Genomic DNA, 903574 nt, shown 5'->3' with positions numbered 1-903574 from the left:
TTTGTCCCCTGAGCACCACCATGACTAATTCCTGAGTGCAGAGTTAGGACAAAGCCCGGAGCATTGCTAGAAGTGAAACCCCTCCCCCCCCCCCCCAATCAAAGTGCACGAGCTCAGCTTCAGTCTGCTGCCAGCTCCTGTTCCTGGTGTTTCACACACACACCCCGAGGAGGAACTGTGAGGGACATTCAGAGCTAGGCACACCTGACTTTACTCCTTACCTCCTCCATCTAATGGCAATGAATATTATAGAGCTTCCCTTTCGTCTTCAACAAAATAATGACAGCAACCCCCAACTCACTGTTTGTTTTTTTTTATGTGCACTGTTGTTAAATGATTATTCTCTTTTGGGTTTCCAAACCTAACTTCCTGAGAGCTGCAAGGCTGCAGGGTTATGCTGTAGCTGGGCAGAGATTGTCAATGTCCTGGAGTCTGATAAGACTTCCAGCCCTGGCCAGAGGATTTGTAAGTAGATAGTAGAGCACAATAGATATGATTTTTACACCCACTTTTAGAAGTAGTATGGGCTCTTCTTTAAAAAAGCCTCATCGAGAAAGCAGCTGGGATAGAGAAGGGATCACTAAGTCAGTTATGGCTGAAGGGATCACTTGGGATGTAAGAGGTGTGCTGAAAGTAGATAAAGCACCAAACATGATGGCCTCTCATTATTTGTATTGAAAATCATAGTGTCCATCAGTAGAGAGAGAGTAAGAGGGAAATTGTCTGCCACATGACAGGGTGAGGGGTGGGACATGGTGGGGGGAGAAGAATAATACGGGGGACACCGGTGGTGGAAAATGTGCACTGGTGGAGGGATGGGTGTTCGATCATTGTATGACTGAAACTCAAACATAAAATCTTTGTAAGTATAGCACACGTTGATTCAATAAAAAATAAATAACTATCAAGGAAAGAATGAGGGGAGGGAAAAATCAAAAGATAATGAATGGTGGAGGGACTTTTGAACACTGGTGGACAGATTCATGTAGTATTGAAGTACTATGATTCCTTAATAAGTAATCAAAAATTATATGGAGAGTCAAAGAATTTATAATAATAATAAAAATGCCATGTTCGTGTTCTTGATCACTTGATCACTTGACATCCTGTTACTCATTGATTTGCTCAAGCGGGTGCCAGCAATGTCTTCATTCATTCCTGTTGCAAGCTAGTGTAGCCCAAATGGCGTCTGCTCACTCCAGGAACATGAAGAGCCTCAAACTGATCATTCAGGGTCTTGATGAAAAAGTCTGACCATCTCGCAGATGGGTGGCCACGCGGTCTTTTGAAGTCCTGTGGAATCCATTCGGTAATGGCTCTAGTCCAGCGGTCATCTCCAAATCTCATTACGTGTCCAGCCCACCTGATTTTCAACGCCTCGGCAAACGAGACAGTGTCCCTGATTCTCGACTATCTATGGAGGTCAGAACTCTGGATTCTTTCTCTCATTTGAGTAAAGCATGATACTCCAAGCATCTGTCACTATCCTGGGTCCTCCCATTGTTCATCAATTTGCTCGAGCGGGCCCAGTAATGTCTCTATTGGAGACTTTTGTTGTTACTGTGTTTGACATATCCAATACATCATGGGTAGCTTGCCAGGCTCTGCTGTGCAGGTGAGATACTCTGGGTAGCTTGCCGGGCTTCCTCCGAGAGGGGTGGAGGAATCGAACTCGGGTCGGCCATGTTGGCTGCTTGCAAGGCAAATGCCCTACCACTGTGCTATCGCTCCAGCCCATACTCCAAGCATATTCTCCAAGCATAGCTCTTTTGATTCCTCTTTGGGAGACACGAATAGCATTCTCATCCTGTTTTTGTAGGGCCCAGGTCTCTGAGGCGTATGTTAATGCAGGAAGAACAGTGGAATCGAAGAGATGTGCCCAGAGCCAGAGGTTCTTCATCCTCTTAGCTATTTCTTCAACACTCTTGAAGGCGTTCCAAACCACTCTCTTCCTTCTGCACAACTCAGGTGCCAGGTCATTCACCATGTTGACTTCTCAACCTAGGTACACGTAACTGTTGCATTCAGAGATGTTCATCCCATTGAGAGTGAATGGAATGTCAGGAATGAGACTGTTTCTCATAAACATTGTCTTCGTGAGATTCAGCTGTAGTTTGACCTTTCCACGCTCACGGTTGAAGTCAGCCAGCATTTGTGCCGGTTGGCTAATGTTTGGTGTTATTAAAACGATGTCTTCAGCAAAGCGGAGGTCGTGTAGTTGCTGACTATCTATCTTCACTCCCATTCCTTCCCATTCCAGTCATCACATGATGTTCTCAAGGGTGACACTGAAGAGTTTCAGTGAAATGGTATCACCCTGCCAAAACCCTCTCTTGATATGGATGATCACTTCATTGTAGAATGGTGAGATCCTGGTAGTGAATCTGTAATACAGCTCATGGAGGATCCTGATGTATTGAGTTTGAATGCCCTGATTAGCTAGGGCTTTGATAACCGCTTCTGTCTCAACAGAATCAAAGGCCTTCTTTAAATCAATGAACGTTAGACAGAGTGGCATCTTGAACTCCTGAGAAACCTCAGTGAGCTTGGTTATTGTGTGGATATGGTCGATGGTGCTGAATCCTTTTCAGAACCCGGCTTGCTAGCATGGTTGTCCTTCATCTAGTGTTCTGCTAATCCTATTCAGGATGACTCGAATGAACATCTTGTAGATGACAGACAATAAGCAGATTGGGTGAATGTTGTGGATGGCTCCCTTCTTTTACAGTAGTACAGTCCTGCTGGTTTTCCACTGGGAAGGAACCTTGCATTCAGACAGGTGTGAAGAGCTGAGCCAGTTTATTGATGAGTACTGATGGCAGGTTCTTCAGGTGTTACAGGTCTGACCTTGTCTGGGCCTGGAGCTGTTCGCTTCTTTACCAACAAAATGGTGTGTTGGATTTTGGAAGGGAGAATGTTGGGAAAGACATATCCATCCTGCGGAATTTGGTATGTTGGCAGATGGACGTGCTTATCGGAGAGATCCGAGTAGAAGTCATGAATAATCTTCTCCATTACCTTTCTGAAAGATGTGATAGATAAATCAGGATATTGGAAGGCAGTCATCTTGGTCTTGTAGTTGGCGAAGGATAGGCAGGCATTGTGAATGCTTTTCCCTGGCTTCTGCTGCAGCTGCCAACACTGCTGCTCTTCTCTCTTTGAGGTCTTCCTTGATCGCTTCTCTGCACTGCTTTGCGAGCTCAGACATTTGCTTGAGGTTGCCTGAGGCTTGCGCCAAGCCACATTGGCGAATGTGCTCGAGAGTTTTCGAAGACAGGAGTCTTTTTGTGGCTATCTCTCTCTTGGCGTTCCTCACACAATCATGGAGGTGCTGAACCATTCTATAGTATTCTTCTTCAATGTTGTCAATGATGGCATCTCCCATGTTGTCACAATAGTGCCAAATAGATCCTAGTTGGTGGTCGTTCTGGGAGTTCTTTTTTTAGACTTTGCAGCCCTTTCTCCCTGCTCCATGAAGTAGAATTTTGCATGAAGAAGATGGTGGTCTGATCCCTTTTGGAATTTTGGGACAATAGCAATATTGGTCAGGCAAAACCATCGGTTGAATATGATGTGGCCAATTTCATTGTGGAACCATTCACTGGGAGACTCTCATGTCCAACGTTTAGATTCAACCTTCCGGAACTGTGAGTTACCATGGATGGTCTTGGTGAACATGATGAACTCAGATAGTCTCTCACCTTGTTCGTTCCATTCTAGGTCATGGGTCCTGATGTGGAGTTCTTTAGCTGATCTTCTCGGTCCTATCTTGGCATGAAAATCACTGACAATAATCTTGTACAAAGTGTGGCCTTCTTTATAGGATTTCTCCATCTCCATGTAGAACTTCTCAACTTCTTTTTCATCATAATTGGATGTTGTTGCATAGACAACGAAAATAGAAACTGCTGGCAGTGAGCCACATCTATTCAAGTAATCATCCAATTCAGGTTGTTAGGCATTTGAATGAATCAATGCTCATGGCCAACACCACCGATGTCTCTTTTGTCATATATTCTGAGGAACAGTTCTTCTCCAGTGTTGAAAATGGTGTGATGTGATTGATGCCTTCTCATCTCGGTCAGACCAATGATGTCGTACTTGATCTTTTGTGCTTGCAGCATCAGGTCCTCCATGGATGCATCCGATGCCAGCATACATGTATTGAAAGTACAGACAGTCATTTTTTTGTCCTTCTTAGTTTTGGCAGCCTAGTTCGGCCTTGAGATTTTATCAGCCTCTCCTTCCTTATCCTTCTTAACACTGCCGTATTGGTGGCTCTTTCAGGGTCAGGGGAATGAGTCACATTGTATTTATTGGTTTTGGCATATTGAATACGCCATATGTTGGTGTTAAAAAGGAAGACAGAAAGGAAGGAAGGAAGGAAGGAAGGAAGGAAGGAAGGAAGGAAGGAAGAAAGAAACAAGGAAAGAAACAAAGAAAGAAACAAAGAAAGAAAGAAAGAAAAAGCCTCACCCAGCTTTTTCCTGCATTGTGAGATATGAGTCTTACCCTGGATGCTCTCCGGTGCTACCTCCCATGTCTACAGTCTCAACAAGAATGTTCTTGCCACATCTACAACCACAGCTCAGGCTCAGGCAAGTTTGGCTTTCTCTGCTCTTCCACCAAATCAAATGAGTCTCCTGAAAGCGTGGCTAGGCCAGCAAAAGCGTCATTCCATATGACCGTCAGCTCTGGTGTTGAGCAGATTTGAAGGGCCTGGGTGACAGTAAGGGTATGGAAGCAGATGGAGGCGAGAGTGCCTCAGATTCACACTGTACATGTCCCAAGTTTGACTGTGTTCTAGGCATAAACATTTCTCATTGTTTGATGCCTTGGACACATTTGAAAAGTGCTGAGCTGATAGTTTTGACATTTTGCTTTTATATTTGCCTTGTGGAAAGAGGATTTCCCAGTCTTCTCATGGGGCTATACCCGGAAGTCCTCATCTCCTCACACCCCACCCCTCCCTGATCACCCTCCCTAGAATGTCAGGGAAGTGAATTGTCTATATCTTCCGGGTGTTATTTCCAGAGCACAGCAAGTTTGTGGGAGAATGTTGAGCAATGGTGGAAGTTGAAAATCTCTCCCTCCGCGTGGGTCAAAGGTCAAGTGCTTTAAACAGACAGAGTTCAACTCACTCTGGCTCAGATCCCATTCCCCAGTGTGATATTGTTCCTGACTTTGTGGTGGGAGCAGATGGTGGGGAACAGGAGAGACCACATAAACGTAGAAGTGCCATGTCTATGTTGGAATCTCCAAAAATAAGGAAGGTCTCTCCTTGGCAGCAGATTTTCCTTCGGTTCTATAATTTGAAGTATATGCTTGGCAAAGCCAGCTTCAAGTTCACATTCTTACCCACTTCAAATTGCAATTTATGTCACCATCTTCAAAAGAGAAAAATGAAGAACATAGCACAGGGGCCAGAGCGATAGTACAGTGGAGATAGCCTTTGCACTGCATGGCGCTGAGTGGGGTTTTTATTCCTGGCATCCCAAGTGGTTCCTCGAGACCATCAAGAGTCATCTCTGAGCACCTCAGGTGTGTCCCCCTCCCCCTGAAGAAAGACCTGGCACAGATGACCTGAAAGAAAACTGCCTGCAGACATTTGATGGCCCCCTGCAGAGGGGGCCACTGGACTGTATTGTATTCCCTACAGCAAAAAGCACCTCTGTATGAATCTGAATGTCAGTAAGTTTACATGTTAACATTCTCTTAGCAGCTGCAATGATGTTTGCTTTTCATTTCAGCCCTGAGACACAGCACATGCACAGTCAAACACATATAAGCTCTTTTATGAGCTGCGTCACCATGACCAGCACCAGTTTTCTGCAGAAGCTTCTGAGAAATCCTCCTTTCATTACATGAGGTTATATATATGATTACACTCACCTTCCAGAAAAGGCAGTGAACGTCATTGTGTGGTTTTGGTCTTTGGTTTTTATTTGGGGGCTATACCTGACAATGTTCAAAGATAAATCCTTGACAGGGCTCTGGGGACCATGTGTGGTGCTAGGAACTGAACGTGGGTCAGCCAAGTGCAAGGCTGGCAACTTGCCCTCTGGCATACCTCTCTGGCCCTAGAGGCAGGGAGTTTCAACATAGCCATTCTCAAGGTCAGATGGCTTGGGAACCACAGGCCTTCATTTGGAACCCTTGACTTCAAAGGTGATTCAAATTTCTTAACTGGGATCTGAGCTTTCTACTTGGAGTCCGCAGGAAATGATCCTGTCATTTAGATAGCATTGATTTTTTTTTACCTTTTGGGCATTATGGTTTGCAATACAGGTACTGAAATGTTATCCTGTATATCTCATTATCTACTTTCAACACTCAATTCTTGTCCAAAGTGATCATTTCTATTATATTATTGTTATACTGGTCCCTTCTCTATCATAACTGCCCTTTGCCCCGCACCCCACAGATTTGTGGAAAGCTTCAAAAAGATGAGAGAGAGAGAGACAGAGACAGAGACAGAGTAAGTTCCTGCCAGAGAGGCAGGCAGGCAGGAGTGGTAGCAGGAGGGATACTGGGAACATTGGTGGTGGGCAATGTCCACTGATGAAGGAACGGGCATTTGAGCATTACATGACTGAGCTCCCCCAAAATAAATAAATAAATAGATGATATTTATTTTTTTAAAAAATTGTTATAAAGACACCATGAGTTTTAGGCATACTCTATTCCAGCACCAGTCCTGCCACCAGTGTCAACTGCCCTCCACCGGTGTCCCCAGCTTCCCTCCCAGCCCCTGTCTCTTCTTCCTGTTACTTCGCCAAGCTCCCAAGATCGCACCAGCCCCTTCGCTGCCCTGGATTCTGGCAGAAGCAGCAGGCAAGCTCGAGGTGTCTTTCCTGTGTGCCTTGGCACCGCAAGCAGCTCTATTTCTAGTCGATGACTTGGGAACTTGAAGACTGAAGTGAGACAGCAGGACCTACTTCCCAGGTGTCAGGTCCACTCCGTCCCCTGGGACCAGCTCCTGTCTCCTGTCCCAAGCCCCCTTCCTAATCACAGGACAGTTGTCAGCCCAACCAAATGAAAGTGGAAAGACTAAAGCAGGAGCAAGACAGCAGATGGACAAGTACATTTTAAAGTGGTTTTGAAACTCGGTGGGATGCACTCAGGGGCCTGGCCAGTTAGGAGCACAACAGCCATTCCTAATGGGCCAACTCTGAGCACTTGCCAAGAGCCAGTCACCCAGAAGGCCTCAGATGACTGTCCTGATGCAGTTCCCGTGCAGCCTCTCCACACTCCTCCAGCTCTCTTTTTTGTTGTTGTTGGTGGTGGTGGGCGGGGTCACACCCGGCAATGCACAGGGGTTACTCCTGGCTCATGCACTCAGGAAATACTCCTGACAGTGCTTGGACACCATATGGGATGCTGGGAATCGAACTTGGGTTGGCTACATGCAAGGCAAAGGCCCTACCCGCTCTGCTATCACTCCAGTCCCCTTCAGTTGCCTTTTGACTGAGAAATCAATAATGATGGCACAGGTCAATGAAAGGTTTGTGAGTTAGCCAACATCTTTATGGGTTGATTGATTTCTTGAGCTCATTCCAGCCTCAACTGAGTGTCAGCTGTGAAGATGCCTGAATATTTCCTTGTTTACAACCAGAAAGAACCTGTTTTAAATATTTCAAAACATCCTCTAACCATTCTTATGATCCAATCCATTCTCAGATGTGAAAAATAAAAATGTGTATAGGAAAAGCAGTAGGCCTATGGAAAGACAGATAGCTTAGATAGGTATATTTCCCATTGCTTTGATAGCACAGCAGTAGGGCGTTTGCCTTGCATGCGGCCAGCCGGGGCAATCCCAGGTTCAATTCCTCCGCCCCTCTCGGAGAGCCTATCAAGTTACCAAGAGTATCTCGCCCGCACAGCGAAGCCTGGCAAGCTACCCATGATGTATTCAATATGCCAGACACAGTAACAATAACTGTCACAATGGAGACGTTATTGGACCCGCTCAAGCAAATCAATGAATGACGGGAGGACAGTGCTACAGTGCTACCACCCACTTTTAGCTCAGGACCACAGGAGCCTGGGTCCAGGAAATAGAAAGACTTGGATCCAGACAGAACAGAAACAAGATAACTCCAGGCATTTCCCTATGGAAAAAACTGCTAAGCTTTGGCGTCACTTTAAAAGATTGTGTCAGGAGCTGAAAGCAATATGGACTCGTTGCTTTGTTTTAAATTAATTTCTATGTTTGCAAAGAGACAGAAAGACCAAAGCGATGCCCTTTTAAATTCCCTCTGCCCCATTTGCAATCAAGTGTCCTGAAAGACGAGTTCTTCCTATGCAACAGCGCCCCCCTAACCCCTCATACACACAGACCATGTCTATTTGTGATAGTGGGTACTCACACCTAAGCAACTGCCGAGGCTGTCCGTGGTAATTTAAAGGACACCAAGTAAAGTAAAGGGAATGTCAGTGGGATGCCGCACTGCTGGACCTATGCCATCAATCAGACTAAGAATAACCTGGCAGGGTGCACAAGAGCAGATTTATTTCTCATTGCCAGGAAGGAATCCTCAAGTGGGTAAATCTTAGTAGACAGTTGTGAAAGCTGTCTCATGATGGTGGTCTGCAATGGGATTTTATAGCCTTTTGCTTCTGGGCCTGGACTGTGACATGAGTCTCAGTTTGTTGCCTTGTTGGATCTATCGGGGACTGCAGAGGAACCAGGAAACTCTGGGAAAGGGACAGTTTGGAAGTCTTTGTTTATTTTCCTATCCTTTGGCCTCCATTGGACTGATACAATCTATTTGCTGGGGCAGAAATCACTAGCACATCATGCAAAGATTTTTGCAATTACATTGTTATATCTGTTGCAACCTATGAAGTTCCTTGGCTCTCCAAAAATGACAAGGGATATTGCACCACAACAAAATGATAATAGTGTATGGGATTGGTTCTCTTGTCCAAGACTGTTACTATACCAACTGGGGCAGAGGAAGTCTCTTAAGCATCTTGAAAGGCTGGTAGCCAGAAACCAGCCAGGAGAAACAAACCATGTGAGTGTCCCAGGTATACGCTATTTGGGGGGCCTCCCTGATTTTTGCAGACGAAACTCTCGTGAGATCTCATCACCTGACCCTGACCTTTCTCTTTCAGGTGGGGCTGAAGGGGATTGGGACCTGATGATGCTTGACAAACATGGCCAAACTCTTTTGTGCAGGCCCTTCGCATAAGAATGGGTTCAGATTTGCCTACTAGGTAAGATGCTGAGGACCTCAGACTGCCATCTGATTGATGACTCTCAGAAGGGACTCAGGGGAGTGGGAGGAGGGGGAAAGCTCAGTGCTTAGTCATTCTCCCACCTCCCACGCTTCTAACTTTTAGGAAGCTGCTACCCTAGAAAGTCTTCATGGTATTCATGGTAGCCATGACTCATCTTTTCAACCCCTTCCTCCAAGATATTGATATTTTCTTTTTTATTGAGCACCTTTAAGATGGAGTTGGGCCTTCCTTCCTTTCTTTCTTTCTTTCTTTCTTTCTTTCTTTCTTTCTTTCTTTCTTCCTCCCTCCCTCCTCTTTCTTTCTTTCTTTCTTTCTTTCTTTCTTTCTTCCTCCCTCCCTTTTCTTTCTTTCTTTCTTTCTTTCTTTCTTTCTTTCTTTCTTTCTTTCTTCCTCCCTTCTCTCTCTCTTTCTTTCTTTCTTTCTTTCTTTCTTCCTCCCTTCTCTCTCTTTCTTTCTTTCTTTCTTTCTTTCTTTCTTCCTCCCTTCTCTCTCTCTTTCTTTCTTTCTTTCTTTCTTTCTTCCTCCCTTCTCTCTTTCTTTCTTTCTTTCTTTCTTCCTCCCTTCTCTCTCTCTTTCTTTCTTTCTTTCTTTCTTTCTTCCTCCCTTCTCTCTCTCTTTCTTTCTTTCTTTCTTTCTTCCTCCCTTCTCTCTCTTTCTTTCTTTCTTTCTTTCTTTCTTTCTTTCTTTTCTTTCTTTCTTTCTCTCTTTCTCTCTTTCTTTCTTTCTTTCTTTCTTTCTCTTTCTTTCTTTCTTTCTCCCTCCTCTCTCTCTTTCTTTCTCTTTCTTTCTTTCTTTCTTTCTTTCTTTCTTTCTTTCTTTCTTCCTCCCTCCTCTCTCTTTCTTTCTTTCTTTCTTTCTTTCTTTCTTTCTTTCTTTCTTTCTTTCTTTCTTTCTGTTTTGGACTAGAAATAACGTCTCCTCTCTGAGGTGAGGCTCAGACAGTTCTACAAATCCTTAATCTCATATCTCATGTAGGTGGTGCCATTGATTTCCTGAGCGGGATCACCTGGCAGCACAGGACTCCCTGCTGTCCCCTGAACTTTGGGATCTCAGAAAGGAAAAGATCCTGCCTCTTCCGAAGATCTTTCTCAAGGCTTCCGGGGAATCAGCAGGAATGGGGCAGAGGGGACCTTAACGGTGATACAGTTTAACAGGTGATCCTTCTTGTTTGCTCAGAGGTTGGGATCTTGTGAAGTGGCCTGCTGCCACTTCCCTGGGAGCTTCAGGAAGCACTTTTGTGAGGGATCAAGTAAGAAACATTTGCCTTGCACGCAGTCAACCAGGGTTCAATCCCCAGCATCCCATAGGGTCTCCTGAACACAGAAGTAATTCCTGAGTGTAGAGCCAGGAGTAACCCTTGAGCATTGCCAGGTGTAAGGAAAAAAGACAGAAGGCAAAAAAAAAGCAAGAAAGCAAGAAAAGAAAGGTCTCAGGCAAAAGAACCAGTGCCTCATATTATTTATTTTATTTTCCAGAAACTTTGCCATTTACAAAAAGTCAGTGAACCTTTAATGACATGACATATTTAGATGGATATAATGATGTAATTTGAAAAAGTCCTTTTCAGGATATGGCTATGATTTCTGTCCTAACTCCAGCATTAGAGTTCATCACCCACCTGGAGGTCACAGGGAAGGAAATTTAACAAAGATTTTCACTTTGTCCCACTCCCCCAGTACCCACATTCCTCTGCAGGCCCTGGTAATCTCATGATGACAAGGCAGCAACAGAAACCCACAGCATAGCTTGTACCTGGTAAGAGAAACAAAATCCCAATGAGGATCCACCGTCTTGAGAATCCAGGGTTGTTGTCACTCAGGACCTGGTTACCCTGTTCAAATGTCTCTTCTTGGTGTGGCCAAGTAAAAAACATGTTCTTATGTCACCTAGCCCTGCCATGATGAATCTTCTTTTACCATGGGCAGGAGTCCACCACTCTATGGCTAGCCAAGTAGACACCACAAAAGAAAACTAGTAAAATGTCTAAAACGTGGGGACTATCCCCAGCATCCCATATGGTCTCCCGAACACTTTCAGGAGTGAGTCCTGATGCAGAGCCAGAAGTCACCCCTGAGCTTTCCATGCTGTGGCCCAAAAAAACAAATTTAAAAATGGGGAAGGGGGGACGGAACAATGGTACAGCGGGCAGGGCACTTGCTTTGCTTGCAGACAACTTGGGTTTAATCCCTGGATCCCTGTAAAGTCACCCCCCCTCCACACACCCATCCACCCACCAGAGCCCACAAGACTGATCCCTGAGCACAAAGCCAGGACTCAGCCCTGAGCACCTTGTGGACCAAAAACTGAAAAGAAAGAAGTGTGTTGGAGGATCTAGATTGTCCCAGGAGCTGTTTCCAAAATTTGCGTTTGAAATAAGGCATCACTGTCCCTTCAATCTTGCCTGCACTGTAACCACACACGTGTTTGTGTATTTCATCTTCCTGATGACACGGGAAGAACCCATCCGAGATGCAAATGCTTCTGTAAGTTCATTTCACAGAAGAGAGATTTACACAGCTGGGCAAGCTGGGGCCATCCCAGATATTTTGGCTCCCAACTTTCAGATCTAGGGGGAACCTGGGAATAGTTAGACGAAAAGAGGGACTTAGAAACCTCTACATTCTTCGTTCCTCTCTGATTCCCATGCTGGTCCTTGGAACCCACTAGGAGAGCAGAGTAGGACTGGGACGTGGCTTCCCCAGTTCGCTGGAGTGGTCAAAGGCCTGGGGCAGGAGCAGATTCAGGGAAGAAGCCAAGCAGAGCGGTGAGACATCAGGAGAAGTGGTTGTGACTTCCCGATCAGGGTCCCTGTCTCCTGTGTCCCTTCACCTGCGGGCCTCAGAGTGACCTGGCTGGGCTGAACTCACCTCCCAGCCAGGTGTCTTTGGGAGGAACTGGCAGTTTAGAAAGTTAGGTTTTCCTTGAACAAATTCATGGTCATTTCTTTCATGCCAGCTCTTCTGATCTGGGTGCCTCTTTGGCACTGTGAAGAGCAATGTAGGAGAATCAGCCCTGGAGTCTGCTACTTTTAATAAACTCGGATAACTGCTACTTCGTGTGTATGTGTGAAGGGAGGGGGATGGTTGTATGTTGAACCAGAACAGACAGTGCTCAGGGTTTACTCCTGGTTCTGTGCTGTGTGATCACTCCTGGCAGTGCTCCAGAGGGAGGGTCATACATGGTGCTGGGAATCCAACTAGGGTTGGCTACCTGCTAGGCAAATGCCCTAGCCACTGTACTGTCTCACCACTGCTCTAGAAACTACCTTTCATACATATCTTGTCACCCTTAATCTTGAAACTATAGAAATGGTGGTATTAGTTAAAAAGAAAATCAAATTGTTTTGTCTCCTCAATGCAAAAACAGAAGTACCCTTTCCCCCCTTAAAATTGTAATTATTATGATTACAGCAACTTAGATCTCAAAAACAAATCATGGTCTTGTCACAATTTAAATAAGTTTTTCATTTCTTCAAAAATACACCAAAAGGAGAACGAAACTGATGGTGTGGAGAGCCTGGAGGCCTGAGGACCCTGGAACAGGAACTTGTGGCTGTTTCTGTGGGGGCTTTGGCTGCAGCCTCCAGGGTTGTGGTCATGGCCATGGCCGTGGGGCTCATGGAGGAAGGTCGAGAACAAGGAGTGGATCCCGTCACTAAGCCAGGCCACTTGGCCAAGGACACGAAGATATAGTCTCTGGCAGAGATCTACCTCTTCTCCCGCCCAGCAAGAAGTCAGAGATTATTGGACTTCTTTTGATTTCTTTTCTTGGGGTGATCTCTCAAAAACGAGGTTCTGAAGACCCAGGCCGGTGCAGAAGCGACTCTGGCTGGCCAGTGGACCAGGTTCAAGGCCTTCTTTGCCACTGGGGATTTAAGTAGGCACGTTGGCCTAGGGTGACATGCTCCAAGGAGGTGCCGGTGCTCTCTGTGGGGCTGTCAGCCTGGCTAAGTGAGGCTTCTGGGGAAACAAAATTGGAAGTCCCCCACTGTCACCCTTGCAAGAGGATGGGCCACTGTGTCTCCCTGCAGGTTGGCCTCATCCCTGCCCCTGGGGGCACTGGCACAATCTGGGCACCTATAAAGAAGCCGCTGCTGATGGCTGGAGTAGATGACTGTCCTACCGTGGCCAGGGGCTACACTGCTGCTCTGGGAAGCTTCACCAAGACCAGGTTCAATACCATCTCCAAACCTGACAGCTGTCTCTGAAAGGAGACCATGCTCACTAAGGCTTCAGGTCAGGAAGTCCCAGGCCACCTGGTGAAGACCCACGCCAGAGCCTCCATGCAAAGGAACAGGCTCCAGCTGTGAATAACACGTAGTTTATACATGGCAAATAAAGTGACTTAAACCAGGTGAAAAAGGATAAATAAGTGTTTTATGTTATTTCTCTCCTTATGACTCGATTCACAATGTTAAGCCTTGACTGTCATCTATATTTCTCTAAATTCTTTCTTGGTCTGATACTATGGCTCACATATATGAACTTTCTTGGATTGAAAATAGGGTATTCACTCCTGGGAATATATCCCAGAGAGGCAAAAATGTATAGTCGAAGTGACATCTGCACTTGTTTGTTCATTGCAGCACTCTTTACAATAGCCAGAAACTGGAAGAAACCTGAATGCCCAAGAACAGATGACTGGTTAAAGAAACTTTGGTACATCTACACAATGGAGTACTATGTAGCTGTTAGAAAAGATGAAGTCATGAAATTTACATACAAGTGGTACAATATGGAAAGTATCATGCTAAGCGAAATGAGTCAGAAAGAGAGGGATAGACATAGAAAGATTGCATTCATCTGGGGGATATAAAGTAGCAAAGTATGAGATTAATACCCAAGAATAGCTGAGATCAGCACCAGGAAGATTACTCCATAACTTAGAGGCCAGCCGGGTATCCTAGAGGAAAGGGCAGTTCAGATAGAGAAGGGAGCACCAAATAAAGGATGTTTGGAGGATCCTCCCAGGAGTGGAGATGCATGTCGAAAGTAGACTATGGACTGAACATGTTTGCCACTCAATGCCTCTTTTGTAGACCACAACACCCAAACGGAGAGAGAGAACACAGGGGATTGCCCTGCCACAGAGACAGGGGGGATGGGGGGATGGGGGTGGGAGGGATATTATCCATGGTGGTGGAAAATGGGCACTGGTGGAGGGATGGGTATCTGATCATTGTATGATTGAAACCAATGCACAAAAAATTGTAAATATACAACTTTAAAAAAAATAAAATAAAATAAAGGGAAAAAAAAGAAAATAGGGTATTATAAAAAATTATACACTTATACATATATTATTTTTTTTTTTTGCTTTTTGAGTATCACACCTGGTGATGCTCAGGGGTTACTCCTGGCAGTGCTCATGGGAACATATGGGATACTGGGAACCAAACCCGGGTCAGCTGAGTGCAAGGCAAAGGCCCTACCCACTGTGCTATCGCTCCAGCCCCCTACACGTACATTTTTGGAAATAAAACGTATAGTGAACATCTTCCCCAATAAATATAAAGAGGGTGCCCCAAATTTTAGAATATTTGCATTATAATAAATCATGTATATGCACTTTAATCCAACAGAAAATATCAATGATGACTGACATTTTTGTTACTAAAAATGTAAACCATTGTCCAGAGAGATGTATAATGGGTAGGGTTCTTGTCTTGCATGTGGCAGACTGGGTTTTGATCCCTGGCATTCCATGTGGTCCCCCAAGCCCGCCAGTGCAAAGCCAGGAGTAACCTCTAAGCACTGCTGAGTATAACTCAAAAACTACAATAAATTTTTAACAAAATAAAAATTTAAAAAATTAATACAAATTTAAATTGCAGATCCCTTACTCATGCTCCTGAAGGTCACTAGCACATTTGTCATTGATTTGAAAAGTGACCAAGTAGTTCTTTATTTCACAGCAACTACAAAAATAATTCCAGATAGACTGATTAGATGAAAATACAAGCAAACATTTAAATATTCTTGAGAGAATGTTTCTTTCCAGGGTCTACATAAGAAAAATAACATCCAGGTTTGATGATCTAAAAATAAAAAAAATTGGTGTGACTAAAGCAACTATGTGTAGCTTCATTTTATAAACAAGATGCAACTCAGTGGAAGATGATGACAGCCAAAGCATGTGAGTGAAGGGTAGGGAATACTCTTCTGAAGAACATTCGCTTTCGGTGGCCAAGATATGAAAGCTGAGCTCTGAAAATTACTGGCTATGTGTCCCTGTTGTGCCTCATCTCATTTGCCTTGTAATTTGCGTTTTTATCAGCAATGTTCCCAATTGACTTGAAAAAAATTAATAAAATACGCTTCCCATTAAAAATTAATAAATAAAACAATTATGTCACGTCAAGAAGAATGTTGTACAAGGCTTATTTGTTCTTAATAGCAAATATTTCTTTGAAAATTGTATAAAAAAATTTATGGGTTTGGGGAGCCATACCTGGCAGTACTCAGGAATACTCCTGCCAGGGTTTGGACGACTATATGTAGTGCTGGGAATTGAATTGAGCCTAGGTCAGCTGCATGCAAGGCAAGTGCCTTACCCACTGTACTTTCTGAGACTCCATAGGAAAATGTAAAAATTTTAAAAAGTAAAAAGGTAAAAGGTAAAGGCCCTCCCATTGATTATCGATTTGCTCGAGCGGGCCCGGTAACGTCTCCATTGGAGACTTTGTTGTTACTGTGTCTGGCATATGGAATACTCTCGGTAGCTTGCCGGGCTCTCCGAGAGGGGCGGAGGAATCGAACTCCGGTCGGCCATGTTGGCCGCGTGCAAGGCAAACGCCCTACCCGCTGTGCTATCACTCCAGCCCTTTGAAAAGTAGAAGACTATTAAAAAGTAGAAGCCTTTAAAAAGTAGAAGACTATTAAAAAGCTGACCTCACACGATTAATACAAATGGAGCAACACACTATAAACAGGTCATGAGGGTGAGCAATTTAAAAGAGCAACTGTTACTCTAAATAGGCAATATTTTAGAAAATGAATAACATCAAGCCCTGCCCTTCTAGAACTAGTAGGCATAGGGGGAATTAATATGGAGCTTCAAGCAGATACTGATCTTCAGAGACCAGGATTTATTTGGCTGTGGGTAAGGCCTAGAGTTCCACATTTAATGAAGTTCCGTGACAGATCCTAAGCTAGATAATTTGGAGATTAATCATTTGGAAATTATGTTCTTGATTTGAAAATAATTCTCATAACCTGGAAACCACTGTGTTGAATAATATTTTTGAATATCTATATATTTGTTTTTGAAGATATACATTTATATTTGCTCGAGCGGGCCCAGTAACGTCTCCATTGGAGACTTTGTTGTTACTGTGTCTGGCATATCGAATACTCTCGGTAGCTTGCCGGGCTCTCCGAGAGGGACGGAGGAATCGAACTCGGGTCGGCCATGTTGGCCGCTTGTAAGGCGAACGCCCTACCCGCTGTGCTATCGCTCCAGCACACATTTATATATTATTTAAATTTGTAACTAGAACACCATGATTTATCAAGTTGTTGAAAATACAATTTTTCAGGCCTCAAATGTTCCAACACCAATCCCAACCCATGTGACCTCCCCCCATCAATATCCCAATCTTCAAACCCACCACCTCCTTGCAGGCACAATCAAATTTACTTCATATTGTTTGTTACAACACAAAGGCAAATGGAATTATGCAACCCCAGATCAATAGTAGTCAGTTTGTGATAATTGTTGTATCTCACAATGATTTTACTAAAGTCATTGTCTGAGGATCTACCGTGCTGGCTGGTGCCAGTTGAGCCTGCTGTATTGTTTAGGCTCATTGAACTTGGTGATTCTTCTATGTAACCTTGTTATCCAATTTATTGTGATCCTACTGGCTTGATAGTACTACAAAAATTTGAGGTGTCGCATGGCCACATATGTGGCCGCATTCCAATGAGATTTGGGATAATTTGGTGGCTTGGCAGTTTGCTGAGGTTCAGTTGTGGAACTGGGCCATTTCCAGCTCACAGGTGTTGAATATGACTGGGATCTTCTAGGTCTTCAGGCAGGAAGGAGAATCTGCCTGCCCCCATTCCAAGAAGACCCCAAAGTTATCAGCCTAGACTAGTCTATGTGGAAAGATTTGACAATACCATATTCTTTGGAGCTGTGACACTGGGATTACAATATTTTTTAAACATAGATGAATAGAATTATTTTTAAAATGATAGTTTCACAATAGAGATGTTACTGATACCCGCTTGAGCAAATCGATGAAAAACGGGAGGCCAGTGCTACAGTGCTACTGAACTATTCAATTCAGATAAGAAGAACATATATGCATTGATATGTCTTTGGAATACATTATGAAAAAAATGCAAGTAACCAAATAATAAAAATAAATCTCTCCCCTCCTACTTTAGGTACAAGGAATTGAACCCAGAGCCTCACACATACATCAAATAGGAGCCACATCCTTGGTCCGAGGTTTGATTTTTTTAATGCATCTGTATGCTGTTTGAATAGGAAAACCAAAGGCATAAAAATACAATATTAAACATAGTTGATGGTGACATAGAAAATTGTTCATTTTCCTTTAGAAAACAAAAGAATATTTTGTCAGTTGAGTGGGTGTTTTTTTTTAAACATTAACTTTAAAATAGAGAAGAGAAATGGAAGTCTGTTCAATGATGTGTTATAATGTTTAACAAAGTAAATATAATTTATTGAAATAATACGCAGACATACTTTAATAGCATATGTGTATACATGCTTTCTATTAATATAGAATATACACATATCTCTTATTATTATAACATTATACTATATCTAGTGCTGCAATTAAGACAGCAATGGAAAGATAAATCAACTGCACAAAACTGAGTCCACATTCAGAATTACCTGATTGCCTACTATTTAATGAATCAAAGATTATAAACTGGCTGGGGAGAAGGAACAGGGTCCCATCGCTTGCCTCTGTGAGCAGCTGGAGTGAATTAAGGGAGGCAGGTGATGCCTCTAAGCCCAGCCTGAATGCTGAAAGTATCACTGTCTTAGGAAGCTTCTAGATGCCTCTGCTGCCCTGGCTCCGAGTGCACTGCAGACCACAGACTTAGTCAGACCAACTTGCAAGCAGACTTCATGCTTAAAGTTTCCAAGGAGGTGGGTTACACGGATGTGGAGACCTGGGCTTCAGGAGGAGCTCGCTGCCTGGAACCATCACTCACGGGGGCCACTGCTCAGCAGCTGTGGCTTTCTTTAACTGGGGATGGTTTGGGCCATGACCCACTGTACTCGGGTTAACTCCTGGCACAGTAATCAGGGATCCTTCCTGGCAGGGCTCAGGGAACTTTTATGTGTGGTGCCAAGGATTGAACCAGGTTAGCTGCATGCGAGTTAAGCACCTCACCCATTATCCTATTTTTCCTGCCCAGCGTTGCTTTCTCCCCCCAGACACTGATGCACCAAGATGCCCATCAGGCTGGGCCTCACATGCATCCATGAGGCCTGAGATTCACCTTCCCTTGGGAGCTCAGGGTTTCCTCTCGACCCCCTATGACCCTGCAGACCACCATCTGGGCTCCAGCTTACAAAGGGTTTTCTCCTGATCAATTGGCCTTTTCCAATTCAGCTCTGTTCCTGCTCCTTTATAAGGGAAGTGATTTTTTTTTGTGCTATTGTTTTGAAGCCACAATCGACGGTGCTCAGGGATTGCTCTTGGCTCTGTGCTCAGGAATCACTCCTGGAGGATCTTGGGGGACCATATATGGTGCTGGGAATTGAACCCACATGGCCGATTGCAAGGCCAGCACCCTTTCTTCTGTACTCTCTCTCCAGCTCCTGACTCCCACTCCCCTTAAAAAAAATCTCTTGGCTGATTCATTTTATGGTCATTTTCTTTCTTTATTTTTTTTTCTTGTGCTTTTATTTTTTATTATTTTTTATTTTTAATTTTTATTAGTGAGAAACCATGAGGTACAGTTGTAGACTTACAAATTTTTGTGCTTGGGTTTCTATTATACAATGATCAAATACCTTGATGGTCATTTCCATATTTTAGAAAGATTGCATCCAAGTTCCAACTGGCTTCCTCGACTCAGACGAAATGTTCCCTGTGGCCGCCAAGCCACGGCTATAAGCCCGCTGCCCTGTTTCCTATTAGCCTCTCCCCTTTCCAACAGCTTCTTCCCAAGATGTTCCCTCCCCACCACAGAGTAGAAATACACGCCACCACTTCCTGCTTCCTGTGTACACAACAGACAGAATCCCTGCGTGGTCTCTGAAGACCTTCCCGTGGCCCAGGAAGGCTGTCCCGGGCTCCAGTTTTTCTCACTGACTCCTCAAAAGGAGGGGTCACATCTCTGTGAGAGTCCCAAAGATAACCAGTGGCTGATGTTAAACTCTGAAGCACATAAGCTCTTTTCTTAAAGTCTCACCATATCTTAGTCCACTCAGGATAAAAACTCTGCCCTCCTCACTCACCTTCTTGGCACTTCCTGGGACGAAGTTGAAGGTGGCCTCAGCGCTGGCCATCACGGCACCAATGTTGGTTTCCAGAGACTGATGCTGTTCCCTCTGACAGAAACCTACAGTCAAGGATCTAGAAGGAGAGGGATTTTGCTACACACTAGATGTTGGGTTGTGTCTTAGACTCAGTCGCTCTTTTAATCCCTGAAAGAAGGTTTTGTTTCTCCTGCGTTCCCTTCTGGTCTCCTTAGGGGTTTTGGCTCTCAGGTTCAGGATGTGGGGAGGGAGTGAACACCTCCCTGTTCTTCCTGGTTCTTCTTAGACTGAGATCAACGTCAGAGATGCAGGAGAAAGAATAACTGTGAGTCCACATAGACACGGATTCTAGAAAACCTAGTGGGTGAAAACGAGGGTTCACATCCGAGTTAGGATATGAGGTGGGGCCCTTTGTGGAGAGAGAGGGCACCCCACTCAAGAGAAGAGGGGATTCAGATAAAGGAAATGTCATGTTTTGGAGTTAGATGTCTGCCTGTCTGCCTTGAACTCCAGTCTTCCTTCCTTCCTTCCTTCCTTCCTTCCTTCCTTCCTTCCTTCCTTCCTTCTTTCTTTCTTTCTTTCTTTCTTTCTTTCTTTCGTCAAACCCAGTGATGAACAGGGGTTACTCCTGACTCTGCACTCAGGAATTACTCCTGGCGGTGCTCAGGGGACTATATGGGATGCTGGGAATTGAACCTGGGTCAGCCGCATGCAAGGCAAATGACCTATCTGCTGTGCTATCACTCCAGCCCCACTTTTTTTTTAAGAAGAAAATTATTTATTTTTGTTTTGCTGTTCTTATATTTTTATTTATGTCTTGCATGTAAATACTTGATTTTATTGCTGGTATTTTATCCTAAATTCTGGGAGCTGTTCTAGATAGAATATTTGGAAGTCTTAAAAATGTCTTTTTTTATTGATACAATTCTAGAAATAAAATCAATTAGATAACAGAGCTCCAATATTAAACTCAATAAAGAAAATCAATTCATGTGAAAATTGTTATATCTGATCCCAGGGTTGTTAAGCTGCTGACTAAGAATTTATTAAGCTGTGTGTTGCTAGTGGAGCCTTCTGTGTTATTGTTTGTTGGGTTTAGTTTGCTTCTATCATACTTTCCTGTCTGATGTGCTCCTCCTGGAATTTCAATAGTGAGGAATTAGGAAGTGTCATATGGCTGCATACCTGGCCATCCAGTCCAGAGACTTCAGGATCTATGTCTATGGGAGGGGGTGTGGCTGTCAGGACTTCCAGATGTATGAACGGTTAAGGGAAGACTACCTACCTCGACTCTCCAAAACAACAGAGCTCTCATCTTGGGTGCCAAGTACCTGAAATGATTCACAGTTTGGTGTTTCTGCAGAGAATATTCGTGAAGCAGTGGAGCTGAGCCCTTGGCAAGGTGTAAGTGCAGCTGCCAGAACTTCAGTTGGGCAGGTATTCAGTCTGCCCACTCCCGAGGACACACCGAAATCTTCAGCTGTGGGTACTGGAGATTTCTCAGATTTTAGCTCTTGGTGTACATCTCCTCAGAGGTTTAGTCAGGAATCAGTAAAGCAGGGTCAGTGGGTCTTCACTACATTTTTTCAATAGAAAAGTTATTTTTGGTAAACATCTTAATTCTTAATATACTCCTTTCATTTTTATTCTTTTAAAATTTATTTGTTTATTTCTTGGAAGTCGGGGAGAGTCACGCTTTGCAGTGCTCCCGGGACTGTATTTGATGCCAGGAATCAAACCCAGGTTGGCTGCAAGCAAGGTCAGTGTCTCACAAGTCCTACTGTCTCTTGGTCCCATCTTTTTATGTTTAAATTTCTACCCCCCCCCCCCACTTCCTGCACTATTGTTACTGTTGTTGAGATGACCTGGGGGCAACAGACACACCAGGCTGTGGTTGGTCCTTGCACAGGTGAGGCTGTGGTGCTGGCCAGAATTGCACATCAGATTGTAGCAGTCACAAACTGGGTCACAGTGCTCATGCAGGCCTCCACTCCTGTAGTCGTGGTACTCACACATGTGCTTGTGGGGGGTTGCATGTCCTAGCTGTGGTGCATGTGTGTGTGTGTGTGCACGCGTGTTTTGCACATAATTTATTTGCATTCGCATCCTTTTTTTGTGGTTCTTTACAAGCCTGGCTAGAGTAAGGCTGTTGGTGATGTTGAGGCTTGCTAATCACAGAGCTGCCAGAAATTTGCTCCCTGCATGTAGCTGAACGTCGAAGAAATAGCTAAGAGGACGAAGAACCTCCGGCTCTGGGCACATCTCTTTGATTCCACTGTTCTTCCTGCATTAACATATGCCTCAGAGACCTGGGCCCTACGCAAACAAGATGAGAACGCCATTCAGGTCTCCCAAAGAAGAATAGAAAGAGCTATGCTTGGAATATCACGTTTCACTCAAATGAGAGAACGAATCCGGAGTTCTGACATCCGTCGACGATCAAGGATCAGGGACGCTGTCTCATTTGCCAAGGTGTCGAAAATCAGATGGGCTGGTCACGTAATGAGATTTAAAGACGACCGTTGGACTAGAGCTGTTACTGATTGGATTCCACGGGATGTCAAGAGACCGCGTGGCCGCCCACCTACCAGATGGTCAGACTTCTTTGTCAAGGTCATGAACGATCGGTTTGAGGCCCTCCATGTTCCCGGAGCGAAGAGATGCCATTGGGCTACACTAGCACGCGACAGGGACAAATGGAGACATTACTGGCGCCCGCTCGAGCAAATCGACGACTAACGGGAAGTTAAGTGATTAAGTGAAGTGATGTAGGACACCAGGCATTTGAACTCATTACCAGACACTCACAAGGTAGGTGCTCTAAGTGTCTAAATGCTTTCTTTAGGATCCCCAATTTTTATTCCTGTAGGTCCATAAGGGAATGACAAATTGTTTCTCATTAGTCTGCAGGGCCTCCCTTTGAACCTCAAATCCTAGATTCAAGTCATTTCCAAGCCCACGTGCTATGTTGTGGAAGGTGACTTCTTCAAGGGCTTTATAAGTGGAGTGAAATGTAGATTCCAGGTAGCTAGACAAGAGATGAGGCCCTGCAGGGTGACTCTGGAGGAGCCTGGAGCTGCTCTTGCTTCAGGCTGCAGGCTTGTGCTGAGTGGACACTACTGTGTCCAGGTATCTTTGGACCTAGCTGGCAGAGTCCCTGAGAAGCCATGCTGTTGTCCAATTTCCCAGGGCTGTATTTGATGATGGTGAGGGCTGGGGATGGGTGGGAGGAAGAATGAGAACCGTGACTCAGAACAGCTCCCTGAGGCTCTGCCTCTGGCCTTGATGTTTGCATTCCGCAGCTCTTGTCATGGCTTTGCCTAACTCACTCTGTTCAGATCTCTGTGGCCTGACTTTCTCAGGATCTGGCTTCTGGTTCCAGCTGTCAATCAGTGCACCCCAGCCGGTCTTTTTTTCCCCACACTTAATCTTTTTTCCGGTCTTGAGCTTCCGGTCAAGCCTTTGGAAGGCATCACTGCTCACTTCCTAGGCAAACAAGGGAAGCTGCCGTTACCCTTAGTTTTCCAGGAGGCAACCTCAAACTCCCAGGGCATTATTCCTTGGCCTCCTTCCTGGGGGTCTGAGGAACTCACTACTCTAAGCTTCTCGTCCTTCCTTCTGTCTGGATTTCACAGGTTACACGCCTGCCCCCTCCTTCCTTACCTTTTCTCACCCGGCCTGTGCAGATCTCAACTGATATTTCTTATCCTTCCTTACCCACCCATCACAAGACCCCATTTCCAATCTTTGGTATCACGTTGGGTCGTTTGAGATCCTGGCTAGCTTTCCTGGCATCTGTGTTTAATATAAACTCTCTCTGAGCAGGCAACTGTGGGTACAGGTGAGAATGCCTCTACAGCTACCCCAGTGAGCCCCCTGTCTTAGAAGGCATGTGAAACTGTGTGTGTGGGGGAGGGAGGTGTTCCATATAATTCTAGATTCATCTGTGCTTAGTGGTTCTCATTCTTGGGAGAGTGGTCCTCCCTAGCAGAGCTCAGGAGGCTGCGGGGCTATTCCTGTGATTCTCAGTCAACCTGGTGAAGGGTTCATGAGGCATCAGGAGATAGTGCTGCTCTCACTTTGCCTCTTTCCCCCACCCCTGGCATGCCTCAGGTCATCCTGGCAGTGTCTGGCGGCCCGCTGGACATACACAGAGGTGCTGAGCCGTCTCCAAGGCTATGTCTAGAGATGCTCTGGGATCATATGTAGTGCCAGGGATTGAACCAGGCTTGGCTGCTTGTAAGGCGGGTGTCTCAGTGCTGTCTCTCAGGCCTGGGGAAAGCCCTAGCTTCATAATTAAACCCCTTGCTTCCCCTAAGTCATTCCCCTTGTCCTTCTGATTAGCAGCATTATAGCATCAACAGATGCAGACACTCAACTTCTGTCATCAAGTCATCAAAATTGAAAGCCAGGAACTGGAGATTGGCCAACTTCAGAAAAGATTTTGGGACAAGGTTTTAGGAAAAAGAAGGAAGAAGAAACCTAGGGAGGCTCCCCAGTTTCAGGAAAGGTCTGAAGAGAGATTGCAGGGAAGAGCAGAAAATGTTCCCCTGTATGTATTTTGTTAACAAAGGGGGTACAGAGGTAAGCATTTCTTTACTGAGTTTCAAGCAGGTGGGACAGTTAAAACATGAGGATGCTAAGAGGAGTGTCATCTGGAGTCATCTAGAATTTTCTGTCACTAGCTACTGGAAAGAGTTGAGGTCATTTGGGTTATTGGGCACCATCTAGGCCCAAATATTCCATCCCAATAATATCTTTCCTTAGGGCCAGTTCCTAACCTCGCCCTGCCTACTTCCCGAGGTCTCCATCACTGTTAATATTCCTCAGACTGTCACTGTCCTCTCATTGTTCATCGATTTTCTCAAATGGGCCCAGTAACATCTCCATTATGAGACATTGTTGTTACTGTGTTTGGCATATTGAATATGTCACGGGTAGCTTGCCAGGCTTTGCTGTACGAGTTAGATACTCTCAGTAGCTTGCCAGGGGCAGAAGAATCGAAATCGGGTCAGCCATGTTGGCTGTGTGCAAGGCAAACGCCCTAATTCCTCAGACTAATGTTGGTATTATTTCCTAGTCATAGCATTAATTACCCCAGCAGTTCCTCTAAACTAGCTCCTTAGGACATCTGTGGGTTCCAATATTTGGTGGTTGTTCAAGACATTCCAAGGACATGCAGGGTATGTGTCCCATTTCACATCTGGGGAAGTGGGAGATGTGGAATGGGAAGCGTCTCGAAACTGTTCTGAATGAAAGCTGATTGGTTGACTCAGCTGCCTTTCACTTTGAGCCTTAGATGGGAGATGGCAGGACTCAGGTCACAGGTTGAGGGGAGGAGAGGAGCTCAGATTGGCCTTTTCCAAGAGGAATGGCGCCTTGGGGGACACTTTCCATGACAACAGAGGCACATGGAGGACTTGGGGCTCTAGATGGATTTGGAGCTGAAGTCACAGGACATGACTGCAACAGCTAGGCCTTGAGGGCACAGGGATCTCTTCAGCTTGTGTTCCCTGGCCCTTGTCACACATAGCGTCATCTTCTCTGCTTCCCACCAGTTCCCCAAGGAGGAGTACAGAGAAAATAGGAGTAAACTAGAGCACAACGCCCACGTTTAAGGCAGCTCCTTAAAATAGTTTAGGGATTCTGAAACAGTCCTGAAGGCATCATTCTGGAGGCCTTCATGGAGGAGGTGGGCGGGTGGTGAGAAAGAAAAGGTGGAGTTTTTGTAGATTCAGGGCTGGGGGTTTGCCACAGTGAGGACTGAAATAACTCAAGACCAAAGACAGTGGTTTAAATAAGTAGGCTCCAGGCTACACCCCCAGACTGAACTGAAAGGTCTGTCGTGAGTCCCAGGACAAAAACGCTTTAAGAACCTTCAAGCCTGGACTGGAGATGGAGCTCAGGCAAAGTGGCTCAGAATCCATGGAAGAATCTTTCGGATTGTTTCAAACTTGGGTCACAATACTCGATTTAGACAGAATTCATGAGTGCACATCCGTACCGGTATCAGGCTGACTCAGAGAACAAGAGATAGAGGCTGAAATCAACGCCCTGTAAAAGCAAACGTTCTCTGTGCTCCAAGAGACAGTGGCCGCCTCTGCAGCAATTCTTGGTGTGTGGGAAAGTGTGTGTGGGATTCCTGAACTGTCCATTTGCCAGAGAAAGCCTGGAGTTAACGAAGATCCTCCCGTTTCCAAGACTGATGGACTCCAATGTGTTTAGCATCAAACAGTTCCACCAGGACCACAAGTTGGCAAGGTAAAAGGGGCAGAATATCATATTAGGGACGAGAAGGAGAGGCTGAAATGGAATTTATTTGGTGGGTAATAGAAACCAGTAGAAAGTTTTGGAGCTTAGATAAAGTTTTTGAACTAAGAGTGCTGTGAGGGAACCTCAGTGGCTGTAAGCACCCTTGGGGTGCTGTGAAGAAGAGGCCACAGAGAGGAGGGAGAGAAGGATCTTCTCTGTAGCAAGAGAAATAGAAAGATGTAGAGAGGCAGGGATTCAGGAAAAGTGATTGGTCATGAGAGGAGTAGGGAAAAGCATTCAGGTTTCTCTGTAGCTAAACAGGCACACCCTCCTTCTATCCTACTCCTAAAAGATATACTTAAGTTTCAGCTTCATTCATTTATTCCTGAATGAAAGAGGGTTAATTTAGATCATATTCTGCAAAGGGCAAATTGAGTCCTTTTTTTTTTTTAAGGCGGAAGGAAAAAATAAAAGCACAGACAAAATATTTTATAATATCTATAATAAATGCAAATAAATCATACAAACAAAACTTGGCTTTAGCAAACTGTACATACATAAATATCTTTTTTTAAACTATAACATTCAACTTTTTTTTCACATAAAGCCTTCTATGATTTTATTTATTACATCCAGTTTTTCCTTTATATCTTTTTCTTTTTTTCTTTTTTTAAAAAAAGTGCCTCGTTAGATTTACAGCTGGTGCTTCTAAAGCAAAGGTGACAATCCCATGCCCTAAAGGAAAAGCAGTTAAAAAGGAAATGCTCCTATAAGCTCTTAAAAATCGTATGTTACAAGGATTGAAAATCTCTTCAGCACGGGCGGGCCGGGAGAAGGCTCCGTACGGACATGGTGCTGGGGTGGAGCACCACGGTGGAGCACCAGGGAATTGATGGATCAGGATGCACCTCCAGAATCTCTTGAGTGCTGAGGTTCAGAATTGCTCACGCTGCATTTCTTCCCCACCTTCCGTGGCCTATTTGATCTGTTCCCGTCCGTGTTCTTCATCCACCTCCAAGGCCAGCCACGTTGCGGGTGGGACCTCGAGGCGAGCTGATGCCACATCACATGGGCTTTGGCCAAACTTTGGGTCCTCATACCCCCTCATCGACTACAATCATTGCTGCCGATGGCGCTCAGAGGGGAGGAGGGCCATTGGTGTATCTGAGCATTGGGTGGAATGACCGGGCAAAGTTGTTGGAGAGGGCACAGCTGTAGTCCTCCTCGGTCATGGGCACCAGGCAGGCGAGCCCAATGAGCAGCAGCAAGAGAAGCTGCAGAGGCAGGGCTGCCCGGAGGACCCGGGAAAGGAAGCTTCTGCCGGAGCGAGCTGACCCAGGCTCAGAAAGGGAGGAATCGGAGCCACCTTTTCTGGACCTGAGAGAAGAATCGACATAAATAACTCAAACATCTCAGCTATTAGACAGAGGCTGCTTTTGTGATTTCCTCGCCTTCCCGGAAGTTCAAGAGACCGTCTCCACCACCCACCCACCAACCAGGCAGTGAGATGCCAGCCTTCTGCGGTATGCCTGGGGTCCCTCCCTCATGTGCTGTTTGCAAACGACACCCATGAAAAAATTAGCAGCATTGAGTCAGACAATTAAAAGTAAGTCATTTGACTCAAAATTCCACCCCTTAATTTGAAAAAAAAAAAAAAGAATGCTTTCCATCCAGGACGAGAATTATAGCATACATTATTTCCCGGCATAACTGAAGTAGAACTGAGGTAACTCAAATATGGATGTTTGATGCGGTATATTTGGGGCTTAAGACCATCAGGGTACCACTGGCCAACAGGACTTGCTGTCAGCATGAGATACAGTGGCCGATGGAGCCATCCTGGAGAGGCTTCACCTGGAGACACAGCCAAGACAGTCCTTTTTGCCTCGACCCGGAAAGCTCAATTCAAGGAGGGTACACCCTGATTTCATCTTGCACTGACTCAGCACCTAGCCCTGCCATGAGTGAATCTCAAAGCTGTGTGAACGGGGACAGTGGTACCTGGGCACGAATCATAGGCACCCTTGGCTGGTTGATCCATCACTAGCTCTGGGAAACAGATGTCATGTTTCACAGAAGGTGGTCTGTCACCCCAAAGTCTTCTGAACTCAAAGCTTTCCCATTCACTGTTATTGTCCTATATTCTTTCTGATTGTTTCGGTCATGCCTCAATTGCTTGAGAGGGCTACTCCTGGTTCTGTTCTGGGGAATTGTACGTGGGACTCCAGCCTGGAAAGCATGTTTACTCAGTACTTTAAGCAATCCCTCTCGGAGAGCCCGGCAAGCTACCGAGAGTATTCGATATGCCAGACGCAGTAACAACAAAGTCTCCAATGGAGACGTTACTCCATATATATATATATATATATATATATATATATGCTCGAGCAGGCCCAGTAACGTCTCCATTGGAGACTTTGTTGTTACTGTGTCTGGCATATCAATATATTGCTTTTTGGGTCATACCCAATGATGCACAGGGGTTACTCCTGACTCTGCACTCAGGAATTACTACTGGTGGTGCTCAGGGGACCCTATGGGATGCTGGGAATCGAACCTGGGTTGGCCGTGTACAAGGCAAATGCCCTACCTGCTGTGCTATTGCTTCAGCCCCCTATATTCTTTTAAAGAGCATAAGCACTGGAGCATAAGTCTGAATCTCAGGAATCACAAGAATTTCATTGCTTGTGGTGACAATGAAACTAGAATCTAGGACAGCTTCTCCCATGTTCTCTCTTTGAGTATTCATCAAAACTACCTTGAGTCTCTCAAGGAAAAGGTGGAGGAACAAGTGTTATTACAAAGAGGGATTTTATACATACACATGAATTATGTGTGTTAACCTCTGGCATCTCTTTCAAATTAAACTAGAGGGTCATCAACCTGAAAGTCCCAGGTTTTATACATTTGATATCACCTACTAATTGGTCAGTGTAAAAGTCTCTCAAGTCTTTCCAGGCTTCAAGAGTTCAATCACCATCTAGTGGTGAAACAGATTAACTGTCCTTGCTAAGACCAAATCCTAATGAGTCGAAGAGGAAAAATCCAAAGCAGATGGCAAAGGACTCTAAACCCTAAAAGAAGTTTGTCCTATTAATGGAAGGGGGAAAGGAAAACTTTTTGAGGTACCTATGTAGTGAGCATTCGTGCTGAGATAAGGTCTTGGCTAGAATAGAATCCATCTTCTAATTAGCTAAGGGTGCTATGGTTAGCTAGCATTTATTTTTCCAATGGCTGGACAATAGCCTAAATACTTATCTTGGATTCTCAACATCCCCACAAGAGTTACTAGAAATGTTCTATTTTTGTCTTCCTTTTGGGGATGATCCAAGAGGGTTTGACGATGTGAAATAACTGGTTCAAGGTTATACAAGGAGGATATAGCAGGATTAAGATTTCAGCCCTGAGAACTGAAATCCCAGAATTTGAACTTTAATCTCGGGCAAGTATACACTCCAGTTTCATAGTTAGGGGGAAAGACTGAGCAAAACTTTGAGGTTCTACAGTTCCTGCCTACCACAGTTTCCTCAATATTCTGTAGTATGAAATTATGAATAAAAGTGTCATACAAGGGCATCTCACATGTGAAAGGAAATAACTGCACCCTAAATTATTTGAAACTGAGTGACTTCCTCCCATCTAAATTAAACAGCTCCTACCCTGCAGGCTGATAGACTGTTAAGCCAGCAGGTGACATGAAGCGTTCTGTGTGGAGACCCTTGTGTGATCACAGCCAAGTGATTCTGCGTCTCTGTCCTTCAGTTTCTTATTTGGAAAGATGAGCAGGGACAGAGCTAACGTCATCTGAGCTCTAATAGCTTAGGATTCGATTCTTTTTCTAAAAGTGTGTTGAGAAGAATGGGCCAGTTTCCATATAAACTTTGGATCTGAATTTTCATTTCTTTGGATTGGGGGTGGGTGACGACAGCCCCTGCTGGTGCTCATGGGCTACTTGTTGCTCAGTGCTCAGGGGACCATCTCCGGTGCTGAGGATTGAACCAAGGTCAACTACGTGCAAGACAAGTAGTATCTTCACCCTGTAGTATCTCTCTGGCCCTCTCCTTTGAGATGAAATTCCACCCTAGTGAATGTCACTCACCACCTGTTATTGGATGAGTTATAACAGAAGCCCTAAAGAGAACCCCATGTTTCCCATTAAGCATTTAAGCATGGTGAGGGAGACTTCTGACTCATTTTCCTTTGGAGGCACTGAAGGGCATCAGCGATGGGCAGATTTATGCATGCTGGTGCCCAGGAGGCCTTGTCTGTCAATTATTAGCCTCTTGAAGCCAATGATCATGGTCCAAGTCAGGATTCATATTGACTACTGATTGTCTCCTGAGAAGGACAAGAAAGGTCAGTGTCTTGGGAAATGTGGGCTGGGAAGGTAGACAGTCCAGTGAAGGACATGGCACAGTAAACAGCATCAGAGATTTCCTTATTAAAATTTAATTGAGGTGTGCCCTTAATATTGAAGAATGCCAACTTTGAGCAAAGTCATGGGCTCACATATTACTTGGTGAGTTTCCATGCAGTGGACTACTCCTGGGAATGCCCAAACCACCCCGCAGAGAAAAATATCACACGAGGGCGGACAGTTACTAGGATTTCCACATGCCGCAAGTGGCCTTTTCTTTATAGCAAATATTTCCCAGAACTTTCTAGTGTCAACACATTAATCCAACCAGGGGAAGGGCTTTTCCTATTTCTCTACCTAAAATCCCTAGAATCTTGGGAAACTTGACAAGGCAAAGCATAAAGGCAACACACTTGCTAGTCATGTATTATTTCCCTAGTAACTATTATGCCTATAAAGCAAAAAGGAAGTAATGTGTGATATTACTAAAGAAAAAAAAACCCACACACTATAGAGATATTTCAGATAGTTCTGCTGGGGATAATGCACTCATTCTCTCCAAGTAGATTTTTAGAGTTTTATTTGACTAGGTTCCTCACTCCCTTCACTCAAATTTCTGTAATGTCCTAACTCCTCTCCAAATGCATATGATGGTGAGGAGAGAAGAATGGGGAGATGACAGTATATGGCATATAACAGGCACCCCACAAAAAAGAATCTGTCTGGTGGGTAGACATGAGGAGTGACACCGTTCAAAAATTTTCAATTATGGTTTAATTTTCAGCATCACATTCGGTCCCCCAACCAGTTGCAGAAATGACCTCAGATCACAGAGCCAGGAGTAGCTCTTAAATCCTGCTGGGTGTGGCCCCAAACAACAATAACAACAAAAAACTCTTACACAATCAAGAAAATCCAAATAAATTAGTTCTGTGCAAATAATGTAACACAACATTATTCAAACCCAAGTGAAAAGAGCCCTTTGATTTGTGATGCTCTGTGTCAGAGAACACTTCAGCAAGGATGCCAGGAATTACTGGTGAGGCAAGATCTAGGCTGCCCGTGATCCCTCTGATGTGACCGTTTATTGGAACCCAACAGAGGCCTGGGTGGTGGGAATTGACTTCTAAAATCAACAGAAAATTGAGCTCTCCTCTTTGCCCAAACTGAGCCTGTCCGGCAGCCTGTGACGGCGCCTCCTTGGCAACTGCGGGCTGAGGCAGCTCCCACTCTCTCCTCACCCATAAAACAGCCCTCCTAGAGACAGGGCAGAGTGGCTGAGTCTCAGTGCACTGAGTCAGGCAGACCTGGGTTCAAGTCCTGAATCTTTCCGCTTGCCAGTATCTTGATCATGGAACTGGGTCTAGAGATGCCTCATGGGGATATTGGCAGGGCCAACCGGAGTGGCATCCAGCCAATGCTCAGTGGTGTCGTCTAGAGGACCAAGGTGATGGAGATGCCACCCCTGCACTGTTGTTCTCTGCATTATTAAAGCCAGAATCAGCCGATTCCTAGTCTGAAGGTAAGCCCCCACGAGGGAGAACATTCCTGATTTTCCTCCCAGTGCTTAAAAAGACAGGCTGCAGTTCCAAGTGCCTGATTTGCTCCGTGAAAACGGGAGGGATGCAAACCTCAGAACAGTCTAAGCAGAGCCTTACTGGAGCCTTGTCCTATGGCTATTCTCAGTTGGGGGACCAGCTCGCCCTAGAGGGGACATTGTTAACATGGCTGCTCTTTAAACCCTTGGAATAGACAGATGCCCAGGGTGGGATTGGATAGAAGATTGGGCAACAAATATTCCACAGGAAACTGAACAGTGTTTGCAGTGAGGCCCAGATGACAAAGAAACACAGAATTCTTGCTTCAGTGCCTCTGCTGTTGCATCCTCTCTTTGCATGCAGTCTCCTTCCCTCCCAAGGTTTTAGCCTGTAATTGACCACTTCTCATTCAGCCTCGAACTCCCTGTGCCAGGGGCCAGGCAGCTAGAGACCCATACAACTCTAAGCTCCAGGATAGAGTCTGAATTCACTCTGTCTAGAGCACAAGACAATTAGGCCCTGGCCTTCCTGGAAACAGAAATGAAATCTTCTCTTGGGTCAACATCAGCCAAACCACAGTAGCTTGGAGATGAGCTTCTGGCAATCAGGTCAGACGGTTTGGGGTCAAAAGTAGAAAATAACACAAAAGGACTTAGATGGACCTTCCAAAGCATTGCTTCAAAATGCATACTTCTCTAAAAAAAATTAAGTTAATAAATCGTAAGTTTTGTTAATGTGAACATATGAACAGATGGGGTTCAAATACTGGTAAGGAGGTGTACTGGGAAAGTTCTGAGAATTGACTTGATCAATCTATAGATTTAGACACATTTTCTAAGCCCCACCCTCTTGGGTCATACCCAGGGGCTATTCCCAGCTTTCTCTCCCCCACCCTATGTATGTATGTATGTATGTATGTATATATATGTAATTCTGAGCTCCGTGCTGTGCTTGGAGGCTACTCCTCAGAGATGTTCAGGGGATCAAGCACGTAGCCCTTGAGTCATCTCCCTGCCCTGTTTGGCAAGTTTTATGCTCCCCCCCTCCCCAAAAACTGTACTCATATTGTAGGCCCAGGGGCTGAAGAGAGTTGAGTGTATAGTAAATATTGGCATCCATCCATCTAAAGCCAGACTCTACTGCCAAGTGTTGATAAGATTCTATGGAAATCTCTGGAAGGCCAACCACTGATATCATAATCTAACTTGACACAATCAGAAAACATAAGCACCTCCTCCCCACCAGTGGAAACTCTGTCTCCTTAGTGCCTCAGGACACTGCAGATGGTGGGGCTGGTCAACATTCTCAATGGCTCGTGCTTTTGCCCCTAACCTTTGGAATTTGCTGAACCAGTGCAAGATCAAACCCAAGGTAACTCTCCCTTCTCCTGGTATGGAGGAACGCAGTGACAGTCCAGGGTGCGAGTCAGGTTCTCTCTTGCCCAGCCGAGTGTGCATTGCACTCATGGACTGGATCCCTCCCTGGGCAGGGGTGCCATGGAGTTAGATCTGAGAACGCTCACCCATAAGTTGACCACCAAGGTTTCTGAGGTAGGCCGCCATTCGGGTGACATTCTTTTGTATTCTGGACCTCTCAGAGCCCTCCCCCCGCCCCCTCCATCCACCTGAGGAGCAAAGAGGAAACAGTGCTGGGTGCTTAGAAAGGGATTAATCCAGAGCGCTGGAGAGGGCAGAGCTGAGAGGTGCTTTGGGGTGGTCTCAGTGAGAAGGTGGCCCGCCAGCCGCAAAGCCCAGTGAGGAGACACGCTAAAGCACCTGTGGCTCAGAGAAACGATGGCTCCCACATCACTAGGGGACCCGAGCATCTGCAACCACTGCCTGGGAGAGCCAAGAGGCATGACACTGCAAAGCAAAAAGTCTTTTCTCTCCTATGACTGTCCTCTCTGGTGAGGGACAAAGTGGACTCCGGGGCCCGTAAAGGGGACACGCCGGGGACAACCTTGATCTCTGTTCATGGCCCATCTGCAAGTTGGGAGAGGAGATGAACTGTCGGCAGGACAGACTGTGGGCCACAGTTGCTTGTCTGGAAGGGGGCTAAGAACCCGTAAGCACACTTACAGGAGTCCACATTACCTTCCAGAAGCCCCACGAGATTCGACCTCCCTTCAGAGTTCATTAGTGATATTTTATTAAGACAATCACCCCCACCCCTAATCCAAATCTTACACAATTGTTTTCAAACAAAAACCCAGTGGGAAATTACAAAAATAAAACACAAGGGGAGGCTGGAAACCGGAAAGCACATCAAAATACATCCCGCGGGCCTTCAGCTGGTGGACAGTGGCCAAGGAAGCTGCCCTTGAGCACCCACTGTGAAGCAAAATCTGGGGTTTGGGGTCTGGGTGGGGTGCCTCCCTCCTGCCCCCCGCCTGGTTCCCTGCCCTCCTTCTAGGAGCTTGGATGCCTGCTTTGGAGTAACCAGGTTCCAGATGGGTTTACTGCTTGGGGCTGGGGATGAAAAAATCAGCTGGGCGGACTGTCAGGTCCCCGTGAAAGGTGCCCGGGAGACTGAGCTGATTGGTGACAGAGACACACAGACACCACACCAACAAGGAGGAAGGCGAAGCAGCGCTACCTGCAGCGACAGGGTAGGCCAGGGGTGAGGAAAGTGGTGAGGAGGGTCTCGGGAGGTGTCCCCGGGGGCGGGGTGTTGCCTGCCAGTGTTTCTGGGGTGAGAGAACTTTGCGGGTGTCAGCGGGTGAGTGGCTGCTGCGTGTGCTGGCCCAAGAGGAGTTTTCAGAGAAGCCAGAGAGACGGGGTGGGGGAGGGGTGCGTCTATCCATGTTTAATGAACACCGAATCAGGACTCGCCCTGGCTGGGAGAATCCCAAACCCACAATCTGGATAAAATCGGGAAAAGCAAAGAAAAGGCTGGGGGAGGAGGAGGAGGGTGTTAGTACATTTTATGCAGAGTTGTGGGTTCTGGAAGTGGTCAGAAGAATTCACTGATCGAGCCCCTGACTTATTGTACAATCTAGAAACAAAGAGGATGAGGAAAAGTCTGCCATGAACCCAATGGCCAGGTGTGGGGTCTGCTGGACACGCAGCAGGATGACCCTCTGATGCCGAGGGCCAGATAGACTCTGGAGTGAGGCCCGACGTTAGGTTGGGCCCCAAGAGCCTGTGCTCTGAGGCTAATCTGTGCTCTGCACTTCAATAAGATTCTTTCCATGTAATTAATAGGAGAAGGTACGAACATTAACCAATCACTTCTCAACTACCCAGAGGTAGGCCAGAACAAGGCCGACCTCAACCATGGACCATTTTCATCATCCTCTTGGCGTTCTAGAACAGTGTGGAAACCAGGAGAATAAGGTACCTGCTCTGTGGACTGTTGACAGAGGGTCCAGGCTGTGAGAGACTACATTTGCCTCGTGGCTGTTTGCAATGAACAGGGGGTAAAGAAAGAAGAATGTTCAGTCCAGGCAAATCAAGACAAGCTACTGATGAAATTAAACTAAAAGTGCAGCCAAGGAAAAAACAAATCAAATGAAATGATCAGTACCCATGAATTAAGGAAACTGGCTTTTCTTTGGTGGAAAAAAATGAAATCCATTTTCAGTGCTCGAATTCATTAGAGATTAACCGTCTCTGTGGTTGTGGGGTCCACGCGAACGTGGGCGCCTTTTCCCACCCCACACTTTGCAAAGTAGCATCTTGAATGACTCTACCCTCGCCAAGATTATCTGCGTATTTACTTTCAACATGCCAAGATACATATTTCAAGTGTACTTTACATATTTCTCTGCCATCGTCCAGAACACTGGGACAGTATTGAAATTCTTGGGAGATTAAAAAAATCACAGTGGTGATAAAAGGCTGTTCTTCGTCGAGCGAGGAAGACGCAACAAGTTAAATGCTTGCGTTAGATAAAGGCAAAAATTGGACTCGAAAAGCCAGTATTCCTTCACATTCTTAAACTAGGATCTACAGGAAGCTAGTTGATGTAGTGGAAAACAATCCTAAAAAAGATAATGACATTTATCAGCATACAACTTAAGTTTACAACAAAAAAAGTACAAATGCAGTCAATACTTCTAAAAACTAAGGAAAATGGAATGATAATAAAAATGAGTGTAATCATAAAGCCAGACCAAAAACAAAAAATTAACAAAACAAACAAAAAAAAATAATCAAGCTTCTAATTACACAGAGAAATTAAGGTATAGAAGGTAGTAGCAGGACGGGGTGCAAATTTGTCTTTTCCTCCTCATGGTGTGCCAAGTGAGTGGGTCACCCCAACAGATTCTGTGGGAGGGGGTGTCCTGAGTTGCCGCCATTTGCAGGGGCAGTTAAAAAAAAAAAACAACCTTCAGGAGCTTTTTAGCTGGAGAGTCAGTTGGATCTCCACTTGCCCACTTATGTCATAAATTCAATGGTCTCAAGCGATGGTCCCAGTTTTGTGCCCCTCTGGGTGAGGGACCCCTGTGTGGAACCCAGTTTTTTCTGGTGGACTATGTGGGTGGTGGTTTGATGGGAGGAACTGCCTCAGGGACATGAGAGAACATTCTAGAGATGGCCCTTGGGGCAAAGAACAATAACTTGTATCCCAGCAAAGCAACCACCCATGGATCCCTGACTCATGGGGAAAAACAACTACTCTTCCCATTCCCAAGAGAGCAAAGGGGAAGGAGACACAGGCACTCCCTTCATCGTATGTACGTAAGTACGGGGACCCTGCACAAATCCAGTTACAATCATCCCCCCAGTTCCCAACCAAGGGCCAAGTGGCTGGTGGAAAGTTACCGTTCTCTGTCGGTTCGGCGTGCTTCTCCCAGATGTGGGGCTCACGGATCCCGAGGTGTCCAGCTCATCAGCAGAGGACCAGGAAGACAAATCCTAAGTGGGAAGCAGATTCTTAGAAGGACACAGAGCCAAGTTGTCCAGGTCTTCTCCAAAGCCTTTCCCCACCCCAGCCGTCCCCTGTAAACATCAAATTTTATTCTCAGGAAACAGAATCAGACTGAATTCTCTCCATCACCGGGTGCTTTTCTTGAAAAGACCTCTGGCTTTGTGACCCCTGTGTCATTCTGGGCTTCTTGATTTCTTAGTGACAAGGGTGTTAGTGGGGACCCGGGTGTGAAGGTGGCTGAAGCAACGCTACAGTGGCAGATCCCTAAAGCTGCACTGAGGCCCATTTGCTGAAGATACGATCGTCCAGGAACTGGCTGTACAGCTACAGAGAAAGGGGTTGTTCCCAGCCCTGCTATTCTTCTGAGAAGACTGTTCTTTTGCACGTTAACTGGAGAGTAAAGTCTGTGCATTCCCAAATGGGTTTACAATGCAATCTTAAGTCTTACTAAGCATCCCTGTACTTGCAAAATCATTGCTCCAAACCCACAGGGCTGCCATAATAATATAGATTTAAGAAAACCCAGCTGCCCCATTTGGAAATTTATGCCTTTCTAGGAAATTTTTTCCCCCAAAGGAAGCAAGATAGTTTTTATTGAACAAAACTTACTTAGAAAGATTTGAGTGGGGCAGGAGAAAAGAAAATTGTGCTCATGTGAGAACATGAGCTTGTACGAGTGAGTAGGCAAGAAAAGAGTAAGTTGTATGTTCAAAAGAGAACAGGGACTTGAGACAGCTACCTTTCTAGGATTTGAAAACAAAACTCACAGAGGTTTGAAATCTACCAGAGCAGTGAATGGAAAACCTATAAATTTTCCCCTCACCAGAGAGAAATAAAAGGCTACCACAGTGATAATTACTGGGTTAGTAACAATTCAAAGCTCTTGGGATGTAATAGAATAAAAATAAAATAAAAAAAATAAAAATAAAAACTCATGTGTCACTTTTTAAAATTTTTGAGATGGCACTTGTAAAAGCGAAGATGGAGAGAATTTATTCTGACCATTTCTACAATCCAAGTCTTTCTGGAAGCCATCAAGATGCTATTTCTTGGCTATCCTGCATTCCAAGTACTACCCCATGTCAGTTTGGAGCTTACCTGCTGACTGCCTGTCATGTCTAAGAGCCTTTCCAGCTCCTTGATATGACGACTGACCTCCTTCAAGAGAAGTTTGAGCCGGTTTCCAATAACATGGACTTTTTCTTTGGCTTCGAGACAGTCCGTGCCTTCGGCATTCACCAACAGTTGGCAAGACATGTCTTGGAGTGAGGCCACTCGGAGTTGGGATTCCAGCAGCTCCCGTCTGATTTGCTACGTAGATGAGCAGAAATGTGTTTGGAATTCTTGTAATTGGAGAAATGTTCGAAAGCGCAGACTGTATTAATTAAATATACAGGGCAACTGTAGCTGAGCCTCAGGGAGCCAGCAGCTAGGTGGGGCATGAAGGCAAAAATCCTCTCTGAGTTAGGGAACTCAGTTGGAATCCACCTTCTGCCACAATTAATCTATATGGCCTCTCAACCTTTCTGATGCCCCATTTCCTCAGTAGGTAAAGTGGGGATACCAACCTAGCCCTGGTCCACAGTCAGTATTACTAGAAGGTTCAAACAGGTAAGTGATTTTTGAAAGTGCTTAAAATACATGGTAGTATGCAAATGAGACAGAATGAATCTCTTAAGCAGAAAAGTGAAACATTATCATATAAATCTTGAAGAACTCAAGTATGTCTAGATATTCTCTAATATCTACTTGAGATTCTAAAAAAGATGTATGGGTGATTATCATTCACAACTTAATGCCTGAGGGCAAACGTCTAGTGAAAATGCAGTTGCATTGATATTTCCCTTGGGGTTCTATAATTTTTATAGAATTCTGCTGGTTAGGTGAGCGACTGTTCATTCTTAAGAAATAACAGCCTGAAAAATACAGGAAGCAACCAAATGCAAATCATTTATCTCCTAATGGAACTCAAATATACTTTAGGTTTTACAAAATCACTTAGGCATAGCGCATTTTTATAGTGTCCCATGTTTTCTATATAAAACTCTGTAGCGCAAATCTCCATTGAATTTATTGCTAGAAAAACTTCTTACTTCTTGAGAACTGATATGTCTTCTTCTTACCAGATAATGAAAACAATTTAACTTATCACTTTCCCTTTTCTGTCTGAGCTTTCAGAAAACTTGGCGTCAAGGTTAATGTTGACTCTGATAGATAGCTAATTCCTCTGAGGAAGGCTTAAATGAAATCCTTCTATTTTTAAGAGATTTAACGTCTTTCTGTTATAAACTGCCCAATCTACTTTGGAGGATATGAATGCAATGATTTTAAAAGTAGATTCTAAAGCTGGTAAATTTCACCATTTATGCACATTTACCTCACAAAAATTGGAAACTATAAGGACCAGGGCGGGGAAGTTTTACACTCTAAAGCAACGGTAAATCTCTCTGTACATATACATACCCATGTGCATGGACCAGAGATAACTCAATGAGCTAATTGCATGCCTGGCTTTGCATGCACAGCACCCTGGGGATTGTGGTCCCCAAGCACTATGGGATTAGCCCCCAAGCACCGCTGGCTGTGGACCAACTTTTTTCTGTGAATAAAATGAATCCAGATGGCCATGAGTTGCCACATCTCACCATCAGCTGTTTGTGATGCTCCTGGAGGATTTCTGCATCAAGGTTCGAATCTATAGGGACAATTTCATTTTTCCTTCTATCAATGTTCTCCAGCATAAGAAGTAAACCATGACTCATTTCATGAAAGTCCTATTAAAAAGAAATTTAAAAATATATATATTGTCAAACAACCTTGCCACACAACTTCAATTTTCATTCTTTACCACTGACTGTTGACCAAGAAACCACAAAATTTTTAGATTTTATACAAAATAGCTTCTGAGGGGCTGGAGTGATAGCACAGAGGGTAGGGCGTTTGCCTTGCATGCGGCCAATCCAGGTTAGACTCCCAGCATCCCATATGGTCCCCCGAGCACCACCAGGAGTAATTCCTGAGTGCAAAGCCCGGAGTAACTCCTGAGAATCACCGGGTGTGACCCAAAAAAGCAAAAAAAAAAAAAAAAAAAAAAAAGAGAAAATACAAAATACCTTCCAAAGGAAGGCACTAATGGGTGATAAATTAGGAGTTCAGCTTCTTATCCAAAGCATCTAACTAACCTATGACTTCAGGGGAAAATTTTATTTTTTCCTTTTGGGTCACACATGGTGATGCTGCAGGGTTACTCCTGGCTCACGCAGTCAGGAATTACTCCTGGCGGTGCTCAGGGGACACCAGGAATAAAGCCCTGGTGGGCCGCATGCAAGGCAAACACCTTACCTGTTGTACTATCACTCCAACACCTTCAGGAGAAGTTTTGACTTTAAGGTCAATTGGCATCAAGATACTGAACCTGCAATGCTGTGATACAGTTGAAGGAACTCTGCACCCTCTCCACACACTCAGATCTTCCCACTTTTCAAGGCTGAATTCACGATTTTGTCTCTGCCACTCATCCATGTGTCCCTTCATTTACTCAAGGACAGCTCCTGAAGTTGCCCATGTGTAAAGGCTGCTCAGGAGTGAGTATGGGGGAAGGGCAGAGTGGGTACCAGCTCATAAGGAGCTCTTATTTGGGGGGCAGAGGTAAACCTGAACAGTTGCTTTCACACTCTATGGGATTCCCTTGGTGCATAAAATACAGTCCAAACCTGACCACTCTCATTTTCTGTTCTCCAAGATACTGTTTCCATTTGTGCTCAGCCAGATCCCCGGGATATTCCAAGGGGACTCCAAGTAAAATGTCATGTAAACAGGGGGCTACAGAATGAGACTAGGGGGTCAGAGGAAGGAGGAAAGATGGGAACGCAGCTGTGGTCAGAAAAAGGTTAAGAAACATTGTCCTAAAACATTGAATGCCTTCCTGGTTCTGGAAATTTCCGTTTTTTTCTTTCTCCATCAAAGCTCCACAGAACCTCCCTAACCAATTCCCAAGGAACTTTCCTCAGGTCTTCTTCCTTCAATGGCTGGAGAGAGCTTGGCTAACCAGTCTCTCATTTTCCATTTTCTGTGTCTTCCCTCACACTGAGGTTGGGCTGTGCTCTGAATGATGACTATCTAATATCCCACAGCGGGAACAGCACACCAAAGGTGCCCATTTACCAGTCAAACATTGTCTTCTTGGTGCTGGAGAGACAGCACAGTGGTAAGGTACTTGCTCTGCCTGAGGCTGAATTGGGTTCAATCCCCAGCTTCCCATATGGCCCTTGGAGCCCTGCCAGGAGTGATCCCTGAGTGCAGAGCCAGGAGAAAGCTCTGAGCATCACCGGGTGTGGCCCCCAAATAAAACAAACAAAAAGAATTGTCTTCAAAGGAAGGAGGATGGTAGGGGAGTGAGGTGAGGAGTGGAGTGATGAGGGGCGAGGAACCACACATCCAGGCAAAGGGGACAAATTTAATGATGCACACACACTTCAGTGATGAAACCCATATCATATTCTTGCCAATGAACTTCCACTAAGGAAATAAAGAAATGTTTTCCAGTGTGTACATTGGTGACCAGTTCCATGAAAGAAGGAAAGACAGGATGAGTCGAAGAAGGCACAGTGGGACTGGGAGAAACTCATGTTTGCTGGAGAGAAGATGGGAACTGAGCTGCTTTTGGCTTCCTGGGCACATGTAAAAAGTTTCCAGTGAAACGACAAGTTGAGGCATCATCTTGGCACCTTCAAATTGTGAGGGTGGGGAACACCCAAGCCGCCCCTTTGGTAATGATGCTCAAAGAGTCCCCAAAACTAAACTGCTCCACGGGACACAGGGGAACCCGAGCCCCACAGACCTGGCACTGCATCAGCGCTTCCTGCAGTCGGGCCCGCCAGGCGTCCAGCAGGGAGCACACATGGTCCCAGCGCCCATTCATCTGGGACAGACGGTCCTGCAGGTCCTGGCTCTCCTCACTGCCATGCTGCATGAACTCGGGGCTGCACAGGTTGATGGAGAGGATGATGGCTTTGCGGTGGTCCACAGCTTTCTGGAGTTCCTGCAAAGGAATGGGAGAGTAACCATAAGGAGATGGGTGGTGAAAGTGTTAATAGCCATCATCCATTGGAAACTCATGATCCAAATGAAAAGAGCCATGGTCAGAGATGGTGGATGGTGGGTGCTCACCTGAGAACTAAACTTACTGCAGGGAAAGGGGCAGGGGGAATCTATACACCTGGAATAGATATGGAGCTGAAATATAAGAGCTGGAGGAACAGGGAAATAGCTCAATGGGCTGGAGTGTGTGATTTGCCTGTAGGAGTTCAGGATTCGAAAGAGAGAAAGAAAGAAAGAAAGAAAGAAAGAAAGAAAGGAAGGAAGGAAGAGAAGAATAAAGTAAGAGAAAGAGAGAAAGAGAAAAAGTTAAAAGAAAAAAAGTATGCTGAGAGTGAAAAAGTGAAACATAAAATCATCTACACAGAGAATACTCTAATTTCAGAAATCTTGCTGTGGTATAGACATGGGAATGAAAAAGCCATGAAGATGGGAGGAGGGGATGGAAAGGACACTGCATAGCACAGAGAGAAACTGTAAAGAGCAAAGGAGAATCTCTACAATGATTCTTCAACCTGTGCTGTGGGAGCTTAATCACAAATAAATGAAACAAAACCAAAGCTGGCTCTAGTAAGTCAGAGCGGCAGGCTCCGTGCTTTCTGCTCTGGTTTCACTTTTTCACTCTCAACATACTTCCCCTTCCTTCCTTCCTTCCTTCCTTCCTTCCTTCCTTCCTTCCTTCCTTCCTTCCTTTCCTTCTCTTCCTTCCTTCCTTCCTTCCTTCCTTCCTTCCTTCCTTCCTTCCTTCCTTCCTTCCTTCCTTCCTCTCACCCACCTTATCCGGGGACTCCCATATGCAAATCACATACTCCAGCCCATTGAGTTATTTCTGTGTTCCTCCAGCACTTTCAAAAGAACCCCTCTGACTAGCCCAGGGGTGCTCAATTAGGATGCAAAAGCACTTCTGGGAATATATCCCGGAGAGGCAAAAAAGTACAGTCAAAATGACATCTGCACTTCTATGTTCATTGCTGCACTGTTCACAATAGCCAAAATCTGGAAAAAGTTCGAGTGCCTGAGAACAGATGTCTGGTTAAAGAAGCTTGGGTACATCTACACAATGGAGTACTATGCAGCTATTAGAAAAGATGTGGTCATGAAATTTATATACAAGTGGTAATACATGGAAAATATCATGCTAAGTGAAATGAGTCAGAAAGAGAGGGACAGACATAGAAGGACTGTATTCATCTGGGGAATATAAAGTAACGAAATAGGAGACTAATACCCAAGAACAGTTGAGATAAGTACCACGCAGTTCACTCCATGGCTTGGAGTCCAGCCGTACACGCTAGGGGGAAAGGCAGGTCAGATAGAGAAGGGAACACCAAGTAAAGGGTGTTGGGAGGATCCTTCCAGGATGGGAGATGCACACTGAAAGTAGACTATAGACCGAACATGATTGCCACTCAATGCCTCTTTTGCAAACCTCAGCACCCAAAAGGAGAGAGTGAATAAAAGGGAATGCCCTACCACAGAGGCGGGGTGGGATGGGAGGGGTGGGGGATGGGAGGGATACTGGGATCACTGGTGGTAGAGAATGGGCACTGGTGGAGGGATGGGTACTCGATCATTGTACAACTGAAACCCAAGCACAAAAATTTGTAAGTCTACAACTGTACCTCATGGTGTTTCATTAAAAAAAAAAAGACTGTTCAGGACTGAGAACTCTGGGGTCTTCTGGGAACGAAGATGGGAAGATTCCCCTTTCTGCTTGAAGGCACAGCAGCCCACAGTCACACCTGACAGCCTCCAACATAGAAACAGTCCAGCAACACAACAGAGCTTCATCAAACTACCACACTATTCCACACCTAGAGCAGATGTGGTTGTGCGACACCTCAACATTTCTTAGTAACTGTCAGCCCAGCAGGACCAAAGTCAACCTGATGGGAAACTTGTGTAGAAGCCACCAAGCTCCAGGAGCCTAAACAATAACACAGAAGGCGCAAGTAGCACCAACCACACAGTAGATCCTCAGACAATGACGGTAGTAACATCACTATGAAATACAACGATTACCACAGACTGACTAATATCGATCTATGGCTGGATAATTCCATTTGCCTTTATGTTGTAACAAACAATATGATGTAAATCTGCTTGTATCTACAAGGGGCAGGCCGGGTGGTGGGAGGGAAATTGAGGATAGTGATGGAGGGAAGGTCACAGCAGGGGGAGAATGCTCTGGAAATTGCAGAATTTCAGAACTAGATGATTCTAGCTGTAGAGCAGGCTTCAGAGAGAATGAAACAAAACAAAATTGAAATACTCACAGTAAGATACCTGTTATTGCCTTTGGGTTTTAGCCTAGATCCATACTGTACACAGGAAAAAGTTCTTGAATTTCACCTCTAGACCTGGGAATTCTCTCTAGGTCCATTCTTTTTAGCAGCTCCTGGGGCCTCTCTTTATATTTGGAGAGCCCATGGTGAATTCATCCTCAACAGCTTTCCCAACTCAACTCAAGGATTAACTGTCCTTCTTTTGTGGTTCTCAGGTTTCAGCACATGCTACTTATTTGGGGGCGATGTGTTTATTTCCTGGTAGGCCTTACTTTTCAAATAGAAATGTCTCTTCCTCCCAAATGTTCATACTTCTTAGAAAGAAGTCTCTGTACCAGCCCCAACAATTTGGGATGGAAGCCTTAGATGGTAGATGTAGTTTACAGGGTAATATCTGAGTATATTATCTGTATGCACTTTTCTCTGCAATGCCAAAATGATTTTTGGCATTTTCATTAGGAAATTGCACAGAAGTGTTGCTTTAGAACCTAATTTACTTCATTTTCCCCTTGATTTATCATTGGTTTACAATACTGTAGAATTTCTGGTAGTTAACACTTCTTTTCTGTATCTCTGAAGCTGCCACTGTTGTGGTGTTACCATGTCACCATCTCAAAGACCTTTTTCCCAGTTTTACTGGGTCTCCTGGAGACATCGCCAGAAGCATCTCTAGCTCTAAATAGATTTTCAAGAAACTGGGCAGATCTGTCGTTCCCATAAAACTGCTCCTAGAGGTGCCAGATGTTCCTTGAAATTTTCACTGGTCGTTCTCCAACTACCAATGATTTGACATGACCTGAGAGACAAGTTCTATGACATGTTCTAGGAAATCTTTCTGCCCTGCTGAATTTTCCTTAGGGACTCTGGTTTGGGATGGCTGAGCTCAGGAGAGCATTCCTGCTAGCGTTGGTGACAACTTGGCTCTTCCTACTGCTTGGCTCAGAGCCAGAGTGGGGGCCTCAACTGGCCATGTAGTGCACATGCTAGGCTTTATCCCACCAGATAACAAACACCCTTTCACGCCATGTCTGAGTCTTAAACACCCTCCTTAGCTCAGCAATTGAAATGCTCTTCTAAGATGCAATGAGTTTGGTAAGCATCTGAAAGGTTGGTTATATATATATATATATATATATATATATATATATATATAATATATTATATATATTATCACCTGCTATTAAATAGTCCATTTTTTTTTGTTGCCAATTTTTTTTTCTGACTCTGTGCTCGTGGATCACTCCTGGCCTTCTCCATGCCGGGGATGGAACCAAGGTTGGTAGCATGCAGGGCAAGTGCCTTCACCGTTTTCTCTCTCTCTTTAGTTCCCATCCCTATTCTTTGCTCATTGAATAGCAGCACATGCTCTGTCTGGGTGCGAAAGGCCAAAGGCAGTTACCTTGAGCTTTTTAATTTGCAGCTCGATGGACCGGATGTCAGTGCTGAGGCCCAGGCGCTGGAGTTGTTCCAGCTCCTCCTCCGTCTGCCCCAGCCAGGCCCAGATGCTGTTCATGTCAGAGTTGAACTGCTGCCACTTCTGGAGGTTCTGCTTCATCCTCAGTTCCTTGCTCAGGGCCTGGGCCTGTATGAGCTCCCAGCGGTCAATCACACCTGGAAAGGCACAGAGACAGGTATTGGGCTTTGCCTGGGACACTTACGAACATCCTCTCTGCCTTCATGGGTGGTTAAGTGGAAGTGGCATCAGAAATAAAAAGCAAGTCCACTGGCCATGTTTGTGGGCATCTGTAAATGCAGTTCAGTGAGTACAGAGGTTGTGTTTTTCCTATCTGCATTTTAAAGGTTAATGGGCGGGAACAGAATAGCTACTGTGGATGTCGCACTGGAAAGAGCTTTATTTAGGACTACATGTCATGAGCACGCAGGTGCTATCTGAAATCATTTCTCGAAATTGCCTGGCTGCTAATGTTAGCGATGGTACACGGAGACGAGTGGGAGGGGGTGGGGAGATGATCTGAAGGACATGCATGCGTGCTTTAGCATGGGTAAGACTCCAGGCTCTATCCCCTTTAGGGGACCCCCCCCTGGAATCTCTTGAGGATCACTAGGTCTTGCCCTGGTGGTTACAGCAGCACAGGGAGAGTCCCCTCCCCTGAACAACAAAAGGGAGATGATGAAAGGAACAGACAGAGCTCTAGAGGCCCTTTGCCACTTCTGTCCCTGGAGCTTCCTGGAGCCAGAAGGAAAATGTGGGGACAGAATCACCAGGCAGCCAGCCAGAGGATGTGATCTCTGGGGAATGTAGCTACACACTCACCAGCTGTTTGGGTTTCGGTGCTGTTCAGGTTTACAAAGCCAGGGAAGTTCTGCTCCTCCTCCTTGAGCTTGTGCTCCAGTCTCCTTACCGAGTCAATACTGCCGCTGCATTCACCTAGCAGCTTCATCTGTGGGGAGGGAGACACAAAAACACCCTGTTCTCAGGTTCTCATGCAGCCAAGAGCTTCTGGGGCAAGTATCCCAGGAGTCCCTCAAAAGGACAGGCACTCTGCCTCTCCTCTCGGTGAAGACTAGACCTCACAGTGAAAGCATGAAGTCAAGCTTTCAGGAAGCTGTGGTCTTTGTACACTGGAATATTATGCAGCCCTAACAAAGAACAAAATATCGCAACTTGCAGCAATATGAATGAAATGAAAGGGTATCATGCTGAGGAAGTCATTCAGAGAGAAAGGGATGTCAGAATGATCTCATGACTTAAAGAAATACAGAAAGGTAGCAACAAAGGGTCAAAGGCAAAACAAGGGGAGAACTGATGCACATGATGGAGTTGGGGGAATTGCAAAGGAGAGCTATTGGGGTCCTTGGGAGAGGGAACGGGTACTCCGATGTGGTATTGGAATTGCGTGCATGAAAAATCATCATTCACAATACTGTAAGTTACAGGATCTCAATCAACAATTTTAAAAAAAGGAAACAACCCCTCCCCCAAGAAATATAAGTTCAAAAACATGTGTCCCGTCACTCCCTCCTCTATGTGCTAGTCACATACACAAAAAGACAGGCCTTGAAGAAATATTTCCCACTGGTAATCTTCAAAATTTCTTTTGAATTTGTTAATCAAGGATTGGAGAAACACTACAGGGGTCAACTCACTTGGCTGGCTGGTGGCTAACCTGCAGTTTGATTAGCGTTGCCAGGAATTACCTGAGTATAGAGATGGGAATAGGCCATGGTGACTCTGAGCGTGCACCCCCAATTATTTGTATTGGGGCTGTAGAGACAAGACATCGGGTACACTCCTTGCTGTACATGCAGCTGACCCAAATTCTATCCCTGACACTACATATAATTATCCAAGCAATGCCAGAACTTTAGAGCTACAAGGAGACCCTGAGCACAGATAGGTGTGGACTTCACTTCTCAAATTCATTCATAAAAACTGACCAAACCAATCTGGAATTTCAAACTAGAAGCCTTCAGAGCTAGAGAGATAGTACAGTGGGTAAGACTCTTGTAAAGCATGTGGTCTAATGGGGTTAGATCCCCAGCATCCCATGTGGTCTCCTGAACCTGCTAAGTGTGATTCCTATGTGCAGAGCTAAGAGTAAGGCCTGAGCACTGCTGGGTGTGATCCCCAAGCAAGCAAGAAAGCAAACAAAAACAAAAGCAAAACAATCCCAAAACACCCTCAATTGGAAATACAGTATGTAATATCTAGTAAGTTTCTTCCTCTTTTCTTCAACAGAAATGTGTGAACAAAAATGTTACCGCAGTCCTAAAAGAAATATTTTTGCAAGAAATCACTAAGATACTTAAGAGCAGCAGGTAATATTAACATTGGCTGTTTCATGAGACTCATAAAGCAATGTTTAACAATTATGGGAATCAATTCTAGCATCAAAGAAAGCTTTCAACTGTGTCTTTACTATTATGCATTGAGTTTAAAGATTAAAAGAACAAATCATTTCAAGGCACTCTGCTAGACTGAGCATAAATTTATCTTTCAAAGTCCTTAAACTACATTGCTAGCAGCTAACTTGACTTTTGATTGGGGTTGAATATAGTCTTAAATGATGTCAATGTGTTCATCAGGAAGTCAGATTACACCTTAAAAAGAGGAAGTTTCTCTACAATAGGAATCAGTATAATAGTCAAACTGGATAGGAAATAAATTTGTGACTGATGATGTGTCTGTAATTGTGCATCATCTCTGTAATTGTGACATTTATATCTACAAATATAGTTTGAATGATCTTCATTGGTCTGAAAAAATTTTCCTTAGATTTATGTGAAATTAATTTTTCTTCCCATTTACTAGCCAGTCTTTTTGATGTAAAAAGATTTTTACAGAATACTGCAACACAGAAGAGATCTATTTTCAAATACTCTCACCTAAATATATGTAACAGGTAGATCTCTGAAATTGTCTGGTCAGTTACACAAGCAGAGTAGATGGTGTTATTATAGACTTCACTAATAAATAACCAAAGAACAGAACTAATACAATCTCTCCCTATCTTGTCCCAAGTTCCTCCTATTACTTGGAATTGTTATTTTTCCACGATGAGTCTATTAGGATCAGAGAATTAAAACATTCTCAAGGCCATCAAGTGAATCAATAAATGCAGGAAAGAAACCGAGTGATAATAACAATTCCCTGTGAGTCAACTATTAGCTAAAATCGGCTGCTGAATCTGGAAAAATGCCTTATCATTTCTGGGACACCACATATTCTGTTGACTTCAATAAAAAGGCTCTCATGAAGTTCTCTGAGTGAAGGAACACAGCGGTCATTCCAACGGCTGAGTGGGTCTAAGCACAACGCAGTTGGCTCAAAGGCAACGCGCTAAGGGGTCTTGTTTTTCCAAGTTCGGGTTCAGGAGTCCGGGGGCTCTGTGGGGTTCAGGGAGCTTATGACCCCCCACTGCTGCAGACAGCCTGTTCTTCGTCACACCGCTGTGGCTGCACGGTGCACATCAGAATCAGGGGTCAGGATACTCACGTAGCCTCGGTAGCTGGAGTCGAGCTCGGGACCCGTGGGAGTTTTGCTGCGGATGACTTTCTCGGTTTGTTGCATCTGGAAGCGGCTCTCATCCAGGGCTTTGCCCAGTTGTCGGATCTGTGACTCCAAGGCACTCGGATCTCCTGCGGCGTCAAGCACAGGCATCATCTCAGGCCCCACTTCCCAAAGGACGGCTCAGAGAAATTAGTTCAGCTAAGGCAGGTATGTGTGTAGGTCATTAAAAAGCAAGTTTAGCATTAAGGTGCTGGTGGGTTAGACGTTCAGAGGACCAGATCAGTGACGTGTGCTGGATATGCAAGAATAGGAATCTGGGGGTTCTACTGGTCCCTATGTTTGTCTCCAGGTCAAACAAGGCTGCTGAAATCTGCAGGTAAGGCAGGTGCTCTACTCTGGAACCACAATCCTGGCCCTTCATTTTCTTTCTGCCACTCAGAAGATAATGTTATGGATGGTCCGGGGACCCTTATTTACATAAGGTATGACTTGAAGTTAACCAGGAAAAACCATGTCAGAATAGTTCTGTAGAAACGTATACATTCGCACGGACTTGCTTGTTTCAAAAGTGACCCCAAACCAGGCAAAAGCTAGTTCTAGCACTTCCATCCAGGCAAGCTCTTAGCTTAAAAATCCATGCACAAAAATTTATAAGTCTACAACTGTACCTCATGGTGTCTCACTAATAAAAATTTTTTAAAAAATTTTAAAAAATTAGAAAATAAGTAAAAAAATCCATGTCAGCTCTCCTTTTCTAGAGGAAAGTTTAGGGGGGTGCGCATGTGTGTGTGTGTGTGCGTGCATGCACATATATATGTGTGTTTGTGTATGTGTCACAGTCTTTGGCCTGGAACAAGAAAGAATATCAGAAGGCAGCTAGCGCAGAGTGGAAGCAGAACAAATATTAGTAAGCTTTAAATCTGGAAAAAATCCTCACTGAGCATCTTGGAGTAGTTACCAACCTTGGCAATTCTACTTTACACCTTGTCCTTTTGCTTTTCTTCAGATGTTCAAGGGTAAACTCAAGGGCTGCTCATTCAATAACCCATGACCATGTATGTTCATGCTCTGTCCTCTCCACCATTACCAAATAATTGAATTCTAGTTTTTTTTATTGCCACATTCAGCTAGTTGTAACCCCCAGCCCCCTTCTGTCCTTACTTTTTCTTGTTTGGGGAATAGTGCTAACTTTGGATGAAATAACAAGTCTATAGATCTTGGTAGGATACACACTTCATTCCAAGTTATTTTACATGGTAAGATGTGCTCAGGGAAAATGACACACATTTTAGAGTGGAACATCTGATCTCACTCTTTGTCTCCATTGTGACCCCTGGATTCAAGGAGAGGACACCATGGGGTCAGGGTCACCCAAGCAGCTGGGCATACTGGGGACTTGATTTCTGACTCATCAGTGAGAATGCTAGAGTCAGTGCTGCCACAACAAGAGGCTTCAGCACTAAAAAGCACAGTTCCTGAGTGGGAACATCAGTACATGAGGAGGGCGCTTGACTTGTATGCTGCTGATTGGGGTTCAATCCCCAGCATCCCGTACTGTCTCCTGAGCCCCACCAGGAGTGATCCCTGAATAATGAGCCAGGAGTAAGTCCTGAGCACCAATGGGGTGTGAACCCACGGTCATGGTCACAGTCCTCCCATTATTCATCGACTTGCTCGAGCGGGCCCAGTAACGTCTCCATCATGAGACTTGTCGTTACTGTGTTTGGCATATTGAATGGGCGAGATACTCTCGGTAGCTTGCTGAGCTCTCCAAGAGGGGCGGAGGATTTGAACTCGGGTCAGCCACGTTGGCCGCTTGTAAGGCAAATGCCCTACCGCTGTGCTATTGCTCCAGCCCAAAACCAAATAAATAAATCAATAAATCCCACGTTTCTCATCTCTGATTTTCTACCACTAATGGGCACTGTCAGCCTCACAAGACTGATGGGCACTGGGGCAAGCTGAGAAGTTATCTCCTTGCACTTGGTTCTTGAAATCTAATTATTGGTATTGACCAACCAACGGTTGGCTGTTCTGTTCGGCTTTTCCCTAGCGCAGCAGTGAGGGTGGAAGGTTCTGTCTTTCCATGCGTGCGCACAGAGCTGTGAGAGGCTCAGCAGAATGAGCTGAGAGAGAGAGAGAGAGGGCTGTTACAGGCGCGGCAGGCTGCTACGGCTCGGGTGCCTACCCGCAGAGTTTTGGATGGCCTTTTCTGTGAGTTTTACATAGGCCTCTGGGCTTTCAGGAATCGTTACATCTGCAAAGAGAGCACAGACTAAGTTGACAGCTAAATTCTGGAAACCTCAATTCCTTAGGCAGGAAAATCACTTTCAGAGGGAAAAGGAGGCCGTGGATCATTCGAGAGAGTGCCTCAGTGCTCAGACTGAGAGGGCGCTAGGAATCAGCTATGGATCCTCACAGAAACCTTGCACAGAATACAGAATCCTGCTCCCATCTTATTGATGAGAAAACTGAGGCTCAAAGGAACTGCCCAGTCTCGATGACTGCTAAATGGCAGAAGTGGGATTTCAACATAGACGGTCCAATTCTAGAACAGTGCATCTAAATACAAATAATGGGGGTCAAATATGCTATTCCAAAGGTTCCAACAGCCACATCGAAAGAGTGCTAATAGAAGAAAATCCATCTTAACACTGAGTACCACCAAGTCCGCACATTCAAATGATAACTCGGGACCAGCATGTCCACCATGAAAACACTGCCTTATATCGTCCTCGGTGGTTGAAATCCACATGTCCTTGCATTCTGGATACAGCCCATCTCAGTTACATCAGTCACACAGTAGGGCTGCCTATGACTCTCGTGGCCAGTGGCTGTATGTCAGACCCACTGCCTTCCCTGACAAATGCCTGTTAGGCTGCTCTGTAAAGCAAGACTAAAATGACAGAAACCATCTCCTCTCTCAATAGGGGCCCTGGGAATCCAACGATGCATGAGGAGGAAGAGGCAGAGATGCCCTTGAGAGCCAGGGTGCATGGGTGCATTTGCCAGAGCCACCCCGTGGCCACCGAGTCCACATTCGCTCCTATTCACCTTCCTATCACCACACTCCTCTTTCTCCGCCTACTCTCTGCACTCCTTGGGTTTGATCTTTGAGAAGCCTGTTCTGTGTGATCTCCACCCATCCCTCCATCAGAGACATGCTCCTACCCAAGTACCATGCAAGTCTGCCTCCCTCACCCAAACCACGTGTCTCTGCTGCGTTACCCCCATCCCGCTACTGGCTTGGCCCTAAGATTCAGAACACGCCCAACTGAAGGCACTGTCTTTCTTTGCCTCACGTTCCTGAATTCCCCAACCTCACCAGTGCCCCAACGTTCTCTCCTTTCACTGGCTCTGGAGCGTTCCCTGGGCTGCCCAAACTAGAATATCTCCTCCATCCTTGGACTTCTCCTCCCTCATCTCTCATCTCTCCTATTCCCAAGGCTGCTTCCTGAGTGCAGCCTGGCAGGCATCTGTGCCTTGGATTTGGGGACACTGAACCTGGCCTCTCTCCCTCCCAATGCTCTCCCCTTCTTCGAGCTCAGCACAGGTTCTTCAGGAACTGCAGCTACTGAGATGCGCTCCCTAGAGGGAAGGTAGAGACTTCGAGGCCACCGTGGGTGGCTATTCTGGTGCTCAACATCCTGCCTTAGCTGCTTCTGTGGACCAGCTGGAGCATCTCCCCGTTGCTCCCCTGTGTGCTCATCATGTATGAAGAACACAAGACCTGGATGCTAATTCACGGTCATGCTGACTTTTGCCACCACATCCATGTTCACTCATACCTTTAGTGTGATGCCCCAACTGGGAGAGGAGGCGGCTAGTTCGGCCAGTTCTCCATGTGTTTTTCAAACCTTTCCCCAACACCCCAAGTCCTTCTCTGGGATGTGCAGCCCCGAGATTTGCAGGGGGGGGTGCGACCTCTCTCACCTGCCAGGCCCACGGCTCCACGCAGGAAGAAGTCTTTGTCTTCGGGCCCCTCCTCATCCTCCGAGGGCAGTGCTCCGGACACGGCCGACTCCAAGTCCCGGCTGAGATCGTAGTCGTGGTCCCACTCCAGGGGGATGGAGTCCACGCTGGCGGGGGTGTCCCGGCCGGAGGGCTCGCTGCGGTGGGGCTGCGCGAGCGAGAGGGAGGGGTTGGAGGAGGGCTGTGGGGACGGGCCGCCATCGGCAGAGGTCGGGTGCCAGTGCAGGCCGGAGAGGGCGGCGGAGTCATCCAGCTCCAGCTCCCGGTCCGAGAGGTCATGCTCATCGTCTGCGAGCTAAAAACGCAATCAGCCAACTAAAAACGCGATCGCCCGGGACAGCGGCCCCGAGCGCCCAGCTTCTGCTCTCATCACCCCTTAGCACTCAGCTGCTCTGGGTACCTTCTCGGCCCTGTTGGAATGGCTCCCTCGGCAAGTGCAGAAAAATTGGGGGGCGAGAGGTGCAGTGACAGGATGGCAGGGTGGGCGCTTACCCAGGTTCCCTCCCTGGCCTCTGATGGGGTCCCCTGAGCATCACCAGGAGTAATTCCTGAGTTCAGAGCCAGGAGTAAGCCCAGAGCATCACGGGTGCCGCACAAAAACCAAACCAACAATCCAGATTTCTTTGAAGAACAACTTGCGAGTGAACTTACCAACATCTCTTTTATATCACTGCCACAATAAAAAAAATCCTCTTAAAACATACTTCAAATATCTAACTATTACCTAGTCTTTGGAGATAGTGCCATGCGTAAGGCACTTATACTTGGATGCAGCAGACCCAGATTCTATCCCCAGCACCCCATGGGGTTCACAAGTCCTGCCAGGAGTGATCCCTAGGCACAGAGCAAGGAGCAAGCCCTGGGCAAGCTGGGTGTGCCCCACACACGAAGAAAAAAAAAGCCATCTACGTTCGACATCTGTGATATAACAGGTGCATAATAGCTCGTAACAGGAGCAAAAGAAAATTACAAAAAAAAAAAAGCACCCTGAGCTGCTCTTTATTTTTCTAACCTCATAGGCTTGGATACAAAAATCTATTTTATCAGAGAAGATTCCCCACATCCTCAAAAATTTTCTAACATCCTTAGGAGATGTTAGAAAATGAAGAAGATGGAAGAGAGTGGGAAATTAGGAAGGGGGGGGAGGGAAATCAATAAAACAATTTCGCCATCTGAGCAACTGCTCATATATGACTCATGCTCACCCTTTTCCTTCTCCCACAAGATTATACCTCTTCCCTAAAGCTATATGTCAAGGACTCTCCTAAGCTTTTCACATGGGTCTTAGTGCATTTGGTGTCCAAAACAATCCTTTCAACAAGGCTCATGATGTTAAACCCATTTTACGGAGCCAGAGAGACAGTAGAGAGGGTAGGGTGCTTGCCTTGCATGCAACTGACCCGAGTTTGACTCCCTGGCACCCCCAAGGGTCCTTGAAACTACAGCCAGGAGTGAACCCTGAGCACAGAGTCAGAAGTTAGCCCTGAGCACCTAACTGGGATGACCTCAAAATCTGCCCCCCTCAAAAAAAAAATAAATAAAAATCACCCAAACTACTTTACAGTTAAGAAAACTGAGACAGGAGGTGTGAAGTACCCTGCTCAGGCTTACAAGCACCTGGAGTGGGACAGAAAACGCACAGGGCTACCTCCCCCGTGCCCCCCTCCCCCCCGGGATTCACTCTCCCCTGCTGAATGACAACGGACAAGTAAAGGCTACATACAGGCAGGCGAATCAGCTTCTTGTGGTAGCGTTCCACGCGCCCGAACACCTCCTGGCAGTAGCGACGAAGCTCGTCCAGCTCCTCCTCGATGACGGCCGCGTCCAGGGGCTCACTCTTCTCCATCAGCTGCTCTCCCTGTGCGATGATCTGCTCGATCTTGTTGTGGTTCAAGGAGATTTCCTGCTGGAAGGCCTAGAAGGGCACACGTCCACCGTCATTTCTTTTTTCTTTTTTTTTTTTCTCTTTTTGGGTCACACCCGGCAATGCACGGGGGTTATCCCTGGTTCATGCACTCAGGAATCGCTCCTGGCGGTGCTCAGGGGACTATATGGGATGCTGGGAATTGAACCTGGGTCGTTCGCATGCAAGGCAAATGCCCTAACTGCTGTGCTATCACTCCAGCCACCCATCATCACTTCTTTTAATGTGCACTTTGGGTGTTTAATACTTAGAACAATACCACTGGGGAAACGAGATTTTCTACCCTCTAAAAGCTGGGGCATTATTACTTTTGAAAATGAAACACCCAAAAATATCACTGGAGGATCCAGAGAAATGGTTAAGTGAGTAGGGAGCTTGCCTCGCATGTGACGAATTGGTTTGATACCTGGCATCCCCTATGGTCCCCTGAGCCAACTAGGAGTCACTCTTGAGCACTGAGTAACCTCTGAGCACTTTCAGGTGTGGCCCCAAACAAAAACAAATGCCAGCCCCCTGAAAAGGAACAACAGAAACCTAAACTAAACAAACTATATATATATATATACATATATATATATATATATATATATATATATATATCAGAATAGGAGTTGGAAAGGGAACTGTTAGAAATTTATGACCAGAAAGGTGTCTTTGGTTAACAAAATTTACCACCACATACAGGGTAGATAGAGAATCACAGAAGAAGCAATGAAGCCAACCAGAACAAGGGCCCTGCTGGTCTTCCCAGATGCAAAAACTATAGACTTACTGCAGAACTTCTCAACACATTGAACATCTGCAGGCTTATACTTCAATATTTAATCTTAGAGTTCTTGACATAATCTTAATGCATTCTTTTTTTTAAATTGAATCACAGTGATAGACACATTTATGAAGTTGTTCATGATTGGATTTCAGGCATATAATGTTCCAACATCCATTCCTTCCCTAGTGAACTTTTCCCACCAGCAGTTGGTCCCAGATCCCTCACTTGTCCACCCCCCTCCCGCCTCCCACCTTGTCCCACTGTCTGCCACTATGGCAGGCACTTTTCTTCTCTGTCTCTCTCTGTATCTCTCTATTTCTCTCTCCCACTCTCTTTTCTTCACTCTCTCTTCCCTTTTGGACCTTGTCATTTGCAATACAGATAATGAAAGGTTATCAGGTATTTCCCTTTCCCTGAGCCCTGAGCCTCTCACACACTCTTGAGGCAAGCTTCCAACCACTGACCTGTCTCTTGGCCTCTGTTTATCCTCACTTGGATATTAGTCTCATACTATAAATATAAATCTCGATACATTCTTGATTTATCAAGAATGACTAAGACAGGCTGTTGTGAGTAGGAGAAGGAATGTGGGAATATCGGTAGAAGGAAATTGACATTGGTGGTGGGATTGGTGCTAGAATATTGTTTGTCTAAAACCCAGCTCTGAATAACTGTGTAAATCATGGTGTTTTATTACAATTTTTTTTAAAAAAAGAATGACTAAGAGAAACCACCCAAATGATAATATCATAAATTCTTTTCAGATGAATATTTTATTGTTTCAGAATTTAGGCAAGAAAGGTTACAGTGCTCTGAAAGAATCAAGAACTCCAGAGGATGATTTAGAGTCATTCTAGTGGGTTGAAAAGAGTTCTACTACTAGGGACAAATTTCAAGGGATACATTCCAATTCATGCCAATGGAAACAGGTGAATAGACTATTTTTCTATGATACTTGAAACACGGGAAACTGTCCAATAATGGAAGAGATTTCCAGGGAAGAAGGCAGAGTTGCAAAAAGTTTTATGACTTTGTCTGAGTAGCACTGTAGCACTGTCCTGTTGTTCATAGGTTTACTCGAGTGGGCACCAGTAATATCTCCATTGTGAGACTTGTTACTGTTTTGAGCATATCGAATATGCCATGGGGAGCTTGCTAGGCTCTGCAGTATGGGCAGGATACTCTCGGTAGCTTGCCAGGCTCTCTGAGAGGGATGGAGGAATTGAACCTGGGTTGGCCGTGTGCAAGACAAATGCCCTACCTGCTGTGCTACTGCTCTACCCTTGTCTGAGTACAAAAAGAAAAGAGTCAATGGCCACTTGGTAGAAATGTCTTCTCAAAGGTCGTATATATTTGTCCGTGAAATAACTTGGGGGCATGGGGTGAGGTGGGTAAGGAAGGAAATGTGGACAAAAGATGAGGATTTATTAATTTGTGAATTTTGCTCAATCTGAGAAACTCTAATGAAGGATAACTTTCTTGCCTTACTGTAACAACCATCGGTTAGAAATCATAACTATTCTTTTTTGTGTTCTTTTGCTTGCTTGCTTTTTCTGAACCATACCTGGTGGTGCTCAGGGATTACTCATGGCTTGTGGGACTATATGGTGTGCCAGGAATTGAAACCAGATCAGGTGCATGCAAGGTAAACCCCTTACCCACTATACTGCCTCTTTAGCCTCAGTTCTTTAAAATACCTATCGTGGGCAAATTTTAAGCTTGTAAATTACTCAAACTGTTTAACCCTTTTTGCTTTAGGGAATCCTTATATTGAATGGATAACCTGCCTAATTATTTTAAAAACATTTTAATATTGTGATGTACCAAGCTGTTCATAATACAGTTGTTTCAGGCATTCAATGCTCCAACACCAATTCTACTATCAGTGAGACTTCCCAGGCTTCAACGCACCCCCAAGTCTGCCCCTTCAGAAGGGACAAATTTACTTCATATGGCTTATTAAAACATAAGGGCAAATAGAATTATAAAAAAAAAGATCAAGAAAAGTCAGTCTGTAATAATTGTTATTTTATCTCACAATGGTGTGACTAAAGTTATTGTCTGAGGTTTTTCTGGGCTGGTTGGTGCTAGTTGCGCCTTCCGGGTTATTGTTTATGTGCACTGAGCTTTGTGGGCTTCTATGCAACTTTCCCATCAGATCTGCTGTGATCCTATAGGCTGAAGGTACTATGCACTTTGGAGGTGTTGCTTCAGGAGCTGAAACGTTTAGCAGCTTGATGAGGTTCAGTTGTGGAGTTAGGCTGTTTCTATGTTGGGGGTGTCGGGTGTGGGTGTGGGCTGCTGTATCTTCAGGCCGGAAGGGAAATATGAGAATATCCTGCTTAATTAAATGTGCAATTAGCTTCTGTGTTTGAATTATATAGGGAAGCATATAAAATGTGCTTAACAGTGAAAATTTGTTACCCTGGTATCTGAAAATATAGACCATGTAAAATAAACCTCCAATGTAAGAAAGTTGTTTTGTTCTGGAACATGTCGGTCAAAGTAACTCTCTGAAAGTGGTAAAAAAAACCAAAACAACCAACAAAAGAGAAGGCCTCTAATACCTTGCAAATAATCATTAGCATTAAGAATAAAGTTTATATGGTAGTGGTTCTATGCTAATGGTTATAATTCTGGGAAGTATTCTTTTTTGGCATCTTGAATATCCTTTGGATTTCCTGATATTTTCTCATCAAGAATCACTATTTTTTTCTTTGCTACTTTGCTTATTTGGTGATACCTGGTGATGCCCAGGGGTCACTTCCAGGAGTACCTAGGGAACCATGGAAAGCCTGAGCTGTCACCACACATAGGCTATAACTCTACCCCTTTATAGTTATATCCTCAATCCAAGGACTAGTTTTTTTTAATATCAAGGTTCTTGGGGTAAAGAGTGCTCAGTGGTATGAATATACCTGGCACACAGTAGCCTGTTTTCAATCCCGGTACCAAATGGGCTTCCAAGCATCACCAAAATTTAATAACTCTGTCTTAAATGAATAAAAAAATAAGTAAAAAAATATTTTAAAGCAAAGCTCTTTACTGAAAAGAACTAAAATTCCCTCCCTCTCAAATATTCTTGGCAGCAATTATTTGAAAACAACAACACGCATATCTTACCTTGAGTTGCTTTATTTTAGCCTGGACATCACACTCAGAAAAATGCTCAATGTTGGTGAGCTGCAGATCCATCTCTGTCAACCACACCAGGATGCTATCCCGGGCTGTCTCAAACTCCTCACGCTGGCCAATGAAGTGCTAGATGTGAAAAGTGAAAAAATTCAACTGTAAAATGTCACATCCAAATACTGAGATGCCGCGGTCAACGCCAATATTCACTCCACTGCAAAATCCCTTTCTCTCCATGCCATGAGAACCCCTGCTGGCTCTCTGGCCATCACCATCCCACCAAATCACTCAGTGTCTTAATGTTGGTTCCGGGGGCCCAGCCCTGCCCCCTGGCCCTCAGTGCTATGGTGGCAGTCAATAGAAACCTTGAGTCTGCGCAGGATGGAGGTGACCCGCTTCTGCAGGTTGTCCCATCGCTGGTTGCCTTCATGCACCATCTGCTTCAGGCTGCAGGCTGAGTCAGTGCGGTTCTCTCGGGCCAGGCGGCGATACTGCTTGTTGATGAGTTCTAACTGAGTCAGGCTCTCGTGGACCTGGCGCTGGAAGGCCTGAGACACAGAGAGGTGGGTTGGGAGGAGGCGGATAAGAAAAGGGGCTCTCAGCCTGGGTGCACCTGGGTACACCTCCACGGCAGGAGCGAGGAGGGGGGCAACCTTGTGGCCCAGACAGAACCAGAGCATCTCAGGCCGTTGCTGCTGAGGGCACCTCCTTTGGCTGGTTCATGGCACAAGGACCAGTGTGGCTGGAAGCAAGAAAATCATGATGGGCAAGAGTCCATAGAAATAAATGTGCATAGGGGTTGGAGAGCTAGTACAGTGGATAGGGTTCAAGTGCTTGCTCTGGGTTTAATCCCCAGCACCTACAGGTTCTCCAAGCAGTGCCAGGAGTGATTCCTGAGCTCAGAGCCAGGAGTAAGCCCTGAGCACAGCCAGGTGGAATCTAACCCCCTCCAAAAAAAGAGTAAGAGAAGTAAATGTGCATATATTTATAGATGCATATGGACACAAATGTATATCTAACACATATAGAAATAGCTTTCAGAATGGTAGCCAAAAAAACCCCTCATGAAACTATATATATATATATATATAACTATACATATATATCACTGTATCACCACTGTCCTCCCGTTGTTCATCAATTTACTTGAGTGGGCCCAGTAACATCTCCATTGGAGACTTTGTTGTTACTGTGTTTGGCATATCGAATACGTCATGGGGAGCTTGCCAGGCTCTGCTGTGCGGGCAAGATACTCTCGGTAGCTTGCCGGGCTCTCCGAGAGGGGCGGAGGAATTGAACTCAGGTCGGCCATGTTGGCTGCATGCAAGGCAAACGCCCTACCACTGTGCTATTGCTCCACCTATATACATACATATATGTATATATGTATATATATAATGTAATATATATATTTATAAGCTACTGAGAGTATCTCGCCCGCACAGCAAAGCCTGGCAAGCTACCCGTGACGTATTCGATATGCCAAACACAGTAACAACAAATCTTACAATGGAGACGTTACTGGGCCCGCTCGAGCAAATCGATGAACAACAGGAGGACAGTGCAGTGATATATATATATATATATATATATATATATATATATATATATGTGTGTGTGTGTGTGTGTGAAAAAGAAAGGAGTTAAAAATCACCTTTCCCCAAAAGTCTTCTGAACACAAGCTAACTTTCAAACACTTTAATACCATACAATCAAACTCACACCCTTGGAGCGGTTTCTATTCCTTTGCTGCTGCTCCCATGAACCAACAATTCCATTATCATAAACCCCAAGACCCGACGCCCCACTTCCACAATAGAGTCTATTGATCCTGGAGGTTTCCTTAGGCAAAGCGTAGACTCAGGAAGGCAACCTACCCTTTCCTCTTCTCTCTACCGTACAGAAGAACATGAACATGCAGTAGAAAGAAGTGAAATGCATGATGGATGCTTCTATCTGCACTGGAACATTCTCTAACCACTGGACTCCGTTCACAACCCACAGGTTCAGTCTCCTATGATTATATCTAACACACACATACTCACAGAGCTTATGAGCCCATGGCTCACCCCTCTGTCTACATGTGGCCTCCTTTCTGCCTGCCTGCAACATTCTGAGAGGCATCTAAGAGTCTTCAGCCGAATAAATCTCACCTCCTAGTCCATAAGGTTTGGTGACTTCCCTGGACAAGAAGAGGTAAGAAGGGTTGTGCTTTGGGGATGACTAGAAGTCAGAACATATGGGGGTGTCACCAAGGGTGGCCTGAGACTAGACTCAAGCTGGTTCTGTTTTTGTTATTTATTTCTGTCTGTAACACAATGAGGCACCCTACACACCATGCAGTCTGGCCATATCTCAACCTGAGCTGTGTACTCTCAGCTTTTTCCCCCGTGGAAAAGCCCATGTTATTTCTTAAAACACATTTCTCTCTCTCTCTTTCTCTCTCTCTCTCTCTCTCTCTCTCTCTCTCTCTCTCTCTCTCTCTCTCCTCCCTTCTCCCTCCCTTCACATTTCTCTGTGTAAATTTCTTGAAATAAGACTGCTTTACTTTTAAAAATAATTAACGGAGACAGAAATAATGAATGATAAAATAATTCATTATAGAAGCTAGTGATAGGGTTAATTTTAGGGCTAACTTCTTGCCATGAAGTCCAAGAGTCTAAAATAGCATCAAAAGAAATCTTGTACAATCCTCTTGTAATCTAAGCCAATTATAGAAGGACTCATTTAACCTTTAGGAAGCCGAGTGTTACAGTACTGGAACATTCCTATTTGCTCTGGTCCCTATCGGGGGAGCCTGAAATCTACAATATGGCTTATTTTGTCCTTTCACTATAATTTTTCTATGAGAAGACCTCTTAAGATAGAAAAAATAACCAAACTTAGAGGCAGAGTTACATATAAATCCATATTTATGGATTTGAGTCATGCATTTCACATAATCTTTGAACAATTTTATAAATTCATAGAGCTGCTCCTCTAGCTTAGAAGAAGAAACAAAAACCAAACCACATCTTTCCTATAACTGGAGCAATGAGGTGGGGTAGAAACAAATCCAGCAAAATTTGGTTGATCTGTCTTATTTGGGCTGGAGCAATATAGCACAGTGGGTAGGGCGTTTGCCTTGCACACGGCCCATGCAGCCCACCCGAGTTTGATTCCGCCACCCCTCTCAGAGATCCCAGCAAGCTACCGAGAGTATCTTGCCTGCACGGCAAAGCCTGGCAAGCTACCTGTGATGTATTCCATATGCCAAACACAGTAACAACAAGTCTCACAATGGAGACGTTACTCGAGCAAATCGATGAACAACGGGAAGACAGTGCTACAGTGCTATAGTGTCTTATTTGGCAATACTTTAAGGATCATGGAACAGAATTAGCAACTGAGAATGACTTTTGTCAGCTAAATCAGACACATGTATGGGACAGTTTGCTTGCAGTCTATTCATCTGCCAGAGGACGTGAAGAGAAAAGAAACTCCTGACTAGACAATAGTCTAACTAACACTATCTCAGGTTCTCTGTGAAAAGCAGAGGCAGTTGAGAAACTGGGGTCCCCTGCCCTCGCTGTGACATAGAAGAGCCATGGACAGGCAAAGAAATGAAATGAGTGACTGAATAACCCCTTATGAATGTGATCATTGTGCTGCTATATTTGTCTCTGCATGATTAAAAAGTTTCAGTGACTCACCATGGTACTGCCCTCCACCTGGGATTAGTAATGGATTGCAACTAAAATGCTGTATTCCATGCTGAGGCCAAATCAAACTTACCAATGGCTTGGAGATTATGTATGTATGTGCCAATTCGGTAACAAGAAAAAGGGAAAAAAAATTAATTTGGAAGACAGATACAGTTTGACCTCCGAGAAGATGAGTGGTTAATTGCAGATGTTTATGAATGAAAAACAATGCCAGGATCTTTGAGGAGGAACTGGGATTCTTGTCCCCTACTAGAATGTGTCTTCTTCATTAATTTGCACATCATTATTGATAACCTCAAATTAAAATGAAAGCATCCTCTCTGCCTTATCAGCCTACAGAGGAGATGGTCGCCAGGTGACCATCCAGCTATCTGAATTAAAAATGGGGACACAAAGCATCAGTTTCTCTCCCGGGATATGCAGAGTCACCACTACAGCAAAACAAGGACAACAGAAATCACCTCAAATTTCTTGAGCTCTTCCTTAGCAACTGTATAGAGCACCCCAGAAGTGCTGGGGAAGGCAGCTGTCCTTTCGGAAATCTTCAGCCAATCTTCAAAACGAGAATAATCATCCAGAAACTTCTGCCACAATCGCCAGGTCTCTTCGATTCTGAGGCAGAAAATGAAAGAAGCAACTCAGGCTGAGCAGGGTAGTTCCCTCGCTGGAGCCCACTGGACGCCCGCCAGGGGGTTAGGAGTACTCTTGGCACCAAATGCTGCCCCCCACAGCCTCCGGCCAAGCTGGACCAGAGCAAAAAGGGGACAGCTGTTGGCGTTAAAAGGAAACAGCTGCCTCTTTCCATCCTCCTTTCTTCCTTTTGAAAACGCATGTCCTGTAGCTCTGGACTTGGAATTAACCGAATTGAGAACTATAAACATATAATGTGATTGCTCTGGAGGCAGACAAGGGGATTTCAAAATGCAAGACCACATCAGCAGGATGGGCTGCTAAAATAAAACTGAGCATGAAAATCCATTTAAATCCAACATGAAGTCACATGAACCCAGGCCCATCTGTGTCATGAAACCAAACATTGCTTTTCTAAAGTTCCTTCTGGACAACAATAAACTTCCTCTGGCTATGCCTTAAATCATGGTGATAATCTTCTAATACAAGTTGTTACTTCACTGCATGTCAAGGGCTGGGAAATGATTGGTTAGATTCTTTGTCTTCATTTTCTTAAAAATTTTACTCCACATGGGGTGCCATATGGAGTTCAGGGAATTTAAACCAGGTCAGCTGCATACAAGGCAAATGCCCTACCCACTATATTATTGCTTCGACCCCACTTTATTTTAAGTAAATAAATGTTACTGGGCTTGAGTGATAGTACAGCAGGGGAGTATACTTTCCTTGCTTGTGGCTGACAGGGATTCAATCCTTTGCGCCACATTTGGTCAAATTCACCAGGACTGATCCCTGAGTACAGTGCCAGTAAGTAAACCCTCAGCAGCTGGGTGTAGCCCCCAAACCAAAACCAAAACTAAAATAATAAAACGTGACTGTCATGATGTTTGCTTGGCAATGGCACATTTTTGATTTTTCTGATGGTGATTTAAACAAGGTCAGGCATGACTTGCAGTTCTCGATTACCTCGAGACCAACTTCTACTGCTAAGTACAGGCAGACAATGGCGAGTCTGGGCAACCTGAGACACGAGATTAGAAAGAAAGAGCTAACAGGGGGTAGGCTCAGGGATGGGTCCTTCCTCTTCCCTGCGTGTGGCAAGCATCTGAATGGCACAGCTTACTTGAGCCTGCGCTCCATAGACATGGCGCAGATGTTCCTCCATCGGCGGTCCAGGTTTCGAGTCGCCTGCTGGATGGAGTCACACTCGGCATCCGTGGCACAAGCATCACAGTCGTGCAGGAGAACTTCACACAGGTTGAGCACAGAGGCCACGCCTGTGCTGTGCTTCTCGATGTCTCGCTGAAGGTCCTGCAGGGGATGTGACAGGTAGGACTCAGCACCGTGAGCAGGGGAGAGAAGGTGGCAGCATTCACAGACAGAGACATGATTAGGCAAAATAGTGACAAATATTTCCTGAAATGCCTGAGGCTCCTTGAACTCTACTTCTGCATGCATTTGTGGGATATATAAAAAAATTACTATGAAACTAATATCCAAGGCCAGGGAAAATGGGCCAGGAGGATTGGTCAGTGGTTGGGAATTATCACAAAGGTGTAGGGAATGGAGGGTAGTTAAGATAAAGGAGGGTCCATTATGACATGTTAGTCACAACGCAGACTCTGGACAAGAACTGAGTATTGAAAATAGGTAAAGGGATATACATAATAAACCTTCAGCATCTGTATTGCAAACCATAATACCTAAGATGACAGAGAGAAAGAGAGAGAGAGAGAGAGGAGAGGTATCTGCCACAAAGGGCTGGTGGGAGGTTTAGAGGGAGGGTGGTGGGAGGGAAACTGGGGACATTGGTGCTGAGAAATTACACTCGTGGAGGGACGGGTGTTGGAACACTGTATAACTGAAATCCAATCATGAACAGCTTTGTAATGCTCTATCTCACGGTGATGCAATAACATAAAAAATCAACATTAAAAATACTGATATCATCCCATCCCCCCCAAAATGAACTCCATAGACTGTGGCCAGCTAAAAGTTATTCCTTTGTTCTAATGAGAATTTCTCAATTTAGCTGCAACTTACATTTATATGTATGGTCTTCTTCTGATTTTTCTCCTTAATACTAAGTTCCACTGTCTTCTATACAAACTCAAATTTGACTCCATTAACAATGACATCAATTTATTTTAGACACTAAAAAATAAGTTCTATCAAAAAATATGTTTATGTCACCAGTATTTTCAAATCTCACACATAACCTCTTTCAGCTTTGTAACTTATCATAGGAATTGCTGGTGTGAAAATACAAAATAAGATATTTCAAAATTTGGACTCAATATTTGTTGGAGAAAAAGAGACATCTGTGAATGAATCGTCAATTTTAGAACTTAAAGTACACTTCATGGAAGGGTATATATTTGGAAGAAGTGTTAAAAAGTTTTACTGTTTTACTTTAATTTTCCCCAAGTAGTCAAAAGACCCTCCACAACTTCACCAAGAATCACTGATGGGGTCACACTATCTCTTTAAATGCCTTAGGGTGACACAGATGTTTTAAAATACTAACTGTCCTATCCTCATAATAAAGGATATATTTCAATTTTTTGCTGCATTCATCAATGCTTGCAATCAGTGTATAATGGCTTTTAGTGTACAGATCTTCCAATTCCTTGGTTCCACTTACTATAATTTTATTATTTTTGATGCTAGTGTAAAGTAGATTAAATTTTTTTCATATATTCTATTCATGTATAAATGCTTTTGCAGAGTAGATTAATATCCAACACTTTTATTTGACTGGATTTGTCTTTTGGGGAGGGCCACCCCTGGTGGTGCTGGAGAGATCACTCAGTAATGGGACTTGAACTTGGGCCTCTTGTATGCAAAGCATGACCTCAGTTTGCTGAGTCATCTCCAGCCCTATGTTTAACTATGTTATTAATCAACTCTAACACATTTTATGATGGAGCTTATGGGACTATATATGCATCTATAGACATACATATCTAAGTAAAGTAAAAGTAAAGGCCCTCCCATTGATCATCGATTTGCTCGAGCGGGCCCAGTAACGTCTCCATTGGAGACTTTGTTGTTACTGTGTCTGGCATATCGAATACTCTCGGCAGCTTGCCGGGCTCTCCGAGAGGGGCGGAGGAATCGAACTCGGGTCGGCCATGTTGGCTGCGTGCAAGGCAGACGCCCTACCCACTGTGCTATCGCTCCAGCCATTCAAATTTTAAAGAATATTTTACACTTTCCTTTCGATTTGGATTCCTTTCATCTCTTTTTTTTTTCTTGCCTGAAGTCTCTGGGTGGACTTTTGATATTATGTTGAATAAGTATGGTGAGTGTAATAATCCTTGTTCTTTTTCTGGTTTTACAGAAAAGTCTTCCAACCTTTACCATTGACTGTCACAAGTCTTATTTTGCTTGTTATGCTTCTATATGCTCAATTTGCTGAGAGTTTTTATCATGTGAATTTTGTGTTAAATACTTTTTATGTACCTATTGCTATCATTTTCTTTCATTTTATTAATATGATGCATCACTTTTTGGGATTTGTATATGTTGGGCCATTCTTGCAACCCATGAGATGGATCTGATTTGATCGTTACTGTGTATGATCTTTACAACATATTGTTGATTAGGCTTGGTAGTTTTAGTTAATATTTTTGTGCCCATATTCATTGGCAGTATTGTCATAATTAGGACATACTTTGTCATCCTAATTTGGCTTCAGGATAAGGAACATGATGACTTTTTAAAATGAATTTGAGTATATTCCCTACTCATCAATAGTTTTGAAGTGAGGTGGGGAAAAGATCAGTTTAAATGATTGGAAAAATTCATCTATCAAGCCAGATTTTGTTGGGATGTTTTTGATTTTAGATTCAGCTTTCTTTTTGTTATTGAACTGTCACTATTTTATGCTTTTTCATAATTCAATCCTGAAAGGTGATCTGTTTCTAGGAAATTCATTTATTTTAGATTTATAATGTACAATTACTTACAGAAGTCTCTTATGATACCTTATATTTATTTCTGTGGTTAGCCGCTATGGCTTTTCTTTCATTTATAATTTCAATGTACAAATGTCTTCATTATTATTGGTTAGTCTAGCTAAAGGTTTGTCAATCTTGGCATTTCAAAGAAACAGCTTTTAGCTTTGTTGGTTTTTTCTCTATTGTTTTATAACTATTTTATTTATGTTCTAATTTTTATAATTTGTTTTCTTTTGCCAACTTTGGTTATAGTCTATTCTTCATTTGTTTTGTTTAAAAAGTTTTCTCCACTTTTTAAAAATTACTGTGATTTATAAAGTTATTCATAGTTGAGTCTTAACATACAATATTGCAGCACTGATCCCACCACCAGTGTTAATTGCCCTCCACCAAGGTACCCAGGTTCCCTCCCATATCATCCTCACCCCCTGCCTGCCCTCTTGACCAGAACCTTTCTAAGTCTGGTTGCTAAAGTTTGGGTCTCTTGATGGGTCTCTTGATTTCAATGTTGCTGACTCTGTGGTTATCATTCCTCAATACCGCCTCTGTATCTGATTCCCCTGTACTAGTCCTTGTCACTTCTCATCTGCCTCTTCTCCCCCTCCTCTCCATTCTTTCTTTCTTTCTACTCCCTCTACTCTGGGGCCAAGGTTGATCAGGGCATCCCCCATCTGAAATACTGCACTCCCTCATCCAGTTATTCTAAATATCACATGAATGTTATCCTGTGTTTATTCTTTTTCTGCTGCTTACTTCATTTACTAATATCTTCCAGTTACATCATATTGCCATGAATTGCATGGTTTCATCATTCTTTACAGCTGTGTAGTATTCCACTGTGTATACATACCACAGCTTTATGATCCATCTGTTGTTGAACACCTAGGTTGATTTTAAATTCTTAGCTATTGTACTTAGTGCTGCAATGAATAATGATGTCACACATATTCTTTTGAATGAATGCTTTTTCTGTCCTTGGGATATATATCCAAAAGTAGATACATATTTCTGGGTCAAATGGGAGGTCAATTCTGAGCTAATGAATACTCTCCATACTGGTCATACAGGTTGGACAGACAACATTCCCAACAGCAGTGAGTGAGGAATCCTTTCTCACCATATCCCTGCCAACAGAGATTGTTCCCAGTATAATTTGGCTTGTGCCATTCTCACTGACATAATGATATCTCAATATGATATCTCACTATTGTCTTGATTTAGACATTCCTAATGATGTGATGATGAGCATTTTTTCATGTGCCTATTGGCCATCCATTGGTCTTCTTCAGAAATGGCTGTTCACTTCCTCCCCCTCCTTTTCTTTTTTGGCTTTTTGGGTTATACCCAGTGATGCTCAGGGGTTACTCCTAGCTCTGTACTCAGGAATCACTCCTGGGGATGCTTATGGGACCATATTGGATGCCAGGGAATGAACCCAGGTTGGCTGTATGCAAGGCAAATACCCTATCCACTGTACTATTGCTCTGGCCCCATTTCTTCCCATTTTTAAAAATTTATTTGATTTTTTTCCTTAAAATAAATTTTATTGCTATAAGGTAAAGGTAAAGGTAAAGGCCCTCCCGTTGTTCATGGATTTGCTCGAGCAGGCCCAGTAACATCTCCATTGGAGACTTTGTTGTTACTGTGTCTGGCATATCGAATACGTCACGGGGAGCTTGCCAGGCTCTGCCGTGCGGGCGAGATACTCTCGGTAGCTTGCCGGGCTCTCCGAGAGGGGCGGAGGAATCGAACTCGGGTCGGCCATGTTGGCTGCATGCAAGGCAAACACCCTACCACTGTGCTATCGCTCCAGCCCTTTATTGCTATAAACTTTCTCTTATCTAAAGGCTACATGCCACGGGATAGACAATCTAATTGGGCAAGGCAGTAGACTGTCCTACAACTGCTCCTAGATCACTACCATGCTCCCTGCCCATATGGTATTGCTGATTCTATACTCAGGTGGGCTCTCAGACAGGCCTTCACAGCTGGGGATGTGTTCAGGGCACTCTGTGATCACGTGGGGGTCCACAGGTCTGCTCAGAAGTTAGATAAGTCCATAATCAGCTCTTTCCCATCAAGCACACAACAACTGTACTCCACTGTTGGCTATCTCATTGTCCAGGCTTGAAGTGATCCTCTATGCCTCACAGGGCAACAATTTTGCAATCAAGGCAATCTGGCAATTGTGTCTACTGCAGGCTACAGGCTACACAGCCCAACTGGGTGGGATTACCTGCCACATGGCCTGCTGGGGGGAGACTGCGGGCTGTGTTTAGCCATCATAGAAGGCCATGAGAACTCCAACTGCTGAGCGGGGCTGTAGGCTGGGCTCTGTGGTTGGGAAAGCACGTAGGTTGGACCTTGAAGCTAGTCAAGGTCACTACTCAGCCTCCCTGGCATGCACATTCAGATGCTATGCCCAACAGTTGCCCAGGGCTGCTATGTTGGCTCCCTGCCCGAGCAGGGGGCTGTTGGGAGGACTCGATGGCTGCCTGGGTTCTCTGGCCAGGTTCTGCAGCGGGGCAGGACTGGAGACTATGTTCAGCTGTTGGGCAGGACTGCTCCACAGATGAGCAGTACTGGAATTTTTCTCCAGCACAGCTGCAAACAGGGATGCGGAGCAAATCGTCAGGATCCACGCAAGAGTGGTTCTAAACTCAGATGGCCTTCATCTCTCTGCCATGCCCAGTGGTCCTGCTCTGAAGATGCCTCCAGTGACCACCCTGGGACAGACCAAAGCAGGATGTTCTTGGGAACACTAAGGAAGCTGGAGGTTCACTTCAGTCTCTCCTCTTCTGCTAGAGAAATGATAAGACTCAAGTGGGGTGGGGGTGGGGGTGGGGGGGACTCTCAGTGTGGCTGTGCTGACTCAGGGAGCAGAGAAGTGGCCAGCATGCAGCTACTCTGATAACCCTCCAAAGTGGCCTTTCTCACTCTCCACAAGTGGAGGTGGGGTGGCTTCAGCCTCACCCCTAAATGCTGGGATTTTCATAGGATATCTTATTTGGGGATTATCACTAGCTGTTCTTCTTATGAAAGGCGTTTAAGTCAGAAATTACCTATGCTGATACTGTGATAACATCACCCCTCAGCATTTTGACTGTTTTGGAGGCAAGACTCACAAGGGATAATAGGGATGGAGTGGTTTTCCAGGGGGGAGATAAAAAAACACAGTGGGACTGATAAATTGCTGGAGGAGCAATAAAAACATCTGTGTTAAAAATTCCTGGGGAGGTGCTGGAGCCAGAGCAAAGTGATTGGGTATTTGCCTTACATGCAGCTGACCGGGGTTCAATTCCCAGTATCCCATATGGTCCCAGGAGCACTGCTAGGAGTAATTCCTTAGTGCATGAGCCAGGAGTGACCCCTGTGAATCACCAGGCGTGACCCCAAAAGCAAAATAAATAAATAAAAATTCCTGGGGACCCATTTGGAGATGGACTCCTAGTATTTCATATCATTTGCCTTCAGAAGCTTCATCAGATTTTCAGAGTAAATGTTGGAGAAAGCACTTACATTGTGTTAGAAACTGTCTAAACTTCTCATGGTTCCACTCAAAAACTGTTGTTGAAATCAGTATGTGAAATAGAGCTTGTAGAGGTATGTAAAGGCATCTCAGTGCCTTTTTTTACCAAAATAAATTACACTACAATAAATTTTCCCCCACTTATCACATATAATCTCTGCGTGTTTTCTTCATCTATAAGAGAAAAAACGTTTGACGAAAATTTTATTTTCCAAGCCATCTGAAATCTAGATATATTTCTGCTCAACTAAAGTCTTCAATGATCAAACACATTGGCAATAAAAATATACAGGAGTTCCTCATCTGGAAAAAGAGGAAAATGTGTTCCTGAACAATTTAATCTAAGTATTTGTCAGAATTTTTCTTTTCTTGTGGAGACAGAACTATTTGTCACTCCCTTTCAACATGGATCCCAAGTGTTATAATCTTCAATGGAATCATGCCAAACATTATCCACAAAGGAAGCTCTAGTAAATAGGAGATGAGTGAAATAAAATCCACTAAGCACTTACATTGTGCTAAGTTCTTTTCTTTTTAAAATTTTTATTGAGGTTCTGTGGTTTATAATACTGTTTAGAACAGTTTCTCACCCACAGAATTCCCACACCATGACCCGTCACCTAGTGTGTGTGAAGCATTTTACTTGTGAATTCTGTAGTAACACCAAGTGCTCTAATGATCTAAAGTGAGGGGAAAACAGGTCATTACTTTGTCACAAGACACATAAAAAAGTGGTAAGGACAGGATTTTTACTCAGAAAATCTGTGTACTAAGGCACACAGTTCTGCTAAGGTTAAATTAAGACATGCATACATTTGTATAAGAAACAGCCAATAACTCTTATGAGGCCTCTAGAATACCTGATGCATTCCACTTCCATATCTATTTTCCAGAAACAACTATCTCTTGCAGTTCTCTGTTCCTACATTTACTTCCATCACTTGATCACTTGATATCCCGTTACTCATCGATTTGCTTGAGCGGGAGCCAATAATGTCTACATTCGTCCCTGTGCGCTAGTGTAGCCCAATGGCATCTGATCAAATACTTCTATATTTCTAGATAATGTGCTTATATTGCTATTTCTTGGTTTTTTTTTTTTTATAACGTAGACATTTTAACTCCTCAACAGAAAACAAATTAACTTATTTTTTGTATTTTGGGCTACAAATGGTGCTTCGGGCTTACTCTAGGCTGCACTCAGGAATCACTCCCGGTAGTGCTGAGGGGACCATATGGGATGCTGGGAATTGAACGTAGGTCAGCTACATACAAGGAAAAGTCCTACCCACTATACTACCTTTCTGGCCCTACAATAAACTTTTTACAAAACTTCAGGGGGTCGGGAGGGGCAGTAGCTCAGCACATTTTATAGCCACCACAATAATCATTGTTTCCATAAAAATGGTGATTTGATCATTTTCACTTTTAAGGTATAGATTATGTTTATGTGCTTATATGTCCACATTTATTATTTAAAAAATTTTATTGAATCACCATGAGATACAGTAACAAATTTTCATGATTATGTTTCCATCATATATTGATCGGAGCACCCAGGCCTATACCACAATTATTTTTATATACAATTTGTGCTGTTCTTAAATCATTCATGCCCTCACAAATCTATACTGATAGCTTCTATTCTGATCCTTTATGGGAGTAATAAAACTCTTTGCATGTAGGGAAGCTCATCAGGTAATCTAAAACTACCATTCCTCCTCAGAGACATCTGTCGCAGGCTCCCTAAACCAAACTGTGACCTCAGGATGCCACAGATATGATGACTGAACAGTTGTGCTCCAGGGGCTGGACAGGTGTGTACTCAAGGACATTATCAGACACTTTTCTAAATCAACATTCTGGGAACTCCCTTTCTCCTGGGTCAAATACTTTTTTTCCCTCTCATCTTCTTATCTTAGCCACCTTCCACAGATGTTTAGGAGTAAATGTCATCTCTGTTGGATGAGTGGGTATAAAATTCTAAATTAGCAACACTTTTCTTAGCTTTTTGTAAGAATGATTCCACATCATTTACATTGCAGTGCTGTTTCTCAGAATCCAAAGTTTCCCCCCAAGAAAAACCCTGAAGTTTTTATTTTTAATCCCCTATGTTATGAAATTTCATTATGAATTTGCTGAACCTTTTATTTTCCTGAGCCACTTACAAGGCCTGTGTGCTATAAAAGTTTTTCAATTTTGGAAACTCCTTATTATAAATGATTATATTACTCTTCTGGTCATTTCTTCCTCTATGTTTTCTTGTTTATTTATGATTTATTTTTAGGACTTCCACTGAATTTTGAAAATTTTGCAATAATCTTTTAATTTTATTACATTTTCCACCCTATTAATCATGTACTTATGCTTGTTTTACTCTTTGAAGGACAGTCTCCATTGTGAAAGGCCCTTTCTAAAAAAAAAAACCCAAATGATATCCTATTAATTTACGAATATAAAATCTCTCATTCAGATTACTTTTTTAAAAAAATGTTATCTTTTTCTCTCTCCATAATTTACTTCCTCTGGTTTACTTCCTTCAATCTTTTATTTATTTATTTTGATCCTCCCTTACATGGTAGCAGTTTTAGCAGTGAAGACTAAGTGAGAAATTGTTCTGATGCAACTTTCTGAAAGCTATGTGTTGAAGGAGCAGTGGTGGAGACTTTAGAAAGGGCTGACAAAATTTGGACCTTCTTGCTTTGCAATAAAGGATTTTTTTTTTTTACTGATAACCCCTACCCCTTACCCCCACCTCTTAAAAGAGACTCAGCCACTGGAAGTTAGTCATCTATGTGTTCAAGTTGTCTATACAACTTGGGTGAAAATCCAGCTCACTCTCCATTGTGTAGATGTACCCTAATCTCTTTATCTATCATCTGTTCTTGGGCATTTGGGTTGTTTCCAGATTTTAGCTATTGTGAATCAGTGTTGCAATGAACACAGTAGTGCAAATGTCTGTTCTACATTGTTTTTGGTCCCTCAGAACAAAAGAAACATAATTGGAGAATAACAAAGGTCCCAAACCAATAGAAATGAAGAACAGGAGAACCACGGTTCTCCAGTAGAAAGTTTGCCACTTTTGGGGGGCAGGGGGGATAGGACAGGGAAGTGAACTTGATGGCAATGATGAAGGGAGGTGGCTACTGGGAAGAAGAAGGTCATTGAAAGGTGGAAAGTATTAAGAATAAAACCCTATCAGTAGCAGTAATGTAAAGCACATAACCTAAAGTTAAAATTAAAGTTCTTGTCATAAAGTAGGCTGCAGGTGGCAGGGAATTGGCCATAATGACAGTGGACCATGATCGCTGCTGAAGGAAAGGACAGGTGTGGAACGAACAGGAGTAACTAACTTGAAGGAAGGAAGAAGGAAGGAAGGAAGGAAGGAAGGAAGGAAGGAAGGAAGGAAGGAAGGAAGGGCAAGGCTTTTTATCCCAAGCCAATGTTCTCTCTCTCTCTCTCCCCTTCCCTCTCTCCCTCTGACCATCTCTAAATTTTTTTCAAAAAAACTATATATTTAAAAAAACTTTAAGTAAGGAAAAGAAGAGAAGAGGAGAGGATAGGAGAGAGGAGAGGAAGGAAGAAGAGGAAAGGGGAGAAGAGGGGAGGGGAGAGGAAAAGAGGAAGAGAAGGGGAGGATATAAGGGGGGAAGGGAAGGGAAGGGACAAGAGGGGAGGGATGAGGAGAAGAGGGGAGGGGAGAAGAGGCGAGAGGCACAAGAACCTTGGGAATAAGATATTTTAGTCATTCTATAGCATCACTAACTCCTCTTCTTTGTTCCCCGTTTCTCCAGAGGATTCCTCCAATTTCCAGGCTGAAAAAGAAGCCTGGCATTTGCCACTGTGCTTGGGAGTGCCCTGGGTTGGGTGGAAGTTAGAGCATCTGATACAGTGGCCTTTGCTTCCTTCTAAAAAATCTTTTTTGGAGGAAGAAGGCACATCCAGCGGTTCTCAGGGCTTGCTCCTAGGTCTGTGCTCAGAGATGGCTCCTGGTGATGCTCAAAGGCCATACAGAGCACCAGGGATTACACGGAGGCTGAGGGATGGGCAAGTGACTTGGCCCCATTCTATCTCTCGGCCCCAATCTCTCTGTTTAACAGAGAAGCAGCTCCTGTGGACTCCCGTTTGATTTGTCTGCTTCTGTGGGTGATTCTTTGGATTTCTACTGGCGTCAAGGAAGTAGGGTTGCCTCCAGCTGAGCTTAAGGGGATCAGTTAGTATAAATATTCCTTACTTCAAGTAATCTTCCACTCAAAAGCCCAACCAACCTGCTATTTTTCACTGCTTGAATCATCTTGAAATTCTGCAGGCCAAATTTCTCCTTCCTCTGTTCAGCTAACAGCCATCATTATTCATACATTTATTTTCTTTTTCAGTTTTTGAGTCACATTCTGCAGTGCTTAGGACTTATTCCTGGCTCTGCAGTCAGGGACCACCCCTGACTGGGCTCAGGGGACCAAATGGGATACTTGGGATCGAACCTGGGTCAGGCACATGCAAAGCAAGTGCCCTACCCACTGCACTGTCTCTCAGGCCCCTCATTCTTCTATGTTCTATCTTCTAAAATTCTGCCATCAATATCTCTAACTCTTACTCTTTTTTGCAGTATGATTTTGATTATTTTTCTTTATTCTAATGTAATTTAGGATTGTAGGACCCTACATGCATATAATCAATTTGCCACACTTAACTAGATATTGTTTTGAATTTTGTATGTTTGTTAAATGGAAATACTGGTCATTAGCATTTAACTGCTACCGCTGATGGACAAGACCAGCAGAAATTCTCCAGAAGAATTTTGGGGTAGGAGGCTCAGCAAAATACCCAACATTCGATCATCAGAATCTCAAACCTCAGAGTCCACCAAAAGTTTTAATGTTGCAATACTGGAAAAGCTCCTGCAAATAATATTCTCTAAAATGAATAATGATAAACACCAAGGTAGCCCCAACACCTAAAAATATTTTAATCCCCACTCTCATTTTAGCATAGGTTATAAAATAAAAGCACATCAATTATTTCATAAAATTTCAGAAAACGTGCCCTTTGTATTTGATACTATCTTTCAGTTAAGCAATTTGAATTTGATACTGCCTTTCAGTTAAGCAATTTGTATTTGATACCATCTTTAAGTTACACAATTTGTCCATCACGGTGTACTTATAAGATCTTAGAGGGGCAGAACAGAGCCTGGCTAGAATGCTCAAAGACAATCTAAAGGCACAGAGAAGCCATTTTACTGCTGACCCCTGGACTCTCACATGCGGAGTAAGAATAAGCAAGGGGCATGGGAGTTGACAATGGCTTCTGTCTGCATGTTCCCGGGCTAATCTCTTGCTTTATTGTGCTGCCTTTGTCACACGTAGTGAAATTACAGCCCGTGTAGAACATGCTATCCTCCTGGAACACAAGATACTGGGGTGGGGTCTCCTTCCTGCATCTCTGGTAGTGGACTCGCTAACCCCCAGCCAAGAACAAAGGAGAATCCTGTTTCAGATCCATCACTGCAACTCACTCGCGTCTCCTGTTGGACCATATGTTGGTAAATGGGGGGGCTATTAATTCTCTGATGTTAGGAGCATCCCAAGGCAAGTGATGAGGACCTTATTTACCTAGAGCACCTGCCCAAGGCGCCTGCCTCCCTCACATACTTTAGCCTTCTCCTACTCTTCCACCCGGGCACCATCTCACCATCTCTCAAGCCTGGCCGGGAGTCTAGATATTCCAGAAATGGTGGCCTTTCCTGGCATCGTTTTACATTTTACCTGCTGCTCATTGAGCTTCTTCTGGATCTCTTCGGAGTCACAGGAGTCATAGACGATCGGCTTGGCCAGCTCTGATTCAATGTGAGCCAACCACGACCTCAGGCTGCTCATGTTCTTATCGAGCTGCTGGACGGCCACTAGAGTCTCCTTCAGCTTCTTGATTCTGCGGGCAGAGAGAGAGAGAATGAGAGAGAGAGAGAGAGAGAGAGAGAGAGAGAGAGGTCAGCTTCAGTCTGGTTCAGCCCCATGTGGCTGTGTGGTTCTGCGCAATTGTACAATCCTCTAGTCTGTGTCTCTCCAATAAAATATTAATGAAGTAAGAGTCCCAGGGACATTTCAATGCAGTATTCAGTACACTGAAAACATGCAATGAATATGATCTATTTTCCCACTTAATGCAGCTCTAAGAATAGAGCAGTGGCAAAAACCACATGGGCACGGAGTGAGGGGTGCCACAAACATCCCCTCACAAATGAAACAATTTCTGTTAGAGGGATGGAGAGATAACACAGTGGTAAAGTGTCTGCCCTGCATACAGCTGAGTTTGCTCCTGAGCACTGTCTTTGCACAGCAAGGTATGATTCATAAACAAGAAGGATGAAAAATGCAAAAGATGAATATCTGGGAGAAAAATAAAATTTTTTTGTTTTGCTTTGTTTTGGGGAGGGGCACATCCAGTGAGACTCAGGGGTTACTGTGTTGCTCCTGGTTCTGCACTTAGGAATTATTCCTCATGGTGTTCAGGGGACCAGAAGGGTTGCTGGGAACCGAACCCCGATTTGCAGCATGTAAGGCAAGCACCCTACCCATTCTAACATTGCTCCAGCCCCAACATTCCTAACCAATTGTCACCAAACCCACCAGATCTAACCGACTATTATCACCCATAATTTGCATCATTCCAGCCTCCAGAGAGATATTTGGCACAGTTGTGCCAGAAATTCAGTAAAAGCAGAAATTGCACTAATGATAATATACAACTGGCTTATTCCAGAGACTCTAGTCATCTTAGTTTTACCCATGAGAACTGGGTTAAAGGTACCCGAGAAGCTGCCAGAGTTGAAAGAAAAAGCAGTGAGGAAGCCTGACACTATCTAGACTTTTGACCTCCTGAGTCTAATCCAGGTCACTCCTTGTTAAATTGAAGCTCTCAACACACACCCACCCCTTCCCCCGCCATTCTTTTCAGGACATAGTGGCAGCCCACCTAACACTGACCGCACCATAAGTCATGGGTGATTATACCAAGAAGAAAAAATAAAGAAAATTGGAAATATATATATATATATATATATATATATATATATATATATCTCACGGTCACAGTCACGGTTCTCCCGTTGTTCATCGATTAGCTCGAGCAGGCCCAGTAATGTCTCCATCATAAGACTTGTTGTTACTGTGTTTGGCATATCGAATATGTCACGGGGAGCTTGCCAGGCTCTGCCGTGCGGGCGCACTGAGAGGGGCAGAGGAATCGAACTTGGGTCGGCCAAATGGCTGCTTGTAAGGCAAAGGCCATATATATATATATATATATATATATATATATATATATATGTAAAGGTAAAGGCCCTCCCGTTGATCGTCGATTTGCTCGAGCGGGCCCAGTAACGTCTCCATTGGAGACTTTGTTGTTACTGTGTTTGGCATATCGAATACTCTCGGTGGCTTGCTGGGCTCTCCGAGAGGGGCGGAGGAATCGAACTCGGGTCGGCCATGTTGGCCGCTTGTAAGGCGAACGCCCTACCGCTGTGCTATTGCTCCAGCCCTATATATATATATATATATATATATATATATATATATATATTATATCTATCTATCTATATATATATATAGAGAGAGAGAGAGATGAAATGAACAATCCAGAAATAGAAATCTGGGCACTCCAACACTGAAATATAATGGATAATAATAAGAAGAGGAACGAAGTGTCTGGGTAACAAACAGGAGTGATCACTTCCATCTGGTTGCGTTACGATCACCCGTCTTTCAGGCTTTTATCATTTGTTCATTTTGGTTAGTCCTTCTATAAATATCTTCGGTGAAAGTGAGGCTTGGCACTAGGTGATAGAAATAGAGGGAGATCAATGATGCATCCCTGCCATGGAGGGCTCGAGCTTCAGTGGCCCAGGGGACATGAAGAAAAGCATTAGAGCTGTCTCGAGAGGAAGAGGTCAATCCAGCAAAACATAACTGTCCTAGGACAGCAAGGAGAAATGCAGAGCTTCTAATTTTTCACTTTTTTTGGTTATTTATTTGGGATGACATCTGGCAATACTCAGGGCTTACTCCTGGCTATTCTCTTAGGGATCACTACTAGTGGGCTCAGGGGACCACCGGGGTACTAGGGATCAAACACAGGTCAGTATGTGCAAGGCAAATACCCTACCCACTGGATTACTGCTCCAGTCTTGAAGGTAGAAGTTCTAAAAGAAAAGTAAATCATACTGAAATTTGTTTCATTATTATAGTTTAGTCATGTTTACAGTAGTATTAATATAGATGGTGGGTTTTTTTTTCCTTTAATTCTGGGCAACACCCAGTGGTGCTCAGGGCTTACTCCTGGTCCGATGTTTAGGGATCACTGTTAGTGGAGAAGGAGATTAAAGGAGTACTGAGGATATGCATGGAAAGTACCTTAACTTTTCTACTATCTTTCTGATCCCAACATGCATGGTTTAGATGTACAGTTATGATACCGTACACCACCACAGTTCCTAAGCCCCAATACAATGTCCAGTTTCACCTCTTCCTTCCTATCCCAGAACCCTTCCCAACAGCTCTGTAATCCTGGTTCTGTCATATAGAGCCAAAGTGTTGTTATCATTTCACACTGCTATTCTCTTATTTCTCTATATATCATAGATAAGTGAGACCATTTGATATTTGCCCTTCCTACACTGACTTACTTTGTTTCACATGATACCCTCCAGCTCCATTCAAGCTGTAGCAAACTGTGAAATTCCACCTTTTATTATGGCTGCATAATATTTCGTATAAACTACAGCTTCCTTATCCATTCATCTGTCCTTGGGCATTTGGGTTGCTTCATATCTGGCTATTATACTAATCCAAAAGGCAGAACTTTTAAATATCAAGATATGATAATGACAGGTAGGTTAGGGTAGAGAGTATGCAGATGGGGAAGATGAGAGATGTCAAAACATAAAGAGGTGGCCATCGGGGTAGAGAGGAAATGAAGATCCTGTAGGGACCCAGGATGGATCTGCATGCCACTGTACAGGTGAAGAGAAACTATGCCAAGCTTTTCAGCAGAGAAATGAGAAGATCAACTCTGATTTGCAATACAGAAGTCTGAAGTAAGATTACAGGGAAGTTTAGCTGATGGTTCCAAAGCAAACACAGTAGTCTAGGTAGTTGGAACCAACCCATAGCAGACAGAGGAGAGGACTGACTTATCTAGTCCATGGACTGGCTTGATGGAGGGATGAGATTCCAACAAATGAGGTTCTTTTCAATTGGGTCACTTCAGAGACTACTGGATGCCACCTGAGGATGACTGTACACTAATGCCTATTAAGAGCCCTGCAAGCTACTGAGAGTATCCTGCCCGCACAGCAAAGCCTGACAAGCTACCTGTGACATGTTTGATATACCAAAAACAGTAACAACAAGTCTCATAATGGAGATATTACTGGTGCCCACTCGAGCAAATCACTGAACAACGGGAGGACAGTGTTACAGTGCTACTTCACTCAAACAGAGAATTAACTTCAACTAAAACTCAGCCTGTTAGTTGGGTCTAACTGAAAACAGGGGCCAGAGATGTAGTCCATTGGTTAGGGCACTTGCCTTGCACAAGGCTAATTCAATGGTCCCCTGAGTCCCATCAGGAGTGATCCCTGAGTGCGGAGCCAGGAGTAAGTTCTAAACACAGACAGATATGGTCCCCCAAACAACCAAACCAAATAATGAAAAGAAACCAAATGCAAAAACCTGACAAACCAGAGCCTCTTCTGACCAACTAATGCGTAAATGGAATGAACGTTATCAAGATATCTCAAGCACCTCCAGTGTTATAAAACTCAATGAATTTTCTAGTCAGATTCATTCCTCCAGGATAAAACCAGCTCCATCTACACACCACAATGACCAGACTATGACAGAGAGAAAAATAAAACTATTGCTATGAACCCAACAATGTCTTGAAGGAAAAGAACAGGGGGCAAAAAAAAAAATAGAAAAACTGGCATGAAAAACTAAGCTATGTATCTTTTAACTTTGAACACATCTTCATAAGTGATCAGCAGAAACAGAAGCTAACGATCTCTTTTACAGCAGACTCATGAGAAACCAAAACAAAGGGGGAAAGCTTATGTTATGGACATTATTTTCTTGTTTCTTCAACATTCTGTCTTCCTTGGGCCAGGGAAAGTTTTTCTCCTCCATGGCCTAAGGTTTTCAAATGGTTTAATTGCTCCGATTTCTCTTTCCTACGGATAACTCTGAAACCCAACAACACCACTGCCTGGGCCCCATTAATATTAAGCAAAAGTTTCACTCCCTTACAAAGGCAAAAGGGTTGCTCTCATGAAGACATTCTATAAGATGGGCCTTCACCCATGTACCCCTTAAAATATTTAAGGAGGTGCAGTCTTTCATGGGGAATGTTGTAGCAGAGAGATAGGGGTGCCCCATAATGAACTTTTGGGAAATAATAAAGCTTAAGGGAAATTGCCTAACCCTGAAGTAGCTCAAAGGCAGGGAGACCTTTGAGATGAGAATCCTGAGATCTCTGAAGATAAAGAAGTTGATGTAGCACTCAGAAAAGAGTGAATCTCCTCAGGAAAAGAGAAGTTAGACGAGAATCTACAGGTCTTGGTAATAATATGCATACAAATATGAAAGGCTTTCCCTGTGACAGCACCCATATTAACTTGTAAGTATGCTGAGAACTACAAACCAAGACAATTTTGAGAGATTGTGTACAACTTACTCCCATTCTTGGCACTTTTTACCCCTCTCTGGAGAAGCCCTCTTTCGAATAAGTATCTTTCTCTCTCTCTCTCTTGCTCTCTCTTTCTCTCCCCTCACCATTTCTCAACATTTCTTTCAAGAGAAACTATTTTGCTTCACTTCAATAAAAAAAGAATGCAAAGAAGTAAATGAAAGGCAATACACATGAATTCTCAATGGTCTGGCTTCAGGGAAAATGGATTTTTGTTTGTTTTGTCTCAATGTAGCCTAATATTTGAGATAGACTTTGAATGTCCTTAGGCAGAGAATAAGGAATTTTAGGAGGAGAATCTGGAGAGAAGCAAGAGAGGAACTGCATCTACAAATACAGCACAGAGGTCCGAGATGCTGGGGAGGGTCGAGGGAGGGTATAAATGCAGGGAGAGAATGTGAGTTTTGGGAAGTCATTCTCTCCCAGCAGAGGCAGGCTGTGAGCAAAAGTTTGGGAGGGACCCAGAGACTATTTTTCTGCTATTGTTAACAAGTAATAGCAGTAAAACTCGACTGCCGAGTTTTTTTTTCCAAGGGCCCGACATGGGTGAGTGTGCAGAGATTGTTCTAGAAAGAAAGATGATGGGGTGATAAGTATGTGATTGATGCTTTTCTTTCTTTAAACTTCAGTTCTGCTTTCAGACCACTTTTGGGTTCTGGAAATGTGGTCACCTGATTGACACAGCTCATACTCCAGATGAAGAGCAGATAAGTGAAAGCCTTCAATTTCCGGAAGCCACCCTTGCCCAACTAAAGAGGCACCTGCTTGGGAAAAAAAAAAGTCAAGAGCAACATGACTTCTCAAACTAGTGCTGTTGATAGATTTCAAGCCCTGGGTCTGCAGTGGATTGTTTTCAAAGACTGACAATTTGCCCACAGGACTGCCAAGCATTTCTTTGCTCTACCTTCCTGATAGGAGAGAAGTGGCCTTCCAGCACTGCCTTGGGACAGGCTACTTGGATGACTCCCTCCCCCTCCAAATACTCCTTCTCAGAGGACACTGATCTGCTTCTCTCTGGTCAAGAGCCATGGTTCCGAAGGCAAGATCTCATAACCAAACTGTTTAGAACATTTTCATCTATTTGCTTCAAACTGAGAACCCGATTTAAGAGTTTCTACAAATCATACTTGAAAATCAAGTATGACCAAATGCGTTTTGCTCTCTGTCACACAGAAGCTTTGAAAGGGATTTTCACAATGGGCATTTTCTAATCCTGACACTTGTATGGTAATCCTCATCAGATCAAAACCGACATTTGAATCACCAGAAACTTGTAAAAGCATCAAGTGCTTTAAAATGTTTTACCAAAAAAATTGTAAAAAAATTTGTTCCTATTCCACAATCTAGCTGAGAGAGCAGAAAACTGTATTGTGATAGGTACATCATGACTTAAAATTTCATTCAAGATATGACTTTTGTCATTGGCTTTATACATGTAAACTGTCCCCTGGCCCCAGGGCACTTCAAGGCTGACTTTAAACAATAATTCCAGGGGCCTGGAGCAATAGTACAGCAGGTAGGGCGTTTGCCTTGCAAGCAGCCAACCTGGGTTCCATTCCCAGCATCCATATGGTCCCCTGAGCACCGCCAGGAGTAATTCCCGAGTGCAGAGCCAGAAGTAACCCCTGTACTTTTCTGGGTGTGACCCAAAAAGAAAAAAAAAACCAAAAAAGCAAAAATTCCAATATATTTGACATGCAACCCACTCACATTTGTCTCATACAAGAGACAAAACTCATGGGAGTAGCATTTAAGAATGGGTTCTGGGGGCCAGAGCAATAGTATAGTGGGTAAGACACTTGCTGTGCATGTGGCCAGCCTGGATTCGATCCCCAAGTACTACATATGATCCACAAAACCCTCCCAGGAGTGATGCCTGAACACACAGCAAGGAGTAAGTCCCATGCACTGCTGGGTGTGAGCCACAAACCCCCTGTCTTCCCCACCCCCCACACACCCTTTTTAAAAAAAAAAGTAAAGTAAAAATGGCTTCTTGTCAAAAAATCCAGAAAGCACCTTCTTCCAAAGCATATGACAAAGGCACAGAATTCAAGGCTGTGTGGGTTCATCAGGAGAATGTTTAGCCAGCAAAGCAATGGAACAAGGATGGTCCTTTCCAGGGATGTCCAGACTGGTATAACCCCTCAAAGAACATCCTCTCTGGACCCTGGCCCACTTACATAGCTTCTGAAATAGATTATGCCAGATATCCCTCGCTGAATGCTGAGTCTGCTTTGGGTGGCATTATCTACCAACCTCATCACGTCATCAGGGCTTTATGAAGAGGTACTGAGAGGCAAGAAGCTATCTTGCTCCACACCTGTTTCCTTCTAACTCATATTTTATCGCCGGCTACTACATATGCACAGGTCCATCTCCTCAAGGTAAGATTCTGGGGAAGTTGAAACTGTACATCTCTACTTTGGTTTTCTCTTCTCTGGTCCTCAGTGCTTAGCACAAAGCTGAGCCCGATTTCAATGTTAACATGAATAACTAATATCATTCAAAAATACTTTGTTTAGTTGCTATAGGCTAATTTGAAACAAATAGTGATCAGAGACTATTTGTGTTGTTCTTCAATTCATTATCGAAACGAATTATTCACTTTCTTGGTTCAAGATGCATTGCCAAGTGCCATCAAGAGATCCCAGGCACAAAGGTATGTGACTAAACAGGGTTCCACTGGGTCTTGTCTACGCTACTCTAATAAATAACAGGATTAGTAATCTTGAACAGCACTGAATGAATTTCAGTAGTCGGAGTGGTTAGTGTTCAGTATGTCAAGGGCATCGTGACATGGAAATACTTGTTCGTAAAGTCCATTAAGGACAAGTTCCTCTTTCAAATGAATGTGTAAATCTTGGGAAAGTCAATGGGGGGGAACATTTAAGTGATTTTCATTTTTCAAGACTTTAACTGTACTGTACTACAAAGAGCAAAGTATCTCGGATGTGTACTGGGTGGGGATGGCAGAAGTGTGAGGGAAGGAGAGACAGTAAAGCCCCCACACAGTTTCTTTGAATTCATTAAACCTGAAGTTTCTGCGAGACAGAATCATTCCTTTTCTAGAGTCTCCCCAATCTTTTTCAGCATTTAAAAGAAAATGAAATCTTTGACTAAACTTCCAGGGTATTGTTAGGTGTTGCTTTTATTTATTGAAAAGGCCTGACTGGCAGTCTTTTTTGCAGTATGAGGATTAAAGTCCAAAAGGGAAGTTTACAGATATCTATCAGGGGACTGACTCTTCTTAGCAAGCCAGAGAAATCTTTAAGTCCCAAAGTTCTGGTGCTGCCTTAAGTTCTTATTCATGTACTGTGTCTCTTAATTGTCTACCCAGCCTTGAGTCCCCGTGAATTTATGCAGAGATACCTTCTTTATACAGACAGACATCATTCTTTCCTCTGAACTCATTCAAACCCAAACTCTCCAAATCAAATTTTAAATAGAATATAACCAAAAATACTATGCACAAATCCTGTTCAGCCACAGGAATTTATTTGGAAGATATTATGGTCCAACAACTATTTTTTTAAAAAAATATAAAATGAGAAATTCTGTCCTAATGCTATTTTAATTGGGGCTGACGGGGAAAGTCCCATGCACTCAACTGTTACATTGTGCATGAGATGAGGACAGGGATGAAAATATCCACCTTCTGCATGTCTGAGGAGCGAGTTGGTGGCTTAGACTGACAAATCAGAAAAAAGTCAGTTTACTCAAACTCCCCCCCCCCCCCAAGCTAGCATGGGACAGAAGAGGAGATTTTGATTTTAACAAAAGCACTGCGTTCTGTGCTGAGGTTTAGAACCGGCTGAGGCTGAGGCTCACTGTCCTCAGAAGTTCCTCCTTTTAATGGCCAAAGATGGACTCGCTGGCCTGGCTCTTTTCTGGTCACTTCTCGTGGTGTCTCAGACCCGCATTGAAAGCCCTACTCCACTCCAACCCCCCACACACCTTGGATGCCACATACAGGACGAAAAAGCAAACCGAGGACTCAACTCATAGGCGCCCTGGGCCAACATGCTCCTGATACCAATCCGTCCACGTCATCTTGGCAAAAACAATCCCGGATGAAAGCATTCAAGCCTGCAGCATCTACCCATCACCCCTCCCCTCCCCCCCACCCCGTAACAGGAAACTACACAGCACTAGAGAAAGCCCAGGAGATGCCTGCCTGGTGACATCGCAGTTACACTCCGGCAGCTCAGCCTCTTCGCCGCTGTCCTCTGCCATCCTCAGGGCACACAGTTCCTCCACCACCAGCATGAAGCTTTCGGCCTGTCGCACACCAGGGTTCAGCCCTGCGTGGTGGACCAAGTTTCCCCCAGGGCCTGGGTAAGGAAGTCTGAAAACGCTCACTCTAGACAAATGTTGATGAGTGTCTGCCGGCTTATAGGACACTGAGCAGTGACAAGTGGTCATGTTTCTAAATAAAACCTACATTCATTAACATGTGCCAGGCTTGATCTCCTGGAATGTAGGCCACGAGTGTAAGCAGGGGGGAAGGCTCCGGGTAATCTGTGGGTGGGGGTGGATCTGGCTCCGAAGAAAGGAGAAGGAGCTCAGAAGGAGCTCGGGAGGAAAGAGTGCTCGACACTGGCCCATGACCACAGGCTGGCCCTCTTTTCTGCTGGGTGTTCCACTGAGCTCAAAAAGGGTAACTGAATTTTGGGGGGTTGGTTTTGGCCTGGGGGCCACACCCCACAGTTCTCAGGACTTACTCCTAGCTCCATGCTCAGGGACCAATCCTGCCATGGCTTGGAGGGGGACAGGAGTTTGAACTCAGATTGGCCACGAGCCAGGTAAGCACCCCACTCCCTGTAATACCTCTCCAGCCCTGGAAAGGGATCCTGAAAAGAAGGCAAAAAGGTCGGCGTGCGAATCCGTGAAAACCTCCTCCTGGAGAAGTGGGAGTAGCCAAAATGGAAGCAACTTCTCTCTCCCTTCATTCTGAAATGCCGGCTGAGTGGTGTAAGTCGGAATTTCAGGGTGTTGGAGAAGGGGGGATGACCAGGGTGTGTGGAAGAGGACTTGAGGTATTTTTTTTTTTTATCTAGAATTTGATTTACAGCACAAGGCACCTCCAGGAGTGATTCCTGAGCTCAGAGACAGAAGTAACCCCTGACCCTTGCTGCTGGGTATGACCCCCAAACAAACCCCAAGGCCCTCCCGTTGATCGTGGATTTGCTCGAGCGGGCCCAGTAACGTCTCCATTGGAGACTTTGTTGTTACTGTGTCTGGCATATCGAATACTCTCGGTAGCTTGCCGGGCTCTCCGAGAGGGGCGGAGGAATCGAACTCGGGTTGGCCATGTTGGCCGCTTGTAAGGCGAACGCCCTACCCGCTGTGCTATCGCTCCAGCCCCAAATCCAGAACAAACAAATAAAACAAAATCAAATAGTGTTATTCTCCTTTCCCTTCTCCCTAATTGATCACTTGACTTCCCGTTAATCATCGATTTGCTCGAGCGGGCGACAGTAATGTCTCCATTTGTCCCTGTCGCATGCTAGTGTAGCCCAATGGTGTTGTGACTCCTTCAGGGTAAGGGGAATGAGACCCATTGTAATTATTGGTTTTGGAATACATAATGGATAGCTTTGCCAGGCTCTACCGTGCGGGCAGAATATTCTCGGTAGTTTGCTAGGTTCTCTGAGAGTGATAGAGGCTTTTGGGGCGGCCTCTAATCACCCTTGTAGGTGTTCCCATGTTTCAAACCTATATTTGAACCCTATCAAATATGGTGTGGTAATCCTATTCTCCCTAATTGCTGCCCCTTAAAGGATCATTTTAAGATCATGAAATAAAAAATAAACAAGAATTTTGTTCTCAAGCTTTCTTTTTTTTTTCCATTTTGGATAACACCCAGCAATGCACAGGGGTTACTCCTGGCTCTGCACTCAGGAATTATTCCTAGTGGTGCTCAGGCAACCATATGGGTTGCTGGGAATTGAACCCAGGTCGGCCGCGTGCAAGGCAAACACCCTACCCACCCTACCCATTTTGCTATTGCTCCAGCCCGTTCTCAAGACTTTTTTACCAGAAGTTTCAGTCCCTTTTATTCTCCCTTTTGTAAATTTTATGTTTTCTATACTACCTATGTGACTTTCACCATTTACACTAAGACAAAAGAAAATGTCCAAATTATTAAATGATTGCAACTTATTGGGACAAAATAAGGCTGGCTGCTTGAAATTCTTCTTGGATAAACACATACTGCCTATAACAAACAAACATACAAGTAAATTATGAGTAGTGGCCACTATTTTTGTTAAAACCAATGTGATGAATTTCAGCTAAAATAAAACACAGCATTGGTTAAGCTGGTTACCTTGAAAGCAGAAACACATTTTCTTTATAAAAGAAATCAACCTGTATTTTACTTAATAAATTCCATAAAAGCTTGGTACATATCAAATTAGCTCTATTTTTCAAATCCTACTAGAGAAAACCTATAATTAATTCTTTTTGTTTATTTATTTTTTGGTGGTGTTGAAGATTGGCTTCATACATGAATTACCCCTGGGCTCATGACTGACCTCCAGGTACTATGAGTTCATTATAAACCAATCTCTCCTCTGACATATTAACATCAGGAGGTAAACATAGATACTTTGGCTAACGAAATATATTGGTCATAATTACATAAAAGCAGGCAGATTTATATTTTCTTCTTTTTTGGGGAGAGTGGATTTTGGGGCCACATTCTGCAGTCCTCAGGGGACCACAGGTGGTGTTGCGGATCTCAATGTTGGGTTTATGCAAGATAAACATCTTAACCTGTATACTATTTCTCTGTTCCTAACTAATTTACTTATTTTTGACTGTGACCAATATTTTAAAATCTCAGAACCTTTAATATATTTTTCCTACTACTTCCTTAGTTTCACTTCTTTTTATTTTATTTAGTTTACCTAGTGGTTAATTCCTACCCCTACCCTCCCGTGCTTACTCTCATTAAATCATTTTCACAATCTACTTATTGTGCTAAAATCTAAAACAAAAGCAAATTAAAGATGCTATTATCGAAACAGAGAAAAAAATGACAACAACATACATTTCCTTTTATGGGGGAACATGTCAAAAAGATCATGTACAGAAAATATATGGAACATTCCGCAGCCCTCAGAAAGAAGCCTGATTGGAACAGAGCATCTTAGAGAATAGCAGGTCCATTCTCTTGCACTCTGTCACTGGAGAGAGGACAGCTGGTTGAACGTTTTGAAAACGCAGAAGCAGGACTCAGAGAGGTTCTGCAGTCAGCTCTAGGTCACACAGCCAGAACAGGGCAGGCAGTCAATGAGAATGTGCCTTCCTGATCCTCATGTGGTGACTGAGTCATGGAAATGTGGCTAAAGGAAAGGACTAGAAATAAAATTAAACTATGTAGCTTGTGACTGTAACACTGGACTAAACTGGTCTAAAAGGCATAGACATTAATTGATCTTTATCCATTGGGCCCTAAAAAATAATGAATTTCATTTGTCCTTAGAAAAAAGAGCTGGGGATAGGGTCTGGCAGTGTGCCTGGAGTCCTGGGTTCAATATCTAGCATTCATTATGAGCACTGTGGATAGAGAACTTTTTAAAATCTCTATTGCTCACTCCTTGCTTGACAATCGAATACCTTTTGAGCTCTTGGCTTTCTGTAACAGTTAGCTTCAGTGTTTCTGGGGAACCCTCCCTGTAATAGTATAAAACTATCCAACATTGCTGGATTTCACGTCGCCATTAATCCATTTGCAAGGACCCGCAAAGCATTAGGACTAGCAGGCAGACCAACCTTCGGCATTAGGAGTTATCATAGACAGGGCTGCAGAGATAGTACAGAGGGTAGGGCACTTGCCTTGCATGCAGCTGACTTGGATTCAATCTCTGATATCACCTGTGGTCCCCTGAGCACTGAGCATATAGATAGGAGTAAGCCGTGAGCATCACCGGGTATGGCCCCAAACAAACCCAAAAACTAATTATCATAGACACCTTATCTGACATATCCCATCCTAGTAGGTAGGACCATCAATGTCAAGTTGCTTACTCTGTTATAAATGATATTTTTTCCAACACAGTCAGAAATGATCATTTTTAATTCAATGACTTATATAAAATGAGGCAGGAGAAAAATTAGGAAGAAATTTGATAGCATGAATTTGAGAATAACCACAGAACAGAGCTCTTTTCAGTAATGGCAGGAAACTTCTTTTAGGTTCATGGAGTCTAAAAGTTGTAATGTTAACAGTCTGAGGCCTACAGATTTTCACATTTTAGTTCCATTAAATGACTAGAAAACTTAGATAAGTTCTTTAATTGTTGGAGCCTTATTTAATATCTTTAGTTTAACTTAAGAATAAAAATATCTACCTTAAAAATAAGTATAAGAATTCAGTGAGATATAGTAACAATATACTGTTTTGATTTTTTTTAAGATCACGTAGATACTTCCCCGAGGTGTTTTTTTTCATGTTTGAGTTTTAGTCACACGATGATCGAACACGCATCCCTCTACCAGTGCACATTTTCCACCACCAATGTCTCCAGCATCCCTCCATGTCCCCATCCAACTCTTCCTCCTGCTTCCTGCAGACAATTTTCCTCTTACTCTCTCTCTACTTATGGGCATTATGGTTTGCAATACAGATAACGAGAAACCATGATGTTAGGTCCTTTATCTACTTTCAGCACACATTTCCCATTCCGAGCAATCCCTCCAACCTTAATTGACTTAGTGATCCCTTCTATATCCCAGATGCCTTCTCCCTCAGCTCCTAAGGCAGGTTTCCAACCATGGAGCAATCTTCCTGGCCCTTGTCTGCTGATAATGACATTTTTTTTAAAGGATTCACCAAACTCTTTAATAAATACCTCTTTGTCCTATCAAACTGCAATCCCTACCTTCAAAGCAAAAGCACCTTAAGTTGCTTAGTTCTTTTTAAAAATAAATGGACAAATAATAACCACTTGGCCAAATAAAATCCCATGCAAAACAACTACACATCTCCTGAAGCAGTTCAGGGTATTGTTCCAGGGCAGGGGTCAGCAAAAGGAGTATCCAGGGTCAGACAGTGAATATTTTCGCTTTCTGGATCCATTGGTCTCTGCTAACAACCTGAATTTGGTGAAAGCAGCCAAGCAAAATAGACCAAAGCAGAGCAATGGTCCAGGAATATTCATTGACCAAAACCAATGGTGAGGATGTAGCTTGCCCTCATGCTCTGTAGGACTCTGCACAAGGGAAGGAAAATGCTCCCTGACCAGTGAAGGGGACAGGGTTGCATGCATACACCACCTCCATGCCACACACACACAAAAGGGACAGAATTGGATAACATATCTATAAAAATATCCCACAGGAATTACCTCAGTGCACAACGAAATTTTCACAAGGTAGAAACACCACTTTACGAGAACAGTGCAAAACATTTGCACTTCACGTTGTAAGGATATTGCTGCATCTTTGGAAAAATAAATAGCACCTAGAAAACCACCATTTAAACAAGCAGGGAGAGGAGTTATAAATAACCATGACTTTGAGGAGAAAGCATCTAACTCATTTGTTGAGTGACAGCTGGGCCAACATTAAACATCTTTCTTAGGATGAAATTATATCAACCCAGATTCAAAATATCTTTGACCACAGCACACCTCTGTATTCTAGACCTCTGACCCACTGAAAATTAGAAAGAATAGAAGCTAGTTGAACTGGATCCCATGAATGTAGAAGGCAATTCATGAGTCATAATCTGATCAGAAAAAAAAATCTAAAAATGTTTATAAAGAGGGTGGCTTCCCTACAAAGACTATTTAGAGCACAGGAAATTTCTGTTTCTCCTTCTGGAATAAGATTTGTTATCAGTGGCTGAGAAGTGAGGCTCAACCTAGCCATGAGATTCTAAAACCTACCCATCCCTCAACATTTGGAAGCACTTAAACTTTGGGCTCATTACAGTGCCTTTACCAGAGCTTAGTTTGTTTGACTCAATTCTTCTGTGCACCTGGAATCTCAACCAAGAACTCCTGGAGGGAAGAGGTCTGAGTCTTGGAATCTACAAAGTCTCAGTTGCTTCCATACGGTCAGAAGTTGGCAGAAAAAGTACTGTGAAGTGGGATTGTGGAAATAACCAAGTTCCTTTATGGTGTCTTTCTGGCACTGGGATAAGGATGGCCTCAGAGGCTGGAGGGCAGGAGTGGTCCAGGGTTCTAAAGCCTGGGTCATGGAGTCAGCACACATGCGCTGCCACTCATGATGTAAGAGATACAGGGAAATCTCAGCCTCAGTCTATGCATTTGGAAAATGGGTATGAAATGTTCCCTTCGAAGAGTATATGGACAGATATATGAAATCCATAGTCCAACAGCTGGCACCAACTGAGTTTTTTTTTTACCTCTTAAATATACAACATAGTGTTAACCAATTTGGAAACTGACATTTATTGCTTTTTTCATTTTATTCTCTATAAAACCTTAAGTTTCTTTTTTTTTTTTTGCTTTTTGGTCACACCTGGCGATGCACAGGGGTTACTTCTGACTCTGCTCTCAGGAGTTACTCCTGGCAGTGCTCAGGGGACCATTTGGGATGCTGGGAATTGAACCTGGATCGGCAGTGTGCAAGGCAAACGCCCTACCTGCCGTGCTATCTCTCCAGTCCCAAAACCTTAAGTTTCTGTTAAATTTGGCCCTCCTGAATAACCTTTTAATAGAAAAATAAAACCTCAAATTACAAAAGCATATTGTGGAATAGCTTCAAAATGGTTTTGAATCAGATGAATTTGCAACATTCCAACTCTCTTTAATCCCATAAAGAAGAATGTCCTTTCAAATATCCAAGGGTTCATTCATTCAAATATTCATTGAGCTCAAACTGCCTTGAGCCACTGTTCTGGGTGTCCAGAATCCGCAGTGACTAGAACAGACAAATAAAGCTGCCCTCAAGGTGCAATCCAACATGGATATAGCAGCCACCTTCTCTTTCCTTTCTTACACTGAACATCCAATCATACCAGACTTCCCCAGGGTTAGTAAAGACTCTGGTAAGATTTGTTTTCTCTTTGACTTACATCACTTTTACTTTCACATTCTGCAAGAGAAATGGAATGCAAGTACCCTCTGATACAAGGCAGGAACTTAAAGCTAATGGCCATCAAAAATGCCACAGATTCTGTTTCTAGGGGCCCCACCCCAAAGTTCTGGGTCATTCCCATCAATGTTCAGTCTGACAGTGCAGGTCTGGCTGTTTGGTGCTCAGATCTGATGGTCCTATGCCCAGGGGCAGTTAGCACTACAGAGTGCTGGGGATTAAACTCCAAAACTTGCACATGTTAGGTATGTGCTCTGCAACTTGAGTTATCTCCCTGGCCTATCAGCATGTGATCATCTATCCATCCATCACCTATCCATCTATCCATCCATCCATTTATTCATTATCTATTTATTCACGCATCTTCCCATGTTGAAGATGCCATTGTTGACAACATTGACGAGGAATACGATCGACTGGTTCAGCACCTCCATGAATGTGCGAGGAACGCCAAGAGAGAGATAGCCACAAAAAAACACCTGTCTTCGAAAACTCTTGAGCTAATTCGCCAGCATGGTTTGGTGCATGCCTCAGGCAACCGCAAGCTAACATCCGAGCTCACAAAGCAGTGCAGAGATGCGATCAAGAAAGACCTCAAAGAGAGAAGAGCAGAAGTACTGGTAGATGCGGCAGAAGCTGGGAAAAGTATTCGTAATGCCTGCCTGTCCTTCACCAACTACAAGACCAAGATGACTGCCCTCCGAAGTCCTGATGGATCCATCACATCCTCCAGAACGGCAATGGAGAAGATTATCCATGACTTCTACTCAAATCTCTTTGATAGCCAGGTCCACTTGCCGACATACCAAATTCCACAGGATGGATATGTCGTTCCCAACGTTCTCCCTTCCGAAATCCAACACCATTTCGTCGGTAAAGAAACAAACAGCACCCAGCCCAGACAAGGTCAGACCTGAGCACCTGAAGAACCTGCCGTCAGTACTCATCAATACACTGGCTCGGCTCTTCACTCGCTACCTGTCTGAATGCAAGGTTCCGTCCCAGTGGAAAACCAGCAGGACCGTACTACTGTTCAAGAAGGGAGACATCCATGACATTGGCAACTACCGCCTGATCTGCCTATTGTCTGTCATCTACAAGTTGTTCACTCGAGTCATCCTAAATAGGTTTGGCAGAACACTAGATGAAGGACAACCATGTGAGCAAGCAGGGTTCCGCAAAGGATTCAGCACCATCGACCATATCCACACGATAACCAAGCTCATTGAGGTTTCTCGGGAGTTCAAGATGCCGCTCTGTTTAACGTTCATTGATTTAAAGAAGGCCTTTGATTCTGTTGAGACGGAAGCGGTCATTGAAGCCCTAGCCAATCAGGGCATTCAAGCCCAATACATCAGGATCCTCCGTGAGCTGTATTGCGGATTCACTACCAGGATCTCACCATTCTACAAAGAAGTGATCGTTGATGTCAGGAGAGGGGTTTGGCAGGGTGATACCATTTCACCGAAACTCTTCAGTGCCACCCTTGAGAACATCATGTGACGACTGGAATGGGAAGGAATGGGAGTGAAGGTAGATGGTCGGCAACTACACCACCTCCGCTTTGCTGATGATATTGTTTTAATAACACCAAACATCAGCCAAGCGGCACAAATGCTGGCCGACTTTGACCGGGAGTGTGGAAAGGTAGGACTACAGCTAAATCTTACGAAGACAATGTTTATGAGAAACAGCCTCGTTCCTGACACCCCATTCGCTCTCAACGGAATGACCATCTCTGAATGCAACAGCTATGTGTACCTAGGTCGAGAAGTCAACATGACAAATGACCTGGCACCCGAGCTGGGCAGGAGGAAGAGAGTGGCTTGTAACGCCTTCAGAACGTCGAAGAAATAGCTAAGAGGACGAAGAACCTCCGGCTCTGGGCACATCTCTTTGATTCCACTGTTCTTCCTGCATTAACATATGCCTCAGAGACCTGGGCCCTACGCAAACAGGATGAGAATGCTATTTAGGTCTCCCAAAGAAGAATAGAAAGAGCTATGCTTGGAATATCATGGTTCACTCAAATGAGAGAAAAAAATCTGGAATTCCGACATCCGTCGACGATCAAGAATCAGGGACGCTGTCTCATTTGCCAAGGTGTCAAAAATCAGATGGGCTGGTCACGTAATGAGATTTAAAGACGACCGCTGGACTAGAGCTGTTACTGACTGGATTCCATGGGATGTCAAAAGACCACGTGGCCGCCCACCTACCAGATGATCAGACTTCTTTGTCAAGATCATGAACAATCGGTTTGAGGCTCTTCATGATCCCAGAGTGAACAGATGCCATTGGGCTACACTAGCACGCGACAGGGACAAATGGAGACGTTACTAGTGCCCACTCGAGCAAATTGACGACTAACGGGAAGGTAAGTGATTAAGTGATTTATTCACACATCTATCTATCATTTTACCTATCCATCTATCCACCTATCATATATCATCTATCCATTCATTCATTCAGTCATTTATTCTTTTTTTTTCTTTAGCCCACACCCAGCAGTATCCAGGCTACTCACACCAGTGACTGAAGGTCATTGCCGTGTCAGAGGTCAACCCAGGGGATCCTGATATAAAGCATTTGGGGCAGCCCTTCGGGTCATCTCCCCAGACCCTAGAGATTACTTTTTATAACTTAGCAAAGCCATAATAACTTTATTTATTTCCACTTCACTCCTTGATAACCAGACATCTACTAAGAATATGGTCAACTTCTGTTCTCTTGCTTCCGCAGACAAGAGCAACTGTCACTAATAGAGGACAGCAATGTCATGCAGGAAAGCCCTCAAGTTGACAATTTTCTCTTGGAAATGCATTTTGTTTGGATAAGACTTTCTCAGTCACAGCTCAGTGGGGGCAAGGCTGGAGCTATAAAGTAAGAAAGAGCATGGAATGCTCATGAGACCAAACCTCATGGACAACCAGGTGGCCAATGAAGACAAATATGGAATGGGTGAGCCTTGGCTGAAATGAATGGGGGGAGTGGATGCTCTATTCTGTCAAGGTACCCTGGGACTCAATTCCCTCTGTACCTGGCCGCCATGAGGTCCAGGAGATGCTGCCAGCGGTCGTTGACCTTTCCCAGCTTGTACTCAATCTCAGATGCCTTGCTTTCATGGCTGGCCTTCGCCAGTCGCTCTCCCATTTGCTGGAGCTGAATTTTGTTCTCTTGGGCTGCAGCAATTTCCTCTTGATAATCCTGCATAATGAACAGCAATCACAGAGGAGAGAAAGCTTATCTTCATGCATTCAGCCAGGTGTAGTAGAAATAAGATTAATACAGAAGTTGACTGCTTAGCTGTAGTTCTGACATGGAAACATCAGTCAATTTTTTTTTCTTTTTGGGTTACAACCAAACATGCTCAGAGGTTACTCCTGGTTCTGCTCTCAGAAATTACTCCTGGAAGTGCTTGAGGGACCATATGGGATGCTGGGAATCAAACCCGGGTCTCCCGTGTGCAAGGCAAACGCCCTACCCACTATACTATGGCTCTAGCCCCACATCAGTGAAAACTGAATGGTCATGTCACTGTCCTCCCGTTGTTCATCAATTTGCTCGAGCGGGCCCAGTAACGTCTCCATTGGAGACTTTGTTGTTACTGTGTTTGGCATACTGAATACATCACGGGTAGCTTGACAGGCTCTGCTGAAATGGTCATGTATACACCAATTAGTAGGACCAATTAGTCTCAGGATATACAAAGGAACCAAAACAAACATTTTCCCTATTGGGTCACATTCAGAAGTACTGGGGGATAATGTGGTGCTGAGGATGAAATAAGGGACAACCACAAGCCAAGCATGCACTCAATGCTTTAAGTCATTCACTAGGCCTCGGGACTAAGTTTTTTAATTGGTGTTTTTAAAGGCAACTAGTAATGGGGGAAGGAGACAGTAATATAAGGGTATACATACTAAATCAGGTTCAATCCCTGACTCCACAGGGTTCTCTGAATGTCAATGTAGCCTGAGAGGCCCCCAAACACCACTGGGATGGCTTGAGTAACCCCCAGGCCCTCAGGGACCTAGCAGTACCACATCCTTGGACCCCAAGGCATTGACTTACAGGTCTGTTTGGCCAAGAATTGCGGGTGGGGCCCTATCTTTCCTTGGTAGCACTGTTTGTGATCACCCTCCAACCCTGCCAATAATACTAAATATATAAATAAGGCAATGGAGAATACCTTCTTTTTTATTAAACATGGGTTTCTGAAAAATGAATTATATACATAGATAGGAAACACAACGTTTGAAGGATTGTAATGCTTGGAAATTATACCTCTTGTTGGAAGTGCCTGATATCATACACACAAAAATTATTCTGGAAGACTGAAAAATAGCAAAGCAGGTAAGGTGTTTGTCTTGCACATGCCTAAACTGGATTCGATCCTAGGCATCCCAAATGGTCCTCTGAACACCCCCAGGAATAATTCCTGAGTGCAGAGCCAGGAGTATCCCAAGTATTGCCAGTGTGACTCCCCCAAAACAAAAAAAAAATTATTCTTTATATAACAGTTTCCAAGATGTGTGTTGATAGATGCCAAATATATGAATGTTGTAAAGCTCGTGCACAAGGCAAGAGCCCTACCCACTGTACTAACTCTTCAGTCCTACTACCTGCCTTCTCGTGTAATTTTCATACACTAGGAATGTGTACATTTATAGACATGCATAAATTTACAGACATATAGACATGTACACATGTATATCAATTGTTATTTGTAAGGAATGTCTTAAAATGGTATCTTTATTCTAAAAATACATCCATTATGGACTGTCAGTATTTCACAATTCATAAATCAATGGCAAATAAACTCTCAAGAATAGTAGCTACTAGACTTAAAGGATCAATGGGTTATTGACCTTCATTTACTCAGTTTCTGCTCAAATTCCTTGAAAAGACTATTTTGAAAAGGAGAAAGGCCTAGTGATATTAACGGAAACAAACACCTCCTCACCCTCACCTTCTGTGATGCTCTCCTTTTCTTGAGTTAGTGACAAGACTTAATCTTTTTTTCCTAACCCAGTAGTGCTCAGGAGTAACTTCCAACTTAGTACTGAGGTAGGGGTGGGGGGTAATGACCAAACATTGCCAAACTCAAACCCAGACCTCCCACATGCAAAGTATGTGCTCGGCACTTCGAGTTATTTCCCTAGTCAGCATTTAATTTTTGGAATCAACTTTTTCAGTCTTGTCTTGATTTCTTGTTTATCAGCATGTTTTCTGAGAAAAATAATCTAAATATATGAAAAAAGATATTAAGGGAGATGGATATTGAACCTATTCTTGATCTGAAGCCCGTGTGGAAACAGACTGACCCCACAAATCAGCTTAAGCAAATGGGGTTCTCAGGGATCTAGTGAGATGTTCTTCTATCGCAGGATGAGAATTCTCAGTTCTAACACCCCTAACTATTCCTCTTCTTTGTTTTGTTTTTGTTATAGGGTCATGCCCGGCTATTCTCGGGGCTTACTCCTGGTTTACTGATTAAGTGAGCCTTACATAGGGAGTATTCCTGGCTGCCTCAGGGAACCATATGGGGTGACAGGGATCGAACCAGGGTCAACTGCATGCAAGATAAATGCCCTACCCACTGTACTATCTCTTCAGCCTTGCCACCCCTCTCTGCCCCATCTGCCTTCTTATGTAATTTCCACACACTAGGGTTTAAAGATCAATAATCTGGGTGTACTTATTCATGGTCCTAATATTTCACCACCAATGTTAATATTATTTGATTGAGGACTCTTAAATTGAAAGAAATGACTCTGTCTATATTGTTATTTATAATAAAATGATCCTTGTGTATTATTTTTAACTGAAATGTTTTTGCATGTCAGTGCTTGTAGCCATATCTGGTTACAATTTATTTATTAATTGCTCTTTTCTAGGTTGTCAGGATGACCACCCTGGCATTATTTTCCTTGACAAAAGAGACATCAGAAGCGAATTCATAGACTTCTTTTCAAAATTCCATACCTTACTTTATATTCAAAAGAACGCAGTTAATATTTTTATATTCAGGAGTGATCCCTGAGGGCAGAGCCAGGAGTAGTAAGACTGGGCACCACCAGATGTGGCCCCAATACAAGCAAACAACAAAACAAAGCAAAATATAAAACTCTCAGATAACTCTTTGTTCCTGTAACTATCTACAAATTATGTTTTATGGAAAAAATATCACAGTTCATTGACTATACACCTATTTTTTCCCTTTTGTCAGGGGTAAAGGCCTGAACTACCCAGAGCTGTGCAGGGATTATTCCTGGCTCTGTGTGTATCAGTGATTACCATGGTGCTTGGGGAACCATATGTGATGCTGGGGATTCAAACCAGTGTCAAAGTCAGCTGTCACAAGCTCAAGCAAGGCAAGTGCCTTCCCACCTGTACTATCTCTCTGTCCCTGATTATAAACCTCTTCCAAAAAACAAAACAAAAACAAGAAACAAGGCCAGGGATGTGACTCAAATAGCAGATGAATAGCCCCGAAGGCCTTTGGTTCCATCCAAGCCAGGGACTATCTCCACACCACTGTTCACGCCCCCTATCAGTAGCATAGGAAGTTGCTCCAGGGCTGCGAACTCTGCCTGGAGGACCCTCTCCAGAGGAACAACTAAAAAACAAAATAAAATAAAGGGTGTTGGTAGGATCCTCCCAGGATGGGAGAAGCATGCTGAAAGCAGACTATAGACCAAACATGATTGCCACTCAATGCCTCTTTTGCAAACCACAGCACCCCAAAGGAAAGAGAGAACAAAAGGGAATGCCCTGCCACAGAGGCAGGGTGGGATGGGAGGATGGGGAGTGGGAGGGATACTGGGATCCGTGGTGGTGGAAAATGGGCACTGATGGAGGGATGGGTGTTTGATCATTGTACAGTTGAAACCCAAGCACAAAAATTTGTAAATCTACAACTGTACCTCATGGTGTTTCACTAACAAAAATTAAAAAAAAAAAGTAAATGATGGACAATGGGCACTGGTGGAGGGATGGGTACTGGATCATTGTATACCTGAAACCCAAGCACAAAAATTTGAAACACCTCATGGTGTTACACTAATAATTTAAAAAAAAAAAAAAAGAAAGTACTACACAGTCAAAGAGTTCTCCTGAATAGGAAACTGCATCCGCCAAGTAGTGACCATTATCAGCAGACAATCTCTTTCAGCACCAGTTGAAAATATTACCTGAGTTTTGTATATAATTATAGGACTTTACATGGTGGTTCATTTCATATTGAAAAGGAAAAATGTTTGAAGCAGAGAAAGCTCCTTGCACCGGAAGGCAACTACAGGTTAGACCGGCTACCATTCTGAAGCAAAGCAGACACGAGCCCTGTGCTCCGTGAGAACACTGGGAACCAACACTGGTACCTTCTTCAGCTTCTCTATCATGTCCTCAATGAGAATGTCTCCATTCTGGGAAACTTTGCTCTCCATCTGAGTCAGCCATTCGCAAAGTTCCTTGTTCTTCTCACTGAACACTGCCCATTCATTCAACCTCTCGCTCACTTGCTGTCGTCGTAAGGAGAGCTGAAAAAGAGGAAGACAAAAGAATTGAGGAAAACAGCAAACCTGCCATGTGAGGGGAATAAGAAGGCTTCTTCGAGAAAATACATTATTTTAGGTACCATGATGAAAAGACTGTTGATGGCAGGGCTTCATGCTTACAAAGTTACAATATCACACTCTTCCTCACACTGTACCGCCAACCCATCCCACCTCTCCCGCACCAAGGGTATCTCATTTCTCGGGACAGTCACCTTTTACTCTTAGTTCTCCATATCCCACATACAAGGGAGATAATTCTAAGTCTGTCCCTCTCCTTCTGACTAATTTAAGTCAGTTTGCTACTCTTCAGATCCACCCACACGATTCAGGCCACTGAAAGGTATGATTTCCTTTTGGGGTCATACCAGTGATGCTCAGGGGTTACTCCTAGCTCTGCACTCAGGAATTACCTGGGCGGTGCTGGGGGGACCATATGGGATGCCAGGGATCGAATCTAGGTCGGCCGCATGCAAGGCAAACGCTCTACCCGCTGTACTATAGCTCCACTCCCTGAATCGTATGATTTCATCTTTTCTTGGAGCCAGGCAGTATTCCACAGTAAATAGAGACCATGGCTTCTTTATCCAGTCACCAAACAGGGCGTCTTAAATGTTTCCCATCTCAGGAAATGTTTCCCTTTGTGCCAGGAAAGGCAACATGGACAAGCACCTCCAGAAACACTTTAGACTCACGACAAGGTTTGATTTGAAGTACTTTTGGGTTGATGCATGGAGGATAACATCGGTTTGTCCTTTTTGTCTTATCACAAGGAGCTTAGGTTTTTGTTACTCCTATCACAGTGTTCCAATTCCTCTGCGTTTATTTGTAACCTCTTTCTTTGTGCTCTGTTGACTTCTAAATATTTTTCTCTTCTCCTTAAGTCCTTTGCATAGTTAATTCAGAGCAATGTCCTTTTTGTATGAACACAGTAAGAGATATATTGAGGCTTGTAGGGTGGCTCTCCTAGAACATCTCACTACAGACTCAGACTACAGTGCTCAGGCCCGATTAATCTTTCCTAACACTAGGAGGATACAAATCTACTTATTGATTTTTGGATCATGACAGAATTTATCCATGACCATGATCTTAAGTAGTAGTTAAGTATTATGGCGCTTTGGCCAGGCACATTTCAATGCCAGTGTAGCACATGGCTCACAGCTTGCCTTGGGTTCATACAGACCCTCGTTGGGACCCTGTTTTTGGGGTGCTAGGAAGTAGGGGCAACTGAGGTTTAAGTCGAGAGAACAGATGTCCAAGAGGTAAACATCATTCAGAGTTAATTAACTCCCAAGTTATGAAAGCACAGCATTAACTGTCTTCCTGTGTCCATACAAAAAGGACCTTGCTTGAATTAACTATGCAAAGGACTTAAGGAGAAGAGGAAAACAATATTTACAAGTCAACAGAGCACAAAGAAAGAGGTTAAATAAATAAATAAACACAGAGAAATGGGAGCACTATGATGTGAATAACCCAATAAACCTAAGCTCCCTGCGGCAAGGGAGAAAGGACAAACCAATGATACATATTCAGAGACCTTTCACTGCTGCCAATTTCTGCATGATCACTGCATTCACTTACACAGACCCCATATGGGCAACGGTTGTTTATCCCTTTAGGCCATGGTTCCCAAGGGGCAGGGCCCAGAAGCAGTCTCCAGCAAGGCTTCAATAGCAGGATTTTCTGTTAGATACACACAGGATATTACCCCTGAAGTTCCTTCCTGTAAGCTCACCTACACACTAGCTTATCAAAGGAGAAAAGGGCAGACATATTCACAGCAGCAGAAAACCCTGAGAAGAGCCAGCAGCTGAAAACAAATCTAAATGCCGACCCACAGATGATCTCCTAGTGAAGACGGAGATCTTCGTGTACATAAGAAAATTTCTCAGGCCGGAAAAAAAAAAATAAAGGTGAAAGCCTGACATTTGCAGCTATACTCCAGAAGGACTTAGTAGGCATTGCTATAATTCTTAGTAAATGAGACTGAGAATGACAAACAGTATGATTTCACTCAAAGGTGATTCACAGAGAAACAGAAATAAAGAAATAGAAGGTAATAAATAGAAGAAAAATAGTCTAAACCTTTAGACTAGAAGACTGGTGAGCAGAGGGAAGGAGGGAGGGAAGGGAGGGAGAGTGGATACATCAGGTCAAATTGCAAATGGAAGGATGGAATTTGACTTTTAGTGGTGATCTTATTGCGATCTATACAGATGCTGATGCATGCTGGGAACATCCTATAATGCAAAACTACCTCAATGACTTATAAAAATAAAGTTTCTGAACGGTCCAACTTCAAATCACAGTGAGTTCAGTGTAGAAATGTTACAGAACAAAAAATATATACTTTTGCCGAAAAAGAAAAAAAAACACAAAATAAGGGAAGAAAAGAAGGAAAGGGAAAAGAGAGAAAAAGAAAGAGGGGAATGAAGGAGAAGAATCAACTGAGTCTCAGAGTTTTGTGGGGATGGAGCAAATGAACAACTTGGAAAGAGGTGTGAGCAGAATGATTCCAGCCTGGGCTCACAACTTCATTTTAGGGTCAATTCTTACACTTCCCAGTCTGGTCTGGTTTCCTTCCTTCCTTCCTTCCTTCCTTCCTTCCTTCCTTCCTTCCTTCCTTCCTTCCTCCCTCCCTCCCTCCCTCCCTCCCTCCCTTCCTTCTGTCCTCCCTCCCTCCCTCCCTTTCTTTCTTTCTTTCTTTCTTTCTTTCTTTCTTTCTTTCTTTCTTTCCTTCCTTTTTTCTTTAGCTTTATAAGCTATAATCCAAATAGTTTCCCTATTTACCTATATTATTCTGTGTTTTTATATGGGATTTGACAACCACACAATTTTGGAACATTTTACACACACACACACACACACACAAACACACACATCTGTACCTACCACCTAACACTAAACTACTTTCTGTCTTTAATGATTTGCCTATTCTAAATATTTCATATATGAGAGAATCCTGCAATACTTTCCTGATTCACTTCTTGATGTAACATTTGATCCATGTGATAGCATGAATCAGTGCTTGATTCCTTTAATTGGTCAATTTAGTCCATCAGATGGACTGAGCACATTTTATTCAATTTACCTGCTGAAGAACATTTAGTTGGTTTCCACTTTTGACCTATTATGAGTAAGGCTGCACATCACACACAAGTGTTTCTGTGAATATGTGTTTCCCTTCTCCTGGAGAGATACCGGGAGGGTAATTCCTGAGTTAATGGCAGCACTACAGACTACTTTCCAAGATGGCTTTGGGAGTTTCATACTCCCATTGGCAGTAGGGATCCAATTTCTTCACATCCTCACCGACAGTCTTTGTCAGACGAGTGGAATAAAGAGGTAGCTCATGAGGTTCTGATCTGCATTTCCTTGATAGCTGATGATATGAAGAATCCTCTCATGTTTCTTGTCCATTTGCCAATCTTCTTTGGGGATCTATCTAAATCCTTCACCCATTTAAAAAAAATTGTATGCACTATGATTTCAATACTGTGATTACTAAGAATTCAAGGACACTGTGTTGCTACGTCACACCCACCAAAATACCATCAGCCCTTCACCACCAGGTCCTGTCTGTGCCCTCGCACCCACTCAGCAAACTCTCAGATCTGCTCTGGGGGGCTATTTTCCAAATGCCTTACTTGCTCCAATTTTTAATGCCTTGTCTTTTTATCATCATGTCATGATAGTTCTTTATTTTAAAAACTATAAATCTAATTTTCTTATCCCTAGGTCTGGAACTTTTCTCAGAATTATACATGATTTCAGAGTATTCTTTTTTTTTTCTTTTAACAGTGTTAGTTGGGATACAAAGGGACATTCTACTTGAGACTGACTATTACCCAAATGTAATGTGACTGGAGTGGCAGAAAGATCACTCCCCCCCCCCTTTATTTTTTTAAGAGATAGTCTTCTACAAAGTCACGGTGACAATCAGAAACATTCTGCCCTTCTATGCATTAAATACCTCCTCAATTACATTTCTATCACACATCATAAAACTATAACGCAAGCTTTCAAACACATAGAAACTGAAAATACTGTTAAGTATTCATAATATACTCTAGACTCTAGTGCTATTATCATTTTGCTTTAATATTCATTCCCTTGACACCAACACATCTTACCGTTTTGTTTGTTTTTTTGGGTGACACCTAGCTATGCTCAGTGATTTACTCCTGGCTCTGCACTCAGGAATTACTCCTAGAGGTTCTCAGGGGATCATATGGGATGCCAGGGATGGAACCCAGATCGGCCACATGCTAGGAAAATGCCCTACCTGCTATACTATCTTACTTTTTGATGTATTTTAAATCAATTTCCTCCCCAAAATGAAAAAGAAACTATTCTTAGCTGCTCTCCACTTCTAGTTAGCAATTGTGCCAAGTGTTGGCTCCATTCATAATTAGATGAATAACATCCAACATCTGTGATTCTACATCTAAAAAAAATTAGCTGGGAATTAAAAATTCCTATCCCAGTTTCAGTCTTTACTAGTACTACAGCTGCCTAGACAGCGAGTCCCATTCCCTCCCATAGATTTTGAAATGCCACCAGCAAAAAACTCATTCTTCTGAGTTAACTATGATATTTTAAAATAAAAATGTCTGAGTGACACCGTTAAATCCATGATGGTTTTGCCCATTAATATATATGTCTGTTTGCCACTGCATTTTCTTTGAGGTCCCCCAAATAGAGATGGCAATAAATTTAATGGGCGTGGATAGTGAAAAGCATAGAAAAAAAAAAGGAAGGTTTAAAGAGCTTTGGAGACCAATTTCACTTCCATTAAAGCTACACCAAAGTGCTGAAGGTGAGATCATCCTTTTAACTACCCTGCTTCTCTTTTGAACTCTGACACCAAAGTGGATTCTGTTGAGATATTAAGATTTTGAATTCTCTGCTAGATGGGGTTTATTTTTTTTTCTCCTGTTCACAGAGTATCAGAGCAGGAGTGTGGCTAGCAGTTAAACCTCATGAGAGAAGTCAGTCAAAAGGAGGAAGACAAATACCGGAAGTTCTCACTCATAGGAGGTCTGCAAAACAACAAAGCAGGGAACAAAGTCCAGTGACAACAACCCCTGAGCCTCTGACCCCAGAGCTGAGTTACCAAAGGGAGGGAGAGAGGACAGTGAGGGGAAGTATCCCTAGACATATAACATATTTGCACTCCTGTCAGCCACTGAGACCTCGATAAAAATAGATGGGCACTGGTGGAGGGATGGGTATTTGATCATTGTATAATTGAAACCCAAGCACAAAAATTTGTAAGTCTACAACTGTACCTCATGGTGTCTCACTAATAAAAATTTTAAAAAAATAGATACGCTTAAAGAAGTCTGAATGTCATAAATACTTAGCTAAAGATGATCCCACATGGAGGCTCATCTGGTTTTTTTGTTTTGTTTCATTTTGTTTTCGCCATACCTGGAAGAGCTCAGGGCCTTCTTCTGTCTGGTTCTGTCCTCAGGGATTACCTTTGACAGGGCTGGAGGAACCATACACAGTGCTGGCAATTAGACTGGAGTCAGAGTGTGCAATATATGCTCTTTGACTCCTGTACTAGCTCTCTGGCTCTAAAATTTTTGCTCGGGTTTATCTGATGTCCAAGCAGAAATGATGTTTCATAACCGGAACTACTGCCCAAAGCAACTCTCCATCTGGGGCAGCTCAGGAAGGCTAGTGGGCTGTCTAGTGTCCCTCCTATATGAGGGGCATGAGTGTGAATGAACTCTAGGACTTCTCTCAACCACTTTTTCAGGGAAGATGATCCCCTGAGAGAAAAGTCTGTCTCTATCTGGAAAATTTGTACCATTCCAATTCTGGACATGAGGCAAGATGAAGGTTCACCACATCTGAGGCATTTGTTTTTGGCCTGTAGGAGGTGGGATCAGCAGTGCTTGATCCAGCACACAGCATGGTATTAGCATCAAGGAGCCAAGCAACATCATGCCAGGGTGCAGAAGACACCTCTGTCACTCGGTGATGTGACCAGCAAGTCTTCTCTAAGCCTTACAGCCTACTGGAGTGAATTCATCTTTCATCTGTTGGGGTCGGAGCAATAGCACAGCGGGTAGGGTGTTTGTCTTGCACGCGGTTGACCTGGGTTCAATCCCCAGCATCCGATATGGTCCCTCAAGCACCTCTGGGAGTAATTCCTGAATTCAGAGCCAGGAATAACCCCTGAGTAGTGATGGGTGTGATCCCCCCAAAAGGAAAAAAACCAAAAAACTTTCATTTGTTCCAAAATGCATTTAGCACGTAGTTACTGTTTGGAGCAAGTGCGTCCTATGTGCAACCACAGTCCCATTTCCCAAAACAAAGCAGACTGACTGTGGAATGCAGGCATAAAAATAATTTAGGGAAGCACCAGTACCTACATACTAATGACTTAACTAAGACTGGTCATTAATATACAACTGTCATTGCCTCTACCACCACCATTTCTCCACTGTGACTATTACTATTATTGTCACTTTATTTACTATTCATTACTTTTGACACCAGTTATGTAACTTTTTTCTCCTTGACTCATGCACTCCACATCTCTACTACACAACCTGAATCTGTATGGCTAATGTTTTTTTGCACATCCTGGAAATACAGCTTTCATTTGTTCACTGAAACCTAAACCGAAAGAAGAAATAGGCAGCTGTCTTCACACTGCTTGAAAACTGTAGCCAGAAGCTTAAAAACAAAAGCCTATTTTTCATCGGGGGCATTTTTCTTTTGATTTCAAAAGCCACTGTTTAGGTTGCATGATGAGTGAACAGTATGATTCCTGTCTTTGGGTTCAGGCAAAACCCTTGAATTATTCAACAGCTCTGCCTATACTGATGTGTTCTCCAGGGTAGAAAGAAACTACTTTGCAACTATTGACAAGTATTGGCAAAAAACCCCAGAGTGTGAGGTGACTTAAACAGGAAATACATCTTTGTCCAATTCACATATTTTGATCATGACAACTTGAATAGCACCCGGTGATTACGATGATGATATATTTGTATCTTATCGAGAATTACACACAGATCTACAAACCAAAACAGGAATAAAAGCAAATACCCGCTAAGACTATATACAAGCAGACAGTGTAATGAGCCTCCTGAGAATTCTGTTGACAACAGAATCCTCAGAGAGACAAATTCCGTTGTGCTGGCTCCACTTACATACGCTTCCACTTCCTTCTCTGCACATCCAATCACTCATGACTCTTCACCAGCTGCCTTGGTGGTACAGCGACCGATCCCTGGCACTCTCATGAAGCAACAAGGTCAAGCTTAACTACAATTGCTAACTTTTCAAATGAGATGCAGACACAGTTATTTCCTCTTGTGGTTTCATACTTGGTAGAAGTTCTCCGGAAACACCAACTCAAGAACAAGTAGCTAATCTCTAATATAGTCATAAAACAATTGCCTTCCAGTTCTCTCCAGACCCTTCTGTTCAACTATGAGAGCCGTTTAAATCATTTTATTTACACTGAAATACTGTGAGAGGTATACACTTTTGTTTGGCTGCAAAATCCAGTAGAGAGGTATCTAGAAATGCTAGTCCTTCTACTCAAGAAAAATACATTCAAGGTGCCAGGAATTCATCATAACATGTCATCAGCAATTTTCAGATGCTATCTGCAGACTGCTTCCTAGCTATATCTAAGTCTGCTAAGCAAGTTTATTACCTATCAATGCTTCCCTTTCTTTCATTTTAGGATTATGGAGACACAATTTACTCATGATAGTCTGCAACTGTAAGGACTACACGGTAATGAACAGATATAAATACATATAAGGCTAAGTGGCTGTTGTAAGATTAGACACGAAGCCTTCACACAATTCCCAATTTCTGTGTGTGTAGGTGATGAGAATGTTTGAGTTCCAGACTCTCAGAAAATTACTACTATAGACAAGTGTCTTGTTAACTACAGGAACCATGGGGACATTTGGTCAGCAGCAGACCATGTTATCTTGTAACTGGAAATGTGTTATATTTTTAAATATTTTTGGAGTCACACCCAGCTGTCCTCAGGGATTACTTCTGATTCTGTGCTCAGAGATCACTGCTAGAGGGCCTCAAAGAAACATACACAGTGCCAGGGACTGAGCCAGTGTCTACTGCATGCCAGGCAAGTACCTTAAGCCTTATAATATCTCTCTGTCCTTGGTAGTGTGCAATCTTGTGCATATTATACCTGAAAGTTTAGACTTTGTTTTCCTCAGCGTTTTTACACAGTACCAGAATTCCCAAAGGAAAGATGATTGCTTGATCAGTCTGTTTAACTTTCAGAATATTCAGAAACTTTGACAGAATTTTACATTTAGATGAAGAGGCAAAGCAAATGTCCTAAACTTCATTCTAATGATTCACGGTGTTTATGCCGACTTAGCTGCTCTCAGCATTGCCAATATCTAGAAAGCCCCGAGTGTTCACAGAGCCTCTCAATGCTTAGTTGTTCTAGGCACAGTAAATATAAAGAAGTGGTCTTCATTTTGAAATCAAATTACAGTTTTGAAATCATATTACAAACAGACAAAGAAGCAGGGGAAAAAAGGAGCAAGCCACAGCCACAGGAGTCTAACTACTGAAAGGGAGAGAGCAGTTCAGGGGAAATAAAAAATTATGAGGTCTGAGAATCTTGAAAACCGCCTTGAGCTTTTAGAGGCTGAGGCATTGGAAAGAAGATGAGTTAGAAACTTGGAGGGGGAGGAATACTTGGGTCAGGCAGGAAGAATGACCTGGGCAGAGACATGGGGAGGGCAGTTCATGGTAGGTTTGGAAAAAGATGGTGGAAGTCAAGAGCCAAGGCAATATATCTCTGAAGGCATGAGAGATCTCGCCTAAGCCCAGAAAAGGAATCTAGTTGACTTCATTTCCAGTAACACACTGCAAAGTGTTGAGTCAGCATGTAACACTAAACCCTTTTATTTTTTGTTTGTTTTTAAGAAAAGCAAACATCTAGTGCACAAAGCAAAAGTAACGAGATTGCTGTGATCATTTCCCAGTTTCCCAATGGTTGTCTCTTTCTATTTAAAGATTTTTTTTTTTACAGTAAAATTCCACAGCATGCATTGGATGACAATGGCTGGATTTTGGTTTAGAGAATTCAGAAAAGGATCCAGTATTGTGAATTATAGGCTCAAATACCATGTAGGTTTCTCTATATGTTCGTTAATGTTATATAGCTTCTCTGGAAAGAAGCTAAATGAATTTTACATTTATCATTTACCTAGTTACATCACCATAGATTATATCACTCCCTTGCAACTGTTTTCATTTGTAGGATACCGTTCACACATTTACCAAGGGTTCACTACAATTTTCCTACTGCAGATGATCTGAGACATAGCTGGGTTTTGATCTAAACAACAGATCAGCAGGAAAGACTGCCCAGTAATTTTTCTGACAACAATCAATCTTCTTGTTGATGTCAAGTTAATTAGGATAACATAAGCTGTGGGCTAGAAAGACAGTACAGCAGGTAGGGCACTAGCCTTGCTAGGTTCAAACCCCAGAACCCCATATGTTCCCCCAAGCCTCATCAGAAGTGATCCCTGAGCACTGAGCTAAGGAGTAAACCCTGTAATTGGCTCGGAATGCGCCCTGTGCTCTTCTTCTCTGAACATATGGGGAACCTGGGATGAGTCCAAATGTTCTCGCAGCCTTGTGCTATGTCAGTCGCCTGGCAGTGCCCTACCTCTATGCTCCTACCTGGTGGCATAGCTCCTCCCACTGCCTCTGCAGAAGCTCCAGGCGCTCCCTGAGGATGGCGATGTCTTCGGCACTGATGTAGGCGCAGAGGGTGTCCTTCAGCAGGGTCAGCTGCGCCAGGTCATCTGTCCAGCTCCCCACTGCGTTTTCCAATTCCTGGATGGAAAAGAAAAACAAATCCCTGATAACCCGCCTGTCACCAACCACTTCCCATGTGGATCGGCGATCAACTGTTCATGCAATGGCCTTTCCATACTACTCTCTTTGACCATCTAACTTGATGTCTATTTTATCGGCTTCTTATATATGCTGATAACTCATCCAGTTCTTCTGATGAAAGAGCGGGCTGTCTCCAGAGTCTTCTACCATCAAGCTACCATATTATGGCTTTTAAAAAACTATCTTATTTATTTATTTATTTATTGCTTTTTGGGTCACACCCGGTATTGCACAGGGGTTACTCCTGGCTCATGCACTAAGGAATTACTCCCAGTGGTGCTCGGGGGATCATATGGGATGCTGGGAATCGAAGCCGGGTAGGCCACGTACAAGGCAAATGTCCTACCCGCTGTGCTATCGCTCCAGCCCCCAAAACTATCTTTTTTAACAGATGCACCAGCACTACATTGGTCTTCAGTTTTGTACATTTCTAACCTATTTTTTTTCTTTTTCTGTAATATTACTCATCATGTTTATATATATATATATACACATATGTATATACATATATATACATATGTATATATAGCACTGTAGCACTGTCCTCCCATTGTTCATCAATTTGTTCAAGCGGGCACCAGTAATGTCTCCATTGTGAGACTTGTTGTTACTGTTTTTGGCATATCTAATATGCCACGGGTAGCTTGTGCGGATGGGATACTTTCAGTAGCTTGCCGGGCTCTCCGAGAGGTACTAAGGAATTGAACCCGGGTTGGCTGTGTGCAAGGCAAACACCCTACCTGCTGTACTATCGCTCCAGCCCACACAAACCATACAAACTGGAATTTTTAATTTACCACAAGAATCACTAAAAGGTAATGCTCTCTCATGTTTTACCACACTGTGTGAAAAAATATCACTTAATAAAACTTTTTAGAATATTTTAGTACAAAGACTCTATGTGTATATATATATACTATGCATATATGTACATGTATATATGTACATATATACTATGTATATATGTATTTTTTAAATACCCCAAACTCAGGGCTGGAGTGATAGTACAGCAGGTAGGGCATTTGCCTTGCACGCAGCCAACCCAGGTTTAATTCCCAGCATCCCATATGGTCCCCTGAGCACCGCCAGGAGTAATTTCTGAGTGCATGAACCAGCAGACCGCCAGGAGTAATTTCTGAGTGCATGAACCAGCAGAAACCCCTGTACATCTCCGGGTGTGACCCCTCCCAAAAAAAACCCCAAACTCTGAGATATTCCTTTCACTCTCAAGTACTGAGTGGCTTATCTTGTGAAATACATTTATATTATAACAGCTGAAAAAAATAAGTTGCTGCCATTACTCATTTTAAAACAAAGGACTAAATACATTTTCTGGGGGAGCTTAAAGATTTAAATTACTCAAATTGTTATATATCCTGTCTTTTGGGGAATAATTTAAGACAAAAATTTTCAAAAAAGAAGTAACCCTAGAACAATAGTTGAATGAATGGAGATCTTTTATTTTTCTTTTTTTGCAATGCTTTGATGAGAAGACTAGTTTCGTGAGTTATATAACTCCTGTACTTAGCTGGCTGTTGGTGTTTTCAGGTTCCAGCTAATTTAGTTTTTTTGTCTTTTCATACAGGAGACAAATTTCCAAAGGCAATTATCAGTACTGTTGGAGGCTAACTTCCCAGGCAATTTATACAAATGAGATTTTAGCCTGAATTTTCCACATAATTGCTTTGTTTTGCTGCTGAAGGTGATTTGGGGAAGAGTAGCAGGAAGCAGGAAACAAAAAATGTCTCCTTTTAATTTCCAAATTCAGTAGCAGGGCATGTTTGTCACTGTGATGTATTTGGGGACACAAGGTCCCATGACAGCAATGTCTGGCTGAAAGGCGAAATCATCCAGGTGTATGAATATGCAGCATTTCTATTTATATTCCCAGACTTCTTAAATTGTCACGCCAATATAAAGATTTTCCTTTACATACCAGTCTTTAGCTCCCAACCCCACCACTGGATTTGTACTGGATTAGAAAAGAAATAAACAATATTATCACTAGACACCAACTAGATGCTTGAGACTCCAGAGGAGACCCAGGCTTCTTCAGAGTGGAAATCAAGCCCACGTACCAAGTATGGCTATACTGATCATTTTCTCATCATGGTGAAGTGAGTCCTAACGTAAGAAAGCACATGTGTCAGGGCCAAAGGTGGGCGCATGTGCCCATAGGATAAAGTGAATATAACTTTCAAATATCTTTGAATATTGGGTCCTACATTTTCACTCGTGTCCTCAAATTCAGGTAATACCTAAATTAGTGTGCGCTACAATCCACATATCATAACATGAATGTGAGCTACCAGGAAACTGCAAGCATGTGTAGGCAGGTAAAGGAGGGTGATGGACCAGGCCTGTGAAGGAGTTACTGCAGCAGAAGTGGAAGTTACCGGTCAGTGGCAGGTAAAATCTCTATCTGGTGATTTACCTTGCAACGCATCTGCTCCGCGTGAAGCTCTTCATGGTTGTCTGGTAGAGGCTGAGAAAACTTCTTTTTAAACATTCGTAGTTTTTCCAGAGAATCAGCTATTCCTTTCTCACATTTTTCCCAGTCCTATAAAGACAAAAAAATTCATAGGTAACATGTTGAAAGGGGAGAGTACATTGAAAAAAAAAAAGATCACAAAACCAATAAAAACTCTTCTTAATTCCCAAAGCAGCTAAGGTGCCCTGATGAATAATACAAGCTCTGTGCATCATAGAAACTGAATCTAAACCCACCTGTCACATTATCTATGCAACTTTAAACCTGTGATGCTCTGTCTGAGTATTCCCTATAAAATATGGGAACAACATTGCAGCACTCTTTACAATAGCCAGAAACTGGAAGAAACCTGAGTGCCCAAGAACAGATGACTGGTTAAAGAAACTTTGGTACATCTACACAATGGAGTACTATGTAGCTCTTAGAAAAGATGAAGTCATGAAATTTACATACAAGTGGTACAAAATGGAAAGTATCATGCTAAGCGAAATGAGTCAGAAAGACAGGGATAGACATAGAAAGATCACATTCATCCTGGGGATATAAAATAACAAAATATGATATTAATACCCAAGAATAGCTGAGATCAACACCAGGAGGATTACTCCAAAGCTTAGAGGCCAGCCAGGTATTCTCGGGGAAAGCGCAGTTCAGATAGAGAAGGGAGCACCAAATAAAGGGTGTTTGGAGGATCCTCCCAGGAGGGGAGATACATGTTGAAAGTAGACTATGGACTGAACATGCTTGCCACTCAATGCCTCTTTTGCTGATCACAACACCCAAAAGGTGAGAGAGAACAGGGGGGAACGCCCTGCCACAGTGGCAAGGTGGGATGAGGGGGATGGGGGGATATTATCCATGGTGGTGGAAAATGGGCACTGGTGGAGGGATGGGTATTTGATCATTGTATAAACAAAACCCAAGCACAAAAATTTGTAAATCTATAACTGTACCTCATGGTGTTTCACTAATAATAAAAAAAAATAAAAATAAATAAAATATGGGAACAAGAGGGCCAGCGAAACAGGACAGCAGGTTGAGAGCTTGCCATGCATGTAACATCCCTGCTTGAGCCCTGGTACTGCTGAGCTCCACTAGGAGTGATCTCTGAGCACAGAGCCAAGAGTAAGCCCTGAGCACCAATAGATGTGCCCTGCTGTTTTTTTTTTTTTAAGAAAATAAGGTTCTGGATAAATACATAAAAACCTATCTAAATAATAATAGAATATGTAAAGCAAAATTTTAAAAAACTATGCATCTAGTTTGCTAAGTCTGATAAATGTTTTGAAGAAGATCATAAAGGTCAATGCTTGAGAACTGTGGGACTGACCTTGGAGCTGGTCAAAGAAAATATATACCATATTCTTATATTTTGTTTTTTGGATTTTGGGTTTTTTTTCTTTTTGGGGTTCACCAGCAATGCTTAGGAGTTACTACTGGCTCTGCACTCAGAAATTACTCCTGTTAGTGCTCAGGATGCCAGGGATTGAACCTGGGTCAGCTGCGTGTCAGGCAAACATTCTACCCACTGTACTATAGCTCTAGCTCCCAATAAGCTTATGGTTTTAAAAGACAGATACTGAACTGGCAAGTTGGCTTCAATTTTCTGGAGACAATAGAAGAGTTTAGGTGGTACAAGGAAAATGTCAATTCTTGTTTTTATTTTTTTGGTTCTTGGGCCATACCCAGCAATACTCAGGGGTTACTCCTGGCTCTACACTTAGGAATTCATTATATAGGATGCCAGGGGATAGAACGTGGTTAGGTCACATGCTAGACCAGTGTCCTACCTGCTGTATTATCACTCTTGACATTGGAAAAAGCACATTTCTTTCCCTACATACTTCGAGTATTGCATGATATTTTAATCAGAAATACTTCTTTTGAAATTAATTAAAAAAAAGTAAAAGGAAAATAAAGGAACCATAACAAAATCTTCATATTTAGTGCCTCAGTGCCAATGTAAATAAAACTCAATTTAAAAAGTTCCTTAAGCTTTGTCTAGTACTCTCCATGCCTGCTTGGCCTTCCTATCCCCTGCTTGGCCTCCCCGTCCAAGTGACCACATCCCCCACCATAAGTTACTCAGCACCAAAGAAAGACAACTAGAGTTGTTTCAGAGTTAGCAAAGTGCCAAATCATGTTGTGTTTTCCTTCACATTATCTCCTTCATCAAGACCATTTTTCCTTGCCTGGGTGCTCTCTATCTTCTTTCCTGACATTTTATTTTTAGAATAGACAGCCTCCATCACCACAACTGCTTTCTTTAAAAAAGAGTTGATTAAAGAACCTTCCAACTCAAAAAGGCTTCTGATGTCTAACTAAACAGAAAAGTTGACCCAAGATTGTCATTTCTGTTTAATACTGCTCAGGAAATGTTTTAGAATACACAATCACATTTCTTCTTTTGATTAACCAGAAATAACAAAAATATTTAATTGTCTATTTTAGATAGATTTTCCTTTAGTAAAGTCTTTTTGTTTCCCCAGGCTATACTTTATTATACGATAAGACAAAAATGATTCTGTTTCTGCTTAAATTGAAAAAATATTATCAACTCAATTTCATATACTCTGAAATTATAAACCTGCATTCACTACATGTTCATTCCTGGAGACAGCATAGTAGGTAAGGCAATGTCCTAGATGTGGCCAACCCAAGTTCAATCTTTGGCACCTCATATGGTCCTGAGACACACCAGAAGTGATCCCTGAGCACAGAGCCAGGAGTAAGCCTTGAGCATTGTCAGGTATAACCCCTTGCCCTCAAAAACAGTTAATTCCTCAAAAATAAAAAGTCTTCTTCTTATACTCAAAAACAAAATTAAGAAACTACCATAAAACAAGAGAACATGCAGGGCACATAATAATAATGACTTTCCTCTTGACCCTTCTCAATTATAAGCTAAAAATAGACAGCAATTATAGCTGTGTTGAAAAGAAACACTGAAATGCAGTGCATACACATTGGAATTTACCTTCAGGAATTCCTTTCTAGACAAACAGGCTCAACTATGATTCAACAAGAAACAGACTTTCAGAGAGGATTGGGATTCCCCTTTTCAAAGATGGCATAGATTCTGAAACAACGGCCAAGTCTTTACGCTTCATGAATTTTAAAGAACTAACTAATGTTAGTTTGCATACATCTGTCCATGTGGCACATTATACATCAACAGACTAACAAGAACAGCTAACGCAGTGATTTAGTCACCATCGGAAGTTTTAGGTATATGTCCAAAACCAAAATTACAAAATTACAAAATTACAAACATAGAACATGATTTCTACCAAAAAACATGAATCAAACTATATCTGATCTTTTTCTAAGGGACAAACAAAACTAAGACAAAAAAAAAGAATCAAACATAATGTATTAATGATGATTTATACTGTGTGATGGCAATACTTATTATTTGCTTAGCAGCGTGGTTTTTTTTTCTTTTGTACAGAATGTCATTCATTATTTAATAAATACATACTTTAAGGGATAGAGAGATAGTACAACAGACACGGTATTTGTCTTCATGTGGTAGATTTGGGTTTGATCCCTAGTACCTAATATAGTCCCCTGAGCCTGTCAGTAGTGACCACTGAATGTAGAGCCAGGGATAAGCCCTAAGCACTGTTGGGTGACGCTCCCCTGCCCAGCCAAAATTCAAGTCAAAACAAACCAAAAATCATACTTTAAGCATTAGAAAAGCAAAATGTGTTCCATTCACTTCAGCTAATTTTGTCTCATCCAAAAAAGAGACAGACCAAGCTCAACAGACAATCTCATTGAAGGGTCGATGATTATCAGCGTTTTATATAAGATGTTAGCACTTAGTCATATTCACTGGTCTAAGATGCTAACAGGGGGCACAGATCCTTGTTCTACAGCTGACACCACAAGGCCGGCTGAGTATGGCCAGGTGTGGCGTGAGCAGTGTCACATCCTCATTGACTCGTCTAGTTTGATTGGCTCACTGTCACCTGGATTGTCCCTTGGGCACTCTTAGCACTTAAAAATACCTTCCAATTAAAACAAAACTTCATAATATATGTGACATGATGTTCCTCCATTATTTCCTAAAGTTCTCTGCATGCCACATGAAGGAAATATAATCTTAGCCACTCTACAGATGAGGAAACTGAGACTAAGATTTGTGTTAACCAGGTGACTGCTTTATTTTTTGGACACTGATTTGAGTTTGGTGTCCATGGCCCTCTCAGCTGTTGATTACATTCTTTACAGAACTGAAATATTGTGGGAGGTCTGGCCGAATCTACACTTCCCTTGTCTTGCTATGTGACCCATCTGCTCTTCGTAACCAACCAAAGGCGCCACCCACCTCCCGTTGATGTTATCTCATAGCAATGCACTTGGTGAAGGCCAAATCAAAAGTATCTTCTTGGATAGGTTTTTGCCCTGCTATAAAATAAGAGATATCAATCTAGAAAACCACTTTGGCGTCACAGATTAGGGAGTGGAATCTATTCTCTGCATTCCTGTCCAGATTTATAAAGTCATGACAGACCTTCTGGCTTAGGACTAGTCATTTATCAGAATTCATCACTTGGGCAGTCTTACTGGACTTAGAAGCACTTCAAGGGGGGACTTTCCTGAAAGAAAAACTGCTGAAAATTGCAACACTCTTCTAGTTCATACAAGACACGACAAAGTCTTAAATAAGGCACAGGGGATCAAAATGCTGTCAGGAATGACAAGGATCTTTGTATTATTTAATGCCCAGAATTACAATGGGATGGAGCGGCTCAGCCAGCCAGTGGGTTACGTCTACAAGAAGAAAGTGCATAACTTACTTTCAGCAGGAAGGCCAGCTTTTTCTTCTGCTCCTCTAGCTGCATGCTGGCGGACCTCCACATCTCTTGGATTTCAGTGAGTTCAGTCTGCAAGGCGGCCTCGGCCCCACTGTCGGCTGAGAGCAGAAGCTGTTTGGCAGCTTCCACTGTGAGGATGTAGCTCCCTTGTTGTCTCAGGAACACTTTTTCTTTGAACTGGAAGGAACCATAGCTTTTTACTGGCTCGTCCTGTGAATCTCCCCCTTTCTCTTTTAGAAATATTCTTCAATCACTCTCCCATTGGCACACAAGCACTTACCAAACTAGTACCCTGCCTGGGAATGAGAGGGCAATGCATTAATGAACAAGAATCCTACAGGGAGAGGCTTTACTTTTTGTCCCCAAGTTAAATAGCACTGTAGCACCATCCTCCCTTTGTTCATGGATTTGCTTGAGCGGGCACCAGTAACGTCTCCATTGTGAGACTTGTTGTTACTGTTTTTGGCATATCAAATATACATGGGTACCTTGCCAGGCTTTGCCGTGTGGATAGAATACTCTCGGTAGCTTGCTGGGCTCTCCGAGAGGGATGGAGGAATTGAACCCGGGTCAGACATGTGCAAGGCAAACGCCCTACCCGCTGTGCATCATTCCAGCCCCTCCCCCAAATTAATATCTTACAATATTACCAATGGGAGGGCATTGGGCAACCAAGGTCCAATCCGCCATACATACCACATTTGGTACCCTGAGCCCTGCCAGTACTAAACCCTGGGCATTGCCAGGTGTGCCACTCCCCCCGCCAACACACACATATACACAAAACCCTAAATATCTGATTTCACTACAGTGGCACCCCTAACTCACAGGCAGTGCACTGAAAGACCCCCTTTAAAGTGGTAAGGTCTGCATGAGTACCGAAAGAACCGGAAACAGAATGAGATTAGAAGGATCTTATGTGTAAGGGAAGGAGAATATCTTCCCACCATGAAATGAGAACAGGCAAATCTACTGTGTGGGAGGATAAACTCAGGAAACAGGACTCAGTTTCAGTGACCATGAGGCAGGGGTACACATTGCATAGAAATTTGGTTGCTATGGTAAAAGGAACTGAGTTTGACAGGTGCATTATTCATCAGCCAATGATGTGTTTCAGTTAAGGGTCTTTATAGTAGCACAACAAATGGAATCGAATAAGGACATTTATTAGATATATTGAGGTTAGAGACTATAAAACCCAGCTCCCGGAAGTGCGCAGCCACATTCACGGTCACGCGACAACTTATTATCTCATTCTTGCTTTGGACAACCTGGCAGGCTACCGAATGTAACCTGCCCACAGGGCAGAGTCTGGCAAACTCCCCGTGGTCTACCCAATATACCAAATACCAGTAATAATGATGGGTCTCATTCTCCTAACTCTGAAAGAGCTTTGAATATGGCACTTTAAAATCTCAGGGCTAGGACGAAGGGGATGCTGCTGGTGCCTGCTCGAGGCAATCAATGAACAACAGGATGATCGTGATCATGATTGGGGTTAGGAAGCTACCGTCCATTTAGGTTAAGAAATCGCCAGCACTTAATGAAAAGCAGCAGCAGTGGGGGTGGGAACAGGGAGATGAAAGTTGGGGCAAGAGCAGAAGAGAAACACAGTTCAAGCATCATGCTGGTGCTCTCGACGGATAGGCCAGAGAACTAGTGACGGCATCTGCTGGGATTGGAGACTTGGGAAATATACGGGAGGGAGAGTGGCTCATCCGGGCTTTACACGCTCTGTGACAGTCACGGGATACTTTGGGTCTATTGTACACAGGGATATACGACAAAAAGGTAATTGAATACACAAGCTGAAAACACAGGTAGGGAACCTGTCCCGAAGATAACCATTTGATCCTTCTCTCCTGGAAGAGGGTATGTGTGGAAACAAGGTCACCAAAGGAAGTGAAGAGGATAAAGGAATCAGAAAACAGTAAATTTGGGGGGCCAGAGAGATAGTGTATTGATCAAGAAGCTTGCCTTATAAGTGATTGAGTGGGGTCCCTTCAGCCCCAAGAGGACAGATCCTTGAGCACAGAACCAGGAGTAATCCCTGAGCACATGTCCCCTCAGGGTAAGCAAAAGACTGTCAGGAAGAGAAATACTCTGAATATTCCTGGAAAAGTGTGGATATCCATTCCATGAATATCCTAGAAAAGTGTGATTTAGAGTCCAAAATCAGAAATAAAAAGGGGCTGGAGTGACAGAGGCTTTGCATGCAGCCAACTCAGGTTTGATCCTTGGTATTCTATTTGATCCCCTAGCACACCCAAGAGTGATTTCTGAGCACAGAGCCAGGAGGAAGCCCCGAGCACAGCCAGGTGTGGCCCCCACATGAAATAAAATACAATAAAAATGGACCAAGAGCTATAAACAGGAGTGAGCTCTTTGTGGTTTCAACAATATTCAAACTAGAATTTGTGAAAGAAATAAATATGCATAACAAATGCCAAGCTTTCTTCTCCTTGCCCACGCGTTTCCCTGGGGGCCTCAGAGTGTCAAGAGAATTGGGGGCTGAGAGAAGACGGGACCACCATACTCTTGGGATGAAAGAGCGATTTTTCCCTTTCTTCTATGTTCCTGTTGGCATTTGCAAACTGTGTCTGTCTTCCATGCAATGTCACTGCACCACCTGAGTATCTGAGGCGAAGGGGAACTGCCCAGTGGCAGGGAAGCAGAGATTTAGAAACGGCCCTGCACCTCACCTGCACTTCATCGAAGAGGGTGCGCACTTGCTGAAGCGGTATGGGGACACTGCCAAGGCCACTCTGGGGCAGGGAGGACACTTCAGCCAGCCATGTCCGCAGCTTTCCCGCCATCTCCCTGTAGCGCTGCCACTGGCGGATTTGGCTGTCGATGATGCCACGTCGCTGCTGGGCCCTGCGGATCACGCCCTGCCACTGATTGCTGAGAAGCGTCAGCTTCAGGCTGAACTCATCCCTGTGCAAGAAACAAATTACACAGGGATAACCCCTGGGTCACTTCTGATGTGATGCCAGAACCGCCTGGAAGTTATGTCACACCTTCAGACATAACTGAGAAGTTTTGAAATAGCACACCATAATAGCACACCAGTTTTGAGGTCTGTTGCAAACAATTTCTTATTTATTTGTTAATTTATTTATTTATTTTTTCTTTTGGGGTCACACCCAGCGTTGCTCAGGGCTTACTCCTGGTTCTGCACTCAGGAATTACTCCTGGTAGTTGCTTGGGGGACCATATGGGATGCTGAGAATAGAACCCAGATGGGCCACGTGCAAGGCAAACACCCTACTGCTGTACTATTACACCAGCCCCTCTTTAAAAAATTATTTTATTTTAATGAATCACTGTCAGATACAGTTACAGACTTACAAGCTTGCATGATTATGTTTCGGTCATACAATGTTCAAGTATCCATCCCTCCATCAGTGCCCATTCTCCATCACCAATGATCCCAGTATCCCTCTTGCCACCCCCACCCTTCCCCCCCAACACCCCCGCCTCTGTGGCAGACACATTCCCTCTTTCTCTCTCTTTCTCAGTATTGTGGTTTGCAATACAGGTACTAAGTGGCCATCATGTTTGGTCCATAGTCTACTTTCAGCACGCATCTGCCATCCCAAGCGAGCCCTCTAATCATCATTTACTTAGTGGTCCCTTCTCTATCTCAGCTGCCTTTTCCCCTGTTGCAAGCAATTTCTAAAAACTAGTAAATGAACAAACTGTAGTTCATCAATGGGAAGTGTGTTCCTGTCTCAACACAGTTTCAAAGGTTTGTCTCTTTGGGCTGGTGAGATGGCGCAGTGTGTGAGATGCTTGCCGTGACTGGGGTAGACATGAGTTCGATACCTGGCACCACCAGGGATATACAAGGTCTCTTGAGAACCATCAGGGCTGATGCCTGAGACAGAGCAGGAGCAAGCCCTGCATACATCCAGGTGTGGACCCAAAATACACCCCACCAAAAAAAAGAAAAAAAAAGAAAAACAAAAAGAAAGTGCCTCTATAATAAGGTCATTGTCAGTCTCTCTCCCTGAGTGCTTGAGAGGGACACAGAAGCAATGGTGATGGCCCTAAATACAGCACACTGCCACAGCAATGGGGAACCAGTAAACTGCATTCATGTGTGCAACAGCAACAGAAAATAGGAGCAGAGCTAGCTTCTAATCACTTAAGCTGGAATCTCAAGTTGCTTTGGATGAACAAATCTGGGTTATTTGAAGTGAAGCCATAAATCACTGCAATAAGATTAACACAAACAGTGGTGGGGCTGTAAAGATAGAAGAGTGAGGAGGGCATTTGCCTTGCACTCGGTCGACTTGGGTTTGATTATTAGCATCCCATATGGTCCTCCGATTACCACCAGGAGTAATTCCTGAATGCATGAGCCAGGAGTAACTCCTGTGCAACGCTGGGTTTCAGGACCAGGCATGCGATTTAGGAGAACATGCTTTGCATTTTCCAGACCCTAGGCACAATCCCTTGAACCACCAAGTGTGACCTCTGGTACCCTGAGTATCCCTGGATATTCACCCCACCAGAAAATAGTCCCCTAGATGCATTTCATAAACTCTCTCAGCACTCCATCTTTAAAAAGTTATTGAACATATTAATCTAATTTATACTCTCCATTTTAATTGCCCTTTATTTTGCTCTTAGAAAAATGCAAACTCTGATCACTATCCCTATATAAGCTGCCCATACACAAACAGTTATTACATTTTACTTAAGTGCTGACATTTCCAGCTGAATATTCTGAGATCTTTTTGTCTGCTCCTATTGTATCTTTAAAGAATATCGGTGGTGATTAATTCACCAAGTTTTCTTACTACTGAGAACAGGCTAGTAAGAATTTTCTCAGTAACCAAAAGAGCATATTTCTTTGTATATTATAGTTGTGGTCATCTGTTTTGTTGTTTTTTCAGGTTTTTTTTTTTTTTTTTGGTCTGGGAGGGCACTGAGGGCTTACTCCTGGCTCTGTGCTCAGAGATCACGCCTGGTGGCACTCAGGGAACTATACGGGTTCTGGGGATCAAACCTCGGTCAGCCATGTGTAAATTAAGTCCCCTGCCCACTGTACTCTCTCTTGAGCTCCTGTGGTCACACCTTTTAGAAGAATAACAGGGCCTGTCTCTCTCTGTTTTTGCATTTCTTCCTAGATACTCTATTCTCTTGAAGGCAGCTTTAGATCTGATTTACATTTACTTATACTTCTGCTTTCTCAATACCTTAGTTCTGAATCTTAAACTGTGCAAAAGAATGTAAAATTCTTTAAAAATAAATTTCTTTATGATTTATGATCAGCAAATGTTTGATTTATATACTGATTTTATATCCCCATATATCTGGGTTTGCATAAAAAAATTGAGTAAAAAAGAGATCAAGATTGGAAAAATAGTTAAGAAGTCATTTACTTCTTAAAGTTTATGGGCCACTAGAAACTTGATAAACTTGGATTTTGCAACCCAATTCACACTGCTTTTGTTTTTGAGTCAATGGCAGTCGAAGCAAATATGATAAATGGGGTTCCTGAGACTTCCCTAAAGTCACAAGCACCCTATCATCTTTGAACTCCCTGGGACCTGAAAATCCCTGGAGCCGGAAGCCAAACACAGGCTCTTGCTTCTGGGAAATCACAGGACATCTCTTTGGAGCTTCCCCCCTCACTCTGCAGAGCCCAGCTGTCTTAAGATACCTGCAAGCAGGAGAAGCCCCTTAAAACATGGCAGTGTTCCCACTGCTGAACTTGAACTTGAACTCTACAAAACAACAACATGTAGAGGAACTTCTCCAACACGATATATCTGTAATCTGGGACCTTCCTGTTGCCAGCTTGTTCAACCATCCATGCTCTCTCACTTCCTATGTTCAAGAGTTCCTTATCCTGGGGTCCAACCCGCCCATGTTCACCTCTTTCATTGTTTTTGTCCTGTCAGCATTGAAAATGTCATCCATGTTGGCTGATGAGTGAATTCTGAGTAGCATTTTACTTAATGGCTTAAACTTTTTAAATAATACTCTTAGGGAGTTGGCTAAGGGAAGCAAAAGCAAGACATTAATTGCATGTGGATTTGTTTTATTTTGAAGGTCTTAACTTCTCAACAGAGTTCACATTTAAATTTGGCTTTCTTAGAACTGAATAAATATGGTATCACGTTTTGTTGTTCCAAGCTTAACCATGAAAATCTTTCATAGGCTTCCAAAGAAATATCCACTTAAAATTGAAATTGCTTCCAAATCATTATAAAGAAGAAAAGAATAACCCTCTTAATAGAAATAATGATTTGTTTTCTACTTTTCTGGAGAAAAAAATACCATGCTAATTATGTTTCCAACTCCCAGTCCTAAATAGGAAAAGATGTTTGTATGCAATAAAATAAAAGAGGTTTAAACTCCAAATATCCCCATCAAAAGTAAATATCTCTACCATGAGTAAGTAATGTTTCCAGTATGTAAATTCAGTATGAATTGTATTCACATACCAGACATCTAAGGAGGATCTAGACTTAAATTCTGCACTTTAAATAAAATGAAAGCATGACCAAATAAGTAAATGAGAGGAAGTAGAAGTCGAGAACTGTGATGTAAATGAAGAGAGCCAAGCGGTCTGAAACTTAGAGGGATTGCCATGAAATATGGGAAAGCTCACACCCAACTGACAACCAGACCAGTGGACACATCTGGGCCTTAGTCTTTCAGCCCTGAGCAAGAGAGATGGTCCAGGGTTTCCTGGGCTACTTTTAGGATGACAATTTCAATAAATGTAGCCAGATATTAGCTTGTATTTATCAATGCTTGCTACATCATTGATGCAATTCATTTTGATCTCTTCATTAATTTCAGTCTCCATCATGGTCTAGCAAAGGCTGGCTAGGTGATTTCCAATTACTCTATGTCCTTCATATAAAATAGCAGTTCTCTACAAAGCCTCAACACTCGAGTCATTTCAGACATTCAGACAAGCCTTTCCTCCAATTACTAAGGCTTTCATTACAGCACAATTGCCTTAGGAAGATTGGCTAGATGCCCTCTAATCTGCGCATTAAACAGAAAATGACTAATTTACGGAAACCTTCCTTATAATACATCAAAGAGCCTACCTGTCATCAACTTGACCTTGTTCGAGGAGACGCTGTCCATCAATAATAATCGAGTGCAAAATCTGCTGACGGCTGAACATCTCAGCTTGAAACAACTGTTATTTCAAAAGAAAAAGTCAGACTTTAGGGTTCTTCGATTGTGTGACCAGTTCTCTACGAACCATTCCAAACTTTCTGGCATTCAAGTTTTTCAAGGCTGTGAAAGCTATCTTCAGCTGCATTAAGATTTAGGTAAAATCCTGTAATCGATGAATCATGTATTTTTAAGCCAAGGGAGAAGATATATGTAAAGATAAGCTTCAATTTTTGTTGACTGAGGCTCAGGGATGAAAAAGTACAGTTGTTTCTGGTTTTTGAATTCACCTCCAGGTAGTTAACACATCATTCAAGTTCTAGTTTGTTTTGCATGTACTGTGGAGTCATTTTTTTAGGCACAGGATAGCACTAGGCCTTTTAAATCACTGAAGACCAGGAAAAGAATCCCCCCCTTTTTTTTTGGACGTTGCTTTTTTCTTTTTTTAACATACTGTTTTTCAATTTAATTATGTTAATAAAAATATTTTGCTGCTAAAACAACTCAACCAGCCACTCAAGTGATTTCTATTGCTTTTGTTAACATTTTAAAAAGTGAAGTGACTAGTTTTTACTTAGGAACTATGAGAAAGCAGAGAGAGGCTCCCATAAAAGAAGAGAAAAGACACAGCCGGAGCTGGGATGTGGGCAGCTCCAGGAAGGGACACACCTCCACACTGATCCTGTTGAACAGAACGCATTTCTAAATATGCCTGTAGAATTTACCAATATTAGGTATCACCATTTGTATAACTTAATGATCTGAGTGACAGTTACAGCCTTGTACAACCATTGCCACTATGTTCACAGTTTTTAATAGAATTTCACAGGCCTGGGAGATGACCAAGTGTTACAGCCATGCCTTGCATGTGTCAGGACCTGGATCTAATACCTAAAACAGAGAATGAAAGAGAGAGAGAGAGAGGGCAGGGGGAGGAGGGAGGGAGGGGTGGAGGGAGGAGGAAGGTGGAATTTCATATTTATTAACAATCACTCCCCTTTCCTCCTAATCCTCCAACCTAGGTGACCACTAAACTACTTTCTGTCTCGAGGACTTTCCCTACTTGAAATATTCCATGAGGATGGAATCATGTAATGAGTGGCCTCTGTGAGAAATGACACATTTCTGACTGACTTCACTCAGCATAATATCCCCTAGTTCTATCCATGTTGCTGCAAATTGCAGGATTTTACTCTTTCTTGGGGCTGTACAATATCCCATTGTATAAATATAATTCTATATTTATATATTTTATAAATAATATAAGTAGTATATAAATAACACAAATATTTATATAAATAATGCATATAATTTTGTAAATAATATAAATATTTTATAAATAATATAAATATATTTTATATATTTATATATATATATCACACCCCTCTCGGAGAGCCCGGCAAGCTATAGAGAGTATCTTGCCCGCAAGGCAAAGCCTGGCAAACTACCCGTGATATATTCAATACGCCAAAAACAGTAACAACAACTCTAAAAAAAAATGGAGACATTACTGGGCCCACTTAAGCAAAGACAGTGACAGTGACAGTGATATATATATTACAAGTCCTTGCGCTGCTATTGGGCATATGGGTTGTTACCATATTATCTTGGTTATTATTTGGGTACAGCAATAAATACGGTATACATGTATCCTTTCCAAATAATGTTTTTGTGTTTGGGGTTTAGATACCACATCAAAAGTACAGATACAGAGTATTTCTCTCATATGTGGAAATTAAAGGTACACAGTGAGGCAGCAACAAAAATATAAAGGAAACAGAAATGGAGGGAGATGACTCACAGAAGTGAGTTGGGGGGAGCAGGTGAGTGGGAGGGGATAGAGATGGGTACATAGTGATGGTTGTGGTGTCAGAATAAGGTCCATGAGAAACCATTATATATAGTACTGTAAGCTAAAAAAAACTAAAAAGTTTTGTGAGAAGAAACATTTCTACTCAGTGTGTGTTTGAGGTCAATCTAGACTATGGTCAGGGTCAGTGTCCCTTTACTTTTGGTGGCAGAATGGAATTCAAATACGCAAATACACGTTTTTCACTTATTCACTTATTGTTGTTGGGTATGTAGGTTTTCTGCTTGGCTCTTATGAATGGTGCCTCTCACTAACAGTATTCCGGTATTAATGTTTGTGTGGGGGCTTATTTTCTTTTCTAAAAATATCCTTGAGAGAAACTTAAGGAGTGACAGGGTAACTCTAGTTTAACATCTTATAGGACGTTCTGACTCTTTTCCAAAATGGCTTTAATTGTTTGACATTTTCCATCAGCAGTGATGTAGATTTCAGTTCCTCTATAGCATCCACAGCTATTCTCTCTCCCACTGTCATCATGCTAACGTGTGAAGTGGTATCTTACTGTAGGTTTTGGGGTAGGGGTGGGAAGGGGGGAATTCTGGAAGGATGCATCTGGCAATGTTCAGGGCTTTTTCCTGGTTCTTTGCTCAGAGATCAGGCAACCACGGTGACCATATGCTGTGCTGAATTCTGAAACAGAGTCAAGCACATGCAAGGAAAGTGTCTTCCGCATGTACTCTCTTTCTCTGGCCCTCTCATAATTTTGATGCATTCTCTTTTATTTCATTACTGGTCAATGCAATAAAATTGGACTTAGAGCCCTAATATTACAGGGGGTATCCCTGGTGCTCTTGAGCACTGCTGGACCTGAGAAGCCTGCAGGGTCAGGTTCAAACACTGACCCATGGGGTCCACACAGCAGGACTGAATATCACTGAGTGGTCCCCGGGTCCCCAAGGACTGCTGGCGACCTCCGCCCACCCCTTCCCTACAACCCTGACACATATCTAAGTTCTCTGTTTTTAAAACGGAAACAAAATACTTTAGAGTTACAAATCAAGCTTTGATCTTGGGTAAGTCCTATCTTTCCATCTGCATGTACTTCATAAATATATGGAATAAATTATTTATACCAATAAATGGCTTTTCTTTTTGGGGGAGCAGGGAGCACACACCCAATGGTGCTGAAGGCTTACTTCTGGCTCTGCATTCAGAAATCACTTCTGGGGGGAATTCAGGGGACTCTATGGGGTGCTGGTGATTGAACCTGGGTTGGCCATGGGCAAGGGAAATTTTGAACGATAGTACCAGATGCACCGTTGCTCTGGTTTCTCAATGTGCTTTTTGTATCTACTTCTCTCTCAGTGTTTCTTGAGAAATAATTATAATGCATTATGCTCAAGAGGTACAAGAGAGGTACCTGGTGAATTGATGTCTTTAGTATAAAATGCACAAAAGACATGCTGTTTTCATTTATTGCAGCCTTTTGATCAGAGCAGTCTTTTGAGGTATCTAGCCTGCGAAATGTTAATGTAGTCCATATTGTAATTTGAAAATTGTTGAACTTTTCTTCCCTTCTATTTCCCGCCCACCAGAAAGCAGACATTTACCACAATCCTGGCACTGCCTTGTGTCGTGTAGAAGCCTGATGCCTGCCTGTAGCCAAGTCTGGAGCAAAGAACGAGATGGCAGTTTTGTAACGAAGATGTCAAAGCCTCAAGAAGAAGCTTGGCAAGGTCAGGTACTGAGTAGTCCAAAGCTTACATGCCCCAATGCTGCTTTCTAACCAACTTCTGAGGGTCCCACATTATTCAGTGGGACACATCTGCTGATCAAACTTACCTCATGTGCTCTCTGCTGCTCCAAAAGATGCTGATAGTTCCCCGAAATCTCCACTGCCAACTTCTGCTCTGTTTGAACTAAGAATTCCATCCACGTTTCACATTTTTCCAAGAAAGTCTGATGCTGAAGCAGGAAGGACTGCAGCTTACTAAGAGGACAGGGGAAAAACCATGAAAGGTTATTTCATATACTTTGAGCTGTTAAAAGTAAATTAAACATCCAACGTCTTTAATATCATGAAGCTTTGATGTTAGGTAATAAAATTTTTAAAAGAAAAAGCCTCTCTCTCTCTCTCTTTCTCTCTCTCTCTCTCTCTCTCTCTCTCTCCACACACACACACACACACACACACACACACACACACACACACACACACACACTTCTTTGTTTGGAGGCTCAGGCCATTGGTGCTCAGACTTGCTCCTGACTCTGATTTGTCATGCTGGGCATTGTACCCAGAATGAAAGGGCCACTGTATGATCTCTCTGACTCTCAAATGATATTTTCAAAGGCTAAATTTATGTGCCAAGCAGTGCTCATGAGACCCAGGAGCTCCACTGGGGATTCTTGGCCAAGCTGGCCCATGGTACAGTGCAAGGCCCCTGAGGATGCAATGTGACTGGGGTCCTGCAATTCAAGGGTAGCCATGCCATCCCTGCCTTAATACCAGGCTTGGGGACCTCCAGGATGGCTTCCTGTGATGCTCAGTGCCGATGGGGAGCAGGGAATCCAACCTGGGTCAGTCTCCTACTAGGCATATACCCTAGCTGCTGAATGCATTTTTACTCAAAAGGGGTTACTTGAGGGGGACAGGGTGTAGTAATAACACAAGGGGTAGGGCACTTGTCTTGCACAGGGCTGAGCCAGGTTCAGTCCCCAGCATCCTATATGATACTCTCTGCCCCACTGGGAATGACCTCTGAGCACAGAGCCAGGAGTAAGCCCTGAGTACCATCAGGTATGGCCCGCAAACAAAACAAAATAACAAAGTAGTTACTTTCTGGGTAGAACAGCATTTTTAGCTCCTGAATATTTTGCAATATTCAGAAAATTACTAAAACCATTGCATGTTGAGTTTTTCACTTTTAGTTCTAACTTTATAAGTATCATTAGAAAGACCCAGAATTAAAGGGACTGGACTGATAATTCAGTGGGTAAGGCACTTGCCTTGCATGCAGCCTAACTGGGTTTGACCCCCAGTATCTGATATGATACCCCTGAGTACCACCAGGGGTAATTCCTGATGCAGAGTCAGAATTAACCCCTGAGCATCACTGGGTGTCACCCCAAAACCAAACCAAAACAAACAACAAACATGGAAGTAAGACCTTGAATTTATAAACATACACAAGGCATGAGTTATATTTCTAGGGTTTATCAGTGGCGAAGCATCCGCTACCTGAATCTTTCTGTTGTCTGAGAAGAGATCAGAGACCAGTTCCGGTTCAGATTCTGCATCCTTTTGATTTCCTTATCATTCAGGGGTAATCTGTATCCCAGCTCATTTAGACGGTCTAAATCCGGGGCCATGCTGCTAAATTTTAACATCTGTCCCTAAAAACAAGGTTGACAAAGCGGAGTTAGCAGCAAAGACGTGTAAGAGTTCTTCAAAATACATGGGAGCTTTTGACTAAAGGAAGAAGCTGTTCTTTGATCTCGAGCTATTTCCAAGTCATTTACTTGCAATCTTCTGAGCTGCAGATAAAGATAAACTACATCTCCTAGTTAGCTGCCATTGCTGTTGCTTGTGGAGGTATTACTAACCTTCTGTAATTTACACTTAGTAATTTATGTAATTGATCTGCTCATGCGTAATCTTGATAGAACTCATAAAAGATAAAGATTATACTAATGGCAGAAAAGCATTCATTTCTTAGTCTTCAGAATTTATATATCTAAGCTCATCTTTTCCTTTATCAAATAGCAAAAGTAATGATGATAGTGGTTAGTGGTTACAACAGAATAACCAACAATCACTGAGTATGTAATTATAAACGAAGCAATTCTTGTCAGCTTTATAAGTCATAACGTAGTCTCAAAAACATCACCTTCACCTCAGGTCAGTACTACCTCAAGTTCAACTTTTAAGTGGACAGCTTATAATCAAAAGTTTTTGGATTCCTACTGAATACACTACAATCAAACTAACACTCTGAAATCACCACATGTCACCTTGAAGAGCTGAGGTTGAGACCCCAACCAGAAGATGGCAAGATTCAAAGACCTTGTTCGATATCCAGGACAGAGCTCTGTGCTCTGGTTTCCACTGAACACTTACAATCCCACTTGAGAAACTGGATCCAGAAAGGAGAAAGTACCAGATCACGTGGACTTTCTCATGTGCCTACTCTGCAAAGGCTCATTGCTCTCATGAACAAACATGTCTTTCCCATTGTGAAAGCCCCAAGTCCAATGATGAGATGGCAGAATTACCATAGACAGACATGAGCAGTGAAGAAATACACGTGACCCATCTCGAAGAAAACAGTAGGAATGCTCATACTCCTGGAGTATCCCCCAGTCACATAAGTCAATGGAAGAAAAATATTTTGCTAAAGTAGTGCTCTGGGGCATGACCTTGGACACAGCTGGTTGCTGTCTTAAGAGAGAGAAAGGAGTTATGGGGATGGGAAAAAGAATTCTAAAAAGAGGGAATATCATTCCCCCATCACTGTTAACAATTTGTACACCTTTCAACCAGCACCGATCCTGCATAGTGATTTATGAACCTGCAGTTAAAACCAAGGTGGTAGACCAGTTGTTTACAACCTTCCTGCACATACAGACTGGCCTGGTGATTGAAGAAGGTTGATGTACATAGATGCTGGAAAGAACTATGGTTATTGAGCTGAAGAAAGAGCAGGACAGTGGTGGAAATAAGACTGAGAGAGGCAGAAATTTGGTGAGGTGATGATTTTACCCTAAGAGCAATGGAATCCCAGGAAGATTGTCAGCAGAGGAATGCTATGATCAAATGTGCGCCACAGGCTTAAAATAGCTTATAATTTAGGAAAATCCTATAGAAGGGGAAGATCGTTCTGGCAGCTAGGGAGAGAATGAGTTGGAGGAAGAAGGGTGGTTGCTGGGAGATTATTTAGAGGTTGCTTTCATTGGGAACAGAAAGATTGGACAGACTCAATTAGGATTAGAAGGAGGTGGGTGGATATGGTGAGTTGGGGGGCTACGGAGGAGGTGATCTAAGTACAGGCAGTAGGAGAGACAAGATTCAGGAAGCAGTGATGGAGGTGGAAGCCTAGAAGCTCTGGCCCTGGGCAGATGCCCATCATGGGTTTGAACTCTAGGCCAGCAAATGCTCCTCTCAGGACAGCGGGACCATGAGAACTTTTCTGGAGCTCAAAACAGCAAGTGGGATCACCACAGGTATTTCCAGTTCTGGTTGTGAGGACACAGGATGAAACATGCTTACCTTCAGCTCCTCCATCCTTTCCTGGATGATGGAGAGATCTGAAGAGTGGCTTGGGTCTTGTCCCTGGAGTATTTCCTCTGCTTCCACAATCCAGGTCTCCAAACCATCCAAACTCTTGGTAAATGATTTATAGTCAACAACTCCAGCCTTTGTGTTTTGGTTCCATGAGAGAAAATGGGTATTTAGAAATCCAGTAAAATGGCAATTAGATAACAAAATCATCTTTCTCTTTAATGAGTCATTGATGGATTGGGTTTGGGGGTCACATCCAGCAGTGCTAAAGGCTTACTACTGCCTCTGTGTTGGATCCCTCCTGACAACACTCTTGGAACCATATATGATGGAAGGATCAAATTTGCATTAGCCGCACTGGAGACAAACAAACACCTTCCTATTTCTTTGTCTCTTTATTTGTTTGTGAAGTTTGGGTTATGTTCAGTGATGCTCACAGCTTACTACTGACTCTGCTCAGGAATTATTCCTGATGGTCCTCAGGCAACCACATATGGTGTGAAGATCAAATAAAGTTTGCTGGCATGCAAGGCAAAACCTTAACCCTGTAACTAGTGCCTGAAACTACTTTTCATATTTTTAGATCAAAATGCCAGTTTCACAATGCTACTCCTAAAGAAAAAAAGGCTTTATGATTATAATTTTCTATTTATTTACATATTTACTTAGTATTTACTATATAGATAGGCCTTCCTACGTTTTCAAATTGTTTGTATGTCATGCTATTCAACCAGCTGAAATCATTTTTAAATACCTTCATGAAAGAATCAGAGCCATAGTACAGTGAGTAGGGTGTTTGCCTTGCACGTGGCCAACCCGGGTTCGAATCCTGGCATCCCATGTGGTCCCCCAAGCACCCACAGGAGTAATTCCTGAGTGCAGAGCCAGGAGTAACCCCTGAGCATTGCTGGGTGTGGCTCAAAACGCAAGTAAATAAAATAAAATAAAAAATTTTAAAAAATACCTTCACCAAACTGAAATTCTAATTCTCCCAAAACTGGACCTAAACCCCTGAATCTTAAAGTTGAAGTCACCTGATTTGCATGCAGGATGCTTGGGTGGAATTCCTAGCACCAAAAGGCTCCCCCAGAAATTTCCAGGAGTGACCCACAAGCACTGAGATAAGAACAGTTCCCAAACAGAGGTGGGTGTTCCCCCTCCCCCAAAAGAAAAAGCAGCATAAAAATTACATTGCAGAGTCAGTGTAAGACTTTCACCTCCTCTTGTCCCTACTGGAAATTCAAGTTTGCTTTTTGTTTTCCAGTCCTTGGTCTTCAAGGAAGTATGATCTCAATGTTGAAAACTTCTTTTCTGTGCCCATGTCCAGACATTACCCAACACCCAGTCTACACCACCCTCTGAACACGAGCTCATACCTGCAATGCAGTCTGCTGTTTGCAAAGAGCCTGCTCCAGGGTACTTAACTGTTGACTCAAAGAGAGTTGATCCGACTGAATGGCTGAGGCTGCTGATGCGTCCACCTGCCGCTTGAGCTGCTGGCCCAGCTCATGGAGGACATAGAGAGAATCCTTTACTGTGCCCAGGCCTCTGAGGAGGTCCTAGAGAAGATACAAACATGCCAATTGTGAGACAGTCTGGGACATGTACTTCTTATCCTGAGCAATCAGCAAGGACCAGGCAACAAGAAACATGCAATTTCTCTTTTATAAATTATTGTGCTAACTAACCTTCATTTGCAGGAACAGTGAGCTAAATATCCTTACCCATGAAATAATAATCAAGAACTGCATGCTATTTTAAAATATAATATGTTTATGTTAATAATATTCATTTTTTTAAAAAAGAGAATGTATTAAAATGAATTACTATCAAAATAGTGATATCCTGATAAGAGACTTTGGTGGGTTTTATATTTTTGAGGGTGGGGTGAGGAGTAGGACATTGGGCATTGAGGGAAAGCAGCAAAAAACAGGCCAACAAGAAAAAAAAACATGACCTATGAGAGAAGCTAATATACTGGAAATAATCTGGTATTTCCTCCAGTTCCCTTTCTGTACTGACAGTGAACTAAAATGTGTTTATTCACATCACTGTACTCAGTATCTCACATACAATGAATGAGTCTGTCACCTTTGTAGGCTGATGGTTCTGAGAGACCAAGTCTCAGATGAGACTCCAAAGATGGTTCTGGTAAGTAGGGGCAGGTAAAAGTGTAACATTATTCTTATTCATAGCACATACTGTCTCCACTTCTTGTGGAACCCTCTTGTATGCTCAAAATGACAAGCCCATGGAAATTCTCTATTGTTGGATTCCACCATCTGCCACAATGAAATGGTGAATGGCTGGTCCTTTATGCTAGGGCTGATGCCTCACCTTAGCAGAATCTCCTCTATCTACAAAGTGACAACTAAGAGAGCACGGACAACAGAGCAACATTTAGGGCCATGGAGACAATACACCAGGTTGGGCATTTGCTTTGTACATGGATGACCCAGGTTCAATCCTTGGCATCGCAAACAGTCCTCTGAGCACCACTAGGAATGATTCCTGAGTGTAGGGGCAGGAGTAACCCCTGACCATTGCTGGGTGTGACCCCAAAACCTCCCCACAATTTTAAATTAAAAAAGAATTTTATTTTAAATTTTAAATTAAAGAAGAGCAACTTTAAATTTGACCAAGATTTCAAGATAAGGAATTTCACAGAAAGTACTTGGATCCCTGACTCTAAAACAGGTCCGTGGCCTCAAATCAGGCAGAGTTAACATCAGAAAAGAGAAAATCCTAAAAGATCTGATTAGCATGGGGGAAAAAATTGCACTATTTTATTGTCACTATAAAACTTTAGATTTAAAATGGCTATTTATTATCTAAGTGAAGGCATTAGAATAAGCCAAATTTTTATTTATGGACTCTTCATAACTTCCTTAAACTGATTTGGAAAGGTTTATAAGTTTTGAAATGAGTTTATTAAAATAAAAGCAAATAATGGCAAAGAGTGGGAGCCAGATAACAGGCGAAATAAAACAACTATTCCCTAAAACCTTAAGGCAATTACTGGGAGTGGCAACAAAAAAGAGGAAAATGTTTTAAAATGACTGAAAAGACTTCTTTCTACTGAGAAATTCTTAAAGGTAAAGGTAAAGGCCCTCCCGTTGATCGTCGATTTGCTCGAGCGGGCCCAGTAACGTCTCCATTGGAGACTTTGTTGTTACTGTGTCTGGCATATCGAATACTCTCGGTAGCTTGCCGGGCTCTCCAAGAGGGGCGGAGGAATCGAACTCGGGTCGGCCATGTTGGCCGCTTGTAAGGCGAACGCCCTACCCGCTGTGCTATCGCTCCAGCCCTGAGAAATTCTTAGATGAAATTATTAAGTTGGTACTTAAATAATGAAACTAAACTGACAATACCTTTAACAGTGGATATTTAAAACTAGCACGAGCACTAGCACTATCCTCCCATCGCTCATTGATTTGCTCAAATGGGCCCAGTAAACTTCTCCATTGTTAGACTTCTTGTTACTGTGTTTGGCATATCGAATATGTCAGTCATGGGTAGCTTGCCAGGCTTTGCCATGCGGGCGAGATAATCTCGGTAGCTTGCCGGGCTCTCCGAGAGGAGCGGAGGAATCAAACTCGGGTTGGCCAGGTTGGCCCTGTGTAAGGCAAACACCCTACCGCTGTGCTATCGCGCATTTTTATGTCATTTCTTTTATAAGGATAGGTTAACTACCCACGGCACCAGGACTGATATAATTGGGAATCGACATTCATTCTAATTTTTTCTTGACCATTTTATCTCGCCCGCACGGCAGAACCTGGCAAGCTCTCCGAGACGTATTCGATATGCCAAACATAGTAACAACAAAGTCTCCAATGGAGACGTTACTGGGCCCACTCAAGCAAATCGATGATCAACAGGAGAGTCTTTACTTTTACTTTACTTATTTTACTTTTGGAACCCAACAGTGCCTAGAGCTTCCTCTGTGCTCAGGGATCACCTCCAGTGTCGTTGGGAGCACCATAAGTGAAGCAGGGGGTCAAACCAGAGTTTGGCCATGTGCAAAGCAAGCATCTTAAACTCCTGGGCAATCTCTCTTGCCCCTATACTCATTTCTTGCGTTAATCATTTCTGTTAAAAAAAAAAAAAGAAAAGAAAAAGAAAAAGGAAAGCAGAGCTTGTTAACCTGAACTGTATCCCATGAAGAAAAAATGGGAAAACAACTCGCCTTGAAAATCAAAACTACACAAGGACATCTGACACCTGACACATGTATAAAATGTGGCCAGCTTGCATCATGGGCTCTTACAAGTGATCGAGCTCACACCCGAATGGACTAACACTACCTGATGAAAACCACCTGGATTGCCAAACATACCTGGCAGTCTTCAATCCATGTGGCAACTTCGTCATCAGCAACGTCCTTGTCGGAGACGGCCTTCAAGAGCTCCTGGGTGCGTCCATCCTGCTGTTGGACCGCAGATGCGCACTGCTTGGAGTAGTCCTTGTACCTCTGCCAGAGCTGCAGGAGACTCTTGCTGGCATGCAGCTGCTCGGCAATCTCTTCCAACAAGTGGTTCCATCTGGAAACAAGAGCCAGATGACAAGAGGCAGATGACACGGGGTCACAGTGCTGTTACTTCCTGTCTGTTTCAGAATCCTGCCTCAGGTGGCCGTGGGAGGAACGCAGGGTGTCTCGTGTCCATGTAGCCTAACAAAGTGGAACCTGTCCCACTCTCAGGTCAAGGGAGTGAAAGAAATATTTGTGCCAGTGGCAGTTCTTGCAGCTATCCAAATACTCTCCCTGCCTTTCAGTGTCCTTCAACTAACTGTGTGAAAACAAACCACTAGGAGAATAGAATCTAAAGCGTTGATTGTAGATGCCACCGGTTGTCATTGTACTATTATTGTTTTGATTGTGGCGGTTGTTATTTGGGGACCTTGTCAACAGTGCTTAGGAAGTCTGGGTGCCATTCCCAGCAGTGCTCAGGGGCCCATGTGATATGAGGATGGAATTGGGTTTGGCCATGTGCATGGCGGAATTCTTAATCTCTGCACTATCTCCCCATCCCCTGTACCATCACTTAAAATCTGCTGTACAAGCTGCAGAGATGCTTCCTGATACGAAGTCACCATCCAGTCAAAAATTTAACTTCGGCTGTATCACCCCATTCAAAATTTTAAAATTCCTGGAAGATCTCTAACTCTACATCACTGACATACCAGGAGCAGCACATGGGATGAGACTCCAAATGAAATATAAAGCAGAAGGCGACCAATCTCAATTAAGAAAATATAAACCCACAAGGTTTAACCTGTAACAACACGTTAGTAATCTCTTCTAGGAGAGTGTAATGGTTCTAGGGTGAGATACAACAATCTTCACACACTTTCTTCTAAGGAAACCAAATAGCAAATCATTTATAACAAGGATTATGAAAGAAATTGTTTAGGGCCTGCTACTGGGACAGTGGCTAGGAAAATTGGAAATAATGGTGGTGGGAAGATGTAATGGTAGTCCTGGTGTTAGAATACTGAATGTAATAAATCATCGTGAACAACTTTATAATATAAAAGAAATGTTAAAAAATAAGTTGCAATATATAGAATGGCTAGCAGTTCAGAATATCTTGCTGCACAGCCCATATTAACATCGTACCTCATATTGGTGTCTTTCAGAGTATTCGTAAGCATTTCTGTCACCGGTGGGTGACATTCTTTCAAGAGTTGGTCAGTAACAGAGGCAAACTTCTGAAGGCAACTTTCCTGCTTTTCTAGATCATCTTGGAGAGTCTGCCCAAAGAGAAGAAAGTGAATCAGATGACAGGACCCAATCTAGATCCTAATAGTTTTAAAAGTGACTCAGTCAAGTACATAAATACAAACATACGAATATATAAATCATGCCTCACTTTGCTCTAATGCTTTATAATCATTTCTTATTCTTTTTTCTTTTGTTTTTAAACTGGTTTTTGGTCTACACCCAGTGGGGCTCCTGGCTCTGTGCCCAGGGATCATTCCTGGTGATTCAGGAGACCATATGGGAAGTCAGGGATCAAACCCAGGTTGGCTGCATGCCAGGCAAGTGTCCTACCCACTCTCCTATCACCCCAGTCCCTATTTCTTCCTTTTCAATGATTTCATTATATAGGTATGAGAACAGAGTCATAAGAATAAAACCTTTTGGGTTGTTTTTGGGTCACACCCAGTGCTGTGTAGGACTTAACTCTTGGCTCTGCACTCAGGATCAGTTTGAGCTAAGACTGGGGGGCATAAGGGATGGCAGGGATAAAACTTGGGCTTGCCATCCCTTACATTCCCTAAAAACAAGGGAAGTGACCTACCTGCCACTATCACCCTGGCCCCTACAAACCTTCTTATAATAGCACCTAGAATTTTATTAGCTCATTACCGTAGTTTCGGTAATATGGTCACAACAATGTTAATGTTGGTGCTTTTGAGATACTGTTATACCACATCTCACACTATGACCAAAGTGTCCTGGATAACACCCCCGCCTTGCCCCCTCACCCCCCGTGCCTATGCTCAAAAACTTTGGTTGTTTGTGGATTTTTTTCCCCTTTTTGGTCACACCTGGCAGTGCTCAGGGGTTATTCTAAGCTCTGGGCTTGGTGTGTGTGTGTGGGGGGGGGGGGGGGACTTCTATTAGAACTTTCTCAGTCCTGTCTCTGGGTTTTCTTCCTTGCAAAGAATCATTATAGGTTACAAGCCTGGCACATTCTTCTACCAAAGATGAGTGAAGGGACTTAAGAAAAGTATTTCCATGGAAATTGTGCTGAAGTGATAGACCTTATTCTTAATATAAGTCCAAAATTGAATAATTGACTGCCACGGAAGCAAACACATTCTGTTATCAGGAGTGAATCCTTTCCTATGTTAAGACAGCCACCTACAGGTGTTAAACATAGAAGAGTTTAAATGATAACCTTTTAGCATCTGTATTGCAAACCATAATGCCTAAAATGAGAGAGAGAAAAAAGAGAGCAAAGAGAGGTGCCTGCCATAGAGGCAGGCTAAGGTAGGGAGGCTCTGTGGGGTGGGAGAGAAACTGGAGACACTGGTGCTGGGAAATTACATTGGTGGAAAGATACGTGTTGGAACATTGTATGACTGAAATGCAACCATGAAGAATTTTGTAATGCTCTATCTCACAGTGATTTAATTTAAAAAATGAAAGAATAAAGTGAGAAATTGAAAGAGGGTACATATCTTCTTTTACATAGCCCACCTGGGTTCTATCCCTGCATCCCATAAGGTCCCCTGCTCATTGCCAAGAATAATTCCTGAGTATAGAGCAATAGTGACCCAGGAGCATTGCTATGTGTGTCCCCAAATCACCACCACCAACATAATGACTTATAACCTCCTCAATGTTATCTGCATGAAGTTAAAAATTAAAGGTATTTATTATCACTTTGGCAGCATACATATATGTATATATATGTATATATATAAACTCAGAATGAAACAATCATTATTAGGGACTCTGTGCATGGGTGGCATACATATGGGATTTGTTTTAAAGAAGGAAAAGGAAAAAAAATGAAGGCATTTAAAAACTTTTACATCCTGTTCATTTTGCAGCTGGAGCAGAGTGAGAGGCAGTACAGTTTGAACATGCAACTGTGAATACTACAGCAAATTTTTCATTTTCCCCCTATAATTATATTTTAAGCAGGGAATATTTTCTTTCTAGCCTGCCTTTCAGTCTTGAGGAGATCATGAACATAACAAATTGTGTTGTTCAAAAAGGTCTAGTATTGTATCGCCAAAGTAATTTGCAGAATGAAATTCTTATCCAGGAATCTGCATGGACAACTGGTCTACCCTACAAGTTTGCCATCAGATCATGTGGTTACTATCCTTCTGCAATGTGACCTCAAAAGTTAGGGGGGTCACAGTTATTTCTACACAGTTGCTTTGGTGTCTGTGTATGTCTGCATGCTGTCCCTTGCCAACAATAGCCTTTGGATTTTCTCCACAAGGACTATTGCTCCTTAGTAAGTCTTTATTAATTCAACTTTAAAAAGGTTCAACATATGTATCTTGTTATTATTGCTGCATCTTTTTTAACAATTCTTGGGGAAAAAAACCCAAGAGTATTTTGAAGCTTAACTATTTTCAAATTTGTTTTCTTTGGGGGTGGGGGAGGGGGTGGGGAGTGTCTCCCAAATGGTGGTCAGGAGACCTGGAGTACCCTTCCAGCAGTACCCAGTCAACTCAGCCAGAAGTTTAGTGCTAGGACCTAAGAATATGATGCTTTGGGCTCTGGAGTGCCAGAACCACCCTGGCGGTGCTGTGAAGCTCTCGGGGATCATTCAGAGATGCTGGTGATGGAGCCAACGTCAGATACATAGAGGAATGTCGGGATGTGCTCTAACACCTGTTCTAGCTCCCTGGCCCTCAAAGAAAATTATAACGAACCTGGGTCTTTACAGAAAAAGATTTAGAGTTTGGGGGTTTGTTTTTAGTTTTTATGTCACATGTGGCTGTGCTCAGGGCTTATTCCTGGCTCTGTATTCAGAGATCATTCCTGGTGGTGCTCAGGGAACCATATATGGTGCTGGGGATTGAACTGGGGTTGACTGCATGCACAGTGCCTTAACCCTTGGTATTATCTTCCAGACCCCCATTTAAGGTTTTACAAAATTAAGTATGTGCATTCTTCCTCCCCCCTGCCCCACTTCTAAAGGAAAGACACTCCTTTAAGAAAATGAGCACAGGGTCAGAGCAATAGTGTAACAGGTAAGAAGTTTGCCTTGCATGGGGTCGACCCATGTTTGATCCCAGCCCCCCATATGGTCCCCCGAGCACTGCCAGGACTACTCTGTGAGTGCAGAGCCAGGAGTGACCCCTAAACATTGCTGGGTATGACCCTAAAGAGCCAAAAGCAAAAGAAAATGAGCACATGAGATCAGCAACATAGAAATTTTGATGCCCAACTTGATGTCTGGATCCTGACATGTCTCACGTCAGTCGAGAGGGAAACAGACAGACATGGGAGACTTCCTGCTTGACTCTGATGGACATCGTATCCCTCCAATTATGTCCATCCCATACTCTGCATCTTTAGCCATAGAGAATGAGAAGCAATAGGGGAGAGTGCCTGGTACCCAGCTGAGCAGAGAAGTGGGGAGGAAGTTGATTAGATGGCAGTGATCAGAGATGAGGATCATTCAGAGCCCCATTCTGATTTTTTTCAGTACCCTGTGGGCAGGTAGTATTAGTTTTTGGAGCGCAGGACCCTCATGGAAGTGCTGGGGCAGGGCGGGTGGTGGAGCTGGAGCATATACTATCAGGAATGGAACTCAGGGCCTTATAGTGCAAGGCATGTACCTAGCACCCGTGCTACCTCCCAGGTCTCCTGAGTTCTGTGCTTTCAGTTTAGCTGTGATGCCCCTTATTTAGATGAATACAATGATTAAGGACATGGAGGAAATGGAGCAGGGAGTGAGAGAAACGAATACGTCCGTGTGCTCATCGAACAGACTGCTGGAATTATGCTGAACGAAAGTGAACGTAAGAGTTTTTTTATTTTTAAACACTATTTTTCTTTTTATTCTCTTTGTCATTCTCCCTTAGAATCTGTTTGAAGGAGCAAGATGAGGAGAAAAAGAGAAGATAGAAAATGTAGTGGCCATAGATGGTAGAGGCTAATTTGGAGATTACACCATTTTTTAAAACATTCATTTTAATAGAACTGAAATTTTTTGTTGTTGTGGGAAGGATTTGGGGCTACACCTGATGGTACTCGGGGCTTATTCCTGGTTCTATGCTCAGGAATCATTCCTGGCAGAATTTGGGAGACCATATGCAGTGCTGAGTTCTGAACCAGGATGGACCACATGCAAGGCAAGTTGCTTTTATCACTGTACTATCTCGTGGGCCCCCAGTAGGAATTCTTAGGTCACCTAGTTATATACCATCTGATAGAGAATTGGGCATCCCTAGGCAAGTGGGCAGAATTCATTTAAAATACATTTTAGAAAGTAAAGCACATCTAGCAACATTTAAAGCTGATATTCCCATCTGCTCACTTTTCAATTTCATTAAATTTCAATGGGAGTTAAAGGGGGCTCAAGTCCATTCCTTACCTGAAGATTGTCCACCTGTATTTGCACGGCTTCCAAAGAGCCGGTGAGCAAGCGGAAGCGGGACAGTGAGTACCTTGCCTCGGTGAGGGCACTGACAGTCTCCTCACAGGCTGCCTTGTGCTGGCTCCAATGGCCAAGCACCGACTCCAGTCGCGTCTTCAACTGCCCAACCTTTGGAAAGAGGCATGTGATTTACAATGACAGACAAGATCTTTACACAATGAAAACGGTGACCATAAAGAATACTGATAGAGTTTCAGGTAACAGGAAAACACTGATAAGCATCTTTAGCAGACTGTAAATATATACCTTCCTACCTTTGGACCCTTGGTTTAAGCTGAAAGACCTCTAAAGGTGGCATAATTGATAAAGGGTCATGTATTAACTCTTCAGTTTATGAAGCAAGTTAAATGATGTTTCAAATGCATTCATTCATTTCATCCTAGAACAACTGTTGGAAGTAAATAAAAGCACTATCCCAAGAGTAAAGATGAAACTGAGGCAAAAAGGGTTCCCAAAAATCAACTGAGATTGTACTGTCAGAATGTGAAAGATCTAGATTTGAATCCAGGCTGGTCCCAGAAAATAAAACCTGCTGGCCCCCAAACATGAGACAGATTTGTCTGTCTGTCCATCTATCTATTTTGCCATCCAACTACTTACTACCCATCTATTTTAGCTATTCAACTATCTGTCTAATCTCCCTACCACGCAGAAACTATATATGTGTTCGCACTTATATAATTCCTCATACACATTGGGCTGGAGCGATAGCACAGCGGGTAGGGCGTTTGCCTTACAAGCGGCCAACATGGCCGACCCGAGTTCGATTCCTCCGCCCCTCTCGGAGAGCCCGGCAAGCTACCGAGAGTATTCGATATGCCAGACACAGTAACAACAAAGTCTCCAATGGAGACGTTACTGGGCCCGCTCGAGCAAATCGACGATCAACGGGAGGGCCTTTACCTTACCTTTACCTTATACACATATCTAACATATCTATTCACATAAATATAAAGACACTTGAATGAGTTTCCAAAAAACTTTCCTATACTTACTAAGAAATTTTAGATAGGTCTGAATTATTTAGAATGATAGTTTCTCTGAGTCTCTTGAATGCCAACCTAATCTTCTAATTTATTTTTTAAGGATGGAATAAGCACAAGAGAATTCATTCACACTGCTGAAAGTCCAGCAGCTTTCTTTACTATTCTTCTAGGCATAAATGAAAAAGAATATTAAGACCTATCAAGATTCTATCTAAGGGATCAAAAGACACAGACAGTGGAGTCTGTGAGAAAATGAGTGAGTGAGAAAATGTCCATTGGCTCCAAGGCCCATGCCATGAAAGTTAGAAGCGGAAGGGATGATAGAGTCAGTAGATTAATGAGAAACTTAAAAGGGTCTACTCTATGCCTTATATTCATTCTTTATTTTTTATGAGATATCTCTGTGGAAAAATAATTTATTTGTACCAACACTTGCTTTCCCATATTTGGGGTGACTTATACAAATACATAAGATAAATACAAATTAAGGATAAAGTAGAGATAGGCAGAAAACTGCATCTGGAGGAGTGGACGTGAGCTCTAATAGCCCTTCACTGCAGGCCACAGTTCCCAGACACTGACCCTGCGTGGATCTCAGCCCTCATCTCAGTACAGCCTGGGAGCGGATCAACCATGAGCTTAGCTGGAGAGGGCACTGACTGTTGACAAGCGTTTACTCTCAGAGGACAACTGTCGATGCAACACCTATTTATCGAATGTCTTGGTAGAGCTTACACGTAGTGAGAAATGCAAACAGACAAGCACACTGTGCTACAGCAATCACATAAGTGATAACAGAGGGGAGAATCCGGAAGTGTGAGGTTGTCATTAAAAGCAAGGGGGTCAGGATATCCTCAATGAGGTAATGGATCTGCACCCAGATTGTGCGGAGAGTGATCCCTGGGATAACTAGGGACAGGTGGTTCTTGGCAGAAACTTGACCAGTGCCAAGTCCTTGCACACACCTGCTGAGTTCAAGAGCATGAACCTGCAGGACAGGAGCAGGAGAGATCAGAGAAGCAAGAGTGGGGGGGGGCTGTGGGGTCCATTGACCTCTCACTAGGTCTGGCCTCATTCTGAGTGACATATGCAACTGATGGTGGGATTCAGAACAGAAGAATGTCTTGGGAAGTGAATGTGAAGTAAGAAAAGACTGTGAATGATATATCTGCCACTTCGCCTGGACCTCTTTGGCAGAGAGATTACTTAGAAGGTCAAAGAAATGATCCAGCAAGCAGGGATGCTAACCCTGTAGACAGGATGGATTCTAGATCAGTTCTAGCCTAGGGCTGACAAAACTGCCGATGTCTGCGTGCAAAGTCTCAGAAAACAAGAGGAGAGAAGGACTCCATGTCTCCTGCCCTAGCAGAAGGGCAGAGTGCTCAAAGCGCAGCTTGTGTTGGATCCCCCAAAGGCACTGCCTCGAGCCATCTGGGAGATGCCACCCTGTTGATTATACACTTGGGGATTCTCCTTGAGGAGAGAATGCTTCAGAGACATCAGAAGTGGCATACGTCAGTGGCAAAAGGGGTGCCATCCCCCGCCCCATCATCTGCCATCATTGCTCCTGTATTACAAGCAGTTTGGCTTGGCTATTGGCCTATCTTTCTTCACTAGAAGAGGATGCTAGTTGAGTTACTTGCCAATACCCTTTTGCTTCATGGAGCGATAGCACAGCGGGTAGGGCGTTTTGCCTTGCACGCAGCCAACATGGCCGACCCGATTTCGATTCCTCCGCCCCTCTCGGAGAGCCTGGCAAGCTACCGAGAGTATTTGATATGCCAGACACAGTAACAACAAAGTATCCAATGGAGATGTTACTGGGCCCGCTCGAGCAAATCGATGATCAACGGGAGGGCCTTTACTACTTACTTTACTGATTCACAATTCCCTGTGCCAGGGTTAAACTTCTCTTTTGTGCTACACTTCCCCTGCATTGTTTCCCCATCTGTCATAGTCCCCTCACACTCTAGCGGTTCCTCTTCTCTATATTAAACCTATTGAACTGGGGTTAAAGATTATTGATTATTGTCTGGCAATCTGTTTGCGACCCATTCCTCATCTATCAGCCAGGGAATGGGGTTGAGGACCCTCTGTCTATCTGATGGAACATATCAGAGGACCTTGTCACATAGGATGGTGATTCAGACAGGCTTGTCCGGCAGGAAGGGCACTGGTGGAGGCATGGAAACTGAAGGGGTCTACTGATCATGAAAGAGGACATGTTGGATTTCTCTCTCTGCCTCCATGTCTCTCTTTCTCCAGGAGAGAAATTCAGGCTAGGGTCAGACAACTGAGAATTTTCTGTCTAGATAGTATTTGTGTCTTTACATGGGCATGAACAGATTCTCAACAGGGAACATTCATAATAATATAGACTATAGGAAAGACACATTGGAAGATTTTTTTTTTAGCACTGTAGCACTGTCTTCCCATTGTTCATCGATTAGCTCAAGCAGGCAACACCTATTTATTGAATGTCTTGGTAGAAACTTAGCAAGTTTCTACCAAGGTGACAAGTAATTTATCTCCATTGTGAGACTTCTTGTTACTGTTTTTGGCACATTGAATACGTCATAGAGAGCTTGCCAGGCTCTGCCATGTGGACGGGATACTCTCGGTAGCTTGCCAGGCTCTCTGAGAGGGACGAAGGAATTGAATCAGGGTCGGCCGCGTGGAAGGCAAATGCCCTACCTGCTGTGCTATGGCTCCACCGATACATTAGAAAACAAACTATAACATCATACAAAGAGAAGACACAGAACGGAACAAAATACTTATAAATCATAAAATACTTATGGAACCCTAGTAACAATCACTTGCTCAAACGCAACAGAATCCTTACACAGGCAAAGGCAGACTAGCACAAAGCAAAGAACAGAGATTCTCTAATCCTTTGGGCAGTGACTTTAGGGAAACCCAGTCACGTATGTTGGGTCAGAAGGTGACAAATAGCGCTCAGCACTGATCCTCCAGAAACAGCATTACCTTGAGGTCCAAAGCGGCCCAGGTTTGGCGGAGTTCTTGCAACGTGGTCAGGACAGTGCCAGAAACTTCTTCCTTCTTGTCCTGAATCAAAGCAAGTCCGTTCTGTTCAACTTTCGCTACCTCTTTTTCTTTCGACTTAACCACATCCTCTAGATCCTGAAAGTTAAAAAAACATACATTTATTTCAATTTGTTTTTATTTTATTTTATTATTTTATGCTTTTGGGGTCACACCCAGCGATGCACTCCTGGCTCTGCACTCAGGAATTACCCCTGGCGGTGCTCAGGGGACCATATGGGATGCTGGGATCGGCCGCATGCAAGGCAAATGTCCTACCCGCTGTGCTATCGTTCCAGCCCCGCCCAGGACTTTTAAAGGGTGATACAGCTGGAGTTAAATTTTTAACTGGGTGGCGTCTTTGGGGTATGTGTTACTGCCAGGGATGGAAACAAGCATTTGTAACTCACTGTATGAAATGATCAAGAGGAGAAATCAAAGCCAGGTGGCCATGGAATTTAAAACTGCTCTAACCTAGGCAAGTTTGAGATATTGCATATAGCGATTTAGTTATTTAGTTACTGGCATGCTTACGTGCATGCTTATTTATTTTCCTTTCTTAATTCTCATAAATGTGTAAACTCGGCTCAGGGTTTAATTCTTCACCATCTGAGATGTGGAGAGCACAGGAAGTTAGTAGAACCATGAACATATCAGAAAGGCATAATAGGTGAGCAAGACAGACGTCCAGTCTCGAGCCATGAAGGGTGACCTTCATGGTCGCAGAGTGACCAGTGCTTACTGACTCTCAACCCAGAGCTGGAGGGGACATGAGACTGCAGAGAATGGAAGTTCCGGGGGAGATGTGGGAACTGCATGTTAATACACGGCCACGTTCTCAAAAAAATCTCCCATAGGGCTGGAGAGAGAGCATTGGATATTAATGATTAATTACTATTAATTAATCTAATCTATTACTCTAATTAATATTAGAGAGTTGGATATTAACCCTAAATGTTTTAGGCTTCATCAGTGAATTGCCCCTTTTCCTCCCCCCAAAGAAGCATATTGTGCTCTTGTGAGCACCCCTAATCCCTGAGTTCATCTTGAAGCTTTCCTTTGTGTTAGTTACTAGAGTCCTCAAATCAGTCTTGGTTACTTATAAGTCAAAACTTCTGGTAATTCTGGACTTTGTATTTGAAGTGACGTACTTGCTTTTCTATTTCCCCTTATAGCTTTTTCATATTTTACTAAAGAGCAATGTTCTTTGCTTAAACACTGAAAGACTGTTAATGCTATGCTCCTGATATTTGGGAGTTGACTGAGTCTGAAATGTATCTACTCCAGGAAACCGTCATAATTACTTGACTCAGGCTTTGGTTGCTGTAGTTCCTAACACCCCACAAAGCGAGGTCCTGCCATGAGACTGGTATGGACCTGGAATGAGCAGCAAAGTTACCCCAGCATCAACATGGGACAGTCTAGAAAGCATAAAAGCATGGTATTGATGCAAGACATTATGATTTAAGACACAGGACCTCCATAGAGAAGGACAAACCGAACCAGCCTGAAGACTTAGTCTAGGGTTAACGGTAAAAGCCCTGCTTGCCATCTGAGGCCAGAGAACTAAGTTTTGGAATCTCTATCTCTTACTGTGTTTATCCAAATAGCTGCAAGTATTAATAAGAAGTAAACTTAATTGTTTAATATGTACAATTAAAGGGAAAGAGAGAAGCAATGTAATGCTGTCGCCTTTGGGTGAATCTCTCTGTATAGCCCCTGGGAGACAGAGTGTCTCCTAGAGTTAATCCACCCCTAAGAGAATTGCCTCAGTGGAAATGCCAACATAGTTTGATTTCTGACACTCCAAATGGTCCCCCAAGCCCTCCAAGAGTGATCCCTGGGTGCAGAGTCAGGAATAAGTCCTGAATATCACCAGATGTGGCCCCCAAACCAAACCAAATCAAAAAATAGCACCCAAGACTAGCTGTGTGGACGCACTGACTATGGATCTCAGAGTGACAAAAATTGCAGGTTATTTTAAATTTGGATAACGTCCAAGTTCTACATAAAAATATTTCAGTTTACTGTCCCAATCCATACTAGATAATAATATTGGAGTTTGGCACTAGCTAGAGTTCAGACTGTGCCAAATTAGTTACAAACTATCTCTTTTATTTATGCTTTTGTGTGGTCCAAATTTTCAATCACACTAACTTATTACTGAAAATCGTAATATCACAATGAGATATATAACATGGTAAAGTATATTGTTACATCCTTGGCTTATTTCAAAGCATAACATTAGAGAAATAGTCATGAAAATCTTTTAAACTTCTCTAACCTAGGCAAGTGTGAGATATTGCATATAGACATGCCAAACACAGTAACAAGTCTCATGATGGAGACGTTACTGGGCCCGCTCGAGCAAATCGATGAACAACAGGAGGACAGTGACAGTGTCATTGACAGTTACTGACATACTTAAGTGCATACTTATTTATTTTCCTTTCTTAATTCTCATGAACATGTATCGTAACTTGAAATCAATGCATTCTCTAAAGATCCTTTTGTTTTAAAACTGTTCCCTCATTTTCACATTATAATTTGGCCAGTGATTTGATAACTTTGATAGGACCCAGAGAATGAATATAATGAATACTAGACTTCCAGTTCTCTTATGTAGAGAGAAGTGATTATAATCACTTCTATAGAAGACATAATCGACTCTATTATTTATAAGTTTTTCTCAATTTTTACCAGCAGTTTAAATAACCATAGACAATTTTTCCAATTTAATTTTAAAGTTCAATCACTAAAATTAAATTGGTCTCACTTATCTGTAGATAAATAGCCAAATGTTTTAATGGACAATACCCAGTGAATGACCCATTAAACAGAAATAAGTCTCTTAACTGCTCTGCAAATTTTTGTTGGCATAAAAGCAAAACCCAAGGTAGAAATGGAAAATGCATTTTGTGAAAAAAAAAGGTGTTTCTTTTCTTTCCATAAATAATAATTAAGCAATTTCCAAAAATAATTAAAAGATGACTTTATTTCTCACCAATAAAGTGAAAAACCAACCAATCTTAGCACTTTCATTATATTAATCTTTCTTAAATTGAGTTAATTCAGAATTACCAGATTTTCATGTTGCTTTAAATTAATAAATCTCCTCTGAAGGGGTGGAAAAGTATTCAAGATTTTTAGAAAAATAAAATAAAGCTTGAATCTGGTCATCAATTTAAGTATGCTGGCTCAAATTTCACACTTTGGTCCAGAAGGCAATTTCTCCAAAATGACAATAAATTTTATCAAGGTTCGTAGCATTGCCAAATAGAATCCGTCAGTTAGATCACTGTGATTTGTAAGCGATGCCCCCTAAAGAACAGTGTGGGTAACATTCCTACTGAAAAATGATTTTTCAATTGAAATCTCAAACTGGCATTGGTCAAGAATTCTTTAAACCGCACTTGAAGCTTTCTCGCTTGACGCTACTTGGCATGACCCCTCTTGAAGTCTAAATTTTGATTGGAAAACAAGTGAAACTTAGTCAAGCTCCTGCTATGTTTTCCAGAAGCAACATGTCTGTTAAAAAGAGGATACAGACATGAAATGACACACATGGAGAATGACAGGAAGAATATTAAAGAAAAGAAGATAAATGTGAGGATGTGGGGATGAGAGAAAAGGGGCAAGGACAAGGTCTATGAATATAGTTCCGCCTCTTAATAGTAAAATTTATGACAACAGAATAATCAAGCATTAATCTTGCCAATACAAATGCTATTTCTGCTTTAATCCACTTTAACTTGAGAACCCACCAAGAGGCAGGTCTTCCCAGCCTTCAAAATAAAAAATGTGAAATTCTGGCCTATTTGTAAAATTTAGACACGGTGCAATGAATTACTAGTTCCTGGAAAATCAACTTGAATATATGACGTATGTTTGGGGTCTTCAATCTTTTTTTACACCCATCTCCTGATGTGAGGCGTTTTTTAAAAGTTCAACTTAATTCTCAGCATGATGGTTTTCCTTTGTGATTTTTATACCCCCTAAAAATTAACGAGCCATTCAGCTGTTGGCCTTAGCCCTGCTGTAGACCAGAGCATCTGCTCTGCCTTTTCTGAACCAGCAGCTTTGACTGAGAGCTAAAAATCTCTCTCCCTTTTTCATGTGCCCCCATAGGAAAAAAAAAAAAAAAGCTGAACTGGAAGAAAAACGATCGCTAAAGGCTTTTTGTTTTGCAACCCTGAATATAAAAGCAAGATTTAGAGAGCGGCGTCTTTGGGTACAATTACTTCACAACGGAGTCCTCAATTGCTCTCTCAGGGAACACAAGAGAAAAGCCACAGCTAATCTGCAACATATTACATTATTATTGAATTATTGAAAATCTTTATGACAGCATGAATGATGGTGTTCCACATTTCTGGTGTATAAACAAGAACCATCTGAGGAAATCCTCGGCTCCTGCAGGCCAGGAAAACATTTAGAGTCTGACTACTCCACCTGACCCTGCACTCCTCATCACCGACAGGACGACCAGTGGATACCACCCCTGGATGCTTCCTGATTGGATAGTGGAGGAAGAACCTTGTCACCTGCACAATACCAGCTCATTGAGTTGAACCAGAGTCAATTATGTTTCTGGTGCTAACTCGGTTACCAGAACTGCAACGAAGAGAAGAGAAAATGAAATGATATTTTAAAGGGTGGGGGTGGGGGGCACAGGCTGATTCTGAATCCCAGATCAGCTCGCAGTTCTACAGCAGTAATATTTTTTAAAATGTTACAGACGTCAGAGTCTGAGAAGCAAATGGAGCACATGGGTACCATTAAATTATTTTTAGTGCATGTAAATGTACATTTACAGTATATACATTATTTGAGTGGATTAATTAGAAAGTAAAAGGTCATTGGAATTTCATGGTTATGTGTTGAACATTAAAAAAAAGTAATAATGGATACTGGTCCAAATATTTTGAATCATAATGATATGAAGATTATATAAGAAATTGTAAGTTTGACATTTTATGGGGTAGCACGCAAGAACTAAAAAAAAATGTGTCTGGGATGCACTAGGCCATCTTTAAGGAAAAAAGAAAATAACTGAGATGGATTTCCAAACCCTGATAATTATTCAATCTTATGATCAGTATAGGGACATCTTATTTTCTACCTAGGAATGTTATTAAAAAGTCTTATACTTTCAGTTTTTAAAAAATAAGACAATATAAATTCACAAAGTTAGGGACCAGGACTGGAGAGATATAGCAGTAGGGCAGTAGGCTGGCCTGTGTAAGACCTGGGTTTGATCCCTTACACCATACTAGGTCCCTTGAACCCTGCCAGGGTGAGCACTGAACCTCCCAGGGTGCAGACCACAAAATAAGCCCTCAGAGTCAACAGTGGTCAGGCAGGAACGGGAAAATCAACAGAGAAGCTGAGAGATAGTACAGCGGCTAGGTGCTTGCCTTACACATGGCCTTCTTGGGCTTGATCCTTGGTACCCCATGTGGTTTCCAAGCATGGCCAGGAGTAATTCCTGAGCACAGAGCCAGGAGTAACCCTTGAGCATCCCTGGGTGTGTCCCCAAAACAAAAACAAACAAACCAGCAAGAAAATCCCAAAGCCAAAACCTAATGAGAGAAAGGATTGGAGGGGAGGCAGCTATATGCCACACTGACCCCTTCTGATGCCCAGTAGCAAAGATGGTCCCCTGAGTCCAGCCAGGCATCACTCGGGAGCACAGAGACAGCCCCTGATCACAGCTGGGGGTGGCCACAACCAACTCCACCCAGCATTTATAAATTCAGAACTTAAAAAGCTCTATAAACTTACATAATCATAGAAATTTGTTACCAAGTGTGCCAGTTTTTCAACACTGAGACCTCGATTCTCAGAAACTACAAATTCCTTCAGCATCTGCCAGGAAACTGTGGAACAACCTCAGCCACCAAACGCATTACCTACCTGACAGTCTTTCAGTGCATTCTGAACTGAAGCCTGATCTCCGATCCGGTGCTGCTGCATCAGTCTCTTTTCCTGGGCTTCAAGCCATGTTTTCAGACCCTGCACGTTATTCTCATATTCTGACCAAGACTCCAATAAACCCTCCAACAGCTGGATCTGGTGGAACATAATGAAATAAAATGGGCAATTTCGTTTTAAAATCAAACCATAGTTAGGCTAATTAATTACTCAAGCCTTACTTTTCTACCATTAAAAAAAAATCTCGAATACCATCCATTGTATATAAATATATAATTTAAAAATGCACGCGAGAAGGTTAGAACCCATGACTTTTATTTTTATTTTATTTTTTGATTTTTGGGTCACACCCAGCGATGCACAGGGGTTACTTCTGGCTCTGCGCTCAGGAATTACCCCTGGCAGTGCTCAGGGGACCACATGGGATGCTGGGAATCGAACCCGGGTCTGTCGCATGCAAGGCAAATACCCTACCCGCTGTGCTATTGCTCCAGCCCCAAGAACCCATGACTTTTAACGGTGAACTGATAAAGAACCGAAGTGAAACCACAGCAAGATAATGATTCTGATCATCTCATAAAATATAATATTGGGAGAAAAACCTTTTAAAAAGTGAGAAAATATTTTCAAACTGAAAAAAAAAAACATAAACTATACAAAAAGGAGCAAGTTCATGAAGAAAATCAGCACCCTAAAATCCATTTTGAGTATTATCAGCACTGGTAATTTCCGGAGGCATCCCAAGCCCCACAGATTCTGCAGTGAGTTTTGTGTGTGTGTGTGTGTGTGTGTGTGTGTGTGTGTGTGTGTGTGTGTGCCTGTTCAGGGAGTTCTTTCACAAATAAATAAAGCAGGGGCCCCTTGGCTTACCTTCTCAGCCACCAGACCCTGCAGGATTTGCCAACTTTTATTCATCGCTCCAAGCTGCTCGGCAAAGTCCGTCTTATCACTGCGTTTACTTTCCACATCCTGACTGCTGATCTGTAGTACAGACTGGTTCACAAAGTCCACTGTCAACTGCTTGCAGTTAATGTCTATCTTAAAACCCTAAAAAGAGAGAAAAAATAGAAAACAAAGCTCTGTGTGTAAATATATTTTGTCAGGAGTAAAATGTTCCAAAGCTTTAAAGAATGAAGATTAATATTACCACTTCCATGAGTTAAGCCTAATGACACAATCTCTATGTATTCATGAAAACTGGATATGTTTATATTTGCATATAAATGTATAAATGGGTTGCTAATGTATCCTAGGAATATATATATCTCATCACAGAAGTATTTCTAAATTATAGATTTTATTTTTCAAAATGACACAAAATCTTATTTCAAATATTCTTAATGTTGGAAAAATCTATAATTATAATTTTTTAATCCTTTACACATACCTAATCACTGTGTACGAAATAATCAAATAATCATACATTTCAAGAACTGATTTTCACAACTTGACTTTTTGAGAAATTTTTCAAAAACAGCTCCAAAATAGAATAAGTAAAAAGAGAAAAAAAAATGTTCAGTTACCTTATACTTCTGAAGATATTCATGAATTGTCTTGTGACCTATGGAATTTTTTATATTGTCTTCATCCTTTTGAATAACATTTTCCATGAGAGAAATCCAAGTCATGACTTCAGAAATAGCATGACGAGAAGGTAGCTTATCCATCTGCAGCTGTCCAAAGAAGAAATCCAAATCACAAATATCAAAACCGGAGCTCAGGTTCAGCTAATCTAAAATCCAGCATAGTTCTTTTTAGTGCACCAATGAAGATAATACTCCTAAATGACATTTTTGGATCTTAACCCCATTTAGAAGCTTAAAACTAAACATCAGGCAAATGCTAAATAATAATAATTGTATGTTCACTTGACATCGAATTCTATAAATATTGTATAAACATGAACTAATTAATCAAAATACCAGTAAGAAGAAAATAGTATTCTTATTTTATAGCTAGTTTTATGAGTTTCGAAAACTGCAACTACAAAACCATCAACAGATGTATTTTATTAATTATCTTGTAAAAATTTCTGTGTATTATGACTCAGAAATGTTAAGAGAAGAGAGAAAATACAAACAATCATTTGGTAGATTTTTGGCACTCTAATACTTATTCCTAAGAACACTGCCAATTTTCCTGTCTTTAACTAAAATATACTTAGAATTCTGAATATAACTTCATATATGATACATTTATGCAACTCCTTAAAACAATTCAGAGGTGTAAAAGCAATCATTTCAAACATTAATGCACTTAAGTATGGAGCAGAGAGATATAGAGGTGAATGTGAGATATTTTCTGCCCTTTAGAAATGGACAGCTGCAGATTAGGAGAGAGAGAAATCCTATGCATTAAATACATCTCTTATTCCTAGGACACACTGATGGATGCCAGAGAGCAAGAAATAATGTCTTAGAATTCAGAGGAGAAAAGCAAACTTCCAGATAAGAGAAATACCTAGTTCACTTACTCACTCACCGTTCTCCACTTAATAAATAAATAAATAAATAAATAAATAATGCCTTTAGTGGGGCCAGAAAGAGAACACAGGACTGAGTGCATACTTGGGATGTGGGAGCGTGAATTCAATCCTCAAAACTGCATGGATGTACTAAAGTTTCTTTAATCAGTCATCTGTTCTCGGGCACTCAGGTTTTTTCCAGATTCTAGCTATTGTAAACAGTGGTGCAATGAACAAACAAGTGCAGACATCTACACAATGGAGTACTATGTAGCTGTTAGAAAAGATGAAGTCGTGAAATTTACATACAAGTGGTACTACATGGAAAGTATATTGCTAAGCGAAATAAGTCAGAAAGAGAGGGACAGACATAGAAAGACTGCATTCATCTGGGGAACATAAAATAACCAAATAGGAGACTAACAGTCAAGAATAGCCGAGATAAGTACCAGGAGGTTCATTCCATGGCTTGGAGGCCAGCTGCACATGCTGGGGGAAAAGGCAGCTCAGATAGAGAAGGGAGCACCAAATAAAGGGTGTTGGGAGGATTCTCCCAGGATGGGAGATGCATGCTGAAAGTAGAATATAGACCGAACATGATTGCCACTCAATGCCTCTTTCACAAACCACAGCACCCAAAAGGAGAGAGAGAACAAAAGGGAATGCCCTGCCACAGAGACAGGGTGGGATGAAGGGGATGGAGGGTAGGAGGGATACTGGGATCAGTGGTGGTGGAAAATGGGCACTGGTAGAGGGATGGGTACTCAATCATTGTATAACTGAAACCCAAGCACAAAAATTTGTAAGTCTACAACTGTACCTCATGGTGTTTCACTAATAAAAATTAAAAAAAAGAAAAACTGCATGGACACTGGAAACAACAAACACAGCCAGGCATAGCCCAAGCCATGTCCCCTCAACGCCCCTGCCCCCGCCCCCGCCCCCGCCAAATGCCCAGTTGCTCTAGTGAAGCTGAGTTTACAGTTCTCTTACTTAATTTTGGTTCAATTTTCATAACTCCTCATATAATGAAGAAGGTGCAGTTCCTCACATCTACACACATGAAAGCCAATGAGATTAGACAAGTGTGTTAGATAAGGACTCTAACACACATGCACGTATGCACACATGTACACACTCACAAGCCCATGGAAGAAAAGGCATATGTAGACAAGGCTTTATAGAATCACTCATTTTTGATATGCAATGCAATAGCAGGGAGGAAAGGCTAACCAGTTAAGACAAAGTTCTGAGTCAAGTGCGATTTTTCCTATTCACTTATTTTTTCCATTTGATACTATTAGAATCAATTATGAGCCGTTAAACCAATGCTGCTTCTGTACCTGGTGGAGCTTCTCCTGGACTGCAGGAATATTGGTCAGCAAGTCTGTCCACTGGGTATCAATGTGCGACAGCTCAGAACGCAGGGCAGCCGTGTCCACTTTCTTCAACCGAAGAAGCTGATTCCCCGTGCTCAGAACCGATGATTTCAGGGCAGATTTGGCATCCACTTCTTTGGAAAACTCCTGTAAAATGTCCCAATATTCAAGTCAGAACTAAATAGCAAGTCCTTTCATTTAAGAAAAGAAATCCATATATTCCATAAAGCAATTTTCCCCCACTGAGCAGGAGAGATAATGTGGTGGGTATGGCCCTTGCTTTGACCTGGATTCAATCCCAGTACTCCATATGATCCCCAGAGCACTTCTAGCAGTGATCCCTGGGAAGCCCAGAGCATCACCAGGTATGACCCCCAAACAAATGACAACACATTTTTTTCCTTAAAAAAATTGCAAGCTAGGCACACCGCAGTGAAGAAACCTGGCTGGCGGGCACCTCAACACCTGGAGAATTCTCCAGACCCCACACCAAGCCAATATCGCTGGGAGGTCCCAGATGGGGCAGGAGCAGTCTCCCCACCTTCTCCAGATGGAATCTCGGTGACCATGAGCTTCTACAAGCATGGCTCCAGTATGTGGGCACCAGAATTATTCTTTCAAACACATTGGGGCGCTGCACTGGGCAGTTGCATCCCGGCTCCCAGTCAGCCCCTGATACCGGAAGTCATGCCCTCAACTCCCCCCTCCCACCCCCAGTGCCATCTTGCTGCACACAGCAGTGAAGAAACCTGGCCAGCGGGTACCTCAACTCCTGGAGAATTCTCCAGGCCCCATACCAAGCCAATATCGCCAGGAAGTCCCAGATGGGGCAGGTGCAGTCTGCCCGCCTTCTCCAGATGGAATCCCGGTGACCATGAGCTTCTACAAGCATGGCTCCGGTACGTGAGCACCAGGACTATTCTTCAAAACCCCATAGCCAATTATGCCGTGGCATGACCTTTCCTGATATGCAAAGTGAGCAATGGAAAGTAAATGATCTAGCATCTGTTCCTGGAAGGCAGACTTGAATGGTGGTGGGAAAATTCGAGCAAAATATAATGCCCAACAGAAATGTATGTGGACTGTGCATTAAACTACGGCGCCATGTTGTCCCAGGAGGGGAAGGGTGTTTATCCCTCCACCTTTTCCCCCTGGCAGCAGCAGCATAGTGGCTGCCATCTTTCAGAACCTAATGGACAGCCAGGTATGAGACTGCAGTGATAAGGCACACAGGGCCACATGGGATGAGGGGAGGGTGGTGGATCCGACCTTAGTCCCCGCCCTGACAAAGCCCTGAGTTGCCGCCCATGAATGCCTCCTCTGGTTCTGACGACCATGATACCAGAGGCACACAAACCAACCTCAGAACCCAGAGGCTTTTGGCAATAATCCCTCCAGACTTATTAATAAAATATCAGAAATCCAAAATCGCATGGCCACAATAGCGGCCGCATGACATCATAAGCTCTTCATAATCAGCAATAGAAAAAAACATTATCTAATGATGTCTTTTTGGCAGGTGTGATTGTTGGGGGAAATTCCAAACAACAATGATGGGTCTTTTGTTGTAATATTGAATGTGATCAACATAGAGAGAGAGTAAAGTGGAAATCTGCCACACAGGCAGACGGCCTCTATTGCAAACTATAACACCCAAAAGGAGAGAGAGAGAGCAAAAGGGAATACCCTGCCACAGGCGGGGTGGGGTGCGGGGGGGGGACGGGATGGGGCTGATGGGAGGGATACTGGGATCATTGGTGGTGGGTAACAGGCACTGGTGGAGGGATGGGTACTAAATCATTGTGTAACTGGAACACAAGCACAAAAATTTTTACCCCTTGGTCTTTCACTAATAAAACAAAAAAAATTGCAAGTAAAATTGGAAGGGTGGAGCTTGGTGACAGAGTGCATGGATAATGCCCTGAGTTCTCAACCTGGCAAATGCTCCCCCAGATATTTTCCCTCCTTCATTCTAAAAGGGAGTTTTATCAAAGCACTCTTGAAGAAAATGAAAAGATCTCTCCCTTGTCTTGGAATCAAGACACCATGAAAGTAATTATTCAAAAACCACTTTAAAGAGTCAAAGCTGGGCCTAGGTTGATAGGGCAGTAGGTAGGGCACTGTGCTGGCCTTGCAGGCAAATGACCCAGGTTCGATCCCTTTTCATTTCTTTTTTTTTTTTCACCTTTTGGGTCACACCCAATGATGTTCAGGGGTTACTCCTGGCTTTGCACTCAGGCAATTTGAATTACTCTTAGCGGTACTTGGGGTACTATATGGGATGCCATGGATTGCCCTACGTGTTGTACTATTTCTCTGGCTCCAAGATCCCTTTTCATTTAATACGGTTCCCTGAGCCCTGCAAGGAGTGATCCCTAAGCAGACAGCCAGGAGTAAGCCCCAAGGTCTACTGGGTTTGGCCACTAATCAAACACAGAAGAGGAAAAGCTAAGGCTTCTCATTCTTGTCTCGTTACTGAATACGCATATAGTCAGTAATGATAAATTCCAGCTCCCTGGCTTGCTTTGCCACATAGCTTCATTCAACACAGCTCTCCACAGCACTGGTATACAGATCAGGGACACTCCCATGCCTATAAACGTCAAATAATTGCTTTCAGATATTTAGACTCACCAAGAAAGCATTCAGGTGGTCACGCACCATTTCCAGTTCTTGGGGGACAGTTACTGATTGCTGAGCCCAAAATTCTAGCCTGTCTTTTGCAAACTGCAACCATTGAATGAGTTCTGCAGATTCACTTTGATACCTGTAAGTATATGAAGGAGTCCAGTAAGTAAAAATCCAACCCTGACACTCTGTAAATCAACCACTCAGCAACACTTTTTATTTTTTTTTTAATTTGAGATGTGATATCACTGGGAGAAACATGCCCACTGATGACAATTATCTTAAAATTCTCTAAATATCTATACCTTAAGAAAACCTGCCTGAGTTTCAGCTTTCCCATCCCTTCCAAGATGAATACAAAGATAATTTTCTCTCATCTTTCACATAGGTTTCTTTAGGAAATATTAGGTAATTGTGAGATTTGAGTTCTTAGAAACAAAGGCGGATAGAAACAGTATTTCAATATGGGAAGGTCATCCTTTGTTTCCTTTGAGCCCTTAAGGAACTCACTTTTCCAAGGGGTGACTCTCTCCTTTTCTAAGGTTTTCTCAGGATTACCAGGCCCCCTTAATAGGCCAAGGAAAATGGAAGCTTAAAGGCAAACTGTGTTACATGCTGTTTACTTGTGTGCCATTAATGGTATGTTTATACAGTTATACTCAATCCAATCAATTGTGGGCTCTGAAGTTATCTTATTTTCCAAGCTGTGAGAAGTGCTCATAAAAGACAAGATTTTTTTCCAGTGCACCCCCCACCCCAACCATTGAGATTTATAACACTCTAAGTCTAAAATTGCATGGCAGAGCCTGGCAAGCTACCCGTGGCATAGGCCTATTCGATATGCCAAAAACAGTAACAATAATGGGTCTCATTCCCCTGACCCTGAAAGAGCCTCCAATATGGCAGCATTGGGAGAGACGAGTAAGGAGAGGCTGCTAAACTCCAGGGCTTGGACAAATGAGATGTTACTAGCACCCGCTCGAGTAAATCGATGAACAATGGGATAACAGTGATACAGTAAAGTCTAAAATCACGCAAAACATCATTGTCTTACCTGGTCCAGTGCTTCAGTATCGTTTCCAGTCTGTGGAGCTCCTTGGACACTTTGTTGGTGTTATTTAACCAGCGCTCTCCGAGCTGATTGAGCTGACTTTCAAGCTCTGAGCAGCTAACGGAGATGAGAAGTCGTTTCCCATCGTCTAATACCTGATATAATTTAGGCTGGTCTTCATTAAGGCTGGCTTTCAAATGCTAAAATGAATGGAAGGTAAAGTCAAATTGTTGGACACTGTAATTTGTATAATTTGTTACTTTCAGGAACTATGCTTTTGGGTTGTAGAGGTGGTAGAGGGTTGGTTTCGAGTGCGTGCCTGGGCTTCGATTCCAGGGAGCCCAAGGCTACTTGAGCCTCACTACATGGCCGTGGAACCCCACCTAACACCACCAGGGTGGCTTTGGTGGTTTCTGTCTTTTGCAAACTGGCAGTGCTGGGTATGAGCAACCCTCCCCCCCCACACACAACATCCTCAACCCCTGCATTGACTCGACCCCAGCCTGGATGACCAAATATTAATGGGGAAGGCAGGGGGAAGGTGTCCTGAGCCCCTGCGAATTGTTTGGAACCTCTGAACAGTAAAAAAAAAAAAAAAAAAAAAAAAAGAAGAAGAAGAAGAAATTATAATTTTTCTGATAAGCATTTGTTAAACTATTATTTGTACCCAAGTAACATAGAAAGGAAACTTTGAGATGTTTCATCTAGGTATGAGAACAGATTTGGGTTTTCTTTGGTAATAACTTTGATTGCACTTAAAACTTTTAAACTATAATTATTTCAACAAAAGTGCAAGTGCAGTCTAATTGACTGAAAGTACTTGGTGAAGGTGATATTTTCAAAAAAGAGTTCCCAGGAAAAAAGAAAGAAAACCTACTTTTCAGTAGTGTACTGTAAATCAAACACTTTTAAAAAAAATATCTACTGAACTAACAAAGAAGCTATGGTGTATATGCACAATGGAATACTATGAAACTCTAAAAAAGAACAAAACCATGCAATTTGGAGCAACACAGATTAAACTAGAGGATATCATGCTGAGAGAAGTCAGTCAGAAGGAAAAGAATAGATACAGAATGATCTCTCTCATAAGTGGGACTTAAAAAGATACAAAGCAAGGTGGGGTCCCAGTGGCAGTGCAGTGGGTAGGGTAGCTGCCTTGCATGCAGCCGACCAGGGTTTGATCTCTGGCATTACAAATGATCCTCCAATCCCCACCAGGAGTGAACCCTGAGCACAGAACCAGGACTAAGCCCTGAGCACCACTGGCATGTCCCCCAAACCAAAAGCAAACAAACAAAAAAGATACACGGCAGAGCAGCAACAAAAAGCCAGAGGTCATAACAAGAGAAATGATCCATACAACTAAGGGGAGGATGGGGTTAAAAGAAAGGGGTCTTGGGGTCCTTGGGGGATAGAGGTGGGTACACTGGTGGTGGGTATGATGTTGAAATTATGTGCATGAGAAAACATTATTAACAGTATTGTGAGTCATAGACTCTCCAGTTTAAAAAAAAATAACGAGTTTGTTGAACTAAAATTGTCTTTTCTAAAATTGGATAGTCATATTGTAAAAATATAAAAAAGCTATCTATTTTCAACAATAGCTTGGAATAGAAGTGAAAGTGCCGAATAAAATATTTTTAATTGTAATCTATTTATAGGCAGAGGAACAAAGGCATGCAGGTCCCGGGGCTGAGATCTCAAAGCCTGCTCAGACTGGGGCTGAGCATCCTCCACCCTGATCCTCCATCTTCCAGTAGGCAGGGGTCACACCCACCAACTGCTCCCCCTCCCCCCGGCGCTGTGTAATCCCATCAATGGCCAAGACCCAGAGGCTATAAAACCCAGCTCCGGAACATTGGATTATCTCATTCTTACTCTGGAGAACCTGGCAGGCTACCAAGTGTAACCTGCCCACATGGCAGAGTCTGGCAAATTCCCCATGGAGTACCCAATATGCCAAATACCTGTAACAATGATGGGTCTCATTCTCCTAACCCTGAAAGAACCTTGAATATGGCACTTTTTAAAATCTCAGGGCTAGGGCGAAGGAGACGTTACTGGGGCCTGCTCGAGGCAATCAACGAACAACAGGATGATCATGATCATGATCATGAATCTATTTAGATAAGTAAAAACAATGCAAAAGTTTCCCAACGTCTTGGAGGGTGGGGAAGATGGGTCAGGTGGGGTGCCTGGGAAGTGAGAGTCCCTGGTTCAACCCCTGCATGGCATGTCCACACCCAGAGCACCCATCAGGGGTGGACCCTGAACCCCTGGCCCCCAAATACAATGAACACACATCCACAAAGCAAATGTTACCATCTTCTCACCCCACGGGCTAGACACTGACCTGGTAGAGCGCGATTCTGTCGACTAGGCGGTCCTCACTCTCCTCCACCAGACCCACACTCGGGGTGCTGCCTTCCACCACCTCCAGTTGCCGGCTGAGCTCCTGGTGTTCCTCCTCAACATGGGACCAGGTCTAGAAATGCAAGAGCCAGTGGTGAGCTACACAGCCTCCCAGAGGAACAGCTCTCCTTGGAGTCTGCTAAGTGGGTTAACTTGGCAGGTGTTTGGTAAATGTTCTGAGATGCTGGGACTGAAGGCTGCATCTAAGAAATAAAAAATGGCTCGGAGGCAAGATGAGGACCCTGGGGAGCACTGTCAACAGACTCTTCCAACTGCAACAGATCCTAACCAAGTAGGTTAAAAGACTCTGAACCTTATTTTCAGCATTCAAAAAAAAAAATGAAAATAAAGCCAGGAATAAAACAGTAGGAGGATGTGAGCTTTACTTCTATGAGGTATTGATTTCAAATTTGGTCAAGACACACACACACACACACACACACACACAGACATACACAAATGGGTATGGCCATAAGTATCATGTAACACTGTGAGGATTAGATGAAATAATGTCCATAGCACACATGTAAGCCCCTCCATAGCATAGGCCTCTGATCTACAAGGATTAAATGATCACCACAGCAATAAAGAAATGTATGTTTTTTATGTGAAATGAATGGACATGATTATTTCATGGAGTCTGTCAACTCAACGCATTATCCTTGCAAGTTCAAAAACAGACATTAAAAATGTATAGACATTCTACTCAAGACAAATCCCAAGTCACTTGCCTGCAGATTTATATTTCTGTTATATCAAAAAAGTGAAAATATATTAAAAATATCATTAGAAGAGCTGGAAAGACAGTGTGGATTTAAAGTGCTGGTCTTTCACAGGGAAGACCTGGGTTCAATCCCTTGCACAGCAAGTGGCTTTCCAACCACTGCCAAAAGTGATTTGAATAAGCCCCGAGCACAGCCAGCTGTGACCCCGAAACCTAAACAAATTAAAAAAAAAACTTGAGGCCCTTTCCATTAATTCACAACAAATACCAGCAGGCTCTAAATATGTGTAGATTCACGTTACTGTGTTGTGGAAATGACAACAGGACATAACGGTGGGAAATCAGGCTTTATATTTTCATTATTATTAGTTGTTTTTCTTCTTGACTTTTTCTGTGGTGCCAGCGATGGAGCCCAGGGCTTTGCATTGGTAAGTCATGTACTCTACTGAATCTATCTTCAGTTTCCCAGTTTCCATGATTTTTTAATTTTTTTTGGGGGGGGGTGGCTACACCTGGCTGTGGTTAGAGTTTACTCCTGGATCGTGCTCAGGAACCACTCCTGGTGATGCCGGAGGAACCCTAAGGAGTTGCTGAGGACTGAACCCAGATCAACTGCATGCCAGGCAGGCAACATAACAGCTATATCTTCTCCACCCTCAAAGGATCTTTAAAAACATATTTACTAAATACCATTGTTAGTACTATTGCAAGATTGGGAGTGTAGCAGTAAACAGTGGACAGAATCCTTTGTCTTCACAGAGCTGTATTTCTTCATGGAAGAGAAGGGAATATGTAATCAATAGCACTGTAGCACTGTCCTCCCATTGATCATCAATTTGCTTGAGCAGGCACTAGTTAACGTCTCCATTGTGAGGCTTGTTGTTACTGTCTTCGGCATATCGAATACGGCACAGAGAGCTTGCCAGGCTCTACTGTGTGGGCGGGATACTCTCAGTAGCATGCCAGGCTCTCTGAGAGGGACGGAGGAATCGAACCAGGGTCAGCCTCATGCACGGCAAACGCCCTACCTGCTGTGCTATTGCTCCAGCAATCAATAATCAACTATAAATATATTTATCATTAACAATTTATGGGACTCCGCACCAGGCTGTGGGGTGGATGAGAGCCTTCCCCACTCCAAGGGACCCGGCCCAGGCAGCTGACCTCCACTTCCCAACCACCACTATGCTCCAGGCTGCTTTCCAGACCATGCAGCCACTTTGTGGCCATGTGACACATTATAAGACACTTCTTACCCATTTATGCTTCTCGGAGAGCCCAGTAAGCTACCAAGAGTATCCCACCCTCACGAGCAGAGTGTGGCAAGCTCCCCAGGGCTTATTTGATATGCCAAATACAGTAACAACAACAGGTCTCATTTCCCTGACTCTGAAAGAGCCTCCAAATCATTGGGAAAAGATGAGTAAGAAGAGGTAGCTAAAACCTCAGCGGTCATTAGAAGTGGAATATAAAGTAAAAGAACAGGTTTCTGGGAAATGGTTGAATGAGAAATTAAAATCTATGACATATGTTAAGTTCTTGTGAAAATTCATTGATCATAATTATCACATAAGCTAAATCACAACGAATAGGTAGATTCTAAAGCACGGGCATAAAATTGTAGGTTATGTGTAATGTCTTTTATTTTTGTTTAATGGATATATGATTGGTTCTGAAATGCTGTTCAACTGGTAATGGAAATGGGTTTCCCTTAAAAGTCCCTCTTCTAGGCTTTCACAGCATCAAGACATTTTCTTCAAGTGTGATAGAGACACAATGTGCACGCTGTCAACTTAAACAATTACTAGAACAGACAGCTCTGAGGTGAAGGGCGAAGGTCAAACAATCAAAAGTAGCCATCTATTGTAGAGATCATCAAACAGGTGTGCTATCAATGGACTCAGGCAAGAAGATTAGAAATTAATCAGCAAGACTTTCAGTTTTTAGCCAGGCTGATTATATATGCCTTGGAATGTGAACATGGATGACAGACCCGAGAAACTAAAGTAATAGGAGTCCATTCCCAACAAAGGGCTGGAAAGACAGATCAATTTGCAATATTCTTTTCTGCACCCATGCAACAAAGCAGAAACATGAAAGCAGAACATTAACGGATGCTCCCTATGAACTGGACAAATCAATAAAGATCAGTGGTAAAGAAAAAAAAAACTAAATAAATAAATAAATAAAATCTCAGGGCTCGGAAGAATAGAGAAATTACTGGGACCAGTTCGAGTAAATCTAAGATTTACAGGATGACAGTGATACAGTGATACAGTGAACAATTTATGAATATAGTTATATAATTATAGTTATATAATTTATATATAACATATATTTTAACTAAGTCTCATGGCATTGTACAGTGTGCTGCTGCTACAGGGAAATAAAGAGCTAAGGTGGGCAGGAGGTGGTCTCAGGGGGACATAGAATGAGATCCCATTCTACACGGGGCCACCAGACAGATCTCAGTGCAACTCAAAGGCCAGGTCCAAAGACAGCCAGCCAGGGGCCTGATTTCCTGGTCTTCTTGTGTCCTAGCAAGGTACTTCTCTAAATCCACAAGATATACAATCCCATCCTCAAGGTATAGGGATATATTTTGCCCAACATCATGAGATTATTGTACTCTGGGCAATTCCACATCTCGATTTCTGGAGTGGCTGGCTTTGAAGAAGATGGACCTGAGAGATAGGTTGAATGAGATCCAGGGAGACCAAGGAAGGCTGGGAGCAGGTTGGGGGGGATCAGAGAAGAAAAAGACACGGGGGAAGTCATTCCTAAACATTGCATGGTCAACAGGCACAATGAGAAGGCAGAAAAAGTTCCATATCTGGGAGAAGAAAGCAACCATATCAAGGTGCCTGACCAAGTGACCAGGGACAAGAAGAGGCTGGGCAAAGGAAGAGGCAGTCACAACGAAGGCGCCTGACGTTACACAAGGTTCTACAATAAACTTTGTCTGAAAATCTGCCAAAGGCTCAAGGTCATAAATTTGTGGAAAAGTGGATGTTCCAATCCAAGTTTTTGAACTCTAGAAGGGGAGAAAAGGACGAATAAACCTTTCTTTAAAAGGTTTCAATTAGCCAACAGTTAGATAGTCAACAGTTTGAATTATATTGTGTTGTTACAACTACTAAAGACTGTCCTTGTCCTTGGCAAAACAGCCCTAGATGACACATAAACTGGTACGACTTTATACATTCCAATAAAACTTTATTAACAAAAACAGGCAGTGGGCCAGACTGACCACAGCTCCAGAGTTTGGGCCCTGGTCACCAACACATCTGCCATTGCTGTCATCTGGTGCATATACTTTTGTTTCCTTCCCTCCTAAGACTTCCCATGTTATATTCTGATTTTCTGTGACCCAAGAGCAGATTCATTTTATGTTTGTGTTTATGCCACCTGGCAGCTGGGCAAATGATGAATAAATTGATAATAAATGGGGAATAAAAGAGATAGACCCAATGAGTGAAGGAACAAATTCTCACAGGATTCTGTTGTGGCAGTTAATGCAGAGTTGTAACCAGGATGAATACTCCAAACGCTATGATCTAAACATGGGTGCCTAGCATCCTTTGCCTTAAATTGGATGGAGCCCCACTTTTCTTATTTCTGATACACTAAAATTTGAACCTAGCTAGCTGGACTCAGGTTTCTTGGTCCAAGTGACAAGTCTGCTCACAAGAGCCGGGCCTTCTGGGCAGAGAAGTCTGTGTGTCTTCATTTCTCAGTTTCATTATTAGGCTACTGGTCTGAATCTCTAAAGCCCACTTAGTATGCCCTGTCTGAAGTCAGGACGCATCCAGCTGACTCGTGGTGAGGCAGAGCTTATGGAAATATAAACAGGAAATGCAAGGGGGCCAAGGTCACATACAGTGAGCAGTGTGAATGTTCCAAGGCAGTAGGAGAGCAGAGATGTGAGTAAACCTCTCTTGGTGGCACCAGTCTGAGGCGATGGGGAATTTGCCAGAGGCGAGACACACGGAAAACAGCCTCTCACCTCCAGAACGTACTCCAACTCCACACCCCTCTTGTGAGCCTTTTTCAGCACCGAGGAAGCCTGCGCCATCAGCTCGGCATGAAACTGCGTTTCCCGTGGGACAGCAAAGCTGATTATCTTCCTGAAGAGCGTTTCTGTCAGGATCATGTGAGACTCCAGCCCCTGGAAGTATTCCTGCAAAGTTTCACATCAAAATAGGTCAGCAATGTCTTTCTTCACCACCTGATGACAAAACTGGCTTCAGGCACCAAAGCTGAACATTTCTCCCTCCTCCCAATAACAGGGCACGGGTACAAGGCCTTGCTGGCCCTGTCTCCCAAGCATAGCTTTTCTGAGAGGACCAGCTATTGCTGAACCTCACAGGCTCCCAAAAGTTCCTCAATCTGGTACCTCCTGGCCTTCTTTTCACCTTTCACAGCTTCTCACTGACTCCATTGCACCATTTTCTCTTCACGGGGACAAACCAGCTCCAGTTCTTACATAACGCCCCAGCTCATGGTCAATGCCTTCCAAGACAAAGCATCTGCCCTGACTCATTCACAACTTTCCTTCTTCCTTAGCCAGATTCCAACCTGAGCTTTTGGGAATTTGCTTTTCGCTGCCGCCACTTGACAGATGGGTATTTATTAGCTACTTTCCAGTTGCCTTCAGATTATACCTCCATGCAATGGATGCAAGAAAATTCACACAGCTTTGGTTTCTGAGTCAACATCACCGCCATGCTTGAAAAATCCTACAGGTGTGTTTTGCAAGGTTACTTTTTTTCCTTTAACAACAGTATAATGTTGTTTGACTTTCTTTTTGATTTTGTTTTGATTTAAGGGCAACTCCCAGCATTGCTCAGGGCTCACTCTTGGCTTTACATTCAGGGTTAACTCCTGGAGCATCTTGGGAGACTACATGGAAGTTGAATCCAGGTCGGCCACATGCCAAGCAAGCCCCTAACCCACTGTACTATTGTGTCAGCCCAGTAGTGTAATGCGTGTGATACCTTCCCTCGCCATCACCAAAGTACCCAATTCCCTCCTCTACTGCCTTTATATAGCTTCTAATCTCCCTCATCTGACCCCATACCTGTCCCCCTCATTTCCTCTCCTACTTTTCTTTGGGGTCACACCCAGCAATACTCAGAGGTTACTCCTTGCTCTGCGCTCAGGAACTACTCCTGGCACTGCCTGGGGGACCCGATGGAATGCCGGGGATCGAACCTGGGTCGGCCATGTGCAAGGAAAACACCCTACTCTCTGTACTATCGCTCCACCCCCTCTCCCTCCTACTTTGATATTCTTAGCTCTATAATCTAAGGTCGCGGACTTGTCTATTCTGGCAATCCCTTTGTTTTGTGTCTCACTATAACACACATGAGTGAGATCATCCAGTATTTGTCCTCTCTCTGGCTTATTTTGCTTCACATGAGGCCACCCAGTTTGCTGCCACTTGAGATGTCAGTTTTTTAATTTACTATTATTATTGTTATTTTCCTCTGCCCCTCTCAGAGAGTCTGTCAAGCTACCGAGAGTATCTCGCCCACATGGCCGAGCCTGGCAAGCTCCCCATGACATATTCGATATGCTAAACACAGTAACAAGTCTCACAATGTTACTGGGCCTGCTCCAGCAAAATTGATGAACAACAGGAGGACAGTGCTACAGTGTTATTGTTATTTTGGTGGGGGGGGGGGCACACCAGGTTCTGCTCTGGGCTTATTCCTGGCTCTGCACATGGGGATCACTCCTTGAGGGGGGACTACATAACCCTAGCAGCTGTCCCATAACTCCAGCCTCGAGGTGTTCATTTTTAGTTGTGCCAGGCCCCAAAAGATGAAGCGGGGGGGTGGGGTGGTCTCTGTCCAGACCATGAAGAATAGAAGGTTCTGGAAGTTGATACTAACAGAAAATGTGAGGGTGTTCTCTGTACTTTTTGGGGTGATTTCCTTCCCCTTTTTGGGGTGATTTCACTAGCTCTGTGAGTAGGTGGTTTTATTTCTTAGTATGCAGAGGTAACTTGCCCAAGGTCACCACCAGAATTCAGTCTGATCCAGAGGAATGAATTGTGATTATACCAGAGAACTTTAAAATTGGCAGAGAACTTGGAGGTCATGGAGCGCAACATTCACAGGACACTGACACCCCTCCACAGTCCCTTCTTTTCTCCCCCGAGAGCTGCAGATGGATGATCCAGGGCTGGGAGGGCTGTTTAAGACAAACCACTCTTTCAAGAGGGCTTCACATATTGAGCTTAATTTCTCAGTTATTTATATTCATCGATCCTTTTTTTCCCTTTCTGGAATAACTAAGGATGATATTTTATTGCTCTGGTCAAAGATTTGAGAAATACCAGCTGTGAACTTTAAAGCGATGTTTTCAAAGCCAAATGATAAGGCTTTAATAAATCACACAATTTTGGGGGAAAAAACTACTGGGAAAAATAGTCTGATTCCAAAAAGAAAAAGAGAAAATCCAAACATACCAAAAAGAAACTCTACCTTTAGAAGCCATCAGAGAGCAACATCATGGTAGATTCTATTAACCATCTACAACCCAGTGGGATTTTTAAAGCTTCCCTGTAGGAAATTTCCACAGTCAGAGGTTGAGTCTCCACTGGAATACAGCTTTTCCCAGAATCCTGGCTAATAATACAAGAGCTATTTGTGTGTGTGTGTGTGTGTGTGTGTGTGTGTGTGTGTGTGTGTGCTGTGATCATCCATTTCCTTGCCAAGCGGTGGCTCTTACATATACTGATGGGAGCACCTGAGGCCACCATGCCTGACAGAGGAACCTGGTACTTCTTAAAGGGTGAAACCATCCACTGGAGGGTCTGGAAAGATTCTGGGAGAAGGGGTAGTCCCCTCGGCTGCCATTGGGGGGGGGGGCATTCTAGTTGTGGGCTTATAGGAAGTAGATTTCCTGGGGTGGGGGGTATTAAGTGATTTTTTTTTAAGTAGGCAAGAGAGACAATACAGTGGGTACTCCTGAACAGGAAAAACCTAGGTTTGACCCTCAGCATCCTATATGGTTCTCCAATCTCTGCCAGAAGCAAAACCTGAGTGCAGACCCAGGAGTAATTCCTGAGCATTGCTGGGTGTGGCAAACAGACACATATACACACATATACACACAGACACACACACACACACACCAGTATGGCACACAGACACATATACACACATATACACACACAGGGCTGGAGCGATAGCACAGTGGGTAGGGCATTTGCCTTGCACGCAGCCAACATGGCCGACTCGAGTTCGATTCCTCTGCCCCTCTCGGAGAGCCCGGCAAGCTACCGATAGTATTTGATACGCCAGACACAGTAACAACAAAGTCTCCAATGGAGACGTTACTGGGCCGCTCGAGCAAATCGATGATCAACGGGAGGGCCTTTATTTTTACTTTACTTATACACACACAGACACACACACACACCAGGAGTAAGTCCTGAGTATTGGCAGGTATGGCACACACACACACACACACCAGGAGTACCTCCTGAGCTTTGCCAGGTGTGCACACACATAAACACACACATCCCAGAAGTAACTCCTGAGCATTGCCAGGTGTGGCACACACACACACACACACACACACACACACACACACAGAGTTTAGGGACATCTAATATACTCAAAGGACTCCTTATCCCCAGGAAGAAACTCCGGCAGCTCTTGGTCAGGAAGGAATGTGCACTCAGGAGCATAACAGCTGTGTGATACGCCAGACATACCACACCCCTGTCCCAGAGCAGATGGGGCGGCTCTGCCACCCAGCGCAGAGCACAGAGGGCTTGACCCAGCAGGGAGGAAGACAGTACTAAGGACAAACGGGCCCAGAGCAGAGCTAAGACTGAACTGGGATCCCCCAGAAGAGAATCCCTGACTTTCCTGTCATGCTGATAAACAGAGACGGGCTAGCCAGCCCAGGCCTGCCAAGCCGGGCATCCTTTCCCACTGACAGAAGCACAGACATGTTTCCTCTCTGATTCTGCATTCTTACATGCCAGCTGGCAGGCATACACAGTCACTTGCCATTTGCACGAGTCATTTTGTACCAAGAGGAGCAGAAACGATTGGTGATACTGGGTTCAGACATACCAGTAAGGGGCAATGTGCTTTCACAACGCCCTTATCTTCCTGGCTCTGTTGCTGTCTCTCTCTCACCTTATGTTTGTCAAGAAGCTGCTGGACTTCCTCTTTGGAAGACACGATAACCTTCTGGTCTCCTGCCATCTTCTCGCGTCCAGTCTGGAGGAGGTCAGCCAGATCCTGCAGGGTCTTTTCATACTGACTCTTGAGGGCAAGGTTCTGGTTCAGACCAGCCCGCCGGGAGCCAATGGTCATCATCAGCTCGTCATACATGTCCTGAGAAATTGCCAGCGATATGGTCAATGCGAGCTGACCTCTACGTGAGTCAGATCTGACAATTATTATGTAAGTTGCCAACCAGTGGGGGGGTCAAAAGTGGGCCGAATGTTAAAAAAAAAAATGGTTCGTGTGTGTGTGTGTGTGTGTGTGTGTGTGTGTGTATGTGTGTGTGTGGTGAAAGGTCCGGGAAGATGGGAGCTTCTGCTGTCATGGTTACAGTATTTGCCATCGTTCTACTATCTCCAGTGACCTATTCTATCAGCTTAAGGGCAGAGAGGAGCCTTTATACTTCGCCGAAAAATAACAAGACCTCAAGCTCTTTCCCAGTTAGAGAACCAGAGAAACGGTCTGGCTGGAATTGAGCTCCAAGAGTTTAGGACTTAAAAAAAGACAATTTCTTTTGCCAAATGTGGTGGAGTAAAGAACTAAACTAGGGGTGCTGGGTGGGGCTGGTAGGGCGGCATGTAGTTGGGGTCCCCTACCAGTGCTGGGAGTGGGCTCAGGTGGTGCACTGAGGATGTGTGGGGGGAGGAGAGAGGCACCTTTTCCAGCAGCTTCTGCCTGTTGATGGGGAAACAGGATTGCTCTAACCCTCCTCTAAGGACCAGAGAAATAATCCCAAACAAACTTTCCAGGAGGATGTAGTCATCAGGACGTCTTTCTGGGGTGAGGGCATTCCTGTCTCTTTACTGACCCTATCCCCAGACTCAAGGGTCCCCTATCCCCCAGCCCGCCTGTGCAAAAAAAAAAAAGAACTGAACTGGAAAGACGTTTTAGGAGAGGATGATCCACCAAATGCACAATTTATTTGAGCCACATGGGCCTGATTCAAGTTCATGTTATGGCCCTACAGGCTGAGATGGTTCAATCTGGAAAATGGGCAGTTTTAACACCTATTTACCACTATGATGCTGTGGCTTTTACCTGACGGTTAAGCACCGGCAGCAAACTTTCTAAAGCAGATAAAGAACGGCCAACAGGTTTGCAGCTTTAGGAACTCTTAGACAAGGGAATGAGGTGATCAGGCAAGATGTGGTTTATGAAGTAAAAACTGTGTCATTTTCGTTTTCAAAAGAAAGGGCTTTGGGCCACGTAGTGGACTCAGCTATTAAACCCTGCAAGCTCTGGAATAAGAAATGCAGATGAAGTTTTCATGTGTGTGTCATGTCCGTGACTTCCAGGGGGTGTTTCTGAGTCATGCTCGGGAGCTCGGGGGCCACTCCCTGTGATGCTCAGCCAACCAGGCCAATGACGTCAATGCTTGTGCCTGATGATGAGATGCTGCCCATGCCCATGGTGGCCACCAAGGTCACCAATGCGGGAGTGGGGGGGGGGGTTAATGAATTTTTATTAATATGACTGTACTCTGTGGCCTATGAGATGCCAATTTTTTGATATCTCTGTATTTCTAAAACCCCAATATTCGATTCTTATCTGGATGCCAGATCTCAGAAAACAAATGAAGCCCAAGTGTTATTTTCTACTCTTGAAGGATGCCAGGAAGCATGTTTCGATTTCAAGTATCTCCTACTTTATTGCTTTTTATTTTGGAATCAAGGCAATCTCTCTCTCTCTCTCTCTCTCTCTCTCTCTCTCTCTCTCTCTCTCTCTCCTCTACTCTTTCCTATTCAATCAATCATGAAGAATAGACTATAGTTCTGATACACTGATGAAAATCATGTTTCTTTTTAGCATGAGTTTGAGTATTTTTACCCTGACAACAGATTCTTCAGTTTGTAATGAAAACATACACTGCATATCCATCTTTTAACTTTTCTAGATAGGCCTGATAATTATTATATTTTCAGGATACAAATAATATGCTACTAAGCTCTATCACAATACTTAACCTTTGGGTTAATAAATGTTAGAAAAATAAATCTTAGGGGCACAACAATACAATTTATTTCATTGCATGAAATTTGGTGGAAGCTTCGGAAATTTTTCTGAGTTACTTGGAAGAATGATTGGGGCCTAAAGTTATAAATTTTATAAAGAAAAAAAAACCACAAGCTTCCCCCCCACCCCCCAATCCCCCTTGAATTCTAGACCACTGTACTATGAACACCAAATGGTCTTAGCAAACGTTACCTGGAGCTTGGAGAGTTCTTGCAGAGAAGGCTGCTCGATCTGTAACTTGTCACCTCGCCTCTTCAGTTCAAGGATCCCTGCATCCAATTCCTTCAGGCCCTCTTCCGCCTGCTGTATTGCCTATGTAAAAACCATGACAGTCCATCAGAACTCCTGCAATTTCTCACACAAGCCATGATCATTTCTGTCTTTATTTTGATGCCACACAAAACAGTGATCTCTACATAGCAGAGAGGAGACAATCCTTTAGTACACCACAGCTCCTTTATCTTAAAGCTAAGCAGGTAGGAGGGATTGAATAGGGGGTAGTTGGGAAAACAGTCTTCCCTAATAAGGAAACTCTGAACGGTGCCACCTGAAAAAGAAACAGATTCAGCACAGAGAACAAGGCATCTGCTGACCATGTTTTGGTTTTTCAGAAATGCGTTTTCCCCCCTTCTTTTATAAGCATCTTTGGAGAGTGACTCAGTGCAGCAAGAGGAAAGTGTTACCAGTATGGTCAAGGCAAGGTTGCTCACTGTGAAGCAGAAAAATCAAGTAATCACCAAGTTATACAAGTGGTGGCTAGCACTAACTCCTCGGAGTCCTGGTGGGAGGGCTGTAGGAGCCAAGCGGATCTTCAAGGAAGATCTTCAAGGAAGATCTTCAAGGAAGATCTTCAAGAAGCCAGCCTGACCTTCAAGGAGTTTAGAGTCTGGATAGGAGACCAGAGTAAAGACCGAAAACCCAAACAAAGCTGCATACAGTGATAGGCTTAGCATCCTAAAATTCATCTCTGGGAGAGAAGCAGAGAGAAGTACCTCCTGAAGCTCCATAAAGGAGGTTTTGGGATTAAATGCAACCACAGTTTAAGGTTTTATTTTGTTAGTTTGTTTTGTTTTTGTTTTGCTTTTTGGGTCACCCAGCAAAGCTCGGGGGTTACTCCTGGCTTTCCGCTCAGAGTCAGAGTGAGAAATTACTGCTGGTGGTGCTTGGGGGACCATATGGGACGCTGGGGATCGAACCCAGGTTGGCTGCATGCAAGGCAAATGCCTTACCTGCTATACTATTACTCGGCGCCACAGTTTATATTTTAAGACAAAAAAGAACCGGAACTCCTAGTGGAAAATGAAACATGTATTCCAATATCTCTTTCCTGAATCCCCACTCTCTACACATCAAGGGTTTTATTTGTTTGTTTACTGGTGTGGACCCCGGTTCTTCCCCAATCCCCTTCATATATCTGTAGGAACAAAGAATCTCGTAGAGAAAAATATAGGACCTAAAGGGAAAGAAATGGGAGGCATGAAGGATGGTTCCCACACATTTTTGAACACTCGGACAAATACATGTGCTCCATGTTAAAGCCATTTCTCGTCAATGAACACCTGAAATTTCATCATAAATGATAACTACTCTAAAGTAAAAAGTAAAAGTAAAGGCCCTCCCGTTGATCATCGATTTGCTCGAGCGGGCCCAGTAACGTCTCCATTGGAGACTTTGTTGTTACTGTGTCTGGCATATTGAATACTCTCGGTAGTTTGCCAGGCTCTCCGAGAGGGGCAGAGGAATCGAACTCGGGTCGGCCATGTTGGCTGCGTGCAAGGCAAACGCCCTACCCGCTGTGCTTTCGCTCCAGCCTTATTCTGAAAAAAAGGTAGTTATCCATACCTCAATTTGCTCCCCCACGGGCTGTTCAAACACATTTGCCAGTTTCTGTAGAACAAGGTACTTGTTGTCAGCCAGTGATGTAAACAGCACCTTCAGGTCATTCTGCCAAGGGGACAAAAGAAGACTTACCATTAGCAACAGGGTACTCAATAACAGTCCTAAGTCTAACTGCACATTCTTAGAAATTACATAGAGGTGTAGGAATTTCATGTGTTGAAGAGATGGACACATTCAGCCTTAAGGAAAGGGGATGGTAACAATTTATCACAGTGCCAACAATGGCCTTTGAAGAATATATTCCACAAAGTCTCTCTAACAGAGGACAAATGGAATGAAACCAGGCAAGATAAAAGCAATACCAGTCACCCTAATCTTCTCATTCTGCCTGAAATGAATGTGCACATTTAAACATTAAAGCAAAAAATATGCCATTGAGTTCTACCTTGAGACAGTCTATAGATATAATACAAACTATAAGACATTATATTTGCAAAAAATATAAGAACTAAATGATTCCCCCCTTATCTCCTCCCCTCGCACTTAGCTTCTCTTTCCAAAGAATTCACACAAACATATAAAAAGCCATCCAGACATTTAGAGAATAAATACCATTCATGATGATCAAAGACATCAAAGAGTCAATGGTAAGATATCTTAGCTGGTAGGCATGCTGGTCAAAATTCCATATTTAAGTGTTCAAATGTACTGAGTTTGGCACAGAGAAGAGAAGGCTGTCAGAATTGAGGTGTTCAGTTCGAAAGGGAGCAATGGGCTTGAGCAAAAGATCAATTATCAAACGTTTTATTCCTTCTCCTGAATTACCAGCAAACAAGCTCTGCTTCTTAGGCGGTAGCTAGCAGAATGGAGGGGTTGACACTCAATACACCACATCCTCTTCACGTAGCACTTCTCTGATACTAAGCAAGGACATGACTGACACGCAAAATCCTGACTGCTTCATGAAGAGAAGTTAGATACACCAAGGAAAAGCAAAAGCGTCTTTAAGGCTGTGTGGAATGATCCTCCTGATACTTATCTCTACTGTCCTTAGGTGTTAGTCTCATATTATGTTACTTTATGTTCCACAATTGAGTGCAGTCACTCTATGCCTGTCCTTCTCTCTCTGACTCATTTCACTTAGCATGATACACTCCATGTTGATCCACTTATATGCAACTTTCATAAATTCAGCTTTTCTAACAGCTGCATAGTATTCCATTATATAGATCTCATGGTGAATCATTAAAATAATTGGAAAAAAAAAAGACAAACCAAGGGGGCGGGGGGATAAAGTTGTATGGAAGCATGGAAGCATTTCACACAAAATGCAAGGCTAAACAAGTAAGCTAATGGACAGCCAAAAATCAGAAACATCCCTGAACGGAAGCATCTGAGAATGGCCTAAGGTCCTAATAGGCATGAAGGTCCCTCACCCATCCAAACTCATCCGCAAACCTAGAGGTCAACTAACTAAGAAATCTAGAAAAATGGTGCCAGAAATAAGGGCCTTAATTTTGAGTTGGATTATGTTGGTGTTACTCAACTGTGCTGAGGATAAGCCATCGAGCCTGAGAACTCTGACACACTGTTATCTGCCTATAGAACCTTGGAAAGATGATTCCTAGTTGAACGTATTTGGTCCAGGAATGTAGTTCAATGGTAAAGTATTTGATTTGTTGCACATATGTGAGGCCCGGGATTCGGTTTCTGGCATTACAAATTAAATAAATAAAAATGATTACTTTTTAAAATCATATATATGTATCAATTATCAAACGTTTTATTCCTTCTCCTGAAATATCAGCAAACAAGCTCTGCTTCTTATATTCTTATATTCTATTCGTGTAACAGAAAAGATTTCACATTTTCTGGAAGCCACACTAATTATTGGAAGAGCCTATCCAAGCAGAAAAAGATTTCATTATGCTAAATGAAAGCCTTTATGTACATATATATTTTATAATAGTCTTGCTATTCCACATTTGACATCTGAGATACTGCTGAGGTATGTTCATCGCCAGAGTATAATGGTTCCTTCCCAATCATTCCAGGGGCTCCTTTGATTCCCACATCCTCTGGCCACAGGTGAATTATCTCAGGGTCATTTCTATTGGTGATTACCTAATTCCTTTGGCTCAAACCCTAGTTCTCAGTTTGAACATATTTCAAAGAAATAAAGTTTCTAAAAATCTGTATGTATTTGTGACAGCACAAATTCAAATCTCGAGGGATAAATGAGTACCAACTACAGCATGAATTAGAAATGAAGAGTGTGTTCATGCTCCCTACGTTATCATTATAGCTTTCATGTACCCGGCAGTGCTCAGGGCTTACTCTTGGCTCTGGGCTCAGGGATCACTCCTGGTGGGGCTCAGGGGACCACCTGGGGTGCAGGGGATTGAACCCAGGTCGGCCATGTGCAAGGCAAACACTCTACCCACTGTACTACTGCGCTGGCCCCATTTCATCATTAAGATAATTTTTTTAATCTTAATGATATTCTATTCGCGTAACAGAAAAGATTTCACATTTTCTGGAAGCCACACTAATTATTGGAAGAGCCTATCCAAGCAGAAAAAAGATTTCATTATGCTAAATGAAAGCCTTTAAGGGCTGATAATAATAGTAATATGGATGTTGATATTTTGGTGCAGAGTTCTGAGATCTTTGGTAGTAATGGAGAATCAGTAACTTCACACACCAAAGCATAAAGGTTAACACTATTCTAACCAGGTTACCGCAACAATACAAATTTAAAAAGCAACAAAAACCCAAAGATATATGTGTGTATTCTTACTAAACGTGAGAAACAACAGGAAATGACAGTATCTCTCTGAATTACACATCTCACAGACTTCATCATCTTTTCTTTACAGTCTTTGAGATTATTAACAGGCCTGAAAGAAGAGTGTAATTCTTTGAGAAGCAAACCCACAGGGAAACTTCAAGTTTTAAGATGGGCTGGGCTGCCTCACTCATTTAATAAACAACACTTTTCATTTCCACTTTTAAAATGACTTTCTTGTTTTCCTACCCAGGACATTTATTTGGAATGAAAGGTAGGGGCAAAGAAATTAAATATAGACGAGTTGATTATTAACTCGCTGTGGTGCTATGCATTCTTCCAGGACACCATGTTGGGTATCAAATAATGTTGGCATGTTGGCAGAGAAGCCAGTGCTTGGGCTCAAAGACTAAATGAAAAACGGAGGTGTCATTTCAGTAATAGAGTAGTTTGTTCCCTGACCTTTAATTATATTAGCACTGGAACTCTTTCTCTCAATCAAATAGGACACCAAACACTATGAAATGTCAGTTTCTGTTCATGAGCTGGCCACCAACAGGTAGAAACACCAAGGCAGAAGAGAAACTGAGATGCTGATTTAGAGAGAATTTAAAAGCAACTAGCTCCCTTCTTGATCCTCTGAACAAAACACGATCTCAAAACATTGATGCTCAGTCCAAACTTGACTCTGACTGGCTGGGACTGATGAAAATTTAAATACTCAAAATACTAGCATAGTAAATTCTCCTTCTCCTTTTTTTTCTTTTGTGTTTGGGCACAGCTGGTGATGCCTACATATTATTTCTGACTCTGCTCTCAGAAATTATTCCTGATGGTTCGTGGGGGACATATGGGATGCTGGGAATCAAACGTAGGTCCACCTTATGCAAGGCAAGCAGGCTACTCACTGTATTATTGCTTTGGCCTTTGGCCCCAGCAAATCAAAGCTTTACATCATCTTTTGCCTCTAATTATATGTATTTTTATTCAATTTCTTTGCTTGCTGTAATACAAGGAAATTAACAAGCTGCAAGGTCTTTTTAAAATTAGAAATGAATATTAATAGTAAACATCTATCAGAGGCTTTTGTATTTGCTGAAGTTCACAATCACAGTTAAATTTTCACAAGCACACAATTATTCAATTGGTGACAAAATGAACAGTTCCTTAAGACAGGGACTTAAAGGCAATAAGAAATATGAAGAGTGAGAATTGAGAAGTAATGAAACACATTTTTTCCCTTTTTTTGTAGGAGTACTGCTATTTATTCAGCCACTGATTAGCTGATTGAATTGTGCATGAACTCCACGAAACACATTTTTTAACACGAGTATATACAGAGATCTCAGTCACTGGCTATGGCAGTCAGAGTTTCATCTGTATTATAGCACTTCCTGTGTGTTCTAATGGGAATCTTTTAAACTCCACTATAATCAACTGGAAATTATAATTATAATGTGTCATGGATATGACTTTTATTGGTTAAATTTAGTGTTCTACTCCTCCCTTAATCCTCCTAGGTGGTTTTCTCAACCCTTTATCTCTAGGATCATATAACTTTTTAGCTTTCTTTCTTTTTCCGGCGGGGAGGGGGTGTGTTAGAGGGTGGGTCAAACCTGGCTGTGAACACAGGAACCAGTGTTCAGAGATCACTTGCCTCAGGGATCAATCCTGGCAGAACTCAGTGTAGCAAACCCAGTGCCAAGGATAAAGCAGCCTCGGGCATGAGCAAGGGATAAACCTGAAGGACTGCATTGTCTCTCTGGTCCCCAAACTCTGAGTTTTCTGATGCTTGAGTTAAGAACCCTCTATGTACTTGCTCTTTCTGATGCATTTGAGAAAAGTAAATGCCAATCATTTACTGCGAAAAGACACCCTATTGGGTCCTGAACAGAGCAAGACCATGGTCCAACAACTCTTACCTGGAAACTGAGTATTTGCTGGAGTCTCTCCTTCATCTGATGGCATCGCTGATTTACTACTGAGTCCAGCAAGGACAATCTACCCACTAGACAACCCAGAGTATCTTCAATAACATCACGGTTATCTCCATTCTCTGGAAATGCTTGGGAAAACAAGTTCTTGTTCTTGTCCATTTCTTCAGACATTTCCTTAATATCTTTGGCAAGAGTCTAAGGTTAAATAAAAGATAAATCTCATTTAACATCTTGTTCTATTCATCTCTATGACAGTAAATCATTTTCTTATAGAATGGCGACTCTCTCCCGCTTACTGTTCTGCTTTGATTGTTTCTAGGGCAAGATGAACCATTTCATGTATGGCTATACATTTCAGGCAAGGTTGTGCTTTTCCTTTGGGGTGGGTGGGTTGGGGAGCTGTTTCCATCACCACTCAGGAGAGCAAGGAGTTCCTTCTAGTGATTCTCAGGCATCTGGGTTGGTGGTTTGACGTGGACACCTGAGAATGTGGTACAATGCTTGGGGAATCTCCAGGTGAACCCAGGAATTGAAGTACCATCAGTCATAAGCAAGATAAGTGGCTTAACCTCTGTTGTGTCTAGTGACTTCTTTCTGTGGTTTTCGTGTTTTAAGAACTACCTACGGGCTGGGGATGTAACTCAGAGCATCACATGCCTTTCAAGTGGAATTGCCCTGGTCTTAATCCCCAGAATCATTAACATAAAACATTAAAAAAAAAACTTTCACTGAAACTACACATCATTAGTTAACAATAACAAACACTTGCTAAAAGATGTGTTTTTCAAGTCAGATTTATGAATCCATGCATTATTAATTTTTTTAGCCTGCATTTCATATATGTAGAATGTATGTATAATCTGAGATGGTTTCTACAAAGGATCCTCTCATTTCCCCCTTCCCACATATACCAGGTAAAGAATAAAAATGTAAAACAAGGGGCCAGAGAGATAGTGCAACAGGTGAGATGCTCACCTTGCACGTGGCTGACCTGGGTTTGTTCCCCAGTATCACACAGTCCCCAGAGCCATTCCAAGAGCAATCCTTGAGCTCAAAGACAGAAATAAGCCCTGAGTACAGCTGGGTGTGGCCCAAAACCAAAAAAAAAAAAAGCAAAACATAAATATATTTTATGCTTAACCTTCTTTATATAGAACATTCATGGTGTGATCTCCAAACTTCACCTACTTTGTCACATCAGATGTGGGCCCGAGACAGGACACTCACCTCTTGCGTGGAAATGCAGGTTTCTGTCTCTTCCGGTAAAAGTGCCGTAGCAACAAATAAACGCTCTTCAACATCATCCAACCATGTAGAGGTGGCCGAGACCCCATCGTATAACTGACGCTCCAATTGAATATTTTGTGTCTTTGTCCCTCCCCCCTGGGAAGAAAAGAAAGAAATACATAAAGAGGGGGATCAAAAAAGCAATGGTGGTGTTTCAAGGTATAAACAGAAGAATGACTAGTGTTTTAGGACTATCAGCATCCCTTGGTCTGAGGGGATTGGTTAAATCCTCCAACTGAAGGCATACATGGGACTCAGCAATCAAGAAAAATAAATAAGCAAGAAAAAGCCACAGGTAAAGCCCAAGGATTTTTTTCAGAATTGGCACAGCCCAGGGACTTTCTCAGGCTGGCGTTTGAGGTGGGTCTCAGCTGTTCAAGCACAGGCTGGATGATAGTCCTAGACACCGAGACACACAGCCACCAGCCTACCTGGGAAGAGACCTCCTCGAAGGCCTGATTCAGTCCATCCAGCAGAGACGTCACTGCAGATTTATCTTGCGGTTGCCCATCCCCTTTGTACAGTGGTACCCCTGCCAGCAGCCGGTTTGGTCTGCTGAAAAGCTGCGGAGCAAACACATGAGGGCAGTTTGTTAAAAAAGAGCCTGCCGAATGGGTCTGGGTTTTCTTATTCTGAGGTGCAGAAGGAAGCAGGAAATCAAAAACGGTCCTGAATAGAGTCTTCCTTTGCACTTCCAAGGGAAGGCAGGAAGGAATCTCAACTCCCACAGTCTGAATCATCTGTGCAACACAGTGGCAGCAAGATAAGGTTTGTCTAGAAAGTTCACAGGAGGTTGGCAGGGTTCCAGCAAACACAACCTCTCCAAAGTCTATCAGATGAGCATGGATAAGACTCCTGAAGGGCTGAAAATGTAGGATGGGCCACATAGGGGCTTTGAGTTGAATGGAGAGTATACAGGATGTTGTAGCTTGGGCAAGTGATTGGAGAAGATTGTCAGAAATGTTCCAGCCAGGGACTGGAACGTTAGCACAGCGGGTAGGGCATTTGCCTTGCATCCCAGCATCCCATATGGTCCCTCAAGCACTGCCAGGAGTAATTCCTGAGTGCAGAGCTAGGAGTAACCCCTGTGCATCTCCGGGTGCTCGAGCGGGCCCAGTAACATCTCCATTGGAGACTTTGTTGTTACTGTGTCTGGCATATCGAACACATCACGGGGAGCTTGCCAGGCTCTGCCGTACGGGCGAGATACTCTTGGTAGCTTGCCAGGCTCTCCGAGAGGGGTGGAGGAATCGAACTCGGGTCAGCCATGTTGGCTGCGTGCAAGGCAAACACCCTACCGCTGTGCTATCACTCCAGTCCATCTCCCATCTCCGGGTGCACAAAAAGAAAAAAAAATGTGCCCGCTGTATCTGACCAGGAGCGAGGAAAGACCCGCAGTCCCTGATTTGAGTCGATGGCAACCACTCTGATCAAATGAATGGGGAAACATGCCACCGTGAGGGTGGGTAAAAGTCGGCTCCACAGAGGGATATGAGAAGTCAGGAAGTTCAATTCTGAGAGGCTGGAGCGATAGTCCAGCAGAGAAGGCATTTTTCTTGCACGCGGCCAACCTGAGTTCGATCCCTGGCATCCCATGGGGTACCCCGAGCACCACCAGGAGTAATTCCTGAATGCAGAGCCAGGAGTAACCCCTGTGCATTGCCAGGTGTGACCCAAAAAAGAAAAAAATTGCAGTGCTATTCCAGCACTGGGTGTTGCTTCACTAAAACAAAAAGTAGAATGACTATTTTATGCCCCATTTTGGCATGAAGATATCGATTACTACACAGTTGTATTTCCTAAGCATAAGCTGGATGTCTTTTTACATGAGTCAACAAGTGAAAGCAAAATGTTTGATACCACTTGCTCTTGCTCCTGTTCCAGAACATTCTGCAGTAATTTCTGCTTGGTGCTAAACTCTTGATGTAGGCTTTCCCATTTCTTTCTCATCCGGTCTTCAGCGGGTGACTTCTCACCTTCCAGCCCCGCCTCCTGGGACAACACATCAGGTTTTTCGCTATTAGAAGAATAAATAAGCTAAGTTTACACGGTGTGCAAAATAAAAGTGGTTAAGTTTAAATAACGTATTGCTTTAATTAGATCCCACCTTTAAAAGTGAAACTGAGCTATTTTAGCCATTAGCTTACACTCTGAAAAACTTAAAATAAAAAATCTGGGGCTGGAGCAAGAGCACAGCGGATAGGGTGTTTGCCTTGCATGCAGCCAACCCAGGTTCAATTCCCAGCATCCCATATGGTGCTCTGAGCACTGCCAGGAGTAATTCTTAGTACCTGAGCCAGGAGTAACCCCTGTGCATCTCCGGATGTGACCCAAAAAGAAAAAAAATGAGACTAGTTATATGAAAGTATACCCTTATCCATATCTTATTTGAACCATGACATAATAAAAACATTTTGATACATTGACAAAAGCTCAGCATTAAAGATTCAAAAAATAACATTTAGAATCAATTTTTTTTTGGTTTTTTGGGTCATGCCCAGTGATGCACAGGGGTTACTCCTGGCTCTGCGCTCAGGAATTACCCCTGGCAGTGCTCAGGGGACCCTATGGGATGCTGGGAGTCGAACCTGGGTCAGTCGTGTGCAAGGCAAACGCCATACCCGCTGTATTATCACTCCAGCCCCATCAAAGAATTCTGCATGATCATATGTAGCAGTTTTTGACAAGTTGCCCAAAAAATAATTCCAATGCCCCAGAAATGCTTCTTACAGGGAGGCAGACCTGGGTTTGGGAGTAGGAGAGAGAGAGAGAGAGAGAGAGAGAGAGAGAGAGAGAGAGAGAGAGAGAGAAGGGGAAGAGAGACAGACAGAGAGCACACTACAGGTAGGGCACTTGGCTTGCATGCAGCTAAACCAGGTTTGATCCCCAACACTGAGCACAGAGCCAAGAGTAAACACTGATCACTAGTGGGTGTGGCCCTCAAAGTACTATATGCTACTCTGCAAGTCAATTCTTCCTAAAATGGGGGATTCTTCTTCGAGAATATAGCAGTGAATCTCTCCCACTTGAGCACTAAAAAATGAAGGAGGAAAAAAGAGGAAGAAGGAAGAAGGGGAAGGTGGGGAAATAAAGGGAGAAAAAGAACAAAGGAGAAGGGGTGGAGGAAGAGAAGAAAGAATTCATCAAGAAGAAAACATGGGGAGGGGATAAACTGTTAGATTCAAAGCAAAATCCTATTAAGCAGTTATGAAGAGCTGGGGCTGTATGTATCAACGTGGATGGATCTAAAAAAAATTCTCAGTGAAAAAATGCCAAAATAAAACTGAAAACCACTGTTTTTGTTTGTTACACTAGGCTAGGACGAAGGAGACATTACTGGTGCCTGCTCGAGGCAATTGACGAACAACAGGATGATCGTGATCGTGATACCAGTCTTTGGACTTTGGGGGAAGGCATGCAAATCTTGTAAGGTAAAAGACAAGTTTAAAAATTCTTATGAAAGACAAATTTCATTATTGCGCCCTCTTCTGTGGTAATGGGCTGGGGTACATATTGCTTTCAGTTGCCAAGAATTGAACCCAGGCTTCACATATGCATGGCCAGTGTCCCAATGCTGAGTCACAGCTCCAGTCCTACACGGTCACTTCAATTCATTTCTGATTCCACAATAATTCAGTATAAAACCAGGAGATACATAATATCTCTAGTCTCAAATTTGATCCTCTTGGTTAATGATTTGGTCTTCTATTTGATCACCACCAGCAAGTGAGTCTTAAATTCAATTGACATAGTTTATCATTTCCCATGGAATGTATTTTTATGTATATAAAATATAAATTATGCATAATATATTTTATAATATATTAATACATTGTGTTGTCTTATAATATATAATATATAAATATATTATGTTGTCTTATAATATATAATATATAAATACATTATGTTGTCTTATAATATATTGTTTAATATAAACAATAAATAAGTACATAATATATTTCCTATTGATGGTTTCCATTTGATTTTCCTCAGTAATCATTGGAGTCTCCCAGTAAAATGACTGTACACACTCACTATAAATATTTATATGTATGCTTATTGCTATGTGTATTAATATTTATTTATACATGTAAATATTTATTTAGGAGGCGTGGGAATACCCTGATATACTCAGGGCTTCCTCCTAGCTCTGCGTTCAGAAAATATTCAGTGCCATGCCTGAAGACCCACAGAGAGTTCTGGAGATTTAACCAGACCAGTCAATGGACCGAACCCTTGAACTATCTCTCCAGCTCCTTATTATACATTTCATTGATACCCAAGACACAAGTTATGTCCTTCCCACACAATTTCTTTTTTTTCTTCTTCTTCTTTTTTTGGGTCACACCCGGCAATGCACAGGGGTTATTATTCCTGGCTTTGCACTCAGAAATTACTCCTGGTGGTGCTCAGGGGACCATATGCAATGCTGGGAATCGAACCCGGGTTGGCCAAATGCAAGGCAAACGCCCTCCCCACTGTGCTGTTGTTCCAGCCCCACAATTTTTCTTACATAAGCTGAATCTCATGTCCAATCTCTCAAAACCCAGCTAACAAGTGCAAGATTGAATATGACTTTCCCCTTAGCAATGCTATTACGCTGCTCTTTCAAGAAGAATATGGGTTTTCTTTCTGCTTCTGCATGCAGCCTCCTTCCAGGGTGTTTGCTTAGTTAGGGTTATTTACCCAGAGACATAAAGGGCTTGGTTGAACTGGAATTAAATAGAATTTAAAGGTGACTTTTCTAAAGAATTTATATTAAAAAAAAAAAAGAAAGACTTTACAGCAGTTTTAAAAGTGAATATTGCACTGCAGGGCTTCTCTTAAAAACATTTTTATACTTGAAAGAGCAATTTATAGTTGTTTGTCTTCCCTCTGGGACTCTTCCAAAGCTTAAGGCCAAGACAGAGGGGAAAAAAAAAAAAGCAAGGCAAGTTCATTGCAAAAGATTCTTCCTGCTTCTTGTAACCTCACATCGGAGAAGGAGACAAAATAAGAGGGACTTCTTGGTCAAACCAGAGTTGGAGACGGAGAAGGGGGAGGGGTGCAAGACACAAAGGTAAAAATCCTGCCTGTGCATGTAAGGCCCTGGGTTCCATCCTCATTACAGCAAAAAAGAAACAGAAGGAGGGGGTTGGGATGATAGTACAGCAGGTAGGGCCTTTGCCTTGCACATGGCCCACCCAGGTTCAATTCCCAGCATCCCATAAGGTCCCCTGGGCACCGCCAGGAGTAATTTCTCAGTGCAAAGCCAGGAGTAACTCCTTTGCATCAGTGGGTGTAAACCAAAAAGAAAAAAAAAAACAAAAACAAGAGAGTTTGGCCACCAGTGTCCAGGAGGACTAAAAACTATAGGAACATTTCAGAAGAAGCAGAAAACAGAAACTGCAAAAGAAAGGCTGGTCTCACCTCAGAAGCAGCATGAGGGGGGGGAAAAAAAAAAGCGTGTCTCCCTGGATTAACAGACACGGCATTTATGGCCTGGTCGGCATTTGCAAGCACTGATGGAGAGGAGAGATTATTTCAACTCCTTGAGTGCATCCCATGATTTTTGTTGCTTTCAGATGATTTGAATGCAGTGCTTGACTCTAGATGCCATACTCGTTCCTGCTGTTTGAAACTAATACTTGGTGAATGGTCTCAATGTTCAGAGCACTGTAGTACTGTATCACTGCCCTCCCGTTGTTCACTGATATGCTCGAGCGGGCACCAGTAACGTCTCTAGTGTGAGACTTGTTACTGTTTTTGGCATATCGAATACGCCACAGGGAGCTTGCCAGGCTCTGCAGGGAAATACTGTCCATAGCTTGCTGAGCTCTCCAAGAGGGCCGGAGGCATTGAACCCGGGTCAGCCATGCCGGCCGCATGCAAGGCAAACGCCACACCCGCTGTGCTAAGACTCCAGCCCAAGAAGACACATATTTTTCAAAATACTAGGGGCAGATTTAACTATTTTGTTTGTTTTAGTTTGGGGTGTCACACCCAGCAGTGATCAGGGCTTATTATTCCTGACTCTGCACTCAGGAATAGTCCTGACAAGGCTCTGGGGACCATAAATGGTGCTGGGGATCGAACCCAGGTCAGTCGCCTACATGACAAATGTTCTACCCACCGTACCATAGCTCTGGCCCCACAGATGTATTTTGTTTAGGGCAAAGATTTAAAGTTAGATTTTATCATTCTCTGGGACACACCAGAAATCAAAGTTCCTCAGACGATTCTTACTAGACTTTAAATATTGGTCTCAGGGGCATCGCCTTGGCAGAGCTCTGCTGAACATTCTGGAAAGAGCAGAAAGGATCTAGTCCACTCACAACTAGTCACACTATGTTCAAAATGTAAGTGAATTTGATTTTTTTTTAAAAATTGCTACATTTTTGCAAATGTTTAAAACAGTATTTTGTGTGAGCTGTTAGATTCCTTCAAATGTCAGGAAAACAGTGGCAGAGAGACGATTCTGGAAACATACCCAGTGCCACCAGTGGCCTCTGCTGCCGAGTGTTGGGTTAAAATTTCCTCTCCGCGGCTGGCTACTGACCGCAGAAGGTTCTTCTGCTCAGCTAATTCTTGTTCTAACTCCTGTTCAAGGAAAAAAAGACAAAGGAAAACATCTTTATTAACAACATTATGATTTTTGTCCACGATCTTGCTTCTGAGTCGACAAATAATTTTTCTCGTAAATTTAAATTTGCACATTTTGGAAGAGGTATGGTTTAGGTAAATACGCAAACATGTTGCGAAGCAGTCCAAAGTTTACTTTGGCTCAAGAGAGAGCTGGAAAAAACCTTGGTAAAAATCAGTAGGAAAAGAGAATTTTGCTGGGCAACAGCGCCCCCGAGTGGCCAAGGCACACATTCGCGTTTCTAAAGCAAGACTGCCACCTAGCTGGGAGTCTTTGAGGGCTCTCTCGCACGCCTTTGTGTTTTGTTTTTGGTTTTGTTTTTGTTTTTGTTTTTGTTTTAATTTTTATTAGTGAGACACCATGAGGCACAGTTGTAGACTTACAAATTTTTGTGCTTGGGTTTCAATTGTACAATGATCAAACACCCATCCCTCCATCAGTGCTCATTTTCCACCACCACGGGTCCCAGTATCCATCCCACCCCCCAACCCCCCATCCCACCCTGCCTCTGTGGCAGGGCATTCCCTTTTGTTCTCTCTCTCTCCTTTTGGGTCCTGTGGTTTGCAAGAGAGGCATTGAGTGACAATCGTGTTTGGTCTATAGTCTACTTTCAGCATGCTTCTCCCACCCTGGGAGGATCCTCCCAACACCCTTTATTCGGTGCTCCCTTCTCTATCTGAGCTGCCTTTTTCCCTAGCACGTGTGGCTGGCCTCCAAGCCATGGAGCAAAATTCCTGGTACCAATCTCGACCATTCTTGGTGTTAGTCTCCTATTTTGTTACTTTATATTCCCCAGATGAAAGCAATCTTTCTATGTCTGTCCCTCTCTTTCTGACACATTTCGACCAAAATAATTTTAAAGAAGAAATTCATACTTTTACCAGTTCTAGAGAGACTTTCTTGAGGGTTTTTTTTTAACATACAGAATACTCAAATTGGGACAAAAATTGAAAATAGAGCAGGTATCCATGATCAGGCTGATTACAGTTGAGCTTGACTGACTCAAACTCTCAACTTTTGCTTAATGACTGCACTGTTCTTTTAGTTGTTGTAGTTGTTTTCTTCCAGTTTTTAAGCCACAAAAAGCAATGCTTGGGACCTATTCCTTGCTCTGTCCTCAGGAATGACTCCTGATGGTGCTCTGGGGACCCATATGGGATGCCAGGAATCGTGCAAGGCCAGTGACCAATCTCTCTCCAGCCCTTAATGTCTTAATGTCTCTCCAGCCCTTAATGACTTAACCTTTAAAATAACCCATCACCCCAGCGGTCATGAGTAAGTGCAGTGAGACAGATCTTGCTTCTGTCCATAGGAAGAGAGGACAGTTTTGACTTTAGTATCAGAAATACTTCTTTGAAGGTGTTGGTTTTGCCAACCTGCAGAGAGACAGAGGGGAGATACTTTACTTTTTGTTGCTGGAGGCTGTTCTCACGCTGGTGGGTCCACGTGGTACGGGCCTGGGCCAACCATTCCTGGACTCCGGGACACTGGGTGGTCGCGAGGTCCGCTTCCTTCTCCTCTTTCTCTTGTGCTGTTCCCTGCTTTTAAAGAGGCAGAAAGCAGGGGTCACATTACCCGCAGGAAATTCTCTGCCGTAAATAGCAAAATGATCTTACTGTGGTTGAGCTAATGATACCAAAGAGGCCCTGTTTGGTTTTTCATAAAAGTAAGTAACACAAAATCCATCAAATATATGACATTTGCAGGGGAACAAGAAGCATGCTTATGCTTGGAAATAACTGAGTGGAGAAAACCTGTTAATTTAGATATTACATGTTTGGGTTCCTTGAGATAGTCACTAGATACTATTTCAATTTCCCTTTTTTTTTTTTTTGCCACAGATTCATCTATGCCACTCTAGACCTCACAGATCCATTTATGAGTTTTAAACAAGTCTCCCAAAGGTGATATATCCCTCATATTTTACGTTCTCTCGCCTGCAAAAGCATTACCCCCGCACAAACTCCTCACTCTTTCCAGCTCCATTTAAGGAATGCAGTCCAAGTGTCTGCTCCTGAAGGTTTGCCACAGAAATGTCATGCATGCCTTTGAGAAGCGCCGAGACCACAGCTCTGCAGGATTTCACCTTCTCTTAAATTCAATGGAAGCTAAAACTTGATCCCTCACTCACAGGGAAGAAAATTTAACAGCAATAGAGGCCAGGGGTTCCCTGCTGAGTATCACAGGTCTGTCACTACTTCCACAGCCAATTCTCAAGAACAAAGATCTGCAATCTTTTTGATGCCTGGCATCCCCTCCCCCCCCCCAACACACACAGATGCAGGGAGCAATACTGAATCACCACAGCAGTCTTGAACCTTTGCAGTAGGCCAATAGTCTTGAACCAGTTAACGGGGTGGGGGCTGGGTAAAGACTGCCTTTTGTGAAAAGGATGAACGTGTAAACTCTCCTTAAGGAACATCTCCAGGGAAGACCCAATCTCCTTGTCTCCTTACTGTGCAGAGAACAAAAATGAAGTCTGCCCTCTTTGTCTTCACTGTGCCTGAGAGTGAGGGGGCTAGAGACCCCTCCCCCCAGTTTATTCCATGGCCCACTCCTAAAGGAAGTCTGTAAGAGAAGCAGTGATGTCATAAAATGGGACTTTGGGAGTGACTGGAAGCCCATTTATTATGTTAAAATGTTTTAATAAAACCAAAAACAACCAGGTTTTGCCTGGAATCTTAGTGGCGGAGCTGTAGAGACTTCATTCCTAACGTAACTGCAATTGCCACCTCTTTCCAATTTTATTTTATTTTGACTTTTAAGTACTTATTTTATTATTGACTGGAAGTTAATGAAACATATATGGTCAATTTCCTTAAAGGTGAACAAGTACAACAGTCAAAGAAATAACACAGCAGGTAGGGTGCCTGCATTGCCCGTCGCCAACCTTGATTCAATCCCTGGCATCCCTTCTCTTTCCAATTTTAGATGAGCAACTGGACCTTTGTTGGCTCAAAGGAGAAGCTTCTTTTGTTGTTGTTGTGGTTTTTTTTTTTTTGGCGACACCAGCTGTGTTCATGCCTTACTCCTGATTCTGTGCTCATGGATCACATCTGGCAGGCATGGGGACCTTACGGGGAAGTCGAGGATCTACTGCATACAAGATGAGTTGCCTTACCCACTGAACTATCTCTCTGGCCCCCCAAAGACCACAGTTTTCATTCCTGATCTGCACCAGTGAAGTTACCTGCTTGATAAGACTTCCCCCTTTATCCCTCTCCACCCCCCCACCCTAATCACCCACCTTTTCCTGGGGGGAAGATTTTTATTTTTTTTATTTTTTTAAATTTTTTTTTTGTAGGAGTACTGCTATTTATTCAGTCACTGATTAGCTGATTGAATTGGGCATGAACTCCACCTTAATTTTTTTTTATTTTATTTTTTTTCTTTTTATATTTATTTATTGACTCACTGTGGGAAAAGTTACAAAGCTTTCAGGTTTAAGTCTTGGTCATACAATGATCAAACACCTCTCCCTTCACCAGTACTCATTTTCCACCACCAAGAACCCCAGTATACCTCCCCCCCTCCCATCCCTCCAAATGCCTGTGAGGCAGATGATTTCTACTTAACTCTTTTCTACATTGATTACATTCATTATTTCGACAAAAGATGCACCATTATTGTTTAGAATTTCGGGGGAAGATTTTTAGCTTGAAATCATATTCATTTCCTTTTTTTAATGTTCTTTCTCCACGCTCTAACTATAGATTAAAAACTCTCCTATTTCATCTAAGATCCTAGCAGGGCCTTTCTACTTGTTACATGGGACACTACAAAATAATCATCAGTTATAAAGTCAATTCACCTCTAAGTATGTGTATTTTGCTTCATATATTACCTTGAACGTGGCCCAAGGAAATGAGAATATGAATTCAGTATTAGAACCAGAAAGCCTGGGAGCCAGAGAGATATTACAGTGAATAGGGTGTTTGTCTTGCACACAGCTAACCCGGGTTCAATCCCCGGCATCCTATATGATCCCCCAAGCACTGCCAGGAGAAATTCCTGACTGCAGAGGCAGGAGTAACCCCTGAGAATCACTGGGTATGCACACCCCCCCCACCCTTGCCCGCGAAAATAAATAAATAAATAAATAAAAATTAAATGAATAGAACCAGAAAGCCTGTCTGCTTAGGGAGGGTTGAGAATGTAAAAAATTCCCCCCTTATCTTTTCCTCCAGGATAAGAGCTTAAAAAACTTAATCAGGAAATGAGCCTTGGGGGAATATTGTGAATTTATGGCTCTCCCTGGATCCACCAACCTATAACCTGCTCTTTCTAAAAATGTGCTTCCCTATTTTCTTTCTCTATAAGCACCTCTTCTTGGACCCTGTAAAACATGATGGCTGTTTGGAAGATATAAGCCTCTATCCACCATGCTGTATCGCAGTCAGGTGGTGGGGCCTGACAGTACAATGGGTAGGGCACTTCTCTTGCATGCAGGCAACCTGGGTTCAATCCCTGGCACCCAAAATAGTCTCCCAAGCTGGCTAGGAGTGATCCCTGAGTGTAGAGCCCTGAGCAGTAAACGCAGAACGCTGTTGGGTGTGACCCAAGCAACCATCACCCCCTCCTCCCCCACAAAAAAAGAAGAAAATTGCCCAGTCCCTGAAGTAGCCCAAAGGCATGAGGAACACATCTTTTTGAGATGAAAAGCCTGATCTCTTTGTAGAAGGAGAAACTGAGGCACCACCCAGAAAAGGGTGGACCCCTCTGAAAAGGAGAAGCTACAAGAGAATCCAAAGGTCCTGATAAGAATGTGAAAGCACCTTGGAGATTACAGGACTTACCCTTACTCACACCTAGGTTAGCTTCATTCACCTAGACTTGGTCTGGTCTGGAGAATCTTTGTATGACCTTCTCCCAAAGCCTTTCTCTGCTTTATTTCCCTGGAGAAGCCCAGGATCTTTCCTGAACACATTTCTCTTTGTCTTCCCTCACAGCTCTCTAAATTTATTTCAATAAAAACCAATTTGGAAGTGAATGATGCTTGGAGGGCTCGCTCAGGATGGGAGATGCATGCTGAAAGTAGACTATGGACCAAAGATGACGGCCGCTTACTATCTGTATTGCAAACCATAACACCCAAAAGGAGAGAGAGAGTAGAACGGAATGTGCCTGTCACAGAGGGGGGACAGTGTGGTGGTGGTGGGAGGGATACTGGGAACATCGGTGGTGGAGAATGGGCCCTGGTGGAGGGACGGGTGCTCGATCATTATATGACTGAAACATAATCACAAAAATTTTGTAAGTCTGTAACTGTGTCTCACAGTGATTCATTTAAAAAAAATGGTTTACCATTTCACCCCCTTCTGAATTTCTTTCTTTTCTTTTTCTTTTTTTTTTTCACACCCAGCAATGCTCAGGGGTTACTCCTGGCTTCGCACTCAGGAATTACTCCTGGCAGTATTTGGGGGACCATATGGGATGCTGGGAATCTAACCCAGGTTGGCTGCATGAAAGGCAAGCACCCTATCTGCTGTGCAATAGTTCCAGCCCCTCGTCCTGAATTTCTTTTCTGCCAGGGAATGCAAGGAGCCAGGAATGCTTGCATGAGGAGGGCACGGACTTCCCTTTGCTACAAGAGCCTTCAGCCTGAGCATCCAGTGCTGTGCAGAACAAGCGGATTTGGGGCATGGCTTGATGGCTGCCTCGTGGGGCTGGTGGGGCTCTGCCCTGTGGGTGCTCTGAGTAGAACTGACCAGTCCGGACCCAGGCTAAACATGTCCCCTGGTGTCTGAGGTCGGGTGAACAGAGAAGTGGAAGCATTGTTTTCTTGAGGTCACTTCCCTCACTCCCCACTTTATCAAGTCACCCACAACTGTTGCTGGAAACTGAATAAAACACTTTTTTTCAGTATCAACCCTGTGTAAATGGCCTTTGAGAAGCCCAGCAAATAAATTTGGGTTCTCAAACAACTTCATATTTGATTTTGCATTCACTGTATCACTGTCATCCTTTTGTTCATCGATTTCCTCGAGCAGGCACCAGCAATGTCCCCATCTGTCCTAGCCCTGAGATTTTAGCAAGTGCCACATTGAAGGCTCCTTCAGGGTCAGGGGAATGAGACCCATCATTGTTACTGGATTTTGGCATATCAAATATGCCATGGGGAGCTTGCCAGACTCTGCCATGTGGGGAGGATACACTCAGTAGCCTGTCTCTCAAGAGTGAGAACTAGACAATAAGAGGTCGCGCAGATGCAAATGCGGCCGCGCACTTCCGGGTACTGGGTTTTATAGTCCCTGGGTCTTGGCCGTTGATGGGATAACAAAGCGCAGGCGGCAGTTGGTGGGTGTAATGCCTACATACTGGAAGATGGGGAATCTGGGTAGAGGAGGAGCAGTTCCAATCCGAGCAGGCTTGGAGATCTCAGTCCTGGGTCCGGCACATTTGGGTTCCTCTGCCGGTTCCTTCATGCGTGAGGCTCGTCCAAACATGTGGAGAGTGGTTTTAAGCATTTCATATTACCAGTGATAAATCCAGGGGTTCGCCCATGCAAAGTGGGCACTTTATCACTGACCCACATTCCAGCAAATCTCTGGTTTTGCTTTATTTTTTAGAAATGTCTATTTGCCCACTTCTAAGAATCTATCATCCACCCACAGTAATCTCTGAAGGCCCTGATTATTCCAGGCTGACGCCAATGAAGTCACTGTGCAAAACTAGTCCCCCCTCAGATCTCTTCTTATTGCCACGTGTACCCCACCGTGACCAGCTGACTCTTTGGGGCAGACCCCAGCCACTTGCTCTCTGATTTATCCTGGAGCAAAATTTGCTCAAGGAGACTCTGCCTACAGATTACTAGGCAATCTCCAGTCTCAAGCCTCACCCATCTGCTCAGGTTACAATCCTCAGAAAGCTGGTCTTGCAAATGCTTCCTTGCAAGTGGAAAATAACAGTGGAAATGGGCATCTAAAGAATGGAAAATGACAATGAGACTGAGGGTCTAAAGAATGGCTTAGCAACTGGTATATATGCACAGACCCATTTGGGGCTTCTGAGACTTAACATCAAAGAAGGGGAGCCCTGTTTGATTATTGAATCCACAGTGTTAGAGACAAAACAGGCAGCACGGAAACCAGATGGCTAGTACACGTGTGTAGGTCTGGCTTCTCAGTTAGTGAATTCTTCTCTAACTCTTACAGAATGATTTAGTGAATTTAAATCATAACACATAGACCACAGGAGGCAAAAAAAAAAAAAAGTCGAAGGGCCCAGCGCACAGAAAGTTTTTTTCTTTCTCCTGGGGATGTGCAAGCATGAGAAAGAAATGACATAGCACTAAGGACTTTTCCGAGGTCTAATAACAGTTTTCTCTCCCCCCGCTAAGAATTAAGAACTAGGAAGGTTCCTGCCCCATGAATCTCACTGAGGGCAGGGCAACATAAATGGTTTATTTTTGAAATACTAGAATTGGAACGGCTTTTGCCAGGAACATTCCTTGGAAGATTAGTGAGGATTGGGGAAATATTCAACACTTGGGCTGGGGGGGGGGGGGGGGCGGGCGGGGAGGCACTTAGGGAACACTCTCAGCTTCCCTAAGATGAGAATAGATGAAAAAGAACTCAGGTTCCTGGTCAGATTCCACACATCATTGATGACAGAGTTGTTGGGGGTCTGTGTCCCTTCATAGGGACAAGAAAATAATTTGGGGGGCCAAAGAGATAGTATAGTGGGTAGGGTGTTTGCCTTGCACATGTCTGACCCGAGTTTGATCCCCTGCATCCCATATGGTCCTCCAGCACTGACTGGAGTAATTCCTGAGTGCAGCCAGGAGTAACCCCTCAGCATCGCCAGGTGTGACACTCCCGTCCCCAGCTAGGTTAATGGCTCGAGTCCAAGAATGGAAAAATGTGTGGTCCTGCCATGCCGAGGGCTGTTAGGGCCATAGTGCCAGGGCCACGCCGTGCCAAGACTCAGGCTTTTGATCCAGGTCACACTCTTCACTGCTGAGCCATCTCCTCGGCCTCTATCAAGGTTATTTTTCCAGTGGTCAGAGCAAAGAAACCACTCTGGAGAGACCAGCAATATGAAAAGCATCGTTTCTCTTCCCAGAGGAATGTTAAATTGAATTTGATCTGAAACTCAATACCTTTGACTGGCAGGAAGGATCTTCTCCTGAATGTGGATGTCCCTGGGGTTGTGGTTTTTGCTGGGCCTTTGAGAAAGTTAGAGAGAGTTGGAATATTTTCCCAAGTCATAAATTTTTAGGTATAGTTTGCCAGTAAAATTGGCATATTGATTTATCTGTTCTTTTTGACTGGCTTCTATACATATCAAGGAATAATCAGGTCTTCTCTTCCACCCATATTGTTTTCTTTGGACAAGGGGAGCAGGTGGGTTTGATAAGGGCATTCCTTTCCAAATGCAAAGCATCAACCTACCATGAAGCAACATCTCCAATTCCTGAGCCCTGACCCCAGGATTCCATCCCTCTCCTCACCCCCCACCACCCTCCAGTTAAACATTATTTCATCCAAATGAGAAACCTGATCTGGAAAAAGGCTGAGTGGCATCCAGGATCGGTCCTCAGGCTCACAGAGGATGGAAGCAAGGAGCGGACCCTTCCATCCTGCAGTTCCAAAAATCAAGTCTGGGTTCTCAGTAATGCTTTGTTTGGCAAAAGACTTCCTTGACAAATTTAGAATTAACTGTCAGTGAAGATTCTAGATGGCAGCCTTGGTGACCATTCTCTGGAAGATCCTGCATGTACAGGTAAATAACCAGCACAACAATAGACAAAGCTGGGGATGAGGGGTGCCCTGGACCCTGGACCGGCCTGTGAGGAGTCTTGGCTGTCAGCCCTGACCCCAATTCTGTCTTCCCTGAGGCAATGATTTAGGGCCCTGGCCTGGCTTAATCCCTACACAGGGCCAAGTGTCAGGCTGTCCCTGACCTTGCAACAGGCCTCTGGGATAGGTCAGGCTCCCAGCAGAGCTTTATAGGCTAGCAGTGGTGAAGAGAAGCAAAAAGGAAGCCAATGAGACTCGAGACATCCAACTAAAAAGTTGACACTATTGAAAACAAATGCCCTAAATGACAGTCATTAAGTGATTCATTTTGATTCATTTATTTGTTTTGGTTTAGGGGTCACACCTGGTGGTGCTCAGAGGCTTACTCCTGCCTCTGCACTCAGGGATCACTCCTGGCAGTGCTCAGGAGACCACATGTGGTGCCGAGGATTGAACCCAAGTCAGCCTTGAGCAAAGCAAATGCCCTACTACTGTATGACTGCATGGGCCCCTAAGTGATTCATCTTTTTTTTTTTTTCTGCTTTTGGGTCACACCTGGCGATGTACTAGTTTTACTCCTGGCTCATGTACTCAGAAATTACTCCTGGTGGTGCTCAGGGATGCTTGGAATCGAACCTGGGTTGGCCGTGTGCAAGGCAAACACCCTACCTACTGTGCTATCACTCCAGCCCCCTTAAATGATTCATTTTTTAAAAAAAGTTTCTAGAATGAAAAAGGCCCCCAGTGAGAGGAAGAGAATATTCACTTAGCACACATCTGGCAAAGGGTTAATTTCTGAGATTTAAAAGACACACACACACACACACACACACAGAGAGAGAGACAGACACTCACAGAATGTAACAACCAATAAATAATCACATCTAAAGAATGGGGACAGGAAATGAGTAAATGCTTCCTTAAAGATGGCAGAGACAGCTAACAGGCATGTGAAAAAATGCACTGCAATGGCCATCATCAGGGAAATGCGAATTTAAAGGGACATTGGGATATCACCTCATAAGAGTGAGAAGGGCACACAGCGAAAACACTAAAAACAATCAGAGTGGGCCAGGATGTGAGGAAAATGAATCTTGGCTCACTTTTGGCAGAAGCTAGTGTGGACACAACACACACAGTGAAGAAATGAGCCACAGTTATGATCCAGCCACTCTGCCCTTTGGCATCTCCCGCAAGAACACGCAAACATTAATTTGAAAAATGAACTTTCAGTTCTGCCTTCACAGTAGCATTGTTCCCCAGAGTCAAGGTCTGGAAACCACCCAAGTCTCCAAGAATAAATAAAGTTGTACTATACTTCCACAAAGGGCGACTACTCCACTCTATGCAAAACATGAACCCTGCAGCTCAGCTGATGGGATATCGGAGGCTGAGCCAGAAGGAATGCAAGCACCAACTCATCAGTCTCACACACGGAGATAAAGCAGCACAGGAGGGGAATAAACAAGGGCCACAGATCCAGAGCGTCTTCTTGGTTTGCTTTGAGCCCACACTTAGAGTTTCTCAGACTTTGTCCTGGCGCTATACTCAGGAATCACTCCTAGTGGTACTTGGGTATCATATCGGTTGAACTTGAACCCGGGTTAGTCGTGTGCAAAGTAAGCACCCTACCCACCATTCTACTGCTCAGGCCCCAGACCCTGAGATTCTTACCTATAGAACTGAGTTTTCTAAAGGGGAGGGGAGGGATGCTGATACTCTCTAGCAAGTATGTGGCACTGAAGCATTATAATCTTGAAATATTAACAAGAACAGTATTATTAACATTACAGTAAATCACTGTCAACCACTGTTAATGTTAACCATAAATTGTGGTACCTACATTAAATAAAAACAAAATTAAGAAATTTTAAAAAATTAAATTAAAAAAGAGAGCTACCTAGAACAGGAATTGTGAAGCCTTTCTTCACCTGGCTTATGTTTCTTTGAGATTAAATTTACCTACATATGACCATGGGAGGGAAAAAAAAGCATCATGCACGAGACTGCTGATACTTCCTTATAAAACTAAACTGTTGTGTACTCTCAGGTAGGAAAATCATTCCATTTTTTTTTTCGATTTGAGTATATCTTTTTAATTTTTTTTTCTTTGCTTCAGTTCAGAAGGTGGATGACCCATGGACCCATGCATTCTTAAACAATGTAAATTTAAGGTGAATTTCTGTATTTTGTTTTATTTGTATTTATCAAGTGGTAAGTCCAACTATATTTCTGTACGTTCCTGATTTCATATTTTCTTTCAACTGTATTTTTCACACCTTCTTTCCATAATTTTATGAGAGGATCTTTTATTGTTGACTTACAAAATATTTGTGAAACTTAAGGGAACCGATTCCTAACAGGCACAGTTTCTGTATTTGCCTATATCTTCTATTTTCTACTTATGCATTTATTTATTTTGCAGTGCTTGGGACTAGGGATGAAGCCCAAGGACTCAGACATAAAAGGATACACCTCTCTCACTAAAATTTTAGGTAATTTAATTCTTTTTTGGCCACACAGAAATTTAAAATTTCTGCTTCATCATTCTAAAGAAACTATAAAATTCTGGATTTGTAATATATTGGAAAAGGTTCATCTTTTTGAATGTTTCTTTGTTTTTTTTAAAAAAGACCTATACATCCAGATATTTACTGATTTAATGATGACATTTAAAATCTTAATGCAAATGCAATGCCTTTTTTGAAGAAAGGTGCTAAAGGTTTGGAACTGGGAATGCGGGTAATCACATTTCAAGTAGTTTACCTCTTAAAGGTAAAGGTAAAGGTAAAGGCCCTCCCGTTGATCGTCGATTTGCTCGAGCGGGCCCAGTAACGTCTCCATTGGAGACTTTGTTGTTACTGTGTCTGGCATATCGAATACTCTCGGTAGCTTGCCGGGCTCTCCGAGAGGGGCGGAGGAATGGAACTCGGGTCGGCCATGTTGGCCGCATGTAAGGCGAAAGCCCTACCCGCTGTGCTATCGCTCCAGCAAAGTTTACCTCTTAATTTTAATAAATCACGTCTTATGGACTGAGCTGATATACCACCTTAAAATTTCCTTATACATGGGGGTATCTTTTGGAGATATTTATTGTGCTTACTTTTTTATTTATTTTTATGTCATCAGCAATCTATTCCAGTTATTATAATATTGTATATAAATATATTACCAAATTACCAATAATCTTAAAAGAACTTTATTTTCAGAAATTTAGTTATTTCACATTTATCTTTTTATCTTTCCATTTTTATCACAAGTGGGAAATATATGTACCACTCAGCACTTTTTAAAGATTTTTATGTTGAAATGCTAAATATTTCATACTTTGTTGGGAATTTAAATGGGAAACTGGAGTTCTTTTTCTAACTTGGGTTTTTTTCTTTTTTGCATGAAGACATGTTATGGATTATTATCAGGGGGACTCCAATAGGCAGTGTGCAGGTCCGACTCCTGGCTCTGTGCTCTGAGATCACCCCTGACAGTGCCTGAATAACCACAAGCAGTGCCAGAGACTGAACCCAAGCTGACTGCATGCAAGGTAGGCACGAAGCTACCCCTGTACTATCTCTCCATCCTCTCACTTATTTTTTACCAGGCTAGTCATCTTCTGTTGGATATTAGACTTCATCTGTGAATTTCCCCTTTTCCTCCTCCCAGAGAAGCTTCTAATGCTCTTATGAGAACCCCGAGTGCCCTGAGTTTATCTTTAACATTTTCTTTGTGATTTACCTCTCATTCTCACAATTCTCCAAGTCAGTCTTGGTTACTCATAAGTCAAAACTTCCTGGTAACTCTGGATTTTGTATTTGAAGTGAATTATTTGCTTTTCTCTTTCCCCTATAGGCTTTTCATATTTTACTATAGAGCAATATGCTTTGCCTAAACATAGAAAGACCATTAATGCTGTGCTCCTAATATTTGGGAGTTGACTGACTCTGAAATAGATCTACTCCTGGGCAACCATCATAATTACTTGACTCCGACTTCCGTTGCCATAGTTGCCAATACCCTACAAAAGGAGGTCCACCGTGAGACTGGTATGGACCCAGGGTAAGGGAGTGGCAAAGCTACCCGGGCATCAAAATGGGACAGACTAGAGACATAAAAGCACAGTCTTGATGCAAGTTGTCATGACTTAAGAGACGGGGCCCCACAGGAAAGGACTCAAGGTCCCACCTGAGGACCTAGTCTGGGATTTACAGTAAAAGCCTTGCTTGCTGTCGGAGCCCAGAGAACTAAGTTTTGGAACCTATGTCCCTTACTATGTTTATCCAAATAACTGCGAGTATTAATAAGAAGTAAATTTAATTGTTTAATCTATAAAACTAAAGGGAAAGAGAAAAGCAATACAAATGTTCTGTCTCCGTGAGTTAATCGCCCCAAGAAAATTGTCTCCACTGAAATGATCAATCACACCTACATGCAGTTCTATACCTCGAACCCCCTCAGATGCTCTATAAGTATGCTACCAGCTCTGCATTAAACGGGCCGTTTTCACCATCAGTCCATGGTCCCCTGTCTCTTTGTCTCTCTGCAGAGGAGACTGGGGAGGCAGTTCTTGACCACTGAATGTGTTAAACACTCTGCACTCTTGGTGAACTAACAGTCTTCACTTAATGTTTGTTACTGCTTCCAGTAGTTTTCCATAGATTAGGTTTGGTTATCCATGTCATATTATCATAGTATCAGCAAGGAATTAAGAAATACCATGGTTTCTTAGTTATCCTGGCAACAAAACATAGAGGCACTTACCATTAAGCTTCCTTTATGCCTTTTCCTATCCCACCACGGCCCTGCACAGATAGAATCTGAACTGTCAAGACCACACTCACCTCTTTCTTGCCTAGCTACAGCAAAGCCACAGCCCTTACATTTCACTCCACTAGCACCTATTTGGGCTGGAGTGATAGCACAGCGGGTAGGGCATTTGCCTTGCATGCAGCTGACCCGGCCTGGCAAACTACCGAGAGTATCTTGCCTGCATGGCAAAGCCTGGCAAGCTACCCATGACATATTTGATATGCCAAACACAGTAACAAGTGTCACTGTGTAGACGTTACTGGGCCCACGCGAGCAAATCGATGATCAATGGGGGGACAGTGACAGTGACAGCATTTACTTACAGACATGTTAATATTCTCCTTCTCTTTTCAATTTAGAAAAGAGACTTTAAGAGAAGAAAAGGAAGAGAAATGGGGACAGGGAAGCTCCCAGATTATGGAAGAGATCATGAATCTTCCGATTTTAAAATGACATGAATTTCTCTAAGCCCACTTCTTGTAGTCACATGTGCAAATCCCAGGTTTCAATCTGAGCAGCACGGGCCATACTCCAGCCCCAGAACCTCTGGCTATAATCCTAGTAGTCCTTGATCACTGCCAGGTAGAATCCCCTCAAAATGGCAAACACATAACTCCCCAAACAAGTTCCAGTAAATTCAAGTTCATTGAAGTATCTATGGTAAAAAGCAGAGAGCAGAAGAAAGCAAAGCACTCAACTACTTAAAAGCCATGGTTAAAACGAGAAAGAAGACTGGAAACAGGAGAGCAATGGAGCACAAAGAGAATTAAATTCTATCAAATCAACCGTAGCACTGTAGCACTGTCCTCCCAGTGTTCACCCACTGATTTGCTTGAGTGGGCACCAGTAATGTCTCCATTGTGAGACTTGTTACTGTTGTTGGCATATCGAATACGCCACAGGGATCTTGCCAGGGTCTGCCATGTGGGTGGGACACTCTCAGTAGCTTGCCAGGCTCTCCGAGAGGGATGGAAGAATCGAACCCAGGTTGGCCGCATGCAAGGCAAACGATCTATCCACTGTGCTATCACTCCAGCCATCAAATCAACAATCAGAAAAAATGGAAATGAACTAAAGTTGCCTGTGATTCAGAGGTTTTCTAATTAGATCAATGTTTAAAACCAACAAAAGATAGCTAAATATGATTTCTTGAGAAACAAAACGAAAGCATGAGGGGAGAGCAAGTGTGACAACAAAGAAATGTCGAAAGATGTAGAAGGCAAGCATCATCCCCTGCCAATGGAGACGTTACTGGGCCCCCAAGAGCAAATCGATGAACAACGGGAGGACCTTGACCGTGGAAAATACAGAAAGCCTAACCTGTAACAAAATCTTAGTAATCTCTTATACAAGGGCTTAATGGCCCCATAGTAGGATACAACAATCTTTCTTCTAGAGAAACATTTTTTGATCATTCTTTTAGCAAATTATTTATAACAAGCAATATCAAATAAATTATTGGGGGTCTGCTATAGAGTCAGCCTTCAGAGGTGGTTGGGAAAATTGAAAATAATGGTGGTGGGAAGGTGCCAGGGTGGTGGGATTGGTGTTGAGTATTCAGTGTCTGTAACAAATCATCATCAACTGTAGCAATGCACTGTCCTCCTGTTGTTCACTGAGTTGCTCAAGCAGGCCCAGTAACATCACCATTGTGAGACTTGTTGTTACTGTGTTTGGCATATTGGATACATCACGGGGAGCTTGCCAGGCTCTGCTGTGCGGGCGAGATACTCTCGGTTGCTTGTTGGGCTCTCTGAGAGGGGCAGAGGAATCGAACCTGGGTCAGCCGGGTTGGCCGCAGGCAAATGCCCTACCAATGTGCTATCGCTCCAGCCCCATCATCATCAACAACTTTGAAAAATAAATAAATAAATAAATATAAAATGGCTGAAGAGAATTTGTATTTGCTACATTGGGTCAGCTCTTTTCACGTTCTTTTCTTCTACTGCAATAGTGATTCAAGTCATCCTTACAAAACTTCTGTGAAAACCAAGCCATGTTTGTGTAAAGTGGGTGTATGTGCATGCGTGCATGCGTGTATGCAAGAGTACAAGAGTGTACATGTACATTTGTGCATTGGAAGCACAAGTATACATGTGTGTGCAAGTGAGAGGTGTGTAAGTGTATTGCATGCATGTGAAGGAATACATGTATGCATGTACATGCGCGTGTCCATGTGCGTGCATGGACACGTAACGTGCTTTCCAAGCAAGGCATGTGTTTACCTGTGTGGAGGTGCATATGCGCATGTTGCATGTATTTGCGTTACATGGCAGACATATGTGTGGGCAAGCATGTGTGCACACATATACGTGTACGCATATGAGTGGATACAACGTGTGCACGCATATTCACGAGTGTGCATGTGTGTGAGTATAATTCTCCCGACCAGGCCCTGGAGGTGGGTCCGGGCACTGTGGCCCGCTGGTGCCTCACCTGCATGGTGAGCTGCTTGTCGTGCAGGGCGCGCTGCAGCTCCAGGAGGCTCCCTTTGAGTGTGCGCAGTTTCCCGGCCAGCTGCTCAGCCTCGCCCCTGGTATGCGCCTTCCCCTCCAGCAGCAGGTTCTCGTTGTGCACCGACAGCTCTGACAGCGCCACCACCTTCTGCTCGATCTCCCCCAGCATGTTCTGCAACCGAGAAGCAGCATGAATGTCACGTGTCCCACTGGCACCCCTGATGTCCCTTTTCTTTCCCCTCTCCCGCTTCCCATTTCAGGGCCAACCCCTGGCAGCTGGCCACTGGCAGCGTCTACTCCTGGCACATTGCTCAAGGTCAGTCCTGACGGTACTGAGGGCAGGATGGGGCACCGGGGATCAAACCTGAGCCTCTCCCTATAAAGCATATGCTTCCCTTTGACTTATTTCCTGGTCTTTTAGATTTCTTTTCTATCTTTCTTCTTTTTTTTTTGCTTTTTGGGTCACACCCGGTGATGCACAGGGGTTACTCCTGGCTCTGCACTCAGGAGTTACTCCTGGCAGTGCTCAGGGGACCATATGGAATGCTGGGAATCAAACCCGGGTCGGCCATGTGCAAGGCAAATGCCCTACCCACTGTGCTATCTCTCCAGCCCCTCTTTCTTTCTTCTTAAATAGAATGAAATATGCCAAGAGAAAATGCCAATAGACATACAATAAAATATGCCAGTATTAACATATCCCATTATGTATAGGGGTTAAGGCACTGCCTTGACATGCAGCAGAGCCAAATTGGATTCCCAGCACACATGGTCCCTTAAGCATGACCAGGAATTATTCCCCAGAACAGAGCCAGTGAGCACTGATGAGTGTGACTCCAAACCCATATATATATATATATATATATATATATATATATATATATATATAACGTGAACTAGAAATTATGCTGGAAAGTACAAGTAGTAAGTCAACCATTACAAGAACAAGAGCAAAGCACAGAGTCAGCCATTTAGCATTAGACCGTGATACTCATGGCTAATAATCACAATGACAATACACTCAACATCTTTTCTCTCAAGTGTAAGATAATTTTCTCTTTCAAACCACTGCTGCTTTGTGCTCAGTATTTTCAGGTAGCCCTTGGCATCTTTTTTGCTTTTTAATTAATGAATACGATTTCAATGTTCCATTTCCATAATCTGCCTGAAAATGTTCACTTCCATTAAAATTCCACAGTGCTGCAGAATTTTCTTCTTAAATGGCCACTACATCCAGAGCAGCAGTCAAGCAATCTCCTTTCTTTCGAGGTAATGATTGAAAACAAAAAAAGTCAAAAATGAAGTGAAGCAAAACAACTATTTCCTTTTCTTCAGAAATTGGTTTTAGGCTGAACAACAGCAGCAATCCGCCCCAGAGCTCAGGCCTTGGCTGCTGGAAGCTGGATTTATTTATTTATTTATTTATTTATTTTTGCATGCTATGAACTATTTATTTTTTCTCAGTTTTAAGATAGCTTATTTGGGTAAGTTTTCAGCATTTCCAAAATTAGACATCATCTTGCCTTCAATGTAATATTTCTTTTCTTCTTTGAAAAGCTGTTATGAAAGCAATGGTGCATCATCAAATCAGGATGGAAGCTGGATTTAATCCTCACACCGCACGGTCCCCTGAACACAGAGCCACAAACAGCCCTGAAGCAACACTGGGTAAGGCACCCCCAAAACAAACAAACAAAAACTAACACCCTAAAACCAAACACAAAGCCCAGAAATTGTTTGAATTTGATATTCCTGACCTATTCTAAACCCTCTGAGGTGTATTTTCTCATTGATATTCAGTCAGTTCGCTAAGGAGCAAAAGATCTCGTGGACCTGTGCAAAATCTCAATGACCTCCTCCTCAGAATACAGTAGCATGTGGGCTGAGCGTGCAGGGGCCCAGTTGGATTCCTGGTGCCACAGTCTCCTTAAGCAACCAGGGGAGTTGATGAACACGGAGCCAGGAGTTATCGCCAGCACTGTCAGGGGTGACTCCCTCCGGGGGGGGAAAAAAAAGACTTGAGGGCCAAACCCAGGAGAGCTGGGAGTGAGTCCTGGCTTGGTCACTCTCATCAGCACCAGGGGGACCAGGCAGTGCCAGGAGGCGCATCTCGGCTTCTCTGTGTGACAATTGTACACACACTCCAGCCCCCTGAGTGACTCCACTGGCCCCTGAAGATTAGTTGTGAGAAAATAACCCAGCATATTGCAGTCAGGCCCCGTGGGTGAGTGGCCAGTGGGTGAACACACAGTGCTGGGGTTCAGTGCAGGCTCTGACAACATGCGACACACATGCATTCCCACTGGCTCTTCCTCCCTGTCCCCCTTCAACCTCCACTAAGTGTAATTGGGGGCAGGAGAGGTTAAGGAAGTGACTCAGTATTAGGAAACAAACTCTCTATGTGTGGGTCCCTGCGTTTGATCACCAGCACAGAAAAACACAAACAACAACAAAAATTGTCCTCATCCCACTTATATAATTTTTTAAAGTATTTTTAGAGGAATTTTTCTGTGAACACCAAGTGCCCAGGGCCCTAAGAGACACAAGGAAGCCCTAATTTTGTGTAACACCCACGTGGCGGTTATGCAAGTGATTCGAATACTTGATTTGAATCAACCGAGTAACTGGACTTCTAAATCTGCCTCTGTGTACTTCCAGTTCCTTCTAATGTACTCAGAAGGCCATTTACATACTTCAAAAAGTCCCTCAAAACATTATTTGCTACATGGGCACTGGATATAACATAAAATTAGAGATACCCAAAAGGAAGAAGTGGGAGTGATGATAAAACATAATTTTGAAATTATGCATGTGAAATTATGCTAGTGCATGTGGCAATTTCAAGTGCTAGGAGAGAATACTAAAAATAGATCTCTTCAGAGAAGCAGAATTAAAATAAAGGAGGTTAAGAATAGAATCACTCACATGTAACCCTATCCTCTAGGTATCGAAAGAGGAAATGAGGCTTTCAATACACATAGATACTTGTCCAAATAATTTACAAGTTATGATATACAAATACATAAAAAATTAATAATATTGGGGCTGGAGAGATAGCACAGCGGGTAGGGCATTTGGCTTGCACGTGGCCGACCCAGGTTTGATTCCCAGCATCCCATATGGTACCCTGAGCACTGCCAGGAGTAACTCCTGAGTGCAGAGCCAGGAGTAACCCCTGTGCATCACCGGGTGTGACCCAAAAAGCAAAAAAAAAAAAAAAATTAATAATCCATATAATGGATCTCAGATAACACATAAAAAAATATTTTGGCGAGGGCTTTTGGGGCCATACCCGGTGGTGCTCAGGGATTATTCCTGGCTCTGCACTCAAAAATTACTCCTGATGTGCTCAGGGAACCATATGTGATACCGGGGATCAAACCTAGGTCAGCCGTGTGCAAGGAAACATCCTATCCACTGTACTAGCCCTTTTTCTCATAATGCATAAAATTGACCCAAACAGCAGCAGCACACAACATATTAAGAAAAAAAAAGCCAAAGTCCATTAAAAGACAATTTTAATGTATCTTCTCCAATTCTAAAAGGGAGAATTCTGAAGTCGGATGGATGTTTAACCCTAAGGATTTTACATAAGGATTTCTTAAGGACTAAGTTAGTTATGCAAAGTAATTTTTTTTTTGCTTTCCTTTGTTTTGTTTCTGAGGCCACATCAGGCAATGCTCAGGCTTACTCCTGGCTCTACACCCTTTGGTAGGCTTGGGGGTCTATATGGGGTGCTGAGTATCAAAACTAGGTAGGCTATGTGTAACGCAAATGCTCTACCCACTGCACTATTACGCTGGTCCCAAGAAAGCTTTTTAGACATATCCCACTTATGTGTGAAGCCGATATGTCTGCTGAAAATCACTGAAATTCAATGACTGGTACTCGGGATTGCCTTACACTTCTTATAGAGCAACTTCAATGTGCATCTGAAAGTGTCCAGAATGTCAAGAATAATAAATAACTCTGTCTGGACCTAAACTCCGGTGACCTAGCATCACAGGAAGGACATCCTGTTTCAAATCGTCCTTCCCATATCTGATCCTTCCATCTGCCAATCACAGCCCTTCCAGGCTGCCCCCCAAATATATCCGGAATAGAACCAAACATTGAGTAAGCAGTCAGGGACACACCCTATGTTATCCAGAGTCCGACTCGTTATTCATAATCTGACTCACTGCCACAGACTTTCCTCCTTGGATTTGTTTTCCTTTTAGCCACTAAACCTAGATCCCATTGAGGGTTTTCTATGACAATCTTTTAAAAACAGTCTCGGGCCGAAGAGATAGTACTGGAGTTAATGAGCTTGCCGTGCACATGGCAGACTCTGACTCAAAGGCCAGCACTGCATCTGGTCCCCCTGAGCACTTCCAGGAGTGATCCCTGAGCACAGAACCAAGAGTAAGCCCTGAGCACTGCTAGGTATGGCCCCCACCAAAAATCAAAAATGCAAATATTCTTTAGGAACCGATAAATTTATAAACAGTAGGCTCATGGGGCGATCACTCTTTTTTTTATGGTAAAATCATAGCACTTCTTTTTTTTTTTAATGAGTGAAACATCATGAGGTACAGTTGTAGACCTACAAACTTTCGTGCTTGGGTTTCAGTTATACAGTGATTGAGTACCCATTGCTCTATCAGTGCCCATTCTCCACCACCAATGATCCCAGTAGCCTTCCCACCTCCCCACCCATCCCCTCCACCCCACCCCACCTCTGCAGTAGGGCATTCCCTTTTGCTCACTCTTTCCATTAGGGTGTTGTAGTTTGCAATAGACGTATTGAGTGGTCATCATGTTCAGTCTATAGTCTACTTTCAGCACACATCTCACATCTTGAGCGAGTCCTCCAAACACCCTTTATTTGGTGTTCCCTTCTCTAATTTGAGCTGCTTTCCCCCCCTCCACCAGCATGTGCTGCCGGCTTCCAAGCCATGGAGCAGACCTCCTGGTACTGATCTCAACTATTCTTGGGTGTTCAACTCCCATTGGGGTGATTGCTCTTAAAAGACTCAGGTCACGTCTGAATTTCCCTTACGCTCTTGTAGGGTTTCATTCTCTGCTCGCCGTATGTCTAACAGCTGGACACTAATGAACCCCACTAAGCCTTCTGGCCACCGTGTGCTTTGTGATGTGTGATGTGGGCGTATCCCGCAGACAGCATCACTGTACCTGGCAGTCCACCAGCTGGGCCTCCATGTCCATGGGCTCCGTGGGAGTGGCCAGCGCCACGTCCAGCGTGGCCTTCGTGCTCAGGAGCCAGTGGTCCAGCTCGTCAGCCTCACAGCGGTACCTCTGCAGAGCTTGTTCCTGCCGCTGCTCCTCTAGCTGCTCATTCAGTTTCTCCTAGGGATTCAAATACAGCAGAACGCAGACAAACGTGTGAGGACTCAAGGGCCCCCAGCATTGGCCACACCTGGGAATCCTCAAAGAGCAAACAAACCTGCGTGTTACCCCACCCCACTACAAAATTCAGATTTGTTTTCCCTTTTGCTTTATGATTTTGGGGTCAAACCTGGCAGTGCTCTGGGCTGACCACTGGCTCTGTGCTCTGAGATCATCACTCCAGGCAGAGCTCAGGGAGCCACTTCTGGTGTGGAGGATAGAGGCTGGGTCAGTCAGATGCAAAGCAAGTATCTTACCTGCTGTATTATCTCTCCAGCCCCCTGTCTTTCAGGATTTTGGAAGAGGAGGCTGATGATCAGTATTTCCCCACCCCCTTTTTTTTTCTTTTTGGGTCACACCCGGTGATGCACAGGGGTTACTCCTCACTCTGTAGTCAGGAATTACTCCTGGCATTGCTCGGGGGACCATATGGGATGCTGGGGATCGAATGGGGGTCAGCCGCGAGCAAGGCAAATGCCCTACCCACTGTGCTATTGCTCCAGCCCTGTATTTTTCTAATAACATTTGCCAATGAGTTCATGTGTATCCAAAATTAAGCAATGTGTTTTTGAGCAGTACACAGACTGGGCCAGACAGATTATAATGATGGTGCAAATGCACCAAGAATCAGAACGAAGCAATGGCCTGAGATGGTGAATGGCAACACAGAGACTCAGAGGGAACTGTGACAAGGAGAAAAGAAGTCCCAACATGTGGCCCTCCATGGCCACACACAAGTTTGGACAACTGATGACCTGTGAGAGGAAGTGGCCCAGGATAACTAAAGGCTTGGGTGCAAGTGGAAATCCAATCCTGTGGTTTAGGTTTCTGTGTTGTTTTTCTCTAAGACAAATAATGCATGACTTTTACAAGTCTGGACTAATCGTTCTAAAACTCTACAAGATCTTGATAGAAGGACTGGGTTGATATTAATGACTTTTAACTGCTCCTAGGGTACTCTATCTGATTTAAAATTACTTGTAATAATAAATTGTCATTTTTTGAAAGTAATATTTGATTAATGAACACAAATGATTAAATGCAGAAAACCACACTGATTAGACCTAACTCCAAAATAGGCATATGATTTAAATAATCTTACAACAGACCCTTATATCCCCAACTACAGAGCTATGAGAAATTAGTTACAGTGCCACTGATAGCTAAATGAGACAAACTTAGCTTATATAATAAGGAATGCACTGAGAATTGAATTGTGTATCAGAGAATTTGCTAGACTCTGAAAATATTAGGAGATGGAGAAGCTAAAAAGCCACCCTGGGTGGGGGTCAGATGTGCACCCCCCCCAACCTAAATAAAAAATCAAACAAAACAAAAATGACCTCGTGAGATCTCCAGTCCAGCAAAATTACAGGAACAGCAACATGAGCCTCAGATATATACACAGGGCTGGGAATTAAATGAGAACAGAGAGAAAGGGAAACGGCTGCCTTCTAATAAACCACTGTGACCCAAACCATCTCTGTATTAGCTAATATTAAGGAATGAAAGAACCAGATTTGCAAGAGTCATTTTGTGAATTTACATGCTTGAACCATGGTAACAGTCAGCATTTCATCTGTTTTAGTCTCAGTAAGACCCATCATAAAATGCTCTTATTTCAACACAGCCAGCCATTATGCAAATCCCCCTGAGTTATTCATGAGGCACCCGTTGACCACAGATTTGCTTCCTGATTCCCCCGTTTTTCATGCCTGAGGGAGTCCAAGAGGAGAGAAAGGCCACATTCAGGCCACTGGCTGGTTTACCCTGGTCATCAACCACTCAACACTGAAACTGGAATTGCTGGGAATAACCCAGATGCTTCTACCACACACCCCCAAGAACGCAGGGCACCTTCCACATCCCCCGTTAATTACCTCCAAAAGCTGTCGCTTTCCTGACGCCTTCATCTTGATGGTGGACATGCGCTCGGCCAAGACGGTCAGTGTGGACTGCAGGGCCAGCTGCTCGGCGGGGTCTGACTCTGGGCACTCGGACACCAGCTCATCCGCCAGGGACGACTGCAGCTCACTGATTTCCTCTTGAAGCATCAGAATTTCGTCCATCAGCGCCTGAGGGAAGACTGTGCGTCAGACCGGTGGGCTTCTCCCCTGCTGGACTGAGCCGTCTGACACCAGCCAGATCTCCCCAATGCTGGATCTCCCCTACACAGAGAACTACTTCCTCTCCTTCCCTCCCCCCCTCCAAGAAATCACCATGGAGCTGCTGCTCTGCCTGTGACCAAACCTCAGGAAAGAGCCAATATTCAAAAGTGTATGTCACCACGGGTGGAGGGACGGGTGTTTGATCATTATGTGACTGAAACTCAATCACGAAAACTTTGTAACTGTAGCTCACGATGATGCAATAAAAAATAATAATAAAAATGTGTGTCACATGGTGCGGGAGCGATAGTACAATGGGTAGGGCATTTGCTTTGCAGACAGCCAATCAGGGTTCGACCCCCAGCATCCCTTATAGTCTCCTGAGGACCTTCAGGAGAAATTTCTGAGTGCAGAGCCAGGAATAACCCCTGAGCATCACAGGGTGTGACCTAAAACACTCCCCACCCCAAAAATGTGTGTCACCAGGACATATGTAAAATCAACTTTGAATAATCTTCCCGGCCCCTTAATTTTTAGTTTTATCCTTCCTCTTTGATATAAGGGCAATTTGGAGGATACTGCTTACTTTTCATACTTTTATCATATTCCAGGAACTATCTGATATTGCTTTACATTTTGAATCCATCATGATTAACAAAAGCGTTCAATTGAAAAAAATGTCCACCTCTCAGAATGAGTGCACGCATCTGGCAATTTTGCCAAAGTCTCATTTACAGAGGAAGTCTGGAAGACACATCATCAGAGGGGTCTACAAAACCTATTGAAATAAAATTCACTGTTTCAATCCTCCATGTGGTATCCCCCACCCCACCCCCTGAAATATACCTGAGTCTGTAACAGCCCCACGCTCTAACTGGGAAATCTCATGCTATAGATGGGAGAAGTCTCCTGCACACTCCACTGTCATCCTCTCAGTTCTTTCCTACTCTCCCCAGAACTGGCAACGTCTTGGGCTTGGCTTCCCAGCTCTCTGCTCTCTTTTCCCAGTGTCTCCCGGGGGATGTCATCCTTTCCGCTGATTCGATCTGCTTCCTAAAATCATGGCACTCAGTACATCCTGAATGACAACGTCTGTCCAACATCACAGGCCTGAATATTCCACCTCCTACTTGATGGTATCTCCACCTCACCATGCAGTCAGCCCACTGGTCACACACAGTCAAACCTCTGACCCAGTTCCTTCCCCCTGCCCCATACACTGACTGAGCCATACACCCCCTTACACCCTCTAGGCCAGCTGACATTCTCATTTCTTTGGGGAATGAAGGGTTGGGCTACAACCAGCAGTGCTCAGGGCTTCTTACTCCTGGCTCTGTGCTCAGGAACCACTCTAGGCAGTGCTAGGGGAGTCATCTGGTGCCAGGGACAGAAGCTCAGGTTGGCCAGGTACAAGGCCAGAATACGCATTAACCCTGCTCTGTCTCCCTGTGTCACCTCTCCGGCCCCAAGAGCTGATAGTCTGCTAGAATGGCTCTAAACTCGTGTGCCAAGTCTTGGGCTGCCTGCTTACAATTTTTTTCATTTTGTTTTGTTTTTTGTTCACAGCCGGTGATACACAGGGGTTACTCCTGGCTCTGCACTCAGGAATTACTCCTGACGGTGCTTGGGGGACCATATGGGATGCTGGGAATTGAACCCGGGTTGGCCGCGTGCAAGGCAAATGCCCTAACCACTGTGCTATCACTCCAGCCCCCCTACCTGCTTACATTCTTGTCTTTCCCTCTATCTTGCTCCCAAGTCATTCAAGCAAACTTTCCAAAAGGGAAATCAGAGCCGACCTTTAAATGCCTATTTACCTAGTACCTGCAAAATGACCTTGAAACTCCTCAGTGCAGGTGGGGTCTTCCCCGCCTGCCTCTCATCCCACACTCCACTACATTTACTTCCTACAGTTCTCCGCCTTTATTACTCCAGAAACTCTCCTGCCACACACCCTCTTGATCTGGCCCCAGGGCCTTTGTACATGCTAGTTCTTTAAGCCAGCACACTCTCCTTCCCATTCTTCATCCTTCAGATCTCAGGGCAACAGTTCCTCTTTCAGCATAGCCCAGCCCAACCACCAGATCTAAAACAAAATCTCGTGTCTTCTTCCTCCACAGTATCCCGATGACCAATTGCACACGTACCAATGCTTCATTCATTCACCTGGCTTTTTGGCCTCATTCTTTCTAGTTTATGACTTGCTCTTTGGATGGGCAATTGATAGATGAAATTCCTTTTGAGGAACTGAATGATGCATGGGGAAAACAGACCCTAGTATGGGAGGGGCAATCACAATGTCAATTAAAGAAATGAAGGTCTTCCATTGGCCAAACAGTTCAGGGCCTCGGCCCTGTCAATCTTCGGTGTCACTCTAAGCACAGAGCTATCAAGAAATATTCAATAGTAAAGGTCCAAAGGCTGATTGGGGAGACAGCGCAAGGATTGGGGGTGCTTGGCTTGGGAAATATTACATATTTCCCTCTTGCCCTAGCACTGTTGGGTGCATCCTCAGAGATACCTGAGTGCCACAAAGTGCGGTGGTGGTAGACCCTTACCACAACCAGAATGGCTCTGGAGGTCCTAAGCATCACAGGATCAAGGAGCACCATATCCTCCAGCCCTGAGCACTGAAACATGAAGCTCTTTTGGCCTGGTACTGCCAGGAGCAGCCTCAGGGGCCACTGAACAATGTTTGAGTGAGCTCCCCGCAAGCCAAAAGTCAAATTTTAATATGCTTTCCCTTAGAGTAAAGATGTCCAACTAATTTTTTGTTTTGTTTTGTTCTTTGGGTCACACCTGGTGATACACAAGGGTTACTCCTGGCTCATCCACTCAGGAATTACTCCTGGCAGTGTTTGGGTGACCATATGGGATACCGGGAATTGAACCCGAGTCGGCCGTGTGCAAGACAAATGCCCTACCCACTGTGCTATCATTTCAGCCCCTGTCCAACTAGTTTTTAAACTATATCATCACACTGAAATGATTCTATGTCCTGGGAAACATGTGCTGGGATGGACAGCTCTCTGGACGTTACAGACCCTCACACCGTCAGGCTATTGCCGCCCTGATTAAGGACTGGCACGTGCCCAAGATGACAATCCCGGCAGCTCCTTCTCCTTCCTGCCACCACGCAGCTCAGCTGTCAGGCATCACTGTCTGGGCCCTGAGATCCAGGCAATCCACCAGATGTTCTACCTGCTGCCTGTCGTGGTTGTGAGAATCATCCAGGTTGTCATATTGGCCCCTTTGGAGATTGTCTGCTACATGTCTTCTGCCCATCTGGGGGAAGAGAATTGCTTGGGGTCATACCCAGCCATGCTCAGGGGCTACCACTGGCTGTATTCTTCACTAAAATGGTTCCCTCTGTGAGAGAACATTTGTTTCCACACCAAAGGCAAAGATGAACTTGACCTACATAAGCAGTGTGCATTTAGGTCTCTGACTTGTTGGGGCTGGGAGAGAGAGCTGGAAGGGCCAATTGCTCTGCGTGTGTGAGGCCAGATGGATCCCTAGTGCTCCTTAGTCCTCTGAGCACAGACTCAGGAGTAGCTCTCGAACACTGATGGGTGTGGCCCCCAAACCAAAAGAAGATATTAAAAATTAAGAAATTACTGCCCCTTCCCCACAAATCTCTATGTCCATGTTTAAGTTTAATAGAGAAAAGACAAAGCATATCACAAGGCACTAACCACCTGTGACCCTCAAGGCCCAATCACAGAGGCCTAAAAACACACAGAACAACACCCATGAGTTAGCTAACCAAGTGCATTCAGATCTTAAAATAAAATCCATTGTACAATTTAGAGGGGATAACAGGAAAGGCACTGAACTCCACCCAAATTCATTAGATTTAAATAAGTGCTCAGATAAACAATGCAGAAATTAGCACTGCTCTCTGAACAAATATTAAGACCAGGGAAACAGTACAACAGCCAAGCTGGGTTCGATTCCCAGTACCACATATGGTCTTGTGAGCACAACTGAGAATGATTCCCAAGCACAGAGCCAGATGTGAACCCTGAGCAATGCCCTATGAGGGCATTCCCATCCTCACCTCACCCCCCCCCCCATCCAAGAAAGGAACCATTAATATTTCCAAAGGAAGTGCTTCTATTCATGTTTAGGAAACATAAAAACGCATACTGGACTTTCTCACTCACATCACGTTCATCTAAAATTTAGAGATCAGACTTATACAACAGTGCTAAGGAAAAATTACGAGCATTGCAGAAACTAAGAATGGATTTGGACACTGTGATACCATTTGCTTCTCATGAGTGAGGCTTTGACCTAGAATGTAGTTTTGGACAACAGAAGGTGCGGCACTACGGGAAATTACACTTTATGTGCATGTTCTTTCCCCTGGAGTTGAACATTAATGCAATAATGACTCAATGTCAATGCCCAGCAATTATCCTTGATTGGGCGCCATCTCCTCATGGCTGTCTGATCAGCACTGCCACTCTCCACTTAGAAGGATACAAAATAAAATCACGGAGGAAGCCTTGGTGACAATTTCCTTCATTTCTAATGCAGGGAATTACCATGAATGTGCAATTTTGACGTTTCTCCACTAAGTCCCTAGAATAACCCATCATTCTGCTATCTGGTCTGTTGGTCTCTGTTTTCATACTCCTGACTGAGAATGGTGCTGGGTGACGGGGTGCCAGTTTGCATTTTTGATTAGGCCTTCTGGAATGTGGGGGTGAGGTGGGAAGACCACAGAGTCCTGTTTCCAGAAAGCTCTTAAAATCTGTGGGATACAAGGTAGGGTGATGGGGAGCTCTGATGAGACCTCGGCACCGGGAGAAAAGTGAGTCATGAACCCAGGATATGAGCAGCATTGAGGGAGGGCTTGGCCAGCGTTAACCTTCTCCTGGAACACCAGCTGCCCTGGAGCTGAGCGTGTCACCTCTGCCCCTCTAATCCAGCCTCTGGATAATTCACATCAAGTTCCTCTTGGATGTGAGGAAGGAGCTGAATGGAAGCCAAGAGAGGGAAAGTCTCTTGCTCTTCCGGGCACCATGGAGCACAGCGTGGGAATAGGTACCAGGGCAGAGGAGCCCTGGGGAGCACCTCCTGGAAACTCAGCCCCTGAAGGTGAAAATAAGGTCACCACTCCCCATTGGAAAACTAATGTTTGTGAAAGAAATCAGTGGAGAAGCTGGAGCAAGAGTACAGTGGCTAGGGTACTTGCCTTGCACGCGGCTGACTGGTATACCATATGGTTCTTGAGCCTGCCAGGAGTGAACCCTGAGCACAACACCAGGACTAAGTCCTGAGTACCACTTGGGAGGAGGAGGAGTTTGGAGGAGAAGGAGGAGGAGGAGGAAGAGGAGGAAGTGGAGAAGGAGGAAGAGAAGGAGGAGGAGGTGAGGAGAAGGAAGTGGAGAAGGAAGTGGAGGAGGAGGAGGAAGAGGAGGAGAAGGGCGAGGAGAAGGAGGAGGAGAAGGAGGAGGAGAAGGAGGAGGAGAAAGAAGAGGAGAAGTAAAGGAGGAGGAGGAGAAGGAGGAGGAGGAGGAGGAGGAGGAGGAGGAGGCAGTGTTTGGCAGAGGGAGGAGGAGGAGGAGAAGGAGATAAAGAAGGAGGAGGAGGAAGGAAGAAAGAAGCCAATGGAGCTAGACAGAAATGCCATCAGAGTAGTTATTTAAATCTTTGACTGTCAGGAGGAATAGTTTGGTCCAAGTCAATAAAGGTTACTTTTCATATCAAACTTTGATAGCACCTGCTCAAACAAGATTAGCTTTGAGATAGAAGAAAGGGCTAGAGAAAGTGGTTTCACCAGACCAGATTAGTTTTGAGATAGCAGAAAGAGCTAGAGAAGATAGTTTCACCAGAAAAAAAAAAAAGTTAAAAAAAAAAAAAGCTAAGAACTTTGATCTCTATCTTAAGAAGTTACAATGGTGTCTAAAACCTAAAACCACTGTTCCTCAATCCGTGGTCTCTAAATGAAATGACCTAAATATTGCGTTATGCTAAAATGCTCTAACTGTAAACAATGCAGTTTTATCTTTGACTGCACCTAGGAACAAATAATCAAAACCAAGTTCTCTTGGAATCTAAAATTATAAAGATGCAGAGGAAAGACACAACTTCATTCTTGTTTGTTTGGGGCCACATCCAGCACTGCTCAGGGCTTACTCTTGGCTGGACTTGGGGGACCCTAAGGGGTGCCAGGGATCAAACCGGGCCAGCTGCATACAAGGCAAGCACCTTACCCGCAGTCCTATCTCTCTGGCTCAGAAACAATTTCACTCTGAAGGCTAATACACTTCCCAGTACTTGAAAGACACACATATCACAGCATGCTTTTACAGCACCTAATTTAGAATCTAAAAATACCTTCCTCTTCTTCTAGCTCTTACCTGTCACATGCCCTTGATTCCTACTTCAGGACAAGCAGCATTTCTGTGTAACAGTGACTGAATACTCAGGTGAAAGCTCACCCTCACCAGCCTGAGACCCACATCTGATCCGGCATTAGCAGCAAGCACACTGTCAAAGCATCAGCCAGATCTCAATACACACACTTTCTGTGCCTGTCCCTCTCTTTCTGACTCATTTCACTTAGCATGATACTTTCCATGTAATACAAAGTAACAAAATGGGAGACTAACACCCAAGACTAGCCAAGATAAGTACCAGGAGGTTCACCCCATGGCTTGGAGGCCAGCCGCACATGCTGGAGGAGAAGGCAGGTCAGATAGAGAGGGGAGCACCGAGTAAAGGATGTTGGGAGGATCCTCCTAGGATGGGAGATGCATACTGAAAGTAGACGATAGACCGAACATGACTGCCACTCAATGCCTCTTTTGCAAACCACAGCACCCAAAAGGAGAGAGAGAACAAAAGGGAATGCCCTGCCACAGGGGTGGGGTGAGATGGGGGGCTGGGGGGGTGATAGTTATACTGGGATCATTGGTGGTAGAGAATGGGCACTGGTGGAGGGATGGGTACTCAATCATTGTATAACTGAAACCCAAGCACAAAAATTTGTAAGTCTACAACTGTACCTCATGGTGTTTTGCTATTAAAAGAAAAAAACATGCACTTTCTGAATATGCGCTTAAAATGAACGTATTTCAAACTTCATCTCAAGAAGGTTAGAGTGAACACTGCCATCTCTGCATGTAAGGCTCAGGCTTTGTCTACCTTACATAATGTTTTAAAAAATGACTCAAGTCAGGGACAAGTGCAAGATTCTAACTTAGGATCCTTGTTCTGCAGCTGCTTCTGTGTTCCCTGAAATCTGAGACAGTTTCTCAAGTGATAATGAGGAGGTTCTATCCCCCACTCTGGCTCTTTCTTAAACCAGCTAACCTTGGGCTGGAGATATAGTACTGTGGGTAGGGCATTTGTCTTGCCTGGCGTTGATCTGGGTTTGATACCCTTTGCCATGCACTATATTCACATCACAGTTCACAACACAATAAAAATAACTGGGCAACTCTTAAAAAAGAAAAAAAAAACCTTCCACTTTGTGTACTAAAAGTAAAACGCAGGCAATATCAGTGCATGGAGCATCTGTTACTTTAACGTCTGAATATCCTCGTCTCCCTCTTACACTCCAACAGAACCACTAAAAATAGTCACCACTTGAGATCTGGTTTACTCTAAGCACTGATACAGTGTGTGTGTGTGTGTGTGTGTGTGTGTGTGTGTGTGTGTGTGTGTGTTGGAGGGATATAATCTTCAGTCCCACACACATTCTGCCAGTTACAAGACTACACCTATTTGGAACCGGAGTGATAGTACAATGGGTAAGGTATTTGCTTTGTATGTGCCCAACCTGGAATCAATCCCCGGCATCCCATATCACTCCCTGAGCACTGCTAGGAATAATTTCTGAGTCCAGAGCCCAGGAGTGACCCCTGTGTGCCGCTGGGTATAGACCCCCCAGACAAAACGAAACAAAACGAAACAAAACAAAACAAAACAAAAAGAGATCCATCCCCTTTGCTTATCTGCCAAAGACCCTAGACTAAACCAGATTCTGCTTCTGCAAAAATAAAAAGCTTTGGGGATGGGCTAATAGCAAAACAAACCAAGACTCCGCCTGTGTGATGGTGCAGAAAGCTGTGTTGCATTATTTTACCTGATGCTCGGCCATTTGGCTCTCGGGACTTCTACCCCTCTCGAGGCTCTCGCTGAGTTTCATCTCGATAGCTTCCATTTTTGTGGAGATGGACTGGAGGGCATCCTGGTACTTCTGCTGGCGTTCCAAAGCTTCATAGAGCGTCCGCTGCTTCTCACTGATCTGCAGAAAGAGAGGGCGATTACCAAACGCTTCCTGGCGCCTTATCTTGGCATTTACGACACGAATTTCCTCACCGCTTCACTTCGGTGGCCCAACAGAGCCTCTTCCACCGCGTCCTGGATGTGCAAACTCCACGTGTGTGTTTCTTAAGGCCATGGCTAAGGTAAGCCGTGTCGGGGGCACTTAACCGAGGTCGTGCTGGAGACACTTACCACATTCTTTAAGGTTTCCCAAGAACGCTGCAAATCATCGAGTTTAGCAGTGGCAGCTGGTTCCAGTCCTGGCTCATACAACTCCTGCGCGGGAGAAGTCATGGGGAGAATGCTGGCGGGATCTGTCTGCAAGCCCTCGGCAGACAACGCTTGGTAATAAGCAATGTCCTGCGGGTGCAAACGTGGTGTTGGATTCACAGGGAAGACATTTGGGGCAACATCTTGTGGCTCTCGGTACTGTTTGTCACGTGGAGCCATGCTGAGTTTTGCTCCTTTCACGGAGGGTGACAGGCTCAATATACTTGTGTGACCAGGAGAATTTAAAGATCCTATCCAAGCAAGTTACGCTTGCTCTCTATTTGGCCTTATATTGCTTAAAAGATCAAATGCACCAATATTCCTAAATTCTCTTATTCCGTGTTTGGCAGGATGAAAATAATAGGTTTCAAGTGGCATGCATAATTAAACAATAATTAAATGCCCCTCTTCTACCTGGCAAAAGATATGATACAATCTATTCCCCATTTCCTAGGTTACTGGTTATTATATTGACTAAAATTCTGAGTAACTTTTCAAAGTACTTGTAGGGGGCAGAAAGATATTACCGGGGTTAAGACACTTGCCTTGTGTGGCTGACCTGGTTCAAACCCCAAAATATCATGGTCCTCTGAGCACTACCAGAGCACAGAGCTAGGAGAAACTCCTGAACATCTCTCAGTATGGCCTCCACCCCGCAAAAAGTACTAAGTTAAATACATTTAAACCTATGGAAAACAACTTTTCAGACACAGATCTTTGAGATTTGTCGGTTTTTTTGTTAACAGAAAATCATTTAAAATGCTTTAATTTAAAATAAAGAAAAATATAATAGGGATGTGAAGTCATTCTAAAATTTAAATAACAAAGAGGTTTCCTTTGTAATTCATAGAAGAACATGAGATAATGTGAATGATGAAAAAGGAAGCTTTTGAGTTATTTTACTGTTTTGATTTGGGGGCCATACCTGGCAATGCTCTGGGGTCACTCCTGGCTCTGTGCTCAGGAATCACTTCTGGTACTGCTCAGGGGACCATATGGGATGCTAGAGATCGAACCTGGGTCAGCCACATGCAAGGCAACTCTCTTACCTGTTCTACATATCAGCCCTCTGACCCCTTTTGAGTAATTTTAATTTTGAAATTATATATAACACTATATATGTTATTAGTATTGATCATGAATTGCACTATATCAGGACACCTAATTTATATGTTTTCAGTTGTTTCTATGCCTACTTATCTGCAGGTTAATAGAAATCTATTTAAGGAGTAATGCTTTTATTCTGGGAATTGCTATAATAAAGTTCATTATTTTGCAGTGGTACCCTTGCTGATAATCAGGCTAAGCCTTACTGATAGTGTTTAGGTATCAAGAATTGAAGAAGATCACTATCACCTGAGAAACCATGGTTCCTGGAGTCTGGAGATCAGATGAGAGCAGAACAAGGGTATCACAGCCGCAGTTTAGACAGTAGAGACCCGAGATCCCAGCACAAATTCTCCTAAGCTTCAGAGTTGGAACTAGGTGTGTTGTACACTTCCATTCCCAAAGCTGCACCTTTCTGGGTAGTTTGAAGGGGTTCGGTGGGACTAAACTGAAATGCTCTGAGTCTCTGACTTATTTAAGCTTCCTGCTGAGGGTTCTAGGCATGTCGCCATCCTTATGGAGAACAGGGTGTGAGGCAAAAGTTCCTCCTCTCCAAAGAACCCTGTAACCAAGCTAAGTAGATTATCTGGGCATTCTCCAGCTCTGGTAGGGTCACACCCTGCTGCCTTCATTCAGTCCTCTACACCCTTCAAAGGCCAGTCTGCCATCAGTGAATTGGTTCAGCCTCTATGTACTTCTCACTGCATCTAGAGTTACTTCAATTCTTTTGTCAATTCCTTTGTTTCCTCTGCAACTTTACACTAAGCTTCATCTACTTGGAAAATCCCAGCCATGACTCAAGGCCACGTTTCTTGGGTATATTGGCATAGAAATACACATACACACAAGAGATATTTATGCAAATCTCAAATTTCCAAAAGCTCTGCCTGAAGTCAGCCCTCCCCCCTCTTTTTATTATTATTATTATTATTATTATTATTATTATTTGCTTTTTGGGTCACATCTGACAATGCCCTGGTTTACTCCTGTCTCTGCACTCAGAAATTACTCCTGGCAGTGCTTGGGGGACAATATGGGATGCCAGGAATCGAACCTGGGTCAGCCATGTGCAAGGCAAACACCCTATCCACTGTGCTATCATTCTGGCCCCCAGACTCACTTTTATCTTATGTTTGCCAGCGTGCTTAGGAATTTTTTTTTCTTTTTGGGTCACACCCAGCGATGCACAGGGGTTACTCCTGGCTCTGCACTCAGGAATTACTCCTGGCGGTGCTCGGGGACCATATGGGATGCTGGGAATCGAACCCAGGTCGGCCACGTGCAAGGCAAACGCCCCACCCGCTGTGCTATCACTCCAGCCCCGTTTGCTTAGGAATGATCTTCCTATGTATTTCCAGAAACCTATTCACTTGTGCTTTTTCAAAGACTTTGGTCCCTGATACCTTTTATCTCTGTCATCAGTAGAGAGACAAATCTTCTCCACAAGAGAAAAATACTCACACTATTTTTCCCTCCCGTGGGGATAGGATATATTAGAAAGACCCACAAATAATCATGCGAATACATTTGCAACACTTAGTTTCAGTCATAATTTCTTCCTTTTCTTCCTTTCCCCTCATTGTTCAGTTGATTAAAAGAATAGTCTACACTGGGTAAGTTTACCTCCTCACTCTTAATCCACTTCTTTTTTTTTTCTTAATTTTTAAAAAAAAATTTTAATTCACTTCTGTCTACTGTACTGGGTTTCAATTTGAATGACTTCTCTGAAATTTCTCTCACCATGACCTGAAGTACTATTTTTTCATCTTTTTCATTTAAAAGAAATGATCATTTTAGCTCTTTTCTGACTAACAGTCTCAGAGCATTCAATACAACCAACTGTCCCATTGGGGAAACAATTTCCTTTTCATCTCTCTTCTTCCTTCTCTCTAGTTACTCTATTTTCCTCTTTTATAGTTTGTTTTTTTCCCCACTCGTGTGGCAATATTAGACTCACACAGCCATTTACACATATCTATCTACAGGCTCTGTAAGCACAAGACTAAAACAAAAAATCCAGTCGAAGAAATGAATTAAGCAAAAAACAAAAAACAACAACAAGTTGTCAAGTATTCCATTGTTCAGCAAATGGAACTTTTACCCACTTTAGCTCTAAACTTGGGACGGGTTCTCTATTTTCTTCCCTCTCATCCCACCCACTCACAGAAGGATGAAGAATATATTGCACAAGTCCCAGGCCACAGTGAGGACCCCAGTGTTCATTATGGAAACCACTTCCTAATTCCCAAGATGCCAGCAGGCATCTGCGGGGCAGCCTCTGCCTCTCATAAAGTTCCCTGGGCTTACACAGTTGTAAATGGTTTAAATTTTTCTCTTCATGCAGAGTTTCCTTAGGAATCCAGATTCGTGAACTCTCTGGCAAAGCAGAGGTTTGTAGGATGCTGTATCTTACAATACAGGACTTCAGGAATCCTAACAGAGAGCAGATTGTCTCCTTTTAGGCAGAGGTGAGGCCGTCCCCAGGCTGTTTTCTGCTTTTATATCATCTGCCTGGGGCTGGAGCGATAGCACAGTGGTAGGGCGTTTGCCTTGCTTGCAGCTGGCCAGGCAGAGCAGGGTTCAATTCCTTCGCCCCTCTCAGACAGCCCAGTAAGCTACCGAGAGTATCTTGCCCGCACGGCAAGATACAAAGCCTGGCATGCTATCTGTGACATATTCAATATGCCAAACACAGTAACAACAAGTCTCACAATGGAGACGTTACTGGGCCCACTTGAGCAAATAGATGAACAACAGGAGGATCGTGACTGTGAATATCACCTGCCTGGACAGAGGAGGCAATTTCTGTTTCTAAGGACCAAGCACCCCGGCGATGAATTAATTTGTCGATTTCCCTTGTACTTTCTAAAAGATGTGCTCAAAGACTCAGTTCCAGACATTTTAGTATCCTCTAGTTTGAGTTCTGATCTATGAACTTCTGGACAAAGTTCAAGTCCTTTTGCATGTGTGTATTTCCCACACCCCTCTCAGCCTTGCCTTGCCACCTTCCCTTCTTTAAATCTGTGTTCCTCCAGTGACACATACAGTTACAGTTCCCATGATGAGCTATTTTCCTTCCTTCCTTCCCTGAAAATCCCCCCATCACTCTCCCAGCCCCACATGCATTCCTTTCCAAGTAAGGGGCATTCCTGAACCTACTCCAGTCCGAGATGGGGACTCACTCTGTGTCTGCCGAACTTCTCTCATCCTGTGCTTGGAAATCGGGAAGCCAGTCTCTATGGTCATCCTAATGAACCATACATATATATGAGACATCTCTGTAAACTGAGTTTTCTTATGAAGTCAAATCTGGCCAAACAGTGGAGATGTATATTCTGAGAAATGCACCATTAGGTGATTTTCCACAAATCTAGACCATGTACCTACTGCACATCTTGGCTGATGAACGTTTAAGAAACATGATTGAATATATGAAGGGTAAGACCCTAAATACAATATAACCATGCTCAATCAAGTACTGCTGCAAAAAATGCTCTCCAGGGGCTGGAACTGTAGCACAGCAGGTAAGGCATTTGCCTTGCAGGTGGCCAACCCGGGTTCGATTCTCAGCATCCCATATGGTCCCCTGAGTACTGCCAGGAGTAATTCCTGAGTGCAGAGCCAGGAATAACCCTTGTACAACGTTGGGTGTGATTCATAAAAGCAAATAAACAAACAAACAAAAATCCTCTCCACCCAAGATCTGGAATATAATCAATTGTTCCAACAAACTGTGTTTGTGTGTGTGTGTGTGTGTGAGAGAGAGAGAGAGAGAGAGAGAAAGAGAGAGAGAGAGAGAGAGAGATACCTATTCATCAGGGATAACAACTCCTGGTTTGTTAAAAATATTTGAAAATATATCACCTTCAGTAGAGAAATAATTTAGGTCTATTAGAGGAGAGCATTGATCTAATAAACTAAATTCATCAATCCTATAAGCACTGACTGACCAAAGGCAATATTCTGTACAGGAAGGAATCATCCTGACTAAGAAACAGTCCTCCTGTTGATGACATGCCTTAGTTATGAGCCATATGATGAGATTTGTAAGGAAACACATGTGGAAAACTACAGTTATGCTCAATTTTTCAGTTTTGTGACTCGAATTGGGTGGTTCCCAGAACAAGTGGGAGAAGGTGGAACTTTCCAGATCCATTCAGCCTAGAAAGGCTAAACGTGGGATCTTGTCTAAGTTCCCAACTTGGATTCCAATGCTCCACCAATAACAGCCATCACTCTTTTCAAACCTCTTCTTATCAACTCTTCCAAGAAAGTTTGAGCTGGCACCTGGGAGGATCCGGGAACCAGCCGCAAATGCTGGGGCTGCCTACTCACTCCTACCCTCCACGCAGCTAAACTGTTATCACATTTCAGCTAATAGCTACTGTCACCGAGGGAACACCAGGGCTGTGGGGGAAACCAGTGAGTTACATAATGGAGATCTACTTACACAAGCAGACAGCACAAAACCCTTTTTTAAAACAGCTGTGATGTTATACAGCAGTTATATCTAGCTGTTCCTTCCAACAGCTGTGCACATTCTCTCCTGTGGTTCCTGTGAACAGGAATTTAGAGGCACCCTACCGGGTCTTCTCAGCTTCGAGAAAACACTGATAAGCCCAGCACAGCACCGGCCAAGCTGCTGGTCTTTTCCTACATCCTCTGTCTTACGGAATGTATAATTTCATGTAGCCCTATCAGTGGGGCATTTCTATGGATGATATCAAGCTCAGAAATAGTTTCCTGTAAGAAGACTGTTGGGCATAAACTAAACCAAGTCATTTTCCCTAACTTGTGGCCTCACAGACAGTGGGTTAATTTAACTAACAACGTGATTTAATTACTGTTTTCCAGGGCCTAGGGTGGGGAGGGTGCTTAAATGGGATTAAAACGAAGCATCACCTCATTGAGGAGTTTAGGGAATGATGAAGTCTGACAACTAAAGGGTAATATCTGCACATTTCATCAGCCATGGGGCACCTGTGTCCTAAAAAAACACATTTCACGAGAAGTTGTATCAAAAGTGAGAACTTGATGGCTGGAGAGAGCATTTGCTTTGCACACACATGACTGACGTTCCTTTCCCCTGAGCACAGGAGTGATCTCTGACCACTGAGACAGAAGCGAGCCCTGAGCAGAGCCAGACAAACAGAAGGACTTAAAATTTTAGATGCAGTGAATGCCCTGCCACAGAGGTAGGGTGGGATGGGGGGGTAAAGGGGGTGGGTGGGCGGGATACTGGGATCACTGGTGGTGGAGAATGGGCACTGGTGGAGGGATGGGTACTCGATCATTGTATGCCTGAAATGTAATCACAAAAATGTGTAAGTCTACAACTGTACCTCATGGTGTTTCACTAATAAAAATTAAAAAAAGAAATTTAGACGCAGGAATGTCCTCACACCTTGTCATCTTAAGGCCCGGGTGTCCTGCTCAATTTGAACATTTGAAGAACATTTTTCTATTTTATTAAATATCTAGTGTAGAATAAAATCATCTGGTATATTAAACATCTAACTATGGTCATATCCTCCAATTCTACTCCAAAGGCTAAATAATGTATTTCAAATCAGAATGTTAAGTAAGTTCATTAAGTCAACCAGAATTCTCTAAGCTTAAAAAATAAATAAAACATTTCAAATAACTTTTTTAAAATTGTGGATCTCTTTTTTAAAAAAAGAAATAATGGGGCTGGAGCAATAGCACAGCGGGTAGGGTGTTTGCCTTGCACACAGCCAACCCAGGTTCGATTCCAGCATCCCATATGGTCCCCTGAGGGGTAATTCCTGATCGCAGAGCCAGGAGTAACCCCTGTGCATTGCCGGGTGTGACCCAAAAAGCAAAAAAAAAAAAAAAATAGAAATAATAATTTTCTCTCATAGTGTCTGCTGTTATTTGTCTCATAACCACTTTCTTTACACCATAGAACTCTTGAGGGCTTTTATTCCTATTGTCTTCTTCTTTGTGGCATCTTTGACACCCAACATAAGATTTCGGGCTAAGCAGATGCTCAGAGAGCATTTGATACATGGATGCATCAATAACTTCCTTGGAGCAATAAAGATTTTCACTAAGAAAACTGCTCTAACAAAAAGTTTTAATCCATTTTATTTTCCTCCCTTGTGGACTTCTTTTATTACAATTACCCTAAACTGGAATGTTTCTATTTAAAAATAGAATTAACTGGTAAGTTAATCTCTGTTTAATGCATTTTTCTTAGTAATAACTTTCCACTTCTCTGAACCCACCCTGTCTTTCTATTTGCTATGTTGGGGATTGAACTCAGGTCCTATTGCACACAAAGCACCCATGTTACTATGGACTTACTACCTGGGCCCTTATTTTTTTTTATTTTACTTAGGCTAAGAGAAAAAAAAACAGTACTACTGAACATGCACTATATTATTTAACATAAGAGCATTTTTTTAAATTTCTATTCAATGGCTTTGTGGAAAGTTTGCAATATGTTTAATTTAATATGCTCTATGCTGAATGCACACTAAAATGTGCCTGTATATATACACCTCCCAGAGAGTCCTTATGTTGATGATAATTAGTAAATAAAATAAAAGTAATGACATGAGCAGTTATCCATTTCACAAGTTGAAGCTAGTAAGTGTCAAAACAATGTTTAACGAGTGAACATGGCAAGAGCATCGTGCTATATTTCAGTCACTAACATTTCATTTTCTGCTCAGATGCAGTACTCCATTACAGACCACTGGCAGCAGCTGAAGCCGTAATGCTGAAAAACAGGGTCTTTTCTCACTATAAATCCCATGACCTAAATTTTGTTCATCTCCTTGCCAATGGCCCAGGAGAGACAGTGTGTAGAGCAGACTGTGGTCAAACACAATCTAATGCAGTGATCACACACACACCAGCGTGGAGTTCAAGTTTCCCCACTAGAGTCTCTCATGACAAGAGTGAATGGAGTTCTGCATCCGCCCAGAGATCTTAGCTAGGAGTGCCAGTGGGCGGTACCTGGTTAACAGAAGCCTCTGGATTAGCCACAGGTGAAGGGGAGCGACAGGCAGGTGGAGAAGAAATCTCACTGTTGGTTCCCTCCTCCCCAGATTCCTCATTGACAGGTGACAGCAAAGTGTGACAGCGACCTGCAGTCACCTGCCACATAAAACGTAACCCAAAGGACATGAAACTCCATTAGCTTTGTTAACAAAAGACCTGGCAAGGCACAGGTCACAACAGACATCACACAACAAATGCCAGAATGGCTGAGGCCAAATTGCACAGAGGGACTCTGGGTTAGTATTTAGAAGTGCTGCATGCTGTGAGGTTAGATAAGGATTAAGGGGGTGGGGTGGGGGAGGGGTGGATATCATCCTGTCAAGACAACAGGGGTTGGGGGGTACAAGCACACAGAAGAACTTTACTGCTGAGCAAATGTTTCTTTAACTGATAGTCTAGTATGCATTGCGTCTTTTTCAATCACCGAAAAAAATTGAGAGTGATACAGAATAAAGGACGGGCAGGTCTATGAAGTCAAACTTTCAGTTTGGCTATGAAACGTCGTTCACAGTCATCTCGAGTTCCCAATATTCCCCATGAGAAACTCACTCCAAAGTTAACAGAACACCCCCAGAGTCTAAGGAGGCGCAGGTAATGGCCAAGGCAACATTTAGGTATGGAAAATATGTAGTGCTGGGGAAAAGCTTTGTAATTGCCCAAATAATGCATGCATTTTCCATGCAACGTGCGGGAGGGAGAAATAGTAATTTTTAAAAAAATACTGCAGACTGAATGCAACGTATATCTTTCCATGCAAAGCCCCAACCTTGGACTTTCTAAGTGATTTTTTTTTCTATTTTATTAAACATTGACAGAACAGGATACACAAACACCGAGTTAGCCATTGCCTGGGCTGGGGCACCCCATCCCCCCCGCGCGCGAGAGGGGACTGTGCGGGCATTGTTTCTGCCGCTCCCAGACTCCGTGTTATCACTGAAAAAAACTAGAATCTGGAGCCACCTTTGGCATGTGAAGTAATCCAGGCGTGTCGCGCCCCTAGCTGGCTTTCCACCGCCACCGTTTACAGTGGCAGCGACCGGCCTGAGCCCCGAGGGTAGGTTAAGGACCACCGGGGAGCTCGTCTGCAAGACCTGTGCACGGTCCCTAAAAATAAGCCCCTGCACGCAGCAGGGAGGGCGCGGGGCAAAGGGAGCGCGCAGCGGCGGCGCCCGGCCAAGCCACCCTTGACCCCGGCTTACCATGACCACAGAGGGGTGGGCTGAGGTCGCGGGGAGGAGCTCCCCGGCCAGGTCCTCGGCGCCTTCCGCCAGCCCCTCCACCTCGGTCACTGTGAGCAGCATGGTGGCGTGCTTGGCCTTCATCGTCAGCATCTTGCACTTGGAGTTCAGGGAAGCGATCTGCTCCTGGTAGCCCTTGATTTTCTGAGCCAGCTCCTGCGGAAACATCGCCCCCCGCACCCCGCCCCTCGGGTGTCAGAGCAGCATCAGAAGGAAACGGCCCGAGTCGCTGTTCATCTTCCTCCCGACGCCGGCCAATGAGCGGCCGGCGCAGGCGGCAGGATGTGGACGGGGCTGCAGGGAGCCGCCCGCCCGCCCGGAAGACCCGCCGGGACCCGGGAGCCCAGCGACGCTCCTTGCAAAACTTAAAAAGCGCTGCAAAATCGGCCAGGAATTCCTGCATTTGGAAACGAGACCGACTAGGAACTGCACGCTGGCCGGGAGCTCGCAGCACGCAGCCGCTCTAACCAACGGAGTCTGGATTCCTTTACAGCCTTCCCCGGGTCAGCTCTCAATCAGTTCCCGGGAGCTGCTCTGGCTAGGCAAGCTACACCGGGCACAGGACACCTGAATAGTTTCTTTGAAAGCGAGTGATTTCCAAAATAAAATTGTGGGTATGCATCCGAGTTCACCTCTCCGTTTTCTTTCCTGTGTCTCAAGCGTTCCTGATACTTCTATTTTATTTATGTTTTCTTTTTGGGTCACACCCGGCGATGCACAGGGGTTACTCCTGGCTCCGCACTCAGGAATTACTCCTGGTGGTGACTGGGGACCATATGGGATGCTGGGATTCGAACCCAGGTTGGTCGCATGCAAGGCAAACGTCCTACCTGCTGTGCTATCTCTCCAGCCCCCAATGTCCCTGATACTTCTAGAGAACGCTTTGGGTTCAGATGCAGTGACTTTGAAATTCAATTGCCGCTGGTTTGGGGGTTTTTCTTTTTTGGTTGTTTGTTTTTGAGAGGGAGGTTTTAAAACGTTTACCAAGACTTACTTATTTAGGGCCTTTAGGGAAACACAAGGTTCTTAAAATTTCTTTTTTAAGTGAAGCATTTAAAATATCAACAAAAGTGTTGGTTAAAACTCTCTTGCTCCAAAGATTGATCTTTCCTGCCAGAATCCAGGCCTGAGTGAAGGGTTAGGCGTTAAGCCTTGAGCACAACCTGGTGTGGTGGCCCCAAATAAAAACAAAACAAAGACAGAAACAAGGCTGTAGATTTCATAATATTATGCTAAAAATACAAGTTTTTCTCTGCCCACCCTCTGCCCCCCACGGCACAGCTCCTTTGCCTGGAATTCTGCCATTTAGTGTTTAGACAGAATCCTTTGCTCTCAAAGACATTTCGTTTCAGGGGCTTTAAAATAATGGTGTTTTGGTTTATGATTTGTTTATTTGGTTTTGGGTTTTGGGCCACACCTGGTGCTGCTCAGGGCTGACTCCTGGCTCTGCACTCAGGAATTACTCCTGGCAGGCTCAGGGGCCCATATAGGATCATGGGAATTAAACACAGCTGGGCTTCGTCCAAAGTAAGAGCCCTGTACCATCTCTCTGGCCCACCAGTATCTTGACTTCCAATAGAGTACAGGAATTTCCAAAGCGTGTGCCTACTCTTGAAAAACATGCATCTATGCATGTATCTATGGAATATGTACATGTGTTTATATATATATGTGCACTGTAGCACTATTGTCCCATTGTTCATCAATTTGCTCAAGCGGGCACCAGTAAAGTCTCCATTGTGAGACTTGTTACTATTTTTGGCATATCAAATATGCCACAGGTAGCTTGCCAGGATTGTGTGTGTGTGTGTGTGTGTATATATATATATATATATATATATATATATATATAAATGCACTATGCACTAAACATATTTATCTCCTGAATATTTATAACTCTCGCATGTCTAGGTATAACATTATTTTTTTAAAAGGACTTAACATGATAAAAATCAGGATTTTATCTTTCAGAGCAGCCAATACTTAAACCTAATAGGGATTTTAAAAAATAATAATAATAATTAGCTTCTGACTGCATCTGGTCTAGTAACTAACACATGGAAACTACAGAAAAAAAATATTTGCTTGAAATAGAGATCAGCCGGCTAGGGGGTCACGATACTGTGTTAAGTATGGGGCAAGTCAGAAGCTTCTAAGCACACCCCCCCTGCCCAGGGGAACATGCAGGACCCTGATTCTGCTGTGGTTGGGCGCTTCTGCCCTCTGCACTCCAAGACTGCAGGTGACTGGGTGACTGCTGCTTGATCCTCACTAACAGTACATCCCATTTCTTTTTCTGTTTGTTATTTTTTGGTCTATATTCAGTTCATTGGTGCTCAGGGTTACTCCTGGCTCTGCACTCAGGGATCACTCCTAGTGATGCCCAGGGGACCATCTGGGATGCCAGGATTCAATTCAGATTGGCCGCTTACAAGGCAAACACGCTCTACGCTGTGCTATCTCTCAGCCCCCATTTCTAAATCAGAATTCTTGGCTTCACGGGACATCAAATTCATGTGGCTTCTTTGGTAAAAATACAGTTCGGAATCCCATTTCCAGGCAGTCAGCTTTACTGGGAAGCTCGTGGAACCTCTGCCCTGCCTTGTTTTCCCAGGTCTTTTCCCCGGAGAAATGACACTCCAGAACTTTCTTCTATACACCTCATTCTGCCAGACCCCTTTGCTCCTGTGGCCGAGCACTAAGGGTTCCTAAGTTCTCTATTCCTGGGAAGCTCTTTAGTTTTCCCAGAGAAAGCTCTTTAGTTTTCCCAGGGGACTTGGGGAAAAGGACTAGAAGAGTCAGGAGAAAGGTGAAGTCTCAGGGCCAGTGTCGCCCTCTGCAGGCAGCTGCTGAACTCAGGAGCAGGGCTGTGTCAGGGGAAAACAATGGCACATCTTGGGTGAGTCCCTCCTAGTGGCTGAGAGGGACAAGATTGGGACCAGGGAGATAGCACACCTGATGAGTCACTTGCCCTGCACTAGGCAGATCCAGGTTTGATCCAATGCATTCCAGATGGTCCGTGAGTAACAGCGTCAGGACTAAGCCACAAGGTGTGGCAGTCCCCCCACCAACACCAAGAAAAGGGGGGCAAGATCTTTTATTATTATTATTACATGCAGCCTTGGATTATTTATTACAAAAAAATGAACTAATTATTAGCTATTATTGGGGGAGTTAAAATAACCCAGTGGAAACTAGCTTCACTTCAAGATGAAAATTTCATCCCCAAAGCAGACAGAGTGGAAATGCAAGAAAAAGCCATCTTTTAAACTTTTGTGTTATCACCAGGCAGGCATCCCCCGCTCTGCACTTTCCTTCCTGTGTTTGTTGGACGCCTACAATGGCTCTCACATAGGCGAATGCCATTATTAAAAGGAAAGTATAGCATGGATCGCGTGGCGGAAAGAACTGATGTTGAGAACTGCGGGGAGGGAGGGGAGAGGCAAGGTCACACATTGAACCCCTGCACTCTCAGTCTCCAAAGAGCTATGACATCACCAAAGACTTCTCCCAGCAGTGGAAAAACCATGGAATGTGAAGTCAAAGATACCAGATTAGAATCTGAGTTTTATCAGCAGCTAGATGGATGTGTGTAGGAAGATGTTTAAAATCAGGGTTATTGTCCAAAAGTACAAAAGCTTGAATTCTCAAAAAAATCTAGGCACCCTGTGTTCGTGGCAGTATTATTTGCTATAGTCATGATATGCAGACAATAAGGAACTACCCAGTGACAGGGGGTGGATAGAGATGCAGTATAAATAACCTAGTGGCTTCACAAACAGAAGATAAGGAGTCAAAGTAAAAGGGCAGATAACATCAAATACAAACAGCCCAGTGACAACAGGATGATGATTTTCTGAGGTGGAAGGAGAAGAGGGTGGGAAAATTGGGTAAGGGCTCAATTGAATAATGATGGGACTCAGGAGACAATATGGGGTGCCAGGTATTGAACCCAGGTCAGCTGCATGCAAGGAAAGCTCTATGCTGCTTCTCTGACCCCTGGCGTTTTCTGTTTTTGATTAAAATGTAATTTTCTGCTTCCTTTTAGTAAAATAAAAGTGATAAAAAGAAAAGACTTTTACTTCGAGTTGTTATGAAAGGCAACATAAAAGTAATTTTAAATGGTTTAAAAACATAAAGCAACTTTTGTGATGATAATTATTACTCCGTACAAGTCTTGAAAACATTTATTTTATGTACTATGTTTGTGGTCTTATGCATTATATACGGTTTTTAAAAAGTTACAGCAGAGTTCTAGATCTTACAAAATGAAATTGAAATGATTAAAAAATGATAATCATTGGTAATATATAATCTAATGCAGTGGTTTTCCACTGCTGGTCTGCTGATACAAAAAAATGCAAAAAACATTTTTAGTTCTAATGTATATTATATAATATGTATTATATAATGTATATTATATAAGCCTTAGTTTCAAATATTTGCATCACACTTTGATTGAATCAATCAATGGTTCAGTGGCATAAGAGGAACAGTTGGCATACGTGCTATCTTCAGGGTCTGGAGCAATAGTACAATGGGTAAGGCACCTGCCTTCTACACAGCTGGCTTGGGTTCGATCACTGGCACCGCATATAGTCTCCAAAGCTGCATCAAGGGGTGATGCCTGGTCACAGAGCCAGTATGAAGAACTGTGCACTCTTAGGTGTGGGCCCCAAACAAACGGAAAGGTAGTTTCTTCAGTGTCGGAGTAAACAAAGTTGGAACATTTATTTGGAATATTTTGAAAATCATATAGAAATGCTGGCTGCATTGAATATGACAAGAAATTGTTTTTGTTTTTTTTTTGGGGGGGGCACAACCAGCGATGCTCAGTGTTTGCTTCAGGAATTACCTCTGGCGATGCTCAGGGAACCATATGGATGCCTGGAATTGAACCTGCATCTGCCGGGTGCCAGGCAAATGCCCTCCCTGCTCCAGCCCCATACTGAAGAGGGAAGACAGTTACATTTTACATCCCTGAAAAAGGCAACACATGAATCTTCTGAGAAACTGCTACATTTGATTTGGAAAATTATTTTGTTGCTCTTATCGCCACAGAAATAGAACATCTGAAGAATAAATGAAATATCAGTCTTGGCACAGAAAAGTAAGGCACTCTACTTCTCTCTCACCCCAAACACTTTTTCTTTGGTGGGTGGGGGCACACCCAGCAGTGCTCAGGACTGACTCCTGGATCTATAATCCTGGTGGCTTCGGTAGACCATATGGCGTTCCAACTCCGGTTGACCATGTGCAAAGCAAGCACCCTACCCAGTGTACAGGCTCTTCAACACCCTTCCCTGCAGACACTTAACCAAAACTCACATTGCGACGAGCTGATTGCCAAGGGAAAGTAGAAAGGGTCAGTTACGGGAACAGACTGCTAAGTACAAATGAGCTCACTCTGAGTCTATGACACAAGAAAGGGGTCAAGATGGTCATGATGTCAGAGGAACAAGGAAGGAGGCACACTTGGGAATGGGTAAGATGCTCTTGGGCACAATCTGGAAAGACACAGAACAGGGCCCATGCTCCGATAGCGGTGAAGGAGCAGAAATGAGCATGCTCAAAAGGGCAAAATAATCTTCTCTTTGCTATGCAATATCCCTTTGATGTTCTGGTATGCTGGGATTGAATCCAGGATGAACAGATGCAAAGCAAGTGCCCTACCTACTGAACTATCTCTACAGCCTTAATTCCTACATCTTTCTGTACAGGGTTTGAGATGCATACTGTTTGGGGTGTTGCGATAGGTTTAGAGAGCCATGCCCAGTAATGCTCAGGGACTACTCCAGCTTGGTACTAAGGTAATTACCTTAAAGTAAAATATAGTTCAATGATTTTTATAGAGATTTCATATATATATGTATATATATACATATATATATGTGTATATATATATATATATATATATATATATCTCAGAGAGCCCGGCAAGCTACTGAGAATATCCTACCTGCACAGGCATAACCTGGCAAGCTCCCTTTGGCATACTTGATATGTCAAAACCAGTAACTATAACTTCCCCTGATCCTGAAAGAGCCTCCAATCGCTGGGAAAGACAGTAAGGAGAGGCTGCTAAAAGTTCAGGGCGGAGACAAATAGAGACGTTACTGGCACCCCGCTCGAGTAAATCAAGGAACAACGGAATGACAGTGATACAGTGATCCCTTTTCTTCAAAGGGGCCATCAAAGCAGAAAAGCCTTGAACACTGATGTTTCTTGCAGGCTTTCAGCCCAGGAAAGAGCTTGTGTTTCAGTGCATTCACTGTGACGATTCTGAGCACGGGAGACAGGGAGGCCTGATGGACCTTTTTTCAGAAACAAGGTGTGAGGAGGGTTTGGGATCAAGAGGAAGACTCTGGTTACTGATTCGGTCAAATAACTGCATGCAGTAGGGGCCAGGCAGCAAATTCCCTCTCTTGAATCGCTGGAAACTAACCACGCAAGCTTACTGAGTTGGGGTCCTGGCCTCAGGGGAGGATCCAAAGGCGTTTCACTCTTACCTCATGCCGGGAAATCTGGGCTTGCAGCTCTTGGATGTTACTGCTGGCCACAGGTTTATCCTCGATCTCTCTGTGAGCACCTTCGATGAGCTCCTGGAGGTGCTGCATTTCCTGCTCGTACTGTTCATACTGTACCACGGCCTCCTGGAGAAACATAGATGATCACTGTGTGTCACAGTGCTGGGGAGTCTGTCCTGCCTGTGTATCCTGGCAAACTAGAAATGGAGGGAGGACCTCAGAGGATGCAAAACCTCCAGTTGACTCAGTATCTGTGTCTCAGGAGTTCAATGGCGCAATCTTCTCTTTTCTTCCCATTTGATATGGGCTTGGATGGGTCTCAGCAATGGTTAAAAAAACAAAATTACTTTTTTTTTTGATTGGTTTGGTTTGGGTTTGGGTTTTTGGGCCCCACCCGGCAGTGCTCAGGGGTTACTCCTGGCTCTGAACTCAGGAATCACTCCTGACAGGCTCCAGGGACCCTAGGGGATGGTGGAGATCAAATCTGGGGTGACAGTATGCAAGGCAAGCACCCTATCCACTGTTATATCTCACCAGCCTTCTAAAAAATTCTATATATCCTTAAGTCCCTTGCTTAAGTGCTGCTATAGGAAAGAAAACTGAATTAAGCATGATTATTACCTTGAGGAATTTTACTCTAGTGAACTGCAAGATAATAGTGAGAGTTGACCAAATTGCTACTGGTTTCATGAGACTTGCGGAAGCTGATGTAATTTTAGGAGAAAAGATAAACTAGTAGCAGAAAGGAGTTGCCAAGTCAGCAGTATCATTTATTCCCAGTAAATGGTTCCTCTTTTATTGGGCAAAAGACTACGAGTTACACCGGGGCCTCATTTTCAGGCAGGAAAACGCATTTTATGCATCAGTCACCTGAAATTGGTAAAAGAATTTCATACCGCCGCTGACAACAAAATTAAGTTCCAAAGTTGAGATGATCCTCAGGTGAATAGTAAGAGATGAAAACATTAAGAACACACGGTTTATCCTTACATGTTTTCTTCAGGGAAGAAAAACCTCACTCAAAGAGAGTTTTCAGCAGAGGATATTTTTATAGCGAGTTTTCCCCAGGCTTTTGTGGGGGATCCAAATGAGAACACTTTCATCTCCTTATTTTATATAACCACAACAATCTGCCAGCTCTAACACTCGGGGTAGGTTGCGATGGCTGAGCCCACACAGAGCTAAGAAAAGCAGCCTATGAGTCATGTGCGGCTGCCGAGCTGCCGACGATGGCGGGGTCTGGGGGGGATGCGGGTGGGGGTCGGGGGTACGCACCTGCATGATGTTGCATTGCTGAATGGCCGAGTGCTGCAGCCGGCTGGCCTCCTCCTGCAGGCGCAGGGCAGCGTGGCACAGGGGCAGGCTGGTGACCACGTCCTCAGGGATCCGGAGCGCACTCTGGCATAACTGCACCGCCTGGACCTTGGGCTTGAGCGATTCCATCTCAGACAGCAGATGCTGAAAAGCGTGGGTGCGTATTTCAAAACTTGTGTATTTCATAGTATATTTCATAAGCAAGAGACACCTACTGAACTGCGGCTCTGTTACCAGTTAGAAACATTTCCTAAGGAATATAGATATGCATAGACATGCACATATATATCATATTCACACACGCAACACACACACACACACACACACACACACACACATATATATATATATATATATATATATATATATATATTTCTTTCTTTCCCACAAGGAAAATACATCTTAGGCCACATCTTTTGCTAAGTTCACAGTTTAGCAATCATTTTTTTCCTAACTGGCTTCTATTTTATTTTTTACTTTTAATTATTTTGGGGTGTCACAGCTGGGGGTGTTCAGGGATCACTCCTCATGGTGCTGGGGGACCATATTTAGTGCGGGGGATAGGGCCTGGGTTGGCTGAGGACAAGGCAAGCATCCTATCTGCTGTACCATCTCTCTGGCCCCTGGCCTGTCTTATTGTTGTTGTTGTTGTTGTTGCTTTTTAATATACACCTTCTCACATTACCCAGGCATTTTTTCGTGCTTACCTGTCGATGAGACAGCTGCTCCTTAAGACTCAGCCGACCTACTTCCGGGGAAGTCAGGGTTGTCTGGGCTTGCTCTAAGGCAGCTTGTAAGTTTCTAAGCTCAGTTTCGAATTTTTTCATGTCCTAGGGAATAAAAGCAAAACTCATGCCAGGAGACAGAAGCTTGAAGTGCCGTCGTAACTAAGAATCACATCTTCTACATGAAACCATTGGGAGGTAAGCTGTGATCCTCCGAGTAGGGAACACTAGCTGTATTTGTTTATTTGAGGGAGAGGAGGTTTGGGGTCACACCCAGCATGTTCAGGGCTAACGCCTGGCTCTGTGCTCAGGGTTGACTCTTGGCAGATCTCAGGGGACCATATGTGGTGCTGGGGTTTGAGCCAGGGCTGCTATGCAAAAGGCCTTATCTGCTGGTATTCTCTCTCTGGGTCCTGCAATCCTATTTTGTAAGACCCAGATTTTTTTTGCTGTAACTTTTTTTTAAAACACAGTAAAGCAAATATATAAATCTCTGCAATAATAATGACCATAACAAGAGTCACAGAAGGAACGCACTTGAAGCTCTGTGCCTTCTCTCTCTCTCTGAACCCATGTCATTGTTTCCTAAAAGTCGATTTTTCAACTTAAATGATCATTTTCCTTTTTACCTTGGCAGCATCCTGGAGGCTCTGCAGACGTGTTTTGAGCAGCTGCCGTAACTCCCCAGTCTCCCGTCCCAGTTCTGCCACTTGCTGAGACAGTTTTTCTGTACAGTACACACTGGCGAGACACTGGATTTTCTCAGCCATCATTTCCAGGTCACCATGAATTGCTTCTGATTCTTCCAGCAGCGTCTAGAATGAACGGTCAATATTCATGACACTGACAGACAGAGAGAGGTGGGTGATAATAGGGTGTGGCGTGAAGGTGGACGGCAGGAAGTGTGCAGGGTCATGATCCATGAGCACCAGGCGAGGAACATGTTTGTGTTTCTGTGTTTTAAATATCAGGCCTGGTTTCCACTTACCATCTTACCCATCTCATAACAAAATCCAGATTCTGGAATGGTTAAGAATTTACCAGCATTGAGAGTAGACTTTAGACCAAATATGATTGCCACTAAATGTCTCTTTTGAAAACCACAGCACCCAAAAGGAGAGAACAAAGGGGAATGCCCTGCCACAGAGGCAGGGGGGATGGGGAGACAGGGGGTGGGAGGGATACTGGGACCTGTGGTGGTGGAAGATGGGCACTGGTGGAGGGATGGGTGCTTGATCGTTGTATAACTGAAACCCAAGCACAAAAATTTGTAAGTCTACAACTGTACCTCATGGTGTTTCACTAATAAAAATCTAAAAAAAAGAAAAGAAAAGAAAATGAGCAATTTTGAAGAAAACAATAAATTACACAAAAAGAAAAAAATTATTTTGACAAATGGAAGTATAATTGGAGAGGAAATAAAGTTGTTTAAGATAATTACCTTGCAGGCTTAATGCATCAGTTTCACAGTGAATATTACAGAATGTTAAAATAGTAGTAATCATGCTTTGTATTAATGTTTATACTTAGAATTCACATAAAATTTTAAATTAGCAAATAAATTTCTCTAGAAAAATTTTTTAAAAAAAGAATTTGTCAGCACCAATTGGTACTGAGTCTTGGGCAATGAGTGAAGCTCACAGTCCCGTGTAGACCCTTAGCTGCGGCCTGGTGAGGGTGGTGACTCCTCAGCTCATGGCCTTAACTCAGAGATGCTTCTCTGCACTCACAGTCTAGAGCTGAGATCTTAAGTGCACCTGATTTCAGATGAAAAGAAACCAAGAATCTTCCCAAAGCAACTTTCAAACCTCTCATCACTTGCATTTAGGGATGCAAAAGGACCAGAGCTCCTTAGCATAGCATGAAGCGTGAAACAGCCCTAACCCACAGGCTGGCGTTAATACTAACACAAATGGCCACACAATCATAGAATAGGCATGAGCTGAAAAAAAATGAGGAAATAAGACAGAAAGGTGCAGGGAGGAGAAAAAGTTGACCAGTGGGGAGAAGGTTTATTGGAAGTGTCCCATCTGGATGCTGCCACCAGGGTGTTTGCCCCTGAACTAGTGGAAAGAGAAGGACGTTCAAGCTGAAGGCACAGCACAAGGTAAGGCTTAGAGGTGGGCAAGCCCCGACTAGGCAGCTATGGGTGTGTGATGTGGAAAGAGGAGAGATATGAGAGGGGACATTTATTGTGACTTGATTTTAAAAATCAGTCCATGTTGCTTTCCCAGTGAACTGTTCATAGAGTATTAAGCTTGGAAGAGATTGCAAATTCCAAGATGAAAATAAAGTGTCCTATAATCTGATACCCCAGGGACAAACTTTCAATAAGAGAAAACTACTCTTACAATCTTTGGTAAGAGAGATCATGTCATAGGTACAATTTCTCATTTTTCTTGCTCACCTGATATAGGCACGAATACCTTTGATATCTCTGCACTATTTTTTTTGTGGGTGGGGCATGCTTTTGTTTGTTTGGGGGCCACAGCTGGCTATGCTCAGGGCTCACTCCTGGATCTGCACTCAGGAACCACTCCTGGCGGAGTTTGGGGAACCATACAAAGCTGGGGATCAAACTTGGGTCCTACCTTACCCACTATCTCTCTCTCTCTCTCTCTCTCTCTCTCTCTCTCTCTCTCTCTCTCTCTCTCTGGTCCTTCTTCACTGTTTTTAGGCTAACCATGCAGCTTTGGGGCAGGGACATAGCACAGTGGGTAGGGCACTTTCCTTGCACAATGTCATCCTGGGTTTTATCCTAAGCATCCCATCTGCTCCAGCTCCCATCCTTATCAGAAGAGCACAGAGCCAGGAATTAGCTTTGAGCATCATTGGGTGTTGCCCAAACACTGCTCATTCTGCTCCCCACCATATAAAAATGCCACTCCCCCACCCAACCCAAACAAACCAGGCTCCTTTGATTTCCATGGTGAAGACCAGAGGATCCCCCAAAGCAAGGTCTCAAGATGACAATCTATCCTGATCGTCCATGAGAGATGACGAAAGCCAGCACCCGGTGGTCTGTGTTTTGGGATCCATATGTGCTCACAGTCCACTCTGCTGCCTTGACACTCTGGGAATAATTCTGGCTGACAGTTCTCCCTCACCCACATCCCCTCCCATGCCAGAGTTCAGCTTGGTAATACGCCGAGACTTTAGCTTCTCTCAACCTCTGAGGCAGCCCTCCTTGGATCTAGCCTCCTCCTGCAGCACCGAAGCCCTCTCCCGGGCCATCTTACCTCCAGTCACCTTGCTGAAAACTCACGTCTGAACTTGCCACTTGCTGCGAGAGCCACTGCAGGATCAAGTCCAAGTTCCTGCAGAGTCTGTTTTCTTCTTATCTCTCCTCTCTCTGCCTCTTCCCGGCTTCCCTCCAGAGTCCCTCCCTGCCCTGAGCAATCCAGGACATCACCCCCCCTCCCCCACCCCTCACTCCTGCTGTTGGGATTTCACTCGCGCTTTTGTCTAACATACATTCCGCAAGTGGGCTGCGTGTTTGTGAGGCTCAGTTCAGCATCGCCCTTTCCTGAGAAACCTCCCGTAACCTTCCTCTCAAAGTCGGGGGAGTATGTATGGCTTGAGAACTATTCTGGTTCATGCTTGGATAGAGCCTGTTGCCACTGCCAAGGTCAGTCTCCTTGCCCGCCACTTTAATTTTCAACCCCGGGGACCAGCCCTGAGGCCAGGGAATGTTCTGTGGGGGCAGGAAGTGTATTTTCTGATTAACAAACCCCTGGACTTTGGGGACTGGGTCTAAGGCAAGAGATTAGGAATTGAAAGCTGGCACCGTGCCACGTGCAGAGTGCCTTCTGGGTGTCACTGCCTTTTGGAATGCCCAGTGCCATCGCCAAATATATATCCCTGGGGAATGTCAAACCCGGAAAGTCTGCAAACACCAGCTCTCAGTGCAGACACCCTTGGGATTGCACCTCAGACAAGCATGTGACGCCCCTGCTCCCTGCTTGTTGCGATGGCAATGCCAACAACAAAGAAAAAGGGAGCAAAGAACTCTGGGGGAACATGTGTAATTGTTCTGTGAATAAATAAATGAATGAGTGCAGGAATGTTATTTTTGTTTTGTTTGTTTTGGGGAGGCACACCCAACTTTTGGTTGGGGGACACACAACACCCACCTGTGCGCAAGATTACTCTTGGCTCTGCACTCAGGAATTACTCCTGGACCATATGGGATGCCGGGGATCGAACCTGGTAGGCCATGTGCAAGGCAAATGCCCTGACCATTGTACTTCATTCCTTCCCTGCTCATGTTTTTAAATTTTGAATTTTCATGCCTAAGTTTCTTAGGTAGGTTGAATATTTCCTTGCTTCCACAAGTCTTGTCCATTAAACATATTAGAATGCCCTCAGCAGAAGAGGAGAGTTATTTAAGAAAGATTTTTTTTTCTGAATTAATGAGAGAATCGAGTACTCAGATACAGAGATTCAATTAGGAGCCTGCTAATTGGTTTTCAGTCCAAGCAGAAAAAAAGAGGCTTGAGTCTGTCAACTGAAATGGGGAGAGGAGTGGTGTAGCATTACAAAGACCTAAGCAGTAGTCAGTCAGAATAGAAGAAACGCTTAGCTACTTGAGTATATTCTTGTAACTTTAATAAAACTATTCTGTATGTTACAGCAAGTGACTGGGCTCTTCGCTCTAGCTGAATCCAATTGAATCCTAAGTTAGAAAAAGATGAAATAATTTCCTGAATCATACGCACGGGAATCCAGCAGAGGAAATGAGGTAATGCAGTTGCCCATGTGACCAGGAACCTGGCTGGGTCTCAGGGGCCCCGAGTTCACTCCCTGTGGGAGGCCTTCTGAGAGTTAGGCAGGGAAGATGAAGAGGCCTGGGAGAGCTCTCACTAAATCCCTCATGCCAGTAGCCTGTGTGATGCTGCTCCATGCCACATCATTCGTTCCTCGCAATAATTCTGCAGAGTAAATCTCATTTATACCTGCTTCCTAATGAGAACACAGCCTTCTGACAAGGATAAGTGTTGGCGCAAGATTACACCAACCCAAATGCAGCACTTCCCCAGGAGTCTGAGCTCAGAGCCAATAGTCTTCCTACGTGGCACCACTCTGCATGGAGAATTTCCTACCATATCTGTGCACGTAAAAGCTGAATAACAAATGAACAGGAACCCGGTAGGGTTGGAAATTTTTGATCTGGAGAAAGGAAAGCCTCGGGGAATCAATGGCTCATCTATCTACCTATATATCATCTATCTGTCTGTCTGTCTGTCTGTATGTCTGTCTGTCTATCTGTCTATCCATCTGATGTGCAACATTATACATACTACACATATATGAAATCTCATGACTAGCTACATCCATGTCTTCAAATAAGTCCTTGGGACTACCTTTGCTTTCTTTTTATCTGATGCCTTCAAGAATTTTGAATCATGACCCCTAAATGTCCTATTAGCCTAGTCACTTTAATTCATGGTCTCTGATTATCCTTTGCAAATTAGGCTTTTCAGTTACCTGATGTGAAACGTACTGCTCCCGAAGTTGGCTTGCAGAATTCCACACGATCTTTCCTTGTACCAAGACCTTAGCTTTCTCAATCCACTTCAAAATTGACTTGAGCATTTCATTGTAATCTTCCAAGTAGGATGCTGCCTGAAAAATCATTAACATTCAGATAACAGCTGAGAACTCTGAGACTGGAACCAGAAATCCATCTTCAGCGTCTCTCTTTGGGTACAGAAATACTAGGGGTTATTGTTATGATGACTGTGATATTTTAAAAGTATCCTGAACAGAACTTAGTCCTGTACTAAATTCCTTCCCACTTGGGGAGCACCTTTCCTTTTCTCTTCTACTTTCCAGTAAACTTTTCTACTTTCCAACTCTGAAAAATAAATAAATAAAAGTGTCATGAACAATGAATTCCTTGTGAAAATCAGTCAAGGACTTCAGGTGAGTTTAGAATAAAATCCAAGTTTGAAATGTGCTTTAACAATGTGTGTTAAAATTCTCTGATCTCTCTTATCTCTTTTTCCTGCTCGCCCCACCCACTTCTCCAACTACATTCCACCCTCACTAGGTAAGAAGATAACAGATGAGGATTATAATGTGCCAGGCAATATTATCATTTATTGATAATATTCATCGATAATATATTATAATTCATTGGTTACCATATCCTGATTTAACTTGTTTCTGAGTAGAAAAAGGTTTGCAAAGTTTCAGTCTATACTTGATATTATGATATGGGAATCTGATATTTGAACCTCAACCTATTAAATGCAAGATAATATTATTTATATGTAAATTTATTATTGGGCTGGAGCGATAGCACAGCGGATAGGGCGTTTGCCTTGCAGGCAGCCAACATGGCCGACCCAAGTTCGATTCCTCTGCCCCTCTCAGAGAGCCCGGCAAGCTACCGAGAGTATCTTGCCCACACGGCACAGCCTGGTAAGCCACCCATGATGTATTCAATATGCCAAACACAGTAACAACAAAATCTCCAATGGAGACGTTACTGGGCCCGCTTGAGCAAATCGATGAACAACGGGAGGGCCTTTACCTTTACCTTGAGCAAATTTATTATTCATATTTATTTAAATGTTATTATTCCCATGCGTATTACATCTTATGCATATAACATATAATATAGGTTTATATACTATATACATATCTGTATATATAACTTTCTTTGGAATAACCTGAATTAACCCCAAACTGATTTATAAAACACAAAAGTGGACTTTTATTCACTCACAAAGAAGCATTTACTCTGCCCTCTACTTCTCCAATTTATAAAATATTTACCTCACAGTCCACATCTTTAATTATCCTTGTCAAAGTATGCGTAATATAGTTTGACATAAGATCAAGAACACAGGTGTCACCTAAAGCCTGTTATATAAAAATGACTCTCACCATTGTCAAAACTCTCTTTTTAGAAATGATTTTCAGGAAAGAAACACAAACCATTGCATCTCTGCTTTCAAGGATGTGGAGAACAGCCTGGACAACATACCTGACCGAGCTTGGAGAGCCGGTTCTCAGCCTGTCTAATGGTTTGCTGGTGAAGTTCAGTCACCTTTCCTATCTTCTTGGCCAGTGGCTTACCAAGCTGGCCATTCTCTTCTGAGAATTTCTGCACCGCCTCATCTAATTCCATTAGCTTCAGGTTACAGCCATCTAACTCCTCTCCTAGTGCCTAGATGGAAAAATAAAAGAATCTTAGTAGACCACAGAAAATAAGTACCACCAGGGTTCACAAGATTAGATTTACATTTTTAAACGACTTGTGTAGATGCATATATTATGGATATTTATTATAGATAAAAAGATATTAAATATAAATATTTAATGTAAATGTATTTTGGAGACTAATTCTACTACAATAAGGTCATTTCTGTTTCTTCATTTGGAAAGGCAGAACAGGATGTTTTTTAACCCGGGAGTTTATTTCCTATGAGGTGGAGAGAGCGCTAACATTTTCCTCCAGCCCCACCCAAAAGAGGGTTAGTCATTCAAGCTCATCAGCAGAGAGAGAGAGAGAGAGAGAGAGAGAGAGAGAGAGAGAGAGAGAGAGCTCAGAACTAACTACTCATTCTTCATTCTGAACCTCACATATTTGTATTCCTAAATTATTAGTCTTTTGCTATTCTTTCCTATTATATACACATGATGTGATGTGTATTTACTTACAAATTTATTCATTTTTAGTGGAGCTCACAAGAGATGTTCAAGGGTCCTAGGCAATTCTCGGCCAACTGGGGCCGCAGGGATTACCCAGGCCACCTCAGGAGTGCCCAAGACCCTCCAGGTCACATCAGGTGATGCTCTGAGGAACATGTACTGCTTGAGACCCTACATAGTTACATGCAAGGACTAAGCATTAATCCCTGGAATGTCTCTCTGGCTCCCTATACATACAGCTCAATTGTGATACTGGAAGTGAATCTATATGATTATGTTTGTGATTTTATTTATTTATTTTACTTTACTTACCTTTTTTTTTTTTTGAAAATCAACAAAGACTTTTCCCCTCCCTATCCCCAGTTAAATAAATAACTTCAAAGAAAAAATTATCCAATGCATTTAGCATGTCCCATCTGCTAATACTCCTTTTTTCTTACCTTTTGGTCAGTTCTAGCTTGGTCTAAATCATCAGTCTTAGCTCTCAGCTTTGTTAGAATAGTCGTGAGGTCTTTGGCTACCTTCTGTATTTGCTGGTTGTATTCCTGGCTCATGGCCTTGCTCTGTTCAACTTCTTTTACTTTGCCCTGGATCTAAGTAACAAATAAAAACAGCAATACCACCCAGGGTTAATATTAGATACAAGATGCTAAAGACATTATACTTGTCAGAAGATTGAGGTTGCGGGGACATTGGTGGCCTTGGAGCCAGCCACTGGAGTTACAGGACTGTCTTGCTTGCAGCCTCGTTGGATATTGCATGGATTTTGGTTGCATTTCTCGCACCTCTTCCGTTGCTGTTTCAGCAAAGGAACAAAAACTGCATGCACAGTGATTCATCAGATATTTACAGAGGGCAATGAAGATAGCTATGTTTGAATCTAGTCTGTTGCATCTGTGTTTAAATAGCTTGGCAGCCTCTAGCATACACACTTCTGCAAGTCTTTTCCCACATAAAATGAAATATCCTTCCAGCTAAATTCAAGACACTTAATGATCTGTTAACTCTTTTCCTAATTTTCCAATTAAATTCCTGTAAGAAGGAGTTTCCTACTCTTGCTTTACTGTCAAGGGCCAGTTTGATATTTTTAATACTGTCTGTAGGCCATACAATATAGGAAAATAAATTGAAGGCCAGTGCTAAGAGCATATGGATCTGTCTTGGGCCAAGGCTAGAGCACATAATTTCATGGGGCTTAATTAGCCTATGGGCCAGAAATCCTCCACTCCTGTGATATGACAGAAGCATTTAAGAGAGTCCATAGAATAGAAGGTGAAAAGAGAAAAACTAATATTGACATTTTCTGATGGTTTAGGTTTGTCTTGATGGCATTCATAATTTTGCTTATAAAATGTGAAGAGAAGATGGTAAAGAGAATTTTTTTCTCTACATAAATGAGAGATCTTTTTAAAAATCTCTTTTATGTCTAAAAAGTCTACCAATTAAAGAGTAATTCTTTACTTTTTTTAATGGAATACATAAAAAATATAAGTGGAATACGTTCTTTCCAACTTCAATTGTTGGCCAATACAGCACCTACTTTCTGATTAGTCTTAGTAAATTTTGCCAGTAAAGTAACTCCTTTCTATAGTTGCACTGATTTTTGGATGACACCAGGTAGGTGATGGGATTCCAAAACTGTTTACTGAAAACACACAATATATCTTGGGTTTTTATTTCCTTCAATTTTTTTGTTTGTTTTGGGGCCACACCCAGAATTGCACAGGGCTTACTCCTGGATCTTTATTCAGGGATCACTCCTGGCACAGTTTGGGGGACCATATGAGATGCTGGGGATTGAATCTTGGTCAATTCTGTGCAAGGCAAACTCTTGACACAATGTACTATCACTCCAGTCCCATCCGACCCCTCTTTAAATCATTTTTTAAAAGGAGAAAGCAGTAAGTTATCTTTAATTATATGACATTATTATCTCTGATGTAATATTTTTCCCTCAAGATCACTAGCTAAATATAATTTTATACTGTATTTTATGGGCTGGAGTGATAGCACAGCAGGTAGGGCATTTGCCTTGCACACGGCTGACCCAGTCAGTCCAGGTTCGATTCCTCCGCCCCTCTCGGAGAGCCCGGCAAGCTATTGAGAGTATCTTGCCCGCACAGCAAAGCCTGACAAGCTACCCGTGACGTATTCGATATGCTAAACACAGTAACAACAAGTCTCACAATAGAGACATTACTGGGCCCGCTCGAGCAAATTGATGAACAACAGGAGGACAGTACTACAGTGCTACTGTATTTTATGTATATTAGAATTTTATATTAGAATATTGTAATATCTTGGCTTGGGGGTACTGGGGTCTCCCAGGTGATGTTCAGGAGACCTGGGCACCCCACTAGTGACTCTTGGCCCACCAGGAGTAGTTTTGTGGCAGAGCCCAAGGCTGCGGTGGGGGAGATTTAAGGCTGAGTGGTGCTGGGGTCCTCCAGGGCTGTCGTGCCCAGGAGACCACGTGATACCAGGACACACATCCAGGCCGGGCGGGTGCCAGGCAAGTGCTCTCGGCTATTCTCTATCCCAGCTGCTAGAGATCTGGTGTTGTTTTTTATGTTTCCAAGCTTTCATGAAGACATCCCATGAAAATCAAGGTCTTTTCTCCAAGAGGATGGAGCCTCTGAGAGATTGGAGGGACACGTCTCCCTGACCATCACCTGATCATGGATGGTCCCGAGGTCCAATGCCACTTCGGCCAGCTGGAGGGAAAGTTCCGCAGGTAATATAGTGTTCAGACCCAGGTACTTAGTCTTCTGTTCTTCAGCCGTCATCTCAATTTTCTGACGGTGATTTGTGACTTCTGTTAGGAGAATCTGAAGGAAGGATAAAAATAGGAAGGTTTCTCTTAATAAAGAGACAGAGTTTTAAAATTATTTATTTATTTATTTATTCATTTATTGCTTTTTGAGTCACTTCCGGTGATGCACAGGTGTTACTCCTGGCTCATGCACTCAGGAATTCCTCCTGAGGTGCTCAGGGGACCATATGGGATGCTGAAAATAGAACCCGGGTTGACTGTGTGCAAGGCAAACAACCCGCTGTGCTATCACTCCAGCCCCGAGACTGATTTTTATGGATTCAGAAAACAGCTATCAATTATGATTAAGTGAGAATAAGGGAAGCATCTTTTTGTTTTGGTTTGGTTCTTTTATGTTTGGGGGCCAACCTCTGCGATGCTAATTCCTGGCTCTGCTCTCAGGCTTCTCTCCTGGTGGTACTTAGGGACCATAAGGAATGCCAGGGATGGGACCGAGGTCAGCCACGTGCAAGGTAAGCACCCTACCTGCTGTCCAATCACTCAGGCCCTAGAGAAGCATCTTAAAGAGCTTGGTTTTTCTTTAATGTCTGAATAAGAAACATGACTGCTTTACAACATAAAAAGTTCAGCTCTTGAAACAATAACAAAATGCCCATTATATAGTTCTGAAAAAAGTTTCAAGATTTCACTGAATATAAACAAAAGTATCTGATGTAAGTCAGGGCAAATTTCTGGGGCTGTGGGGATAGCTTCTGGGCTGACACACATACCTGCAACATGCCAGGCTCTGAGCTTAACCCCTAACACTGCACGTGACCCCCTTCCCCTCAGCACCTGAGTCCACATACTGAAACATCAGCCCCAGTTCACTAGCTATGGCCCCCGGGTGCTCTGAGAGTTCCTTGAGAGGCATCCCAAAAGAAATGCTATAAAAACCGAGTTGATTTTCTTATGGGAATAAGGAATGTCTTTTACCTTAAGTTCTTCAAGTTGAGCATCTATTTCTATTGTTGGATTCTCCAAATACTCCTTCGTCTCTCGAACCCAAGATTTCACAGAGTTGATTTGAGTTTCCACCATTTCTCGCTCCTTCAGCTCCTGTTTCACCAGATTTCCGTTGCTTTTTATTTTCTCCTGCATGCTTTAGAAACAGTAAAGTCAGAAAGCAGAAGTTGGTTTGGCCTGCATGGAACTGCTCACATCCCATCTATGTGACATCATATGATCAAAAACAGATACAAAAAAAGTGAAATCTATCTTCTTTGAAAGTTAAGTCACTTCCCCTAAAAGTTACTATCATAGAAGTTACTGTCATTGGGGCTGGAACAATAGCACAGCGGGTAGGGCATTTGCCTTGCACGTGGCCAATCCGGGGTTCAATTCCCAGCATCCCATACAGTACCCCGAGCACCATCAGGAGTAATTCCTGAATGCAGAGCCAGGAGTAACCCCTGAGCATTGCTGGGTGTCACCCAACAAGCAAAAAAAAGTTACTGTCATAACTTTCAGTAACAAATTTGGTTCAAATATAACATAAATTATGTGATGTGAATATTTTTTTCCTTAAAAACTGGATTTTTGTGTCTACAGAAATTGGGATTTAAAGGAAGACTCAAATTTTTAAATTTCGTAGTTAATAGTGATCAGCATCCACATTTCAAGTCCTTATTTGAGTCAACATACATTTGATGAAAATATTTAAACGGGGAGCATGAGATTTGTTACATCAATGGAAGTTCTTCTATAAGTTCTTCTATGAGTGGAAATGTATCAGTGATATTAGCAAATAGTTAAGCTATTGACATTTCTCCCTTAGCCCAAGAAGTGATTCAGGTTGACTATATATCACTAAGATTAAATTGTTAATTTTGGTAAGTTCACTCCTAGTGATTGACTATTATTTGCCAGACTTTGGTAACCCTTGTGGTGTGATCTCTTTGGCATCTAATTTAACTAGGAAGTTCTAAAGCTTTATCAAAATTTGGTTCTAAAGAGCCCTTGACTAATTTACTTGCAAGCTTCCTTTCTTCCCTTATCTAACAGCTCCCTGAAAGTTACGGGTTTATTTCTAGATCTGAGGACACACTCCTCCCTGTTTGCAAAACATTCCCACATCTCACTGCCTGGCTCAAATCTGCTCCTTCTTCAAATTAGGCATCATTCTCTTTTGAAGTTCAGATGGGTTTGAAAGTTTTACTTTGATACATTTTTAAGTTTAGGCATCATAATTTACAATTTAGTCGTATTTCACTCATCCTGTGCTCCAACACCACACCCACCACCTAAACGTCAATATCCCTCACCCAATGTCCCCAGGTACCTCTTCATTACTCTCCACCCCCAATGTCCCCCAGGAAAACTCAGTTTTGCAGGTTGACTCTCAGGGACTATAGCTATTGGCCGTTTGTTTTTCCATTCCTCTGTTTCTTTATAACCCACACAGGAGAGATTATTCTGTATCTGTCTGTCTCTTCCCGACTTCACTCCGCATGTTACTCTCCAGTTCCATCCACGGATCAAGGAAGTGCAGAGTTTCATTTTCCCTTATAAATATAGAAGAATCAATTGTGTTTTTATATACTGCAGGGTTTTTGTTGTTGTTGTTGTTGTTATTGTTGTTGTTTTATCCACTCCTTGGTTTTTGAGCATCTCTTCCTACCTCATAGATGCTGGCTCTGCAATGTGTGCAAGTTAAGCCACACCCAAGTGTGAGCACAGATTGCACACGTCAGGGTCAGTGCATTAAAAGAAGCTTTCCGTGACTTCGCTTCCAGGTTAGTGGCCCCTGCTGTGTATTCCCTTCCTGAGATTCCCGGGGTCTTCCTACATAGCTTCCAGCTGCTACTAGCTGCCAGTCTCGGCTGCCTGACACCAAACAGCATGAAGATACAGACTGAAGCTATTTGGCTCATCCCTGTCATTCTAAACAGACAGATGTTGTCAGAAAAATGGTCGAAAGTTAAGAGAAATGAAAAGAAGGATGGTGAGAATAGTTACTTATTTGGATGGTATGGCAGATCTTTGTGGTCAAGTTTATTAACAGAGATTGACAAAAGGAACAGGAAGTGGTCCAGCCAAAGCCCCCTGAAAGGATGCCTGGCTTAAGTCCCCATGCCAAAGGCCTGGCAGGCTGAGACTCTCCTTCGAAGATAAGTAGCCGAGAACAGGAGACTCTCGAGACCCCATCGTTGCTCCATTCCCCTCCCCCCCACCAAATTCCCAGAACAGGCCAAGCATCCTTTCCTTATCAATTTGGCCCATCGAGACATACGGTCTATGTCTTTTCCTCCTAAATTCCTAGAATTGACCACACTACTTCCTTTTTGGGATAGGCTAAAATTATTTTATTATCTTTATATGACTGGCTCAGAACACTTCATAGTTGATCCAAATTACTATATGAATTTGTTTTGTTTAAGTTTTGGGGCCTCACCTGGTAGTTCTCATGGCTTACTCCTGGCTCTGCACTCAGGGATTACTCCTGGCAGTGTTTGAGGGATCGTATGGAATGCTGGGGATCAAACCTGGGTCAACCACATACAAGGCAAGTGCCTTACTTGCTGTATTATCTCTCCAGCACCGCTATATGGATTTCTTATCCTTTTTATGTTATTGACTGAGAATAATTTTATGGATGATTTACTCCAAAACTGGATATATGCTTTCCCCCAAAGCGAAAACTTCCCACCTAAAGTATCTCCAAATCATGCTATTAAATAATATCCTCTGGGACTGGAGCAATAGTACACCTCGCACTAGGCAGAAGCCAGGTTCAATCCCCAGCATCCTTTCTAGTCCATCAAGCCTGGACAGGAGTGATTTCTGAGTGAGGATACAGGAGTATCCCCTGAGCACCACCAGGTGTTGCTTCCCTCCACCAAGAAAAACAAATAAATGAAATTAAAAGTATCCCTTAAAATACCAGATAGACCTCATTCTGGCCTCTACTGTGTCACTGTGTCATTCAGAACAGTAGCTTCAATAAATTGGCTTTGCTCTAGGTTCATCATTTAGCTCTTGGTAAATTCTTTGACCACACCACAGTGTGAGGCGTGGGTTGAGCCTCTCCTCCCAAACCTCCAGGGCAAACTTACTTTAAGCACCGATCTTGCATTGCTGTGATTTCCTGCACTGGGGGTAACTCTTCCCCAGTGGAGGGGGTGGTCCCATCCTGGAGCATGCTCAGAGCTTGTTGCTGCAACATGCCCAAGGCCGCCTGCTGTTCCTCCAGCTCCAGGAAGAAGGTGTCCTGAGATTCCAGGAGACTTATGAGCTCAGTTTTTGAAGCTTTCTCTGCTGAACTTCCAGGCAATTTGTCTTGCAGCTCATCAATCTTTTCCGTAGCTTTCTTAACCTATGCAAATGAACATATGACAACTCTCAAACCTAAGTACACTGGGAAAAAAAATAGGGCAGTTGCAATAAGTGCCACATCTGAACACTTAGGCATCAAAGCACATCAAAGACGGTGCTGTGAACTCTGAGTTTCAGGAAAGCAATCTCTTCCTGAATAGAGAGGAAAGGTCACTGATGGTTTTCAACTTTAGTCTCAAAATAATATCAAGGCATAACATAGAAAAAGGGGGTTTGTTTCTTTTGCTTTTAAAGGTAAAGGTAAAGGCCCTCCCGTTGATCGTCGATTTGCTCGAGCGGGCCCAGTAACGTCTCCATTGGAGACTTTGTTGTTACTGTGTCTGGCATATCCAATACTCTCGGTAGCTTGCCGGGCTCTCCGAGAGGGGTGGAGGAATCGAACTCGGGTCGGCCATGTTGGCCGCTTGTAAGGCGAACGCCCTATCTGCTGTGCTATCGCTCCAGCCACGCATTGCTGGGTGTGACCCAAAAAGAAAAAAAAAGGAAGGAATCAAATACTGGACTTAGGAAATGAATTAAACTTCAGGGGTTTTTTTGTTTGTTTTTGTTTTTGTTTTTTTGGGTCACACCCAGCAATGCTCAGGGGTCAATTCCTGGCTCTGCACTCAGGAATCACTTCTGGTAGTTCTCACGGGACCATATGGCATGCTGGGAATGGAACTCAGGTCATCAGTTGTGCAAGGCAAACACCCTCCCCACGGTCCTATCACTCTGACCCCATTTTCCTGTTCATTTTCTCAGCAAGGAATAAAGAGTTTTGTATTTTTTCACAGGCAGGTAGAATTGTCATACTAAGAGCCCAGCAAATGGAGCAAAGTAGACTTGGTCTCTTTTCAAACATTTATTTGCTTGATTTTCTTTTTTTCCCCCATTGAAGCTACATTGCTAATAGTTAAACTTCATTGTACTGCTCTATAAATTTCTGGTTTGCACAACTGAAAATCAATCTCTACCCATACTTATAGGTATAGAACAGATCTATACAGTCTTTCCTCACTGCAGGTTCAAATCTATCTACCATATATTTGTCTCCTGGGTACCAACTTGGTTTTCTTGAGTAACTGGATGCTGACTTTGGACTACACTGCACATCACATGATGAATTCAGCTTTACAATTTGGCTTAGATGGCATAAAAGTAAAGACTTCTAAGAAAAAAAAGTGTTAGTGCTTTAGACAGGCAAGAAATGGGGCCAAATGCCACTTTTCAAAACAGACACAGCCATGGAGGAAATAATCATTTGAGCCCATCCAGAATGGCGGTTACCTTGCTGTTAAAACTCTTCCACTCATCCACAGCATCTTCCAGAATCTTCTCCTGGTCCTGGGCCACTGCACGGAGACGTGCCCAGCGCTGCCACACGGTGGTCGTGGACCTGCCAATGGTGGCCTTGCTGGCGTCACTGCCAGCCTTTTCCAGATGTGAAGCCTTCTCTTCAAGGGCCACAATTTTCTCATGGAAAGAGTTCACTAGTGACACTAAGTCCTAGGATTGGGAACCAGACAAAGGGAGAGAGAATCTTTCAACATTCTATGGCTTTTGGTAAAGTCCAAAATAACTTGCCAAGGAAAATGTTCTGCTACACAATTTCTTTTGTCTCCAGTAACTCTTACTTTTACATTGAATTCTTTTTGGAGATAGGCTGGGAATTTTTCTAAGAGCACAGTAAATATTTATATTAAAAAGTTATTTACTGGGGCTAGAGAGATGGTACAGGTATTAAGGCATTACTTTGCATGGGGCCGGGCCTGGTTGAATACCCTGGAATGTATCGGGTTTCCTGGAGCACTACCAGGAGTGACTTCTGAGCAAAGAGTCGGAAGGAAACCCTGATCACCACCTTGTATGGACCCAAAGTCAAAAGAGAGACTAGCAATACTGCCTCAAAAATGATTTATTACTTGAGATGACACATTCTCATTGTAAATAGCCACACAAATATCAGCAAGCTGAATTTGATATTGAAGTATGTACATTCTGCCTTATATTGCTGTGATAGATCAAGGTTGATTTGTTATTGGGTTTGGAATTTTTTGTTAAATGCATATAACTTATGCCTGGCATGTGTTTCAAAATGAACTAAGCAGCATATCTTATCAGAAGCAACTTTCTCTGCAAAAGTCACTTCTCGTACCCAACTGTGTATTTCCAAGTTGGGTATAAGAATCATTAAAATCATTAACACATAAAATCATTAAAGCAATTAATTGATTAAAACTCCTCTGAAAAGTGATTAAATATTCTTTATATTTAAGGATTATGGGAGCTGGGTTTTATCACGCGACATCTTATTATCTCATTTTTACTTTGGACAAACTGACAGGCTACTGAATGTAACCTGCCCACATGGCAGAGTCTGGCAAACTCCCCATGGCGTACCCAATATGCTAAATACCAGTAACAATGATGGGTCTCATTCTCCTAACCTTAAATGAGCTTTGATATGGCACTTTTAAAAAAAAAATCTCAGGGCTAGGATGAAGGAGACGTTACTGGGGCTTGCTCAAGGCAATCGATGAACAACAGGATGGTCGTGATCATGAAGGATTACGGGATGCTGACCTGCTTCTGGGACTATCTTACTATCTGCATAGAAAGATAGTCAATGTTTTATTTGATATAAACATAATCTTAACTACAATTATAACTAGCAGAATGAGAGCGAAGGGATTATCGGAACAGCAGTAATACTTACCTTGTGCTCTGACAATTTCCCTTCTGCTTCCTGACCAGAAGACGTTTTCAACAGCGAAAACTCAGACAACTTCTTTTCCGCATCATTCATCAATGTGATAACCTCTTCCCTGGCTTTCTGGTAATCCTGCCACTGGACTGTGCATCTTGGAAAAGTTGAACACAAATCAATAAGCAAGGAGAAAGCACATTTCCATACAGAGTGCGATGCTCAGATGGCAAGAGGCTTACATGAGCAGAATGAATGTGCTAGTGTGCCTCACTCAAAAAGTCCCATTTCTAGGAGAAAACGCATTTGACTAAAACACAAAGAATGAAAGAGCTCTAAGTACCTCTGCAGGAGATCTAACTGGGCGTGGGAGTCCTGCGTGAGTCTCTGGCTCTTCTCTTGCAGGGATGCCAGTTTCTGGGCCAGACCCTCTTTCCCGCTGGGCTTGATGAGGGGGTCCAGGTTGGCCACCAAGCCTTGGAGCTCCTCCAGATTACTTTGAAACTGAGCCTCTGTGCTGAAAAACTCCATGTGACTTTTGAGATTCTCCTCTGCACTCTCCACATCCAGGCCGTGGCCTGTGAGCTGCATCATTTCCTGGGCATCCTCCAGCCAATCATTAGCCGCTTGGAACACTTGATAGTACCTTTGACATTGACCGTATATTTCAGTCAAGGTAGCCTGAAAGACAATCATTGCAAGCACAATCAACTCTCCCTTGAAATGGGTTTGCAGGAAATAGACAAATTTCCCAATCTCTTTTCCAGCTCTCAGCCACGGGAATATATGTGTGTAAATCCATGGATAAATTGGTAAGATTTAGAGAGATGCAATCCCTCACCATCTTCCCCGCCTTCATTGTTTTTGTTATGTAATCCTATCATGGCAGTTCAATATATATAAACAATGAGATAAATGGAATAAAAATGAATGTGGTCTCTGGACTAGTTCCAGAACTTTCCTTCCTTTCCAAAGAAAACCAATTATGCTGAGAAACGGGGAGCAGACAGGATATTTCCTGAAAGAAAATGATGTCTCACGGGATTAAAAGCATTAAAATGCCGGTGGTAATGTAACCTGGGACAGTGATGTAGAATGTAGTGTAGAGAGTTCTTAAGAAATTAAAAATAGAACCACCATGCGATCCAGCAGTTCTATTTCTGGGAATTCTCCAGCGGAAACAGAATCATTATCTCAATGAAGAGATCTGTCTGCCCATGTTGGTAGTAGCGTGACTCATAATAGGCAAGGTATGGAAACAACTTAAGTGTCTGTTGACAGACGAACGGATTAAACAAACGGGATGGCATACACACAGAGAACCTTACACAGACTTTAGAAGGAAATGCTTTCCTCTGTGACCCCATACATGATGTTTTTTCTTTTTTTATTTTTGGGTCGCACCTGGTGATGCACAGAGGTTACTCCTGGCTTTGCACTCAGGAATTACTCCTGGCAAAGCTCAGGGGATCATATGGGATGCTGAGAATCAAAACCCGGTCAGCCGCATGCAAGGCAAATGCCCGACCTGCTGTACTATCACTCCAACCCCGCCCCCCCCATGGATAAATTTGAACCTAAGGAATATTAGGCTAAGGTGAAAAAGTCAAACAAACAAACAAACAAAAAAGAAGATCTAGCATTAAAAAAAGGAGGAAAAAGTCAAGTTCATAAGATAGAGAGTAATAAGGAATATCTAGGACTGGGGTGGGTAGGAGAGAAGCTGGTAGTAGTTAGTGAAATGTTACATAGTTTTAAATATAAGTTGAATAAGGTCTGAGGAGAAAATGTGTGAGATGGAAACCATGTTTGATGATATTGGTGATTGAATTCTACAAAATAGAAAAGTAGAAATTTTCTCACCAGAAAACCAGAAAAATAAACATGTGAGCTGACAGATGCACTTATTAACTTAGTGGGGAGGGAAGGGTCCTCTCCGAGTATAACCTATATCAAATACTCTGTGCTCTGTGAGTATTTCGTTCATCAATTATCCCTCAATAAAGCTGGGGAAAGGAAAAGAAGTATAATAAGACAAAGCTTGCCAGAGCAATCAGCAAGCTGGAATTGAACCAGTAGCCCTCACGCCTGGGCTGACACTTTAGAAGCCTCTGAGATCAAAAAGCTGGCCTTTACGCAATGAAGTCCATTCAAGTGTAGGAGGGAAAGGACACTGTCATTGGCCACTGGAATTGGGACTGTTGACTAAACCACCCTCAGCCTGCAGAGAGCAGAGAAATGGCAGAGCAAATAGCTGCACAGTGAGCCCTTCACAAGGAAGAAAAAGGAGCATGCAAGAAAGAGTTAGGATGGAAATTGAAGTGCTCAGAACCACTATCTCAGGAGCCTGGCTCAGGACCATCCATCCAACTGTCATTTACAAAGGCGGGAGTCAGGATGCCTAAGTAGATTCAAGATTTGGGCACAGAATTACCAAGTGAACACTAGTAAGCTTACATGACAAATACTTGACAAAAAACTCACAATTCTAGATAACTTTGATGAACTCTTTTCTTTTTTTAAGAAGTCTTAAATCAAGATGAAAAGTTCCATATAGACTAAACTGACTCTAAGAAGGTGGAAATTCATTTCTATTTGTTTTTGGAAGCAAAATGGTTTTTACTGAAAGAAATTTCTTAGAAAGACATGAGGGGAGAGAAAGAACACGGATTTGAAGGAGCAAGCCTAAAAAAAAGAGAGTGTGTAGGAGAAAACAAGGGCAGAAAGAGCAAGAAAGAAGAAATATGAGTTTAAGAGAGAATATAGGCAGAGGGAATTTGAGGGATGGGGGGAAACTGAGTACATTGGTGGTGGGAAATTCCACTGGTGGAGGGATGGGTGATGGAATGCTGTATGACTCAATCCAGTCCGGTCCGGTCCAGTCCTCCCACTGTTCATCGATTTGCTCGAGCGGGCCCAGTAACGTCTCCATCATGAGACTTCTTGTTACTGTGTTTGGCATATCGAATACATCACAGGGAGCTTGCCAGGCTCTGCTGTGCGGGCGAAATACTCTCGATAGCTTGCCGGGCTCTCCGAGAGGGGCGGAGGAATCGAACTCGGGTAGGCCATGTTGACTGCTTGTAAGGCAAACGCCCTACCGCTGTGCTATCGCTCCAGCCCATGACTCAATCATGAACAGCTTTGTAATGCTCTATCTCACAGTGAGATGATTCAATTTAAAAGAGAGATGGAGGGAGGAGAGCAAGAGAGGGAGAGATGGGGAGAGAGAGAGAGGCAGAGAGAGACAGAGAGACAGAGAGAGAATGAATATGAGCTTGAAAAAACAAAGCAAGCTGGAAATCAGAAGTTTCACTAATAAAGATTATTTTGGAGAGCCCAGCAAGCTACCTAGAGTATCTCACCCACACGGCAAAGCCTGGCAAGCTACCTGTGATGTATTCGATATGCCAAACACAGTAACAAGTCTCAATGTTACTGGACCCATTGGAGCAAAATCGATGAACAACGGGAGGACAGTGACAGTGACATTTTGCAGAGCCAAAGAGACATCTCAGCAGGCTGGATGCATGCAGGACAGCCAGCCTTACGCACCATCAGGAGCAACCGTGGAACACAGAGCCAGGAGCAACTCTGGAGTACTCCTAAGTGTGGCTCTACAAAACATCTAACAACCACAAAACGTTTTACCCAAATGTTGACCTTCAGAAACTGACCAATGGGTGTGAAGCTTAGTCCATGTGGAAAATCAAGTTAAACAGTGATGGATAAGGGGCGATCAGAGCTCAAGCACAGTACGTACATCTAAGGAGGCTCCATCAGGATCCCTCTTCCAAAGAGAAAAAAGCGAAAGTAACTTTCCCAAGAGTGGAGATGAAAGTTCAATGGTGCCTGACTCACAGCGTGAGCTGATATCACCGCAGGGAAAGGGGTGCGCTAGCTCTGTGGTTGGACAACATGCCACAGACTCAGAGGGACAGAGACAGGGGAGTGAAGGAAATGAGCCTCTGGAAGTGACTCACTTTTTCGGGCTTTTGAAGGCCCAGCAGCTGCTGACCACGGGGAAGGCCACACTTTAGGAAGGCAAAACGGTAGTTCCGTGCCTTTTTGCACTGCGCCTCAGAATTCCCACTAAGTGAAGCCACATGCTGACTCTAATCTCTTCAGACTGCTTGCACGGGAAGCGGCAGTGACTCTCCGGGGCAGGGGTGAGTGAAGAGATGGGGACCTGAGGGGAGATCCCAGGAGGTCTGACTGCCTGGTTGACTGGGCTCTTGCTGGTGGTGAACATTTGCTCTTTTGCCTGCATCCGGCCCATTGAGCTATCTTGTTGGCTCTGGGTAATAATGGTTATTACATAAAAATTCTGATTTCTGGCTTGCTTTTTTCAAGCTCATATTCTCTCTCTCTCTCTCTCTCTCTCTCTCTCTCTCTCTCTCTCTCTCTCTTTCTCTCTCTCATTGAACCACCAGGAGATAATATATCACAAAGCTGTTTCTGACTGGGTTTCAGTCACACAGTATTCCAACACCCATCTCTCCACCAGTGTAATTCACCTTGCTCCCAGGAGGCATATTCAAGCACTGTTCACTGAAAAGGGACACATTTCAATTACGGATGCACTGAGATCTATCTCTGTTAACAGTACTATTACTGTTTATTTCTCTGAAAGATAAGAGCTGGCTGAGTTACAGCTAGAGGGATGTCTACAAAGAAACCCCACAAAATGAATGTCAGCGCAAGAGCAATGCAAGCATTCTCTGGTGTCGGCACCGAAGATGATTCTACAACTAATTTAAGGGGCTGGAGCGATAGCACAGTGGGGAGGGCATTTGCCTTGCACGCGGCAGACCCTGGTCCGATTCTCAGCATCCCATATAGTCCCCCGAGCACCGCCAGGAGTAATTTCTGAGTGCAGAGCCAGGAGTAACCCCTGTGCATTGCTGGGTGTGACCGAAAAAAGCAAAAGCAAAAACAAAAACAAAAATACAACTAATTTAACGAAGGAAATACTTAAGGAATCGACGCTACATAGGTGAAGAGAAACAGGTATTATGGAGTGAGGGTATTGTGTTGGACTGTTATCTGCATGAAACCTTATACTTAATAGTCCTGTAACATTGTAAGTCATGACAACTATATATTTTTAAATGTAATGCATAAATTATTTCTTAAAGAAAAAAATTGTTTAAGGAATCATGCTGGGGCTAAGACACAGTACAGTGGGTAGGGCGTTTGGCTTGCACGCAGCTGATGCAGATTTGATTGCTGGCACCCTATCTGGTCCCCTGAGCCCCACTAGTAGTGATCCTTGAGCACAGAGCCAGGGGTAAGCCCTGGGCCCTGCTGGGTGTGGCACCTCACACCAAAATATCAAGCAATGGGGGCTGGAGCAATAGCACACGGCCAACCCTGGTTCGATTCCCAGCATCTCATATAGTCCCCGGAGCACTGCCAGGAGTAATTCCTGAGTGTGAAGCCAGGAGTAACCCCTGAGCATCGATTGTTGGGTGTGACCCAAAAAAGGAAAAATAAAATCCAGATTACCAACCAACAAAACAAGAGTCATCAACACTAACCCAGAAAACAAGCCCCCAGACATCGCCCGGGGTCTCTTTACCCATGGACAGAGGAGCACTGAGCAAGGAGTCCACCGACCTGCCGGGCGCGCAGCGCTTCCTCCACGGCGCTCTGCAACTCGGCCAGCTCGGCCAGGGTGCGCTGCAGCTCGGGCGACACCAGCTCCTTGGCCCGGGCCACGCGCTCCGTCTCCTTGTCGCTCAGCGCCTGCATGATGCGCAGGCGCGACTGCACCTCCTCCTGCTGGATCTGCATCTTCCTGATCTCCTCCTGCAGTTCCTGCAGGCTCAGCTCCAGGCCCAGCGGCCCGCCCAGCTCTTCCTTGACGCCCCTCAGCCAGTCCCGGGAGCGGCTCATCTCCGTCTGGAAGTCGCGGCTCTGCACCAGGCGACGCTCGCACTCGGTCACCGTGACGCCGATGGCCGCGGTCAGTCCCCGCAGTTCCTCGCGCCAGGCGTCCAGCTGCAGCTGGGCCCGTTGGTGGGCGCCGGGGTCCAGGTGGGGGAGCAGCTCTTCCAGGTGCTCGGCCACGCGCTTCAGCAGGGTCCCCGAATCCTGGACGCTGCCCGCCAGCGCGTGGTACATCTGGAGCTTCTCCTCCGCGGGCAGCGTCTCCTCGTTCACTTTGCCCTGCTCGGCCCTCACGGCCTCCAGCTGCTTCTGCAGCTGCTGCTGCAACTTCTCGTGCTCCTGGTACGCGCCCACGGTGTCCTCCAGGAAGCTGAGCCTTTGCTCCGTCTGTCGCTTCAGCCTGTGGTACGAGGTGAGCAGCTGCAACATCTTGTCCGCCAGCCACGGTTGCCCGGTGCTGCGAAAGCTTTCCTTCTTCTGGTTCAGCTCGTCCACGGCGGCGCCGAGGCCGGCCACCTCGCCCACGAGGGTCCTGCAGGCCTCCTGGAGGGCCAGGGCCTCCTCCGTGGCCAGCTGCGTTGGGACTCGGCTCATTTGCAGGAAACGCTCTTCCAGGTCCTGCAGTGACTGGCTGGTGAGCTCGATGAGTGATGCATACTCCTTCCGCGCCAGCGTGGCCTCCTGCACTTTGTAGTACTTGTCTTTGGCCAAAGCCACGATGACGTTGAACTGCTGGGGCAAGGCACTGAGCTTCTCGCTGAGGTAGGCGTGGTCCACTTCGTTCAGCGTGGGCAGGATGGCCTGGCCGGCTCGCTGCAGCGTCAGCAGGAGGTTCTCGTACTCCGGAGACTGCTCCAGGATGTGTTGGTACCTGGCCAGCTGCGTCTGCAGCTCGGTGCTCTCGTTCATGAGGTTGATTTCGGGGAACGTGACGATGTCCGCCTGCTTGAGCCAGTGGCAGGCTTTATCGAAATCTTCCTTAAAGTGCTTCCTGGACACCAAACTCTTCTCCAGCTCCTGCAGCCGCTGACTGCACTTGTGGAGAACGCTATCATAGACACTCTGTAGTTCTTGCAGTTTCCCCAGCACCTCTGTCTTCTCCTGCTCTGTGATCCCTTTCATCACATCCCGGCCCTGGGCCCACAGGCCCGTGACTTCCGTCTGGTACGTCTTGAGGCTGGCCTGGGCCCCCTTGCACGTTTTCACCTGTTTGCTCACATCATCTGGCAAGAGGCAGATGTGATCCCGGAACATGATCTTCCGCTCGTGTTGCTGGATTTGGCTGGTGGCCTGGAACACAGCCATGAGGAACTGGGTTTTCTCAGACAGCGCCTTGTTCAGGTACTTGCGTCTCTGGCCCACTAAGTCGCCAAGGCAGTTCACGTGCCCTTGGGCCTCAGACAGGGCCTTCTGGATGACCTGGCGCTCGTTGAGGCCCAGATCAGCCATCACCCTGTCGGCGTCCTTGGTGAGGGACTTGAGGAGGATCTGTTTGGCCTCCAGCTCACTGCAGAGGGAGAGGTGGTCCAGGAGAAGGCTCTGAGCCATGTCGGGTGGCGGGCTCTGCTGCAGGGCCTCGGCCATGCCGGGCTGCTGCTCCACTGCCCACTCCATCAGTTCCCGGAGCCGCGCCTGCACCACGTTCAGTTCCTCCAGGTTGTTGACGGACACCTGGATTTTCCGCTTCACCAGGTCCTCGAGCTGCCGCCAGCGCTGCTCCAGGTGGCCCGTCTGCTCCTTGACTAGCTCCTGGTCATCTAAGTTCAGATGCTCCATCAGCTTCTGCTTTTGGGCCTTCAGCTCCTCCACGGCCGGCTCTTGCTCCTGCATCGACAACGTCAGCTGTTTCAGCACATCCAGGTGGGTTGCAGTGCTCTCTGCATCAGTCCTGCAAGTGGAGGGAAAGGCAGAAAGACAGGATTGGTTCTGGGCACTTGCTGTGCTGGGATGAATGGTGGAGAAGGACACTTGCCCCTTTCCTGCCCGTGGAGGTGAGTTAAACAGGGTCCCCGCGAGTAGCTCGGCACTGGGGCTTATGGGCGAAAGTGCTAAGATCATGATGGAGTATGAAACATACAGACATTTGGACCACACACAGCAGTGGTCAGGACTTACTCCTGGCTCCGTGCTCAGGGACCACTTCTAGTTGTGACTGAGGGGACCTGGGGATTAAACCACAGGTCATGCATATGTCAGACAAGTGCCCTATCCACGGTACAATTCTCCAGTCCTGAGACCTGCATATTTTTACTTCAGAAGCTGAACCAGTTCATATTGTCTAAATATATCTCCTCAGCATCTTTGAGGTCGAGCTGTTCCACCATTACACCCTTTAAGGGTCGAGTTTGGATTGCACTCAGCAGCTCAGAAGCTACTCTTGGCTTTGTGCTCAGAATGGCCTTGGGTGGTGCGTGACCCTATGTGGTGATGGAGAGAAGACCAGTGTCCCTGACTGTCAGGCAAGTGCCTCCACTCCTGTGTTCATCTCCAATCACATCTGGCCCATGCTTTTAGCTTCCCCTGGACCTACACACTGAAGAGAATTGGATATTAGTATTTCTGGACAGGATTTGTAGAAAGACTGAAGATGGAGAAGCATTGATTCACTGCATTTTGGAAAATCATGGGAAGAATTTAATAGCTGACCTAGGATTTATGTGTTTGGTCATGGGACGATGCTTCAACAGAGTGTTCCACGGTGTAACGTGCCAAATCTAACCAATGATGCCAATGGTTACTTGGAAATTTTTAGATATGTTTTTACTTATCAGTAGAAATATTTCAAACTAGGTGGGGGGATCAGAGAGATAATATAAGGATGAGGACACATTCCAAGAATGCACCTGACTCAGATTTGACCCTGGCACCAGATGGCCTCCTGAGCACTGCTAGTGTATCCTGGAGACCTCCAGCACCCCTGGGCTTAGCCCTGATCCAGAATCATGTTCTAAGACCCTAGTACTGATCTGGTGGTCCAGATGGCCAAGTGTTGTTGGGAGTGGTCACGGGACTCCTGGAACTCCACTGGGAGCCTCTTACCACAAAAATATGTGCCGAATGCAAAGAATACTCAAGCCTTTAGTTACAAAGCACATATAAAACTGTGACTATTCTCATTTAAAAAATGATTAGTCCTAAAATGTGAAGAAAAGGCCTGGGAGGCAGGACAGAATGAGCACTACTAGGGACAAAGTCTCAGGTGCTTTAGGCCAGCCCAATGGAGTGACAATTTTCACTTGTATTTATAAGTTACAATAAATACAAGTTTTGGCTGATACTTAGTTTAGTCTAATGACTAGTAAAATATTGAGCACCAAGAAAAATATTATAAAAAATCAGAAAATTTATGCATACATAAATATATAGTTATATATACATATGTATGTATATATAGTTTTTATACACATGCATAACCTTTGGTGATTAACCCCCTTAAGAATATTGTTTATGGTGATTTAACTTCCTTGAGAACATTCCAGTTCAGCTTTAATTGAAATGAATCAATAAAGCATTTGGGCAGCTTTTGTTAGTCACAAAAAGAACAGAAAGATTTCCATGTGATCAATACACATATGCTACTTAGGGCTGGTGGGGGATTCACGTTCTCCAAGAAAAATCTCGAAGAATTTTATTTAAAAATCATGCATTAGTTGAATTTAAATTATTAACTGATCCATAGAAAACATTGTACAAGGGAAAACTTGTTGAAATCTCATAGAATATACCATCCTAGAGATTGATAAGGCATCCTGAAACATGCAGATCAAAGATACCTGAACACATGAATGGGAGTCTGGGAGTCATGAAATATAACAGGAAGCATTTTTGCAAAGATCTTTGATGTCACAGGGTCACACATCATTGTATCACTGGATATTTGTAACTTTCAGCTTACAGAGAAAAAGTGCCCTGTTCTCAAACATTTTTTTTTAACTCACTGGTTCAGCAAGGAAAACCATGGCTGTTTCCCTCTGAGGACTTTAAATTATTTTTCATGTGAGGAGGAGTTGGGGGGGTTGGGGCCACACCCAACAGTGCTCTGGGTCTATTCTTGGTTTGGTGTTCAAGGATTATTCCAGGTGGGGTCAGGAGACTGTACAGGGTACCAGGGATCAAACTGGGTTTGGTTGCAAGCAAGGAAAGTGTCTTACCCACTGTACTATCTCTAGCACAACATTAAATTCTTTTTATTTGTTTTTTGGGCCACACCTGGTGATGCTCAGACGTTACTTGTGACTCTGCACTCAGGAATTCCTTCTGGCAAGGCTCAGGGATCATATGGGATGCTGGGGGTGGAACCTGCATCAGCCAAATGCGAGATAAGCATCATACCCACTGCACTATCACTCTAGTCCAACATTAAGTTCTTAATAATCCTCTACCAAAACGAAACATGAAGGCAACCAATATTCAAAATAGAAGACATGGGGTCAGAGCAATAGTAGAGTGGGAAGAGTGTTTGCCTTGCACGTGGCCGACCCAGGATCAAACCCCGGCATCCCATATAGTCCCCCGAGCACTGCCAGGAGTAAATCCTGAGTGCAAAGCCAGGAGTAAACCCTTAGCATCTCCAGGTGAGACCCAAGAAAACAACAACAACAACAAAATTATCTATTTTTTTTCAAAAAGGACATTTTACAATTTTATAGGAATGAAAAACTTCCAGTTTTCTATTTGGGTGAGCTACTAGAGAATGTCTCTTACCTGGCCAAGCTATCCCATTCCGTCGTGAATTTTTCTAAGAAGGCTTCCACAACGTTCATGCGCTCGTGGTAATCTCTTGTCCTCTGAAGGTCCTCTTCCCTCTGCAGACTCAGTGCGCTGGCCTGGCCACATAGCTCCTGCCACTGGTCGTTCAGATGGGCGATCTCCTTGTGTTCAGGGGACTCCTGCTGCTTCGTTAACTTATTCACCTTTTCCGTAATCGCTGCCACCGAAGCCTGTTTGCTTTGCAGCTTCTTAACAAACTCCTAAAGGAGAGGGGTGATGAAAGCACACATATCAAGCATTAAAGGTCCAAACAGAGAGCTGAGGAAAGTGGAATCTCTCTGAGCCTGGTCTTGGGAGATGGAGAATGAACAAATCATAAGGAACAAAGGGAAACCTCTGACGTTCTCTTTGGGGACTTAAATTTCCGAGTGTTTGAAGATCAAACACTGGCCTTTTCTTTTATTGTGTTACTTTGAAAATTATGAAGACAAACTGGAAAACGTAAAACAGTCTTAAAACTACTAAGGGAGCATAATTCATGTGCTATCTTAAAGTGCTGGTGGAGTTTTCAAAACACATTTCAAGTTTCTGCTTTTTAGAAAAATATCTAACTGATGCTATCTCTGGTCTATTTTTTTTCTGTATATGTAAATAATATATCACGATTCACTCAAATGAGAGATAGAATCCGGAGTTCTGATCTCCATCAACGCTCAAGAATCAGGGACGCTGTCTCATTTGCCAAGGCATCACAAATCAGATGGACTGGACACATAATGAGGTTTACAGACAACCGCTGGACTAGAGCCATTACTGACTGAATTCCATGGGACATCAAAAGATCCCGTGGATGCCCACCTACAAGATGGTAAGACTTCTTCGTCAAGACCCTGAATGATCGGTTTGAGGCTCTGCATGTTCCTAGAACGAACAGATGCCACTGGGCTACGCTAGCACGCAACAGGGATGAATGGAGACGTTAATGGCACCCGCTCGAGTAAATCGATGAATAACGGGGGATCAAGTGATCAAGTGATATGTAAATAATGTTTTGGTAAAAACATAATGACTCACTATAAATTTGTTAAAAAGTAGGGGCCAAAGAGATATTGCAGGGTGTCGAGCGCTTGCCTTAAAATGGCTGACTCAGATTTGATCCCCTGGGACTACAAATGGTCTCGGGAGCACTTTCAGGAGTGATCTCTGAATGCAGAGCCAGGAAGAAGCCCTGAGCATAGATAGTGTGGTCCCAAAGCAAACAACAATGGGGAAATATGGTACAATTTCCAATCAAGCTGACAGAGTAGTTTAAAGAAAAAATAACAGGTCAAATCAATCCTAGAATTACAATTATATTCCTATTGCATTGAAAAAAATTTAGTTTATATCAGATATTACATATATATTTAATTAGTTGATTGCTTTTATAATCCTACAGTATCAGTAATACTGTGATTAAAAGCAAAAAAAACTTATAAATTGTTTAGTGTCATTCAGGTTCTGTTGACTAAACCCTAGCTGCTATGTTTAGAAATATACTTTTTAGTTGGTTGTTTTGGGGCTGGAGCGATAGAACAGTGGGTAGCATGTTTGCCTTGCATGCGGCCCACCTGGCTGATCCGAGTTCGATTCCTCCGCCCCTCTCGGAGAGCCTGGCAAGATACCGAGAGTATCTCACCCACACAGCAAAGCCTGGCAAACTCCCAGTAACAACAAGTCTCACAATGGAGACGTTATTGGGCCCACTCGAGCAAATTGATGAACAATGGGAGGACAGTGACAGTGACAGTTGATTTTTAAGAACAAGTGGTCACTGGGAGCTATAGGACACTCAAGCGTTTTCTCTTTGACTGGTGCCTTCCTGTATGCATGAAGGTTTGTTTAGATCCTCTTTCTTTTTCTTAAAAGCAAAGCTGATGTGGAGAGAGGTAACTGCCTACACAGTCCCCTGGGATTCTTTGTTCTCCGGGATTCCCTGAATCCCTACCTTGACTTGGGAAACCATATTCTGAGCAATATTGAGCTCCAGCTCTGAATGTCTCCTCTTCATGTTCTGCAACTGCTGGTCAGCATCCTGGAGATAAATCCAAAGCTCAGCTTTCAGGCGCTTGATTTCCTCCCAGCCCTGAGTGAGGTTCTGTGCCTGGGTCAGTCTTTCTTCAATCTGGAGAGAAGACAGAGGCAGAAGAGGACATCACGACACAAACACTGATGTTCAGTGACTCAGACCTGCAGTTCTTCAGCATAGCCAATACACACGCACATGTGTAACACACACACACACACACACACACACATGCACACACATTCAGTATCAATCCAAAAGGCACTCTTTGCTGCAAGAAAATAAAACATTCTTTCTATTTTTTTTTTTAAAAAAGGCCCTCCCGTTGTTCATCGATCTGCTCGAGCGGGCCCAGTAACATCTCCATTGGAGACTTTGTTGTTACTGTGTTTGGCATATCGAATACGTCACGGGGAGCTTGCCAGGCTCTGCCGTGCGGGTGAGATACTCTCGGTAGCTTGCCGGGCTCTCCGAGAGGAGCGGAGGAATCAAACTCGGGTCGGCCATGTTGGCTGCGTGCAAGGCAAACGCCCTATGGCTGTGCTATCGGTAAAGATTTTTTTTTTTTTTGCTTTTTGGGTCACACCCAGTGATGCATAGGGGTTACTCCTGGTTCATGCACTCAGGAATTACTCCTGGCCGTGCTCGGGGAACCATATGGGATGCTGGGAATCGAACCCGGGTACAATTTCCACGTGCAAGGCAAACGCCCTACCCGCTGTGCTATCACTCCAGCCCCGTCTAAAGATTTTTAAATGTTTAAGAAATTCACAATCAGAATTGTGAAACTCTAAGAGTTTGAACTATTTATTAGGTCACAAGTAGCCTTAGTAGCTTTGTTATTTTAGGCACTTAAATAGACACAAACAGGGAGTCTGTTTGACTCTCATGAATTTGGAGTTAACTAGTGAAGACGTACATTATTCTCTGGTGTACATTTGTTGACATACTTCTAATATAACATCAAGCTTAGAAGATTTGGGGTATGTTTTGATTTTTATCACTGGTTTTGGAAACCATATACTTTTTTCAATACGTTATTTCTGTAAAATGTATACAAAGTGCCATTTTCCATAAGGGTTGTGTGCTTGGTAATAAAAGTGAAAACCTGACATTACTTTAAGATATTATGTGTTCTCTTTCGGTGGTTTTACTATTCTGGGAAGATTTAATCAACTGAAACCCAACACCAAGTCTTATATTGCTTTTCTAGACCCAAAAAGTGGAGTTTAAGGCCCCAGAGGAGATTTACAAGCCCTATGCTGCCATCTGCTGGCTGTCTGTGGTATTGCATATATTTCTCCCCTGCCCCCACACTGCAAGGTTCAGGAAATTCTTTTACATAAAAATATTACCTACAGAAAGATATGGAAAAGGAGAAAAAAAAGATGTGCAATGGGTGAATAAGTAATGGTAATTAAGGAGGAAAAAAGAAGAGGAAAAGTTGCTAGATCATAGTTCAATGGCACAAAAATGTCTGTTCCAACTCAGTGGTCTTGTATCAAAACATCCATCTTATGTTTAGTTATTTGCAGTTTAAATATATAATTGGTAACATTGCAGCAAAAATACTCCAAGGACACTTTTAAAAAATCTAGACTGTAATACTCATGAAAGGAAACATATTGAAACAAATCCAATGTGGTTACATATTTTCTTTTTCCTTCTTCTTTTTTTTTTAAATTTACCTTTTGCTCTGTTTGTTGAATGTCTTTGGCCGTGGCTTTCACTGAGGAGTTTGACAGGTCACACATGGAACACAGGAGATCTAAGTAGGTCCTGGCCTGTTCTTGCAAAGCTCGGAAGTGTTTGACCTGGAAAAAAACCCATAACTGTTAAGAATTGGAAGAGGTGTCCTATATCTAGGAATCCTGTATTTATTCCCTTTGTAGTATTTAGTTGACATTTCAAGGACCACCAAACTATGCTCATTATTTTTACCATTGTTGGAAATTTGGGGCTTTCAGGAAAGAATTCAAAACACACTGTCCCGGATCCATTTGTTTAGCAAGCTGTTTCTCGTTGACGTTTGGGAAGGCCGTCTGGTCTGGGAAAGAGGAACACCCAAGAAACTTCTCCAAACTTCCAAGATTCTTGGGTCACGTGCTGAGATGTTTTTGCATTTCAGAGAGAGCTGATACTCTATATTCTGGCTGTGCTCTTTGAAACGTACTTTGACATATCGGTGACATAAAGCAGCGTGTCAGAGTACGTTTTTCAGCTTCACTGGAGTTTGATTTTTAAACTGAGGGAGACCCTGAGACAATGGTGGCGGGAAATAGACACTCCGGTGGGTGTGTGTGTCAGAGGGTTGATGCCTAAAAACTCATCATCATCCACAGTGTTGTAGAATTGTCAATCAAGGTGAGTACAATGAAAAAATAAAAAGCCAACCACCACACAGATTGCCCTTTCTCTGCAGGAAAGTCAGAAGTACTTCCCGACTTTCTTAAGTCCAAGCAAAGCCTCTCCTTGTGGCTCTGTATTCTCTGCATAGGAAGCGGAAGTGAAATATTTCTCTGATGCTATCTGAAGTCTGCACTTCTCTCTCTCTCTCTCTCTCTCTCTCTCTCTCTCTCTCTCTCGTATGTTTTTGTAAATAGTATTTTACCATAGGAGCTGTACTAAGACATTTGCTGTCTTGGTTCAGGATTTCCTTTTCTGTTTTCTTATGTATGAATTTGTTCTCCTGAAAAATACCAAGGTCAATTTCTGCTATTTGTTACAGGTTGACCTGCCCGGGGGGGGGGGGGGGGGGGGGGCACTGCACCCTCTGAGCTCTGTTTCAGACAAATACATATACCTCAACCTCATCAACATGCTAACAGCATTTCCCTGGTCCTTTCCTTTATTACCTGTCATCCTCCTCTTTTTACTCCCTCCCTTGATTTTTTTTCTTCTCTGTCCTTTCTATTTCTATAATCTAGGGTCCAGAATAATATAGCTATTCCCTTTTGATATTTTGCATTTCTCCCATCTTGTTATTATCCTATATTGCACGTTCTCTTTTTGATGTGGGGCACCAAACCATTGCTCTGAGGAACTTCCACTTTTGGATCCACAGAGCATTTCTGAAGAGACTTACATGAGGTCTGGGAGTACTGAAGGTGATGGAGCCAAAATGGGTCATTAAGAGGAGGGGTGGGGGGTCCTGCTGCTAGGGGAATAAGCTGGACTCCAAAGTCTTGAAAGACAAAGCCTCACTTTCCCCTGAGCAGTGCCACACAGACACTGCATTCTCCTGGGGAGCCAGCCCCACCTGGCCGCTACCTGGTACCCAACACATTTTCCTGAAACATCTGCACAAATCCCAGAGTAACCGACACTTTCAGGTGCTTGGTACCTGTTTCATGGCTTCTGCTCTGCTCGGAGGAGGATGTGGACTGGGTTGCAAGTCAGGCTGCACCGCGGAGAGCCAGGCCTGGCACTGCTGGAGAGTGTCCTGTCGGCTCACGTGCTTCTGAAGCTCGTGTTCCAGACTCTGGTACACCTGGGGCAAAAAGGTCACACTGCAGTTGGCAGAGCTGTCGTGGATCACGGGAAACAGACAAAGCCTTAAGTCCATTTCAAGGGGTACCATCATCACCTCTAGGATTGCCTGATGCCACAGAGTTATCCACGAGCTCACTTAGCTCCCGAAAGACTACAAAGGAGTTCCATGAACATTTCCAGACTGTAACTTCCCAACCCACACATTGCACAGACACCCCGATCAGGGCAGGCGATGGGGTCAGGGCCCATGGAAGCAGATCCGGCTCACAATCCCTCCGTGTTGGAAGGAAATGATCAAAGCCAGCAGTTTTGTGGCAGCTTCTCTCTCCCGCCCCATACCCTCTGAACAAACATTGCTCTTTTGTTTATGCTGAAAGTAAAAATAAAATGCTCTTTGGTTACACAGAGCATTTCTGAAGAGATCAGAAAGAAATCACTGGTATTTCTCTTAACTTTCTCCTTTAGGGAAGGAACAAATCGAAACACAGAACTTTCCAGGTGGGATCCAGAGAGACCCCTATTCTGGTCCTCAAGATGTGGCCTTTATCCTCTCTGATAATCTATTTCCAATGACGTTTTTATTCATTTTTTTGTTCACAAAAATAAAGGGGCTGGAGCAATAGCACAGTGGGTAGGGCATTTGCCTTGCACGTGGCCAACCTGGCCGACCCAAATTCAATTCCTCCACCCCTTTTGGAGAGCCTGGCAAGCTACCGAGAGTATCTCGCCCGCATGGCAAAGCCTGGCAAGCTACCCGTGACGTATTCAATATGCCAAACACAGTAACAACAAGTCTCACAATGGAGATGTTACTGGGCCCGCTCGAGCAAATCGATGAACAACGGGAGGACAGTGCTACAGTTCTACAGTGTTTGTTCACAATTAAGAAATCCATATGGCACGACATCACTACTTGAGAGGAAGATCAGATTCCTTTAGATGTCTAAATGTGATACCGGGCAACTATGGCCACTGGAGTAGAGGTAGTTAATTTAATTTAGTGTTGGCTTATTTGAACAGATCATTCAAATGTGTCAGCAGAAAAGGAGATAAAGAGACACACATAATACCCTCTCTGTGACAGTATGGTAAATCACAGTGCCAAAAGGTAGTGGGGTTGGGGGTGGGGGTGGGGGATGAGAAGAAAAAAAGAAAAAGAATATATAGTCTGTCAAAGAGGCAAGATGGGAAGCAGGAGGAAACTGGGGACCTTGGGGGAAGGGATCAGTGTTGGAATCTTGCACACCAGAAACTCAATTATAGCTATGCCACTCTGTAGGTCACAATGAGCTAATAAATTATTTTTTTAAAAACAGAGAAAGTGCCTGTCACAGAGGCAGGCTGGGAGGCTGGAGGGAAACCAGGGACACTGGTGGAAGGCAGTGGACCCTGGTGAAGAGTGGTGAAGGAGCTGGTGTGGGAACATTGTATGCCTGAGATTTTTACATCATGAATAATTTTGAAGCCCTGTAATTTCAGTGATTCAATAAAAAATTACATAATTATTTTACAAAAGGTGTAAGAAACCTAGTGTTTATTTGAATTTCATGGCCTCTGGTGTGCAGGGGTAAGCAGATTCTTCAGTGGACCAAATCTTTTTTCACTGAAGTATAGAGCTTGATGCTTAAGGGGAAAATATTTGTGGAAACAACTTTCATCTTTAACCTCCCATCCTGTTATCATCCATATGGACCAGTTCTCTAGAAATTATTCTGTTGAACTGAGTCAACTTGATGAGAGTCACAATGCAGGGAGCTTATTTTCCAAAGACAAGTTTAAAGTTCCAAACTGGGGGCTGGAGCGATAGCACAGCGGGTAGGGCATTTGCCTTGCACGAAGCCTACCCAGGTTCAATTCCCAGCATCCCTTATGGTCCCTGAGCACTGCCAGGAGTGATTCCTGATAGCAGATCTATGAGTAACTCCTGTGCATCGCTAGTTGTGACCCAAAAATCAAAAAAAATAAAAATAAATAAAGTTTAAAGTTCCAAGCCTCCCCAGGCCAATTATAAAGCACTTTCAGAGTGGCTGGACAGGTTCTGCTCAGGGACACACAGTGAGTACCTCATTCTTCTTTAAAGATTGCTACAAAAACAAAGGATTTAAAACCAAACCAAACTGAAACTGAATTCTAATAGGGGAGAAGAGAGCTAATGCACGTCCTCATTTCATTTTAGAAGCTATGTTCTCAGAAAATAGAGAAATCCAAACATTACCTAATATGTCTATTAAATTTAATTTATTCTCAATCAGCCAACTAATTTCCATTTTACCCAAAAGACAGAATGAAATATGATTGCTTTCAAGATCTTTGATCCTATTAGAAATCAAGGCCAAATATGTCAGTGAAGTTTCTGGAACAAACTTTTCCATTAGAAAATGAAGTAAAAGAAGGAAATCAGATTAATCTTCAGCTCTTCCATACAGACAAGAGAAGCAACCACTGAATTATGCTCTTCCAAGTCATCTATTCATCAGTTTGGCCATGGAACAATTTCATTAGAGGACCCCTCTTTATTCTTACTCCAAAGAGAAAAGGGAAAAGATTTTTCTTCTTTTGAAATGTTGAACCAAAAGTATAGGTTCGCTATGTTCATAGACTCGTAGCTACTTTTAAAATAGGTATGTTTGTCTTTTGAACCATTGCCAATGTTTTGTTTTGTTTTTTGTTCTTTAAATTTTCAGACCACATCCAGCACTGACTCCTGGCCTGCTGGTGCTTGGAGAACCTTATCAGAAAACTCTGAATTGGCATTTGGGACTTTCCACAATTCCCTCTCTTTTACAATTATCTGTTAGGGACCACAATCCTTTCACCCTGCCTTCAACTGGCAGGGAATAACTGGTGGTCACATACACAGTGCTCAGGGCTTACTTCTGCTTCCGTTCTCACTCAGGAATCACTCCTGGTGGTGTTTGAGGGACCAAATGTGATGCTGAGAAGTGTCTACACTGCAAGGCAAGCACCTTACACCCTGTATTATCTTCTCATTCCCAGTCTCTCTTTTTAATTAACTCTTGAAAGTGAATTTTTCAGGTCGAGGGAATTACCAGAAATCACCAAGAATTTTTCAATTTAAAATATTTCTCCCCCATTTAAAATATTTCTATTGTACTTTACATAGGGTGGTAACAATAGTGTTAGCTTTTATGGTTTTGATGTACAAAGGTCTTGCACCTTCACCACCACCTAGCATTTATTATCATATTATTATTATATAATATATTATTATATTATTACTATTTATTATTATTGTCATTATTATGAAGAACACAGACTTTCCCCCCTTGTCACTTCTTGTCAATTTCTATTGACCAATTTCTTTCTGAACAGCCCAGTATAACAAAATACAGGGACTCATTGGAATACCTGGCAAGCCACCTGTGATGTATTCGATATGCCAAACACAGTAACAACAAAATCTCCAATGGAGACGTTACTGGGCCCGCTCAAGCAAATCGATGAACAATGGGAGGGCCTTTACCTTTACCTTTACCATTGGAATATCATTTAAAATATTTAAATTGATAAAAATAAATTAACTTCATTCAAGTTTTGTTAAAAAGGTAATTCCTACCCACCTTTGACTTCTATAACATAGAAGTTACATTTTGGTGGAAGTATATCCATGAACATATAATTCAAATTTTGTGCTTATAAGTCTTTTTGTTTATTTTCAGTAGAGTAAAAATACTGGATTATAGCAGGATCTAGGCTGCAGAAAATTTTTAAAGAATTGTGAGAATTACAAAATATATTTCACGGTCACGGTCCTCCCGTTGTTCATCGATTTGCTCAAGCGGGCCCAGTAACGTCTCCATTGTGACACTTGTTACTGTGTTTGGCATATTGAATACGTCACGGGTAGCTTGCCAGGCTCTGCCATGCAGCCGAGATCCTCTCGGTAGCTTGCCAGACTCTCCAAGAGGGGCAGAGGAATCGAACTCGGGTCGGCCATGTTGGCTGCGTGCAAGGCAAACGCCCTACCACTGTGCTATCGCTCCAGACCCTTTATAAAATAAATGGCTGAATAGAAACATATTTGATGATGTGTTAATAAAAAGGAGGGAAGCATAAGCCAAAAAGATGGTACAGGAAGAAAGGTAATTACCTTGGATGTGCCCAACCCAAGTACAATCCCTAGCACTGCCTATGGTTCCCTGAGCCTACTCAGGAGTTGTCCCTGGGTGCAAAGCCAGGAGTAAGCCCCAAGGACTGCAGGATATAGCCCCAAACAACAAGAAGAAAACATAGCAACAACAAAAAAACAAAAACAAGCAAACAAACAATCAAGAAAAGCAAAAGTAAATATTATTCTCAAATATCTTGATTTTCATTGATAGTAAGAAACAGGTGTTTCAGTGGCTAAAGAAATAAAAGAAGGAATAAAATCTGTAATTTAAGAAGAAATTATAATAAAAGAATGAGCACATTCTTTTTAAAAAAGAATCAAATAGGAATTAGAAATAAATGATAAAATCTAACATTTCAATGAATTGCTTAAATAACAGAATGAACCCCAGCAGGTCTGATTGTTGGGGGGAAATTCCAAATAACAATGGTGCATCTTTTGTCAAAATAATAAATGTAATCTAAGTAGAGAGAGAGTTAAGTGGAAATCATCTGCCTCACAGGCAGGGGGAGGGGTGGGATGGAGGGTATACTGGGGTTCTTGGTGGTGGAACTTGTGCACTGGTGCAGGGATGGGTGTTTGACTGATCATTGTATGACCGAGACTTAAACCTGAAAGCTTTGTAACTGCTCTCACGGTGATTCAATAAATAAATAAAAATCTCTCATTCAATAAATAAATAAAAATAATCGATTTGCTCAAGCGGGCCCAGTAACGTCTCCATTTTTTTGAGACTTCTTGTTACTGTGTTTGGCATATCGAATACATCACGGTAGCTTGCCAGGCTTTGCTGTGTGGGCAAGCTACTCTCAGTAGCTTGCTAGGCTCTCTGAGAGGGGCTGAAGAATCGAACCCGGCTTGACCGGGCTGGCTAATAAAAAAAGGAAAAAAAAAAGAAAAGCAAACATTTGAAAAAAATGTCTATGATCAAGAAATTGGGGGAAATGCCTGAAATTCACTGTTTTCACCTTAATCCAGTGTAATCACAACTACTGTTGCTTTGGGGGCCATGCAGAACTGGGGATCAAACTGACTCAGGGACTAGAACATGTAAGGTTCACACCCCAGCCCACTGAACTATCTCTCTATGGCCCCAAATAGACAATATATTCAGTATATGCATAAAATGTGAAATCACTCCATCTTCCATTTCTATCTGGATGAAAACAGCACTTAAGCATCCAAATTATTCTTAAGACTCTAAAGTACATTTCCAGCCCCCCGCCCCCCCTTGATTCATTCTAGAACATTCCAGTAGAACGCACCCTCTGGGCTGTGCTGCAGATGGCGGAGTAACTATCCTTCGTGCCCTGCAGATGTCCTTGCACATTCTGTTTCAGTTTCGCTTGAAGGTGGTCTGCACATTGGCTGATCAAGTTGTCGCCTTTCATTTTAAGATTGTCCAAACGTTCTTCAAAACCAGCAATTTCTTCCATCATTGCCTATGGAAAGGAAACAGTGTTTGTGTAACCAGGCTTTGCATTAAAATATTTATCAAATAGCAAGCTTAAGATAATCGGACTCTGGGGCTGGAGCAATTAGCACAGCAGGGAGTGCAAGATGATACCGGGTTTGATCCCCAGCATCCTATATGGTCCGCCGAGCACTGCCAGGAGTAATTCCTGAGTACGTGAAGCAGGAGTAACCCCTGTGCATTGCTGGTGTGATCCAAAAAGAACAACAAAAAAAGATAATCTGACTCTTTGGGGGAGTTTTCAAAGGAATATTACAATAGATCTCAGTTACTAGAGTAGCAAATGAAAGCAAAAACAGCGATGTATTTCCCATACAAGAGGAAAAGAGACGTTACGTAGAGAATAATAAAGTCAACTTGAAGACCAGAGTGAGCTGGGGGAGGGAAATAGAAGAAGGAAGGGGAGAAAGAAAAGAGTCTCAGACAGGAAGCTGGCTGGTCTCAGACAGGAAGCTGCTCCGTGGTATTATTAACAGAGAAGAAAATTGTTCATGTCTCTAATAATGATAGAAGCACTGTAGCACTGACCTCCCATTGTTCATCAATTTGCTCGAGCGGGCACCAGTAATGTTTCCATTGTGAGACTTGCTACTGTTTTTGGCATATCGAATATGCCATGGGGAGCTTGCCAGGCTCTGCTGTGTGGGCGGGCTACTTTTGGTAGCTTGCCAGGCTCTCCGAGAGGGGTTGAGGAATCAAACCTGGGTTGGTCACGTGCAAGGCAAATGCCCTACCCACTGACTGTGCTATCGCTCCAGCCCAGTAATGGTAGTATAATTTATATATTAAGTAATCTAATTATTCTTTATTGTACATTATTAATATTCAGTGGCATTAACTTACACAATAATATATTAATATTCAATGGAATTGATATGTACTAATGTATTAATTTATATAATATTTCTGAGAAAATATTATATAAATTAATACATTAGTACATATCAATTCCATTGAATATTAATATTTACTTTTAGGGCTAAATATGCATACTAACAAAAACATTTGCCACTAATTACCTATCTGGAGCGATAGCACAGCGGGTAGGGCGTTCGCCTTACAAGCGGCCAACATGGCCGACCCGAGTTCGATTCCTCCGCCCCTCTCGGAGAGCCCGGCAAGCTACCGAGAGTATTCGATATGCCAGACACAGTAACAACAAAGTCTCCAATGGAGACGTTACTGGGCCCGCTCGAGCAAATCGACGATCAACGGGAGGGCCTTTACCTTTTTACCTTTACCTATCTTCTATTAATCAGGAACTATATCTAGGCCCTGATCACATGCATTATTATAGCTGTCAAAACCCTGATGGTTATATAACATGCTCAGATGCACATAGCTCACAAATGATAGTCTCAAGCTTTGCACCCCACTGTGCTGACTCCAGTTTACATATATCACTACCTTGTCATGTAGTGATCCCCTGAGCAGAGGGTTCAGTCCCTAGCACCTCTATAGTCCCCAAGTTCCATCAGGAATGATCCCCAAAAGTAGAGTAAGTTCTGAGCACTGCCAGGTGTGGCCTCCAAACCAAAACAAAGTTAAAAATGAAATGAGAAAGTGTTAATTTCCAACTATACGTGATGCTAAAGACAAATGCCATACCTAACACAGGATTCTGGGTCAGTATATCTAAGGGAAACTTGGAGAGAGGGGGGTTCGAGGGGCTCGGTAGCCTGAATATACCACTTTTTCCAGCGGTGCTGAGTGAATGGTTCTTATATCCACCACAAGGAAAAGCAGGCTTTCTTCTAAGCTGGAATAGAACCACCAAGCCATAAGGTTATCTGACTACATTTTATTTAGCAAGTACACACAGAAAGGTAATTCCACGAGATGTTCTACTAGATACGGCTAGGAAGTCCAAGGCCCAGAGAAGTGAAATTAATGTCTTTAAGATCCATTAGTGAATATCAACCATGTCATGACTAAAATTCATGACATGAGGTCATCCAAACTTCCCAACAAAACTGTGTATAGGGATGTATCTCAGTGGTAGAGCACACACTTGACATGTATATGACCTTAGGTTTGATCCCTTTCTCCCCCAGTTGTGACCTCACTACATCTGTAATGTGGTACAGATAATTACTCAAAACACATATTAATCAAGGTAAGAATAATCTATTGGTTCTTCTTCTGTTGTTATTATTATTATTGCTGTTGTTGTGTATTTTGGGGACCATACCTAGCTGTGCTCAGGGTTTACTCCTGGTTCTGCAGTCAAAAATCACTTATGGATCTCAGTGGTCCAGGAGTGATGACTACCCAGTGTTCAGGGGACCATATGGGGTGGTAGGGATGGACTATTGTCAGCTGTGTGCAAGGCCAATCCTCTGTATGCTGAACTATTGCTCTGGTCCAGGGTAAGAACACTTTAGAACAGCATCATTCTTTGTGGCTTACAAATGCCTTCACATACATGATTTACTGTGATGTCCTGGTTGAGTGGACTGGACTGTTGTCCACTTTCTAGAAGAGGAAAGGAGGAAACTCTCTACAGTCAGGAAGAAGGGAATATTACTCCTGTGCAGACTTTAGGACTATTCCTACTAGACCCTAACTTTGTACTTTTCTAAAGGAAAGATAATCTCCTTGATAAAGGCCATCCCTGAAAATTCTGTGGCAAAATCTATCACTTGTGGTGATCTGTTCTAATGTTATTCAGGAGTTCAAATGCTAGGATTTAACTGTGGTTGATGCTTTCATATACGCATATGGTCACGCATACCACACTCATGTGGACACAAACACACACACACATGTATACAATGTAGTTACTCAGCTGTACACATGCACATACTCATGCACACATACATGCATGTGTATATGCACACAGGCATGCACTTACACATACATGCATGAACACACAGACTCATGCCCACACATGTGCACACACATGGGCGTGGTGGTTCTAGCTCCTGACAGGGCAGCTTACCTTGTGGTGGGCGAGTTGTTGCGTGATGGTCTCCAGACTGCCAGTCTCCATGAGATCTGGTGCCACCAGCCTGCCCGACATTTGCAAGAGCCACTTCTCCACCTCTTGGAGCTCACTGTTGTAATCTTCGTGGTCCTTAACTTTGACTTCAAGACTGCAAACATGCTCCTGACAGAACAAGCAAAGGTTGGTGGCTTGTAGGGAATGGAACAGAATCCTACTGAAACTTTTTCCTATTTGTACAAATGCAATACATTTCACAGGGCAGGTCAAGTTCTCTCACTGAGGACAGGAAAAAAAAAAAGGACAACCATCATGCCAATTAAATCATCTGAGCTACTCCAGGAAAACCACAGCCTACCTCTAAACTCAATCGTGTCAATCATGTGCTAGCAATAAAAAATGATTGGTTTTAACTCCAAATGCTTAACGATGTACAAAAAATAAACCAAGAGGTAAACTAAAAGGAAAAATATATAGTAGTCCTTAACTATTTCAGAGAGAGAAAAAAGATTCTGGATCTCCTGTTGGAACAGGTCAATATGGTTTCACTGAGTTTCTGACGGCGTCTCACCTTTCCTGAAGTGCAGAGGGCCTGGTAATCACTTTGCAGTTGATCGATTTTGTCCTTTAAAGTAACATCCTGCACCAGTTCCAGAAGAGCTTCTCCTTTTTCTTGCACGGATTTTACAGAGGGCTCATGGGACAGCACCATTTGTTGAAGTGACTTGAATGACAAAGGAAAAAACAAGAGCCAGATCATTTCCCTGTGTCAAAGTAAACAGACACTAAAACTGGGGATGTGCTGTAGCCCCACGTAACATTCTGATGCATACTTTATGAGACAATAACTATCAGGTAAGAATGTGATGTTTTCTTTCTTCTCATCTGATCAATATGGTTTTAAAACACAAAGGAAAAGTAACAACACTGCACACTGTCCTGGTCATGGAGAGAGGAAGCATAGGGAAGGATTATGGTGGGTGACTCTGACTCCAGGCCCGTTTCTGGCTTCTAGCTCATTCTCTTCCATGGAATGACGGGAGCAAGGTAGAACTTTTAGGTTTGGAGCTCACGGAGTTCATCACAGCAGGGGCTGGATATGAAGGGAGGGAGGCGAGGCCTAGCTGCCAGCTGGCTGGGATAAGCTCAGAGCACCCACATAGATCAGGAGGAGGGTGGAAGTGCAGAGGGGAGAGAAAGCAGATGTGATGCATATGCAGTGTCTGCAAGGACAAGCTGTGGGTCTCAGCAGAAAAGGCAAAGGTGGGGATGAGCATATTGGCCGGGGGAGGAAAAACCTACAGTCAAAGCTGTGAAGTGCTTCCCCAGAATACAACTCGAAAAAGCCACAGCTCATTGCTTAGTTCAGACTGAGAACAAAAGTTATTTATACATATGAGCATTGGTGGGCTGGAGCGATAGCACAGCGGGTAGGGCCTTGCACGCAGCTGGCTCCGCCAAGCCGGGTTCGATTCCTCCGCCCCTCTAGGAGAGCCAGGCAAGCAACTGAGAGTATCTCACCTGCACGGAAAAGCCTGGCAAACTACCCGTGACGTATTCAATATGCCAAACACAGTAACAAGTCTCACAATGGAGACGTTACTGGGCCCTCTCTAGCAAATCAATGAACAACAGGAGGACAGTGACCGTGATGAGCACTGGTAATTGAAATACTTGAGTACGCAAAGCATATCGTTTAGTGCAATAACGCTGTCATTCTTCACCTTTTTTGGGGGGTGGGATTTCAGATCACACCCAGTGATGCACAGGGGTTACTCCTGGCTCTGTACTCAGGATTTACTCCTGGAGGTGTTCAGGGGACCATATGGAATGCTAGGAACCAAACCCAGGTCGGCTGCGTGCAAGGCAAACTCCCTATTAAGGCTCTAGCCCCTCATTCTTCATCTTTAAGAATGATTAACTGGGTAGTTTATGACATCTTATAAAGGTACACCTTTTCAGGTATAGAGCTCTAAAATCAGTATCTATCTATCTATATATAATTATGAAGCAAACATATATATATCATATATTTCATGTTTGCTTCCTAATTCTAGTTTCTGCACACACACCAAAGAATCCCTTTACTAGTCTCACCTTTTCCCTTCCCCGTTCCTTCTGCTAAACACTGGAATGTTATAGGCTCCTCCCTCCTCCCCTTCCCTTCCGTTATCCTCCACCCCTTTCTTCCTCAATGCTGGAGAGAGAATCCGAGCTTCACAAATGTGAGGCTCTACTGCTAAGTTCTTTCCCTAGCCCTGCTTTTTTCTTATATGTTCCAGATGAATCAAATCATATGGCGTTTGTCTGGCTTGTGTCACTAAGCCTAACACCCTGGAGTTCTTGTGCTTGGGGGCCACACCTGACAGTGCTTAGGAACTGCTCCTAGCTTGTCCCTTGGGGTGTGTTCTCTAGTACTCAGGGGAGGAGGCAGTGTGGATGATTGAATCTGCCCCCCCCTGCACGCAAAACACATGCCCGGCCAGAGTCCTACCCAACTCTACATGCTTCCAAAAGCCAATTTGAATGTGTTTGGTTCTTTTATTATTATACTATTATTTATTATATTGAGCGAGAGCGATAGCACAGCGGTAGGGCGTTTGCCTTGCACGCAACCAACATGGCTGACCGAGTTCGATTCCTCTGCCCCTCTCGGAGAGCCCGGCAAGCTACCGAGAGTATCTCGCCTGCACGGCAGAGCCTGGCAAGCTCCCCGTGACATATTCGATATGCCAAACACAGTAACAACAAAAGTCTCCAATCGAGACGTTACTGGGCCCGCTTGAGCAAATCGATGAACAACGGGAGGACCGTGACCGTTTATTATATTATTACATTATATAATATTTATTATATTATTTTTTATTATTTATAGAAATAATCTTCATTGGGTAATTAGATCTCATTTTAGTTTATCAAATGTCAGTTTATGAACCTTCAGTACTCAAAGGTCAGAAGGAGACTTGATTTATTTTTCTGAAACAGATGAAATCTGTGCAGGTGAGAGCCCTCTACCTGGCACACACTGCGGGAATGGAGCTCCTGCATTCAGTCAATCTTTGATTGTCAAAGGGTTTTCCCAGATGGAAACTGAACTCTGATGTGGAGCCTGCATGCTCCATCACTGTGAGTGGTGATAGAATCACCTTCCAGAATACACACAAACACACACACACACATGCACACATGTGCACACACATACAAACACATACACACAAAACACATGCACACACATGCACACACACATGCACACACACATGCATGCTTGCACGCACACACAAACGCATGCACAAACATATGCACACACGCACAAACACATACACACAAACATACATGGATACACATACACACAAACACTTGCTCACATACATGCATACACACATATGCATGCCTGCACACACAAACACATACTTACACACGAATACATGAATACACATGCAGACACACATATAAACGCTTGCACAAACATGCACACACATGCACGCACACCCATATGCGTGCTTGCACGCACACACATACACACAAACACTTGCTCACACACATGCACACACATGTGCACACTCATACACACAAACACATGCATGTACACATACAAACACTTGCACACACACGCACACGTGCACACACGTATGTATGCTTTCACACACACATAGAAATACTTGCTCACCCACATACACATACACGCACACACACATGCACACACACATACACAAATGCGTGCATGCACACACACACTCACATACACACACCCTTTCCAACCTCCCTGTTCATCACTCTGTCACAACGCTCTACCTTGTATTTGGACAACTGAGCTTTTTTCTCATATAGCTCCATCTTGGCTTCTTCCGGACCCTGTAGGATCTCTTGGGACTCTGCTATCCATTGTGTCAGTGCTTTGTATTTATCCGAGAACTCTTTGGCCAAATGCAGGCCTTTCTCCACAGTCATGTGCTCCTTCCGGACTGTGCTGGTCAGCTCCTTCAGCTGCTCCATGTGACTGTGGATCTCTTGCCGCAGTGTTTCTGCCTCTCCATCCTCCAAGTACTGCAGTGCTTGCTCGCCTTTCTCCCGAGCCGATTTCAGCAAACTGTGGCCTTTCTCCATGTCTTTCAGCAAGCCCTGAGAACAGAGGGAAGAAGAAGCCACCACTGAGCCAGTTGCATTTTCTTTTCTTGAGGAGAAGAAATGAGAGAATGACTGCACTCATTTGTGGGATTAAAAAAAGGGGGTGGGGCGGAGGGATAGCACAGCGGGGAGGGCGTTTGCCTTGCACGTGGTCAACCCAGGTTCAATTCCCAGCGTCCCATATGGCCCCCTGAGCACCGCTAGGAGTAATTCCTGAGTGCGTGAGCCAGGAGTAACCCCTGAGCATCACTGGGAGTGACCCCAAAAGAAAAAAAAAAGGCACATAGTATGAGACTAACATCCGGGAAAGTAGAAACAAGGGCCAGGACAAACGGTCCATGGTTGGAAGCCTGCCTCAAGGGCTGGCGGGGGAGAGGGCAGTTGGAATAGAGAAGGAACCATTATGACAATGACTATTGGAAGGGATTGCTCTGGATGGGAGATGTGTGCTGAGAGTGGGTAAAGGAGAGAGAGAGAGAGAGAGAGAGAGAGAGAGAGAGAGAGAGAGAAGAAAAGAGAAAAGTACCTGCCATAGAAGCAGGCTGTGTGAGTTTATAGTCCATTTTTTTCCACTTGGGAATTTTTTTTTAAATTTTTATTAGTGAGACACCATGAGTACAGTTGTAGACTTACAAGTTTTTGTGCTTGGGTTTCAGTTATACAATGATCGAGTACCCATCCCTCCACCAGTGCCCATTTCCCACCACCACGGGTCCCAGTATCCCTCCCACCCCCCCCCCATCCCCCCATCCCACCCTGCCTCTGTGGCAGGGCATTCCCTTTTGTTCTCTCTCTCCTTTTGGGTGTTGTGGTTTGCAAAAGAGGCATTGAGTGGCAATCATGTTTGGTCTAGGGTCTATTTTCAGCATGCTTCTCCCATCCTGGGAGGATCCTCCCAACGGAGCTCAGATATAGTCCAGTTTTTGACAAGCTCCCCCACCCATCAGACCTGGCAAAATAAATACACGCGATTCCAGCATCTCCGTGAGAGAACGGAGTAGCTGAGGTAAAAGAGAAATCTTGGGAGAGAGCTGAGTGTCCGTATCCTACCTCCAAAGCCTTCATTTTTTTCCCCATCATCGCCTTATCCACTTTGTCAATTTTGACAGCCACGTTCTTGAAGTTTTTCTGCGTCGAGTGGAACCAGTCTGAATAGGAACTTAGGGATGATTCCGATTCTTCCAAACTCTGGATCTCTTCCTCCAGGAATTTGATGTGTTCCTTGGAAAGAGAAAAGAAGGTTGAACATGGGACCAGATGCCATGGGGTTTGGGATGAGTAGGTCTCTTCGTAGGAAGCCAGAGGAAGGAGAACATTTGGGCGACTGATATGCTCGGGCTGAGCCCGGGCTCTGCTCACCAGCACTTGTAGGAGAAGGGCCTGGTATCTGGATGTGAGCTGAGTGGCCTGGCAGCCCAGACGGCTGCTCACACGCCTCTCGTCAAGGATCTCCTGTGCCCGAGCTCCAACCTCCTCCACTTCATCCCTGTAGGCAACGACTCCCTCATGCCACTTCTGAAAAGACGAGAGTGCAGGGGGAAATTGTCAGTCTTCGGCATTTATTTGCCAGAGGTGGGGATGGGGGGAACCTCACACCCAGCAGTGTTCAGGGGTTAGTCCTGGCTCTGCACTTGGGGATCACTCCTGGTGCCGCTTTAGGAAGCATCTGGGCTGCCAGGGATTGAACCCAGGTCTTCGGCATGCAAGGCAAGGGCTTTACGCACTGTGCTATCTCTACAGTCCCAACCAGAGGCATTCGTGAGAAGGATAAATGTTTCTCTCTCTCTCTCTATACACACACACACACACACACACACACACACACACATCACTGTTACTGTCCTCCCATTGTTCATCGATTTGCTTGAGTGGGCCCAGTAAACGTCTCCATTGTGACACTTGTTACTGTGTTTGGCATATTGAATATGTCATGGGGAGCTTGCCAGGCTTAAATTAATAATAACCGTGCAGGCGAGATACTCTCAGTAGCTTGCCAGGCTCTCTGAGAGGGGTGGAGGAATCAAACCTGGGTTGGCCAGGTTGGCCACGTGCAAGGCAAATGCCCTACGCACTGTGCTATATATACATAGCATCTATGTGCTCTTCATCTATGGTTAAGTAATGCATAGTTTCTCAATATTAATTGATTTTAGTATATGATTAGAACATTAATTCTGAGGGACCAAAGTCATAGTACAGTGTGGGAGGGCGTTTGCCTTGCACACGGCCCACCTGGGTTTGATCCCTGGCACTCCAAATGATTCCCTCAGCCCACCAGGAGTGATCCCTAAGTGCAATGCCAGGAGTAAGCCATGAGCACTGCTGTGTGGCCCCTTCTCCCCAAAAAACATTTTTGAAAACTATTTCATATATAACCTCATGAAATAATTTTTACCACAATGTGATAAATTGTACACTTTTTTTTAATGCAGGAGTACTGCTATTTATTCAGCCATTGATTATGCTTATTGAAATGGGCATGAACTCCACTGTACACTTCTTATACCCGTTTTCCTGTGAATATGATACTCAGATCAAGAAAAAATAGAGGTGCAATAACGTCGTCCACCAAAGACATAAACATTAACATTAATGCTATTGCAAACTGTGTAACCTCAGTAATCAAAATCAAATAAAATTATATTTTATCTTAAGATGCAATTCTTTCTTTGTGCATTTAGAATGTATTTTTCTGACGTAATTTTCAATGTGCTGCATATAACCTAATAGAAATTATGCCATACAAAGTGCATTTCAGTTATCATTTTCAGTTTAGTTAAGTGAAATTTATTTAAACAGAAAATAGATGGGCATATATTATGTCTTAAAATAGATAAACAATGAAAAGAAATTTCAAAGGCATAGGCATTAAACTTTTCATGTGCCCTAGATTTACATGAAAGTTAGAATAAAATTGATTATCAAGTGTTATTTCAGTGAACTGCATATCAGAACAATTTTATATCAGAACTGTAAATTTAAATGATTCTAGTAATAGCACTCATAGCTTTACAAAGTAAGGTAATAGCACTTTGAAAGAAAATATAAAACATTTAATTAAATTACAAAATAATTTTACAGTCTATAAAATATTATAGTATAGTATAATTTATAGTATTTTATAGTATGGGCCGGAGCGATAGCATAGTGGGTAGGGCATTTGCCTTGCACACGACCGACCTCGGTTAGATGCCTCTGCCCCTCTCAGATAGCCCGGCAGCAAGCTACCAAGAGGATTCTGCCCGCATGGCAAAGTCTGGCAAGCTACCCGTGGTGTATTCGATATGCCAAAAACAGTACAAAGTCTCACAATGGAGATGTGACTGGTGCCTGCTCGAGAAAATCAATGAACAATGGTAAAACAGTCCTTTATAGTATAATGATTTTCATTATCTTATGAAATACTACATTTAGATTGTTTGAAATGACTGCAAGCAGAAGAATGTTCTATTGTAATTTGTTTTATTCAAATTAAAAATCTTTGGTGACTTTGGAACTACCCACCTGAAGTGCTCAGGGGCAATTATGGGCTCTGTGCTTGGGAGTGACTGCTAGCAGTGGTGGCAGGTTGGGGTACAAAGCCGGGAACTTGAAAAAGAATCTGTAACACTCAAGGGTAGAGTTTCTTACCCTCTTTGTGATCTCCATAATCCCTGTTACTTATTTTATCTAGGCAAGTGGAAAGAGGTTTTGCAAGATCTTAATCTTAGACTAAGTCACCAACATTTCATCTACTTATTTGGGGGTCGCACCTAACAGTGCTCAGGGCTTACTCCCACTGTTGTGCTCAGAGATGACTCCTACTATGGTTCAGAGGACCATATGCAGTGCCAGAATTAAACCAGGATCACGATGTGAAAGGCAAGCACTTTACCCACTGTACTATCTCCCCAGCCCCAAAGTTTCCAACATTTCAGCAAACCATGTAGCCTTGGTAACAGCTGGACAAAGATCAGAAATGTCTACTTGTACCTTCATCTGATGTAACTGCATCTCCTTGGCAGCCCGGTTGGACTGACGTCCGCTTCTGAGACTCACTTTCTCCTCCAGGGGTTTCAGCCATTCATCCACTTGCTGAAACTTCTGGTCGATGAGCCGCAGCTTGTTCACGACATTATTGAACTGAGTCCGGGTTTCCAACAGCCTCTGCTGGTAAGCCTGCCAATCCTGGCGGAGCGATTCCAAGGCCCGATCCTCTGTCTGCGGAAGGCCCGAGGGGATCACATCCTCTCTGGCGTGCAGTGCCGAGTTCAGCAGCGCCTGGCCCTCCGCACAGCGTACCTGGAGTTCCTGCGGGAGAAAGTTCTGGATGTCACAGCACATCCAGAGTTCACCCCAGCACAAGAGCCTCAGCCACACCATCCATCCCAGCTTGGACTTCACATTAGAAAAGTTAACTGGGGCTGAAGCGATAGTACAGCGGGTAGGGCGTTTGCCTTGCACACGGCTGACCTGGGTTTGATTCCCAGCATCCTATATGGTCCTCCATGTGGAGACTGAGGAAAGCGAAATCCAAACACTGCCAGGAGTAATTCCTGAGTGCAGAGGCAGGAGTAACCCCTGTGCATTGCTGTGTGTGACCCAAAATGAAAAAGAAAAGAAAAGAAAAGAAAAGAAAAGAAAAATAAAATAAAAAGGGAAAAATAAATACTCGGGCAGAGCGATAGCACAGCAGGTAGGGCGTTTGCCTTGCATGTGGCCGACCCAGAATCGATTCTTCTGTCTCTCTCAGCTCAGCAAGCTACTGAGAGCATCCTGCCCACATGGCAGAGCCTGGCAAGCTCCCTGTGGCACATTCAATATGCCAAAAACAGTAACAAGAAGTCTCACAATAGAGGCATTACTGGTGCCCACTCGAGCAAATCAATGAACAACTGGAGGACAAATGCTACAGTGCTACAGTGCTCATCTGTAAAGTGTCAACTTCAAATTGACTCATATGCCCGCAGCAGGAAAAAGATTCAGAAATATTTCTGATGAACATAGCTGACACAAGTGCATGCCAATATTTTTCTCAATCAGCCCAAAAATAATTTCTGAGACTGGACTGTTTCACGTGCAGGAAAAAAAAAACTCTTGTAATGAAAGGATTATTTTTGATTTTTTAGTTTTTAACATCCAAGTCTTCCCAGGGCTTACTCCTGGCTCTGTGCTCAGGGCTGACTCATGCCAGTGCTCAAGGGACCCTATGGAATGCCACGGTTTTATTCTGGATAAAATGTGTGAAAGGAAAAGGCTCTACCTGCTCTGCTATCTCTCTGCCCTGCAAAGCTTTATTGCTTAAGAAATAACTTGGGCTTATTAGAAACTGTTCAAAGATCTGAAGCTTCTTGCCTAGACGTTGAAGAGGATCAGTCGTCAGGAAAGAAATAATGAATCCCTCTCCATGGAGGGAGCAGCTTTGCTAATACCATGGTCTTGAAAATGTGGAGACTGAGGAAAGCGAAATCCAAACCTGGGAGACTGAATTATCAAACCTGCTCTCCAGGTGTTCCCCAAAATAGTTTTCTCCATTAAAACATCAGCTCAAAGACACACTATGAATTTAAAATAAATCAAGTCTTGGAAAGCATAAAATAGATTTCATAAAAAGAAAAAAAATATATATATATATCCTTCATGACCTTGACAAAATTATGTTGTATTTTATTTATTTACTACTTAAAAAGAATTTATCTGGAGGCTGTGGAGAGAGCACTCCTGGGCAGTGTGTGGGGAGCCAGGTTTATGGCTGGTAGGGAGGTGTTGAGTGGGTTAAGCAGATGGTGTTGGGGATCAAACCCGGAGCCTCTCATATAAGGGGTTCTACTGTTTGAGCTATATTCCTGACTGAACAGTGCTACATTTTATTCATTATTTATTTATTTATTTATTTATTGGCTTTTGGGGTCACACCTGGTGTTGCTCAGGAGTTATTTTTGGCTCTGCACTCAGAAATCACTGCTGGCCTTGCTCAGAGGACCATTTGGGATGCTTGGGATCGAACTCAGGTCAGTCATTTGCTAAGCAAACCTCTATGCACTATACTATCACTTTGGCCCCCAATGTTGCATTTTAATGTCAAAAAAATTGTATCGTTTTTTTAATTATCTAGTGTTGAAAGGTACCATGTAAAATTCTAGTGATAGCTGAAATAATGACAGATACTGGTTGTTCTCCACTCTTATGTACATGTAATGGAACAAAAGAAGAGAACGGATTATAGCCAATAAAAACACACACCCTTAGATACTTATCCCAGATCTAAAGTTTTCAAGGTGGGGTGAGAAAGTTGCAAGTATAGAGAGTATTGAAAGGCTATGGTGAGGGATATTACACCACTGTAGAAGGTGTGGTGTGGAAATAAGGCATCCCTAAAAGTATAAACATTTACACTCTTATAAACCAATGTTACGTCAGTAAAATTAAACAACATCATGTTACAAGGAAGTTTTAATCTCAGTTCAGACCATTTGAAACTACTCATATCTGATCATTTTTTATCAACAAAAAATAGCCATCTAAATGATTCAACAGATGGAAATATTTCCCCCTTAGATATGAAGTCATTCAGGAATGTTGTAATATGGGGCCAGGAAAAATAGCCTGAAGGATTGGAGCACATGTCTGGCATGCAGAGGGTTCATGGTTTCAGCCCCAGCACCCAGAGACCTTTTCACATCACCAGGGATAATCCTGGAGCCCTGTCCAAACATATAAATCCACCCCCACAAAACTGCGGTACAAAACCTGGGAGAAAGCAGACTACTCATTGCTATGAGCTCAGAGTCTGCTTAGAGCATCTGCCTTGCAAAGAATCCTGGGTTCAGATCCCCAGGTGCCACTGGTTCACTGAGCACAGTCCCGCAGCTCCTGTTTGAGATCCCAGGCACCAAGCCAGCTGTGCAGAAGCCACACCCAGAGGAGTGCATGCCTTCACAAGGACCGTGACGGAAACCATGTGCCAGCAACACAGCCAGGAAGGCAGTAGCTGGTGATCAGACAGAACATCACAACTGCAGCCTGAGCCTCCGAGGAGAGTGCGATGCCAAAAGTATCCAGCCAGCAGGGAGAGCCACAGCTGCTGTGTGACCCCCAAAGACCCACAGTGGCAATGATGTGAGCACTGCAGTCAGGCATCTTATCACCTCGGTCATCAGGATGGCCACAAACACAGGCAATATTTTTTTCTTTTTTGGGTCACACCCAGCGATGTTCAGGGGTTCCTCCTGGCTCTGCACTCAGGAATTACTCCTGGCAGTGCTTGGGGGAACATACGGGATGCCAGGAATTGAACCTGGGTCAGCAGTGTGCAAGGCAAACGCCTTACCCGCTGTTCTATCGCTCCGACCCAAAACACAGGCAATTTTGAATCCAAAATGCAAATTATTCTTAAACTTCACTTTCTAGAATGCTTTTCTTTAATTTTTGGTCTGCCAAGCTAGAACTGTCAAAGGCATGTAAGAAAGAAAAAGTATTTTGGCCATATTGGCTCTGCCTATGCTTGGTGGTGCTCCAGGAACCAAATGTGGTATGGGGAATTGAAACAGTTTAATGCTGCAGGTATATGCAAGGCAAGTGCCTTAAGCTTTGGACTATCTTTTAGGATATAGAGTAAATGTTTTAAACTTTGTGGACAAGACAGTCTCTGCTACAGCTATTTAACCCCAGTTCTACAGTAGACAGAGATGAAACTGAAGTGAATGCATGGTTGTATTCTAAGAAAACTTGACTTAAAAACAGGCAAGGAGATCACAGGCTGGAGTGGACGATTCCTTGTTCTAAATTATTAACTATTTCAAGCCATCACCCTCTCCACGTTTCTGTTTTCGCTACATAAAAGTCGCAACTGCATCAGAGCATTTCATAGTATTTCACACATTTCAAGTAAAGAGGAAGTGATTCAATATTTTTTAAATGTAAAATATTCTATAAACCCTCACCAGGCGTGTCTAGAAAAACTGTTTGTGAAAGTGGCCTCTTTGGGAACTGAGTCACGTGTATGGCTCATACACACCAGGATATATGTACGTCAATGTATGCACACCAGGATCATATAAACTCCTCTTGCCCATGGAATTCACTGCTGCAGTCACTTCCTTTTAACAGCTATAATAATTCAAAATCCTTTCAGGTAAATGACGTGTGGTGAAATAAAACTCTGGAGCTCATCTGGGACCACAGCAACAGCCGCTTACACGAAACAACTGCCTTCTAACCAGAACAAGAGGAACAGCTGCTGGGGCCCAGTGGGCTGCTGGCCTCGTTCCGACACAGAAGCCGAGAGAGCTCACTTAGACTCTGCGTGCCAAGAATGTCTGGAGCACAACACTGAGAGGGCTGATTAAGAGAAAACAGTCCAAGCTACCAAAACAAACGACGCTAGCTCAACATGGCTGAGCAGAACATCCCACAGATGCTGAGAACTGGGTGAATGAGAGCCTTGATGGAAAGTGACCCTTGTTAGCTTGTACTGATTTGTGAACAGAGCATCGTGTCCATCAAATTCTCTCCTCCTCTCATTTCATCCTTCCTCAGAGCTCTGTCGAGGAAACTGAACCCCTAGAGATTCTTTCTAGTCTGAAATCACCCAGGGTCAGTGCCAATATCCTAATATCAGCTACTGTTTCCATACTCCCTGTGGCTGAACTGAAATGGCCATTTATCGGATCCCTCAGTGAAAACTATCTCGGCCTCTGTCTTATCTTCTAAACACACATGTTACTGGGGGAACATGGAGTTCTCTCTGTAGCTTTTCTCCCTATGTGATCTCTCCAAGTTAACCTGAAGTTCTCTCTGATCCTTCCATAAAATGCCCTTGCACTAGTCTATTACCGGCAGTATCACATTGTTTATAATGATGGCCCAATGGCTCTGCATTTTTCATTAGATTGCAAGTTGCTGGGAGGTAGGACTAATATTTTGAGCATTTTTGCCTGACTAGAGGAGCTCTTCCAGTCAGGCAAGCATCTTCCAGTCAGGCAAATATAAAGATATCTTTATATATCTTCCCTGCAAGGAATCATCAACAAATGCCAGATGAGTAATACTATCAAAAAGTGGTCACACTCAATTTTCCCCATTGTGTCTGTCACTGCACCCTGAGAAAATCACTGACCTGGGTCCCAGCATTGATTCTAGTTCCTCTGATTCCTTTCTCTAATTCTCTGGCTCTCCATCTGTACTCTCAGGATGTGTGGGTTTGGGGTTGAAATCAAATGGCCAGGATGGTGCCACTCATTGAACTTTTAGGACCATCGCATATTACTGACTTTTGCTGCTCTCTCACGCCTAATTCAATCTTTTAGGAAGAAAGAGCCAGGAAGGCCTCAAATTAGATGGCGAGCCAGCCATTCCTATTGGTGGCCACTGGTGTGGCTGAACCAATCCCACAAGCCCCAGTCAAAATTGCTCAATCAAAATTGCTCCCAAATTGACGTTCAATAGCAAATACTGAGGTTCCAGCTTAGACCTGGCTAGGTTTCACTTAGGAAGCAGGAGTACTTTGGGGATTTGAAGTTGGATCACACTACTGTTTTAAATTGCTTAAAACAGTAATTCCATATTCTGGATTAAAGTCCTTTGTTTGAAGCTGAAGTTGATTTTACCTGAAGATCCCGCAATGTTGTCTCCTGGGTCTGTGCATCTCCTTCAAGAACTGAGTATCGATCCAGTTTTTCTTGCTCTTGCCGCAGCCAAACCTCAAAAGCCTGCAGGTTTCGCTGATACTCTTGATGTAGGCGAACGAGTTTTTCAGATTTGGTGATGGCTTCCTATATTTGCATTCAAGATAATTTAAGATGATTGATATAAGAATATTTTTCTACATGCCATAGCAATGTATTGTAAAAAATGCATATCTTCAGTTTGAAAAGGGCTCAGTTATTCATTGTTGGAACATGATTTATTTCCTAGGAGAATGAAACTCCAAATTTATGTAAAGTTATGAAAATACAATGTCATAATTAATGAGAAAAATATCATTCTGTTGCATTCACTACCTAATCTCTGAGTTCCTTATGGCATAACAAAAATACATTGGAAAAAATTTAAGTTTTATGTCATAAAAACATGATTTTGCACATAAAAAATAGAAATTATTATCTTGTGACTAGGATGTGCCCTACAAGTTATTGTTTTTTTTTAAGTGAGACCTATATACCTATATCAGAATGATCGCTCCTACTGGTATTGCCAGATCTAGAAAACTCTTACTACCAGTGATAAAAATGCATTTATGAATTTTCATGAAGCTGCTCAATATCTCTTTCTTTCCCATTTTTAAAATTTTTTTTTAATTTTTGGGTCACACTGGCGTAAGCTCAGGGCTTACTCCTGGTGATTTGCAGGGGCTCTAGGTAGTCCTGTGTACTGAACATGAGTTAGATGCACACAAGGGCAGCACCCAATCTGCTCTACTATTTCTCTGGCCTTCTAATATGTTTCTGAAACTAGAAACATTCTATGACTTTTTAGTTGAGAATGATTTCCCTTTTATAAATTTCCTATCCTAACAATGTTCAAGGGACTTGGTGTCTCCCAAGAGTGTGTTTAAAACATTGAGATGATTTGGCTTCTTTGATTCTATCAGCTGTTCCTGCCAGTACAGGGTCGTTACATCAGCACAGCTCCGGGGACTTCTAAGAAAATGGCTCTATACATATCACGGTCAGCCTTACCTCAGCTCTCTCTTTGATGGCTCTATATCGCTCCTGTAGATCCTGGAATTCCAGCTGGGTGACATAGTGCTCGGTCATGGCAGCCCCTTTGGCTTCTATGGTCTCCATCAACGTACTGTGACTTAGCACTTCTTCATTCAATAACTAGAGAGCATAAAAAAAAGAATAGACATAGACTATTGGTTCAATGACATAGACTATTGGTTCAATGACATTACCAAGATTAACAATTTTTAACAGCACACTTAATAAGCGATCTCAGCTTGCTAATCTGCAAATAAGTATCTATCTGAAGAGTAGGACTCTGTATATTTTTTGTCCAATCCCCCAAATTTCTCAAGATATTGATTTCAACTGGTTTGGATATCTCGAACTTGATTTGAGATATGGGATCCTGATAATCGCCTCCCTATTCATTCCAAGTACCTCACATCCACTTCTCCTTCATCTCTTGTCAAACAGTAAACATCACTGCTGTCCATCTGGCACCACTGTCTGCCCAGGTGGTCAGCCAGAACATTCTCAGTCAATTCACCCAGATGGTCATCTAGAGTATTCTCCATCAACCCAAACAAGATGAGGCCCTGTCAGTTCTGTCTCCTCATTATGTTTGGTAAACTGCCCTGCAAGTGTTATTCTCCTCTTTCAGACTTCTCAGTGCTCTGCTGGTGGTAGATTTTGTGCCACCAATTCTTCCCTCATTCATTTCCCAATGCTCTCCACACAGCAGACTGGGTCATGAAGAGGTTGACAACTGTAAATGGAATCATGGCAGCACCATTGAAATCACTGATGATCTTCCTAGTGCTGTCAAGATCAGTTCAACATGATTTGGTCCGGCCCCCTCAGTCAACTCAACTCTAGCAACATCTACTTACTTTCCTCTCTAGCAACACACAAACTTTCTTTTAGGGTTCTCCCCACTTTAGTGTTGGTGTTCTTGCCGCAAAGTCCATCTCAAAGGCTCTTTTTTTTCTATTTGGGGTCACAACTGGTGATGCACAGGGCTTAGTCCTGGCTCTGCACTCAGAAATTACCCCTGGAAGTGTTCAAGGGACCATATGGGATGTTGAGGCTCTTTTATTATTTTTTACCTGGAAGATTTTTCTCTGCACTAAATTTCTTACATCCCAGTCTACATGTCAACAGTTTCAGGGAGATTTTTTCTGTGCATTCCCAACTCCTGGGTGTTCATTAGTGAGTCTATGTACCTTCACCAAAACACAATCATCTCTTTTATTTAATGGAGCCTGACACAATGGCTGCATAGAGCAAATTCTCAATAAATATTTGTTGAATTTTCTGAGAATATACCCAAGGAGCAGTGATCAGGGAGCCGGAGTCTTTCCTGACTGCCCCAGTGATGCTTAGGGGGCACTAGTATCACATCTCACAGTGCTTGAGGGCCATAACAGGTGATGTTTTATGGAATCAGAAATGCCAAATGCTTCTAGGGACTGAAATCTACGTTGAAACATGTGAGACATGTGCCCTAACCTTTTTACTATTTCCCTTGCTCTGACTAGAAAATTTGATTGGTTCAACATTTATCATTATTATGATTCTTTAATGGAGAAAACGAGGAATAGCTTAACTTGCAGGTACATACATGACATCCAGACAGGTCTAGTGCGTTGGCATAGAACACATTAGCCCTATAGTTTTCTAATAACTTTCGTTTATTGGGGCGAGGATGCACTTGGCGGTGCTCAGGGCTAACTCCTAGTTCTGCAGTCAGGGATCACCCCTGGCAGGCTCAGATGACCACATGGGGTGTTGGGGGTCAGACGTGGGTTGGCCATGTAATAGTAGATGCTCTACCATAAGTTTTCAAACAACTTTCACTTCACATTGACTCCGTGTCAGACAAGAAGCTGTGTTTATCATGTGAAAGAAAAAGCACCTGTATTCATTCAGAGAGGTATGCAAGCCTACATTTCCTAAAATTGATTTTTAAAAATCTAAATTATCAGAGGGCATGAAAACTAAGTCTTGGGAAGTGGAGATACTCAGCAAAAATAACTTTTGAAATTTAGGAAAGTAAACAAGTATTTGCCAAGGCCAGAGGATGAGTTTGGATGTTCTGGGATGAGATTCTGCAAAGATGGGGATTCTTAGAAGATGATGGCACATTCTGGAAATGATGAGAAATTCAATGTGGCTTGAATGTGGGTAGAAGGAAGGGAAAAGAATAAGGGAAAGAAGAATGGCAAAGGAGATGATTAAGAGTCCTGCAAAGCCAGTGAGCGAGAGAGTGAAAGGTGAGTCAGACAAGGAGAAAAGCATGATGGAGCCATCCACACTTATTCAGGGCGGCAGGATGGAGACAAGGGACCAGGAAAGGAAGGGGTCTACAGAGACTCCAGGAAAGCAGGTAGATTATCACCTAGGGGAGAAGTTAGCAGGACTTAAATTCTTCATAGGAGGTGGGGATGGGAAAGAAAGATGCAGGGGGTTACAATGAAGGGCATTCAGCACGGGTGACACACATGAACCTGAATTAAAAAGAAATGAATATGAAGGATTTAGGAATGGACAGTGATAAGTACTGCTCAGGACATGATATGGTTGACAGGATACAGGTTGTGTGAAGCATATTCCTTGGAATAAGGTAGCTGCTGTAAATCAGAGGTCTCTGAAATGTTACGTTTCACATTACTATCAGGAAGATAGAAAACATACTTAAACATACATTGAAGAAAATTTTAATTATTTTGGAGAGGGCGATTTGGGTTACACCTGTATTCAGGGCTTACTCTCGGCTCTGTGCTCAGGGATCACTTCTGGGAAGGCTCAGGGGTCCGTGCGGTGCTGGAGATTAGACCTGCTTCAGTAAAATGCAAGGTAAGAGCCTTACCTCCTGTGTTATCTCTCCCATCTGTTTATTTATTTTGAAAAACCTTTACATGTAACATAGTTGACCCTTAAATAATACAGGGTTGGAGATGCTGATCCCATGCAGGCAAAATTTCTTATACTTTTTTGACTCTTACTAAACTTAACTACTTGCTAGTTAATCTTGCTTTCAGCAAATTAGTAAAGGCCTTGCTGAGAGCATGAAATGCTGACTAATAGACATTTTATATTTTTTATGTATTGTGTACTATATTGTTATAATAAAGTAAACTAGAGAGGCTGGGGTGATAGCACAGCAAGTAGGTCATTTGCATTGCATATGGCCAACCCGGGTTGATTCCCAGCATTCCTTATGGTCCCCCAAGCACCACCAGGAGTAATTCCTAAGTGCATGAGCCAGGAGTAACCCCTGTGCAACGCTGGGTGTGTGTGACCCCCCAAAAGCAAAAATAAATAAATAAAGTAAGCTAAAAAAGAAAATTTCATCCAGAAATATATAAGGAAGAAAAAATGTATTTAAAGTATCAAACAGTGCAGGAAATTTGTTATAACTGTTTACAAGAAAATTCACATTTTCATGTTGTTGTGCAGAACCATTATAAAAAAAAAGCACAAATGGAATATATAAAAGTATGTTATAAGAAGAAAGCATTTTGTATCTTAATTATGAGATAATAAAAACATATCTCAGACTACCAAACTTTAAATGGCCTATATTCTAAATTATGGATCTATGAGACTTTCCTGGAACAGTAAAATTTTGCTCACTTGTACCATGAAAATCAAACAGTTGTCTAGGTAAAGAAGCTGTCAGGAATCACAGGACATGCCTCAAACAGAGGCAACTTACAAGTACTGCCCTAGCATTGGGCCTTAGCACACATCCAAGTACCATTGCGGAATTCCCAAGGGGAATCTCAGAAAGAACAACACCGAAAATCCGGTCTCACCTTGGCGTTCCCCAGGGCAGCAGTCTTCTCCCGTAGCTCTGCCCGCTGCCGTTCAGAATCCTCCAGGCTGGCTTCCACGCTGTCCATCCAGCTGGAAAACTGTCGAACGTCATCCTGATAGCTGGTCCACTTAGAAAGAGCTCCTTCGAGTTGACTGGAAGGCATGAGAGGCCAGTGAGCGAGCTCTGTGGTCCCCTGCACCTGCCTTACCATCCGCTCAAGCCCCCAGAAGGCCAGCCATCTGGACAGGGGCCCCTGGGGAGCAGGTGGCATGACAAGGGGTCTCACATCCTGGTTAGATCCCTGGCAAGCCTGGCCTCAGGAATCAAGGGGCAGAGAGGTCTGTGCAGAAGAATGGGAAAGTGGGTGGGGTTGAACATGTGGAGGCAGTGATCCGGTCTCCACAGACCTAAGGGCAAACTCAGGAGGACCATCCCTTCAATCTCCACCCCTGCAGCGAGGTCCCCGTGGAGCCCGCTCTTGGAGCATGGGGAGAAACTAGATGGAATTCCACCAAAGGAGCTGCACACAGATTGGAGGATAACGGCACATTAAGGGGGCAAGGGAAAGCAAGTACTCTCACTGAGTTGCATGACATTAGAAATCAGAAAAGCAGCCAAACAAAACCTGCTCATTTCTCGTACACATAAACTATGCACCTCCTTCTTTCAAAACCACATTTTTTATTTTTTTGTCTGTTTTGGATTCGGTTTGGTTTTGGGGGCAGTGCTCAAGGCTTCCTCCTGGCTCTGTGATCAGGTATCACTCACGGCTGGGCTCACAGACTCTATAATGTGCGAGGGATTGGTTGGCTGCAGGCAAGGCAAGCGTCCTGCATGCTGTCCTATCTCTCCACACACAGGACATTTTCTTTTTTCTTTTCTTTTCTTTTCTTTTCTTTTTTTCCTTTCTTTCCTTTGGATCACACCCAGAGATGTTCAGGGGTTACTCCTGGCTCTGCACTCAGGAATTGGCCGTGCTTGGGGGACCACACGGGATGCCAGGGATTGAACCCAGGTTGGCCACGCGCAAGGCAAATGCCCTCCCCACTGTGCTACCCAAGACCAAATTTTCACGGAGCCAGAGGTTCACCTCCATTCATCAGTTGTATCTGATTCTGTTCTCCTGCATTGGGTCATTTTGTGGCAGCAACTCTGGGCTTTGCCTCCATACCCCTGGGATCTTGGCACTAGACACAGGACACCTGGGGCTTCCACTTACCGACTCTATGGCCACTTGGCTTGAGGTCACTCCCTGTCCTTGGTGGCCTCTCTGCTTGAGGATAATGTACCTGAGGGGTGCCAGGCTCTGTGGCCCCTGTGTCCCCTGGGAGCTGACTCGCAAACTCTCCTGCATGCAGCCTGTTCTACCCGGGAGCTGACTTGTAAACTCACAAACTCTCCTGGGAGCCTGTTCTATCTAACTCCCTGCTCTGCCCATGGGACTAAGTCCCAGCAGCACCCCAGGGAGGTGCTTGGTACTGTGCCCCCTTTTTGGCGCAACCGCTTCCTCACTGCTTTCCTACCCCCTGCTAGTGCTTTCTATTTTTCCTACTTGGTTTTCACTACTATATTATTATATGACAAACTCTTGTCTTTTCACTTTATCACTGAATAACAATAGAGAAAAGTACTTGTAAACCTTATAGTGTAGCAAACCAATGTCACCTCAATTGATTACAGAAAATAAATCCTAAATTTTTTTTCATACAAAGGTTGTAACCACTCAACATTTAGTTATGTAATCCCATAAGGCAGGGGTCTTCATAAGCCCCCATTGAAGAAGAGAAGTCTTATTTTTAGTGTTTTCTGGGCTACAGAAATTTAAGCCTGGAGTTGTTGATGTCACCTAAATTTTAAAGAAAAGGTGGGGAAAAAAGAGAAAAAGGGGGAGGGGAAAGTGGAAAGAAGGAGAGGAAGGAAAGAAGTTAGGAAGAGAAGGAGCTTGGGAGGGAGGAATGATGGGAGGAAAGAAAGGAAGTAAAAAGGAAAGATGGGAGAAAAGAATAATGGAATGAAAGTAAGATGGTAAGAAAAATTAAAAGAAAGGAGAAAATAGGGAAAGGTACGGAGGAAGAAAGAAACAAGAAGGAGGGAATGAAGAAAAGTAGGAAGAAAAGAGGGAAGGTAGGAAGAAGGGAAGGAAGAAAGGAAATGAGGGAAGACAGAAAGAAGGGAAGGGAAAAAGCGGAGGGAGGAAGGAAGGAAGGAAGGAAGGAAGGAAGGAAGGAAATGGAAGGAGGGAGGGAAGGAGGGAGGGAGGGAGAGAGGGGGAAGAAAGAAGGAAGGAGGGAGGGAAGAGAGAAGAAGGAGGGAGTGGGGAGGGAGGAGTGGAGAAAGGAAGGAAGGAAGGGGATGGAGGGAGGGAGGGAAGGAGGGAGAGAGGGAGAAAGGGAGGGAGGAAGGAAGAAGGAAGGAGGGAGGGAAGGAGGGAGTGAGGAAAGAAAATGGAAGGAGGGAAGGAGGGAGGGAGAGAGGGAGGGAGTAGCAGCTGAGCTCTAGACTGATAACCCAGTAAAGGCTTCTCAGGGTTGGGGGTCAGTTACCTCTTACACCGAATTCCTGTGGACAGAAGGGAGGCCCAGGTGTCCTTCACAGCCTGCAGCTGCTGCAGCAGTGCCGGCGAGCCCTCGGGAGAGGTGTTCTGCAGGACAGACTCGCCCCTGGTCATGATCATCTTCATCTGGATCTCCTTTTCCTGCTTCACTGATAACAGCGCCTGCAAGAGCAGAGTTTTGGCTCATTTTCTGACCTGATGCATAAGAGTTCCCAAAGATAGAAGGATGATGAGTAGCTGCACTGAGCGATGATCTCTTAGGCAGAGTAGGCAGGGGAACGATCCCTTGCTGGGGTGTCTGGGGCCCTCACTAGTCACAACTGTGACCATCCACTCATCACAAAATTCTCTGAACTCCTCTTTCCCCAAAGCTTCGTTGTGATGAGCTGTCATGAGACAAAACTCACTGAACACCAAGCGCAGAGATTATGCAAGGGCACGGGAGAAAGAAGTAAAAAAATGTAAAAGTCTCGAGTATAACAAACCTATGAAATGGACTGATGGATATTACACGATAAGGCCATTTCAAGTTCCTTACTTTGAGAAGGTTCTCCCAAGGGGTTCCCTGTAGCCTGGGGACGCCTTTCCCTGATTCTTGGCTAACTGGGCTAGTGGTTCCCTGAGAGGGTCAGAGAATGCAGTGCTGAGCAGGAGAACCTGGGCCAGCCTAGCAGCTCCAGAGATGCACCCTAAAATGATCAGGGACCATATGCGGTACCAGGGATCAGCATGAACCAGGATCGGCAGCATGCAAGGTATGCGCCACCATCCCTGTACTATCTTTCAGACCCCATTTCAAGTTCTTTAAACGCACGTCACTTTCCATGTGTATGAAAAGGGAGCTTTAATGCAAAGCTGCTGGGGTCATCACCAAAAGCCAAAGTTGCAGTTCTTCTTCCAAATCCCCTCAGCCTCAGTTGCTCACTGCCATCTGCTTTTGCAGCCCCAAGAATGAAGTGCTCTTGGAGTCTTCTGTGCTTCCCTGATGCTTTCCTCGTTTTGATCCTGTTCTCATTCACAAATTTCAGCCTTGGGCTGGACTTCCAGGGAACCCTGCTCTGACCCCCAGCGACCCCAGCCCTTCAGCCCAGCTTCATGCACCAGAAATACATCCTTCTCTGTCTGCTCTTAACCTCTGGGCCACAGCCTCCGACTCAGGGCTGTGTTTCATTCTGAGATACCCCGGGCTTGAATGAGAGAGAAGAATGCAGGCTATACACATGGTTCCAAATGCAAAGTAGAACTAGTGTCTTGGGGTGCAGAAAAATCCCCCATAGGATAGAAGCAGGGAAGTGAGTGGAATAAGAGCGGAAATGTTTCAACCTACAAAATGTTTCATGGTTGTAATCTATCTTTCAAAATAAATATACCCATGAAGCATTCCAAAATGGAATCTCGTTGTTGGTTAGCAAGCAAGCACCCACAGCTGAATTGTTTTCTGGCTTTATAATACTGTTGGATTTTTCTTTGATCCATATCCAGCAGTGCTCAAGGCTGACTTCTGGTTCAGTGCTCATGGGTCATTCCCGGCAGAGTCAGAGGACCATATGTAGTGCCAGGGATCGAACCTGAGCTCCCTGAAACACCCTACCCACTGCACTATCACTCGAGTTCCTGGCTTTATGATTTGAGAAGGCATTCAGGGGTGGATATGTCCAGAGGGAAATGACTTGGGTATGAGGCATGATTACATCTGGACATCCTACTACACAAAGAGCATTTTCTGAATGTTTGTGTAGGAGAGAGACAGACAGAGACAGAGGTACAGAGATAGAAATGGAAATAGAGAGACAAGAGACAGAGAGAAAGACAGGGAGAGAGAGAGAGAGAGAGAGAGAGAGAGAGAGAGAGAGAGAGAGAGAGAGAATCACATCAGGCAGAGCAATCCCAATACAGCGATTAAAGGCATTTCCCCGGAGACGCCAACCTCGAGTTTGAGCAGCCGGCTGTCCAGCACGCTCTTATCCGATGTGGGGTGGCAGTAAGAGTCCAGCATGTGTACAGCATCCGTCATCCAGTCTTGCAGCTCCTTCATCCCGAGCGAGAGCTGCTGGTGCTCGGCCACAATCCGATCCAACCTCGACACTTTCTCCTGGAAGTGAGAGAAGTGAGTGTCCCACTGTCTGATGTACAGAGGCTCCACCCCTCAGACAATACCAATCGTGACTTGTTTGCAATAACCACAATCAGGGCACCCCACACCCCAGCTTCGAGGGTATCATCTCAGAAGCACTCCACCTTGGAGTTCCTATCTTTCTTTAGAGCACACATTTCCTGTACTTCTTTACTTTGTATATTGCTCTCTGGATTATCTCACTTTCTCTTTGTATTTTTCTCTTTAAATTTGTAGATGACTTATTTAATGACTGAAAATCAAACAAATTATAATCAGCCAGAGGTTCCTATGATGTGCTGATATGAGCATGTATGAATCTATGAGATGTGACTTATCTTTTTTAAGTAGTATAAATATAGGAATATTTAGTAGTATAAATATAGGAATATCTTCGTACACATGAAGGTACTGGCAGAGGGACAAAGCCACGTGGGTTCCGGGGCCGAGATCTCCAAGCCTACTCGGATTGGAGTTGAGCATCCTCCACCCAGATCCTCCAATTTCCAGTAGGCGGGGGTCACACCCACCACCTGGCCTCCTGGCGCCGGTGTAATCCCATCAGCGGCCAAGACTCAGAGACTATAAAATTCAGCTCCCGGAACCGCGCGGCCGCATTCACGGCCGTGCGACATCTTATCAGGACATCTTTTTTATGACATCTTATTATCTCATTCCTACTTTGGACAAACTTGCAGGCTATCAAATGTAGCCTGCCCACAGGGCAGAGTCTGGCAAACTCCCCGTGGCGTACCAAATATGCCAAATACCAGTAACAATGATGGGTCTCATTCTCCTAAAGAGCCTTGAATATAATCTCAGGGCTAGGATGAAAGAGACGTTACTGGGGCCTGCTCGAGGCAATCGACGAATAACAGGATGATGAATGAATGAATGAATGAAATATAGGAATATTCGATCAAATGTAGAAACATTATAATGTCACTGCCTATTAGCTGAGTTGTTCTTCCTCTTTATGATAATTGTACTTTTTCTTTGGAAAGAATCAGTACGATTTCTTCTTAATGTTTTGTCTGGTTCCAAATCAAAATATCTTCTAGCCTAGCACATTTGACTCTCTTCATATCACATATATTTAAACACAGGGACCATACATTTAATTTATGAATTGTAAGTTTTGTCCAATATGCGGAACATTTTATGAATATAGTTTCCAACTCTTTAAGTATCTCACATGTAGTTTTAAAAGTAGAATCTAAGTACAGTATCCTAAAACTGAATCTAAGTATAAAATAGTAAAAATTTTCCTTTATTCGAATGCTTTGAAGGCAAAAATGTAAGCCATTATATAAAAAACAGAAAAAAATTAGTATAAACATATATTATGTTTACATGTTCGGATCCCTTCTGGACCCAAACTATATTACAACTATATAAAACTCCAAGTGGGCTGCCCCACAAAATTAATTTTTTTGTGTGTTATTTTTGTCATGTGGCCATACCCAGCAGTGCTTACGGTTTTCTCCTGCTCTGAGCTCAGGGATCACTCCTGGTGGGGCTCAGGGGATCCTGTGTGGTGCCAAGGGCCCAACAGGGGTCCTCCACATGAAAGGCAGGTCATTAAGTCCTATACTTTCCCTGTGACCCATGCCCTACAAGTTTGGGAGGGATCTTATTACACTAGTTCTATGTTCTTGGAGAGGGAAGAGGCTACTCCCATTTTTTTTTTCCTAGAGAGCCTAAAAGAGATTTTATCAGGACTCACTATCAATATTGAGTCTACCCTAAAATCTGAAACAGAGGACTTGCGATACAATTATAAAAATAATCTCTCCCAGCTCAATCTGAATCCCCTAATTTAAGATGGTTTGGATTCTTGCACTGTTGAAATAACTGCATCTGAGATTCTTTTAGACTTTCAGTTCTGTGGTTTCCTTGATGTCAATGCTCCGGGTCTTTAAAATAAAAACAAGGATGGGGAGCAAGTGTTTCACCAGTGAAGGAGCTATTTCGTACAGACCTACAGATCGCTCAAGTCCTAAAGATTACACACACTCAAGTTCTTGCTTTGCGCTGGGAAACACACAACATGAGGCAGCACAACCGTGTTTCAGGGGATGGCGAGGCCGGGAAGATCACGGAAAGACCTTTGGCCACTCCAGGCCTGGTCCTGGCCCGCCTGCTCCCCTGTACAAGCCTCGCAGACAGCCGACTCATCACACATGGCACATGGCAGGCATTACCTTGGTTAGGTTGCTTAGTGCTAGATACTGAGAGGCCAGCTGCGACACTCTGTGCATAAAGCTCTTGCTGGCAGCTTGTCCTTCCCACAGCTGCTGAGCTTTCTCTTTGAGCCTGTTGAGCTGAGGCTCGTAGCACTTTATTTCCTCAAGGACAGACTGAAAAGCACAAGCAAGTTACTAGTAAGAGGATGGGGGGAAAAGCACATCGCGGACGAAGACTTTGACCTGAGGAACACAGAAACGAACACTTGAGTGGGCAAGGAGTGTGCTCCGGGCTGTCTTCAGGATTTCCATGCTATGGACAAGTGTGGACTGCGGGACACCAACACACATCTCCACAGACAGCCAAAAAACACAGAGGGGACTTGAGGGCTCATGCAATCAGGGGGACTCGGGAGTGGGTAACAGGAGGACAAGAAGGCGTGCTCTCCACTGGGGGGCGCTGCATGCACCGAGGACGTGAATACAGGCCGGGCACTGGAGGGGCCGCACCTGGAGCTTCTGCTGCTCTCGCCTCTTGGCCGGCAGGTCGTAGAGCCGATTGCTGCTTTCGTGAACCATCTTCTCAGTTTTGCTCAGCCACTCCTGCAGAGGCTCCGCACTGACTTCAAAGTCCTTCATCTGGACCTTTAGATTCTACAAGATAGTGTCAGAGATGGACTTTTATTTTTTATATCTGGGGTATTTGCAGCCACATTTAGCCCTTTACTCAGGGCTTACTCCTGGCTCTGTGCTTGGGAATCCCTCATGGTATGAGTAAGGGTGATGAGGATTGGACCCAGAGCAGCCATGTGTAAGGCAAGAGCCCTACCCACTGCACTATCTCTTTAACCCCAAGTTGGAAATTTTTAAATTCTGGAGCACGTGGCTACATATGTGGCCACATATGTCTCCAAATTCCTCAATACTCTGCCCAGCAGGAGCACAGCAAATTAGAAACCAACTAATCTCAATAAACAAAACAAACTAACAAACAAAAAACATACAGTTCAGGAAGCCCTGAGTGTACTGGTGAGGTGGGGTGGGGTGAGGAGGAATACTGGGGACATTGCTGGTGGGAAATAGACACTGCTGAAGAGATGGGTGTGGAAACTGTATGACTGAAATCTGATCATGAACAGCTTTTTAACTATGTATCCCACCATAATTCAATTAAAAAGAAATAAAATTTATAAAAAAACACACAACCAGTCAGTTTCTTGGGGTCAGAGCCATAGCACAATGGGGAGAGTATTTGCCTGGAACATAGTTGTGCCAGGTTCGATTCTCCACACCCCATGTACTCCCCAACCCAGCACTAGCCAGTGATCCCTGAGGGCAGAGCCCTGAGTGCAGAGCCAAGAATAAGCCCTGAGCACAGACAGGTGTGGCTCCAAACAAAACAAACCAAGGAAAAAAAATAAAAAAGAGACCAACAGGTTCCTCACTCAGCCTTTCTCAGTCAGGATTCTGGGAGAAAGTCAAATCCTTGCATCCTAAAGCAGTCACTGCAAGAAAGAACTATCTGCTCCCCTATGCATCTAGAATGAAATGGTTATGTTTCATCCTTGGTAAAAGTAAGGAAACTAGATTCCATTCTGAGGTTAAGATAAGGAACCTTAGTGTAGACTCAAGGAACCCAGGTATAAACTCAGCACACATTTCATTCACATCTGATTCTAATCTTCAGGTCCAGTCTAATCTGTGTTGATGATTCCACAAAAACCCATGTGGACACCAACCTTCTCAAATTCCCAGCATGAAGGCCACACTCATTCCCTGTACCCAGACATATAATTCCTTTTTCTGGCTATGCACACTAATCTTAGAAAATTCAATGGTACTATGTTAAAAAGACATCTTTCTGAAGCTTGCCTTGAATTCTCCCAGTAGAATTAACTGCATCCTCCTTTTCATAATATCCTGAATCCACCTATATATACTCTAATCATCTCTTTGTAGATTTATTATCCTTCTAGAAAATAAATTCCCTAAGGAAAGAGAGAAGACCAATCTCTTGTTCTCCTAATAAAGCGCTATGCATTATTATGTCTCTATCTTAATAAGAATGAAAGAATGCATGAAGGAAGGCTAGAGAGAAAGGTAAGAAAGCAAATAATTTCTGATGAGCAGTCTACTCGTGGACATTTATTTTTTACAAAGCAATCTAGTAATTAAAACTAGATGTGCTACATTCAACAGCTAGTGCTCTCCAAAACAGGCCATACGACACTAATGATCACTGCAAATTAAGAGTAAATTCAAGGCTTTGTCCAGTAGTTACTATTCTCTACTGTATAGATGGTTAGCATGAGAGAAGGGCCAATATTGTAAAGAAAACTACATGGTCTTAGCTAAGAAAGAATGAACTGAGGAAATGCACATTTTCTCTTTCTAGATATGGATTCTCTATTACTTTCCCATTCTGCACTAATAATGGTCATAATCAAACCAGGGGTCTATTCTGCCAGGCAGTACTGTTCTGAAAGGAAAAAAACCTCATCTTTATACTTCTCAATTTTCCTACAAGCAAAGAATTGGTACAAAAACAAGTGGTCTCACAATTAAAAATTAATTGTGGCAATAATTATGTTATGATTTTAATAAACTAACCCTCCAAATATGCTTCTTGATATCTGATTTAGTTCTAATGGACCTTGGATCGTGGCATTTGACTAGAAATTTCTGTTCATTCTCTTACAACAACTTCCCAAATTGAGGTATTGCAAATGAAAATTAAGTGATGCTGGAATGTAAAACAACTGCTCTTGGAATGGTGCCAAGAGATATGCTACTCAGTTCTTCAGGGAAGCTCACATTCCTTGCTGTAGAACTATTCCTTACAGTTCTTCAAATTCAGAGAAGGAAGACCAAGACCACTGAAATAGGAATTTGGATCTACTGAAAGTACGGTTTACCACATGGACACAGGGGCTGCGATTTTTGCTCATTCAATCACATTCAAGTGTGAGCTACTAGTGGGATACACTAGTGTGAACGTCTTAACTGACAACAACACACAACGCAGCACACACATACACACAGCCATTAGGTTATACTCTACCTCCAGGGCAGATTCCTTTTGGTGGAGATTTGAATGAAAATTTTTCCAATCTTCTTTTGCAGATGCAATTTTGGCTTGGATGCCATTAGCTTTTTCTTTGGTCAACAAAGTACTCAAAAGTTCACCTTTTGATAGCATCATGTTTAGCTTATGCTGTCCATTTTCACTTTCTGACAAAAATTCCTATAAAGAAATATAAAGATCTAGGTGTGAGAAAATATATATGCTTTAAAATATATCGCTGTTTTTCACTTTTAGGACTTTTCTTTATTTTTTTAAAATAAATTGCTGTTATTGACTTGTTTCTCAATAACATCAAGGAAATAAAAAACTTTCTGTATATATTAAATGGAGATTTTTTCTCTATCTTTGTTTTTTGATTTGTGGGTCAAACCCAGTGATGCACAGGGATTGCTCATGGCTCTACACTCAGTAATTACTCCTGGCAGTGCTTGGGGGACCATATGGGATACCGGGGATTGAACCCAGGTCAGCCACATACAAGGCAAATGCCCTACCTGCTGTTCTATCACTCTGGCCCTATTCTATATTTATATTGGAATAACAATGTACCTGATATGGTTAATGGACAAGTTAAATGAGAAAATCTAGACTACTCAATCATAATACTTTCCACTGAGATTTATTATTTCCTGTCTCTCTTAATATATAAAGATAACATGCAATGTTAGTGAATGTAATCATTTCTTTGCACAAGCAATTATTTCAAGTAGGTATTTATTTAAGTTTCTTAGGCAAAAGTTTAGTGTGCTTTAAAGGAGTTGTAAAGAATTTTTTAATTTAATCACAGTGAGATATACAGTTACAAAGTTGTTTATAACTGGGTTTCAGTCATATAATATTCCAACACCTATCCCTTCACCAGTGTTCATTTCCCACCAGCAATGCCCCAGTTTCCCTCCTTCCCCCAGACACACCTCCCCACCTGTCTTTATGGCAGGCACTTTTCTTTTTTCTTTCTTTCTCTTGCTCTCATTTATTTTGGGCATTATGATTTGCAATACAGATACTGAAAGGTTAACATGTATATACCTTTACCTGCTTTCAGCACTCAGTTCTTGTCCAGAGGGATCATTTCTAACTATTATTGTCATACTGGTCCTTCCTCTATCTTAATTGTCCCTTGCCTCCCAAACACTTGTGGCAAGTTTCTGACCACTGAACAACCTAAAGAAATTTTTTTAAAATTGACTTTATCATTTAAAATTGATAACACTTAAAAGTAGGTAAGGGATATTCTTGATAACCTTTCGGTATCAGTATTGCAAACCACAATGCCCAAAAGGGGGATAGATAGAGAGAGATATAGAGAGACAGAGAAGAAAAGTTCTGCCAAGATCTGCCAAAGAGGGAGGCAAGTGGTGGTAGGGGGTGATGAGAGGGAACCTGGGGACCCTAGTGCTGGGAAATGTACACTGGTGGAGGGATGGGCGTTGGAATACTACATGAATGATAGCACAGCAGTAAGGCATTTGCCTTGCACACAGCCAACATGGCCGACCCGAGTTTGATTCCTCCACCCCTCTCGGAGAGCCCGGCAAGCTACCGAGAGTATCTCGCCTGACAAGCTCCCCATGATGTATTCGATATGCCAAACATAGTAACAACAAAGTCTCCAACGGAGACGTTACTGGGCCCGCTCGAGCAAATCGATGATCAACGGGAGGGCCTTTACTTTACTTTACTAAAATAAAAATACATAAATAAATAAATAAAATTGGTAACACTCTTACCTGTATTTTTTGAAGACTAGTTGAAACTTCATTAATATTTTGAGGTATATCAAAACATTTGGCTGTAGTGATTTTTGCATTAACCAACCATTGCTGGAAATCCTTGAAGGCTCTTCGAAACCTTTGCTGTAAAATCTCCTCTTTATTCTGACAGCCCTTGGAAGCTTGTAAGCAAAGGCTAAGGCCAGGATTTTCAATATTGAATGTAAGGAAAAAGAATAAAATACATTTTTTAAATGTTTGTAAGATTCAACAGTTCTTAGCTCATATACTCTCATAACAGTAATATATTTAGTGATCAATGGATGATATCATCTTTGAAATCACCCCTATCAATGACTCGAACCTCTAGTGTTTCACTTGTAGAAAAATATTTTTTTGCCTTTTTTTTGGCCTTTTGGGTCACACCCAGCATTGCACTGGGGTTACTCCTGGCTCTTCACTCAGGAATCACTTCTGGCAGTGCTCAGGGGACCATACGGGATGCTGAGAATTGAACCCGGGTTGGCCACATGCAAGTGGTCACTCTGCTATCACTCCAGCCCCTGTACAAAAATACTTGGGATTTACAACTCCAACGCTGGTCAGTTCATGCTCACCGATTATATTCTTTAATCAAGCCAGAAACCTTCCCACTGTATGTGCTCAGGTCCCTGGAAAATCGACAAAGTTCATTCAATTGAGACTTGAGATCCTCGGTCTTAGGTTCTGCTTTATGAAGTGCATCGAGTATCTCCTATTAAAAATAACAATCAGAGAAGGAATATTAAATTAAGCAATTTCTTCATGCTAATATTGTGCGCATAAATAAAATAAATTATTAGTAAGGAAAGAAGAAGGTGCAGATGTAGTAAAGAAGTGAAGCCTCTTTTTAAGATTCCCTTTGGAAAATAACTTAGCTAACTTGTAGTTTTTTCAAGCCTGTGGTTAGTACCTCAGTATCAAATGCTGCCCAAGTCTTCAGATAATCAAGGGGTAGGAGAAATAACTTCCAGTGGGATAAAAAAAGGAAAAATAAGGCAAATCATTTTATATGATGAAGCCACTGGAATACATACATGTATATATATGGTACGTGTAATATATACATATAAAATACATTTAATATAGCAATGCAGTTAGAGAGGAAATAATTTTATGCTTCTTAAATGGCATATGTAGTTAACTTTCACATCAAGAGTTTCTTATAATTCGGTGGTCTGTTTCAATCAGTAATCCACTTCATACTTTCATTCACTCAATGTGCCATTCATTCTTGTGTATTCTGGGATCCCCTTTTTGGTGAAAGGCAAGATTATTTTCCTTGATGAGCTCATAGTATAATAGATGAGAGACACTTGGTTGATCATAGCAATGTGGATTTCTCTTTTCCATTTTTTCTTATTTTGGGGGCCACACCTAGAAATGCTCAGGACTGTTTCCTGGGTCTGTGCTCAGGGACGACCCCTAGCAGACTTGGGTGCCCAGAACCAAACCTGGTCATCTGGTGAGTCTTGTGCAAGGCAAATGCCCTCCCTCCAGTATTATCACTTCAGCCCCACTATTGTGTATTTATTTACTTTTTCTTTTATTTCTGGGTCTGGAGCAATAGCACAGCGGGCAGGGTGTTTGCCTTGCACGTGGCCAACCCGGGTTTGATTCTTCTGTCCCTCTCAGAGAGCCCAGCAAGCTACCAAGAGTATCCTCCATGGCAGAACCTGGCAAACTCCCCGTAGTATATTCCATATGCCAAAAAACAGTAACAACGAGTCTCACAGTGGAGACGTTACTGGTGCCTGCTCTTGCAAATCGATGGGAGGACAGTGCCACAGTGCTGGGGAAAACTTGTGGGGCTTAGGGCTTACTCTTCGCTCTGTGCTCAGAGATCATGCCTGGCAGGCTCAGGAGACCACACGGGGTGCCAGGGATCAAACCCGGGTTGGCCGTGTACAAGGTAAATGCCCTGCCACTGTACTATCACTCTGCCCCCAGCACTGTGTATTTCTAATCCAAAATAAAACCTGAGACATGACAGACATTTCTCTGAAAGCATGGTCATGGCCACTGAGTATTACCAGGAGCTTTGCAAACTGTGTTTCTTTTACAGGGCTGTCACGAAGCAGAGTGAGATTATGAGTGTCAAAGAAAACTTCTGGCAAACTGAGAAATATATAAAGTTGAAGAGACAGGGGACTAGAGTGATAGTATAGTAGGTAAGGCATCTGTCATGCATGCGGCAGACCCAGGTTTGATCTCAAGCACCCCTTATGTTCCACCCTGAGTCTCTCTAAGAGTGATCCCTGAACATAGAGCCAGGGATAAGCCCCAAGCAATGCCAAGGATAGCCCCAAAACTAGAAGATCCCCTTCAACAAAATAAAAAGAAAAGGAAAGGAAAGGAAAGGAAAGGAAAGGAAAGGAAAGGAAAGGAAAGGAAAGGAAAGGAAAGGAAAGAAAAGGAAAGAAGGAAGCAAGGAAGGAAGGAAGGAAGGAAGGAAGGAAGGAAGGAAGAAAGAAAGAAAGAAAGAAAGAAAGAAAGAAAGAAAGAAAGAAAGAAAGAGGGGCTGGAGCAATAGTACAGCAAGTATGGCTTTTTCCTTGCACACAGCCGACCCAGGTTCGATTCCCAGCATCCCAGATGCACTGCCAGGAGTAATTCCTGAGTGTAGAGCCAGGAGTAACTCCTGAGCATCGCTGGGTGTGACCCAAAAAGAAAAAAAGAAAAAAGAAAGACAGACAGAAAATGAACACAGAAATGCCCTCCATTCCAACTGAATGGGACTCTGTGGGTGATACTAACACCAAGGTAAAAGAAGAACTAAGGAGGAAGCACAAAGCTGAGAGTAACTACTCAGATAGCCATTGCCACTGGCTCCCATTATTTTAGAGGTATTTACTGAGAGATGGCCTGGATTAGTTAGGCACGTGTGTTTCTCAACAAACAGGGCCTGTGTGCACTTCTCAACACAGTAAATAGCTCCATTGTACAGTCCCTGATCCCCATCTGAAAATGAGGCACGGTCTTGGCTCGCCCCTCGCCCTCCGGTTCCCGGCCAGGGATAAAGAGCTCCGGTCCACTCTGAGTCTGAGAGTGCTGCTCCTCAGTGCTGAGTACTGACTTGCAGGAGGCTGAAATATATATTTGCAAAACTGGGTTTGGATAAACTTATTTTGTGTTCATGACTTGTTTCGGGTAACCTGCTTTCCTGGCATTGTTTTGAAGTCTTGATATTAGAAGGTATGAACATGTGCAGCAGGAAATCACAAAAGTTGTAAGACTAAGCGGTTATGGAGATGTCATAAATGTGGAACAATGAAGGGTCCATCAGGGACACTTAACTTTATTTTTAATTTTTTTAATTTTATAAAGTAGTTCTAGGACTACTTTATAAAATTAAAAAAATATTTTATAAAGTAGTTTTGCATGGGAAGAGCCTGGCAAGCTCCCCATGGAGTATTCAATATGTCAAATACAGTAACGACTAAAGGTCTCAACCCCCTGACCCTGAAAGAGCCTCCAATCATTGGGAAAAGACGATTAAGAAGAGGCTGCTAAAATCTCAGGGCTCGGAGGAATAGAAATGCTACTGGCGCCCGCTTGAGTAAATCAAAGATTAACGAGATTACAGTGATACAGTGATATAAAGTAGTTCATAATATTTGATTAAGTTTAATACTCAAACACCAATCCCACCACCATTACACCTTCCCACCACCATATTTCAGGTGTTTCCTCCTACTTTGAATCCCATCAAATGGGGACACTTAACGTTAAGTAATCTCAAATTTGGGAGGATTTACTGAGAATGTTGGTCTGGGAAAGGTTATTTATTTTGTTTTGAAGGCCACGCTGGCTAGTGCTCAGGGCTGACTCCTGGCTCTGTGCTCAGGGATCACTCCTGGTGGGCTCAGAGGAACATATGAGGTTCTGGGGTCCATCCTGGGTCAGCCATAAGCAAGACAAGTGCCCTACTGACAGTTTTATCACTCGGGCCCCAGGTCACCTTCTTTTTGCGTGAATCTACATGGCTCTCCATAGACCTTGGGGCATTAGATCCCACCAAAGCGAGTCTGCGCTTTCTGAGCAGTGGCAGAGAATGAGCAGCTGCCAGTGAATGTGACATCCACCACCACAGCACCTGAGTTCTGCCAACATGAAGTTCCAGCAGCCAGGTACTGTCACTGCACTCACAGTTGATGTCTGTTCTTGGTCGGCTAAACCAACACTTCAAAGAACCAAATTATCTCAATATGGGACGTCTAAAACTCAGCTATGAATAACTTGCAATTACGGTCACTGTCGCTGTCCTCCCATTGTTCATCGATTTGCTTGAGCGAGCCCCGTAACATCTCCATTTTGAGACTTGTTGTTACTGTGTTTGGCATATTGAATACATCACAGATAGCTTGCCAGGCTTTGTCGGGCAGGCAAGATACTCTTGGTAACTTGCCGGGCTCTCTGAGAGGGGTGGAGGAATTGAACCCGGCTCAGCTGGGCCAGTTGCCTACAAGGCAAACCCGTACCACTGTGCTATGGCTCCAGCCATCACAGTGCTTTAATAAAATTAAATAAAATTAAAAACAGTCAAAAGAAAGAAAGAACCAACTCATAGAAACGTACAGGTCCACTAGAGATGACCTGATTATCTCTCTCTTTGCCTAGAAAGAGAGTGGCATTCAAGTAACATTGCCTCAGTTTGCAGTTTTGTTTTTGACTTCTTCAGAGATATTGATTTATGTTATCAACTAGAATGATATAAGTGAATTATGCTGAATAAATTAAGGGCAAAGTGAATTTGAGACTCAGAATATGATTTGAGGCAGACTAAATAGCCACTAGTTTTCTTCTGCATTTTGACCTTCACAGCCCCCAGACATTCCATCATTTCTTTCTAGAATGGTACAATAGCTTCTTAATTTGAGACCCATTCTCATTTTCTCCCCTGAATTTTGGATCTTGTAACCAGATAAACAATGACTTCTCCAGGACTCGCTTCCCATCTTCTTACTTCTTTGGGACTTATTTAAAGACAAAAAGCCACTTATTAGCACTCATCAAAAATGAGCATCCCTCCTGCCACAGAGGCGGGGTGGGGTGGAAGGGATGGGATGGGAGTGGTGGGAGGGATGATGGGACCATTGGTGGTGGAAAATGCACACTAGCGAAGGGATGGGTACTCGACCATTGTATGACTGAAACGTAAGCACGAAAGTTTGTAAGCATGGTGATTCACTAATAACAATTTTTTTAAAAAACGAGCATCCCATTTGGTTTTGCATTTGTTGGCCTTGCCCTAGACTGTGATTATGAGAAAAGAGATGCTATTCTCTTAGTTTATATTTTAAAAAAATTTAGCTACCTTGAGAAACTCAAGGTATTTTTATTTGCAAACTTTATAAATAATAACTAGAAAGTTTGTCTCTGAAATTTAAAACACTTGTCACAAAATTTTATGTAGATCTTTTCTTTAGTGGAGAACATTATAAGTATTTTGAAAAATGTATTGTTCACCAGAAAAGTAAAACAAACGGGTTCCCAAGTCTTTTAATTAGTCATTTAATTAGTAATGTCAAAATGTACTGTTAAAAATTTATAGGTAAAGGTAAAAGGTAAAGGCCCTCCCGTTGTTCATCGATTTGCTCGAGCGGGCCCAGTCACATCTCCATTGGAGACTTTGTTGTTACTGTGCTTGGCATATAGAGTACGTCACGGGGAGCTTGCCAGGCTCTGCCATGCGGGCGAGATACTCTTGGTAGTTTGCCGGGCTCTCCGAGGGGGGCGGAGGAATCGAACTCGCATTGGTGGTATAGTGGTGAGCGTAGCTGCCCTCCAAAAATTTATACTAAACATAATTTTGTAGCTTTTCCATAAATAAAAATATTTCAGTAGCATCAATTATATAAATGTTAGCATATATATTTTTGTCTCAATTAAGAACTGAAATGCAATTTCCCCCTAATGCTAATCTAGGTTAAGATATTTTCTACATTTCCAATTGGCTATTAAATACGTAAGTTTGAAAACATATTAAACAGTTTTATATTCTTTAAATTTGGGAAATTATGTATTTTTATTTGTAAAAATATTTCTTGAGTATTACTTAACTGCAGTAGGAAAAGTAAACATTTGAGAATCTTTGTGCTTATTATTATGACAGTAATAATATAGCTTGAGAAAAACAATGCCCTCAGAATTCCAGCAAATACTGTGTAGTACTGTAGCACTGTCCTCCCATTGTTCATCAATTTGCTCCAGCGGGCACCAGTAACATCTCACAACAAATGGTGAGACTTGTTGTTACTGTTTTTGGCATATCGAATATGTCATGGGTAGCTTGCCAGGCTTTTGCCATGCAGGCGAGATATCTGGGTAGTTTGCCGGGCTCTCCAAGAGGGGCGGAGGAATCGAACCCGGGTTGACCGTGTACAAGGCAAACACTCTACCAGCTGTGCTATCACTCCAACCCAAATACTGTACATTTATTATAATTTTTTCCTCAGTGCTACTTAGATCTAATAAACATATAGCATAAGTATAATATAAATAGCATATTAACTTAATATATATGTATAAGGTAAAGGTAAAGGTAAAGGCCCTCCCGTTGATCGTCGATTTGCTCGAGCGGGCCCAGTAACGTCTCCATTGGAGACTTTGTTGTTACTGTGTCTGGCATATCGAATACTCTCGGTAGCTTGCCGGGCTCTCCGAGAGGGGCGGAGGAATCGAACTCGGGTCGGCCATGTTGGCCGCTTGTAAGGCGAACGCCCTACCCCCTGTGCTATCGCTCCAGCATGTGTATATTAAACGTTTACTTAACACCTTTATCCTGTCACATCGTTAACATCATTCTGGACAAAATGCCATTATTAGAAATAAGAAAATCTGAATATTAAGTGACAGTGAATATTGGCATCGAACTTTGGGCCTGGAACTAAAGCTGCAGAAAGATCTAAGTGAAGAATTTTGTCTCTGATTTGATGGTACAATTGAAAATACATATTTTTATCTTTTGTCTTTTTATAACTCTCCCTATTACTTTTCACTAACACTGTCAACATAAAAGGAAAAGTAGCTCAGAATATTAATGCAGTTTAAATATTTCTTTTTTAAACATCTCATTCATATTAGTAGAAGGAAAAGTCAGGGAAACAAAAAAGAACTAAAACTATTATTATTTTTTTTACGTCAGTATAAATAATATTGACCACGCAAAAACAATGACCAACTTTCTTGTGTTTGTTTACAGAACTGTTTTCCATGTTTCAGTCATATATTAAACCCCAAAATCCAAATAAATTAGGGGAGGGAAAAAAACCTGGAACTTAATAAATAAAATTAAAAGGATGATTTTACTACTTTTTGGGAGTGCTTTATTTGTTTCAAATGGCTGGTTTTAGACAACACAGAGCTGGAAATATTACAAGACTTTCTTACTGACTGGAGCTATTTTGAAATGATTATAACATAAATAGAAACAGAAGTTTACTTTACTGAACTTCCTTTTAAGGACACCCACGATTCAAAGCATTATAAAACTGAAAGGCTTTCCAAGATCCTATTTAACAGTAAAAGAAAGAAAGAGGATTTCAAGTTTCTGCCCATTCTTCACTCTCTCTTTTAGGGGCCCCTCTTACATTCTAAAAGAGTTGCCATTAGTTTAAAAAGAAAAGAAAAAGATCTGGCGGTTGCAGGAGCCCGGGAAGGGAACCAGCAAGTCTGATGTGGGAGTTCAGTTAACCAGTGAAGTCGAACTCAACTGTCAAACCCACAGAGGGAAGTTAATCGGGGTAAAGATTATTACTTGTGTGTTAGACAATGACTAACTGCTTCTTCCCAAGATCTAAATACAATCACTGAATTGCTTGGAATAATTCACTGGCAAGGGGACAGCTATGACTCGCTGTCTATTTATGCCTCTGCCCACTGGCGTTTGTTTTCGGACTGAATAGCTGAGTGCAACGTTACAAACTCTTGCACCAGAAGAACGAAAGTAAGATACTGCCACGAACCAGCAACGTTTCTCAGATAAATAAGCACCCCTGCTCTCTATCTGCGTGTTCACAGCAGCGTGACTGAGTTCAAGAAGAAACGGAGTCAGAGTTGCTTCTTGAAATTAGGGGAAAACTTTTCCTTCCGAGTCTAAATGTGGCAGGTTTTTTTGAGTTAGCAAGGATACTACACTTTTCAAGTTACGAGGCGAACCAAACACACACACACACACACACACACACACACACACACACACACACACACACACTTTTTTTTTTTGCACAACCCCCAGCTAGAGAACCTGAAGTTCACTTACTTGTCCTTTCTGCCAGGATTCCACTATCTCCGCGTCTGTGTTCTTGCCTTCCAGGAGGGTTAATTCCTGGGCCCAGGTGCTCAGCAGGGCATGGAACTGTCCCAGGGCTTCTTCCAGCCGAGCCACTTGACCAGAGAACTCCTGCTCAGAGAGGGCCATCTGGCTCACCAGGTTCTCCAGGCTGCTCTGCGTCTGCAGCACACTGTCTTCCCACTGCTTCCAGTCGGCACGCAGGGCCTGCATCTCTGTGTCCAGCCGCTCACACCCACCGGCGCTTGTGTTCTGTTTCACGGCCGGGGCCAGCGCCTCCACTCGGCCCAGGCGGCTCGCACCAATCTCTCTGGAATCCATCAGCTCCTGTAATGGAATATTGCCATGGTAACCGAGACGGGCCCGTGAGTCACTGCACTGCAAGTTTCCAAATGTGTACAGAGAGGGACCCTGTCCCGCGCGAGGAAATTTTAGCCAGGGTGCCCAAGGGAGCCGGGATCAACCCGGTTCTCCCAGTGCCAAGTGATAATAGCCAGGAAAGGTCCTCGTGAGCACCAAGGCTGGGTGGCAAAGGAGGCTGAGGAATCATCCCTGATCCCAAACAAAGATCACCAGAGGCCTGACATCCAATATTATGTGAAACTGCTTTAATGGGAACTTCATAGCTGGCTGTCACGCTCTGCTCTTAAAAACATGTAAATTCATATTTCTCCTTACGTCAAAAAGAACTATGGCTAAAGCAAGCTCTGTTCTTGGTCTCTGGTCCATTCTCATCTGCTTCCAGAAGGGGGTGACTAAACTTATAACAGGAGTTATTGTGTCCCCCACAATATGACAATGAGCCCGACTCAAGTGCTGTGGCATCTTAAGTAAATATTTTTAGAATAACTGTATGAATATTTCAAGACATGCTCTCAATCAAATGTTTAAAATATCCTTTTAATTAGGCTTACCTATTGCTATTATTTTTTATTTTTGTTTGTTTTGAGGGCCACACCGGTGGTGCTTAGGGGTTACTCCTGCCATCAGGAATCACTCCTGGTGGGCTCTGGGGATCATATGGGGTGTCAGGGATAGAGCCTGGGTTGGCTGTGTGCAAGGGAAGTAACTTGCCCACTGTTCTGTCTCTCTGGCCTCTTATTTTCATTCTTAAAAAGTTACTAGAAATGAAAAAAAATTGGTTATCACTTTGATTTTGTTTTGTTATGTTTTAGGGCCATACCCAGTGATGCTCAGAGGTTACTCCTGTCTCCACACTCTGAAATCACTCCTGGTGGTGTGTGTAAACTCACACAACTTGGGGGGCACGGCACCCACACGGCGGCGGCTCTATCTCTCCCACCACCCGCGTTCGGTAGTCTCACCCTTCTACCACCCCGGAGAGGTCGATGGCGATGGTCAGGCGGAGGAAGGAACGAGGGCCAGGCTGGTAGGTATTAGTCGTAGTTTATTCTGATTCTCTCCTCATCTCTCCTTCTGTCTCTTCTTCTCTCTCTCTGCTCCCATCTCTCTCTGTTTCTCCTCGTCTCTCCTGTCTCTGCTCCCATGCTACTTCATTCTCCTTCCCCATCCCCCTTCATCCTCCTCTTCCTTCTGATCCTCTCTGAACTTCTGCTTCTTCCTTCTGCCCCTCTCTGAACTCTCTTCTTCCTTCTCCTGCCCCTCTCTGAACTCTCTTCTTCCTTCTCCTGCCCCTGTCTCACTCCTACAGTACAGTTAAATCCTCTCTCCTGAGGAATTGTTCCCCCAATTACACATAGGTGTGGTCACAATCAATAGGGGTGGAGATGAACAGGGGTAGAAATCTTAGCCTCAGGGAAGACCGCTCCTAGGACAGATCCTTCCTTAGCAGGAGGACCCACCCTAGAGCAGAATTCATGGGCGTGCCTCTCCTCTCCTTGTCCAACAAGCATATAAAATATTATATAAATCATTTTGTATGGATACAGTAAGAAATATCTTAAACTTATAGAATTGCTCTCCTAGGGCCATCTCGATCTCAGACTACGGTGCTCAGGCCAGATAGTCTTTCCCACCCCTAGCAGGATCCTAGTCTTGTCGTTACCTTTGGATCATGACAGCATTTGTCTATGATCAAACTCTTAACTTATAGTTAAGAATCGTGGCACTTTGGCCTGGCCCATTTCGCTGCCAGGGTAGCTCACTGCTTGCCCTGGGTCCATTCAGTCCCTCGTCGGGACCCTGCTTTTGGGGTGTTAGGAACTATGGGCAACTGAGGCTTAAGTCGAGAAAGATGATGCCCGGGAGTGAATAATATTCAAGGCCAATCAAATCCTAAATTACAAAGCATAATGTTAACGGTCTTCCTGTATCTATACAAAAAGGATATTACTTTAAAGTAAACTGTTCATAAGGCATAAGGAGAGGAGAAAGGCAATATTTCACTCATACATATAAAATCATAGATTTCTGGGAAACTGATCTTACAAACTAACAAAGTCTGATTAAGGGGAAAGCTGATTAACTGGGTAGGAAGGAGAGCATAGGAAAGACTGTTTACATGTTTACATGTAAACACAATGGAAGTGGAAGTGCCTCTGGAGCACTGTGGTGGGTGTAACCAGATAAAACCTAAGCTTCTTGAAGGACAAAGCAATGTTACCCAACAGTGGTGCTTTGGGGATTACACGGGATGCTGGGACTGAAATCAGGTTGGCCATATGCAAGGCACTCATCATACCTGTTGTACTATCACTCCAGCCCCATCACGTTGTTTTTACAATGAATTTCTTGCAGTGCTAAGACTCAAACCCAGCTCTCACAGATGTGAGGCATGTGCTCTACCACTGAACCACATTCCCTGTTCCAGCTTAAAGCACAAAAATATTGGAAAAGAGGTATAGTTAAATTTAAAAAAAAAACCTGAACTATGCATTGATGATTAAGTAAAATAGTAATACTTCTTTCTAAAAATAGATTCCCAAATTTCTTTCACTGACTTCATCTAGTAGTGCTTTTGTTAAAGGCAGGAATTTGGGGGCTGGAGTGATAGCACAGTAGGTAGGGCGTTTGCCTTGCACGAGGCTGACCCGGGTTTGATTCCCAGCATCCCATATGGTGTCCTGAGCCCTGCTAGGAGTAATTCTTAAGTGCAGAGCCAGGATAACCCGTATGCATTGCTGGGGGTTTTTGTGACCCAAAAAGCAAAACCAAAAAAAATAATAAAGGGCAGGAATTTGTTAGTATTAATACTAAGTTAAGACTTCCCTCCTGAATTAAATAAAAGGAAAAGATCATTATGGAAAAATTTCAATGAGAAAATAAATTAGACATTAACAATAGAAAAGTGGGTGGTTAAATATAAAGAAAACTTAACCACTGTGTTAAATATAAAGTGTTTATAAGATATCGTTCACATTTCGAGATTAGCTTAAAATAAATAAATTTTCTACAATTATACACAAGAGAGCCAGGTTTTTGTATAGATCATTTAAGTGTTTAGTTACAAAAGAATCCAAAGTACAAGCACATGAAATTCTGACATCAATTACTTTTTAAAATCTTATTTATTCATTAAGTTTTTGTGCCACATCTGGCAGTATTTAGGGCTTACTCCTGTCTCTGCACTCAGAAATCCCTCCTGGAAGTCCTGGGGGACCATAGGAGATGCTGTAGATTGAACTCAGATCAGTTGGGTGCAAGGCAAGAGCCTACCCACTGTACTATTGCTCTGGGCCCCGACACTCAATTAGACACACATATTCATCCTTTTCTGTAGCAAGAGTATCCAATAAACTTCCCATGTGTATCAGCAGATGGCATCAGTAATAGTTTGAAGAAAAATGGCAATTTTGGAAAGAAACCCATGCCTCTCTAATTAAGTGCTTATAATTGCCTTTATGAGTGATTTCATATTTGCAGTTCTGTTTATCGACTGTCCAAATAAAGGTTCCCAAAATACCCTTGTGCCTTGGCCCAGTTTTCTTTGGCACAGTAACAGGGCATTTCACTGGAGAGATGACTCTCTCCACTCATCTAGATTTTGGATAAGAACATCATCATTTCAAAGTGTTTTGAAATGACTTTTACATGCCTGTCCTTGTCTTACGATGAAACACGTTAAAAATATGATACACACACACACTCATACACATTTGATGGGAAGTTATCTATCTCTGAGTTACTCTGAGTTAGGTGGAGGATAACCTGGGCAAGAAAGCATGAGGGAGGTGCTTTTTACCCTACCTTCTGCATTTCCTCTGCACCCAGAATCTGTTTGGCATTCCCAGAGAGGCAAAAACGTACAGTCGAAATAACATCTGCGCTTCTATGTTCATTGCTGCACTGTTCACAATAGCCAAAATTTGGGAAAAAACCCGACTGCCCAAGAACAAATGACTGGTTAAAGAAATTTTGGTACATCTACACAATGGAATACTACCCAGCTGTTAGAAAAGATGAAGCCATGAAATTTACATACAAGTGGTTTTACATGAAAAGTATCATGCTAAGTGAAATGAGCCAGAAAGAGAGGGACAGACATAGAAGGACTGCACTCATCTGGGGAATATAAAGTAACAGAATGGGAGTCGAACACCCAAGAATAATTGAGATAAGTACCAAGGAGATCTGCTCCAGGGCTTGGAAGCTGGCCTTACATGCTGAGGGAAAAGGCAGCTCAGATAGAGAAGGGAACACCAAGTAAAGGATGTTTGGAGGACTTGCTTAAGATGCGATATGTATGCTGAAAGTATACTATAGACCGAACATGATGGCCACTCATTTGCAAAACCTCTATTGCAAACTCATTTGCAAAACCTCTATTGCAAACTACAACACCCTAAAGGAAAGAGTGAGCAAAAGGTAATTTCCTGCCACAGAGGCGGGGTAGGGGTGGGAGGGCTACTGGGATCATTAGTGGTGGAGAATGGGCACTGGTGGAGGGATGGGTACTCAATCATTGTATAACTGAAACCCAAGCACGAAAGTTTCTAAGTATACAACTTTACCTCATGGTGTTTCACTAATAAAAAATAATAAAAAGAAAAAGAAAAAATAAATTAAAATAAATAAATAAAAGGGGGGAAAAAAAGAATCTGTTTGGGACAGATGGGAGGACTTAGCCTCTATCTGCCTCACTTTCTTCTCCTCAAATTCTAGTCCTTCTCCCCTGATCTATCTCTTACATTTCTTCATACGGTTTTGCTTTTTGAAGTAGTGAATAAAAATACTTCAAAACAAGAGCATTGGGTCACGTGGAAAGCAGCTTTTGAAAGGAATTCTTTTCTATTATCACTATTCCCAAACAGGAATCTCGCTTAGTAACAACCATCCACCCACCCCTGGAGTCTCATCAACCTAAGAGGCCAGCAGTGGAGGCCCCAGGGTCTTTTCTCTAGCTGGACGCCATGTCCTTCCCCAGGATGCACGTGGCAAGGCCTCTCTGCCCTTCCTTATTGTTCTTTGTCTTTCCTTTTCTCCCTATTCCTGTTGGATCTTCTTCTGTGATTCCTTGAATAAATGAATTGAACACAGGCAGTGGCTGGATTTCAGGCCTGGGCCAGTTGTTCTCTCTGTTCTCTGCCTTACTCTTCTTGGTTCCATTTATTCTGGAAGCTTCAACAATAGGTAGAGGATTCTGCCTCTGCGCTTCAGCCCCGCTCCCTAACCTGATATTCAGACTTAAGAGTTCAACTGTCTCCCAGACTTAACCCCTGACACTTTGGATCCCATGGGTCACCACTGAGCCTTTCATTCTTCCTCCACAGTACCCCATCTCCTCTGCACGGACTTTTAATCTAAGACGGAGGCATAGTTGCAGAGTTCCTGACTCTAGGGTCAATTTCATCATGTCTACACAATCTTATTGAGTGCATTCTATAAGAAGTCATGTATATGCCCTCTCCCCTCTCTTCCCCTCCCCTCCCCTCCCCCTCCCTTCTTCTCCTCTCCTCGCCTTCCATTTCTCCCTCTTCTCCCCTCCATTCTGCTTTTTGCCTCCCCTATCTTTTCTTCTCTTTTCTCTTTCTGCCTACACCCAGCAGTGCTTAAAGACTAGTTGTGGACAGTGCTTAGAGTTGGCTCCTGGTGGCTACCGGGGGACCATGCAGTGTTGGGGACTGAATGTGAAGCCTGTGCTCCAACCCTCTAAGTAGATCTCTCTGGCCCTTGACACTAGTACTTAATGTGTTTGGTCTCACTTTTTATTTACAATCATTTGGGTGGCAAGTACTGCTGTTATTATTTTTTGCCAATAAAAATATTGAGACTCGAGAATTAGAGATGGGTAGGTAAAACAGGGGTTTAGTCTTGCACATGGGCAATCTCTAATGCTTCCTATAGCTCTGCAAGCATTTATAGAGTGATTTCTGAGCCTACAGCCAGGAGTGAAACATGAGTGACCCCAAACTCAAATATATTCATACATTAAAAAATTCAGACTTGAGGAAGGCAAGTGCACCAAGACCCATGAATTAAATCTGTAGAGGGAGGGTGCAGGATGGGTCTCAGGCTCCAGCACCTGAATCTGAAAGTAGAATGGTCTGTTCTTCCAAACTGTGTTTCTTACAGGATGCTCGGAAGGAACAGTTTTCTTTTAAACTGTGTCATATAGAACATGAGTAACAACAGCACTTGCCACTACACTGAAAGTTCCTTGAAGGATGCCCAATCCTGAGTGCGTAAAGTAATGGGTATATGAATAAAAGAGAATATTACTGACAACTGTCTCAAAGAAATATTTTAAAGAAGTATAAAGACAATATGCTTTCAAACATAGTTTTACTTCCTCTTTCTACAATGATGCACTATGCCTTTAAAAGCCTGTGAAGTCTTTAAAAAAAAAACATTTTTTGTTTTGTTTTTCCCCACATCCAATTGATTTCAGGGCTCATTCTCAGCTCTGTGCTCAGGGATCATTTTGAGGGACTAAGGGATCAAACCAGAGTCCACCATGTGCAGGGCAAGTGTTCCTGGTACTATCATTCCAGTCCCTATATTGTAAGATCTAAAGAAAATACTTTTTAAGCTCTTGGAAATAAATCCTCAAAATGGAGTTATTATTGGCTTGCTCTCTCCAGTCTATGTTCTTTCTCTCTTGAGCATGAATCTCTCTCTGCTTTTTTCGACTCTGAATAACCACAGGTACTTTCTTGAATATGTGTTTCTCTCTTTCCACCCCCTTAGGTCTTTCTCCCCAAGTTTAGCTCAATGAAACTACCTCGATTCACTGAAAAATGCAGTTATTATTGTTATCAATCATTTGTTCCAATCATCAGGGATAAGAACATAATTTCATCACTGTTTAAGTTATGATTATAATCTATGACTTTCTACAGGAGAAAAAAATGATTGCAATTGAACAATTAAGCAACAGGAAAGGAATGACACTAAATCTCTAGCTCCCTCAAATGTGTTAATTTCTATTTTCTATGTTGTCCTTATAAGGAGCAAATGAGGTGATAATTTTATGTCCTTTAAAGTATTTTCTTCCACGTTGTTTTCCTGTTGGTCTGGAGACCAGAACAAAACATCAGAATGACATTTCCAAGTTACTGCTCAAATACATTTACCTAAATCACTTCATAAACTTTCTTCCACTACATAAGAAAATAGTATTTGACTTTATCATTCCACCATGACAGCAAGGTATAGTTTTATGTTTCTGGTACTGCAATAAAAGACATGACCAGAAGTAAATGAAGGGATCATGTTCCATTTTGCCCAGAAGTTAAAGTGTCTTAAATTCTCTTCATTCTCTTAAATATGTTTAAAATTAATGAGATTCAGAGGTTGTAGAACACCAACAGACAATAAATTGGAAGGAAGCATTTTAAATTTTAAACAAAATATTATCCACTGCATATATGTATGTATGTATGTATATTTTTTAAATCTGAGATATGCTGTATTCAAGAATCAATGAACAGTGAAGTAGTAATAGTTGTTCCTTTTCTGACCTTAATTTTGGACAACTTTTTTTGAGTGGCCGAGGAATCTCCAGACATATCTGACCAGCGATGAAGCTCTTCCTTTGCTGAATGAAGCCAATCAGTGAATTCCTGGACTGCATCCAGATACATGAGGTGATCTTTCACCAGCTCTTCCACCTTCCGCATCTTCTCCTAGTAATCAAGCAAGAGACTACTTTAATAGCAGCTCTTACTGAGAATAGGAAATGACACAATAGGTCAGGTGACTTCATCCTCCTAATCCTCTAAGAGGACTTCACTCTTATTTATGAGTGTTCTCGATATTTAGTATATTATATTGAAATATGAAATCTTGAGTAGACTGAAAGACTTTGAGGAGACAAACATGTTTCCTCCAACTGAATTTTTTTGTGCTTAGCATAAATACCGATGTTTAGTGAATATAAGCCAATATCCTTTACTAATAATTTATCTCATAAAATGACCACAATAACTAGTGCTATTTTATTGAAGCAATGACTTATATTGCTTTTGCATATAGCATTCTGCTCAGCCCTTTAATTACATTTACTCATCTAAATTTCACAATGGAAATGTGATGGAGAAACGACTACCATCACCATTTTATAGGACAGGACACAAACAGAGGTTACAGAAGCCAAGAAATACCTCTTATGCTGCACCTTTGAAAAACAAAACCAAAAGCAACATTCAAGGTTGGTACCTTAAATTCTAGAGTTACAGTTCTCAATCACTAACAAAATTAAGAAATGTGGATAAACAAATTTACTTGCTAATAATTGTAGTATTAATAGTACAAATGAAAATGCTTATTTTCAACAGAATTTCACTAGCATTGCTACAAATAGACACTTTAAAAAATCAAGAAGGATAGTAATGGTTCAGAGATAAAAATAAAAAATAAACCTTGATGTGACATGTAATCTGGAAAATATGAAAAAAAAACAATTTTACTGATGAGAAATGTAAACAATATTATTCAAACAATTAAAATCAAGGCATAACCTTCCCGCCCCAACAGAGCCCCAGCAGTTGAAAACCTCCACATCCCAATTGCTGCCATGCTCAGAGCCGCTCTCCTCAGGCTTGGACTGAAATCTCCAAGCTCACTGGGAGCAGGAATGGGCCTCCTACCATCTCCCAAGTTTACCAGTGGCTTGGCAGTCACACCCACAAACTGGCCTTGGCACCATATAATCTCATCAATGGCCAAGATCCAGAGACACAGAAATAAATCTCCCAGAAGAGAGCTACATAGACCTAACCCTGAATGAATCTGCTCTATAATCATTATTCTAAATTTCAGAATTTCTGACTCACTCTACACCACTGTTGTACCAAGGGTAGCCCACAACATTTGATGGGCCTAGCAAACATGTTTGTAATCCCTTACACAAGGGCTTTATGGCTCCAGAATGAAATACAATATTCTTCACACACTTTCCTCTGAGGAAACTTTATTGAACCATTTTTAGTAGATTATTCATAACTGTCACTGTCACTGTCCTCCCGTTGTTCATTGATTTGCTTGAGCAGGCCCAATAACGTCTCCATTGTGACAATTGTTACTGTGTTTGGCATATCGAATACATCACAGGTAGCTTGCCAGGCTTTGCTGTGTGGGCAAGATACTCTCGGTAGCTTGCCGGACTCTCTGAGTGGGGTGGAGGAATCGAGCTTGGGTCAGCCATGTTGGCCACTTGCAAGGCAAATGCCCTACCCATTGTGCTATCACTCCAGCCCATTATTCATAACAAACAATGCAAAATTAATGGTTTCAGTTCTGCTTTGGGATTGGGTGTGGAAACATTGAAATATGGTGGTGGGAAGGTTCAATGGTGGTAGGACTGGAGTTTGAATATTAAATGCAATGAATTAATGTGAACAACTTTATAAAAATAAAATTAAATCTATAAAAATCAGGGCATAATTAGATCTGTATCTAATATAATAATTCATAATGATAGCTGAAGGCAAAAACTTTAAACAGTGATATTTGAGAGCCAAAGTGTATAGAAGTTACTTGTCATATGCAGGAGGCCCAGAGTTTTTGTTCGTTTGTTTGTTTTTCACCTTCGGTGGTGGGGTGTGTGTGTGTGTGTGTGTGTGTGTGTGGAGGGCATGGGGGGGAATACTTCTTTCAGGTTATCCTGAGGACTTACTCCTGGATCTGTGCTCAAGGATCACTCCTGATACTGGTGAAACATGAGGTATTGGGGATTGAACTGGGGTTCAACTTCATGCAAGACAAGTGTTTTAACCCCAGCACAATCTCTCCAGCTCCACAGCCTAGATTTGATTCTTGGCAGTGGATGGTCCCCTGAACACTACTGGGAGTGATCCCTGAGCTGGAAATGATACCTGAGCTCTACTGAGTATGGTCACGCCCCTTCACCACCAAATAAAGTAGTGATATTTGGGGCCCATATCATCTTACAACAACAAGAACAACGACAAATAAGTTGAATAACATCCAGGGTAGAGAAAGATGAAAAAATGTAAATAAAACACTGGAAAGTTAGGGGCGGGGAGAGAAAGAGAAAGATGAGCAGCCATAGGAGAGAAGTGTTTTGTACATAAAAATCTGCTCACCAAATGTACAAAGGTTTCATGGTACCAATTCCCCAGATCATTCCACCATAAAGTGCTCTTTATGGAGTTTTCAGTTTTCTTTTTCTTTTTTTTTTTTTTTTTGGCTTTTTGGGTCACACCCAGTCATGCTCAGGGCTGACTCCAGGTTCCACACTCAGGAATCAGTCTTGGTGGTGCCTGGGGGACCACATGGTATCCCAGGATCGAATCCAGGTTGGCCACATGCAAAACCACCCAACCTGCTGTACTATGGCTCTGTTCCCCAGAGTTTTCTTTTCAATGGAAGGCACTAACCTTGGCAACCGTGGTTATGTCATTAAACTGTGTTTTTAGTTCCTCCTGGGCAGCTTCCTTGAGAGACTCGTCTTCAGTTTTCTGGAAGAGCTCCCTGGCTTTTGCGGTGAGGCGGTGCAGGGCTCCCACATGGTCTTCTGCCTCTGACACAATGCCCTGAAAATGGTCCAGAAGGGCGAACTTCTCTTTCAGCCCCGGCTGCGGTTCTAAGGGGTGTTCTACTTTCCGATCCACAGACTCCATCCACTGCTCCAGTTGGTTTTTCCATTCTAGATAGTCATTCCACTGACTGATCACGGACTCCAAAGTGCTAGAATCAATATCCCACAGAAAAATGGAAGGTCACACTTATGTCAGGAGTAACACATCTCGAGCGGGCTAAGAAAATCCTTCCCAAACGTGAGCTGTTTGAGTGAGGAATGTTGTAAGGGAGGAGAATGTGGCTGGAAGAGCAGAAAAAATATTGTGCGAACCCACAATACCATTCATACGCACAGACACACACAGACACACACACGAGGAAAAAAGAAAGGAAGAAAAAAGAAGGAAAGATAAGAGCTGCAGGAAGCCTTCATATGTGCTTGCTTTATACCTGCTCTTATATTTAACAGAGGAGTCTCAATCTTTCAAAAGAACCAGAAAAGAGTTGATTTAAAATGATAAAAGTGTATTCTTCCATGTCTATGAATAAATTAGGGTAAAAAGTAAAGAATGCATACTGAACTGGAAGTCTAATGTAGTCTGATGTGAACTGACAAATTCCTGGCTTGCATTTTTATAAACGAGCACATCAGGGGTGTCGAGTGAGGAATATGCATATATCTCAACCACAGAGCCAACAGCAACTACACCAACCAACCTTAAAAGATGTGCCTGTCAAGGGCCATAGCAAAGAGGGTAAGGCACTTGCCTTCCACATAGGCACACGGCTGGCCTGAGTTCAATTCCCAGCATCGTCCCTCAAGTACCACCAGGAATGATCTTTAAGTGTGGAGCCATAAATAATTCCTGAGCACTACTGGACACAGTGCCCCAAGAAACAAACAAACAAAAGAATGTGCCTGTTAAAGAGGCAGGCTGAGGGGTGGGAGAGAATGGGGATATCAGTGGAGGCAACTTGACACTGATGGTGCAGAAGGTGTTGGAACACTATATGTGTGAAACTCTATTATAAACAACTTTGTAATTTATAGTAGTTAATAATTTTTTAAATTCGAGCTGAGGGAAACAATTACACTGTAATTGATACATGATTTAATTTCTTTGATCTGTTTATTATATTAAAACTAGTTAGTATTTGCTGGGAATAAAATTTAAGATAACCTTTTATGTACCCATATAGTTGGAAAATAAGTAAAATACATTATATTTAACATAGAATACTTAGTATTAAATACTAAAAGAATAACAGCTCAATATATTTATGATATAAAATTTCTTTTCCATACATAAGAATCAAACAGCTCTTCAGTGGGTATACTTTACAATTGTGAAGTATTAGATTTATACCAAGCAATTCCCTCCCCCCTCCCCCCTTGGTTACAGGCAAGACAATCACCCTATCACTGCTTAGGCTCAACAAGCAATTTTTAACTCATTTTACACTCTTCAATCCTCTCTGCATACAATCTTACAACCCCAGAGTTAAACTGTGGTAAAGGTAATTTCAGCATTGGCTTAACTACTTTCTTTTGGGTCAGTAGAAGCCTCATCAAACATATCTCACAAAGTTCCAATCTTTCCTCAAAGAACTTTCTAGAAAGTTCAAATCAATATCACCTCTCCATAACCAACCACAGAACCTGCATTCTTCTCCTGTCCCACAGAGTTTTAGCAACACAATCTGAGTCAGAAACTATTTTGGAATGTACTCTATGCTAGACTGTGAGTACTCGGAGGACAAAAATACTTTGTTTTGTTTCATTATTTTAGCTCAACCATTTAAACATTGCTTAATACGAAGCTGTCATTTGATTTCTTGCTGAGACACAGCCCAGGATCTGAGTCTATTTCTTCCATTTTATGTTTCATTCTAACATCCATGATATAGTTGTGTTATATTTATTAATCCATCTTCATGTTTATTTTAATGAAACTGACCTCTTCCCAAGCACTGGGGAGCTGATTTGATGTATTTAAAGATGGAATCATGCTGAGCCTATATTGCATTCAGGATTCCATGACAATTAGAAAGATGTAAAAATTTACACATACCCCTTCCCCCCCCCACACACACACACAGCACAGAGCAAATAAATTAAGCCAGTGTTTGTCCTGATAGAAAATCAAGGAATATAAAATCAAGGGATATAAAAATAGTTATCTCTGCTCCAGGACAACCTCAGAACTGGCTCATCTTACTAAGATTCTGGATTTTGTTAAGGAAAATAATCAGAAAAAGTAGACTCTACCTCTGAGCATAGACTGCAGAGCTCATGATGTTAGCCCACACGTCTTTCAGGGTCTGAAGCTGAGTCTGAATCACCTTCTGGCCCTCTTTGTTGCTACTTCTCAAGGCCTGTTCTCCTTTGCCAATCGCCATATTCAATTTAACTTCCCCTTCCCCTTTCATCAGAAGAATATCCTAGAAGAGAAGAGTGAATACTTGTCATCAAGAGTAGTGAAAACTTTGATGTTTTACAAAAAGATTCTGTTTTCCATGAGAATCAAGGTGGGAAATCACATTTTGGGGAGCAATGTTTTAAAACACCAGCTATAACAAAAATGTGCAAGTCCTATTCCAAAATATAACTTCATTTAAATATCAGGAATCAAGACTCTTAGAGTCAAATATTCCTTAATTTAATGTCTTGGAAAGCTTCCCCCCCAACCCCAGTTTAGAAATGACACTGGTTTCTCTTCCTTTGTTTTACAGTAAAAGAAAAATTATTTGGGAAGTGGAAGCACATGTGTTACCAGTCCTGTCATCATTGTCTGACTAAGTCCAATCTTTCTAGGCCAACTTCATAGATGACATTTAAGACTGGTGACTGGTGATACTCTTTGTGCTTCAATCCACATTATACTTCAGGTAATTTGGGGGTAGGGGGTGGGATGGGGAGGTTGTGTCATACCCACAGTGCTCAGGGATTTACCTGGCTCTGTGCTTAGGGGTCAGTCCTAATGTGTACACCATCTCTCCAGCTCTAAGAACTCATAACAAATAAAGCTACTCAACAGCAAGGCTCTCCTAATAAGCAAAGACGAAATTTCGTCTAGATTTCCAGCCACTGCCCAGCGCTAGGAGTGGAGGATGTTTGCGGGAACGTTTACTAAACAAAACTGAACTCGAGTGTAAAGTTATTGAATAAAAACTCTTCTCCTCCAAAGAAGAAAAGTAAGTCTTCTCTCTTTACCCAAGTTCTCCCATCTGGTCCACAGGACTCTAGCTTAGAGGCTCACGGAATGACAGGCCCCAACTCCGACAATTTGTCATCTGATTGAATGAGTCTTGGGGGAGTGACCGGTGTACAGATCAACGCAACCCATACCTGGATTTGGGAGAGTCGTTTTTCCAGGGCATCCTTGCTTCCGGTCGTGCTCTCTGCGCAGGACAGTCTGTCCTGCACTCCTTTCACCCAGGACCACATGCCCTGCAGGGCCTCCTCCAGCCCCTCATGCTCCTGCAGGGCCAGCTGACAGCCCCGGAGCTTCTCCTTGGTCATTCTGAGCAGGTTCTGGTAGGTAGAGAAGAGCTGGGAGCAGAGTCGCCCCTCCTTGCCACCCCCACGGCCGTCCTCACTGAGGAGCTGTCCTCGCTGGGAAAGCTTATCAAGTGACTCTCTAAAGCAAACAGAAAGGACGTATTTTTTAATCCTGACACTCAGCCACGCAGGGGAGGGACGAATGGTTGTTGATGTTGGAGCCATAACCAGACAAAAGTTCACAGATGACAAGCCTGTCCCGGGAACGAGGGGGTGGAGCTCAGTACCAAGTCGGAGGGTTGCCCAAACCATTGAGAGATCTGACCACGTCTGGGCGGGCTGCTGACCACGTCTAGGCGGGCTGCGGTCCAGGCCAGCCATGCTACTAGTAATTCATTTCAGAAATGGGCCCGGGCCTGTCTGCCTGTTGCATGGCTCAATTCTTATTTATGTCCTAACCATGAGCTGCTCTGAGAAGCTCCCCCAAACATTCTTTTGTATATACTGGAGATTCCTCCCTTATATAAACCTTTTAGTTCTTTGCTCTCTCTCCCGCTTCTTTTCCATTTGGCTCCTTTCTTTGTACCCAGAGACATTCTGAGGACTCTTATTCAAAACCAACATTTAATTCTTGAACCCAGCTGTAGAAAGCAAATCACTTCACAATGCTTTTTCAGCATGTCTGATTTGGGGGGGGGGGTAAACTCTAAATAATAGTGGTGAATCTTTTATTGAAACAATGAATCTAATCAAAGCAGATAGAGTGTTAACTAGAATTCATCTGCCCCACAGGGACTGGGAGGGGTGGGGGGGTGGGGTTTTATTGGGATTCTTCATGGTAAAAAATAAGTTTTGGTAAAGGGAAATGTGTTTGAAATTTGCATGACTGAGACCTAAACCTGAAAGCTTTGTAACCTTTCCCACGGTGATTCAATAAAGAAAAAAAAAAAAAAAGAAGGTGTTTGCCCTCTGCCTTGTACTTCTGTCATATTCCAACCCTCCAATCTGCCCCCAGTCTGACTCAGTTTACCAGATGTCCACCTTCTAGAAAAATCAGGTGGTCACGTGCGTCTCCTATGCCCACCGCCCAGTGTAATTGCTGGCAGACAAAAAAATAATGAGATGACGGTGATTATCATTATGGTCATCATCAAATCTTTCAAAAGGACATTTGAGACATCTGTTCATTTCGTGGACACTCTGCTCATCTCAGTTTGGAGTTTTGTTAATTGCTCAGAGGGAAAATGCCATCCTATGGGAAAGACAGGCTTCATCCTTCTGCGGAGTTCAGATTTCTGTCAAGCACCCCTACTGGGAAATTCCTGCTACCAGAAGAAGGGCAGATGTCTGAACACACATTGTCTGAGCTCCAAGAGCCTGGAAGCCTGTCTCCCCCACATTCTTCATTGTTTTCTAACAATTCCTGTGAAAACAGCCTCCCAGAGGCCTTTGTGAGGTCTCTATATGACTTTGACAATGCTGTATCTGCTGGAAAGATCTATAATGTTTATACTCAGCAATCTGTTTTCTGAAACCAAAAAGGCACTCAGCAACAATGTAAGATAACAATTTACAATCATGGTTAACACTTGTTATTTCAAGAATTGTTCAGTGAGTGTGAGATATGAAAGGATTGACAAATGTAGGGATCTGGTTGGGAAATATAGAACATGAGTATGATCAATGTACATTAAAACTAGAAGTGTTGGGGCAGGAGTGATAGTACAGTGGGTAGGGTGTTTGCCTTGCACACGGCCAACCTGGGTTTGATTCCCAGCATCCCACATGGTTCCCCAGCACCGCCAGGAGTAATTCCTGAGTGCAAAGCCAGGAAGAACCCCTGTGCATTGCCGGGTGTGACCCAAAAAGCAAAAAAAAAACAAAAAACAAAAACAAAAAACAAAAAACAAACAAACCCCAAACTAAAAAATAAATAAATAAAACTATAAGTGTTAATATCCTTACAAACACATAAACTACAATAAATATAGAATATTACTCTAAGATATTTAAAGTATTGGACACTTTTGGATTATCAATCAAAAAATCGATGGGACTGGAAGGGGCAAGGAACTCAAGTGACTAGCAGAGGACTTTGGGACTGCCCAGGGGTCCAGAGAAACAGCCAGGTAGGAAGAAAAAACTCAAAAAGAAAACACATAGAAGCTCTTAGCAGATAGTCCCAGATATCAGAGAGGAAGAGCACAAGAAGGACGTAGGCTTGCCAGCATCAAATAATTGAAACCCAAGCACAAAAATTTGTAAGTCTACAACTGTACCTCATGGTGTCTCACTAATAAAAATTAAAAAATAAAAAGAAAGAAAGAAAAAGGGGAAACTTCAAGAGTTGAAAAAAATTCTATAATTATTAGTATTGTGAGTCTAAAGAAAACCCGTGACGACCAGAGAGATGGTCAGGATTAAGGCACTTGTGTTGCATGCATCCCGATTTGATCCCCAGCTTGACACATGGTTCCCCCAAGCAGGGGTCACTCCTGAGCACAAAGTCAGGAGTCCGCCTGAGCACTGCTGTGTGTGGCCCACCACTGCCTCCCACCAATACTCCCCCCAAAAAGAAACAAAAGCATTAAATCTCGTGATGAAAGGTAATTTAGACTATTTTTTCCAAGGAAGGGTGGCTAGAGAACTAGATACAAAAGAAGGTGTAGAGTAATCTACCAACATGTAAACTCAATTCTATAGACAAAAATCTTCAGTTCCAATGATTTTGATCATTCGTTATTCCTTTGCTATGGCTATATTCTTATGTTTTTTTTAATACCAAGTATGGGAGAGACCTTTTTTCTTTTTTCCACTTTTCCTTCCTTCCTTTCTTTTCCTTCCTTCTCTTTCTTCTTTTTTTCCTTATTTCTTTCTTCCTTTTCTCTTCCTTCCTTCCTTCCTTCCTTCCTTCCTTCCTTCCTTCCTCTCTCTTTCTTTCCTTCTTCCTTTCTTTATTTCCCTTCTTTTCTTTCTTTCCTTCATTCTGTTTGTGGCAGTGGTGATACCATACATGTATAAGTGAATAGAACTAATTTGAAATTCCACAAAATTGTAAATAAATGGGAATACAACATTAAAATTAATATTATGGTTAATTCTGTGTTCATATATTTAAAGCTTCCATAAAATAAATAAAGCCTTCAAATGAAAAATTTAATAACAGTGAAGGGAATTAAGAAAAATGAAAAAGAAAAAATCTGAAAAGGCCTAAAAGGATAAAAGTGTGTTTTATTCAAAGAAAGGAATGTTGGTTTTCTATTAGAAAATTTTATATTATAGGTACTGCTGAAGTGTTCGCATTAATAGACACCTCATCAGACATAGAACATCTACTACAAATGAGACATTAATATCTTCAAGCATCTGCACTTTATAAGGGTGGGCTTTAGCCAAACTGCAGTACCCAGATGGAAAATGATCCATCCTCCAATGGAAGGGGTCCAATTAAGCAACTGAAAATGCCAGGAGTGGAGAAAACATTGAGGAAATAAACCCGGCACAAGGCAGAGTCCAAGAGGCACAAGCCCTAGAACGTTGCCTGGGAAAGGAGCCAGCAATCCTGGCTGAATCTGAAAGTTATAAAGAAACAAACAGTGCTGCGGAGAACAACTTCCAGAAAAGCCCAACTGCATCAGAGCTTTGGCTTTATTAAGACGACTAGGAGAATGAGTCAGTAAAAGTTAATAATTTTTTCCTTTGGATTATTTTTTTGGGGGGGGCACAATTAGTAGTGCATGAGGACTCCAAGTTCTGTGCTCAGGGGCACTCTTAGAAGTGGTCAGGACATCATGAGATGTAGGTAACATGGCCTGCCCCAACATACCAAGCAGGGACTCAGTCCTGGCTCAGTCCTTTGAGATAGCTCTTTGGCTTATAAAGTGAATCTTATTTTGTTTTATTTTTCCAAAATTTGATTTCAGGCACCATGATTCGCAATATGGGTAATGGCAAGGTTACACACACACACACACACACACACACACACACACACACGCACGTGCACTAATTTTAATAGCACATACTCCAGCAGGGTCCACTTCCCTCTATCACACATCCGAGTGTCCATTCTGTCCTGTTCCCTTATCCTCTTTCACTGAGATGCTTTCTATTAAAAATCTCTTCCCGGGTCAGAGCAATAGTACAGCAGGTAGGGCATTTGCCTTGCACGCAGTCGACCTAGGTTCGATTGCTGGCATCCCATATGATCCCCCAAGCACCATCAGTAGTAATTCCTGAGCAGAATGCAAGGAGTAACCCCTGAGCATCACTGGGTGTGACCCTAAAAACATAATAATAATAATAATAATAATAATAATAATAATAAAATGAAAAAATAAGTAAAAACCTCTTCCCAGCTTCGATTGCCCATGAGTAGTTGTTATGTTTTTACTATGTGACTTTATATTGTGCACATAAAAGAGATTATTCAGTATCTGTCCCTTTCCTTTTGACTGATTTCACTCAGGATATTACTCTCAGACCCATCACTGTCACTGTCACTGTCCTCCTGTTGTTCACAATTTGCTCAAGCGGGCCCATAACATCCCCATTGGAGACTTTTGTTGTTACTGTGTTTGGCATATCGAATACATCACGGGTAGCTTGCCAGGCTCTGCCGTGTGGGCGAGATACTCTCAGTAGCTTGCCAGGCTCTCCGAGAGGGGCGGAGGAATCAAACTCGGGTCAGCCAGGTTGGCTGCATGCAAGGCAAACGTCCTACTGCTGTGCTATCACTCCAGACCCATCACATAACTACAAATCACATAATTTTGTCTTTTCTAATGGCTGAGTAGTATTCCATTGTGTATATGTATCACAGTTTCTTTATCCAGTCATCTGTTCTTGGAAATTTGGGTTTTTCCCCCCCAAATTTTGACTATTGTGAATAGTGAGGCAAAGAACAGAGGAACACAAACGTCTTTTTTGAAGAGATTTTTGCTGTTGTTCTTGGGATAAATGCCAGAAGTGGAATTGCTGGATCATATGGGTGATCAATTTCTAGTTTATTGAGAACTATTTTGTTTATTAAAAAGGAGAGACCAATAAACATTTACAAAGCAATGCATGTGAGTTTCTTTCCCCACATCTATGCCAACACTTGTTTCTAATCTTAATGTATGCCAGTTTCACCAGTGTGTGGTGATATTCTTTTATTTTTTAAAAATTTTCTTATTTTCGTGATGTGAGTTTTAAATGGAACTAAAGGATGAAGTCTACAAAAAAAGCATCAAAACTGGAAGTTGTAGAGCATAATTTTTGTAAGTGAAGAATATTTTTTTCTTTTTGGTTTTGTGGCCAGCTTGGTGATTTTCAGGGCTTACCCCTGGATCATCACTCAGAAATAACTCCTGGTGGTGCTCAGAGGATGAAATGCAATGCTGGGGATTGAACCCAAGTCAACCACATGCAAGGCAGACACCCTACCTACTGTACTATCGCTCTGACTCCAGGAAAAGTAGTCTTATAATCATTTTATATTTATAGTATTCTATTTTCAGAAGCTGTATCTTCTAGTAAAAGGGTCTTATAATAACCTAGGAAAGGAAAGTTCAGTATTGCTAATCCAGTATTCAAAACTGGTATCAAGATTCAATTAAAATGAATGACCTGCTCAATATGCTGAGAAAAGGGAGACCGAAATTGAATGTGGGTGAGCTCCTAATTGCCATCTTGGTGCTCGGTCCAAAAGCCCACACTGTACAGGAAGTGCCAGACAGTCACATATGTGGGGCACTGAGATATGACAGCGTCCACACTACTAATCAGCCGACAAACAAAAGAAACCAAATACCAAGCCTAATACTTGTTGTTTCTAATAGAAAAAATTTCCCTATTTTTTTTTTCAGGTCAAATCTGACAAAAACATAATAGGGAAAGAATTTGCTCCATTCTAGACTTTACCTTGCAGCCAATAGTTCTCCCAGAAACATTTCAACTTTACGGACTTCATTTTTCTTCTCTGGAATGTGCTGTTTAGTCTCTCCTAGGTTTTCTGTACTTAATCTTTCACCCATTTCATGAATCCATAAGTTCAGTTTTCTGTGTTGATCCTCAAAACTAAAAAATAACAAGCACATACACCTTAGAGAAATTTCTTATAAGATTATTTAATTCATTAAGTTTGAATATTTGAGGTCATACTATAAAAAGTATGAAAGAAAAACAATAAATCCATCCAATTAACCACTTATTTCAATAAATGAACAATAAATCCTCATAAGGTCTCATGAGATTCAAGTAGAAAAATATTAACAGTAGCTAATCTGATTTCTTGGTAATGGGTGGTAGCTGCTGGTTGGATTTCACTTTCATATCAATGGGAACTCAACTCTATGTCTTACTACAAAGACCATAGAGGGGAGCCAGTGGGTAGAATGTATAAGTTGGAAGCCCCAGGAAATGAAAGCAAGTCATTTTTGTCTTTCTATCCTATGGGAACTTGACTAAGGCATAAGCAAAGGGCATAAGCTCCAAAAACAATATAAGTTGTCTAAGAAACCTGGACAAGAGTATGGAAAATTTCTGTGCCACCAGAAAGACATCTGGAGTAGTTATATATTTTTTCCACCCTGGAAAATGAAGCTTCTGCTATATATTGCTTTGTTCTGTATTTTTGTATTCACCACTATTGCTATAGCTTTCTGATTGGGAACAGAATTAACTGTTGTTTTTCTGCCACACCTAACCCAATTGAAGTAGCTGCAAGCATGAAACTACTTGAATATCCTAAAACTTCAGTGTCAAAGCTCTAATATCTTAAAATAGTCATACAGAGAACAAGTACGAGTATTTATGTCATTCACATTTACTAGGAAATAATGTTTCTTTCTCTTTCTTTACAGACCATCTAGCCAAAACATACCCCTCAAATCTAAGCACGAATTGTCCTAGTGTGAATCTGTATGAACGGCTGAAATTTAAAATTTCAACTCATAATTTTGAATCTTGTTTATTTATTCACAATCACTCTTTTCTCTAAGTCCTTAGAAATAGAGCCATACGTGAGGGAATCCACACTTAGCAAAAAGTCATACCTCCCGAGCTCTAAGGCGCAGTCCTGCAGAGCTTGTCTGTCTTTAAGGCACTGTTTCAGGAATGCTTGGAATTCCTCATTAGCCTTCGTAATTTGCTCCTGAATGCTACTGACCACTTGTTTAGACAAATGTGCATACAATGTTTGTCCCTCCTGGGTCACAGCATCCAGCTTGCTCTGCCCATCTCTCACTGAGTCCAGAATGTTCTGTTTAGGGAAATAAAGATGCATAAAAATTGCTAACAGAAAGAGACCCTGGTGTAAGGGAGCACAAATCACAAATCTATATTGAGATAGAAAGTAAGACAAGGAAGAAGGACAAAGCCAGAAGGAAGAAGGTCTTTAATAGGCTGGAGCTGAATGATGTATACACTTGGAATATAATTAAGGCTGATCATTGAAGATGGTGCCTGCTTGTCAGTCCTTAGAACCACTGAAGACAAACTGAGCAATGCACGGTCGGGAAGGATTTCTTATCAATTTCTTCTTGCCCATTTCTCCATAGATTCCCTGTGTTCTACCTAGTTCAGGCCCTACCTGTTCACATGACTCGAGTGATATCTTCTTCCCGACTGTTTCTTCTCCTCCCTCTCCTTCACTGCTTCCTTCTCCTTTCTTCGCTCCCCTTCCTGGGCTCCCTCTCTATCCTGCATACAAGGCCCTGTCCTCAGGTTCCTGGTTTTGCTACTCTGAGCCTCTCCTCTGGAGAATGACGTGCCTGATGTGGCTTCAACAGAGCAAAAGGCCCCTGTTGCTGTGCTAGCTTGGCTGTTCCCTGAGTCCTGGGCTGGAAACCGCCACTTAGACTGTTCTGTGTGATGCTCCTTCTGCATCTCACATGTAAAGGTGACAGTTCCCCAAGAGAAGACAAAACCTTCAAGTCTGACCTCAGATATGAGGTTACCAAGCGGAGGGAACAGTAAGCTTTGGGGTCAGAGGTTCGATGTGGAAGAGACACAGGGCAATTTAGTGTGGTAACATTGTACTCTTAAAACTTACTGACATTTGTCTTCTTGAAAACCCATGTTATCATGATACAACATAAAATAAATGAAAGGGGACCATTCCACCCACTCCTGGATTCACCATGTCTCCTACAAAATTAGCTCCCATTCCTATAGCCACCTTCCTAACTATTGCTAATGAGTCATCTACATGGTTGTCATTCAGCCATTGGGCAGAAGGCTCAGTGCTTAAGACAGAAACTTGGGGCAGGGGGCCCAGGGGTGCATGACTGCCACCAGAGCTAATTCCAAGGATGCAGGAAGGGGACATTGTGGTGCAAACATTCAACTCAGGGCCTTGAAAATATAGGAATATGCTCTCTCACTTGAGTTATCTTTCTGGCCCCTGTTAATCTTTATTTTTTTAAAGTAGGAGCACACCCAGTGATGCTTAAGGCTTACTCCTGACTCAGTGCTCAGGGATCATTCTTGGAGGTGCTTGGGGGACCATATGTGTGGTGCTGGGGATCAAATCCAATGTGGCCACAGCAGGCAAGTGCCCTACCTGCTATACTCTCTCTCAGGCTCCAGTCAATCAATCATTTCTTAACTGTTTCACAATGCTCTTCTCTTCCTGAATTCATCTATTTTTTTAATAATCAGTGAGATCTATAAAACTTATAAATTCTATTACTTTGATTTGAATATATTCTGACTTCTAATTTAAATTACAGGCCATTAAAATAAAAAAAAAAGAATCCAGAGCCGGAGTGATAGTATAGCGGGTGGGGCATTTGCCTTGCACAAAGCTGACCAGGGTTCAATCCCTGGCATCCCATATGGTCCCCCAAGCACAGCCAGGAGTAATTCCTGAGTGCAGAGCCAGGAGTGCAGAGCCTGAGCATTGCTGGGTGTGACCCAAAAAGGAAAAAAAGAAATAGAAGCCATGTCTTTTAAAAACCTGCTCCACAACAATGATGGGAAATAGACACAATTTTTTTATTACTTTAGTGTTAAAATGGAAACTAGACTGAGTTTTGAATAAATTCTAAAGAAAGTCAAAAGGCGAAGAAAGAATTAGAAAGTATGTAACTCTAGTCTATTTGCTCAACTTGGCTGCATATTGCTTTACTTCTTTTTTTTTTTTTATTAGTGAAGCACCATGAGGTACAGTTGTAGATTTACAAATCTTTGTGCTTGGGTTTCGGTCATACAATGATCAAATACCCATCCCTCCACCAGTGCCCATTTCCCCCCACCCCCCTCCCACCCTGCCTCTGTGGCAGGGCATTCCCCTTTGTTCTCTCTCTCCTTTTGGGTATTGTGGTCTGCAAAAGAGGCATTGAGTGGCAATCATGTTCAGTCCATAGTCTACTTTCAACATGCATTTTCCCTCCTGGGAGGATCCTCCAAACACCCTTTATTTGGTGTTCCCTTCTCTATCTGAACTGCCCTTTCCCCTAGAATACCCGGCTGGCCTCTAAGCTATGGAGTAATCCTCCTGGTGTCGATCTCAGCTATTCTTAGGTATTGATCTCATATTTTGTTGCTTTATATCCCCCAGATGAATGCAATCTTTCTATGTCTATCCCTCTCTTTCTGACTCATTTCGCTTAGCATGATACTTTCCATATTGTACCACTTGTATGTAAATTTCATGACTTCATCTTTTCTAAGAGCTACATAGTACTCCATTGTGTAGATGTACCAAAGTTTCTTTAACCAGCCATCTGTTCTTGGGCATTCAGGTTTCTTCCAGTTTCTGGCTATTGTAAAGAGTGCTGCAATGAACAAACAAGTGCAGATGTCACTTCGACTACACATTTTTGCCTCTCTGGGGTATATTCCCAGGAGTGGTATCGCTGGGTCAAATGGGAGCTCAATTTCTAATTGCTTTACTTCTTAAAGGCTAACGAAATTGAATTATCCTAGGGAGGAAAAAAGATTGAATAAAACATAATTTAGGAAAAGTGGTGATTCAGGTTTAATGTGAATGTACTTTGGTGCATGGGGTTAGGGGAAGAACTGAAATTTTCATACCTGAAGATCTTGGAGCTTTGCCTCTAGAACTTTGCTGTCACCAGTTCTATCTGACGATGCTCTAGCTGCTGCTTTTATTCCAGAAAACCATTCCTGGAATTCCTGCATCGACTCTTTTGAAGAAAAAAAATTCAAAAAGAAAAATCAATGCAAATTCTTAAATAAGCTTTCAGAATTATCACAATGCATTCATTCTTCTAGTATCTTGCTTTATAAAATATTCCAGAAAGAAAATAATAATAATAATACATTAAAGAATGCAGCATGATTTATAACCATAACTGTTCATGGCAGAATTAAAAATTTTCCTAGAGGAAAGATGAAGAAAATTTCTATTTCTGATATATCTGATTTCCTTCTTTTTTCTTGTGGCAAATAAAGAGAATGAATTTGCCTGAAGTTAGTTCATGTTTCTCTAACATCTGATGCTCTTATTGATTCTTTCTTGTGGCAGAGAGAGAGAGAGAGAGAGAGAGAGAGAGAGAGAGAGAGACTTAATTACTGGAATGTGTGTAAGGCCAGGAAGAACGTTCTGGGCATGTGAGAGCCATTTTTATGATCAAGGGAGGAGCCCTCTTCTCTTCCCGCCATCCCTGGCCATCCACCACAGACCTGGCCCAGCTGTCTCTCTGAGGAAAGCCAAGTCAACTGACATAGGACCAGCCACACCCCAGCTGTCCGGCTGCCACTGCCTCTCCTAACATCCAACTTCATTGTGTCACTTCATCAAAGCAGTGAGACTAATTTTCCACACAGCAAGCTCATGGGAGACAAGACTGTTACCAAAATGGTAGCCTTCTATTCCAAGGGGAGAATGACACAGCATTCTCCTCAGGATGTGAATTCCAGCTCAGCCTATATGCCTCAGCCCTCAAATGAGCTTCAAAAGCTTCCCTTCTGGAATGTTCCCTCACCCTTCTGCTGGTAGTTTCCAGGCAGCCTGAGGTTGGGATGCTTTCTCACAACAAATGATCCTCCATAAGTGGAGGCCTTTCGGAGCTCACCGTTGAAGTGTTTCTCCAGAGAGTCCTGCAGGCTGGCCTGGGTTCTGGAGCACAGCTGGCTCGCGGCTTCATGTTTCTTGATGAGTCCCGTCAGTGCACTGCCCAGCCTCTCAAGCTCCACCGAGTGGTACTTGCGGCACAGACCGTTGAGATTTTCTTGGGTTGAGCTAATGCTGCTTTGCTGGCTTTGAAGTTCTTTTTGTACTTCCTAAAGGAAAAAAGTGCAGTCTGAAGGAAATGCATCACATTCAAGAAACACACCTTCAGCTCCACAATACCTTTTGATTTTTTTTTTTTTTTTTTTTTTGCTTTTTGGTTTACACCCAGCCGATGCTCAGGGGTTACTCCTGGCTCTGCACTCAGAAATCACTCCTGGAGGTGCTTGGGGGACCATATGGGATGCTGGGAATCGAACCCGGGTCATCCGTGTGCAAGGCAAACGCCCTATCTGCTGTGCTATTGCTCCAGCCCCTCCGCAATACCTTTTGTAAAATATCTGCCATTCGATGCTATAAGAAAACCCACCCAGTAATATTTTTTAATTATTTTTTTATTAGTGAAACACCATGAGGTACAGTTGTAGATTTACAAATTTTTGTGCTTGGGTTTCAGTTATACAATGATCGAGTACCCATCCCTCCACCAGTGCCCATTCTCCACCACCATGGATCCCAGTATCCCTCCCACCCCCGATCCCCCTGACCCCACCCTGCCTCTGTGGCAGGGCATTACCTTTTGTTCTCTCTCTCCTATTGGGTGTTGTGGTTTGCAAAAGAGGCAATATGTTAAGGGACTGTTTGGAGAAGTATTTCTTAGACATCTGTGTTGATTTTTTTTTCTCTTCAGAGTTTTGCCCAGTTCCCCTTAGGAATAATTTAAAAAATAGCTGTTGGGAGATGGTTAACATTGGGGTGATAACTGGTGTTTATGGAACTCACAAGTCCTTGGTTTTAATCATTTGAATATCATTTCTTTTCTCCCAGGATTGCCTGGGGCCACTGCAGTTATATCCAGCCATGCTCAGGAGGTGGTACCAGGGACAAAAGTCAGAGCCCTGTGCCTAGCAGGCATGCATGCCAGCCCTTTGCTCTATCATCCTGGCTGGCTTTTCAATCATTTGATAGGAAACTGCTAATGAAGTTCCCATCTAAATTCACATGGCTCAGCAGCCATGCGGGCTCATCAGGGTAACAGGCCAAACTAAAATTACCAGAAGTTCATTTAAAATATCTGTCATTTTAGGTTGCAAGTATAATAAGAAACTCTACCAAGATAGAATTAATTCTGTATCTCAAAAATTCAACTCAACACTCAAGACTTACAGATAAAGGATCAAAAATATCATTCACAAATGTGACAAAAGACAAAAGACATGGATTATTTTCTCAGCTGGTACTCAGAAACTATGTCTTTCTGGAGATGAGAGCAGTCAGACTGACCAAAATGAATAATTAAGTGAAGAAAATATCTTTGGCAATCAAGTTTGGAGATTTGTGGGAGTTCAGTTTTATAGGCTCTATTAAAATAGTATTGAAAATATTAAAATTATTATCAAGTCAGTAAAGGAATAGGCTCTACAGAAATCTATTTTTTATTTTACTCATCTTTGATTTCTGTTTTTATATTACTCATTTTTGATTTCTTGTCATCTGTATTTATTTCTCCATGTGTTTCTTTGATGAGTCTCCTCTCACAAAATTTTGATTCGGTGTTAATATGGGTTACTGAGAACAGAGTCTACATTTTCATGATTTTAACCATGGAACAGACAAAAGAGGGCAACTCTGATTACCACTAATGTTTAGACACTCGGCAACTGACCTTCACTTTCTGCAGCCCTTCGCAAGTCTCAGTTTGGGCACAGTTCATCAATGATTCTTCTAGTTTTGTCAACTGAGTTGTTAGCTCATTGATAAATTTCTCCACTTGAGTACTTTGAGCAGTGAAATCTTTCAACGTTCCTTTTGCTTCTTCAGTAATTTCTTTGGCATGCTCCAGTTTCTGCCTTAAGTCTGCTTCTATAAACTAAACAGAAAGCAACATTTCACTTGACTTCTATGAAGACCAGAATTCAGTGGGTATTTCATCAATTTGCTCGAGCAGGCCCAGTAACATCTCCATTATGAGACTTCTTGTTACTGTCTTTGGCATATTGAATACTCTTGGTAGCTTGCCAGGCTGTCCAAGAGGGGCGGAGGAATTGAACCTGGCTCGGCCGGGCTGGCTGCGTGCAAGGTAAATGCCCTACCACTGTGCTATCACTCCAGCCCAGTGGGTATTTATTTCAGTAAAAAATATTTTAAAAATATTTAAGATTACCCATGGTCATTAATTCAATTTTTGAAAGAAGGGAAGTCATTTAGTAGGCATTGCCAAATAATTTTAAGTGATGGGAAACAGAAAGAATAAGAATTGCAGTTGATATTGGGCATTCAAGGGTTAGTTTTGATTGAAGCTCTGGGGAATATATGAGATCCCATTCTAGAGAGCTAAATCCACACAAATTTACCAAAATGGTTATCAAAATAGACCCTTCATTATTCTTGAGAAATTATTATGCACTTTTCTCAACTGGAGCGATAGCACAGCGGGTAGGGCGTTCGTCTTACAAGCGGCCAACATGACCGACCCGAGTTCGATTCCTCCGCCCCTCTCGGAGAGCCCGGCAAGCTACCGAGAGTATTCGATATGCCAGACACAGTAACAACAAAGTCTCCAATGGAGACGTTACTGGGCCCGCTCGAGCAAATCGACAATCAACGGGAGGGCCTTCTCAACTGTAATCAATACATTGAATACATGTCGCTATGGGAAAGTATCAGTCAATGGAAAGGATAAAATATTGAGACAGAACTCTTTGTATGTACCCAAGAGAGACCAGCCAGGCTAGTGGATCTTTGGGCACATGATTTGAAATAGCTCAGCCTTTCTGTTTGGTTCAGCTCTACCCAATCCTGCCTCACAATTCCTACAGGCTTGTGCCATTAGCAGGACATCAAAAGAAGATTTGCAATGGTGAGTCCTTTAAACTCAGGTCCTGAGTCAATGAATAAGAAAAATATCAATAAAGAAGTCAAGATTCATAAATATACTCCCTGTTTCTGTCTATACAAAAAAATCTATGGGGCAAGCTGAATTATGCCACTTCAAAAATTTAATATGAGAAAAAGGGAACTGTCCTAAATTATTTGGGCTAGATATTTTTATTAATATTGACACAATTAATTCTAAAAATGTGAATATTTTAACTCATTAGTATGATACTGTTTACTTAGTATTGATCATAGCAATAAGAATACAGCCATACAAATGTGTTTGTATAAAATATATTCTTTATAAAGTATACAAGTACGTAGTTTCATATTTTTTGTATAGTTTCACTTAAAGTAGTTATGATAAATCTTCCTGAGTGCTTACCTGAAGGTCTGGTGGTGTTTCTGGATTTTTAGTTAATTCTTTAAGATCATTCACTTTAGAATGAAGGTCTTCCAATTTCAGTGCTTTGCTTTTAACTTCAGACTGCCAAAAATAAAAGAAAAAGTAGAAAATCATAACTGAGTCCAACCACTGATACAGTCTATTTGACATGAAATAATGTTATTTTATTTCTAAGTGCTCAACTAGAAACTATAGTCAAAAATGTTTAATTTTTAATTTTTTATTATTTATGAATGTGAATAAATATCTACATTAACTATCATGTGGAATGTGAGGGAACAGATGGAACTTTCTCATTTCTCTTTTACTGGGATAAAAAAGACTACTGGAAATAATGTTAACCAAGTCTTGAGTCAACAACTTTCAATACACTGTTATTTATTTATGAATTTATCACTTTATTATTACTCTGGTAGCATTAAACTTTCAAGTTTATCAAAGCATATGCTCATTGTAGTGCCTAATGCCTAGAAATATATCAGATTTAACACTTTCTATGAAGCTATATTACTCTGATACTCAAAACTAACAGAGATATTACAAAAAAAATTCAGACCAATTTCATTGATGAACATCAATACAAAAATGCTCAACAGAATCTTGGGAAATCCAAGCACATAAAAAAAAAGTCATATACCACAGGGCAGAGTCTGGCAAACTCCCCGTGGCGTACCAAATATGCCAAATACCAGTAACAATGATGGGTCTCATTCTCCTAAAGAGCCTTGAATATAATCTCAGGGCTAGGATGAAAGAGACGTTACTGGGGCCTGCTCGAGGCAATCGACGAATAACAGGATGATGTATGAATGAATGAATGAATACCATGATCAAGTGAAATTCATCCCAGGGATGCAAGAATAGCTTAATATATGTAAATCAATGAGCATAATGCACCACATCAATAAACAAAAGGTAAAAATCATATTACAATTCCAATTGATGCAGAGAAAGCTTTCGGCAAGATTCAATACCCACTGATGTGAAAAATCCTCAAAAATATAGGGTTGGAAGGAACATTTTAAATTTAGTGACAGACATTAATAAAATGCTCATAGGCAGTATTATTCATAATGGTGAAAATCTGAAAACATTTCCACTAAGATTAGGCACAAGATGAAGTTGTTTAGTGTTCAATTTAACATTATATTAGAAGTCTTGGCAACAGCAATCAAACAAGAAAAGGAAATCAGAGGTATATAAATTGGAAAAGAGGAAGTCAAATTGTCTCTATTTGCAGATGACATGATGATACACACTGAAGACCCTAAAGTGTCCACACAAACAATCCTACAAACAAAAAACCAATACAGCAAAATGACAGGATATCAAGTCAGTACACCCAAAAATGATTTCATTTCCTGTATGCAAATAATGAATCAGAGGAGAAAGAGAGCAAAGAGTCTATTTTGTTTAAAATAGTGTCCAGATACATCAAGTACCTAGGAATCAATTTACTGAAAGAGGTGAGAGAACTAGTCCATGAAAATTTCAAGGTACTCAAGAAAGAAATAAAAGATCTTAGGAAATGGAAAAACATTTCATGATGGTGGGTTGCAAGACTCAATATTGTCAAAATGACCATTTACCTAAATTACTATATAGATCCAATGCAATACCTATCCAAAATCAGAAAACATCCTTCAAGGACTTAGCACAGTCAGTTACAAAGTTTGTGTGAAATCATAAAAGATCCTGCATAGTCAAAAGTATACTGAAAAATAAGAAACTGGAAGGCATCTCACTTTCTAACTTGAATCTATACTACAAATCCATAGTAATCAAGACACCATGGTCACTGTCACTGTACTCCCATTGTTCATCGATTTGCTCGAGTGAGCCAGTAACATTGTGAGACTTGTTGTTACTGTCTTTGGCATATCGAATATGTCACGGGTAGCTTGCCAGGCTTTGCCATGTGGGCAGATACTCTCGGTAGCTTGCTGGGCTCTCCAAGAGGGGTGGAGGAATTGAACTTGGGTCGACCAGGTCACTCGCGTGCAAGGCAAACACCCTACCCACTGTGCTATCACTCTATGGTACTGGAATAAAGAAAGACTCTGACCAATGGGTGAGAATAGAATATTCAAGAATAAGCCTCCATATATATGGTCAGCTAATTTTGAAATAGAAGCTGGGAGAATAAAATGGAATAAAGACAGCTTTCTCAACAAGTGGTGGTAGGGAATTGGAAAATCACATGCTAGGAATTAAATCAGTATATCATGCCTTCCAAAAAAAGTCAACTCAAAGTGGATCAAAGACTTTGAGATCAGACCTGAATCTATAAAGTACACTGAGGTAAACCTTTCCTCCCCGCCCCGACCAGGTCTCCGGCAGCCAACGACCTCCAGGACCAGACACCACCATGCTGAGACCACTCTCCGCACACCTGAAGGTACCGGCAGAGGGACAAAGCCACGTGGATTCCAGGGCCGAGATCTCCAAGCCTACTCGGATTGGAGTCGAGCATCCTCCACCCAGATCCTCCAAATTCCAGTAGGCGGGGGTCACACCCACCAACTGGCCCCCTGGCGCCGTGTAATCCCATCAGCGTCCAAGACTCAGAGACTATAAAAACCAGATCCCGGAACCGCGAGGCCGCATTCGCGGTCGCGCGACATTTTATTATGACATCTCATTCCTACTTTGACAAACTGGCAGGCTCCCGAATGTAACCTGCCCACACGGCAGAGTCTGGCAAACTCCCTGTGTCATACCCAATATGCCAAATACCAGTAACAATGATGGGTCTCATTCTCCTAAAGAGCCTTGAATATAATCTCAGGGCTAGGATGAAGGAGACGTTACTGGGGCCTGCTCGAGGCAATTGACGAATAACAGGATGATCTGTGATCTGATCTGTGATCTGAGGAAAACCAAGGCAGAATGCTCTAGTCCTCCAAAGAGTAGTCAATGATATGATTGACAGTGACTGCCATTGGCAAAGGCTACAGAATCAAAGTAAATAAAAAGGGACTGCATCAAACTTAAATATTTCTGTATGGGAAAAAGAAACAGAAGCTAAAATGAAATAAAAGCTGAATAGGAGGAAATATCACTATATCACTGTCATCCTGTTGTTTGTCAATTTACTCGAGTGGGCACCAGGAACATTTCTATTCATCCCTGCCCTGAGATTTTAGCAGCCTCTCCTTACTCATGTTTCCCAATGATTGGAGGCTCTCTCAGGGTCAGGGAAATGAGACCTTTTATAGTCACTGGTTTTGGCATATTGAGTATGCCACGGGGAACTTGTCAGGCTCTGCAGGCTCTGCCTGTGCAGGCAGGATATTCTCCATTTTCCACTGCTTACCGGGCTCTCCGAGAAGTGTGTGTGTGTGTGTGTGTGTGTGTGTGTGTGTGTGTGTGTATTTCTCACTATGATTTGTTGCTTACTGTCTGAACTCAATCAAACATGGTGTGATAATTGGAAAATGGGTAGGAAGTGTCTTATGATGTGTTGCCGCATGGTCCAGAAAGCAGCCTGGACCATGGTGGCAGTTGGGTAGTGGTGGCCAGCTGCCAGGGCTGGGTCCTTTAGGGTGAGGAGGGCTCCTGTCCACCTTCCTCTGGGGTGGCCAAAGTGGACACAGCCTGTCACAGAGTCCCAGGAGGAAATAGTCACACACAAAATATCAGATAAAGGGTTGACATCCAGTATCTATATATTACTCAGAAAGATCAAGAAAAAAATCTAAAAGACTCATCAGAAAATGGGGAGAGGAACTGAACAGATACTTCATGAGGGAAAACCAATGGATGGCCAACAGGCACATGAAAAAATGTTCATCATCACTTATTTTTAGGGAAATCCAAATCAAAGAGGCAAGGAGAATGGCACATATCAAAAATACTGGGAACAATCTCTGTTTGCAGGGGTGTGCTAATGTTTTCTGACCCAATACCTATATGGGTCAGAAACAATATGGAGGGTACTCAGTAAACTGAGAATGGAGCTCCTATATGACTCAGCAATTCCGCCTTTGGTTATCTAAGCCCAGGAAAGGAAAATATTCATTCGAAAGAATGTGTGCACACCATTATTCACTGCAGCATTCAGTACTATAGCTAAAATTGGGAATGAACCTAGATGTGTTGCAACAGATAAGTAGATCAGGAAGATGTGGTATATATACACAATGGAATATTATACAGCTATAAGGAATGATGAAATCATGCGCTTTGTGGCAACATGGAGAGAACTGAAAGACATCATGTTAAATGAAGTAAGCCAGAAGAAAAAGGATAACCATAAGATGACATCGCTTATCTGTGGTATTTAGAATACCTGGATGAGGGAATGCAGTGTTTTAAAGGGGGAAGGTGGTGGTGCCCAGTTCAACCATAGCCCCAGAGTATAAGAAGAAAAAAAAAGAGCAGAGAAGAGGGGGAGAAGAGACAGGTGAGGAGCAATGGGGTCCAAATCAGGGGACTCAAGTACAAAGGTGGGGCTAAGGAATGATAGAGCTAAATATCCAAACCAGAGAGTCAATAATACCAAAATCAAGAGAACCAAACTTTAACCACAGAACTTAGAATGGAGCTTATCAAAGGGGTAGGCTGGAGCTGGCAGGGGATATGGGAGGGAACCCGGGAAACTGCGTGAAGGGAAGGTGACACTAGTACAGGGATGGGTGTTGCAATATAATGCGTATGAAACTCAACTATGAATAACTGTAAATCACAGTGCTTTAATAAAAAATAATTTAAAAAAGAAGCATTTTAAATAAAATTTAAAGTAAAGTAAAGTAAAGGCCCTCCCGTTGATCATCGATTTGCTCGAGCGGGCCCAGTAACGTCTCCATTGGAAACTTTGTTGTTACTGTGTTTGGCATATCGAATACTCTCGGTAGCTTGCCGGGCTCTCCGAGAGGGGCGGAGGAATCGAACTCGGGTTGGCCATGTTGGCTGCGTGCAAGGCAGACACCCTACCCGTGTGCTAAAGGATGTAAAAACAGAAATCCAATTATGTTGAAAATAAACAGCCACTAATTTGTTTTTTTTTTTGTTCCCCATCCACACTAACACAGAGAGAAGACCAATTATAAAGACATTACCAAACACTCAGTAGCTTATTAACTTCATTAATTATCTGGGATCACAAAGGAACATTTAATAAAGTATCCTCTCTCCTGAAAGATAGTGTTTTGGTACTTGGATGATGCTAACAAACCTCTTAATTTGTTCAATCCAGAAAGCAATTTATCCTCCCAGTGAGAGGTGATAAATTAACTGCCAGACCCACTGACCACCCCCAAAGCTGCAGGAGGAATCACCCACACAACAGCTACACGAGGATACAGTCAGGCACTGAATAAAGTCCCAGCTCTGACTTTATTAGCTGATGACTACACAGTTGGGCAGCAGCATTGAAAAAACTTTCTGTGAGTGACTCAACCTGTGGGCTGGTATCTCCTGCCTGCTTGGATAATGGAGATCATTAGTAAGAGCCTGGGACGATGCTTTAGCAACTGGCAACCAAAAAGGAGGGTACGTACTGATTTGTGACATTTATCACCATTTCAAGCTCCAACATGTTACTGCCCATGGAATTGAAAGAAATGCCTCATAGCCAAGAATTTTGAAGTATTTCCACCACATAGATACAACAGATGTTAATAATTCATGTGCCCAGATAACAATAATATGTAGAAAAGAAATTAGGAAGTGAAAAGTTTCAAGGATTGAAATATCTTTGACTTGTAATAGCCTTCATTCAATTGCAAATTTACTTTACAATTTCATTCTTAAGAACCGTTATGTTTAAGACTGGGTCACAATATTTCTACAAATGTAATAGCTGATTTTTCCAAGTGATCAAGTGATATATATGCATGGCAGAGCCTGGCAAGGTCCCAGTGGCATATTTGATATGCCAAAATCAGTAACAATAACGGGTCTCATTCCCCTGACCCTGAAAGAGCCTCCAATATGGCAGTGTTGGGAGAGATGAGTAAGGAGAGGCTGCTAAAATTTCAGGGCTGGGACAAATGGAGACGTTACTGGTGGCTGCTCAAGCAAATCGATGAACAACAGGATGAAAGTGAAAGTGAAGTGATTTTTCCAAGCTAGCACAAACCCTACTCTACACATGCCGTTGTTTGAGACTTAGTACACATGTAACATTAAAGAAAATGTGTGAAGGGACTACAGATTTTCTCTCTTGATGATACTTTCAGTGTGGATAGTTTTGGCCATTACATTATACCCTGAGAAACTGGAAGTAGATGATAAAGTCTCTAGAATGTTCTCTAAGCCAAAGATATCTGGATAACTTTGATCATCCACCCACATTTTTTTTTCTCAGATTACAGTCAGGCAGTCTTGCATCTTGATGTTCCATGCATGCCAGGCACTACACTGGGTACCCAGGAAGAAAACACTCAACTTTGAGTACACAAGATTCTATGTTTTTAATGGGAGAAGAACGTGATGCTAAAAAATGCTAAAAAGTATTATGTATGAAACCCTGTCAGTAACAATACTGTAAATTATAGTGCAAAAAAACATATATATGTGTATACAAAGAACCTTATCGTAGAATCAGACTCCTGGGAGGAGCCAAATTGGTGGTGACATTGGTGGAGAGAAGTTGAAGGGATCAGAGCTATAAAATTGTGTGCCTGAAATCTAATCATGTATAACTTTGTAATTTCACAGTGACTGAAAAATAAATCCATTTTATTTTAAAAGAAAAATAAAGTGACACCTCCCCCCACAAAAAAAGAAACCCTTCATGTTTTGTAAAAAAAAAAAGTAACTCTGGTCATATCTTTCCCTTTACTACCTTCACTTTGTCATTAATAGTCCAATTTTTTTAATGCTTTTTTTGTTTGTTTTTGGGGGCTCACACCCAGTGGTATTAAGGATTACTCCTGGCCCTGTGCTCAAGTATCACTTCTGGAGGGGCTCAGGGGGCCATATCTGATGCCAGGGATTGAGCCTGGGTCAACCACATGCCGAGGCATGTGGCCTGCTCGCTGCACTATCTCTATGGCCAATATAATCCAATTTGACAGGAAATACAAAATACTGTAACTGAAACACAGCAGATGCCCTAGGAGTGGAGATTTTGATTAACCATTCTATTCTCAGTGACTGATTCAGTGTTTGGCTTATTACATCCGCTGATTAAGAATTGCATTAACTTAATGAAAAATGAAAGAAAGAAAATGGAATAAAAGAAATTTAAAATAATGATGAAAATTGTAAAGGTGGCTTTCTGGGAACCCCATGACATCCCTATATCCCAAACATTGTGAAGGAAATAAAGTTGCGTCCATTGCCTGTCTTTGCCTGTTTGGGGGCTGTACCTCCAGGAATTACTCCTGGCTCTGTGCTCTGGGATCACTCCTTGTGGTGCTTGGGGACCAAGTGCAAGACAAGTATCTTACTATAACTATACTATGTTTTCTATCCTGGATACCCCATTGCCTACCTGTTGGTGTTCTGGTTTTGGACCACATTTAGTGGTGCTGGGGACTTACTTCTGGCTGTTTGTTCAGAGATTACACCTGGTGGGTTTAGGGGATCATATAGGGTACCAGGGATCAAACCCAGGTCAACTGCACGTAAGGCAAAGACCCTATCCACTATGCTATGTCTGCAACCATTGCCTATTGTTAATTTTCAAGTCAATAGCTAGCCATCGCTAAGTTTTGTAATCCTCACAAATGTCTCTGAGAAAAAGAATGGACTTTCAGAAAAACAGACTTTTTTTAATTATTGTGTTCAATGTTCACCTGCACGCATATATATGAAAACGTAGTTGATGTACCTCAAATTCCTTGAGAAATTTTTCTGCTTTGAGGCTGTTGTTCAGATTGTTGATGCTGTCAGCCAGCTGTGGAACTGAATTGTTCGACCATCCATCAATGTCTTCTTTACTTGAAAGCACATTGTCCCAGATGGACAGACTGGCCCTTAGCCTGTCCATGTTCTCGTCGATTTTTTCAGAGACCTGAGAGAGAAATCAGAAGCTGTATCACAAGCATTGTAGCTTTAAGATTCTCATTGTCTGGCCAAGTAATATATGTCTTTTACTGAAAGTAATGTCCATGTTTTCTTAGTCAAAAAAAATATATTCTGGTAGGAAAAAAGCAAACTTGTGAAAAATTACTATAAGCAAATTAGTATAAGGGATTCAAATAAATGCTAGGCAAAATATTGTGTTCTTGGAGAGCTGATTGAGACATTCAACTATTATTTGCTAATTCGAAAACTAATAGGTCTATTGGAGTTCACGACAATGCTATGAAACAATTTTCATTTAGGGAAGTATTAAATTTATTTTTCAAGTGAACACATTAAGCACTTTTATTTATAATCCTAAGGTATAAAAAGTGGACATCAGGGGCTGAGCTATAGTACAAAGCTATACTTGCTTAGTATGTGTCTGACACAGATTCAATTTCCCAGCACCCCATATGGTCCTCTAAACATTTCACCAGGAGTGATCACCGAGCATAGAGCCAGGAATAAATCCTGAACATTGCTTCATTGACTGGTTTGTCTCAAGACAATGAAAAAAGTGGATATCAATTAGATTTGGATAGTATAAGTAAATGCACAGGAACTCAACAACTTAGCATGTTTTAACAAAAAAATGGAGGCATGTACATTTTTCTGCAATTATTTGATCAGACTAGGCAAATATTAATGTGTAACTTTAGTAATGTAGTTTTAAAAAATGAACCCATTATAGACAAAGCTTTGGAACCTAAGTATTTATGATCTCTGTGTTTAAAAAAATGTATGAATGCGTTGGAGAGTTCCAAAGAGATCAGATAAATTGTTCTGTGGTCAGAGCAAGAACTAAAACAGTGATATGTTCAATATTTTTCACTAAACATATTACATTCCTGGATCTGAGAGATTCTATAGGAGTTAAGCCTTGTGCGTGATTAACCCCAGTTCAATCACTAGCAACACATATGGCCTCCTGAGCATCCCATGAGGAATGAACCCTGAACACAGAGATAGGAGTGAGCTCCAATCACAGCTAGATATTTCTCTCAAAAATTACTCTTATTACTTTACTTGAAATTACATTGTGTCTTAACATTATAAAGGATTACATACATTCTTTCATTTATATCCATAATTCCAGAGTTTTCACAGAAAACTACTTCATTTTTTACTTATAAATGTAGTTACAAATGAAATTCTGAAAAGGCTGTGAATAATTTTTGCTTGTTCTTTTTCTTGGGGGTGAAATTTGGGACACAATTGGTTGTGGTCATGGAAAAGCCCTGTAAGGACACAGAGGGCATTTACAGTGACAGGGACTGAACTGGGGTCGGCATTTGCAAGGTAAGAGTGTTACCCCTCACACTATCTGTCTGGCTTTAAAGCTATGAATAATCGTAAATAAAAACAAAGTGATTTTAACTACTTATAAGTCTATATGAGCAATAATTTTTGTTTTGTATTTTTGGGTCCAAACTGGTGGTACTCAGTTCTAACTCCTAGCTATGTGCTCAGGAATCACTCCTGGCAGAATTTAGGGGACAATATGAGGTGTCAGGGATTAAATCTGGGTCAGCTACACACAAGGCAAATGCCCTAGCCACTATACTATTGCTCCAGCCCCAATATGAACATTCAAATCATTTTCTTTGAAATGGTATTGTGTGTTTTAGCACGGGTGCAGTTGAAAGTGGAATCCAGGTACTCTTGAAGGCAAGTCAGAGTGATGACACATATGTTTTGCATCTAGGCGCTCTGGGATCACTTTCAGGCATTCATCCACCCTGAGCCTGGAACAGTCCTGAATACCACAACCCGTGATTCACAAATGAAAACCAAACTTAATTCACATCTCAAGTAATGCTTTGCCCAAGAATGTGCTCGATAAATGTGAATATTTAAGCTGTCCAGTGATGCGCTTACATCCAACCATTTGTCCACAGCACTTTCCATGTCTGTTTTCACCAAGACAAAATCACCACTGTGAATGTTCTTCAGCTCAGACAGCAACTGTTTTCCTTTGCTGGTAAAGCTATCCAGTTCTTTCTGTTTATTATACATTTCATTCTTGGCAGTTTCATGCTGTAGACATAAACGTTGCCATGATTAATAAAACAATTAACAGTTAGTCAAAAATTTAAAAACATCTGCTTCCAAGAAATTTAACTCGACAGAACTTTTTCAGAAGCTCTAATGAGCTGTAGGAATATAAATATATATGTATATATATACACACACACATATATATGATTTCAATTACTAGAATTCTGATGTCAATTGTTTAAGTTGATACCATCAATATCAAGTATCCATTTAAATGTATAAAAAGGTCAGTAAAGAACGTATTGCAAATGAAAAACATGCTGAGTAGTCTACAAAAATAAATATATTTTGAATGATTACCTTAGATAAAGTCCATTTAAGATCCTCCTGATCTTTTATAGTAGTTCTGATAGCAATCACATTGCTGGCGTTTTCTAGGACTTTTGATACAGCTGACTTGAAGTTTTGATATTCTCTTACTAAGTCAATGAGTCCACTGCACTGACTCTGGCTGTCATGACAAAGAATATACAGTATTTACTACGGTGGGTTAGGAAAGGTAAGTGTTCTTCATGATTCGACCAGATGTAACGTCTGGACTATATTCAGTGACAGATGCTGCAATCAAGACAAAATCTCATTGTTACCTACTGGGGTCAAATGCTTGCTGGTCAGTTTAATGGAACTCTCATGATGAATGCTCATGAATAAAGAAATAACACAGAGAGTGAGACAAAAATCTAGGAGCACAATGACAAGCAATGATGCCTCAGATGTTTTTGGTCACTAAAATTTACAGAGATGTTATCAGTTTTTTTTATCAGTTTTCTAAAATTTAACTAATTTATAATGGGGTGTATTGAGAGGAGCAACCAAAACAAAGGGACCAGAGAAATAGTATAGGGGCTTTGTTACTTGTATTCAACGTGGCCAAACACCTTTCGATCCCCAGCCCTGTGTATGGGTCTCCAAGCATTGCCAGGAGTGATTTCTGAGTACAAAGCCAGGAATAAGACCTGAGAATTGCTGGTTGTATCTCCCTCCCTCAAACTAACAAAAAAAGAGAATGAGAGAATAACACAACAAGACAAAGCCATTATTCAATAACTAAAAGACACAGGTTTTTTCCCAATAAATATGAATTCTCTGAAAATTTTCAAAATAGAAATATGACTTTTAACTTTTTATGAGTATAAATATATACTACTACACCTAGAAATTTTTCCTAAGAAAGATATATTCACTAAGCTTAGGGTAAGATATCACTCTTCAAACCAATATTTATAATTGAAGAAAAAAAGAGAAAAATGTGAATGCTAATTCTGGCACATTATTAAAATCAAATATTGTGCAATCTCTAACAAAGGCAACCTTTAACAAATCATACCTTGGGAGAATATTTTAATACCATAGAATAAAGTTTGTAATGTGATCATATATTTAAAAGTCTAGAATTTTGTTGAAAATTTCTTTCATGTTGTGCAAAGAATGTATTGACGTTTAATATATTTCAATGCATAAGAGACACAAAATTATTTATCAATTAGTTTTTTAGAAAATTAATTAGGCATATATATGTTGACCTATTTATGAACTCTTTGTTTTACTGATTTTTATGATTAGACAATACTATGGTAACCCTTCTAGCTGTAAAATATTGAATTTGAAGTGTACCTATGATCTTAAGATAACTTCCCTGACAAATTCCTCTTCTGGGGGAAAAGAGTTTTAATGTCATTAAAGAGATGCCAAATCTCTAAGATCACAAAAGATGTGTAATTATTTACCAAATCAACAAAAATTAATATGCAATGAGTATCCCAGTGCTCCAAAGCAAACAAATAAAAAAAAAACATTTTCACTTACTTTTCATGAATTAATTTTTTGGTATCATCCCACATTACTTCTAGGCGGTTTATGTCCCTATCAACTTCAGGTGCCAATGCTACATCTTTCTGGGCAATTTGCTTAGCTTTGTCTTTCAACCAACAAAGCTCATGCTCATGAGAATTCAATTCATCTTCTAACTGATTGAAGACTCTCAACCTGTAAATTATAAGGTTATTCTTGTATTTAATAATAGAGTGAACCACACTGCTTCTTCAGAAAGTCTATAAAGAGAAATGAACAGTAAGTAAATGAATGCATATAAATGAATAAAGATCCCTTATAAGGTCAACTTTGTAAGACTCAGATTGTACCTTAAAAGACATTTAAAACCACTCTCATTATACCAACTTTCTCTTAGGACTGTATTGTATTTTCTTTTTATTTTATTTTGATCACTTAAGATTTTTTTGTTATTGTTTTAGAGCCCTACTTGGTGAAGCATAGGGGTCACTCCTGGCTCTGCCCTCAGGAGTCACTCCTGGTGGTGTTCAGGGTATCAGAGGTGATTCGGAGAACCAAATCTGGGTTAGTTGTATGCAAAGCAAGTGCCTTACCATCTATACTATCTTTCTGGCCCAATTAAGATTGGTACTGAACTTCAGCAAAGCAGGTGGGTACTTATTGTCAAAGACAATTAGTAAGCAATGCTTCTGAGCCATTACACCAAAATCGTGTTAAATAATGTTAATTGATAATTCCAAATTACACTTGTTTGATTCCAAATAAAAAATTTGACTGAGTTCTATAGGACATTGATGTCCCTCTTAAATATAGGTCTTTAGCAATATAAATACAAGGGTAGTAGAAGCCTATATATGAAAAAATGATGTCATAAAATTTAGTAGAGTCAAAAAATTTAAGAGCTTTCTATCTTGATGTATATAGCTATTTCCCTACTGCAACTAGAGCAGCTCTATAGATGAGAGAAGGAATGTCTGGTTGGAGAATGCCATCATTTATTTTCAACTTTAGGGTACCAATTGCAGAAACTTTCATTCCTAATGAAAGTAGTATTACATCATAGCATCATATGAACTGTAGTTGTATATCATTGAAAATCAACATTTGTCTATAGTACACCAAGGTCACTGCTGAAGGTCCATTTTCATCATCATACAATTGAGCTCTTTGATCTGATTCAAACTTAATTTCCTTTTTCCTTCTGCCTATTTCTCATAGACTGTATAGTCCAAGAGTTTATGTTCATTTTATTAAGCTCATCAGATAACAGGTAAAGTCACAATCTTCATTTATGGCCACTCTCCTCTGCATTTAAACTACTCTTCTACTTGTTTGTTTTCTCTACATCCCACACGTGGATGAAGTGATATTTATTTACATCTGGCTTACTTCACTCTGTATTTTTAATCAGAATACCGAGTGTATTGAAAAGATTGCCCAGGGAAATAGCTCATTTCGCATTCCTAATATATACTACTTGAATATTTGTGAAAAGTGGCCACACAGAGGCAGTTGCAGACTCATTCTTGCAGTCTGAGCAACACGCAGCAGAGTTTATAAAATGAGCATACAGAAATTATTCCGTTTAATTTCCAAATCTCAGTGGTGAGCAAAAGGCAAAAAATCCCAAGAAGGGAGGTGATTTCTTGGAGGTAAAAAGTGAAATGACTCAGATTTAGTAAACCCTTCAGACTATCATTTTTCATAGCCTCTGTATGACTTTGGTGAGCTGAATGTGAGGAATACTGAGAATTTGAATTTGTGTCTCCTGCAATTATGAAGTTCTTGCCATTTTTCACATTAGCCCTTTGATCCTCATGGCCTCTTCCACAGTCTTCCTTTGCCCCGGAGGCTATTTTTCCTTCTTTATTGTTAAACTGGTTGCATAGTTTATAGTCCAGAATAAGGCAAGTATCCCCAGGAGCTCGGGAGGCAAGTAACCCCATCACCTAACTAAAGTTTAGTAATTTTATTCTGATTTTTTTTTTTTGCTTTTTGGGCCACATTCTGGCAATGCACAGGGGTTCCTCCTGGCTCTGTGCTCAGGAATTGCCCCTGGCGGTGCTCACGGAACCATATGGGATGCTGGGAATCGAACCCAGGTTGGCCGCATGCAAGGCAAATGCCCTACCCGCTGTGCTATTGTTCCAGCCCCTTGATTCTGATTTTAAGGAAGCAACCCACAATGATTTTGACCAAGTCAACACAACCTGATTGATTACAGGCTCATGACTGTGTCTGACTTGCTTCTGCATTCTTCCCTCTAAAAAGATGGGGGACAAAATGAATCCAAAGACATTGAGTGGGGGTTGGGGGGAGTTTTACTACAGAGATAAAATAAGATGGAAATATAAAACCAAATTTCCCCTTAAGGAAATGAATGTGTTGGGCTCAGAAAGCATCACTCCCCTTTTTGCCCTACAAGAGAAGATTTCTCCTCTCTCTCTCTCTCTCTCTCTCTCTCTCTCTCTCTCTCTCTCTCTCTCTCTCCAACTCCCTTCAGCCACACTCCAGCCTTCTCTCAAGGACTAGCAGCCTCCTGAGTGAAATCCCATCTAATTTTCAGAACTACAAATCTACTTGAGTCACTTCTCCTCTGCTTTGATTTCTGCTGCAGAAGAGTCCCATGTCTGATCAGTTAGAAATAGCTTTAAACTACTTCAGCTGATCTACAGCTTCTACTATAAGATCTGAGTGCCTCATACAGAGACTGCAGGGAAACCCTTCAGGAAACGAAAACATTTTCAGTGCTTCTTAATGGTTGGTTACATTCATTTTATCCTCAAAACTTTTATTTATTGATTTGTTTTGAGGCTGTGTCCGGTGATGCTCAGGGGTTACTCCTGACTCTGCACTCAAGTATTACTCCTGGTGGTTTTGGGGGATCATATGGGATGCTTAAGATTGAACCGAAGTCAGTAATGGGCAAGGCAAGTGCCCAACCCACTGAACTATCTTTCCCAGCCACCAAATATTTATTTTTAATTGTGTTTTTGAGCAACACCCAATAGAACTTGAGGCCTAGTCCTGGTTGGGTGCTAGGAGTTATGCCCTGGTGGTGCTGGGGAGATCATGTGGTACTAGAGATCAAACCTGGGACTCCTACATGCAAAGCCTGTGCTCCAACCTACAGAATTTTCTCTCTGGTCCTTTCTTCAAAATATTTTTCCTTGGGACTGGAGAGATAGTATAGAGGGTAGGGCTCTTGCATTGTACACAGGCCATCATAGTTCAATCCTTGGCATCCCTTATGCTTTCCCAAGCACCTCCAGAAGTAATTTCTGAGTGCAGAACAAGTAGCGACCCTTACACATCAATGAATGTGACCCCAAAGGCAAACAAAAATATTTTTTGTCGTATTCCTTTTATTGTTGCTGTTTTGCAGTCAAATCCAGCAGCGCTTCAAAAGGAAAAGGAGAGAGAGAGAGAGAGAGAGAGAGAGAGAGAGAGAGTGCAAGGGAAGGACAGTGCCCCCCATAGAGGGAGGCTGGGGGTGGGGGTGGGGTATTGGGGGATGGTAGCAGGGAAACAGGGGACAATGGTGGTAGGAAATGTACACTGGTGAAGGGATGGGTGCTGGATCATTGTATGACTAAAACCTAATTATAAACAGTTTTATAATGGTCTATTTCACAGATATTCAATTAAAATTTTTTTTAAAGTAACATGGAGTTCATGCCCAATTCAATCAGCTTAATCAATGGCTGAATAAATAGCAGTACTCCTACACTGAAAAAAAAAATAATCCTGCATGGGGCTGGAGCAATAGCACAAGTGGGTAGGGCATTTGTCTTGCACACGGCCCACCCAGGTCCGATTCCCAGCATCCCTCCCATATGGCTCCTCGAGCATCGCCAGGAGTAATTCCTGAGTGCATGAGCCAGGAGTAACCCCCGTGCACTGCTGGGTGTGACCCAAAAAAGCAAAATAATAATAGTAATAATAATAATAATCCAGCAGTTCTTGGACCTTACTCCTGGCTACGCACTCAGGAATAACTCCTGGTGGGGTTCAGGGGACAATATGGGGTATCAGAAATTGAACCTGGGTTGGCCACATACAAGGCAAATGCCCTGTCCTACCAACTATACTATTGCACCGGCCTTATCTTTAAAACAGTTTCTAAAAGAAATTGCTAAGTAATGGGACTATTAAGGCCTTACGCAACAGCTGATTTCCAATCTCACCAGACAAATGCATCATGCAGTAAATCACTCACTAACCAAACACACAGATAAAGGGGTCTCCTCTCACCTCTGCGGGAGGGCGTGGCGGGCTGGTTCTTTCCCCTGCTCCCTGTCGGCCCGTTCCTCTATGTCCTCGAGGCTCTTCAGGAGCTCCTCTCTCTGGTCTTGGAAGGCTCTTCTCAGCGCAGCCAGGGCCTCCGCCTCGCTCTGCTTGCTTCCCAGAAGATTCTGGATCTTCTCAAGCTCCAGACTGAGGTGATCGGCCGCAGTCCTGCAGGAGGTCCTCTGCTCTGAACCCCCGCTTTTCAGACGGTATTGGGCTTTGGTGAGGGTGCCATCCAGCCCGATGGCAGCAGACCCCAGGGCCTTTGCATCTCGGACGGCCCCACCCAGGTCCTTCTTGAGCGCGGCCGACTGCTTCTTGCTCATGCTGTGCGTGGCCTCCACGGCCTGCCTCAGCCGGTGCAGCTGCCCTACCAGAGAGGCATGACTGTGCAGGAACTCAGCCAGCTGCGCCAGGGCCAGCTGCCGCCTCTGCACCACCTGGCTGGCCTCTTCGAACAGCTGGAAACAGTCCTCCGCCTTGCCCTGCAGGAGATGGTGGTCCTCGGCGCGGCCCAGGGCGCACAGCTTTGCCAGGTGAGCCCGCAAGCTCTGCAGCTCGCCCCGTTTGCTCTCCACCTCGGCCGCGTGGTCCTGGAAGCAAGAGAGGAGAGTTAACGATTCTTCAGATGACCCAGAGCTCACCATGGTCCTGTATGTCACAGCCCCCCGGGAGGTCTCGGCAACCACCGCAGGGCGCAGGGTTCAAAGTCAAGGGCAGCGGATCTTTGAGAAATGGTCTCAAAGCTTCTTGCTGGGCCTCTTGATGGGATTCGCATAAAGTTCAACCCTGACTGGGAACTCACGGGTGGACTCAAGAGTTCATGCAAAATTTTTCTTTATGGGTAGAAATAGAAAAGATTTGGGGGCTGGAGAGACAGGAAAGGGGTAAGGTGCTGGCCTTACACGCAGAGACCTAGGTTCGATCCCTGGCTCCCAGCAAGGTCCCCTGAGCACACAACCAAGAGGAAGCCCTGAGTACTGCTGGGTGTGCCCCAAATACCAAAAATTAGAAGAGTTTTCATATAATATAGGTGAGTATCCACATAGCTTTTAAAATCAAATTAATTTTAACTGTACCTATTCATACATAAGCTATCACATGCACTCAGATAAGTTAAACAGTAATTCTCACAAAACAAAGTATCATTAAAGTAAATTCTATAATTTGGTATTAGTTTTCAGCATTGGAGCAAGACATACTGGGAAGCTTAAAAATGAAAAGTCTCATGACTTTACCCTAGGAATAAGTTCTTCACCGTGAAGACACAGTGTCTTAACATAGTTGCCTATTTTTTTAAAATTTTTTTTATTAGTGAAACACCATGAGGTACAGTTGTAGATTTACTATTTGCCTATTTTATCTGAACTGGCTGCATCTGCTATGTTCACATGTTTCACATGAGTTTCATGCCGCTTGGACCCATACATTCAATTATTAAACTTCATGTGAATACAAAAGCAAATTACTGCCAAAGTTCTCTGTTAAATGGTACCTCCTATTGTCCATGAGTTCTCCTTAGAGAAGATGTTTCTTTTGTCTCAAAAGAATGTAACATACCTTGTGCCTAGTGAGAGCTGCATGGTGGTCCGTCATATTGATCTCCGAAGATGTTTGTAATTCATTGAGAAATAGCTTGATCCAGACAGAGAAGGAGAGCAGCAGTTCATCAAATTGCTGGTGCTCAGCAACCACAGACTGAAGAAAATTAATCCTATAAGGGAAAGGTAGGAAAGCTAAAATGTCCCTCTGGGGCTTAAGAGAGAGTAAAGCACTTGCCTGGCATGCTACTGACCCAGGTTCGATCCCCAGCATCCCATATAAACTCCTGTGCACCACTAGAAGTAATTACTGAGTATGGAGACAGGAGTAACCCCTGAACATTGCTGAGTGTGACCCAAAACTAAAAACAAAAAAATAAGTTAAAATGTCCCTTCATGAAGGTACATCATTCATGAGAAGCTTCTGCAATCACTTAGTCAAGGAAAAAAGTGATATTCTCCTATATGGATACATTGGAGTATTTGATGTTTTCTGCTTCTCACTTTCTTTCCTTCCTTCTGCATCTTGGGAAATGCCACCGCCTCCCCCCGCCCCTCGCTGGTGGTCCCACAAGTGACTCTTCTTTCTTTTCCCTTATCATCACATCAGTTAATGCATTTCCTATTGCACCCATGCCCTGGAATATTCTGGGCTCATCACTCCATTTCCATTGCTTCCATCTAGTCTAAATCACTTCATCTCTTGCCTGACCTCAACAACACATTAAACTGTTCTCCATTCTGCCCCCAACTTGCTTGCCTTCAATCCACTCTGCAGGTAAGAAGATCTATGGTGATTACAATGTCATCACAACAGTCTATGCCACAAGGGCAGCTTCTTGTTGCACACAGGGAGGTAATGTTAAATCCCTAAGAGGCTGAGCTTGATCACAATGTCTTTATAGTACTTAGTACAACCTAAACATCCTGCTCGTTCCTTCGTTCAGATGCATCTCCTCTCCCACGTCATCTTCCTTCCCCAGTCTCTCATGAGACAGGACTTTCCTTGCCTTATGATTGCTATTGCTCTAGTCCCTGGAAAGGTGCTTGGAATATGGCCTCCGACAAGTCATTGACTTTGTAGTAAGTCAGTCATAACACTGATAAAGTGTTATGACTTTAATAATAATAAAGTGGCTTGGGTTGAGAATCCAAAACCAGAATTAGCAATTCCACCTTAATTAAATATTGATTTTTATCACGGTGACTTATACCCAAATTTGTACTCAAGTGAACATTCATGTTCAGTCTTACAAAATTTACATTGATTTCATGCATAAATTATATTTTGTATTCCTCTTTGCATTTGTATTATTTTAAACATCCTTGATTTCTCTTGTGGAATAGGCAGAGGGCAGATTCTTCTCTATTCTAGAGAAAATGACTCATCTGTAAACAGTTGGCACCAAACCGTTCAGAGACATTTCCCAGAATCATTCATTTGTGCCCTCCTTCATTTTCTTCACACTCTGCTCATCTCTTACTGGTTCCTTGGTATACCAATGCTATCACATAACTCAGGGCAAGTTTTTTTCACTTTTATGGCACCAGAATCTGATCTTGTGCCTTATACTTAGCAGATATCCAATAAACACATAGATTGATTGAATAAATAAATGAATCATGAATCAAACACAAGTTTCATTGAAGTGAGCATGGGACTCTTTACCTCAGGACATAGAAGAGGACACTAATCATAGTTGACAATAAATATTCTCCAAACAAATAACCAGAAAGATTAAATGCACTACTTACCATTACAAGGCTACTTAATACAAATTCAAGGCAACAATATATTTTCTTGGATATTAACGTGAATTATGTCAAATGTCAAGTTAATAAAATAATTAACTTTGTCTCCAATTAATGCATTACTAATTGTTACTCTCTGCAAGGATCTACACTGAAATAAATAGAATATAAAATATTCACATATATAAAATATATGTACACAGTATATATTCATATAACACACAGAAAGAGTTTTTATTTACCATTTTTATTACATCTTAATGTAATAAAAGCAACATTTTAACTACCATTTTTTCTCCTGCACACAAACAACTTGAGCAATGATTATTACAAACACTTATCAATATATTTCAACTAGTTTGATCATTTGCCTTAACAGTGAACTAAAATGTTCCATTAGAGTTCATCAGAAATAATTCTTCTTGATGATTTTAAATTTGATGATTTTAATGACAAAAAAGGCCCTTTCCTTCCCTTTTATTAACAGCTGCAAATAGCTTAGTTGAATAGAGGTCAACAAAATTTTACTTGCTTAATTTAGATGCTCGCTATATATTTTTTCAAATGAGCATAATAAAAAACAAATCGAAAGCCAACCTCTTGCTAATGATCTGTGGCAAATCTCTCCATCGCTCGTCCAGCTGCTCCAAATGTAGTTTCATCACCTTGACATCATCTTTGGAGGCCACAGAGAAGAGTATTTCCTTCAGTTGCAAAAGATTGCTATACGTGGAGGCCTGGGATACAACTTCATTTTGCAGTGCCTGCCGGAAATAGAAGGATTGAGTACAGTCCTCATCCCAACACGACCAGCAGAGGATGCATTCGACACATGGCACATTGGTTTGCACTTCACATCCACGGTGTGCATTTTTGCAAACTGGGACCAGGCCAAATCATTACATCATTACTTGATTTTGAAGGGAGCCCACTTACCACAAGGCAACTTAGAAAATACCACTAAAATCTGAATGAGTTTTTCAGAGTCTGAGTGACATTAAGTGAGGCAAGTAGAGAAGCTGTAGAATTTCTTTCAGGGTAAATAAACTGAGTTGGAGTGATAGCACAGTGGTAGGGCGTTTACCTTGCGCAGTCTGGCTGAACAGGTTCGATTCCTCCGCCCCTCTCAGAGAGCCTGGCAAGCTACTGAGAGTATTCAATATGCCGAACACAGTAACAAGAAATCTCACAATGGAGTCGTTACTGGGCCCGCTCGAGTAAAATGATGAACAATGGGAGGACAGGCAAAGAGAATCAAAGAAAATGGGAGCTGACAAGAAATATGGCACAGTGGGGTTCCAGGAGCCAGGAACAGGGTCTTTCTCTCCATTTAGAGACTAAACTTGAGGTCTTGCTAGGTTTCTAAGACCCCATTGTCATTTATCAGAACATGAATTCTTTTGAATGAAGGAAAGTTTCTGTTTACTAAGAATGGTACCTAGGAGCTGTAGCATCTATCTAGTAAGAGGTCAAAGAAAAATAATCATAGCAGCATTGGCCTCTGTGAAGTGGGACAAAGGGCAGCTCAGCCTATGGGAGGTGCTTGTCAAATGTCTTTTTGCCTGGTGAGGGCAGGCTTGTGATGCTGGAACACTTGACACTGGCATCAGAAAGAGACCATAGCCTCAAGGTGAAGAAAAGGTCACAAAGCAGAGTGGGGACACACGATGAGCAGGGCAGAGGGAAGGAGAAACAAAGGAAGGGGACCCATAAGAAGCATTCACCTGGGGCTGGAGTGATAGCACAGTGGGCAGGGCGTTTGCCTTGCACGTGGACGACCTGCGTTCGATTCCCAGCATCCCATATGGTCCCCCAGGCACCACCAGGAGTAATCCCTGAGTGCAGAGCTAGGAGTAACCCCTGAGCATCGCTGGGTGTGGCCCAAAAGGCAAATAAAATAAGATGAAACATTTATAGCCCTGGGAGGAGGCCAAATGACTGGCACAAAGCTGGGCACAGAAATGACAGCAGCCTGAGAGCTTGTTTCTGTGTGTCCAAACATCTTTGTGTGCTTAAGAAGAAAGGGCTGTGGCATTTCCCAAATATCTAAGAAGACAAGAGCCCAAAGGTGAACTGGGAAATTGTCTCTTAACCTCGGGGCAGGAAACAGTCCCCGGACGTGTCTGCACAGGACTTTCAGGGAAATGAAGACAGAACATCATGTCGGATCATCAAGGGTGGCAAGAGAACCAGACATACATGAAACCCTAAAGGTAAAGGAAGTGGAGGATTTGAAGATGGGGTAATAGGTTCCAATACAATAGATGCTCACTGATGCTATAGTTTGAGAAGTCATTATAAAATAAAGTAATCTGAGGGCTGGAGAGATAGAATGGTGGGTAGTGCACTTGCTTTACACAGGGCTGACCCCGGTTCAATCCCTGGTATACCATATGATCCCCTATGTAAAATCTTATCACGCCGAAGGTTGTGTGTTCACGGCTCACTGGATGGCACTGTCTCACCACCTGTGTTCGGTGCTCTTGAGCCGCTGTGTGTGGCCTGGATCGGAATGGCTGTTGGCCAAGGGCAGACGAAAGAAGAAACGAGGGCCAGGCCGGTCTATATCAATAGTAGTTTATTCCAATCCTCTTCACTCCTGTCTTTCTCTGCCTCCTTCTCTCCTGGGCCCCAATCTTGCAACCTCTCTCCTTCTGGCTCTGACTCTGGATCTCTGGAGCCCGAGTTCTCTCGCTTCTGACTCCCCTCTCCGAGCTTAAGTCTTAGTTTACATAGCAGTCACATAAGGCGGTGACATAAAGGTGGGTTGAATACTGACGAATCAACAAAGATAGGTAAGATCACTCCTCCAGGATAACTCAAGGATAAAATCTCATCTGCAGAGATTACGTCAGATTACTAGGAGATCCACTAAAGGGTGGGATCTCAACAAGGGTGTGTTCTTCCCTCAGTTAGTAATCTACTTAAATAGTTGTAATAAATCTACTTCTAATATTTCTAGCAATGTCATTCTGTATGAGCACAGTAAGAGCTATAAATTTAGTTTGGTTCTTCCTGAGAACATCTCACTATACATTTCGCAGTCCTCAGGCCAGGTTAATCTTCCTAGCTCCAGCACGGTCCTAGTCTCGTCATTACTTACTTTTGGATCATGACAGCATTTGTCCATGATCATGCCCTCAACATATAGTTGAGTATCGTGGCTCTTTGGCCTGGCCCATTTCGATGCCAGGGTAGCTCACTGCTTGCCCTGGGTCCATTCAGTCCCTCGTCGGGACCCTGCTTTTGAGGTGCTAGGAACTAAGGGCAACTGAGTCAAGAAATCAGATACCCAGGAGTAAATATTATTTGGAGTCAATCAACTCCCAAAGTTACAAAGCATAATATTAACTGTCTTCCTGTGTCCACATAGAAAGGACATTGCTTACAAGTTCAGTGTCCTTAGATGGGTGTGACCTGACAAACCTAAGCTACCTGAGGAAGGACAAAAGAGTGTTATCCTACACCCCTAATCATCACCAGAAATAATTCCTGAGTGCAGAGCCAGGTTTAACCCCTGAGGACTGCCAGGTGTAATCCAAAATCAACAACTACAAAAAAGTGAAAGAACTTAGCTTCCTCTTAAATAGTTTACAAAAGTCTAGGATATGAATCTATTACACAATAAATCTTTATAATGGTGTGGGGGTTGAGTCAAATCCAGCAGTGCTCAGGGGGTTACTCTTGGCTCTGTGCTCAGGGTCACACCTGGTGGTGCTTGTAGGACCATATGTGGTGCCAGGAATTTAACCAGAGTTGGCCATGTGTAAGAGAAGTGCTTTAACCTCTATACTTTCTCTTCACTCCTGTAATAAACATCTTAAGAATCCCTTTTGTACTATCATTTGTTGACTCCTGTCATAACTGTCTTAAGAATCACTTTTGTCAGCATCACTGAAACCAGGTATTAATTTGTGCAAATCAATATTATTTGTGTTTTTAATCAAATGTAAAATTTTTAAAGGTCAGATCAGCAGTTACGGTGCATGATGGCATATATCTGATGTAGGTTCAATTCCCAATACCACATGGATCCCTGAGCATCACCAGGTATATCCCATTAAGACCTCTGAGGTGGCCTGGGTAACCCCAGGGTCCACATAGCATCACATCCTTGGATCTGAGCATTGAACAGTGAACTTGCTGGCTGAGAATTGCTATTGGGGGTTCCAAGATTCCTGAGAACCCCCAACCTCTATTAAAACCCCAATATTTTCAAGTTCTAAAATTGACTTTTTCAAAGACATAATAAACATTATTCATTGTATTTCTCTGCCCCTCTCGGAGAGCCCGGCAAGCTACAGACAGTATCTCACCATGTGGCAAAGCCTGACAAGCTACCTGTGATGTATTCAATATGCCAAAAACAGTAACAACAAGTCTCACAATTTGTTGTGAGATGTTACTGGTGCCACCTTGAGCAAATTGATGAACAACAGGAGGACAGTGCTACACTGCTACAGTACTACATTTAACATGTTTTTTCCCCCTCTTATCTGAAAATAACAGTTTCTGTGACTTCTTTCTACATAGTATTCCTAATGTCTTCTTTTAGAAAAGAAAGGGGGCTGGAACCATAAGTGTAGCCCATATGGGCCCCCCATACACTGCCAGGAGTGACCACTGAGAGTGGGTCAAGAGTATGTCTGAGTGTGACTTCCCTGAGTAAGTCTGGGTGTGACTTCCCCCCAAAAAAGTTTCTATCACCAGAAGTTCATATAAATACAGAAGAAAAAATATCTACTTCATACCTGTCCTTCAGCTCAGCTCATGTAGCCTCTTTCATCTCTCTTATCCACATTACAACTGCTCACCCTATTTCTCTATTTTTTCTATGTCTAATCAGTTATGTATCACTTAATTCCTCATATGGTCACTAGAATTTTTTCAATCAGGAAAATACAAAGTTTTTATCATTTAGAGGAAAGGATATAACTGTTGTAAATATGCATAATATAGTATATGTATAACAAAATTTGATACATGTCTACTATCATCCTTGTCACAAGTTAACATGACAGAGATGTCTGAATTATTGACTAATGAAATATGGTACTAATCCTAAAATAAAGTATGTGATGCTTTAAAAGATGATTAATAGTCCATCTTGTTTCGTGTCAATGTCTCCTTCTTCCACCCTCAGCTCCTTCTCAAATACCAGACCTTATTTAACAGGATTTTCTAACACATTAAGAAAATTGATTATCACAAAGTTGATCATAACTTTGTCCTTCCGGTCACATTCCCTTTTTTTGGTGGGGTTAGGGGAGGAATCACAGAACCCAGACAGGAAGTTCAGTTGGACAGAGGGCACTGTGCTTGTTTCTATAAAGCAACCAGATGGCAGTATCCCATCTCCATTCCTTATGCTTCCATGAACTTGCCTGTGTCAACTGAAGTTCACTTTCCACTTTGACTCTGTCTGCAGAAATTTCCATCTCCGGGGAACTGGCTATGGCTTCACACCGCTCTAACCAGGTCATAAAGGTTGACAGTTCCTTCTCTAACCTAAAGCAAGAAGAGACATGAGTCAAATTTATTCCACATAGGCATACTAGCACATGATACTGTTCCAAAGTTGGAGGGTTCAACACCAACCCCTTAAAATCATATACTGTAGGAGCTAGAGAGATATTACAGTAGGGAAGGCCTTGCCTTGTGTACAGCAAACTGCAGTTTAATTCTTGGTACCCTGTATGACCCACGGAGCCCCACCAGGAATAATCCCTGAGTGCAGATCCAGGAGTAAAAGCCCTGAGCACTGCCAGGTTATATCCCAAAATCCATAAGAAGAAAAATAATAGAAATAATTAGTAGAATACTGGTTGTTTTATTCTCCAGTGGGAAGGAACCAAAACCACTTTTCATTTTCATGAGTGGGTTACACATCTGTATATGTCTATGCACAAACATTCTCTCTCTCACACACACATAGGGTTAGTTATTCCCATACCAGACATGTGAGTTGACCCATTTAACAGCTGGGAAGGTTCTTCCCATCACTTATACAGCAGGTGTCCAGACAGCTCTGCTTCAAAGTAGCTATTGAGCCCCTGAGTACCACCACCCTGATGGAAGGTTGCTTACCTCTGCCAGTGGGCTAGCAGCTTCTCCAGGACCATCTGCCTGTCCTTAGCCTGACTCAGTATCCCCTGGTACCTCTGCTGCAGCTCAGCTGCCTCCTTTAGTGAGGACTCTCTGCTAGGGATCTTGCGGGCACTGGCAGAGACAGCAGCCACTGCACTGGCCAAGGACTCCAGAGACTGACAGATGTCCTGGACAGAAGAAGGTAACAGCGAGAGCATAGCATTAGAAACAAGACTTCCATTTTTCCTTTAAGATCTGTTATTGCCTCCCTCTCACACAAATTTCCCACTCATAAGAAACTGTGGTTATAACCAAGTATGTCTTTGTTCATGATTTTTTTTTGCCAGATTCATTGACTAGCGAAGAGAAATCAAAAGCAGAAATCAATGGCGAGCATGCAGCATCTGCCCCTAAATCAGAGTGTGCTGATGTATGCCAGGATCATTTCAAATTCCCTTAATGATCATTAACCTTCATTTTATGCCAAACGTGAATTATAGATGAATCCTTATTGCTAATAACCAAGCACTCTGGGTGAAATGCTGTACTCTTCTGAAGAAAGGGGACTTGCAAGGAGCAGGGGTTACACCCAGCCCGGGCAGCTTTCAAGAGCATCATGTGGCCCCATTGAGCATCACAGGGTATAGCCCTAAAGGTCCCCAAGCACTGCTTGATTAATTAATTCCAGTGGCCCTTGAAAAGTATCACATTCAGTACACTGACATCTCCCCTCAATCATATGATCATCTAATCTTTGATAAAGGTGCAAGTAATGTGAAGTGGAGTAAGGAAAGCCTCTTTAACAAATTGTGCTGGCATCACTGGACGGCTACATCCAAAAAAAAATGGGCTCAGAACTCTGCCTAACACTGTGTACAAAAGTAAGATCAAAATGGATTAAAGACCTCAACATCAGACCAGAAACCATAAGGTACATTGAAGACAAAGTTGGCAAAACCCTCCATGACATTGAAGCTAATGGTATCTTCAAAGATGCCACGCCACTGGCCGAGCAAGTGAAAACAGAGATAGATAAATGGGACTATCTTAAACTAAGAAGTTTCTGCACCTCCAAAGAAACAGTGACCAAAATACAAAGACAGTCTACAGAATGGGAAAGGATGTTCGCCGAATACACATCTGACAAGGGGTTGATATCCAGGATATACAAAATACTGGTTAAACTCCACAAGAAGAAAACATCCAACCCCATCCAAAAATGGGGCAATGAAATGAACAGAAACTTTCTCAAAGAAGAAATCCGAATGGCAAAAAAGCACATGAGAAAATGCTCTACATCATTAATCATCAGGGAGATGCAGATCAAAACCACAATGAGATACCATCTCACACCTCAGAGACTGGCCCACATTCAAAAGAACAAAAGCAACCGATGCTGGCGCGGATGTGGCGAGAAAGGGACACTCCTTCACTGTTGGTGGGAATGTCCACTGGTTCAGCCCTTCTGGAAAACAGTATGGACGATTCTCAAAAAATTAGAAATTGAGCTCCCATTTGACCCAGCAATACCACTCCTGGGAATATATCCCAGAGAGGCAAAAATGTATAGTCGAAGTGACATCTGCACTTGTTTGTTCATTGCAGCACTCTTTACAATAGCCAGAAACTGGAAGAAACCTGAATGCCCAAGAACAGATGACTGGTTAAAGAAACTTTGGTACATCTACACAATGGAGTACTATGTAGCTGTTAGAAAAGATGAAATCATGAAATTTACATACAAGTGGTACAACATGGAAAGTATCATGCTAAGCGAAATGAGTCAGAAAGAGAGGGATAGACATAGAAAGATTGCATTCATCTGGGGGATATAAAGTAACAAAATATGAGATTAATACCCAAGAATAGCTGAGATCAGCACCAGGAGGATTACTCCATAGCTTAGTGGCCAGTCGGGCACTCTAGAGGAAAGGGCAGCTCAGACAGAGAAGGGAACACCAAATAAAGGGTGTTTGGAGGACCCTCCCAGGAGGGGAGATGCATGTCGAAAGTGGACTATGGACTGAACATGTTTGCCACTCAATGCTTCTTTTGCAGACCACAACACCCAAAAGGAGAGAGAGAACACAGGGGATTGTCCTGCCACAGAGGCAGGGGGGGATGGGGGGATGGGAGTGGGGGGGATATTATCCATGGTGGTGGAAAATGGGCACTGGTGGAGGGATGGGTATCTGATCATTGTATAATCAAACCCAAGCACAAAAAATTGTAAATCTACAACTGTACCTCATGGTGTTTCACTAATAAAAAAAAATTAAAAAAAAAAAGAAAAGTATCACATTCAGATCCCTCAATTGAATGACCCAGTTGGCTGACATTCTCAGTTTGTGACTCCCAGCTTCCTGAGCATCCCGGGGGACCCCAGCCCTCCAAATTACCTAGAAAGAGTTAGAGAAGACAAAGCTGCTCTCAGGACCTGATCAAATAACAAGAAGTTTTCCCTAGCATGTGGGAGTGTCCACATATTGTACTGTGTTCATCACAGAAGTGCCCTCATTCCAGTTTCATAAAGATTGTGACTGGAAGCTCTCTCAATAGGCTCTCCATTTAATAGGCCAGAAAATCAAGATAGGCAAGAAAATATAATAGAACATAATAGATTGGGGGGTATTCAATTATTAGCTGTTGCCTACAAAAATAATTCCAACAAGTTTAATCATAATATTGTGGGACTAGTTGTAAGACTCACCATGATGACACAAAAGGCATTTTTAGTAACAAATATTCAGACGCTATTGTTTCTACCCTCTTTTTCTGATGTGTCTTGGAAGCTGTCTGCTTTCTCGCCTTCAGCCTCATCTCTATATTTATGTTTTATCAGCATGCGCATACTTGTAATAACAGTGACATATATTTTCATTAACCAACATGGTTAGTTTCAGTTTGTCTTCATACAGGAGGCTCCTCTTTGCTCCTTGCCCTAAAGGCATCTGTTTTGTTGGTTTATGACCATCTTACAGTGGTTTCCGCTTGAGAGACCAGAATGAAAAAACCTCTATGGGCAAAAGTCCAGTGAGGACATTCTCTGAACATCTGACTATGATATGTGAAAGTGAAGGTGTGAGATCTGTAGATCTGTTATGCACTTAAAAATTTTAATCTGCATATTAATTTGTATCTACTGTCATAGATACATAGAGACAGTAGGCAACAAATCATAGAGGGAAATGTGTGTGTATATATATATATATATATATATATATATATATATATATAGCTAGAGCGATAGCACAGCAGTACGGCGTTTGCCTTGCACGCAGCCAACATGGCCGGCCCGAGTTCGATTCCTCTGCCCCTCTCGGAGAGCCCGGCAAGCTACCGAGAGTATCTCGCCCGCACGGCAGAGCCTGGCAAGCTCCCCGTGATGTATTCGATATGCCAGACACAGTAACAACAAAGTCTCCAATGGAGACGTTACTGGGCCCGCTCGAGCAAATCGATGATCAATGGGAGGGCCTTTACTTACTTAATATATATATATATATATATATATATATATATATATGCCTTTCTGAGAGTCAGGCAAGCTACCCAGAGTATCCCACCCACACGGCGAGCCTGGCAAGCTACCCATGGTGTATTCAATATGCCCAAAACAGTAACAATAATGGGTCTCATTCCCCTGACCCTGACAGAGTCTCCAATATGGCATCATTGGGAAAGACAAGTAAGGAGAGGCTGCTAAAATCTCAGGGCTGAGATGAATGGAGATATTACTGGCACCCGCTCCAGTAAATTGATGAACAAAGGGATGACAGTGATACAGTGATTGATTTGTATCATGCTGGCAAAAGGTACCAGATTTATCATAGCTACGACACAAAAATTTTATGAACTCTAATAAGAAATATATTTTAAGTAACTATTAATTTATTTTACCTTTTAAGAAAAACTTATTTATATCCTTATTTCTAATATTATAGGAAGCGAGTATGTCTGATTGTCTGATCTGTAGAAGTCCCCAAGTCACAAAAACATCTTTTCCATGTTCATAAAAGTGTTTACTATATTTTCTTGTCAAGATAAGAATTACCAGATTTCTGAGTTGACAAGCATAAGTGTAGAAGCAAGCACATACCATATGCTCTTGAAGAACTTTGTATGTTTCTGTAGCTGAAGAACATATTTTAATTGGATCAGCAAGTTTCTCTTCAAATTCAGACACAGACTGTAGGATCTAAAACATTGATGAAATATTTTTTAAAAATGGTAGAAAAAATATACAAAGGTAGAAATGTTATTGCGGAGATAGCATACCTTCTTTTAGGAAGGTTAAATCTCATTTGGGAGAGGATAAGTATGTAGATAAGCATATGTAGATATTTATGTTTGAAAATCTAAGAGCAGTGATTACCATTATTTCAAAGGAATATAATTAAACCTTAATGCTTATCAGAAAATAACATAATTGTATGTTTGCATTCCATCCAAGCAGGTAACATATAAATAATTTCATCCTCTTGGACAGCTTGGTAACAATCATTGGCAAATTCTATCTTTTTCTTATTATACCGTTATTAGACGATTTCACTCATCTAATACTACATGTGGAAACTGATACTGCTTTAGCATGTGGGGGCTAATTCTTACCTGGTGAAGATTCTCTTCAAACTTCTGCTGTTGGGATAAATGTCCCAGCATTGTTCCTTCCAGACACTTGGCGTGTTCTCTGAGCTCTTCCCAGTACCTTCTTATTTGGGTCAACTTGGCTTTGATTCGAGCAGATTCTCCAGTTGTAATAAACTGGGCAAAAGACTGAGCTTCTTCTTCGAGTCCTGTCATGCTGCAGCTCTTACTTTCTATTTCCTCAATAATGACCTAGTATTTAAAACAAGAAGAATGACAACACAGGCTGAGTGAGGAAGATCCTTCTGAAATGACAGAATCATCTACGGATAGAGAAAATCAAGGACTTCCCTCATTGACATAACATACTTGGATGGTAAGAGAGAAGCTATGAGGAATTACTGGATGTTCCTGACTCACTCTGGGGAGGACAGAGAGGCCCATATGTTGAAAAACAGATAAGCTCGTGAAAGCTGTGCTCCCTGAAAAAAGAGGCACAGAAGTAGCCAGCCCTGTGATGGATAATAAGCAGGGAGATGTACCTGGAATCTTGCAGCGATTTGAAAGCACAGAGTTCCACTTTCCCTATGAATTAACTGCTCCATAGAGGAAGCAGTGAGTTCTCATAACTCCTAGGAATGCCCATATAGACATTCATTTAATTTTTCTAAAGTGGAGTTGAGAATTCACATTTCCTAGACGAGATTTTCTGATTCTCCTGCCCAAACCCACTCTTTTTAAATGCGTCATCTACTCTTCATGCCGTGATTTCCAAATACAGATGAGATTGGGGTAAACCTGGTCTCGCATCCTCAGGCACTCAGTCTTAATAGATCTAAGACTTTGATTTTCTAATGGTTTTGTAGGGGAAAATCTTGGCTGTCCCCTGCTTCTTTCTGAACCTCTTGCTTTATTCAGGAATTGGGCACACAGCAGCAAAGACGCAGCTTGCTATCGTCTCATAGGGGGGCATTTTATGGAATAGTCAAAGCAGAAAAAGTATTGAAAGCTACTAGGACTGTGGGCAGGCAGGAGGTGTGGGTGAGTGGAGAGCGGTAGGTTTTGGCCTAAACATAGAAGCTTATTTATGTTTTAGAGAAAAAATAATTTCCCTGAGTAAAAGAGCCAAGTCATTCTATGAAAATACAGGATGATATTCAGACAAGTCTCAATTTCATCGAAATTACTGGGGATGTGTAACTTCTTTCTAGGTGAGACAATATAATCAAAAGTAATTTCTGTCTAGATAGATAATAAGAAATAACTATGTCAGTTAGCTCTAAGTATCGCTTTTTATTTTAATATCCCACATGCCTCACTGTAATGGCATATCGGATAGGTATTTTTGGTTTTGTATTAATAAATTCGCACAGCAGAGCCTGGCAAGCTCCCCGTGACGTATTCGATATGCCAGACACAGTAACAACAAAGTCTCCAATGAAGACGTTACTGGGCCCGCTCGAGCAAATCGATGATCAACGGGAGGGACTTTTTATTTTGGAAAACAGTTTTTAGGAAAATTATTCCCAAGTCCAACAAATACATATTGAATGTATCCTCTGTACAAATAATTAATACAGGTACTTTAGTGCATCAGTGAAACAGTCTTTGTTCAAGAACAAAGTTCTTAGATTTTAGAGTTATACACATTAGCAACAAATCCATAAACATAAACTATATAAGCAAATCTGCTGTTGGACTCTGACAAAACTTCAATCCAAGAAGACTGAAAGACAGTTTCAGTATGTGTTCGTATCATTTACAAACTATTGGTTAGGAATAAGAATTAAATTTTAAAGTATTTAAAGCATAAAATGGGATTAGAGTATTTATGAAGTATTATTATTTTCATAATAATACAAATGTTTTATCAATTGTAATCTTGACTTTTACATGAAAATACTGTATCAAGTGTTATGTTTTAATATTTCCTATAATTTTGAGTTTTAAAATTCAATATATTGAATGTATCCTCTGTACAAATAATTAATACAGGTACTTTAGTGCATCAGTGAATGGAATGCCCATATAGACATTCATTCAATTTTTTGAATTCTGATGAGATTTTCAGAATTCGATATGAATTCTAGACGAGATTTTATATTGAATTCTGCAGGATAGTGCATTACATTATCTTTTCTTGTGCCTAATACATAGATTTTTCATGATTTCAAAATTATTTAAGAGATTTTTATATCAGGGTCAGTGAGATAGTATAGCACTTGCCTTGCATGCAGCCAACTCAGGTTCAATCCCTGGCACCACATATAATCTTGAGAGCCCTGCCCAGAGTGATCCCTAAGTGCTAGGGATCCTAAATTCTAACTCCAGCCCTAGGAGTAAGCCCTGATAATAAATGGATGTGATCCAAAACCAAAACCCCCAAAAAATGTTTTTAGAGAGCTTTCAAAATATCACATTGAATCCGCAATGGAATGCTTGTATATTTTAAAACAAAATATATGCCCATTTTATTTCTTAGAAGTAGCAAGGCAAATATATTTGATCATTAGTGTATCTCAGAAATTCTGGAAATAAAATACTTAAGTATTATCAAGTGAATTCTGCAAATAATAAGCTACATATTCTTGATAAACGATATAGAAAGTTTGAAAGTGTGTGCCAAAATTTTTTGAAAGAGATTATTTTAGACAAAAATCATTTAAATGTATTATTTCTTCTTAGCACATTTCTCAGTGAAAATGATGGAGATGACTTTTAAAATTTTAAGGCTACAAATAGTTAATGAATATTTCCTAGTGGTTTGGCATCCTGTACCCCTGGATTGCACAAGAGGTGTAATAAGCATAGATGATCTGCACAGCATGTAACCTCAGTGCTGCGACACTGCCTCCTCCTACGTGCACATGATAATTACTTGTTCTGAGTCATAACGTGCAATGTTCTCTCACCTTCTTATTTATTTTTGCTGTATTTAATCAAATGAAACGGCAGAGGGTTTATCCCATTCTCCTCCCAGCCCCCCTTTGAGTTGAGATAGAAAAGAAGTGACCGCATTTTAAAAACATATTGTATGAAAGAGATAAACAAAAATGACCACCCCGAGTTCATTTTTTCTTAGCTATTTGAATGAAGTAGAGAATGACAGTTTATGGTCATTTTAGAGCTTGAAGGAGCTAAAGGACCGCGACATCGCATCCCATGCCACCATGGTCATGGAAAGGGAAAGTGCTTTTCCACTTGGAGAAAGCAATTTCTCAAAGTCCTCCTTGTGGTCATGGATGGGAAGTATCATGACTACTTGCTCGAGACTTTTGCAATCATTCTTATCAAGGAGTTGTAAATGATGAAATCAACAGAGCACTCCGATGTGGGGAGGTAATTCAAAATCAAGGGAAGGAAAAATGTAAGCACAAAATCAGTTTAATGACATCGCAAACAACATGATCTTGAATTCATAAGTCAGACAATATTGATACAAAATTCCATCTAGAGAATGTAGTCCAGTATCAATCAAGACCTCTTAGCTCAGCATTTCATGTCAATTTAATTTTAATAGCTTTACATAGGAAGATTTATCCTGGGGCCAAATAGTATGTGATAAAATGTAAGAAAGATGTTCTTAAAAGCTAGACACAGATTAGAAGTGTGATGTGTGAGCAGGTCACCTTAATTTGGTTGATCTGCATGTCCATAGCAGATGATGAAGTTTCCAAGGCATTGAGTTCTTTTTCTTTCTCAGTTATCCAGGTAGACAAGGTCTCAAAATTATTGCCAAAATGATCCCACTTGTTTTTCACCATTTCCATGGTTTTAATACTAAAATTAACCAAATTAAGTAAATAAAATGCAATATTTGAATACAGAACAATAATATATTTTTCTTTAAGAGACCCGGTGAAAAGATAATGAAGACACTTGCAACCATTTCGAAGTTGAAACTATATGAATTAGAAGAAACACATGTTCGAGCTGATCAGCTTTTCAGGCCTCAAGTTTTCCTATCTCCTCTGAAAACAAACATTTAACAAGATAGCACTGAGACTATCATGAATGGAACTGCGCTTCCAACAGAAATATCGCTAGATCCAAAGGAATTTAAATCCAGGTGAGATCTATTTACATCCTGTACATGATTAGTAGTCACCAAGACTTTTTTTTTTCCAGTAAACTATCCATATACACTTCGGGGCTCACAATTTTTACTCACCCTCGTTTCGCACACATTTCTCTTTATTTAGGAAGAGAGGCACTACAGTGATGCTTTATACTCAGATCATGATAATATACATCATAGTGAGTCAGGCAAACGTTGACCTGAACCCCAGGCTTTTTTTGTATAATCTGTTCATTGACCCTGGACTGCAACGTTATAACCAGAGTAACGAACTAATCCTAGAAGTCTCTCTTGTTCTCTTATCCTTAGTTCAAAAAGACTTTCAAAAATTCTTTCATTGGAATACCCTAAATGCTTCTGGAGAACTCGCGCTTTATTTATATAAATCTAGTGAACGAGAATTCTAGATTTCCAGCTTGTATTAGCTATGTGTATATACAACCTTGTGATTATGGCTTTCAGTTTAGAAAAAGACAAAGAAAATAACAGTTTATCGTTTAATTGGTAAGTTCTTGGCTTAAAAAATGAAGTAAATGAATGTCTCTGTTTACCAAAAGGCACTTTGAAACATCAAGAAAAGTACAATGGCATCACTGATTGTCATATTCAATAATATTGCAGTCTCATAGATACCCTGTATGTGCCTAATGATTCCGTTATTACAGGCAATGTAAGTTGTGTTATATTACAAGCATTTAAATAAAATAAGATGCAAATGGATTATCCTAATAAAAGTTGATTCCTTTCTAACAAATTGTTTTACTACTTCCATTACTTGATGGATCATTTTAATATAAAAATTTTTAAGCCTCAAGTCATAATTTGCTTTAACTTATTTAACAAATTCCAAAGTTTAGGCATGGATACAATATTAATTTCAGAGGATATTAGTATTAAAAACAAATTATACATTTTAAAATCCTTTAGAAACCATATGCTATATCTTAAGAAAAAATGTGCATTAGTTATTTACCACTAAAACCCCATTCAAATAGAAATATTCACCCATATTATTTTGAAGAACATTGGCTATATTCTCATATACTTATCCCATCCAAAATTTTGGGTTTGTATTTTGCACATATGGGATACCACACGCCAAACTGTTCTTTCAGATAAATAAATGCCAAACGTTTGAAAATAAAATAAATTTTTGAAGTTAATTTCTGGAAATAGCATCAATTAGTGACAATTTGAATATTGAGGCACTGTAAATAATCTGTGACCTTTTGTAATTAAAGACACTTAGTCTATGCCATATGTATTTAAGACTCTGATCTATATGACCAAAATATCTCCCCTTCTCTCTGATGACAGCAGAAGAAAATACTAAAAATATATATATATATATTTGAAACATTGATTTTTTGTTCAGTTTTTGGGGCCACACCTGGAAATTCTCAGAGATTATTCCTGACTCAGTGCTTAGGGATCACTCCTGGTAGGGCTCAGAGTGACCGTATGGGATGCCAGGGATCAAACCAGGGTGGGCTGCGTACAAGGCAAGTGCCCTACCTGCTGGCTGTACTATAACTCTAGCCCAAACATTGATTCCTTTTGAGATCCCCAATATACAAAGGCCACAGAATTGAAAAGATATGGCTTTCTCACAAACAGATCAGTTTAAGATGCTAGGCCCATATCCTGTATCTGCTCTGTGATAGATGTTGATTTCTATAGTGATGAAACATTTTTTTTTTGAACTGTGATTTGCTTCCTCAAAACATGCTGAAATACACAGACACTTTGAGATTTGCAAAGAGTGTTTTGAATACAATATACAGAACTGTTTGAAACTTTATATCAGAGAAGAAAGTTTAGGACTTGTCAAGCACATACTCTTCTTCAAGTGTGTCTTCTAACTTTTTGACTTGCTCTTTGATTGACTTTGCTTGTTGCTGAAGCAACTGCTTATTCTTGGGCCCCAGCGGTATCTCAGCAGCTTCCTTCACAAGATTCTCGGCCTGGATGGCAATTCCTTCTGTTCTTTTAGAAAACTCCTATGAAAAGATATAATTGTTAGATGGGACTCTTACATTATTATAGTCTACCTTCAAATAATTTGCATAGACTCTGGAACTGCATCTCAACAATGGTTGCTTGGGATAGCTGTAGACTGAAACATGTATGAATCAAATGTAGGCATCTAATACTCTTCGTGATAAATTGAACTTTATTGATTTTTCAGGGATGGAGTCAAACAGTGCTCAGGAGGCTAGTACTTTCTCCAAGCAATTCTTGGTCAAACAAAGGGGAACTTCGATGCCAGGGCTAGAGGATTCGTGCTCAGCCCCTGGTGTGCTAACCTAGTAGGGTTCCAAGGAACCAGATGGCCCTAGGGAGGTGAGCAGCATGTAAAGCATATACCTTAATCCCTGTACTTGAGCATCAACATGAATTGATTTTTATCATAGTTAAAATAAACATTGTACCAAATTATTTTCATTTGATATATGCAACATTATATCAACCCTCCTAGTTATTCAAAAATTCTCCTAACAGCATATTTCCATTGTGTTCTGCAGTTGGTTGATTGTTTTAGAATTTTGAGCCACATTTTAACAATTAATTTAGGTGCACATAAGTTAATTGAGAGTTTGGCCAATGACCAACATAAATTGAGTTTTCAACCATGGAGAGAATAGATTCCTAAGCTAACAAATAGAAGCATTTTTATTTAACTGATAAGTGTTTAAGTCAATAGAGCATCACTGATCTTTCCTATGGATATTTTGTGAATTGGGAAAATGCTGTGTACTCCGATTCTGTTAAACCTTATTTATAAATGTACACTATATGATGGAAAATGATTGACTGGTCAAATTAGGACTAGATGCCTGGACTTTGACTTTGGCAAATAACTTTTCAGAATTTTCTATTGACTGTGGATAGTAGTTCTTGCTTGTGAGGCGACTGCTCATATTTCAGTAGCAATTTCATTTTTAAGTGCTGAGCACTCTGGCAGGTACTCATTTTCATTTTTAAAATGGTTTTCACAAAATCGAGAATAAAATGCTTGTAAAGTTCATAAGATTTTTTTTTGCAATTTTCATTTAAAAATAATTTAGGACTGGAGATATAGCATAAGGATTAGACACTTAATGTGCAACCTTCGTTCACTCCCCAGCACTAAATATAGTGTTGCCATAAATGATCCTTGAGCATAGAGTCAGGAGGAAGTCCTGAGCATCACTGGGTATATGACCCCCAAATAAACAAAAACCTAATATGATTAAAGCATTAATAAATTTCATCTGCTATCTCTGTTTTGTTAGATAAGTGTATTGAATATTGAAAAATAAAAGGCAAAGAGAGATAACAGTTTTTAAGAACTTAGTATTTCACTTCTCATGTAAGAGAATCCCAGAGGAAATTTAAATTTTGATCTTAGCATCCCTTACCTAAATAGATAATATAGAAATATCTAAAGAAGTCTTAAAGCTTAAACTTCTCGTAGCCAATACTCCTCCAGAGCGTTACCCAGAAACATCATATAAGCCACATAAGACAGAATTAATGTATATTACAAGTGTGTCTCCATTAGAATGTTATTGTCCTCAACTTGAAATATCAGCATTATTTTAGAGATGCACTTTGCAACCTTTTGTAATAAAAATAAGCACATTTTCCTTTTGATACAGAGAATTATGCCAAAATGTGATGTTTACTGATGTCAAAGCATTGTATTCCATGGTTAAAATTTCTATCTATGCTCTATGTGAACTTATAGCCACTGTAAATACAACAACTAAATCACAAAAGACATCTTTCAGAGTTCCTATAGGTAAAATAATAAAAATAAAATGAGGTGGACCCTTCAGCACTGTGTTCCCAGAGTTCAGGGGGAAAACGTGGGATAAATAGAGTGACATTTGAAAATGCTTATACATGTTCATTCTAAGAACATTTTATGGGACCTACATATGGGAAAGAACATGCAGAGGAACAACCAAAAAACCCAGAATGGTGTTTCTCATAACTAAAATGAAACACAAATGGAATGATATTTTAAGGTTTTATTCCTAACTCATAGGAAGTCTTGCGAGGGCCACCCAGCAGGACACCGGAAAAGATGGAGTTTGACATCAGTTCGGAGTTGAAACCAGATTCTATCCTTCACTAGCCATGTGATACTGAGTCATATCACTCTGAATATTTTTCTTCCCTCACCAGGAAAGCTTGGGTGAAAAGTTTAAATATGGTATTGCTGTGAACACCCTACACACGCTGGCAGAGAACATGCAGGCTCCTTAGTATGACCCCATCAAGGGTCCAGCTGGAATGAAGGCTTTTTTTAGCCAGGTCGAGTGAGCAGAGAAGCTGGGCAGAGAAGTTGTTCAACATTGCAAATGCTTGTGTAGCAAGGTATATAAACGGCTCAGTGTTCCCAAGAGTAGTTAAGAGTTTGGGCTTCAGGCTCAGACTTTGGGGTTGAATCCCAGCTTCACCACTTGATGATCTTGGACAAATTCATTAGCAATTCTGCACCTTATATTTCCATGTATATATAACATCACTAGCAATAGCACTGATTTCTTAAGATTCTTGGGCGATTAGAGACTGTGACAAAAACAAATGATTAGACCGTATTCTTAATAATTATTGGCTCACATTACTGAATCAATCCCAATGAACAAAATTAATCTCCATGTCTTAATTCCAATAAACATAATTCTCTATGTTTTCAAGTTTTAAAAAGTAAAACTATTGTTTCATCCACAGAAAGATAAACTTATTCGGACGATTTCATGAAATGGAGCAATAAAGTGTCAGAAACCATGAAAAGAACCCTGGTGGAGCACACATACTCATTAATATAATGTCTGAATTTATTTTAAAAATTTAATATTTTTAACATATAAACAATTTAAACCCATTATTTATTTAAATGGTGGAAATCATACAAAATTGAAATCTCCTGTGTGTGACCCTATAAAACTTCGGACTCAGGAAGTAAACAAGAGGAGAAAGAATTCGAAATGAGCAATAGTGAGTTACAGAGAAGCTGATTAACGGCATGAAAATAGAAGCTCAAAGATTCACTTGCTAAAGGGAAACTGCAAGAAAATTGTTTCTTATACATTGGCCAAGATATTTCTATACTAATTAAACCACCCTATGAGCCCAAAACACATGGGCTAGAAATCAAAGGCTCATACAACTCCTTGAAATGCTCTGTACAAGTTTATTGTTCTGTTCTCAGTTTTCCTGGTGTTTGGGCTTGCACAGTTGAATACACACTAAATACCATTTCTTGCAATGTCTCACTGGAGCCTCAAACTCTGTACATACAAAGTGAAGTAGGTCATATTTTCCCACTAACAGCCACTTCTTTAAGTTTATGAACCTATTCTGAAGTTCCTCATTGTCTCTCTCAGGCTCAGAACTTTGACTGTCATCTTTTATTTCAATTTTTTCTCTTCATCTGTTCCACAACACAGTAATTCCCATACTAGTTAACACATGGTTTTCTAATTATCTAATTATATCTATTGTTTTTTTAAATCTTTATAACCTGCTTTAAAAAATCATCCCCACAAAGCAGTTCTTAATCCTATGACTCTTTCTTATAAAATTATCGTCCAGAAGTTGCCTAATGAGTGATGACTTAAGCCCTTTAAGAGTTTTTGCGATAAGGTCCAACTTTTTTTTATAACTGATCATCCCCTTTCCTGTTTTTCATCATAGAATCCCCATATTAAACTCTCATCTATCATGCCACACCTCCTTATCGAAAGGTTTAGTTTCTGCTCCCAATTCTGTCTTTATAACTTATATATCCTTCAAGTTTCACTGAAAACATCAAACCAAAAATAAAAAAAAGCAAAAGTCAAAAAACCTAAAAAATGCTGCCTTCAGAGGGATTGTTCCAAAGTGTATTATTAGGGAACTATAAACACACAGTCATCAGGTACATAAAAACATTTGCTTTACCTTTTACACCTTATTTATGGTTTCATCCCAGAGAATCACATGAACAGTGTGTTGAAGAGTGATAAATGAATAGTAAGTACTGATTACATTACTGCTAGTAATCAAGTAGAAGCTTTTCCCCCCTGAATTCCCCCTTGAATGAGTCCAAGGGGCGATTATGTTGATTGTATACCTTTGTCTGTTCCAGTTCTGAAGATAAGCTTTCCAAACTGCTAAAACTCAAGAAGCGCTCATGGCTGGAACCTGTTTGAAAAAGATATCTGACCACTGTCTCTTTGTTGGTTTCAAATCGTTCCCATTTTCTCAATGTAACCTAAATTTGGGGGAGAAAAGTGCAAAGGATCATGTTATAAATTATCAAAGGATGTTCCAAACATTACATTTTTGTGCTTGTTATGTTTCTTAGGCTGTAGGCTTTCATTCAGCTCTCGTTTTAGCTTTTACACAGTCATAATGAATAAAGATGATTCTAATGTCATCTATAAACATTTCTAAACGGATTAAGAGTTTTTCTTAAGCTGTAAAGTGCTATGGGTTGGAAGATAACTTCTTGTAACGCAGATGAGAGACAAAGGTGTAGAAACCCCTCTTAATGGCTCTCAAAAAAGAAAGAAGGGAAAGAAAGGAGAAAAAGAGAAAGAGAAAGTACTATGCACAAAAAAATGGCAAAAGCCCAGGGTCTTTTTGTTTTGGGGGGACCTTTTCTGTTGTTTGCTTTTTTAAGATAATGTGTCAAGATCACAATAAAGCATAGAGGTATGTGTGCTGGATGGCTCAGAGAAATGGAATGAGTCCATGCAAATTTCTGGACATGGGCCAAGTAGATTTAAATTCTGGCTTCATTACTGTTCACTGCTCTGTCACTTTGTGAATGCCTCAAACTCTCTTTTCAAGTAACCACATCTCTCAACATCACCCTGATAAGTTAACTGATGAAATGAAATAACGCATGCATTATTTCACATAGGGAGAACATCAGAGGTAGGAGTCAATAATTGGTCCTGTGACGGGAAGTTAGCACAGCCCTACTTCCGATCCCCTACTTGGATCCGGCGTTCCTGCTTCTCCCGGCCGTGCTCCATGCCTTCCAGGGTGCTCTCCAGCTTCTGAAGCTCCTCCCGGACTCCTCCAGCCAGCCCCTTCTCGCCCTGCTGGGCCTGCGCGATCTGCTGCTGCACGTCCCTCTTCTTTGCAGAGATCCTCTTTGTCGTTTGCTGGGAGCATTTATTCAACAGATGGGTAGAAACGTTAGTCCACGGCGCCAGGCAGGCACCTACACACCCACACTTTCAAAGAGGCACAGAAAGGTGCGATCTCAGGCAGCGGGAGTTAAAGATGCAAACTTAAAATGGGAATAAGGGTTTTGTGTGAGTCGAACAGGCACCTTATTTATAACTGTTTAATCTTTGTAACAGAAAACAATATAATTTGGCTCTAGTTTTTAATTATGTGCAAATTTAGATAGCACTTAGTCTTTTGTGCAATGCTGCAGAAAGAACTTGACAAAACTATGCATTTGACATCAGTCTGCTCGAAAAACGATTTTCCTTTTCCCCCCTTTGGTCTTTAGGCCACGCATGGAGGTGCTCAGGATCTAGTCTTGGTTTGGGTGCAGGGATCACTCCTGGTGGTGTTTGCAGGATCCTAGAGGAAGCCAAGGATCAAACCTGGGTTGGCCTTTTGCAAGACAAGCAACCTAACTGCTCCATATCGCTCTGGCATTAAAGAATTATTTTCCATATACAACCATAAAATATCACCTTCATTAAAAAATCATTTATAACGATAAAAATGTCTATAATAAAATTTTGTAAAAATAAATTAAAATCATTAATGCTGTTAAAATGTAAATATTAATATATTTAGCTCCTGGTTATATTACAGATAAGCTGAGATATTTGGGAAAGTCTAAGTGCATATTAAAACAAACTTTTGATTGAAGAATTATGTATACAATGTAAATATTACTGTTTCGCATGTCATATGTTATATATGTGTGTTGTTATTTTACATGTATTATGTCATGTTTACAAGTATTATTTTACATGTTTTATGTTATAAACAGAAGGGTACACAAATCTCAAGTCCACAGCTTCTGAATTTTCACAAAATTAACCATTCACATATAACCAGTAACTTGGTTCACGAAATGTGAAGAATTTTAAATGTCAATGTAAGTATCTATAATTTTATTTTTCCCTAACTTAAATTTAAAGCCAAACTACATTTTTACAATGCTTAAAAATGTAACAAAGGTACTAATTGTTTTAAACTCAGTATTTTGTCATTATTAAGTAAATCTAAAAGGCAAGAGGCATTGTCCATTAAATTATTTTAGATAAATCACAATCTCTTTATGTTGAGTTTGACAAGTAAAGTTGATTAAAATTGTTTATTGTACATATATGAGGCAAAACCTTTAAAATCCCAGTACCAATCCTTTGTAAAAGCATATTTCTGAAAGTTCTGGTACTTCATATAGGCAAGAATTTCTCAATGAAGATGCATCCAATGTTTCACAGTGAAGAAAAATATTATAATATAATAATGAACAGTGACCTCTGATATGAAACTATTTATCTATGATTTCCTCTTTTTTATGAACAGGACAATTTGGCAAGTTTAAGTTTTCATAGCAAAATAAAGATTCTCTTCACAATATTCCTTGAACTTTTTGATATCATTGAATCACTATGTTGAGAATTGGCCTGGTGGGATCTTCAGAAATATTTTAAGGAGACAACAGAATTGCCAGCCTATTTTCACCAGTCAACTGGGTTCCTCCCTGAAACTACCCTTTAGTTTGTCCCCACCTAGAGAACCAGAAAGTCATCTTTCAGGTTCTATTAGTAGCCAGTCAACTTGCATATATGCACTGGGTTAAAGAGGGATCTACCTGGTGATGAAGAAGTAACTGCTGGGCTTCAAAAAGGTTTTCAGTGTCCAAGATCTTCTCAGCTTCTTCCTGGACTTCCTTAGAGCCAGAAATTAAATCTTCAAGGGAACTTTTGACTATCTCTTTGTACTGGACACAGTCCCCAAAGTTGCTTAACATCTTTTCAACCTAGATTTCAATGAAAACAATTATAAATAATACAATGTTAACTATTTAAAGAAAAAATAGAATGTCTATCTCAATAACTTGTGTAATATATACATATACATGACATATATACATATGTGTATATGTTTATATGTATACAAATCTCCCACCTTGGTTCTTTTATTTATATTAAGACTGATTTAATTCTAACTAAATTCTAACTAAAGTCACCAGCATTACAGAACTTCACTATGGTACTCTATGACATATAACAAGCCCAATGCATCTGATAATCAAGGAAGTGGAATATATGCAGTAGTTTATGTCCTGGAGTACTCTAATTCCTAAAATGACAAAGATCTAGTTATAAATGAAAAATAATGTGTGTTATCAGAGATTTCAGTTCTTCCTATTCAAAGGAAATAAGCAAAAATTTCACAAAAAAAAGAAAAGAGAACGTTCATTGAAAGTGTACTTCCAACATTTTTACATGAAATGTTGACTGATATAAATCTAAGTTAATTATTTTTAGTGGATCTTCCATGTCATTCTCCCAAATGTTCAGCTTCCTTTTCTTCCTACATCTGTATTAGTTTCTGCTTTTATTTTCTGCTTTTATTTTCAAGGTCTCTCCCTCTCCATTGTCACTAAGATCATAATTTTCACATTTTTTCAGTCTCTAGCTTCACAGATGACTTCCAGTGTCACCTTCCATTAGTCATTTTCATACCATCTTCTACTCTGAGCATCACCCAGGTAATTTGAAGCATATTGTTTCCCAAGCAAACAGCAATAAGAATCTGTGAAAACCACATACTTCAGATCTCAGTAAATCATAGCTCTTTTCTGATTCCTCTTTACATATCGTCCGTTTACTCACTACTTTTTATATTGGACAAATGAAATACATTTGTGTTCTTAGTAAATGTTTACTTAGTAAACAGTAGATGGATTATAATCAAAGGATGGACTGAATACGACAAATTCACCTAAAAAAACCCCCTTTACTTAAACAGAATGGCTTCTTTTTTCTAATTCCCCTCCTTTCTTCTTTTTTAGCCTTCAACAAATGACTAAGTAGCAAACAAGAGTATTAATATGTTATACAGAAGGCTGAGTTACATGAATGTACAAAGAATTAATGGTGACTTTTGTTAGAGGCAGGCCACTGCTAGACGTTCCACAATAGCATCTTAAAGATAAATAAAATAAATGGCCATAGAAAAAAAATAGTATCACCTTAGGGATACTGACAAAATATCATTTTTAAGGCTCCCTAAATGCTTGTGTGTATGTGTATGTGTGTGTGTGTGTGCATAGAAAATATATTAAATTTAATTTAATGTGCCTAAAATCACTTGTTAGGCAACTTGTTAGACAATCTGCATATATACTTACAATTGTTGTTAACCTTACTCTGATCTAGCTCAAAGAAATTGGAGAACATTGTCAGAATTTCACTTAAAGTATAGTAGCAACAACCTTAAATTAATGACTACTATGATAGATGGATGATCAGAGAATTGAAATCCTTTATGTTTCAAAATTTGATTACTCTTATTGTTATTTCAATCTGTCATAAATTCTCAAGAAAAAAAGAAATTCTAAAGAAACTTGTACTTTATATATCAAATCACAAGCAGCTTGGAGTCAAAATTCATCACTAGCATCTCAAGAGGCACATGGATTAAAAACATAGAAAGTTAACTGTATAATGCTAGATAAGACTATAAAAATGTCTTAGTCTTCAGAATCAAGAAACTCTCTGTAGTTATGCAATTAATCATTTTTCCAAGTCAGTGTCAGAATGAGTTCAAAAATAATAAAGCATGACTACTTTATTTTATATTCTTACTTTATCTTCTCATCCATAAACTGATTAGACTTGAAAAGTATCCCTTCTGAGGGTGATCGTACCCTACTAGAAATGAAGTAGATGGGTTTAAATATCATAATCTATCAAAGCATGTAATCATTGAAATGTTTATTAAGAAGATTAGAGAGCTCAGATAGAGAAGGGAGCACCAAATAAAAGGTGTTGGGAGGATCCTCCCAGGATGGGAGAAGCATGCTGAAAGTAGACTATCGACCATACATGATTGCCACTCAATGCCTCTTTTGCAAACAACAGCACCCAAAAGGAGAGAGAGGGAAATGCCCTGCCACAGAGGCAGGGTGGGATGGGGGGGTGGGGGGTGGGAGGGATACTGGGATCCGTGGTGGTGGGAAATGGGCACTGGTGGAGGGATGGGTATTTGATCATTGTATAATTGAAACCCAAGCACAAAAATTTGTAAGTCTACAACTGTACCTCATAGTGTCTCACTAATAAAAATTTTAAAAAAAGAAATTTAAATGGTGTGCTGACTAAACAATGAGTATTCTATTACTACTATCAATTATTGAACATTTACTTTATCCTAGTTGTTATGCTATATTATGTACATTATTTGTAATTTAAAATTTGGTTTAATTCTTGACTTTACCCTCAGAGTACTTTGTTTAGTAATTTTTAGTCTCCAAACATGCTCAGGGGGCTCATGAAGGACATTCACAATAACACTCAGTCAATGGGCAATGCTCCGGCCCGGCTGGGCTGGGGGTAGGATATACGTTGCCTAGAATCAAGCTTGGTTCTTGTATACACAAGAAATGAGTCCTTGACCGCTAAGTTATATCTCTGGGTGAGTAATTTTGCCCCACTTGAGTTAAAGCGGGATGGCCTAAGTAAATCCTAATTGACTTTCAAGGCTATGTTTTTAATTCCATGATGGCTTGGAAGCTAACCATGGAAGAGTGTTTTGAAGAAGGATAAAATACGTCAAGATCTGACGAGCTCTGTCCTTTGCATAGAATGTTAAGATATTCATTGAGGCCCAGATCAAAATTCAATCATTCTACTTTCAGCATGCTTCTCCCACTATAGACCAAACATGTTTGCCACCCATTGCCTCTTTTGCAAACCACAACACCCAATAGGAGAGGGAGAACAAAAGGGAATGCCCTGCCACAGAGGCAGGGTGGGATGGGGGGATGGAGGGTGGGAGGGATACTGGGATCCGTGGTGGTGGAAAATGGGCACTGGTGGAGGGATGGGTATTTGATCATTGTATAATTGAAACCCAAGCACAAAAATTTGTAAGTCTACAACTGTACCTCATGGTGTCTCACTAATAAAAATAAAAATAAAAAAAATTCAATCATTCAACTCGGCTTCTCCAATAGTCTTCATATAAATGTCTTAACTACTTAAATTCAACACTAGCTTGTTTATAAAATTACTTGCTAAGCAACAAGCAATAGGAAAAGAATCTCCCAGAAGCAGGTGTCTTGAGCATGGAGTAAAGGCCGTACCTCTGACAACAAAGCCACAAGAGCCTTGAAGGAACTAGAAAGCTTGGCGACTTCATCTCCTTGCCTTTGAGCTTCATTCTCAGAAGAAACCTCAGTCAAGATCTTAAGTCTGGATTTCAGCCAACTGAGTGTCTCTCCATTTTTGGTAACACCATTTCTGATCTCCTAGAATGAAAAAATAAAATGGCAAAAAAAAATTGTGAATCAATGCCGTCCAGTTAGTAAGGCCTCTATTTGGAAAGGTTTGTAGGGTACAGAACAAAGACCAACTTTATTCACTATTAGAGCACCTGCTTATTTGTCCTTTTGTTCACACTCTAAAAAGTCCACAAGCACCATAGAAAGTGTATCCCAATACCCAATGTATAAAACTTATAGCCTCTGTACCAAAAACACCTTCATAAATAGATGGTTACAGATTTACAGATACTCCCTTTATCACAAGAAAGATGCTTCTAAAAGCACTGTACCAAAATTGGAAATTATAACATATAATTTAGTATGTTACCTCACTTTCTATGCACTAGAAGGAACGTGGCATTTAAAAAAGAACAAAAAAACAAAGAACGAAAGAGTTCTTTTTTTAGCTAGCTAATTTCATTTATTGATGGGCTTATTGCTGAGTATTTTCATGGATTCCTAAAGACTTATTTTAACTTCGTGAGCTCACACTCTGTGCCGCGTTTTTGTTAACTTTGTATAAGTCCATTTCCAGGATGTTAAGATGCATAAATAGGAACAGGGCTCTTATCCAGAAAGAGAAGGCTTGGGGGCAGGATGATTCCAGAAAGATTCCAGACCCTCAGCCCTTATAGTCTGGGGGCCAATGAACCTGCCCAGTGAACCTGCCTCTGCTCCGATATCCAGAGGAAGAATAAAAGATGCTGGAGCGGGTTTGAGAGGACAAATGCTTACCAGCAATTGGTTCTGGAAACAAGTGATCTCTTCACCCCAAGACGGAAGCTGTTTTGTACTGTCATAGAAATCTGTAGCACCCTTTGATGTCTTTCCACTTGATCATGGTATTATTAAGCATCTCCAGCACAGAAGGGGATTTTTTGGTGGCTGTTGTTTTTGGGCCACACCCAGGAATAGTCAGGGGTTACTCCTGGTTCTGCACTTAGGGAGTGCTTCTGCAAGTGCTTGGGGGAACCATGTGTAGTGTCCAGGACAAAAGTCGGGTTGTCTACACTTAAGACAAGTGCCCTACCTGCTGTACTGTCTCTCCAGTTCTAGAAGAAGATTTAATAGAAAAAAGAAAGCCTTCCAGAAAATATGAATAGAAGGAAATACAATATAATCAACTGTGTCATACAAGTGTTCAAAACACTAATAGGTAAAGGTAAAAGGTAAAGGCCCTCCCACTGTTCATCGATTTGCTCGAGCGGGCCCAGTAACATCTCCATTGGAGACTTTGTTGTTACTGTGTCTGGCATATCGAATACGTCACGGGGAGCTTGCCAGGCTCTGCCGTGCGGGCGAGATACTCTCGGTAGCTTGCCGGGCTCTCTGAGAGGGACGGAGGAATCGAACTCGGGTCGGCCATGTTGGCTGCGTGCAAGGCAAACGCCCTTCCGCTGTGCTATCGCTCTAGCCAAACACTAAATAGATCAGTAATTTTTGTAATAGCGTTAAGTATGTAAAACCAAGGGCCAAGTTGGAGTGGGTTACAGGGAGTTACTTAGAGAAGCCAAATTGGGTTTAGACCTAAGGTGCTATCACTGGCTGTGTTCGTCAGGCTGGCATGATGCTGAGAGCTGACTCAACCTAAGCTGAATGAGACATTGAAAGGCTGCATTGAAAGGAGACATTGAAAGGTAATTGAGATCTTACCCAGTTACCTCCTTTTCTATGACTTGGCTTTTGTGGGACTGAAAAATACACCGCACAAAACCTATAAATGTTCTTATTTGCCATGACAATTCTTAAATCTCTGTTTTGTTATGCACCTAGGCATGTAATTTTCTTCTCAGGATTCTCCATTAGCTAAAAATGCATCCGTGGCACCCCCAAACATAACCAAATGTCAGAACTAACAATAAGTCTAAGGAAAAGCTCTTGGAACATGAAGAGATTTGCTCTTAAGACAATTTTCAGAAACCTAACTCTTCGTTTTATTTTCGTTTTTTGGGGTTTTGGTTTGGTTTGATTTGGAGTCCACATGCAGTGGTGCTCAGGACTTACTCCTGTCTCTGTGCTCAGTAATTACTCCTAAAGAGTTTGGGGACCATATGGGATGCTGGGGATCAAATCTGGGGAGGCCACATGCAAGACAAAATGCCTTGGCTGCTATACTGTCACTCTGGCCCCAAACATGGCTTTTTAAACATCGCTCTCGTTTTAAATATAAAAGAAAAAAAAGATTTTTGATCATTATTTATTTTAAACGGAAATTTCCCAGTTAGAAAAGTGGCCCAGAACTGACCTCCACAGACTGTTTCACCTCACCAAGGTTGGCAGTATCAATGGTTTCACTCTCAATCCCCTTCAGTTGTGTTTCCTTCGCAGATATCCAAGAAGCTAAGTCAGAAATTCTGAAATAACACAATTTTTAAAAATGAAAATAATGTCATCATAATTAAAATACATTTTGAATTTGTCTTTTATTTGGAGGTCATACCCAGTGGAGCTCAGGGCTTACTCTTGGCTCTGTGCTCAGGAATCACTCCTGGCAGTGCTCAGAGGACCATCCGGGGTACCAGGGATCGAGCCCAGGTTAACCTCACTCAAGGCAAATGCCTTCCCCACTGTGCTATCTCTTTGGCTCAGACTGAAACACATTTTAAAAGTTAAATGGAAGCATTCTTCCATAAGAGCATGGGCAAACACATCCAATCTGGGCTTCCCTTATTGCTTACGAAGACACATGTCATTTATTGCTCTGCAGCGATCATAGTAGTTAATAGACAAGACTACCTGCTAGTAAAGTCCCTCCATTTGTCTGGGTCATCCATCAGCTGTGCATAGGTGCTGTCAATGGCTGTCCTGAGCTCCTTGAGGGTTGCCTGACAAGTCTCTGGCGTATTCCTCACTGGGTCCCGGACTGGGAGCTTCATGCACAATTCTTCAACAAGTTGTAACCTTTTCTCACAGACATGATGAGGGCCCTTGTCACTGAAGAAAAGCTGATGAGCATTAAAAAAATGACCTATGAGAATTCATACCATACTTGTACAGTCTCATAAAAAAATCAGAGATTGCTGTTTCATCTCTCAGCATCATTAAATAACTTAATGTTTTCAGACCCCAACCAAAGCACCTTCCGTTCTCTCAAGTGCCAGCACAACTTCATAGCTCTGTGATTTGGTGTGGGAGACATACCCGGTGTTCTTTAATTAGCTTTTCACTGCCCTCCTGGGACACCAGCTTGGTCTCTCGGTCTAGCTCTGCTCTGCATTCTGCGACGGAGGCCAAGAATTTATTCTTTTCCACGTCAATCTTCAGATGAAGCAAATGGTAGGGGGCTTCTCCTTGAAGATCCTATACCCCATGGGAGGAGTCGGAAAAAATATAGTCACATTCCTGACTATGGAAAATTCCAGTGGAAGTGGCAAGAAACAAAACTATTCCCAGTAGGATCAATATGATTGGGTCACAGCTGTCGGCAGCTGACTCAACATGGTACCACTGTACCCTTGTCCAGGAGCTAAGCATTCCAAAGATTTCATCTAGCCAGTTGTGGGTCAGGCATTTTTTTAAAAAAATTTAACTAGGAATCTCTACTGACATTTTACAATATTATTCTACAGATCAAACCACTAAGGCTCAGAGGTAAGTACAAAAACCCTAGTTGAGTTCAGAATTAATATGCACCAATACCACATACCCTCTCCCAAGCGTGTTGTAATCCCATCTACAACCCCATGATGTGTAAAGGACAAATTACATCAATAGGGAAATTGCAGAAAGTATTTTTAATTACAAAATATTTAGACTCAAACAATCCATGGCTGCCATTCATATGTTCTTTTTTGATATAAACTCAAGTTCTATCATTACTATTGGTCAATTAGTTAATTTTTAGCCATTTTGTACACTATAGTGTTTAAAAGATTTCTTTTACAATAAAATACTAAGATATTTGAAGAAAAAAATAAGTCGGGGCTGTAGAAAGCTAGGAAAGACATAGCCTAGAAAGTATATAATGTATGTGCGTGTAAAAAATCAAATATGTCCTTCAACTAAAATCTCTATTCTATGATACAACTATGTTGTGAACATTTATATGTATTAAAGGTATACTTAAAAGCTGGTTGGATAAGTAACTTTGTATATCAATACCATAGAGGTTAACACTATTTAGAACCATGTTACCGAAACTGTGGTACAATTTTTAAAGTAATATAAATTTAATTTACAGTAGGAACAAAGATCAAAATAGCTAACCCAGAAATAAATCTGATTAAGGACTGGAGTGTACAGGGGTTAAAGTTATTTGCTTGCACGTGGCCTGGTTGTACCCCTTGCACTGCAGATGGTCCCATAAACACTCCAAAAGTCACCCCTAAGCACAGATCCAGGAGGCGCCTTGAACATTGCTGGATGCAGATCCAAATAAAAATGAAAGGAAAAAAGAAAAAGAAAGGAAAAGAAAGAATGAGTGCTACAGAAAGCCAAAAGCAAAGTTCAGATTTCTTTGAGAATCGGCTTTAATGCACTGTAGCACTGTCCTCCCGTTTTTCATCAATTTGCTCGAGCGGGCACCAGTAACATCTCACAACAAATTGTGACACTTTAATGAAACACTGAATTTTTTCAATTATGTCATGTTTATAAAATGTGGTCCTTCAGCTGCGTTTTTCTTTTTCTACACTTTGTTCATTATTTTGACCACTGTTACTGTGACTAAGAAGAAAAAAGAAAAAACCCAGAAAATAACATAAACCAGTGTGTGTGTGTGTGTGTGTCTCACTGCGTGCCTGTGTGTGTGTATGTCTGTGTGTGTGTCACTTCATGCATGTGTGTATGTGTCTGTGTCTGTGTGTGTCTCTCACTGTGTGTGTGTGTGTGTGTCTGTGATCGTCATCTTTGAGATCCAATAACTTCATCTGCTGCCTCCCCACCGGCCTCCTCCAGAAGGATGACAGTGCTCTTCAGTCTTCTGGCTTTAGAACTGCTTCCCCAAGGAGCAGACCAGAAAATCCATATCCTAGTGATAGACTCAGCACCTCACACTCAAGTTAGGCTGAGCCCATGGGTCACAGTCTCCCCTCCCCGTATCCAGTCAGGCTTTATTTCCCTCTTCTGCTTGTTCAGCCCCATCCCACCATCTCAGAGTCTCACCTCAAAACTACCTCTTGGTTCCTCCATTTCCCATCTCTAAGAGTGTCCAACTGTCTTCTTCAAACTTTTCATAAAAATGTCGCTTACACTTTCCTGAACTTAAATGTTTCTTATACCTGTATTGTTTTCCATACATGATCACCCCTGCGTATCTAAGATTTATATTTTTTTAAGTGTCTAAGATTTGGGCGAGAAAGAACTATGTTTTGTTCATCATTGAATCCATAAGCAAGACATGTTTCCACTCATATGATCTCAAGTTAATGATAAATTCCCCAAGAAAGCTAAAAATATGCCTATATGGACAGTTAGCATTAATTATGATGATATAAATAGATTTTTGTGATATCAGTAGTGTACCCAGCATAATTTACTTCAAAGACAGGAGTTAACTAAATGTTGCTAAGCAAAAATGTCTGTTTTTCTATGTTGCACCCTCCCTTCCAAATAAGCAGGACACAAAAGAGTGTAGAAACAATATGATACAGTTTAGGTTATTGAAAAGTAAGAATAACAAAATTAACTACAGTTCCTATTTTTCTCTCCCACGGGAGGAAGACCTCTGGTGACTGCCCATGAACTTTTACATTTCTTGTCCCTTTAGCTTGGTCACTACATTGCCCGCCCCTCACGACACATGGTGCGACCATGGTGTCCTGACTCACCTTCCACTGTTTGTGGAGCTTCCTCACAGCTTCCTGTAGGCCTTGCTGCTCCTGCTCTGGGAGAATGTCTGTGAGCTCATCGCAAGCCTTCAGGAAAGCATTCAGCACCCTCTGGTCCAGCTGACTGAAAAACTCCTGACAGGAGAGTAGGAGGATGGGGGGGGGGGGGCGGGAAGGTGGACATGTCAGAAAGTGTCAGGAAGAGAAAAAGGGGGCATCAGACATGCAGAGATGTGACCTCTAAACAGAGTGCTCAGCAGCTTCCTTCTTGAAATAGTTTCTGATATTTTCACTCTTTCAGAGACAAACTAGAATTATCAAGAATCAGTCACCACTTATAAGCTTCAACTAGCCCCTTTTACTTTTATACAGAATCTCTCCTGTTTCTGGAAGACTGATATGTGACCCTAAACCTCCAGCTCCATCATGGCAGAGCTTGAGTCCCTCAGTGGTTAACTCAGAGGGCAGAGTGGAAACCAACCCTTCTTACAAGTCCTCCTTCAAAATACTCCAGCCTTGTTGGCTCATGACCAGAGATTTGCACATTCCACAAATGAACGCATAAGCAACTACAATCTAGAGTAAACTGTGCCCCCTCCAACTCCCCCAATTCATAGGCTAAACCTGCAACATGATGATATTTTAAAATGGTACCTTTAGGAGGTCATCAGAACAAGTCAATGACCTGGGGACGTTCTAACAAGATTTATCTTAAGAAGAGAATCACATAAGAAGGTCTTGTTCTCTCTTCTCCTGTTCATCAAGACTAAATCATGAGTGAGATGGCGACCATCTGATCACAAGGAACAGGGTTTCTTCCACAATCCCACCCCATGCCCTCATTTCAGCTTTGGTCTCCAGAACCAGGAGGAAATCCATGTGTGTTACTTAAGTCATATAGGATATGAGTCTTGTCTGTCAGCTGTGGCACATTGATCCTACATATGTGCACACGGACACATAGCAACATCTCATAGAATCTCTACATATGCAGGGCTACTTGAGGACACTTGTGATGCAAAACAGAAAGTGCCACATGGCAGAGTGGTTGAAACTGAATGGGAGGTGAGCAGACAAGAACTCCACGTTCAGTGGGCTCCACAAATACACTGCATTCCTCATTTGGAAGTCTGTGTTAGGTGAATAGACATGGGAATCTCAGGAAAACTCTTTCCAAATGCCTGTGCTCAGAGGGGCCATCATTTCAATACATCATTCTGAGGTTTGTGAACATTCTCAATGATATAATCTACACATGTATGGTGAACAGAAAGAAGATGAGCATCAGCCACAAGCTCAGGATATGGAATCTACACGACTATATCGTAGGCGCTGGAGCAATAGTACATGGGTAGGGCATTTGCCTTGCATGCAGCTGACCGCTGACCGAGGCTTGATCTCCAGTATCCCATACAGTCCCCTGAGCACCGCCAGGAATAATTCCTGGGCTCAAATCCAGGAATAAACCATGAGAATCATCAGATGTGACCCAAAACCATTGAAAAAGACTCTATGGTAGATCTCAGGAATAGACATAAAGTTTTAGACAGCTGCTTATTAGTATCTCTTAAAAGGATGCTCTTGATTCCCTAAGAATTTCTTAGATACAGGGATCACTAAGAAAATGAGGATTGGAGGAATCAGTGAGGATGAGAGAGGTTTGCTGAAAGTAGATAAAGGAGCAAACATGATAACCTCTCATTATCTGTATTGCAAACCATAATGCCCAAAAGTAGAGAGAGAGAGAGAGTATGGGGAATATTGTCTGCCATGGAGGCAGTGGGAGGATGGGAAAGGGGGAGTATACCGGAGATATTGGTGGTGGGGAATGTGCACTGGTGGAGGGATGGGTGTTTGATCATTGTGTGATTGCAACTCAAACAAGAAAGCTTGTAACTATATCTCATGGTGATTCAATTAAAAAAAAAAGGATTTCTTAGGTAAATATGGATTTGTCATTTGGACACCTGAAATTAGACTGAGTCTGCTCTCCCCCAGGGGCTGTAGAGCAGGCCAGTGTGAGGCAGCAACCACACTGTACTTGAATTTTGTTGGGTTACCACTTCCTGTGCTCTCAAACCTTTCCTCTCTCTCCATTTCCTTAGATCTCACTCTCCCCCCAGACATCTCTTCCCTCTCTAGATTGTCACGTTTTTTTTTTTTAATTTTCCCCCAGATCACATGCCCATGTCCTCCAGCTCACAGTGTGTTTCTTCAGAAGCTCCTCTGGGTTTCCCTTTTCCTTCAAACCCTCCTGAGCAATCCGCAGCACCTTCTCCAGTTCAGCTCGAGACTCTTCAAATTTCTTCATCAAGCGACTGTTGGTTTCCACATGTTTCTTCCAATCTCCAGTCTTCTTGACCATATTCTTGATTTAAAAAAAAACATAATGAGATGCAGCATTCTCAAACGGAAAGCAACATTTTGTTAGAGTGCGATTTCTTTAAAGAAACATTTGGAGGGATGACATTATCTTCTGATGAGAATAATAGACTTCTTGAATATTCATGAATATTAAAATCAGAAGTAAAACGATTTCCAAATACCAGAAGGTGGGAGTGAAAACAAGGCCTGTGACAGGTGCCTTTTCCTTTGTCATTCTGTCTCCACAGCAGGAAGGGCACTTACCTGAAAAGCAACATGGACATCTGCCATCTGTCTCTGAAGCTTTGTCTGGTCAAAATGCTTTAGCCTGTTGCTCAAGGTCACAAACTTCTGCACACTTTGACTGCCTTTCTCTATCAAGGTCATGGTCTTCTTACAGCCTTCTTGGCAAGCTAACAGTTCCTACCGAAAAAGAGGGGAAGGGGAATTTTCAAAAATGTTACTGAGAGCTTGAGAGAGAAGGACTTACAGTTAAAATGCAAACAACTTGACAAAGCTTTTAGATGTTTTTTTAGCAAGCAATGAGGAGATCAAAAGAAAGGAGAACGAGTTCTTTTCAAAGGAGCTCAGCTTTAAGCTCTCAACAGTCATTTTTTATACAATGTATTTCAATGCCCTGTTGAGGTTTTGTTTTTGCTAACAAAAGGTTTTGTTTTTTATATTGCATCTCCATCTTGTTAACATCCAGATGAATGACAAGAAACAAGTTATTATTATTATTTTAGTGCCAGCGTGTCGCCAACCAATAGGCCTACAGATTATTTGAAAAGCAACAGTGAAATTAATCTCTATAACACTTTTTAGCTGAATTAAAGAAATTTAACACCAATACACATTACACCCAATAAAAGAGACATAACCAGGGGCAGGGGAGCAATATTACAGTGAGGAGGGCATCAGTCTTGCACATGGCCAACCAGGAGACAATCCCTGGCACCCTATATTCCAAAGCCTCATCAGGAGTGACCCCTAAGTGCAAAGCCAGGAGTCAGCTCTGAAAACAGCTGGCTGTGGCCCCCCAAAACTAAATAAATAAAGAGACAAACATGCCAAACAAAGCAACAACAAGTCTCACAATGGATATGTTACTGGATCCACTTGAGCAAATTGATGAACAATGGGGAGGACAGTGCCACAGTGCTACCCAGACCCAATAGAATTGATAATGTGTATTCTATAACTTGTGTTTTCAACAATTTGTGTGGTAATAATTCATATGTTATTTTGTTTGTTAATTTGTTTTATTATTTATTTATTTATTTATTTATTTATTTATTTTGTGGAGGGGACATCCAGCAGTGCTCAGAGCTTACTCCTGGCTCTGAGCTCAGCATCACTCCCCATGATGTATGGGGCAACATGTGGAGTGCACAGCAAGCACCAACCAATTGTACTATTTCTCTGGCTCCTTTTTGTGTATGCATAGCATAGCCTTTGGTTTCCTGAGTTAAGAATATACTGGGTCCAGATGACAACCGCAGATGACAGTAAAGCAACAGGCCTGGGAAGAATTTGTGCACCTTTCATTCTATGGGTCTAGAAGCACCAGACACTTCCCTATCTAACCCCAGACTGGCTTCCCGGCATCCCAGCAACCTGGTAGCCAGCAGTGTGGAAATGAACCAGGCCAGCCCAAGATGGTCAGACAAGTTTTTTTTTTTCCACTTGAATTTACAGCATTTGCATTTCTACACCCTCAAAATGATTTCCAAGTGCTCATTTGGAGACAAGTTTTAGCAATCTAGACGCAAAGAATTTTTGTTTTGCTTCAGAGAAATAGAACCAGGATGCAGTGCTTCCTGTGGATGATTTAGGAAGCCAGAGAGGTAATGCATATTTTAAAAAAAGATGAAATATTTTTAACGTTTCTAAACCATTTCACATTAATTTAATCGTGGACAAATTCTTTGACGGCAACTTGGAGCAATTCGAGGGGGCGAAAAATGACGGGATGATGGAAAATTGCACCTAGTTTATCTAATAGGAGCAGTGACTAGAACAGCATTTGGAGGTATAATCCACCACACTGGCTTTACTCTCATATAATAAAAGAAAATACTGTTTCCAATGAGAGCATAGATGCTGCATGTTAACCTCATTATAGAATATCTCATAAAATATCATTATAGGATATATATCATCATATATACCAATATATATTATGATATATAATTACATATCTATATATGATGGCATATAATTATATATATTATTTATCATATATATCATATATCATTAAAGAATCTCATTATAGAATATCTAGTGTGACATAGGTCTGTTCAGATGAGATCACCTCTACTCTAAGGCTTTCTATAGCAGACCTAAGGTCAACTTTCTGCCCCTTGAGGGCTGGGGACAGCAGTGCACAGGAGCATGGGGTCACTCTCTCTCTGCTCACTAAGGCAGTGGTGCTGTCTGGTCTCTACAGTGCTGGGGACCACGAGGCGGGCCCTAGTAGTGCTCGTGACACTATGTGGTATTGGGTTGCCCATCTGAGTCAGGTGTGTGTGCCTCTAACCATTGCACCATCTCTCTGGCCCCAAACTCTCTCTTCAAGAGATGCTGCTAAGCCTCCACTTCAATTCATGGGGTAGAAGTCTTTTGCCTATTAGCTTCACCCTTCTTCGAATGGACGAGCTCATGTATCATAAACTGCCTGAATCAGTCAATGAACTGCACAAACTCACAGGAGGAGGCTTTTCTGTTTTTGCAAAAAAGAGGCCAAGATAATGATGGCCACATCAGAGACACGGAGAGAGAATTAGATGACTGTATAGACTGACTGAGCCCTAAGGACAAGGGGAAAATTCCCTAAGACTTAAGATATGACTTATGCTGTAGAAATGGAATACAATGATTTCTTTATATCAAAATATACCTCGTATCTCAATCTTAAAATACAGAAATATCTACAAGTATATAATTCTTTTATAGGGGCAGTCTCTAACAGGGCTCACAGTGTTCTGACCCACTGATGGCCTAATAGTTGGGTTCAGACCAGTGAGACAATGCTATGTGGGCCCACTGGGGCTGAGTGGACACTGGGAGTGATCATGTTTAGTATTTCATACATGAGACACATCTGGGAGAGATCATATATAAGTATTTACATCACTGTCACTGTCCTCCCATTGTTCATCAATTTGCTCGAGCGGGCCCAGTAACGTCTCCATTGTGATAATTGTTACTGTGTTTGGCATATCGAATATGTCACGGGTAGCTTGCCAGGCTTTGCTGTGAGGGCGAGATACTCTAGGTAGCTTTCCAGGCTCTCCGAGAGGGGCAGAGAAATTGAACTCAGGTCAGCCATGTTGGCTGTGTGCAAGGCAAACACCCTACCCGCTGTGCTATTGCTCCAGCCTGAGTATTTACACAGTGTTGGGTAAATGTATGGATAGAGTTATTGACTTTGGACAAGATAGGCATTTGGGAGTGGAGTGACAGCACAGCAGGTTGGGCTATTGCCTTGCAATCGGCCAAACTGGGTTTGATTCCCAGCATCCCATACGGTCCCCTGAGCACCGCTAGGAGTAATTCCTAAGTGCAGAGCCAGGAGTAACCCCTGTGCATTGCCAAGTGTGACCGCCCCCCCCCCCCAAAAAAAAAGAAAGACAGGCATTTGTCAGTACTATTGTAGAAAGTTACTTCTTGTTCTACTAAACTTGTGTGTCACTTGAAGCACCTTCCTCTGACAACACATGCTCACATTGACTCAGAGCGGGACTGCTTTCCCTTACCTGATGCTTTTGTTTGAAAAGAGCACTAGATTGGGACTCGCGTTCTAGAACAGTGATAATTTCATTGATCTTCCCGAGTGACTCATAGAAGAAAGTCATCTGCTTCTCCAGTTCCTCCAATGGAACCAACAGCTGCTGAGACTCAGAAAGGAGCGTAGGGCAACATTCTTTGACCTTTGAAAATACAAAGACAACAATTCCACTCATCACCACGAAGCACCTGGAACTCAGGGCCCTGACACCAGGCCTCAGGAACATTTTCCTTCGTGAGGTGCTCATTAGCAAACACAGAGCTCCAGAAACTTCCCTATCATGTCTTATGAATTGTTAGATTTTTGACATCAAAGAAATATTTATCTACCAGTGAAGCATTCCAAAAAAAAATGATTTTGAGTTTCCTCAGGAACATTTGTCCAACTAATCCATCTGGATAGTACTTCCCCATCTACAGCACCAAATTACATTTCATCAATTATTCAATCCATTTTCATTCATATTGGCTTCAAAATCTAACTGAGAAGAGGCATAGTGTTCATTAGAAGACTAATGTGTGCCTTCCAACTTTTTTTTCAAGAGTGATCCCTATTGAACCCTTAACTCTGGACAAACATAAACATGCTGTCTCATTTCTCCAAGGCATATCTATGCCTTCAGCCTCCCCCATGCCCAATTACTCTCTGCACATGGACTTCCTACTCCTCCCAAATGCTGCTCTCTGGGACCATGTTATTCTTTGAGGTTCCCACGCTAGGGGCTGTCTCTCGAGTGAGAAGTAGCAGCTCTCATCTGTCACTTGTAGTCTAAGACAGATTGCTGCTTTATCCACTTGTATCATCTCTGTCTTCACGAGGAGACCACGATGATTGTTTTCCAGACAGCGTCTGCCTTACCACAGTTATGTTGAAATCCAAGACCACACTTTTCTCCAAGAACTTCCTGCTCCAGCCTCCCCTTCATTTCATTTCACCTACAGTTGTTCCCAAAGAACTATTAATACTTTTGGAAACCAAGGAAAGAGGAAAGTACCTGTCGGGAGAGAATTTCCACCCTTCATTTTCTCCTGTTCTCACATATTCTGCCTAGAGAAGGAACTCATCAAAATAGCATCATCCCTGTACCACAGCAAGACTCCCTACTAAATTCAGTCATTCATGAAAATCTGCTAAGATAAAATATCAGAACACGGCCTTCTTTCCTAGATGCAAGAAAAAAATTATGAAGATAATTGTATTTGAAGTAGAGGTGAAAATGAAAAAATTGTTAGGCTGGGCTGTGTATAAAAAAATAAATAATGACTGCTCTGTTCTCTCTGAGGTCTTCTGAATCACCAAACCTCACCCAGGATACACAGTCACACCCATCTGGGTTATCAAGTTATCAAGATTTGAAGGCTACCCAATTTAAATGTTGAGCCAATTGTACTCGACATTTGGCAACTATTTAATTTGACTATTAAAAAAAGAATTATCAAAAATCAACACTCTAGAGGCCAGAGCGATAGTACAGCAGGGAGGGCATTTGCCCTGCATGCAGCCGACCCAGGTTGGATACCCCAGCATCCCACATGGTCCCCTGAGCACTGCAAGGAGTAATTTCTGGGTGCAGAGCCAGGACTAAACCCTGAGCATCACTGGGTGAGACCCAAAAAAGACCTAAACAACAACAACAGAAAAGAGCCAACATTCTAATACGTGCCAGTTTGTAGATGCCAGGTAATAGATGCCAATTTGCCAAAGATCAGAGTTCCTTCACTGCTGTCTCCTTTGCTTCCTTGTCACTTGTTCCCACTGTCGCTTTCATCCAGGATCCTCTCAGATCAACTGTTGATCTTGTTTCCTTCTCCAATCTTTTCTAACCCTTCTCCTTTCTATTTGTCTCATCCTTCCTTCCTTTCACCAGAAATTAATTAACTGCCTATCGCAATGGACTGTGCAAACAGCTGCCTTGACCAAATTCAGCTTTATATACTTTTTTAAAATCCCAGTGGCATTTCCAAAACACTTAAGAAAAAAAAATTCAACAGAACAGACAGTTTCTGGGTAATACTTGATACTCATTGACTGTCCTGCGCTCAGTGGCTTCCATGCCTGTGTTTTGAACTGAACACAAGCTCTTCCGGGTGCAGAGGGCAACACTTTCACAGCTTTGTGGCTCCACAAGAAGAAAAAAAAATAGCATAAAGACTCTCAAAAGTGGAGATCTGCCATCAAAGTTTCAAGAAAAAGCACATTTGGGAATCCTAGCTCTTTTAAATATATAATCTCCTTTCCCCCACTCCCTTTGTCATATGACACTGAACAGCTCATCTAATCTCAACCCCCACCCCCCACTAAAGACCACCTTTTGCTTCAAATACAGTTAGGAGTATTTCTAAATTCACAGAGATAATAAATGATACCAGTTCCATTGCTTTGTTCTAAAAAGCCACACACAGCACAGTGACTGTGTGATAGAGTCCATCAAAGACCCCAACAGGAACCAAGAGCACAGTCCATAACAAGAGAAGGAAATGCTCTTGGGATAGGAGAGGGTAGCGGAAGGTGGGCTTGGTCCTACCTGGTGTATGTAGCCAACGTTTTCTCACCTTGGCGAGCTGCTCTTTGAGCCTGGTCATGGTGGTCAACATCTCCTTGGCCTCCTCTTGAGAGCTCTCTTTGGTGATGAGGTGACCCGTCTTTGTGATTATCTTGTACTGTGCATCCATCACAGGCATCCTCTGCTCAATATCCTGCATGAATCACCGAAATAGTCAATCAACACATGGCACACTTCCTTTCCATCCAGAGACTACACAGAAGGCCGGGCAGAAGCTCAGCAAACACTCTTTGAAACCCCATGCTCCTAACCAACTCCTGGAGAGTCAGGGGTTCCCCACTTCCTATAAATCTGAGTTACAATCATTTGGTTTCGATTAAATATTGAGAGGTTAAAACATTGCCTTGCATATAGGGTCATCTCTTACCTGAGTCTGTAGGATAACACTGTTCTGTCCTTCCTGCATAGCCTCAGGTAGTTTAGGTTTATTGGGTTGCTCCCATCACAGTGTTCCCATTCCTCTGTGTTTATTTGTAACTTCTGTCTTTGCGCTCTGTTGACTTGTAAATATTGTTTTTCTCTTCGCCCTAAGTCCTTTGCATAGTTTATTTAGAGCAATGTCGTTTTTTGTACGGACACAAGAAGACATGCTTTTGTAATATGACTTTCAGTGATATTTTTCTCCTGGGCATCTGTTCTCTCAGTAAAGTTCCATCCAGGGCAAGCAGTAAACTATGTGCTGCCCTGGCATCGAGATGGGTCTGGCCAAAGCACCATAATGCTTAATTATAAGTTAAGAGCTTGGTCATGGTAAATGCTGTCATGATCTGAACGAAATAACTAGATTTGGACCCTGCTAGGGTTAGGAATGATTAATCTGGCCTGAGCACTGTCGTCTGAGTCTATGGCAAGAAGTCCCCAGGAGAGCTGCCCTACAAGTCTCAATGTTATCTCTTACTGTGTCCATACAAAAATAGCTAGTATTGATATGTTGATAGTTATTGGACTGAGGAAAAGAGAAAAACAATATTTACAAGTCAACAGAGCACAAAGACAGAAGTTACAAACAAACACAGAGGAATGGGAGCACTGTGATGGGAGCAACCCAATAGACCTAAACTACCTGAGGCTATGCAGGAAGGATAGAACAGTGTTATCCCACATTGTATACCAGTCTCTGCACCCAGTACCACTGGGGGAGACCCCGAAGCATAGAACCAGGAGTAGCCCCTGAACACGGGGTCTGGATGTGAGCTAAGCCCACCAAATAAAATGAATCGAAATAAACGACCTGGAACGTTATTTGTGTTCACTGAACAAGAGAAAGAAGGGGCCCCACTGAGCTTGTTCCTTGGGAGCGACTTTGTTCAGGCGGAGTTAGTATTCGATCACCTGGTTTTACAATGTGCTCATGATACTTCAGCTTTTTCTGCATCATTCTGTATGATCTGATAGTTACTTTATTTTGTTTATTTTTGATGAAGAAGGTAGTTTTCATTGAAACTTATTTAGAAAGATGTGAGGGGAGAGAAAGAGGAAAATATGTATTTGAGAGAGAATCCAGGTTTCTTCAGAGAGGAAAAAGGCCAGCAAAGAAACACAGGGACCAGCAATGGGGTCAGTGTTCAAGGGAGAACACGGGCTTGAAGGGCAAACAAATTAACTTGCGCATTTATTCGTTATTTTTTTAAATTTGTTTTTGAGCCATACTTGGCAGTGGTGCCCAGGGATTATTCCTGGCTCTAAACTCAGGGATCACTCCCGGTGGGGTTGGTGGACCATGTGGGGTGTGGAACTTGAACCCAGGTTGGTGATGTGCAAGGCAAGTGCCCCACCTGCTGTTTTATTGCTCTGGCCCCTGGCTAGCTTATTTTTGCAGTCTGAGAGGACAAAAAAATTTTCCTATATGACTTAATGGCAACAGTTTCTTTGTTTACACCATTCTGATTATAAACAGCTTCACAGACTGTCTAATTTGAATAATAGGGAAACCCGTGTACTATATATCTATCCTTTCATATGCATAAAATTACCTTTCCTTTTAAATGAGTAGAGCCCTTAAATTGCCATAAAATAAACTAAGTCACTTCTTACATTTTTATAAAATTAATATTAATGTAGTATTCACATATTATATTCAGTAAATGCATGTTACAACTTTGTGGTAGTTCATCTAACTTAAAAATTACACAAGATACTTTTTCCATTAAAAGCTAATGAATAATCATTATAAAATTATACAAATTAGAGATAACAGGACAAGTAAAAGTTAAATTACTTATATTACTTTCAACTTTATAATTAAACACTTTTACTGTGCCTATTTAAACATTTTTTATAAAAAAATGAGTTTTTGCTTTTTTTTCACAGCACATCGCAATAACTTTCTATACCATTAAATATTCTTCCAATATTTCATGCAGAGTATTCAAAATATGTAAACAATACAATTCATTTAGCCAATCCTTCTTACTGAAGGGTTTTGTGCAGGATTATTATTCATAGATACCTCCCATTTTATCCTACTGTTTTATAATCTAACTATAAAAACTTGTCTTCAAATTCAAAAGTTAACTTGAAGGAAGTTTACATTTATTTTTTGTGAGAGGTACAAACCAGAAGGGGCACACCTATGAAAATAATGATTAAGGGGCTGGAACAATAGCACGGCGGGTAGCGCATTTGCCTTGCATGTGGCCGACCCGGGTTCGATTCCCAGTATCCCATATGACTCCCCATCCCCTCCCCCCCACCAGGAGCAATTCCTGAGTGAATGAGCCAGGAGTAACCCCTAACCCCTGTGTATCGCCAGGTGCGAACCAAAAAAACCAAAAAAGAAAGAAAGAAAGAAAGAAAGAAAAGAATGATCAAGAGACATGGAAAATTTTTTTACAAAGACCTCAGTAATTTCCCCATTCTTTACTTCCATTGAACAATAGGTTTTTCACCTAATGATCCAGAAATCTCCTTTACCTCCAAGTCTTGAATGAATAGCTTGACATTCATAAAAGAGACGTCTAAGGGTTCTGAAAATTTTCTATGCGCTTCAGTTGCAAAGTCAGTCAAGGTAGTGACACAATCAGAATATTCTTTCTTCATTCTGTCCATTTCATCAGCTCGAGCATACTGCAAAGTAAAACAGAAACAATGACACTGAACATCATTGTGCTTATCTTACAGATTTGGGAATTGTAAATGAAGACTAATTTTAGAGAGAGAGTGAGTGAGAGAGAAGGAAAAAGAAGAAGAGTGGGCGGGGCGGGGGGGAGGATGGCGGGAGGGAAACTGAGGGCAGTTGGTGGTGGGAAATGGTCACTGGTAAATGGATGGGTATTGGAATGCTGTGTGACTAAAATCAATCATGAACAATGTTGTAACTGTGATTGTAACAACGTTGTGAACACAGGTAATTCAATTTAAAAAAAATTTCAAAACGAAAGACTAATTTTCACTTTTACTTATACATTTTAACTAATTTTACTTATACTTTTGCAGAAAGCCCAATTCTTATGAAATGACAAAAGAGTTTTGAAGCTAAGACTCGTGATTCAAAACAGAAAACAGTCCATGTACATTTGCCTCATGTGTCAATATAATCTTTAACCAAATTATATACTTCTATAGTATTTCTCTATTGCAAATATAAACATAACAATTCCAAACACATCCGTATTGTCTTAATCTGCCCATGCTATATCAATAGTTCGCAAACAACTTCTTTGGGACCACACTTAGGATGCATGCATGATTTCAGAGGATATGCAGTTAAAGGACTCACTTGCTTGACTTCCATAAACAGGTCTCTCCATCTCCCGTTCAGCAAGAGTAATTGCTGTTTCAGATCTCGGGAAACCATCTCATCACATGTTTCAATGAGAAAGTTGCCGGCATCATTCATGGCTGTGTGTTGTTGAATCCAATGAGGCAAATTTCGAAAAAAGTCCTGAATGATAAACAACGTATACTCATGTAAACCATAACCAAAAATTCATGGAGGGTACGAATGTGATTAGACTAAGAGAGAACTGAAATCAACAGATGAGCAATAATGTGGTGCAATATTTAAAGAAAAATCTTAAATTTATTTTAAAAATATAAGTTTTAAGTGGGCTGGAGCGATAGCGCAGCGGTAGGGTGTTTGCCTTGTGCACAGCAGGTCCGTCTGAACCGGGTTCGATTCCTCCGCCCCTCTCGGAGAGCCCAGCAAGCTACCGAGAGTATCTCGCCTGCATGGCAAAGCCTGGCAAGCTCCCCGTGACGTATTCAATATGCCAAACACAGTAACAACAAATCTCAAAATGAAGACGTTACTGGGCCCGCTCAAGCAAATTGATGAACAAAGGAAAGGACCGTGACCGTGACCATCAAGTTTTAAGTACATTAAAAAGAACTGAAATGCTATGTTCATAATCTCTATGCCTTATCTTTTGGTAGACAAAAAATATGATTATTTTCCATTATTCCCAGTTTTACAGATAAAAAAAGATGAATTTCGATGAGTACTAGGTTTGCAAGATTGTTATTTTTTGGCAAAATCTTCAGATGCCAGAGTCAAATAAAAGATATAACATTTTAAGGAAATATGCAGATTTACTTGGAAGGAAATAGGCATTTGATTTAATATTTTTTATTTTAAAATCTTAGTATGGCACATCCAGATAATTAGCACTGATGTGGATGAATTGTCAAAAGAGAACTTTTACAAATTAAATATCTAGATCTTAATACATCATCCTTCTTTTCTGTAGTTAGATTTGTACTTGGCAATGAAACATTTTCTATCTAATATTGTGTGTGTGACACACATCACAGTAAAAATCAAGGTTATTAGAGACAATTAAAAAATCCATTTCATAATCCTTTGTGTGGGATGGTTCCCCACATAAATAGAGAGAACACTTCTGTTCCTGATAGTTATATTTTCATGGATGAAATTAACCTTGCTGATATCTTTTAAGGCACAGTGATCTAACCAGAGAAGCCCAAATCTATATGGTTTCACAGCTTTCTGGTCCTTAGTGACACCAGGCTATTTAACCTCTGGGAAATATTGAGTGGTCAGACATTCAGAACTATATTCTTACTTGGATAACACAAAAACTGATAAACCCATCTTAAGGGGGATTCTAAGGCTCTGCTTGTTTCTTAATGGGAGCCTGACATTTGAATACTCTTTACATATGAATTGATTTTCCATAAGAAAATGTCAGTTCCCATTAAGAAAGGATGAGCCCATTTCCTGTGCTATTTTAATGTAACTGACATTAAGATAAAACACACTTTTGTGCACATAAGTATACCCCTGATAAAAAGAAAATAACATCACTCCACTAAGAATAAGACAGTTGACTGAAAGCTGATGATATCCTAAAAAGAATATCCAAAAAGACAAACTGTGAACCCATCTGTTCAAAAGCCATCACGTAGACTCAGTAACTGCAGATGACACAAAGTCCATTTCAACCCGCTCTTAGATTTGAAAATCCCTGGTCTCTGGGGTCCTAAACCGGTCCCGCTTCAAGACCCGATATTGACTAGAGCGCCCTCTGCTGCTCATTGCTTAGTACCGCCTCCCCTCCATGCTGTAGACCACTTTCAGTAACTGCCTCCTAAATGCTGTGGTCAACACCCATTGATCAGCTAAGGAAACAATAGGGCGAATGAAATGCTCTATTGAGTGGTGTATGTATTAGATGAGTGCACGGTACTTTATTAATCTGAAGGCACACAGATTTTCAGGAAAACTCAGCATTCCTGCATCACATTCACAAGTCTATAAAATCCTGAAAACGACACGTAGATATCTCCAATAGACGCTTGAATTTCTAAAAGCCACCTCACCTTTTTGGCAAGTTCTGATTCACTCAGCATTTTTTCAGCATCCTCTAGCCAGGCTTGAAGGCTATCCACAGTGTTGCCATAACGATCCCAGTTGGCAATTACTTCCTCCAGCATGCTCCTTACACTCCTGACTTCTACCGAGAGGTTCCTCCACTGGACAGTGGTGTCATTCATGAATTTCATCACATTCTCAGCCTCTTCCACTGAAATACACAACATCAACTATTGGCCTGATTTGACATTTGAAGCCCAGTATATCTTACTCTAGGGTCTTACACGCCAGTGGACATTCCCAATCCTTCTTGAGATTATATAGACAATAGATGTAATACTAGAATTTCAGTTTCTGCTAGCACAAGAAACAACTGATTACTACTAATATATTTTCATGCGTGAAAATTGAAGCAATGAGTATGTGGTTTACATTTCTGGCCAGCAGGACAAAATAAATGTCGTACGCATCTGCTCGCATTGTAGATGCAATCTAATGGATGGTTTTAGCCACAAGTGTTATATTTCATTTTCAACAAATACATTCATTTACAAGGTGAACTTGCATCTGCAAGAAATAAACTGAGTTTTCACTTATTTGCTATGATGATGAGTCCCTTTTTGTTATTAATCCTCTGAAGAATGGAAAGTAGGTTTGATGAATAAACTTATGTTTTGCTCTCAGAAAATCACCCACAGAAATTTGAACACATATGGAAGTACAATGCTATAGGCTAGTTGTTGTACAAAGCCATGAAGACTGACTCCACAATGTGTCTCGTGGACAATCGCATGGCCACAAAAATATTCAGGAGAAGCGAAAAAGGATCTGGTCATAGAGAACCAGGGAAGTTCAAAATTCTGCTGTACTCAACACTAAAGAAATTCTGTCACTTTTTTTTAATTTTTAATTTTTTTATTTTTTAATTTTTATTAGTGAAACACCATGAGGTACAGTTGTAGACTTACAAATTTTTGTGCTTGGGTTTCAGTTGTACAATGATAAAGTACCCATCCCTCCACCAGCGTCCATTCTTCACCACCACTGATCCCAGTACCCCTCCCACCCCTCTCATTCCCCCATCCCACCCTGCCTCTGTGGCAGGGCACTCCCTTTTGTTCTCTTTCTCCTTTTGGGTGCTGTGGTTTGCAAAAGAGGAATTGAGTGGCAATCATGTTCGGTCTATAGTCTACTTTCAGCATGCATCTCCCATCCTGGGCAGATCCTCCCAACATCCTTTATTTGGTGCTTCCTTCTCTATCTGAGATGCCTTTACCCCTAGAATGTGCAGCTGGCCTCCAAGCCATGGAGTAAACCTCCTGGTACTTATCTCTGCTATTCTTGGGTGTTAGTCTCCTATTTTACCTGAGCCATCAGCTCTGACATACATCTCAGCTGTCTGTTTCAAGATCTGGTAAGTCACTTCGTATTGTTCAAAGAACTTGCTATTTTCTATAAAAGACTGGAAACAGGAAAATGGTTAGAGATGGCGGCTTATGGAGAATGTCAAAGGCAATTTATTTTTTTTTCCAAGCAGATAAATACGTGGTGATAGCAATCTCATTAAAAATATCAAATTCGTTACACTGCTGTAAATAACCTAAGCTTGTTGAGAACATATAAATTGAGTCACATCTTAGATTCTAATTCAGCACTAGATTGAGAAAATGGCTTATTTTTCTTTGCTTTGCTTTCAGAAGAGAGAGGTTTCTTCAGAGAACCTAGGGCTCACATTTAGAAAGCACTAAATTTGGAAGAACATTTTAACGTGTCCCACTGTGTTTTAGCTGTGGAATTCTGTTCTTTGAAGATTAATTCAGATGAATGATGGCTATGAGGAACTTAAGGTTATAAATAAATAGCACAAGGCAAAAATACTTCCTTTAAAATAGAAAGTAGGTACAAAGCATTTATAAATAATATAAATACCCATACAATATAATATAAATACCCATACAATCAAGCATGTTATTCATAGTTACATATTTTTATTGCCTAGCATAAAATTACAGATAAGACACATTTAAACATATCCATAAATGTATATATAATAATGAAATAAACAAATAGGGTATATAAAATTTAAAAGCACAGAAAACAATCTTTAGGTAACTTTTATTGCTACTTGCTCTCGGTAATATAAAACATTTCCTTTTTCAAAGATTATTCCTACTCCTTTAAAGTAGAAAATGAATGTGATTATAATTAGCAACATATCATCAATGGCTCTTTCATTTTTGTTAATAGCATAATTAGTTCTTGTGAATTGAGCCCAGTAAAAGGTTTGATGTGTCATATTATAAAAGGTTAAATTGGTCTTCACAACCCAGGTGAAATCCTGACTAGTTGCTTAATTATGAAGATGCAAAATCTTGTGCATAGGTATAAAACTCTGCATATGGAAGTTTTGTTGACATGACAAGACTGCATTAATTAAATGTCTATCATATTTAAAGAGAACATGAAGAGTTAGAGATATAACACATTTTGTATCTTTGTAGTTTTGTTAAGACATTTGTACTTTTATAGCAATTATTCTTCAGTTCTTCAGAAACAAAGTGAAGAGACAGAGCTATGAGTTAGCTTATGTGTGGGGTTCCCTGATATGTACTTTATTCATAAATACATTAATAGACTATTGCTTTTGTTTGAGACTAGAGTACGACAATTGAAGTCTGGGTAATTTTATTTCTTAGCCTTTTGTTCTATACTCATAATCTCTCCCTGTTCCCCAGCTTGGTAGAAAGCATCTATAGTAATCTAACTCTTGATTAATTTAACCAAGTAATCAAGATATGATTGGATAAAAAAAATTCAACTAGTATGCAAGACAGAAGAAATAAATCTACTTTACAGAGTTTGAAAAATAATCTCCAGTTGGTTTGGGCACAAATTTCAAGAAACCAATGAAAACATAATTGTTCTAAATGTCAAAGACATAGGAAATAATCCTTACATGGGACGGAAGGAAAAAAAATATGCTGTTGCTAGAGATTAATAACTTTTTGGAGGATTTGGAGCAAGACCTGGATTATTTCTGACTGTGCTCAAGAATCACTCCTGACAGGACTCAGGGGAACATACACAGTGCCAGGGACTGAACTCAGCCCAGCTATATGCAAGGGAAGCACCTTACAAATTAATTCATCTTAATAACAAAGTTAGGTAACTTTAAATCATAAGAAAATTGTTTACATTATAATTTTTGGTCTAACATTTTGGTATAAGCCTTCATTAACATATATTAATTTCCACAGAATAAAAATGTAAGTAATTTATTTTAAAGGAAAATATTTAAAAATTTTTCATTGTTTATTTGAATTATTTCTCTTTTTACTACTAAGTAGCTCCATTAAACGAGATGTTCTTTTGTTTCTTCCATAGTAAAAAGTGAATTTTGTGTTTACTAACATGGGCACAGTCAGAACAGGTCTAACAAATTGTCTTCGGCATTATATGACAGTATGCAATCTCTTGTCAGTTGCATACACACTACATCAGTCAACAAGCTCTGGAGAAGTGCTTGACTCCACAAACTTCCTTAGGAATTTAGCAGTTCTTAGCCGAGTACCTCCTTTAAGAGAGAAATAGGATGCTAGTTCTCTACTTCTCTAAAAAAATTAGCATCTCATTTTGGAGATAAAATAAGATAGAACTGAGAACTCAGACTCGGGAAGAGATAATTATGGAACTTTTACATCCAGAATATTATTTGGTTATTAGATTATGTAGTAGCATATGGTTCATTACAAGAAATTTATTCAGAAACCAAGAAAAGCATTTCACTTAAGAAACTGACTTCATGATTTTCTTTGGACATCTTCCTGCTCCTTAAAATGTTCTATTCTAAAGAAAATAATCTTCATGAAAATTCCACAAGGATGAGAAAAGAAGTTTCAGAAAGTATTAGCTAGAAGGAAGCCAATATTGTTCTTTAGAAATATACCCATTGTTCTGTGATGCTCATTGTTTCTACTACTACATTTTTGGGAAAAGTTTAAATTTCCAGAAACTAAGATATTTATAAAGCCTTGTGTTGATGAAATAGCTGAGCCATAATTCAACAAATTCAACATGACAGATTCCCACAAACATCTCTCCCTCATCCCTTCCTCCCCCAAACTATCAAAGTTATGGAATGTGAATTAAAGTATTTTCAAACATGGGCCATGATTAAATGGCACGTTCATTTATTTATGTTACCTACATTTTTTAAAACTTGTGACAAGAGATTATTTTCATTTTTTTGTTGTTGCTGCTGCTGTTGTTTTGGGGACATGTCTGACAGTGCTCAGGGCTTACTTCTGACTTTGCTCAGGGATCACTCCTGGTAGGACTTCAGGGGCACTTTATGGTGATGGAGATTGAACCAGAGTTGACCACCTGTGAGGCAAGCATTCTTAAACCCTGTACTATCTCTCCCGCATATGATTTTGTTTTCTATCTTTAAAAATCTAGTTTTTTGGTAGCTGAAGCGATAGCACAGAATGTGGGGCGTTTGCCTTGCATGCAGCCGACCTGGGTTCGATTCCCAGCATCCCATATAGTCCCCCGAGCACCACCAGGAGTAATTCCTGAGTGCAGAGCCAGGAGTCACCCCTGAGCATTGCCGGGTGTGACCCAAAAAGCAAAAAAAAAAAAATCTAGTTTTTTGATCTACAGGCATGAAGGACAGAAACCAAATCGTGTTTTGAGGTAAGTGGAATGATTTTTAGATTTTTATTGAAAGTAAATATAGTGTAGAAATTAAAGAAAGATTGACTGTAGGGTAGCTTTAGGCTGGATGGGTAAGGACTGGCAGTGGGACACTCCTCCCTCCAATGTGAGCCCCCAGCTGGGCTGAGGAAACTGCTCAATTTTCAGCTTCTGATTTTAGTTCACACTGCCAGGTTCAGCAGAGGACCATATGCATTGCAGGGGATTAAATAAACCTTTATGGGCTGTCATCTTGCCCTGTGTGTTTTTTTTCTCCCTCTCTCCTTGTAAGGGGTAGTACCTAGTATCAAGCAATAGAAACAGGATTTTTCATAAGTGTTTAGGGTGATCCAAGTGGGGCTGGAGCAATAGCACAGCGGTAGGGAGTTTGCCTTGCGCACAGCTGGCCCAGCCGAGCTGGGTTCGATTCCCCTGCCCCTCTGGGAGAGCCTGGCAAGCTACTGAGAGTATCTCGCCTGCATGGCAAAACCTGGCAAGCTACCCATGAACAACAAGTCTCACAATGGAGATGTTACTGGGCCCCACTCGAGCAAATCGATGAACAACGGGAGGACAGTGCTACAGTGCTTTAAAAATCATGTTTTTACATCTAATATTGTTATATCCAGTAACAATGATCAGTCTCATTCTCCTAACCCTGAAAGAGCCTCGAATGTGGCACTCTTTAGAATCTCAGGGCTAGGATGAAGAAGACATTACTGGTGCCTGCTCGAGGCAATCGACAAACAACAGGATGATCTGTGATCGTGATTGTTATATATTAAGGGTGTTAAGTATTTAAGTCACAAACCTTTTGATTCAAAAAGGTGTGGATTCAAATTCTGGCTCCACTTATCCTCAAAGGCACAATCCAGTTCCTCAGTGAAAGGAGGCGTGGGGCCAAAGAGATAGTACAGTGCAAAGGGCATTTGCCTTGCACACAACTGACCCAGGTTCGATCTCCAGCATCCCATATAGTTCCCCAGAACTGTCAGGAGTAATTCCTGAGTGCAGAACCAGGAGTAACTCCTGAACATTTCTGGGTGTAACCCAAAAAGAAAAAAAAAAGGAGGTACAATAGGATACAATAGGATGCAGGCAAAAGGCTTAGCACAAGGAAAAATGTTCAGTCAGCCAGAGCAAGTCAAACCATTGAACAAAAATAAAACTACCTCAAGAGCTTTTTTAAGAAACATGAGTGATATATCCATGTAACTCACCTGGGGTCAAGACTATTAGGAAATGCTTATTAATGATTGCTATATTTGTAGGGTAATTAGCAACGGCACAAAGAATTGTGAGTTGCAAAGCAGTTTAAAATTAGCAGCTTAGAGAATTCTTTAGGAGTAGGCAGGAAGGATTTTTTTTTTCTTTTGAAAATCACTAACAGCCACCCTCCACTTACATATCCTTGATTCGAGGTGTTCTGAGAATTAACATCATTGTGTTGGAACATGACCCTGAGGAAACAGTCCCCAGTAGATGCTTCACTCTGATTGGTGCCCCTCAAAGAGTTTAGATAAAGATGAATCCTGGAGAATTACTTACTGAGCTCAGCATCTCATTGGACAAGACTAAAGCCAGAAAATAGAAATGCATAATCTGTGTTCTGTTTTTACAGGTTCGATATGATGGCTTGACATTTTTTTTAAAAAATTAGATTTTTAAAATTGTTTTCCAAAATAATTTAAAATTGATAAAAGTGGGCAGGGATATAGAACACATGTCTTGCATGCATGAGATGCTCGATTAGATCCCCAGCACCACAGTACCTGGTGCTACTAGGTATAGTTCTGATGCTTCCTATCACCTCTGGGCTTGGCACTGCCCAGTGAGCACTGCTGGGAGGGCACCTCAAACAATGAGTAAAAGAAATTATCATAAATTTTGCATTTGAACCCATGATTAGGAGACTATTTTATTAAATATGTAGAAAAATTTACAGATGCTAAGTCTTTTTAAAAATAAATAAATAAATGTGCATTTGTCACTTAGAAAATAACATTAAATGTAATCAAACTTATTCTGGCTTGGGAATCTCCAGTAATAATAGACTTTCAACATTTTTTCTGAAAAGAAAAAAGAAAAGAAAACAAAGAGTAAGTGGCACAAAGTATCCAATGACACTGGTGATAGAGTCACTGGGACAAGTCAGCTTATATTTTTAATTTGTGCTTTTGCATGAACTCTTATTAATTTATTACTCAGGATTTTTGGTGAAAAAAATAGAGCACTGTAGGACAGAGATTCCCAATCAACATGAATTTTGAAAGCCAGTTTGTGTTGCTAATCTATTAGGTTGACCTGCTTAAGAAAAACAAATTGCATTTAATAACTATAATTCTTTACTTATGTATTAATGGAAATTGCTGGTTACAGAACAGCTAATACCTCCCATCAATTGAGTGTATCTATTCTAAGTAGATTTAAAAATATCTATATGGTTGCTTAAAATACGATATTTTATAAAAAATTACGTTGGCACAGGGATTCATAGATACGACTTCACTTTTCCTGGGTGTACACAGGAAGTAATGAAATTCAGTAAATCACAAAAAAAAAATTTACAAAAAGCCCACGCTGGACCTAACAGAGAAAAGAATTAGCTAGACCCATGTGGACAATTGATAATTGTCTTACACTAGACCTGAAGACAACCCTAAAGTCTTTTCATTTCCTCTTAACATCAGCTCACAATCCAAGTGGTGAGCAGAAAATGCAAAAACTCTTTGAAAGCAATAAAAAGCCGGTGATGGTGGCTCCTGCCTTAATAGAATGAATACAGCAAAACCTTACAATATTTCCCAAGAATAGACATATAGATTGACGATTCTAAGACTGTTGGGGAAAACTCACAAACTTCGGCTAACCCCCTGAATGAGAATACACAGAGCTTTCACACTGAAATGCAAGACAAAAATCACTGCTTTCAGGCAAACAACAGGCTTAGAAGCTAAAACCTACTGGTCCTGGGATTGCTCAGAGCTCCAGGCTGACTTACGATATAGTTCTGCAGAAGCAGCTCCACAGACTCTCGCCTGCCATACTTGATGATCCAAGACTTCAGCTTCGACTCTGCAAGAACTAGCAGTGAGAGCAGACGGTACTTTAATTCTAGAAATTCCATTTTCATTAAGTGTAGCTCAGACGTGGAGGAAACAAAATGAAACCTAGAAATAAAACACCGAGAATTTACAGAATGTAACTAATAGTAACGGAACAGAGCTGACTTAACCTGTTACGTGTCAGCACTAAAAAAAAAAAAATGCCATGCAGACTGCCATCCACTCAGCCGGATCAATCGCTATCCGGAGGTCTGACTCCTTCCTAGCCCTGGCTTTCAAGGCGAAACCTGATTGATTGAAGTCTTTGATTTAGTGCTCTCCCCCTGCCAACACGGCTCTCTTGCCTGTTTCTTTTGTAAGCTGTTTTTGCAATATTACATAATGTTCCTTACAGTACTGAATAAAAATACAGCCTCTGGAGGAACCAGTCTGTGACTTTCAGGCTGTGAGTGCATCTAGCTTTTTTACTCTTTTCAATTAATCATATATTCAAATGCTGGCATCCTCAGCACAGACTCTGGGAGCTCGATTTTAGAGTACCCAATTTAACCATCTCTGTAAAGCAAAATGATTTCACTGAAAAGAAACGGGCAAAGCATCCACTGAGCACGGACAAGGCTACTTCATGTAAAACCAGGCAAGCTCTTACCTCTCAGCCATGTCCTCTAGCTGATCGGCAGGCACAGGGATTCCATTAACAGTCCTGGTCCGGTAGATCTCATGGAATGCTCTTTTATGGGCATCTGTGTTTTGCAGCAGATCCTAAGATACAATTTTTTTGAAAAACGAAAAATGAAGCAACATGTTCACAGAAGGCTAAGAAGCATCATTTTCAGCTCGCTCTGATGAGTCAACGTGCTCAACAATTTGATTGTGCTGCTACAATCATTTGCAGCTCAGAGCTGGTGCAGGGACCCGGACACTTGACTCTCAGGCCCGGTGCTCGAGCCAAATCTAATAATAATAGCATCTTTAAAACACACATGACACGGGTTCTGTAATGCGTTCAGACATTTTAAAGGCACATGGTCCAAAGGAAAAGGGAATTGCTGCCATCAAATATCCTACGTGGGTATTTTTCCCCTTCCTTCATTTGAGATAAGCTGGTTTTAGAAAGCATAAAAACTGAGCACAACTAATTTAACCCCTTCCTGGCCAAAAGAAGAGTGTTAGGTTGTTAGATTTTGTTGGAAACACATGGTGGCTGGCATAAAGTGAGATGTGCTTGCCCTCTAGAGTAAGTTAATCATATTACAGTGCAGCTTGAAAAGACGCAGTATGGTTAGAAGAGTTCAGACAAGCACAGGGAACATGTCAAGTATTTCACAGTGGGAAGAGCCAAGGTGATGGTTCAGAATTTTTTTTGTTATTTTTGCTTTGTTTTGTTTTGTTTTGTTTTAGGGGGGTGGGGTCACACCCAGCAATGCCCAGGAGTTTCTCCTGGCTCTGCACTCATGAAGTACTCCTAGTGGTGGTCAGGGGACCATACGAGAAGCCAGGGATCAAACCTGTGTCAGTCTCGTGCAAGGCAGGTGCCCTATCTGTTGTACTATCACTCTGGACCAGAGAATGTTTTTCATAAACCATGTAGAACTTTATAGGCCTGAACAATTTGTTTAAACTCATTTTGAATCTTTCTTGCTTGTTTCCCAAGTTGGAATATCATAATGCCCATACAACTTGTCACACAGAAACAAAGAAAGAGACAAAAGTAGATCTAGGCCATTTTGCTCAGAGGTGAGTTTATAGGACAGAAGCCCAAAAGTCATTCCTGGGAAGGAAGACTCAACTGGGCCATCAGAATGCTCAGTGAAGTGGTGCAGATCTTGGCAGATTAATCGGAGAAAGCAGACTTTTTTTTTCTTTTTTTTCCCTTTATTTTATTTTATTTTATTTTTTTTTACAGTTGTAGATTTACAATTTTTTGTGCTTTGGTTTCAATTATACAATGATCAGATACCCCTCCCTCCACCAGTGCCCATTTTCCACCACCATGGATAATATCCCTCCCACCCTCATCCCCCCATCCCCCCTGTCTCTGTGGCAGGGCAATCCCCTGTGTTCTCTCTCTCCTTTTGGGTGTTGTGGTAAAGCAGACTTTTTTTTTTAAATTCTAAAACTATAAGAATGATACTTGATAAAAGGGGAGGAAGAATGAAGTTTCTCATGCTGTAAAACTAAATGTTCAAGTCATGAGTGTTTATTCAGAGAAGTCACCGTCATGGTCCTCCCGTTATTCATCGATTTGCTCAAGTGGGCCCAGTAATGTCTACATTGTGAGACTTGTTGTTACTGTGTTTGGCATATTTAATATGTCATGGATAGCTTGCCAGGCTTTGCCATGTGGGCAAGATACTCTCAGTAGCTTGCCAGGCTCTCCAAGAGGGGCAGAGGAATTGAACCCAGCTCGGCTGGCTCAGCTTTGCACAAGGCAAATGCCCTACTGCTGTGCTATCACTCCAGCCCATTCAGAGAAATAAATTACTGTTTTTAGTTCTTGATATTTCTACATTATAGAAAACCACAAAGCCAAACTACGTTTCAAATTTTTTTAATTCATTGAGATTCTGTGATTTACATTGATTGAGGTTGAGGTTCTGTGATTTAATTGATTGAGGTTCTGTGGTTTTCTGTTAAAAAAAGGTTTCCCATGCACATGATTCCAACATCATTGTACCCCAAACCCTCTTCACAATTTCCAACACCCCTCCCAGCCAGCTCAATTGTGTGGATAAGTTCTCCTTTTATGGAAAAACCACTGCTAGTCTCATACATTTTGTTGTGAACACCTTTTCACAGCAGGTAACTGTAGCAATATGCCCCAAGTCAGTGGATACCAGAGGGAGACCCTCAATCTAACCAAGAGCTGATCAAGAGGACGGAGGTTCTAGCCCAGCTGTTATTGCTGTGAGCATTTGTCTCTACCACTTCTATAATATCTAGACCCATTTCTTTCTTTTTCATTCATTTATTCATTATCTTTATAGAATTTAAAATTTTATTGTAAGTTGTTTATGGGTTTGATGTACAAAGTGACTGCAACTTCCCCATCACCAAAGAGCCCCGATCTCTCCATCATGGTCCTCATGTCACTTCAAGTCAGTCTCTGCTTTGATAATGTCAGCTCTGTAATCAAAGGCCAAGGGGTTCGTCACCATTCATTACTTGTCTCTGCCTTGTCTTATATCTCTACACCAAAGATCAGCGTGGTCCCCTGGTACTTTTCCTCTCTCCGAATTATTTTAGTGACTCCCTCTAGCTCCATCCAAGTTGCAGCAAACTGAAGATTTCTTCTATTCTTTTTTGGGGTAGTCTCCTAATTGGTACTCCGCAGGCCCAGGGGGTTCCTTCTGCCAATTTGCAGCCAGTTAGAAGCTGATTGAGTGCAAGGACAAAGGCTGTAAAGCTCGTAGGGCCCCGCAGTGCTGGAGAATATTCCAGTTGCTCTAGCAGTGCTCTGAGGTATCAGTCACACCCCACGCAGACCTCCAGGAACACATAATGTTGGAAGGACTGTTTGGGTGTCGGAAACCAATCCAGGGTCAGCCGCCTTAAACCCTGTACCATATCCCTGACCCCAACTTCAGCCTTTCTGACAGTTAAGTAGCATTCTATTGTGCAGATGTACCAACGTGCACTTGAGTTTTTCCACATTCCTACTGTAACAAACATAAGGGTACATTTATCTCTTCAAATTAACCTTTTATTGTGTATATTGGGGGAGATACCAAGAAGGGAGATTGTGGGTCCTAAAGGAAGCTCTTTTCTTACTTTTTTTGGGAAAATATAGAGGCTGAATGTGGTGACATTCCCACCAAAAGTGAATGAAGTTTCTTTTCTTCCACATCCCACTAACACTGGTGTTTCTTGTCTTACAGACACATACATGCTCACAGAGGAGATGATATCTCACTGTCACTTACAATTGTGTTTCCCTGATAATAAATCCATAAGCTTACTGGCCATTTGTATGTGCTCTGCAGGAAACCCAGACACATTTTTGTTAAAAAAAACAACTGAATCACTGTGAGATACACAGTTACAAAGTTGTTCCTGATTGGGTTTCAGTTCTACAAAGTTCCAACACCCATCCCTTCTCTTTGTCTCTGTCTCTGTCTCTGTCTCTGTCCCTGTCTCTCTCTCTCTCTCTCTCTCTCTCTCCCTCCCTTCCTCCCTCCCTCCCTCCTTTTGACTCCCAGACAAATTTTTATAGCTTATAATATGGACTGACATTCCTCCAAGTGAGAAATTGGAGGAAGTCCAGGCACACTCATTGCCACGACCATGCCCAGCTTTGCTGTGCTACACCTGACTATATTAAGTCATTAAATCATGGGTATGGGGAGGGGTGTCTCTGACAATATCAAGATATTCAAAGGTTCAGCTGTCTTCAAAGAGGCATTTTCTTCTGTACAGTTTTCAGGATCAAGGTCATTACAAACCTTTGACAAGACAAAAAATCCCAAACAAAACATGTCTGACCAGAAGATAAAAGAATTACAGCTGATGTACTATCAGTGGGTCTTTTCAAAAGCTGTCTTGCTCTCGAATGGAAAACAGGGAGCACCATTTAGGGCTCCAACTGCTGTGCTCATAGGACATAATGAAGTCCTTTAGGACTCCAACTTTCAGTGAATCAAGACCCCGGATCTCTGATTCTAAACAAACAACAAAATGCAAAATTGATTTTCCTGGCAAATAACTATTCCAGTGAAGCAAGAGATTCAAACTGAGAACCCTGAGATTTTTGCACTGGAATCCTTCAAGAATCCTCCAAGAAGACTGATATGGATCTGCTTGGAAGCAAATACACATACAAATAGAGAAAAGCAAAGATCACTAAGCACAGAATTCACATCAACATGAGTGACAATCAATAGTTCAACAAAGTTTTTTAATGTGGCAGAATTTGAATACTTGACAACAGCTTATAAGTTAGGGGAAAAATGTTGTGTCTAAATGTTTTTAGCTTCCTATATTGATTAAGGAGGTCAGGATAAAGATTAATTAGACACTTAATCACTTAATCACTTAACTTCCCGTTAGTCGTCGATTTGCTCGAGCGGGCGCCAGTAACGTCTCCATTTGTCCCTGTCGCGTGCTAGTGTAGCCCAATGGCATCTCTTCGCTCCAGGAACATGGAGGGCCTCAAACCGATCGTTCATGACCTTGACAAAGAAGTCTGACCATCTGGTAGGTGGGCGGCCACGCGGTCTCTTGACATCCCGTGGAATCCAATCAGTAACAGCTCTAGTCCAACGGTCGTCTTTAAATCTCATTACGTGACCAGCCCATCTGATTTTCGACACCTTGGCAAATGAGACAGCGTCCCTGATCCTTGATCGTCGACGGATGTCAGAACTCCGGATTCGTTCTCTCATTTGAGTGAAACGTGATATTCCAAGCATAGCTCTTTCTATTCTTCTTTGGGAGACCTGAATGGCGTTCTCATCTTGTTTGCGTAGGGCCCAGGTCTCTGAGGCATATGTTAATGCAGGAAGAACAGTGGAATCAAAGAGATGTGCCCGGAGCCGGAGGTTCTTCGTCCTCTTAGCTATTTCTTCGACGTTCTTGAAGGCGTTCCAAGCCGCTCTCTTCCTCCTGCGCAGCTCGGGTGCCAGGTCATTTCTCATGTTGACCTCTCGACCTAGGTACACATAGCTGTTGCATTCGGAGATGGTCGTTCCATTGAGAGCGAATGGGGCGTCAGGAACAAGGCTGTTTCTCATAAACATTGTCTTCGTAAGATTCAGCTGTAGTCCTACCTTTCCACACTCACGGTCAAAGTCGGCCAGCATTTGTGCCGCTTGGCTGATGTTTGGTGTTATTAAAACAATGTCATCAGCAAAGCGGAGGTGGTGTAGTTGCCGACCATCTATCTTCACTCCCATTCCTTCCCATTCCAGTCGTCGCATGATGTTCTCGAGGGTGGCACTGAAGAGTTTTGGTGAAATGGTATCACCCTGCCGCACCCCTCTCTTGACATCAACGATCACTTCTTTGTAGAATGGTGAGATCCTGGTAGTGAATCCGCAATACAGCTCACGGAGGATCCTGATGTATTGGGCTTGAATGCCCTGATTGGCTAGGGCTTCAATGACCGCTTCCGTCTCAACAGAATCAAAGGCCTTCTTTAAATCAATGAACGTTAAGCAGAGCGGCATCTTGAACTCCCGAGAAACCTCAATGAGTTTGATTATTGTGTGGATATGGTCGATGGTGCTGAATCCTTTGCGGAACCCTGCTTGCTCACATGGTTGTCCTTCATCTAGTGTTCTGCCAATCCTATTCAGGATGACTCGAGTGAACAACTTGTAGATGACAGACAATAGGCAGATCGGGCGATAGTTGCCAATGTCATGGATGTCTCCCTTCTTGAACAGTAGTACGGTCCTGCTGGTTTTCCATTGAGATGGAACCTTGCATTCAGACAGGTAGCGAGTGAAGAGCCGAGCCAGTGTATTGATGAGTACTGACGGCAGGTTCTTCAGGTGTTCAGGTCTGACCTTGTCTGGGCCGGGTGCTGTTTGCTTCTTTACTGACGAAATGGCGTGTCGGATTTCGGAAGGGAGAACGTTGGGAACGACATACCCATCCTGTGGAATTTGGTATGTCGGCAAGTGGACATGGCTATCGAAGAGATTTGAGTAGAAGTCATGGATAATCTTCTCCATTGCCGTTCTGGAGGATGTGATGGATCCATCAGGACGTCGGAGGGCAGTCATCTTGGTCTTATAGTTGGCGAAGGACAGGCGGGCGTTACGAATACTTTTCCCGGCTTCTGCCGCATCTACCAGTACTTCTGCTCTTCTCTCTTTGAGGTCTTCCTTGATCGCATCTCTGCACTGCTTTGCAAGCTTGGACGTTAGCTTGCGGTTGCCTGAGGCATGCGCCAAACCACGCTGGCGAATTAGCTCAAGAGTTTTCGAAGATAGGCGACTTTTTGTGGCTATCTCTCTCTTGGCGTTCCTCGCACATTCATGGAGGTGCTGAACCAGTCGATCGTATTCCTCGTCAATGTTGTCAACAATGGCATCTTCCCATGTTGCCGCAATAGTACCAAAGAGTTTCCAGTTGGTGGTCGTTCTGGGAGTTCTCTTTTTGAACTTTGCAGCCCTTTCTCCCCGCTCTGTGAAGTAGAATTTTGCACGAAGGAGACGGTGGTCCGATCCCGTTCGAAATTTTGGGACAACAGCGACATCAGTCAGGCAAAACCGTCGATTGAATATGATGTGGTCTATATAAGTATCTGTGGCACAATTTTAAGGACAACCTCACTTTGGAGTTATCACATCAGAAGAGAGAACAAAACAAGGGAACAAATTAGAAACCAAAAACTTGTTAATCAACTTATAAATATCAAGACTTTAGGAAAGGGGAGGATGTAGAAACAAAGAGACAGGGTTGAGACAAATTATATACAGAATTCAGAAAAACAGAAATATAAGAAAAATTCAAAACTAGAAGTCAGAGATCATCAGATTGAACTACAAATAAAATTAGAGCCATTTGCTTAAAATTAGAGTCAACATCAAGAACTGGGCTGGAGCAATAGGACAGCGGGTAAGGTATTTGCCTTGCATGCGGCCAACCCGGGTTCGATTCCCAGCATCCCATATGGTTCCCTGAGCACCACCAAGAGTAATTCCTGAGTGCATGAGCCAGAAATAACCCCTGCGCATTGCCAGGTGTGACCCAAAAAAGAAAAAAAAATCAGAACTGTACATACTGAAAACAAAAAATGGAAAGCAACATTCCAGGTAAATACTAATAAAAGAAAGCTGGCATCCGTGCATCAATGTCAGACAAAATAGACGACCCACAGACACCATTCTCAGTTGCTAGGTATTAATGATCAACCTTTCGCTTCACTAGAAGACACATTAATTTTGAACTTAAACTCACTCAGGAAGCCTCCAAATAAATAAGGCAAAAGCTGACCAAATTGACAGCACTGTGAGTTCCCAGCAACTGCACCAGCAATTGAGGTAGGCAGGGACAGCTGAACCAGGGAACTGTGGGTGTGAGAGATGCACAGGAGGGGAGACTGTAAGATCTGTAAGCCCAGCCGTCTTTGGAAGAAGCTTTGGTGTTTATTTGGAGCAGATGGAAGCTAAGGGGAGCCTTCCTGAGGGGAGAGGGGAAACGGATGAGCTGTATTTTGAAAGGCTCCCCGTGACCTTTCTACTGAAAATAGCGCCCCCCTGAAGCAGGTGTCTCTGGGTTTCTCAGAGCTGATGTTAATGGATTCCCTCACCACACGCTCTTCTCTTGCTGACTCATCTTCTCCTCTCTGATCTCTTTATACTGGAGTCTGCCATGCCCAGTGATGGATCCTTTTCTCTCTTCTGTGTTTCCTGAACTGATTTCTCTAGCTCAGGATTTTGGGTTGTTGTTGCTGCTGCTGTTTGGGGGTCACACCCATAGTCCTCAGGGCTTCCTTGTGGCTCAGCACACAGAAATCACTCTTCAGGGCTCAGGGAATCATCCGGGGTGTCAGGGATCAAACCTGGATCAGCCGTGAGCAAGACGAGTGTCCTTCCTGCTGTGGTATAGCCCCAGCCCATAGTTTTGGAATCTCAAACTTCACTTTATAGGCCCCTGATCCTGAACATTTCTCTTGATCTTATAACTCTCTCCTGACCTCTTGCCTTTTCTAATCCACTGCTACTGTGATGGCAACAAGTGGTACTACATGGAAAGTATCACGTTAAGCGAAATGAGTCAGAAAGAGAGGGATAGACATAGAAAGATTGCATTCATCTGGGGAACATAAAGTAACAAAATAGGAGACTAACACCCAAGAATGGCCGAGATTAGTACCAGGAATTTTGCTCCATGGATTGGAGGCCAACCACACATGCTAGTGGAAAAGGCAGCTCAGATAGAGAAGGGAGCACCAAATAAAGGATGTTGAGAGGATCCTTCCAGGATGGGAGAAGCATGCTGAAAGTAGACTATAGACCAAACATGATTGCCACTCAATGTCTCTTTTGCAAACCACAACACCCAAAAGGAGAGAAAGAACAAAGGGGAATGCCCTGTCACAGAGGCATGGTGGGAAGGGAGGGATGGGGGTGGGAGGGATACTGGGATCCGTCGTGGTGGGAAATGGGCACTGGTGGAGGGATGGGTATTTGATCATTGTATAATTGAAACCCAAGCACAAAATTTGTAAGTCTCCAACTGTACCTCATGGTGTCTCACTAATAAAAAAAAAAGAAAGAAAGAAACTGTGTGTAATCAGAATTATGAAACTGTAATGAGAACTAAGAAAACGTGACAGGGACTGAGAAATTGAACTGACCCCCTGAATTAAACAAGAGAAGGGAAGGAGAAGCATTCCTGCTATGATCCCAATTAATGGAGCTAAGGGCCCCTCAGCTAATACTTGGGAGTGTTCTTGGCTCGACATGTTTCTGGGAGCGCATGGGAGATGGCATCAAAGGGCAGGACCAAATGGGTGAGATAAATTGCCACCGGCTGTTTTCCTTTTGGGCACCTGAAGGCCGTATCATGTGAAAAAGATGTATTCATTGTTTTTTTCTTTTGCCAATGATCTATGTATCTCCTGTTTTACTAACAAAAATGTACAAAGATTGTAGCCCATGCTTAAAGGATAAAAGAGAGACCCTCTCAGCAAATGGGGCTCCGAGTCTCTTTCTCTTCTGACTGGGGTCCTCAGCGCTGAGGCTCTAATAAACTCACTCTTCTATCCTGAACTCTCTCTCTCTCTCTTTCTCTCTCTCTCTCTCTCTCTCTGTTCACTCGCGGCCCATGCCAGCACAACACTACCTGGTAAATGTCCTACTTATCTCTCCTCCTCCTGATCTCCTAGTTTCCCCTCCAAAACCTGCCCATAGCATTTTCACCTTCACTTAATCACTTAATCACTTAACTTCCCGTTAGTCGGCGATTTGCTCGAGCGGGCGCCAGTAACGTCTCCATTTGTCCCTGTTGCGTGCTAGTGTACCCCAATGGCATCTGTTCACTCTGGGAACATGAAGAGCCTCAAACCGATCGTTCATGATCTTGATGAAAAAGTCTGACCATCTGATAGGTGGGCGGCCACGCGGTCTTTTGACATCCCGTGGAATCCAGTCCGTAACAGCTCTAGTCCCGCGGTCGTCTTTAAATCTCATTATGTGACCAGCCCATCTGATTTTTGACACCTTGGCAAACGAGACAGCGTCCCTGATTCTTGATCGTCGACGGATGTCGGAACTCCGGATTCTTTCTCTCATTTGAGTGAAATGTGATATTCCAAGCATAGCTCTTTCAATTCCTCTTTGGGAGACCCGAATAGCATTCTCATCCTGTTCACGTAGGGCCCAGGTCTCTGAGGCATATGTTAATGCAGGAAGAACAGTGGAATCAAAGAGATATGCCCGGAGCCGGAGTTTCTTCATCCTCTTAGCTATTTCTTCGACATTCTTGAAGGCGTTCCAAGCCGCTCTCTTCCTCCTGTGCAGCTCGGGTGCCAGGTCATTTGTCATGTTGACTTCTCGACCTAGGTGCACATAGCTGTTGCATTCGGAGATGGTCGTTCCATTGAGAGTGAATGGGGCATCAGGAACGAGGCTGTTTCTCATAAACATTGTCTTCGTAAGATTCAGCTGTAGTCCTACCTTTCCACACTCACGGTCAAAGTCGGCCAGCATTTGTGCCGCTTGGCTGATGTTTGGTGTTATTAAAACAATGTCATCAGCAAAGCGGAGGTGGTGTAGTTGCCGACCATCTATCTTCACTCCCATTCCTTCCCATTCCAGTCGTCGCATGATGTTCTCGAGGGTGGCACTGAAGAGTTTCGGTGAATTTTCACCTTAATTGATGGGAACTCCCTTTTTCCCATTGCTCAGCTCCTGAGCTATGGAGTTATGAATGGCATTTTTTTTTCTTCACTAGTGACATCGATGCTAAAAATCCTCTTTCATTTGCCCTCAGAATATAATCAAAATCTATTTATCACTATCCCTATGATGACCACCTTGGTGCAGGCTCCTTTATCTAGATTATTGAAATTAGTTCTCTGGATCCAGCCATCTCAGCTCACCTATTCTCATGAAGCAATTACGAGACTCTTAAGAAGAGTGAGAGAGGCATTGGAGAGACAGGACAGGGCAAAGGACCTTGTCTTGCCTGCAGCTGACCCAGGTTTAGTTCTTAGCACCACAGAGTCCTCTAAGCCCCGACAGGAGTGATCCATGAGCCCAGAACAAGGAACAAGCCCTGAGCACAGCTGAGTGTTGCCCCAGATCCCATATAAAACATACAAAATTAGACAGACATACTGTCATTTCAATGGTAGGACTGTAGATGGGAAAGATAATAAAGAAATAAAAGAGAAAATTGACTATAGCAAAAGCGCAACTAAGGAAAGTAAGACGCTGCAAGGAAATGTTCTGAAAATTAGGGGGGCATAGCAACAGGTCCAAAAAAGAATTACCAAAAAATGTAACAGGGCATTTTTAACAATTTTAAGCCAAAATAAAGATTCAATCAAATGAATGCATTTCTAAAAAGTAAAACTGTGCATTATTGACCCCACTGACATCTTGTTTTTATTTTTCAGTTTTTGGTTTCTGGACCAAATCTGGTGATGCTCAGGGGTTACTCCTGGCTCAGAGAGAAATTACTCCCACTGGTGTTAGGGTGGAGTGATAGCATAGCGGGTAGGGCATTTGCCTTGTGCACGGTTGACCCAGGTTTGATTCCTCTGTCCCTCTCAGAGAGCCTGGCAAGCTACCAAGAGTATTCCATCCACAAAGCAGAGCCTGGCAAGCTCCGCGTGGCATATTTGATATGCTCAAAACAGTAACAAGTCTCACAATGGAGACATTACTGGTGCCCACCCGAGCAAATCGATGAATAACAGGAGGACAGTGCTACAGTGCTACAGTGATGTTTAGGGGATCATATGGGATGCCGGGAAATGAACCTGGGTTGACTGCATGCAAGCCAAATGCGTTCCCCTCTGCACTCTCTCCAGCCTCCAGCCCAACCACATTGAAATGTTGAAGCCTATATCACAAACCATTCCAAGAGGCTGGAGGAACAACAGTGAACAAACAAGTCACAGTCTTTGCCCTTACAGGGTTGACATTACAGTGCAGGAAGAAAGGCAAACAGTACCTGAGGTAAGGAACTGAAGTGGCAATTGAGAGGAAAATCAATGCTAAAGACACGAATGGGTCAGGGGAATGGCCCCTGCAGTTCCCAAAGGAGGCCAGGATTACAAGGTGACTTTTGATAAACATTCACAGAAGATGATGAATAATGTAGCAGGAATTGGAGTGGAATAACACCCCAGGCCAAGAGAAGAGAATATTCCAGAAGAATGACAGGGTAAGGACTTTGTGGGGTGAGGACTTTGTGGGGGTGAGGGTGGGGGTAGATATCTGCCTCTTTGCTGTCAACTCTTCAGCAAATGTTTCACTGACACTCGACTTAAATCTGCACCACTTTTACTACTCTCTGTTCTTTTACCTTCTAATGTAATATAAAATATACTTTTTTTAAAAATTATCTCTTATCTTCCCCTTCCTAGTCAAAAGCAACTACATAAGGATAGGTTTTTTGTGTGTTTTCATTAAGGGTGTATCATAAGTGCTCAGAGCACTGCTTTGTAAGTGGAACATGCTTGACGCATGTTTGTAAATAAAATTAAGATGATGAAAGACATAGAAGACTAAAAAGGAAACTGGGAAGTTGCATGAAAAAAAAAGGTGGTTCAAGGGTGAAGTCAGAAGTACATCAAATGTTTCTGGGGTTAGATAAAGACCAAGAATTGTCCATTGAGTGGTGAAGACAAAGAATTCTTGTTAGTGTGAGAGTCATCCCATGGTAAGGATTAGTGGAATGGGTTCTAGAAAGAACGGAAGAAGAGAATTCTGAAAAGAAAACTGAGCACAGGCAGCTCTTTCCAAAAGTTTAGCTCTAACATGATGGATACAAAGGAAAAGAGGATGGATCCCAAGGATGTTTTAGGACAGAGAAAGAACCAGTATGACAATAATAGTTAGAAATGCTCACTCTGGATGAGGAACTGAGTGTTGAAACTAGGTAAAGGGATATACTTGATAACTTTTCATTATCTGTATTGCAGAGCATAATGCCCAAAATGGGGGAGAGAGATAGAGACAGAGACAGAGACAGAGAAGAAAAGAGAAACATGCTGGCCATTAGAGGCAGGTGTCAGGAGTGGGAGGGAAACTGGGGACATTGGTGGTGGGAAATGCACACTGATGATGGAACGGGTGTTAAACATTATATGACTGAAACCCAATCATGAAAACTTTGTCACTGTGTATCTCACTATGATCCAATTTAAAAAATAAAATATAAGAAAGGATTTTTGCCAGATTAAAAAAATAATAGCATTCTTTTATTAGATTGGGGAGAAAAAAAACAGCAGAGATGGGAAAAAGAAGAGCAGAGAGCTATAAATAAAATCGGGAAGAGCCACAGAAATGGTCTCTGGGAGGAAGGCGTCAGGAGGCCCGGCACACATGTGGAGAGGGAGTTAGAGAGGAGTGCAGATGGCTTCCCCCTAGGAACAGAAGCGAAGACGGAGTATTTGGGCACAGATGCCTGGAGGTGGGTTGCTGTGGTCGTGGGAGCTTGCGGAAATTCTTTTTTCATGGCTTCTATTTCTCTGAGAGGAATAGGAAACAGCGTCATCAGCCGAGAGTAAGGATGGAGGAGGAGGTGTGGATGGTTTAGGAGACAAGCTAAAGAATACTTGTCCCAGAAACGGAGAGCACACGGAGTCGGGAAATGCCTCCAGCCTGCCAGGCAGCGCTCAGAGCCCACTGCGGTTTAGTCACTGGGCTCGGGGGTGGGTGTTTTCTGCACCACAGTCAGCAGCGAGCCTGTGGGTAGGACCACAGATGAGAGTTGGCTGCAGCCGGGGTTGTGTTTGAAAGGAGAGCAGAAGACAGATTAAGAACAGGACAAGGACTTAATACCTCTATTGCAAACTACAACACTCAAAAGGAGGGAGAGAGGGAGGGAGGGAGAGGGAGAGAGAGAGAGAGATAGAGATAGAGAGAGAGCAAAAGGCAGGGTGGCGTGGAGGGGATGGGGTGAGGGGGTAGGTGTGGTGGAAGGATGCTGGAACCATTGGTGGTAGAAAATGGGCACTGGTGGAGGGATGGGTACTCGATCACTGTATTACTGAAATGCAAGCACCAAACTTTGTAAGTCTATAGCTGTACCCCACGGTGATTCACTAATTAAAAAATTTTAAAAAAAGAATGAATGGGGCAAGGTGGCTCATGTATAAACAGTGGGAGACTTTGAATGATTGAATACTGAATTTGAGCCAAGTTCAAGTGGCACAGAGAGGAGGAGAGGGGGATGTAAAGGGAGTTGGATCCATGGATCACGGAGCACAAAGAAGGTGGACTTGGAACTGTGTGTGCTGGGTTGAACAATGAGATGCTGGAGAGAGACTGGGCAGGGCTGTCTGTGATTGGTGTTGACACGTTCCAGGCTCTCTCTGGAGGTGCAGAACAGGGATTAGTGACAGAGAGGACGTCAAGAGCTTGAGAAAACAGAACATTGGAAAGATTGTCTCTGGATTCTGGAAATATTAAGAATTAAAGGGCTCAGGTGCTGGAGAGATAGTACAGCAGGTAGGGTGCCTGCCTTGTGTGTGGCACATGTTCAATCCCTGTCATCCCATATGGTTCCCTGAGATCCTTAGGAGCAATTCCTGAGCCAGGAGTAACTCTTGAGCATCACTGGGTATAGCCCAAAAATAAACAAGAGAAAGAATCATGGGGTTTAGCATATGACTCAGCGGGAGAGCAGATGCCTTGCATATGTGAGGCTCTGGGTTTGAGCCCTTGGAGTTGGATGCTGAAGCAACATCAGGTCAATTTTTTCATATCCTTAGCTTATGATAGGCATGCAATAACCATGTTCTGTTGCTGTTTGTTTGCTTTGTTTTGGGGGTTACACCCATTGCTGCTCAGAGCTTGTTCCTGGCTCTGCTCAGGGGAACACACAGGGTGCCAGTTAGTATAAAACCCGGGTCAAGATTCAATACTGAGCAAGTGACTCAGCCCATACTATCTCTCTAGTCCTAGAGGTAAGCATTTATCTGATGATGAGAAAAAAAAGATTTTCTCATGTGTCTATTAATTTAATACCCAGGCACAAGACTAGTGAAAATTCCCACCTCGAAAAAAAAATCATTGTGGAGACTTTCCTTGGGCTAGATTTTCACCCCCCCCCCCCCCTTACCTCTGTCTGCTCACTTCCGGTTGCATCTTTAATGTATTCCCAGTGTCCCTTCCAATTCTGTTCCCTGTTCACTTTCTCTCTGGTTTCTTTGGAAGATGGATACACTTCAGCAGAAGGTGGCATTCTCTCTCTCTCTCTCTCTCTCTCTCTCTCTCTCTCTCTCTCTTTCATTCTCTCTCCTTTCTGTGTCTCCCCCTCCTAATCATTAGGGAGGTGGAGCATTGCATAGTCACTGAGCTACAGACTGAGTAGGTACATCACCCAACTGAAATGGACCTACCTAGCGCCAGCCATGAGTTAATATTTCTCTCTCCTTACAAAAATCCAGTGACAATCATCAGCGCAATTGTGAGATAGGGCATTTTCTCTAGGCTGGAGCATTTGAATCAGAGTGAACTATTTCATAAACAATGAACATATGCTGTTTCTCAAACACAATACACTGCTGAGTACTCAGAAAAAGTTCAAAGTCACAAAAGATTAAAAAGTTCTCAAGACCTACACCCATCAGCACCCTGAAGAGTGTGGATTTTCCAGACACTAAGTAGGACTTCAGGGCATATTTGCTGAATTAACTCAAAAGCGATATGCATTCTTCATGTGATTAAAATCCTAAGGTGACTTTTTATGAAGTACTCATGTCAGTTCCGACAGTTCTGATTACTACATGTTTTACATGAAGGAAAAATATTCCATGAAATTTGAGTTGCATGACTATTTTGGTTAAGTGGTATTATTGGTGTAACCAGGTTATAGCATTTTCCCCCATTTTGAATATAATGGGGGTCTCAATATGGATATGATATGGTTTTTCTCTTTTTTTCTCTTTTTTTGCTCTTTACTTTTTTGAGTTTAGTTGTTGCTTTTTCTTTTCTTTTTTTTTCCTGCCATGCCAGGGATTGAACCCAAGTCCACCTAGAAAAAGTAAGTGCTCCACCTCTGAACCATTTCCATAGGGAAATTAAAGGGCTGGATGGAGGGGTTGGGGCCACATGCAGTGATAGTTAAGAATTATTCCTGGCTCTGTGCTCAGGTATGACCATTGGCAGTGTTTGTGGGACCATATATGGAGCCAGAAATTTAAGCCAGCATCTGTGGGCTGCAAGAAAAGTGTCTCACCCTCTGTATTGTCTCTATGGCCTCTTTACTTCTAAAATACCTGCACCTGTTGCAGACACAAACAATTCCTGAAACCATATCACCAACGACCAGAACTCCAGATCTTTTATTGCTTCCTCATCCTCAGCAAACCAAAGTAGAGATGAATAAATTAGGATAGAGCGTGTTGTGTATGTGGGGGTGTGTGTGGATGAGAGAAGGTCAGAGATAATCAATTTGATAATAATGATTGTAATTGAGGAAGGGACAAAAATAAATGGAGGGGCAACCCTGAGTCATTGTCCAAGAGAGACAAATCTGGTATCCAACTCTGTGTACTGGGGTTGTGTGTTGAACTAAAGAGGCTGAGAGATAAACTGGCCTGATACTTCTACACCTCTCTCATTCCAAAATAGATTCCAGAGAAGCATAAAACAAAATCTGCTACTTTATTTGCTTCTTTATAATGGGGGGTGGGGTGGGGAGGGGGTGACATTGAGCCTACTCCTGGCTCTGAGCTCAAGGATAACTCCTAGAGGTGCTTAGGGAGACTGTGTGTAGAGCTGGGGATTAAACTGGGATTGGCCACATACAAGGCAAGCACCTTATTCCCTATATTTTCTCTCTGGTCTATGACTTTGTTTTATAATTTAGCTTAGAATAGGCAACAGTTAACCTCCTTGAAATCAATCAATAAGTTGTCATAAAATTATATTAGTTATGAATTATCCCTATGTGGTCAAGGCATCTGCTTGTCAGTTCAACTTTTCTATATATATAGTTGAACTCATGATGACACCCCATACAGGGCATACAAATATGCAATAATGCACTCATGTAATATTTCTGAAAACCACATTTCCAATAGGTTTGCATTATCACAACTCCCCCACCCCTCGAAAATATCCAAATATATATAGCATATACAACTGGTCAGGAAGAAAGCTGAAGAGATTAATAAATGAGTAAAATAGGATTGACCTAATCCCAACATCTCTTCATATCCTGTCCCTTCCTGATCCCCTTCCATAGTGCCAGGAGAGTAAAACTTGGCCTCTCATCAGACTGCTGGACTTGGAGGCAAGAACGGAGTTCAGTTCCAGAGACTCATCCCAGCTTTTAATTGTGTATGGTCTGTGGACTTAGAGTTTGAAAACTAAGTGGATCCATAGAAATCATAAAGAAAATGAAGGACTAGATAAGTACCAAAGAATCTCATGCACATGCAGCACATAAAAAAACAAAGCAATGTAACAGAGTCCAGTGAAAACAACCCCCTACACGCTGTGACCACAGAGCTGAGGTTCCCAAGGATGGGCAATGTCCAGTGGAGTAAAAGGGTGCAAGGAATCATGGTAGAGGGAGACTGGCATTTGGGGGGGTGGGTGTGATGTGAAACCATCATACCTAGAAGCACTGTAGCACTGTCCTCTCATTGTTCATCTATTTGCTTGAGCAGGCACCAGTAACATCTCCATTTTAAGACTTGTTAATGTTTTTGGCATATCAAATATGCCACGGAGAGTTTGCCAGGCTCTGCCATGCAGGCAGGATACTCTAAGTTGCTTGCTGGGCTCACCGAGAGGGACAGGGGAATCAAACCTGGGCTGGCCCTTGTGCAAGGCAAATGCCCTACCCACTGTATTATAAAAATTTTTGCAGACTATTATACCAATGCTTCCTCTACAACAAACATGTTTAAAACACTACAAAAACTTTCAAAGAGCTTTTGGAAAATATCAAATACCAAAAAAGGAAATAAATTCAAGAGAGGATGAGAACAAATTAGAGAAGTTCTAAGACACAGAAGACATCTCTGGGGCAGTAAGGATGGATAAACAAGAGGCGTATGTCATCCCAGGTAGGCAGAGCTTATAAGCAGACCCCATCAGAACTGTTATACTGGAAGGGTCACAGCCAGAATATTTACCTTGTGTTGCTCAAGTTTCCGTTGGATTGTGTTTGCTGTTTCCTCATGGGCCTGGTGAATGGCTATTTCCTCTCTTAAAGCCACTTCTGCTCTGTATAACCAGGCACCTATGGTACCCAGAGGAGCAGGAAGAGATTTATCAAGCTGTATGTGCCAATCAAAGAGCTGAAATTGAAAACAAAATAGAATATTTCAAATTCAGAAGGTAATTTCTAAAGACTCCCCAATGATTTTAAAGCCTATATAAAACTTGAAGTAAATGTTCTCAGAGTAAGTATCCAGTATCAGGTGAACAAATTAGAGAGTATCAGGTACTTACAAATTAGTAAGGATCAGGAAAACAAATATTTATGCTCTGAATGTGATGCTTTGGGAACAAGGAGAACACTATAATCTAAAGGAAATTAATTTTAAAGAAACCTAAAATAAATCTTAGAATCTCAAAGGATGCTTTTAGAAGCATAAATGATTTTCTTCTTATGGAAATAACAATGCATCCACAAAGTTTTAGTTTGTCTCTAGCTAAAAGGAAAAAGCCTAGAGTTGCTCCCTTGCTTCAAAATTCAATCCCCAATATACCAGCTAATGAAAATCCTTTCAGCCTTCCCACATGAAGACAAATCCAAAAAAATCAAGGTCTAAATATGTACGGAAAAAAAGGAGTATCTAGAATTATTTCAACAATAATATAATTCTCTAGGCAATACTGAGTTTTTCTCCTTCACCCAACTCTTTTATTTTTAATGAATCACTGTGAGATCCAGTTACAAACTTACAAACTTTTATGATTACCTTTCAGTCATACAATGATCGAGCACTCATCCCTCCACCGGTGCCCATTCTCCACCACCAACGTTCCCAGTATCCCTCCCACCATCCCATCCCATCCCTGCTGCCTCTGTGGCAGGCAAATTCTCTCTTGCTCTCTCTTTCCTTTGGGCTGTTATGGTTTGCAATATAGGTAGTAAGTGGCCATCATGTTTGATCCATAGTCTACATTCATGCCTCTCCCAACCTGAGTGAGTTTACTTAGTGGTAACTCCAACCATCATTTACTTAGTGGTCCCTTCTCTATCTCAGCTGCCTTTTCACCCAACCCTTAAGGACTGCTCCCTCAGTCACTGAAGGCTAGGTTTGATGCATGAGTATTTGGGAACTAATCTATTTCTTTGTTAGTTTGTTGGGGAAAAAATAGATTAGCAAAAGGAAGAAAACAGATCCAAGCCAAGTATTCCCATTTGTCACTAAAGTTTCTGAAGCTTTGAAACTTTGGTCTTTCAATTTGCAAATTACCAACATGACAATTTCAGAGTGTTCTTCCTTCCAGTTCAATGAAATATGAAGATATGCTTACATTGAAGAATACAAAATGAGAATGAAAAGGGGAGACTATTTAATTAATAAAAAATGTTTATGGAATATAAAGAAGTTGTTAAGGCTGTATTCCTACAAGAGGCAGTTCTTCTAATCCACCCAGAATAAAGTTACAGAAAGGAAGAAGTAACCCAGATGGTCTTCGAGATTGGAATCGAACATCTAGTCGATGACGGAGTGATGTGAAGTGGGGCCAGGGAGGCAACAAGAGTTTCAAAAACTTAAGGCAAAACTTGACAGGGGTAGAGAATGTCCCTTGATGAAATATTTCCTTTGTCCAACAGGCAGGAAGACCCATTGCAATTATTACTGGATAGAAAATGGTGACGGGAAACTTTCATGACTAAATGACACAAGTTCCCATGAAATGAACTGTAGGAGAACTTACCCTGGAGGACACTCTCTCCCAGGACTGTTTCACCAGAGCTTGGTCAAGTGACAATTTGCCATCTCTGTGTAAAGGCTGTATTAAATGTTCAACCTGTTTCCTTTTTATCTCGTATTGAACCCTGAAGTGTTTAAATGACTGGAGGAAGAAAAATAGCAACAGCATGGCAATGAGTCAAAATAAGCGAAAGCAGAGGAAATCGCCTTTCCGAAATAACAATCTTTTCTATTTGGATAACACTCAGTATATGTTGTTGATAAAATGCCAGTTTTAATACAAATAGCAGCTTACCAGTTATCAAGTCCTGAACAATGAAACTGGCCCCATGGGAAGTATTTCCTACATTTTGTCTTTTCTGGTTCTTTCTTTAACCCTGTACATAGACAGGCTCTATCATTCCATAGACAGTACCTGACTCAGTAATGGTAAGTAAAGGAGAGGATGGAAGTCCAGATTTTCTCACTTCTAGTGAAATAATGTACTTGTCAGTCCATGAGCATCAGTAAATCACAGTGTATGGAATTATTCATTTATGCTAATAACCAAATAAGTGGTTTACTTTCAGGTTCTAGTTTATAAATATAATTACATATATCAAAATCTAATGAATGAAAGTGAGAGAACAGTGAATTAATGCTCTCTAATTTTTTTTCTAAAGTCTTTATAAGGAGGCAGACTTAGGCAATTTCATTTGCATATATAGTAATTTGCTTAACTTTTATGGTAGTAACTTATTAATATCACGAAGGTCTTTTTGGTCACTATATGCATAGCATAAATTCCCAATAGGTAGGCTTAATAATAAGTCTAATATTAGCTCCCCCAAAGTCATAAATTTAAAGTTTTTTCTTTTGCATCAAATTACACCTCTAAAATATGATTTTAAGTCCAAATAAATATGAATTGAATGAATTGAAAGTACTGAAATGTGAAATTAAAATAATTTTAAAAAAATAAAATGGCCCCATGAAATCTATCAGATAACACTGCTGAAGGAATTTCTAAGTGATTATTAATTCTAATAATCAAGCATGTAAATTCCCATGAAGAACACTGGGGGGAGATGGTGAATAAATATTTTTCTTTTCTTTCTTAAGTCACTGGAATTGAACAACTCCAATGAAAACTAAATTATTATTCCATGCTATTCCACAGAATTTCATGCATGAAAAAACTAGAAAATAAACTACTGATTGACAAGTACAATCAGAAAATTCAGGTTACCTAATGAACACACTTGAAAGAAAATATCCCCTCTGAATTTCTGATGCTCTGTAACTCTATTTAAAAGGACAGATGACCATACTTGGTTCTTTTTTAGCTCAAAATTTTTTAATCTTTTTTTTACCTTTTATAAGATAACATGTTACAACAGGCATCTCCATGACTTCGAATTAATTTCTGATAATTTATGTTAAGACTAAAACATATCCATAGACTAAGCAAGTATATTTACTGTGCTTGCCTTTCCATTCTCAAATTTCTGAACTGATCATTTTTAAATGAACTAAATCCTACAGCTTGGAAGAAATGTTTTTTTAGTCTCAATTCAAAAACTAAGTATTTATTTATTACTTTACCAAGTTCAACAAATATATGATACACTTAATAGAATGACTCACTTAAATTTAGACACACTTTATAGATGTGAGCACATAAATATCACACATTAAAATTATTATAGCTGATATTTGTACTGTCTGCCAGGATGAGACACTTATATCATTGCACATCTTTATACCAGGAAGTGATTCAAATGTCATCTAGATTAGAATATATTATAGTTTTGCCACAAAAATACATTGCCATTTTAAATAGGAGGAAAATGCTGTTAATGTGGCATGGAGTAAATATCATTGGAAAAACCTGTCATAAGTCTCGATGTTTCAGAAGTAGAAACTGGAAGTAGAAATCCAATTAATGACAATATAATGATAACGGGAAGAAAATTCTAACAGCGGGCACCCTTGGTCTCCTTTTAAATGCACATGTTGAACAAGGCGAGTCATAGGTGAAATTAATCCCATTAATGGAACCACTCCAAATACCCATGTTGCAATCCTTTATTAAAATCAGCTTACTCAATGATTTCGCAAGCAACTCACTTTTTGGTGTATGTTTGTGTTATGAGATGTTTATACAATCATGAATTCTACAAAAATGACTGGGGTTTTGGGCTCTGGGACATTTACAATACTGAATTCTGGAAAACTCACGAAGCTTCTTAATCCCATCCATGTACTGTGTAGACAAATACAATCTAAGCCTACTTACATAGAAATACAATTATTTAAAGACTACAGATAACATACTTTTTGTTTTGTTTTTGTTCTTGGGCTACAATTGGTGTGTTCAGGGCTTGCTTCCAGTTTCTGCTGAGATACCATTCTTGGTGGTGCTCAGGAGACCATATGCAGTAGCAGGGACTGGCAAATGCCTAAACTCCTAAGCCATCAGTCTGGTCCAATAGTATTTCTTTTTGTGAGGATGAAGTGAACAACTGGCTGTGATCAGGGCTTACTCCTGGCTCTGTGTTCCAGGATCACTCCTAGGAGTGTTCAGGGGACCATATGTGGTGCCAAGTATTGAACTTTGATTGGATGCATACAAAGCAAGCAATTTACCCAGTATACTGTCTTTCGGCCCTTAATAATAATTTCTTTTAAAAAACGTATTTCTTGAAAAACTCACAATGCTTGAAAAACTAAACAATGCCTGAACATAGATTAAAGCACATATAAGAATGTTACTCGTAACATTCTTTAGAATGTTAAACTATCTTTTTTATACATCACCTGGTATTTATCCTGTAAATTTGATTCTGCCACCTGTGCCCTTGTCAAATCCCTTTCAAATTGGTCGATCCAGACTTTTGTTTCCTTCAAAACTAGCCTTTCTTCTCTCTGAAAGCCAGCAGATAATACAATTTTAGAAGTAATTGTGCATTTATCTTACAAACAATAATGAATACCTTGATTCTCTCTGAAAAATCTTCTCTCTCCCCCTTCATATTTGAAATGTCAGAAGCAAAATTAAATTCTAGAAAAATATCTTAATGATCCTGCCAAATGTTGAAATTACCTAATTGCATTAATTTTTTCTCTAGTAACACTAATTTAATTAAGAAAATATGCTCAGGGCAATGTTATAAGTCAACAAAATACTTGCCATTCTCTAATTATGAATATAAATTATTTACTTCCAGATTCATTTTAAAATACTAAAATATAAATAGGTTTTCTTGTTTTGTTTTGTTTGTTCTTTTGGGCTACCCAAGCAGTTCTTGGGAATTACTCCTGGCTCTGAGCTCGAGGATCACTTGTGGTGAGGGTTCAGGTGAACATATGAGATCAAACCCAGGTCAACTGTGTGCAAGGAAAATGCCGTACCTGCTATAACTCCATCCCCTACAGTAAACAAATAAATCTTGACTTTTATTTTCATGTCACACATAAGCAGTCAGACATAATTATAAATTATTCCTTTTATTAGTGCTATTAAGTGCTACTTAAAGTTGATCATTGATGTCAATTTGTAAATAGATTAGTGGCACATCTGTGAGAATGTCTTAATAGAATTTACACATGTTATTTGTTTATTAGGGGGAAAAAGAGAAAAAACAGAATTAAGGTATTATACAAGAGAAAGGCATGCAAAAGAAAGAAGGCAGAATGTTTGGAATAGGTTGCTGGGTCAAGGCAGCTTAAATCTTACCTTTAAATAAGGGGTACTATTTGCAAAGGTTGGAAAAGTTGAAAATATTTCCTAACAATACGAAAAGATAACATATAGAAAGGTAATATATCCAAGGAACAAAAATCATAGAAGAAACACGAAAATAAATAAAGGAGAGACATTGACTTATCAATGGGCAATAATGTCACTGGCATCATTATGTAAGAATATTTTGTAACTTTTAAAGTTATCTAAGTATTCTAATTGAACAAAGAAATGTAGTTTTCTGAATTTTGATATTGACATTTTATTTTATAAAAGCCATATGCAGTACCATATATCTTTTATAAACAAGCATGTCTGGAACATTTTTAAAGTAGAATAATGTAAAGAAGAGGAATATTAGACATAAATTCTCCACAAACACATTTAGGGGGCTATTTCAGTGCCCCTATTATGCCTAAGACTGTTTTGTAGTTTGCAAGGCAACCAGTAATACTTGTTACAACAGAAGAATTGATCAAATAAATAACTGAAAATTTAATGAGTAAGTGAGATAAGCCAATGGGCTTATTTGATTTATTTTTTGAGAGAGTGATAATTATGCAATGAAAACCATTAGGGAAACAGTATATTTATCATTTGTTCTGATTGAAATAAAAAAGACCTATCGATGTTTATTTCAAGTAAGAAACTAATATTTAAAATGGTAGGTATAAAATACTTCCTTTACATAAAAACATAACTGGACTATAGAAATCAAATAGATCCCTACAAAAATAGAAGCCTGATACATACATACACACCAAAATTCAAATACAAAGGATTTTTCACTCAAATTTTATATATATATGTATATATATATATATATATATATATATATATATATATATAATCTTGCTCTCCATGTTCTGCAGGGTTGGAAGCCGATGTAAATGTCCTGTATAAACTAGATTTAGTCAAAAATTATGGTGTTTTTCATTAATGTTTGGGGGTCCCACATTGGAACTCCCAAACATTAATGGAGAGAAAATGCCAATCTTTGCTTGTCCTACCCTTGATTCAAAGGAAGACATGATTATTCTCACTATCCTGAATTGGAAATAATTCTGCCTTCAATTCCAGAGGAAGACATACATCTGTATTTTAAGATGCCAAGAATTTTATAAGTGAATTAAAAGAGCCATTTTTCCAAAGGCCTAAGTAGAAAAAAACTGAAATATCAATAACTCTAATATGTAGCACTGTAGCACTGTCCTCCCATTGTTCATCGATTTGCTCGAGCGGGCCCAGTAATGTCTCCATTGCGAGACTTGTTGCTACTGTGTTTGGCATATCAAATACGTCATGGGTAGCTTGCCAGGCTTTGCCAAGCAGGCGAGATACTCTTGGTAACTTGCCGGGCTCTCTGAGAGGGGCGGAGGAATCGAACCACAGGACACCTAGGTCGGCCATGCACAAGATAAATACCTTACCCACTATGCTTTAAAAACGAACTCACTGACATGCACTGGCCTATCGATACTTGCAGAAACACAAGACAGACACTTACATCATTATCCAATTCATCAGCGCCTGTGTTGTAAATGTCAGGATAGTGTTTCAGAAACTGGGCCACGTAGGTCATGATGGACTTCTCATCTGGTTTATCCACATCAACATCTGGAAATGAAGGAATTATCCACAATTATATTTAAAGTTTGAAATCGACTTAACATCTCCAAATACAATGTCCTGTATTCAGAAGACAAAAGACACGGAATGAATATTTTAGAGAGGGGAATCGGAACTGATTTAGTCTGGGTGATGCATGGTAAAAATTTTAAAATTTGAAAAGGTGGTCATTGAAGTGTATTTCTAGCATAAATTTGTGTTTCTAGGACAAATGTGTGTTTCTACGATGTTTCTATGACAAACAGGAAAGGGGTAAATATTTAAATGAAATATTTAAATGATCTTGACACTCAGTCATCAGAGATATGAGCTGCTCTATAATCTTTAAACACTCTCTCCAGTTACTCAAATGCAAATAATAGGTAAAATTTTTAATTGATTTGAATGTCTAAAAAATGCTTACAGGGACAGAGGGATGGCTTAGTGGTGGAGTACTGGTGTGGAGGTTGTGAGTTCAACCCCTATCTAACATCATCTCTCAGGCTGAGTGAAAATGATCTCAACAGCACTGCATTTTGTGGTACCTGGCAAGCACTGCAACTATAAGTGATGCCCAGTTATTGCAGCAGCAACAATAAAATGAAGGGAGAAGCTCATGATGTGTGTCACTGAATAGAGGTGTTCACAGATTATACATTGTGTAGCACACACTGCCAAATATAAAATAGCCCTGCCTTGCTTCCTCAAGCTGAGTGTTAGGAAAGGGAGAGTCTCCTGATGTTTAGTTCCTTAGAGAGCATCTTCACAACAGCAGAGTGGACCCTACAGTCGAATCTAAGTGACTGTTCTTTGAACAACCAAGTCCTGTTTCAGGGAGACAGAGACAGAACACACATCAATGACTGTTGTTTTTAACATCATATACGTCTTCTATCTTAGACAATCAGTACAAACCAGGCAGAGATACTGATAGGCATGTAAAAATTATAGCATGGGCCGAGACTGAATACGCCGAATATCAAAGGTTTTAAACAAGTTTTTGAAAATATCCCTTCTAAAGGAAATTGGAACGGGTGAGTACACTTGGAGATTATAGATACACATTATCTACCCACAGAGCCAAGAATATAATAAAGCAAATAAAAAGATGAAAATCAAAATGTAGAACTGATGCAATGTTTGCAATGTTCTGTGTGATTTCCAAAGATTATCCACGTAGCGCCAGAGAGATAGTACAGTAGGTAGGGCATTTGCCTTGCGTGTGGGCAACTCAGGTCCAATCCTCTGCATTCTATATAGTCCTGTGAGCACTGCAAGGGGTAATTCTTGAGTGCAGAGCCAGGAGTGACCCCTGAGTATTGAAGGGTCTGATCCAAAAAGCCAAAATATAATACATTTTTAAAAACAAATAAAGATTATTCGTGTAGCTTACATAAAGTGCTACAAGTCAAATAAGTCAAAAAGAAGCACATATAAGGTATTTGGGGAGTCTTAGATGATTCAAAGGAGATGCTGCTAAGAATAAGATCCCTGTTACAAAAAAATACACATGAAGAATGTGTAAAATGGTTTTGTGGAGTATGGAAGTGGTATCTAAAAAATTTTAATGTATTAAAGTGTTTGAAAGCAGCATTTTATGTATCAATACAGTACATGCTTTTAGGTTTGCATGTAACCACATTATAAACTAACTTTATAGCAGACATTGGTCTATTTAATCTCTGTTCCTAAGAGTTTGTGTATTTGAGTTGGGTTAATAACTTTTTGAGGAGGAACTTCATTGGACTTTTAAAGGAGAGTCACTGACCTGGGATACCCTTACATTTGGTCAACCTCAGTTCTGGTAATCAAAAAAAAAGGAGCAAGATTCTCTAGCTCAGTGGGTATGAAGGAAGTCCTTTAACTCTTGTTTTTGATCCAACACACAGACACACACACACACACAAAGTAAGCTCTTATACATCCTCTCAAGTTGAGGGCTGGAAAGGAAGTCTGGTTTTTCCCTGGATATAAATAAGTATAATGGGTATGGCTGGCTTTTGTCTATGCAGAAAGTAAAAGGCCCTTGGCTGTCCTAGTGAATCTCAGTCTGGTGAGTATGAGAAAATGATTCCTGAAGTACTAAAGGAGCTTCATTTTGACACTCATTTCAGAGAAGACAAACTAGAGACCTGTTAGTCTTTGAAACATACTGAGTTTCTGGAAACTCACACCTCAACTTGAGCAGTTTTTTAGGTCTTGAAATGTTCATTCTGAAATATCATCCTTATAACTAACTTGTGTTCATTACACTTACATTTCTGCATTCATTAATAGAATTTTTCAAACTAATCACCCCAAAACATTATCTTATAAGGAAGATTCATTTTGACTTTTTTTATTCTAGTGTAAAAACCAACTTAGCTTAGGAAAGGAATCAACATTACTGTCTGAAGTCTTGAAGGAATAAATTCCTAGTCCAGAAAGTCTTAAAATTAAATCTGTCCCTCCCCAAAGGTAAAAAATAATTAAAATGAAAACAATCCGTGAATCATTCTTTGACTGTACCCAGTGGATTCCAAGGTAATGAACACAAATAGACATTTCTGCCTAGGGAGGGAGGGTACACTGGTGATTGGTGCATTGTTGGAATTTTGTGCATGAGAAGAACCATAATTCACAGTAATTTACACGCCGTTGAGGCTTTCATCTTATTTTCAGTATAGTGAATAAGTGCAGGTCACCTGCCTGATGCCAGCAATGTCAAATCAATGTTTATAGCAACAGAACTGGATTTTGCTCCTGAGTATAGCAGTGAATCTTTTTCCAAGAGAAGATCAGTTCAGGAAGATGTTATTTCTAATCACTTCTCACATTTTCTGTTTTCTAATGGAATTTCAGGATGCACTTCTGAGTTTAAGACATAGGAACTTATGGAGGCAGAGAAAAATCAAGAACCAACAAACAGTCCCTCAACAGACCTTCTGGATCTAGTAAGCGTGGGATCCCCAGTTCCAGTTCAGCAATGGTGAAAGCTTCTTCCAGGTTTTCTCGATTGGATCTTCCCTTTATCTTTTCCAAATCCACGAGCTCTGGCCGGATAGCATGAATGACTGAATGAAAGGCAATTCCATTTCGCCAACTCCGCCCAAAGTCCTTCACTTCTATTCCAGTCTGCCTATGCAATTAAGACAAAATAGAATGTCATTTTCTGAAAATCTAATATATTTTCCTCAAGACTGTATGCAAATTTCAATCCTCTTTAGCAGTGAGTAAGGTACAGTTAGCTATAGCAGTTAAATGTTTTTGAGAAAATTCAGGAAAACAGAATTTTAAAGGGTCAGGACATAACATTTTTAGTACCATACTTTTCTCCATTAGTGTTTTCAGTAATCAAGATTCACAATCTAAAATACATTTTTTTAAGAAAACCAAATTAGGGCCAGAGCAATAATAGAGTTTGTAAGGCACTTGTCTTTCATACGGCTAACCCCGATTAGATTCCGGGCACTCCAACGGTCTACAGGAGTGATCTCTGAGTGGAGAATCAGGAGTAAACCCTGAGTACCACTCAGTGGCACCAATCAAACAAGCAAACAAAAACCAATTTAAAGGGAAATTGATAATAAAAATAGAAAAAGGAAATTGTTTTAAAAAATCAAAAGTGATGAATATTCAATAAACTTCTTGAAGAACTATCAAACGCATTTCTAATGAAAATGATCAGCAGAATTGTGTCTCACACACAGGTTAAAGCACACTCAAAAACACTTTAAAGGCAGATTTTATTCTTTCATCATTTCACATGAGAGATTTTGATATTTATGGAAAAAAGTATTCTGTGAATTCCAGATGTTACTGTAACTGTTGCTTAACAGTGAATTAAGGGCTCTGGTCAGCAAAATGACCAAAATGGGCTGTTAAAATATAACATTTTATTGGAAATAAGCAACAGTGTAAACAGCCATCTAAAATTGTTCAATCAAAATGTGTTGTGTGTATGTATTTTATTTCTGTAAAAACAGGAAATATACTGACAAAAATGATAAGAAAAATTCAGCTGTGTCATTGGAAAAAATGAGGAAATTCCGTTTTCAGGCATTTCTGACCTCTAAGATATTTATCTTATATGACTTTTGACCCTGGAGAAACCTGCCCTTTTCTAGCTATTTCACTCATTTTTCTCTTGATACATTTTACCTTAGAAATCTCCAAATATGGTATGTAACTATAATATGCTGACTTGATTTTTGAACAATTTTCATTTATGAGATGTTAAATGAAAGGAGGATAAATTGATTAAAAATTGAGGTGCTGGTTCCACAAAAGTGGCTCAGAGGCGGAACACTTGACTTGCTGGAATGAGTCCTGCGGTTACCCCATCATGCTGCCCACATCACCTGGTACTGCCCAGTGTGGTCTCTGACACTGTAACAAGCATGATTCCTGATACTACAATTACACAATGCAAAAGGAAAGGGGGAAAAACACAGAAAGACTAGCTCTTTGATGTTCTCTGAAATAGTTTTTATTTAAATATATATTTTTTCTTTTTGGGTCACACCTAAGTAATGCTCAGAGCTTACACCTGGCTCTATGTTCAGGAATTACTTCTGGTGGTGCTTAGGGGATCATATGGGATGCTGGGGATTGAATCTGGGTCAACTGCATGCAAGGCAAATGCACTCCTCACTGTACTATTGCTCCTGCCCCTAAATACATATTTTTAAATTGCATATGAAAACAGCAAGCACTTTGACTACTTGGTATTTACTGGATGTTTTATCCTTTATCCCTTCTAAGTCTTTTTAGCTCAGTAAACCTTCAAGCTATGTGGTCTGTAAATTTTAAGGCATGCGTAAATCTCTGAAGTCTTATTCAAATAAGACATTGCTTGAAATATACATACTGGGATAGTGTTTTTTTTTTTAAGTTAACTTTTTAAAAACTTCTCAACAACTTGGTAGCATTTGGAATATAATTAGAATAGAATTTGGAATAGAATAGAATTTGGAATTCTATTTGCCTTACATAATTTCATGGCAGAGAACAATCATTTCCCTACATGTCTAATTAATGGAATTATAAGATAAATGAAAGCCACCAGATGTGTTGAGAGGTGGAGAATCGCCGCAGAGTCCATTAATCTGGGCATCTATATAGATAAAGAAAAACAATTTTGACTCAAAGTACAGACAATGTAAATAACTTTAAGCTCTTGTTAGGCCCCTGTACATCTTTGAAATCAAACTATCTGTACATGAAATAAAACTAATGCAGAAAGCTCCAATGTTTTTAAGCACAGGATTAATTGATAGCAATAAATTTGTTTTTCTTTTGGGGGGTGAATTTAATGGAGTGAAGAAGAGAACAGGGTGGCATAATATTACATTAACATTATCACAAAGTTCTGCTGTAATTGCATCATATCATGTGTGGTTCCCAATCTCTTCCTACAGGCATATTTCTTTCTCCCAGCCCACTTAAACTTCAAAAAACATGAATAATTCAGTGCCAGTGTGGATGTAAATGCAAACATCTTACAAACAGATAATGTTGGAAGGACTTTTTGCTCTCTTATTTCTGCTACACATTCTAAAATGCCCAATGTTTTATCTTCTTATCTTTGGCAATATGCTTGAGTATAACCTGAAACACAAAACTACATACCAAACCAGAAAGCCACCAACACATTTTAATGGTTAAAATTAGTAACACTAATTGCATCTTTTCTCTCTAGTATTCTACCCTTTATTTTTTACTCCTCTAACACTTTTAAAATAGAACAGCCTATGTTTAGTGCCTTAATATTTTGTAATGATAATTACTTATTTACAACTATTTGGCAGAAGTGGAGTTTGACTCAAATTAGATCTAAGCATATCAAAATATAGAAAGTAAATTGATTTCACATATTATTTAGGATAATCATACCAAGATAAAACTTTACATAAAGACATGGGTCAAAACATATTGGTATGATTAATAGAAAAAACTCTAAACCCCTTTTGCAGAAACCACCATTATCACCTAAATTTCTCACATCTAATTGTACTATACTTACAATCAAAACTAAAAGCATATTATCAGCCCATAAAATTGGAAGTGGCAAAGCAATCTACACTGTTGATAAAGGGTGAGACCAAAGTGAAAGAAGCAATAACTAAATAGCTAGAAAGTTACAGGAAATAATAACAAATGCAATTAATTCAGAAAATAAGTCTAAAGTTTGCATTAGAGAATCAGACTCCCTACCTTTATAAAGAAAGAGAGCAATATTTACTATTTACTATTGAGAAAATTGTTACAAAAAGTTCAATAAATGATATTAATAATTAGCACTGTAGCACTGTCCTCCAGTTCTTCATCAATTTGCTCGAGCAGGCCCAGTAACGTCTCCATTGTGAGACTTTGTTGTTGCTGTGTTTGGCATATCAAATATGTCACGGGTAGCTTGCCAGGCTCTGCGTGCAGGTGAGATACTCTTGGTAGCTTGCCGGGCTCTCCGAGAGGGGCCAAGGAATCGAACTCGAGTCGGCCACGTGGCTGCATGTAAGGCAAATGCCCTACAGCTGTGCTATTTCTCCAGCTCGATATTAATAATATTAAAGTTTAAGGTAAAAGGTAAAGGTCCTCCCGTTGATCGTCGATTTGCCCGAGCAGGCCCAGTAACGTCTCCATTGGAGACTTTGTTGTTACTGTGTCTGGCATATCGAATACTCTCGGTAGCTTGCCAGGCTCTCCGAGAGGGGCGGAGGAATCGAACTCGGGTCGGCCATGTTGGCCACGTGTAAGGCGAACGCTCTACCCGCTGTGCTATCGCTCCAGCCTATTAAAGTTTATTTTACTAATAAAAGTGCAGGGGTTAAACAACTTTATCCATCACGTTTAATCAAAAACAGAAGTAACTTGTTTCAGTATAGCATTTTGCCAGAGTAATAATGATGATTGATGCTAATATTTTCTATTTCAGTTTTGGTTTGGACTACAGTTTGGTTTGGGGATGCTCTCAGCCCTGTGCTCAGGGGTTACTCCCAACAGTGCTTGGGAGAACATACAGTGCCAGGGACTGAACCCAGGATTCACTATGCAAAGCCTACACTCAACCCGCTGAATGACCCCCAAGGTTTCTATTTTCATTCAAGAAAAGCACTCAGTTGTACAGCAAAGCCTTCCATTCAAATACCTGCGATGTTTGTAGACATCAAAAGATACACTCAAAAAGAAGTTGAAAATTCAAATTAGTCGGGTGTTTCAGAAACGAATATTGATACTTACTTGGCTGCTGAGAACTGAACCCACTTCAATAAAGCCTTCTTAGCATTTCCCTGGATCTTGGTGGCCACTTTCCTTTTACTGGGGGGACTGGCTGTCTCGGAGCTGAGAGTGCTGTCCACGGAGGAAGCACTACTGGACAAAGACTGTAGCGCTGGCAGGTTACTGGTCAACTCCTCTATCTGGGAATTAACAAGGGTGGAAATACAAGAATCATCTTTGTTTCTCCTTCATCCTTTCCATCTAAAGATGGTATATTGTTGACAAAATATAAGTACCTAAGGGGCAGGATGGCTGTCCCATGTTCTTCCCACTGCATCTAAAACTCTACCTAAACTCAGTAACAAGAACAGGTGAAAATATGAATGAAAGAGTTAATATAAGAATGTTTCTTTCAAACTCACAGGCTATTACTATACATTAAGAACTTGGAATGATAATGATACATCAATATAAATTTATTAATCATAATAAACAGACACATTTATGGGGAACACTGGGGAGTCAATGTATGTGTGGATACGGAGCTATAGAAAAATCTCTGTACCACTGCTCATTTTTGCTGTGAATCTAAAACTGTTCTAAAAGAAAACTTTAAAAAATAATCTAATGAGTATAAAAGTTATTCTGGATAGAATAACAAAGTATTTTCCCTTCTTCATGGGGGTCATAGGACTGGACCTGGAAAGCGAAGTAAACTTAATTTTCTATACTAATATCTCAACTCCTTCTTTTCTTACCTACTTCTTAGATTTGGTACCCCTGTTTGAGTTCTTTGGGAAAACTCTATGCAGAACACCTTTGAAAGGAACAAGAGGAATTCTCCAACAGAAAACCATGGATCTGTGAAGGTTACCTTTTAGCTAAGATGAGGGTAAAACTCAAAGATGTGACAAATAAGGATATTATGAAAATTCCCACCACCACTTCCTTTCATGATATCCTATTCACCGAAAAGGGAACTGGAGATCAATACCTGGAAATAGAGGATAATGGTCCACACCAATCCCAGGACAATTGCAGGCCGGCCATCAGCTATATCTGTGGCGTTAATGTTGACTAACTTTATCTGTTTAAAAAGAAGAACTGAACTAGTAACGTACTAGAAGATTATAATCACCCAATTACACAGTAATTAGCATTTGATTAGACACCATCAAACTCTAGACATGCCTAGTTAAGTGGTACACAGGTGTAAGTGAGAAAAACAAGCACATGATTTGGATGGGGTGTTCTCGAACATTCATTAGGTACACAATAAAAATAACTACAAAGTGCACTTATGAAACTTGTTTTAAAATTTAAAATAAAAAAATGATATCATGCAAGGAATTGCCAACAAAAGCTGGACAGGAGAAGGGAAAGATTTATCTTTTCTTTAACATTCTTTACAGTCATAAGGTGATGGGGACTTGAAGGAGATGAGAAGTTTAAGGAAACTCACTTACTTTGAGGTTTGTTACCAAAAAGCATGAAACTTATGTTTTCTTTTACCTATAAAAATCAGGAGTTCAAAAATTCTATAAAGTTTGTACTAACCGGTGATCCTCTGTAAATGGACTGACATGAAAAACAAAGGGAGAAGATAATTCACATACACAAATGGTCTTTCACAATTTAGGCAGTATGTTTAGAGCACGATCTCAACATTACATTTTAAAGACACAGGAAAGTTTAAGAAATAGCAAAGTAGAGACTGGAAGTGTTCTGTTCCAATTTCCCAGTTTGAATCCTAACTATAAACAGTCAAGACAGAAGTTAATCTCTCTATATTTGTGCCCAATTATTTACTCCAATGGCTTCCCAAATATCAAAGTCAAAGTCGTTATTTCTAAAGTTAAGTGTAATAAATGTGAACGATGACCCTTTAGTCTCCATAGAATCAAATTAAAACAATTTCTGATCATCTTTCTTACAATCTTTAAAGTAGAGTTGCTTTTATTTTCCTGGTTTCTGGGTCACACTGAGTGGTGCCCAGGGGTAACCCCAGGCTATATGCACAGGAATCATTCCTGGCGATACCTAGGCACCATATGGGATGCCTAGGACCGAATCCAGGTTTGCTGTATCCTAGGCAAACTCCCCACCTATAATGGCTATAATGGCTATAATCCTTAAATTATAAAGATGTACTTCCCTTCGACTTCTGACTCAACAATGTTTCATCATGATTGAACGAAGTGCATAATTAATAATAAAGTTTCTAAGTTTGTGGATGATTCACTATACAAAAAGTTATCAAGTGAAAAATCATCTCCTAAATATTTTAACTCTTGAGAATTCATTTGAATTAGGAGTTATTTCTCCAACAAGTGGGGCTGAGTGGGCACAAAACTCATTGGGAGTAGTTTAAAGTTGATCCGTGGACTTTGTTTTAATTCACCAGTGAGATAATTTCATGTTCAGAGACAAAAAATTAATATTTCCATAGTTTAGAATCTTGTGTGTTTACTTCTAAACTGGACACAGAGTAAGACAGAAAATATATTTTTGGAAAACAGAGAGCACATTGATTTTTTTTAACACTTTACAAAGAATCTATTGCAAATCCATTAAGTATTTCAATTGCTCTGTTTAAAATCTCCACACCCATTCAGTACCCAAGGACCTCAAATGATCATACATGCCAATAGCCCCAAGACTGTTGCATTCCATAGAGATCACATTATTTCTTTCATCGCATATCGTTCTTCTAAAAAATGTGGTTAAATATGTTAAATTTTCTTTTTATTCTTTTTTTTAAAAATTTCTAGGTAGATTAGATTTTTTTGGAGGAGGATGTACTGGGGGTTATACATAGCTATGCTCAGAGTTTACTCTGGCTCTACAGTCAGGGTTCATCCCTAGAGGTGCTCTGAGGACCATATGCTGTACCAGGGACCAAAGACAGATCAGTTGCATGCATGGCAAGCTCCTTTCTCGTTATACTCTCTGGCCCAGAAGATGTTGAATTTTCTATGACAGCTGACCTCTACCTACACTATGAAGTTAAGATTCACATTAGTAAAGAGTCTAAAGGTACTATATTCTGTTTATCAAAAAAAAGTTTCCATGATTATTTTTTTCTCCTAAAAATTGTGTGTTCCACATAGATTTACACATAAGTGCTCTCTTTTTCTTTGGTTTTCTTCATGGACTATTGTTCTCTTTGAAAATCCTGCTAAATTTCAGTCACTGATTAATAGTCTACTGGGCAACATGGGCACTCAGAAAAATGTGCGAAGAGATTGAAGAATTTCCAAAAGCAAGGGAGAGGCTGGCATCATACTGATGAATCTTCCCTCAGCCCTGCTATGGAGGTACAGTTCTAGGAACTGCTGGAACAGAATCTCCAACCTTGTTGATAACACACTCACTCATGTTTGAGAGCTCTATTTCTAGACAATTGTTCTCAGTCGAGGTGAGCTGGGTTTTGGCTTTTCAATCAAGTCAGAGGTTCTGCAGGCACAGAACTGTGACCACACCACTTTCCAAAATTCAGTATTAACCTCCAAAGTTACTAAATTGAGAGACCATTTTAAATAAGGTAATCAACGAAGTCATGTAGGAGACACCAGACCAATGCACTGGGGTTCTTCTCGGGAAACAAAGAGATAATGGAACACTCTGTCTTCACACACATACACAGAATATTGTGACAAAGTGACTGTCTACAAAACAGGAAGAGAGGATGAAAGCAACTTTCCCCATACTTTGGGTTCCCTGGAGGGCTAGTCCCATAATTGCAAGACAATTTCAATGCTTCAATTCATCTAGCCTGTAGTTTTCTCTTATAGAAGCCATAGCAGATTACAGTAAAACCCACAGATGTTTCAAAATAGTCAAACTACTTGAGAATAAGCTTAAAAACATTTTATATTAAAATTCAGATAGCTGCTGGGGCTGGAGCGATGGCACAGCGGGTAGGGCATTTGCCTTGCACGCAGCCAACATGGCCCATCCGGATTCGATTCCCAGCATCCCATATGGTCCCCCGAGCACCGCCAGGAGTAATTCCTGAGCGCAGGAGCCAGGAGTAACTTCTGAGCATCGCCAGGTGTGACCCAAAAAGCAAAAATAAATAAATAAATAAAATGCAGATAACTAGGGCTGGAGAGATAGCACAGTGGGTAGGGCATTTGCCTTGGATGTGGCCGACCTGGGTTCGATTCCCAGCATTCCGTATGGTCCCCTGAGCACTGCCAGGAGTAACCCCTGAGTGCAGAGCTAGGAGTAACCCCTGTGCATCACCAGGTGTGACCCAAAAAAGCAAATAAATAATAAATAAATAAAATTCAGATAACTAACTTTTCTTGATAAACCGAAGACCTATTGGATAGAAGCATCACTACTACACTAGTTGCTTTCACTTGGGGGGTGGTGGCTGGGTGGGCACACCTGGCCCTGCTCAGAACTTACTTCTGGCTCTTTGTTTAAGGATCATTTATGGCAGTGCTCAGGGGACCACATGTGATGACAGGAATTGAACGGGGGTCTGTCAAGTTCCAGACAAGCATTGTAAGTCCTGTACTGTCTCTGGCCCCTTCTAGTTGCATTCTATAACATGTCAGATGAGCCGAGCCATTCTAAAGTAACACAGTTGACTACCTGCATTATCTAACATTTAAGTAAATAACTAAACAATTAGATTTAGAAAATGCAGAGGACTAAACTTTCATATCTTTCTTATGGACATAGGTGTAAGTGATCACTGTGCTTATACCTTTTGGGGAGGAGGACTGAGTATTCACTTTAATTTTAATTGCATGAGACTATTTGGTTCTCCTTTTACAAAAAAATATAAATATACATCTCTTATGTGCACTATGCCAAGTTTTCAGAAAGGTGGTTAGTAGTTATCTCCCCTAATTACTACTTAGAATGATCCCCCTGGCACCTGGTTGTAAAAAGAAATTCATGCAAAGTGGTAGGACATATATCTGGAATAGTGTTACCTTATACAATTCTTATCAGACACTACCATAAACTATTTTTTTTCTAGCTATGAAAGCAAGTGGGAAAGTAAATTCTGGCATATTTTCTCCAGTAAAATTTGAGGAGCACATTCATTATCCTCAAATCAAGCAAAATGCATATCTAAATAGTAAACAGATATTCTGTTATCTCAAGAAATAATTCTAAATTAATCTTTAAAAAAGTAAGCACAAAGGTCAAAGAGAATTTTTTGAAAAGCCAATACAATTTCTGGGGCTGGCGAAATAGTACAGTGGGTAATGTACTTCCCTTGCACATGACCAAGCCCAGTACCCCAAATGGTCTCCCAATCACAGCACAGAGGTAGGGGTAAGGCCTGAGCAGTGTCCAGAGTGGCCCCCAAACAAAAAAATCCCCCCAAAACCCAAATACATGTTCTAATAAGAAAACAAAACAACATAATGAGAGGGCACCAAAGAACCTTCAAAGTCCCATTTTCCCTCACAACTAACTATTCAGTAAGCTTACAGAATAATTTAGAAATAATACATTAATTCTGTGGCTAGCATTTAAATGATAGGAAATAAGGGCTTGTGAAGACAGGAGTGAGTGACATCCTTGGGATTTGTTCTGAGATTCAAATGTATTATTTGTGATCCTTCATGAATACAGTATTTAAAACGAATATCCTCTATTTTTTATTTTTAATAAAAGTTGCTTGATAAAATAGACCCAGTGGCCTTCCTTCCCTCTCCCCCAAAAAAGTCTTCCTTGAAAAGAACGGCCTTTGACTCTCTTGCAAAGTAGGTTTTTTATAAGCCAAGACATTAGTTTCATCTAAAACTTAGTAATTAAAATAGGAAGCTTGTTTTCTATTCTAGCCAATGAATATACCTCTGAACAAAGCAGGGCACAATTATAAAGCTGAAATGGGTTGGCTTGAGTGAGCAACTTAGAATTCTCTAAATATCCTTCACAACAAAGCTTCTTTCAGCCTTTTATGAAACCTCATGGAGGGAGAGACTGGAAGAGGAGAAATCCACCACTAAGAATATTAAAAATGTTCAGAAGCAAGGTCGAATATTTTACAAGAAGTGAATATTATTATTCCACACTATATTAATAGTGAAATCTCCTTGGGCATGAAATTTATATATGGAACCAAACATTATGCTGGTAAATTGAGCTTATCAAAATGTAAATAGTTAAAAGCCAGAATCTATCATTTCTGTAAATTTTTATTTGTAGAGTTCTTGTCTTAAAAGTTTTCAATTATGCATTTGCGGGATAAATGAATGAACTAAGTGCATATAGACTGAGGATGAAATAGTCAAAACATCTTATCATCTGGAAGTAGTAAGGTTGGCTATGGTATTATTTAACATCGATTTTCCCAGTTTCCACAAACAAGAAAAAGTTACATTCAGAAGAATTAATGCAACTTTTCTGGAAGAAACTATGACAACATCTAATAAAATTCATCTTAACATTTTACTCAGCATTATTTTATTTTTTTGGAGTCTACACAGAGAATCACTTCCAATAACATGAAACTGCTCGTTATAATTAATTGCAAAACTGTTTCTGTTTAAAAAATTAAAAATAAGCAATAGTGCTTGAATAAACTATGCCACACCCAGACAGCAGAAAATCATATAAATACAAAAAATGAGTTAGAAAGATCTCTATTAACTCTGGATTTGAACCCTGTTTCCTCAGGACTATATCCCAAGCGCTATATCCTTGGAACAAATTCCAAGGAATCAAGGTTGCATTGCTCTCTGCACATGGTGAATGGTCACCAAAAAAAAGTGTTTTGTACTTTGTTTTTCAGTGACCAAGTTTCCAATATTTGTGTTAGGTTAAGGATAGACCAAAACTTTTATACTGACTGTGTTTGCCACTTTCCTGTAACTAGAAAGTAATTTCCCAATTTTGCTGCATGTAAAAACATACCATACTGCCAACAGCTGTCTGCTCAGGCTTCCTTCCTTCCTGTTCCCTCTTACCTTCCTTCCTTCAAGGAACCTGAGCGCTGTGCCGATGTTTGCCACAGCATGGATCCGCTTCATCCGACGCCCTTGTTCGCAAGGCTGTAAAAGGGAAAACAGGAATCAATCTAAATGCACACGTGGAAAAGATAAGCCCGTTCAAATGGATGAAAATGTCCTGGAAGCCTATTCGATAACCACCATAAGACTCAGTTTCTAAAAAAGGATAGCAGATCTGTAAGCAGTTTTCCGTATCCAATTTATTCAGTGAAAACATTCATTCTCAGCTTATCTGTCCAGTCCTTTGCCTTTCAATTTCCTGGATGTTGGTACACAGCAAGTCACAAGCTGTCTAGTTTAGTCAGACGGTCCCCTCTATAGGCTAGGAAATATTGAGGAAATTTCCAGAAGACAGTACTCGTGGTGCATTGCGGGGGCAGTATGTTTGCGGGAAATTTCTGGATGTCTTTTCCTGTTGGACTCTTAAAATTTCTCTTGAAAAGGATTTCTCTATAAAAAATACTCCACATTACTCAACACTTGTTCTCAATTTGACCAACATGAAAGTTATGGACAAAATTAACATTAGATTTGAAGTCCAGACCAAAATTTAGGGAGCGTAAGAGCCAAGTTTAGGGGGCTGGATAAACAGCACAGTGGATAGGGTGTTTGTCTTGAATGCAGCCAACCTGATCCCTGGCATCCCATATAATCCCCCCAGCACTGCCAAGAGGAACTGCGTGCAGAGCCAAGCCCTTAGCATTGCTGGGTGTGACCTCCCCCTGCCCCCCACCACCAAAGAGCCAAGTTTATTTTTTCCCACTTTTTTTTCATTAAAGCACTGTGATTTACAAAGTTATTCACAGTTGAGTTTTAGACATACAATACTGCAGTGCTGATCTCTCCACCACTGTCATTTTCCCTCTGCCAATATTCCCAGCTGCCCCTCCCCCAGCCTGCCCTCTTAACAGACACCTTTCTAAGCTAGGTTGCTAAAGTTTGGGTCTCTTGATTTCAGTGTTATTGACTCTGTGGCTGGATATTTGTCTCTAAGAGTTAAGTTTTAAGAGCAGGAAGGAAAATGTTATTCATTGAGCAGTACGTGATAGTACCTGGAATGCTCAAGGAATTTGAAAATTTAGAACTCCAAATAATCTCAGTCAATAGATATTAGCAACATCCTTGGTATTTTGTGGAACTGAGAGGCTAAGTAGTGGATCTAAGAGTGAAAATTTGGGCCAGCCTGTGACTTTTGAATTTCTAAAGTAATGCCATTTTCCCAGGGTTGTATAACTGTAACCTCATTTCTGTAACACCAGAACTCTAAAAAACCTAGTCAACGTTCAAACCCAAAAAATCTTTACACTTCCAGGAGCCAGAGAAATAGTACAGTGGGTTGTGCACTTGCCTTGTGCATAGCTGATCTGGGTTTGATACCTTTCACCCCATATGATCCCCAAACTCTGCCAGGAATGATTTGTGAACACTAAACTACTCAGGACTACACCCTCAGTATAGCTAGATGTGCTCCCAAAATAAAACAAAACAAATCCTTAAATTTCCAGTAAATATTATAACCAGTAATAAATTTTCTGGCATGATTTAAATAGCATATTTGAATAGAAAAATACACTTTGTTTTTGACTCATCATCTATTATTTCTTGCATTTATTTAAAAATCACCTATTTTCTAGCCCTCTGGCTATTGATCAAGCTGCTTAATGGCCATGATCCCAGAGACTCACAAACGAATCTCAGAACCCAGCAGCTTTTGGAAGAAATCCCTCCAGATTTAATTATTAAAAGTTCAGAATTCCAAAATCACGTGGCCACTATTGCAACTGCACGGCATCATATGCTATTCATAATCAGAAATAGAAAACAAATGATCTAATTTTGCCTTTTTGGTAGTTCTGAGTGTTGGGGTAAAATCCCAAATAATCATGGTGGGTCTGGTGTTGAAATATTGAATGTAGAGAGGGAGTAATGTGGAAATCATCTGCCACACAGGTAGGGGGAGGGTGTGGGATAGGGGACACACTGGGGTTCTTGGTAGTGGAAAATGTGCATTGGTGAAGGAATGGGTGTTCCATCATTGTATGACCAAGACTTAAACCTGAACGCTTTGTAACTGTTCTTGCGGTGATTCAATAAATAAATTTATATTAAAAAATTTCCTATTTTCACTTGGGAACCTCTACTATACATGATACATTCTCATCAATGGTCCATAGTTGGCCCATAAATAACATAGTTATTTACTTTTGAGGGGGCACACCTGGCAGTGCGTGGGGCTTCCTCCTGACTCTGAGGTGAGAGCCCTCTCCTGGAAGACTCAGAGAATTGTATGCAGTGCCTGGAATCAAAACTGGATTGGTTGTGTACAAAGCAAACACCTTACCCACTGTACTTTCTTAACTTCTCTTTAGCTATTAATTCATTAGTATTATAATTAAAAAGCACCATTAAAAGCTGCCCACTGAAACAAAATGGGATCAGGCAATTCAATACCAAATTCATTCCTCTCAGTACCATCAACTTTCATTGTATTCTTCTGGCTTTGGAGATGCATCAAATTCTATTCCAAGACAATGCTTTCCTTTTTATATAGATACTCATTTCATTTGTATTCATTCTTAGTGTAGAATTTTATATACAGGGTAACCCTTTACTCAGTTTGAGACTGGCATTTCTACAAAATATTGATATTATAAAATCCATTCTTCTTATCTCTTGTCATCAATTCTCATTCATTTTTGGCAGCTATACAATATGCCACTTATCCATGTTCCTAATGTTGTGAACGTGGATTTTATTCAGGTTATTTCTGTTGTGGATCTTGCTGACAGAACATTTTTGGATGTCACACTATTGTTATGAGTATGAAGAGTATCTTTTGGATGCTAAGCTAAGAGTGAAAATTGGGTCAGAATGTGACTTGAATTTCTAAAGTAATGTCAAATTTTCACAAGTGTTTGCACTACCTTTGACCCTTTTAAAATTAATTTATTATGGTTAATATTTCACTTTAGGTACAGTGATTTACATATTGTTAATGATAGGGGTTTATGCATACAATGTTCCAACACCATAGCATTCACCAAAGTGGTCCCCCACCACCATAAATTCATTCCTATAGGTCAGTTCTCAGTGCTGTTGTCTTAGAACATTTGCTATTCCCATAATCTATCAGATGAGAGAGATCAATCTGTGTCCGTCTCTTTCCCTCTGACTAACTTCACTCAGTATGATACTCTGCAGATCCATTCACTTAGCAGCAAATCATATTTCATATTTTCTGGTACCCTATTGTGTATATACCACATTTGTGTATTCCATTGTGTATCCACTGTGTCTATACTATAGTCTACATACCATACTTTTTGTATGTTCTATCTATTGTGTGTTCCATTGTCTATACCATAATTTCTTTATTCAGTCACCTGTCCTTAGGCACTTGGATTGTTTCCAGATTTTGACTGCAATGAACATAAATGAACATAAATGAACATAAGACTCAGAGACTGTAAAATCCAGATTCCGGAACCGCGCGGCCGCAAATGCGGCCGCGCGACATCTTATCAGAACTTTTTTTACGACATCTTATTGTCTCATTCTTACTTTGGACAAACTTGCAGGCTATCGAATGTAGCCTGCCCACAAGGCAGAGTCTGGCAAACTCCCCGTGGCGTACCAAATAAGCCAAATACCAGTAACAATGATGGGTCTCATTCTCCTAAATAGCCTTGAATATAATCTCAGGGTTAGGATGAAAGAGACGTTACTGGGGCCTGCTCGAGGCAATCGACGAATAACAGGATGATGAAATGAAATGAAATGAAATGAACATAAAAACACAGATACCTTTTCTGATTAGAGATTTTTGGCCTATTATGTGTTTTCAAAAGTCCGGCGATGCTCTATCTCTTTCACCATCTGTGTTCAGTGATCTCGGGCCGCTTCTCCCATCCCCAGGAGGTTGATGGTGATGGGCAGGCAAAAGAAGGAACGAAGGGAGGGCCAGGCTGGTCAGTTGATATCAATTGTAATTTATTCCAATCTTCACTCCCCTTCTGCTTCTCTCTCTCAAGCCTGAGCCCCTCTCACTTCTGACTCTGCCCTCTGGAGCCCGAGCTCCCTCCAAGCTTACAGTCTTAGTTTATATAGCAATCACGTAAGGCAGTGACACAAAGGTGGATTGAACATTAACAAATCAACAAAGAGGGGTAAGACCACTCCTCCAGATTAACTCAAGGATAAAATCTCATCTAAAGAGATTACTCCAGATTACTAGGAGATCTGCCCAAGGGTGGGATCCCAACAAGGGTGTGTTCTTTCCTCAACTAGTAATCTATTTAAATAGTTGTAGTAAATCTACTTCCAATATTTCTAGCAATGGCATTCTGTATGGGCACAGTAAGAGATATAAACTTACAGTTTGGTTTTTTCTGAGGACATCTCACTATATATTCCGCAGTCCTCAGGCCAGGTTAGTCTTCCTAGCCCCAGCAGGGTCCTAGTCTCATCATTACTTACTTTTGGATCATGACAGCATTTGTCCATGATCGTGCACTCAACTTATAGTTGAGTATTGTGGCACTTTGGCCTGGCCCATTTCGATGCCAGGGTAGTGCACAGCTTTCCCTGGGTCCATTCAGTCCCTCATCGGGACCCTGCTTTTGAGGTGCTAGGAACTAAGGGCAACTGAGTGAAGAAAGCAGATGCCCAGGAGTAAATATTATTCGGAGTCAATCAACTGCCAAGTTACAAAGCATAATATTAACTGTCTTCCTGTGTACATACAAAGGGACATTGCTTTAAGTTAGACCCTGCAAAAGACATAATTTACAATACAAGTGCAGTGTCCTTAGAAGGATCTGCTCTTACAAGCTAACAGAATCTCATTTGGGAGGAAAGGTGATTAACTGGCTGGGGAGGAGAGCACAGAGAAGAGTTTACAGATAAATAGAGGAATGGGAGTGACTCGGGAGCACTGTGATGGGTGTAACCCAATCAACCTAAGCTCCCTGTGGCAAGGGAGAAAGGACAAACCAATCTTATCTTACAGCCTATGTGGTAAACACCTGAAAGTAGATTACTGTAGAGTCTAATATGCAATACAGGAACAATTTTATGAATATAAATTCTATAGAAAATTTCTGGCAGAGTTTAAAATATTTCTTTTTTCTTTTTAACTTTTTTTCTTTCTTCTCTTTCTCTCTCTTTCTCCTTTTCTTTCTCTTTTTTCCTGTCTCTCTGTCTCTCTCTCTCTGTATCTCTCTTTATTTCTTCTTGTTTTGGGGCTATACTCGGCAGTACTCAGGGCTTATTCCTGGCAAAGAGCAAGAATCAAACCTGGGTGAGCTATGTGTGAGACAGGTGCCTTACCTGCTATTCAATCAGCACTAAGTAGTTGAGTAAAACCTCAATGACTAGTAACACCTTGTAAGATATAAAAAATGATCACAAAACGACTTTCAGTGTTCTAGTTGCTGTTCCATTTTTCATGTTTCTGTAACAAGCAACATGAAGTAAATTTGTTTTTGCCTACTAAGGGGACAGTTTTAGGGCAGGGTGTGGTAAGAAACTGGGGACATTGTGGAGGGAAGGTCACACTGGTGCTGGGATTGGTGTTGGAACACTGAATGCCTGAAACAGCTGTATTATGAACAACTTTTTAAATCATTTAAAAATGTTTAAACTTATTGTTTAAACTCCTTGTTTAAGCTTTAAACAAAGAACAAAGAAATGAGATTTGGACCCAGACTCACAGACAGCAAAGATCACATTCTTTGTTATGAACTCCACTAAAAATCATCAGCCCGTCCTAAAAGACAGTTCTGTCGTGATGGAAATGCCCTTTGTGTGTTGCCTCGTGTGTTACTGAGCAAGGGAACTGTGGATGCTGCAAATGAGAAATTCAATCTTCTATTTGATGCATTTCATTTAAATGTAACACCCACATGTACTTAGTGACTAAGCTGTTGCATAGTGTTACTGTTCTGCCATCCTAGGTTCAAGGGTGAGCAACTGAATTCCTTGCATTCTGCTGTCCAATTATTCTATATACCACAGATAAATGAGGTCATCCCATGCTTGAAATCCAGAAAGAGAATTGACTTCTAATGGTGGTTTATATACTTTAGGAATATTTTTAATTTTATTTGTATTGAGGCAACAGTGGTTTGTAGCATTATAAAGGATGGTTTAGTTTTCATAATTATATCTAATTCAGCCTTACAAATCAATAGTTGCTGCTGGTTTTGGGCCACATCCTGTGATGTTCAGTGGATATTCCTGGCTCTGTGTTCAGGCATTGTTCCTGCAGTGCTTGGGGGTACCATGTGATGCCAAGGAAGAACCAGGACCTCCCACATCCAAAGCAAGCACTTCTCCCTCTACCTCAAAAGTCTATCTGTTACCTGTCACCACAGTAAACTCCTTGGCTACCTCACCATTTCACACTTCCTCCTTTATGGAGTCTAACGCAAATTTTAAAATCTTTCCACAACATAAATTATAAGTATCATTTTTTCGTGATTTGGTTTTCATCATACAGTGTTCTAACACCTGTTCCTTTACCAGTATACATTTCTCACCACCAAAAGTCCACAGTTGTTTTCCTCTTTCCATCCTCCCTATCCCCAGCCTGCCTCTATGACAGCCACTTTTCTTCTCTCTCTCTCTCTCCATATATATATACACATATATATATACCATATATATGTGTATATGTTGTAGAGAGAGAGGTCTATAGATAGATAGACCTCTATAGAGATATATCTATATAGATAAATATATAATATATATTTCCTTTTGGGCCTATGGTTTGCAATACAGGTACTTAAAGGTTATCTCATACACACACACACTCTCTCTCTCTCTCTCACACACACATATATAAGTATATATATATATTTATATCCCTTTACCTACTTTCAGCATTCAATTCTTGTCCAAAGTGATCATTTCCATTATCATTGTCATAGTGGTTCCTTTTCTATCCTAACTGCCTTCTCCCCAAATCTTGTGGCAAGCTTCCAACCATAGGCCAGTCCTTTTGGCCTCCATTTTTACTGTACTTGGGTGGCAATAGTCTTATAATGTGTGTGAATATATATGTATGTGTGTATAGGCATGTATATGTATGCATATATAGGCATGTATATATACACACACATCTATCCCACTTTATATACCACTCATTTATTTAAAATTAATTTTAAAAATTAATCTTATCTTGCCATCTCATTCCTACTTTGGACAAACTGGCAGGCTACCGAATGTAACCTGCCCACACGGCAGAGTCTGGCAAACTCTCCGTGGCTTACCCAATATGTCAAATACCAGTAACAATGTTGGGTCTCATTCTCCTAACTCTGAAAGAGCCTTGAATATGGCACTTTCTAAAACAAATCTCAGGGCTAGGACGAAGGAGACGTTACTGGGGCCTGCTTGAGGCAATCGACGAATAACAGGATGGTCGTGATCATGAATTTTAATTAGCTTTGAACATGTTGTAACATATTTTATCAATTTCAGGATTTTTAGTTCAAAACATTCTTGATTTATAAATAAACAAGCATATAAATTTATGCATTAATAAATTAATGCATAGCAATTCATATTTGTCTTTTATTATTCCTTCTGTACCTATGCCTAAAGACACTCATTTACATTTTTTGCTATGTCTTTAAACTGTTTTAGCCATGAATTTTTTAATCCACGTATATTTGATCTTAACGTAGTTTATGAAATAAAGTTCTAACTCTATCTTTTTCTGTTGGGACAAATTGCTTTCCTCTCTATTTTAGTGAGTTATCACTCCTTTCCCCTAGACTAACACCCACCTCTGATATATACTGATGTCTCATATGTGTCTTGATCTGTTTCTGAACTCTCAAGTCTTTGCCAAGATGCCCATACCATTATTAATAATCCGCTTTCTTAAGTAATCTAACTCCATTGCCAGAACTGATAACAAATGGTCAAACAGCTGCTCTCAGCTTCTGTTCCTTTGATATAATCTGCCTAAGTGAGAAGGATCTAAACATTAAACAATTGTGCCATCTCATATTTACATCTAAGTTACACACAGCTTGTTGCCCCACCTAATACAACAGTTCCATGAGGATAGAAGCTTTTTCAAAGGACAAGCCACATCTTCATTTATCTATACTTTCCTTAAGGACAGGGAGTGCTTTACCACTGACAGGCAAAATAGAGCTGTGAGCTCAATGGCCTGTTGGTAACGCCAGCCCTCAGGCGACAGGCAACATAACTGAAGAGACTATCCACAGAATTGAGTTTATAGAGGATGGGGGTGGGGGCTGGAGGTGCCTTTATGACAGTGGTGGAGAGGAAACAGATGCCTTGGTGAGGAATGGCGTGTGGGAACTATGAATGCACAAACCTTTCAGTAACACAGAGCTGGAAATCACAGTACCTCAATAAAAAAGCAAAATTAAAAGAACACAGTGATACCGTTTTTTAATTTTACTTTTTATAGCGTTTTACTGATGAGACAATTGTAGATTTCCTAAACAGCGTTAGTGCTCCAGAGGGCAATTCTGCTGGCCACATTCTCCTTTGAAAACTCTCAAGGAAACCACAGGACCTGGATTCTTTTAGATCCTGCTTTCCATCCTAATGTGGTCCTGAACCACAATGTTTACGTGTATAAAATGTAAATGACAATTGCCAGGCTTATTGATAATTTCAGGGTAAGTGATTTTGTGTAATTCAAAATCCTAAAGGGCTCAATATAAATAAATTATAAAGGTTAAATATAGGCACAACTGTGTGTGTCTGTTACCATCTCTGTTAAATAAAAATTCTAAAGTTGCTTCTTGCTTTATGAGCCGATCAAGCACTATTAGTAGGCTTAACCACAAGTAGGATATGTCAAAAGATGTATTTTTTTAATCAAATCATTTTGTTTTGATGGTCATTTGGCAAGATTTCTGCATACCTTGACCAAGTACAAAAGCGGACTTATATTGAAATAAATGTGATCATTCATTTTTATTTTAATGAAGATTTTTTCTAACTTTAAGAAAACAGCTTAGTGAGACCCCTCCTTGCGCCAAGAAACCCAGCCCCGGGAGCCAAAAACCTCCAGAACTCAACTGCTGCCATGCTCACTCAACAGTGAGCATGCTTGGACTGAGTCTCACCCATGAGTGAACCTTTTCCTGGATACTTCATACCACACCCGCCCCCCATAGTCCAAGAGTACTGCACCACATTTGATCAGGTTCAAAATAGGAGGCAACCAACCCTAGAGGGAAATATATTATTTTGGTTCTGCTTTGGGGCAGGGATTGGGGTTTGGGATGGAAACACTGAAATATGGTGGTGGGAGGGTGTAGTGGTGGTGAGGTTGGTGTTTGAATATTAAATTTAACCAAATATTGTGAACTATTTTATAAAATTAAAAATTTTTAAAAGAATATCCATGATATTTTCAACGAAATAGACCAAACACTCCTGAAATTTGTACAGAACAATAAAGCTCCATGGACAGTTAAAGCAATTCTGGGGAAAGAAAAGATGGGAGGCATCACCTTCTCAAAAAAAAAAGAACGAAAGAAAGAAAGAAAAAAGGAAGGGAGGGAAAGAAAGAAAGAAAGAAAGAAAGAAAGAAAGAAAGAAAGAAGGAAAGAAGGAAGGAAGGAAGGAAGGAAGGAAGGAAAGAAAGAAAGAAAGAAAGAAAGAAAGAAAGAAAGAAAGAAAGAAAGAAAGAAAGAAAGACAGCTTATGGGGCTGGAGAAATAGTACAAGGGTTAAAGTACTTGCTTTCATGTGACTGACCCTGGTGTGGTCCCCAGCACCACATATGACCCCCTGAGCACCACTAAAAATGATCCTTGAGCACAGAGCCAGGAATAGGTCCTGAGTACTGTTGGGTTTTGCCCCAACTCACTTCATCACCCATAAAAAAAAGAGAAAGAAAATAATTTATTTCTTGGGAATGTATAAAGATGCTCCCTTGTATCAAGCAACCAAGGGAATACCTTTGTCAATTTAATGATTCTTAGATCTTAATGCCTTGTTTAAGCCTCCTTTCTGTGTTAGTGTTTGTTTTTATTTTATTTGATATCCCCCAGGCCAGAATGTGAAACAAAGACATATGTGCATGTGGTGTATTGGGGGTAAGAGTCCAAGCAAGAGGAGTGACGATACAACGAGAGACAGTCAGAGGGGGAAGGAGAAAAAGTCCACTGAGGTTGTAGTACTGAGATCTTCCACTGTGGGCAGCTGGACTCAGTTTCTCTGTAGATCAAAAGGGACAGACTGTGAGAGACCTATAAAAAAGGGCTCAGATTTGCCACTTCCACAAACACCAAGCTGGAGAATTTATTAATGGACTTCCATACCGTTTAGCTGGGGATGCCTTGGGACCAATGACTCTCTCACACTTGAGGGCAGCCTTGTGCAACTTGTGGCTTTGCTAAGTACCCCAAGGAGAGAAATCCAGAGACATACAACCAGTGCTTGAGGTGAGCTACCATCAGGGATGCGACCATTTCTGTAGCTAAACCCATATGTAAATGGAGATCTGCTCAGGGAACCAAAGGCATCTGTTAGACTAAGAATTAAATGAGATCAGTGATCCACGCAAAATTACTATCAGGTTGTATTTTACTACACACAATTCTTTTGCCAAAGCTATTTTAAGAATGCCCTGCATAAAATTAACTGGGAATTTATGTTCAGGCAAAAAAAAAACCACATCACTTCTTAAAAATATTCATTTCCAAGTAATATTCATTGCGCAATTCCTGTCAAGATGTAATAGATAAAGAGCAAAATAAGCTCTCCCAGTTTTGGACTCTATGACTAATGAGTTATGTAACACTCTGACATGATTTCCTGAGCTCATTTTTCAAATCATGATAAACACTATTTGATATGGTTTATGTTTGCAAACTGCTCACTTCTCTACTACTCTAAAATGAAAGAAAAAATGGAGCAGGAAAAATCACTACTTTTATTATCTGTGTGATGTAAACAGTGTTATTTTCAAGCTCACTCTCCGTGCTTTATTGACTCGGCTGGTTCTGCTGCGCAGAAAAACAAATGACTGTGAACATGCTGTTCTTATTATGCTGTTCTTATTATTACAATGATGGAGGATGTCTGCTGGACCAGGAATCATGCTACACTGTATCTAAGCTTGATGCTCAATGAGCAACTTCATAAATGCACAGATATGAATCAACCTAATGGAAAGCTATCACTTCATTAGAGGCTTATGTTAACTGGCAATTCATCTTCTTGGAGAGCAGCAGTAAATCATGGGGAGTTATTAACAAAACTCTTTAACTTTTAAGCTTGCTAGAAAGAAAATATATGGCTGTTTCTATGCTCTCACAAGTTACTGATAGATTTACCTGTGGATTACTATAAAAGGGAAGAATCGTCTTCTTATTAATTTTTTTTTTTACTGTAGAAAACTTTTCTATTCATTTTTTTCGGATTTTTTTCTTTTTAAATTTTTCTAAAAATGTATGATTTATAAAGTTTTTGATAATTTAGTTTTAGGCATATAATATTTCAGCACTCAAATCACCACCAGTGTCAACGTCCCTCTGCCAGTGTTCCCAGATTCCCTCCAGACCTCCAGTCTTGACTTTCAACTTGACAGGCACATTACAAAGGTCTAGTGGTTGTAGCTTAGCTCACATGTTTTCTTTCTTTTTTTTCTTCTTCTTCTTCTTTTTTTTTTTTTTTTTTTTTTTTTTTTTGCTTTTTTGGGTCACATCCGGCATTGCACAGGGGTTACTCCTGGCTTATGCATTCAGGAATTACTCCTGGCGGTGCTTGGCGGACCATATGGGATGCTGGGAATCAAACCCGGGTTGGCTGCGTGCAAGGCAAACGTCCTACCCTCTGTGCTATCACTCCAGCCCAGCTCACATGTTTTCAACACTGTTGAGTCTGTGCTTTAGATACGTGGCTGAGCATAACATGAGGCCCCCATAGCCATGCCACCGGACTCCACGCCAGGCTGTTTTCACTTGGGGGCGCTTCAGAGGGGAGCAAGTGAGAGCCCTCCCATCCCAAGGGACCCAGCCCCAGCAGCCAACCTCCACAACCCAACTGCTGTCACACTCAAGGCTGCTCCCCACACAGTTCGGCTGAGCCTCACATATGAGTGAACATATTCCTGGACATATCATAAGACACCCCCTACCCATTCTCCATAATTACAACACCATATTTGATGGGGTTCAGACAGTAGGCAACAAATCATAGAGTGAAATATATATGCATATATACATATTTCAGATATATATATATATATATATATATATATATATATATATATACCAAAGCTTACATCACCCAAACTTTAACATGTTAATGATATCCTATAGAATGTCTTAGTGGCTCCTGCCAAAATAGAACAATCTTCACACTGTTTCCTATATGGACACTTTTTTGTAAGCATGTTCAGCAGTTCTTCATAACAGACAATACAAAATATATTCTTTCACTTGTGTTTTGGGACAGGGATTGGGGTTTGGGATGGAAACATCCCAAATTTGGTGGTGGGAAGGTGTAACTGTGGTGGGATTGGTGTTCAAATATTAAATGCAATCAAATATTGTGAACTAACTTATAAAATTTAAAAAATTAATATATATATGGCTGTACCAATCACTCATATCATAAGAATAACTGAAGCTCTGATGTCTGTTTACCTATTACTTCCATTTCCTTCCTTGTTCTTCTTTCTAATCCTTGCGATCAAGGATGACTTAAGCATCCCTCCTTAACTACAGTACATTTTCATGTATTCTATAGTTCACAGATAAGTGAGATCATTCTATGTTTGTTTTTCTTGGGAAGAATCCCTCTTCTGTGGCTAATATAACTTCACGAACCGAACTCCATACCCCCAAATGGCAAATGCAAACAAGTTGACATGTTGGTTCACAGAAAACATCCTTACCAGTTTCTGCCCTGATAGGACTTCCAGAAGTGCAAGCAGTTTAACTCCATCCTTCATATCTTCAAAGAGGTCATCTATCACCATCGGGGGTTTGCGCTAGAAAATGAAATTAAAATGAATAAATGCAAACATCTCTATCTCTTCCCTATCCACTCATTGTAATGAATTAGTCGAAGGTATTACGTTACCAAAATTCTTTGTTTTTAAATGATTGGCAACTACCAACTGTTAAGGGGGGAAAATTCCTTTAGGGATAAATTGAACAGGCAAAAATTTCAGGAGATTCAAAGTTTCACAGATCCAATCAGTGTTTTTCTCAAGAGGGATTTTTGTCTAGGGTGTAACTTTGTCATACAATCAAAGAAAAGAAAATCATCAAGCGAAAAAGATGAGAGAAATCTTCAAACAGGACTAAAAGACAAGAAGGAGATGTTACAAAAAAATGGAACTGAGATTCCTACTTTGCTATTTAGCATGCATAAGGCCAGAATTTAATCAACACTTACTTCAAGAAACTCTAACTCTGAAATTTGCATTTTAAGATTGTCAGGTCACTGGACAGATCTAATCAGTCACCCGGGGACCATCTGGTGGCACTTTTTCACAACCCAGAGAAATAATTTAGCAAACCTGTCAGTGAGACATCCAGGAGCTCAAACTCAATCAGGAATAACTTTGTAAATTACAGCACCTTAATAAGTTACAGTCATATAAAAAAGAAATACAGACTGAATACTAGAGAAAATCCATTGCCATATTGAAAATTAAGTCAAAGCCCATTTTCAATCCAAAGAGGTTATTTTATATTTTTAGTAAAAGGTTTTCAAATTATTTGTGTGCTAGAATTCATCAAATCTTGAATTAAGTTCTAGCATGGTGCAGAAGAAAGTAAAGAAGTACCGGTGCTAATGTTGATGGTAAACCAAGGTAAGCATACTTGGATTTCTTACAGAATGAGTAAGTTTTCTCCAGGTAGAACCGGGTTTCAAGTTTGAGGGTTTTCTGATTTTCACTAAATCCTATAAATCCTACAATGAGGTTAAATTCCTGACCTCCAACTGTCATTCTTTCCTTTAAAAAAATTTCTATGTAGAACTATTTATCATCAAATGTTTTATTGAAATGTGCCTTTTTCTTCTACCTGCTTGGTGAAAACGTTTTTATTTTTCTTGTGACTTCATAAATTTCAATCTCTGAATGGTATAACTTTAATTTAAATGCATTTTTTCTCTTTTTAAGGTGAACAGCTGACTATGTTCTGCTCTCCTACTGCAAAACTCATATTCAGAAATAATAGGGCTTTAATTTTCAAGCATTGTCTTTTAACTTTAACTATTTAAGAAAATCCCATTACTCACACTGTGTTTCTTATATGAGAAACAAGTAATAATGACTCTATATTCTAACTACATAAATAAAATTATACAGAATAAAATGAGACTCTACCACAAAAACTCTAGCATAATAAAAATCACCAATTAACTATGGAGCCACTGAATTATATCTATTTATTATCCAAAATATACATTTGTATTCAAATAACTCAAATACAATGGAATAATTTAAAAGTTCGCAAATTTGTGGTCTATTCAGTGAACAAATACAAATGAAGCTTTTCATACACAGGCATCCACTACTTTTCAAAAGTTCACATTATGTAATAATAGGTATAGTAGTTCTCAGGTTCTTGTCTTTAGCATTTAAGACTGAAAGCAAGTGACTGGAGCTGAAATAGCCAAATTCAGAAACTGTTTTATTTAATAACTGTTTTATTTATCTAAACGTTGGGCATGGGAGTCTCCCGGTGGACGTTTCCACAACGAAATAGACCACATCATATTCAATCGACGGTTTTGCCAGACCGATGTCGCTGTTGTCCCAAAATTCCAAACGGGATCGAACCACCATCTCCTTCGTGCAAAATTCTACATCACAGAGCGGGGAGAAAGGGCAGCAAAGTTCAAAAAGAGAACTCCCAGAACGACCACCAAATGGGAGCTCTTTGGCACTATTGCGGCAACATGGGAAGATGCCATTGTTGACAACATTGACAAGGAATATGATCGACTGGTTCAGCATCTCCATGATTGTGCGAGGAACGCCAAGAGAGAGATAGCCACAAAAAAATGCCTGTCTTCGAAAACTCTTGAGCTTATTCGCCAAGGTGGTTTGGAGCATGCCTCAGGCAACCGCAAGCGAAGGTCTGAGCTCACAAAGCAGTGCAGAGATGCAATCAAGGAAGACGTCAAAGAGAGAAGAGCAGAAGTGCTGGTAGATGTGGCAGAAGCCGGGAAAAGTATTCGTAATGCCCACCTGTCCTTCGCCAACTACAAGACCAAGATGACTGCCCGCCAACGTCCTGATGGATCCATCACATCCTCCAGAACGGCAATGGAGAAGATTATCCATGACTTCTACTCAAATCTCTTTGATAGCCATGTCTACTTGTCGACATACCAAATTCCACAGGATGGATATGTCATTCCCAATGTTCTCCCGTCCGAAATCTGACACGCCATTTTGTCAGTAAAGAAACAAAGAGCACCCGGCCCAGACAAGGTCAGACCTGAACACCTGAAGAACCTGCCGTCAGTACTCATCAATACACTGGCTCGGCTCTTCACATGCTACCTGTCTGAATGCAAGGTTCCGTCCCAGTAGAAAACCAGCAGAACCGTACTACTGTTCAAGAAGGGAGACATCTATGACATTGGCAACTATCGCCCGATCTGCCTATTGTCTGTCATCTACAAGTTATTCACTCGAGTCATCCAGAATAGGATTGGCAGAACACTAGATGAAGGACAACCATGTGAGCAAGCCGGGTTCCGCAAAGGATTCAGCACCATCGACCATATCCACATGATAACCAAGCTCATTGAGGTTTCTCGGGAGTTCAAGATGCCGCTCTGTCTAACATTCATTGATCTAAAGAAGGCCTTTGATTCTGTTGAGACGGAAGTGGTCATTGAAGCCCTAGCCAATCAGGGCATTCAAACACAATATATCAAGATCCTTCGTGAGCTGTATTACGGATTCACTACCAGGATCTCACCATTTTACAAAGAAGTATTCATTGATGTCAAGAGAGGGGTTCAGCAGGGTGATACCATTTCACCAAAACTCTTCAGTGCCACCCTCGAGAACATCATGCGACGACTGGAATGGGAAGGAATGGGAGTGAAGATAGATGGTCGGCAATTACACCACCTCCGCTTTGCTGATGACATTGTTTTAATAACACCAAACATCATCCAAGGGGCACAAATGCTGGTCGACTTTGACCGTGAGTGTGGAAAGGTAGGACTACAGCTGAATCTTACGAATACAATGTTTATGAGAAACAGCCTCATTCCTGATGCCCCAATTGCTCTCAACGGAACAACCATCTCCGAATGCAACAGCTATGTGTACCTAGGTCGAGAAGTCAACATGACAAATGACATGGCACCTGAGCTGCGCAGGAGGAAGAGACCGGCTTGGAACACCTTCAAGAGTGTCGAAGAAATAGCTAAGAGGACGAAGAACCACTGGCTCCGGGCACATCTCTTTGATTCCACTGTTCTTCCTGCATTAACATATGCCTCAGAGACCTGGGCCCTATGCAAACAGGATGAGAACGCTATTCAGGTCTCCCAAAGAGGAATTGAAAGAGCTATGCTTGGAATATCACATTTCACTCAAATGAGAGAAAGAATCCGGAGTTCCGACATCTGTTGACGATCAAGAATCAGGGACGCTGTCTCATTTGTCAAGGTGTCAAAAATCAGATGGGCTGGTCACATAATGAGATTTAAAGACGACCGCTGGACTAGAGCTGTTACCGACTGGATTCCATGGAATGTCAAAAGACCGCGTGGCCGCCCACCTACCAGACGGTCAGACTTCTTCATCAAGATCATGAACGATTGGTTTGAGGATCTTCATGTTCCTAGAGCGAACAGACGCCACTGGGCTACACTAGCACGCGACAGGGACAAATGGAGACGTTACTGGCACCCACTCGGGCAAATCGACGACTAACGGGAAGTCAAGTGATCAAGTGATCAAGTTTTATTTAGGGGAAGAGAAGGAAGGGAAAAAATGTCAGAGAAGCTCCCAGATTATTGCCAAGGTGTTCTGAAGAAGGATCCCACAGAAATGCAGAGACCTTCAGGAGACTTGTTGTTACTATTTTTGGCATACTGAATACGTCACGGGTAGCTTGCCAGGCTCTCCGAGAAGGGCGGAGGAATCAAACCCGGGTAGGCCACATGCAAGGCAAACACCCTAGCCGCTGTGCTATCGCTCCAGCCCTCTGCTTGTCTTTCTTCCTGCTCTCTTGTCTCCTTTCCCTCCCCCTAAATAAAATCATTTCTGAATTTCTCCATTTACTCTCCTGTTCTCCTGTTCTCAACTGACTCAGGATAAAAACCTGAGTATATGATGCTACTTCGATTTTATTTAAAATTTACATTGGTGGAACTGGAGTGATAGCACAGCGGGTGAGGCATTTGCCTTGCATGCAACTGATCAGGGTTCGATCCCCGGCATCCCATATAGTCCCCCTAGTACCACCAGGAGTAATTGCTGAGTTCAGAGCCAGGAGTAACCCCTGAACATCGCTGGTGTGACCCCAAAAAGCAAAAAAATAAATAAATAAAAATAGATTTACATTGGTACCTGTTTTCATGAATCTAAAGAAATCTAAAAATTTTTTTGCTTTTAGTTTCTTTTTTTTCTCTCTGCTTTTTGGGGTCACACCCAGTCATGAACAGGACTTACTCCTGGCTCTGCACTCAGGAATTACTCCTGGCAGCGCTTGGAGGACCTTATGGGATGCTGGGGATCGAACTCGGGTTGGCCACATTGTACTATTGCTCCAGTCCTTATTTTGCTTTTTTATGGTTGCTTATGTGTGTTGGCACAAAGCAAATGTGCTGTGCAGAGCTGGTTTTGCAGCAGCTGTTAGAGACACAGCTGCTTCTCCCGAGGGGGCAACCCCCCCCCCCCCAAGCTCCTTCCCCAGAAACCTGTTCCATCAGGCTGTGACCGGATCACACCATTCCTGCAGCTTCTACCACTTAGCGTGATTTTAGGTTTTATGCTTATTGCGTAGGTTATTTGGGGGTGGTAGGTTTGGGAATGCTCACTTTTTTTTTTCAGTGTAAATGAATGTAAATTAGTTCTTCACTTGATGCCAGCTAATGAACGATTTCACAGGAATCCTTTTCTTTCAGAGACTGGGGAAACCTGGACAGTGCAAACCTGAGACTGTGAAAGTAAAATCAAACCAGCAGAGGTTTGCAAGAAGTAGTAAGGCTAGAGAGTGAGCACAGCGGGTAGGGCGTTTGCCTTGCATGTGGCCAACCCGGGTTCAATTCCTCCGTCCCTCTCGGAGAGCATGGCAACCTACCAAGAGTATCCCGCCCGCACAGCAGAGCCTGGCAAGCTCCCTGTGGCATATTCAATATGCCAAAAACAGTAACAACAAATCTCACAATGAAAATATTACTGGTGCCCCACTTGAGCAAATCGATGAACAACAGGAGGACAGTGCTAAAGTAAGGATGTCAAGAAATCTGATACCCCTAAGCATAAACTGAATCTCTTCAAATACATACAGGTCTCCAACACTTAAAAATATCTTGGGGGGCTGGAGTGATAGCACAGCAGGTAAGGCGTTTGTCTTGTTCGCAGCTGACACTGGTTCGATTCCCAGCATCCCATATAGTCTCCGGAGCACTGTCAGGAGTAATTCCTGAGTGCAGAGCCAGGAGTAATCCCTGTGCATCACTGGGAGTGATCCAAAAAGCTCTCTCTCTCTCTCTCTCTCTCTAGCATGGGCCATTGGGCTACTCTAGCATGTGACAGAGACAAATGGAGATGTTACTGGAGCCCACTCGAGCAAATCAGTAAGAGGATGTCAAGTGATATATATATATATATATATATATATATATATATATTGCTACCTTGGTGGACCTTGCTTCTCTCTTCCAGTTTTTTCTCCTTTTCTTCACCCAGTCATGTTCCCTTGACCCTTGTCTTCTGTCACTCTGACGCAAGGCTCCAGGTTGTCTCCACTTAGCCATGATCACTTAGCAAGTCAGTAACCTACTGGTCTCTGGAACTTCTGATCTCAGCCTCTGTCATCTGCTTTCCCACAAATCTTCTTCAACAGTCTCCTTCCAAATCTCTTTTTCTTCGCTTTCTCCCTAGCAGTAGCAATTCTCTAAATGAAACCCCTAGTCTTCCGATCTTTAGAAAACTTTGCCTAGATACACCTGATTCTGGAACCCTCCTTCCCAGTGTCACTCTTAAACATTTCTGAGGACAGAGCGGACACTCGAAATATACTGTTGGCAGAACAGATACATGAATGAATGGATGCAGTTTTCCAAAACTCTTTTGTCTTGTGAGGCTCTTTCTTGGTGACTCTTAAAATGGGACAAAAATACTTTGAGCAAAATAATAACAATAATAATATAACAATGTTCTCCAAGTTCTCTGTAACCACAAGCTGTGACCAATGCAGCCCCAGAGTAACTTGTTTCTGAATGTTTTGTTCACAGTAGGAACTCATTAAGTTCTTTTGCGGGAACAAAGGTAGTTTTTAGGATATGCATGAAAAGAAAAGTGGAAGGTCTTTTTTCAAGAATAAAAACACCTACAATACCTTCATTTCCTCTTTTCCCCGGATTTCATGACTCATCTCATGGGAAATTTGCAGTTAATCCCTTCTAGCTTTGGTGCCTCATTCATCTTAAACTCATTGCTTGACATGAGAGTCGGTTATTAAAAATTCTGTTCCCAGGAACTCTATTTTTCTCTTTTATTATTTCAATTGAATCACTGTGAGATAGACCCTTACAAAAATTTTCACAAGTGTGTGGGGGGTGGAGAGTAGATAAGATAAAGAAGAGACCAATATGGCAGAGTCTCCTGCCCCCCGCGCCTGGCTGTCCTCACCGGGGCCCCTTGGAGGGGAGTGGGTTGAGTTTCCCTCCCCACCCCGACCAGGGCTCCGGCAGCCGAACACCTCCAGAACCAGCCACCACCATGCTGAGACCACTCTTCGCACACAAGAAGGTACCAGCAGAGGAACAAAGGCATTCGGGTCCCAGGGCTGAGATCTCCAAGCCTGCTCGGATCGGGGCTGAGCATCCTCCACCCAGATCCTTCATATTCCAGTAGGCAGGGGTCACACCCACCAACTGGCCCCCTGGTGCCATGTATTCCCATCAACGGCCAAGACCCAGAGACTATAAAACCCAGCTCCTTATTATCTCATTCTTACTTTGGACAAACTGGCAGGCTACCGAATGTAACCTGCTCACAGGGCAGAGTCTGGCAAACTCCTTGTGGCATACCCAATATGCCAAATACCAGTAACAATGATGAGTCTCATTCTCCTAACCCTGAAAGAGCCTTGAATATAGCACTTTTTAAAAAAATCTAAGGGCTAGGATGAAGGAGACATTACTGGGGCCTGCTTGAGGCAATCGACGAACAACAGGATATGACAATAATAGTTGGAAATGATCACGCTGGACAAGAACTGAATGTAAAAAGTAGGTAAAGGGATATAAATGACAAACTTTCAGTATCTGTATTGCAAACCACAATGCCTAAAATAGGGTACAGAGAGAGAGAGAGAGAGAGAGAGAGAGAGAGAGAGAGAGAGAGAGAGAGCCAGCCAGTCAGCTAGACAGACAGAGACAGGAAAAGAGAGAGAGAGAAGTACCTGCCAAAGAGGCAGGCGGGGGTGGGGGGGTGGGGACAGTGATGGGAGACTGTGAGACTTAAAGACAGGCAAGAACTTAGATTTATTTTTATATACTAATAGCTGTCACAACTTAACATTACTTTTCAGTGAAAAAAAGTGTCATTGCAATATACATAACAGGGCTATTTAAAATCTCTTGGGGAGACATGCACACATAAAGTCATGATGCAAAAAGAAACTGTCTTTTTTAATACAAAATACGAGCTGCTTTTCTAAAATTTTCCACGTGTCCCCCTTTATAAAGGGTGTTATTGAACAATTATTTTTCATATGGGCCACCATCAGCTGTGTTTAAGAAACCCAAGATCACTGCTGGTGAATTTCTGCCCAGTAGCCTAATGGTTTAACTTGGGGACCTGGAGGTGACGAGAGGCCTCCAGAACTATGCCGGGCAGTGCTTGGGGACCATCTGGCACTAGGGACTAAACTCAAAGCCTCACATATATGATTTATGACTTGGTATATTTCCCCAGTCTTCTGATGGATATTAATCAACGGAATCAAATTTATATCCAAACTTGAAACAGTTCCAAATTTTTCTTTAAAATTCCAATGTTTCAATGGAATATTATGCAGCTGTTAGGAAAGATGAAGTTATGAAGTTTGCTTATAAGTGGATGGTCATGGAGAATATCATGCTAAGTGAAATGAGTCAGAAAGAGGGACAGACATAGAATGACAGCACTCATTTCTGGAATATAAAACAACAGAAGACTGGACACCCAAGGACAGTAGACACAAGGACCAGGAAAATTGCTCCATAGTTAGAAGCCTGCCTCATGAGCTGGGGGAGAAGGCAGCTGAAATAGAGAAGGGATCATTAAGTCAGTGATGGTTGGAGGAATCGTTCAGAACGGCAGATGTGTGCTGAAAGTAGATAGGAGCAAACGTGATAGCCTCTCAGTATCTATACTGCAAACCATAATGCCCCAAAGGAGAGAGAGAGTATAGGGGAAATTGTCTGCCATAGAGCCAGGGAGATAATTGGGAAGGGGGGAAGAGATACTGGGACACTGGTGGTGGAGAATGTACACTGGTGGAGGGATGAGTGTTTGATCCTTGTATGACTGAAACTCAAACATGAAAGTTTCGTACTGTATCTCACGATGATTCCGTAAAAAATAAACAAACAAATAAATAAATAAAGTTACAGTGTTAGACCAGGATATACTACAGAGGTTAAGGTGCTCATCTCACAGCAGTGAATCCCGGAACTGCACAGTTCCCAAGCACCACAGAAGCAACCTCTGAGCACAGAACTGGGAGTAGCCTCTGAGTACAACTGGGTGTGATCCCTGCACAAAATAATAATTGATGATGATGATACATTTTAAAGCATTCATGCCAATTTAGTTTATAATATACAGGTGTTATATTTTCAAATGCTGAAATTAGGGCCTAAACTTGATAATCATTTCTTTATTTAATACCCCAGCCAGAAAGGGAGAGAGAAAAAAACTCTGCTGACAATTTTACAGTAAGGAGTCGTCAAAAATAAGTGGCAGAGAATGATCATTACATTTCTACAAGTGCTCTCCAATTTCAAAGAATGTAAATATTCTGTAAAACCAACAAAACACCTTCACATATCAGAAATCACAGCAGAAGGGAAATGTCTTGGTATTTATTTCCAGGGTTCTGCTTTTCCATTTTCCAGTAATCATGTTTATACATAATAAGTACCTGACTGTAAGATCCTTTACCATTTTGACTGTATCACACTTGGTTTTTGGAAAAAGAAACCTTTCCACAAAAACACGCAGAGAGCGGTTGTGAGAAGAGGAGGGAGTAACTGGAGACAGGGACCAAAGGCCCGTGGTCTACAGTGGTCCAGGCGTGGATAGCCAGACCCAAACTACAGAATTAACATCAATGAAAGCAGGAGATCCAAAGCACAGTCACGAAACTAAGCCTGTCAAAAGAGCTGCCAGCCTGGTCTGGAGGTGACAGGATGGGAGAGAACCTGGAGACAATGGCAGAGGGAAATTGACACTGATGGTGTAACTGGTGCTAGAACATAGTACACCTGGGAGTCAGCTATTAAGAACTTTGTACTACAATCATGTTATCTTTTTTTTTTTATTAGTGAAACACCATGAGGTACAGTAATAGACTTACAAATTTTTGTGCTTGGGTTTCAGTTATACAATGATCAAGTACCCATCCCTCCACCAGTGCCCATTTTCCACCACCACGAATCCCAGTATCCCTCCCACCCCCATCCCTCCCCATAACCCCCTGCCTCTGTGGCAGGGCATTCCCTTTTGTTCTCTCTCTCTCTCTCTCTCTCTCTCTCTCTCTCTCTCTCATTTTGGGTTCTGTACAATCACATTATCTTAATTTTAAAAAATTTAAATGAACAAACAAAAACAAACACCCAATTTTATTGCTTTGCCATGATTCAGCTTATGGTGCTGGAGCAACCAGTGATGGAGTGGATGTGGGGAAAAAGGGTCACTCTTTCATTGTTGGTGGGAATGCCCACTAGCCCAGCCCTTTCTGAAAAACAATATGGACAGTCCTTCAAAAACTAGAAATTGAACTTCCATATGAACTCGCAATACCACTTCTGGGAATATATCCTGAGGTTGCAAAAAAGTACAGTAGAAATGACATCTGTACTTTTATGTTCATTGCTACACTGTTAACAATAGCCAAAATCTGGAAACAACCCAAGTGCCTGAGAACAGATGACTGATTAAGGAAACTTTGGTGCATCTATACAATGGAGTACTATGCAGTTGTCAGGAGAGATGATGTCATGAACTTTGCTTCAGATCACAAATCATCCTGTTATTCATCGATTGCCTCGAGCAGGTCCCAGTAATGTCTCCATCCTAGCCCTGAGATATATTCAAGGCTCTTTAGGAGAATTAGACCCATCATTGTTACTGGTATTTGGCATATTGGGTACGACACAGGGAGTTTGCCAGACTCTACCATGTGGGCAGGCTACATTTGGTAGCCTGCCAGTTTGTCCAAAGTAGGAATGAGATAATAAGAACTTTGCTTATAAATGGATAGATATGGAGAGTATCATGCTAAGTGAAATGAGTCAGAAAGAGAGGGACAGACATAGAAAGACTGCACTCATTTGTGGAGTATAAAACAACATAACATGAGGCTAACACCTAAGCATAGTAGATAAACGGGACAAATAGATTGCTCCATGGCTGCAAGCCTGCCTCATGAGCAAAGGGGAGAGGGCAGCTGGAATAGAGAAGGGATCACTAAGAAAAGGAAGGCTGGAGGAATCGGTCGGGATGGGAGATGTGTGCAGAAAGTAGATAAAGGACCAAACATGATAACCTCTCAGGGTCTGTATTGCAAACCATAATGCCCAAAAGTAGGGAGAGATTAGGGGGAATCACGTCTGCCAGGGAGGCAGAGGGAGGGTGGGAAAGGGGGGATATACCGGGGATATTGGTGGTGGGGAATGTGCACTGGTGGAGGGATGGGTGTTTGATCATTATGTGACTGTAACCCAAACATGAAAGCTTGTAACTATCTCATGGTGATTTAATAAAATAAAAAAGAACGAAAGAAAGAAAGAAAGGAAGAAAGAAAGACAGGTGATTTATTCAAACCTAAAAATCAAGACAACATGACTTTATTCCTATATGAAACCCATCTACAACTTAAGCCTTAGACTTAAAATATCAAGCACTTTTTTTTAAGGAAAAAAGATATTTTTATTTTCTGTAAAAGAAAATTTGTGTGATTTTACAATATTATGACATCACTCTTTAATTTTTTTTAAAAAATTATTTTTTTATAGTTTTGGGAGCATGGTTACAACAGTGTTAATGCTTACAGTTTTGATGTACAAAGTTAATACACCTTCATCACCACCAAAGTTCTCAGGACCCTTCACCACAGTTCTTTTATCACTTCTATCCACATCTTCATTTTCCCACACCTCCACTGCTTGGTAATCTCAGTTTTGCAATGACCAAGGATTTGTCGTCATTCAATATTGTCTACTCCCTTGGTTTGTTTCTGAAAATGATCAAGCACTTTTTTAAGAGCATCAGATTCCTTTATTTTTTAAAAAGTCAGAAATTATTTCTGGCAGTAGTGGGGAACAATATGGAAAGTTGGGAATCGAACTTACCTGCAATACCATCTCTCTAGCACAACCTGTGTCTTTCTAATAGATCTTACTTCTAGGTCAAATCATCTAACAAATTCCATTCTTATGCGAAAAAATTTAATGTACATCTGACCTGTGTGTATTTCTTTTTTACTTATTTAAAAATGACTGTATGTGTAACAAAGAGCCTCATTCAGTGCTCTCACTCTTCCACACCACTATGAGATTCAGAAAAGTAAACACAAATAAATTCATTCACTGATGAAAGTGTAAATTTCACTCAATATATTTGCTGTGAATGTTTTAAAAGACTTTTGAGTGACTGATATTGGTATGTGAAGAATGCAGAAGCAACTGAGTTCTATGGATAAATTTGCCCTTAAAAAGAGAAATAGGGGTCAAGGGAAGGGGGGCTTTGTGGGCCGTCCCCCACGCCCCACCGAGGTCGCCAGCTGCCCCCCACGAGCGGCTCTCCGGCACGGCCACGGCCCCGGAGGCACAAGGACTTAGCACAGAGAACCAGCCGCTTGGAGCAGAAAAGCAAATGGACTATGTGTTAAACAGCGCCACCAAGCCTGCCCGGAGGGGAAAGGGTGTTGACCCACTCGCCCGCTCCTCTCTGGAAAGAAAGATGGCGGCCGCACGGGAGCCTTGTGGACAGCCGGTTTGAGCCGGGCTCGGCGGGAGCGGCAGGGACCTCATGGGAAGGGGGGCTTTGTGGGCCGTCCCCCACGCCCCACCGAGGTCGCCAGCTGCCCCCCACGAGCGGCTCTCTGGCACGGCCACGACTCCAGGGCACAGAAACCAATCTCTTAACTATCTAACTTTTAATAGAAATTCTTCCAGGGTCAATAAGTAAAATAGCAGAAATTCAAAACCACGCGGCCGCGATCGCGGCCGCACGACATCATTTTATTCTTAAACCAAGTTGTAGAAAGCAAATCATTTCACAACGCTGTTTCAGCATATCTGATTGTGGGGGGTGGGTCGTAAACTCTAAACAATAATTGTGCATCTTCAATCAAAACAATCTATCTAGTCAAAGTAGATAGAGTATTAACTAGAACTCATCTGCCTCACAAGAATTGGGAGGGGTGGGAGGTGGGGGTCTATTGGGGTTCGGGGTTAAAAATAAGTATTGGTAAAGGGAAATGTGTTTGATATTTACATGACTGAGACCTAAACCTGAAAGCTCTGTAACTTTTCCCACAGTGATTCAATAAATAAATAAATTATATAAAAAAAAAGAGAAATAGGGGATGGAGTGATAGTACAGAAGGTAATGCCTTGCATTGCAGCCAAATTGGGCTCTATACCGGCACCCCAATGGGGTTAACCAGGCCCTGTCAGGAGTGATTCCTGAGCACAGAATTAACAGTTACCCTGAGCACCACCAGGTGCAGTTCCCAAACAAGACAAAATAGCTAACATAATAAGAGAAATAAATGACTAGAACCCTTAATGGGGGAAAGGGTGCCTACATATCCAAAATTATAAAAATGTTAAAGGAATCATTTGTTGCTGTTAACTTCATGTTAATATGTTATAACAGTTTGTATATCAATTTATGGTGGAAGGGGTGTGGTGCTTTAGCCTGAAATCAATGATATGAATGAGTACATGCCAACATTGCTAGCAGGTAATCAATTTAATAGCAAAACAAAAACATCTGCTAGGATGAGGGTCTCCTTTGTAAAAGGTATAATCTACCACAAAGCTCTCAAGGAGCTTTACAACATGAAGGGTTTAGCCTTTAGCAAAACCACATTTCTCCTGCCAGGAACAACCCAGGTCTTCATTTGCCATGAACACTTCTTGTTTCAGTCCACTTGGGAATTCATGAACTAAACGCATTTACTGTTATGGAAAGAGCTCTCAAAACATTCTAAAACTGAAGGAAGGTTATATCATTTTACTTTAGAATACTAAATTCATATCCTGGGGTCTGAATTCTGTGGTTGCTGGATATGTAAAGATATCCACAGAAGAGAAGTAGAATTGGGCCTATAGGAGCAGCAAAAAGCAGGAAATTTGAGTTCACTTAAGAACACAGAGTGCTACCAGTGTTGGCATGAATGTGGGGGGAAAGGGACACTCTTTCACTGTTGGTGGGAATGCCAACTGGTCCAACATTTTTGGAAAACAATATGGACAGTCCTTCAAAACTAGAAATTGGGCTTCCATATGACCCTGCAGTACCACTTCTGGGAATATACCCTGAGGGCACAAAACAGCACAGTAGAAATGACATCTGCACCTGTATGTTCATTGCAGCACTGTTCACAATAGACAGAATCTGGAAACAACCCAAGTACTCAAGAACAGACAACAGTTAAAGAAACTTTGATGCATCTACACAATGGAATACTATGCAGCTGTTAAGGGAGATGAAGTCATGAAATTTGCTTATAAGTGGACGGACATGGAGAGTATCATGCTAAGTGAAATGAGTCAGAAAGAGAGTCACAGACATAGAATGAATGCACTCATTTCTGGAATGTAAAATAACATAATATGAAACTAACACCCAAGGACAGTAGACACAAGGGCCAGGAATATTGCCCCATAGTTGGAGGCTTGTCTCAGGAGCTGGGGGAGAAGGTAGCTGGAATAGAGAAGGGATCACTAAGTCAATGATGGTGGGAAGAATCGTTCAGGATGGGAGACGTGTGCTAAAAGATAAAGGACTAAACGTGATAACCTCTCAATATCTTTATTGCAAACCATAATGACCCAAAGTAGAGATAATGTATGTGGGAAATTGTCTGCCATGGAGGTAGGGGGAAGGAGGCAAAGGGGGGGGGGGTATACTAGGGACACTGGTGGTAGAGAATGTGCACTGGTGGAGGGATGGGAATTTGATCATTGTATGATTGAAACTCAAACATGAAATTTTTGTAACTGTATCTCACAGTGATTCAATAAAAATATTAAATTTTTAAATAAAACTTTAAAATAAGAACACACAGTACTGAACTTGGCAAGCTTTGTGGGAAATGAGACACTATCCCAGTCTAAGACATTGTCTTAAATACCTTCAACATAGCAGGGTCTGTCTCCTAAGCAAGAGCTGCTTCTCAAGGTTTGCTCTGTAATGCCTTGAAATCTTTGGGCCCAGAATGGCCCATCACTTCTAGAGCCAGACAAGTCACCAGTTAAAATAAGCAGCTATTAGAATCTGTTGACACTGAGAGGCAGTAACTGGAGGAAAATCCCAGCTCTGGACCAGCCTCGGGTAATTGCTTCTCTGACGGTTATCCCATAGGTGGGGACAACAAGCTAAAACAACAGGAACTGGGAAGAGAGTGGGAAGGGAAGTGGGGTTGCCTGGCAGATGTGGAACAAAAGTCCCCTCCCAGAAGTTGGCAAAGAGCCCACTAAACAATTAAAACACCACACTGTCTAAAATTCTGTGGAAGTCTCCAGGAAAACCATTAAGACCATGATTACAACCACCAGATGACTTTCATGCCTCAAGATCTTTGCCATTTTGTTCATAAGATCAAATTAGAAATTCCCAACATCTTCAGGTACAAGATGAGCCAGTTAAATGTTGACATATAACCTGTTTCTCTGATACTTCCTCTCTAAAAGTGCTCTGGTGATGATTTTCCACCTCTGCTTGGCAAAAGAAGACAACACCCATTCTCTTTGTTTCTATGCTAGATAGCATAACCATTTCCACTTCCTAAATTATTATATTCAATTCCAAATGAACATCCTAAAAGCAATAATTGTCTGCCAGCCCCACTCTAAATCTGCTTGAAAAACTCTACTCTTAACTTCAATAAAGTATCTTTCATAATAAGATGGTTTTCACTTTATAATACATCAGGAGAATATCTCCATGTGCTTGTTTTATTCAGTAATAGATTGGGATCCCGGGGCTGGAGTGATAATACAGTGGGTAGAACATTTGCCTTACACATGGCCAACCCAGGTTCGTTTCCCAGCATCCCATATGATTCCCAAGCAACACCAGGAGTAATTTCTGAGTGCAGAGCCAGGAGTAACCCCTGTGCATCGCTGGGTGTGACCTGAAAAGCAAATAATAATAATAATAATAATTTTAAATAAAAAACAAAAGATTGGGGTCCCTTGTGGGTATCCATCATCAAATCTCATTGAGTTTTATTTTCAAAATAGTTACAGAATCCAAGCGTGTCACACAATGACCACTGCTGACATCCACCCAAGTCATCACTCTTACTGGAGAACTTCAATAAGCTCCAAACTTGCCAACGTCCTCTGTAGTCTCAGCCCGACAGTACAGCTTAGTTGTTGTCCTTCTTTGCCATTACCCCTTTAAGAGAGAATTCCTCTTGTGGATCTGCACCATTTTTTTCCTCACTTATTTACAGCTATTTTCTTCTTTGCACTTAGAGTATTGATAGCTTCCATAACGAACATATAAAAGTACTTACTGAATAAACACAGATACAACGCACGTCTAAAGGAATTTAGAAAATATTACCCAATTATTATTAAACAGCACTAACTAGACTCATTCTTCTCTATGTTTTAAAGTAAATTGGCATAGCCTTAAAATTAATAAATATTTTTGAAATATATTTCTCTCTTTTTTAAGTAGGCCACATGGAAATTATTTTGTGTACATGGAAAGAATACATCAGTAAGCTTAGAACTGGTGAATTAGTTTTAGGAAAAGTACTAAAGAATCATTTATTGGGGGGGTTGTTATATTTATTTTTCTTCCTCATTTAGTTTTCTCTTCCTGTTAGTCCTTAATAGTGTAGCACTACCAAAAGTGTACACAAGATGTGAGTAAAATTCAGTTTTGAAAGTGTTTTCATGTCATCTTCTAACATTGTTGGAAAGACAGCTAGAGAACTACAGAGTCACCAAGGTGATTTTTTTTTCTGAAGAGGTGTCATATTAAGCATGCACCATGCAACAAAATAAAAACCATTGAAAGTCAAAAGTGTTCTTGGGGTTGGAGCAAGAACACAGCAGGTAAGGCATTTGCCTTGCACGCGGCCAACCCAGGTTTGATTCCCAGCATCTCATATGGTCCCTCGAGCACCGCCAGGAGTGATTCCTGAGTGCATAAACCAGGAGTAACTCCTGTGCATCACTGGGTGTGACCCAAAGAGACAAAAAAAAAAAAGCATTCTTAAAAAAATAAAAACAACTGGGTCACACCCATCTATGTCAGGATTTACTCCTGGCTCTGACCCAGGCATCTGCCCTGGTGGGGCCGCAGGTACCTATGCAGCAATGAGGATCAAGTCCAGACTGACTGTAAGCAAGCGCCGGACCCACTGAATTAGCTCTCCAGCTCACAAGATTTTAACTCTCTGGCTAACAGATTTTAAAAAGCTCATGGATCTAAGTTGGTTGTAAAACAAAATATGCTCTGAAGAGAACCAACCATTGATTGAACTATTCTCTCTCACAAAGTTCCCAGATTTCAGAATGTGACTTTGTTTTGTGGAAAGAAGGTTTTCAGAGAGATAATCACTTAAAATGAGGTGATCAGGATGGCTGTGAATGTGCAGAGAAAAATGCCCTCGAATGAAGGAGAAATTTGCAAACAGATGTAGCAAAGAACATTCAAGGCAGGAACTGGACTAATGTGACTGCAAAACAAGTCACTGCAAATACCACAGGCCACCACCCACTGTGAGGCAGAGGACAGATTCTCAGTGGGGGCAGCTCAGCAGTTAACAAAATCCTGCTCTAAGCCACAGGGTATGTGATCCTCGGTGCTGACAGACTAAGCCCAGAATATAAAACTTAAATGATATTTCATGGGTTTTTTTCCCAGTTTCTCTAAAATGATGATCCTCAGATCCTTCTTAGAATCACTCAAAAATATATTTTAAATGTTCAGAGGCCCTCTCTGCTAACTTCAGATATTCAAGGCCGGGAAATGTAGGAATAATTACTTGTCGTTTATTGGCAGAGAAACTCCATTTACAGAAACACTAATCAATGACCATACAAGACCTATTTCCTTTTCCAAGAAACCGTGCCAAATGTTTTGTAGATTGAATCAGTGGTTTTTAAATACAAACATAAGAGGGAAAAAAAGTGAAACCACAGAGTACAATAATAAAATGTTAATAGTAAGATCACCTGTAATATCTTTGTCTAATTAAAATTCTATATTTTAATGAAGGATCTTTATATTTTAGGGAAGCAATAGATTTTATTGAATAAAATTTACTTAGAAAGATATAAAGGGGCCAGAGCCCGTAGGCTGTTTGCCTTGCATGCTGCTGACCTGGGTTTAGTCCCAGCATCTCATATGGTCCCCTGAGCACCACAAGGAGTAATTCCTGATTGTAGAGTCAGGAGCATCACTGCGCATTCCCCTCTCCTCAACAAAGAAAAAAAGAACAAGAAATAAAGAAAAGAAAGACAAGAAGGTGGAGAAGGAAAGGCACATGTTCAAGGAAGAACATGGGCTTGAAAAGCAAACAGACAGAGACAGAGCCATCAGCAAGAGAGTTCAACAGATACCATGAGCTTGAGAGGGCAAGCTGAATCAAGGATTTTTGGAAAGAATGATTTTCATGTTTTTCCATGGGGTAGAGTTAAGGTAACACTAGACAATTCCAAGAGCTTATGGAATTGGCACATTTAGAACCCTCTTAGCATGTAAAATATGAAAAAGAACTTGTATCTCCTTAACTATTAAACAAGTTATCCTGCTATATTAATTTTATTTAAAAAATTCAGACCATTCTGTTAGTCTCTTTTTAAAATGTAGCTATTGGTTGGGAATGATTTTAAATTCAAGGTTTCCTCACTCCTTAGTTCCTTACTCCAAAATCTCCCTCCCAAACCCTGGCAGCCTTCCTGTTTTCTCTCTGCTCTCTGAAACGGGAGACGTTGCTCCTCTGGTTCTAGCTACATGCTCCAGTTGGGCCCTGAATTTTCATCCCAACTTTGCTTCCTTCAGAGCCTTCCTTCAAATTCTTAGAGGAATCCTCCTTTCCTTCTTTTTCAGCATTTCCTTTCCTATTCATACTTTTTAAAAGGAATCTGGGTCTCATCTTGCATCTGAGTCCTTTATTATTATTATTATTATTATTATTGTTATTATTATTTTGCTTTTTGAGTCACAGCTGGTGATGCTCAAGGATTACTCCTGCCTCTGAACTCTGGAAGGGATGCCAGGGATCAAACCCAGGTTGGCTGCATGCAAGGCAAAAGCCCTACCCACTGTACTCTGGCCCCTCTACTCAATCTTGAACTTCCTCTTCAATAGACACCCTCAAATGTGTCTTGATTCAAAGAGCTCTGCCATGTGACATAGCTTAGTTCTTGTGAACACGTCTTATATCTCAATATTCAATACCATGTTTCATTTACTCATAATAGTTGGCTGGAATCCACTTTCTACCATGAACTGGTCACTCTCAGTAGTGGCCAGTGACTTCCTAACTGCCAAACTGGATGGGCATAGATTTACCAAGCTATTTCTCTGGGTAAAATTGAACCTACCAACTATCCCCCATCTCAATCTCTTAGAGTCTTCATCTTGGTGAGTAAGATTAAACCATTCCCAAGTTGGAAATTGGCCAAGTAATTCTTGGCTCTTCTCTATGATTCCAAGTGATCACTCAGTTCTATTGAGTTCACTCTGAGACATTTTTGATACATCTTTTCACTTTCAGTTATCTACTTCTCTCCACTCTCACTGTTATTTTAATACAAGTTGATTATTCATTTTAACACTCTTGCAAATTTCTCTTCCTGGAAAAGCAAGAGGAACAAGAGGGGACGATTAGTTTAGTACTAGAGTAAACTAAAGTGTGTTGGTTTCGTTCTTCTGCCTAAGGTTTACTAATTTGTCCCACTGTCCATCACGCAACATCAAATCTCTCTTGAAAGCTCATGTTTGGCCAATCTTCTGTTTTCTCTGTTACCAACACACTCAGTGAGGCCACATTCAAGAATTTTGTACTTTTTTACACTCCTTTTAGGGTACCATGCTTCTCCCACTTCTCAAGCTTTATAAACATTGGTTTTTTGCCTACCCAATTCAAATATATTTCTGAGACCCCAGTTTTTGTTTCTTCTCTGAGCACATACATATTATGACTCTGTCTTTTGATAACCTGCACAGTTGGTTATGCCTGTCACACGCTCTCTCTCTCTTTCTCTCTTGAAATATATCATATTCCTTTTCTCTAATTATTTGTCTCTTCTGCTAGACTATTAGGTTCACAAAGATATGGGCGGGCAATATCTATCATTGTTCATCACTTTATCCACACCCCTTATAACATCATAAATGCTAGAAACATATTTGCTGTACAGATAGCTATATAAAAATGCAGCATGAAATAGTACAGAATGGTTAATTTCATTTATTAAGAAGAGCTGGAATGAAAATCTGTGTTGTTGTTATTGTTACCATTTTTCTTCTACCTTCTAAGTGACCTTGTGCTAACTCTGAACTTAAGGTTAATAATCTATAATGTGGTAAAATACATTTGATTGTTATTTTGAGGAGGAAATAAAATATAGTTACTAAGGCACAGTTATTATCACGTGAATCCAGTAGAGTACCCTAAAACTTAAAACATTTTCTAGCACTGAGCGATGACTGGCTAGAACTGAATGAGAACTTAACTTTGAAAAGCAATTACTCAAAATCAATAAGAATTTTATAAAAACTTTCCACCATGCTCTTTTAATGACATATTAAGCAAAATGGAAAGATTCAGATTTCTTCTTGGAAAGGAAAATAATTACAGAGCCTATGTCTAAATATAAAGCCCTATTCTTGAAATGAGTTATTGGGTACGGGAAATAAATACAACCCACACAGTTTTCTTATTGTTACCATACAGTATATGGATAATTTGTGATTGGCAGTGTTTCAAATAGTTGCAGAAGCATAGAGATTTCAATTTGAAAGCAAGCAAGCATTAAAAATATTAGCTAATAATTACATTCACAAGCCTAATTTATATATGTCTACTAAAAATAGAGTAACACACAGAAAAGTCTTGTTTTTTCTACTTCAATACAATTTTTATTTTGAGAAAAGTGTAAGTTTTGAAAACAGACTGCTCTCTTATTTGCACCATTTCCTGACAATACTGTCATAATGTTTATTAAAAAAACTAGTACAAGCTTGTAACACCATCAGTAAAGTATTTTATTATTTAATTTAATTAGAAGTAAATATTTTTGTTGATTTGAAATTAAAGGAAACAACCTTGAACAAAAGTGGATATTTCTCATTAACTCTCCCAATTCAAACTCATTTCTATGAAGTATATTTTGAAAAATTCCAAATTCACACTAAATCAAGTGATCCTAGTAGAGTAGAATTTCTTTTCTTTATTTCTCCTTAGTTGAACAACCTAGCCCTTAAAACTGACAAAGCCTACTATTAAGGCTATGTTTGGAAATGGTCAGTTTCCAAGGAAGATTCTGAGAAAAGCATAAATTTTCTTTCCTAAAAAGAAGTCTTCTAAATTGTCCTTTAAATTAAAAGTCATTTATTAACTTGCTTTAAAACATGATAAAAGGCATTGCAGCACATTTTAAACACAATAAAAGGTATTACTGCAAATTTTAGATGAAATGGCCTAATGTTCTAGTTTAAATACACAAGAGTTCCTATGATGCTTATTCAAAAGCTCAGACAAAAGAAATCCTGCTGAATATTTACAATTTGCATTTTAGCAAAAATGCTGAAATGCTATTTTTTCATCTGTCTATTGATCAGTCTCTTCATTTCTTCTTAGAGATAAAAATAACTTGCTACATGACACAGCATAAGTAATAAACTAAATGGAATATTTAATTACTGCATAAAAAATGTTTTCAACCTGGGTCATTTTCTTTTCTGTATAGTAAACTGTAAATCATAGGTGGCTGCATGGTGGTGGGGAAGGGCCAAGCCAGAAAGATAGAACAGCAGATAGGGTGTTTGCCCTGCATGAAGCTGATCCAAGTTTATTCCCAGCAACCCCATATCATCCCCTGAGCCCACTAGGAATGATCCCTGAGCACAGAGTCAGGAGTAAATCATAAGCTCTGCCAGGCATGACCCCCTCATCACCAAAAAAAAAAAAAAAGACAAGAAAAAAAGTATAAAAATAAGATACCAAGAAATAAAAGCCATTATGAGTCTTTTCAATGGTTTGGTTATAAGATTATGTGACTTAATTTCAAAATATGGAGTTGTCTACCAGAGAAGGGGAATTCACACCAGGAAATATTCAGCAAGAGAGGAGACATGTTCATGACTGTCAGCATCCAAGGCTGAGTTCCCATCCCTACACCACAGATTTGGAAATCTGATTAGCATCACATGTGATGTTAATCAGACTTCAGAATGATCCGAATGGACCAAATGCTTTTGTGCATATCCCCAAGTCCAAATACCGAAGCTTTTATGCCCCACATGATGGTATCCAGAAATCTGGTACTCAAGAAAGTCTGGAGGTAACTCCCTGACAGAATTAGTACTTTCTAAGAAGAGGAACAGAGATGAGAGATCTCCATCACTCCCTCTCATCTTCCCCACCCTCCATCCCAGCCCTTCGCTCTGATATGAGGACATAGACAGAAAAAGGAAAAGACCCTCACCAAGAACAAGCCCCTTTGGTTTGTAAACCACCAGATTGAGGATCTGGTAAGAAACATCATGTTAGTTGCATAAGCTCCTCCCACCTCCTGTGCCTTGGGCTGGAGTGATAGCACAATGGGTAGGGCGTTTGCCTTGCACAAGGCCAACCCAACCCGGTTCGATTCCTCTGCCCCTCTCGAGGAATCTGGCAAGCTACAGAGATTATCCTGCCCACACAACAGAGCCTGGCAAGCTCCCTGTGGCGTATTCCATATGCCAAAAATAGTAACAACAAGCCTCACAATGTTACTGGTACCCGTTCATGAAAATCGATGAACAAGGAGACGACGGTACTACAGTGCCTTGGGCTCCTATACAGGACCCACACTGGTCAAATATTCTTTTTACTGGAAAGAGAAAAGAAGCAAATGTAGAAACAAGACTGACTCTGACCCAATCTGACCCAGTAAATAACAGATGGAGGTGTGATCACAGCTAACTGTAACTGTGGCTCCTTCATTGGGGGTAGACTGCTTAGTTCCAGGATGAACCACTGGCCTTGGCCATTAATAAGCAAGATAGAAGAGGAAATGTTCACTGCAAGAAGCTCTAGAGGAAAGAGGAGTTCTAATGAGACAGGAGAACTGGTCATCTGCAATGCTTTGTTCTTGTGAGACAGACTTTAGTAATTTTATTCAAAGTGTGACTTAGACCCTGGTGTCTGGGGAGACAGCTGTCACTGAGAGGCGATCAGAAGATGAGGATAACACCTATAGGAAGCCGGGAGACCCTGGGGATGATCTGAGCCTTGCAGAGCCTGGCTGATGATGGTGGTACACGGGCTTGTTTTCATGTGTGTTGTGAGCATGTGGGAATAACTCCATCTGTTGTCCACAGCCGTGGATGACAGAGTTGATGAGACAGGCACACTCTGACACTGCAGAATGGTTTGGGGGAGCAACTGGCCACCGGGAGAGCAAGCCTGGCCATGGAAACAGCAGGAAAAGAGACAAGACACCTCCCTGATCCTGAGGTTGGCTCAAAGGCATGAAACTGACCTTCATGCTGTTGCAAGACAATGAAACATCTCAGATGTAAGTGAGCATACCGTATCCCCCCTTTTCCATGGGGCACACATGCCATGACCCCAGCAAACGGCTGTGGATTTTTGTGGATAGTATGCATTATGTTTTTCCTATAGGAATAGTTTTTAAAGAAGAAAGTTTAATTTAATAACAAATACCAGTAAGCAACTAAGAATACTAATATAGGGGACAGGAGAGAAGAGAGGAGAATGAGTATGGTACTTGCGAATGACTCAGGTTCAATCTCTGTCACCCCAAAATGTCTCCCAGAGTTCATCAGGAGTGATCCCTGAGTGCAGAACCAGAATTAAGCCACAGCTGCATGTGTCCCCCAAATAAACAAAAACAGTAACTAATAATGAAAATAAAATTTACAATTATAACAAAATAAAAGTTATAGATAAACATTTCATTAATTCGTTTTTTTCTACATATAAAAATGTTGAAAACATTTACACTTAATAAATGTACATAAAAATGTCAAGAACATTTTTATGCAGTAATTGAAATATCCAACTTGGTTCATTTATTACTTAAGCTGTGTCATGTGGCACATTATTTTATCTCTAAGGAGAAGAAGAAAACAAAATGTCATTTTTCGCTCTCTATTTCACTTAATCACTTAATCACTTAACTTCCCGTTAGTCATCGATTTGCTCGAGTGGGCGCCAGTAACGTCTCCATTTGTCCCTGTCGCGTGCTAGTGTAGCCCAGTGGCATCTGTTCGCTCCGGGAACATGAAGGGCCTCAAATCAATCGTTCATGATCTTCACGAAGAAGTCTGACCATCTGGAAGGTGGGCGGCCACGCAGTCTTTTGACATCCCGTGGAATCCAGTCGGTAACAGCTCTAGTCCAGCAGTCGTCTTTAAATCTCATTACGTGACCAGCCCATCTGATTTTTGACACCTTGGCAAATGAGACAGCGTCCCTGATTCTTGATCGTCGATGGATGACGGAACTCTGGATTCTTTCTCTCATTTGAGTGAAACATGATATTCCAAGCATAGCTCTTTCAGTTCTTCTTTGGGAGACCTGAATAGCATTCTCATCCTGTTTGTGTAGCGCCCAGGTCTCTGAGGCATATGTTAATGCAGGAAGAACAGTGGAATCAAAGAGATGTGCCCGGAGCCGGAGGTTCTTCGTCCTCTTAGCTATTTCTTCGACGTTCTTGAAGGCGTTCCAAGCCGCTCTCTTCCTCCTGCGCAGCTCAGGTGCCAGGTCATTTGTCATGTTGCCTTCTTGACCTAGGTACACATAGCTGTTGCATTTGGAAATGGTCATTCTGTTGAGAGTGAATGGGGCGTCAGGAACGAGGCTGTTTCTCATAAACATTGTCTTCGTAAGATTTAGCTGTAGTCCTACCTTTCCACACTCATGGTCAAAGTCGGCCAGCATTTGTGCTGCTTGGCTGATGTTTGGTGTTATTAAAACAATGTCATCAGCAAAGCGGAGGTGGTGTAGTTGCCGACCATCTATCTTCACTCCCATTCCTTCCCATTCTAGTCGTCACATGATGTTCTCGAGGGTGGCACTGAAGAGTTTCGGTGAAATGGTATCACCCTGCCGCACCCCTCTCTTGACATCAACGATCACTTCTTTGTAGAACGGTGAGATCCTGGTAGTGAATCTGCAATACAGCTCACGGAGGATCCTGATGTATTGGGCTTGAATGCCCTGATTGGCTAGGGCTTCAATGACCACTTCCGTCTCAACAGAATCAATGGCCTTCTTTAAATCAATGAACGTTAGACAGAGCGGCATCTTGAACTCCCGAGAAACCTAAATGAGCTTGGTTATCGTGTGGATATGGTCGATGGTGCTGAATCCTTTGCGGAACCCTGCTTGCTCGCATGGTTGTCCTTCATCTAGTGTTCTGCCAATCCTATTCAGGATGACTCGAGTGAACAACTTGTAGATGACAGACAATAGGCAGATCGGGCAATAGTTGCCAATGTCATGGATGTCTCTTTCTTGAACAGTAGTACGGTTCTGCTGGTTTTCCATTGGGACGGAACCTTGCATTCAGACAGGTAGCATGTGAAGAGCCGAGCCAGTGTATTGATGAGTACTGACGGCAGGTTCTTCAGGTGTTCAGGTCTGACCTTGTCTGGGCCGGGTGCTGTTCATTTCTTTACTGACAAAACGGCGTGTCGGATTTCGGAAGGGAGAACGTTGGGAACGACATATCCATCCTGTGGAATTTGGTATGTCGGCAAGTGGACATGGCTATCGAAGAGATTTGAGTAGAAGTCATGGATAATCTTCTCCATTGCCATTCTGGAGGATGTGATGGATCCATCAGGACGTCAGAGGGCAGTCATCTTGGTCTTGTAGTTGGCGAAGGACAGGCGGGCATCACGAATACTTTTCCCGGCTTCTGCCACATCTACCAGCACTTCTGCTCTTCTCTCTTTGAGGTCTTCCTTGATCACATCTATGCACTGCTTTGCGAACTCGGATGTTAGCTTGCGGTTGCATGAGGCATGCACCAAACCACGCTGGCAAATAAGCTCAAGAGTTTTCAAAGACAGGCGTTTTTTTGTGGCTATCTCTCTCTTGGCATTCCTCGCACAATCATGGAGGTGCTGAAACAGTCGATCATATTCCTTGTCAATGTTGTCAACAATGGGATCTTCCCATGTTGCCACAATAGTGCCAAAGAGCTCCCAGTTGGTGGTCATTCTGGGAGTTCTCTTTTTAAACTTTGCAGCCCTTTCTCCCCGCTCTGTGAAGTAGAGTTTTGCACGAAGGAGACGGTGGTCCGATCCCATTCGGAATTTTGGGACAACAGTGACATCAGTCAGGCAAAACCGTTGATTGAGTATGATGTGGTCTATTTCGTTGTGGAATCATCCACCAAAAGACACCCATCTCCAAAGTTTAGATTCTGCCTTCTGGAACTGTGAGTTACCATGAATGGTCTTGGTTGACATGATGAACTCAGACAGTCTCTAACCCTGTTCGTTCTATTTTAGGCCATGGGTCCCGATGTGAAATTCTTCAGCTGATCTTCTCCGTCTTATCTTGGCATTAAAATCGCCCACAATGATCTTGTAGAAGGTATGGTCTTCTTTATAGAACTTCTCCAGCTTCATGTAGAACTTCTCGATTTCTCTTTCATCATAATGGGATGTTGGTGCGTAGACAACGACGAAGATAAAAACTGCCAGCAGTGAGCCACATCTATTTAAATGTAAACGTCCGATTTGGGTTGTTAGGCATTCAAATGAATCCATGCTCATTGCCAAGTTTGTGTTGACAAGGACACCGACACCTCCAATACCTCTTTTATCACATGTTCCGAGGAACAATTCTTCTCCAGTGTCAAAAACGGCATGGTGAGATTCGTGCCTTCTTGTCTCGGTCAGACCAATGATGTTGTACTTGATCATTCGTGCTTGTACCATCATGTCCTCGATGGATGCATCTGATGCTAGCGTACGTGCATTGAAAGTACAGATGATCATTTTTGTCTTCCTTCATTGTGGCAGCCTAGTTCGGCCTTGAGATTTTATCGGCCTCTCCTTTCTCATCCTTCTCAGTTCTGCCATGTCAGTGAAGCCTTCAGGGTCAGGTGAATGAGACCCATTGTAGTTACTGGTTTTGGCATATCGAATACACAAAGGATAGCTTGCCCAGCTCTTCTGTGCGGGCGGAATACTCTCAGTAGCTTGCCAGTCTTTCCGAGAGGGATAGAGGCTTTTTGGGCAACCTCTAATCGCCCTCGTAGGTGTTACCATATTTGAACCCTATTAAATATGGTTCGGCAATTCCGGAAGATGGGTATCTAGTGTCTTATGTGTCTGGAAAGCGTCCTAGAGTGTGGCGGCAGCTGGGTAATGGAGGTAGTGTCTATTTCAAAATCTTTTATTTTAATGAATCTGTTGGACCTCATGTGAAACTTCAGAAAACAACCCCAGTAGTAGAAATAGTATACTCCATCAGCACAGGGATGGAGCATATGTCCATTTAAATTTGTGATCATATGTCAATTTTCCCTCAATGAGGTTGTGCTGGGAAGGGTGTATAGGCCATATGTGATTTTATAAGGATAGGTTATAGACAGAAACAGAGATGTAAATGGGGATGAAAATAGGGTAGGGAGATTTTTTAGTAATTTGTGAAACACAAGATTTCACTTTCACTTTAGTGTATTGGTTAGTTGTAAATCACTATGTCTAACTCCTACTTAAAGGGGATAAAGACTAAATTCAATCTCATGTATGGAAGGAACTGAAGTACTGTTCTCCCACTGTTCATCGATTTCCTTGAGCGGGTCCAGTAACGTCTCCATTGTGAGACTTGTTGTTACTGTGTTTGGCACATTGAAAACGTCACCGGATACCTTGTCAGGCTTTGCTGTGCAGGCGAGATACTCTCGGTAGCTTGCCAGGCTCTCCAAGAGGGGCGGAGGAATCGAACCTGGGTCAGCTGGGTTGGCTATGTGCAAGGCAAACCCCCTACCCGCTGGGCTATCGCTCCTTTAAAAATAGTTTTCAATCTACCATATTAAGATGAGAAATTAGTGTATTAACAAAAAACAACTCAAGGTATTCTTTATGAAAGTTAACCACTGTCAAACTTCTACATAAAAATATAGTCAATGAGCATAAAATAGTCATTAGGAGTTGGCTTCATTTTAAATATCACGCTAAGAAGGCAACACATATTAAGTCTATTCCTACACTATGTATAAAGACCTACTTTATAATTTCTCTATCACAAGTTATAGCGATTGCCACCAGATCATTGATTTACACAGATACTTCAACTACACAGCATGAATTGAGAACTCTATAGGCTATTTGGGCAGAATATAGAATATTCAGGGCATGCAATAATTGAAACTATATTTGTGGCACAAATGTACTATGGTGTCTTACTGAAAATAAAAATGAAAGAAAATTTAATTTTCATAAACAGATTCCTTAATTTACTAACATTTTCTTCTATTATCCAGTATAAATTTTGATTCACCAAGTTTCCCTATAAAGAAAGGGAACAACCTCATTCATACGTAGTAGATAGAGAAACAAACCAAGGGTAGAGACGATTTCAAATGATGACACACCCTGGGCCTGGATTAGAGAACTGTGTATACAATTTGGCAGGAGAGGGGGAAGGTTCACAGGTCGGGAGGGGTCTCCAGATTAGTGAGTGAGGACAATAATGAGGTGAACAGGAAGGAACACAAGGGCATTAATGGAGACTCTTGGATATTTTGGTGGCGAGATGAAGTGACACTGTACACGACACAAAAACCGGAAGTATCAACACTTGTTAACAAATAAGTTAAACATCAATAAATGTTTTCCAAAGGCAGAGATCTGGGGCTAAAGAGCTAGTCCCCTGGTAGGGAGTGTTCCACACCCCTCACTGTAATGTCACACCCATGTGCTGGTGGCCATGTGATGCGGGAACTGACCCTATGCTAGACATACGCCCTAACCTCTACACTGCGCCCTCCTCCACTCACCCCTCAAAACCACTGGGAGCTCCCCCAAGCATAAGGGGGAGTCACCCCCAAGCACTGCTGGATGTGGCTCAGTCAGCACCCCACACTGAAACAATAATATATTTTAAAATGCATAGAGTAAGGAAAATTTAAATATGCATTGGAAAATTTATAAAACATAATCAGAGAAAATACAGTCTATGAACCTATGACTATAAATATATCTTATTTATGAACCTATGACTACACCATAGTTAAAATATATAACCTGAGAGAAAGTTCTAAATTTTAAGGATGTGGGGAAGCATCTTATTTTCTTTGTAAAAATGTAAGTTGTTGTGACCATCTAGGAGGAAAATCACAAACCTGATGATGCACATAGCTAACAATAGAAGTTTCACTCATGCTAGTATATCCCAGAAATGCTATTATAAATACAAGCTTTACATTAAATTACATGAGGTAGCTTTCAGGGATTAAGTACTTATCAATAACAAGCATCTAAGATGAGGTTGGGAGATTAAGGCTGACAGTACAAAGTGGGTAAGGACGAGGGCAGAGGAGGAGGAGGTGGGATGGGGAGAGCGAGATGGTAAGGAAGGAAGTGAAGTGGGAGGGATATGATAAAAAAGATCTGGAAATGGAAACTCTAAAGATGGGAGAGAGAGGAGGGAACTGTGTGATCAGTTCTGAAACAAAGAGAGACATAAACTGACTCTACAGCAATCCTGAAACCTAACTGCCAAGGCAGGATAATGGGGTCAGATTTGATGTTCAGGATATTTTTTTCAAATGTAAGGTGAATTGGAAAGGGAAAATATTCTCTCATGAATTTGTGGGACTTGGCTTTTTGACAATATACCTCAACGGTGGTAGAAATAAGCACAGGATGACTAGTACAGATTCTCATTCTTTTGCTTCCATTTTCAATTTTCTAAATGACCCATGAAGAGAGGAAGAACCAGAATCACAATCACAAAGGAGGAAAGAAAAGAACAAAATATTCTGTATCCAATTAAGCAGCTATACCCTGAATAATTTCCTGAATCATTCACAATGGTATCAATGCTACAAATATGTGCAAGGTAGAAAAAAACTTATGAATTTCAAGTTCCTTTGTTTGTTTGTTTGTTTGTTTGTTTGTTTGGGGGCCACACCCTCGGCAGTACTCAGGGCTAACTCCTGGCTCTGTGCTCAGGGGTCACTTCTGGAGAGATTGGGAAACCACATAGGATCCCAGGAGTAGTGCTTAGTCAGCCACATGCCAGGTAAACACCTTCCCCACTGGAGTATCCTTCCAGCATCCAGGGACTTGGGATTTATCTAGATCGAAATCTCAGAGCCACCAGGCAAACAGAGATGCATGGTATCAAATAACCAGCAAAGTGCTAAGTACATTGTCAAAAATTCATCATCATTTCCATTTTTTGCCATGGGACATCTTTACTGGTCTAATGAAACAGAAGAGCAAGATCTTTTGCTCTCACTGTTTTGTTAACCACTTCTGTAGGATACCCATCTTTGTGCCTGGAGTCATTTGCAATTGTGAAAAAAAATCTAAGAATTGATATATATCTGAAATACTTAACTACTCGTCCAGGAAGATGCCTCAAGTTGCGAAGCTGGAGCCTCGGTTCTGTGTCTACCGTATCATGCTCCCCTGAGCATCACCGAGGGGAATCTTGGATAAGGAGTTAACACATCCACACTGCTATGAGTGTGAGCCCCCCCAAAAGCAAAACAAACCACACATACACAGAAATACTTTACATGTTGTTAGAAGATGAGAGAGGAATCACGGTCACCGTCCTCCCGTTGTTCATCGGTTTTTTCGAGCGGGCCCAGTAATGTCTCCATTGTGAGACTTGTTACTATGTTTGGCACATCGAATACATCACGGGTAGCTTGCCAGGCTCTGCCGTGCAGGCGAGATACTCTCGGTAGCTTGTTGGGCTCTCCAAGAGGGGCAGAGGAATCGAACTCGGGTCAGCCATGTTGGCCGCTTGTAAGGCAAATGCCCTACCGCTGTGCTATCACTCCAGCCCAAGAGAGAGGAATAGTACAAAGTAATTTCAGAGCTGCTTCACTGACACTACAGAAGGTTCTGGAAGAGCTCTCTACCACAGCTAAAGCAGGAGGGACAGGGGCGGGCCTGGGTCAGAGGACTGGACTTTGGGGAGCAGTGACCAGCAGTGACTACCCACCCACTAGTACTCAGAAATGACCTCCCACAGGACCGAGCTGCTCTCCAGAATCCGCCCCTGGTAACTGCATGGGAATAGCAGGTAGGCCTGGGAAGGAGGGCAGGAAAGGACATACAAGCTAATTATCACCCAAATAGGGGGGATAATTCCAGGTCATGATAGAAGCAAATATGAAAATGAAAGGCCTGGGCCTCTAGGGTCCTTCCTGGGCTGTAACACGAGACCCACATTCAGTTTTCCTTCAAGTATCCAGTAGGTGCAGAAATCCTACTTTTAAAATAAAATCACGGGGGCTAGAGCGATAAGCACAGTGGGTAGGGCACTTGCACTGCAAGCAGCCAACCTGGGTTCGATTCCCAGCATCCCATATGGTCCCCTGAGCACCTCCCAGAGTAATTCCTGAGTGCATGAGCCAGGAGTAACCCCTGTGAAACGCCGGACGTGACCCAAAAAAGCAAAAAATAAAATAAAATAAGATAAAATTCACTGCTACTCAATCCCTATTTAAAAATAAACATTAAAAATTAATTACAAATCACTTTCACCAGAACAAAAAATACTATTCACTTTAAATTGTTAGAGAATTTTTTAAAGCCCTTCTCATCATAAAGTGCATGATAAACAGGCAATAGACTAGATAGTCCAGCTGGCAGGGCATTCGCCTTGCACGTGGACAACCTAGATTCTGTCTCAGGCATGTTATGGTCCCCCAGGAACCACCAGGAGTAACCTCTGAGCATCACCAGGTATGGTCTCCAAACAAAAAACAAAATGATATTAATTAGATAATTAAATAATTAAATAATTATTTAATAAATATTAAATAATGTTTATATGTTGATTCCACCTAGTTTTGGTAATTTATCCTAAGAAGAAAAAATCCACACTGCTGCTCCAAAGACATATGTGCATAAGGTCTCTCCCTCTATATTTTTATAATATGAAACAATTAAAACCCACTTAAAAAGGTCATGAGAAGGTTCCGGGCTAATGTATATCTTATAATTGACATGACATTTTTATTTACAATAAGAAAATATTATTCAGCCACTGAAATAACTTCATAGCTCTGTATCTGACATGGGAAGATACACTGTATAAAAAAGACAGCAAAATATCTTATAAATTATTTTTGTCGATGTGAAGAAGAATGTGGTAAGCAATATGTCAGGGGTAGTTCCTTTGAGATTATGTAGATAGTTTTCGATTTTTTTACTCTGTAATAAGGTTATGAAAACTTAACATTGACATTTAATATGTTTTGAATACAAATAAATAATAAATATTTCATTTTTGGGAAAATAAACCCTTCTATCAATAGCTAGTCATCCTATAATGTAAACAGAGGGTTAGTGACACTTTTCTAGATGTTAAGAATGAGCCCCCAAAAGCATTTGTTAAATTTTTCAAAGGGCAGATTTTGGGTACAGTCACTTAGAGAATTTCCTTCTCCCCAGAGGACTGTTGGAAAGAGACTGTGGGAGAAATCTCCTCAATTTGTCCTGAATCCTGACAAACTGTTCTCATCTCTGCTGGAATACAACCTTTTCCAGTCCTAGGAAAGTATTTTGCTTTCCATCTTGTCTCAAATAGAAAGTCAATAGAGAGTTAATAAGTTAAATGGTAACAGATTGCCACACTTTGAACTGTAAATTTATGAGAGAAACAGACAAAGTGTGAGAGAGAGACCAAGACAGAGACAGAGACAGACAGTGCGGGTATGTGACTGAATGCAGGACTTGACACAGGTGAGGCATGTGTTATACCATTGGGCTACATCCCTGACACATGCTCTGAACTGTAAAAAAGTGTTGGGGACGTTCTTGACCAAACATTGCTCACTGAAGGTATCTCAGCAAAGGGATCCTCTAAATGTGCTCAGATATTTGTTCCATCACCTGCTGCAGACATGAGGTACGTAAGCTTGACTGTATTTATTTGTTCCCAGAAGCATTGTTAACAAATGTCACAGTTTGGTGACAATTAAATTGATAAGATTGTCAATGTCACTGATTAGTAATAAAGATAATAGCATCCCTCTAGACAGTGCTTGTAGTTATTTATTGTCTCAAAGTGAACTTAGAACTCTGAGTTTCTCCTTTACCTTAGCCAGATGAGAGTTGATCCATTTTGTGAAAGTGCGTTTTTGGACTATCTCTTGCTCATCTAGAAAAGAAAAAGCAACAATTTGGTTAGACCAAAGAACACATCAGGAATTCATACTATTAAAGAAACTCGATTACACAATTCCAGAAGTAATTTTAAAAATTAGGGGTTTTTTAATTCATTTTTTAAAAATTTCTGTCTGAATGGTTTTGTACAACTTCAAATACATTCATCAAACTTTACTTTACAATTATCACCAGGGACCAAAGAGATAGACCTAGATTTGTTCTGAGTCTAGGTACCATGTGGTCCCCTGAATACTGCCAGGGACAATCCCTGAGCACAAAGCTGAGAGTAGCTCCAGAGCACCACCAGGTATTGCATGCAAACTAACAAATAAAATAATCACCAAATCCTTTAACAGTTACAATATGTTAACCCTATATTTACCTCATTTACTAAAAGTTCACCAACCACCCCTCTATAAAGCTCTAGTTTGGGGGGTACTTTTGGATAGAAAGTTCACAGGGACCAGAAAAAGAGGGACAGACCTAGAATAACTGCACTCATTTGTGGAATATAAAGTAACATAATATGAGACTAACACCTAAGGACAGTAGAGATAAGGGCCAGGAGGATTGCACCACAGTTTGGAAGCTGGCCCCATGTGCTGGAAGAAAAGGCAGTTGGGAAGGAGAAGGAACCACTAAGTAAATGATTATGGAGGGATCCCCCAGGATGGGAGATGTGCGCTGAAAAGACCAAACAGGATGACCTCTTAGTATAGTGCAAATCATAAAGCCACAAATTAGAGAAAGAGTAAGAAGGATGGTAGCTGCCACAGAGGCAGGGGGTGGGATGGGGTGTGGGTGGCGGGTGGGACACTGGGAAAAATGGTGGTGGAAAATGTGCACTGGTGGAGGGGTGGGTGCTCGAGCATTGCGTGACTGAAATGCAACCATGCAAGCTTGTAACTATCTCACAGTGATCCAATAAAACTTCTGTCACTGTCTGTCACTGTCCTCCCGTTGTTCATCGATTTGCTCGCGCAGGCCCAGTAACGTCTCCATTGGAGACTTTGTTACTGTGTTTGGCATATCGAATACGTCATGGGCAGCTTGCCAGGCTCTGCCGTCCATGCGAGATAATCTCGATAACTTGCCAAGCTCTCCGAGAGGGGCAGAGGAATCGAATTCGGGTCGGCCGTCTTGGCTGTGTGCAAGGCAAACGCCCTACTGCTGTGCTAGCGCTCCAGCCCAATAAAACTTATTTTAAAAAAAAGAAAGTTCACAGGGACAATGTACCCCACTTCACATTAGATGCAAAGGGATACAGAGAGAGGAGCAGGACTGTTCTCTCCCATGAGCAATCTCAAGGGGAAGACAGACAAGCAAGGAGACAAGCAAGCGCACAGGGAACTGGAGAGCAGTCCAGCCACACAGCAAGGTCCAGCAGCCAACAGGAGACCACGCCGGGACCTATCCCAAAGCAGCGAGTAGGACAGTGACCCCAATGCAATAATTTATGTTTTATTGAATCACCATGAGATACACAGTTACAAAGCTGTTCATGATCCGGTTTCAGTCACACCATGTTCCAACACCCGCCCCTTCACTAGTGTCCATTTCCTACCACCAATGACCCCAGTTTCCTCCTACCACTCCCCTCCAGCTTATACAGGCGCTCCCTCTTTCTCCCTCTCCCTCCCTCTCCCTCTCTCCTCTTGTAGGCATTATTATAGATATTATAGATGGAGCTTCAGGCTCCTGCATCCCGTTATGCAGCATGAAGCTGAGCTAATGGGAGAGAGAAATAAATCTCCACCTGCCTTGGAGAAGCAAATAGCCCTGGGCTGCACTTCTCGGACAGGGCTCCAGGCAGGGAATGGCAGGCTTCTCCAGGAGAGAAGGAAGCCTCCAGATGCAGCCTGAAGTTACCAGTCCTATACTCCCAGGGGAATGCCTTCCACAAGAACCAGAATGAGAACAGATGACTGGTTAAAGAAACTTTGGTACATTTACACAATGGAGTACTATGTAGCTGTTAGAAAAGAGGAAGTCATGAAATTTACATACAAGTGGTACTACATGGAAAGTATCATGTTAAGTGAAATGAGTCCGAAAGAGAGGGATAGACATAGAAAGATTGCATTCATCTGGGGAACATAAAGTAACAAAATAGGAGACTAGCACCCAGAATGGCCAAGATTCATACCAGGAATTTTGCTCCATGGCTTGGAGGACAGCCACACATGCTAGGGGAAAAGGGAGCTCAGATAGAGAAGGGAGCACCAAATAAAGGGTGTTGGGAGGATCCTCCCAGGATGGGAGAAGTATGTTGAAAGTAGACTATAGACCAAACATGATTGCTACTCATTGTCTCTTTTGCAAACCACAACACCCAAAAGGAGAGAGAGAACAAAAGGGAATGCCCTGCCACAGAGGTAGGGTGGGATGGGGGAGGATGGGGGGTGGGAGGGATACTGGGATCCGTGGTGGTGGGAAATGGGCACTGGTGGAGGGATGGGTATTTGATCATTGTATAATTGAAACCCAAGCACAAAAATTTGTAAATCTACAACTGTACCTCATGGTGTCTCACTAATAAAATATTTTTTGAAAAAAAAAAGAACTGGAATGAGTTGGAAAGTCACTTCTTTGGCTGGCTGACTTGGGGACTCTGGGCGGGTGAGGAGCCTGTGCAGAAACCATTGATGCTGTGTCTGGACTCAGTCACAGAAGCTGCAAAATCCAAGATTCACGTTGTTTTCAATGGCTATCCATTGGTGGGACTTAGCAAGAGAAAAGTAAAACAGCTTTCCAGTGAAAAAATAAAGAGAAAGCACAGAGTCTAATACCTTTCAAAGAAAAGGTGAATTTTATTCCTCCAACTGATCTGAGTACCAAGAGCTTATTGTAGAACAGATGTTGTGAGGAAAAGCTATAATTTTATTGCTCACAAGATGATACTCATTAAACACTATATAAACTTTGAAAAGGTAAAGGCCCTCCCGTTGATCGTCGATTTGCTCGAGCGGGCCCAGTAACGTCTCCATTGGAGACTTTGTTGTTACTGTGTCTGGCATATCGAATACTCTTGGTAGCTTGCCGGGCTCTCCGAGAGGGGCGGAGGAATCGAACTCGGGTCGGCCATGTTGGCCGCTTGTAAGGCAAACGCCCTACCCGCTGTGCTATCGCTCCCTTTCAGCTAAAGTTGAAATAGAAATCTGGAGAACTATAATTGATTCCTAGAAATCAACCCCCACTGAGCTCAGAACATTTGAGTATAATATAAACCCATGAACACACTAAGTTTGTTCCCAATGTGTATACCTATATGACAAATACTGTTAGATTCTGGTACCACATATGATCCCTTGAGTGACTGCCCAGTGTCATCCCTGAGGACAGAGCCATAAATTAACCCCAGAGCACTGTTGGGTGTGCCCACCCAGTAAAACACATTTCTTCAAAGAAAGAAATGAACAAATTGGCGAAGGAAGTGCTGCAGACTATATAACAGATCCTGATCCAAGGAACTGGTAATACAGTGAAAAAGATGGGTATGACTATTTTTTTCAAAGCAATGTGTTAATTTCTGTAATGGAAGGAGAAATAAAATGCTAAGTGAACACAAACACAGGACAATTCTCCTGCAAGATAACTACACAGGCTGGACAGTCCCAAGAAACTAAAAAACTAACTAAATAAGTAAATAAAAGAGTTTTCACTAAAGCAAAAGTTAGCTGATAAGTGTAATTTTGCAGGGAGCAAATTTATAAAGGAAAAAAAAACAGTTGTGGCCAGAACAGTGGGTGGGAAGGGCGCTTGCCTTGCGCATAGCCGACCTGGGTTCAATCCCAGGCAACCCATATGGTCCTCCAAACCCACCAGGAATACTTCCTTAGTGCAAAGCCAGAAGTTAGCCCTGAGTGTGGCTCCAAAACTCCAAAATAAGAAACACAATTGTTTGCAAGTTTAGCATGATATATTAATGTGACATTAATGACATTAATGTGATGCAAACTTGTTACAGTTGGATTATAAAGCAGAGAAGGGCAAAGATGAAACTTGAGGTGAACCTGAAAAATGGGCAAGAATGAGGTCATTCAAACTTCTCAAACATGCTATGGAGTTTAGTCTCCTTTTCATAAACAACAAAGAGCATTCAATGGTTTTGAACAGGACAAAGGCATAATAATATCACACCCGGGAGAAACCATGATATATATTCTGATGGAAGTACAGGGTTACAGTGGAAAGGAGAAGAACCTGAAAGCAGGTTCGCACTTGGGAACTTATTTCCAGCGCATATTAAAGTGGTAACTGCAGTTCTAGGGAGTTCTACCAGGATGAGATGCAAAAGAAGACCACAAGGGATCTATCAGCAGTAGAATCAGAGGAAACAATGGGACAGGAGCTAACGTTGCCTTCTCAGTTTGTATCAACAAGACTAACAAGGAAATAAAAGACAAGATCTTCTGGTTCAAGAGAAGATTATGAAAACTGAAGTCCAATGCAAATTTATTGTGCACAGATATTCATTTACATATCCTGCTCTTCCCCTGCCCCTTTGATCTTTCCACCTTACGTGCCTAAAGCTCAATGCAGTGCTCACTCATTCTTAAAAGTCAAAAGCATATACAAAGAGGTTTTACTTAAGGATATCCCAGGCCCCAGCTTCTCAAATCTTCTTTTCATTTTCTCAAATAAAGACTCTACTGAATTTGGTCAGCTCATCTCCAGTTCTCTGCTTTTAGACTTGACTTCCTGAAGACAAAAAAATCTGAGCAAGCTAGATATAACACCTCCACAGAAAGGGTTCTGCACAGGGCCCCAGGAAGGCTGGGTTTTGCTGAATAGTACTGAGCAGATGCTACCCCAACTCCCTTCTCCTTAATGTGATTCCCTTCGAAAGGTCTGTCGTGTGTGTGTGTGTGTGTGTGTGTGTGTGTGTGTGTGTGTGTGTGTCCCTCACACACAGGGAAGAGAGAACTATTGGTGAATTCTGTAGGTACTTCATCCATGAGTTTCCATTGGTGATTCTCTTTCAAACTCAGGGGGGCAGAGCAATAGTGCAGAGGGTTCAACACTTGCCTTGTATAAGGCCAACCTGGGTTCAATCCCCAGTATCCCACAGGGTCTCAAAGCACCACCAGGAGTAATTTCTGAGTACAAACCCAGGAGTAACCCCTGATCGTTGCCAGGTGTGGCTCCCAGACAAACAAGCAAATAAAAAAAAAAATCAAAACTCAGTTGATCCTACAGATGTCGGGAGTTAACCACTGATCTTCAGCATGCCTCTAGAGGAAGGCTCTTGTACACATCTGGCCCTGGGAAATGTTGGAAGCAATTTTCATATTCCAAGGTAATATCCCTCAGTAGAAATGAGTAGAATGAAATACAGGAACAAGTGGGCTCATATTCTACTACCCTGTTTCTCAGCTCACTGATGCTTTTCTTCTGTATCTGGTCATTTCAAGATAAGATCATCCCACGTGCTAAAACAGAACTCCACTTAGGCCAATTATATTTGATTACTAAGAATCTGGAACTTGACTACAGCCCAACAGTTCTCTCCCTGATGAGTCACAGTCACAGTGACTTGCTCATTTCTGACATCTGGGGTGTGTTCAGGTGAAACTGTCTTGTAACTTGGAGACACAGAGATCTCAGGAAATGGTGAGCTATAATATCTGGGACCTTCAATCCATCATGGAAATCTGTTCTGGAAAAATTTGAACTGCACTTTCTCCTATCACATAGAATGAGAATTCCCATACCCATCATTTATAAAACAATGACGCAGATTTCTATGGTCACTAGCTTATAAATAACATGACAACATGAAAATGTGTTCCAATAGCCCATGAACAGATGGTATTTAAAAATGCTAACAGTAACTGAAATTGGCACAGTTTGATGTATTTAACAAATTCATCTACAAGGCTTATTTCTGAGTGATATAGCACATCCTACATGCGTATATATGTAACATTTATTTTTAAGTAAAAGTAAGTAAAGGCCCTCCCGTTGATCGTCGATTTGCTTGAGCGGGCCCAGTAACATCTCCATTGGAGACTTTTGTTGTTACTGTGTCTGGCATATCAACATTTATTTTTATCTGAAACAAAATATATATAAATAGCACTGTGGCACTGTCCTCCCGTTGTTCATCAATTTGCTCGAGTAGGCCCAGTAACATCTCCATTGTGAGACTTGTTGTTACTGTGATTGGCATATCAAATATGTCATGAGTAGCTTGCCAGGCTTTGCTGTGAGGGTAAGATACTCTCGGTAGCTTGCCAGGCTCTCCAAGAGGGGCAGAGGAATTGAACCCAGGTCGTCCGGGTCGGCCACGTGGAAGGCAAATGCCCTACCCACTGTGCTATCGCTATAGCCCATATATATAAAGAGAAAAATATTAAATTCCTAGGCCTAGAAATGCTTAATGTCTCTATTAATATGCAGTATCAAAAAGAAAGGCTTTGAATACTTTTATAGAGTTGTTAAGACTGAAGCTACTATCTGACACAAATAGTTGAATATCATGTAGTTCTGCACTAGGTCTGAGGAACTTTTTTTTTATTTTTCAGATTATCATTACTCCCTTTAAGGACAGTGATAACATAAATAAATCATGTATTTCAACTAACTACAAATGTTATTATGAAACATGTAATATGCTACTTTTAAAATCATACCACCATATATAATTATCTATAATAGTAATTTTCAACATTTTTGATGCAGATGTTTTTGCATCAATAAAAATTTTTTATTGATCAAGAAAACCAAAACCAAAATCAGAGATGTGGTTCAGTAGCAATCTTTGCTTCGCATGTGTGAGGTCCTGAGTTTGAGACCTCGCACCAGAAGAAAGAAAAATTTCCAAAGAATCATTTTACAATCTTCCAAAATACAAGGCAATGACGTTAGTAGTCAAATAAATAGCTTCCATCAAAATATTTGTCTTAAGAAAATATTTGTCTTGAGATCAGAAAAATCAGTTCCACTTATAAAGCACCATTAACTTTTTTATACATGAGTAGAGCCTAAGGTATACTGTCCATTTCAGTGTCAAGAAATAACAACTCAAAACAATGAAAAAACAATTCAGGGTTACACAAATGCATTTTCCTTGTGCGTAGCCGGCCCGCCCAAGCCAGGTTCGATTCCTCCGCCCCTCTCAGAGAGCCCAGCAAGCTACCGAGAGTATCTCGCCCGCACGGCAAAGCCTGGCAAGCACCCCATGACGTATTCAATATGCCAAACACAGTAACAACAAGTCTCACAGTGGAGACTTCACTGGGCCTGCTAGAGCAACTTGATGAACAATGGGAGGACAGTGTTACAAATACTTTGATTTTTAAATTAAACCTAAAAGTAAAAAATAGGCATGTCCTTCTCTCCTAAAAGGGAGCATAACATGACACTCACCATAACCATGCCAACAGACCACGTGCCAGCCTGTTTCACTTGGGGCATCCTGGAGAGGGGCAGGTGAGAGTCCTCCCTACCCCAAAAGACCCAGCCCCAGCAGCCAAAAATCTCCAGAACTCAACCAACGACATGCTCATGGTTGCTCTCCATATGCTTGGGCCTAGCCTCACCCATGAGTGATCCTATTCCTGGAAACATCATACCACACACTCTATCCATACTCCAAGAGTACCACACCACACTTGATGGGGTTCAAAGTAGAAGGCAATAAATCTTAGAGGGAATTTTTTTACAGATATATATGTATATATATATATACATATATATATATACACACACACACACACATATATAAGCACAGAAGGCTCAACCTCTAAGGCTCAACCTCTAACAACATGTTAGTGATACCAACGACCAGAAGACAGATTTTAAATTATGCATCTTATCCAATGTCACTTTGTCCTTCTTCCTCCAATTAAGAGGAGAAGTGATTTTTCCTCTCTTTGAATTGGATCCTGTATCATGCATGCTTTGATCAATAATACAGCAGAAGCAACTTTACATCATCCAACTCTAGGGATTAAGAAGTTTTAAAGTTTCTGTTTTCACTGTTTTAGATGGCTAACTAAAATCGTTATGAAGGAATTTTGTCTAATTAAAAGAGAAGCATTAAAATTCCCTATCCTATAGTCAGGACCAGCTCCCAGACAGGGGAATGATGGTATTTTGGAGCTTCTAGTTCAACTAAGCATATAGATGAACTCATTTTATCAGTGAAGTTACATGACTAACTGGGCACTTTCTAAGTTTTCAAAGTTGAAGCATCAATTAATTTCCTATTCCATTCTCCTACATATACCCAATTACAGATTTATCTTAGAATGAAAGCATTTTTCCTATTATTTTATCCACACGGTAACTCACTGTCTAGTATAATACTTTGTATATGTATCCTTAAAAATTCATATTTATTTATAAACTAACCAGTCAACCCCCATTTCATTAGAAACACTGAATTATTTTTTTAATTTTTGTTATTAGTGAAACACCATGAGGTACAGTTGTAGATTTACAATTTTTTGTGCTTGGGTTTGATTATACAATGATCAGATACCCATCCCTCCACCAGTGCCCATTTCCCACCACCATGGATAATATCCCCCCCACCCCCATACCCCCATCCCCCCCTGCCTCTGTGGCAGGGCAATCCCCTATGTTCTCTCTCCTTTTGGGTGTTGGAAACACTGAATTATTTTAAATCACTGAGCTTTGAATGTTATGTTACAGAGAAAGTTATAGCTAAAATGAAGGTGTGCATTTGTATTGCACATATACATTACAGAATCCACATTTTTCTACAACAGGAAGATTCTAGGCTTGGTTATCTCCTGGGCCTTTGATGTACTCATCAGATTAGAAAAGAAAAAAAGTGTCAAATGACAGGACAAAATTACTCTGCCTAACCTAGAACAGATTACTGGAAGAGTACAGAAAGAAGAGGTTAGTATCCTCTAGAGGACGTGAGGCAAATACAAAATGAGCAAAGACAACTTCCAGGAGTTTGGTCTTATGTTGAGAGTTTTAAATCATGCTGCATTTTTTTCAAGCAAGTATCTGTAAATACATAGTTCTCCTAAGACATTTTTAATTTGCAGGAGCCAGAGAGATAGTAAAGGGGTTAAAGCATGTGGCCTATCCACGTTTGATTCAACAACCGGAAGCACCCCCAAAACACAGACCATTATTAGATGTGACCCCCAAACCCTTCCCTCTGCAGAAAAAAAGGTGTTTCTTTTGTATATAAAACCAGTAATCAGTTCTGTTTTATTAATATGACAGCAGCAAAATTTAGTAGCATCTTGTATTTAGTTGAATGCATGAGATGAGACTAATCCAGTGCTCTTGTTTCTTCAGCATTTCAGAAGGTCCAGTGAGCAGCACTGGCCTTTGGGCAGGATAAACCTGCCCTATGTTAAGCTCTCCTGGGCATGATTGGATGTTTAGCTGCATCCCTACCATTCACACTTTAGGTGACAGCAACATTCCACTTGCCCAAACTTGTGACAATTAAAAATGTCTCTGATGCTGCCAAGGCATTTTTGGGAAGAAGCATCATCCTGGTGGAGAGTAACTAGATTAATGATGTCATTGGCATCCTTGCATGGCACTGCAAATAAGCTGTTATGAACATCTGAAATTTACATGTATTTAAATTATTGTCTAGCTAACTACTCCCAAAAGTCTTTACCATCTTGGTCTATTCCTATGTTGTATATGTTTATTTAGACAGCAATTTTTTACCATTACATATAATACACAGATATACATACATGTAGGAAGTGCCAAAAGGAAGTAAGCATAGGTCTTTGCTAAAAGATTACATACAAGTTACATGACTTTTTTTTTAATTAGTGAAACACCATGAGGTAGAGTTGTTGACCTTACAAGTTTTTGTACTTGGGCTTCAGTTATACAATGATCGAGTACCCATCCCTCCACTAGTGCCCATTCTCCACCACCACTGATCCCAGTATCCCTCCCACCCCTCCCATACCCCCATCCCATCCCGCATCTGTGACAAGGCATTCCCTTTTGTTCTCTCTCTCTTTTTAGTTGCTGAGGTTTGCAAAGAGGCATTGAGTGGCAAACATGTTCTCTCTATAGTCTACTTTCAGCATGCATCTCCCATCCTGGGAGGATCCTCCCAACACCCTTTACTTGGTGTTCCCTTCTCTGTCTGAGCTGCCCTTTCCCCTAGCATGTGCAGCTGGCCTTCAAGCCATGGAGTAAACCTCCCGTAACTTATCTCGACTATTCTAAGATGTTAGTCTCCTATTTTGTTACTTTATATTCCCCAGATGAATGCAAATCTTTCTATGCTTGTCCCTCTCTTTCTGACTTTTTTCACTTAGCATGATATTTTCCATGTAGTACCAGTTGTAACAAGTTACATGGTTTATTTTATTTATTTATTTATTTATTTATTTATTTTTAATTAGTGAAACACCATGAGGTACAGTTATAGACTTACAAATGTTTGTGCTTGAGTTTCAGTTATACAATGATTGAGTACCCATCCCTCCACCAGTGCCCATTTTCCACCACCACGGGTCCCAGTATCCCTCCCACCCTCCATCCCCCCATCCCACCCTGCCTCTGTAGCAGGCCATTTCCTTTTGTTCTCTCTCTATCCTTTTGGGTGCTGTGGTTTGCAAGAGAGGCATTGAGTGGCAATCATGTTTGGTCTATAGTCTACTTTCCCAGGATGGGAGAAGCATGCTGAAAGTAGACTACATGCTTTTTTTTAAAATATGAATGAAATACCCTAAGGTATTTAAGATACTCAAAACAGAAGTTTGTTTTTATTTAACTGTTATAACTCTTAGAAAAATAGAGCAAAAATAGTTAATTATCTCCAATACCTTACTATTACTTTAATTTAGATCTGAGCCATTATTTATAACAACTCAACTTTTAAATGTATTTTTTCAAGTAATAGTTTTATTTAGGAAGTATGGGATGGAAAAGAGATGAGAGAGTGGGATACTCCCACAAAAGAAAGGAATTACACATCCCACACTGGGATGTGGGCAACTCCAACATTGTATGAGCTAATCAAAGTTTAATTTTATCTCTAGAAAAGCAGAAAAATTATACAGCATATATCAGTTATCCAAATATGTTTAAATAAATAGTTAAGATGATCTGAATATATTTGTTTGGGAAAGTATATAAAATGTGTCTGACTTTTCAAGGAAAATAGGTCAGAAAATGTTTCAGGCTGTTGTCCTGTCAAGATTTTAGAGATGAAAGGAGAAAGAACTCATGAAGATTTTTAATTATGCATAAATGGGGCCCAGGGCCCTGGAGTCAACAGCATTATCAGTGAATGATGATGCCTAAACATGCCTCTACTTCATCACTTTAAAAATAAATTATTGCTCGAGGTACTGTGATTTACATTATTGTTTATGGTGGTTTAATGTGTACATATGTCCAAAATCACACAAATCACCAGGATACCCATCTCCCTCCTTCAAGGACCAAGGACCCCACTGCCTCTCCCTTTCAATCCCTGCTCCAGCCCCCCTTATAAACTCAGTTGTCTGGGTCAGTTCTCCTATTGTGTTGCCTTTGGCCCACTGTTGCTAACTTGCTATGTATCTTTAAGTCTCACATCTGAAAGAGATCATTTTGTATCTATCCTTTCCTCCTTACTGATTTCACTAGGCATGATATCCTCTGGTTTCACCCATGTTGCTGAAATTGCATGATTTTGTTCTTACTTAATCTGCATTGTATTCCAGTTATCAGTATATATAACAATTTTTGGTTTGCTTGGGGGCCACACCCAGCGGTGCTCAGGGAGTCCTACTTGCTCTGCTCAGGGATCACTCCTAGCAGGGTTCAGGGGACCATGTGGTGTTCCAGGCACCAAGTTTGGGCCAGCCGTAAGTAAGGCAAATGCCTTACCTTCTGTACTATCTCTCTAGCCCTAACAACTTCTTGATCCATTCATCTGTAGTTGGGCATTTGAATTGCTTGGCTATTATTCTAAGCACTGCATCATCTGATGGGGAAAAGAGAAAGCTTCACCTGAATCAAGAAGACTACTCATAAACATCTCTCACCCACTAAATATTTAACAGTCATACTTTGCAAATGCACAAATCTTTGTTTACAAAGAGCAGCCACAGTCCTTGACTGAGAGTGATATATATGGCATGCCATATATATCACAAGGACTAAGTTCCAGAAGATTCTGAATTTGAAAACAAAGCCTAGACCTTCTTTTAAAGGACTGTATGTACAAAACCGAAACAAAATGGACAAGCTGCACACTGCAGAGCACTGATCACCATTCATAGTGAGAAAAGAAACAACGACTCTACCTGGACACTGAAAATAGCAAGAGTTCACTGATAATTCACACTGGTGTTTTTCTGCAATACCTTCTAGTTCTAAGTAAAAGCCAAAAAATGGTATGATTTTGGCGGGCTTTCCCCCTATGACTTGAATGTTTCTCCAGTTTGAATGAAATTTGTTAAAGAGGGTGCTCATATAGTAATTTAGTTAAAGTAGTATCTTCTTTCTTTACAATATTTGAATTTACTCATGTTTTTAAATGCAGAAGTATATCTAGCCAAATAGAGGACGTAGGCAAGATATAAACGAGGAAACACAAGCAGGTAATGATTAAGAAATATTTCGCTTAGCATGATACTTTCCATGTAGTACCACTTGTATGTAAATTTCATGACTTCATCCTTTCTAACAGCTACATAGTACTCAAGTACATTGTGTAGATGTACCAAAGTTTCTTTAACCAGTCATCTGTTCTCGGGCACTAAGGTTTTCTCCAGATTCTGGCTATTGTAAAGAGTGCTGCAATGAACAAACAAGTGCAGATGTCACTTCGACTATACATTTTTGCCTCTCTGGGACACTGGGAGGGACACTGGAATTAGTGGTGGTGGAGAATGGGCACTGGTGGAGGGATGGGACTTGATCATTGTATAACTGAAACCCAAGCACAAAAATATGTAAGTCTACAACTGTACCTCATGGTGTTTCACTAATAAAAATTTAAAAAAAAGAAATATACCAGATGTTTCTAAACTGGAGGAATTGGAGAAATAATACAGGGGACTAGTTGCTGGCCTTGCACAAGGCCAACTCTGGGGTTCAGTCCCCGGTGTTGACTACGGTCTCTCAAATACCACCAGGAGTGACTCCTGAGCACAGAGCCAGGAATATGCTGTGTGTAACCCCAATGACAAGGAAAAGAAGAAATCCAGAAACTAAAAGGAGTGCCGGAGAGTTAAGGAAACATGTTTAAAATTTTGGAAGCCGACTCCTCTGATCAGATTTGATCCAGTGGCTGATGGGTTGGTCACATATTCAATAAGTGATTCAGCTGGGGCTGCTCCTGTGGGCCCTCAGCCTGCCCTGACAGCCGAGAGGGAACTGTGCCAATGATCTGCATCCTTTTCAGAGCAGGAGCAAAAGCGTCACAAAGAACCCAGAGTCAGCCAAGTTCTGGACCATCAGAACAAAGTCCTATCAGTGGCACGGAGAAGGTGAAGTCTAATGAAGAAGAATTTTCACAGTGATGAAAGGAAAATTGGCATGGAGTTATGCAGAGACAAAGGAAGTTGGCCCCGAACCCATGCTAGGGCAGGAGCAAAAGGCAAAATGCTGCTTTGACCGCTAATATTTTTCCTGATATGCCCTTGTATCTAAAAGCAACCAATAGGGGTCGGAGCAATAATACAAAAAGGAGGGTGTTTGCCTTGCACACAGCCAACCCGGGTTGAATCTCCGATATCCCAAATCCCCAAGCACTGCCAGGAGTAATTCCTGAGTGCACACTTAGGAGTAGTCCCTGAGTACTCGGAGAGCGCGGCAAGCTACTGAGAGTATCTCGCCCTTACGGCAAAGTCTGGCAAGCGACCCGTGATGTATTCGATATGCCAAGCACAGTAACAACAAGTCTCACAATGTTACTGGGCCTGCTCGAGTTAATCGATGAACAACGGGAGGACAGTGACAGAGACAGAGACCACTGGGTGTGAACCAAAAAACAAACAGATAAATAGAAAAAAAGGTAGCTACTAGATAAAAAGCTCCTGATAAGTAAAAAAGGGAGAACTGAATTTCTTAGGGAAGCATTATTTCCTCTTAGGAAGTAAAGAAGCCTCTAGAAGACTTCTTTACTGCCCCCAATTCAAGGGTGAACTTGTCACCTGCAGTTACCTAATGTACAAAATGGCTTGTCTCCTGGTCTTGCAAGAGGCTTCTCAACTCTGAAATCTTTTCCTGTTGTGACATGTTAGCAAACCACCACAGCAGATGGAGAGCAGGTTATTGGAAAATTTCCTCCTAAAATACTATGTTCTTACAAACAATTTATTTTCACATGAAGTTGTACAACAATACTAGGTTTCAAATTACAGTGTTTTATTTTAGGTGGGAGAAAGGACAGTGGACCAACATGCAAAAAGTGTATATACAATATTTAATCTATGCTGTTGAAAAATACACTATTCTCCCAAATAAACAACTCCTAGTTAGCTAGTGTCTGCAAAGTATAGTCATCTGCATTAAAGAATTGCCCTCTGCCTTATAGTTAGGATTACAATGTTTTGGGATATATGTACTTTAAATTATTGCTGATATATTTTTTAGCTTTATTTTGTGAGATAAAATTTCTTTTTTAAAATATATATTAGAAAAAATGGAATATATATGTAGCACTGTAGCACTGTCCTCCCGTTGTTCATTGATTTGCTCCAGCGGGCACCAGTAACGTCACCATTGAGAGACTTGTTGTTACTGTGATTAACATATCCAATACATCATGGGTAGCTTTCCAGGCTTTGCTATGTGAGCAGAATACTCTCGGTTGCTTGCCAGACTCTCCAAGAGGGGCAGAGGAATCGAACCCAGGTTGGCCGTGTGCAAGGCAAATGCCTTACCCGCTATGCTATTGCTCCAGCACTATATATATATATATATATATATATATATGTATATATATATATGTGTGTGTGTGTGTGTGTGTGTGTGTATATATCACTGTCATTGTCCTCCTGTTGTTTATCAATTTGCTCGAGGGGGCACCAGTAACATCTCATAACAAATTGTGAGACTTGTTACTATTTTTGGCATATTGAATACGTAACAGGTAACTTGCCAGGCTTTGCCGTGCTGGTGAGATACATTCAGTCGCTTGCTAGGCTCTCCAAGAGGGGTGGAGGAATCAAACCTGGGCTGGCCGCATGCAAGGCAGATGCCCTACCTGCTGTGCTATCGTTCCAACATATATATATATATATGAAATTTTTATTTTATAAAATGAGGACAAGAAATATATTAAATCTATTAAATATATATATTTGGGATTTGGGCCATACTCAGAAATGCTCACTGGTTACTCCTACTCTGCACTCAGGAATCACTCCCAACAGTGCTCAGGGGATCATACAAAATACTGGTGATCAAACCTGGATTAGCTCTCTCTAGCCCCTCTGTCTTACATTTTTACCAATATCCAAGACAAATACAATAACTGGGTAGTATCTCACTTATCTTCAATTTTATAGCCTGCACATCTCCCTAAAATGACACTGACTGTTATCATTTTAACACTGAAATCCAAAACAGAGATGAAATTTGCAATAGAGATGAAATGATAAAAACAAGAACTGAAGAGCATAAAACTGAAAAATAAGATCCAATCGCAGAATTTGACTAACATATGCTGGAAATCCCTATTGTAGGCAAATTCAGGCCCGGCTCAGAATGTTCAATTAGCCTCTTGGAAGAGCCACGTTGGATGTTCAGTCACGCACACATCACCAGATGGTGCTGTAGCTTTCTGAGCTGCAGACTGGGGTGACTTTTGTGACCTCTGTTGGGAAGGAAGGTCCTCTGAATGATGTGACAGCAGCTGGTGAGTGGCACAAATGGATTTCTCAGTATCAACCAAGCATAAAGGTTTAAGTTTATTTGTACAGCAGTACAGTAATTTTATTCACTTTTTTTTTTTGGTTTTTGTCCATATCTGCCTGTTCTCAGGATTACTCCTGGTTCTGTGCTCAGAGGTCACTCCTGGTTGTTCTTGAGGAAACCATATATGGTGCTCACAGTTGACCTGGGTCAACTGCATGCAAGGCAAGTGTCCAACCCACCATACTATTTTCACAGTCTTATTTTTATTTTTGAGAACAATAAATACCCTCTATTTTGAACCTATCATGTGGCAGGTATAGTTTGAATAACATTATGCAGCAATAATAAAGCTGCATGGTGCAAATAATCTATTAACATATGTTTTGGCTTAAATTTTGCAATGTCAAAGTAAACAGGTATCATAAGTCCGTAATGTGAGAAAACCAAGATTGCACCAAAGCAATCTTCTATTGTAGGGTGCTTGCCTTGTTTGTGGCCAGCCCAGGTTTTATTCCCCAGCAACCCACATGGTTCCCCCAACCCCACCATGAATGATCCCTGAGAACAGAGCCCAGAGTAAGCCCTGAGCACCACTGGGTGTGGGTCCCAAACTGAAACAAAAACAAACCAAGACTATCAAGGAAAATCAAGGTACTAAAGGGGACACACACACTCAAAAGCAGAGCATGAATCAGCTTTTCTCCAAAGCCTGCGCCCTAAATCCCTTCACAATCTTGTATCCAAATTGCTCACTGAGACTTCCAGAATAATTTCAGACACATTTCCACCACTATCTGAAAGCAGAGTTTGCCTATGAAATGCTTCATAAGCTATAAGAGGAAAAAAATGAAGAAGCAATTATGATTAATTTATATGGGAAAAAAATTGAGCACTCCAGAATCCCTAAAATAACCTCTGAGAGCTGGAAGATGGCTCACGTGGAATAAAAATACATATTTAGTATATGAGAGGCCCTGAGTGTGGTCATTTGGAATCCATACACACCCAGAGCACCATCAAGTGTAACTCCAGTGGCCATCCAGCACCAGTAGGTGTGATGCCTATTTTAAAAAATACCTCACAGATATAAAATAACATAATATGAGACCGACACCCAAGGTCAGTGGACACAAAGGCCTGGAATATTGCTCCATAATTGGAAGGCTGACTCATGAGCTAGAAGAGAAGGCAACTGGAATAGAGAAGAGTCTACTAAGTCAATGACGGTTGGAAGAATTACTAAGGATGGGAAATGTTGTGTTTAAAGTAGATAAAGGACCAAATATGATAGTCTTTCAATATCTTTGTTGCAAACCGTAATGCCCTAAAGTAGAGAGAAAGTATAGGGGAAATTGTCTGCCATAGAGGCAAGGGGAGGGATGGGATTGGCAGGGGGGGGATACTGAGGACATTGGTGGTAGAAAATGGTGGAGGGATGGGTGTTAGATCATTGTATGACTGAAACTCAAACATGAAAGTTTGGTAACTGTATATCATGATGATTCAATAAAAATTTGAAAATATTTTAAAAATATCTCCTGGGGGCCAGAAAGATAGTACAATGGTTAGCATACTTGCCTTGCATGCAGCCAACCCAGGTTTGATCTTCCACATATCCTTGACCCCCACCTGGAATGACCCCTGAACAATGCCAGATGTGGTCCAAAAACCAAAAGAAAAAATTTTAAGGTAGTAATACCTAGGAAATCATACCAAATGGCACACACATTCAAAAAGCAGACATTCTGCAATGAATACAGTACCTGCAGTTCCTCAGACTGAGCCCCGAGGGGTCCCACTCATAGCTAAGAGCCTCCACCTCAAGCACAGCTGCTGCAAGACCAACACATCATTGGGGCTTTCCATAAAAACATCATTTGTGGCTGTCATGAAAGTGAACCCATCATGGTGGCCATCGTGGGATTCGTTCCCTTAGATAAATCAGGAAATGAGATAAGAATTTTGGTAAAAATATATGAACATTCAAAACATGGGAGATATTTGCACTTCATCTGTTCCTGAAAGGACCTGAGTGTCTACGGATCTCAACCCCAACCCACAGATGAAACTATCTGGTTTCAGAAATAGTCTCAGCATATAAGTGCCAGACACAAACCCAGTCTTGGCCTCTTGTCCTGTGATAACATGACATAGTTAGACTAATAAAGATTCAGTACCTCCAAGCAAAGTTATAGATGTTCCACATCTTCCTGAACTACAAACTAAGAAGTCACTTTCCTAGGAATATCTGGGTCACTAATATTCAGTTTGACCTTTTCCACACTCACCCAGCCAACTTCAACCCTGCATGCTCACTTCAACAGAAAATAAAAGAAACCTAAATCTCACCAGCTGTCTAGGGCACTGGATGTGCACACATCCACAGAATGATTTCTCTTCCACATCTTTTAGCTTTTTTCTTTTAGGGTCACACATGGCAATGCTCAGGGGTTACTCCTGGCTCTGCACTCAGGAATTACTTCTGATAGTGCTCAGGGGACCGTATGGGATGCTGGGAATGAAACCCGGGTTGGTCATGTGCTAGGCTAACGTCCTACCCACTGTACTATCGCTCCAGCCCCAATAAGATGTTTTCTGTATGTGCTTACTCTTAGAAATGAAGCATTGGAGGGAAGAATGATCAGAGAGAAAGAGATGCTGAACTGAGATGCAGTTGTACCTCAGAACTGGGATGCTATTTTAGAGATGTCTGAAATTGAGGCAAGGCATTAGTACTTTGCATCCTGGCGTTCACATTCTGGAGGTGATTGGTTGCTTTGGGGAAAAGCATCACTTGGTTATTTATGAGGACAAAGCAGATTCTTTGGGCTGATGTTACAGTGTAGAGACAGATTCAGTGGTGATCACTCAGTGAAACCCTTTGGTAAGGAAGGGAATGAGGACCACTATTTTTTGCATTGTAGCCAAGAGGGGCTCCATCATTTACAGTGTGAACTGCCAAGCACTGAGAATTAGCAGCCTCCCAGAGAGGAGCAGCTAGGAAGTCATCCCAGACAGGCTGCAGACAGGAGTCAAGTTGCTCTCATTTCACCTTCACATCAGAGACCAACTCTTTCCCATCATGAGATAACACTTCCTCTATTGATTTAAAATGAACCTGATTTCCAAGACAAACTATTGTCCTTTTGTGAAGATTGAATCAGTGGTGTGGAAGCCAAAAAGGGCATTGCATAGGACTGGAAACAGCCATAAAAAAATCTTCCTTCCTTCCTTCCTTCCTTCCTTCCTTCCTTCCTTCCTTCCTTCCTTCCTTCCTTCCATTTTTATAGAGTTGTTCACAGTAGGGCTGGAGTGATAGCAAAGTGGTAGGGCGTTTGCATTGCATGCAGCCAGCCCAGTGGAGCCAGGTTCAATTCCTCCGCCCCTCTTGGAAAGCCTGGCAAGAGAGAGCTTTTGGAGAGCTACCGTGAGTATCTCGCCCGCACAGTAAAGCCTGGCAAGCTACCCGTGATGTATTCAATATGCCAAACACAGTAACAACAAGTCTCACGATAGAGATGTTACTGGGCCTGCTCAAGCAAATCGATGAACAACAGGAGGACAGTTTGCTTGTTTGTTCACAGTAGTTCATTACAGATAATATTCAAACATCAATCTCACCACCGTGCACCTTCCCACTACCATAAGAGGAAAGTATGTGAAGATTATTTTATTTCATCCTGGAGCCATTGAAGTCCTTGTATAAAAGATTACAAGCATGTATGTTAAACCCAAACAAATGTATTCTACTTTTGGTAGACTATAAGAGGTCATGCAGCCACATTTGCAGCCGCGTGCCCAGGACATTCTGTATTGCTCTTTTCCAGGAGATTTATTTCATCATCTCTCAATCTTCCAGTCACATCTCTTTCTATAGAGCCAGTCAACTGCAGGGAGACCTCTCCATTTTAGTGGAGTCTTCCTCATTCAACTACTTTCTTCATCTGACCAGTGAGCCAAGCTTGATTTTGCCCTTTGAACTTCTGAGTCTGCTTACCTACAATTCTATTCTATTTCACTAACCAGATAAATCTCTGTCCTGTCCCACCCTCTGTTGGCCTCCAAACTGCCTTCATTCCCATGTGACATCTCCTGGTGGTGCTCCGGGCTTACTCCCAGCTCTGCATTCAGGAATCACTTGTGGTGGGCTCGGGGGGGATCATATATCAGGGACTGTACCCCAGTCAGCCACGTGAAAGGCAAAGCACCCCACCTCTCCAGCCCCTAATCTTTTATCTCTAAAACTTAACACCAGATTCCAAATTTCAATCTGCCATTGGAATGCATGGGGTATTTTTACATAATACTATAAAACTTTGGAAATCACCAGTCTGCTTCAGGAACAACTAATTTGGGGGCAGGAGTGATCCAGAAGTGCTCAGGGCTTATTCCTGGCTCTGCACTCAGGGATCACTCCTGTGGGGATTAGAAGATCAAGAGGTGCCAGGGATGGAAGCAGATTAGCTGTATGCAAGGTCTGCACCCTACCCTCTGTACTATCACTCGGGCCCCAGAAAAAGCTTTCCATCAGTCTATAAACGCAGCCAAACGCATCATAATACATGACAACTGTATTCACAATTGCTTCCCAAAATGGAAAATAGTACAAATACCTAATTAGGTTTTGTAAATCGTCACAGGCAAGAAACTGAGACCCCAGAAACAATGCTGAGTATCTGGTAACCACGCACTAGAATCAACATATAGTGGTAAAAGGGTGAAATTCTGGACCATCCCCTTATCTTAAAGATAATATAAAAGCATTATAATTACATGAAGTTATAAAATAAGTCCATGTAATTTTAAAATTAGAATTTTAAAGCATTTACACTGGAATTTAAAAAGGACACAGTTATCAACCATATTTTTGTTTATTACTTTGAGAAAATTTTTCAGTCTTGTCAAATATGGCAAACGTTTATGTACTGATATCTTAAATTTCAGAAATCACTTTTTAGAAATTCCTAAATATCTGTAGACCAAATTCCTGTTTTAAGATTTCATTTTTATCTTATCTTAGCATTCCTAGCAAATGTCTACTATTCACATTCTTCACTACCATTCTACTATTCTGAGGAAATTTCTACTATTCTACCATATTTATTCAATATAAATATAAATCTTAGTTTATTTATATTTATATAAATGACCATGACCCCAAGACAGTTACATTTTTTTGGTACTTTTTCACTTCATTTTTATTCGTTTATATAAAACAGAACAAAAATTAATCTAAAATTTTGAGTTGTTTTAAAATACAATCTACAGAAGCACAACTTTTTTGGAACCAGGTATTCAGACAGAAATGATCTTGGAAGGAGAGAATAGAGACAAAGACATACCTTTTATCACACCAGGAGTTTTGAAGTTAGTTTTAATCATCTTCCACCTAGCACGGTGATTTGGGGAGGTTGTCTTGATTCGAGCAATATCTAATCCAAACACAACCTTCACCAAGGGAACTCCCAACTCCTTTAGTAACAATCTCCTCGAGCATCCCTATAGCAACGCCCTTCTAAAAGTGCATTATTCTTCTCTCATTCTTCAGCTTTGCCCTCTGCTTACTGACCAAATGCACAGCACTCTGATGCCAGCATTGCTTCAAAAACAGCTTCCATATCGATTTAGGAGAGTGCTTCCGTGCATTTTTCAGGGGAAACCTTACACGTTTCCCAGTCAATATTCTTTCATTGAGGTCTTCTTATTAAGGTAAATCTTCATGATCCTTAAGGGTTTTCTTTTCACTGAAAAATTTTGCAATGATTGGAAGTACCAATTGTAACTTCAGGAAAAGGTTTTATTTTAGAATTTGGTAAGGGAAAAGAAGGAATTTTCTGTAGACTTATATTATGCTGGTATTTAATTGCTCATATTTGTAATTAGGCAAGATAGGAGCTTATTTATTTCTAATTTGTTTTCTGATACTGCTAGATATTTTCCAAAATGTCTAGGATGAAGGGATACATTAAACAGTGTAATGAGAATATTAAAAAAATTCATTGTGACAAGTTGCCAAAAAATTCTGACCACTTTTTTAAAAAGTATATGTGCAGACAGCATTGAGGAGATTTTTAATTATTTAAGTTTACAAACTTCAAGTTAAACAGTTATGTGGACCATATAAAGATCAAACAGGCTAAAGCAATAGCACAGCGGGTAGGATGTTTGCCAAGCACACGGCTGACCCAGGTTCGATTACCAGCATCCCATGTGGTCCCTCAAGCACTGCCGGGAGTAATTCCCGAGCCAGAGCCAGGAGTAAGCCCTCTGCATTGCTGGGTGTGACACAAAAAGCAAAAAAGAAAAAAAAAAGACCAAACAAAAATAAAATAAAGTTTATAGAGTACTTTAAAAATCTTTCTATACTTTGAAAAAATTTAAACCTCAATCCCTCAATAAGGAACATTTATAGAGGTATAGGTCTCCCCAAGCTAAAATAAAATTGTTTCCTCAAGGAAGATTTGAAGTCAAAAATACAAATTAGTGGTAGCCATACTCAGGTGTGTTAAAATAGTACTACCACAAAATTAGTAATGGGTTTCACTCATTCCTCTATGCTGTATAGAGTTAAGGTACAAAATCCACTAACCCCACCAGTTTATTGAAAGGATGTTAATCACACCGGGACTGAGAGCCAAGGGCTAGTGATACTAGCCTGTGGACCGTGTAGATTGAATCCCAGACAGAGCACAGTCTCCTGAATACATTGGATAGCCCTGAACAATACTGGAAATGGCCACAAATCCAAAATAAATAAACAAATAAAAGAATATCAACTACTCTCAAGAAGTAGGCAGGTAGAAAAGTGGTCCTTGGCAGTGAATTCTGGGGAAATGATCAAAATAAAATGAAATTTTTATAGAAGTTACTTTGGAGCAATAACACAGCGGGTAGGGCGTTTGCCTTGCACTGCATTGACCCGGACAACTTGGGTTTGATTCCTCTGCCCCTCTCGGAGAGCCCGACAAGTTACCAAGAGTATTTTGCCCGCATGGCAAAGCCTGGCAAGCTACATGTGATGTTTTTGATATGCCAAACACAGTAACAAGAAGTCTCACAATGGAGACATTACTGGGCCCACTCGAGCAAATCTATGAACAATGAGAGGACAGCGACAGTGACTTTGCCAGTGGCCTTAAAGTAGCTAAAGAGCCTTAAACCACAACACCCAAAAGGAGAGAGAGAACAAAAGGGAATGTCCTGCCACAGAGGCAGGGTGGGATGGGGGGTTTGGGGGGTGGGATGGATACTGGGATCCATGGTGGTGGGAAAAGGGCACTGGTGGAGGGATGGGTATTTGATCATTGTATAATTGAAACCCAAGCACAAAAATTTGTAAGTCTACAACTGTGAATGAGACCAGTTGTAATTACTGGTACAACTGTACCTCATGGTGTCTCACTAAAAAAAATACAGTGGAAATGACATCTGCACTTGTATGTTCATTGCTGCACTGTTCACAATAGCCAAAATCTTGAAAAAACCCTAGTGCCCGAGAACAGATGACTGGCTAAAGAAACTTTGGTACATCTACACAATGGAATACTGTGCAGCTGTTAGAAAAGATGAAGTCATGAAATTTGCATACAAGTAGTTCTACATGGAAAGTATCATGCTAAGTGTAATGAGTCAGAAAGAGAGGGACAGACATAGAAAGAGTGAACTCATCTGGGGAATATAAAGTAACAGAATGGGAGATGAACACCTAAAAATAGTTGAGATAAGTACCAGGAGGTCTGCTCCACGGCATGGAAGCCGGCAGCACATGCTGGGGGAAAAGACAGCTCAGATAGAGAAGGGAACACCAAGTAAATGGTGTTTGGAGGATTTGCTCAGGATGCGAGATGTGTGCTGAAAGTAGACTATAGACAGAACACAATGGCCACTCAATACCTCTATTGCAAACTACAACACCCTAAAGGAAAGAGAGAGCAAAAGGGAATACCCTGCCACAGATGGGGAGGCATGGAGGGGGGAGGGCTACTGGGATCATTGGTGGTAGAGAATGGGCACTGGTGGAGGGATGGGTACTTGATCATTGTATCACTGAAACCCAACCACGAAAGTTTGTAAGTCTACAACTGTACCTCATGGTGTTTCACTAATAAAAAAAAATTAAAATAAAAAAAGTAGCTAAAGAGCTTATGGCTGAATGCACTTTGTGGATGCAGGAACATGGCTGGATAAGACTTTAATTTCTAACCAGAGGAGGCAGGATACCCTCTTGCCTCCCAAGAGAGACGTTTCTTGGGAACAAAGGGTCGTGGACATGAAGGTCAGCCATCAAAAGTTCCAAGCTCTTATCCTTGACAACACCCTGACAACAGATATTTATGTTCAAAGAAAGCCCCATGTGGGGGGCAATTGGGGAGAAAATCTTATAAAACCAACTCTCTGAAATTAAACGGGTGTGTCCCCATTCTGGGGGAGCGGGACATTGCTCATATCCCAAGCTAAGATGTATACTCCCGGCTTTCTTCCCTCTGGAAAAGTACACATTTTTTTCTCAAATGCATTACTCTTTCTCTCTCCTGCCTCATAATCTCTAAATAAAAGTATTTTACTTTACTATGTGTCTCCTCCTGAAATTCTTTTCTGTGAGGGCAGGCAGCGGAAGAAGTCTGTGAGAAGTCTGGGTAAGATTAAGACCTGACTTTCCTTTCTTGCAAAGAGCAATCCCTTACTCCTGGATTCCCTGGGTCCCCAAGAAAACTGGATGGCAGGGATCAATTCCCACACTGGGCAGAACAAGTGAAACCCAAGTGCAGTTTGACAACTGCCACTTGGGTCTGGTGACAAGTGAGGTCTGTGACACACAGATTGCAGAATCTCACCCGTCCAAACCTCCCCAGAAACTTCCCCAGGTGACCAGACTGGGTAAAGAGAGAAGAGGAAGCTTCCCTTCTCCTCAAGGTTTCATCTCTCTCCACTTCCTGTAAGTCACCTGCAACAATGACTTTTAGGCAAAAGGAAATTGCCACTAGCAAGTAGAGGCAATAACGAACACAGGAATTTTCTCAGAAGTAAATTCAGGGTGATGGGAATCCAACAGAGGTGCCTGGGAATTCCAGTCTCCGTGTTTGTTTGATGTAGCACTGTCCTCTCGTTGTTCATCGATTTGCTTGAGCGGGCACCAGTAATGTTTTCATCGTGAGACTTGTTGTTACTGTGTTTGACGTATCATATATGCCATGGGGAGCTTGCCAGGCTCTGCCATGCGGGCAGGATACTCTCGGTAACTTGCCGAGCTCTCCGAGAGTGAAGGAGGAATCGAACCCGGGTTGGCTGCATACAAGGCAAACGTCCTACCTGCTGTGCTATCATCCAGTCCAGTTTGTTTGATTCTCTACATAAATGCTCTGTCCAATGTTTATTGCTTAGTATTTACTCATAAATTATTGTTATTTGCTGCTATTATTTTTTTAAGTAGAATATCTTTATTTAGTGAAATAGGGGAGAGAGAAAGGAGTGAGAGAGAGAGAAAGAGAAAGAATGAGTTACTTCAGAGGGAAGAGTGCCACTGTTATTATTACACTTGTTTTGACTCATTTATTTAAACATGATAGCAACAATAATTTGGATTAATCAAAGAGAAAACAGCAGTGCCTTCTTTTACTATTACTAGACTATGCACTTAACAATGCTGTGAAGTTTCTCTATAAACCAAGAGAAACGTGACACTAATTTGCATGGTTCTCTTAAGATCTTAAGACATTCTCGCATGTATTTCCTAAGCAAATCCCAACCCTTAGGTTTAATGTACCCTTATATCTTAGGGCTAGCAGTGAAGATAACTTATTTTGGAGAATGAAATCATCCTAAAGTCTTCGAGTAGAATCCAGAGCCATCTCCTCACCCTCAGGGCTAGCCGGTCCTTTGCAGGGCTGGATAGCAACAGTAGCAGCAAGAAGTATAGACTTAATTATTTTGCATTGGCAGGCACTATTTTTTATTTTTAGTGGCAACATCCTGTGGTGTGAGCTCAAGGTATCTATACATATACAGCATATACGGCTCAAACGTAGGCACTCAAACATTTTCACCATGTCCTCTCCCTTGTAAACCATATACCTGGCCTCAAGCATCACTGTTTTTATTATTATTTTTAATCCTATATTACTTGTAAGAGCCTCATCAGCCAAAAACAATGTTAGTGGCCTTGAATCTCAAACCTCATTCTTGGAATTTTCACTTCCATTCACTTAAGACCCAGGAAAGTGTTGATGGAGATCAGACTTCAGATTCCTTTAAAATCTTGCTTTATTCAGACACTTGTTGCAAAAGAGAAAAATATTCCTAAGGCAGGGTATATTTTTAAGAAATGGAAGAAAAGAAAAGAAAAGCAAGGAGACTGGGCTGATTTACAGTGCATTTGCAAACAAGATGTCTTATCTCTTCAAACTTCCCATCAAAACCTATTTCCACTCAGTCAGCAGCTACTGGGTTGCTGACAATGGATAAACAACTGTGATGCTGGAGAGGGTAGAAGAGGGTAGCTAGTCCTGAACGAAAGTGGAGCTTATCATCCTTAGGAGGGATAGAATGCAAATGTGCAAGCATTGGTTAGATATGTCCATGATTTGTGGGACCAGGGGTAAGGGTGGGAGAAGAAAAAGCAAGGAAGAACAAATCTCTCTGTAAACTTAGTCCTTTTGTATCCATGAAAAATTTCTTTATTCTTCCAATAGAACAGCTCTGTTTGTGTGTTGCACTAAGAAGTATCCGGCAATTGGGGCCATCTCTGTATTTCATTATATTACTGAAAAGGTCAATCGCAGTGCATGCAGGAACTAGAATGAAGCATCCCAGTTCAATAAGTCAGTCTCTAAGGAAGGTCATTGGCAAAATGAAGAGGTTGGTAGACTTGAGGAGATCACGTTCTCTTTTCAAGCTAGAGCAAGCCAGCGGCATGACCTTCTCTTTTTCTTTATTTATCTTGCACAGTCAAGGGCAATATCATTGCTTTTCAGGAAGAAACAGTATCAACAAGGGGGAAAAAATATCTCAGGGGGCCGAAAAATAGCAACATTCAAGCGTGATAGGAAGGAGGTGCAAAGGGGACAAAGGAAGATGAGAGAGTGGAGAAGTCGATTAAGAAATATTTTTTGCATCCAATCCACTACCTTTCCATGCCAATTAAAAGCAAGGGTGTCTGTTTCTTTTTAAAGCGTTTTTGGCAGTACATCTCAAGAGCACAATACTCTAGGATGAGATTTAGTGGGATTATTATCAACAACAGTGATGCCAAATGGACATCAGGCAGGTTCCTTCCAGCCTGGCCTGAGACTTCAGCAGGGTTTCTCCACAGAGAGCCGGGCTGTGTCAAATAAGCATTTCACAAACAGAACCAGTTAGGGGGAAATTTTGTCATTTAAGGATGTACTCTCTGTGGCAGAAAAATAAGCTTCCCATTTTTAAAAAATATATATATAATTTATATATAATTTTAAATATATATAATTTATATATACAAAATATATATAAATATATTATATATATTTTATATATGTATATACATATAAAATATATATAATTTAAATATATATATATATAAAACGTGTGTGTGTGTAAATTGTTGTTTAATACTTTGAATTCCTACCTTTTTTTTTCTTTTTTGGGGCACATGCAGCAGAGCGCAGGAGTTCCTCCTGGCTCTGCACTGTGGAATTACTCCTGGAAGTGGACCCTATGGGATGCTGGGGGTAGAAACCAAGTCAGCCGCATGCAAGGCAAATACCCTACCACTGTACTATCTCTCTGGCTCCCTGATTTCCTACATTTATAATAATAGTCAAATCATGTTAACTCTTTAACCATAAAACATATTTTCCTTTCTCATAAAAACAAAAAGTATCTTTCATCATTTTGTTTTCCTAAGCCACGAAACCCTATCTCTCTTAATGAGCAAAGATCTTTAGTGATGGTCCATTCTCCAGGCCTATAGTGGTGAATTTGTAATAGAGTATTTTGCTGGTTCTGTTCAATTATTGTCTCTGATGATACATTAATTCTCAACTCCCCTTGAAGCAAGAGAAAGCAACAGAGGTGTGTGCTGAATACTTCCCCCCCCCATTAAATCCATAATCTAAAACTATCCCATTGTCCCAAGGTCTAATAATTTTCCACTTACAGATTTTCTACAAAGTCAAATAAGATAGATCTCTAGTAAGTGGTCCAAAAAGTAGGTCTTTTTTATTTTTTTTTATTTTTTTTTTTTTATTAGTGAAGCACCATGAGGTACAGTTGTAGATTTACAAATCTTTGTGCTTGGGTTTCGGTCACACAATGATCAAATACCCATCCCTCCACCAGTGCCCATTTTCCACCACCATGGATAATATCCCCCCCCCCCACCCTGCCTCTGTGGCAGGGCATTCCCCTTTGTTCTCTCTCTCCTTTTGGGTGTTGTGGTCTGCAAAAGAGGCATTGAGTGGCAATCATGTTCAGTCCATAGTCTACTTTCAACATGCATTTCCCCTCCTGGGAGGATCCTCTAAACACCCTTTATTTGGTGCTCCCTTCTCTATCTGAACGGCCCTTTCTTTATAAGTTGTTTAAAAGTCACAAAATGGCTTTTAAAATACTTGAAATCAGATTTGACATACTTATAACAAAACAAAAAAATTAATGGAGACTTTAATACAAATAAGCCTGAAATTCAGGGATAAACAATAACAAAAAAATATCTCTGGAATTTCTGAGAAAACAGAAGTCTAATTCCTTAAGAAAGATGAGCTGTGGTTATAAAAAATAAGCATAATGATAACAGTCTCAGGAATCTGGTCTATTCAAGAAAAATTTTTGAAAAAGCTAATTTGGGGCCTGGAGTGATAGTACAGTAGGTAGAGCACTTGCCTTGCATGCGGCCAACCCAGGTTCAATCCTGAGCATCCTACATGGTTGCCTAATCACCGCCAAGACTGATTTCTGAGTGTACAGCCAGGAGTAAGCCCTGGGCGTTGCTGGGTGTGGCCCAAACACCAAAGGGGGGAAAAAACTAAATCAATGAAAACAAAGAAGGAACAAATCACAGAATGGAATGGAACAAATAGTTCAGAAGGAAAGCCTACTCCCTGTAAATAAAAATGAAAGAGATTATTGAGCAATAGGTTTGATAAAACCAGAAGGGCAAATTAAAATAGAAAAATATATTTAGAGTCTCGCCTCACGCTAAAATAAATCTGAAATAAATCAACTGCAACAACTACCTGAATATACAATAAATATCATGGTAAATGATTGAAGAAAGACTTTCTAGGTTTAATAAAACTGAAAGGGGCTCCATTTCATCTCAGAAATCAAACACTGCGGGGCTGGAGAGATGGTATAGGGCTGAAGCAGACACTTGCCTTGTATGCAGATGACCCTGGGCTGAACCAGGCACCCAATCACAGCCTCTGATTGGAGAACAGTGACTAGCCAGTGAGTCTGACTTCACCATCCAGGTCCTTGACCCTCCTGATGGCAAGGTGAGGCATCCCCGCAGAGTTGGGGCTGAGTCCGCCTATCGTCTTTTTGTTCCTTTTGACCTCAGTGACTGTCTCACCTGATCCCAAAGGCACATCCATCCCCAAGAAACTAAAATCGATACACAGCGGCTGAAGGACACACATTTGGACAGCGACAGAGCCACTGTTTAACAGATTACTCAAAAGATTTCTGAAGTCATAAAACAATATTTAATGGGTTTGAGAGTAATCTGCAAAATATAGGTCTTAATATTATAATGCACATATTATCTTTCTTATTTTTGATAAATGTAGAATTAAGCAGGTGTTTCCATTTATTTTGCTATGATGTCCAGTTAATTTGGTTATTATTAACAACAAAACAATGGAGAATTCTGTAGTGCTTTTTCAGATGGTCCAGATTTAACACAGAAATAATTACTAGACTTGCTTTTTTTGAGGATTTAAAAAATCCCTTCAGTAAATTATGACTCTGAAGAGTTACTATTAGTCTGAAATTCCTCAGAAAACATGTGAATGAGAGGCCAAGATTGTGTCTGGAACAACTGCACATTAATAGTAGGTTGTTTTTTCCATCAAAGTGTACCCTAAATTGTATATTTCTGCAGCTTTGTTATTAACGTAGAAAATCAATCTTTACCATCAAAGAGCAGAGTCTTATACACCCAAATCTTTTAGAACTAAGCATAAAATTCCTGCTATCAGGGTTATCTCCAAGAAGATTACTGATTTCATCATGCACGGCCTCGAGTATAATAATATTTAAGGACGCAGCCAATATATGTTCTTTCTTATTCCTATCTTCTATTTCATTCACCATTCTTGAGTGCTGTTCTGCTTTTCCATCTCTCTAACATAGATTGAACTCCAAATCCAACTGTCATTTATTATTATTATTTTGGTTTGGGGGCCATACCGGCAGTTCTCAGGTGAGCAAACATGGTGCTGGGAATTGAACCCTGATTGGAAACATACAAGAAAAGTACCTTCCCAACTGTACTATTTCTCCAAACCTCTCTTCCAATTTTTAAATTTTTTAATGATTACTGGTAAAGCAAAAACACAATTTTTCACATGGGCATTCCTTTAAAATTTATTTACTTTCCTTAAACAATGGGGCTGCCACATAGTGCCTTTACAATGCATTTTATAGATTAAATTGTGCTATCTTGGGGGTGGCTGGAGAGATAATTCGGGGATTAAGGAACTTGTTTTCAAGCAGTTTTCCTGTGTTTGATTTCCAGTACCACAGAGTCTCCCAAGCATGACCAGGAATGACCCCTGAGCCCATAATCAAGGAAAACCTAATCTAGACTGGCAAGTATAAATGTGAAGAGAAAGATTTAATAGAGGCTCTCACACTTTATTACTCTGTGGATACCTGGAGAAACATCTAGTTTATAGAGCAACAGAAATGTTCCCAGTGCCCAGGGAAGAAATGACCCTAGTAGTGATAGGTGCAATGACAAAGCTCTTTCCTCTAACTTCCTGAGGCATGTCTTGGGGGCAGAGGCTGCATGAGCTTCCTAACCACAATCTTGGACCCGCTTCCTGCCCTTAGCACTTGAGAAGACAAGTAGAAATCAATTTAATTTTTAAAATAAAATATCTCTATCTTTAATGACATTACGTAAGGCCTCTGGACAATTGGTCTATTGTCATTAAACAGTACTTAGCATTTAAGTTGGCTATGAAGAAGTTTATTTGCATAAGTCTTAAAAAGATTGACATTTCTACACACTAAGGAATGTTTTAATTTTGCCAGTTGGGCTAACTAATGTTTACTTTGTCTCACTGTCCTTGATGGAAGAAGGTTGGGGGCGTTGGAGAGATAATCAGCCAGTAAAGCACTTGTCTTGCATGCATATGATTAGGATTTGAGCCCTGAGCACTGCTGGTGGACAACCTTGAGCACAGCACTGGAATAATCCCTAAGCACACCTGAATGTCGGTAAAAATTTTTTTTACATAGAGTAGGGCTAGGGCCAGAGAGATAGTACAGAGGATAGGGTGCTTACTTTACACACAGGCGACCTGGGTTCGATCCCCAGCATCCCATATGGTCCCCCAAGCACCCCCAGGAATAATTACTGAGTGCAGAGCCAGGAGTAAGCCCAGAGCATTGCTTGGTGTGGCCCAAAAAGCAAATAAATAAATAAATAAATATAAAATAGAGTAGGGCTTAATTTATATGTAACGAAACATAAAACAATTTGCTTAGCTATTGAGAAGAAATCTCTTCAATCGGAGATGCCATGCTTCTTGTAAAACTCTTTACTTTTTTACATGTTCTGAGAAAAATTATTTAGAATGAAAGGATTTCAGAGCCAATAAACAGATTAAATGGACTCTCAGTAATCAAACTCTAGGATTAGAGCAATCTGAATGCCTCCGCTCTTCTCTGACATGCGCAGGGTAATAAAACCAGATGGTCTGAGCAAATCGGAAATAATGTTTACCACTGCCAGATACCCCCAAAGGCGGTTCTCTATCCTGCTTGGAAAGAAGCATTTCTCTAGGGCAACTATGAGATGCAGATACACAAAGAAAACAAAAGTCAGGCGATCCCATCGATGGAATGCCTCCAGCTAAAAAATAAAATGATGCCATGAAATGTTCTCATGGGTGCTTTTTGTTGGGTGATGTGCTTTCCTGGGCAATTGGCAGATGAGGTGGGCAGGGAAAACACAACATAGAAATTCTCTCTGCCACAACTTCTCAAGCAGAGAGTCTCTTTGGGTCTGGTGAGTTTTGGGAATGTCAACATTGCTAAGAGCAGGGGTTGGGTTTGGTTTCTGTCCTTCACAGCTCTCTGGCTCTTAGACCCCAGTTTGCTGAATAGTCTTGTGGAGTGGAAAATTTGGGGGGAGAGAGACAAGGGGAGAGACTTAGAACTCTATGGCTTCTAAGTCCCTATGGATGGGTTTGAGAGAACCTTTAGATAACTCCAAATCACCAGCCTCCAATTTCAGATATTAGAATAAATGTTTCAGAAGCTGTAGGAAAACATCATCCTGAGTCTGCAACCTTGGCCACTCGCATAAATGATATAACTTCTCTGTCCAGTTTACTAATTTATCGCCTATGAAACTCCATTATTCCAGTACTCGAATACAATTGGCCAAGAATCAGGTCAGTGGTTTTTTTTTAAATAGGATTAATATTATTATTAATAATATCATATTATTATGGCGGTGATAATAGTCCTAAAACACTTATTGAACATAACCTCTAAGAAACAATACATTTCAAATATAACAGACTATCGCTGGAATAGGCTGGAGCAATAGCACAGTGGTAGGGCCTTTGCCTTGTAGGCAGCTGGCCGGGCCGAGCTGGGTTCGATTCCTCTACCCCTCTTGGAGAGCCCGGCCAGCTACCGAGAGTATCTCGTCTACACGGCAAAGCCTGGCAAGCTACCCATGATGTATTCAATATGCCAAACACAGTAACAACAAGTCTCACGATGGAGACGAGCAAATCAATGAACAACGGGAGGACCATGACCATGATCGCTGAAACTTTATTTTACCAACCAGAACTAAGGAAGATATTTTAAGTTTTTCCAGATACATTCATTAGCAATTTCTATTGAACATCTGAGTCAGGTCTATACAATTAGCTCCCCAAAGAGAGTAAAAAGGAAAGAAATAACAAGGAGACTCAGGAATCTAAGAATCTCTGTGCTAGCTTATGAAAGCAGATAATGATGCTGGTTTGTACTTATAATTCAAAACTCAGAAAATAATGAGAATAAAGAAAAGATTGTTTTTCTTTCTCCCTTTATTCTACCCAATCTCTAGCACATAAATAATACATTACACATAACTATATATATACATTATCAATTTAAATTATTTAAATATAAAATTACATGAAACTGCACAGTATATAACACATATTGTAAAAATTTAATGTGATCATTTACTTACTCTTGCTTTTGCCTACATTGTGTATAGCAAAGAAACCAACCCCTGTTTAATCCTGCATAGTGATTCCACTTTGCTTATATTCCTTGTCAAACTAAAACTTCAGAGGGCAATTAGAAAGGCCAACTGCAACTACTTGGAATCAAGAAATTATAATTTGGGATACACAGATTCAGGTAAGAGTCCTAGAATGTGCCCTCCAAATAGGCAAGGTCAGAATTTTTTTTAATTGTAGAAAAAGGAAGGTGAGATAAGTAGTTTTAAAAAATGACCCCTGTTATTAAGTTTGAACCATTCTGACTATATATAATTGGTTATCTATTCTATTTCATGGACAAAAGTCAGTAGACGCCAATTCTTGTGATCTGGATAACTTTCAAGCAATTGTTTGCTTGGTGGATTCTTAAAACAATTGCTTCTGGCCTAGTCCAAAAGTCTTTGGTGTAGTTCAAAGGAGATGATAATGCAATTTCTCTTAATTACTCCTTGGGCTAGGGCTGGAGCGATAGCACAGCAGTAGGGCATTTGCCTTCCACATGGGCGACCGGACAAGACCGGCCCGGTTTCGATTCCTCCGCCCCTCTCGGAGAGCCCAGCAAACTACCAAGAGCATCTCACCCGTATGGTAAAGCCTGGCAAGCTACCTGTGATGTATTTGATATGCCAAACACAGTAACAACAAGTCTCACAATGGTGATGTCACTGGGGCCATTCGAGCAAACTGATGAACAACAGCAAGACAGTGACAGTGACAGTGACTCCTTGGCCTGATTTTCAATGTGGCTCTGCAGACGTCTCCTTTTCACAACCTGCCCTTTCTTTTCCCAGGCTAATTGCTTGAATCTGAAAAAGTGCTGGGATACCCTTCACACTCACTCCCATTCCCAGCTGGCTGACTTTCCTCAGGGGTACAGTCTGAGGAAATGGGTCCACACTCCATTAGAACTGGAGCACTAGGGCAGGAGTAGGTGCTGGCCTTGCACGTCATTGACCCTAGTTTGATATAGCACCGCAAATGGTCCTTTGAACACTGTTAAGAGTGATTCCAATTACAGAGTTTGGAGTAAACCCTGAGTACAGCTGGGTGTGGCCGGGGTGGGGGGAGGTGGGGGGGGCGGGGAACGGACCAGAAATGACAACAACAAAAAAAATCCTATGCTTAAGGAAGGATACAAATAGTAGGTGCTGAGCTCACTGTAGTTTAACAACCACGTCATTATTTCTCAGGGGACATGCTGGCCTCCCACCTGAAAACATTTATTTTTTTTGCTATGTTCCTGTGCAGTTATTTAAGGTATGTGAGTCATCAAAGGGATCAGCCCTAAAACCTTCGCCAACTTTGGGCCTTATCAAGAACATTAACACTCTAGGGTGGACACCATCCAGTGTCCTGCCCTGGGGTCCACTCAGCAAGTCCTCCTAGCACAGGACTCTGAACGTCAGTTTCAGGCTCACCATGGGAACACTTTCAAACAATAACCCTTGGAATCATGCTCTTCTAAGAAAAATAAATATGAGTAAGGGCATTAAAATAAAAGATAGTTTACATGTGCTCTGAATTAAATCCCTAAAGAGAAAAAAAAAAGGAAAAAAAATACTACTTGGAGTTTATCTGAAACCGGCTCTACACACACACACACACTTAGGATAAGGTCAGACTGAATGCTTACTCAGAACCTGTGTTTAGTTGTCTTGGAACCAGCCAATAAGTGCAGTTACTGATCACTTTGGCCACCACCTGTGTGGAATCTCACCTTTCTAAATAATCTGCTTCCTTGTTCTTTTTCTCCTATAAAATGATACTTCTTGTCACTACTCAAAAGATTTTAAGGACCTGAATTTGCCTGCAAAGCTCTGACTCCAGGAGTCTCCTTTTTCTGGATGCACTGAATCTGGAAAGACGGCAGAGACAGACTTTCCGGGGACAGATTTGCATCAGGATAATGCTTATTTCTGACCCCAAGGTACAGACTAGCCTTCAGTCTTGAAGAGTAATACGTGTCCTAAGGGAATGTTTTAAGAAGCGATTTCCTAATGTTAAGCTATATTCAGCTAAACATTTAAACTAAACATTCAGCTAAACATTTGAGAATGTTGTAAGAAGTTCTTTTCCTAACGGTAGATTACATTCAGCTAAACAATTGTGGGAGGATTTTTCTGCTTATAGGAAGGTCTGGGTTGAATGACATTTCTTTAGACTTGTAGCAAAGGGATCCAAAGGCTCTATGGTCTAAAAACTTAATGCTTGGCAGAGAAATAGATTCCAAAGCAGACCCTCTCCACGAAAATCTCTGAGACTTTGAAGTCTGCTTGAATCACATATCATGGGATTCAGATATGAAATGGACTTGAAAAACCATCGCTTCAAGCTCCTTAAAAGATTTGCATAATAATTAGATATTGATTGCTGATAACATTCAATAGAACATTTATTCTACCTTTGAGCACCACTGCTCTATAAATCAACTAAGAGGTCTGTCTATTTTTTTAGACTGTGGAGTCATAGAAACGAATACGAACTTCTAAATCAGAATAACCGTGGTCCCCCACCGCCTACTGGCTAGGTCACCTTGAGCCAATTTCTTAATGGATCAGAGCATGACTTTCCTTAGTTTAAAAATGGGGAAACTTGAACTCCTTCAAAGCATTGCTTGTGGGGGGGAGCGAGGGGTGGGGACCGTGAGGTTAGGGGTTGTCAATTGAACAACTGGTATGCAGAACAGATAACACACAATGTCTGGAACATAACATTGTGTGTTAGGCCCTTTATGGTAACTTTTATTATAATTACCTTCCATCTTAATAGCCTGATATGAATATAACTTCCCTTAAAATATTCACTTTAGAGGCTGGAGTGACAGTACAGTGGCTAGGGCGTTTGCCTTGCACAAGGCCGACTCGGGTTCAATTCCCAGCATCCCAGGAGTACCCTGAGCACCACCAGGAGTAATTCCTGAGCACAGAGCCAGGAGTAATCCCTGAGAAACAACGGTGTGACCCAAAGAGAAGAAAAAGTAAAATATTCACTTCCAATAAAATTTCTTGATTCTCGCAGTGTTCTCGGGAGTGTTCTGGGAAATGGCTGTTGTATAATCTGCCCAGGAACAAAGTGGACCCTGGCAGGCCAGCAGACGTGCCCAAGCATGCCTCTCTCCTCGCCATTCAGTCAGCTATTAAATTGTTCCGCGCTGTGGTTTCTTCTTTTCTTTTGTTTTGGATGTGTCCCAACTCTTCTTTTCTTACTTGTATTCAGTCTAATCCTCATTAGCTGTTTTGCTGTGTGCACTTACTGGTATGGATTCACAGTCTACAGCTTTAGGACAAATCCAAAGTGACAAAAGATGGGGCTAGAGAGAAAGTACAGTGGGTATGGCATTTGCCTTGCACGTGGCTGACATGGGTTCGATTCCCAGCATCCCATATGCTCCCCCCTGGCTCCAGCACCGCCAGGAGTAATTCCTGAGTGCAGGGCCAGGAGTAACCCCTGTGCATCACCAGATGTGACCCCAAAAAGCCAAAAAAAGTGACAAAAGACTGATATGCATAAGCAGATTGTTAAGTAAGCCAAATATTACTCTAGCAAGGCTGATGGCACACTGAGTAACGGTGGGGACAGCTCATAAGCACAGATAAAAAGAGGGGCCAGACCTGGGTGAAATACAACAATCCTCACACTCTTTCCTCTGAGGATACTTTTTTTCAGCATCTCAGCAAATTTTCATAACAAATAATATAAAATATATTATTTCGGTCCTGCTTTGGGGCAGGCATTGGGGTTCGGGAATGGAGACATCTGAAATACGGTGGTGGAGAAGTGTACTGATGGTGGGACTGGTGTTCGAATGTTAAACGTAATCAAATAATGTGAACTACTTTATAAAATAAAAAATTAATTAAAAAAGAAGAAGAGGGACCAGAGCCATAGTGCAGAAAGTGGGGCATCTGCCTGGTACATGGCCCACCCAGTTTCGATTCCCAATACCCCATATAGTCTTCTGAGCCCACCAGGAATTATCCCTGAGAACAGAACTAAGAGTAAGTCTTGAGTGCTACAAGATGTGACCCAAAACAAACAAAACAAAACAAAACTGAAAGAAAAAAAAAGTAAATGATTAGGGACTGAAAGATAATATAGCAGTTAAGGTGTGTGCCTTGCATGTGGCTGACGAAGATTCAATCCCTGGCTCCCCATAGCTGCCCAAAGTGAACCCTTGATTACTAAGAAGTGGCCTTCACTGTCCCTCCTAACCCTTTTCAACTGAAATTTATGTCATTGGATACTAGTATGGCCACCCCGGCCTTTTTCAAGGAGTTGTTTACTTGAAGAATTGTTTTCTGGGTCTTGACTTTGAGTCTCTGTTAGCTCTGACTATTTAAATATGTTTCTAGCAGACAACAGAATGTTGGATCTAGTTTTAATCCATCTTGCAACTCCGTGTCTCTAAACTGGTGCATTTAGACCACTGACATGGAAAGAGATTATTGTGGCGCTTTGTGTCATCTTTCAATAGAAGTTCTGTTTGTTGGGCTTATCTTGCCTTAGAGTAGCCCCTTCAGTCCTTCTTTTAAAGTTGGTTATGAGTCTATGAAGTTCCTGAGCTATTGTTTATCCATGAAGTAGAGCATAGAACCCGGAGTAAGCCCTGAGCATCCTTGGGGATGATCACCCAAAATCCAAAAGAAAAAAAAAAACAAAAGTACTTCATCAGTAGATGAGTGTAGCAGAAATGTTAGCAAGCATTACAATCTTGATCTTTAAGCTAAGATGTTCAATGTGTACAACATTCTCATAGTTACATGCATTTTTTTCCATTTATTTAACCAACCTTATTTCCCAAAATACATTATATTCTATAAATTCTTAGTAACTACTATTTTACAATCTGCTGTGTTCACATCTCAAAACATAGTCATTTTCCCATCACAGTACCTTCTATGTATACATGCCTACATTCTTCAGGGTAAGTAAAGAATCATTAACAATGATGGTTCACTTCAGCAAACACAGGTATTTCCAAGTGAGCCAATGACAAACAGACCTCAGGGCCTATAAAACCTTATCAAGATACTTTGGGTCACAGCAGGTAGGAGACTAGAGAGTCAGATTTTTTTTTTTTTTTTTTTTTTTTTTTTTGCTTTTTGGGTCACATCCGGTGATGCTCAGGGGTTACTTCTGGCTCATGCACTCAGGAATTGCTCCTGGCGGTGCTCAGGGGACCATATGGGGTGCTGGAAATTGAACCTGTGTTGGTCATGTTGGCTGCGTGCAAGGCAAACGCCCTACCCGCTGTGCTATTGCTCCAGCCCCAAGTCAGATTCTTGACCTTTTTTATTAAAATTAGCTAGTGCTAGAATTATCTGACATCTCCCTAATCTGTCAAAAATCAGTGGGAAAAAGTCCAGCTTTGTCTCAGTGCTTGCCAAGTCTAACTGCATTTCACCAAATTAATGAAGAGGAGATACAATTTGATTTCATGATTAAACATTAACAAAAGTTCTACGGAAATGGATCCTGGACCAAAACAAATATGTTTAATTCTAATGCTTTATATATAAAAGAAATTTTTTACATCAAGGAACATTCAAAATTCCCCCTTGTGATTGTCAATAACAATTGTTCAGACATTAAAAGGGGTTTTTCTTATCTTTTCTTTGACTTTAACCAAGCTTTAGTGAGAATGACTATTCATAGCAGGGCTAGTAAGAGTTTTCGCCTCTTAGGCAAGAATAAAATAGTTTATATTATTACCTTTTGTGAATAGTTCAATGATAGGAAGAATTTTACAAGGACCTACAATTAATGCAAGGCTTTAGAGAAGAGTGGAAAGCTAAGCTAAGCCCCTATTTTCAGTAAAGAAACACAAACAAAATTATCATATATTTTTGTGTACATGTTGTGTACATGCTGTGTACACGCTGTTAATCAAGAAAATTCTGCCAATTGCATGAAAACAAGTGAGTCTGCAAATGACATGGCTATAGGATTTTTAAATAAATAATACTGGAGCCAGAGTGATAGTACAGAGGGTAGGGCATTTGCGTTGTACATGGCTGACCTGAATTCGATTCCCAGCATCCCATATGGTCCCCCAAGCACTACCAGAAGTAATTCCTGAGTGCAGAGCCAGGAGGAACCCCTGAGCACTGCTGGGTATGACCCAAAAAGCAAAAATAAATAAATAAACAAACAAACAAATAATACTTGCTAACATTTAAATGTTCTTAATAATGATGGAATTTTTCAGACCAGATATATCTTAATTAGTTAAGGTCACTAATATTATTTCTCCCCATTACTGAAGATCTGAGTCATTGTTTCATCTTTACAAGCAATGTAGCAACAAAATACTTTATTTGCTTTTCTACAGATCTAAGATACTTGCAAAGAAAGATTTATAATACCCTCTAAACCTCACTTAGAGTAAGGAAACACCAGAAGCAAGTCGTTTTTGGAATAAGCTCAAGAACTACTCCAGTGGAAGCAACTTCAACCAGTGCTTTATGGGGCTGATCAGCACTGAACTGTCCTTCCTCTTAGACTTACGAGTACCCTGGACATCCTCGGTGGATCAGCAGGAATTGCGGAGAAGTCCAGACTCACACAGCAGAGATATGCTCGCCCTCGGCCCAATTTTCCACGTCAGTCTCCTGGGATCCCCCAGCTCTCTCCTTTCTTTCTTTCTTTCTTTCTTTCTTTCTTTCTTTCTTTCTTTCTTTCTTTCTTTCTTTCTTTCTTTCTTTCTTCCTTCCTTCATTTCTCTTCTCTTCTCTTGTCTCTCTCTCTCTCTCTCTCTCTCTCTCTCTCTCTCTCTCTCCCTCCCTCTCCCTCTCCCTCTCTTTCTTTTTTTTCCCAATTTGTCTTTAAATTTGGGTCCACATCTGTAGGTTCTCAGGCGAGTACACTCCTGGCTGGGGGGTTGCTCCTGGTGGTGGCTGGGAGACTGTACTGGTTTGGGGATCAAACTTGGGCCTTCCGTGGGCAAATCCTTCACTCCAGCCCACCGAGCTATCTTCCGGGCCTTTCTTCGAATCTGTTTAATTGGTTTGCTATATTCTGGTGTAAAGAGACTCTTAGGGGGATGTGGCAGTGCTCAGGGCTTACTCCTAGCTCTGTGCTCAGGGATTACTCTGGGCAGAGCTTGAACTCTGGGTGAGGGGCTGGGCACCCAACCCAGGTCAGCTGCGCCCGAGGCAAGCACCTGAGCTGCTGACTCTCTAGCTCTCAGCTCACATCTGGAAGGGCACCAAGTGTGCCACCAGCCTAAGCATCATGCCAGGTCCCTGTTGATGTCACAGACTCCTTGAGCTGAATCACAACCATGGCTGGCGGGACCTGGGTGTGGCACCTGCATCCAGGCTCTGAATTCTCTGCCACCCTCCCCTCCAGTTCTGAGACTCACGCCATGGGCTAACACTAGGTTACATTTTTAGAGCAAAGCTCTGATACCTCCAGTCCCTTGTCGCCCTAAAATGGGTTACACTCGCCTAACAGGGTTCTGATTCGTATCCCAGAAGTAAACTCTTTCCAGTGTGACCTCACCTACTTTCGTGCCATGTCCCCGATACCCTGCAGAGAGCGGCGACGCCATATAACCAAACTGCACCCCCTCTACACTCCCTAAGACAGCAGCCTGGCTCATTTCCCAGCTGTCCCCTCACCCCATCATTTTGTTGTTGTTGCTGTTGTTGCTTATTTTTTTCACTACATTTGAAAGATCTACATAATTTGGCGAACTAATATTTTTCTTTTTTTTTTCCTTTTTGGGTCACACCCAGCATTGCACAGGGGTTACTCCTGGCTCTGCACTCAGGAATTACTCTTGGCGGTGCTCGGAGGACCATATGGGATGCTGGGAATCGAACCCGGGTCAGCCGCCTGCAAGGTAAACGCCCTACCTGCTGTGCTATCATCACTCCAGCCCCAATATTTTTCTTTTTTAAAAAATGTTTTTGTTTTATAAAGTAGTTCACAATATCTGATTGCATTTAATATTCAAACACCAATCCCACCACCATTATAATCTTCCCCCCACCATATTCTGTATGTTTCTATCCCGAACCCAAGTCCCTGTCCCAAAGAAGAACTGAAATAATATATTGTGTTTGGTATAAAAAAAAAGACATCATTTAATTCTTGTACCCAGTTGTAGAAAGCAAATCACTTCACAATGCTTTTTCAGCATGACTGATTTGGAGGGGGGTAAACTCTAATTAATAATGGTGCAACTTTTATCGAAACAATGAAGCTAGTCAAAGTAGATAGAGTGTTAACTAGAATCCATCTGCCTCACTTGCATTGGGAGGGGTGGGGATGGGGGTTTATTGGGGTTCTTCGTGGTGAAAAATAAGTATTGGTAAAGGGAAATGTGATTGATATTTGCATGACCGAGACCTAAACCTGAAAGCTTTGTAACTTTTTCCACAGCGATTTAATAAATAAAAAATTTTTAAAAAATTTTTAAAAATGCTGAAAATGCTACCAAAAAGTATCCTGAAGGGAAAGAGTATGAATATTGTTGTATTTCACCCAGGGGCTATTAGGCCCTTCTATAACAGATCACTAGCATGTTGTTAAAGGTTGAGCCTTGTGTGTTTATATATATATACATATATATATGTAAAAATTCCCTCTAAGATTGGTTGCCTCCTACTTTGAACCCCATCAAATGTGGTGCAGTCCTCTTGGAGTATGGATAGGGTATATTCTATGAAGTGTCCAGAAATAGATTCACATGTAGGTGAGACTTGGCCCAAGCATGTGGAGAGCGGCCATAAGTGTGGTGATGGTTGAGTTCTGAGAGGTTTTCTGCTGCCAGGGCTGGGTCGCTTGAGGCAGGGAGGGGTCTCAGCTACCCTCCTCCAGGGTACCCCGAGTGAAACAGCCTAGCACGGGATCTGGTGGCATAGTTATGTTAAGTGTCATGTTCTGCTCCTTCCGGGAAAGAAGGACACGTGATCTGGATGGTGGCTGCTGAAGAGAATCCCATCGTTTTTATAAGTGTGCTCTGTCCTTGGAGAGATGTGCCTTCTGCTCCTCTAGTGCATCAGGTCCAAATTCTCCTTGTCTGCACCTAGTCCAAAGGCAAACTCACCCATATTTCCAAGGGTCTTCTCTCCTCCCCCCAAGTCCCTAGTACCTTGCCTTAATGCTTTTGGAGACAAGGCTGGGAGATACTCCAGGGTTTAAGGCTCATGCAAAGCATGCACCTGAGAACATTGGTAGAAATGCACATGGGTGTTGGAACATTATATGACTGAAACCCAAACATAAATAACATTGTAAATATATATTTTGCTGACTCAATAAAAATAAATCACAGTGACTGTCCTCCCGTTGTTCATCAATTTGCTCAAGCAGGCCCAGTAACGTCTCCATCGTGAGACTTGTTACTGTGTTTGGCATATTGAATACGTCATGAGTAGCTTGCCAGGCTTTGCCGTGCAGGCGAGATACTCTCGGTAGCTTGCCGGGCTCTCCGAAAGGGGCAGAGGAATTGAACCCTGCTCGGCCGGGCCGGCTGCAAGCAAGGCAAATGCCCTACTGCTGTGCTAATAAAAATAAATAAATAAAATAAAGCACGCACCTGAGTCTGGTTTGATCCGCAGATCAAACCACCTGGTTCCCTGAGCAGTTGGGTGGCCCTGGTGATCTACCACATTACAAGGTCCAGGAAGCACCCTTGGGTCTAAATGTTCAGCTGACCTTGTTGACTGAGAATCTTGTGGCCCACAGGCTCGCTGTCCTATACCCCACAATGCTTTTGTGATTATTTTTACTTTCATCCTTGTACTAACACTAGTATTTACCTATCCTTCCACATGGCTAAGCTCACTCATTCTAGAAAGTTGCTCAAAGATGTGTGTAGACACACGGGCATGGTGTTATATTTAAAAAGAAAGAGTAAATTCATAATTCATAGAAGCCCTGGACCACAGCAAGTAGGAAGTTATCTCAGCAGGAAATTCAGAGGGAAATCATGCCGTATCACCTGGTTATCATTTATTCTATTCATGTCTGGTTTCAAAAGGCTTTTGAAATTGTACATAACTGTCATGATTCACAAATAATACAGCCAAAAATGCAATTAACAGTTGTGATTGCTGTAAAAGAAAGTGGTTTCTACTTATCAATTTCAACAAAATTAAAGCTCTTTTTTGGCAAAATAAACGATGACTCATGATTTCCATAATGATTCACTGGCCAAAATGCAAAGGTTTTGCTTTCTTTTTTCAGCATGGTTTGTTACAGCAATTACTGGTACATCAAGTGCTATCAGCCACTTAATGTCATGGTCCTGCCAATATTTGCTGGTCTCCATAATCCCACAATGAAAATGCATTCCTAGCTTTTAACTTTGTGGAAGGTTATGGTCATTCAAAATTTTCAATCATTTATCAGTTCATCATATTTAGCACTTGTTTGGCTATGAATGTGAATAAAATCATGAAAAATGAAATGTAGTACTTTCATTAACTTGAAGGCATCTGAGCTGTTACAAATTGTATCATGCCTCTAATAACTGTTGATGCATAATAAGCAGCTTGATTTATGATTACAGGTCATTTTGTGCAGAAACGGTCTATATTAACTATTCCATACATTATGTTGTGTTATATGTAAGGCATTAAATTCTAAAAACAAATAAGTTTGTGACTGCATATCCATCCATTTACATTCATAGTGTATCAAATCTCTTTACTCAGCTTTTAAATCAATGAGTTCCCTAAGGAATCAGTTTATGTCAGAACTTACGGGTGTCTGAAACCCCAGTAATAGAGGGTAAAGACTTATGGGGCCCTTGGGATCACATCCACATTCTCCCTATCACAGCTGTGTGTGGAGAATTGGCAGCAAATCTCTAGCATCACTGAGTGATTTTGCATAAACTAGGACCTCCTTGTTTGAAGTCTACATCTCATTTCTAAAGCAGAGTGATGAAAAGTATCCACCAGCTTCCTAAACCCATGAAATGGATAAGAGACTAAGACATCTATGATTATGATCAATTTTATTATTTTAATAATCCCAATGGGCTGAAGTGATAGCACAGTGGGTAGGGCATTTGCCTTGCATGCGGCCGATCTGGGTTCAATTCCTCCGTCCCTCTTGGAGAGCCCGGCAAGCTACAGAGAGTATCCCGCCTATACGGCAGAACTGGGCAAGCTCCCCATGGCGTATTCGATATGCCAAAAACAGTAACAAGAAGTCTCACAATGGAGACATTAGTGGTGCCCACTCCAGCAAATCAATGAACAATGGGAAGACAGTGCTACAGTGCTTATAATCCCAATATATGGCTGAAAAGTTGGGGTTTTTTTTTTTCATGAAAACTTGGCGGGGAGAGATATTAGGGATTCTCTACTTCCAAGGCTGGGAAATTAGCCACATTCTATTTTCCAGGAATTCTCCAACAGCAAATCCCCATTGTCAGTCTCCGACCTCAGGAAAACTTGCAATGAATCAGGAGAATCTTTCAAGGTCTGGTTTGTGCTTCATGCCTGAGAAAGTGTGTTGGTTTCTGACAGCCACTAACTCCTAGAGGAGAACGCTCTGTTTTAGGTGTCACTGGTATCTCTGCATGACTGAATTTATTAGTTCTTTCCTGAAAGCAGGTTAGATGAATTAGTGTATGAAACTGAGGGCAGAAAGTAATAAGTATCAGAAGTGGAAATCTGTCTGAACTGTACTTCTAACCACTCAGAACTACCTCCAAAACGGGGAGAAGCACTCAGTGGGTAAAAAAGATATTCATTAAAATACAATAAAATAATTTTATTATAATCAATTATGTTATTATAATAAACACACATTATAATATAAAATATATTATTATAAATTTATAGTCATATAATTCACTGCATAAATAAGGAGAAAGTATACATGTAGATAAAGAAAGCAATGGCACAAATCTTATATTTGATGTCAGCTTTCTCAACAACTACATTCTCAGCTGAGGCAAAACTTGAGAATTTTCAGCTGAGCACTTGATCACTTACTAGGTTGAACTCCATGAAATTTACCATTTAATGGGTCAGAGCAATTATTTGAGGCAATTTTATGGGTTGACAAACTTTGCCTGTAGAGGCTGCCCCCTATGGAAATCACATATCTTAAATTCAGGTGCATTCTCAGGAAGATAAGATATTTGTTTGAAGAGGTCAGGAGATACTGGAACTAAAGAAAAGCAACCGTCATCTGGTTCCTCCTAATTTATTCTAGAACCCAGAATAAGATGGATGGAACCCTCTGCGCCAGCTGAGTAAGTCCCCACACACTTTTTCTCCCAACCTTTTCAAGATCAATGGATGTGACTGAATTGACTTGTGCCCACGTAATGCACCAATGCTCAGTTGTTAAAATACAGATTATGACTTCGCAAGGTGTTTCTTGATGTGCGAAAACTATCTTTCCCCAAATCCAGATTATCATCTTTTTCAAAATACTCCTGTTCTACATGGTCTAGCACAGGTTGGAAAAGTTGAATAACTAGTGCAGAGTCGCACAAGTAATAAAGGAGTCGCAATGCATTATTTACCCACCTAATGACATGCAGTCATGCTAGTCTTTGTAAAATAGCAGAGGAACAATGTCAAAGCCTGGCTTGTACATTAGAAGCGAATATGGAACTTTTCAGACAAAATAATACTAGTATATTTGTGTGTTACAAAGACCCATGCTACTTTCTGTATTTTTTTGTATTGAGCCATTCTCAGCATTACTCAGTATTCGACCTGGATCATTAGGTCTTCTGTGCTCAGGATTGAACCTGAGTCAGTCACATGCAAGACAAATGCCCTATCAGCTGAACCATCCTGCCTAGACTCATTGTACTTCTTTTATCTGCCTGAATATTTTGTTCTTCCTCCACTTTACGAAGTGATTTTTACTCAGCCAATCTCCACTGCTTGGTACAAGCCTCATCCAGAAATTAATCCATTGAAAACTTCAGGTATATGAGTTTTATGATTGAAATCTCCAGGCTTCCACAGAGTGAAGGATGGACTAACTACCCCCATCTCCCTGTACTTCTGGAATCCCAGAAGATAGGATGCTTGTCTTGTACATGGTTGACCTAAGTTTGATCCCTGTCACCCCACATGACTCTCTGAACCCAACAGGAGTGAATCCTGAGAACAGAACCAAAAGTAAGCCCTAAGCACTGCTGGGTATGCCATCCCCACCAAAAAATAAAAAGAACAAAAGAAGTAAAAAGAAATCATTAAGAATTAAAAAAATTTTAAGAAGCATAACATGTTTGGCTTTTGCTATCTATACTATTTCTATAACTTTTCCTATAACTATCTCTTCTTGGTAAAATAAGTCTCAACTTTGCTTTGGACCTATAATTTTGTCTAGAACTCAAAGTTAGTTTTTCCTGCCATTTGTGTTGTGGTACCATGGCTGATAGTACTATTAATGTTAGTTTCATGCACACATCATCCCAATGTCCATATCCAACACTAAGTGTCTACTTTTGCTCTGTCCATGTCCCAAAGACCTCTCCCACCCATCCATTCCCTCACCCAAGTACGCTCAGTTCTGTAGATTAGTTCTATTGTACTAAGGTTAGTTTTTTTTGATGATGAATGCACAAGGACACAAGGGCAAGCATATTTTATTGCAAATGTAATATCCACAGTTTCGAGTAACTCCATGAAATAAATGAGTCTTTTGAAAAATAATATCATTTGAGGTGGATGAAAGCAAATAATTTTATTTACTCTGTGTCAAAAAAATACTCAAGATACCATTGCTGACTCAATTAAAATCCAAAAATTTACATATCTATATACTACATCTATTGGAATGAAAAGTGAGATTCCCATGCTAAATAATTTCTGAAATACTACTTGTCAATTTAAAATTTTTTTGAAAGACTTCTGTCTTACTAGGAACTATGTGAGAGAGAACTGGAGACCGGTCAAAAGCTTCACTGAAAGAATCAGTCTGGGGTCTCCTGTCAAGTATTCACGGATTGTGTAAATAGAATAGCCAACAGAGTCATTTCAAACAACACACTGAAAGCCTCACAGAAAATCACAACAGAGAAATACACTCCATCAAGTATATTTTTCAGCAATGAGCTAAGGTAAGTCAAAAACCAAGTCTTGGGGCTGGAGCGATAGCACAGAGGGTAGGGCATTTGCCTTGCATGCGGCTGACCCGGGTTTGATCCCCAGCATCCCATATGGTCCCCTGAGCACCACCAGGAGTAATTCCTGAGTACAGAGCCAGGAGTAACCCCTGTGCATTGCCGGGTGTGACCCAAAAAGCAAAAGAAAAAAAAAACAAGTCTTGAAAAGCAGGATGAAGATCAAAGATGTGGTAGTCTGCCGGACCACAAAATTAAAATCCGTATTCTCAGAAAAATTACAATAGAGGAATAGGGAAAAAATGAATAAAAGTAGGAAATTTAAAACAAAAACTGCACATAGTGTTGATAATATGAATATTTAGTTAGACCAGAAATCAGCCCCTGTTCCGCCGCTCCCCGTAAAGAAATATAAATAAAGGTATTCCCAATATCTCTGTACAATTTCCCTCAAGACAGCAGAGACTGATAAAAGGTACAGAGGAGCTCTGGCTTAGAGTATTGATCTAATCACTTTTTAGTGGAAAACCTAAAGCCTAAAATACCACAGACAGCTGCTAGGTAACCCAATAGATTTTGCTGGAGTACTTGATAATATCTTGCTTGAAAGTGCAATTATAGCTTAATTTCAAGGGATTTGACATTTTTTCAAAGAACTTTTCTGATTAAGATCAGATACATCTTTCAATTTAGTCAAATCTTTTACAGATTTCTCAAAAGGGTATTCAAGGTTTTTGTCAAATAATTCTTCCACATTTGTAATCAGAATTCTCATTTTTAATATTTTCAAAAGATTTCCAGTGATACATTCATATTATGTATGCAATATATAATACATATTATATATGTATAATATATATACATTATATATAATGTGGTATATATAAACACAAAATATTTTATTTATATATACATATACATATATACACATATATATACACACATACACACACACACACACACACACCACAGCAGGGTAGGGTGCGGTGAGAAAGGGACCTTCATCCACTGCTGGTGGGAATGCCATCTGGTTCATACTTATGGTAAGCTATAAGGAGATTTCTCAAAAATATAAGAATAGAGCTCCCATATTAACCAGCAATACCACTTGGCATCTATCCCCCAAACACAATTTAAAATAAGTAAATGCTTTCAATATATCCATTGCACTTAGTCACTGCACTTGGTACAATAGGCAAGATATGGAAACAATATCCAAATTCTATGTAGCTCTAAGAAAGAATAAAACCATGCAATTTGCAGGAACATGGATGGAACTAGGGTCAGTCACTATGAAAGGGATAGAGTAGCGGGAGGGCAACTGGGGATATTAGTGGTGGGAAATGCACATAAGTGAAGGGATGGGTGCTGGAACTTTGTATGGCTGAAACCTAATCATGAACAACTTTGCAACTGTGTACCTCACGGTGCTTCAATTTTTTTAGAAAATGAATGAAAGGGATAGATACAGCATGATCTCTCTCATAATGAGGAACTTAAAATTAAGCAAAGAGGAAGCAACAAAGATCCAAAGGCAGCATAATGGGTGAACTGACCCACAAAATTGAGTTGAGGAGGGCTGGAATCCTTGGAGAAGCGAGATGGGTACTCTGGTGATGGAGAAGCAAGACGGGTACTATGGTGATGGATGTGGTGGTGGAATTATACACATAAGGAACCATTATTGAAAAAAAATTTTTAACAGTTCTTTAAAAACTTTAAATATACTCCAAGAAAAGAAAACATACTATGAAGATAAGAATCAGAATTAAGGGGATATATATATATATATTTATATAAATATATATTTTTTGGTTTTTTTTTTTTTGGTCACACCCGGTGATGCTCAGGGGTTACTCCTGACTTTGCACTCAGGAATTACTCCTGGCGGTGCTCGGAGGACCATATGGGATGCTGGGAATCGAATCTGGGTCGGCCGTGTGCAAGGCAAATGCCCTACCCTCTGTGCTATCGCTCCAGCCCTTAAGGACATATTTTATATAAGTTACTGTGGATGTGTTTATATTTTTTCCTATGAGTCAGCAGCAGACCAAATGCCATTCATAACATTAAATGATGCTTACATTTCTAAAACTTGCCCACTTACCTCGCTACAACCCCCTGTACTGTCGGAAGCCTCATCAGCCACACGCACATCCCCCAGCCACCACCAGGTAAACAATCACCCACCTTCACTGCTTCACAACCAACCTCAGAAGAGAGGCAAGTCAAGCCAAGCCAAAAGTTAAAACTGGGCTGTGCAACACCTCCAAATTCCACGATACTGACAGCCGAGTCGGCAGACACCCAATTGGATGGGAAAGTAGCATAGAAGCCAACTAAACTCAATAAACAGAAACAATAACACCGAAGACTCAACTAGCAAGAACCAGCTTGGTAAATCCTCAGACAGTGACTTTAATGAACCCATTTTGAGACAGAGCAATTTTCACAAAGTTTCTTTGACTTTAGTATTTTTTGCTAATCCCATTAGCCATTATGTTGTAACAAAAAGTGTAAGTTAAGTCATTCTCTGCCTGCTAAAGGGATTGGTCAGGGTGGTGGGCGGGAAATTGGGGACAATGGTGGATGTAAGGTCACACTGGTGGTGGAGTTGGTGTCAGACCAAGAAATGCCTGAAACAACCTTATGGTGAACAACTTCGTAAACCACGGTATTTAAATAAAGTTAAAACAAAACATTCCCACTTTGTGGGATATATATTATGATTTTAGTAAATTTCACTTGTTATCTGTCCTAGGGAATAAAGTGTGTTTTGAAATTCCTTCAGCCCTGATCCTCTGATGTACTTTAGTAGGGAACAGGTCTAGAAAGTTCTCCACTCCTGCCATGGCCTGACACAAGGTTGGGACTCTGAAGGATGATTCCAGGACAATGATGCTGCCTTTGAGAGATCCGTGTCTCAATGCCTTTCATCTGAGTTGATCCTAATGTGACTCTGATTTAGTGTCTTTGGGGAGAGGGTTGGATTTTTAGCACTTTCACTTACTAAATTTGAAGTTTTTCCACTGTTTTAAATAATTTCCTTTAATGGGTATTTGATAATTGTATAATTGAAACCCAAGCTCAAAAATTTATAAGTCTACAACTGTACCTCATGGTGTCTCACTAATAAAAATTAAAAAAATTTAAAAAGAGAAAAAGGAAAGAAAGAAACAGTAAATAACATTTTTGTAATTAAAAATAAACTTTGCAAAACTATAGGTTAAGTTAGTATAGAACTTTTAAACAAACAATAGCATTGCTGACTAAAAGGGGCTGAAAAGGGCAAGACTTCATTTTATTCCAGAAAGAAAGACTACTTTAATGAGGTGAAAAATATTTGAGATTTCCTTCTTGATTGTTTTATATTAACTCTTATTTGTTTTCTCTGTATGTACCTGTTCTGATAATAAAAAAAAAGTTATGAGGTAAAAAAAAGATAAAGAGTATACTGTATTATTATTTTAAATTATAATCTAGGTAACATGTTTACAATAAAAAAAACTATTGAGACACTGTGATTCACATAGTTGTTTACAATGATTTGTCAGGCATACATGTTCCCACATTTAACCCCGCCATGATGACTTTCAGGGAGGTCTCTAACATTTGAAAAGAATTGATCTCATTTTCTTTTACCCAAACTCCCACTCCATGCCTCTGAATGTGCTCATCATTGCACTGAATGAACAGCTTGACCTAAGAAATCTCCTGATTTTAAGTATCTAGGTTGCTCCCAATTTTCACTGTGCTACATACCACTAAAAAAAAAAAAAGGAAAAATTTAAAAGACCAGTATGTTTATTTTCATGTTTATTTTTGTTTGGAGGTAACACTAGCAGTACTGTGGGCTTACTCCTGGCTCCGCATTCAGGGATCACTCCTAGCAGGGCTCAGGGGACCATATGTGGACTAGAGAGATAGTCCAGGGGTTAAGACTCTTGCCTTGCCTGCTACTGACTCCAGCTCAATCCCCCTCATGTTGCATATGCTCCCCTGAACACTGCTATGATTCCTGAGCACAGAGTCATGAGTAAGCCATGAGCACCACCAGGTGTGGCCCCAACCTCCACTCTAACCCTTAAAGACCAGGAATGAAGAAAAATCAGCTCTATGACATACAATAATAACTGAAAAATAGTAGAAGAGGTGGGAGGTAGAGCTGAAGTAGATATTAACTGGCATTGCTTTAGGAGAGGAGCTTCCCATACATAAGGACCAGAAAGGGAACATATTGTCTTTGGTTAGTTCCTCTTATGTGATAACTCCTCTGCTTCCTCCTCACATACTCTGTCATACAGGATGTGCTGTGGCAATATTGCTGTAGGGCTCAGAGCACCTCTCACTTGATGGGGGAGAAGCCAGGCTGGAATTGGACAGCAGACTGGCAGGTCTATGTGGTTCTACTCATTCCCGAGAATTCTTGCTTATTTGGAAATCTGGGGTTTCCCTTATAACCAAGGAGGAAGTTATTTCTTAATGTCAGACTTTTTGTCTGAGGAAAAATTTCTTTTTATTCCACATGGGGACACTATAAATATGATTATGGGAACAGAACATTAATTTTGAGTTAGATGGGGGGGTCACTCAAATAAAAGTGGGAAATTCCTGCCCTGGGCTTGAGTTTGTTGTTTGGTTTAAGAGCAGTTTGGGCAATGTTTTCTTGGGCAGCTATGTTAGATATAAGTGAACCATGTTTTTATTACTAGTTAATTCATTGTGTTCTGTCCAGGATCAAACCTAAGTCTCCTGCATGCAGATCATGTACTTTACCACTGGGTTATATCCCTGAGCTGCACAATCTTTTTCAAATGTTTCACCACTATCCGTGGTCAGAAGAATCCATGGATTTATACATTGGCGAACCTTCAAGGGCTTCCTATTCTGACTAGCCTTCCATGACAGCAGAAATGGAGGGTTCCAAAGTAATTAAACACGAAAACAGAATATTGAGAGTAAAAGATATCATCCCAAGTCTCAAAAACTTCTAAACAGTGTGGGGGCTCTGTGATAGACAATGAAAATTTTAAAAAATACATTAGATGATGTTAGCCTTGTCCATCTTACACTGCCCAGGGTTAAACAGGGAATTACAAACATATACCATAGAGAAAATAACTGGTAATATATGGTAATCTAAGATCAAAATCATGAGTATCACATGTGCGAGGGGAGGGTAGTTATTTGATTTTGTTTGGGTGGGAGACACCACACCCGACTGTGCTCAGGGTTGACTCCTGGCTCTGTTACTCACGGATCACTCTTGGTTGTGCTCTAGGTTTGTATATGGTGCTGGGGCTTGAACCCAGTTTGGGTGTGTGCAAGGCAAGCACCTTATTCGCTATACTACCTCTCTGACCCAAATTAAGACAGAATAATAGGATCATGCTACTACAGATTCTGTATTCTGGAATGTTTCATGGTTCCAAAGGTATAGACTGGAGGATCACTACGAAGCCTGGCTAGTGGCAGACTGGGACATGCAAGGTTAAGAAATGACTTGAAAAAGTAAGAGAAACTTCTCAGAGGGCCAACCTGTCTCTCCATTATAGGTGGCAGTGATTCGGGAGGAGAGCGGGTGGGTTCTATCAGATTTATCAAGGATGCTCTTCCCCAAACAGGCTTGTCTAGATTCCTCCCCAACAATCTGAGTAAACATTAGGAAGAGGGGGAGACATAATAAAGATGCTCCTTAAATGATTAATTTTCTCCCCTCAACACTCTGCAATACACAGGCCTGCTGGGCAATACCATCCCAAGAAAACTCATCCATTTGGTCCCTGGGATACAGCCAGCATTAACCAGATCTTCCAAGTTTCCCTCTCCAGCCAAGCAAAATTCCTCAGCACACAGATTATAAAAAGCAAACCTAGGAGAGCTCTGAGTTTTAAAACACTTATATTCCAACCCTTCCTTCTAATAGAGATCCCAAGTGACTTTTAGCCTGTGTATAAGAGAATTAAAGAAATAGATAATTAAAAGCTAGTCTATCCATTGTTTTAGGTATCTGGAAATAGCAAGTAGCAATCTCACTAAAGTCTCTCTTCTCTCTTCAATTTGGAAATTGAATAGAATATAGCTTATTTGAGATTCTTATCTTTTACAAGTTTTGAATAGAAACCCACTGGTGTGAAAGTATTGCATCCTTTTACCAGAAAAATCAGTCATAAAAAAATGAGTTTGAGTAATAAGTGATCTTCACAGCTTGAGGTGTGTGGCATAAATTATATTTTTGAAACATACAAAGATAATACTGAATGGGAAATTTTTTTTTGGCTGAGAAGTCTACAGTCAACTTTTTATTCATTAATCACACCATTAATATTTGACAACTTTGAGAGAAGCAAGAATATGTTACCAGTCTGAGGGACATCAGGAGAACAGCAGAGGAGATACTGAACCAAACACAAATGACACTTGGAACGCTAACTCAAAATAAAATCAAAGAGTTAGCAAATCTTACTTGAATTCATTATTTTTGTATCTTAGCTTTTATATTTCACCAATATGTATATTTGCTGGTCTGAAAGCTGAAGAATAAATATGTAAAAGTGTATTTCACTTAACAGAAGAATCAGAATTAAACTCTCCCCCAATTTTTTAGTTTATTTCTTATCATCAATAACTGCATAAACTGTGTTCATCTCAGGAAATAATCACTGGAGTATCAATAAAATGACTTTCCAGACTTCAAGAAATTTCTCAAATTAATTACTTAGGCAAAAGCCAACAATTATACTTATAATTATATTATATTTCAATATAGTATATTTCAATAGAACATTGTATATCACCAACTTTTATATGTTATAAATTTTTACAGTGGCAAAAGGTAATACTAATGAATTTTAACATTTACAAATCTATTTCCCCTTATTCTCACTGAAAATAAAATATATCCAAACTCCAAAATCTATTAGTCTCATATGCACTGAAGTGACTATTTTTCATGCAAAAATTAAATCCTAAGTGGATTCTTTCTGGTAGGTGGAAAAAAATAGTCAAACTTTTATCATTATAACTTTGGATTTCTATGTATGACCCTCATTTTATGCTCCAGCCAAACTAAATTATCATATATATTATATTGCCCATGTAATCAGTTTTTCCCACTTATATCTTTTTCTGGGCTGGAGCGGCAGCACAGCAGGTAGAGCATTTGCCTTGCATGCAGCCGACCCGGGTTCGATTTCCCTGCCCCTCTCGGAGAGCCCAGCAAACTACTGAGAGTATCTCGCCCACACAGCAAAGCCTGACAAGTTCCCTGTGACATATTCAATATGCCAAAAACTGTAATAACAAGCCTCACAATTTGTTGTGAGACATTACTGGTACCCACTCAAGCAAATCAATGAACAACGGGAGGACAGTGTAACAGTGCACAGTGCTATATCTTTTCTACAGAAACCTCAATCTCTGAAGAGCATGGATTAAGTTTTGGTACCAGACTCAGAGATGATGCTCAAATGCAGAACAAAATGCAGTGAAATATTTTTATAAAAAAAACAACTCAGGGGCCAGAGTGATAGTAGAGTGGGTAGGGTGTTTGCCTTGCATGTGGCTGACCTGGGTTCAATCCCCAGCATCCCATATGGTCCCCTGAGCACCATCAGAAGTGACTCCTAAATGCCGAGCCAGGAATAACCCTTGAGCATTGCTAGGTGTGACCCAAAATGCAAAAAACAAAAACAAAAACAAAAAACAACCAGAAGACAGCATCATGAAGAACATAACAGAGGACACATTCTAAAAAGTCACAAATCTTAAAGAATTACAGGGAGTAGAAAACATGAAAGCGCTCTAAGCATGAGATCTAAGACATTCACTGAGGTCCCAGCTCAAGAGTGAGGCTGGAAGGCCAAACAGACTGATCTCTGCACTGCCACTGGCAAACCATGGTTTGTGGATAACACTGTATGCAGTTTCTGGGTCTTTTTCTCACCTATTAAACAGGGAAGCCAGCTTATATGGCTGTGCCAATTATATGTGATCACTACATAGAGCTTCTCTGAGTGCTTACAGTAAGTACAGAATGGGAACAAGTAAGAGTTATCTCCTCTCACTCTGGATAAGAACTGAATGCTGAAAGTAGGTAAAGGGATATACATGATAAGCTTACAGTCCCTCGCTGTATCAGAAGCCATAATGACTGAGAGAGAGACAAAAGACGGAGAGAGAGAGAGAGAGAGAGAGGAAAAAGTGCTTGCCATTGAGCATAGAGGCTGAGGGGTGGAAGGCAGGAAATTTCTACAGAAATTGTTTTCTTTTATAAAAATATTTCACTGCATTTTGTTCTGCATTTGAGCACCATCTCTGAGTCTGGTACCAAAACTTAATCCATGCTCCTAAGAGACTGAGGTGAGGGATGGAAGGTAGGAAATTGGGGACATCGGTGGAAAATTACGCTGGTGAAGGGACAGGTGTTGGAACATTGCATGACTGAAACCCAATCACGGATAGCTTTGTAACTGTTTATCTCACAGTGATTCAATAAATAATAATAATAATAATAATAATATATAATTTTTTAAAATGAGTTCTCTCCTCTCCAGGGTCAAAAGAAGACCATCATGATGGCTCCACAGAGCAACCTCTTTTCTGAGAAACCTCAATCTCCTCCTCATTAATTTTTTTAGATAAATATTTATTTTTTTGTTGTTGGTCGTTTAGGAAGAAGTTGGGTTTTAAAGCTACCTGGTGGGCACAGAGGTACTTGGGCTATTCCTGGCTCTGTACTCAGGAGTGAGCCTGGTGGTGCTCAGGGGACCAGAGGTAGTGCCAGGGATCAAATTAGGAAGGGTCAAAGCAGCCACACGCAAGATGACTGCCTGATCTGCAATACTTTTTTCCGCCCACTGATCAGTATGTTAAGATTTTAAAAAGATTCCTTTTCCTCCATTCTGTGGAACCACAGGACTTTGGTGGTTTAATAAGAAAGTCATTCTCAAAGAAAGCTGACCTTCTACTATGGAAATGTCCTCTTTATGAAAAATCAGGGGGCGTGGGAATGGATCATTAAAAAGGAAGTAGTTTTCAGGGTGGCAAAGGAATTTGATACCACATAATACAAAGAGTGATGGGGTCATGGGAGTGTTGTCCTGCAGAAGAGAATTGTCCAGGAAGCCTGGGTCACCTCCTATTCAGGAGAAGAGTAGGTTCCTGTGACCCCCGTATTTTGATAGTGGAACACCAGAATCAGGGATGTAGCTCAAGGGTAAAAGCCCTTCCCTTGCATGTGTGAGGCCTTTGTTTACAATCTCCAACACTACCCAAAACCAAAGTAAACCAAAAACAAAGCAACCATTCACCCAACACACACACACACACACAATTTCTGTTTGATACACATAAAGAACTTGGTTTGGGTGGGAATATCAAAGAGGAAATATACTGATTCTCTGGTAGGGATGTAGGAGCTGAGAGGAGTTGAGGCAATACAACTTTTAGGACTGCTACTAAATTTGATACTATTCAATACATCTCCTGAATCTTCAGAAAACTTTTGGCGGATGAGTATTCACAAGATTCAGCATAGCATGCATAGTCGAGCAGTTGGCATCACTGAATTATGCTGTAAATTTACTGTACAATATTTAGACACAGTTCATTCACATAAGCACATTCGTCTACATCTGATGTCGCACCAACTATCCTCAATCTCCCTGCTCTTGTGCACTGAAAAACACTCTAAGGAATTTTACTACACTCGCCACTAGGTTCTTCGCCATCTCTCTCGAACCTCCTTCTTCACTTTCTGAGTGAGGATGCTCAACTTCAGGCCACACCTCCACTTGACTGGATTGTAAACTTGAGTCCCAGGTATTCTAGCAGAAGGCGTTTCAGCAGGCATTTTGGCTAGTAATGTGATCCTTCTCTAAACTTGTCATCTTAGATTCCAAAACACCCTTTTGGTTTTTATTTTTCAATCACCTGCTCCTGTTATATGTTGTTGTCTTCTTCCTTTTGCTGATCTATAAATATGGAGGAGATCCAGTGAGCAATGATCTCTTCCTTCTCTCTGAACACTCTTTCTTCAGGAAACTTGACCCAGATGAATGTCACCCATAGGGTCCTGAGTCTCAAACACTTATCCTCAGGCTTGAATTCTCCCCTGATGTTCAGCCTGTTAAATAAAACTGCTTTCTCAACCTCTCCACTGGATACCCTCTCACATCTCAATGTGAACAATTTTAAAGTGTAACACTTGATACGGTCCTTCATTCTCCAGGCACGGATTGATTGGCCAAATGGGTTCCATGGCGCATTGTGTTCATGGACTGTATGTCCTAAAATGTCATGGCATGTCATCCTTCTTGTCCAATCCTAGGGCTGATTAAACACCAGCCCTAGTCCTAGCCTTTTCCAATAACTCTATCTCAAGAAGTATCGCAGACATTTAGGTAATGGTGAACAAAGGCATAAATGAGCAGTCATTGATCTCTCTTTTTTTCTCAGAATGTGTATTTTATAATGCTGTTGTTACTTATTCCAAACTGCTTTGCCAGAAACTATATATTCTTTCCTGGATTCAAAAACACTGGAGCAGAAAGCTGTTAACAAAACTGTTGTTATGGGGAAATTGCTGAGCTCACATCTTTCCCTTGTGGTAATGCAGGAAGCTTTTATAAAGTGGATTTTAAAGCATCAGTACACCTGAGTCCAAGTTCTGTTAAATCCACAAATGCCTCACCAATAGGATGGGGCTTCAGATTATGCGTTCTTATAGGCCCCACTCTGTCCAGAAGGTTTTTGATGCGAGTTCTGCAAATCATCCAGATCCTACGTAACCAAGTTGGAAATGTTCCCTTGCACATACTTCTACAAAGAAAAGAGATGAGGTTCTGAGCTTGCAGGCCAGAGAAGAGCCATCCCTGGTGAGGACTGAGGCTGATTGCATACGCTTCTTTAATATTCCTTGGGTTTCTCTCTTCCCAGAGTGAACCTAGAGCAAAGGACAATCTACAAAAACAGAGCTGCCCTTCAACCTGTGCTTCTCAGCTAAAACAAAACTTCCTTAAAGTAGAATTAGTTATCAACATTTATAGGTGAAATTTTCACAGTAAGCTATTTTCCCATTATTTGATGATTTAAAAAAATGCTATGGTTATAGTTTATACTTGATTCACCTTTTCTTGTTAACTGAGTTGTTGTCATTAGTTGTTTTTAGGAGTCAGGGATTTCAGGCTACAACCAGCAGTGTCCAAAGACTTACTCTTGGTTCTGTGATCTTGGATCACCCCTGGCAGGGCTTCAGGGACTATATGTGATATCATGAATAGAACCTGGTCAGCAAAGGTAATAGGCAAGTCCTACCCACTATACTGTCTCTCCAGCCCTGCTTTATTTTATAAATCTTTTGCTAGATATGATGAGTAGAAGTCTAACGTAGTTAGTTACACTGCAGGTCAATATTCTATTTAAACGAATGAAAGAAAGAGTGATTTTTAGAGGACTGATTCACTTATATCCTCTTAATTATGTGTAACTGGGGCTATTCATAAAACAGTGTCTTTGACAATGAATTTGAAAGAGATCTTCCTTCCTATGATCTTCCCTTCCTGTTCAATTTGAGTTTTAAATAAATCCACATTATGGAATTTCAAACGTACTAGAACACTGGCTCATTTCATCAAGGGCTTAATCTCTACAAAAAAAAAAAAAACAGAAAAAGGCACAGGCAAAACCTGCCCAACTCTGTCAGAAATGAATGTGTTGCCATATTTCCAGAGGAAAATATAAACATCAAATTGAAAGATAATATAAAGTTCAGTAAAACCATCCGTATCATCTTTTTAAATCACAGGCAATTTTTTAAATGTCATGGGCGTTTTTTACATATTGAGTGAATAATAGTAGATTTCATTGACACAAACTGCTTTGGAAGACTAGATGTTTTGGTTAACCAACAGTTATTTGCATTTTGAGAAACAGGATGTTTCACTATAAAGCAGATGTAGGTCAATTTCCTCAAAACGTTAAATGCACCTGAATTTGTATGGTAACTAAAACTCCCTATAGCACTTTCTTTTTACATTTTAAAAATTGAAATGACTCACTAAATGAAAGATAAGTAGCTATTCAATTAGATTAAATTCAGTAGCCTGGATATCTGTTCTGCTCTGGATGATGATCAACTCCAGAGACCATAGATTATTATCCAATTGTAGAGTGTGTGTCTAATGAGAAAAGAGCCCTATAAAATATTCTGTGTTTTGTTGCAACAATTATAAGTGCATTTATAAGGTTAAAATCAAGAGAGATGCTGGAATACAAAACAAAGATAATTGTCAAAGAGAATACTTTTTTCCCCCTTATAAAAATGCCCTTTGAAAACAGTATGAAGGATTTTCCAAAAATTAGAAATTGAGCTCCCATTTGACCCAGCAATACCACTCCTGGGAATATATCCCAGAGAGGCAAAAAAATATAGTGGAAGTGACATCTGCACTTGTTTGTTTACTGCAGCACTCTTCACAGTAGCCAGAATCTGGCAAAAACCTGAGTGCCCAAGAACAGATAACTGGTTAAAGAAAGTTTGGTACATCTACACAATAGAGTACTATGTAGCTGTTAGAAAAGATGAAGTCATGAAATTTATATACAAGTGGTACTACATGGAAAGTATCATGTTAAGTGAAATGAGTCAGAAAGAGAGGGATAGATGTAGAAAGATTGCATTCATCTGGGGAACATAAAGTAACAAAATAGGAGACTAACACCCAAGAATAGCTGAGATAAGTACCCGAAGGTTCACTCCATGGCTTGGAGGCCAGCCACACATGCTAGGGGGAAAGGCAGCTCAGATAGAGAAGGGAACACCAAATAAAGAGTGTTGGGAGGATCCTCCCAGGATGCGAGAAGCATTCTGAAAGTAGACTATAGACCAAACATGATTGCCACCCATTGCCTCTTTTGCAAACCACAACACCCAAAAGGAGAGAGAGAACAAAAGGGAATGCCCTGCCACAGAGGCAGGGTGGGATGAAAGGGATGGAGGGTGGGAGGGATACTGGGATCCATGGTGGTGGAAAATGGGCACTGGTGGAGGGATGGGTATTTGATCATTGTATAATTGAAACCCAAGCACAAAAATTTGTAAGTCTACAACTGTACCTCATAGTGTTTCACTAATAAAAATTTTTTTTAAATGCCCTTTGTTGTTCATAGCTCTCTCTGAATTTCTGGTACTAAATTTGCTTGAGCGGGCCCAGTAACATCTCCATTGGAGACTTTGTTGTTACTGTGTCTGGCATATCGAATACTCTCGGTAGCTTGCCGGGCTCTCCGAGAGGGGCGGAGGAATCGAACTCGGGTCGGCCATGTTGGCCACTTGTAAGGCGAACGCCCTACCCACTGTGCTATCGCTCCAGCCCTGGTACTAAATATTAATTATTTTTTATATATCTATTTTTACTAAGACTAGAGACTTAATTAATGAGCTCTCTCCTTTTCAGTAGCAGAATTACTGACTTGATGAAGAGGTCAGAAATCTATTGTCCTTTTATTGCACTTAAACAAGATAAGACAAAGGAAATGTTTCCAGGGGTTGAGGGAAGGTAAAACTTAGAACAGAAGCCGAGTTTCAGGAACTGAATGTGCACTTTACAATGCTCAAAAATTCTTTAAGAAACTGATTTTATTAAATCATACTTGTCAATTCCTTATACACTCAATGATCTCATCATCTCCCATAATACAGTCTCAGCTTGAGGGCTTTTCAAATAATACTGGGTAGAAAAAGTTATGCTCTTAATCCGAAAGATTGAATAGCTTATTATTTGTAAATACCAAGAAGGAACAACATAGCAATTACTCATCACTATCCTGACCACTAATAATAGCATCTGGAGGATCTGGGTAAATCTGCTCTTCTATGCAGAAAACAAATTAGGTAGCGCATCCGTCTGATAATAAACTGACCGGCAAGATCATTTGAAAGACATCATTAACAAAGCTATTTTCATGTTGCTGTTTTTCCCGGTTACTCCGATGTTTTGCTGCTATTCATCTATTACAGAGAGAAGCACAATAATTAGTAATTTCAAGTGATCTTAATCTCTTTTGTAAAAGAGCAAAGGCCTCTTCTGTCTCCTCCAGGATACTCAAAATACATGTGAAGGAGCATTGAGATTTGCTGTTTAATCTTTGTATCAGATATATAAATAAATACCACAATTCAGCACAAGGTACCACTCCTTTACTAAATTTAGTAACATTCACGGGAGAGAAAAAAATCATCACTTTGAATTTATTTAAACCACTAAGTGCAAGCCCTTATGAGTTTTGAAACTGCCGTAAATTTTAAACCGGAGTACACACTGACTAATAAATATGCTTCAAGCCTGCCAAGGAAAACAGTAGATTTCTCAAATAAGTGTGTAGAATACAGAAGCAGAATTTTCCCCCTAGTCCTCTCTGGATCTACTTATCTGATGGCATTAGGTTATCTCATGCCCACAAGCCTCCCAGACCTCCTCCCATTTCCCTCTCTTGACATACGGGAACAATCCTACACAGGTGACACTTAGAGATCAAAGAACTAAAAATATCTTTGGTTCCCAAAGGAATAAGACAAGGAGGGCTTTTTTTCCTCTTTTTATTTTATTATTAAATCAAATGTGAAACAGTGGTTTCGTTTACAGGCGATGTGCTTTGATGGTTTTAGAGATTAGAGTAAACCAACAGACATTTGAGATTTAAGTAAGGTGCTTTTTCATTCCACATACAGAAGCCACTTTAGACATGAATCATGGAATTTGTGCACTGGGCACTCTCTCATCTCTGTGATTTTTCTCTTAACTAATGGATTAGAAATAAATTACAAAATGCTTTATAAATCCCGATGCCTTTTAGCTAAGAGGCTGCAAATTTTGGCTTATAAAATCCATCTCTTAGTTCAATTTCTATTGCTGGACCATGATAAGAATTAAAACCCATTGGTCAGGTTCATTTGAGGAGGAGCAATAACAGATATAATTTTATTGATGCTCTCATATCTTCTTGACTATCCTTAAAAAAGCAAGAGAATTATTCAATTGTGTACTTGCCCTAAAGCACAAAAAGCCACACACATGTATTCTGAAGAGGTTTAACAAGTCAAGAGATGAGTACTAAATTTTTTTTAATGTAGAAGTATTGCTAATTATTCAGCCACTGATTAGGCTGGTTGAATTGGGCATGAACTCCGTCTTACTTTTTTTCCTTTTTTATAAATTTATTTATTGAATTACTGTGAGAGCAGTTACAAAGCTTTTGGGCTTAAGTCTCAGTCATACAATGATGAAACACCCGTCCCTTCACCAGTGCCCATTCTCCACTACCAAAAACCCCAGTATACCCCCCATTCCACACCCTCCCCCTACCTGTGGGGCAGGTGATTTCCACATCACTCTCTCTCTACTTTGATTACATTCAATATTTTGACACCAGACCCACCATTATTATTTGGGGTTTTACCCTAACACTCAGATCTGCCAAAAAGGCAACTGTAGAAAATCTGTTTTCTATTGCTGGTTATGAGTAACATATGATGTCTGAGGCCGCACAATTTTGGAATTCTAAAATTTTAACAATTAAATCTGGAGAGATTTCTGCCAAACCTGCTGGGTTCCAAGATTTGTTCCTGAGCCTCTGGGATCATGGCCATTAAGCAGCTTGATCAGGAGCCAAAGAGGCCATTTGTGGGCAGCAACTTGAAGTCTTGTTGGGGCGGGGAGGAAAAGGCCAGCTCCCCCCATCCCATGATGCCCCACATGTCTCGTCACTGGGGGTCCAAACCTGACTGTCCAATGGCTTCTGGAGGATTCCAGCCATCAAGCCACCAAGGGGGATCAGGAAGAGGAACAGCACCCTTTCTCCCCTGGGGTGGTCCAGTGCCCACCAGTAATTGACTGCGGGGACTGAACACATTTCTGCCAAAAGCCACTGGGTTCCAAGATTTGTTTCTGAGTTTCTTGGATCAGGGCCATTAAGCACCTTGATCAGGAGCCAGAGAGGCCATTCGCAGATGGTGACTTGGGGGTCTCGTTGGGGCAGGGAGGAAAGGACCGGCTCCACCCCCATCCCATGAGCTCCCGCGTGTCCCATCACTGCAGGCCCAAACCTGACTGTCCAATGGCCTCTGGAGGATGGCAGCCACCGAGCTGCCAGGGTGAACAGGCAAAGGCACGAAACCTATTCCCACCTGGGGTGACCCAGTGCCAGTAACTTACTGTAGGGACCGGACACATTTCTGCCAAAAGCCGCTGGTTCCAAGATTTGTTTCTGAGTCTCTGTGATCAAGGCCATTAAGCAGTTTGATCAGGAACCAGAGAGGCCTTGTCTCCAATTATATAGCTGAGCCAGAGATTGCATGTGGGTGTATCTCCCACATACCTAACTTTTGGCCATTTATTTTCTTGGTGAACTTGGCCCCAAGTTGTTGCACTCTGGCCAAAGGCACAGCAGCAATTTTGGGGTATCTAGAAGCCTGAAGGTACCATCAGGCTGCTGATGCACTCGTCTCACAGGTACAGATTGACCTGCTGGTGGCACCATACCCCTGAGTACTAAATTCTTAAAATGGTATCTGGAAAGGAAAGTCACCTGATATATCTGGAAGGGAAATGAGGGTTACTGGAAATATGCGAACTAGTTGGAAGACCAAGGGCCCTATTCTAGATTTTAACCCCAAAACCCTATGGGGCTTAACAATATTCAGGAATTTATTTGAAGTGTCTCTCTTTCAAAGAGCCAGCAAAGTATCAAAGTATTTGTCAACTGGTGACTGTATTAATTGTCATAGCAGTTGGCAAGTCCCGACCACCACATAGAGTAACAAAAATAAATAGGTTAGTAATAAGAGGCTAGCTCTAATGTGGCAAAGCAAAACAAAAGCACAACAGCCACAAAACAACCCTAAAAGAGGTGATAAAACATGATGACAGATGGTGAGAGCCTAGAGGAACAGCTGCTTCCTCCTAGGTGAGAAGAGACGGGACGGGGGTCCAAACAAGTATCACCTTTACAGAGCTTCCTTTTAGACACAAGGACATAAAAATGTTCCTTCCAAACAAGAGCTTTTATTGAAATACCAGAAAAATGAGAATATCATTGGAAAAATGTTTTTTGAAAAACAATGAATAACCTCTCCCTCTTTTTGGTGTCTTCTTTATTTCCTGTGTAGAATTTGGTGCTAAGTTTTGAACTAGACTAAAGGAAAAGAACAGACCCTGGATTTCACACGTTTGTGGAATACAGAGAGACAAAACAAGAGGATAAACAGTCTAGAGCAATGACAAATTCAACATTTATAAAAAGTGCAGTGAGAGGAAGCAGAAAAGATCAGACTGGCAGTGACATGAGGTCAGTGGAAGATCTTGGACATTTGGAGGGGGAGAGAGAGTACAGTAATTTTGTACATCAATATCATTGCACTGCAATGCACTGTCCTCCGGTTGTTCATCAATTTGCTCGAACGGGCCCAGTAGCATCTCCATTGTGAGACTTGTTGCTACTGTGTTTGGCATATGAATACGTCACATATAGCTTGCCAGGCTTTGCCAGGCAAGATACTCTCAGTGGCTTGCTGGGCTCTCCAAGAGGGGCAGAGCCAACTCGTGTTGGCTGGGTCAGCCACGTGCAAGGCAAACACCCTACCTGCTGTGCTATCGCTCCAGCCTACATCAATACCATAAACATCAAATTTCAGCCATGCTAACTAAGTTATAATAATAATTTAAAAAAATTGATCAAAGAGAAGCTACAATAACTATCTTCTGTTGTGGTTGAAGTGTTTATTGGTGGCAATAATTTTTTTAGAAAATAAATGAATGGATCTATTGAAACTCTGCCTCTGTATTTTCCTTCTAATTTATGACAATCTTTGAGTTCTGACTTTTACTATTTTTATTCTTCCTTTCTTTTTGGTTTTGTCTTAGGTAGTCTAAATTCTCTAATCACAGAGGAATTGGGAAATGGGAAGGAATACCACTAAAGGAAATTTTTCCTCTATATGGTTTATTATGTCATTTTAAAAATACCACCTGAATAGTTCTCATCAATTCAAATATGAATTTATAAACCTTGAAATTGAAAGTGACTTCTTAAACAAAACCATGAAAAAATGGTAATTCAGTTCAGAATTGTCTGGCAGACTGAATAATATTTTGATGATAAAAATAATTTTTTAAATTTCTTAATAAAATATATAATAATCATTCCCATGTATGTCGCATCTCAAAGCTGCAAACCTCCCAAACCTAGGAAAACACCAAAGAGAACTTAGGAAAGAAAATGGCACTGTTAGCCTAGTGAAGCCTAAAATAAGGGTACCTTACTCATTTAAGTGACTCCAGGACATAGGGTAGTATATATAAGAAGCTCCGTGCAGTATTTCTACCTACATCAGACACATTGGTAGAAATTCATCAGAAAATTAAACACTTACAAATGGGATAAAGATAGGCTTTTGCTAATTATTTGGGAACAAGATTTATGGATGATGATGCCAGTTTGATCTTGCCAGAACTTGAACAATATTAGAGCCAATAATACTTAGCATTCAGTATCTGTATTCCAAACCATAAAGCCCAAAGAGAAAGAGAGAGAGAGCGAGAGAGAGAGAGAGGGAGGGAGGGAGGGAGGGAGGAAGGAAGGAAGGAAGGAAGGAAGGAAGGAAGGAAGAAAGGAAGGAAGGAAGGAAGGAAAAGGGATGGGAAGAGGGAGAGGAGAAGGAGAGGAAAAGGAGAGGGAGAGGAGAGGGAAGGGAGAGGAAGAAGGAGGAGAAGAGGAGAAGGAGGAGGAGGAAGAAGAAGAGGAAGAGGAAGAAGAAGAAGGAGGAGAAAGAGGAAAAGGAGAGGGAGGAGAAGGAAGAAGAGGAGGAGGAGGAGGAGGAGAAGGAAGAGGAGGAAGAGAAGGAGGAAATGTGCACTGGTAAAGGGATGGGTATATTATATAACTGAAACCCAGTCATGAACAACCTTGTAACTGTATATCTCACTGATCTGATTTAAAATAAATAAATTATTTTTTAATGAAAAGACTTTGCATTCAGTTAAAGAAATTGTCTTACCTAATTCAAACTATTCCTAACTGTGGACCAATCCATACATTTTAGAAGAATCTCAGAAAATGAGGCAGTTGTCTGAGGTTGACATAACACCCAGTGCTTTTGAGACTTCTTGATTAGGCATAAAGGAAACAAATCAAACTGATATCCTAAGCCACACGAGAAAAGGTAGGACTCACCCTTCTAAATAGCCACAGTGAAAAAAAAGAACTTAAAATCCAGAGTAGCGAGTCACTTTGGGCAGCCAGAGCAAAGATTACGAATTATGTTGTCAAGTGACTTGGGATGACTTGACTTAGCAGTGGAGTAGGAATGAAATGTAATCACGCAGAATCCCCTGACCCCTGGCAGTGCTCTGCTCTTTCCATGGATGCTGAAGTCTCGCCTTCATCAAGAGAAGGAAAAAGCTACTCAAACTTCTTCCCCACTCTCTGCTCCTCCACCAAACTGGTCTAACTCTACCATCTCCTGAAGTTTCAGAAAAACTTCACATAAAGCTATCTTTAGTCATATTTTTCTGAGAACTCTCTTTGCTCACTTTCTCGTTTCAAAACAAATTGTGTTTGGTTGGATGTATTTTTATTTCAATTCTCTCTGGAACACGGTGGATATAAATAGAGAGAGTTCCTGTGAAGGAAGACCCAGGGCTGTCATATTTCTGTCATGTACCTGTCGAGTTTTAAGCAGTTGCTTATTCAGAGAGAAAGCGGAGTGAGAAAATGAATGAGCCCAAGACGAAGAGCTAATATGAAGAAACAGAGACCAGTTTTTTTTTGATTGTTTGTTTGTTTTTTATGGCAGGACATAAAGGTTGAGGAACAAAATAAAAGCAAAGATGAGATAAGTTGAGAGAAAGCAAAAACAGCAGGGGACAGCCAAGTCAAGTACCCAGCGGGTGAAGTGGTCAAAGCCAAAACATGAGGCGAAACTTATTCTCAAGATACCCGCAACTTCTCACTTCCGCTCACAGCATGTAACTGGAAGCTGAGACAGTTGTCTGAGTGATTCAAAGGAAAAGGAAAAAAATAAAATCTTCAATACCTCTGTAGTCTCGATATTACATTGGACTCGTGCTTATTATTTTCAGAAATGAGTGCAGTCTCTGAAAAGGGAGTCAGTCTTATTTCACAAAAATAATGTTGCTATTTGAGAGAAATGAAAATGAAGCCTTTGCCTCTGCCTCTAGCCCACAGGATCAATCTAACCATAGGAAAGGATCTATCCTTTCCCTGACCTAAATATCCTTTCAGAAACTCCACTCAGGAAAATGTGGATACCAAGACAGCTGCTCTATCTCCAGATTAAGTGGGTTGCCCAATGCTGAAGAAAAAGTCTGGTGGCTTCGTTTGAAAATATTCCATACTATGGAATTTTATACCAACTTACGGTCAAACTTTTAAATGATTGATAATGATCATTAGACTTTCACAACCACATACCTTTAGAAAATCTTCCACTAACATGCTTTTTAAAGTTATATTTCATAGGACTAGAGCTATGTACAGTGTGTGGGGTCCTGGCCTTGCGTGTGGACACTCCAGGGTCAATCCTGAACATAGCATATGGTTTTCTGATACCACACCAGGAGTAATTCTGGGAACAGAGTTAGGAGCAAGCCCCGCACACTGCTGGGTGTGGCCCCAAAAGCAAAACAAAAATATATAAAAATATTTTATTGAAAAAACATATTTTTAAAAAATCATAAACCTAGGTTAGGAATGTGGCTCAGAGATTACACACAAAATGATATACAACATATTAGTTAAACCAAACCATATTTAAAGTGGAACACTTTATCTATTCAATGTTGTCATAGATTTATGTTTATTGATGCATTAAGATGTGAACAATATATTCTCCTTAAACATTTCATAAATAATGGAACAACATTCATGATGTGAATCCATTATCCTCACATTGTGTATGGGTATTATAAAACACCTGTGATGCCATCAAATAAAATACTTCTCTCTGTTACCTCTCCATAATAACTTGAATCTATTATCTATTTCTCTATCACCTATTTCACTTACATCTATATCATAATGTTGAGAAAAATTATCATTTTGTTCTTTATAATTTCCTAAGTTGGTTAATTTTAAGATACTGTATTTTTATAATCTGAAAAAGCTATTTAAATTTTGGGAAAATCAGAAACCTAATGTTTTTTACTTTAATTTCACTGATGGAATGCTAAATATAAAAACGAGTTTATGAAAGATACTTTTAATTCAAAGTACACACTTTCCAAATCTTCCAATTGGACTTACTTCTTGTTGCCAACATGGTCTTAAACCAGAAACAGAAGACCTTGGTATTTCAAAGGACCATTGTCCTTCCAGTGTAACGGAAGTGCTGGGTATTTTGCATCAACAATCTTAGTTCCAACAATAGTAAGAAGTGATTTTTAGATCACGATCACGATCATCCTGTTGTTCATCGATTGCCTCGAGCAGGCACCAGTAATGTCTCCATCTTCCTATGCCTGAGATTTTAAAAGAGCCGTATTCAATGCTCTTTCAGGGCTAGGAGAATGCGACCTATCATTGTTAGTGATTTTAGATAAAAGGAACTAAAGGTATATTTATCAAATAGGTAAGAACTTGCATCAGTGTGTAGCTAGTTATAAGATACTCTGCCAAAAAGAAATACATTACAGCACTGTGGTCCAGTGGTTGATTGGTTCAACATTTCCCTAAGAAAACTTTATGTTTGAGACATCAATGATGAAGCCAATTAAAACTATGTCCAGGATGACACTGCACATAGTTTTGGGAACAGACAGGCTCTCTTTTATAGTTTAAGCAGAGGATGGGTCTTACTTTCTTAAATACAGATGTTTAAGGAAATTTTTAGAGTTGTGATTATAACTTGGGCTTTCGAGAATTTAAGACATTTGTCTGTTATTATTCTTGGAGCTGTATGTTTCCATCAGTGTTCTGGTGAGATTTAAGTAAAAAGGACAAAATACACTATACAAAGTAGTTAATACTATCTACAAACCAATATGAAGTCGTGAAATTCAGGAAGGTAAGCATCAACAATTAATATTCCTGGATATCTAGAATGGGAAACACACAGCTGCTCTCTCCAGTCCAGTGAAGAGTAGGTTAACCATATAAACTGGTGGGTGGAATATATTCACGGCCATTCTCTACATGCTTGGGTCAAGCCACACCCATGAGTGAGTCTCTGGAAAAACCCAGTATGTGGGATTTTGTGACTGAGAACTCTGGGTTCAAAATGATGGGGAACGAAGATACTCTGCCCGTACCCCCTGTCTCCAGTGACTTAGCAGTCACACCCATAAGCCTCCTCTGGCTGGTACCAGATAATGTTGCTTTTTGGGCCACACCCAGTGATATTCAGGGGTCACTCCTAGTTTTGAACTCAGGAATTACTCCTGGCAGTGCTTGAGGAACCATATGGGATTCCGGGGATCGAACCTGGGTTGGCTATGTACAAGGCAAATGCCCTATCCATTGTACCATCTCTCTGGCCCTGGTGCCAGATAATCTTGTCATTGGCCACCATACAAATCTCACATCCTTCTCTCGTGGAAGGGATCATAACATGACACTCGCCATAACCATGCTGCCAGACCCTACACCAGGATGTTTCACTCAGGGTGCCCTAGAGCAGGGTGGGTGAGACTTCTGCCCATCCTAAGGGACCCAGCCTTGGTAGCCTCCAGAACTCAACCACTGCCATGCTCACAGCTGCTCTCCACATGCTCGGGCTGAGCCTCACCCACAAGTGAACCTCCTCCTGGACACTTCATACCACACACCCTACCCAGACTGCAAGAGTACTACACCACATATGATTAGGTTCAAGGTAGGAGGCAACCAATCTTAGAGGTAAATATACATTTTTTTACAGATAGGGCATTTGTCTTGCACGCGGCCGACATGGCCAACCTGGGTTTGATTCCTCCGCCCCTCTCGGAGAGACCCACAAGCTGCTAAGAGTATCTCGCCCATATGGCAAAGCCTGGCAAGCTATGCATGATGTATTCAATATGCCAAATACTGTAACAACTAGTCACAATGGAGACATTACTGGGACCGCTTGAGCAAATTGATGAACAACGGGAGGACAGTGTTACATATAAATATAAAAATTACACAAGGCTCAACCTTTAACAACATGTTTGTGATCTCTTATAGAAGGTCTTAATGGCCCCTGGGTTAAATACAACAATCTCCACACTCTTTCCTCTAAGGATATTTTTTGTAGCACTTTCAGTGGTTTTTCATAACAAACAGTACAAAATAGATTATTTCGGGTCTGCTTTGGGGCATGGGTTGGCTTTCAGGATGAAAACATCCGAAGTATAGCGGTGGAAGGTGTAATGGTGGTAGGATTGGTGTTTGAATATTGAATGTAATGAAATACTGTGAACTACTTTATAAAATAAAAAAAAATTAAAAATAAATAATCAATAAATTGGTGGTATAAGTGCTCCCCATGTGCACTGCATGGAGGAAGATTGCATCCTGCCACCCTTTCTTCCTATTTTGTGGCTTAGCCATGCTTAGACAGGAGCTGCAGACCGTGGTCCTCATCCCAGTGGACCATCTGGAGTGTGGCAAGTTGGGGAGCTCATTGGCAGTTCTGTCAGAACGTGGCCTAGTTCTGAAAACCTGGCATGAGAATGAATGTGAGGAAGAGCCAGTCCCGAGGAGGAAGCAGAAACACAGTAGTAGACAGGCAGCCTCCTGGGGCACTGAGGAAAGGCAAGCAACTCCTCCTCTCCAGGGTGCTTTGACACAGAAGTCTTCATTTGTAAGAATAAGCTCGTCACGAAGATCAACAGTTCTTCTTTGTAGGTCCGATTACGATGATGATGCAGGAGTTGATAAAAATGGAACTTGGGAGTTGGAACGGGGCCACTTATCACACAGAGGGTGACATATTGCCCAGGAATTCTATCTCATAGAAAACAGATGTTGTGAAAATAAGTAAAGGTGCCAAGGAGCACTATTTGAACACATCCTCCCATTTGCAACCTGATTTCAAGATATTTTCCGTAAGTTATTATAAAATTTGTTCATTAGGCACAGATGTCTACCACCATGGTTATCTGTCTACATACCAGTAGTGCAAAAAGAGCTCAGAGTATCTGGCTCTTGCTGTGAGACCCAGGAAGTTGGCCATGCGTTCCACACATAAACTTTCACAACTCAAATTCTCACACCTTTTGACTTGTAAACACAAGAGCAATACACTTTTTAGGGATTTTTCACAACTTTACTAAATAAGATATATCAGAGATAGAAATTTCCACCAAATACTTTTGTATGCCATAGATCACACTGCCTCCAAATTTGAAAAAATATGGCAGGGACAGAGGCATTTAAGGGATATAATTAGTCTAAATACATCCAGAAATACAAAAAGTAATTGCTAGTTTCTTATCATAATTATTTGGTCTGACCTATTTCTTGGTAGAAAACTGGACATAAAAATAATTACATTCAAAAGAACATTTCCTTTAGATGAAAACTAGAGGCAAGCTTCATTTTATTAAATGCGGGCTTCTGTTTCTGTAATGACACTTTGAACCCAAAAGAGGTGGAAAACAGTATAGGGAGATACCCAGGTCCCCAGTGATTTTAACACGAATCTCAGCTGACTCATCCTACTGAGATGCTGGTGTGCGTTCTGGTCAAGTGTTGAAATGGAAATGAGAGTTCTCTCCTCCCTTCACGTTAAGATTCATTCCAAATATAATTTAGAAATGACTAAAGTCTGTCACTGATGGTTTACTCTTCTTTTTCCTCCTGTCCATCTCTTTACTTCTCTTTTGCAAGGTCTAAATATTCCAGTCTCATCGATGCAGGCTGTTTTCATGAGCGTTTGACATGAGAAGCTGCTTTAAGTCCCTGTACTCACATGTGGTTCCATGTTCATTATAAATGTTCTTGATATGTATTGAAGAGTGGGGCCATGTTTTTAATTGACCCTAGAACCTAAACATTGTTTCTTATCCATAATAATATATTGATCATTCATAACTACGTCAAAGAATAATCTTGTAAGAATACACACTAATACGTGAATATTGAGGAATGGGGTCGGGAGAGAAGAACAGAAGGGAGAGAAAGAACAAGAGAGAATATGCAAGAAGCTGTAAAAGTGAAGGTAAAAGCTAGCTTGAGGGGGTCATAGAAATGGTTCAGAGTTATTGGGACATCATAGTCTATGGAGTATGGTCAAAGATGAAAATAAAAGTTTAATAGGAGTCAAACAGTGAAGATCCCTTATATATGAAGCATTTCTCTTGAGGACTGGGGAGATAATATAGCTCATGGCTTGACCTCAATTCAATCCTCAGCAGTGCACAGCCCCTTGAGTAACACCAGATGTAGCCTGTTGGTTTCTGAACACAGCCAGGTGTGACCCTATAGGTCCCTAGGAGCATAGGGCACAAGGAGGACATCATCCTCAGCCTGCTGTGACTCATCAGGTCTGGCTGGCCCAGTATCCCTGGAAAATGTCTCTGAAATCCCTGAGCATTAGTGGGAGTAACCCCAAAATACAGAGTTTATCTTTAAAGTGATGAAACATCATTGTAAGAGTCCTTGGGCGGGGGGGTGGCTTCCGTTTGTTTGTTTGTTTGTTTGGTTGGTTGGTTGGTTGGTTGGTTGATTTTTACGCTTTGTGTGTTCTGGAGAAGTCCCAGGATCTTATCCATGGCAATCTTGTGACAATGCACTTGCTCTATCCCCAACCCTCTACGTAGGGTTTTAAATATGGAAAAATATGTGATCAGTGTTATATTTAGAAAGATCTCTCATTATGATATCTAAAAGAACATTCTAGTTTCCACCCAGGTTTCTGGGAAGGCATGCCACACTTCTCTTCAGTATCAAAACAATAAATACTCATGTCAACTATAGGGATATGTTGTATCACAGATCCTCTGTAAGAATCTTCAGAAAACGAAGGAGTTGGAAAAAAAAAGACCGTGAATAATGTAACAGGTGTAATTTGGGGAAATTGAACACTAACTACAGCTCATAAAATAAGAGCTTCAACAACAAAACACAAGGTAAGTCCTGGAAATCTAAAAGCTTTTCCCAAACCATAAATAAATAAGTATATACAGCACAGAATTAACAAATAAGAGGATTCAAAGAGCCTGTGAGAAATGTGGCCACATAAGGAGAAAAGAAGCCCAAGAATAGAGGACAATTGTACAATTACAAGTAAAGAACTTTTTTAAGGTGGGAGGAGACCAGTATTTAGTAAACATAAGATAATATCATAGAGGAAGGAATTGTTTGCTTTTCACTCAAAAGGTCATTGTGGACAATGATAAAAACAAGAAATGAACATGTTACCATAGAAATCATTTTAAAATACTTAAGAAAATGCCACTAAGTTCAGGGAATTCAAAATCTCCCCTGAATCATCTGACCCTCAACCTGCATGCGACAGTCACTGATTTCTATTCATTTATTTGAGTAGAAACAAACAGGAACTTAATGTTTTCTTCTATCTTTAGAATTATTCCATGGCCACAATAACTTATCCACTATTCAAATTATCATGACTAAATACTTCATTAAATTACAGAAGATCAAAGATTAGTAGCTATGTGTTAAAATGTGAAGGATACGATTTAAAAAATAAGTTCAATTTCTAATTAGACTCAAATTTAAAAAAAGAGAGAAAAATAATAAGGTTCAAACTGCTTTTGGAAGACTCAACATATACAAGGATTCATACATAAAATTTAAACTCTAAGGATTATTACATAAAAATCATTTATATGTATTTATTAGCATAAATTACACATTAACAGAACTCTTAAGGTCCTGTACATCTGTGAGGTCTTTGTCCCTTTACAGAGACCAACCCAAGGGATCACATCTGATTTCAACACAGGCAAGCTTAAGGAGTTGCTAGCACAATGGAATTTTTTTCAAATACAAGTATAGTTTTCCTGTATTTAGTTACAGTAGTTTGAGAAGGATATCATCCCAGACTTGGTGGAAAGGAAATAATCAGATTCCTTCTAATATTCAGAGAGCCCACACATTTATCACATCATCCTTTTTCTTGGTAAGAAACTGTGTCATAGAGAAATGAGATAGACAAGGCTGGAGCGATAGTGCAGTGGGCACGGCATTTGCCTTGCATGCGGCTGACCCAGGTTCAATTCCCAGCATCCCATATGGTTCCCCGAGAACCACCTGGAGTAATTCCTGAGTGCATGAGCCAGGAGTAACCCCTGTGCATCACCAGGTATGACCCAAAAAGCAAAGAGAAAGAGAGAGAGAGAGAGAGAGAGAGAGAGAGAGAGAGAGAGAGAGAGAGAGAAATGAGATAGACAATGATCAAAGCAAATGAAAAACAAATGACACCAACTCTATAAAGATTTCCGGCAACTCAGGAACACCAATACCATTTGTTTGTTATATGGGAAGAATCTAGAAAAGGAAGGTCAAGAAGTTGAAAGTGAAAATTGCTGTCAGGAGGAAGCACTCAGGGAAGAAAGAGACAAATATAGCGGTGACATCCAGTCCCTAACAGCATCCATGGGTAGGCAGTTCTCAAGGCTCACCCCCCTGCTCAGAGAAGAACCCCCACAGCACAGGGATGGGGACCTTTGCAGTGCCCGTGTGAAAGACCTTTTATTCTTAGGTTCCACATTCTCATTCTGCCCTACATGCAGGGCAGAATTATAGCTTGTCGTTTCTTACACGACTCTTATCTAATTAACTGCCAAGGACCTTGTGACTTTTTAATGCTCACACAGACCAATGTTTGATTCTGCCACCAGGGATGCTTAAGCTAATGCACATGGTTCTGTACTTACTCAGACTTAATAATCACACAAAAAAACATCCACTTTTTATATACGCTAATCATTTTAAAACATGAACCTCCAAGGAACATTTGCAGCATCAACAGAATCGATCACCTTCCCCTTCTCTTGAATTTCCTTCAATACACATACTGCTGCTTCTCAGTTTCCTACAAAGAAAACTCAGGCCTATTCACTCAATGACAACTGCATTTCTTTCCCTCTTTAATTCTTGGCTCTTCCAACTCCCAACTGGTGCTCAGGAGGCCTGGGTCCCCTCCTGAAAATTCTCATGGTTCAGTGTGATGACCCAATGTCATGTTGCTGCTCTGGTCCGCAGTGCCAATGGTTACTCGGACCACCTGGGCAGGGCTAGGTGGCAGTGTTGGGCTCCAGGGCTGAACCCTTCAATGCTAGGGGACGCTTTGTGGTGTCCAGGACTTAAATGGGATCAACTGCCTGCCAGGCATGCACCTTAACCCTGGGTCTAACTCTCTGGGCCCTGAATGCTACTTTTTTTTAAGTGGGACATATCCAATAGTGCTCAGGGCTTACTCCTGGCTCTGTGCTCAGGGATCAGTCCTGGTGGAGATCTGGGGACCATAATATGGGATGCTGGACATCCGACCCAAGTTGGTCACATACAAGGCAAGCGCCTTACCCATTGTCTTATCTTCTCTGGCTCCTAAATTTTATTTCTCAAGCCTTCCTTCTTCTCCTCAATCTGTGCTTGCTCCCTGGCTGGTGTCAACCAATGCCACTTCTCTAAAAACTAGGCATGCTCATGATTTCCAAATATTTTCTCTAGCTGCACCCCATTCCATGATCTCAACCATCACAGAGACTCGACAGCATTCCTGGATACCCACCAGCATCTGAAACGTAACATGTCCAAATCGAGCTCAGCTTCTCCTGCTCATTCTGCTCTCAACAGCCCATTTCTCTTCGCTCATTTCAAGATTAAAACCAAAGGAACTGACTCGTCTTTCTCTCTCCCAAATGTCACCTTCAGGCATCAGCAAGCTGATTTGGCTTTACTTTCAAAGTTAATCTAGACTTGTGCCACTTCTCCCCCCATCTACCACTTAAGAGCTAGTCGAAATCATTCTTCTATTTCTCCTGACTAATCAAAATCATCTTTCTCCTAGTGTTCCTGCTTCCATCATCCTGAATCAATATATTATGAAATATTCATATGATATTCACTCAAATAGTGGTGGAAGCATTTGCATTACGTTTTTTGTTTTTCTTACTCTATCTTTTTTTTAAAAAAACTTTTTGGGTCAAACCCAGTGATGCTCAGGGGTTATTCCTGGCTCCGCACTCAGGAATTTACTCCTGGTAGCACTCAGGGGACCATACGGGATGCTGGAGATCATAACCAAGTTGAATGCGTGTAAGGTAAATGCCCTACCCTCTGTACTATCGCTCCGGGCCCTTATCTGCATTATGAAATGCATTAAGCCAGACAACAGCTAGAGCCTTGATGTGAAGTTGACACAATTTCCTCCTCAGGGTATTTGTATTTGGAGTGGGTGGATTAGACACAAACATGTAACATAATGCAAAGCAATACTAACATTTGCCAAAATAGTGCCACAGAGTACTAAAGAAATTTAGACATGCAGGGGAGAATTTCTGTTTGAATGGGCAAGAAAGCCTCCCTTGAGAAGGCAGTATATGAGTCTGGCCCTGAAGACGTCAAGTCAAAACGAAACAGAAGATTCAATCAACAGGGCTTTGCAAATGATGTCAGTTAGCAGAAATCTAGCAATTAGCAGGGAGTTGAAGAAGATATATTCAAGGCACTTAGGATGGAGATAGCAGGGGGAAACTAAGCCAAGTAATTGGGATACTGATCAATCAGAGAATCAATACTCAAGGAAGGCATCCCCTTAACAGGAGTAAAAAAATTAAAGTGATGTTATAGTGTAATGCAGTAGTGTTGGATCACGCAAAGTGTTGGATCACGCATACGGGTAATGTGTAATGCAGTAGTGTTGCATCACTTGTAGTGGTGCTCAGGGAAAATTCCCGGTGTTGTGCTAAGGATGGACCCCTGGGAGTGCTTAGGGGGCCACAGTGAAGCCAGAAATTCAAACTCAAGTCCAACACACCCAGGGCAAGGGCCCCACCCTCTGTACTATCTCTTCAGTCCTAAAGTGCTATTTGAAATACAGTAATTTGAAGACAATAGGTACAAATGTCATGTTTTATTTAAGCCCACAAAATGTTCTTATATTTTAGCGGTCTGCCCATTCACTCTACCAAGCACAATAAAATGCACCTCGACACACCCATATTAAATATCTGTACATGTATACAGTTGGAATTGAGTTGGTTTACATTTGACTAGCTGACACGATTGTAGCATGTGTTACTCTTTTTGATTTTTTTTTTTTTGCCATTGGAGGCCAGTATCTCTGGCAAATTCTGAAAGTCTCAGGTACTTTCTCAATTAAACAAGACATTAAAAGGACAGCATGAGGCATCCTACACAGACACATGCCTTAATATAGGACACCTCATATGTCATAGACGAAATGAAAAATGTATTTAAAACATTATAAATGTCAGAATCCGTCTCCTAACAAAAACCCAACAAACCCAACACCAAGGTCAACTTGGGCAAAACAATTTAGTCTCAGTACATAATCAGTACCACATAAGGTCCCCTGAGCAGGTCAGAAATAATCTCTGAGTACTGGAGCCAGGACTAAGCCCTGAGCAGTGTCGGGTGTGGCCCAAATTACAGGAAAAATAAGAAGAATAAGAATAATATAATCAGGCAGCAAACATTAGGCCAGGAAAGAATAGGACAGATGACAAACAGCAAAGGGCACTCTGGGAAGAATAGAATAGAACAGTTCTGGGTCTTTTAGATGGAGAGGGCAACACAGGCAAAAACAGAATAGGAAGTTGTCATGACTCAGCCTGTTGAGTGACTGTGTGAACTATCCCAGCCTCTGCCTCTGTTCCTAATGGACCCATTGAATCTTGATGCACTTACAACTGTTCTAATGTCTCTGTCCACATAAACAACAGTTCTTGTGTTGGGAGCCAGGGTGGGGAAGTAATATTGTATTGAAAAAAATGTCATTTAGCAGAAATCTAGCAATTACTAGGGAACTGAAGAAACAAAAACCACTATCCTCTAAAAGGTCAAATGAGTCACCCATTCAGGTCAGATGGGTGTCCTTTAAAGAGATTCTATGGTGTAAAAAAAATAGAATTTATTAAATAAAAATGTTAGCTGGATAATTTTTAAAAGGGGCAAATTAAGCAGAATGCAATTGGATGGGTTTTTTTTTTCATCATTTGCTTTTGTATGTCTTGACTAAATTCATTCTCAATTTTTGAATTAAGAAACTTGATATATCCCTTTATCCTCAAACATTTATTTAATCATGATGTTCCAAAATGCAGAGAGATGTAGTACATTTTGTGTTAAATTTTAAAATTGAGTTATGAGGGCCAGAGAGATAGTATAGCAGGTAGGGTGCTTGCCTTGCGCGAGGTTGACCTGGGTGAAACACCTGGGACCCTACATGGTCCCCAGAGCTCCACTAGGAGGGATCCCTGAGCACAGACACAGGAATAAGCTCTGAGCACCACTGGGTGTGGCAACAAAACAAAACAAAAAATAAAACTAAGATACTATAATTCAACAATGACAGTAGGCAGATTCAATTAAAATTCAAAAGTGAATGTCACCTAAATGTTACACATGAATTTGTTGGAGGGGAGGATTGGCCATACCCAGCAGTACTCAGGTGTTACTCCTGACTCTGTGCTCAGGGATCTATCCTGGTGATGTTTGGCGGACCATAGGAACTAGGTCAAACAGAGTCAAACTGAGATTCACTGTGTGCAAGGAAAGGTACTATGTCACCAGGGCCCATAATAAGTAAATTTTTGGCAATTTTGTGATTTAGTGAGAAAGGTCATTAAATTAGTCATAAGTTCTAAAACTTCATTTCTCAAGGCTCTACATAGAAACTGAAATCTAGAGATGGTTCAGTGACTACAGTGCTTATTTGCAAACTCGAGGCCTCAAATTGATTTTCCAGGGCTGAACTTTCACCTGCCAGCCTTGCTCTCTCTCTGTGATTTATGGCAGTACCAGTGACTGCTGGATGCAATAGGGCCAGTGCATGCAAGCACTATGACTAAAGAGATGTGGGCCCCGGGGAGCACCCTAAGTGAAAGAGGGACCAGCACTGAGGCCAGAAACAGGACTCCCGGTGAGCACAACCAACTTGTCTAACCCAGACAAACTCCCTGAAAGTAATAACAAAGGTGTGACCCAACGATCAAACGCCTAACACCACAACCTGAGAGACGACCCTAATAAGAACCACAACCAAGCGCGTGAGTTTCACAGCAAGGTAAGTGCACAATCCCCAGACATCACAACAACATCAACAGAAGGAAGGATGGAGGGAAATAAAAACGGAATCTTTACAGCAAAGCAAGTGCTTCCATTCCCAACACTACCTGTGGTTAAACTGAAATTTTTTAAAAAATCTATTTTTCCTTACCTATTATTGTCATTCTGCTTTCCAGACAACTTTTTTTATTTCACGGTATTAAAAATATTGGAGGACTGGAGCTAATGTACAGAGGGTAGGGTGTTTGCCTTGCACGCAGCTGACCCAGGTTCGATACCCATCATAGGCATCCCATATGTTCCCCCGAGCAACACCAGGAGTAATTCCTGAGTGCAGAGCCAGGAATAACTCCTGAGCATTGCCAGGTGTGATCCAAAAAAGCTTAGAAATATATATTAGAAATACTCTATATACACATAAAGTTTTTAATTTCTTTAAAATATATTTTTAGAGGTAGTATATGATTTTTTTTTTACTCAACAGTGAACAAACTTCATAGATACTTATTTGGGAGAAAGTGTATATTCCTGTTCCTCATTTGTTCCTCTTTGAATTTGTTCAGAAGACTTAAAAGTCTTAAGTTTGACCTTTACTTTATTTAAACTTTCTTTAATTTTTTTTTAGTCACTGTAAATTACAAAGATATTCACTGTCACTGTCCTCCCATTGTTCATCGATTTGCTCGAGCGGGCCCAGTAACGTCTCCATTGGAGACTTTGTTGTTACTGTGTTTGGCATATCAAATACATCATGGGGAGCTTGCCAGGCTTTGCCTGCAGGCGAGATACTCTTGGTAGCTTGCCAGACTCTCCAAGAGGGGTGGAGGAATCAAACGCTAGTCAAACACTAGTCGGCCACGTGCAAGGCAAACACCCTACCCGCTGTGCTATCGCTCCAGCCCACAAAGATATTCATGATTGGGTTTCAGACACACGATGTTTCAACATCAATCCTTTTAGCACTGTGTGCTTCCCTCCACCAAAATTTCATTTCCCCCTCCCACCCCCAGTCAGTCTCTCTGAGAAGCACTTCTTTTTTAAAATAAGTTTTTGCCCTGTGGTTTTCCTTCCACCAGGGTTGTAGCCCCATCTGTGCCCTATGCCCCCATCCCACACCAAGGGGGCATGCTTGCAACTTAAGGCCCGTTCTCATATTCTTTGCATCTATTGTCTTTGGGCATTTCTTATTCCATGCCTTTTTTCTCCAATCCCACCGATGAGAGAGATCATTCTTTGTTCGTCTCTCTCCCTTTGACTAACTTCATTCAACATGATAGTTTCCAGGTCCATCCACAAAGCAGCAAATTGCATGGTTTTCTCTTTTAATGGCTAAGTAATATTCCATTGTGCATAGGTACCATTGTTTATTTATCCAGTCATCTATCCATGGATTGTTTCCAGATTTTGGCTATGGTGAATAGTACTACAATGAACACAGGGATGCAAATGTCTTTTCTACATTTTGTTTTTGGGCCCTTGTGGTATATTCCAAGAAGTGGAGTTGCAGGGTCAAATGGGAGGTCAATTCCTAGGTGTTTTGTTTTGTTTTGTTTTGTTTTTCACTTAAAACTGTCTATATTGTCTATATTGTCCAGAAAGACTGGACCAGAAAGCATTTATTACAGAATAACTAGGTATGTGCATTTGAATCTTCTCTGGCATATCCCACTGACTTTGGTATGAAATTCCCTTAATGTCAATCTCCTATAATAAGTGATACAGACATGTTAATATGAAAATCCTTAAAATTTAGTATACTATCTTCTAGTAAAAAAGGTGTATTTGATAAGTCAATAAATATTTTTAAGTAAACGTTACTCTGCAAGATAAAATTTATAAAGCACCTTAATATACTGTTACTTTCTTAAAGAAATTTCTAGCCTCGAGAGTTTAGATATTCCTTCCATTAGATGTGACTGTAAACTAATGTGACTCCATCAGACACCTGTTAAACAGATGTCCTTAAGAGCAGAAAATTCTAATTAGGGGAATTTAAAATTTTAATACTCTGTATTATATTATTGCCCTGTCTTTGCTTTAAAAGTTATTTTTAAATTGATGAAAGTACAGAAACACTCATTATTCTTAGGAGCAAATGAAATTCTGCATTGCAGTCTGTCTGCTCATCCATAATTCAGGGTCCTAGCATAAAACATTATGCTCAAACAAGCACAAATATTGGCAAAGGTGAAATATTAAACTGCTACAGTCTCAGCTAAATTATGTAGCAATCTGGATTCACTTTAATTTCCTAGCACTCGGAACAAAAATTAAAAGCAGAAAACCAATCAATAATTATGGTTGGGAACTAAATAAACAGTTGAGTAAAGCCAAATTTCTATTATTCAGATTAAAAAAAAAACTTCTTCAGGTATACATGGATCTGACATGAAAATAAAGTCCAAGAGATGGAGGAAGCATTAGTTTCTGAGAATACATATTCAGGTTTAAAATTGGGGAGCAGGAGTCTACAAAAATATGCTTCCAGACTTCAACTCTGTTAAAAAGAAGCTTTAATTCTTGCTAACAAAATAAGTGTTTGAATAAATTCCCTCCTGAGTATCAATTATCTGGACAATAATGTCAATCTTCCATTTATTAGGATCTCAGGCATTGGTTTGGCAGTTCCACTAAATAGGGTCACTAAATGACCTTGATTGAAGACACGTCTCTTCTAACAGAGGGGTGGAGAGGTGGCTTGCTTGGGCTCCAAGCAAGTATCAATAGGATGCACAGTGAGACAAAAGCAAAGGGCCTCGCCTGAATCAGCAGAACCAACCCAGCTAATCAATATGCGAATCACAAAATCCACCAAGTCCCCTTCACCTCCAGCTCCTTCATTTTTCTATCATGACACAGTGAAGAGATATTGCACTTTGTTTTGGTTACTTTTGCTTTGTTCTGCTTTTTAGGTCACAGCTAGTGGTGCTCAGGAGTTACTCCTGGCTCTGCACTCAGGAATTAGTCCTGGAGGTACTTGGGGGACCATATGGGATGCCGGGGATAGAACCCATGCTGGCCACATGCAAGATGTATGACCTTCCCTCTGTTCTATTGTTCTGACCCTGAGATAATGTACTCTGTGACCCTCCAGACCTTCCACGGTGTAGCCTCAAAGAGCCTCTAGCTACAAAATACTTTAAGAGAAAATGCTGATGACTAGTATCTAGCACGAGGCAATTGAGCTTCAAAATTTCAAGGTTTATCACTCTAAACTTCTCAGGTACCCTATAGCATGCTATAATCTGTTTATTAGAAAGGAATAAAAGGAATCAGTACAGAAAGCAGAGTCACTTTCTTCATAATAAAATTACTAGTTCTCAGAATATAAAATTCTTAGTATTGCTGCCCAAATCTGCATGACTAGAAAAATTTGCAACAAATCACTAGGCTTGGGCCTTCTCCAATTTTAGTCCATGATTTTTCAACCTCTAATGGCTCTAGAGCAGCTTACCAGATACTAAATGATGTAGGTTTTTTTTATTAAAAAATATCTATTTATTTATTTATTGCTTTGGAGACACACCTGGCAGTGCTCAGATTTTACTCCTGGTTCTGCACCCAAACATCACTCCTGGAGGGATTGTGGGACCATATGTGGTGCCAGGGATCAAATCCAGGTCAGCTGCATGCAAGGCAAAAGCCCTACTCGCTGTCCTATAACTCTGACCCCTAGTACATAGAGTTTTTAAAAGCACTTTTAATCTGTTAGCTCCCAGACCTTCATAACCATCCTCAGAGGGAAAGACAGGGGAGGCAGTCCACAATTTGCAGAAAGGACCACCGAATGCAATAAGATATCCCTGTTACAGGCCAAGAATGGGACTGGGGCTGTGCTTTCTAAAGCTTTCCCATAGCTCACAGCTAACTATATATCCACTACACACACACGCTGGAGCGATAGCACAGCGGTAGGGTGTTTGCCTTGCACGCAGCCAAGTCTCACGATGGAAATGTTGCTGGGCCCACTCGAGCAAATCAATGAACAACGGGAGGACCGTGACCGTGACACACACACACACACACACACACACACACACACACACACAAACATAAAAACAATTCTATATCTACTACATGAGAAAGCAATTTCCATCCAACACACACACACACACACACACACACACACACACAACCAAACCATTGAGGCACCAGTCCTCTTTCTTCTTCCCTCACCCTATTCATGGCCTTCAATATTTTTTTCATTCAAGCCAAATCAGAATGTCATCTGATTCTGAATGAAGAACTTTTCCATTTTTTCAAACTTCCTTTCATAACTTTTCTTTATTGTCCATACGTATTTCATCTAGAGGATTCTCAGGACTGAATTTTCATAACTCCAAGAAAACTCTGCCACTTGGTTTCATTATCTTTCTAACATTTTTCCATCATTTCAAAGATGTGTTCATCAAATGGTTAGCAATATGCACCCCGGAAAATAATAGCACAAACACGCAAAGACAGAGCAAGAGAACTCCAAGCTCAGTGTTCTGTCTGCCCAAATGAAGATGCACAAATGAAATGGTGCCTCCTTGGCACTAGGCACATCCAGTTTCCAGCCTTGGGACAAGTCTGATCACCCACTTACTCAGCAAGGTTTTGGGTTTTGGTATCTTCCTGTTTATCTGGCATGCCAAGTAGATCTGGCAACAACAAATGTGCAACAAGCAACACTAACACCAAGCAGATGACCAGGAGAAGGGGACCATGTGATGATTACAAGGGCTTCAGTCAAACTAGTGGTGTCTAGAGAAATTCCCTTAACTTTCTACAGCTGAATGCCTTCTGTGGCAGGAATATGCAAATCTAAGAGGTTGGTCTGTATTTGCAAGTCAAGAGCACTCAACTGGAAATCACTTTGCACACCAAATGCATTACAAGCACGAAAAGTGGGATTGTGGCAATAATATGAGGGCGCTGATGCAGGACCACAATGACTGCTTGGCAGTTTCTAGAAAACTGAAAATCAAGCTATCACATGATTTTTAAACTCTCTTGACAAAGATTAGAGCAAAGCCCTGCTCAACTCAAATATTTATATTCTAAAAGGATTCATCTGAGCCCCGGGAGAATTGATGTTGGATTGTGATAAAGAAGTATTTTCATATATTCCTAAACAATGATGTTTATGGTTCAAGAGACATATTTATGTTTAAAGAAAATTTATAATTAAGGATTCATATGTGAGCTGCCACAAATTTCACTGCTAACTTTTAAAAAAGAATTGGCTATAGGAAAGAGGATGCTATGTGGAATGTGGACTAGAAAGTCTAGATGCCAGTCAGAGTGCCAGTCACCATTAATTGTATCTATTATTAAAATTATTATTTAATAATTTTATTAATTTATATTTATGAAATATAAAGTTCGGTTTAATCTTAATTAATATTTATTAATTTTATTATGCTCTTTTTCCTCCAGGCCTCTTTGTCTCATTTTGCTTAAAGATTTTCCTGGTTTCGGGGGCTGGAGAGATAGCACAGCAGGTAGGGTGGTTGCCTTGCACACGGCCAACCCGGGTTCGATTCCCAGCATCCCATATGGTCCCCTGAGCACCGCCAGGAGTAACTCCTGAGTGCAGAGCCAGGTGTAACTCCTGTGCATTGCTGGGTGTGACACAAAAAAAAAAATTTTTTTCCTGGTTCGTAAGGAATTTCTCGTTGGCATCAAATAAGTAGTTAGTATCTATTTATTTGATATAGCACACATTTGTCCCATCATTGTCCTCATTGTCTGTATTCAGCACACGTCATGGTGTTGCACTATCATTGGTTATAGAAGGAAAATTTGGGCCAGGGATGTAACTCAGAGCATCTGCATAAAGTCCTGGGCGCACTTGCGCGCGCGCGCGCACACACACACACACACACACACACGCACGTACATGCGCATGTGCACACACATCACATTCACACAGTCACGTTCACATTCACACACATATTCATACACAGGCCATAACTCTGAAGTCCCAACCAGACAGTGAATTATCATTCAGGTCACGCTAATACAGACACAAAATCGAAAGAAAAAATAAAAAAAGCCTTTGTCTTTATCTACAGAAGACAGTCCTTAAAATAGCATGAACTAGTTCGAAGACACTTTTCTATTCCTGGCTGTAGTTTCATAAAATTGAATAAAAATGAAAGCCACTTGAAAAGATTTGTGAGTTCAGTTGTCACTGAACTTTAGAGGGTTCTTAGACAAAAGAAAGTCTGGCCTTGGGGCCCCTTACCTTGCAGCCTTTGCATCACATTAGCGATGTCCCGAGGGGTCCGAGGAGACCTAGGTGTCCTTGTGGCAGTCCTGGAGGACGCCATGGTTCCTCCCGAAGCATGAAATTAACACAGGAGACTTGTCACCCAAGACAGTGTGACACTACGCCCCGCCAGCAAACATCCTGAACTTCTCGTCTGGTCATAAAGGAATTCCAGGCACTGGCAGAAATTGGCTCCCAAAGATAGAATCTCTTCTTTTAAGACTAACTTTTTAGATTAAACACAGGAATCTGAAAAGCAAGCAGAAAAGATACAATATTTAAAAGTCTACACAGGCCAACACACAGCAAAAAGGAGAACTGTATTCCTTGCCAAATGCAATAACGAATGCAAAAATACTTATAAACTGTAAAGGACTAAACAACTACTAGGGCTTCTTAGAATACTGATAAAGTGAATAGGCACAGGAGACATATATAACAAAGTAGGTTGCTAAAAGTAACTTTTATTCCATGTTTTCTATTATGATTATGAACATCTTCCACTGATCTATGAAAATACCTGTATGCAGAACCCAGAATTTTACTTATCAATATGCACAAGGTTTTTTTTTAATTTTTTCTTTTTTTTTTCATTGAAGTACCATGAGATAGTTACAAAGCTTTCACGTTTGAGTTTCAGTCATACAATGATCAAACACCCATCCCTCCACCAGTGCACATTCTCCACCACCAATGTCCCAGTGTCCCCCCACCTATTCCCAGCCCTCTCCCATCTCTATGGCAGACAATTTCCCCCCAGAATCTCTCTCTCCTTTTGGGCATTATGGTCTGCAATACAGATACTGAGAGGTTATCACATTTGGTCTTATCTACTGTCAGCACACATCTCCCATCCTGACGATTCTTCCAACCATCACTGATTTAGTGATCCCTTCTCTATTCCAACTGCCTTCTCCTCTAGCTCATGAGACAGGCTTCCAACTGTGCGGCAATATTCCTGGCCCTTGTATCTACTGTCCTTGGCTATCAGTCTCATATTATGTTATTTTATGTTCCACAAATGATGCACAGGTTTTCTTTACTTTTCCTTTCTTTTTTTCTTGTCCTTTCTTTTTCTTTTCTTCTATTTATTTTTGTTGTGTTTTGGGGGCTGGAGCGATAGCACAGTGGGTAGGACATTTGCCTTCTACGCAGCCAACCTGGTTGGCCCAGGTTCGATTACTCTGCCCCTCTTGGAGAGCCTGACAAGGTACCGAGAGTATCTTGCCCACATGGCAAAGCCTGGCAAGCTACCCATGATGGTATTCGATATGCCAAACACAGTAACAACAAGTCTCACAATGGAGACATTACTGGGCCCGCTAGAGCAAATTGATGAACAACAGGAGGACAGTGCTACAGTGCTACAGTGTTTGGGGGGTCATAGTGCTACTTTGGGCTCACTCCTAACTCTGCATTTAGTTATCATTCCTGGCACTGGTGGCAGACCACAAGGGGTACTGCAGATCAAATCTGGGTCAGCCATGTACAATTAAACACCCTCCCCACTGTACTATTGCCTTGGTCCCCATGCACCAGTTTTCTTAACTATGCTAATTTAATCTCTCTGCACACCTGAGTTACTCTTTTTCTGGTACATTTCCTTAGAATTAGATGAAATCTCTGCTTCTAAATAGTAATTGGATAAATCAAGCAGTATAAAAGTATAACTATTTTCTTTTTGAAAGTTCGGTTTCCAATATTCCAATGTTAGACATCATCGTGGGTTTGATCTAGCTCTCCCTATAAAGATGCTAAAGTAAGTCACAAGACTGGGAATCCCATAGACTGAGCAGGAAAGACATTTTCCTTCTAATTTTTCCTGAATTCATTCTGTACTGGGGTGGGAGAAGAGAAAAAGAGGTAGGAGCATAGTTGATGAAATCTTAACAATGAGACACAGACATTAAACAAGGATTTCCTAACCTGAAGGGTTACTGAAGAGAAGGTCTTGTCAAGAGTAAAAGAGCTGATGGGATAAAGAGCAGGAGGAAGAAAACAATGTGTCCAGAGATAAGAAATGTAACCAAGTGGTCAAAGGAAATGGACGTGTTGGAGAGATGATTTAGTGCAATTCATTCATGCTCAAAGATCATGTGCAGAAATGAAACGTGGGCTGCAGAAGAGGTAAAAGTAAACACGTGAAGAACACACTTCATATGTAAGTGGAAGTGTCCATCTGTGTCCAGGAAGAAGAGTGGATGAGGATTTTCAAAACTGACAGTAAAGGGGCTGTAAAGTTCAGTGGGTAGGGTATTTGCCCTGCAAAAGGTTGGCCTGGGTTCTATTCCCAGCACCCCATATCAAGGCCCAGCAGTTCTGATCCCTGGGTACAGAGCCAGGAAGAAACCCTGAACATCACCAGATACACCCCACCAAAATAAAAGCCCACTAAAACCTCTGAAAATGAATAGTACTATCTGAATGTGTGGTCATACAAACAATTATGAAAGATTAGTTAAGCAATAGAGTAAAATTACAGTAGTTTTTAAAGGCATAATATCTGGTAGGAATTCATGAAAGCAAGTAATATAGTCTATAAACTGTCATCTCAAAAAGAATGCTAACCAGGGGCCCAAGTGATAGTACAACAGTAGGGTATTTGTCTTGAACATGGCTGACCCGGGCTCAATCCCTGGTATCCCATATGGTTCCCCGAGCACCACCAGGAATAATTCCTGAGTGACCTTTGGGCATTGCCAGGTGTGACCCAAAAAGAAAAAAAAAGGTTCTGGGGCATGCAAAGCATTACACTCTGGTGCAGCCTATAAGAAAGCACCAAAGAGCATCCTGGAATTATATAATGTTATAATGCAATAGTATTTCAATCACTATCACTATCACCCCGTTGTTCATCGATTTTCTCAAGCGAGGGCCAGTAACGTCTCCATTCATCCCTGTCATGTGCTTGTGTAGCCCAATGGCATATTGGGGGCTCTTTCAGGGTCAGGGGAATGAAGACCATCATTATTACTGGTTTTGGCACATTGAGTACGCCACAGGTAGCTTGCCAGGCTCTCCCTTGTGGGCGGGATACTCTCGGTAGCTTGCTGGGCTCTCTGAGAGGGATAGAGGCTTTTGGGGAAGCCTCTAATCACCTTTACAGGTGTTCCCAGTCATATATATATGGGCAGAATACTCTTGGTATCCTTTAGAGTTCTCTGAGAGTGAGAACTAGACAACAAGAGGTCTAGTTTATAAGCTTCTAGACCTCTTGACCTTATTTCAATAAGATTTTTTAAAAAATATACTAGAACAAGAAAGTTCTCTTATTACTTGTCATGTTACAGGTTTTGGTTGATTTAGTGGACAGCATCAGTTGGTAATAAGGCACAGAAAACTTCTCTTGGCTATTTGAAAGGAGATTTTTCTAGAAGTGGAACCAAAACTTGGCAGCCTCTAGACTAGGGACATCTAAAGTGGGAGGCTCTCCAAAGGATGCTCAGAGGAGAAATAGGTACTGGAGACCGTGTGCCGGAATTATGTGTGCATTAGCAGCTTCCGTTTCATGGGGAAAAATATTCTACCTGCCCACTTACAAAATTTGGAAACTAGGATAGCGTGAGAAGCACCCAAGGAAAACTTACAGAAACAGCTTTCTCTCAGCTGTTAAAAAGTTAGATTCATGGGGCTAGAGCAGCAGTACGAAGAGTGAGGTGCTTGCCTCGCACGTGGCAGACCTGGATGTAATCCCCAGCATCCCATATGGTTTTCTGAGCCTGCCAGGAGTAATTCCTGTGTGCAGAGTCAGGAATAAGTCCTGAGCATCGTCAAGTGTGCATGCCTCCCCGGGGCAAGAAAACCCCAAAATTTTTAACTAGTTATATTCTCCACATAAAACAATATATATTGAATTATCCATTTATCATTCCACTCCCTACACTGGAGGGATAGCACAGCGGTAGGGCGTTTGCCTTGCACGCAGCCAACATGGCTGACCCGAGTTCGATTCCTCTGTCCCTCTCGGAGAGCCCGGCAAGCTACAGAGAGTATCTCGCCTGCACAGCAGAGCCTGGCAAGCTCCCCGTTACGTATTCGATATGCCAAACACAGTAACAACAAAGTCTCCAATGGAGACGTTACTGGGCCCGCTTGAGCAAATCGATGATCAACGGGATGGCTTTTACTTTACTTTTACATTCCACTCCCTACATAACACTCACATATCCATCTAGCTAGCTAAATGACCACTTAGGAGATACCTGCTAAGAATGAAATCTATTTCAAATACAGTTTTTTCATAATTCATTCAGAGCACAAGAGTTTCCAGAAGACTAAAAAATGTGTCCATCAATCAAGAATTATGCTGTTAAAGGAGATTTCTGTCAATCATTATGTTATAGAACTCCATATATTACATTACATCCATATTGCAATACTACATTATAGTCTCCTCTGGTTCACACTCATGCTACCCACTAAATGAAGCCTGAAATCTCTCTCCCTCACACACCCTCCGCATTCTCTCTCATTTTTCTCCTCGGGTCCAATCTCAGCTTCTATTCTGAGTCTTAATTCCACTGTCTAATTATTGACTTTTAGAGTCAGAGGTTAGTTCTAGGGTACTGAAATGAAAATGAAATAGAATCTCTCTCTCTCATTTTTATTCTAAGGAGCCTAGAAGATAATGGAAGAAGGAGCAGAGAAGAGATACTATAAATACCAAAGAAGAACAAACAGGGAAAAGGAAAGTGAGGGGGTTTCATATGTTCTTATGTGCCCTAGGTTGAGCTAACTCTTGACTGAGAAATGGAAACTCAGTCATTCAGGTGAAGTCTAGAAAGTTCCATTTCAGACAGAGTGCTGGTCGAGGCATGGACATGACTGCAAACATGTCTCCAATCAAGAAGAGGACATGAGAAATTGCATGACTACCACATGGGCTGACCAATCAGGAAATGAAGAACACTCTGAAACTGAGGCTGGAAAAGGAGACTAGTGTTAGGGCCTGGTGCACTGTGCTCAGGAGCGTGGTTCTGATTCTCTCGAAATCACCAGGGAATCAGGGATTGCTGAAGAATTCCTTCAGATTCCTGGAGGGGGTTGAGGCCAGGCACAAAGGCTATAACTTGCATTATTCTGGCACTGGTATTGAAGAGTGAAGGTGATGGGAGACGCTGAAATATTTCTTAGGAGAGTATCTCAGGATTCCAGGTAAGAGATGGAGAAGGACATACCTATCCCTAAATCCTTAGGAGTTAAAAGTATAGGACCTAGTGTTGATTTAGGATAGTTGAGAGGAAGTAAGAAGTAGGATTATTATCAGGACACATTTTCATCACTCCCAAGATTTCCAGTCAAGGTTTTTGGACCATCATGCCATCAACTGAGTTTCTCATTAGAAGGGCAGTGCAGATCTTGTATCCCAATGCTCTTCCTGTTGGAATACATGAAGAGATGTATACAGAATTGATGTCCTGTCTGAACAGCTACCCAAGTTCTTCTCCATCACCTTGTTCATTCTCCCTTCACCCCCATCCACTGAAGCACCGCATATCAATTTCTTCCAAGGATTTTTAAATATTAAAAGTCTTCTCTGCACACAGTAACATTGTTTCCCCATGTCTCCACAACATTAACAACCTCTATTATATGTCTGCTTTATCTTTTATTTGATACACTGTAAGCTTTACCATGGAAAGGTGGAAGAACATTTTGCAGGCACTGGTATGTAACATCTGCTGCTTGACTCATACCCACAGATAGCAAGCATGTGTATTTCTCAGCACATCAAGATTTTGTTCTATTGAACTAAGTTCACTTTACCTCTCTGAGTCAACCCCAAGAAAACCCCCTTCCTCCCCACTGCAAGACAATGCGGTGCAATATCCTTCCTGCCAGAGACAGCAGATAAAGTATTTTACTTTCATCACTCCTATTGGCCGTATTTCCTCTTTTGTAAAATTACGATATATTTGCTTTTCACCGATACTTAGTCTAAAGGGATATAATTTGATTTTAAAAATTTCAAATTCACAAAAAGAAGAACAAAAGAAGCCTGTAAATTAGAAGACATGAATTCAGGGTTTAATATGTCCCAACTCAGCTATTTCTGTGTGTGAGGATCCCCAACAATCACCTGTCAGGGGAGCTGGGATAACAAGAAATGAATAAACTGCGGATTAAGAAGGACCAGGATTCAGCCAGAGTGATAGCACAGCGGGTAGGGCACTTGCCTTGTGTGTGCCCAAGCCAAATTCAATCCCCAGCATCACATATAGTCCCTCCAGCCCCACCAGGAGTGATCCCTGGTCACAGAACCAAGAGTAAGCCGTGAGCACTGCAAGGTGTGACTCAAAAGCCAGTCAAACAAAAGAGCAAAAAAGCAAGCAAACAAAATCTAGAAGAAGGACCCGGAGTTCAATATTAATTCTGTTTTTACTCCAAAGACCTATTTGGATAGGAAAAGCAAACTTCTCTGAGTGCTGGTTTTGTCATTCAAAAACTACAATAATGTTATGCTGAATTAGACTTAACTTTATGCTGTATAAGTTAACATTCAAAATATAAATATGCTATGTGGCTGGAGAGAGAGTGCAGCAGGTAGGGTAGGGCAGTTGCCTTGCATGTGGCCTACTTGGGTTTCGTTCCTGGAACCCTGTATGGTCCTTCCAAGCCCCACCAGGAATGATCCCTGAGCTGAGAGCAGAGCCAGGAGTAAGTCCTGAGCACAGTCAGGTGTGGCCCCCAAACATATTATGTTCTTAGCAGAGCATCTGGCAAAGAGAGTTTTGGCAAGACCAGTAGTCACTTTTCTTTGCCCTGATCCCAATTTCTTTAGCTGCAATAAGGAACTCAGACTTGCTGATTCTCTCCAGTACTAAAACCATAGCACGTAGGAGAGCCAGACATTTGCTCGGTGAATTGATTAACGACCTGACAGCGCTCTGATTGTGAGTCAGGCCTACAGAACCGGAACAACAGGAGCAGCTCTAGAGCCATCATTGATCTCATAACTGAATTTTTAAATAGTTGAAAAATTTTGTGGGGAGGGGGTTTGAGAAGAGAAAGAGGATTGGTGCCACTAGTAACAGGCTGGAAAGAAAAACAAAGTAGTCTAGACACGAAAGAGTTAGGTACCAAATAGCAGTCCCCACAAGGTGCCCAGATTCTCCAATGTAGCTAAGTCCATCCGAAACACGGAGAAAGGTCAGATTTCTGCATATATTATTTCTTTTTATTTATTTATTTATTTTTGATTTTTGGGTCACACCCGGTGATGCACAGGGGTTACTCCTGGCTTTGCACTCAGCAGTTACTCCTGGCGGTGCTCAGGGGACCATATGGGATGCTGGGAATCGAATCCTGGTAAGCATCGTGCAAGGTAAACGCCCTGCTATTGCTCCAGCCCCTGCATGTATTATTTTAAACTGCAATTACGAAGGGATGAAAGTCCTGGTAAAAGACCATGGCAGTGAGTAAATAGCCATGAACAAGACAGATAAGCTTCTCTCAGAATGGATGTCCTGTTTTGAATAGCTACTTTCCTGCACACAATCCCCGTGAGAATCTCAGTGGTCCATCACCCCAATGAGACTTTTCCCATCTCTAAGCAGAATGGATCATTAGAAAACATCCACTACAACATCCACCATATTCAAGCGACAAAACTAGCCCCCAGAATACATCTTCAAGCAATGCCACTCCATTATTCTCTGTCAAGAAATCACAGCAGCAAACTCCAAATGCTGCAGCAGCCGGAGATGAGACGGCTCATTTCAAACTGGAAAACTACGAATCGAGATCGTAAAATAAAAACTAAATCACAGCAGCATTAAGTATGGGTGTTCTTAAATACGTACAAAACAGCACTGTCCTCTTAAAAGCCACTCTTAAAAATCCCAAGAGCTGATGAATGCATCCCAACTCCTCTTCTATCCAAGTCCTATTGCTGGAGTGAGTCACTGAAGCATCTAATTTTAAATCTAATGATTGTTTTGCCCTAGCTGTCCTTTAGGAATGGTACTAAATAAACACTAAGATGGCTAAACAGGCGAAAAAAGGGGGGCATCTGGAAGCTCATAGAAAAGCATTTTTCAGATATATGTATGGATCAGCAAGGTACAGTGCTGGGAATTTCTCCTCATCACAAACTATATGAAGCAGCAAATATGACTTGAATCTTTCTTTGGAAGAAAAATACATGAACAAATAATCCAAAGACAAAGTGCCAAACTGAACAGTATAAAATATACCAAATTATCAAATGTCAAATGATCAAAATATCAAATGATAATTATCAAATGATTGCACTGTTATTTCTCTCCATAGGCTTAGTGTATGACATGCCCAAAAGTATTTGCAACCTTCTGCCCAGGACTTTTCAGAATATCTGTTGCATTTCTTATCCATTAGTTCTCCTAGGATGGGACCTGAGGACATGTTTAAAGGTCAGAGGGCAAGAAATGCATATTGTCTCAGGTCCTAAAACTGACACATTCAACCTCTCAGGTTTGCCTGCATTTTCTCCAGTTTGGGCCTCAGCTAGAAAATGCAACCAACTTTACCCAGTGCTGGGCTTCTTCCATCCTGTTCAGGTTACACCTCCTTTCATTTCTAAGAAGCAATACTGCATAATTATCTGACAGCAACACCCCTCCCTTTAACACAAGCAATTCCTGAACAACGTAAAATGATACACACACACACACACACACACACACACACACACACACACACACACACCATTTTCCTACTTCTTTGCAGGAAGGAATCCAGTGAAAAGAAGTCTTCTGCATAGATAGTAAGAACAGAAACCAGTCTGTGAAAACCCGTCGTTAAGAACGACTTTTTTTAAAGGCCCACAGCGAATATTTTCAAAGGTTAGCAATATTATTAGCTGAGTCAGTCTGAAGATGTCCCTTTATCTGCAGCATGAAACATTAAGTTAGCATTGACCCAGGCCATTTCGTTCTAAATTTGCCACAAAGTAATGAGCAGACAGAAAAACATAAGAAAAGATAGAGAGGAGTTTTTATTATACTTTCTGATGGTGTCAGGAACTTTTGATCCATAGGATTTATCTTTTTCCTCCTGGGAATACAGGGCTTCCCAAAGAACACTCACTCTTCATGACTCATGATTAAGTCAGATGGGGTTCCTCTGCTAATTGCTGGCTTGAAAATTATTAGATTCTCTTGCATTGATCTGGCTCCCATAGACAAATGCTTTCCCCAAGAAAGTGACCTGATATCAGATAAACATAGATGGGCATTGGAAAAAAAAAGGGCAGAATTCATTCTGAACTTTCTTAGCATATACAGAAAAAAAAAAGACAGATACGTACAGATTCCCCCAATTGCAAAGCCCCCAAATGAGCCTTTTAGGAGGCTAAAGCGTCGGGCCCAGCGTTTCCCCCCATGAGCTGAACTTGACTGAGGGTCTGCAGGACAGAACCTGCCGTCTACAGCATCCGCGCGTTCTCTTAGGCCAGACAGGACACGGTACCTGCTTCCCAGTGGGGGGGGGGCTTTCTTCCCTTCCTGGCCGGCGGCTGTTTGCTTTGGTTCTGTTCCCCTGTCCTTTGCTATGATGCACCTGTCACCCCGGGAGCCACCATTTCACAGACCTCCTCCAGCAGGCAGGCAGCAACGCACGATGATGACCCCCAGTCTGAAACGCGCCTTTCAGGAGCGAAGATGAAAATAATTTCTCGTCCTCTCGCAGACGCTCCGCCTGCCGGCAAGTGCACCGCGTTCACTACACACTTCCCCTCCCCCAGGCCTTCCCAAAAATAGTCGGAGGGGGGTGTGTGGGGGGGGCGGTGGTGGAGGAAGGGAGGCTCCTAGAATTTGTTCTACGCCCTAACCTCTCCCATCAGATAGTCGAGCCGCCCGCCGTCCGGCTATCACAATCAGAGGGTGGCAGCCTTTGGCTTCGGCATCACCCGGCCCCCAAAGAGGTGCCACGAGCGGAAATGACAACTCGGGGGAAGGAGGAGATGGTGGAGGAGAGAGATATTCATAGGGATCTCGACTTACGCGATGCCAAGAGAACGGCCCCCAGGCTCCTTATCTCCTCCCACCCGGGTACCACACACACGGACGCACCATCACCAACCTCCCCCCCCCACCCGCATCCCTGCCACGGACGCCCCCGCCCCTCCCACCGACACGCACACACCCCGGGGCCGTGCAAGTACAAACTTGCTTACTATTTGCAGTGGGCCAGGCTTGCACCCGTGCTCCCGCGCCTCCTCTTTGGCCTCCCACCTTTACCTTCTCTCTCTGTCTCTGTCTCTCTCTGTCTCTCTCCCGGTCCAAGCTCCTGCAGGTTCCAGCAGCCCAACCCGGGAACTGCAGGCAGGTCCGGGTGCGCGCGGCTGGCGGGCCGCGCGGTGCTGCCCCAGAGCTCGGGTGTGATTGCAGAGCTGCAGCGGGGCGGGTGGGGGGATCCGGGCCGCCCCCGGCGGACCGACTCCTCCGAACAGGGCGGGTTCGGGGCGACCAACACGGCACTCCCCCGCCGCCCCAGGACTCGCCCGCACAGTCACTCGGCTCACCCCTGCGCCCCGCCGCGCCGCGCCTCTTCCCCTCCCGTGGCTGCCGGGTCGTCCTTGGCTTCACCCGGAGCGTTGAGGCCTCCCCGGTTCCCTCTCCCCCCGGCACCTAAGGCTTCTTGGGGGGAAAAGACAGGTGGAGCCGCTGACTGTCGCGCTCCCGCGGGAACCCCGGTACTACGCGCTGAAAAGCCACACCCCTCCCCTGCGCCCCGCGCCCGCTTCCCAGACGCGCGGCTCCTGCAAAAAAATAAAAAATAAAAAAAGCTGGGGGCCTGGAGCCTCTGCACCCCGCTTGCCCTTACCTTCGGGGGCTGCACGGGGATATGCACGGCCTCGGGGACGTCTCTGCAGCCGCCTTCCTCGCCCGGAGCGTGCCACCCTCCACCTCCCGGGACGCGAACCCGCAGCACCCTGAGAGCCTCAGCCCCGGCGGGAGGGGCGGGGGTGGGGGGGTGGGGAGGTGATGCGCGGCTCCGGAGACGCGAACTTTTGCCCGGGGTTCGCACTGCCGGACTGACCTTTCCCAGCACGACCTATCTGGAAAGGCTGCGGAGACTCCCCCCTGGTCCCAGGAAGGAAGTGATGCAGTTTCGGGAGGACATTCCGCTGGCTCCTTTGAAATCAACTTTCCGCAAGATCATTACGGCCGCTGACCTTCTCTGGCGGGCAAATCAGTTAGCGAGTGATTTTTATTTTTATTTATTTATTTTGCTTTTTTAGGGTGACCGGTCAGTGCTTTCGAAGCGCAGGGTCGTGTGGTTTCTCTCCAGCTCCGATTGCGGGCGCAGGCAGCGCTGGCCACCTGCACTGGCCGCTGTCGCTGAGGGCTCGCGGAGAGGTTGCCCGGTTCTCCGGGGACGCTCTCTGCAGGCGGCGCCTTGCAGAACCACCTCCCGCGTCTGCAGCTCTCGGTCCTTGCCAGGGCGTGGAAGAAAAGAGGTCCCCGGGTTGCCTGGTAGCGCTCAAGGGAATTTATTTTGTTGTGGTTTTTATGGTTTCCAAGCAAAGTCAAACACAGTCTCTCTTGACCAACAAAGTCCAAGTCCAACAAGATTACGACAGCTAAAATAATTGAGGCTATGTTGCAAGGATCTTGAAAGTAATAATTACCCCCTCGGACTTTTCATCGGAACCAGTTTTGTGTTCTGGGAAGGTGTTGAGAGGACCAGCTTCTAAAAGGGCTCAGATTTCCCAGCCTCCTGCCTTTTCTTCCCTCCTGGCCAACACTCCACTGTCAGTGTTTTCTTCCAATTCTCTTTCTTGGGGCTCCCATCAACATAATTCTGTCTGAAGCAAATAGGATAAGCAAATCCCAAGTCTCATGTTTCCTCCGGCGTGCCATTCCCAGCACGCTGTGCTGTCTCCCCGAGCCCCTCCAGAAGTGACGCCTAACTGAGCAGAGCCAGGGGTGAGCCCTGAGCACAGTCAGGTGTGGCCCCCAAGTCAAAATAAATCAATAAAAATGGATCAACCCCGGCAGTTCCCCTCTTGATGTCGTGTAACCTATTCACCTGTACTGTGTGTTTCTAAGGATAGAGTAGATGCCGTTTTACAAATACAATGTTCTAAGTGTTTTCTCAGTTGCCCCGTTGGCTTAACTTCACACGTGAGTGGAATCATCTGATGTCTCTCTTTCCCACCTAACTTATCCTGAGTCTCACCCTTGTTGCACCTGACAAAGAGATATCGTTTTTTTTCCCCAATGGCTGAGTAGAGTTTCATAGTATGTCTGTACCACATCCTCTCTTCTATCCATGGACACTAGCTGGTCTCATATTTCAGTTAATGTAAATACCACAGAGAGGTGTATAAGCTATTTTGAATTCGTGTTCAGAAACAAACTCTGACAAGAGAATGGTGATTACCAGTGGAAGAGGAGAACGAGGAGCTGTGAACAGAGAAAGAGGGTCCATTACCAGATGTCTGGTGGTACATGAAAACTACACCTGAGGGTAATCACAGCAGAGGAGATACACAAGTTGAAAGCATGTTATACACAAACATGCAACGTTATAAACCAAGGGTATCAATAAATGAAGTTATATTTTTTAACATGCTCTATATTAAGTTGCTTTCCTGACCCCCTTAGACTAAACCATGCCTCTGATCGCCCAGATTAGAGGACTTGAGAAACACTATTGCAGAAGCAAGAGAAGAAGAAGGGATAAGGCAAGAGTTTCAGAAAAAAAGGGAATGCCCTGCCACAGAGGCAGGGTGGGATGTGGGGGATTGAGGGTGGGAGGGATACTGGGTCCGTGGTGATGGGAAATGGGCACTGGTGGAGGGACGGGTATTTTATCATTGTATAATTGAAATCCAAGCACAAAAATCTGTAAATCTACAACTGTACCTCATGATGTCTCACTAATAAAAAATTTTTTTAAAAAAGTTTCAGAAAACAGACCCAGAAGGTTCTACAAACAGCTCAAAACCCGGTCTGGAAAGATGGTTCTTGACATTTGAATCATTCAAATATTTTCAGTGGGGGGTGATGTAGCAAGATCAAAACTCATATAGAGATGCTACCTTAGCCCTAAAGTGGAAAACTGATTCAAAGCAGCACCAAGATGGGTCCAGGTGGATGGCTGAAGCACCTATAGAAAGCTCAGTTGTTCTCAATTGCTGTGATGGTGCAGAGCAAGCCAGATGGACCAGAGGGAAGTTAGTATAGGAAACACAGAGAACATAAGACCCCATGAGGCAGAAAAAAGGTACAGCAGTCAAGGTGCAGCCTGGCTTTGATGCAAAGAATGGTAGACTGCAGTTAGCTCCACCATTAAGTACCCATTTGACATTCAGCTAATCTGTTTACCTGTCAGATTCAGATTTTGCAGTTATGACTCAAATGATAAACTCATCTCATTTAGAGAGCCCATCTTCCAGTATGTAGGCATTACACCCACCAACTGCCCCCAGCGCCGTGTAATCCCATCAAAGGCTAAGACCCTGAGACTATAAAACCCAGCTCCCGGAAGAGAATAGCGCAGTCTCCTGCCTCCGCGCCTGGCTGTCCTCACTGGGGCCCCTTGGAGGAGGGTGGGTTGATTTTCCCTCCCCACCCTGAGCAGAGCCCCGGCAGCTGAACAACTCCGGTTCCAGCCACACTATGCTTAAGACCACTCTCCACACGTTTGGACGTGCCTCACTCATGAAGGAACCAGCAGAGGAACCCAGGTGTGCAGGACCTGGGGCGTAGTTATTCAAGCCTGCTCGGATTGGGACTGGGCCTCCCTCACCCAGATTCCCCATCTTCCAGTACGTAGGCGTTACACCCACCAACTGCCCCTGGTGCTGTGTAATCCCATTAATGGCCAAGACCCAGAGACTATAAAACCCAGCTCCCGGACATCTTATTATCTAGTTCTTATTCTGGAGAACCTGGCAGGCTACCACAAGTATCCTGCCCACATGGCAGAGTCTGGCAAACTCCCGTGGTATATTCAATATGCCAAAAATCGGTGACAATTATGGGTCTCGTGCTCCTGATCCTGAAAGAACCTCAAATGTGGCACTTTCTAAAATCTCAGGGCTAGGACAAAGGAGATGCTACTGGTGCCTGCTCGAGGAAATCGATGAACAACAGGATGACAGTAATACAGTGATACAGAGAGCTATTTTGGAGCATTAAATGAATTGACGTGTGGAAAGCATTTTATATTTGAATGTCAGGCACATGTTTGGATGAAGCATAATGTAACTAAAAGTATTCTATCATATAAAGCAATTATAACATAATATCATGCTATGTATAATGTTGCATATAGCATAATAATAGATAATGCCATGCACCATACTATAATATTATAGTATTATAATTATGACCTTGTCAACATGAACTTGACCATGAGCATTTAATTCATTTGAATGCCTAACAACCCAAATCAGACAATTACACTTGAATAGATGTGGCTCACTGCCAGCAGTTTCTATCTTCGTTGTCTATGCACCAACAACCAATTATGATGAAGGAGAAATTGAGAAGTTCTATATGGAGCTGGAGAAGTTCTATAAAGAAGACCACACCTTCTATAAGATCATTGTCGGTGATTTTAATGCCAAGATAGGACCGAGAAGATCAGCTGAAGAACTTCACATCGGGACCCATGGCCTAGAATGGAAAGAACAGGGTGAGAGACTGTTTGAGTTCATCATGTCGACCAAGACCATCCATGGTAACACAGTTCCAGAAGGCCGAATCTAAATGTTGGACATGGGAGTCTCCTGGTGGACGGCTCCACAATGAAATTGACCACATCATATTGAATGAACAGTTTTGCCTGACCAACGTCACTGTTGTCCCAAAATTCCAAATGGGATCAGACCACTGTCTCCTTCGTGCAAAGTTCTATTTCACGAAGCAGGAAGAAAGGGCTGCAAAGTTTAAGAAGAGAACTCCCAGAACGATCACCAATTGGGAGCTCTTTGGCACTATTGCGGCAACATGGAAAGATGCCATTGTTGACAACATTGACAAGAATACAATTGACTGGTTCAGCACCTCCATGATTGTGCGAGGAACACCAAGAGAGAGATAGCCACCAAAAGACACCGGTCTTGGAGCTCTCTTGAGCTCATTTGCCAACGTGGCTTGGCGCAAGCCTCAGGCAACCACAAGCAAACGTCGGAGCTTGCAAAGCAGTGCAGAGCAGATAAGCGATCAAGGAAGACCTCAACAAGAGAAGAGCAGCAGTACTGGCAGATGTGGCAGAAGCTGAGAAAAGCATTTGCAATGTCTGCCTGTCCTTTGCCTGCTACAAGACCAAGATGACTGCCCTCCAATGTCCTGATGGATCTATCACATCTTCCAGAAGGGCAATGGAGAAGATTATCCATGACTTCTACTCAGATCTCTTCAATAGCCATGTCCACCTGCCCACATATGGATATGTCGTTCCCAACTTTCCACAGGATGGATATGTTGTTCCCAACTTTCTCCCTTCTGAAATCCAACATGCCATTTCATCAGTAAAGAAGCGAACAGCACCCGGCCCAGACAAGGTTAGACCCGAACACCTAAAGAACCTGCCATCAGTACTCATCAATATACTGGCTCATCTCTTCACACACTACCTGTCTGAATGCAAAGTCTCGTCCCAATGGAAAACTAGCAGGACTGTTCTACTGTACAAGAAGGGAGACATCCATGACATTGGCAACTATTGCCCAATCTGCCTGTTGTCTGTTGTCTACAAGCTGTTCACTTGAGTCATCCTGAATAGGATTGGCAGAACACTAGATGAAGGAAAACCATGTGAGCAAGCCGGGTTCCAAAAAGGATTCAGCACAATCGACCATATCCACATGGTAACCAAGCTCATTCAGGTTTCTCGGTAGTTCAAGATGCTGCTCTGTTTAACATTCATAGATTTAAAGAAGGCTTTTGATTCTACTGAGACTGAAGCGGTCATCGAAGCCCTAGCCAAACAGGGAGTTCAAACTCAATACATCAGGATCCTCTGTGAGCTGTATTACGGATTCACTACCAGGATTCACCATTCTACAAGGAAGTGATCATCCATGTCAAGAGAGGGGTTCGGCAGGGTGATACCATTTCACCAAAACTCTTCAGTGCCACCCTCGAGAACATCATGCGACGACTGGAATGAGAAGCAACGGGAGTGAAGATAGACTGTCGGCAACTACAACCCCTCCGCTTCTCTGATAACATTGTTCTAATAAAACCAAACATTAGCCAAGTGGCACAAATGCTGGCTGACTTCGACCATGAGTGTGGAAAGATCGGACTACAGCTGAATCTCACGACGACAATGTTTATGAGAAACAGTCTCATTCCTGATATTCCATTAGCTCTCAACAGAACAAACATCTCTGAATGCAACAGTTATGTGTACCTAGGTCGAGAAGTCAACATGACGAATGACCTGGCACCTGAGTTTCGCAGGAGGAAGAAAGCAGCTTGGAATGCCTTCAAGAGCATTGAATAAATAGCTAAGAGGACAAAGAACCTCCACCTCCAGGCACATCTCTTCAATTCCACTGTTCTTCCTGCATTAACATATGCCTCAGAGACCTGGGCCCTATGAAAACAGGATGAGAATGCTATTTGAATCTCCCAAAGAGGAATTGAAAGAGCTATGCTTAGAGTATCACACTTCACTCAAATGAGAGAAAGAATCCAGAGTTCCGACCTACATCGATGATCAAGAATCAGGGACGCTGTCTCGTTTGCCAAGGCATCGAAAATCAGATGGGCTGGACACATAATGCGATCTGGAGACGACTGCTAGAGTAGAGCCATTACCTACTGGATTCCACAGGTCATTAAAAGATGGCATGGCCACCCACCTACGAGATGGTCAGACTTCTTCGTCAAGACCCTGAACGGTTTGAGGCTCTTTGTGTTCCTGGAGCGAGCAGATGCTATTGGGCTACACTAGCATGCAACAGAGATGAATGGAGACGTTACTGGTGCCCAGTCAAGTAAATCAATGAGTTACAAGATGTCAAGTGATCAAGTGATAATTATGACTATTATTCTAGACATTTATGACATTGGCAGAGGGAAAACATCAGTTTATTTGATTTATTGAGCTTTAATACAGTTCCTAAGAGCAGTGAAATGGAGCCAGTGTCCATTTTATAGACTGGCAGATGGAGCTGGTTTCTGCCTCCATAGCCTGATTTTCTCCTCCATCGAGCTGTCTTCTCCTGAATTCTGTTTAAACTTGCTCAGAGTACACAGAATCTGAGTCTCATACTTTATGTTAGTTCTCCAACTAAGCTTTAGTGTGAAGTGTAGAGAAGCTCTAAACCCTCTTAATTTTTGCATTCTTGCAATTTTGGGTCACACCCATTTGTGATCATGGCCTACTCAGGCTCGGAGCTCAGGAATCACACCTGGCACACCTCAAGGGATCTTATGTGGTGCCAGTCCTGAACCCAGGTTGGTTGCATGCAAGGTGAGCATTTCAATGGCTCTACAATCTCTCCAGTCAAACTTTCTCGTTGAAATTAATTAATAGAACTCTGCATCATAGTCCTGATGTAGTTGGTATAGTCTAGCTGTGTTTTAAGAGATTCTTAGCCCTTCCCAAGGTTTTTTTCTCTGAGAAGTCTGACCATCATTACTATTTTATAACAAGAAAGAAAGAGACATAAGGAAGGAGAGGCTTAGGTCTCTTAGAGCCTCAGTAGGATTTGGGATTTGGGATTCAAATTCAGTTAAAGTCACTCAAATCATCCATGATGTTGTGTTACCAGTTTTCAAGACTGGCCCTTGACAATGTAGACCTTTACTTTTCCACGAGAGACCTGACAAGCATCTTGTATCTACACTTGGAATTTGTAGATTCCTAGGTCTGAGTTTTGGATATGTGCACAGTGGGCTGCCAGGTTTGGTTAGGGTCCCTGAAACTCTGTCCATCCCTTGACCCATGTCTTTATAGTTCCTGAACTTCTTTTCTTTCCTTCTGGTCTCTGGATAGTCAGAGCAGTTGGCATGCCCTGTATCCCTACAGGTTCTATTTTCTCCTACAAGATTTCAAAGCAACTGTTTGCTTAGTCTACTAAATTCTGGAAGCCATTGCTTTCAAGAAACCATTACTGTTCATTAAACTAATATTCAGTTCTACACAACAAATTTCCTTATGATCTTATTTCATGAGAATTAAATTAACACTGTGTACAGGTACAGTCAAGTCAATGAACCAGTGCGCCATTCCCATCTTTGACAATCTGGAGTCTTTTTTAAAATTATTTTTTTAATCAAATCACCATGAGATACATAGTTACAAAGTTTTTCATGATTGGGTTGCAGTCATACAATGTTTCATCATCCATCCCTTCACCATTGTACATTTCCCACTACCAGTGTCCCCAGTTACCACCCTCCCACCCCACCCGCCTGACTCTAAGGCAAGCACTTTTATTCTTTCTCTCTCTGGAAAGAGTCTTGCCATAAAATACAGTTGACAGTGAAGGTTCACTAATTTAAAAAAATCAAGAGACTAGAGAAAGAGTAGAGTGGTAAATGCACTGGTATTACACACACTAATACCCAGTTCAATCCCTGGCACTACATATGGTCCCTTGAACGCTCTATGAATGTCCCCTGAGCATAGAGCCAGGAGTGAGCCCTGAGCACAGCCAGGTGTGCACTGCCCCCACCCCCTACACACACACACACACACACACACACACACACACACACACACACACACATCAAAGCAACCTGAGCAGGAAGTCCAAGGAATTAAGACATTAAGATGCTAAAAGCTGTTGATAAATTCATGGGATGACTTCTAGTGGGGCTGCCTTTATCTTTCAGGGATCATCACCATAACAGGTATAATTGAGGACTCCATAACTTGTTGCTGCCACCCAGAGGCCAAGATACTACAGCAAAGGGGCACTGTGTCACTTCTGTCCCTGCTGAGGGTAGAACCAATGACAGAACTCAGTCTGTCATTGCAGAAATGTGCTGCTAAACAGGGTAGCTTCCATATCACCTTTGCTCGCAAAATTTTTATGAAATCATTAGCCATGAAAACTGTACCAACAATCCAAGGAAAAAGAACCTGGGAAATGCAATCCCCAGATGTCCAGTGCCTGAGAAGTAGGAGAGAAGATAGGATGTAGTGTGGATGAAGTTTCTTGGCCCAAAAAGAAAAATTTATCATAAATGTAGACCAAGGGTAAATCCCAGTTCAAAATGTTGTCTTTTCAGTGTTTTAGTGTGTCATATTAAATTTCTTTTCAATTTCTTTTAATTTTAGGATTTTAAGAAAACGTTTAAGAACACAAAATATGTATTTCGCAGATGATACCAGGGTAGGTCACAAACAAAGTGTCTTATCTCCTAAACTATCTCTAGGGCCCCTTTGCCATCTTCCACACAACTGTTGTTTGGTTTGGTTTGGTTGGTCACACTGAGAAGTGCTTGGGACTTATTCCTGGCTCTGTCATTTGTGGTGCCAGGGATCAAACCTGGGTCAGTCACATGCAAACCAAAGACCCTATCCATGCTAAATTATCACTCGAGCCCATATTTTTAAAGATAGGGGTTGGTATCTCCAAAATGTTCTGAAATTATTTTTTAAAAATCTTGTGATGAAAGAGAAAGAAGAGTCACAAAAAAAATAAATGGAATAAAATGTAACAAACAGACCAATCTGTTTAAGAGATGTGTGAAAATTCTATAAAATGTAACTGTGCTGTAGGTTGCAAAAATTGTCTTCATTATTCATCAGTTCCACTGCTACCACTCTAGGCCATCATTTCTTTCTTTTTTCTTTTTGCTTCATTTTCTTTCATTTATCTAACATGGCGGACCAGAGTTCTATTCTTCCGCCCTTCTCGGAGAGCCCGGTAAGCTACCAAGAGTATCTTGCCCTCATGGCAAAGGCTGGAAATCTACCCGTGATGTATTTGAGATGCCAAACACAGTAACAATTGTCACAATGGAGACGTTACTGGGCCCGCTTGAGCAAATCGATGAACAATGGGAGGACAGTGCCAGTGATAGTATTCATGTTTGGGTTTAAAGTCACACCTGATGGTATTCAAGGCTTTGAGCTCAGGTGTCACTCCCAGCAGGTTCAGGGAGCCAAATGGGAACTGGAGATGAAATCCAGTTTATCTGCATATAAAGTACGTGTCCTACCCAGTGTACTATCTCTCCAGCCCCTAGACCATCATTCCTTGCCTTCAGGATATCATTAGCCAATAAAATCTATCACAGAATAGATGAGATGGTATGCCTTTGCCAGAAGCAGTTGACCTTTGAGTGAAGACTCATGTCTTCACTTGACCTACACAAGATCCAACATAGTTTGCTCTTATTCCCTAACTGACTTTCTACAATGCTCCTCATCTTTCTCACTGAATTTTAATAACATCTCCTTACTGGTCCTGTAAATAACTAGGAAAGTTCCTACTTTAGGATATTTTCATATCATACTCATTCTGCCAAGGAATTCAACTCTAAAAATTATTTTCCGGGCTTATTCCCCATCTTTTATCAGATCTTTACTCAAATATTTCCTCCATGAATTCCTTCTTATGTGTCTTAGATAAAACCTTAAAATAAGTTTACTGTGCCTTGAACTTTCTTTCTCTGCATTTCTTTTTCTCCATAACACTAACACTGAGTACATTGTTTTTGGTACTTACCTGTTTATTTTCTGTTTACCTTTTGAATTTATGCTCCACGAAGACAATTACTTTTTTTCTGATGACTTATCTTTACTGCTTTTAAAATAGATACATAAAAGACACTCAATATTATTTTCTAAATAAGTAAATAGCATACTAATCTAATTATGTCTCATGAAACTACATCATTAGTTATTCTGTTTATTATCACTAAACCCTCTAAAAACCAGTTACCACATCTCATGATATCTGCATTCTCTCTAAGCCATCAACGAAAGATAACTCCAGTTTCATAATGCAAATTGGTAGAAAAGATATTTTTCTCATAAGTTGTTAACTCTTGGCTCACAATCTTGAAATGACTCCAGAGCACTTTTCTTATCACTGCACACTTGGCTCCCTTTGAATATCTAGTTTTATGCCTGAAATGCTTCTGATAAGTAGATATTTCTAAAATCCTGTGATAAATTCACTTTTGAAACTATGTGTTCTTGTCTTCCCTTGGGTTTGTTTCACAGTTCAGGTTAATCCAAATCTTTTCATCATCTGTTAATGAGATTCACTCTTCTCTTCTTTCATTTGTGTATCAAAAGACTTTCCTATTTTTTCGTGATCTTAAAAATTAATTGCATAAATTATCACCGTTATGGCTCACTTGTGTTTAATGATTTTCCTAAATACTGTTTTGGACTGGGCTTTTATTTGCAAGATAATGTGCCAGTAATGACATCAGGTTGTAGATGAGTTTGATCATGCGGGCTGAAGAATGTCTTAATTGGATTTTTACAAAGGGTGTTTCAGAGTGGCTAAATGAGCTCATTGATACTCAGTTTTTTTGGGTTACTTGGAAATACTTCCAGGAGCCTTTGAAAAAGGGAGATTCTCATTTGTGAAATTTTCTTTCTAGTTTATTTAAGCAAGAATATCTATTTTTAGCTGTAAATTTCATGAGAAATGATCAGAATCAAGTCTCTTTCTGAACATGTATCAGTTCAGACTCATTATGATGCAAGCAATGGAAAATACAGCTGACACTGGCAAAAACAATAAAGAAAATTATGAATCAACTGGCACAAAAGTCAGAGGAAATTGGTAAAATGATATAGAAGATTTATTTCCTCTCAAAAATTAAAAAAAAACTAGTTTTCAGGATTCATCCAATGTTTCTTTCGAAAAATCAGTTTTATTTTTCCTTTTCCTCTCTGTTCTGCTAGCCATATGTTCACTTCATTCTATTAGAGTTTATAGTAGGATAGTTACTAGCAAAGGTGAACTACATGCTTCCTGGCTAATCCACTGGGAAAGAAAGTAAATGTAAAATAATTGGAGATCAAGCTGCTAAATGTACCCCAAATAAATATACTCCACTTCAGTCATACTGCCAATATCTTCCTCATAACCAGTTTATTGTTGCCAACAGAAAGAAAATACCCTTCACTTTAATCAGGGATCCATCCGTGGCATTAAATTCAAAGAAGTATTTTTCAAAAAAGATGGTCTACACAAATAAAGTATTTATATCTCTATGTATCAGAGTCCCAAAGGAAGCTGAAGTTCCACACACTAAATTAAAAATTGTGTGAACTGACCTGTAACTTAATTTTCTCATTTTAATTCAGAAAGCCCAATGACAAATTGTGGATAGCGGCAGAGCAGAAGCAAAAGGAGAGTCCAGGAATGAGCAACTGCAGAGCTATCTTCAATCCTTCTTTTAAAGGCCAAAGAAGGGAGGGATCATTGGAGCCTGGAAGAAACGCTCTGGAGGAAAGCAGGTTGAACACTGCAGGAAGTTGTTAGGAACACGGGTAACTAGAGGTGATTGGTAGGCAGGTTAGGGAATTAACATCCTGGCATTCTGGGAATTCTCTTTGGTCAAACAGAACCAGAAGAAGAGTTTTCAGGAACCCCACTGATGTGACTCATCTCTGTCAGCCTTCCCGGGTAGAAGGAAGGGTAGAAAGGCACAGAGAATAAAATGAAATGTATCACAGACAGTTGTGTGATAACATGAGGAAGGTGATGGAGATACCAAATTTTGGGGATAGAGTCAGCCAGTGTTTTCTACAGACCTGTAGTATTTGTTAACCTTATTAAAGTCTCTTAAGACACTTAGGTTAACACACCCTATATCCCCAAACACACAAAAATCTCTCAAATATTTATACTGTCTCATTACAGGTATATTCTTCTCCTTCCTCAGTAAGTAAGAGCATAACCAATTACTTAATTTAGCTAACAATGTTTATTATAGTCAATTTTATGCCTAAATCCAGAAAGGATATTCAGTAATTGATGCTTTACTTCTAGAAAATCTTGTTGTACAAAAAAACATTTTGCTCATGAAATGTTATCACATAGGTGATAAGGACTTTTGATTCTCTGTCCTCTTTGAGCATAAAAAAAGAAGATGAATTTACTGTTAGCAAAGTATATTTAGATTAAGTAGAGAAAAAAATTGTTAATAGTAGGTTGTGTTAGATCCCTACATTTTTCCCACTCTGAAAATCCTCAAGCAGTGAATAAGATAGAAAAAAAATTTTATATTTGTGAAGTTTACTTTTAAAGATAAAACAGATAATAAACAGGGATGCACAAACATGTATCATGGCAGATAATAACAACTGCTACCAAAAAAAAGTAAAACCTAATTCAGGAAACAGGGCTTAAGACATGTCCAGCACGTGAACTGAAGTTGTAATTAGTCACCAGAGAAGCCTGCACTGAGAATGGAAGTTATGAGAAAGATGGCTCAGGAGACAGCCCAAATGGAGGGAGTATTTGCCTTGCATATGTAAGGCCCCAAATTTGATCCTCAGCATGACCTCCATCCCTAGCATCTTCTCATTAACCTAAAGGCCCCCAACACAACAGGGTCTGAGCAGCACCTTGTGATCAGAAACTCATCACCTCAGGAGTATTTCTGGGAGTGGCCTCTGGGTTCCTGAGCACCTCTGGGAGACCCCTATTTTAAAAATAAGCATATGAAGAAGCAATGGAAATATTTGTGGAACGCAATCTAGAAAGAGCAAAGAGTAAAAGCAAAGACTCTGAAGCTCTACTTGCAGGAAAAGAAGAAATCTGGAGAGGCTGACGAGCATGGGGAGGACTGTAAGAGAAGGACCAAGCAGCCTTAGAACTCTTTTGGTTCTGGGAGATCACTCCAGGGACTTTGATATTACTCTGGGTGATATGGAAAGCTACTGAAGGCATCTCAGTGCAAGAATGATAAGTTGAGGAGATAAAACCTTTACTACTGCAGCTGGCACCATGTTCACTAACCCACCAACCCTGCTCTACCAATTCCCAGTTCAATCTCTGAGGAGATGCACACACCACACAGCTAAAATTTATGGCAACACCAGTCCTGCAAGCCACTTTCACCTCCCATAACTACTGCCATGTCAACTCATGGGCCCAAACCAAAGATCCTAAAATCTTTGTATTGAGCGGCCACCTATGTGGCCACATATAATTCTACACCAAATTAGATGGAAAAGTAACATAGGAGCCAACTAAATCCAACAACAACAACAAAAAAACAATAACACAGAAGGCTCAACTAGCCACAAACAGCTTGATAAATTCTTATACAAGGACTTAACAACCCTGTGATCAGATATAACAATTATCACATAAAATAAACTTTTCTACTTATTAATTTTAATGTTAGATCTTTGTTATCTAATCAATTTCAACTCTAAAATTGTAGCAACAGTTGCGGTTTGTGGCCATTAAAATAAATATTTTAAAAAAGAACATTTTAGCACTGTATAATGAAAGGAAGATGGAGGAAAATCAAGTCAGAAGCATGATCATAACAGGTAATAGGTGATGGGGAACAAGTTTATGGCATTGTGGTTGGTGATATATAATTCCAGTCTGAATATGTTTTGAAGTATGGGCAGACTGAATGTAACAAATGGGCTTAGAAAAGATATTAAGACAAACAGAGCATTTATTAAAAAAATTCTGTGGAGATATTGAAATTTTTAAAAGTCTGAGATTGGAAGTTCTCACAGAGCAAGCCGTGAAATGAAATTCTGAGTCAATCAGGATTAATAGGATAACAAGCAAATGAAATTCTAAGTCAATCAGGATTAATAGAATAACAAAGTTTCTAAGTGAGGTTGCAGAATAAACCAAAGTGATAGAAACATGAGAAAAGTGACTGGTGAGTCAATATCAGGTGATCATCATAGGTCAAGGCAGAGAGAAAGAAGGGAATCCTGCTAGTATGTATCATGATAATTCTTATTCTGATAAACTTGGACAATGATTTGGTCATTATGAAATATGGAATTCAACCATTGGTTGAAGCATGGTCTACATGCAAAAAAATCAAAGCACTGATCCTTTATTAGGACCCAAAATCTATTGCTGCACCAACAGCAATAACCAATTTTGATGTTTAATTATTGGTCTATCAGCCAATAATTTTGTATTAATTTTTGTAATAATCAGCCAATAATCTTTGTATTGCCTCTATTGAGCCAGCAATGATCTAAGAGACAAGCTAAAATTAACCCAACCGGAGCAATTAGCATATTACATGACTGTAGCACTGTCCTCCCATTGTTCATCGATTTGCTCAAGCAGGCCCGGTAACGTCTCCATTATAAGACTTGTTGTTACTGTGTTTGGCATAACGAATACGTCATGGGGAGCTTGCCAGGCTCTGCCATGTGGGTGAAATACTCTCGGTAGCTTGCTAGGCTTTTTGAGAAGGGCAGAGGAATTGAACCCAGCTCTGCTGGGCCAGCAGCTTGCAAGGCAAACACATTACCGCTGTGCTGTGGCTCCAGCCCATTACATGACTAGAAGCGAAGAAAGTTAAAATCCAAAAGCAGTGAATCTGCAGATTGATCTGTCAGACTCCAGTGCTAATAAGATCCTAAACTCAATCATAAATTAATCATGAACTACAGAAGGCATTCTACCCCCTTAGGAAGCCTCTGCTTCCTCATCTGTACTTCCAATGAGTTTCTGGTGATGTGCTCACTGCTGATGGGCTCTCGCAACCTTCTTTGGGATAGAGTTTCTCTTGGTCCTCCTGATGGTTGCTGAGGTTAGAGCAAAGAAGAGCATTCCCAGATAGAAGACCATAAACTGTAAAAGATGTAGAAGTCAGATATTATATGGCAAATGTCAGGAATAGTCCTACTTCATTAAAACACAGATGGTGAAGGTATTTCCAGGAAACATGTCTTTAAAGACCAGGGTGAATATTACCAAATGACAGAGAGAGAGAGAGAGAGAGAGAGAGAGAAAGTACCATAGAGACACATAAAGGCAGGCTGAGGCCAGGAGGAAAACCAGGGACAACGGTGACAGGAAATATACATTGGTGAAGGGAGCAGTGTTGGAGCACTGTATAACTGAAATCCAATCACAAAGAAGTTTGTAACTGTACATCTTCTGGTTATTCAATTAAAAAAAGAGAGAGACCAAGGTGAGAAATCTCCATGGGGGAGTTGTTGACAATCTGTGAGGTGGAAAGTAAAAAGCATTCATATTTCTTCTAAAAAATGTTTTATTCATTTCACTGTCAGGGGGATTAATTATCCTACTGAGGCTGCCATCACAAAAATGCCCATAGATTTAATGGGTTTAAGAACAACTCACTCCAGATGCTGGAAGCACACGTGTTAATAGGTTGGTTCCTTTGGAGACCTCTCACCCCATCTGCAGAACTCCTAGCTGAGTCTTGAATACACTGTCATCTCCAGCCTCGCCTCCTCCCCCAATCACAGCATGCCAGTCTTGTTAAGGTCACGACCTATGGTGTCATTTAAACTTATTTCAATTGTAGAAAGTTTTTATTTACAAAACACAATCACATAAGTTTAGGTTTCAGCATATGGATGTCAGGACTCATGATTCAGTTCTTATGAAAGAACTGTTAGTCTTTTGGTTTCTGCAAGTTCCAGGAACATTATCTTTTCCTCTGACAGATTTATCTCTTACGAGACTATTAAAAGTTTAAATGGCAGATGTATTGTTAATTTTTAAGGTATTGTTTATTTCTAGTTTATTGTATTGCTTACTTCTAGTTTTGTTACATTTTTCACTTAAAAACTTACTGAGGTATAATTGAAATATGATAGACTTCATGTAGTAAGGCAAATTAAGTTACAATGTAAATTGGAGTTACATTGACCATTTTGACATATGCATATGTAAATCTTTCACTACCATCAGTATAAGAATATTTTCTTTAGCCCCAAATGGTACTTCACGTCTCTCAGTAACCGTTCTTTCTCTTTCTGGGCAATTATATAACTCTACATTATGAATTATTTACTGTTTCCACAGTTTTCTGGAAATGTAATTATATGATATAATGTATTATATCTCCTGACTCTCTTCCTTTACTCAACAAAGTGATTTTGAGATTCATTTCAGCTACTTTCATTAAAAAATAGCTTATTTCTTTCTGTTGTTGAGAATTATGCTATTATATAACATGATTTATCATTCACCAGATGACTGAATTTTTTTTTCCGGTTTGATCAACTGCAAATAAGCCTTCTCTTAGTATTCTTGAATAAATATTTGGGTGGATGTGTTTTTAATTTATTTTGGGATAAGTACCTAGCAGTATTGTTTTATTTTGTTTTCTTTTGTGACCACACTTGGAAGTGCTCAGGACTTACTCAGGGATCAATTCTGGAGGGACTCAGGGGACCATATAAAGTACCGGGGATCAGACTGGGTAGGCTTTATGCAAAGGAAACACCTTGCCCACAGTACTATTACTCTGACCCCTTCCCAGCAGTTTTTTATTTTATTGTTTTATTTTTTAATGTAGGAATACTGCTATTTATTCAGCCACTGGTTAGGTGATTGAATTGGGCAAGAACTCCATCTTACTTTTTTTTCATAATTATATTTATTTTTATTTATTTATTTCTTCTTATATTTATTAATTGAAACACTGTGGGAAAAGTTACAAAGCTTTCAGGTTTAAGTCTCAGTCATACAATGATCAAACACCTTTCCCTTCACCAGTACTCATTTTTCACCACCAAGAACCCCAATATACCCCCCTCCCACCCCTCCCAGTGCCTGTGAGGCAGATGATTTCTACTTAACTCTTTTCTACATTGATTACATTCATTATTTTGACAAAAGATGCACTATTATTGTTTATAATTCCCCCCCCAACAATCAGAATTGCTAAAAAGGCATTGTGAAATACTTTGTTTTCTATAGCTGGTATGAGAAGCATATAATGTGGTGTGGGCGCAAAAGCAGCCACGCAATTTTGCATTTCTGCAAAGAGCCAGATAATTACGAGGTTGGTTTCTGTACATCTGGTGTTATGGCTGTGCCAGAGAGCCACTCATGGGGGGCAACTCGTGACCTCAGTAGGGTGTGAAGGACAAGCTGATACCGCCCCCCTTCCCATGAGACTGCAGTTGCCCCGTCACCACCAGCTCATACCTGGTTTTCCTATTAGCTCTGAGCCGGCAGCCACCTTATATGCAGTCCAGATTCATTTTTGCCAGAAGCCACTGGGTTTCGAGATTTGTTTCTGAGTCTCTGGGATCACAGCCGTTAATCAGCTTGATCAGGAGCCAGAGAGGCCATTTGTCGGCAGCAACTCGGGGTCTCATTGGGATGGGAAGAAAAGGACCTGTTCCACCCCCATCTGGTGAGGCCCCGCCTATCTCATCACTGCAGGCCCAAACCTCTGGACTCTGGAGGCCCAAACCAGTGGCCTCTGGAGGTTGGTGGTCACTGGACCGCCAGGGGGAACAGGCCAAGGCACGAAACCTATTCCCACCTGGAGTGGCCCAGCACCAGTAACCTACTGCAGGAACAGGACGCATTTCTGCCAAAAGCCTTTGGGTTCCGAGATTTGTTTCTGAGTCTCTGAGATCATGGCCGTTAAGCAATTTGATCAGGAACCAGAGAGGCCATGCCTCCAATTATATAGCTGAGCCAGAGGTGGTTTGTGGGTGTGTCTCCCACATACCTAACTTTTCACTGTTTACTTTCTTGGTAAACTTTGCCCCAAGTTTTTGGGGTCTGGCCAAAGGCACAGCAGCAATTTGGGGGTATATCTGAAAGTCTGACGGTGCCATCAGGCTGCTGATGCACTCGGCTTACAGGTAGAGATTGACCTGCTGGCGGCACTAGACCCCCTCCCTCCCAGCAGTATTTTAGATACTGCGTGCATGTTTTTAACTTTTAAAAGATTATAAGTCTACAAGTTCTTTTATTTTAATTCACTCTGTGGGGCTTAGCCTTTCAATTGTCGTAATTTTTGTGTCTAAAGCTTGCTGTCAAAAACAATAACTCCTAGTTAAATGCAGCCAATAAGCATTTAAAACAAATCTAAGCTAAATTCATGTGTGATAGAAATACAAAGTCTATACTGTATTTTTAGGGATAAACTAACAATCTGTATTATATTTCATTTATAATTTGTATATAAATCATAAGTTAAGTCACTGTAACATGTACAAATTTAATTTGTTAAATGTGACTGCTAAAAATTCTAAGTATTATTGTGGCTTACAGTATGTTTTTATTCATTTTTACTGTTTAGAGTTTGGCACTTAATGCTAATATTTATTTAGTTGGATATAAGTCTGCAATTTTTCTGTTCACTGTTCCTGTTTTTTATTTCTTTGTTTAGTTTTTTTCAGGTGATTACTTTTAATGGGGCAATTTTACATTTTGTTTACTGTTTGGGTCACACCTAACAGTGCTCAGGGCTTACTCCTAACTCTCTATTAAGGGAAAACTCATGGAAAGACTCAGGAGACAATATTTGATGCAGGGAATTATGCCTGTGGTTGTTCTCATGCAAGGCAAACATTCTACCCACTGAACTATCTCTCTTTAATGGGCTACTTTACCAGAACTTTCAACAATGATTGGTAGAAAGGATGATTACTAAGTAAGTTCTTAGTACTTGAAGCTAGCATATTAACATTTTAAGAAGAGAATAATGCAGCTATTACCTTGATCATTTTAATTTGCTGAATTCCTTACTCTATATAATATAGAAGAACTCTATTCTCTTCATATAGTGGTTGAATGATGACTTCACCCAACAAAAAATTTGTTACTTGGGTCCTGTGAATGTGACTTTATTTGGAGGTAAAGAGAACATTATTTGGCATCAAATTTAGGACCTGAGAATGCAATTATTCTGGACTTTCTGGCTGACCCTCAGATTCAAAGACAACTATTTTTATATGAAGGGAATCAGGCACAGAGATATAAAACAGTGATTTGAAGATGAAGGCAGGGACTTCAATAATACTACAAATCAAGGAATGTCAAAGGCTATTGGCATTGCCCAGAAATTTGCCAAAAGGCATGGATGAATTCTCCCTCTGGGACTTCATCATGAGACTTTGACTCTGAACATCTAATTGATAGAACTCAGAGAAAAAAAATTTATGGTTTTCAGCCATCCAATGAGTGAGTATTTGTTTAAACAGCACTAGGAAATGAATAAACATTACTGTTGTTTTCCTATAAACTAAAAAGTGGATCGGCTACTTATTTGAATTTTAAACTTGCTGTTTCATATTCAGATTTGTGACCAAGATCATACTCAAATTTATGACCAAGACCTCTTAAGCGATGGAGGAGCATTGATTACTGTGAATACCTGTATTGTTGTTGGTCTTGCTTATGTAGAGGGAATTTCTGTGTAGGGAATACATGCACTGTCTGATATTTAACTGCATTTAACTAGGAGTTATTGTTTTGGACAGCAAGCTTTAGACACAAAAATTACGACAATTGAAAGGCTAAGCCCCACAGAGTGAATTAAAATAAAATAGCATATTTCAAAACATGGAGGGATAATAAGACCTTCAAAGTATAATAGTGATCTCATTGTTTAAGAAAAAAAGTGTTTTACAGAGGCTTTGGTGTAGAGGTGTAGTACATGTATATATCTAAACCACAAAGCGTTCAATACTATATGCATGGGACCCAAACTACAAATAGTTAACCTTAAAAAATGTGCTTGTTAAGAAGGCAGGCTTGTGGAGGGCAGAAACCTGGGGACACTGGTGGCAAAGTTGGTGTTGGAACGTTAGATGCTGAAGCTCTCTTAGAAACATCTGTAAATCAAGAAGCTGAAATAAAAAAGAAAAATTATCTGGAAAAAAACTGGGGTTTTAAAGGGGGCTTTTATTTTGTAAGATTCCTGAGCATAACTTGAACTAGTTAATATAAATATTAACAGCTCTGCCATGGACTGTAATACTTCAGTTGGCTATTGAAATTCAATTTTTACTATGAATTTTTTAAATTTAATCACCATGAGATACACGATTACAAAATTGTTCATGATTGAGTTTCAGTCATACAATATTTCATCATCCATCCCTTTACCAGTGTACGTTTCCCACCATTATGTCCCCAGTTTCCCTCTCTCCAGCCTGCCTTTCTCTCTCTCTCTTCCTCCCTCTCTCTCTCTCTCTCTCTCTCTCTCTCTCTCTCTCTCTCTCTCTCTTTCTCTCTCTCTCTCATCATGTTTGTTCCTTTACCTACTTTAATGGGCTTTCATTTAGTGAGGCTGACATGTGTGAATAGCCCTGACATATTATGGAAAAGATTCTGTGAAGCTTGGCAGTGCCTGTACTCTTGACTGGATTGGATAGTAAAAGAGAACTCATTGATTTCACTGCATCAGTGGAGTGGTAGAGGACAGCAAAGACATCAGCACATTTGCTTTAATGGATGAGTGATACAAATATTAGCACAATTTGTCCTGAAGTGATTTTTGAGGGAGTTATGTGATTCCAGTGCCTTTCAGATTGATATTGATTGAGAAACTACTTATATGACCCAGAATTCCCACGTAGAAAAATATCTCTAAATTTGACTTGGTAAAAGCCAGTTACCAGGCTCAGAGCTTCTTGTGAAGCGCATTTTCCTTCCTTTTGAGAAGGAGCCCAGCAGACACAGTGTTACAATAGTCTTCACTCTGGTCATTCCTTAGAGCTATACTGAGGTCAAAGGAATTAGTCTGGCTGTCAGGGAGAATTAACACTGGTCTAAATGGATGTTAATGACCAAAAATCTAAACTGCTCTTTTGTTTTGCCCACTAGATCAGAGTTTGTCCAAGTTGAAAACACAGTGACACGTTGATCCATTTTGTGGTTAGTTCTCTATTTCTGGAATGCAGAATGCAGATGGGACTCTCAGCCCTGTGGAAGAAGGACCGAGAGTCAGGAAGCTCCAACGGGAAGTCACTGAAACTTTTACCTTCTATTAAACGATCTAAATCCTGAGCCCCTGGGTTTATACCCTCCACATTAAGAAATCCAAAGATTGGAGCTGGAGCAATAGCACAGTGGTAGGGCATTTGCCTTGCACCTGGCCCACCTGAGTGTGATGCCAGGTAGCCCTTATGATCACTTGAGCACCACCAGAAGTAGTTCCTGAGTGCAGAACCAAGAGTAATTCCTGATATCACTGGAATGGCCCAAAAAGCCAAAAAGAGGAAAAGAAAAGAAGAAAATATCCCAAAGATCATAAACTCTAGTCCATTCCCATCTACCTTTAAAAGTATGCATATATTGGGACTAGAGAGGTTGTAGATGAGTGAAGACCCCAGTTTGAGATCTGGTACCAAATGGGCTTCAAACACCACTGAATGTAGCACTTAGACTCCCAAGCACCATCCAGGTCCCCAGTATCATAGAAGCTTAGCAGCACTGCATTCTTGGACACAAACAATATCAACGTGGTTGGTTAGGAATCACCAGAGTGGTTCCTGGACACTCCTGAGTGCTGCTTGGAGGGGGGCGGGGGGAGTACTTTCCTCTACTAAATAGGTAAAGGCCCTCCCGTTGATCGTCGATTTGCTCGAGCGGGCCCAGTAACGTCTCCATTGGAGACTTTGTTGTTACTGTGTCTGGCATATCGAATACTCTCGGTAGCTTGCCGGGCTCTCCGAGAGGGGCGGAGGAATCGAACTCGGGTCGGCCATGTTGGCCGCGTGTAAGGCGAACGCCCTACCCGCTGTGCTATCGCTCCAGCCCCTTCTATCGCGAGCTGGAGCGATAGCACAGCGGTAGGGCGTTCGCCTTACAAGCGGCCAACATGGCCGACCCGAGTTCGATTCCTCCGCCCCTCTCGGAGAGCCCGGCAAGCTACCGAGAGTATCTCGCCCGTATGGCAAAGCCTGGCAAGCTACCCTCTACTAAATAAAAAAATTTAAAATGATTGCTTATTTGAGGGCAGGTACACCCAGCAGTGCTTGGTGCTTGAGGGTTCTTGAGGTAAAGGAATTGAAAACGAGACAGCACTACTATTGAACTATCTCCGTGAACTTTTTTTAAGGTTCTCTTTGTTTTTAAGGCTCTTTTTTAAAAATCCTTCTGGCCTGCCACCTTAAAAACTAATAGACATAGTCACCAATCAGATTCCATTATCAGAATCTGAGTTTCAGTTCTCAATTCTCCTTACCTCCCTCCTGTTTTTTGCTTCAGCTGAAGGGATGTTAGTTACTTCCTGCAGTCACCATCTTTGTCATTGCTTGTGTTTGAGCCATCAGTCCTTTAAGACTTTAACAGTCTGATTCTATGTATTTGCATGCTGAACACATTTCTCCCTTCCTTTTCTGCTGGATTGGGGGAATTGGTAAAATCACTCAGTTCTCCCTCCTTTAAATCCAGTCGGGAGTTTAAATCACAAAGCAGCTGTAAAATGAGAACTTTAGCCATGGCCTACTCCACCTCTGAATCACAAAAAGACTTCAAATTTGTTTCCCATCCCTTTTCTCAATCCTTTTTAGGGAACCTGCTTGGAAGCTGATTGTGATTTTCTTAGAAAAGTTCATTGTGCTTTTAATAAAACTATTCAGACTCACCTATTATCGAGGAGGCAGACATAGCAGGCTTGACACTCAATACTCAGTCACACTCAAGATTTGACTTGAAGTGATCAAATCCATCCTACTTCTCAGATATTAACTGAATAAATACTTAAGAATTCTTCACATCAGGTCTGGAGGGATACTTTGTCTCTGGCTAACTCAGGTTCAATCCCCAGTACCCCATAAATTCCCTGAGCATTGACATGAGTAGACCCTGAGTACAGAGTTAGGAGTAAGCCCTGAGCACAGCTGGTATTGTGCAAAAACAAACAAAACAAATTCTTCAAATTAAATTCTATTACTTTAGTGTAACTCATTACATTACATGTTTTTACTTAGTTAATATGTACTTTTTCCTTTGCACTCTTGTTATACACTAGAAACTATTCTAGGTGCTGGATTTAATGCAGCAGAGAATAAAACACTTAAAATCTTTGTCTTCGTTGTTTTTACATTCTACTGTTTGGATTGATGGTAGACACATAGTTGAACAAAAAAATATATATCTATATCTTTTATGAGGGCTGGAGTGATAGTACAGCAGATAAGGCTTTTGTCTTGCACGTGGCCGACCCGGGTTTGGTTCCTCTGCCACTCTTGGAGAGCCCGGCAAGCTACCAAGATTATCTCGCCTGCACGGCAAAGCCTGGCAAGCTCCCTGTGACGTAATCGATATGCCAAAAACAGTAACAACAAGTCTCACAATTTGTTGTGAGACGTTACTGATGCCCGCTAGAGCAACAATGAACAATGGGAGAACAGTGCTACAGTGCTACTTTAATGAGTAGTGGGCCAGCTACGATAAGGATTAAACCACTTATCTTGCATGGAGCCAACCGAAGTTTAATTGCAGGTGCCACATGTGGTTCCCTAATCATTTCCAGGAGTGACCTCAGAGCTAGGAATAAGCTCTGGGCACTATTGGGTGTGGCCCAAAGCCTTCCCCAGAAATAGCACTGCACTGCACTGTCCTCCCATTGTTCATCGATTTCCTTGAGGGTGCCCAGTAATGTCTCCAGTGTGAGACTTATTGTTACTGTGTTTGGCATATCGAATACGTCATGGTTAGCTTGCCAGGCTTTGCCGTGTTACTGAAATACTCTCAGTAGCTAGCTGGGCTCTCCTCAGAAATAAATATAATAAAATTACATGGACTTTCTCTCTCTGGAGGATGCCAACTAATAGAAGGCTAAATCGATGTCTTTTATATCTAGAGTGTTTTCTTTTTGTTTTTTTGTAGTTTGGTAAAGGTAAAGGTTAAGGCCCTCCCGTTGTTCGTCGATTTGCTTGAGCGGGGCCCAGTAATGTCTCCATTGGAGACTTTGTTGTTACTGTGTTTGGCATATCTAATACGTCACGGGGAGCTTGCCAGGCCCTGCCGTGCAGGCGAGATACTCTCAGTAGCTTGCCGGGCTCTCCGAGAGGGGCGGAGGAATCGAACTCGGGTCAGCCATGTTGGCTGCGTGCAAGGCAAACGCCCTACCGCTGTGCTATCGCTCTCACCCCTGTAGTTTATATTTTCCTTAATAAACTTTGATGCTGTGCTAGTTAATAATTATTCATAGCTGTTAGAACTTATTGAGTATTTTATGATCCATGAAAGCATTCCCATGACTTTTAAGATGTTTCTTGCCTGCTTTTAATTTACTGTGATATTGAAAGGGTAACCTGTCAATTTTTTCATGGTGATTATTATTGATATTAGCTCGTTTTTTATTTTGGTCTCAGTTAAAAAATATTTCATACCATCAGAATTATTCTATTTTAGATGTGTACCTCAGAAGTGAGAGATGTTTTGCTTTGAAGTTCAAACAGAATTTGTTTTGTAATGGCTGACAACTCATTTGTATTTCTTCCCATGACATATATTTAGTGTTTATTCATATAGTTTGTTTGGGCTGGAGCAATAGCACAGCGGTAGGGCGTTTGCCTTGCACGCAGCCAACATGGCCAACCCAAGTTCGATTCCTCCGCCCCTTTCGGAGGGCCTGGCAAGCTACCGAGAGTATCTCGCCTGCACGGCAGGGCCTGGCAAGCTCCCCGTGACGTATTCGATATGCCAAACACAGTAACAACAAAGTCTCCAATGGAGACGTTACTGGGCCCGCTTGAGCAAATCAACGATCAACGGGAGAGCCTTTACTTACTTTTTACTTTACATTATAGTTTATTATATTTCTTGTTTCTTTGGGGTGTGTATGTAAGTTTTCATATATTTAATTATATAACATAATTTCTAATGTAGGTGCGATTCACTTGCTAATATTGGTGAAAGATAAAATAGGATAAAGTTAGGGATGTTTTCTCTGCCTTGATTTGATACTATTGATTTTCAAAATATGAAATAGTACTTAATGATATAAGGATAGTGGTACACAAATATCAGAAGATCTAGATTTCTCATAGTTTTGCCTGTGAGCTGGAGCACAGCAGGTAGGGCGTTTGCCTTGCATGTGGCTGACCCGGGTTTGATTCGATTCCGCCATCCATCTCGGAGAGGCCGGCATGCTACCAAGAGTATCCCGCTCGTATGGCAGAGCCTGGCAAGCTCCCCGTGGCGTATTCAATATGCCAAAACAGTAACAACAAGTCTCACAATGGAGACATTGTTGGTGTCTGCTCAAGCAAATCAGTGAATAATGGGAGGACAGTGCTCCAGTGCTCACCTGAAGTAAAACCCAATTTATTTAAAAGTGAGCAGAAGAATGTTTAGCTTGTTGAATAAAAATTAGAAGAACAATTAACTCAAATATTTGTATTATAAATTCAACTAAAAAACCCTGTTTTGCATCTCAGATGAAGGTGGAAAGAAAATATCTCCATCTGGAAAAATAAAATGTTCTTGAAAATGTTTATAATACAGTAAATATATAAATATATTTTGTGGCTAAAGATTCAGAAGAAAATGAATAATTTTGATAAGATGATTCCACCCGCTATTGATGACTCTTACCATGGGCATTGTTGAAAATAGGAAAAGTGTAACAAGACTAACATCACAAAAGGCTGTCTTCCTGTCACCTTGAGATACGAAATTTTCATAACATTGTGTTTTTAACCACCCATCCATCAATGAAATCTGTAAATTTAGGATATTAATACTGCTGAGTGGTCAAAACATGCTTTGCATAACTAGCACAAATGGCTGAAACTGAAGGGTTAACTTCAATGCAAGTGTTAATTTTAGTCACCGTGATTTACAATTTTACATTTCTGTCAATGATATGGTCTCTTGTGAACAACTTTCCAGCAACACACCCCTACCAGATAATCTGTCTATCTCCATCATCACCCAGGGACCTTCTCAGGCACCCAACCTCTCTGCCTTGGTAACCTCGGGTCTATAAACCAATTCATATATTCCGTTGGTTTTGGTCATTTGTTATTCTTTCACTAATCTTCTTTATATCTCACATGTGAGAGAGATCACTTTCGTTTTCTTTCTTTCTGTCTGTCTGTCTTTCTTTCTTTCTTTCTTTCTTTCTTAAAATTGAATCACCAAAGATAAATTGTTATAAAGCTGCTCATGGTTGGGTTTCAGTCATATTATGTTCCAATACCCATCCCTACACCAGTGTACATTTCCCACCAGGAGTGATCCCAGTGTCCCACCAGCCACCACGTCCCCTGTATGGTACTTTTCTTCTCTCTATAATAGATTTTCTAATTGAATTTGTATCTGTCTCTCTTCTTGCTTCCTTTTCTCATCATAATGCCCTTCAGTTTCACCCAGTTATTGATAAATGTCATGATTTCATCTTTGCTGAGTAGCATTCCATTATGTAGATGTACCATAGTTTCTTTATCCAGTCATCTGTTGCATACTTGGGTTGTTTCCAGGTTTTGGCTATCATCAATAGTGCTGCAGTGAACATAGGAGTGCAAATGTTTTTTATGAGTAGAGTTTTGGGCCCTTGGGGAAAAATTCCAAGAATTGGAAGTACTGGATCAAATGAAGGTTAAATTCTTAGTATTTTGAGAATTTTGATAGTGTTTTTCCAAGAAGATTGAGCCAGCGGACATTCCCATCAGCAGTGCATGATGGTTCCCTTTTCCCCACATCCATGTCCATACTGATTGTTTAAATTTTCTTTGATAGGTGTCAATCTCTGACTCTGGGCTCAACAGGACCCAGAAGCAGAGATCCTTTGTCTGCTTCCCCAGTCTCCGGGTGACCCAGGGTTCACACCCATAAGTCACTCCCTGCTGGCGCCAGATAATCTCTTCATAGGTCACCCTCCAGAACTCACGGCTGCTTCTCCCAGAAGGGAGCATAAAATGAGGCCCCCGTAACCATCCCACTGGACTCTGTGTCAGGCTTTCTTCACTCGGGGTGCCCCAGATGGGGGCGGGTGAGAGCTCTCCCTGCCCCAATGGACCCAGCCCTGGCAGCAACCTCCACTACCCAACTGCCGCCAGGATCCAGGCTGCTTTCCGGACCACACGGCAGCTTTACACTCCCTACCCATTTTCCATAATTACCTTCCCATATTTGATGTTTGATGGGGCTCAGACAGTAAGCACCAAATCATAGAGAAAAAATATATATATGTATATATCAGAGAGGCCAGCAAGCTACTGAGAGTATCCCGCCCATACAGGCAGAGCCTGGCAAGCTTGCCGTGGCATATTTGATATGCCAAAACCAGTAACAATAACAGGTCTCATTTCCCTGACCCTGAAAGAGCCTCCAATCATTGGGAAAGATGAATAAGGAGAGGCTACTAAAATCTCAGGGCTGGGACAAATAGAGACATTACTGGCGCCTGCTCAAGTAAATCGACAAAGAATGGGATGACAGTGATACAGTGATGTGTCAATCTCAGTGTTGTTCACTAATAGTTCATTATTGTAACTGTTTCTTCTTATGTTCAATGAAGACTAAATACCAGCAGTCTGATTTTTCTGGCTGCAGTAATTTTAATGACAAAGCAATACAAAGTTCCGTGTTGCCATCTTCTGGTGAGTTTCTTCAACTTCACCTTCATCAGATGATGCCGATTTTACAACACGCAACGTGGTTGACTTTTTCAAACAAATGCTTTTTCTAGGATGAGTATTTATGTGACTATTCAATTGGCAATATAAATTGTGCCTGATACAGAATCATTTCTTTTTAGACATGGATACTTTTAACTGTCAGAAAATCGTGATTGTTCTGTTTTTTCATTGCACCTCCCTGTTCCATCTTAACACTATTCATGGCACAAGATGAGCATTATGTCTATATCTATATATATTTATATACACACACATAGAGAGAGAGAAAGTAGCAATCGTAAATTTTGTTGCTATCTTAACATAATCAATTTTACTGCCTATGATCAAATAGAAAGCAAGTCCTGCATTTGAAGCATCTGAACGATCTTACAAAGTTCTAATTTCTTCACCTGCCTTCTCCTTTCATCCAATTTATTCCTGTTACATCTGAAAAGAGATGCTACTTTTTCTTTTCAAAACATCCTCTTTTATGATGTCCAAGTTACTTTCAGGTACCTGATATTTTCTCCCTGGAATATGCAGAAGGGCCTGCAATACCTTCATATTTCTGAAATTCTATGCTATTGACCCTTTAATTCCTTATTATGGAAATCTGGTCAGAAGGATCACTGACAGTTCTGGTCTGAATTATCTTTCACAATCAAGCCACGAGTCTCTGCCGGAATGGCTCTTCCTGACAAATGTCCTCGAGAAACAATTGTCAGAGTTAAACAGATTATTACAAATAGGATATACTGGGACTGGAGCTATAGCAGAGCAGGTACGGCATTTGCCTTGCACGCGGCCGACCCAAGTTCAATTCCTCCGTCCCTCTTGGAGAGCCCGGCAAGCTACCGAGAGTATGCCGCCCACACTGTAGAGCCTGGCAAGCTCCCATGGTGTATTTGATATGCCAAAAACAGTAACAACAAGTCTCACAATGGACACGTTACTGGTGCCCGCTCGAGCAAATTGATGAACAACGGGAGGACAGTGCTACAGTCCAGTGCAGGGTATACTGAAGCTGGAAGGGTTAATGGTTGGTTGTCATTTAGTTCACCCTACATGTTTTGCATATTATGAAATAGTAGCACTTCAGTTTAGAATTACTTGCTTGAGGTTATAAAGCATGGTAGGAAAAGATGTTTTCCAGCAGTTTTACCATCTTTTTCCTCTCAGTCCTCAATTGCTTCTCTCATGCAGGATAAATAGATATGTTGAAAGCCGTTTCCTCACATTCCTGTAGTGAGAAATGATTTTCCCTTCCTTCTTTGGATATGTTATTGTGCTCTGCGTTGCTCGCTGATGTATTTCCAGGAAGGACTTCATCTGAGATTAGGGATTCCATTTGTAGGCTTGCTGATTTGTCATTCTTCTCCTTTATCTTCTCTCTCTTTCCCCTGCAACCCGGTGTATCTCTCATTGTCCTCTTTCTGACGCACTCATTCCTTTAGAGTCAGAGATTTTCCTATTCTGGCTTGGTCATTTCCTCATGGCGACCGTATCGGATAATGTGGCTACAGAAAGTACCAGCTTTTCTGCATTTCTTTCCAGTATCTTGGTATCATCTTCCCACTGTTTGTACTTCTGATTCATTTAGACACTTTGAAGTCATAGGCAGTGGTTTGAATCCTTATTTATAATTTTGGTAATGGGTGCTAGCGGATATTATCTTGACACGTTAATTTCTAAGAAAAATATTATGACAGCCCACTATATCTCTTTACATGCTTCATTTCATTTGAATGAATGTTAAAAACGCAACACTTTTATCTTTAATTGGGACTTAATTAGCATTAGTGTGCAATGTAAGGGTTTTTGCTTTAGCACCACTAATTCACAGTTTATTTTTCTTTCCTGCACAGCATCATTTCTTGCTCACATATGCTTTGTACTACTGCATTTAGTATTTAAGGTGTGAAGTATCTGGGGCTTAGTTTCCTACACCTTGGGGAATTACTCTATTAGATGCCATTTACGTAACAAGGCATCTTTTAAAACTCAATTTTAAAAGTTGTACTTACAAAATATATTTGTTTGCAAAATAAAGTTTGCAATATGTTAGAAATAAGCAAAGACCTAATTTGGTGAAGATATAGACTCATATAAGATCACTCCATTTTTAAAACATAATTTGCTGGGGTTTTTTTCCATAGTATAAAATAAACCAATAAATATTTTCCCAAGAGACCTCTCAAAAGATTTCTTTAAATCACAAACTTCTGTGTTTTTTTTATTTAAAAATTTTATTTTGGAGAGTATATCTAATATACGCTAAATATACAGAGTGTATCTAATATATACTCAATACACTAATATACAGTGATACATCTAAAACTTTGGTAAGGGTCAATTCATATTACAATATGACTGGTTTGACTGCTGCTCAACTTTGTCCTTCAGCGTATAGGACACAAATCAATGGCAAAAGGAAAGTATTTGACACTAAGAACTTTGGGTGTGGGGCCAGTCCTGTGGGATAGGGCATTGTCTTGCAATTGCCAACCCAGGTTGCATCCCAGGCATTCCATATGGGAACTCCAGAGCACAATGAGGAGTAATTCCTAAGTGCAGAACCAGGAGTAACCCCTAACCACTGCCTGGTTTGCCCCCCTCCCCAAAAAAAGCACTGTAGCACTGTCCTCCCCTTGTTCATCAATTTGCTCAAGCAGGCACCAGTAACATCTCCATTGTGAGAATTGTTGTTACTATTTTTGGCATATTGAATATGTCAATCGGAGCTTGCCAGGCTCTGCCATGCGGGTGGGATATTCTCAGTAGCTTGCCGGGCTCTCTGAGAGGGACGGAGGAATCGAACCTGGGTCGGCCACATGCAAGGCAGATGCCCTACCCCCTGTGCTATCTCGCTCCAGCCCAGTTTAAAAAAAAAAAAGGAAAAAAGAATTTTATATGTCTGGGGCCCTGAGTGTTAGAATTCAATCTCAATGTTCCATATAGTCACCACACACACACACACACACACACACACACACACACACACACACACCATGCCCAAGAGTGATCTCTGAGTGCAGGGCCAGGAGAAAGTCCTGAGCACACAAGGTATGGCCTAAACTCTTCCCTACCCCACTCCCTCAAAATCTCCCTCAAAGAAATTTGGATATCTGGGCATTTGTCATCCTCTAATACAAACTACGTGAGATTAAAAAAAAAAAACATTCCCAGTGTAATACCATTGCACTGATTATACTTAGGTTTTCAAGGACAATTGTCTCCTGTCTCCTCCCCTGGAATTCTTCCCTTAGGGTGTGAACCAAGTAAGAGGAAATGAGTCTTTAATAAAACTTAAAAACAACTTTAGGACTAGCTTACTTTCTTACTTTCAAAATTTAATGATCTCTAAGAGATTGGAAAAGAAGCTGATGGGGAAAAAAAGACACAAAGTATGTAGAATATATTTCTCTTGATATAATAAAATCCTTACAAAGCTTAGACTGCATTTTACTTATAATAAAAATATACACACTTGGTAGAGAGCCCTGTGAAGTGTTCTGTATCTTGACAGTTTATTTAAACTGGTTGCTCATAAATTTCTTTAAGACAGGAGTGATGACAAAGGTATTTTTTTTTCACCTATGGGGAAACATAAACTTTCTCCTTTATTCCTTAAATACATTACCTTGTGGTGAAATTTATTTTAATACTATAAAATCATGTTACTACTACAATAATTGAGATATTAGTAAATTGTGTTACAATTTAACAGTTCTTGAAAAATATTTTCTAAAGTGCTACACAGCTTATTTTCTGTTTCTGGTGGTCATTTAACTTTTTTGTTTAGAAAATGTAAATCAAGACTCAGATATTTAATAAACTAAATATAGTCTGTCTATGTCTACTAATATTTTTTAAGTCAAGAATTTTGTTTGAAGCTGGAGCTGGAAAGATAATACAGCGTATATGGCTCTTGCCTTACACTTGGTTGACCAGTGTTTGATCCCCAGTATCTGCTGGTCCCCCGAGCACCACCAGGAGTGATTTCTGAGCGTAGAGCCAGGAGTAATCCCTGAACATAGCCAGGTATGACCCCAAAAACAGACAAAAATATTTTATCTGATTTATAGTACTGGTTTGTTTGTGTTTTAAATCAAATCATAGTGAGATACATAGTTACAAAGTTGTTTATAACTGGTTTTTAGTGATACAATGTTTCAACATGCATCCTTTCACCAGTATAGATCTTCACACCGCCAATGCCCCCAGTTTCCCTCCCATCAACCTCCCCACCTGCCACTCCCACCAATACCCCCTCTCCCTCTTGCCACCAGCCTGCCTCTATGCCAGGCACATCTCTCTTCTCTCTCCCCTCTCTCTTTCTCTCTCTCTCTCCTGCCCACCTCCATGGCTCTCTCTTGCTGCCTGCATTCAGTGGTCTTGGGCCATTTCCCCACCCCGGACAGCCAATGTGATTGGCGGATGAAGGAAGAAACAAGGGCCAGGCTTGCTGGTGATCAGTTACCGTTTATTCAATTCTCCCCACACACCTGTTCCAATATCACTAAGGGCCTCATTCCCATCTCCCCCTATTTCCTTCGGTCTCTCTGCATTCAGACTCGAAACCTTGGTCTTCCTAGTCTTTCACAGTCTCTCTCTCAGCATTGGGGATAGCAACCAGCCCCAGGTCCTGTATTCAAGGGATCAGGCTCAAGGGCAGAAATGCCACTTAGAGGGTTTACTCCTTTCCTTAGCCCAATAACTTAATTAACATCTTAATTAACATCTTAATTCTACTTCTTTTTTTTTTAATTTTTATTAGTGAAACACCATGAGGTACAGTTGTAGCCTTACACATTTTTGTGCTTGGGTTTCGGTTATACTATGATTGAATTCCCATCCCTCCACCAGTGCCCATTCTCTACCACCATTGATCAGTGGTGTTTATACAAAACGGATATATTGCTCTGAATCAGTATATTGCTCTGATACTGATCCCAGTATCCCTCCCAATCCCCGTACCCTCCATCCCACCCCGCCTCTGTGGCAGGGCATTCTCTTTTGTTCTCTTTCTTCTTTTGGGTGCTGCGGTTTGCAAGAGAGGCACTGAGTGGCAATCATGTTCTGTCTATAATCTACTTTCTACTTCTTAATATTAGTTATTTTGTACGGACACACTAAGAGATACATTAAGCTTGTAGAGTGGCTCTCCTGGGGACATCTCACTATAGATCCCAGATTACAGTGCTCAGGCCAGATTAATCTTTCCTAACCCTAGCAGGGTCCTATCTAGTTGTACTTTTTGGATCATGACAGAATTTGTCCATGACCATGCTCTTAACTTATAGTTAAGTATTATGGAGCTTTGGCCTGGCCCATTTTGATGTCCGGGTAGCTCACAGCTTGCCCTGGGTTCATCCAGTCCCTCGTCGGGACCCTCTTTTGGGTGCTAGGAACTAAGGGAAACTGAGGCTTAAATCAAGAGAACAGATGCCCAGGAGTGAATATCATTTGGAGTCAATGAACTCCCAAGTTACAAAAGCATAGCATTAACTGTCTTCCTGTGTTTATACAAAAAGAATATATTGCTCTGAATTAACTATGCGAAGAACTTAAGGAGAAAAAAAACAGTATTTACATGTTAACAGAGTTTAACTAGGAGATAAAGGTGATTGACTGGTTGGGGAAGCAGAGCACAAAGAAAGAGGTTACAAATAAACAGAGGAAGGGGAGCACTGTGATTGGAGTAACTCAATAAACTAAGCTCCCTGTGGCAAGGCAGAAAGGACAAACCAATTTTATCCTATACTACTGAGCATTGTGGTTTGCAATACCAGTACTGAAATGTTATTATGTATATCCCTTTCCTACTTTCAACACTAAGTTCTTCTAACAATCCTGGTCTTACTGAACCCTTCTTAACTTCTCCAGTTGTGGCAAGCTTTTATCCACATGGACCAATCCTCCTGGCCCTTGTTTTTTTTTACTGTCTGTGGGTGTTAGTCTCATATTATGCTTTTTTATATCCCACAGATGAGAGCAATCATTCTATGTCAGCCTCTCTCCTTCTGACTCATTTCACTCAGCATGATACTCTCTATGTTCATCCATTACTAGCAAATTTCATGAATTTGTTTTTCCTGGTGGAAGATAAAGCCTTTTAGACCAAAAAACAGAACCAAAGATTAAAAAGAAAGAACTTGGGGCAAAGAGATAATATAGGAGATAAGACAGGCTGAGAGTACAGGATGTGCCCCCAAACTAACAAATGCATAAATAAATGAACTAGGACTGGACAAGAAGGGACCTTAGCACCCTTGGTTGAGATTCACATTTTGGTAGTGAGTGTGGGTCAGTTACATTGTATGCCTAAAGCAAATATTAATGCTATTGTAAACCATGTTGCTTCAGTATCAAATAGATTAAAAATATATAGGTCCTTGGTAAATGTATTTAGGGGCTGGAACGATAGCACAGCAGGTAGGGCATTTGCCTTGCAAATGGCCAACATGGCCAACCTGAGTTTGATTTCTCCGCCCCTCTCAGAGAGCCTGGCAAGCTACCGAGAGTGTCTTGCCCACACAGCAAAGCCTGGCAAGCTCCCCGTGATGTATTCGATATGCCAAACACAGTAACAAGTCTCATAATGGAGACATTACTGGGCCCACTCGAGCAAATCAATGAACAACGGGAGGACAGTGACAGTGACAGTGACAGGTATTATAAATGAATTGTATCCTCTTGCATGGGTAATTTGGATTTTAGCATGATGAAATGTGAATATAAATTTAAGTGGAAAATTGTAAAAATAAGCAAGTTATTTTTTATTTTTTTATTTTATTGAGGTATAATTGACATTTTACATTTGCTAGTTTCAGATGTACCAAGTAATATCTTACTGTTCAAGGTCTTTATTTGTTTATTTGTAAAAAAGGTAAAGGTAAAGGCCCTCCCGTTGATCGTCGATTTGCTCGAGCGGGCCCAGTAACATCTCCATTGGAGACTTTGTTGTTACTGTGTCTGGCATATCAAATACTCTCGGTAGCTTGCCGGGCTCTCCGAGAGGGGCGGAGGAATCGAACTCGGGTCGGCCATGTTGGCCACTTGTAAGGCGAACGCCCTACCCGCTGTGCTATCGCTCCTTGTTTATTTGTAATAAAAATAAATCAATCTGAAATGGTAATCAAATGTCTTCCCAAATACAAAAGCCCAGGCCCAGACGGATTCACTACTGCATTCCTTCAAACCTTTAAAGATGACCTACTGCCAATTCTTTTCAGCTTTTCCTGGTCATTTGAAGAAAGAGAAATAACTTCCAAACAGTTCCCATGAAGTAAACATCACCCAGATATCAAAAGCATACAGAGACACACACACAAAAAGAGAATTGCAGGCTGATATCCCTGATGAACACAGATGCAAAAATTCTCAACAAAATGTTAGCAAATAGAATCCAAACAACTCATCCAAAAGATCATATAGCATGATCAAGTAGGATTCATCCCAGGGATGCAAGGATGGTTAATATATGCAAGTCAATCAACATAATATACCATACCAATAAAAGAAGAAACAAAAAAAACTATGATGATATTAGTAGGTGCAGGGAAAGCAATAAGATCCAGCACTCAATCATGATTAAATCTCTCAACAAAATCAGAGCTGAAGGAACGTTCCTCAATATAGTCAAAGCCATTTACAACAAGTCCACGACATTACTCTCAATGGGGAAGAACTAAAAGCTTTCTCTCTAAGATCAGGCCAAGACAGGGTTGCAAATCAAAACAATGAGATATCATTCCATGGCCACGGAGACTGGTACACATCAAAAAGAACAAGAACAACTAGTGCTGATGTGAAAAGGGGACTCTCATTCATTGCTAGTGGGAATGCTGACTGGCCCAATCTTTTAAGAACACAATATGGACATTCCTTAAAAAAACTATAATTTGAGCTTCCATATGACCTAGCAATACAGCTTCTGGGAATTTTTGCTAGCAGCCCAAAAACAATGCACAAAAGTTGCCTGTACTTCTGTGTTCAGCACTATCTGTAATAGACAGAATCTGGAAACAACCCAAGTGCCCTGCAACAGGTGAGTGGATAAAGGAATACAGTATTTTGAGGGGGTATAAAAAAAAAGACATAGTATGAGACTAATGTTCCCAGACCGTAGAAATGAGAGCCAGGAAGACTGGTACATGATAGGAAGCTTACCAGAAGTGAGGGGGTGGGGGAGGTAATGCAGTTAGGACAGAGAAGGGACCACTATTACAATGATGGTTGGAATTTCTCACGATGGACAAGAACTGAGTTCTAAAGAAAGGTAAAGCGGTAGGGCGTTTGCCTTGCACGCAGCCAACATGGCCGACCCGAGTTCGATTCCTCCGCCCCTCTCGGAGAGCCCAGCAAGCTACCGAGAGTATCTCGCCCGCACGGCAGAGCCTGGCACGCTCCCCGTGACGTATTCGATATGCCAGACACAGTAACAACAAAGTCTCCAATGGAGACGTTACTGGGCCCGCTGGAGCAAATCGATGTACGTGATAACTTCTCCGTATCTCCTGGCTTTGTGCTCAGGGGCACTCCTGGCAGACTTAGGGATCATATGGGATATCGAGAATCAGCACTGCATCAACTGCATGCAAGGCTAACTCCTTCCCCACTGTACTATTTCTCCAGACTCCTCAAAGGCATTTAGTTCAAAATAGGACAAAACTGTCCCTAAATTTAAATATCATTTGCCATCAACTTTATAGGTTTTAGAATGAGTTTTTGAATGAATGACTCAGGGAATATTTAAGAATAAACAGTAATTGGTCTAGTCTCATTGTCATAATTGCTAATAAGTAACATTAAATTTTTTTATTAAAATGCACTTAAGTGGTAAGACTTGCTATAAGCTATGATCATATCAACCCAGATCAAACATTCACATGAATAAGATCAAAGTGAAGCTTTTTCATTAACTTGTCAGTATTTTTAAATCTTTTAGTCTTCTTACTCTAAATAAAACAGCTTTTATCATTTTGTTCTTGTCCTTCTAGAAACTGTGGAATGGGACATGCCTTACTGGTGAGCTATAATCACTACTGATTTCCCCCTTTTGTAGTTCTGCAGATTTTCAGTTTTTATTTCATTTTTATTTATTTCATTTTATTTTTATTTATTTCAATATTTATTTAATTTTATTTTCATATTCATATATATGTTTTTTATTTCATCTTCAAATATATATATATATATATATATATATATATTTACCTCTCAGAGAGCCCAGCAAGCTACCAAGAGAATCCCGCCTGCATGGGCAGAGCCTGGCAAGCTCCTCATGGCGTATTTGATATGTCAAAACCAGTAACTATAGCAGGTCTCATTCTTCTAACCCTGAAAGAGCCTCCAATCATTGGGAAACACGAGTAAGGACAGGTTGCTAAAATCTCAGGACTGAGATAAATAGAGAAGTTACTGGCGCTCACTTGAATAAATCAACGAACAACGGGTTGACAGTGATACAATGATACAGTGATATTTCATTTTTAGATCATTTTCTCAACATATCCTCTTACTGGCAAAGCTAGTAGTGGGTTTTGTTTGCTTAGTGGCTATGATGAACGAAACATGAGATTAAGTCAAGCACAAAGATGTCATCAAGAGGTGTGAACACAAGGTGTTCTCTTCAACCTCCTCTCTCCAACTCCAAGCAGAGAAAGTTCTCTACTTTAAGAGTTCGTGGGATGTTGCTTGGTTCGCTCGAGATAACCTCCCTACACTACTCCTGCAAAGTTCTGGTGGTCATATAAATTCAGATTTCAGTGAGGAGGATAAGACACAGAAATGTGTGGGAGGAAATAATGTCACAGATCCTAGAGATAAGAAGACATGAAGATATCTTGTGGTGGAAGGAAAAACATTCTGCCTGTGGAATGTACTTATTGATTTTTTTTTTCTTTTTGGGTCACACCCAGCTATGCACAGGGGTCACTCCTGGCTCTGCACTCAGGAATTACCTCTGGCAGTGCTCTGGGGACCAGATGGGATGCTGGGAATTGAACCCAGGTCAGCCGCGTGCAAGGCAAACGCCCTACCTGCTGTGCTATTGCTCCAGCCCCTTATTGATTTTTTAAAATCCCTGAGTCAAGGCAAGGGAATCAGATTTTCTTTTGTGGGAAAATTTCTTTTACTCTTGTACTTTGCATTTTTATTGACCAGCAGATTCAAGCGCGTTTTAAAATAAGATCCTCAGGATTAAACATGAGACCTCGGGCTTTTGTTCCCAGACTCTCCATCTCCCTCTCACTGTCCATGTAGGACTCACTCCTTCCTCTGAGCTTTTCATCACTTCCAATAGTTTCACTTGGGAAAAAATATCACCCCTCTTCCAGCCCTGGGAAATTATCTTTGCAGCTACTTGTAAACTCTAAAATCCCTTTCCACTGATAACTTCTTTTGATCTTTCTTTTCCATGCCTCCACTGAACTTAAATCAATGGGTTTAAGTCAATGAATTTAAGGAGAAAGGAAAAGCAGACCACTTTTTTTTTATCATATAACAAAACTGAAAAAAAAGGCATAAAGAAATCAAATTGCTGTTTATATTTTTAATTTCATAGCAGAGCCTGGCATATTTGATATGCCAAAAACAGTAACAATAACAGGTCTCACTTCCCTGACCCTGAAATAACCTTCAATACAGCAGTGTTGGGAAAGATGAATAAGGAGAGGCTGCTAAAATCTCAAGGATGGGACAAATGGAGATGTTACTGGTGCCCGCTCGAGTAAATCAATGAACAACGGGATGACAGTGATACAGTGTGATACAGTGATATTTTTAATTTATTGTTCAATTTAGAGATATTTTAAAAATCCATGTACACGAGGACAAAAATTATTTACAAATTGGTTGACATACTGGTTCCGCTTTTCTTTGTTTTGTTTTGGGGCCAGATCCTGGCTCTGTGCTCAGGGATCACTTTTAGGGGTGCTTAAGGAATCAGATGGGAAGCCTGGGATGGAACTTGGGTTGTTAGCTGTGTGTAAGGCAAATGCCCCACCTGCTCTGGCCCCTTGCTCCACTTTTATCAAATATTGTCATCTCAGATCATCTTTAAAGCTTTGAAGTTGTGAAATAATCAATGAACCTTTTCTACAATAAACATAGGTACTTTATAAAAATACCAAGTAATTTCTTTATTTTTTATTTTATTTTATTTTTTGCTTTTTGGGTCACAACCAGCTGATGCTCAGGGGTTACTCCTGGCTCTGCACTCAGGAATCACTCCTGGCAGTGCTTGGAGAACCATATGGGATGCTGGGAATCAAACCTGGGTCGGCCACGTGCAAGGCAAACGCCCTTCCCGCTGTGCTATTGCTCCAGCCCCCCAAAATAATTTCTTTAAAATTCTGAATTTCTTTTTCAAATAGATTACACACATTAAAAAAAGAAAAAGAGATAAAGAAAAAAAGAAAGCAAGAAAGCAGAAAAGAAAGAAAGAGAGGGAGAGACGGAGGAAGAGAAAGGAAGAAAGAGAGAAAGAAAGAAAAAAGAGAGAAAGAAAGAGAAAGCACGCTGCAAGTTTGAGAAGAGAGGATCATTTTTCAACTTTAAGGAGGTGGCCGAGAGTGAGTGAAGAGGAGGCAAGTCCTGAGACTACCTCAGAGAACCAGCTTTCACATGTACTACGATGATTGAAGCAGCCAACTCTAAGGCCCCAGTCTGTGAAATAATGGACAAGAGAGTGCAGACAATATTTTCGTGAAGATAAAAATCAATTTCCTGTTTTGGAATTGCAAGTCATGAGACTTGAAAATCGTGCAGACATAAACTATTTGGATCTCTTCCAGGACAAAGTAGGAACACTTAGCAAGCAAATCGCGTACACAGATAAGAACCCGTGCTATTAACAAGCCGTGCACAGAAAAGAAAAATTCTACCTGGGTCATAAACTGTTAGAAAATAAAATCTCTTAAGGATTCTGTCTGGCTTCTGACCATCTGCTAAAATGAAAATGCACTGGGAGAATATCTAGATGATTAAACATGAAACAATGAAAGGAAGTCTCAACCTGTATCCCAGCCCTGATGGAATGAGCTATTGCTCCGGAGAAAGGCTTTTCAACAAAGTTAGACAGCGTCCTACCCATCTGGCTTGTTGTTTAGGGCACCTGCATTTTACTTTATAAAACTGTAACCAGTTTGAATTAGCATTGAATCAAGTGATCAGTTATAAAAGAAAATAGCATTTTAAATATATATATGTAATTGAAGTAGCCCATTCTATACTTCTAGGAGAATTTAGATGTATTTAATATACTTTCATTTAGGTTACTTTTTAAACCAGAAAATAAGATGGTATTTTAATTTTATTTTTTAATTTTTTTAATATTAGCACTGTAACAACTATCACACAGCAGTCTCTGCCCCCGCGCCTCGGTGTTCCTTCCCGGAGTCCCTTGGAGGGGAGCGGGTTGAGCTTTCCTCCCCGCCCCGGCCAGGGCTACGGCAGCCGGAGACCTCCAGGACCAGCCACCACCATGCTGAGACCACTCTCCGCACACCTGAAGGTACTGGCAGAGGGACAAAGCCACGCGGGTTCCGGGGCCGAGACCTCCAAGCCTACTCGAATTGGAGTCGAGCATCTTCCACCCAGATCCTCCAAATTCCAGTAGGCGGGGGTCACACCCACCACCTGGCCCCCTGGCGCCGTGTAATCCCATCAGCGGCCAAGACTCAGAGACTATAAAATCCAGATCCCGGACGAGAGCAGTGCAGTCTCTGCCCCCGCGCCTCGGTGTTCCTTCCCGGAGTCCCTTGGAGGGGAGCGGGTTGAGCTTTCCTCCCCGCCCCGGCCAGGGCTACGGCAGCCGGAGACATCTTATTATCTCATTCCTACTTTGGACAAACTTGCAGGCTGTCGAATGTAGCCTGCCCACAGGGCAGAGTCTGGCAAACTCCCCGTGGCCTACCAAATATGCCAAATACCAGTAACAATGATGGGTCTCATTCTCCTAAAGAGCCCTGAATATAATCTCAGGGCTAGGATGAAAGAGACGTTACTGGGGCCTGCTCGAGGCAATCGACGATTAACAGGATGATGAAATGAAATGAAAATGAAATTAGCACTGTAGCGCTGTCCTCCCGTTGTTCATTGATTTGCTCGAGCAGGCCCAGTAATATTGTGAGACTTGTTGTTACTGTGTTTGGCATGTTGAATACCTCACAGGTAGCTTGCCAACTTTGCCGTGAGGGCGAGATACTCTCGGTAGCTTGCTGGGTTCTCCAAGAGGGGTGGAGGAATCAAACTCAGGTCCTCCAGGTCTACTGTGTGCAAGGCAAACGCCCTACCCACTGTGCTAAATGCAAACTTTTTCAACTATGAGACTTTTGTACACCTGATTACACTGTTACACTCCTAGGTTGGACTAGAGTGACAGTGGTGTGGGCAGGTGCTTGCTTTGCATGAGATCAATCTGGACTTGACCCCAGTACCTGGTATGGTCCCCCAAGCCTGCCAGGAGTGATACCTGGCAGGTATCTGCAGTGAGTGCAGAGCAAAAGTAAGTCCCGAGTACTACTGGTTGTAGCACCCAAAACAGGAAAGGTAAGTGAAAAAGGAAAAAATAGTCCTAGACTAAAATATCAAAGTCATATTTTCTTCATAAAATCTCTAAATTTTCTGTAGCATCTTATTATTTTCCTTTGTCTCTCTTTTAATTTTTTATGCATTTATACCTAATATAAATCTATCAATATTAAGAAAAAGAACAGAAATAACGCAGGTTTCAGAGAATTCTTATTACAAAAATTAATAGAGGGGAAACTTCATGTTAATCTTTTCAAAGTTCACTATAGCTGGTCAGGAATCTGTTACAGAAGTCCCAAAAGATAAAATTTTACACAAAGTCATCTTCTAATGACAATTACCTTTAATATGAGCTATTCAATAATCAATGTTTGAGTTAACTAAAGATTGAGGAAACCAGATCATTGAATGAAGTTCAGTTAAACAACTACTTCCAATGACTTCCACTCAGAGAAGTTGCTCTATATTCTAACAAAATTTGGAATATTCAAATTTTTAGCTAGCTAACATCTCAAAGGTTGCATGTAATTCTTTCACCCTTTTCTCTCATCACTTCCAAACAGCCCCAGTAGGAACTGTCATGATTCCCCTCCTTTATTCCATTTCCTTTCTACCTTCTGACATTCTCAACAGGGTAAAAGTATTTTCATTATTTACTACCCAGTGCAAAAGTCATTGCTTCCTTCGGATCTCCCTCTCAAAATAAAAAATTTACTGCGATATTGTCTGTCTTGTGAGAATACTTGACTATTGTCATCGATGTTTCCTCTTCTGGATTTTAAATAGTTCCTCCTTCAGTGTGGAAATTGCTTTTTTATATTTAAAGTCAATGAGTATCTAAATTAAAATATTTATGAAATGAATTTAAGTAATGTCTCAAAATTAAGATGAGAAATGGAAAAGACATCTTTCATTTTTTAACAAGCGGCTGAGATTTTGAAAACAATTCATGTTAGATAAAAATGAATTGTGCTTTCATTGAGTATATACTTCTGAATAACTTTCCCCCCTAATTTACTGTGTAAATGTATCATTCTGACATAGGAAAGCAGTCTATTTGTCTCTCATACATTGATTTAACCTAAAACTCCATTGCTGAGTTTGGAATTGTCCTATCCATGTCATTTGTAAATGGGAAAAGAAGGAGAAAAATAGTTTATTATCATGTAAGCAGTTTCGAGGTGGACTGGGAGAGTATTTAGTAATTGAGTGGAGGAAATGACGAGGAGGAAATTGTTTGTGTCTCGGGAACCATGTGGAATTCCAAGATAAGAAAAACAGTTGCTAATTTGAGTATAAAAGCAGGAAACATGATACACTTATTTCCTTTTATGCAAACAGAAGTATATGACGGGTTGTGAAAATTATTTTTCTCTTTCTGTACCACAAAGATATAGAATCAAAGTGATTGTTTTTCATATTGGTTTTTCTTTCTTTTTTCCCTTCTCTCTCTTCTTGTGGATATGATGGCTAATAACACAACAAATTTAGGAAGTCCATGGCCAGAAAACTTTTGGGGTAAGATATTTTCTTTCATTGTTTTTAATTTGAAATTAAGATACGGAAAAATGTATTGCATGATACATATAAACAATGCAAATTTTGGTGACATGTGTTTGCTATAAAAGGATAAAACTTTGTATGTGTATTACAAAAATATCATTTATACACTATCTGGAACAGGCTATGAAGAAATTCAAGAAAAAATCTGGGCTGATATCACAAAATGTTAGAAAATAATGATTCTAAATTGAGAAAAAAAGGTGGAAGTGATTATTATGTGGAATGTGATAATGTGTATTAATTGAAAAACTTTTTTCTTTATGTAAGGTTATAGATTATGTGTTTGATGAAACCAAGAAGTTCTAAACCTGCTACTTTAAGTGACATTGTTAATGCTGCAAACTTTAACTTCCAGAATCTGGATGACAAGTACCTGTTTAAATGAATGACCTGCATGTGATTATTTCAAGTTATGAATTTCAAAGAAAAAAGTATAAATGTTAAATGGAAATAGGACCTATCCCATTACAAAGGTTGAGGATAATAAGAATGTAGTGTACCTGGTAGTGGATGGGGAAATAATGCAAAAGTAATTTTGTTATCACTCATTATTAGCAGCAGAATGACTGAAGTCAAAATTACTAGTATTCATGGCTAGATCATGGGAAGATGTGCTAAGATGTCAGATTCACATTTACTTTGAGGTTCAGGATATATTTTAAAATAAAGGGGAAATTTGACTTAAATCCAGAATTTTAAGGACAAGATGAAGTCCACAAAGAAATCACTAGCTCTCTTTATTAGTCCAGAACAAGTGTTGAATTACCTCAAAGAATTATTATATGTTTTCCATTGCATTCAAGGGACTCTTTGGCAATTCCCAAGTGAGAAGAAGCCTGTCTGGCTATCTCTGACAAGTTCACACTCACAGGATTCGACAATAAGGTTTATGATAAAGTACTTATCACTGAGTCTAACAAGAAGAAATATTAATGAACATATTTGAATATGACAAAATTAAAAGGAAGAAAGTTATATTTGCATATTGTAGAAAACGGCTTTGGCATTTAACTGTTTTACATATTGTAGAAAACGGCTTTGGCATTTAACTGTTTTACCTTGAATTGTGGGAATCTGTATATGTTTGCTAACTATTACTTGGAGTCCTCATTTATGAAGAAAGCGTATATATGTGAAACATACCTGAAAAATAGCTACCTTGAATTCACACTGCATTTCTCACCATCAAAATAAGTGACAATAAGTTAATTTAAAAGTAAAATAACTTTGGTTACAGAATGTAATCTGTGAGAGTTGGATCCTTTTTTTTCCCCACCAAGACCACTCACAGCTAATTTTCAAATTCCAGCTTAAGGAAAAGAAATCATTATCCACTGACTAAAATATGGTTGGCAATTATAAAACAAATGTAAATTAAGAGAGAATGTTTAATTAAAATCTATCAATTCTAAGAAAATCATTTTAGAATATAAAAATATGTGCTTGACAGGGAATTCAATTGTATTGTTTTAGACAGTTCCTAGTGTTTCTTTGTTTAAGTTTGTGAATACAATGAAAAATAGAATAATGGAAATCAGGAAGGTGAGTGTTATATTGATAACACTAACAAAACCAATGCAAGTATGTTGGGCAGATACAGTGTTTCATGATTTGTGGAAATGGAAAAGAGATGACATTGTTTCTTCTGGAGTACAAAAATTAGGTGTAAAAAGGTAAAGCTGCAAATGTAAATATATATGATAGACACATTTCCTAAAATGTTGAACTTTCACATTTTTCTCTAATTGTACCTAAATCGATATGTATTTTGATTACTAATTCCCCAAATAATTATTTAGGTACCTATTAAATCACAGTGATGCATTGTCTATTACTTCAAAACTCAATTATCTTCTTAGTTAATCTTCAATTCAGGGAATGAAAAAAGACTAGCTTAGAAAAACAAAATTTGTATGTTGAACTATGTGCCTTTACACAGCTTAATATACTAAAACTGCAAAAAAGTCATCTTCCAAACATGCTTTTCCTGCTTTCTTTATTGAGTGTTAAAACTAAGATCATTTTATGAGATTATTATCAGTAATGATATTTTATATTTTCATAGTAGTCACCCATTACAGCATATTAAATGTCCTGTAAACATTAAAGAAAACTAGTGTGATCGGGCAACAAAGGTAGCTTAAGAGTGACAGTAGTTGAGACCATCACCTTCCATTTTTTATTCATGCTTTCCTTAATGTGTTTCCTTTTTCTAAGTACATTATCTATGAAAGTAATAGGAAGCATGACTGTGAAAGAGTGTTTTGCTTCAGTTTACTAAAACCATAGACAAACATCATTTAAACTTGGCTCCCTGTAGGTTTTTAGAGTATCAACAAAGGATAGTTTTGGTTATAGTTTCTACCATATCATGCATTTTTTCTCATGGTTAGCATTATATGAAATTTAAAACATTTTTGTTCAGAAATTTATGTCTTGTTATTTAATCTTAAGCAAAACTTCAATGTCTGTTCTTAAAATAATTAAGACTTTGGAAAAGAAAACAATTCCATACAATGCAAAAATATGCCTATGTTATTGTGGAATAATAGAAAATAATATATTTTTGTGGAATAATAGAAAATAATATATGGTTAAATGCCAGTATGGTATGGGTCAAAAGTATGACAGAAACTAAATATTATTTTTTCTAAATAATAAATAATAAAATTACTTTAATTCATGTGACTTTCTAGGAATAGGTAAAGCTTTACCTATTCCTAGAAAGTCACATGAATTAAAGTAGTTTTAGGAAGAAAACTTTCATAACTAACCCATTCCTTTATTCAGAGCATCACTTTGTTAGTTTAGGAGCATTGAATGATGAATGAGTCCTCACTCTATATTAGATACTGTGCTAAGTGCTAGTGATATACTTAAGGCATAGTGATGAATAAGGAGAATTTTAGGGACTCGGGAGGCAGATGGCTGACATACAGGCAGAAGCAAAAGCATATAAATCTTCCTGGTAGAGAAATGAATAGTTCAGACAGATATTTGTCCAGTTTTAAATATTGGTGTAAAAGTCTGACCAAATTTAACATAAGTTTAATTCAGTGACTTCCTGTTCTTCTCAGTTTTCTCTTCCCTTGGACTTTTCTCTAATGTTGGAAAGAGATTGGGAGGGAAAGGGATTTTATGTTATCAGGGTATGGGAGGAAGAGAGCCTTTGGTGACAGTCATTGAAATTCATTTCTCATTATTCTATGCATTACCCTTTCTCTTTTTTTGCATCCACTGCTGATATATCATGTTTGATCCATGACACCCTTGAACATGATATTTTTTCTTTAGAAAAGAACCTCTGACCCACTGTGCCAGTCTATGCTGATTTGTATGGCAACCCAATTTAAGTAGGTCAGGTATTTATTCTACCAAGCATATAGTTTTGAATACTTTGAACTCAGAGTTTTGGGACTGCAACAAACAAAAAAATCAAAGTATTTCTCTTTCTTAAAATTTGCGGTGATTTCACTAAGAGCAATTCTTTTTAAGATGGTAATTTATTATCTATACTTAATAATCCAGTTAGCTTAAGCATCAACTTTATTAATCTATGCATGTTTGTTGACATTTCAAATCCTAATAGAAGAGATGGAAACTTGTGATTTGATTTGCTGGGGTGCCAAAGTGAGAAAACGTTCTTCAAAAGTTGACATTGTGTGTGTGTGGGCGGGGGGGGGGGCGGGGCGCTGGAGCAATAGCACAGAGTGTAGGGCATTTGCCTTGCATGTGGCTAATTCAGGTTCAATTCCCAGCATCCCATATGGTCCCCTGAGTACCACCAGGAGTGATTATTGAGTGCAGAGGCAGGAGTGACCCCTGAGCATCGCCAGGTGTAACCCAAAAAGAAAAAAAAAGTTGACAGTGGTATTAATCAGTCAGTAGAAAAAATATGGAATCTACCCAGCAGATGGAGGTAGAAAATTTCAGTAGGGATTGTGTTGCTACAGGTTAAATAAAAAATAAAACAAAGCAAAAAAATAAAACCAAAGATTTCCTTGTCTTGAATAATCAATAATACAGGCTATATTTTCAATGGAAAAATTTTAATTTGTATTGTTAAAACTCTGTCCTTCCTATCTATTCCTTCCTACAACTAATAGCTAATGGTGATGGGTAAAGTCTGGCAAAATATAGCCTATAGGCAAAATGTAATCTGTGGGCTATTTCTTTTATGAAAGAAGTTGTATCAGAGCATTTATTTACTTCTTTATGACTGTTTTGTTCTAAATAATGAAGTCATATCAACATATCAACAATGCAAATCAAATAGAATGAAAGAGAATGTAGACCAAAATAGAATTATACTTACATGATTATTTAGTTCTGTTTAAAAGTAAGTCAAAAGAAAAAATATTTCTATATTATCTTAGAAAATATGGATATCAACATGAAAAAAACAACTCTTCACTCCTATACTAAAACAAAACATTTAGTAACAGTGGATCCTAAAAATGAGAATCAAAAATTTTGAATCTTAAAACCTTTAATATCAAAGCACATAACTCTCTGTCAATAGTTTCCACTTAAGTTTCTTAGAGTTCCAGATATAATAATGTACACATACACACATTCACAGAAGTGACTCTTGAAGTTAGGCAAATTCTTCAACTTCAATCTTTTTCAGGTTTACTTCAATATTTTTCTCCTGTTTTGTTCTTTATGTTTTCCTTAAAAATATAAAAGTACTTGTCAAGTTCTATATTAAAAAAAAAGATAGATTGAGTTAAATGCATGAGTAGACTTAAGGAAGGCTGACTTTTTAAAATTATTGAATCTTAGAATCCATGAACATGGTATACCTTGTCACTTACGTCCTTCACTTACATTCTTCTTTAATGTCTCTCAGTAGTGTTTTGAAGTTTAAGTGTGGATATTTACATGTCTTTGTTGAACAATAACAACAAAAAGTTTAAATAGGCTATGGTCAATGTGTAAGATGACTAGGATTTTCTATATTAAAGTCAAGCCAGGGAACTGGGAAAAGCTTAGTGGTAGGTAAAGTAGGTAAAACCTTAGGTAGGACACTTGCCTTTCCTTTATAATCTGCTTCAATGTCATGTTCAGTGATTTTTTTATACTGATTTGGTTATTCCCTTTCTCTTTGACCCTCCCCTTCCCTCCCTTTCTATGTTGGTGATTTCTACTGGTGTTTCTCCAATTTTTATTAGTTTTTTCCCTGAAAACCATACTTGATTTTGGACATTTTTTGTTTCTTTTGTTTTGTGGCCTTTATTTTATCTTATTTTATTTGCTTATTTGGGTCGTACCCAGCAATGCACAGGGGTTACTCCTGGATCACACGCTCAGGAATTACTCCTGGCGGTGCTTGGGGGGGACCATATGGGATGCTGGGAATTGAACCTGGGTCAGTCGTGTGCAAGGCAAACGCACTACCTGCTGTACTATCGCTGCAGCCCCTTTATTTTTAATCTATCTTTAAATTTTGCTTAAATATTTATTTACCATATTCTACTTTATATTTGCTTTGTCTCTTTCTAGCTTTTTGGTAGAGCTTAAATAATTCCTTTTTAGTCTTCTAGTTTTTAAAATATATGTCTATAATACTTTATATTTTCCTCTAAATATGACTTCAGGTGCATTTAAAAATAGATATTTCACATTTTTATTAAAATTTAGCGTAATATTTTTATCGTCCTATTTTTCAGGGTTCTCATTACTTTCAGAAAGAAATGAGCTTGTATATTTACTATAACATAGTCATAGTTGTTTTAATATTTCTGTAGAGATCATTGCAATAACTGTCATGTCTTTGTAATTTTTGGTAATAATCCTATTGTATGCACTTGGTTTTCTTTGTTCATTTAGTCTTGACCTTGGAATGTTTTATGGTTATATTATTTATGTTCGATTTTTTTATTTATTATTTTTATATTTATGTTCAGAATTGTTTGGGGCATTATAGAAACAATTTAAGATTCTCAGTAAGCTTAAATTTTCTTCTGAATTAAATTAAAGGCAAGTGATTTTAATCCAATCTGGATTGATCCTCTATGTGCCTGTATTTCTGACAATATGAGGTTTGCTCTTTTTCCTATTTGCTATTATTCTTGCTCTTCATTGCTCAGCTCATCTCATTCTGAAATGCTTCCCAGGTTGACTTTGCACGGAAACCTCTGAACGATCCATTTTTCTTCCCAATCTTACTTAAGAAGAAAACGTACAAGCAAAGAGTGTGATTATCTGTGCAGATAGATGAAAGAAAGTTAGATGCAGCTGGCAGAGAGAAAGTTCACAAATAAGCACAAGGCACTGAGTCCGGATAAAATAAAGTGTGTTTAAAGAATGGGAAAGAGGACGAAGTGAATGGAGATGAATGAGACAGAGAACGACTAAAGATAAGCACATACAACCGAGAAGAGATCAAGTTGGAACTTTAAGATCCCTTTTAGGAACTTGTTTTTACTTGAAAAATAGAGGATTTGAAACAGAGAGTGAGGAAAATTTGACTCATGTTTTCAAATGCTCTGGCTCAAACACTCCGATTTCCATACACAGAGAAAGACAAGGGCAGAGGGAGGAAGATGTGTTAAAAGGTTACTACAATATCCTAGGTTAGACATGTGAGTCACTTGACCTTGAAAGGAGCAGAGTATGTAGAGAACAAGACGTTCCATTCCAGAGTCTAGATAACTTGTGGAAGAAGACTCAGTAGTGTTTTCTGGCATATGAGAAGCACAGAGAAAGTTCTCTTTTTAGATAAGTAATTAAGTTTTATGTATCTTAAGTACTATTCTTTTTTTTTTATTTTGATTAGTGAGACACCATGAGATACAGTTGTAGACTTACAAATTTTTGTGCTTGGGTTTCAATTATACAATGATCAAATACCCATACCTCCACCAGTGCCCATTTTCCAACACCACGGTTCCCAGTATCCCTCCCACCCCCCATCCTCCCATCCCACCCTGCCTCTGTGGCAGGGCAGTCCCTTTTGTTCTCTCTCTCCTATTGGGTGTTGTGGTTTGCAAAAGAGGCAATGAGTGGCAATCATGTTTGGTCTATAGTCTATTTTCAGCATGCTTCTCCCATCTTGGGAGGATCCTCCCAACACCCATTATTTGGTGCTCCCTTCTCTATCTGAGCTCCCTTTTCCCCTAACATGTGTGGTTGACCTCCAAGCCATGGAGTAAAATTCCTGGTACTAATCTCGGCCACTCCTGGGTGTTAGTCTCCCATTTTGTTGCTTTATGTTCCCCAGATGAATGCAATCTTTCTGTCTGTCTCTCTCTTTCTGACCCATTTCGCTTAACATGATACTTTCCATGTAGTACCACTTGTATGTAAATTTCATGATTTTGTCTTTTCTAACAGCTACATAGTACTCCATTGTGTAAATGTACCAAAGTTTCTTTAACCAGTCTTACTAAAGATTTTTTTTTCCCTGGACATTCTTATTTTTCTTTTTGGGTCACACTCGGCGATGCACAGGGTTGCTCCTGGCTCTGCACTCAGGAATCACTCCTGGCGGTGCTCAGGGGACCTTATGGGATGCTGGAAATCGAACCCAGGTCAGTCGCGTGCAAGGCAATAGCACAACCCTACCTGCTGTGCTATCACTCCAGCCCCTGGACATTCTTATTGACTATAATATCTTCCAATTTATCCTAGTGCAGTGCTTCTCAACCCGGGCTATGTGGTCCCATAGGAACCTTAGAATATTCCAGTGGGGCCACAGGTGAAAATGAGGACCATAGTGTAAGACTCAAAGACCACCACTAGAATAGGAGCATACAGAAAAAAAAAAACTTGCCAAAAAGGGATCCTGGTCAGAACTGGGTTGAGAAATACTGCTCAGAGTGCCAGGAATAATTGAATTTGCTGGATATTAGTTAAGCTTATGCTTCTTATTATTGAAAGAATTCTATGAATTGATAGTGTTCCGTTCTGTTGTCAACAGTAAAATCACTTTTCTAATATTGGGACCATTCAGCTCTAGGCCACTAGATGGTGACCTCTACTAAATTTTCATACTAATGGACAAAATTCGAATCTACTTTTTCTAGAATCAAATTCACTGGAATCCAGTTTTTTTGTGTGTCTCTCAACATTCAAAAACATTATGGGTAGCTATTAACATTACACCAGAAAGTACGAAATGATTTTGTTAATTTGTACAACACTTAGCACTGCAGCACTACAATGTTATCCCATTGTTCATGGATTTGCTCAAGCGGGTACCAGTAACATCTCCATTGTGAGACTTGTTACTGTTTTTGGCATATCGAATATGACACCAGAAGCTTGCCAGGCTCTGCTGTGCGGGTGGGATACTCTCTATAGCTTTCCAGGCTCTCTGAGAGGGATGGAGGAATCGAACCCGGGTCAGCTGCATGCAAGGCAAACACGCTACCCGCTGTGCTATTGCTCTAGCCCTGTACAACACTTAGTGTTAATAAGTATCATTTATTAAGAAGTTATGCATCAAATTCTATGTCAAATCTTACTATATTAGAGATAGTTTCCTTTTGCTTTTACAGGGACTTTTGTATTTTTCTAAGTAACTGGGTGGTCTCATTAGCCACATTAAATATTAATCATATGAGCTAAAGTAATGGTTCATTTTTTTCCTGCTGTGAAGATTGTTGAGAAATGAAGGGGTAAACCGTCTTTAAACTAGGACTATCAGTGCTTTTTTTTTCAGGCACTTTTTTTTATAGTAGGGTTTTTTTTTTTTTTAATTTTTATTAGTGAGACTCCATGAGGTACAGTTGTAGACTTACATATTTTGTGCTTGGGTTTCAATTATACAATGATCAAATATAGTAGGTTTTTAAACTGTGTGGCCAATTAGGTGTTATTTTCATTCTCTGTTTTTTGGGGAGAGTTTCATAGTTTGGGCTAGGAAACCATTAACTGTGATTAAAATTTTTTTTAAAACTCCCTATACAAAACAGACTGGACTTTAATTATGATTCTTTACATTTCTCTAATTTATCTGCATCTTTTTAGAATTTAGACTTAAGGAACTTACCAAGACAGATAAAAATAAGACTTTTACCTTGTATTTCAGAAATAGAGACTCGGAGTTTTACCATTTGCAATAACAATGAAAATTTCTTTTTGTATTGCAAGAGCATAAGATTTAGTGCAATCAGTGATTTGTAAAATTTCTAAACTACTAACCCAATACTACAGGTGAGAAAGCCATTTCATTGTTTGTACTCTTAAATCACTGTCACTGTCACTGTCACTGTCCTCCCATTGTTCATCGATTTGCTCGAACAGGCCCAGTAATGTCTCCAACATGAGACTCGTTGTTACTGGTACACTTAAATAAAAAACAAAAATTAAGCAAGTATATTTCAGAGGCAGTATTGATTCTGTCATTTTGTTTACTTCCATAACTACATATTACACTGCTTCACACATTCATTCAAAATTTGGGACTAGAAAGATAATACCCATGGGTAAGGAATTTAGTTCACACCTGGCCTCCCCCAGTTTTAATAGTGGTTTGACCTTGGTTTTATCCTCAACACTAACATATGGTCTTTTCAATATCACAAGAAGTGATCAATGTACACAGAACCAGGAGCCCTGGGTGTGGTCCAAAAACAAACCAAAAAGTTAATTTTACTTATTTTTTTGGTCTTTGGACCACACCCAACAGGGTTTACTACTGACTCTGTGCTCAAGTACTACTACTGTCGGGGCTCTGGAGACCAGCCGGGGTCCCAGTGATAAACCCAGGGCAGCTGTGTGCAGGGCAAGTAGCCTGTTATACTATCTCTCCAGCCAGAAGTTTATTTTCAACAAATTTATTGTTCTCCTGAACTTCATATACATTAAAATCCATTATTTGATCTTTTAAAGTGATATCTAAGAACTCCATATAAAGCCTAGATAAGCTTTTACTTGGCTACCTGATCTTATAGAGTCTTCTATTTATAGTAGTAATACTATGTTTTGAGTACTACTTATCTGTTTGGCTGCCATTTCCTCAAATTTGGATCACAGACAATGATAGGTATATAGTGTCAAAGAGAGATTTATAAATCAATAAAAAATAACCTTCCAAAATGTTGTCAAATTTCTCTTCTACATATATTTTTATGTTAAGTGCCACAAGAAAATTATTTCTGTTTGTTTGCTTTTGTTATTTCATGTCTTATTAGGTAGTCTGTGGGGATATTCCAGTCTTTGTGCTCAGACAGGGGTCACTTCCAGTGAAGTTTGAGGGATTCTGCAGTGATGGGGATTGAACAGGCAGGCAGCAGCTGCATGCAAGAAAGAGGCTTAACCCCTGTGCAATCTTTCCTTCTCTCAAATAATCTTTCTAATTCAACAAAACTAAAATATTTTATATAACATTCTGGTTTCTGCGCACCCTACACTACTCAGTGTTTACTCCTGAGCTGTGCTCTGGGAATACTCCTTGTGGTGTTTGGGGACCCTGTGTGGTGAGGGAGATCAAAGTGGCATAGGTTGCACACAAAACAAGCTCCTTAACCCCCTGTACATATTTTTAAAAATAACTTATCTAAAAGAGTTTGGATATTATTTTTCCTTATATGAGATTTTACTTTGAAAATTAAAGTCATCGCACATAGAAATATTTTATAAGACTTGGATCATGATTAGAAAATAAGCTCTAATTTTGATCATAAGAGCAAGAACCCCGAGTTTGCCCCTGTCTCCACACCAGCATATCTAATTTATTGTATGATGTGGTATGTATGTTGGGGAAAAAATTATTCTCTTTCAATTTGGATCTTTCAGTACCAAGTTTTTTTTCCCACTTCTTACTGACTCACTCCAGTATAAATCATTGTTCTTGCACCTGTGAATGATGACAGAAATGTGCAACTTGGTTCTCTATTCGCCCTTCTCGGTGCTTTTAATTTATCACAGAGTTCAGTGCGAGTTTGATATTTCATACTTCCTGCAAGGTGACTCTGCTTTGTCTATTTTTCGCTCAGAGAGAAATATTACTCTTTGTTATATTCTCTTAGGAGTCACCCAATACCTTCCATCACCTGACCACTGTACCACCATCTTTGCTTGGCCATTGTCACCATCACAGTTCAGTTGAAGAACATCAGTGTTGACTGAAGTCTTCTAGAATATAAACTCCACCACAGTTGAGACTGTTTTCTTCACTTCTGTCTATATATTGATCATATAACTTAATACATAATCCAGTGCTTCACATACTAAACAAAGAAAGAGATAATTATCTTTAAGACTTTTAGCTGCTAACAACTAGACTAGCTAGTCATCTTTCTGGTCAACTTGAAGCTCCCTAAATTGTTTATGTTTCCTTCTACTTAGGCAACCCCTTGAAACCTGGCTACCCTAAAGGCTATTCTCCATGTACTTGTATAAACACACAGACTATTCTGCTTTTGGCTTAAGTCCTATCCAGGGTTCCTTGAAATTCTATTATAGCTTGAAGGTCATCAATTCTATTTCTGTCTTAAGTTCATATTTAAGACCAAACAAAATATCCCTGTGGCATTCAAATATATTTTTTCTAAGGTCTTTATCTCCTCCCTCTAGTCTCAGCTTTCCTGTCTATTTGGAGAAATGATTCTAGAATTCAGACTGCTGACCTAGAATGCTTGGAGTGGGACTGGAGCAATAGGTCAACTCGGGTTCGATCCCTTATGATCCCCTGAGCACCTCCATGAGTGATTTCTGAGTTCAGAGCCAGGAGTAAGCCCTCAACATTGCTGGGTGTGACCCAAAATGCCCCCCAAAAAATAATGCTTGGAGTTTCTTCCTTACTGTAGGATAGTGTAGGCTGCTTAGTAATAATGGAGTAAAATGGGGGAGAGGGGAGATTGTGTTTCTTTTGATTAATTCTAGTTTTCATTTCCTTGAAAGATTCTTAGACACTTTTAAGAAGATATGATACACTGCCATTTAATGTATTCATTTAACACTTGCAAAGAACTGATTTTGATTATAGTCTCAGGATTGAGTGATCATCACCACAACCTAATTTGAGAACACTTTGTACTTCAAAAAAAAAGAAAATAAAACAACTCTGCACTAGTAGTCCCTCCTGTTCCTTCCCACCCCACCCCTGCCATAGACAATTATTAATCTACTTTCTATCTGCATGGTTTGTTGCTTCTAGACAGTTCATGTAGAAATTAGACAAGTCGGGATCTTCTGTGACTGGATTTATTTCTTCTCCTTCTTCCTTCTTCTTCCTCTATGTTTCCAAGATAACTATCTCACATCTCCCTCTGTACTCCCAAATTCCTTTCTGAGAGTCACTGTGCTCAGAAATCAGACTCCTTTCCACTATTTTCACAATTTCCCCAGAATTGTCCTTCCTCTTTGAAAAGTTTGTGCTGGAAATATAGGAGATAATTATTGGTATCAATATGTGTTTTTCTTTATTTTTCTAACTAATTTAAAGTTTCAGTGTCTTTGTCTTCTAATATGTTCTGTATGATTTTATTTGTTCATTGTGTTGTTCTTCTCTGGGTTTTTGGAAGATACATTGTGAAATTTGATTTACAGGGGATGACCTTGCTAACTACAAATTGCAATAACTTTTTTTTAAGGTTCTGTATATTTGTGGTCCCAATATTTATAAATTAGTTCAGGATTTTACTATTTAACTGATGATAATAATTTAGGATTTTATACACTTTTTCCATGAGAATGTAACTCTATAAAAACCTTCTCTCAGAGATTACGTTTTAAGGCTATGAGTCAATATGATAGTTTCTTTCGTCATGGATAGGCTAGTCAGTTTGTAGCTGTGTGGTAGGATTAGGGCTCCCAAGATAGCAGGGGGTGAAGCTGAAAGATTTCCCATTGCTTATGCTTGATAGAACTTGCAAAGCTTTATTTCCATTGTATCCAGTGGTCAAAAAAATAAAATAAAAAGCAAGTAATGAAGTCAGTTTTAAGGAGTGAGGAAACAGATTTGATTCTGTTTTGTGTGTTTGGATTTTGTTGGAGAGCATTTTGAGTCACAGACATTGTGCTCAGGGCTTGCTTCTGGCTCTGTGCTCAGGGGTCACTCTTGGTGGTACTCAGGGGACTATATGCAATGCTGGGGATTGAACCACTGTCAGCACATGCAAGGCAAGAGCCCTAACTTCTGTACAACTCTTCAGTCCTAGATTCTATTTCTTGAAGGCAGGAACTTCAACCTGTACTCCTTTTCTCTTTTTCCTGGTCTCTTAAATCCAGTAAATTCATTTCTATTCCAAGGCTCTCTCGATGAAAACTCCTGAGATAAACAGCTAGACAAACAGATCTTTACTTAAGTTAGTTAAGTTCTGTGTGTGAAATTTAGCAATCTTTATACAAATGCTGAAACTTGAAATGATTCTTGAATAATGAGTTCCCCAGATACAAAGTTTTAAAATTGCATCCTGATATAAGGGAAAAATATGTGAACATGTATAGATTTGGGAACAATGGGGAAATCAACATGGTTAGATGGTGGAGTAGAAAAATGTGCACTGTGTTAAAACTGGAGGATTATTCCAATAGTCAAGTCTCTGTGTCAAAGCAAGAGCTCTATTACTTAGCTTCACTCTTGAATATATTGCTTCACAAGAGGAAGCAGTAAGGTAGAATTACCACTATTCTAGAAAAATATTTTTTCTCACCCAGAACAGGAAATCTGAACAAACACAAATCCTGTAAATTGCTGCATAACAAGAGATTCTATGGAAATTTAGGGGATAGGAACTGGGTTATTATGCCTAGAGTATAATCACATCATGATCTGGAACTCTGGGATCAAGAAAAAATTCCAGGAGTTTGTATAGGCTAAGTCATCAGTGACTTAGAGACAGAGGGGACAGGAGTTCAGGAAGCACAGCGTAAATCAATCAGCCCCAGATAGATGATTCTAGCCAGCACTTCCTGACTCCAGTGAGCAGAGGAAGTGAGCCATCATGAAGCCTGCAGGTGGCAGACATCCCTGGGTTTGATGAAAGCAGAGGAAAAGGAAAATCAAGGTGACTGCAATTTTTGATCAAATTTTGGCACATTCTATACAAAATGATGTACTTTAAAAGGATATAATCTCTGGGTTATAGTTGCAAACCTATAAAAAATTAATGTGCTCAGCATGGCCTTTTAAACCATGAGGCATTTTTATTACTTGTGTCTTAAAGTTGCTAACATAGACTTAGCTTTGTGGAATGTGACAACAGAAAATGTCATTCTGTGTCCTTTCATTTTACTTTCACTGATCTGTAGACACCCACTACCATCTTCAAATTCTTTTGTTAAAAATTTGCTGGAGCCTGGAGCAATAGCACAGCGGTAGGGCATTTGCCTTGCACATAGCTGACCTGGGCTGGATTCCCAGCATCCCATAAGGTCCTCTGAGCACCATCCCCTAATCCACGGGGTGTGGTTCCTGAATGCAGAGCCAAGAATAACTTCTGAGTGCAGAGCCAGGAGTAACCCCTGTGCATTGCTGAGTGTGACCCAAAAAGATATATATATATATATATATATATATGTATATATATATATGATTTGTGGCCTGATAGTATAGCAGTTAGGGCACTTGCCTTGCATGCTCCCTGCCTGCTGTACTGTTGACCTGGGTTTGATCCCTGGCACCTTATTTGAACCCTAGATCCCACCGGGTGTGATCCTTGAGCACATACCAGGAATCAGCCCTGAATACCTATGGGTGTCCCCTCCCCATAATTGTTTTGAATTAATTCTCTGTTCCCTACTACTATTGTTTATGCATTCTGACCCGTTTCTAGCTGATTGATTGCCTATTAAGAGCTCAAATGGTCTGTTTGTTTTTTCTGTTTCAGAGGACCTTATAATATCCTTCACTGTGTCCATGGCAATTGGGCTAGTCATTGGAGGACTGATTTGGGCTCTCTTGGTTTGTTTGTCTCGAAGAAGGGCCAGCGCCCCCATCTCCCAGTGGAGCTCCAACCGCCGGCTGAGGTCCTCCTACATCAACAGAACTGGATTTTACCGTCACAGTGGCTGTGAACGGCGGAGCAACCTCAGCTTGGCCAGTCTCACGTTCCAGAGACAAGCTTCCATGGACCAAACCAACTCCTTCCCACGAAAATCCAGCTTCAGGGCTTCGACGTTCCACCCGTTTCTGCAAAGTCCACCCCTTCCCGTGGAATCTGACAGTCAGTTGATGGCTCTCTCTAGTTCCGGCATCTCCCCGACCATGCACAGTGCCCACAGCCTGAGCCGCCCTGATTTCCACTGGTCCAGCAACAACCTGCGACTGGGCCTTTCAACCCCGCCCCCGCCTGCCTATGAGTCCATCATAAAAGCCTTCCCAGACTCCTGAGTTAGGGAGCTTGTCCTATATTTTGTTACTTTTTATTTTTTTGTCTTTTTAAAGGGAAATCATAAATATGGTAAAAAGAAATCATTTTGATGACATAGTCCAAATAAAATGAATAGTCAAGCTAAAACAGTACCGAGTATTACCAGATAAACTATTATGGATAGGTTTTTCCCTTATGTCTCACTTTAACAAATGCAATCATTTTCCATTTCTGTGTAGTTATATATTGTTGTCTTTTGTACTCATTGTGAGATTTGAGAAAGATTACGATTCTAATCTAAGAATCAACTGTGATGACCTCTTCTATGTACTAAACTATTTAGATATTTTGTCGTTTACAAATCTCACTTTTCAAAGTGAATAAATATATAATGAGGTAAAATCAGTATTTTCCTTAAGAAACATACTGCTCTCTTAATGATTTTTACTTTGCTTAGAGTGACAAGAAACCAGTTAAGACTATGAGACTTCTTGGGGCCTTAGAGACTGTACAAGTGGTAGGGCATTTGCCATACATGCTGCAAAGCCAGGTTTGTTTCTTGGCATCCCATAGGGTTCCCTAGCTCACCGGGAGTGGTTCCTGAATGCAGAGCCAGGAATAACTTCTGAGCACCACACTGTGTTGGAGCCCAAACAGAAACAAAACAAAACGCAAAAAGAATCTTGCACTTGTAGGGCAGGGAGATAAGCCCAGTGGCAGAACAAAGACTTAGTGTCCGTAAGGCCCTGGGACTTTCCCTTCAGTCCCTCACTCCACACCCCCAACCCCATCACAAGCCCCTCCTGTCACATGCTGCGGCCCTGGTGGCCCCCAAGTGCCAGACACCGGTATGACTTTGGTGGCCCACAGCTTGCGTCAGGCTGTGTTCTGCTAGACATGGACCTTAAAACTGTGTGACTTCTAATGAACTCTTAGGACAAAGGAGACGCTGAAGTTGCTCAACTTCCCTCATTTAGAAGAGAATCAAAGGAAACTGACCTTGGTGGTGTTGGAGACCATTTCCACTTTGACAGTTTTTGCCAGACTTCTCTTGTACTTTTGCCAAGATGACTATCCATATCTTGGAGGCAAATGTTTTAGGTTTACTAACATGATTTAACTTTACTTCACTGCTTTTGTTGGGTTGTTCGAGAATCAGCAAGAGCAAATACAATTCTTGTGTCCCACAGTCAACCTTAGCATTTTGAGTTTTCGTTATTATTCCTAACGGATTTTTTTCTTTATAAATCTAGCAACTGTAAAAGCACTTTAGGGATCTTCTTCGGTAACTTCAGAGATAAGTGAGCCTCCCTGAGTAAGAAAGTGTATTCTTGAAAACAGATGCCACGTATTTGCGAAGAAATCTTTCTATATTGACTTCTCAGAGAGCATCTGTTGTTTGTTCTGGATTTCAAACTCAGATTCTCTGAAGAGTCCTTGGAAATGATTAAGCCAATGATGCAATCTCGTTTTTGGTGCCATGCTGGAAGTATTCCACTGCCATAGGTGGGCGCCCTGTTAAAAGAAGTTCCCTCTCCCCAGATGGATACCAGCAATATTTTCCAACCTTGTTTGCTATTTTATTTTTGAACAGCAAATCACCAAAGTCTTCTTCAAAAGGCCTGTAGATGGGACTGGAGCAATAACACAGCGGGTAGGGTGTTTGCCTTGCACACGGCCGACCCAGATTCAATCCCCTGAATCCCCTGTGGTTCCCCAAGCACTGCCAGGAGTGAGTCCTGAGTGCAGAGCCTAAAGTAATTCCTGAGCATTGATGGGTGTGACCCCTCCAAAAAAAGGCCTGTAGATGAATTGTATTGGCGCCAAGGTTTAGATTATGTTGCTATTTGCTTGTTTCTCTGAACTTTTCAGTGAAGAAAAATGTATTTTTAGTTCCTGCAATGCAGTGGTCACAGCAAATAGTGTCTATGGCTCAAGAATGTAGTATTTTGATATAATAAGAGATTCCATATAACATTGTCTGTATTGTTTTCATTTAGCTTATATTATTCATTATTCCTCAGGACATTTATTTTTAATGTTGTTTGATGAAATATATCTGAAAGGAAGGAGAAAAAAAGTAAAGATATGCGGAAAAGAATAAAAATATGCTCAAAGGATGGATGATTTATTAAAACTAGATTTGGTGCTGATGGGGAAGGGTATTTCTGGACCACATCCGTCTCTTGGCTTCACACTTCAGAGATCACTCCTATTGTGTTCAAAAGACCATATGGGGTACAAGGGCCTGGCTGAGCAGGGTGCAAAGCAAGAGCCCTTCCCATTGGACTATGTCTTTGGCCGTGTAACTTTATTTTTAATAAAGAAATTTACCAGGGCTGGAGTGATATGACAGCAAAAAGGGTGCTTGCCTTTCACACAGGGACCCAAGTTCAATACCCAGCATCTCATATGACCCCCTAAGCTATCCAGGAGTGATCTCAGAACACAGAGCCTGTAGCAAGCCCTGAGTACCACCGGGTGTGGCCCCCAAAACAAAAAATAAATTTACCAATTTTCATATAGCCAACTAGGATTTTTTAAGAGAGAGTTAGGGAAAGCCTGAGATATGATCTCAAACAGAGACAGAAAAGATTTTATTAATAATAACAGTAATAACAAAGCTGATATTTTAGTGCTGAAAAATGGATGACTTATTTCTAGGGATTTAAGGGACTTCAGATTCCTTTCAGAAACTTTAAATTAGCAGCTTACATTTGGAAATTTTTCTTACACATCAAAATATAAAATCAAGGCAAAGGAGAATATTTTATTTTTTCTTTGAATTGAATTTAGTTTTAGGCACTGTGATTTACAAGACTGTTAATAATATAATTTTATACTAGGTTTTGTTTTAGGTAAATATTCTAGCACCACATCCTCCACTAGAGTGTCAGCTTCCCTCCACCACTGACAAGGCTATATATTTTTTTTTTTGCTTGCATGTCATCCTGGATATTTAACATGAGAAATAAGCAAAGTGCATGGTTTTCATCTAGAATTTATAGCAGGGGTAAAAGCTGCTTTATATCTCTCAAATTAAGAAAATGAGAACAGAAATTCTCTGGTGTATTTAACCATCTAGCAGAATTATGTTTCCTTCCCATCATTATGGAACACTCAAAATGAGTATATTGTAAATATTGTGCAAGGCATAAAATAGTAAATTAAAGTAAAAGGTGAACAATATTTAGTTGTACTTGTTTTATTTGAATTTTTGTTACTTATGAACTAAAATTAAACTGAGGTCAATGTTGTTTCACAGCTTATTGACTTATCAATGAATATCTCCTTTATACCTGAGTATTTTAACCCAATCTACCATTCTCAAAATACTATGTAAACTCTATTTTATATAAACATAAAAATAAATATAACAATAAACTCAACAAGAATTTTTAATGAATTAATGGAGATAAAATAGAAGTTATTTATTAAAAGGGTAATTTTATCACTACAATAATAACTCCATACTTACTAATGAATTTTTAATTGAATAAACATTTTAAATATAGATAATATTTAAGTAGAGAAATTGAGATGTCTAGCAAATCTCTGAACTACAAAAGGGTCACCTTTAAGAATCAAAGGATGGAATAATTAGAAAGTAAAATATTAGTAACCCTCGCTAAATTTTGAAATCAAAATATAAAAAAAAAGTAACCAATGTTAAAGTGAGCATTTGGCAAACAAGTGAACAATATTTTCATTTAAGACTAATACACAAGTAGACATGGGAAACACTCAGTTATGAATAGAGAGAGGTGTTAAGTACCAATCCAAATAAATCATCAAGGGGAGAATTTGGTAGACTAACAAAAATAAGGCAAAATAGTCAATGTTACTAGGAATTGCCCATATACATTTAAATGTTATGCTAGCATCTTGGTCAGCCACAAAAGCTGACCATTTATAAAAGAAGAAATCTTTTCATTAACAAATAACAAAAAGGATGCTTCTCTAGTCTTTACACTTTTAATTACCTTCCCTAATACTTTCTAAAACACCGCTCAGTGTGTAGAACTAGCTAGGATCCGCAGTATTCTCTGCACAGTGTACCCTAAAACTGTACCAAAACATCTGTGAGTTTTAATTTATATATGGCATTGAGAAAATGCTCTAAGAGCTCTATAATTCTTAACTGTGGGACTTCCTGGGTTTTTATAGCTTTTTATTCCAGAAGGGCAGCCTTGATACAACATAACAATAAACTCAACAAGAATTTTCAATGAGCTAATGCAGATACAGTATAAGGAAGTTATTTGTTAAAAAGAGTCATTTAAATCCTAATATCACTACAATAATTTCATAATTATTAATGAACTTTTAAATAGAACATACGTACTTTTGACTAGGTATATTTCTTCCGTACAATTATGTATGCATTAGACTGCAGCATACTGATTTGGGATAAATGTCACTCTGAAAGAGATTCTTCCTATGTAATTATTGTACAATAATGACTACTTGAGAATTACTATTCAGCTTATTGGAACTATTCATGGAAAGGTCCCGAATTCATGTGTGTGTTCATGAATTTTGTAAAACATTTTTAAAAACAACAAAAAAGATATATATATATATATATATATATATATATATATGTATTACTCACCTGCTTTAGATGTGCCCCAAGGCTAAGGCAGTGTTAGGGGGAGACATACATTATCTGCCTAATCTAATTTAGATGGTAACTATGTTCTGTGATGGTGAAATGTTTGTCATTCTGATTCAGGTGGATCACAGAAGAGCTTTGAGTATTACATACTGAACAGTTGTCAGTATTATAGCTATAGTTTCGGAGTGATTTCAAGGGGTGAAGAGATGAAAGAGACATCTGATCTCTCCCAAAATCTCAATAAAATAGAGATAGAGAATGATCCTGTAAGTAACACTAGCAATAATGGTGCTCTGGTAACGTGTCTTTGGGAGGATAGATCTTGATTCTAAATTAAATGACCAGGAGTAGTTGGAAACACAGACAGGGCTTATATGTGTCACTTTCACAGAAATTGTATTTTTCACTTTGAGAATACTGAAAACTGACTAAAGAAATGGATGAGCTTATAAATTGAAGATTTTTCAGAGCGCCAGATAGTCCATGATTAGAGAGGGTCTTTAGTTTTTTAAAATAAGACTTATAAAGAAATCCTGCTTTAGTTAACGGTATACTGCACCCGAGCTAAATGTCAATCTGTGTTATTAGCTACAAGCAAGTGAGGAGAAACTAAGAAAGCAAATAGCAAAAGTTGAATAGCCAAATGGTTCTGAAAATCTCAGCATAAAGGCATGACTGGAATAGTCTACAGTATGTGTTCAGAGATGATGAAACTGAGAAACAACATTGACAATATTTGTGACAGTAAATGATTTTATTTATGTAAAGAACTTAAGATGAGTGGGAAAGTCTAAGAGAAATGACAAACTTACTGCCAAAATGAACATACAAATTCTAAATAGAAATGGAAAACTTCATCTAAATTAAAAGTAAGAAAATCTGAAACGCTTATTAAGAATTCTAAAAGATGGGGCTCGAGAGATAATACAGCAGGTAGGCATCTGCCTTGCACGCAACCAACCCCGGTTCTATCCCTGGCTTCCCAAGCACCACCAAGAGTGATTCCTGAGTGCAGAGCCACTGATCACCACTGTGATCCAAAACAAACAAAGAAAAAGAATTCTAAAAGAAGAACAACAATGCAGAGTAGATTGATAAGGGATAAGAAGAGAAAAATGTGTTTTCCAGTTCAGGGACACCTAGTAATGTGGTCAAAAACAGGTTAAATGGAGGAAATACTTCACAGATAATACAAATATTCAGTCTGAAGAGAAAAGAGCTAAAGATATCAGTAGAGGAGTATGAATATTTTACCTGTCCTACTACAAACAGTTGCTAGTCAATAGATTTGACAGACCACAAAGAAATAATAACCTGCCCAACAGTGACTATTCTAACAGGGTTTTAGTTGAAGTTTGAAGAGAAACATTGAAATTTATGAAAAAAAATTAGGCAGATAAATATTACATATATAATCTCACACAGGACTGACAATGTAACAATAGCAATAGAGAGTCCTGTTGATACAATTGGGATTTTTTTCTAACACATTCATGTCTTGAAGTAACCAAGAATACTTGTCTCGGGGCTGGAGCGATAGCAGAGCAGGTAGGGCATTTGCCTTGCATGCAGCCGACCCGGGTTTGATTCCCAGCGTCCCATATGGTCCCCTGAGCACCGCCAGGGGTGATTCCTGAGTGCAGAACAAGGAGTAACCCCTATGCATCACCAGGTGTGATTCAAAAAGCAAAAAAAAAAAAAAGAATACTTGTCTCAAGCCAGCAAGATGGAACAATGGATAGGGTGCTTCTCTCACACGTGGCCAACCTGGGTTAAATCACTGAACCTTGCCAGGAGTGATTCCTGAGTATAGAGTCATCCCTCTGCACCACCTAGTATGATCCCAAGACAAATAAACAAAAAGAATAAATTGTCTCAAATTAAGAAAAATACTTAATTATGTATTAAAACCACAAGAAAAATGAACAACAGAAGTCCCTATTTTTTTTTTGTTTTTTGGGTCACACCTGGCGATGCACAGGTGTTAGTCCTGGATCTGCACTCAGGAGTTACTCCTAGCGGAGCTCAGGGGACCATATGGGACACTGGGAATCAAACCCGGGTTGGCCGTGTGCAAGGCAAACACCCTACCCACTATGCTTTCTCTCCAGCCCCAGAAGTCCCTAATTTTAATGCAAGTAATAACTGAGTTGCTGTCCTCTTAAAGAACTAATTGTTAATTTTTAAAAAGTTTTTCATTGAATCACTATGAGATACACGGTTACAAAGTTGTTCATGATTGAGTTTCAGTCCTACTATGGTCCAACATACTTTCCCTGCATGTAGTTACCCCAGTTCAATCCTTGGTACTCCCTATGGCGTGATCTCTGAGTATGGAGTCAGGAGTAAGCCCTGAGTACCACGGAGTCTAACTCATAAAACAAAAAACTTTCTCCAGATTAAAATAGCATGCTGAAGAAACTGGCATGCACTGGTGAAGGGATGGGTACTTGATCATTGTATAACTGAGACCCAAGCACAAAAATGTGTAAGTCTACAACTGTACCTCATGGTGTTTCACTAATTAAAATAAATAAATAAATAAATAAATAAATAAATAAAAATAAAGATTAGATTTTCAGCTTTCATGAAAACCATCTCAATAGAAAAAAATCATTGGTTCCAATCTCATTGATTGAACCAGCAAGGCCTCTGACCGAGTAAAACCCAGTCACCTTTTGCAAATGATTTTGTGCCAGAGATTCCAAGCGTCAGGCCTATGGCTCTCCATCTCACTCTGCCTTTCCTCTGAAATGAAATGACAAGGTCAAGTACAGCCTTGGGAAAGGCTTTACTCATTATGATGCTCTCTCGTTCTCAACCAGGAAGCTTGTACAGAGAGAAGGCAAGACCATCCAGCAGCTATAACACTTGTTACATCTTGGCGTCTGTTTCAAAACTTGGACCTTAGGGTCCACGGCTTGCAGTTTTTAACTCTTCAAACCAAATTTCCAATCTCCTTCCATATATTTCTTCTGAACCAAGTATGGATTCCACTGGATTCCTTTTCGAAAGTTCTTGGAGTGAAAAGTTGTGTGCAATGAATATCAGATTTAAAAGTTAAATCTTTCAATGTTGAAGTGTTGCCTGATTTTCATCTTGGCGAGATGTTTCCATTCCTCTGACAGGAACAGAACGTAGCCGGAAGTGATGTTCTCTGAATAGATGCAGATGGAGCTTCTACTTCTACATGGTGACTTTTTGGTCCTATTCTACCCCTAAACAGGTGCTCTTCGAGACTATTCCCCATACTTGTTGTAGAGGCTACACTTCAGAAACATTTCTGATGTGCTTTGACTTCTTTTAATTCTTTTCTTCCGGAGGAAAATATTTCACTCTATTAGGTTAATTCCACCCCAAGGTATTTGCATAAATGGAGTTGATCTGGTCTTTGACGTTATCTTCCTGAAGGATCTCTGATTGCTCACTCAAGCAAATTGCAGGCTCATGATCTCATTCAATCTTGTGCTATCTTTACCAAATCAAATCTGTAAAGTTCACTTGCGATGTAATGTATTGTCTTTGAGTCATCTCGGTGTTTTGACTTCATAAGCGTAAACTGAAAATTCCTATTACTGGAAATTTGTTTTTAAAAATAAAACAGCATATGCCAGATCCCTGATCTACAGAGGCTTTATAAAATTAGGCAATGCTTATGAGGTAATGCTGCTGAAAGAAAATCATTTTCACAGACTTTCATCTCTTATATTTCCAAAGTATGGAAAAGAACAGAACTATGTTTAATAAATGCACTGAATACTCAAGGGGTTGGTTTAAATTATTATACTACTATCCAATTTTATTTAATAAATATATACATATATGTATGTATATATGTATGTGTGCATATATATGTGTGTGTATATATATACATATATATATGGGGGGCACACCTTGCTATGTTCAGGGCTTATTCCTGGCTCTATGCTCAGGAATTACTCTAGCTCAGGAATGTCAGGGATCAAACCTGGGTCAATAGCATGCAAGGGAAATGTTCTACTATCTCTCCAGCCCCCAACCCAGTTTTATTTATTTTATTATTATTTTTCAGAATAAGGTAAAGGTAAAGGCCCTCCCGTTGATTGTCGATTTGCTCGAGCGGGCCCAGTAACGTCTCCATTGGAGACTTTGTTGTTACTGTGTCTGGCATATCGAATACTCTCGGTAGCTTGCCGAGCTCTCCGAGAGGGGCGGAGGAATAGAACTCGGGTCGGCCATGTTGGCCGCTTGTAAGGCGAACACCCTACCGCTGTGCTATCGCTCCAGCCTAATAATTTTTTTTTCTTTTTGGGTCACACCCAGTGATGCACGAGGGTTACTCCTGGCTCATGCACTCAGGAATTACTCCTGGCGGTGCTTGGAGGACCATATGGGACGCTGGGAATCAAACCTGGGTTGGCCGCATGCAAGGTAACCACCCTACCCACTGTGCTATCACTCCAGTCCCAGAATAACAAAAAAATATTTTACTAAATCATAAGATTAACAGAAGTTTCCGGACAAGCCATACAAAATGGTCACTAGCTTTTTTTTTTCTTGAAGGGAGGAGTCCACATTTGACAGCAAAGTTACAATCTTTTTAGCGAGGGCTGTGATGTTTGTTTAATGCTTCCATTATGGTTCAAACAATCAAGCTTGTCCATCCACGTCATTTAAATAAAGTTAGACTTGGCTAGAGAGAATATTCGAAATATCTGGTTAGCTGCTTTTCCAATTCTATTAGATCACCATAATAAGGGGGAAAGGAGCCATAAAATATAAAACTACCATCCCCCCCAAAAAATAGAAAATAAAGAAAAGCATCCATGCCCCTGTAGCTAACCCTGACAGCTCCCTTTATTCACAGTGCTTTATACTGAAACCTGATGGGGGAAATGAAAAAAAGCAGGAAGGCCCAACTGCTTTTAAACGTTTCACAACTATCCAGATGATACTTGTAGCCTCTGCTTTTGCATTTACAGCAGTGAATCAGGACAAGACAGAGATTTGCTAATGTGTGTTTAATCTCCAAAGGACTGAAGATGTCTGGGCTTTTACTCTGTAATGTTTCTAAGACTGCATCCATTAAATGCGAACAAAAAAGGAAGAAGTCTTGGCTGTAGAGAAGTGAGGCACACTTGGGCTGGAGGGATAGTACAGCAGAAAGGGTGTTTGCTTTGTGAACAACTGACCCAGGTTTAATCCTCAGCATCCCATATGGTCATCCTCAAACCACCCACCCCACGAGGAGTAATTCCTGAGCACAGAGCCAGGAGTAACCCTGAGCATCGCCGGGTAGCACTGTAGTACTGTCCTTCCGTTGTTCATCGATTTTACTCCAGCGGGCACCAGTAACATTTCCATTGTGAGACTTGTTACTGTTTTTGACATATCGAATACGACACAGGGAGCTTACCAAGCTCTGCCGTTCAGGCGGAATATTCTTGGTAGCTTGCTGGGCTCTCCAAGAGGGGTGGAGGAATAGAACCTGTGCAAAGCAAATGCCCTACCCACTATTATGTAAATTTAGTTCTTAAAAGTTTAAAGTAATTTTTTGGGGCTGGAGAGATAGCAGAGCGGGTAGGGTGTTTGCTTTGCACGCGGCCAACCTGGGTTCGATTCCCAGCATCCTATATGGTCCCCTGAGCACCGCCAGGAGTAACTCCTGAGTGCAGAGCCAGGAGTAGCCCCTGTGCATCACCAGGTGTGACCCAAAAGGAAAAAAAATTTTAAGTAATTTTAAAAGTCTGCACAACTCGAAATAAATGAATACATCTTAGTCTCTCACAGCCCTAGAGTAGAAAATATTCTTTATTAAATATAAAGATACAGATAGCATGACGATTGGCCGGGTATGACCCCAAAAAAGCGGAAAAAAATAAAATAAAAAAGAAGTGAGGCATACTTGATGATCAGATAGATTCAAATATTATTCATGGCATATAGCCTAGTCCTTGTTCTGGCTGTTTCATTTGCTAATGAATCATCTGCATTGGGAACATTTAACAAAGCCTGGATCCATAGCAGAACTTTGAGAATCTGCAGAGCCAGGGACCACTTATCTTTCAAAATATCTAAATATATTCTTCCCAACTTGTCTACATTAGGATGATAAGTTTTGTCCCTGAAATGTACTTTAGGGACTGCCATTGGGTATTCTTCTGGAAGGAATAGTTCAAGTTTAAAAGTCCCCTCCTCAAAGGGGAATCCTGGGGGCCAGCAGTGACCACATGAAAATAACAGGCATTGCTCTCATCTGCTTCTGCTTTAATGCCAGGAACAAGTTCTGGCAGCAAATGCTGGGTCTCCTTGAATATCCTGGAGCATCCTGGCCATCTTGTCAGCACCCAAGTTCAGCATCTGGTCTCCCCAGCTTTATTTTTAAGGAAGGTATAGTGAATAATGGGCTGGAGAGATAGCACAGCGGGTAGAGCATTTGCCTTGCATGTGGCCGACCCGGGTTCGATTCCTTCACCCCCTCAGAGAGCCTGGCAAGCTACTGAGAGTATCCTGCCTGCACGGCAGAGCCTGGCAAGCTCTCTGTGACGTATTTGATACACCAAAAAACAATAACAAGAAGTCTCACAATGGAGATGTTACTGGTGCCCACTCGAGCAAATCGATGAACAATGGGATGACAGTGCTACAGTGCTACAGTGCTATAGTGAATAATCAAATGTTAAAAGAGTAAAAATATTTCAAATATTACTGAAAGATATGAGCTTTAGGAAGAGATAAACCTATATATTGTGACAAAGCTAAATGTTGTGAAGAGATTAAATCTGCTACTGATGCAGTTAACCTGCACTGCACTGCACTGCACTGCACTGCACTGCACTGCACTGTCCTGCAGTTGTTTATCAACTTTCTATCACTCCAGTCCATAAATAATATCTTTAGGATGAAGACAACTTCAGGTTTTGTTGGGTTATGTATAAATGTATGTAGAAAATTATCTATGTATGTATATATAAATATACAAAATTTAATGGGTTTCATTATATATTAAATATTAATTTTACTTTGCATATTAAAAAGAATATATTAATTCATATATAATTAGGGAGAATTAATAACTAGTTAAGATCTACACTGTATGTCAGTGGAAGTACTAGGATTCAAACCAAGACAGAACATTTCCATATGTGAGCTTCAGCCTTACACAAGGCTCCTTCTATGAGTAACAACTGTAGCACTGTCTCCCATTGTTCATAGATTTGCTAGAGCGGGCACCAGTAATGTCTCCATTGTGAGACTTGTTGTTACTATTTTTGGCATAACAAATACACCACAGTGAGCTTGCCAGGCTCTGCTGTGGGGGTTGGATACTCTTGGTAACTTGCAGGGCTCTCCGAGAGGGATGGAGGAATCGAACCCAGGTCGACCACATGCAAGGCAAATGCCCTACCTGCTGTGATGTCACTCCAGCCCTCAACACAAACTTTATTTGCTTATGAAAGACTATTGCCACTGTATATCATACATATTATATTCATAATATATTCACCTGTCATTGGATACCTAGGTTGATTCTGTATCTTAGCTATTGTTCATCTAAGTGCTACAATGAATAATGGTGTGCATATGTTTTGTGAATGAATTTTTTCTTGGTGGGGTGAAGGAGGGAGCAGCACAGGAACACTGGTGGAGGGAAGATGATACTCGTGGTGGAATTAGTGTTAGCATACTGCATGGCTAAAATTTATCTATCAATAACGTTGTAAATTATGGTTCTTTAAATTTAAAATATATAAATAAAATATATGAAGTTATTTTAGGGGGAGAAGACATTTGTTCTTCTACTGCTTGTGTCTAGTAGAACAACAATATCTCTCTTTCATTCAAAATCTTATTCAACTATGAAAATACAAGTTACCATAAAAGACAGATGATGCATCCCTACCATTTTCCCTGGGAATGATAAACTGCTCTGTCAAGACTCTTTAATGAACATTTTCTTTAAGGTTTTACAACCAAGAGAAATCTAGAACAGCTAATGAAATAGCTGGAAGTGTCTTTTCACTCAGCTACTATTTAGGCATTTAAAATACTATTTCCTCTGCACACAGTTTAAAAGTACACATAAGTAGTTTCTTCAACCTCATTCTCCCAAATTTCTCCAGCCAGCTTAAGGACAGTTGATGCAGCATATCTGTTCTAGGAGTTTATCCCATGAACCCCTTTAAACAAAAAAGACTTTTTAGGAAGGTCTCTTTACACTGTAAATCACAATGTGCTTATGCATGTCTGTATTGACTTTGGGGGGAGGGGGGATTTCCGTAAAAATGTTGTAATACAAAAGCATCAGAAACCTGCTATTTCTTGAAAGAAACTACAATTGATAGCAGGACCAGTTTCTAACTTTTTCATCTATCAAAATGATTGAAGAAGTATTTTCTTTAACTAAATCCCATATTTCTTTTTTTTTTCTTGTTTAGACTCAGACAGAAATAGGATTTGTTTGAGTTCTGTTCAATGGGGTCTATTTTTTAAATATATTTTGTACCACTTAATTATTCTCAGATATTTCTTTAAAATGTCATATATCATTAAACAGTAGTACATTAAATATAGATGTGTAAAATTTATAAGAATGGATTAAAAAGAATTTTCTACCCCTTATACACATAGGTAAGTCGGATATTGATGTGAATATTTCCAGAGTTTTAATGTGCCTACATATAATATGTGCCCTCAAACTGGATCATATTTTAAAGAGGATTTTAGAACACTAAAATTAGTTTATTAACATAACTTCATTTCAATAAATATAATTATAAAGCATTTTTGAAGTATATAGTGCCTTGCATGCAGCCAAACTGGCAAACCCAGGTTTGATTCCTCCGCCCCTCTCGGAGAGCCCGGCAAGCTACCGAGAGTATTTCGCCCACACGGCAGAGCCTGACAAGCTACCTGTGACGTATTCGATATGCCAAAACACAGTAACAAGTGTCACAATGGAGACGTTACTGGGCCCGCTTGAGCAAATCAATAAACAATGGGAGGACAGTGACAGTGACAGTGTACAAAAGACCTCAAGAACTCCTTAGATATTAAATACAATGACCCATCTTGTTTTCATGATTTCCTTTATTTTCATTTGCCTTCATACACTAAAACAAAAGGGAAGATGTTCCTAGAACAACTCACACTGGTTTTAGAGAAGCACACGCCTAATGATCTCATGAGCTGGGACCTAATGGTGACCAGGACCAAATAGCAACTGACTGATGCACTCCTGGAATCAAAGATTGGCCCTGCCCCCAGCCAATGTACAGCCCACTTGGTGCCAGGAAGCTACCAGGCTGCATTCCATGCTTCCTCACATCCACCACAGATAACAAGGCCAGACAAAACCCACTGGCTCCAGTGGTCTTTGTTTCCTTTTCCTGCCCAAGAAAACTAAAAGTCTTTCCCAGGACATGGCTCTACCCAAGCCTCACTGAGGTTTGTAGAGTTCCATCTGGGAGCACATCCCAATAAACTACTTCTGTCTGTCTGTCTGTCCTCCCGTTGTTCATCGATTTGCTTGAGCGGGCTCAGTCACATCTCCATTGGACTTTGTTGTTACTGTGTTTGGCATATCGAATACATCATGAGTAGCTTTCCAGGCTCTGCTGTGCAGGCGAGATACTCTTGGTAGTTTGCCGGGCTCTCCGAGAGGGGCGGAGGAATCAAACTCGGGTCGGCCATGTTGACTGCGTGCAAGGCAAATGCCCTACCACTGTGCTATCGATCCAGTCCATAAAACTACTTCATTTTTTTTAAAAAAATTTATTTATTGAATCATTCTGGGAACAGTGACAAAGCCTTTCAGTTTAAATCTCAGTCAGTCAACACCCATCCCTTCACCAGTGCACATTTTCCACCACCAAGAACTCCAGTATACCCCCCTCCCAACCCTCCCCCTGCCTGGTGGTAGATTTCCATTTTACTCTCTCTACGTTGATCACATTGAATATTACGACAAAAGACCCACCATTATTATCTGGAATTTCCCCAACAATCAGAGATGCCAAAAAGACATCATTAGAGAATTTATTTTCTATTGCTGATTATGAAGAGCATATGATGTTGTGCAGCCACTATTGCGGCCACATAATTTTGGGATTTCTGATATTCTAATAATAAGTCTGGAAGGATTACTGCAAAAAGCCTCTGGGTTCTGAGATTGGTTTGTGTGCCTCTGGGATCATGGTCATTCAGGAGCCAGAGAAGACATTCGTGGGTAGCATCTTGGGGATTTGTCAGGGTGGGGAGCAGGGCCGGTACCACCTCCCATCCCATGAGGGCCCGTGTGCCTCGTCACTGCAGTCTCATAACTGGCTGTCCATTAGGCTCTGAAAGGTAGTGGCCATGAAAAGGATGGAGGGACATACACCCTTCCCCACCTGGGGCAGCATGGCCCCGTAGTTTAATGCACAGTCCATATGCATTTCGGTTGGGCATTAAATTTTTCTCAAATTTTCCCACCACCAGTCAAGCCTGCCTATCAGGGACAGATGCTAGGTAATTTACTTTCCATTGCTCACTTTGCATATCAGAAAAGGTCATGTGGCCACGCGGTTCAGAAGAATAGTCCTGATGCCCCATCAAGAGCCATGCTTGTAGTAGCTCATGGTCACCAGGATGCCATCATTTTTACTGTCTCTGTCCCTTTGTCTGCACCAGGCAGGGTTCTCAAATCTAACAGATGCATGGGATAATCTATGACACCTCCAAGGGCAAAGCACCTGGGGTTATGATCAGGACAGCTGACCAGCATGGGACATAAAATCATTTGATGTTGTTGCAAGCAGGCAAGTCTTAATGTGTATAGGGAGAATCACTGACAGGAACTTAAAATACCACAAAGGTTTGAAGCCCTTAGGAATACTAGACCCCTTTGTGGATTTCTGAAGACCATGGAGATGCTGAAATGCTGGAAAGAAAAGCTCCCATGCTGGAACAAAGGCCATGCTAAGAATATCAAAGAAGATGTTAGGCTTCCAAGCTCTCCCCCTTGGCAACCACCTTAGCAACAGACTTCAAGGGAGTAGTTTGGGAGAACTGCAAATAAACCAGCTTGACAGAAGGAAAGGTGTGCTTTTGCCCATATCTCTGCCTGAGGGTGTGTGCTTTCTAACTGTAGAGGTCACCCTGATGGGGAGGCTATGGCTCACACTTCCACCTGCGATCTGTACTTTGTTTATGGCATGTATTCAGCTTGGGAATTTGCTGCTGACTTGCTTAGGCTGTGAATTTGGCTTTTATCAACTCTGGAGAAGACCCGGGTTCTCTCTTGAATGTAGCCTTCTTTTCCTTCCCCTCCCCCTTTCCCAAATAAGCTTCTCTTATTCATCTTCTGAAAGTCTTTTCTGTGAAGCAAAGCTAATGACTTGGTAAGACAGGGTTGGATTTCAGACTCATTTTCCTTCCCTGCAAAGAACAGTTCCTCACTCCACCCTGAGGAAATCAGATGGCAGGGATCATTTCGCCTGCCTAGGAGAGCAACGGGTAACTCAGGGGCAGTTTGATGACTGCTTTATGAGGCTGGTGAGTGATGCAAGGTCTGCACTCACAGCAGATTTGCGTCCGTCCTAAGCTGGTGGTGACTCTGATGAGTAGGGAGAGAGGCAGAAATGGACAAATTTCTTTCTCCCTCTCTGGACTTCTATTTCCTTCCTCTCCATCTCACATAAGCCCGTCCTCCCCACACAGTGGGCGGAGGGGAGAGACCCTACTTCTTCGGAACACGAGTTACTTCTCACCCGCTGCAGCACAGATTGAACTTGGAGCTTCCTGCAGGTACTTGAATACAAACTCACAGAAACACCACAGCACAGCAGGTAGGGCGTTTGCCTTGCACTTGGTGGACCCGGATTCGATTCTTTTGTCTCTCTCGGAGAGCCCGGCAAGCTACCAAGAGTATCCTGCCCCCATAGCAGAGCCTGGCAAGCTCCCCTTGGCATATTTGATATGCCAAAAATGGTAACAACAAGAGTCACAATGGAGACGTTACTGGTGTCCTCTTGAGCAAATCGATGAACAATGGGAGGACAGTGCTATATTTTCCTCCCAATAAATGTCATGTCACCAAGAAACTGTCAAACTTTTTTTTTTTTATCTTATTAGTGTCTGTAAGCTTTTAATGCACAAAAATCCTCCCTTCAGAGTTGGTGAAGACTGGTTTTTCTCATTATAGAAATTGTTTATATGTTTCAGCTCTCTAATAACTCATGTTGAAAATCTCTATATTGAAGGCAGAGATCTCTGAGATATTTACTCGAAAGTAAAAATCCTCATGCAGGAAGTTCTTTGGGACATGTTTTAAGAGATGTAGCTTTTGGAGGCATGGATAAAACAGTATGGAACAGAGGGAGATGAAGGTGAGCTGCAATGCAATTTCAGCCAAGGTCCCGGGGAATTCTGGGACCAGAAAGTGAACCTATCAGAGTCATCCCAAACTGAGCCACACTGGCTCTGACCCACCCCACACTGGCCTCTTACTTGAAGAAAACTACTGCTGGGAAAGAATATGGATTTGGACCAGGTGACTCTAAGTCAAGGGCAGTTCTGAGAAACGTCAACCAAAGGCTGGGTCAGCTAACAGGATGCTTTAGTCACTGAGCAGTTGCGGGTGGTACTGTGGGGGTGGGGGAAACACATCTCATCATTCACCACAGTCCGCTTGCAGATGGTCCAAAGATAGGACTGATTTTCATATTGCCCATGTCTGCCTGTTCTCCAGTCCTCGTTCTTTGCCAGCATAACTTCAATATGAAAGATGTATTTCTATAACTGCAGCCGAAACGTGAGCCTAAGAACAATGGTTTCTTAGATGGCTATACCCTAAAGTCCCCATTTGCAGGGATGGGGGCCACAGAATCCTTAAGCCAATGATGAAAAGTGATAAAAAGCAGAACCATTCTGACATTTATTCTCACTTCTGAGTTCCAGGATTTGATCAATTGACCAGCAGCTTCTAGGAGGGGCACAATGTCACCACCGTATTGCACTGGTGTTTCCCATTGGAGGGGACACCTGGATTATCTGTGGGGTCTTGCTTTTAAAAGATGAAGCACTCTATAAATCCTTGGATCCTTGAGCTAGCTGGGTGGAATCATTGTCAGAAAAATCAAATTCTTGCCTAAAATCAATTTCAAAAAAAAATTCTACCCCTCCAGAATTTAATATTACTTTGAGTTAGTTTTCCTTCTTTCATCATTTTCCTTTCATTCGTCCCAATCTTTTAGCTTTCAGTTTAAATCTCCTTGTATTAATGACAAGCAACCAGACATTATTCGTTAAAAAAAAAAACTCCCGTCTTTTCCTCCAGGTGCTCACTGTTGATCTCAGTCTTTAGGTAAGATGCTCACTCTCGGGGCTGGAGTGATAGTACAGCAGGTAGTACGTGGCTGACCCAGATTCAATTCCCAGCATCCCACATGGTCTCCTGAGCACCACTAGGAGTAATTCATGAGTGAAAAAGCAGGAGTAACCTCTGTGCATTGCTGGGTGTGACCCAAAAAGAAAAAAAAAAAGATGCTCACTCTCAATCTGGTTCTACTGTTTGCATATCATGCTTAGTCTAACACATTTAGTTTGGTGTTTGTACAGATGTGCCTGAGGTGTGTTAGAGATCATACATTCTTGTGGTGCTGGGGATACAAACAGCAGAGCCAGAAGGATATTCTTGGTGCCTGTGAAGATCACCAGGAACTGAACATGCAGCTTATACAAGATAACGGAGCATTGACATCTTATTCAAAACTTAGACAAAACAGATAGAAGGATGCTCTATTGGTTGATGGTGTTCATCAATTTGTGTGGAGTCGAAATAAATAATAGAGAACAGTTAATTTTTATGCTAATTTCAGCAATTGTTGCCACATAATTTATTTTTCATTAGCTAATAAAAGTTCTCTATGGCAATTTTTTCTCATAGGATTGCTTGAATTTAACCAACTTAATTCCACCCCTAGAAACAATATTAGTAAAGTCATATAAAGTTTTGTTACTCCAGGGGACCGTACTAGAGAATATTTGGAGAACATAATGGAGAGACACTTAGCACAGCGGTAGGGTGTTTGCCATGCATGCAGCCAACATGACCGACCGGAGTTCGATTCCTCCGCCCCTCTCGGAGAGCCCGGCAAGCTACCGAGAGTATCTCGCCCACACGGCAGAGCCTGGCAAGCTCCCCGTGACGTATTCGATATGCCAGACACAGTAACAACAAAGTTTCCAATGGAAACGTTACTGGGCCCGCTCGAGCAAATCGATGATCAACGGGAGGGCCTTTACTTTACTTTACTTTAATTGATTAAGATTCTGAGGTTTTATTTTATTTATTTATTTGCTTTTTTGGGTCACAACTAGCAATGCTCAGTGGTTACTCCTGGCTCTGAACTCAGGAATTACTCCTGGTGGTGCTTGGGAGACCATCTGGGAGACTGGGGATGGAACCCAGCTCGGCCTCATGCAAGGCAAACAACCTACCCACTGTACTATTATTCCGGCCCTAAGATTCTAAGGTTTTAAATACTATTAATAATGGTTTCTTACAAAGATAACTTTAACACCACACCCATCATAGTGTACCAACCTCCATCCCCCAAAAAAACATCAGGCTACTCCCTTTCAACTCCTTCCCCCACCCAACTCAACTGTGTGGATTAAGTATCCTTCTCATGTTGCCTTTGGCCTTTTGTTACTACTTTGTTGCTATTTTGTTGCTACTTTTGTTGGACTTTTGTTGCTACTTTTGTTGCTATTTTTAAGTCCAACATATGAGAGAGACCATTCTGTATTTATCCCTTTCTCTCTGACTTCACTCACCGTGACATCTTCTACTTTTATATATACCATGGAAAATTGCATTATTATGTTCTTTCTTAGAGCTGACATTTCATTGTGTATACTTTACCCCACATTTTTGATCCATTCATCAGTAGTTTGGCATTTGGGTTGTTTCCATATCTTGGCTATTGTTCCAAGTGTGGTGATGAACATAGGTATGCATATATCCTTTCAAAAGAATGGTTTTGTGTTTGGGAGATAGATGCCAAAAAGTGGCATCATTGGGTCATATGGTTTTCCTATTTTCTTTTATAGATCTCCATATTATTTTCCATAAAGGCGGAAACAGAAGGCATTCCCACCAACAGTGATTGAGGATTCCTTTCTCACAATAACACTGCCAACACTGACTGTTTTCAGACTTTTTTGGTGTGTACCATTCTCACTGACATGAGATGATATCTCAATGTTGTTTTGGGTATTCATCTCTTTACCTTATTTGTGAATGTGGTTGTTGGATTTTTTGTTGTTGAGTTTTGTGAGTGCTCCATAGATCTGGGATATAAATCCTTTATGTGATGTTTTGTGTGCAAATATTTTCTTTCATGTACTTGGGTGTATTTATTAGAGCTTAAGATTCTTTCTCTATGTAGAAGAAGAGTTTTCTTTTTTACTTTTACAAAAGCTTTGTAATTTGATGTAGTCTCACTTATTTTTGTCTTTGTTGTCTTTGCCACTGTGATTATCTCACTTTGGTACAACTCACTAGTGAATCTAATCTGGATTGAGCTTTTGTTGTTGGGGAAATTTTTAAATTACTTCTTCAATTATTTTACTTGAGCTAGCTCTATTCAGGTATTCTGTTTCCTCTTGGTTCAATATTGGAAGTTCATGTAATTCTAAAGATTCATCCATTTCTTTCAATTTCTCACATTTGATGGCATAAAGCTGTTCATTGTATCCTCATGATTTTTTCTTTTGTATTTCCAAGGTGTCTATTATGATTTTACCCTTCATCTCTGATCCTATTTATTTGCTTTTTTCTCTTCTTTTCTTAGAGAGCCTAACTAAGGATTTGTTAATCTTGTTTACTCTTTCAAAGAATCAATTCTTGGTTTTGTTGATCCTTTACATTGTTTTCTTATTTACTATATAATTTTTTTCTGCTCTCATTTTTATTATCTTATGCCCTCTTTTTTCTTTTTCTTCTTAACCATTAAAATTTTTAACAATTAAATCACCATGAGATAAACAGTTACAAAGTTGTTCCTGGTTGGGTTCCAGTCATACAATGTTCCAACTCCCATCCTTTCACCAGTATACATTTCCTACCACCAATGTTCCCAATTTCCCTCCTCCCACACCCTCATCTCTTCTGTTACTCTATGGGAGACACTTTTCTTCTCTCTCTCTCTCTCTCTCTCTCTCTCTCTCTCTCTCTCTCTCTGTCCCTCTGTATCTCTCTCTCTCTCTGTCTCTCTCTCTCTCCTCTTGATTTACGGTTCATGGTACAGGTACTATAAGATTATCATTTCTATCCTTTACTTATGTTTACTTATTCCCTCTTTTTGCTCTGAATTTCACTTGTTGATCTTTTTCTTGTTCCTCTAGCAGACAGGTCAGATTTTTGATTTGAGCCCTTTCTTCCTGGTGTGCACTTGAGTTGCTATAACAATTTCCCCTTAGTACTGCATTAGTTGTGTCCTATTGATTCTGGTAGTTGATGTCCTCATTCTCATTTGTCTAAAGAAATTCTTTGATTTCTTCTTTGATCCAATTGTTATTCAGCAATATGTTGTTAGTTTTCAAGCTATTTAGTCTTTTTTGCCACTTTCCTTTCATAGTTGATGTCTACTTTTGTGGTTTTATGTTCTCAGAGACTACCTTGCATGACTTACGTTTTTGTATTTTTATTATGTATCCTAGCATGAGATATTGTATTGATATTTCTTCTAGGCATTTGAGCCTATAGATTAACTTAATTTGGCCATCATTCCTACTTACTCTAGGAAGACTGCATGCTCGTCAAGTGATGTGGATCAGATGTCCACATCAGTTGTGGTCACTGTATTACTGTCATCCTGTTGTTCATCAGTCTCTTCGAGCAGGCACCAGTAATGTCTCCATTTGTCCTAGCCCTGAGATTTTAGCAAGTGCCACATTAGAGGCTCTTTCAGGATCAGGGCAATAAGACCCATCATTATTACTGGGTTTTGGCACATCAAATACACCATGGGGAGCTTGCCAGACTGCCATGCGGGTAGGATACTCTCGGTAGCCTGCCGGGTTCTCGAGAGCAAGAACTAGAAAATAAGAGGTCATGCAGCCACCAGTGCAGCTGCATGCTTCCAGGAGCTTGGTTTTATATTCTCTGGATCTTAGCCATTGATGGGATTACACAGCACCAGGCGCAGTTGGTGAGTGTAACTGTCTAGCTACTGGAAGATGGGGGATCTGGGTGGAGGAGGCCCAGTCCTGATCTAAGCAGGATTGGAGAATTCAGTCCCAGATTCCACACACCTGGGTTCCTCAGCCAGTTGCTTCATACATGAGGCTCGATTGAGCATGTGGAGAGTGATCTTAAGCATGGCTGTGGCTGGGTTCCAGACGTCTTCAACTGCAGGGCTCTGCTCTGGGCGGAGAGGAAAACTCAACCCACCCCCTTCCCAGGGCCCCCTAGTGAGGAGAGCCAGGCGTACGGGCAGGAGACTCTGCCAGTTGTGGTCAGTGAGGAGTAAAGATAACTCACGAGCAACCCCCATCCTCACACCTGTCAGTGACCCTCAGAAGTTTACACCATCCCAAGAGAAAAGAGTATAGATCCAGGATGTGGAATGATACAAATTCTGAAGCTTACTAAATATCCATACATGTTGTTATAAATCTTATTTTAACCCAGAAATATTTGCTAAAGGCCAGAGAGCAGATACAGCACTTGCTTTGAATGTGGCACACCTGGGATTGATCCCCAGCATCCCATATGCTTCCCCAAGCACCACCAAAAGTAATTCCTGAATACAGAACCAGGAGTAACATCTGAGCGATACTGGATGGGACACCAAAACAAAACAAAAAGTAGAAACATTTGCTAATCAGAAATTTGTGGGAATTTTGTGCTACCCATTATCAGGAATAGAGACTTCTATTGCTAACTGAAATTTCATGGAATTAAATTGCATTCTCTTCTGGGGCTACCCAGATTAAGTTCTCAAAATGATTAAAGAAGAAGCTTATTTTTTTTTCTTTGAACCACTTGCTACGTGTCTCTTCTTGGCACAACCAAGTAGTTTGAAAGATTTCCTTTTATGTTTCTCCTCTACTCAGCTTCCACTGACTATTAGAATTTTGTTTATTATTACCTCCCTGAAATTACTCCTAACAAAAAAAATCTCACATTTCTCAGTTCCATCCTTTCTAATTTACAACAGGAAGTTCTCCACTCTCTCATTTCCTCTCCTGCTCTAGCTTTTTCAGGACCACTCAATCGTTGTCGTATTTCAACATGAATTGTATGATCATGATCTATTTAACATGAACTAACATAAAAGTACTTTGGTGTTGTTGGTGTTGTTGTTTTGCTCTTGGGACACACTTGCTGGTGTTCAAGGCTTACTCTTGATTCTGTGCTCAGGGATTATTCCTGGTGGGACTCGAGAGACAATATGGGGTTCCAGGAATTGAATCCTGGTAAGCCACATGCAAAAGAAGTTCTCTATCTGCTGTGTATTAACTCTCCAGTCCCCAGGTTAATATTTTAAGTACTTTTCTTTTCTTTTTAAGTTTTTATAATTTTTTTTGTCACAGTGAGATACAGAATTACAAAGCTGATCATGGTCAGGTTTTAGTCATACAGTGTTCTAACACCCGTCCCTCCACCAATGTACATTTCCCACCAACAATGCCCCCAGTTTCCCTCCTCCAAGCCTATCTCTATGGCAGGCACATTCTTTCTTTATCTTTCTCTACTTTTAAAGTACATTCCCATGTCCATTTCTTAATATTGATAATCCCTTGATAGTCTCATCAAAAATATCTTCTTGGACCCAATTATGAACAACTTTGTAACTGTATATCTCATGGTAATTCAATAAAAATTAATAACAATGGGATAATGTAAAATAAAAATAGACAAAACAAAAAAGTAAAATAAAATAAGAACCAACAAACTATCGTTTGATCATTTTTCTTGTTTCCAGACTTTCTTCTTTGGTAAGCTTATCTATTCATGTGATTGATTCCTGTGATTCTGAACTCAATATATTTGGCTCATATTATTATCCTAGGCTTTGGGTTTTTATAATAAACTGTATTTTAAAGATTTGCATTGATGGCTCATACATACCTCAAATCCAACTCCAAACAGAATGAATCATCGTCTTCCTTCCTGAATTTCTCATTTCTCATTTTGGCAAATGCTATCAACCAACTCAAAATATTTTCTGAGCTCAACTATTCCTCATCATTCTTCATCTTAGTGAAAATGAACTCAACCAAAAATAATAACAAACTCAAATTCTTGGTTTGCCTTAATATTACACTGTGAGTTTCCTGATAGTTTTTAAATATTTTTTTGGTAAAATGAAAGAGTTTCCTTGTTCTTGTCTCCCCAAACTCTATGTGTAGTCTGTGTGATTACAAAGGCATAACACTTCCACCCGATCAAAGTCTCATTTTCTATTTTCCACAGAAGCCATAGATGGAATTTGTTCAGTTTCCTACCAATGAGTTCTCACACATAGTTGCATCAATGTCATATCCTTTCCCCTTTACTCCAAGAACCATGGAAAAAATAAGTCTCTCCAACTTCTCTGAAACTATGTGTTATTATTCCTGTTTCACGTCTATATTTTTCTTTATATTGGCTCCTTTTACGACTAAAATCTGCTGAAGTTCCTTTTATCATGAAAGACTTCTCCCTCCGACAGACATAGAAAGGTTGCATTCATCTGGGGAACATAAAGTAACAAAATAGGAGACTAACACCCAAGAATATCCGAGATAAGTACCAGGAGGTTCACTCCATGGCTTGGAGGCCAGCCACACTAGGGGAAAAGGCAGCTCAGATAGAGAAGGGCACATCAAATAAAGGGTGTTGGGAGGATCCTCCCAGGATGGGAGATGCATGCTGAAAGTAGACTATAGACTGAACATGACTGCCACTCAATGCCTCTTTTGCAAACCACAGCACCGAAAATGAGAGAGAGAACAAAAAAGAATGCCCTGCCACAGAGGTTGGGTGGGTTGCGGGGGATGGGGGCAGGAGGGATACTGGGATCCGTGGTGATGGGAAATGGGCACTGGTGGAGGGATGGGTATTTGATCATTGTATAACTGAAACCCAAGCACAAAAATTTGTAAGTCTACAACTGTACCTCATGGTGTTTCACTAATAAAAATTTTAAAAAAGAAGAAAGAAAAGACTTCTCCCTCCAACTAAGTATTATCTGCTTCTCACTTTTCACCACCAGAGTTTTCAATAACATTTCCAAAGTCCTTTACTTACTTTTCATTGATGACTTAACATATTTGAATCTGGACTATTTGAATCTACCATTTGACCAGTATTTGCTTTCGATGAGGACCCCATGTTAAGGATTTATGTTTTATTTATTACTTGTTTTATTTATTTATATTTTCACTTAACGTCTTTTCAAGCTCTAATGTTATTACTGCTTACTTTGGGAAAAGTTTCCTTTTACTTAAAAAACCCATGTACACTGACTTTTTTAGCCTAAGTTGCCAACAGTTTTCTATTTGTTCTAACTATGCAAGATGAGTGGTAGTTATAAGCATACTTTAATCATTGGAAATCAGTTCTGTAAATGTGGTAAAATAACAAAAATTATGTCAAAGTAGGAAAGAATCAGATTTGAACAGTAAATTCACATCTGTATTTTCGTACAATGCTATTTTTATTTTAGAGTTATTTCTCTCAAAGCGTCCATAATTTAAGTGGCTAAAAGATCTCTGGTCTATATAGGCTTTTTGAAAGGAAGAAAAAAAAAAAAAGAAAGAAACACATTTTTAAAGCAATGTGATTTAGGACTTGAACCTGCAGATGGTGCTATTGTTCGATTTTGGAGGTCAGTTTTGTTCTCTCAGTTTAACCTCAGAGGGGAAAAATCTTTCTTTGATTTTGCTTGTTTTTATTTACAGATGATAAATGGAAAATTTTCCTTATCTTTGTGTTGTTTACACAATAAGAGAACGTATATTTTATAACTGGAAAAACTATTCTAGTACATTTTCTGAATGCTAAGTGCTCCCTAGACTCTGAAATAATCAACATTTATGTCTCTCTTAGACTTTTCTACTTATTCAGAGTTTGCTTGTTTCTCTCAATTAGCTATTTCTGCTATTGCTGTTCTTAAATGAAATTGCCTTGAAAATTGGGTGATGAAGGACTAAGAAAAAAAATACCACATGAGAAATATCTCAACTTCTAGTTTGTAATAATCAGACAAAAAAAAAAAAAGAGATTTCCTGGAATTAAGCCTCAGGAACTCTGGCTAAAGTCAGAGCTGTCAACTGGGAAACAAATTTCAGACATTTTGAAATTTAATTCATTTAATTTTTCTTGTAACTGGATTATAAAATATGATTAAGCGTAGCAGGATATTCTTTTACTGGATCAGTTTGACTTTGAATAAAACAAATCAAATAAAAATATTTAATAGAAAATGTTAGTGAAACAAAGGGGACTTTGGAGACATTCTTTTTAAGAACCTTAAAACAAAACTGTAAAAGACTACACACACAAAATTTTTGAAATTTTAAGAAGAATAGAGCATTTTGTTTTGTTGTTTATATGGGTACATTCCTATCTAAAACTATGATTAAATATATGAGAGGCTGCTTTGACATATTAAGAATTATTAAGTACTTCATTAATGGTTTTTAAATAGTTCTTTGGAATTACCTGCCAAATTATTACAAATTGAATATATAATAGATATATTCAAAAGCTGCTATGGGTAATACTATGTATTAAGGCATTGAGAAGGAGAACCAAAATGACTCCACAACGTACAATATTTATAAAAATGATGCATAGCTCTCAAAAAAGGAAATTATAACATTTTATGCAAAGGTTAAACAGCAGCATTACTACTGCCTCTGTTGCTGCAATGATATAGAATACTATCTTAGAAATCTTCTGAAACTTTAATCATAATATTAGCTTATACAAAGACAAAATGCAATAAAAGAAAGATAAAATCTTATTTCTATACATATTTAAAATTAGAATAGTTCTCAAGAGAGTTTAGGGAGGATTTATATGCACCACATAACAAAATTTAAAAGGCATTAGAAGTGAAGCCATGCAGTAAAAGATAATTATACATCCAAATGCATCATCAATCTAATGTGTTTGTTGTATCTTGCATCTGTTCCAACACACAAACTTTTAATTTTTGAAGGAACTCGAGTGGCCCTGAGTATAACTATAATCAGTCTCTTATTTCATGATTACTAATTGAAGATTAAGCCATTTCACATTGAAATGGGTGCCCTTTTATCAGGGAAAATAAATTTCCTCTTTATGTCTTGCATCTTAAAGTTACTCACTATAAATTTGTACAAATCAGACGTAATGGCAATTAAATAAGAATTTCAAGCCCTATTTATCCTGTGGGAGTACTACTGTGACGTCTTTCCGAGAGCTTTGTGATTGCACAGCGCTAAGTAGAAGCCCTATAAAAAGATGGGTTTGAAATGCTGGTCAGAGTAGAGTGTAAAGCACTGGCTGGCAATAACGGCAATAACAGCCAAGCCCTAGTCAGGACCAAGAGCTGGTTCAGCTCTAAAGGCAGAGAACTGGTGGAGTGTCTTTTGGCCTCAAAGAAATTCAGCACCAGGACAGCTCCGAGGGCTCCAGAATCTCCAAGCCCAAAACACTGCTCTGCAAGGTAAGTTAAAATTTCACCTTTCTTTCTTTTTTTCCCTCTCTGTCTCAAAGTTTTAGTACTTAGAAGTTTTATCAAGGAATAATAAAAGTTTCTCTCTCTTCAAAAGAATCTTGCAGTATTCATTCTTTACGAAAGCAAAAAGGTATCTCTCAAGTCACCTGGTAAGTATTCTGCATGTTTTGGGCATTTACTTTCAAACTTTTAAAAATAATGTAATCAAATAGGATGTTTCCAGTTTAGACTATGTTTTGACTGAATAATCCTGTAGATACAATTGCTTCCAATTCCAATTTGTGTTTTAAGTGTTCTTTTTTATGCTTTTTGAAAAAAAATTTTGGTCAGCTGAGAAAACATTTGTTTTCCTTTTTAAGTTCAAAACAATGTGTTCTTTATAGCTAAGAGAACAATGTCTGAAACTCTAAGTTTCTTTATTATTCATATAATTTTAAAATAAAATGTGTACATGGAGCCAATATCAAAAACACAAGCTTTGTCTGTAATATATATATTCTTACTTTTATGGAAAAATTTTATAGTAACATGTAATATGTATACTTTTGATATTTTTAGTATTTTTGTTATGTTTCATTGATCTAAGTCATTCAAACTCAAACTTCAGAAAATAAGATACCAGGGATATCTTTAATTAGAAAAAGAAGAATAAAGTTGCATACAAAATAAATTTTGTATAATATATGTATTATATATATTTATTGGCTACTACTCCAGTTTCATATTAATCAGATACTAAAAGGTTTAAAGTATATAAAATCATTAGAATTTTGTGAAGCTGTTTCCTTAGGAAGAGACACTAAACAACTTGAATTATACAAGTTTGTTAAAAGGAGATAGTCCACCCCAATTTCTTTTAGCACTATAAAAGTATGTAATTTGATGTTTGTGTCCTCAGAGACAGAAGCAACAGTTGAGAATTATCCCAAGTTTTTTTTAAGCACCAGTCTCTGCAAGCAAGTTTCCTGATTTTCAAAGTGACAATAGTGCATTTCAACTGGTTCATAAGAAGAAAATTATACACCTCCCACCACCACAAATTCTGCATTTGCTGCTAGAGTTCAGAATTGTTTCAGATGGGGACATCTGTGGGTAGAAAAGCTGATGTAATTCTCTCTCTCTCTTTCTCTCTCTCTCTCTCTCTCTCTCTCTCTCTCTCTCTCTCTGCCACTGTCTCTCTCTGTGTCTCTCACCCCCCTCCCTTTCTCTGTCTCTGTCTCTCTCAGAACAGAGATGGAAACCAGAAGTAAATCCCGGTTCTTTGTGCTTCTCATACTTATGAGTGTGCTCTTCTCACAGACTTTAGCATGGCCCATGGCACCTTCTGCTATGAGGTAAGTTCTTTTCCAATTCAGTTAAACATTCACTCTATGTTACTTTGAATTGACTTTGTAAATTAGATATTAGTTGTTCAAACATCTAGGCAGGTATGTTAAATTTGTTCAATATCTTATCAAGCTTTTTCTGAATTCTACAGTTCACTTAATGTCACCTCTTACAACACAAGAGGTGATGCTGAAGAGTAGTGTTAAGGTGGAGCATGCTTCCAAATAAGATGGAATCAAAGTGGAATTCATTTAATTAAGAAAGTTTTATGGAGTCATAAGATTTAATGCAATGAGTCTTCAATTCAGTTTAATTTCTGATGGAAAAATAGTTTTTTGTTTAAAACTCATCTATTTTTTCCATCAGAAATTAAACTGAATTATCCATTTTTATCTGAATTATCTGAATTTTCTTGATGGGCTGCCTAATAGTAGAAATATACTTGTGCACACAATTTTGATAATGAGCTGTTGTTTAAAATATGCATGTAAAGCATTATGCATCTAGTTTAGTTCACTTTCAATACCAGTAAATAATCACTATATTACAATTCATTGATAGAACATTGAATATAAAATGGTGTTGAACAAAAATCTATCTAGGTAAAATCAACTTGCTAATATTAAAAATTATGGGATAATTTACTTATTTAGATACCCTCCCTCAATAAGTGAATTTTAATATTCTTGGTGTTGATAGTAGTCCTAGTCTTACTTTCTCTGTTATATTTCATCTTTCAAATTCACTTAACATAACTGATATTTAAGGGTTTATCTGGAATAAATTAAATGTACTCTAAGTGAAAAGTAAAGGAAAACCATATTAGCACAAATGTTCCTTCTGCTTTATAGGCAGCACTGTATCACAGGGCAAAAGAATCAGCTATCTGCTTTTTTCCCCATTCCTGATTCATGACTTAAAGTGGACATTTGCTCAATAGAGTGAATAATCTCATAGTTGTTAGTGATCTCTGTGAAGTCTGCTTAAAGCCAGATCTGACATTGTTTCGGCAATTTACCAGTGATCTTATTTGAGTTACATAACAATGAATAAACAAACATAAGACTTCTGAAGTCTGCCTGGATTTTATACTCAAAGTGGGTTGACCACTATTTTCTTCTAAATAACTCCATAGATAGTAAAAGTGCCAAAGAGACTGGACATTCCTTGGTGAGTTGCCTAATAGTAGAAATACACTTGTGTACACAATTTTAAGTCTGTTGCTGTTTAAAATATGCATGCACTCACCAAAAGGTTATGTTCCACATATAGTTATAAGTGCTCTTAGTATTCTAGTAAAGCATTACACATTATTTATTAAAAATTCATTAATGTAATTAATTAGAAACCAGAACCCCAAATGCATCAGGTTTGAATAAATATTCAGATATGGAGATATTTCTTCAGGTTTGATCAATACAGAGAAAGTTACACTAAAAGGAAACTTTGAAGCGAAGTGTAGGAAACTAGAAAAAGAAGTAGTTAATATTCAGATCTTAAATAATATTTAAGATAGATAATACTAAACATAAACAGCTATATGAATTGCTCCCAGTTTTCATGGTAGGTATTTAAAATCTTTCAGAGTTGACATTTTGTAAAAACCTCTCTGCTTGTGAAATTTAACTAGCAAAGTGAAGATATGATCAAGGACATATGCTCTGATAAAATTGGAAAAAGCAGTTTGATGTATAAAGAGATATTTTAAAGGTTGTGTGGCATAAATTTTACAGAATAATACAAATGATTATTTTTTAATTTGAATCATGGTGAAATGAACAGTTACAAGGCTGTTCATGATCAGATTTCAGTCATATAGTGTTCCAACAACAATTTTTTAATTACTATTTTCTCTTATAAGTCTTAGAAGTCATTGAGTTGAATTATGCTACATGTAGAGGGTGAATAGATGATCTTGTCTAAGGTTTTGAGTAGTATCTTACCTCAAACTATAATAAGATCATTAACAATCAGTCTCTGAGAAAGATGTCGAAATGTATTTTTGCTTGACTGACAGAATGCTGCTTGAAGGAGATCCTGATCAAATCTCACAAAATGTGTTAGCTGAGAATGACACACCCTACTATGACAGAGCAAGGTAAGTCCGTTTTATTGAGCTTTCTTTTATATAAACCATTTTAAAATAGATGTTTTATCTTTGTTTCAGCATGAAACTGTCTCTGTAATATAGAAAACACCACAGGTATCTGTGTTTGATGGTTCCATTCAATCTAATATTTTGTTGAAATTCTTGCAATGATGTTTTGCAAAAAAAAATGATTTTTATTTAGGAAAGTTGTTACTAGCAGGATTAAAAACAAGTGAAAATAGCAACATTCACTTATATTTTATTGCACAAATCTTGACACCAGAAATTGTATCAACCCTAGTAAAACTACAAAAGGCAATTTGATTTCTATAATGGAAGAGTTCTAAGGCAGAATTGCATGTATATGTAAAGAAAAGATTTCTGATAGAGAAACTCACTTCTGGGAAAGCTGTCTTGGAAGAATTGAGCATAGTCAGAGTAGTTTGTTACTTAAGACAAAATACAGATGATTCCTCAGTAGAATGAAAATGTTAATTGATGGGGCCCTAAAGCCCTTTTTGTCTCTATAGACAGTTTTCCCAGTTTTTGGGCAGAATAAATAACAAAAGGTATAAAAGGGGTTTGTGTTAAAATCAAATTTGCTTATTCCTATGCATATCTTTATTCAGAGTAGCTTAAACAAAGTAGCTTTAACAAATAGGAACATTCAAATACATTTTACCACCAATATTTCTAAGACAATAATTAAACCATTTACTTCACCAAAGCTAATCATCTAATGTTTAAGTGACTAGAAAATAATTTTTATTAGATTATTTACTAGGATTTATATTTGCATGAGAAGGTCTCATAATAAACTGAGTTTTTCTTATTTAATAAGCTAAATAATACTTTAGGAAACAGTTACAAAATATTGACTATCTTTCTTTCCTTTTTTTAGGAATGCCAGGCATGTTGATGCTATTTTCACCAGTGACTACCGCAAGCTCTTGAGTAAACTGGCTGCCAGAAAGCACCTTGAGTCCCTTATTGGAAAGCGAAATGAGTAAATAAAATTCATTATTTTTAGTAGACCTCTTGCCCTTAACAGGTCATAAAAATTTTCACTTTTGATTTTTGGTCAAGATGGATAGCAGAGTCATTTTCTATTTAGTTAAATAAATGTATATCCTTTAATATAATATACCAGATTTCTGGAGTAAAGAGATAAAGCTTTTGAGTAATATTATTCTCATTTGCTCCAGATATGTATTTTCATTAAAAAGCAATTATTTATGACTCTATGATTAAATTGAATTAGACACAGAAAAACTTAAGGTACAGTATAACTCTGTTTTTTCACTTCACACTCAAACTAAACATTAGAAAATTCTTTCTTTAAATGGTCTATAACTGAATATCTAAATAGCACTGCTTAGGGTGATGGCTGCTTTTATAGAAATTTTCTTCGATGACAGAACTCAACTTCACGAATTCCACTTTTTTGGATAAATTATTTGCTCAGTTTGTAGAAAATGTGGCTTAAGGTAGTTCCTATAAATGTTAAAGTGTGATGGATTATTTCTTGCTTTAATAACCTTATGAGGCAGCTTTTTAAAAAGTTACTTGTGATACAAAATAAAAAATTGGACTATAGGATTCCTCTTTTTACCTGCTGCCAAGAAATCTTATACTTCGGAAAATCTATGATTTATTTTTTAAACCGTTTGATTCTTTCCTCTCATTTGCCATAGAAAAAGTGTTTCCGAAGACAAAGACAAAGACAAAGACAAAGACCAAGAACAAACCAAACGCCACTCTGATGCGGTTTTCACTGACAACTATACCCGCCTTAGAAAACAAATGGCTGTAAAGAAATACCTAAATTCAATTCTGAATGGGAAGAGGAGGTAAAGGAAAGGAGAAAATACTCAAAGGAGAAATTATAAATGACCTTCATAATCAAAGCTGCATATCGAATCATATCTCTCCATCTCACATTCTACTTGTCCTTTGTGAAACATTAATTTTTAACCATGACTCAGAATTATTCTGGGGAATTTTCAGAATACTGATATCTGAGCTTTACTGAAAACCATGCCCCAGGAAATGAGGGATTCTAGGGATAGAAATTCCAGTTAATTGCATTTTTTTAATGAAGGACCCAGTTGATTACAGTATTTTTAATGTCAGTAGGGTTAAAAATGACTATAGAATAGCCAGTCTGAAGTTGGGAGTGAGTTTTCTTGGCTGATTTTTAAGTAAATATATAGCACAGTTAATTAAAAACTTGGTCTTTCAAGGAACCCCCTTCAAGTGAAAATTTGATACCCTCATTTTAACAAATGAAACCATGAGTTTTTTTGTATTCTTAGATTTTGTACGAACTCTCTCTATAATGCATGAATATGGGAATATTATGGAGATGGGTTCTTTTTTTTTTAATTGTATACTTTTTGATTAGATGGTGAGTATTAAGAACAATTTTGGCTAGGGGGATATAAGATAAGATGATTCTCTTGCAACAGCAGATAATCCTTAAAAATCATTTTAGGGGTTTAAGATTGAGGAAAAATCCACAGGTCATGATTTATGAGAAAGATAATCATTTAGCTCCAAAGCACTTGGCAGAGCACAGGCAGCAGTCTAAGTCACAGTGAATTATTTCTGTAGAAGATTTTATGTAGGGGTGTAACCTGACCAATTTCTTTTTCTGATATACAGCAGTGATAGAGACTATGATGACTTTTCTGATGAGATAGACAAATAATGGAAAAGCTCCGTGAAGCTAAGCTGCTGACAACTTCCCAAGGGTGGGTATATCTGTGCATTCATAGCGCATTCATAGTGCCATCAACTAACTGAAGTAGGTGAGAGGTTCTTGTAAAGACCCTAGAGTCAGGTCTTTGGGTCCTCGCCATGGAGCACATATCACAAGGATCCTTCCTTCTAAAGTGGTCCCCTGCACAGGAAACAGGCTCCAATGAGTCCATCAGTGCTCACAATGAACAGATATTTTGGTGCTCCGACTTTACACTCTCTTATCCTAGTGTCCATATACGAAAAAAGAGAAGAATGACTCTCCCTAATGAAAAAATCGCCTTTCTTTTTAAGAATAAAATTTTGATTCATTTAAAATTTAATGTAATGATTGACTGTTAGCACATCATTTAATTTAAATTCAGAAAATATTACTAAATTGCAGTAAAATGCAAAGGTACTCTGGGTCTAATTGCATTCCTTGAAACAGAGCAAACAGCATATGCAGAAACTGAATTTGATTTATTGTATCTATTAAGTGAGTATAAGTATGATGACGCCAGTAGTCTTCACTGAAAAATGTTTCTTCAAAAAATGCATGAACAGGCTTTGTCCTTCATAGATTGATAAATTTACTAGTTTAAGAGTTTTTATATAAATATGAACTAAAGAAATATTTCTTCCCAGAGTTACATTAATTTTTACATTAACACATAAAAATAGATGTACAATACATGGAAAATTTTAGGACATAACTAGATTAGAAGTTAGCAAAATATTTTCTCTAAGGATCTACAGAGTAATTGATTTTAGTCTTATATGTTGCAATATATGTATATGTAAAATATTGTGGAAGGTTAGATTACCTACCTACAGTGTGGTCAGGAAAGATTAATGTAGAACCAAGCTCAGACCAAAGGCTGCAAAAACAGTCTTACATCAGTTTCTGGGGCATATACCTCAGGCTTTCATGAAAAGCATCAAGGATAGACAAAGGGTCTACTCCTGTTTTTGCTTTGTCTCTTCAGTGCTAAGAGAATTTAATCACCAAGGGTACTTCAATGGTTATTCCTTGTTATTGAGCAATAATTCAGAGAAACAAGTCCTTTCAGTTCAGGACTAATGACTTATCGCTAAAATGTTTTTAAGAATATATCTCCATTAAATTAAGAACTACAATAGGCACTAAAATATTGAGGAGGATCAACCACTTAGTCATTTGTAAGTTATAAGATCATTTATAAGATTTCATCCTCTCTTTCTTTCAATTTGAATTTGTGATTTTGAACAAGTTATTTTATAAGAAGTCCTGTGGCTCAAACATGTCAAAATAGTGACCAGATAACTGTTACAGACTAATTAAAGAACCCCTTTACAATTTAATTGTACTTCTTTTTGCTTAGATGGTAAATATTAAGAACAATTTTGGTTAGGGGGATATAAGATAAGATTTACAATCCAGTTCCCTAACTGACAATCAGTCCTTTGGTAGGACACCTCTTGATGTTATTAAACATAATTCTCTAGCACATGCTGTTGACAAGAGGCAAGAGCAACATGTCTATTAGATGAAGTGACAAATGAATAAAACTAAAATTTTGCTATAAATGCTACTTAAACATAAAACATCTATTATTTATTTTTCAGAGTTATGAAGAAAATAACCAGTGAAGTAATTATATTTTGCATTCTACATAAGTAGTTCAAGAAAACAACTTCAATATCAAAACCAAATAAAACATGTTGTGTTGTGAATGCTGTGACTTATCTTATTCTAATGTAATAATTGTGATGTTTACACTGTAAATATTATGAGACTTCTAAAATTTGTCTTTCACTCATAAAAATCCTGTAATTTCATGTTCTCATGAACCATTTCTAAGTAAATACGTTTAGTGATAAGTAAACATTAAATTAATTTCAACTATAGGAGGCTTATTGTAATGATAGTAACAGAGTAAAATTGATGTGTTTTATTTATAGCACATATTTAACCATTCAGAAGAGCAAAACAGATAATCAGGGTATCTAAATTTGGATGTTTGGTAGATAGACAGCTATTTTAAATGCATTTTAAAATGGCTAATTGAATACAAACCTCAAGAACAAAAAGACTTTCTTCAATAAAGATTTTCAGAGAAGGTTCTGCATGTCCATCCTAGTAGATAACATCTATTGTGAATAATATTTAAAATATTTCAAACTAGCAAAAGCTCTCTTCTAATGTAGCATGTCAGTCAAGGATAAGAGCCTCTGCTCCTACTGTTGCACTTTCCTTACTGCTCATGTTAAGAATGTGTAAAATGTAAGTTGAATGGAACATTTTTGTTTTCAGTGATTTTTTTTAATAGTCACGCACATAATGTTTTGGGACATATTAGATTCCTAAAGTGAAGTACATTTCGAGACATAGCTATTTTTCCAAAATAATTGTAAGCAATTAAACATAGAAAATAAAGACCTTTGACTATCAATGTGGATAATTTCTGGCATTCTGATTCATTTAAACAATGCAGCAGTAATTCACTGTAACTCTGAGTTCCAGTCACTAAAGGTTTCTGATGATTGAGGTAGGGTTATGGTCAATTGTGGGTGAATCCTCAAGTAACAGTGACTTTCAAAGAAATAAAAGAGAAATTTATTTCTTACATTAGTCAGAAGCAAAATGCCTAGAGTAGTGAGATAGTCATGTTTTGTGAATCCCTCAGTGACCTACCTGAACTCCATTTTAGCTCATCTCTCATTTCCTTCTCCCTTTTCTTCGTAATTAAAAATTCCAGCTACAGTTCTAGACATCCTATCGCTATTCCAGGTTGTGAAGTGAAAGCAACACAAAATGGCCTGCTATTTTCTCCTCACTGATGTCTTTCACTCAGATTCACTTGGCCAGTACATAGTACTTTGGTACAAAAAGGAAAAATTTTTTCCCTTTTTTCTCTGGATAGCTTTGTGCCTGGCTAAAAGCTAGGTTTCAGCTTTACAAAAAGAAATGTGTTCTTGGAAAGCATCATGTTAAGCGAAATGAATCAGAAAGAGTGGGATAAACACAGAAAGATTGCATTCGTCTGGGGAACATAAAGTAACAAAATAGGAGATTAACACCCAAGAGTGACTGAGATTAGTACCAGAAACTTTGCTCCATGGCTTGGAGGCCAGCCACACACGCTGGGGGAAAAGGAAGCTCAGATAGAGAAGGGAGTACCAAATAAAGGGTGTTGGGAGAATACTCCCAGGATGGGAGAAGCATGCTGAAAGTAGACTATAGACCAAACATGATTGCCACTCAATGCCTCTCTTGCAAACTACAACACCCAAAAGGAGAGAGAGAGAGAACAAAAGGGAATGCCCTGCCACAGAGACAGGGTGGGATGGGGGGTTGGGGGGGTGAGAGGGATACTGGGACCCATAGTGGTGGAAAATGGGCACTGGTGGAGGGATGGGTACTTGATCATTGTGTAACTGAAACCCAAGCACAAAAATTTGTAAGTCTATAACTGTACCTCATGGTGTTTCACTAATAAAAAAAAATAAATTAAAAAATTAAAGAAATGTGTTCTTTTAAATCTGAGACAGGATATGGATCTTAAATTTTCACTCTAAAAGGCGTAAAGGAATGATAAAGAGGGTCAGAGAGATAGTACAGCCAGTTGGGCATTTGCCTTGCATGCCGCCAACCTGGGTTCAATCCCTGGCATCCCATATGGTCCCCCGAGCACCACCAGGAGTAATTCCTGAGCACAGAGCCAGGGGTAATCCCTGAGCATCACTGGTGTGGCCCAAAAAGCAAAAAAAAAAAAAAAAGAAGAAGAAGACAAAGAAACTGATAACCAGACAGACCCTGACCATTAGTCTAGAATCATGCTATCAGAAGATGAAGCTTTACTCATGTTTTTTTTTTGCCAAGATTAAAACAAAGGCTCCATACAAGGAGACACTAGTATAGAACTACCAGTAATTGCAAATAAAACACAATAAGTAATTGTATTTTTTTAAAAAAATTATATCTTATGCACCTAGCATAGGAAGTTGAGAAGAAGAGGGATAAATACAGGATCATGTCACTTATATGTGGTATTTGGAATAACTGGATGAAGGACTGGAGGGAAAGCATGTTTTAAAATGAGGATTCCCAGATCGACATTGGCCCCAGAGTATAGGGAGGAGAAGGAAAGAATGGATGAAAAGGAAGAGAAGAGGCAGATAAGAAATAATTGGGGCCAGTTCAGGGGATTAAGGTAAAAATCTTAAGGAATTATAGAGTGGTGTTCAGGAATGACAGAGCCAAATACCCAAACCACAGGTCAACAGCACTGGAATAGACAGACCCAAACTTGAACAACCATATTTAGGTTCTTGTCAAGAGGGCAGGCTGGGATTGAGTGGGGGATATGGGAGGAAAATTAGGAACATTGGTGGAGGGAAATTGACACTGGTGGTGGGATTGGTTCTGTAATATTGTATGTCTAAAGCTCGACTACAAATACCTTTATAAATTATGGTGTTTTAATATAAAGAAGAAAGTTATAGGACTTTCTATACACATCAAAGGTGAAAATAGAAAACCTGTGGTTGTCATTTGTGCATAGGAAGCTTATTAATGGGTTTGAAAGAGAGTACAAAAGTTAAGATACTCATTCAATGCCTCTTTTGCAAACCACAGCACCCAAAAGGAGAGAGAACAAAAGGGAATGCCCTGCCATAGAGGTGGGAGGGATACTGGGATCAGTGGTGGTGGAAGAATAGGCACTAGTGGAGGGATGGGTGTTCGATCATTGTATAATTGAAACCCAAGCACAAAAATTTGTAAGTCTACAACTGTACCTCATGGTGTTTCACTAATAAATTTTAAAAAAATGGATAACATGCATTCTAATCTAAAAAAAATTTAAGGCACTCAGCTTGCTTCCACGGCATGACCCTGATTTGAATTCCAGCAACATTAGGAGAGATCCCTGAGCACTGCTGGAGAAGCTTATAAGAAGAGAAGTTTAAAAAGAGAAAACCAAACTGGAGCATCATGGTGATGTAATTGAATATGAGGCTAAAAACTTTTCTGACTTATGTAAATCTTTTTACTTTATTCCCTATTCATTCAAGAAATATGCATAGAGAGAACATGTGTGCTATGTAGATTTCTAAGAAATGAGTGTTCTTTCTAGATAAAGGGAACTGAGATTTCAAGGGTGAGCAGGATACTGGGAAATTGGGAGAGTGCAGAAGTCAGGGGTGGCTGGGGAGTGACAGAAACTGCCGGGAGTTTGGTAGGAGATGAGACCAGTGAGTTTGATTACATTACCCAGGACTGGCCATGAAGACAGGGCAGAGGTTCAAATAAGAGAGTGGCATTACCAGAAACCACAAAATAAGTGAGGAAAGCACAGGCAGAACTCTGCAGGTTCATCAAAGTGGTCTTCAATGATCTGATTCCACTGGTAAAGGTCATGACCCACAATATTAGCAAGAGGAACTATATGAAATGGAAAGGTTTCTGTATGGAGAAAGAAACTCAGGCTAAAATCAAAGGACACCCACAGGATTGGAAGAAAATAATCACACTTAACACCGCAGAAAAGACCGACAGTCAAACTCTATGAGCGCAAAATTCAGCACCAAAAATTTAAGTAACGCCATCAAAAAATGGGAAGAAAATGTGAGTAGAAACATCTATGAAGAAGAATTACGGGTGGCAGATAAGCATTTAGAGAAGTCACCTAGAAGAATGACAATGAGGCACCCTTGAGAATATATTCAACACCTTCCCTTCAAAAAGCACCCAAAATGAAGCAAGCAACCAACAAAAAGCCCCAACAGTGAATGTTGGCAAGGGTTTGGTGATAAAAAGAAACTCTTGTTCACTAATGGTGAGAATGTCATCTGGTCCTACCACTATGGTAAACAGTAGGGACATTTCTCCATTAAGCAGGAATGGAGCTCCCGGCTGGCTCAGTAGTTATCTTGGGCCCTGTGGTGGTAAAAGTGGCAGCATCTCTGTACATCAATTCAAGAAACCTCAACACTATTGTAAACCTATCATCCACATCATCATCATCATCATCATCATCATCATCATCATCATCAAAGAATACTGCAAACAAAAATCTCAGCATGTGATTCCTGGGCCTTGGTGCTAAGTCTCCCAGAGTTTGGGGTTTCAAAGAACAGAATTCATCAGCTCATGGAGATCAGGTGTGTGCTGCGTGGAGGTTTGATGCTCAGCACTGTGACAGACCATCCAGTCTGAGTATTTTCCCTGGTTTCTGGAGGGATCTTCTCTTGCAGCCATCAGCATAGGAGTAGCACCGAGTCTCTGTCTTGATTTTCACATGGTGTTGCTCCTGTCTGTGTGTCTGCCTCCTACTATCCTGCTTTATTTCTTTATTGGGAATATGTAATATTAGATAAGGGACCACACTGATGATTTCAAATTAACTTAGTTGCCTCTGGGGGAAAAATATCTATTTCCCTACAGGGTCATCTGTAGGGAAGGCACTGAGGGTATGCTTTCACTGTTTTATGACTTGAACTTTCTCTGAACTGCTGTAGGCATTTTCTTGCTGTGGTCTTGAACACATGGACAGTTTGGTAATGTCTTAGGCAAGCCTTGTTTTTGAACATTGTCTTTCTCCCTCTTTTCCTTCTCACCCCACCCTTCTCCTTAGAACATGATCTTTTGATGAAATTGGAGAATTTTCTAATGATCATTTTATGATTATTCCCATTTCCAGCAACCTTTGGATGTTCTTTCCGCAGGATAATCTTACTTCTCAGTTATACCCTTCTACCAGTTTTCACTCTCTCATCCCTTACATATTCTTTGGAATTGCAAATAAATACTTTCCTTGAGTTATATAAAGTTGAAATCTCTGAGAGTTTTAGAATTCATATGTTGCAAATGATGACTCAGTATAGGGTCTGGAGAGAGAATATAATAGGTAGGGCATTTGCCTTACGTGCAGTTGGTCAAGTTCAATTCCTGGTACCATATATGGTCACGTCAATCTACTACACTTGAACAAATAAGATAGGCTTTTGGAGGGAGGGGGCACAAATTTCTAAAATGTCAATCTCTAAAGAAGTGTGTCTTGATTTTAAAAGCATTTGACTTATAAAAGCCTTGCAATATGTCATACAACATTATTCCCATTTTCTTGTTGAGTGCAGTCCTTTATGTGTTTGAAGTGAGTGGTTTACTAAAGGAAAGAGGAACTTTCCTTTTTATCATGGCGCTCATTCATAAACTAATATCTAATGTTTAATTAGTGACACAACAGCTTTTGCAATTGAATTAGATTGTAACATATCTGCAGTACAAAGTTATTAGCAAATAAAAATTGTGGTTTACTCTAAGATGAAGAGTTTTTGCTTGCCTTTCTTTTTTTCATTAAGCAATGTGTTAGGAAATTATATCTCAAAGATAAAATTTACTATATTGTTTTGGTCAGAAAAATTAGGTCTCCATAAAGGTGTATATTTTCTAACTTCTGAAACCTGCAAATCTATTACCTTGCATAGCAAAATAAATCGACAGTATGTGTGATTTAGGATCTTAAAATAGGAAGATTATCCTGGGTAATTCAAGTAGTCAAATAAAATCATGAGTTTTTATAAGATGTAAGAGGAATTCAGTGGAGTCTGGGGAAGAATTTGATAATGAGGCAGATTTTGAGTGAAGGCATTTCTCTGTGGAACAGGAGCTAAGGACTGTAAGAGATTTCGAGGTAGGGTGGTGGTGATGGAATTCTCTCCTAAAACTTCCAGAAGCAAGAAAAGTACTGAAGACACCTAGCAACCTGAGACCAATTTGGTGGATTATGACACCCAGAACTCCAGTTTTAACAAATTTTCATTGCTTTCAGGTACCAGATTTGGGCTAGTTTCTAACAGCAGGGGATGAATAGAAAATGAAGTTATTCTCCAATTAAAATAGAAGTTGATTTAGCTCTTTATTGTTCAGGAAAGGTTGATACAGAGGTATAGTATTCCTTTGGACTTTTAGTGCAATCTCAGGGAGAAAGGTGTCAAAACCTGAATTTATTGAGAATTCTGATTGACTAAAATTATTGTGAGTTGACTGAAATGATCTAACATAATAGGTTCTTGAGATTCAACTTAATTTATTACAAAAAGTAAGGCCATATGCCTGAACATGGGGATTAAAAATAAGATTGGCATTAATGACGCAAGATATTAGAGAAAATTCATAATAGATCTGAAAATAAAATTGATTACTACTTTTGTCTTCAGTCAATACAGAGAAAAATCTATGAAAACATGACAGAATATTTAGGTTTTTCAGTTTAAGATGGTGGATCAAGTGCAAGAGTGCTTCTCTAATGCCTTTCCAAATACTAATTCAATGAGAATTAGTATTCTATTAGTATTCACTATGACCTTCATCCGGAGGATGCAAGGATGGTTTAACATACACAAAGAATCAATGTAATACACCATATTAATAAAAAATAAGATAATATGACCATATCAGTGGATGCAGAGAAAGCATTTGACAAGACCAAGTTCCCATTCATGATTAAAATCTCTCAATAAAATCGAAGCTGAAGGAACTATCCTCAACATAGAGCCATTTACCACAAGCCCATAGCAAACATAATACTCAATAGTAAAAAACCAACTTCCCTCTAATATCAGGCACAGTACAAGACTTCCCACTCTTACCACTACTATTCAACATAGTATTGCAAGTCACTGCCATAGCTATTAGGCAAGAAAAAGATACTTATGGCATCTAGAGAGGAAAAGAAAAAATCACTCTCTATTTGTGGCTGATAGGAAGCCTTAAGGACTCTTAGTTTTGTAAACTCTTAGAAACAGTAGATACATGAATAGGTGAACAGGCATCAGGGGTTCACTGATATTCACGATATGGGAAAGTTGTATAGTCATATGTCCAAAACACAGACTCAGTAACACTGAAAACATGAGATCTCAGATGCAACAAGTATGCTTAGATTTCTTATAGTCTTTATACATCTATCTATATGTACATCAAGTAAGAACATGATAAAGAAACAGAAAAAAACTCACGGGCTTCAAAACTGCTTAAAACAAAATATTGTAGAACAGCTTTATTTTTAAAAACAAAGAAATCATCTAAAATATTATAAATTAATGGCTCAAGAACATAAAAACAATAAGTAATTGATGTGATAAGTAGATATAAAAATAAAATTGAGGAAAGGAATCAATCAATCAAAAATGATTGAAAATTTTATATTTTCCTTCCTCAGAAAGTGCCTCAGTTGAGAGATTTCTCTGCATGGTTTTTTGATGCATAAATAAGTTTATATTTTACACTCTAGTAGTCATGCCAGAATATATGTTATCTGTTGAATTGATCAGTTTGAGACTACATTGTTTTATGAAGGGCACAAACATTTCCTTAGTAACTCATTACTAACAAAATAAATAATAATGTTTCTAGGCATCTAAACTATATTTTTACTACAACTTCTGGGCTGGTAAATCCCAAATATATAGTCTTTTAAAAAATTTATCTGTAAAAATTAAAATGATTGTCTACCGTATTTCTTCCAAGTTACATTTTGTCATTTTTTGTCAAAAAAATTACCAATAAGATTACCAATACATTATACCAATTCACTTGTATCACTTGTCATCCCATTGCTCATCAATTTGCTTGAGTGGGTGCCAGTAATGTCTCCATTTGTCCCTGTTGCGTGCTAGTGTGGCCCAATGGCGTTTACTAGCTCCAGAAACACAAACAGCCTCAAACCGTTTGTTCAGGGTCTTGATGAAGAAGTCTGACCATCTCGTAGGTAGGAGGCCACGTGAACTTTTGATGTCCTATGGAATCCACTCCGTACCAGCTCTAGCCCAGCGGTCATCTCCAAATCGCATTACATGTCCGGCCCATCTGATTTTCGATGCCTTGGCAATCGAGACAGCATCCTTGATCCTCAATCGTTGATGAAAGTCAGAACTCCAGATTCCTTCTCTCACTTGAGTGAAGCATGATACTCCAAGCATAGAGACGCAGGCAGGTGTTTGTCAGCATGCAGATGATACCAATTACCAATACAAATACCAATACATTACCAATAAGATATGTACAGTAATAGCAACCCTAAAATACATAGACACAAATGTACTGCTTCTGGGATTTAGGAAAAAAACTATCAAACAGGATGTCTCAAAGATAGAGATTAAGTGTTTTCTAACAATGATATCTATGAATTCCTGAAGAACCCTTAGAGCTGCAAATTTTATTGGACCTAGATTTTAGAAAAATAGACCCTGATTATTTATTTCTCTTATTCTTCTTAGATGCTCCCAAATCAAATAGTACCCTTGCTGTTTGACTGACATCAACTGCAATAGCTTAATGGGAGGGCCAGGAAAATGCCCGTTAAAGATGTCTGCCTTTTCACAATCCTTTAATAGCTTTCTCTCCCTCAGAGAGAAAACAGTTCATTGTCCCTTTTCTTTTGCCTCATGTAATTGCAAGTCCCTCGCTGGATGCATCTCTTTTCATACTGTAACTTTGCTCATTTTTTCCCCACATGATTGTGCTCTTTCTCTTTCTTGGAAATTTGTCCTGGTTTCACAGTTTTGTTCCTTTCTCTTTGCTCTTCTGTTCTCCATAAAACTGTGGGCTCCAGCACTTGGGAAGTCCCTCTGCTTCCTGCTTACCTGTATGTTAACTCTTTATTTCCAAGAACAGATAATTCATAGAACTCTGTACAAGATTTCTTTGAATTCCTTAGATTTTCTTTCCACTAAGCCTTTAAAACCGAGGTTTCAAGTTAAGACAGATTCTGACTTATGTTCTACTTTTTATCTTTCTGGCTCACACCTGGTTATGCTCAGGGGTTACTCCTGGTTCTGCACTCAGGAGTTACTCCTGGCAGTGCTTGGGGGGACAATATAGAATGTCAGGGATTGAACCCAGGTTGGTCGCATGCAGGGCAAATGCCTACCCACTGAACTATCTCTCCGGCCCCTACAATCGACTTCTAATTCCCATTAAGCAATATTTAAGTTAGAAATTGCCTTGCTTATAAATTTATAATTTACTGCTAGGGAAATACTTAAAAGATATTTTACTTTTCTCTCCATGCTTATACAGAGAAACCATGATTTTGCCATAACATTTAAGTAAAGACTAAAGAGTTAGCAGTTTGGAGCAGCAGATAGATATATCTGAGAATATTTATTAGAGATGGATAAATCTAAAAATTGAGTATAAATAATAGAGATGAGACTCCTGGAATAGAACTGAGGAAACTCTCATTTTAAGGTCTTAGCTTTAGCTGAGTAGTGTTTTGTGCACTGAGGTGCTGAAAATGTATCTGCAAAGCAATGCTGGAATATTAGCAAAAGGAGAAAGCAAAAACTGCATTTAATACAGGGACGACATAGTAATATTATCTTCTAACATCATAATGAAATAATATAATAGTATTTTATTTTAGTTTGGTTTTTGGACCACACCTGGCAGTGCTCAGGGCTTATACCTGCCTCTGCGCTCAGGGATCACTCCTAGATATGCACCGGGAACCATTTGTGGTGTTAGGGATCAAACCTGGGTTGACTGTGTGCAAGGCAGTGCTCTACCCACTGTACTGTCTCTCCAGCCCCTATAATCATTTTTAATGCATTAAGAGTGCAGGGACAATGTTATTGAGTGCTTCACTCCCCTCGCCATGAGGCTCTTGGTGCCAGCTTCATCCCACTGCACATTTCCAGCGTGTGATCACAATCAAGTGTTGGACAACACCCTCACCTTGCCCCCACCCCCGCAGAAAATGTGCAACCTTAACTTTATCACCTCATCTCCTAAATGCAATGCTTTCTACTAATCATTGACAGTAATGACCAAATTACTTGTCAAGATAAAAATATTTGGGAAACTGAATTGTAGCATGACTTATTTTGAAATGCTATTAAAGGTAAAGGCCCTCCCGCTGTTCGTTGATTTGCTCGAGCGGGCCCAGTAACATCTCCATTGGAGATTTTGTTGTTACTGTGTTTGGCATATCGAATACATCAAGGGTGGCTTGCCAGATTCTGCCGTGTGGGCGAGATACTCTCGGTAGCTTGCCGGGCTCTCTGAGAGGGGCAGAGGAATCGAACTCGGGTCGGCCATGTTGGCTGCGTGCAAGGCAAATGCCCTACCGCTGTGCTATCGCTCCAGCCCTTTGAAATGCTATTATGGTGATCATATTAACTGAGTGAATTGTGCTCGAAAAGGTCAACATGTATTAGTGGTGAAATTTGAATTAAAACAGCCAATAAGGCAGAAACACAGTATTTAGTTTGGATACCTTGACTCTCAGTGAGGTACTTCCAGGTGAGCACAAAGAGAAGAAACTATTTCTTTGTGGGGAATCTTCAGGTAGGTTTGCCGAAGCTTCCCACACATTGCCTTGAACAATCTAGAGAATTATTGTGCTTGTAAGAAGTTAAATTACCAGCTGGTGTTTTTCTTATAGCACAAATTTTGAGAAGGAAAACATAACTCTAAAAGGATGGGTGACTGGTGAGTAAATTGTTTCTCCAAGTATTCCTTTGCTTCTCTAGTGCTGAGAAAGTGCTACTCATTTATTCAGTGGCTTTGAAGAATAGATAGATATAAACATTTGAAAGTTCCTCTCTGTAACTTCTGAAACACTCTCTCCCCCATCTCTCTCTCTCTTCTCTCTCTCTCTCTCTCTCTCTCTCTCTCTCTCTCTCTATATATATATATATATATATATATATATATATATGTCTTTTTGAAACCCAGGACTACTCACTACTCATTCTTTAGTTGGAATGTGAAGTATTCATCTACGTCTATGATCATGCACGGTCACGGTCCTCCCATTGTTCATCGATTTGCTCGAGCGGGCCCAGTAACCTCTCCATGTGAGACTTGTTGTTACTGTGTTTGGCATATTGAATACATCACGGGTAGCTTGCCAGGCTCTGCCGTGCGGGCGAGATACTCTTGGTAGCTTGCTGGGCTCTTCGAGAGGGGCGGAAGAATCAAACTTGGGTCAGCCATGTTGGCTGCGTGCAAGGCAAACGCCCTACTGCTGTGCTATCGGTCCAGCCCTATGAACATGAAGTATCAAAAAAAGAACCGAGAGTCAGAACTTGTTACACAACTATGGTGAATTTACACCAAAGTATCTGCATCACAGCCTGAGACAATATTTTACTTACTTTATCAATGCCTATTTTTGGTTTGAGCTACTGCAGGAAGCAACAGAGGTCAGCTTTCCCCACTGAATCAAGAAGTCTTGACATGAGTCTCATTGCCAGGAAACATACCCTTTAGCTTGAGGGCATTACAAATGCAAAGTATACTTAGTACTGTCCATCTGGACCCTGACAAAGATGAACTTTTTCAGGAATCAAACACTGAGGGATTAACACCTCTTTCCCCAGGGCCATCTTGAAGCTCAGGAGCTGTCTGGGTCAGGGTTTATATTTGGTGACCTTTCTTTTTGTCCATTTGCCAACATGGGGCCAGCACCTCTGCTCAAAAGGGAGTTATGTGGTCTCAGGAACCAGCTTCAATATTGGTCAACAGTTCATTTCTGTAGTGAGCAGGCTCTTGGATACATAGATTTTTGCAAGACATTCCCTGTAAAATATTTACAGGGTTAAGAAAGGCATTTTACAAGAACAGGATCGTTGGCCAGCAGGAACTAAAAAACAGTACGAGACATTCTTGATCAGTCTGTGATTTAATGAGTAGCCTTCTGAAGAACCCCTGATAACCTGTTAGCTCCCCATCTGTCCCATGCCTACCCTTTTTACCTCTGCCCCAAAGCTATAAGGGGCAAATCTTAAACTCAATATATATAAATGCTGTTGAATTTACAATAAAGCAGCTTCAGCTTCTGATCACTATACTCTAATCCTGCTGTCTGTCTCTTTCTTTCACTCTCACACCCTCTCCCTGTTACCCACGTTGACTGTCCACGTTGAATGGGACAGGTGGCGTCCAGCGTGGGGCAGGGCACAAGAGACCCCGGCTACGAGCACCGCCGAGAAGTAACCACGATCACAAGAATCACGAAGACTTCAGGAAAGGTGAGAGATGAGATGGATCTCTTTTCTCAACCTATGTCAGAAAGAGACGAGGTGGTCAAAGAATTGACTGATCAAAGAACTCTTTCTCTTCTCCCCCACTCATGGCATGTCTCTCTTCTATTGATTTCATGTGTGTCCTGCCACAAGATTTGCCATTTGTTTTCATATTAGTTTTGATCTCCATTATCTTCATTGTTATTTGTCTTTTTGAACGCTGTTTCTCCTAGGCTAATGACTATTCTCCTGCGGGCATGGGTCGGGCACTTAAATGCCATTAGTGCACCTGCTGTTAGAAGACTCCCATGAAAAGATAATGGGGTCACAGCCTCGAATCCCAGATAAATCCTTGTCCCCCACAGAAGAAAAACTCTGCATCTATTAGGTACTCATTACTAAGTGTAGAATAACAATGGGTTTGTTCTCTCAGCCTTGCTGCAGGGAACTTAGTTTACCTTAAAGCAATGTCCTTTCTGAATGGACACAGAAAGACAGTTAATATTATGCTTTGTAATTTGGGAGTTGATTGACTCCAGTCATATTTACTCCTGGGCATCTGCTCTCGACTCAGTAGCCCTTAGTTTCTAGCACCCTAAAAGCAAGGTATTGAATGGACTTAGGGCAAGCTGTGAGCTACCCTGGCAGTTAAATGGGCCAGGCCAAAGCACCACAATACTCAACTATATGTTGAGAGCATGATTATTGACAAATGCTGTCATGATCCAAAAGTAACGACGAGACTAGGATCCTGCTGGGGTTAGGGAGAAAAACCTGGCCTGAGGACTGTGGTAAAACGTCCTCAGGAAGAACCAAACTTTAAGTTTATATATCTCTTACTGTGCTCATACAGAATGACATTGCTAGAAATATTAGAATTAGATTTGCTACAACTATTTAAGTGGATTACTAGCTGAGAAAAAAAGAAAGCGACACACTGATACATGCTGACTGGGATCCCACCCTTAAGCGGATCTCCTAGTAACCCAGAGTAATCTCTTTAGATGAGATTTTATCCTTGAGCTAATCTCCTGGAGGAGAGGTCTTACCTCTCTTTGTTTATTTGTTAATGTTCAACCCACCTTTGAGTCACCACCCTATGTGATTGCTATATAAACTAAGACTGTAAGAGCAGTGAGGGGCAGAGTCAGAATCCAGGGGGAAAGAGTCATATTCCAGAGCAAAGGGCTCCAGAGAGAGAAGCAGAAGAGCTCCAGAGAGAGAGATCGGAAGAGACCACAGAGACTACAGAGACAGAGTCAGAAAAAGAGAGACAGAGAGAAGAGAGCACAGCGGCATGCACAGAAGCAAAGCACAAAGGAGGAGCCATCCCGATTCGGTCCATACATAGTGGCTCAAGAGCACCAAATGTGGGCTGCCCCGAGAGCCAGCCAACAACACATCATCATCTTCACATTCCTCTCCCCCGCTCACGCACATAAGATATATTTTTTATAACTAAGCATTTCATTCACGACAATTATAAGAAATTGTTGTTGGCTGCTTTTCTAAACCTATCTTCCTTTCACTTCTCCTTTTAGACTTTTCTCCTTAGATTATGGGTCAGGAATTATCAGTTAGAGAGAAGTTCATTATTGATCTAAAGGAGGCACTTAAAACTAGGGGGGTTAAAGTCAAAAAGGACTTAATCCAGCTTTTTACATTCCTTTATGATGTCTGCCCATGGTTCCCCCAAGAGGGCACCGTTGATGTAAAGCGTTGGAAAAGAGTAGGTGATGCTCTTCAGGGGTTTTACAACACATTTGGTCCTGATAAAGTTCCTATCGCATGTTATAATTACTGGTCTCTGATCAACGAAGTCCTCTCTTAAATAGCGTCACCAAGAGTTCCAAAAAGCTGTTTCCACTTGTCAGGATTTCCTTGAGAAAAAGCACTCTAGACGCCCTACCCCTTCCCTTGAATGTCCTCCGCTCAAGCCAAGCCATAGCCTTAGATCTCTTCATTCCAACTCCCCCTGACAATGAGGATTCTGTTTCTATTACCATGCCCACTACCCCTGAACTTGCAAAAAAGACTAAGCTCTTAGGCCAAGAGCCGGCAGTCTTCCTTTCAGAATCCCATGCCCCTCCCATAGATCCTCCTGACTGACTTTCCCCAGAGGAAGAAGCAGAATTAGAAATTGAAACAGCTCGTTATGTTCACCCTGACTGGTCCCCTTCCATTTCTCATCGACTGCCCCCTTATAATTTCCCTGCCCTTCACTTCCCTGGACTTTCACCAGATCATCTACCCTCTAAGGCAACTGCAAAGCCTGTCCCCAATGCCCCGGCCCCTATTGAAGAGCTATTTGTTGATTACCCTCCCTTTTCTAGCCTTCAGCAGACCAAAAGAAGTCTCTTGTCCCACATAAAGGCACTTTGAGAGGCGATTCATTTAAAAAAGGGACATAACACTCTGGTAGCTGAACTTCGGGCCCTTGATCTCAAATTCACGGGCTCACCAGATAATGCCCCTAAACTGGTCGCAACACCGCAGGGAAACACTGACAGTAAACCATGCCTCAACCAACCTAGGACTTCCACCCTTGATGTTTTTCCCATAAAAGAAATTATCAAGCAGGAAGGCGAGGGCGAGGACAGGCATGAGGTAGCTCAAAGAGAGTATCATCATTTGGGGTTTAAGACCCTAAAGGAATTAAAAGCTGCTATGACTCAGAATGGCCCTGTGGCCCTCTTCACTCTCTCCATTCTCAGTACCTTAGGAGATTTATGGCTAACTCCTAATGACTGGCATCAGATGGCCAGAGCGACCCTGTCCGGAGGAGATTTTATACTCTGGAAATCTGGATTCTATGAAAACTGCAAAGATACTGCCCGCCACAACATGGAGGCTAATGGGGAAGGAGTAAATTGGACTCTCGATATGTATTTGAGTCAACCTTTTGGTTCAAATGAACAGCAAAAGACCTACCCGCCTGGGTTGTTCACTCAAATTACAAATGCAGGACTCAAGGCCTGGAGCAGATTACCTCAAAAGGGGACCTTTACCATGTCCCTAGTTAATGTCTGTTAGGGGCCCATGAGTCTTATTGTGATTTTGTTAGTTGGCTCACTGCTACTGCAGAGAAACTTTTTGGCCCAAGTGAGGGAGAAACTGACTTTGTTCTCCACCTTGCTTTTGAGAATGCTAACCCCGCTTGTCAGGCTGTGTTGCAGCCTCATAAACAAGGAAAAACACTCCCAGATTACATCCGCTTGTGCTCTGGCATCACCACAGCCCATAACATGGGACTGGCCATCAGCATAGCACTTAAAGAGGCAGGCATTGGGAAAAAAGCAGCCCTGTGCCTCTTACTCTTCCTCCCCAACGCTGTGTTAGTCTTCTTTCCCTCCCAGCTAGTCCCCTGTTACCAGGTTCCCATGGGGGCCTGGCCTCTTCAGAAGTGGGCTACATTGAAGACAAAGTTGACAAAACCCTCCATGACATTGAAGATAATGGTATCTTCAAAGGTTTCACACCACTGGCCAAGCAAGTGAAAACAGAGATAGACAAATGGGACTATCATAAACTAAGAAGCTTCTGCACCTCAAAAGAAACGGTGACCAAAATACAAAGACAGTCTACAGAATGGGAATGGATAATAGCCCAATACCCATCCGACAAGGGGTACACAAATATCAAGGATACACAAAGTATTGGTTGAACTCCACAAGAAGAAAACATCCAACCCCATCAAAAAAATGGGGCGATGAAATGAACAGAAACTTTCTCAAAGAAGAAATCTGATTGGCTAAAAGGCACATGAGAAAATGCTCTACATAATTAATCATCAGGGAGATGCAAATCAAAACAACAATGAGATATCATTTCACACCACAGAGACTGGCCCACATCCAAAAGAACAAAAGCAACCAGTGCTGGCACGGATGTGGCGAGAAAGGGACCCTTCTTCAGTGCTGGTGGGAATGCCGACTGGTTCAGCCCTTTTGGAAAACAGTATGGATGATTCTCAAAAATTAGAAATTGAGCTCCCATTTGACCCAGCAATACAACTCCTGGAAATGTATCCCAGAGAGGCAAAGAGAGGCAAAAAAGTGACATCTGCACTTGTTTGTTCATTGCAGCACTGCCTACAATAGCCAGAATCTGGAAAAAACCTGAGTGCCCGAGAACAGATGACTGGTTAAAGAAACTTTGGTACATCTACACAAAGGAGCACTATGCAGCGGTTAGAAAGGATGAAGTCATGAAATTTACATACAAGTGGTACTACATGGAAAGTATCATGCTAAGTGAAATGAGTCAGAAAGAGAGGGATAGACATAGAAAGACTGCATTCATCTGGGGAAAATAAAGTAACAAAAAAGGAGACTAACACCCAAGAATAGTTCAGATAAGTACCAGGAGGTTCACTCCATGATTTGGAGGCCAGCCACACACGCATGGGGAAAGGCAGGTCAGATAGAGAAGGGAACACCAAATAAAGGGTGTTGGGAGGATCATCCCAGGATGGCAGAAGCATGCTGAAAGTAGATATAGACCAAACATGATTGCCACTCAATGCTTCTTTTGCAAACCATAGCACCCAAAAGGGGAGAGAGAACAAAAGGGAGTGCCTTGCCACAGAGGCAGGGTGGGATGGGGGGATGGAGGGTGGGAGGGATACTGGGATCAGTGGTGGTGGAGAATGGGCACTGGTGAGGGATGGGTACTCGGTCATTGTATAACTGAACCCAAGCACAAAACTTTGTAAGTCTACAACTGTACCTCATGTTGTTTCACTAATAAAAATTAAATAAATAAACAAATAAATTCTATGCCAAGAAAAAAAAATAAAATAAAGTTTAGTAGAGCTACTAAATTGTTTGGGCATTTTGATTTCAGAAAAAAAAAAAGAGACAGGCATTATTGAGTCAAGAAATGCTTTAATTGCAAACAGGAGGGACATTTTGCCAAACTTTGTCCTGAGGCCACTTGCTCACTTGATCACTTCACATCCCATTACTCATCGTTTTGCTCGAGCGGGCACCAGTAATATCTCCATTCATCCTTGTCACATACTAGTGTAGTCCAGTGATGTCTGCTTGCTCCAGGAACACAAAGAGCCTCAAACTGTTCATTCAGGGTCTTGATGAAGAAGTCTGATCATCTCATAGCTGGGCAGCCATGCGATCTTTTGACGGCCCTTTGAATCCAGTAGGTAGTGGTTTTAGTCCAGCGATCGTCTCCAAATTGCATTACATGTCCAGCCCTTCTAATTTTCAATGCATTGGCAAACGAGACAGCATCCCTGATTCTCCATTGTCGATGGAAGCCAGAGCTCCAGATTCTTTCTCTCACTTGAGTGAAGCATGATATTCCAAGCATCATTGTCCTGAGGCCAAGCAGAAAAAATGGCCTGAACCACCTGGCCCTTGCCCTCGCTGTAAAAGGGGTAATCATTGGGCATCTGAATGTCGATCATTAACTGATACTCATGGAAATCCCCTGGTAAAAGGACAGGGTCAGGGAAATTTCAAACAGAGCCAGCCTCAGGCCCCGCGCAATACACTGAACCCTGGGGCGTCAGGAACTATGTCACAGATCCCCTTCCCCAATCCATTTCTAGCCTCTGCAGTACCTCCCCCCGACAGTGCATGATTGGACCTCTGTACCACCACCTACACAGCATTAACAAATACCTCTGGACCTCAAATTATTGCCACCACTGCCTGTGGCCCTCTCCCCTCTCATACCTTTGGAATCATCATTGGGTGAGGCAGTTGCCTCTTTAAAGGACGTCAAGTAATGCCTAGAGTGATTGATAATGATCATACTGGACAGATACAAGTGATTGCTATCTCCACTCTCCTGGTTTTGGTTTTAGAACCTGGCCAGTGCATTCCCCAGCTGTTGCTTACTTCTTCGCAGCTTACTTACAGTCCCAGTTCAGGAAATACCGTGAATGTTGATCAACTCAGAATCCCTGGACGTTTTCTGGATTCAAAAATTCACTGAAGATAAAATACCCTTTAAGTTGACTCTGGAGCAATAGCACAGCGGGTAGGGCGTTTGCCTTGCACGCAGCCAACATGGCCGACCCGAGTTCGATTCCTCCGCCCCTCTCGGAGAGCCCGGCAAGCTACCAAGAGTATTCGATATGCCAGACACAGTAACAACAAAGTCTCCAATGGAGACGTTACCGGGCCCGCTCGAGCAAATCGATGATTAACGGGAGGGCCTTTACTTTTTACTTTAAGTTGACTCTGGGTGGCAGGAAATTTGACGGTCTCTTAGACATGGAGGCAGACGTCACAATTATCAGGCAAGCAGAATGGCCCTCGAACTGGCCCCCGACCACATTCTCTCACTCATCTCAAAGTAATTGGGAAGTCTCAAAACCCCTCTCTTAGCACCTCTTTCTTACCCTGGAAAGACACTTCTGGACCATCTGGCATGGTGCATCCCTACGTCCTCCCCAAACTCCCAGTAAATTAATGGGGAAGGGACACATTAAGCCAGATGAACATTTTCATATGTGGACCTAATAGCCCCACAACTCAAAAAAATGCTGAACAGTGGCTTCGTGCCCAGAGCAGGCTTAGATAAATACTTGCAAGGAATTACAGAGCCCATTGCTCTCAAACCTAGTAATGGAAGGGTTGGGCTCAGAAATTTTTGATAATGGCCATTGACATTCCTGCACCCCATGCAGACAAAATAATTTAGAAATCTTACTGTCTAATATGGGTTGATCAGTGGCCTCTTGTTCACCATAAGTTGGCAGCCACAGAACAGTTAGTGCAGAAACAGCTCTCTGCAGGCCATATAGAGCCCACCACCACTCCTTGGAACACACCTATTTTTGTAATAAAAAAGAAATCTGGCCACTGGAGATTGTTACAGGATTTGAGAGCTATTAATAAGACTATAGTCATTTTTGGAGCCCTGAAACTGGGCTTGCCCTTCCTGGTAGCTATCCCTAATACTTATAAGAAAATTGTCATTGACCTAAAAGATTGCGTTTTTGTTTTGTTTTGTTTTGTTTACTATGTGTTTTTTTTCCCCTTTATTTTATTTTATTTTTTTTAAAGTTGTAGATTTACAATTTTTTGTGCTTTGGTTTCAATTATACAATGATCAGATACCCATCCCTCCACCAGTGCCCATTTTCCACCACCATGGATAATATCCCTCCCACCCCCATCCCCCCATCCCCCCTGTCTCTGTGGTAGGGCAATTCCCTGTGTTCTCTCTCTCCTTTTGGGTGTTGTGGTCTGCAAAAGAGGCATTGAGTGGCAAACATGTTCAGTCCATAGTCTACTTTCGACATGCATCTCCCCTCCTGGGAGGATCCTCCAAACATCCTTTATTTGGTGCTCCCTTCTCTATCTGAACTGCCTTTTCCTCTAGGATACCGGGCTGGCCTCTAAGTTATGGAATAGTCCTCCTGGTGCTGATCTCAGCTATTCTTGGGTATTAATCTCATACTTTGTTACTTTATATCCCCCAGATGAATGCAATAAAAGATTGCGTTTTTTCCCCATTCCCTTGCATCCTGAAGACTGGAAGAGATTTGCTTTCAGCCTTCCTGTATTTAATTACACAGGACCCATGAAAAGATATGAATGAAAAGTCCTGCCACAGGGAATGGCTAACAGTCCAACACTTTGCCAAAAGTTTGTTGCCCAAATAATTGATCCCATATGCATACATTGGCCACAGATGTATATTGTTCATTACATGAATGACATATTACTAGGAAGCGAGGATGAAATCGCCCTTCTTCAATGTTGTTATCAATTGGTGAAAAATTTATCACAAACTGGGTTGCAAATCACTCCTGAGAAAGTGCAGACAGCTGAACCTTTCTCCTTTTTAGGATTCAAATGAAAAGAGGGGAAAGTCTTTTCTTTTTTAGAAGTTTTATTAGTGAAACACCATGAGGTACATGAGGTACAGTTGTAGACTTACAATTTTTTGTGCTTGGGTTTCAATTATACAATGATCAATAACCCATCCCTCCACCAGTGCCAATTTTCCACCACCACAGATCTCAGAATCCCTCCCACCCCCCATACCCTCTGACCCACCTGTCTTTGTGGCAGGGCATTCCCTTTTGTTCTCTCTCTTCTTTTGGGTGCTGTGGTTTGCAAAAGAAGCATTGAGTAGCAATCATGTTCGGTCTATAGTCTATTTTCTGCATGCTTCTCCCATCCTGGGAGGATTCTCGCAACACCCTTTATTTGGTGCTCCTTTCTCTATATGAGCTGCCTTTTCCCCTAGCATGTGCGCCTGGCCTCCAAATCATGGAGTGAACCTCCTGGTACTTATCTCGGCTATTCTTTTTTTCCTTAAATTTTTATTAGTGAAACATCATGAGGTACAGTTGTAGACTTACAATTTTTTGTGCTTGGGTTTCAGTTATACAAATTTTTGTGCTTGGGTTTCAGTTATGACCGAGTACCCATCCCTCCACCAGTGCCCATTCCCCACCACCACTGATCCCAGTATCCCTCCCACCCTCCAACCCCCCCCCTCATCCCACGCTACCTCTCTGGCAGGGCATTCCCTTTTGTTATCTCTCTCCTTTTGAGTGCTGTGGTTTGCAAAAGAAGCATTGAGTGGCAATCATGTTCGGTCTGTAGTCTACTCTCATCACACATCTCCCATCCTGAGAGGAACCTCCCAAAACCCTTGATTGGGTGTTAGTCTCCTATTTTGTTACTTTATGTTTCCCAGATGGATGCAATCTTTCTATGTCTGTCAAAAGAGGGGAAAGTCTTAACCCAGAAATCACAGATAAAACTTCACATCTAAAGACTTTGAATGATTTTCAAAAGCTATTAGGCAATATAAATTGGCTCATGCCTTATTTACATGTTACCACCAGGGACCTTAAACCTTTATTTGACATATTGATGGGCGATCCTGATCCAACAATCCCCTTGAGAACTGTCTTGGGAAGCCCAGCAGGCACTTATCCGAGTGGAATCAGCTATTTCACAACAGCTTATCAGTGCTGTTGATTATAAGAAACTCTTTTGCCTCATCATTCTGGCCACCTCACATTCTCCTACAGACTTTATCTGGCAGGATAACCCCATTTCCTGCCTCCATGCCTCCGCCACTTCTCAAAGGATTCTGATGCCCTATTATGTTTTAATAGCAGAAATAATTATCCAGGGATGTGACTTTAGCAGAAAACACTTTGGCAAAGATCCTGAAAAATTGATTAAACCCTATTCTAAGGACCAGTTTGACTGGTTATTCCAAAATGAGGATCTGCGGCCCATTGCCTGTGCTTCTTTCTTTGACCCCATAGATAATCATTACCCTGCCAATAAGTTGTTACAGTTTTTTAAAATGATGCCATTTATTTTTCCTTCTGTTTGCATTCCTCACCCTATCTCTGAGGCCGCTACTATATTTACTGATGGATCTTCCACTGGAACAGCAGCACTTGTGATTAAGGACCAGACCTATTCCTTCCCTACCTCATCAAAGTCAGCACAACTTGTGGAGTTACGTGCAGTTCTTGCTGCTTTTTCCCATTGAAAGTGATTTTTCCTTTAATTTGTATATGGATAGTGCACATGTTGCTTATTCCATTCCTTTATTAGAAACCGTTAGTTATCTCAAACCCTCCTCTAATGTGGTTCGCTTGTTTGTGCAAATTCAAGAATTAATTAGAGTTAGAAAGTTTCCTTTTATATAGGACATCTTAGAGCTCACTCCAAGCCTTCCTGGCCCCCTTGCACAGAGAAATGCCCTGGCTGATCGGGCTACTAAATTTGCAGGAATAATCACCGCCACAGGAGTTGAATTGGCCCAACAAGCACACTTGTTGCACCATCTTAATGCCAATACCTTGCGACAAATGCTTTCCTTTTAAGTTGTGAACAGGCTAGATAAATCGTTAAACAGTGTTCGGCCTGTGTGACCTCTTTGCCTACTCCACATCTGGGGGTAAATCCCTGTGGTTTAGTACCTAATGAAATTTGGCAGATGGATGTGACTCAAGTCTCTGAATTTGGCAAACTGAAGTACCTACCTGTCGCTGTGGACACCTTTAGCAGATTTATCTATGGCTCACTGCAAGCAGGAGAAGCAGGAAAGAATATTCTTGTGCATACCCTTTCCTGCTTAGCTGTCATGGGAAGACCCAAAATTATTAAAACTGATAATGGACCCGGTTATACAGAAAACGTTTTTCAGGAATTTTGCTCTTTTGGAATCACTCACCAAGTAGGTCTCCCTTACAACTCCCAGGGTCAAGGGATTGTGAAAAGAACATATCTCACTGTAAAAAAAACATGCTTCACAAATTAAAGAGGGGGCAGCTCAACCCTGTTGTTAAAGGAGCACCTCGTAATATCTTAACACATGATCTTTTCATTATTAATTTCCTAAACTTGGATTCTCAAGAATGATTATCAGCGGATAGGCTTTGGCATCCCACCACAAAAGAGCACTATGCCTCCGCCTTATGGAAAGACCCACTGACTGCCCAATGGAACAGCCCTGACCCTGTACTTATATGGGGACATGGGTCTGTGTCCATACTTGTTCTTAAAGAAGGAGCTGCTACCAGGAGGATTACTCCATGACTTAGAGGCCAGCCGGGTATCCTAGAGGAAAGGGCAGTTCAGATAGAGAAGGGAACACCAAATAAAGGATGTTTGGAGGATCCTCCCAGGAGGGGAGATGCATGTTGAAAGTAGACTATGGACTGAACATGTTTGCCACTCAATGCCTCTTTTGCAGACCATGACACCCAAAAGGAGAGAGAGAACACAGGGGATTGTCCTGCCACAGAGACAGGGGGGATGGGGGGATGGGGGTGGGAGGGATATTATCCATGGTGGTGGAAAATGGGCACTGGTGGAGGGATGGGTATCTGATCATTGTATAATTGAAACCAAAGCACAAAAAATTGTAAATCTACAACTTTAAAAAAAAATAAAATAAAATAAAGGGGGAAAAAAAAAGAAGGAGCTGCTAGCTGGCTTCCTGAAAGATTAGTAAAGCATTTTAATGATATACCTGCGTCCAGGGATCCGGAAGGCCCTGAAACCTGTTCTCCTTCCTTCCTAGGTGAAACCGACAAAGATGGCCAAGAAGAAATCACTGACCCAAATTCTGCTGTTCCAGGAACTGGCCTCCATAACGTGGCTGGAGACTATTTAAGGATCTAATCTGCATGTGCCTCTTAATTGCCCTGGAATATCCATAGATGAGGATGTCGAGAAAATGGAAGCGGCCATCTCCCCTCTGCATCTCCCCATGACCTCCCTGGCTGAAATGGTGTTGTAGAATCGAAGAGGTCTTGACTTGCTGCTTCTCCAGCAAGAAGGACTATGTGCTGCTCTGAAAAAAGAGTGCTGTTTCTACCTGGAGCACTTGGGACGGGTTACGGACTCTATGGATAAAGTGCAGGAGGGCCTGGAGAAATGCAAGAGACAATGGGACCAGGAACAAAGCTGATTTCAAACTTGGTTTTCTACTTCCCCTTGGCTAACCACCCTGTTATCTACTATACTCAGTCCACTAATTGGGCTTTTACTGTTAATCTCCTTTGGACCATGGGCCTTTTGGCATCTGACCACTTTCACTAGCAACAATTGAACTCTTTGCGGGCTAAACCCATATAAGTTCACTACCACCGGCTGGACCTGGCAGATAAGGAATCGGTGAGGTTCTGGTGCTTCACAGGATTCCCTATATCCTTAACAGATCATTTGCCCACTGGCAGTTGGGACCAGAAATCACCTCCTGGGCTAGGACACCTTCAAAGTACGGAACAGAGGTATCCTTGGGCAAGGGGAGCAACTGAGCAGGTCCCAAGACCTTGTCGAAGAGCATGCCTATCTGCATGGAGGTCAGGCCCTGGAAACTCCTCCGCACTATTAAACTCAATCACTTGATCACTTGATATCCCATTAATCATCAATTTGCTCGAGTGGTCACCAGTAATGTCTCCATTTGTCCCTGCTGCGTGTCAGTGTAGCCCAGTGGCATCTACTTGTTCTAGGAACACGAAGAGCCTCAAACCGATCGTTTAGGTCTTGACAAAGAAGTCTGACCATCTCATAGGTGGGCGGCCACGTGGTCTTTTAATGTCCTGTGGCATCCAGTTGGTAACAGCACTAGTCCAGCAGTCATCTCCAAATCTCATTATGTGTCCAGTCCATCTGATTTTCGATCCCTTGGCAAATGAGACAGCGTCCCTGATTCTTGACCGTTGACAGAGGTCAGAACTCTGGATTCTTTCTCTCATTTGAGTGAAACGTGATACTCCAAGCAAAGCTCTTTCCATTCCTCTTTGGGAGACCCGAATAGCATTCTCATCCTGTTTTCATAGGGCCCAGGTCTCTGAGGTGTATGATAATGCAGGAAGAACAGTGGAATGAAAGAAACGTGCCAGGAGCTGGAGGTTCTTAGTCCTCTTAGCTCTTTCTTCGATGCTCTTGAAGGCATTTCAAGCCACTCTCTTCCTCCTGTGCAACTCAGGTACCAGGCCATTCGTCATGTTGACTTCTCAATCTAGGTACACATAGTTGTTGCATTTGGAGATGATCGTTCTGTTGAGAGTGAGTATAACATCAGGAATGAGACTGCTTCTCACAATCATTGTCTTCATGAGATTCAGCTGTAATATGACCTTTCCAAACTCACAGTAGAAGTTTGCCAGCATTTGTGCCACTTGGCTAATGTTTGGTGTTATTAGAAAGATATAATCAGCAAAGCGGAGGTGGTGTAGTTGCCGACCATCTATCTTCACTCCCATTCCTTCCCATTCCAGTCGTTGCATGACATTCTCCAGGGTGGCACTGAAGAGTTTCGGTGAAATGGTATCACCCTGCAGAATCTCTCTCTTGACATTGATGATGACTTCTTTGTGGAATGGTGAGATCATGGTAGTGAATTGTAATACAGCTCACAGGGGATCCTGATGTATTGAGTTTGAATGCCCTGATTGGCTAGGGCTTCGATGACCACTTCCGTCTCAACAGAATCAATGAACATTAGACAAAGTGGCATCATGAACTCCAGAGAAACCTCAGTGAGCTTGGTTATCATGTGGATATGGTCGATTGTGCTGAACCCTTTGTGGAACCCAGCTTGCTCGCATGGTTGTCCTTCATCTAGTGTTCTGCCAATCCTATTTAGGATGACTCGAGTGAACAGCTTGTAGATAACAGACAATAGGAAGATCGGGTAGTAGTTGCCAATATCATGGATGTCTCCCATCTTGTACAGTAGTATAGTTCTGCTGGTTTTCCATTGGGATAGAACCTTGCATTCAGACAGGTAGCGTGTGAAGAGCTAAGCCAGTGTATTGATGAGTACTGACGGCAGTTTCTTCAGGTGTTCAGGTCTGACCTCGTCTGAGCCAGGTGCTGTTCATTTGTTTCTTTACCGACAAAGTGGCATTTCGGATTTCAGAAGGGAAAATGTTGGGAATGACATATCCATCCTGCAGAATTTGGTTTGTGGGCAGGTGGACATGGCTATCAAAGAGATTCGAGTAGAAGTCATGGATAATCTTCTCCATTGGCCTTCTGGAAGATGTGATAGATCCATCAGGACATCAGAGGGCAGTCATATTGGTCTTGTAGTTGGCGAAGGACAGGAGGGCGTTGTGAATGCTTTTCCTGGCTTCTGCCGCATCTACCAGCACTGCTGCTCTTCTCTCTTTGAGGTCTTCCTTTATCACTTCTCTGCACTGCTTTGTGAGCTCAGACATTCGCTTGAGTTTGCCTGAGGCATGTGCCAAGCCACGTTGGTGAATAAGCTCAAGTGTTTTTGAAGACAGGCTTTTTTTTTTTTTTGTGGCTACCTCTCTCGGTGTTCCTTGCACAATAATGGAGGTGCTGAACCTGTTGATCATATTCCTTGTCAATGTTGTCAATGACAGCATCTTCCCATGTTGCCGCAATAGTGCCAAAGAGTTCCAGTTGGTGGTCGTTCTGGGAGTTCTCTTCTTAAACTTTGCAGCCCTTTCTCCCCTCTCTGTGAAGTAGAATTTTGCATGAAGGGGATGGTGGTCCAATCACGTTTGGTCCAATCTGACCCTTATAAAAAGGGTCTAGTTTTTCAACCCGCCCCCAATAGGGCCCTAAGGGGCCCTACTCTCCTTTGCTGGTTAATGCCCTTTCAAAAACAACCTTACCTTCCTTAAAATAAAGAAAGGGATGAGATGTAGTTAATGGGTGCTTGGGTATATAGTTTTTGCAAGACATTGCCTATAAAATATTTACAGGGTTAAGAAAGGCATTTTACAAGAACAGGATGGTTGGCCAACAAGGAACTAGACAACAGTACAAGACATTCTTGATGTTAGTCTGTGATTTAATGAGTAGCCTCCTGAAGAGCCCCTGACAACCTGTTATCTCCCCATCTGTCCCATGACTACCTTTTTGCCTCTGCCCCAAAGCTATGAGGACCAAAGCTTAAGCTCAATATATTCAAGTGCTGTTGAATTTACAATAAAGCAGCTTCAGCTTCTGCTCACTGTACTCTAATCCTGCTGTCTATCTCTTTCTTTCTCTCTCACACCCTCTCCCTGTTACCCACATTGACTAGCCCCGCGGGACGGGACACATTTATGCTCCAGTACCAAACTGTAAAGATCACTGACTATTTTGACTCACAGATCACCTTGAAACACAAATAGCTCTTCCTGATCCAGTTTAACTAGAACATAGCAAATATTGACTCATTGAGTATATCTTTTCTTGAAATGTAGCTGTAAGAGTCCAAGCAAAACAAATGAATTTCTAGCCCATGTTTAGATGCTCCATCTTTCTTTCATAATTTCTTACTTATTATGCCAGAAATGTGGGCAAGACACCACAGAATAGGACTTGGGTGGGAAATTACTGAGGAAAATTGTTCAGTATGTGAAATGTGTAATTCAGCTCAGTTAAAAAAGAATCTGATCTGAAATTCTAGTCGTGATTCAGAGCCCAGAAAATTGTTTGGAAATTTTGGATTATTCAGCATAAGTGGTATCCTCTCTATCTCATTTTAATGAACTCATTTTTCTTCAATTCAATGCTTTTGCATGCAGGAAGCAGAGAGTCTATCCCAAATATCACACAAACCTCCCAGCATCACTGCGAAGTGCCCCCTTTCAAGGGGGCTCAGATTCATCCTTGAGCGAAGAATCAGGGGTAGTCCCTGGGCACTGGCAACAAAAACAAAAACCTTTTATTCTTTTGTTATTCTCAGACTTTTTTGGTCTTCTCAAATTCCTGGCAATGACCAGGTTATCAACCCGAGGTCAGCTGCATGCAAGGCAAACATATAAACCCCTATATATTTATAGATAAAAATGATTTTTCAAATAAGCAAGAATAACAAACATTCCAAACTTGTGCTAAAAAGAAGAAGCTAGAAACAATAAGAGGATTTGAGAAAATGTTTGGCAATAATTATATTTTCACTGAAAATCTACCTGTGTATCCTTAGTACTCTCAGAGACAGCTCAGTAATATGGAATTATAGGAAATAATTGCTACTGCGAAATAGTTTTAAGATATGAACAAGACTCACCTTGGCATGAGAGGGGCATAAGGGTTGAGAAAGTTGTAGGAATTGCAGTTTATCAACTCCATCACTGTACCATAAGCCAGACAAGTCATTCTCATCTAAGGCATCTTTCTGACTTGTGGGTGGTCTCAGCAGATTAAAAGGTATGGCTTCCTTCTTACAATTGAATCCACAGAAAATTAAAGCCTGAAGTAGTGATGGCTATAAACTCAAGCAACCTTGTGAGTCAAAAAGCTAAACTAAACATATAAAAATGCCGATGCTTTTATCAAAGATACTTTTAGGAATATTATTATATTGAAAAGGGAATGTCATGATTTGTATGCTTGCATTTTGGGTTACACCCATTAGAGTTCAGGGTTTATTTTCAGTTCTGTGCTCAAGGTCACTCGTGCTGGTACTTGTGGGGACCATAGACAGTGTCAGGCATTAAATCAGGATAAACTGTGTGCCAGGCAAGTGACTCACTTCCTATACTGTCACTCTGGCCCTAGAGAAGGAATATCTTACATAATAGAATTTATATAATCAAAATTATTGACAAGACAAATCAAATTTTAGACTAAATTTAGCTTAGAAAGTATGTTTATAGCACTTGAATTCTCTTTTGAATTTAAATTAAAGCCAACCATACAATGGATTATTATTATGCTATAAAGGTATAACTAAACTTAAAAGGGGAAGTTTAAAATAAAAATCTAGTTGGAAAAATCTAGATCTAATAAGGAAAAATTGAAGAGATTTTTGCAAACCCAGCATCCAAAAGGAGAGAGAGAACAAAAGGGAGTGCCCTGCCACAGAGGCAGGGTAGGATGGGGGAATGAGGGGGGTGGGAGGGATACTGGGATCTGTGGTGGTGGAGAATGGGCACTGGTGGAGGGATGGGTACTCAATCATTGTACAACGGAAACCCAAGCACAAAATTTTGTAAGTCTACAACTGTACCTCATAGTGTTTCACTAATAAAAAAATAGGCAAATATAAGCATATTTATATACTCAATATTCAGTATGTGTTTCACACACATATGTATATACAGTATATGGTATTCTATTTTAATGAAAGTGGTTTTGGTTAAAAGGACACAAAATGAGTTCCAGACCTAAATTTTAGATGTTAAAAAATATTAATGGACACACTAAATAATAAATAAAATGAACTCTTTGCAAAGAAATTACATTGGGAAAAATTAGATGCATAATGCAAAGAAATGAAAGTCATGCTAGAAAAAATTAAAGGATCTGCAGAGTAAATGCAGAAGAACTATTTGTGAAATTTAAGGGGCAAGGCACTACCTCCACTACCCAGCTGCCGCCACACTCCAGGACGCTTTCCGGATCCACACGGCCACTTTGCAGCCGCGCGACACATTATAAGACACTAAATACCCATCTTCCGGAATTGCCGTACCATATTTGATAGGGTTCAAATATGGTAAAACCTACGAGGGTGATTAGATTAAAGGTCAGAGTTTATTGTATACATAAAGCAGATGAGTCTGGGTCCCTCCCCAGATGTCCAGCCTTCTCTATTACCCATGAGTGACATCACTGGTCCTGTCCCTAATGCTGCCTTGTCCTGTGAACAAACTCCCTTCCTTATCCCACACAGTTTACTCACCTCCTGAGAACGATAACCAGGTACTATCACTGCCTCACCCTCTATCCTGTGTCCACTCTCCTCAAGCCTCTGACCAGGACCGTATGCATGTGGCTGAGATCCCTGTCCCCTGGGCATATTGCTGGGCCTCCCAGCGGTAGCCTCTACAGTTCCTGTCCTCCTGTTCAGGCTCTGTTAGTCTTTGGGAAGGGACATGTGTGAGCGGGTAAGACGTCTGTGCTCAGCATCTTGTCACTGCCTAGGCGTCCACCCCCTGTCTGTATTCTACTCTGGGTCGGGTCTCTGCTGCCTCGAGAGGAACTGCTCCCATTCCCAGTGGGACAAACATTAGAAGCATTTCTTTAAAATTAAGAACAAGCAAGATTGAGGGTCAGAGGAATAGGACAGTGGGTAGGGCATTTCCTTTGGACACCACCAACCCAGTTCAATACCCGGCATCCCATAGGGTCCCCAGAGCAGGAGTAATTCCTGAGTGCAGAGCCAGAAGTATAACCCCTGAGCATCGCCGGGTGTGACACCCTTTTCCCCAAAAAAGAAAAAGCAAGATTGTTTAAAAAATTGTTGCTTAGAAAAAATTAATTTTATACTATGAAACCTCATCAGAAAAAGAAGACAATAAAATGAACTTTTTCACATATATGCCGGTATATATGTCGAAATGTTCTTAGCAGCACTGTTTGTAATATCAAGCTGGAAATAGTAAATAATGATGAGTATAAAATTAAAATACTCTGAATTCCTTAAAATCGTCCATAGTTTAATCTACTCTGCTTCTTGCAAATATATTGGCCCTGTTTCTTTTGTGAATGCACACAGCATGTTACAAAATCCAACTTGCTATTTCAAGTATTTTAAACTTATCAACTAATCAATTAATTGCATGTGAAAGGTTAATATTTTATGTGTATGCTTGTGTAATTGTCACAGAACATTAGAAGCAAGCCTCAATTTTATTTTATTTTATTATTTAAAAAATGTTTTTGTAAAATCACTGTGAATACAAAGCTATTCATGATTAGATTTCAGTCACACAGTATTCCAGCACCAATCCCTCCACCAATGTACATTTCCTAGCACCAGTGTCCCCAGGTCCCCTCCCATCACCCCTCCCCCATCCCTCCAGACTGCCTCTATGGCAGGGCCTTTTCTTCTCTCTGTTTCTGTCTCTGTCTCTGTCTCTCTGTCTGTCTGCCTGTCTCTCTTCCTCTCTCTGAAAACCTCAGTTTTAAAGAATAATAATTTTGTTTGGATATATTTATCTTTACACTTGATCTTAGCCAAAAGGCCGAGAAGCCTACTCGGATTGGAGTTGAGCATCCTCCACCCAGATCCTCCAAATTCCAGTAGGCGGGGGTCACACCCACCACCTGGCCCCCTGGCGCCGTGTAATCCCATCAACGGCCAAGATTCAGAGACTATAAAATCCAGCTCCCGGAACCGACATCTTATCAGGACATCTTTTTATGACATCTTATTATCTCATTCCTACTTTGGACAAACTTGCAGGCTATCGAATGTAGCCTGCCCACAGGGCAGAGTCTGGCAAACTCCCCGTGGCGTACCAAATATGCCAAACACCAGTAACAATGACGGGTCTCATTCTCCTAAAGAGCCTTGAATATAATTTCAGGGCTAGGATGAAAGAGACGTTACTGGGGCCTGCTCGAGGCAATCGACGAATAACAGGATGATGAAATGAAATGAAAAAAATAATATTTATCTTTGGGCTGGAGCAATAGCACAGTGGTAGGGCGTTTGCCTTGTGCGCAGCCAGCCCGGCCGAGCTGGGTTCGATTCCTCTGCCCCTCTCAGAGACCATGGCAAGCTACCGAGAGTATCTCTCCCACATGGCAAAGCCTGGCAAGCTACCCATGATGTATCCAATATGCCAAACACAGTAACAAAAAGTCTCAAAATGGAGATGTTACTGTGCCCGCTAGAGCAAATCGATGAACAATGGGAGGACAGTGCTTGTGTTTTTGTATATTTATCTTTGGACTATCTATATCTGTATTTTCATAAATTTAAGAATGAACATAATGTACATGATGTATAATGTATACATAATGTATAAATTAAATATGATTATATTTAAAGATCTTTGGTCCTTTGTGGATGTGTAGGTTCCAAAATTACTCACGCAGGAAAATAGAATGATGCCTAAAGGGAACATAAATTTTTCAGATCATAATTATTCTTAGATGCTCATGGAATTGGTTAATCATATTCCTAACTTGCAATGCACCCACTAAAGTTTCCAATACACCCTCTGTACCAATGAACAATTGCAGTGCTATTGACACAACATTTGGCAGTGACTGTGAATTTGGTTGCTCTTCATTGATGTGTAGACAGAAAGGCTTAATGTTTTTCAAATGCAGTTGGGAAATGCTGTCAATCTTTCTAGACATGATCGATACCACCAACACCAACACCCCCAGGTGCATGGTGGTAGAATAGCCTCCACAGAGCAGATGAGAGCTGCTTTGTTTGTTGCTTAGAGAACAGACATTTCTGGTGGGGACACTAAGTAACTTTTTCTGGAAAGGGGGTAGAGGGTCAAATAAATATGATACACCCTAGAATAAAGAATTAGAAAAGATAAGAAAATGAGTGCAACTGGGATGGAGAGATAATACAGTGGGCAGGAAGTTTGCGTTACAGATGGCTAAACTGGGCTCAAACCACCAGTGGCCTCTAAGCACAAAACCAGGAGGAAACTCTAAACATCAGTGCCCACGTGTGCTCCCTCATCCTTTTCCCCTTGAAAAAAGTAAGCATTTTGCGTACAGATTCTTTTTAGTAGAAAAGAAAGAAGACAGGAGCAGATGGCTAGAGCAGTAATGCAGCTAGTAGGGCACTTCCTTTGCTTGTGGCTCACCTGTTCCCTGGCATCCCTTATGGGCCCCTGAGCCCTACCAGGAGTGATCCCTGAGCACAGAGCCAGGAGTAAACCCTGAGCATTGCCAGGTGTGACCCCAAACAAAACAAAAAACAAAAAATAGAAGGAAAGAAAGAAGGAAGGAAGGAAGGAAGGAAGGAAGGAAGGAAGGAAGGAAGGAAGGATGAAAGGAGAAGGGGAATAAGGGGAGGGAGGGAGCGAGTGAGGGAGGGAGAGAGGATAGGAGAGAGGGAGGGAGGGAGGGAGAGAGGGAGGGAGGGAGGGAGGGAGGGAGGGAGGGAGAAGAGAAATGCAGACATCAGCAGATTTCTCTATTACAGATTGCCTGCTCTCTTGGTCCTTCTTCCAATCTGGTGCCCTCTCTTTAGTGCTTCCATTTTATGCTAAAACTCCCCAGATTCGAAAGTTTCTTTTTTCCCCAACCACTAGTCTATCTCTTGAAGAAACTAGGTTCATATTTTTAAAAAGCACGTTTTAAAACTCCTGGTTATTCAACAAAGATGAGTCAAGCATTGGATTTGCCTGGATCACTGAGCCATTAAAAATATGCTCTGTGAAGATTTTTAACTAGCACACTGACATTTAATTAGTGGCATGGACGATGTAACCAACTAATTCAATTATAACCTCTCAGTGGAATCAGCTATAGATGTTGATGATCACAATGAAGAACAAAAGGATGCCACTAAAAGTTTTGCAATTAGCCCCAAGGAAATTTAAAGGAGGAAATTATGAAAAAAGGTAGAAATTACATTGCCATTCATAAATTTAATGAAGCTGTTGTGTGTGTTTGTGTGTGTGTGTTCCTTTCTATATGCTGCACCATTCCTAAACAACTCCAGCACTTGAAGATCATTTGTTTTTTAAGAAAGTGTGAGATTCTATGGCAATTTCTGAACTGTCTACAGAGATCAGAAAACTCCTCTGCCAAAGAAACTTCCAAAGCACTGTCAATTGCATCATTCCAAAGAAAAATTGCACTAGGAAGAATTAAATAGACAGGAAGATTAGGAGGACTTTATCTGAGGTCACTGAAGTAGAGGAAACATACAGAATTCAATACTGCTGGGGAGGGGGGTGGGGAAGCCAAAATCTAAGGTTTTTTAAAAAAATTTAAGACTGAGATGGGCTAAAGGAAAAATTGTGTATGTTTTGTTGTTGTTGTTGCTGTTGTTGTTGTGCATCTGTTTTGGGGGCCCCACCCTGAAATGCTCAGGTTTTTCTCCTGCTCTGTGCTCAAGGATCCCATCCGGCGTGACTCAAAGGACCATCTAGTGTGATGGGGATTGAACATGTGTCCACTGCATGCAAGACAAGTGCCCTACCTACTATACTTTTGCTGTAGCTGAAGGGAAATGTCTATTAGGAAGTATCCAGTCTCTGTGACAAGGATATCTGTCTTTGCTAGTTAGTGCATATCAGTTGAACCCTTTCCCTCCCATAGAGATTGAGAAAGATTGAAAAACCTTCTTCTGTGGATCTTTTCTTAATGTTGGCTCCCAGGGTTTGTTGAAATTATCCCTGGGTTGTACAATCTGCAAGAGACTAGGAGAAGAGAAGATTGATCTACTTGTCCAATTGACAGAGAAAGAATTTCCAAGTATAACATTTCTCCAGTTAAAAAACTCTGAAGAAAGTAATGGTTAGACATCCATAGACAGGAAGAAACCTGCCTCACTTTAGTCAGTCAGATTTGTAGCACTGTAGTACTGTCCTCCCGTTGTTCATCGATTTGCTTCAGTGGGCACCAGTAACATCTCCATTGTGAGACTTGTTGTTACTATTTTTGGCATATCAAATATGCCATGGGGAGCTTGCCAGGCTTGGCAGTGTGGGCAGGATACTCTCAGTAGCTTGCTTGGCTCTCTGAGAGTGACGGAGGAATCAAGCCTGGGTCGGCCACATGCAAGGCAAACAAACGCACTACCTGCTGTGCTATCGCTCCAGCCCTAGGGAACCTTAAAGTTGTTTTATCTATCATAATGCATTTAAAACTCTTTTGTGTTTTTATTTCACTTCTCTGAGAGATGGACAATAAACATTCACACATCTGACACATTTTTTTCAATGTGGTATGTTGTACTAACCCACCCTGAGCCAGTTGTTGGAATTGGAGCATAGATTTGCGAAATAAGGAGAAAGTAGAGTAAATCAATAATCAACCACACAAATGTAAATACAAGTTCATGCAAGCTCTGCCAAGAAAAAATGAGTTGTGCTCTGAAACGCTGTGACATAGGAATTTGATATGATGTGAATGGCAGAGATCTCCTTCAGGAACAAACGCTTGGACAGAATTGGAAGGACAAGGAAGAGCCAAGTGAAGAAGGAAGACTTGTAGGTTGAGTCTTGAGCAACTAGAAAGACTGTGAATGGGAATGAGAAGGGCTGAAAAATAAAATAGATGACAACAAGGCCAGGGTGCCTACAAAAGACTTTGCCAGAGCACTTGTGGCATGCCGAGAAGCGAGCTAGAAACTTTGTGAGTCCCATGAAATGTTATCACACAATTCACGTAAGGCTGAAGATAATAGCTGACTGCGACGACCCAAAGCAGAGCATTAGCCAGAGAAGAATCATCCATTGAGCCCATGGCTTCATCTATTTGAAGTATCCAGATTTAGAACCTGACTTCTCTGACTTGAAAAGCAGGTTATTTTCAGTTTCTTCTCTCATACTACCTCTCTGAGATACATCACCAGTCTGTTGGACCGTACACTCATGCACCACAAAATCAGATGAAGATTTACATTAGCATTCAAGGACTGAGTAATCGTATGTGTTACAAAATCTAGATAAGAAGTAATGGTGGGCATGTTAGTACAGAACAGATATTCTCCTTTAATCTCCTTGGTTTACTTTGGTTCCAAGATACCTCTTGCTCAGACTGCTGACTCCTGCATTATCATGAACTTTCTGAAAAAAAATTGCAAAGTAGTTTGCTGGTACTTCCACTGGCTCTGACCTTCTGAAACTTTCAATATACCAAAGTTATACTGTATTCTTTTCAACATGGCATGAAATTCTTTACCAAAAATGCTATGTGCTATGTGAAGTTTATTTTATTTTATTTTATTTTATTGCTTTTTGGTCACACCTGGCTATGCACAGGGGTTACTCCTGGCTCTGCACTCAGGAGTTACTCCTGACGGTGCTCAGGGGACCATATGGGATGCTGGAAATCAAACCCGGGTCAGCCTCATGCAAGGCAAATGCCTTACCCACTGAGCTATCTCTCCAGCCCTGCTATGTGAAGTTTAGAGTTGTTCGATATCTCCCCCAAAAGTCTTGGAGATAGATGAATTAAAAACTACCCCTGATATTCACTTAAATTGCTTATTTGCTGAAACTAATGGGAGCTAGGCTTTGGAAGAAAAATAATTAAACAAAACTTTAAAGCTTTATGTGATTACATTTTGGTGGTGCTGAGTAAAATACTCTTTGTGGTCTAAACATGTTTTATTTGATTCTACACTGAGAGGTTTGGAAAAATGACTGCAGATGTAAACACCTGCTTGCCTAAATAATGCATTTGGGTCTCATTGAAGATTTGTCTCAATGCCTAAAATATTTAAGTGTTTTAAAGGTCAGGAGGGAAGCACATGTGAATTACACGATTGTATTTGGAATTTCCCTTCCATAATATTGAATGGAACCACTTCTTTTAGTTTACAGGTGTGCTCATTAGCATGTCTTCTGGAACATTCTCTAAATTGCCTGTGTCCCGAATTTTTAATTTCCAATTTCTTCCTATATTTTTACTCACTTTTTTATGGCCTCTAATCAGTGTTTATTATAAGTTTAACAGAAGTTTTATACTAATATTTTTTGTATACTATAAATTCTCTGATTACTCCATTAGTCACTGCATATTTACCATGTTTCAGTCAAAGTTTCAGTGCTGTGAGAACTATTAAATGCATTTCCAACTTTACATTCCTTATGCCTTGAAATAGAGGCAGATGGATAAAATTGTACTATATACAATTATTGATTTGCACAGTGAAATGCTCCAATTTCAGCACTCTATAAAGAATAGACTCTGAATATAGAGGAGTTATGAGCTTATAAAAATCAATAAAGATTGAACTAACTTGCTCTTGGCATCATGGAATCTATAGCAGTGCTATTGGGATCCACCCAGATAACCTTCATCAATTCCTTCAGTTCCTGTTGAGTGTTGCTTATACAGTACATCCTTTAATAATGGACCACAAACAAACAACAAAATAAATTGCTCTTAGGCTGGAGTGATGGTACAGCATATAGGACACTTGCCTTGTACACTGCCAATTGGGTTTGGTGCATGTAAGGGACAGGCCCAAAATGGACTACCACCAGAATTAATTTAGCTTAGCTCAATAGGAACCTGCATTGCAAAATAACTTGTTTTTCAAGGAACAGGTCTAGATAAGCTTTTTCAGATCCGCTTTATAGGAGCCTGCACTGCAAAATAACTGGTTTTTCTGCCCCTGACCAAGGAATTCAGATACAGGTACTCGAAGGGTGGGGGTCAGACCAGATAACCGGATGTCTCTCACAAGACCCATATTGCAAGACCCAGGACTGCCTTAAAAACCTGTCAGTTCCTAAGCACTGACGCAAAATGCTGATCTTTAAACTATAGGCTAAGAAGTGATGTACCCTTAATTGGATTGGTTAAGAAAGCATATGTTGTTACAAATCTATTGGCTATGAAATGCGCGGGCTTTGCTGTAACGGCCAGTGAAGGCCTATATAAGATCCCCTTTGAAGAAGTTCGGGGTCTTGCCTCACCTAACTGACCTGCGTGTCTGTGTAGGCGGCTTGACCCTGGCTAGCCAGTCTTACAATAAACCTTGCTTGCTGTTTGCAGTCTCTGGAGTTTCTTTGTCGTTAAAGGAAGATCACGATCCGCGCCCTAACAGTGCACAGCACCACATGTGGTCTACCGAGCCCTGAGCACTGCCAAATCTGACCTAAAACAAACAAAAGCAATAAAAGTTGCCTTTACATAAGAAATTAAGCCTGGCAAACTCCCCGTGGTGTACCCAATATGCCAAATACCAGTAACATTGAAGGGTCTCATTCTCCTAACTCTGAAAGAGCCTTGAATATGGCACTTTTTTAAAAAAAAAAGTCTCAGGGCTAGGACGAAGGAGACGTTACTGGGGCCTGCTCGAGGCAATTGACGAATAACAGGATGGTTGTGATTGTTGTGATTGATTGATTGTCTACTATAGTGAAGAGCTCTGAAGCAGGAGACATACAGCAGAAAAGATTCTTTATTCCTCCTTTTCTCTTAAATTTTATTTTATTTTAGGCACTCACTGGTGGTTGTAGAAAACAACCTTCAGGATGTTTTCTAAGAGTAGGAAATTTTAAGTAGGCAGAACTACACGCATTGCCACCTTCAAAAGTGACATCCTTCAGCCAATGACATCTTTTAAATGTTTTTTTAATTAAGAATTTCTTATGTAAGGAGTTACAAAAAGAACATTGAGGCGGCAAACCATACATTGTTTCCTTACATCCACATTGTTTCCTGGCCTCCGGAAAGAAGATACAAAGCCAAGCTGAAACCTTTCACAAGCACTTTCACAAGCTGCAAGCACCTTGATTTGCATCCCAAAGACCAGCCTGGCTACCACCCGAGATCTGCTTATCTAAGACCAGCCAGGGTTCTGAGAGAAAGGGGAAACTGTCTCAATATACTGAAATCATTTACTGAAGACAATTTGAAGGGGAGAAAGCAGTCTCATCCAAGCTAGTCAGGACACACAGGAAACTGCTTCTAGGACGTGTTTCTCCTCTCCTTGTCCAACCAACATATAAGCATACATAATATTAATCATTTCGTATGGACACAGTAAGAAATACTTTGGGCTTATAGAATTGCTCTCCTAGGGCCATCTGGATCTCAGACTGCAGTGCTCAGGCCAGATATCTTTCCTATTCCTAGCAGCAGGGCCCTAGTCTCGTCGTTACTATTGGATCATGACATCATTTGCCTATGATCAACCTCTTAACTTATAGTTAAGAATCGTGGCACCTTGGCCTGGCCCATCGCGATGCCAGGGTAGCACATAACTTACCGGCTTGCCCTGGTTCCATCCAGTCCCACGTCGGGACCCTACCCTTGGAGTGCTAGGAAGTGAGGGCAACTGAGGCTTAAGCTGAGAAGACAGATGCCCAGGAGTGAATAATATTCAAAGCCAATTAAATCCTAAGTTATAAAGCATAATATTAATTAATTGTCTTCCTGTATCTATACAAAAGGACATTGCATTAAGGCAAACTGCTCAAAAGACATAAGGAGAGGAGAAAGGCAATATTAACTTACAGTACAGCTTCAGTGTCTAAGAAGGATGAGACCTTACAAATTGGTTGGGGAAGAGAGCATAGAAGTGGTTACAGACAAAGTAATGGGAGTGACTCGGGAGCACTGTGATGGGTACAATCTGATAAACCTAAGCTCCGTGTACTCCAACAGCATCCTAGCTCTGAGTTCAGGGACCACTCCTGGCGAGGCTCAGGATGTGGGGATTGAGACCTGATCTGTCATGTACAAGCCAAGCGCCCTATCCACTGTGTATCTCTCTGGCCCTAACCATTTTCAGTTTTTCAAAGAACTCTACATACAGATTTCCACAGAGACTGAGCCAGTTTATGCTTCCACAAACAATGCATCCAGTATCCTTTTATTCTCCACACCCTTAACATCATTTGTTTCCCATTTTTTATTGTGGGCCATTTTCATGAATGTGAGAACTGTAGTTTTGATCTATATTTCCTTCATAATAAGTAACATTAAGTATCTTATTATGCACTGTGGGTCATCTGTGTGAGAGAACCTAATTATCTTCTTTTGGAAAGGGCCAACTTCTTTTTTAAAAAAAAAAATTTAATCACTGTGAGATAGACCCTTACAAAGCTTTTCATGATAGATTTCAGTCATACAATGTTTCAACATCCATCCCACAACCAATGTACATTTCCCAGCACTGATGCCCCCAATTTCCCGCCTATCACCCCCGCATTCCACCTCCAGTCTCCTGCTTCTGCCTCTGTGACAGACACTTCTCTCTCTCTCTCTCTCTCTCTCTCTCTCTCTCTCTCTCTCTCTCTCTCTCTCTCTCTCTCTCTCTCCCCTTTTGGGCATTGTGCTTTGCAATACAAATACTGAAAGGTTATTCACCCAATGCCCTTCTGAAATGAACTTAATATCAAAGATATCCAAGGCACTTGTAGAAATGTACAAGAAAAAAAAAATCCAGCCCCACCAAAAAACTGTGAAGAAATGAACAGAACTAGCCTAACTCTTAACCTAGAAGGTTATCCCAAACCAGTGTCTAGACTCTGACAGGTAAAAAGTAGAGTGATTCTGATAATGCTGTTCTTGTCTTATTTCCCCCTGAATCCTGTGGGTTTTCAGAGCAGACCTCACCATCTTGATTTTAAGAGGAAGTTCTCTTTATTAAGAGCCTCGAGCTCAAGTAAGACATTGCACAAAATAATCAATGGTCATCCTACTCTGCCTCTGCTCCTACTTCTTTATTTATTTATTTATTTTTAAATTTTATTGAATCACCAAGAGATAGTTACAAGCTTTCATGTTTGGGTTACAATCACACAATGATCAAACACCCATCCCTCCACCAGTGCACATTCCCCACCACCAATATCCCTGGTACAACCCTCCTTTCCCACCCTCCCTCTGCCTCCATAGCAGCCAGTACCCTCTCTCTACTTTTGAGCATTATGGTTTGCAATACAGACCCTGAGAGGTCATCATGTTTGGTCCTTTATCTACTTTCTGCACACATCTCCCATCCCGACCGGTTCCTCCAGCCATCATTCTGCTCCTACTTCTGACCGTGGCCACCAGATAGCAAACGATTGTTATGTACTGGAGAGTGGTGAAACTGCAAAAGGGCGGGATGGGCTGCTCTGCTGAAGGAGGCACAGGACTTGAACTACATGTACTAGCAGAAACTAGGAGAGCATTATTTTCAGAGAAATTCTCTAGATCTGTGAATGAAGTGAATGAACAAACAGAACTTAAGAATAGCAGGGACTGTAGTCTACTTTTAGCACTGGTGGAGGGATGGGTATTCGATCATTGTATAATTAAAACCCAAGCACAAAATTTGTAAGTCTACAACTGTACATCATGGTGTTTCACTAATAAAAGTTTCTTTTAAATTTAAGAAAAAGAATAGCAGGGAAACTAATAATTCTGCAATCGTGTGTATCCAAGTTCCTTGCTGGTATCATGAGTTTTTCTGCTCTTTTAAAAGTTCACTTGAACAATAAGAAAGCTTATCTTATACTCCCTGAGAGAGCTCTATGGAAACACTAGTTGAACCATGTGACTAATTTCCTTCTTCTCAATAAAAGCAAAACAAACTAAGGCTGACCTTCATAACAATACTCTGGATAAATTTCTATTGGAATCAAAATAATAGAATTTTTAAAGCTCTTCTTGCTAGAAATTCTTGCTTAGCACTTGATGTATTTACTTATTTTATCCATGAGAGAGATTTTATTATTGTCCCCATTTTACAGATAAAAGATTGCTTGTGGGTGTTTGTTCAGAAGGAAACTCTTAAGTCCCACTTTAAAACACCACTCAAATAGAATGTTTTCATGTTCTTAACACCATGCTTTATTTCAATAACCATAACTCTAACTTCAGTGATTTTTGTCATATCTCTTTTGGCCATGAGTTCTTTCTTTATATTTTTCCTCTTCACAACCTGGATGCCTTATAATTATTTTTCTATCATTCCTTTTTGGTTTCCCTTTAAGAGTTTTTTTTCAACCATACACATTTTCCCTACTGTATACAAACAGAAAAAATACAGGCAGATGCTTTTCATACGCTTGTTCACAATAATAAACAGTCACACATAGTACAGGATAAAATAGGATTTTTCATGAACTTACTGTAGTATAGGCATATGTTGATTTTCAGTGAGTGCATGTAAAATTTAAGCAATATTGTCACACAATGCTACTTCAATTTTATTTTTTAATCACTGCCTGGGTATATAGATAAGAAAAGATCTTCAAGGATCATCTATGAATGCTCTAACTCAGGCCACAATGCATCAGTAGACTGAAATGCCACTTAAAAAATATTCATGCATCAGAGGGATGTAATAGAAGCATAAGAAATTGATTTGGCCATGGGCAAAACCATAATGGTTTATAAACTTGCTAAATATCAGCCATCTATGCTGTATAAAAAACAAGGTTAGTGAATTTGCAACTTCTGAGGGACATGAAAAGAGATTTGCTATTTGTTTGTTTCTAGTTTGGGGACCACACCTGGAAGTGCTCAGGACTTACTCCTGGTTCTGCAATCATTGATCACTACTGGTGTAACTCATGAGACCACACATAAGGACCTGGGGACCAATATGGGGATACACAAGGAGCAGCCACGTGCAAGGTGAAAGTCTTAACCTCTGTTCTTTTTTTCCAGCCCCAATATTTTACTTTTTAATCTATTACCCCATATATAGTCACCATTCCCTATGGATTGTGAAATCCAAAAGAAAAAATAAAATACCAACGTATCTCTAGATAATATTTGCAATTCATAGTATAATCCATTCGGTTTATGAACTAAAAGATAAGGGAAATTATATGGTTAGTATTTGATTTGGGAAAATTCTAATGTAATCTAGAGAGTTAATCCTTACATTGGAAAGGCAAAGTATAACTTACTATTTTGGCATATTTGGCATAGGAATTCATGGGAGAAAAATAACAAGCAAATGCCTTAAACAATTTTAGCAATGGTGAGATGTTCCGAATGGGTATTAGCAGAACTAAAGCTTCCATATGAAGTAACTAAACTGTATTTGCAACAAAGTGGAGCTTGGAAATGAATCAAAGAGAGAGGGAGAAAATGAAGACTTTTTAACAGAATGACTAATGTCGAAATTAAAGTTGTGTTGTAATCTTGATCTTTCCTCTATCCTCTGCTAAATTAATATAATGTCCATTCTATTTCCAAATTCCCAGGGAAGCATTTGGTGGGAGTGGTCATAGATAACATTATTAAGATGATTCTTATATTTGATTTAATTTGTTGCCCAAACAGAAACAGAGCTATTGAAATGGTGAAATGATTCATAACTTATATTAACCAGAGGAGAGTTTGAAATCTCTAGTTTGGCTGCAATTTTTCTGTTAGCAACTCACAATCTGAAAAAAAATTCACAAAAATAATAGGTAAACTTTGGACTTTCAAAAGTGCATCGGGGTAAAGGAGATCTCATTCAACCTTATCTATATTTCAATGATCTTGAAATCATTAACCTCTTATGAAAATATGAATATGAAATATGAATATGAAATATTAATATGAAAATATGAATATTTATTAGGATGGAGAAATAGTGTTAAGTTGGAAAAAGACACAATGGCAACCTTTAATCAATGTGCTATGCTCTGTCTATGTCCTTTTCTGTACTTAAATAACAACTAAATAAACATAGAGGAAACTTTATATTACTGTTCTATTAGTGAGTCTATTTTAATATATTCCATAAAATATACCCCTCAGGGCCCTTCAAACTACGTTCTGTTGTTTTAAGTCAAAGAGCATTTCCTCTCCAGTAATACTGATTTCTGCCAGGGAGCTTTTAAATCTAATTTCTAGTCAACATATCATAAAGAAGTGTAATATGTATGCACAGTAAAATAGTATTCAGACTAAAAGGAAGATTCTGGGCTAGAATGAACAAAAGTGGATGTTAAAATAAATGAAATAACTCAGAGTGAAAGAACTGCATGATCTCACTTGCATGCAGAGTCTGAAATATGGGATGCATAGAGGCAGAGAGTAAGCCTGCTTGCAAATGTAGCACTGATGCAGAGAAATTACATAAAGTAATTGAAAGGATATGTTTGTTGCAGAATTGAATATTAAGGATTTTCAAAGTTATCAAATAAGATAAAAATGGCTCTTGAACCTTAACACAAACACAACACTGTCTATAGTATGTCAAATGTTGCTAATTTAATTATATATGTATATCTTATCTCTAAACCTTACCTAAATGTTAATTTATAAATTACCAACATTATTCATAATACATAGTTCATATTAATTTTATTCTCTAATATTCTAATTGAAAAAGCAGAGAATAAGTAAATTGAATATGTGTTAATTTGTATATATCATATATAAATATATATTATTTGTGCATGAATACTTGGAGAGGTAAAAGTGTCCTGGAATGAGCAAGTTGGAAAGAATATGTTGTTATTCTCACAGTCACTTAAATACAGAAGATTACTTTGGGTTATGGGTGAGTATATTTTTGGCATTGTTATGTTAGAAAAACTTGGTCTAAAAATGATCCTATCTCACTTTACTCTGAAGTACAATCTTTTAAAAGCTTGGATTATTTAAATGGGTGCAATAAAATATCTACTACTCCTCACTCCAAACTCTCTGCTTATAGCATGTGAGGTTAAGCATTTTAAATTCCACTACCCTGTCTCAAATGTCAGTGCACTAATAATCAGTGATGAGGTCTTCACAGATGAATGATATTTACTGGATCCAGCTAGTTAGAAATATAAATCTGTAGGGAGAGCACTTTCCAGTTCACACTGGAAAACTCAAGCAAAAAAGATCCTTGTCTCAAAAACAAATAAAGTCTTAAAGTTCTTTAAAAAAGCAAAGCTTTACTTCTTATCATTTATTGCTGTTTGCCTTTAAAACAATTATTCCTTTTAATAAAACATGGCACATATCACTTACCATTTGAGAAGTATTTTTTAAAGTTTACAGTTAAAAAAAATATAGATTAAAGCCAAGATATGAGGACATTAAGAAATGTTCTCATTTACTTGAGTTTGGCATGCCTCAAACACATGCCAAACACTGTTCAGGGAAAATTTCAGTTTCTAGATGCTTTGCTGTGTGAATAACAGAATCAAAGTGTAGGATGTAGTTGAAGACAAACATTGAATTTAAGGACAATTTTTGAACTTCTGGATTTGTTTTTCACTTCAGTTCCTTAAAGATCACAGTTGATTCGTAGAAGAAAAATGTGAGCACTGATTCAGTCTCTCAGTCCTGGTTCATAAGCATCTAATCTTGAGAGCCAATACTGGTTTTTATCTTGTCCCTTTTGGACTTCTAGATACCCTCTCTGATCAATGCCATCAACCCCTATATTGATAAAGCTAGCATTTATCAAAACTAGTGACTCCCAAATTTGAATATTTCTCTACACATCTCTGTAGAGCTTCAGATCCATATATGTAATACCATACCTAACATTTCCACCTGTACATCAAACCAGGGTACCCTAAAAATATTTTTATTTAGCACCCAGAAACAAAGGGTAAGGAGTAGACATCTAGACATCTTATTACAAGTCAGAATGTTGAATATTTGCACACCCAGGCCTATGTACTCTGATGTTCTTCCCTGTTTTAAGGTGAAATCATGCAATGTGATTCATGCTCCTGTAGCCAAGATAGCATCTGAGGCAATCTATTTCCCATTGTCTGGACTCTTAAAAGGGCTTTTAAATGAGTTCGAAAAGAAACACTGCTGTTAATTGGTAAGATGCTAGCCAGACGTGGATACTAAGTAGAGCTTTCAACAAAGAGATGAATGGCAATGAAACCATTTATGACACTGTTACCTATAGTTACTCAAATCACATCTCTCTCTCTCTCTCTCTCTCTCTCTCTCTCTCTCTCTCTCTCTCTCTCTCTCTTCTCTCCTTATTATAAAGTACGAGGGTACGTTATTTAGAAAGTAATATTTCACTGAAAACAATTTCCACAGACTTTTGTTTGTTTTGCAGCCACACCCAGCAATGCTGAAGGTTTACCTCTTGGCTGTGCACTCAGAGATCACTCCTGGCAGTGCTCTGGGAATTGAATGAGTGTTCAAGATCGGAACCCAGCTCGGTTGCATGCAAGGCAAGCACCCTAAATGCTGTCCTGTTGCTCAGGCCCTAGAATCATGTGACTTTTATTTATTTTTATTTGAGTTTTTTGAACTCTGTGACTTTTAAAACAAACTTTTCCTTTTTATTAGTTTCCCTTAAAAACAAGCACCCATATTTTAATCTTATTTTCAAGGTAAATTTTAGAATATCTCTGCAAATTGATTCCCAGATAGCAAATGTCTCCTAAAATTGCTATTTTAAAACTCTAGCATTTTTTTGGAAATTCTTATAGATGCAAAAATTTTTCAAGAGAATGATAGAAATGTCCCCAAATGCAACAATACTTTAAAATCATGATGTGCTGGCTCCAAAACAGAACAATTTATTGAATAGTTTCAGAAAATAAGTCACATGAACACAGAGGGAATACATAATGTGGGTAGTATAAGCATCCTCCACTCGTGACTTTTAATATAGCCACGAACCTCCTCCATGGACCTTTCCTGATCCCTGCTTTCTCCCTCACCTTTCAAGTGAGATCAGTCTCTTGGGTAAATTTGCTGGGGCCTGTTTGAAACAGGAGGCAGATTCCCCTTCCTTCCAGCTAGGGCCCCACAGCCCACAGCCTTCAACTCCTGAATTATGCCGTATGGACAGGCCCAGCTCCACATATCCTGAATCACACAGCACTTATGACTCTGTGTGCCAGCTCTACTCATAACTCACACAACTCACAATTACACATCCGGTCCACTGGGTGAGCATGGCACTGGGAAGGAAAGGAGCCATTCCTGCCTAATTCCTCAAAGGGTACCAAGAGGGCTCACTACAAAGATTCACCCTCAGCCCAGCAAGAGTACAGCAAACACACTGTGGAAGGTGGGTAGCAATTTTGAAAGAACCTTGTAGTAACTTTGTAGTGCTATACATTTAAATACTATTAAAACATATTACCTAAGCCATAATTTAAAAAAAATAAAGAAACAAAACCAAGTAAACGAAAATGTCCAAAATATATATGTGTGTGTTGACACAGAAACACTGAAAAATATTTTTGATAGGGTTATGTCAAAGAGAAAATAGGCAAATGTGTTTATTGTGTTTGCATTTGGACAAACTTGCACATAAAAACATTAAATTGTAGATATTTTATAATGTAAATAGTGGATAATTAAGTCATTTTCCCATAAAACAGTATATATATACACACATATATATGTACATGTATGTATAAATATATATGTATATATGCTGAAGAGATAGTACAGAAGGTAAAGTGTTTGCCTTGAAGGTGTGCATCAGGATTTGATCACAGGCACCACATATAGTCACACATAGTCTTCTAAGGCCCACCAGAAATTATCTCTGAGCACAGAGCCAGGAGCATGCCCTGAGCACTATCCAGCGTGCTCCAAACCAAAAACAAAAAAAGCAAAAATTTATAACTTGAAAGCAGCATTCTTAGGGCTAGAGAGATAATGCAGTTGGTATGGTGTTTGCCTTGCATGGGGTCAGCCAAGATTTGATTCCCAAAAGTGTCAGGAGTGATTCCTGAGCACAGAACCTGGAGTAAGCCCTATGCATCACAGGATTTAACCTTTGGTTAAAACCAAACCTCTCCCGGGCTGGAGATATAGCACAGCGGGTAGGGCGTTTGCATTTCACGTGGCCGACCCGTGTTCGATTCACAGCATCCCATATAGTTCCCTGAGCATCGCCAGGAGTACCTTCTGAGTGCAGAGCCAGGAGCAACCCCTGTGCATTGCTGAGTGTAACCTAAGAAGCAAATAAATAAATAAATAAATAAATAAATAAATAAATAAAACCAAACCTCTCCCATCCAATCCCCGCCCCCAGCATCCTTAGTATACTGTTAAATCACATTAGGCCTGATTTTAACATTTTAAATAAGTCTAAATCCAATGTTATGACATAGTTTACATTACCACTTCTGACATAATAGTTTTCTACAGAAGAAAGCAGTAATTTCTCATTTGTATGAAAGGAATATAAAGAATTATTACCTCATTGTCTTATATCTTTACATTTGAAGATAGGAAGATATTTGATAGTCTACACAACCTGTACAGATCAACTGAGGATTTTTTTAAAACAGGAATACTCGGTATCTTAAAAGTTGGAGAGTTCTAACCAAATATACACTATGTGCAGTTAATAGGAGTTAAAACAAAAGGTCTATATGTGACATTTGCTGATACTAAAAATGATACTTAAACACAAACACAATTTTCCCATTGGAGAAATGATGGGTTTACCACCAAAATGTGAACATTGCTTTCATAACTCCCTTCTGAAGTCTTGGCAAGCTCTACAGTTAGACAGCGCTCTCCAAAATCAGATTTATTGCTGAATTTAACATTATTCAAAGTTAAAATAATCAGTACATATAATATCAATGATCATAAAAGTAATAGGAAAAATAGGGAAAATGAGGATATCTATATATATATGAAAGTCTTCAAATCATAATGGCTATGATCTTATTCAAGATCTTCATTTTTAATTAAAATACTGAGTTTGTTTCACATGTATATTATTGTCTCCCCTCCATATCCACCTGAATGACCAACTCGTCTACTATGTCCTATCTTAACATTCCATAAATACTTAAAACCAAGCAAAAGGGTGGAGTTTTGTCTTTAAAAATAAAACAGGCATTTAGACAATACAGTCTTGTCAATGGAACCTGGACAACATTTATCAGGCACGGCAGAGAAAGTTCTCGCTCTGCATTATAAAAAAGGACAGCCAAGTATCAACTATTGCAGAAATGATGTAAGATGGAAAGTTATTAAACCATTTAAACTATTTTCTTAAAGAGACACACTCCTTGACCTTATAAAACACCAAAAGAACCCAGTTCTGTAGAAGATGTTAAGGCAAAAATGCAAGCAAGTACAGAAAAAGTTGCTTCTCTTCCCAAAGTGGAAGCCCAGTTCATCAATTGCATAAAGAATTGCTTCCAGATGACCAGCCAAGATCTTAATTTTTAAACATCAATCTTGCTTTCCCTCCATCTTCTTCATGCATCAGTTACTCTAATCATACAGTCCTACTTTCTTCCATCCAACTCCTTTGTTCATTGTGTCCTTTCCATGTTTCTTGGCCATTTTTTCAAATATTGGTAAATGTACAAAGTTTTCAGTAAACTACAATTACTCACTGAGAGACCACATGAATTACATTTCTCTCAGCTGCTAGAAATCACTGTTAATTGGAAATTTTAATACATATATTGATCTGCATTATTAGTTATGTTTTGATGTTCCCACAGATTTGCTCTAAGTCACTTGAGAATAGGAATCATAGCATCTTTATTACCCCAAGGCAGCAAGAACTGTGTTATAAATCAGCATTTTATTTTATTCTGGCTTTGGGCCATACCTTCATGTGTTAAGATTTGCCCCAGGTTCTGTGCTCAGGGAACATTCTTGACATTGCTCGAGGAACAATATTCAGTATTGGGGACCTCCTAGTTCTAAACTATCTCTCTGACCCAAAACTAGTAGCTAAATTTTAAAGGAAAATCATGTAATATAACTGCTTATGCATTTGTCAGAAACAAACAAAAGTAGAGATTTGGGGTACATTTTCACAGAGCACATTTAGAAATAGAGGTTTTTGAAGCCTTCACATCTTATACTCATATGAAAGACTTAAATCCCAAAGTAAGTTATATAATCAAATAATCAAAACTTTGTTTTCAATTTGTATTCATTCTCATCTCCATGCCCTTGTTAAAGAAAATTTAACCAAACTTTGTGTGGTCAAAAAAAGAGACCACGCCCACTTCTACAGAAGCCACGCCCACTTCTAAAGCGGCCACACCCCCATGGGAACCTGGGTGGTGGAGAAGACCAGCTTAGCTTGGGGGATGAAAAGGAAGAGGCAGAGGCTCAGAGCTGCTTTGTCTCCCAAGGTCCGAGAGGACGCCTGGGGGGCTTGCAAGGAGAAATCCAAGTCCCAGGTTCGAGAAGCGGTGGATAAACTGACCTGGGTGGGGAGGATCCTCCCAGGATGGGAGAAGCATGCTGAAAGTAGACTATAGACCAAACATGATTGCCATTCATTGCCTCTTTTGCAAATCACAACACCCAAAAGGAGAGAGAGAACAAAGGGGAATGTCCTGCCACAGAGGTGGGATGGAGGGGATGAGGGTGGGAGGAATACTGGGATCCGTGGTGGTGGAAAATGGGCACTGGTGGAGGGATGGGTACTTGATCATTGTATAACTAAAACCCAAGCACAAAAATTTGTAAGTCTACAACTGTAACTCATGGTGTCTCACTAATAAACAAAAAAAAGAAAGAAAGAAAGAAAGAAAGAAAGAAAGAAAGAAAGAAAGAAAAAGACTGCTCTCAGTTTTGTAATTTGGAAGATGTGCCAATTCCTCTCTGCTAGTGACTACCTTCTGATACAATTGACTCTAATTGACACCCAAATTGAGTCTTCATAATATCTTTGTAGGGACCAAAGAGATAATACAGTAAATAAGGCACATGCCTTGCCTAAAGATGGGTGCCTGAGATCCAGACCCTGGTTTGAATCACCGTCACATATGGTTGGTCTCCTGATTCCTAAGTATCACCAGTTGTGGCCCCAAAACAAGCAAAAAATAACACCTTGGCCTTTGTTGGAGTACAAGGAGCTTAGGTTTATCTGGTTACACCCATCACAGTGCTCCTGAAGCACTTCTACTTCCATTGTGTTTATCTGTAAACAGTCTTCCCTATGCTCTCCTTCCCACCCAGTTAATCAGCTTTCCCCTTAATCAGACTGTTAATTTGTAAGATCAGTTTCCCAGAAATCTATGATTTTATATGTATGAATGAAATATTGCCTTTCTCCTCTCCTTATGTCTTATGAACAGTTTAACATTATGCTTTGTAACTTAGGATTTGATTGGCTTTGAATATTATTCACTCCCGGGCATCTGCTTTCTCGACTTAAGCCTCAGTTGCCCTTAGTTCCTAACACCCCAAAAGCAGGGTCCCAACAAGGGACTGAATGGATCCAGGGCAAGCGGTGAGCTACCCTGGCAGCAAAATGGGCCAGACCAAAGTGCCACGATTCTTAACTATAAGTTAAGAGTTTGATCATAGACAAATGCTGTCATGATCCAAAGGTAACGACGAGACTAGGATCCTGCTAGGGGTGGGAAAGACTATCTGGCCTGAGCACTATCTGGCCTGAGATCGAGATGGCCCTAGGAGAGCAATTCTATAAGTTTAAGATATTTCTTACTGTATCCATACAAAATGATTTATATTATATATGCTTATATGCTTTTCGGACAAGGAGAAGAGAGGCACACCCATGGGATTCTCCTCTAGGGTGGGTCCTCCTGCTGAGAAAGGATCTGTCCTAGGAGCGGCCTTCCCTGAGGCTAAGAGTTCTACCCCTATTGATTGTGACCGCACCTATGTGTAATTGTTTCCCCAATTCCTCTTGGAGAGAGATATGAGACTGTAGATTGGGCATAGGGAAGCAGAGACAGAGCAGAGACAGAAGCAGAGAGAGGAACAGAAGGAGGATGAAGGGGAGAGGAGAAGGAGAATGAAGTGGCATGGGGGAGAGAGAGACAGAAGCAGAGACAGACAAGAGAGACTGGTGTAGATGGAGAGAGGAATGAAATAAACTGCTACCAATACCAACCAGCCTGGCCCTCGTTCCTTCCTCCGCCTGACCATCGTCATCGACCTCCGGGGCAGGAGAAGGGTGAGACTACCGAACGCAGGTGGCGGGAGAGATAGAGCCACTGCCGCTGGGTGCTGTGTCCCCCTTTGTGTGAGTTTACACAGCCTTGACCCCAGATCCTGACTGGATAGTACTGATGTATAGGGACAGTGTATTGAAACTTTCTGCAACCTACAGTCAACTTTATCCTTATTGTCATATCCACACATTTCTGATGATATTCCTCCATATTTTTATACATGTGATATAGAGCAATATATTCCTAAAATGTTCATATTCATATTTCCCTGCCCCTGCCCCTGGCAAAATTGCAAGAGCTTTTTCTGAAAAACTACTAAACATGTAAACATTATCCTAAGTCTACTCAGCATAAAAGCACACCCCATTTCAAGGTGTTTTAAGATCAACCAACACTCACTAAAAGCAACACTTTTCTTGCTAACCACATTCAGATTAACTGTACTCTTAAATGCACTCCAGTAAGACTTAAGAAACAAATATAAGTTTAAGTTGTGGAAAAACATTCTTGTTGACATACATTTTAAAGAAGTTACCTAAAAATAAGGAGTGGTCCTCATTCTTCACATGAAACAGATTGAGCTCTTTCTGAGAAATATTGTGTGCATGTTTTGTTGGGTTTATTCCTACTTGACTTTCTTTTTTCTGATTTTGGTGGCATTAATCAAAAGCATCGTGCTAGGGGACTCTCCGACAGTAGAAAGGATGTCAGACTCACACAATTGTGCGCCTGTCATCACATATGTTCTGAAATAAATGTGAGGGACATGGATTTGTAAAGAGGCTTTGAATTTCCTCACTTCAAGTCTCGCTTTTAATCATTTAGGAATTGGAATTCTCCTTTTGGCCATTTCTGAGTCTATTATAAAATGTTACTACCTATCAGCTTTTTAGACCTCAAGAACTTGAAGCTTTTCTGGCTGCCTTTGAAAAGAAGCAAACAGTCCCATTGTCATGATCTATCTCTACACAGCGGGGTGAGGAATAGCCATTTTTTTCTTCCAGGAGTATGGCATTGTTGGCTTTGTCATTTGATCTGCCCAAGATTAGGGATGTCATTTTTTTTTGTAATCTGAACTTCCAGGAATCAGCAAATACAATTAAATAATTCTGATGAAGTCAGTCACAGAGGTCTGGGCTGTGACATTTACTTTATCATTTAATTATATGGAGTAATAAACATCAATAATATGTTGAGATTTTTAAGCTTACAAACACGTAGCTATGAAAGAAGCTTCGCATTCTCCTATTCTTTTTGCCTTCACTTTTGCCTCTCTTTTTGCTTTTTGTCTATTTCACACTTACCCACTTACCTGGAAGTATCTTCCTCTATTCTTTCCATTTTTTATTTGTTTTTTTTTTATTTTTTAATTTATTTATTGAATCACCGTGGGAAAGGTTACAAAGCTTTCAGGTTTAGGTCTCAGTCATGCAAATATCAAACACATTTCCCTTTACCAATACTTATTTTTTACCATGAAGAACCCCAATAAAACCCCACCCCCCACCCCTCCCAGTCCCTGTGAGACAGATGAATTCTAGTTAACACTCTATCTGATTTGATTAGATTCACTGTTTCAATAAAAGATTCACCACTATTATTTAGAGTTTACCCCCCCCCCCAAATCAGACATGCTGAAAAAGTATTGTGAAGTGATTTGCTTTCTACAGCTGGGTTCAAGAATTAAATGTTGGTTTTGGATTTCTGCTATTTTACCTATTGACCCTGGAAGTATTTCTACTGAAAGTCAGATAGTTAAGAAATTGGTTTCTGTGTTCTGAAGTCGTGGCCGTGCTGGAGAGCCACTCGTGGGGGGCAACTGGTGGCCTCGGTAGGGCGTGAAGGGTGGACTGAAATGCCCCCCTTCCCATGAGGTTTTAGTCGCCCCCACACCCCCGGCTCATACTTGCTGTCCACAAGGCTCCCATGGAGCCGCCATCTTTCTTTCCAGAGGGAGGAGGGCGGAAGGGAGCAACACCATTTCCCCTCCAGGCAGACATGATGGCCTGGATTAACGCATAGCCCGTTCACTTTTCTGCTCCAAGCTGCTGGGTTATGCACTAAGTTCTTGTGTTTCTGGGTCTGTGGCCGTGCTCCAAACTTAACTCTGATTTTCAGGGAGAAAGGTTGGGTGGTTTACTTCCCATTGATCACTTTGTATATAGAGAGATGTTGTGCGGCCACATAAGCGGCCATGCGGTTTTGAGAAAAAGTCCTAGTTCCCGCATACTCGAGCTGTGCTTGTAGAGGCTTCTGGTCACCAGGGTTCCATCTGGGGGAGGCGGGATGTGGTACCTACCCCATCTGGGACTTCCCGGTGATCTCGGCTCATTTTGGAACCTGTTTTGTTTTTTTTTTCCCCTCCGGGATCTGTGGTTCCCACCCTCCATGTGGTCCTTCTCTTGGGCTGTATGTTGTAAAGATGGCCTATTCTTTCCATTTTTTAAATTGTAAAATCCTACTTGATGGCTTTATTTTTTTAACTTTGTGACCCACAAGAGAGCATTTTATGCAGACAATCTCTATTTGCCCTTGGAATTTTGTATCCATAGCTTCTGTGTCCAAATAGCATTTGAGTTTCTGAAGGTTAGCAAATATTTAATGCAGGTCAATAATTCTGTCTATATAACATATCAGAGACATGAAGGCCAGGAAACTATTTTTTCAGATATTCAAAAATATTCTTGCATATTCCATACTCCCGACAGTGTGTTAAATTTCTGAATATATAACTCAGATTGAGAACAAGTACTGTTCCTCATCTTTCAGACTTGAAACTGTAGACAGATTCATTCATTCATCAAGATCACTTACAATCTGAAATCTATCACTGTGATAAGGTTTTTGAGGAAAGGTGAGATAAAAGGGTATAGAGGAGAAATAATCATTCCCAACATTCCTTCATCAGCTGTTAACAGTATATATTCAAATCCAGGTTTTCCATTTCACAAATCAACTTTGACTGCCCATCATGTGTTTTGTGCTGGATATTTTGTTTCTAATTGGTTGAGGGAATAGTATATTGATTTGATGACTGAGACTATTTGGTACATTAGCCATAATTCCGTATGGCTAATCTTAGCTCTTTTTTAAAACAATTCTGTGGGAGAAGGTAGAAGTCATTGGTTATTATGAATTTTTCACTACATAGCACAGACTAGTCAATCAGACCTATTTAGTCTTTGTGTGTTGTGACAGGGTTCTCAAGTAGAGCAGCTAAAAGCTTGGTAAAGCACAGTAAATTATCACTTAGTTCTTTAAAATCCAGTGTAACATTACAGCTTCTAGCTATCTAATAGTGTGTATACCACAAGTTTAAGAAGAGTTCACTTAAGACTTCATATTCCATATTCAGTAAGTCTTTTTAGAAAGACTAAGATCTTTCACACTGTTCTAATAATGTATAACCATCTCTGGAAGTGAAAACTCAGTATCAGCACCCAGTTCTAAGAGACTGAGTAAGGTAACAACAATATGTAGAAAATAAGCAAAGTATTTATGCATATATATATATATATATATATATATATATATATATATACACACACACACAAACACTTCTGTCTCCATCAAAAATGGAGTCAGGATGGGGCTGGAGAGATAGCACAGCAGGTAGGGCGTTTGCCTTGCACGCAGCCAACATGGCTGACACAGGTTCAATTCCCAGCATCCCATATGGTCCCCTGAGCACCGTCAGGAGTGATTCCTGAGTGCATGAGCCAGGAACAATCCCTGAGCATCGCCGGGTATGACCCAAAAAGCAAAAAAAAAAAAAAAAAAAAAAAAATGGAGTCAGGATGTTTGAGGTTTCTGCCTAATGCTGTCAGTGATGATTTATTTAAAAATGCTAATTAGTGGACAAAAAAATCCAAGCTCATTCTGGGTATTCAAATGTCGATTTATATGATTTGGAAATAGCTACTAACACCTGTAAGAACATGCATATACAAGCAGTTCTCTTTGGTATGGAAAATATTTTAGTGGAAAGCTACTGCCCTGTTTCATGAGGAACAGCAATTTGTGACAATCACCAAGAACACTGGGCATCATCAACTGCATTGTTATTTGCTGCAGTACAATTTAATTAGCAAGTCTTAGTTTGATTATCCGCCAGGGCCTGGTACCTTAACTGCTCCGTTTCAGTTTGAGGACTAAACTTTATCTTATCATGTTAATATATCTGAGAGGAGACCTAAACATTCTCAAGTGTTTTGTTTGTCGTATTATGAACCCTTGCTTTCAAGAAAATTATATTACACCATTTGACGTCACTTTAAAATGTCTCAAATGAGTTAAATATTTATTTCTGGACATAAGAATACCATGATTTCACTGCAGATTTAATTTCCTAATCGACACTGCTGTTATATCAGGTGGACAGAAGATATTTATCACTGTAACTCGAAGATAACTTTTAGACTTTTCTGTGGTATGTTTTTGTGCCAAGATATAGGAACAACTGAACAATAGATTAGTGAAAAAAATTTGTGAAATATATGTATGGATATATATATATATATATAATACACATATGTATCTATATCCATATCCACACACTTATATACATTTATATCACAAATGGAATACTATTTAGTTGTAAGAATAGATTAAATCTTTATTAAATCTTACATCGTGCTGCAATATGCATGGAACTAGAGGGAATCATGTTAAGTAAAATAAGTCAAGGGGAGCATGATACACGTCAAATGATCTGACTCATATATGGTATCTAGAGATCAAGCAAGAGCAGCACAGTATACAACATAACAAACTTAGACTTCTACACAGAACTGATAAACAATTGTTGGAGGTGATGACAGAGGAAGAGGTTTTACCAGAAGTAATATTAGAACAATTACAGAATAAAAACCAAATTCCATAAGTTATACCTTCTCATTTTCAACAGCTAACTCCTATATATAATCCTCTGAGTTCAGAGTTTTTTGTGTCCTATTAAGCAATATGGGGCTGGAGCGATAGCACAGCGGGTAGGGCGTTCGCCTTACAAGCGGCCAACATGGCCGACCCGAGTTCGATTCCTCCGCCCCTCTCGGAGAGCCCGGCAAGCTACCGAGAGTATTCGATATGGCAGACACAGTAACAACAAAGTCTCCAATGGAGACGTTACTGGGCCCGCTCGAGCAAATCGACGATCAACGGGAGGGCCTTTACTATTTACTTTACTTACTATTAAGCAATACAATTCTAGTTATTGCAATTGATCATATGTGAAATTGAGCAAAATAGCACCCAATATAATAAGCATTTGGCACCCTCTGCCGATGAAATACAATTAGAACAATGACATGGAGTCTTTGGCAACCGTGGTTTTGCTAAAGGTGCGACATGTGAACCAAAAGCATAAACTTTAACACTATTATGACCAAGTTACCTCAACTGCAATAAAAACAGGTACATTTAATAATACAAATATTTTTGAGAAAAAGGAAGTGATTATAAGTGCCACAAGCAAGAGAAAATGATGTAAGTCATTAAAATAATGTAGTAGGATTGGTGTGTAAGCTCGGTGTTCATGAACATTGGACAAACCTTTGGAAGGTAGCATGAGGCTGTCCAGGCAATGTGTCAGAATCAGGAAACCATGGAGTGGTTCATAGCTTATCCTTTTGAGCTAAAGTTGAATGAAGACCATCACATCTACAAGGACTGTCAGAATAGCTTTTGTTTTCATCTTAGCTTTGAATTCTGGAGATGAACAAGAGATCTTTGATCTCTTCAGTTTGGCTTTGAGGGAGAAATTTTCCATCTGCAGAGGCTTTAAAATATTTATTATATTGATTGGCATTTTGGTCATTTTCACATATAATGAATTGTAATAACTAGAATTGTATAATTGTATAGTCTAATAGGATAACTCAAAGCTACATAGGAGGTTCATCGATTTGCTCAAGCGGGCCCAGTAACCTTGTGAGATTTGTAGCTGTAGAAAATGAGAAGGCATGACATATGGAATTTGGCTTTTATTCTATAATTATACAAATGCAATGTTTTTAAAAATGTATTTTATAAGAATACAGGCAGTATTTAGATCATTAGCTGAGTCATCTTAAGTGTAATTTGTAAAGTGCTTATATGATATCTTAGCACAGCGGTAGGGCGTTCGCCTTACAAGCGGCCAACATGGCCGACCCGAGTTCGATTCCTCCGCCCCTCTCGGAGAGCCCGGCAAGCTACCGAGAGTATTGGATATGCCAGACACAGTAACAACAAAGTCTCCAATGGAGACGTTACTGGGCCCGCTTGAGCAAATCGACGATCAACGGGAGGGCCTTTACCTTTACCTTTAGTAGATAGTAAACTTGGAAAGGAAGTAATATGTTTTATCATCTATATCTTTGTCTCAATCTTATTTATCACTGTGAATGATATGGTGTATGCCTGATAAGTAGTCCATAAATGTAATTTTAGTGTGAGCATCATAAACTAAACTCAATAGTAACTGTTCTAAAAAGAAGTTTGAAAGCATTAAGGGAAGTAAGTAAAATTCACTCTGCTAACTCTCATCTCACAAGAGCGCACGTTGGTTGAGGTAATAGCTTTTTAAAAAAACTGCCCTCTTTTTAGTAGCTGTAGAAATAGTCCAGCAGAAGGGCATTTGCATGCAGCCGACCTGACTCTGTCACCGGCACCACATTCAGTACATTCTGAGCCTCATAATCAGTGAGTCCTGAGCACAGAGTCAGGAGTAAATCCTGAGCATTGCTAGGCATGGCCCCAAACAAACAAACAAAAGCACTATCATATTTATTTTTTTAAATTGTGGTAACATTGGTTGACACAACTTTTATGTTTTATAAGTACAATTTCATGTTTCTTCAAAATAAATGCTACCGTATCACAGCCACCATCTATTGGTACCTAAGTATCAATATGCTTCCATTGGTACTTAGGTACCAATGAACAGCCCATTGAACACGAGTCCCCATTTCTTCCATCATTCTCCAGTAACCTTAGCTCTGCTGTCAGAGTTCAGGGGTTTGTGTTTGTTTGCTTTTGTTCTTTCCCGTGCTTTGTTTTTTTGGATCTCACATATGAGTGAATCGTGTGGTATTGTCACTTGTCATCCTGTTGTTCATCGATTTGCTCCAGTGGGCGCCAGTAACATCTCCATTCATCCCTGTCGAGTGGTAGTGTAGCCAAATGGCATATCAGGGACTCTTTCAGGGTCAGGGGAATGAGACCCATTATTGTTACTGTTTCTGGCATAGCGAATACGTCATGGGTAGCTCTGGTATTACTCCTGACTTATTTTACTTAACGAGGCACCTGAGTCCCATTCGTATTGTAGAAAATGAGAGTCGATCGAGCAGTGTTCCATTTGTCCTATTTTACTGCATCTTACTTTCCACTCATTTGTGGTTGTACTACTTCCACATCATGTGTCTTGTTTAATTAGTGCTGCAATGGGCATAGATGCACATGCATCTGTTTTTGATTGTGTGTTTTGTGGTTTTTGCATAGATTGCTAGGAGTTGAATTGACAACCATAGTATGTTGACTCTCTTATCATATAAGAAGGAAGTCAGGTTCCCCAAACACCATCATGAGTAGTCACTGTGCACAGAATCAGGAGTAAACCCTAAGCACCACTGGGTATACCCCCTAAGCTCCCAGGAAATCAAAGAAGAAAACTAGTGAAAAAAAAAAAGAAGGCATCTGCTTTCTCCACTCCTCTCACATGTCTTGGAATGGATGTTATGAGTGAATGGCAGTTTTCAGCTTTCTCTTAGTTATACACAATCTTCTTTGTCTTTTCAGTCTAGTTTTTTTGGGTATGTGGGAGAGAGAACAAGGTAACTTTTCTTTATATCCCAACCAGTTGTTTGGGCCCTCTCCAGTTGGCCCCCAAGGTTACTTTTTTCCATTTATATCCGTTGTTGGGATCATGTGGTCTGCCCCTTTGCTAAGTTCCTTGCCTTTAGCTAAAGAGACGAGAACTTTGAAGCTTGCTTCCACACTCCTGAGAGTGCTGGAGAACCAGAATGAAATGATGGGGTCATCGCCATCATCTCCTCGCCAAACTTGTCTTCTTATCATGCTCTTGGGAACCTTTCCAGCAAGTACTGTTCTTAAAACTATTCTGATGAAAAATCAACACCCCAGAATTTTTTAACATGCTCCATGGAATAAATGGTAAACTTGAATCTCCCCCTTTCTTGTCGTGAGCATTTCTGAAAGAAGAGCTTCACTTTCCTCTGAGAATCTCATTATTGAGACTGTATGGAATATTGTCAGCAAATCCTTTACCTGACTCTTAATCTTTAAAAAAAATTAATTGAGTTGCCGTGAGACACATAGTTACAAAGCTGTTAGTCATCAGGTTTTAGTCATACAATAATCCAACACCCATCCCATTAATGGTGTCCATTTTCCACCACCAATGACCCCAATTTCCCTCCCACCCACCAGCCTGCCTCTATGGCAGACAATTTCTCTCTCTCTCTGTTTCTTCTGTTTCTTCTTCTGTTTCTTCTTCTTCTTCTTCTTCTTCTTCTTCTTCTTCTTCTTCTTCTTCTTCTTCTTCTTCTTCTTCTTCTTCTTCTTCTTCTTCTTCTGTTTCTTCTTCTTCTTCTTCTTCTTCTTCTTCTTCTTCTTCTTCTTCTTCTTCTTCTTCTGTTTCTTCGGTTTCTTCTTCTTCTTCTTCTTCTTCTTCTGTTTCTTCTTCTTCTGTTTCTTCTTCTGTTTCTTCTTCTTCTTCTGTTTCTTCTTCTGTTTCTTCTTCTGTTTCTTCTTCTTCTTCTGTTTCTTCTTCTGTTTCTTCTGTTTCTTCTGTTTCTTCTTCTTCTTCTTCTTCTTCTTCTTCTTCTTCTTCTTCTTCTTCTTCTTCTTCTTCTTCTTCTTCTCCTCCTCCTCCTCCTCCTCCTCTCTCTTCTCCCCCACCCTACTTTCTTTCCTGACTCTTATTCTTGCAAGCCCCATAAATAATTATGAAGATACTAAAACTCTTTTTTTTGATACTAAAACTCTTAATTCTAATATTTGAACTTCTGGGCACCATTCTTTTCTTTCTTTTCTGTTTTGTTTTTGTCTGGGGGCCACATCCAGCAGTACTCAGGGATTACTCCTGGATCTGATCTCAGGGATCACTCCTGGTAGCCTCAGAAGACCTTGTGGGGTTCTGGAGATTGAACCTGAGTCAGCTACATGCAAGAGAAATGCCCTACAGATGAGACAGAGAGAGAGAGAGATAAAGAGAGAGAGAGAGAGAGATGTCCTACTTGATGCACAATTAGTCTGGTCCCTAAGTACTATTCTTATACATCAATTCTCTGCTCACTTCCAGATAATTTTACTCTTAATCTATACGAAAAAAAATAATTACAAAATAATTTTAAGAAGAAAGCAAGACTGTTTGTAATATTACATGAAAAATAGCTGTAATAAGGAATGCTTGTTTTGAAGGGTTCTCTCAGAGAAGGCTCAAATGACCCAGGGGTTCAGTTCTGGGAACTCTTAGCCAACGGGGCCTAAGAGTTCATAGCCAGGGCCTGGTGATAAGTAGCATTTGGGATGAGCAATGCTTCATGTCTCCAGGATGGTGCAGGTCACCTAGCAATGCTCAGGACTCTTCCAGTGATAGGAATCACATTCAAAAACCTTCAAGTACCCTGAATCCTGATCCTCTCACCAGCCCAGTACTTGAATTTATATGTCAGAGTGATGAGCCAGAGAATAATAAAGCAGGTAGAGCACTGGCCTTTCATATGGTCCCCTAAGCCTGCCAAGACTGACGCCTGACCTCAGTGCCAGGGGTAGGCCCTGAGAACAGCCTGGTGTGGCTCCCCCAAGCAAAATAGTAGCACTGCACTGTAGCACTGTCCTCCCTTTGTTCATCGATTTGCTCGAGCAGGCCCGGTAACGTCTCCATTGTGAGACTTGTTGTTGCTGTGTTTGGCATGTTGAACATGTCACGGGTAGCTTGCCAGGCTTTGCTGTGTGGGCGAGATACTCTCAGTAGCTTGCCGGGCTCTCCGAGAGGGGCAAAGGATTCGAACCCGGCTCTGCCGGGCTGGCTGCGTGCAAGGCAAATGCACTACCGCTGTGCTATCACTCCAGTCCAACAAAATAGTAATAATAATAATAATAATAATAAATGTCAGAGTGAGTTCTTTCAGAGAAATCACTACCAAAGCTGTATAAAAGCTCTTACTAAAACTCATCATAGTCATTAGATATAGAAAGTGAATAAAGAGATAAAACTATTGTGTGTATGAATAAATATATTTTTTAAATGTTTGGACCAAAGAGATTAGAACAAAGGTTAAGGCACTTGCCTTGTATCAGCTGGGATCAAGGCATTTGCCTTGAATGTAGCCCCAGGTCAGTTTGTGGGACCAGATACGGTGCCTTCAGCCCTACCGGGAGTAAGCACTGAGCACCGTGTGTGTGAGAAACCACTGAAGTTTTTTAAAAGAAAAATTTTGTGTGATGGCATAAGAATCAAAAGTATGAAAATCTAACTCAGAAGGACCAGGGTTCAGCTTATTGATTTTTGTCCCTGAGAACTGTATCATTTCTCTGTGAACTTGCATTTTTCTCATCTATAAAATGAGCATGGAATTACCCAGTTTATCGGACTATTTTAGGGAATAAAAATAGACAATATGTATATACATCTAGGGAACTCGGTATATAGCAGTTGTCTTTGCTGAAAAATTATTTGTGGAAAGGCAGACTGAAAAAAGGGTATAAAGAAGTTCTTCTAGTATTTTAAATGTAAGTATTTCTATTGGAGAAAGGATAAGTCATTCTGCTTTAAACTTAGGATTCAATTCTCAGAGATTTTACAGGTTGAAGGTGGTTGCTTCATATCTAGCCAAACCTGGTTCGGTCCTGCCACCACATATGGTCCCCTGAGCATCTCCAGGAATGAGCACAGAGCCAGGAGTACTGCATGTGTGATCCAACTGCCTTTGCTTCATATGCAAAAATAAAATCAATAAAATCCAATGCTCTTAATAATTAAACCTCATTCCAGAAGGAAACAAGAGAAAATCACTTTCAAAATGTTGTCATTTCACTGAATTGATGTGTTTCATTTAAATAAGTTTATGTGGGAAATTAGAAAAAAATCCATTAGTAATGAGTTTTAAAATATTTCCACCTAAAAGAGTTGACATGGAAAACAAGTTTTAAATATCCATATCTATCTTCACTGTGCTATGCTTATGTGGTATCCTTTGGCCCTCAAAGCACTTTTTTCCCTCTTTAAAAAATTCTAAGATGCATTTTTAAGTAATTTCTCAAACCCTGTTATGCTCCAAAGTCTCATGTTTCAGTGAATATAGCACTGTAGCACTGTCCTCCCATTGTTCATCGATTTGCTCAAATGGGCACCAGTAAGGTCTCCATTGTGAGACTTGGTAGCTTGCCAGGCTCTGCCGTGTGGGCAGGATACTCTCAATAGCTTGCTGGGATCTCCGAGAGGGACAGAGGAATTGAACCGGGGTCAGCCATGTGCAAGGCAAACGCCCTACCCACTGTGCTATCAGTGAGTATAATATTTCTAAATTTTATTTTAATAAACTTGTTTCAGATTTTGTCTATTTTATCAAGCAAAGATTATCTTTCCCAATCTACAAATGTAAAAGACTCTAAGAAGTACACTATGATCAGAAAAAAAAAATCTACTCAGAAATCTAGAATAATATTCCCAACTCCCTCTAAATGATTAATTATCACTCAATAAGTAATTAGGAGTGATACCACAGCTGTAGGGCATTTGCCTTGCATGAAAACAGCCCCGCAGAGCCGGGTTCGATTCCTCCACCCCTCTTGGAGAGTCCGGCAAGCTACTGAGCATATCTAGCCCACACAGCAAAGCGTGGCAAGCTACCCACTACGTATTCAATATGCTAAACACGGTAACAACAAGTCTTAAAAAAATGGAGACGTTACTGGGCCCGCTCGAGCAAATAGATGAAAAACAGGAGGACAGTGATAGTGACCTATTTTAGTCTGTAAAATATATTATAAAAAAAGGATAATGACCTCACAGTCACTGTCCTCCTGTTATTCATCAATTTTTGCTCGAGCAGGCTCAGTAACATTTTGAGACTTGTTACTGTGTTTGGCATATCGAATACATCACGGGTAGCTTGCCAGGCTTTGCCGTGAGGATGAGATACTCTCGGTAGCTTGCCGGGCTCTCAGAGAGGGGCGAAGGAATCGAACCCGGCTGGCCAGGCTGGCTGTGCGCAAGGCAAGGGCCCTACCGCTGTGCTATCGCTCCAGCCCTAATGACCTCAATGTTTCTTACTTCTATCCCTAATATGACAAATTCTCTAATCTTTGCATGTTATTTACATTCTCTAATCAAATAAAATTTTTATCAGATTTCCATCACATCAAATTCTGTGCCCCTGAAAATTCAGGTTTTCAAAAAAAAACAATAATAAAGAATCACAAAGGTGGGCCAGAGGAATAGTAAAGTTGTAGGGCATTTGCCTTGCATGTGTCTGACCCAGATTTGATCCGCGGTATCTCATATGGTTACCTGAGCACCTCGAGGCGTTATTCCTGAGTGCAGAGCCAGGAGTAATACCTGAGTATCACCTGATGTGACCCGAAGAGACAAAGAAACAAACAAATGAAGAATTGCAAACATTATTATGTGCTAATGCCCCCTTCTTATAAATTTATTTTGCAAAATAAAACAGTAATATAATGATTAAGTTTTGCTCTGAATTCAGAGACATGGGCTTTATTCAACATTGAGAAAATACGTAGACAAGAGGAAACATTCCACAGAGAACCTCCATTCATATTAACAATGATAATGGTGGTGGAAAAGTTTGCTGGCTGCTCTAAGACAGGCTGCCTTCCTCTCTGCACTTTGCACATATTGGTTCCCAAGACCTCTAGAGCAGTCCATGAGGTAGCTACTAACAAATAAAAAATGCAGTCAACTACCAAAATTTTTCCAACTTGTGACAACAAATTGGAAGAAATTACATTAGTGGAAAATATTTTCCCTGTGATTTTGAGCAAAAATTAGAAATTGCACGCTGTACTTCAAAAAGTATTAAGGATTCCGCAACACCCAAAAGGAGAAAGAGAACAAAATGGAATGCCCTGCCACAGAGGCAGGGTGGGCTGGGGCGAGGGAGAGGAAAGGATGGGGATGGTGGGAGGGATACTGGGATTATTGGTGGTGGAGAATGGGCACTGGTAGAGGGATGGGTACTTGATCATTGTGTGACTGGAATGCAAGCACAAAAGTTTATAATTCTTCTGGAAAAAACCTGAGTGCCCAAGAACAGATGACTGGTTAAAGAAACTCTGGTACATTTACACAATGGAGTACTATGTAGCTGTTAGAAAAGATGAAATCATGAAATTTACATACAAGTGGTACTACATGGAAAGTATCGTGTTAAGTGAAATGAGTCAGAAAGAATGGGATAGACACAGAAAGATTACATTCATCTGGGGAACATAAAGTAACAAAATGGGAGACTAACACCCAGCAGTGGCCAAGATTAGTACTAGGAATTTTGCTCCATGACTTGGAGGCCAGCCACATGTGCTAGGAGAAAAGGAAGCTCAGATAGAGAAGGGAGCAACAAATAAAGGGTGTTGGGAGGATCCTCTCAGGATGGGAGAAGCATGCTGAAAGTAGACTATAGACCAAACATGATTGCCACTCAATGCCTCTCTTGCAAACCACAGGACCCAAAAGGAGAGAGAGAGAGAACAAAAGGGAATGCCCTGCCACAGAAACAGGGTGGGTTGGGGGGACGAGGGGTGGGAGGGATGCTGGGACCCGTGGTGGTGGAGGATGGGCACTGGTGGAGGGATGGGTACTTGATCATTGTATAACTGAAACCCAAGCACAAAAATTTGTAAGTCTATAACTGTACCTCATGGTGTTTCACTAATAAAAAAAAGTTTATACTTCTGTAATTGTACCTCACAGTGATCCACTAATAAGAAAAATAAATTAATTAATTAATTAAAAATATTGAGGATAATAGTTTACTGTGGCAATTATGTTGTAAAACAAAATGTATTTAGGTCACAAAAAAAGTTCAATAGCACAACCAGTAGGGTGCTTGCCTTGTGTGCAGACAACCCAGGTTTGAGCCTCAGCATCCCATAGGATCCCCAGAAACCCACCAGTAGTTATTCCTAAGTGCAGAGTCAGGAGGAACCCCTGAGCATTGCTGGAGATGACCCAACCCTCTTCTACTTCCCACTCCCCAGTGTAAAATATTAAGAGACCTGTAATATGAGCATTAAATGGAGAATAAATGTACTTATAATAACTAATATTGAACATTGCCAAGATGAGTATTCTGTTTGAGTACTAATTTTTTCTCTCTGTAGATTCAGGGAAAATTCTGGTTTTGAAATTCTCTGATTGCTAAGAACTCATTTAATTCGGAGAAATTTGATGATTGTATGTAGCCACTTAGGTAACAGTTATATTTTGCCCTCACTATTTGTTTATTTATTTAATATGTCAGTAAATAGTATATTTAACTAACAATGTTTATTTAACTGATGAATATATTTTATTTGTATAAAAAAAGGTAAAGGCCCTCCCGTTGATCATCGATTTGCTCGAGCAGGCCCAGTAACGTCTCCATTGGAGACTTTGTTGTTACTGTGTTTGGCATATCGAATACGTCACGGGGAGCTTGCCAGGCTCTGCTGCATGGGCGAGAATATATATTTATATATTTATAAACACAGCAGTCAAGAAAGGAACCGTATAATATGGATTACTTTAAACCAGGTGAACATCTGAATTAAGAATGTGTAAGAATTTTATACCATTAAACATCATCATTTTCATCACTGCAAGAATAAGAACTTAGTATAAGGATGTTAAGTATCCATATACTAATGTAGTATAAGTAGAGATGCAAAGTAGCTCTATGGAGTCGGGCAAAATGTGTGAGCCAGTTAAGGAGCAAAGAACAAGACAAGATCCAGGGTGAAAACTGGAGATCCAGTTCGAATCAGCTAAAGAGATATAGAAGGGATCAGACAGAGTAGAAAGCATTTGTGATTTTGTTGATGCTTCCATAGAAGATATGGAAGTAGAAACTTTTTCTTCTTTCTCAGTTATTGCCTCTCTGGAGAAGAAGTTAAGCCTCCAAAGAGTCAGGAAGAGAAGTAGATAGTCCCAGAAAGGGACAAAGGTCTAAGGTGAACTTTGTCAGTGACCGGATAAGGATGTGAAAACACGCCAGACAAGAAAGAGATTCAGATAGAATCATGTTTTATTAAGTTTTAGAAATTGACTGACTTTTCCACTTGCTTTAAATTATGAAAGATTACTTTGATAAATGTATATGACAGCACAATTTTTCTTGTCCTTAAGTGAGAATCTAATACAATTTGAGTATTGTAAATTCTCAAAATTCGAGTCTTGTTTCAGCCTGAAGACATAGGATTTAATTTTAAAAATTCAAAAGGAAAAACCAGTAGAAATGATAAAAGCAAACAATAAGAAGAAAAATTCAATCACAATAAGAAGCAGTAGGCACAAGGACCAATCCCTAAACTGCATTTGAAAATTGTTTTGATAGGTGAGTATAGAACTATATAATGTTTTCATCATGTAACACAATGTTACTTTACTTAAAATTACAAATAACTAAGAAGTATAGCACAGCGGTAGGGCGTTTGCCTTGCACGCAGCCTACATGGCCAACCCGAGTTCGATTCCTCCGCCCCTCTCAGAGAGCCCGGCAAGCTACCGAGAGTATCTCACTCGCATGGCAGAGCCTGGCAAGCTCCCCGTGATGTATTCGATATGCCAGACACAGTAACAACAAAGTCTCCAATGGAGACGTTACTGGGCCCGCTCGAGCAAGAAGTATTATTGAAAAAAACTCTTCTTTCTTCAAATTTAAGCAATACACCTATATTTTTATGAGGCAAAAAATAAATCAAAATAAATACTAGAAAATAATTTTTACAGAATACTAACTATATCACACATTAAATTTCTTGGGACAAAACTAAAGAGATGCTTAGATAAAATTTTATATCCAAAAGGGGGTATAAATTATCTTAGATTTATTTTTAATAATATTTCAATGAGGTAGAATTATTATGCCCATTTTATATTTGAAAAAACCTTCAGTGATGTTATTAAACTGCCTAAATTCATCTCATTAGATAGTAGCAAGGGCCTAGAATTTATTTTTTAACGAAATTGATTATGCACAGCTTAATTATTACAAAAATTGTCTTTTTAAAGGGAAAGGAATAGTCCTATTAAGCATACTTCTTGTTTATAAGAGGTAAAATTGATAAGTTGCATTATCCTAATTTCAGTTGTCCAAATTAATGATTTGATAATGTAACTTTTTTACTTAAATAAATCACAAATATTGAAATGTCCCTCTAAAGCCCGTTCAAGTAATGTTGTATTTATAAACTAAAGATTAGAGTTCTTTTCAAATCATTTGCAGCTTTTGGAACAGTGGTTTTCAAATGTTCTTTTTTCATAAGTACATGACAATGATATTCAAATATGAAACACCCTTTCATGCATATTATTGAATATTTTTAATTATATCCAATTTATTGAACTAGGAAGTTCTGCAACAATTCAGTAACACTGCTATTATTGGTTCTGAGATCACAGGTTAATCACAGATTGGATTATTGATTGCTAGTTGAAAGCAATTACTATGCACTGACCATAGTACTGACCGTTCCCCTTCCATTCAGAAAAACTGCAAAATTGATGAAGACATTATATAACAATAGTTATGCTCTAATCTGCAAAGAATAATAATGAAATTTTCACTTTAAATTTTTATAGAAGTAAAATACTTGCATTGCAATGCACTAGCATGCCATCAACATGACATTAAAAATTACTACTCGGTATTATAATTATTCTCGATTCAGTGATTTGCCACTAACTTTATTTTTTTTCTCTTTTTTCTTCTTCATCTTCTTCTTATTGAATCACCGTGAGATACACAGTTACAAAGTGCTCATGATCAGGTTTCAGTCATACAGTGTTCTAACACCCTTCCCTCCACCAGAGTACATTGTTAGATCCTAATCGTTAGATGCTCAGGCAGGTGAGCTGTGCTTTTGATCACCTTTAGAGGCTTTCCCTAGTTTGGGTTTAAAATAAAAAGTTGTTTCTGGGTCATTGCCGACTTAATTGAAAATAATCAGGGATGCTTATAATTAGATGAAAGACTCCTGACTTCACTGGGTGCAACCTTTGTTAATCAGCAGTTTCCTGTGTACAAATGGTTTGGAAATTGGAAATTATTCAGGAAATTGCTCAAAAAACATCAGAGTGGCTCCATATTTTAATGTCAACTAGCTTAAACAAGCATGCTGGAGACATACAAGACCCAGGGGTCAAATCTAAGCTGCTCAATTGAGTTATGTGTTTTGAAAGTCTTTTCTATCAGAGGAGGTTGAGAGTTCGATCTTGACGTACTAGGAAATCAGGTTACAGAATAACTGAAAAGAAAAAATAAACTCTTGGCTACAAAATGAATTCAATATGCAAAATAAAATAGACTGTAATAGATGAAAAGATGTAAATCTTACTTTGTGAGGCTATTTCAGTGACAGTACTTCTTATAAATGTGGAAGTTATCAAAATTCCTGGGTAAGTTTGAATCATCATTTCTGAGTTAGAATTGTTAAATCTTTCAGTGAATTCTGGGTAATGGAATTAGAGTTAACCAGGGAGGATATGTCTAACTTTCAAGTCATGGCATACAAGCATGCTTTGGACTACTGTTATACAATAGAAGATTTTCTCTAGGATTAGATAGGTCACATTTTTAAAATGTTACTATTGATATGTTTACTATGAGAGAGGTATCTGAGTCATAATGTGCATTTAAAACTTAAATTTGTAAGTCTACAACCGTACCTCATGATGTCTCACTATTAAAAATTAAAAAAAAAATAAAAACATATTACTGTAAAAAAATAAAATAAAATAAATGGATGTTGTGGTTAAAAAATTTTTTAAAAATTGAGGCAAGCTGATCTTTACAGCATACAGCCGAAGAGAAGGGCCACATGGAGGGCGGGATCCACAGATCCCGAAGGAAAAAAAAAAACAGGTTCCAAAAAGAGCCGAGATCATCGGGAAGTCCCAGATGGGGTAGGTACCTCATCCCGCCTCCCCCAGATGGAACCCCAGTGACCAGAAGTCTCTACAAGCACAGCTCGAGTTTGCGGGAACTAGGACTTTTCCTCAAAACTGCACGGCCGCTTACGTGGCCGTGCCACATCTCTCTATATACAAAGTGATCCATGGGAAGTAAACCACCCAACGTTTCTCCCTGAAAATCAGAGTTAAGTTTGGAGCACGGCCACAGCCCCAGAAAAACAAGGACTTAATGCATAACCCAGCAGCTTGGAGCAGAAAAGTGAACTGCCTATGCGTTAATCCAGACCATCATGTCTGTCTGGAGGGGAAAGGGTGTTGCCCCATTCGCCCTCTCTTCTCTGGAAAAAAGGATGGCAGCCGCATGGGAGCCTTGTGGACAGCAGGTATGAGCCGGGGGTGTGGGGGCGACTAAAACCTCATGGGAAGGGGGGTGTTCCGGTCCATCCTTCACGCCCTACCGAGGTCACCAGTAGCCCCCCACGAGCGGCTCTCCAGCATGGCCACGGCCCCAGAAGCACAAGAACTTAATGCAGAACCCGGCAGCTTGGAGCAGAAAAGTGAACGGACTATGCGTTAATCCAGGCCATCATGTCTGCCTGGAGGGGAAAGGGTGTTGCTCCCTTCCGCCCTCCTCCCTCTGGAAAGAAAGATGGCGGCCACATGGGAGCCTTGTGGACAGCAGGTATGAGCCGGGGGTGTGGGGGCGACTAAACCCTCATGGGAAGGGGGGCGTTCCGGTCCACCCTTCACGCCCTACCGAGACCACCAGTTGCCCCCCACAAGCGGCTCTCCAGCACGGCCACAGCCCCAGAGACACACGGACTTAATGCAGAACCCAGCAGCTTGGAGCAGAAAAGTGAAAGGACTATGCGTTAATCCAGGCCATCAAGTCTGCCGGAGTGAAAGGGTGTTGCCCCATTCGCCCTCTCTTCTCTGGAAAGAAAGATGGCGGCCACATGGGAGCCTTGTGGACAGCAGGCATGAGCCGGGGGTGTGGGGGCGACTAAAACCTCATGGGAAGGGGGGGCGTTCCGGTCCATCCTTCACGCCCTACCGAGGTCACCAGTAGCCCCCCACGAGCGGCTCTCCAGCATGGCCACGGCCCCAGAAGCACAAAGACTTAATGCAGAACCCGGCAGCTTGGAGCAGAAAAGTGAACGGACTATGCGTTAATCCAGGCCATCATGTCTGTCCGGAGGGGAAAGGGTGTTGCCCCAGTCGCCCTCTCCTCTCTGGAAAGAAAGATGGCGGCCGCATGGGAGCCTTGTGGACAGCAGGTATGAGCCGGGGGTGTGGGGGCGACTAGAACCTCATGGGAAGGGGGGCGTTTCGGTCCACCCTTCACGCCCTACCGAGACCACCAGTTGCCCCCCACTAGAGGCTCTCCAGCACGGCCACAACTCCAGAGCACAGAAACCAATTTCTTAACTATCTGACTTTCAGTAGAAATACTTCCAGGGTCAATAAGTAAAATAGCAGAAATCCAAAACCAACATTTAATTCTTGAACCCAGCTGTAGAAAGCAAATCACTTCACAATGCTTTTTCAGCATGTCTGATTTGGGGGGGGGGGAGGTAAACTCCAAATAATAGTGGTGAATCTTTTATTGAAACAATGAATCTAATGAAAGCAGATAGAGTGTTAACTAGAATTCATCTGCCTCACAGGGACTGGGAGGGGTGGGGGTGGGGTTTTATTGGGGTTCTTCATGGTAAAAAATAAGTATTGGTAAAGGGAAATGTGTTTGATATTTGCATGACTGAGACCTAAACCTGAAAGCTTTGTAATCTTTCCCACGGTGATTCAATAAATAAATAAATAAATAAATAAATTGAGGCAAGCTGCAGAACTCAAATTCTTGTTTAATAACTAAAACGATTATTATTCTTTAGTTGACTCCACACCAGGCTGTTTTTGCACTCGGGTAGCCCCAGAGAGGGGTGGATGAGAGCCTTCCCTGCCCCAGGGGACCCAGTTCCAGCAGCCAACATCCACTACCCAACCACCGCCATGCTCCAGGCTGCTTTCCGGACTTTACGACACATGATAAGACACTTCCTACACATTTTCCATAATTACTACACAATGTTTTATATATATATATATATATATATATATATATATATACATATATATATGCCTCTCAGAGAGCCCAACAAGCTACTGAGAGTATCCTGCCCACACGGGCAGAACCTAACAAGCTCCCTGTGGCGTATTTGATGTGGCAAAACCAGTAACTATATTAGGTCTCATTCCCCTGACTCTGAAAGAGACTCCAATCCTTGGGAAAGGCAAGTAAGGAGAGGCTGCTAAAATCTCAGGGCTGGGAAGAATAGAGACCTTACTGGCGCCCACTTGAGTAAATCGATGAACAACGGGATGACAGTGACAGTGACAGTTGAATTTAGGCTTTCCTTCAAAGAATCACATAAAAGAACATTTTCATTGTATAATTCCAACATCTAGAATTAGCAACAGAGATGTAATGGGGAAAACTACAATGTGTAGCAAATGAGAAAACTTCCCAAGACAGAAAAATGAAAGACTATATATATATATATATATATATATATAGAGAGAGAGAGAGAGAGAGAGAGAGAGAGAGAGCGGGCCCAGTAACGTCTCCATTGGAGACTTCATTGTTACCGTGTTTGGCATATCGAATACGTCACGGGGAGCTTGCCAGGCTCTGCTGTGCAGGCGAGATACTGAACGGGAGGGCCTTTACCTTTTATATATATATATATATATATATATATGTATATATATATATAAAAAACTTTTCCTTGGAGCTAGAGAGATTTCTAGAGGTTAAGACTCTTACCTTGCAGGTGGAGGACCCTGGTTCAATCCCTAGCACTACTTATTGTCCCCTAAGCACTGCCAGGAGTGATGCCTGAGCACCATCTGGTGCAATCAAAACCCAGTTCCCCCAACAACAACAACAAAAGACAAGAAAATAATTCCTTGAGATATAGAACAAAAATTTTCCCTCTGGGTTGCTTTATTCACCAAAGGGAAGAACATATCATGGAAATTCTTTCTTACCCATCGACAACAATCATTGTCCCATCAGCTTTTGTATTTTGCATATAGAAATACAGTATTTTGTGTTTTATTTACTATGGAGACCACACTTGGCAGACTGGGGTGGAGACAGGGTGGGGGAAATGTGTATAGGACCACTCTCTGTCACTCCTGAAGGTTACTATCAGTGCTTGGAGGCCACCAATAACATCTAGCTATAGTTGGAGGACAGTGTGCTATCAGATATTAGATGCATGGAATAAATATAAGGCATGCATTGCTCTAACTTTTAGCCACATACCTAGACCCCAAAAGAAAAAAATCATTGCAAGCTAATAATAACAAATGCACGTCTTCTTAGGTACAATAACAATAACAACAACAACAAAAGCCATGGTAAAAAACAGTGCAACAATTAATTGTTTTGGTTCTGCTTTGGGGGGCTGGCTGGGGATTTGGGGTGGAAACATTCGAAATGGTGATGGGAAGCTGCAATGGTGGTGGAATTGAATTTGTGTTTGAATATTAAATGTAATGAATTATTGTGAATAACTTTATAAAAATAAAATTAAAAATAAAGAAAATAATGGCTGAAAGCTTGTTAAAGTCAATTAAAATTTTTAAACAAAGTATAAGTGGAAAAAGTTCAGAGACGCACATCTATTGACAGAATAAAACACTTAAGAAGAACATAAGAAGAAAAACTGGAAAGCAACAAAAGGGAAGCAATTTATCTTGTATAAGAAAAACTAAGTAAAGTTAACAGCTGATTTCTCAAAATAAAATATGGACTTAAAAGGTAGTGAAATATTCTAAAGTGTTAAATTTGAAAGGTTTCATATTCAAACCTGAAATGAATATTAAGACATTCTTAAACTACAAAGCTTTAGTAGATATATGAATATCCCCAACATAACATATTAAAAGAGGATACCCTAAACGAATTTAAAAACATTTATATACAGTTTAGAAAAATAAACTGTGCCATATGTTTATTATGAATATATATTTAAATATTGGATATTGAATGCATAAGAATGAGTAAAAGCAAATTTAGGACAATGATCACTTTTGATGATAGAAAAAATCTATGGCTGTAAAACGTAAATAGTAAATATTATAAGTATTAATAAAAATATCATTTTTTAAAGTTTGTTGTGCATCATCACTATCTATTTCATTGTTTCTCTGCTTCTTTTTATATGATTAGGTATTTAACAACTTGATTTAAAAAACTATTTGTTCTGAAAAAGAAATTAATCAATTTTTTGTACAATCATTATGTTTGGACTATATCTCCTTAATATATTTAAACATTGATTTTAGGTAAATATCTTTTCTTTTAATACTGTTTCTATGTGGGTTAATTCTCCATTAAAATTACGCTTTCATATTGTTAACTGTTTATTTGTAGATACATATTTTTATATGTAAAATGGTTTATTTTTCATATTTAAATTTTCTTTCTTTTCATTTTTATCCTTTATTGTAACACTGCAATTTACAAAGTTGTTCATGATGCATATGTTACAGGCATTCAATATTTCAACATCAATCCCACCACCAATGTGACCTTCCTTCTACCATAGTCCCCATTTTCCCAACCATCCCCCAAACCTTCTCCCTTAATGGTAATAAAAGAATTTATTTTAGATTTCTGGTTACAATTAGTAGCTAATGGAATTACCAAAAATTAATAAAATAAAATTTGTGAAAACTGTTGTATCTCACAATGGGGACATTAAGTACTTTTCTGTAGGTTTTCCAAGCTGTTTCTTGTTAATTGAATCTTCTGTGTTAATGTTTTTGTTTATTGAGTTTAATTGGCTTGCTAGTTACTTTCCCATTTAATTTTGTGTACTTCCACTGAGATGTCAGCATCTCAGAGTCTGGAGGTGTTGTGTGGCTAAAGTTGTGGCTGCATGCTCCAGAACTCCAGAATATTTAACTGAGCAATGAGCTCACATGTCGGTGGTTGAGAGATGTGGTTGTGGCTGCCAGGGCTTCTACAAGTATTGGGTGTTGGAGGGAGGCTACCCACCTCACTCTGAGAAGACCTCAGAGTTTTCAGTATGAACAGAGGTGTACCTGAAATTTTCAACAGTTTGGCATCGGCAGAACTCATCATTGACTAGGTTGTGGAATTAGGCCATTGGTATAGCAGCAGCTGTTGGGGTGTGTGTGTGTGTGCTGGGACTTGGCAGGATGGACACTAAATCCACTCCCCTCTCTAGGGCACCCAATAGTTTTCAGCCAGGAAACCAGTATACCTATGAATTTTGCGGCTAGTTGCTAGTTGAATTTTTCCAAGACTTTATCAAGAGTCTATAAAGTTGGGTCAATAAATGAGCTTACATGGTGGTGGTTGTTGGATGTGGGTGTAGCTGCCAGGGCTTCCAGAAATACATGTCTGTGGTGGGGGAGTTATTTACATATTTTTATAAATGACTTAGATATCTTGAGATGATCTCCAAATTTGGTGATAATTATATTAATTATATAATTATAAAATCATAATTATATATAAATTATAAATATATTATAATTATAAATATAAATTATAATTATATTATAATTATAAAAATATAATTATATTGATATAAATTAATATTTATATTAATTAAACTTATATGAAAGTTTCATGGGAATTTTAAACTAACAAATTGAGCATCAAAACACTTTTTCTTAGTTTTCAGTTAATAATAGTCATTGACAAATCTAAAGTTTGCTTCAATTTCCTAAAATAAATTGGTGCAGAGAAGTTTGTATTAGTACAAAGATTATATAAGTTTTGAGGTATGATCTTCCTTTTAGCTAGATCCTAAGGGAGAAAAGTAAATCTTCAGTGTCCCATTTCTTTTTTATTTGTACACTTAGACCACACCTAGATAATTTTCTCCAAATTTTCTAATAAATTTTTGGAATCTGTAAGGATAATATGCTTTTACTTTTAAAAATTCAAGAATCAGAATAGAACTCTTCATAGAAAAGCGAGTTATAAAATCAAACTGTAAAAGTTTGTCAAACTTTGAGCACTTACCCTATGAATTTCAGAAACTCTGCACTTAGTTAATTCTATTATTCTGACACATGCTATATTATTTGGATTTTCTTTCTTTCCAAATGATCACCGTATGCTTCAGTTCTCCCCTAATATTGATGTCAATGTCAAAGGACATTAAGTAATTGGAGCATGAGAAATAGTGATCTTATTCCAAACATTTTCTTTAACATGTACCACTAATATAGATTGACATAATTATTTCTCTTCTGAGTTACCAAGAGAAAGGCTGTTTCCACTCACTAAGCAGTTCCAAGACTCAGAGTCATACAAGATGAGAAAAATAACTTAGTTTATCAAGGCAGGGAATTTTTTGTTTGAGGAGGGGACCATAACACAATAGTAAAGGGAAATGGACACTGATGGAGGGTGTGATGTTAGAATATTGTATGCATGATACTCTACTATTAACAGTGTTATAAATCACAGTGACTAAAATAAAAATTTAAAAACATATTGGATAAAAATATGGCAAGAATACGTCCAAATCACAAGTTCCAATTTTGTATTTTGTGTCTCTATGTTGGAGAACAATCAAATAAAATTTGGAAAATAAAAGAACACCCAAATGATAATCCAAAATTTTTCTATAATATCTGAAGTTTACCTTTGATGAAGTACAAGTAATTAATTCAATTTTCATTTAAAATTCCCATGAAACTTTCATAAAATTGATTCAATTTAAAATCCAGAGGACTGGCAGACAGAGAAACTTACTTTATTTGTATTTTAGAGTGAATAATGCTCAATTGTGCTCAAAATACACAGGAACAACTATACTTTGAAATAAAAAGTATTGTGTACTGCAATTTGCAAAGTGCTGTTTATTCTATTATTATGTTTACTCTTAATCACTTTAAATCGTTTCTCTTACTACTACTACTATACTATTACTATTAACTAATACTACTATTACTATTAAGTACAATGACAAATGATACTCAATAGAGCTAGTTACTGACCGCACAGTAATAGGTGTTAGATCAATGACCAAGCCTTTTGACTTTTTTATGAAGGGAAATAATTCTGCATATAAGTAATGTACTTTTTTATGAAGGGAAATAATTCTGCATGAAATAATTCTGCAAATTTTTTTTTTACTAAGAGAACTTCATACAGAACTTAGCCACATCACTTAGCAGGTTGATGGGAAGAAAGAGCCATTTTGTAGGTATGAACAGACTTCCTCAGTATTTAGAAACCAAAAAAATTAATGGAGAGTTCATTCATTATGATTTTGGGTCATTTCTGTGTTCACTACTGGAATCCAACACTCATTGAGATCTGTTAATTCTGAAGCCATACAAAAGGCCAAATAGAAGAAAGCCTTTGAGAAGGCATTACAAGGAGCAGTGGGAAAGGAATGAGGAAACCAGAGTGAACTGTCAATAGGTGAGAGAGTGTTACAAAAGACAGAAGTAGAGAACAGTGTCAGTGATGCTGAGAGTCAAATCTAATTATAGTGAAATAATGCTCATTGGATTTGGCAAAAGGGAAATAATTCTTGACCTCAGTGGAAAGCTTATATAAATGTCTGAGGGCAAAAGTCAAATTGCAATGGATTAAGGAGTGCATGGGTTATGTTACAAGGAGCACTATTACATAGGCTGCTGTTTCTGGAAATTTGACTACTAACAGGAGAGGTTCATTATGGTCAGTTGGAATTTTCATGCTACTCAACCATAGATCACCAGATCACCTTTCAGTGATACTTTTATGTATAGGCCTCAAAAAAAGACCTTACATTTTTTATTATTTTTCAATACTTTTACTTAAACTTCTAATTTCCTTATGTAAACGTTTTAGATAATAAGGTATTTTCAACACTTTTTATTGTGACAGACTTAGAAAATTTTAAAGATTTTTAACTCTAGATAGCATTATTAAAATATTATTGTATTCTTTCTCATTGATCTTATATGTCAGTTGATTTTAAATGTTCTAATAGAAAGAAAAGAAAAAATTTTTCTTCTTTGGGTCTTAATTTTTCTGTCATCAATATATAGGCATCAGGAGCAGAATACAATGTGTAAACATAAAGCATTTTATGAGATGAATTCCAAAGCAGCATAAAATAGAATTATCAGTAAGTAATGAAATATAGAAATATAGATCTGCAGTTTCTGTTAGAGACTCAGGAATCTAATCATCACAATCTAAGTAAAAGAAATGCATGTTACTGAGAGTTCAGTGTAGAAATATTTAAAAAGCAGGATAAAATATTTAACTCATCATCTCCACATCCAATTTTCTTTCCATCCAAAATATTATATGGAGCTAATACCTATTATTTTACTTCCTAAAGCACCGGAAGATTATAAAACAATTCTATAAAATATGTTTTTCCTTTATATTCTCTATTGTGATTCATTGACCTGTTAAATTGCTGATAATACCTTTGAAGATAAACTTGTAAAAGCAGAGATGATCCCTTTATAGTTTCTAACATGAGAAAATTCAAAGACGTTAAATATACTAACATGAAATCTTCCTTTTACGCAACTTTTAATTACTATGTGATAAACACAATAACAAGTCTCAAAAAAATGGAGACGTTACTGGGCCCACTCTAGCAAAATCAATGAACAATGGGAGGACAGTGACAGTGATTCTCTTTCTTAAGATATTAGTTCCACAGTGTGTTATTTTATAGCTGAAATATTGTATTTTATTCATAATACACAATTTAGTAAAAATGTAACTAACTATTATTATGAGTAAGTTATCTAAATTATTACTAAAATTGTAAAAGTGAACTATTAGCTAATACTGTTTTAAAAATTATAGGCCTCCTTTATTTGTAGCTATTTGACTGAAATTACTACTGAAAAAACTAGTTAACAAACTTTAGGGATCAATGGAAGTGGGAAGTTTGTGTGGCTTTGATTCTGCTAGGAAAGGATCCAGGTGAAAATAAAGTAGTTGCTGAAATACAAAAACTCGAACAGGATCAAGAACTTAAGCAGAAAGGAATAAGCATACACACAGAGGAAATCATCTCTCTGGAGGAAAAAGGGGGAAGATGAGTTTATGTAAACTCTGTTTTAAGGAGAAGATAGAACAAAATCCACTTACTATAAATAATTTTCAACTATTTTGTAAATTCTTGATGGACCACTGGCAAGGAATAAAGGGCTGTGGTAGACTTGAAGGTTTTGAAGAATAGGAAGTCTATAAAAGTTTCTTTTTTAATTTTAAAGCAAGAAATTTTTAAATCTTTTTTATATTGAATTACTGTGAATTATACAGTTACAGACCTGGAGCAATAGCACAGAGGGTAGGGCGTTTGCCTTGCCCGCAGATGACCTGGCCTACCCAAGTTCAATTCCTCCACCCCTCTCGGAGAGCCTGGCAAGCTACCAAGAGTATCTCGCCCTCATGGCAAAGCCTGGCAAGTTACCCGTGATGTATTGAATATGCCAAACACAGTAACAACAAAGTCTCACAATGGAGATGTTACTGGGCCCGCTTGAGCAAATCAATGAACAACAGGAGGACAGTGCTACAGTGCTACAATACAGTTACAATTATAGTTATATTTCACAGTGATTCAATACAAATCAATGAACAACAGAAGGACAGAGCTACAGTGCTACAATACAATACAATACAATACAATACAATACAATACAATACAATACAGTTGTTCATGATTTCAGTGACAATATTCCAGCACCCAGATACTGAAAGGCTGTTACCTTTACCTCCTTTCAGCACTCAGTTCTTTTTCAGAGTGAGCATTTCTAACTATCATCATCATAGTGGTCCCTTCTCTGTCGTAACTGCCCCAAGCCTATCCCGGCACCACCACCACTTGTGGCAAGCTACCAACCATGGAACAGTCTTCTTGGGCCCAAAGCAATGGATGACCACCAGGAAGGAAATTTTCCAGCAGTCGTAAAAATTCAGCTAAGCCTTCAAGGCACGACACAAACCATTCAGTATAGTCACTGTCCTCCCATTGTTCATCGATTTGCTAGAGTGGGCCTAGTAACTTCTCCATCGTGAAACTTGTTGTTACTGTGTTTAGCATATTGAATACCTCACGGGTAGCTTGCCAGGCTTTGCCTGTGTGGGTGAGATACTCTCAGTAGCTTGCCAGGCTCTCTGAGAGGGGTGGAGGAACCGAACCAGGCTTGGCTGGGCCAGCTGCGCGCAAGGCAAATGCCCTACCACTGTGCTATCACTCTATTGCTACTTTGTCTTAAACCATTAGCTATTATAGATATATCCAAAAGAAGAAACAGAGACTATAGCAAAAGGTTATTCTGCTTGATAAATAAATGTACTTAAGCAAGAAACTTCAGTAGCATTCAGCTTTTCTGAATAAGATACTTCAGGTATTTGGTGAATATGTGTAGAAGAGAATGGAAAACGAGTGAGTGAATACATATATTCAGCGTCAGGTCCCACATACCTGGGTTCCTCTGCCAGTTTCTTCATGCATGAGGCTCGTTGGGCTACGCTGTTATATGCCATTAGGCTATGCTAGCACGCGACAGGGATGAATGGAGACGTTACTGGCACCTGCTCGAGCAAATCGATGAACAACGGATGACAAGTGATACAAGTGAAATTATACCTTCTCTCTGAGAATCTCTCAGATGACAATGGCTGTTAGTTTGGCTCTAACTGAGAATGGTTACACAGAGTGGTATTTAGATTCAGTGGAATACTAGTCAACCATAAAAAAAATGAAATGTGTCTTTTGCTACCACATAGATAGGACTAGACAGGCATCCAAAGTGAAACATGTAATAGGGGAAAGACTAATGTTGGAATTAATAAATATTCCACATATGAATTTCATTGATATGTGGAATACTAAGAAAAGAAAAAGTAAAACAAGAGAATGGATAAGGCTAAATGAAAGGGAACCCTTGGAAACTGAGTGTAGGGCTGAGGTTAGCACAAGCAGAAGGATGGAGGGGAGTCTAGTGTGTTTAGGTACAGGGATACTAGTATTTTGATGATTAAATATAGCACTTGGTGGACTGGAGCAATAGCACAGTGGGTAGGGCATTTGCCTTGCATGTGGCCAACCCAGGTTCGATCTCTCCACCTTTCTCAGGGAGGCTGGCAAGCTACCAAGAGTATCCCGCCTGCATGGCAAAGCTGGCAAGCTATCTGTAACGTATTTGATATGCCAAAAACAGTAACAACAAGTCTCACAATTTGTCATGAGACATTACTGGTGCCTGCTCGAGCAAATTGACGAACAACGGGAGGACAGTGCTACAGTGCTACAAAAATAACAAGGTACCATATTTTGTCAAGGTGTGAAATTGTACAGCTAAAACTTAAAGGTCTTTTATTTTTCAAGGTCAAAATTTTATTTTATTTACTTTTCCCCACTTTATTTAAACACCATGGTCTGCACAGTTGTTCATGATGATTTGTTACAGGCATTCGATATTCCAACACCAATCCCACCACCATTGTCATCTTCCTTCCACCACTGTCTCCATTTTCCCAACAATCCCTAGGGCCTGCTCCATCACGGATCCACAATAATTTTTTTCTATGTCTTGTTACCACGAAATGGCTAAAAAAAATTTCCATAAAAGAAAATTTGTGAAAATTATTGTATCTTATGATGGGGACATGAAGTCCTTGTCTGATCATTTACTAAGCTGTTGTTGCAGATGAAGCCTTCTGTGTTTTGTTAGTGGAGAGTGGTTGGCTTTTGTATTAAATCCCATCCAATCTGGTGTGCTACGACTGGAATTTAAGAATTGTAGAGTTTGGAGATGACACTCCAGAAAATCCAGAATATTTAACTGGACTGTGTGGCCAGAGGCATGGCTGCAGCTTTGGGATGTGGGAACGCTACTGGGGTTTTTGTTAAATGGTCTTTTAAACCAACATAAATTTAAGAATATGTAAAATTAGATAAAATAGAACCACCAGGGCATAACAATAAATGACTGAGTCAATTTTTGAGTCAAAGTAATATTAGAGTAGAGAAATTTGGAGGATTGGCGAGATAGTATAAAAGTTGACATTTGTTTGTTGTGTTGCTGAGAGCTGGGTTCAGTCATCCGTACCACGTATGGTTCCCAAGTACAGCTGAGAGTGAGCCCTGAGCATTGCTGAGTGTGGCCCATCTGAGAGGTGACACATCCTCTTCCCCCCAGCCCCGGCAAGAAGCAACAGGGACTTTCCCAAATACATTTTGTGTATATTTTTGTTTGTTCTTTGTGTATCATTAAAATAAAGGCCCTCCCGTTGATCGTCAATTTGCTCGAGCAGGCCCAGTAACGTCTCCATTGGAGACTTTGTTGTTACTGTGTCTGGCATATCGAATACTCTCGGTAGCTTGCCGGGCTCTCCGAGAGGGGCGGAGGAATCGAACTCGGGTTGGCCCTGTTGGCCGCGTGTAAGACGAACGCCCTACCGCTGTGCTATTGAACACATTTATATCAGCTGTGCTTTGATGTGAGTGTTTGTTAAAGTCTCAAAGGTCTTCATGTTCTCCAGTGATTTTGAGAAATGTACTTCATGTCATAATTATCTTTCCCTTTCATAACAGAGATATGAAACCATCAAAATAATTAATGTAGTACTTAAAATATTACTGTAAAAGGAAACTATACTCACTGGAAAGAACTTATGTTCTCAAAATCTACCAGATTGAAAGAACAACTTCAAAAAAGGATTTCAAAGAAGAACTTTTAGTGGAATTATTAACAACTGAAATCAGAATTCTTGGTAAGAAATCTCACCTCTTACTTTTCAAACACCTGTGCATAAGCCGAGGCATGGGAAAGGATGAATCAAATTGCCCTAGAACTTAAAAAATAAGCTTCACAGAAGCATCTGCAGAATCCCTCTCTCTCTCCAGGAAGTATTATGATTATATACAAAATTACATTTTGTTGATATATGAAGATACTATAGTTTTTACATCAAATATTTGGATTGTTTTTTCCTTTCCCACCATCTGATGGTATATTTCCAGTCTTCCTTGGAGGAGTATTTACTTTTTTTTAATAACCATTAAGAATATATTATCAAATCACTGAAGTATTAAGTAGGTATAGAAAATTTATCCAGGATTTAAAAATTAAGCCATGCAATCTTTGGAAATTAAATTTTAGGAACCACAAAAAAAAATGTCAGAAGCACACGAAGGGTTTCTTCCTCTCTCTTTCTTTCTGGATAATCCACAAATTGGAAGGACTTCAGTTTTTATTATAGGGAAGGGAGTGCCCAGTACGAATCATTGTAATAATTAATTTGCCATCGCTACTCTGAGGATGCAAGTGCAGAGAGCAGAGCTGAGATGTAATTGCTGACAAATATTCTGTGTATATTGAAAACCAGAAAATCTGCAGCTGCCACCCATCACCCCCATTGTGCAAATTAACAATGAACCACAAAAGGGACATGAGGTAAATGTAGGGTGAATGCCGCAAGCCGTTCCGATGAAATATCTGGGAAGCAATTTAATATGAAAGAGCAGCTGTCTATTTTGAAGGATGACTCAAGTGAAAAAACTCTAGACACTAATTTTCGTGAAGAATTGCCAATAGATGAACCTGCATGCGGGGGTTGGGGGGAGTGCTGAGTTGAAAGTATAATGGACTTGCATAAGTCAAGTATCTGCAGAATGACCCTGGTACCTTAGATTTTTGCCCATTTATTTTAAAGTTCATTTCTTACCTAACCCTTGTGTGGATCTTGCTGAATCCCTACCTTTCTATTACTAACATGTCTATATCACTTCAGCCTTTTAAGAAAAGTTATGTATCCTTCCATCCTTCCTTCCTTCCTTCCTTCCTTCCTTCCTTCCTTCCTTCCTTTCCTACTTTCCCAACCTACCTCCCTCCCTCCCTTCCTTCCTTCCTTCTTTCCTTACTTCCTTCCTTCCTTCCTTCCTTCCTTCCTTCCTTCCTTCCTTCCTCCCTTCCTTCCTCTCTTCCTCCCTCCCTTCCTCCCTCCCTCCCTCCCTCCCTTCCTTCCTTCCTTCCTTCCTTCCTTCCTTCCTTCCTTCCTACTTCCTTCCTTCCTTCCTTCCTTCCTACTTCCTTCCACCCTCCCTCCCTCCTTGTCTACCTCCCTCCCTCCCTCCCTTCCTCCCTTCCTTCCTTCCTTCCTTCCTTCCTCCCTCCCTTCCTCCCTTCTTCCTTCCTCCCTCCCTCCCTGCCTCCCTCCTTCCTTCCTTCCTCCCTTCCTTCCTTCCTTCCTTCCTTCATACCTTCCTTCCCTTCCTTTTTTCCCTCCTTTCCCTTCCTTCCTTCTTTCCTTCCTTCCCTTCCTTCCTTCCCTCCTTTCCCTTCCTTCCTACTTCCTTCCACCCTCCCTCCTTTTCTACCTCCCTCCCTCCCTTCCTTCCTTCCTTCCTTCTTTCCTTCCTTCCTTCCTCCCTCCCTCCCTCCCTTCTTCCTTCCTCCCTCCCTCCCTGCCTCCCTCCCTTCCTTCCTTCCTTCCTTCCTTCCTTTCTTCCTGCATACCTTCCTTCCCTTCCTTTCTTCCCTCCTTTCCCTTCCTTCCTCCTTTCTTTCCTTCCTTCCTTCCTTCCTTCCCTCCTTTCCCTTCCTTCCTTCCTTCCTTCCTCCCTCCCTCCCTCCCTCCCTCTCTTCCTTCCTTCCTTCCTTCCTACCTCCTTCCTTCCTTCCTCCCTCCTTCACTCCCTCTCTCCCTCCCTCCCTCCCTCCCTTCCTTCCTTCCTTCCTTCCTTCCTTCCTTCCTTCCTTCCTTCTTCCTACCTCCTTCCTTCCTTTCTTCTTTCCCTCCCTACTGCTTTCCCCTTCCTTCCTTCCTTCCTTCCTTCCTTCCTTCCTTCCTTCCTTCCTTCCTTTCTTCCCTCCTTTCCCTTCCTTCCTTCCTACCTCCTTCCTTCCTTCCTCCCTCCTTCACTCCCTCCCTCCCTCCCTCCTTCCCTTCCTTCCTTCCTTCCTTCCTTCCTACCTCCTTCCTCCCTTTCTTCTTTCCCTCCCTACTTCTTCCCCCTTCCTTCCTTCCTTCTCTATTCTATTTTTGCATAAAATTAATATTGATCATATTGTACATATATTTTTGAATCAAAGCATTTTCATTATCAATAGTTATACAGAAACTTCATATCATCATTTTATTTCATATACTTCTTTCCCCCACTTTAAATTGTGCATTTGCTCTCACATCTCTTCTTCTCATCTCCTATCTTTAAGAATGTTTCTTCCTTTCTATTTTTAAGTGTAAAATTTCACTCTTGAGTAGAGTCTCAAAACCTTCTTCGTTTCTTGACTTTAGATAGGTGTATCTGTATCCAAATATACTGTCTTAAACATACATATCATACCATTTAAGTAGAAGAAAATTTTCATGACGGTACATGAAAGATTCAACAGAGAATGAAAAGGAACATATGTATGTATGTATGTATGCATGCATGTATGTATGTATGTATGTATTGTTATTTCAAAATACATGACCGAAAGAAACTTTAGTTCTGTCACTATCTTTTGGAAAATTCTAGAAGATGCTTTAAAATGTTTCCAAAATAGACAGATGTCCTAAATTTCTAATCTCCAATCATAGCTATTAGTTTAATTCTTAGCAGACATTAGCTAGTGTTTAATTGGTTGCAAAATTTTTCTTTATTAACTCATAGCTTTTTGAGCCACAAAAAATCTCCTCTGCACTAATGCGAAAAGAGAGACAGAGAGGCTAAGATCTCTCCCCAGAAGCAACTCATAGCAGAGCAGGATTCCAGACCAAATTCAGAACTTAATTTCAGAACTGGAACCTCTTAACTTTTTTAACCTTAACAGTACTCTTTTTTTTTATTTTTAAATTTCTATTAGTGAAACACCATGAGGTACAGTTGTAGACTTACACATTTTGTGCTTGGTTTTCAGTTATACAATGATCAAGTACCCATCCCTCAACCAGTGCCCATTTTCCACCACCATGGGTCCCAGTATCCCTCCCACCCTACCACACTCTTTTACCCTTTACAACATGTTCTCATCTAATCACCAACCACCATGTTTTAGTTCCAGAGTCCAGAACAGCAAATAAACACTCAGAAACGAAGCAACGAATATTTGTAAAGTTAATTTTTGTCTGCATGAATACAGAAGTAATTATATGGTGTTGAGAGTAATCTTTAGGAATGTACTTATGTGATTACACATAATTTATTTAAGATCTATGATTTCTTCCATTCCCAATTATGAACACTAATGGAAGTATTTTATAATGTGAACCCTCCAGAAATCATTCTGTTTTCTTGTTTTCCCCCAAAGAAATGATCTGGATTTCAGATCCTAACTAATTCCTTCTCCCTTAGGAGATTAGATTTTTCAATTTTGGAATATATGATTGCTTCATATTTCACAAAGTCCAGTTCCCCATTTCTAGAATTCTGTTATTCATTTCCTGTGACTGTGCAGAGAGATCAAATCCTTTTCATCAAATGTTCTCTTTCTCTTTTTCTCATTTTGTTGATGGCAACAAAATTTTCCCTGTCACTCAAATGTATAAATCTGATAGCTCTGTCCAGTAAACATCCACTTCCTATCATTTCTGCCACCACAATATCTCTCAAGCCATCAATTTCTGCTTCCTGCTCATAACTCTTCTTGATCTACCGGGAGCATCACAACTCAGTGGGCTCCTATTACCAGGCAATACATTGTCACCTGTCAGCTTTTTTTAAAACCTGTAGAGAATTTCCCTAGAGATGCTCTTAACATTGTATGTGCTGCAACTTGGATATTTTCATCTGAGCAAGGTTATCTATAACTCAAAAAGAAGTCTGAATGTAAGATAAGAAAAATAGGTAAATCCACAAGAAAAACTGTCAAGAGACAAAGAACTTACATAGCAGCCTATGCTGCCTGTCTGACCAAGTTTATTATTGTTGTTTGTTTGGGTTATTTTTTCTTTCTAATTGAGAAGCAAAATGAGCTTTGATTAATGCTCTTGGTGATAAAATAGTTCTTCTTGATAGAACAACAGAACAAAACAGAAATAACTGATTAGATACAAACAGAAAATACCTGCATTAGTTAATTATAGAGGATGCTGAGTGGTATGCTAGGGAAGTTGTACTTTTGTCTGCATAGCATCTGCAAATAAATCACAATTTATTTTGTAAAATTCTTAATAGCAGTTGTTTATTTTTACACACAGAAGAATATTTCCTGAAAAGCCAAGAGAAAATTGGAATCAAACTATTTTAAAATATTAAATATCATATTAATAAATACTAAATAATATTTAGATGCATAAAAATGAATCATGACCATCCTATTGTTTGTAGATTGCCTCGAGCAGGCCCCAGTAACGTCTCCTTTGTCCTAGCCCTGAGATTTTTTTTAAAAAGTTCCATATTAAAATCTCTTCCAGGGTTAGGAGAATGAGACCCATCATTGTTATTGGTATTTGGCATATTGGGTACACCACAAGGAGTTTGCCAGACTCTGCCGTCTAATATATGAATCAAGATCTAAAGGTAAAGGTAAAGGTAAAGGCCCTCCCGTTGATCGTCGATTTGCTCGAGCGGGCCCAGTAACGTCTCCATTGGAGACTTTGTTGTTACTGTGTCTGGCATATCCAATACTCTCGGTAGCTTGCCGGGCTCTCCGAGAGGGGATGAGGAATCGAACTCGGGTCGGCCATGTTGGCCATGTTGGCCGCATGTAAGGCGAACACCCTACCCGCTGTGCTATAGCTCCAGCTCCAGTTTTTAATAATATAGGAATCAAGATCTATATTATTAAAAACATTTCATTTTCTTTCTTATTTGGGCCTACATCATTCCTATTAATATTATCCTTCTGTTTTGAGTTCACAAACCTAGAACACATAATTTCAGACACCATATTCAGCAGATTATTTCAAATTTTCATTTTATTGAACTTTTTATACAATAGCTATATGAAGTTATATCAATGTTTGTCTCTGCACATTTTCAGGATATTATTTGCTATTCTATTAAAGAATGCTCTTTACTTTCTAAGATTACATGTGATTTCCTCCCCAAAGTGCATTTATCTTGGTTGTTGCTATGCAGTCTTATCTTAGTGGATCTCTGTGTTGCATTGTGGATAGAAAGATTAATCTCATAGTGCATTGTCGGTAATTCTAGAGTCAAAATTTCAGCGATGATCTAGCAATTTTCCATACAAACTTATCAAACCAGTGACTTCTGCATCTCAATATGTTTTGTAATTGATGATTAAGATTGAACCTAGTTAACATTACCAAATTAATTATTGTGACAAATTATTACTATAGTTTCATGATTATTGATAGTTGTAACCATTTTGACAGCCACTTAATTTTTAAATTTTTTTTGATAGTCACTTTAATCTTTAACAAAAGACTCTGGCTCATTGCTAAGAATGTATTTCATCTTCTAAGCAGATAATAATTAGTTATTAATTGATACAATAATTTAATAATAAAAACAATTTATTGAGGAACTTAAACTGTCTTATTGAACTCTTGTGTCAGGTATTGGTGAGTCATTGGACCTGAAGGGAACTGAGAAAAACAAAGAAGACATAAATATCTATCTCAGGCCCACCCACAGGTTAGGAATATCACTGAACAGTTGGATGCTGCAAGCATTCACTCCCTTTCTCCTAAGCGCCTGGGACAGGATCACTCAAGGACCCCTATGCTAAGGTTGCCCTACACCGAGCTAACACAGTCACACACTATTTCCCTCCTTCATACCTCATAGGGCTGGAGCAAGAACACAGTGGGTAGGGCGTTTGCCTTGCATGCAGCTTACCCTGGTTTAATTCCTCCGCCCCTCTCAGAGAGCCCGGCAAGCTACCGAGAGTATCTAGCCTGCATGGCAAAAGCCTGGCAAGCTACTTGTGATGTATTAGGTATGCCAAAAACAGTAACAAGTCTCACAATTTGTTGTGAGGCATTACTGGTGCCCACCCGAGCAAATCGATGAACAACAAGAGAACAGTGCTACAGTGCTATACCTCATGGGAAATTTATGTTGGACTCTTGCACTGATCTCACTCTAGGAGTGACTTGGCTGCCTCCAGACTAACGTTAACCTTATCCTAGCCACAATAACCTAGTTTCACAAAAAAATTTTTTTAAATTAAAAAAAAAGAACTCATAAGGTAGCTGTGGGAGTTATAAGAAATCATAGAATCCTAAATTACAGTGGAACTAGTGTTAGGACCGATGACATTGAAAACCTTTCTGTAATCCTCACATGAAAATCTTAACTAATTAGTAGCAACAAAATTGTTTGGGATAGCTCTGACAGGGAAAGAAGAGAGCAATGCCCAGCCAATTGTCTTGAAGAGCTCCTTCCTGTTGATGCAAGTGGCAATAAGGGGACTCAACACCAGAATGCAAAAGATACAATGAGGAAGCAGTGTAGAACACAACCATGCTTAGGAGAAAAGATTGTTGAGAAGACTCAGTCAGTGCTAGAGAAGTCATAGAAGCGACATTCCTAGCGTTGAGGAGTGCCTGCATCCCGATTCAAGAGGTTCACTGGACACTAGCCAAGAAAGACCAAAATGAAAGTACTCCACGACACATCATCATCATAATGATGAAAGTCAGAGGTAGAATCTTGAAAACATCAAGTATGAAAAAAGAAATTACATACGAAGGAAATTCCTTTAGATTCACAACAGATTTACCAAGTGGGACCCTGCACGCCAGAAGAAATTGGTGGGAGATAGTTTAAAAACTAAACGAAAAAAACAACTCGCAAGAAATATTCTGCCCCACCTGACTCTTACTAACATTTGAAGGGACTATACATATATATATATGTACATATATATATACATATACATAGATCTGTGAATATGTATATATATATATATACATATACATAGATCTGTGAATATGTATATATATACATATATATATATACATATTCACAGATAAGCAATATCTCAAGAACTTGATAGCCTCTAAGCCAACTTCTGAAGAAACACTAACGGGTCTTCTTTAAGACAAGCTACTTTTCACAAACACTCCTAACTTGCACAGAAAGATGGCAAAAAAGAAAAAAATAATAATCATCTCACTCAATGTCAAGGGCCTAAATGCACCAACCAAGAGATACAAACTGGCAGAATGGATCAGAAAACTAAACCCAACTCCCTAGCAAGACACATTCGAAAAGTCAGGATAGGTTTTTATTATTCAAAGTACAAAATTATTTTCACTAAGTTCATTCTTATTGGAAGAATAAAAAGAGAGAAATGGAGAAACAACAACAAAAAGACAAATGAAGATCCACATTGTATATTTGCCTCTTTTTAATTTCCACAGCAGTTAAGCTGTTGAGAAGATACGCACTGGTGTTTCTAAACTCATCTTGATTCTAACAAAGAAATATTTGTTGTATTTTTCTTTTTGTACTCTGAATTTTAATGATTATATGTAAATTGTTATAATAAAATCTATAGATTTAGTAAAAAAGGAAGATGAAAAGAAAATTCAGAGTAAACACAAGCTCAAAGTTAAAGGCTATAACACAGTACCATTCTTAGCGATTCTATTGGGATTAGTAAAGATATGGAAGTTGGTCACATATCCCATCAGAAAATTTGGCCATTTATTTAAGAAACACTCTCTAACAGTGAGACTCCAAGTCTTTTTCAACATAAACCTTTGTTTATGTTTTCAAAATTCGAAATGATTTATTTTTTAAATTTTTCACAATTTAAAAAATAAGGTCATTACTTTATCACTGCTTCTAAGCCCTGTAATGCCTAAAATGAACATTCACTTAAAATTCGGTAGTTTCCTCTAGTTGTTCAGAAGGAAAAACTTTCAGTACAGAAAGTTTGCCCAAGTTTTTACCTTCAAAGGGGAAGTTAGTGACATATTTGGCCACAATTAATTAATAATGCAAGAGTGGTGCATAAATGCAAATAAGCACGATGTATAGATATTAGAAGACCCTAAAACACTGTTCCAAATGACCACTTGAGGGCACCAAAGCAGAAGCAATGAAAGTATTAAATCATGTTATCATCCACTTAACAAAGATTGAGTTCTCTATTTCTCTCTTGAGTCCTTGTCTTACTTGTTTATTTCTCTGTTGAGTCCTCTAGTAGTCTTTATCTCAAAACCACTAAAAAAAAAGAAAAACAAGAAAAGGTGATGAGATGGTTGTTTTCATGTTACTCTCTTTGAGTACTCCCAAACTCTGAAATAAACCTAGAAATTTCAAATACAGTATCTTTTCTCAACATGAACTTCACACAAATCTAAAAGTTTTGAATGGAAAAGCTTGACCTGGAATTGTTATATAGGTCCCTCTGTTGGCCCTTCATACCCCCAAATTTGAATAAACATTCTTCTTCACTTCACACAAGACATTCTCCCAGCGTGTGTTCACAAGCTAGGTCACAAAATATACCTTTATAATTTTTTTAAAAAATCATATAAGCTGATATATATCATATCAGATCCTGATGCTTTGAAACTGAAAATTAAACACAAACAGAAATGGGGTTGAGGGGAATCAAATCACTTGGAAATTAAACAGCTTATTACAGAACCACCAGTGGCTCAAAGAGGAAATTAGAGAAATCAAGTTTCCTGGAAACCAACAAGAATGAAGACAGGAGTTTTCAGAACATTTGGGACATAGCAAAAGCAGTGTTAAGCGTGAAGGATTCATTAGGAAATAAGAAAAAGCTCACCCCCAAAACAATCTAACAGAAAAACCTAAGCAGTTAGCAAAAAGATCAAGAAAGGAAAGCCCAACAAACTTAGAAAAGAAATAAATGAAATTGAAACTGAAAATATATATTCAAAAGATCAATGAAACCAAGAGTTGGTTCCTGGTTGGTATTAATGAATTCTTCCAGATTATTAAAGATGATCTTGTCCCAGAGAACAAAGATGTATTACAATAGGGAGTACATTCGCCTTGCATTCAGCTCACTTGGGTTGTACTGTGGCATTATATATGACCATATGTTTCTTTTCACATTACTTTTGTCTTTGAAATATAATGTGTCATTGATATAGTTAAATTGCAATGCTAATTTTTTTCATCAGAAATTCTTGGTTTACATTCAGATTTTATAGAATTTAATATTGAAAAGTAACACATTTAAAGTTGTTCTAAATTCTCTATTAAAGAATTTTCAAGAATCATATTGCATGCCAAAAATTATTTCTCTTCATCATTAATAGCTGCATTGACAACACTAATTTTTTCTATAAGATCCTATTTACTTTAAAACCAAAACCTAGAGACCAGAATGATAGTACAGCTGATAAGACATTTGCCTTATACATGGTCAACCCATCTTCTCTTTCTGGTATCCCATATGGTCCTGCAAGCACCACCAGGAGTAATTCCTGAATCAGAGATAGGAGTAACCCCTAAACATTGCTGGGTATAACCTCTAAATGAAACAAACCAAAACAAAAAACCCAAAACCTATCAATTTCAAAAAGCTCTAAGTTAAGATACTTTACTAATTTTCTGTCAACTCAATATTACTAACATTGATATCAAGAGCTGTTTTACATATTAAAAATCAACTCTCTATCAATGTCAATAAATCATTTTTAATTTTTTTGGAATGTCTGTAGTCATTTGATGTGTCAGTTGCAGTTAAAATATTTTGACACTGATTCTTAAAAATGTGAAAAATATTTATTCTTATTTAGCATTATGTTCAATTTCACTATCTATTTTCTATGTGTATAGTCAAAAAGTCAGCCTTTTCTTTCCTAGGAACTATCCTTCTACTCCTCTATAGCCTATCTAATGTCAAGGAATTTGAGATCTTTAGTTTCCTCATCTTGGATTTCTTTTAATGTTTCCCAAACTAGCAATGATTTATATATACTGAACACTCACAAGACAACTGTAAAGTCTGTTCCATCCAAATAGCAGAATAATCACCTTATGTGCAATAGAACACTCACCTTGTGCATCAAATTTTGAAGAACAATTATAAAATAAAATAGATAAAAGAAAAATCTCTTGTAAAATTTCAAGAGTATCAACCATCAGTCATCATGATAAAAATTTGTTTCTTCCATGTTTGTATAATTTCTTTGGCAATATAAAGGGTTTAATGATTATCTCTGCTGAGTATCTGTTAATTGGTACTTCTTTAGATTTTTTAAGTACAATATATGTACAATGATTAACTGTCTTTTCTATTGCAAGATTTAGCTAAAGAAAAGAATTTCAATCTAGATTCAAGTGATCATGCATATGGTTTTGCATTATGGTAAATTTTTTGTAAGCTATGGATGTCATTTGTTATAAAACACGTGCCCAAGGCTTTTTAAAAGGTTTTTTATATCTTAAACAATATCACTATGTATCTCTGTTAAAAGATGGTACTTTTTTTAAAGCCACACCCTGCTGGCACCAGATAATCTCCTCATCAGCCACCCTCCAGAACTCACGGATGCTCGTCCCAGATGGAGAATAAAAGGAGGTTCCCAGAACCATGCCACCAGACTCCGCACCAGGCTGTGGGGTGGGTGAGAGATCTCCCCATCCCAAGGGACCCAGACCCAGCAGCCAACCTCCACTGCCCAACCATTGCCATGCTCTAGGCCACTTTCTGGACATTATAAGACACTTCTTAGTCATTTATGCCTCTCAGGGAGCCCGGCAAGCTACCGAGAGTATTCCACCCACACGGGCAGAGCCTGGCAAGCTCCTCATGGCGTATTCGATATGTCAAATACAGTAACAACAATAGGTCTCATTCCCCTGACCCTGAAAGAGCCTCCAATCATTGGGAAAAGTCGAGTAAAAAGAGGCTGCTAAAATCTCAGGGCTGGGATGAATAGAGACATTACAGGCGCCCACTCGAGTAATTTGACAATCAATGAATGGGATGACAGTGATACGGTGATACTTTTTTGTACAGAAGTGCAATAGTTTGATGGCTGAACACAGTTAAAGTTTCAGGTTCTAATTAAAGTCAATCTACCCTTTATTCAGAACTAAATTATCAAGCAGTGATAGGAAGAATAGGAAGAGCAAGAAGGGGACTAGAAGTGACATAAGTATTTTATCAGTTAATAACTAATTATTAGTGGCTTAGAAGATGAAATAAATTCTCAGCAATAAGCCAGAGGGTGGGGAGAGTTTTAGGGTCTATAAAGTTTCAGTAGCTATTTACAAGGAAACTATGAAAGCAAACACTATTTTGAGCAGATATGCCAAACACAGTAACAACAAAATCTCCAGTGGAGACGTTACTGGGCCCGCTCGAGCAAATCGATGAACAACGGGAGGGCCTTTACCTTTACCTTTACCTTACGTTGCTTTAATGACTATGCACAAAAATCTCAGTGCTGTTTTTTTATTTTAGTTATGGCATTTATTTGTGTTTAGAAAATAATTAGCAGAGACTACAGCTAATAATGTTATCAATTATTTATAAAAGATATTATTTTAAATGACAAAAGAATTACATAGGAAAGAAAATGAGTTTAGTAAACTTGAACTATAACTGGACTCGTTTGTTCTGATGAAAATGAATGCTGCAATACTATTTCAGTAGTTTAATACCCAATACATTATTTAGTCACTAAGAACTCAATTAAATTCTTAAAACACTTCTTTGCTAAGAAGTAAATTTTGTGTTACAACACATCTGTGTTTGCTGCAACAATCCAATAGAGTAATTTAATAATCTTTACAAAATGTTTAACTTGGATGAAATAAGTAGTCAATAGAAATTGCTTTGGTACTCCACAGTCGTTTGTCCATATGGTGTGTTCTCTCCACAGATTTCAAGTGCTCCTAGGATGCACATAACTCTTCATTGAATTGAAGCCAGTGATTGTCCCGGGTGACTTTGTGAAGAGGAGAGGAGAGAGGCAATCACTTTCACCCGATCCACCTTTGCCACCTGCAGAAGTCTAGGACTGATAAAGTCTGCAATGAGACCTGCAAGGCACAGTCCTCAAGCCCTGTCAAGTAGCTGTCAAGCCACACCTGATGTCTCCTTGTTTTGTGTGGCACAAGACTTAATCCCCAACACCCAAATTCTCAAGGATCTGTGGATTCAGGCTGGAGTGAGGCATTGCTCTTTGCAGGAAAAGAAAACCAGTCAAAAAGGCCTTAGCTAGGCCTTTGGGGTCCTTGCCGTCTCACAGAAAAGAATTTCAGGAAGAGATGAGCAGTGAAATAAAACCAGATTTCATTTAGAGGTGAAAGGGAGAGAAACCTGTTCAAAAGAGAACACAGGGTTCACCAAAGGTGGAGAGAGCTCCATACACATCCCAGCATTAGATATGAAAGCATGAAATTACACATCTTAAGGGGGTATGCAGGCAATGCATGTTGCCTTACGAGGGTATGGAGGCAACACATGGACACAAGCAGCACATAAGCTCAGTCAGCATATGTGTGCGTTTCCTTTGATCAAGTTGGCTTTTACAGTATTTTTCGCAATCTGTCCCAGTGGGACTTTCTAGTTAGGTAAGAGTCCCTTCCTATGGTGGTTGCCAAGAGGGTAGAACTGGGATTAACTGATGGACTTCTTTGAAATTCCTTTTCCTAAGCTTTGTTCCTGCTGGAACTACTCTTGGTGGGGTGTTCAGCTTTCTCCGTCTGTGCCAGAGCCAGGTAAAGTTTTTTTGTTTTTGTTTTCCTTTATGGGTCACAACCAGCGATGCTCAGGGGTTATTCCTGACTCTGCACTCAGGAATCACTCCTGGCAGTGTTTGGGGGACCATATGGGATGCCAGGGATTGAACTCCAATTGACGGCATGCAGGGCAAACGCCCTATCTGCTGTATTATCGCTCTGGCCACTGAAGCTAGGTAAAGGTCTTTGCTCCTCTCTCCACAATGTGGGTACTGACAACCTTAGAGCTAGTTGGTTTCATGAATTCCCAAGAATTCCATTGCCATGCAGGCCCTTCCCCACCTACCTGCCTACTTCAGAATGAAGACTGTCTTGCCAATTGAGATGAATAAAAAGACTCCACCAAAAATAGTAAACAAGAAAATGAAATACAAATATCTCTTGTTTCCATGTCCTTTTAGTCCTATTATATATTTTCCTAAAGTCTAACAACTCTTGAGAGAACTTGAAGGCAAACTGAAACTAAGAGATATTTCACCAAAAAATTAACAAGCAGAGTAAAAATACAAATGATAAGCTACAAGAACTTGCAATAAACATTATAAATGTTTATTAACGTTTATAAAGTATAAACTGGAAGACTGTGAAGTGTCATCTCTATGTCAGATAAGCTTCATTCAATCATGAGTTGTAGGGCATCAGTTTTATGCTAATGAATCAACAATATATATTAACCGCTGTCTTTAAATAGAAACACAATCAACCAAAGTCCTGTATTAATGAGTTGATAAGGATACCATGATTAGAGGTGTGCAGAAACTTAAACTTTCATTTTTCCTAGGCGTAGTTGTTCAGTACTTGCTAAGTTGTGTGTGACCTTAAAAAACATAGTGATGTGAATAACAGTAATTAGATGCATAAAATTAGAAAGGAAATAATGAACTTGAGCTTAATTATTAATTCTAGATCTTAACATACAAATTCTGAAATTCTATGTTATTCTGTTTAATATGAATGGGTAGAAACATTTTGTGACAAATTCAATACACAGATGTTAATTGTACTACTACAAATAAATCACAAAATAAAAGAATATAAAATAGGGAGGGCCGGAGAGATAGTACTGGGCTAAAGGCTCATGTCTTGCATGGAGCTGACACTGTGACCTCCCAGGTTAGCCCAGGCTAGCCCCATACAGCTCCATGGCGGTAGAACATCCTTGGATCCTTATACTGAACTGCCAGGCTGATTAACCAAGAACTGCTATGATGCTATGGGTGCTATGGGTGCCCTGTTGGCACCCAGAACATGGCTTGACAATGTCCCTAAACAAACAAAAACAGCCAGTCAAAAATTGTTGTAAATATTTTGAATTTATTATAATAGTCTTAAATAAGTCTCTAATATTTGGGAAAATTTTAACAAAAGGCAAGTAACAATTTCAAATCATTAATAAGGTGACTTAAAATGCTACTATTAATGAAAAGACAGACTATGTTTGTAGACTGGAAAACTCAATGTTACTACCTCAATTCTCTGCAATTGATCTGTAGATATAAAAAATCAATAAAAATCCTAGCATGAATTTTGTTGGCATGTGCCATTCTGATAGTAAAATACATCTACAAGTGAAAAAGTCCAGAAGAGTCCAAAGTAACTTGAAGAAAAATAATAAAGTTGGATGTTTTATACTATCATACAGAAAAGTTGATTCAAAATGGATTAAAGACTTTTATGTTAGACAAAAATGTATAAAATATATCAAAGAAACATAGGCAGACGTCCATATTTATTTCAGAGGTCTCCAGTAATTCAACTTCATTGACAAAGAAAATAAAAGCAAAAACAAATGGAATGGCATAAACTAAAAAGCTTTGCCAAAGACACTAAGCTTCAAATAAAAGATAATTACATAATAGGAGAAAAGATTCATGCACCATACATCTGACAAGGGAATAATATCTGAGGTACATAAAGCATTCAAAACTCAACATCAACAAAAATACATAGAATCCCAACCATAAAATGAGTAGGAAACACTTGTGTCAGAAACTATTAAAATATGACCAATACATATATAAAAAGTGATTATCATTACCGATGACCAGGGGAATGCAAACTAAATGACAGTGAAGATCTTCATGCATAAGTGAGAAAGATCAATATATCATAAAAGACCAGTAAAAGCAGGGACTGGAGGGCTTTGGAGAAAAAGATATTCTGCATCAGTATCAGTGAGACTATAAACTGGTTCACAATTTATATAAAAGAAAATAGAGTTACTAAAAATATATATATATAATATATAACTCCTATTTATTCATCAATTGCACTCCTTAATATCTACCCCAAGAGTATTAAAACACTAATTTGAAAACATATGTGCACACCTGTGTTCATTTACCAAGTACAGCAACAGATAAGCAGATAAAGAAATTGTGGTGTATATCTATAATGAAGTATTGTTCAGCTATAAGGAAAGATGACAGTTTGTTTTTTTGCTACAACTTGGAATGAATTAGGATCTCATATTTTCTTTAATCATGAGAAGTGAAGTAAGTCAGAATGACAAATTACCAATGATATTTTTTAAGTGTAGCATATAAACAAGCAAAGCAAAAAAAAATAGATACTTTCCACTAAAAACAAAACCTCAAACTCTGACAACAAAACTGGGCTACCATGCCCTCTCCTCTCTGGAAAGAAAGATGGTGGCCGCATGGGAGCCTTGTGGACAGCAGGTATGAGCCGGGGGTCTGGGAGCGACTAAAACCTCATGGGAAGGGGGGCGTTCCGGTCCGTCCTTCACGCCCTACCGAGGTCACCAGTTGCCCCCCACAAGCGGCTCTCCAGCACAGCCACGACTCCAGAGCACAGAAACCAATCTCTTAATTATATGACTTTCAGTAGAAATACTTCCAGGGTTAATAAGTAAAATAGCGGAAATCTAAAACCAACATTTAATTCTTGAACCCAGCTGTAGAAAGCAAATCATTTCACAATGCTTTTCCAGCATGTCTGATTTGGGGGAGGGGGGGGGGAATAAACTCTAAATAATAGTGGTGCATCTTTTATTGAAACAATGAATCTAATCAAAGCAGATAGAGTGTTAACTAGAATTCATCTGCCTCGCAGGCATTGGGAGGGGTGGAGGGTGGGGTTTTATTGGGGTTCTTTGTGGTAAAAAATAACTATTGGTAAAGGGAAATGTGTTTGATAATTTGCATGACTGAGACCTAAACCTGAAAGCTTTGTAACTTTTCCCACAGTGGTTCAATAAATAAATAAATAAATTATAAAAAAAAAACTGGGCTACCAAATTGGGGTTTAAGGGGAAGTGAGTGGGAAGGAGAGAGGGTCAGTGGGACAGTGTGGGTGTGGGGTGTGCTTAGTAGACCTACAGCATAAACTTAACACCACTGTTCATGACTTTATTCTCACTGTCACTGTCCTCCCATTGTTCATTGATTTGCTCGAGCGGGCCCAGAAACGTCTCCATTGTGACAATTGTTACTGTGTTTGGTGTATCGAATATGTCACGGGTAGCTTGCCAGGCTTTGCTGTGCGGGCGAGATACTCCCGGTAGCTTGCCGGGCTCTCCGAGAGGGGTGGAGGAATTGAACTCAGGTTGACCATGTTGGCCCCTTGCAAGACAAACATCCTACCTGCTGTGCTATCGCTCCAGCCCGATTTTATTATCAATAATTAAAAAAAAAACTAAATGTAAAAACTGACATTAAAACAGCTAACATTTGTGCAAAACTACACAGTCTAGAGAAAGTGTTTAAAAAATGTCAAGAAATAGGCTCGTACATACATAAACTCTAGATATTTGTTAAGGTGTTATTGCCAATAAGGTGAAGGATGATCATTTCAATTGTGTGGCTTAAACGTAAATATAAATTGAGGGAAAGAAATAACTTTGATTCCTACTTCACATAAAATTATAAAGTTTAGAGAAGAAAAAAACAAAGCTTCTCTCTATATAATAATATATACATATGTACATATATTCTAGGAGAATATATGGGTGACCTTGGGCTTAGCAGTGCTCAGGGGCTTTTCTTGTGCTCAGGAATCATTTCTGGCTATTTCTCGGATATGAAGTGCCAAGGATCAAATCAGGTTTAGCCACAAGCAAGACAAGTCCACTAGCCCTATACTATTATTTTTGCACCAGCAAGCACTACTTAATCAAAACACAAAAAACCATCAGAACAGGAATAGGTAACATCATATAAAGGATTTTAAGTTTTATCAAAGTTATTTTTCCTGATTGCATTCATCTGGATATAAAGTAGAAAAATAGGAGACTAACACCCAAGAATAGCTGAGATAAGTACCAGGAGGTTAACTCCATGGTCTGGAGGCCAGCCTCACATGCTAGGGGAAAAGGCAACCCAGATAGAGACGGGAACACCAAGTAAAGGGTATTGGGAGGCTCCTCCCAGGATGAGAGATGCATGCTGAAAGTAGACTATAGACTGAACAGGATTACCACTCAATGCCTCTTATGCAAACCACAGCACCCAAAAGGAGAGAGAAAACAAAAGGGAATGCCCTGCCACAGGGGTGGGGTGGGATGAAGGGGTGGGAGGGATACTGGGAGCACTGGAGATGGAGAATGGGCACTGGTGGAGGGATGGGTACTTGATCGTTGTGTAACTGAAATCCAAGCACAAAAAATTGTAATTCTACAACTGTACCTCATGGTGTTTCACTAATAAAAAATAAATTAATTAAATAAATAAATAAAGTTATTTTTCCTCAGAAAGTGCAAGCTAGGAAGTTAAAAAGTATTCTAGTGCTTGGGGAAAAAATATATGCAATCAATTTATGAATAAAGATATGAATTGTGTCTAAAGTATATAAGAATTATTGAAAAAATGAAATAAAAACTAAAAATACACCAAACCAAAGAAGATAGTCAGATGGGCCACCCTCCTCAAAAAATAAAGTACCTACCAAGGTCACGAGTTGCCTGCCCCAAGCAGCTCTCCAGCACGGCCATGGCTCCAGAGGCAAAAAGACTTAATCCAGAGCCCGGCAGCTTGTGGCAGAAAAGTAAATGTACTATGCGTTCAACTACGGCGCCATGCCTCCCCAGGAGGGAAAGGGTGTTGCTCCCTCCACCATTTTCCCCCCTGGTAGCAAGGTGGCCTCCGCCTCAGAGCTTATTGGAAAGCCAGGTATTTGCCGGCAGTGACAGGGCTACTGCAATCTCATGGGAAGGGGGGCAGTACCGACTCATCCTTCATGCCCTACAGAGGTCACAAGTTGCCCCCCATGAGCGGCTCTCCGGCACAGCCATAACACTGAACGCACAGAAACCAATCTCGTAATTATCTGGCTCTTTTCAGAAATCCAAAATCGCGAGGCCACTATTGTGGCTACATGAGATTATAAGATTCTCATAACCAGCTATAGAAAACAAAGTATTGCATTATGCCTTTTTGGCAATTCTGATTGTTGGGGGGGGAAGGAATTCTAAACAATAATGGTGCATCTTTTGTTGAAATAATGAATGTAATCAATATAGAGAAGAGTTAAGTAGAAACCATCTGCCTCACAGGCATTGGGAGGGGTGGGAGGGGGGTATATTGGGGTTCTTGGTGGTGAAAAATGAGTACTGGTGAAGGGAGAGGTGTTTGATCATTGTTATGACTAAGACTTAAACCTGAAACTTAGTAACTTTTCCCACAGTGATTCAATAAATGAATATAAGAAGAAAATAAATAAATAAAATTATGGAAAAAAAGTTGGAGTTCATGGCCAATTTAATCAGCTAACCAGCCGCTGAATAAATAGCAGTACTCCTACATAATAAAAAATAAATAAATAAAGTAACACGATGAGCAAAATTCATTTATCAGCTGTCAAATTTAGACTTAAAATAACAACAAAATGTCATTACACCCTCACTTGATATCTCACACTAAAATAGCAATTGTAGAGCAGATAGAAAGCTTATACACTGCTGGTGGGAAGGTAAACTGGTACAGGCACATAATTTTTCTTTTCTTTTTTAACAGCTGATTAAGCATCAACCTGCTTTATTATGTAATTCAGGGATTTGGCTTCAAAGCTCTATATCTGTATAATAATCACCACTCTCACCACAAAATTTCCAGTGCTTCCCATCATGAAAACACTCCTCTATTTACTCCCCCACCCATTCATTTCCCTCTGGGAACAATCCTAGTGGTCATCAAGTTTAGGAGTTAGCTTTGTTGTGTTTTATCAGTATATTTGCCTTAATTCTTCCTATTCTACATCTCAGTGGTACCGTTGGATAATTGTCTTTCACTTCCTTATAATTTTACTTAGCATTGTCACCTGAAATTCCATTTTGCCCCAAAGGACACACTTGCATCGTATTTAATGGAGAATACTATTCCATTGAGAATATGTATCATAATTTCTTTATTCAGTCCTCTGCCAATGGACATTTAGATTGATCCCATGTCATTGTGCTTGTGAATAATACTTCTATAAGCAGAGGCATGCAAATAATTTTTTAAATTAATGTTTTCATAACTTTTGTACCTGTGCCTAGGAGTGATACTGCAAGATCACGTGGAATTTTCTTTTATGTATCACTGTCACTGTCCTCCCATTGTTCATCAGTTTGCTCGAGCGGGCCCAGTAAAGTCTCCATTGTGACACTTGTTACTGTGTTTGACATATAGAATATGTCACCAGGATCTTGACAGGCTTTGCCATGTGGGCCAAATACTCTCAGTAGCTTGCCAGGCTCTCTGAGAAGGTGGAGAAATCGAACCTAGGTCAATCTGGTCGGCCACGTGCAAGGCAAACACTCTACCAGCTGTGCTATCGCTCCACTGCCAGACAGGCATTTTTTTTTTTAAGACCAGTTTCTTCCTTTTATTCTCTTCTTTGGGCCACAAGGCATTCTTTTCTTTTTTTATTAGTGAAACACCATGAGGTACAGTTATAGACTTATAAATTTTTGTGCTTAGGTTTCAGTTATACAATGATCAAGTACCCATCCCTCCACCAGTGCCCATCTTCCACCACCATGGGTCCCAGCATCCTCCCCGCCCCCCACCCCCCCCCCATCCCACCCTGCCACTGTGGCAGGACATTCCCCCTTGTTCTCTCTCTCTTCTTTTGGGTACTGTGTTTTGCAAGAGAGGCATTGAGTGGCAATCATGTTTGGTTTATAGTCTACTTTCAGCATGCTTCTCCCATCCTGGGAGGATCCTCCCAACACCCTTTATTTGGTGCTCCCTTCTCTATCTGAGCTCCCTTTTCCCCTAGAATGTGTGGCTGGTCTCCAAGGTATGGAGAAAAACTCCTGGTACTAATCTCAGTCACTCTTGGGTGTTAGTCTCCTATTTTGTTACTTTATGTTCCCCAGATGAATGCAATCTTTCTATGTCTATCCCTCTCTTTCTGACTCATTTTGCTTAACCTGATACTTTCCATGTAGTACCACTTGTATGTAAATTCCATGACTTCATCTTTTCTAACAGCTACATAGTACTCCATTGTGTAGATGTACCAAAGTTTCTTTAACCAGTCAACTCTTCTTGGGCACTCAGGTTTTTTCCAGATTCTGGCTATTGTAAAGAGTGCTGCAATGAACAAACAATTGCAGATGTCACTTCGACTATACCTTTTTGCCTCTGGGATATATTCCCAGGAGTGCTATAGCTGGGTCAAATGGGAGATCAAATTCTAATTTTTTGAAAATCGTCCATACGGTTTTCCAAAAGGGTTGGACCAGCTGGCATTCCCACCAGCAATGAAGGAGGGTCCCTTTCTCGCCACACCAGTTGCTTTTGTTCTTGTGGATGTGGGCCAGTCTCTGTGGTGTGAAATGATATCTCATTGTTGTTTTGATCTGCATCTCTCTAATTAGTGATGTAGAGCATTTTCTCATGTGCCTTTTTGCCATTCGGTTTTCTTCTTTGCGAAAGTTTCTGTTCATTTCCTCGCCCCATTTTTTGATGGGGTTGGGTGGCAGGCATATTTTTAAGCTTAGTCTTTCATACTTTTAAAAGTACAAGTGTTTATAAAAGTATTTATCAATGTAAATAACCAAAATTAAAAGTTAAAAAATGTTAAAGCTCTAATTGTCCTATTAAAAGATCACGATTCATACCATACAATGCACAACAAATAAAAATGCACTTCAAGAGGTTCTACAAATGTTTTTAGAGTTGGAACAAGGTTATTAGAAAAATATCATTACTACTGTTGTTGTTGTTATTTTGGGGGCCACATCTGGCAGTGCTTACTTCTGGCTCTGCACTCAGGGAACACTGCTGATAGGCTGGGGGGATCATACGGGATGCCAAAGATCAAACCCAGGTCAATACACATAAGATAAATGCCCTACCTGCTGTATTATTGCTCTGGCCCTAGAAAAATTATTTCAAGAAAAACTATTTTCCCTTATATAAGAGCATTTTTTTGCACTTATGACCCCTTTTCACCTAAGAAATTTTTGCACAACCATGGGTAGAGAGAAAAAATTTAAAGTATACAAATAAAACGACTACTGATAATAAATCATAAAAAATATTTCAAAACAAAAATTGTATCCAAACATTTTTTAAATTATGCAACTTCATGTAGCCTCACAACCCACAGTTTAAGAAACTCTGCCTTAAGGCTAAAATCAGGCAATAGTGTTATCATACTGATCTAGTGCTGGTCACGAAACTTCAGATGGCTTAACTAAAAATTCCACTTCAGGGACAGGCTAAGATGAGTTAGGTTAGGTACTAAGTCTTGGTGGGGCTTGTATCTACAAAATAGGAATACATGTGAATACATATCCTGTAATATAGAAAATCTATAATCCAACCCTGGATTTAAAAATAAAAATATATATAAAAAGATATGTATAGAAACATCTGTATAGTTCCAAACTGAAATAAGACTAACTGCCCTTGAACAATAGGATAGATAAATAAATGATGATATGGTCATTCAATAAAAACTACACAGCAGTAAGCTATAAAAGCACATTATTTAAAACAACATGTATCTTGCAGACACCGTATTTCTAAAAGAATCTAGGTGCCAAAACAGTACACATTACATGGTTCCAATTATTGAGACAATAGTACTGTAGCACTGTCCTCCTGTTGTTCATTGATTTGCTTGAGCGGGCACCAGTAACGTTTTCATTGTGAGACTTGTTGTTACTGTTTTTGGCATAACGAATATGCCATGGGTAGCTTGTCAGGCTGATATATGGTTGTGAGATTTTTTACTTCTGAGCAGGTAAAAAGAGGCTGTAAATGGCATAAGGCAGAATAGTCCTCTGAAATTCTGGCAAAGGAGCTTGCTTTCTTTGTGATGAGCCTATAAATCTCACAATTTTTAGGACAGAGCGTTGAGTATTCCGTAACATATATTCAAGGGAAAAGCAGGGTAATGATTCCTTGCTCTGCAATAGAATGAAACTCCCAGGGAACAAGTGAATTGAATAAAATTCTCCTTGTTCTAAAGACCTTCCTGCCACACAGAAGGGAGATATGCTAAGTGTCCTTTCCACAGCTGATTGCTTTTAGCATTTACCTTCTTTTCAAGAGGGGATGATTGCTTTTTCCACAACCACTCAAGAATCTCTTTAAACTTTAGCATTTTGTGGTAATAAGCTCCCTTAAATTTTATTCAGTGCAGATTTTTTTATTTATTCCACAAATATCTACTGCCTGTGTACAGTTTTCCATGCATTATTTAGATGCTTTGGATAAATTTGAATGCAAAATAAATTCTTTCCTTCAAGCAGACTGTATTTTTCGGTTGGATAATCAACAACGAACACTATCACAAGAAAAACATATTTTAAAAGACTGTTTATTCTTGAAATAAAATAGTACAGTGTGATCTACTATGGAAAAGATGATAAGGAAGAGACATGGGGCTGGAGCGATAGCACAGCGGGTAGGGCATTTGCCTTGAATGCGGGTTTGATTCCCAACATTCCATATGGTCCCCTGAGCACCACCAGGAGTGATTCCTGAGTGTTGAGCCAGGAGTAACTCCTGAACATTACCAGGTTACCCATTGACCCAAAAAGGAAAAAAAAAAAAAGAAAGAAGAGACATACGGACAAAGATGGTCAATGCTTAGTATTTACTTGGTCTCTGGAGATCATTTTGCATAGGTAAAATTTGAACAAAGACTCAAGATACCAACAATATTAACTAAGCAGATATCCGTGGGGAAAGAATGCAAAAGGTTAGGAAACAAAGAAAACCGCATAGAGAGGAGTATGCCTGACATGACCAAGGAATGTCAAAGAACTGTTCTGTTGGCAAGGAAAGGCAGGTTGACTCAAAGATACCAGGAAGTATTGCAGAAATCTAGACAAGATGGTATGCTGGTACATGCTCATACAAGACCCTTATCTGATCTCCATGAAGCTTTGTGTCAGTGGAACTAGTAGGAAACTCTTTCTGCATTTATTCTCAGTGTTTCTTTGGTATGCATTTAATTGTTTTTGATGGGATTATCAAGACCCAGGGCCAGAAACCATATCTAGTTATGATCTATAAGCTTATATATTACCCTTACTTTTTCTCATCTTGATAACTTGCTTTAATCAGTCCTGATTTTAAAACACAACTTCTATTCTGTCTGGATCTTTCTCCGGGGCGAGATAAACCCAGAGCCAGAGTCTGGAGTCTCCCAGCTAACCTGTCAATAGCAGAGAGATGTAACACTTCTGTGTGATAGCCAGTAAATAGGTAGTTCTTTGGGAGACATCTAATGAGCTCATTTTCTAATGCATAAGGAAAAAGTCTGACCAACGTGATAGTCCCTACTCTGACCACACCCAGACCTAGCTAAATGTACCCTTGAGGTTTGTTTATTTCATTAACATCCATTGCCAACTACAAATTTCTGTTAGTCTAAAGTCTTTTCCATATAAAACAGAAATATGAGAATAACATCTAAGGACAGTAGATACAATGTCTATGGATGGTTTGGAAGACTTCCTCATGTGCAGGGGGAAAAGGCAGTTGGAATGGAGAAGGGACCACAGATTCAATGATGGTTGGAAGGATTACTTGGGATGGGAGATGTGTGCTAAAAGTACACTGAGGATCAAACATGATGGCCTCTCAGTATCTGTATTGCAAACCCTAACGCCCAAAAGTAGAGAGTAAAAAGGAAGGTGGCTGCCACAGCAGGAGGTTGCATGGGGTGGGGGGTGGGGCGGGAGGGATACTGGGGACATTGGTGGTAGAAAATGCACACTCATGGAGGGGTGGGCGTTCTATCATTGTATGACTGAAACTCAATCATGAAAGCTTTGTAACTGTGTCCAGGATGATTCAATACAAACATTAAAAAACAACTTAAAGTCTTTTCCACTATAAAAAACTGGAAAAACATTTTCAAAATGACTCAGATGTTGTTGTTGACTCACATGACTAGAAATCCTGCAGCCATTCTAGTTTGCTTTCTAGAACTCCAATATTATCAGATAGTTCCTCTAGCAGAATGGCCTCATTCTATCTGTTCAGGCAAGGAGTTCCTCAGAGACTGAAATTAACAGTGTTTCAGTCTAGAAACCATCAAATCATTTTCCTGTACCAGAGTATAAGTAAAAATTCCAGAGGAGGTTCTGAAAGATAATAGAGACGTTAAAACCCTACCTCACATCCTAATGACATCAGTTCCAATGCCCAGCACTGTATATTGTCCTCGAAGCATTGCCAGGCATCACTCCTAAGCACAGAGTTAGAACCAGCTTAGTATGAACTCTGGGGAAAAAGTCCAAAAATAAAATAAAATTATAATTTAAACAATCTAAAGTCCCAGAGGAGTTCGACTACTTAGAAGCAGCCAGTCCTCAATGGATCTCTACTGCTGTTAGGTGTGTGTGTATGTGTGCATGAATGTATGTGAGCATGTGTTTGTGTAGGCATGAACATACGTGTGCTTGTGGAAGGAGGAAGTTCTTTGAGTGGCTGTAGACTAATTTTTATTTATCTTTGTGATGAAGGGACAAGGGACGGAGAGCTGTGTTCTATGATTGACAGCCTTCAGTGCACTCTGATTGATATTCCTACGAACCAGACAGATGTGGAGGAGTGAACTTTCCCCAAGAGAAGTTTGCTGGATAAGCAAAACTCTTTCAAGCATTTCTTTCCTGATATGGAATTTGAAATCTCTGCTCACATTATATAAATTGAAAGTTCTTTTATTTTTGTTTTTGTTTGTAATTCCAATTCAGTGAATGATTCAAGTTATTTAGCTTTTCTGAATCTTAGAGTCTAATTTCCACTTATTTCAGTATATGCCTTTTTGATTTGCTTTTCCTCAACTTGAATTTACTTTGGAAAATATCTGATCTTTGCTTGCAATTAGAAAAGACCCATTTTTCCTGCTATCCTATTGACCCCATACAGAAAAGAGGTTAACAAAATAAATTTTGATGCCAGAACAAAGCAGCCTAAAATCTTGGCTCTATCATGGACCAGTTTTTCCTGAAGAGTCCAGCCTCTCGGAGAGCTACCGAGAGTATCCCACCCACACGGAAGACCCTGGAAAGTTACCTGTGACATATTTGATATGCCAAAAACAGTAACAATAACGGGCCTCATTCACCTGACCCTGAAAGTGCCTCCAATACAGCAGCGTTGGGAAAAGAGGCAGCTAAAATCTCAGGGCTGGGATGAATGGGGACGTTACTGGCACCCACTCAAGTAAATCAATGAACAATGGGATGACAGCAATACAGTGATCATGGACCAAGCATTGTAGCTCCTGCCAGTTTACCTCATCCCTTTTAGTTAGTTTTCCTAATGTGCAAATGAAAAATGAAATAAAATCTTCATAAACTTGTATTTTGCTCGAGCGGGCCCAGAAACGTCTCCATGTGAGACTTGCTGTTGTATTAAGTGAAATAATCATGTAAATATATTTCAGCACAAGATTTCAGCACAATATTCATACCATAACATATACTTAAAATGGTTTATTCTAAGTATTATGATTATTGATAATAATATCCTTTATAAATATGGGAATCAACTTTCAAAAAAGCCATATAGACTCTTTTACAGCTCACAACTTCTGGTGAGTCACATTATTGAACTCCACCTGTAATTTAATGCCACTTACTTATGGGCTTTTAGATATAAAATGATAATCACTGTCACTGTTTTACTGTTATCTTGTTAATCTTCGATTTACTTGAGCGTGTGCCAGTAACATCTCTATTCCTTCCAGCCCTGAGATTTTAGCCTCCTCTTACTCGTATTTTCCCAATGATTGGAGGCTCTTTCAGGGTCAGAGGAATGAGATCTCTTGTAGTTACTGTATTTGGCATATCAAATACATCATGGGGAGCTTGCCAGGCTCTGCCCGTGTGGGCAGGATACTCTCGGTAGCTTGCTAGGCTCTCCAAGGGGCATAGTAAAATGATAAATAAAGAGAAATTTTGAGATATTAAGGAGATGAGTGAGTAAGTACTGAAATAAAATCTCACTTAAAAAGGATTTATTCAGGGGCTGGAGCAATAGCACAGAGGGTAGGGCATTTGCCTTGCATATGGCTGACCCGGGTTCAATTCCTAGCATCCCATATGGTCCCCCAAGCATCACCAGGAGTAATTCCTGAGTGCATGAGCCAGGAGTAACCCCTGAGCACTGCCGGGTGTGACCTAAAAAGTGAAAAAAATAAAAGGACTTATTCATATTTAAATTATAACAATAATGAATCAACCAAAATTTTATAAAGATGACGTGCTAGGAAGTCTTCTCTATGCTGCAAAAGGTCTGGATTAAGTATCTAATTTCTGTGAAATGGTGAGAACTTTGTCCCATGTTTTGCTAACAATGAAATATGATGCAATTAGCATAAAGGGCTACTTGAGGATGCCTAAGGGTGAGATGCATAATGAGAAACTAATTACAGGGAGAGATCCTGGCTGCAGATATGTGTATGTTTTTTTTTTCCTGAAAAAAAATACAGAATATTTATGTAGCATTTGCATGAATCAGCTTATTTCTGAAATGAGATGGTAAAAATGAAAGATTGTTATCCTAAACAGTTTCATAATTAAATTTCCTGTTTTTATACGTAACCAAAGTACAAATGTTGATTTTTCCCCACCTCTATATACAAACAGATCTACCATTTTCAGTAATTTTTAGACTTCGTAAAGAACTGGCTTCTAGTCTAGAAGTTTGAACTGAAAAATGTCTTGCCTGTGTAGCAAACAGTTAGACTTAGAAAGTGAGTTAAGGGGCTGGAGCGATAACACAGCAGGTGGGGCGTTTGCCTTGCATGAGACTGACCTGGGTTCGATCCCCAGCATCCCATATGGTCTCCTGGGCACCGCCAGGAGTAATTCCTGAGTGAAGAGCCAGGAGTAACCCCTGTGCATCACCGGGTGTTACCCAAAAAGCAAAAAAAAAAAAATGAGTTAAGCTTCTCCCAGTACCTTTATTCAGTGAGTCAATCTCTGCTCAGTCTATCTCAAATATCTTAGAAGGTTTTCCAACAGCACACTCCCAACCTCCTCTCAACTCTCCCCTGTTCACTCTCCAATGGTTGGACAGGATTCCAGAAAGTAAAGTTACAAGCTACAAATCCTGAGTACAACGAGGTGGTAACAATGAAGATTTTGTTTCTTTTAGTAAATCTAGATCCTAGTATATTTAGATATATATTGTGATATATCTGGCTTCATAGCTGGTTCTTAGATGGTTCCCCCAAAATATTAAGTCCCCTAATCTAAAAACACAGTTTGACAATGAAACAAAACCTATAAAATCTACACTGCCCCAGAATACATTATTTGAATTTTAAATATAAATCTAACATTTTATAAGATCTGTGAGATAATTATTTTTAGCCCGGCAAGCTACTAAGAGTATCTCACCCGCACAGCAAAGCCTGGCAAGCTCCTCGTGATGTATTCGATATGCCAAACACAGTAACAACAAGTCTCACAATGGAGATGTTACTGGGCCCACTCAAGCAGATCAATGAACAATGGGAGGACAGTGACAGTGTATTCAAAATTGTGTATTCAGCCACTTCCCCCACCTCGGGCTGGCCGATGGCGAAGGGAGGATGAAGGAGGGAATGAGGGCCAGGCTGGTCGGTGTCAGTTGCAGTTTATTCCAATCTCCTTTTCGTTCTCTGATTCTCCTTCTGCTTCTCTTTCTCTCTGGATCTCCTCACCCCATTCTTCCAGCCTAATCTACATAGAAATCCTGGGGATACAAAGGTGGGGTTGAACATTAACAAATCAACAAAGAGAGGTAAGGCCACTCCTCCAGGAGATTAACTCAAAGACAAAATCTCATCTAAGGAAATTACTTCAGATTACTAGATTAATATGGGTCTCAGTTTCTGAACCCTGAAATAGCCTTGAATATGGCACTTTTTAAAATCTCAGGGCTAGGACGAAGGAGACATTAGTGGTGCCTACTCGAGGCAATCGATGAACAACAGGATGATCATGATCGTGACTAGGAGACCTGCTCTAGGGCAGGATTCCATCCAGGATGTGTTGCTTTCTTGTTTCCTCAGCCAGTAATCCACTTAAATAGTTGGAGTAAACTTACTTAGAATATTTCCAGCAACGTCATTTTGTATGACCACAGTAAGGGCTGGAGCGATAGCACAGCGGTAGGGCGTTCGCCTTCCAAGCGGCCAACATGGCCGACCCGAGTTCAATTCCTCCGCCCCTCTCGGAGAGCCCGGCAAGCTACCGAGAGTATTCGATATGCCAAACACAGTAACAACAAAGTCTCCAATGGAGACGTTACTGGGCCCGCTCGAGCAAATCGACGATCAACGGGAGGGCCTTTACCTTTACCTTTACAGTAAGAGATATATTAAGCTTAAAGTTTGGTTCTTCCTGAGGACATCTCACTATATATTCCAGACCATAGTCCTCAAACCAGGTTAGTCTTCCTAATCTCATCATTGCCTTCTGGATCATGACAGAATTTGTCCATAACCATGCTCTTAATTTATAGTTAAGTATTGTGGCACTTTGGCCTGACCCATTTCGATGCCAGGGTAGCTCACAGCTTGCCCTGGGTCTAGTCAGTTCCTCGTCAGGACCCTGCTTTTGGGATGCTAGGAACTAAGGGTGACTGAGGCTTAAGAAAGCAGATGCCTGAGAGTGAAAATCATCTGGAATCAATTAACTTCCAAGCTGCAAAAGCATAATATTAACTGTCTTCCTGTGTCTATACAAAAAGGATATTGCTTTAAAGTAAACTATGCAAAAGACATAAGGAGAAGGAGAAAAGTAATATTTAACTTACAATACAAGTTCAGTGTCCATAGAAGGATCTGACCTTCCAAGTTAACAGAATCTGATTGAGGAGAAAAGTGTTTAACTGGTTGGGAAGATAGAACACAGAGAAGAGTTTACAGATAAACAAAAGAATGGGAGTGTCTTGGGAGCACTGTGATGGGTGTAACCTGATAAACCTAAGCTCCCTATGGCAAGAGAGAAAGGACAAACCAATGTTATCCTGTAGTACATTACTTATTTTAAAATTTACTTACATGAATTATTGTCTCCCCCATGAGCATTATAGAACAGTGATTTTGATTTTTTTTGTTGTTGCTGTAACCTGCAGACCTCAATTCCATAGGTATCTTTTTGATAGTTCCTATATTAGCAATTTTAGCCAGGAAGCCTCATTATTAAAATAGCTACTTTCAGGAATCTACTTCTCCAAGAACCCAGAGTTCAGAGTCTTTGTTTAACCTACCATTGATTTTCGACTTTAGTTACCTGTCTTTTCTCCCTTATCTCTACCAAAGGAGTCAGGCTACACTTCATTGTTTCTCCCTCAAAAAAATTGAATTTCAGTTCCTTAAGACCTAATGGACAATCTTCATATTAAATCCTGTTAAATCAGCTAGTGTGCTTTCTTTTACTTCACTGCACCTGGACCAGAAAAAAAGGAGAACAGAACAATGGGAAGGCTAGAATATATATAGTGACTGAGTTCATTATTCTGAAAGATAACCAGTACTCTTGCTATCCAAAACCCTGTACACAAATCTGAATATTTTTTCCATACGAGGAATTCATCTTTTGTCCTTATTGTAGTTGAGGCAACATGATTACTATATTATTTACATGCTTTTGGTTTATATAAAGTTACCACAGCAACACCAACACTAAAGAGTCCAAAAATCTCCAATACTGTTCTTCTGCAACTTCTATTCAAAATAAACTTTTCAGTTGGTTTTGTTACAAAGTTGCATGCACTTCTACATTCTACCCCTTCTGCTGGTGAAAGCATTTGGACTTATAATAAGAACTATAAATTTTTCACTGTGGGCTAATTTCCTTAGAGTAGAAACCCTTGGGTTTTTAATACATCATGTGTGAGTCACTGCCAAAAACCAATAGAAGAGAGAATAAGTGATGAAAATAACAAGAATTCCTTTAATTCTTTTAAAGAAAAACAAAAATATACAACTAAGAATCCGAGTGTGGTTATTCATTTCATTGCAGGACAAATGGGTATGTAGTAGTATCTCAGCCCTTGGCACCTTCTCTAGGGATATTATACATAGTGTCTTTAATACCCTAGTTATGTTGCCATCTAATTCAGTTCTTCAAAACAATCCCCATGTTCCATTCATCAACAATCAAATCAAGGATCATATGGAAAATTTCAACTTTGTCTTTTTTTATCCTTCTTTCATCATTACACCCAGCTATTCTTTTCTTCAGAAATATTTTCAATTTTACTGAGCCTCATGCATGAAGGAACCGGCAGAGGAACCCAGGTGTTGAGACCCGGGGTTGAGATCTTCAAGCCAGCTTGGATAGGGACTGGGCCTCCTCCACCCAGATCCCCCATCTTACAGTAGCTAGGTGTTATACCCACCAACTGCCCCCCGGCACTGTGTAGTCTCATCAATGGCCAAGATCCAGAGACTATAAAACCAGACTCCTTTTATTGTCTAGTTCTTGCTCTCAGAGAACCTGGCAGGCTACCAAGAATATCCCACCCAAACGGCAGAGTCTGGCAAGCTCCCCGTGGCGTATTTGATATGCCAAATCCCAGTAACAATGATGGGTCTCACTCCCCTGACCCTGAAAGAACATCCAATGTGGCATTTGCTATAATCTCAGGGCTAGGACCAATAGAGATGTTACTGGTGCCTGCTCGAGGAAATTGATGAACAACAGGATGACAGTGATACAGTGATTACTGATGTTTTCAAATAAACTCTTGAAATATCTTTGAACCACTGCTTTCTAGAGGTAGAAGGGAAAATAAAAAAGAAAGCAGCTCTGGAAAGAACTTTTTTCCTTTAGTTCAAAGCATTACCCTTTAAAAAATTATTTTGTTAAAGTACCATAATTTACATAAGTTATTCAGTTACTCACAGTTGAGCTTTAGATATATATTGTTTCAACACGCATCCCACTATCAGTGTCAACTTCCCTCCACCAATGTTCCCAGGTACCTCTCCCTACCCTCTGATCTCCAGCCTGCCATCTTGACAGGCACATTTTTAAGCTTGGTTGTGAAAGTGTGCATCTTATGATTTTAGACTTGCTGACTGAAAATTGTAAATCCTGCACTTGTTGACTGAAAATTGTAAATGCACTGTAGCGAACTGTAGCACTGTCCTCCCATTGTACATCGATTTTCTTGAGCAGGCAACAGTAATGTCTCCATTGTGAGACTTGTTATTGTTTTTGGCATATCCAACACATCACGGGTAGCTTGCCAGGCTTCATCGTGCAGGTGAAATACTCTCGGTAGCTTGCCAGGCTCTATGAGAGGGGTGGAGGAATTGAACTCAGGTCAGCCACGTACAAGGCAAACGCCCTACCCGCTGTGCTATTGCTCCTGAAAAACTAAATTAAAATAAAAGAAATGAAAATAAAATGGAAATGAAAGAAAGTGCATACTGAGCATAGTTGGTCCTGAGCCTGGGGGTTCCCTCGTAGAGAGGTTGCTCTTCTGTCTCTAGTTCATCTGGGAACTTCTCCTTGTTCATGGGAGTTCCTTGTTCATGGGAGTTTAGGTTCTGTGGTCAATCCAAATTTTGGTGTAAGTTTTCCAGTGATGACAGTAGCATACAGATAGATTCTTCTTATTGTACCTTCTTGATGCAGTTCTCTTTCTTCCAAGTGTGACCCAAAAATAATTTTATCAGAATTATCTGGATGCTTCTAAAAACTTACATTCTTGCCACCAGTCTCGATAGCTTCATATTGATTGACTGGGTGGATGAGAGAAAAAAATATATTTATTTCCCCACTCCAGATTTTATGCATGTGCATTGCCAAAATGTGCAAATCTTGACCCAGGGACTTGGTGTTATATTGCAGAGAAGCCGTTGAAGGTCAGGACATCCAATATGATAAAAGCTGATGTTCTGGCAGGCAGGTAGAAAAACAGAGCTCAGTAATGTCAGGAAACCCAGGTCCTGGTGAGAGAACCTTTATCTAAGACTGGTTTAGAGTATAGAACTTGTTCTAGGTACGAATATGGAGTAAAAAATTAATAATAATTGGAAAGAGTCAAGTCACATCCAAAATTGTAAAGAATTCCAAGTGGTATATCAAAGGGAACTAAGACATTGGAGAACAGATCCAAGATTTTATGACTAAATAGGGAAGAAGGTAAGAAAAGTTGAAGTTCAATAATTAGGTGTTAGACCAGAAACACATTATCTTATCTGAGAAAAGCTTTTCTTCTGATTTCTCATTTATCTGAATCCACTAATGAGTTTTCTAATAATGTACTCCAAGGTTCCACCAATAAATAAGATTCTGTGAGAACAGAACCCAGGAATATGACTTTTCATGTAGATGTTCAGCTAATTCTGATATTATTCAGTTTTAGGGAATCCTAAGTAAAATTTCTTTGTAATTCTCTTTAGATCACAAGCGCTAACCACAGCATCTCCACCACTCAAAGGTTGTGGCTGAGTCTATGACTGGAACCGAGTTAAAGACACTGAGAACAGAAGGAGCCTGTGCACCAACTAACTGAAGCAATGACTTTATAGTAGAGGAAATCTCAACCTGCAAATTCTGTGGGTCTGGCATGAAGAAATGATTTGAACATAGAAAGTTATCAAAGTGTGTTTCTATGGTTATTTCATAATAGTATTTCAAAGAGTTCTCTGCCCTATTGGAACTTAAAGCAGTAAAATCCCCTTGGATCTCATTCCTGCTCCATCTTAACAAATATTTTTAGCTATTACCGAGTTTTCTCATTGTTCAAGATTTTTTTTCATGGAGTGGTCATTAGCAAATATAGGAGATAAAATATGCTGACTTCAACCACTGTATTAGAATATATGCTTGCTTTGTAGTTTCGCATCACATTATGCTATTTTATTATTTTAATTTTTTAATTCATTTTTTCACATTTTTAAGACACTGTGATTACACAACCAAACATGTTATTTTAAGTATGTTTTGCATTTGATTTGATTTTATCTAAAACACAATGGCATTTATATATTATTCAATATCAAGCAAAGAGTGAGTTAGAAAGACTGAAACCTAGCTAAGCCACATAGTGAATGTAATCTTCTTAGAGAAAAAAAAAGTCAGTCAAATCAAGGCAATCTATTTCAAAAACCAGTAAATATATGCTAAATAAGTTCCAATTCCGGGTGCCGCCCAGTTGAAAACAAGCCAGGCCACCTGATTCCTTCTTCCACTGGTAAAAAATCATTGCATAGAACCAGCTGGCATGGATGTAGTTCAGAAATCTGTCCCTGAAAAGAACTGTGGTCCATCTGTGCTTACAGTTCTATTCATAGAATGTTCTCCAAATCATAGACCTTCATCCATTAACCTCACAGAAAGATATTCAACAGGAGGTTTGAAGAGCATCACTCACTGGCATTTGGTGATTCATTTCTGAGTGCATTGTCGTTTGAAGAGAAGAGGTTTCAGCGTTATGATGGGTAACAAACAAGACCACAGATTCCTTGAGGGCAGACAAATGTCTTTCCAGCTCATCTTTCTAGACTAAGCACTATGTGGTAACAACAACAACAACCAAAAAAAGTGTGTTGAATTGTTGTGAAGCAACTTATAATTGTTAAGCATTGTGCAATAAATTTTGTAAGCTATCTCATGATGATAAGTATAGGCTTCATTTTCTTACAGGACAATTAGGAAGCGTAGACTCATAGGTTAAGCAACTTAGCTAAGCTAACACAAATAATTATTGGCAAATTCCAAGATTCAGACACAGAATTATTAATTCCACACCTCTATTTGGAAGTTTCTTGAGCTATTTTTTGTTTTCCTTTAAGCTGAGTTTTGAAACTTTGACTGTGATTCACTTTTCCTTCCTTCGTTCCTTTCTCCCTCCCTCCCTCCCTCCCCTCCCTCCCTCCTTCCCTCCCTCCCTCCCTCCCTCCCTCCCTCCCTCCCTTCCTTCCTTCCTTCCTTCCTTCCTTCCTTCCTTCCTTCCTTCCTTCCCTCCTTCCTTCCTTTTTCTTTTCTTTTCTTTCTTTATGTTTGCTTTATTTTTTTGGCACAATTAGCAATGCTCAATACTTCTGGCTCTGTGCTCATAGATTACTCCTGGTGGGGCTCAGGGGACCATATGTGGTGTGAGAATTGAACCCAGGTTAGCTCCAAGCATGACAAGCATGATTTGCCTTTCTTGTGGGAAGCTGACCTCCATGATCCTCTGACCCTGGCAGATGCACGTCCAGTACTGTAACCATCTTTGACAGATATCCTCACTGGTTCTTGGAAGAAAGGTAAAGTGACTAATCCAATGAGGTTAAAGTTGCTGAAGGTTTTTGAAAATTAATTTCAGACAGAAAATGTAAATTTTAAAATAAAACATAAAAGAAAATGGAAAAATTAATTTTCAGGATATAGAAGTACTTTAAATATGTGGAATAAGGGGAGGGGTAGTAGTTAAAATATTAGTGCAAAATCCTAGTATGTATGATGCCCTAAGTTTGATCCCTGGAACCACATGTTCTCTAGTACTACCTGATCATCTTGAGCATCACTAGGCAACTCGGAACTCAGACCATTGAGTGTGACCCCTATAGAAATGATAGAAAGAGCAACAGAGGATACAACACATGAGATAGAGTTGAGCTAGGGGGAAGTGCTTCTTTGGTTTTGTTTTTATGCAGTATCTGGGCCTGAACCCAAGGATCTCACATATGCAACACAAGTGTTCTATCCTTGAGTTTCAACTCTTGCCCCAGAAAATATGTTTGATGAGAATTTAGACAGTACAGTGAAGGAGAAAAAGAGGAAAGAATATGCATTATTATTGGATTTAAAAAAGCAAAAATCGCTTTTACTGAGCACTTTTGCTTTATCTTGACACTTGTACTGACATTTGACCTATCTTTATATCTTGACTCCATTTATCAAAGTGACCAGCTCCCTAGATTTCTGATTCAGAAAATCAATTCTAATGGAACTACAACATCACTGTAGGAAACTGCAAAGTCCAGTTTCCAGAGCTGACATTTCATCCTGACTTTATACAATCAGGAAAGGTCTGTTGAGATCTAGATTACTTATCATGTTGGCAAAGATTTTTTTTTATTTAACACTTAGTGCATTTTTACAGCATATTCATTTCATTTCATTTCATCATCCTGTTATTCGTCGATTGCCTCGAGCAGGCCCCAGTAATGTCTCTTTCATCCTAGCCCTGAGATTATATTCAAGGCTCTTTAGGAGAATGAGACCCATCATTGTTACTGGTATTTGGCATATTTGGTATGCCACGGGGAGTTTGCCAGACTCTGCCCTGTGGGCAGGCTACATTCAATAGCCTGCAAGTTTGTCCAAAGTAGGAATGAGACAATAAGATGTCATAAAAAAAAGTTTTGATAATCAAACTTATCTTATCAAAACTTTTTTTTATCAAAACAGCATATTAATTTATTTTAAAATATGTAACTTACAAAGTTCAAGAGAATGACTAAGTTGAAAATGAAATAAAAGATTAGTTTTCAAAATCTATTATACTTGTGTTATTTTAGAGTTATCTAATACATTGCATTCCCACATAAATTACTTTAATATTACCCTTTTTATAATTTTAATTTTAGCCTGTATGATTACGAATTCTCTTTCATAAATGCCATTTACCCAGTAATCTGCAGATATGGGCATTGTCTAAACTTTTATGAAACATAGCACTGTAGCACTGTTCTCCTGTTATTCCTCGATTTGCTCGAGCGGGCACCAGTGACTAGCTCCAGCCTTTATGAAACGTAACTTAATTAATTTGAATCATATTACAATTTATTAAACAGCTCAGCTTGACATAAAAATTGTTTTTCTATAGAAGATATTAGGTAAAGGTAAAGGCCCTCCCGTTGATCGTCGATTTGCTCGAGCGGGCCCAGTAACGTCTCCATTGGAGACTTTGTTGTTACTGTGTCTGGCATATCGAATACTCTCGGTAGCTTGCCGGGCTCTCCGAGAGGGGCGGAGGAATCGAACTCGGGTCGGCCATGTTGGCCGCTTGTAAGGCGAACGCACGGGGCCCGGCAAGCTACCGAGAGTATTCGATATGCCAGACACAGTAACAACAAAGTCTCCAATGGAGACGTTACTGGGCCTGCTCGAGCAAATCGACGATCAACGGGAGGGCCTTTACCTTACCTTACCTTAGAAGATATTAGACAATGGCTCTATTCTTGAGTTTATTTTATCATTTTATCCCATATAATAGCAAGATAAATATTACTTTCTCATAAACAATAGAAATAATCTAGAAAATTCATCCAAGTTATTGACATCTAAACTGGTATTTAATTTAAGATTAAAATCTTCAACAATAAATTCAGAAATTTTATCTAGTCCTTTCTAAGTGTAAATTACATTTTTTGTTTCTTTTTTTTGGGTGGGGGGGTTGTTTGTTTGCTTTTTGACCACACCCTACAGTGCTCAAAGCTGACTCCTGGTTCTGAGCTCAGGAATTACTCCTGACAGGGCTCAGAAGACCACATGTCGTACCAGGGATCAAACCTGGGCTGGCCATGTGCAAGGAAAGTGCCCTACCCGCTGTATTATCAGTCTGGCCACAACACAAACTACATTTTTTAAGGTTCATATCTCTAGTATCATTGCTGCAAAGAGCTGCAAATTTCTAAATTTCATAGACCCTCCAACAACCCTCTTTCTTGAGCCTCAATGATAAATGCAACTAAACCAATGGAGGCATTTGATTGTAGAATGGCACATTTAATTTTTACAGTGGCATATATGAAATTTATATCATTGACTAATACTGGAGTCCTACTGTCATTGGACCTGAGGGTTATTTTTTAAATCAATGAAGGTTATTAAATTTGCATCAGATAAAATTGCTTACTTTAAACATAGTACCCAATAATGATAATGTTACAATTTCTAAATATTTTTTCTAAAATTTTTATTGAGGTATCATGACAGTACAATACTAATATTCATGTTTTAGGTTGATAGTGCTTCTGAACCAGAACTATCAGCAGTATTCCAATATCATCCCACCACTGTCCTTAAGCCCCTTCTACTTTACTTCCTTTTTACCCCACTATCTGTCTAATGCCAGCGCAATTGGCACCTTCAACCTCTGTCCAGTGGAAGTGAGTGAGTAGCAGAGAATGAGACAAACTTCTAAGGAGACAAACAAACACACACTGACTGTCCGAGCTTTAGGATCACCTCAAAGCCATCAGTGGCCAATCAGTCATCCAATACAATATCACTATCCCATTCAGGCTCTCAGCACAAGTGAGCTAACAGAGACCTTAAAACAGTAAGTACACCAACATACAATAGGGATCTGAAGAACAGGAATTGGGCTCTTTCACATAGCCAATCAGCAGGCTTGTAAAAGACCTTTATTTTATGCTTGGCTGGTGTTACATTTGCAGCCATCATATTCTTTTCTACCTCTTTTTTTCTGCAATTCTATTCTTTTCTGGGTGCACTTTGCAAACCCTTTGTATTCTAAGACTTAAACCATTCCTAGGGGAATATCCCAATCTTGTGGGTGTTTTTTGTTTTGTTTTGTTAGGGGTTGATATCCCACTCCCACTCATTGGTTTTCTCCCTTCTGTTGGGTTTGGAAGTTCTTAGAAAATTACTCTGAAGTCAGGGTGATCGCTCAAAGGCCTGGAGCAAATGATTTGCACTTGCAACTTCTGCCTCTCCCCAGCACCACACTGACACCAAGCACTTCCAGAACTTACCTCTGAGCACTGCACTAGAGACCAGGCTCCCAGCATTGCTCAGGGTGACCCCACTAATAAAGGTATATTACTCTAATGGATCACAGTCACGGTCACAGTCACGGTTCTCCCGTTGTTCATCGATTTGCTCGAGCGGGCCTAGTAACATCTCCATCGTGAGACTTGTTACTGTGTTTGGCATATCGAATACGTCACTGGTAGCTTGCCTGACTTTGCTGTGTTGGCGAGATAGTCTCGGTAGCTTGCTGGGCTCTCCGAGAGGGACGGAGGAATCAAACTCGGGTTGGTCGGGTCGGCCGCTTGCAAGGCAAACGCCCTGCCCGCTGAGCAATAGCACAGCGGGTAGGGCATTTGCCTTGCACATGGCCAACCCAGGTTTAATTCCCAGCATTCAATTCTAATGGATAGTTGAACAAAAAGTGGAGCATTTTATAGGAGTTACTTTAACCAGAGTCCAAGTAAGAGAATGATCTTTTTGTTTGTTTCTGGGCCACAACCATCCATGTTCAGGGATTTCACTTGACTCTGCTGAGCAGTCACTCCCACTGGTACTTGGAGACCTTATGCGGTTCCAGGGATTGAACCCATGTCTACTGCATGCAAGGTAAGTACCTTACTCTCTCTACTATCTCTCTGGGTCCAGAAATAGTCCTAACCCTAAGAAAAATGTCCTTGAGAAGCTATTTAAAATTTTGGAGTTCAGGGCTAAAGCAATAATATAGTGGGTGGGGCTTTTGCCTTGCACCCGGCTGACCCCTGGTTCAATCCCCAGCATCCCATAGGTCCCCCAAGGACCTCCTCGAGTAACTTCTGAGTGTAGGAACCACAAGTAGCCCTTAAGTATCGCTCCGTGTGCCCCACCACCCCCACCTTTCCATACCCCCTCTGCCAAAAAAAAAGAATAAAAAAAAAAAACTTAATAACATTTTCTGTGTGTTTATGAAGTCACCTTTGCCTTAGACAACAAAATATACAACTAGCATTATTAAAATTAATTTTAAAATGTGCTGGAATTAATCTGACTGGGAAATTAGAGACATAATAAGATTTAGCATGCTAGGGGCAAAAATATCACTTCATAAAGTTTTATGGTCTATAGAATAAAATTCAGATTACTTCACAGTAAAAATAAATTTTAGTTCTAACATTTTCCCTGAGCTGAACTTTGCTTATGATATGCCACATATTCACCATGCATTTATCACTCATTTTCATGGGACTTTCAGCTGCTATCCCTTGTATAAGTTGATCATACAGAGTACAATGATTTTTTGTTAAAATCTGATGCTTGGACATTGTTATCTCTTTATCAGCCTAAATTAAATATGTATGAAGCACCTTCTGCCATTTGTACAACTACTTTATAACTAATTCCAAGCAGTTGAAAATGGGATATTCTTTTATTTTTACTCTACCTTATCAGAATTAGAAAAATAGAAAAGCAAGCAATTTTTAGTCTTACTTCAAATAGTCCTGCCTGACTCAACTTATCAATAAAAACCTACTCACATCAAACTATACATCAAACAGACAAAATAAATGAAATAATAACTGTAGCTCTGTCATCCCAGTGTTCATCAATTTGCTCGAGCAGGCCCAGTAACATCTCCATTGTGAGATTTGCTACTGTGTTTGGCATATTGAATATGCCATGGGTAGCTTGCCAGGTTTTGCCGTGCAGGTGAGATACTCTCCGTAGCTTGTCAGTCTCTCTGAGAGGGGCAGAGGAATCGAACCCGGCTTGGCCGGCCGACAGTGCACAAGACAAACGCCCTACCGCTGTGCTATCACTCCAGCCCGAAATAATTAAGTAAGTAAGTAAGTAAAGGCCCTCCCGTTGATCATCGATTTGCTCGAGTGGGCCCAGTAACGTCTCCATTGGAGACTTTGTTGTTACTGTGTCTGGCATATCTAATACTCTCAGTAGCTTGCCGGGCTCTCCGAGAGGGGCGGAGGAATCGAACTCGGGTTGGCCATGTTGGCTGCGTGCAAGGCAAACGCCCTGCCCGCTGTGCTATCGCTCCTAACTAAACCTTATTATATATTTAGCTATATTTAGCTACATATGAAATATATGAGATCTCCAAGCCTTCTCGGATCAGATCTGGGCCTCCTCCACTCAGATTCCCCATCTTCCAGTAGGTAGGCGTTACACCCACCAACTACTCCCGGCACTATGTTATCCCATCAACAGCCAAGACCCAGAGACTATAAAACCCAGCTCCCGGAAGCTTATTATTATCTTATTGGAGCGATAGCACAGCGGGTAGGGCGTTCGCCTTACAAGCGGCCAACATGGCCGACCCGAGTTCGATTCCTCCGCCCCTCTCGGAGAGCCCGGCAAGCTACCGAGAGTATTCGATATGCCAGACACAGTAACAACAAAGTCTCCATTGGAGACGTTACTGGGCCCGCTCGAGCAAATCGACGATCAACGGGAGGGCCTTTACCTTACCTTACCTTATTATCTTATTATCTAGTTCTTACTCTTGGCGAACCTGGCAGGCTTCCAAGAGTATCCTGCCCACAAGGCAGAGTCTGGCAAACTCCCCATGGCATATTTGATATGCCAAAACCCAGTAACAATGATGGGTCTCATTTATTATGAAGTTGAGATCTATGTGTAAACACAAAAAAGAATGTGCAAACACAAAAAGGGACAGCGGCGCCCTATCTCTCTCACCGCCCACGTTCGGTAGTCTCAGGCCATTTCCCCACTCCAGGGAGGTTGATGGCAATGGGCAGGCAAAGGAAGGAAACGAGGGTCAGGCTGGTTGGTCTTAGTAGCAGTTTATTACATGAAAGAAATTTGTCATGGAGAACCCAAGACCTCTCAAGCACGTGCTCTCATGTTCTCTCAGCTTCTGTCCCCATTCTCTCAGACCTGTCTCTTCAGTCTCTCAGCCCCGTCTTCCCAGGTTCTCTAAAGCACGTGTGTTCCATTCTCTCATGTCTGTGCCCCCGTTCTCTCCGGCACGTGTTCCCTCAGAGATCCCCAAAAATCTCCTTATATAGATCATGGTACCTCTAAAGGGCGCAATACAGTGATGTCATCAAATGGAGTTACAGAAAGAACATTGAGGCTGCAAAACATACATTGTTCCTTTACATATGCAGGCCAGTCATTTTGGCCTGCATACAGATATAAAACCAAGAAGATACAAAAGCAAGACTGAAACCTTTCAGAAGCTACAAGCACTTGATTTGCATCCCAAAGACCAGTCTGCTAGAGCTTGGAGTCTACATCCCAAAGATAAGTATCTGAGCTTTGCATCTGAAAGAGTAGCCTGGCTAGAGCCCTGGAATCTACATCTCAAAGATCAGGCCTGGCTAGTACCTGAGATTTCTGTAAGAAAAGGGAAACTGTCTCTTACAATATACTGAAAAGATTTACTGAAGGCAGTTTGAAGGGAAGAAATGTTCAGCCTCATCCAAACTTGTCAGGACACACGGGAAAGCCACCTCTAGGGCAGATTCTCACTTAGCAGATCCACTCACCCTAGAATGAAATCCCCTAGGTGTGTTTCTCCTCTCCTTGTTCAACAAACATATAAACATTCATAATATAACATAATTTAAAGAAGGCCTTTGATTCTGTTGAGACGGAAGCGGTCATTGAAGCCCTAGGCAATCAAGGCATTCAAGCTCAATACATCAAGATCCTCCGTGAGCTGTATTACGGATTCACTACCAGGATCTCACCATCTACAAAGAAGTAATCACTGATGTCAAGAGAGGGGTTCGGCAAGGTGATACCATTTCACCGAAACTCTTCAGTGCCACCCTCGAGAACATCATGCGACGACTGGAATGGGAAGGAATGGGAGTGAAGATAGATGGTCGGCAACTACACCACCTCCGCTTTGCTGATGACATTGTTTTAATAACACCAAACATCAGCCAAGCGGCACAAATGCTGGCCGACTTTGACCGTGAGTGTGGAAAGGTCGGACTACAGCTGAATCTTACGAAGACAATGTTTATGAGAAACAGCCTCGTTCCTGACGCCCCATTCGCTCTCAATGGAACAACCATCTCCGAATGCAACAGCTATGTGTACCTAGGTTGAGAAGTCAACATGACAAATGACCTGGCACCCGAGCTGCGCAGGAGGAAGAGAGCAGCTTGGAACGCCTTTAAGAGCATCAAAGAAATAGCTAAGAGGACGAAGAACCTTCAGTTCCGGGCACATCTCTTTGATTCCACTGTTCTTCCTGCATTAACATATGCCTCAGAGACCTGGGCCCTACACAAACAGGATGAGAACGCTACTTGGGTCTCCCAAAGAGGAATTGAAAGAGCTATGCTTGGAATATCATATTTCACTCAAAAGAGAGAAAGAATTCGGAGGTCTGACCTCCATCAATGATCAAGAATCAGGGCCGCTGTCTCATTTGCCAAGGTGTCAAAAACCAGATGGGCTGGTCACGTAATGAGATTTAAAGACGACCGCTGGACTAGAGCTGTTACCGACTGGATTCCACGGGATGTCAAAAGACCATGTGGCTGCCCACTTACCAGATGGTCAGACTTCTTCATCAAGATCATGAACCATCAGTTTGAGGCTCTTCATGTTCCTAGAGCGAACAGACGCCATTGGGCTACACTAGCACGTGACAGGGACAAATGGAGACCTTACTGGCACCCGCTCGAGCAAATCTCTGATTAATGGGAAGTCAAGTGATCAATATAACTCATTTTGTATGAACTAAGTCACTGAGTCACTGTCCTCTCGTTGTTCATCTATTTGCTCGAGTGGGCCCAGTAACATCTCCATCATGAGACTTCTTGTTACTGTGTTTGGCATATCAAATACATCACGGGTAGCTTGCCAGGCTCTTTTGTGCAAGCGAGATACTCTCAGTAGCTTGCCAGCCTCTCCAAGAGGGGCGGAGGAATCAAACTCGGGTCAGCCATGTTGGCTGCTTGCAAGGCAAACACCCTACTGCTGTGATATTGCGGGCTTTTGTATGAACACAGTAAGAAATACCTTAAGCTTATAGAATTGCTCTCCTAGGGCCATCTTGACCTCAGACTGCAGTGCTCGGGCCAGATAGTCTTTCCTATTCCTAGCAGGGTTCTAGTCTCGTCGTTACTTTTGCATCATGACAGCATTTGCCTATGATCAAACTCTTAACCTGTAGTTAAGAATCATGGCACCTTGTCCAGGCCCATCTCGATGCCAGGGTTGCACATAACTTACTGCTTTGCCCTGATTCCATCCAGTCCCTCATCGGGACCCTGCCCTTCGGGTGCTAGGAAGTGAGGGCAACTGAGGCTCAAGTTGAGAAAGCAGATGCCCGGGAGTGAATAATATACAAAGCCAATTAAATACTAAGTTACAAAGCATAATATTAATTGTCTTTCTGTGTTTATACAAAAAGGACATTGCATTAAACTATTCCAAAGACATAAGGAGAGGAGAAAGGCAATATTAACTTACAATACAAGTTCAGTGTCCTAGAAGGATGAGACCTTACAAATTAACAGATTCTGATTGGGGAAAAGTTGATTAACTGGTTGGGGAAGAGAGCATAGAAGTGGTTACAGATAAACAAAGGAATGGAAGTGACTCAGGAGCACTGTGATGAGTGTAACCTGATAGACCTAAGCTCCTTGTATTCCAACAGATCTACATTCTAGAAATTAGTATGGGATTTTCAATAAATGAATGGACTAATCAGATGTTGGGTTCAACAATATCAACAATAGAAGTTATTATAGATGAAGAAAATAAAAATTACATCAAAGGGATTTTCTATCTTGTAATTGAATCAAAGGTGTCAGAGTTGTGAGAGGGAAAAACTACTCCACTAGGTACCCGCAAAAACTTCACATAAGTAAAAACTTCACATAAAATGGAAGGAAGGAGTTCACAAAGGATTTCTTCATTTTAATGAATTAGCATAGCATAGTATTAAAATTGTTAAATATATTGCTTCTGAATAATCTAGAACAAATATGCTTAGTTTTATGCTCCCTTATGTATTATTTTAATGTACATTAGATAATGTGTCTGTAAGTCTTAATTCAACAGATAATAAGCATGAAATTTCCATGTCCTGGTTAGAACAACACTTTCATATCTCTGTGAAAACTCTCTGTTTCTTCTTTTACCACATGGAAGGATAGAAAATATGGCAAGACCCTCTAGGCTAAAAAGCAAATATAAAGTTTTCTCTAGAAACAAAGCTGAAGAGTGGGAGCGTGGAGTCTCTAAAGGAACATCTAATTAAGTGAAAAAGTCAGGGCATGGAGAATAACATAAGTGGTTATTTTGAACCATTATTGACCACAGGAAGAAAAGGGAATAAAATTGTCACACTTTCTCCTATCTGACAAAGTCGAAAGGTTTCTAGGTCACCATGTACCCAGTTTTATAAAGTGACTTTGAGATGTCACATAACTATATAATTTATCCTTTGACTGAAGCTAATCAAATAAACCAGGTGGTCTCCGAGGATCAGGTTGACCCTGACCTGGGTGTATTCATTCTCCATCACTTGTTCAATGAGGAAACGATTTCAGACTCAGACAGCCTTAAAAATAGCAGAAGGAACAGTTTTGCACAAACCTATACATTAGGTCAGGGGAAAATAACTATTTTCAGATGGCTTTTCTTTCCAACACTTGATTATACTCATTATGTTTTGACGTTAGATTTTCCAAGCTGGCCAACCTTAATAGAACAAGAGAAGAAAAGCTACAGTGACATCACAACCACTGCTGAGAGGGAGACAGAAACAATGTGTAAGAATATCAGTCCAACTGGATTCTTGTGTAAGGAGTTACCAGTTTTGTTCTGGAATACCATAAGAAAAATTGTCCAAGATATTGGGAGAGGAAATTCACCAGATTACAGCAAATGAGGCCATCTTAAGAATTATCCACTGCATTTTGCGACCAAAAATCAAAAAGACGAATACCTTAAAAAGCACATTTTTTCCATTTTCAGTGTCACCTGTGCCTTATTAATGATTCACTCAAAAGTTTAAGATGAATAGCATTTCAATTATGTGAACTGGAATATATACGATGGGCAATTATTCTTTCATTTATCTTGGTCTGTGGTTAATTTCCTAAAACCTCTTCTAGACAACATCAGAATTGTTTAATCACTCATAAATAAATTGTCTACTTTTACCTTTTCCCAATTTTTCCAAAAGTCATAGTATACATAGTTACTTAAACTATTCTACAAAATATTCAAAAACATGTTTAATTTATTTTTGTTTGTTCTGTTGGCGGGCCACACCCAGAGACACTCAGAGCTTACTCATGGCTCTGTGCTTAGGGATCATTTCCGGTGGTGTTCAGGAATCACACCTAGTGATACTCAGGGGACCATGTGAGGTGCTGGGGATCAAACCCAGGGTGGCCACATGCAAGGCAAATGCCCTAATCTCTGTACTAATTCTATGGCCCTCCAAAAATATATTTTAAAGAGTGATTCCTGACTGCAAAGCTAGAAGTAACCCCTGTGCGTCACCAGGTATGACCCAAAAAGTAGCACTGTCCTCCCGTTGTTCATCGATTTGCTTGAGAAGCCCAGTAACGTCTCCACTGTGAGACTTGTTGTTACTGTGTTTGGCATATCGAATACGCCATGGGTAGCTTGCCAGGCTTTGCTGTGCGGGCGAGATGCTCTCGGTAGCTTGCCGGGCTCTCCGAGAGGGTCGGAAGAATCGAACTCGGGTCAGCCATGTTGGCTGCGTGCAAGGCGAATGCCCTGCCCGCGGTACTATCACCCCAGCTCCACCCAAAAAGTAAATAATAATAATAATAATAATAATAATAATAATTTGAAGGAAGGGAACAGAGATGTGGTTGAGTGGGAGAGAGCTTTGCAGAGATGAATATAAAAGTTCAATTCACAGCCCTATCCCATGTGTCAAAAACATATCCCCACAAAGCCTAGGGAGCACCACACTAAGTATACAACCCCAGTCACCCCAACAACCATAAAGGGAGCAAAGGAAGGCAAAGGTAAAGTGAGTGGGGGGAATCATTTTTTCAAACTTTGTAGTGAGTCTGGGATATATAAGGGTACAAGGGGTTAGGACACAGCCACATAGCACCATAGCATGCAGCACTTGGAACCCCCAGAAGACTATTGGGTGACCTGTTTAATTCCCAGCGCCGTAGAGTATAAGCAGCATTACATTCTCCAACCCTTGCACTCAACTCTCAGCCAAGAGGGCAGAGAATTGTCAGTGGTGGTACCAGACCTGAGTAAGCTTGGGACCCAACCCTTCAGCATCCCCTAAGTAAATAAAATGCATATTAAAGTTAAAACAATTTATAATATCAGTAGGTTTTAGGTCTAAAATCATATAGACATTTCTTTCTTTAACTTCTGCTCCTATGGAACCCTTAATGGTAACTGTTAGGAATCAATAAAGAAACAGAACTACTAGGATGTAAGGGATTTACTGCAGGAAATAAATCTTGCATAATTGTCGGAGAACTTAGGAGATAAAGGTTTTGAGAAATTTTCGGTGTTTGTGTTTCAGGCACCGATGCCATTTTAATCCCCTCGCGCTCTCCCAAACCCTGCTCACCATCTTGCTCTAGATGACACTCGACTCAGCATGGGCATGGAATTCCGTGTCAGATCCCTGCTGGAGCTCTGCGCGTGATTCCTGCTGGACATCACTGGCTGCTTTGCGGGATTAAGACAGAGTGGCATCAGCGGGGAGAGGAAAAACTACAGCCTCAGTATCATCACCTCCCCTGGTCGGGCCAAATCACTACACCATCAGGCATGAAACAATGACAGTAGCCCACGCAATGACTGTCCACTGCAGGACGCTGTCTGCCAATCACCTAATAATTTGGGTATCGGCATGGATGTTTGACCTGGCACAGACCCTATGCGATGGAATCTTTCTCTGCCAGCTATTCAACAACCTCCAGGTGCACTCCATCCACCTCAAGTAGATCAACCTGAGGTCACAGATGCCTCAGATGCTGCCCGGAGATGCAGGCAGATGCATGTTGTCAGTGTACAAATTGTTACAGCAGTCCAGTCACCAGGAGCTTACATTCGGTAGACTGGGAACACCTGCAGGGATGACTAGAGATCACCCCAAGAGCCTCCATCTTCCCCTGGAGGACCTGACAAGCTACCTAGGGGATCCAGCCCACACGACAGAGCCTGGGAAGTCACCCGTAATGGTCCAAATATGCCAACAATAGTAGCTAAAATGGGTCTTATTTCCCTAACCCTGAAGGAGTCTCCAGCTGAGTTGGGAAGAAGGAGAGGACTCGTACTAAGCAGATGACATGCAAGTCAATGAGCGGGAAGGCACCCCCAAGCAGCTGGCCACCAAGGCTCCCACAAGAGTGCGCCAGCCATCATTGACATGAAGAAGCCACACCACTACCAGCCTGACACCATGGCACTACACAAGATCTGTTGCTAATGGAAGTTCACCGAGCTGCTTATCTAGAAGCTGCCATTCCAGTGGCTGGTGCGTGAGATTGCACAGGACTTCAAGACCGACCTGGGCTCCCAGAGTTCGGCCATCATAGCACTGCAGGAGGTATGCGAGGCCTACCTGGTGGGGTTCTTTGAGGACACCAACTTCTGCGCATTCCCCACTAAGTGCGTCACCATTATGACCAAGGACATCCAGTTGGCATGCCTCATCTGTGGAGAGAGAGCATGAGGTTTATACAGTGGGTAGGGTGTTTGCCTTGCCCGAGCATGACCTGGGTTCGATTCCTCCACCCCTCTCAGAGAGCCCGGCAAGCTACCGAGAGTATCTCACCTGCACAGCCAAGCCTGGCAAGCTCCCTGTTGTGTACTCAATATGCCAAAACAGTAACAACAAGTCTTACAATTTGTTGAGACATTACTGGTGCCCACTCAAGCAAATCAATGAACAATGGGAGGACAGCACTACAGTGCTACAGTGCTAAAATCTTAGGGCTGGGACAAATGAAGACTCTACTGATGCCCACTCGAGTAAATTGATGAACAACGGGATGACAGTGACAGTGACAGTGTGTTTCAGGAAGATTGGTAGTGCCTTCTCAATCATCCTGAAATATTGGTGTGTCGAGATAAATCAGAATATGTTAAAAATATGCGCCAACAAGTGATATTTGTTGAGCGTTGTAGTACTGTTATCCAGTTGTTCATCGATTTGCTCGAATGGGCACCAGTAATGTCTCCATTGTGAGACATCTTGTTACTGTGTTTGGCATATCAAATACACTATAAGGAGCTGAGGGAAGAGAAGTTGATATCAGAGTAGAGAAAGAACAAACTGGAAATTATTGGAGCCTCTGAACTTGTCCTTACCACATCTAACTTGTTTTGTTAACCTTCAGTGCTGATACACATCTGCCCAGCTTAATTTGGTGGGGTGGGGAAGGAGCTATACCCGACGATGCTCAGAGCTTACTCCTGATTCTGTACTCAGGAATCACTCCTGGTGGGTTCAGGGGACCATATGAGGTGCCTGGCATCAAAGCCAAATTGGCCTCGTGCAAGGCAAGTGCCCTACATGTCATATTCTCTTGCCACCCTTGGACATCTTGCTTTATATTTCCAGCACAACTTAAATTTCTTCTTACTAATATTCTGATAACTCATTTTAATGAGTTGTCTGATTCACCTAAACTTCTTTTTTCCACTTATGTTGTATTTAATATTTTCTAATTATCATTTTCCAAAATGGCAAGTTATTCTATTCTTTCTTTACTATACATCTCCCCCACAGTGTCTCAAAAGCAATAAAGGAAAATTTAGTTAAATTAATGCATCTTTAATGAGGTCATTGAGGTATTCTTATGAGGTTGAATCAAAGCCTGAATTTTTTTTCTGAACAAATATTTGTTGAGCACTGTAGCACCTTATCCAGTTGTTCATCGATTTGCTCGAGTGGGTACCAGTAACGTCGCCATTGTGAGACTTCTTATTACTGTGTTTGGCATATCGAATACACCATGGGAAGCTTGCCAGCTTTCTCTTCAGATCACATTTGTTGAGATGGAAGATAAAAACCTATTCATAACCCTTAAATAGCTTAATATTAGAGTTGTTTTATTTTGTTATTAACTAAATAATTATAATTAGCTCAGTTTATTTCTTAGGGAAATAAAGTGCAGGATTATCAGGCAACAACCATAATGAAATTCATTCAGCATCTACCCTTGTGTTACCCAAGTGAAAGATTATTAAGAACTCAAATTAAATTACCTTGTGTGATTAATTGCTTTTTCATTCATCTGTGATGAAATAAAATTTCAATTAGTTTCTAAGTTATGAGTGACCATTAAGTCAGTTTAGTTCTCCAGAGAGATACTTTGTTGTTTTTTTTTCAAATTATGTACAGCTTCTGTTGTGATTATTCTTGGAAACAAAGACTTCATCAAAGTATGTGCTGTTGCATAAGTGCCAAGAGACCTGCCTCTCCCAGATTCATTATTTCATGAGCTTTTATGAAAAGAAGAAATGTAGGAAGTTATTTCCTTTTTATAAAGATTTTTTTCAGAATGTGATGAGCTGTTGCTAATATAATTTGTGCATTCCTAGGGCGTTCTAATGCAGAAGTCTCAAGTGAACCTGAGTCTAGAGAAATATCTTTTATAAGGCACTCTCCCTATCTGTAGGGTGGAGCTCTATTTTGGGGATACCCCTGAAGCCATTAAAAATAACACAGGAGGGTTTTGACATGCTCCTGTTAGACAGAGAGGAAATTCTCAGTCAAATGCCCAAGTATGACGTGTCTATCCACCGCCACTATCCCAGAGTCCCTTTGAGAAAACTTCCCCTAATGAAAAGTGCTCCTCACTTACTCCCCAAATCATACCCTAACTTACTTTTGTGCTCTGTGGGGATATACAGGCAAATATTTACTAAGAATTAACACAATCTTGAATTTTCTGACTTCCTGATCTCTTGAGAGCTCCACGTCTCTGTCATTCTGTGGCATCCTTCTGAGTTCCAAGAGGTGGATAGTAGGAGATGGGGGTGGCATCTATTTACAGAGCATTGCCACTGGATTTAGGAACAGCATACACATCCATTCTGAGGAAAGTCTTCATATGGTTCATTAGGAGTGGTTTCCCTGTAAAGACATCATTAACTCTTTCTTCCCCTATTTTTAAATCAAACACATTCACACAACCCCATGGACCACATGGAGCAACACGAGTTTCTGGCTTTCCAGGTGGGACTTACCTAATGGACACGGAAACTTCTCAGGCAAATACCATAAGCCTCCACCCTTCTCACCAATCCTTATTCAAAGAGAGCCCTGAAGACTAAAGACACTACACTTATAGAATTCTTGCAACCAGAGTTATTAAGTCCTTCTCTCTTCATCAACGACCCCCAATCTGACCATTATTTAATCTAGTCTTTTTTTTTTTTTGCTTTTTGGGTCACACCCAGCAATGCACAGGGGTTACTCCTGGCTCTGCACTCAGGAATTACCCCTGGTGGTGCTCAGGGGACCATATGGGATGCTGGGAATCGAACCTGGGTTGGCCACATGCAAGACAAATGCCCTACCCGCTGTGCTATTGCTCCAGCCCCTTTAATCTAGTCTTTAATGAGTAATCTATTGATGATGACAAGTCTATCTACTTGTCTATTGACTATGAAAGCTTCAGTGCTCAGTTTCCCCTATTTGGGCTATGACTCCTATTAGAGATTTGAGTAAAGACACACCATGGGAGCAAGACAAATCTTTCACTTCACTGACCTTGCCAACATGCTCCATACTGTTCCTACTGTGGAGGAACCCCAGGGCACAATTTAGTTTCACTTTGTTGGTTTCAACATACCTTTATGCAGTTCTCTGTGGGATATTTGAACAATCCTGAAGTTGCACACTTTCTTCAGGATTGTAATAATTTCTAATGGGGAAATTGGCATTTGTGGCATTATATTTATGACCTCAAGCTAAGGGGTCCCTCTGAGAAAGCAGTGTGGGAGAGTATACACATCTTCACCAACCACTACTTCTAATGTGACTCGGCGCTCATGAGATTCAAAGACCAGTCAAGCAATCCAGCCAGCCTTGTCTTCAGTCTTTCCTGGATTCATATCTCATGCAAATCTTTGGTTTTGGCTGTCAAAATTTTGTGGAGTCTCTGAGCCAAAAAAAAATGTTTTCCTCTAGGGTTTTTAGATTAAGTATCTCCCCTTAGCAGAAACCTAATATATTCCTCTCAAGTGCCAACATTTAGTACCCTACTGAAATCTCTTAGAAACCAAGATCTTGACTAGTTCACACTTGGTGCTGAGCTGCTATACTATTCTGAGTTAAGAAATGTCACCTAGAGAACAAAAGGGAATGCACTGCCACAGAGCCAGGTGGAATGAGGGGGATGGGGGTTGGGAGGGACCCGTGGTAGTGGGAAATGGCACTGGTGGAGGGATGGGTACTTGATCCTTGTATAACTGAAACCCAAGCACAAACATTTGTAAGTCTACAACTGTACCTCATGGTGTTTCACTAATAAAAATTTTTTAAAAATTGTTTCCTAGAAGAAGCCATACATGGCCGTGGATTGATCTGTGGTAAAAAAAAGAAATGATCCCTTTAGATGGTTAAACTCTTTTAAAATTTTAAATATTTATTTTTAATTGAATCACAGTGAGATACAGTTACAAAATTGTTCATGATTGGGTTTCAATCATATAATGTTTCAACACCCACCCCTTCACCAGCGTACATTCCCCACCACCAATGTCCCCAATTTCCTTGCTGCCCACCCCACCCCCTGCCTCTCTGGCAGGCACTTTTCTTCTATCACTCTCTCTCTTTCTTTCTCTCCCCTCTTCCCTTTCTCTTTCTCGCTCTCTCTATCCTTGTGGGCATTATGGCTTGCAATGCAGATACTGAGAGATATATCAGGTATATCCCTCTACCTATTTTTCAACACTCAGATCCTGTCCAACATGATCATTTCCAGCTATTATTGTCATAGTGATCCCTTCTCTATCCCAACTGCTCTTCAGTCCCCCATACGCTTGTGACTAGCTCCCAATCATTGACCAGTCCCCTAGGCCTCTGCTTTCCCTGGTCTTGGATATTATTTTCGTATGAGTTTTTTATATTCCACAAATGAACACTATATCTGTATCTATTCTTCTATAGATATATCTATAACACTATATCTATATCTATTCCTCTCTTTCTGACTCAGCATGACACTCTCCGTGTCCATCCATTCATAAGCAAATTTTTGTGACTTCATTTTTCCTAACAGATGCCTAGTATTCCATTGTGTAGATGTACCATAGTTTCTTTATCCAGTTTTCTATTCTTGGACACTTGGATTGTTTCCAGATTCTGGCTATTGTGAATAGTGCTGCAATGAACCTGGAAATGCAGATGACATTTATGCTGTGTGTTTCTCAGGGTATATTTCCAGAAGTGGTATTGCCATGTCAAGTGGGACATTGATTTCCAGTATTTTGAGGAACGTCCATATTGTTTTCCAAAATAGCTGGACCAGTTGGCATTCCCACCAACAATGAGAGTCCCTTTCTCCCTGCACCAGTGCCAACACTGGTTGTTCTTTTTTATTGTTATTATTGTTGTTGTTATTGTGTGAAGATGGCTAAACTTGATGCCAAAGTTCTTTCCAAATTACAGAGAGATGTTTCTTCTTCCATACTCTCTTGCCTGAAAGTCTTGTCAACTTGATAGTGATGTGTACTCACTTCCACTTCTTCTAGTTACTTGGGAATTACTATCTGAGATGTACAGTGAGATGAGAGCTTGTCACTAAAGAAGAAGTACCACAATTGTACTCATGCAGTTCTCTGAATACTGTGGCTTTCGACCCAGACTGAGGACCGATCTAAACAAGGAGCGCACTCCCAGCCCAGCTCAATTGTCAGAACTTGTAGCTATTATGATTACCCTGAAGGAGACCATGAAGGGGGTGCCCTGGTACAGAGTCACATTTCCACTGATTCATGGGCTATGTGGTCTTGTGGTTGGGTCTGGCTGTTCTTCTAAGATATTTTTCTAAATGACTTGCTGAACCTTACATCCTATTAGTGTTCAATCTGTCTATATTATACAACAATAAAATATGTAAATAACATCAAAAGAGTTACCCAAAGACTTCTTCATGTTCATCATAGTTAAAATATGTCATTAGAATTTAAAGATCTGACACTACTATGCACGGGAAATGTCAAAATACAGATGTGTGATTCCAGATGCTATCTTGAGGGGAAGTAAGTTTGTCTGCAAGATCATAGCGGAAGTCACAAAGAATAAGTGCAACCCCATTAATGACCATTTTACCCTCTGCAGCAGCTGCTGTTGAAAAGTGTGATTCATTTGCCATAGACAGCAGGAGATAGACTAGAGATAAATAATTCTATGTATGTTTACTTTTTCTGGCACACAACCTTAGGGGAATGACCTAGAAAATTTTGGAATTAGCAATTAGCATCGTTTAAATGTTCATTTTTATTGTTGTTAACATTTGCATGCACATTAGTACAAAAATTTTTAATATGAAATACTTTTAAATTGTTTTAAATACCACCAAAGTATCAGACCATCATACTTTCTGTATTCTGTTTTCTGCTTCTCTCCTTTTATCACTGTCACTGTCACTGTCCTCCCGTTTTTCATCAATTTGCTTGAGTGGGTCCAGTAATGTCACCATTGTGAGACTTGTTACCGTGTTTGGCATATTGAATACATCACCGGGAGCTTGCCAGGCTTTGCCGTGTGGGCGAGATACTCTCGGTAGCTTGCTGGGCTCTCTGAGAGGGGCGGAGGAATCAAACCCGGATGGGCTGGGTCAGCCATGTGCAAGACAAACGCCCTACCACTGTGCTATTGCTCCAGCCTCTCCTTTTATACATAACTATAATCATTTGAATATTTATTTTCACAACTAATTTAATTCCAGGATCAAAGTGAGTATCTTTACATACTTCTTGATACCCATTATTATTATTATGACCAAAGCAACATGGCCTATGAAGAATTAAAACCTGGAGAAGCTCAAGTCCTTATTGAAAATAACTAGAGCTGTGTCGGCACCTTATCAGTGTGATGATTTATGTACATACTCTTTATTTTCTCTTTTCTTGTACTTAGAAAAAAAGAAGAGCTTAATGATGTTTAAGCTAATTTTAAAAATGAAAATTAATAAAAATAAAAATGAAAGCCACAACTGTTTTTACCTTCCTCTATCTTGTCTCTTCTCCAGTTCTTAAATATAACATAATGGATGTGATGGAAAGAGGCAAAGCAAAAATTCCCACTATGGAGGTGAAAAAAAAGATTTTTTTTTCTTTTTTGGGTCACACTCAGCGATGCTCAGGGGTTACTCCTGGCTCTGCACTCAGGAATCACTCTTGGTGGTGCTCAGGGGACCATATGGGATGCTGGGCATAGAACCCAGGTCTGCCGCGTGCAAGGCAAATGCCCTACCTGCTCTGCTATCGCTCTAGTCCAAAGAAATGATTTCTTGATAAACCTGAAATGGACTCCTCTGAGCCTCTTCTTAACTCTTCCACCTACATGTTCTGCTTAGTCCGCCCAGTACAGCAAGAATCATGCTGAATCTTACACCTTCAGTATCTGATCAATCTCCTTGTCTCCCGAGCACAGTATGTTCTTCTCACCTGTCTTCAATATCATCTAGTCGAATCCATCTAGCAAAAATCCCTTGATGTTTCCGCTTTTCCCCCACTGGTATCCATCCTGTTCCTTAGCTGGAATTTTGAACTAGTCCTTGTTTTATTTAGAGTTGAGTCCAGTTGTTCTTTCTACTGCAAAATAAAATAAAATAATACCTGCACTGCGGTGGTCCTTCACAAATAAAGTATTGCCTGTCATCTTTAATGAAAGTCAACAAAGTGATAAAGAAATTAGGTTTAAGTAAGGTTGGTCCAAGCCAGAATAATACTTCAATAGGCTGAAGCACATGCTTTGCACGCAGAAGATCCAGGTTCAGTATCCAGCACTGATCTAGGAGTATCCACTGATCTCTGGCAAAGTGTGGCCTGAAAGCAAAATCAAAGAATAAGGTCAATGCTTTCTTTATTCCATACCATCTCTTTATATTAAGATGAAAAATTGCACTGGAACTTAATTATATATATATGGGCTGGAGCAATAGCACAGCGGGTAGGGCATTTGCCTTGCACACGGCCAACCCGAGTTCAATTCCTCCGCCCCCCTCAGAGAGCCCAACAAGCTACTGAGAGTATCTTGCCAGCACGGTCAAGCCTGGCAAGCTACCCATGACGTATTTGATATGCCAAACGCAGTAACAAGTCTCACAATGTTACTGGGCCCACTCTAGCAAATGGATGAACAATGGGAGGACAGTGCTACAGTGTTCTCTCTCTCTCTCTCTTTCTCTCTCTCTCTCTCTCTCTCTCTCTCCCTCTCTCTCTATATATATATTATATCAATTATGGAAAACTAACTTTTTAAAAGACAGATACATCTCTTCTAATATTTAAGCATTCTTTAGTGGTTTCAAGAATAACTTTTTCATTCAAATAAGTTCTATTACTAACCAGAATTTTCTAGGAAAATTTGAAAAGGTTGTTTAATCCTTTAAATTACATATTGTTTTTGATCTATGGATAGATAAGTAGGAATAAAATCATATTTGTTTGCACTTGCTTACTTTTTATGTTGATCGTATATGTCTAATTTGCTTAAATTATCTTTAAATGAAATAAAGCTCCTGATTAGAGTGACATAGAATGTCCTGGCCCCGTGCTAGACTGTCTTCAGCAAGGTAACTCAGTGTAAGGGTGAGTTGAGTTTCCCTCCCCACCCCAGCAGAACCCCGGCAGCTGAAAACCTCTAGAACTCAATCACAGCCATGCTCAGGGCCACTCTCCACAGGCTTGGATGAACCTCACCTATGGGGGAACCTGCAGAAAAACCCAGATATGTGGAACTTATGAGTGAAAACTCCAAACTCTCCCAAGCTTTCCAATAACTTGACAGTCACACCCACAAACTGCCCCCCCCCATGCTATATAATCTCATCAACAGCCAAGAAAAGAGTGACATAGGCCTTACCCATGAGTGAATCTGCTCTATAATCATATTCTAAATTTCAGAATTCCTGGAGTGTGCAGCCACGAATACCTCTCATACTCCAGTCTACTGATGTACCAAAAGTAGCACGTATTTGTCTGGGTTTAACGTACATACTTGTAATCTCTTATACAAGGGCTTAAATGGCTCCAGGATGAAATATAACAATCTTCACACACTTTCCTCTTATGGTGGTGGAAGGATGCATGGTGGTGGGATCAGTGTTTGAATGTCAAACGTAATGGATTATTGTGAACAACTTTATGGACTAGAGCGATAGCACAGCGGGTAGGGCGTTCGCCTTACAAGCGGCCAACATGGCTGACCCGAGTTCGATTCCTCCGCCCCTCTCGGAGAGCCCGGCAAGCTACCGAGAGTATCTCGCCCGCACGGCAGAGCCTGGCAAGCTCCCCGTGACGTATTCGATATGCCAGACACAGTAACAACAAAGTCTCCAATGGAGACGTTACTGGGCCCGCTCGAGCAAATCGATGATCAACGGGAGGGCCTTTACTTACTTACTTACTTATAGGGCTGGAGTGATAGCACAGCGGTAGGGCGTTCGCCTTACAAGCGGCCAACATGGCCGACCCGAGTTCGATTCCTCTGCCCCTCTCGGAGAGCCCGGCAAGCTACCGAGAGTATCTCGCCTGCACTACAGAGCCTGGCAAGCTCCCCGTGGCGTATTGGATATGCCAGACACAGTAACAACAAAGTCTCCAATGGAGACGTTACTGGGCCCGCTCGAGCAAATCGACGATCAACGGGAGGGCCTTTACCTTTACCTTATAAAAAGTAAAATAAAACAAAAAAAGAAAAAATTTTAAATTAAAAAAAATTCTTAAAGAAAAAATAATAAATTATCCTTAAATATATAATATACATAGATGTGTTTAATATAATATATAGATATATAATATATAATATAATATATTTTTTATATATACTATCCCATAGTCTCAGCTCTTCTAGCTGCTCATTTAGGGCTCTTGTGTCTTTACAGATATTTTACCTGATTCATCTATACAGTGGTAACAGAGTGAGTGCTGAAGTCTCCCACTACTGCTGTGTTTCCATAAATGTATTTCTTTAGGATTGGAAACGAAAGTTTTATAAACTTTGCTGACCCTATATCTGTGCATATTTGTCACTTAAGCTATTTTTCCCTTAACCACTAAGTATTGACCATTCCTTTATTTATCTTTTTTAGTTTGAATGCTGTTTGGTATGATACAATTCTGGCTGTTTTGGCTTTTTTGTTTGCTTGTTTACCATTGGTTTGTGTGATTGTTTTTCATCCTTTTCTGAGCCTGTATCTATCTGTGACTTTAGGTATGTTTCCTATAAACTTTAGATACACGAGAAAAAAATTATCCTTTGAATATTAGACTTGCATAATTCATAATTTTTGTTTGGTTTTGGAGCAATAGCACAGTGGTAGGGCATTTGCCTTACAAGCAGCCAACATGGCTGACCCTAGTTCGATTCCTCCGCCCCTCTCGGAGAGCCCGGCAAGCTACCGAGAGTATCTTGCCCACACAGTAGAGCCTGGCAAGCTACCCGTGATGTATTCGATATGCCAAACACAGTAACAAGTCTCACGATGGAGACATTACTGGGCCTGCTCAAAAAAATCGATGAACAACGGGAGGACCGTGAGGACCATAAATCAGGGTTTACTTTTGGCTTACTCTGGCTCAGGGGACCACCTGGAGATTGAACCCGAGTTGGTCATATGCAAAAAACGTACCCTTTTTTTTTTTTATCCAATGTGCTGCCTCTCTGGCATCAATTTATAAATTTTACTATTGCTGTTTCTACGTACATGATACCTTTTTCTTTGAATTTTTTGTGTTTCATTTATAGGTCAGAATTTAGTATTTTCTGCCTACCACCTCTCTCTCTACTTCTTCTGGAAATATGTTGTTCCTGTTGCTTAAATAAATATGAAAATATGCTTAGTAAATATGAAAAAATTAATCTACATTAGCTCTCATTCATTCATAAAGATGCAGTTACATTGCTGCAGAACCCGTATCTCTGATGACAGCTGGTTAGCCCGAGATGTATGTCCTTGGCTTTCATTCCCATGGAAATTGTGCCAACAAATTATAAAACATATCTCCAGTATGTGCCTGTCAAATAAATTATTGTTGCTTATGCACATTAGAAAATGTAAGGAATATTTCTACAACTATCAGAGCCAGCAGTAGGGAGGGCATAAGCTCATTTTGAAATTTCTTCATAAAATCTATCTTGGAAATTTCATGCACATACTTAATATTATTTCCATGACACCTGTCTACCACAAAAGCTAGATATCCTTTGTAAACTGATGCTTTCTGAAAGAAATCATGCTTCAAAGTGGGTGAGAATATTGTTTCTCCTTCATTTAAAATTTATGATTCTTCACTGTTTGGAAACTTTTAAAATCAAGTGACTTATTGGTCCCGTAGCACAGAACATAATCCTGTGCGTGGATGTAAAAAAATTTCCTTTCCAAAGAAGTTATTCAGAGATGTAGAATTTTTTATTGCTTGAAAAAAATTGCTGCCATCACTTTAAAAAATCTTTGTATAAACCACTTTGAAGTTTACTCAGTGCATAGATCTATATATTTTTAACCATAGAAATTGTAACCGTGATAGAACCAACTACTCAAGCAAAAGCAATATGATTTCAAATGCAACAAATAATCACAATTTTATAATATGTAATTTCTCTTTTTTAAACTAAAATTCAAAAACTACCAATTGAAAATCTTAAAATTCTGAGCTGGAAAGATAGTATAGAAGTTAAAACACTTGCCGTGCATATGGCCAACTTAATTTGATCCTAGGTACTATGTATGATCTCTGAGTATCATCAGAAGTGATCCCTGAGTTCAGAGTGAAAAGTAAGCCCTAGTTAAAGAGCCAGTAGAAAGCCCTGACTATACCTGGGTGTGGCCCAAAGGCCAAAACATTCTGTCAAGGGAATACTTTCTTGAAAGAGAATACTTTCAGCTATAAGTACTGAATTTGTCCTGAAATATTAAATATCTGTTACTGTATAAATTAATTGCACTTTGGTAAGAGAATATAATATAATCTGTGTAATTACAAATAATATTTGATGAAATATGCCTGTGGACCAGTAGTTTTATAAATGTGCCACATATACTTAAAAATAATGTAAATTTTCTGCATTTTTAAGGCACATGGTCCTGTCTCTTGGACCAACTTTGTTAATCTTTAATCATTCAAAGAAATATGTTGAATTTCCCATTATAAATATTGATATTTTCAATTTCTTTGTTATGTTACTGATGACTGAGTTTATTATAAGATGCATTGTAAATTGGATAGTTAACTTTTGTATCAATTTTTAACCTTGAAGTTTGTTTTGCTAATTTAAAAAAAAATATGAAGTTTTTTGTTTTACAATGGAATGAATGATCCTTGCGTTTTTTCATTTGAGTACCTGAAGCTCTGAATATGCCATTTTGAGTGTGTATTTTAGTAAATCTGCTTCAAATTGCCTGTAATACATTTATGCCTTCCCAAATAGATTATGATGGCTTTGGATTAAGCATAATGCCATTAAGGTCTCACAGACTATATGCAAGGTACTTGACCACTGAGTCAAAACCCTAAGCCCCTAAAGTTGCCTATCAAAATTTAGGATTAATTATAATGGCTATTCGGTACCTAGAAAAAGTGACAAAGCACTCATGATTTCACCTATGTTTTCAAAGTAGTCATGTCAACAAAATGAGAGGAAATGCCATACTTAAAATTTACTTCACAAATTAGCACTTGGATTATGTGATATTCTGAATCTCTGAATTTGAAATCGTGCAACTATATACAAAAGTTATATTCATTTTGTAATTGGTTCAGTCTATATTTATGCTTTAGAAATTTTAAAAGAAAAATGCAAAAGTACATAACACAAGCTGAATACTAGATTATAGAATTAAATGCCTTTAAATTTGCATAATTCAATTATACAATACTGTTTACCTTATACATCAGCATGTGAACCTAATTAATGACTTATGTGGGCCTATTTATTTTCAGAGAAACTTTTTCAACAACCTTTACAGATCATAAAATATCCATTTAATGTATTTAGTTAAGGTGGGGGAAAAAAGTTGACCAGGAATTTGAGCAAAAGTGATAGAAATGCAAAAGTGATCACTGAATAAGTTAATATTTAAGAACTATGTCACAGGTTTGTTTAAACTAATTTGAGTTACAGTGAGAAGAAAAGTAGCAATTAGCCTGCCAAATGAGCTTGAATTATTCATGCTATAGAAAACATGACTAAGAAGTTATTAAGCTTATACTTCAGCATGCTGCTCTTTTTTTCCTCAGGCAAATTAGCATAAATCCAAGGGAGACAGGAAATAACAAAGGTATTTGCAGAAGCTATTTTAGGTTTTGCCACTTGTTAAGCTACAGAACAATGACTGAGGTTAGTACTTTAGAATTAAAATGCTAAGAATTCTGCTAAGTCACCAAGCCTACAGATGTTCCCAGGTAAATTGATCTTTAGGCTGAAAATTCTGTGATCTTCTGGGAATGGGAATGGGTAGGTTCCCCTTCCTGTTAGATAGATCCAACAGCCAACGCTCCTGGTATTTGTGGCTACATATGTGGCCACAGGATAACTGCAAATCTCACAGTACTCAGAGTCCAGTAGGAGCACAGCAGATTTGATGGAAAAATGGCAAGAATCCCACCAAGCTCAATGAGCAAAAATACTAACACAGAAGGCTCAACCAGCACCAATGAGCTCAGTAAATCCTCAATGACTTTAATAACACCACTGTGAGATATAACAATTTCACAAATTGACTTTTATTGATCTATTTACTGATAATTCCATTTGACTTTTTTTTTTTTGGTAACAAGCAATAAGAAATTTCATGTGCCTGCAAGGATGGCTGACTTGAGTGCTGGGTGGGATACTGGGGACATTGGTAGAGGGAAGGTCGCACTGGTGGTGGAATTGGCATTAGAATATTGAATGTTGAAACAACTGTATCATGAACCACTTTGTAATCACAAAATTTAAGTTTAAAAAATGCTAAGAATTTATTATAAATGAGATAAATAATTTAATTTAAATGAGATATTTTCTATATATTGAAGCTTGGGCTGCATGTTTCTTCAACATAGGCTGAATCTTTGCTCTAAAACCCTCAGGCACCAATACAAATTATTCACATTTAATTTTTTTTCAAAGGGACACACACACATACATGCATACGTGCAGAAATTTAGCCATTTAGAATTTACCTTCTTTACAAATCCTGCAAATCCTCATTCAGTGTCTCCTGGGTATTGAGGTCTACTTAGTCTTCTGGTTACAAGATCCCATGACATTAGTGATTAAAAGTTTCCCTGGATCTTCCCAGCCCAGGGCCTCCCACCATGTGCCTTCCTGACCCTACATAGCATGTGTACACATTATTTCTTATTCTGTTTCCCCATTCTAGGACCTTCCTTGCCTTCCTCTCTGTGAGATATGACACAGGACAGTTTTCTGTTGTGAAGAACTTCCATTCAGGCCTTTGCTCATGCACTATCCAACTAAGTTGGTGAGTGTCATGTCTTTTTCCTTTGGTCAACCACCAACTTGCTTATGCCCTGATACTCATTCTCAGTCTAGAGCTGTCAAAAGCTTACTTGGCAAAAGAGACAAATTTCTGTTTCTAATAGCTTGCCTTTTTAACTGGTGTAGAATACAAAGAGCTAGTTTCTAAAGATGGAATTTGCTGTGGTTGTTGGCAAAAGGACTTCCGGACAATTTTAAGAATAGAGTATAAATGTCTCTACTATGCCTAGAAGTCTAGTTTTTACTCTGGAGAACCTGGCAGGCTACCAAAAGTATCCTGCCCACTCAGCAGTCTGACAAACTCCCCGTGGCATATTCAATATGCCAAAAAAAACAGTAACAATGATGGATCTCATTCTCCTGACCCCGAAAGAGCCTCGAATGTGGCACTTTCTAAAATCTCAGGGCTAGGACAAAAGAGATGTTACTGGTGCCTGCTCGAGGAAATCGATGAACAACAGGATGACAGTGATACAGTGATGCCTAGAAGTCAAAAATCCCTGCTATGTGGTTGAATTGACATCAGTAGCTATCCAATTAAGACTTTAAATATACATTTTTAGCTATCTATAATCTCCAGGTTAAACTCTGAAATCAAATCAGCTTTAAAAAAAAAATATCAGACTGGCTCTATCTTTAACTTCCTGCAGGAAATAAATAAAGATGCACGTAGATTCAATATAGACTTTTATTATTATCAGCTATTGTCAAATATTGATGGAAGGAAAATGGATTTCTTTCCACTTAAAATTTTATGTATTACAATTTAGGCAAGTCACAGTAAGTACTAAAATTTATTGTATTAATATACAAAATTGCTACCCTTCCCCCCACCACCAAAGTTGTTACTACCTTCTTCCACAATCCCTTCTAGTCTGATCAAAAGACACTATTTTTAAAGTTACATGTATTTATATAACTATGTTAGCACTGCAAATTTTTTTTTATTTATTTATTGAATCACTGTGGGAGAGGTTACAAAGCTTTCAGGTTTAGGTCTCAGTCATGCAAATATCAAACACATTTCCCTTTACCGATACTTATTTTTTACCATGAAGAACCCCAATAAAACCCCACCCCCGACCCCTCCCAGTCCCTGTGAGGCAGATGAATTCTAGTTAACACTCTATCTGCTTTGATTAGATTCACTGTTTCAATAAAAGATTCACGACTATTATTTAGAGTTTACCCCCCCCCAAATCAGACATGCTGAAAAAGCATTGTGAAGTGATTTGCTTTCTACAGCTGTGTTCAAGAATTAAATGTTGGTTTTGGATTTCTGCTATTTTACCTATTGACCCTGGAAGTATTTCTACTGAAAGTCAGATAGTTAAGAAATTGGTTTCTGTGTTCTGGAGTCGTGGCCGTGCTGGAGAGCCACTCATGGGGGGCAACTGGTGAACTCAGTAGGGCGTGAAGGGTGGACTGAGACGCCCCCCTTCCCATGAGGTTTTAGTCGCCCCCACACCCCCGGCTCATACCTGCTGTCCACAAGGCTCCCATGCGGCGGCCATCTTTCTTTCCAGAGAGGAGAGGGCGAATGGGGCAACACCCTTTCCTCTCCGGCAGAATTGATGGACTGGATTAACGCATAGTCCGTTCACTTTTCTGCTCAAAGCTGCTGGGTTCTGCATTAAGTCCTTGTGCTTCTGGGGCCATAGCTGTGCTGGAGAGCCACTCGTGGGGGGCAACTGGTGACCTCGGTAGGGCGTGAAGGATGGACCAGAACGCCCCCTGACCCATGAGGTTTTAGTTGCCTCCACACCCCCGGCTCATACCTGCTGTCCACAAGGCTCCCATGTGGCCGCCATCTTTCTTTCCAGAGGGAGGAGGGCGGAAGGGAGCAACACCCTTTCTCCTCCGGGCAGACATGATGGCCTGGATTAACACATAGTCCTTTCACTTTTCTGCTCCAAGCTGCTGGGTTCTGCATTAAGTCTTTGTGCTTCTGGGGCTGTGGCCATGCTGGAGAGCCGCTCGTGGGGGGCAACTGGTGAACTCGGTAGGGCGTGAAGGACAGACCGGAACGCCCCCCTTCCCATGAGGTTTTATTTGCCCCCACACCCCCGGCTCATACCTGCTGTCCACAAGGCTCCCATGCGGCCGCCATCCTTCTTTCCAGAGAAGAGAGGGCGAATGGGTCAACACCCTTTCCCCTCCGGCAGACTTGATGGCCTGGATTAATGCATAGTCCTTTCACTTTTCTGCTCCAAGCTGCTGGGTTCTGCATTAAGTCCTTGTGCTTCTGGGGCTGTGGTCGTGCTGGAGAGCCGCTCGTGGGGGGCAACTGGTGGCCTCGGTAGGGCGTGAAGGACGGACCAGAACACCCCCCTTCCCATGAGGTTTTAGTCGCCCCCACACCCCCGGCTCATACTTGCTGTCCACAAGGCTCCCATGTGGCCGCCATCTTTCTTTCCAGAGAGGAGAGGGCGAATGGGGCAACAACCTTTCCCCTCCGGACAGACATGATGGCCTGGATTAATGCATAGTCCTTTCACTTTTCTGCTCCAAGCTGCCGGGTTCTGCATTAAGTTCTTATGCTTCTGGGGCCGTGGCTGTGCTGGAGAGCCACTCGCGGGGAGCAACTGGTGACCTCGGTAGGGCGTGAAGGACGGACCAGAACACACCCTTCCCATGAGGTTTTAGTCGCCCCCACACCCCCGGCTCATACCTGCTGTCCACAAGGTTCCCATGTGAGTGCAAATTTTTAATGCGCACCTTACAACAACTGTGATGTATAGTGCTATAAAATCAATAAAATTGTCCAAAGTCTTACCATCCTCTACATTAGAAGAAAACTCAATTATATACACCCTCTTAATCCATGCTTTCTTCTTATATCTGCTCCACATTAGAACTGCAATGGTGCAGTGGGTCTTAAAGCATTTGGCTTTTCTGATTGCATTAGATCACTTTGGCCCAGTCTCCACACTAGTTCTGACTGTGAATCTGAGTAAATTGCCAGTTTTCTCTTTACAGTGAACTGTGTGTATTCAGAAAGCACACTATATCCACCTTAGTAACCTCACCACATAGAGTTCTGCCAGACACATAGAAGAACAAACACTTTTATTAATTTGCATCATTGAATTATTGTAAGCTACCTCAGCTCCTTGTTGGTAATAAGCAGAGCAAAGTATATCTCAGTTTTAAGTCAGCTATCTGAAAGAGTGTCAGCACCTCTTGATGCTGAAATAGAATATATTTTTGTTATTGTTTGTTCTGAGGGGGGCCACATCCGGAAATGCTGAGGACTTACTCCTGATTCTGCACTCAGTTATCACTCCTGATAGAGCTCAGGGATGCTGGTGATTCAACCTGGATCTTTCATGTGCAAAGCAAATGCCCTAATCACTGCTCCAACCCCAGAATAAATATTTTGATGTCCTTCTTTTATGTAAAGTTAATTTTCTATAATGTTATATTTAATAAATAATAATTTCCAGAAAGAATCCTAGACATTATCAGTACAAAGTTAGTCTCTTAAAATATGTTGAGTAGCTACTGTGTACATTTAAAAAAATAAGAATGTCATAAAAAAAGAGGACAGTTTGTTGGCACAGATTTATTCTGGCAACAAATGATACTATCTAGTACTAAATAATTGTAAGAACTGGTATAAAAAATATTGTAAGAACTGGTGATGATACCAGAAACTTAAAGAATAATGAGGAAATGTGATTTATTGTATTAGAAACTCTTAGTAGGCTCCAAATTTCCTGTAAGTAAGAGGAATAGGATAAACAAAAAAAATAAAATAAAAGTAGTGTATATTAATAATTTAACCTGCCTATTGACATATCTTTTAATCACTGTCATCATCACTGTCATCTTGTTATTTGTCAATTTACTTGAGCGGGTGCCAGTCACAGCTCTATTCCTCCCTGCTCTGAGATTTTAGCAGCCTCTCCTTACTCGTCTTTCCCAACTACTGGAGGCTCTTTCAGGGTCAAGGGAAAGAGACCTATTATCGTTACCATTTTTGGCATATAAAATACACCAGGGGGAGCTTGCCAGGCTCTGTTCATGTGGGTGGGATACTCTCGGTAGCTTGCTAGGCTCTCCAAAATAATATATATATATTATATATATATTATTATATATATCACTTATCACTTAATCACTTAACTTCCCGTTAGTCGTCGATTTGCTCGAGCGGGCGCCAGTAACGTCTCCATTTGTCCCTGTCGCGTGCTAGTGTAGCCCAATGGCATCTGTTCGCTCCGGGAACATGAAGGGCCTCAAACCGATCGTTCATGATCTTCAGGAAGAAGTCTGACCATCTGGTAGGTGGGCGGCCACGCGGTCTCTTGACATCCCGTGGAATCCAATCAGTAACAGCTCTAGTCCAACGGTCATCTTTAAATCTCATTACGTGATCAGCCCATCTGATTTTCGACACCTTGGCAAATGAGACAGCGTCCCTGATCCTTGATCATCGACGGATGTCAGAACTCCGGATTCTTTCTCTCATTTGAGTGAAACGTGATATTCCAAGCATAGCTCTTTCTATTCTTCTTTGGGAGACCTGAATGGCGTTCTCATCTTGTTTGCGTAGGGCCCAGGTCTCTGAGGCATATGTTAATGCAGGAAGAACAGTGGAATCAAAGAGATGTGCCCAGAGCCGGAGGTTCTTCTTCCTCTTAGCTATTTCTTCGACGTTCTTGAAGGCGTTCCAAGCCGCTCTCTTCCTCCTGCGCAGCTCGGGTGCCAGGTCATTTGTCATGTTGACCTCTCGACCTAGGTACACATAGCTGTTGCATTCGGAGATGGTCGTACCATTGAGAGCGAATGGGGCGTCAGGAACAAGGCTGTTTCTCATAAACATTGTCTTCGTAAGATTCAGCTGTAGTCCTACCTTTCCACACTCACGGTCAAAGTCGGCCAGCATTTGTGCCGCTTGGCTGATGTTTGGTGTTATTAAAACAATATCATCAGCAAAGCGGAGGTGGTGTAATTGCCGACCATCTATCTTCAATCCCATTCCTTCCCATTCCAGTCATCGCATGATGTTCTCGAGGGTGGCACTGAAGAGTTTCGGTGAAATGGTATCACCCTGCCGCACCCCTCTCTTGACGTCAACGATCACTTCTTTGTAGAATGGTGAGATCCTGGTAGTGAATCCGCAATACAGCTCACGGAGGATCCTGATGTATTGGGCTTGAATGCCCTGATTGGCTAGGGCTTCAATGACCGCTTCCGTCTCAACAGAATCAAAGGCCTTCTTTAAATCAATGAACGTTAAGCAGAGCGGCATCTTGAACTCCCGAGAAACCTCAATGAGCTTGGTTATTGTGTGGATATGGTCGATGGTGCTGAATCCTTTGCGGAACCCTGCTTGCTCGCATGGTTGTCCTTCATCTAGTGTTCTGCCAATCCTATTCAGGATGACTCGAGTGAACAACTTGTAGATGACAGACAATAGGCAGATCGGGCGATAGATGCCAATGTCATGGATGTCTCCCTTCTTGAACAGTAGTACGGTCCTGCTGGTTTTCCATTGGGACGGAACCTTGCATTCAGACAGGTAGCGAGTGAAGAGCCGAGCCAGTGTATTGATGAGTACTGACGGCAGGTTCTTCAGGTGTTCAGGTCTGACCTTGTCTGGGCCGGGTGCTGTTTGTTTCTTTACCGACGAAATGGCGTGTCGGATTTTGGAGGGGAGAACGTTGGGAACAACATACCCATCCTGTGGAATTTGGTATGTTGGCAAGTGGACATGGCTATCGAAGAGATTTGAGTAGAAGTCATGGATAATCTTCTCCATTGCCGTTCTGGAGGATGTGATGGATCCATCAGGACGTCGGAGGGCAGTCATCTTGGTCTTATAGTTGGCGAAGGACAGGCGGGCCTTACGAATACTTTTCCCGGCTTCTGCCGCATCTACCAGTACTTCTGCTCTTCTCTCTTTGAGGTCTTCCTTGATCGCATCTCTGCACTGCTTTGCAAGCTCGGACGTTAGCTTGCGGTTGCCTGAGGCATGCGCCAAACCACGCTGGCGAATTAGCTCAAGAGTTTTCGAAGATAGGCGACTTTTTGTGGCTATCTCTCTCTTGGCGTTCCTCGCACATTCATGGAGGTGCTGAACCAGTCGATCGTATTCCTCGTCAATGTTGTCAACAATGGCATCTTCCCATGTTGCCGCAATAGTACCAAAGAGTTCCCAGTTGGTGGTCATTCTGGGAGTTCTCTTTTTGAACTTTGTAGCCCTTTCTCCCCGCTCTGTGAAGTAGAATTTTGCACGAAGGAGACGGTGGTCCAATCCCGTTCGAAATTTTGGGACAACAGCGACATCAGTCAGGCAAAACCGTCGATTGAATATGATGTGGTCTATTTCGTTGTGGAATCGTCCGCCGGGAGACTCCCATGTCCATCGTTTAGATTCTGCCTTCTGGAACTGTGAGTTACCATGGATGGTCTTGGTCGACATGATGAACTCTGACAGTCTCTCACCCTGTTCGTTCCATTCTAGGCCATGGGTCCTGATGTGAAGTTCTTCAGCTGATCTTCTCGGTCCTATCTTGGCATTAAAATCACCCACAATGATCTTGTAGAAGGTGTGGTCTTCTTTATAGAACTTCTCTAGCTCCAGGTAGAACTTCTCGATTTCTCTTTCATCATAATGAGATGTTGGTGCGTAGACAACGAAGATAGAAACTGCAGGCAGTGAGCCACATCTATTCAAATGTAAACGTCCGATTCGGGTTGTTAGGCATTCGAATGAATCAATGCTCTTGGCCAAGTTTGTGTTGACAAGGACACCGATGCCTCCAACACCTCTTTTATTGCATGTTCCGAGGAACAATTCTTCTCCATTCGCGCTTGTACCATCAGGTCCTCGATGGATGCATCTGATGCTAGCGTACGTGCATTGAAAGTACAGACGATCATTTTTGTCTTCCTTCGTTGTGGCAGCCTAGGTCGTCCTTGAGACTTCCACTACCCAGCCGTCGCCACACTCCAGGACGCTTTCCGGACACATCATAAGACACTAAATACCCATCTTCTGGAATTGTCGTACCATATTTGATAGGGTTCAAATATGGTAACACCTACAAGGGTGATTAGAGGTCACCCCAAAAGCCTCTATCCCTCTCGGAAAGACTGGCAAGCTACCGAGAGTATTCTGCCCGCACGGAAGAGCCTGGCAAGCTATCCGCTGTGTATTCGATATGCCAAAACCAGTAACTACAACTGGTCTCATTATATATATATTATATATATATTATATATATTATATAATATATATAATATATATATTCGCGGCCGCGCAACATCTTATCATCTCATTCCTAATTTGGTCAAACTGGCAGGCTACCAAATGTAACATGCCCACACGGCAGAGTCTGGCAAACTCCCCATGGTATACCCAATATGCCAAATACCAGTAACAATGATGGGTCTCATTCTCCTAACCCTGAAAAAGCCTTGAATATGGCACTTTAAAAAAAAAATCTCAGGGCTAGGACGAAGACGTTACTGGCACCTGCTCGAGGCAATCGACGAACAACAGGGTGGTCGTGATCGTGATATATATATATATATATATATATATATATATATATATATATAGGGTGGAGCGATGGCTCAGTGAGTAGGGTGTTTGCCTTGCAAGCTGCCAACATGGCCGACCTGAGTTCAATTCCTCCGCCCCTCTTGGGGAGCCTGGCAAGCTACCGAGAGTATCTCGCCCACACGGCAGAGCCTGGTAAGCTCCCCATGATATATTTGATATGCCAAAAACAGTAACAACAAAAGTCTCCAATGGAGACATTACTGGGCCCACTCGAGCAAATCGATGAACAATGGGAGGACATATATATATATATATATATTGTTGCCTACTGTCTGAACTCCATCAAATATGGTGTAGTAATTATGAAAAATGGGTAGGAAATGTCTTATGATGTGTCCGGAAAGCGGTCTGGAGCAAGGATGATGAAAAGGGTCCGGATGCCTCAACAAGCATTATCCACAGAAACAATTTTCCCGATAAAGAATTCAGAGACAAAATGTTAAAGATGTTCAATGAATTCAAAGAAATGATGAAACATACATCCAATAAATTAAAGGAGGACATCAAGAAACAGTGGAACTGGGTTGGAGTGATAGCACAGCCAGTAGGGCGTTGCACGCAGCCAACCTGGGTTCAATTCCCAGTATCCCATATGGTCCCCCGAGCGCCGCCAGAAGTAATTCCTGAGTGCAGAGCCAGGAGTAAACCCCTGTGAATTGCCAGGTGTGATCTAAAAAGAAAAAGAAAAGAAAAGAAAAGAAACAGTGGAACAGAAAGCCAAGAAAATACAGGAAGAAGTGAAAGCAGAAATTAAAATTGAAAAGCTACAAAATAAAGTGTCACAAATAAAGGACTCAGTAGATAAAATTAAAAACTCAATTAGTGCCCTCAATAGTAGAATGGCTACAGCCGAAAACAGAATCAGCGAGCTTGAAGATGAACTGCAGGAAGCTTACAACAACAATGGGAAAAGACCTCAAAATAGCTTTTAGGTGAATCAGAGATATAGGGGATGATTTCGAGAGGAACAACATTGGAATCATCGAACTACCAGAAGGACAGGGAGACAATTCCAATGGAAAAGCCACTGTTAAAAATATCATTGCTGAAAAGCTCCCAGAGCTGGACAATGCAGGCATCCAGATCCAAGGAGCCCGAAGAGTGCCAGCTTTTAGAGACCCTAATCAAAAGACTCCAAGACATATCATAGTCAGAATGATGGATGCCATGAATAGAGACACAATACTGCAAGCAGCAAGGTCAAAGAAGAAAATCACATACACAGGAGCACCCCTCAGATTTACAGCAGATCTATCAGAGGTAACCCTCCAAGCCTGAAGACAATAGTGGGAAATAGTGAAGAAACTCAATGAAATGAATGCCTCACCAAGAATACTTTATCCGGCTAAACTCTCACTCAAACTCGAAGGAATGATACATTATTTCATGTATAAACAACAGGTCAGGAACTTCATAGACTCAAAACCAAACTTAAAGGAAGGACTAAAGGGGCTACTATAAAGGAAAAAATAACCCTACAAACACAACAAACCCCTACAGAAAGATGGTACAAAATCCCATGACAATAATCTCCCTCAATGTCAATGCCCTAAATGCACCAATTAAGAGACACAGAGTGGCAAAAAGGATTCAGAAACTAAACCCAACATTCTGCTGCCTACAGGAAACACATCTGAAAAGTTAGAGCAAACACAGACTCAAAGTAAAAGGATGGAAAACAGTCCTGTAAGCAAACAACTCCCTCAAAAAAAGCCAGGATGGCCATACTAGTATCCGACAACATAGATTTCAGGTTGAAAAAGACTTGTAGATAGATCAACAAGATTAAAACTCAGCAAGGAAACACTGGCTTTGAAGGAAGAGATAGAAGAGAGAGGGCTAATAGATCTATACAGGGCTCTGCATCTCAAAAAGAAAAAATACACATTTTTTCCAGTGCACATGGAACATTTTCCAAAATAGACCACACACTGGGTCACAGAATATACCTCAATAGAATCAGGAAGATAGAAATTGTATCAACTATTTTTTCAGACCACGATGCACTGAAGATAGAAGTTAATCATGCACAGACACTGAGAACCAAATCAAACAAAATTAGAAACTGACCTCCCATTTGACCCTGCAATACCACTTCTGGTAATATATCCCAGATATGCAAAAATATATAGTAGAATTGACATCTGCACTTATATGTTCATTGCAGCACCATTTACAATAGCCAGAATCTGGAAAAACCCAAGTGCCCGAGAACAGATAACTGGTTAAGGAAACTTTGGTACATCTACACAATGGAATACTATGAGCAGTTAGAAAAAGATGAAGTCATGTAATTTGCATATAGGTGGTTCAACATGGAAGGTGTCATGTTGAGTGAAGTGAGTCAGAAAGAGAGGGACAGACAGAAAGATTGCACTCATTTGTGGAATATAAGGTAACAGAATGGGAGACTAACACCCAAGAACAGTAGAGATAAGTACCAGGAGGATTCCTCCACAGCCTAAAAGCTGGCCTCGCATGCTGGGGGAAAAGGCAGCTCAGATAGAGAAGGGACCACCAAGTAAAGGGTGCTAGGAGGGCCTGATCCGGATGGGAGATGTGGACTGAAAGTAGACTATAGACCGTACATGATGGCCACTTTATACCACCTCTATTGAAAACTATAACACCCAAAAGGAGAGAGAGAGAGAGAGAGAGAGAGAGAGAGAGAGAGAGAGAGAGAGAGAGAGAGAGAATGTCCTTCCACAGAGGTGGGGTGGGGTGAGGGGGTGGGGGGGTGGTGGGAGGCATACTGGGATCCTTGGTGGTGAGAAAAGGGTACTATTGGAGGGATGGGTACTTGATCATTGTGTAACTGGAATGCAAGCAGGAAAGTTTGTACCTCATGGTGTTTCACTAATTAAAAATTATTAAAAATATATTTATTCTTATTTTAAAGCAATAGAAAAATAGCCAGAGGTATGGTTCAAGTGTTAAATTACCTGTATGGTACGTGGAAGTCTTGGGTTTCTCCTTGCATGGCACCACTGAGTCCGATCTTGCCAACAACAGTGAACAAAACAAACTAGCTCATGGAAATAGGCTGTCTTAGTGTGGTATTTAAGAAGGGATAAGATTTATTTATTTTTAATTTTATTATTATTATTACTATTTAATTTGGGGGCCACACCCAGTAATGTTCAGGGGTTACTCCTGGCTCTGGGCTCAAGAATCACTCCTGGCAGTGCTCAAGGGACCATATGGGATGCCAGAAATGCAATCCAAGTTGGCAGCATGCAAAACAAATCCCCGACCCTATATTATCTCTCCAGCTCAAAAAAGGATAGGATTTAAATCGGCTCACAAAGAATCAGATTCTCGTGTATGTTTATTTTCCCCCGGGCATTTGCCTTTCACGCAGCCAATATAGCCGACTCGAGTTCGATTCCTCTGCCCCTCTCAGAGAGCCCGGCAAGCTACCGAGAGTATCTCGCCCGCACGGAAGAGCCTGGCAAGCTCCCCGTGGCGTATTCGATATGCCAAACACAGTAACAGCAAGTCTCACGATGGAGACGTTACTGGGCCCGCTCGAGCAAATCAATGAACAACGGGAGGACCGTGACAGTGACCGTGACCGTTTATTTTCCCCCAGATACAATTGTGCTGTATTGTTTTGTTTTGTTTTTAACTAGACGAAGACATTCTTTTTGAGGCTATGGAATTTAGTTGGAAAATGAAGTTTCTAGATTGTTGTTCAGAACAAATTCTTTTCTATGGGAGAAAATAATCTTATTAGGAAAACCGTGTTCGGGTTACTATTGTCACAGGAGTTACCCGAACTGAAAAATATACTTAGTCTAGACATCTGCACCATTTACCACCACCACCCATTGACTCCCACTGCCCTTGGAATAAAATCCAAGCCCCTCCCTGTAGCCTTCCAGGTGTGCAGAGACTCGTTCTAATTTAACTCTTCTCTCTCCCTCCTGACCTCTGCTCTGAGTTCACAGGCCTGCTTGGCTTTCAGGAGCATCCAAACTGTCAGAATCAAGGTAAGACCTGTGCTTGGTTCACTCTCAACATCAGGCGGTGAGAGATGCTAACCTCCATGAGATCCAAAATCCAAAGAGGGGCCCAGGATTCCAGGGTCGGGAGCACAGACCTAACATCACAGAATCCAGAGTTCAATATCGGGCTCCATAAGGACCATTGACCACGTTGCAGGAGTTCAGCTGATCATCCCAGCACCACTGGACGCTAGGAAGGCCACATCACTAGACTCTAGCATCGAGTGATTTGGTCCAGTAAAGCATAAAGTCCCCACAGAGACTTCAGGGTCCCCAGATCACTGGTTGGAAGACCCTACAATGTGTTAGTGTGTCCCTAATCCATGTTATCCATGTTGAATCCATGTTGTCTATGGGCGAGTTGTACTTACCATCTGACCTGACAACAATCTAAGCAAACTCTTAGACTTGACACTGAGACTTGGCCATTCAAGAGGCACCATCCACATAGCCAGTGGAAAAGAGACATGTCTCTAATTCATCAACATCTTGTATGAATTCCTCACTAGGCTGTCTTAAATCTAATCGCCTTATTTAATTTTCTTCACAGTATTTCTTAAAATCTGAAAAGCTTACCTAATTACTCTATTAACTTTTTTCCCTACTATTATTATAAGGTCTAAGAGATATGAGATCTTCTTTATCTTGAAAATTATTAACTGCCCAATAAAACTTGAATGAATGAATAAATGGACACTCTAAAAATATCCCTCAAATATAACATTTTAATAGCTCTTGGGGAACAAATGATAACAACTTACGTAGAAGGTCTTTGTTTTACTGATAGCTACTCAAAATTTCTTATCTTTTAACTAGTGCTTTTCATTTTCATAATAATATACATCACACTGAATTTGTTTTCTACAGATATCAATTTAGTTTTGTTCCTTTAGTTTTATGCACTAATCTTATCACAATGTAGATTTTGGATTGTCCCAGAAAACTATTCAAGTTTTAAATTCTACCATACTCTAAATTTTAATATATTGGGAAAGTAGCCATGACATAAATAATGTTCTGAACAATACTTAGTGAGTATGAGTCATAATTTAATATGCAAATAGGAGTTGAGTTGATGGCTAATAACAGTTTGTTTCCTTTATCTGTCCCTAATGAAAATTGGAATTTTATTATAAAGTACACATGCATCTAGAAATATTCAATTAAAACTATATTCCTTATAGTAATAATTTCCTATTTTCATCATTTTTAAAAGAAAAAGATGCCTTAATGTTTCCAGACTTTTCAGATGAAACTAAAATTATAAGTGATTATAAATAAATGTTTCCTTCAGACCCTAATTAACAATTAATCCTTTTTTGTCCTTCCTTCTTTGTGATGTATTTCAATAATATTGCATTCAGTTTGTTGGGAGGTCTCTGACAGCCGGATTGCACAAATTCAATCAGTGGTCTTTAACACATGGTTTTATTATGGCTTAGCTAACTTCTTATTACCTTTGAGCACAGACTTTAAATATTTTTTTGAAAAAATCAAGTCTTATTTCACGAATATGGTTGCAACATCTTTTGGTGGTAAGACCTCTGATATTAGCTATATTCTGATATTAAGTGGATTGTGTTTAAAATCATTTTCTGATCATGGTAGTCCATTGAACCCACTGTTTCTCAAGAAAGTACAAAATTTTTTGAAAAGTCTTTTATCACGGCTGGAGTGATAGTCCAGGAGGTAGGGCATTTGCTTTGCAGGCGGTCAACCCAGGTTCAATCCTGGCATCCCATATGGTCCTACAAGCACTACCAGGAGAAATTCCTGAGCACGGAACCAGGAGAAACCCCTAAGAATCGCTGGGTATGACCCAGAGAGAAAAAATAGTAAAGTAAAAAAGTAAAGACCCTCCCGTTGATCATCGATTTGCTCGAGCGGGCCCAGTAGCATCTCCATTGGAGACTTTGTTGTTACTGTGTTTGGCATATCGAATACGTCGCGGGGAGCTTGCCAGGCTCTGCCGTGCGGGCGAGATACTCTCGGTAGCTTGCCGGGCTCTCCGAGAGGGGCGGAGGAATCGAACTCGGGTCGGCCATGTTGGCTGTGAGCAAGGCAAACACCCTACCGCTGTGCTATCGCTCCAGCCCAGGCAAATAAAAAGCCTTTTATGATCTGAATTATGTAACATTTTTTCAGTCTATGGGAATATATTGAAATAAAATGGATAAAACAACTTGTGCCTTTGCCAAGAAAGGAAAATATTTTTCAATATATCCCCAAAAGAGTAGTCACCAAAATATATTTATATCTAAGTATTATTTAATGGCATATTACTATTTTTTTTGCATTTTTCCTTTTGTCTTCATGAAGGGTATGCAAATACAGATTTATGAACAGATTATGAAAAGAAGGTAGAATGTTTTCCAAATCTAATCTGAGCTGATTCTATTATTTGGACAATCACTGCACAATTCACCTGATTTGCATATAGTCGTCAATACTAACCTTTGTCATACCTCTTCTGAGGTCACATAACCCACTTATTTAGTTTCTGGATTTTTTTTTCAGGGTTTGAACTTCTACTTTCCAAATTCAAAATCTCGAAGACATAGTCTCCCATGGATGCAACCTTCAGGTTGGTATTCCAGTACAAATATCTTTCTTCTTGCTTCCTTATAATCATTTGAATTCTTGCCCCTCCTGACTAGACAATTCTCCATATTCTGATTTATCAAGTTTAGATCCTTCAAATCCAGACCAAATGACATTTCCTTTTTTCTTTTTGGGTCACACCCTGAGATGCATAAGGGTTACTCCTGCTTTGCACTCAGGAATTACTCCTGGCAGTACTCTGGGGACCATATGGGATGCTGGGAATCGAACCCATGTCGGCCATGTGCAAGGAAAACACCATACCCACTATGCTATCACTCCAGCCCCCCAAATAACATTTCTTCCCATGAAGTGATCCATAATCTCTGTCCTTCTCATTCCCAATAACCCAACACCCTCTCCCCAAATCAACTTCCCATTCATTTTTCTTTCATGGAAATCTCAGAAGAGTTATAATCCAGCATGTAAACATATGAATATTTTAAATGTCACACATTATATTCATATTTCTCCATTTTCCCCCTGCAAATTCCTAAAATACTATATCTTTAACTGTTTCCTCTTCCATAGCATGTAACAGTTATGGATGGATATTCATCTGGAAGGTAGAGAAGGGACATTCCAAATATCTCTTAAGTATACTAGCAGTGTACTTAGAATTAGTGGTTAAAAAAAGTGTCTATTGATTGACTTGTTGCAGGTGAATTTAAGCCTTGTGTTCTAAGTGATAAAAAGAAGACATATGGGGGTATGGTGCCGCCAGCAGGTCAATCTGTACCTGTGAGGCGAGTACATCAGCAGCCTCGTGGCTCCTTCAGACTTCCAGATACCCCAAAATTGCTGCTGTGCCTTTAGTCAGACCCCAAAACCTTGGGGCAAAGTTTACCAAGAAAGTAAACGGCCAAAAGTTAGGTATGTGGGAGACACACCCACAAACTACCTCTGGCTCAGCTACATAATTGGAGGCATGGCCTCTCTGGTTCCTGATTGAACTGCTTAACGGCCATGATCCCAGAGACTCAGAAACAAATCTTGAAACCCAACGGCTTTTGGCAGAAATGCTTCCGGTCCCTGCAGTACGCTACCGGTGCTGGGTCACCCCAGGTGGGAATAGGTTTTGTACCTTGGCCTGTTCCCCCTGGAGGCCCAGTGGCCGTCATCCTCCAGAGGCCACTGGACAGTCAGGTTTGGGCCCGCACTGACGAGACACGCGGGGCCTCATGGGATGGGGGTTGGAGCCAGCCCTTTCCTCCTTGTGCCAACGAGACCCTCAGTCACCGCCCACGAACGGCCTCTCTGGCTCCTGATCAACCTGCTTAATGGCCATGATCCCAGAGACTGAGAAACAAATCTCGAAATCCAGCCGCTTTTGGCAGAAATGCGTGTGGGCCACACAGTTGGTTACAGGCTCTGGGCCACCCCAGGTGGGAATAGGTTTTGTGCCTTGACCTACTCCCCCTTGGCTGCTCGGTGGCCGTCACCTGCCAGAGACCATTGGACAGTCAGGTTTGGGCCCGCAGGGATGAGACACGTGGGGCCTCATGGGATGGGGGTGGAGCTGGCCCTTTCCTCCTTTAAATAAAAATTAAATTGATTTTGATAAATTGAATACAAAAAAAAAAGAAGACATAAAGGTATTTAATAAAGGGATCTGTAATTCGGAAAAAAAACATGAGAAAGTAGAAATTTGGAAGATTAGTAAATTTGAAAGTATTTTAAAAATGCGTGCACTTATTGTTCATGCAGAAAAGTTTAGTAATTGACAAATATCAGCTAAACAAATCTCATATAAACCTAAAAACAAACAATGCTTAATTACCCTGCTTCTTTCAAATAAATCACAGTGTGTCATATCTCAACATTGAGCTAATGCTGTTCCTCTGAACACGCACAATGATTGCTACCTAGTTAGAGGCCATCAAATACCTATTGATTGTTGAATCAATCAACTAATTCATTTCTCTCTTTTTTTTAATTTAAAGGAAATTCAGGTTTTTGAGTTTTTTTTTAATTGAATCAGCTATAGCTACAAAAGTTCATGTTTGAGTTTCAGTCATACAATGATCAGACACCCGTCCCTCCACCAGTGTACATTCTCCACCACCAATGTCCCTAGTATCCCTCCCTTTCCGCCCTCCCCCACCCTCTCCCGCCCCACTCTCCCCTGCCTCTAGGGCAGACAATTTCTCTCTTACTCTCTCAACTTATGGCCATTAGCCAATTTATTTCTGAGCATTTAAGGTATGAAATTTACAGTGCTACCTATTTGAAATTGCTTAGTTTAGACCCTTAAACCCTTGAATGACAAGTTTTCTTGACCTTCTTTTATCCGGGTCAATGTAGTCCCTTAGAATAGGTGACTTCTGAGCAACAGAAATATATTCATTTGTTTTTCACATTTCAGGAAGTTGATTATTCCAAGATGGCTTTTTCAGAATGTGGCAAAATCTGAATTTCTGGTTCTTAGATCACCTTCATCTAGCTGTATTCTTAGCAGAACATTTTATAAGAAAACATATTATCAAAATTATCTAAATGTGCTTGTGATTACTTTAAATTTAGATTTGTGAGAGAATAGTGCTTTTCCTATTATATATATTTTGTATATATATATATATTAAATTTTTATTAGTGAAACACCATGAGGTAAAGTTGTAGACTTACAAATTTTCGTGCTTGGGTTTCAGTTGTACAATGATCACGTATCCATCCCTCCACCAGTGCCCATATTCCACCACCGATGATCCCAGTATCTCTCCCACCCCACTATCCCCCCATCCCACCCCACCTCTGTGGCAGGGCATTCCCTTTTGTTCCCTCTCTCCTTTTGGGTGCTATGGTTTGCAAAAGAGGCATTGAGTGGCAATCATATTTGGTCCATAGTCTACTTTCAGCATCTCCCATCCCGGGAGGATCCTACCAACACCCTTTAATTGGCGCTCCCTTCGCTGTCTGAGCTGCCTTTTCCCCTAACATGTGCAGCTGGCATCCAAGCCATAGAGTGAACCTCCTGGTACTTATCTCGGCTATTCTTGGGTGTTAGTCTCCTATTTTGTAACTTTATATTCCCCAGATGAATGCAATCTTTCTATGTCTGTCACTCTCTTTTTTTAAATTTTTCTATAAATTTGTTTGCATAAGCATATTACACAATATCAGTTATTAGTTCCTATTCATAAACTATCTTCAGCAAAGTTACATCTTCAAATATCAAGACTTTAGAAAGAATGCCTTAGCACTTAAAAACCTTGAGTATTCTCTGAATTTTTGAAAGAAAATCCTAAAAAATTAAATTAACCACTTCTTGATTTCTTCAATGTATCACTATAAACAGACTATAGAATGAACTAGTCTTTATTAATAAAGTGTTTTATTTATTTATTAATAAAGTGTTTATATAAAATTTCCTTTACATGTAGTAAGCAATCTATGCTTGCAATCCCTCTGCTATATCAGCTATCTGAAAATTTTTATTAGTAAACCACAATGAGGTAAAGTTGTAGACTTACAAATTATTGTGCTTGAGTTTCAATTATACAATGATCAAGTACCCATCCCTCCACCAGTGCCCATTTTCCACTATTACTGATCCCAGTATCCTTCCCACCCCCCCATCCCCCCCACCCCTGTGGCAGGGCATTCCCTTTTGTTCTCTCTCTCCTTTGGGTGCTGTGGTTTGCAAAAGAGGCATTGAGTGGCAATCATGTTTGGTCTATAGTCTACTTTCAGCATGCATCTCCCATCCTAGGAGGATCCTCCCAACTCCCTATATTTGGTGCTCCCTTCTCTATCTGAGCTGCCTTTTCCCCTAGCATGTGTGGCTGGCCTCCAAGCCATGGAGTAAACCTCCTGGTACTTATCTTGGCTATTCTTGGGTGTTAGTCTCCTATTCTGTAACTTTATGTTCCCCAGATGAATGCAATCTTTCTATGTCTGTCCCTCTCTTTCTGATTCATTTCCCTTAGCATGATACTTTCCATGTAGTACCACTTGTATGTAAATTTCATGACTTCATCTTTTCTAACAGCTACATAGTACTCCATTGTGTAGATGTACCAAAGTTTCTTTAACCAGTCATCTGTTCTCGGCTACTCAGGTTTTTTCCAGATTCTGGCTATTGTGAACAGTGCTGCAATGAACTATTGCAGATGTCACTTCAACTATACTTATTTGCCTCTCTGGAATATATTCCCAGGAGTAGTGTTGCTGGGTCAAATGGGAGCTCAATTTCTAATTTTTGGAGAATCGTCCATACTGTTTTCCAAAAGGGCTGAACCAGTCGGCATTCCCACCAGTAGTGAAGGAGGGTCCTTTTCTTGGCAGGCTGGAGAAATAGCACAGCGGTAGGGCATTTGCCTTGCCCGCAGCCAGCCCGGCTGAGCTGGGTTTGATTCCTCCACCCCTCTCGGAGATCCTGGCAAGCTACAGAGAGTATCTCGCCCACACGGCAAAGCCTGGCAAGCTACCCATGACGTATTCAATATGCCAAATACAGTAACAATGAGTCTCAAAATGCAGATGTTACTGGGTCTGCTCGAGCAAATCCATGAAAAACAGGAGGACAGTGACAGTGACAGCGTTTCTAGATTCTAATAGCTGTTGGGCAATGTAAAACTCAGGTGTATCAGATTCCGGAGATACTGTCCCTAGTTTTGAATGTGCAACGTTCTTTCATCAAATCTATGCATGTTGGTTATTCAGAATCTTCATATTTTATCCCTGTCCTCTCTGCTTTTCTATCAGCAAACCTGTTCTATCTAAAAGGGTTTACTTAGATAGTAAGTGCCACTGTAAATTTAAATCAAATTATCATGTCTTTGACTACCTTGGACTAGTATCCCTAACTGAACTGAAATAATACAACTTGCAGAATAAATTATAGATTTGTTTAGAAGATGTTTTTGGAACATAAATTTGCTTGATGGCTCTCAACTCATGTGTCACAGATGCTTATCTCCTGTATCTATGACTAAGACTGACCTTTTTCAGAACTATTGATTTTCTTGCTTTCCACTTCCAGATCAATGACCACCATCTCAAATGAAAAAAGGAAAAAAAAAATACTAAGGCCATATATGACGTAAATGTGAGTCACAGAAAAAAAAATTTGTATCTATTTTCAGATGACATTTATATTTACTATGATATATAGTTCAGCAAATAGTAGGTGTAGACAGTTCTAAGCTTTATTGCTTTTCAAAATAGCTTAAATTTTTTATTATAGTCTTTTAGTAAGACTATAAGACAAATAGGCACGTTAGACAGATGAAATTATTTTAAATGTGTTTTAGCATAATGTAAACTGGTTTATGTACTAATAATCCTCTTGATATATTTACATATAAATACTCAAGATTACTTAAGAGAAATAATATTTATATTTTCTCTAGTTTTCATTTTATATTTTGTATTTTTAAGTGCTTTACCAACTGCCTCACAATCTATTCTGCTGTTTATTATTACAGACTTTAGAGTTTTTACAGGGTAAAACACTATGAGATGAGAATACTTAGTGATGTTGAAATATTGAGATATTATTTAAGTTGACAGATTTAGTCAGGCAGATTGAGCTATGTAAGCCTGAATAAGAACAGTATATAATTATGAAATAATTTAACTTTGAAAACTTCAAACCATCCTGAGGTTCTAGAGGATGATTCGTGACTCTCTGTTCATGGAATGCCCTTGTAGTACTCAGGGGACCATGAAATGACAGGACATAATGTAGTCAACAGCATGCGAGGCAAGTGCCTTATCCCCTGGCCATCACTAGAATTTAAAGAGAAATTCAATTTATTTTTAAATATTTATTTTTTCTTTTTGGTTTTTGGACCATTCCCAGCAATACTCAGCACTTACTTCTGGCTCTGTGCTCAGGGTTCACTTCTGGTCTCAGTAGGGGGTTTGAGGGGGCGACAACATCGTATGCCAAGGATCAAACCCAGGTCAGCTAGCAAGCATCCTACCCACTGTAACTCCAGCCCCAAAGGTTCTTTGGTTTGTCTGCTTTTCTTTTGGATTTGGTTTGGTGCCACACCTGGTAATTCTCAGGGGTTATACTCAGGAATAACTCCTGGTGGTGCTCAGAGGACCATATGGGTTGCCAAGAATCAAACCTGGGTCAGTTGTGTGCAGGGAAAGTCCCTCAGCCTCCTCTACCATCTCTCCAGTCCCTATTTTTAAATTCTAAAACTCTTAATTAGCCTAATTTCTTCCTTATAATGCTATGAAATGTCAAAATAATTTATTTATTTTATACATTATTTTAGTGTGTTCACTAAGATAACATAATTAATAGTGATAATAAGTACTTGAAAATCTTATATAGGTAAACAGAATAAATATTATGTAGGCATTATGTAAAACAAACAAGAATATCTAATTATTTGGCAAATGTGTTCTCTCTGGATTTTGAGTACTTATTTATTTTAAGTTTTTTTTAATTATCAAGAGCGACTATGTTTTCATTTTTGTTTTTTATAATATTACAATGAGCTCAAAAGCCCCTCCCGTTGATCATCGATTTGCTCGAGCGGGCCCAGTAACGTCTCCATTGGAGACTTTGTTGTTACTGTGTCTGGCATATCAAATACTCTCGGTAACTTGCCGGGCTCTCCGAGAGGGGCGGAGGAATCGAACTCGGGTCGGCCATGTTGGCCACTTGTAAGGCAAACGCCCTACCCGCTGTGCTATCGCTCCAGCCCAATTGAGCTCAAAAGATAGACCCTAAAGATCTTAATATATTAGGGAAAATTAATGCATTATCAGATTTTTTACCAACTTGATGCAATTTAACTTTCACAAAATATTTGACTTCAAAATACTGAGGAAAAGAATAGAGATTGGGAAAATATAATCCTCATGATATCACACATTATCATTCAAGTTTGTGTTACACATTGTGCTAGATTTTGTTAGGGGTGCTATTTGCGAAGAAGGCAGGTCTGGGCTTTGTCCTCACAGTACCTACAGAACTGTGAGAGCAGAGTCGTCGTGAAGGGGATGACTGCCTTTCTGAGGTCCCAGAGAGAGAGAACCCAGGCCCTTTCTTCCATAACCCTAAGCCCAGTCTAGACATCTATTTAGTCAACTTAGACTACATGGAAAGGACATTATTGTTATTTTTTAGAAGTCTATATGACTTAAACCAAAATACAAGTCTTTTCCATTTTCATTTCTTCAGACCAAATTCCACCCAAACTTGGAAATTACCTCTTACCCATGCTAAATAATATAGAGGGAAAAAAATAAGAGATCGTTTTTGCTGAGGAAGAACCATAGTTCATGTAGAAATTTTTCTTCACTCTCACATGAGCAAATAATAATAATCACTAACTCTAATGTAAGCTAGTTCATATGATAATCAACTTTTTGCATTATTCCTTTTGGGTACAACTTAATTGGGTCATAAGATATACTGGATTTTAGTGATATCTTAAATACTTGTGTTCATTGAATTTTGACTCTGAATAGCGGTCATCTGGCTCTCTTCAATGTCCTTATTATTTATCCTTTCGTGAGCTACTATACTTCGTGCTCTGTGTCCTGTGTTTATGAAAAATTAAGGGAAAAATGCTTTAAAAGCAAATTTTGAGGGTCTGAATTGGGAGACATTTTTATGCTCACTACTCACTTTACCAAAACACAGTAACAAGAAGTCTCACAAGGGAGAGGTTACTGGGCCCACTCGAGCAATCGATGAACTAGGGGAGGACAGTGCTACAGTGCTACAGTGTTACTCACCTTACATAGGAACTATGAAGTAGAATTATTAAATTTAGACATACATCTGTATATATGTTTATGTATACACGTTAAAAGTATTTTCTTAAACATACCTGTGATAAATTTTAATGTATTAAAGTATAAATTTAATGTATAAGATATACATTAAACTTTAATGTTTATGTTAGCACAGAAATATTAACAATAACAGTTAATAATAAAATTTAAAAAATTACTATACTATTATAAAATTTATGTGAATATGCACTCTTTGGCAATTGTTGGGTAACATTGCTTTGTCCTTCAAGAAGCTTAGGTTTTATCTGGTTACACCCATCAATCTGGTTACACCCACCTCAGTGCTCCAGAGGCACTTCCACTTCCATTGTGTTTACATGTAAACATGTAAACAGTCTTCCCTATGCTCCTTCCCACCCAGTTAATCAGCTTTCCCCTTAATCAGACTTTGTTAGTTTGTAAGATCAGTTTCCCAGATCTTAGTTTGTAAGATCAGTTTCCCAGAAATCTATGATTTTATATGTATGAGTGAAATATTGCCCTTTTCCTCTCCTTATGCCTTATGAATAGTTTACCTTAAAGTAATATCCTTTTTGTATAGATACAGAAAGAACGTTAACATTATGCTTTGTAACTTAGGATTTGATTGGCCTTGAATATTATTCACTCCCGGGCATCTTTCTCGACTTAAGCCTCAGTTGCCCTTAGTCCCTAACACCCCAAAAGCAGGGTCCCGGCGAGGGACTGAATGGACCCAGGGCAAGCAGTGAGCTACCCTGGCAGCGAAATGGGCCAGGCCAAGGTGCCACGATTCTTAACTATAAGTTAAGAGTTTGATCATGGACAAATGCTGTCATGATCCGAGGTAACGACAAGACTAGGATCCTGCTAGGGGTGGGAAAGACTATCTGGCCTGAGCACCGTAGTCTGAGATCGAGATGGCCCTAGGAGAGCAATTCTATAAGTTTAAGATATTTCTTACTGTATCCATACAAAATGATTTATATTATATTTTTATATGCTTGTCGGACAAGGAGAGAGGCACGCCCATGGGATTCTGCTCTAGGGTGGGTCCTCCTGCTAAGGAAGGATCTGTCCTAGGAGCGATCTTCCCTGAGGCTAAGATTTCTATCCCTATTGATTGCGACCGCACCTAATTGTTTCCCCAATTCCTCATGGAGAGAGGATTTAACTGTACTGTAGGAGTGGGGCAGGGGGGAGAAGGCAGAAGGAAGAAGAGAGTTCAGAGAGGATGAGAAGGAGAAGGAGGATGAAGGGGAATGGAGAAGGAGAATGAAGTAGCATGGGAGCAGAGACAGGAGAGACGAGGAGAAACAGAGAGAGATGGGAGCAGAGAGAGAGAAGGAGAGACAGAAGGAGAGATGAGGAGAGAATCAGAATAAACTACGACTAATACCAACCAGCCTGGCCCTCGTTCCTTCCTCTGCCTGACCATCGCCATCGACCTCTCCGGGGTGGTAGAAGGGTGAGACTACTGAATGTGGGTGGCGGGAGAGATAGAGCCGCCGCCGTGTGGGTGCCGTGCCCCCCTATCTTGTGTGAGTTTACACAGGCAATATCTTATTGTTTTATGTAGTATATAATATTTTCAGGCAATGATTAACCATGGGTAACTGAAATAATTGAAGTGATATAACTAAGTGGGGACTATTCTTAAAGCATTTCATATTTATTAGAAACAATTTTCTTCATTTTCTGAGGTGACAAATATTTAGAAAAAGACTTTGCAATCTTTATTAGATAGCAAGAGATCCTCAAATTTTGAAGGTTTTTTTTTGGAACCAAGTGTAGAAAACAGAACCAGTTCATTTTTGGAGATATGTGCATAGAACTAAATTTCAGTATTTGGATTTATACCTACTCATACAGAATTTTCTGCTTTCTGAACATAACTATATATCAAGGCAATACAACGTTCATATTGAGATCAAATACGTTTTGTTCTTTGAGACTGTGGCATCACTGGCAGGATGAGTACTTGGAAATATATGATTTGATCCCAATATTATCTAAAAATTGATTTCAGAAGAGGAGGCTGAAGGGTTGAAAGTGGAGATTTTAACAAACGTAAATGGACCAAGCCAACCCTTGATATTCAAAAGTTGTTAATGAAGATTGGGGTTCTTATAGTTTTAAAACCTATATCCTAGATATAAAGGATAAATCAGAAATCAGCTGAAAGTAGAAACCAACTGAAGCCCTCTTCTAATCATGTCAATTACTCTATGATGAACAGTAGATGACAGAAACAGCTCCCCAGAAGTATAGATTGTAGAATAACACTGTTCTGTCCTTCCTGCATAGCCTCAGGAATACTTGAGAGTTGAGAGTTTATTGATAGTTTATTGGACTGAGGAAAAGAGAAAAACACCTTAGGAAGTATTTTGCCCTTGGGCAGTCAGGAAGGGCTTTAGAATACCTTTTAGGTGGTCTCTCAGGAATGGCTTTCTTATGTTGATTTGGCTACCTGAGTGGGTGGAGTGTCTTCCCAGACTTCAAGGGAGTTGGAGAGACAAGGGAGCTGAAGAGAGAGAGAGAGAGAGCAGGGCTGCAAGATGAACCACGGAGAGACTAGCAAGGAGAACATGTGCTTGAGAGAACTTAGGCCCTCCATAACATAAATTTCTTCTATAGGATACGTTTCCTTGTAATAAACTGCTACTGAGATCAACTGGCCTGGCCCTCGTCTCTTTGTTCATCTGCCCTTGGCCAACAGCCATCCCGATCCAGGTCACACACAGCGGCTCTAGGGCACCGAACTCGGGCGGGCGGTGAGATAGAGCCATCCAGAGAGCCCACAAACTTACAACCTTCAGCATGTTTAGTTTTTTACAATAGATGATGACATATTAGACACAAATTTCAAAACTTATGTTTATTCTGTTCAAGGGAAAAAAGATAGTAAGGGAACTTTAATCACCACAACTGGCAAAACTGAACATAACACAAAAATTCTAGAATGAGAGGTAAGTAAAATGTAAACAAAAAATAATTAATTAGATCTTCAAAAATTCTCAAGGTTAAAGTGCCTTCGATGCAAACTTTAAGAAAACATTCATTGATGGCGTGGTTCTTTCTTATAACTTTCTTGCCTAATCTTAGTCCTGGTGTCTCTGCAGAACTCATTTGTGGGATATCAAAAACACAGTATGAGACTATTGCCCATGGACAATAGAAACAAGGGTCAGGAGGACAGGGTCAACCTTGGAAGATTGACACAAGAAGAGGCAAGAGGGAGAAGGCACTTAGGATAGAGAAGAGACCCTATGACAATGACAGTTGGGAATGATCACTTTGGACAAGAATTGAGTGCTAGTACTGCAAATCTTAATGGAGAGAGAGAGAGAGAGAGAGAGAGAGAGAGAGAGATGAAAATTGCCTGCCATAGAGACAGACAGGGGTTAGGGGAATGGAAGGAGGGAAACTGGTGACATCGGTGGTGTGAAATAAATGTACACTGCTGAAGGGATGGGTGATGGAACATTGTATGACTGAAACTCAGTCGTGGACAACTTTAAAACTGTTTATCTCATGATGATTAATTTTTAAAAAATTAACATGCTCGTCCTTCATGCCCTACCGAGGTCACGAGTTGCCTTTCACGAGCGACTCTCCAGCATAGCCATGGCTCCAGAAGCAATAGGACTTAATCCAGAGCCCAGCAGCTTACGGCAGAAAAGTGAATGGACCATGCATTAAACTAAGGCACCATACCTGCCCAGGAGGGAAAGGGTGTTGCTCCCTTCCACCTCCCCCCCCACCCCCCGTTCCCTGCAGCAGGGTGGCCGCCACCTCAGAGCCTATTGGAAAGCCAGGTATGAGCCAGCGGTGATGGGGCAACTGCAATCTCATAGGAAGGGGGGACAGTACTGGCTCATACTTCACACCCTACCGAGGGCACAAGTTGCCCCCACGAGTGGCTCTCCTTCACAGCCATAACACCAGATGCACAGAAACCAATCTCATAATTATCTGGCTCTTTGCAGAAATCCAAAATCATTATATGACTCTCATAACCAGCTATAGAAAACAAAGTATTTCACAATGCCTTTTCAGCAATTCTGATTGTGGGGGGGAAATTCTAAACAATAATGGTGCATCTTTTATCGAAATAATGAATGTAATCAATGTAGAGAAGAGTTAAGTGGAAATCATCTGCCTCACAGGCATTGGGAGGGGTGGGGGTGGGGGTTCTTGGTGGTGAAAAATGAGTACTGGTGAAGGGAGAAGTGTTTGATCATTGTTTGACCGAGACTTAAACCTGAAAGCTTAGTAACTTCTCCCACAGTGATTTAATAAATAAATATAAGAATTTAAAAAATTATGAAAAAAATTAACATGAAAAAGTGTACAAATTGGCTGATGTTTCAAGATCACATCATGGAAAATGTAGAACTCATCTCTTTTCTATCTTCCTTATCTTTAATGTGATGGCTTCTCAGTGTATGGTTATTTTGTTTGCTTCCTGATATTTTTGTGTCTCTTCCAGGCTCAATTACCCTTTTCTTTAGCACTCAGTTCTTCTCCAGAGTGATCCTTTCCAACTATCATTGTCATGGCAGTCCCTTCCCTGTCCTAATTGCACTCCCCCTCATCCTTGGTGGCTAGATTTCTACCATGGACCAATCCTTCTCTCCCTGCATACATTTTAACACCACGTACACCCTCCACCTGGGTCCTTTGGCAAAAATGCCGAAGAAAAGGGTAAACTGATGCCAGAAATACTTCCCAAAAACATCTATTAAATTTAATAATTTTTATTAATAAAATAACAATTGTCTATATATGCAATTATATTATTTTTACTTTAATACATTTGTGTGGTTAATACAGTGATAAGATTTTTTAAATTGTATTTGAGGCATCATGATCCATGGCACTGTCTATGATAGGATTTTATGCCTACAACATTTTAATTTTATTGAATTTTAAAATCAAACCACCATGAAATACACAGTCACAAAGTTGTTCGTGATTGAATTTCAGTCATACAATCTTCCAACCCGATCCCTTCACCAGTGCACAGTTTAAGCCACCAATATCCTCAGTTCCCCTCCTGCCAGCCCCCTGCACTTTGCCCTTGCAGCCTGCCTCCATGAAAGACACTTTTCTTTCCTCTCTCTTATTTTCCTTTTAGGTACTATGGTTTGCAGTAGTGTTACTGAAAGGATGTCATGCCTAGTACTTTACCTCCTTTCAGAACTCTGTTCTTCCACAGAGTGATCATTTCCAACTATATTGCCTTGGCAGTCCCTTCCCTATCCTAATTGAACTTCCCCTCATCCTTGTGTTAGGGCACGACTCTGGATCTCCGACCCCAAGCAAAGACCACGCAGGAATGCAATCAGCAAGCAGGCAGTTTATTGAGCTGGCTAGCCAGGGTCAAGCTGTCAGGCAAGACCCCAAGCTTCCTCAAAGGGGATCTTATATAGGCCTTCACTGGCCGTTACAGCAAAGCCCGTGCATTTCATAGCCAATAGATTTGTAATAACATATACTTTCTTAACCAATCCATTTAAAAGTACATCACTCCTTAGCCTATAGATTCAAAGATCAGCATTTACGTACATAGGCATTGTGGCTAGTGGGTATCTGGTAACTCAGACATTTGGTTATCACCTGACTCCCTTTGATTCTCAGCTCATGGCTCCTGCATTCTGGTGGAGGCAGATAAGGGAAAAGTTCCTAACAGAGGTAACAGATAAGGAAGGGCCAAAAAATGGTTTCAGAATTCACATCCCAATAAGGAAGGGTCAACAAATGGGGAGAGAATTTACATCTCAAGGCTTTACCAGGGAGGGGGCAGGTAAGGAAGAGTTACTAATTAGCAGAGTTTAGCTCTGCAATTTCCCTCGAGGTCCCAAGGGACCTTACACTTGGTGGCTAGATTTCTACCATGGAACAATCCTCTTGGCTCTGCATACATTTTAACACCACACACACCCTCCATCAGTGTCCTTTTCTCAGCCATTATAAGATAATGTTAGAGTGATTCCTTTTTGAATGTAAAACAGGGTTTTTTTTTGTTTTTTTTTTTTTTTGCTTTTTGGGTCACACCTGGCATTGCAAGGGGTTACTCCTGGCTCTGCACTCAGGAATTACTCCTCGAGGTGCTAAGGGGACCATGTGGGATGCTGGGAATTGAACCCAGGTCGGCTGCGTGCAAGGCAAACAACCTACCCGCTGTGCTATTGCTCCAGCCCCACGAATGTAAAACAGTTTTTGCATGACTGGGATAATTTCAACTTGTTCATGATTCATTATTCTTGCTATGTATTATTACATCCACTTGCTAATCATATACTTGGAACTTTTTCATCCATATTTACAAGTAAGATTCAGTGAAATTTTAAGAATCCCTGTACGTTGACAGGAAACTTGACCATGGTCAAAGCCTATGGCAAAAAGCAGAAACTGCGATTACTATACTTAAGCAGAATCTTCAAGCTGCTACCTTCAAGGGAGTCACTGTCACTGTCACTGTCACTGTCCTCCCGTTGTTCATCCATTTGCTCGAGTGGGCCCAGTACCGTCTCCATGTTGAGACTGGTTGTTACTCTGTATGGCATATCAAATACATCACGGGTAGCTTGCCAGGCTTTGCCGTGCAGGCGAGATACTCTCGGTAGCTTGCCGAGCTCTCCGAGAGGGGCAGAGGAATCGAACTCGGGTCGGCCATGTTGGCTGCGTGCAAGGCAAATGCCCTACCCGTTGTGCTATCGCTCCAGTCCTTCAAGGGAAAGAAAACATTATTGAACAGATAGAGGTATAAAAAAAAATGCTCTATGCTTGGAATCCCAGAGGAGTGAAAGAGAGGATCCCATAGACAAGGCAACATTACATTTTAGTCATTAGGAGTTGATAATAAAAAATTTCCCCAACAGAATTCACAAAGGAAGTGAATGCTTGGATTCTATTGGGTCAGAAACAGAGAAACTGTGGAAAAGACTTGAACGAAGTAAATGAACGTGTTGTGATTAAGAACAAGCTAAAGTATGGGGCTGGAGAAATAGTATGAGGTGTAGGGCTCTTGCCTGGCATGCAGCTGACCTGGGGTTTGATTCTTGGCATCCCTTATGTCCCCCAAAGCACTGTCAAATGTGATTCCTGAGTGCAGAGGGAAGAGTAACCCCTGACCATCACCAGGTGTTGCCCTAAAAAACAATTTTAAAAATTTAAGTACAGGGCCAGAGTGATAGGACAGGACAGTGGGTAGGGCGTTTGCCTTGCATGTGGCCGACCTGGGTTTGATCCCTGGCATTTCATGTGGTTGGTCCTCCAAGTACTGCCAGGAGTAATTCCTGAGTGCAGAGCCAGGAATAACTCCTGAGCACTGCTAGGTGTGACCCCCTCCAAAAAAATAAAGACAAAAATAAAAGAAAATGCAATTAGTAAAATTTGTTCAAAGGAATAAACCAAGGAAAAATTTATCTAAATCAAATCTAAGACCAAACATCTGTTCACCTGGATGGCTGGTGTTGACAAATGACTATCATCAGAACCCAGCTCAAATTCCCCGAAAGATGGGTTGGAATTGTGCATTGATTATTTTGAATTAAAGAAAACAGTCAATGGGCAAAGAACAACTTCATTTTTCCTAAATGCAGCAATTTTCTCTGACCTTCTTTTCTATTCCCCCTAAAAGCAGAAAATAATTTTCTAATAGCAGAAATCTTCTCTGCACAGAGATGGACTCCTTCATGGACAAAAAGGTACCCTTGAGCTTATGTTAAACAAACCGGCTCGGCTCCCCTCACTGAATTATTTGTCTAAACCTAAACATTCAAGAATGCCTTTGTGCTTTCTGTTCATCACAGATCACTTGCTTTTTTTGTCCAAAAGCTACATCAAGTGGACATTCACAGGCTCCATAGCTTATGGATCACTGTGTGTCTGCGAAATGAAATGTGTCTTTTCTCTCGCTAATCTCTCTCCTTTCCATTCATTATCAGGCCAGCCCCTGAAAACAAGGTGGTAAGGGGGCAATTCCCCATCAACACTCCCTACTCTCGTGGTTTCAACATATTTACCATTTGGAAACCAGTAGAAATAAGACAAAAAGTCGTTTTAATCGGTTCCAAAGAAATAACAAAGTCACTCCATTAGATTTTGCTTAAAAAATATTAGTTCAAAAAGAAAGTGTTTAAGAATGTCAAGGGATTCACAGCCTGGCTTCAAACTCTGGACTGGAGGAAGGCAGAATCTGGTAGTTATACAATAGAAGTCCAAACTTCCAGGAAATTCATAGCCTTGAAAACAGTGTTGCTGGTCTGGAGCAATAGTACAGTGGATAGGGTGTTTGTCTTGCATGCGGCCGACCCAGGTTCGATCCCCAGCATCCCATATGGTCCCCCGAGCACCGCCAGGAGTAATTCCTGAGTGCAGAGCCAGGAGTAACCCCTGGGCATCGCTGGGTGTGACCCCAAAAGAAAATAAATAAATAAATAAATAAATATTTTACAAGAAGCATTAAATTGTCTTTTATAGGACAGGACAAACTACCCAACATGTGGTGCTGAGTATGGCACTCGCTGATGGTGTATATGATTGTCCTCTACGAGATGAAGAAAGATTAAAAACATAGAGCAATCGAGCATCGCACATTGAGTTTATTGATTTATTTTCTGATAATTCTATTTGCCACTCCTTTAAGTTTTATTGGACCAAGTAATATGAAATAAACTTGTTGTATGCCACCAAGGAGGCAGGCTGGGGTTTGGGATGGAACCTAGGGACATTGTTGGAGGGTGGTGGAATTGGTGTTGGAATGCCTGAAATAACTGCAAGGTGAACAAGTGTGCAAATTATGGCATCTTAATGAAAATAAACAGAGAGAGAGAGAGAGAGAGAGAGAAATCAAAGCTCAAAGTTGCTCCTGATAACAGTTTCCTTCCATGGCCATCAATGAATAGAAGCTTCCTTATAAAAGGCACCTTGTTCCTCCCTAGGAATTTTTACTCCGAGAGTACCTAGAGTATCGTAGAATTCGTTTTTCTGTAAATGTCATTCTGGCCCTAGGTGCACAATTGATAGAAGCAGGGTCCAATTAAGAAACTCAGGGCATGGCCTGGTTCTTAGCGGACCTATGTTTTTTCTAGCACTCTATCCATTTGAGCATCAAGAAAAATCTGTCACTAAAAATCCCTTGAAGGGACCAAGAGACAGGGTAGTGGTCAGAGCACAATGTACATGGCCTTGGTTTGATCCTGGCACCACATGGTCTCCTGAGTATGACTGGCTATCCCCCTGGAGGTCCTCAGGCACTGCTGGGTTGGACTCTGGAGCCCCCAAGTACTGTGAAACAACATGAATCCTTGGGCTCTCATTTTTTTTCAAGTACTGAGGGGAGTGTGCTGTGGCTCCCTGAGCACCACTTTGGGGGCCTTCACCCTCATCCAATTTATTTAACTTCATGCAAAAAAAATAGAGTATATAATTTCTTATATTTGGTGTTCCTGTGGGCTGGAGCGATAGCACAGTGGTAGGACATTTGCCTTGCGCGCAGCCAGCCTGGCCGAGCCGGGTTCGATTCCTCCGCCCCTCTCAGAGAACCCGGCAAGCTACCGAGAGTGTCTCGCCCACACAGCAAAGCCTGACAAGATACCCATGACATATTTAATATGCCAAACACAGTAACAACGAGTCTCAAAATGGAGACGTTACTAGGCCTGCTCAAGCAAATAGATGAACAATGGGAGGACAGTGTTTGTGTTTGTTTGTTTGTTTGGTGTTCCTGTATGTTATAGAAAATAAATCAAAGATTAGAATCTTTACTATGACCTTGCCGCTGACTTCCCTCTCACACTTTAATCATTTTCAACTAAAATTAAACAGGAGTATACTGAAACACAGTAGGAGAGAAAACAGGTAGGGCATTACCCAGCAGAGCAAAGAACCTACCAGGGATGGAGAGATTGTCCAATGGGTAGGGTACTTACTTGGCATGTGGCCAAGTCCCTGGCTTGCGCAGAATTAGAGTCTTTATTTCTAGTGCTTTGTTAAGTCCCTGGTACTGCATATGGTTCTCCAAGCTCCTCCAGGAGTGATCACTGAGCACAGATCCAGGAGTAATTCCTGTGCACAGCCAGGTGTGGCCCCAAATCAAAATTCCTGCCTGAGGAAGTAAAGACCAAATAGAAAGCTGAAGTCAACGTTTTCAGGTGACTGCTAGAGCTCACAGAAACATTGATTCCTTCCTTCTTTTATTTATTTTTTTTGTAGGAGTGGGGAGTCCTTGAGTTAACAATGAGTTGGCGATTACTGCCCTTACTCCAGAAGGTGTTGCCATAAGAACAAAGCACTAGAAATAAAGACTCTAATTCTGTGCAAGCTAATGTAGATTCAAAGGGAAAGAGCACTGTCATTTTGGTTTTGTGGTTGAGGCAATTTCAGTGAGAACATAATAATATTTCACATTAAAGGTAGATCAAGTGCAAGTCATGAGCATCAGTAAGTTGCACAAGAATAGTAAGCAAGGGGCTTGAGCGATAGCACAGCGGGTAGGGTGTTTGCCTTGTACACAGTCAACCCGGGTTCAATTCCCAGCATCCCATATGGTCCCCTGAGCACTGCCAGGAGTAATTCCTGACTATAGAGCCAGGAGTAACCCTTGTGCATCACTGGTGTGACTCAAAAAGAAAAAAAGAAAGAAAAAGGAATAATAAGCAAGCTCACGCTTTATATAAAAAGATTTTGGGGACCCAGGAGGTAGGTCAAGGATCTGGGTGTTGTTCCGCATGCAAGAGGTCTAAGTTAGACACCTGTACCACATGGTGTCAGGTATCCTGTGGGGTGTGATTTCCTAAGTCAAACCAAACAAATTAACAACTTTCATGGACCGGGAATGTGAGTCAGCCATCAAACATATGGTTTCAATGCATGAGACCTGGTTTTAAACCACACGAGAAAAGAAAATCTCAATTTTATAGATTAAAAAATATACATATGAAAAGTAATGAAAATGTTTCTATACTGTTTGGTTGCTATTATTATTCTTAGTTTATTAAAAACTTTAGTAGCGATGATATATATCTATATGGTTGATTGCTTAAAATAGAGAATTAGCTAAGATAATGCAGTGCTGTACCTTTTATAATTTAAAAAGTATTTACAAAGACACACATCTACTTTTATTTCAAGAGCTTATTGTGTCGACCAACGTGAAAAGATATGAGGACATACAACAAATTTTGTTAAAACTATTATATTGGTGGGCTGGAGCGATAGCACAGCGGGTAGGGTGTTTGCCTTGCAAGCAGCCAACATGGCCGACCCGAGTTCGATTCCTCCGCCCCTCTCAGAGAGCCCGGCAAGCTACTGAGAGTATCTCGCCCGCACGGCAAAGCCTGGCAAGCTCCCCGTGACGTATTCAATATGCCAAACACAGTCACAATGGAGACGTTACTGGGCCCACTCGGGCAAATCGATAAACAATGGGAGGACAGTGAGAGTGACAGATCATATTGGTGTCACATATAAAATACATGTATAAAATACATATATAAAATGCCACTAAAGTGGTATCTATAGATAAATACATGTACAATATAGGTATCACTTAATCACTTAATCACTTAATCCCCGTTATTCATCTATTTATTCGAGCGGGTGCCAGTAACGTCTCCATTCATCCCGGTTGCGTGCTAGCGTAGCCCAATGGTATCTGTTCGTTTTAGGAACATGTAGAGCCTCAAACCGATCATTTAGGGTCTTGACGAAGAAGTCTGACCATCTTATAGGTGGGCGTCCACGTGATCTTTTGATGTCTCGTGGAATCCAATCAGTAATGGCTCTAGTCCAGTGGTTGTCTATAAACCTCATTACGTGTCCAGCCCATCTGATTTTTGATGTCTTGGCAAATGAGACAGCGTCCCTGATTCTTGAGCGTTGACGAAGATCAGAACTCCGGATTCTATCTCTCATTTGAGTGAATCGTGATATTCCAAGCATAGTTCTTTCGATTCCTCTTTGAGAGACCCGAATAGTATTCTCATCCTGTTTTCGTAGGGTCCAGGTCTCTGAGGCATATGTTAATGCAGGAAGAATAGTGGAATCAAAGAGATGTGCTCGTAGCTGGAGGTTCTTTGTCCTTTTAGTTATTTCTTCAATGCTCTTGAAGGCATTCCATACAATATAGGTATGCATGTAGATATAATAAGCAAAGACTTTTTAGAATATATCGAATCACATATAATTTATGAAATACACATATCTTTAAAATCTGAAAACATATATCACTGCAAATTTTCTTGCCTTTTTATGGGCAGACGTTTTATAGCCTAACACGAGCAGTCTGTCTCAGACAATGACACTTCCATTGATTTGAGATTGTCTATCCACATCCACCTTGATTTAAGAAACGTATCTTGATGATTCATATGTATAGCATAAAGGTAACATGGATTATGAAGGGACCTTAGTCTGGGAAAGCCCATCAATCATGACAAATCAAACATTTCAGCCAAGAATCCACGTGGGAGAGGGAGAGGGAGGTGGGAGGTGAGAGCGAGGGAGAAAAGAAAAGTGCCTTCCATAGAGGCAGGCAGGGTGGGGGGTGGCGGGAGGGAAACTGGGGTCGTTGGTGGTGGGAAATGGACACTGGTGGAGGGATGGGTGTTGAATCACTGTGTGACTGAAATCTGATCATGAGCAGCTTTGTAACTGTGTATCTCACGGTGACTCAGTTCAAAAAATAAAAAGGAATCCATATGCAATATCCTTTTGTAAATTTGGAGACAACTGTTCTATTGAACATGATAGGGGCATGTCCCTGAAAAGAAAACATAAACAGGCTCATAATTCCAATTTTTGAACACATCTCTGCAGAGTTCCCTTCTCCACCAAATATTTTGCAGTTGCATGGTGCCTCGCATAGTTTCTTCTAGTTCCTTACTTTTGGAGACAGGCTCAATCAAGGGGCATTAACTGGGGCTAGCATGATAGTATGGAGGTTAAGGTGTTCACCTTGTTTGCAGCACATGTGGTCCCCCAAGCACCTCCAGGAATGATGTCTGAGCACAGAAACAGGAATAAGCCCTGAGCACCACCAGGTGAGGCTCCCACTAAAGAAATATTATGTGTGGCATTTCCTCCCCAAATATGCAGGGAGGAGGAGTCACTGGAAGGTGGTAAAGGTTGAAACCACAATCATGATCGATCACGATCATCCTGTTGTTCTTCGATTGCCTCGAGCAGGCCCCAGTAACGTCTCCTTCGTCCTAGCCCTGAGATTTTTAAAAAGTGTCATATTCAAGGCTCTTTCAGGTTTAGGAGAGTGAGACCCATCATTGTTACTGGTATTTGGCATATTGGGTACGCCACGGGGAGTTTGCCAGACTCTGCCATGTGGGCAGGTAACATTCGGTAACCTGCCAGTTTGTCCTAAGTAAGAATGAGATAATAAGATGTCACTTTCAGGAGCTGGGTTTTATAGTCTCTGGGTCTTGGCCGTTGATGGGACTACACAGCGCCAGGGGATCAGTTGGTGGGTGGACCCCTGCCTACTGGAAGATGGAGGATCTGGGTGGAGGATGCTCAGCCCCGATCCGGGCAGGCTTGGAGATCTCAGCCCTGGGAACTTCATGCCTTTGTTCCTCTGCTGGTACCTTCATGCGTGTGGAGAGTGGTCTCAGCATGGTGGTGGCTGGTTCTGGAGGTCTTCGGCTGCTGGAGCTCTGTTCCGGGCGGGGAGGGAAACTCAACCCGCCCCCCTCTAAGGGGCCCTGGCAAGACAGCCAGGCACGGGGGCAGGAGACTGAAACTACATCACATACCAATGTGATAAAACGCAGTGCCTAAGGGGGAAAGGAAAACTAGAGAGGCAGGCTGAGGACCTGGAGGGAAACTCAGGACAATTGTTTGACTGAAACTCAGTCTTGCATAATTGTGTACATCGTGGTGCCACAATTGTAAGAAATGGTAATAATAGGGGGCCAGGGAGACAGTACAGCTGGTAGGGCACTTGGTACCCCAAGTATCACCACGAGTGATCCCTGAGTGCAGGGCCAGGAGTAAATCCTGAGTACCGCAAGGTTTGGCCCAAAAGCAAAACAAAAAAGGAAAATGGTAATAGTTGGCTTATATAAGCTTATATATTAATTAGTTTATATTGACTTTCTTTGATGCTTTCCAGGAAAATTCTAGAACCAGCAAAAGTACCATGCTCCTAAACACCCATCACGAGTCTCACTGATCTGTGCTTACTTAAGCAGTCAAGGTCTAAAGCCTTTACAGCTATGTCTGTTCTCACGGTGTTCTCACAGCAAACACACAAATCAGGCTGTTATTCTCCTTTTATGAGCTTGTAATCATTGATGCATAGAAAGAAAATGAGAGAATTACCAAGGCCACAGGACTGGTGATTGGAGACCTGAAACCAGATAGTTTGACTTCGGGACCCCATTCTCAACTTTGCAACGATGAGATTAAACTCTTTTAAAAGCAGTTTACTGTCACTCTATGAATTGAAACTGTCCTGGACAGACCGTTATTCGCTAGGTTTCTTGCGCCCTCTGGTGGAAAACACGAGAAGGGTTTGGAAAGGAAAGTTCAGTGCCAAGAGGTAGAAAAAGCAGCAAATTGATAGACATTCTGGCCTCTCAAAAAGTTTCAAGCTCATGTACGTTGCAGGGAAATCCTCCGGGAGAAACATAAGAATGCGGAGTAAATATACAACAGCCAACATGTGGGAGTTTCGTTTACTCGCTATGCACAGTAACGCCGCATCGCCAGCTAAGGAAAGAAATCTGTACATTATGGTCCCGCGGCTGAATATCAGATTGCAATTTTTCCTAGAAATGTTCCCCTTCTCCTTGCTGGTACTGCTTGTAACAGGAAAGGTAGCATTCCATACAGTTTTTTTGTTGGTTGGTTGGTTGGTTGGTTTTGGGTTTTGTTTGGGGGAATCACACCCAACGATGCTCAGGATTTACTCCTGGATCTGCATTCAAAGATCACTCCTGAAGATGCTCAAGGGACCATATGGGGTGGTGGATTGAACACAGGTTGACCATGTGCAAGGCAGGTGCCCTACTTTCTTGCTTGTCCATATTTAATGTTCACTTACCTAGAGAAAGACAGAGACAGACAGAGACAGAGATAGAGAGAGACAGAGAGATAAAGAGAAAGAAGGAAAGAGATAGTGAGAAAGAGACAGAGAGAGACAGAGAGAGCATGAGAGAGAAAGGGAGAGAGAGAGAGAGAGAGAGAGAGAGAGAGAGAGAGAGAGAGAATGGTGTCCAGTATCCTGGGGTCAGACAACTAAAGCTTCATGAGGTTCACCCACTGGCTTTGCTGTTTCTGCTCTCCTATCTTTTTACCATCCATCAATCTCTTCTTGTTTGTTGTGTTTCTAATTTATCCTCCAAGATGAAGAAACTAATTTGTAAAAATACTGACTACCACACCGTTCCTGCCGCTCAGATAGATGGACACCACCCGGACCCCCAGCAACAGCTCCAGCCTCATGAATTCGGCCACCCAGATCAAGCTGAGCACGTCCTGGACCTCCTCAGCCAGAGAAACTCCATAGACCTATAGCTGTGCCTTTGTCCATTAAACCGTGAACTCCCAAGGCGCCCGCCACCTGCACGTAGGTTCAGTGGAGAAGCTGGCCAGAATAACAGCTGCTCCAGGACTGGGGCGTGGCCCTCTTGCGGAGGAGGACAGTGGGGAGGCCACTGGGGAGGGCACTGGCCTTGAGCTCAGCCGAAGTGGGTTTGATCCCGGGCATCCCATATGGCTCCCCCGGCCCCACCAGGAGTGATGCCTGAGCACAGAGCTAAGAGCACCACCAGGCACGACCCAAGAAACAACAAGTGAGGAGCAAAAGTTTCCCAACTCATTTTCTGAAGCCAACATTTCCTGATAGATACCTAAGTTAGATCAAAATTGTAATAAAATTCTTCATAGGGGCTGGAGCAATAGGCCGACCTGGGTTTGATTCCCAGCATTCCATATGATCCCCCAAGCACCGCGAGGAGTAATTCTTGAGTGCAGAGCCAGGAGTAACCCCTGAGCATTGCCGGGTATGACCCAAAAAGAAAAAAAAAAGGTATTATTGCCCAGAGAGGTGGTATAGCAGGCAGGGCCCTTGCTTCACACACTAAACAGGGTTCAATCCCTGCCACCACATATATTATTGGGCTGGAACAATAGCACAGCCGTAGGCATTTGCCTTGCATGCAGCCAGCCAGGCCAAGCCAAGCCAAGCCAGGTTCGATTCCTCTGCCCCTCTCAAAGAGCACAGCAAGCTACCGAGAGTATCTCACCCACGGCAAAGCCTGGCAAGCTCCCTGTGACGTATTCAATATGCCAAACACAGTAACAACAAGTCTCAAAGTGGAGATGTTACTGGGCCCACTCAAGCAACTCGATGAACAATGGGAAGACAGTGCTACTGAAATATCTTTTTAATTTTAAAAATGAATTCATTTAAAGCATTACTGCTAGGTCTTTCGATTTTTTTAATTGAATCGCCGTAAAATACAGTTACAAAGCTTTCATGATTGAATTCAGTCATACAATGATTAAACACCCATCCCTCCACCAGTGTAACTTTCCCACCACAAATGTCCCCAGTATCCCTCCGTCACCACCCCACCTCATCCCACCCTCTGCCTCGTTGGCAGACACCTTCCGTCTTACTCTTTCTCTACTTTGGGGCCTTATGGTTTACAATACAGATACTGAGATCATATATGGTCTTTTATCTACTATCAGCAAACATCTCCCATCCCGAGACATCCCTCCAACCATCATTGACTTAGTGACCCCTTCTCTATCCCAACTGCCTTCTCCCCCAGCTTGTGAGGCAGGCTTCCAACTGTGGACCAATCCTCCTGGCCTTTGTCTCTACTGTCTTTGGGTGTTAATCTCAGACGATGTTATTTTATATTCCAAGCACTGGATGTGTTTTGAATCACAACTATCTCTAATATCGCTTCCATGATTCTTCTGCAACACTGTTTTGACATTTCTATAAAACGAATATCTTTTCTTTTGGTGGATGATTGTTTCGTTTTGCATTTGGGGGCTACACCCTGTGGTGATCAAGGGTTAGTCCTGTCTTTGTGCTCAGGTGTCATTCTTGGTAGGTCTCAAAGGGTGAATTTTCAAAATATATATCACAGTAAACATTAAAATACTAGCACCTGTAAATCATTCCCCCTTATGTAACACTTTAGATAGTATAGTTTCATGATCCTACCAGTACCAACCCGACTTTGGCTCAGTAGTTAGTTTTTTTACTAAGAAACATCAAACCTATATGAATAGTAATTGAACCCAAATTGGCTATGTGCAAGGCAAGTGCCCAACCCCATTGCACTATCTCTCTGTCCCCCTCTATAAAACAATTTTCAATTGATTTTTCTAATTCTTTTATTTAAAAGATGTCATTTGTTTTGAAAAAACAGATAAGGAGACTTTTCTCCACAGTAGTAAAGGAACTTCAAAGGACATCAGCATTCTGTGAATTTATACAATATTCACTAGAGCAGCTTTAGATATCAGTTACCTCTTCCCAGAAACCACACAAGTTTCTTCATCTCTGACTCCGTCACAGGACACCGAATATTTTGCACAATTGAAAGTGGAAAAGTGAGGGAACACGAGATGATTTGAATCTTCAAGATTCTGGGGCTAGAAACATTGTACAGTAGGTAAGGCACTGGCCTTGCACATGACTGACCTGAGTTTGACCCCTGGCATCCCATATAGTACTCTGAGAACTGCCAGGAATGATTCCTGTGTTCAGAGGAGAGAGAAACCCTTGAGCATTGCCAGGTATGGTCAAAAAAGCAAAAGCAAGAAAGCCAGAGTCTTCTCAATATCCTTTGCACAATTCCTCTTACTCGGAGTAATTTCTCCTACCATTTCTGGCCACATGTTCCTTAAACTGAAGTTATTTCCATTTGCTTTCTTTACAGTTCATTTAACTTCACATGAATGAGCCAACTGAAAAATAAAGTGTTGTAAGAGCACCATCTGGTGGCATTGGGCTCCTTGCATTGTTGAAGCAGAATTGGGGAATGAGGAAACTAATGTCAAATTTTCAAAATATATATCACAGTAAACATGAAAATACTAACACTTGTAAGTTAGTCATTCTCCCTTATGAAACACTTTAGGCAGTATAGTTTTGTGATCCTACTAGTATCAAACGTATTCTGGCTTAGTAGTTTTTTTTTTTTCTAAGAAAGTTCCAACCTGTAGCACTGTAGCACTGTCCTCCCATTGTTCATCGATTTGCTCGAGTGGGCACCAGTAACATCTCACAACAAATCGTGAGACTTGTTACTGTTTTTGGCATATCAAATATCGTGGGTAGCTTGCCAGGCTTTGTGGTGTGGAAGAGACACTCTCAGTAGCTTGCTGGGCTCTCCCAGAGGGGTGGAGGAATCGAACCCAGGTCTGCCGCATGCAAGGCAAACGTCCTACCCACTGTGCTATCACTACAGCTCCCAATAATTTTTTTTTCTTTTGGGTCATACCAGGCGATGCATAGGGATTACTCCTGGCTCTGCACTCGCCCTACCTGCTGTGCTATTGCTCCAGCCCCCCAATACAATTTTTTAAAAAAGATTAATGAGGACCACAGGTTCAGAGTATGTGGGAATAGAACTATAGGGTTTTTTTTTCTGAGGTGGTACAAATTTTATGAAATTACATAGTTATGGTTTTCAATTTAGGGTATATACTAAAAAGGCCTACCTTTTCTATTTTAAAAAGGTGAGTTTCATGACTGACATGGTAGAATCTTAACCATATCAATGACCAGATTAAATGAAAATGCACAGCGGGTAGGGTGTTTGCCTTGCATGCAGTGAACCCTGCTGATCCAGGTTCAATTCCTCCACCCCTCTTGGAGAGCCCAGCAAGCTACCGAGAGTATCTCGCCTGCACGGCAAAGCCTGGCGAGCCACCTGTGACGTATTAGATATGCTAAACACAGTAACAAGTGTCACAGTGGAGATTTTACTGGGCCCGCTTGAGCAAATAGATGAACAACGTTAGGACTGTGACAGTGACAGACAGGCTACATCATATCAGTTAATATGTACTATATATGAGATTCTAAAAGAAAAATAGCTATATGCTGGTTAGAATAAACACACTCCAAATACAAAAATAAAATGTAAGTTAGGATCATTTTCCTATGTGGGATATAAAGAAATACTGCAAAGAACTAGTGAATGTTTAAAGACAACAAAACCTTAGATGTGGTTTACAGAACAGACCTACCAAGGGCAGTGGGTGTGAGGGGTCACTGGGAGGGGATCCTGAGACAATGGTGGAGGGAAGCACAGTCACTTGTGGTGTTGAAAAGTTGTATGCATGAAACGCTGTAACAGTTCTCTAAATTACAGTGCTTCAAATAAAATTTAAAAAATAGATTAAATAGGGTCTGGAGCGATAGTACAGTGGATAGGGCATTTGCCTTGCACACTGCTAACTCGGGTTCAATCCCCAGTATCTCATATGGTCCCCCGAGCACCGCCAGGAATAATTCCTGAGTGCAGAGCCAGGAGTAACCCCTGTGCATCACTGGGTGTGCCCCCCCAAAAATAAAAAATAGATCAAATATATAAATACATGTTTATATCACTGTCACTCTCCTCCCGTTGTTCATCGATTTGCTCGAGTGGACCCAGTAACGTCTCCGTCGTGAGACTTGCTGCTACTGTGTTTGGCATATCGAATATGTCACTGGGAGCTTGCCAAGCTTTGCCGTGCAGGCGAGATAGTCTTGGTAGCTTGCCGGGCTCTCCAAGAGAGCTGGAGGAATTGAACCCGACTCGGCCGGGCCGGCCACGTGCAAAGCAAACACCCTACCTCTGTGCTATCATTCCAGCTATTACGAAAATTTATTTTTGCTTTATAGTTGAAGGGCTGGAGCTATAGCACAGCGGGTAGGGCGTTTGCTTTGCACGCAGCCAACATGGCCGACCGGAGTTCAATTCCTCTGACCCTCTCGGAGAGCCCGGAAAACTACTGAGAGTATCGCGCCCACACGGCAAAACCTGGCAAGCTATGTGACATATTCGATATGCCAAACACAGTAACAACAAGTCTCATGATGGAGACATTACTGGGCCCGCTCAAGCAAATCGATGAACAACGGGAGGACAGTGACAGTGCTTATAGTTGAAAATTTGAATACACATCTCTTGGTAAATAATACAAATACAAGTCAGCAGGGTATAGAAAATAGGAAAAACATAATCAGTCAAGTTGACCTTAAAAGGGGAGAATTTAGTCTTTGCATGAATAAATAAAATATTTAGCTTGATAAATTCTAAAATTTTTTCTTTTTGGCTTTTTAGGTCACACCTGGCTATGCACAGAGGTTACTCCTGGCTCTGCACTCAGGAATCACCCCCGGTGATGCTCAAAGGACCATATGGGATGCTGGGAATTGAACCCGGGTCATCCGCGTGCAAGGCAAACGCCCTACCCACTTGTGCTATTGCTCCAGCCTGATAAATTCTATTTTTGATCATCAAGTAAACGTCCATAAATTGTAAGGATCCAAGACAAATAAAGATTTTTCTCTGGTGACAATGTAAATAAATTAAAAATCAATAATAGGAGATGTGGAATGTTCTAAGATAATGGTTAGTAAATGACAAACTGAATAATCCATGGATCAAGTCAGGAACAAAAATTTACACATCATTTGTAAATGTATGAAAAATTTACGTGACGTAGGAGGATTTGTGACATACCAAGATGGAGGGATATTGGCAGCACTAAACTACCAATAAAGACCTATCAGTAACTTCACTGTCCAGTAAACATAGAGAAACTAAACAAAGAAGAGAAAATCATACCTAAATCAAAAGTAAACAATAAAAATATATGTGGATAGAGGCAGGAAGGGGGTGGAGGGTAGGGGGTGATGGGAAGGAACCTGGGGACACTGGTGCTGAGAAATGTACACTGGTGGAGAGATGGGTGTTGGAACACTGTATGACTGAAACACCATGAGGTACAATTGTAGATTTACAAATTTTTGTGCTTGGGTTTCGATTATAAAATGATCAAATACCCATCCCTGCACCAGTGCCCATTTTCCACCACCATGGATAATATCCCTCCCACCTCCATCCCCCCCATCCCACCCTGCCTCTGTGGCAGGGCATTCCCTTTTGTTCTCTCTCTCCTTTTGGGTGTTGTGGTCTGCAAGAGAGGCATTGAGTGGCAAAACATGTTCAGTCCATAGTCTACTTTCAACATGCATCTCCCCTCCTGGGAGGATCCTCCAAACGCCCTTTATTTGGTGCTCTCTTCTCTATCTGAACTGCCCTTTCCCCTAGAATACCCGACTGGCCTCTAAGCTATGGAGTAATTCTCCTGGTGCTGATCTCAGCTATTCTTGGGTATTAAAATCTCATATTTCTACAGCTGAATCTTACGAAGACAATGTTTATGAGAAACAGCCTCATTCCTGATGCCCCATTCACTCTCAATAGAACGACCATCTCCAAATGCAACAGCTATGTGTACCTAGGTCAAGAAGTCAACATGACAAATGACCTGGCACCCGAGCTGCGCAGGAGGAAGAGAGCGGCTTGGAACGCCTTCAGGAGCATTGAAGAAATAGCTAAGAGGACGAAGAACCTCCAGCTCCGGGCACATCTCTTTGATTCCACTGTTCTTCCAGCATTAACATATGCCTCAGAGACCTGGGCCCTATACAAACAGGATGAGAACGCTATTCGGGTCTCCCAAAGAGGAATTGAGCTATGCTTGGAGTATCACGTTTCACCTGAATGAAAGAAAGAATTCGGAGTTCTGACCTCCATTGACGATCAAGAATCAGGGACGCTGTCTCGTTTGCCAAGATGTCAAAAATCAGATGAGCTGGTCACGTAATGAGATTTAAAGATGACCGCTGGACTAGAGCTGTTACCGACTGGATTCCACGGGATGTCAAAAGACTGCGTGGCCGCCCACCTACCAGATGGTCAGACTTCTTCATCAAGATCATGAACAATCGGTTTGAGGCTCTTCGTGTTCCTAGAGTGAACAGACGCCATTGGGCTACACTAGCATGGGATAGGGACAAATGGAGACGTTACTGGCGCCCTCTCGAGCAAATCGACGATTAACGGGAAGTCAAGTGATCAAGTGATCAAGAATGAAAGAAGTGTCATGAATATATTCTGCAACTCTTAAATGTGGCAAACTGTGATCTCTTTACTGTATACATTGTTTTTTTTTTGTCATTATAATATGTGAAAGAACTATGAATTCAGTAACTATCCATCTCTTTCCAGGGAAATTTATTTTATCTTATTTTTTTAATTAAAAAAAATTATTGAATCATTGTGAGATAGACCCTTACAAAGATGCTCATGATTAGGTTTCAGTCACACAGTGGTCCAACACCCATCACCCCAGCTGGCTCCTCTATGGTGATCGCTTTTCTTCTCTCTCTCTCTCTCTCTCTCTCTCTCTCTCTCTCTCTCTCTCTCTCTCTCTCTCTCTCGCTCTCTCTCTCTTTCTCTTTGAGCATTGTGGTTAGCAAAACAGATACTGAAAGGTTATCAGGAATATCCCTCTACCTACTTTTAACACTCAGTTCTTATCCATCGTAATCATTTCTGGCTATTATTGTCATACTTTTCCAGGGAAATTTATTTTTGTTCATTCTTTCTTTGTAGGCCACGCACAACAGTGCTTAGGGCTTACTCCTGGCTTTGTGATCATCCTTGACTCCTGGCAGAACTCCGGAGACCTTATATTGTGTTGGGGAATCAACCTTGGGTCAGCCCCATCACAGGTAAGGCAAGCATCTTACCTACCCAATGTACTTATTACTCACACATTGTAATGCATAGGAAACAAGACTAGGAAAATGAAGGAATCAAATAGTGACAAAGTCAAGGTCCTGAGTCACAGAACCAGCATGTCAAGTCAGTGAGGATGAGAGGAGTATAAGGATGGTACACTGATGGCAGTGAGGTAAGGTAACTGTACACCAAAACCATACATGCAAATACTATTGTAAATATGTAACCTAAACTATAATTTTTTAAATGAGGTTGCCATGGGGGTAGTTTGCGGAGGGGGTGTTTAGAAGTGGACCTTCATAAGAGACAGTGAAGGCCATTTCTTATTGATCAAAGGATCTGTACAACAGGAAGAACTTACAATAATAAATGTATATGCACCTAATGAGAGACCAGCAAAGTACTTAAAACAACTACTCATAGATTTGGAAAAAGACATCAATAGCAACACAATACTAGTGGGAGACTTCAACACCGCTTTGTCACCTCTTGATAGATCAACCAGACTCAAGCTTAGCAAGGACATACTTCATCTGAGGGAAACAATGGAAGAAAGGGACTTAGTAGATATATACAGGACACTTCATCCACAAAAAGCTGAATACACATTCTTCTCAAGCGTGCATGGAACATTCTCCAAGATAGACCACATGCTGAGCAACAAAACATACCTCCATAAAATTAAGAAGATAGAGATTGTATCAACAATCTTCTCAGACCACAATGCGCTTAAATTAGAGGCAAATCACACACAAAAACAGAAAACTAAATCAAACACCTGGAAATTAAACAGTGCGCTATTGAACAACGAGTGGATTAGACAGGAAATCAAAGAGGAAATCAAAAGATTCCTAGAAACGAATGAAAATGAGAACACGAGTTACCAAAACTTATGGGACACAGCAAAAGCTGTCTTAAGAGGAAAGTTTATAGCTCTACAAGCATTCCTCAGAAAGGAGGAGCGAGCCCACATAAATAAACTAACCTCACAGCTTAAGAGCTTAGAAAAGGACCAACAAAAGGAGCACAACCCGAACAGGAGGAAGGAAATAATAAAACTCAGAGCAGATATTAACGAGATGGAAACCCAAAAAACATTCTGAAAGATCAATGAAACCAAGAGCTGGTTCTTCGAAAAAATTAACAAGATCGATAAGCCTCTAGCAAAACTCACAAAGAAGGGGAGAGAGAAAGCCCTAATAAACCGAATCAGAAATGAAAAGGGGTTATAACAACAGAAACTACAGAAATTCAAAGGATCCTCAGGGAGCACTTTAAGAAGCTTTATGCCATCGAACATCAAAACCTCGAGGAAATGGATAAATTCCTAGACTCCTACAGACTCCCAAGGCTGAACCAAGAAGACCTGGAATACCTGAACAGACCTATCACCACCAAGGAAATTGAAATGGTAATAAAAAGTCTCCCCAAGCACAAAAGCCCTGGTCCGGATGGATTCACTAGTGAATTCTTCCAAATCTTTAAAGAAGACTTACTCCCAATCCTCTTTAAGCTTTTCCACGAAATTGAAATATCAAAAAAACACTTCCGAACAGTTTCTACGAAGCAAATATCACACTGATACCAAAAGCAGACAGAGATACCACAAAGAAAGAGAATTACAGGCCGATATTCCTGATGAACACAGATGCAAAGATCCTCAACAAACTACTAGCAAATAGAATCCAACTACTCATCAAAAAGATCATATACCATGACCAAGTAGGATTCATCCCAGGGATGCAAGGATGGTTAAACATTCGGAAATCAATCAACATAATCCATAATATCAATAAAAGAAAAGATAAAAAGAACATGATCATATCAATAGATGCAGAGAAAGCATTTGACAAGATCCAGCACCACTTTATGATGAAAACCCTAGCCAAAATGGGTATAGAGGAGACTTTCCTCAACATAGTTAAAGCCATCTACCACAAGCCTACAGCAAGCATCATCCTCAATGGGGAAAAACTGAGAGCCTTCCATCTGAGATCAGGGACGAGACAAGGATGCCCACTCTCTCCACTGCTGTTCAATATAGTACTGGAAGTACTTGCAATAGCAATTAGGCAAGAAAAAGATATTAAGGGCATTCAGGTAGGAAAGGAAGAAATCAAGCTCTCACTATTCGCAGATGACATGATACTATACTTATAGAACCAATAACCTCCACCAAAAAACTCTTAGAAACAATAGACTTGTATAGTAAAGTTGCAGGCTATAAAACCAATACCCAAAAGTCCATGGCTTTCCTATACGCAAACAGTGAGAGAGAGGAAAGCTACATGAAAAAAAAAACAATCCTGTTCACAATTGTTCCCCAGAAAATCAAGTACCTAGGAATCAGCTTAACTAAGGAAGTAAAGGACCTGTACAAAGAAAACTACAAAAAGCTACTTCAGGAAATAAAAGAGGACATGAGGAAATGGAAAGATATCCCCTGCTCATGGGTCGGGAGACTTAACATTGTCAAAATGGCAATACTACCGAAAGCATTCTATAAATTCAATGCAATCCCTATAAGGATACCCATGACATTCTTCAAAGAAATGGAGCAAACACTCCTGAAATTTATACGGAACAATAAGCCCCCACAAATAGCTAAAGCAATTCTTGGGAAAAAGAAAATGGGAGGAATCAACCTCCCTAACTCCAAACTCTACTACAATGCAGCAATAATTAAAACGGCATGGTACTGGAACAAATGCAGAACTGCAGACCAATGGAACAGGGTTGAATACATTGACATCTCCCCTCAATCATATGATCATCTAATCTTTGATAAAGGTGCAAGAAATGTGAAGTGGAGTAAGTAAAGCCTCTTTAACAAATTGTGCTGGCATCACTGGACGGCTACATGCAAAAAAATGGGCTCAGAACTCTGCCTAACACCATGTACAAAAGTAAGATCAAAATGGATTAAAGACCTCAACATCAGACCAGACACCATAAGGTACATTGAAGACAAAGTTGACAAAACCGTCCATGACATTGAGGCTAATGGTATTTTCAAAGATGCCACGCCACTGGCCGAGCAAGTGAAAACAGAGATAGATAAATGGGACTATCTTAAATTAAGAAACTTCTGCACCTCCAAAGAAACAGTGACCAAAATACAAAGACAGTCTACAGAATGGGAAAGGATGTTTGCCGAATACACATCTGACAAGGGGTTGATATCAAGGATATACAAAATACTGGTTGAACTCCACAAGAAGAAAACATCCAACCCCATCAAAAAATGGGGCAATGAAATGAACAGAAACTTTCTCAAAGAAGAAATCCGAATGGCAAAAAAGCACATGAGAAAATGCTCTACATCATTAATCATCAGGGAGATGCAGATCAAAACCACAATGGGATACCGTCTCACACCTCAGAGACTGGCCCACATTCAAAAGAACAAAAGCAACCGATGCTGGCGCGGATGTGGCGAGAAAGGGACACTCCTTCACTGTTGGTGGGAATGCCGACTAGTTCAGCCCTTTTGGAAAACGGTATGGACGTTTCTCAAAAAATTAGAAATTGAGCTCCCATTTGACCCAGCAATACCACTCCTGGGAATATATCCCAGAGAGGCAAAAATGTGTAGTCGAAGTGACATCTGCACTTGTTTATTCATTGCAGCACTCTTTACAATAGCCAGAAACTGGAAGAAACCTGAATGCCCAAGAACAGATGACTGGTTAAAGAAACTTTGGTACATCTACACAATGGAGTACTATGTAGCTCTTAGAAAAGATGAAGTCATGAAATTTACATACAAGTGGTACAATATGGAAAGTATCATGATAAGCGAAATGAGTCAGAAAGAGAGGGATAGACATCGAAAGATTGCATTCATCTGGGGGAAATAAAGTAACAAAATATGAGATTAATACCCAAGAATAGCTGAGATCAACACCAGGAGGATTACTCCATAGCTGAGAGGCCAGCCGGGTATTCTAGGGGAAAGGGCAGTTCAGATAGAGAAGGGAGCACCAAATAAAGGGTGTTTGGAGGATCCTCCCAGGAGGGGAGATGCATGTTGAAAGTAGACTATGGACTGAACATGTTTGCCACTCAATGCCTCTTTTGCAGACCACAACACCCAAAAGGAGAGAGAGAACAAAAGGGAATGCCCTGCCACAGAGGCAGGGTGGGTTGGGGGGGATGGGGGTGGGAGGGATACTGGGATCCATGGTGGTGGAAAATGGGCACTGGTGGAGGGATGGGTATTTGATCATTGTATGACAGAAACCCAACCACAAAGATTTGTAAATCTACAACTGTACCTCATGATGCTTCACTAATAAAAATAAATAAATAAATAAAATTTAAAAAATTAAAATTAAAAGAAAAAGAAGTGGACCTTAACACATTGGTGCATAGATGTGGACACCGGTGGAGGGTGTGGAATTGAAACACTGTATACCAGAAACTCTATAATTTATACTCCTGTAAAGTATGGTGCCTAAATAAAACTTGAAAGACAAAAAAAGCTAACCAGAATAACTTCAAATCTATATATTTTTTTGCTGCTTGGGTTATACCGGCAATGCTCAGGGGTTACTCCTGGCTATGCACTCAGGAATGACTCCTGGCGGTGCTTGGGGGACCATATGGAATACCGGTGATGAAACTCAGGTTGGCTGCGTGCAAGGCAAACACCATCTCCACCGTGCTATTGCTCCAGCCCCTCAAATCTATTTTTAAATAGATTTAGAATTTCCCCCAAAGACAGAGAGCCAAGCAGCTGATCCATATAGTTTTCTTGGAAAATTTCAGCAAAAGGTAAAAGGAAAAAATTAGCTGATCCAGATAGCTTCCTTGGAAAATTTCAGCAAAAGGTAAAAGGAAGAAATATTAATTCTAAACAAACATATACAAAATTGAAAAGGAGAGACTATATCACAAATATTGTAAAGAAACCAGTGACCAATAGCCTTCATAAACATAATGCAAAAAAATCCTAGTAAGTGTAGTCACGTTCAAATATAGAAATAGAAGTTTTTTAAAAAAGAAATTTTCGGACACCTACAACCAACATCATCTTAATGTCTTTCCCTGGAAATCTAGAACTAGACAATGATTTCTTTTTTGAACAGCTCTATCCTCTATATTTGTTGTTAGCCAATATATAGCTAGAAAAGTAAATAAAAGGTATAGGGACTGTAATAAAGACAGAAATAAAACATTTTCAGAAGACAAGACCATGTGGCACCTTGGAGGGGTGTGGGTTGAGTTTCCCTCCCCACCCCAATCAGAGGCCCGACAGCCGAAAACCTCCAGAACCCAGCCACAGCCATGCTCAAGGCCACTCTCCACACACTCGGATGAACCTCACTCATGAAAGAACAGAGGAACCCAGGCATGCAGGACCCATGGCTGAGATCTCCAAGCCTGCACGGATCGGGACTGGGCCTTCTTCACCCAGATCCCCAGTTTTCTAGTAGCTTGGCAGTCACACCCACAAGCTACTCCTCTGCCCCTCCCTCCAACCCCCCATCCCCCCCCCCCCCCCGGCGCCATGTAATCTCATCAACGGCCAAGATCCAGAGACCAGAAAATAAAGCTCCCGGAAGAGACCCATGCAGTATTTCCTGGAGCATGTGGCCGCAAATGCGGCTGCACAAACTCTTATACTCTAGCCTACTGATATACCTAAAGTAGCACACATGTGTTTGGTTTTAACATACTTGCTTGTATTCTTGTATATATGGGTTTAAATGGCCCCAGAATGAAGTGCAACAACCTTCACACACTTCCCTCTTATTGTGGTGGGAAGATGCTCGCTGGTTGGGTGGGTGTTTGAATATTATCTGCAATGAACTATTGAGAACGACTTTCTAAAAATAAAAGGCATAAAAATATAAAATAAAAAATATTTTTAAAAAAACCATCTATGTAGAAAATCTGACATTCTCTATAGATAATACTATTTTATTAAAATACTATTTACAATCATTAAAATTTAAAACAGGAATAAATCCGATAGAGGTGCAAGACAAGTACAGTTTAAAGATTTTTTTAAAGAAAAACATTGCTAAGAGGAAATGAGAAAATTTAGGAAAAAAAATTTTTTTTTGGTCACACCCAGCCATACACAGGAGTTGCTCCTGGTTCATGCACTCAGGAATCTCTCCTGGCGGTGCTCAGGGGACCATATGGGATGCTGGGAATCGAACCTGGGTCTGCTGCCTGCAGGCCAAATGCCCTACCTGCTGTGCTATTGCTCCAGCCCCAGGAAAAAATTTTTTGAGAAACTAAAAAAATTAAGTGACTATCTGATGTCAAAACTTTAAATTTAGTTATCAAGACTTACTTGGACTTCTAGAGACAAACAGATCAATTAAACTGTCATGAACTAATATCCTCACTTACAATGAATTGGTTCTCAGATTGGTTCAATAGATAGGTTTGTTTTGTCAACAAATCACACCACAGCCAATGAATATCAGAAGCCCCTCTTATCAGCAGTGGATAAGTTAGTTCCAAGATGCCTGTGTATACCTGAAACCTTTACATAGTCACCTTATATATACCAGTTTTTGTTTGGAGACCCATACCTTCTCTTTTTTTGGCCATACTTCTAGCTCCTGTATTCAGGGAGATTATTACTGATGGTGTTTAGGGGTTTGGAACTATACGTGACGTTGGGGATGGAGCCAGGATTACCTGAGTGTAAAGCATGGACCTTAACTCCTGTATACTCTCTCTTGTCTGTGTTTGTGTGTGTGTGTGTATGTGCATACAACTTACAAACTAGACACAGTAAGAGATCCATGAAAACACAGTAATTGTATATATGCATAACATATATAATTGTATATATGCATAATATATATACATATATATGGATACACACAAATATGTATATCCAACATACAAAATAGACACAGATTTATGAAAACACGGTAAAACATTAACAAACTTTAATAAACTCTTAATCACTTAATCACTTAACTTCCCGTTAGTCGGCAATTTGCTCGAGTGGGCGCCAGTAACACCTCCATTTGTCCCTGTCGCGTGCTAGTGTAGCCCAATGGCATCTGTTCGCTCCGGGAACTCAAACCGATCATTCATGATCTTGACGAAGAAGTCTGACCATCTGGTAGGTGGGCGGCCACGTGGTCTTTTGACATCCCATGGAATCCAGTCGGTAACAGCTCTAGTCCAGCGGTCGTCTTTAAATCTCATTATGTGACCAGCCCATCTGATTTTTGACACCTTGGCAAATAAGACAGCGTCCCTGATTCTTGATCGTCGACGGATGTCAGAACTCCGGATTCTTTCTCTCATTTGAGTGAAACGTGATATTCCAAGCATAGCTCTTTCTATTCTTCTTTGGGAGACCTGAATAGCGTTCTCATCTTGTTTGCGTAGGGCCCAGGTCTCTGAGGCATATGTTAATGCAGGAAGAACAGTGGAATCAAAGAGATGTGCCCGGAGCCGTAGGTTCTTCGTCCTCTTAGCTATTTCTTCAACGTTCTTGAAGGCGTTCCAAGCATCTCTCTTCCTCCTGTGCAGCTTGGGTGCCAGGTCATTTGTCATGTTGACCTCTCGACCTAGGTACACATAGCTGTTGCATTCGGAGATGGTCGTTCCGTTGAGAGCGAATGGGGCGTCAGGAACGAGGCTGTTTCTCATAAACATTGTCTTCATAAGATTCAGCTGTAGTCCTACCTTTCCACACTCACGGTCAAAGTCGGCCAGCATTTGTGCCGCTTGGCTGATGTTTGGTGTTATTAAAACAATGTCATCAGCAAAGCGGAGGTGGTGTAGTTGCCGACCATCTATCTTCACTCCCATTCCTTCCCATTCCAGTCGTCGCATATGTTCTTGAGGGTGGCACTGAAGAGTTTCGCTGAAATGGTATCACCCTGCTGCACCCCTCTCTTGACATCAACGATCATTTCTTTGTAGAATGGTGAGATCCTGGTAGTGAATCCGCAATACAGTTCATGGAGGATCCTGATGTATTGGGCTTGAATGCCCTGATTGGCTAGGGCTTCAATGACCGCTTCCGTCTCAACAGAATCAAAGGCCTTCTTTAAATCAATGAACGTTAAATAGAGCGGCATCTTGAACTCCCGAGAAACCTCAATGAGCTTGGTTATCATGTGGATGTGGTCGATGGTGCTGAAACCTTTGCGGAACTCGGCTTGCTCGCATGGCTGTCCTTCATCTAGTGTTCTGCCAATCCTATTTAGGATGACTCAAGTGAACAACTTGTAGATGACAGACAATAGGCAGATCGGGCGATAGTTGCCAATGTCATGGATGTCTCCCTTCTTGAACAGTAGTACGGTCCTGCTGGTTTTCCATTGGGACGGAACCTTGCATTCAGACAGGTAGCGAGTGAAGAGCCGAGCCAGTGTATTGATGAGTACTGACGGCAGGTTCTTCAGGTGTTCAGGTCTGACCTTGTCTGGGCCGGGTGCTGTTTGTTTCTTTACTGATGAAATGGCGTGTCGGATTTCGGAAGGGAGAACATTGGGAACGACATATCCATCCTGTGGAATTTGGTATGTCGGCAAGGGGACATGGCTATCGAAGAGATTTGAGTAGAAGTCATGGATAATCTTCTCCATTGCCGTTCTGGAGGATGTGATGGATCCATCAGGACATCAGAGGGCAGTCATCTTGGTCTTGTAGTTGGCGAAGGACAAGCGGGCGTTACGAATTCTTTTCCCGGCTTCTGCCGCATCTACCAGTACTTCTGCTCTTCTCTCTTTGAGGTCTTCCTTGATCGCATCTCTGCACTGCTTTGCGAGCTCGGACGTTAGCTTGTGGTTGCCTGAGGCATGCGCCAATCCACGCTGGCGAATTAGCTCAAGAGTTTTCGAAGATAGGCGATTTTTTGTGGCTATCTCTCTCTTGGCGTTCCTCGCACATTCATGGAGGTGCTGAACCAGTCAATCGTATTCCTCGTCAGTGTTGTCAACAATGGCATCTTCCTATGTTGCCGCAACAGTATCAAAGAGTTCCCAGTTGGTGGTTACTCTGGGAGTTCTCGTTTTGAACTTTGCAGCCCTTTCTCCCCGTTCTGTGAAGTAGAATTTTGCACGAAGGAGACGGTGGTCCAATCCCGTTCGAAATTTTGGGACAATAGCGACATCGGTCAGGCAAAACCGTCGATTGAATATGATGTGGTCTATTTCGTTGTGGAATCATCCACCGGGAGACTCCCATGTCCATCGTTTAGATTCTGCCTTCTGAAACTGTGAGTTACCATGAATGGTCTTGGTCGACATGATGAACTCAGACAGTCTCTCACCCTGTTCGTTCCATTCTAGGCCATGGATCCCGATGTGAAGTTCTTCAGCTGATCTTCTCGGTCCTATCTTGGCATTAAAATCACCCACAATGATCTTGTAGAAGGTGTGGTCTTCTTTATAGAACTTCTCTAGCTCCATGTAGAACTTCTCGATTTCTCTTTCATCATAATGAGATTTGGTGCGTAGACAACGAAGATAGAAACTGCAGGCAGTGAGCCACATCTATTCAAATGTAAACGTCCGATTCGGGTTGTTAGGCATTCGAATGAAACAATGCTCTTGGCCAAGTTTGTGTTGACAAGGACACCGACGTCTCCAACACCTCTTTTATCGCATGTTCCGAGGAACAATTCTTCTCCAGTGTCGAAAACGGCATGGTGAGATTCGTGCCTTCTTGTCTCGGTCAGACCAATGATGTTGTACTTGATCATTCGCGCTTGTACCATCAGGTCCTCGATGGATGCATCTGATGCTAGCGTATGTGCATTGAAAGTACAGACGATCATTTTTGTCTTCCTTCATTGTGGCAGCCTAGGTCGGCCTTGAGATTTTGTCGGCCTCTCCTTTCTTTAGACAGAGTTTTAGATAAATACATTGATACTCAAGAGTATTAGGTGAATGCGGCCTCTCAACTTTATTTTAAGTATATTTTCTAGCCATCATTGACTGGGGTTGACATGCCGTCAATAAATGACATAATAACTGAAATGACTATCAAATTAAAGGTGTGATTACTCATTTCAGTCCATACTTCCCATTGTATTCAAAATCTGCCAATGGATGGAACAAATACACTGCCTGTGATCAAATTTGGGTCTATTGCATTATTAAACTTTGAAGTGTCTCTTCAGTCAGAACCCAGAGAATGCTCATTTCAAAGATCTGTGCACAGAGTGTACAGATGAATCTCAGTGAAAGTAGTCAAAGGTACTAACCTATAGTAATAAATCAGTGATTACACGAGGGTGGAGATGACTAACATTAGGAAAAGAGGGTTTATAGTGAAGGCTCTTACCAGATTATATGTCAACACCGTGTAATCCCATCAACGGCCAAGACTCAGAGACTATAAAATCCAGCTCCCGGACGAGAACAGTGCAGTCTTCTGCCCCCACGCCTGGCTGTTCCTCGCCGGGCCCATTGGAGGGGAGCGGGTTGAGCTTTCCTCCCCGCCCCGACCAGGGCTCCAGCAGCCGAAGACCTCCAGGACCAGACACCACCATGCTGAGACCACTCTCCGCACACATGAAGGTACTGGCAGAGGGACAAATCCATGCGGGTTCCAGGGCCGAGATCTCCCAGCCTACTCGGATTGGAGTCGAGCATCCTCCACCCAGATCCTCCAAATTCCAGTAGGCGGGGGTCACACCCACCACCTGGCCCCCAGGCGCTGTGTAATTCCATCAACAGCCAAGACTCAGAGACTATAAAATCCAGCTCCCGGAACTGCGTGGCTGCATTTGCGGCCGCGCGACATCTTATCAGAACATCTTTTTTTGACATCTTATTATCTCATTCCTACTTTGGACAAACTTGCAGGCTATCGAATGTAGCCTGCCCACAGGGCAGAGTCTGGCAAACTCCCCGTGGCATACCAAATATGCCAAATACCAGTAACAATGATGGGTCTCATTCTCCTAAAGAGCCTTGAATATAATCTCAGGGTTAGGATGAAAGAGACGTTACTGGGGCCTGCTCGAGGCAATCAACGAATAACAGGATGATGAAATGAAATGAAATGTCAACACATTGTAGTATAGTTACTATTTTCTCAATGTTACCTCAAGAAAGTTACACAAAGAGAAAAATCTTATTTTCCTGGTTTTACTCCATTAGACAAAACATTTCCATAAATCCACTTGAGATTTCAAAGTTCCCATTATGCTCTTAAAATAAGGGCAAAGCCCTTAAATGTCTTTGAGATTATGAGGGAAGGTCCAACTTAAAAAACATCACTGGAGGGGTATTCAGTGGCACCAGCAGTCAACTTGTACCCCCAGGACCAAGTTTCTTGATAATTTAAACAACCAAAAGTTAGGCAAGTGGGAGTCATACCCACGAATCGCCTCCGGCTCATCTATACAAGCTATTTATAAACCTTGCTTCAGAGACCCATAAATAAACCTCAAAACAGAGACCAAAAGCTTCAGTTAATCTCGGACCCACACAAGTCTGAGTAGATTGGGGTAAACCAGAGGGGGCGCCCCAGAGGGGGACGGGCAAGAGCCCTCCCTGCCCCAAGGGACCCAGCCCTGGCATCCGACCTCCACTACCCAACCACCTCCACGCGCCAGGCCGCTTTCCGGACTGCACAATGTGTGACACATGATAAAGACACTTCCTATCCATTTTCCATAATTTCCACACCGTGTTTGATAGAGCTCACACAGTAGACAACAAATCAGATATATATATATATATATATATATATATATATATATATATGTATTGGAGCGATAGCACAGCGGGTAAGGCGTTTGCCTTGCACGCAGCCAACATGGCCGACCCGAGTTTGATTCCTCCACCCCTCTCGGAGAGCCCGGCAAGCTACCGAGAGTATTCGATATGCCAGACACAGTAACAACAAAGTCTCCAATGGAGACGTTACTGGGCCCGCTCGAGCAAATCGATGATCAATGGGAGGGCCTTTACTTTACTTTTTATTTATTTATATAGCCTGGCAAGCTACCAAGAGTATCCAGCCCACATGGGCGGAGCCTAGCAAGCTCCCCCTAGCGTATTCCCCTGACTATAACAGGTCTTATTCCCCTGTCTTTGAAAGAGCCTCCAATCATTGGGAAAGATGAGTAAGGAGAGGTTGCTAAAATCTCAGGACTGGGATGAGGAGAGATATTGCTGCAACCCACTTGAGTGAAGAGGGGGATGACAGTGATACAGTGAATACACAAAGAAAAAGAAGGTATGCACCTCCCAGGAGCAGGCTGGGAGTGAGGGTGGGAGGCATGTAGGGTGTTGTTGGAGGATGGTGGGAGGAAAACAAAAAAACACTGGTGGTGGGAAATGTACACTGGTGGGAGGATAGATGGGCAGGTTGGTTTTTTTAAAAATTTTTATTGGTGAAACATCATGAGATACAGTTTAGGCTTACGAATTTTTGTGCTTGGGTTTCAATTATACAATGATTGAGCACTCATTCCCCCCCCCCCCATCCCACCCTGCCTCTGTAACGGGGCATTCCCTTTTGTTCTCTCTCTCCTTTTGGGTGCTCAGGTTTTTTCCAGATTCTGGCTATTGTAAACAGTGCTGCAATGGACATAGAAGTGCAGATGTCACTTTGACTATACTTTTTTGCCTCTCTGGGATATATTCCCAGGAATGGTACTGCCGAATCAAATGGGAGCTCAATCTCTAATTTTTTGAGAATTGTCCATACTGTTTTCCAAAAGGGTTGAACCATTCAGCATTCCCACCAGCAATGAAGGAGGGTCCCTTTCTCACCACATCTGTGCTAACACCAATTGCTTTTGATCTTTTGGATGTGGACCAGTCTCTGTGGTGTGAAATGATATCCATTGTGGTTTTGATCTGCATCTCCCTGATGATTAATGATGTAGAGCATTTTCTCAAGTGCCTTTTAGTCATTTGGATTTCTTCTTTGATAAAGTTTCTGTTCATTTCGTTGCCCCATTTTTTGATGGCATTTATGTTTTCTTCTTGTGGAGTTCAACTACATATCCATATATCCTTGATATCAACCCCTTGTCAGATGTGTATTGGGCAAATATCCTTTCCCACTCTGTAGAATGTCTTTGTATTTTGGTCACTGTTTCTTTTGAGGTGCAGAGGCTTCTTAGTTTAAGATAGTCCCATTTGTCTCTATTTTCACTTGGTTGGCCAGTGGAGTTGACATCTTTGAAGATACTATTAGCTTCAATGTCATGGAGGTTTTTGCCAACTTTGTCTTCAATATACCTTATGGATTCCATACTGATGTTGAGGTCTTTAATCCATTTTGATCTTACTTTTGTACCTGGTGTTAGGCAGAGATCTAAGCCCCCTTTTTATTTTTATTTTTTTGTAAGTAGCCATACAGTTTTGCCAGCACAGTTTGTTAAAGAGGCTTTCCTTGCTCCACTTCACATTTCTTGTTCCCTTATCAAAGATTAGATGATCATATCCTTGGGGGAGATATCAGTATATTCAACCCTGTTCCCTTGGTTTGCAGCTCTGCCTTGTTCCAGTACCATGCTGTTTTAATTATTACTGCTTTGTACTAGAGTTTGAAGTTAGGAAGGTTGATTCCTCCCATTTTCTTTTCCCCAAGAATTGCCTTAGCTATTCATGGGGGCTTATTGTTCCATATAAATTTCAGGAGTGTTTGCTCCATTTCTTTGAAGAATGTCATGGGTATCCTTATAGGGATCGCATTGAATTTGTACAATGTTTTGGGAAGTATTGCTGTTTTGACGATGTTAATTCTCCCAATCCATGAGCAGGGGATATCTTTCCATTTCCTCATGTCCTCTTTTATTTCCTGAAGTAGCATTTTGTAGTTTTCTTTGTACAAGTCCTTTACTTCCTTAGTTAAACTAATTCCTTTGTAATTGATTTTTTGGGGCACAATTGTGAACAGGATTGTTTTTTTCATGTCACTTTCTTCTCTCTCACTATTTGCGTATAGGAGAGCCATGGACTTTGGGCATTGATTTCATAGCCTGCAACTTTACTATACAAGTCTATTGTTTCTAGGAGTTTCTTGGTAGAGGTTTAAGGGTTCTCTAAGTATAGTATCACATCATCTGCGAATAGTGAGAGCTTTATTTCTTCCTTTCCTACCTGGATGCCCTTAATATCTTTTTCTTGCCAAATCGCTATTGCAAGTACTTCCTGTACTATATTGAACAGTAGTGAAGAGAGTGAGCCACCTTGTCTCGTCCCTGATCTTAGAGGGAACCTAAAAGAAGGGCTAAAGGGGCTACTATAAGACAAGACAAATCCAACAAGCACATCAGACCCTTACAGAAAGATGACACAAAACCCCATAACAATAATCTCTCTCAACGTCAATGGTCTAAATTCAACAATTAAGAGATAGGATGGCAAAATGGATTCAGAGACAGAACCCAACATTCTGCTGCCTACAAGAAGCTCATCTCAACAGTCAGAGCAAACATAGACTCAAAGTTAAAGAATGGAAAACAATCCTGCAAGCAAACAGCTCCTTCAAAAAACCTGGGGTGGCCATACTAGTATCCGACAATATCAATTTCAGTTTGAAAAAGGTTAGAAGGGACAGTGAATGCTATTTTCTATTCTTTAAGGGATATGTACAACTGGAAGAAATCACTCTCTTAAATGTATACGCACCTAATAAGGGAACACCTAAATACTTAAAACAACTGCTAACCGATTTTAAGGAGACCATTGCTAGCAACACAATAGTAGCCAGAGACTTCAACATCGCCTTATCACCTCTAGATAGATCAACAAGAACAAAACTCAGCAAGGAAACATTGGCTTTGAAAGAAGAAATAGAAAAGGGCTCATGGACCTTTACACCCCCAAAAGAAAGAATACACATTCTTTTCAGTGCACACGGAACATTCTACAAAATAGACCATGTGCTAGGACACTAATCATACCTCAATAGAATCAGGAAGATAGAAAGAGTATCAACAATCTTTTCAGACCACGATGCACTGAGAATAGAAGTGAATCACACACAGACACGAAGAATCAAATCAAACACCTGGAAATTAAACAACTCAATGTTGAACAACAAGTGGATCAGGAAGGAAGTCAAGGATGAAATCAAAAGATACCTGGAAGCAAATAAGAATGAAGACAAGAACTACCAGAACCTATGGGATGCAGTGAAAACCATGTTAAGGGGAAAATTTATAGCTCTGCAGGCATTTCTCACGAAGGAAGAAAGGACCCACATAAACAACTTGACCTCACAGCTCAAGATCTTAGAAAAGAATCAACAAAGGAGCCCAAATCAGGCAGAAGAAAAGAGATCATAAAACTTAGAGCAGAAATCAATGACATGGAAACCAAAAGTACAATCCGAAAGATCAATGAAACCAAGAGCTGGTTCTTTGAGAAAATAAATAAGATAGAGTTGATTTGCTCGAGCGGGCGCCAGTAACATCTCCATTTGTCCCTGTCGTGTGCTAGTGTAGCCCAATGGCATCTGTTCGCTCCGGGAACATGAAGGGCCTCAAACCGATCGTTCATGATCTTGACGAAGAAGTCGGACCATCTGGAAGGTGGGCGGCCACGCGGTCTTTTGACATCCCGTGGAATCCAGTCGGTAACAGCTCTAGTCCAGCGGTCGTCTTTATATCTTATTACGTGACCAGCCCATCTGATTTTCGACACCTTGGCATATGAGACAGCGTCCCTGATTCTTGATCGTCGACGGATGTCAGAACTCCGGATTCTCTCTCTCATTTGAGTGAAACGTGATATTCCAAGCATAGCTCTTTCTATTCTTCTTTGGGAGACCTGAATAGCGTTCTCATCTTGTTTGCGTAGGGCCCAGGTCTCTGAGGCATATGTTAATGCAGAAAGAACAGTGGAATCAAAGAGATGTGCCCGGAGCCGGAGGTTCTTCGTCCTCTTAGCTATTTCTTCGACGTTCTTGAAGGCGTTCCAAGCATCTCTCTTCCTCCTGCGCAGCTCGGGTGCCAGGTCATTTTTCATGTTGACCTCTCGACCTAGGTACACATAGCTGTTGCATTCGGAGATGGTCGTTCCGTTGAGAGTGAATGGGGCGTCAGGAACAAGGCTGTTTCTCATAAACATTGTCTTCGTAAGATTCAGCTATAGTCCTACCTTTCCACACTCACGGTCAAAGTCGGCCAGCATTTGTGCCGCTTGGCTGACGTTTGGTGTTATTAAAACAATGTCATCAGCAAAGCGGAGGTGGTGTAGTTGCCGACCATCTATCTTCACTCCCATTCCTTCCCATTCCAGTCGTCGCATGATGTTCTCGAGGGTGGCACTGAAGAGTTTTGTTGAAATGGTATCACCCTGCCGCACCCCTCTTTTGACATCAACGATCACTTCTTTGTAGAATGGTGAGATCCTGGTAGTGAATCCACAATACAGCTCATGGAGGATCCTGATGTATTGGGCTTGAATGCCCTGATTGGCTAGGGCTTCAATGACCGCTTCCGTCTCAACAGAATCAAAGGCCTTCTTTAAATCACTGAACGTTAAACAGAGCGGCATCTTGAACTCCTGAGAAACCTCAATGAGCTTGGTTATCGTGTGGATGTGGTCGATGGTGCTGAATCCTTTGCGGATTCACAAAGAGATAGAACCCTAATAAATCGAATCAAAAATGAGAAGGGGGATATCACAACAGAAACCAAAGAAATTCAAAAGATCATCAGAGACTACTTTGAAAGTCTCTATGCCACAAAACAAGAGAACCTAGAAGAAATGGATAAATTCCTGGATTCCTATAATCTCCCAAGGCTGAATCAAGAAGATCTAGAGTGACTGAATCGACCTATTAATATCAAGGAAATTGAAACTGTAATCAAAAGTCTTCCCAAAAACAAAAGCCCAGGACCAGATGGATTCACTAGCGAATTTTTCCAAACATTTAAGAGGACCTATTGTCAGTTCTCAAGTTTTTCCAGGAAACTGAAGAAACAGAAACTCTCCCAAACAGTTTCTATGAAGCCCATATCTATCTAATATCAAAAGGAAACAAAGGCACCACAAGAAATCCTTGCCGATATACCTGATGAACATGGATGCGAAGATTCTCAACAAAATACTAGCAAATAGAATTCAACAACTCATCAAAAAGATCATAAACCATGACCAAATGGGATTCATCCCGGGGATACAAGGATGGTTTAACATTCGGAAATCAATCAGCATAATCCATCATATCAACCAACAAAAGATAAAAATCACACGATCCTATCAATAGATGCAGAGAAAGCATTTGAAAAGATCCAGCACCTGTTTATGATGAAAACCCTCGCCAAAATGGGTATAGAGGGGACTTTCCTCAATATAGTTAAAGCCATCTATCACAAGCCTACAGCAAGCATCATCCTCAGTGGGGAAAAACTGAGAGCCTTCCCTCTAAGATTAGATGGGTAGGTTTTGGACCATTGTATGACTGAAACTCATTCAACAACAGCTTTGTAAATGGTCTATTTCATGGGTATTCAATCAAAAAATTTAAAAGGTAAAGGTAAAGGTAAAGGCCCTCCCGTTATTCATCGATTTGCTGGAACAGGCCCAGTAACGTCTCCATTGGAGATTTTGTTGTTACTGTGTTTGGCATATCAAATACATCATGGGTGGCTTGCCAGGCTCTGCCGTGCGGGCGAGATACTCTCGGTAGCTTGCCTGGCTCTCCGAGAGGGGCGGAGGAATCGAACTCCGGTTGGCCATGTTGGCTGCGTGCAAAGCAAACATCCTACCACTGTGCTACGCAAAAAATTTAAAAATCATTAGAATAGCCTCAATTTTCCATGAATAAAACATTCAAGTTTAGAATAAAATAAATAATAGAAATTAGTTATTATTACTGTAAAATATAGTCAGAGACAACATTTCACTATTTTTCTAATTTGGAGAATGGCCTTAATTTATCACAAGGTTTAATACTGTTATGATCTGACACAATAGCAGTTCTTAGTTTAAGGGGACTTTTATTTAATAATCTTGAGATGCTTAGTTAAGGAACCAATTCCTTAACTAAGACATTGGAGTGGGTTAGTGGAGTTTCACCTATCCAGCAGACAACAGACATCTTTTACATATAAAGTCACGTTGCTCTCCTGGAAGGGAGCGTAATAGGACACTCGATGTAACTATGCCATCAGACCTCAAGGCTGTTTCATTTGGGGTGCCCTAGAGGGCGGTGGGTGAGACTCTTCCCTGCCTCAAGGAACTGCTGCTGAAAACCTCCAGAACTGCTGCTATTCTCAAGGCTGCTTTCCACACACTTGGGCATAGCCTCACCCAGAAGTGAACTTCTGA

At 41.1% G+C, this 903574-nt stretch overlaps 3 protein-coding genes and 1 pseudogene across 11 annotated transcripts; 3 read left to right on the top strand and 1 right to left on the bottom strand.

Annotated features, from left to right (window-relative positions):
* The first annotated feature begins 12748 nt into the window (after positions 1 to 12748).
* LOC130034691 (40S ribosomal protein S2-like) lies at positions 12749 to 13555 on the top strand (annotated as a pseudogene).
* A 12901-nt stretch (positions 13556 to 26456) lies between these two features.
* Positions 26457 to 593275, bottom strand: SYNE1 (spectrin repeat containing nuclear envelope protein 1). 9 transcript variants are annotated; one of them, XM_056125930.1, is made up of 146 exons: positions 593035 to 593275; positions 507155 to 507216; positions 473883 to 473978; positions 460940 to 461023; positions 455556 to 455576; positions 454993 to 455085; positions 454020 to 454198; positions 449723 to 449919; positions 446701 to 446810; positions 445188 to 445238; positions 444269 to 444376; positions 441474 to 441611; positions 439712 to 439876; positions 422084 to 422196; positions 421371 to 421539; positions 415040 to 415136; positions 413683 to 413885; positions 411620 to 411784; positions 410815 to 410967; positions 407891 to 408034; positions 405307 to 405480; positions 401813 to 401971; positions 401388 to 401552; positions 399185 to 399319; positions 396558 to 396716; positions 396153 to 396361; positions 395662 to 395770; positions 393237 to 393401; positions 389736 to 389903; positions 387883 to 388053; positions 387012 to 387152; positions 382745 to 382905; positions 380457 to 380607; positions 376852 to 377079; positions 376340 to 376438; positions 372241 to 372428; positions 371538 to 371661; positions 366751 to 366917; positions 364421 to 364574; positions 362825 to 363453; positions 358586 to 358765; positions 357080 to 357230; positions 356600 to 356758; positions 354486 to 354668; positions 346685 to 346786; positions 345089 to 345292; positions 343268 to 343475; positions 342264 to 342376; positions 339281 to 339486; positions 338148 to 338303; positions 332091 to 332382; positions 331011 to 331183; positions 328600 to 328909; positions 325720 to 325884; positions 317810 to 318166; positions 310125 to 310261; positions 309526 to 309703; positions 307772 to 307954; positions 305221 to 305364; positions 304729 to 304884; positions 302339 to 302503; positions 300401 to 300573; positions 297856 to 298009; positions 294050 to 294193; positions 292979 to 293143; positions 287364 to 287681; positions 284751 to 284906; positions 284442 to 284612; positions 283059 to 283385; positions 279838 to 279990; positions 279264 to 279431; positions 276114 to 276290; positions 270568 to 270714; positions 268913 to 269038; positions 267147 to 267323; positions 265154 to 265419; positions 260177 to 262337; positions 254901 to 255238; positions 254570 to 254714; positions 253141 to 253359; positions 251595 to 251854; positions 248476 to 248641; positions 247400 to 247555; positions 245168 to 245320; positions 244060 to 244242; positions 242553 to 242690; positions 237695 to 237880; positions 237048 to 237170; positions 236302 to 236484; positions 235009 to 235152; positions 228461 to 228655; positions 227217 to 227357; positions 219048 to 219215; positions 218674 to 218835; positions 210345 to 210539; positions 208252 to 208425; positions 203057 to 203248; positions 188483 to 188614; positions 186924 to 187033; positions 182315 to 182471; positions 180886 to 181017; positions 180395 to 180550; positions 179153 to 179362; positions 174446 to 174547; positions 172796 to 172915; positions 170501 to 170701; positions 166345 to 166518; positions 161556 to 161687; positions 159203 to 159399; positions 158155 to 158287; positions 155485 to 155667; positions 153201 to 153350; positions 152548 to 152724; positions 151660 to 151815; positions 145687 to 145842; positions 141650 to 141820; positions 137194 to 137327; positions 135913 to 136117; positions 132950 to 133132; positions 131562 to 131708; positions 129534 to 129688; positions 128135 to 128282; positions 124410 to 124504; positions 120033 to 120267; positions 117313 to 117507; positions 112451 to 112576; positions 109798 to 109953; positions 99907 to 100065; positions 95565 to 95731; positions 76480 to 76642; positions 64347 to 64534; positions 63055 to 63205; positions 59255 to 59437; positions 58881 to 59018; positions 54788 to 54979; positions 53026 to 53359; positions 51281 to 51349; positions 49078 to 49220; positions 46396 to 46522; positions 45520 to 45731; positions 41579 to 41779; positions 39384 to 39512; positions 37837 to 38049; positions 36633 to 36725; positions 35206 to 35264; positions 26457 to 27348 (listed from the first exon to the last, which is right to left on the bottom strand). In XM_056125930.1, the coding sequence occupies exons 1-146, from the start codon at positions 593117 to 593119 to the stop codon at positions 27108 to 27110; spliced, it is 26505 nt and encodes an 8834-aa protein (XP_055981905.1). In that variant the 5' UTR covers positions 593120 to 593275; the 3' UTR covers positions 26457 to 27107. The 9 variants fall into 9 exon arrangements, with proteins under 9 accessions (XP_055981905.1, XP_055981906.1, XP_055981907.1 ...); XM_056125931.1 differs by lacking the exon at positions 455556 to 455576; XM_056125932.1 differs by lacking the exon at positions 445188 to 445238 and having other exon boundaries at positions 593035 to 593274.
* A 53127-nt stretch (positions 593276 to 646402) lies between these two features.
* MYCT1 (MYC target 1) lies at positions 646403 to 665063 on the top strand. Its single transcript, XM_056126228.1, has 2 exons — positions 646403 to 646563; positions 661392 to 665063. The coding sequence occupies exons 1-2, from the start codon at positions 646509 to 646511 to the stop codon at positions 661892 to 661894; spliced, it is 558 nt and encodes a 185-aa protein (XP_055982203.1). The 5' UTR covers positions 646403 to 646508; the 3' UTR covers positions 661895 to 665063.
* A 23970-nt stretch (positions 665064 to 689033) lies between these two features.
* Positions 689034 to 697239, top strand: VIP (vasoactive intestinal peptide). The gene is made up of 7 exons (XM_056126251.1): positions 689034 to 689162; positions 690401 to 690507; positions 692505 to 692598; positions 693491 to 693595; positions 694284 to 694439; positions 695254 to 695342; positions 696937 to 697239. The coding sequence occupies exons 2-6, from the start codon at positions 690408 to 690410 to the stop codon at positions 695297 to 695299; spliced, it is 501 nt and encodes a 166-aa protein (XP_055982226.1). The 5' UTR covers positions 689034 to 689162; positions 690401 to 690407; the 3' UTR covers positions 695300 to 695342; positions 696937 to 697239.
* The last annotated feature ends 206335 nt before the right edge of the window (positions 697240 to 903574 follow it).

Source organism: Sorex fumeus, unplaced genomic scaffold (genome assembly GCF_029834395.1).
Source record: "Sorex fumeus unplaced genomic scaffold, SorFum_2.1 ptg000061l, whole genome shotgun sequence".
Lineage (NCBI taxonomy): Eukaryota > Metazoa > Chordata > Mammalia > Eulipotyphla > Soricidae > Sorex > Sorex fumeus.
The sequence above is the reverse complement of the archived record's forward strand: the minus strand, read 5'-3'. Positions and strand labels throughout refer to the sequence as shown.

Bases quoted from the DNA above. Each gene is read 5' to 3' on its own strand.
- MYCT1 (XM_056126228.1), top strand. From the start codon at position 646,509: ATGATGGCTAATAACACAACAAATTTAGGAAGTCCATGGCCAGAAAAC. The intron at 646,564-661,391 runs GTAAGATATTTT...TTTCTGTTTCAG, and splicing joins ATGGCCAGAAAACTTTTGGG to AGGACCTTATAATATCCTTC.
- VIP (XM_056126251.1), top strand. From the start codon at position 690,408: ATGGAAACCAGAAGTAAATCCCGGTTCTTTGTGCTTCTCATACTTATG. The intron at 693,596-694,283 runs GTAAATAAAATT...CATTTGCCATAG, and splicing joins CTTATTGGAAAGCGAAATGA to AAAAAGTGTTTCCGAAGACA. The intron at 694,440-695,253 runs GTAAAGGAAAGG...TCTGATATACAG, and splicing joins ATTCTGAATGGGAAGAGGAG to CAGTGATAGAGACTATGATG.
- SYNE1 (XM_056125930.1), bottom strand. From the start codon at position 593,119: ATGGCGTCCTCCAGGACTGCCACAAGGACACCTAGGTCTCCTCGGACC. The intron at 380,608-382,744 runs GTATGTGCTTGA...GGTTAATTTTAG, and splicing joins GAAGACACACTTGAAGAAGA to TATTAAAACCATGGAAATGG. The intron at 265,420-267,146 runs GTAGGGATTCAG...CCTCTCCTTTAG, and splicing joins ATATGGTTTCCCAAGTCAAG to GAGTTTGTTAAGAAGCTGCA.